At 48.4% G+C, this 1153433-nt stretch overlaps 5 protein-coding genes and 2 long non-coding RNA genes across 39 annotated transcripts; 4 read left to right on the top strand and 3 right to left on the bottom strand.

Moving 5' to 3' along the window:
- Nucleotides 1-87248: 87248 nt before the first annotated feature.
- Nucleotides 87249-93779, bottom strand: LOC101935256 (transmembrane protein 100-like). Its single transcript, XM_065559796.1, has one exon. The coding sequence runs from the start codon at nucleotides 92994-92996 to the stop codon at nucleotides 92625-92627; it is 372 nt and encodes a 123-aa protein (XP_065415868.1). The 5' UTR covers nucleotides 92997-93779; the 3' UTR covers nucleotides 87249-92624.
- A 22887-nt stretch (nucleotides 93780-116666) lies between these two features.
- TEDC2 (tubulin epsilon and delta complex 2) lies at nucleotides 116667-133291 on the bottom strand. Its single transcript, XM_005314190.5, has 10 exons — nucleotides 133125-133291; nucleotides 130903-131001; nucleotides 129843-129898; nucleotides 128693-129353; nucleotides 125494-125547; nucleotides 123750-123834; nucleotides 123215-123323; nucleotides 122850-122951; nucleotides 120137-120351; nucleotides 116667-116955 (listed from the first exon to the last, which is right to left on the bottom strand). The coding sequence occupies exons 1-10, from the start codon at nucleotides 133175-133177 to the stop codon at nucleotides 116809-116811; spliced, it is 1581 nt and encodes a 526-aa protein (XP_005314247.2). The 5' UTR covers nucleotides 133178-133291; the 3' UTR covers nucleotides 116667-116808.
- A 7-nt stretch (nucleotides 133292-133298) lies between these two features.
- Nucleotides 133299-137638, top strand: LOC135973792 (uncharacterized). Its single transcript, XR_010590815.1, has 3 exons — nucleotides 133299-133434; nucleotides 133533-133680; nucleotides 136512-137638. It is a non-coding gene; the product is annotated as an uncharacterized LOC135973792 (long non-coding RNA).
- A 42811-nt stretch (nucleotides 137639-180449) lies between these two features.
- Nucleotides 180450-796297, top strand: LOC101934605 (ankyrin repeat and fibronectin type-III domain-containing protein 1-like). 26 transcript variants are annotated; one of them, XM_065558673.1, is made up of 26 exons: nucleotides 180455-180709; nucleotides 187653-187778; nucleotides 394136-394266; nucleotides 394403-394641; nucleotides 398674-398867; nucleotides 406979-407208; nucleotides 630634-630674; nucleotides 703451-703579; nucleotides 763558-763759; nucleotides 764473-764680; nucleotides 766791-766985; nucleotides 767225-767338; nucleotides 768692-768789; nucleotides 772460-772550; nucleotides 778681-778788; nucleotides 779686-779785; nucleotides 780441-780573; nucleotides 781925-782044; nucleotides 783435-783650; nucleotides 784483-784649; nucleotides 785335-785485; nucleotides 786440-786608; nucleotides 788050-788216; nucleotides 790542-790752; nucleotides 792144-792799; nucleotides 795125-796297. In XM_065558673.1, the coding sequence occupies exons 4-26, from the start codon at nucleotides 394604-394606 to the stop codon at nucleotides 795410-795412; spliced, it is 4026 nt and encodes a 1341-aa protein (XP_065414745.1). In that variant the 5' UTR covers nucleotides 180455-180709; nucleotides 187653-187778; nucleotides 394136-394266; nucleotides 394403-394603; the 3' UTR covers nucleotides 795413-796297. The 26 variants fall into 26 exon arrangements, with proteins under 26 accessions (XP_065414741.1, XP_065414748.1, XP_065414753.1 ...); XM_065558674.1 differs by lacking the exons at nucleotides 180455-180709; nucleotides 187653-187778 and adding exons at nucleotides 297295-297421; nucleotides 393622-393878; XM_024109800.3 differs by lacking the exons at nucleotides 394136-394266; nucleotides 394403-394641 and adding an exon at nucleotides 297288-297421 and having other exon boundaries at nucleotides 180454-180709.
- An 89534-nt stretch (nucleotides 796298-885831) lies between these two features.
- LOC101934335 (noggin-2-like) lies at nucleotides 885832-888983 on the top strand. Its single transcript, XM_005293133.4, has one exon. The coding sequence runs from the start codon at nucleotides 887244-887246 to the stop codon at nucleotides 887886-887888; it is 645 nt and encodes a 214-aa protein (XP_005293190.1). The 5' UTR covers nucleotides 885832-887243; the 3' UTR covers nucleotides 887889-888983.
- Nucleotides 888984-930116: 41133 nt separating this feature from the next.
- On the bottom strand, nucleotides 930117-939044 carry LOC135973789 (uncharacterized). The gene is made up of 3 exons (XR_010590813.1): nucleotides 938901-939044; nucleotides 937704-937856; nucleotides 930117-936234 (listed from the first exon to the last, which is right to left on the bottom strand). It is a non-coding gene; the product is annotated as an uncharacterized LOC135973789 (long non-coding RNA).
- On the top strand, nucleotides 937672-1040160 carry NTN3 (netrin 3). Of its 8 annotated transcripts, none has more exons than XM_005293130.5 (7): nucleotides 937672-937810; nucleotides 959389-960400; nucleotides 976839-977027; nucleotides 989946-990095; nucleotides 992110-992163; nucleotides 1018431-1018505; nucleotides 1022035-1028531. In XM_005293130.5, the coding sequence occupies exons 2-7, from the start codon at nucleotides 959434-959436 to the stop codon at nucleotides 1022361-1022363; spliced, it is 1764 nt and encodes a 587-aa protein (XP_005293187.1). In that variant the 5' UTR covers nucleotides 937672-937810; nucleotides 959389-959433; the 3' UTR covers nucleotides 1022364-1028531. The 8 variants fall into 8 exon arrangements, with proteins under 8 accessions (XP_005293187.1, XP_065414740.1, XP_042710095.1 ...); XM_042854161.2 differs by lacking the exons at nucleotides 937672-937810; nucleotides 1018431-1018505; nucleotides 1022035-1028531 and adding exons at nucleotides 955735-956585; nucleotides 1038824-1038915; nucleotides 1039674-1040160; XM_005293131.4 differs by lacking the exons at nucleotides 937672-937810; nucleotides 1018431-1018505; nucleotides 1022035-1028531 and adding exons at nucleotides 955735-956585; nucleotides 1038824-1038942; nucleotides 1039674-1040160.
- The last annotated feature ends 113273 nt before the right edge of the window (nucleotides 1040161-1153433 follow it).

Genomic DNA, 1153433 nt, shown 5'->3' with positions numbered 1-1153433 from the left:
GGGCTCCTCCCATCCTCTTTTTTGCTTGCTGAAATATGGTAACCCTACTGTGATGCAGGGAGTACCTTTCCCAGACCTGAGGAAGAGCTCTGTGTGGTGTGAACGCTTGTCTCTCTCACCAGCACAAGTTGCCTCTCAAAAGGCACACATGTGAAACAATATCCAGGGCAGCCGAGAGCAGGTTTGGGTCCTGGTGAAAAACATTTTTCGGGCCCCCAGCAAGGGCGGGGCCCCCTTCCGGAATTTTTTTGGGCCCCCCAGCGAGGGCGGGGCCCCTTCTGGAATTTTTTTGGGCCCCCCCAGCAAGGGCTAAATAGGGCCAACGAGATGGGGGGGAAGCCTGGCCCCAGGCCCCGTTCTCGACCGCCAGGCCCCAGTAATTTGTACCGGCTCCCCCCCCCCCCCCCCCCCCCCCATCCGCCCTGACAATGTCATGAGAGGCCTCATTCAAGCAGCACCGTTGCTGTTTATATTGCTTTAAACAAAAGGCTTGTTCTGGCCACTGACCTGGTGCAAGCTGGGAACAACGACTTCATAAACCAGCTTAGCTTTACTGAGCAGCTCTTCCACAATTGCAGCAGTATAAACTGTGTTCAGAAGAGTGTGTTAAAGTCATTAGCTGACGGCTGTCTTAGGAAATTATCCATTCCCTAGTGATTAACCAGCAATTTCCCATCCGTCAGGGCCCTGCACCACACTCCATTAGCCTTTATGAGCTGTGCAGGGTGTGTACACATGGAGAACACAGTAGTTGCTTTAATTTCACTTCTGATTAGTAATTTTCATTCGCCAGCTTGTCGAGAATGCTGCTGCCCTTCTGCTCAGGAGCATGCTATTTGGTGCCTGCCTTCCTTCTCAACATCTTTACCAGGAGCTTGCTTTGCATGCATAATTAACCCACTGCTTCCCAGAGCCTTGTCATGCTCTGCTGCAGAAGTATCAGAAATTTGATTTGATGGGATGTGTGTTTTAAAGATCTCTATCATGTTCCACTTTCCAATGACATCCCTGCAAGACTCTGTGTCTTCATACGTATAACAGAGCCTAATTGTCTGGAGCACGTAGGCAGGCCTTTTCCTCCTCCTTCATCTATTCTCAGGCAAGTTTATTAATGTTGCTGTGGGTTCGCATTTCAGTGCTTTAATAATCAGTTCATACTCACCTCTGAGGACACCTGTTTGAATTGCAAACAGTACTGCATATTCACAGATTGCCTTTTAAAGGGGCATTCAGTTCTGTAGCATGAAATAGAGCCAAGGACAGGGCCAGTATCAGCAGTGTGCTGTAAGACGGAGCAGTACCTGACAGGAAGGATGGTATTGTGGCTAAAACACCAACTGGAACTTGGGAGACCTGGGTGCTATTCCTGGGTTCTTTCTTATTGTGTGACTTTGGGAAAATCATTCTCCTCAAGCATAGTGAGCTAAACTAGAAGTATAACTGCAGTGGCAGGAGGGCTTAGCCACCCTGAGTATGCTGCCTCAGCTACGCTTCTACTTGTAGCATGGTAGCCCGATCAGAGCTAATGCAGGTATGTCTCCTTGAGTGGGAATTTACACTTTCCATCTCCAGTAGATGTACCCTTAGATCACTAAGAGGAATTGCCACAGTGAATCAGTCCATCAGGTGCCCTGTTTCTGGTGGTGGCCAGTGCCAGCTATTTCAGAAAATGCAAAAAAACAAAAAACCCAACCCCCTAACAACCAACCAATCAAAACCCTTTAGTAGATGATCCTGGAATAACCTGCACAGAGGGGAATATACTTCTTAATCCTTGTCAATATGAAGCAGGAGGGTTTATGCCCCTTCTCTTATGTTCAGTCCTCTCTAATGTAACTGTGGATGTTCTCATCCATATATATATGTGTGTCTAATGCTTTTAAAAATACTATTAAGCAGGGCCGGATCCAGGCACCAGCCGACCAAGCACGTGCTTGGGGCGGCACGTTATAAGGGGTGGCCAATGTTGGGGTGGAGGGGGGCACTCACGGTGTTTTTGTTTTTGTTCGTGGGACGGCGCTCGAGATGTTTTTTTTTTCTTTTCGGTGGTGTGGCGTTGGGGGGGCGCGGGGGCTTCGGTGGCACGGTGCTGATGGGGGGGGGGTTGGGCAACCCGGCCCGGCGCTCGGGGCTGGGATGGGGGTTTGGGCGGCCCGGCCCAGCGCTGGGGAGGGGGGGTTGGCCGCACAGCTTTGGGCGGCCCAGCCCGGTGCGGCGCTCGGGGGGGGAGGGGTTTGGCTGGCCCACCACGGCGCTCCTGGGGTTTGGGCGGCCCGCTGCCGCTGCGGCGCTCGGGCGAGGGGGGGAGGTTGGCTGGCCCGGCCCGGCGTGGCACTCCGAGGGCTTGGGCGGCCCAGCAAGGCGCTCGGGTGGGGATGGGGGTTTGGGCAGCCCGGCGAGGTGCTCAGGGGGTTTCGGCAGCCCGGTGCGGCGCTCGGGAGTTTTGGGTGACCCGGCGCTTGGGGGGAGGGCGGGGGTTTGGGCGGCCCGGAGCGGCAATCGGGGGGGGAATTTCGGCGGGCCGCCGCGCAGCTGGGGAGGGATTTGGCGGCGCGGCACTCGGGGGCAGGAAGGTGTTACGGTGGGGCGGCGCTCTTCTTTTTTGCCTGGGGCAGCAAAAAAGTTAGAGCCGGCCCTGCTATTAAGCTCTTGATCTCAATTATATCTTGTGGCAATGAGCTTCATGGATCAACTGTGTATCACGTAAGCAAAGTGTTTGTGTAGCACTTTGAGATCCTTGGATGGAAGGTGTTAGAGAGCTACAAAATATGTAGATTGGCTGCCTCTTCCTTTGACATTATGTCAGAGAGGGAGAAGTGATTTTCATGTACATAATTTTAGGCACTTTCTGCACCCCAATGTCTGCATAGGCTAGCACACAAATGCAGACAGGTAGGCACGGACCGATACAGAATAGGAACACCCCTGTGCGTGCACTTGTCCACAGGAAGAGAGTTTAGTCTGGGGATGCTTAATCCCCACCCTCTCTGTTTCAGCATGTGATGTGGCCCCAATTCCCTGTCATGATCTTTTCCATTTTGTAAGTGGGACATCTCGCTTAGATTAGGGTTACCATATTTTGAGCCTCCAAAAGGAGGACACTCCACGGGGCCCCGCCCACGCCCATGCCCCAACTCCGCCCCTTCCCCAAAGTCTCCGCCCCCTTCCCTGCTTCCCACGAACATTTGATTCGCGGGAAGCCTGAAGCAGGTAAGGGGGGGTGTAGGTGGAGGAGGCGCGGCCCAGTCTGGCCCCCCCTGGCCTCTCCAGCTTGGGTCGGCTCGGGCCCTGGGGTGCCGGCCCCGGGCCCGAGCACCCCCGGCCCCGGGCCCGAGCACCCCCGGCCTGCCCAGCACTGCCGGTCCCCGGCCCGGCCCCCGGGTCCCCGGCTGAGCACCCCCGGCCCGCTCGGCACCCCCCGGACCCCTGGCCGAGCACCCCCGGCCGAGCACCCCCGGCCCGCTCGGCGCCCCCCGGCCCCCCCGGCGCTCGGCCCCGCCGGCCCCTGGCGCCCCAGGCCCCGCCGGCCCCCGGTGCCCCAGGCCCCGGCGCGCCCGGCCCGGCCCCAGGCCCCGCTGGCCCCCGGCGCGCCCGGCCCCGCCGGCCCCAGGCCCTGCCGGCGCTCAGCCCCGCCGGCCCCCGGCACCCCCGGCACCATCGGCGCCCGGCACCGCCGGCCCCCGGCGCCCGGCCCGCCAGCCCCAGGCACCGCCGGCCCCCGGCGCTCAGCACTCCCGGCACCACCGGCGCTCGGCGCCCCCGGCGCTCGGCACCGCCGGCCCCCGGCCCAGCACCGCCAGCCCCCGGCCCAGCCCCGCCGGTCCCGATTTTCCCGGACATGTCCGGCTTTTTGGGATTTCCCCCCGGACGGGGATTTGGAGCCCAAAAAGCCGGACATGTCCGGGAAAATCCAGACGTATGGTAACCCTAGCTTAGATCATTCTGTGCCACAAGGCCCTCACCAGTCACTAGCTGTCTTCATTGCAGAGCTAACTCAAATTCTCTACTCTCAAATGAGTCCTCTTGAGTTAGCCTCTCTCACATGAGAGCAGCTGTATTGCAAAATAACACTTGAGTTGCTGTGGCCACATGGACACTGCACTCGCTTGTGTGCATTAGGATTTCTTGGGGGCATATCCCATGGTTCTTAGCACTGCTATAAGTTGAGTTGCCCTATGAACTCTTTCCCAGTGAATTGTGGGAGAACCTGCCTGTCCTTTCTGGACACATGGGGGGAATTGTGGGAAGGTATTGGAAGACTAGGAGCACTTGAGTGTCACTAGCCTGTGTCCACGCTACAGAGTTGTTATGTTAATAGCTGACAAGTTGCACTCACTCAAGCGTTAACCTAAATCTCCTCTTGGGGCAGCCAACATGATTTAGAAGCAAGCACCACCACACTCTAGGTAAGAGGGTTTGTGTACGGACAGGACTCAAGTTAGAGGCACACTCGAGTTATCTTTGCAGTGAAGACAAGCGCTCAGAAGATGACCACAGTCTTCTCCCTGCCCATAATCCTGAACATCTGTATAGTTAACTCTGTCTTTGTCTGTCTTCTCTTAGGGTATGTCTACACTACGGGATTACTCCGATTTTACAGAATTCGATTTTTAGCAACAGATTGTATAAAGTCGAGTGCATGCAGCCACACTAAGCACATTAATTCGGCGGTGTGCGTCCATAGTACCGAGGCTAGTGTCGACTTCCAGAGTGTTGCACTGTGGATAGCTATCCCATAGCTATCCCATAGTTCCCGCAGTCTCCCCCACCCATTGGAATTCTGGGTTGAGATCCCAATGCCTGATAGGGCAAAAAACATTGTTGCGTGTAGTTCTGGGTACATCCTCCCCCCTCCCTCTGTGAAAGCAATGGCAGACACCATACCATGGCAAGCATGGAGCCCGCTCACGTCAAGACAGTAGTCATGAACATTGTAAACACCTTGCGCATTATTGTGCAGTTTATGCTGAACCAGAACCTGAAAAACCAGGCAAGGAGGAGGTGGTGACGGCAGCGGGGGGACGATGAGAGTGATGAGGAGATTGACACAGAATTCTCTCAAACCGTGGGCCCCGGTGCTTTGGAGATCATGGTGTTAATGGGGCAGGTTCTAGCCGTTGAATGCCAATTCTGGGCCCGGGAAACAATCATAGACTGGTGGGACCGCATAGTGTTGCAGATCTGGGACGATTCCCAGTGGCTGTGTAACTTTTGCATGCATAAGGGCACTTTCATGGAACTTTGTGACTTGCTGTCCCCTGCCCTGAAGCACCAGAATACCAAGATGAGAGCAGCCCTCACAGTTGAGAAGTGAGTGGTGATAGCCCTGTGGAAGCTTGCAATGCCAGACAGCTACTGGTCAGTTGGGAATCAATTTGTAGTGGGCAAATCTACTGTGGGGGCTGCTGTGATGCAAGTAGCCAAAGCAATCACTGAGCTGCTGCTACCAAAGGTAGTGACTCTGGGAAATGTGCAGGTCATAGTGGATGGCTTTCCTGCAATGGGATTCCCTAACTGTGGTGGGGCGATAGATGGAACCCATATCCCTATCCTGGCACCGGAGCACCAGGGCAGCCAGTACGTAAACCGCAAAGGGTACTTTTCAATGGTGCTGCAAACACTGGTGGATCACAAGGGACATTTCACCAACATCAACGTGGGATGGCCGGGAAAGGTACATGATGCTCGCGTCTTCAGGAACTCTGATCTGTTTCAAAAGCTGCAGGAAGGGATTTACTTCCCAGACCAGAAAATAACCGTTGGAGATGTTGAAATGCCTATAGTTATCCTTGGGGACCCAGCCTACCCCTTAATGCCATGGCTCAGGAAGCCATACACAAGCAGCATGGACAGTAGTCAGGAGCTGTTCAACTACAGGCTGAGCAAGTGCAGAATGGTGGTAGAATGTGTTTTTGGACATTTAAAGCTCGTCCTCCTCCTTCTCCTCATCTTCCCTGTCCGCAAAATCCTCAGGCATGGCTGAGAGTACCCCCTCCTCGGAATCCATGGTCGGGGTGGGGTAGTGGTGGCGTCCCCCCTAGAATTGCATGCAGCTCAGCGTAGAAGCGGCATGTCTGCGGCACTGCCCTGGACCATCCATTTGCTTCTTTGGTTTTCTGGTATGCTTGTCTGAGCTCCTTATCTTTCATGTGGCACTGACATGAGTCCCTATTGTGGCCTCTTTCCATCATGCCCTTGGAGATTTTTTCAAATGTTTTGGCATTTCGTCTTTTGGACGGTAGTTCTGCTGGCACGGAATTGTCTCCCCATACAGCGATCAGATCCAGTACCTCCCGTACGGTCCATGCTGGTGCTCTTTTTCGATTCTCGGACTGCATGGTTACCTGTGCTGATGAGCTCTGCGTGGTCACCTGTGCTCTCCACGCTGGGCAAACAGGAAATGAAATTCAAAAGTTCGTGGGGCTTTTCCTGTCTACCTGGCCAGTGCATCCGAGTTCAGATTGCTGTCCAGAGCGGTCACAATGGTGCATTGTGGGATAGCTCCCAGAGGCCAATACTGTCAAATTGTGTCCACACTAACTCTAATTCGAACCGGCAATGTCGATTTCGGTGCTACTCCCCTCGTCGGGGAGGAGTACAGAAATCGATTTTAAGAGCCCTTTATGTCGAAGTAAATGGCTTCATTGTGTGGACTGGTGCAGGGTTAATTAGATTTAACGCTGCTAAATTTGACCTAAACTCGTAGTGTAGACTAGGCCTTAGAGGCCAGACAGCTTCATTCCCAGCAAACAGCAGCTACCATAATCAATTGCCTGAAAGGTGAACTGCAAGTTCCCTTTCTGCAACTGCCCTTTAGTTTGTGCCTTTTTGGTTCTATATGTTGCATAATTAAGGCCTAAAAATGTGTTGTTTTTTCTTTTTTTAACAGAGGTTCTTTTTGGTTTGTTTTCATCTTAGTAATAGATCTGGGTTTAACCCACGCTATTTCATGATAGGCAATGTATACAACAAGAGGTCTTCCTTGGAGAGATGTCCACTCATTAACTGAGTGAAAGAAGAAAGCTAATTAACACCGTATCAGAAAACAAATTCAGCTTTGAATTATAGTGCAGCACTAGCTCTGCTATAGTTAAGGTTGAGAACTCCTTTCTGTTTAACAGGTTGATTCTTCTAAGTACTCTAAAGTCCACTTTGCTTGTGTCATAACTATAAAGGGCAGGGTAACAGCTCTCCTGTGTACAGTACTATAAAATCCCTCCTGGCCAGAGACTCCAAAATCCTTTTACCTGTAAAGGGTTAAGAAGCTCAAGTAACCTGGCTGACACCTGACCCAAAGGACCAATAAGGGGACAAGATACTTTCAAATCGGGGGGAGGGGGGAAGGCTTTTGTTTGTGTTCTTTGTTTGGGAAGTTGTTCGCTCTTGGGACTAAGAGGGACCAGACATCAATCCAGGCTCTCCAAATCTTTCTGAACAAGTCTCTTATATTTCAACTTGTAAGTAAACAGCCAGGCAAGGCGTGTTAGTTTACCTTTGTTTTCTCAACTTGTAAATGTACCTTTTACTAGGGTGTTTACCTCTGTTTGCTGTACTTTGAACCTAAGGCTAGAGGGGGGTCCTCTGGGCTCTTTAAGTTTGATTACCCTGTAAAGTTATTTTCCATCCTGATTTTACAGAGATGATTTTTACCTTTTCTTTAATTAAAAGCCTTCTTTTTAAGAACCTGATTTATTTTCCTTGTTTTTAGATCCAAGGGGGTTGGATCTTGATCCACCAGGAGTTGATGGAAGGGAGGAGGGGGAATGGTTAATTTCTCCTGTTTTAAGATCCAAGGGGTTTGGATCTGTATTCACCAGGGAATTGGTGAAGAGTCTCTCAAGGCTACCCAGGGAAGGGAATTAGCATCGAGAGTGGTGGCAGCGGACCAGAGCTAAGCTGGTAGTTAAGCTTAGAAGTTTCATGCAGGCCCCCACATTTGTACCCTAAAGTTCAAAGTGGGGAAGTAGCCTTGACAGCTTGGAAATGTGGTGTGCCTCATGGGGGTGCAGGGCAGGGCTAGTGGTCCACATTTAGGGTCATTTAAGCAAGGGGTTCCCAAGACACAGCCCCCTGAGGCAAACTGAGTTTCCTAAAGTTGACAGGTTCTACCAACAGTTTTTTGCACAGACCTGAGGATCAAACCATGGCTTTGATCATGCTCTAAGTGGTCTCAGTCGCTTGACATTTACCCCAGATAGTGCATAATACCCACTAACCCCTTGAGGAAGCAAAATTAAAAATGGTTTTCAAAAAGGAGTTTGGCTTGCTAAATGGGTGCATGCCTACCATGCATGTGCCTAACAGAGTAGCTAAAAGGATTTCTAACATAGTGTTTTTCATATAACCAGGCTGGCTCAAAGAACTGTACAGGAGCCATTGGCCCTGACCTACAGCCAGCCAGGGCAGATATCTAAAAAAATTTCAAAGCCATGATGCTAAAATATGTCTCTGGCAGGGTTTTTTCAAGGGGGAGTGGGAGAATGTAATTTGAGTACAGCAGATAATTTAGCTGCTCAAACTATTTTTGAAAATAAAGTAAATTACACATGTGCATGCTTGCTGGGAGGAGAGGGGTATTGGAAGCAGAGGATGGGGAGAGGGGTTTGGGGCTGATGCAAAGGGGATAATAGGGGTAGAGATGAGGGAATAGGAGGGGGTGGTAAAACGGAGTGGGTGGGAATAAGGGTAGGGGGCCCTCCCATGTGTGTGCCAGGATCTGGGGGAGGGTCAGAAGTTTGTCAGAGACTTTTACCTAATGCCACAGTTTCTCAAGCCCACGAGATAGCCAAGACCCCTCTCCCTTTAGCGAAATGGGAAGGGCAGGGTATTCAACCACCCCCCGCCCCGACATCTGCTCGAGAACACATATTTTATATTAAACAATGTTTCATTTTGTTACACATGTACAGACAGTAACAATTTCAGTAGATTGATATCATCTGGAAGTGCTCAGATACCTCAGGGCTTGCATACATGTCCATTAGCTGTCCTAGTGTTGGGCTAGTGACTCTGTACCAAACCTTCAGTAGGACCTTATCACCATGCAAATAGAAGCAGCTCCTCTATGTACCGCCTACTTCAAGAGAATCCATCTTTAGGGGATACAGACAATACATTATTAAAATCATGACTAGTTATATAGCAGGTAAATTTCCTATTGGACACCACCTGACAACATTTGTGCTGGAGGATCTGAAAAAGCTGTGCAAACTGTAGACTCAGTTCATTCTCCCGGGTGTGAACTGCAGTTGGTGTGTGTCCACATACAACACCACTACAGGCAGGAAATCAAAAAGAAGCCTATGTCCCACAGTTCATCTAGTCCATGGACCACCAGTGATCCTCAGACAGCTGGCTGGACACATGGTGTTGGCTCCCTTCCATGTTTCCAGCTGAGAGAAAAAGAGTAGAGGACGGGAGGGGGGACGGGCAACATGCTTAACTTCTATCAAAATGGACAAAACAATCACTGCATTCAAAGATGCTAGAATCCATGGAATAATCAGAATGCCACTTTATCCTATAAATAATTGTTGTAGTCATCACTGGGATGGTCTGAGATTATAGAGGGTGGGGGAGATGGTGCGCACAATCACAAATGAGAAAGGAAATGTCCATGAGAAAGTCTCTCTAGTGAGATGTGTGCACGGTATGAAAAAACACACAAGAACCCCTGCTGTATCCAACTGAAACTGGACACTCTGCGCAGGCAGAATGTAACCACGCAGACTGAAACCTAGCCAGATCACTGAGATTAACAGCCTACTCTTGGGAAAGTACCTTAACATAACCCCAAGCAGTCAGGACATCCGTTTTTTTGTTTCATCATCAGAAAGATGGTCTCTCCACAGCACAATGCCCTCTAACAGCAGGCTGGGGAATTGACTTGGTTCTGATTCAGAGGGAAGAGCACCAGCTAATGAGTCACAAACACGATTGCATGTAGCACCTTAGAGGTCTCCCATCAAAGAATAGATCAAGCCCGTTTAGTTTTTCAGATGTGGCACAAAGAGGCATGGGCCAAGCGAATGTGGAGCACTGGTGAAACTATTTAATTGGGCCACCCCAGCAGCAAACCCCAAGATCTAGCACGTGACCTGTTGCAAATGCTGTGCTGCCAGGGTTAAGTAAGGGTGAGGACTCAGTTACACACAGGGGTAAGTGATATATAATGTGTTTAGCACGGATGTGTTTGTGTCTTGATTCCCTGGGAGCCTAAAGTTATCACCGCAGAGTTCGGCGGCACAAAGCTGTTGAGTCTGAACTTTTGATGAGCTTAAACTTAACCCAGACTTGATGTCTCTGTCTGAACTTTTAATCAAAGCTCTGACCTGTGAACTACTCATGACACCCACCTCCCCTTAAGTAGCCATCTCCCCTTTTCTCTACCTAATTTACATTTTAACCTGTTTTATCCTGTAGAATCTTGATTGATTATACATGACCATTATGATCTGTTAATCACTTTGTTTACTTCTGTGTATAAATATTGATGCTCACCCCTAATAAACTTGCCACACTTACTCTGAAGCCTTTCAAGCTAAGGATAGTGTGAGCCCGTTGATCAACGAATTGGTGTCTGGTCTCTGACAGATTGTGAGCCCCATACCAACTCCGCACGAACTCGGGTGCTGGAGAGGTGAGTGAGGACTTGCTTTTTACCTAACAATTTGGGGGCTCGTCCGGGATTTCCTTCTGGTGCGGTGCCTCTGTCCAGTGGTCAGACCACTCATATACGAATTGGCAAGCGCCACGGGAGATTTCTCCCAGCCAATTCAATATTGAGGTGTCGTGTACTGGACAGCAGGGTAAACGCCAGTTGGAGGGCTCCTGTCAGACACCATGGGTCAAGGGACTAGTGTGCCTCTTGAGAGTCCGTTGGGGATTGTAAATAAGTTATGGAACGAAGGGAAACTCCCAGTACAGACAGGAATGTCTAGGAGGAAGTTGTACACACTGTGTGTAAGGAATTGGACTGGGTATACCGCGGTATTGGCCGACCCGGAGATGAGGTGGCCTTCGTATGGCTCTTTCGAACAGGCTGCCTTAAGAGGAGTAAGGAGCCAGATCGAAAAAGACCATCCGGGACAGTTATGTTACTGGTTTTGTTGGGACACAGCAGCAGAGCTGTGGAAATCTTTAAAAATTATGGCAGTCAGGTATTCTCCCGAGAGTGAACCCCCTCCATGTTATTTCGATGAAGGGTGTAAACCACGGCGTGTTTTGACTCGTCAGTTGGTCCCCACTGCACCTGCCCCTATTCCTCCGCAGGGGGACTCTCTCCAGGGCGCAGAGGGGAATCTGCAGGACTCCAGATCGGAATCTCTGCAGAGGGATAAGGGGGAAATGGAAGGGCACACCTCGGGAGGAGTAATTACTAGGCAAAAGATCAAGCAGATGCAGCAGGTTGCATACCCCTCTCCTGGGGACGCCCAGAGGGTCCGGTCGCATCCGCAGATACTTACACCAGGGACAAATACACCCCTGCACCACCAGCTCAGCCCGTTCCCCAGGCCTGGATCAACTACGGGCAACAACAGCAGCTGCAGCAAACTCAGCCTCCTCAATGACGGTACCCCGGGGGCGAAGGCAAACAATGTGATGGTCTTATTTCCTTAATGTCTTTAGCCGGCTCCTTCCTCACTTTCTCCCCTCCCAGCAAAGAGCCTCGTCTAACCCTTTCAGTCCAGGGACTGCCTGTCTCCTTCCTCATTGATACTGGAGCTACTTTCTCTCTTTTAAATCATGCCCCCTCTCCCTGGCTATCCTCTGAGGTTAAAACTGCAACTGGGGTGGAGGGCAACCCAGAGTCTCTGGGACTCACTTTGCCTCTAAATGTTATTTATGCTGATAAATGTTTTTCTCACCGTTTTCTTTTTTCCCCAGCTTGTCCGATCCCTTTGATGGGCCGGGATTTACTCTGTAAGCTTGAGGCTACTTTAACCTGCACTCCTGAAGGGGTAGGATTATTGATGACAGTGTTAGGAGATTCGGCCCCAACTCAGGGTAATTGGGAAACCCCCCCTCTCTCTCCCCTGACCTCACTGACTTGCCTTTAACCCTCTGGGGAATTTCTGACACTGATGTTGGCCTGCTCCTTTCGGCAGAGCCAGTAAGGATTCAAGTGAAGCCCTCCTTAACCCCCCCATCAGTCCCTCAATACCCCCTGTCGCTGGAAGCCTGGGAGGGCATCCGCCCCATTATCAAGGGATTCATTGCACAAAAGCTAGTCCGCCCTCAGCGCACTCCCTCTAACACCCCTATACTGCCTGTCAAAAAGCCTCCTAAAAAGGACGGAGACCCTATTCGTTGGCGCTTTGTACAGGATCTACGGGTTGTTAATCAGTATGTGGTCCCTCTTCATGCAGTAGTTCCTGATCCAGCTACTATCATCAGCCAAATCCCCTGGGATGCTGAGTGGTTCACTGTTATTGACTTAAAATCAGCCTTTTTCAGCATTCCCGTACACCCAGACTCTCAGTATCTCTTTGGTTTCACCTGGGAGGGACAAAGTTATGTCTGGCAACGACTTCCTCAAGGCTACAGAGACAGCCCCACGATTTTCAGCCAATGCCTCCGCCACGACTTGGAAGGCTTCACCAGTCCGCAGGGATCCACGTTAGTCCTATACGTAGATGACATCCTATTAGGTAACCGCGAAGAAGCTGCCCTCCGCATCGATGGTAAGGCACTTTTATTATACCTACACACCAGAGGCCACAAGGTAGACCCTAACAAGATTCAGTGGGTCTCACAGAAGGTCCGATATCTGGGCTTCCTGTTAACCCCAGAGGGGAGACAAATGGACCCAGTCCGCATAAAGACTATCCAAAACTGCCCTCTGTCAAACACCAAGAAACAACTTCTAGGTTTCTTAGGATTAATTGGCTTCTGTCGCCCCTGGTTGCCATCCTGCGGGGAGTTAAGCAAACTGCTCCACCGACTCACTGCTAACCTTGCTCCTGACCCTTTGCAGTGGTCCCCGGACACAATCCAAGCCTTTCAGTTACTCAAGGACAGTGTGGCCTCCTCCATGTCTCTCCGCCCCCCCAATTACAGCAAACCCTTTCACCTTTTTGTCCACGAGAGGGGCGGAATTGCTAGTGGCGTCCTTACCCAGCTGAGCAGGCCCCACCATTTCCCGCTTGCTTTTTACTCTCAGCAGATCGACCCTGTCGCTCAGGGAACCCCATCCTGCACCCGGACTCTGGCAGCAGCTGCCCTGCTGATCACAAAGGCAAAGAGCCTGACCCTGGGTCATTTTACCACGGTTTGGACCTCTCATGCCTTGTCAGCCCTTCTGCGTAGGGGCACAACCCAAGTCTTTTCGGCCCATCGTCAGCAACAGCTAGAGGCCGAACTCTTAGAAGACACTAACCTAATTTTTGAAAGGTGTGGGCCCCTTAATCCAGCTACCTTGCTTCCTGACCTGCCAGTCCTCCAGGATCAGCACGACTGTGTGGAAGTAGTTTATAGCATCTTACAGATAAGGGACAACCTGTTTGACGTGCCACTGGACAACCCTGATTGCATCCTCTTCTCGGACGGAAGCTCCTTCTATGTTGATGGCAAGCGTTTCACCGGTTATGCAGTCACCTCTGAATGGGACATTCAAGAGGCCGCCTCACTGCCAGGCAACTGAGGAGCCCAAGCCGCCGAACTCTATGCCCTGGCCCGAGCTTGCCAGTTGGCCGCTGGTAAGACCGTTACCATTTTTACTGATAGCAAGTATGCTTTTGGAGTTGTGCATTGTCACATCCACCTCTGGAAGTTTCGAGGTTTCCAGACAGCTGCCGGTAAACCCATTCAGCACCTCCCCCTCATCCACAAGCTTTTGGATCCTCTCCAAGAACCCTCGGTCCTGGCTGTAGTTCACTGCCGGGCCCATACTAAAGATGATAGCCCCGTCACCCGTGGGAATGCCCTGGCTGACGCCTCCGCCAAGATGGCTGCCGTCTTACCCTTAGCCATGCCCACGTTGGCTATTGCAGCCTCCTCCTTTACTCCACCGCACCCCGTACCAGTACCCGCTGCTGAACTACAGTCGTGGGAGAGCCTCGGAGCCACTCTGGTCAAAGGGACCTGGCTTATGCCGGATGGCCGAGCCTGCCTCCCTCGCTCCACATACCCCGTGGCAGTTCGCTGGCACCATGATAAGGGGGGTCACTACGGCACGCACGCCCTTGTGGACACCATCGCTCGCTTTTGGTATGCTCCAGGCATTCAACCCTACTGCCTGTCAATAGTGAAAGCATGCAGCACATGTCAGCGTAATGAACCTGCTCCGCCTCTTAACAAAATTAAGGGTGGAAGACCTCCGCCTGCTGCTCCATTTCAACATCTTCAAATTGACTTTGCAGATATGCCAAAGGCTTTTGGGAAAAAGCACCTCCTTGTTTTGGTTTGCCCTCTGACTTCCTGGGTCGAAGCTTTTCCTACTGCTAATTGTACTGCTGCCACAGTGGCGAAGATTCTCCTTAGAGACATTGTACCCCGTTTTAGCATCCCTCTCGTGCTTGACTCAGATCGTGGACCTCACTTTACTGGTCATGTCCTTGGCCGTTTAGAACAAGGACTGGGCATTTCACACTCCTTTCATACACCCTACCACCCCCAGTCTAGCGGGAAAGTTGAGCGTATGAATAGGGAGCTTAAGTTTACATTGGCTAAATACTGTCAAGAAACAGGGTTAAAGTGGCCTCAGGTACTTCCCTTGGTCCTGTTTCACCTTCGTACTCGCCCAACCCGTGTATTGGGATTATCCCCCTTTGAACTGCTCTATGGACACCCCCCTTTCAAAGGCGGGGCGCTACCACGTGCTGATGTTTCACTATTGGGAGGGGATCATATGACCGCGTGCCAGTTTCTCTCCCTACAGGCTCGCCTCCGTACCCTTTGGAAAGCCTCGCAGTTTTCCCAGACCGTGCCGCTGGAAGAACAGATCCACCCGTTCCAACCAGGGGACTTCGTCTGGGCCAAAAAGTTCGTTCGTGGCGACACCCTCCAGCCGAGGTTTACTGGACCCCACCAGGTTCTTTTAACAACCCAGACTGCAGTGTTCCTGGAAGGACGCAAATCCTGGATCCACCACTCCCACGTCAAGCCAGCCGTAGTGGACCACAGTGACGGACCAGCAGCTCTTGCCACCACTGAGGACACTGCCTCCGACCAGTGGACCAGCTTACCTCTTTCAGACATCAGACTTAAATTGACTCGGCAAAAATGAGAGGACCTTTTATTCTGACAACTGTATGTTTTTTATTATGCCTTTTTAGTTTATTTTCTGCTTATGAAGATAATGCTTTTATTAGATATTCCCACGAGGTTAAAACTCGTATTTTAGGAAATAGAAGTAATTGCTGGGTATGTACTCAATTTCCAGTAAATGCAGAACAGGGACTCCCTTTCACACCCATTCCCCTGACCACTGCTAATATGACTTGGATGCCACCAGCTAGAGTAAAAGATCCAGTCCAACACAATCTTACATGGAACAAAACAGGAGTGCCAATTAACAGATATCTCAGGGTAACCAATCAGACAGGATCACTGTGTTTTGTTAAAGAAAAGGGGTCAACTTTTGTGGGAACAAGTAAATGCAACATGTATTTTAATGGCACCGCCTTTAGTAAAAATCTTGGCTTCAAGGCTTGCACATCCCACTTATCCCATATGTGGATCCCTCACCCCGATCCAACTTTTTCATGGGTGGGCAGGCCTTCAGAGTCAGCTTTTAAGAAGCCCTGCTCAGATCACGAGGGTGTCCAACTAATTGCTAAGGGACATACGATTGCCTTCTACAACTGCTCAAGCAGTACTACACTGCCCTTTGAAAACACCACTACCAAATTGTGCCTCTGCAGTTCGCACAACGACCCCTCTGCGTTACCAGGGGAACAGTGGTCCAACGGGTGGTGGGTTACCTCCTACTTTGAGAAATGGAATACCCGAAATGCATTGTATGGAACATACTGGGTGTGCGGGCCCAAAGCTTATTACTTTCTCTCCCCTGATTGGGCAGGGTCATGTTATTTAGCGTGGCTAACACCGCCTTCTCGCATCTCCCTCACTCCCCCTCATTTTCCCCACGTTCGTAACATCCGTGAAACCTTCAGAGATATTAATATCCGTGATGGTTTGTCGTGGCAGCGGTGGGCTGGTCTCATGAGCTTGAGGGGTGGTGTCATCCGTCTACAGGGACTACTAGAATCTTTAACCAATGAAACTGCGACCCTATTTGAGAATCAGGCTGGGGAAATGTCCCAGCTGCGCCAGTTAGCTTTGCAAAACTGAATGGCTTTAGACATAATGTTAGCAGCCCAGGGAGGAACTTGCGCCCTCATAAATGAAGAATGCTGTGTTTTTGTAAATGACACCTACTCTGACACTTTTCAACGTACCAAACATCTAAGGGAAATGGCTAAGAACTACTCCTCTGGCCAGCCACCTTATGATTGGTGGGGAGCCTTATGGAATTGGCTGCCTGGATTTGGGTGGGTTAAAAAAAACTCTTGGTGGGTATTGTTGGGGCCATAGTAATCCTTATAATACTGTGTTGCTGTATTCAGTGTGTCCCCTCCCTCATAGACTCATGTGGGTCAGTTTATTCTTTTCCTACTTCAGCCAAGGGCCTTATTCTCTTCGAGTTGGCCCAGGCTGAAATTGCCAAGCGGCCCTTGGCTCCTTAAAATGGGGTGTAGCTTTTGGTAAATAGTTATCCCAAAGCTACAAATGGAGGAATGTTGAGTCTGAACTTTTGATGAGCTTAAACTTAACCCAGACTTGATGTCTCTGTCTGAACTTTTAATCAAAGCTCTGACCTGTGAACTACTCATGACACCCACCTCCCCTTAAGTAGCCATCTCCCCTTTTCTCTACCTAATTTACATTTTAACCTGTTTTATCCTGTAGAATCTTGATTGATTATACATGACCATTATGATCTGTTAATCACTTTGTTTACTTCTGTGTATAAATATTGATGCTCACCCCTAATAAACTTGCCACACTTACTCTGAAGCCTTTCAAGCTAAGGATAGTGTGAGCCCGTTGATCAATGAATTGGTGTCTGGTCTCTGACAGATTGTGAGCCCCATACCAACTCCGCACGAACTCGGGTGCTGGAGAGGTGAGTGAGGACTTGCTTTTTACCTAACAAAGCCATTTATACTGCATACTAACTAATAGTAGACTGTAAGCAGCTAACATCACACTAGCATTTGCAGGTATCATGTGGTTGCAGGCCTGGCAGCATTCTCTGAACCAGCTGTGCAAGGTAGAATGGCTAAAACATGGGGAAGATAGGGTTAGAGTACAATGAACATCTTTTCGTCTATTAGTATCCACTGTGCATTTGTTCCAAGCAAGGGCAGAATAGTGGGGGGGGGGGGGGGGAAGACTTGGTTGTACACCCACAAACCAAGCTCTGCCACTTGAGATGCCAAAATAAATTTGTGCAGCTGTTGTAAATATGATCATAAGGCTTCTGATGGGTCTTGTCGGCTTGGCTCTCCCTTGCTGGGGCTTGAATGCTCCACTGGACCTGGTGAGCTTGGCTATCCGTGAGTGAGGCTCTGCTGCCACTCATAGTAGAATACAGAGCTCTTCATGATACGATTGCCTCTCTCCTTTCTTGTGTGCTTTGATCAGCAGTGAAATAGTTAGCACCATTGACATTTTAACTGCCATCAGTAGGCTCCAGTGTTAACACCCATTGACCAAACTAGGTGCAGTTCAATACATCTCAGAGCTATTGTTCTAGACTTCCTATAGCTGAATATATGAATAATTGCAGATGAAAAGTACTAAAAACCTAGGTATTAATTATTATTATATCAATTTACATTTAGTTTGGTTTGGAGGTTTTTTGGGGGGAGGTTGCAAACCGTTAAGGGCTAGAGGGTTAATTTTTGTATTTGAATGAAAGCTTAGATTCTGGGGCACAAGAAACCAACCTCCAGAAAAAGAAAAGGAATCACTGAGCAGCTGTGAACTGGCCCTGCACTGGCAATTTATGTGCAGTCACAAAAGCTATAACAGAGACCGGTCCCCCATCCTCCATAAATCACTCTCCTTTGATTATTCCCACAGCGATCAGTTAAAGGAACCCAGTCATGACAGCAGCACCAGCAAAAGATCTAATTATGGGGGGAACCCAACAAAGCACGTCTTTTACCTGCTGGTCTCCTCTCACCAAAGTTGTCTGGTAAGTAGTTTACACAAGACTAAAATGTTAACACTCAAAGGCCTTGGGCTTTTGATAATATAAATTAATTTAATGCTAGCTTTTCCAGGAAATCCAGTGAGAGAAAATGGAGACAGAGAGACACACAGCTGGTCTGCTCTCCTTTATTCCGTCCCTGTCAGAGGTTGAGATGATTATGATCAAAGGAGCCATGGAAAGTGTTTTAGCCGCTCTTTTTAGCTTCCTCTCTCCTACTTTTTTTTTTCTCCCCCCTCTTGTATTGTGAAGCCTTACAAAATTGTAAGTAAGTTTAACAAAGCAGCAAGCTCGCCCTATGTCACTCATCACCACTGTGACTCATCCTAACCTTGGGAAGGGGAGAAGATGGTGCGTTCTCCATGACCCATCTGCTGGGGCTACCACCTAGTGCCAATTGTGACATGAATGCTTGTCCAGTAGGAATTGGCTGAGATCCACCAGATCATTTCACCCAGGAGCAATGACTTTCATTCACTATCAACCCAGGCCCATATGAACAGTTATTAGTAATTGTTTGTGTGGTAGCACCTAGGGTACATCTACACTGAAATAAAAGACCCATGTCATGGCTGCAGCTGGCCACGGTCAGCTGAGCTTGGGCTGCAGGGCTAACTATTGCAGTGTGGACATCTGGGCTTGGGCTGGTGCCCAGGCTCTGCCCTCCCTACCCTGCAGGGTCCCAGAGCCCAAGCTTCAGCTCAAACCCAAACATCTACACTGCAGTTTTACAGGCCTGCAGCCTGAGCCCTGTGATCCTGAATCAGCTGACCCAGGCAGGCCACAGGTGTGTAATTGCTGTGTAGACATGCCTTGAGAGACCCCAACTGAAATCAGGGCCTCACTGTGTTAGGCACTATGCAGATGTGCATCAAGAAATAGGCCCTGCACTGAAGAGCTTACATTCTAAGCAGATCAAGGAAGGCTTTGCAGATTGGAAACAGAAGCATTAAGGTCCATATCTTCAAGGTCTGATCAGCTAAAGGGAGCTAGGCACCTAGATATCTTCAAGGACTTGCCCCAGGTCACAGGGAGCCTACAGCAGAGTTGGGAATTGAACACAGATGGTCTGAGTCTCAAGCCAGTACGTTTATCACAAGTAGGATTGCCAATCCTCTAGGATTGCTCTAGAGTCTCCAAGAATTAAAGATTAATCTTGAATTAAAGATTATATCATGTGATGAAAACTTCAGGAATACGTCCGCCCAAAATTGGCAACCCTAATCACAAGACCATTCTTCTCTCCAACTGGTAAACTGGAGGTGAAAGGTTTATCCTATGGCCAGTCACTTATGGCACTGAGGAGATCCTCTCATTTTCAGAACATTAGGATGCTCAGTGGCTTGAGACCCAGAGAGGTTAGATAGCTTTTCATGTAGACTTCTCAGTGCTCTGTGTGGTAGCTCAAGGCAGGTGGGTGGAAGGGTGCTCTTTTCCAGATTGTGGTGCACAATTCAGAAAAGGGGGTGTCCCAAGTACTCAAGCAGAAAATTGGGGGATTCCTGTCTGCAGTGAGAAACCAAATGGAATATAAGGGGGGAGCATCCCTAAACCTGCAGAACTAAGTATAAATACATGCAGTACCCCAAGGGTAAATCCATGCATTGAGAGGAGATTAATAAAAAATTCCCTGTTCTGGTCATAGATTTGTGAAGAAAAGATGTGTCCCAGATGAACTGTGAAGATACTTTATAATACAGTCAAGGAGACCTACTGGACACCATGCATTTTTATTAAAAATAATTGAAATAGGAGATTAGAATAGCTGGTGAAATACATTTATTTTATTAAAACTAAGAATGTTTTCTCCCCCTTGAGTTAGCCTTAAAGTGGTAAAGCCCAGCAGCTAATAATATTAATTGCACCGGCATTGTTTTTCAAAGGATTCTAGAGCACTTTACAAATATATATACTTTACAGGAATGACTTCATCCATCATTAGTGAAATTAATTCACCTTTGGGGTGAAACACAGAAGCGAAGCTGTTTAATAGTGCACTGCAGCATAACAACAGTTTAGGACAGGAAGTGAAGAGTACACTATTTCCAATAGAAACTTCAGGCCAACACTGTCCATTCACCCCTAATGTGCACTTCATATCTGCATATATCTTCTCTGATCTGCTCTCATTTCAAAACCCTCTTGTCACCTGCATTTCAGAGGATGAAAAGGGGGAAATTGTGGCCTCAGTCCTGAGGAATGGGAAATCAGGCCAGCCATTTCCCCAAGCCCAGCTAGTAACAGTACAAATGTCTGTGAGACAGTAACGTCGCTAAGCAGGCTTGTGTAGGCTTACCATACGTCCGGATTTTCCCGGACATGTCCGGCTTTTTGGGCTCCAAATCCCCGTCCGGGGGGAAATCCCAAAAAGCCGGACATGTCCGGGAAAATCGGACATGCGGTCGGCGGCTCGGGTGCCGGGCCGGGGGCTCGGGGGCTCCGCCGGCGGTGCTCGGGGGGGGCCGGTGCCGGGCCGGGGGCTCGGGGGGCCTGGCCGGCGGTGCCGGGCCGGGGGCTCGGCCGGCGGTGCTCGGGGGGGCCCGGGGCTGGGGGGCTCAGCCGGCGGCTCGGGTGCCGGGCCGGGTGCTGGGCCGGGGGCTCGGCCGGCGGTGCTCGGGGGGGCCGGGCCGGGGGGCTCGGCCGGCGGCTCGGGTGCCGGGTGCCGGGCCGGGTGCCGGGGGTGCCGGGTGCCGGGCCGGGTGCCGGCGGTGCTCGGGGGTGCCGGGTGCCGGGCCAGGTGCCGGCGGTGCTCGGGGGGGCCCGGTGCCGGGCCAGGCCGGGGGGCTCGGCTGGCGGCTCGGGTGCCGGGTGCCGGGCCGGGTGCCGGCGGTGCTCGGGGGGGGCCGGTGCCGGGCCAGGCCGGGGGGCTCGGCTGGCGGCTCGGGTGCCGGGTGCCGGCGGTGCTCGGGGGCTCCCGGTGCCGTGCCGTGCCGGGGACTCGGGGGGCCCGGCCGGGGACTCGGGTGCCGGGTCGGGGACTCGGCAGGCGGTGCCGGGCCGGGGGCTCGGGGGACGGGCTGGGGACCTGCGGTGCCGGGGGTGGGCCGCGCCTCCTCCCCCCCCCACACCCCCCCTTACCTGCTTCAGGCTTCCCGCGACTCAAATGTTCGCGGGAAGCAGGGGAGGGGGCGGAGACTTTGGGGCGGGGGCGGGGTTGGGGCGGGGGAAGGGGCGGGGCTGGGGGCGGGGTTGGGGCCCCTTTAAAGTGTCCTCCTTTCGGAGGCACTAAATATGGTAACCCTAGGCTTGTGCTAAGAGAACAGATGCTGTTTAAAAGTTAAGGAATTATATTAGTCTGCAGATATCAGTGAAGTGCAGGATCCTTGTTCTATTCATTGTACCCTGAGGGAGAACAGTTTCTGACCCAAATGTAATAGGGTTTCACTTAGCAGAGTGTAATAGCCTGCACTTTAGTCAGCAAGTCTCCGGTTACAGCCTTTGACCAGTTCACATGAACTGATCTCGCTTCCTAAGATAACTGTGCTGCAACTGACATGTAATTGGAGGAAAGAGTAAACAAAGACTGCATAGTAACTGTTTTCTTTGGGTGTTCCTTCTTCACCAGCACACACCGAAAGATAAAACCCACAGGCTTACAACTTCCATAAGGTTTCTAGAGCAACTTCAGGGGTCTTAACCAGCTCCAATAAATCAAAAGTTTAACAGTTGCAGGTCTCAGGGGCCTCATGCAGGCAGTACAAGAAGAGGCCCTGACTGAGGGCTTCTTTTCCTATCAAGGTGCAAACCCCTGGAGATTCACATACACAGCAATCAGCAAGTGGCTGTCCTCCAGCTTTCCTCCCCTTAAGAATGGTAGGGAGTATCTCTGGAGATAGGAGCATAGGGGCCTCTGTGACTGGCTCTGCTTCATTCAGGTTGCTGTTTGTCCTCCCACAGAAGGCTGATAAATAGTGCTTCACTCCCCATGAGGCAGACAGTCCCTTACTCTGTTCTACTCCTCTGTGTCTGGTGAATGATGTATCACAGCGGGCTCAGGGTGCAGTGGTTTCAGATCTGGCTGGGTGCCAGTGGGAGAAGGCATAGGATGTGGGGTGAGGTGGGGGTGTTCCATTATGAGTTGTCAGCAACTAGCTGGGGCCCAGTGATGTAAAGCCTGCGGAGGGATCTTCCATACAGTGTGTTGCACTTCCATTGCAACCTGCTAGACCTGGCGATGAAAGTGCCACCCATGAATAAGCTCCAGATGGTACAGTCCCTTTTCTGAACAATATTGTCCCAGTACTCCAGTCCCTGGCTCCCTCTCCAATACTGCATCCGATTTAAAGCCCTGCCCCAAGTTATGAGGCCCTCATTAGTCTGGACCCACGATTGCCCCTTTCTCAGTCATCTTGATCTACCATGGTAGCTCCTGGGGTCACAGCTGGGTGAGAGAGAGTCACAATGGCTTGGAATCCAGTATCCTTGGCAGTTGGAACATGGCTGTGGAACTCCATTCCACCAGATACCAGACTGCCTATACAGCTCTCCTTCCTCAGAATGAAACATAAGGCCTTCCTCTCTACATTAGCTTTCCCCACACAGCTACCCTAAGCATGGCAGGAAAACACTTTCTCGTACACAGCACACACTCCTGGCATGATGGAAAAAGACTGACTTGGTCATGGAGGGATACTGACTATCAGCTTGCTTCATGGAAGTGTGCAAGTGCTCAAACACTGTGGGGATGGCATATTAGAAATGCCTGGATGGATGAATGGGACTGTAAACATTTACCAGGTGCTCACTAGGGAAAAGATTAAATGCTCTAGGTAGAGGTAGATCTGAAAGGGTGTGGTAGTCAATTCCTGAAGGCTTTAATCAGTATGTATTGAAGTTTTGCCTCGGTAACAACTGAGTCCAACCTGAGGAAGGAGTTTAGGATTTTGCCAAGGAGATAAGATTATGAATGTATAGCTGATCTAGTCATCTGACTGGCACACCATCCCAAAGAGCTTCAGAGTTAAATTTCAAAGTACAAACAGAAAAGCAATAAAATATTAGGAGATATGTGTTGTTTTCCTATAAAGTGCTTCATTAAAAAACCAGAGAGATTAACAGTTTGTCATCACTTTGTTCATTCTGCCAGTTTGTTCTACAGCTTCTCCCACTCTGGGTCTGTCTGCCTTGTCTATTTAGATCGTAATTCTTCGGTGCGAGGAATCTCAACCAGCACTTTCAGACAGTAGTGTGATTTTCAAATTGGTAGTATCCCTTTAATATCACAATGTTAAAAATATACCATGCTATGCATGTGTGTGTATACATAGATAGGCACACACCATATACAGAACCACCAAGAAGTGCCTATAACACACCTAAGTAACTGAGCAACTTTGTATATTGTAAACTTTTCTCCCTTCACTATACTTCTACCCCACTATTCATTGCTTTCACCCACTGCATCACATCTATTGGATTCTAAGCTCTCCAGGGTAGGGACTGTGTCTGTTTTGTTTGTAAATAAAGTGTCTAGCAGACTTTAGGTGCTGTTTGAATAATAAATAAGAAAGCCTTCTAGAAATAATCATAGAATATTTAGCAAAAAATCTGCATTTCTAAATGTAGTAGACCACACTTGCTGATTTCCAGTGTTCTATCACAAAATCTACAGATCTCCTCCCTTTACCAAAGTATACTGTACTGTTTCTACATATTCAGTAAAAGTCTTCCTCCTGCTCAAATCTAAATATTAGCATCCCTGCATTTTCAGGGAACTCTGGAGAAAATGAAAGGAATAAAACTGAAACACCCTTGCATGCACTCACCTGGAGATGAAAGAGATTGAAACATAGATGAGGTAAAAGGCTGCAGGGCTTTCTAATGGCCCCTGAACCCAGAATTCTCTTAAGCTTTGTTTATCCTGCAAATGTACTTAAGCATCATACTGTAACCTGTAGCTTGACTGTTTTATAAACAAGACTTGCTCTTGCCCGGGAGGCAGGAGCAAACTGTTCTGCAGTGATGAGTGCTATATAAATGCATATAAATATCAATGATCTATGCTGGAGCGACAAGATCCAACAGCCTTTGATTAGAACAATGCTTTCCCCCATGCTTTCAGCTTGTTTACTTTGTGCACTTGACAGCACTTTGTATCTGGTCAGTTTCACTGCTTCCCCTGTTTGATTGGGGCTTCAAACAAAAATGGGAGAGAAAAAATACATTTCAAAGGAGGATAATATGATTGTAAAACCATAACTATTTGGCAGGGGAAGTTGTTGGGCCTGAAACAGCTTTTAAACGATTTGATTCTGACAGCATTTCAAGTTGCTCATGTCCCTTTGAGCATAGCAACATGCTCCAGCCCATCTGAGCTCCAAAGTTACTAACCTTGCACTGAGGGAAATAATGAGGAAAGGAAAGGGAGTCACCCAGAGGGTGGGAGAGGCAGGTTTCCAGATCCAACAGCCTAGTGTGTGTAATTCAGAACTCTGGGAGGAGCTGTCTGATGCTCACCTCCACCCACAGCAGGAAAATGGCTAATGTAATACTGAGGAGCTGTACGTCTGGACCAGCTTGTAATTGCCAGACTCTGGGGGCAGATCCACTAGCGAGATCAGCAAACGCAAAGCAGACCTAGCCAGCTGTAGCAGGGGAAGGGGAAAACTACAGAACAATCTGTAGAGGTTTCATAGATTCATAGATTCATAGATTATAGGACTGGAAGGGACCTCGAGAGGTCATCGAGTCCAGTCCCCTGCCCACATGGCAGGACCAAATACTGTCTAGACCATCCCTGATAGACATTTATCTAACCTACTCTTAAATATCTCCAGAGACGGAGATTCCACAACCTCCCTAGGCAATTTGTTCCAGTGTTTAACCACCCTGACAGTTAGGAACTTTTTCCTAATGTCCAACCTAGACCTCCCTTGCTGCAGTTTAAACCCATTGTTTCTGGTTCTATCCTTAGAGGCTAAGGTGAACAAGTTCTCTCCCTCCTCCTTGTGACACCCTTTTAGATACCTGTAAACTGCTATCATGTCCCCTCTCAGTCTTCTCTTTTCCAAACTAAACAAACCCAATTCTTTCAGCCTTCCTTCATAGGTCATGTTCTCAAGACCTTTAATCATTCTTGTTGCTCTTCTTTGGACCCTTTCCAATTTCTCCACATCTTTTTTAAAATGCGGCGCCCAGAACTGGACACAATACTCCAGCTGAGGCCTAACCAGAGCAGAGTAGAGCGGAAGAATGACTTCTCGTGTCTTGCTCACAACACACCTGTTAATACATCCCAGAATCATGTTTGCTTTTTTTGCAACAGCATCACACTGTTGACTCATATTTAGCTTGTGGTCCACTATAACCCCTAGATCCCTTTCTGCCGTACTCCTACCTAGACAGTCTTTTCCCATTCTGTATGCGTGAAATTGATTTTTCCTTCCTAAGTGGAGCACTTTGCATTTGTCTTTGTTAAACTTCATCCTGTTTAACTCAGACCATTTCTCCAATTTGTCCAGATCATTTTGAATTATGACCCTGTCCTCCAAAGTAGTTGCAATCCCTCCCAGTTTGGTATCATCCGCAAACTTAATAAGCGTACTTTCTATGCCAATATCTAAGTCGTTGATGAAGATATTGAACAGAGCCGGTCCCAAAACAGACCCCTGCGGTACCCCACTCATTACGCCTTTCCAGCAGGATTGGGAACCATTAATAACAACTCTCTGAGTACGGTTATCCAGCCAGTTATGCACCCACCTTATAGTAGCCCCATCTAAATTGTATTTGCCTAGTTTATCGATAAGAATATCATGCGAGACCGTATCAAATGCCTTACTAAAGTCTAGGTATACCACATCCACCGCTTCACCCTTATCCACAAGGCTCGTTATCCTATCAAAGAAAGCTATCAGATTGGTTTGACATGATTTGTTCTTCACAAATCCATGCTGGCTGTTCCCTATCACCTTACCACCTTCCAAGTGTTTGCAGATGATTTCCTTAATTACTTGCTCCATTATCTTCCCTGGCACAGAAGTTAAACTAACTGGTCTGTAGTTTCCTGGGTTGTTTTTATTTCCCTTTTTATAGATGGGCACTATATTTGCCCTTTTCCAGTCTTCTGGAATCTCTCCCGTCTCCCATGACTTTCCAAAGATAATAGCTAGAGGCTCAGATACCTCCTCTATTAGCTCCTTGAGTATTCTAGGATGCATTTCATCAGGCCCGGGTGACTTGCAGGCATCTAACTTTTCTAAGTGATTTTTAACTTGTTCTTTTTTTATTTTATCTGCTAAACCTACCCCCTTCCCATTAGTATTCACTATGTTAGGCATTCCTTCAGACTTTTCGGTGAAGACCGAAACAAAGAAGTCATTAAGCATCTCTGCCATTTCCAAGTTTCCTGTTACTGTTTCTCCCTCTTCACTAAGCAGTGGGCCTACCCTGTCTTTGGTCTTCCTCTTGCTTCTAATGTATTGATAAAAGGTCTTCTTGTTTCCTTTTATTCCCGTAGCTAGTTTGAGCTCATTTTGTGCCTTTGCCTTTCTAATCTTGCCCCTGCATTCCTGTGTTGTTTGCCTATATTCCTCCTTTGTAATCTGTCCTAGTTTCCATTTTTTATATGACTCCTTTTTATTTTTTAGATCGTGCAAGATCTCGTGGTTAAGCCAAGGTGGTCTTTTGCCACATTTTCTATCTTTCCTAACCAGCGGAATAGCTTGCTTTTGGGCCCTTAATAGTGTCCCTTTGAAAAACTGCCAACTCTCCTCAGTTGTTTTTCCCCTCAGTCTTGATTCCCATGGGACCTTACTGTGACGTTGTGCAGTCTATATGGTTTTATAAAAACTTGATAATAAGTCAATATAATGTAACTGAGATAGTTTTAGAGAAAATACGGTAATAAGTGAATGTAAGTAACTGGGATATGCCTCATGCAAAAGGTCTCTTGTAAGGTAACATTACAAAGCTTATAATCTACTGAGTGTGATCATCTGATTTGTATAAATGTACCACTCTTGTATCTAAAACTAGAATTATAAAATGTAACTCTGAGGGCCTATTGTAATTGTGTAAAGTGTGGACCATTAATGATGGTTTGGAATCTGGATGACTCCCATTGTCTGTAGATGGCTGTATTTACCTGTGAGTCTTCCTGTATATGTGTGTGCTGGCAAGTGAGTAATGAAGTCTTGCAGTGACATGTGATCATGTCACCTGAACTGGAATCCATCTTTAACCTGGTGCTTTTCCAGTGAGGGGGGGTGGAAACCCAGAGAGACAAAGAGTTCCCGCCTTATGCAAAAGATATATAAAGGGGGGGGAAGAGAACAGAGAAAGGGAGAAGCCATCATGAAGAATCCCCTAGCTACCACCTGAGCTGCAACAAGAGCTGTACCAGGGGAAAGAATTGTGCCCAGGCCTGGAAGGTGTCCAGTCTGAGAAAAACTTACTGAAACATCTCTGAGGGTGAGATTATCTGTATTTAGTTTGATTAGGCATAGATTTGCGCATTTTATTTTATTTTGATTGGTGACTTACTTTGTTCTGTCTGTTACTACTTTGAACCACTTAAATCCTACTGTCTGTATTTAATAAAATCACTTTTTATTTAGTAATTCACCCAGAGTATGTATTAATACCTGGGGGAGCAAACAACTGTGCATATCTCTCTATCAGTGTTATAGAGGGCGAACAATTTATGAGTTTGCCCTGCATAAGCTTTATGCAGGGTAAAACGGATTTATTTGGGTTTAGACCCCATTGGGAGTTGGGCATCTGAGTGCTAAAGACAAGCGCACTACTGTGAGCTGTTTTCGGGTAAACTTGCAGCTTTGGGACAAGTGATTCAGACCCTGGGTCTGTGTCTGGAGCCAGACGGGAGTGTCTGGCTCAGCAAGACAGGGTGCTGGAGTCCTGAGCTGGCAGGGAAAACAGGAGCAGGGGTAGTCTTTGCACATCGGGTGGCAGCTCCCAAGGGGGTTTCTGTGATCCAACCCGTCACACTTACCTATCAGCTCTCGGAGCTTCCCAAAATCTGCCTTCCTGAAATCCATTGTCTCTATTTTGCTGTTCTCCCTTCTACCCTTCCTTAGAATTGCAAACTCTATGATTTCATGATCACTTTCACCCAGGCTGCCTTCTACTTTCACATTCTCAACGAGTTCCTCCCTATTTGTTAAAATCAAGTCCAGAACAGCTTCCCCCCAGTAGCTTTTTCAACCTTCTGAAATAAAAAGTTGTCTCCAATGCAGTCCAAGAATTTGTTGGATAGTCTGTGCCCCGCTGTGTTATTTTCCCAACATATATCCAGATAGTTGAAGTCCCCCATCACCACCAAATCTTGGGCTTTGGATGATTTTGGATTTCTACAGCCCAAAAGAGGCTAAGGAGGGAAAAGAATTTTTAAAGAGGTGTTATCACAGCTACCCTGATAATAATTGACCAGAACATCTCCCTTTCTCATCCCCTTGCCCTTCGACCACAGAAATGAAATCAGCCTCATCTTCACCAGTTACTGTCCATTGTTCCCATTGCAGCCCTTGGCTAGCAGGAAAATTCACAAAAGCCACAGGCAAATGACCCCTGGCTGGTGTTCTCATGCAAAGCAAATGAAAAACAAGCAGTGCCACTTCCACCCTGGCATGGCCAGGACACAGGGCCGGCTCCAGGCACCAGCTTAACAAGCAGGTGCTTGAGGCGGCCAAGGGAGAGGGGCGGCACCTGCGGCAATTCGGGGGCGGCAGGTCCCTCACTCCCTCTAGGAGCGAAGGACCTGCTGCTGAATTGCTGCCGCCGATCGCGGCTTTTTTTTTTTTTTTTTGCTTGGGGCGGCAGAAATGCTGGAGCCAGCCCTGCCAGGACAATGTCATGGGAAGGGGCAGGAGTGCGCTAAGGGAACCAGGCTCCTACAGTGCAACACCTCTCCGGGCTGTCTGCAATTTCTGCAGGAATTGATTGTGTGTGTTGGAAAGGATCTTTTTTCACCTTTTAATGCTCTCTGTATGTGTATATATATCTCCTCAATATATGTTCCATTCTATGCATCTGAAGAAGTGGGCTGTAGCCCACGAAAGCTTATGCTCAAATAAATGTGTTAGTCTCTAAGGGTATGTCTACACTATGAAATTAGGTCGAATTTATAGAAGCCGGTTTTATAGAAATCGGTTGTATACAGCCGATTGTGTGTCCCCCCATATAAAATGCTCTAAGTGCATGAAGTCGGCGGACCGCGTCCACAGTACCGAGGCTAGCGTTGACTTCCGTTGCACTGTGGGTAGCTATCCCACAGTTCCCGCAGTCTCCGCCGCCCATTGGAATTCTGGGTTGAGATCCCAATGCCTGAATGATGCAAAAAAGTGTCACGGGGGGGTTCTGGGTACATGTCATCAGGCACCTCCCCCTCCATCAGAGCAACGGCAGACAATCGATTTGCGCCTTTTTACCTGGGTTACCTGTGCAGACAACATACCACGCCAAGCATGGAGCCCGCTCAGCTCAGCTCAGCTCACCATATGTCCTCTGGGTGCCAGCAGACCTGGTACTGCATTGCTACACAGCAGCAGCTAATTGCCTTTTGGCAGTAGACAGTGCAGTATGACTGGTAGCCTTCATCGGCGATCTGGGTGCTGGCAGACGTGGGGCTGGCAGACGTGGGACTGCACTGCACACAGCAGCAGCCCCTTGCTTTTTGGTAGAAGATGGTATATTATGACTGATATCCGTCGTTGTCGTACTGCAGTGGCTGTCAATCATGGGCACCTGGGCAGTCTCGACGATGATGGCTATCAGTCGTAGTATGCTATTTTCTGCCAAGCACCTAGTATTTTCTGCCAAGCACCCAGAAGATGCCGAGGGCTATCAGTCATGCTGCACCGTCATCTGGCAGCTTAAGATGTAAAAAATAGATTTGTTCTGTATTCATTTGCTTCCCCCTCCCTCTGTGAAATGAACGGCCTGCTAAACCCAGGGTTTTGAGTTCAATCTTTGGGGGGGGCCATTCTGTGTGACAGTTGTTTGTGTTTCTCCCTGATGCACAGCCACCTTTGTTGATTTTAATTCCCTGTACCTGTATGCCATGTCGTCACTCGCCCCTCCCTCTCTCCCTCCGTCCATCAGATACTAGTTTCGCGCCTTTTTTCAGACCAGACGCCACAGCACTAGGATCATGGAGCCCGTTCACATCACCGCGGCAATTATGAGCACTATGAACACCACGCGCATTGTCCTGGAGCAGAGCAGGAACGGGCACCTCTGAATGTCCCCTCAATAAAATCACCCCATTTCAACCAGGTGACCGTGAATGATATCACTCTCCTGAGGATAACAAAGAGCGATAAGGAATGGATGTTGTCTGCATGCCAGCAAACACCGGGTCCATACTCTGCCATGCTTTGTTATGCAATGATTCCAGACTATGTGCTACTGGCCTGGCGTGGTAAAGTGTCCTACCATGGCGGACGGGATAAGGCAGCCCTCCCCAGAAACCTTTTGCAAAGGCTTTGGGAGTACATCCAGGAGAGCTTTCTGGAGATGTCCCTGGAGGATTTCTGCTCCATCTCCATACACGTTAACAGACTTTTCCAGTAGCTGTACTGGCCGCGATTGCCAGGGCAAATTAATCATTAAACACGCTTGCTTTTAAACCATGTGTAATATTTACAAAGGTACACTCACCAGAGTCCCCTGTGTGCCCTCAGGGTCTGGGAGCACACCTTGGGAGAGTTCGGGGGTTACTGGCTCCAGGTCCAGGGTGATAAACATATCCTGGCTGTTGGGGAAACCGGTTTCTCCGCTTCCTTGCTGCTGTGAGCTATCTACATTATCTTCATCCTCATCTTCCTCGTACCCTCTTCCCTGTGTGTTTCTCCAGTGTTGGAGTCATAGCACACGGTTGGGGTAGTGGTGGCTGCACCCCCTAGCATGGCATGCAGCTCCGCGTAGAAGCGGCATGTTTGCGGCTCTGTCCCGGACCTTCCGTTTGCCTCTCTGGCTTTGTGGTAGGCTTGCCTTAGCTCCTTAATTTTCACACGGCACTGCTGTGCGTCCCTGTTATGGCCTCTGTCCTTCATGGCCTTGGAGATCTTTTCTAATATTTTGCCATTTCATTTACTGCTACGGAGTTCAGCTAGCACTGATTCATCTCCCCATATGGCGAGCAGATCCCGTACCTCCCGTTCGGTCCATGCTGGAGCTCTTTTGCGATCCTGGGACTCCATCACGGTTACCTGTGCTGATGAGCTCTGCGTGGTCACCTGTGCTTTCCACGCTGGGCAAACGGGAAATGAAATTCAAATGTTTGCGGGGCTTTTCCTGTCTACCTGGTCAGTGCATCTGAGTTGAGAGTGCTGTCCAGAGCAGTCACACAGAAGCACTGTGGGATAGCTCCCGGAGGCAATACCGTTGAATTCCGTCCACACTACCCCAATTCCGACCCGCTAAGGCCGATTTTATTGCTAATCCCCTCGTCGGAGGTGGAGTAAAGAAACCGGTTCAAAGGGCCCCTTAAGTCGAAAGAAATGGCTTCGTCGTGTGAACGTGTCCAGGCTTAATTCGATTTAACGCTGCTAAAGTCGACCTAAACTCGTAGTGTAGACCAGGCCTAAGGTACCACAAGTACTCCTGTTCTTTTTGTGGATACAGACTAACACGGCTGCTACTCTGAAAGCTGTAGAGCAGACTCATTTAACTCTTTCACTCTAAGTGGTCTCGGTGCCACTAGATGGGACAAAACACCATACCCAGGAGGTGTGTGGGTTACACCTCAGGCTTTTCCCCCCAGAATTATGCACAGCCAGACACCAGGGCGGTTAGAAGAGCACAGCAAGGCGCAGTGCGCATCACAGAAGCTTTTGTCTGGTGAAAAAATTTCCCTGGAACCTAACCCCCCCATTTACATTAATTCTTATGGGGAAATTGGATTTGCTTAACATTGTTTCACTTAAAGTTGCATTTTTCAGGAACATAACTACAATGTTAAGCGAGGAGTTACTGTACAGCTCAGTCTCTATAGGGAGAGGAAGCCTGCAGCTGAAATGGCTTAGGCCTGGTCTACACTACGATTTTAGGTCAAATTTAGCAGCGTTACCTCAATTTAAGCCTGGACCCGACCACACAACGAAGCCCTTTTTTTCGACTTAAAGGGCTCTTTAAATCGATTTCTTTACTCCACCCCCGACGAGGGGATTAGCGCTGAAATCGGCCTTGCTGGGTCAAATTTGGGGTAGTGTGGATGGAATTCGACAGTATTAGCCTCCAGGAGCTATCCCAGAGTGCTTCATTGTGACCGCTCTGGAGAGCGCTCTCAACTCAGATCCACTGGGCAGGTAGACAGGAAAAGGCCCGCGAACTTTTAAATTTCATTTCCTGTTTGGCCAGTGTGGCAAGGTGCAGGTGAGTGCAGATCTCATCAGCAGAGGTGACCATGATGAGTCCCATCGCAAAAGAGCTCCAGCATGGACCAAACAGGAGGTACGGGATCTGCTCGCCCTATGGGGAGACGAATCCGTGCTAGCTGAACTCCATTCCAGTAAATGAAATGCCAAAACATTAGAAAAAGTCTCAAAGGGCATGAAGGACAGAGGCCATAACAGGGACGCACAGCAGTGCCACATGACAACTAAGGAGCTAAGGCAAGCCTACCACAAAACCAAAGAGGCAAACGGAAGGTCCAGGGCAGAGCCGCAGACATGCTGCTTCTACGCTGAGCTGCATGCCATGCTATGGGGTACAGCCACCACTACCCCAACCCTGTGGTTTGACTCCGTCAATGGAGAATCACGCAACACGGAAGCGGGCTTTGGGGATGAGGATGAGGATGAGGATGATGATGATGAAGAGCTTGAAGATAGCTCACAGCAAGGCAGCGGAGAAACCGGTTTCCCCACCAGCCAAGATATGTTTTTCACCCGGGACCTGGAGCTAGTAACCCCCAAACCCACCCAAGTCATACTCCTGGACCCTGAGGGCAGATAAAGGACCTCTGGTGATTGTACCTTTGTAAATATTACACATGGTTTAAAAGCAAGCATGTTTAATGATTAATTTGCCCTGGCATTCACAGCCAGTACAGCTACTGGAAAAGTCTGTTAACGTGTATGGGGTTGGAGCGGAAATCCTCCAGGGAGGACTACCTCATTCCGTCCACCATGATAGGACACTTTACCACGCCAGGCCAGTAGCACATAGTCTGGAATCATTGCATAACAAAGCATGGCAGCATATGGTCCCGGTGTTTGCTGGCATTCAAACAACATCTGTTCCTTATCTCTCTGTGTTATCCTCAGGAGAGTGATATCATTCATGGTCACCTGGTTGAAATAGGGTGCTTTTATTAAGGGGACATTCAGAGGTGCCCGTTCCTGCTCGGCTGTTTGGCTGGGGCTGAACAGAAATGTTCCCCGCTGTTAGCCATGCGGTGGGGGGGAGGGGTGATGTGATCATCCCAGAGAATTGCTTGTGTGTGTGGAGGGGTGTTATTTGGGTTTGTGCTGTACGCTAACCTGCAAACCGCAGCCCCTCCTTTTAAATTGCCAACCCATTTTAAATGGCCAACCCAACGGCCGCTTGGTATGGGAAATGAAGGCGCTGCTGTTTGAAACCATTCCCACATGTTATGAAGGTTAAAGAAGCCAAAAGACTGTGGCTTACCACGGCTGCCTGCAGCCAAATTCTGTTGCCTGGCACTGTGTGAGTGATCTCTCACACCAAACCGGCAGGCCCTCAATATAAGAGGCAAAATGCTACCTTGTAACGAAAGCAAATGTGCTGTGTAATGTGAACAGCAAGGTTTAATGGGAAAGAGTGATCCTATTGTTCTCTAAAATGTGTCTTTTTAACTACCAATCTCCCTTTTCCCCCCACCAGTTGCAAATGTTTCTCCTTCGCAGAGGCTAGCGAAGATTAGAAGGTGAAAAAAAACACACTCGGGATGACATGTTCTCAGCGCTCCTGCTGTCGTCCCACAATGACAGAGCACAGCAGATTTTGTGGAGGCAGACAATGTCAGAGTGCAGGAAAGCACAATATGAACGCGAGGAGAGGTGGCGGGCTGAATGGCGGGCTGAAAAGGATAGGTGGCGTCAGCTTGCTGACAGAAGGCAAGAGTCGATGCTCCGGCTGCTGGAGCATCAAACTGATATGCTTGAGCGTATGGTTGAGCTGCAGGAAAGGCAGCAGGAGCACAGACCACCGCTACAGCCCCTGTGTAACCAACAACCCTCCTCCCCAAGTTCCATAGCCTCCTCACCCAGACACCCAAGAACGCGGTGGGGGGGGGCCTCTGGCCACCCAGCCACTCCATCCCAGAGGATTGCCCAAGCAACAGAAGGCTGGCCTTCAATAAGTTTTAAAGTGCAGTGTGTCCTTGTCCTTCCCTCCTCCCGCACCCCACGCGGTGCTTCCCTCCTCCCCCACCCCGCCTGGGCTACCTTGGCAGTTATCCCCCTATTGTGTGATGAATTAATAAAGAATACATGAATGTGAAGTAACAATGACTTTTTGATCACTGCTTGCAGAGGCAATAGAGGGAAGGGGAGGGTGGCTAGCTTACAGGGAAGTAGAGTGAACCAAGGGTGGGGTGGGTTTCATCAAGAAGAAACAAACAGAACTTTCACACCATAGCCTGGCTAGTCATGAAACTGGTTTTCAAAGCTTCTCTGATGCGCACCGCGCCCTGCTGTGCTCTTCTAACCGCCCTGGTGTCTGGCTGTGCATAATCAGCGGCCAGGCGATTTGCCTCAACCTCCCACCCCACCATAAATGTCTCCCCCTTATTCTCACAGATATTATGGAGTGCACAGCAAGCAGTAATAACAATGGGAATATTGGTTTCGCTGAGGTCTATCCGAGTCAGTAAACTGCGCCAGTGCACTTTTAAATATCCAAATGCACATTCTACCACCATTCTGCACTTGCTCAGCCTATAGTTGAACAGCTCCTGACTACTGTCCAGGCTGCCTGTGTATGGCTTCATGAGCCATGGCATTAAGGGGTAGGCTGGGTCCCCAAGGATAACTATAGGCATTTCAACATCCCCAACAGTTATTTTCTGGTTTGGGAAGAAAGTCCCTTCCTGCAGCTTTTGAAACAGACCAGAGTTCCTGAAGACGCGAGCATCATGTACCTTTCCCGGCCATCCCACGTTGATGTTGGTGAAACATCCCTTGTGATCCACCAGTGCTTGCAGCAGCATTGAAAAGTACCCCTTTCGGTTTATGTACTCGCTGGCTTGGTGCTCCGGTGCCAAGATAGGGATATGGGTTCTGTCTGTCGCCCCACCACAGTTAGGGAATCCCATTGCAGAAAAGCCATCCACTATGACCTGCACATTTCCCAGAGTCACTACCCTTGATTGCGTTGACTACTTGGATCACAGCAGCCCTCATAGTAGATCTGCCCACTCTAAATTGATGCCCGACTTACCGGTAGCTGTCTGGCATTGCAAGCTTCCACAGGGCTATCGCCACTTGCTTCTCAACTGTGAGGGCTGCTCTCATCTTGGTATTCTGGCACTTCAGGGCAGGGGAAAGCAAGTCACAAAGTTCCATGAAAGTACCCTTACGCATACAAAAGTTTCTCAGCCAGTGGGAATCATCCCAGGCCTGCAACACTATTCGGTCCCACCCGTCTGTGCTTGTTTCCCGGACCCAGAATCGGCGTTCCACAGCATGAACCTGCCCCATTAACACCACGATGTGCACATTGCCGGGGCCCATGCTTTGAGAGAAGTCTATGTCCATATCTATGTACTCATCACTCTCGTCACCCCGCTGCCATCGCCTCCTCGCCTGGTTTTGCTTTGGCAGGTTCTGCTTCTGCATATACTCCAGGATAATGCGCGTGGTGCTTATAGTGTTCATAATTGCCGTGGTGATCTGAGCGGGCTCCATGATCCCAGTGCTATGGCGTCTGGGCTGAAAAAAGGTGCGAAACAATTGTCTGTCGTTGCTTTCATGGAGGGAGGGAGTGGGGGCCTGACGACATGTACCCAGAATCACCCGCGACACTGTTTTTGCCCCATCAGGCACTGGGATCTCAACCCAGAATTCCAATGGGCAGCGGAGACTGCTGGAACTGTGGGGTAGCTACCCACAGCGCAACGCTCCGGAAGTTGATGCTAGCCTTGGTACTGTGGACGCAGTCCGCCGACTTAATGCACTTAGAGCATTTTGTGTGTGGACACACACAATCGACTGTATAAAAACTATTTCTAAAAAAACGACTTCTATAAATTCGACCTAATTTCGTAGTGTAGACATACCCTTAGCATAGGACCCTCATTAGTGAAAGAGCAAGGGTTGAAACAGAGAGGGAAGCCTCCAGGGAACAGAAGAGCTCTAAGACTATTGAAACAGCTAACATGGTATCCTTGACTGCCCTGAACAGGGATTGAGAATGGTGTTGGAGCATCGTTATCAGACTGTGATACACTATCTAGAGGGTTAGGCTAAAGAAAGAAAAGCCCTCTTCTTATTGGTAAAGGAAACCAATGCCAGGCACCCCACTAGATAAAACAGCTGAAACATAGTTGTTGCTAGTACCATGATATAACAGGCTGGCAGTGTTTGACTGAAGCCCCCGCTCTGTTGGCAGACAAGGACCCTGTGAGAAATGTGTTTCACTGACTCATTACTGCAGCTGGCTTATTGCTCATTTGAACCTGAGGGAGGTGGGAGTGTCTTTCCAGAGAGACAGAGGATCTAGAGTGTGGTCTGAGCAGCCTTTCGAGAGGAACTCTGGGAACAGCCAACCATGGGGAGAAGGCTAGGGCAGAGTTTTGTGTTGTTTCTCCTTGTAAATGGTATCCTTGTAATCTGTCCTTCATCTGTCTTGTCTGTTTGGATTGTAAGCTCTCCAGGGCAAGAACAGTCTCTTACGCTGTGTTTGTGCAGTGCCTAGCACAACGAGCCCCAATCTCACTGCTACCTTTGGTTACTACCATAATACAAATAAACAAACAAACAATGAGCCATTTTAGGTTCCTTTTGTGAATAAAAACAAGAAGCTTGATCCACTACAACATGTGAACTGTGTTTGGAACAGGGTGGAAGCCACCTATCATTTCAGTCACAGTGGAGACAGGCCCTAGGATAGGCAAAGAAAGAAGAACTGTCCCAGAGAATCAAGTTGTGGGGAGAGTTCAGAAGAGGATGAGCAGCCTTCCAGTATCCAGATTCACCATGTCAGCCATGGGAGAGTTGTCCAGAGTCCTCTATCCTCAACTCTTTGGAGGGCAGTCAGGTGGGAAGTGAGTTGGGACTTCATACCAGATCTGAGGTTTCTTACATTGGATACAGAAGTTGAGTCCTGCGTTCCAAGCATGTCACCTCATTAGCAGTGTCATGGGACATTAGCCAGACTAGCATATCACAAGGCTCCCCTGCCATCGAAATACTCTAGCTATCCAGAGATCCTCTCCTCACAACACTATACAAGTCTGAGTACATAACACAGAACAAGAATAAATTCACCTACTGTGCCCAATAGCAAAACTTCTTGCCTAACTGTGAACCAGTGGATACCACTGCCTAGACATTTCAGGTGTTGCCCAGAGCACACTTCACGTCTTGTAAAGCCTCTTGATATTCTTCCTGCGCTACAGCTATTTTATTATACTGCCTTTGCAAATGTGATAATACTATAAAGTTATGGTATTAACCCATTAGCTTTCACTTGTCTAAGCAGAGCACCGTTTTTCTCCTGGCTTGGGGAGGTTTCTGAGTTAGGAGTGACTCACCCACAGATACAAGCCACATTCCAATTTATAAAATCTGTCTGGCAAGCTGGGCCGCCTTCCAATGTTTCCTGGAAACATGAGGATTTAGAGACGAAGGCTCCGTTATTGGTTCAATACAGACTCAGCACCATTATGGCTTTAGACAGTGCTGTGCTGCTGGCAAAGCAACCTTCTGGTTGGATCTTATCCAGAGGTCCTGATCATTTGGGGTCACCAATCGCAAGATCCCATGGCCGCACAACCCCAGCTCCGAGCCACACCAACCCCTGCCTCTCCCCCCCAGTGTCGCACCGCCGAAGTCCCCACCCTCCCGCCGTGCCGCGCCGCTGAAACAAAAACAAACAAACAAACAAAAAACCCCGAGCGCCCCCGCCACCCCAAGATTGGCCGCCCCTTCCAAGGTGCCGCCCCAAGCACGTGCTTCGCCGGCTGGGGCCTGGAGCCGGCCCTGCCTACATACCCCATTACAATATTACTCCAGAACCATATTATTCTTTACTTCCTGTCCTAAACTGTTTGCAGTGTTGTTGTGTGCTGCTCTGTTTCTCCCCTGGGGGGAAGGGGAGGGAACTGCATTTCAGTGCTAGGTGATTCCTGCATATAAAAATTCAAAGTGTTTTGGGCACTTTGGGGATAAAAGATGTTGTCTCATTATAACAATAGACTCAAGCCTGAAGCCAATGGAAGTCTGCCTGAGTAAAAAGCAAGTTAAAAAAAAAAAAGAAAAAGAATGTAAGGATTTCAGGTATGACATACAGTTTGGTGTCATATTTGATCCTCAGGTTCCTGGCAGATAATAAAGACAATGAATAATTTCTGTGTTAAACCTCTAGTTTTTCTTTTGCAAAATTGTATTGCTTCATCTTGTTTGTTTTATCCTTAAAAAGAGACCCTGATGTCAGCTTAACGCTCCAGGAGGTGCTGGCTCTGCAGACAGGAGTCATCTGTTTATCCTCAGAACAGGTATTGCACAGATAGGGGCTGGAAAAGCTTCCTCATGCATGCACGTGCCCCTTGACCTCGCGTGGAAGGAACGCACCCTGAGGTGAACAGATAGGTCACTCTCTGGGATTCCTTAACCTGGGCTTTTTGCTTGACTGACAGCACAGGTGATGCTAACTGCCAGTTACGCTGTGGACACTTGTCCATTAGGAAGTGACCTGAAAGCATCAAATTCACTTCATAAAGACCAGCTACTAATCATTAGCTAGTAGTGAACAAAGAACGACCAGACTGTAGGTAAGTATAGCGGTCAGTAGGTTTCCAGTATAGGGTGGTATTTATGTGACCATCGCTTATTTGCACTGTAGGGTCCAGGAAGTTGATCTCTTGTGTGGACTGGTCCAGGCTGAGGTTGATGGTGAGGTGGAAATTGTTGAAATCCTGGTGGAATTCGTTAAGGGCCTCTTTCCCATGGGTCCAGATGATGAAGATGTCATCAATGTAGTGCAAGTAGAATAGGGGCGTTAGGGGACGAGAGCTGAGGAAGTGTTCTAAGTCAGCCATAAAAACGTTGGCATACTGTGGGGCTATGCGGGTACCTATAGCAGTGCTGCTGACTTGAAGGTATACATTGTCCCCAAATGTGAAATAGTTGTGGGTGAGGACAAAGTCACAAAGTTCAGTCACAAGGTTCGCCATGACATTATCGGGGATACTGTTCCTGATGGCTTATAGTCCATCTGTGTGCGCAATGTTGGTGTAGAGGGCTTCTACATCCATAGGGGCCAGGATGATGTTTTCTGGAAGACCACCAGTGGATTGTATATTTCTCAGGAAACACTGGTCTACAATTTTTGAGAAGTCGTCTGCTTCAGAGATAAAATGTGCTATTTATTATGTATTTTGATGTGCTGAATTCAATTATGACAATTAAAACAACTGATTGGCTACTGTTTCTAAGATATTTAAGTTTTTACATTTTATGTCTATGTATATTGTGTAGATAGTAGAGTTTTAATCATAAATTGTAAACCTAGGTCTTTTCATGTGTTTATGGTTGCTTTACATGATAATATTTCACCTGTCCTGTTTATGTAACACTTTAAAAATCAGCAGAAGGGTTAGATAAATAAAATTTATTATGAACCAAAAGGCAAAAAAAACTATTATGTACATAGTTTAGTCCTATTCAGTGTCTACTCGGTGCTTCTTGGCTTGTCTCTTGTATTCATTAAATGGAGCATCTCTTGTCACTGTCCAGCAATAGTCTGCAAGCATTGATGGGCTCCATTTGCCCTGAGAGCGCTTCTCCATTGTTGCAATGTCCTGGTGAAATCACTCGCCGTGCTTGTCGCTCACTGCTCCGCAGTTCGGTGGAAAAAAATCTAGATGAGAGTGCAAAAAAATGTATCTTTAGTGACATGTTGCAACCAAGGCTTTTGTATGCCTTGAGGAGGTTTTCCCACCAACAACCTGTAGTAGTCTGCCTTGTTGTTTCCGAGAAAATTTATTGTCACTAACTTTCCATGCCGTCTTTTCCTTGCCACGCAGTGCATGGTCAAATGCATCATCTCAAAGAAGTTCACGAATCTGAGGACCAACAAAGACACCTTCCTTTGTTGGTCCTCAGATCCGTGAATTCGCAATTGGGGGAGGTCCCGGATGACTGGAAAAAGGCTAATGTAGTGCCCATCTTTAAAAAAGGGAAGGAGGAGGATCCAGGGAACTACAGGCCAGTCAGCCTCACCTCAGGCCCTGGAAAAATCATGGAGCAGGTCCTCAAGGAATCAATTCTGAAGCACTTAGAGAAGAGGAAAGTGATCAGGAACAGACAGCATGGTTTCACCAAGGGCAAGTCATGCCTGATTAACCTAATTGCCTTCTATGAGGAGACAACTGGGTCTGTGGATGAGGGGAAAGCAGTGGATGTGTTATTCTTTGACTTTAGCAAAGCTTTTAATACAGTCTCCCACAGTATTCTTGCCGGCAACTTAAAGAAGTATGGGCTGGATGAATGGACTGTAAGGTGGATAGAAAGCTGGCTAGATCGTCAGGCTCAATGGGCAGTGATCAATGGTTCCATATCTAGTTGGCAGCCAGTATCAAGCGGAGTGCCCCAAGGGTCGGTCCTGGGGCCGGTTTTGTTCAATATCTTCATTAATGATCTGGAGGATGGTGTGGACTGCACTCTCAGCAAGTTTGCAGAGGGCACTAAACTGGGAGGAGTGGTAGATACGCTGGAGGGTAGGGATCGGATACAGAGGGACCTAGACAAATTAGAGGATTGGGCCAAAAGAAACCTGATGAGGTTCAACAAGGACAAGTGCAGGGTCCTGCACTTAGGACAGAAGAATCCCATTCACTGTTACAGACTAGGGACCGAATGGCTAGGAAGCAGTTCTGCAGAAAAGGACCTAGAGATTACAATGGACGAGAAGCTGGATATGAGTCAACAGTGTGCCCTTGTTGCCAAGGCGGCTAACAGCATTTTGGGCTGTATAAGTAGGGGCATTGCCAGCAGATTGAGGGACGTGATCATTCCCCTCTATTCAACATTGGTGAGGCCTCATCTGGAGTACTGTGTCCAGTTTTGGGCCCCACACTACAAGGAGGATGTGGAAAAATTGGAAAGAGTTCAGCAAAGGGCAACAAAAATCATTAGGGGGCTGGAGCACATGACTTATGAGGAGAGGCTGAAGGAACTGGGATTGTTTAGTCTGCAGAAGAGAAGAATGAGGGGGGGATTTGATAGCTGCTTTCAACTACCTGAAAGGGGGTTCCAAAGAGGATGGATCTAGACTGTTCTCAGTGGTACCTGATGACAGAACAAGGAGTAATGGTCTCAAGTTGCAGTTGGGGAGGTTTAGGTTGGATATTAGGAAAAACTTTTTCACTAGGAGGGTGGTGAAGCACTGGAATGGGTTACCTAGGGAGGTGGTGGAATCTCCTTCCTTAGAGGTTTTTAAGGTCAGGCTTGACAAAGCCCTGGCTGGGATGATTTAGTTGGGAATTGGTCCTGCTTTGAGCAGGGGGTTGGACTAGATGATCTCCTGAGGTCCCTTCCAACTCTGATATTCTATGATTCTATGAAAATGTAGTAATCTGGAATGATTACTTTATGAAGACTTAAGAGTACATTTAAAATATAAAATCAGCTTAGAAATACTGATTAAGAAAATGTAAAACAGAGAAGAGCTGCATCATGCATTCCATAATATTTAATTTTGTATTCAGCAAGACAGCTGACTCACCCTTACTACAAAGTTTTTGCAAATAAATCTCTGACAAACTTCAGAGCATATCAAAAAACCTGTGATTGACATTTATTCCCAAATTTAGTGCTTTTAATTAGGTACCTTCTGCATGTCCAGTCTTCACCATCTGGCATGCAATGGAAAACATGCTCCATTTTCTTTAGAAAGAAATTGCAGAAGAGTGTTTTTTTCAAATGTCATTTGCTTCATTTGGGTTCAGGGATTTGGCTGGAAGGGGGTAAGCGGGGGTGGGGGAGGGAAGAGAGGAGGGAGACAGTGGGGAGAGGGCGGGGCCTGGGAGGAGTGGGGCGGAGTCTGGGACAGAGCAGGATTGGCGTATGGGTGGGGCCCACAGGCAGAAGAGTGGCAGCTTCACCCACCACCCACCAGCAGGTAAGAGTGGGTTGGCTCCCACCCACGTAGCGCGCACTGCAGTCTCCTTAGGCAGGGGCCGTATTCACAGAGCCGAATGCACCGGCGGCGCACATTCTGCATGAGGGAGAGGGTATGGGGGTCTCTGCTGGGAACTGAGATTCTCCGCTGCCGTGAGGCAGGCCGGGCGTCTTGGTATCCTTTGCTGCTTTGTCCCTCCCCTCCCTGGCTCAGCTGCCATCAGGCATAGAGGCACCAGTTTAATAATACTGCGTAGGGCCCCATAAATCCTAAAGATGGCCCTGCTCAGCCCCCCTGCACTGGGGACAGGTGGAGGGTCCACAAGCTTCCACAGCTGCCCGGGCTTCCTGGCCAGGCTCCACACTGGCCTGGCCAGGGGGTGGGGCCTCAGGGGGAAGAGCATGGGAAGGGAGCAGGGTCTGCCCCAGCAAAGAGTGGATGGGCAAAGTGGGAGGGCTATGGCCCCCTTAGCACTCCTGGTTCTGGCACCACTGTTATTGATTTTATGTTTTCTTCCAGGTCATGGTTCCTAGTCCCAGGCCTTCCAGCTGTAGGAGGCAAGCCACCCTGTTACAGACAGATAGGGATGGGCTGATAGAGCCATCAGTCACCCTGCAGTGGGCTGAGAAGGGCAGAAGTGGATACATTTTGCTATGCACCATTTTATAACGTTCAGCGTATACTGTTAGTTTTATTTGGTTATCTAACTTTCCAGCCAGAAGGTAATTTTCAGGAACCTGGTCCTTTACATAGTGTGACGGGGCAATACTTATGTAGATTTCTCTGAATATATAAAGATACCTCCCCTTCACCATTCGACACAATTTAAAAATACAGTGGCTCAAAATAGAAATCAGCAGGATAAAACTTAGCCTCACCACACCCCTCTCTCTCCGAGGACTCAAGCATAGCTGTCTTGCTGCGTGCCCCGAAGGTCAATGCACATGAGCCATTTCAGACCAGAGATGCAGAAGGGAACAGGTTCCAAAGCTTCGGGCCCCACACAGCGCACATTTAGCTGCCAACCTCCCTCTTTTAAGCCAAGGAGGAACCAGCTGAAGGGCTTTCAGTGATTACAATAGGCACAATATGGCCGGGAAAGAGAGGCAGGTGCCAGGTACGTTGAGCTTTTTAGGTCAATAAGAATCAGAAAGCTGATCCAGTGATTAGGGCACTAACCTAGGACTTGGGACCTGGGTGCAGTTCTCTGCTTCACTACAGATTTCCTGTTTAGCCCCAGGTAAGTAACAATCTCTCTGCGCCTCAGTACTGCTGTAGACTAGGGAACACAGCACTACCTCGCAGGGGTGTTGGGAGGATAAATAGGTTACCATTTGTGAGGCACTCAGATAATCTAGAAATGGGGACCAGATAAGCACCACAGATAGACAATTTGTATCCTGTCCTGTCTCTGTTCCCTGGACACTAATGTGGCCCCTCCCCCGGTTTGTAAATATATCCCCCTGCACTCGTTCCCCCTGCACATGATGGTCTTGCAGACTCATGCTAATGCCACCATCACTTTAGTACCTGGGTTCCAGGTACTGTGATTGGAAGGAACCAGCGGCAGGTTCTCTGGCAGAACATGGTTCAGGGGGATCATATTTGGCACACCAGCAGTGTGGCAGGACCCCGGTCTTGTTAGTTTGATCCCACATGAGCAGGACTGTACATAGTTGAGTCACGGAGGGAACACCTTGTGTTACTCTGGAAGGACCTGTCTGGTAATTTCCAGACTGGGGGAGATGGACCCCACTGGGAACTGCATACTCCCCCACTGAAAGGGCAGATGCTATGACTTGAAGGTGAGACTCAGGGAAACTAAAACTGAAAGGGACCCAAGAGTGCCCAAACAATCTCCTCTGGGAAGAGAAAACGTGACCAGTCTAATCCATGCATGGTTCTGGGTGGAGAGGAGAGGCCATCTGTGCAGAGACTATAGAAGGAGCATCGGCACGGGAGGGGAAAGCACAAGATCTTACAGATGAGCAATGTTAGGATGGTGACTCTCAGTCACTGGCTGTACCTGGCAGTGACTCAGCTTCTGCTTCTCTCTGACATGACAGAAGCTGTAATAAAATCCCTGCCTGTTTGCTGAGAGATTTTTACCCTGCTTTCCACCCTCACTGCAGGATAAAGGACATAATTCACCAGGCCAGCAACAGCCACCAACACAACAAGGGTACATACATAATTAAACACATAATGGGAGCCTGCTCTCTTGCTTGCTGATTGCTCCGCAGGCGGAAAGGCCTGTGATAGGAATTAATGCCCTTCAAGTGCTGTTAAATAAAAAACAGCTCAGAACCCTTGCCTTTGTCCAGAAAACGGTGGCAGAAAAAGCACTATTTAGTCCCACATCCCACCCCCCAAGCCAAAACTTGCCACTGTCAAGGAAGGAGCTGCAATTCTTTAGCCAAGGGAAGAACACATGTGACCTTATTGCTGAGGGAAGACAAAAGGCCGGATTGCTTGGTCTTTGCGTGCAACAGCCAGGCACCACAGCAACCCCTTTCTTCTAACAACCGCAGGAGCATAACCCACTCCAAAGGGAACACAGAGGAGCTACGGCTCTAGCCCTGCCTCTATTCTACCTGGCCAGCAAAGCAGCACACCTGGGAATGATCCTGGGCAAAGGCCCTCATCTCTCTGCACAGGCTTCGGACTCAGCTGAAATCTCAGCTTTTGGCTCCCTCACGCACTTTGGTCAGAGCCTTCTTCATTCTTGGGCCATTGTTCAGCCTGTGAGAATCGGGTTCCCTAGGCCTATCTGTGAAGGATGGCATTCTGTGTGGTCCCTGAAGGAATCCCTCTCTCTCACTAGTGGCCTGTTCCTCCCTCGCTGCCTGCTCCCATTTACCTCAATTCACAGGGCGTCTTTTCTTCTTGCCCCTTTCCCTGTTTCTTTTTGCAAGGAGGCCAGTCTGTGATTATTGGCCTTCCTCCTGGACTCTCTACCAGCTCTGGAAACTTGGTTCCTTCCTGAGCGAAAGCAAGAGCTACTTTTGATGTAAAACAGGCCAGTGAAGTTAGGGGTATATACCTAAAGAACTGCCATGTGGACCTTCCCCAAAGTCTGGCACTCTGCATAGTGGTGAGAGCGTGGTGGATAGCAGTTGGCTATGATTCAAGAGTGCAAACAACTTATTTTTTAGGAGCTCTGTCTAGGACTCCTGGGTCCATGGAACAGACATGCTGACCATATCTGCCTCCTGCTGTAACAATCATAGGAAAGCTCCACCAGGGACTCCCCAGAGGTTTTTGTCCCAGTGTCTCCCCTGGAGCCGGCCCTGGTTTTGGCCACCCCAAGCAGCCAAAAAAAAAAAAGCGCTGCGATCGCGATCTGCAGCGGCAATTCGGCGGGAGGTCCTTCGCTCCGAGCGGGAGTGAGGGACCATCCGCCAAATTGCCGCGAATAGCTGGACGTGCCGCCCCTCTCCGGAGCGGCCGCCCCAAGCACTTGCTTGCCAGACTGGTGCCTGGAGCCGGCCCTGCCTGGAACTATTTCCAGAGGGGGTGATCTGGCTCAGTGCCATTTAAAAATAAATTGCAAATGCATTTCTCTTAGTATGGGGGTATGCATTGGGCTTAAACTCTGACAATGTCCCTTTAACAAGATAGGGCGCCCTTCTCAGTTCATAGTGAAAAGCTTCCTAGCTTGTAAACCTCAGTCTGCTGGGCTGAGCAGGGCATAGTGAGTTTTCCTTTAAAGATTGGTTTCCTACCGTTTTTGGTGGGTGAACCTGCATGTTTGTTCATAAAGGGCCAGATTCTGAGAGGTGCTGAGCAGTGATAACCCCCATTCATGTCATGGGTGCTCTGCTCCTCTCTAGATCAGCCTGAGCCATTGGAGCTAGGGTACTGTTTTGCTCCAGTGTGAACGTTCATGTGCCATGTGTTGTCTCTCACGGCATTATGTTGCCAGAGTAATTTTTATAATCTAGTGCTGTGGAAGGATAAACATTGATGTTAATATACAAGATGATTATCGGGAGCATTGAGGGACTCCTGCTGGATCACAAGCAAAGCAATTTGCTTTGACGCTCTCCAGTCTTGCCATATTCTTCTATAATTAAGGTTATTGTGGCCACAAGATGGAACACAAAGTCTGTCCCTGGAGTGGTTAAGGCTTTGGAATTGTAAAAAGTACACAGAAGGGCAACACGAATGATTAAGGATATGGAACAGCTTCCATATGAGGAGAGATTTAAAAGACTGGGACCTTTCATCTTGGAGAAGAGATGACCTGGGGGGGGGGGAAAGGAGGATATGATAGAGGTCTATAAAATCATGACTGGTATAGAGAAAGTAAATAAAGTGTTATTTACTCCTCCACATAACAAGAACCGGGGGGGGAGGGGGGTCACCCAATGATATTAATAGGCACCAGGTTTAAACAAACAAAAGGAAGTGTTTCTTCACACAGGCCACACTCAACCCATTGAACTTGTTGCCAGGGAATGTTGTGAAGGCCAAAAGTATAACAGGGTTCAAAAAAGAATTAAGTTCATGGAGGATGGGTCCATCAATGGCTATCAGCCAGGATGGGCAGGGACACAACCCCATGCTCTGAATGGCCCTAGCCTCTGACTGCCAGAAGCTGGGACTGAACAACAGGGGATGGATCTCTCAATGATTGCCCTGTTCTGTTCATTCCCTTTAAAGCACCTGGCATTGGCCACTGTCAGAAGACAGGATACTGGGCTAGATGGACCATTGGTCTGACCCAGTATAGCCGTTCTTATGTTCTTTAGCTTCTTCTCTGAGACAAAGGATTGTAATTAATTTAGCTACAGGGCAAAAAAACTCCTCCATGTAATAATAACCAGCCTAGGAACAAAATCTTTTCACTCACTCTTACTATGAGTTCAGGTGATGGAAAAAAAGAATGATCTTTCACTCACACATCCAAAACAAAAACAAAAAAACCCACTCAATCTACACAAATAGGCAGGCAGCATTTTGTGGGGATGTTACATCACTCCACAACGTACCAAGCATTTTACCAATACTTTACACCCACCCACCAAGAGAGAGAACATTTAAAAACTTTACAGGTGCTGAGTACTGTACGCTCGACTCTGACACTATTGGATGCTGAGGGTACATAACACTTTGTAGAAGGCATTCAGCATGTTTATGAAGCACTCCTACTCCCACTGAGGTCAGCAGAGAGAGAAGAATAAGAGGAGGTGAGATAAAGATATACAAAATAAGGGATGGTGTATAAGGTAATTCCTCGGGTTTATAATAGATGAACAAGGGAAAAAATGAATTAAATTGAAAGGCAACACAATTAAAGCCGATTAAAAGAAAAACTCACATCACAATTAATTGGTGGAACTTGCTGCCACAAGAGAGCTGGACTCAGAAAAGGACTGGACATTTACAAAGAGAATGAAAAGACCCAGATTTACATTAGTCTGAGTTTAAATAGACTGGAAAGGATGGAAGCCATCATGCTTCAGGGCATAAATCAACCTCTGCCTGATTGGGTTAGGAAGAAATATTCCTTATGAGCAGGTATATAACTGCCTCCTGAGGCTCCCTGGGACCTTCCTCTGCAGCATCTGGTTCTGGCCACTGTCAGAGGCAAGATACTGAACTAGATGAACCATGATCCAATCCTGTCAGACCATTCCTACATTCAACAGTAACACTTCCATTGACTTCCATGTGACAAGATAGGCTTCTTCTTTTATAAGCCCCGAGGAGCACGGACAGTGTCTTCCTCTGTACTTAATAATTTCCCTGCCATTGCAGGGGCCTCTGGCATTGGTTCACCTTGGTGTCTCCTATTCTCTGCCTGTGGCACAGAACAGTCTCATCTCCTGTGGACTGTGATACTTTGGTCTCATTGTGGAAGTTGGGTTTAGTGCACAGGTGCTGGCCTGTGATATACAGGTGGTCAAACTAGATAATCTAATGGTCCCTTCTGGCCTTAAACTATGACTGTGCAGTGCTGAGCGTGCTCTTGGCATTCACCAAAGAAAAGTAATGTGTCCTGCACAATGACAGGATAAATAATTTTAATTTCCCCCTCTGCAAGAAAAGAGCTTGAAAAGCTCTCAGGTCTCATATTATCTGATGTACAGAGAGAAGTTTGTGGCTGGACAAAACATTTATCTAAAACATATTAGGACAGGCAGTAAGTGGAGAAAACAGATGGAAAAGTTTCACAGTTGACTTTTAGTACACATTCCAGGGTTTCACTTTTGTCTCTGGCTCCTAATGGCTTGTTCTCATGGACACTTGAACTTTGGAACTCCCCAGAAGCCCTCTCACAGAGTACAGTGTGTACACTACTGCAAGTTCTCTCACTATACATGTGAGTGATAACATAAAACAAGATCTGTGCTCTCAAGAATGCCACAATGCTGAAGACCAAGGCCAAATCATCCCCGATGCAAGAACCACCCCTGTAGGGTACAGGGCACTCTGAGTTTGCACTTGTGGTGTTTCCACCAAATTGTGGGTGGGAGAGAGGAGAGGGGTCCCCTCCTGTGGAAATGGATGTGGACACAGTACCCAAAACTCAGAGATCCTGATTCCTGGGTGATCTGCAGAAGCTGGGGCCTTCCACATGGAAGACTGGATTGCTCCTTCCCCCTCTGGCCTCCATGGCAGCATGGCTCCCAAAGCTTTCCTTTCAAACACCTCCATGGGAGAGGGATAGGTCTGTGTGCAGCAACTCTCATTGTGCATGACAGTGCTGAGTGGTTCGGCATTACCCTACATAGGTGTGGCCCAAAGGAGGGATGTGGGAAACAATGCTACAGAGAGAAGCCATGCTCACCCCTTCCAAATAAACAATTCCTAACACCTGCACAGGGCCTTCCATTGCAGGGGTCAAGGGAAAGGGGAACAATGTAGTCAATACTCCTCTCTCTCACACCTCAATGGGCAGCTGAGCTCTATGCCACCCATTCCTGCTTTGCACTTCAGCACAGTGGTGTGCCTGGACAAGAGTGGGTGCATACAGCTCCAACCACAATGGGGTCCTACCCCATCACTAAGGCTCCTAAGAGCTACAGTAATAATAATAATTAATAAGTGGTTCCCAGTCATCCCAGCAGCCCCTGGGGCCATCATAACCCAGCACCATTTAGATCAACTTTGAGGCTGCTCTACGTTGCAGTGGGGGCTGAATCAGTACCTGGCCAATCCTAGGTTCAGAGGGCAAGGCAGGAAAGTGGCATAAAGCTACTTTTGTCCTGCCTTTCAGGCAGTTGAAGACTGAGCTTGCTGTGTCAAACACAGTATGATCTCTGGTAAAGTTATACCAAATAACCATTGGATGCACTTGAGGACCTGTGTGCTTCTTCAATTCAGAGCACCTTATAAATACAGAATATTTCATGTTCCAGACCATACCTGTTTCCTGTGGGCTGGGGTAGCCACTTGGCTTACAGGTGGTGAAGCTGTGAATGGATTCTAGTAGATCAGACCTAACAAGTGTCACAAACAAGGAAATTCCTTGTCTGTGACAGTTTCTCTTTGTCCTTGAACACGCCACACTGCCACACCATTGGCAGACACCATTATTTGCAGGGATCCTGTCTCAGTGTTCCCTTCTCAGGGAATTCCACAAGAGGCTTTCTGGTGGCCAATACCACCCCAGCGTGGGGCTAGGTTATTAACATAAAAAACATTCAAACAGTCCCCAGAGCCCCAAAATGGAGCCCACCAACACAGCACATATTCAGCTCCAGCAACCTCTGCCAGTCCCAGGACTCTTCTTCTGTCCTAGCCTGTGTCCACCAGCTCCTCCCATCCAATCTCCACCACCGGCACCATCTAGCTGGAGTGCATCCCTCCTCTTCCCAGCAGGAACTCTCCAGTCTTACTACCTGAAGTCCTTTCTTCTCCAGTGAGGGTCCAACACATTCTCAGTGTTGTCTATTCTCTGGCTTGACCAGGCAGCAGGCAGACCCCCCATTGCTCCCCCGGCCCTCAGCCTTCTCCAGCCCTCTACTGATCTCTCTGGCTTGGAGAAGTCAGCAGGTAAACCATCCCCATTACTCCTCCTCCTGCTGCTGCTGCTGACTGAATGATCTAGACTTCTTAAACTCTCTGATTTTGACCTCTCTAGCTTGGGACTCCCTCTCACCCTAATTTCCTTCTTCATTAATTTCTTATACCACAGATTGTGCCTGCTTAATCAGGCCCAGCTGGGGAGCACCTGTTCTGTTGCAGGAAAGCTACGGCCTGATAGTCAAACAGGGCTGGCTAGCCCTAGGCAATATGGCTCTTAAAGGGGCAGACTACGGTGTTATAATTGTCCGTATATGGAATCAGTTTTATGCCACACCAGGCAATACCGCCTTTTCCAGAGCTGGTCATGCTTCTTCACAGCAGGCTCCAGTGTCACTGAGAATTCCTTTGGCGTTAGCGGCTCTCATAGGGTGGGATGTTGTTGGACTGCAGGAGCTGGTCCAAGAGGTAATAATAGCAGGACCGCTTGGAAATAGTGACCATAATATAATAACATTTAACATCCCTGTGGTGGGAAGAACATCTCAACAGCCCAACACTGTGGCATTTAATTTCAAAAAGGGGAACTATGCAAAAATGAGGGGGTTAGTTAAACAGAAATTAAAAGGTACAGTGACTAAAGTGAAATCCCTGCAAGCTGCATGGGTGCTTTTTAAAGACACCATAATAGAGGCCCAACTTAAATGTATACCCCAAATTAAGAAACAGTAAAAGAACTAAAAAAGAGCCACCATGGCTTAACAACCATGTAAAAAGCAGTGAGATAAAAAGACTTCCTTTAAAAAGTGGAAGTCAAATCCTAGCGAGGTAAATAGAAAGGAGCATAAACACTGCCAAATTAAGTGTAAAAATGTTATGAGAAAAGCCAACGAGAAGTTTGAAGAACGGCTAGTCAAAAATTCAAAAGGTAATAACAAAATGTTTTTTAAGTACATCAGAAGCAGGAAGCCTGCTAAACAACCAGTGGGGCCCCTCGATGATAGAGGTAGAAAAGGAGCGCTTAAAGACGATAAAGTCATTTCAGAGAAACTAAACAAATTCTTTGCTTCAGTCTTCACGGCTGAGCACGTTAGGGAGATTCCCAAACCTGAGCTGGCTTTTGTAGGTGACAAATCTGAGGAACTGTCACAGATTGAAGCGTCACTAGAGGAGGTTTTGGAATTAATTGATAATCTTAACATTAACAAGGGACCAGATGGCATTCACCCAAGAGTTCTGAAAGAACTCAAATGTGAAATTGCGGAACTATTAACTAGGGTTTGTAACCTGTCCTTTAAATCGGCTTCTGTACCCAATGACTGGAAGATAGCTAACGTAACACCAATATTTAAAAAAAGGCTCTAGAGGTGATCCCGGCAATTACAGACCGGTAAGTCTAACGTCAGTACCGTGCAAATTAGTCGAAACAATAGTAAAGAATAAAATTGTCCGACACATAGAACAACGTAAATTTTTGGGCAAAAATCAACATGGTTTCTCTAAAGTGAAATCGTGTCTTACTAATCTATTAGAGTTCTTTGAAGGGGTCAACAAACATGTGGACAAGGGGGATCCAGTGGACATAGTGTACTTAGATTTCCACAAAGCCTTTGACAAGGTCCCTCACCAAAGGCTCTTATGTAAAGTAAGTTGTCATGAGATAAAAGGGAAGGTCCTTTCATGGATTGAGAACTGGTTAAAAGACAGGGAACAAAGATAGGAATTAATGGTAAATTCTCAGAATGGAGAGGTCAGTCCTAGGACCAATCCTATTCAACTTATTCATAAATGATCTGGAGACAGGGGTAAAAAGTGAGGTGGCAAAGTTTGCAGATGATACTAAACTGCTCAAGATAGTGAAGACCAAAGCAGACTGTGAAGAACTTCAAAAAGATTTCACAAAACTAAGTGACTGGGCAACAAAATGGCAAATGAAATTTAATGTGGATAAACGTAAAGTAATGCACATTGGAAAAAATAACCCCAACTATACATACAATATGATGGGGGCTAATTTAGCTACAACGATTCAGGAAAAAGATCTTGGAGTCATCGTGGATAGTTCTCTGAAGATGTCTGCGCAGTGTGCAGAGGCGGTCAAAAAGGCAAACAAGACGTTAGGAATCATTAAAAAGGGGATAGAGAATAAGACAGAGAATATATTATTGCCCTTATATAAATTGATGGTATGCCCACATCTTGAATACTGCGTACAGATGTGGTCTCCTCATCTCAAAAAAAGATATACTGGCACTAGAAAAGGTTCAGAGAAGTGCAACTAAAATGATTAGGGGTTTGGAGAGGGTCCCATATGAGGAGAGATTAAAGAGGCAAGGACTTTTCAACTTGGAAAAGAGGAGACTAAGGGGGGATATGATAGAGGTATATAAAATTATGAGTGATGTGGAGGAAGTAGATAAGGAAAAGTTACTTATTCCCATAATACAAGAACTAGGGGGTCACCAAATGAAATTAATAGGCAGCAGGTTTAAAACAAAAGGAAGTTCTTCTTCACACAGCACACAGTCAACCTGTGGAACTCCTTACCTGAGGAGGTTGTGAAGGCTAGGACTATAACAGCATTTAAAAGGAACTGGATAAATTCATGGAGGTTAAGTCCATTAATGGCTATTAGCCACAAAAGAGGATCTGCTTTTGTCTTTAATATCAGCAGAAAACAGGACCAAGCACCTCTATCAGTTCAATGTTATCCTCACCCATGCCCCACCTCAGCTTACTCTAGTCCTGGCACTCACTTTGCTCTGCCCATGCTTCTGAATCCTTCACTAATCTAGTTCTGGACCCTCTATACAGTTCCATCAAGGCAGCCGGCTCCTAAGCTACAATGCCCACTGCTATCCTCACCTCTGATCTCTTTTGCACAGGAACCACTAATTATATTAAATTATTTCAGTTATGTAGGAAGCCAAAGCTTGAGGCTCCCATGAATTTATTATGGCTGGTCAACATTTTTGTTTTTTTTTTCCTCTGGAAAATTGAGTTATTGACTAAATGAATTTTGTGTGTGTGAAAAGCATTTGGTTTCCATGAAAAACTTTGACTTATTGAAAAACTAAACTCCTCAACCCTCCCAAAGTTGTCAGCTGTTGGCAGAAAAATAAAAAAATTTAGATTGGGAAGTGTTGCTGAAGTGCCTCATGGGAGTTGTAGTTTGGGTTTCTCATTCCCTATTCTCTTCTATGAACAGAGCACTTAAGAACATGCTTAGTCAATTGGATAACAGCATATGCTTAAAATAAAGATGTGCTTAAAAGCTTTACTGAATTGGGGCCTTGACCCCACTGGCTGAAATCTTTGCTTTACATCGGGATGGGCAAACTTTTTGGCCTAAGGGCCACATTGGGTTCTGAAACTGTATGGAGGGCTGGGTAGGGAAGGCTGTGCCTCCCCAAATAGCCTGGCCCCTACCCCCTCCCACTTTCCACCCCCTGACTGCCCCCCTCAGAATCCCCGACCCATCCAACCCCCCCTGCTCCTTGTCCTCTGACTGCCCCCTCCCGGGACCCCCACCCCGACCACCCCATATCCAACCCCCCCACTCCCTGTTCCCTGACTGCCCCAACCCCTATCCACACACCCCACCCCCTGACAGGCCCCCCGGGACTCCCACGCCTATCCAACTGCCCCTGCTCCCTGTCCCCTGACTGCCCCCCAGAACCCCTTGCCCTTTATCCCTTATCATGCCACCCAGAGCACCAGGACTGGCAGCCGCGCCGCCCGGCCAGAGCCACCCATGCTGCCACAGTCTAGAGCACCAGGGCAGGCCAGAGGCTTTCGCAGCTGTGCTGCCCAGCACGAGCTCGCAGCCCCACCACCCAGAGCGCTGGTGGCACTGTGAACTGAGGCTGTGGGGGAGGGGGGACAGCAGGGGAGAGCCAGGGGCTAGCCTCCCCGGCCGAGAGCTCAAGGGCCGGGCAGGACAGTCCATGGGCCGGATGTGGCCCACAGGCCATAGTTTGCCCACCTCTGAATTACATAGACAAACTATTTACCAAGACACTATTTTTTTAAGCCCAACAAAAATAGAAGTTGCACAAAGCAAAACTAAATCCTGAGTAAAATAGGGTTACCGTATTTTAAGTGTTCAAAAGAGGACACTCCACGGGCCCCGGCCCCGCCCCAGCCCCGCCCCCTGCCCCAACGCCCTCCCCTGGACGCTTCGCCTCCCCCTCCCCATGAATCAAATGTTCACGGGAAGCAGGGAAGCCTGAAGCAGCAGGCAAGCTGGGGCAGGGAGGCACAGCCCAGTCTGGCCCCCCCGGCCGAGCGGCTCCTTTTGGCGGCTGGCCGTCCCAGGCCAAGAGGCTCTGGCACCGCCGGCCCCCGGCCCCGGCTCGGCACCGCCGGCCCCCGGCCCCGGCCCGAGCACCTCCCGGCCCGGCACCGCCGGCCCCCGGCCCTGGCCCGAGCACCTCCCGGCCCGGCACCGCCGGCCCCCGGCCCCGGCCCCAGCACCTCCCGGCCCCGCACCGCCGGCCCCCGGCCCCGGCCCCAGCACCTCCCGGCCCCGCACCGCCCAGCCCCGGCCGGGCCCCATCGCCCCCGGCCCCGCACCGCCCGGCCCCGGACGGGCCCCATCGCCCCCGGCCAAGCACCGCCGGCCCCAGCGGCTCCAGCCCCCCCCGGCCGAGCACCACCGGCCCCAGCGGCTCCGCCCTCCCCCCCCCCGCCATGTCCGGCTTTTTGGGATTTCCCCCCGGACGGAGATTTGAGGCCCAAAAAGCCAGACATGTCCGGGAAAATCCGGACTTATGGTAACCCTAAATCAGAGATCAAAAAAAGTACCCGCAAGGCAGGCAGTGAAGTTAATTGAGATGAACTCTGCAAATTCCCTGTGTGGCTAACAATCCACTTCCTCAATATGACTGACAGAAGCTCTGTCAGGAGTAAAATTAACAGCTCTGTGTAATGAAAAACCCAAACAGACAATGCATTCAATGGGATTCACATGAGAAACCTAATAGTCTGACTGACTCCTGCAAAATCTCTACTAAACAGCTCCAAGCTCCTGGAAAGCATTCTCAGGAGAGAACACTCTAAATGCTGACAGGTTTCAGGGTGGTAGCCGTGTTAGTCTGGATCAGCAAAAACAACAAGGAGTCCTTCTAGCCCACGAAAGCTTATGCTCAAATAAATTTGTTAGACTCTAAATGGTGCATCACCATCATTGTGAAACAGACACAGAAATGGCAGAGGAATGCCTTGAAAATGTCAAGCAACATACTAATGATAAATCCAATGCAAAATGCCTCAGCAGTTGGTGTGATATAAACACATAGGGCCTGATTTCCAGAACTGCCAGGTGCCCACAGCTCTGAGTCAATGGGAATTGAGAGTGCTCAGCATTTCTGAAAACCAGGCCCAAAGAACATGATAGATGGACAGATAGTGTGGCAACATTCCAGAGAGAAAGTCAATGATAGGTGAACAGAAAAGGAAATAAATCTTTCAGGGAAGTCATAGAATCAATTGACCTTGAAAAGTCATAGTCCAGCTCCCCTGTGCTGAGGGAAGAGCAAATAAACCTAAACCATTCCTGACAGGTGTTTGTCTGTCCTGTTCTTAAAAACCCTCCAATGTCGGGGATCCCACAACCTCTCTTGGAAGCCTGCTCCAGAGTTTAACACCCCTTATGGCCAGAAAGTTTTTCCTAATAGCTAACTTACATCTCTCTGGCAGCAGATTAAGCCCATTGCTTCTTGTCTTGCCTTCAGTGGACATGGAGAACAATTGATCAAAGTTCCTTTTATAATGGCCCTTAACAGATTTGAAGATTGTTATCAGGTCCCTCCTCAATCGTCTTTTCTCAAGACTAAACATGCCCAGTTTTTTTAACCTTTCCTCATGAAAAAAGGTTTAGAAAACCTGACTTTTTTTTTTTTGGCTCTCCTCTGGACTGTCTCCAATTTGTCCCTATCAGTACTCTATTTGAAGCCTCCCCAGTGCACAATAGAGTAGGACAATTGCCTCCCATGTCTTACATATGACTCTCCTGTTAATACATCCTAGAATGATATTTGCATTTTTTGCAACTGCAACACAACTGTTGGCTCAAACTCAATTTGTGATCCACTCTAACCCCCAGATCCTCTTCAGCAGTATTACCACCTAGCCAGCGATTCCCCATTTTATAGTTGTGCGTTTGATTTTTGCTTTCTGAGTATAGTACTTTGTATTTGTCTTTCTTGTTGATTCAAACCAATTCTCCAGTTTGTCAAGGTCATTTTAGAGAATAGGATTAGAATTCAAAGTACTAGCAACCCCTCCCACTTAGGAGTAATCCACTAATTTTATAAGTACACTCTCCACTCCATTATCCAACTCATTAATAAAAATGTTGATGTTGCAGGGCACAGCTGCCCTGTAGCAATCCCTGCTAACTAAGCATGGTGTGGCTGACAATCCTTACCTCAGTTCCCCTCCCTGAGGAGGGTCTCCTCAGCTTTCCACACACCCTTCAGTTCTGGATAAGCATCTTAACCCTTCAGCCATGTCACAAACCAAGACATCCAAACTAAAAAGTCCCAAGAAACAAGGTTCTTCTGCCCTTTGGGGCTTCTCTTCGGCCCCCCTCTGGGCCCTTCTGCCAGCCCACTTCTGGGGTACCCTTGAGAGTGTCTTTCTCCACTCTGGCCTAGAGCATTGGTGCCAGGCTGGTTTCCCTAGAGTACCCTTCCCACAGTTGGCACTGGCTCAAGGCCTTCCACAGGAACCTATCTACTCCCTAGAGCTCCAGCTACCAGACTGATCTCTCTCAGCCCTCTTGGAAGGCCCAGGTGTCCATTTAGCTAATTAACTGCCTCCCAGCCCCCAAGGTAATTAACTATTCACAGGTGGATCTGGCTTGGCTCTTTCTCCTTAGCAGACCATATTCTATTTGCTACCCAAGATCCATAAACCTGGATATCCTGGACGCCCCATCATCTCAGGCATTGGCACCCTAACATCAGGCTTGTCTGGTTATGTAGACTCTCTCCTCAGACCCTACGCTACCAGCACTCCCAGCTATCTTCGAGACACCACTGACTTCCTGAGGAAACTACAATCCATCGGTGATCTTCCAGAAAACACCATCCTGGCCACTATGGACGTAGAAGCCCTCTACACCAATATTCCACACAAAGATGGACTACAAGCTATCAGGAACAGTATCCCTGATAATGTCACAGCTAACCTGGTGGCTGAACTTTGTGATTTTGTCCTCACCCACAACTATTTCACATTTGGGGACAATATATACCTTCAAGTCAGCGGCACTGCTATGGGTACCCGCATGGCCCCACAATATGCCAACATTTTTATGGCTGACTTAGAACAACGCTTCCTTAGCTCTCGTCCCCTAACGCCCCTACTCTACTTGCGCTACATTGATGACATCTTCATCATCTGGACCCATGGAAAAGAAGCCCTTGAGGAATTTCACCATGATTTCAATAATTTCCATCCCACCATCAACCTCAGCCTAGATCAATCCACACAAGCGGTCCATTTCCTGGACACTACTGTGCTAATAAGCGATGGTCACATAAATACCACCCTATACCGGAAACCTACTGACCGCTACACTTACCTACATGCCTCCAGCTTCCATCCAAGACACACCACACGATCCATTGTCTACAGCCAAGCTCTAAGGCTTGGTCTACACTAAACTCCCAAATCGAACTAAGGTACGCAACTTCAGCTACGTGAATAACGTAGCTGAAGTCGACGTACCTTAGTTCGAACTTACCGCGGTCCAGACCCGGCAGGCAGGCTCCCCCGTCGACTCCGCGTACTCCTCGCGGCGAGCAGGATTACCGGAGTCGACGGGGAGCACTTCTGAGTTCGATTTATCGCGTCCAGACAAGACGCGATAAATCGAATCCAGAAGTTCGATTGCCTGCCGCCGAACCAGCGCGTAAGTATAGACAAGCCCTAAGATATAACCGCATTTGCTCCAATCCCTCGGATAGAGACAAGCACCTACAAGATCTCTATCAAGCATTCTTAAAACTACAATACCCACCTGCTGAAGTGAAAAAACAGATTGACAGAGCCAGACGAGTACCCAGAAGTCACCTCCTACAAGACAGGCCCAACAAAGAAAATAACAGAACACCACTAGCTGTCACCTTCAGCCCCCAACTAAAACCTCTCCAGTGCATCATCAGAGATCTACAACCTATCCTGAAAGATGATCCTTTACTCTCACAGATCTTGGGAGACAGACCTGTCCTCGCTTACAGACAACCCCCCAACCTAAAGCAAATACTCACCAGCAACCACACATCACTGAACAAAACCACTAACCCAGGAACCTATCCTTGTAACAAACCCCGATGCCAACTCTGTCCACATATCTATTCAAGTGACATCATCATAGGACCTAATCACATCAGCCATACCATCAGGGGCTCGTTCACCTGCACATCTACCAATGTGATATATGTCATCATGTGCCAGCAATGCCCCTCTGCCATGTACATTGGCCAAACCGGACAGTCTCTACGCAAAAGAATTAATGGACACAAATCTGACATCAGGAATCAAAATACTCAAAAACCAGTGGGAGAACACTTTAACCTGTCTGGTCATTCAGTGACAGACCTGCGGGTGGCTATATTACAACAGAAAAACTTCAAAAATAGACTCCAACGAGAGACTGCTGAGCTAGAATTGATATGCAAACTAGACACAATCAACTCCGGTTTGAATAAGGACTGGGAATGCCTGAGCCATTACAAACATTGATTCTATCTCCCCTTGTAAGTATGCTCACACTTCTTAACAAACTGTCTGTACTGGGCTATCTTGATTATCACTTCAAAAGTTTTTTTTCTCTTAATTAATTGGCCTCTCAGAGTTGGTAAGACAACTCCCACCTGTTTATGCTCTCTGTATGTGTGTATATATATATCTCCTCAATATATGTTCCATTCTATATGCATCCGAAGAAGTGGGCTGTAGTCCACGAAAGCTTATGCTCTAATAAATTTGTTAGTCTCTAAGGTGCCACAAGTACTCCTGTTCTTCTTCTTGTCACAGGTAGGCTGCTCCCTGACTCCTCTCAAAGAGCCAGCCCCCATGCCAGTTGAAAAATACCAGACCCAGGACAGACCTCTTCAGAACCCCACTAGATACGTCCCCCCAGTTTGACAGTGAATCATTGATAACTACTCTTTTAGTACAGGCTTTCAACCAGTTGTGCACCCACCTTATAGTAATGTCATCTAGACCACATTTCACTAAATTTGTGTATGAGAATGTCATGTGGAACTGTTTCAGAGTAGCAGCCGTGTTAGTCTGTATCCACAAAAAGAAGAACAGGAGTACTTGTGGCACCTTAGAGACTAACAAATTTATTAGAGCATAAGCTTTCATGGACTACAGCCCACTTCTTCGGATGCATTTATGTGGAACTGTGTCAAAAGCCTAATTAAAGCCAAGATATATCACGCCTACTGCTGCCCCCATCCACTAGGCCAGTAACCCTGTCAAAGAAGGAAATTAGATAGGAATTTGTCAAGAGCAAATCATGCCAAACCCGTTTGCTATTCCTCATAACGCTGTTATCCGCTAGGTGCTTACCAACTGATTGTTTAATACATTGTTCCAGTATCTTTCCAGGTATTATTGAAGCTAGGCTAACTGGTCTATAATTCCTCAGGTCCTCCTTGTTCCCCTTTTTAAAGATATTTATTTTATTTTCAAGTTTCTTAGGGTACATCTACACTACAGGGGGGAGTCGATTTAAGATACGCAAATTCAGCTACGTGAATAGCGTAGCTGAATTCGACGTATCGCAGCCGACTTATTCCGTTGTGAGGACAGCGGCAAAATCGACTTCTGCGGCTTTCTGTCGGCGGCGCTTACTACCACCTCCGCTGGTGGAGTAAGAGCGCCAATTCGGGGATCGATTGTCGATCCCCGAGAGGTCGATTTCTACCCGCCGATTCAGGCGGGTAGTATAGACCTAGCCTTAGTAGGGATTATGGACAATGGAAAATAAAAAACATAATTCTGTAAGTAGAGTCTAAAAAGTACTTGATTTTTGTTTGCTAAATGTCACACAGCCTTGATCTCATTCCATGTTTGTAATTTTGCTCAACAGTAAGTGCCAATGAGGACTGAACAGTCCTGCACATTATTAGTAAATTCCACTTCAGTTTAAACAAAAGGCCACTGTCAATCTCTCTATCTCTGTTTTCAAAAATGGCTAATTCTTTTGACTCACCACTGTTGTGATGCCTTCATCTAAGCTTAAAAATGACCCAGGCTATTTTGTTGCATTCTATCTGGCAGATTGTTAATTCACCAGCCTGCCTTTTTCTTTCTTTCCTTGTGTTTACACTGGGTTCCTGAACGATGGCTGGAGGAATATGCCCAGCTCTGGGAACAGTATTTGTTGTCTTTGTGTGTTGTAGATCTTATTAGAAGAATTATTTTTAATGTGGTTAGTAATAATGTAGCTGGGTTTTTGTTGTTGTTGTTTTTTAAAAAAAGGAATTTAGATCCCAGAGAACACTGTATGCTGGATTATGTCTGGCTTTATTTACTACTTCCTTTAAATCTGTAATGATGTGAAGTCTAACTAAGGGTATGTCTACACTAGGGAAACATGCTAGCATAGCTATAGCACCATAGTTATGCCAGTGTAACCAACAAGAGTGGTTTTTCCATAGAGTAGGAACACCACCTCCCCGAATGACAGTAGCTAGTTCAGTGGAAACATTCTTCTGTTTACCTATCTGCGTCTATGGGGGTTAGGTCGGCATACCTACATCAGTCATGTGTGTGGATTTTTCACACCCCGATCAACATAAATGTTAAATGCAACAGAGAGATCAGACTAACAGATTTTACAGATCCAGACTAACACTGCTACCCCCTGATACATAAATGTTAAGTGTTGACGTGGCCTCACTGTTTTTCTCTGTAACTCTGAATGTAAGAACAGCGAGCTCTAAATGTTCCAGGCTAGGGAGGAATAGAAATGCACACTCCATCTGCCCAGTGGTCCAACAAAAACCTATTTCTGTGTCCAATGTCAAGGATTGCATAACATGGTCATTTAAATTCTTTCAGGAACTGGTGAGCCTTCTACAAAATTGCCTGGAAAAAAAAGAAATCACAATTTCCAGGAGTCTCGCCAACAGAAAAACCATGACTTAATGGGCTCTGGCATTTTACATTCAAAATGTCAAGGTATTTATCAACATTTTAGGGACAGTCTACACGGAAAAATAGCCCGGAAGAGCTATTGCAGAATAGCTATTGCATACTAACCCTGTATGGACATTCTTATTCCACACTAAGGGTATGCCTACACTGCAATTACATACCTACATTTAGTCCGTGTCAGCTGACTAGGGCTTTTGGGGCTTGGGCTATGGGCTGTTTAATTGCAGTGTAGACATTTAGGTTTGGGCTGGAGCCTGGGCTCTGGGACCCCAACTCTGCCTCGTGGTGTCCCTGAGCCTGGGCTCCAGTCTGAGCCTGAACATCTACCCCACAATTAAGACATGGGCCAGACATGGATGTTTAATTGCAACATAAACATACCCTAAGATTGCCTTTGTGAAGTGTAGCTGAATTGACTTTGGAAGATCATTAAACTAAACTACAAAAAGGGACTCGTAGGCCTGGTCCACACTAAGCCCCCAGTTCAAACTAAGATACGCAACTTCAGCTACATGAATAATGTAGCTGAAGTCGAAGTATCTTAGCTCGAACTTAAAGGTACTTACCGCGGGTCCACATGCGGCAGGCAGGCTCCCCCGTCGACTCCGCCTACTCCTCTCGCAGAGCAGGATTACCGGCGTCGACGGTGAGCACTTCCGGGATCGATTGCTGGCCGCCGAACCAGCAGGTAAGTATAGACGTACCCTTAGTGCGGAATAGCTTAATGCACTTTACACTTGCATCCTAGATTATTTTGCAATAGCTTCCCAGCATAGACAAGCCCTAAAAAAATCTTTATTCCTTGCATGTGTGTTAATATCTGGGCTTCACCAATTTAAACAAAAATAATGTTCTGTGACTCAATGCGTAAAAGAGAAAAAAAATGTCATGGACCCAATTCTCCTCCCACTCCCTTAATTCCCTCCTCCTTGGTTCTGAACAAGTTCCATGCCATGGATCATCAGGAAAGTCCTTGGGATCTAACTGGTGCTCCAGGGACTATTGGTTTATATTGTAACAAATGTTTGGCCACCTACGACTTCATAGTTGTCACTACATTGCACCAAACTTCAATGTGACAACAGGAACAGAACACAGATTCTCTTGCTCCAAAACAGAGGCTTCTTTCACTTCAGCTAAAGGAAAATCTCCGGTTAGTTGGAAGTATAAGTCCTATGATATGCAATTGAACAGTTCTAATTCTAACCAGTAGACAGCAGTGGGAAGCATACATGCTTTTTATACACATCTTCTCTTGAGTGCTTGAATTTGAGATTTTTTTTCTTCCCAACTGTGGCGGGGTGTCGACTCACTGGCACGGCGCCTCCTGCTGGTTGTCCAGGGAATTAGCTCTTTTCCAGCTCTGGAGCGCCCTCTGCTGGCTGATGGTCTCACCTGCTGCTGGCCCATGGCCTCACCTGCTGCTGGCCCCAGGTCCCTCCCAGACCATGCTGCCCTTTGCTCAGGGGTTCTGCCCACCACAGTATCCCCTCACTCTGGGTCTCCCCTCCCCAGGGAACCCCCTACCCCCTATCCCCACCTTGCCTCAAAGGCTACTGCCAGTCTCCATCTAGCCCCCATTCACTGGGGCAGACAGCAGTCTGTTAACCACTCATCATCAGCAAGGGGGGTTGGACCAGATGCCTCTGCCTATATCTGGGCTGCCCCTCTGCAGCCCTAGTACCCTTTTGTGGGCCCTTAACTCGGCCTGCAGCATGGGGCAGTGGCGTAGCCAGGTTTTAAGAGTAGGGGGAGCAAACATAAAAAAGACGCCCCCCCTTGGCTCCTCCTCTGGCCACGCCCCCCTGGCTCCTCCTCCGGCCGCGCCGCGTCCTCCCCCCCCCCCCCCGATGGGATCCACTCCACGCTGGCCTCCCCTCTGCGTTGCTATGGTGCCGAGCACCCCCCTCGCTGGGCCTGCAAGGCGGGGGGTGAGGTGACACCCCCATGTGCCCCGGGCCGGGCCGAGCCACGGTGGGGTCCATGTCCCTTTAAGACATGGGCTGAGCCGAGCCAGTGGGGGGTGGCTCCGCTCCTCCTGCAGGCTGATGCCGGAGCTTGGACTGAGAGCCCCGCTCATCTCCTGCACCAGCTCTGGGCGGGGCTTTGCTGCGGCTCCCCCAGTCCCCCCGGGCCGTGGCCACCCCCTGCACAGTAGGGGCGGGTTGCATGAGGGCCGGCAGGGCAGGACCCAGTGGGGCCGAGGGCTGAACAGGCCCAGCAGGGCGGTGCGGGGGCTGCTGAAGGGGGAAGCTGGGGAAGGGGTGGCATGGCCTCAACCCCCTGGGGCTGCCTGCCCCACGGAGGAGGCAGAGGGGTGCAAGCTGCTGCAGGACCCCAGCCCCCCAGGGGAGGGGATCTGGGGCCAGCCCGGGGAGGCAGGAGCAGCCCCAGGAGTGCTGGGCGCGTGCAGAGCAGAGCCCCGGGAGAGCCCCAGCCCCACGGCGGGCAGTGCTGTAGAGGAGGAGCCCGCGCCCTGCGGCAGGCGAGGGGAGCCCCAGGCAGGGGGATCCGGGCCGCCTGCGAGAAGCTGAGGGGAAGCAGCTGCTTCCTCTGCACCCCACTAGCTATGCTACTGGCCTGGGGCTTTGCTAGGCTGGAGCTCCCAAGCTCCTTCTACCCTTCCTCAGCACGGCTCCATGCTAGGTAACCTTCTCAGCTTCCCAGGCAGCCAGGTCCTTCTCTCTCAAGTGGCTAGAGAGAGAGTGTCTTCTTGAGCTCCTGGCTCACAGCCCTTTTATAGGCATCAGCTGTGGCTGCTTCCCCAGTCAGCCTTTCCCCAGCCACAGCCCTCTCCTGGGCTGCTTTTAACCCCTCTGAGCAGGAGCGGGGTGACTACCCCGCTACACCAACCTTTTGTTTTCTTCCACTTACTACACACTGGCTTCCTACTGGAGATGTGCTTGCCAGCACTGCGTTCTTGACACTGCCATTGATTTGTTTGCCTTTGAGTAAGAAGAAAGCAGCATGAGGTTTGGAAGAGTAAAGGTCAGAATCACATGGATTTGAAACTATATCCTGGAGTTTCGTCTGTCCCTTCAAGTCTCACTTGGCTCTCAGGGACTGGGTAGTACAGAACACAATCCATCTACAGATTGTTAACTTGGTGAGTTCAGTGGTGTAAGCTTCACCCTATGCCCACTTGGTTGCTTTTAATAGCCAGGTTGTCTGTAGGGGCAGAGGGGTAAAATCCCCCTGTTGTAGAAAGGAGAACAACAAGAAACAAGCAGAAAGACCATGGTAATGTTTATAGAGGGAAATAGAGTACCGTGATTCTCGTGCAAAGCACTAAGTGTTTTCCTGATGGGACGATGGGTTATTATGGCTGATATGCTCACTCACTGCCAAGTGACTAGCACTGTTAGCTCTGAACCCTCCTCACACCAGCCAAGTCACTGTCCAGCAATTCTAAAAAGAGAACATGCAAACCGGATCCAACAGCTACTGAGCAAATGAACTAGAATGTGAAGGGGCGGGGGAAAGGGGGGAGAGTAAAGAGTTCAAATATAAAATCCACTTCAAAAGGGCTTTGACAAGAGGTCAGATGGAAGGAGAGGTGTCCCTGTGTCATGAAGAACTGAGCATTTGGAGTGCAGAGTCCCGATCCCTCCCTGCATCAGGGCTGCTATACCAGCATTTCAGACACCCCAGGCAGAGTCTCACTCACTGTGGCCACAACAGGGTCTATGCAGAGAGCACCTGGACACCCTGCTTCAGTGCTCATGATGACCAGCATTTCAGTGTCAAGGGTGACTCTATGGGACAGAGGCCCTTGGTTACTTGTACTATCAGCTCTCCCTATGCCCTGATGTGCTCAGCATTTCAGATGGCCCAGGATGGGATCTGTGGGGGAACATCCATGCTGACGATGTCCAGTATTTCGGTCACCCCAGGATGACGATCTATCTAGCTGCAGGCACAGCCAAATTCATTAAGCACAAAATGTACAGTCCAGCAAACATGCCAGAAATACAAACCAAGCAATGGAACAGTGGGCCAGGTGTATTATAGGGGATTTGGAGGGCAGGGGTTTTCCTTCTTCTGAAGCATCAGACATTGGTTACTGCTGAGGGACAAGACAGCAGCCTAGGCGGACTACCAGTCTAATCCAGTGTGAGAGTGTAACCAAGCAAATAAACCCAGCAGTGAGTATGGACCGGGCATATTGCCATCCCTATATCAAAAGCTAGTAGAGAGACCACCCCCAGGTCAGCATTAAACTGTTCCCCCGGAGCGCTGACAGTCCTTTCATTATCCCCAGTTATGAACCCATCTCACAACCTCTGTCCCTCCAGCAGCGGGGCCCTGCCTGACACACTCGTTGGACGCTGCGAGCCCCTCTCTCTTGTTAGCGTGGGCCCTGCTGCCGTCACACTCACATCCTCTAAAACCAAACTAAAAACATTGAGAAACAAACACAAACCTCTGATGCGAGGCTGCCCTGCCAGCTACTGCTATAACAGCTGCTGGTACCCATCTGTTGCTGCTTAGAAACTGTGTCACTCTGCCAGCCCTTGCAAGGCGCCTTCCCATGGCTGTTTACAGAGTATTTTGGTGTGGGGCAAGGAGCTATTAGGAACTCATATCAGTGAAAGCTCACCCCAGATCCTTTTCTGTCACACCAATCAGCTGTGATTCCTTACCCCACCTTTAGAGGTATGTCTTCCTCACAATCAAGAGGTGTGACTGTGACCTGTGTGGACATACCTAAGCTAGTTCTGATCTAGCTAGATCACTGCTATTGTTACTAGAGCCTGCTTTGAAGGCACAGCATGCTGGGCAGTGGATACTCATGTGTGTTCCCAGCAGGGTCCTGGGCAGGGGAAGCTAGCCTGTGCTATTGTTACTCAAGCTAGCTTTGATTTTTGGTTTACACATGCTGCAATCACAGCTCCGAATTGCAGTGTAGACATATAGAGAGTTTGGAAGGTGGGGATGCTGCTGGGTATGTGGGGGCAGAAGGGGGGATTGTGTGGGAGTTGGGGGATGCTGGGTGCCCGGAGGAGTGGGGGGATTGTGTGGGAGGTGGGGTGAGGGGACTGTGTGAGAGGCAGGGGTGCTGGGTGTGTGGGGCAGCGGGGGGACTGTGTGGGAGGCAGGGGGTGCTGGGTGTGTGGGGGTGGCGGGGGGATTGTGTGGGAGGTGGGGGTGCTGGGTGTGGGGGCAGTGGGGGGATTGTGTGGGAGCTGGGGGTGCTGCGTGTGTGGGGGCAGCAGGGGGGTTGTATGGGAGGCGGCTGGTGCTGTGTGTGTGTGTGTGTTGTATGGGAGGCAGGGGTTCTGGATGTGTGAGGACGGCGGGGGATGGGTGCTTGGTGCCTGCAGAAGGTTGGGCAGCCAGGGTGCCTCAGGTTCACTCTCCTCACCTTGCCTCTGTCAGGCTAGGGTACTGGGGCCCAGTCCCGTCTCGTACCTGCCGAGCCCAGCGAGCCCATCTGCAGCCACCAGGGAGGCTCCATCACCGCCACACTGCCTTTCTCCGACAGGTGAGGCCACAGCTACTGCACAACCCCTCCCGATCCCGCCAAATTTGGCACCTATGAGCTGCCCCTGTGCAGGCGCCTCAAGGCCACCCAGCTGCCTGCCTGACCCGCACCTGACGGAAGCCTGCTCCCTGAGCCTGGGCAACATGTCCAGTCAGGGGATGGCAGCGGCCTCCTAACGGCATCCCCAGATGGGGCCTGCTGCTTGTTAAATCCCCATAACCCCCTTCACACTCTCTAGGGGGCATACTCCTTGGTTTGAAAGCCAGTGCCATGGACACCGTGGGCAGCCGTGGGTGAATCACTTCCTCACTCTGTGCCAAGCTGCTCAGTGAAGATAACAATACTTCCTTTGCCTGTTCAGACTGTACACTCTTTCGGGGCATGGACTGTGTCTCCCTGCAGGCCAAAGGAGCACAATGAAGCCTCTAGCACGGTGATTTTCAAACTTTATTTCTGGTGACGCAGTTGAAGAAAACTGTTGTTGCCCGCAACCCAAGGGAGCTGGGGATGAGGGGTTTGGGGTGTTGGAGGGGCTCAGGGTTGGGACAGAGGGTTGGGGGTGCAGGAGTGAGGGCTGCGGACTGGGTCTGGGAATGAGGGGTTCAGGGCTTAGGAGGGAGCTCTGGGCTAGGGCAGGGAATTGGGGTATGGGAGGGGATCAGGGCTCTGCGGTGGGGGGGCTTCTGATGGGGCCAGGAATGAGGGGTTTGGGGTGCAGGAGGAGGCTCCAGGTTTGTGGGAGCTCAGGGCAGGGACAGGGGGTTGGGGTGTGGGAAGGGGTCAGGGCTCTGGGCTGGGGGTGCAGGCTCTGGGGTGGGGCCAGGGATGAGGGGTTTGGGGTGCAGGAAGGGGCTCTGGATTTGGGGGCGGGCTTAGGGCTGGGGCAGGGGATTGGGGCATGGGCATACCTCGGGTGGCTCCCAGTCAGCAGCGCAGCGGAGGTGCTAAGGCAGGCTTCCTACCTGTCCTGGCACCGCTGACCACGCTGCACCCCAGCAGCGTCCAACAGCAGGTCCAGCTCTTAGGTGGAGGCACGCAAGCAGCTCTGCGTGGTTCTCGCCTGCAGGCACCCACCCCAGCTCCCGTTGGCCGGGAACTGGCCAATGGGAGTGCGGAGCCGGTGCTCACAGTGAGGGCAGCGCATGGAGCCCCCTAGGAGGTGGACCTGCTGCTGGACGCTTCCAGAGCGCAGCACGGTGTCAGGACAGGTAGGAACTAGCCTGCATTAGCCGGGCAGTACCGCTGACGGCCCGGTCGGCAGTGCTGACCAGAGCCACCATGACCCAGTGCCTTACATTCTGCGACCCAGTACTGGGTCACAACCCACAGTTTGAAAACCACTGCTCTAGCATGGCTGAGGCGTCTGGGCGCTGTAACCATTATGCTCTTGGTAACGCTGCTCAGACTGGCTTTGTTCTGTGTACAGTACAGCAAGTCCAATTGCTTTCAACACACGTTCAGGGGGAACCTGTTGTCGGCAGCAGGTTTGTTTCCCAGAGTGATGGGTGATATAGCAATGCAGTGTATTATAATTACATTATTGCTGCGAGAAGGATGAGACATGCTAGTTAGATGGGCCCAGATCCCATGCTGCCAAATAAGGTGTATAAACTATAGATAGCTATAAGAGTCTTCTTGCAAGCTGCACTGACAGCTGGGGTTTTCTGAAGTTCTGATTTGGTCTCTGGAGCCAGTCTCTTCAGTGACGCAGTGAGAAAGCCGCCTGCTCCAGGGAAGGATTAGCACCTGCTGAACCACTTCTGACAGTAATGACAGCATATGGTAACCCGGTGGTAGCTTTCACTTGTGACATTTCAAACCAGAACCCAGACGGGTGAGGGGCTCAGCGGATTCATCTGCCATGTATGGGGCTGTGTCCAAAACATTTCTGAGAAATTCTACCACAGCCTCTGCTGCTCTGGTTTGCACAGCTGGCCTCCGCCTTCTCAGAGCAGCAGGCACTTTACAGAATCATGTGGTTAAACAGCCTACGGCCCACAAAGACCTCCCTCCTTGCATGCTCCAGAGTGACCCACTCCTAGTTTGGGCCAGTCTGGTAGGCCAGGACAGCGGTTCCCAACTGCTAACAATCAGGCCTCTATTGGTAACTGAGGCTTTTGTGACTGGTGCTCTGTACTGGATGTCCTTACGCTGCTGTTGTAATGTGGTCATCTCTCATTGTGTTGTGCATGCTCTAAATAGAAATAGAAGCTGGCCCAGAGGCGCGCTTGTGAGAAACGAAGCAGCACAAAGCCCTGGGAGGTAAGAATGTGCCCCGCTGAATGGGAATTGGCTGGTATGTAGCACATTTTCATTGGTCCCACAGCATTGAACATGTAGGCCAGAGGTGGGTAAACTACGGTCCACGGGCCAGATCCGGCCCATTAGGGCTTTGGATCCAGCCTGCGGGATTGCCACCCCCATGGCGCTGCAGGGCTAAGGCATGCTCCCTGCCTGCCCTGGCCCCGCGCCGCTCCCGGAAGCGGCTGGCACCACATCCCTGTGGCCCCTGGGGAAGTAGGGGGGAAGGCACCACCCACTGCAGCTCCCATTGGCCGGGAACAGGGAACTGCGTTCAATGGGAGCTTCAGGGGAGGTACCCGCAGGTGAGGGCAGTGTGCAGAGCCTACTGCCCCGCCCTCCCCCAGGAGCTGCAGGGCCGTGGTGCCAGCCGTTTCTGGGAGCTGCGCGGGGCCAGGGCAGGCAGGGAGCCTGCCTTAGCCCCGCTGCACACTGCTGCCACCCCAGAGCCATTCAAGGTAAGCAGCGCTGGGCCAGAGCCTGCAAGCCGAACCTCTCCTGCATCCCGCACCCCAATCACCTGCCCTGAGCCCCCTGCTGCACTCTGCAGCCCATCTGCACCCCACCCCCTGCCCTGAGCCCCCTGCTGCACCCCGCACCCCTCCTGCACCCCAACCCCCTGCCCTGAGCCCCCAACCCACTGCCCTGAAGCCCCTCCCGCACTCCGCACCCCTCCCTGCATCCCAACCCCCTGCCCTGAGCTCCCTCATACACCCCGCACCCCTCCAGCGCCACAACCCCTTGCCCTGAGCCCCTTCCTGCACCCCGCACCCTCTCCGCACACTCTCCCACACCTCGCACTCCCTCCCGCACTCCAACCTTCTGCTTCAGCCCTATATTCATGGCCCTGCATGCAATTTCCCCACCCAGATGTAGGCCCAGATCCTCACAGGTACTCAGGCACCTAAGTCCCATTGATTTCAACAGGAGTGAGGTGCCTAAATACCTTTGAGGATCTGTGTTTTAGTGTCTTTCACTGTGGTACAAGAGAGGTAGTCCAGGCTCTGGTCTTTGTCTCTGGGTTCTGTGGCAGAGTCCTGTATCCTGAATCTTTCTGCAGGACATCTCCAAGATCCGGCCTTTCCCACCCATCCACACAGCTAAAACTCTCATCCAGGCTCTCATCATCTCGCATCTCAGTTACTGCCACATCTTTTTCTTTGGCCTCGGCAAATGCAACACTGCCCCTCTCATATCTATTCAGAAGGCTGCTGCAAAGATAATTTTCCTAGCCCATTGCTTTGACCATGTCACCCCGCTTTGCGTCCCTCCACTGGTTCCCTTTTCTCTATCGCATCCAACTTGTCCTTGCTTCCAAGGCCCTTCATGGTCTAACCCACCCCACCTTATCATCTTTCATTCGGTATCAAAGGTCAAGTCCCCCTCCCATAGGTATAAGATCCCAGCCTCCATTGCCCACTTGTTACACTTTCAAACAAGCCCCTTTGTGCTTTCAGCCAGGCTAACCCTCACGCCTGAGAGGAGCTCCCCTTAAACACCCACAAAGCCACCTCAACATACTCCTTCAAATCCCTCATTAAAACTCTCTCTGCCTTGAAGCTTACAAAAACTTGACAATGGCTAGACTGCTAGTGTGCTGAGGCCACTGCCAATCATACTGACTAATCTTGTCTCACTGTTTCCTTGTGCTCACCCATCTGTCTGAATCTGTCTGAATCTGGTGTCTCTTGTCTGATACTTAGACTGTAAGCTCTTCGGGACAGGGACTGCCTTTTGGTTCTGTGTTTGTACACCCCTTAGCACAATGGGGTCCTGTTCTGTGGTTTGGGCTTCTAGGTGCTATGATAATACAGTGGCATAGCTATCAGTGAAATTTGGGTGGGCTCTAACTTATGGTGGACGAGCAATGACCAAAGATCTGATGTCATCGCGAATAATGTATATTGCATATTATTATATGATATATTATTGCATATTATATTTGAATGTCAGGGGGCAGGATTGTAAGTGGTTAGCAGGGTGCAGAGAAGAGTCTGTACTGGCTAGTGGAAGGGGGTGATCTCCAGAGCCCCGCAGGTTAAGCTGTGGCACAAGAGAGGGGCAGTCAGTGTCTGCACAAGGTCCAGTTCTTGCCAGAGTTGAGCAGGGCTGGGAGAAGTTTGAGGTGCTGGGCAGAGGCAGTGGTGGGGCCAGCCGAGCTGCTGCACACCACTCCCTGACAGACACAGCATTCTCCAGACGGGCCAAGCGCCACCTGCTCTTTCCTGATTCACAACCATGTGGACATTGGCTTTTGCATTCAGCTGTGGGTGGTTCTGGGTGCTAATTGGATGGGTCATGGCCCATCCAGGCCCATCCATGGCTACGGCCCTGTGATAATACAAACAAACTAATAGTAATAATAATAGATCAATGGTAGTGCCTGACTAGAGTGACCAGATGACAAAGATGAAATATCGGGATGCGGGGGGGCTGGCGGAGGGAAAAAAAAAAAAAAGCTGCTGGAGTGTGTTGCCGCTGCCGCCAGGCAGCAAAGCCCCGTCTCCACCTGACTCTATGGTGGCCGCAACAGCTGAGCGTGCTCCGGCCCAGAGCTGCCAAGCCCACGTGCTGCTCTAGATCCCCGGGGCAGCCTGGCTCACTTCCCAGGCCGCCCTCCCCACCTGGGCCGGGCTGGGCCGGGAAGAGAGGCCTGCCTCGCCTTCTACCAGGGGCTCGGGCGGAGGGAGCCACTGCGGGATTTCTGCCGGGCCGTGCTCACCTTCCTGGAGAAGCTGGACTGGAGCAGTTCGAAGGGTGAGTGCTGGGGGCCACCCCCTTCCTCCAGGCTTGCACCGCCATACAGCTGATCAGCGCAAGCCTGGGAGGGAGGAGGAATGCGGCGTGCTTGGGGAAGAGGCGGGGCCAGGGCGGGGATTTGGGGAGGGATCCAATGGGGGAAGCTGGGGGCGGGGTGGGGGGCGAGAGCCCCTCCGGGCTCCACCTGTGCGCCGGAGCGGAGGGCAAAATTGCTTGTTTGTCCAGTGTTCAGTCAGGACGCGGGACAAACAAGCAAATATCGGGACTGTCCCGATAAAATCTGACATCTAAAAAAAGGTCTGATCACCCTATGCCTGACAATGCTCACCACTGAGCTCCTGCTCTGACCCAGCCTTCTCTCAGCCAGGAGCATGTTAGGTGCAACGCAGCGTCTCAGAGGGGGAAATCCTCAGCATTCCATCAAATGACATCCAGGGGAAAAAAAGAGCTTTGCTCCATCATAGCATGTTAATTATGCTGCCATGGTGCATGGACAATCCGATACAGTTCAAGCATTTTGTGATGGAAAACACACCTCTGAAAGTGCTTTCCAGGCAGCAGAGCTGAACATGGGTGTGGAATGCGTGACCAGTTCACCCTCCCATTGGTCCGTCTTAGCCACAGCTTGAAAGATAAGGCATCGCACAGCCTGCCCCAAAGATTTTTCTCTGAAGTGCTCACAGTGGGAGAGTCTTGTCAATTTCAACTCCACACCTGATTCCCCTGGAAAGAGCCAGCTGAGGGTCACAATAAGGGTAACGCCATTCTGAATTTCATCTGAGCCACAAATAATCGTGGTTGCAAGACCAAAAGAAACTTTTAAATTTCCTGCAAGCAATACTGGTAGGATGAGAGGCAGTCTTTTAAACATGGGCACTGCCCTGAGAGCTTCAGCAATAGGACACTCCCTTGATATCCTTGGCCTCCTGTAGACTCTGTCTTCCCCTCCCATCCCACCCCTTCTCAACATTAATTCATCAGGTTTTCCCACAGCCTGTCTTTCTATCCTGTGATGTACACCCACATTATTATTTAATTGGCATCTAAAGTGTGCTAGGCACTTTACAGGGTACATGAAAGCCTGAATTCCTGCCCCACTGGTCTGAAAGTCCAATCACAGACAAATGAGGACAGACAAGAGGGCTGGGCAGAGGGATGGGAGGACTAAGGTAGGGCTGGGTGGTTCCTTTAGTTAGTACTGCATGAGTCAAAGGGGGTTTCATTTTGGTACATGTTTCTAAATTGTTCCATGTGCTGCCTTCATGCTTTCGAATTACTGGCATGTGGGGTAAAAGGGGAGCGGTGGAAAAGCAGAGGGGGTGAGGCTGGAGTCAGTGAGGGAGAATATAGGTATGTGATGGGAGTTGGGCAAGGGGGAGTGGGGCTTATGCATAGCAACCTAGAAGGGAAGATACCAAAGATAGGCAAGTCTTGTTTTCCCTGGTGACAACAGGGAGTCAAGCCTGACTCATCCCTCAGCTCTTTTGCTGGCTGGTGCTGGTGGCTGCTAGCAAGAGCTTCTTCTGCAGGAGGACAGTGGCTTCTATCAGCCATCTCGGATCCTCTTTCTGGCTGCTTTTCTCTGTAGGGTCAGCTGGGTTTTGCTATGCTGTGCATGAAGAATTGTGTCCCCAGTCAGACAAGCTGGAGATAGAAGCTGTGATGGTGATGTCAGAGCAGCTGGCAGGAGAGGAAAAGGAGGAGAAGAGATCGAGAGAGCGAAATGGAGAGATGTATTACATTCAGAGGATGGACACAGGACACAGGTGAAGAAAGACTCAGGGAAAAACCAGAAACTAGTCTGGCTTGCTGCTTATGTTCACAAAGAAACAGGAAAATAAACAACACATCAAACCGGCATGAAGTCAGCTCAGCACCACATGTCTGGAAATGTTATTAAGCACATTACTCCTCAGCTGAGTATAAGGAAGTGCAGCTGCCAGCCAGACACTGTTACTACACATCCACTTGCAAGCTCCATTTGTATTTAGACCAACAGGAGTTTGGAATAACCCCTTCCCTGCCACAAGACATATTCTGTATGGGAACTAATGTCACGCAGTATGCCTGCGGATGTAAGCAGCATGCATGTTTAAAGATTGCTCTGCCACAGATGTGGAAGAGCAGGTATAGCATGGGAAGGACAATGATCCATGGTACGTGTAGGAACACCCAGGGCATCTTCTGTGGACCCAGGCCACAGCACCGATTCTCAGATGTCCCCTCTAAGAATGAGCATGAGGGGTCAGAGAGAGGAGTGCAGACTTTCACTTCACCATTGCACAGGGACCAGGAGTGCTATGATTAGGGATTACACACCAGACCCGATTGTGTAATGGAGGTACTGCTTTAATTACAAATCAGTACAGCCTTAGCTTAGCCAGCTGCTAGGTGAAAGATTCCAGCAGCTGTTCCCCCAGACTGGGTGTTTGGGACCCAGCTTGGGCAGACCAAGACTGTATGGGGAGGACATGGGCCGAGATTTTAGAGCAGGAGAATATCTGGGCACCCCTATAGGCCAGATGCCTACCTGAAGGGCCCATATATTGGGGGCTAAGTGAGATTTAACCTTAGGAAACTTTTAAATACCTCAAGCTACCCACTGCATGTAGATGACAACTTCATTCTAATACTAACCCTCTGCTTTTCCACAGTGCTTTTCACATAAGGATCTCAGAGCACTTTACACACATTCCTTTCCTTCATGAATTCATCCACACCAAATCCCTGTGAGGGAGGCACTGTTATCCCCACTTTATAGCCAAAAGAACCAAACTAGAGAGGTGAAACGACTTGTCCAGGAACAGAAAGCAGGATTTCTGCCTCCTAGTTCCCTGCTCTTCCCAGTCGGCTAACCTCATAATCTTGTAGGTATCGCTTTAGCAGTTGACTCAGAATCTCAGCCCCCTCCTTTACATCTGTTGCAGATACCTTGCAAGTGTGACAGGTTCTTTCCTGAGAGCTGTGGGAGTAGAATTGCACCTTATGAATGCTGCATCTCTACACTGCCTGTGAAGGGTGATTCTGTTCATCAACCTATTAGTCAGCCAAGCAGAAAATATTCCAAAGAGGTTTTGCTTTCCCTTTTGTTTATTTTATTTTATTTCATTTTTTTGCTTCAGCAGCAAAAAAGACACTTACTCTCAACTAGAGCTAGTCCTGAATCATGGAATTTGGATCCAGAGTCAGAAGATTCTCAAAGTTTTGAGAGATGGTCAGAGATGATTGGGACCTATCTCTGTTTATGTCTAACAATCTGTGGCCTACTCTACACCTAAAACTTAGATTGCTAGATCACTGAGAGCTGTGAAAAATTTTGTGCTCTGTGTGATGTAGTTAGGTTAGACCTCACATCCTATGTAGATGCAGCTGGGTCAATGGAAGAATTCTATCATCAACCTAGCTACCACCTTTTGGAAAGGTGGATTAACTACATCAACAGAAACATCCCTTCTGTCAATATAGGAAGCATCTACACTGCAGCACTACAGTAGGTCTAGATGTGCCACTGTAACTGCTGTAGTGTAGACATATCTCTGTAAGAGCAAGGCCTGGTCTATACCTAAAACTTAGGTTGACCTAACTACAAGACTCAAGGGTTTAAAAAATTCACACCCCTGAACAGTGTAGTTAAGCCAATTTAAGCCCCAATATAGACACCACTAGATCAAGAGAAGAATTCTTCTACCCACCTAGCTACTGCCGCTCAAGGGGGTGGATTGACTACAGCAATGGAAAAACCCCTTCCGTCACTGTAACAACAGCTGCAATGCCATCTCTGGGCCTTTGCAGTGTCTGTAGTATAGACATACCCTCTGTCCTTCAGGCCTAAAGTCTTCAAGAAGAAATATTCACTAATGGTGGGCATTTAAGGATTTTGGTTATTCCATAATTGCCCATTATGGGATCACTTTCCCCTTCCTCTGGTGCATCCGATACAGGCCACTCTTGACGATGGGATATCAGACTAGACAATCTACTATTCTCAGCCCACATGGTGCAGCTGTAGAAACACAGGAATTGCCCCAAGGGCCCTTTCAATAACACTTCATCTCAGCTTCAGCGATACACACTCCTCCACCCCTGACCAATCCAAGTCCTTTCCTCTCAGCATTCTGTTCTCTTTCCATGGTGAAAATGCGTCCGTACATTGTTACAGACACCATGGCTGGGACAAGGGGGGATATTATATAACTGATACTACGACCATTCTGTTTTCTACCAAAAATAACTGAAGTGATGCTTTGTAACTGGAAACTGAATATGTAAACCAGTTTGCTAACAACTAATGCACTAGTCTACACTACAGTTAGGTTAACGTAAAGCAGCTTACATCAACCTAACTCTGTAAGTGTCCACACTAAAATGTATCTCCTGCCGACGTAACAGAAATCTCCTAAGACAGTGGGGTTGTGACACTTCCTGCTGGGAGAACACCCTTGCTCATGGTGTTGTGGCGTTTTCAGTCCCAGCGCACACCTAGAGGTGCAGAGATGCAGCAAAAATGTATTTTTAAAACTTTCAAAGGAGAGTTGCCAGCCCCAATGCCCCTTCACTCCACATCTAAGGACTAAGAGAAAAAGCTGCTGTTTGTGCCCCAGCCATGGCAGCATGGGAAGCCAAAGGCCTGGAGTCCTGCCACTTTCCAGAACTACTAACTGTGGTTTGTAACCTATCATTTAAATCAGCTTCTGTACCAAATTACTGGAGGGTAGCTAATGTGATGCCAATTTTTAAAAAGGGCATCAGAGGTGATCCTAGCAATTACAGGCTGGTAAGCCTGACTTCACTACCAGGCAAATTGGTTGAAACTATAGTAAAGAACAGATTGTCAGACACATAGATGAACATGATTTGTTGGGGAACAGTCAACATGTTTTTTGTAAAGGGAAATCATGACTCACCAATCTACTAGAATTCTTTGAAGGGGTCAAAAAGCATGTGGACAAGCGTGGTAGATACACTAGAGGGTAGGGATCGGATACAGAGGGACCTAGACAAATTAGAGGATTGGGCCGAAAAAAACCTGATGAGGTTCAACAAGGACAAGTGCAGAGTCCTGCACTTAGGACGGAAGAATCCCATGCACTGCTACAGACTAGGGACCGAATGGCTAGGTAGCAGTTCTGCAGAAAAGGACCTAGGGGTCACAGTGGACGAGAAGCTGGATATGAGTCAACAGTGTGCTCTTGTTGCCAAGAAGGCTAACGGCATTTTGGGCTGTATAAGTAGGGGCATTGCCAGCAGATCGAGGAACGTGATCGTTCCCCTTTATTTGACATTGGTGAGGCCTCATCTGGAATACTGTGTCCAGTTTTGGGCCCCACACTACAAGAAGGATGTGGAAAAATTGGAAAGAGTCCAGCGGAGGGCAACAAAAATGATTAGGGGTCTGGAGCACATGACTTATGAGGAGAGGCTGAGGGAACTGGGATTGTTTAGTCTCCAGAAGAGAAGAATGAGGGGGGATTTGATAGCAGCCTTCAACTACCTGAAGGGGGGTTCCAAAGAGGATGGAGCTCGGCTGTTCTCAGTGGTGGCAGATGACAGAACAAGGAGCAATGGTCTCAAGTTGCAGTGGGGGAGGTCCAGGTTGGATATCAGGAAAAACTATTTCACTAGGAGGGTGGTGAAACACTGGAATGCGTTACCTAGGGAGGTGGTGGAGTCTCCTTCCTTGGAGGTTTTTAAGGCCCGGCTTGACAAAGCCCTGGCTGGGATGATTTAGCTGGGAATTGGTCCTGCTTTGAGCAGGGGGTTGGACTAGATGACCTCTTGAGGTCCCTTCCAACCCTGATATTCTATGATTCTATGACAAGGGGGATCCAGTGGATAGAATGTACTTAGATTTTCAGAAAGCCTTTGACAAAGTCCCTCATCAAAGGGATAAGAGGGAAGGTCCTCTCATTGATTGGTAACTGGTTAAAAGATAGGAATCAAAGGGTAGGAATAAATGGTAAGTTTTCAGAATAAAGAGAGGTAAATAGTGGTGTCCCCTAGGGCTCTGTACTGGGACCAGTACAGTTCAACATATTCATAAATGATCCAGAAAAAGGGGTAAACAGTGAGGTGGCAAAACTCCTCAAAACTCCTCAAGATAGTTAAGTCCCAAGCAGACTGCGAAGATCTACAAAAGGATCTCACAAAACTGGGTGACTTGGCAACAAAATAGCAGATGAAATTAAATGTTGATAAATGCAAAGTAATGCACATTGGAAAACATAATCCTAACTATACATATAAAATGATGGGATCTAAATTAGCTGTTACCACTCAAGAAAGAGATCTTGAAGTCATTGTGTATAGTTCTCTGAAAACATCCACTCAATGTTCAGTGGCAGTCAAAAAAGCAAACAGAATGTTGGGAATCATTAAGAAAGGGATAGATAATAAGACCAAAACTATCATATTGCCTCTATATAAATCAATGATATGTCCACATCTTGAATACTGCATGCAGATATGGTCGTCTCATCTCAAAAAAGATGTATTGGACTTGGAAAAGGTTCAGAAAAGGGCAACAAAAATGATTAGTGGTATGGAGGAGCTTCCGTCTAAGGAGAGATTAAGATTGGGACTTTTCAGCTTGGAAAAGAGACAACTAAGGGGGGATATGATAGAGGTCTATAAAATCATGACTGGTGTGGAGAAAGTAAATAAGGAAATTTTATTTACTCCTTCTCATAACACAAGAACTAGGGGCCACCAAATGAAATTAATAGGCAGCAGGTTTAAAACAAACAAAAGGAAGTATTCACACAACGCACAGTCAATCTGTGGAACTCTTTGCCAGAGGCTGTTGTGAAGGCCAAGACTATAACAGGGTTAAAAAAAGAACTAGTTAAGTTCATGGAGGATAGGTCCATCAATGGCTATTAGCCAGGATGGGCAGGGATGGTGTCCCTAACCTCTGTTTTCCAGAAGCTGGGAATGGGCGACAGAGGATGTATTATACATGTTCTGTTCATTCCCTCTGGGGAGCCTGGCCTTGACCACTGTCAGAAGATAGGATGCTGGGCTAGATGGACCTTTGGTCTGACCCAATATGGCTGCTCTTATGTTCTTAAAATCTTGCCACTTAGGCAATGGCTGTTTGAAATTTAAAGGGCCAGGAGTAAGCAGTGCCTGTTCACTAAGCAATAAATGGGTTTCAGATGCAGTAGTACCTATGAGTTCCCCTTCCACTTGGCTGTCCCCCCACTCCTGGATGCTATTTGTTTTTCAGTGTCCTTCAGACTGGCCCTTGAACGTGAAGCTGTAAATGTGAATGTGTGGGACTGTGTACACATGCAGCATGCACGTAGGGCCTGTGCTGTCCACAGCTGCACATTTTTTGCAGAAAGGTGCGGCCGCTGCACACACACACACGGCTTCCCCAACATAACCTGGAGCTGAAAATATCTGCCACTTCCACAAGAGACACTTTTGTGCAGCCAGCTCTCAGCGGGCAGACATGAAATAAACCTGTCATTCTCAAAGTGAGGGAGATGTTAAGAACATGGCCAAATGCAGAGTGATTTGATGGGGCTCTTGGCTGCAGGCCTTGTAAAATATGATAGGTCTAGACTGAGGGTGCTAAAGATTTTGCTGGGGGTGTCTAAATGGGCCCTTTAGGATTTGATAGTGCTCTTTAATTGGGGATGGGCTAACCCTTCTCTACAGCACTTTACCATCATTATTATTGAATCAAGCATCACAACCCTTGCTGTGAGGTAGGTTGGTGTTATTTATCCCCCTCTTACAGCTAAGGACGTCGTTGGAACTGTGGAGCGCGGCATAGCTGTTCTCCACTCTCCCTAGCTTATTCCGTTGTAGATAGTTGTAGTTATAGTTGTAGTTGTATATAGTTAGATAGTTGTTCAGTTTACTATTAATAGTTGTTATATAGTTAAAGGGGATTAAGGGGGTTGTTCTTTCCCCCTTTTTCCCCCGGCGCGTAGCCGGGCTCATGCCCAAGGCTCCCGGCTTTAAGCAGTGCGCGTCCTGCGCTAAGCCTATGCCCACAAGCGACCCGCACGACTCGTGTCTGAGGTGCCTGGGAGAGTCCCATCAAACAGATAAGTGCAAGATCTGTAAGGCCTTCAGACCGAGAACCAAAAAGGAGCGGGACTTTCGGCTTCGACAACTCCTCATGGAGGCGGCACTTAGCCCAGACGCTCCATCGGCGCGTCAAGCCCCAGCGCCAAGCGCCTCGGTGCGCAGTGCCCCGGCGGCACCGACTGCCCCGGCACCGCGAGTGGCGTCGGACAAGCCTCAGCGGCACCGGACCCCTTCGGCACCACACCCACCGCAAGTGCCTCGGCGCCGTTCGTTATTGCCGGGACATAAGAAATCCCGTAAGGCGCAGGAGACTGTCGTCCTGAAGACGCCGGCCCCCCCGGCGCCGGGGGTAGAGCCGCGTCCACCGGCGGAGCACCAAAAGCAGGTGCCTCCAGCACCGTCGACTCCGGCTCCGAGGCCGTTGAGTCCGGTGCAGACGGGATCACCACCACGACCAGCGGTGGTACCGTGCCTTCCGTCGACCCCAGAGACCTTTGCGACGGCGAGAGACTTGATTGCTCTCACGGAGCCGGCACCGCCTCAACCACCGGCACCGTTGGCACTGTTGGGCCCTCGTCCGGTGCAATCCAGGGGGAAACCTGCCTTGATGCGCCCACCATCTCAAGGGCTGGAACCACGGCACCGATCCAGGTCCCCACGCCGCTCGCAGTCCCGGCGCCGAATATCACCTCAGCACCGGTCGTACTCGTGGCTAAGATCATCGTCGCGGCACCGTTCTACGTCCCGGCACCGTTATGATCGTCGGTACCGTTCGACATCAAGACGTAGTTCCCGGCACCGTTACGAGCGACGCTCGACGTCGAGGGGCCGCTCTCGGCACCGGGCCTACTCGAGATCGCCATCCAGGTCCAGGTCGGACTCTCGGCACCGACGCGGTCATCGGCACCGATCCCGATCTCGGCACCGCTCACCGGCACCGCATAGAGACAGAACGTCTCCAGACCGGCACCGTACGGCACCGTATCTCCCAGAGCTCATCTCGGCGCGGTCGGCACTGCCATGGCCTTCGAGATCGGTGTCTCGCTCCTCCGATGGGGCATCGAGATCGGCATACCCCCCTCAGGGGCAGGCCGAGGAACCGGACATGGGCCACTGACAGGAGATAGCGGAGGATCCCGCTCAAGGTCCTTCGCACTGGTCCTTCTGGACCCCGTGGGCGTACCACCAGTCACAAGGGGCTCCACCACCTTCAGCCTCTCGCTCGGGGCACTCTGAGAGAAGGGCCCCAGAGTCCACCATCTCTCGCTCTCCTCCAGGGGGCATGGAGGCTTCCGTGCCCGCACCACCTGACGTCCTGGACCCAGGGGCAGGTGATGCTCCGCTCCAGGGCTCAGTGGACCAGGACCCGCTCTTGGATCCCTTACCACCTGAGGCATCTTCCTCATCTTCCCCAGATGAGGCAGTGGCGGGCACGTCGAGCACAGGTCCACCCCCGATAGATCTTCGTGCACACCAGGACCTATTACGTAGGGTGGCGCGTAATATGGACCTACAAGCAGAGGAGATAGTGGAGGTGCAGGACCCCATTGTAAACATCCTCTCTGCGGATGCCCCATCCAGAGTGGCGTTACCCCTGATCCGTACGATCCAGGCTAACGCCAATACGATATGGCAAACTCCTGCCTCTATTCCACCCACTGCCAGAGGGGTGGAAAGAAAATACTTTGTCCCCTCAAAGGACTATGAGTACCTGTATACTCATCCCCAGCCGTGTTCACTGGTGGTGTCATCGGTGAATGCAAGGGAGCGCCACGGTCAACAGGCCGCAGCGCCCAAATCGAAGGAAGCTAAGCGCCTCGATTTGTTTGGCCGTAAGGTTTACTCAGCCGGAGGGTTACAACTCAGAGCGGCTAACCAGCAGGCGCTCCTGAGCCGCTATAACTTTAATTCCTGGAACTCTATGGGGAAGTTCAAGGAATTGGTCCCCCAAGACTCCAGGGAAGAGTTCGGGGCCTTGGTGGAGGAGGGTAAGAAGGTGGCTCGGACCTCCTTACAGGCCTCCTTGGACATAGCAGACTCGGCTGCGAGAACCCTGGCTTCAGGTATCGCTATGCGGAGGATCTCCTGGCTCCAGGTTTCGGGTTTGCCTCCGGAACTGCAGCAAACCCTGCAGGATTTGCCCTTTGAGGGACACGGATTGTTCTCAGATAAGACGGACTCTCGTCTGCAGAGCCTCAAGGACTCCAGAACAATCATGCGCTCCCTGGGGTTGCATGTTGCGGGTCCCCAGTGCAGGCCATTTAGGCCCCAGCCTCAGCGATTCTACCCCCCCCCCACCTCGTCAGAGACAGGACTCTGCCAGAAGGCGGGGGCGAGGTGGTAGGAGAAGGTGGACCGGCCCTCAACCCGGTCAGAACCAAGGGCCACCAAGGCCACCTTCAGGCCCCAGGCAGAACTTTTGAAGGTGCGGTCGAGGACGGCGCCCCAGTCATCCCCCAGGATCCAGCCCCCTCCTTTCGGGTTCGCCTCTCCCATTTCCACCGTGCTTGGTCCCTTATAACCTCGGACCGTTGGGTCCTTCGCACGGTGGAGAGGGGATACGCTCTCCAGTTTTCTTCATCCCCCCCTCCCACCCTCCCTCCCCGTCCCTCTTCAGGGACCCTTCTCACGAGCAACTTCTTATACAGGAGGTTTCTACGCTCCTATCTATGGGGGCCATAGAGGAGGTTCCATTAGAGTTAAGGGGCAGGGGATTTTATTCCCGCTACTTCCTGATCCCCAAGTCCAAAGGGGGTCTGCGACCCATCTTAGACTTGCGCGGACTCAACAAATTCGTAGTAAAGTTGAAGTTCCGCATGGTCTCTTTGGGGGCCATTATCCCTTCCCTCGATCCTGGAGACTGGTTCGCCGCCCTCGACATGAAGGACGCATACTTCCATATAGCAATATACCCACCTCACAGGCGCTTCCTACGCTTTGTGGTAAACAAGGTGCATTACCAATTTGCAGTCCTTCCCTTCGGCCTATCCTCGGCCCCAAGGGTGTTCACAAAATGTATGGCCGTCGTGGCGGCATACCTTCGTCGGCAAGGGATACAGGTGTTCCCGTACCTAGACGACTGGCTGGTACGTGGTCGCACCAAAGAGCAAGTTCGAGCTCACGTCCACATAATAGTGCACACATTCAACGAGTTGGGCATCCTACTCAACAAGGAGAAATCCACTCTAGAGCCTACCCAGAAAATGGAATTTATCGGCGCAGTCCTAGACTCCGGACGTGCACAAGCTATCCTACCAGACAATCGCTTTCATACCATCACGAGCCTCATTCAAGGGCTCAGGGCCTTCCCAACTACCACGGTGAGGTCGTGCCTTACCCTGCTGGGTCACATGGCTTCTTGCACGTACGTAACCAGGCATGCCAGACTTCGGCTTCGCCCACTCCAGACCTGGGTGTCATCGGTATACCGCCCATATCGGGACAGCCTGAACATGGTGATCACGGTCCCGAGCTTGGTCCTGACCTCCCTCACCTGGTGGCTAGATCACAGTGTGGTCTGCGAGGGGATGCCGTTTCATGCCCCACAACCCTCTCTGCACCTAATCACAGACGCATCATCTCTGGGTTGGGTTGCCCATCTCAACGAACACCATACCCAGGGCCTGTGGACTCACCCCAGCTATCCCTGCACATCAATGTTTGGGAACTGATGGCTGTGCGTTTGGCGTGCCAAGCATTTCTCAATCTCCTACGTGGCCGCTGTGTGTTAGTTCTCATCGACAACACCACGGCCATGTTTTACATCAACAGGCAAGGAGGAGCACGTTCGTCGACTCTATGCCAAGAGGCGATTCGCCTATGGGACTTCTGCATCGCCCACTCAATCCATCTCACGGCATCGTTCCTCCCTGGAGTCCAGAACACTTTAGCGGACCGACTCAGCAGGTCCTTTCAGACGCACGAGTGGTCTATCCGTCCGGACATCATCTATTCCGTTTTCCAGAGGTGGGGGTTTCCCCAGGTAGACCTGTTTGCATCTCGAGCCAACAGGAAGTGCCACGTGTTCTGCTCCCTACAAGGGCGAGCTCCGGGCTCTCTCTCGGATGCGTTTCTCCTCCCCTGGAAAGACAACCTGTTTTATGCCTTCCCTCCATTTCCTCTGGTCCACAAGGTGCTGCTCAAATTACGCAGAGACCAGGCACAAGTAATTCTGGTCGCTCCAGCGTGGCCGAGACAACACTGGTACACCACACTGTTAGAGCTCTCGGTTCAGACACCGATCCCGCTCCCATTGTGTCCAGATCTCATCTCTCAGGACCACGGCCGACTACGTCACCCCGACCTACAATCACTCCACCTCACGGCGTGGTTGCTCCATGGTTCACCCAGGCAGAGCAGCAATGCTCGCACTCTGTCCAACAGATTCTGCTGAGCAGTAGGAAGCCTTCAACATGGACCACGTACTTGGCCAAGTGGAAGCGGTTCTCCTGTTGGTGCGAACAACGAGCCACGCCCCCGTTACAGGCACCTATTCCTCTCATATTGGAATATCTCCTCTCCCTAAAACAGCAGGGTTTGGCGATATCTTCAATTAGAGTTCACCTGGCCGCTATATCGGCTTTTCACCCAGGGGAACTCGAGTCCTCGATATTCTCTAACCCGATGGTCGTTAGATTCCTCAAGGGCTTAGACCGGATGTACCCACAACAGCGTCAGCCCGTTCCGACGTGGGATCTCAACCTGGTTCTCTCCAAGCTCACAGGTCCTCCATTCGAGCCACTGGCCACCTGTTCACTTCTGTACCTATCCTGGAAGACAGCTTTCCTCGTAGCCATCACCTCAGCAAGGCGCGTTTCTGAACTCAGGGCGCTTACATCCGAGCCCCCTTACACAGTTTTCCATAAGGATAAAGTGCAGCTTCGTCCACATCCTGCCTTTCTTCCTAAGGCGGTCTCTCCATTTCACATGAATCAGGATATATTTCTCCCAGTCTTCCATCCTAAACCACATGCTACTCGCCATGACCAGCGTTTGCATTCTTTGGACGTACGCAGGGCCCTGGCTTTCGATATTGACCGCACAAGGCACTTTAGAAAGACGACGCAATTCTTTGTTGCAGTGGCCGACCGAATGAAAGGCTCACCGGTCTCCTCACAACGACTATCCTCCTGGATCACGTCTTGCATCCGGACTTGCTATGACCTGGCAGGTGTCTCAACACCGCACCTCACCGCTCACTCCATGAGGGCCCAAGCTTCCTCGACTGCTTTCCTGGCTCAAGTTCCGATCCAGGACATTTGTAGAGCTGCAGTTTGGTCATCAGTCCACACATTTACAGCTCACTACGCACTAGTGCAGCAGTCCAGGGACGATGCTGCATTCGGATCAGCGGTTTTGCACACAGCAATGTCTCACTCCGACCCCACCACCTAGGTAAGGCTTGGGAGTCACCTAATTGGAATCAATATGAGCAAGCACTCGAAGAAGAAAAGACGGTTACTCACCGTTGTAACTGTTGTTCTTCGAGATGTGTTGCTCATATCCATTCCAAACCCGCCCCCCTTCCCCACTGTCGGAGTAGCCGGCAAGAAGGAACTGAGGGGGCGCCGGGTCGGCTGGGGTATATATCCAGCGCCATGAAGGAGCCACTCTAGGGGGCTCCACAGCCGACCCGCCGGTGTTGCTAGGGTAGAAAATTCTCCGACGATCGTGCACGCGGCGCGCGCACACCTAATTGGAATGGATATGAGCAACACATCTCGAAGAACAACAGTTACAACGGTGAGTAACCGTCTTATCTGAGCCTCGAAACACTCAGTTTGCAGATAGCCTGGAATAAGGTTGGGTGGTGTGTTCCTCTCTGTTTTAAGAGCAGCCTACTTTGTCTTGCTCTGTTTTGGGGTTCTTGTGTGCTTATCATTCTGAATTCTAAGAAATAAAGCAATATTACATAGCAGCCTTCCAGCATGTTTCTTCTACCTAGTGTCTGTGTGTGTGTGCCATGAACACAACAGCTCACAGAGAGTTTCAGTGGCTTGTACAAACTCAAATTGCAAGTGCATGGCAGAATCTGGCATCCTGAGCCCCCTTGATATGCTATAACCATGGTTCCTCACCATGAGACCACACTTCTTCCTCTGCAGTTTTGAACTTCTCTGGCTTCTTTGTCAGATCTCGGATGGCATATGTAGCACTTCAGGGGAAGAACAGCTGCTGCAAGGCAAGGTATGGGTCAGCAGGTCAGAGTCACTAGTGGCAAGCAGGAAGTAGTGTGGAAGTACGTCTCTGTGTAATGTGCATGTGTGTCCCGCTCTGAAAGATAAGACTAGAGTACTGGCATAGGATCCAGGGATAGTTGCAAAAAATACCAACCCCCAGTAGAAACCAAGTAGCATGTGAACAGCAGATCCTTCCTCCACCTCAGGGAAAACTTGACAAAGCATGGCAGTGCGCTGCCTACATATTAAATTGGATGCTGTCTTTATCCATCATGCTGTGTCATTACTCTGTTAATCTGCTTCCTCCTGCTAAAGGCTGAGCTCACTAGAGATTGTATCAGATACTCAGATCTTGGTGTAAGGCCAAGAGATAATTCCACTGAGCTGAGGTACTTATCTGCCTCTCCCCCCCCCCCCTTACAGTAGTACCCAAAAACCTTGCAATCTTTAATATATTTATCCTGAAAAAGGGGAGGTGGGGAAGTATTATCTCCACTGCACCCAGGTGGAACTAGGGCAGAGAGGCTAAGTGGCATACTCATGCTCACATAGGAAAGTCTGTGACTGAGCAGGGGTTTGAATCCTAGTCTCCTAAATCTTAGGTTTGCACCCTAAACACTGGGCCATCCCTCCTCTCTAAACAACTTTCCAATAGAGTGATCTGACTGGCTGCTAGTCACACTGGAACTAGAACGCATCCCCATAACTGGGATTTAGAGCAGAAAGTGTGAGAAATTGAGACCTCTGTTCTCCTGACAGTGCAAATTACTCAGTCCTCTTCCCAGGCACTATGGGGTATGGGGAGGTGGGGGGTGGGAATGAGCAAACAGGGCAACCATGAGCTTTATTTCTTTATTATTAAAAAGTATCTTTTCAGTGCTGTTGGATCTAGAAGGGGTTAATCCTGGCTTTTACCAAGCAGGCTCTACCCAACACCCTGCAGCGTGCACTGTGCTCTATGGGGCATGTCCCTGGTTTCCTCCGTAGGGCTCACACAGTGACGTGGGCTGTGTCATAGCCATAGAACGCAGGCCTCCAGACTGAGGCTTTCCAACCCTTCAGTGTCAGTAACAGGATTACAGCGCACACAAGCACCCTCCTCCATCCAAAAATGCTCTATACTGAAAGAACCAGCCCCCTAGCTATGCATCCAGCAACAGTCAGTACCAGTGCTCCTGGTTGAGGGTGTATGAGTGTGTGCACACGCATGCCTGTGCAGCTGAGGGATGGGAAGATGAAGGGGATTCACATGGACTGAGGTTGCATGAAAAATACCCAGACAGGGCCCTCCCTGTGCAAAGGCAGGCATTGGAGGCCCTAGGCAGAATCCTCCACTTGCAAAGGGAAGCAGTCAGTCAGTGGACTCTGACCACCCAAGCCTCTGTGATGTGACTGGCAGAGATTTGGGGAAGGCAGGCACATATGCAATGGGGATGGAACCAACTAGCTTCACCCTTCCCCGATTCCCAGGGATGGGTGTTCCTAGAGTACAGATTTCAACAAGCCAGATAGCTCCTGCAAGCTCCTGGTGGGCGGGGCACCCTTAGCATGAGGGGAACCTGTGCTATCACACTGTCCATGCCTAAGGCTGGCCAAATGCCCCTTACATTCCAGCTTCCAATGTCTTTGCTAAACACCGGAAGGCCTAAGTGCTTAACACAATCCTCCCCAGTCACATATTATTGTGGCCACAAAATCAATCAACCAAAAGGGGAGAAAGTTTCCCTGTCCTGCCTAATACAGCCCAGCACTCAAAGCCCCGGGGAAGAGCCACCAGCATTCAGGAGAACAAAACAATTGCAGAGAGAGGAGGGAAAATGTTTATCTTTTATACTGGCTTTTTTTGGTCCCACTCACACTCTCTCTCCAAGAACTGTTCCACTTCATCAAGTAAATGATCCCCTCCTTGCAGCCTTCAAAGACAATCTTTTTTCCTTTAGTGGAAAGGGAGAGGAAATTCAGCACTAGGGAGCCATAGCTTAAGATCAGAAAGAGTGTGACGTACAAAAGAGCAAAGCCAGGAATTTGCCACTGACTGCCCAGAATACTTCAGGACTGACTCCATTTAGAAGCAGTTCTGCGCACAATGCCTCCATTCTCTGTGTTATTCTCTCGCGCGTGCTCTCAAATTTCCAAGGATACTTCAGGCAAAATGGATCTTTAGATGCTTGCGAGTTCATCTGCTCCTACAGCATCTATGCCGCACAACTGGCAGCTTGGTAAACACACTCTGCTCAGGCTCCTCCCAAAATCCCAAGAGCAGCTGCATGTTTCTGCTGAAATGATCAGGGCAAAATAATGAACAATGTTTCTATTTACATTGTTGTTTTAAGGCTTCACATTTAATGACAAATGAGTTAATGACAATCACATTTCTCAGATTCACACAACACTGCATTGGGTCATATTCTGAAGCCTTCCTCTGAAACTAGAAGGGTTAGAGGATGAATTTTTTAAAGAAAATTCAAATTCATCACAATTTGAAATGCCAGCCAGAATCAACTCAGTCAAAACCTTGATTTCCCCTGGATGGCAACATAAGAATTGAGATGTCGTCATAATAGGGTGGCTCTGAATGGGAGGCATATAGAGCAAGTGCAGATGAACCTGCAAGCAACACAGACCCTCTTTGCAGAAATATCCTTACCACTAAAGAGCAAGGAAAAATAGTAATAATAATAGTGAGCATGTAGCTAGAGCTGCCCTTCACAGTGATTTGAGCTTCACAGTTTATTAGAGTTCAAGAAAAGGCATGATACAGAAGTAGAACTGCATCTAAGCAGTAGAGGTCAACTTCTGCCTCAACTTAAGTGACTGAGACTTCACTGACTTCCTGGGTTAATGCCAATGGCTTCTTTGGAATATTTTCCCAGTGGCATCAGAGGCCTTTTAAGATTGATGCTCCATCCTTCGTGCACATGAATTAATGCACAGGGTGTGCTCTCTGAGGTGCTCCTGGAACAAGTGGGCAAGATCAGCACACAGTGTGACGTACCCCAGGTGCTGCACTACCTAGACTCTTGGGTTCCTGCCTGGGGTTAGTCTGTGTCAGAAGAACCCTGGCTTTGTTTTCATGCACAGATGGTGGCACTATTTTATGAACATTTTAAAATATGGACTCTCAGCTGGATTAGGTTATGGGGAAGGGATAGTACTGAAGTCACGTGGTCTAGGATTTCCCTGAACTCTGTGTGTGGGGAGGGAGAGGGATGAGTGGGTTAGGAGCAAATTCACTCATAGAGCACTGCTATTCTGATCCACTCAGAACACCACATTCAGAGGGGCACGAAGGGGGACACTTAGCATACAAGTCACACTTTCTTGGGGTGGTACTTCCCAGGCACTCGAGCCCAGGTTCTCCTGCATCATGCCTGGCTGGGCCTCAGCCTCTCACTCAGCTGGGCACACTCCAGTTTGCAAGGGACTCTCTTCTTGCAAGCTCCAGGAAAGGGTTAGCGCACTGCACACAGATGAGTAGGAGGCAGCAGGTACAGTCAAAGTCTGGTGTAGTTGGAACCATCACTTTGTTCACTCCTAAAGATGCATGAAGAGGCTGGGGCAAGAATGGTACCTGGTAGGAATGCTTGAGGCCAGGGCACCTGCTACCTTTCAGCAGCTTGCCCACTGAAGAAGCTTGAACTGCCCTTTACTGCTTTGCCACCTCCCCTTTAATCTCACCAGAATGAAGCCACAGTTAGAGATGGATCTGAGAGTGAATCCACACCCCCTTGAAACTTTGTGGACATTTGGTTCCAAACTTTATAGCTCTTATAATGGGCCCAAACTGGAACCCCACATCCAAACACCCTCAAACTTTGGGAAAGAGATCTGAATCTAAAAGCTGCTGCTCACTCCAGAGATCAGCAGAACAGACGTGGTTCACACACACAATCCGGCAGCCCAGGAAATGCCGGGGATTTCACTAGGCTGTTGGGGGCTATTTGATTACAGCACACAGAAAGAGAGAAAGCAGACATGCCTTTAGGAGCTTAATTATAGAAAGCCTGTCCACTTCTTGGGAGGAAGCCAAGCAAGAAGGGGTTAACCCAGCAGGCTTCCATTCCTCCTCCTACCCACACACAAGAGACTTTCTAAAATTCACCATCTCTTTCTCTGCCTTTGCAAAATAGCTGTATGCTGGGGAGGCAGGGTCCTCTTCCCAGTCCTCTCTCCTTCCCACTGGAACCTGCACTACTGTCCATCATCAACATCTTTAGGGTAGGTAACAAAGGAACGTAACTTGGCTGAAGATTTTCTGGGAAGGAAGTATAAAAGAAGGCACAGGAAGGCCACCATGGGTTCTCTCCCCCATCTCTCCTTAGCCCCGCCTGCCCCCTTTCTAGGCTCCTGTCCTTATTAGTTCCATTTTTCCATTTTTGTTGTGTTTGGGGAAAGGCTCCAGCTGCTGCAAAGCCAGGAGAGCAGCCGCTTTCCGTAGCTCCTGGCACGTCTCTGTAGGGAAGGAGTCTGCAGTGGGCTGTTTGCAGGAGCGTGCCCTCTGGGGTTGGTGTAGGATGGGTGACCCCATCTGTAGATGGGAAGCAGAAGGGCAGCTGATACTGTGGTCCTCCTTGTTGCAGTCTGGCCAGACCCTGCCCCAGAGATCCCACCAGATCAGAGTGAAAGACTAGGCTAAGTGTGTGGGGCAGAAGATGCTTCCCAGAAAGGTGATGGGGAGGGAAGACAAATGGTTGGTTTAGATTAAAGGGATTTATAGCGCTGAGGCTACAGGTTGGAGTTGGGTCCCTTGCTTCTTAATTCAAAAAAGGTTTGTAAAATACCCTTCTCCTCCTGCCCCCTTTGACTGCAGCTACAGGTCCCAATCTAGCCACTGCTCTGTACCAGTGGGAGTCAATATCCCCTTTATACTCACTCTCCTACCACTGTCAAGATCTACTCTGAACATGTTAGCAAATGCCCCCTTCCCCCAGGATATCCTCAGCTTTCTTCCTCCTGCAGGCAGTTGTAGCCTCTCCTCCCTGCCTAATGGTTTAGGATAAAGTGCCAGCTCAGCTACATCATGCTGGTGCAGACTGCCTGTGGCTGGGCCAGCCCAGCAAAGGGTAGAGAGACATCCAGTGTGAAGCACAGACACATTAACCATGGGCTGAAGATCCAGTGCTTTTAAGCCTTCTCTGTATGCCCAGCCCTGCTCCACAGTGAAGGGCAGACCAACCTGGTATTTTCTCCTACTGTGCAATGCATCTAGTGGGAGGGCATGCCCTCCTCTGACCTTCCCCTGCTACCTGTGCCCCCAGTCACACTCCTCAAGGAGGGCACGGCAGCCAGGCACCAGCCTCTCCTCTCGGTGCTAAGCCATGCTCCGCAGAGGAGGTCACACCACCCTGCTACCTCAAGTTTCAGCCTCGCTTACCACCATCCCATCCCACATCAGAGGTGCTCCCTTTTCCTTTAGCTCTTTGGGGTTCACTGCCTCCCCCCCCCATTGCTCATTAAGTGTACTGCTCCTCCCTGTCTCCACTAAACACAGAGATGGCGTCTGCTTGGCCCTAAAACTTCCTAGGAACTCCCCACGTTGCATACATTCATTCTGAAAATCCAATAATGGCCTTTGGTCCGGGGCATCGTGGTTCTCTTGGAGAAGGGGTATGACCAATGTCTTTTTGACACCAATCCAAGCATTTCGAGGCTCTTTCAGCCCTCTTCCCCCCGCCATGCACCAGAGACAAAGGCAGAGACATAGGGCACTAGTTCTGTAACTCGGCCCCAGCTCAGCAGCTTCTTGGAAAATTTCAGCTGGATGGAGCCAGGTTCCTTGCAGGTGTCAGATCTCCAGTGCCGCGGTTCTCAGCTCGAGACAAAGCCGCTCTTTAGAAGTGCTGTGAGTGGACGCGGAGACTGGCAGCTCCGCTTTCTCCGGTGACTTTCTCAAGCTAGTTCCAACACTTCCACCCAGAGCCTGTTGCTCTTCGAAAGTGAGCTTGTCGGGAGAGTCTGCTGTGTCGCCAGCCGCGCCTCCCTGCTGCTTGCAGAGGTGACTTATAATCCTTCCTGGGGACCGGGGCTGCACTTGTACTGGCGGTGACATGGCTCGGCTCAGGCAGCAAACAAGGGCGGGCAGGAGCCAGGCTCTCAAGTGCTGGTGTGGTCCACAGAGCCCCCCACCTCCACCATGGGGCGCAGGAAGAAGGGAGATGTCACCAGCCTGGGTCTACCGGTTGGGGTATCGTCTCCGCACCTCCCCAGGCCCGCATCATAGGGCTCCCTGCTCTAAGGAGAGCGGCTCCTCTCGCTGCCTCTGCCGCTGCCTTTCCCGCTTGGCCCGCCAGCAGATGTAAGCAGCCACCAGCAGGCCCACTCCAAACATCAGGGTGGCCACCGAGACCGCCTTGGCGATGTCCATCTGCGGCCCATTGATGATGAAGGTGATGCACGTCGCTGCGACGCCGATGACCAGGGAGACGATGCCGAAGGGGAAAATGCACCGGTACCAGGATTTCTCAGTGCCCCCCGTGGCCAGAGCCAGCTTATTGAGTGTAGCCGTGGAGTCCGTGGTGGTGGTCAGAGGCAGCGCTGGCTTCCCTCCTTGCAGACAAGTGAGCGAGTTGGACTTGCAGCCCATCATATTGGCAAGCAAAGCAAAAGCAAAGAAAACAACGGGAGGGAGAGCCGGGCGTGGGAGGACCCCGCGCCACCACTGCTGGGCTGCTCTGTGAATGAAAGCAGAGACGCAGGTCCTACATGGTCTGCCTTTGTCTCAGCTCAGTACTCGCTCCCTCCGCCCAGGGCCACAGCTAGCAGCTCGCTGGCTGCCTCTCGCTTTTTGCTGGGAGCTTTGGCTCTGGCTCTTTTGCTGTAACGCTGAGCGGGGATTGGCAGATGAGAGGGGTGAGATCATACCTGTGGGAGGGAGCCTGTGTAGCCGTTAACTGTTTCAGGGGCTCTGGCCAGGGGTTTGCCCGGAGCCCCGGCTAGGATGGTTCTAGGGACTCATCTTAGAGTGAGTTTTCACAGTTCTCAGTTGCTTGTACAACTCTAATCGTTTGCTGGGCACTTAGCAAAGGGCAGCCCCCGGAGGAGGGAGTGAAATCAATGCCTATGGCCCTCCAGTGTTCAAGCCCAGCATGTGGGATTCCTCCTGCTAGGTGCCACCAGGAGCCTGTTCCACACCACAGCATTTGGGGGTTGACAAGGCCCGCAGTCTTCCCTCTAGGGACTGGTGTTCCCCATGTCCATCCCCTCCCCCCGCCCTCTCCTTCCACTATCAGCAGCCCCACACTCGTGAACTGGGCTAGCAGAAAACAATCTTCTGACACTGATGCAGTTCCAAGTAGGATTTCAAGCAGGCAAGTCCATATGTTAAGACCAAAAGTACCAGGCAATGGAAGACTGAACCAGTCCCTAGGGGAGGTTTGTCCATATCACACCGCCTCATATAACTCACAACTGGGAATCCTCTCAGGAGGCCCAGAGCTGAGGCAGCCTGGCGTGTTACAGGTTGTTCTGTGTTTGTACAGCACCTCCCACGAAGGGCTCATTGCTGGCACTCTGAGTGCTCCCATAATACAAATAAATCAATAATTAAAGATTCAGGTGCCCTGGCAGAGCTGAGTGTGGGGAAATCAGGATGGGAAAAGCAGGGGATTGTCGATGGTAAGAAGTGAGGTGCCCACACAGAGCGACACACTGGGAACTTGCCAAGTGCCTGCCAGCAGTATCTCTGGATCAATGTTCCTAGTCTTCATTTCTCGAGTGCTAAAATCTTAAGTAAAATGTTGTTACTATCAGTTTAAAAAATACATAAAGGATCCCAGCTCCCCTAGAGTGTGAGGGCACTGAGCCATGCCCTTTCAATGACAATCGCTGCATGTGGGACCTACTAATGCATAAGCTGGTGGCAGAACAGTCCCTCCCCTCTGACCCTGCTCAACATGTCTGAGGAACCCCTAGAACTCTGGGAAGGAAAGGTAAAAACAAGGGCTGGAGAAAGAGGTGACATGGAAAAGGGGAGAGGAGAGAGGAGAAGGGCTATGGAGGGGGAGGAAAAGAGAGGGGGAAGTGAGAGCAGAGAAAAGATGGGGAGAAGGAGTAGGAGGGAGGTGGGTCACGGGAAAAGCATGGCACAGAAGGAGATGGAGAGACATGAAAGAGTGAAGGGACTTTGTACACAGCTTGGCACTGGACAGCAGCACAGAGGAGAGCCAAGTACAGAGCTCCTTTCCTTGGACTCCTTTGCATTCCTGCCACGTTTTCAGTGATTCTCCGCTCTCACTAGGGGATGAAGGCTGGGGGTGGGGATGGGGAGGCTAGGGGTGGGGGTGAGTGGGTCATCTCTGAATAGAGGCCTCCTGCCCTCTCTCACCAACCTTCCCCATCTGAGGAGCTGTGGACAGAGCCGTCCTCATTGGCAGGGTATTTTCCTTTTCTTCTGAATGGAAATGGGGCCAGGGCTGGGGTGAGCAGAGAAAAGACTGTTCATCTCACCTCCATCTGTTTCTCCTAAGCAGCTGCTTTAACTAGATCATCATCAAGGAGCAGAATTAGAGACAGGAGTGAGTTGGAAGATTTTGATCTGAATCTAGATCAGAACTTCCCCAAAGTTCAAAGGGGCTCAAAGGGGATTCTAGACAGGAATCAAATGTCAGAGGACAAATACAAGGAGGGAGCGAACAGAACAGTTAGGGGGCCTGGGCCGGAGGCAATGGAAAGTGAGCTGGGCAGAGAAGGGGAGGAGAGCACAGAGGAAGGGGAAGGCAGATGGTGAACCAGGAGAAGGTACAAAAAGGTGGAGAGCCATGCCGGAAGAGGAAGGATGTTACAGTGGTTAGTGCACTAGCCTAGGACTTAAGACCTTGGCTCAGTTACCTGCTCAGCTTCTTCATAGCTGGCAGGCTGAGCAGCTCCTCCAGCCTAGGGCAGGTTTGCTTCCTTGTTCCCTTCAAACAAATTTAACCTCTTCCCTGTCTGACTCCATATGGCACACGTACGCACCACCAGAAGGCGATCAACATTGGATCACTACCACCTGCACTAGAGTAAAACCCAGGACCCCAGAGGTGAGAGGCTGCATAAGCTTATTACCAAGCCACTGATCCATCATGTTCCTAAAACAATACGATGGAGCTGGGAGAGTGCCCAGGAAAAAGGAACTCCCTCACCTGAGGGGACAAGGGAACGATAGACTGGAACTAGGGGAACTAGGGTGCCTGACCACCCAGTTAGTGTGTTTGGAACCAGGATCTTATTTGTATTTTTATTTGCTACATTCTCAGGTGCATTGTGCTAATGGGGCACTGGGTTAGTCTGTGTTTTCCTGGGAGAGAAGCAGAAAGAGATGGTACAGAAGAGAGAGCCGCATGTGAATGGGAATGCTGGGCCATGTTGGAGCGCTCCCTTCCCTGCCTTCCTTCCCAAACACAGACACACAACATCAAACAACTCCACTGGCTTCCCATTTATTTCTGGACCCCTCAGCCTGCTGTGACTTCCCCAGGCCAAATCACAAACCAACTCCAGGAGCAAGAGAGAGGAAAGGCAGCTTAAAGCTGAGCACAACTCTGTTGGCCTGGAGAACCTTGGCCAAGGTCACTAGTGTCAAAAAAGATTCAGAGATACTGTAATATTTTGGACACCTTCTGGCCAGATTCCTGAGCAGGATATTGGAACAATCAAAGAGGCAGCTGCCTCTCCTGAGAATCCATCCTAGTTTTGCAGTGAGTGCTGGGCATGCAGGGGCAGGACTCCGGAGGCCTGATTCTCTGCTGACCTGCACCATCATCATTTCTAGCTGTGTAAAATGGGTAGAAAACCCTCTCAGATCTGAATGGTGATGACGAACACTTACTTTACACAGGTGTAAATGACTCCGCAAGACGCTAGTCAGCAGAGAATCAGGCCACTAGTTCTGTATTCCATTGTTGAGCCTCTATGCTTTCATTTAAGGAGATCCCAGTAACCGGGATCAGAATGTTTAATTGCAAGACAGATCTTTATGTCTGGGAAAACGATTGTTAAAAGCTCAGACTGGCCCTATTCCCCTATTGTTTGTTCCTGCAATTCTACAACTTTGTAACAAGCAGGGCAAATAAAATCTGTATACTGCTTTCCTCTATAGCATTACAGAGGGCTCGTTAGACTCCCTCAAATCAAACAAGCTATTGGAAGAATTTACTCCTAGGTGAATATCTTTGTATGAGTCATCAGGGGACAGGGTGGATGTTGAGCTAGACCTGGATGAATATTACCAGTCACAAAAAGGAGCTCACCTCATGTTCACATGCTGAAATTCAATATAAAATCATCCCATGGGTCTGTCTAACTCCAGTAGGCTTGTGCAGTATGAACAAACAGCATCCAGCTCTGTGCAGGCTGGAACTCTGGCGCTTAGACTCTGGTATGACTCCAAAATTAAATCATATTGGAACAATTCATACAGGAAGACAGATCACATATAATGGGTGCTAGTCTCTCCGGGAATGCAGAGGTTGGTTTTGGGTTAATTCTGTTGGTTGTCCAGTGAAGAAAAAGATAGCAAAACAGACAAGTCAATGCACTTTTATGATAGGTGGGATTGGTAGCACTGCCTATAATTAAAGCTGCCTGACACTTCCCATTATAATATTGTTTTTAGTTGCTTATAAGTTTGCCAAACTTCAGCCATTTGAGCTGAAATTTTCCATGCCAGGTGTCTGCCTTACACTGAAATTTTCTGGAACGTTTTAGCCAAGTTGATTCAGCCATTTCTGAGACTGAGGCGAGGGGAAAATACATTGTTTGTCCATGTTAACAAATACTGGCAACCTTTTCATTGAACAGCTCAGTGTCCCCATGCTTTGGAGCAGGGACTGGACATTTGGCAGAGGGTTGGCCTTTGTGTCAGGGATGTGCCTTACACCATCCCCATGAAAATCTGCCCATACCACATGTATATGCCACCCCCACAGAGCATGTTTCATCCAACTGCTCCAGGCCGGGACACAGTCATTAACTGAGCAGTAACCATCCACTGAACAAGACAGGAGTTCTGTGCAAAAACTAATATGTGATCATGTAGCTAAAGAGTGTATCACAATGCATATGCACAAAGTGGGGGGTGGAGGGCAGTGCAAATTAAGGTTGCACAAGCAAGCTTAATTTGGGAATTCCCTAACTACTGAGTGCTTGACTTTGCGATTGTAATAATGTTCTTTCAACATAGTTGTGTGTGAGTAATCCAGGGGTCGGCAACCTTTGGCACGCGGCTTGAACCTGCGGATGCGGCAGGTAAACAAACCGGCCCACCCCGCCAGGGTGCTTACCCTGGCGAGCCATGTGCCAAAGGTTGCCAACACCTGGTGTAATCTATAGGTAGACAGGTAATCATACGATTTAAAACGCTTAGGATTTATATATTATTTTTCATCGGTAGAGCTCAAAGCATTTTGCCAAAGAGGGTAAACATCATTATCCTCATTTTACAGATATGAGAAGTGAGATGCAGAGAGGGAACGTGACTTGTCCATGGCCAAGGAGCAAACCAACGGCAAAGCCAGGACTAGAATCCGGGGGTGAAATCCTGGCCCCATGTCAATGTTAGTTTTGTTATGGACTTCAGCTGAGCCAGGATTTCAACTCAGTTCTTTTGACTTCCAGTCCCAGACTCTATCCTTTGGATTATGCTACCTCTCACGGAGGGCTCTCCCCTTTAGTATCAGAGGCTGCTGGATGCAACTCTCATGGCCAGCTGCCTTCTTCTAAGAAGAGGCCATAGTTGGACAATTTCTATACATGACGGGTGTCTAATGCACCCATCACTGTAGCACCTAGGCACCACATCCTGTATTTCCCTCTATATATCTGGCCCCTATTTTGGTGAATAAGCAACTCACCTCAATATGAGAAAGCGGGACATAAGAGAGGCACATGCCAGGCAAGGGGAGATGCAGTCATTGGTCAGAGTGATGCCAGGAATAAGTGATTTAGGGCCCATCTCCATCAGTGTATCTGGGCGAGTGGTTATAACAGGCTGTGCCCCAAAGCAGTTAAAGAACAGTTCCATTTGGTAGTGGGATAGGACCGTCAGGGTTCCCAGATCACACCAATCCAAGACTCCTGCACAGTTAGGAGATGTGATTAAGATCCTTCTACTCTACGGAATGGAACCAGCCTTTAACAGTCAGCAGAGAGACAATTATCTTGTTACTGGGTCTCCTGGTATAGCTTGACGTGTAGCATAAACGAGACCTTCCAGTTTTCCCCACTGTTATTCTAACCTGCAGTGATCTTAGCAATGAATCGTCTGTGAAAGCAGTGGGATCTGCACTCCTCCCCCCACCCCCATGTGGAAAGGATTGTGCTGTCGAAGGAGCTATATTTTATATGGTCTGTTTTCTTTCAGTAGCATTTTATATGCTTTTTAAAAACATACTTGAGCTCCCTGTGGACTAGTTCCAGCTTGCATAGATCACATCTCTCTGCTCTGTCCTCAGCCAGCCTGTCTTTACAGTGCCCCTTCTCCCTATCTGGAGCAAGAGCCTTCTCCTTTGTCACTGCTGTCACCAGGAACAGCCTGCCTGTATCTCTCTCTGCCCGTCTCCATTCCCCATCATCTTTGAATTACTTGAGCTTAGAGACATAAGTCATTTTCACTGACAGCTTAGCATGCAAAGAGCGAAGCAGAGACATAATACAGCAGGCATTGGAGATACACAATAGATCAAATTCTGCTCTGTTCCAGGCTGTGCAGCTCCTGCAGTCAATGGGGGATATGGGCTGTACTGAGAGCAGAATTTGGCCACTGTATAGTGGCGCGTTTCATATTGTTTTCCAATCCAAGAAATCAGGGATCTTGCAACCCCTCTAAATTAAACCACCACACATACTGATGTGAAGCGTTGTCAACTCTTGCAACTTGATCATGAGTCTCAGGACATGGGATTTTTTTAAAGCCCCGGCTTTAAATTCAAGTGGTTAAATCGGAATCTCAGTTTTCCTTCTTTTTAAAGTACATTTCTAGCCCTCAGAATTGCAGAGGAAAGCTTAAAAACATGCTCCAAGTGTCTCTAAAGACTAGGGTGACCAGACAGCAAGTATAAAAAATCGGGACGGGGGTGGGGGGTAATAGGAGCCTATATAAGAAAAAGACCCCAAAATCGGGACTGTCCCTATAAAATCGGGACATCTGGTCACCCTACTAAAGACTCAGAAACCAGGAGACAAATAAAATGAGCCCAACAGTTATTATTTTTTTTTATTTCTTTTTTTTTTTATCTAATCTTCTAATTTTCTGAGGCCTGACTCATGCCTTTTGAACGCTCAGAGTTGGCACTACTGATGTGATTAGGTGGTTTTATTGTAGCAACCTCATAAACATCCTGTTGTGGCATAAGGGGCCACCAGCTACTTCATTAACAGCTGTGAAAATTAGAGGAGAGTTTTAAAAAAAAATCTGCTGTATATAGCTCCCTCCCATGGCACTTTTTAAAGAGAGGACAGGGTAACCTCAGTGGCCTGGGCGATATTTCCTCTCTTGTGGGGATTGTGTGTCTCAGAGGATTTGACTGGTAATGGGATACAGAGCTTTCTCCTCCAGGGCACCATGTTGGTTCCAGCCCAGGCTGGCAGTGACCAGGAGTTGCTAGATGACAGCTGTTGGTGGTCACAGTGAAATGAGTTGATTGTTATCAATGCAGTTTCTAGTGGGCAAGTATCGACATCACACATGAGACTTAAAGGCCGTCTCTGCAGAGAGACAAAGGAGTGTCTGGACCTGAAGCATGACTTGCCCCCTCACGCCCTAGAGAGGCAGTCCCTCCAGTTCAGTGTCGAGTCACATTGATGGGGCAGCGTGGGGGGAAGTTTGCACTACCCATGCCCACAATGTAACTGCTCTGTGAATAAACACAGAACTTCCGCCTCCGAGCCTGCCAGTCTGGCACCTTCCAGTGGCAGCACATAATTCATGAAACCCTATTCCCTCTCTCACTCTGTAACCTTCTTGGCTGCCTGTGAGCTATCCCTGAACGCACAATGGCTGCTGTATTTCCAATTTGAGACTCTCTGACGCTCTGCTCAAGTCTCTGTGGGGTCATGGATTCTAGTGCCATAGGAAGCAAACCCCTCATGGCGGTGATTTCTCTTTCTAAGAATGAAGCCTCCTTCAGCTAACTTTGTAGAGAGGCACCGTGCTAGGAACAGACCTGCTAAAACCATCAATATCCCTGATGCCACAAAGGGAAAAAATCCCAGTCTTAATTGGATCCGTTCAAGCTGGGGGAAGGGAAATCATAAGAGTTATATTTCCCTGGACAGAACCCAAGCTGGAAAAGCATGGGGCTCACTGCAGGGACAATGCATTGTTAGAGGAGCTGGGCTGTTCTTAACAGGTATTCACGTTAAGCCAGTTCAGCCCCTATGTTTTAATAGCACAAGGGTAAATGCTCTCAAATTAATAATACTTCCAAGAGAAGGGAGCTGGATTCTGTAGTGATTCTTATCTACAGGGCTGCCCCAGCAGCCCTGGTAATCCCAACGAGTGTTAAACAGCTTGAGCCAAAACCCACTGAAATCAATGGGAGCCTTGACTTCAGTGGGTTTTCATTGGACCCTGTGATAGGAAACATATGAGGGAGGCCATGAGAAAGAGAGAAAGAGAGAGCTGGCAGCAATACAGATCTAAAACCCTACCTCCTGCACCTTCCCTCTTCACCACAGCTTTCACTGCCACAATCCTGACTTGATTTAACTTCTGAATTTAATTTTGGGAAACTGAAAAGAAGGAAAATCTGTGAGTTATGTTTCAGCAGCAGCAGCCAGCTGTGCTCCCCCCTTCCCATCACTGTCATCCACACCCTCAAGTCACTCGCCCATTCTGCTCCCAGAGCACCACAGCACCACTTGGGGAGAGCACCCCCTGCTGGCACCAAAGGGACATTTGTTTTCAGCACAGTTCTGCTGTGCATAGCACACCCTTCTCTCAACTGATGAGGTCCCTGGTATCAGGGACAGGTTTCTGTACTCCACATTCTCAGGGACTCCTTTGCTGCCAGCACATCTCTATCCAAAACAGACAGAGAGCCTCCTTCCTGTGATCAGGGAGACGTTTCCATTCTTCACACTCAGTTCTGGAGACTCATGAACAACCTCCTATGGCTGCCACTACGTGTTGAGATTCAAACTAGTCAGGGAAATTCTTGCAGGGCTTAAGGATTGTTGAGTGGGCTCTGGAACAGCCCCTGCTCTTACAAAGAGAATTTTATATAATCCCAAGGATGGGGGTAGGGAGAAAGAGGGCTAGCGAGGCTGCCAGAACCACAGCTCAGCTAACTGGAAGGTATATTCACCCCTTGGCACCAACTGATGAGTCCCAAGATTGTCCCGACTCCTAAAGGCAAGAGGCTAAAGCTCTAATTGTTTGAGATCAAAAGGTTCAGGTCCCTCCGTGCGTGACTAGGGATCTGCTAACACTCCTAGGTTTGTCTAAATATCCCTAATGAGGCCAAAGATATGACCTCTTCATCCCTGAGTGAAAGTCCCCAGAGCCATAAAGAGCTTGTGCATGTCATAAAATTGTATTGGGGTTGAAGACATTGTCAGCAATCGAGCTAGCTGACATGATGCTGACAAATCATGTTTAAAACCAAGCCAGCTAACTGATTATATCCTAGTCCTAGCAGGATCATACTTCATGTTTTTTCTATGGAATACCTTCCTACTTGAAATGGAATGCACCTTCCAAGTTGCCCCTACTCCCTTGGGTCTATCAAAGGGAAACAATTACTTTCTTTCCCCCTTTTAGTAATTCTAGATCTGTTCCTAGGATCAGCAGGGAATGAGAGAAACACACTCAAATAATAATGGTAATAGTTCATGTGTCTATAACACTTTTCATCCAAGGATCTCAAAGTACTTTACAAACATTAATTAATTAAGCCTCATGACACACCAAGGAGATAGCAGGAAACGGATAAACTGTGTATTCTTAATTTTACAGATAGGAAAAGCAAGACCCAGAGAGGTTAAATGACTTAAGGTTAGACAATGGGTCAGTGGAGAAACTGGGGCCAGAATGCAGGTCTCCTGATTCTCAGTGCTGGGCTCCAAGGTCATCCAACAGGCTCCAAAAGCAGCACCAATATTGCATGAATAGATGTCAAAAACCAAACCTCTGCCTCACATAAAATAACGAGTGAAACTCCCCTAAGCTGGATGAAAGTGTACATTGGCTTGGTTGTCACCCAGCCTTATTTTTCTGGGATGATCCCATAATTGATAAGTTAGGATCTGTCAGTGTGCAGAAAGCCTAAATAACTCCAGGGGGGTTTGTGGGGACACCAGGCATCGTGAAGCTCTGGAGGGACACCATGCTGCTGCACTGCAAAGTTGTGACTTTGCAAACCATTGTTTTCAGTTTGCATCTTGATGCCATGTCCTCAGGTTGTGATATCAGGAGGTTGGAGTACGGCCCATCCCCCAAGCTCCCCGATGCAGGAGTTTTAGGAGAGAGAGCCAGCCAGAGGACGACAATGCACTGCACCTGGAGGGGAAAGTGGGAGAGGGGCTTCCCATGTTTCTTTCATCCTTTCCAACTGGTTGTGCACTTTGGTTGCCTGTCTCCATAAGTGAATGGACAGTGGAGTTCCCATTCTGGAATGCAGCAGAGAGAGTGTGTGTGTGCCCGCACGTGAGCACATGCCTGTGAACTGAGTTCTCAAATCTGGGGGTGAGGGAAGGGCATGAATTGACAAGTCTTGATATGGGGCCAGGACAGACAAGTTTAGGATATGAGATAACAGAATGGAAAGCGTCAGTCACAAAGGAAGGCACAGAGTAGCAAGTCTAGGCTATTGTGTAGTGCGGGGAAGGACTGACTACTAAAACAGCACAGTGGGTGCAATGCATTCTTGGAGCACATATTGGTTGGTATAAGGATATCTCTCGGGGTTTGGCTCACCACTCTGATATGGCAAGTTTGCACACATGGACTATTCTTCCTCAGGCAACTCTCCCACAGAAGTGAAAACCCACCTCAAGAACATCTCCAAGTTACTGAATATCCCCCAGATGGGTTGTATGTGCTTGCTCTATGTGGGCCCTCCGCCAACTTCCTCCAGGCCCCCCTCTTGCAACAACATAGGGCTGTAATTTTAGCAGCATAAATAGACTGATGTTCTCATATGTCCTCCTCCCCCTTCCCACAGAGAGAAGAGTGCAGCTGGGACTGCATGACTCACACTGCAGAAGCTGAGATAGTACTTTGCCCCTCCACACCACTGACCCATCTGCCATGGTGATGGATGGACCTACAGGACTGTTCCTTCCACACCCACGCAGGGAGGATGCTGAAGGATAACAAGCATCAAGACAAAGGAAACCTAGCAGGGCAGCAGTGCTCTCTAACAGAGAAACAAAACCACTGGAGTCCCTTTAATTTCCAAGCAAAACCAATATTTTACTCTCACTTTACTTACATTATTCTATATTACAGCTGAGTCAGTAACAATGGCCCTGATTCTCATCTCATTTACACTGGTGTAAATGAGGAGTGAGTTCATTTAAGTCAATGGAGTGATAATAGTACAAAAGTAATGGGAATGAGATGAGAATCCAGTCCTCTATCTCCAATTTTGAATGGGTGGGGAAAGGTAATTTTGACTTATCGGCATAAAGAGGAAGTTAGTATTTCCTGTTATCAGCAAAACTAATCAAATTTCACTATGGAACCTAGAAATCTTCAGATCCATTCCACTCCACCCCTAGACAGACGGAACACTGCACTAAAAGCTGGTCACTGGCAGTATGATTTCTCCTCCTCCACTCCCATCTCTGAAAGACACATAATTGGCTCACAGCAGCAAGTTTAGTGCCTGGCAAAGGAACTGCACTGACAGCCCAAGAGATTTAAGTTTTCTGCCCACCAAACAGGCACAGGCAGCAGCTACACTGCCCTATTAATGTTACTCCACCTTGAGCTGCTGCAACCACCTTGATGGGTGACAAAGAAGTTCAGTCTGTGCAGCCTATTCAGTCCTCAGCATTTCTGCTGAAGCTTCTAGCAAGTACACCAACTAGATAGTAAAGAGAGGGAAGCAGGTCAGGAAGGAAGGTCAGAGCCAGGGGCAAGGATCAGGAACCAGGGACAGGTCATGAAAGCAGCTGAGGTGGCGAGTTATATGGGCCAGTGGTGCCCAGGCTCCAGAAATATTCAGGGCCCGGGGGCCCGGCTCCACCAATGTTCGGGGCCAGGTCTCTCCCCCGGCCCCGCCTGCCTTCCCCGTGCGCCTCCCCAGGAGCGTCCCTGCCTACACCCTGGGCAGCAGGCAGCTGCCCTTCCACTCGGCGCTGCGTTCCCTCACCGGCCGCTGCCGCTGCTGGCTACAACAAAGGGAGTGGTGCTGGCAGAGGGCTGAGGTGGCTGCTGCGCCTGCAAATGGAGGAGGGGCACACGAGATGACTCCAACTCCAAGGGGACTTTCTGTATGGGGAGATTTCAGCAAACTAGTATAGTGCCTGAAACCACTATTTCTTATAGCTAAAAGCAGCTAAGTCAGCAGGCCATAAATTGGCCATGCAGCAGTCTCAGCTTAACCAAGGCAAGAGGGGAGGAGGGTTTGGGTGCCACAGAAAGGGCAGCTTGACCCCACGTCCTTTCTGATAAGAATTGTGGTGAAGTTGCTGATACATGCATTTTAGAAGAGCAGGATTTGCCGTCAGGAATGTCTGTTAGGGCATCAATGCTGCAAACTCTGGGAAAAAAACACACCTGGTTAATCAATAATCAGAAGGAAACCTCTTACTTGACAGTTGAAACTGCTTGCTTAACAAGTTTTCTTTAAGGGATATGTCATTGTATTACTAATGTATAAATAAGGGGGAAAAGTTTGAGGTAGTTGGACTGGACTCTCCCTCTGGATGCATCTTGTGTTCCTCACCATCAGATTTGGCCACCGGAAGGCTGCCGCTGTGCCACTTGAGAACCACACTTAGCTTTGGTAATTATTGAGGGTGTTTTACTAACCTGTTGTGGACGTGTGTAAGTGCTTGAGACTAAGTAAAGTTTAGCTTTAAGTGAAAGCAGGGCCGGCTCTAGGATTTTTGCCGCCCAAAGCAAAAACAATTTTGGCCGCCCCCACCCCCCTTATTTAATTACCCCACCCCTGGCCCCGCCTCAACTCCGCCCCTTCCCCAAATCCCCAGCCCTGCCTCCTCCCCCCAGGCTCTCAAGCCTAGGAGGGAGGGAGGGAGGGACGGGGAGAAGCGGCGCCGCGCCTTGGCCGCTCGGGATCTCCCCCTCCCTCCCAGGTTTGAGAGCCTGGGAGGGAGGGGGAGACCCCGAGCCGCCGCGGTGCGCGAAACAGCTGATTCGCGCACCGCTGCTCCCCCTCCCTCCCACATTTGAGAGCCTGGGAGGGAGGGCGAGTAGCGGCGCGCGAATCAGCTGTTTCGCGCGCCGTGGCAGCAGCAGCGGAGGTGAGCTAGGGCGGCCGGGGCACATTTTTAGGGGCGGCATTCTGGCGCCGGCCATGCCGCCCCTAAAAATGTGCCGCCCCAAGCACCAGCTTGTTTTGCTGGTGCCTAGAGCCGGCCCTGAGTGAAAGCACTCTTGTGTTGTCCTGTTTGTGCCAGCCATCTATCGGTCGGACGGCCGGGTTTCCCCTGATTTATTTCCTGACACTACCTCCCACACACTAAAAGTTACCAAGAGCTTTGGGTTGAAAGAACCCCAGGTAACATTCCTGGAGTCTGGGGGCTTGGGTGAGTGTCAGACTCGTGACACCCTGTCCCCCCTCCGCCTGCAGTCAGCACTCCTGCCCCTTGCTTGGCAAGGGGCAATCCCATCCCACATCCCCAGTGAGGCTACGGTGAGGGGCAGCAGCAGAAAGGATGCGCACATGTGATGTCAGCCCCCGCCCCGGCACTCACCACACGGGAGGCGAGGGGGCTTCCTGCACCTGAGCAGCTGGGGCTTGGGTGAGTGTTGTGACACCCTGCCCCCCCGTCTGCAGTCACCACTCCTGCCCCACGCTGGGCAAGGGGCAGCCCCATCCCCCACCAAACAACAACAAAAAATGTTTGCTGCCTCCTGAAGAACATCGCAAAAGAAGGGGCTACATTTTGTTTTAATTTAATAAGAAAGTATTTGCTTTTGAGGGTTACTGCTCCAAGAGTGCTTGGTTGTTTTCGTATTCAAAAGAGTATTAATAAAGTTGATATTCTTAGTTAAATAATTTTCTTACGATAGTGATATTGTGCAATATAGGGAAACTGTTAAATGCTTAATGTTTCCAGTCCATTTTTACATTATTTAAAAATATATATATTGGCTTACAAAGCAGGTGTGTGGGGGTGGGACTTGGACCCGTTCTGGGCACCACCAAAAATTATACAAACCTGCTGCCCTTGGAAAGCAGGCACCAGGAGTCAGACAAGAACATAAAGTCCAATACAGCCACCAGCCAGGTAGAACCCAGCTCTCTAGACAACTTCCTGTTCCGCTCTTTGGGTTTAAATAGGAAGCTCTGACCAATCAGAGGTCCCGGCATTCCTCCAATGAGGGGCCAGGGAAGGCCTCCATGATGCAGCTTCAGGTTTCACAGTCTCTCTATGTAATCACATAACAGTGAGCCACTCAATGGGAGCAGGGCTGTGCCAGTTAACTAGGAACCCCACCGAACCCCTATTCAAGCCCTGTGGGGTCATTCTAGGCTGTGCTTACAGAAACTCAGATGGTGTCTCTTTGCACTATGCCTGGCTCTAGTGACAGGTGTACTGCTGGTTAGACTGGGGTGGGACAAGACTAGAACTGGAGGGGAAATACAGATTAGGAATTAAGTGCAGCGATAGAGCTGTTTGTGGCCATGGCCTTTTTATGGCACCTTCCCTGATTGAAATCACTCTTCAACCTCCTGATAATCTCCCTGATTTGGCTCAGGATGGTGGAGCTTGGTTTAGAGAGTAACCTACACCTGATGAATGCAAAAGCAAAATCCAAGGAACAGAAAGCAGCCAGTGTGGCTGCACAAGAGACCAAGCAACTATCTGAGGATATCAGAGTGGTAGCCATGTTAGTCTGTATCAGCAAAAACAACGAGGAGTCCTTGTGGCACCTTAGAGACTAACAAATGTATTTGGACATAAACTTTCATGGGCTAAAACCCACTTCATCAGATGCATGCAGTGAAAAATACAGTAAGCAGTATATATATTACTGCACATGAAAAGATGGGAGTTGCCTTACCAAGTAGGGGGTCAGTGCTAATGAGGCCAATTCAATCAAGGTGGAAGTGACCTATTCTCAACAAGACAAGAAGGTGTGAGTATCAACAGAGGGAAAATTACTTTTTGTAGATCTGAGGATAGAAAACTCTGAGCTGGAAATGGCATGAGGTGAGAGCCAAGCAGGCTGCACAGACTTAGATAAGATTTGTAGGAACAGAGCAGAATGGGTTAATGCTGAACAAAGGTTTGATGGGCAAAGAAAAGCTTGTACTATAGTAAGTGAGAGAAATATTTAGATTCAGCATAGGCCTGTTAATGAATGAGGATGGGGGATGAAATCCAGGATGACTCTGAGATGGTTGAGTCAATTGATTTCAAAATACAAAAATAAAGTATTTACCCCTTCACATAACACAAGACCCAGGAGTCACTCAATGAAATTAACAGGCAGCAGATTTGAAACAAACACAAGGAAGTACTTCTTCATACAGCACACAATCAGCCTATGGAATTCGTTGGATGTTGTGAAGGTCAAAAATATAACTGGGTTCAAAATAGAACTAGATAAGTTCATGGAAGATGGGTCCATCAATAGCTATTAGTCAAGATGGACAGGGACACAACCCCATGCTCAGGGTGTCCCTAAACCTCTGAGTGCCAGAAGCTGGGACTGGACAACAGGGGATGAATCACTCGATAAATTGCCTTGTTCTGTTCATTCCCTCTAAACATCTGGTACCAGCCACAGTCAGAAGACAGGATACTGGGCTAGATGGATCATTGGTCTGACCCAGTTTGGTTGTTCTTATGTAAGTAAAATTGAATATAGAAAGATACATGCTATAGAAGAATATTGTGATACTGAACAGACACCTGGTAGGAGATCCTCAGGCAAGTAATAATAAGTGATTTGCTTTGCAGGATTATATAGGGCCAGAAATTAGGAATAATTCAGCTCTACTCCTGGATCTGCCACTTACTTTTTGTGTGGCCTACGGTAAGGCACTTAAACTGTATGTGCCTCAGTTTTCCAATCTGTAAAATGGGGATAAAATATATGTCTGCCCAACCTGGAAAGTTTCATTAGTTAATGTATATAAATAGCTTTGAAAATGTCAAGGGCTAAATGTTATTATTAAGTACTGATAATGCAAAAAGACAAGGGTGATTGTAAAGCATAAAGTAGATAAAGGCAATAAAAGCTAATGTGATTTCGGGTTTCATATGCAGCCAGATCATGTCACAGAACAGGCAACTGCTTAGTCCTTCACTATTTAGCCTTGTGAGAAGACACAGAATAATGCACACTGGCAAATTTACAGGAGTTCAGAGCACAGCAAGCTGAAACGATCAGGGAGCTATAGGGAATTAGCGAGTGAAAACTATTAAAAATATAAATTATAGGTGGTGCAGGGATAGGCTCCTAGAGTTAAGGTTGCCTGACACTTTCCATTGTAAGATTCTGTTTTCAGTTGCTTATAATTTTGCCAAACTCAAACAGTTGAGGCTGAAATTTTCTATGGCAGATGTGCACATCAAGCAGAATTTTTTTGGAAAGTTTACAGCAAAATGGTCCAGCTCTTTCTGAGAACAAGATTAGGGGGGAAATATATTGTTTTGCCCATGTTAAAAAATCTTACAACATTTCACTGAGCTCTGGTGCAGCCAAGCTTTGGAGCAAGGACTTAAAATTTGGCAGGAAGGTGGCCCTGTTGTCAGGGATGTGCCTTTTGCCATTCCTATAAAAATCTTCCCATATCTGGCTAGCTATAAGCCTGGGGAAAATTGCCATTTGCACATGCTCAGTAAAGGCTTGTCAGCAGCTAAGTTCTCCAAAGATTCCATCTGCACTGAGCTTGCTCCATCCCTCACAGCCCCTATGTGGGACTGCACTGCACATACACCATCCCCACAGGGCAACTGAGCATGATCAACATGGGGAGAGCCCTGCAAATCTTCGGATAACCCCTTTATATCTGCGTTTCTTTGTTTACCATCTTTGTGGATGGCAGATTGTATGTGGATCCAAATTTTTTCTCCGCATAGAGTTTTAGAGCAGTGGTCCTCAACAGGGGTCTGGACTTTACCCCGTGGGGGGTGCTGGGGCTCAGGGCTCTGATTTTAGCCTCACAGGGGACTCAGGACTTCAGTTTTAGCCCTACAGAGGGCACTGGGGCTTGGGGTTTCAGCAGAGGAAATTACATCCAAAAAAACCTACATTAATGTTAAAGCTGCAAAGTCAAGCATTCAGTTAAGAAATGCCCAAATTAAGCATGCCTCTGCACCCTTAATTTAATAATCACAAGGATGCCGCTGCACCCTTAATTTGGCTCCCTTGTGATTATATATTATGATAGAGTCTTTAATTTCATGATCACACACCATTTTTTCTACAGGCCCCTGCCTCATTCAGTGAACAGGATGGTCTGGGCTCCGGAATAAATCAGGATTGTATAGAAAAAAAGGCTGTTGTCTGCGGAATCCCTACTTTATTTGTGGCAGAAGTTGGATGGTGTGTGGTGACTGAGGCAGGTGATCGCAGGAAGGGAAAGGACGATCTTGTGGTTACTGCAGTTGAATGCCATCCTGAATTGAATGCTAGTCCCGCTTCTGCCACAGAGTTCCTATGAGACACTAGGCAGGCAATGTAAACCAAGAACACTCACAAGTGGCCATGGTTTGACTCTCTTTTTCTGGGTATCCAACTTGAGACCCGGGGTCTGATCTGAAGAAGTGCTGAGCACTCAAAACTGCAATTGAAGTCAGTGGGAGCTGTGTCCTGAACATGTAAAGTGCTATAAAATGCTAAGTAATCTGAAAAACCAGGCCCTAGGGAAACTTCTGACCATTTTAGCCTCCATTCCCCATGCATAAAATGGGGATAATAATATCACCTTATCTCACAGGGGTATTGTGAAGAAAAATTCATTCATGTTTGTAAAGAACTAAGCTACAGTGGTAAGGTATCATAGAAAAGCCCATGAGGAAATTAAAATCCTGTATTCAGGGCAGGGTTTAATTGGCAGGCAGTAAATAATGCATGGGGCCACACACTGAATAAGAAGGATACAAATAATTCACCATTCAATGAGCTCCACCCAGCCTGTGCACTGAATGAGCCACAGATCCTGTGGGAAAAATAGTATATGGTCATATAAAGACTGTATCCTAATGCATCTGCGCAAGGGGACCAAACTGAGATTGCACAGGCAACCTTAATTCTGACATTTCCTACCTTTTGAGGGCTTGACTTTGCCAACTTAATGTTCTTTTAACATAGTTTTTGGGATATAATATATATGTAAGTTGGCAAAATTCATCAAAATGGTACAGAACAACTGTCTATAGTACCTGAAGGTTGAAAACACCATGAGGAAAGAGCAATTGTATAGGGAGGTCCAAGCAAGTATATAACTAGGGAAAAGTGGGATGAAACTGAGCAAAGGAAAATGTAGGATGGATATCAGGAAAAATTTTCTGACAGGGCAATTGATTAGAGAGAGTGGAATAGCCTCCTAAAAGAAGCAGAGGAGGCTGCTTTTTCTAATCAATTGTATTCTATTCGGGTTATTATACAGTGCCTACCACCTTGGTATCTTAGTGCCATTTAAAACTGGATAAAGCATAGCAGAATATATTGTTGGGCACAATCTTGGACTTGTCTTCGGTGGGATGGACTAGATGACCTAACGGGTCTTTTCCATGTCTAATATCTATGATTTGGAAAAGGGGAAGAAAAATCACACTAATCAGACAGCAGCAGCAGGACATGCGGATCTGAAAATAGCAGGTGTGTCACATTTATCCACTCTAACAAAGGCTTCTGAGATGGTGACAAGTTGCTAGGTGACATCTTTCTGCTATTTTCAGCTCTGTGTCACACTCCTTGGTTAGCTCTATCGGAGCATCTCTAGTTCTGTTTGTCAGCATCGCTGACTGTGCACCACAGTGAAGTAGAAAATAATGGGGAGAGTAACCCAGTGCCAGATTGCCAAGCACTGGGAGAGGCTGTCTGACTCCAGACTTAGTGATGGCCTTTGAAAAGATGGATTCATGCATTATAGAGAAAGGACATATCCACTTTTCTTGCAATCACAGGAATTAGATGTGGAAAAGAACTATTAAGTGATCCAGCCTGACTTCCTGAGGCTAAATTGTATCCTGCTATATATTTTCTAATGCCTTGTCCAGGCTACATTAAAATGTAGCAAGTGACAGAGCTGTCCACTGTTTCCCGTAAGAAATTTTCTATTCTTTTTTTTCTGGTTGTCTGACTACCAAATATTACAGCCTAACAGTCACTAAATACTGAATAAAAATAATAGAGAAAGAACTGGGTAAATGGCATCAAGGGAAAAATTGCTAATTTTATTTTCAATGTTACAAATTCAGAATTGAATTAAAATGCAAACAACAAAGCTAAGCTACAGAAACTCACAGGCAGCTAGCCACAACTGAATCCATTATAGAGAGAGGTTATTGGCATATACAGTATTATTGATTTTGAGCATGCAATTAGTGTGATATTGCTTTTTTAATCTAAAATACCAAATAACGTGCAGTATGAATATGCAGGCACAGTTCAGCATGACTCAGAGGAGGTACATTATTTTAAAATGTTAGTAGATAAAAAGTGATCTTAATACATTCAAAAGCAGCTTCTTTTCTGGGATTAGTGCTGCTTTATAAATTAATGCAATGTGCAACCATCACACGCAGAATTTCAAATGATCTGTAAAATGGGGATAATACCTCCCAGGATACTGTGCTGACTGAAGGCCTCACCACGTATCACTCAAGCGAGTAAAGGCTGCTTATTCAAGTCATCCCATTCAAGGTTTAGCTTTTGTAAGGGTTGAATGATAGGGCCTATTATTAGAACTTGTAAAGGGCTTCATGATCCTCAGATGGAAGACTATAGAAAAGCCTGGCCCTGCCCTGACTCCACCCCATCCCTGCCCCTGGCCCCGCCCCATTCCAATCTCCAAAGTCCCCGCCCTAACTCCACCCCCTCCCTATCCCTATTGGATCCCTTCCCCAAATCCCACCCTGGCCCCGCCTCTTCCCCCAGCACGCCGCGTCCCCCCTCCTCCCTGCCCCACGAATCAGCTGTTTCGTGGCGCAAGTGCTGGGAGAGAGGGCGAGAAACAGGACACAGCGGCGCGCTTGCGGAGGAGGCGGAGGTGAGCTGGAGCAGGGGGGCGGGATGGGGCCACGGGGAGCTGCCGGTGGGTGCTGAGCACCCACCAATTTTTTTCCGTGGATGCTCCAGCCCTGGAGCACCCACGGAGTCAGCGCCACTGATTTCTAGACTTTTGATCGCCTGATCAATCACTGGCCCCACTGCCATTTCAAATGTCTTTCTTCCACTTTGAACTGATGTGACTTCACTGCAGAGGTGGCAGGCAACACAGAGAGATCTAGGGCTTTGAGCCACAAGCACAGACAGCCCAAAAGCAGGACGTATGCAGGGCAGGGATCTTTGGAGAGCATCCATTTCAAAAATGTTTTGGGCCATCTGAGTGGTCAGATTGGCTAAAATGACTATGAGAACTACCCAAACAAGATGGCTATAACTACTTAGACAAGACCACCATCACCACCAGCCCCATTTTCAAAACCACATCAATTTGAAAAGGCCAGGAAAGTGGAACAAACAGTTGTAAGGTATGACACTGAGCCAGTGAGTGTTAAGCAACCAGAAGGCTAAGTGACCAAAAAAATCAACCTTTAAGGACATATTAGAAAAGTATTGAAATGGTAAACACAGTGGCGGATTAGCCACTGGGCCAATGGGGCCCATGCCCAGAGGTCCCAGCCAATTGGGGGGCCCACAGAAAAATGGGCACCCCCATGCCCTGACTCACTCCACTCACTTGGTGCTCCTGCCATGGAGTGGGGTCAGGGTGCAGGGTTTGCCCCACTTTGCCTGCCTGCCCAGCACTCCTGCCAGTGAGCAGAGGAGGCCCCTGTGCCCCAAGCCCACTCCCCAGCAGGAGCGCCAGGAGGGTGGGGAGGAAAAGGGGGACTGCAGGAGGAAGGGGTGGGAAGGGGCACCCACTTGCTCTGGCCCAGGGTCCCAGGCCCCACAAACTCCTAATCTGCCTCTGGGTAAATAGGTAGCAAAGCCACATTAAATAGAATGAAGCCTTTGAAATGTAGGCCTGTACTGTTAGGGGATTAAGAATAGATACTAACTGTATTTGTCTATTTACCTATATCTTGTTAGAAGTTTAACAATGTGATCCAATTAGCTTATAGATGCTAAACTTCAGTTCCTGTCTGTAATGTTTCATTACTATAGTATATTGATTCAGAGATCAAAGAGGAATATTAACATTTAGATGAAACTAGTGGTGTAATATTGTCTTTATTTCTCTTTGAAGTTTGTAATCAACTACCTGTGAACTGTTCAAATGGTTAAGTGCCTTGTGCTAATGAATGGAACTAGTTATCTGTGTGTCTAGGACACAGGGATTTACCTCAAAGAAACAATATACACTGCCTATTCTTCATCCAGGCAGGCCCCTGGTGAGATGTGTGCTGTTAAGAGGCTATTAGCCTGCTAGAGAAGTGTAAAGGAAGCTTCAGGCCTGGTCCTTACCCTTTCAGATCTGCTTAAACTTTTGTCAGGGGAAATTCAGCTCACAAACCTGAGGCCTCCTGGTGCGTCCTGGATTATCCTTGCAAATTCTCATGAAAGAATTAGAACAAACTCTACATATGGACTATTGCACTATAACCTATTGAACTGATTCTGGAAGAACTTTTACAAATCAGCAGCTCACCATCTTTGCTTTGAAACTAACCTAAGAACGTTATTCAGTTCTGTATGTATAACGATCTTTTAATCTCAGTAACTCCTTTTTAAATAAATTCTAGATTTAGTTAATAAGAATTGCCTGTATGCGTATATTTAGGTAAGATCTGAAATATTTTTGACCTGGTGGGTAGTGTGTGTCCAATCTCTTGGGATTGGTAGAACTTTATATATGGTGAATAAGGTTTTTCAATAACCCTCACTATATAGATGTGGCCGTCTGGATGGGAGCCAAAGGCTGGATTGCTTAAAGTGAACTGTATTTTAGCTTCTTGGTAACCAGTAAGGTATTACAGAAGCTGTTTGGTTACTGGTGTGGTGAATCTAATTATGAGAATAAACTGCCAGTTTTGGGGATTGTCTTCCCTATTCTTTGCAGTTTGCCCTGATTGAGCAATCTCACAGTGGCCGCTCCAGCAACCATAGTCACAGAAGGATAAAATAATGGTGTGGGGAATGGTTTCTGTAAGGAGGGTGGTGGGGACTGAGCAAGGGAAGATGGGGACTGAAAGACTATTTATGTAAAATGCTTTGAGACACCCAAGCAGAAATTCCCACTATCACAACCTAGGGTCCCTCTAAGCTGCATGGCCACACAGCTGTCTATTAAGTCCCACGCAGGGGCTCAGGGCTGCAGCTGGGAGAGATGCCTCTCTCCCAGCACAACCTGCCCGGCCCAGACTTGCCACAGCAGGGGGAGAGGAGCCCCTTCCTCGGCCTGGCCCAGGCCTGCTGGAGCTGCCGCAGCCAGGGAGAGGCACCTCTCTCCCTCTGCTCTGAGCTGCTGCAGCGAGAGAGGGCCGAGGGGAATCCTCTCTCCCCCCAACAGCGCTGGGGCAGCCCACACTCCAAACCCCTCATTCCTGGCCCCACCCCAGAGTCCACACCCCAAACCCATCACCCCAACCCTCTGCACCCCAACCCTCTTATCTCTAGCCCCATCCAAGCCTTCACTCCTAGCCAGAGCCCTCACCCCCTGCACCCAACCCTCTGCAAGCCTGAGCCCCCCCTGCACCCCAAACCCCTGATTCCCAGCCCCACCCAAGAGCCCTCATCCCCCCTCTTCCCCAGCCCTGAGCCCCCTCCTGCACCCCAAACACCTCACCCCCAGCCCAGAGCCCTCACACTCCCCTCCACAACACTCTGCCCCAGCCCTAAGCCCCCTTCCACACTCCAAACCCCTTGGCCCCACTCCCACCACATGAATATTGTTATGTGCATCAATATGAAGGTGATGTGTCACACATCACCTCTATATTGGTGCACATAACAAAATTCATTCCGCACATGGACGTAAAAAATTAGAGGGAACACTGATCACAACCACTGGCAGTGCAGTTCTTGGCTGATGTTCCTCTCACTAATTCCAAAGCTGGTCCAGGAGCTCAGAACCCATGGGAGATAAAATACTATTCCCAAAGATCCAAATGTAACACACAAAATTCTGATTTTTAGTGAATTTTGACTACAGTAGCAATGGGTAAAAAGGTCTTAGGAAGGGCGGATTCAACATACACTCATTTTGCCCAAAGTTTCTCAATGCTGGAGAAGACACTGCAGTCAGTCATTCTTTTAGGACTGAAAACACCCTACAGCAAACAGATTATGTTCTGTTATGATATGCCCTAAACTAACAAGAACCGGTGACCATCTAAGAAGCAATGATAATGCTACAATATCCATGGTGGCTCCTTTCATCCAATTAGATCACAAAGCGCTTACACCCAGAGACATGTCACCCTTTGCTAGAGTGCAACTGTTAAATCAGTGCACAGCAGCACCACCCAGTTTAGAGACAGGAAGGAAAGAATATCATATCTGAATCAAAATACAGGGGGGAGCTAGGGAGGTAGAATGCAATTACGCATGTTGGAATTTGGCCAGGAACCAGGGTCAAAACTACTACTCTTAGGACAAGTGCCATAGGACTGGACCGGACACTGGATTGGTCTCTGAAAGACAGCTCCTCCAGCACCACACAGTACTGGTTCAGTACTGAGGGGGAAGAGCACTACCTAGCGATCCATCCCAGCAGCACTACTTCCCGCAGCACCTGGGTTTTCCATGGACATCTCCCATCTAAGCACCCATGTGGCTCAGCCCTTCTTAGCTTGGTGGATCAGACAGGATCAAAGTTGGAGGTGATCCAGGTAAAGGACTGCACTATCCATGATAACCCGCTGGATGGTAAGCCCCAGGGTAGAGGTACTTCAAAGCCCTTGTCTTCAGAACCCCTCAGCTATCAGGTAGCGAAGATGACTGGATGACTTAAGAGAGAAATGGAGTTAGAAACCAGTGTAAAATTTAATTATTTTGTTTGACAAGTGGGCAGAGGGAAAAAAATTACTAGGAAAAGTTTATTTCTTGGCTCTCTCTCTCTGGGCGTGGGGACGGCTGGCAGGATAGCAGGCTGGATTCAGGGTCAGTCTGGCAGCTCATCATTCATCAGTACAGGGAACCGCTCACCTCCTTCACAGAGTTGGGTGTAAACTGAGCGGTACAGATGAGATGGAGAATCATCATGAGGGAGCCTGGATTCCAGAATGGGGAGAAGCTCGGCTATCAAAACCTGGGTGGAAGCAAACACCACATCAGCAGGTTGAAAGGCAGAGCACATTTCTAGGGCCTCCAAGTGGTTGTATGAAGCAGCAAAAGCTAGTCAGGGCATTATGGGTAATAATATCCAAATTGCTGAAGGATGGATTTCTTTCATCAGATTTAACTATCAAAGTGTCTATTCTCTGTTCATTGGGGATGCACCATAGAGTAACCCACAGTTACCCTATCTCTAACACACCTTGTAGGGCAGCATGGTACAGATAATACTACTTATCCTTCACCACATATGGCTATACCACTCCCACGCGATGGCCCTCTCCTGGATTCTAGCCCCAGAGCTGTCTGACCCTACACAAGTCACTTACCCTCTGTGTCTCAGCCTCCATCCATTACAGTGAGAATGTCTGAGCCTTTGGAAGGAGCTTTGAAATCCACCCATGTACAAAGCTATGCAAATGGTAGGTCTGAAGTATGTGAGGGAGTGCTAAAATAAACAGCTGCGTTCACACTTCTCCCAAAGGAGGTGACAGAAGCCCCTTTCCACCGGATTCATTCAAAACTAGACTAGTTCAAATATCCAAGAAGACTGGGAAACAGTCCTGCCTCACTAGGCAGAAGGGCAATGTGACCCAACAGGATCTGGCATTCCCACCATGTAGGCCCCAGCAGCAAATGGTTAGGCCTGGGCCACAGACATATGGGCACTGGCGAGTTGGAAGGAGCCAGTTTATGTTGCACTTATTTGATTCACCTTCTGCGAAGTATTTCACCTATCTCTGGACTCCCAGAACTCACCCTACATAAAACATCTATCTATTTAGGGGGCAGTCACCTGCATAGGCGTGGGAACAAGAGGTGGGGCAGGTACTGCAGCACCCGCAGGTTTCATGGTGAAAAGTTTGCTGGTGCTGTCAGAACGAAGCTAGCATTATTATGTGATTCTTGAGAATCCTGGAGCTGTGCTGCACCCATGTGGTGTAAGCAGGAATCACATTTTTTCACATTGCTTTTGAAAACACACGGTTTACAGTTTCGTTAGCTGGCTTTCAGCATCCCCACTATAACAAGTGTTCCAGCCCCAGTGGTCACCCTGATATCTAGGCAGGAGGTTTCAACCACCATTCTGTAAGGAGCACTGGGACAGGCCATAAACAGAGGCCTGACATTAAGTGACATTAAAGACAGGACTTAATCGCAGGAAGGTCTATTGTGTGACAGCAGGTGCAGAGGGATTTGCCAACAGCCAGGGCATGCAGTGAGAGACATGCAGCTAGATAACAGTAAGGGCATGTCTACACTTGCCATTTAAAGTGGAAAAAGTCCCTTTTTTGCGCAAAAACCGTGGAAGCATCTACACTTGCCCATGACTTTTTGCGGTGAAACTCAGAAGTTTCGCCACAAAAAGCCACCTCCACAAGAGGCATACAGCTCTTACCAGTGATGCTTTTGCGGTGATGTGCAAGTGAAGACACCTTCTTCCTGTTTACAGAGCTTTTAGCCTCCGCAGGATATCCCACAGTGCCTAGGTGACCACTCTGGCCAGCAGCTCTGCTGCTCTGATGCCAGGTAAACAGACATCCACCCCTCCCCATGTAAAGCCCTGGGAACTCTGAAACTCCCCTTCCTGTTTTCTTGGCAAGTGCCCACTTATCATCTGGCCAGGTGACAAGGCCTGCTCCACGGAGCAAAGGATCCCCTGCTTGGAGCAATGCTGAGCTACTGGAGCTGATCAGTGTTTGGGGAGAGGAGGCTGTGCAGGGACTCAGGATGCCCCGTGATCACCTCCCTCCCCTTCCCACAAGACCTATCATCAAAATGGAGAGAGCTGCACTGTGGGATAGCTGCCCTCAGTGTGCTGCTCTCATCTGCGATGGAAGTGCTGCAAATGTAAACACTCTCCGCCGCTGGTAGAAGCTAGTACACAAACCAGCGCTCTTCTTTCACCAGTTCACTATCACTGTTGAAACTGACAGCGCAAAAACTCTGCAAGTGTAGACACAGCCTAACTCTCCCTTTGCTCATGAGGGTTTCCTGCGCTGCTAGCGTTTCTTTTCCAACATGTCCCTCACTCAGTTCAGGTGACTGGCATGTCAAAGTGCAGCAGTTGGATGGCACAGGGGTTGCCTTAATGGCTAAACCCTCACACTTCACCTCCGGTTGGAGGGCTCTTAGCCCAGTCTGGAGGTTCTAAGCGAGAGTTCAGTCCCAGGGAGTAGAGTCCGTACGGCTAAACCACTGCGAATAATTCAGGGCAATGGGCAATCCTTTGTGCCGAAGGCACCCAGCTCTGAGCTGGTGTGGAGATTGATCTCTCTTCTCATTCTTATTGGTGGACCAGCAAGGTCAAGGTCAATAGCAGGGCAGCCTGAGACTGAAGGAATGTGAATATAGTGCTCCTCTCTGGCCCCACGGGAGGGGCTAGACTGCTGATGGGTAGTACACGGGAAGATCACAATGCAGGTGCACAACTGAGGCAACAGCCTCCAATGGGGTCTCTAGCTATTAATGTGACAAAGAATAGACTAGGATGTTCTCCCTACAATAGCAGTATTAAGGGGGGGGGGGCAACAAACCCACCCCAACAAACTAAAAAAAGAACTAAGTCTAATAAACATGGTCTAGTTCCTGCAGTGTTGGACCAGCTTCTGCTGGTGAGAAAGAGAAGTTTTTGAGCTTACACAGAGCTCTTCTTCAGGCCTGGGAAAGGTACAGTAACACGAGGTGGAACAGATTGTTTAGCACAAGTAGTTAATGACCGGAGAGGTGTTAACGGGACATTGCCTTGAATGGTCCCTTTAATTGAGTGTTAACTACTCATGCTAACCATCCATTCCACCTTGTAACTTCGCTCTGACTGTCTGAGTACATTTCCCAGCCGTGACTAAGAGCTCTGTGTAAACCCGAAAGCGTCTCTCTCACCAACAGAAGTTGGTCCAATAATTGCCTCATCCACCTCTGCTCTCTAATGCTCTAGTTCAATCAGAAGTTATGGCCTGGGTTATGCAGGAGCAAACTGGATGATCACAAGGGTCCCTTTTGGCCTTAACAATGTATGCATCTTTGAAATGAATCAGAGTGTGACAGGACATGGATATGCTGAGCAAACCCCATGGCTTGGGAAATAGCTGCTGCGAGAACTAACTGTGCTGCTGCTGTTTTTCCCCCACCATGTATTTCTGCTGTTGAGTTACCTTCTGTATGTCAATTTGCTGGCGCAGCATCAGCACCTGCAGTTTCAAGGCAGCCATGTCCCTCAGCTCCTGGAAGCTGGAGTAAAAAAGGAGAGGTGTTGCCAGGACACCCGTGTCCCCACATCTTCGTCCTCTGAGTGGAGCGCAATCTGCAGGGGAGGTCCCTGCACAGTGAGTACAGTCTGCCGGGTGTACCACCATCTGGAACTCCGCAGCTATTGGGGTGGGAGGGTACAAATAAAATCAGCAAGTGCCATTTGCTCTTCCAGAATTTGGGATGAATTTAGTGTTCATAAAAATTGAAAGTGATGGACTAGTAGTTATATATAGAACCAGGCACAGGCCAAGCTTCCGCTACACAGGGTGGCCAGTGCACCTCCCTCCTGACTTGCAACCTCCCTTACTAGTCTAGTCCCAGGCCCTTTCTAAACAGAGATGATGATTGTGACAAATTGTTGCAACGGCTTCAATTGTGACCAGAGATTTAAATCCTCGTCTCCACTAATGATAGATAAGGATACAATGATGTCACAGGTGGTCACCACTGTCACGGAACCCGTGAATTTTGCCATGTATTTCAACTTGACCATGAAGACAGCGAACACGTCTTGCATAAACAGGAAATGATCATGGCTTTAAAATTACTGGCAGTGTCAGCAGCAGTGAAGGAGTCAAAGTGGTTGGAACAGATGAACCCGTGAACACTAAACAGGACAACAGCAACAAAATACAAGTAAAATGGCAAAACTAAGCAATGAGCAGTGAAATTCATGAAATGTTTTGGGGTAAGTGGAGAAAAATTATTTTACAAATCGGCTTGATTTTACCAGAAAGACTATTTGTGACAAGCACCTGGAAAGTGCAACACATAAGCACAAATGAGAGTCCTTAGAAGTGGAGGAAAACAGAAAACAAAACTTAAGAAAACAGTTACAGAGCTGTTAAAATTAACAGAAGCCTTTTCCTTACCCTTGACAATCCAACACTTAGAAGGTTTTTAGTATTCAACTTGCTCTAGTGCAGACCAGTTTTTAAAAGTTTTACTTACCCAAGGTTTTTGACTATCACATTCAAGAATTAAAAGAAAAGCTGCAAGCCTTTGAAGGAATCAGCATTGTAGCAGATGAAACTACTGATGCTGAAGACAGATATGGGCTTATAATTCTTGCTCTCTCCTTCCCAAACCAGCAGTGACAAAGTGGATACTTCAGCTGAAGGTGAACACAAGCTGGAAGGTTCTTTGCTGAATTGTGAGGTTTTGGAAGCAGTTAATTTTAAAACAGCAAGCTACGCAATAAGGGAAACTGTTGAGAAATTCCTAATACCATTTGATCGCAGCACTGCAGTTGTGACAGATAATGCCAAAAACATGGGGAAATCTTGGAGTCAAGGCTTGAAACCTTTGTTTTTAAATGCTGTACACCTGACATGCATGGAAACATTTGCTTAACCTTTTGGCAAACTGTGAAGGAAAATATTTTTAAAAGTAAATGAAATAAACCTGCTTGCCCTGCATGGAAAGCTCGCTTTCATGTGTTTTTAATAGAATAAGGGAAATGTCTTCGCATCCCACCAGCCCCAATAATAACCATATGGAACAGCTGGTTAAAAGCAGGTCTTTATAACCTTGCATATGCTGAGGATTTCATTTTGTGGGGTGTGGTTTTTGTTTTGTTTCTTACACAAAGGAGACTGGTCAGAGCAGTTCAGGTTGAAGAGATTGTTGATCTCTGCCAATCTGCAGCAGTTATTGAAGAACTGGAGGCTCTTAAGAAGTCTGCATCCCAAATCATGAATACTCTCATGGTTTACGAAGGGCCCACAGTTCGTGCTCATTAAGTGAAAAATGGCAATTGTGATCTTGCGCTGGAGGCCAAGAGCTGCACTGAAACATGCCAACATCCAGCAACAAAACCTGCACCTTTAGAAAACTCAAAAAAATTAAGTTATGCGTGGAAACTGACTCAATATCCCACTTTTGCCAACCCGCTGACGCTTCTTTCAGGACATGCCATGTATTTCAGCCACATCAAGCAAAACACCGAAACATTTTTGAGGCCACAACATTTGAAAATATCCTACTGTATGAAGACAATATTCCAGCACAGAGAGTATATTGGACTTACTGGGAAGCATTTCAAGAACTGAGCAGTGATGACATTTTACAGGTCTGGAGAAGCATGAAACCCTGATTTCCAGTTCTTGCAGTGGCTACCCTGTGATGCTTAACAGCACCAGTCAACAGTGTGGACACAGAAAGATCATTCTCATCTTTAATAATGTGCTCAGGGATGAGAGATGTCGCATCAAAAGTGACACACTCAATATATAACTTGGACCAAAATCACAGCCGTGTGTAAATGGAAATTAACAAAATAACTTGTTGTATTAATAAATGCATATTTATGTTCACATTCCCTTATTACACAATTATTTTGTTGCTGTGACCATAGCATGAATTTTTTTTATTGTGACTGTGCCGTAAATTATGCATAATTTTACTGTGACAAAATCATATCCATAATACTAGACTAGTCTCTTTAACCCACAAGTAATATTAACACACCCTGTCCATGAGTTCCCCCTCTCTCAGCTGCATCTTTGACATTTTATCTAACAACATGGGTCTCCGGCTAATCACAAGCACCAAACTATTGCTCAAACAGGGCAGGCTGCTTAGACACTTGACCATTACAGCAGATATTGGCCTCACCTGCTCGCAGCAGCTGCAGCTTGTGCAAACACTGGGATGCTGTGTCTTGCAGGCCTTCCAGGGTCAGGAGACATTTGTACTCTCTCTCCCACGTTGGGTGGCCTGGAGGAGAAGCGGAGAGGAAAACTAGCAGGCCCAGAGATATGAAATTACACAGAACCATCACGATTCAGTAATTCTGTTACTTCCCAAGCCCACACCAGCAAGTGAAAGGTACCATATCTGACTACTCCAAAGCAGGGAAGGGGACTATCACCTGTCTCATCCATTGCTCTGGTCTCCTTAAGCCACAGACAGCTGAGTACACCTGGCAAGACACAAGCAGGTGGGGAAATAATTTGAGCTGCCATTAGTGCATTTCTTACCTGTGGTCTCAGCTTCCATGTACTGGCCCAGGAGAGAATGTGCATCACGCAGGACCATCACCTCCTCTTCTATCTCTGCAGGACTAAAGGCTGGTGCAGAGGAACAAAACTTATAGCAGCTTAAGGAGCATTTCCTTTAGATCCAGGTGTGAGCATGGCAAACCCCTTCCTTCAGTCACCACCCTCATGCCCAGAGCTTAGTTCTTTGGGATTCCAGGACAGATGTAAAGGGCAAGCAGCACACAAGATGACACTGCAGAGGATGGAGGTGGTGGGGGAAAGAAAGGATGTCTAAATGTGTTGTTTACTAATGGCTCTGTTTGTCTGCATTAAAATACCCAAGTTTCTGCAAACAGGGAAGATCTGCAGTGGGAATGGAACCCTTTCCACAAGCTCTGGATGGAACTCTTTCTGTCACAGGCACAGCTCCTGGAGACGGGGTACCTCTCCAATGGTTTGAAGAGGATGCCCATCAAGCTGCCCCATGTGGCTGCATGCCATCATCTAAAGGGACAGGAGAGGTAAAAAAGGATACGGTCGCCTGCATTCTCTCTAGAAAGCGACTCCTTGCAGCAGCTGTGGCTGAGCTGCTTTGGCACAGATGACACTTCTCCCACAGTCTGAAAATTCAAGACAAGCGGAGGGGGGGTGTGCGGGGAGGGAAGAATTATACACACAGAGGCAACAGATCTTCCTGCACACGGGTACAATATTCCCCAGAGAACCTGTATGATTTCTACCAGCTTCTCCTTAGATGAAAGATTTCCAAGGTTTCTCTAATTCAGCGTGTTGTGGCAGGACAGCATGTGTGGGAAGAGGCGTGATGGTGCCACCTCTCCACTAGGGTGCTCCAGGAACGTTCTAATGGACGTCAGCAAGGTGGGCAGACAGATCCCAGGAATCTTGTGTTCGAGGGGTCTCTTGGGAACACAGTGCCTTATACAAAGAATGGAGGAGGAGAGCTGACAGTGGGATATGTTCCACTTACACAAGGTCTCCATAATTCTGCACTGACCCAACCACCTACAAGAATATGGCCACATGACACTAAGTATTTCAGCCACACTCCAGAAACCTACTGCAAAAAAAATGAGGGATAGCAGAAAATGAGGGATAGCAGCAGTACATTTAAAATAACTATCCAGTATGTGGCTGGCTGAACCATGGGCTAGTGTGTCCCACTCCTAGATTAAGTTTTAGCTCTGTCAAGACGGATTATTTTAAAACTGCACTGTCAGAGGAAAGTTGTAATGCGAAACAGCAAGGTTAATGGAATAGGAAAAAATAGATATTACCCTGTTAGATCCATTTCCCCTGTAAGGGAACTTTGGGGACGCAGAGCTAAACTGGTAGGTTATTTTCACTTTGCCATGTAAGTTCAAAGAAGCAGTAAAGAGACTAAAATTGCACAGAAAAATCAGAGAAATCTATGTACTTGGCTAAGAGATGACTAGCAGGTGACTTGATGATAATCTGCAAGCATTTGGAAGGTGCCAATTCCCAAGAAGGGGAGAAATTGTTTGGGACACTACCCACTCGCTAGGTGCAACGTTAGGAACAAACGTGTGTATCTGGCCCTGAATTCAGACTGGAAATTACAGGTTTCTAACCCTTAGAAGAGGGAGGTTCTGGAAAAACCTAACTAGTTTTAAGATGAAGCTTGATAAATTCACAGATTCACATGACAGGTGGCCTGCAATAGCAAGGGACTGGACTCGGTGATTCTTCCAGTCCTACTTATGCTGAGCATCAAGACAGACATCACCCCAGTGGGTTCTACTAAACTGTGGAATGATCTCCCAAAGGAAGTGGGTCAGAGCCCCATTGTTTGGGAAGTTGAAAATCAGACCAACAAAAGCACTGGGACTGGCAGGGGTTGGTTTCTAACTTCTATGACAGAGTATTTGGAAATACATTTGCACCACTGCAAAGTTATATACAGGCTAAAGACCATGACTTTCCTTGGAATTCTTCAGATTTTTAAAATGTTGGGGTGAATTTCGTAAGCTTTCGTGCCTTTGGAAGTGACAGTGTACTGCCACTGGCAGGCTCCATGCAAGCTCCCATGCACAGCTCTGCCAAGGTCCCTCAAGTCTGATCTGCAGCAATCCCTGCTATTCCAGTCTCAGGCTTTCCACACAGCTCTGCCAATGCCCCTCAAATGCTGCAGCATTTTTTAGGCTTCCTCTCCATCAGGCTGCAAAGCCCAGGCCCCTCCCTTTACACCTCCCCCGCCACCAGAAAAGAACCCCAAGTAGGACTGGTGGTCATAGCTTTACCTGGAGTTCCTGGAATAGGCTTTCCTATAGGGAAGCGGTAGCTTCAACAAAGACCTGCAAAGAAGAGAGATTTCAGTAACAACTGCCAAAGAGCAGCAGAGCAGGATCAGGACACTGTACCCTGTTCCTAATCTTTTATTTGAGGATAGTGATGTCTACATTTGCAACAAATTTAGTGCTGGTGAAAAGCGCCAGCCTGACCGCTCTGGAGACTGAATCCTCCATGCATTGAACTACAACACCAGCCAGCGGAAACATCCCCCAAGCTGCCCAATCAACCATCTCCAGTGAGCCCTGAAGGAATAGGATCTGCATGGCTCAGAGTGACCACGGAGCAGCCTGAGAAGAGCCACAACTATCCATCACCATCACTCTGAGAGAGAAGGGGGCTGGCCACCTGGAGCTGAGAGGTTCTGTGCATGTGTCCAAATCCCATGGCAATCCCATCCCATAAGCTGGAACACAAACTTGGAAGCAGGATCTACCAGCAGCTGCAGGGTGAAGGCTGCCCAAGCTAAAGGGAGCTGCCACTGCAGGTTGATGAGGGCTAGACACATTGAAATCTCTTAGGGTACGTCTTCACTTACCGGAGGGTCCGGCGGCAGGCAATCGATGTTCTGGGATTGATTTATCGCGTCTGGTTAAGACGCGATAAATCGATCCCGGAAGTGCTCGCCGTCGACGCCGGTACTCCAGCTCGCCGAGAGGAGTACGCGGCATCGACGGGGGAGCCTTCCTGCCACGTCTGGACCCGCGGTAAGTTCGGACTAAGGTACTTCAAATTCAGCTACGTTATTAACGTAGCTGAATTTGCGTACCTTAGTCCGAAGTGGGGGCTTAGTGGGGACCAGGCCTTACTAACAACCATCATCATGACTGTGCCTAGCGAGGCTCAGCAGCCCCAGCAGCATTGCTCCAAGGCAGCGTCAGTGACACGTGAAGAAGTGGAAGAAAAATGGGGGGCATTTTATCTTTCTCTTCCTCATAGAAGAGACTAGGGGAGCTGAATTGTGGAGTGGAATCTCTCATAAATTACTTTTGCAAAAACCTGGGTTGCCAGTTTATAGCTAACTAAGCACATGCACACACACAGTAAGCACTGCAGTGCTGCATTAACAAAGATTTTAAACAAATTGGCATATTCAAATGCTGGTTCCCCCAGCAACACTAATTAAGTTTCCTTGTGCACACTGCATTGCTATGTGAATGGTGTTATCTTTTGCCTTCATGCAGACACATGAGGCAGATAAGTTGTAGCAGCAGCAGCAGCAATCATAACTGCATTTCCTGGTTTGGGTGCAAGTCACACCTGAACTGCATTGCTCCAGTAACAGGTTTTTGTATTTCCCTTTTTTGTATTTAAACATTATATATTAAAACAGTGATACTCAGACCTCAGTGGATCAGGTGCCAAATTAGCGATCAACATTACCCAAATGAGCCACAGTTGTGTGACGCCATTGGTTCATTTACTATTTTATATATTATTCTCACAGCAAAATGACTACTCAAGTATTATTTTATCAACTACAATTGGTTAACATAGTAAAAGCATCCTGATTTAATTATTAACCAATCCAAGTTATTAACCAATCACATGGTTTTAAAATCATGTGCTGCAGAGTCACAGGAGACACATTAAAGAGCCACTTCCAGCTCATGAGCCTCAGACTGAGTACAACTGTATGAAAACAAGACACTGATTGATTTGATTGATTTGACAGTGTTCTTATTGGCCAAAATTTTCCAAAGCACCTAAGTGACTTAGACGCCTAAGTCCCATTGACTTCTAATAGGATTTAGGCACTTTTGAAAAATTTAAGCATCAACTAAATTCAGTTTTCACATATCCCATGCATAACTCCAGAGAAATCAATGGGCAAAATATGTTAAATCCAGGTAGAATCTTCCCAGGCTGTAGTGGTCACTGTATCATATTCCTAAGAGAAACACTTCTGTACAGATCAGGATGCTCTTCATTAATCATATGTTTTTGCAATACATCAAAGGCACCAGTTGGGATTAAGTCTATGTCAGCTTTGCTAAGTGTGAAGCCATTTTTGGGGAGTATAAAATATGGAATTCAAAACATTTAACTGACAGAAAGAGAGGATCTAAAATAAAACAAAGGTCCAAGGGAATTTTACTAAGCAAACTTTGGAAAATAGTCACAGCTGGGCTAAGAATCATCATCCAAGGGGTTATTTTTATTAAATTTGGTTAAAGTTATATGTAGGCTTGGAAGAATTAACTTTTTATCAGTAAATGTCAATACAGGTCGATTTCACCATAGACACTCAAATCAGTGAAAAAAACCGTCCATTCATTACAGAAATTTACATCTAGGCAAAGTAAGAAAAATCCTACTTGAGAACTTATTGGAGTTGGATTGAAGGCTACTTCCTTTGTACTGTATATTTTGACATGTGATTTGACAATTTGTATATTAACTGTTATAAAGCTTTAACCTTTTGAATCTCAGTATCTGCTGTCATTAAATAATTAGTTTGACCCCCCCCAATAATTTCCACCAACTGTGAAAATTTAAATTGATAAATTTAAAAATAAAGTTTGAAACACATAATTTTGTGTAACTATGAAAATTTAAGTCAATAAAAATAAAAAAAAATAAAAACTTAAAAATAAACATTGGTATTATCCTTCAAAATTATAAAAACAACAAAAACTGAATTCTGCCAAGCATAGTTATAAGCATCTAAAAATAGGGGCCTCCTTGATAATTCTAAAGCAGAGGCGGGCAAACTTTTTGGCTTGAGGGCCGCATCAGGTTTTGGAAATTTTATGGAGGGCTGGTTAGGGGGGCATGGCCCGGCCCTCACCCCCTATCTGCTCCCGCCCCGCTTCTCGCCCCCTGATGGCTGCCCCAGGAGCTCACAGCCCCACCGCCCAGAGCATTGCGCGGGCGGTGGGGCGAGGCTGCAGGGGAGGGGCCGGGAGCGAGCCTCCCGGTCCAGGAGCTTAGGGGCCGGGCAGGAGGGTTCCGCGGGCTGGATGTGGCCCGTGGGCCATAGTTTGCCCATCTCTGTTCTAAAGGCAACATTGGGGGCAGCAATGACACAGAACTAGGCCCCAGTGAATGCTAGGAAAGATCAGCTCCTGTGTGGACGAGCTGAGAAGAGAAATGGAGTTTGAATACTGAACAAACTAAGATTACTAGCGCCTGCTGAAAAGAACGTACCCCTTTTCCTGGAGGGTGAATGTGCGGGCCGTGGTACTCCCCACAGGGATATCTCCTGCTGTATGGCTCTGTGTCACTGGAGACTCTGCCAAGGAACCAGGACAATCATTCTCTGGATCAATTCCCTGTAGGATGACAGCTACCGAGTTTTTCCCACTAGCAGAGCCTCCAAAGGAAGAAGAGCTTTGCTGCTGGTGCAGGGGAGAGCTGGGCGAGCCAGATGGTTCTGCAGAAGCACAGAACTCTTGCTGAATCACACTGGCAGCTGGCACAATCTTCCTCACTTGTTGGAGGGCAGCCCCTTTAGTCGAGCCCTTCCCAGCCACCTTTGGAGCCCTGGAGCTCTGACTGGTGGGTGCTTTCACAGGATCAGTCCTGTACGGAGCTTTCAGCATATAGGCTGAGAGTTTTTTGGAAGAGGCAGCCTTTTTGCACACAGATGTCACCTTGATGGTCTTAGGGACACTCTCTTTAGACAAGGGTGCCTGCTGCATTCTAACAGCGCTGGTAGCAGGTTTCTTCTCTGCTGCCTTCTTTCCTTCTGCAGCTCCTAGGGCCGCCGAAGGATTTCGCAGGGTGCTTTTACGGACTCTTAATGCTCTCTCCAGGGCTCTGTTCAGCAGCTCCAGCTCCTCCAGTTCCTTGGGTGAAGGCTCACTCTCTACAAGAGCAGAAGGTGTATCAGGAAGCCATAATGACCAAGCCCCTTCCTTCCCCATTTCTCACTATACTGGCTCACTCCTCCGGATTTCTCAGAGGAGACCATCGTCTATAACAAGGAAGCAGAGGGACTTTTCACTACACTCCTGCAGTCTCAGGTTGGAAAACTCCTCAAAGAGTCAGGATGGATGGCAACCGTGCAGAACCTGACATCTCTCCACAGTGACCAACCCTTCCACAAACAGGTGACATTCACAGATGTCCCTTTCAGGCTTGCACCTGTGGTGGCAAGACCCGTAGCTGGATTCTGCTCTCAGTTACCTAGGTGTGAATCCAGATTAAATCCATGGAAGTCAACAGAGGCACAGAAGAGAATCAGGCCCCTTGTTAGCAGGGAACATCAGAAGGAATTCCCAGGAAGCAGATTAGATCATCACCGACCAGACTGAGCACGGACACAACACAGAGATAGCAAGAAGAAAAGGCTCACCTTGGTCACCCTTTCGGACATTCTCTGGCTTTGGACTCTCAGGAGTTTGCACTTTCCTGGGGAGGGGGAAACAAACACAGAACACATGAAGGATGTGACTGTACTCTGACAGCCAGGGTTAACAACGATATAAGTGCCCCCTATCCTTTGAGCAGGGCCTGGCCAGCAGGAGAATTTCAGGGGACACTAGACAGCCCAAAGCACACACAACCCTTTAGTCAGTCCTCCATTCTCTTCTGCAGGGAGGCACCGTTCACTGGGCAGTATTGCATTGGTAGAGCTTTGAGTATTGCATTGAGAAAAGACATAGGACACAAACAGCAGGAGGAGCTTCAGGTCAGGACTGCGGAGGGAGATATTTGCTTAATGCTTCATTCAGGCTAGCAATACAGAGCAATCCCTTCACAAGCACAAAAAGCATATCCATGAAAACAGAAAAGCACAGCTCCAGAGTAGGGGATTATTACCTGGTACTGTAGCAACTAAAAGGGCTACATGATGAGCATAGGGCTGTGCCCCATTCACAGGAAGTCAGACGCTGGGAGATCAGTACTGGAATGCTGAGGATTTTTTTTTTTTTAAAGCAGCTTGCGAAAGAAAGAACAAAGGATTTTTGAGCACAAGTCTTGCACACCCTGCCATGACCCAGGGCACCAAAATGGAACCCACTAAGGGAAGAAGGAAGTAGGTTTGTGCCCACTTTTTTTTCTTGTTTATGATGGACAAACAACCCCAACCCTTTATGACCTTCTCTAAGAATTTTTTTTCAGCTTATATTCTTACATTAGACATCAAGGTCTGCCCTGTTTTTCTAGGAGACACACTGGACAACCAGAAAGCTATTAGGATTACGACATCAGAGACAGTATACCGGTGAAACACAATTCGTTACCCCACAGAGTCTCGATGGGAGAGCTGGGAATAAAATCCAGCTCTCCCAACTCCTGCTCCTGAGTTTTAGCCACTAGGCTATGTTCTCTCCTTGCCTCTACAAGACATCAAGCAATGCAGGCATCTTTAGCAGCTTTCAGTCATCTTTTGCCACCCACTGACGACTCACCAGTCTCCAAGAAGGGCCCGACACAGGGTTAGATTGTCCTCTAGCTTCTTCTTTTGCTCAGCACAGTCTTCCAGGGCCTGACTGAGAATGGAAGCCAGCCTGGAAATGGAACCACAGTTAGGTTTTCCTTTCATCCTATTGCATTACAAATGCCATTGCCTCCTGCTTTGCACACGGCTTTACCAGAACGGCTATATTTTAACCCATCTGCATCCACCCCAGATTAGGCACTTGGGGAAACCATGGACTGGCAGTCCTTCTGGGTGGATTGAAAACAAATACAAAACATTTTAACCATAACAACAGGGCTTTGCTCCTCTCCAAGGACCGTATGAACGTGAATTCAACCTTCCATGCACTGTGTGATCTTTGGTACATCAATGAATCTCTCAGGGCCACTGGAAGGATCAGGGTCCTGGCTTGCAACACCCTGCTATAACCACTAGGAACAAAGACGTGGGTTTTACCTACAAAAGCTTATGCCCAAATAAATCTGTTAGGCTACATCTACACTACAGGGGGGAGTCGATTTAAGATACGCAAATTCAGCTACGTGAATAGCGTAGCTGAATTCGACGTATCGCAGCCGACTTACCCCGCTGTGAGGACGGCGGCAAAATCGACCTCTGCGGCTTCCTGTCGACGGCGCTTACTCCCACCTCTGCTGGTGGAGTAAGAGCGTCAATTCGGGACCCAGCCTTAGTCTTTAAGGTGCTGTGCCACCAGACTCCTAAGGCTTCCTCGAGCAGCCCTCCTCCACCCCCTCCCCCTACACATAGTTCCACTGAGCAAGGAAGGGCTGCAGCATCAGGCTCTACAAGCATGCACTATTCCTGAATTCTTTGGGTACAAAGGACTCCACTCCAGCTGCAATATACAGCCCCGCCCCCTCAGCTCTTCCCTTTCTCCTGTGAGCAGGGCCGGCTCCAGGCACCAGCCCACCAAGCATGTGCTTGGGGCGGCTGGAGTGGGGGGCGGCGCGGCGCTCCGGCCCGAGAGCGGGGCAGCGACTGGGCTCGCCGCCCTCTCTACTGCGCTCCGGCCGGGGAGAGCGGAGCCGCGGCCGGGCTCGGCGCCAGGGAGAGCAGAGCCGCGGCCGGGCTCGGCGCCCTTCCCTGCCGCGCTCCCTGTGGGGGCAGGGGGCGGCAAAAAAGCCAGAGCCGGCCCTGCCTGTGAGGCCCTACTGTCTCTCAGGCTACATCTACACTACAGGGGGGGTCGATTTAAGATACGCAAATTCAGCTACGCGAATAGCGTAGCTGAATTCGACGTATCGCAGCCGACTTACCCCGCTGTAGGGATGGTGGCAAAATCGACCTCTGCGGCTTCCCGTCGACGGCGCTTACTCCCACCTCCGCTGGTGGAGTAAGAGCGTCGATTCGGGGATCGATTGTCGCGTCCTGTCGAACTCGATCCCCGAGAGGTCGATTTTTACCCGCCAATTCAGGCGGGTAGTGTAGACCCAGCCTCAGTAGAATCACAGCCTTCCTTTGTAAAAAGCTTCTAATCTTCAGAGGTGTGGAGAGGAGTTTGGAAATGTGACGAGAGGGCAAAGAACCCCAAATTCGGTATTTCTAAGCCAGTCGCATGATTTTGAGGCCTGGCTCATGGCATTTCAGCACTTGGGGATAGCAATACTGAAGGAGGGGGAGGGGAGAGCAAGGCTTTTGTTATAAGCCTTCAAATGTGGGGGGAAGAATGGGGGGTTTGCACCTCCCCTCAGGGACCTCCATAGTGATTAAAGAAGGAGGAATACAGCTATAAGCAGAGGTGGTTCTTTCTCTCCCCCACATCCCCGCTTGGGTACAGAGATCCACAAGGCCCCCCTCCTCACCTGGTGCAGCAAGAACTCCCCATCCCAATTCAATCTACATCAGCCCAGCCCTGGAACACAATACACCCCATCCCTCACTCTCCCTTGGGGACCCCAGCTAGCTAGCCCCGCAGGAGCCTGCCATCCCCACTCCCACCACCTGCATTATACCGCTCCATTGGGGACCCCAGCTAGCTAGCCCCTAGGACCCTGCCAGCCCCCCTCCCTACCTCTCCATTGGGGACCCGCAACTAGCTAGTCCCGCAAGACCCTGCCAGCCCCCTTCACCCAGCGAAGCTGCACACCAAGGCCCGGCCCGGCCCGGCCCTGCCCACAGCGCTAGGGAGGAGACGCAGCCGCGGCCCGGAGTCGCGGGGTGCAAGCTGTGGGGGGCCGCGCACGCCCCTACCTGCGGGCACGGCCGACCGGCAGCATGCTGCGGGGCGGGCAGGGGGCAGGCATAGGACACCCCTCGCGCTCTCCGCTGCTTCCTGCAAACTGCCGCCGCCACAAGCTCCGCCCCGCCGGGCCAGCCCTGCCTAGCGCAGGCCGGGCCGCAGCTGCGCGCTGCCTTCCCCGCCCACAAGTGTCCGTGTCCCCTTCGCCGGGCCGGGAGCCGGTCACTATGCCAGCTCAGCCAGGGCCGCGGGGAGCAGGGGCGCCTGGTCCGGGGGCAAGGTCATCGCCCTATAGCACCGTGCCACGGGGATCCACCCAGGGTACGTCTACATGGGGGCACGTAGGGGAGTGACTCTGAATTTACTGAGCTATAGGTTAGGTCGATGTAAGTGGTCTTGCGTTTTGGGCTTGTCTACAGTACCCGCCGGATTGGCACGCAGTGATCGATCCAGCGGGGTTGATAAATCGACCGCTGAGCGCTCTCCAGTACTCCACCAGAACGAGAAGCACAAGCGGAGTCGAGGGGAGAGTGTCTGCTGTCGACTTACTGCAGTGAAGCCATCCTGGTAAGTAGATCTAAGTACGTTGACTTCAGCTACGCTATTCACGTAGCTGAATTTGCGTATCTTAGATCGACCCCGCAAGGTAGTGTAGATAAGCCCCTAGTCGTGGTAGCGGCTATAAGTGCCTCTCAACCCCAGTATCAACCCCTTTGCCTGCCGAGCTGTGTAGAGTCAACGTTGATGTAGTTAGGGTGACGCAGTGTCATTGCAGACCAGTGGTCCCCAAACTGGGGGGTGTGGAGAAATGTCAGAGGGCTGCGGTGAGGCCCAGGTCAGCCCCACAGGGGGCAGGAAGGCAGCGCCATCCAGCTCTGCTCTGTCCCCAGCTCTGCTCCAGCCCCACTCCCAGCTGCAGCTGGGGTCCTGGGCCCAACTCTACTCCTGGCTGCAGCCCTGGCCTTTGCTCTGGGCCCCAACCATGGCTCCCAACCTCTGTTCCCCGGGGAGGATGATGTAGACAGGTTTCATTACAGGTAAGGAGGGCATGATGGAAAAAATTTGGTGTAGACAGTGTGTTGCTTACGTCAACTGTTACTGGCTTTCAGGAGTGCACAATACCCTACGCTGACAGTACAATGGAAACAAGCACTCCTGGTGAGATCGCGCACCGCTGACACTAGGAGCCAAGCGTGCACACACAAGCAATTTAATGGCTGAGGTGGCTATATGCCAATGTAAGTTAGGTCAATATAATTTTGTAGTGTAGATATGGCCTAAGGGTGTGAATTTTAAAATGGGTTGGTTAAACCACATTAAACCCCTGTGTAGGTGCTCTTATTTGGAATTAAAGAGGTCTTAATTCACAATTAGCTTAATTCACTATAGGGTTTAATACAGTTTAACTAATCTGCTTTAAATTTACACCTCTAGTTAATTGGGATTAATTTTCCAGAGAGTCTCCTTGTAAACAAGCCCTGATTAGCACCAGATCAGAAGTCTGTTTCCATGCAGTAATGAGGATGGAGCCCTGGCACCACCTGCACCAGCCCTGAAACAGCATGGCAGGGCTGCCCCATCCTGATATAGCGGGGCTTTCTGACTCCCATAAGAGGGCCATGCATTTGCCATACACTGTGAGTTAAATTCCCTGTAAGCTGCTTGGCTGCCTATTAAGTGCCATACAGGCAGGGCCGGTGCAAGGATGTTTCGTGCCCTAGGCGAAACTTCCACCTTGTGCCCTCCCCCCCTCCCCGAGCCCTGTGGCAGCTCCGCGCCCCCCCCCCCGCCCTGAGGTGCCCCCCTTGCGGCAGCTCCCCACCCCCCCTCTGCCCTGAGGCACCTCCCCCGTGGCAGTTCCCCCCCCCCCGCCCGGGGAGCCGGGCGGGAGCTCCCCGCCCCAGCTCACCTCTGCTCCACCTCCTCCCTGAGCCCGCCGTCGCTGCTCCACTTCTCCTGCCTCCCAGGTTTGCGGAACCAATCAGCTGTTTGGCACGGCAAGCCTGGGAGGGAGAGAAGCAGAGTGGGGCGGCGTGCTCAGGGGAGGAGGCGGAGCAGAGGTGAGCTGGGGCGGAGAGTTCTTGCTGCAGGCGGCCCTCCCCGCACCCCCCTGCCCCAGCTCCCTCCGCCGACGATAACCGGGGTGGCCGAAGATCCGGCTGCCGCAGTCGCCACCGAAGAAAATGCTGCCCCTCAAATCCTAGTGCCCTAGGCAACCGCCTAGGTCACCTAATAGGTTGCACCGGCCCTGCATACAGGTGCTCAGGGCTGCAGCAGGGAGAGATGCCTCTCCCCAAGCCCTGGACCTGCAGCGGCGCCCCTCCCCTGGCCACAACCCAGCCTGGCCTGGACCTGCCACGGCCGGTGGAGAGGCAGCTCTCCCCCCCAGCCCACGTGCTGCTGTGGGGAGAGAGAGCTTGGGGGAGGGGAGTCCTCTCTCCCCACCTTAGCTCTGGGGAGCCCCACTGCACCCCAAACCCCTCATCCCCAACCTTACCCCACAGCCCACACCTCCATCCGGAGCCCTCACCCCCCCATACCCCAACCCTCTGCCCCAGCCCTGAGCCTCTCATCCCTGCCCCACCCCAGAGCCCTCACCCCCCCGCACTCCAACCCTCTGTCTCAGCTGTGAGCTCCCTCTCACACTCTGAACCCCTCGGCCCACATAAATTTTGTTATGTACAGGGGATTGTTTAGTCTCCAGAAGAGAAGAATGAGGGGGGATTTGATAGCAGCCTTCAACTACCTGAAGGGGAGTTCCAAAGAGGATGGAGCTCGGCTGTTCTCAGTGGTGGCAGACGACAGAACAAGGAGCAATGGTCTCAAGTTGCAGTGGGGGAGGTCCAGGTTGGATATCAGGAAAAACTATTTCACTAGGAGGGTGGTGAAACACTGGAATGCATTACCTAGGGAGGTGGTGGAGTCTCCTTCCTTGGAGGTTTTTAAGGCCCGGCTTGACAAAGCCCTGGCTGGGATGATTTAGCTGGGAATTGGTCCTGCTTTGAGCAGGGGGTTGGACTAGATGACCTCTTGAGGTCCCTTCCAACTCTGATATTCTATGATTCTATGAATATGGAGGTGACGTGTCACACATCACCTCCATATTGGTGCACAAAACAAAATTCATTCTGCACATGGGTGGGAAAAATTAGAGGAAACGCTGACCGTGAAACCCCATGCGAAAGAGCCAACCCCCCAGCACAGCCAGCCCACATCATTGAAAGGCAGCAGGATTCCCAGTACGCAAACCACCAGCAGCTGCCCTGTGCCCAAAGAGTCACTGCACAGGCCACCCAGAGGGAACTCAGAAAGCCAGGCTTTGCTGCACCCCTTGCACAGAGCTGTCCTGTTGTTCCCCAGCTGCTATTTATTATTATTATTTATTTGTATTGTGGCAGCGCCTAGGAGCTTCAGACGTGATCCAGGACCCATCGCTTTAGGTGCTGTACGTACACAGAACAAAAAGCTGGTCCTTGCCCAGCAAACTGACAATCTAAGTGTAAGACCCGAGACAACAACATATGGATACAGACAGACAGGGAGCACAAGGAAACTACGCAACAGTGTTGGTTCCCAGGATGGGCCGTGGTCTCAACACACCAGCAGCCTAACCATTGACAAACTAGTTTTGCAGGCATCATGTCAAAGCAGAGCATCATGTCAAAGAACGGATCGCTGGCCCAAGCCACCCTCCACTCAGCATATGGCCCCCTATGGCTCACTAAGCCAACCCAGCCAAGCCAGGAAAGGGCAGTTTTGTTCCCTTCAATACCACTAGTTGCTATGTTTCAATGACTGATAGAGCAGCTTTCTCTGTGGCATCGTAATATGCTCTCTGGGCTAAAATCCTTTTCCTAGAGCCCTGACCTAGAACTGGGCCTGGTGCTAGGGAAATGCCGTGATGAAGGAATGCTACTGCTAGGCTGTGGAATCACTCTACGACTGCTACTCCCATCTAATGGTCTTAGAGCACACACCCCACCATGCTTGGTGGAGAAAGTGCCAGGGGTTAAAGCAAAAAAGAGCAGGAGAAAACCCAGTTCTCCATCCTTTCCTAAAAGCAGAGAGAGCGCTCCCCGCTTCACCCCTGGTTTTGGTAAGCAGTTCCCGCACAGCTCTGCATCCTTGTTGAGTGAGAGTGCCCTTTCTTGCTCTAATCTGAATGAATAACTAGAGGATCCAAACCATGCCCTCACCGATTACACTGGTCTACAATTTTTGAGAAGACGTCTGCTTCAGAGATCAAATGTGCTATTTATTATGTATTTTGATATGCTGAATTGAAATATGACAATTAAAACAACTGATTGGCTACTGTTTCTAAGATATTTAAGTTTTTACCTTTTATGTCTATGTATATTGTGTAGATAGTAGAGTTTTAATCATAAATTGTAAACCTAGATCTTTTCATGTGTTTATGGTTGCTTTACATGATAATATTTCATCTGTCCTGTTTATGTAACACTTTAAAAATCAGCAGAAGGGTTATATAAATAAAATTTATTATGAACCAAAAGGCAAAAAACTATTATGTACATAGTTTAGTCCTATTCAGTGTCTACTCGGCGCTTCTTGGCTTGTCTCTTGTATTCATTAAATGGAGCATCTCTTGTCACTGTCCAGCAATAGTCTGCAAGCATTGATGGGCTCCATTTGCCCTGATAGCGTTTCTCCATTGTTGCAATGTCCTGGTGAAATCGCTCGCCGTGCTCGTCGCTCACTGCTCCGTAGGTGAGTGTAAAAAATGTATCTTTAGTGACATGTTGCAACCAAGGCTTTTGTATGCCTTGAGAAGATTTTCCACCAACAACCTGTAGTTGTCTGCCTTGTTGTTTCCGAGAAAATTTATTGCCACTAACTGGAAGGCTTTCCATGCCGTCTTTTCCTTGCCACGCAGTGCATGGTCAAATGCATCATCTCAAAGAAATTCACGAATCTGAGGACCAACAAAGACACCTTCCTTGATCTTAGCTTCACTTAACCTTGGAAATTTTCCACGGAGGTACTTGAAAGCTGCTTGTGTTTTGTCAATGGCCTTGACAAAGTTCTTCATCAGACCCAGCTTGATGTGTAAGGGTGGTAACAAAATCTTCCTTGATTCAACAAGTGGTGGATGCTGAACACTTTTCCTCCCAGGATCCAATGACTGTCGGAGTGGCCAATCTTTCTTGATGTAGTGGGAATCTCTTGCACGACTATCCCATTCACAGAGAAAACAGCAGTACTTTGTGTATCCAGTCTGCAGACCAAGCAAGAGAGCAACAACCTTCAAATCACCACAAAGCTGCCACTGATGTTGGTCATAGTTTATGCACCTCAAAAGTTGTTTCATGTTGTCAAAGGTTTCCTTCATATGGACTGCATGACCAACTGGAATTGATGGCAAAACATTGCCATTATGCAGTAAAACAGCTTTAAGACTTGTCTTCGATGAATCAATGAACAGTCTCCACTCATCTGGATCGTGAACGATGTTGAGGGCTGCCATCACACCATCGATGTTGTTGCAGGCTACAAGATCACCTTCCATGAAGAAGAATGGGACAAGATCCTTTTGACGGTCACGGAACGTGGAAACCCTAACATCACCTGCCAGGAGATTCCACTGCTGTAGTCTGGAGCCCAACAGCTCTGCCTTACTCTTGGGTAGTTCCAAATCCCTGACAAGGTCATTCAGTTCACCTTGTGTTATGAGGTGTGGTTCAGAGGAGGAGGATGGGAGAAAATATGGGTCCTGTGACATTGATGGTTCAGGACCAGAAGTTTCATCCTCTTCCTCTTCCTCGTCTGACTCAAGTGAGAATGATTCTGGTGCATCAGGAACCGGCAGTCCTTCTCCGTGGGGTACTGGGCGTATAGCTGATGGAATATTTGGATAATGCACAGTCCACTTTTTCTTCTTTGACACACCTTTCCCAACTGGAGGCACCATGCAGAAGTAACAATTGCTGGTATGATCTGTTGGCTCTCTCCAAATCATTGGCACTGCAAAAGGCATAGATTTCCTTTTCCTGTTCAACCACTGGCGAAGATTTGTTGCACAAGTGTTGCAGCACATGTGTGGGGCCCACCTCTTGTCCTGATCTCCAATTTTGCAGCCAAAATAAAGGCGATAGGCTTTCTTAACCATAGTGGTTATACTGCGCTTTTGTGATGCAAAAGTCACTTCACCACAAACATAGCAGAAGTTATCTGCACTGTTCACACAAGTACGAGGCATCTCTGCTCACTTTGGCTAAACAGAAATGTGTCCCTTTGCAAAATCAAACACTGACAAATAAGAGAGCACGACACTGTATGATTTCTAGAGCCGATATAGGGCAATTTGTTCAGCAGAGTGATGTAAAAGACGGTTACTCACCGTTGTAACTGTTGTTCTTCGAGATGTGTTGCTCATATCCATTCCATTAGGTGTGTGCGCGCCGCGTGCACGATCGTCGGAAGATTTTCTACCCTAGCAACACCGGCGGGTCGGCTGTGGAGCCCCCTAGAGTGGCGCCTTCATGGCGCTGAATATATACCCCAGCCGACCCGGCGCCCCCTCAGTTCCTTCTTGCCGGCTACTCCGACAGTGGGGACGGGGGGCGGGTTTGGAATGGATATGAGCAACACATCTCGAAGAACAACAGTTACAACGGTGAGTAACCGTCTTTTCTTCTTCGAGTGCTTGCTCATATCCATTCCATTAGGTGACTCCCAAGCCCAACTTAGGTGGTGGGGTCGGAGTGAGACATTGCTGTGTGCAAAACCGCTGATCCGAAAGCAGCATCGTCTCTGGACTGCTGCACTAGTGCATAGTGAGCTGTAAATGTGTGGACTGATGACCAAACCGCTGCTCTACAAATGTCCTGGATCGGAACTTGTGCCAGGAAAGCCGTCGAGGAAGCCTGGGCCCTCGTGGAGTGAGCGGTGAGGTGCGGTGCTGAGACACCTGCCAGGTCATAGCAAGTCCGGATGCAAGACGTAATCCAGGAGGATAGGCATTGTGAGGAGACCGGTGAGCCTTTCATTCGGTCAGCCACTGCAACGAAGAGTTGCGTCGTCTTTCTAAAGTGCTTTGTGCGGTCAATATAGAAGGCCAGGGCCCTGCGTACGTCCAGGGAATGCAAACGTTGATCCTGGCGAGTGGCATGTGGTTTAGGATGAAAGACCGGGAGAAATATATCCTGGTTGATATGAAAAGGAGAAACCACCTTAGGGAGAAAGGCAGGATGTGGACGAAGCTGCACTTTATCCTTATGAAAAACTGTGTAAGGGGGCTCAGATGTAAGCGCCCTGAGTTCAGAAACGCGCCTTGCTGAGGTGATGGCTACGAGGAAGGCTGTCTTCCAGGATAGGTACAGAAGTGAACAGGTGGCCAGTGGCTCGAATGGAGGACCTGTGAGCTTGGAGAGAACCAGGTTGAGGTCCCACGTCGGAACGGGCTGACGTTGCTGTGGGTACATCCGGTCTAAGCCCTTGAGGAATCTAACGACCATCGAGTTAGAGAATACCGAAGACGCGAGTTCCCCTGGGTGAAAAGCCGATATAGCGGCCAGGTGAACTCTAATTGAAGATATCGCCAACCCTTGCTGTTTTAGGGAGAGGAGATATTCCAATATGAGAGGAATAGGTGCCTGTAACGGGGACGTGGCTCGTTGTTCGCACCAACAGGAGAACCGCTTCCACTTGGCCAAGTACGTGGTCCGTGTTGAGGGCTTCCTACTGCTCAGCAGAATCTGTTGGACAGAGTGCGAGGACTGCTGCTCTGCCTGGGTGAACCATGGAGCAGCCACGCCGTGAGGTGGAGTGATTGCAGGTCGGGGTGACGCAGGCGGCCGTGGTCCTGAGAGATGAGATCCGGGCATAATGGAAGCGGGATCGGTGTCTGAACCGAGAGCTCCAACAGCGTGGTGTACCAATGTTGTCTCGGCCACGCTGGGGCGATCAGAATCACCTGTGCCTGGTCTCTGCGCAATTTGAGCAGTACCTTGTGGACCAGAGGAAACGGAGGGAAGGCATAAAACAGGTGGTCTTTCCAGGGAAGGAGAAACGCATCCGAGAGGGAGCCCGGAGCTCGACCTTGCAGGGAGCAGAACGCGTGGCACTTCCTGTTGTCTCGAGATGCAAACAGGTCTATCTGGGGAAACCCCCACTTCTGGAAGACGGAATGTATGATGTCCGGACGGATAGACCACTCGTGCGTCTGGAAGGACCTGCTGAGTCGGTCCGCTAAAGTGTTCTGGACTCCAGGGAGGAACGATGCTGTGAGATGGATTGAGTGGGCGATGCAGAAGTCCCACAGGCGAATGGCCTCTTGGCATAGAATTGACGAACGTGCTCCTCCTTGCTTGTTGATGTAAAACATGGCTGTGGTGTTGTCGATGAGAACTAACACACAGCGGCCACGTAGGAGGTTGAGAAATGCCTGGCACGCCAGGCGCAGCGCCATCAGTTCCCGAACATTGATGTGCAGGGCTAGCTGGGATGCAGTCCACAGGCCCTGGGTATGGTGTTCGTTGAGATGGGCGCCCCAACCCAGAGATGAAGCGTCCGTGACTAGGTGCAGAGAGGGTTGTGGGGCGTGAAATGGCATCCCCTCGCAAACCACACTGTGATCTAGCCACCAGGTGAGGGAGGTCAGGACCGAGTTCGGGACCGTGACCACCATGTTCAGGCTGTCCCGATGTGGGCGGTATATTGATGACACCCAGGTTTGAAGTGGGCGAAGCCGAAGTCTGGCATGCCTGGTTACGTACGTGCAGGAAGCCATGTGACCCAGCAGGGTAAAGCACGACCTCACCGTGGTAGTTGGGAAGGCCTTGAGTCCTTGAATGAGGCTCGCGATGGTGCAAAAGCGGTTGTCTGGCAGGATGGCTTGTGCACGTCTGGAGTCTAGAACTGCGCCGATGAATTCTATTCTCTGGGTAGGTTCTAGAGTGGATTTGTCCTTGTTGAGTAGGATGCCCAACTTGTTGAATGTGTGCACTATTATGTGGACGTGAGCTCGAACTTGCTCTTTGGTGCGACCGCGTACCAGCCAGTCGTCTAGGTACGGGAACACCTGTATCCCTTGCCGACGAAGGTACGCTGCCACGACAGCCATACATTTCGTGAACACCCTTGGGGCCGAGGATAGGCCGAAGGGAAGGACTGCAAATTGGTAGTGCACCTTGCTTACCATGAACCGCAGGAAGCGTCTGTGAGGCGGGTAAATTGCGATGTGAAAGTATGCATCTTTCATGTCGAGGGCGGCGAACCAGTCTCCAGGATCGAGGGAAGGGATAATGGTCCCCAAAGAGACCATGCGGAACTTCAACTTTACTACGAATTTGTTGAGTCCGCGCAAGTCCAAGATGGGTCGCAGACCTCCTTTGGACTTGGGAATGAGGAAGTAACGGGAATAGAATCCCCTGCCCCTTAACTCCACTGGAACCTCCTCTATGGCCCCCATAGCAAGGAGCGTGGAAACTTCCTGTATAAGAAGTTGCTCGTGAGAAGGGTCCCTGAAGAGGGACGGGGAAGGGGGGGAGGAGGGGGGGATTGAAGAAAATTGGATAGCATATCCCCTGTCCACCGTGCGAAGGACCCAACGGTCCGAAGTTATAAGGGACCAGGCACGGTGGAAATGGGAAAGGCGATCCCGAAAGGAGGGGGCTGGATCCTGGGGGATGACTGGGGCGCCGTCCTCGACCGCACCTTCAAAAGTTCTGCCTGGGGCCTGAAGGTGGTCTAGGTGGCCCCTGGTTCTGACCGGGTTGAGGGCCGGTCCACCTTCGTCTACCACCTCGCCCTCGCCTCCGGGCCGAGTCCTGTCTCTGACGAGGCGGGGGGGGGGGGGGGGGTAGAAGCGCTGAGGCTGCGGCCTAAATGGCCTGCGCTGAGTGCCCACAACATGCATCCCCAGGGAACGCATGATTGTCCTGGAGTCCTTGAGGCTCTGCAGGCGAGAGTCCGTCTTTTCTGAAAACAACCCTTGTCCTTCGAAGGGCAGATCCTGCAGGGTTTGCTGCAGTTCCTGAGGCAGGCCCGAAACCTGGAGCCAGGAGATCCTCCGCATAGCGATACCTGAGGCCAGGGTTCTCGCAGCAGAGTCCGCTATGTCTAAGGAGGCCTGTAAGGAGGTCCGAGCCACCTTCTTACCCTCCTCTACCAGGGCTCCAAACTCCTCCCTGGACTCTTGGGGAACCAACTCCTTGAACTTCCCCATAGAGTTCCAGGAGTTAAAGTTATAGCGGCTCAAGAGCGCCTGCTGGTTAGCCGCTCTAAGTTGCAGCCCTCCGGCTGAGTAAACTTTACGGCCGAACAAATCGAGGCGCTTAGCCTCCTTCGATTTGGGCGCTGCGGCCTGCTGACCGTGGCGCTCCCTTGCGTTCACTGGCCACCACCAGTGAACACGGCTGGGGGTGGGTATACAAGTACCCGTAGTCTTTGGACGGAACAAAGTATTTCCTTTCCACCCCTCTCGCTGTGGGTGTGATAGAGGCAGGAGTTTGCCATATCGTAGTTGCATTGGCTTGTATCGTGCGGATCAGGGGTAACGCCACCCTCGATGGGGCATCCGCTCCGAGGATATTCACGATGGGGTCCTGCACCTCCACTATCTCCTCCGCCTGCAGGTCCATATTACGGGCCATCCTACGCAGGAGATCCTGGTGAGCCCGAAGATCTATTGGAGGTGGACCTGTGCACGATGTGCCCGCCACTGCCTCATCCGGAGAGGAAGAGGAAGATGCCTCCGGTGGTACAGGATCCAAGGGAGGGTCCTGGTCTCCCTGCTCCTGGGCCGGAGCGTCACCTGCGCTTGGGTCCAGGGCGTCAGGTGGTGCGGACACGGAAGCCTCCATGCCCCCTGGCGGAGGCCGAGAGATGGTGGACTCCGGGGCCCTTCTAACGGAGTGACCCGAGCGAGAGGTCGAAGCTATTGGAGCCCCTTGCACCTGATGGTACGCCCACGGGGTCCAAAACGACCAGTGAGATGGGGCATGAGAATGGTCCTCTGTTATCTCCTGCCAATGGCCCAAGTCCTGTTCCTCGGCTTGCCCCTGAGGGGGGTATGCCGATCTCGATAGGTCCTCCGAGGAGCGAGACACCGATCTCGATGGCCATGGCGGTGCCGAGAGAGTCGAGACGATTCCCGTGGGCTGCGGTGCCGCACGGTGCCGGTCCGGAGATGATCTATCTCTACGCGGTGCCGGCGAACGGTGCCGGGACCGCGATCGGTGCCGATGACCTCGTCGGTGCCGGGAGTCGGATCTGGACCTCGACGAGGACCTGGAGTATGCCCGGTGCCGGGAGCGGCCTCTCAACGTCGAGCGTCGACCGTAGCGGTGCCGAGAACTACGTCTCGACGTTGATCGGTGCCGACGATCATAGCGGTGCCGAGACGTAGAGCGGTGCCGCGAAGAAGATCTTGGCCGCGAGTACGACCGGTGCCGAGGTGATATTCGGCGCCGGGACTGCGAGCGGCGTGGGGACCTGCTTCGGGACCTGGATCGGTGCCGAGGTTCCAGCCCTTGCGATGGAGGGCGCATCAAGGCAGGTTTCCCCCTCAACTGGACCGGGCGAGTCAACGGTGCCGTCGGTGCCGGTGGTTGGGGCGGTGCCGGCTCCGTGAGAGCTATTAAGTCTCTCGCCGCCGCGAAGGTCTCTGGAGTCGACGGGAGGCACTGTATCACCGCCGGTCTCGGTGGAGACGCTATCTGCACCGGACTCAACGGCCTCGGCGCCGGAGTCGACGGTGCTGGAGGCACCTGTTTCCGGTGCTCCACCGGCGGACGCGGCTCTACCCCCGGCACTGGGGGAGCCGGCGTCTTCGGCACGGAGGTCCCCGTCTTATGGGCTTTTTTATGCCCCGGGGATAATGACCGGCGCCGAGGCACTTGCTGTGCTTGCGGTGCCGACGAGGTCCGGTGCCGGGGAGGCTTGTCCGACGCCACTCGCGTGGTCGGCATGGCCGGTGCCGCCGGGGCACTGCGCACCGAGGCGCTAGGTGCCGGGGCCTGACTTGTAGATGGAGCGTCCGGACTAAGTGCCGCCTCCATCAGGAGTTGCCGGAGCCGAAAGTCCCACTCCTTCTTGGTCCTTGGTCTGAAGGCCTTACAGATCTTGCACTTATCTGTTTGATGGGACTCTCCCAGGCACTTCAGACAGGAGTCGTGCGGGTCGCTCGTGGGCATAGGCTTAGCGCAGGAGGCGCACTGCTTGAAGCCGGGAGCATTGGGCATGAGCCCGGCCCCGCGGCCGGGGGAGAAAGGGGGAGACGACCCCCTTAATCCCCTGAACTACTATAACAACCAGAACAACTTTTAAAAACTATTTAACTATTTAACTATAAACACTAGAACTATAACTATAACTATAACTGCGAATAACTAACTAAGCTAGGGAGAGTGGAGAACAGCTATGCCGCGCTCCACAGTTCCAACGACCATCAGGGGCGGTAAGAAGGAACTGAGGGGGCGCCGGGTCGGCTGGGGTATATATTCAGCGCCATGAAGGCGCCACTCTAGGGGGCTCCACAGCCGACCCGCCGGTGTTGCTAGGGTAGAAAATCTTCCGACGATCGTGCACGCGGCGCGCACACACCTAATGGAATGGATATGAGCAAGCACTCGAAGAAGAAGCTTCGTTATGATTGCATCATCCATGACTTCTAGGAATAACATGATGCAATTCATATAATGTATGACGTAATACCAGCTTCAGATTGCATCATTCATTGTTTTGCCTAAAAAGCAAGTACTGTCCAAATGCAGTCAGAGATTTATTCATAGATCCAGTCAAAGATGTATTTTAGTCATTTCTGGTTTAAATTAAGATCCCTTCCCTTTATAATTCACTTATCCTCCGCCATTCCCAAGTCAAGGGTCGTATATACTAACCCAATAGCATATCTTGAAAACTAGAGCCAATCAACAATGTTAAGCATCATTTTCATTCTCAGTGACACAGAATTAGTAAAGTTTGACTACATTTATTTCAGAAGCATTTTGGCTGTAGAGCAGTGTTATGGGAGTGCTCTGTGTCTGTCTATATGTAAATAGTTAGTCTTGTGGGCCAGGAGATGGCCCACAAGAATATGTAGCATAGCTTCTGGGTTTTGTAGGACTGCTTTTGTGCACTGCACTTGGTGCAGCTCTTTCCATCGGCTCTTAACGTGGTGTCAGAAGTAAAAGAGTTAACTCCCATTAATTTCTATGGGCGTTAGATACCTAAATACCTTGGAGAATCTGAGTCACTTCAGCAATGGCTGGGAGCAGCGTGCCACTTCCCTGCTGCAAATCAAATGAATTGGGGATGGCTGGAAAAGCCAAAACTTCTTTAGGGCCTCATGCTGCACCCAAGTGTAGTGGCTGCACGGCTAACAATGAAACCGTGGCAATCAGAGTGGCTATGCTGAATAAAACTTTGGGTAAGGGCTGCTTCAGGGCCACCCCTACGATCAGCTGTGCATCAGTGACCAGGGAGCCCTGGTAGAGCTGCTAGAGGGCTCTGTGCTAGTAGAACAGGGGACAGAACTCAGTGGGTTCTTCAGCACCCGTAAGGAGGAACTCTGGTTTGTGAACTGCATTTGCACCCCTCAGTGCATCAGAATACTACTGACAGGAAGAAGCCTTGTTCTGTCCCTGATTCTAAGCTCCCTTGACCTCTGTGCCTTAAGCTCATGAAATTGAGCCAGTTATCACTTAGTTACTTTTCTTCTTCAGAGCCCTCTTTTCTGGCCTATGGAAGGTGGGTTTAAGATATGAGGGGACCGGGTTTCACCTCACAGCAGTCACTCTGCATAGCAGTTTGCTACTGGGTTTTTATTAGAAATGTGTTTGTTATTATGGAGGAGCGTGCAGTGAAGTGCAGTGCTAATCCAAATAGTGACTAATGTTGGTTGTTCAGTCTGGCCCACTGCAAGCATTCAAAAACTATGAGTCAGGCCCAGCAAAAAGTCCTGATAGGCTGAAAAATCATGAGATTTTAAAAATTTTTAAATGTTAGGTTCCTTTTCTTTGCCTTCTAGTGTTTGAGCCTCCAGACTTCACATTTCCAAGGTTTCTTTGCACCAAAAAGGCTAGAGACTTTCTTTGTGTGTGTAAAAGGAAAGTTAGATTCTCACATAATCACATGGCTCCAGGAGTTGGGGTTTTAAGAGAACCACAAAATATCATGAGATTCACAATAAAATCACATGAGATGGCAACACCATTATCCCCATTTTAGGATTCCAGATCAAGACTGCTCCAGGTACAAGTATAAAGATTGTTTTTGCTAACTCCTAGCTCTGCAAACTCACCCTAGGAATTGAGAGTCATGCTGGGTTGTTCCTGGCTTGTGCATCAGTAACAATAAAGACAGTAATAATAAATAAAGACAGTAGCAATCAGAACTCTGTTAGCCATTCTGCTGGTGATGCATGTGCCTATATAGAATCCAGCTTACTGTCTCATGACCATATAGACTCTGCAGTGTTAACAGGAGTAATAAATAGTTAAAACTTACTTTAGTCAGCAAAGTCAGCAGATATGATTGTGAACACACTTGGGGGATGGGTAGGGGCGGATGGGTGGAGCAAGAAGGTGCCACTTTGACACAGCTGCTTTTCTCAGTAAAACTGCAGTTTGCTTATGCACAGTTTCCAGTGAGTTTGTTTGTTGGCCAAGTAAGGCCTTAACGTGGAATTGTGAGACCTAAAATTCTGGTTTTGGCGCAAACTACAATTATCCCTGAAGATGTTTTTTGCTGAAATAAGTTATAGATTGTCAACCTTTACGCCAGATGAATGACATTTTTTGTTTGGCAGAGCTATTGACATGGATTTCTTATGAAAAAAAGTTAAATGGTAGTTTCGGTTAAAGGATGTGGGGGTGGAGGGTAAGTAGCGAGGCAGGGAAAGTTACGTAGCATATCTTGATACAGTGTGCCATTATGGCACAGATAAAGGCCACATTTTCTGTCTGGTTGAGATTTATCATTGGATGCAATTTTATAATAATCCACTAGACGGCAAAACTCTACTTATAACAGAGTTGTGCTTTTGTATGGCAATTGTATTCAAGAGCATTACATGGAAGATGAAAGGATTACATGATCCTGTTATACACACCTGGAAACTGTTGACATTTATGCATTTAAAAAAAAGACCGGATTGCTTTAATCTAGGAAATGGATATGGGGTCTGGTCCTAAGCCATTGAAGTTAAGTGGTGCTATGCCATTGACTTCAATGGGTTTTAGATCAAGCCTTGGCTGTCCAAAAACGTAAAACAAATTCCTTTCTGCACTATCTGGGACAGGTGTGTGACTCCTCCAGAACCTCAGATTACAGGGCCTGTGGCACTGATCCAGGAAGCACTCCAGTGGTTAGATGTTCAGCTGCCTGTGTGTGTTCTTCCTGTGTGCTGCCCCAGCTCTGCACAGACGGCCGGCACAGCAGACTTCGAGTGAACTGCCCAATGACCACAAGATTCGTTATGGGACAAAGGCGCCAGGCCAGGTTTATTGTCAACAACGCACGGTAATAGCACCTGGCAGATGAGGATAGTAAGACATGTATGCCTGTGACAATGGACACAGCTCAGTGAATAGTGGGACTTTCCATTCCCCTCCTCAGCTGGACAAAGATACTCCCTTTGAGATACATCTGTATACTCTGATACAAACAAGTTAGCACTGCCTCTGACATAGTTACTGCCCCCTGATGTGGCTAGTTATTACCAATCGTCTTGTACATGTTGGTTTGATTAAAACATCTTTATTACGTACTGTCATCCTAACCTTATCTTTTAGTAGAGGTTGGTTATTCCTGTTATCCCTTGGGAATGTTTTTGTACCATCCTTGATATCGGGATGTTCTGGTACTACTTGATATCAGGATGAGTTTGCGTGAGTACTCTGTGCTTAGCACTTCCTAGTAATGGTCTTTCCAGATTCTGTGAGCAGGTCCTGCTCATACCAGGGCTCTGATACAAGGACTTATGTCTCAGGGTATGTCTACACTACGAAATTAGGTCAATTTTATAGAAGTCGATTTTTAGAAATTGATTTTATACAGTCAGTTGCATACGTCCACACTAAGCACATTAAGTCGGCGGAGTGCATCCTCACTACCGTGGCTAGCAATGACTTACGGAGCGGTGCACTGTGGGTAGCTATCCCACAGTTCCCGCAGACTCCGCCGTCCATTGGAATTCTGGGTTAAGCTCCCAATGCCTGATGGGGCAAAAACATTGTCATGGGTGGTTTTGGGTACATGTTGTCAGTCGTCCCTCCCTCCATGAAAGCAATGGCAGACAATTGTTTCGCGCCAGACACCAGGGGGATTAGAAGAGCACAGCAAGGTGCGCTGTGCATCAGAGATGCTTTGAAAACCAGTTTTATGACTGGCCAGGCTTCGGTGTGACAGTTGTGTGTGTTTCTGCTTGATGCAAACCCACCCCCTTTGTTGATTTTAATTCCCTGTAAGCCAACCACCCTTCCCTCTTCGAAATAAAGTAACTATTGTTTTGAAACCATGCATTCTTTCTTTATTAAATAAAAAAAAAATGAGATAACGGACAAGGTAGCCCAGGTGGGGGAGGAGGGAAGGACAAGGACACATTGTTTATTGTAGTCACGCTAAAAATCAAACTGTTTGAATGACAGCCTTCTGTTGCTTTGACCATCCTCTGCACTGGAGTGGCTGGGTGCCCGAAGCCTCTCCCCCATCCTTCCCCCCGCGTTCTTGGGCATCTGGGTGAGGAGGCTATGGAACATGGGGAGGAGGATAGGCGGTTATACAGTGGATGCAGCAGGAGTCTGTGCTCTTGTTGGCTTTCCTGCAGCTCCAACAGATGCTTCAACATGTCCGTCCGTTTGCTCCCCAACAGACGCTTCATCATGTCTGTTTGCTCCCCCATTAGCCTCAGCATCACGTCCTGCCTCCGCTCTTCGCACTCACTTAATTCTTTCCTGGCCTCTGCCACTGAATGCCTCCACGCAGTAAGCTGTGCCCTATCAGTGCGGGAGGACTGCATGAGCTCAGAAAACATTGATTGCGAGTGCATTTTTTTCACCTTCTAATCTGCGATAACGTCAGGGACAGAGATGATAAGGGGAGCGTAGAAACATTCTACGCTCTACAATTCTGGGGGGACTGCATGGTCATCTGTGCTGCTGAGTTCGCCACGCTGACCAAACAGGAAATGAAATTCAAAAGTTCCCCGGGGCTTTTCCTGTGTACCTGGCTAGTGCATCGGAGTTCAAAGTGCAGTCAAGAGTGGTCACAATGGAGCACTCTGGGATAGCTCCTGGAGGCCAATAACGTAGATTTGCATCCCCAAATTCAACCCAGCAAAGTCAATTTTAGCGCTACTCCCCTCGCCGGGGAGGAGTACAGAAGTCGATTTTAAGAGCCCTTTAGGTCGACGGAACAGAGTTGGTTGTGTGGACGCATTCATTTTTAAATCGACCTAATGTGGCTAAATTCAACCTAACCCTGTAATGTAGACCAGGCCTCAGGCTCTCTTCTTACTACAACTCCCATTAGTTGCGAGAATGTTTTATAGAAGGCCCTTATGGCAGCTCTCAATTCCAGCAGGGAAACTGAATGGATAGACATTTCATGCTTCCAGTGCTGTGGCGTACCCTCCCCGCCTGCCCCAGGCTTAAACCACTCCTTGTATTACTGAGCCTGTACCAGTCATTCTCTTGGACTGAGTATTCATTCATCATTATTTATTCTATCTGTCTACCGCCCCCCAGCACCACAGCATCTGAGTGTCCTGCAAGCATTAATGAAGTATATCTTTGTAACAGGCTCAGAGAGATTGAGACAGTTGCTCAAGGTCACACAGCAAGTCAGTTTGCAGAACTGGGAACAGAACCCAGGAGTCCTGACTTCTCCCTCCCTGCGCTAAACACTAGACACCACTGCAGCTATACCCTGCGTACTCTGACAATATGTAGTGATGATGATGCCAGGCAACTTGGCATTTACAGGCTGATCACTGCCTTTCCGCTTTGGTGTTCACTGCTCTATTCCTTGTACTAGTCAATGGGTTTTTTCCCTAAGTAGGAAATATTGAATGGGGCTTGGATACAGACAGAGGGATTAAACTATAGAAAATCTAAGTTTCAGCTAAACAGAAATATTAGATTCTTTTTAGCCTAGCTGGATGAAAATGGACATTGACTACAGAAAGCATGCATTCAAAGCAAGAATCCACAGCTATAGAATCCCCTTACCTAGAAGAAAAATTAACACTGAATAACATAAGGATCAGGAGACAAGAAAAAACACCTAGAACAACAATTTATTTTGCATAAGACCCCTGGTAATAAAAAAGCTCTGGGAAAAAACCCCAGTGGAACTACATATGAAGTACAGTGTCCCTAATTTTCAAATTTAGGTGCTTAAAATTAGGCTCCTAAATCCATAATTAGGCACTGAAATAAATGGCCTGCTTTTCAGAGGTGCTGGGCACCCACAAGTCACTATGAATCCCATATGTCTGAGTTGTGGGCTAGTGAGCCTCCATGCACTCACTTTAGATATCTAAGGATAAATGCAGCAAAGACATCAAATATGTTCACGTAACCATAAGTCTTCAGTCATTACAGACCTGGTCTTGCAGCCTTTAGTCACATGAGTAGAAATGGAAATCCTTGTGTCTACGGGCTGCAGGATGGGGCTCTAAACTATCAAAACCTACAACAGTAGTTCCATTTCCTAATACCATGCTCTGGAACAATGCAGGTTATCATGACTTATCACAAATCCTGAAAGAAAAATGTAAAATGATGATCATGCAAAATATCAGCGAAAGGTTTATTTACAAAAGACAAGTAGGTGAAAATATCTACGCAATGTAAAGCCCAATGGGATCTGTTGGTAGAATGGGAGCTTGCTATGGTCTCTGTTACCAGTTGTTATCAGTACTTTCAATGACATGGTATTTTGCACATGTGAGACCCAGGAGAAACTGTATCATCCAGTGATAATACAGACATTCTTTGCAGGGAGTTGGTAGTTGTTAGATATTTTTCTGCGATCCGTACACGTTTTTGTACAAAGAGCCAGATAGTCATAGGTATTTAGGTACTTATCTGCATCTTTAGGTGCCTAAATATCTTTGAAAAAATGACCCAGAGTCCACAGTGATTGGACTCATTAGGATAAAAGTTAAGTGCACATCAGATTTGGAGATAAACCAAGAAAAAAGAAAACTGGGATGAGGGTGGATAAAAATCAATGTTTTTTTTTATTTAAATCGGATTTTTTTGATAGAATGCTTTGAGGAAAAGATAGATACATCTTTGAGCTATAATGTCTCATCATGGAATAGGGATTATAAATTCTAATTCTATAGTATGAGACAATATATTCATGTAATGTTTAAGAAAAGTTTTGTAAATGAGTTCCAATAGTTCATGGATTAGGGACCCAATCTTATGGGGTTCCAGGATCTTATGTATAGATTATCTAGGTTAATCTTCCTATCTACCCAATGGGACTCAGTGCTCAGTCTAGAAAATACCATCAGAGATGCTTAGTTTTGCAGTTCCCAAACTGTGGATTTGTGTCTCCAGAGATAACATGCTTGTTAACAGCAAAAATGTTTTTAAATAAATAATATATAGAGGTGAGAAATAACAGACCTCAACCCTATTGTCCCTGCAAATTTGTGTACAGAGTCAATCCCTTACCTCTCTCTAAAAGTGCAAAGTTTCAAAAAGTTCAATGAATATAACTGTTGGGGCGGGAATAGATCTGGACAAGGAGAAGAAGTCTGGAGATAAATGTGAGAAGGGAGGGACAGGCAGTAGAAACAAAAGTGAAACTGTTTGACCAGCATATTCCAGAAGTCTTGAGGTCTTTATGAGTGTAGCCTTCATTGATTTGAGATCTACCATACCATTCTCTCACTAGAAGGGGAAATCTATAATGGCAGCAGGCCATAAAACAGACCCATTCAAGAAATATATGTTTGCTGATGATGTTTTAAAGAAAGTCACACCAGTGAACTGGTGGAAGTCACTTAAGCACTTGGATTCAGAGACTGTTGAAGTGATAATCTCACTTTTAACAGCAGTAGCTTCTTCTGCCAGTGTAGAAAGAATATTTTCTTCCTTTAGACTAATTCATTCCAAACTGAGAAATCGTTTGGGACCTGAAAAAGCAGGAAAGCTTGTTTTTCTTTTCCAGATTATGAACAAACAGGAAAATGAAGGTGAAGATGACGAGTTAGCTGCAGAAGCCAATATTTTAAGTTTCTCATGTTGACCTGGCTGACATAGTCTATTTAATTTTTTGTTTTAATATTTCATTTAACTATTTTAGTTAAAAACAATTTTAACAAAAACAAACCTGATTTTAAAAAACTTGAATGTTTAACTAAATTCAAAAATTCATATGCTTGTTTTGTTAAAATAGTATATGTTTGCTGTTGAAGAAAAAAAATCTAGAATATATAACATTGTTTTAGTTAAATAAAACAATTTAAATGTGCAGAGTCCTGCACTTAGGACGGAAGAATCCCATTCACTGTTACAGACTAGGGACCGAGTGGCTAAGCAGCAGTTTTGCAGAAAAGGACCTAGGGGTTACAGTGGACGAGAAGCTGGATATGGGTCAACAGTGTGCCCTTGTTGCCAAGAAGGCTAACGGCATTTTGGGCTGTATAAGTAGGGGCATTGCCAGCAGATCGAGGGACGTGATCATTCCCCTCTATTCGACATTGGTGAGGCCTCACCTGGAGTACTGTGTCCAGTTTTGGGCCCCACACTACAAGAAGGATGTGGAAAAATTGGAAAGAGTCCAGCGGAAGGCAACAAAAATAATTAGGGGGCTGGAGCACATGACTTATGAGGGGAGACTAAGGGAACTGGAATTGTTTAGTCTGCAGAAGAGAAGAATGAGGGGGGATTTGATAGCTGCTTTCAACTACCTGAAAGGGGGTTCCAAAGAGGATGGATCTAGACTGTTCTCAGTGGTAGCAGATGACAGAACAAGGCGTAATGGTCTCAAGTTGCAGTGGGGGAGGTTTAGGTTGGATATTAGGAAAAACTTTTTCACTAGGAGGGTGGTGAAGCACTGGAATGGGTTACCTAGGAAGGTGGTGGAATCTCCTTCCTTAGAGGTTTTTAAGGTCAGGCTTGACAAAGCCCTGGCTGGGATCATTTAGTTGGGATTAGGTCCTGCTTTGAGCAGGGGGTTGGACTAGATGACCTCCTGAGGTCCCTTCCAACCCTGATATTCTATGATTCTATGATTCTGTTTGGTGATGTTCTCCTCCTAATACAGCATGGCAAGAAAATCCTCCAAATATTAATGATCAACCTGTTGAATTGGAGATAGTTCATCTCCCAATGACTTCATAAATATCTGCTTCAGTTACCTTTGGTAAATGAAATAACCAAACAATCATTTGTTTTCTGGTATAGCTGTAAAACTAATCTGAAAAGTTTTCAAAATAAATCACTTAAAAAATGTATAGTGTGTACCTTCTAAAAATGAAACCTACATCTATCTCTGAGTTGTGAAGAATATGTATTAACCAACAAGAATGCACTTTTATGTAGAAATCCATGATTAAATCGAGTCTTCCTGACTAGTGATTTAAATCATGATTTAAATCAAATCCACCCTGCTGGGATGTAATCATAGGCGCCGACTTCCACTGTTCTCGGTGGGTGCTCGACCCCCCCCCCCCGTCCCACCCCTGCACCGCCCTCGCCCCGCCCCATTCCACCCCTTTCCCAAAGTCCCCGCCCCCTTTCTGCCCCCATTCCACCCCCCTCCCCAAGTCCCTGCCGCTGCCCCGCCTCTTCTCCGCCTCCTCCCTTGAGCGCGCTGTGTCCCCACTCTTCCCCCTCCCTCCTGGAAAGTACTAAGTGCCACCAAACAGCTGTTTGGCAGCGGGAAGCGCTGGGAGGTAAGCGGAGGAGCGGAGGATGCGGCGTGCTCAGGGGAGAAGGTGGGGCAGGGGTGAGGGGAGCTTGGCTGCCAGTGGGTGCAGAGCACCCACTAATTTTTCCCCGTGGGTGCTTCAGCCCTGGAGCACCCACAGAGTCAGTGCCTATGGATGTAATTAAAACTCATAAAATAACTTTATCGGTGGTAAACACAGGCAGACATTCGTTACTGCAGTACACAGGCCATGCTCCCACTCAGCACACAGTAACTGCTCACAGTCTGGTTGCCTTAGAGGTGAAAAAGAGCTCTATCTGCCAAAGATATCCTCCTCCATGCATACTGTGGGTTGAGCCTAACCCAAAGTCTCTGGATTCTGGCTAGATGTTACCTCCCAATATATCAAGGATTGCAGAGCTGAGTCATGATTTCCCCTGTGTCCCAAGTGTCAGTTATTAAACTCAAGGGAAGAAGAGACACTGAATTATTCCCAACTCAAGTCTGTGGATGTTGCCCTACTCCTGGCAAAATGCATGAAAATTAGAGAACCCTCTAACAATCATCAATCAATCAGTGAGTCTTACTGACCTATACTAATTCTGTATGTACCTTAGTTTCCCTGTGTACTGCATCAATACTTCGGTGGTGGGAATTGGGTGTGTGATTTTTGCTGAGGCCCTCAGGGCAGGTGAGGTTGCCCATCTATTTGCACCTATGTAACCTGAGACCTAGGAGGGGGGATGCAACCAGGTGACACCTTTTGCCCAGGAAGCGAGACAAAGCCCTGGTCTACACTATGAGTTTAGGTCGAATTTAGCAGTGTTAGATCGATTTAACCCTGCACCCGTCCACACGACGAAACCATTTTTGTCGACTTAAAGGGCTCTTAAAATCGATTTCTGTACTCCTCCCTGATGAGGGGATTAGCGCTGAAATCGACCCTGCTGGGTCGAATTTGATGTAGTGTGGACACAATTCGACGGTATTGGCCTCCGGGACCTATCCCAAAGTGCTCCATTGTGATCGCTCTGGACAGCACTCTCAACTCAGATGCACTGGCCAGGTAGATAGGAAAAGCCCCGCGAACTTTTGAATTTCCTGTTTGGCCAGCGTGGCGAGCTGATCAGCACAGGTGACCATGCAGAGCTCATCAGCACAGGTTACCATGGAGTCCCAGAATCGCAAAAGAGCTCCAGCGTGGACTGAATGGAAGGTACTGCATCTGATCGCTGTATGGGGAGACGAATCCGTGCTATCTGAACTCCGTTCCAAAAGATGAAATGCCAGAATATTTGAAAAAATCTCCAAGGGCATGAAGAACAGAGGTTATAACAGGGACCCGCAGCAGTGCCGCGTGAAACTTAAGGAGCTCAGGCAAGCCTACCAAATAACCAGAGAGGCAAACGGCCGCTCCGGGTCAGAGCCCCAGACATGCCGCTTCTATGATGAGCTGCAGGCCATTCTAGGGGGTGCCCCTACAACTACCCTATCCCTGTGCTTCCCTCCTCCCCCACCCCTCCCAGGCTACCTTGGCAGTTATCCCCCCATTTGTGTGATGAATTAATAAAGAATGCATGAATTTGAAACAACAATGACTTTATTGCCTCTGCAAGTGGAGATCAAAGCGGGGAGGGGAGGGCGGTTGGCTTACAGGGAAGTAGAGTGAACCAAGGGGGCGGGTTTTCATCAAGGAGAAACAAACAGAACTTTCACACCGTAGCCTGGCCAATCACGAAATTGGTTTTCAAAGCTTCTCTGATGCACAGCGCGCCCTGCTGTGCTCGTCTAAACTCCCTGGTGTCTGGCTGCACGTAATCAGCGGCCAGGCGATTTGCCTCAACCTCACACCCCTCCATAAACATCTCTCACAGATATTGTGGAGCACACAGCAAGCAGTAATAACTATGGGAATATTGGTTTCACTGAGGTCTAACCGACTCAGTAAACTGCGCCAACGCGCTTTTTAAACGTCCAAAGGCACATTCTACCACCATTATGCACTTGCTCAGCCTATAGTTGAACTGCTCCTTACTACTGTCCAGGCTTCATGAGCCATGGGAGCAAGGGGTAGGCTGGGGTAGGTGCGACCGCGCGGTGCTGCTGACTGGGAGAGCAGCCTGAGGCAGAAGCCTCCAGCTGGCATGATATTCCAGGCAGGACTGAATATCCATTAGACGAAACTTAAAGAAGAGAATGACCTGGAGTCATTCCCATTTTTGTCCAGGTGCCCCCGTCCAACCTCAATGAGGCCAGCCAGGAGCACCCGTGTCTGCCCGGGGGCCCCCGACCAACCTAACCAAGGTCGGCCAGGAGCACCCACGGGACGACGACGATGGTTAGCAGTCGTATTGCACCGTCTGCCGTCCGCAAGGCAAGGCAAGGGGATGCTGCTGTGTAGCACTGCAGTACCGCGTCTGCCAGCAGCACGCAGGAGACATACGGTGACAGTGAGCTGAGCGGGCTCCATGCTAGCCGTGGTATGTCATCTGCACAGGTAACCCAGGAAAAAAGGCGAGAAACGATTTTTTGCCATTGCTTTCACGGAGGGAGGGAGGGAGGGGGGCCTAACGACATGTACCCAGAACCACCCGTGACAATGTTTTTGCCCCATCAGGCATTGGGAGCTCAACCCAGAATTCCAATGGGCAGCAGAGACTGCGGGAACTGTGGGATAGCTACCACAGTGCAATGCTCCGAAAGTCGACGCTAGCCTCAGTACTGTGGATGCACACCGCTGACTTAATGCACTTAGTGGGGACACACACAATCGACTGTATCAAATCAATTTCTAAAAAATCAACTTCTATTAAATCAACCTAATTTCGTAGTGTAGACATACCCAGAGAGAAGGAGGAGGAGCAACAGGGGGATGTCGGAGGTCCAGTTACTGGAAGCTAGCAATCTGCGTGAGGGGACTGGAAGAGAGGGAATTCAGGGCATCTGGCCCAGGATTCCCAAGATGGACTTGGCTGAAAGTCACTGATTCCTGTAATAGCAAGCTCTGTTCTATGCTTTGTTCTTATTGACTAATAAACCTTCTGTTTTACTGGCTGACTGAGAGTCATGTCTGACTGCGGAGTTGGGGTGCAGAGCCCTCTGGCTTCTCCAGGAGCCCCGCCTGTGCAGACTCGCTGTGGGAAGCACCTGGTGTGAAAAGGGAATGCTGAATGCTCCGAGGTCAGACCCAGGAAGGTCGAAGCGGTGTAAGCTTCTTGCCCTGGAGACAGTATGTTCAGAGAGAATAGGCATGCTCCCCCAGAGTCCTGACTGGCTTCATATGGAGTAGTTCCAGAGCATCGTCCCGGTGATTCTGTGACAACTGGTGGGATCAAACTGCACCCCCATGGACAGAGCATCCTACAGTAAGTGACTGGGGAGCCGTAAAATGAAGGGGGATTAGCATGAGACGGGGGTGCTGAAGGCTCTGAGAGGTGTAGTTCCCGGAGGCGGAGGAGCCTACGGCTTAACCCCCAAGAGAGAGTGGACTCCGAGACGGACTGCTGCACTGAAGGGGTTCCTCCCAGGGATTGTGGGGAGCTGAGAGCACAGGCCTGTGAGTCCGTGACCACGTGGGAACAGCGTGGAGATGACCTATAACCATCACCTTAAGAAGGACATTGTAGAGCTGTGCAGAGAAAGAGAGCTGCGCATTGGAAAATTCACCAACACACAGCTGATTTCTCAGTTGGAAGAGAATGATCATTCTAAGGAGCCAGTTCCTGACCCAGCTGGTGCTGCGAGAGAGGCTGGGAGAAACCAGGCATCACCAGGGGTCATCCCAGCCACCAACCCAATTGGGGATGCGGGAGGGGCTGAAAGCAGCCAGGCAGCTCAAGATTCCATCTATCCGACCAGCAGGGGATTTTCACGGCCGAGTTCCCCGTTGGTCGAGCTGAGATGGTTGGAGTTGGAAATGGAATTGAAACTGAAAGATCTGGAGGACTGTGAGAAGGAATGGCAGGACCATGAGAGACAGAGGCAGCATGAACTGGCAACGGCAGAGCTGAGAAGCAGAGAGACCCCCACCATGGTGAGTGGAGATGGGCCCAGGGTGGCTAAGCCCACAGGGAACTCTGATATAGAAGTGCTGCCTCTGTTTAAGGAAGGGGATGATATGTATGCCTTCCTCACTGCCTTTGAGAAGGCCTGCAATGTGCACCAGGTTGACCCTGCAGACAGGCTGTGGCATCTGGGTCCCAAGACCATCGAGATATTCAGCCAGATGGATGAGGTGGAAGCAGGGGACTATGAACAGTTCAAAGAAGCCCTGCTGCGCAAGTTTAAGCTGACCCCCGAGGTGTACAGGAAAAGGTTCTGGGGTGTATAGAAGAACGAGGGGATGACCTATCTGGAACTGGTCACGCTGATGGGGGAATACACCTGCAAGTGGGTGAACGGGGCCAGGGCCCAGACCAAGGAGGACGTGATTGAACTGATGGGGCTGGAGCGACTACATGAGCTCTGTTCCCCTGACCTGAGGATGTGGCTGGTGGACAAGAGGCCGAAGGACCTGCGTCACGCGGGACTGCTGGCTGACGAGTTTGTAGACAGCAGGTCGGGATATGGAATGGAATGCCAGGGGGACAAGCCCACATCAGTGCAGAAGGGGGTGTGGCGGGCCTGGCACCACACCGCCCCTTTGTGGCAGGGGTGGGATGGGGTGTCGGAACCTCGCCACTCCCAAGTTCACACGCTCGCCTCTCTGTGGGCGGCCGGATGCAGCCTAATGGCCTTTCTCCACACAATCACCCCTTGGTCGGGGTAGTGGGTCCTAATGGCTAGAGTTCATATAAATCGCTCCCAGTGTTGGAGCAGTACGGCCCAATGGCCAGAGTCCATATAACTCCCCCATCGCAGGCAGGGCTTTGTGGCCTAGTGGCCTGAGTCCATGTAAATCGCCCCAAGTGTCAGGGCAGTATGGCCTTATGGCCAGATTCCAGATAACTCCCCCCTCGCAGGTGGGGTAGTAGAGGGTGGTGGAGGACCCAGGCCTGCCCTCTCCAACGAGTCCCAACCCAGGGCCCTGTTAGTGGCAAGTTCCCCTTGCCCCAAGCTCAGCAGGGATCCACCCGCAACACGCCGAGCGGCTGTGCGGCTCTAACGCCATTTGCCTCTAAAGTTCCCCTGGGTCACTCCCTACCATAAACGTCGGGTTCTCCGCTTTGTATGGGTCCTTCAGTCTGTTCCCCTCCTGTGACATACTCCATCTGGGCCTCAGGAGACAAGAAGTACCCCCAGAAGTACCGCTGCAGGCTACTGTACCTGGCCCACGATGTCTCTCTCTCGGAACACCAGGGAATCCAACGCACCAGGCAGAGGCTGCTACGGAACTTTTACTGGCCGGGGGTCTTTGATGCCGTCCAGCAGTACTGCAGGTCCTGCGACCCCTGCCAGAGGGTGGGGAAGACCCAGGACAAGGGGAAAGCAGCTTTGAGGCTCCTGCCCATCATAGAGGAGCCTTTTCAGAAGGTGGCCGTGGACATGTGGGACCCCTCAGCAAGGCAACAAGGACAGGGAAAAAAAACATTCTGGTAGTGGTAGATTTCGTTAGTCGCTATCCCGAGGCAGTGGCCTTATCCTCAATCGAGGCAGACACTGTGGCAGATGTGCTGCTGACCATTTTCAGCAGAGTGGGGTTCCTCAAGGAGGTTCTTACAGACCAGGGGTCCAATTTCATGTCAACCCTGCTCCTGTGCTTGTGGGAGAAGTGTGGGGTCTGACACACTTGGGCCTCAGCGTATCACCCTTAGTCCAATGGGCTGGTGGAGAGGTTCAACGGACCTTAAAGATGATGCTGAAAACCTTTATGAACCAGCACCCACAGGACTGGGACAAGTATTTACCCCCCCTGCTGTTCGCGTACTGGGAAGTGCCCCAGGAATCAACCGGGTTCTCTCCTTTCGAGTTGCTGTATGGGAGGAGAGTAAGGAGACCCCTCGACTTGATGAGGGACGAATGGGAGGGGAAGGCCTCCCTGATGGAGAATCAGTGGTGGAGTATGTACTTACTTTCTGGGAAAAGCTCTCTGAGCTCATGGACTTGGCCGGGGAGAATCTAGCCGGAGCCCAAGGGAAGCAGAAGGTCTGGTACGACCGCTCAGCACGTGCCTGCTGTGCTTGCTCCTATGCCACCAGGGACCAGGTGATGGTTCTCATTCCCTTGAGAAAGAACAAACAACAAGCTGCCTGGGACGGGCACTTTAAGGTCATCAAGCAGCTGAATGAGGTGAACTATGTAGTGGAACTGTCTAACCAGGCTCAGCCACCGGGTGTACCATGTCAACATGATGAAGCCGTATTTTGACAGAGAGAATTTGGTACTGATCGTGTGTGGCCAGCGGAAGGAGCAGAGAGATGATCCCCTGGTGGATCTATTCCCTGAGACTGGGGCCGGCCCTTCACTGGAATAAATTCCCTTCTCTGACCAGATCAGAGATCTGAGGGGTGCTGGGTTCCTACCAGCAGCTGTTCTCCACCAGCCTGGGCTCACTAACCTGGCTGTCCACCAGGTGGAGACAGGAGCCCATCCTCCTGTAAGATGCTCCCTGTTCTGGATCACTGGGAAAACAGCCCAGAACCTGGAGAGAGAGGTCAAGGACATACTGGCTTTAGGGGTGATCCAGCCATCTTCCAGCCCTTGGGCCTCTTACATTGTGCTGGTAAACCCATTTTAATGATAAGATCAACACTGTAAAAGAGGCTGCTGAGAGAGAGAAAGAGAGAGACTGGAGGAAATGAAAGCTGGAGAGCTTTAGAGCTGGCCATGATGTTTCTAAAACATCTGTAACAATTCACCATGAAGTCCTTGCAAAAAGGGTGCTTTGGGACTCCCCTGAGCTTTGCTGACTTCGGGCCATGCTGCAGAAGCAGCTATCAGATGTGCTATAATAGCAGCATATAACAAAGCGGAAGCAATGCAGTTGAGCCTCACTCACGTGTGACCCCATAAAACCAAACAGCTGTGTTTTACATTGCTCATATAGGAATGAAATTAGTCCCCTTCCTGGTGAATGGGTGTGTTACAAATGATCCAATTAGCATGCCATCCAGACCCTGGGGCAAAGCTGAGGTCTTACTGCACATCAAGGGGAAGTCACTTCCCTAAGAACCTTCATATCCGAATAGATGGGGAGGAGGTTGTGTGCAGCTAGTCATGTATTCAGAGTCCCCACATGATTACTGTGTTTATGTGGTTGTTTTGTCAGTGGAGTCTCTCACTGATCATTTATAGTCCAGCCAGATGGAGACATGAGGACCCCCATCATTTAAACTCCCTCATTAAAGGTCCTTCTTCACAGAAGCACCTGTTTCATGGCAGTATGGGACACCAGGCCAAGGGCGGGAAGAGACTCCCTGAAGAATCCGTAAATGGTGCTTGTTTGCGCAGAGGGTGAGCAATGGAGATTCCTATTGTACTGTCTATGTAGTTAACAGCATTGGACCAGGCAGGGCGGATGATTTCTTCTCTCCCCAGTTGCCTAACTACAATGAGAATATAAATATGTTTTTCAGGGTATTTGTCCCTTCCTCTTCCCTTTCTCAACACAAAATGGTTTGTTTCCTGGGAAGAGAGATTGTAGATTGACCAGCTCCACAGCTGCCCTGACCCCAATCATACACTATGCCCCACTGGATTTTCCTTCTCCTTCTGTCTCCAGTCTGATTACTCCAACGGAAAACGACCCAGGAGCAAAGGAAGTGGAGTTAGTACTCAAGGGAGTATCATTGGGAAGGGAAGAGGCACAGGACTGGGATGGGCAGCAGTGGCTCCTGGGGACAATCCTGGCACAGGGCTCCGAGGGCAGCGGGAGTTTAATACTGACTGCTGAGAAGCAATGGAACAAGGCACACAATTGTATACACAGGAGCATGGCAACTCTAGAGCAGCATCACATACAGGGAGGGACCAAGACAAACGCAAATCCCTTCCCCCTCCCCCAGGACAGGAATGACCCAATGTGATTAGGGACTGGAATCCCCTGAGGGAGCTGTTCCTCCACACAGCCTTTACTTCTGTGCTGGACAGTTCTTAACACTCCTATTGGAGAGTGGGGCTATAGGCTTAGCATACCCCTTAGAGGTAAAATGCAGAGTGTTTGCACAATGGTTACTATTGGCATGAGTATGGCTTCCAACAGCACTGACCAACCAGAGACCCTGAACTCCCTTCTCTCTCCTAGGTGAGGGTTGAGGCACAGGATTGGGGGAAGCTTGGCCTCATTTATATGTGCCTAGAGCTTTACAGATAATGCAAAATCCTGAACTGCTGTAAACCAGCATAACTCCATGGACTTCTTGCTGGTCTACAGCAGCTGAAGATCTGACCCAAGGACCTTGCCCTGGTGACCTTACACTCTAATAGAATGACTGGGTGATCACATACCCTGGAGGAGAAGAGGGAGGGAGGTTGGTTGTGGAATGGCTGAGACAGCAGCAGAGAGTCCCGACCTTGCGGGGAGCCTGGGTTTTTAGCAGATCATAGATGTTAGCAGAGTTTGGCTTGTTTGGCTTTGTTTTTGCCTAGTTCTTCTGACATTTATTATTTGTAGCTTTTCACCACTGAAATGCAGGGGTGCTGGAACAATGTGTATAGTGGGGGTGCTGAGAGCTATTGAACTGCAAACCCTGTATATAATGGAAACCACTTCAAGCCAGGGGATGTGGCAGCACCCCTAGTTCCAGCACCTATGCTGAAAAGTTCTGACTTTGGAAGTCTTCATGGAAGAAACTCGATTTGAGTGCAGAGAAGAGTGCTCAGCTGGCATCCAAGAGACGAGAGATTGCTCCTAGTGCACAGGGCAGCATGGACGATGGTGTGAAGAGAAGGGAGGAAGCAGACAAAGGAGACGGAATGCTTGAATGAAGTGAAGGAAGTGAGAGGGGAAGAGAGGAGAGAAGAGCCACAGAGGTGAAGCTGTGCAAGTCCTGGAGGGGGAAGACTAGATGCTTGTGCTTAAAGCATAAGGTGAAGGATCTAAACAGATGTAGTCTGAGCAGCTGGAGAGAGATGCAGCTTTCACAGTTGTATTAGTGAATAGAGAAGAGTGAGGGGAGAAGTGGGGAGGAAGAGGTGACAGAGGTGAGTGGGGGAGATAATCAAGGCACAGACAAGGCATTTGTGGATGGGGATCGTGAGAATAGGGCAGGTTTTAGAGATGTTGTCGAGGGAGAACTGGGTGGCAAACAAATATGGAGAAGGATAGGAGTTGAACCTGGCACTGAGTTTGTTGGGGAAGAGAGAGGAGGTACAGATGAGACAGGAGGGAAATAAGTTTCAGTTTTGCATTGCAGTTGGTGGCAGCACATCCAGGGAGAGAAGCAGGAAGAGGGGCTGAGATGTGAGGATGGGCAGAGAGGGAGAGGTCAGGTGACTTCACTCACTAGGGGTGTCAGTCGGATCCTTTTTGGAACTATCATAGACCATGATACATTCACTACCATAGACAATGTCACAAGTTCACCCAAAGCTGCAGTTCTGTTGCTCAGAAATGTGCAAGGGAGGGGATGGTAGCCAGGGTCATTTTCTCATTGCCCCTGTTACATTGTGTGTGTACCGAGGGAAGCAGAGGGCTGGTTCTTCAGAGCAAGTGGGAGATAGCCCCAAACCAGAGAGAGCCAGAACAGCCAAATCCCCAACTATTTTGTCAGCTTGTTCAACCAGCCATGGCAACATGAACTCTGCAGCAACAAGAAGGGATGAGACTCCAAGGACTAGAAAGGAACCATCCTTGTATGCAATGAGATCTGGGTTCAGATGCTGGCGCTGCCTCTGACTCGCTGTGTGACTCTAGGCAAGTCATTTAGGGCCTGATCCAAAGCCCATTGAAATCAATAGAAAGACTCCAATGGGAAAGCCAGTGGGCTTTGGATCAGGCCCTTCATTTCCGTGCCTCAGTTTCCCATCTGTAAAATGGAGGTAATAATAACATAGCCTTTCTTCTAGCCCTTGTCTGTTTAGGCTTCTATTGCTGTGGATATGTACAGCGCTTAGCACAAAGGGGCCCCAATCTTGGTTGAGATGTCTAGGTCCTACTGGAATACAAATAAATAAACATCTACTCTCTGACTTCTTGCTCACTAGGAGGCATGTTCAAACATCAGCATCTTTACCACAGAGAGTCAAGGTTTCTCAGTCTAAGAATTGTTTGTCTCTCCCCATCAGGTTAAAAAAAGCAAACCCAAACTTCAAGGGGCAATTTTTTCCCATCTTAAGGTATTTTTAACTAGGGCTCTCAGGAGTATTCCACTATGTCAGCTTGGGAAGTATGTAGCCTGGGATCCAAGACTTTCATAACTGTGCAATGGGAAGGAAGTGGCTGCAGCTGCTATTGGCATGGCATGCCTGTAGCCTCTCTCAGCGAGGTACTTCTGCCAGCCAGGGGCACTGCTGGGACCAGCCGCATGAAACCCTTCCTTAGTAAATGTAAATGCACATAAAGAAATACTCACCCATAGCTTCTGTTCCCTAATGCTGGTGGTGACACCTTGGCACCCCAATATTCACCACTATCATGTAATTAGGATCTGTTTTGTACAAAGTATGCCTTGTGAGGTATCATTCTAAAAGTCTTGATCTGCTAGACAATATCTCATTGGATTGTATGTGTATCATTGTATGTGAATTTATGAAGTTTGGCTATGTATGTGTTACTGAAACATGTTGTGAGGTTGAAAACACCCACAAGCAACCTTTCAGGTACAACAGTAAAAAAGCCAAACAATGTTAATGGCTTATTGAGGAAATGCACACAAGCACAAGGATTACTCCAGGTACTGTGTTGTGACGTTATTGACATGAACTGTGACCATATAGATCATTGTTGCACCCAAGGTGCTATAGTTGCCCCAAATCTTGTACAAAGGAGGTCAAGTAAGGTTTCTATGAAAAGGTTGCAATTTGCTGGTTATAATTATGCTATCTGTATGTGTGTATCATTTTTGTATTTGAAATTATGAATACTGGCTATGTACTTGTATCTCAATGTGTTTGATTCTAAGTAGCATCTGTGAAGCATTTGGTCAGCTTCTTGAGAAAGGACTATTCTGAGTGCCCAATCAAGAAACACTTAACTGATAATGGACCTTGGGAGACTCCAATCCACATCTGAGGAGCTTTCCTGGGAACGTTCAAGGTAGCATGTGAGCAATGGCTGCTGCCTGCAAATTGAGTTATGCATGGATATGTGACTTGCCCATGTGACTCCAAACTCCATCTTGCTGCTGTGATTTTCCACAGTAAGAGCAAAGGGATCCTTTCACATGGCAGAGAATATAAAAGGCCCTGGAAACCCCTCCATTTTGTCTTCAATCCTGCTTCTGACCTGTGGAGGAACTATGCTTGAAACTGAAGCTCTGAACAAAGGACTGAACCACCCATCCAAGCTGGGTGTTTGTACTCCAGAGACTTAATTGGTTTAAATCAGCATTAATCCCATCAAGCCTGAACTAAGAACTTTGCAATTATTGTATGTATTTGTTTCCATTTAATCAATTTTAACTCTCATCTATATTTCTTTCTTTTTAAGAATAAACCTTTAGATTTTAAATTCTAAAGGATTGGCAACAACGTGATTTGAGGGTAATATCTAACTGGTATATTGACCTTGGTCTGGGGCTTGGTCCATTGGGATTGGGAGAACCTTTTTTTTCTTTTACTGGGGTATTGGTATTTGGTCCCACCAAAGGCCGCTTTGTTACATGTGTACAATAGAAACCTCTCAGAGATAGCACTACACAATGGGAACTGTTTGACCCTGGTCACAGCAAAAGAGCTTTCCAGCAAGTGGGAAGAAGATATAAAAGGGGGGAAATGACATCATGATGGTACCTCACTCTCCCTACAACAACTCACTTGGAAACAGCTGAGGGACAAGGACTGAACTGTGGGAAGTGATGATCCCAGGCTAGAGGGAGTTTTAGCCCGTGTATGAAAATCTGGGAAAGCCAAGGCAACTTGTGCCTTAAGAATCTGCCAGCCTGTTTATCACTTGGGGTGACAATTTGCTAATTGATATCCTACCTATCTAGTGTGTTAAGCTCAGTTTGGGGGTTTGTTTATTTACTAAGGTAATCTGCTTTGATCTGTTTGCTATCACTTATAATCACTTAAAATCTATCTTTTGTAGCTAATAATCTTGTTTTGTTTTGTCTAAAATCAGTGTGTGTGTAAATTATAACTTGGGGCAGAAAGCTGTTGCATATCTCTCTCCACACTGAGGGAGGGGCAACTTTTATGAGATTATGCTGTACAGTTCCTGTGCAGTGCAAGATGGTATAATTTTGGGTTTACACTCCAGAGGGGGTGGCAACTTATCACAGCAGCACAGTATGAAAGGGAACCCAGGGAGGTGAACCAGGCAGGCTCAATGGTACCCCAATTCCAAGTGGCACCTCAGGGGGAACCCATCACACCGGTCATAGGCAGAAGCAAGAATTAGCCCCGACATACACTGTCTCCCTCGCCATTATAAACTGGGGCCAGAAGCCTTTGTCATGGCCTTTTATCTGTGACTGAAGATGCTGATGGTGGCATTGTCCATACCCTGTGCTGCTGAAATCATCCATAGAGAGGGGTCATCTCCCCACAGCACTCAGGGGACTCTGAGTGAAATCCCTACCTGATCCCCACATTGAGAGGAAAGTAGACTGCAGAACTGGCTCTGTCTAGCGGAGCTGGCTAATTAAAGACCAAGGATCACAATATGATCTCACACTTGTCCTAATGCCTCAATCATTCTTCCAAGATCAATGCGCTGCTTGGAAGAGGTGTCAGTCACCTCCCTGGTACTCTTCCCCCTTTTCCTGGAAATCTGCAGAGGCCGAGGTGCCAGGGGACTGAGCAGGGGGTTACACAGATGGTTCTTTCCACCTATGCATATCAGCCAGTTGCTAAATGCACCCCCAATTTCTTTGGACCCTGCTATTAAGGCCGCTGCTGAATTGACCCATTCTGCACAAAATGATCCAGGTGAATTCACTACTGGTGAAATCCACAGAGCTGTAAGGAAGCTTAAGGGAAACAAGGTGGCAGGAATTGGTGGAATTCCTGTGGAACTGTTAAGAAGTGCTGGACCGGCTAGTCGTTTGTGACTGCAGATGCTGTTCTGCGTCATCTGGAGAATAGAGTTGGTCCCATCCGACTGGCAAAAGGCATTATTTTACCACTTTGGCAACAGAAAGGCAGCAAATGAGACTATTGCAACAATTGCAGCATTACTTTTCTATTATCCCTGGGAAAGTTTTTGTTTTTGTCTTGTTGGCCTGAGCTGCTGCTATCTTAATGAGCTAGAGAACACCACAACAAGCTGGCTTCACTCCTGGCTGTTCCACGGCGGATCAAATCTTCACAGCGTCCCAGCGAACTGAGAAGGCATGAGAATTCAAGCACCAGTTCACATTACATTTGTAGATATCAAGGCCATGTTTGACTCTGTTGACAGGGAATTGCTTTGGCTGATTTTGAAATTCACAGGCCTTCTGGACAAGCTCTGTAGAATAACTCCTCAAGCTGCATTCTTGTAAATGGGAAAGAAACCATCTTCTGAATTAGGTTGGGCATTCAATGAGGATGCATTGCCACCTCAGAACTCTCCAACACTGTCAGAGACTACATGTTTGACCAGACACTAAGTAAATGCATTTTAGCCATATGCCTTGATGATAAGAACCTCACCAACATCGACTGCTGACAACATTGTGTAGTTGTCGACTCAATGGATGAGCTAGTTGCAGTATTAAAGCCTGGAAAGCTCAGCGGCAAAAGTCAGCCTGAAAATTTGTTGGGGTAAAACCCAAAATTCTTCCAGTCAGTGATTTCGAACACACTGCAGGCTCTAGCCTCTTAGTGGCTGACCACCCAGTTAAGACTCAGCAACTTTGGCTCTGTTGTTGATAACATGGGCAGCCTATAGAAAGAACTTGAAATCCACAGTGCAAAAGCATCATCAGTAATGGGTGCCTCATTAAGAATGTCTTTTGCAAACCAAACACCCTGATAGGTAGAGAAATGGAGCTGAAGATATATAATGCTGTGGTGATCAGTATCTGACCTATGGGACCGAAACATGGCCCTTACTGTTAAGATTGAAAAGAAGTTGGACTTAATTGAGACGAAGCATCTTCGAATGATCGAAAATGGTATGAATTCAAGTTGAATTAAGAGATCCATTTTCAAACTGAACAGATCCCACTCTCTCAAATGGTCGCCCAATACTCCCTAACATCGTACAGTCACCTGTTCCGAATGCCTCCTAACGTCCCTGTGAGAATCATCTTTTACTTTGTCCTAATGAAAACAGGAGGGAAAAGACCCTCCCTCCCCCCCAGAAGACCTTAAACAGAATGGCTGGATGACATCAACTGACACCTGTCCCTCACAGGCATCCTACACCGTAACATGCCAGACTTGGCTCAGGACAAAACATCATGGAGTCACATAATGGCTGCATTCAGTGGCCTCTACGATATCCAACGAACAGCATTAAAACTAACGATTTCAGTGAATTAGATTCTCCAAGCAGTACATTCCTCATTCCATGGGAGGCAAATCCTCACCCAGATTTCTTTCTCCTAGCTCTGGTCTCACTGTTATTTCTGCATGAAGACATGCATGGGAGCCTGAGATAGCTGGCAGCTAGACCCAAATTTCCAAAAGTGGCCTCTGATTTTGGGTGCACTGGTTTTGGGTGCTCAACTTGACACACCTTGGTCCTAGTTTTCAGAGGAACTGAGTATTCTCCACTCCCAAACTGTTACAAATTAAAATGTCACATTAAAAAGGTGGTCCTTAGTGTTTGCAAGCTTCCTTCGATGGGGCACTGGGTATTCCAAAGTTAAGAGAGGGGAATGTGGGTTAGAGCAACTAGAGTCATGCTAAATCAGAGTTCCTTGGGAACTTCAGCCTGGATGGGGAAATCTCCCGCAGAACAAAACATGAAATAGAAATAGACAAGGTGGGAAGGAACAATGGGGTAAGGCCAATGTGCTGAAAATGACTGACAGCTGCCAAAGTGATGCTGGGGAATAAGAAGGATTTTAAAAGACACATCAGGGGGAAAAGAAATACCAGCGTGAAAGCAATGATAAACGAAAGGGATGAAACCCAGGATGGAATTGAATCCCCCCAGTAGTCCTTAAGCCCCACGGAAGTCAGTGGGACTCACAATAGATGTAAAGATCCTCCCGCATAAATCTGACTGCAGGAATAGGGCCCTACTTTTTAACTCAGTCTTTAACCTGGGGGATAAAGGAAAGCTTGTTGGACAATTAAAACGTAATAAAGTCATTGTAAGATACTAAATGGCAAGAAGCAAGGAGAGGGGAATGCTTGGAAGATGTAAAAATCTGCACAAATGGACCAAGCTACTTTGGAGAAGTATCTGATGTGTGAGGCTAGGTATCAGAAGTCCTAGGTTCCAGTCCTGCCACTGACCTGCTGTGTGACCCTGAAAAAGTCCCTTCCTCACTCTGTGCCTCCATTTTCCCACCTTTTGTCTGCTGAATCTGAGTGCAAGCTTTTTGGGGGCAGGGACTGTTTCACATTTTTGTGTGTGCACAGCACCTAGCACAATGGGGCCCTATCTTGGTTGGGGCCTCGTGGCTCTGTAATACTGACAAAAGTCAAGAGGATTGGTGGCAGGAAACAAATATGGTTTCAGGTATCAATGAAGAAAGAAGAGGGACTGGCAATTACTGCACAATAATCTAACTTCAATCCTTAGTGAAATGGAACAAATGTGAAGAGGGAGAAAATCTCTAAACATCTGCGTACCCAAGTAAACGGGACACCACATGGGTTTGTGGGTACACTTGTTTGGTTCTGATTACAAGGTGATGACCCTAAAGATTATCAGAACTATGAGCCATGAGCAACATGGGTGTATTAAGAACACCTTTTAATTGCTTTTCTTTTTTTAATTATAAAATTATGAAAGGAAGGGACTATAGGTGCTGAGATAGGAGAGCGATGATTGGGATAGAAGTGGCTCTAGATAAATGGTTGATGTAATATATTTGGATTTTAGTAAAGCAGTTGATGCCGTGTCTCACAAAGCCTCATATGCAAAATTAATTCAACTGGGCTATGAAGGAAAGGTAACGGGGATTGTGTCAAATTGCAGGATGGTATTTAGTGTATAGCTGCAAGAATCCCTGATAAGTCTGGTGTATTTTTTCACATCTTCATCTTTGTTAGTGGGGTTTGGAGCCTTTCAATTCTAGGGCACGAGTTCAAACCCAGCTCAAATTGATAGTGATGGCATCTATTGCCTAGGTAAAACAAGTTGATGGCTTCCATCCACTTTCTTGTGGATAACGGTCAACATCACAAAACCCATTATCACAACTGGCACCCTCATTAGCAGTCTTAGCAGAGAATCTAGAAATGAATGAACCTGGACAATTAACTATAGTACCTTCCCAGCTCCTTCCAGTGGTCCGAGCTGTCGTGCTGAGCTCATGCTGTACCTAGTCTATGGATAAATAGAGAGCTAATTCTCTAGGGCTGTCAGAACCTTTCAGAGGAACTAAGCTGACTTTACAAATTGTTAATTAAAAAAATCTCAAATCAAAACAAAAGGCACAGCTTGAAGGTACAACACATCAGCTCCTTGATCTGCACTTTTCAAAAACAAATATTATCAGTTGATGTACCGTGTATGCGAGCTCGTTAGTAGATGTCTTCGTTAAGCACCACCTCAGTCAGCTAGCCATTAAGAATTGGAGGTGGAAGCCTTTGTAATGAGGGAAGATAGCGAGGCATCAACGCATATACAGCCATTTTATATTGTGGGGAAAAAATAGCCTTATAATGAAGGTGCAGCCATTGAAGAATAACATAGATTGCCCAGAGGCTGTCACTGGAAGCTGAGTGGATGTATCTCATGGGATGAGCTATTGTCACTGTCTGGGCTGCAATCTTTGACTGTGACTAATAGAACCTGTGTTTAAGGTATGATAATAATTGTAATGTACATTCACTAATTTTCTTAAAATGGGTCTCCCTTCTCTAAACTGACATACACTATCAGACTGCTGTGTGGCAGACTTTCCTTTCACATCAAGCAAATTGCCCTACTTTTGCCTGCCCTTCAATGCAAAATCCCCCTTCAAACTTCAGATTGGTGCCAGAGAAATCAGACCATCATTTAAAATCAAGGACAGCGTGTGCCAAAAAAACAAAAAAAGGCTCTTAAGATTCAGGGATATAAATAGATCTAGCAAAAAAAAAATTTGGATGACATTGAGAACTGTGACCTTGCTGGGAGATTCATTCCAGATTCAGGACTGATAGGTAGGAGGCTCATCCTTGCTACACAGAAAGCAGGGAGCCCCAGACTGTGCTGAGGAGAGCATGGAGTTGCTGAGAGCTGCTGGTGAGGCAGTTGCAGCTTGCTAACCCTGCCAAGAGCCAGTGTTGCTGTGCACTTTGTGCCAGAGGCAGTACATTGCTGCATTGATCACTGGAGGCAAATGCCTTTGAGAAGGGAGCCCAGAATGGAACGTGATTGTGCTGAGAACAAGCTGATATTTTTAAGACTCAAGTGCCTTCTGCTGTTTACCCTAGGGCAGATTCACCAAGGAGGTGTGATTCAGCCTTATGGGTTGGGAATAAAAAGGGCTAAAGAGAGGCAAATTCCATGCTAACAGAGAGATACTAATCATTGGGGCCATTATCTTGTGATGAATATAATGATGATGAAAGGTGCTAGTATAACAGACCTGAAGACTGAAATCCTATATTTATCCAATTCTATATTTATCCCTGACACAGTCAGTGCTTCTCCCATGCAACAGTAACGTGTATTAACTCTGATAACTGAGGAGCTCCATCTCCATAGGCCACTCAGACCTTGGACTGTCTGCTGAGATTAATAATAATGGGATTGCTTTAGTACCAATTGTACAAACATCTGTTTGCAAAGAATCTGATGGAGACCACTCAGCTCATTTCACCTTGGCCACTAAGTCATCTGGAATACAAACAGCTTACATTTATGTGCATCTTTCACTCCAGAGGAGCCCACAGTGCCCACTTTGGACACAACATACTTTACGTGCAGCTCCACTGAAATCCAGCCACCTCTAGGGAGGGCAACAAACAGCCACACATAGCACATTTCACAACAGAACTGGGGTAATCAAGGGCAGATAGGCAGAACATTGGTCTCATCCAGAAGCTCCTCAAACAGCAAACTGCAGTGAACTCAAACAATCTCCATTGGCAGGATGAAGAGCCGAATGACTTTGCAGAGATTTAAACTTGTGGTTTGGGGAGTTTATCAGAGAAAAACCTGGCATGGGGCACAGCTTCTCCCTTTGTAGGGCAGGATCCTTCCTTCTGACACAGGAGCATGCTGGGAAGCTGGCTTGGCTAATGTGTCAATCACATCCCTAGAGGGGTGTGGTCTGCAGGTTAGGTAGTATGGCCAGCCCTCCAACCCAACTAATGTGTGCGCTACCCATCAGCAGCAAAAAGCCCGGCTGGCAGACGGTGGGTATGCATGTATCTTCACCGCAATAGAGCAGTAATGTCTGTCCACAGTGTAGTGCTTTAGCCCAGCCTGTGTTAGCAAGATCCTTGTGGCAGTGCCATGCTGGGTAGAGCAGGATTTGGACCTATGCTTGTATCATTTCAATGAATAAGTGGGTATTATTATTCCTTGCTCATCCGCGTTCACGTGATTTAAATGATAGCCTGGCATCCCAATCCTGAAAAAGTACCAGATTCTGAAAAACTGTTTCTGCTGCTGCTGCTGCTGGCTTCCCAGCATAGAATAATTGCTGTTTTATGAGCTCAGTGGGACCAGGGAGAAGGAGACTATGGGCATTAATCACTAATTATTTTTCTCATCGCCCGTCGTTTTACAGCTGAGTTACAGAGAAGCGAAGGGCCCTTTCACATTACTCTGTGGGGAGAGGGCCTAACAAGAGAATAATGGTACAGTGGCAGTGGGTGCTGGTGATATCTGAACCAGGCTGCCACACTCTTCCCAGCAGCAACTTGCCATTAATCAAGCCAGAAAGAAGAGCTCTACAGAGCTCAAGGTTTCTTGCTGAAAAGACAACAAGATTTGTGCGAAAGTGAATAATACTACTACCGTTCTTTTGGTCACTGCTGACTGTGGGTAGATACCAGCTTGAGCCACAAAGCAGATGCTGGTGTTCTTTGACTTCCTTCTATCAGGCACCGCACCCCCAAGTCACTCAGGCTTTTGGAAGTTCTGCCAGTACACCTCAATGCTGAGCTGCAGCACCTCTTTGCTATTCCATTCCTAGGCTCCTCCATACAGATTTTGCACCTCCATCCTGAGCCAAACTACTCCACTGCTATTCTAGTCCTTGACTACATAGCTTAGGAAAGCTGAAGAAGACCCTATCTCCAGATCCCTGCTATTCTGTCCTATTTTCTCCCTTACCATTCTGCCAATGCAGCTCAATTCTGATTTATAGAATCCCTATGCTTCCAGCTCTGAGCCTCCTTATCAGACTATCTGTTTTTCTGAATTGTATTGTGGTGTGGATGAATATGCACAGAGGACTAGATTGAGACCCACTTATTTCAGCTGTAAGCAGAAATGTGATGACACGGAAATACTAGATAACAGAAATCTCCAGCATGGGAAAATGTATTTGGTGGGATGCCTCCATCTTCCCCTGTTGACAACTAGTACTTCTGGCAAGGATGACTTCAAAATACCAGCCAATCAGCATCTTCAGATACACTTTTGTGATTTCCAACAGTGCTGTTTTCAAAGGTATGAGAGGAAAAATAATCTGGGTGTTTCTATTGAGTTAAGAATTTAAGCAGGAATCAAATATACCCATAACCTATAATAAGAGGTGCCTGAACTTGTTTGACGTGTCTCTATGGGAGGAAGTGTTGCCTAGTGGTCACAGCAGGAGATTAGAAGTCAGGACACCTGGGTTCTATTTTTATATCTAGCACTGAATCCTGTGACCTTGAACAAACCACTTCACTTTCATTGCTATGTGCCTCAGTTTATCCACTCGTAAAATGGGCAGTATAATACCTGAGAGAAGTATTGTGAAATTTAATCAATCAGTGGTTATAAAACACTTCAGAGCCTTAGATCAGGAAAACATCCCTATTCAGGGAAGCTCATAAGCATGTGCTTATGTTCCATGGAAATTAAAGTTAAGCATGTACTTAAAGTGAAGCACTTGCCAAATGCTTTTCTGAATCAGTAAGAGGCATTTGTAGGAGTGGGCCTGAAGTCTAACAGCAGCCCCTTCACTCTCTCTCCACTCAGCCAAAGGTAAGAAATTTCCACCCAATGAATCCCTCCCTGGGCCTGGTCCCTTAGTTCAAGGATTCACTTGGTCATGAGGGAAATAAATTTGTTATTCAGAGTGTGCCTAGAGCAGTGGTTTTCACACTGCGGGTCGTGACCCAGTACTGGGTCGTGGAATGTAAGGCGCTGGGTCGTGGTGACTCTGGTCAGCACCGTCGACCAGGCCGTTAAGAGTCCTGTTGGCGGTGCTGCCTGGCTAAGGCAGGCTAGTCCCTACCTGTTCTGACACCGTACTGCGCCCCAGAAGCGGCCAGCAGTAGGTCCGACTCCTAGGTGGGGTGGTCACAGGGCTTTGCACACTGCCACCGCCCCGAGCACTGGCTCTGCACTCTCTTTGGCTGGGAACTGGCCAATGGGAGCTGGGCAGGCAGTGCCTGCGGGCGAGAGCTGCGTGGAACCGCTTGTGCGCTTCCGCTTAGGAGCTGGCCCTGCTGCTGGGCATTTCCAGGGCGCAGCGTGGTCTGCAGTGCCAGGACAGGCAGGAAGCCTGCCTTAGCATCCCTGCTGCCCTGCTGCCTGGGAGCCGCCTGAGGTAAGCCCGCGCCCCAACCCTTCGCCCCAATCCCCTGCCGCAGCCCTGAGCCTCCCCAAACCTGGAGCCCCTTCCTGCACCCCAACCAGCTCACCCCATACTCCAACCCTCTTCCCCAGCCTTGAGCCCTTCCCACACCCCAAACCCCTCATCCCCAGCTCTATTGGGTCGTGGGCATCAACAATTTTCTTCAACTGGGTCGCCAGAAAAAAAGTTTGAAAACCACTGGTCTAGAGCATTATGGCTATGGAGCTCAGCACGTGCCACTGCACCCCTGCCAGATATAGGCCTGTCCATGATTTTTTCTATTTTCTTTTTCATGCACAGCAGCCACTTTATCTGCAGTAACAATAAGGAGGAGTACTTGTGGCACCTTAGAGACTAAAAAATGTATTTGGGCATAAGCTTTTGTGGGCTAAAACCCACTTCATCAGATGCATGGAGTGGAAAATACAGTAGGCAAGTATATATACACAGTACATGAAAAGATGGGAGTTGCCTTACCAAGTGGGGGGGGGGGGTCAGTGCTAACGAGACAATTCAATTAAAGTGGAAGAGGGCTATTCTCAACAGTAGAATACCAAGGGAGGAAAAATCACTTTTGTAGTGGTAATGAGGCCAATGTAATCAGGCTGGCCCATTTCAAACAGTTGACAAGAAGGTGTGAGTAACAGTAGGGAGAAATTAGTATGGGGAAATTAGTTTTTGTAGTGACCCATCCACTCCCAGTCTTTATTCAGGCCTAATTTGATGGTGTCCAGTTTGCAAATTAATTCCAGTTCTGCAGTTCTCTCTGCAGTATCATTACAGAGAAATCTCTTTCAGAATTCTGGGATAATATTTTCTTCTGGTGAATTATGCTCTTTTCTTTGTGTGTTGTTTCTGTATGTGCATTGTGTCAAACATGAAATGTGAAGATGACAATGGCTTGGAGAGAGGTGGAAGTGGGAACTCCATGCCACTCCTACCAAGTCCCAAGAATACCCTCTTAGTCCTGTAGGGTCCCAGCCTACTGGAGGCTATGGCAAGATTTAGCAGGACATCCCTGAGGCTATATATATGCATATATATTTATAATGGGGAGTCCGGTGGCACCTTAAAGATTAACAGATTTATTTGGGCATAAGCTTTCGTGAGTAAAAAACCCCACTACTTCAGATGCATGGAGTGAAAATTACAGATACAGGCATAATTATACTGGCCCATGAAGAGAAGAGAGTTACCTTACAAGTGGAGAACCAATGTTGACAAGGCCAATTCAGTCAGGGTGGATGTGGTCCACTCCCAATAACTGATGAGGAAGTGTCAATTCCAAGAGAGGGAAAATTGCTTTTGTAGTGAGCCAGCCACTCCTAGTTCCTACTCAAGCCCAAATTAATGGTATTAAGTTTGCAAATGAATTGTAGCGCTGCAGTTTCTCTTTGAAATCTGTTTTTGAAGTTTTTTTTGTTGAAGGATGGCTACTTTTAAATCTGTTATTGAATGTCCAGGGAGATTGAAGTGTTCTCCTACTGGCTTTTGTATGTTACCATTCCTGATGTCTGATTTGTGTCCATTTATTCTTTTACATAGAGACTGTCCGGTTTGGCCAATGTACATGGCAGAGGGGCAGTGCTGGCACATGACGGCATATATCACATTAGTAGATGTGCAGGTGAATGAGCTCCTGATTGTGTAACTAACACGGCTACCCCCTCATACTATATACATTTATATCACCAAGTGATTCTGGGTAGCTCTGTTGGTACACCATGAGACTCTTAATCTCAGTCACTGGTTTAAATCTGATGTTAGGCTCATTACTTAGTTACATTACTAGTGATTGGCAGGGGTATAAAACCCTCAGATAGATAGTAAAACCCATTTTCCCACACAGCTTGTCATTGTTTGAGCTGTAGTACAATTCTTGGAGTCAAGCATGAAGGGGTGTGTGTGAAAGGAACTGCAAAAAAACAGGATTCCCAGTTCTCTTACTTCCCTGATGTAAATACCCTGCAGAGTACTAAGAGTCTTATACCCTTTGGATTCCTCATAGAATAATCTTTTTCTTAAAGTAGCTTCTGGAATTATACCCTTCATCAATTCCCATCCCAAAATCACATCCCGTGATTTCTCCTCAGATAGTCCCAAGCAGACAGGGGGAGCATGGCTGGCTAAGGTGGGAATCGCTTTGAGGTAGCCTGCTTTGGCCTGATAAACCCCATCAGTGTTGCAGCTGGAGCAGGTGAACCCCTGAATGGGGCTGAAACAGAAAAGCTGAGTGAGCAGCCCTCTGGACTGGGATGAAGAGGCTAGATACAAAGGGCCTGATTCTGCTTTAATTTATGCCAGTGTAAGGATGAAGTAACTCCGCAAACTGGATTTACACTGGCAGAACCAAGAGCACACCTTATCTTGGGGCAGAACACATTTGCACACCACCATTGCATTGGTGAGAAGGAATAGCTAGAGCACCTTTCGGTTGAGATAGAAGGGACAGGCACAACACCCCATTGCACTGACACTTAGGAGGAGGGACACAGCAGCATCTCAATAATAATACCTATCTGTTCTAAAATACTTTTAATCACTAGCTCTCAAAGCCCAAAGATATGTAGAGCAGCACCCCTGAAACAAATCAGACACAAACAGTTTAGTCTCTTTGTCCTTATTCCTTTGTTTTTCAGAACATTTTGTATAGGTACGCTTGTGTTGGGGAGAATCAGCAGCAGTTCAGTGGGAATACTTGGGGATGGGTGGTTCAGGGTCATAAGTGACTGAAACTTGTGTATGTGTGTGAATTCCCAGATAGCTGTGGGGTAGGAGTGGAATGGGACTGCCATGGGGTATAGCAGGTGCTGGAGAAACTGGGATACTGTGAGCTGCAGCTGCATGGCATGTGGTTAGCGGCTACAGCTGGCTAGCCAAGAACTGCAGCTGCATTCCAGCCAGCAAGTCCAAGTAATTGAGTGCTGGCCAGTAGGGACTGGGAGTGAGGGAAGAGTGGAGGGCCAGCTATGGCTAAAGAAAAGGTTGAAAAGCAAGAGAGTGGAAGCACTGCAGTCCTTTGATCCTGCAGGTGTTCAGTGGGGTGTCAGGATCCCCAGACCTTTGAAAACCGCAGTGCTGTGCCCTGACGTACTTCGTATTAGATGCATGTGTGACTGCAAATGTACAATACTGTGCATGTGGGTGTGTCTATTTTGTGTCTATAAACATACAGTACATAAAATCATCCACTTGTATATGTCTTAGCATAATATATTTACATGATTTAAAAGTAACATTTAACTTAGTACATCTCTTGTTTTCTTTCTTTCCCTCCTGCTCTATTAAATACAAAAGCTGACATTGAGGTTACAACTGTAAACACTCAAAAGCTGGGAAATGCAAAAACAAAGGTTCTCACACACAGGGCCGGCCTTAGGGGCAGGCAACATTGGCGACCACCCAGGGCGCCGTGGTCAAGAGGCAAGGAGATGGGTGGGCCTGTGGTGCGAGGCAGCAAATCCTCACTCGGCACCGTTTCCCCAGCAATGGCTCTTGATCCCGCAGTTTCCTTAACTCCATACTGACTCTCTAAAGCCCCTTCAGTGACCCTTACCCGCAGTGAGTATTCCCCTAACAACATTAAGTGACCCTTTCCCCCCTCAGTGGTTCTTGGCCCCACCCCCCAGTGACCTACCCCTCTCAGTGGCTCTTGGTCCCCCAGCAATGACCAATCCCAACCACCAAGTGACCGGCCCCCCTCGGTGGCTGTTGCCCAACCCCCCAGTGGTTCTTGGCCCCGCCCCCCCAGTGGCCTGCCCTCTTCAGCAGCTCTTGACCCCACCATCCCATGACCTGCCCCACTCAGCGGCTCTTGGCCCCCCCATAGTGACAGGCCCGTCTCAGTTGGCCCCAACCCCCGCAGTGACTTGCCCCTCTCAGTGGCTCTTGGCCCCCCAGTGACCTGGCCCACACAGTGGCTTTTGGACCCTGTGACCAACCCTCCTCAGTGGCTCTTGGCCCCACGCCCCAGTGGCCTGACTCCCTCAGCAGCTGTTGGCTCCAACCCCCCCATGACCTGCCCTTCTCTGCAGCTCTTGGCCCCCTCCCTGACTTCACTCCCTCAGTGGATGTTGGCCCCAACCCCCCAGTGACTGGCCCCCCTCAGTAGCTCTTGGCCTCCCCATGACCTGCCCCCCTCAGTGACTCTTGGCCCCACCCACTCCGTGACCTGCCCCACTCAGTGGCTCTTGGTCCCCACATGACACCTCAGTGGTTCTTGGCCTCACCCACCCCATGATCTGCCCCCCCCTACTGGCTCTTGCCTCCCTCCAATGACCTGCCCCACTCAGTGGCTCTTAGCCCCATCTCCCAATGACCAGCCCCCCTGAGTAGCTTCCCCACCCTCCGTGACCAGTCCCCCTCAGCGGCTGTTAGCTCCACCCCCTCATCCCCAGTGCCCGCCCCCCCAGCGGCTCTTGCCCCCACCCCGTGACCTGCCCCACTCAGTGGCTCTTTCTTCCGTGACCAGTCCCATTCAGCGCCTGTTGGCTTCACTTCCCCAGTGACCGGCCTCCCCAGCGCTCTTGGCCCCACCTCCCTCAGTGTCAGTGACCGTCCCCCTCAGCGCCTCCTGGCCCCACCTCCCCGTAACCGGCTCCCCTCACTGGCTCTTGGCTCTCCAGTGACCTGCCCCCCCAGGCCCGTCTCAGGCTCTCCTGCCCTTGTCCCCAGCGGCACCCCTCTGCCTCGCCGCTCGCAGGGGCGGGAGTGGGCGGGGCCGCCCAGCTCTCTCTCCCCGAGCTGCCGGAGAGAGGCCGGGCCATGGCGACAGCGGCCGTGTGTCCTGTGGGCGGCGGGAGCCTGCAGCGTCCCCGCCTCCTGTCCCGGGCTGTGCCTGCCCCCGACTTTTCTCCGTGCTCCGGGTAAGGGGCTGCTGTTTCCCCGAGGGCAGTGAGTTCCTCCCCGCGGGGTACGCAGGCAGGGAGCGACTGTGTGGGGGGCAGAGGAGGCATACAGAGGTGGGTGCAGAGGGCGCTGGGCAGGGGTCATCATGAACACAGTGAGGGGCAGGGTGCTGGGTGAAAGGGGGAGGGCGTTGCATGGGACTGGGACATTGGGGGTGGCGTGGGTAGCCCGGACACCTCCCGGGGGCGGGCAGCGAGGGAGCCCCGCAGGTGCGTGCGTGAGTGGCTGGGTAAGCACTGCCAGGACATGTCTTTGGGGGGCGGAGGGGTTAGCTCTGGGACCCCCTACCCCTCCAGACTGGCGCGGGGAGGAGAAGGGAGAGGCTGGGGCAGCGTTTCCGATCCTTGCCGGGTCTGTGTCTGGCCCGGCTGAGGCAGCTTCTGCAGAGCCAGCCTCTGCTTCCTCCTCCTGCTGCCGCTAATGCATCCTCACCGGAGTGGCGGCCGCAGCCCCGAGTCGCCCGGGTTAGGGCGTTACTCCGTCGGGCTAAGCCCTGCTTGTCTCCACGGGCGTGTTTGCTCCTTGGAAATCCCATAGTGCTCTCCGTGCTGTGAGTGTGCCGGGTTGTGTTGCAGAGACACAGACCTAGGCAGGGGAATTGCTGCTTGATCCCTCGGAAACAAGGGGGACGGATTCGCCCTAGTCCCGTTGCTTCCAAGGCAGTTACCCCATGGACAAGTGTGACCACTGGCTCTGGAGACCGAGTGCAGATAGGGGAACCAAGCTTACATGCACTTGGTTTTGCATCAGGTCTGTGATTTGCAAGGGTTCCTGTGGAAGGACAGGTTTCCTGCTTCCCAGCCCAGACTATGCGGTGGGGGAACATCCCGTTCGCTAGGCAGCGGAACAAGTGAGCAAGGCTGTCTGCTTTAATGAGGAACAGGGAGGGAGACGTTGGCAGAATTTTACAGCATGTTTTTTTAAAACCATTTCTGACTCTTTTTCGAAGTGTGGGGGGCGGGGAAGCGAAGAGGGGCACATGCCTCCAACAGCAACAGGAAGAGTTGGAAAGGGAGAGCAGCAGAAGGAATTTCCAAACTCTTCTGCACCTGAAGTGCTAATGTGGATTCCCTGATTCTCAATCCAAAAACAGATTCCTCTGGTCGTGGTACAGTAATTTACTGTTTCATTGCTCTGGTATCCATTTTTTTATTTTGATTTTTTTTTTCAAACTATTGTACACCTATTTCAATAGGCCATGCCTTGCAAAATATCTTCTGTTTTTGGAATAGACTTTTCCTCTTACACTTGGACTAGCTAATTGGATAGCAAAACACTAACTGCAGGGATAGGATTACTCAATGCTCTTGTAATGCTGTTTTGCTGTTCAGTTTCAGCCCTTTTGCATGAAAAGAATCTGCCTTGAAATAGCTTCTCACCCCATCGTCGTCCTCCGGGGTAGGAGTGGAGGCAAGCCCCACAGATCCCTCTGTGTAGAAGTCATGGTGCAGGCTGTGCAGTGAGTTTATTCCTTGAACAGCTTTATTCTTGCTAGGCCTTTCATTTTAAGAAAGGTTTAATTGTCAATGTAACTAAATTGGCTTCACAGCAGATTTCATTTGAATGGCTTATTCAAGAGGTCCTTGATAATTACAATGCATTGTTTAGCAAACTGGAGTTTTTTATTCATCTGACAGGTTAATTCCATCATTGGGGCTTAATTTTTTTTAAAAAGGATTTCCCTATAAAATGAAAGTTCTGGTGAGGAGACAGCTGTGCAGTAAATGTTTGCTTCCAGCAGGCTGCTTTCTGTTTCTTGTGAGTGGGTGTGATATATTTTTTTCTGTGTGTCTTGTGTGGAGGGGAATTGTGGATCCCAGGGTGATAAAAAGTTTACCCTCTATCCCAGTGTGATGAGGCGTTTAGTTCTGTCTGGTTCCTGTGCTGGCCTTTTGCTTTTTAATTTGAGGTTGGATTGTTTTCAGGGCCTGTCTGAGAGGGGCAGCCAGTAGAAGTTCTCAGACAGGTGGCATTGAAACTTAGCCAGTCAAAACCACAGGAGTGGCTTTCCTAATAGTAGAATGTGTTTAGACTAGGGGTAGGCAACCTATGGCACACGTGCCAAAGGTGGCACATGAGCTGATTTTCAATGGCACTCATACTGCCTGGGTCCTGGCCACCGGTCTGGGGGGCTCTGCATTTTAATTTAATTTTAAATGAAGCTTCTTAAACATTTTAAAAACCTTATTTACTTTACACACAACAATAGTTTAGTTATATATTATAGACTTATAGAAAGAAACCTTATAAAAATGTTAAAATGTATTACTGGCACGCAAAACCTTAAATTAAAGTGAATAAATGAAGACTCGGCACACCACTTCTGAAAGGTTGCCGACTCCTGGTTTAGACGTTCTTTTAAAGAGGCTGATTCTTGGATTTAGTCAAGAAGATCTTTATACATCTTTCAAAAAGAGGGAGCAGAGAAGTCTTAGAGCTTTGTTCCTTTAGGCTCTGATTCAGTAAGGTATTTAAGCACATGCTTAATTTCAAGCACATGAGAAATCCCATTGGCATCAATGCTTGGAGTTAGGCATGTGCTTAAGTACAATGGGGCTCTAAGGGAACAATCAGTTATTTTGCAACCTCTGCTCCTATTCATGCCAGTCCTGTATACTGCGTAGTTCAAGATTTCTATTCTCTTGTCTGCAGCATTTGGACAAGAAACATTGTCTAAGTTCTACAGAACCTTTATCATGACAGGAAGGGATTATCTCATCCTTTTCCCTCTCCTTTTCAAACTATCTTCGTCTCTGGGTGAGAATTACTGCATTTAGGTAAGGAGGGAATTCTTTTTCTCTCCTCCCCCTCTGTATTGTAAATATTTTTACTCCTTTCGAACTCGTAACCCTAGAAATGATCAACGCGACTGAGGAACATTGCCTTGTATGGTTTAATCCTGGGTTTCCCCTAGTTGTATCACACCCACTTTTTCTGCTCGGAGAATATTTATCCTGTACTCTGCACTTCTATAAAGTTTTTATTACCATGTTTAAGAAACTTGGAACTTGCTCGGTAGCCTCCCCTCTGTCCCCAACCTGCCCCAAATGGTGGAGCTGTCATTAAGTCAACTCTTTCTCCCCAGAGAGCCAGAGATGGGTCTAGCTATGACTTTTGCCCAGCCAGCATGGGTAACTGCAAAGAAGCTTGTGCCAAGAACATTCTTGGGTAATGTATTTGAAAAGTTTGTGGGCATGTGTTTGTGCCTAGTTGGAGTTCCAAGGACTTGACATTTTCCATTGCATCCATAGAGAGCGACCCTCCCCTCCCCCCACCTCCAGTCTCTTTTCTTATAACCACCAAGAGGCAGCCAAACATTCCCCAGAAGTACGAAACTTGCAGCATTGGGTATGTACAGATAGTGCTGCAGAGTGTCTGCAGAGGCGGAGGAGATATCACTTGCGCATCAGTAAAAGCCACTAGGATGAAACCATTCAGGGAATGGGCCGTATGGTTTAGCTGAGGATAACAAATCTTGGGGGAGAAACAGGAGCTTCTGTAGGAAAAGTGATGTGACCCCCCTCCCAATGTGTTTTCTCAGAGAGAAGAGTTTCCTCACATATAAAGCACCTAGCATCCCAGCGCTGTGCAAATAATAATAGCTTCCTCAAACGAAAAATGCCAGCTGATGTTGGTAGGGAGGAGCAAACTGTATTTTCAATATTCAGTCATGTGAAAAATCATGGGACTGTTAGTGTTTTGTGCATCCCTCAGGGATGATTAAATCAATAGCTAGAAGATAACCTTGGCATAACAGTTGTTGAGGCAATCAGTATTTTTAATTAGAAACTCTTTCCTTCCAGTGATTTATAATCTGAGGAATAAATTCACCTTATTAGCGTTAACAATTTAATTTTAAAGAGTCTAGTTATTGTCAATTGTGGAAGCACTGCAATTTTTTTTATAGGTGTCCGCCTTCCAACATCATTCATGTTATGGATTGCTGTAGCATACTGCAGGGTATTGAATGGACACCAGCTCTGTAATACTCTGTATTTTTTTTACATGGAGAAGAGAATATTTATCCACTGTTCTGTAACAGATCAGGAGGATCCATAACAGGTTTATAAATATAAATGTGGCTAGGGAGGCAGGTGGATGGGGACACATCACTTCTAATAGAAAACTAATAAAAAAAATGAAATGGATAATGGCTTTTAATGGAGCTGGCTGAGAGAGCCAGGGCACGATGAGATCTAGAATTGTTTCTGGTGGGTTGCCCAGCTGAAGACCTGGAATCTCAAGTGTTATGGCAGCCCTCTATTAGCTTTCATTTGGCAGATGGTTTAAACATTAATTTTTCACGGGTGGGATCCCCTTTCATGTTTGTTATCCTTCCCATTGTCCCTTTTTAAAGACAATAGCACATGTATCATGGGCATTTAAATGATATCAAAATGAGTTTAATTTGCCAAGGTGGGTAGAAGCTAGGTGGGATTCAGTGTTCAGGGATGTTGTTTCCGCTGCATCACATTTCATATCTGTTCTCGTCTTTGATACTTTCTTCTAACTTTTTCTGGTCCCTCCCCATCCTCAGGTGATAGGGTTTTCCCAGCCCCACAAGCTGCTCTCTAGCTGTACATCTTGTAGTATATCTTTTCCTTGGCCTAGAGGTTGTGTGTGTGTGAAATATGAATTCTTGGGGCTAGGCAGTGCAGGAGGGGTGGGGGAAGAAGGTCAGAGATGCACTTAGCTGTGCCTCATCCTCCTTATGCATAGAAACCTCCTCTTGTATACAAGCCTCAGATCACGAGGAATGTTCCAGTCATCCAAGCAGGGCTGAATGGAAGTTCCTTTTAGAGCTGGCTTAATACTACTTTTTATGAGACATTGAGATCATCTTGAAACTGCGTGAGTTTCCCCATTTAACTGTCATGCGAAGATGAAAGCACTTGGCTCTTAGAGAAGGAATCACAAGTCAGATGTATCCATAATACTGCAGGGCTTGAAAATATTAACAGATGCCTTCTAGTTGAGGGGGAGGGTCCCCAGCCATATCCGAGGGCACAGTTTCGTGCCATGTTTTTTGCTGAGAGCTTTCCCGAACAGCAGTAGCAGCATGAAATAGGTGTGATTCTTGATAGTTTCACTGCTGTTCTAGGGTTCTCGGTGATATCAATGAAACTGATAGCTATCATGGTCAGTTTCATTTTTGCTGCTGGACAAAGCTAGGAGCAGCAGCAGAGGCAGTGAAGCTGGGAAGACGGTTGCAGACTTGGGAAGACTGAGTTGCATCAGCTTCCATTCTCTTCATATTGCTAATTTTCTGCACTCAAATAAAATGGCTAAAAACTTTTTTTTAAATGAAAGCTTATATTTTGTGACAATTGATGGCTTAGTTCCTTTTGTTCACCTGCAAAAGCTTCTTATTTGGGAATTGGATTTTTCAGGCCCTGAAACTAAATTACACTAAATAGTCCTGGTGGAGCCTATTTATGTGAAACAAAACTCTATGCTCCTCAGTCTTAGTACCTTTGGTTCAGAGTGAACATATGATGGATCTGGATGGCAAGTTTGAGAGAGAAATTAATAGTATTTAAGGACAGTGCTTTTGCTCAGGTGATAATTTTAGGCCCTGAGAGAGAGGTAGCAGTGGGCCACTGTCCTTACTGAGCCCTTGTGGAAAGACTTAACAGTGGTAATTGAAAAGCAACTTGATGAAAAATGAAATTCTTAAAACTAAGAACAAAAGGAAGGCCAGCTGGTTATGAGACTCTGCTAAAATTCAGGCATGGGTTTAAAAAATCCTATAGCATTCCCAAAGCTGACCACAAGTGCAACTCCCATTGATGCAAGTGTTCAGCATGAGAACTGAGGGAAGTAAGTGACTCTTGGTGTGCAACTTAAAAGGATGCTGGCAAATTATTTCCCAGTGTCCCTTTTCTCCTCTCCCCATTTATGAGGGTTGCTGCCGACTCATCTGACTTAGCCTATTATTGAATCACCTCATGCCTGCTCTGCTCTGCTCTGCCTACTTTAACCTTTAAAGAATGTAGTTGAATGAATGTCCTTCCATTACTGGGTGCTCGAAGGTCATTGCAGTGAAGTATCTGAAAAAGAGAATGGGAAAACTATTGACATTATTGGTGGTCACGAGGTAAGGTTACCCCCTCCTGCCATACAATTCCTAGTTCTCTGTACCATGGCATTATATAGCTTCCATTTAATAGAATAATAGAAGATCAGTATTGGAAGAGACCTCAGGAGGTCATCTCGTCCAACCCCCTGCTCAAAGCAGGACCAACGCCAACTAAATCATCCCAACCAGGGCTTTGTCAAGCTGGGCCTTAAAAACCTCTAAGGATGGAGACTCCACCACCTCTCTAGGTAACCCATTCCAGTGCTTCACCACCCTCCTAGTGAAATAGTTTTTCCTAATATCCAACCTAGACCTCCCCGACTGCAACTTGAGACCATTGCTTCTTGTTCTGTCATCTGTCACCACTGAGAGCAGCCTAGATCCATCCTCTTTGGAACCCCCCTTCAGGTAGTTGAAGGCTGCTATCAAATCCCCCCCCTCGCTCTTCTCTTCTGAAGACTAAATAAGCCCAGTTCCCTCAGCCTCTCCTCATAAGTCATGTGCCCCAGTCCCCTAATCATTCTCGTTACCCTCTGCTGGACTCTCTCCAATTTGTCCACATCCTTTCTGTAGTGGGGGGTGCAAAACTGGATGCAATACAATTTGTCCTCCCCAACACCCCAGGTCCCTGCTCTAGCAACCGATATAAGAGCTTCTGATATCCAAAGCATTCTGTGATGTCTAGCTGAGCTCCAACTAGCTGCTGCGTTTGCCTGCGTAGTTGTGGCACTTTTAGTTTCTAGCTCAGTAGTCTGTAAAGTGCTTTAGGGTACATGGAAAGTGTAATATCAAACCCAGTTTTTATTCCATCGTATCTACAGCACACCTCTGGCTGTGACCTGGAGGCACCTAGTACTCACTGGATGGAATAACTTCATGACCGTGGTATGAAGAGTGATCTGCTTGGCAGAGCATCTGAAGCAGCCATCTACACTGTGCCACTGGCGGTAAGACTCCACCGAGTGGCTGTCTGTAGTGCATTATCTGTGTAGCACTAAGTGTATGCAAGGCACTTAACACAGGCCTCCAAATAATCCTTCTAGGGTATCAGAGGGGTAGCTGTGTTAGTCTGGATCTGTAAAAAGCAACAAAGAGTCCTTTGGCACCTTATAGACTAACAGATATATTGGAGCACAAACTTTCGTGGGTGAATACTCACTTCGTCAGAGGAGTCCCTTGGTTTTCACACTTCAACTGCTAGAAGAGGGCCTCATCCTCCCTGATTGAACTGACCTCGTTATCTCCAGACTGATTCTGGCCTGTATATTTATATCTGCCTCTGGAAATTTCCACCACGTGCATCTGATGAAGTGGGTATTCGCCCACGAAAGTTTATGCTCCAATATGTCTGTTAGTCTGTAAGGTGCCACAGGACTCTTTGTTGCCTTCTAGGGTAGTTCTTGGTTCCACTGTTACCAGCTTTGCCCATTACTTTGGGGTTACTCTTTGGGGGAGGGGAAGGGGGGTGTCTGTATGTCTATCAATGTACTGCTTGTGTCACTTGTGTTCTCATATGTAGCTCTACTTCTCCCTGCTGCAAGTTCCCTCCCAATGGAGCTATCCTGCAGGACCTAGGTTTCCCAGGGCTGGGTTCTTCCAGCCCCAGAATCGGACGCACATACACACACCTATTAAGAAAGCGCATCTGAGAGGACCAGGTTAATCAGCACTCCCAAGCTGACCCCTTGTATGTCCCTGGAGTTAGGGTTGAGCAGCACTTCCAAGCTGTCACCCTCATAGGCCCTTGGACTCAGCAGGCTGGGTCGAACAGCACCTCCAACCTGTCACCCTCATACGCCATGGGCACCACACTGGAATAGAGCACGCCTGAGCAGGCTGGGTCGAGCAGCAGTTTCAATCTGCAACCCTCATATGTCCCAGGACTCAGCAGATTGGGTCGAGCAGCACTTGCAAGCTGCCACCCTCATATGTCCCAGGTTCAGCACGTCTCTATCCCCACTTTCACATTACAATTGTTCTGGTAGTAACCCACTTGATGAGCAAATCCCACAGGATTTTTGGGCGCTGCAGGGATCTTTTAGTTTAGGTATGAGGAGTGTTGCTGCAGAGTGAATGAGGAAACCAAAAAACACCCACCGGGGGTGGGGGAGGGGTGGAGGGGAGAGAGAGAGAAGCAACCAGCTTAATTATTAAAGCTATTTATTGCCAAGTAATAACCATAGGGGAGCCAAACAAACAAAACAGTTATAATATTAAATCTAACTTAAATTGATTATAAAAGTCAGGTTTAGAAAACTATAACTGATCACATAAGTCCGAGTCAGAAGGCTATACAGGACTTAGAGAGAGAGAGAGCTGGGTTCTCACCACTCCGTGAAGCTTGAATCAATCAGGGGTCCCAGGTGGTGGTGGTAGCTGAGGGTCTAGAGTGCTGGAGACAGGCAGCGCCCCCAGCATGGAACTGATGCAGATTTTGTATCCAGGCATCAGAACAGTTACTTGAGCATGGGTAGGGGATTTTGTAGAGAAACAACAATGGTTCAAGGGATTACCACTAGATTTATGTGTAAACAAGGGAGTATATCAAAATTGTTTTGTTCAGGCTAGACCATGAGAGCTGATCATTCCTGGCTTTTGGCGGTGTTCCTTGGAGGGAGCTCACAATTCAATTAGGGAGCTTCACTATTTTGGATACCAATAAAGGATTCATTACTAGAATTGGTCTGATAACTACTGAGCTGGGTGTGTGCAGGCGTGGGTTCATTAACATCTGGAGCAGAGATCCCCCATCATGCAGTGCTTCCCTGCTTTTCTGGTCCCAGAGTTCTGTGCGGTTCTTGTCTTGGAATCTCTGTTCTCCATTCTGTATGCTAATGGAGATGCCTCCTTCTCCCATCTTCGATGCAAATGAGGCTAGGGGAGTTTCCTTAATCCTGTCCTCCTTATCCCAGTGGTTTAGGTGTGTCTCCCACTTCCTTTTCATTGCTTTTTGTAAGTCTTTCTTCTGATGCAGATTTAGTTCAAGCAGAGGCTGGGGGCAGGAAGGGGGAGGGAAGGTCTTTGGTGAGTCAGACAGGCTGGGTACTGCGCCCTGGTTCCCTAAGAACACAGAGCTGCTTGGTAACACCACTGTTTATGAACGGGGTTCCCTTTTGCCTGCCACATGCTGATGCCTTGATAGAGTTGGAAGGCTGCAGTCACACAGTCCCCTCTGGGACTGGGGTCGGTCCAGAACAGCAAACCACCTTCTACTGAAGGTCACTGTGAAGGAAATTCAGGGTCAAGGGTTATTGATCCTGAAGGGTAGCAAATCTTACTGCTACTGATTGGCTAGGAATTGTGCTTGGACGTATTTGTCTGGAAGGTGCTACAGAAAGGCAGAGTATTGTTATTTAGTGTTGTGATAGTGTCCCGGGCCCCCATTGTGCCAGACGCCTTACAGACACAGAAGTCATGATCAATTTGTAATATGCCATTTGAAAGAGTGAATGCCTTCGCTCCAAAAGAGATCTGCTCCACATTTGTCCTTCTCTTTCTGAAAATGCATCAATTGTGGGCTTCAGGTGAGCCTGGCCAGTTTAGGGTGAGGATAGCATTGAAACCTCCCAGTCACTGTTGCAGGCCACATAACTAATCTGTACAAAGGATCTGGCCCAATGCTTCTTGCAGTCTGTGAAACTGGGAGGAATGCTGCCTGCACCAGGGAGCTGGGTTGATGTACCAGTCCTATGCTGTATTGTTACAGTGGGGTATAGTGATACATCTCCCTAATCCAGTCTCCTGGGAACCTCAGTTGACATGACATGTTACATATTTTTGAGATCTGGGAAGGTAGAGCCTTCTTTATCAATGGGGACAGTTCATCGCTTAGGAATTGTTACACAGGCATTCCATATGAATTCTGCAAGGCTATTTCTATTGTTTAGAACTACAGGCAACCTTTGCATGTAACAATGTAGCTGAGGCAAAATTACCATTTTAATCAGGCTAATCCTCTCAAAGGGCCAGAGGAGAAATAGTATAATCTGGAGAGACGTCTCTTTATTTTAGTAATTAGACAGGGATTGTTACCTGGCACAAATCCTTTACGTGTGAGGGGATTTTGACTCCAAGGTATCTGATACTTTTGTATTGTGGCTGGTTTAAAGGGGGAGTATGAGAGCACTGCAGAATTATCAGTCTGGCCTTGTCAGGGCCTCTTCTCAGGGTTATTAGCCGTGGTGTGAAAACCTGACGAATTCCTAAATGGAAAATAGCCAATCAGATTTGCAGAGTCTGGTACAATTTTCAAAAATATCTTGTTAATGTCCTGTCTGGTGTTGTCCCCTCCTGCATGCCAGGAAAGCTGTGTGCTGAGTCAGTGAAGAGTTGTCATGAGGGCAGCCTCGATTGGTACCCACTTCTAATTCAGAGTGGCTGGAGTTGTATCCATTTACTATAAGAACTGCTTTTGGTGAGGAATAGATCCATGTCCCCTAGATGAAACCACCCCAATGCTTTGAACAGTTTATTCCTGGTTTGCTCAGTGCTTTCTCTGGGCTCAGTGAGAGCACCAATCCTGGCTGTCTCCCAGAAGTGAAAAGGTCAAGAGATGCAGAAGTTGCTCAACATTCTTATAGGGCAGGGATCGGCAACCTTTGGCACGCAGCCTGCCAGGGTAAGCCCCTGGTGGGCTGGGCCGTTTTGTTTACCTGCCGCGTCCACAGGTTCGGCCGATTGCTGCTCCCACTGGCCGCGGTTTGCCGATTCAGGCCAATGGGGGCCGCAGGAAGTGGTGTGGGCTGAGGGATGTGCTGGCTGCCGCTTCCCGCATCCCCATTGGCTTGGAGCGGCCAACTGCCACCATGGGAGCTGTGATCGGCCGAACCTGCAGACATGGCAGGTAAACAAACCGGCCCGGCCCACCAGGGTACTTACCCTGGTGGGCTGCGTGCCAGAGGTTGCTGATCCCTGTTACAGGGTTATCCTGTAACTAACTAAGCATTAATACCCCTAACCTAGTCAGTCTAATCTGCGCTAATTAGCTGAAGCGGCCAGATTATTCAGTAGCTACTGAAGTGTCCACAATAAGGAGATGGGATAGTATGATTGACCACATTTTTTCAGGGGGCTTCTCTGGTTTCAAAATGAATCATGCAGCTTGCTTTGGGGACTTTCCCTTCTGGAAAGCTGCATTGTACATCCGGAGCAGCCTTGGTGAGACAGGAATTTTTAAAATCCCACTCAGAAATGATCAGGGCTTTGACTCTTTAAAGGAACAAGTTCAAAAAGTTAGTTGAAAGCAGTTCTAGGCCCCCCTCCTGCCAATTTCTATGGTTTTACGATCATATTTTCATATCTAAAAATTTCCCTAACTGCTGCTTCTCTCTCCTCTTGTTGTCTGAGTCCCACACAAACAGGAAAATGACTACATAAGGGAAACCGTGCGAGTGACTAGATGCAAAGTGCTGTTAAATGCACAAACTGTATCTCCAAAGAGATCTCCCCCCCCTCCCCCCCAGTCTCGTTTTCTTAGGTGCTACTTGTATCACTAGGGTAGTCAGTGTTTCTCCATTTTTTTTAAAGTTGATGGAATGTCCCTTTAAAATTACCCCCATGGTCATTGTCATCTTGTAACTCCAGAGGAGACCAGCACTTTGACTCCCTCCTTGGGGAGTTTAAGGAACTTATATGGGATTGCTTAAGAAGAGTCATTCTGCTTTCTCACTTGCAAGGTATATGGTTCTTCATAGAAATTTCTGATTGCGGGGTATTAATGTTTTTGTTAATATGCCTCTTTCCTTTCTAGTCTTTTAATAGCTGATATAATTGTGGGAGCCACATGACCCTTTATCAGTGTGTGCCACTGACCTACCAGGATTGTTGCCTTGCCCTCTCTCCCCCCGCCCCAATTTACAAGTGGAATTTACTGTAGATAAGGTCCAATCCAAAGCCCACTGATTTAAATGGGCTTTCGATCTGGCTCTTGGTACGTATTTCATTGCAAGTGAGTCATATGCAGTCCTACTTCTGTCCTTTCCTTGGCAGTGTCCTTAATGGTATAAATGGAGGATTTGGTCTAGCAGTTAGCCAAGGTGTCTCCTGCACTTTACCATGCTCTATGAAATACTGTTCCAATGAAGGATGTTGCTTCCATTTCCAGTACAACTCAGGTGGTCTCTATTCAGTTGAATTAGTCCAAGGGTATGTCTACACTACGAAATTAAGTTGAATTTATAGAAGTCGATTTTTTTAGGAAGTGATTTTATACAGTTGATTGCGTTTGTCCCCACTAAGTGCATTAAGTCAGTGGAGTACCGAGGCCAGTGTCGACTTTCGGAGCGTTGCACTGTGGGTAGCTATCCCACAGTTCCCGCAGTCTCCGCCGCCCATTGGAATTCTGGGTTGAGCTCCCAATGCCTGATGGGGCAAAAACATTGTCGCGGGTGGTTTTGGTCAGTCGCTGCTCCCTCCGTGAAAGCAATGGCAGACAATCGTTTCACGCCTTTTTTCCGTGCAGACGCCATACTGCTTTCAGCAGATGGTGCAGTAGGACTGCTAACCGTTGTCATCCAACCACTGCTTCCACTGCAACTCTGCTCTCCTGGTGACATGAATCCACCTCGCCGGTCCTCTTGTCGTTCTTTATAAATATCTATTCTCGTGACATCCCATCGTCATCCACCACTTCTGCTGCAACTCTGCTCTCCTGCTCTTGCCTCGATAGCGAATTTCTCCAGGTTGTCTGTCATGGTTTTCCCGGGAACGTGTGTTCTTCATCGGGAAATGTGCACAGTGCTAACCGTCATCATCCACCGCTTCCGCTGCAACTCTGCTTTCCTGCAGATGCCGCACCTCGGCAAGCATGGAGCCCGCTCAGCTCACCGCTGCTGTTGTGAGTGTTGTAAACACCTCGCACATTATCCTGCAGTATGTTCAGAGTCTGCAAAAGCAGGCGAGGAGGCGATGACAGCGCGATCATGATAGTGATGAGGACATGGACACAGATTTCTCTCAAAGCATGGGCCCTGGCAATTTGGACATCATGGTGGTAATGGGGCAGGTTCGTTCCATGGAACGCCGATTCTGGGCCCGGGAAACAAACAGACTGGTGGGACAGCATAGTGTTGGAGGTCTGGGATGATTCCCAGTGGCTGCGAAACTTTCGCATGCGTAAGGGCACTTTCATGGAACTTTGTGACTTGCTTTCCTCTGCCCTGAAGTGCAATACCAAGATGAGAGCAGCCCTCACAGTTGAATTACCATTGGGGATGTTGAAATGCCTATAGTTATCCTTGGAGGCCCAGCCTACCCCTTAATGCCATGGCTCATGAAGCCATACACAGGCACCCTGGGCAGTAGTAAGGAGCTGTTCAACTATAGCCTGAGCAAGTGCAGAATGGTGGTAGAATGTGCATTTGGATGTTTAAAAGCTCCCTGGTGCAGCTTACTGATTAGGTTAGACCACAGCAAAACCAATATTCCCATTGTTATTGCTGCTTGCTGTGTGCTCCACAATATTTGTGAGAGTAAGGGGGAGACGTTTATGGCGGGGTGGGATGTTGAGGCAAATTGCCTGGCGGCCAATTACGGTGTGACAATTCTGTTTTTCTCCTTGATGAAAACCTGCCCCCTTGGTTGACTCTACTTCCCTGTAAGCCAACCGACCTCCCCCCTTCGATCACCGCTTTCAGAGGCAATAACGTCATTATTGTTTCAAAATCATGCATTCTTTATTAATTCATCACACAAATAGGGGGAAAACTTGCAAGGTAGCCCAGGAGGGGCAGTTGAGGAGGGAAGCACCGGGTAGGGTGATGGAGGAGGGAAGGACAATGCTACACTACAGTTCAAAACTTATTGAATGCCAGCCTTCTGTTGCTTAGGCAATCCTCTGGGGTGGAGTGGCTGGGTGCCCATAGCCGCCTCCCCCCCCCCCCCCCCCCCCGCGTTCTTGGGCGTCTGGGTGAGGAGGATATGGAACTTGGGGAGGAGGGCAGGCAGTTATACAGGGGCTGCAGCAGCGGTCTGTGGTCCTGCTGCCTTTCCTGCAGCTCCACCAGACGCCTGAGCATGTCTGTTTGCTCCCACATTGGGCTCATTAGCCTCTGGGACGGAGAGGATAGGGGGAGCATAGAAACGTTTTCAGCTGCAGGAGGAAAAAAAGGGAGAGTAGTATTTAAAAAGATACATTTTAGAGAACAAAGGGAAGACTATTTCACACTGAATCAAGCGATTCACATTATAGCACATGTGCTTCACCCCTCCCCCCCCCGTCCCCACCGTGTGGCTAGTACCAGGGAAGATCCCTCTCAGCCAAACGCGAACAGCTCAGCATGAACAGGCCTCCACCCACCGCATGGCAAAGGCTTTTAGAATACCTCCAGGAGAGCTTCATGGAGATGTCCCTGGAGGATTTCTGCTCCATCCCCAGACACGTTAACAGACTTTTCCGGTAGCTATACTGGCCGCGAATGCATCCCAAGTCTTCAGGGCAAATTAAACATTAAACACGCTTGCTTTTAAACCCTGTATTGTATTTACAAAGGTACACTCACCAGAGGTGCCTTCTCCAGCTTCATGGTCCGGGAGCCTGCTTTGGGAGGGTATTGGCTCCAGGGTGATGAACGGTTCCTGGCTGCTGGGGAGAAGGGATTCTCCGCTTGCCTGCTCCATGGATTCTTCTCCCCATACAGTGATCAGATCCAGTACCTCCCGTTCAGTCCATGCTGGAGCTCTTTTGCGATTCTGGGACTCCAGGGTCACCTGTGTTGATCAGCTCGCCACGCTGATCAAACAGGAAATGAAATTCAAAAGTTCCTGGGGCTTTTCCTGTCCACCTGGCCAGTGCATCTGAGTTGAGAGTGCTGTCCAGAGTGGTCACAATGGAGCACTCTGGGATAGCTCCCGAAGGCCAATACCATTGAATTGCATCTACATTACCCCAAATTTGACCTGGAGATGTTAATTTCACCGCTAATCCCCTAGTCATGGAGGAGTACATAAATCGATTTTAAGAGCCCTTAAATCAACAAAAATGGCTTTGTCGTGTGGACAGGTGCAGGGTTAAATCAGTCTAACGCTGCTAAATTCGACCTAAACTCATAGTGTAGACCAGGGCCAAGAGAATTGATTAAACTGTTTTTCTAGGAATTAGGTGACTGGTCTATCTTGGCAAGCTTGTGAATGCTCATCTTGAAGTCCTACCCTATTTTACCGAGATGAAACCTCCAAGATGGCTAAGGCTGTGTCATAGGACAACATCAGAAGGTTCCTAATCTTGCCTGCCCTACTAGTTACAGGGTAAAACAAGAGGAAAATATCTCTTGGTTTTGAACACCTGGAACCTGAATTTGGTTCATTATTTTAGAAATTCTTTTTCTTTAACCAGTGCAGGTTGAATCTTTACTATTAAAACAACAAGGAGTCCGGTGGCATCTTAAAGAGTAACAGATTTATTTGGGCATAAGCTTTCGTGGGTAAAAAAACCCTCACTTCTTCAGATGCATGGAGTGAAAATTACAGATGCAGGCATTATATAATGACACATGAAGAGAAGGAAGTTACCTCACAAGTGGATTACCAGTGTTGACAGGGCCAATTCGATCAGGGTGGATGTAGTCCACGCCCAATAGATGAGGAGGTGTCAATTCCAGGAGAGGCAAAGCTTTGTTAGTCTTTAAGGTGCCACCGGACTCCTTGTTGTTTTTTAACACTGCTACCCCCTGATATTAAAACATAGTATTTCTCTGTAAACTGGTCACAGAGGGTATGCCCACAGTGCAGTCTTGGATGTTTGTAGCTTGAGTAGAAATTCCTGAGCTAGCTTCAATCTAGCTACTTGGGTACTAAAGCAGTGAAGCTGGTGTAGCAGAGGCTTCAATGTGAACTAAACAAGCCCATCTGGAACACCAGATAATTACTCAGGGCTGCTAGCCCATGCTTCTGTGGCTGTGCTGGTCCAGTACCTGAGCTAGCTGGATTGAAGCTAGTTTGGATATGTCTACATGAGCTGCAGTCACGTGCTGATTGCGGCGTAGGCATACCCTTAGAAGCAGCTGCATCATTGGAAAGATCCCCTTTACCAGGGTGCACTAACTAAGACAAGCCAAAGCAGAACTAAGCATAGTTCGTATTTTCTCCAAAGCAAAGCTAAGTGTTGTGGAGTGTTTGCTTTCCCCTAGAGCAGTGCACAATGCTGATAACTGCTAGCTGACATGCCACAGGCAGAGGAGTGAAGGAGGAGCAGCGGTACTACAGTGTAAATATGGATGGTGTATGGAATAGTTCTTGTTAGTGCTATGGCTTTGCCCTTTGTGTCCTCTTCTGATTCTGCTGGGTCTGGAATGTGAATTAGGAGATTCGGACTTTAAAACGCCAGTTAGAATTTCAGTAGCTGAGAATGCTGGGTCAGGGAAGTTCATAAGTGTATATGGGGTCACCATTTGTGTCTCAGGAAGATCTCAGGGATGTTTCTCATGGGGAGAGTTTCTTGCTGGAATCTTCTTTTTCCCTCTCCCCACTCCAGGTTGAAAACTCCTGAGAATCTTTCTTCCAAGATCCTACTCTAGTGGAACACTTGTCTTTTTGTTTGTCTGGATACCCTGCTACACTGGTAAATTCCGTCTCTAGTTAAGTTCAGCCACTTGCACCCCAGACTGAATTTGAGGAACAGAGCATGTTACTGGTGTCTGTGAGCTATCTCCGAAGTGTAACATGGGATGAACTTCTCTTCCGTGGGTTTACAAGGAAATCAAGACTGAAGGCCACTTTCAGCCTCAGGCTGGGTATGCTGGTCAGTCACTTCACCCAGGAAATTGCTTGTCCAATAAGTAGTGAAATGTCACTTGTCTAGACTGGATTGCTGGACAGTGAGATTTTCCTAATCTGTTGTTCAGCAGCCCGCAACACTGCAAAGCCCACACTGTTACTGCCCACTAAGTTTGGCGTGTCTATAGGAGGTTATTTGTGATTCCTGTAGAAGCAGACATGCCAGTAATAATCTGTTGGAAAGAGACAATACCATTTAGCTGCATGGCAAAAGTCATACATGTTAAGAGATGCAAATTCAACCATAGGGATTTTGTCATGCAAACTTGCTCCTTTAACACTGTGTGTCTGTGTTATGAAAGCTCATTGAGAAAAATGAAGAGAAGCAAGGCTGAAAGCTCTGAAGAGAATTATTGAACAGGCTGGGTCAGGTCAGGACTCTGATGCTTTGTTTAAAACTGCCTGTGCATGGTGGAGTGAAGAGAGAGATCTTGTTGGTAATGTTACCTGTATTTTCTTCTGTGGATCCTCAAATAATTGAAGCTGTATATGTGAGAGGGAGAGAATCCTTTAGAGGTAACTGTGAGCTATAAGGAATCCAATTATAGTGAAGCCATTTGGCAGTTGCCAAGTGTTCATATACATTTCAGTGGATTTGTGCTTCTCTTATAATGAAACTTCATTTCACTATAATAGGTTCCACTGTTCTAATCCCTGATGAATCCAGTACTTAATATCCACCAGTAGGTGTTAAGTGCTGCATTCCATGAGGTTTATCACATCCTCAATCACCCGTCTTTGACTTGTCTACACTCATAAATTGTACTGCTTTAACTATAGTTAAACCCACTCCCAGAGCAGATGCAATTATACTGGTATAAAGGTGCTTATATTGGTTAAGGGTGTTTCCACATGAGACAGGAAACTGTTTGTTTTGTTTAAAAAAAACACAAAAAAACCTGACGCAATGTTTCCTCCTTTCCCAGTCCACCTCATCCTATGTGGCCCAACTTGATGCAAGGATACTTGATGTACCAGTAGTCCAGGAATTAATATGTCTAGGGTCAGATATCCTGAACCATAAATACCTATGTATATACTATGCCATTGGAGAGGTGGGATACCAGCAATTAGAGAGCATTTGTGTGTAGCACTGGTAGGTTGTGATATACTGGACCTTAAATTTATGACATTGTTGCATAGGAATTGCCATATTGGATTGGACCTGAGGTCCATTTTGTTCAGTGTCCTGTCTGATAGTGATCGTCAGATGCTTCAAAGATGTAACCACTCCATCAGCCTACTGCAGGGTTATCTGCTCAACAGATTAATTTCCATTATGGTCTTTAATAGTCAGAGATTGACTTAACACCTGAAGCATGAGGTATAATATCCCTTCCAGAATGTTTGTCACTAATTATAACAACGCTGGATATTCTTGATGTTCTTAGAAATGTCTAGTCCCTTTATGAATCTCAGGTTGTTGGCCTCAACAACATCTTGTGGCAATGAGTTCCACAGTCTAATTGCTCATCATGTGAAAAAGGATTTTCTTTATCTGTTTTGAATTTCCTATCTTTTAATTTAAGTGACTGTCCCCTTGTTCTTGTGTTTTGAGACAGGAAGAAGTCTGTGCAGTAAAGTCCATTGAGATCTATATTTTAGCAGTTCTAAAAATATGCTGTAATATTTCTGTCCCTTTGAAGGCTGTATGTGGTAACCAAGGCAACTTGGCCTAAAAAGTAGCAGGATTAAAAACAATTATACCAATTAAAATAATAGTTAAATCCTAACAAACTTTCAAAAACAAGGCATAAACATATTGTGCAATGATCTGGTCTGCACAGTTATACTGATTAATTAAAGTTGTGATTTTTAAATTGACATAATAAATCAGTGCAACATTGTATGTGGACACTCTTAAATCAGTTTAAACTTGGTTTTTATCTGGTTAGCTTATCTCTACAGTGACAAGCTAAAATAATGTAACCCATATTATTGCAATGTGTGTGTCCACAGAGGGGTTTTCACTCATTTAACTAACCTGGTTAGTTACCCTGATGCAAGCTTGTGTGTAGATAAATGTGATGGAATGTGGAGACATAAAGGTTTTAAGTATCAGGGGGTAGCCGTGTTAGTCTGTATCTACAAAAACAACAAGGAGTCTGGTGGCACCTTAAAGACTAACAGATTTATTTGGGCATAAGCTTTCGTAGGTAAAAACCTCACTTCTTCAGATGCATAGAGTGAAAGTTACAGATGCAGGCATTATATACTGACACATGGAGAGCAGGGAGTTAACTTTGCAAGTGGAGAACCAGTGTTGACAGGGCCAATTGGTTTTGTAACTCATTGGAGGTACCCGCATAAGTGTTTCTGCTGCTTGTGAATAATGTGGTTGTTCCAACCAATGTGGATTGATTTTTAAATCAAGGCATTTTAAATCATGATTTGAATCATCAAGTGGAAAGCCTTGATTTAAATCATCAGTAATCAGCTTTTCCATTTGTACTTCAGTTATTTTTTTAAAGAAAGATGCATTCTCATCAGTAGATGAAACCTTTAAAATATGTTCATTTACAACTAAATAGAGCCTTTATGCTATATTTGGTATATCTTTTTGCTACCTATGAGGGTATACGATAAGGAAATATAATTGCTTAAATAAATGTAGCTTAATATTTTCAGATTCTTATTGAGTGTACATTTTTAGAAAATGTATATTAGAAAATGGTTAATGATATATGGCTTATTTGCTAGATAATTAACTTTTTGCTCATAAATTGTCAAGCTGCATTAGTGTGGTAACTGGAATTTAATGAAACACACAAAACACATAATTTATTTTTATTCAACGAAACAACCCTAAATGTTTTGGATACATAAACTTCTCATATCTAGACATGTTTCTACTAAATTATAACAAGTTTAGGCCTTACCATATTTTGTATTAAATTCAGATTTAATCTTAAACAGGTTTATTTTTAAAAAGAAAAATTTTATAATTGAAACTGAAATTTATTTAAATATAAAAAAATCTTACTTATTTTTCAAAAAAATCTTCAGTTTTTACCCACCCTGGATGAGGGTCTCAGCAGAAGTAGAGCCATCATCTTATCTAGCAGTATTGGTGACAGCAGTTATCCGTCTATGGGTAATGGCCAGATCAGCAGCTGAACTGTAGGGCCCAACAGTAGAGACCTAGGCTATGTCTACGCTACCACTTATGTCGGTATAACTTATGTCGCTCAGGAGTGGGAATAAGCCACCTCCTGAGTGATGTAAGTTATACTGAGCTAAGCGCGGATATGGACTGTATATCGGTGACGTAACTACCGCTGCTCGTTGCGGGTGGATTAATTAATGTCTCTCCCCCTTCGGCTTAGAGCGGCTACACAGAGAGCGTACAGGGGCACAGCTACATTGGTGCTGTACGATCTCTACTGTAGCCAGAGCCTTAAATTAAAGAGTCTCTCTAAATACGTGTCCTGTAGAGAAAGGGGCTGGTGGTTTTTGCTGTCCCTGTCCCTACCCCGTTTACATTGGCCTGCCAGTGACAAATCTGCAGCTGTGTTGATAAGAGATGGGTGGGGGGAGGAAGAGGGAGAATTCATGGTTAAGAATCGCTCCAGGATTACAGATGCTGAATGCAAACCGGAGGTCTGGGTCAAGGAAGGAAATGGAGGCGATGCAGCTGTGCTTGAGGATGCTATGCTTGCCCAAGGGAAGCACTTGTGTCTCCTGAGACATTTAGGTGAAGGAAGCAGTGATGAAATCACTAGTTTTCTTGACTTGGTCAAGACCCGGAGGCGTCATTAACAGCGTCAGCACAAAAGGGTAGTTCAGATTAAAGGTGGAGATGAAACAAACAAAAATGCTTTTATCTCTATAAAGCAGTGGCTTGTTCCTATACTTTATAGAATGCTATTTAGCCTGCAGTCCAGCTGCCATGCAAATGAGCTGGTAAATATTTAACACAAACAGTCGAGCTGGAGCTTCCCTGTTGCTGAGACAGACCGGGTCTTTCCCTTTTATTGGGCATGAACCTAAGGCCTTGTCTGTATTCAAAAATGCACTGGTTTAACTAAAACCAGGTCTATACTGTAAACTTCTGCCAGGATAGCTATGATGGTGGTGAGGGACTTCAACTACCCAAACATCCTTTGGGAAAATAACATATCAGGGCACAGATTATCCAACAAGTTGTTGGAATGTATTGGAGACAATTCTTTATTTCAGAAGGTGGAGAAAGCTACCAGAGGAGAGGCTGTTCTAGACTTGATTTTGACAAATAGGGAGGAATTGTGGAAGGCAGTTTGGGTGAAAGTGATCATGAAATGGTAGAATTCAGGATTCTAAGGAATGGTTTGGGGGAAAAACAGCACAATAAAGATAATGGATTTCAAAAAGCCATGCTTTAGGAAACTCTGGGAGTTGGTAGGTAAGATCCCATGGGAAGCAAGTCTAAGGGGAAAAACAGTTCAAGAGAATTGGCAGTTTTTCAAAGAGACATTACTAAGGGCACGACCAAACTATCCCACTGTGTAGGAAAGATAGGAAGTATGGCAAGAGACCACGCTGTCTTAAACAGGAGATCTTCAATTATCTGGAACTCAAAAAAAGAGCCTTACAAAAAGTGGAAACTAGGTCAAATTACAAACACAAGTATGTAGGGACAAAATTAGAAAAGCCAAGGCACAAAACGAGATTAAACTAGCTAGAGACATAAAGGGTAACAAGAAAACATTCTACAGATACTTTAGAAGCAAGAGGAAGACCAAGGATAGGGTGGGCCCATTTCTCAATGAGAGGGGAAAACTAACAGAAAATGTGGAAATGACAGAAGTGCTAACAGGAGTCTGAGCCCTGGTATGACACCTGGTGTTCAACATAATGGTGATCAAACCCAACTGGGGCGGACCTGGACCCTCTAAAGGAAGAGACACAAGGCAGTGGGAGAGCTGCCTGAGGAGGGCCAGGGAGGTGATGCAGGAGGAAGGAAGCTGGGAGTTTCCTCTCTTGTGTTAAAGTCTGAGTGAGGCCGAGGAGGCCTTAAGGCTGGAGCCAGATCTAGAGGGTTCTGGGGCAGAGGTGGGTTGCCCTAGTCAGGAAGCCCAAGTGGCAGTGAAGCCAAGTGTTAGACCTTGGCTACACTGGTGCTGTACAGCGCTGCAACTTGCTGCGCTCAGGGGTGTGAAAATGTCCCCCTCCCCCCGGAGCGCAGCAAGTACAGCGCTGTAAAGCGCCAGTGTAATCAGAGCCTGCAGCGCTGCACACTCGCTCACAGCGCTGCAAGCTATTCCTCTCGGAGAGGTGGAGTACATACAGCACTGCGAGACAGCTCTCTCAGCGCTGGCGGCGCGACTACACTCGCGCTTCACAGCGCTGGAAAGTCCCGAGTGTAGCCAAGGCCTTAGTGAAACATAAGGGGCATTTGTAGGGTTGCCAGGTGTCTGTTTTTTGATCGGAACACCCAGTTGCGTCTGAAAGCTTATGCTCCAATACTTCTGTTAGTCTTAAAGGTGCCACAGGACCCTCTGTTGCTTTTTACAGTTGAAAAGGGACTCTGGTGACTCCGGTCAGCACTGCTGACTGCGCCGTTAAAAGTCCGGTTGGTGCAGGGCTGGCAGGCTCCCTACACGGCTCCATGCGGCTCCCCAGAAGCAGTAACATGTCCCTCCAGCTCCTAGGTGTAGGGTCAGCCACAGGGGATCCACGCGCTACCCCCAACCTGAGCCTTGGCTCCGCAGCTCCCATTGACCATAGTTCCCAGCCTGCGGGCAGGGGCAGCACGCAGATCTGCCTGGCCGTGCCTCCGCCTACGAGTCGGAGGGACATGCCGGCCACTTCTCAGAAGCCATCTGAGGTCAGCGCTGCCCAGAGTCTGCACTCCTCACCCTAAGCCCCCTCCCACACTCTGAACCCCTCGGTCCCAGCTCTGAGCCCTCTTGTGCACCCCAAACTCCTCATCCCTGGCCCCACCCCAGAGTCTGCACCCCTGGCCCAGAGCCCGTACCCCCTCCCACACCCCAATCCCCTGCCTCAGCCCAGAGCCCCCTCCCATACTCTGAACCCCTCTACCCCAGCCTGGAGTCCCCTTGTGCACACCCAGCCAGAGCCCTCACCCGCTCCTGCACCCCAAGCCCCTGCCCCAACCAGGTGAAAATGAGTGAGTGAGGGTGGGGGAGAGCAAGCGACGGAGGGAGGGGTGCTGGGGTAAGCAGGAGGCAGGGCCTCAGGGAAGGGGTGGGGTAGGGTTGGGACAAGTGTGTTCCATTTTGCGCAATTAGAAAGTTGGCAACCCTAGGTGTTTGGAGTGAAGTTGGAAGGGCCCGCAGGAAGAGTGGGAAGAACTCTGCAGTCCCTCTCTGGGCACTAGAAAACGGGGATACCCAGACTCCACAGGATTGGCACAAGGGCCCATGGCTGACCTTGACACAAGGGGAATGACCAGATCTCTGTGGAGAAGCATGGGGAGGTGTTGCTCGTTAGAGAAAGCCCAGGAAGGGGCTGGGAAAAAGGCCTGAGGAAAGACTAATGGTAGGAAGGGATCCAGGAAGGAGCAGCAAGGTGTTTGATGGAGCAGATACAACCGCATTTGCTCCAATCCCTCAGACAGAGATAAACACCTACAAGATCTCTATCAAGCATTCTTAAAACTACAATACCCACCTGCTGAAGTGAAAAAACAGATTGACAGAGCCAGAAGAGTACCCAGAAGCCACCTACTACAGGACAGGCCCAACAAAGAAAATAACAGAACGTCACTAGCTGCCACCTGCAGCCCCCAACTGAAACCTCTTCAGCGCATCATCAAAGATCTACAACCTATCCTGAAAGATGATCCCTCATTCTCACAGATCTTGGGAGACAGACCAGTCCTCGCTTACAGACAGCCTCCCAACCTTAAGCAAATACTCACCAGCAACCGCACACCATACAACAAAAACACTAACCCAGGAACCTATCCTTGCAACAAAGCCCGATGCCAGCTCTGTCCACATATCTATTCAAGTGACACCATCATAGGACCTAACCACGTCAGCCACACCATCAGGGGCTCGTTCACCTGCACATCTACCAATGTGATATATGCCATCATGTGCCAGCAATGCCCCTCTGCCATGTACATTGGCCAAACTGGACAGTCTCTACACAAAAGAATAAATGGACACAAATCTGACATCAGGAATCATAACATTCAAAAACCAGTGGGAGAACACTTCAACTTCTCTAATCACTCAGTGACAGACTTGAAGGTGTCAGTTTTGCAACAAAAAAACTTCAAAAACAGACTCCAAAGAGAGACTGCTGAACTCTAATTAATATGCAAATTAGACAATTAACTTAGGCCTAAACAGAGACTGGGAATGGTTGGGTCATTACACTAATTGAATTTTTTTCCCCCCATGTTAAGTTCTCCTCAAACCTTCTATGGGTCATCTCGATTATCACTTCAAAGTTTTTTCTTCTGCTGCTTCTGATAGCTCATCTCAATTGATTGGCCTCTAACAATTGGTATGCGTACTTCCACCTTTTCATGTTCTCTGTATGTATAAATATCTTCTGTCTGTGTGTTCCACTCTATGCATCTGAAGAAGTGGGCTGTAGCCCACGAAAGCTTATGCTGAAATAATTTTGTTAGTCTCTAAGGTGCCATAAGTACTCCTGTTCTTTTTGCGGATACAGACTAACACGGCTGCTACTTTGTAACCTGATGGAGCAGACTTTGGCTGCTCATCTTAGGGTTCCTGGACTGGAGCCCAGTATTGAGGGCAGGTTTCTGTTCCCCTACCAGTCCCTGGGAAGATGGTGTGAAGTTCCCCAGTGAAGGTAAGGACAATTCAGAGTCTTGTGAGCGAGGTATAATGATCACTGGGGCCAGAGGCCTGACACAAGGTCTTTGAGTTAAATGCTGGAGATTGTTATCTCAAAAGGGGTGGAGAGCTGAATCAGTGAGCTGGCCAGAAGGCTGTGTTGTGGGAAGAGGTGGACCACCCAGGACCAGCACTAGGTGGCACCAGGGGAGGAGAGCTGTGTGATGGAGTATGGAGTATTAACCTGGTAATGTTGCATGGGAGTTTTACTAGTTTACTGTCTGCATTAATACTAGATGGTGGTGGGATATAAGGGTGTGACTTCACTGAGGGATGATACTTGATGGCCAGCACGTAACCTGAGCCAAGGAGGGGGTTGGGGCCAGGTGACACCTTTTTCCTGGGAAACTGGACAAAGGCTGGAGAAGGAGCCGGGGTGTGTGGCTGGGGGAGACTGCTAGAGGGAGTTTCAGTTTGGAGCTGGCTGGGGAGACGGGGGGAGGCCCAGAACCTGTGTCTGGGCTCCACAGCCCCCAAGATGGACCTGACTGAGGGGTCCTGTTTTCTGTATCTACAAGCTCTGTTTTAGACTGTTCCAGTCATCTAATAAACCTTCTGCTGTACTGGCTGGCTGAGAGTCATGGTGAATTGCAGGAAGTGTGGGGTGCAGGGCCCTGACTCCCCCACACTCCATGACATGCTGCCATGCCCAGCCATGAAGGGGTGCACCCACAGGGAGTCTATCCTGCTACACTAGTGTGACTGGTCCGTCACAGAGACCCCCTTGGGACTGTCACCTGATGTGCTGAGACTACCTCTGAGCCCATTTTCTCTGCCAGTTCGGGCCTGCCTTGTTGAGCCAGACATGCAAGCCTGCTGCAACACAGACCTAGGGTCTGAAACATGCCCCCAAAGCTGCAGATTTAATTGAAAACAGCTTAAGAAGTGCTCCTGTCTCCAGCACCTGGATACCCAGCTCCCAATGGGATCCAAACCCCAAATAAATCCATTTTACTCTGTATAAAGCTTATACAGGGTAAACTCATAAATTGTCTGCCCTCTATAACACTGATAGAGATTCACAGCTGTTTGCTCCCCCAGGTATTAATTACCTTGGGTTAATTAATTAATAAACAAAAGTGATTTTATTAAGTATAAAAAGTAGAATTTAAGTGGTTTCAAGTAATAACAGACAGAACAAACTAAGTTACCAGGCAAAACAAAACACGCAAGGATCTAGTTACAAATACTAACTTCTCACCCTAGATGTACCTGTACAATCCGTTTCAGACCAACGTTGTAGTCTATGGCCTGGGTCCAGCAATCACTCACACTCCTGTAGTTACAGTCCTTTGTTCCAGTTTCTTTCAGGCATCTCTTTGGGGTGGAGAGGCCATCTCTTGAGCCAGCTGAAAACAAAATGGAGAGGCTTCCAGGGCCTTTTATATTCTCTCTTGTGGGCGGAAACCCCTTTGTTCTTCTGTGGAAAATCACAGTAACAAGATGGAGTTTGTAGCCACCTGGGCAAGTCACATGTCCATGAATGATTCAGGTTTTTGCAGGCTGATGCCATTGTTTACATGTTAGTTTGAACTTTCCCAGGAAAGTTCAGATGTGGATTGGCATCTCCCAAAGTCCATTGTAGTTAAGTACTCACAATTACTTGAATAGCCCCTTCTCAATATGTTGGCCAAACCTCCCTTATGTGTTTCCTACAGCAAACACTTCAAATACAAGCATAGAGCCAACGCTCATAATTTCAGATATAAAAATGTTACATGCATACAAATAGGATGAATATATTCAGTAGATCATAATCTTTGCAAAGATATGTTACATGGCATATCTAGCATAAAACATGTTCCAGTTATGTTATATTTACACTTATAAGCATATTTCCATAAACATATAGAGTGCAACGTCACAACTAGCTTTGCAGGGTTCTCTATGAAGACCTGTGGGGCTCCATATCACAATTTGGGGGAGATGGTTTGGTAGCTGGGTATGGGAAAGGAGAGATGAGCTTATGGGAAAGTGGAGGAGAGACAAAAGGACTGAATAATTCAGGGAGGCTAAATAGAGAGAGAGAGAGAGAAAGAAATAAGGGGGAAAAGGTCAAAACAGTTGCACCTAGGTGTTTGTGACCTTTTCTGGATTCTTTCCTTAGCCTTTCACTGGGGAGTTTTTCATACTGGAAGGCAATGCTGCAAAACATCCCCTTAAGTCATGTAAAATGTGCACTGAAAGCTCTGTACTTCGCTAGCAATGAGCTCAGGGATGCTGGAATTAAGGATGCTGGGGGTGCAGCAGCACCCCCTTGCTTGAAGTGGTTTCCATCATGATGCAGCACCCCCACTATACAAATTGTTCCAGCACCCCTGAATGAACTGTTCTTAGGCTATTGATGTGCACCTCTCGACTGGTGGTAGGATGTGTGCGAAGGGCTTGCTAAGATTTGTTGTGACAAAGGGTGTCTCTACACTGCATTGTAAACCTGGGTCTGTGCGACCTGGCTTGTGGACTTGGGGTTTCAAGCCTGCACCTTAATGTCCACACTCCATTGTAAACTTGAGTTTACAATTGCTGGACCCAGATCTCTCAGCCATGCTAATGCATCCATACTGCACTATGTAGACCATCTAACTTAGCTCAAGCCACAGACCCATGTCCAGGCTGCAAAATGACAGGGTTTGGACCTGAGTCAAAGTAGGACTTGGGTTCTGACCCATGCACCCTTCAGGGTCCTAAGATCCGGGTCCTGAGTGCTTGCTGACCCAAGTCAAACTGATTTGTGTGTGGACGGAAGGGAGGCTTGAGCTCAAACCTCAGTCAGAGCACTGGCTTAGTGTTCATTGTAGACATACCCTTACAGATCTTCAAGGGGGCCCAATGCTTGCGCCATTGTTTTTGGTAGGAGCTGGTTTGGCTGTTAGTTTACAAGAATTAGGGCAGAGAACCGAATTGTTTAGTTACTGTGGAAGCTCTGCAAGCTCTACTCCTGTGGCTGCCTGGTTAACCTGTACCTCCTACACTAGATCCTATCATCTTAGCTTTAATAAGGCTTTTGACACAGTATCACATGACATTCTCATAAGCAAACTAGGGAAATGTGGTCTAGATGAAATCACTATAAGGTGGGTGCACAACTGGTTAAAAGACTGCACTCAAAGGGAGGGGAAGGGAGGTTTTGTTTGTGCTCTTTTGTGTGTGTTCCCTCTTGAGACAAAGAGAGACCAAGTAGGTAATCCAGCTCCTACTGAAATGATACATCTAAAATTATAGACATTGTAAGTAATAGCAAGGAAATGCATTAGATTCTTTTGTTTTAGCTTGTGAATTTTCCCTATGGCAAGAGGGAGGTTTATTTCTGTTTTGTACCTTTTAAATTTGAGCCTAAAGGGGGATTCTCTGTGTTTTAAATCTTTGTATTACCCTGTAAAATTACCTTCCATCCTGATTTTACAGAGGTGCTTCTTTTACTTTTTTTTTTTTAATAATAAAGTTCTTATTTTAAGAACCTGATTGGTTTTTAGTGTCCTAAAAACCCAAGGGTCTGGTCTGTGCTCACCTTGTTAACCTATTTGGTTGGTATATTATTCTCAAGCCTCCCCAGGAAAGGGGGTGAAGGGGCTTGGGGGGATATTTTTTGGGGGAGGGGGGGCAGATAGGGCTTCAAGTGGCCCCTTCCTGACTGTTTGTTTAAATCACTTGGTGGTGGCAGCAATACCATCCAAGGACAAGGAAAGGAATTTGTGCATTGGGGAAGTTTTTAACCTAAGCTGGTGGAATATAAGCTTAGGGGGTCTTTCATGTTGCTCCCCACATCTGTACTCCAGAGTTCAGAGTGGGGAGGGAACCCTGACACTTGGATAATGGAGCTGAGTGCATGCTTATAAAATATGCAAATGAGACCAAGCTGGGAAGGGTTGGAAGTTCAGTACTGCTGAAAAGGGGTTATAGCAGATCTCAAATGGAATATGATTCAACAGTGTGATGCAGTTGCAAAAAAGGCCAGTATCATTCTGGGAGGTATTAGCAGGAGTGGTGTGTGTGTGTGTGTTTATGTTTATGTTTAAGACCTGGGAGGTAACTCCCACTCTACTCTGCATCAGTGAGGCCTTAACTGGAGTACTGTGTCCAGTTCTGGGCACTACACTTTAGGAAAGATGTGGACAAACTGGAGAGAGTCCACAGGAGACCTACAAAAAGGATAAAAGGTTTAGAAAACCTGACCTATGAGGAAAGGTTAAAAAAAAAAACTGGGCACATTTAGCCTTGCGGAAAAAAAAAAGACTGAGGGGGGGACCTAAGTCTTCATATATGTTAAGGGCTGCTACAAAGAGCACAGGAATTCGCTGTTTTCAGTGTCCACTGAAGGTAGGACAAGAAAGTAATAGGCTTAATATTAAGCAAGGGAGATTTGAGTTTGACATTAGGAATAACTTTCTAATTTTATCTTTATCTTTCTAATTTATCTAGTTCTAAAAAGAACTAGATAAATTAATGGAGGTTAGGTCCATCAATGGCTATTAGCCAGGATAGGCAGGGATGGTGTCCCTAGCCTCTGTTTGCCAGAAGCTGGGAATGAGTGACGGGTTGGATCACTTGATGATTACCTGTTGTGTTCATTCCCTCTGGGGCACCTGGCACTGGCCACTGTTGGAAGACAGGATACTGGGCTAGATGGACCTTTGAACCAGTAGGGCTGTTCTTATGTTCCCCAAGAGTAGTTCGTCTCTGGAATAGGCTTCCAAATGAGGTTGTTTACCTCCATCATGAGAGGTTTTTAAGAACAAGTTAGACAAAAGCCTCTCAGGCATGGTCTAGATTTACTTGGTCCTGCTTCAGTATAGGGTTCTGGACTTGGTGACCTATTGAGGTCCTGTCAGCCCTATGTTTCTGTGATTCTGTGTTGTCTCTTCCTTGGCTGTCTCTTCTTTACATGTGCATGGTAGAAGTCTGGCTTGCTATCCTGTGCCGCCTTGTTGCAACACGGTCTTGCATGGAAACCCATCAGCATTATGAGTCACCAAGTGTAAGGTGTCCACTACTCTTTTTGCAGTGGTCTTGTAGGCATTTACCCTTTGCGCCCCTCCCCTTCCTTTATTGGGAGCACTGCAGAAGTTTAAAAATTAACCTTGTACACTATTCCTGTTTCCATTCCTGCTGCCCCTCTTTCCCCCAGTGTCCTGTGATGTCATCTCATCTCTTCCAGAATACATACTCTATCACAGATACATCCTGCTTGAGGGGGGAAGGGTGGGGGATGGGATGTGTATCAGGGGCAGGGAAGAAGCAGCATAAAGAACTACTGTTCCTCGTCTGTAAGATATATCAAGAGGGAATCTTACAATGTGCTTTCCTTATTCCTGTGAAATTAAAATTAATTGTAATTAAGTGAAAGTTAACCTTTGTACCTATTACAAATGAATGGACTGCGTGATTAACTTATCTTGCAGCGTTAGAGGTTCTTTAAAATTACTTGGAAATAAATGTAGCCATGTATGTGGGTTGATTTTTTTTTTTATTTTGTTAATAGTTCAGTTCTGAATTAATTAATTTTAAATGATGGACCTTTGCTCCCTTTTTAAAAAAACAGTCCTATTTGTGCAATTTAAAATATAAATAATTTTTTTCCTTTCTAGCAATATTGATTTGAACAAAAAAAGCATAAAATACACTAAAAATATTGAAACATATGAATAACCCCCACCTCCCCTGGGACCCCCTCCACTAGTACCCACTCCAGTGCCTCACTTGTCGTAATGATTCATGGGCACCATATGGTATTCTGCATTAGTTCTGGATGATCTCTCCAAGCTGGGAGTTGGACCAGAATTTTAAAGGCAAGGGGTTATAGCATGTTAGATGAGCTTGTGGCTCTTTGCATGCTTTGCGTGTGTGTGTGTGTGTGTGTGTGTGTGTGTGTGTAAACATACCAAGGGAGGCATGGAAAAAACACAAGGTACCAATTGTTCTTGAGTATTTTGAAGGTGGCTTCCTGCTTTCTAGGTAGGGAACCTTTCAGTACCTAACTTAATGACTGCTCTCTTCTAATGTCCAGATAAGACTAAGTGACATCCATTTTTTGTTTGGTATATTTAGTGGAGAAGGATTGAAAAACCTTGGGAAAAACCAAGAGTGATTCTTGGATATTAATACAGATTTTTTTATGTTTTTCAAAGACGTGTTTAATACATTCTTTTAAACAGGGTTTAAAATGTTGCTTCCTAGGGAACCAAGGGTAGTTAGTGCTGGGATCTGGATGAGGTACGGAGTGTGGATTCGAGGCCCTGTTGGGGCTAGGGTTTGGATTAGACAGCACTGAGCTAGTGGTGAACTGTCTTTGCAATGTTTAACCTCAAAAACAGCAGAAATCTCTCAATGGGTTGACCTTCTACCATCTGCCATGGCATTGCTCATCTAAGGTTGTCTCCATCTGAAGCTAAATCTTCCTGAGAATGGCTGTTCTTGGGATATTTTAGCTAGATGTGTACTGAACACTGAACTCCCTTCCAGTTCTAGTTCTGGCCTTGAAACCCATACCACCAGGGCATGTTGAGATCTAGGAATGAAGATCCAAGAGCCTCTTCCTACTGCAATCTGAAGGGGTTGGTACTGAAGGTTCCAGTTTTAACTCAACACTACATGAGGAGAGTATTGGTGACGGTTGTTGACTATTCTTATTTCAGCATGCTGTGCTGAAGTTTACCCAATGCAATACAGGATTCTACTGGGGCGTGGCTAGATGCTGAGCAGTTGTAACACATGCCACTTGCCTTTCTTCAAAGAGAGAAGAGGTTCTCTTTCATAATCAAACCTCTACCATCTGCCTCTGTGGTGAATCTCATTCCAAGATCCAGTGCTCTTTTTACACTGACCTTTACTGTGGTTCCACACACACCTACTGTTACCTCAGTGTTTGGAAGCAAATAATTGATGCTAAACTTCGCACTGAGAATTTTGTACAAAATTCTCGTTTTATCTTAAAGAAATGAACCTTGCATCATCTCGTATGTTTTCCTCCTTTTGGTTGTGGTTTTGTATTCCTTAGCTTTGGGTCTTTAAAAAAAACAAACAAACAAAAAAAAAAACGAACATGAGTGTCCATTGACTTATTCATCACCAAGTTGCAGTAACTCAGTAGTTGATTCCTGGCTGGACAGAACCAGTGAAAGGGGAAAACTCGTAGCCCGTTATTTTTTAAATAGGACAGGCAAGGAAGAGAAAGGTTTCAGAGTAACAGCCGGGTTAGTCTGTATCCGCAAAAAGAACAGGAGTACTTGTGGCACCTTAGAGACTAACAAATTTATTAGAGCATAAGCTTTCGTGGACTACAGCCCACTTCTTCGGATGCATATAGAATGGAACATATATTGAGGAGATATATATACACACATACAGAGAGCATAAACAGGTGGGAGTTGTCTTACCAACTCTGAGAGGCCAATTAATTAAGAGGAAAAAAAAAAAAAAAAAAAAACTTTTGAAGTGATAATCAAGCTAGCCCAGTACTCTCACACTTATTATCAAACTGTCTGTACTGGGCTAGCTTGATTATCACTTCAAAAGTTTTTTTTTTTTTTCTCTTAATTAATTGGCCTCTCAGAGTTGGTAAGACAACTCCCACCTGTTTATGCTCTCTGTATGTGTGTGTATATATATCTCCTCAATATATGTTCCATTCTATATGCATCCGAAGAAGTGGGCTGTAGTCCACGAAAGCTTATGCTCTAATAAATTTGTTAGTCTCTAAGGTGCCACAAGTACTCCTGTTCTTCTTTTTAAGGAAGAGAAAGACACTAAGAAAATTCCTATGGTGGAACTAGCATTTCTGAAGAACAGCTGAATATTTAATTTTTTTTTTAAGTAAGATGAATGCATTTTTCCCAAAAGAGTGATACATGTTATTGCTAGCTACTTTCCAAATAGGACCCTTCAAAAATCAACTCAACTAAATTATACTTAATCCTGATTCAGCATGGGGAGATGGGCTGGGTCATCTCTTGAGGTCACTTCTAGCCCTACATTTCTATGATTAGGGGACCAGGTTCCAGTGTGCTTGCCTCCTGACACATGCAAGAACAGTGGATCATGACATTATTAGCAGGAGTGTTGTAAGCAAGACACGAGAAGTAACTCTTCTGCTCTACTCCATGCTGATAAGGCCTCAGCTGGAGTATTGTGTTTGGTTCTGGCCACCATATTTCAGGAAAGATGTGGACAAATTGGAGAAAATCCAGAGGAGATCAACAAAAATGATTAAAGGTGTAGAAAACTTGACCTATGAGAAATTGGGAAAAAATTGGGTTTGTTTAGTCTGGAGAAGAGAAGACTGAGCAAGGACATACATTTTCAAGTACATAAAGGGTTGTTACAAGGAGGAAGGTGAAAAATTGTCCTCGTTAACCACTGGGGATAGGACAAGAAGCAATGGGCTTAAATTGCAGCAAGGGTAGTTTAGGTTGGACATTAGGAAAAACTTCCTAACTGTCAGGGTAGTTAAGAACAAATTGCCTAGGGAGGTTGTGGAATCTCCATCATTGGAGATTTTTAAGAACAGGTTAAACAAACATCAGTCAGGGATGGTCTAGTTATTTTGTGGTCCTGCCTGGAGTGCAGGGGGTTGGACTAAATGCTCTCTCAAGGTCCTTCCAGTCCTACGCTTCTGTGATGCCAACCTGTGCTAGAACACTGGATAACCATGTTGTAACCTGGTTCCCTGATGTGACTGAATTAGGGTTTTCAGAATGAGGTTAGCAAGTGATGGAGGGCTCACTTCTCTGCACAGCTTTGCTCTCAGGCCTGAGGTGCAGAGTTCCTAGGAATGGAAATTGCACAGAGGAGAATATGTGTTATTGAAGATGACTGGAGGAGAATGGACCTGAGGTAATCTTGAGAAGGGTCAAGGGTTCAGTTAAATCCACTGAACTCAGTGGGGCTTTTGCATTGGGGGGAGGAATGAGAATTCCGATGCTGTGGACAGTGCAGTTCTGTGGGTTTTGAATCTTTCTTTCTAACAATAAATCCAGTCATCCACTGTCAGGAGACAATGAATTCCCCTACCTCCCTCTCACAGAACACTCTCCTCTAGTCCCCTCTCCATCCCTCCCACCCTGGACCCCTGCTGTTTTATATGTTTGCTGTGTGGAGCTGGGGAGGGGAGAGGTGATGAAGGGGAATTGAGCATGCCTATTTGTGGTAAAAGCCCCTTCAGAGGAGGACCCTGGTGATTTGGCAGAGCCAAAGAAAACAGATGTTCTCTGTCCAACTCAAACCCCAAACAAAAAACACAACTGCAGAGTTGTTTTTTCCCATGGCAGAGAGACAGGCTGTTCCTCCTTACAATGGCTGACAAATCAGCCTGTGATGAAGCGAGAGCGGTTATCTGTGTGGGCAGTCTTCGTTCTCACTCCTGGATGTGGTGTTTGGTTTTTGTATTCTATTTGTATTCTATTTTTCTTTAATTATCTCTCTCCCTCCCTCCTGCTTCACACTCACTCCCCCATGTCTTGCTGCTACATAATAGGTTTTTTCCTTTCTACTGCTATTTGGGGTGTGTTCAGTGGGACCTTTACCAGGCTGTTGGGATCAGAAGGTGGCATTGCAGTGGGAAGCTGATCAGAGGAGGGATGTTTTCAGATAGGAGGGGAGAGAGAAGAAATCAGAATTGGTTGCCATCTTAGGAGTGGGACAGCTGTACTATTAAAAAAATGCAGGGGAGATGGGCAGAATGTGAATTTTTGTTTGGGTATAAACATTCTCTCTTTACAACAGTATTGTGTGTGTGTGTGTTCTGTTAACAGAGGGAAAACCAAAAGACAGTGCAGTAATAATGCAACTTCCCCTCTCATTCAAAATGGTTGACAAATCTTAAATTACTCCCAGCAGGATTGCAAAGCTAGGTTTGCCTAATTGTTCCCACTTCACAGATGGGGAAACTGAGATACAGAGGACTTGAGTGACTTGTCCAAGGTTGTAAACTGGGAATAGGATCCAGGGGTCCAGGTACTCAGTCCCCATTTTCACCATTAGGATACTTTAACCCTTCCTGTATAAAATAGGGTGAAGGGCAGCATGACCCTTTGCAGTTGGACTGCATTTACAATGGGTGCCTCATGTTCTAGGGTGGTGGGTAGGAGGAAAAGGAAGGTGTCATTGATTGTTATTTCTTGGCTGGAGATTGGCTGGAGTTCTCTTCAGAGTGGGGATTTCTAGCCATCAAGGTCATCTGTTCTCGTGGGCGGCAGGTGGTGGTGGCCCAGCCTCTTCCTCTCCCTGCTCTGCCCTTCCCCGAGGCCCCCATTGCCTGCTGTTGTTGCTGCTGCCTGCCTGGTAAATCTTCCTCCACTCCACGCCCCCCCTTCTCTGGAGGTCCCTGTCACTCACCGTGTCCCTCCTCACCCCCCCCTTCCACTGCAGGGGTGGGGGAGTGAGGAGGGATGGGACGAGCCAGCAGTGAGTGGTGGACAGGCATGGGGATGAGGAGGTGAGTGGCAAGCCAGCAGCAGGTGGGGGTGGGGAATCTGGCAGGGGGGTGAGCAGGCAAGCGGCAGGCAAGTGCAGGGGTGAGGAGGCGAGCAGTGAGCCAGTGGTGGGGGGTGTCTCATGGTGGGTGGGAAGGCCCTGGGGGGTGTGAGGAGGCGAGTGGCAAGCCGGTGGCAGGGCAGGTAGGGTCTCGCGACAGGCAGGTGACCAGGCGAGCAGCAGGCAGGGGGGGGTCTCATTGCGGGCAGGTCACCAGGTGAGCAGCAGGTGGGGGGTGATTCATGGCGGGACAAGGTGAGCAGGGAGGGGGTGGGGCCAGGGGTGGAGTTGTGGGTGGAATAGGTGGGTCAGGGAGCTAGCCTCCTCCAGGGGAAGCTTCACCCGCCGCCCATGCCTGTTCCCTCTGCCTTGATCCTGCCTCCCTGCCCATCAGGAGTAATAGCACAGCTAGCCCAAGGGTCAATGGCAGCACAATGTCTGTCAACCATACCTCCCTCATGGTGAATGTGACGAACTGGGACTGTTCTTGCTGGGGTGTGTGAATGCTGACAGGCGAGTGTGGCTAGGATGGTCTGCATCGGGGGAGGGGAGTCTGCCCGAGGGAACATACCTGAGCTTGTAACATGAGAACCCAGGAAGGGGTTGGAGGCCAGGTGACTCCGGGGCCCGGGAAACTGAACAAAGGCTGTGGGAGGGGTCGCTGAAGGGAGAGTGCTGGAAGCGAGCTGGAGAGATGGCTGGGGGGCAGAGATGGCTCTGACCCCCCAAAGGGGGGTGGGCTGGAATGCCCTGGGACCCCAAGCTGGACTTAACTGAGGGGGTCCTGTTGTCTGTGCCTGCAAGACCTGTCTTGGACTGTATTCCTGTCATCCAAATAAACCTTCTGCTTTACTGGCTGGCTGAGAGTCATGGTGAATCGCAGGAAGCCGGGGGTGCAGGGCCCTGAGTCCCCCAATACTCCGTGACAACTGGTGGCAGCGGCGGGATCTACTGCACCCCGTGGACGGCGCTTCCTGCAGTAAGTGACTGGGGAGCAGTAAAACGAAGGGGGATTGACGGGGACCAGGCGTGCTGAAGAGTGAGAGAGAGACGGTTATTACCTCTGGGAGTGTGTGACCAGCGAGAAGGACTTTTGCAGTAACAGGGTCCCCCGGGGGGATCGCAGCGAGTGGTCCCAGGGGCGGAGGAGTCTGCAGCTCGACCCTGGCAGAGAGGCGGTGACCTCGAGAAGGGCTGGCACACTAGGGGTCCCCCTGGGAACTGTGGGGAGCTGTGAGCACACAGGCCGGTGAGTGGCCAGCAGGAAGATGTATGCCAAGCGGCTTAAGAGCGACCTGGTGGAGCTGTGCAAGCAGAGGGGGCTGTGCATTGGGAGGCTCACCAAAGAACAGCTCATTGCCCGGCTGGAGGCGGAAGATCGCGCAAATGAACTGATCCCTGTGCCTCAGGGAAGCAGCCTGGCAAATGCAGCGCAGGCACCAGTGTCTGTCCCAGCTGGGAGTGGTCAGCCGGCTGCTGAGGGCTTCCCGAGACCCCTCCTTCCTATGCCTAGGGGAAGGGTGGGGAGGAGCCCAGCAAATACCGAAGGCGCCGTGACCCTCCCGGCCAGCAGGGGACCCTCCCGGCGACGTTCGGCATCCGTGGAGCGGAATTGGCTGGAATGGGAGAAAGAGCTAAAACTGAGAGAGCTGGAGGATCGTGAACAACAGAGACAGCATGAACGGGAGGAGAAAGAGAGACAGAGACAGGAGAATGAGAGACCGCGTCAGCATGAACTGGAACTGGCGAGACTGAGGGGCAGCGAACCCCCGGCTGCGGTGAGTGAGGGGGGACCCAGGACTGCACGGAGCTTTGATAAGTGCATCCTGGCCCCACGCAAGGAGGGGGAGGACATGGATGACTTCCTGGAGGCCTTTGAGACGGCCTGCGAGCTGCACCGGGTTGATCCCGCGGACAGACTCCGGGTCTTTACCCCCTTACTGGACCCCAAAGCCGTGGCATTGTACCGCCAACTGGAAGAGGCAGAGAAAGGGGACTACGAACTATTCAAAAAGGCCCTGCTACGTGAGTTTGGGCTGACTCCTGAGATGTACCGGGAAAGGTTCCGGAGTCAAGATAAAACCCCTGAGATCTCATATCTGCAACTAGCCGCCCGCATGGAAGGATACGCCAACAAGTGGGCTGATGGGGCCCAGACGAAGGAGGACCTGGTCAAACTGCTGGTACTGGAGCAACTGTATGAGCGGTGCCCATCCGACCTGAGGCTGTGGTTGGTGGACAGAAAGCCAGAGAACCCGCAACAGGCAGGCCGGCTGGCCGATGAGTTCGTAAAGAGCCGGTCAGGAGATAAAAGGGAGGAGTCCCAAAGGAGCAGTCCCACCACAACGCAGAGAGAGAGTCACCATGGGACCTCCCCGTGGGAAAATACAGAAAAACCCCATCAGAGGGGAACATCCGGCATCAGGACCATCCGACCCACTCAAGGGGACCCATGGGACATGGGCTGCTACCACTGTGGCCAAAAGGGCCACATACGGGCCCAGTGCCCCAGGCTCAGGGACAGACTGAGCAGGCCGAACCCACAGAGGGTTGACTGGGTAGAGACCCAGCCCGGCGAGAGGCAGCATTCCCAGGGAAGGGGGGCTGGCAGAGTACCACCTGCTAAGGAGGGAGGAGAGCTCCAGGCCAGCTCCTCTAGGGGGCGGGATGCTCCAGACTCAGGGTTCTTGGTTTATACGGTGGGCGCGGGGCTGTCCCTCCGGAGAGAGTACCTTGTTCCCCTGGAGGTGGATGGGAGGACGGTCAATGGGTACTGGGATACGGGTGCAGAGGTGACGCTGGCCCGGCCCGAGGTGGTGGCCCCAGATCAGGTGGTGCCCAACACCTACCTGACCCTGACGGGGGTGGGCGGAACACCAGTCAAAGTGCCCGTGGCAAGGGTACACCTGAAGTGGGGGGCCAAGGAGGGCCCCAAGGATGTGGGGGTACACCCGTATTTGCCCACTGAGGTATTGATGGGGGGGGACCTGGAGAGCTGGCCAAGCAACCCCCAAAAGGCACTGGTTGTGACCCGCAGTCAGAGCCGGCGAGGGGCACTGCGCCCTGGCCTTGGGGGGGGTGCCTTGCCTGAGGTGCAGGACCCTAACCTGGTGGGGAGGGAACGCCCAGGGACACGGCTCAGGGAGGCTGCAGCTTCAGACCCAGCGGGCGAGAAAGAGCAGGTGGCCATCCCTGTCCCAGCTGCTGAGTTCCAGGCTGAGTTACAGAGAGATCCCTCCTTGCGGAAGATAAGGGACCTGGCCGACCTCAATGCGGTACAGACCATGGGACGAGGTGGCCGGAAAAAGTTCCTGTGGGAGAAGGGGTTCCTGTACCGAGAATGGGCTCCCCCAGGGAAAATGGAGTCAGGGGGGATCATGAGGCAGCTGGTGGTACCCCAGAAGTATCGCCGCCAGCTGCTGTGCCGGGCCCATGACATTCCCCTCTCAGGGCACCAGGGAACCTGGCGTACCCAGCAGAGGCTGCTATGGAGCTTTTACTGGCCTGGGGTCTTTGTTACTGTCCGACAGTACTGCGGATCCTGTGACCCCTGTCAGAGGGGGAGGAAGGCCTGGGACAAGGGGAAAACAGCTTTAGGACCCTTGCCCAGCATAAAGGATCCTTTCCGGAGGGTGGCCAAGGTTAAAAGGGCGGCTCTAAACCAAGAGAGCCCAAAGCACAGACCTCCAGACTGGAGCGCTGGGAGAAGACCACAGCCCAGTTGGAACCCCAGAGGTATGGGGGTGGGAAAAGGGCACAGGCCGCATAAACCTTCCCACATGCGAACTGCGAGTGCCATCAAGCATCCCCGACCTAAGGGGGGGCGTGAAACTGGAGGGGCCTGGTGTAATTCTCACCAAGGAATGGGAGGGCATCCATGGGAACGGGGGTAGGTTCGAACTTCCCCAGGTCACAGGCTAAAGTGACCCCGCTCAGTTCGGTCTCGAAGGGGGGAGAGATGTGACGAACTGGGACTGTTCTTGCTGGGGTGTGTGAATGCTGACAGGCGAGTGTGGCTAGGATGGTCTGCATCGGGGGAGGGGAGTCTGCCCGAGGGAACATACCTGAGCTTGTAACATGAGAACCCAGGAAGGGGTTGGAGGCCAGGTGACTCCGGGGCCCGGGAAACTGAACAAAGGCTGTGGGAGGGGTCGCTGAAGGGAGAGTGCTGGAAGCGAGCTGGAGAGATGGCTGGGGGGCAGAGATGGCTCTGACCCCCCAAAGGGGGGTGGGCTGGAATGCCCTGGGACCCCAAGCTGGACTTAACTGAGGGGGTCCTGTTGTCTGTGCCTGCAAGACCTATCTTGGACTGTATTCCTGTCATCCAAATAAACCTTCTGCTTTACTGGCTGGCTGAGAGTCATGGTGAATCGCAGGAAGCCGGGGGTGCAGGGCCCTGAGTCCCCCAATACTCCGTGACAGTGAGCTAATGGCATTTGAATTTGCAGGTGGCCTGGGCGGGTAACAAGTGTCATTGAATGGCTGTTCCTCTGACTCCTCCCCACTCTATCTATTTGTGCCCCAGAACATGGGTGACTCAGCTTCCATGTAGAATAGAAGCCACAGAGAGGATAGAGGAACCCATGCAGGGGCAAGGGGCTACAGTAGAGCCACCTTTCTTCTTGGCAGAGTCCCCAGGGCCCCCTTCCACGGGTTTGACTCCTCTCTGCAGCATGCTGCAGATGGGAGGCATTTGGCCTTTTTATATTTAGTGAAACTAAGCTGTCTGCCGGGTTTTATTTTCTTCTTGAAAATAAGCAGTCCAGAGTCCATTAGTGTGTTTTCATGTCAGAGAATTTGGAGACCATGAAATAAAGCATTATCAAAGCAAGCCAGAAACAGCCTAGCTGCTAATGTTCAGAGGATCCACAATGCATTAGGTCTGTCTATGGTGTGCATATATAACAATAAGCCCCTGTGTGCTCTTGTTCTGGTGCTGTGCAATGTCTCACATCCACTCAGAATGACACAAAGAAGGGATGTTTGAATGAGACCTAAGACAGGTTCTAGTTGTTTGGGAGCATTTAAAGATACCAAGGTGGCTTTTGCAAGTGTTGGGGATTAGCCCAGGCTGAATTCCATTTTGGGGATTTGTCCTCCTTAGTTAACATTCCCCCTAGAGTTTCAACAGTCTATGGTATTCTCCTTCACTCCATGCCCTGAAGTGTTTATGTAGTGTTTCTTTATGGTGTTTGCAGCACTGTGGGATCCTTTGGGGTGAAAGGTGCTATCCAATTTTTTGTAATTCAATGTTTATGGGTTTTCCAGGCAAGTATAGTATATAAATGTGAGATCATAACATTACTTCCCATTTGGGAATATTACTGAGACCAGCACCTTCTTCTAGAAAGAATTCCGTGCAGAGGACTCTGAAATCCGTGTCCTTTTTAAGAAGGCTGATGGCTATTTTGGGAGCCTGGGCACTTCTTAATGAGAAAGCTGCTGAGGAGATGGCTGGTAATACTATTGGATTTTTCTGGATGTTTCTTGCAGCAGGGGTACATTAAGGAATGGGGCTTGGGTCCAGCCCAACCAAAGAGGCAGCATCCCCTCTGCTAAAGTTCTCATAGCTCTCCTGAATCCTTGCCCTGCCAATACTACTTCCTCTTCTCCGCTCAAGCACTGCCCCTCCCGCAGCATATAGTGCCCAGATCCACCATTACTTCCCAGTTTTCCCCAGCTACCAACCTCTAGAGCAGATGTAGTGGTTCTGCTGAATGGCTAGGATTCTTCTTCTCCTGAGTGTGTATGGGGGAGAGGAAGGGAGAAAGTGGGTTAGTGGGGTATTGGTTTTTTTTTCATCACTAGCACATTTGGGTATGGTAATGATGAGTAGCATTATAGACTGGTCTCTAGATACAGCGTTGGCTCAGTGACTTAGATTCATTGGGTTTCTCTTTGTCACTTCCTCCCTCCTCCTCTGCCACCCAGTTTGTATAAGTGTTGGATTGAATATCCGCAAGGACAAATCTGATAAGCTCGAGGATACATCTGGCAACCTCTGAGGACAGGCGAAAAACAAGTCGTAAAATTACACGTCCTGTGTTCAAACTTACTGATATTACCTTAAGTATAAATATGGTGGGTTTTTACATCAAGGTGCTTTGTGTTGTAGTAGCTGCACATTAGAGACCGAAAACAGTTGACTGTGGGTTTCATGGAGAAAGTACCCAAAATGCATTGAGTGGTGATCATGAATGTGGTCTGACATTTACATAGTGACATGTTTTGAGATTCATATAGACGAAAATTGCTAATGGTATAGATACTTTCCTGGTGTATGTGATGCAGTTGTGTGGTGTGATATAAAGGTTTATCAGCATGTATTGAGGATGACCATCTTTGCCACGATGTGTGCTGTAGATGACACCTGCTTCTGAAAAATATTTTGGAGTTATAAGATGTTTTGTTGTGATCATTCCTTATATCCTTGTAAAGCCAGTTACCAGGAATCCAGTTGTGTAGGTGTGATGGGGTGAAGCTCTTTTAGAGTGTGGAATGAAGGAAAAAGAGCCAATTGGCCAGCTGGGCTGTCAGTCACTCAGAGAGACATATTGGGGTGAGAGCAGAGGACAGACTGAAAGGGATTGTGGAGGTACCGGGAAAGGGAATGTGAGGCAGGAGTTAGTGCCTGACCTCAAATGGGTGGATTTTTTGTTTGTTCTGGCTGATAAGGCAGTTCATTAGTGTTGTTCTGTAGATTGTTGAGTGTAAGGAACTCTGCTCCCCACGCTTATCCTGTGTGAAACTGTAAGATGGGGCTGTCTGCAAGGTTGAGGCACTGGGTTTAAGTGCTGCCTCTGAGGGAAGAGTGCCACCTAGGGAATTGCCAGCACCTCTGCCTGAAGCACCTCTGCTCTTGGGAGAAGCCTTGCCTTATCCTAGCCCTGATCCGTAGCTTGTGGCTGCCTGACAGGAATCTTGCAAGGAGAGCTGGGGCCTCTTGTAGATACATTTCCCTGGTGCTTGGGGTTGGGTGCTGAGCAGCTCTGCCCAAGTCCCCAAGGAGGAGAGAGATGTTCTGCTGACTTCCTGACGGGGGATGACATAGGTGGGGAATGACCCTCTCCTCTTAGGGAAAGAAAAAGGAGGTGAGATTACCTCTGCTGATCTACTGCTGGGAAGGAGGTGGTGGAGTTGCTCGCTCTCCTCCTTGTGCCCCTTTTTTACACAGCTGGGGGGGAGGTGTCACCAATGCCATACCCCTCTCCTCTCCCTGCATGTGGAGGGAGAAGTTCACTTCTGCTGAAATCTCTCCCAGTGAAGAAGCTATTCACCTGTTCTCATCACCCGTGTACAAGGGTGGGTTCCGCCCGAGTGCTTCTTTATAGACCTGTCTTTGCATCCTTCCCCCACCCACTTAATAGTTGTCTTGGCTGAACACAGTTTGCTGTGCCTGTCCTCAGAGTGGGAGACCCAAACAAAGGTCAGTTAATACAATTCCGGTGATCAGCCCGTAGTCATCCCTGCAAATGATCCTCAGAAAAATAGGCTGCAAAGAGTGTGTGTGTGTGGGGGGGGGGTGGCGTATTTTAAATGGGCAGATTTTCCTGTTGTGCTGCCAGTCTGCTAAGGAGATAACAAGCCAAGTCTTTAGGATGCAGGCTGCCAAGCTTGACTTGAAAGTCAGGACTGATTGTGTGTCACCAATCAGATGCAAAGAGGCCATGAATGTTGAATGCTAGGGTATTTGGGAGGCTTCAGACAAGACAGCGAAGCTGTTTAGAGGCTTGCGTTAATGGTGCAGAAAACCACTTCACCAACATTTAAGACACCTAGGTGAGCTACCCTGCCCCCAGATAGCTCAGGAAATGGAGATGGCTTAGACTGAACTGTTGGAAATAGATGTGTCCAGCTGAGCTGTTGACCAAGTGTTTATTGAAGTGGAGAAGCCATTGCACTTGACTTCAGAATTCTGCCTTTTAGGCTGGGAGGGGCAGAAGGCTCTTTGGGCAGCAACCAATGAGGCTATTGGATCCTGCCTTATTCGTGACCAGTATGAGTGAAACTTCAACTGATTGAAACAGATGAAGCTTGAGGATGCAGGAGAAATGCTCTCTGGAGAGGGTGTGCAGTGGCCACTTCAAAAAGTGTACTGGCTCTTTGGGATATACACACTGAATGTTAAACACAAACCTGAGGCCGCCACTGCTACTGCCTAGAACCAGCATGGAAACAATACCCCTACCCCTCCTTTCCCCCAGTGTTGCATAGTTTGTTATTCTGTTGCTAAGAGCCCGTACTACTTTCTGTGCGATGAGTTTGTGTGCAGGACAGTTTAAAACAAACAACAATAGTTAATGAATAAATTAAATAAAAGGAGGATGCTGTCATTGGGAGATCCAAACTGCACCATCAGCACATGCTGCAGGTCTGTCTAGTGCTGCTGACTGCGCTGCTGCATTTACTACCATGGCAGCGATTGGTGACGCATGCTCTTGACTGAATGAACCAGGCAGCGGGAGGTGACTGATCATTGGAACTGGGTGAATATTTATTTTTTTGTTTACTTAAATTTAAGTGACATCTATACAAGGGCTCTAGGTGCCCTAATAATTAACTGTTATTACAATGTAATATGTAATGGAGAAACTGATTTCACATTTTATACTTAACCTGATGAAATCCATGTATACTTGTGACTTATTCACGTGTTTTTATGAGTTGCACAAACAATGAGTGGGCAGGTGGAAGGGGCAAAGAATTTTGGATCAAAAGATTTGAAATGAATTTAAATTATTGAATACATGATTTCACTAAACTTTATTTGATCACGACAGCTTCTGTTTTCACATAATATAATATACCTGGCTCTTTTATCTAGTGCTTTTCAGCTGTAGATCTCAAAGTGCTTTACAAAGGAGATCAGTATTGTATCCATTTTATAGATGGGGAAACCAAGGCACGGAAGTGAAGTGACTGGACCAAAGTCACCCATGAGACCAGCTGCAGAATCGGGAATAGAGCCCAGGTCTCCGGAGTCTCAGATTAGTGCTCTGCTAGCCCACACAGCTTCCCAAATACCTTTTGAAATCTGTTTTTCCCCTCACTGCTATGTCAGCAAATAATAGAATTTAGTGGACAGTATTTTATTTTTGAAATTCTCATATGATAGTGACTGTTAAAGTTCACTCACTATAACAAATGAACACAATTGTGAAACTGGGGTGTAGGTTTTTTTTTTCCTTTTTGAGACCATGGTGTGATATGAACCACATTCCATTTCTTGTCATATTTTTTTGTAAATCCACATTCATGTGTAATCATAGAGATGTAAAATTATTTCTCAGCTGATCCTACACTAGTCTGCAGTAACTATCCCTTGCCCGCAGCAGGCAGATATTAAAGTTCAGAGGCTGCTAAACTCAAAGTGATGTGGGCAAGGGATAGTTACTGCAGACTAGTGTAGGATCAGCCTTGAAACAATTTTACATCTCCATGATTCCATGTGTGCCTGGATAGGCCACAGTGAGAGTACCACACTCAGGCCAGACTACAAGAAATAGAGAAGACTATCTACAAAACTGGTGATTTATTCTATAATTTAGATTCACCAAGCCAGCAATAAAAGAACTTCTGTAATACCACACTGGCTAATGTTAGAGGGCTTTCCCTCAACCCTCCCACTTCCCTGGTTCTTGTCACGCAGACAGCAAGCAGCAAAAGACTAAGTCCGAAGTGCAGACAATGCGATGATTATTGGGGTTAGTTTCTAAGCAAGCATATTTCGAAGCCCTTCACACCAGCCAGGCATACTTCTATACACCTATAGTCTGTTCCCAGCTCTAATGCTGCAGAGCCTTGCCTGTGTCCCTTCCCCTCTGCACAAGCATAATTCCAATTTTCCCTCCACTTCCTGTTTATATAGTAATATTCTCAGCTATACCTTAAATTTCAGTAAAATGATTGGTTAACTAACCAATCCAAACATATTGTAACATAATTCTCTAACCAATTATATCCCACTACCCTAATTAACTTACAACTAGCAAAATTAACTATACAGCAGACAATTAGCAAACCAGACAGATTAACAATAGAAAAGTGGGGGCCATAAAGATAAAACAATACAGAAATAAGGGTTTCCTAACCCCAACCATTGATAAGTGATTTCTTGCTAAACAGAATGCTATCAAACTAAGTTTTCTTTAACCATCTTAAGATCTGTTTCTTTATCTGGGGTGATGGGCATTATCAGGACAGGATCATTTTCCTAACAGCCCAATACCACCTGATTTCAATATGACTGGATTGGAATGTGAGGATGTGACCGTACACTTCCCAGTTTATGGCTGCCCCTGCTGCTTAGCCAAAGAACAAGGCCTCAGACTGTCCTAGTGAGAGAAGGCCCATACACAGGCAGACTGTGATTGTGATTCTTTGTTTTTATACCCCTGTAACTAGCTAAGTGATAAAAATACACCTAAGTTCTTAAGGTATAGGCCTGTAGAGGCAGGCCTGATTTTATTTATTTATTTTCTAACACTCCACCCTTTTCTTTTGGGATCCTCCTGCCCAGGTATCCCTGAAAAAGAATAGGACATAACACATTTCCTGATAGGGCCATGCCTCAAGGTGGAAGGTGTCGATGCTCCATCTGTCCCACTGCCCCTTGTGTAGTAAAGTGCCCTGCACCTTCTCTCGTATGGACATACTACACCTATTCCAGTTAGTGTTCCAGACTTCCCATTATGGTGGGCCTGAGAAGGTTGGGTCTGGATTGTCTAATACACAGTGGGGGAGAGGGAAGAGAAGAGAGAGTTAATACATTACTTATAGGTTATAATTAGTGGCTGTTGTTTGGAGGGTTGTGCCCCTCTTGACTGTTTCCATATAAACATAACAAGCATACTTAATGGTACACCAGCCACTATGATAATCCACAGGAACACCGAGAGTCCTGACCACTGTAGTATAGTCCAACATGCTGGCCACCACAGAAAACCACTGCTTCTCCTGCTTTGACAGGTTAAAATTTTTAATACCAGTTTGGAGAATATTTTAAAAGTATCCAGTTGTTGACAGTTGCAGTGAGCTGCTCCTGCAGTCTTTGCATGCTTTTGTCCATATCATGAGTCCACTGGATATTTACAGAAAAATGGGGTATTGTCCAAACCAGCTCAACCACTTGGTATGGAATTGGTTAGTATGCACTGGTTCGATTGTCCACAGCAATGAGTTCCACAGATCCATTTGTGCACTGGAGTCCCAATGGTAGCATGTAAATGTTCATAATTGTGCCAGATGCTGGTGGACTTGTCCCCCAGTGTTGTGTACATTCCCAGCAAACACCCCATATATATCACCCCAATGGCCCTCATTTGTAACAGGCCATTAATTCTGCTCCTTGGGGGCGATTGAGGAGAGACGCATTCAAATATTTTCTCTGGACAAATAATTACTTAACTGAATTATTATCCGTTTTACACCATTCCATCCTCCCTCTCTATCTCCCAGTGGTTCCCAGCAAGCTCCTTTTCTCATTATTCCCATAGGGCTCATGGGGACCACTTTAGTAACTGTCCCATTCCAAGGTACCACAGTACCTATTACACAGGTGCTAGCTCCAGAGTTGAGCATTTTGTATCTCCATACACACCGCCCCCTGCCAAGTTAGCCTTTTGAAGCCATCCTCCACCCATGTCACGAGGTTTCCTGTCCACTGAGTTAGCTGCAGATTCACTTTCCCTGCGCTTTTCCATCGCATTGCAATTGCGGACAGCTTTTGTGCAAGTAGCTCATTGATATGCTGCTGCAATTTCACATTTTGGCTTATCAATTAACTTTTACTTACCCAACAGTCCCCCAGATTTCATACACCCAACCCTGTATTTCCTACTGCCCTCAAATCCCTTTTCCAGCAACAATTCCATGTATGTCCCCTCACCCACCAATTAAATTGTTGCTTCAACCCTTCTATGTGTGTACTGCAGTTGGGGTGTACCCACTTAACCCACCATTCTCTGGGGTGTACCCCAGTTATGGACTGGAAAGATCTGTTGAAAAGTGCTGGTTGCACCCTCTTCCACAGTGGCTCCTGCACATTTGCCCATCAGAAAGTATTTCTGGCTCCAGGCTGCGGCCAGTTTAGATCAGGACTCTTCCAGCTTGGCATTCATATTACCTGTAGGGTTACATTCTGCAAAGTGGTTAAATTGTCATAGTCTCCTTGGCTATGTCCAGTGTGATGTGTACATAACTGCACATCCAGGGATTTTCCTCTGTGCAAGTACCATTATGAGTATAGATGGTAACATCACACCCTAATTATGGGACCCCATAACCCAAACATCCCAGGAAACCAGAGAGTTATGAGGTTTTTTTTGGGGGGGGGTGCCCCTCCATGACAAACCAAAAGTGTCCAGATGACTGTTTCCCCCTGTCATTGATCATGATCTTAAGGAATACCATGCAATATTTCCTGATAAATTTAATATTCTCTACCAGGTTAAGACCCCTTCCCTTCCAATCTGTACACCACATACCGAGACTGCCAAATTCCCATGGGGGGAGGAGGGGGGGTGGAGAAGAAAAATCAGTGGTACAATTTTCTATGGGTAGATTCTTAAGGTCCTTATTTGCTTTATTACCACAACTTGGGGATGTCGCAATCCACGTGTTCCCTCCTTTTGCCATGTCACATCGCAAGATCCAGGTAGGGCTTAACAATAGTGACAATTGTGATTAGCAACAATTGTTCCATTCTAGGCCTGGCAATCCTTGGTTTCCCCTCTGTAGGCACCTGTAATATGCATGTAACAATTTATACGTCGTCCTTCTTAACTCTCATTTTGTGCATTTTTATTTGCACTAGATTTCCCAGCTTGGGTAGACCAAGCTTCCCAGGCAGGTCATATCATGCGTTTCAGAGTAGCAGCCGTGTTAGTCTGTATCCGCAAAAAGACCAGGAGTACTTGTGGCATCTTAGAGACTAACAAATTCATCCGATGAAGTGGGCTATTGCCCATGAAAGCTTATACCATGCATTGACCTTTGCTGCTATGTGGGTGTTAACCTTCCTTGTACAATATCCACCAAAATAATGGTAATAAGACAAAAAACACAACCTTTGTTGCGAGAGTAGACCCACGGTGCTCTGGGTTATTCTTCTGCTGGTGCCAGTTTGCTTGTAGAGTGTCTGAAATGTTTCTTCTGTCTCCACCAGGGGGCTGAGAAAAACAAATTATTGCCTTTTACAAATCTCTTTGCTAATTGCAGGAAAAACAGAAGAATTACTGTTTTACTGAATCAGAATTACTGAATCCACCCTCTCCTTGTTTTGTTCTATAGTCAGGAGAGTGAATTATCCCACTGTTCATTTATGAAATTCATGAGTTATGTACCTCAGTTTCCCTTCTTGTACAACAAACCACTTTTGTAATGGTTTCTCTGCTGTGCCTAGCTGTAAGTTTATTCACAGGTAATAGGTAAGAAGCATTATTGCCATGTGAACTAACAATAACATTAGCATCAGATCTATTACCAGTGGGTGTTTATAAGTATCTTGTTATACCATGCCTTTTATTTAGACAATTAGTCTTTGAGGCCAGTGTGTTCATTACCCTCTTGAAAGCTTTGTGTAGGCTTTAATTTAATTATATCCTTGGAGTTTTAGAGAATTACAAGGTAGGGATGTTGTGCATGTAAGCAGACTCCTTTTGTATCTGTCTTCAGATTCTCCTCCCCCCCCCCCCCCCCCCACATGCGGTTAACCTGTTCCCTCTTATTTCCAGCCTTGACTTGTTTTCCCACCTCCCTTTCCTGGAGGGCCATAATCAGAGTCTTCTTGCTTACAAGTAGCTTGTTTACTGACCAGGTATATTTATTTGCAACTCCTTTGTGCTGCCATTTATGGGCAGTTCTCTCCTTCCCCTGTTAGCTAGGTAATTTGCATCCACACAGACACTTTCTGGCTTGCTTTTGGATCCAAAGCTATTAGCAGCTCAGAGACGCTGTCTTAAAAGGGACACAATTTCCATCAGAGTTCTGATTACTTTTTACTCCAGCTTCTAAAACACACAGCCATCTGAAAAAGAAAACAACCTATTGTGGCTCCTTTTGGAGCCCTAGTAGGATTTTAATTAAGTAGCATGTTTTGTTTGCATTTTTTACCCCTTCTACAATATACACTGCACGTGTTCTGGGAAAATGCACACCCCCTCCACAGTTCAACACTAACATTTTATTAATCACATCAACTTTCACACAAGGTGAAACTGCCTACCCCGTGCCCTCAGCGTTCTCATGCACTCCCCACCAAAGCAACAGTCCAATCACCCAGACCCACCCCAAGGCTCAGCGTTCCTAACATTGCTCCCCTTTTCCTTCTCTTTTTCCTGTGCGCACACAAAAAAGATCCAGAATGTCTCCCCCATCCCCTGGCCCCAGCCACCTCCCACCACAGCCATGACTTTAGTCTTATTTTAAAAAAAAAAAAATTAAACTTTATAAAGCATTGAGGTACCTTAAGGTTTAAATGCTAAATACCAAAGCCAAACAACACTAGTTACCTGTGTCTGGTAAAAAGTGTCTGTCAGTTTTGCAACTTTGAATGAAAGATTCAAATGAATTTAGTGCCATTGTTTTTTCTTTATTAAAAAAATGAAACAAAACCAATTTATCTTAAACCTACAGGCAGGATTTTACAAACTGAGTGTTGGTTTAGGTCCTAAAAACACCTCACATAATTACACAAAAAGATTCATACACAAAAATTCTCTTTTGCCCAATACCCCTTACACTGCTTTTATTATTTTTACACTACTGTATGCAGATTACATTCCCATCTTGTAAAAGCGGAGACAGTCAAGTTAATTTCCAATAGAAACCCCTTACTTTTCTTTAGTGATTTTGATTAACTCATCCAATAGTCAAATAATATAGATCAGACCATCTGGCTGCCTGCAGCAGTTCTTTACAGACCATTTCTGTGGGAAAAGGGCTCATTTTACCTCAGAATAGCTATAAAAGGCTCCTGGGGACAACAACATAGTGGTGTTAGTAGCCGCCTGATCCCCTTGTATAATTTAACTACCAGGGTTCCACCCAATGTGACTGTATTGAGTTATACAAATAGTTACATTTACATAATTGGGTAATATAATAAAACTTCCTTCTTACAATACCACAACTGTTACTCTAACATCTTCACAACCGTTATGTTTTAACATTTCCACAACTCCCAACCGTTTACTTCTCTCCAAATTCCTCCCACACTCTGTAGTATTAATTTCTGCAAACTGCCTGCCTTTTACCCTGTGCTGTCTTTACCTTGGGATTGTTCAGAAAGGCAATAAAAAACTTTCATCTCCATGGTCGTCCCTGGATCTTTTACTCTAATAATTTCAATGGAATCCAGCAGACTTCCCTCATGCTTAAAAAAAACCCCTAAACATTTCACATGAATATCTAAAGTACCCTCCATTAACACTCAGAAAATGAAAGTGAGAGAGGGGGGTTGGGTGGAAAGCAACTTTTAAAGTACAGGCTAACAGCAGCAAATTAAGCAAACTGAGGAGGAGGAGGAGAAAAAAAAAAAAGTAAGAACAGACGTACTGGGTCAAACCAAAGGTCCATCCAGCCCAGTAGCCTGTCTACTGACAGTGGCCAATGCCAGGTGCCCCAGAGGGAGTGAACCTAGCAGGCAGTGAGCAAGTGATTTCTCTCCTGCCATCCATCTCCACCCTCTGACAAACAGAGGCTAGGGACACCATTCTTTACCCATCCTGGCTAATAGCCATTAATGGACTTAACCTCCATGAATTTATCTAGTTCTCTTTTAAACCCTGTTATAGTCCTAGCCTTCACAACCTCCTCAGGCAAGGAGTTCCACAGGTTGACTGCGCTGTGTGAAGAAGAACTTCCTTTTATTTATTTTAAACCTGCTGCCCATTAATTTCATTTGGTGGCCCCTAGTTCTTATATTATGGGAACAAGTAAATAACTTGTAGTAAATAACTAAAGAAGAAGAAAAGGATATAGTTAGCTCTGAGCAAAGGGTAGGGCTCCTTAAGTTTAAACAGTTGGGAACCCTTACCCCCAAGTTTTTATCCTGGCTCTGGGAGAAGAGTGGGGCTTGTTACCCACCCCTGCAAACCCTGCTGTTTTTCCACTTTGAACCCCCCCCCCCCTTCCCCATTTTTCTTCACTTCCCTAGGAACAAGTCCCAGCTCCTGTCTCTTAAGGTTGTCTGTTAATTCTGCTTTTGACTCCAAACCCTGTTGTGCCAAATCATCTTTAACCACCCCTAACTCTAATTTATAATCCTCCAGTAGCCTTTGCTGGAGTAGCACCAAACTTGAAAGATTACTGGCAGCTTCCCCTAATGCTGCCTTTACTTCAAACCTCTTAAAAGCAGACTTAAGTGCCTCCTTTCCCTGGAAAGCATCCTGTCCCCATGAGCATGGTCCTCCTTCCGCTAACCATTTACCAAGGAGAGTGGGCTCCTCACCCAGCCCCCATCCCTCTGGGTCACCTAACACTGCTCCCATTTCCTTCTTAATCTCATCCCACGTTGACCCTCTGTCAAGGCGGATTCACCACTCTGGCACTTTGAGGGCAGAAGGTGGGGGTCCGCTAGGATTCTAAAGATTAATACTGGCCACTCCAGGCTTGGATGGGTAGATGCTGCCACCACCCAAGTGCAAAACTCTTGAGAGCCCAGGAAGGTGCACTTGGGAATTCCTTCCTGTGGGGTACCCTCAAGCCCTTTCACCCTCCCCCCCCGGGTATAGCTGAGAAAGAAAACCAAAAGAAATCAGCTGTTGCCACCAGATAATTAAACATGTGCACAAACCTCTTAGGACACAAAAATCCAGTCCTGTTCTTAAAAAAGGTAAACTTTATTTAAAAACAAAAACACATACACACCACACAAACCACTTACAAGGATTAAGCATCAAGAATAATGTTCTTGAGGTCCAGCTTAAAGGTTAAAAGCAAAACAAAAGCATTTGGGGTTAGCACAGAGGAGTCCACAAGCCATAAAGAAATAAAAAGAGAAACCTAATCGCATTTTCCTAGACATGATACCAATGATTTTTCATTCCTGGGCCAAAGCTTCTTACAGGATAACTGCAGCCCTGTCTGCCTCTCCCTGAGAGCAAAGAGACACACAAAAGGGAAGTCTTGTTTCAATTTTAAAAAGTTCTAGCTTTCCCATTGGCTCTTTTGGCCAGGTGCCCACTCACTTCCTTTTACCTATGCAGTGCAGTGACTTTTAACCCTTTACAGGTAAAACAAATAGAGAACAGCTACTAAGAGAGATTAGATAGCTAACTGGCCGGCTCAGTCCATAAAAGGGAGCTCCCCCCGTTCATTTATCACACCCCCATACCTGGAATGAGTTCTGATTCTTCCATATCCACTTATCCAAAAAAGACCATTACCCCAGCTTGCAAGGACCCACAACTACCATCAAGAGAGCCTGCCATAGAATATTTGGATTGGAAGAGACCTCAGGAGGTCATCTAGTCCAATCCCCTGTACCAACTAAATCATCCCAGCCAAGGCTTTGTCAAGCTGGGCCTTAAAAACCTCTAAGGATGGAGATTCCAACACCTCCCTAGGTAACCCATTCCAGTGCTTCACTACCCTCCTAGTGAAATAGTGTTTCCTAATATCCATAGTGTAAGAGGTCAGACTCACCCCTGCAGTGCCTCCTGCTGGTTATCCTGGGAATTAGCTCACTCCAGCCCAGAGCACCCTCTGCAGGCCAGTGATGCGCTTGCCATTCGCACTGGCCCCCCGTGTCCCTCCCAGGAGCCCAGTGCCCCTTTAACTGGGTCTTCCCCTCCCAGGGGAACCCCCACCCAATATCCTCACCTTGCCTCAGTATCAGGCTATTGCCAGTCTTCATCTAGCCCCACACCCAGGGGCAGACTGCAGTATCAGCCTACTCATCACTGGCAAGGGTGGGTTTGGACCTGCTGCCTTGGCCTACCCCTGGGTTGCCCTCTGCAACCCCCAGTACCTCTTGGGGTTCTACTAGGCCATAGCCTGGGGCTTTCCAGGCCAGAGCTCCTCAGCCTTTCCCCAGCCCTGCTCCACCCAGGTACCCTGTCTCAGCTCCCAGCAGCCAGGCCCTTCTCTCTCTGAGTGCAGAGAGAGACTGACTTCTTGCGCCTGGCTCAGGCCTTTATAGGGCCAGCTGGGCTCTGATTGGGGCGTGGCCCAGCTGCAGCTGCTTCCCCCAATCAGTCCAGGTCTTTCCTTCCACAGCCTCAGCACTCTGCAGGGCTGGCTTTAACCCTTCCCAGGCAGGGGAGGGTGTCCACCCCGCTGCACATAGCCATAACCCCCTCCAAGCAGCTGTGCAGACAGTTGGGGAGGGGGACTTATGTGGCTGCTACTTACCTGTCTAGCATGATGCATCCGAGTCACGGCATCAAGATGTTAGAGGGCTTTCCCTCAACCCTCCCACTTCCCTGGTTCTTGTCACCCAGACAGCAAGCAACAAAAGACCAGAAGTCCGAAGTTCAAACAATGCAATGTTTATTGAGGTTAGTTTCCAAGCAAGCATATTCCAAAGCCCTTCACACCAGTTGGGCTTATTTCTGTACGGCGATAGAGTCTGTTCCCCAGTGTTCTGTTCCCATTTCTGACGCCGCAGAGCATTTACCCCGTGTCCTCCTTCCCAGCTCTGATGCCGCAGAGCCTTGCCTGTGTCCCTGTTCCCTATTCCCATTCCCCCTCCTTAGCAAGCATGATTCCAATTTCCCCTCCACTTCCTGTTTGACCCCAGTTTATATAGTAATATTATCAGCTATACCTTAACCAATCATTTTACTGAAATTTAACTAACCAATCCTAACATATTGTAACATAATTCTCTAACCAATTATATCCCACAACCCTAATTAACTTACACCGGCAGAAACAATTGGAGAACTAGACAGATTAACAATAGAATAGTGGGGGCCATAAAGATAAAACAATACAGAAACGACGGTTTCACAACCATTGATAAGTTTCAGAGAAGCAGCCGTGTTAGTCTGTATCCGCAAAAAGAACAGGAGTACTTGTGGCACTTTAGAGACTAACAAATTTATTTGAGCATAAGCTTTCATGGTCTACAGCCCACTTCATCGGATGCATAGAATGGAACATATAGTATGGAGATATATGTACACATACAGAGAACATGAAAAGGTGGGAGTTGCCCCACCTAATTAATTAATTAGCCTCTTAGAGTTGGTGGGGCAACTCCCATCTTTTCATGTTCTCTGTATGTGTATATATATCTCCATACTATATGTTTCATTCTATGCATCCGAAGAAGTGGGCTGTAGCCCACGAAAGCTTATGCTCAAATAAATTTGTTTAACCATTGATAAGTGATTTCTTGCCAGACAGAATGCTATCAAACTAAGTTTTATTTAACCATCTTAAGATCTGTTTCTTTATCTGGGGTGATGGGCGTTATCAGGACAGGATCATCTTCCTAACAGCCCAATACCACCTTATTTCAATGTGACTGGATTAGAATGTGAGGATGTGATTGTACGCTTCCCAGCTTATGGCTGCCCCTGCTGCTTAGCCAAAGGCCTTAGCCTAAGAACAAGGCCTCAGATTATCCTAGTGAGAGAAGGCCCATACACAGGCGGACGGTGATTTTGATTCTTTGTTTTTATACCCCTGTAATTAGCTAAGTGATAAAAATACCCCACAATTCTTAAAGTATAGGCCTTTACAGGTAGGCCTGAATATCTATATTCTAACAGTTAACAAGAAGCCAAACACAGACTCCTGGACTCCCATCTAGATAACCAAGTCTAATACAGTGAGGGGTTTCTGAAAACCCTATTCACCATACTTAAAGTTCTACCAATCCCAAAGGATTGGACACTTACCCTCAGGTCAATATGGATCTCAGATCTTACCCAAATATGATGGTCAGCCAATTCTTAGTAAACAAACTAAAATTTATTATTAAAAGAAAAGAGATTTATTAATGGTTAAGGAATCATATACATACAAGTGACTTACAGTGTTCATAGATCAGGATCATAGCAGTGATGTTATATCTGTTGGCTTGTAAAAGTCTTTCTGGAATCATCCCAAAATGTTTGACTCCAAATGCAGCTTAGATGTAGAGTCTGATAGTCTTTCCATGCATTTTCGAGGGTATTCCAAATAACTCTTTGGAAGATTTCAGTCCTATCGCTTACACTTTCCCCGTTCAAAGTTCAGCAGACTAGAGATGACCGGTGTGACGGGGTTCTCCCCTCACTCCCCTTTCCAGGGTGTCACTTGGGACTGAGGTACCACTGAGCCTGCCTGACCCACCAGCCTGGGCTCCCTTCCTCACCCTGTAATACTGTGAAAAGCTGCAGACTCGCTCCCGGTCTCACACTTTCACCAGCACACAGATAGGGGCACACCCAGTTGCAGAAACACACGAACACTGAAATCAGCTCTGCATGGGAATGCTTAGCTAAGGATTTTCCCAGTACTCAAGTGCACGCCCCCCTCTAGAGGATAAACCCAAAATTATACCGTCTTGTACTGCACAGAGAACTATACAGCATAAGCTCATGAAATTCGCCCCAAGTTAGAATTTCCACACACACACTGGTTTTTGAGAAAACAGAAGCAAGTTTATTAACTACAAAAGATAGATTTTAAGTGATTATAAGGGATAGCAAATAGATCAAAGCAGATTACCCAACAAATAAAACAAAATGCAATCTAAGATTAATATACTAAAGAAATTGGTTACAAGTAGCAAATTTTCTCCCTAAATGATGTTTTAGGCAGATTGCGGAGATTTACTTGCCGCTTAAAACTGCAGACATTCCTTTCACATACCAGACACCCTCTAGCCTGGGCTCAGCCCTTCCTCCCCCAGCTCAGTATCTTTGTTCCTCAGGTGTTTCCAGCAGCCTTTTTTCTTGGACAGGGAATTAGGGAAGAATGAATCCTGATTATGTCACTCCCCTGCTTTAAATAGTTTTTGCATATGGCAGGAATCCTTTGTTTCCCAGTTTGATTCCCATCTCCGGTGAGTGGAAAAATACTGGTATTATCATGGAGTCCAGTAGCAGGTGACTTGGTCACATGACCCTGCAGCCATAACTCAGAGGCCATTTGTAACATCCCCAGGAAAACTTGTCAGTGGGTGATTAGCATAATCAAAGACCTATTGTTTTCCCTAATGGCTCTTCCTAGACTGATTGCATTCTGCCTAGTAGGCATTCCCCAGCTGTAAGCAAATTTGTAATAGATGCCTAGACAATATTCCTAACTTCAGATACCAAAATGCTACATGCGTACAAATAGGATAATCATATTCAGTAAATTATAACCTTTTCAATGATATGTCACATGCCTTATCTTGTATAAAATACATCATGGTTATGCCATAATCATGTCATAGCAATATCTTTATGAAGAATATGGGGGTGTAATGCCACAACCGGTTCAGGCCCGATACTTCTCTTTGTAGCTCTCAGCAAGCTGACAAGTTTCATCACAGAAGCTGTCACAGCAGGGCTTTCCTCCGAGGAAGAATAGGCAATGCATAGTTAGTGGACCTTTGCTTTCAAGTTAATCTTCTATTAAATATGCATATACAGGTAATCTAGTTACACTATAAGACAACAACCAGCCATTCATTATAACACAGATAGTTAACCAGAAGACAATGTAGATAATATTATTAGTTTCCTGCAGTATCTCATGTCTTTGATCTTAAGGTTAACTGAACAAAGACGCATACATAATATATAAGGTAATTAAAACATGACATTTATCTACAAGATAATTGGGTTACATGGGTAAACTTCTAACAAGATACAGGTAAACACAGACAAATACACAGAACAACTACAGTAACTCCTCACTTACAGTCATCCTGGTTAACGTTGTTTGTTTGTTATGTTGCTGATCACTTAGGGAACATGCTTTTTTAAAGTTGCGTAATGCTCCCTTATAACATTGTTTGGCAGCTGCCTGCTTTGTCCACTGCTTGCAGAAAGAGCAGCCAGTTGGAGCTAGCTGGTGTGGGCTTGGAACCAGGGTGGACCGGCACCCTCCCACCCCCCCATCAGCTCCCTGCTCCCCTAAATTCCCTGTGCTGCAGCCACCCAGCAGGCTATCGATTGCCAGGCAGTTCAGCTGTCCCTCCCCCCACTGCTGTGTGCTGCTCCTGCCCTCTGCCTTGGAGCTGCTCTCCGGAGCCTCCTGCTTGCTGTGCGGGGGAGGAGTGGTGGAAGAAGAGTGCTAATGTCAGGGTGTCCTCCGCCCCTTTACCCCATTTCCATAGAGCGATGGGGGGCGGGACGTGACAGGGCTTAGGATGGAGGGACCTTGCTGGCAGCAGCTGCTGTCTCAACTTGCTGATTTACTTAAAAAGGCAGTGTACTTAGAGTGGTGTCAGTGTACTTAAAGGGGCAATGCGAGTCTCTCTCTCACACACACAGTGTATGTCTGTCTCTCTCTGCCGTGCTGTCTCCTCTCCCTCCATTCATGCTGCCTTGTAGAGTGTGAGGCTACATTAACAACAATGTGTTAACCATTGAGGGCTCAGCCAATTGCTAGTTCATCATTTAGCAATAAGGCATTCCCTGGGAAATAACCCACCCTCTTCCTCCTCCGCCTGAACCAAGCTTCACAATCATCATTGCTGGGTACAGTATTAAATTGTTTGTTTAAAACTTATACTGTGTGTGTGTGTGTGTGTGTTGTGACAAAGTTCCTCCTCTATCTTGGTGGATCCTGCGCTTATTGGCGGATTTTCTTGCCTCAGAGATTCACCATGTGGGTTGGGGAACAGCCCAGAGACCTTCCCCTCTGGAAAAACCCACAGTCCAGGTCAATTGGGAGGTTTCGGGGGGAACCCGGGCCCGCCCTCTACTCCGGGTTCCAGCCCAGGGCCCTGTGGACTGCAGCTGTCTATAGTGCCTCCTGTAACAGCTGCATGACAGCTATAACTCCCTGGGCTACTTCCCCATGGCCTCCTCCAAACACCTTCCTTATTCTCACAACAGGACCTTCCTCCTGGTGTCTGATAACGCTTGTGCTCCTCCAGCAGCACACCCTCTCACTCTCAGCTCCTCACATTCTCGCACTACAAACTGAAGTGAACTCCTTTTAAAATCCAGGTGCCCTGATTAGCCTGCCTTAATTGATTCTAGCAGCTTCTTCTTAATTGGCTCCAGGTATCCTAATTAGCCTGCCTGCCTTAAGTGGTTCTAGCAGGTTCCTGATTACTCTAGTGCAGCCTCTTCTCTGGTCACTCAGGGAACAGAAAACTACTCATCCAGTGACCAGTATATTTGCCCTCTACTAGACTCCTGTACCCCACTGGTCTGGGTCTGTCACAGTGTATATATTTATATCTCGCGAAATTTTTTTCCCTGGAACCTAACCCCCCCCCCCATTTACGTTAATTCGTATGGGGAAATTGGATTTGTTTAACATCGTTTCACTTAAAGTAGCATTTTTCAGGAACATAGTTACAACGTTAAGCAAGGACTTACTATATTCTTTGATTCTTATCAATACAAAGCGAATGAGTTGAGGATTGCTAGCCTAATTAACATTTCTTTGATACCCATACATGAGTGGATTGTCTTGATTACAACTGCAATGCCTCTTGTTAAGTTGTCATGGGTCATACACAGATTGGCTGGTCTGCCAGTGTCACAACATGAATGTGGGTTTACAAAAAATATGACAAACAGAGAGTCATGTACGAAGTATAATAAATCCCAGTGCTGTAAGGAGCCTCATCCAAAGCTCATTGAAGTCAGTAGAAAGGCTTCTACTGACTTCAGTGGTCTTCAGATCAGGCCCTAGGTGAACATATCACAGGAGCCATAGGAGAATATAGCAAGTTTTTTGAGTCATTGTGTTGCTGCCTGAAGCCTTCTTTACAAAAATGAGATGTCAAGAATAAAGTAATATGTTTAAAGGGGAAAAACAGCTTGACTTGTGTAATGGAAGGTGGTAGTCTCTCCAGAATAAAGATTGCTATGCGATTACATTTTAAAGCATTATTTTTGGCCTTGTTATAAGGGGCATTGCTGGCACATGATGCCAGGTGAACGAGCCCCTGATGGTGTGGCTGATGTGGTTAGATCTTATGATGGTGTCCCTTGAATAGATATGCCAACAGAGATGGCAACAAGGTTTGTTGCAGGGATTGGTTCCTGGGTTCCTGGCTTTCTGTTGTATGGTGTGTAGTTGCTGGTGAGTATTTGCTTCAGGTTGGGGGACTGTCTGTAAGCGAGGACTGGTCTGTCTCCCAACATCTGTGAGAGCTAGGGATTGTCAGGTTCTAGATCCTTGATGATGCACTGGAGAGGTTTTAGTTGGGGGCTTGTAATAGGTCCTAGCCGGGGCTCGACCCTTCCGGGCAGGAGGGGAGCCACACCGACTCACTACTGTGGGAACAAGCAGTCAGTTAGTCCTGAAACTCCGGCTCTTTGGTGCAGGGCCGGAGCAACCACAGTTAAAGCTCAGGCCCTTGACTGCAGGGTCGGAGCGGTCAAACAGTTCAGAGCCCAGGCCCTGGATCAGGGCGGGGCAAACACAGTTTAGCTCAGGCCCTTGTTTGCAGGGGCTGAGCGAGCAGACAGTTCAGAGCCCAGGCCCTGGATCAGGGCGGGGCAAACACAGTTTAGCTCAGGCCCTTGTTTGCAGGGGCTGAGCAAGCAGACAGTTCAGAGCCCAGGCCCTGGATCAGGGCGGGGCAAACACAGTTTAGCTCAGGCCCTTGTTTGCAGGGCTGAGCGAGCAAATAGTTCAGAAGCACAGGATATGCCTAGGCTGCTGTAGCCGAACGTTGGCTGAGGGGGAAGCCTGCCACCCGTGAGCGGAGGGTGGCGGGGGGGGAACGCAGGCCCACCCACTCCACTGCATTCCAGCCCGGGGCCCTAGCAGCGGTTGCTGCCGCTGCTGGTCAGTGGGGTATCCAGACCGCAACACACTGACATTGGCTCACACTCAGTTGCAGCCGGACCGGGGTCGGCTACCCCCGGGCCACTTCCGTGATCCCCCTCAGAGCCTACCTCGTTCGTCATGCCGGGCTCGGGCCAGTCCATCTGCATGGGCTCCTCTCGGCCAGGGCTCGGTGGCAGGTCCGGTAGCTCTGCTGGGAAGTCAGGCCAACGGTCCTCGGGCGGCTCCTCTGGGTAACAACAGGGGCGGAGGGGTTCGGGTGCAGTCTCACCCTCCGGGTTGGTGGGATGGACACAAATCAGAAACCAAGAATTGTAACATTCAAAAACCAGTAGGAGAGCCCTTCAGACTCCCTGGATACTCAATAATAGACTTAAAAGTGGCCATTCTTCAACAGAAATCTTCAAAAACAGACTTCCAACAAGAAACTGCAGAACTGGAATTAATTTGTAAGCTTGACACCATCAAATTAGGCCTGAATAAAGACTGGGAATGGCTGAGTCACTACAAAAAGTAATTTTCCCTCTGTTGATACTCACACCTTCTTGTCAACTGTTGGGAATGGGCCACATCCACCCTGATTGAATTGGCCTCGTTAGCACTGATCCCCCACTTGGTAAGGCAACTCCCATCTTTTCATGTGCTGTATATTTATACTACTGTATTTTCCACTCCATGCATCTGATGAAGTGGGCTATCGCCCACGAAAGCTTATGCCCAAATAAATTTTTTAGTCTCTAAGGTGCCACAAGGATTCCTCATTGTTTAAGTGGGAGTAGGATCCACAACATTGGTCCCGTTTCTCTGCATCTATCAGTGCACAGAATCCAGAACATAGATTTTACTGTCTCTTCCTTGCTTATTAATCCATGTGCAACAATTACATCTAATGGTGTTAAGTGCTCTTTCAATGCAGATTGATTTTGACTGTCTTGTGCAACAGGCTGTTTTCAAGGAGAGGAATAGTGAAATGTCAAAGAAATTGCCATTATTTGAAACTAGGTTTGATTCTCTGTCATTGAAGCCATTGGAGAAAAGAAAAAGCAAGTGCCCAATACATTTTGGGGATTAGCTCAGTGGTTTGAGGATTGGCCTGCTGAAACCCAGGGTTGTGAGTTCAATCCTTGAGGGGGCCATTTAGGGAACTGGGGCAAAAATCTGTCTGGGGATTGGTCCTGCTTTGAGCAGGGGGTTGGACTAGATCACCTGCTGAGGTCCCTTCCAATCCTGATATTCTATGAATCTATGACTGCCCTTGTTGATGAAGTCTTTCACTGTCCAAAGGAAAGGTGCTGGGTTGATGCAGTGTATTCAGATGATATTCCCTGCTTCCCCCCCCCCAATGCCCAGAATTTCAAAACTAGTAGGAAATGTAGAGATTGGTTTGCATCCATTATTGGCTTTGCCAGCTCCACTCTTCTTAATTTAATAATCGGATGTACTTAAATCCCCTTTATTTAAAATTAAAAAACAACAACAACATTTTCCATTTATTTACACAGAACAGAGAGAAATAGGAAAACCTGGGAAGTATCAAAAACAATTTTTTTTTTAAAAGATCAGTGAAGGTTGCTAAGTGACAAGAGAGAACAGTATAGTCACCTGTTGCATTATTTACAAAACCCAAGCACTTAAAAGTGAGGAAATGAATATTTAAGGGCATCATAAATTGTACAGTGCTCACATAACAAACATTAAACACATTATTCATATCAAGTAAAAAGTAAATCACAACTCTTGCTCAACATAAACACTCTTCCTTCATCAGGGATCTCAACATTAAACACAACAAAAAACCCTCCTGAAAAAGCAACAATTATGGGCCTGATCTGGCAAACATTTAAACATATATAACTTTACTCATGTGAGGAGTCCCACTGATTAAGGGTCTAATCCAATGTAATTGAAGTTGGTGGGAGTCTTTCCATTGACTTCAATGGGCTTTAGCTCAGGTCCTATATAAGGTCCTGTATAAGTGTTCTTACGAGTTTTCAGAATGGGGCTCTGTAGATGTACATGTTGATGACACATTGAGATATCCTGATCAGCCTCAAATTCAAGTCCCCATAACTTTTGTTCCTCTTTTCCTATTGAGATACATCATACAAAACTATTCTCAGAATAAAAAATTACAATCACCATACATTCTTCTGTAAACTGAAAAATATATTTTAGTTGACATTTCCCATGTAATTGTCTTTAAAAGACAATATATGCATAATAAAATCAAGGTGGTAATATATTTTTTTAAAAATCCATAAGTCTGGAGTATGGTGGTTGTGTTGTGATGAAACATGCCTCTCTTTCTACTTACTGTGAATAGTATGTGCATTAATTTTGTGTGCAGGGTATTCCAGTGACATCATCATAGGACCTAATCACATCAGCCATACCATCAGGGGCTCGTTCACCTGCACATCTACCAATGTGATATATGCCATCATGTGCCAGCAATGCCCCTCTGCCATGTACATTGGCCAAACCGGACAGTCTCTACGCAAAAGAATTAATGGACACAAATCTGACATCAGGAATCAAAATACTCAAAAACCAGTGGGAGAACACTTTAACCTGTCTGGTCATTCAGTGACAGACCTGCGGGTGGCTATATTACAACAGAAAAACTTCAAAAACAGACTCCAACGAGAAACTGCTGAGCTAGAATTGATATGCAAACTAGACACAATCAACTCCGGTTTAAATAAGGACTGGGAATGGTTGGGCCATTACAAACATTGAAATCTATCTCCCCTTGTAAGTATTCTCACACTTGTTATCTAACTGTCTGTCTGTGCTGGGCTAGCTTGATTATCACTTCAAAAGTTTTTTTCTCTTAATTAATTGGCCTCTCAGAGGTGGTAAGACAACTCCCACCTGTTTATGCTCTCTGTATGTGTGTATATATATCTCCTCAATATATGTTCCATTCTATATGCATCCGAAGAAGTGGGCTATAGTCCACGAAAGCTTATGCTCTAATAAATTTGTTAGTCTCTAAGGTGCCACAAGTCCTCCTGTTCTTCTTTTTTTTGGTAAGATTTATGATCTCTTTAGCTATTTGGGTCAGAATTTTCCAGTGTGAGTGCCTGGTGTTAGGCACATACATCCATATTTAGTCTACAGTTCAAGAAACCCTGTAAGTGAGGGTTAAGTCAGTGCTCATTCAGAAATGCACGTACACACATATGGAAAGTTAAGCACGTGTGTAAGTGCATTCCAGAATAGAGAAGACTTCCCACGTCAGGCTTTAGTCACCTAAAATAAGTGGCCTGTTATGTTTTTCCCCTGAAGGCACTGAGCACCTAGAGTGTCCACTGAAGTAAATGCTCTTGGTGCTCAGCTCCTCAGAAAATTAGCTCACTTTTCTGTTGGTGCCTAAAGCTGGATTTTGGCCCTGATCAAAGATGTGTGTGGGTAAAGTTTAAGCACCTGTGTTAGTCTTTGCGGCATCTCAAGGTATTTAGGCACCCACATTGGAAAATTTTGGTCTCATTTTGTTGCTTCAGATTTCTTCCCACTGGAGTTCTTGTGTAAATATCGTGAGAAGCAAAGACACTGTTTACATGCAGTGATCTTAACTGGTGTTTAAATGAAGCTTTTTGGTTAATAGCCAATATATTACTACAAGTGAGAAATTTTCAAGTCTCATTTTCTTTCCTTCTCTCTGTGTGCTAATTATACTGCTCGTTTCACTGAAACTAAACTAGGCTGGTCAATTTCACTGGTTTTCATAGCTGTTTTCATTCTCTATTATTAGTCATATAGCACCAAAAATGTGCTGGGAGCTTTACAGGAAAGGACAGCAAATTCTTTGCACAGAAGAATTTACATCGGGCCCTGATTCTGCCAACAGTTAGACATATGAGGGAATTCATGTCTGTGAGTCATCCCATTGAACTCATTTGAACTCAGTGAGATGACTTGCACGCACAAAGCCTTTCAGTGAGTGCAGAATTAGGGTCTGGGGGCCTAATCCTGCAAAGGGATGTACCTGAGCAGATGCTTATGGCCATCTAAAGTCCCAGTTAAGTCAATGCTGTTCCACGTAAGGGTTAGGGTCCATTTTAGGCTGTATGTGAGGTCCATTTTTGTGCTTAGAAAATGAGTTTCGGCCCAGCAACAAGGGCTGTACTTATTCCCTGCATGTTTATATATCCAATAACCTGAAAGACCTTGTGTTAAAAGTTCTCCACAAGAATTCCTGCCGTTTTCTGTCACAGTACATCCAAAGTTACCATTTTTGACACCATACCAATAAAGGGTTCTTGTACAGAACTTCATTAATATTTACCCTGTCAAGGCCCATGTTTGCTGAAAATGATTGAAATGTACATCTATGAAAAGCAAGATGGAATGGATTGAGGAACTTAGAAGCCATATACAAGAAAAAAATATTGCAAATAGCCAATTTGTATGAACATTCTTTTATTTTTTAGTATTTATGGACAATAAAATGTGCTAAAGAACTAAAAGTTCTTGCTCTGCTGGGGTGTTTTATGCATCAGTACTTTCTACAATCATCAGTCTAACAGATAATGTGCAATAAATTACCATGTCTATATTTTGGTAGTAAGTATAGGTCAAGGCATTACCCCATCTCCAGAAGATTGTTTGTTTGTTTTTTTCTTGGTAATACTCGTCTTTCACTGTAGGCTGGACGATATTACCATTTACCCTCAAGAGAAGTGTTTGTAAACCAGCCTAACTATGTGAAATGATAAATTAAATCAATCTGATGCATTTTTCTATGTAAATATCTAAAATATTACTATTTTCCTAGACAACCAGCATATTTTCCTGAGCAACAACACTGAAAAAAAGTAAAACATGAACCTTTTGACTGGCATCCCCTTTACATATGGCATTTGTTTCTCAAATATTTATAAGTGACAGCTTATCTGGACTGGTCTGAATTGACATAATTATTGATATAAATTAAAATTGTATTTTCTCATTCAAGTGCAGTGTTTGTTTTGAATTGTGTATTGCTATTGACACTGTAGTGCTTATTCCCAGAGTAAAATACATTTTTATTTCTCAGTTTGACAATCACAACATCCTGGTGGTCATCAAAGTCACTCTAGTCTGACTTGTCGTCATTGCGAGTGATAGGTTCAGCAGCCTTTTTGTCTGTTCTTGCACTTTTGACAGTTACAGAGTCTGGGCAGGAAAGCCCAGCAGCAAGACAGGAATGTCTTCCTGTTTGACATTTCACATACGTGCAGGCACGATGCATGGCCTGCAACATACTCTCTGTTGCTAGACTTCTTGTCATCCAGGTGATGGCATGTAGAAAACAAGGAGCTTGCCATCTATGGCCAGCAGGGGAAGGAGCATTCATACCGTTAACAAGAGAGTGCCTCAGAGTGCCTCATTCTATCAGCTTGGTAATTTGCCCGCTTGCTGTGTTGATGTAGGGCACCATATGTGGGTGACATGCTCTGTGGAGGCAGCCAAGATGATGCTAGGCAGATCACCTTGTATCGGGCATCCCTGGCATACTGTGATGGAGCTTGGCCACACAGATGGACACACCTTTCTCAAGCACAAGGAATGTTGAATCTTAAAATGTGAAGTCTGTGAGATCATGGAGGAGCAGGCCGGCCGACAGCAATTCTGGGCCCCCGGGTAGAACAGTCAGTGGGCCCCCGTGTACGCACAAGCCGTGCCTGCACGGACGTGGTCCGCCTGACATTTGGGTGGTGCTGTGCCGGCGCTGGCTGGTGCCCAGTGAACTGCTGGCTGTGCTGCTGGGTGTACTCTTCTGGCACAGCCAGGGCTTCCACATGCCCGCCCAAAGACCCTTGCCCTGCCCCGCCCCTTGCCCTGCCCCGCCCCTTGCCTATCCTGTCCCCGCATTCACCGAGGCCACGCCCCCTGCTCATTCCATCCCCCTCCCTCTGTCACTCGCTTTCCCCAACCCTTACTCACTTTCACCCAGCTGGGGCAGGGGGTTGGGGTGCGGGAGGGGGTGCGGGCTCTGGGAGGAAGTTTGAGTGGGGAAGGGGGTGCGGGGTGTGAGCTCTGGGAGGGAGTTTGGGTGGGGGAGAAGGTGCAGGGTACGGGCTCTGGAAGGGAGTTTGGGTACGGGAGGGTGTAACAAACCGGCCTTTGGCGGGACACTACTGAGAGTATCAATTCAGGACAAATTGCTTAGAGCAGGGCAGTCACAGCCCAAGGCTGGGGCTCCTTCACTACTAAGGCACACACCAAACCAGCCAAAGAGAGGACTTTGGTTTTACCCCACTGGCTAACCAGAATTCATACAAGCAATTCCCTCAGACACTCCAGTTTCCCAGTATCCCCACCAGCACCGCTCCTTATGGGGATGAATGGGGATGAAAACCAATACCCCAGTAAAAGAAAAAAGGTTCTCCCGATCCCAAAGGGCCAAGCCCCAGACCAGGTCAATATACCAGTCAGATCTTACCCACAAATCACGCTGTTGCCAATCCTTTAGAATCTAAAACCTAAATGTTTATTAATAAAAAGAAAGAAATATAGATGAATCAAATACACCTCTACCCCGATATAACGCTGTCCTCGGGAGCCAAAAAATCTTACCGCATTATAGGTGAAACCGCGTTATATCGAACTTGCTTTGTTCTGCCAGTGCACGCAGCCCCGCTCCCCCAGAGTGCTGCTTTACCGCGTTATATCGGGTCACGTTAAATCGGGGTAGAGGTGTACATACAACAGTTGCGAAGTTCTTAGCTCAGGCTTGTTTCAGGCTTGATGGGATTACGGCTGATTTAAACCAATGAAGTCTCTGGAGTACAAACATCCCAACTTGGATGGATTGTTCAATCCTTTATTCAGAGCTTCAGTTTCAAGCATAGTTCCTCCAGAGGTCAGAAGCAGGATTGAAGACAAAATTGAGGCATTTTCAGGGCCTTTTATATCCTCTGCCATGTGGAAGGAAACCCCTTTGTTCTTACTGTGGAAAATCACAGCAGCAAGATGGAGTTTGGAGTCATGTGGGCAAGTCACATAAATCACCCGGGCCCCTGGGCAATTTCCCCCTTTGCTCTCCCCCTCCCCCCACCCGTCGGTGGGCCTCTCAAGATGCTCTTCGCTGTGAGGCCATAGGAAATGCCTTTCTATTCCCTCCGCCAAAGGCACTTGTAGAATCACATCCTGTGAATGTGTGGAGTCCTGTAAGGGAGATACAGACCTTCAGGCAGAGAGCTGAAGTGACTTTCTCCAAATGGATAATGTGGCTTCGATTCCCAACACCAGAGAAGAAATGCAAATTGATTGGCAGTTGTGACTTAAGGCTGTGCCATGTAACTGGGCTCCTAATTAAATTATCACATACTGGTAGTCCTTGGCAACATGTTTCACATGAAGAAATATACGTGTCACATTCTTCATGATCAAAACTTAATTAATCAACAGCTGTGACTGTTGCTGAACCCTCCTACACAGTCAGGCAGTTTTCAGAGTAGCAGCCGTCTTAGTCTGTGTCCGCAAAAAGAACAGGAGTACTTGTGGCACCTTAGAGACTAACAAATTTATTAGAGCATAAGCTTTCGTGGACTACAGCCCACTTCTTCGGATGCATATAGAGTGGAATTATATGCATCCGAAGAAGTGGGCTGTAGCCCACGAAAGCTTATGCTCTAATAAATTTGTTAGTCTCTAAGGTGCCACAAGTACTCCTGTTCTTTTTTTAGTCAGGCAATGGCACTTCTCTCTATAGGCTATGTAGAGTGAGATGTCCTTGCTTACAGCTTGCAAATCTGCATCCCCCTATACAGGGTATAAGAATTTCTGAAGTGCTTCCTTATTGTTGCCATCAGAAAGAAACATCTTCCACTGAGTAAGGGTTTTCTGGTCCTTTCCACAGATATGTATAGTTGGTTGTTCGGCATGACTGTTCCACATTTTTGATGCTCACGTTGGTCAGAGAGTTTGGGTGCGGGAGGGGGTGCGGAATCTGGGAGGGAGTTTGGGTGCAGGAGGGGGTGGCGGAACCAGGGGCCCCACCTATTCCGTGGCCCCGCCCCTTCCACCCTAGGCAGGCCCCTGGCCAAACCGGAAGCCGGAGCAGGCTGGGAGCCATGGATCTTCCACCTGCCCAGGGTGGGGGGAGGGGCCAAGAGCAGCCCCCAGCCCATGTCCCCACTCTGCAGGCCCCCTGCCCAGGCAGGTGGAGGGTTTGTGGCTCCCCACAGCTGGCCACACGGCTCCTACCCCAACTTGGCTCTGGCTGGGGGGCAGGGCCTTGGAGCCACAGCCCAGCCATTGTAAGAGCCACGTGGCCAGGCAGTTGTGAGGTGCTGCAGACCCTCCAGCTGCTGACCTGGCCAGGGGGCCATGGTGAAAAATGGATGGACCAGGCCTGTCCACTTTCAAAAAGTGAGAGGGCCATGTCCCGCTGCCTCCCGTCCCACCATGCCAGCGCCTGTGCATTGGATACTGATCTGTGACAAAGTCCAAATGCCCACACTTGTACTTTCTTTCAAGCTTAATCAGCTACACTAAAATAGGGTATGCAAGTGTTGAAGGAACATCATGTCAGGCCTGGATGACAGCCATTCCATCAAAGACTGTTGCCCCATTCTCTGTAACATGGTCAATCAGGTAGTGTCCACCTTTGCACTGAAGATCAAGTAGAATTGATCTGTTGGTTTTTGCCAGAGTACCATCAGCACTAGCCGTGAGGGTAGGAAACTGCCCTCAAAGAGTAGGACAAGATTCACCTGAGATCAGTTTCCTACTTTGACCTAACACAAGAAGTCTTGCAAAGCGTTTCTTGTCATTATGAAGAATCACGCCTTTATCAGCTAGTTTTGCTTTTTGTTTGACTTGATCACTGAATAGTGTGTTTCTGGCTTTTGTTGGGAGAAGAAATGTCCTGAGTAGCAGAAAGCAGTTGCTGGTTCAAGAAGTCCATCAGTGCAATTTCACCTTTCTCCTGAGCAGCAAGGAAGTCATTTGTGGGATTATCACCTGAACTTAAACACGCAAGACCATTTTGAGGAGCATCAGAAGGATTGATCATGGATTCAGTGTGCAGAGAATGCTCATTATGGCTATCTCATCATTCTGAATTCTTGTGCTATCAAAATCTTTCCATTTGCCTGGAGTCATATCTGCCATCACTTCTCCTTTTCTCATTATAACAGTGCTCTTGTGCTGTGACGAGATCCAGCGCTAAACTGCTGAACAATTTTGTGTCAATCCAATCAAGCCACCTTTGGTTTTTGAATCTTTATTTCAGGTTAGTTCAACTGCCTGCTCACATGTGATTGAAGAGAATCCATATCCACCTTCACATTAGACTGTCCACTGTCCTCAAGGTCTGATTTCTGTGGTAACATTCTGGGTGTGTGATGGGCAGTTTCACCATTTCCAGCCAATATGATGGAAGATGCATGGCATAGATCACCCAACTGTAAGAGGAGAACCAGGGCAAAATGAAGTGGGTAGCTGAAAGATGCAACTCCCAGACAGACTCCTGGGCTGCTGTCACAAAAAGGAGCAAGATTTGCACCATGACAGTATAAAAGCTCCAGAGGGCAAATGTTGGGTTCTCTTTGCTCTTCCTCTGGATAAAGTCTTTCAATTTCATGATAACATTGGTGAATTCATGAGCTCTACACAGAACATGAAATGAGTCAATGGAGAATGCTAGCTCAATTTTTTTGATGACATCTAGGAACTCATCTCCTTTGTCCAGGTATGTAATCATTTAAAGAAAATCTGGAATCTCAGACACTGCATGCTTTCATACAGAAGTCGGTGTGCTCTCATACTATGACTATAAAGGTGACTACTCAAAACACCACTGATCCTTGCGTGACAACTTCTGACTCTGTCAAGATGTCACAAAGTCCTTCATCCACAAATCTTTTACCAGGGACACCTAGAAATGACATGCAGGTATGGAATTCACTGAGCCACACTATCAAATGTCTTGTGTAGTCATCTTTCCATCAGGTTTGTTGTGCTTTAGCATATATTGCTTGGTCAAAGACCAAGACTACATGTTTAATTTCAAGCTGATCAGCTATATCAGTACTTCATTTCTGAATATTGTAGACAGTAGACATCTCTGTTGGTGATGCCTTGAAGACTGGAAGATAATGGGTAGCTGACTTCTTGAGAGTACAGTCAAGTTGAAGAGCAGTATGAAAAACCTGTCCAGCCAGGAAGTATATATGAGTCAGCATTGAGAGCCTTCATAAAAAAAGTATGCCAATTCAAACCTGGAATCAGCACTGAGAACTGGTCTGTATCTGTCAATCTGTAATGGGGCATGTGCATCATGACTCTGGTTTTGGGGACCTTGCCTGTTGTTCTGATACTACTACTCTGTCACAAAACTATGGAGTGCTTTAAGAGAACACATTGCTTTTTGGTGGTGGTGCTCTGCCTGACGTTGGGGTTGATTCGGTGATGTGGCTCTGCAGCCTTATTCCATTTGTATGGTGGGCGGTGCCAGGCCTGGATTGATTTTTTTGGAAAAAAACAAAAAAACATCTTGTCCCAGGCTAGTACTGTGGAGCCTTCTTTGCAAAGCCCAGTGGAACCTCATCAGAACCTTTTAACAAGCTATAGCTGTGCAAGGCTTGTGTCATGGCAATTTACTGTATTCCAAGATGCACAGTGTCTCAGTTTGTTTAGTATGGAGACCACTAGAGATGATCTTGTCAAGTGTCTAATTGTAAATCCAAGGCAAAGGTATACAGGTGTCTGTTTTCCACCCTTGGATGCAAAGTAAACAATATCTTGGCAAAGTTATATGAATTTAAGGATCCATATCATCTGGAAGATCAACATGTGGCCTGCCAGCATTGGTGCCTCTGATGCTCCATTAATCCAGGCCATCAAATTGTAAGGATCAACTGACATGACAGACTTAGCAGCATCAACAGTTAAATTGACTGATGATGGTGGCCAGGGACAACTCATTCCAGGACTGTTCTCCATTGTGCTCTTAATGATTGCTGACTGCACATCAGGAGCTGGTGTACTTATTGTTTATGATCTATGGGATGCTAGTGCAGCTTGTCATTGAGAATGAATTTGCTCCTCTTCGCTCAGAGATGTCTCTGTATCTGTTCCTTTCCCTGATTGGTAAGGAAGTCTATTAGTAAGCGTACTTGTTGACAGCGTATCAGCATATACCATCTCGCTAACTTTCTTGTGGTGGGTGTATGAAAAGTGAACTGAGGGAAGTCACATTTCAGATGATATTTCAGTCTGTCAACTCTAATACAAAAACTTTGAGTTCTAAAACGAGGGTTCTCCACGGGGACATTTATTGTAGTTGTAAGGCATGAGTTTTGCTTCTGTGTTTTAAGTTCATATTTTACATTGTAATCAAGATTTGCTACAAATTTAAAGGTTAGAAAAATGCTGTGATGATTAAATTTCCAGTTGTCTCTACCATGATTGTGCCTTAAATGATTATGAAAATGTCTGTCTATACAGTATATCACTTACCTGTCATTTGAAGCATTGAGATCTTTGTGCTTTTTTACAAGCTCAGTGAATATCTGGGTAAGTCCTGTCATCTGCCAGACCCCCGGTCTACAATGAGCCTCTGGTGGATGATAGTGGCACAGAAAATCTTGCAGGTTTTGCTGTAGATCTGCTCAGCACAAGTAGGCTTATCCTTATCTGCTGACCTTGTCAAAATTTGGTGTAGTCTCTCTAACTGGTTTTATGGTACTGGACTTCAGCTGTCACACAGTCTTGCCAAGGAAAAGCCCTGGGAACTTTTGAATTTCATTTCCTGTTTGGCCAGCGTGGCAAACTCAGCAGCACTCAGCAGCACAGGTGACCATGCAGTCCCCCCAGAATGTTTCTACACTCCCCCTATCATTTCCATCCCTGACATTATCACAGATTAGAAGGTGAAAAAAAATGCACTCGCAATGACATGTTTTCCGAGCTCATGCAGTCCTCCCGCACTGACAGGGCACAGTGTAATGCAAGGAGGCATTCAGTGGCAGAGGCCAGGAAAGAATTGCTGTGTTTGCTTAATGGGAAAAGTATCATGCCTCGCTAGCGATCCTGCCCGAGCCAGGTCACTGTGTCACTTGCACTCCGTGTTGCGTCAGCCTTGAGTGGGGGCATGACCACTTTGTGAGCAGGAAGGCCATAGATCTAGATATTGCATTAGGTAGCTTCTGTAGCTAGAGAAAACATTCCTGTGCATTCAGCAAAGTCTGTGGCAAAAAAAGAGAAGCCCCATAGTGTAGTGGTTCTCACATTCGCCTAACATGCAAAAGCCCCTTAGTGTAGTGGTGATCACATTCACCTAACACGCCAAATGTCCCCAGTTCAAAACCGGGCAGAAACAGGTTACTATTCCTTTTTCTGACTCCCCTCCTGCATTTTTAGTCTTAGAATAGACTGCGCTGTGAAATTTTACTTTCAATTATATCAATTATGAGTTAAATAATATGGAAGCTCTCTCTAAGTTGTAGTCCCAGGTTCCTTACTGTCACGGAGTATTGGGGAACTCAGGGCCCTGCACCCCCAGCTTCCTGCAATTCACCATGACTCTCAGCCAGCCAGTAAAGCAGAAGGTTTATTTGGATGACAGGAATACAGTCCAAGACAGGTCTCGCAGGCACAGACAACAGGGCCCCCCTCAGTTAGGTCCATCTGGGGGTCCCAGGGCATCCCAGCCCCCCTTGGGAGGTCAGAGCAATCTCTGCCTCCCAGCCATCTCACCACCCAGCTTCCAAGACTCTGCCTTCAGCGACCCCTCCCACCGCCTTTGTTCAGTTTCCCGGGCCAAGGTGTCACCTGGCCTCCAACCCCTTCCTGGGTTCTCATGTTACACGCTCAGGTATTCGCCTTCGGGCAGACTCCCATCCCCCAATGCAGACTATCCTAGCCACACTCCCCTGTCAGCATTCACACACCACAGTAAGAACAGACCCAGTTCGTCACACTTACCCTTTCAGCTGCTCTGATAAATTAACATTTTTGTTAGGGGTGGGGGAAAATGTTCATGAAGCCTTTTATAGGAACAACAACAAAAAATGCTATCTAGGACTCTGAAATAGTCTTAACGTGGCCCATAGAGTGCAATCCTTCGTTCTGGATTTGTCATTCCACAAGTTGAACTGCTCCTTACTACTGTCCAGGCTTCATGAGCCATGGGAGCAAGGGGCAGGCTGGGGTAGGTGCAACCGCGCGGTGCTGCTGGCGGGGGGGAGGGGAGGAGGCAGCCTGAGGCAGAAGCCTCCAGCTCACATGATATTCCAGGCAGGACTGAATCTCCATGAGACAAAAATTAAGAGAATGACCTGGAGTCACTCCCATTCGGTGCTCTAACAGGAGGATAGCCATGTCTATCCAGGCACCCCGATCGACCTCACCGAGGTCTGCCAGCTGAGCGGGACCTCGGCTGGCAGAAGCCAGCGGACGGAGCCCCAGACCGGCAGTGGGCTGAGCTGCTCAACCTGCTACCAGTCTGGGGCTCCGTCCGTCGGCCCCGCTCAGCCCGCTGCCTGCCTGGGGTTCCGATCATCCAGGCAGGCAGCGGGCTGAGTGGGTCCGGTGGACAGGACCCCGGAAAAAAGGCGCAAAACGATTGTCTGCCATTGCTTTCACGGAAGGAGGGAGGCCTGACGACATGTACCCAAAACCACCCACGACAAAGTTTTTGCCCCATCAGGCATTGGGAACTTAACCCAGAATTCCCATGAGCAGTGGAGACTGCGGGGACTGTGGGATAGCTACCCACGGTGCACCGCTCGGTAAGTCGATGCTAGCCACGATAGTGAGGACGCACTCCGCCGACTTAATGCGCTTAGTGTGGACATACGCAATAGACTGTATAAACTCGATTTCTAAAAAAATTGACTTCTATAAAATCGACTTAATTTCGTAGTGTAGACATACCCTAAGAGGACAGGGTTAATCAGCACTCTCAAGCTGACCCCTTATATGTCCCTGGACTCAGCAGGCTGGATAGAACAGCACCTCCAACCTGCCACCCTCATTTGCCTCAGGTTCACCACGTCCCTGTCCCCACTTTCACGTTACAATTGTTCTGGTAGTAACTCACTTGATGAGTGAACCCCACAGGATTTTGGGGCACTGCATCTTTAGCTTAGGTACAAGAAACATTGCTGCAGAGCGAATGGGGAAGCCAAAAAACACCCACGGGGTTGGGGGGGGGGGGGGGAGAGTGTGTGTGAGAGAGACACAACCATCTTAACCATGAAAGTTATTTATTGCCAGGTACATTCAACCACACAAGGGGAGCCAAACAAACAAAATAGTTATAATATTAAATCAAACTTGATTATAAAAGTCAGGGTTAGAAAACTATAACTGATCGCACAAGTCAGGGTGAGAAGGCAATACCTAGAGAGAGAGAGCTGGGTGCTCACCACTGCGTGAAGTGGTTGTGGTAACTGAGGGTCCAGAGTGCTGGGGACAGGCAGAGCTCCCAGCACAATCAGTCAGGAAAAGATGACGTTCCAATGGAACTGATGCAGATTTTGGATTCAGGCACTTTCTTGAGCATGGGTAGGGGTTTTTGTAGGGAAAGAACAATGGTTCAAGGGAGAACACTAGATTTGTTTATGGGTAAACTGATGGCTCAAGGGAGTACACCAAAGTTGTTTTGTTCAGGCTAGACAATAGGAACTGATCATTCCTGGCTATGGGCAGTGTTCCTTGGAGGGAGCTCACAATGCAAATAGGCAGCTTCAGTATTTTGGATACCAATAAAGGATTCATTACTAGAATTGGTCTGATAACTACTGAGCTGGGTGTGTGCAGGCGTGGGTTCATTAACATCTGGAGCAGAGATTCCCCATCATGCAGTGCTTCCCTGCTTTTCTAGTCCCATAGTTCAGTGTGGTTCTTGCCTTGGAACCTCTGTTCTCCATTCTGTATGCTAATAGAGATGCCTTCCTGTGCATCTTTGATGTAAATGGGGCTAGGGGAGTTTTCTTAATCCTGTCACCCTTGTCTGGAAGAGATTAGGTGTGTCTCCCACTGCCTTTTCATTGCTTTTTGTAAGTCTTTCTTCTGATCGGCTTTGGTCCAAGCAGAGTCTGGGGGGGAGGGGAGGTCTTTCCTGATTCAGACAGGCTGGATACTGCACCTGGTTCCCCAAGAACACAGAGCTGATAGGTAACAGTACATTAGTGATTTTATCATTCTGTGACTGTGCTTGCAATTCCAACTCTAATGGTGAATGTTTCTTTTTATTTAAGAGGCAGGGTGGATGAGGCAATATCTTTTATTGGACCAACTTCTGTTGGTGAGAGAGACAAGTTTTCAAGCTACACAGAGCTCCTCTTTAGGTCTGAGAAAGCTACTCAGAGTATCACAGTGAAATATAAGGTGGAACTGATAGTTTAGCATGAGGCGTTAAACAGTATTGTTAGAGACCATTCCAGATGAAGAGGCCTGTTAACACCTATGCAGTCTCTCTAATATCCTGGGACCAACACGGCTAAAACAACACTTTCTATCTGAGGGCCTGTATATGCTTGAAGTGCTACGGCAGCACAGCTGCAGTGCTTCAGTGTAGACATCTCTGCTGATGGGAGGTATTCTCCTATCGGCATAGGTAATCCACCTCCCCAAGAAGTCTAAACCATATTGACTGGATAATTCTCCTATTGATTTAAACTTTGTCTACACTGGGATTAGGTTGGTTTAACTGCAGTGCTTAGGGTGTGGGTTTTTCACACCCCTGAGCTCTGTAGTTATACAGACCTAATTTCCTCATGTAGACCAGGCCTAAGTGACTTGCCCAAAGTTACACAGGAAATCTTTGGCAGAGCAGAGATTTGAGCCCTCTTTTAAAAACCACCAACAAAAATGTTAAGGCCCAGATCTTCAGCTGAAGAATAAGCATGAACCCAGCTTGGACTACAGACCCTCCAAAGGGACCCTCCTCTCCCTAGTTTATTGTTTCTGGCTGATGAGACATGTGCTGGTGGGGCGCACCATATTGCAAGCTCCTTGTCACCCCTTTGGAATGCGATTCAGCTGAGCATTGTAAATAAAGCATAGCAAGTGAGCAGGAGATGCGGGTCATGTTCTGTGATCAGCAGGTGATGTTCCAGTCCTATAGAAACGCTGCCATTCCACTGTTTGTGTTGTAAGCCTATGGTTTGTTGCCAGTTTTAATGGTAGCATAGAACATATTTACACAGCTTGTTTGGACAGATGATAATTGCTGGATAAGAAACTGTCAGATGGGAGTCAATTAGCAGTTTCCACTCCTCTGTGTGCAAGTTTATATTCGATATCTGATACCCGCCTAGCTTAGGGAGGACAATGCTGCTATTTATACAATTCACCTCTGGTTCCTTCTATATTTCCTTATCTCTTTGCTGGACTAATTTTTGAACTGATCCTCTTGTTTCTAAAATGAGAGCTGTGGCATCATCTACTTAAGCATAACCTTTTTATGCCTGAGATCATTGTAGTGGGGTGGGAGTGTGGTGTGTATCAGGAGGAAAATGAGGAGGAGAAATGGTGAGGGAGGGTGTGTGGAGGAAATCAAATACCCCTCCCTCTTTCTGCCTCTTAAAGGACAGGGCACTACTTATAGAAGGTGAAATTTACATTTATGGTGCTGCAGAGCAGGACTCATGCTGACTTCTGCACATAAGACCCACTTAAATTAGGGCATAAGTGGGAATTCAGTGGTGTGTATGCCTGTGTGGCTGTATGCACCCAGAAAGCAGCTCAACAGCAGAACAAAAAGAGCATTGATGTCATGGAGACTATGTGGCTCAGTGGTTCATGTGGCATCAGACTGGGAACAGGGGGACCTAGGGTCTAGTTCCACTTTGTCCATTGATATGCTGTGTGATCTTGGGCCAATCATTTCCTCTCTCTCTGTGCCTCGATTCCTCAGCCAGTAAAATGGCGATGCGGATACATTGCTGCCTAGTCCAGTGCTTTGAGATCCAAGGATAATAAGTGCTAAGTACTGTTTAGTAAAAAGAACAGGAGTACTTGTGGCACCTTAGAGACTAACAAATTTATTAGAACATAAGCTTTCGTGGACTACAGCCCACTTCTTTGGATGCATATAGAGTGGAATAGATATTGAGGAGATATATATACACACATACAGAAAGCATAAACAGGTGGGAGTTGTCTTACATTACAATCTACATATCACACAGACTATGCTGAGAGACTGTGTCACACACTCTCAAAGAAACTGCGAAACCACCTGATCAGCATCATGAAAAAACTCGTACTGTTTAGTGTGACTTACCTCCTATATGTTCTTTTAACAGCTGCTTGAGATGGAGTGGGAGGGAATTTGGATGAAAAAATAAGACAAAAATCTGGCAGGGGAAGAGAAAAGAGAAAGGTAATAAAGATCCTTCTGATAGCAACTTTAAAAAAAGACATAGAAAGGATACCCATTTCGCTATTTTGTACAGTATTTCTCTAGGCCCATGTCACCTTGTTGCTGGCAAACCAATGCTAAGCAAATTCTAAGCTGAGTCACCTCCGGCAATGACTCTGTAAGATTATAGCCCTTATTTACCCCTCTAGACATGCAGGCTCCTGCCTGCTATGGTGTAATTCACTTACAAGCCTCATTATTAAGCAGAAAGAAGAACAGGAGTACTTGTGGCACCTTAGAGACTAACAAACTTATTAGAGCATAAGCTTTCGTGGACTACAGCCCACTTCTTCGGATGCATATAGAAGAAGTGGGCTGTAGTCCACGAAAGCTTATGCTCTAATAAATTTGTTAGTCTCTAAGGTGCCACAAGTACTCCTGTTCTTCTTTTTGCGGATACAGACTAACACGGCTGTTACTCTGAAACCTATTATTAAGCAGGTAGAACTCGCACCTTCCCCTGGAGGCTGCTAGACTTGGGTGCTGGCAGGCTGCTGCAGTGAGTGAATCTCACAGGCAAGGGGTCCTTGCCAGAGAGCTCTGGGAAGTTTTGTTCCAGGAGCTGAATGTTCCATCTGATCACAGCTGTCTCATTGGGAGCCAGGCACAAGGTCTAATGGCCCTGTGTAGAGGGACTTTGACCCAAGAGGTCCTCAATGAATCAATTTTGAAGCACTTGGAGGAGAGGAAGGTGATCAGGAACAGTCAACATGGATTCACCAAGGGCAAATCATACCTGACCAACCTGATTGTCTTCTATGATGAGATAACTGGCTCTGTGAATATGGGGAAAGCGGTGGACATGATATATCTTGACTTTAGCAAAGCTTTTGATATGGTCACCCACAGTATTCTTGCCAGCAAGTTTTGTTCAACATCTTCATTAATGATCTGGCTGATGGGATGGATTGCACCCTCAGCAAGTAAGCTGGGGGGAGAGGTAGATACACTGGAGAGTAGGGCTAGGGTCCAGAGTGACCTAGACAAATTGGAGAATTGGGCCAAAAGAAATCTGATGAGGTTCAACAAGGATGGTGCTTTCCTCAGAGTCCTGCACTTAAGACCAAAGAATCCCATGCTCTGCTGGGGACTGACTGCAGTTCTGCAGAAAAGGACCTAAGGATATCAGTGGACGAGAAGCTGGATATGAGTTAACAATGTGCCCCTGTTGCCAAGAAGACTAACAGCATATTGGGCTGCATTAGTAAGAACATTGCCAGCAGATCGAGGGAAGTGATTATTCCCCTCTATTCGGCACTGGTGAGGCCATATCTGGAGTATTGTGTCCAGTTTTGGGGCCCCCACTACAGAAAGGATGTGGGCAAATTGGAGAGAGTTCAGTGGAGGGCAACGAAAATGATTAGGGGGCTGGGGCACATGACTTATGAGGAGTGACTGAGGGAACTGGGCTTATTTAGTCTTCAGAAGAGAAGAGTGAGGGGGGATTTGATAGCAACCTTCAACTACCTGAAGGGAGGTTCCAAAGAGGATGGAGCTAGGCTGTTCTCATTGGTGACAGATGACAGAAGAAGCAATGGTCTCAAGTTGGAGTGTGGGAGGTCTAGGTTGGAAAAAATATTTAACTAAGAAGGTGGTGAAGCGCTGGAATAGGTTACCTAGGGAGGTGGTGGAATCTCCATTCTTAGTGGTTTTTAAGGCCTGGCCTAACAAAGCCCTGGCTGGGATGGTTGGTGTTGGTCCTGCTTTGAGCAGGGGGTTGGACTAGATGACCTCCTGAGATCTCTTCCAACCCTAATCTTATATGATTCTAAGAACACCAATGCAGAAATGTAATGTGATGGAGGAAGTTTTGCAGGTTTCTTTTAAAACTGATTAAGCGCTTTAAGGGAGCATTCCCTCTGCTGTGCACAGCCCCGCCCCTGGGTCTGGTTGATGTGACTAAGGAAAAGCTGCTTGGTGCAGCTAAGTAAGTCTTTTGCCTTTCATAGCTGGGGATTTAGCTTCAAGGCTAGCTTGACTCGCAGGTGATGCATGTTTGATGATCTTGGCCTAGTCCACTTTCTCCAATTGCAAAGCCTCACACAGGTTGATTTATCAGGGCTGCATGTTCCCAGTGCACTAAGCTGGGTATTACTGGTCAGCATCAACGTGCAACTGAAGTGCTGCATGGGGGTCCAAGAGTAGAAAAACAAGACGGGCTGCAGGTCAGCCTTCAGCTGACTTAGAAGAGAGGTACAGGGGAAGTTGCCACATGCCTTGCAAGGGAGTCTGCTTTAACAGGACAAGGGCCCCCAGGGATGGTAGCCTTTGACAGCTGAAGAACAGTAGCTGAGGTGCCGGCTAGTAATGATGGGAGTAGTGCTCTTGGCCTAAGGGGTGGCTTATAACTCGGGCTTCTGGTTTTGTTGGGTTTATTTAATTTCCTGGGTTAATTTTAGCAATTTTTTAGTTCCATGTAGATGTCAAAAATCAGGATTTTTGGGATGCTTCCTTTTGTCTGTGCACATGGTATATTTCAAACAGCACTACGCTGAAGTGCACTGGGAATCTTTAGTGCGCGCTAGCTTGGTGTACACAGATCAATTAATGGGCTTGAGAAATCTCACCCCTTTCTTCCATCTTACTGCTCTGTATAGGGTTGCTAACTTTCTATTCACATAAAAGTGAACACCTTTGCCCTGCCCCCCCTTCTCTGAGTCCCCACCCCCGCTCCCTCCAGCCCCCCTCCCTCTATTGCTTGCTGTCCCCCACCCTCACTCACTTGCTCATTTTCACTGGGCTGGGGCACAGGGTTGGGGTGCGGCTAGGGGGTGAGAGCTGCAGCTGGGGGTGTGGGCTCTGGCGTGGGGCTAGGGATGAGGGGTTTGGGGTGCTGGAGGTGGCTCTGGGCTGGGGGGATGGGGCCAAGGGCTTCGGAGTGTGGGAGGGGGCTCCGGGCCGAGTCAGGAGGTTGGAATGTGGGAGGGAATACAGGCTCTGGGCTGGGGGTGCAGGTTCTAGGTCGAGGCCAGGGATGAGGTGTTTGGGGTGCAGGAGGGGGCTCTGGGCTGGGACAGGGGGTTGGGGTGTGGGAGGGGGTGAGGGGTGTAGGCGCTGGGCGGTGCTTACCTCAGGTGGCTCCCAGAAGCTGCTGCATTTCCCTCTGTCTCTTAGGCGGAGGTGCAGCCAAGCACCTCTATGCGCTGCCTTCGCCTGCAGCCGCCACTCCTGCATCTCCCATTGGCCCTGGTTCCCACCCACAGGGAGCTGTGGAGACGGCACTCGGGGTGGGGGCAGCATGCCGACCTCTCCCCCCGCCAGCCATCCCTCCACCTAGGACTCGAGGGACATGTATCCTCTTCTGGGGAGTGCGGAGCCAGGTAAGAAATCTGCCAACCCTGTGCCAACCAGACTTTTAATGGCCTGGTCACCAGGTTCCCTTTTTGTCTGGGTGTTCTGGTCAAAAACTGGACACCTGACAACCCTAACTCCATGTAGACAAGCCTGTAGCTACAAGCCAGGGAGCAGTGACATCACCTGTATAAACAAACTGCACTAGGAAAGGGGTGATGCCAACAGGAGTTGAGTAATCATTTCTGGTATTTCTTGGATAAATACCAATTACATATTTTTGTATCAGATGTTTTATTGGTTAAAACCTAAAATCAGAAGCTGTATTTACCGCTTAGGCCTTGTGTAGTTAATGTGCTGCAACCCCTTACCCCCATGGATGCAGTTGTGTATAAAGGGGCATGTGACAGTTTACACCCCTAATCACAGGGCAGCACAGCCTAGTGGCCAGAGTCCCCAGGGAATTAGCCCTTGGTTACAGGGCAGCATGGCCTAGTGGCCAAAGTCCATAGAACAAGCCCTTGGTTACAGGGCAGCATGGCCTAATGGCCAGAGTCCATAGAACAAGCCCTTGGTTATAGGGCAGTGGGACCTTACTGCTGGCTCAGCAAGGGTGGTCCTACTGAAACACACTGAGGCTTACCGGGGCAAGGTACCAATCCATCACCCCCCCAGTCGGTTCCTACCAGCTTGGGAGTTGGGGTCACCCACGAATCCCAGGGTCCTCCGCAGGTCTCCAGGGCCATCGCCTCCCCCGGTAGAGGTTCGTGCTGGCCAGAAGAAGCCTCTGTTCCTAGCAGCTCTGAGAGCATTGGCTGGTCCTCTGCAGGAGCTGCCCGGTTAGGTCCTTCCCCTTCAGCCACCAGCCCAGACTGACCTGAGTTCCCTCCTTTTATACTCACTGAGCATTTGGAGCATGCCCAGTATGGGCAGGGCAGGACTTCCGCTGACAGAACTACTTGTCTGTCGCTGCCGGGGCTAGTGCGGGGTGGGGCGGGGCTGCCCTGTCACAGGGCATATACCAGAAATTTATACTACTACATTTAAATAAGGCACTGTTCTACTGCTATAACTGTGCCCATGCTAGGGGTTGTTCTAGTGTTACTGTTTTGGTCGTCAAATCACCCTCCTAACTGGAGCAGTTACACTGGCGCAAAAGCTGTGTGTAGAGTGGGGTAAGGTCTGGTGTGTAGGGAGGAACATGGGTGTGGGGTAGGGGAAAGAGCTGATAGGTGCTGCTCTCTCCTCATAGGGCAACTGGTAGGGTGCTCTGGAACCTTCTCCTGGCATGCCACAATGCTGTTAGCTTTGATGAGAGTGTAATTTATTTCAATCCCATGCAAGCAGAAAGAAACACACTGTAAAACACACAGATAAAGAGGAAGAATGATAAAACCCAAAGCCCCCTCAGTGATTGATGAGAAGAGCAGAATTGCTCTGAAAAACAGATGCTGCATTTGAGTGGATCTTCCCTGTGTAAATAAATTACATAGCTGTAAAACTCTGGTTGTACAATTTAATAAATGGTGGCTTGGATTGATAGAGATCTGAGATAAGAATATCCTAAAAGGTTGCGAATTTGCACATGTAGCAGACCCATGCTGTAAATATAACATCGACCTCTTCTGGATCCAGTATCAAAATCTTTTCCAGTGCACCTCAATCCTCACCTGCACTCACCCCGTCTATTCCATCTCTGGGCCCCTACATAGCTCTGCCATTATGTCTGCCTTTCCTTTCCTCCTTGGACTGTCCTACCTACTGTACTGTTTTACACTCTTGAATCAGAGGGAGGGGGACTCTTTTACCTTGGGGCTAAGCAGATATAGAATTGGGTGCTGCTTATATTTGCTTCCCTTTGGAAAGTTCCTGACCCCCAGTCTGGTAGGCATGGTGCCAGGATGTGGATTTAGAGTTTGGCATGATGCATTGCTTATTACGTTAAAGGTTTTAACTGGTACATTCTTAATTGGAGTGTTGAATATTTTACATTTTCCTTGAATGCCAGTGTTAGCCGGGAGCCATAGAAATAAAATGTACTAGCACTCTCTACCTTTTCCTGTTCTGAGCCCACACACAGATCTTTCCTGACTGGCAGCACTGCCTGCTACTCTGGTTCTGAGCCAATACACATTTCTGCCAATGCCCCTCAATCCTTACCTGAAGAAGCCCTATTATTCCAGTGTTGCATCCTGCTCCTCCACATCTGCCATTGTCCCTCCATTAAGAACTGCACCATACCTTGCAATTATAATTCTTATTTTTCCTTACCCAAGAGGGCTATTTTTTCTAGAACTACAGTGCAGTTTCCTAAGGCAGACAAAAATATATCAGGGCCTGAACTGAGACCTCCAGACTCAATTTGCTTGTGCCATGCCTGGATTTAAGCACAGTGGAGAGTGTTGTACTTGAGTTCCAGTGGGCCAAGCAGCCAGTGCTCACTTGCCTTTTTGTCTCCCCTCAGGGGCCTAGGGAATTGCATACACATTTTTTTGTATTGTTTACCAGTGGCTCAGGAAGTGACCTAGCCACTCTTAGGCTGTTTATCTTCTTTGATTTAATCTGTGACCTTTTATTACATTTAAATAGCAACAAGTCCCCAAATCCAGAGGGTATTCATCCCAGAGTTTGGAAGGAATTTATGAATAAAGTGGCTGATGTGCGAAGAAAAATGTACAATCTCTCCTTGAAAATCCGCTGCTAGAGTGGAAGGTAGCAAATATAAATCTATCTTTGAGAAAGATGGTTGGGGGAATCCTGGGAATTGCACATAAGTGAACCCTTATGTTAGTAGCAAATTGTTTGTCACAGTAGAGCATAGTGATGAGTACTTGAGATATAACGAGGTAAGATAGGGCCAAATTAGCACAGGCTTTACAGAGTTTGGAAAGAAAAGGAAGGATGGTCCAGTGGTGAGGGCTCTAGCTTGGCCTTTGGAAGACCCGGGTTCCCTTCCCTGCTTTTCCACAGACCTTATGTGACCCAGGGTAAGCCCCTTAAGGAATGTCTTCACAATGATTCAAAATCCCATGGCTCTGAGTCTCAGCTGGCTCAGCACTGCACAGTGTTGCCATTTGCGCTTGGGCTGCAGCCCAGGCTTTGAGACCCTCCCCCTTGAGGGGTTTCAGAGCCCAGGCTCCAACCTGAGCATGAACATCTATGCAGCAATTTTTAGTCCCATGAGACAGAATCAGCTGACCTGGGCCATCCAGGGTAGTGCCACAGATCTTTTATTGCCATGTAGATGTACCCTCCATCTCTCTGTGCCTCAGTTCCCATCTGTACAATGGCAATGATAGTTCTGTCCTGCCTCGCAGGAGTGTGAGGATAAATATATTAAAGATAGCACCATAACGGTTGCCAGATGGGTATCTAAAAGACAGTCCAATCCATTAGCGTTCTTCTAGGCTGTGGATCAAAATAGTGAGGAAAGGAGAACCAGTTTGTTTGGTTTTAAATGTTCAGTATACTGCAAGGTTAGAAGCTCTGTCCAAAGCTCTGGGATCTCTTGACAACCTCTTTAAAAATAGAGTAATAAAATATGCTTGTCATTAGCCCCAAGATTAAAAAACATGCAACATCGATATAATAGTTTAAAATGAAAGCCCTCTACAGAAACCTCCCCAGAATCTCATGTACACTGCTCCCTAGCCCTACCCATCTCTTGATGGACAAGGGAGAAAAGAAGAACAGGAGTACTTGTGGCACCTTAGAGACTAATAAATGCTATATGCATCCAAAGAAGTGGGCTGTAGTCCACAAAAGCTTATGCTCTAATAAATTTGTTAGTCTCTAAGGTGCCACAAGTACTCCTGTTCTTCTTTTTGCGGATACAGACTAACACGGCTGCTACTCTGAAAAGGGAGAAAAGATGGGCCTCCCAGCCTGCCCTAAAGATGAACTCTCTTGGACTGTAGTGGACTGAGATCAGAAGGTGTGGGCCCCGAGCTGAGTTGTCAAATGGTGAGAATCCAGCTATAAAGCTTTCACACGTGGTTATTACGGAAACTAACCATTTTAGGGTGAGAGGCAAAGTTCTGTTATGGATTAGAAACTGGCTAAGCAAAAACAAGCATATCGGGTAAAGGGTTAATTTTCATGTTGTATAGCGAGTCCTATGTTCCTGATGCCACACCATTTTTATAATTCCCATATGCAATGGCTGTGGACTTTCTTTTGAACGGGTGCTTTAATGTTATTGGTTTACAATCCTAAATAACTCATTAATTTGTGAAATATTGTTTTATATATTGTTTTAGGGTCTGATCTGGCTTTCACTGGAGCCTTCATAGTCTATAAGCGTTTTAGTGCAGGGATTTTCTTCACTGTGTGTATACAGGAGACAGCTCAATGAGTCTCTGATCTTTGGCCTTTTGGGGGTTTCACAATACAAAAATAATGAGCTGTTTTGGTCCATAATGAGTGGAACTGATCCCTGGAAGGGGAGCTCCATGAGTATCAGATCACTGTCTCTCTCTAGCTGCCAGGCATATGCAGTTCTGATGTTCACTTTGGGAAGGCTGCTTCCGCTCCCAGTCTTGGGTCACTTCTATTGCCCAGGGACAAAAAGAAATTTTACGTAACTTGGTAGGTCGGAAGTTAATAGCTGAGGGGTTAATGGTGTTTTCAGCAGCCGATTTCACACAGCCAAATCAGCAGATTTGGCTGTGTGCATTTACAGAACTATTGATTGCATAAGGCTGTGTTGATTTACCTTTGCTGGTCCTGTTTATTGCACTTCATTACTTCCCGGGTGTAACTGGGCCTCAGGGAGAATGATTGCTGTGGCCTGCCCCCTTTCCTTTTTGTTTATCTTCTTTTTTTAATGGAGCTGGGACTCATAAATCCATTATCTTTTAACATGTTAATCTCCACCTGAGGTGAGTTTCCTGAATCTCTCCACCCCAAGCTGATGTTCAGCTTAGCAAGCAGCCAGGCATGACCCACAGTCTCTGAAGGAAAAGAGAAACAGATATTTATTCCTCTCTTCTTCTGTCTCTTCTTGTTCTCTGCATCCTGAGGACAGTGGGCTGGAGTTGTACCTGTCATGGTGCTGTCATTGTCAAGGGTGAAATTTTCAGTAGTCCCTGCGTTTGTCTTCCTTGGGGAACTAACATTCTTAGAAATCAATTAGGCCAATGCACACTAGCTTTTCCCCTTTTGACTGATGATGCCATATCCTAGGAGGGATAAATAAATGGTGGTTTTTAAGGTGGATCTGAAGTTGATGTATGGGGCTCTAGATCTATAATTCTTGATGGCACTAAAGAGAGCTGGGAAGCGATAGCTTTGCACCTTGTGCTGAGACTGTGCCCTGTAAAGTGGGGTTATGATCAGATAAGTAAGATGGTGAAATTGGCATCTTGTCATCTCATTTATTCGTTGGTGTGTTAAATCCATGAAGGATTCGCTTCCTGTGGAAGTCAAAACAAGATAATTGTGTATGTCTCCCGGTGCTCTGCAATCTCTTATCAGAAAACGGTGGTGAAGCAAGAAATGGAGTGAAAAATTAGCAGAACAGTAAAGATACTAGGATGGTGGTGGCTGCTGGGTCAAAGCAGTGTATGACTCTTCCACAGATGTGTTGATGAAGTGGGGCCTGCAGTGGTGCTCTCAGTATCTCTAGCTCTGCAAACAGAGTGACGTTTTAAAACAGACACTGATCTGGTCCTACCCGTGCTTTGCTCAGGTAGCAAGGGGTATGTGGGTGGGTGGTGAGAGGCAGGTGTGTGGGATTCCCTCTGTGGTCTCTGGCACTGCAATCCTTTCTTCTCCACATTGATGCAAGCACATCGTTTGTGCCCTAGCTGCAAATGGTTCTGTTGGTTTGGCAAAGATGCTGTGATGGGGCGGCTGCCCCTCACTGGCAGAAAAGGGGTTAATAGAGCCCTAGGGAGGCTGTACCAGAGGCAGCCAATCAGAGAAGGGCTGAAGGGAGCATCCAAGCAGGCCCATATAAAAGGGGAGCTGCAGCGCAGAGGAAAGCAGTTCTCTGCTAGGAGATGAGGGAGGAAAGACTATGTCTCTGGAGGGCTGAGAGAACTGCCAGCACCCTGGACAGAGCAGTGCTGCTAGCAGGAACCGGGGGAGCAGGAGACAGCTCCTGGTGGCTGCTAGGGTTTGCAAGCTGAAGTCCTGAGGCAAGGGCAAAGAGGATGCTGGGGCCACGAGGAAGTGGCCAGACAACTCTCTGTAGTAGCCACTAAGGGAAATGGCTGAACAGTGGACTGCAGGTCCCCTGGAGGCAGGGAGCACAGTGTGTGGCACAGCCGGAGGGTTGTGCCACTGAAGAGGATGCTGAGGTCCTTGGAGAGATTTGGGTCCTAGAGCAGGAGTGATGGGGGCGAGGCACCACCTGGAGAGGGCACACTACCATGCAGAGCTAATTTCCAAGACAACCAGTAGAAGCTGCCAAAGTGGTGAGCGAAACCCATTACACGTGGTGGAGAATTTGGGCACCCGGTCACCCCCGAGATAAGGAGAGGAGAGAGGACTGTGGGGACGATTGCCCAGGTACAAGGGGGTTTGAGAGACTAAAGGAGATAGATTGCAGGTGGGGATGATGGATCCAGAATATGCAGAGGTCTTCTTTGCGGAGGGTTCTTGCGCCATCCCAGGCTGGACTCCAGGGGCAATACCCCAGCAGAAAGGGACTGACAGATAGCAGGGAAGGCTCGAGGCCCTGCTGCAGGAAATCTTGGAGAACCAACAAGCAATGGGAGGCACAGTGGTACCTCCAGACTTATTAGGGGCAGCTGGTTAAGCAACAGCAGACCCTGGTAAAGCTCCTGCGGAAAGAATTTAATAGAAGCCGCAGAGAGTGTGAGGAGAAGCCAGGCACCAGGGGCAGGAGGCCGGTGGCTGGGCCAACTGATTGTTATGCCTGTGGGCGGCAAGGACACTAGAAAATAGATTGTCCCAACTGGGATGGGGGACTGAAGCTTCAACCAGAGAACGGGAAGGAGCGAGAGCTTATTCCCTCTGCCTGTAGGGCCTCCGCCTCCTCCCCATCCTGTTGCAGCTCCCTTGTGCTGTCAGTATAGCTCAGAGTTGGTCTGCGGAGAACGGGGGAGAGCGCCAGTTTGACATACAGGTGGGCAGAATGGGATGTAGATCTTGACAATGGCACTGATAGCAGCAACAACAAAGGAAAGAGAGAATGCAGTTCTAGCTGTGACTCCCTAGGAGAACATCTATTCGATCCAGGCTCTCTCACTTAGATGGAAGCCTATTACTGCTTTGCAATGCTCCCAGGGAGTCAGGCAGGACATCTTTATTGGTTCCTACCACAAAATCTCTCAGGTCCAGCAGAAATAAAAAGGAACTCTTCTTTTTTGCCTTTATTTACTTATTTTTAGAACACAATAACAGAGCATGTCAGGCTGCAAGTGGAAATTGTATCTTTGAAGTTCAGAAACCTACACGCTCCACCAATCAGCAAACGCTTGCTTCATGTACACCCCAATGGTGTTTGTGGACAAAGAATTTCTTGATGCTTTTTTTTTATCTTGTTTGCCTATGGGCAAGAGAACTACTTGCTGACATACTGGAGTCTCGCGTGTAGACCAGCTGTCTGCATAGGCAGAACACAGCTGTTGCTAATTGCTTTTGTTACCCAAATGTTTGCTCTCTTTTATTTTTCTCCTTAGATTCTTGAGTTAGGGAACTAATTGTTGTCCTCAGCTGAATATTAATAATTGTGAATGTAAGTTGTAATAGAAACACTCAGAGGTCTGGATGGGTGCTTATCATTAACTGAGGGAGTTTGCCTGGGAGTTCGCACAGAACATTTTTGCCTTTCAGGCTCCTGTGAGCAGTACATACAACATCTGAGGAGCTTCTTAGAAGGAAGACATGGATAGTGAACAATCAGTTGTGACCTGCTCAGAATGTGCCATGTTTGTCTTTCTCCCAGAGGACAGAAGCGACTTTGTCTGTATGAAGTGCAAGCTGGTCTGCATATTGGAAGAGAAGGTTAGAGGACTAGAGAACCAAGTATCAACCCTGCATTGCATCAGAGAAAATGAAGATTTTCTGGATGGAATTCAGGGTTTGGTTCTGGAAGCAAAACATGCTGAAGAGTCAGAGAATGCAGTGCGAGGAAGAATATTGGCAGAATGTGACCTCCAGAGGAAGAAAGAGGAGAACCTATGTACCCCCAATGCAGTTGGAGGTGCGAAACCATTTTCAGGCTCTCTGCACAGGTACTACAGCGCAGAAGGATTTGGAAGAGCCCTCTGAGGGAAGGTATCAGAAGGAGACCCCATTGGCCCGAAGGCATGGGATGCATTGTCCTAGGGATGTGGGTTCCATGACCACCACTCCCAAGAGGAAGAGATGGGTGGTGGTGGTCAGGGAGTCCCTCCTAAGGGGGTTGGAGTCATTCATATGCAGACCAGACCAGGAGACTCAAGAAGTGTGCTGCTTGCCTGGAGCTAGAATCCATGATGTGACGGAGTGTTTGCCGAGACTGATCAAGACCTCGGACCACTACCCCTGTGACAGTGTACCCCATAAGGCTTTATGGGGAGGGGGTGCTTATTAATGTATGTATGACATAACTGGAATATGTTTTGTGCTGCCTGTGCCATGTAACATATCTCCGTAAAGGTTATGGTCTACTATATCTATTCATCCTATTTGTACATATATATATCATTTTCTACTTAAGGTTAAGAATATGGGCTGTATGCTTGTTTGGTTTCTAAGTAAGCTTTGGGAGGCATTTGGTCAGCTTCTTTAGGAAGGAATTCGCCAGGTTAAGTACTTGATCAGGAAACACTTGGAGAACAATGCATCCTGGAATGCTCCAATCCACATAAGAAGTCTTCCTGGAGACATGCAAGATACTATGTGGACAATGGCTTCGGCCTGTAAAGACTGAGTCATGCAGGGACATGTGACTTGCCCCCGTGACTCCAGAACTCCATCTTGGAGCTGGACTTTGCATAGGAGGGAGAAGGGGGGGGTGTCTCCACCCACGAGAGAGTCTATTTAAACCCGTGGGAGACCCCTCCATTTTGGTCTTCAGCTGGCTAAAGAAGGAGCCTCTCCACGCCCCCCCAGGATACTTGAAGGGGACTGAAACAAAGGACAGTAACTACAGAGGGTGTGAGTGATTGCTGGACCCAGGCTAAAAGGAGATTAGCCTGTAAAAGGGAGTGCTCTGGAACTGGTGAGGAAAAAACAGGAGCAGAGGTAGTCTTTTGCACATTGGGTGGCAGCTCCCAAGGGGGTTTCTGTGATCCAACCCGTCACAACCCCTTCCTACTTCTCTACATGAGTACCAATGATACTGCCAAGAATGACCGTGAGCAGATCACTGCAGATTACGTGGCTCTGGGAAGAAGGAGAAAGGAGTTTGAGGCACAAGTTGTGTTCTCGTCCATCCTCCCTGTTGAAGGAAAAGGCCCAGATAGGGACCATTGAATTGTGGAGGCGAATGCATGGTTACGCAGGTGGTGTTGGAGGCTTGGATTCTTCGACCATGGGATGCTGTTCCGGGAAGAAGGATTGCTAGGAAGAGATGGGATCCACCTAATGAAGAGAGGGAAGAGCATCTTCACAGGCAGGCTTGCTAACCTAGTGAGGAGGGCTTTAAATTAGGTTCACCGGGAGATGGTGACCTAAGCCCAGAGGTAAGTGGGGGAGTGGGATACTGGGAGGAAACACAAGGAGGAGGGTACAAGACAGGAAGCCGCCTGATTCATACTGAGAAAGTAGGGCAATCGGCTAGTTATCTTAGGTGCATGTACACGAACACAAGAAGCCTGGGAAACAAGCAGGAAGAACTGGAAGTCGTGGCAAAATCAAGGAACTATGACGTGATTAGAATAACAGAAACTTGGTGGGGCAGTTCACATGACTGGAACAGGTCATGGATAGGTATAAACTGTCCAGGAAGGATAGGTACGGGAGGAAAGGTGGAGGAGTTGCATTGTATGTAAGAGAGCGGTATGATTGCTCAGAGCTCCAGTTTGAAACTGGAGAAAAGCTTGTTGAGTCTTTGGGTTAAGTTTAGAACCGAGAGCAACAAGGGTGATGTCATGATGGGCGTGTGCTATAGACCACTGAATCAGAAGTATGAGGAAGACGAGGCTTTCTTCGGGCAACTAACCAAAGTTTCCAGATCACAGGCCCTGGTTCTAATGGGGGTCTTCAATCACCCTGACATCTGCTGGGAGAGCAATACAGCAATGCACAGACAATCCAGAAAGTTTTTGGATAGTGTTGGGGACAACTTCCTGGTACAAGTGCTGGAGGAACCGACTAGGGGTCGTGCTCCTCTTGACCTGCTGCTTACAAACATGGAAGAATTGGTAGGGGAAGTAGAAGTGGGTGGCAACCTAGGCAGCAGAGATGGTTGAGTTCAGGATCCTGACAAAAGCAAGAAAAGAGAGTAGCAAAATACGGACCCTGGACTTCAGAAAAGCAGACTTAGACTCCCTTAGGGAACTGATGGGCAGGATCCCCTGGGAAACTAATATGAGGGGGCAAGGAGTTCAGGAGAGCTGGCTGTATTTTAAAGAAGCCTTATTGAGGGCACAGGAACAAACCATCCTGAAGTGCAGAAAGAATAGCAAATATGGGAAGCGACCAGCTTGGCTTAACAGTGAAATCTTCGGTGAGCTTAAACTCAAAAAGGAAGCTTACAAGAAGTGGAAATTTGGACAGATGACTACGGAGGAGTATAAAAATAAAAATATTGCTAGACCATGCAGGGGTGTAATCAGGAAGGCCAAGGCACAATTGGAGTTGCAGCTAGCAAAGGGATGTAAAGGGTAACAAGAAGGGTTTCTACAGGTTTGTTAGCAACAAGAAGAGGGTCAGGGAAAGTGTGGGACCCTTACTGAATGAGGAAGGCAACCTAGTGACAGATGATGTGGAAAAAGCTGAAGTACTCAATGCTTATTTTACCTCGGTCTTCACAGACAAGGTCAGCTCCCAGATTGCTGCACTGGGCAACACAGTATGGGGAGGAGGTGAGTAGCCCTCAGTAGTGAAATAACTGGTTAAGGACTATTTAGAAAGGCTGGACGTGCACAAGTCCATGGGTCCAGATCTAATGCATCCAAGGATATGTCTACACTACGAGAGTAGTTCGATTTTACTTAAAGTGAATTTGTGGAACCGATATTACGAAGTCGAACGTGTGTATCCGCACTAAGGACAGTAATTCGACTTTGTGAGTCCACACTGACGGGGCAAGCATCGACATTGGAAGCGGTGCACTGTGGGCAGCTATCCCACAGTTCCCGCAGTCCTCGCTGCCCACTGGAATTCTGGGTTGAGCCCCCAATGCCTGCTGGGGAAAAAAATGTGTTGAGGGTGCTTTTGGGTAACTGTTGTCATTCAACCCTCACTCCGTGAAAGCGCCGGCGGGCAATCAGTTCGGCAGCGCGGTGAGGACATGAAGTCTGAGAGGGGCACAGACCTTTCCTGGAACTTTGTGAGTTGCTGTCCTCTGCCCTGAAGCACAAGGACACCCAGGTGCGAGCAGCCTTGACTGTCCAGAAGCGAGTGGCCATAGCCCTCTGGAAGCTTGCAATGCCAGACAGCTACCGGTCAGTCGCGAACCAATTTGGAGTGGGCAAATCTACCGTGGGGGTTGCTGTGATGCAAGTAGCCAACGCAGTCGTTGAGCTACTGCTCTCAAAGGTAGTGACTCTGGGAAACGTGCAGGTGACCATAGATGGCTTCGCTGCGATGGGATTCCCAAACTGCGGTGGGACTATAGATGGAACTCACATCCCTATCCTGGGACCGGACCACCAGGTCAGCCAGTACATTAACGGAAAGGGCTACTTTTCGATGGTGCTGCAAGCACTGGTGGACCATAGGGGACGTTTTACCAACATCAACGTCGGATGGCCGGGCAAGGTTCATGATGCTTGCGTTTTCAGGAACTCTGGTCTGTTTAGACGGCTGCAGGAAGGTATTTACTTCCCGGACCACAAAATAACTGTTGGGGATGTGGAGATGCCTATAGTGATCCTCGGGGTCCCAGCCTACCCACTAATGCCCTGGCTCATGAAGCCCTATACAGGCGCCCTGGACAGTGAAAAAGAAGTCTTCAACTACCGGCTGAACAAGTGCAGAATGGTGGTGGAGTGTGCTTTTGGACGTCTCAAGGGGAGATGGAAAAGCTTACTGACTCACTCTGATCTCAGCGAAACCAATATCCCCATTATTATTGCAGCTTGCTGTGTGCTCCACAATCTCTGTGAGAGCAAGGGGGAGATGTATATGGTGGGGTGGGAGGTTGAGGCAAATTGCCTGGCTGCTGATTACACCCAGCCAGACAGCCGGGCGATTAGAAGAGCCCAGCGGGACGCGTTGTGCATCTGGGAAGCTTTGAAAGCTAGGTTCCAGAGTGAGCAGGGTAACCTGTGACTATTAAGTTTGTTTAAACAGAAGCTGAACGCTTCTAAACTCGAGGAATGACAGGCTCCTGCTCCTAGAGCGGTCCGCAGTGGTGGACTGGTTGTTTCAACGGAGCCTGCCACCCCTCCTTTTCGGGACTCTGTGTGTGGGGGCTATGTGACTTTGTGGCGGGGGAGGGTGGTTACAGATCCCCTGCTGCGTGGCTCTGTCATCCAGGCTAAGGACCGCTGCATAAGATCTGTAACCGCCCTCCCCTGCCACAAACTCACATAGCCCCTTCCCCCTCCCCCCCCCCAGAACATGAAAACCACCTCCCAGACTGACCAGGGTGCCTAGTGACTGCAGTGTATGTGTAAGACCTTCTGCTGAACCTGCCCCCGTGTCTGTACCCTGGTAAAGGTGACTTTCCTCTCCAATTACCAACCCCCTTCCCCCCCTTCAAACACACTCTCCTCTAAAAGAACATGACGGAAACAGTAATTAACAGAAACGTATTTTTTATTAACAACTACACAGTTAGGGGATGAAACTGGGACGGGGGCTTGGGTGAGGTGCTTTTGGAGTGAAGGAAAGGACTTATCAAATCTTTGGGAATGAGAGCCTTCTGCTACTTGAGCAGTCTGCAGGGGTGGAGTGACTGTTTTCATGGCCCCTGCCGCCCCTCCTTCTTGGGACTTTGGGTGGGGGGGATGGGACTTTGTGGTGGGGGAGGGCCGTTAGAGATAGAATGCAGCGGGGCTCTGTCCTCCTGCCTCCGGTCCTGCAGAACATCTACAAGGCGCCGGAGCATGTCCATTTGCTCCCTCATTAGTCCAAGCAGCGTTTGAGTCGCCTGCTGGTCTTCCTGCTGCCACCTGTCCTCCTGTTCGCTGTGTGATCGCTGGTATTGCGACATGTTCTCCCTCCACTGGGTCTGTTGTGCCGCCTCGGCTTGGGAGCAGCCCATAATTTCTGAGAACATCTCGTCCCGCGTCCTTCTCTTTTGTCGCCTGATCTGCGCCAGCCTCTGGGAGGGGGATGCCTGGGTAGGTCAGGAGACACTCGCAGCTATGGGATGGGAAAAAGGGAGTGAATTCCTCACAAAGATACATTTTTCAGAGTAGCAGCCGTTTTAGTCTGTATCCGCAAAAAGAACAGGAGTACTTGTGGCACCTTAGAGACTAACAAATTTATTAGTGCATAAGCTTTCGTGGACTACAGCCCACTATGCATCACAAAGATACAGTTTTGCGAACAATGAATATAGTCTTTCTCTGTGAACAAGACCGTGCACATTACCTATCACATGCGCACTCAGTACAAGGTCAAATTTTCGGTCTTCCCATTGAGTGCCTGGGGTCGTGCTGTACAGATCACACAAGCGGGGCCGGACAACGGAATTTGGCTAGCAGGCGGACATGGTAAGCCGTAGACTTTTGGCTGCTTAAAGCTTAATTTATAGCAATGCCCTCCTTTCACGTTCCAAGCAATGCTCCTAGCGTTGGCCAGTTCCTGCTGCCAGCAATCCAGCCAGCATGAACTCTGCCCCTGTCCCACCGCCCTCACGGCTGTCCCCGGGAAAGATCCCTGCATGCTGCCCTGTCCCGCCTCCACCGCGTGGCTGTAAACCGCCGGTTACAGTTATGTAAAGGAACAGGCAATCAGTCCCAATACTAACATTCCCCGAATTCAAAGCAGGTCACCATGAATGATATCACTCTGATGAGGATTTCGGAGACAGAGAAAGAGCGCAAGGCAATGATCCCGGAGTACTTGCTGCTAGCCTGGCGTGGAAAAGTTTCCTACCATGGAGGACGCAATAAGGCTGCTCTCCCCAGGAACCTCATGCAAAGGCTTTCACAATACCTCCAGGAGAGCTTCGTGGAGATGTCCCAGGGGGATTTCTGCTCTATCCCCGGACATGTTGACAGAATTTTTCGGTAGCTGCACTGGCAAGGACTAAAAACTAAAGCGCCTAGGGCAAACTAATCATGAAAAACCGGACATGTTGACAGAATTTTCCAGTAGCTGCTCTGGCAAGGACTAAAAACTAAAGCGCCTAGGGCAAACTAATAATGAAAAACCCATTGTTAAGATACCATTCCTATTCTGTTCAAAATAAATGTTTAAAACACTTACCTACTGATCCTTCCCCTGATTCACGGTCCGGGTTACGGCCTTGGGAGGCTTGGTAGGGGATCATTGAGGGTGATGAAGAGATCCTGGCTGTCGGGGAAATCAGCGTTGAAAGCGTTGAAAGTGCTGTCGACTGCCTCGTCCTCCTCATCTCCTTCCTCATCTTCCCTGTCCGCGAACAGCTCCGAGGAAGCGGCCGTCGACAATATCCCATCCTCAGAGTCCACGGACAGTGGTGGGGTAGTGGTGGCGGCTGCACCTAGAATGGAATGCAGTGCCTCAGAGAAACGGCATGTCTGGGGCTGGGATCCGGAGTGTCCGTTTGACTCTTTGGTCTTCTGATACCCTTGTCTCAGCTCCTTGATTTTCACGCGGCACTGCATTGCATCCCGGCTGTATCCTCTCTCCGTCATGGCTTTTGAGATCTTCTCATAGAACTTCGCATTCCGTTTTTTCGATCGCAGCTCCAAAAGCACGGACTCATCACCCCACACAGTGATCAGATCCAAGACTTCCCGATCAGTCCATGCTGGGGCCCTCTTTCTATTCTGCGATTGCATGGTCACCTCTGCTGGAGAGCTCTGCATCATTGCCAGTGCTGCTGAGCTCGCCACAATGTCCAAACAGGAAATGAGATTCAAACTGGCCAGACAGGAAAAGGAATTCAAATTTTCCCGGGGCTTTTCCTGTGTGGCTGGTCAGAGCATCTGAGCTCGGACTGCTGTCCAGAGCGTCAACAGAGTGGTGCACTGTGGGATAGCTCCCGGAGCTATTAGCGTCGAATTCCATCCACACCTACCCTTATTCGACATGGCCATGTCGAATTTAGCGCTACTCCCCTCGTCGGGGAGGAGTACAGAAATCGATTTAAAGAGACCTCTATGTCAAACTAAATAGCTTCGTTGTGTGGACGGGTGCAGGGTTAATTCGAGTTAACGCTGCTAAATTCGACATAACCTCCTAGTGTAGACCAGGCCCAAGAGTGCTGAGAGAGTTGGCTGATGTGATTGCAGAGCCATTGGCCATTATCTTTGAAAATTCATGGTGATCAGGGGAGGTCCCGGACGATTGGAAAAAGGCAAATATAGGGCGCATATTTTAAAAAGGGAAGAAAGAGAACCTGGGGAATTACAGACCGGTCAGCCTCACTTCAGTCCCCGGCAAAATCATGGATCAGGTCCTCAAGGAATCCATTTTGAAGCACTTGGAGGAGAGGAAGGTGATCAGGAACAGTCAACATGGATTCACCAAGGGCAAGTCATGCCTGACCCACCTGATTGACTTCTATGATGAGATAACTGGCTCTGTGGATACGGGGAAAGCAGTGGATGTGATATATCTTGACTTTAGCAAAACTTTTGATATGGTCTCCCACAGTATTCTTGCCAGCAAGTTAAAGAAGTATGAGCTGGATGAATGGACTATATGGTGGATAGCAAGCTGGCTAGATTGTCAGGCTCAGCAGGTGGTGATCAACGGCTCGATGTCTCGTTGGCAGCCAGTATCAAGCGGAGTACCCCAGGGGTCGGTCCTGGGGCCGGTTTTGTTCAACATCTTTATTAATGATCTGGATGATGTGCTGAATTGCGCCCTCAGCAAGTTCACAGATGACATTAAGCTGGGGGGAGAGGTAGATACGCTGGAGGGTAGGGATAGGGTCAAGAGTGATCTAGACAAATTGGAGGATTGGGCCAAAAGAAATCTGATGAGGTTCAACAAGGACAATTACAGAGTCCTTCACTTAGGAAGAAAGAATCCCATGCACCGCTACAGGCTGGGGGCTGGCTGGCTAAGCAGCAGTTCTGCAGAAAAGGACATGTGGATTTCAGTGGACGAGAAGCTGGATATAAGTCAGCAGTGTGCCTTCCTTGCCAACAAGGCCAATGGCATATTGGGCTGTATTAGTAGTAACATTGCCAGCAGATCAAGGGAAGTGATTATTCCCCTCTATTCAACATAGGTGAGGCCACACCTGGAGTATTGCATCCAGTTTTGGTCCCCCCACTACAGAAGGGATGTGGACAAAGTGGAGAGAGTCCAGTGGAGGGCAATGAAAATGATTAGGGGGCTGGGGCACATGGCTTACAAGGAGAGGCTGAGGGAACTGGGCTTATTTAGTCTTCAGAAGAGAAGAGTGAGGGGGGATTTGATAGCAGCCTTCAACTATTTGAAGGGGGGTTCCAAAGAAGATGGAGCTAGGCTGTTCTCAGTGGTGGCAGATGACAGAACAAGAATGGTCTCAAATTGCAGTGGGGGCAGTCTAGGTTGGATATTAGGAAACACTATTTCACTAGGAGGGTTGTGAAGCACTGGAATGGGTTACCTAGGGAGATGGTGGAATCTCCATCCTTAGAGGTTTTTAAGGCCCGGCTTGACAAAGCCTTGGCTGGGATGATTTAGTTGGTGTTGGTCCTGCTTTGAGAAAGGGGTTGGACTACATGACCGCCTGAGGTGCCTTCCAATCCTTATCTTCTATGATTCTATGATTCATTGGAGATAAATGGTCTTTTGGTTAAGGCAGTAGAATAAGATTGGGGGACATGGGTTCAATCACTGGCTCTGCCATAGATTTTGTTGGCCAGACTTGGGCAAGTCTTCCCTATGTGTAAAATGGGCATGATGATAGTTTGTCTCCCACCTTTTGTTCATCCATTTAGAGGATAGCTCTTCAGGGAAGAATCTTCTGATGTGCATGTCTAATGCTTAGCACATGGGTCCCGGGTCTCAATTATGGCCTGTATGCTCCATTGCAGTCATTATTAATAATCACCATAAATAGAAAAAATACCAGTTTTTCTTTCTTCTCCATCACCTGCCACAGAGGGTCCAGGAAAATAATTAAAAATAAAAATTGTCCCATACTGGAAGACAAGCTATTTTATTTTGAATGTATAACCAAATGAGGAGCTGACCTGTTATGGTTGCATGCCTGTGTTTTCCAGGAGGAGGCTTCCATGTCTATTCAGTTTTCCTTCCATCTCTTTCCTTGTTCCAGCAAGCGCTGCTGAGAATGGAGCACACACTGATGTTTGAATGAACTCTGAAGTACATGTGTGTTCCTGTTGGGATGCATTACATATAGAGGGAGCAACTGAAAACCGACGATTTTCAGCTTGTTTAAATAGCCATTGTCGGTGATTTTTCTCTTGTTGTACTTGCTGATGTTGATGTTCATCCCATGTACCCATTGACCAGCTTTGTGGTCCATGTGCCGAGGAGTCAGGATAAGCTGTAAACCCCCTCTTGTAGACCCGGAGGGCACATCACCATTGCCTGACAACTAGAAGTGGCATGAACTGAACTGCTCTCTCTGTAGAAGGAGGGAAAACCCCTTCCCATAAGCTGTTAATTTAATTCCTCCCTGCTCTGCTTCTCTTAGTCCTGCAGAGATGCTGGTGACTTGGGAGCTTTTGCTTCACTTATTCCTGAACTTCACATTGAGGCTCTGAATGACTCCTCTGATGTGACCAGAATTCCCTCCCTTCTCTTTGCATTTCAACATACAAGGCTGGGCCCTGACCTGAAGTCCATTCCAGACATGTCCCTGGCTCTGAGTTTCCTCCTGTCTCTATATTCTAGGCTAACTATGCTTACTCCTAACTCTTCTCCCCATGCCACTACACACCTCGCTGTGTCTCTTTCTTCTCTTCCGCGGTTCATTCCAGGCAGGGTGAGCTGGGGCTTGTGTTGTTCTTCAGAGGACATTGCTACATCTGCTGTGTAGGCAGGCCTGCAGGTGAGTGGATCAGGAACAGCTCCTGCCGAGGTATGCATGTGCACTGGCAGCCTGGTGGAAGGCAAAGTGTGTTCTCCATCTCAACGTTCCTCTTTCCTTTTCTCTGGGAGTGAAATTAGGACATCTTGCTTTTTAGTGTCATGACAGGGATTGATGGAGAGGGAAGGGACATTTACTGAGTTCTGTCAATCTTAATAAAACATTTTGCATGGATTGTTTGATGTCAGTCTCTAGTAGACCAAGATCTGGCCGAGGATATCGGTGCTGCCACTACTGATAGCTAATAGAGATTCTCTCTCCCAGCCATTAACCACCAGTTCACCTATAACAGGATGCATCCTCTACAGACCAGTGGTTCTCCAACTTTATAGTGTATGTCACAATTACAGAGCTATCTGCCCCTCTCTGACCTCTGAGTGCATCTCCTCAGGTCTCAGGCCTTTCGCCTTCACCTGTCCTGGGGCAGGTACCTGTGATTCTCCCACTCCTGGACAGGGCCCTGGGTTAGAGCCCTCTGTGAATTGCCCTGCTTATTACCCCTATGTGTCCAACATGGCTCGGGTACCTGCGGTTTCTTCCCTTTGGCAGCTTGTGACCAGCGGTAAGTACACTGATTCAAAGCAAGCTTCTCAAACAATGAGGTGTGCAACCTTAATGGTAGGAACAAAGTACAATGTAAGCAAAATGGGTTTTCAAAAGGAAAGTTCTATGCCCATGTCTCTTTTTTACCTAAGCCCACGTCTCCCCACCGTGTATAGGGAGCCTAGGAAGGTCTGGCTTCTTAAGACCTCAAGCAGGTGTCTCTTTCTGTGTGTGTGTCAGTCTGTTCTCTGCCAACAGCTCCCAAACAACTACCTCCTCTCTGGACAGAGGAGACTTTAAACTGTTCATTGACCTTTTGATCTGTTGGTTTCCAGCAACCAAACCAAACAAGCTGTGTAACTTGGCTTGAGCCAAGGAGATAGGATCTTCCCAGTTAATAGTTCAGGCATTGTGTCTCAATCCCCCCGAGGTACCTTGTCTGGACCCATTGTCTTTTCTTCTTCCTCGTTTTTCCAATAGCCTGCTATTAAACTAAACTAGTGTATGTATGTAGTAAGCATCCTAATTACCAGGTCACATACAATGTTCATAAACTGTAACAGAGCAGCTCCATGTTCTTTGCAGTGTGGATCACATCATCTTGAAATACATTCTCATGGGTGTCTCCCAATCCATTCCCCATTGTCTAGCATCACTCCCTTCTCGATTGTGAGCACATGGCCCCACCTCCTCTCCCATTCATCATTGCCTGACTCCACTTGCTCTGCCTTTTGTCATTGTCTCTCCTATTTGCAACTGTATAGCATCCCCGTGGCAACTACATCAGTGGCTTACATGGATAAATGATAGTAGGGAAAATTTCAATGTCTAGCTGTGGAGGAGAATCAGCACTATGTAGTCAGCCAACTCTCTATGGACCACATGTGACCCTCTGCTCTACACAGATAACCATAGATGGCAGTTCAGATCTATCTGTCTCAAATCTTGGGATGGAAAGTTCTGCCCCTTGCCAATTTATGCCAGACGTTCTGAGACAGGACCACTACTCCTGTTATGTTTCCTTCTTTGTAAGTTTGCAGTTGAACACTGTAATGAATGTCAGCGAATGAATATCTTTCATCACCTCCTCCTGGTGATAGTGTTGATTGCATGGCAAACACTGTAGATAAGTCTATAAAATGCTTTTGGCGATTAATTCAAAACTACATACAAAAAATTCTCATCTGGGACTCAGATTATCCATGTTTGGTCTCTGGCCAAAGGAGAATATATTTTTTCTTTGAAGACAATTCCTGCAGTCATTTATGAGCTGTTTGTCCTGATACACACTTTCCCTACTTTTTTTTTTTAAAAGGCCATATGATTTCACACAGAGAACTCAAAATGGCTAGTTTAAGCTTGACTCTTGCACGCGCATAATTGTTATTGACCAAATTTAAAAGAAATTGGTTAAAAATTATCAAGGTTATGAGAACAGGAGTACTTGTGGCACCTTAGAGACTAACAAATTTATTAGAGCATAAGCTTTCGTGGACTACAGCCCACTTTGCTGTAGTCCACGAAAGCCTATGCTCTAATAAATTTGTTAGTCTCTAAGGTGCCACAAGTACTCCTGTTCTTTTTACGGATACAGACTAACATGGCTGCTACTCTGAAACCTGTCAAGGTTATGAGCAATTCAAAGCAGTGACCAGGCCATATCCAGTAGAAAATATCCCCTAACTTGAGAATTTGTATAACTGACCCTGATTGGGCTATCAGTGGGGTTTGAACTTCTGGCCATTAGTGCTAAAAGCATCGGCTTTGACAGTTAGAGTAATTGTTAGCTCCCAGCTGTACTAGACTCTAACCTCCTCACATGAAGCAGCCACTAGAAGGATACGAAGACACAGACTCTCCATTGCAATTGCACTTCTTCAAGGATGCATTATCCTGGTACACACGTTTTCATGAGTGTATGGACTTCTGAATTCATGGAAAAAGCCACTGACTTGTACTGCTGACCCAGGTCTATGGGCGTTCTGCCAAGGAGCTGAGCAGAAACCAATGGACAGAATCAGACAGCATGGGATTGTATGAGCAATTCAACACAGATTGTTGCTGTAGACTGAATTATTGTGACATTTGTTGTCATTTTCAGGGAAGAGGTTAGGGTGAATTTGAATTCTGGCTCTTGTCCCATCAGGGTTTATTGTCCTGTTGAACCACTTTGTGAAGTGACAGTCTATAAAGGCAGGTTTCAGAGTAGCAGCCGTGTTAGTCTGTATCCGCAAAAAGAAGAACAGGAGTACTCTTCTTTTTGCGGATACAGACTAACACGGCTGCTACTCTGAAACCTGTCATTATGCAAGGCACTGCATTTAGCCGTATGGAGTGGAAATCCATCAACCTCATGAAAAAACTCGTACAGATACAGACAGACATCATCTTCCTTTCCAAATGCAAGCAGATGGACATCATACCAAAAGGACTAAAGGTAAAAAATCCATTACAATCTACATATCACACAGACTATGCTGAGAGACTGTGTCACACACTCTCAAAGAAACTGCGAAACCACCTGATCAGCATCCTATACAGCAAACAGGGAAAGATTAAGAATGAGCTCTCAGAAATTTGTTAGTCTCTAATGTGCCACAAGTACTCCTGTTCTTCTTTCTATAAAGGCAGATACTGTAAAATTATCTCCTTCCAAGACCTGTTGGTGCACTAATGACATGTTGCATCTCAACGTTCATTGAGGGAAATGTCCCTCTTGCTTTCTGTTGGTGGAGCAGCAGATAACATGGGATTTCTGATTCACAAGGTGAATCCTCAAATCTACAGCAGCGGCCATGTATCTGAGATGTGAGGTAGGGGAGGTGAGTGGAGTCTGTCTAGACTCCAGCACCCAGTGGAAGTGATCGCTCCAAGTGCTGCGTCTGGAATATTTCACAACAGACCTGCATCTGGTGTTTCTCTGGAGGTGCTGAAATGCATTATTGGTATTAGTGGGGAAGAAGCATCTGCCCAGTTTATCCCTTAAATGCTGTGTATAGAAAGCAAGGTGTAGCTCCTTCTCTTCCTCTGAGCAAGAAGTCAGTTTGGTTGTCCCAGTGATTGAGGAAGGCTTACAGAGTGAAATATGTGTTGCTTTTGGGTTTGGATTTTTTTTTTTTGTCTGATCAGGAAAGGAACTCAGGTGACAGAGCTGGCAACTGACAGGCTCTCCCAAAACTGGTATAGTTTTGAATCTACATCTGTGCACAGATACCATAACGATGGGCACCAAGAGCTGGGTGGTGATTATTAGTATTATGAGGTTGCAATCAATGTTTATAAAGTGGTTTGAGTCCCTCTGATGGAGGGTGCTAGAAAAGTGCAAAGCAATACTTTTGGTTTGTTTATACCTAAATCTGTATCTCTATATAACCTCTGCCTTCCAATCAGGATTGGCAGCCAGGCCAGTTCCCTGGCACTGTGCTCATCTAGCTGGTCAGATGGGTGGGTGACTGGTGGGATTTAAAATCTAGAGGGGAGGCTGAGGGAGGAGGTGGTAGCCGCCACACTCAGAGTCACAGAGTTGAAGGCCCGGAGGGGTCACCGGTCCTCCAGTCTGACCATCTGCATATCATAGGCCACCAGCACCATGCAGCACCCACACACTGAACTCAACAACCAAAATTAGGCCAGATCTCCACAGTCCACAGGAGACTAGACTATTATGTGTCACAGGCAGAGAATAGGAGGGCCCGACGTGCACCAGTACTCGAGGCCCCTGCAATAACAGCAAAATTATTAAGTCAGATAAACCCAGTTAATCCTGGCAAGTGACCTGCTCCCACATGCTGAAGAGAAAGGCGAAAACCCTCAAAGGTCACTGCTAATCCTGAGCATGTGAGCAAGAACCAGTCAGCCAAGCACCTGAGAGAGAGAACACTCAGTGCCACCTCAGAACCTGCCCAACCCACGTAATGCCCCATCTGCAAATGTGGCCATCCCTGATGCTTCAGAGGAAGGAGAGTGAACACTGCTGTGATGTACGTCACTATGGGCAGGTTATGGGTGGAGGGTTGTGGGAATGAGACTGAGAGGTTAGATTAGGGAGGGAGGATTTGGGGACAATAGGAGGGAGGGGCGGCTCCAGGCACCAGCGCAGCAAGCGTGTGCCTGGGGCGGCAAGCTGTGGGGGCGGCCTGCCGGTCGCCGTGAGGGCGGGAATCAGGCTGCCTTCGGCGGAATGCCTGTGGGAGGTCCGCTAGTCCTGCTCCTTCGGCGGCAATTCGGCAGCGGGTATGTCGAAGGCGTGGGACTGGCGGACCTCCCATAGGCATGCCGCCAAATCCATGTTACCAGCGGACCTCCCGCAGGCATGCTGTCAAAGGCTGCCTCACTGCCGTGCTTGAGGCGGCAAAATACGTAGAGCCGCCCCTGTAAAAGATTTTGCCCCAGAGAGGCATTCCTCAACCCCAGCCCCTTATCTGAAACTTGCTCCTTTGACAAATATCACTTGAGGAGCTCCTCAAAGCTTGTCAGCTACATACTCCTGATCAAGGAGTTGGGAGAAATAGCCTCAAGTGTCATCACAAAGTGGAGATGCTTAGACAAGCTGTTAATGTTGATAAGCAGCCCCAGGCTGATACATTGCCTCCTAAAACACCTGCAGTGGGTAATCTGTAGGACACTTAAACAATCTTGGAGGAGGGGACTTTTTTCCCTTTAGAACGAGCTGACAGGAGGGAGAATATGTTGCTTACAGGTGACCTGGTGAAGGGTGGGGGAAGTTCGGGAATTTTTTGTTTCTTTATAATGTTGGGGGAAGAAAAGCCCTTTTAAAATAAACTTGTTTTCTACCCTGGACACATCAGGCCTGATTTTTCTGGGTTTTTTTGCTGGAGGACTAGTGAGATTGTAACCTCGTGACCTTAGAACAGACTAAAAACAGAGCTATTGAGAGGAAGAGATTTTTAGTAAGACCAACTGAAACTCTTTGGATCAAATTACAAACTCCTTACTCACATTGATGAGCAGTTATTCACCTAAGTAGTCCATTGACTTCAATGGGATTGCTTGTGTGCGGACCCGTTTCCCAGAGTGAGTGAAGTTATTTCAATCTATCGGTTCTTTTCTTGGTCTCTTTTCTTTATAAACTCTTTAACTCTAATCCTGGAGAAACAGGTGGGAGAAAAGCTTTCTTTGTGAAAGATCCACCAGCTCTGTTCCTTCATGTGCAGGCTCAGAATACTCCTGCTTCACTTTTCTAGACCTCCAGCAAAACTAGGCAAGAGAGAGCTTGTTATTCCTGACATATTAAAGTCTAAAAACTAAAAGAGTGGGGGAAATGTTGTTTTGATAATGAAACCAACTCTTTCCAGCCTTCTGGGTATTAATAATATGTAGTTGAAAAAGCCCCAAATGGGCACACATCCAATTTTTCTTCCTTTGCAGGTCACTTTTATGGTAAATTATAAAGCATAAACAGCTACTCTGCACACTTCAGTTTCCTCCACTTGATTTGTCCAAGCAGTTATTGCCTGGGTAGTGATCTGAAATATTTGTCGAGTGCTTAAGGATGGGTCTATTAGCTGTATGATGAATAATATTTCCCTGGCATTTTTCTCCCTGTCAGATATATTGACCTGAGTCTGAAATATTTGTCCAGGTCTGTGACCTCTAAATCACTAGCAAAAAGAAAGGGGTGGCTGTTACTGCAGTTAGCAGGTGGAGACTTAAAGACAGTTCTGTCTTCTGCAGTTTTCCAGTGAAAACTATTTGGCTGAACCTTTGTGAAGAATGTATTTCAAGCAGCAGAAAAGGTTCTCTAACGCAAACCCATAGTCAGAGTGGGAAAGAAGATAATGGAGTGTTTGCAAGAAACGTATTTCCCTTTCATCCTGTGCATTCACAGAAATGTTATAGAGGAGTCCTGGCTAAAATAAAATAAGAATAGATTCTGGCATAGAAAGCATGGCTGACTGAGCAATCCAGACAACCTTTGGTGGCACTTGTGCCGAGCCCTATTGGGGCAAATGTGTCATTGATATTGTAGGTCACCGACTCTGTTGTGGTTCTTCAAGGAATGTACATATTGGCCTTGGTCAGATGCTGGAGTTTACAGAACAGTCACACTGGAATTAGAGAGTTCCTTCCCAGCCGTCCTTCAATAGTCTATATTCCAGTGAGGCTAAAAGACATGCAACCTCCTCTTAGGGTATGTCTACACTACGAGAGTAGTTCGATTTTACTTAAATCGAATTAGTGGAACTTGTGTATCCATACTAAGAACAGTAATTCGACTTTGTGAGTCCACACTAACGGGACAAGCGTCGACATTGGAAACGGTGCACTGTGGGCAGCTATCCCACAGTTCCCGCAGTCCCCGCTGCCCATTGGAATTCTGGGTCGAGCCCCCAATGCCTGCTGGGGAAAAAAATGTGTTGAGGGTGGTTTTGGGTAACTGTCGTCATTCAACCCTCCCTCCCGCCCTCCCTCCCTGAAAGTGCCGGCGGGCAATCAGTTTGCGCACTTTTCTGGTGAGTGACAGCGCGGACGCCACAGCACTGCGAGCATGGATCCCGCTGCGACCATCGCTGCAGTTATGGCCGTTGTCAACACCTCGCACCTTATCATCCACCTTTTTCAGAGGCAGATGCTGAGAAATCGGGCGAGGAGGCTACGGCAGCGCGGTGAGGACATTAAGTCTGAGAGTGGCACAGACCTCTCGCAAAGCACAGGATCCCGCGCCGTGGACATCATGGTGGCAATGGGTCATGTTGATGCTGTGGAACGGCGATTCTGGGCCCGGGAAACAAGCACGGACTGGTGGGACAACATAGTGCTGCAGGTCTGGGATGAATCACAGTGGCTGTGAAACTTTCGCATGCGTAAGGGAACTTTCCTGGAACTTTGTGAGTTGCTGTCCCCTGCCCTGAAGCGCAAGGACACTCGGATGCGAGCAGCTCTGACTGTCCAGAAGGGAGTGTCCATAGCCCTCTGGAAGCTTGCAACACCAGACAGCTACCGGTCAGTCGCGAACCACTTTGGAGTGGGCAAATCTACCGTGGGGGTTGCTGTGATGCAAGTAGCCAACGCAATCGTTGAGCTACTGCTCTCAAAGGTAGTGACCCTGGGAAACGTGCAGGTCATCATAGATGGCTTCGCCGCGATGGGATTCCCAAACTGTGGTGGGGCTATAGATGGAACTCACATCCCTATCCTGGGACCAGACCACCAGGCCAGCCAGTACATTAACCAAAAGGGCTACTTTTCGATGGTGCTGCAAGCACTGGTGGACCATAGGGGACGTTTTACCAACATCAACGTCGGATGGCTGGGCAAGGTTCATGACGCTCGTGTTTTCAGGAACTCTGGTCTGTTTAGACGGCTGCAGGAAGGTATTTACTTCCCGGACCACAAAATAACTGTTGGGGATGTGGAGATGCCTATAGTATCAGAAAGGTAGCCGTGTTAGTCTGAATCTGTAAAAAGCAACAGAGGGTCCTGTGGCACCTTAAAGACTAACAGAAGTATTGGGAGCATAAGCTTTCGTGGGTAAGAACCTCACTTCTTCAGATGTAAGTAATGGAAATCTCCAGAGGCAGGTATAAATCAGTATGGAGATAACGAGGTTAGTTCAATCAGGGAGGGTTAGGTGCTCTGCTAGCAGTTGAGGTGTGAACACCAAGGGAGGAGAAACTGCTTCTGTAGTTGGATAGCCATTCACAGTCTTTGTTTAATCCTGATCTGATGGTGTCAAATTTGCAAATGACCTGGAGCTCAGCAGTTTCTCTTTGGAGTCTGGTCCTGAAGTTTTTTTGCTGTAAGATGGCTACCTTTACATCTGCTATTGTGTGGCCAGGGAGGTTGAAGTGTTCTCCTACAGGTTTTTGTATATTGCCATTCCTGATATCTGACTTGTGTCCATTTATCCTCTTGCGTAGTGACTGTCCAGTTTGGCCAATGTACATAGCAGAGGGGCATTGCTGGCATATGATGGCATATATAACATTGGTGGACGTGCAGGTGAATGAGCCGGTGATGTTGTAGCTGATCTGATTAGGTCCTGTGATGGTGTTGCTGGAATAGATATGTGGGCAGAGTTGGCATTGAGGTTTGTTGCATGGATTGGTTCCTGAGTTAGAGTTGTTATGGTGCGGTGTGTGGTTGCTGGTGAGGATATGCTTAAGGTTGGCAGGTTGTCTGTGGGCGAGGACTGGCCTGCCTCCCAAGGTCTGTGAAAGTGAGGGATCATTGTCCAGGATGGGCTGTAGATCACTGATGATGTATTGGAGAGGTTTAAGCTGAGGACTGTAGGTGATGGCCAGAGGAGTTCGTTGGTTTCTCTTTTGGGCCTGTCTTGTAGCAGGAGGCTTCTGGGTACACGTCTGGCTCTGTTGATTTGTTTCTTTATTTCCTTGTGTGGGTATCGTAGTTTTGAGAATGCTTGGTGAAGATCTTGTAGGTGTTTGTCTCTGTCTGAAGGGTTGGAGCAGATGCGATTGTACCTCAGTGCTTGGCTGTAGACGATGGATCGTGTGGTGTGACCGGGGTGGAAGCTGGAGGCATGAAGGTAGGCGTAGCGGTCAGTGGGTTTTCGATATAGGGTGGTGTTAATGTGGCCATCGCTTATTTGTACGGTGGTGTCTAGGAAGTGGACCTCCCGTGTAGATTGGTCCAGGCTGAGGTTGATGATGGGGTGGAAGCTGTTGAAATCATGGTGGAATTCTTCCAGGGTCTCCTTCCCATGGGTCCAGATGATGAAGATGTCATCAATATAGCATAGGTAGAGAAGGGGCATGAGTGGACGAGAGCTGAGGAAGCGTTGTTCCAGGTCAGCCATAAAAATGTTGGCATATTGTGGGGCCATGCAGGTGCCCATAGCGGTGCCACTGGTCTGGAGGTATATATTGTCACCAAATTTGAAATAATTGTGCGTGAGGATAAAGTCACAGAGCTCAGCAATAAGTTGTGCTGTGTCATCAGAGATACTGTTCCTGACAGCTTGTATTCCATCTGTGTGTAGGATGTTTGTGTAGAGAGCCTCGACATCCATGGTGGCTAGGATGGTGTTTTCTCGGAGGTCACCAATGCATTGTTGTTTTCTCAGGAAATCTGTGGTGTCACGGAGATAGCTGGGAGTGCTGGTGGCATAGGGTCTGAGTAGGGAGTCCACATATCCAGACAGTCCTTCAGTGAGAGTGCCAATGCCCGAGATGATGGGGCGTCCAGGATTTCCAGGTTTGTGGATTTTAGGTAGTAGATAGAATAACCCCGGTCGGGGCTCTGAGGGTATGTTGATTTGTTCCTGTGTTAGTGTAGGGAGTGTCCTGAGTAGATGGTGCAGTTTCTTAGTGTATTCCTCAGTGGGATCTGAGGAATGTCTGGCAGCCTCCTTGTGGTAGTCAGACCTGTTCATGATGACAACAGCACCTCCTTTATCAGCCTCTTTGATGATAATGTCAGGGTGGTTTCTGAGGCTGTGGATGGCATTGCGTTCTGCACGACTTAGGTTATGAGGCAAGCGATGTTGTTTTTCCACAATTTCTGCCTGTGCACGTCGGTGGAAGCATTCTATATATAGGTCCAGACTGTCATTTCGACCCTCAGGAGGAGTCCATGTGGAGTTCTTCTTCCTGTGTTGTTGGTGGGAGGGTATCTGTGTATAGGATGCCTATAGTGATCCTCGGGGACCCAGCCTACCCACTAATGCCCTGGCTCATGAAGCCCTATACAGGCGCCCTGGACAGTGAAAAAGAACTCTTCAACTACAGACTGAGCAAGTGCAGAATGGTGGTGGAGTGTGCTTTTGGACATCTCAAGGGGAGATGGAGAAGCTTACTGACTCACTCTGATCTCAGCGAAACCAATATCTCCATTGTTATTGCAGCTTGCTATGTGCTCCACAATCTCTGTGAGAGCAAGGGGGAGATGTTTATGGCGGGGTGGGAGGTTGAGGCACATCGCCTGGCTGCTGATTATGCCCAGCCAGACAGCTGGGCGATTAGAAGAGCCCAGTGGGACGCGCTGTGCATCTGGGAAGCTTTGAAATCTAGGTTCCAGAGTGAGCAGGGTAACCTGTGACTATTAAGTTTGTTTAAAGAGAAGCTGAACCTGCCCCCGTTTCTTTACCCACTTAATGTTGACTATCCTCTCCAGTTACATACCCCCTTCACCCCGTTACGCCCCTTCCAACACACCTTTAAAAATAAAATAAATGGAACTTTGTTCATTAACACCGTTTTCTTTATTAAGGGTTTCGTGGTAAAGGGTTGAAACTGGGACGCAGACTGTGGTGGGGAGCAGGTGTAGTGATGGAAAGGACGCTTCTAAACTTGACAGGCTCCTGCTCCTAGAGCGGTCCGCAGTGGTGGACTGGTTGTTTCAACGGAGCCTGTCACCCCTCCTTTTTGGGACTCTGTGTGTGGGGGCTATGTGACTTTGTGGCGGGGGAGGGCGGTTACAGATCCCCTGCTGCGTGGCTCTGTCATCCAGGCTAAGGACCGCTGCATAAGATCTGTAACCGCTCTCCCCCGCCACAAACTCACATAGCCCCCCCACACAGAACATGAAAACCACCTCCCAGACTGACCAGGGTGCCTAATGACTGCAATGTGTGTATGACCTGCTGCTGAACCTGCCCCCGTTTCTGTACCCTGGTAAAGGTGACTGTCCTCTCCAATTACCAGCCCCCTTTTCCCCCCTTCAAACACACTCTCCTCTAAAAGAACCTGACGGAAACAGTAATTAACAGAAACGTATTTTTTATTAACAACTACACAGTTAGGGGATGACACTGGGACGGGGGCTTGGGTGAGGTGCTTTTGGAGTGAAGGAAAGGACTTATCAAAACTTTGGGAATGAGAGCCGTCTGGTACTTGAGCAGTCTGCAGGGGTGGAGTGACTGTTTTCACGGCCCCTGCCGCCCCTCCTTCTTGGGACTTTGGGTGATGGGGGGATGGGACTTTGTGGCGGGGGAGGGCGGTTAGAGATAGAATGCAGCGGGGCTCTGTCCTCCTGCCTCCGGTCCTGCAGAACATCTACAAGGCGCCGGAGCATGTCCGTTTGCTCCCTCATTAGTCCAAGCAGCGTTTGAGTCGCCTGCTGGTCTTCCTGCCGCCACCTGTCCTCCCATTCGCTGTGTGATCGCTGGTATTGCGACATGTTCTCCCTCCACTGGGTCTGCTGTGCCGCTGCGGCTCAGGAGCAGCCCATAAGTTCGGCGAACATCTCGTCCCATGTCCTTCTCTTTTGGCGCCTAATGTGCGCCAGCCTCTGGGAGGGGGATGCCGGGGTAGATCGGGAGACACTCGCAGCTGTGGGATGGGAAAAAGGGAGTGAATTCCTCACAAAGATACATTTTTGTGAACAATGAACATAGTCTTTCTCTGTGAATAAGACCATGCACAGCACCTATCACATGCGCACTCAGGACAAGGTTGAATTTTCGGCCTTCCCATTCACTGCTTGGGGTCTTCGAGTACAGATCACACAAGCGGGGCAGGACAGTGGAATTCGGGTAGCAGGCGGACATGGTAAGCCGTAGATTTTTGGCTGCTGAAAGCTTAATTTATAGCAGTGCCCTCCTTTCATGTTCAAAGCAATGCCCCTAGCGTTGGCCAGTTCCTGCTGCCGGCAATCCAGCCAGCATGAACTCTGCCCCTGTCCCACCCCCCTCGCGGCTGTCCCCGGGAAAGATCCCTGTATGCTGCCCCTGTCCTGCCTCCACCGCGTGGCTGTAAACCGCCGGTTACAGTTATGTAAAGGAACAGGCAAACAGTCCCAATACTAACATGCCCCTAATTTAAAGCAGGTCACCATGAGCGATATCACTCTGATGAGGATTTCGGACACAGAGAAAGACTGCCTGCTGCGTGAATGCCAGCAAAAACCAGGGCCGTATGCGGCCATGCTGTGCGAGGCACTGATCCCGGAGTACTTGCTGCTAGACTGGTGCGGAAAAGTTTCCTACCATGGAGGACGCAATAAGACCGCTCTCCCCAGGAACCTAATGCAAAGGCTTGATAGCTCAGTGGTTTGAGCATTGGCCTGCTAAACCCAGGGTTGTGAGTTCAATCCTTGAGGGGGCCACTTGGGGATCTGGGGCAAAATCAGTACTTGGTCCTGCTAGTGAAGGCAGGGGGCTGGACTCGATGACCTTTCAAGGTCCCTTCCAGTTCTAGGAGATGGGATATCTCCATAAATTATAAATTATTATTATAATTACCTCCAGGAGAGCTTTGTGGAGATGTCCAAGGAGGATTTCTGCTCTATCCCTGGACATATTGACAGAATTTTCCAGTAGCTGCACTGGCAAGGACTAAAAAGTAAAACGCCTAGGGCAAAGTAATCATGAAAAACCCATTGTTAATATTCCATTTCTGTTCTGATCAAAATAAATGTTTACATGTTTAAAACACTTACCGACTGATCCTTCCCCTGATTCAGGGTCAGGGTTAATGCCTTGGGAGGGTTGGTAAGGGATCTCCGTGAGGGTGATGAAGAGATCCTGGCTGTCGGGGAAATCAGCGTTGTATGCGCTGTCAACTGCCTCGTCCTCCTCATCTCCTTCCTCAGCTTCCCCATCCGCAAACATCTCTGAGGAAGCGGCCGTCGACAATACCCCATCGTCAGAGTCCACGGTCAGTGGCGGGGTAGTGGTGGCGGCCGCACCTAGAATGGAATGCAGTGCCTCGTAGAAACGGCATGTCTGGGACTGGGATCCGGAGCGTCCGTTTGCCGCTTTGGTCTTCTGGTAGCCTTGTCTCAGGTCCTTGATTTTCACACAGCACTGCATTGCATCCCTGCTGTATCCTCTCTCCGTCATGGCTTTGGAGATCTTCTCGTAGATCTTCGCATTCAGGTTTTTTGGATCGCAGCTCCGAAAGCACGGACTCATCGCCCCACACAGCGATCAGATCAGTCCATGCTGAGCCCCCTCTTTCTATTCTGCGATTGCATGGTCACCTCTGCTGGAGAGCCCTGCATCGTTGCCAGTGCTGCTGACCTCGCCACGATGGCCAAACAGGAAATGAGATTCAAACTGGCCAGACAGGAAAAGGAATTCAAATTTTCCCGGGGCTTTTCCTGTGTGGCTGGTCAGAGCATCCGAGCTCGGACTGCTGTCCAGAGCGTCAACAGAGTGGTGCACTGTGGGATAGCTCCCGGAGCTATTAGCATTGAATTCCATCCACACCTACCATAATTCGACATGGCCATGTCGAATTTAGCGCTACTCCCCTTGTCGGGGAGGAGTACAGAAATCGATTTAAAGAGACCTTTATGTCGAACTAAATAGCTTCGTTGTGTGAACGGGTGCAGGGTTAATTCGATTTAACGCTGCTAAATTTGATATAACCTCCTAGTGTAGACGAGGCCTTAGAGAGCTACAGTTTGGTAAGAGACAACAGAAACAGGCAGTGGAATGACATTGTGCGTGCTTTGATGTGGAAGCAGACAGCTGAAGGTGAAGCACTTGGAGAAGAAAGCCGTGAAGATAAAGAGAACAATATTATGATATGGCAGAAAAAGCAATTCTATGAAATACTGCCTTGATCTTGTGGTAATGATGGTTGCCTGTAGTTACAGCTATTATCCCATATGGAGCAAAGATTTTGTCTATGCTAGCCTTTTTGTCCTAGAACTCCCTGAGTCACCACTGGTGTGACTCCAGCAGGGATAGCACCGGTTGGAGCAGTAGTGTAGAAATGATAGCCACTGGAATTTTTAACCAACATATCATCTAACATGCACAGTGTGCAGGGTTAGATGACACAATGGCTAAAACGCTTGTGCTTTGTGTAGCGCTCTCACTTTTGCAAGTGCTGGTGGGAAATCTTAGAAAATAAATGTTTGGTGTAGAGGCCTCAGAGATTCCTACCTTCCATTTGGCCTTGCAGAGTGGAAATTCTCCTCCCGGTGTAATACTGCAGATACTTCCAGTCTTTGGAGCCAGTATACAATCTCCTTTGTCCTTTCCAAAGGATAGAAATCCCTGAGCTATCAGAGAAGGATATTCCTTCACAGGCAAAGCAGCGCCTGATGCACATGCCTCATAAAGTGAGGCAGAGCATAAAAGACCAAAAAAAAAATCAATTTTGATGGAGGGGATTTGCAAGATCTTCAGTGCATGTGTGAAACACATAGAGTCTCTCCAGATTCAGCATCTTTCAGGAGTAGGGCATATCAAACTGAGGGCCCATCATGGTACTGCCTGGTTACATTCCTTGAAGAGCTTGTTCCTTGTTTCTTCTTTGAGAAGCAGTTACTTCTGCTGGAGGCATAGGTCACATTTCTCTCCTGACTTCATGCTCTCCTGACTCCCTAGTGGTGGTCTTACCGTCTTTATTACTATTTCCCACAGTTCATACCCTGATTGCTGTCCATTAGTGACAGATTGGCAGATATAGCTGTGAAAGAGATTTCTATTCTGTTAATTTCTTTTCCCAATAGGGTAACCAATTTATCAGTTCACTCTTAATGGATTGTCTTTCTCTGTGTGGGTTAGAGGCAGTTCATAAGTCTGCTTTGGATACGGGGTAGAACATCTCACTCAGTCCAGTTATCGCCGAATGAGTTCTTCCCCAAAGTGTGTAACAATAAGTAAACTCATAGAACCAAGTTCTGCCTCTCTACATGGGGTTGCTACTGAAGTTAAAGTGTGCCCAGGATTAGGCACAGAAGAGTAAAAAGATACTGGCCCTTATTTGTAATAAAAAGAGTTCTGCTAATGGCTGGTTCTTCTCTTATAGAATTTTTTTAAAAAATCCATTCTTTCTATAACTTCTTTTCAATTCTACAAAATTATTCCAATAGAGAATTATATCCCTGTTGCAAAAACGACAAGGAGTCTGGTGGCACCTTAAAGACTAACAGATTTATTTGGGCATAAGCTTTCGTGGGTAAAAAAACCTCACTTCTTCAGATGCAAACATTATATCCCTGTTGCAGACATCTATTTGACTAAAAAACAATTATTGTTTTTTAAGAATTTTCAATAGAAGATTCTGGGTTTCATAATGTGTGTATGTTATGTTTGATTTTTGCACAAGTGTTCAGCTAGGCCATAATCTGTCCTGAGTGAATTCTGTTTTGTTGGAGTGGCATGGGAGTGTGGCCAGGGATATGAGAGAGATGTTACTTCAGGGAATAGGGAGGAGGGGAATAAATTAACAGATAAGATGTTTTCCTTTCTCCTATTGTTCAAGTGGCAGTACTGTAGCTTTTGGGATTCAGGTTTCCCCTTTGTTTCATGTCTAATGTGCTAGCATTCTGTCAGTTTACACATGAATACCTGTGCAATGAGTAGGCTTGGCAGAATTCAGTTTTTATTTTTTTTATTTTGACTGATAACATGGATGTTTATTTTTAAGCAATTATTGGTGGAAATATTTTTTCATCAGTTTGTGTGTATGGTGAAATTAACATTTACATACTGATAAAAATCTACAGTCAGTTTAAAGAACAAATGAGGTCCACCAGAGGCAAGACGGAAAGGAATCTGAATGTACATGTAGATGTCTTTCCAATTTTACTGTCCTACACACAGTTAATTTACTGTAATACATTAGTTTATGAGGGTGATTGACACTCATCTATAAATGTCTTGTATCCAGTGAAAAACAACAAAGAGTCTGGTGGCACCTTAAAGACTAACAGATTTATTTGGGCATAAGCTTTCGTGAGTAAAAACCTCACTTCTTCGGATGCATAGAGTGAAAGCTACAGATGCAGGCATTATATACAGACACATGGAGAGCAGGGAGTTACTTCACAAGTGGCGAACCAGTGTTGACAAGGCCAATTCAATCAGGGTGGATGTAGTCCACTCCCAATAATAGATGAGGAGGTGTCAATTCCAGGAGAGGAAAAGCTGCTTCTGTAGTGAGCCAGCCACTCCCAATCCCTATTCAAGCCCAGATTAATGGTGTTGAATTTGCAAATGAATTTTAGTTCTGCTGTTTCTCTTTGAAGTCTGTTTCTGAAGTTTTTTTGTTCAATGACAGTGACTTTTAAATCTGTGATAGAATGACCAGGGAGATTGAAGTGTTCACTTACTGGCTTGTGTATGTTACCATTCCTGATATCCGATTTGTGTCCATTTATCCTTTTGCGGAGGGACTGTCCGGTTTGGCCAATGTACATGGCAGAGGGGCATTGCTGGCACATGATGGCATATATGACATTAGTGGATGTGCAGGTGAATGAGCCCCTGATGGTGTGGCTGATGTGGTTGGGTCCTCTGATGCTGTTGCCAGAGTAGATATGGGGACAGAGTAGGCAACGAGGTTTGCTACAGGGATAGGTTCCTGGGTTGGTGTTTCTGTGGTGTGTTGTATAGTTGCTGGTGAGTATTTGCTTCAGGTTGGGGGGTTGTCTGTAAGCAAGGACTGGCCTGCCTCCCAAGGTCTGTGAGAGTGAGGGATCATTTTCCAGGATAGGTTGTAGGTCGTGGATAATGCGCTGGAGAGGTTTTAGCTGGGGGCTGTATGTGATGGCCAGTGGTGTTCTGTTATTGTCCTTGTTGGGCCTGTCCTGTAGTAGGTGATTTCTGGGTACCCGTCTTGCTCTGTCAATCTGTTTCCTCACTTCCCCAGGTGGGTATTGTAGTTTTACGAATGCTTGATAAAGATCTTGTAGGTGTTTGTCTCTGTCTGAGTTGTATCCAGTGCTATCTCTGCATATTCTCCTCTGGTACCAAGCAAACACCTAGTGTGAAGGATTGTATATAGCTTTACAGTAGCGTACCCATGTATGCAAACTTGAAGCTGCTAAGCATCAGAGCATGGGCTGCTCCTTGCTTTATGTGGAAATAGAGAAGGGAGCATTTATTGTGGGGTGGTAGGTTTGGATAAATATTCCCAATATTCTTGGTCCTGTTTCTTCCTGTTTTGTTGCATGGGTTCTGCCCATTCAGGTCCCCAGTAGTTAAGGTCTGAGTGCTACATTGGCATTTCAAGAAGAGACATGTAAGGGTGTATCAATTGGAAGTTCTTGATGCTGCTAGTATCTTGGCCACATGCTGAAGACCAGCACATGCTGACTTTTTCTTGCTAATGGGGGCGGTTTCCTTCTCTTTCCTTTGCAGTGGTGAAGTGTGTCTAGCTATGGTGAAGCTTGGATCTGCGTCATGGCCCATGATATTTCTGTCTGCAAGAACCTGGTTCCAGTTTCTGTGAATCCAGACCCTGAGGAGCAGGGAAGTACGGACCTTGTGGAAGGGTGAGTTAGGGCCTTCATTCCTTCAGTATTCTCTCTCTTCCCCTGCTGACACATGGTGAGTTCTCGGTCAGATTGCTGAGAGCAATAGCAAGTTGTTATGCAGCTTCCCTCTGACATGATATAAACCAGTTCGTTCCTTTCAGGTGAATGTTACATGGGGGAGATAACAGAAGCAGGGCTTCATCCTACAGAGGCTTGTCCTAGTGCTTCATGCCAAATGAGAACACATGAGAGTATTGGATCTCTGTGTGCTCTTGGGAGTACATTTCTGAACGTAGGTTCTGCTTTCTGTTGGAAGATACAATAGTTGTGGTGAGTGAGTTTCCAGGCACATATAGTCAGACTCTGACAGGTGGAATTGGCTGTCTGTAGATAAAGTTGTTCTTCTTTGATTGCTTGCTCACATTGATTCCATTCTAGGTGTGTGCGCGCCCACGTGCGCAGATGTCAGAGACTTTTGCCTTAGCGGTATCCGTATGGTGGGCTGTGGTGCTTTCTGGGGTGCTGTGTTCATGTCGCAGTATATCAGGCGCTGCCAGACCTACACTCTCTCAGTTCCTTCTTACCGCCCGTGGTGGTCAGTCGGAGCGCCTTTGTCCCTTGCTTTGCAATTGGCCAGCGGTTTTTCTTCTATCTCAGCCTTGTATTTCTAGCTGTAAACAACCCTTGTCTGTTAGTTGTTAAGTACTGTAGCTGTTAAGTGTTTGTTAGATAGTGTCCCAGCGGATGTTGCCCCAGGTGGGGCATGCCCTGGTACTCAGGTTTTAAGCTGTGCTCCACGTAACAGGCCTATGCATGTTAGTGACCCACACGATAGTTTTCTAAGCTGTCTCGTGGAATCCCACATAAAGGAGCGCTGTCGCATCTGTAAAATCTTTCGTCTTTGACTCAGAGGGAGCACGACATATGTCTCAGGGCCCTCCTGATGCAGACTGCCCTGCACCAAGCTTCGGAACTGGAGCGGCCCGATGCAGCACCTAGTGCTTCTACTTCAGTGTGGAGCACACCTCCGGCACCAGGTTCCTCCCGGCACCGATTCCTGTTGCTGGTGCCGAAGGAGAAACCTAAGAAGATGGCACAGAGAAAGCCCGACCAGGGGGCTCCAGGCAAAGGACCCTGTTCGGGCCTTATGCCAACTCTGGACCTGCAGAAGGGCTCGGCCCCGGGGAGTTCCTCCTCCTGAAAGGACCCACCTACTGACCTTGGGGAGCAGTAAAGGGCCCAGTCCGACGGCACAGTCGACACTCTCCCCAGCTCCTGGCACCGGGAGAGCAGAGAGCGCCCCCGCTGCAGATGGCACCATGCAGGGCTGTGGATCCTGCTATAGCTCCCCAAGAGGGCAAGCCCATTGGCAAGGCCTCGCACAAGACAAGTGAGCGCCACCGGTCTCCAGAGCCAAGACAGAGCCTGAGGCCACCATGTTCTTGGTCTCTGCATTGGCCCAGGTCTTTGGCTCGCCACTATGAGTCTTCAGCCCCCAGGGTTTTCACAAATGCGTGGTGCTGGTAGCAGCTTACCTGAGACATCAGGGAGTCCAGATCTTCATGAATCTCAATGACTGGCTTATCAAGGGCAGGTCTCTGGGGCAGGTGCGCAGGAGCCTAGATCTGGTGCGGTCCACCTGTAGCGACCTGGGCCTGTTAATAAACAAAGAAAATTCCACATTCATGCAAGTCCAATGCATAGGGTTCATCGGAGTGGTCCTTGACTCCACGCGGGCCAGGGCCTTCCTTGCGGAAGCATGTTTTAAAGCCATGTCGAGCTTAATCTCACACATAAAGAGCCACCTGCTCACCATGGCCCACATGTGCCTCCTACTGATGGGCTACATGGCCGTGTGCACTATGCCCATCTTCATCTGTGGCCTCTGCAAGTGTGGCTAGCCTCGGTCTACACCCCCAGCAGGCACCCCTCGGACCGAGTGGTCACTGTACCGAACCACATCCTCCTGTCTCTGGATTGGTGGCGGGATCCCAGGTCGGTGCTGCAGGGAGTCCCCTTCGTGATCCCATCTCCATCGCAGACCTTGGTCTCAGACGTGTCGGATCTGGGCTGGGGAGCCCATCTGGGTGAGCTCAACACCCAGGGCTGCTGGCTCCGCAATGATCTCATCCTTCATATTAACATCAGCAAGCTCAAAGCAGTTCGCCTGGCCTGCCAGGTCTTTTTGCCCCACCTGAAACATAAGGTAGTGCAAGTCCTCACAGACAATACCACTGCAATGTATTACATCAACAGGCAGGTCAGCACCAGGTCTTCAGCCCTTTGTCAGGAAGTCCTGGGCCTCTGGGACTTTTGTGTGTGGCATGCCGTTCATCTGGTAGCCACCCACCTGCCCAGAACCAAGAACATCCTGGCAGATCGCCTCAGCAGGACCTTCTCGTCTCGCCACGAATGGTCGCTCCATCCGGAGCTGGTCAGCCTGATCTTCCGCAGGTAGAGAACTCCCCAGGTGGACCTGTTTGCATCCCGGCAGAACAGAAAGTGCCACATGTTGTGTTCTCACAGGCCAGGGACAAGGGCTTGCTGTCGGATGCCTCCCTGATTTCATGGTCGGGAGCACTGATGTATGCCATCTCGCTGGTGCCGTTAATCCATAGGGTCCTGCTCAAGGTAAAGCAAGACAAAGCAACAATCATCCTCATAGCCCCAGCATGGCCTCATCAACAATGGTTCGACATGCTGCTGAGTCTTTCGGCAGCCACCCCGCTACAGCTGCCTCTTTGACTGGATGTGCTGTCCAGATCCACGGCAATCTGCTGCAGTGCCACCAGGTTCAGATACATTTGACAGCCTGGCTACTGTGTGGCTGAGGGGGGACAAACGGCAGTGTTCCACAGGTGTCCAGCAGGTTCTGCTGGGTAGCAGGAAACCCTCCACCAAGGCCACTTACATGGCAAAGTGGAAGTGGTTCATGTGTTGGGCCTTGGATCATCACATTCATGCAGAAGAGGCCCCACTGCAAGGCATCCTGGACTATTTGCTGCATCTTAAGCTCCAAGGCCTGTCGCAATCTTTGGTCAAGGTACACCTGGCGGCCATTTCGGCATTCCACCCTCTGTTCTAAGGCAGATCGGTCTTTGCCCATCCGTTGATGGCACGGTTCCTGAAAGTTCCGGAGTGCCATTACTCGCATGTCCGGGACCTGGTTCCCCCTTGGGACCTGAATCTTGTGCTGTCCAGGTTCATGGGCCCCCATTTCGAGCCCTTGGCTTCCTGCTCCCTCCCTGTCACAACTTTAAAGTCTATTATCTCAGGCTCCTCCAGGGCTGGAAGCAAGTGCAGGGTTCTAGGGGGAATTGGGAATCCTGGGAAACTCCGCTTTCTAATTGTACAAAGCTCCTTTTGCTAGCTTTGTGGAAACATGAAATATTGAATTTAAAGTATGTCCTTTCCTGTCAATAAAAGCTGTCAGTAGCTTATGACTGAATCTTGCCCATCCTGGAATGCTAGAATATGTCCCTGGAGCAATCGACTGGTGTAGAAACCAGTTGAGGCAGTCATAGGAACATAAGTTCATTTATCATACAGATGTCACCTCCACATATCTGGCTTTATTTGTGTAATAAGCATGTACATATGTTCACATAAAGCATGTGTATGTAATTAAAAATACACATGGTTTTAAAAAACATACAGGCTTTCGTAATCATGTCACATGCTCATGATGGTTAGTGATTGAGTCTGATAAGGTCTAAGATTACTGAGTCCAAAGGGAGAGGTGGTAGCCGTCCATTTTTGGCTTACAATCCAAATATGAATGTTGGTCCTCATTGTTCTGGGCCATGTCTGGTCATGTGACCTCATAGTGAAGGTGAGTAGGGGAGCCTCAGAGTACAAATTTCAGCCCCTTGAATGATCTAATTTTCCTTTTAAATATATAAAACTGGTTTGTCTGTGTTGGCAAAGCTGAGATGTGCTAATATTGCCTTTGTCTCATCCCTGGTCATCAGGAGAGCTGCAGATGGGCTGGGGTGGGGAGCCTTTCAACAGATGGATTGTTGTGCTTCAATTCCTGTCTTGTTCACGGAGATCAGCAATGTGTGTTTGCTGTCCACCAGCCAAATGAGCTGTTTCTGTAATCTCTCTGGATTTGCAGTCACGAGCTGCTCCTGACTTTCAAATATTCAGCCTCCTGTGCTGTTTGAGTCCCCTAAGAACTGTCCTAGTTAGAGCACAGTTTGGAACCGTGATAATCCCATGGCAAAAGCCATTGTGATGATTCTCTTGCTAGCATGTCTCTGTGTATGTGCATCCTTTAAATATTCATCCAGGGGAATAAGTGTAGTCAATCTAGCCAGGAGGTACTACAGTCCAGCACATTGGTCTTTAATTATACGTGGCTCTGGACTCGCAGACAGCCCTGGACCAACTGGAGTCACTCCACCCCAGAAAGGCAGGCCTCTGCCAAGTGAACGAAGGGGGCATCCCTCTGTATTTAGATGATGGAGAAAAACTTATATGTATGCATGAGTAGATTTTCCAGGTTTTATCCAGCAAAGTGCAATGGTAGAGTCACACCTCAAGAGTCTTATCATTCTGCAGTCTGGCTTCATTTCTGTTTGGGGGTGACACTTGGATTTTAAAAGCTGACTAGGTGGCTTCTCACAGGGACTCAATCTCCCTCTGTCCCCTCATCACCCCCTTATATGTAGAGCCCTGTTCTGCTTCAGGATGAATAGCTCCATGGAAATCACTGGGAATGCCTTGTGTCCTGCGATGGAGGAATCAGGCCCATGCTAGGCACTTGTTGTTGTAGTGCCTCAGCATCTCCCCAGAGTCACTGCCTGGGAGGGTTGGTTTCCTGGGTGGGTGCAAGCCCCGTCCGAAGGGGGAGGGAGATATTGTAGTCATGTTCTTGAGGGAGTGGGGCACACTTTGGTTCAGCCCAGAGGAAGAGTTTAATGAAACAATGAGGCTCTTTCCAAAGGGCAAGTATTCAGAGAATTCCTGACCAGAACTTGAAGACAAGAATGAAAGTACATTCACTGCGCGGCCTGCTGTCTCTGTTACTACCAAGCATATTCTTCTACCTAATTACATCCTCTCCAGTGCTGGGCTAGGTATTGATGGCAATGGTGGTCAGTCAAGGGATCACCTATTCAGTGTGGGCATGAGCCAGGCTCTCCTTCCTATGCACAGCATCTAGTGGGCTGGAGAAGAAAGGCCGACTGGGCAGCACAATATGGGGAGAAGGTGACCAGCCCTCTGTGGAGAAAGAAGTGGTTCGGGACTATTTAGAAAAACTGGATGTGCACAAGTCCATGGGGCTGGATGTGCTGAATCCGAGGGTGCTAAAGGAGTTGGCGGATGAGATTGCAGAGCCATTAGCCATTATTTTTGAAAACTCATGGCGATCGGGGGAGGTCCCAGATGACTGGAAAAAGGCTAATGTTGAGCCCATCTTTAAAAAAGGGAAGAAGGAGCATCCGGGGAACTACAGGCCAGTCAGCCTCACCTCAGTCCCTGGAAAAATCATGGAGCAGGTCCTCAAGGAATCAATTATGAAACACTTAGAGGAGAGGAAAGTGATCAGGAACAGTCAGCATGGATTCACCAAGGGGAATGACTGACTAACCTAATTGCCTTCTATGATGAGATAACTGGGTCTGTGGATGAGGGGAAAGCAGTGGATGTGTTATTCCTTGACTTTAGCAAAGCTTTTGATACGGTCTCCCACAGTATTCTTGCCGCCAAGTTAAAGAAGCATGGGCTGGATGAGTGGACTGTAAGGTGGATAGAAAGCTGGCTAGATCGTCGGGCTCAATGGGTAGTGATGAATGGCTCCATGTCTAGTTGGCAGCCGGTATCAAGCGGAGTGCTCCAAGGGTCGGTCCTGGGGCCGGTTTTGTTTAATATCTTTATTAATGATCTGGAGGATGGTGTGGACTGCACTCTCAGCAAGTTTGCAGATGACACTAAACTAGGAGGCGTGGTAGATACACTAGAGGATAGGGATCGGATACAGAGGGACCTAGACAAATTAGAGGATTGGGCCAAAAAAAACCTGATGAGGTTCAACAAGGACAAGTGCAGAGTCCTGCACTTAGGACGGAAGAATCCCATGCACTGCTACAGACTAGAGACCGAATGGTTAGGTAGCAGTTCTGCAGAAAAGGACCTAGGGGTCACAGTGGACGAGAAGCTGGATATGAGTCAGATCGAGGAACGTGATCGTTCCCCTTTATTCAACATTGGTGAGGCCTCATCTGGAGTACTGTGTCCAGTTTTGGGCCCCACACTACAAGAAGGATGTGGAAAAACTGGAAAGAGTCCAGCGGAGGGCAACAAAAACGATTAGGGGTCTGAAGCATATGACTTATGAGGAGAGGCTGAGGGAACTGGGATTGTTTAGTCTCCAGAAGAGAAGAATGAGGGGGGATTTGATAGCAGCCTTCAACTACCTGAAGGGGGGTTCCAAAGAGGATGGAGCTCGGCTGTTCTCAGTGGTGGCAGATGACAGAACAAGGAGCAATGGTCTCAAGTTGCAGTGGGGGAGGTCCATGTTGGATATTAAGAAACACTATTTCACTAGGAGGGTGGTGAAGCACTGGAATGCGTTACCTAGGGAGGTGGTGGAGTCTCCTTCCTTGGAGGTTTGTAAGGCCCGGCTTGATAAAGCCCTGGCTGGGATGATTTAGTTGGGAATTGGTCCTGCTTTGAGCAGGGGGTTGGACTAGATGACCTCTTGAGGTCCCTTCCAACCCTGATATTCTATGATTCTATGATTCTATGACATGTGGACAAAAGGAAGGAACACCTTCCAGGGGTAGAAGCCTGGAGTTGACGGGAACTCTTAGCAGAGGATTCTCTTCCATTCAGGTTTTTGTACTAGGCTCATGAACATGGTGTGTGAGTGTCTATGGAATAGATATTCTGTAGCCATCCTGTAGAAAGGTCCCGAAGCATCACCAGAGATCTATAACCCTTTTAGGTGCTGGCGACGTGGATATTTCAGCTAACCGCTTTTATCCAGAGATGGCAAATCTTAAGTGCACCTCCCTCCTGCTGATGGCTTATTTCTAATACTGTAGTCGGTGGAGGTCGGGGGGGCCAACTCAAATACCACCCCTCATTTTCTCCCTCTGTTGCTGGAGGTGGGATCAGCGGCTGTGAGGGTGGACAGAGCTGTGCAGCAGATGTTGTGGCACAGCCCTGCTCAGTGTGCACAGCTCGCTGAATGCGAGTGAGATGTAGCAGGAGATGGGGGCAGATGGAATGGCAGAGGAGTGCTGAATCACAGAGGGGGAATCGAGAGGAGGAGGGAAAACCGGGATGGTGTGGGGGAGGGAGGGTGTGTGTTTGTGTGTACCCCAGCTGTGGCCCTTGTTCCTGATATTGGTGTTGGTATGAGGACACAGCTGTGAACACAAGAGGGTGCTGCTGCACTCTCCTAACCTGAACAGTAATGAGTGAAAAGAGTGAAAAGACAAATTCCTGTAATGCAAGAGGGAGGAACGAGCTCTCAGCTTTGCAGCAGGATTTCTATTTCTGGCCCCCGACACAGGCAGTGAGGAGAATCAGCAACTCTCCGGTTGGAGATGTCCACATAGCTCGGCGAACTGCCTCTCTCACTCCAGAGTTGACAGGGCAGCCCTGGCACATACTCCCCTACTCTCAGCAGTGAGTGTCTCTGCAGCACCCCTGCCCTCACTCTATGCTAGTCTCTGCCTCCTCTCTCCCCAACATTGGGCATGACTCCTGAAGTGGTCCAGCTCGACTTTCAGGCAGAGACCCTATTCCTTGACTAGTTTGATCACAACTATTGTTACTTCCTGTCTTGTGAGCCATGGGAACAGAATTCAGCTTTTGGCTCTGGGGAGTACAAGTGGGGGGATGTGCCTACAGCTCACTGGCTCATGCTTTGTCTGGGTGAGCACAGAAGCCCGCTCAGCTGACCACTCCATCTCCCTCCCTCCCCCTCCTGGCTGAGACATTTGGCTACCACGTGTTGGTGGATTTTTATGTTTGATAAATGACTTGGGCTGCTACACATGCTGGCTGGCCAGTCCCACCCTGTCATGGCTTTTGTGGCCTGAGAACACGCTGCCAGGGCAGCAGCTCTTACTATCTTGGCTCAGGGGACTTCCCCAGCTGTCAAGAGCAATTCTGCTTCTGTCTGGTTTTCTCCACAGAGGGCTGGTCACCTTCTCCCCATATTGTGCTGCCCAGTGCAGCTGGTTTTGCCATGGAATGTGAACTCTACCTGTAGAGACAATTGGGTAATACAAGGCTTCAGGGAGATGGCTGGGCACTTCTCCACTTCCTTTAACTTTATTCTCACCTCCTGTAGGTTTTTATGCTTGAATATCATTCTTATCCTCTAGAGCCCCAACACACTCTTATTGCCGATTCCTCTCCGAAAGTCATCTTTCTTTTCTGATTTGCCTCTTATTTAGACTAATAACCATTTTAATGATTTTTGTTTTTTAAAACGGATCATTCCATAGGGAGAAGATGTATGAGCATATAAAAATATAAGCAAGATGGGTAGATCAGAGGGAGAGCATTTGCTTTTGGGGATGGCTCATTGTCCCTGAGACCTGTTCTCCCTTAGTAGAGCTAGTGCATGTTTTGGAAATCCCAGTTCCTCTCCTCTGATGCAGGGATGCTTACTGATGAGGGAGCATGCTGCCACCTGACTGGTTCTAGAGAAAGCAAGGGAGCTGAATTTGCTCACCAGGGTTCTGAAGTATAATGATATTATGCCCTTTCCTGTATTATCTGCCCCCCTGGATTACAGAACTGGATATAAAAGAAAACCAAAAGGCTGCAGTTAAGAAATCGAAGGAACCAAACTGGAAGGCACGTGATGAATATAAATGTTGCCAGCCACTCTCCTCTCTGCTTTGGAAAATAATAGATTGGTTTATGGAATGATTTGTTCAAATAAAAGTTGTAGGCGGGGTTTCTCCTCGCCAGTAGTCAGGTGGAGGCAATGGGGTTTCTGAGGGCATGTCTACACTGCAGCTGAGAGCCTCCCCTCCCAGGATCGCATTTGCCTCTTTCAAGGCTGGAGGAGTGAATGCAGCCCAGGCTCTGCAACCCCCAAGAGCGCCTCTCACCCCCTGGTGGGCAGGACCTGATCCCCTTTTCCCCTGGGGCCTCCCACATGACCCTTTGACACATTCTGGCAACCTGATTTTTCGTCATGACCCACAGGTTAAGAAATCCTGTTTTAGCTTAAATAGCTCTTTCCCCTCCCTGGTGTTTTCCCTGTGAGGTATTTATAGACAGTAATCATATTCCCTCTCAGCTTTTGTTTTGCTAGGCTAAACAAGTCAAACTCTTAGTGTCCTCTTGTAAGACAGGCTCTCCATTCCCCTCTCATGCTAGTAGCTCTCCTCTGCACCTGTTCCAGTTTGAATTAATCTTTCATTAACATGTTGACCAGAGTATCAGAGGGGTAGCCGTGTTAGTCTGGATCTGTAAAAAGCAAGAGAGGGTCCTGTGGCACCTTTAAGACTAACAGATGTATTGGAGCATAAGCTTTCGTGGGTGAATGCCCACTTCGTCAGATGCATGACCAGAGTTCTACACAGTTGCAGATGAGATCTTACTAGTGCCTTGCACAATTGCATTAATACTTCCCTATCTGTATTGGAAATACCTTGCTTGACACATCCCAGGATTGCATTTGCCTCTTTCAAGGCTGTATCACGTTGGTGGCTCAGTCAATCACAGGATAACAAATACTCTAGGTCTTTCTTCTCTTCTGTTGTTTCCAACTGATGAACCCACAGCATATAGCAGAAATTCTTGTTGTTAGTCCATGCCTGGATCACTTTTCACTTTTTTTCCCCTTTCACATATATAGGTGCTATATATTTGATAGATTTATTAAAAATCTTTGTGACTGGACTTGCAATCTCATATGCCAGTTCTTCAGAATTCTGGGATGGAGGTTATCTAGTCCCCTGATCTGAGTGTACTCAGCTCTTGGAGATTTGCTTCCAACTCAGATGTGGTGATTTTTATTTCTGTACACTCGTTCCCATTAGCCATCCTTCTTTTTCCCCATGTTCCATGTTATTATTCATATTGAAAACTGAGGCAAAGTATTTAGTTTATGGGCCATTACCTAGATTATCCTTAATCTTGACTGTATCCTCGCTGCATTGCAGCCCCACTTCTCTTCTTGTTCTTATTTTACTTATATGGTTAAAAGAACCTTTTACTCTTTGTTTTAATTTCCTTTGCAAGACCTAACTCAGCTTGACTTTTGGCAGTTCTCACTTTGTCCTACCCTTTCTGATCTCTAAGTAGCAGCTTTCTTACGTGCTCCGGCTACTGCCAGGCATTGCTGGAGCGCTGATTTGCTTAGCTCAGTGGGGCTCTAATCCTGCAGTTTGATCCACTGAAGCAGACCCTTGTGCCCACATTATGTCCTGTTGAAGTCAGTGGGACTCTGTACAAACTCTGGGGTCTGTCTGCAGTGCTCAGATTACAGGAGTGGGGCCGTGCACTGTACCTATATCCCTCCTTTAGGTGTTGGAGCAGAGGTTCCCAAAGTGGGCGATACCGCCCCCTGGGGGGCGCTGGAACGATCCAGGGGGGCAGTAGTAGCCTCGGGTGCAATTGGGGGGCGTTGAATAAAAATAAGGGGGCGGTGGAAGCATAAAGAAAGAATATAAGAAAATTTTGAAAAAACGTTCGTACATGTTTCATCTGTTGTGTAACATAGAGTTAAAGTTGTAGTGATTACATTATTTTCCAAATAAATTCACAAATTATAACCGATCTGGTGTCAAGTCCGCCAACAGCTCTTAACAAGCAAGTGTTGGCAGTCGAGCGTGTCGCGCATTGTCGGGAAGTCCAGCATGCATCGGCAGGAATATGTGCGTGTAATGACTTGTTTACAATACGATACTATAAATAGGCGACATGTATGAAATCTAATTTAGATTGTTTCTTAATTGTGTAAAAAGCAGTTAACAATGGTGCAATAAGTATTTAAATTTTTTAATTCATATTCAATACCTTCGATCTTTACGGATTACGGATCACATACAAAGCAAATTGTATTATTGTTGTTTCAATAAAACAGCAATTTAAACGTGAGTATTTTTATACATTTTCTTACATATCTACCGTACGTTTCTGTGTCTCTAGTGCTTACTAATAATAAAATCGTAGCAGGCTTGTGTCGGTACAGTACTATTTGAAGTGTACAGTCAATATATTTGTCATATTTTTTATTACAATATTAATGAAAACGGGAATGAAATCGTAAAAAAAATGTTAACTATTAACATTTATTTATATCTATCGAATCATCTGTGTTAATTGGTAAATAAGGCGTGTGTTAATAAGGAACAATTATTTAAATAAGGGCAAACTAAATTAAAACTATTAACTGATTTTTAATTGCATATTGATTATTTTTAATTAATTATTTCTTGATAAATTTAGTTTGATATTTGACAGTTTAATATCAAATACATATATCTAATGCTGAGCAAAGAACAAAACCCAGTTTATTAGTTTCATTAGTATTTTAGTTTGGTTGTCTTTTGCCATCTTACGCAAAAACCACTGTATACCTGATGTCGTGGGCGATATTCTAATAACACATCTTTCTTTACTATATTGTAGGACGTAGGTAGAAATATAGATACATAAAAGAACACAAATTTGTCACTGCATCTTTCTGTTTGTTCGCTTAAAGAAGGTAGATTTCCAGGGGGGCGCTGAGTAATTTTTTTTCTGAAAAGGGGGGCGCTGAGTAATTTTTTTTCTGAAAAGGGGGCGGTAGGCCAAATAAGTTTGGGAACCTCTGTGTTGGAGGGTATCTGGTTGTCTCCCCTACTGGCTGCTAGTGGACTTTCAGAGGTTGTGACGTGTTGACCAACATGCAGAGCTGAGTGTTTCTTCATTGTTTCTTCTGGATAGACCTATGCTGATATGCTATAATTTCTGGAGTATTTTTTTATTCCTTTAAACCTGAGCTGTTGTGTGCAGGCTGCTGTCATTGCGCCTGTCAGGAATTACCCATTTCTCTGGCTGCAAATTCATGGATCCCCTTGCGAGTGCAGAGGGGAACATGTTCCTTGAACTCTAGTACCTTAGATCTGTTAGTCAATATTGATGCTATATTCCCTAGTTAGCACTGCACTAGTGGCAGATTGGCCTTTTCTTTACCACCCTCTCCTTCCCTGAAGCTGTTGTGTTGGAAACAGTGCTGAGAAAACTGCAGCAGCAATTTTTATTTAACTCACTAAAGATTATGCAATTTGGTGCATTCTACTGCTAAATTCTGTCACCATTTATCACCCTGATCCATAGAGACTGATAATAGCTTTTATATAGGGGTTACGAGACACCTGATGCTTCAGAAAAGCAGACTTTGACTCCCTCAGGGAACAGATGGGCAGGATCCCCTGGGAGAATAACATGAAGGGCAAAGGGGTCCAGGAGAGCAGGCTGTATTTTAAAGAATCCTTATTGCGGTTGCAGGAACAAGCCATCCTGATGTGTAGAAAGAATAGTAAATATGGCAGGCGACCAGCTTGGCTAAACAGTGAAATCCTTGCTGATCTTAAACGCAAAAAAGAAGCTTACAAGAAGTGGAAGATTGGACAAATGACCAGGGAGGAGTATAAAAATATTGCTCAGGCATGTAGGAGTGAAATCAGGAAGGCCAAATCACACTTGGAGTTGCAGCTAGCAAGAGATGTTAAGAGTAACAAGAAGGGTTTCTTCAGGTATGTTAGCAACAAGAAGAAAGTCAAGGAAAATGTGGGCCCCTTACTGAATGAGGGAGGCAACCTAGTGACCGAGGATGTGGAAAAGCTAATGTACTCAATGCTTTTTTTGCCTCTGTCTTCACGAACAAGGTCAGCTCCCAGACTGCTGCACTGGGCAGCACAATATGGGGAGAAGGTGACCAGCCCTCCGTGGAGAAAGAAGTGGTTTGGGACTATTTAGAAAACCGGAGTCTCCTTCCTTGGAGGTTTTTAAGGCCCGGCTTGACAAAGCCCTGGCTGGGATGATTTAGTTGGGAATTGGTCCTGCTTTGAGCAGGGGGTTGGACTAGATGACCTCTTGAGGTCCCTTCCAACCCTGATATTCTATGATTCTATATCCAGCCCATAGCAGATGGGAGTCTTGTTGGTACAGTTTGTAATGCTGGCCTTTAGCAGAGTCCTGGAGTTAAATGGTAAACAAACTCATTAATGACAGGCTAGGTTTAGTCACAGGACATATCTCATTTCAGGGACCCACTGCAGATGATTTTAAAGGGGCGTGTAAATGGAAAACAATTAGAATTGTGGCGGGGAGGTTATAACCTCCTGCTCCCACTAGCTATGTCAACGGTTGTCCTCTAAGCTGGGCCTGAGAAAAGTTGAAAAGTTCAACAGTCCGGCTGTTGAAGGGAAGCTTCTCAGATTCATAACCTGAAACACTGGAGGTGATAGGGCCAGCTGGCTGGTGGTTACAATTCTGAGAGAACCTAGCCCTCAGTGCAAAGCAAGTAAAGGCTGCCTTACTCTTCCGTGTGAATTACAAGAGCCGGCATCTCTGTGCCAAGACATCTTAGCTAAGAGTTTGCAGATCTGCCTTTTTCCGTCCTTTTCAACTCTTCCCATCAGAGTTTTGGCTAACCTCATTGTTCAGAAATCTCAGGACTCCATATCCTTGATCAAAGTGGCAGTGAGTTTTAGCTTTAATCTCCTTCCCTGGTATAAGTCCACCTTAAGTTGTGCCCTATGGTGGCTTCAGCACATGGTACTGAAACTTCACAGTCTTACAAAGTGGAAAAAGTACCAAATCAAAGGCTTGAGAGAGACAGGCACTGCAGGATGGCTCTGAAACAGGCAGCCCAGAAATTCAGGAGGTGAGGAGGGATGTGTGGCTCGGATTGCCTCCCATAGATAATGTCACTCTTCCACCCTCACATCTTGTTCTGAAGGTGGCTTCAAACACTAATTCTTCTTCGAGTGATTGCTCATGTGTATTCCACAGTAGGTGTGCGTGCTCGCCATGTGCACCAGTGCCGGAAGTTTTTCCCTTAGCAGTACCCATAGTGGGGGAGCCCCGCTGCAACCCCTGGAGTGGCGCTTCTATATCGTGCTATAAAGGGGGCTGCGCGCTCCCCCCACCCTCAGTTCCTTCTTGCCGCCAGTGAAGGTAGTCGGAACTTGTGCTCCAGCATTGCTGCAGCGTCTTCCTTAGTAGTACGGTCTTCGACCGTTACTAGTTTCTACAGTTAGTAGCCTGGCTTGGGGCATGCCCCGAGCCCCAGGCTTCAAGTCATGCGACTCCTGTCGCAATTCCATGCCCAGAAGCGATCCACACTCCGAGTGTCTTCGCTGTCTGGGCGAGGCTCACATAAGTGAGCGCTGTAAAATCTGTAATTCCTTTAAGCCCCGGTCTAAGCGCGAAAGTGAGATTCGACTCCGGGCCCTGCTTATGGAGTTGGAACTGGCCCCGGCACCGGCGCGCTGACCCGACCCAGAGCTGGGCACCGCGTCCTTGGTGTGGAGCGAAGCCCCATCCACCAGTAGGCACCGCTGCCCTGCCAAGAAACAAGGCAAGACCCAGCGGCGCCGAGACAAGGACAGGGGTGAGGCTGAACCCGAGTTGGGCAGCCCACGATCCCCCTTGGGACCCAGACCTCCGACTCGTGTGGAGCGGAGTAGTCCGGCCCGTCCACACGTGCCTCCCCGACGATGAGGATTCCGTCGACGCCGGAGGCAGCTCAGGCAGCGCGCGACATCCTCGTCATGTCGGTACCGAGCGGGCCGCCTGAGTTGGGGCCTCGGTCCTGAGGAAAGCCACCATTGGGCGCCCACCAGCCTTCACCGGCCAGGTCGGAGGTCGAGGTCCCTCCTCGATCCGTGGGGCCTTCCCGTAGCCTGCGACAGACCTCCACTCCGTTGTCAGGGTCGCCTGGGAGCGAGTTGCCGGAGTCTTCCTCGGCCCACAGGGGCTGCAGGTGCTGGGATAGAAAGCGTCGACCCTCCTCGTCCAGCCGCAGTGATAGCAGGTCTCGATGCCATCGACACCACCGATCATACCACGGTGCACGCCATGCTCGGAGTGCATCCCGACAGTCACCGGCACTGAGGCGTTGTAGCTGCGGTCATCGACGGGACACCAGAGATAGTACCTCTGACGTATATGTCTCATCGTCGTCGAGGTCTTAATCCTGGGGACGGACCTGACATGGACGGGACTGGTCGAGCTGCTCCTATGGCACCGTGTGCTCCTCGGTCACTTCCGCTTCGGCTCCCAGCCGTCCGTCCCTGGGCCGCACCGTCCCCCAGGAACATGTAACCCTGGTAGGACCTCAGATGGCTCAGTGGCAAGGGGCACCATGGCAAGGACAGTGGTGCCAGTGGGCACTGTGGCCCCAGGCGCCCGCACCACCGAGACCCCCCTCCATGGCTGAGGCATCCCAAGCACCCTCGGTGTCCCCGCCTCAGCACCGAGAGCAGTCCTCGGGTGCCGAACCACCGACGCACCCGGACCCAGATGCGGAGTGCGGCCTACCGGCACCGCCTGATGCCCTAGGGGCTGTAGCGCTTGTCTCGTCGGCACCGGACGAGTCCATAGCAGCACTGCCCCCTCCTTCTCAGGAGGATTTCAGGGCTCATCAGGAGCTCCTCTGGCGTGTAGCCACCAACCTCCAGCTCCAGGCGGAGGAGATGGAGGAGCCGTTGGACAATTTGTTTAATGTCCTGTCCTCCTCGGCACCAGGCCGCGTGGCCCTACTGCTTCACCAAGGGGTAGCCAACATTTCTATTGGACTATGGCAAACCCCGGCTCTCTGCCGCCCATTTCCAAGAAGGCAGAGCGGAAATACTTTGTGCCAACAAAGGGGCATGAGTATTTGTACACTCACCCAACCCAAATTCACTAGAGTCCATCAACCACCGTGAAAGACACATGAAAGCTCGCACCAGCCCCCAAGGACAAGGATGCCAGGAGACTCGACACTTTTGTGAAAAAAGTTTATTCCTCTGCAAGTTTCCAGCTCAGGGTGGCAAACCATCAAGCACTCCTGAGCAGGTATGACTTCAACTTGTGGGGGTTTCTGCCAAAATTCGAGCCCTCCCTCCAAGAAAAGGACAGGAAGGAATTCAGGGCTCTAGTTGACGAGGGTGCGGCGGCGGCGAAAGCAGCTCTCCAGGCCGCCTCGGATGCGGCTGACACAGTGGCTCGTTCGATGGCCTTGGCTATTTCCATGCGATGGGTGTCGTGGCTTTCACTGTCGGGGCTGTCTGTGGAATCCCAGTCCCTGATGCAAGACCTGCCATTTGACGGCAAGGCTTTATTTGCGGACCAGATGGACACTTGTCTGCACGGGATGAAGGACTCCCGCACCACCCTGCAGACTCTCGGTCTGTATGTCCCGCCAGCCAAGGACAAACCCAGACCGCAGCCCTCGGCTCCTCCCATAAGGGGCAGATACAAGCCCCCACCCAAGAGGCCTAGGGACCAGAGGCATAGATCACAGCGCCAGTCCCGTTCGGCCCCATGTCCCGGACCCTTGAAGGGCAAGAGGCAGGGGAAGAGAAGTTTTTGACTTTATGTGGAGGGCCACCTGGCCTGTTGCCAGGGAAACCCCCCAGTTAATAAAGTTGGTTTTTGGCAACCGTTTATCGGCCTTCAGAGTGCATTGGTCCCATATAACGTCGGACCGGTGGGTCCTCAGTACCATCTCCGAGGGGTACAGGCTGCAGTTTGATTCACCCCCACCGCACCATCCTCCGTCCCGGGATGCCCCAGGGGACCCGGAACACGCCCTCCTTTTAAGTCAGGAGGTGACTCGTCTCCTCACCCTTGGCGTGGTGGAGAGGGTACCTCAGGAATTCCAGGGCAAAGGGTTTTATTCCCGGTATTTCCTGATCCCTAAGGCGAAAGGTGGGCTCAGGCCCATCCTCGACCTGCGGAATCTCAACTAGTTTCTCGTTCGCTGCAAATTCCATATGGTGTCCCTGGCCTCTATTGTTCCGTCCATGGACCCGGGCGATTGGTTCGCAGCCCTGGACCTCCAGGATGCGTACTTCCATATCCACATTTTCGAGGGCCACAGGTGCTTCCTCCGCTTCCTGGTAGGGACAGACCACTACCAGTTTACGGTCCTTCCCTTTGGTCTTTCTACCAGCCCAGGGTTTTCACCAAATGCATGGTGGTGGTCGCAGCCCACCTCAGGAGGAAAGGGCTGCAGATCTTCCCCTACCTGGATGACTGGCTGCTCAAGGGCAAGTCTCGGTCCCAGGTGCAGGCGCAGATGGAATTCCTGCTAGACACCTGCACGAGTCTAGGCCTAGTGGTAAATGAGGAAAAGTCCACGTTAGTCCTGGCCTTCCTCCCCCGGGACAGATTCGAGACGCTCAAAGGTCTCATCGCCTCGGTCACGGCCTTCCCTGTGACGACGGCACGTGTGTGCCTCCAAATCCTAGGCCATATGGTAGCATGCACCTTCATGGTGTGACATGCCAGGCTCAGGATGAGGCCCTTCCAACTCTGGCTGGCCTCCCAGTATTCCCAGGCCAAGGATGGCCTGGACAAGGTCATCACATTGCCACCCTATGTAGTGGCCGACCTGCAATGGTGGTCCCTCCCAAGCAACATGCTTCAGGGTATCCCCTTCCAGGAGCCCCCTCCCTCACTAGATCTGGTGTCGGATGCCTCGGACCTGGGATGGGAAGCCTATATGGGGAGCTTCAAAACCAAGGTCAGATGGTCGCCCTTGGAATTGTCTCTACACATAAATGTTAGGGAGCTCAGGGCGGTGCGCCTGGTGTGCGTAGCCTTCAGTCAGCACCTAATGGACAATACGACCGCGATGTATTATGTCAACAGACAAGGGGGCACGTGTTCCGTGGCCTTGTGCCAGGAAGCCCAGCTCCTGTGGGAGTTCTGTATAGCCCACGACATCCTTCTGAGGGCTTTTCACCTGCCCGGCAAGTGCAATACGCTCGTGGATCACCTAAGCAGGTTTTTCTCCCAACAAAACGAGTGGTCTCTACACAGGGAGGTGGCCAGGCGGCTCTTCCTACAGTGGGGCACTGCCCAGGTAGTTCTGTTTGCCACCGCCCAGAATTGCCTATGCCCACGATTCTGCTCCAGGGCGGGAGAGGGCGAAGGGGCGATATCGGACGCGTTCCTACTCCCATGGTCGGGCCGCCTGTTCTACGCCTTCCCGCCCTTCCCCCTGATAGGCAAGATCCTACAGAAGGTGAAGGCAGACGGGGCGTGGATTATTCTCATAGCCCCAGATTGGGCCCATCAGCATTGGTACGGGACCCTCCTGCAGCTTTCAGTGGTCCCCCCGCACAGGCTGCCGCTTCGACCGGACTTCCTCTCCCAGTAGGATGTCTCCTCTATCCCAACCTGGCCGCGCTCCACTTGACAGCGTGGCTGCTCCATGGTTAAATGAGGAGGAGGGGAGGTGTGCTGAGGGGGTTAGACAGGTCCTGCTGGAGAACAGGAAACCGTCCACACATCGAACCTACCTGGCTAAATGGTATCGGTTCTCCAGGTGGGCGAGGGAGAAGGATTCCTCCCCCTCCACATCTATCCAACTCATCCTTGATTACCTCCTGTCCCTTAGGACCCAAGGGCTGGCGTCCTCTTCGGTCAGGGTGCACCTGGTGGCCATTTCGGCATTCCACCCCCCCCCGGTGCAGGGCTACTCAGTGTTTTCACACCACATGACATCCCGGTTCCTAAAAGGGCTGGATCGGTCTTTCCCTTATGCTAGACCCCCGGTCCCGCTCTGGGACCTGAACCTAGTGCTCTCCCGCCTCACAGGGCCCCCTTTCAAGCCCTTGGCCACATGTTCTTGGTCCCACTTGTCATGGAAAGTGGCGTTCCTGGTGGCTATCACCTCAGCCCGCCGGGTCTCGGAGCTTAGGGCCCTGACCTCCGAGCCCCCGTATATGGTCTTCCATAGGGATAAGGTCCAGCTCCGCCCGCACCCAGCTTTTCTGCTGAAGGTAGTCTCGGCTTTTCACATGGATCAGGACATTTTCCTCCCAGTCCTCTGTCCTAAGCCCCATTCCTCCAATGAGGAATGGCGCCTGCACATGCTAGATGTGCTTAGAGCGCTGGCCTTTTACTTAGATAGAACCAGGCCATTCCAGAAATCCCCTCAGCTGTTTATTGCATCGGCCGAGCGCGTGAGGGGGCGACCGGTTTCCACCCAGTGGATTTCCCTCTGGATCACCTCGTGCATACGCACGTGTTACGACCTGACAGGGGTTCCCCCGCCTCCTATAATAAAGGCTCATTCGACGAGAGCTCAGGCCTCGTCAGCTGCCTACGTGGCTCATGTCCCTATTCAGGACATCTGCCGGGCTCCTACATGGTCCTCTGTCCACACCTTTTCGTCGCACTATGCGATCGTCTCCCAAACGCGGGATGACGCCGGGTTTGGTAGGGCGGAACTCCGCCCGGGTAACCCTTAAACTCCTACCCACCTCCATCAGGTATAGCTTGGAGTCACCTACTGTGGAATACACATGAGCAATCACTCGAAGAAGAAAGAACAGTTACCGTTTCCATAACTGGCGTTCTTCGAGATGTGTTGCTCAGGTGTATTCCACATCCCGCCCTCCTTCCCCTCTGTCGGAGTTATCTGGCAAGAAGGAACTGAGGGTGGGGGGAGCACGCAGCCTCCTTTATAGCGTGATATAGAGGCGCCACTCCAGGGGTTGCAGCGGGGCTCCCCCACTACGGGTAGTGCTAAGGGAAAAACTTCTGGCACTGGTGCACGTGGCGAGCACGCACACCTACTGTGGAATACACCTGAGCAACACATCTTGAAGAACGCTAGTTACGGAACAGGTAACTGTCCTTTCCAGGCATCCTGACTGGCACAGAAGGCTGCAAATGAATAGAAATTGCTTGCTGTTTGAATTCACAGATAATATAAAAAACAAAACAAGAACAAAACATGTAGATAGCTTTGCCATCAGCCTGTAGTTATGGTGAAAGAGTAGTTATGGACCAAGCTTCAGGAGTCCAGAGTCCACCCCACAAGCAACTTTGATCTGAGTGGAACGAATTTACAGATCCCAGCTCTGACACTCATGTATCAAAATTTCGTGGTTTATGTAGCCGCTGGGATGATTTTGCAGTACAAAAGTGCACAGTCTGCAAATAAACAAAGCTCTGCCAAGTCATTCTTTCAGCGGGTCTGTTTCCTTCTATCTGTGTCTTTTATTTTCCATTGGTACAGTGAAGGTGAACGATCTCTGAAGATGTGATCCAAACTGAGTCAGTGGTAGTTAATTTGCTTCTGACATCTGCAATGCAACTCCATTTTCATCAGAAAGAGGCAGTGCCACATCACAGAAAAAACACTCTGTTGAATTAGTTATTGCTGACAAGTAATAGCACTTTAACATGAGCTGTTGACTGGTCCACTCTCTGAGTGAAGCAGCTCCTGCTTTGTATCAATCGACACCTTTTCCCAGCAAAACCTGTACTTGTTTGCCATCCTGAAAGAGAGAGCTTTTGGGCCTGATTTTAACTTATATCCATTGGCTTCCATGGCAGCTGCAGGTGTCAATATGATCCAGATTTTGTCTGTATTTTATTCCCTGGTTCACTGGATATAATAGGGTTGCCTCAACATTGAGTTCCAGGAATTTTTCTGGGTTGATAGGGAGCCTTCTCTTCACCAGACTGATGGTGTTAGGACTGGAGAGAAGTGTGGCAGCGTTGCATATATCTCGAAGAGCTTTACAAAGGTGGTATGACCACGGCCGGCTCCAGGCACCAGCTTACCAAGCAGGTGCTTGGGGCGGCCACTTCGGAGAGGGGCGGCACGTCCAGCTGTTCGGCGGCAATTTGGCGGACAGTCCCTCACTCCTGCCGGAGCGAAGGACCTCCCGCCAAATCGCAATCGCGGCTTTTTGTTTGTTTGTTTGTTTGGCTGCTTGGGGTGGCCAAAACCCTGGAGCCGGCCCTGGGTATGACATCGACATCCTCATTTTACTCATGAGTCACTGCTAAGGCATAGAGAGGGGCAGCGACGTGGCCATGGTCATGCAGGGCGTCCCTGGCAGAGCTGGCAATCAATTGCAAATCTTTTGACACCCAGCTCCTATGTTCAGTTGACGGGACAACAGCTCTCCTTTATAACGTGGAGGCAGGGAGACTCCTCCTCAGCTTCATTGAAGGTTAGACGCTGCATATGTGAGGCGTAGCCTTTTGTCCATTATTGCCAACTGTATTACCTCCCACCCTCTGCCACTGAATCCTCCTCTGTGGAGAAATGCTATATCTTCATCCACCATGCCCACTGGGACTTCCAGGAGGTACATGCTTGATTTGCTGAAAGTCCAGTCCGAAAGCATGGCTCCTCTTTGAAAGAAGAGTGTTGGGGTAGCCTCTCCTAACTCTCCTTCCTGTGTGTAGTCAGCAGATCTGTTCGCTTTAATGCCTGAGAATAAGTTTCAGCTGCTTCTGCCCTGCAGTGAGACCAGCTGTGGGAGAGGGAGCTGGGGTTCATTTCTTCTTGTGAATCATTAGCAGTGGCTCGTAATTCTGGGTGCCCAACGCAAGACTCTCTAAGGGGCCAGATTTTCCTGATTCTCAATACTTTCTGGAAATCTAAAGGTATCTTGAGTTGGCCTCCCCGACCCACTGGTCAGTCTGAGAAATGTAGGTGTAGACGCACTGGGACTGCACAGATGTAACTATGAGGGTGCAGTATTTCTTGCGGAGTGTTTATTGCTTCTGGTGATGTCCAAAGAGGAAAGAATCTGGGTTGACTCAGAAAAACCCCTCTGTTTCTTCTCTCCACCCTCCCCCACTGAAAGTGCCTTCCCCGTCAAATGCTGAAAACTTCCATTTAAACTGATAGACTATGAAAGTGTTAAAAATGCACAGTTCTGCAGCCTCCTCCAAGTGATTTATGATAGGTTAGAGCAGGGGTGCCTTTGTGCCTCTTTGTGCACCACAGGATTGTCATCTGGTGCATCTCTAGGTGCCAGAATCACAGAACCCTTTCTGGTTCCCCCCACAAAGCATTCAGTGTGACATTTGACCTGCAGCATGTCCATGCAGCTGCACTGAATGCAGGGGCTGTGTCCTTACACGCTTTACACTGCCAGCTTTACCCATTGGTTCCTGTAGTCCTCGTATGAGCAAGAGCAGCTTTCCTCTCATCTAGAGTCTATTTAGTTTGCATATATTGCTGAAATGATTGCTAGATTTCATCAGACAAGGGGCACATCTTTCCTAATAGCCTATGTAATTTCTTCCAGAGGGACGCATTGCATTAAAGCTTTAATCCAGTAAGCTGTTGAGGGAGTACGCTCAGATTTCCATGTGCTTGCTATTGGTCTTTTGGATGGCGCTAATGCTACACTGGAGAATTTACCCTTTTGGAATAGCTGGAGCTATTCAAGAAGGAATTCTCTAGGAGGCATGCTTTGGTGGTAGCAGTCTGCTTTGTTCTGATCCTGCATGATAAAATCAAGTCCTCTGTGTGGGGGGAGGGAGAGAAGAAGCTTGTTGTCCACATTGTGCCTATTTAGAACAATAATATTAGGGTTTCATTAGTCGTGATCTATGTGGCATGAAATAAATGGTGTAGGAAATTAAAATGTGGTGTTCTGTGACTGTTGTGAACAGTTCTAATTCTAGCTGGATCTCACATGCCTCTCCAGCTTTGCTTTCCGAACTACCTGCTACCTTATGAGCTTCAGAGTTGTGGATCTTCTTGGAATCCCATGTAGCTTGCAAGTGGTTTTATCTAAGAAGCCTTTTCAAGTCAACTGCTCTGGGGCTGAGTGTTCTTTAAGTCTCTTGACCATATCACTCCTATGGCTGTTTGGGAAATTAACCAGCTGTGTAAAGACATACTCCTTCCCCGCTCCTCCCCCTGGAGTTCAGAGCTCTGATCACGTTTGCAAATGGAAATCAGTTTGGTTTCCTGACCTTAATGGATTTTGTCCATATTACAAAACCCTCTTTGCAGTTTGGTATGACTGACGACCTTTGCTCCAGAGAGGCCTGGGACTGGAATAATAGGGGTGAGATAGGTCAGAATCAAAGGATGCAGATAAAGCACGGGGATGCAGGATTTGATTATTGGTTGGTGGTAGAGGGGGTTGTAGGTGAAGGGTGAGGTGCTTTAGGGGGCCCCAGGACTAGAACAGCAGGGATATTGCAAAGCAGAATTCTGTGGTGTTGTGGGAGGAAGGGGACAGATTGTATTATCCCATTGTGTCAATCCCAAACAGTTTAGTCAATTTTATTTTCATCTAGGTTATGTCCTTGGCACTGGTGGCTATGTGGGCATATAGAATTACACCTTGTCTTGTCTTTTTTCCCTTTCCTATCCTCTTGTCCCTCTCTGCAAGAGGATAAGTGATTTGGGGAAAGCTTCATTCATTTTTCATTCTCAACCAGCAGTGCAGTTGTTGACTGTGTTGGCAATTGCCTTTGATGTGTATTTACAGGGACAGTGACCTGTAGAAGAGGTAAATCGGGGACACGAAGCTAGTGTTTGGGATGGAAGCTTACCACAGCCTGCTCGTATGTGTGCTCGTAGGTATTGCACGAGGCTCGCATGCTTTTCAGGCTGGGCAGGTTTGCCTCACTCCTTTGTCCTGCTTTGTAACTGGTCACTTTTTATGGATTTTAAAGCCAGAAGAATCCATTATGATCATCTAGCATGACCTGCATACCTCTACCCAGTGAGTCCTGTCTCTAGCCTAACAACTTGTGGTTGAATTGCATTTGTTAGGAGGGCATCCAGGCTGGGTTTCAAGTCTCCAAACGATGGAGAATCCACCACCACCATGGGTAAGTTGTCCCAGTGGTTAATTCTTCTCTGTTTGCTGTCTTACACTTCCAGTCATTGGCTCTTATTATGTCTTTGGCTGCTAAATGAAAGAGCCCTCTTATTGTCGGTATTTTCAGTGCAGTGTATTATTATGGTGACTTAGCTGGGTGCCTTGTGAGATGGTATCCAGTTTCCGGAGTAATACAAAAAAGGGATGCACATAGCCCTCTGTGCTCCATTCCCAGTCTCCTGTTTCTCCCCATCTCTGCAATACACAGTCCATTTTCAGGGCATCTCTGTCCACTTCCAGGAGTGACTGTCTAGACTAGGCAAATAAGCTTCTCTCTAGGGTTGGCCATAACAAGCTAATGTGGCTTTAATGTGTCAGACCCTGTCTACATTAGGTGCTAAGTGGTGTTTGGAAACATGTTAACTAAAACGAGTCACCTAGCAAGTTTTAAGATGCCACCTGCTTTGTTAGTCTGGACTGCTAAGTAGTTGAAATGAGGGGACCTAATGGACATTCTAGGATATGTTGGGTATTGTCTTCTACTGTATCCCTACTTGTGGGGCTTAGCTTTTATGTGGAGAGGAGAAGAGCCCCATAGTTTGCTACACACTGAAGAGAGAGATGCTCGGTTCCTTGTTTTCACCTTGAAGGCCCTTAAGCTGACACCATTCTGCTCTGCTGCTCAATTTACTCATTGTGCCATTGACCACGCCTTTGCTCTGCCAGCAGTCCCAGATTTCACTGCCTGTCCATCAGCCTGTCCCATAAGTGTTACCACCCTTCCTGCCCAAGCTTCTGTGGTACCACTTTATTCCCCTTAAGTCTTAAGACTCCTCCTTAAAACTCACCTGTGCTGAGAGACTCCCAGGCAATGCCAGCTGAGGGTGGCTAGTTAGGCAGCCATCCAGGCTGACATGCTCATTGTGCTGAGGTACTGTTGTATGGCTAGTTCCCTCCGCCCCAGCTCCCCAGTTTTGTTTGGTTCCCTTGTTGGGTTCTGTTGTTACCTAGGCTGGAAACTTTTTGAGGCCGGGGTTGCCTTTTTAAAAAATATTTGTATTGTACCTAGCACTGTGGGGTGCTGCTGCCTGAGTGTGGCCTTTTGGTGCTTCCGTTGTACAAATAATAACAGGCTCATACACACACCTGCAAGAAAGTCCTGTTCAAAACATGGGGTGTGGGATACCCAATGGTTAATTGTTTCATGATGGCTAGGATTAGATCAGCTGCTATCATCAAAGAGAAACAGACCTCTGCAGAATGTCACTACCGCAGTGGAAAGAGTTGCAAGCAAAGCAGCTGTGCCACTATTTCTCCCAAATCATTGGTCAGCTTGTACACAGGAACGGCACAGACTACTAGATTGTACAGTGGGTGGGCTCTGTGGAGAGCTTGCACAACAATGGCTTAAGGAACTAGCATGACTGCAAGCAGCTCCCCCCGCCCACACACACACATAAAAAAGGCATCCTGGACAAGTTACCTTTAGGCCAAGTTCTGCCCTTGAATGCACATCTTGTTCCCTAAGTGGGATCCCTGGGAATGATGCAGATTGGGGGTCTGACCATCCACTGGGAAGGCGGGAGATCACTTGGGGATGGTTAGAGAGGCAGGAGTTAAGAGTTTGCTTTTGCCCAGACTGGAGGGGGGTGGAACAAGGGTGGGGCCTCAGGGGAGGTGAGCAGGAAGGTGCAGAATGAGGGCAGAACCTTGAGGAAAGGGGTGGAGTGGGGGTGGAGCACCCCCAAGGAAAAGTAGAAGTCGGCACCTATGAAACTTCAGATTACAACTGAATTAAAAGCTATAACGCTTTTAGTTTTTAATAGTCCTACTCATGACATGCTCTGCATTTTTCTCAGCTTGGACAATGAAAATAGACTAGCCTGGTCTGTGGTCTGCCAAATGGTGCAGAGGGCACATGCTGCTGTTCTGCAGAGAGCTGCTAGCTTGGTCCTGTTTTCATCTGTTAAAATGCATGAAAAGAAGCTGGTTAATCAGACTCACTTTAGTTTCTAACCTATTCTTAGTCAGTCTCACGTTTTGCCTCTGCTGCAGTAACATCAGGTTGCAGTGTTACAGTCGCTGCAAGGGAAGGTTTAAAAAGAAGAAATCCCATTTTTATTGACAGTAGGTTTTTACAGTTTCTATATTTTTAGCTGTAACTGTCTGAATGCCCCTTTAACTTGAATTTCTGTGTGTCTTATCTCTCACATGACGGTTTGCTCTTTTCACTGGGAGTGGAAGGCTTTGTGGTTTTGGTGAGTGTGTCATTTCAGACATTTCAGCGCTCTTGTAAAGGGCCACAGCTGTCCTCGCTAGATCAACAGGCAGCTCTTACTGCCTACATCCAAGGATTGAGTGTGGATGCTTCTAAGTCCTGCCAAAAGTCAGTAGTGGAGTAAATTTTCAGGTCTCTGTAGAGAACAGAACCTTGCAAGAGAAACCGCAGGGAATCATTAGTCGCTTTCAGTCAGGAGGGATCTGGAGCTGAGGTTTTAAACATTTGGATGCAAGCTGGATGGGATTTTGACATCTTCTGTTAATTAAAATCTGGCCTTGCCTTTATTCTGTCTTGTCTAATCTAACTCTGTTCTGTTCTGATATTTGAGAGGTCAATTACCATAGTGTATAGGCCCCATAATTAAAGGGCAAAAGGAAACTAAAAGTGAGGAGCTTGTACTCTGCTCGTCAGGCTGCTGCTAGTGTGTGCATGTGCATAATGGAGAGAGGTGCCCTTCTAGGGGCACCAAGAGTTAACCAGGTCTGGCTAACTCTGCAGTGAAGAAGTACCCTGAGAGACACGAATAGTGACAGCTCTCTTTGAGCTGCTTACTGTGGGAGAACCAATGCAAGAGGTGCTTTGCATTTTGCCCTGTTGTCTGTTGGGTGTAGGCTTCCTCTGAATTATTCTGCTCAGATAGTCCATAGCGTAGGGATGTCCCATGAGATCTCTCTGCTTCCAGTTCTCAACTGCATCATCCTGGATCTTGAAAGTCGCAACACCTCTGAATATAATTCTCGTGATGGCTCGTGGATGGGGAAGTGGGCTCTGGGAGAGCCCTGCTGTCATAACTATAAAGGGAAGGGTAACAGCCCTCCTGTGTACAATATTATTAAATCCCTCCTTGCCAGAGACTCCAAAATCCTTTTACCTGTAAAGGGTTAAGAAGCTCAGGTAACCTGGCTGACACCTGACCCAAAGGACCAATAAGGGGACAAGATACTTTCAAAACTTGGTGGTGGGGGGAAGGCTTTTGTTTGTGCTCTTTGTTTTGGGGGTTGTTCGCTCTTGGGACTAAGAGGGACCAGACATCAATCCATGCTCTCCAAATCTTTCTGAACTAGTCTCTCATATTTCAAACTTGTAAGTACAGCCAGGCAAGGCGTGTTAGTTTTATCTTTGTTTTCTCAACTTGTAAATGTACCTTTTGCTAGGGTGTTTACCTCTGTTTGCTGTAACTTTGAACCTAAGGCTAGAGGGGGGTCCTCTGGGCTCTTTAAGTTTGATTACCCTGTAAAGTTATTTTCCATCCTGATTTTACAGAGATAACTTTTACCTTTTTCTTTAATTAAAAGCCTTTTTTAATAATCTGATTGATTTCTCCTTGTTTTAAGATCCAAGGGGTTGGATCTGTGTTCACCAGGGAGTTGGTGGAAGAGTCTCTCAAGGCTACCCAGGGAAGGGAGTTAGCCCATTGGGAGTGGTGGCAGCGGACCAGATCTAAGCTGGTAGTTAAGCTTAGAAGTTTTCATGCAGGCCCCCACATCTGTACCCTAAAGTTCAGAGTGGGGAAGGAGCCTTGACACCTGCCCTGGGCAGTCACAGCTTGGTTAAATACTGGGACATTGAATTGGGCCTGGGAATAAATGGGGAGCCAGCAGAGAGCATGGAGGCCTGGTTTGATGTGCCTGTGAATTTCTACCCTGCCCAGGCGGTGTGCTGCTGCATGAACTGCAGTATTTTGTGGCTGCCCTCAGAAGTGTCAGCTAGAGTGAGTTCCAGCAGTCCAAGCTGGAGGTGAAGTAGGCAAGGGGCTGGAGGGAGGGATAGCTCAGTGGTTTGAGCATTGGCCTGCTAAACCCAGGGCTGTGAGTTCAATTCTTGAGGGGGCAATTTGGGGATTGGTCTTGCTTTGAGCAGGAGGTTAGACTAGATGACCTCCTGAGGTTCCTTCCAACCCTGATATCACTGGTCTACAATTTTTGAGAAGTCGTCTGCTTCAGAGATAAAATGTGCTATTTATTATGTATTTTGATGTGCTGAATTCAAATATGACAATTAAAACAACTGATTGGCTACTGTTTCTAAGATATTTAAGTTTTTACATTTTATGTCTATGTATATTGTGTAGATAGTAGAGTTTTAATCATAAATTGTAAACCTAGGTCTTTTCATGTGTTTATGGTTGCTTTACATGATAATATTTCACCTGTCCTGTTTATGTAACACTTTAAAAATCAGCAAAAGGGTTATATAAATAAAATTTATTATGAACCAAAAGGCAAAAAACTATTATGTACATAGTTTAGTCCTATTCAGTGTCTACTCGGTGCTTCTTGGCTTGTCTCTTGTATTCATTAAATGGAGCATCTCTTGTCACTGTCCAGCAATAGTCTGCAAGCATTGATGGGCTCCATTTGCCCTGATAGCGTTTCTCCATTGTTGCAATGTCCTGGTGAAATCGCTCGCCGTGCTCGTCGCTCACTGCTCTGCAGTTCGGTGGAAAAAAATCTAGATGAGAGTGTAAAAAATGTATCTTTAGTGACATGTTGCAACCAAGGCTTTTGTATGCCTTGAGGAGGTTTTCCACCAACAACCTGTAGTAGTCTGCCTTGTTGTTTCCGAGAAAATTTATTGCCACTAACTGGAAGGCTTTCCATGCCGTCTTTTCCTTGCCTCGCAGTGCATGGTCAAATGCATCATCTCAAAGAAGTTCACGAATCTGAGGACCAACAAAGACACCTTCCTTTATCTTAGCTTCACTTAACCTTGGAAATTTTCCACGGAGGTACTCGAAAGCTGCTTGTGTTTTGTCAATGGCCTTGACAAAGTTCTTCATCAGACCCAGCTTGATGTGTAAGGGTGGTAACAAAATCTTCCTTGATTCAACAAGTGGTGGATGCTGAACACTTTTCCTCCCAGGCTCCAATGACTGTCGGAGTGGCCAATCTTTCCTGATGTAGTGGGAATCTCTTGCACGACTATCCCATTCGCAGAGAAAATAGCAGTACTATGTGTATCCAGTCTGCAGACCAAGCAAGAGAGCAACAACCTTCAAATCGCCACAAAGCTGCCACTGATGTTGGTCATAGTTTATGCACCTGAAAAGTTGTTTCATGTTGTCAAAGGTTTCCTTTATAAGGACTGCATGAGCAACTGGAATTGATGGCAAAACATTGCCATTATGCAGTAAAACAGCTTTAAGACTCGTCTTCGATGAATCAATGAACAGTCTCCACTCATCTGAGGGCTGCCATCACACCATCGATGTTGTTGCAGGCTACAAGATCACCTTCCATGAAGAAGAATGGGACAAGATCCTTTTGACGGGCACAGAACATGGAAACCCTAACATCACCTGCCAGGAGATTCCACTGCTGTAGTCTGGAGCCCAACAGCTCTGCCTTACTCTTGGGTAGTTCCAAATCCCTGACAAGGTCATTCAGTTCACCTTGTGTTATGAGGTGTGATTCAGAGGAGGAAGATGGGAGAAAATGTGGGTCCTGTGACATTGATGGTTCAGGACCAGAAGTTTCATCCTCTTCCTCTTCCTCGTCTGACTCAAGTGAGAATGATTCTGGTGCATCAGGAACCGGCAGTCCTTCTCCGTGGGGTACTGGGCGTATAGCTGATGGAATATTTGGATAATGCACAGTCCACTTTTTCTTCTTTGACACACCTTTCCCAACTGGAGGCACCATGCAGAAGTAACAATTGCTGGTATGATCTGTTGGCTCTCTCCAAATCATTGGCACTGCAAAAGGCATAGATTTCCTTTTCCTGTTCAACCACTGGCGAAGATTTGTTGCACAAGTGTTGCAGCATATGTGGGGGGCCCACCTCTTGTCCTGATCTCCAATTTTGCAGCCAAAATAAAGGTGATAGGCTTTCTTAATCATAGTGGTTATACTGCGCTTTTGGGATGCAAAAGTCACTTCACCACAAACAGCAGAAATTATCTGCACTGTTCACACAATTACAAGGCATCTCTGCTCACTTTGGCTAAACAGAAATGTGTCCCTTTGCAAAATCAGACACTGACAAATAAGAGAGCACGACACTGTATGATTTCTAGAGCTGATATAGGGCAATTTGTTCAGCAGAGTGATGTAAGCTTCGTCATGATTGCATCATCCATGACTTCTAGGAATAACATGATGCAATTCACATAATGTATGATGCAATACCAGCTTCAGATTGCATCATTCATTGTTTTGCCTAAAAAGCAAGTACTGTACAAACCCAGTCATAGATTTATTCATAGATCCAGTCGAAGATGTATTTTAGTAATTTCTGGTTTAAATTGAGATCCCTTCCCCTTATAACTCACTTATCCTCCGCCATTCCCAAGTCAAGGGTCGTATATACTGACCCAATAGCATATCTTGAAAACTAGAGTCAATCAACAATTTTAAACATCATTTTCGTTCTCAGTGACCCAGAATTAGTAAAGTTTGACTACATTTATTTCAGAAGCATTTTGGCTGTAGAGCAGTGAATTGGTAACCGAGTAGACAGATCCTCATTCCATAGGGCTGCACGTGACTTAGTCCAGTGTGTCTTAGCAGTAATAAGAAATTGTGTGTGTGTGTACACACACCTGATCTCATATAGCATGCTTATAACTGATGCTTGGGTGCTCAAAAATGATGTAAAGCCACCCATGGCCATAAGGACTTTCTGCTCTGCTGCTTTCTTATCCCAAATTGTCAGTGTGGATGAGGAAGCTTCTGCTTTTAAGGTGCTTTGCCCTCTTGCCCAGGGAGCTTATTTCTTACCTTGCTAGAAGGCTGTAGCAAAGCGCTGTTAGTATTTATGATGTGTGCATATTGTATCAAATGTGATGTGATGTGGTGCCACCCTGGTGATGAGGTAGGTACATGTGACCTCCAGCTGGTGTGTTAGCATATCTTCCCTCCTGAGCCACTGTTAGGGCCTGCTAGCAAACTCCCCTCTTGCTGTAATGTGCTAATCCTGACTGAAGGTGATGCCCAGCTCAGGGTCCAAAGGGAGTGTAATAAATGTGGGTGCTTCAAGATCCGGCCTTAAGTGCATGAGCAGCCACTTTAACAAATTGCCACACATCAGCAGGCGGGCCAGCGCTGTTACCAAGGCAATAACTAACCCTCTCAATTTGTATCAACATTGCTGAGCATGGAGATCAGGAACCCACTGGTCTCTTGGCTCCTTGGGGATACAGGCATTGAAATGCCAGCACTCCCTAGCCTGATGGCAGCGTTTCTGACGTTAAAGGGGCTTATTTTTACACTGGTTGCTTTGGGTTTCTGGAGGTGAAATAATCCCTGTCCAGGCACCACTGGAGATCTGTTCTGAGGATATACATGGCACATGGTGTTATGTGCACTGGGGTGAATCACCCTGTTGAAGATATTTCTTTGGCAGGTGTGTTTGTCGGCCTGTTGGGATTTTTGACCATTTACTGATCCTCCATTTTTTAACTCTTGCAGCTGTCTTCAGTGTATTGGAATGCTGAACCTGGGAACAGCATTGCAGCTTCAATGCCATTGGTTTCATATCTAAATCAGCCCCTTTTTCGAAGATACCTGGCTGTCTCAGTAGGCAGTATGGGTGTGGGGAGTGCATGTGTTGTAGGGAGAGGAAGGCTTGGCTGTACTCAGACAGGTAGGGCTGTACAGCGTCACAGGCATGCCCTTCTTCCCCTCCATTTAGAAGGTAATATTCACATTGATAGACAGATTTACTCTTACGGGCGCTACAGCATTGTTCCTCAGACAGCCATTCTTGGTGAGTTCTTATCAGCCTGCTCCGTATCTCCTGCACTGGTTCTTTTCCCTTGCCTTTTTTATCCCAAAGAACTTGGTGGTGGAGTCAGTCACTTGCCACTGGCTACATGGTAATTGTGCTGACACTGTTTGATATGAAGTAGTGGGGTAAATAAAGAATTGGGGCCCCAGCAGGAAAGACTTGATGTGGGGCAGATGAGGCAGAACACAGTCATTTGTGCAGAATGTAGGTCTCTATTCTGCCAGTACATTCTGGTCTCTTCTAGTCTGAAATATGTATTTTGTGTGATCCAAAGGATGCAGTGGTGGTGACAGGGAGGAGGGAGTGTCTCTGACAATGAGAAGCAAGGATCTGTGCCTGCACAAGTGGAGGAAATGATGCCCTTTCTGGAATAAGGGAAGAGAAAGATGGGCAAATGGGGCTGTCCATGTTCTTGTTTAAATTAGAAGTGTGTGTCTGTGGGTGATCCAGAGAAGAACATAAGAACGGCCATACCGGGTCAGACCAAAGGTCCATCTAGCTCAGTATCCTGTCCACTGACAGTGGCCAATGCCAGGTGACCCAGAGGGAGTGGACCAACAGGCAATGAGCAAGTGATCTCTCTCCTGCCATCCTTCTCCATTCTCTGACAAACAGAGGCTAGGGACACCATTCCTTACCCATCCTGGCTAACAGCCATTAATGGACTTAAGCACCATGAATTTATCCAGTTCTCTTTTAAACGCTGTTATAGTCCTAGCCTTCACAACCTCCTCAGGTAAGGAGTTCCACAAGTTGACTGTGCGCTGCGTGAAGAAGAACTTCCTTGTATTTGTTTTAAACCTGCTGCCTATTAATTTCATTTGGTGACCCCTAGTTCTTGTATTATGGGAATAAGTAAATAACTTTTCCTTATCCACTTTCTCCACATCACTCATAATTTTATATACCTCTATCATATCCCCCCTTAGTCTTCTCTTTTCCAAGCTGAAGAGTCTTAGCCTCTTTAATCTCTCCTCATATGGGACCCGTTCCAAACACCTAATCATTTTAGTTGGCCTTTTCTGAACCTTTTGTAGTGCCAGTATATCTTTTTTTTAGATGAGGAGACCACATCTGTACGCAGTATTCGAGATGTGGGCGTATAATCAATTTATATAAAGGCAATAATATATTCTTAGTCTTATTCTCTATCCCCTTTTTAATGATCCCTAACATCCTGTTTGCTTTTTTGACCGCCTCTGCACACTGCACGGACATCTTCAGAGAACTATCCACGATGACTCCAAAATCTTTTTCCTGACTTGTTGTAGCTAAATTAGCCCCCATCATATTGTATGTATAGTTGGGGTTATTTTTTCCAATGTGCATTACTTTACATTTATCCACATTAAATTTAATTTGCCATTTTGTTGCCCAATCACTTAGTTTTGTGAGAACCTTTTGAAGTTCTTCACAGTCTGCTTTGGTCTTAACTATCCTGAGCAGTTTAGTATCATCTGCAAACTTTGCCATCTCACTGTTTACCCCTTTTTCCAGATCATTTATAAATAAGTTGAATAGGATTGGTCCGAGGACTGACCCTTGGGGAACACCACTATTTACCCCTCTCCATTCTGAGAATTTACCATTAATTCCTACCCTTTGTTCCCGGTCTTTTAACCAGTTCTCAATCCATGAAAGGACCTTCCCTTTTATCCCTTGACAACTTAATTTACGTAAGAGCCTTTGGTGAGGGACCTTGTCAAAGGCTTTCTGGAAATCTAAGTACACTATGTCTACTGGATCCCCCTTGTCCACATGTTTGTTGACCCCTTCAAAGAACTCTAATAGATTAGTAAGACACGATTTCCCTTTACAGAAACCATGTTGACTATTGCTCAACAGTTTGTTTTTCTATGTGTCTGACAATTTTATTCTTAACTATTGTTTCGACTAATTTGCCCAGTACCGACGTTAGACTTACTGGTCTGTAATTGCCGGGATCACCTCTAGAGCCCTTTTTAAATATTGCCGTTACATTAGCTAACTTCCAGTTATTGGGTACAGAAGCCGATTTAAAGGACAGGTTACAAACCCTAGTTAATAGTTCTGCAACTTCACATTTGAGTTCCTTCAGAACTCTTGGGTGAATTCCATCTGGTCCTGGTGACTTATTAATGTTAAGTTTATCAATTAATTCCAAAACCTCCTCTCATGACACTTCAATCTGTGACAGTTCCTCAGATTTGTCACCTACAAAAGCCGGCTCAGGTTTGGGAATCTCCCTAACATGCTCAGCCGTGAAGACTGAAGCAAAGAATCCATTTAGTTTCTCCTCAATGACTTTATCGTCTTTAAGTGCTCCTTTTGTATCTCGATCATCAAGGGGCCCCACTGGTTGTTTAGCAGGCTTCCTGCTTCTGATATACTTAAAAAACATTTTGTTATTACCTTTGGAGTTTTTGGCTAGCCGTTCTTCAAACTCCTCTTTGGCTTTTCTTATTACATTCTTGCACTTAATCTGGCAGCGTTTATGTTTCTTTCTATTTGCCTCGCTAGGATTTGACTTCCACTTTTTAAAGGAAGTCTTTTTATCTCTCACTGCTTCTTTTACATGTTTGTTAAGCCACGGTGGCTCTTTTTTAGTTCTTTTACTGTGTTTCTTAATTTGGGGTATACATTGAAGTTGGGCCTCTATTATGGTGTCTTTAAAAAGCGCCCATGCAGCTTGCAGGGATTTCACTTTAGTCACTGTACTTTTTAACTTCTGTTTAACTAACCCCCTCATTTTTGCATAGTTCCCCCTTTTGAAATTAAATGCCACAGTGTTGGGCTGTTGAGATGTTCTTCCCACCACAGGGATGTTGAATGCTATTGTATTATGGTCACTATTTCCATGCGGTCCTGTTATAGTTACCTCTTGGACCAGCTCCTGTGCTCCACTCAGGACTAAATCTAGAGTTGCCCCTCCCCTTGTGGGTTCCCATACCAGCTGCTCCATGAAGCAGTCATTTAAAGTATTGAGAAATTTTATCTCTGCATTTCGTCCTGATGTGAAATGTTCCCAGTCAATATGGGGATAATTGAAATCCCCCACTATTATTGGGTTCTTAATTTTGATAGCCTCTCTAATTTCCCTTAGCATTTCATCATCACTATCACTGTCCTGGTCAGGTGGTCTATAATAGATCCCTAATGTTATATTCTTATTAGAGCATGAAATTACTATCCAGAGAGATTCTATGGAACATGTGGATTCACTTAAGATTTTTACTTCATCTGATTCTACATTTTCTTTCACATATAGTGCCACTCCTCCCCCGCACGACTGTTCTGTCCTTCCGATATATTTTGTACCCCGGAATGATTGTGTCCCATTGATTGCTCTCAGTCCACCAGGTTTCTGTGATGCCTATTATATCGATATCCTCCTTTATCACGAGGCACTCTAGTTCATCCATCTTATTATTTAGACTTCTAGCATTTGTGTACAAGCACTTTAAAAACTTGTCACTGTTTATTTGTCTGCCGTTTTCTGATGTGTCCGATTCTTTATGTGAATGTTTATCATCTGATCTGGCCCTTACATTATCCTCCTCCATCCTCTGCTCCTGACTGTAACCTGGAGATTCTCTATCGTTAGACTCTCCCCTAAGAGAAGTCTCTGTCCGATCCACATGCTCCTCTGCAGCAGTCGGCTTTCCCCCATCTCCTAGTTTAAAAACTGCTCCACAACCCTTTTAATGTTTAGTGCCAGCAGTCTGGTTCCACTTTGGTTTAGGTGGAGCCCATCTCTCCTGTATAGGCTCCCCCCATCCCAAAAGTTTCCCCAGTTCCTAATGAATGTAAACCCCTCCTCTCTACACCATCGTCTCATCCACGCATTGAGACTCTGAAGCTCTGCCTGCCTACCTGGCCCTGCGCGTGGAACTGGGAGCATTTCTGACAATGCCACCATAGAGGTCCTGGATTTCAGTCTCTTCCCTAGCAGCCTAAATTTGGCCTCCAGGACATCTCTCCTACCCTTCCCTATGTCATTGGTACCTACATGTACCACGACCACTGGCTCCTCCCCAGCACTACACATAAATCTGTCTAGATGCCTTGACTGATCCGCAACCCTTGCACCAGGCAGGCAAGTCACCATGCGGTTTTCCTGGTCATCACAAACGCAGCTATCTACGTTTCTAATGATCGAATCTCCCATTACTAACACCTGCCTTTTCCTAGCAACTGGAGTTCCCTCCCCCGGAGAGGCAACCTCAGTGCGAGAGGTAACCACAGCACCATCTGGAAGGAGGGTCCCAACTATGGGAAGGTTTCCCTCTGTTCCTGTTGACTGCTCTGCTTCCCTCGGCCTTTCATCCTCCTCAACAGCACAGGGGCTGTCTGAACGGAGGTGTCCCGGAAAGCCTCATCAACATACCTCTCTGCCTCCCTTCGCTCCTCCAGTTCTGCTACCCTGGCCTCTGCTACTCTGCTACAAAGTCCGTACGTGGTCTCTGACGGCCAGGAGCTCCTTGCACCGAATGCACACATACGCCACCCACCCACAGGGCAGGTAATCATACATGCTGCACTCAGTGCAATAAACTGGATAGCCTCCACTCTGCAGCCGGGCTTCTGCCTGCATTGTCTCCTAGTTAATGAAAGGGTTGTTTAAGCAAAAGGTTTTGAATGTAGTTTGGTTTATAGGTTTTAAGGGGAATAAAGGGACCCCTGCTCCCTTCCCAAACTCCCTTGCGAAACTCCCTGTTAGCAGCCCCTGGTCGCAAAAGCTCCCTGGTCGCAAAAGCTCCCTGGTCGCTTGTGCGCTGCTTTATAAAGCCCTTGCCTATGTGAAGGCATTCAGAAGAGCTGCAAGCTGGGGCTGATGGTGTTGAGAAGAGGGTACCTACCACTAACGTGGGAGCTGTGAGTTTCAATCCTGTAGGGCAGCATGCCATAGCAATTTGGGAGGAGCTTTGTGGCGTCCTAGATGCACAGGAGGTAATGAGACTGCGGGGATGCCAGAAGCAAGCGGCAAGCTCGCTGTAGTGCAGTGATGGTCCCAGAGATGTCCTGATGCGATGCGCTCTGGTGGTGTTAAGAAAAAAAAAGCCAGTGCAATTCTGGTCTGGACTCCAGGCATGTGGAGGCGTCACTTTATGAAGTGGTAGTCTCTCCATATGGCTCTGGTGAGATTGCACCTGGCAGCCATCAGCTGCAAGGAATTCAGAAAAGAACAAAATCATGAAGGGCTGGAGGCACTGATTTGTGGGGAAAGATCAAAAGAACTATATGAATATATTGTGGCTAAAGGAAAGTGAGAGGTATGATCACTAGAACCATAGCAAGGTTGTAAAATCCAAAGGAGAGGAATTGTTTAGAGTTGTAATTTGATTTTACGAGAATTAGTGGGAGGACATTAAGCAGCGGTAAATTGAAGAGAAATACTGGGAAACTCCATGGAATAATTTCCCTGAAGGACTGTTGGAAGCACTGGCACTTGAGTCATTTGAAATTGGATGGGACAAGCACTTAATGTACTGTAGCAAATAGCCCTGCAGTGGTCAGGGGATGGAGAGAGGAGACCTATTCTCTGATTTGTATGGTTCTTAGAAATGTATTACTACATCAGTCAATCTGTGAGCGATCTCCTGTGACCAGCAGTTAATGGTGTTTATTGACTAGTTCATACTGTAGCTTTTTAATATTCCCCAGTGTCAATTTGTAGAGTTAGAAACTGTCTGCTCTGTGTAGTTCAGCTGGCATTGCAGTACATTCCCTCTGGTAATTAGTTTGGCTGGTGGAATCATCCCTATTGCCGACCTTGGCTCAAGCCTGATCAATCAAAGGCAAATAGATTGTTCAAAGCGCTGCTTCTCCCCCGCTACAGGGATAAAAGGGCCGAAAGCTGAGAAAATGGGGTAAGAAGATAAAACTGGAAAGTGAGCCAGTCTTGAGAGACTAGTAAACAAACAGCACTTAAACTCCCCCCTCCCCCCATGGTGTGTTTCAGGCACACAGAACTGTGCCCCCACCACCAAGACACTAATAAGAAACCTGGGGTGGCGCTGTTCTGCAGAACCATCTCTTATGAAGATCAGGGCCTCTCAGATCTTCTCATATCACAATCACAGCTCTGCCAAACTGCTCCAGCTAATCCTCCCACCATTCCATATAGCTACACCTAACACAGTGAGTGCAGTTGGAGTGCCTGCACATAACTCCCAGTGGTGCTTGCCAGCTCCAGGGGACAGAGTGAAGATGGTGTTGGTGGGTACCTTAACTCTTTTTAGTTCCTGTTTTTCAGAGGTTTGAGTTCTGCTGAACTTGACACCCTGGAAGGGCATGGTATGCCACTGGGCAGAGGACCTCCTTCATAACATAGTCCAGAGAACCTCATCCTATAACTTCTGCATCAATCTGGTAACGTCTCTCTGAGCTAGAGCATGAGCTGACAATGGTCCTTTAAACAGAAGTATTTCAAGGTGTTTGGGGTTTTTCATTACTGTTCAAACTAGTACACAGGCTCTCTGCTTTACTGTTTTTATTCCCAGGCTGAGACTTACAAATTCTGCACCCTTTTTCCTTTCCTCTCTAGGTCTGGAGAAGGGCTGATGTTTAGGTGAGGGAAGAACTTGGCAAGAAATATAAAGGCAGGGAGATGGTGACCAGCCAGCTTCAGAGAATGAGAGATCAATAATGATAAGAGAATAAAAATATCAAAGCCCCGTGCTTGAAGAGCGAGGATGTCCTTCACCACTTTGGGCTGGAAACTAGGCACTGCCTCAGCCTTCACCATACGCTTCCCTTAGGTTCCTAAGAGGTCCTCCTCTCCCCCAAACAGAAGGCTGTAAATCCCTACACCTGTCAGGGAGGGGGGCAAAGCAACCTAGTCCACCCTTCCTTCAGGGGATCCCTTTAGGGAACCTTTAAAAGAAGAATGGTGAATTGTTGAGGATATTATGGTAATATAATTGATAGAATTTCTAAGGTGCCAGTCACTGTGGTGTCTAAATGCTATAGTCCTAATGTAACTGTATGCCGGTTGGAGGGTCAGCATCTCACTTCTCCAGCATATCCCCTTCCAACTTGAAACTGGGGATACAAATGTCAGCCTAATCCTTTGGGTCTGAGCTGAACCTCAAGAAGGTGCAAGTGGGCAATAAATAATTGTGGTGATGAAATCCTATGGATTATGTACAAGGAATGGAAACTGATTGGGAAATGATAGAAGCCATCTGCTGCAGACCATCAGGACGGGAGTGGGGGACAGGGATGGGTGAAGTGAGGATGAAAAATTCCTCGGCGGTACTCGAAAGCACAGGAAACAATACTTGTAGGCAACATCAGCTACCCAGATACCTGTAGCATGTGATTCCTAAATTATGCAGAAATCAACTTCCTGATCCAGAAGGAAGTGAACCTAACCAGAAGAGCCATCTTGGATGTACCTGTGATTGACAGGGAGGAACTGATCAGAGACCTGAGAATAGCAGGGAAGCCTATCAAAAATTAAGATGGGCACAAGTAATTCTTTATTAATCCAGCCAGTTTATTTCTGTTATTTTCTGTTACTCTCTAGATGCTTAGCTTTCTTTCTCAATGCTGACTCTGTTATTTTTCTGGGGACTGTAGATAGTCTGTAGAATAGTAATGGCCAGGATTACTTTCCTTTCCTTTGTTAACTTCTTTTTACCACACTGTCTCCTCCTTCAGTGCAGAACATCCTCCATTTGCCATAATTTCTCAGAAACCATTGTTCGTGGTTCAGTAAGCAGTGAACTATTTTCTCTGACAAACGATGCTGGTGTACAACTGGGTTTGTGTAGTTTGGGACAAGTCTTGGTTCCTTTACTCATGTAAAGTAATGAGCAGGATTTAGCTCATGTGTTCAGTTTTTTTCCCTTCCCTTCATCTGGTCAGTGCTGCTTTACAAAGTCTTCATTACTTCCTAATTGTGCAAACTTCTTTTCTTGTAAAGGAGCTTAGTGCCTCAAAGATTGGAGAGCTATTAATTTCATCTTCCCCTCTATTTTTAAAGGGACCAACTTTCCTTCTTCTCTAGTTACCAAAGCCTTTCTCATTTCTCCTGCCCCTCCCCCCAATTAACCACTTTGGCTGCTATTAACTCATTTGGCTTTTGTGCTGACCTTCTCTCTCCCTTGCAAGGCTGGACTAGCTGTGTATGCATTGTTTGAGGGGAAGGAAGAAGGGACCCACCTGCTTTGGACTGTGATCATCTGCAGAGTAACTTGATAACAACTGTACAAAGTTGCAGACCAGAAGAGCCCTTTCAAGTGGAGATGAAATAACTTTATTGTGAGAGCTTTCTGACAAGGGAGAGCAGCAGCTCATTCCCAATGATCTATGGAGTTGAGAAGGAAAGTAGAGTCTCCTTTTACCACACTGGCAAGGACTAAACACTGATGGATTGCTGTGGGCATCCATGCTGATTGGATCCACTTACTCATAGCTGCTGTTCAGCACAGTGAATGCTGGCTCCCCTCTCGTTCTCCCTCTCTTTCTGTTTTATATCAAATGATGCCTTTGCACCCTCACTGAATGCTTCTTCACGGAAATGAATTTTGAGCTGATCTCGGCCATAAATATTCATTTGTATGAAAGGATACACACCATACTGGACTCTTCGTACCATGGAGCAGCAGTGGGTCAGGAGATGAGCCCTCTTATGCAGGTATTTTGGGAAGTGCAGGGAAGGTGTGTGGTTGGTGGTGCGGTACTGACACCTCCACAGAAAACAAAGGCGGAGGGTAGCATTCAGGAAGGAGAGTTCAGGGTTTTAAAGATATTGCTGTGATAGTCATCTTACTCACCTTCAGGATGTCTGGATTTGTTTCATGTGTAGGAAAGTGGCTCAAATTACTAGGTAATTGTGGGGCTCTGAAGTCTTCCCTGCACAGTTCAGTGCTCTTTCTGTTAGAATGCGCCATTGTAACTATAACTTGGACCATGCTACAGCAGGATTTGCTGCTGTTTGCTGCTGAAATTATAGGGTACTAATTTTACTACATGGATTCTGTTCCAGCAACTTGTCAATGATACACTAGGCAAATTAGTAAATTAATGTGGCTGTTGTAATACCATGTACCAGCTCTGAAATTCATACATAGTACAATATAACTGATAATTAAAGTGGAAATGCCTGGTGGTACTGAAATTATAGTGCATCCAGTACTCTATACTTTTTATTATAACTCTTAATATTTAGCACTTGCATAGTGCTTTCCATCATCAAAAAAACCCATACACGCTTTCTAACTTCTGCTTTCATTTTCTTCTTTTGGAGTGACTTTCAATGTTAAGGAGTGAAAGTTTGGACAGCACTGGTTATAGGAGTGCAAAGTGCAGGCATGCTTTTTGCAAGCTTCCATCCTAGCTGTGTCAATGCACTCGTGCCCTGGCTATTTCAGTGCTGATCTTCCACTGAGCTGTGCCAAATAAGGCATCTTATTACTAAGGGCCAGCAGGTAAGCATTTTCCCCAGTGTACTAATGGAACTATATATATATTTATATATCACTGATTCGGCAGTGGGTTTGCGTTTATGTGGTTCTCACAGAAGAGGCGTCTTTTTGAGTAATTGTCAGCTAAACTGAGTTGCCTGAAGTTATGCTGCAAGGTACATGGACCACATTTTGCTCTTATGTGGGTGTGTAAATTCAGAGTAACTGCATTGAGTTCAGTGCATTGCTTCAACTTTACACTGGTGTGTGATCACAAATTGACACAACAGCCTGTATGTTTGTGCTAAATATGCCTGTGCTTTCACAGAATCATAGAATATCAGGGTTGGACGGGACCTCAGGAGGTCATCTAGTCCAACTCCCTGCTCAAAGCAGGACCAATCCCCAACTAAATCATCCCAGCCAGGGCTTTGTCAAGCCTGACCTTAAATACAACTAAGGAAGGAGATTCCACCACCTCCCTAGGTAACGCATTCCAGTGTGTCACCACCCTCCTAGTGAAAAAGTTTTTCCTAATATCCAACCTAAACCTTCCCCACTGCAACTTGAGACCATTACTCCTTGTTCTGTCATCTGCTACCACTGAGAACAGTCTAGATCCATCCTCTTTGGAACCCCCTTTCAGGTAGTTGAAAGCAGCTATCAAATCCCCCCTCATTCTTCTCTTCTGCAGACTAAACAATACCAGTTCCCTCAGCCTCTCGTCATAAGTCAAGTGCTCCAGCCCCCTAATCATTTTTGTTGCCCTCCACTGGACTCTTTCTGATTTTTCCACATCCTTTTTGTAGTGTAGGGCCCAAAACTGGACACAGTACTCCAGATGAGGCCTCACCAATGCCGAATAGAAGGGAATGATCACGTCCCTTGTTCTGCTGGCAGTGCTCCTACTTATACGGCCCAAAATGCCGTTAGCCTTCTTAGCAACAAGAGCACACTGTTTCATAGGTCTCTAAAAGCCAGCAGCAGTCACTCCAGGGTTGTAGGTAGGCTGAAGTCATCACTTCTTTCTTTTCATACCAGGCAATATGTGTGTGCTTTTCCAAAGAGGATGAGACTCGAGGGAATCTTTTACACACCAAAATGCAGGATATTCAGTGATCTAATTAAAGATGTGGATTCTGACAGAGGGGATGTTGGCATATACAGTAGAGATCAGCTTGCATTTTAAGGCTCATAAAAGGTGTTCTAGGTTGTAATGAATAAATCTGTTTGACTGTTAACTATAACACCTAATGATGCAGGAAATTTTTTTTTTACATTTGAAATAATTCAATATTCCTGCACTCTTCTCCAAACTGCCAGAAGCCTTGTAACCTGGATTTATCATAGAAATGTTGAATGGCTTGTATGTTCTGTGTTTCACAGTCTTCTGTTCTACTTTTACTTAATTTTTTCCCTGTTGGACTTGCTTCTTTAAGCAAATGCTGAACTGTGCCCTGCAGACCTGGTTCACCTGTTATAGAAGCATTAGGTTAGGGCTGTGATATCTGTTCAGGGATTCTGCATACAGAGCCTGCATACAGAAGGAAGGAAATATACAAATGGCTTCTTGCTTTCTTCATTGAGCTTCATGTGCATAAGAACTGTAAAGAGGAGTCAGTCACTTGATACAGCAACGGGGTTTCCTCTGCTGGGATGTGGTAAAGGAAGAAACCTCAATGCACTGCCTCATCCCCATAGCTCGCGGCAGTGTGTTTCAGAGATGGTTCTGGCTGCAGTGCTTGGAGCTCAGGGAAGGAGCCTCCTCCAACCCGACTTAACATTAAGAAAGGGAGCGCTTTGTACCACTGCTGTCAGCTCTGGACACCCAAGCTGTCACAAAGCATTTTGTCAAATGCTTCCTGCACTGCGTAGAGGTGATAAGGATTAGAGAGGCCACATGTATGCCTGCGGTGCGTCTGTTTATGTTTAGGATGGAAAGAGATGCCAGCAGCACACCATGATGTTGTGTTAGCATTCCAGAAACCTGGGTTAAAAATACCAACAATGCCACTGGTACGATGAGCCAGCCCTGCTCTGCTCAGCAATGGGCTTATTTATCAAAAAGCCTGCTGTGATTTTTAGTGAGCTCCATCCTGGAGGCAGGTGGCTATACATCCAAGTTTACGTTTTAAACAAGTCTAAATTTTATATGAATGTGATTCAATATTTTTAAAAGTCCAATTAAAACAATGTTAAATCATTGATTCTCTGCCCCGTTCTTGTCTCAAATATCCTCTGGGCATCCACCATCTTCTGCCCCAGGTAGAGAGGACTGCATCGGACTCCTTTCTCTGACCCCCCCACAATGTAGCCTCATCCTCTGGAAGGTGTTTCTGTGCCTTTCCCAGGGGCTGAACGTGCTGCTTCCACAATGCTCCTCAATTCTGCCTACATAGGGATTGTGAGAAATCACACCTAAGATGTCCCAAGTGACAGCAGAGAGCACAAGTTGCAGCAACCCGGAAGGCCAGTTTAATCAGTTCCCATTGGCTTCATAAGGCCCTTATGTATAGTAATTCTACATGTATATATAGTGCCTTCATGCCTAAAGATTCCAGAGTGCTCTACTTAATGATTATATAGACACAATATTTTAAATTAATTCTCCTTCTCTCCCTCCCCCCCCCCGCGTTAAATCTCTGCACTTAACACAGAAAACAGCCCAGTCTGGAGCGAAACATAGCAACTGTTTCACATCACACAGCAATACTATTCAAGTTTTAAACAGGAAATGCATGAGAATCGGTTTAAACTGTTAGGGGAACACAGGAAAATTAGAATTTGGATAGGATGCCAAGAGAACACCCCGACTCATATAAGAAATGAAGTGGGGGTAAAATATAAAAATAAAAAGTCATGAGTACCTGTGGTCAATTAAGTACTCGCAAGAGCACAGCACCCCCTACCACCATAGTAGGTCATTGCCTCAGCACTGACTTAGAGAGGACTGCTGTGTTGGCTTCCTCTTGGGCACTATAGTTACTCCTGGGGGAATTCTGCGCCCTACAGATTCGCAGAATTCATGTCCCCTGCAGATTTCTTTGCTTCCCCACAGAAAAATGACTTTCTGATGGGGAAGCAACAAGAGCAGTCATGCAACTCTCCCCTGCAGTATGTTTTGGGTGCCCAGGGCAGCTGGCAGAGAGGTAAATCACTGTGGTGCAGGGGACAGGATTGGGGAAGACCTGGCTGGTGGTTTCTACCCTATGCTGGTCTCAGTTGCTAGTCCTGGCTGGGCTGTGGAGGATGGGACTTCCTCTTCCCCTGCATGGCATCCGGGGCCAGGTCAGACCCACCCCAAGATTTCTCCCCAGGCTGCAGGAAGCTCTTCAAAATCCCCCCTCCCCTATTTCCTGCACCCATCACTCCTCAGCTGCAGGGAGAGGGATCACTGTACGGGGAGCTGCTCCCCCATCCACCCAACCCCCATGCATCCAGACTTTCCCGCTGAGCCTCAACCCCCCTGCACCTGGACCACCCTGACGAGACACCTGCACCCAGATTCACACCCCACCGAGCCCCAACCAGCTGCACCTGGATCCCCACCCCACTGAGCCCCTAACATCTGTGCCCCCCCACTGAACCCCCCCTGCCGAGCTCTATGCCCCCCAACCACCAAGACCCCCATGCAGAGTCCCATTACCATTTCACCCAGAACCCCCCAACAAGCCCCTGTGCATCCAGATTCCCCCCCCCCCCGCACCCAGATCCTCTACTGAGCCACCTGCATCAAGATTGCCCCACACAGAACCCTCTCAACCCATACCTTGATCCCCTCCACTCTTGGATCCTGCTAGGCTGAGCCTGCCTGCCCGCACCTGGCACAGAGGGCAGGGCCATGGGGTGTTTCTGGGCATGCCCGGTTCTTGTGCTGTGTCAGGGTGGGTGCAGCCTCACCGCTCAGTCCATGTCCTGGTGGGGAGCTGCAGAATGATCTCCCACCTCTGTGCAGCCAGTGGCCTGTGCTCCCCAGTGCCATGCTGGAGCCTCAGCATTTATTTGACAAATAAAATTTGCAGAATTTTGCAGAATTTTAAATTATTGTGTGCAGAATTTTTAATTTTTTTTGGCGCAGAATGCCTTCAGGAGTATATTATAGTGAGTAATCTGTTGGTACTGAAGTTGCATCAGATAATGCTGAATTATTCCCCTTTTAACAACAACAACAAAATTAAGCTGCTAGGCAAGTAGGTGTTGTGAGGAGGGGAAGGGAATGTGTGTACATATAAATACATGCTTGTGTGAGGTAGGGAAGGGGTTCAGCTTTTTATCCCTTCCATTCAATGTAGATACAGAGCCACTAGCAGAGCTACTAAGGAGGCTGTGTTGTCTGTCTGCAGCATATGTTTTACTGCACCTTTCGGTGCAAATCCTGGGTGACCATAGATGACCAGTGTCAGCCTGAAGAGGACTGACTGGCTGTGATGTGCTGTAGACAAAATGGAGGAGATGATGAGGGGAATCAGCTGGAAGCATTGGCAAAGGTGATGTCCAGCACAGTGAGGGAGCAGAGGTGCCATTTATTATTAATGGTTACTTCTATTACTGTGTTGCTTAGGAGCCCTAGTCTTGGGCCAGAACCCCGTTTTGCTAGGTGCTGTACACACACGGAACACAAAGTCTCTGCTCCAAAGAGATTTTAACAGGTTTGTAACTTTTAGGAGTTTTATTACATCCTGGACTGCTTCTGGATGCTGTGGTGGCAGTCATGGCCAGGAGTGCCCCGTTCTGTGTAATGTGGAGAGACCTTATACAGGTCTGTCTTGTACAATTGGGTGCTGATAATGGCCTCTAGATGCTACTGGAAATAATTACCCATTCCATGCCTTTGCCACCTCGAGAAGAGATCGCTAATGGGCTCTGTATTAAGCTACCGCTTGAGACAATCTGAAAATGCTGCTTGCTTATTAAGTGGTGCACATGCAGAGAGCACATTACGCTGGTACACTGCAATGTGCGCTGGATGTAAATACATTGCTGGTGGAATTTATTGTAACCTCAAAGTCAAAAGGCCTAAGTTGTCATGGACCTGTTTACCAAAGAGACCACCTCTTTCTCTGAGATCCTGCTTCACATGAGATCAATATAGGTGCTCGAGCTGTCAGCCCCCTAGTTTGAATAAGAGAGGGCTGGTGGCAGGGTCATTTCAGGTTGGGGTGCTCTGTTTTAGAAGTGAACTCACTCTCCTCTGGGTAGCACAGAGCTTGAATTTGATAATCTTGCATGCATGTTGTAAAGGTTAGGTTTTCATTTGGGGATTGGGCTGGTTGAGGAATGTAGCACGGCCTGTTGTGAGGTGACTGTTACATCAAGCCACTGTTTTTTGCATACACTATGGGTAGTTCGTCAAGCATTTTGTGGATTTTAATTTGTAGAATGTGCCTACAGCCAAGAATAGGTGCAAACATTTCGAATTGGTGAAAAAGAAAAAAGTCTTCTTACCAATATAATCACTGTATATATGTAAAGTCATTAGAAATGGAAGTAAGAGCATCTCCTTTTAGAACTATATACATTTCCTAGCCATTTGTTCACTTGCTGTGTTCTGTTCCCTTTTGTAGCACTGAAACTATTAATCCACGTTTGTTGACAGGTGATGCAAACTCCAACTTTCAAATTGGCAGGACAAGCAGGGAGCACCTTTCCTGGCTGATTCTAGAACAGGGGGAAATGACATGGCTCAAAACTCAGACTTGAGCTTTCTTTAAGGATCAAAAAAGTTTATACCTATTTTTTTAAAAGGATATTTATTTTTGAGGATCACACCTTGAATTGCAGTGTAGACATACCCAAAGGCCATGGATTTTCTGTAGCTTTCCTTCTGTGGTCATCTCTTATGCATTCTCATTGTGTTTTCTTTCCTGTCTTCCAGCTCTGTTGTAATTTGCTTCTCTCCTGTTCCTCCCTCTCCTCTTTCTTTGCCCTAGCCTCACATGCTTGTTCTATGGCTCTGGTCTCCATATTGTATATTCTACCATTCTCTTCTACTCCCTGGCACCTATAACTTTCCCAGGGGCGCAACCAGGAGTTTCTTAATGAGGGGGCCCAGGTTAGCTGACAAGTAGTAAAGGTTATGTTCCGAGGGGTAGGTAGGTAGGTGTGTGTGGGTGTGGGTTCTTCCCCTTTGCTTTGCAGTGTGGCACATGTCTGTCCTTGCCGAGCTATCATCCCTTCTTCTGGAACGGGCTGGGAAGTGGAAGAGGTATCGGAGGCAGTGTGAGGAGGTAGTGGGCCAGGTTCTGGGAAGTGGGGAGATGGGTCTGAGGGAGTCTCTCTGGTGGGAAGGAAGGGGAAAGGTCTTGGTCAGTCCTGGTATTGTCTGGTGGGAGGGGTGGGGAGGAGGGGGAGAGGTACCAGCTGGTCCCAGCCTCTCATTTTTGTCCACTGGATTCATGCGTGTACTATTACAGTCATTGTCACGGGGAAGCTCGCCTTTAAGGGGAATTGGGACCAGCCCGATCTGTGACTAGTCTGCCTCCTAGGCCAGGGATCAGGTGACAGCTTGAAGGCCACCCAGGCCTCATGAAAGCTAGAAAGTAGCTGAGTTGAGCAGATAGCTGTAGGGAGTTGGCAGCTCCTGCAGAAATCTCTGGCATGTCAACATAAGCATAATGGGCCTTACAGTAGGTGGAAATGGTGCCCTCAGAATATCTTCTAGACAGTACAGAGCTAGTGTAAGGACTGTACACCAGACCTGCTCCAGCGCCCAGTGTAGGGGACATGTCTGGGGGCATGGCTGGAGTGTACTGTGCTATAGCTGTTTTCACTTCCCAGGGACCATAAGAGGCCATAGGAAGCAAAGTATAAATTACAGCCTCAGAGTTTCTCTAACTTACAACAAGGGTCTAGCAGACTGCTGACAGCTACAGAATATAGAGGAATTATATGACTTAAAACATATAATTGGTTCCCTCACTCTCCATCCATACCCCGAGTACAAGAAGAATGGAGGTAACCGGAGTTCTTAAGGATGGACTCTGCCTAATTCCGCTCTTGGGGTGTGCCAACCGGTCTAGCATGGACAGTGGCAACCTCTGGTCACAGTGCCCACTAGAGCACTCGCACCCCTCCTCCTACCCCTCTCCTCAGCATTTGTGCATGTTCTGAGGGCGAGGCTATAAAAGGGGGCGTGGCGCCACAGGCTATCTCTGTTCCTTCTACCATGTCAGTAGTTCAGAGCTAATTAGGACTCTGCAGAGGAGGAGAAGGTGGGAGGTGGGGAGAACTGTGAATATGCAGAGTCCATCTCAGAGAAGTCTGGTTACAGGTAAGTAACCTCCATTTCTTCTTTAGAGTGTCCTCTACCTATTCCCACTAGTGAGATAGTGTAGGGAGCAGTATTTGTTAGTGGATGGAGGAATTCGGGTCCTACTGACTGAAGTTCTGCGTTCCCAACCTGAACATCAGAGCTAGATGCCAAAAGCGTAATGCTTAATAAAAGTGTGAATCAAGTGCCAAGTGGCACCCCTACAAATTTCAACAAGCAGGATGTGCTGAAGAGGCAGCCCATTGCTCCAATAAAGCTTGTTTTAATTCTAGCAGGAGGAGAAATTGAAGGATAACTCTCCTCTATACATTGTCTGACTCATCTAGACAACGACTGAGCTGAAATGGCCCACCCCTTATAATTTTCAACATAAGAAACGAGAGGCTCTGAAATCCTTTCTCCTATTCAAGTAGTAGGACCGCACCCTTTTAGCATCCAAACTATGTAGTTTAGACTCCCCTTTATAAGCATGTGGCCTGGAAATTAAAAACAGGTCAATTCACTGTTTGATTTATATGAAGGTCAGATATTATTTTCAGAAGAATTTAGGATGAGGTCTAAGCACAACTGCCTTTATGAATTACAGTAAATGATGGGTCTGTGTGGTGGGGCAATGACTCACCGGTGCGGCGCCTCCTGCTGGTTGTCCTGGGAATTAGCTCTTCCAGCCCGGAGCGCCCTCTGCAGGCCGGTGTCTTGCCTGCCGCTGGCCCCTGTGTCCCTCCCGGACCCCCGTTCCCCTTTATCTTGGGTGCTGCCCCCTGGAAGTACCCCCACTCTCTGGGTCTTCCCACCCCGGGGAACCCTCTACCTTCACCTCGCCTCAGTGGCTACTGCCAGTCACTATCTAGCCCCCGCTCACTGGGGCAGACTGCAGTCTATACCACTCATCATTGGCAAGGGGGGTTTGGACCTGCTGCCTCTGTCTACCCTGGGCTGCACCTTTGCAACCCCAGTACCCTTCCCGGCCTTTACCAAGGCCTGCAGCCTGAGGTTTTCCAGCCTGGAACTCCCGAGCTCCTCTGACCTTTCCCCAGCCCTGCTCCACTCTGGGTACCCTGCTGAGCTCCCAAGCAGCCAGGCCCATCTCTCTCTACAGCTAGAGAGAGACTCGTTTTCCTTCTGGCCCACCGCCCTCTTATAAGGGCCAGCTGGGCCCTCATTGCACTGGCTGCAGCTGTGGCTGCTTTTCCAATCAGCCCAGCTTTTCCCCTGCCACAGCCCTCTCCCAGGGCTGTTTTAAGCCCTTCAGGGCAGGAGCGGGGTAACCACCCTGCTACAGTCTGCCATATGTGCATGTAACTCATTAATTCACCTTGCTGACATAATGGCTATTATGAGAGTTATTTTGGTGGATAAATTAAATAATGAACAACTTGACATAGGCTCAAGTGGTGGAGTCATGAGCTGCATCAATACTAAATTTAAATCTCATGAAGGAACACTGACTGTCTTGAATTACCAACTCCTTCCATGACCACTCATGCAACAGACTCAGATCTCTGCTGAGCCGATCCTCGGGTTCGTCGTGTTCCTCTGCTGTGTGTAGCGCAACTAGATAAATCCTGTGGATTATGCACAATTCCCAAAGCTTGATTACCTCTCTGCAGATTTCAGACAAGTGAGCTCTCACCATGTAATCAAGTAATGCATCGCTGTTGTGTGGTCCGTGGTAACTTGCATCACTTTGTTCCAAATGTGAGGCAGAAATGAACTTAGAGGTAAACGAATCACTCTCAGTTTTAGGACGTTTAGGACATTTCTTCATGATTCTAATGATCTCGAGCAGACTGCTGAGATGTGCCCTCATCTGTCTGGGACATATCAAAAGTGACTGTCACTGAAAGCTGGGGAGGATTGATTAATGCTGCTGTTAGAACATTTTCAGGAGGTAAATAGAGATGATAGACTCTTTCTTGGGGTAGAAACTTCCTTGAACATACTGTCCTCGTTTGAAGTTCTGAGATGCCCGGTGCTGAAGAGGCCTCATCCTGAGTCTGGCATACAGCATTACATCAGTTATTGGAGCCATTAATCCTAGTAGCCCTAGATGGAATGTCACCTTTTGAGAAGGGTTTTGATATAGGCCCTGAGTGTTGAACTGCAATTTCCTGAATTTTTCCTCTGGAAGGACTGTTCTGCCTTCCTGGGAATCTAGATCCACTCCTGAAAATAGAGCTCTTTCTGTTGGAAAGGGTAGGGACCTCTTTTGGAGAGCATGTCAATAGCATGTCCTTGATAAGACCTAAGGTGGCTTTGAGAAGTCAGTCATCCAAATATGGTGTCATGGGATGTACAGACCCCATACTGTTCCAGCTGCTAAAGGGTCATCAGGGAGACGAGCTCCCTCCACAGTTGGACCAGACTAGTGGCCGTGTGACAGCTGGGGAGAGGAAAAGGCTGCGGGTATTAAGGGAGGCATGGGTGCCCGGGAGTCTGAGGAACCTCTAAAAGCAGGTCCTTCAGCTGCAGACTGGTGGGAAGCTGCCTAGGTATCTGAACCTCCAGAAGAAGAGGATCACAGAGCGTGGGTCTGGAAAGTAGCTTACAAAAGAGGTATGGTAGAAAGCAGTCCAGGGAAGCAGTAAGGGACTGGGAGAAACTGGTTCCATTTGCTTCATATAGGGTCCCTGGACTGGAACCCAAAGGAGTGGGTAGGCCTGGGTTCCCTACCAACCCCAGCAGAGAGGTTATTGAAGGCTGCAGAGAAAAGGGGTCCAAACCCCAAGAGTCCGGAGACTGACAACCATTCACTAATGTTGCTGGCCTTCCATTTCACTAGACTTTTTACCGTGCCAAGAGGGGAGACTATTAATGGCCCGACCAGAGGGCTGGAGTCATAGAAAGGAACTGCCAGACATGGGACTAAATTGTGATTGGCCAAGCAAAGGGGCAACTGAGGCAGGTTTGCCCCAACAGCCCACTCAACCCTAAGGGGGTGCCAGTAACTGAAAGATGCTCCAGACATATGTTAGAACAGATGAAAATACCATTTACCATTGTAAATGGGCTGCTACTGCAAACAGGCATTTGGCAAAGATACCAGTTGCAATGGAAAGGCCAAATGCTAGAACGTTGTACTGAAAATGGTCATTCTCCTAGAGTTTATAAGCAAAGCAAAGGATATTGCATGCATGGAAAACTTAAAATATCGAACAGTTGTTTTTAATGATTCTGTCATTCTTTTTAAAATTGTAGGAGGGAGAACCAGTTTTACCATTGGAGGCAAAGACAAATGATACTTCATGAGGCTCAGATATGAAGTATGAATGAATATGGCATAAATTCCTGGATAGATACATAGTGTGGATGTGTTCAGAATGTGTCTGGAAGACTTTTTCAATGCCTATTGTTGGAAAGATGTGAAAAGGGATCCCTGGAGGTATTAGAATTCTGCAGTGGGGAAAGCAGTGTGTATGGGTCCCCTTTCCAACACACAAAGGCAGCAGGGAGGGTGAAAGAGAGAACCTGGGGAGAGGCTGGAAGAAGCAGCCAGGAAGTGGGGAAGTTGTGAAAGTCCCGGAGCAGGGGCCCACATTTGGGAGTGCAGTTTCTGGGTTAATGGGTGGAATGAAAAAAATTGGTGCACATAAATTACCAAATGTATAATCTTACATTGCATACACATGACTCTGCATTGTTGCCCTTTCATACATTTTTAGAGCTCAGGACACTGAGCAGTACATTCATATGTCTGCTACCTCCCAGGGCTGCATGGAGTAACTTCATCCCTAATTTCTTCCAGAGGTGCCTAGTATAAGGAGCCAGAATGACATTTCATCTGTTCGCCAGAGAGAGTGAAGAGCTATTGAAGCTAAGGGATAATGATGGCACTGAAACAAATGCGTATAAATTGGCCCTGGACAAATTTAGGCTGGAAATTAGAAGAAGGTTTCTAGGGGGTGATATTCTGAAACAGCATCCCAGTAGGAATTTTGGGGGCAAACAATATAATTTGTTTTACGAGAGCTTGACAAATTCATGAGGGGCATTGTATGATGGGGTTGACAATGGTACAGGAGCTGGATTTGGCAGCTCTGGGAGTCCCTTCCAACTCATGTCTTATGTCCCTAAAATCTTATGCTTCAGGGCATCAGCAAGTCACCTGTAGTGGTCAGGAAGGGATCTTTTAACCCCAGTGTCTTTGGGTTTTGGGGGGCTTTTTTGACTCCTTCCTCTCAAGCATCAGGGATGGCCATGGCTGGCAATGGGCTATTCGATGGTGGGAGTGAGACTCTTGCGGGGTGGGAGTGAGAATCTTCTCTCTCTGATATATGGCTTGCTGGTTCTTGTTCACATGCTCAGAATCTAACTGATCATCATCTGTGGGGTCAGGAAGGGATTTCCCCCCAGATTGACAGTGACCTTGGGTTTTTTTACCTTCCTTTGTAGTGTGTGGATGCAGGTCACTTGCCAGGATTATCAGGGTATATCTCACTTAGGCTGGGTCTACACTACCTGCCTGAATTGGCGGGTAGAAATCGACCTCTCGGGGATCGATTTATCGCGTCCCGTTGGGACGCGACAATCGATTCCCGAATCGACGCTCTTACTCCACCAGCGGAGGTGGGAGTAAGCGCCGTCGACGGGAAGCCGCAGAGGTCGATTTTGCTGCCGTCCCTACAGCGGGGTAAGTCGGCTGCGATACGTCGAATTCAGCTACGCTATTCGCGTAGCTGAATTTGCGTATCTTAAATCGACACCCCCCCCCCCCCCCCCCCGTAGTGTAGATGTAGCCTTAGTCATTTCCTCATTGGGCATTGGCGCACCTATCTCCCTCCTATTCTCTACTTATGGCACATAACAGTCTAGTCTCCTGTTTTGGTCTACTTGGGCTGTTTTGGTCTAGTTTTGATCGTTGTGTTTAGTGTGCGGGTGTTTGATGGTTTTGGTGACCTGTGAGAGACCGAAAGTCCACCTAGATGATCTGGCAGTCCCTTCTGGCCTTGAATTCTGTCAGACTGACTAGCTAGTCATCTTTTTCTTTCTGTATGCCCTACATATTTGTCTGGTGAGGACAGAAAAAGGGAGCAGGTTTCTAGAAACCCCCTAGAAGGAGATGCTCATTTAAACTGCTAGAGAGGAGTAGGGTGTTTGATTTTGGACCAGAGGGGGAATTAAAGCATTGCAAACCCCAAGCTTTCCAGAATCATGAGTCAGGCCCCAAATAATCATGAGATTTTAAAATAAAAAACATTGGTTTCCTTTCATTTGCTCTCTGATGTTAGAACCTTTAGGATTCCTATTTTCAAGTGTTGTTCTGCAACCACGAGGGCTAGAAACGTATTTTCTGTATAAATGAAAGCTGAGATTCTTGATTCCAGGAGCTGGGGCTTTAAGAAAAAAGTTCCCAAGTAGTGTGAGATTCATAAGAACATAAGAATGGCCATACTGGGTCAGACCAATGGTCCATCCATCCCAGTACCCTGTCTACTGACAGTGGCCAGTGCCAGGTGCTTCAGAGGGAGTCAACAGAACAGGCAATCACTGAGTGATCCATCCCGTCCTCCAATCCCGGCTTCTGGCAAACAGAGGTTAGGGACACCCAGAGCATCAACTGGATGGATTTGCTGGAGAGCAGTGCAAGGCAATTCTCTCCCCGCCTTCCCTCTTTTGTACACTTTTGGGCTCCCTTGGCTATGCCCCCCAACCCAGGCTGGTCTGGGGAGAGGGTGTGGTTAGTTTGAAACCACCATGGGGTAGTAGATTGTGCAACCAGTGGGTTGGCACAGACATTTTTTCCTGCTGTGATTTCAACCCAGATCATTGAAACATCCCGAGTTGACCCCATCCCTGCTTTAGGCAGGGTATTATGTAGGGGGATGCCCATCTGCCTCACACACAGACACTTAGAGAGATACCAGGGGGAGCATTTCTCCTCACAGCCATGCCGATGAGGAGTGCAGACAGTTGAGCAAGACTCCCTTGAGAGGCCTGTGTTGCACATCTGCCTTCCCATCAGCTAGCGTGGAAGAGGATGAGGATGAGAGGGGTCTCAAAGTATCAAATTAACCTCATCTTGATATTCTTCTCTCTCTCTTTTCTCTCCCGAGCCTGCCTGGGAATGTGTGTGTGGTTTTAAACTCATCCCCTCCCCCTCTGCCCTTTACATAGTTCAATAGAAGATAATTTCTTCTGCACCAGGTAACAGTTCTCATAATCCGCCAAAGGTCTGCCTGCTTTCCGCAAGCCCCGTCTGCCTAGAAAGAGCAGGCATATTACAGCTTTCATGTTCAGTGAAGAGAAAATAGTTGTCCCCTTCCATGTCTATCTGTCTCTTTTATTTTTTGGTTTCCCTTTAAGCTGCTCCCTCCGAACCCTCCCCCCCGCTTCATTCTGTTTCTCCTAGACCTTTTTTATTTGAAGTATTACATTTCATTGAGGATGGTAATCTGGCAGTTGATAAGAGGGGCAGACAGAGTGGTGTGTGTGTGTGTGTGTGTGTGAGAGAGAGAGAGAGAGAGAGAGAGAGATAACAAACGCTCTGTCTCAATCCCTCTCTCAGCAACTGAATTGTCTTAACAAAAAATTCCTGACCATCCAGGCAGAAGTGGAGCTGGTTTTTGGCGGGTGCGTGGGGGAGAATAGATTCCTGAGCCTGCCCTCTGAGCTCATCCAATATTAATGGGAGCGAGAAGGTATTGGGAAGGTTTTTGTACCTGCTGCGAGGCATGTCACTGGGAGCCAGAGAGAAAGGGACAGAGATTCATTCAGAGACTGCAGAGGAGCTGGAGCTGCTGTCGCCGCCGCCACAACAGACGCTCCCAAAGCTGCTTGGCTGAAAGGAGCCAGCAGGTGCTTTATGCACATCGGATTCATTTGGGTTGATTATTTATTTATTTGCCTCCTGCTCTCTTCTACCCCTTGATTCCCCTCCCCCATTCCTGCTGTAATAATGTTCAGGCATCTCAGCCAGCGCAGCGGATGGTGGATCAGGCAGGGGGATTGTACTGGTGATTTCTGCTTTGTGCACAGGTTTGCTTAGGGGAAAGCAGGTTCTATCATTTATTTTATTTTTGCTAGAATAATCCCGCTCCCCAGCGTCAAGGTGCAGGAAACAGAGATGTTAAAATACAGACAAGCCCCAACACAGAGAGGACAGTTGCTTTTAAAGAATTGCAAGTAAGCTGATTGTTGTGTAGGAGTGTGACAGGGATGGTATAGCTGTTCTCAGGCAGGTCTTAGGTTGTCTCACCCCCAGCGCCTGCACTGTGTTTGGGGAGCAGCTATTAGCATCTCCTTTGGTGGTAAACTGCTGTTTCCAATGTTTGATCCAGATAGAGGAGCAAATGAGAGCCTTGTGAAAAGGAAGAAGAGAACAGAAGGATGAATTGGGAAGTAGAAAAATGCATAGCAGGGTTGCAGTGCTGGATGCCCATTCTTTATTGCAAGTGGGTTCTGTTTGCCGTAGATAGCTGTGGGCAGAAAATCAGCAATTAATGTTTTATTTTTAATATGGCATCCACATTCGAGCGATCAAAAGGATGTGAAGGCAGTTGACTGATTTGCCAGGAGTCAGTGTTGTTTTCTTGAAGATCCTAAGCACATTATTTTTATATTCCAACAAATATTCTTTCTCCTGGCTACATTTTCACAGACTTAATGCGTTGTTGCTAACTGGGGCTGAAGTGAGTTTTCCCCAGGTCTCACTGTCGTCCTCTCCCCACCTCCAGATAGCAGCAGGCTTACAAACTCTGAATAGCTATAAGAAAAATAAGAAGAATAAAAAATTTCCACGTACTTGGTTGAGTTTATTTCAGTGCCCAGACATGATGGTGATGGACCTTTTGGAAATGCCTTTAGACACACTGGTTCTTTGGAGTGTGTGTATTATCATCTGCCACTAAGTTGGACGGTGTCTCCCCATTTCTCTTGTTCAAGGAAAAATGAAACTGAGATCTTGGATGCCTCCTACATACCTCGTGGGCATCCTTAGAGCCCAAATCCCTCTATTTCTGATGTGGCAGCATGTGTCTGGTGAGCTGCTGCTCACAGCAAGAGCAGTGAGATATATGCCGTCACTACCAAGAGATTCTTTCCAGAGGGGATTATTTTTTTCTTTCTCCTTAATTCAGTTCGGTGGCAGCTGCAGTAAAACTCAGCAGCTCTCCCTCTGCCAGTATTTGCTTTTTGGATAAATACACACTGGATTTTATTTCTTCTTTTTAAATGTGAAAAATGTCAGCGTGCAGCAAATCATGGACCTCTCTAAACTGCTCCTTTGTCCTCTCTCTTTTTCTCCGACTCTCTTAGTGCTCCCTCCTTGTCCCTCCCCCAAAAGTGAAATGCACGGGGTAGTGAACGCACACTGGCTCTAGCATGTGTGACTGTGTGTTCAGATTAGGGCACACGGATGTATGCGTGCAAATGCTCGGACACTGCTGGTGCCATGTCTTCATTCGGGAAGCTTACGGAGTACTTCAGCCTGAGGAAGTCGAGGAATGAGTTCCGCTCAGACCGTCAGAGTGGCCGTCGAAGTGGCAGCTACTGCTATAGTGTCACCGAATGCAGGTACCGGGAGAAAAAAAGTCCACCACTCCCTCCCGATGCATCTGCCTGTGTTTGTGTGGGCAGTTGTGCGGGCAGGGAAGGCTTTCATCTGTTTTATCACCAGGGCTTGGGGGTGAGGGAGAAACCTTTGTAAATGGTGTATATGTGTCTGTGTTGTTTCATGGGATATCTGAGCACAATTGACTATTCCATCATCTTTGAATGGGGTGCCTTTGAAAGGTATAGAGCACTAGTGTCTGCTTCCTTGCTGAAAGTGTATTGTAGATGTATGCACAACTTGGACATTCAGTCTTCCTGATCCTTTACTGCATGCGCACATACATAGTCTTTTTTCTTGTTCTTTCTTTTTATATTAAACTGCTTCACCTGTTCTCCCTACTACACGACATTAAAGCTACAGGTGCCAAATGACCCTTTTTCTGGAACTCCAAGCATTGGGAGCCACAACAGGATATTACACAAAGGACGATGAGCTGTTGAACAGTCTAAGTTCAAAGAGGGTATGTGTGTGGGAGCTACCTTAATGGAGTCTCTTGTTTCCAGACGTACAGTGGCTGGTGAGAATGGAAAGAAAACAAATCCAGTGCCATTAACCTCATGGAATATTCTCTAATAAGCCTCAGGGATTGCCAGTGTAGGGTATAACAGTCGTTGTACACTTGTATGCTTATCTTTGGGGAGAGAATTCAGCTTTGTGGGTGCTTTAGATCATGCTTAAAGATGCCAAAGCATTCCAGATGTGTAAGATTTCTCTTTTGTTTTGTGGCTTGCAGGGGTGCTGGAACAGTTTGTATAGTACAGGTGCTGAGAGCCATTGAAACAAACTGCAAACCCTGTATATGATGGAAACCACTTCAAGCCAGGGGGTGCTGCCCCACCTCCAGCACCCCTTGTTCCAGTATGTATGGTGGCATGTGAATTTGATTCTTATTGTTGGGAAAATGCTTTGTGTAGCTTATTTTTCCATTCACATATGAGCAATTGGCAGGCGAGTTCTAACAGGGTCTTTGATGCCTCTTGCTAGGGATGTTTGCTCTCATGGTTCAGTGAAAGGGTTGCTTTTTGGGGGAGCGGAAATGTAGACACCAGTGACATTCTGCTCAACAGTGTCTCTCCCCAAAATTCACCTTCTGAACTGTATGTGGTGTTTTCCTTTTAGAGAGAGCGCTTGTGATGGATGGCAGATTTGTATAGCAGAACATATCACTTGAGTGCTTCCAGACCCAAAGAGAAGCAATTCATGCAGGGTGGGGCACTCATTTAGGGCTGCGCGCTTTCTCTCTCTCCATTCCTCTTGTATCAGTTCGGTCATAGAGAGAGTACTGGACAAATGGTGTGTTTATAAAATTAAATAGCTTTATAATATCTCTTAAAATTTCCTTTCCAGTCTGATGCTCAGAAGCTGTGCTGGCTGTTTCAGTACTTGCACAGGTACATAGATGAGATGAAAGGTTTTCACACACCCTATCATTGTGGGTCACTGTGTCTCTTCCTCTTATACACTTTCCCCCCTTTTCCAGAATTCTCTGTTCTGCCATTGCAGGAGAGACAGTGAGACCCCTCCCCTGAGCTCCAGCCAGCGCCACAACTTCAAAGTGCTGTTTACATAGCTATTTTTAGAGTGCTAGCGCAAATCTTGCTAGCACAAGTTGGCCAACCCAAGCCGGGAGGCTTGCTGCCATAGGCTGTGTAGACATACCCAGCAATGCTAGGCAGGCAATCAGGATATTGTGAAATTAAGAAGAGACTGGAACGAATCTGATTACAATCCCCAAAGATAAATTCAGGTTAAATCTGCTTTCTACCTGCATTTCTTTACAGTGTCCATTCAGACCTGGTTTGTGGGGAGCCCAGGTTTGAGGGAAAGTGTTTGCAAGTGCTGGGGAATTTTGCACATGCTGTAGACCATACTGGTACATGAACGGTGTGCTTCATGGAGAACAAGCTTCTGCCATGGAGAGAACACCTCTTTGTCCCTCTGACACCTTGATCTCCCTATGTCTTGTTGCTGTCCAACCTGTTGATTCCTCCATGTAAGGGGAACACAACCACAAGTGATATGGACTTCTGGAGCTTCGACATGTGGAGGACTAGGGCACTGGGGAATCCTGTCTTCTGAGCGTGTCTCCACATGGACGCTCAAGCGAGAGTCAAAAGATTCCTTTCTGGCTTTGTGATATTGCGTACGCTAGAAAGGGTTGGCTGGGATACCTGTATACCAGTTACTTGAACAAAATAAGCTGTATTGACAAAAGGGCTCTCTTGATGGTATAACTGTGTCTAAGCTTTAGAGGTGTGATTTCCCTTCCACACACACACTTAGCAGACATAGCTATGCCAAAAAAACTTATAAGAGTAGACCAGGCCTGTATCAGTGAGGAAATGGAACCTTATGGAACTGATTCAAAGGGAATCCAGCTTTCCTTGTCTTTGCACCTGATTCTTCTGTCTTGTGTCTCCATTGTCATTTACAGCTGTGCTGTGTGTGTGTGTGTGTGTGTGTGTGTGTGTGTGTGTGTGTGTGTGTGTGTGAGAGAGAGAGAGAGAGATTGACATACTACCCCTGTGAGGGAGTGGAGAAATGGGCTTGGGTAGCAGCTTACATTTCCTATGCACAGGGTATAATCAACTCCACATGCTGCAAGATTGGATTTTCAGCCCCTCTTTGTGCACCTGGTGTTGATAGGTGTCTCACTCTTCTCATAATTACATGTAATTGATTACAAAAGCGAAAATAAAATTTTGACTGATTAAGCATGAAACACTTTAATTCTAAAGTGTCACTTTCTACCCAAACTGCTTGGGTGTTAGTTTGCCTGATTTTTCCAACCTCTTTTCTTTTGGAAAGAAAAAAAATAAAAATGCCATCTCCAAAATACAACTAGCTACTCTTACAACACCAAGAGCCACATATCTGACTGTGTAGAAAGCATCAGAGATCTAAGATATGAGACAAAGGAAACAGACTCAGGTGCACTGGGAGACACCTGAATCTGACTGTCTTATATATTATCTATTAGAGAAACAAGGTGGGTGAGGCAATACCTTTTATTGGACCAACTTCTGTTGGCGATTTGGTCCAATAAAAGAGATTACCTCACCTACCTTGTCTCACTAATATCCTGGGACCAACATGCTGCAACAACACTGCATACAACAATGGATAATCTATATGGTCGTTTTTCTAGCTCTGTTTTCTTTCTATGCTTATTTCATAGCAGGATGATAACACTGGCAAAGTAATGTCATAGAAATGTAGCTAGGATGTCCAGATTCCATGTTTGGATGCTCAGATTAGCACAAAGGTTCAAAAATGCCCACTTTACATGCCTCTGTAGTGGAATTTTTAGTAGACTGTATTAGAATCCTGCCAGCTACTTACTATTTTCTTCTAGGCTCTGAAAGAGCCGGAGGATCTGTTGTGCTGTTCCAAAACCACCTGGGACCAGTCGGAACCAGATAACTATTAAAACTGGGGGTCCACTAAGAGGGATTTGCTAATTTGAGTAGCCATGGAAGACATAACATGGCACTCTTCATTTTCAAGAGACTGTAGAGACGTTAATAAATATTTATGTTTGGGGTATCTTGTTTTGGTGTCTTCTCTTAAGTGCTTGCATTTTAAAATTATCCCCATAGATGTAAAACATAATTTTGAAGGTGTAGGTAGATCTGTCGCATTGGTGAAAGTGAGGGACTGAGGATAGGTTAGCAGGGTTCACATCTGTGCTTAGAAGAGGACCACTTCTTTTATTTTTTTTCCAGTTTCACCCCTGCTAAAGCAGTGCATGATGTGAGTAGGTGTTATACAAGTTTCCCACACACATTACCACCAATGTACCTCAGTCGTGATCTGCAGCACCTGTTACTGTCTCAGTCCCACTAACAGACCTCTGTTCTGACCTACAGCTGCCTCTGTTATTCCAGTCCTAGACAGGGACTGCCAGCTGTGCTCAGTGATATGAGGGCTTTATAGTGACGGTTTTCCTATAAATCAGATGGCTAGCCAGATCTCCAGAGGTGAATGTTTAGTTGTGTGTCAGCCCAGTGCCCTTGAGTAGTAACACTGTCGAGAACAGGGAGTGGCACGGACACTATGAAATGAGTGTCAGTGTGCGTAGTCCAGAAATGTCAGACCTCAGTGTAAAATTAGTTTCTCATGGTGGCTGCAATAACTGTGAAAAGAGTAAAGGAGTGAATAGGCCAAATTGTCAGTTGGGACAAATCAGCATAGCTCCATTGACTTCAATGAAGGATTGCTGGTTTACATCAGGTGAGGGCCTGGCATGATGTATGAACTTTCATCCTGCTCTACATAATGCAAGAATATGGGAATGAATAAACTGCTGCAAACAGTCTTTATGCTTAACCAGGAGCCCTGGATTAGCACCACAGCTCGTAGGCTGTTGTAGCTGCAGACCTTGTTGCAGGGACAATATTCTTTGGCTTCTGGATGAAGGGGAAGGGTTCCACCCCAGCTGCCATAGTAAAGGGAATATTTAAAACCCCCTATCCTCAGAGTATCTGAGCCCTTTACAATCATTAATTAAGTTCTCCTCACCACACCTTTGTGAGGTGGGAAAGTGTCATTAGCCACATGTCACAGAGGAGGCACTTTTTTAGAAAAGTTTCAGAGCAGCAGCTGTGTTAGTCTGTATCCGCAAAAAGAAGAACAGGAGGACTTGTGGCACCTTAGAGACTAACAAATTTATTAGAGCATAAGCTTTCGTGGACTACAGCCCACTTCTTCGGATGCATATAGAATGGAACATATATTGAGGAGATATATATACACACACAGACAGAGAGCATAAACAGGTGGGAGTTGTCTTACCACCTCTGAGAGGCCAATTAATTAAGAGAAAACAAACTTTTGAAGTGATAATCAAGCTAGCTCAGTACAGACAGTTAGATAACAAGTGTGAGAATACTTACAAGGCGAGATAGATTCAATGTTTGTAATGGCTCAGCCATTCCCAGTCTTTATTCAAACCGGAGTTGATTGTGTCTAGTTTGCATATCAATTCTAGCTCAGCAGTTTCTCGTTGGAGTCTGTTTTTGAAGTTTTTCTGTTGTAATATAGCCACCCGCAGGTCTGTCACTGAATGACCAGACAGGTTAAAGTGTTCTCCCACTGGTTTTTGAGTATTTTGATTCCTGATGTCAGATTTGTGTCCATTAATTCTTTTGCGTAGAGACTGTCCGGTTTGGCCAATGTACATGGCAGAGGGGCATTGCTGGCACATGATGGCATATATCACATTGGTAGATGTGCAGGTGAACGAGCCCCTGATGGTATGGCTGATGTGATTAGGTCCTATGATGATGTCACTGGAATAGATATGTGGACAGAGTTGGCATCGGGGTTTGTTACAAGGATAGGTTCCTGGGTTAGTGGTTTTGTTCAGTGATGTGTGGTTGCTGGTGAGTATTTGCTTTAGGTTCGGGGGTTGTCTGTAAGCGAGGACAGGTCTGTCTCCCAAGATCTGTGAGAGTAAAGGATCATCTTTCAGGATAGGTTGTAGATCTCTGATGATGCGCTGGAGAGGTTTTAGTTGGGGGCTGAAGGTGACAGCTAGTGGTGTTCTGTTATTTTCTTTGTTGGGCCTGTCTTGTAGGAGGTGACTTCTGGGTACTCGTCTGGCTCTGTCAATCTGTTTTTTCACTTCAGCAGGTGGGTATTGTAGTTTTAAGAATGCTTGATAGAGATCTTGTAGGTGCTTGTCTCTATCCAAGGGATTGGAGCAAATGCGGTTATATCTTAGGGCTTGGATGTAGACAATGGATCGTGTGGTGTGTCTTGGATGGAAGCTGGAGGCATGTAGGTAAGTGTAGCGGTCAGTAGGTTTCCGATATAGGGTGGTATTTATGTGACCATCGCTTATTAGCACAGTAGTGTCCAGGAAATGGACCGCTTGTGTGGATTGATCTAGGCTGAGGTTGATGGTGGGATGGAAATTATTGAAATCATGGTGAAATTCCTCAAGGGCTTCTTTTCCATGGGTCCAGATGATGAAGATGTCATCAATGTAGCGCAAGTAGAGTAGGGGCGTTAGGGGACGAGAGCTAAGGAAGCGTTGTTCTAAGTCAGCCATAAAAATGTTGGCATATTGTGGGGCCATGCGGGTACCTATAGCAGTGCCGCTGACTTGAAGGTATATATTGTCCCCAAATGTGAAATAGTTGTGGGTGAGGACAAAATCACAAAGTTCAGCCACCAGGTTAGCTGTGACATTATCAGGGATACTGTTCCTGATAGCTTGTAGTCCATCTTTGTGTGGAATATTGGTGTAGAGGGCTTCTACGTCCATAGTGGCCAGGATGGTGTTTTCTGGAAGATCACCGATGGATTGTAGTTTCCTCAGGAAGTCAGTGGTGTCTCGAAGATAGCTGGGAGTGCTGGTAGCGTAGGGTCTGAGGAGAGAGTCTACATAACCAGACAAGCCTGATGTTAGGGTGCCAATGCCTGAGATGATGGGGCGTCCAGGATATCCAGGTTTATGGATCTTGGGTAGCAAATAGAATACCCCTGGTCGGGGTTCTAGGCATGTGTCTGTACAGATTTGTTCCTGTGCTTTGTCAGGGAGTTTTTTTAGCAGATGGTGTAGTTTCTTTAGGTAATCCTCAGTGGGATCAGAGGATAATGGCCTGTAGAATGTGGTGTTAGAGAGCTGTCTAGCAGCCTCCTGGTCATATTCCAATTTATTCATGATGACGACAGCACCTCCTTTGTCAGCCTTTTTGATTATGATGTCAGGGTTGTTTCTGAGGCTGTAGATGGCGTTGTGTTCTGCATGGCTGAGGTTATGTGGCAAGTGATGTTGCTTTTCCACAATTTCAGCCTGTGCACGTCGACGGAAGCAATCTATGTAGAAATCCAGTCTGTTGTTTCGACCGTCCGGAGGAGTCCACGCAGAATCCTTTTTTTTGTAGTGCTGGTAGGGAGGATTCTGTGGGTTAGTATGCTGTTCAGAGGTATGTTGGAAATATTCTTTGAGTCGGAGACGTCGAAAGTAGGATTCTAGGTCACCGCAGAACTGTATCATATTCATGGGTCTGGAGGGACAAAAGGAGGAGGCACTGAAGCAAAAGCCAAGGTCATGCAGGAAGCAGAGCCTAGATCTCAATAGGGAAATACAACCTATGGAACTACTATAAGGTGGGCGCATAACTGTCAGGAAAACCGTTCCTAGAGAGTAGTGATTACTGGTTCACAGTCAAGATGGAATGGCATATCTAGTGGGGTCCCGCAGGGATCAGTTCTGAGTCCTGTTCTGTTCAATATCTTCATCAATGATTTAGATAATGGCATAGAAGGTACACTTATAAAGTTTGTGGATGATTCCAAGCTGGGAGGGGTTGCAAGTGCTTTGGAGGATAGGATTAAAATTCAAAATGATCTGGACAAACTGGAGAAATGGTCTGAAGAAAATGGGATGAAATTCAATAAGGACAAATGCAAAGTACTCCACTTAGGAAGGAACTATCAGTTGCACACATATGAAATGGGAAATGATGCCCAGGAAGGAGTACTGCGGAAAGGAATCTGGGGGTCATAGTGGATCCCAAGCTAAATATGAGTCAACAGTGTAATGCTGTTGGAAAAAAAAAAAAAAAAAAAAAAGCGAACATCTTTCTGAGATGTATTAGCAGGAGTGTTGTAAGCAAGACATGAGAAGTAATTCTTCCCCTCTACTCCGTGCTGATTAGACCTAAACTGGAGTACTGTGTCCAGTTCTGGGTGCCACATTTCAGGAGAATAGCATTGCCAACCCTTCAGGTTTCACTGGAAGTCTCCTGGAATTGGGCTCTATCTCCCAGAGGTTACTGAAGCCAAACCAGGAGATTTTAGGCTGCTAAAATCCAGCAGCACAGTGAGGCTAAGGCAAGCTCCCACCTGCCCTGGCTCTATACCGCTCCCGGAAGTGGCTGGTACGTCCCTGGGGGGTAAGGGAGCAGGGGGTCTCCGCACACTGCCCCCGCCTCGAGCGCCGATTCTGCAGCTCCCATTGGCTGGGAACTGTGGCCAATGGGAGCTGCGGGGGAGGGGCCTGCAGGCAGGGGCAGCGCGCAGAGCCTCCTGCCCCCGCCCCCCCAGGGGCCACAGGGACATGTCGGCCGCTGCGGCTTCTGGGATCGGCGCAGGGGCAGGGTAGGCAGGGAACCTGCCTGAGGCCCACTGTGCCACTGCCTGGGAGCCGCCCGAGGTAAGTGCTTCCTGGTCAGAGCCCGCACCCCTCACCCCTCTCACACTCTAATTGCCTGCCCCACTCCTGAACCCCCTCCTGCACCCAAAATCCCTCCCAGAGCCTGCACCTCCTTTTGCACCCCAACCCTCTGCCCTAGCCTGGAGCCCACACCCCACAACCCCTCCCACACTGCAAGCCCCAGCCCTGAGCCCCCTCCAGCACCTGCACTCCCTCCTGTACCCCAACTCGCTGCACTAGGCTAAGCCCGGCGCCCCCTCCCACACTCCGAGCCCCTCGGCCCCAGCCCAGACCTCGCACCTCCTGCCGAACCCCAAACCCCTGCCCCAGCCCGGCGAGAGTGAGTGAGGCTGGGGAGAGTGAGCAATGGGGGATGAGGGGGATGGAGTGAGCGGGGCAGGGCCATAGAGAAGGGGTGGAGCAGGGGGCAGAGCAAGGGTATTTGGGTTTGTGTGGTAAGACAATTGGCCACCCGACAGGAAAGATGTGGACAAATTGGAGAAAGTCCAGAAGAGAGCAACAAAAATGATTAAAGGTCTAGAAAACATGACCTATAAGAGAAGATTGAAAAAATTGGGTTTGTTTAGTCTGGAGAAGAGAAGACTGAGAGGGGACATAAGTTTTCAAGTACATAAAAAGTTGTTACAAGGAGGAGTGAAAAAAATTGTTCTTGTTAACCTCTGAGGATAGGACAAGAAGCAATGGGCTCAAATTGCAGCCAGGGCAGTTTAGGTTGGACATTAGGAAAAACTTCCTAACTGACAGGATAGTTAAGCGCTGGAACAAATTGCCTAGGGACAGGAGTATGTACAGGAATTTAAATGTCACTGCTTTTGGAGGGATGCGTTCTGTGCCCCTGCCACAGCCCTGGGCCGGAGGAGCTGTCAACTCCCACTGGAACCCAAGGGACTCACTCCCTCTGCCCCAGCCCTGGTGCTGAACGGGTTCTGTGCCCCTGTCGATTATTGGGGGGGGGGGGGCATGCCCTTGGTTGCCCTCCCTTTTGTGCACACTCCTGTCCTAGGGAGGTTGTGGAATCTCCGTCATTGGAGGTTTTTAAGAGCAGGTTAGACAAACACCTGTCAGGGATGGTCTAGTTATTATGTAGTCCTGCCTTGAGTGCAGGGGACTGGACTAGATCAGTGGTTCTCAACTGGGGGTCTGTTGCCCCCTGGAGGTCCGTGAGCCCTTTCATGAGGTCTGCGGGGCCTCACAGCTGAAACCCATAGCCTGAGCCCCAGTGCCCCACGAGGGGCTGAAGCTGGGAGTGGCAGGGCTGAATTCTGAGCCCCGGTGCTCCCCATGGGGCAGAAGCCCTGAGCCCATGGGTGGAGTTTGGGGGGGGCATGGAGGGCATTGCCCCTCCCCCCCAAACTGCAGTGCAAGAGCAGGGCAGTACTAGGGGCAGCTCCACACCCGCCCTTCTGTCCAGGCCCCCTGACCAAGTGGGAGGCTGGAAGCCGGAGCCATGCAGCGTGCAGCAGCTGCTGCTCTGGCTGGTGCCACAGAGCAGGCAGCCGCAGCGTTCCCTTGTCTCCTGCTGCTGCTGGTGCCCGGGGTTGAAGCTGCTCCTCAGCTCCAAGCTCCCTTTGCTCATGCAGCCGGGAAGAGCCACTTGGGTGGGGGGACCCAGCTTTGTGGCTGGCAGAGTCCTCAGGGAAGAGCAACTGTAGGGGAGCCCTCCTGGCACACAGTCCCTAGCTATCCCTCTCCCTACACCCTGAGCTCCTGCCCCCATCCGAGTCCCCTCCTCCTCCGCTGGGCCCTGGAGTTTTTCTAGCATGTTGGAGGCAGGGGGACAGAAAGAAAAAGCTTGAGAACCCCTGGACTAGATGACCTCTTGAGTCCCTTCCAGTTCTACGCTTCTGTAATTCTGTGATCTTAATCACAAAGCCAGCCTTCCTCTCCTTGCAGCTGTTTAACATACACAACAGGATGGGGTAGTAAATTAAGAGCCTACTGCAATTGAAGCTATAGAGGAAATTCATGTAGGCCAAAAACCTTCAAACTCTGAATTTTCTGTTTACTGGGTGCATGGTGTAGCTGAACTGCACTGTTTGTGTGGAGCTGTTGTGTTGAAACTTGTCCTTGGTTAAAATCTTAACTTGTCCAAAGTAGGTAAAAGGTGATGATGTCATTTCAGCTGTAATGTTAACTTGTTTCTTCAAGACAGCACAGAATGGAGACAAAGGAACGGTGTGGACTGAGTTTGTTTCCACTAACAGAGTGACTGATTGGGAATTTCCAAGGCTTCTGGTGAGGTTACAGAGTGGTTATAGCCAGGGCCAGCTCCAGGCACCAGCGAAGGAAGCAGGTGCCTGGGGTGGCCAATAGAAAGGGGTGGCACTCCGTCCGTTATTAGGGTGGCACGTCTGGGTCTGCGGCGGCAATATGGCAGCAGGTCTTTCAGCCCTGGTTTGCCATTTCTGATTGCAGCTGGATGAGGAATAGGGCGATGGCCTGACATGCAGCTAGGTTACTGTAGTTCTCACTGCACGACTTGCATTCTGCTGGGTGAGGCTTATTGCTTCAAAAACAGATATGCTGCAGACATAGGGGTAACATGTTCTTCTCTGCAACCCTTTCCTCCTCTCTACATACTGCTGCACAGGCGCCACTCTTCTTCTGTACGTTGGCTTTGGCACAATACTGAAACTTACAGAGCACAGCCTGTCTTTTGGCTGAGGCAAAGTGATTGTCTCACAGCAGTTATTTGTTAACTAGCTGTGTGCTGGCAGTGAGGTACTAGGTGAAAAGCTACCCATGCTCCCTCTTTGTCAGTCTCTACAGACACTCGATCTCCAGGGCCTTGGGAATTTGACAAGCCACTAGACATAACCTGTTCTATTTTAGCAGCAGAGTGATGGTGCCAAGGGAGAAAATGACATTTAGCTTTGGTTTCTTGATTGAGCTGCTTGAGCTTTGCATATTAAACCAGGAGAAGCTTTTAGCTCTGAGGCTTTTCACTGCTAGCTGTTTTCTCTTGTTGTTTTGCATCACTCAATGGTTTCAATCCAGCAGGAAGAAATTTAGAGAAGGGATAGAGAATGCCATCTTCCAAAGGAACCTATCCTTTCAAAGTCACTTTAGGCCTGTGCTTCACCTACCCGTAGCTGACAAATCTTACAGACGCTGATCTTAAGACTCCTGTATCAGACACCGATATGTGGAATCCCTGACTCTAGTGAATCCTCCCAAGGAACACTAGGTTAGAAGAATGGGTAATGCAACTGGCTTTTCATCTTTGGAAATCTGTGTTTAAATTTGGATTTAGGTCACCATTTGAGATGAGTCAGGTGATTTTAGTGCTTTCTTTGGTAGTCTCAGCTTTCACACTGTTTGGCTCAATGAGGAAACCTATTTTAGAGATGCATAAGATTGGAGTGCTGTTGGCTAGAATTGGGGTACTTGGCACAGGTAAACTTGCAGAGTGTATGCCTGGCTATTCTCTAGGTGCAGGTTGGTGATTATGCTAATGAACGCTATCTTTCTTCTAGATTAGCCAAACACTTAAGAAAGTAATTGAGTTACACACTTGGAACACTGATGAGGGAAGAGAAGTGGGCCCAGCCAGTGAAGTGGGCCCAGCCAGTGAAGTACTGTGCCAAATGCTTGGCTCTGTATCCAAGAAAGACCAGCCAAACAAATGACTATACTCTGGTGGTATAATTAACGTACATGTGTATAAGTGTCCGAGTATAGCACGTACTGTAAGGCACAGTCCTGCTGTGCCTGTCCCAGGGATATGGCTATTATGATCTAACAGACCTTTTCCCTGCTGTAATTTTCTGTGATCGTGTTGACCTATTAACGTGATAGCAGAGAGACGTGGCATAAATTAGGCAGTCCAGGCATCCTATTACAAGTGTCCCCAGTAGTACGTGATCTCAGAGCCCACCATACTTTTGGTGCTGTAGGAACAACAATATTCCAAGTTAAGTACCTACTATAGAAGTGGGCACAAACAAGATCGAGGCTCATATGCCCTAAAACATTGGGTGCCAAGGTCTGAACTTCATGCTATTCCCAAAACTCCGTATTTAAATTCCCTGCTCCAATTTTGGGGAGTTTTCGGTCTAAGTCCAACTGTTGTGGGTACGGCCCATTTGTAATCGTTATAGTTAACATTAAGTTCCCTTCACTTATCTTAAATCATATTAATATAGGAATGTAGGGATGGAAGGGACCTTAAGTCATCTAGTCCAGCCCACTTTGCTGAGACAGGACCGAAACCATTCTAGACAGGTGTTTGTCCTGTTCTTAAAAACCTCCAATGATGGGGATTCCACAACCTCTTGGACACCTATTCCAGAACTTAACTACCCTTCCAGTTAAAAAGTTTTTGCTAATAACTAATCAAAATCTCCCTGGCTGCAGATTAAGCTCATTACTTCTTGCTCTACCTCCAGTGGACATGGAGAACAATTGATCACTGTCCTATTTATAATGGCCCTTAACAGATTTGAAGATGTTATCAGATTTCCTCTCAGTTTTCTTTTCTCAAGGCTAAATGTGCCCAGTTTTTTAACTTTTCCTCACAGGTCAGGTTTTCTAAACCTTTTATCAGTTTTGTTGCTCTCGTCTGGACTCTGCAATTTGTGCACATCTTTCCTACAGTGTGGTGCCCAGAATAGTACTCCAGCTGAAGCCTCACCAGAGCTGAATAGAGTGGGACAATTATCTCCTGTGTCCTACATACGAAATTCCTGTTAATACACCCAGAACGATATTAGCCTTTTTTGCAACTGCATCATACTGTTGACTTATATTTAATTTGTGACCCATTATCACTCCCAAATCCTTTTCTGCAGTACTACCACCTAGCTAGTTATTCCCCATTTTGTAGTTGTACATTTGATTTTTTCCTTCCTAAATGAAGTACTTTAAACTTGTTTTTATTGAATTTCATCTTGTGGATTTCAGACCAATTCTCTAATTTGTCAGTGTTATTTTGAATTCTTATTCTGGCCTCCAAAGTGCTAGAAACCCATCCCAGCTTGGTGTCATTCACAAATTTTATAAGCATATTCTCCACTCCATTATCCGAGTCCTTAATGAAAATATTGAATAGTACCAGAGACAGACTGACCCCTGCAGGACCTACTAGCTGTGTCTCCTCAGTTTGACAGTGAACCATTGATAACTACTCTTTCAACCAGTTTTGCACCTGTTTTATAGTAATTTCATCTGGAGCATATATCCCTAGTTTGCTTATGAAAATGTCATGTGGCACTGTGTCAAAAGCCTAACTAAAAACAAGATCTATCACATTCACTGAGTCCCCTCATCCACTAGGCCAGCAACCCTGTCAAAGAAGGAACGGGGAGAGTTGTAGTTAATTTTTTCCCCTTCAGCATGCAGAATTCACAATAATGTTGTAAAGGCTGCAGGTAATAGGAGAGAGGGAAAGCTATATTGGTATTAAGGGAAATTTGACACATAATGTGACTGGAGAAAATTTGCTTCTGTTTCAGCAGGAAATCTTGGCTCATGAGTCTCAGTTGCCAGAAAGCATGTTTGATTCTTAACTCATCCACTGCTCAGTCACTGAGTCACAGCAGGGTGGGTGGGTATGCATGGGAAACTCTGTCCTCACAACCATTGTCTTGTATGCAGAGAGAGGGAAGGAAGCAATTTCAGAGTTGGGATGTCAATACTAACCTCTTTGTTAGGGGTTCTGGTTGGAGGATACTCCCCTAAATGTCAAAGTTTTACAGAGACAGGGAGGGGGATTTCTGGATGGAGGAGTGGGTAGGTGATGGTGGTTTTTTTTTCCCTTGGGGAAATACCCCTGTCTTCTGTGAAGCTCCTTCAGATGGTTTGCTGTGTTGTCCAGGAGACATGGTACAGTTCATAGTCTATGCACTAGAGCAGGGGTAAGCAACCTATGGCACGCGTGCCAAAGACGGCATGTGAGCTGATTTTCAGTGGCACTCACACTGCCCAGGTCCTGGCCACTAGTCTGGGGGGCTCTGCATTTTAATTTAATTTTAAATGAATCTTCTTAAACATTTTAAAAACCTTATTTACTTTACATACAACAATAGTTTAGTTATATATTATAGACTTATAGAAAGAGACCTTCACCTAGCAAAATGTGTTACTGGCAAGCGAAACCTTAAATTAGAGTGAATAAATGAAGACTCAGCACACCACTTCTGAAAGGTTGCCGACCCCTGCACTAGAGTATAGGATCACCTTTTCAATGTTAGTTTAAGGTGTATTTCACTTTCTGGGTCTGAATTTGTTTTGGAGAGACAAATTTGGAGAGACTATAGCACAGTGTATTGGAAGATCTACCGTCAACTCGCAGTGGAGCTGGCCATCAGGGTAAAAGCGTTAACAAATCTGGTCTGCCAAAGCAGAAGCAGAAACCTCTGGTACCTTTGGCCTTGATAAGAGCATATCAGAGAAAAAGGGATGAACTATTGTGTGTGTCTCAGTCCCAAGGAGAAATTGGACACCTATTGTAGCCTGTGTGGTACACAAGAAGCACTGATTGCACAGGACATTGTATGGTACCTGTCTGTTAGGAGCAGCCATATATAGCGGTAGCTTTCTGTGTGTGCTAGGGAGAGGTGAACGACCCATGTTTATAGGTCCTATTGGCATAATATTTGGGAGTAGGTGGATGGAGAGAATTTTAGGAATAATAGCGGTTAAATGTCAGCTACATTGTCAGGAGTGTGGGCGTGCCACTGTTATCACAGGAGCAAGCAAGGAGGACAGAGCTAAGATTGTTTTTCTTTTAATAATAATAATAAAATAATACCAGCTAGCTCTTACTTAGCACTTTTCACCCAGATATCTCAAAGCGCTTGCCAAGGAAGATATAAGTATCATTATCTATGTTTCCCAGATGCAGAAAAACTGAGGCACAGGGGAGGTGATTTGCCCCATGCCAGCAGGAGAGCCACAAATAGAACCCCGGTCTCCTGAGTCCCAAACCAGTGTCCTATCGAGTAGGCCACACTTCTTCCCTTTTTAACCTTATAGGGGTCCAGACCTGTTATGGGGTAGCAGAGAAAGTGGAGAGCAGAGTATTGCAGCTGCAAATGGCAACAGCCTCACAAGAGCAGGTGGGAAGGCGAGAATGGAGCTGCTTCTTTCTTCTTGGGGGCTGAAGAGTCGAGCAGATCAGTGAGCAAAATGCAAGGAAATGTTATGTTTTGAGGGGTGTGTATGTGTAAATTTTTAAATCATCAAACTCCCTCCCCCATACCCCTTTTCTGCTTTGAGAGCAGCAATCAGCTTCCAGCAAGGGCCTGGTCACCATGCCAGGAGGTAAAAAGGAGCAGCAGTATGTAAGGCAGTTACCAGGTTCCTGCCTATTGCATGGCTGGGCTGGCCAGGGTTCTACAAAGAAATGGTGCTCAATACCTTTCAGGAGCAAACTCTGAGCAGAAAGATTATTGAGTCATACAGATTGCCTGGTCAAGAATCTATGTCCAACTGCGGATCAGTTAGGAAGCTCTCCTGAGCTTTGGAAATTCTCCCTCTACCCTTGCTTTGGCCTGGGCACTCCTGGATTTGTGGCAGCTGGATATTTTCTGATTGCTATACAGAAACAATCAACTCTCTGAATAGGGTTGATATTTGTGCAGTTAAGCATTTTTTTTTTAATTTGGTTGTCACTAGGGCGCAATATGGAATTGAAGTGACAACCTAGGTTGAAAATACCAAATTTTGACCTACTTGTTATCGTCTCCATCTGCAAAAATCCATGTTGTCCTTGTTTGTTTAACAAATGCTTGGGTGCTTTCCCCTGCCACCTTTAACAACTCATGAGTAAAATTTAGGTTGTGCATCAGGAGATATGTCCTGGTGTGTATTTCAGGAGTACCCAAATGTGATTGTGGCACCAGGGCCAGCTCCAGGCACCAGTGAAGGAAGCAGGTGCTTGGGGCGGCCAATGGAAATGGGCGGCACGTCCAGGTCTTCGGCGGCGGGTCCCCCAGCCCCTCTCTCCCTCTTTGAGCTGCCGCCGAAGTGCTGCCGAAGAGAAAGAGAGGGAGCGAAGGACCCGCCGCCGAATTGTTGCAGAAGAATGAAGCGGCGCGATTGAGCTGCCGCCGAAGTGCCGCCCATCGGATTTATCTTTTTTTTTATTTTTTATTTTTTTCCGCTTCACCACTTGGGGCAGCAAAAAAGCTTGAGCCGGCCCTGTGTGGCACCACTGCGGAGTGTAGTGGTGCCACTCAAAAGGAAGTAGCAGAAGTCACATGGGACATTTTTATTTATTTCTAGTATCTAGGGAACCACAGAATCATAGAAATGCAGGGCTCGAAGGGACCTCAAGAGGTCATCTAGTCTAGCCCCCTGTGCTGAGGCAGGACCAAGTAACCTAGACCAGCCCTAACAAGTGTCTGATCTGTTCTTAAAAACTTCCAGTGATGTGGATTCCACAAACTGTCTTGGAAGCCTATTCCAGTGGGTAGCTGTCTTTATAGTTAGAAAGATTTTTCTGAATATTGAACCTAAATCTCCCTGGCTGCAGATTAAGCCCATTACTTTTTGTCCTACCTTCAGTGGATGTGGAGAACAATTGATCACCATGCTCTTTATAACAGCCCTTAATAGATTTGAAGACTATCAGGGTCCGTCCCCCCCACCCCACCCCCCCAGTTGTCTTTTCTCAAGACTAAACTTGCCAACATTTTTTAACCTTTCCTCAGAGGTCAGGTTTTCTAAACGTTTTATCATTTTTGTTGTTCTTTTCTGGACTCTCTCCAATTTGTCCCCATCTTTCTTAAAGACTGGCACCCAAACCTGGACACAGTACTCCATCTAAGGCCTCACCAGTGCCAAATAGTTTGTGACAAATACATCTCGTGTCTTACATATGACACTCCTGTTAATACATCCCAGAACAATATTAGCCTTTTTTCAACTGTATGACATTGTTGATTCATATATTCAATTTGTGATCAACTATAACCTCCAGATCCTTCCAGCAGTACTACTGCCTAGCCTGTTGCTCCCCATTTTGTAGTTGTGTATTTCATTTGTCCTTCCCGAGTGTAGTAAGTCTTGTGGATTTAAGATCAATTCTCCAATTTGTCAAGATCATTTTGAATTCTTATTCTGTACTCCAAAGTGCTTGCAACTCCTCCCAGTTTGGTGTTATCTGCAGATTTTATAAGCATATTCTCCACTACATTATCAAGGTTGTTAATGAAAATATAGAATAGTACCAGAGCTAGGACTGATACCTGTGGGACCCACTAGAAACATCCCTCCAGTTTGACAGCAAACTGTTGGTAACATCTCTTTGAGTATGGTCTTTCAGCCAGCTGTGCACACCCACTTTAAAATAATTCCACCTAGACCACAGTTCCCTAGTTTGCTTGTGAGAATGTCATGTGGGACTGTGTCAAATGCCTTGTTAAAATCGAGTTCTGTCATGTCTACTGCTTCCCCCCATGTACTAGGCAGTAATCTTGTCAAAGAAGGAAATTAGGGTGGGACTCTGCAAAAGGATTAAAACCCATTGTACTTAGAGAAACAAACAACACAAAGACAGTTCCTTCCCCAGAGTTCTCAATGTAAAAAAGGACAGAGCAAGCATGCTGCTGGGTAAACTCTATGCTGACCACTAGGGCTGAACCATATGGGACCTGATCCTGTAGATTTTTTCCATCTCCAGTTTATATGATATCTGTGCCAATAGCTCAGACCAAAGTAGCAAACCTTACAGGAGCAAACCATCCTGCATGTGATGGAAGAACATTATTTTTGGGGTTAGGAAACAAATTTCTTTTTCAGCCAGAGTATAAATTTTAATAGCAACAGCAAAGGAACACTATTAACCTATTAATGACAAACAGTAAAATGATGTGCAAGCTGGTGCACAGACTCGTCAGCCCAGGACAGAAAAAGTCCCAGCTGCAGAACTCAGAGTGGTAGCCATGTTAGTCTGTATCAGCTAAAACAACGAGGAGTCCTTGTGGCACCTTAGAGACTAACATATTTATTTGGTCATAAGCTTTCATGGGCTAGAACCCACTTCATCAGATGCATGGAGTGGAAAGTACAGTAGCAGGTATAAATACACAGACATGAAAAGATGGGCGTTGCCATACCAAGTGGGAGGTAAGTCTAACGAGACAATTCAATTAACAGTAGGATACCAAGAGAGGAAAAATCACTTTTGTGGTGGTAATGACAGTGGCCCATTTCAAACAGTTGACAAGAAAGTGTGAGTAACAGTAGGGGGAAATTAATATGGGGGAAAATAATATGGGGGAAAATAGGTTTTGTAATGACCCATCCACTCCCAGTCTTTATTCAGGCCTAATTTGATGGTGTCCAGTTTGCAAATTAATTCCAGTTCTGCAGTTTCACTTTGGAGTCTGTTTTTGAAGTTTTTTTGTTGAAGAAGTGCCAGAACTGTTCACATCCCTTTCTTCAGGGCTTGCTCTCTTTCCAAAAATACAAACTCAAACAACACCACATAACTCAAACTGCTGGGCAATTATCACCCAAGGCCTTTCCAGCTTCTGCCAGCTGGAAGGAGGGAAAGCCCTCTTCTCTCATTGTAGCTTCCCCTTTCCAGGAACCCCTTATGTTCTGGAGCACCTTTACATCTTGCCACATGGTTCCAGATGAAGCTTCAGAGTGTTGCTACAATCCAGTTGTACTGCAGCCTTCCTGTGCAGAACTGGATGGACACCACCTCTCTTTGGCTCAAATTTCCACATCCTGGCAATCTACAGTGCTGATGCCTGCAGCCACTACTGGGATCTCTTGCTTGCTGGGCTTCCATTCCTTCTTCCTTGTTCGCCTGCCTCCATAGATGGTTCTTTCCTCCCTTGCACATCTCTCTGATCATTCTGGGGCACCATCTCCCTGACAAATGAGATGCTATTGACCTGGCTCCCCTGCCTTTGGAAGGTGTCCTCAGATGCTACTAAGTCATCCTCTTCTCCCTAAATTAAGGGCGTTAAAATAATTAAAACTACTTTCCTGTGCCATTTGAGAAGAGTGAATCTGTTTGCTTTGGCATTGGCTTGTGTGGGGCAGTGTGTTTTCCCGGAAGGAGACTGATAGTGGGATTAATTTCATTGCATCTCTCATCATTAAGCTGCATTGAGGAGGAGGAAGAAGAGCGAATCCATATGCAGCATCTGTGGAAGAGGAACGATAAATACATTGAGAGGAGAGTTGCAAAAAAATGGCTTTCATTTGGCACATTGATTAGTTTCTTTAGTGCTCGCTAGTAGAAGGCTGCAAAGCAAGCAAGAATGTTAGCTTTTAAAAATTACAATAGTTTGTTTTCTTGCCTGCTCTTATTCTCTTACTGTAGAAATCTGGCATGATTTCTCTTGATGGAGTATCGTTCATGTGGCTAATAGAATTCTACAAAGCTTTGTGATTGTTTCTTCCTTTACGAAATATGTAAGTTACAGCAAAAGGGGCTGGATTGTGAGCCCTGAAGAACTAGGATTCCAATTCTTAGTCCCTCTGTGCTTTAAATCACCTTTTATGCTTCATGTATTCTGGGGCAGGTAGTGGCCTGCCTGGCCCACTGTGTAAGTTAGAGCAGTCTCAAGGCTGCTGTAATTTACAGTGCTTCCCATAACCATAGTGCAGTGTGTTGTGGCCCTTGACACACCCCTTTGGCTGGGGGCTGAAAATAGGGCCAGCAGACAGCCCTTATGCTAGTTCTGCACCATCCTAGGAGAACCCTTCAGCGGGGAGACTTGTCAAGAGAACCCCTGCTAGTGTAAAGGGGGCTGCAGGGAGGCCTTAAGGTTAATTGGGAATTGGGGCCAGAGCCTGGAACAATAGAGACAGGATTAGAGCTAGCTTCCCCCATGCTGCCCTGCCAATAAACCAAGACCTAGAGATGCCACCTCCAAGCATGATCCTCTTTGGCTCCCTCTTCTAAGGCTGCCAGCAAGTTTGCAAGGTAATGCCAGCTTTTGTGATGTGGTAATCTGCCCAATAGGAAGCGGACCCAAGCCACTACCTCACTGCTCACAAGCCATCCTATAAAAAGAACAGGAGTACTTGTGGCACCTTAGAGAGACTAACAAAAAGCCATCCTATGTCTGTTGGTGAAAATCTTTGGTTGCTACTGACACGAGATAGATCTGAACTGCTGACAGGTATGGGACTTCATCACCACAGTCCTGTTTGGTTTTAAATGAATGTTGTTAAAAGACCTATGTAATTGACAAACCTTGGAGTGGACAGACGTGGTTTAAGGGCTCTTGTGCTACCTCTGTGTTCAGCTGATAAGGTTTAGTGTCAGGGAAGATGAAGTCTGATAAAAAATTGAATTTGCTGCATGGGCTGAGCTTAGCCTTTGGTATTTCTGAATTGTTCGTTCGTTCTTTATTCTTTCTTTTTTGGTTATAAAACAAATAAAATGCATTAACCCCCAGCCTGCCCAGGAGAGTAGAGACAAGTGGATGCCATTTGCTGCTGTGACAGGGATTCCCACTTGCACAAAAGGGCACCATTTTCAACCTGTAGGTGTATCAGTTACTTTCATTAAAAGCAGTTATCATAGTAGGTCACTGTAAAACACAGGGAACATAAAGTCTGTCACAACAGCTCTGATCACTGTCCATTTGTGGTCTCCCATCTCTGGCAGTGACCAGTAGCTGATGCTTCAGAGGCAGACAAAAAAATCCCCATGTGCACTTGTTCAGTTGTGCAGTGCTGTCTAGGAAGGTTAAAAACAAACAAACCCTGCCTGAGCTCTCTGACAAAAAATCAGCTTTTGCCCTGAAGCATGAGATCAAATTCTTTTCTACAATCTTAGCTGGGTCCTCTGTGACTCCTACAGTATTGCTAATCCCAAGCATTCAAAAATCTTGATTTTAGGCCCCCCCAAATCATGAGATTGTTTAAAGTACATTTGGAGGGGTGGGGAGTTTATTTACCTTATAGTTTTTGAGCCTTTAGTGTTCTTGTTTTGAAGCTTTATCCATATCCACAAGGAATAGGAACTTTGTTTAAAAAAAAAATTAAGGAAAGCAGCAGTGGCTGGGATTTTGCTGGGGCTCCCAAATGTCATGAGACTCATGATAAAAATGAGAACTGGCATGCTGCTAATGCTCATAAATGGTGATCTCTCCAAGTAAAACACAGCAGCTGCAGCAAAAGGTGATGTTGAGGGAGTTAGGGCTTGTCTACACTACCGCGTGGGGTCGATCTAAGATACGCAACTTCAGCTATGTGAATAGCGTAGCTGAAGTCGACGTACTTAGATCTACTTACCGCAGTGTCTTCACTGAAGTAAGTCGACAGCTGAAGCTCTCCCATTGACTCCGCTTGCGTGCCTTGTTCTGGTGGAGTACCGGAGTCGACGGGAGAGAGCTCAGCGGTCAATTTCATGATAAATTGACCCCCGCTGGATCGGATTGCTGCCCGCCGATCCAGCTGGTAGTGATAGTCTTTCCTCTGAGTCATTAGTGATCCAGTGATCTGGCATTGTGCTAAGGGAACGCACTTCTGCTGGATGTGCTCTGTGTATGTGTCTGTGTGTGTAATCACTACATAAAGCATGAGTGTGTTACATCTTTACAGAAAAGGTGCTAAGTAAATATCATGAATGACATTACTAACATATCTGTTTTAAATTAGCCAACCCTTTTAAATTCCAGCCACAATACTTCTTTTCAGATTTACTTGTTTCCTTTACGTTTGTCTTTGAAGTTTTCAGGGGCAAACAGAGAACTGAGTGAAATTTGGGAGCCAATCCACAATTTCTCTGTTGCAAGAAGTGTTACAGTCTAATGATTGAATTGTGGAACTAGGAAGCACAAGGGGTTGTGCCTTCTCACTTGGGCAAGCGCCTGCAGCAATGTGGGAATTACTCTAAATATTAAACAATGTTCCATGGTCTCCCTTAATACTGTAACTGGTTTTTAATGGCTGGTGTGTTCTTGATGTTTCAGCTATCCCACTCCTAGCCCTGTATCTAGCTCTGTCTGTCTGACTTTGGGGAAACATTTCCTGCAGATAAAGTACTTTATATAGAAACACACACTAAAACCATGCTTCTCTGAGCCTCAGAATATTGCCAGGGCCGAGTCCCTCTTGTAAACAGGCTGGCATCAATTCATGCTGCTTCTGTGATCAGCTAGCCTGGAGAAGCAACACAGACACCTTCCTTCTCTCTTCCTGGAATGAGACCATCCTATCTGGCCCAGGAGTTGGGAAAGCCCACAATAGGGCTGTTGGCATTGCTCTCTGGATATATTAATTTGCTGATCTTGGTTATTAGTAGGATGGAGGACCCAGGCCCAGGATTAATTAGCGGTGTTGATTCTGAGCCTCAGTTAGGGATGTGTACATCTCTGAGTAATGGACACCCAATGGTATGGATTTAGGCCTTGATCCTGCAAAGAGGACTACGGGGGGTAGACTCCCATGGTGTGAATCTCATTAAAGCCAGCGGGGCTCCATGCAGGCACAGGGATCTGCCTGTATGGTTCTGCTTGCAGGATTGGGGCCTTAGTGAGGTTCTAAACTCTGGAACTCCGATGTGTTAGATGTTCAGATTTCCAAACTATTCTGCTCCCTTCCTATGGCTCCTGTCCCCCCTCTGCCTTCAGACTTGATTACCGTCAAGAAGATTTAACCACAGAAGCTAACCGTTTCTTTCCTGGGTTCAAGACGGCCATCTGTTGGCCTTGCACTTGTTTCTGGAGTTTCCCCATCAGAGATGCAGTTTGTTCTTGAGTCTGTCCAGTGGATAAAACCCAATGATTGGGAAAAAATTTCCACCTAGCCCAGGCCAGTTAGAGACTTGTATGCTCCATATTTTCGTTCCTTTAAAGGTAGGGGAGTCTGGTGGGTGGGTTCTTGGATATCAGAGCCTCAGAGTGGAGACGGACAGCCTGAACATGACACCCTCCACTGCATGTTCTGAGTATCAAGTATGTGGGAAACCAGGTCTGCCTGTTTTTGCTTTCACATTATTGGCATGGATGCGTTTGATTTACCAAAGCACATCATATTTATTCAGCAAGAATGTAGTGGATGCCCGCCAAAAGTTCCATGCAATTTGCAGTTGGGGACTGTGGTATCCCATGGATAAGCCCTGACAACTTTAGTTCAAGACTGAAGGAAGGAGGGGGAGAGGTGGAAGGAAATGATGATTGATGGCTATGGTGCTTTCCTAAGTGAGAATGAAGACTGCAAAGCAGTGAGGAGTCTAACTGATGGTCTGGAGAGAAAGGTGAGATTGGTCCTGGTTCCTGACCGCCCAGAGATTAGAGCAATGAAGATTTCTTTTTGTCAGATAGGTTGAGAATTAGTGCTTCCAGGTTTTGGCATTTCATTCAAAGTAAATGAATCAGAAGGCGAAGGTATTTTTCAACAAGTGTCAGGACATGTTGCTCAGATTTCCTACTGTATCTCAGCATGTTTCTCTGTGCCCTGGGCTCCTGTCAGTCACTGGTGCTGTTCCTGGCATGAGAGGTTGAGGAGCAGGAAAGCTGGGAGCACAGAGATCAGGTGACAATGTGGACAAATCCAGACTTTTTGGTCTCCTCCTTGTCACTGGTGAAGTATTGTTTTAAAGAGTTAGAATGCGAGAGGTCATTCATGAAATCTAAGGGATGGATCGATATTGAACATACTCTTGCGTGAGATAGGAGGATGAGCTAGGTGATGTTCCATGAGCTAGGTGATACCTTTGTGAGGCATGAAGCTCTTGTGTTAGGACTGGCACGTGAGGCCAAGCTAGTGTTCAGCGTTCTGGAACTGCATCTGATAACAAAACATTGCACTAATAGCACATTTCATCCAAGACTCTGAAAATGTTTATGTGATGACTGCCACTTTGGCTGACATATCAGGAGTTGAACCTGAGACCTTCAGAGTAAAAAGCAAGAGCTGCTACAGCTTGAGCTAAAACTCTGTAGCAGCTCATGTTCTCTGTGGATTGGTGCAGACAGGCACCTGCAACACTCACTCACTATTGGATTATGCTTTCACTAACATTAGACTCTCTACCCCACCCGTGAAGTACATCAGTATATTTATGTCATTGTTACAAATGAGAAACTGAGGCACAGCGGGATGAAGTGATGTTACTGTGGGTCGCATAGTGACTCAGTGGCAGAGCTGAGATTAAAATCCAGGAAGCTTGATTCTGAGTTCTGTGTATTAATCCTTTCCTCAGCTACTTAATAGTGTTTATAGCTCTGTGCTTAACAGCCTTCCTGTTCAGGCAGGAGATTCCCATGTTCTGCTGGGTGCACCTGTCTCTCACCCAATTCATTCTTCTCCCAGCATGCCCACCTGCTTCTGCATTACAGGTGGAAACAAACTAATCCCACCGTCCTGTCAAACACATTTCCTCACCTAGTGCTGGACAGTATCATTGCCACACAGGGCACTGCATGATGCTGACATTGGAAGAGGTGTGCATCTGGCTCAGCAATACAAACCAGTTGGCAGGTGTGAGAGTATTAGAGCAACAGCAGAGAATGATCTGGGCCTGGAAGACATTTTTCCTTTCCTAGCTGAGGGTGTCCTGTGGAGTCCAAATGATGACAGGGTATTTCTGAATGGGAAGGAGGCAGACTGTAGTATAGCTTGCACTGATGCTATGTAGCAGCTTTCCTACCAAGGATCCCATAGCATTATCCAGACTTCACAAACTGGAGCCAGACTTTCACAAGAGCTCAACCTCCAGCAGCTCCCATTGTTCTCTTCATTTGGGTGCCTAAATGATTGCTGAGCGCGTGTGAAAACCTGGCTGTAATATGCACACCACATACGCGGTATGCATCGCTTCCCTCTGATCCTGAAATGCAGCCATGTTAGCAGATGTTTAACAGAGCACAGCAATGCTGCTCTGCAAATGACAAATCCTATCTGTGATTGAAACTGCAGAATATTTATAGAGGCAGGAAAGCAGTTACCCAGATTGGAATTTGGGCAGGACACCAGAGCTAATCCTCTATCTCTTTGAAAAGTACCATGTGATATAGAATGGCCAGAAGTGATCAGGACCAAAAGAACTGCAGTCTATGGTGAGAGCGAACGTCTGGGAGTGAGGGACTCCTCAGCTCTAATTCCATTCTGACACTGATTCTGTGGCCTCAGACAAGTCACTTACCATCGCTGCTTCAGTTTCCCCATCTGTAAATGGCTCAGGTAATGGAGATATCCCATCTCCTAGAACTGGAAGGGACCTTGAAAGGTCATTGAGTCCAGCCCCCTGCCTTCACTAGCAGGACCAAGTACTGATTTTGCACTAGATCCCTAAGTGGCCCCCTCAAGGATTGAACTCACAACCCTGGGTTTAGCAGGCCAATGCTCAAACCACTGAGCTATCCCTCCCCCCTCACAGGGATGTTGTGATGCTTCTAAGTGTTTGTTTATAAAGTGCTTTGAAGATTAAATTGCTCTACAAGTGCAAGGATTAACACTAGAACCTGCTTCTGCATCTGACCTGTCTCCAGTAGCATAGGTGCCACTAGCCCCACAGTGGGGCCTTAATTTGGAGGGAGGAGTACTGCTTACTGGCTCCTCAATGCTCCAGCAGCAGTTAGCTGATCTTGGGACATATCCCAGTAGGCGAAATGAATGTAGAGTGCTCGGGTGCATGGGGCAGGCTTCTGCCCTTCCTAGGGTTAACTTGATTTTACTTTTTGTTAAGTTCTTCCAAAAAGTTACAGCTACTGAGTTCAGCATGTTGCAATCATATGTGTATTATCCCTGAGTGCTGTGCTTATGCCTGGTGATCAGTCCCACCTATGCTGGGAAGCTGCTGGTATTTTGTTGGTCCTTACATTTGTCTGTTACAAATGGTTTTGGCATTTAGACAGGATCTGTTGCTGAAGTGAAAGAAGGTGAGGTGTTTGATGTCAGGTGCAGTTTGTTCATTGGCAGAGAGGTGGTTTGGAACAGAGTTTTGGTGGGTGGGTTAAAGTCAGACTGGTCTGTGCTGGGTTTGAGGTTTCCCATGTGATTTAGAGCACTAAAGCAGTAACACCACCACACCATTGTGCTAAACATCCTGTACGTTCCTTTCACATCCCACAGCATCCTCCCCATAAGAACGGCCATACTGGGTCAGACCAAAAGACCATCTAGCCCAGCATCCTGTCTTCCGACAGTGGCCAATGCCAGGTACCCCAGAGGGAATTAACAGAACAGGTAATCATCAAGTGATCCATCCCCCGTCACCCATTCCCAGCTTCTAGCAAACAGGCTAGGGACACCATCCCTACCCATCCTGGCTAATAGCCATTAATGGACCTATCCTCCATTAACTTATCTAGTTCTTTTTCGAACCCTGTTATAGTCTTGGCCTTCACAACATCCTCTGGCAAGGAGTTCCACAGGTTGATTGTGCATTGTATGAAGAAATACTTCCTTTTGTTTGTTTTAAACCTGCTGCCTATTAATTTCATTTGGTGACCTCTAGTTCTTGTGTTATGCGAAGGAGTAAATAACACTTCCTTATTTACTTTCTCCACACCAGTCATGATTTTATAGACCTATCATATCCCCGCTTAGTCGTCTTTTTTCCAAGTTGAAAAGTCTTATTAATTGTTCCTCATATGGAAGCAGTTCCTTACCCCTAATAATTTTTGTTGCCCTTTTCTGAACCTTTTCCAATTCCAATATATGTTTTTTTAAGATGGGGTGACCACATCTACACGCAGTATTTAAAATGTGGGCATACCACAGATTTATATAGAGGCGTTAGGATATTTTCTGTCTTATTATCTCTCTCTTTCTTAATGATTCCCAATACTCTGTTTGCTTTTTTGACTGCTGCTGTACATCGAGTGGATGTTTTCAGAGAACTATCCACAGTGACTCTAAGATCTCTTTTTTGAGTGGTAATAGCTAATTTAGACCCCATCATTTTATATGTATAGTTGGGATTACGTTGTCCAATGTGCATTACTTTGCATTTATCAACATTGACTTTAATTTGTCATTTTCTTGCCCAGTCACCAAGTTTTGTGAGATCCTTTTGATCACATCTGAAGCCCTTTTTAAAAATTGGCGTCACATTAGCTATCCTCCAGTCATTTGGTACTGAAGCTGATTTAAATGATAAGTTATAAACCACAGTTAGTAGTTCTGCAGTTTCACATTTGAGTTCCTTCAGAACTCTTGGGTGAATACCATCTGGTCCTGGTAACTTATTACTGTTTAGTTTAGTGTAGTCCCCCTTTCTGAAATTAAATGCTACAGTGTTGGGCTGCTGTGGTGTTTTCCCCACCACAGGGATGTTAAATTTAATTATATTATAGTCACTATTACCAAGCGGGTCCAGCTCTATTCACCTCTTGGACCAGATCCTGTGCTGCACTTAAAGACTAAATCAAGAATTGCCTCTCCTCTTGTGGTTTCCAGGCCTAGCTGCTCCAAGAAGCAGTCATTTAAGGCGTCAAAAAAATTTATTTCTGCATCCCGTCCTGAGGTGACATGTACCCAGTCAATATGGGGATAGTTGAAATCTCCCATTATTATTGAGTTTTTTATTTGTATAGCCTCTCTAATTTCCCTGAGCACTTCACAGTCACTATCACCATCCTGGTCAGGAGGTCGGTAATGTATCCCTACTGCTATATTCTTATTATTAGAGCATGGAACTACTATCCATAGAGATTCTATGATACAGTTTGGTTCATTTAAGATTTTTACTTCATTTGATTCTATGCTTTCTTTCACATATAGTGCTACTCCCCCACCGGCATGACCTGTTCTGTCCTTCCGATATATTTTGTACCCTGGAATTACTGTGTCCAATTGATTATCCTCATTCTACCAAGTGTCTGTGATGCCTATTATATCAATATCCTCATTTAATATGAGGCACTCTAGTTCACCCATCTTATTATTTAGACTTCTAGCATTTGTATATAAGCACTTTAAAAACTTGTCACTTTGTAGCTGGCTGCCATTACATGAGGTAATTGAATGGGACTCTTTTTCATTTGACTGTTTCTCATCAGATCCTACCTATATTTTATTATCTTCCATCGTCTCCTCTTTACTAGGACACAGAGAATCTCCATTAATAGATCCTCCTCTAAGTGATGCCTCTGTCTGAACCACGTGCTCCTCCACACCTCTTGGCTTTCTCCCAGCCTCTAGTTTACAAACTGCTCTATGACCTTTTTAATGTTAAGTCCCCACGCAAACCAACCACTGCCGTGCTCTCCTGCAAGCCCGTGCCCTTCCCTGCATGCTGGCATGGGGAGAGCTCCACAACCTGTCTACCCAGGGAGCACCTTGCCTTAGCATCACGCCTTACAGAAATTCCACAGCAGGGCCTGGGTTACTAGTAACTGTCAGCAATGAGGCCTCACACTAGGAGAACATTCGTTGCCAGTGGCTGCGTGAACAAACTCAGAGCAAAGGGAGCAGCGGGGAGAATACAGGAAGCTGTCACTCCCCTCCCCAAATGTTCCTTTTTGAAATAACTTTTTGCCAAGGTCCTCCTCCGTCCCCCCACTTCCCTCCAGTCCACCTTGTGATTTAAATTACACATACCGCGCCTTACCCCCAGGGTCACAGACACTTTTCTAAACCTTCCCAGCTGAAATTCAATTTTCTAGCAGAGATACAATTTTTCAGTTCAGAGTGGCATTTTGTTTTCCCCTGGCAGTTCTTCTGCATCAGGAAGATGGCCCCTGCTGGAGAAATGCACTTCAATCAAGGGGAGATGGCAGGAAGCAAAACTTTTTATAAACCATCTGGTGGAAATCATTTACTAGTTCATAACGGTGCTTGGGGAAGGTATTTTTATAGCTTGGCACATTTTTTTAAATCAAAGCTGACTATTGTTTTTTTTTTTAAATTTCACAGTCTTGTGTAAGCCAAGCTATATCTTTTTAATCAACTTTTTTACCTCCTAAACCACATTTTAAAGGATGCTTATAAAGACATTTAAAGAGGTTTGGGTTGAATTAAAATATATATGTATATTTTAATATATTAAAATATATTAAAAAATAAATGTCAGGTTGTTGAACTCCTTGCACCTGGGGTAGATTTATTGTCTTTTATTTAAAAACACCAGAAAGGGCTATTGCTGCAGCTTCTCGCCTCACACAGTATCCAAAAGATAAATAATGGCTGAGGTTTGGGGACTGCTGCGCTGTTCTTGGCCATGATTAGAATCTCTCAATAGTGGAAGTCCAGCATGTCCCTCTCCAACTTGGATTGAATTGAGGACTATAATCCCTCTGGAAAGAGCCTAAACCTCAGATAAAGAAAGGAACCCTGGGCAATCAGTTGTAGCAGTGTTGTTGGTAGTGGTGCTCATGGAATTTTATTATTGCTGATTATTTCTATTTCATTTGGACCTAGAGGTCTCAACCAGGATTGGGCCCCCATGTGGTAGGCATTGTACAGACATACCCTCTGTCTGTACTGCAGTTATGGGGTGCGATTGCAGCTCAGTAGATAAACACAAACTAGCTTTAATCTAGCTAGTGTGGGCACCAGAGTGGTAATGCTGCGGAGCTTGCACTTCAGCCTGGGCTGTCTGAACCCACCTGGCATCCTGGATGATTATTGTTGGGCTAGCCTGTGCTGCAGTGTGCTTTTCCTCAGCTTCACCGCTACAAGTACCAGAGCTAGCTAGGTTAAAGCCAGCTCGGGTCTGTCTCCTCAGGCTACAATCACTGGTTGTGCTTGCTGCATGGACGTAGGGAGACAGTGTCCCAGCCCCAAAGAGCTTGCAGTCTTTTTTTAAGGCAAGACCGTGTAGTAGTTCCGGGGTGGGGCTTGTCCCTTCCTGGGGCACCTGGGAGCCAGGCCGCCCCGCTACAAAGCGAATAACAGTTAGGGCCCCGACCTTTGGGTAGGGGCTAAGCACACAATTGATAGTTCGGAGCGCAGGCCCTTATGCAGGGGCTGAGCACACAATTAACAGTTCAGAGCTCGGGCCCTCATGCAGGGACTGAGCACACAATTAACAGCTCCGGCCCTGGGTCAGGGCGGGGCAGCAAACCAATAGTCAGTCAGTGGCCCAGGCCTTGTAGCAGGGGCTGGGTCAGTTTGGGTTAGCCCAGGCCTAGTCAGGGCGGGTCAGCCAACAGATAGTCTGTCAGAGGCTCAGGCCCCTTGGACAAGGAGGAGGAGAGACTGCCACCCGGTGTGGGGTGGCAGGGGGGAACACAGGCCCACCCACTCCACTGTGTTCCAGCCCGGGGCCCTAGCCGCAGCAGTCCGTCTGCCGCGCAGTCAGTGGGGATCCTGACCGCAACACACTGACATGGGTTCGGGGTCTGCTATCCCCGGGCCACTTCCCATCTCCTCCTCCATGGGTACCTGTTCCTCCTGAGTTTCGTCTGCTGGGTCGCAGATCATGGGCTCTTCCGGGCCCTGAGCAGCAGGTAGGTTTGTCGCTCCCTCTGGGCCCTCGGTGGGGGGAAGCTCAGACCGCTCCTCAGGATACCGGGCTTTCGGCAGGCTCGGCCAGTCCTCCTCAGGGTACCGGGCTCTCGGCAGGCTTGGCCAGTCCTCCTCAGGGTACCGGGCTCTCGGCAGGCTCAGGTCCGCGGGAGCTCGGGTACCAGCGTCTGTCCTCTCCAGCTGCCGGCCAGCTACTGAGCGCTGTGGCCTGGCCTTTATACTTCCTGTCCCGCCCCTTGACTTCCGGGGGGCGGGGACAGGCTGCGGTGGCTCCGCCCACTCTGGCGGCTGTTCTGGCTCGTCCCTTCCTGGGGCGCCTGGGAGCCAGGCCGCCCCGCTACACGGCCCCCCCCTCAAGGCTGGCTCCCGGGTACCGGGGCCAGACCCTTCCATACCTCCTAGGCGGGAAAGGAAGTCGGCGTTCGCGTGGTCTCTCCCAGCCCGATGGCGAACAGTGAAGGCATAAGGTTGCAGCGCTAAGTACCACCGCTGTAGCCGCATATTATGGTCCTTCATGCGGGCCAACCACTGGAGAGCAGAGTGGTCGGTGACCAAGATGAAAGGGGCTCCTAGGAGATAGTACCGCAGGGCGTCACAAGCCCACTTCGCGGCTAGGGCTTCCTTTTCCACCACTGCATAGTTCTTTTCTCGGGGGAAGAGCTTCCGACTGATGTAAAGGACCGGATGCTCTTCGCTGCCAACCTCTTGGGAGAGGACTGCCCCAAGACCCACCTCCGAAGCGTCGGTTTGCAGGATGAAGGCCTGCTTGAAATCGGGGCTATATAAGACTGGCTCTTGACAGAGGCTTGTTTTGAGGGTTTGAAAGGCTTCGTCACTCTCGCGGGTCCAGACCACTTGCCGGGGGCTCTCCCTCGTCAAGAGTCCCGTCAAGGGGGCTGCGATCGCCGCGAAGTGGGGAATGAAGCGTCGATAATACTCCGCTAGCCCCAGAAACTGGCATACCTGCCGCTTCGTGGTGGGCGGGGGGCAGGTCGCAATGGCCTGCACCTTGTCCACCAGTGGTTTCACCTGTCCGTGCCCGATAGCGTACCCCAAATACTTAGTTTCTTGTCGGCCAATGCAACACTTCTTCGGGTTGGCTGTTAACCCGGCGGCCCGCAAGGACCTCAGGACGGCTGCAACCTGTTCTAGATGGTTTTCCCACTGCGGGCTGTAAATGACTTCGTCGTCCAAATAGGCCGCCGCGTAGTCTTGGTGGGGTTGGAGGAGGCGGTCCATCAGGCGCTGAAACGTGGCCGGGGCTCCGTGGAGGCCAAAGGGCATTCGAGTAAACTGGTATAGGCCCGTAGTGGTGGCGAATGCAGTTTTCTCCCTGGAAGTAGGATCCAGGGGGATTTGCCAATACCCCTTGCTGAAGTCCAGGGTCGTGATGTAACGAGCTCCTCCTAACCGAGCCAACAGCTCGTCTATCTGGGGCATGGGGTAGGCATCGAACTTGGAGATGGCATTCACACGCCTAAAGTCGATGCAGAACTGTTGGGAGCCGTCGGGCTTCGGTACCAACACGATTGGGCTTCGCCACTCGCTGTGTGATGGTTCAATCACGCCCAGGTCCAGCATCGCCCGTACCTCCTCATCCACGGCGCCTCTCCGGTGATATGGCAATGGTCTGGTCGCGCCACGAATCACCACCCCCGGCTCCGTTTGGATCCTATGGTACACCAGGGAGGTGGCTCCTGGTTGGGCAGTGAAGGTGTGACGGAACGCTCGTAGGAGGCACTGGGTTTGCTTGAGTTGTTCCTCCGTCAGGGTCTCCCTAAGTTGGGGTTCCTCCGGGTCCCGGGTATGGGCTACCTGGGGCCCTAGCTCGGGCTCTGGTGGGTAGGGGTTAATCAAAAGCCCTTCCCGTTCCCGCCAGGGTTTGAGCAGGTTGATGTGGTACTGCTGTATCCGCTTCTTCCGGTCGGGCTGGTCGATCTCATATGTAACCGGGCCCACTTTCCGGACCACCTCATATGGTCCTTGCCAGCGAGCCAGAACCTTCGACTCACTGGAGGGGAGAAGGAGTAATACCCGGTCTCCGGGTAGGAAGTCCCGTGTTTGGGCATCCCGGTTGTAGGCCTGGGCTTGCGTCTCCTGGGCGGCTTTCAAATTCTCTTGGGCCCGGTCTCCAGTCTGCTTAAGACGCTCCTGGAGCTGGATCACGTACTTTAAGAGGCCCTGGGCCGGTGAGGGGGTTTGCTCCCAAGTTTCCCTCACTAGGTCCAATAGGCCTCGCGGTCGACGGCCGTAGAGCAGTTCGAACGGCGAGAATTTCGTCGATGACTGGGGGACCTCTCGGACCGCTAGGAGCAAGGGTGGGAGTAGCTGGTCCCATCGGTGAAGGTCCTCCGGGGGGAACTTAGGGAGCATGTCTTTTAGGGTCCGGTTAAACCTCTCGACCAGCCCGTCCGTCTGGGGATGATAGACTGATGTTCGCAGTTGCTTGACCCCCAGAAGCTCACACACCTGGCGGAGCAACCGCGAAGTAAAGTTTGTCCCTTGATCCGTGAGGATCTCGCGGGGTAGGCCGACACGGGCAAAAATCTTCACCAGTTCATCAGCGATGGTGCGGGCTGTAATGTTCCGGAGGGGAATTGCCTCGGGGAACCGGGTAGCATAGTCTAACATCACCAAGATGTATTGAAACCCTGCACTGCTTTTGGGAAAGGGCCCCACCAGGTCCATGGCCACGCGCTCGAAGCGTGTCTCAATTAGGGGCATCGGGACCAACGGGGCCTTGGGAGTCCGGGCCGGGGCGGCCAACTGGGAGCACAGGCAGGAATTAGAGTAATTCTTCACCTCCTGGTACACCCCTGGCCAGAAGAAGCGTCCCAAAATCTGGGCCAGGGTTTTCTCGTGACCGAGGTGTCCAGCCGCGGGGACGTCGTGGGCCAACTTCATGACGGACTGTCGATGACGCCGGGGAATGAGGAGTTGGGTTCGGGTCTCCCACGTGTGGGGGTCCCGCTCGACCCGATACAGGCGGTCCTGCCGCAACTCAAAGTGTGGCCACTGGGCTGCTCGACCGGGGTCGAGGACAGTCCCATTCGCCATGGCCAATTGTTCTTATACTCGCTGAAGTGTGGGGTCGGCCCGTTGGTCCCGGCAAAAGTCCGTGGTGGGCAAGGAATCTGTCGCCGCCCCTGGGGGAGCATCCTCTGGTTCTCCGGCCGAGCTGGTTGGCTCGGGGGTTTCCCTCTCCTCTCCTTCACTCTCGGGGGCCTCCCCTTCTAAGGCGGGCATGGCCCGCGGGTCGTCTCCTGCGTGCCGGTGGAGGATTGCTGGAAACTCCGGCCAGTCCCGGCCCAGGATCACGGGTATGCCAGTCGTGGGGCCAGTCCCACCACCATTGATCGGGTGACCCCCTCGATCGTCAGCTGGGCCCGGGTACTCTGGTAGGGCCGTACGTCCCCATGGATGCACTGCAGGCGTATTTCACCCAATCGGGCGTCAGCCGGGGGACCGAAGCGTTGGCGGACTAGCGTCTGTCCGCAGCCCGAGTCGAGGAAGGCCACCGTCGGGTATCCTTCAAGGACCACCGGCACGGTGATCTTAGCCGCCTGGGAAGGACGGGCCCGAGCCTCCCCTGCACAGACCTGGCCAAAGGTACACTCCAGCCCTGGGCAATCCCGCTGGAGATGGCCGTACTCCCCGCAGGAGAAACAGGGTCCCAGGGTGGCCCGTCCCGTCCGGGGCCAAACGCCGGGGGGGGTCCCGGCGGACTTCGATGGTCTTTTTGCCCTATGGGGGTCGGGATCCGAGCGGGTCGCCCGGGTGCCACCGGGGCCCGAGTCCAACCCTCGGCTTCCCGAGAGGAAATCCGTGAATCCGCTCGAGCGGGTGTCCCTTTCTTCTCGGGGGTAGGGCGCTCCGCCCCGGGTGGGGCCCCTCGGAGTCCCGGGCCTATCGGCGTGTCAGCCGCGAGGAAGTCCTCCATTAGTGACACGGCGGCGGCCAGGGTCGCTGGTCGGTGGCGGAGGACCCAGGCCCGCCCCCGTGGTGGAAGAACATGGGTGAACTGCTCTAGCAGCACCTGTTCCATTACCTCCTCCGATGTTCAGTGCTCGGGTTGTAACCACCGCTTGCAGGTTTCCCGGAGTTCCTGGGCCACCTGCCGAGGTAGGGCCCCCGTGGGGTAGGTCAGACTCCTAAACCGCTGGCGGAAAGTCTCGGGGCTCACATCCAGGGCATCGAGAATGGCAGCCTTTACTTGGCTGTAGTCTTGGGCGGCTTCCACCGACAGGCCTCGGTAGACCATCTGCGCCGTCCCAGTCAGGTATGGGGCTAATATGCAAGCCCATAGCTCCGGGGCCCAACCGGCGACGACGACCACCCGCTCGAAGGTGACGAGAAAGGCTTCAGGGTCATCGCCGGGTACCATTTTCGTCAGCCGGATCGGGGGGCTGGGCCGCGTAGTCCCGGCTGCGCCTCCAGGCTGTGCCTCTCCGGGTCGGGCCAGCGCCGCTGCGAGTTGCTGGAGACACTCCCGCTGGAACTCCTGCTGCTGGGTGACCAGGTCTTGCACGAGCTGGTTCCGTTGAGTTCCAAGCTGCTCCATGAGTTGCTGCTGCTGTTGCAGCTCTGCGGCCTGCTGCTCCCTTTGCTGTTGCAGCTGGGCCGCCTGCTGCCGCTCCTGGGTTTCTGTCACCAGGGCCAAGAGCTGGGACAGATCCATTTCTCGGGAGGGGGATCTTTCTCCCCCGGCCCCTCTCTCCCCGGAGTCGAGGGTTCGCGCCCACATCCTGGGCGGGTCTCCTGCCTGGCTCGCCACGTGTAGTAGTTCCGGGGTGGGGCTCGTCCCTTCCTGGGGCGCCTGGGAGCCAGGCCGCCCCGCTACAAAGCGAATAACAGTTAGGGCCCCGACCTTTGGGTAGGGGCTAAGCACACAATTGATAGTTCGGAGCTCAGGCCCTTATGCAGGGACTGAGCACACAATTAGCAGTTTAGAGCGCAGGCCCTTATGCAGGGGCTGAGCACACAATTAGCAGTTTAGAGCGCAGGCCCTTATGCAGGGGCTGAGCACACAATTAACAGCTCCGGCCCTGGGTCAGGGCGGGGCAGCAAACCAATAGTCAGTCAGTGGCCCAGGCCTTGTAGCAGGGGCTGGGTCAGTTTGGGTTAGCCCAGGCCCTAGGTCAGGGCGGGTCAGCCAACAGATAGTCTGTCAGAGGCCCAGGCCCCTTGGACAAGGAGGAGGAGAGACTGCCACCCGGCGTGGGGTGGCAGGGGGGAACACAGGCCCACCCACTCCACTGTGTTCCAGCCCGGGGCCCTATCCGCAGCAGTCCGTCTGCCGCGCAGTCAGTGGGGATCCTGACCGCAACACACTGACATGGGTTCGGGGTCTGCTATCCCCGGGCCACTTCCCATCTCCTCCTCCATGGGTACCTGTTCCTCCTGAGTTTCGTCTGCTGGGTCGCAGATCATGGGCTCTTCCAGGCCCCGAGCAGCAGGTAGGTTTGTCGCTCCCTCTGGGCCCTCGGCGGGGGGAAGCTCAGACCGCTCCTCAGGATACCGGGCTTTCGGCAGGCTCGGCCAGTCCTCAGGATACCGGGCTCTCGGCAGGCTCGGCCAGTCCTCCTCAGGGTACCGGGCTCTCAGCAGGCTCGGCCAGTCCTCCTCAGGGTACCGGGCTCTCGGCAGGCTCAGCCAGTCCTCCTCAGGGTACCGGGCTCTCGGCAGGCTCAGGTCCGCGGGAGCTCGGGTACCAGCGTCTGTCCTCTCCAGCTGCCGGCCAGCTACTGAGCGCTGTGGCCTGGCCTTTATACTTCCTGTCCCGCCCCTTGACTTCCGGGGGGCGGGGACAGGCCCTGGTGGCTCCGCCCACTCTGGCGGCTGTTCTGGCTCGTCCCTTCCTGGGGCGCCTGGGAGCCAGGCCGCCCCGCTACAGACCTATAAAAGGTGGGTGGAGAAATGGAGGCACTGGAGATGTGAAATGACATGGCTAAGGTCATGCAGCAGGTCAGTGGCAGAATTGAGAATAGAGTAACCTGGGTGTCCTGACTCCTAGTTCAGTGCCTCAGCCGCTGGGTCATACTGTCTCCAGCAAGGCATACCAACATAAATCTAGGCCCTCAAGCTCAGATGCTGGAGATGACTGAACATTTTAAATTATTTGACATTTTGCATACTCGCTTTCCATTATTGATAGAATAAACTACTCAGCACACGTTTACAGACACCTTCCTCCCCCACCCCCCGTGGAGTCAAACACTGCCAAAAGTTTGTTATTTAATAAAAAATTGCTACATAATATCTCCAACCAATAGATTGATTTGTAGTTAAATCTTGATTAATTCTCTAGTTCTCCCATCAAAACCAGCCGTTTGTATCTGGACTTGGCTCTGATTGTTCTCCCCTGACTCTCTGCCCTTTTAGGTGCTGGAGGACCAACTCTTGCTGCTCTTTCCTTCCAGCAGGGCATCTTCTTAGGATGGGGTGTGCCAAAGCAGTGGGGCTTCCGGCAGTGGGGAGCAAACGCCTGGTACACCAAGCTGGCTCTCCCAGTGAACCTTTTCTCATCGGCATCTGTCCTGTAAGCTCCTCAGGGCAGAGCCCATTGTGCCTTGTGCAGCACTGAGCACATGGTGCTAGTATTGTCTCCTCATTTTTAGTCAGTGTCCTACATGAATTAAATAATTAGCCTAGCTCCAGAGTAGAAAGGAATGACCCCGCTTGCTTGTGGTTGGCACTGGTCCTGTTGGAAGCTGCACCAGTCTGGAGAGAGAGTTGGGATGAGCAGTTTTTAAACCGATTAGTGTCATGAACTGGAATCCTGCACTTTGTTCAGCTCATCTGTTCCTTTTTAAAGAGACTTTACTGTCATTGCGACTTAAAAACAAAGGAGCAGTTACTAATGTGGCCAAGTGCAAAGGTTTGCCAGGTGCTCTGTATTGTGGGTGCTCTAAAGCTTGTTGCTTCATCCCAGCAGCTCTGTGAGGTTATCTCCTTTGTTCAGGCAGCCAGTGCAGGAAGGATGCAGCAAGACGAAACAGGCATGGAGAAGAAGGGAAACACAGTTCTATTGGAGTGTCAAAGTCAAGTGTATGCCAGCCTCTGGGCTGTTAATCTGGCAGCTCCATGGTGGCTGTCTGTAATACAAGAATTACCAACAGTTCCAAGAAATTGGGGCTCTGACTGGAGACTTGGAAGGTGTTTCCAAGTGCATTCTGGGACATTTAGGTGATTGTGTTAGGACTGTGTCAATTCAGATTGTGTCAGATGGTTGAGGGGTTCAGCTGAGCAGCCATACGACACCAAGGGCCCATGCCTGCCCAAACCTCCCCTCCCTAGCAAGTACCCCCTTTATCTGCAGTTATCTTTGAGTGGCCCAGGGCCCAGGGCCCTGCTTTATCTTCTCCCTAGAGGGTATAGCAAGGAGGAGCAGCAGGTGTCTTCAGGAGGCATGCCCCATGCTATTTCTATGGGGATAGTGCGGCTTGTGGTATGTCCCTGTTTTCCCTGACAGATGGGCCTCTGAGTTTCTCCCTTCTTGGTCTCTCGTGGGAGATGGGGCTGTATGAAGTTCCCGGTTACGGTTACAGTCTCCCCATCCCCCACCGAATCCTTCTGTGCTCCCTTCCCACTCCCCAGTGTCTCTGTGTGTGTCGCACAACCCTGAGACATCAACTCCCCCTTAAAAATAATTCCAGCTCCTATGGAAAATAAATACATTAATCAGCTTTCCCAATGCATTCAGTCTCCCCACTCTCCATACAAACTGTCTGTGAACTTGATGAAACATGTGTGGTGTAGATGGGACCTGAGCCATGCCAAAGCCATGGACAGCCCAAGTTATGTGCTTAGCTGAGTTACACACAGTGATGGGAAGCTGTGTTCATCCTCTGCCTACTTCCAATCCTAATGGACTGCACAAAGGTTTAGCACACTTAGGGGATGAGTGTAAAGTACTGTGCATACCACAAAGTGTGACTTTGCTTTAGGTGATTTGGGGGACAACCGAGGAGGCCAAAATGTTCTCTATATGCTCTCCCGCCTCTCCCCTTCCCAAAGTTGTTGTTGTTGTTGTACACTTATTAACTGTTTGTTTGTATTGTGCATCTAGAGGCTTCCAGCTGAGACTGGTGCCCCATTGTGGTAGGTGTGGTACAAACCTATCACAAAAATACAGTCCTTGCTCAAAGAGCTTACCATCTGTACAAACTTGTGCTGGAAAATAATTGATCATGTGTCACCATGTGGGTGGGTGTTTTCTCCTCCTTGCCCACTGTAAATGTTTGCATTTGCACTTAGATTGTAAGTACTTTAGGGCAGGGTGTTTAGTTCTTTATTTTGTATCCATTAAATATTGTAAAATGTCCTGTCAAGTTGCTGGGCCCTAGGTTTGATGAATCCTATCAGTGCAGAACAAGCTGAGAAGTAGTGGCCATCAAGCCACCAAAAGAGGCTTAAAAGAAAAGTGCCATTTCACCCTGACTTAGAGCATCTCTAGTCCTTCTTAAATCCAGACAAAAACTCTGCAGAGTTTAAGATAAGGTTGCTAAGTTACACCTCCTTTTAAGGGTGTTATAATTAAATATCTAAAACTGCACAGCCCAGGGTACAGAGTCCGTGGTCTATAACCAATCTCTCCTGACACCTTCCCCCACCCCACTTTCTGCTGTGCCAGTGACGTCAACCTCAATGCTTCTCTCATACCTGTCTCCATGTTTTCTTCCTTGTGCATAGAGGCCACATTTCAGGAAAGCATCCCTTTTCAGCTCTGAAGGGGCTTCAGTCCCATTGATAAGAACAGGCCTCAAACACATGTGGAAAGATAAGCACATCCCTAAGTGCTGTCCTGAAGAGGGATGAACTCAAACCTATGCTTTCCTGAATCCGAGCGAGAACGTCCTCTTGATCTGGTTTGGTCTGCAAAGCCACCCTGTCATTTAAATCCCTTCTTGAGACTTGCTCCTTCTAAGACACCTACAAACAACTAGCAGGTTAAAATGTCTGCTTATTTACTTCATTTTTCTCATGAGTGAACTTCCTATTCACATGAACATTAGGGGGGCAGGGATGTATTGACACTGGGATTGAAGCTGGGGATTGCTGGGGTGGGGGGAGTTGGGGAGCTTAATACCATAGTGATGGGCCTAACGTAAGAACTGAATAGGACTGGACATAAGTTGATCATAACCCGATCGTTTGGCTTGTTGTCTCCCTTTACCCTCTCCCTTGTTTGTCATTGTCTTTTCAGGCTTTGAGCTCTCCAGCGCAGGGAATGGCTTCCTCTGACTTGGGGAATCACCCAGCGCACTGTGGACACTGCCACAATCTACATTCAGATTGAAAATCTTGGGGCAGCAGTAAAGCTGAGGTTGATATAGGGTATGTCTACACTCAACAACAACAAAAAAGCTGCATTCTTAACTTGGCTTAGCTAACCTTGGTTAAAATAGCCATGAAGACACAGCAGCACAGCTTCCAGCCTGCTAGCTAACCTTTTTTTACATTTTTGGTATAGACATACCTGTATTTGCAGCTGCTCCCCCTGTTCACATCTCTAGATAACAGGCCTCATTCTCATCTCAGAGCGGTCTGAATGTGGTGTAACTCCATTCCTTTCGGTGGGCTGGTTCCTGATTCACTCTGCTGTGAGCGAACTCCGACTGAGGCCAAAAGAGGGAGAGAAGACGTGAGCTGACAGCTTGCCTGTGCATTTAATATGAGAGAGAAGCTAAGAACTGGCGATGTGGATAGCAGGTGACTCCCCTCTCCTCCCTGAGCAAACTTGCATCTTTAAAGTTTTGTCTCTTTTGATCATTAGTTTTTGGGAGTCTTTTGGGTGGAAGGGAGGAGAGGTGAGGATGTTAAAGTATAAAGTGCTCTGGGAAATCACTGAAATCGATTGGAAGTTTATTGGGGCCTATTGTATAACTAGCCTTTTCTGCTGTCTGCTGCATTTTTGCAGTTGCTGAATTGATTTTTCCCAGGGTAACAGGGAGGTTTTGGTTTTTTTCTCTCTCTCTCTTTACCTTTGCACAGTGGCTTTAGTGCAAGATGAGACCAAAATCAGAAGCTTGAGTTAGCAGGAAGGCATTTTCCATGGAGAGATGTGTGCATGCAAAGGATGGAGCTAATCCTGCAAAGTGCTGACTGAGTTTAGCTCCCATTGAGATCAAGAGAAGTGGAGGACACTAAGCACCTTATAAGGAGGGACTCAGCATCTCTCCGGATCTGGCCTAACCTTCTTTTAGCTAACATTAACATTCTACCTATTCTACCCTCCCCCTTTCTTACTTCCATTTGGTTCCTTTACTTTATAGCAAAGGGACTGTGCAGTTGCTCGAAAAAGTCATCCACTGGGGATGCCCAGACTCTGGTTGAGCCTACAGAATGTGCAGTGAATTATTTAAAATGTACAGTTTGTAGACACACCGAATACTAAAATCCCCCAAATCCAGAGGTCCCCCAGGGTGGTCCCCAGAACCAACGCTGCATTATCTGTTACCTTGAGGTCCCTGGGGGCTGCTGCCCAGATGTAGTACTGGATTTTTGGAGATCCGCAGTGCTGCTGCCAGTTTCTGAAGCTGCATCTCTGTGACATGGAGGTACTAAAAGTACAGTGCTATTCTGTACATAGCAGTTTGCAGTTTGGTGATTGTTCTGTTTCACCTTCCAGGTCAGATTTCTTTACAAGTAAAAGGATTGTGAACCAGATCCTCCACGTGTGTAAATTGGGAAGAGTTCTTTTGATTACACCAGCTGAGCATCTGGCCCGGTTTGCCTAAAATGCAGTGTATGTCTACACAGCAGCCATGAGGTGTGATTGTAGCACATATAGACATACCGAGCTAGCATTGATCTAGGTAGGAGTACACTGTAGCAATGCACTGCAGTCACACCTCTCGATTGCAGTGTAGGCACACCCTAAATCCTGCAAACTCACCTTGGAATCTGGGGCTCCAGCTGCATCCTTCGCTGCTCGTGTGCATTACTGGTGATACATTCTGCCCTTGCTGGATTCAGTGCAGGGCACAGGTGTAACTAATTGTCCTCTGTGGGCAGAGTTTGTTTCTTTTGTGTTCTTTGTCTTCTTGTGTTCACGATAGCATTAGCCTGAGGTATGACTTGTGTTTTGCTCCGACCCTGAGTACATACAGGGAGCAGATCTGGTGGCCTTTGTTAGATAGTTGTTTTTCAGGGTAGGATCATTGTTTAGCTCTTGAAGGGTGACAGGATGGGATTCAGGAGATTGTCTTGGTTGAATGCTGTGACAGGACCATTGCGTGTTATGTAGCGCCCATGACAGCCCTGTAACTGGGATTCCAGAGAGCTTTTTGTCTACATGCTCGTAGTTACGGTTCTATACTCCCCCATCCTAAACAGAAGGGCCATGGAATTTGGCTGGAGGGGGGGACGGGGGGAGAGGTTGGAGAAACACTGGCCTGGGAGAATGAAATGGAATTGTTGCTGTGGGGGTGGTGGCTCAGCTGTCCTCCCTTTTCTCCGCTCGGTAGGGTTCTCACCATATTGTGCTAGAGGGCTCATAAGCTACTTCCACTCCCCTTTGTAGCTTGTGGTCCGTTCCTTTAGTCCTGCAATGGCTCCCCATGTGCTGCATCTTACGCTCGTTCAGTTTTTCAGTGGCTGGAATTGATGCTGTTGTCAGTGGGCTCCTGGCTAATTCCCCACCTGCAGGCAGAAGGATTTTTCCACCCTTGTCAAACCTTGATTGTACACACTTCCTTCAACCAAAAAGCCAAACAGCAGCTATTTGTAGGCTGTAATAGAGTTTACTCTGGCTTCTCTATTTGCACTTTGCACCCTCATCAGGGGTCTGCGCTAATGGGATGTGGCATGGCTGATAACCCTCAGCATCCTAGCCTGTCTTGCTTAGCTGTGATTTCTTAGTACTAAGCAGTGTTAATTGACAGTTCTTAGTAAGGCTGGCAGAACTGTGTGGGGGATGGTGAGTCCACAAAGCAGGGTATTCCTTGGAATTTAATTTTGTTGTCCAGATTTAAAACAAAAATAAGTCCCTGGTTGCTGAATATAACCTTTGTTCTTCATTTCCTTCTGTATAACTCATTGCCCTCAACTGCGCACATGAAAAATTGCTCCTCCAGGGTGGGAATTCTCCCTTCTCCACCCAAAGTGCGATTCATCTCCTGGTGGTGTTATGGGCACACCTAGCTGTGAGCATCTCAAACACTAACATCTCTGCCTGGTTGAATCCCAAGCCACAAACTGGTGCATTTAAAAGCACTGAGATGTAAATGCAAAACTATTGAATGTTTTAAAATCTAAAATACCAGGACAGAACCTCTTCATTTAGCAAAGCAGTATAGTAATCTGCAACCCTTTTGTACCGGCAAAGTGTGTTACAGAGAGAGGTGTTTCACAAAAGAAAACATAGAATTAAACTTCTGACTTTTTGAAAGTGTTAAATTTCAGTGTGAAGGTGAGCAAAGTGTCAAGGATGCTGTTTAGAACGGGCAGGCTGCTGCTGTACAAACTACTGCTCTGTCTGTGCACCTCAGTTGTGCTCTGCATATAGTGGTATCTCCACTGCAAAGTCGCCAGTGGTAGTTTTGTAAAACAGACAAACACGCACTGTGAACTACATGCAGATTGAATTAATTTCACTTCTCTCCTAAGCCACATTTGCACTCTAGCCTCTCCAGGAAAAGACTTGTACACACTAGTGACTGATTCAAAGCCCACAGAAGTCAATGAAAAGATTTCTCTTGACTTCAGACCAGGCTCAGTGCTACCTATGCCTGGTACTCTGCTCCCAGAGCCTGATAAATTAATATCCTGCAGAATTTAATGTAGCATTTTGCAGCTCTCCTCTGGCCATGGTGGTGGTGTTTGCCCATAAATTACATCTAATGCCAGCACAAATCAGGGACTGCAGTCGCATTTGCAAAAAGGAAAAAAAAATTGTATATTGTGGGGATGGGCAAACCTCTGCAGGTCTGCAGCTTTTGTCTGAGTAAGAATGTACTAATGTGGATGCTCATCTGAAATCCATCCAAACGTGTATGTTTTTTTTTGGGGTGGGGGGAAGGGTTGGGTCTAGCATCTTTCGGTGAGATTTCTGAGGTGTCTCGGTATTGATTGGGCTAAGAACACTGCAAGAACACTGTCCTGTGAGATGTTAGCTATTGGACGAAACAAGGAAATGTAGAGATTTGGGGGGAGATGGTTAAAACAAACCATGCGTTCCCATCTCTCCTCCCCAATTTTTTCAGCCTCCAAAAATTGTTTGGATCTCTTTCAGAAGCTGGTTTAGGGTGAGTCCTTTGCCCAAAACCAGTTCACACATCTCTAATCCCAAACCCTGTGTTTATGTATTTGGTTAGTTTTGATTATCTTGTAAATTGGATTTACAATTAGGGGTGAGTGTGGGGGTGGGGCTGGTGGTATGCGCTAGAATTTATAACCAATTTATCTTGTAAATTGGATTTACAATTAGGGGTGAGTATGGGGGTGGGGCTGGTGATATGCGCTAGAATTTATAACCACTATTTTCCTTAACGTTAATTGTGATTTACATCCCAAATTACAGCCTTTAATTAAAACTCACTGATAGGGAGAGGAAGGGGAAGATACTTGGCTAAGATATCAGTGACATCTTTGGGTTGCGGAGCTGAATGGGACAGAACAAACACACCTGGTGATTGTCAGCTCCAGTGGCATTAATGGGTTGCAGTGGAGTATCCGACTGTCTTGTGATGAAATGTCCGTACACATGAACTTTGTTTCCTAGTTTGTTTGTTTGTTTTTTAGATCGCTGGATAGAAAACTGCAGAGGCCTCTCCTGGGAAAGTCAAGGACCCTTCCCAGCATTCCTCAGTCCCCTGTCCTCAGCAGGGTTCCTCTTTTGGATTCAAAATTGTATAGGGAGGAGATGCCAGAGCAGAAGCAGTACAAGAACCACTCTGCCTCAGACTGTCAGAAAGGGTGCACAGTGCCCTCTGCTGGTGAGTTTCAGTAAATGTTGGTGGATCTGCATTTCTTGTGTTTGCATGTTTCTGTCTTGAGGAGATTTTTAAAATCCTAACAAACATTCTTCCCAAACCCCCTCCAAATAAGCCTCTTTAAGAAACCAGCCACCATGGGATTTATCACACTAAAAATCATAATCACCCTTGTTGCTTTGTCCATTCCTTAGCATTCCTTTCAACCTATTCAGACAACTTCCCCTCCCCCTATCATGTTGGTGGTAGAAATGCCCTGAAAAATCTGAAAACCAAATGAGAGGCTCAGTGACTTGGTAATGGAGCATACAGAGCCTTTTGCCTCTGGGTCACTGCATCAGCTACAGCCTGGGTCAGAAGGGACCAAAGCAAATGTCACCACCATCTGATGAGTCTTTGGCCTTGCGAAATGAATTGGGGTGTCAGTCCCATTCGTAGTGGACTAAATGTCTACAGCATAACAAACATCACTGTGGCTGGAACTAATTAGCAGCTTCGTCAGCAGCCTTGGCAGAGAAACAAGCCTCTCCCATCTCCTAGGTTGAGGCGGTACTACAGAATTTGCCGTTGCGAACGTCTGCCAGGTTTGGAATGCACCTTGGCCTTTGTCTATCCTGAGAATTTTGTCATATTCTCCCACCGTTGAGCTAATCCTGCTGCAGCTCCACCTGCTAGTAGCAGTGGGGGTCCTAATATGCAGTGGCCACTGTGTTGTCTAACCCTGCTCAGACCCTGCAGGCTTAGTGATAGTTAGTGTATATTAGTGCTCCCACCATTGCTAATGATGGTGGAGTTGCACAGGGGCAACTACATGATGGGAGAATTTGATAAAAACTTCATTGTAGACAGGGCCTTCACTTTTCCAGTGTTGCCAGTCCAGCACTAAATGCAACCCAGAGAAAACTGTTCCCTCCCCCAGCATGCTTACATTTCTAAAATATATAATCCCCACTGCCAGACCTCTGTAAACTGACAATGGAATCTTTCTTCAAGCCCTGGTTCAGTTTTTATGCTCTGAACTCTGTGTGTCTCTTGCTGGCATTGCTAATTCCCTAGATAGTTGTGTGCAAACAGAAGCTCATAAATGGCACCATTACCTTGGACTGGTTCTCCTGAGTATACAGAAACTGGGGCTCAAAGGCTCATGATATCAATGTCCATAGAATCATAGACTATCAGGGTTGGAAGGGACCTTAGGAGGTCATCTAGTCCAACCCCCTGCTCAAACGAGGACCAATCCCCAACTAAATCATCCCAGCCAGGGCTTTGTCAAGCCTGACCTTAAAAACTTCTAAGGAAGGAGATTCCACCCATTCCAGTGCTTCACCACCCTCCTAGTGAAAAAGTTTTTCCTAATATCCAACCTAAACCTCCCCCACTGCAACTTGAGACCATTGCTCCTTGTTCTGTCATCTGCCACCACTGAGAACAGTCTAGATCTGTCCTCTTTGGAACCCCCTTTCAGGTAGTTGAAAGCAGCTATCTAATCCCCCCTCATTCTTCTCTTCTGCAGACTAAATAATCCGAGTTCCCTCAGCCTCTCCTCATAAGTCATGTGCTCCAACCCCCTAATCATTTTTGTTGCCCTCTGCTGGACTCTTTCCAATTTTTCCACATCCTTCTTGTAGTGTGGGGCCCAAAACTGGACACAATACTCCAGATGAGGCCTCACCAGTGCCGAATAGAGGGGAACAGTCACATCCCTCGATCTGCTGGCAATGCTCCTACTTATGCAGCCCAAAATGCAGTTAGCCTTCTTGGCAACAAGGGCACACTGTTGACTCATATCCAGCTTCTCGTTCACTGTAACCCCTAGGTCCTTTTCTGCAGAACTGCTGCCTAGCCATTCTGTCCCTAGTCTGTTGCCGTGCATGGGATTGTTCTGTCCTAAATGCAGGACTCTGCACTTGTCCTTGTTGAACCTCATCAGATTTCTTTTGGCCCGATCCTCTAATTTGTCTAGGTCCCACTGTGTCCTATCCCTACCCTCCAGCGTATCTACCACTCCTCCCAGTTTAGTGTCATCTGCAACCTTGCTGAGGTGCAATCCACGCCATCCTCCGCCATGTTTAGGCTGTCCTCCCATACTGACTTCTGTCATGAGCACCTGAGTCTTCCTCTCAGGCCCTCAAATCTGTAAGTTCTACCTGGGATGGTGGTGCCTATAGGAAGACCTGGGTTCATGATGGAGAAGTGATCCTCATGAAGTCAGTGCCCCCAAGTGTAAAATCAAGTAGCTTATAAACAGACTGGAATTGAGAGTAGTTGGCTATGCTCTGCTAGTCCTCAGGATTTCATTAGTAGTCAACTGGCATTCGTTCACATGCACAGACTTCTTGTGGTTTACCTTGATATACAGTCTTTGTTGGGCAGTGAAGCAAGTGAAGCATCTAGCAGGAGTCATTTGTGCACAAGAGAGATTTTATCTTCAAAGACCTCAATGGCCTGGCCCCAGGATATGTAAAAGATCCTCTAAAACTCCAGAGTGAGGACCGTGGCCAACAGCTTCACCTTAGGTCCAGTGGAACTTTTTACCACAAAATAAAGCTTCTGGAGCTTTCTTGGGAGCCAGTCCGAGGCCGTGGAACAAACTCAGGCATGAACGACCATCACAAACCTCACCACCACCTTCTCAAACTGCCAGGCACACTTCTTCCACCTGCCTTCACTGACATAAATACAAAGCAGCATGGACATTAAAAAAAACCCCTACAACCTAAAACCAAACCCTACCAAAACAAACACTCCACTGCACATGGAATTGCCACCCTGAGGAAGGGATAAGAGAGAACGAACCATGCAGGAGAGAGGTTAGTCAGGTCACTCTATGCACTGTTGGAAGGTGCTCAGTTCCTCTGGTGATGGCATGAGTTTTCATACTTCATATAAAATAGAACAGAGAGATACCCTTTAGTCAATGTATTGAGAGCTGTAGTATTCTGGTCAGATTGCTTTTTTGGCTTTGTGGCACCCAGTGGGAAATGGCTAATTAGGTACCCATTGTGCCCAGAGAGGTACAATAGTGATGAGCAAAAAAAAAAAAAAAAAGAGGAAAAAAAAAGAGTAACTTCCCTTTGTGGTGACTGGATTCTTGGTACGCTAACTTGAATTGCAATTTGGCAAGGTTAACAGTTAATAAATTAGGCCTTAGAGCTCCTTTTATCCACTAATATCAGAGTGCTCTGCAAACTTTGATGTGCTGAACTGAACCTCACAGCAAAGCACTCCTATAGGTACACTAGTATCATTATCTTTTTATAGATGGGGAAATTGACACCGAGAGATTTAAGTGGCCTGTCCAAGATCACACCTAGTCATCACCAGAAATGGGAATAGAGCCCAAGAGCTCTGACTCTCCACCTAACAGCACCAGCTTTAATGATTTAGACCATTTTGTCTTGCTTGTGTTATCAGCCCGATCAATTTGAAGTTGTCTAGCCAAGACTTCCCCCAGATAACTGGCTTGCTGAAGCAGGCACCAGAAGTGTCTCGCAGCATGCAAAAAATCAGTCTAGTGGGTTGGCTTGTCAGGAAGCCTGTAGTTCACATTGGCTGGGAAGAATCTCCCAGAGAGATGGCAGGACAGAATCACTTCCTAGTCCAATAGGATGCTCCATCCTTCTTTGGCCAGCCAGTGTATTCCTCAGCCCTTCACTGTCAAACTGCCAGTGATTCCATTCAGCTTTTGGAGCGAGTGCCTGGGCTGAAGGAGGGGACATGCCCAGGACATGCCGAGACCTCTGTGGGAGTGATGTCTGGTTCCATAGGGAGGTCTCAGACAGTCTTGGCTGGAGACAGTTGGTGCCGTGCAGAGGGCCTCACGGAGGGAAAATGTAGTAGGGCACCTGGTTCCACCAAAAAGTGAACAAGTTAAACCAAGACTGCAGGTCAGACAGATACGCAGAATTGTCTCAATGCAGAGAAATGGCAAGCGAGCCTTCCTGTTGTTGAAAAGCAACTTCCTGTTTTAATGTAGCCTGGGAGGCAGTCGACTTTCCTGCCGAGCCAGCTTTGGGCTTTGTAGGGATCCAGTTTTGTTCAGTTTCCTTTCCATTAATTTGTAAAGTTTCATCCAATGAGGCATTGTCTAGGGGAGCGAGAGAGAGCCGTGACAAGCACTGGGTGCACTCCTCCTGTCTATCCGTGGAACCCTTGATGGAGCTGTGCTCTCTCCCCGGCTATTGGACTAGCTGGGAAATTCCTCATGGCCATGAGGACTGGAATATAGCAGGATGCAGACTTGGGCAAACAGTTGCTGTTAGAACAGGGGGTCATGATAATTCCAGCTTAGTCCAAATGATTATACCCCTGGCATCACATTCTGTAGCACTCTGCGAGATTTCACACTACCAGCAGCCTGTCTCTGGGGAATGAGTCTCCTTTCTCTTGGGCCTACCATGGCTTCCTTGTCCTTACTTGTTGCCTCTGTGTATTTGGAGGGAAATTGATTTTGGTCTTGTCTTTCCTTGGTTCTGCCATGGGAGGGGGCTGTCCCTAAACCCTGTCAGCTCTGTTCTGCACCAGAGGTGGCTGTCTCCATGTTTTATGTCTAACCTCCCCAACTCCCTCTGTCCCACATCAGGAGGGATTTATGCTTCCAAGCTCTGAAGCTCCCCCTGCCTTACATTGGGAGGGGGCTGTAGCCATTTGTTAGCTCTTCCCCTGCCTCCTCCCATTCCACGCTGGGCTCACATTGTGCTGAGCTCTATTGAGAACCTGTCCATGTACTTTGGTACCTCAGGGTCTGTCTACACTGGAGCTGGAGGTATTGTTTCCAGCTCAGTAGTTGTACAAGCTACAAATAACAGTGCAGCTGCGGTGGGGCGAGTAGCGGGAGAGGCTAGCTGCTCTAGCGTGTACCTAGAGTCTCAGATGGAATCATACTTGGGGCCACCAACCCCTCCTGCCCTCCACTCTGTAGGGGGTATGATTTACACTAGTGGAGCAACATGATTGAGCTCAGTGGGGACAGCAGAGTAAGACCTTCCCCACCCAATCCCTGTGTGTCCACATCTTGGCTGGAGGAGAGGGGGGAGGAGGGGCTGTATGCCTGGTGTACGTGCCTTTGAGTGGTGGAACCTTGGCTAGGTGGGAAATAATCTTTACTCAAATAAAAAGGTGGCACAGATCACTTCTCCCAGGAGAATGAGGGGAACAGGGAGGGAAGTCACAAATCCATCCCAAGGCTGCTCTAGGATATGCAGCTGGCTGCTGTCCCTTACACCGGGCATGTAGCAAAGGCCAAGTGGAGAAAAACCTATGTAAAACTAGTGTAAATGAACCCAGAATCAGGCTCAGTAAGTCCATGCCATTTAATCCCGTTTCCCTGCTCTTTGGAACATGAGAGCAGAGGAGTTTCTCCAAAATGGATACATTTCAGTGGACCTTGGTTCCCCATTTTTTGCAATCCTCCCATTTTGTCTTTACAGCACAGTTAGATTCCCTGAAATTAACTGAGATTGTAGGTAACCAGATTCAATCACTTTAAATTGGAGTACTCTGAAGCAGCAGTCACCAGCAGTCAGGGCAGAGCTGCATTGGGAGCAAAGGAACTGAATAGCAGAGTGTGCTGCAAGCTTACTTTAGGGGCACAGAACTTGGCTTCAAGGGAGCTGCAGGTGATGAGTGATTCATTAGCGGAGGTGTGGAGAGGAGTGCAGAGTGTGCCTGACAGCAGTGTGTCACTTGTCATACCACTCACCTGGCCTCCCCATATGTGTTTGAAAAGGACAGGTAGCCGTGTAAGGACACCCAGGCTAGCTTTCCTCTCTGTGCATGGCTCGGGTGGTAAATTGAAATTGTTGGGGTCTGCCTTAAAAAAGGAGGCTTTGCTTTTGTGCATCCTCAGCTTGGTTGTTTTATCATGCCATTTCCCGCTTCTCTCCCAGAACAAGATTATACAGTGGCAGTCTGAATCTGGGCTTAGATTGATGTGTTTATGCATTGAATAATCACAGCTTTCAAACAGAAGTTCCTGTTTTGTATGAGCTGACATTTGGAGAGGAGCAGCAGTAGCTTATTAAATTTAAAATGGGGGTAAAAATGGAATGTATTGCTCTTCAGCTTGTTTCATAGTTAATATTTTAACCTCCCCTCTCCCCAAAACATCCCTTCTTCAAGTTGAGTTTCTGATTGTGTGCTCTAATTCAGTGGCAGTATGTGCTGTCTTTCTGCTTTAAACAAGTCTAGGGGCTTAGGGAACAGGCTTGCTTGTTACAATAGACACCAGAATAACTCGACACAGTTTGGGCAGCAATGGATTTTAGACAGTATATCCTCTCTCTCATGCTGCTAGCTTCATATAAAACTCTATCCCAAGGCTGCTCTGAGACATTCAGCTGCCTGCTGTCCCTTACATAGGGCCTGCAGCAAAGGCCAAGTGGAGAGAAACCTATGTAAACAACAGTCCGCTTTGTTGCTGTTTTGTGGCTGGTTTTCACCTCAGGGTCTCATCTTCTGGTAGAATTGTAAGCGATTTGCCCTTATTCCTGGCCTTTATAAGGTCAAGAGCACTGTTGGTCTAAGGCTTTGGAGTCTCCAAAAGGGGAAATACGAATGATCTTTGCAGTAGGGATGACTAACAGGAGGAGAGAATTTCTGATGGAGAAGAATTCTGTTTTATATTTAATGCTTAATAATTGGCAACTTTATTTTTATTGGAATTGAGCAAGTTTTATTTTTTAATTATTATTAAGAAGTAAATGATTATGGTTTGGGTTGGGGAAAACAGGGGGGATGGGAAGCAGAGAAAAAAATCACTCTTTGCCAAATGTAAAAAGACAAATTTGGCAAGAAAATACATGTGATAGCCAAGCTGCTTACAGCATAACAGAATGGTGATATTATAAAGGCATTTAACAGCGTTTCGTTACTTTTTTTTTTTTTTTTTTTTTGCACTGAAATAGACAAGCCTATTAAAAGTATCTACTCTTTTTTTGTTTTCCAAATTTGTTTTCCTCTGTGGCAGGCTCAATCTTTTTCACCATGTCTCATCTTTCTCAAGCGTTCCAGCCACACCGAGCTCTTCTTCAGGTCTGGGAAATGTGCTCCCAGCATCACAGCAAAATGCAAGATGGAACAGATGGTTTAATTTTAAGAGTTAAATTCATGACTGTGCTAGACACTAAAAATCATGGACTGAAAGGGACATTGGATTTCTGGCTTATTACAACAATCTGTAACCCGCTAACCCGCTCTTTTTGGGCTATGGACTGCAGAGGTGTTAACAGACCTTGAATGGTCCCTTACAACATGTGCTAACTACTTATGCTAAACAATCTGTTCCACCTTGCGTTTTGCTGTGACGGTCGGAGTATCTTGGCTCAAAAACTTCTCTCTCTCGCCAACAGAAGTTGGTCCAGTAGAAGCTTTTATGTCACCCACCTTGTCTCTCTCGTACGGTATTATCTGAGGCATACAGAGGCTAACTGACTTGCCCAAAGTGTCACAGTCAGAGCCAGGTCTCCCAAGTCCCAGTCTAGTGCTTTAAGTACAAGACCATACCTCCGCTCCTTTTGTTAGGGAATACAGTACACAAAGCCCTAGTAACCATGCTGCAGGGAACAGTCCTTCACTGCCTGGGGCTGGGTTAGAGAATGCCTGTTTTTTCCATCTCTGATTTGGCAGCGGCTTTTTTTTTTTGTTCTGGTTCCTTGAGGGCTGAGAGCAAGCAGCATCCTCCAAAGCACCGTACATGGAACCCTTCTGACTTATGGGGAGCTGGTTGCCTGACGTGCAGCAACAAATGACATATCAAGAGATTCACCCTGTGCGGAGAGCCAAGGCAAGGCCCATCCGCCCCTTACCCTGAGTGGGACATAAGCAGAAAGCATAGGCCAGTCATGGGCTCCTCCCTACTGGGCTGGATTTCACCCAGAGTCCATAAGGTTGGGTGTATTTAGAATGATTACTAACTTTGTCTTACTCTTAAAGCTTCCCACTGGATCAACTGTGGTCCTGAGGTGCCATCCTAACCCAATGAGTGCCCCATCTATGCTCTGCCCTTGCCCTCAAATCTTGCTGGAAGGGAGAGAATTAGCTGTGATGTGGGAGCCTAGCGCCATGCCTTCCAGCTTCCTGCCCCCTTCTAATGCTGGATTTCTGTCTCCCTACAGGGGAGGCCTGGCAGCTGGAAGACGATTGTGTGGAGCCTCCCGGGGATACCGCTCCCCAGACCCAGCTCTGCACTGCCATGGACGAGGCCCCATTCAGGCACTTCCAGACGCACTCCTTCTACATGAGGAAAAGCCTGTCTATGGACAACCACCTGAGCTCCCTCAGTTACTCTCTCCACCCGTCAGAGACGAAGGCTGATCGCGTCAAAACCAAGCTCAGGAGGCAGTTTGTGAGTACTTGATGGGAGGGGTTGCTCTCCCCCCCCCCCCCCCAATTCCCATAGTCTATATTGAAGGTTACCTGCATATGTGCACACATTCTCAAAAACAGTGACATGCTGGATGGTTATTTTTATTCAAAACATGTTAAAAAATAGTTTGGCTCCCCAGCTTGGTCAAACAGATGGCAGTAGCATCGTCTGGAGTTTGGCAAAATCACACCACAAAACCGATTTGTCTCGTTTGTCAGGTTTTTAAATCGCTAATGTTAAAAGAAAAGCTGTCATCAGAGACCGCACCTGCTTAGGCTGGGTAATGCAGTGTGGTAACATGCTATCTCTTCAGCTCTGGAAGCTTCCATTCAAATCTTGTTTTTATTTTTTAGGCCTCAAATAAAAATGGGTTTGTGGTCTTATACCAGTCTTTAATCCTCAACATGCAGATTGGCCTTGTGGTAGTCTCTGCTTAAAAAAGGATCCAGGCCTGGAATAACAGCAGTGGCAGCAGGTCAGAACGGACAGGATGAAGAGGTACCAGGAAAATAGAAACACCCATGGGTGTGTTAGCAGAGCTATGTGTGGTCCTAGCACTGAAATAGCAGAGGATGCGGCTGAGGGTGGGAGGGACTGGAAGAGCAGGAGGATGGGGTTAGGAGTGAAAAGTGCTGGCAGAGCTGTATAGGAAGCCAGATCCCTGGAAAAGGAGGCAGTGCTGCAGGCTAGGCTAGAGGCACCTTGACAGATCTAGGTGCATGTCTGGGACTGTCATAATGTTGGGCATGCTGCTGCATGGTGCACTGGCAGAGCTGGGAACTGGGATTGCCAGGTGAAGATGAAGCTGCATTGGCTGGTTGCATGCATGGAGCTTGCACGTGACCTGTCTCTGCTATTCCAGTTTCAATGTTGCTATTTACTCACTTCCATAAGCAATAAATTAACTCCATCTAAAAGGGGGTTTGGGGGTGGGAAGGAAAGCTGGGGTCTGCTGTTGTCATTTGAAGACTAAGTCTAACAGAGAGAAAGCAACCTATCCCCCTCCCCCAAGTAAACCAAACCCCAAACCACTTGCATTACCTTCGCTTCTGATTTGGCATGTGTGGCAGCTGGTCTGCACCCATCTGCATCATGGGGGGCAGGGGGCAGAGTATAGCACTTTGCCTAGGAGTCAGTCCTCTGAGAGTGATTAAAAGAGGACACAGGAGCAGCACCAGCCAGGACATGAGGCAGTTAGTGGAAGTTTTCTGTTTAAAGTTTAATAGGTTTGCTGCTTTTCTTTCTGAGAGACACCCGATATGGACATTGATACAGTCATCTCCCTGCCTCATTACTGGCCTCGGGGTTGTAATGAGGGGCTCGGGTGACCCTGCAGTGAAACTCAACACTGCTGAAGCTGGAATTGATGGGGGCATAGGAATGAAGGGAATGAATGTGAGGACTGGAAGGGGGTTGCCATGCTCCTAGAGACAGTGAGGTAGAGAGAGCAGAGCAGTGCTCAGCACTTGTGATAATTGTAACTTTTGTTGTTTCACACCCGGTGGTTTTCAGAGTCTTTTGACGCAGCAGGGGACTTGGTAACTTTTCTTCTCCTCTAGCCAAGAGGAAGAGCTGCTCATCTTGCTTCTGTTCTTCCATGGATAAGCATGTTTTCTTGGGAACTGCTTTTATAACCTCATTTCCTTGGGGCCATCCACAGTCACCCCTGGCTTGGAAGTGTTCCTGAGAAATCCCAGAAGAGGATTTTCCCCTCCCAGATGTGTGTGCACATCCCTGCTGCATTAGTTGTGTCCCTGTGTTTGGATGGGCAGTAAAATGTGATCTCTCTTTCATCTCCTGAGATGACAATTCTGAGTTTAACTATGGTTTGTTGCTTTTTCATACGGCGATAAAAGTGGAAGCCTGCAGTGAATTTTTATGGATGCCTGTTAAGATCCCAGTGCTGTGAACCACAAGCAATAAACCAAGTCTCTGGGTTGTCTGTTTTAGAGGTAGGAACTGGCTGAAACCAGCTACTGTAGGCACCAGCATAAACAGCGCAAGGTATCTCAGAAATAACTGTAAAGACATGTTTAGAGGGAGACTGTTCTGCTGTGGGGTAAGAAATGGAATCTCTTTTCTCTGCTAACTTCTTTGTCCTTTAAGCCATACAAGTTTTCCCACCTCTGGCTTTGTCCACACATCACAGTGTGAGTGAAGGAGAAGTGATTATGAAGAGACTGATATGGAAATATTGGAGGCTTTTTTTGTATTGGAAACACCTTTCGCTTTTCCGGATCAGATCAGTTTACCCTGAACAAAATACAGTGCCTTCTGCATTAGCAGTGTGAGTAGTAAGTGCAGTGGGACTGCGATACTGGCCAGACGTGGGCATGGAATATTAAGCAAACTCCTTTAAGAGTCTCTGGGATAGAGATTCCTCTGTGCCCTTGGGTCTTGCTGTTCCTGGCTTATGACAAGCGGGTAGCGCTCCAGAGCTCTTGACTATGAAAACATTGAAGTGCCTCACAACGGGGTGGGCCTGGGTTTCTGATGTGACAGACGCCAGTGCCCTTGACCATCTGTTCCTTCCTGCCTTCTCACTGATGGTTCTGGCTTTGTAGCATAGCAGGTGGTGGCAAATGCCAGAGGCAGAACACAGTCCAGATGGGACAGGTCTAAGCACATCCTGGGTGCATTCATTCTTTTTATTAGACCTTCTGGAACCTGCTGTTGGGTTTTTTCTATTGAAAGATTTTTCCCCTTTCAAATTAGCTCAGATTGCTTGTTCTGAAAACAAAAGCAAGCTATTTTTGTACCATGAGCAGCTTTGCTCCTTGTTCTATAGGGCTTCCTCTAGAGCAGTGTTTTTTTGTACACCTTTTTCTTAAGAAGACTGGCAAGAAAGACTTTAAAATAAATCCTACTTAAACACCTGTATGAGCAGGCTAATTTTTAAAACTCCCATTGAAACCTACATCTGATTTAGAGATTCAGATTTAATGCTTAGGGCACCAACCCAGACTGAGATCTGGGATCAATCCACTCTGCCACAGCCTTGCTGTGTGACCTTGGGGAAGTCATTTAGCCTTTCTGTGCCTCCGTTCCCCCATCTATTCAGTGGGGATAATAGCGCTGCCCTGTCTCACAGAGGGGTTGTGAGGATAAATACATTAAAGACTGTGAAGCGCATAGAGATCTCCTGCTGAGAAGTGCTATAGAAAAGTTAGCATTATCAGATACAGGACACCTACTTGTGAAAATCTTGCCCCCCTCCCCTGCCCAATTGTTCTAATGGGAAGGGCACATTCTTATTCTGTGCCAAGGTTAAGAAATGCTCCATAACACTAGACAGAATGGAAGAACTCTTACCTAGTGCACATGTCTCTGGTGAGACATAATGGGTGCCAGTGCTACTAGCTGTCAGTTTGATTCTCTCTTCTCACCCCTGCATTCTGTTTTAAGGTTCGATCCTGCCCATTGAAGTCAATGGGATTTTTTCCTTTGATTTCAAAGGAAGCAGGATCAGGCCCTTAAAGCTGTGTGGCAAGCCAACATAGCTGATTAGCATTGTCCATCCAGGATTGTATTGGGATTTTGCCAGGTATTTTTTCTCATTATTTCCTTTCTGAACTGCTTAATATCCAAAAAGCATATTGCTGTGAGCTGTGATCTCAATGGATCTAACTGGTATAGTAGGGACATCCTGCCTGGGGGAGTGCTTGAATGGGGAACTTCAGAGGAAATCCCAGCTGCAGGAAATGGTGGTGGTGATTTATTAGGTATGTTCTGCATCAGCCCAGAACCAGTGTCCCAGTGTGGTGCTAGGAGGCACTCACAGCTGACAATGCCATCTTTCAAATTAGAAGTGAAGGTCCTGACAACTGGTGATAGACTGTGATGTCTTTAACTATTTTGCAAAAATAGCTACGTCTCATGTTAGGCTCAAATTCCAATCAAGGTTCAGCAGTTACTTCCATCTACCTACAATCGTCCCGCAAACTACATGTTATTGTTTTCACTTTCTATTCAAAATTGTTGTGTTGTGTTGCTGTGTGAAGTTAACAGCTCCTGTGTCCTACCTCAGCAGTGGCTGCATTTCAGGGGTAGGTGGAGTGATTTCACGTCCGTAAGGTCTGTGCTCTGCTCCATCTGTTTTGAGGAACAATAAAACATCACATGATAGGAGATGGTTTTAATTTTTCTGTGATGGCACACCCGGGACTTCTTAGTAAAGTCTCCCATCAAAACTTGATTGAGTTTTCAGTGCTGCTACTGCTATCCAGTTTTTAATGTTTAATTGCTGACTTTCATTCTTTTTGTATTAAAAATCAGTCTGAAATGCCTCTGCCACATGATGCAGTTGCTCCCATTTCTATCTCTGGGAAGCATCTGTGATCCTGGTATGGTGACTCAGGTTTAGGCCAGTGTTGCTTGAGAATGTGCTATCCAGTGGAGAAGGGATTGGGGAGGTACAGTAGGTATAGAGGGGACACTTAGTGTCCCAGGGACCTATGGTACATACTCCTGGTACTAAGTACTGGGGCTAAAACAGTTTTAAGCCACTGTATACAACAGTAGTCGTGGTCATCCCAAGCGTTTAATGCATTCCAGCCACATCAATTAATAGATTCCAAGGCCAGAAGGGGCTATTGTCATCCTTTAGTCTGACCTCCTGCATAGCACAGGACTCTGCTGTGGACATCAGGGATTCTACAAGGAAAATGACAGGTTTCAGAGTAGCAGCCGTGTTAGTCTGTATCCGCAAAAAGAACAGGAGTACTTGTGGCACCTTAGAGACTAACAAATTTATTAGAGCATAAGCTTTCGTGGACTACAGCCCACTTCTTCGGATGCATATAGAATGGAACATATATTGAGGAGATATATATACACACATACAGAGAGCATAAACAGGTGGGAGTTGTCTTACCAACTCTGAGAGGCCAATTAAGTAAGAGAAAAAAAAAACTTTTGAAGTGATAATCAAGATAGCCCAGTACAGACAGTTTGATAAGAAGTGTGAGCATACTTACAAGGGGAGATAAATTCAATGTTTGTAATGGCTCAGCCATTCCCAGTCCTTATTCAAACCGGAGTTGATTGTGTCTAGTTTGCATATCAATTCCAGCTCAGCAGTCTCTCGTTGGAGTCTGTTTCTGAAGTTTTTCTGTTGTAATATAGCCACCCGCAGGTCTGTCACTGAATGACCAGACAGGTTAAAGTGTTCTCCCACTGGTTTTTGAGTATTTTGATTCCTGATGTCAGATTTGTGTCCATTAATTCTTTTGCGTAGAGACTGTCCGGTTTGGCCAATGTACATGGCAGAGGGGCATTGCTGGCACATGATGGCATATATCACATTGGTAGATGTGCAGGTGAACGAGCCCCTGATGGTATGGCTGATGTGATTAGGTCCTATGATGATGTCACTTGAATAGATATGTGGACAGAGTTGGCATCGGGGTTTGTTACAAGGATAGGTTCCTGGGTTAGTGGTTTATTAGAGCATAAGCATAAGCTTTCGTGGACTACAGCCCACTTCTTCGGATGCAACCTACAAGGTTACAAACTTTGCTCTACAAGGAAAATAAAATTGGAAGCTCATTAATGAGAATGAACAAGTGTCTTGGGCTTCATAGTGCTGTCTCCAAAGTGGCAGGAATGTGCATGGGATGGTATCTCTGTTGCTAAATAATCTTTGAATTGCAGTGTGGCCTGGTGAATAAAGCACTGGACTCAATCCTGGAGATTTGGCTTCTGTTCCTGGTTCTACCATTGGCCTGCTAGGTGACATTGGGCAAGTCCCTGCACCATGCCATGCCTCAGTTTCCCCATCTGTAAAGTGGGGATAATGATAGTCACCTCTAGGGTGACCAGACAGCAAATGTGAAAAATCGGGACGGGGGTGGGGGGTAATAGGATCCTATATAAGAAAAAGACCCAAAAATCGGGACTGTCCCTGTAAAATCAGGACATCTGGTCACACTAGTCACCTCCTTTATAAAATGCTTTGAGCTTCCCAATGAAAAACCAGGTGATATTATCTTTTAAAGTCAAGGCAACTTCACCATCACCAGGATAAATCAACCCCCCCTGCACCTGTTCAGAAGAAGTGTGCTTTCCCCAGGGATCAATAAAGTTTCTTTCTGCCCCCCACCTCCTCGAGGTGATTGCAAAGTACCACCTGTGGAGTGCGCTGGGGTGAAGGCTCAGTCGCTAGATTCTTGCAATCAGAGGCTACGATTCTCTGTCATGGAGCCAGCTAGCAGAACATGCAGTCAGCCCCACTGCAGTCAAATGAGGGACCGCTTGTACAGATTATTTTAATTTGCATAATTTGAATTTTAAATGAATTCCCTTTCTTGTGATTGTCACAATAAGCCCTTCCCTTTCACTCACTTAATGTTAATGTGTGATGTTAGTGAAGTGTCGACCTTAGGGGGTGAGTGAGAATCTTTGATTGCTTTGGCAGTTGGCTTTCAGACTTGTACAGACCTTCTTGAGTTGCTCCCCCTTTTCCAAAGATGTGAATCAGTTGAGGCAAACAAACAAAAGAACCTGGCTCTGACCGAGTAGCTGGAAGTCCTGCTCCCCACCAGCTCCCTGGCTGCGTGTGGGATACTCCACTGGGATCCTGTTTGCTGGCTGATTGTCACAATTGCATAGTGCAGGCTTCTAAGGCATGGTGCATGTTGTATTGATTTACCAGGTGATGGGCAAGGGGCTGGCTTTCATTTCCTGCCCAGTGGGCTCCACTTTCGCTCACAGGTGCTTTTCCCTGCTCTCACTTTATTTGGAAGGAAAAAGCCTTTGAGGAGTCCCGAGGAGGAGAAGAATTGGATCTTGCTTGGTGCTGTGCTTTGAAGAGCATGGTGAGCCCTCCTCCTGCTTCTCTTGTCTTTGTGTTTATTGAGGGAAATTGTCATTTTTTTGAGTTTGGTGCTGGCGTGAAGTGCAGATGGCTCCCACCAGGCATGGCTACCAAACACAGTGGCCTTGGCTGAGGAAGCAGAGAATATTGCAGAGTATTGTCAGAGAGAGTCAAGGGCTGTATTTCCCATGCCTTCCCCAGCAGCAGCAGATCCTTGCAGGAAGCTCAGGAGTGAATTGCTGTATAGCTTGATAGTTCCCTGTTAGCAGATGCCCCCATCACAAGTCAATCTCTCTTGTTGGTATCCTCAACAGAGAGGCCAAAAACTGAATGAGGCGTGGAAACCCAACACCCCTCAGTCCTAGAGGCGACCACCCAGATTAAGGTGAGTCACAGTGGCAGGGCAATGAGTAGGAAGTTTGCATTGCAGCAGCTTGTGCTGTATTTGTAAGGCATCCTTTGAGGATTTCCAAGCCCTTTGTCAGTGCTGTAAACGACTCGGCCTCTAGGCCAGTCAGTCTGGCACTTCTTGCCCGCACTGAATTCAGTGTTTTTTTTTTTTTTTTTTTTTTAAAGATTGAAACAAAGAGAAGCACTGAGTACCTCTCTGGCTTCTAGGAAAAGAGTGGGATAGAGTGTGTGTATGTAGTGGTAGCCCAGGGGCGAATGCGCACTCACTCCATTGCCATCCCAGAATCCCAGGTCAGAATTAAAATACCTTGTATTTCCTCCCTCACATGATTAATTATGGTAGGACCACAATTCCCAGTGATTTTCTGTTCATGATGTCGTGTCTGCAGACAAGTGAACTTTACTTTGCTAAGGCCCCTACTATTGGGGTTGACAAGAGCAGCTAAGGCCAGCTGAGTTCTCTGTTTTGGGGTGTATCTGTTTGAGTTCTCTGGTTGGATGCTCAAATGGTTTGAACTGGGACTTTCTAACATGCCCAGTGCCCCTTCCTTGTTTCCCTGCCCCTCTTCTGAATGGGCACGTCTAAACTGGGAAAATAGGCTGTGTTTAAAAACGTGCTAGCTAACATGCTTGAACTATCATGTTTTTCAATACAACCTATTTCCTAGTCTAGACAGAGTAAATGTCATATCCCCACATTCGATTCTTTTCTCAGGTATAGGCTTTAAAGAGGGGAAATTGCTCTACTGTATAGTAAGCAGGGCTGTGGGTGTGTTTTTCAGCAATGTCTTTTGGTTTTCATTATTCACCCTCTCTCCTAGCCTTGAGACAGAAGCAGTTGCTGACCCTAAGCTCCTCAGAAAGCCACGAACTCCTCTGCTGGTTTTGCTGGGAGTGTAATTTGTATCTAATGCTGGAAGAGCTGTACAGCATGTTTAGCTGATGGCCTCCTTTCACGCTATGCCCTTAACAGCACATTCCGAGGTGGCACCTCATTAGATTGGTTTGCTGTAGGTTTACAATGTATGCACCCTATTCTTATAGTAGCATTTTGGTGGTCTTGCTATAGCTATGTAACGAGAGCCACTTCCAGCTCACATTGGAAATACAGAAAGTAGCATTGATGGTAATGTTTTCACTGCAAGGAGTTTACCAAGAAAGGATAAGGACAAAGTGCTGTTAGCTGCTCTCTCCCACCAGGTGCAAAGTACACAACAGGTGTGCAGCGATCCTGAGTGTCAACGCATAGATAATCCTTCATTATCTTCCTAAACTGCTGGTGAGCTGGCTTGCTTGATGGCAGATGTGTGCGTGCATGGTGTGAACTTCATAAACCCTTAGACTGACATGCTTCAATGCCTTTGAGATTTCCATGTTTAACTGGCTTATGGGTTAAAGAAAACAGCTTTGTCCCAGCAAGTGTGTTGGAAATGGTGGTAACCTGGTGGCAACCGGTTGCCACCATCTGCAGCACAAAGTGTGCCCCATGCAGTGTCTGGACAGAATGAGATAGCTGAATAAATCAAAGGCACAGAAAGACTGGCTTTCAAACAGGTGAGATGTGAGGAGCTGCGGCAAAACTGGCTTCGTCCTTAGTGATTTACTTTTTAAAAATTAATATTTCTGTTATTAATATTATTTTGTATTATGTATGGCAGTAGTAGCACTTACCTGCCCCAACCAGGGCTTAGGGCCCTCTTGTGCTGAGCAGTGTAGAACCGAGGAGAACAAAGAAGTTCTGCCTTAAAGAGCTTACAATCTAGGATCTCTGACAAGACACAGGAGGTGGATAAACAGACCAATGGGGCTGAGGACAACAGGGAAGAGGAAAACTTGCCGTGCAATAGACTTTTGTTTCAAGGAAAGTGCTGAACGGAGGCAGGGTCATTGCATTCCATGTAAGCTTAAGTAGTTTTCCCATTCCTACAGAGTCCACAGCAATCTAAAAGTCCCTCAACTATTGATGGACTTCAGAACAGTATTATGGAAATGAAATAAGCAGAGTTCCACATGGAAACATTGCAACCTTACAATAACTGTGAGTCATGTGATACAGGAGATTCCGTCTTGGAGTTTTGGTAACTAAGCAGCAGTCTCATGGCCTGTACTCTCAACTGGGAACCCCAGTATAGAATTGTAATTTGTTTTACTGCACCCATCCCTGTAGTGGCTGAGTGTAACATGGATACTTCAATATTATTTCTAGTACAATACATGGATACCAAACAGGGGCTTATAAGTTACAAGCTCTGAAAATATTGTATACAGTGGGGTATTAGAAGGTATGCTGTATTGTATACAGTGAGGTATTGAAAGGTATGGCATATTATTGCACTTTGACAGCTGGGGTATAATTAATCTGTTGTAATTCCACTGACTCCAGTTTACACCAGGTAGATTGACCTAGTAGATTTCATTCTTTTTCTGTATTGCTGCAAAAATATCTTATGGCTTAAATTGTTCCAGAAATCCTCAGCAAACTTACAGTTAGTTATTGTTTGTTCCCTGCATTTTAGTGTAACAAAAACTAAAACAAAAAGAGAAATTTAAGGCTTAGGCCATAAAGCAAGCAGGTCAAATGTATAATTGAAGTGACTGAGCAACGCAATAGGTGTCCTATTGGAACTGAGCACATGCTGTCCTAACCTTCGCAAAGCACATTTTGAATGTGTCTCTTGAGAAGGTAAAATACAAGGGTATATTTAAAAAATATATACCGGGTGTCATTTAATTACACCAAATGGTACCCTGGCAGATAGTCAGCAACTGAGCAATCTATTATTCATTGATGAGTGTTATGAAAAAACAATGCAAAAAACCCTAACAAATAATCCTCATAATAAATAAAATGGCACGTTAGCCAGATAGCAGCTTATTCATAGGAGTGCAACAGGCAGCAGAACAAGCCTTGGTAACAGACACTGAGTGGGAGAGATCACTGAATCACTCCGTTTAGCAAATTAGCGAGTAAGTGAACCAACACAATAATCATAATAAACAAGCATGAGTAGCACCAGACAAAATGTACTTTATTCATTTATTTTACAAGTGTTGTTTTAATTATAATAATAGTTCCTAGTGTAGTAGTAAGTGTTTTGTAGTGTGCGTAGTAAAAACAGTGAGATGAGAGCATGCAACAGTGAGATGTCTGCTAAAAGCAGGGAGAAATCTTTTTTTTTTTTATGGCAGTGAGTGAAGTGTGGATTAGCGAGCTTGTACTGTAATTACCAAAAGCTGGGCTGCTAAGGAGAACCTGGTATATGGTGGAGAGATGCAATAGATCTGCTCTGCTCCCAAAGCCAAACAAAGTAGCAGGTTAGTGGTGATAGAGGAGGTAAACCTGGTCTAAGATGATCACACCATTATCCGTCTCTGGTATTACAGACCTAAGGGATGGCTCTCTGCTTATGCAGCACAGAGTGAACTTGAAACAGCCAAAGGAATGTCCCCAGTGCAAAGCTGGCAGTGATGGTTCTGCTGCCTTCTGCATCTGCCATCTACTGTGCTGGAACCTACTGTGTGGCATAAGGGAAGGCAAAGGCTTCTCGGAGGCAGGGAGGAGACAGAGCATGTGAGGGAAGGGTAGGAGGCACAGCTAGGCTCTGATATACCCAGTTCTCAGCTGACTTACGGTCCTTGGGGGATCTTTCCACTTGGGCACGGTGGACAATTAAGCCCAAATCTCTGAAATAGACCAGAGTAATGAATCATTGAAATAAACATCTTGGCCTGTATCCCCACTTATATACCTGCTGTTACAGGAAAAGGGTGTCTTACATTTTTAGCCCATGGCTGGTCTTTTCAAATAAGTAATACAGATATAAAGGTGGAGTAGCTGTCTCATTGGTTTGATGGGGATATAGCAGCTCAAGGGCATACAATTCTCATTCAATTTAGCAGGGTTCAAAGCCAACCAGATAGGAAATCAATGACACATTTTTGTGCACCATCTGAGCAAGACCGTGCTAATTTGCTTCTAAGTTCCCATTCTATTGCTCAATTTGCTGGGCGCTCTCCCTGGATGAACTCTGCCTAGCAGTATACTTCGCTGCCTGCTTGCATGCTGCGAGTGTATGCCTCTTGGCAGCCATCTTCCATTGCATTTCTCTAAACCACAAAGTGCAAGTAGAATGACCGTATCTCTGAGAAGCTGTAGGAATTTTTCTGGGAAATGTAAACTTGTTGGAGGACTAAGTTGCTCCTATTATTCAGAGCTTTCACCCCAATAGCAACATTTGCATTCTGTGCTGTTTAAGGCTGCTTGCATCTTTGCCACTAAAATCAGGAAAACTCCTTGACACTGCCTATGAAATTAATATGCATCTTGTGTGCTAATATAAATCATTTGTTATCTTAGAGTTTGTGAATGTGAACGAGGGTTAGGACTGACTTGAGCCAGGTATGAAGTGGCAAGTAATTTACAGCTCTCCCCCCACCACAGTTTGCTAGTACACCTGACCTGACTCATAGAATCATAGACGATTAGGGTTGGAAGAGGCCTCAGGAGGTTATCTAGTCCAACCCCCTGCTCAAAGCAGGACCAACCCCAAGTAAATCATCCCAGCCAGGGCTTTGTCAAGCCGGGCCTTAAAAACCTCTAAGGATGGACATTCCACCACCTCCCTAGGTAACCCATTCTAGTGCTTCACTGCCCTCCTAGTGAAATAGTTTTTCCTAATATCCAACCAAGACCTCCCCCAGTGCAACTTGAGACCGTTGCTCCTTGTTCTGTCATCTGCCACCACCGAGAACAGCCTAACTCCGTCCTCTTTGGAACCCCCCTTCAGGTAGTTGAGAGGCTGCTATGAAATCCCCCCCCCTCTTCTCTTCTGCAGACTAAATAAGCCCAGTTCCCTCAGCCTCTCCTCATAAGTCATGTGCCCCAGCCCCCTGATCATTTTCGTTGCCCTGCGCTGGACTCTTTCTAATTTGTCCACATTTGTCTCTCTCTTTCTGTAGTGGGGGGCCAAAAACTGGACGCAATACTCAAGATGTGGCCTCACCAATGTCGAATAGAGGGGAATAATCACTTCCCTTGATCTGCTGGCGATGCTTCTACTAATGTAGCCCAATATGCCATTAGTCTTCTTGGCAACAAGGGCACACTGTTGACTCATATCCAGCTTCTCATCCACTGTAATCCCTAGGTCCTTTTCTGCACAACTGCCACTTAGCCAGTCAGTCCCCAGCCTGTAGCGGTGCATGGGATTCTTCTGTCCTAAGTGCAGGACTCTGCACTTGTCCTTGTTGAACTTCATCAGATTTCTTTTGACCCAATCCTCCAATTTGTCTCGGTCACTCTGGACCCTATCGCTACCCTCCAGCGTATTTACCTCTCCCTCCAGCTTAGTATCATCCGCAAACTTGCTGAGGGTGCAATCGATCCCATCATCCAGATCATTAATGAAGATGTTGAACAAAACCAGCCCCAGGACCGATCCCTGGGGCACTCCGCTTGATACCAGCTGTCAACTAGACGTCGAGCTTTTGATCACTACCCGTTGAGCCTGACGATCTAGTCAGCTTTCTGTCCACCTTATAGTCCATTCATCCAATTCATACTTCTTTAAGTTGCTGGCAAGAATACTGTGGGTGACCGTATCAAAAGCTTTGCTAAAGTCAAGATATATCACATCCTCCGCTTTCCCCATATATACAGAGCCAGTTATCTCATCATAGAAGGCAATCAGGTTGGTCAGGCATGACTTGCCCTTGGTGAATCCATGTTGATTGTTCCTGATCACCGGCCCTGCCGCACTCCCTGCTGTTCCAGTTGGGAGCCCCTGTGCAGCTTTGGCGATCCTGACCTGCATACCACTTGCCGTCTCACACCTGCACCCTCTCTGAGCAGCGGTAAGGCTCTTTCTTCTGTTTGTGTAAGGTAAAAACAACGTTTTCTGAAAACTGGTCTGAGACCTGTAAACTCCTTTAACTTTTGTCCGAGCTGTTGGGCCAGTGCATTCTCTCTATAGTCCCTCAGCCGCTGACATGCAGGATTAAATTCTGTTTGGCTCCTGTGTGTGTTTTGAGGTCACGCATTGCGCAATAGATAATGGCTCATTCCCAGGGCTGCCATCAGGAATAGACAAGCGTGTATGTCGACCCAGAACTGACCTGACCGAGGGACGTGAGGAGTACAGATTTATTCTTCTCCCACATGCTCTAGCTAGAGAGCTAGTAGCAGCTCTGGGCCAGTTTGCAGTAGCTCTTTATAGCTAGACCCACATTAATGAGTTGCTCCTGGCTCACTGAACAGCTGATGGGTAGAGGGTGAGAAGTAGGCCATGCACCAGGGCTGTTTCTAGCGCTAGTCATCTTGGTCCTGCTGCGGGGAGTAGAGAAGAGTTGACCTTCTGGCTGAATGGAGCCGTGGGTAGGGGAGAAGGGCCCAGACAGAACAAATGGAGGTGGTGAAAAGAAACAAGACCTAGACAGGGCAGGAGGGGAGAAAAGAGGGCACCAAGGGCAGACAGGGGAGACTTGGAAAAGAAAGAAGGGGGGGAAAAAAGTTTGGTGGTGGGAAAAATGGATGCTAAGAAAGACAGTAAAAAAGGGACAAAGGAGACACCGAGGTGGTGGTTGTGTGGCAAGTTTGATACGGTCTAATTTGTATGGTAAGTTTGTTCAGTGTCTCTGATGCAGTGTAAATAGGGATAGTAGGTGAGATTCCACTTGCTGGCATGGGGAGGTGTAACATACCCACCCTCCGTGCCAACTTAGTCTGAATTCTCTGGGCGCTCTGCCAGAACAGGGGCATAGGCAACTGTTTGATTGGGGTGGAGTTAAAAACAATACAGTAATAGCTGTTGAATATGGCTTTTAATGAGTAGCTTTGGGCCATGACTATGTTTGTCCACTGTTAATAAAGTGAGATAAATGAGCTTCTGTTCCACCCGCAGTGTTTCCTTTATTAATGGTGATCAGCACATTTTTGGGGGTTCCCTCCCCACAAGCCTGCAGTTGTCTATGCCCATGCAGAAGATAACACCTCTCCCCTACAGGAGCCCTGATGATGGAGGCTGCGTCAAGGAGACAGGGAATTGTCTTCTTCCAGACAAGTGCCACCCACGTGTTGGCCTTATCGCCAAGCAAAAACTGTGGTTACCTTGCAAAGCTGTGAGCAACTCCCATTGTGCTGTGATTTGCACTGCCAGGGCCCCAGTCCCTGGAGTTACACTGACAAAGTCAGCCATATTCTGTGCTAATTCTAGCTTGGGGTATTTACCCAGTCTCCAAATCCCTTTGCACTGGGCTCAGTCTCTGGGGTGATGGATCCTGGCACATTGGGGTGTTTTATTAAATTTTAAATGTATCTAGAGTGGGGGGGAAATAAAGCACTTTCTGCTATTATAACTAATGTTTTTATTGAAGTCATATCTACATATCTTATATACATAAGGCTAGTAATACCTATTCCCAGGATACATTCAGCTTGCAGATTCATTCATTCATGATTCATTTAGAGTTGTGGGCGTCTGGCTTTTCTTTTGTCATAATACCGCAGCTCTGGATTTATCAAACAAAACTGGAATAACAAGGAGTCTGGTGGCACCTTAAAGACTAACAGATTTATTTGGGCATAAGCGTTCATGGGTAAAAATCTCACTTCTTCAGATGCAACTGGAATAAAAACTCAGAATATCAAATACAGCCAGATTCTAAGAAATGAAACAACACGACAGACATAGCCACCTCATAGTGCCCAGTATTTGTATTATGCAGTGTGAAACAACTCTACAACTGAAGGTGATTTTGCTACTCTACTACGCTGATGTTATAACTTTCACAGGTTCTTTACTCTGTTCAAAATAGTGAATTAAAGTTCTCCTTACTTTAGTTTAAATAGCGTGTCTGTCTGTTTCTCTCTTGATTATGGGTATTTTCAAAAAGAGGCAGAACATGCCTGGCCCCTACACCCCTGGCCCTGCAGTGTATTTTAGCCATTGTAAATTGACTCTAAATTGATTCAGCACAGGCTGTACAAGCCTGCCCCAAGAACCCAGGTATTTACTCAAGTCAGTAGCGCACGCTGAAGTCTGTGCTGCCGCTTCACTGCTATTGCTACGTAAGCTAGCCTGCCCACTATCATACCTCCTGATTGCGGTGTAGACGTGCTCTAAGCACACTGTATGTTTGTTTTGCCTATGCACGTTCAGATAACCACCCTGGATCTGTCCTTTTGATTCCACCATGTGGCCCCAGCCTGAGCTCTGTCCAATCCACCTTGTTCATTACCATTTCTGGGAGTGGAGTTCTGAACCTGGCTTTTCAGGTGGAACCTTCAAGCCCAACTCAGCCCATGGGGACACGCCTTTGGCCCTCGTTAAAAATAACGGGAGCTACATGAGCATTGCTGAGGTCTAGGCATGGCCCAGAGCCTCTTCACTCACCGAAGCATCAATACAGGAGAGACTACACTGTAGAACTAGCTTTTATTTCACTTGAGTGGATTTGTTTGTCACTTTGTCCTCCCTGTGCATCTGTGCTGATCGGGGGAAATAAGGAAAGGTGGAAGGCTGAGGGCCTTGGTGGGAACACCAGTGAGTAGAGCAAGAGGATGTGTGACAGGAGAAAGAAAGGAACAGTGTTTGAGTGACAGGGAGATAAATCGAGAGAAAGAGTGACAGGGATTTGAGAAGAGGAGACAGACTGGCTGAGACAGACATTGAGAGAAAATTACCAAAGTGGTCGCATTGGCCTCAGAAACGCTGGTCCATCTCCAGATCAAACTGGGAATGACAGCCCATGTAATATATGCAGGTGTGAATGGCGAAGATAAATACCAGGGCAATCTATAACTCCCTAGGGGAGCCAGGGGACATGCTGGATGGAGCAATACTTCAAAAAACTGTGATATTTCACAGCAAGCTGAGAGCAGACAAGAGAAAGAATTTATTTTCCTTTCAGAAAATACTACCCTGGCCTTATATTTTCCTCCCGTTACAGAAGCTAAAGTGAGCTGGGTGAAGAAAGGCCTCCTGTCACTCCTGTCATGTTTAGGCTAGAGAGACTTTTTCTGATGCTTTCATTTGTCTATCGGGCACTCTTTGCTGTTGGCTCTCTGTGCCTGTTGTGGTATTTGAAGGAGTTTGTGACTGGAATCAAGAGTGACATTTCACTGACTCCAAGAGGGATATTGGGATCCATGAATGTATGATGGGGGTGATCCTGCAGAAACAACAGTGGGTACCAACTCTGTGCGAGAGACCAACCAAACTGAAGGTTTAATTATTTTGCTAAGGGAGAATATACCCAAATGTTAAGCTACCTTAATTTGTATCCCACCTTTATAGGAGTTTGCAAAGTACGTGTGATTCTCTGTCTCCTCCCCTGCCCCGCCTTTACAACCTCTCCTCAGTGCATGCTGAGGAAAGCGAGGCTGATCAGTTCTGCAGTGTTTTTTTTAAATTATGTTCTAGTTCAAAAAAGTTTACTTTGGGGAAGTTCTCTGGCCTGTGTTATCCAGGTCAGACTAGAGGATCTCAGTGGTCCCTTCTGGCCTTGGAATCTCTAAATCAATGCATGTATTCTAGTAATCACAAGCAGCCCTGCAGTAACAAACCAGTGCATGTAGCCTAGTGATTATGAGCAACCCTACAGCAACAAGCCAATGTTTATGTTCGTAATGGGTAAGAAATAATTTTGTGGCACATCATCATTAATTTTTCAAGCTTCTGAAAGGCAAACGTATTTTAGAAGTGTGAGGTGTTTTTGGGAGTGCCCTTTGAAACACATCTATTGGTTTAATTTGTTCATGTACACTGCACTGTACAATGTGATAGAACGTGCCAGTTATAAACCTTGATGGTGTGAAATTTGTGTGTGTATGTGTGAGGGAAATGACTGAGACGTGGGTGGTTGGCCCGAATGGTCAGAGCCATGGGGGTAGCCATGCCCAGAGGTTAGAGCCAAGCTGGGCTGGAGTCATGGATCAGGGCCAGAGACATGGGGGCATAGTGAAGAACAGAACTGAGAACAGAACAGAACTGTTCTTCACTATGCCCCCATGGTCAGAAGCTGAATGCCAAAGCCAATGGGGTGAACTGGGGATGTGGTTGGGAAGTGGCGCCAGGGGTCAGAGCCAATGGTGTCAAGGATGGAGAAGGGGGACAAGAGCAGGCTGGAAAGGAGTAGGGAACAGGACCAATTACAACTGCGGAAGTGGAATGTGTTGAGCAGGCAGCGAGTTCTGGCTGCTGTTGGGTCAAGTCAGAGCTTAGCTCTGCCCATCCGCCCATCAGTGAGCGCAAGCAATCAGGCAGCGCCTGCCAGGATCAGCTATGTCCAGTGTGTTGGTAGGAGCCTGACCCTGCGGCAGCTGGCTCCCTGACTCTGGGTTTGGGGTGCCATCCTTGACTGACTGACTTCTGGCTCTTCCATTTCATCCAGTTTGAAAAATGACAGCTACAAAAAATAAGCAGAATCATTTCACTGCAGAGGTTTGTTTCACTCTGTTAACCTTGTTTGTGACATGTTGATTTCCACTCTAACATGAAGACTTGATGAGCAGTGTTGGAATTGGGCCGCAGTTTTTAGAGAGGGATCCCCTCTTAGGCCATGCCTTAGGCTCTCAAACTGACCTCATGTTGCAATTTTGGGTTGGGCCCACAAAACTTTCATACAACTTTTCTCACAAGTCATTATACTGAGTTGTGTTATGATGGCATCAAAGCATCAGTGTAATGATATTGAGCCAGAATGTCAGAACTTGGCACCATGAGACCATAATGGCCTAGTCTGGCATGTTGGAAAAATATAGAATCAGTCCCAGATCCAACTACCTCTCCCCCCTTAGTTCCCAGACTACACTCTGTGCATCATGTGTTGGTTTCTTGTTGTAACAACCAGGCAAGGTACTAACAAACTTCAACAGGACTTTATTTTTAAAGTGGAAACCTCTTTACCAAGCTGCTGCTGCACCCTCTGTAACTCTCACTCAGCCTCCTCAACTCCTCCCCCCCTCCTTCCTGTTTCCTGTCCCTTCAGACTCCCAACAGCTAGTGCTCCCAGTTCTAATAATTACAAGCAACATCTAAACACCACATTTCTCTTTCATAGACTTGACCCATGGGATTGGAATTACCATTTTTTGGTATCAGTGCTCCTGGCAGTCAGCCTTTCAGATTGCCGCAGACCCATGGGGAGTCAGAAAATTAACAAGCAAATTCCAGAGTCAGAAACTTGACATGGAGATCTATCTAACTACAGGCCAGTCAGCCTCACCTCAGTCCCTGGAAAAATCATGGAGCAGGTCCTCAAGCAATCAATTTTGAAGCACTTAGAGGAGAGGAAAGTGATCAGGAACAGTCAGCATGGATTGACCAAGGGCAGTCATGCTTGACTAACCTAATTGCGTTCTATGATTAGATAACTGGCTCTGTGGAAAGCAGACGTTTTATTCTTTGACTTTAGCAAAGCTTTTGATATGGTCTCCTACAGTATTCTTGCAAGAAAGTTAAAGAAGTATGGATTGGATGAATGCACTATAAGGTGGATAGAAAGCTGGTTAGATCGTCAGGCTCAATGGCTCCATGTCTAGTTGGCAGCTGGTATCAAGTTGAATGGCCCAAGGGTCGGTCCTGGGGCTGGTTTTGTTCAACATCTTCATTAATGATCTGGAGGATGGTGTGGACTGCACCGTCAGCAAGTTTGCAGATGACACTAAACTGGGAGGAGTGGTAATTAATAATTAATTAATGGAGATATCCCATCTCCTAGAACTGGAAGGGACCTTGAAAGGTCATCGAGTCCAGCCCCCTGCTTTCACTAGCAGGACCAAGTACTGATTTTGCCCCAGATCCCCCAAGTGACCCCCTCAAGGATTGAACTCATAACCCTGGGTTTAGCAGGCCAATGCTCAAACCACTGAGCTATCCCTCCCCCCATATATACTTACTTGTGGAGGGAGGGAGCAAAGGAGTGCATTGGAGTGAGAATCCTAGATACACTGGAAGGAACGGATAGGATACAGAGGAACCTAGACAAAATTAGAAGATTGGGTCAAAAGAAATCTGATGAAGCTCAACAAGGACAAGTGCAGAGTCCTGCACTTAGGATGGATGAATCCCATGCACCGCTACAGACTAGGGACCGAGTGGCTAGGCAGCAGTTCTGCAGAAAAGGACATAGGGGTTACAGTGAACGAGAAGCTGGATATGAGTCAACAGTGTGCCCTTGTTGCCGAGAAGGCTAATGGCATTTTGGGCTGTATAAGTAGGAACATTGCCAGCAGATCGAGGGACGTGATCATTCCTCTCTATTCGGCATTGGTGAGGCCTCATCTGGAGTAGTGTGTCCAGTTTGGGCACCACACTACAAGAATCAGAGGGGTAGCCGTGTTAGTCTGAATCTGTAAAAAGCAACATAGGGTCCTGTGGCACCTTTAAGACTAACAGAAGTATTGGGAGCATAAGCTTTTGTGGGTAAGAACCTCACTTCTTCAGATGCAAGTAATGGAAATCTCCAAAGGCAGGAGATATAATATACCTGCCTCTGGAGATTTCCATTACTTGCATCTGAAGAAGTGAGGTTCTTACCCATGAAAGCTTAATCTCCCAATACTTCTGTTAGTCTTAAAGGTGCCACAGGACCCTATGTTGCTTTGCACACTACAAGAAGGATGTGGAAAAATTGGAAAGAGTCCAGCGGAGGGCAACAAAAATGATTAGGGGGCTGGAGCATAAGACTTATGAAGAGAGGTTGAAGGAACTGGGATTATTTAGTCTGAAGAAGAGAAGAATGAGGGGGGGATTTGATAGCTACTTTCAACTACCTGAAAGGGGGTTCCAAAGAGGATGGAACTAGACAGTTCTCAGTGGTAGGAGATGACTGAACAAGGAGCAATGGTCTCAAGTTGCAGTGGGGGAGGTTTAGGTTGGATATTAGGAAAATCTTTTTCACTAGGAGGGTGGTGAAACACTGGAATGGGTTACCTAGGGAGGTGGTGGAATCTCCTTCCCTAGATGTTTTTAAGGTCAGGCTTGACAAAGCCCTGGCTGGGATGATTTAGTTGGGGATTGGTCCTGCTTTGAGCAGGGGGTTGGACAAGATGTCCTCCTGAGGTCGCTTCCAACCCTCATATTCTATGATCCTATGATCCAGTTCAGGTTCTTACTGAGGAACAGCATCCTGGGTCATTTCCCCTGCTGACTAACTAGAACAAAGATGAGAGAAGTTAGAATGTGTGGGTTAATGTAGGAATGGCTTCAGTTTTCTTCCACTGCTGTAGGGAAGGGGCCATGCGAAGTGCTGCTGTCACTTTCATAGGACATTCCCAGATGAGTTACCAATATGATTCATAGTAGAGTTTGGAAAGCAAAGCAGCTCAAACCTAGAGCTAAATTTTAAAAATAAAGCCAGTTGAAAGGGAAAAAGGCATTGCAATAATGGATTACTTGGCTGTAACAAATGGGAAAATCCTGCAATTTGAGACCAATTTGTGTGCAATTTTTCAGTGGATTGAGAGAATAGTCCCGACAGCACCATATATAAATAAACATACAGTAGCCACAGGTCTCTGTGCTTGAAAATAGAAGGTATTTGTGATCAAGAGATATATTTCACTATGATTTTGATTTCAGTGTTGGCATTTTGTAGGTTGGGTAGAAGTACAAACGTTTACGTTTTGAAGATAATTTTCCAAAGGTGTTATAAAAGGATGCAGTGCATTTTGGTTTGGGTCCCCACTTAGACCTATCTAAACAAGTTATACAAACAACTGGGAAATGTCCTCTAGATTCAAAATAGAATAAGAATTAAAAACCGCCATAATTTCCCTGCAAAATCACAATGATTGGTGCTCCCTCTGCTGGTTCTGCATCATTATTTACTGGACCAATTTAACATTTAATGGACCACGTTTACTGATCTCATTGGCGATGCTGGTGAATAAAACAAGGACAACTGAGTGAGAGCCAGGTTTTGAGCTACCTTAGGACAAGTAGAGGACACCAGTGGAGTCTGGCAAATAGACAAGAACTAAACTATTAGAGAAAGTAAGGTTAATTTCACACTTCTAAGAGGCTTTGTATAAATAACAAAGAGTATGAAAATACACAAACTACATAAATATTAGGGGTTGGGTTGAGTTGAGAAGAAAAACATGGTAATCTCCCAAGCCCTCCCCCAAATCATGCTCGTCCCACTTGGCTGCAGAACAAAGACTTTATAACAGTATTGTTTCTCTCCTTTCTTTCCTGTTTCAATCATCAATGAAATAGTAAATAATTTTGACATTTCAATTGCCATCATTAAACCTTGAGTGCAGGGGACTGGACTAGATGACCTCTCAAAATATGAAGTATTATTCTGAGGTCCTATTGTAATTATGCAAAGTGTGGGCCCCTTCCAGTTCTATGATTCTATGATTTATAGCTTCAGGCTTTTGGCAGACTCAGGCAGACATTAGGCCATTAGTTTACACTAAGTTCACATTTTTAAGGTTACTTTCATAACTTATAATGGCTTTGAACTGAAACCTTAGTTATTAGAACACAAGATAGCAGCCCTCAGAGAAAATACTGATTTACTTAACCACCACAGAATTGGTCCAATTGGATTCTTGTAAGTAGTTGACTGAGTCCTTATGAATATTAAGTCCCTGTGATGTCATTTTTAGTTCAATAGATGTTTGAAAACACCCCCACCCCCACCCCTGTCCAGTTCACACCAAGCAGACTTTTCTAATATTTAAATTTTGTGGGGAAGAGGTCAGGAAAGAGTTACAATATTTTTAAAAAAAGTTTAACACTTTTTTCATTGGACAAAAGATTACCTGTTTGAAGGTGAACTTGACATGTTTGGCACTTTATGTCCTCTGGGGTATGTCTCCCATTGATGCTTCATACAGTCTAGTGTAGGCTATGGGTCAGCTTCTGTACTCTGTTATGTCAGCATAAGTCTGAAGTAAGTGTAATGATTTTTCTCACTGTAAATGAAGTAGAATGTGGCCCTGTGATTTTATTATATCTTTTCAAGTGGAATCCATGGAACATGTTCTGCGGTGAATATGCTAGAGGGCTACCTGTTTCCTGTTGTATCTGACAAGCTCTCCAACCAACATGCACCTCATGAACTGTGTAGCTCTCGGCTGTGCAGCAGAGAAAGAAAAGCTTTGCATAGAGGAGGCCTTTGTGTGAAGTTTAGCAAGAAAAATTATATTTTACAGCTAAAAAATCTTGTCTTTTCTTTCTAAGGAACATGCTCTGTCTCTCAACCGGCATTCCAGCAGTTTCCAACTGAGATATAATATGTGGAGATATCCTCTCTCCTAGAACTGGAAGGGACCCCAAAAGGTCATTGAGTCTAGCCCCCTGCCTTCACTAGCAGGACCAAGTACTGATTTTTGCCACAGATCCCTAAGTAGCCCCCTCAAGGATTGAACTCACAACCCTAGGTTTAGCAGGCCATTGCTCAAACCACTGAGCTATCCCTCCCCCCATATATACTTACTTGTGGAGGGAGGGAGCAAAGGAGTGCATTGGAGTGAGAATCCTGGGTTGCTTGGTGTGATGTTGCACTCCATATGTTTTATGGAAATATCCTATGAGTGTGAATATAATGTAACTGGAATATGCTTTATGCAAAAGGTCTCTTGTAAGGTATCATTACAAAGCTTATAAATTACTGTGTGTTCATCCTATTTGTATGAATGTATCATTCTTGTATCTGAAGCTAGAAATATGAAGTATTACTCTGAGGTCCTATTGTAATTATGCGAAGTGTGGGCCATTAATGGTGGTTTAGAATCTTGGTGGCTCCCATTGACTAGACAACTGGTTGTAGATGGTTTATTTACCTGCAAGCCTTCTTGTGGACATGTGGGCCATCCTGTGGGTAATGAAGAAAATGGGCTCAGATGTAGTTTCAGCACATCAGGTGACAGTCCCAAGGGGGTCTCTGTGACCGAACTCGTCACACTTGTTTCCCCAGAAAATGGAAGAAAAGAAGAGAAGAGGACACCAGGCTGAGGTTGCCTCTGTTGCTGCTTTGGAGAGGGATCTGTCTTCTGATTGGCTGGCTGATGACCAGCTGACCCTTTATCGGGCTCTAAAAAAGCTGACCAGAGAGCAGGCAGGCCAGGCCAGTGATGGGAGGCTGTGAGAAGGAGAGGAGCTCTTAACTGCTGAGGCTGGGCTTCACTTGTTGTGGAGAGGTGTCCACCTGAGCCTGGGTGGCTCACACTTGTGTGTAAGGATACTGGGTGAAAGTTCAAAAAGCACCTGAGTCCCATTTCCAGAAATGACTTGGGAGGCCACATCTCATTGACTTTGGATTTGGGCTCCTAAATCACGTTTGAAAAATGGGACTTAGGTACCCTGGAAAAATCTCACATATTTGTTCTGTGTTTTTTCTGACCTTGGTGCTCCAGTAGCTCATCTGTGTTTGAGAACTAGACATCTATCTCTCAGGCCTTATGTATGTGACAAAAGTTGCCTCCCTTAAACCAGTTTTTAGTGGATCAGCTAAACCAATGCATATGCCTCTGTAGATGCATTTAACTGGATTAATCCAGGGGTACACCAATACAGCATATACCAATGGGCCTGTCTGTCTTGCTTGGTTGCAAGGGGATGATTTTGTCCATGAGAGGACTACAGCCTTTCCACTGTCTTATGATCACTGATGAAACACTGCTGTTCTAAGACCAAAGCCTATGCTAGAATGTCTTAAGAGATGGCTATAATTTTCCAAGCAGGGATAAGTGCACAGATGAAGGGTCCTCAATTTTGTTATGGTAAGCTGAGCTCTACCTCAAGCCATGGAACAGTAATTGTAGGCCTAGCCTTGACATCAGGGATGGCAGGAGAAGAGAGTCTGGTTGCTTGGGGGCACCAGCACTAGGGAAGGCAGGTGATCAGGGTCTGACTGCATCCTCAGCTCCTTAAAATCTGGGTGCAAGGTGGTCTGACTCCCACTTTCTCCTGGCCCCAAACAAAGGATCTCAGACTTAACAATGCTTTGAAAATGAGAGACAGGCAATTCTCGTGTTCCCTATATTTCCATCAGAATCCCTGCACCTCTCCCTCTCTTCCCACTATGGACCCTCCTCTATTTCTCTTTCCTTCTGTTGCTCCAGTCCCTAGGCTGTCTTGCAACTGCTCTCCCTAGAGATCTGAGCTAGGGGTTCACAAAATTTCCTATCTATTTGGACCTGTAAAAAAACAAACAAAACACAACACACCAATGTTCTAGGGGCAAACATTCCTGCTGTCAAAAAAACACATAATACACCCCCCCACACACACACAAAATACAGGTTGATCTGACGTCACTATTGAAGTGCACTGGACCATCAAAACTAAGCCTTTTCCCAACTCACCAGAGACAGCCTGGGGCTACAGAGAGTCTGGCAAGGTGCCCCAAGATAGTGGTTGAGGTATAGTAGTGTAGTCATTATGTATACTCTTCCTGCCAGTGGATTCACATATGGAGGTACTTGTTGCTATGCAGAGTCTATTTGATGCCAGTGGGGCTCCCTGCAGACTCAGGGGTCTGTCATATGGCTCCAATTGCAGAATCAGGGCCAGCGTTTGTAAAGATAAACGGGTGTATGTAGTATGTTTCGGTATATCCAACGGTCTGTGTGGTTGTGTGTATAATAAGCTTATCTACTTGCAACATACTATGTCTGTGTGTGGTTTATGCTTGTAGGGAGCTGATGGATGAGTCTATTTTATAAGTTAAAACCGGTTCATAAAAGGGGATTTTTTTTTTTTTTTTGCTCAGCACCATTATTTGTTCTGTTTTGTTTAAACCTAGTCTTGTGGCTGCAGTAGCAGCTGTGCACTGCAAGAGGTCTCTCTAGCACTGTGCTTGCTGTGGAACAGCAACACAGAGAAGCTGAGTAGCAGCATGTTTGGCTGGCTTTTCTCTTCCTCCCCTCTCCCCCTTAAAAGAAGGGCTTTATTTTAGCCACCCTTTCGCTCAGTGGAAAGGCTCTAAGCGCTACCCAGGTTCAAAATACAGTACTCCATCACTTCTCACAATAGACCAATTATGAAGAAAATGGTAGAGCCCTCTGGAATATTAGCTTTTCTGATTGTCGTAGGACTAGTGGGAGAACCACAGGCACATTTGACCTTAAACTTTAATCAAGCATCGTCTGCTTTTCATTAACCCTACGCCACACTGTGTCTTCCTTCAGTTGTCCCCACAATGGGAGTTTAGCACTGTGTCTGCAATCCGCTTTCCAACACAAACAACTTTCACGTAGCGAGGTGCCAGCATGTTCACTGATAATCATCCCGATCTATTTCCTCATCCTGTCTGCACGCTGTAAAGCCAGTATTCTGGTTCCCGGGTTCTCACTTAGGCTGTGCCGCTGACTTGCTGCTGTCTGCTTGTCTCTATGGAACCTCAGCTATAAAACTGAGACAGTGGCAGGAGGGACTTTGCTCCAGATCCAATGCTGTGTCTGAGCCAAGCTTCTTCTGGGGGAAATCTTACCACCCTTTCTCCCCTCCTGGAACTGGGAGGTAGCAACTTCAGCCCTATGTAGTCCTTATGAACAGAGCTCAGCCATCTCTCAGTTGTCCTCCCTACACCTGTCTGTTTACAATAGCCCCTCTACCAGTGCCATACAACCTGCAGGGAACACCAAAACTCTATTACATAAGCTAATAGTCTTGCATTCAGAGCATAAGGGGTCAGTGAATCATATTTGTGTTACCTTGTACCTGGTCGGTCTCCTTTATCTCTGTCTCTAGCATGTGTATGCAGGCACATGCTCCCCTCTCTCTAACTGACCCACCCTGCCTGGGTCATTAAGAACAACAGATGTTTTTCTTTTTGATGGTGGGGGGAAGGTGAGTTTTGCCACCAGGTCCGAACTGGCTTCTGTTCCTGAAGTTGAGGAGCCGGCGGAGTGGAGCAGACTGGGAACACATTTGCAGCCTGTGAAAGAGCATAGCATCAAAGTGAACTGGAGAGATCCCCAAGCTGCCCTTGGCCCAGTGGAAAAAGAGGCCTAGCTGCCATTGTCATCATCATCCTTGCCACCCTATTCTGGGCAGGAGCCTGCATCCGCTCTGCTGCTCACCGGGAGGCTCTGAGTGACGTGTGGAGTCCTCACAGGAAATAGGAGAGGAATGCTGCTTTGGAGAAGGAGCCAAGGCTGAGCTTGAAAGGGGCTTCTGATGATTAAAGAGATTAAATGGAACATTTGCAGTGGGAACCAGATGAAATCCCAGGTCAGGTGTCCAGCCTGACAGCAATAACAGCCTTGTTCAGGTTTTGAAGGAGAAAAAAATATCCAGAGACTTAACAGACGTTTCTGTCTTTACTTTGATTGTGTTTTTACTCCAAAAATAGAAACAAAAGAGGACTCCTCTCCAGCAGGAGCTACTTGGGGAGGACAGGGGAAGCGCTGGGACCTCATTAAACATGGCAAGGAGTGTGTTGCTGAGGGAGGGAATGCTGATTATAGTGGAGGCATGTGTGGCCTGAAGGATCCTATTAGCATGTTTTTCTTATTTCCCTTGCTTTAAAGCCTAGACTGTACTATGTCTGAGGCAAGCCAGTCTCCTGGGTCACTTGTTTGTACTAGGGGCCATGAGGGGATTTTCTAAGGCACAAACAACATTGACTTCAGTGCTTTTGGAAGTCTGTCTCAGTGCCTAGCAGGAGGGATCCTGATCCTTGACTGGAATTCTGAAGTGCTAGCTTAATACAAATAAATTATAACAATTAAGGCCTTGGGAAGAGAATGAATATTTATTTAGTAATGAATGATGCTGGAAATTTAAAGATCTTTTGCTTTCAGATTGTAGAAAATTCCATCATTGTCCATCCATGTCGTGTCTCCCTGCCATCCAGGTGTTTGAAATAATGTGTAAATGTTTTACAGAATAAGTCTACCTCCAATTCCTTTCCTTAACCCCCTTGGGTGTGTTTATTCTCCCGGAGTGAGAGTTATCTGAGAAATTCTCCTGATGCTCTTTAGATGGCAATGAAGATACTTGCTTTAAGAATCTGTGTCCATGGACATGACTTTGCTGAAGCCTTCAGGCTTCCAGTAGGAGGTGAGGAGGAAGCTCCAGATCTTGCCATGTGATTGCCATTTGCTAGGCAGGGTGGGGGGAAAGGAGGCCTCCGTAAACCAGGTGAAGATGAGCAGAGCTGTGCTTATGTTTTCGAGGGCATTACCCCATCCGTCATCACCTCATCATTCCAGAGAGAATCCTTTCAGGTAACTGGAGCTGCCTTATGCATTTAGGACCCTGTTACCACTGTGAGAACGTGAATCTCAAGAGCTTTCTGATATTTCTTCAGAGGAACTATTTAGGGGAGAAAATGGAAAAGCTTTCCTCTATGTGATGCTCCGTACTCCCCCTATAGATGGCCAAGTCACCTAGAGACTATTTGGACCATAACATTATTGTCTGAGCCTAAATGTCAGGTCTTGCAAAATAATCTCTACATAATAAAGAAGACAAGGTTTTGGGGCTCTCTCAGGACCACTGGAATTGACATTCTGGGACTGACCATCTATCCCAACATTCTGGCTATGGCAGTTGCTACACTTAGTTGAGAAGCAGTCAAATGCATTTGTTCTGTTACATGATGAGAAACATGGTGCTTTGGGCAAAGCTTTGCCCTGATTGTGTCTTGGTTCATAGTTCTTTCATCTCTTGGAGCAGCTTTCCTTATGAGTAGCTGGCCTGGGGCGCTGGAAGGGCTGCTGAAGTGTCTGAGGCCAGTGTCTGAGTAACCATTCACCAGGTCGCAACGCCACTCACTCAAATTTGGTTTGGTTGCTCCTCTGTCAAGCCAGTGGGGAAGGGTTCTGCCATTACTCCACCCAGCTCCAGTCAGAGGCCAAAAGGCAGGCCTGGACCTCCTTGTTCCGTGTCTGCCAAGTAGGGAGGGGGAGGGCATGGCACTCGCTGTTTAAAAAGTATGGGGGGGGGCAATGGCCTTTGACACCCCATCTCTGGCGCCTATGGGTTGGTCTCAGTGTTCACTGTCTGGCTTGTTCTCATAGATGGCTTCTTTTCTTGGACTTGGAAGCCAGTGGCAAACCCGCCTCATGGCTCATTATACCACAGAAAGAAAGTTTCCAAGCAGCTGTTTACGATTTATGCTTTTGCTTGAACGATTATTTAACTGCTTCACTATTATTTTAATAAGCTGGATACCTCCAGTGTGTTTCCCGGAGTACCAGCTATGGAACAATAGATTATTGGAGGAGGGTTGCTATGTGTTGTCATAGCCCAGATGCTAGAGTAAGAGGATCAGCACCCCAAAACAGTCAGGAAATGAAATCCTTGTGCCTGATGTTAGTTTGACAAGGGATGAATTTTGACACAGATCTTTCCTTGTAACAAGAATAATTAATATCCTGCACTGAGCTAATCCCTCTCTGCCGAGGACCTCAAGGTGCTTTACAAAGACCATACACAGCTACACTGCACTCTGTGAGATTGCTATTATCAGCCTCATTCTTGTAGATGGGAAAACTAGGGTACCTGGAAGTTATGGGACTTGTGGGATGCTTCACAGCAGTCAGTAGAAGAATAAGGAAGAGAACCCAGACACATTTGAATGAACTAGGTATTCTGGCTGGTGGAGCTATGAGATCTCTGCTCAGTTACCTTTATGGAGCTGCAAGTCTTAAATATGTGTTATTGATGAGTGAATTGAATTACTTGGCCCTGATTTGTTCCAAGTAACCTGTACTTTCATTTAAAGTATGTACAAGTAAAAGCTGGCTGCAATTAAGGATCAATAGATTTTAATGGGCGTCTTCAGTTGTGCATTTTCTCTGATTCCTGGAGGTGCACTGAGAGCTTTAAAGGTGAGACCAGCAATTTTTATTTACTGAGACAGCTCAGTCTACAAACCTATAGATGTAACTAGAAAGGATTAAATGACAGGACATTCCATGTTACCACAGAGAACTAATGTGCTTTTTTTAAGGGGCAAGATATTGTCCCTTTGGGGAGAATAAGGTAGCAATTTTTTGAGATCTTTTGGATCAAATTGTAAAAGTTAAGCACACACACACAGCTGAGCGCAGCAGTTGCTCACTCCCAAGTTACCCATATAAATACCTGCTATGCGTGAATCAGATATTGGGGCAGCCTGTGGCCAGTGTAGTTCCTAACTAGCCTCGTGTACATGCAAACATCTTACTCTTGTGTATGCCTCTGCCACTTGTATGCATAAGTTAGGCATGTGAAAATGTATGTTGAATGGCTAGCTTTGACAATCTGTCCCTTTGGCCCAACCTTTCACAGAAGGCTCTTAAACTGTATGGCTGAAATAGATATTTGTAAGCATAAATGCTCAGGTATTCATGAACTTGCTATCTATTAATCTGTTAGATTTTTTATAACAGCAGACTCATTCTCTATTCAGTTCAGAGTTATTGATATACAATGCACAGCTCCTGAGTGTTCACATATCAAACTGCCAAATCAAATCTCTCTGCCTATAGCCACCTCATCAATCTATCCGTCCCTCAGATATCCAAAATAAAAAGATGGACTCTTCAGCATCCCAGAAGGTTAATAAATACTGGGTTCAGGTGGACCAATGAGAGGTGAGTTCAGTCTGTGCGCTCTGCGTGGGTTCCCAGGGCGTGCAGATTGGCTGAGAACTCATACTTCAGAGGGTCCCATTGCATTTGTTATTTCCCAACGGTAAGTGCCTGCAGTTGGGTTGTTTTGCAGGGTGTTGTATATAGTTTTTGTGCTGCATGGGCATACAAATGTATTGTTCAGTTTTCTAGATTCAGCATACTGCAGCACCCTTGCCAGAAAGAGCATCTAGGAAGCTGTGAGAACAACTGTGGTTTTCAGATGTGCTGTAAACATTTTTATTGAAGTCAAAAGTGAATGACAAAGGTAAGAAAAAGGGTTTTTCATTCTCCAAAGGAAATGAATGAATGACTTACTGTCTTTGAGTGACGGGCCGGCCTCAGCAAGAGGCCCAGGAATTTCCTAGGGGCAGCAAGAAACCCACTGGGAAAAAAGCCAAAAGTATGTTTGAGTGCTGTTTATCCCTAATGCAGGGATTGTCCATAGAGCCATAAACCACCAAACGGCTCCTTCCTCACTAATTATCCAAGAGATGATCATGTGAAGTAATTCTTTCCCCCTTGTAAACCATCCAGCTCTTCTCCTTTTGTGTGCATTTCCTTGCAGGTCACATTTCAGCACCTGTCATTCCCGAGGTAATACATGATGAGAGATTAAGAAGCAAACTGAAACCCTACAAAGTGGAAAAGAGAGAGAAAAGCTTTTGGTTTTGTTTGTTTTTAAAACCCAACTGGAGCATTTCCTCAGCTGATGTAAATCAGCATGGCTGCATTGAAGGCAGTGCAGTTATGCCGATTGACACCAGTTGAGAATCTGGCCAAAGTATTTTTGATTACCCTGCATTGGAGACCTTTATAAACAAACTAGGAAAAGCCATCTCTCTCTTTCTGTAATCAAGGCCTATACAGAAGATATTTAAATCTGCAGTAAAGGCAGATACGCTTGGTGTAAGGACATAAGGATTTGTATTTTGTAGGTTCTTTCTATAGAGGCTAGATCTTTATTCTTAGTTTCCCCATAAGACGTAAACTCTACCTCTTTTAGGACAGGAATGTGTGGCCTTTTATGGATCCAGCTTGTTCTCTAACACCCCCACAACCACTCCCCTTCCCCAAAAGTTATTGTTCCTAGAAAGTAGTGCAATGCCAATGGAATGTTAATTGGGGGGGAAGTGAATAACTAAGTCCACCCTCCTGCTAACCTCCCCCTCCAACCTCCATCTTAACAAGCAAATTGAATTTATTTAGACATTGAAGGTCCCCACCCTCCCCCAAGCAGGACTGAAGTGGCCATTTTGCTCTGTGCTGGGATTTTCTGCTGTTTCTTTAAGGAATTTAAAAAAATAAAAGGCTATTAAAAATATCTTTCCTCTACTTTGCTGTTGTGTGAGGAGCTGGGCTGTACAGTGTAAAGGCAGAAAGGGAAGTGGGTTTGTCCATTTCTGTAGTGACTCTGGCCCCATTTCCTCTCGTGGGGAAGGATAGATACACATTTTGTTTTCTCTCCTTCCAAGCTCATTGGTAAGTTGTCAGTTCGGGGCAGTATCTACGTTAGGCGATCATACCCCCCAAATACCACTGGTCCCACCAGTTCAGCTGCACCAGCGTTAGCATTGCTGCCCTGACTTTCAATGCCTTGACCACCATGGTAGTGAAATCTGCTGAACTGATTTAACCTACCCCATGGGTGAAAATGAATGAGACGCTAAGGCTTCTGATGGTGTTGTCACTGACTTGGTGGTTGTCCTGGGGGGACTTTTGGGGAGTACATTTTCAGAGTGCAGGTGAGTCTTCGCAGTGCTTGCAACATGTTTCAGGATCAAAGAGCCTGATCCACTGAGAATACCCACTAGGAGCCATGCGCCTGGCACTGGAAGGTCAGTTCCTGTATTAGAGTCTCCGTTGATGCAGTCACTGCTCTGACACCGTATGCCAGCTGCAGCCTTCACTTTTAAAAACGAGATCGTGGTTCCTAGAGCTGGACGCAACTGCGCCTGGAAAGTAAGAGCCTTCCATACTCCTTGTTTGCTTTGGTTACATTCCATGAAGGTGTAGGTCTGGTGCAGGGGTGGCCAAACTGCGGCTTGTGAGCTAAATGTGGCTCTTTTACAGTTAAAGTGCAGCTCATGGAGCTCCCCATGCCCCCATTTTCTGCCTACCAGACTGGGGCAGGGAGAAGGCTCGGGACTTCTGCCAGAGATGACTGGTGCCTGCTGAGAGTGGGGGGAGCACAATTTAAAAATTTGCCCCCCCCCCCCCGGCACACACCCCGTCTTGGGGCTGCCCCTAGACATTGTGGTGCCCTACGCAGCCCCACCGCGGGGGGATGGGTGGGGTGGCCCCAGGCCTCCGTGGAGGTGGGGGGAATGCCTGCGCCCAAGGTATGCGTGGTTTGCATATGGGTAAGGACGGCCCTGCCCCTTCTTACCCTCAGTGGTCCCTCCCTGAAGCTCTCAGATGTTAGCTCCTTGTGGAGAGGCAATGGCAAAGAACTGGGAGTTGCAGGGAGGGGCCGCTGCTTTAGCTTGGTGGGGAGAAGCAGCAGCAAAAGCAGTGGCTCTCCTTGCAGCTCCCAGCTTCTTGCTGCCTCTCCCCACGGCTGCAGCTCTCGCCTTGCCAGCTCCAGCAGCCGCCATGCAGAGGGGGCCCTGCAGCACCATGTGACCAAGCAGGGCCAGCAAACGGTGGCAAAAATCTGGGAGGGCATGTGACCCCACGTGTCCCTCCCCCACATGTGGTCTCCGGCTTCTGCCCAGCGGGGAGGGAAGGGGAGGGTCTTGGGGCTTGAGCCCAGCACAGTGTGCCTGCCAGGGCTCGGGGCTTTAGCCCTGGCAGGCACCTCCCACAGGGCTGAAGCCCTGAGCCCTGGCAGGTGCACCCTGGCTCTCAAACTTTTGAAGATTGTCATGTGTGGCTCGGACAGTCAGTAAGTTTGGCCACCTCTGTGATGGTGGCTCTTAGCAGAGCCACTATGAGGCAAGGAGGGAGCCATTGTGGTTTGAGTTAGGACTGGCTAGACAACAGGGACATCATTTTCTATGTGGCGTAGAGGGGAGGGGAATTGCACTCCCCAGAGCTCTCATAGGTTTAAATGCTCCCCTCTCCTCCCCTCCTGACTTTGCAGGATAGACTAAAATCACCTAATGTTCTGAATGCGACCCAACTTCTCTCCCTCCCATCCCACGATTTTTTCTGTAATGATGCCCCTACTAGACAATGGGAGGACTGAAAATATGGAGGGGCTGGGACTGCCTAGACTTGTGGTGCTTGAAGTAGTAATTGCTTTGAGATGCCATCCATTGGGCTTCAGATTTTCTGGTTGAATAGACCGAGTTTGTCCTTTCTGGTGTTGGAAATATTGAGGCCAGTTATCTTGGGTAACTTCAGTTCCATGCAAATAATGCACAAAGCCATGTGTGCTTCCCAGTGAAGTGGTTTTAAATTCTCCAGCACCCTGGGGGGTCAAAATGGAAATTGGGCAAGAGCTTCATTTAAATAAAAACAATTGAAATTTGTATTTAATTAAATGGGAAAGTGAACAATTCAATCTGAGTATCCTCATGCTCTTTATATTGATATTGAATTTATTTTAAGCTGTCCCCATGCTTTCAGTTTTCAATTTGCAGCAGATTTGTGTAGTGCATCAACTACGTTTGTGGAAGTTGCTGAGGAGGGGAGTTCAGTGTGGGGAGTTAAGTTTTAAGCACATTAGGAGGATGTTTCTGCTGGAATTAACAATGTTGACATTTCAATGAGCATCATAGTTAATGCTCATTGAGATAAATGGGGCAGTCCACACTTCTCTTTTGGACATCCTGCAGACGCAGGAAAACAATGCTGTAGCATTTCACACTGACTTAGGCCGGTCCATACTGCAGCTTTTAACCCAGTTTGCAACCAGTTACTGGCATGGTAACTTTCTAGCAACAAGGATACTTAAGCTCTGGACTAGGCTTCCAAGGGAGGTTGTGAAATCCCTATCATGGGAAGGTTTTAAGAGTAGGTTAGACAAACACCTGCCAGGTCTAGGTTTACTTGGTCCTGCCTCAGCGCAGGGAGCTGGACTCAATGATTTCTTGAGGTCCCTTCCAGCCCTGCATTTCTGTGATTGTGTGGTGTCACTGCAGCCCATGGGAAAAACAGGTAGTAAACCTGGGAGCTAGCAGGCCCCTCCTAGAGACCTGTAACCAGTTCAGCAGGTCCCATCCTTCTCTCTCCCAGTGGTAGGACAGACCAGAGCACTGCTGACTGCTCTGTGCATGCCTGTCCTCCAGGCATTCTGTTTCCTGCTGAACCAATCTGGCATACCTGACCTGATTTTCTCAGAATTCACTTCTTCAAACCTGGTTAGGCGGTACTACAGGTGTAGGTGTGATGGCAGACATGCTGTCGGGGGACTCAAACTGAGCTGTGTTACTTGGAATGAGTCAGATGATGCTGTCTCTGTCCAGTTACAAACTAGAATGTGAACAGGGCCTTACTGTGGTGGTGTCCCCATCGGTAATATGCGCGTTATATAAACTCAGTGTTGGAAATACCTAGCTCAGGCTGTAGTTACCCAACACCTATAGCTCTTGCTTTCAGCTTGTCCTCATCTATGCATAGATTATAAAGCAGAGAGCTTTTTTAGAGGCACAAGATTTAGATGTATGTCTGTGTGTTGGGGTGGGAGAAGGGATGCATTTTTGCCTGTTTCCCACTGGTGAACTGGACCTCCCTCACTTTTGAGTCAAAGTTTTCATTAACTGGAATCTTCACATAAACTGCTTCCTTCCCACCTGAGCTCTGCCAGTCCCCGCTGCATGGAATCTGGTGTTGGTTAAACTGTCTGATTAGTTTACATTTGCAGGTGAGGTGAGGGAGGGGACAGTTAACAGAAAACTGGTGTAGTTTTTCTGGTCAGCGGTAGGAGTTACTGGATCTGTTTCCACTGAGTCCAGTTGCAAGAGGAGTAAAGTGAAGGACACTGTGAAATCCCTGCATTGTAAATCTATGTGAGTGAAGTCAGTTTACGAACAGTCCACCACTGACTGCTTTGAAATCCCCAATGGCAGCTGGTGAGGAGAGAGTCTTGTATTGGGAAATGCCTTGGTGATGAACCTATGCAAAAGTCACACATCCTTTCTCTGTCTCGGCAGAGGTTCCTCCCCCCCCCCCTTCTTTAAATCTTATTTGCAAAGTTTTTAGGGGCTGGGGCTAGCCTCTAAAAATGAAGAATTGTGCAGTGGCTTCCATTAAGTACTTCGAAATCTAGGCAGCTCTTTTTCCATACAGGTGGCTTCCGTGGACCTGAACAGAGCAAATTTCCAACTGACTCTGGAGTGCAGAAGTAGAGAGCGCTCTCTCCCAGTGTAGGGTAGCTGGTGTGCTGTAGGTGTGGGAACAGCTCCCCCGCAGAGCAGGGCTATAGGATCTAAATGTGTGGAGTTCCCCTTCCTTGTTAGGGACTTGGGGATTTGAACATGGAAATTGTCCCCTCTTAGGGTGGGGTAGAAGGGCCGCCTGATGAACTGTCTCCTTAGCATGGAGTCAGTTTAGATTTTGAAACCTTATGTGGAGCTGTTTCTGCAGAGGCAGGAGAGTGTTCCTGGTATTGGCTGCTGGTATCTTGGCTTGCATTGCAGACTTCCGTCTCCCAGGCTGCTGAGAGACTAGTTAGCCATGCTGTGTTCCTGTGAAGATGATACTGCCTCAGTAACCAGAGGCATTCTCAGAATGTGGCATGACACCAGAGTGGGGCAGACAGTGTCAGGTTTGAAACCTGCCTCCAGGAGGTGAGTTTGTGAGATCAAAAAGCCACTTTCCCCACCCCGTCAGTTGCTTTTAAAATGATTTAACTGACTTAAAAATACCCCCACCCCTTTTATTTTTCAGTCACTTCTGCAGTCAACTCAAGATCCAATAATATCAGAATAAACCTGTTAAGCTGGATTTTAAAACAAATGTCATGCCATCACATTTTTAGGGTACACGTTGAAGCCATTTGACAGCTTCTTTGAAGACCCTAAAATATTTTTGGACAGGGAGAGGAGGACTTTGGTGTCTCGAAAGATCTTTAGTAAGTCATGTACCTGCTTCAGTAGAACATAATTTCCCCCAGACAGTGGCTCTGTGTTACTCTTCTAGGAAGTGCCATTTGGGTTCCCAAGACGTGCTCCTCATGAATCCTTCCCCTTCTGAAAAAATAAATTTTACTGTCCATTTGCAGCCAACGTTGACTTATGTTATATGGGGCGTGTGCCGGAAATTGTGAAGGAGAGAGAATTGGCTATCTGCGGTGTGCCTCCTCCACTTAGCTAAGGTTTGAATACAGCCAGACCAAACCCAAAACCTGGATCTGAACACTCCAGATCTCTGCGGGATCCTGAGATCCGTGCGTCTAGTTTGGAACTGGGAATAGATACTGTTGAACGTTTGGCAGTTCCTCTCCATTGCTTTCCTTCTGGGGTGCTCACTATGGAGGAGAGTGAAGATGCGAGTAACTTAGTTATCATAATTTCATGTGAAGATCAAGTGTGTGCAGGCAGGCCCAATTTGGTGAAAGCAGAAGGGAGGGACCTACCAGACATCCTTGTTGCTATAACAAGTGTATTTGAATACTTAATGCCCTCCCATGCCCCCCTCGTCTCCTGCAGCAAAAAGGTGGAACTGGTATGGAAAGTGCAGGCTGTTCTGATAGGGTTACCATCCGTCCGGGTTTCCCCGGACATGTCCGGCTTTTTTAGCTTTAAATGGCCGTCCGGGGGGGATTTCTAATAAGGTAGAAATGTCCGGGATTTCCCCCTTCCCCTCATGCAGAGTGCGGCACGGCTGATTGGACGGCTGTGCCTGATTGAAAGCCGCTCGCAGCCACTGGGCCTCTAGCAGCCAGAGTCCCTCCCCTTCCCCCGCTCCCTCCTCCCCCGCAGAGCCCCGCCTTATTTGTTTGGCTGCATGTGGAGCTCGCAGCTCTCCCTCGGCCTGGTATGGGGGAAGCAGGCAAGGGAAAGGGAATGGGGGTTAGATTGGTCAGGGGTTCGGGGGGGGGGGGCTGGCAGGAGAAGGGGGTGTAGAGAGCGGTTGGGGCAGGCAAGGGACAGGGAACAGGGCGGGTTAGATTGGTCGGGGGTTCTGGGGGGGACTGTCAGGAGAAGGGGGTGTAGAGCGCGGTTGGGGCGGACAGGGGACAGGTGGATTAGATTGGTCGGAGGTTCTGGGGGGGCTGTCAGGAGAAGGGGGTGTAGAGAGCGGTTGGGGCAGGTAAGGGACAGGGAACGGGGGGGTTAGATTGCTCAGGGGTTCTGGGGGGCTGTCGGGAGAAGGGGGTGTAGAGAGCGGTTGGGGCAGTCAGGGGACAGGGAGCAGGGAGACTTAGATAGGGGGTGGGGTCCTGGGGGCAGTTAGGGTGGGGGGGGGGACAGGTAGGGGGATTCTGAGGGGAGCGGGAAGTGGGAGGGGGCGGGGCTGGGGTGGGACTAGGGCGGCACCCCGTGTCCTCTTTTTTGATTGTTGAAATATGGTAACCCTATGTTCTGAGCCCTGCTGATCTAGCACTGCTGCTGGAGCTGTCAAAGTAGTGAAGATGCATGAGACCATGACCCCCCCCGCCCCCACCACCACCACCACACACACCACACACACACACTTGTTCACACTGGCTCGACAGTGGAAGAAGAGCACAATCCATCTTGGGAAAAGGAGAGTGTGCTCTCGGGATGCACTTTGGCTTAGTCAGCCACGATGCTTCCTGCTGCTGCGAGGCCTCTGGTCACCTTCAGAAGTGTACCCAGGGGCTTAAAGGCACAGATTGCCCCCCCAAAAGAAGCTTGTTCCCCAGGCCCTGCTGCCCTGTTCAAGCAGCTCTCTGCTGCAGTGCACACCAGGGCCTGGGGCCCTGGAAAGTGGTTTGGAAGTGAGGTAATGAATTTTCCCATGTGTTGCTTGCTTCCCATCCAGAAGGGCTCTGGAATATAGCACTGGTGCAGCTACATGCCCTCCCCAGCTGGGGGGAGATGCTGTATAGCAACAGATGCTCATGAAGAAGGGTGGCTCATGTCTCTCATTCTCCCTGTCTATTCTTAGAGATTAAAATTATCTTCCCCCTCCAGTCCCTTTAAAACACAAACACCTCCCAAAGCTCCAGCCAGTCCCAGCAGGCTCTGACCAACTCTTTTCCTTTTCCCAGCTATCTTTTCAAGTGACATGCAGAGCTTTGCACAATTCTATACTGAGTGCTATTCACCCCCTACTCTCCTGTGAACATAAATCTTTCAGCATATCAATGTGTGCGTTAATGTCAGGGTAGAAAATACCAGAGACCAGGAGGAAGCGAGTGCTAGAAGTTTGGAAAGTGGCATTTAGCTTCCCTGGCAGCCCAGTTTCTTGTACACAGGGTCCCCATTGTGAAAGGTTTTATATTTAATGGTAAATATAACTATTAGCTCCAGTGCTTGGTAGGTTGAAGCTCTCCCTCTGCCTCTCTATTTGATGTGTATTTCAGTTCCGTAAAATCCCAGGTAAAATCCCTATTAAGAGCTAGCCTCTAGCCTGGGCCAAACTCAGAATGAAATGAACAATTCCAAGCAATTGGTTTGATCTTTTTGCACTGGGTCAGATTCTGATTTCCCTCCCTACTCTAGCTGTCTCAGCTTCTTTAGCTCACCCTCTTTCTCTGCTGCTTCATCTGCGTACTCTCCCATGCTCTAGCAATCTCTCCTGCTTTTCCTTCTCTATTTTCCATTTGCCATCTCTCTAGCTGCTACCCCTTCTCCTTTTTCTCTACTCAGAAGTGTCTTTTTGGTTCCCCTGAGAAGTAGGAAGCATGCACTGGTATTTGATTCCATGTCCGGGAATAAATGGGAGCGTCGCCTTTGCATTGCCCAAATTGCTTAGCTACAGGAGGTCATTGCAGAGCATGGCAGTAAACCTCATTCCCTCCCCCTTCTTTCAATGCAATGGGAGAAAGGCAGGGAGGCAAAATTAATTTCTGAGTCTCTGAGATGCATTTAGAGACTTCTTATTTGTGGCTAATCTGCATATTTATGATTGTAACAGGGTCCACACCCTACCCCTTTTCCTGGGGCCTCCTTGCTGTCCCCAGTAAGGCTCAGAGAGGCTTCAGGGTTGTGCAACATCCATGTCTTTATTCACTTAAGGTTATCCCAGTGTCTATCTATATACAAGCTTTACAGATTTAGTCACCTCCTTTACAGGCTGAGTCAGCCTTCAGCTAGGAGGCCTCCAGTTCCCTCCCTGGCTGCCCCCCAACCTTCTGGCTCCCTCCCAGTCTTTATCACCCTTGGCTTGTCAGACCAGCAGGTGTTGCCAGTCCTCAGACCAGCATCAGACCTTTTCCATCAGCCCCAATCTGTTTCCCCTGATTGGAGCTGACTGGGCAGGGGCTAATTAGGTGTTTTTGCACCAGCACCCTGCTACAATGATTAAACTTGTGGCTGTCCAGTGCTGGAGGGTTTGGAATGAATTAAAGCTATAGGGGACATGATCTTTAGAAATAAAATAATCATTTTTCCTCCCATTAGCATTCGCTCCGTTTCAAAGGTTCTCTGTGTGACATGGATTTGCTGCACTTTCATGCTGGGATTGCAGGGAGATGGCCAAATCTTCCAGTCCTGTTATTTCATTGGAGGGTATAGGGAGGAAGGGACAGTGTTAAATGTGCCATGTTGTTTTAATGGCATACAAATCTGCTGTTGAATAGGGACTTTGATGCTGGAGAAAAGTTGAAGAAAAGAGAAGATGGGCACAAAAAGCGATTTCCTGTGCCTCCGCTATTCCATATCATTCCTTTTGCTGCTCTGGTAGATCTGTGGTTTTTAAATTCTCTCCCTCCTACCCTCAGTCCTGCTTCCCCTCCTACTTGATCTTGCAGCAAAGTCTTAATCCTCCATTGATGACATCAGTCTGTTGCCATGGAATTATTTCTTCCTCAAACTGGGTGCTTCCCCTCTGTCTCACACCAGCTTTGTCTACAGTAGAGCATTGGAACTGTTGGTAACTCACCTAGTGGGACAGCCCTCTGTAAGCAGCTGTGACGCAGCGAGTCCAGACAGCTATGTTGCATTGGGTGCTGATTGGTTGGAGATTTGCCCTGCATCCACACTGTGCTACCTACCGCAACTGCACATCCCTCTGGATACGCACCCTGCAGTTTCTGGCCCAGATCTTGGAAGCAGTGACTTCTGGGAAGTTTCAAAAGGCCTTCTGGGGAGCCCAGGGCCGCGTGCGAGAAGACATCTAGCTGCTGTAATCAGGGTCGGCTCCAGCTTGTCAGCCGCCCCAAGCAACAAAAACAAAAAACAAAAAAAACAAAAACAAAAAAGTCGATCGGCGGCACTTCGGCGGCAGCTCAATAGTGCCGCTCCATTCTTCGGCGGCAGGTCAGCAGTGGGTCCTTCACTCCCTCTCATCCTCTCTTCAAAGAGGAAGAGAGGGACTGAGGGACCCGCCACCAAATTCCCGCCGAAGACCTGGATGCGCCACCCCGATACCGGATGGAGTGCTGCCCCTTTCCATTGGCCACCGCAAGCACCTGCTTCCTTTGCTGGTGCCTGGAGCCGGCCCTGGCTGTAATTCCTAGGGAAATCCCATGAATCCTCTGGTGCTAGCACCATTTCCTCTTTGTCTTCACAAAATGGAGGCTAAGATAAATGCTCAGCTCTCGCTTCTTGCTTCTCATGAAACGTTCGTGCTGGAGCTGAGGAAAAGCAGGTCTGAGGCATTGGGATAGGCTAGATATTCTGGTGGTACATGCACCTGACCAGATACTCAAAGTAGCAGGTTGTGGTGTTGATACTGCATCATTGCCAAAGCCAGTGCCAGCTCGCTGTACGTCTAGATGATCTTCAGGGGGCAGAAGCCCACTTCTGGGTCAACATCACAGTCACAGACTAGTACGGGGACTGAGCTGTTCTGAAGACTGATGACAAGCAGCAATGGCTGCATAACTTGAGGATGAGGACGCGGGCTGTTCTGTGGGGGGGATGTGAAGAGAGATTCTTAAACCCCAAGTCTGCCACCTACTGCTCTGGGATCAAAACTGTGTAGCAAGGCAGAGAGGATGGGGTGGCTGAGTGAATAGAGCACTGGACTAGGACTCAGGAGACCTGGATTCAATTCCTGGCTCTGCCACTGCTTTGTTGGGTGTCCTGCCCTGTGCCTCAGTTTCCCCACCTGTAAAATGGGGATAATGACAGTGGCCTCTTTTGTAAAGCACCTTGTGAACTGTGACTAAAAGTGCTGTAGAAGAGCTAGGTACTATAACTATTATTAATAATACATGCTGTGCGATAGTGTGATTGGGTTACAGATCACTTCCTCTTATGGCTGAATATACCTCCTTTAGCTGTGATCTAGTCAGATCTCCCAAGCTTCAGTGAGCAGCACTGGGCCTGCTCGGCACTTGGATGTAAAAAAACCAGTGTTGCTGGAATTGGTGTTGGTGATTCAGTGGGTGGCATTCTTCCATTGGGGTCAGTATAGACTCGGTCTCTCTGTGTATCCTTAGGGGGAACTTTGCTGTTGGAGGCAGCAGTCGTTTGGATGAGACTTAAAACTGATGTCCTGACCATCTAGGGTTGTTAAAGATCGTGTGGCACTTCTTGCAGGAGTGGGCGAGTGCTAACCTCAGTGTGCTGTCTGACCTCTTAGCTGGATGATTCCCTTCATTCTGCCTCCCAAAATACACCTTGCAAATTCAGCTGGATAAATTCAGCTCCTGCCCTGACCTGTTGGGAGCTGTGAGATATCAGTGTACAATCCAGACCAATGAGTAGCTGTGTCACCTCTGCCCTCTAACCTGGGGTGCCCTTTACAATGCCTTGCTGCTGTAGCCTCCAGCATGCAAGTCATTCCCAGACATATCTGTGTGTGCTGCAGCCAGCCAGTCACACCTTGACTCTAACTCGCCTTGGTTATGCTGCAGGGTGACCCCAACGCACCCATAGTCTCGGATTGTCTCACAGAAATGTATGCCCTGTACTGCCCAAGTCTCTCCTGGACAGTACAAATATGTTAAGTCCGCTATTTCTTTAAGGGAATAGTATGCACACAACTTGTTACCCCAAATGGAGTTACACAGACTCTTCGACTTGAGCACACTGGTTTAGATAAAACAAGTTTATTAATGACAAAGAGAGAGATTTTAAGTGAGTCCAAGTAATGAGGCATAAAATTCAGAATTGGATATAAGAAAAAAAAATAAAATGCTTCCCATATAGTTAAAATTCACTAAAATCTTGTATGTTCGAAGAATTTTGGGGGGATTAATAGTAAATTTTTTGCTGTTATTTTTTCATAATTGATAGTTTCTTCTTCAGCAGGGTCTGCTTGCTGAATAATGTTCTTCTGCCGAGAACTGCACAAAGAATTGCCCTCCTGTTATTCTGGGAGTGAAGATGCCCTGTGAGCAGATGCCCCAGAGAGTGTAGCATTTTATTTAATATTTATAGTATGGAAGTGCCCTTTGATCTCATCAGACACGATTTCCAAATGTCTTCCCTGGCTGCAATGTCTGGAAGGAGAACCCAATTCTTTTAGGCCCCAATTCAGGGACGGGCTCAAGCACATACTTACGTAACATAGATTTCAGTCGGACATAAGCGCAGGATCAACTTTAAGCACATGCTTAAGTGCTTTGCCTTAGGCTTTGTGCCTTCGGGAGCAGGGACTGTGTTAATTCAGTGTCATTTACAGAGCAAAATGCACAGTGGACACTTAATAAATAATACCACAATAAGACAGACAGATCAGTGACTCCGGTGATTCATCTGGTATGAAAAATTCCATTTGCATGATCTGATAATAAAGTAAAACTGGACTTGGTCATGTGGAAAAGCAGGGAATTATTTATTTATTATTTAGGTATATTAGCAACAAGAAGAAAGTCAAGGAAAGTGTGGGCCCCTTACTGAATGAGGGAGGCAACCTAGTGACAGAGGATGTGGAAAAAGCTAATGTACTCAGTGCTTTTTTTGCCTCTGTCTTCACGAACAAGGTCCACTCCCAGACTACTGCACTGGGCAGCACAGCATGGGGAGGAGGTGACCAGCCCTCTGTGGAGAAAGAAGTGGTTCAGGACTATTTAGAAAAGTTGGACGAGCACAAGTCCATGGAGCCGGATGCCCTTCATCCGAGGGTGCTAAAGGAATTGGCGGATGTGATTGCAGAGCCATTGGCCATTATCCTTGAAAACTCTTTGATCGGGGGAGGTCCCGGATGACTGGAAAAAGGCTAATGTAGTGCCCATCTTTAAAAAAAGGGAAGAAGGAGGATCCGGGGAACTACAGGCCAGTCAGCCTCACCTCAGTCCCTGGAAAAATCATGGAGCATGTCCTCAAGGAATCAATTCTGAAGCACTTAGAGGAGAGGAAAGTGATCAGGAACAGTCAGCATGGATTCACCAAGGGCAAGTCATGCCTGACTAACCTAATTGCCTTCTATGAAGAGATAACTTGCACTGTGGATGAGGGGAAAGCAGTGGACATGTTATTCCTTGACTTTAGCAAAGCTTTTGATACAGTCTCCCACAGTATGCTTGCAAGAAAGTTAAAGAAGTATAGGCTGGATGAATGCACTATAAGGTGGATAGAAAGGTGGCTAGATTGTCGGGCTCAATGGGTAGTGATGAATGGCTCCATGTCTAGTTGGCAGCCGGTATCAAGCGGAGTGCTCCAAGGGTCAGTCCTGGGGCTGGTTTTGTTCAATATCTTCATTAATGATCTGGAGGATGGCGTGGACTGCACCCTCAGCAAGTTTGCAGATGACACTAAACTGGGAGGAGTGGTAGATACACTACAGGGTACAGAGGGACCTAGACAAATTAGAGGATTGAGTCAAAAGAAATCTGATGAGGTTCAACAAGGACAAGTGCAGAATCCTGCACTTAGGACGGGAGAATCGCATGCACTGCTACAGACTAGGGACCGAGCGGCTAGGCAGCAGTTCTGCAGAAAAGGACCTAGGGGTTACAGTGGACAAGACGCTGGATATGAGTCAAGAGTGTGCCCTTGTTGTCAAGAAGGCTAACGGCATTTTGGGCTGTATAAGTAGGGGCATTGCCAGCAGATCGACGGACGTGATCATTCCCTTCTACTTGGCATTGGTGAGGCCTCATCTGGAGTACTGTGTCCAGTTTTGGACCCCACACTACAAGAAGGATGTGGAAAAAATTGAAAGAGTCCAGCAGAGGGCAACAAAAATGATTAGGGGGCTGGAGCACATGACTTATGAGGAGAGGCTGAGGGAACTGGGATTGTTTAGTCTGCAGAAGAGAAGAATGAGGGGGGATTTGATAGCTGCTTTCAACTACCTGAAAGGGGATTCCAAAGAGGATGGATCTAGACTGTTCTCAGTGATAGCAGATGACAGAACAAGGAGTAATGGTCTCAAGTTGAAGTGGGGTAGGTTTAAGTTGGATATTAGGAAAAACTTTTTCACTAGGTGGATGGTGAAGCACTGGAATGGGTTACTTAGGGAGGTGGTGTAATCTCCTTCCTTAGAGGTTTTTAAGGTCAGACTTGACGAAGCCCTGGCTGGGATGATTTAGTTGGGGATTGGTCCTCCTTTGAGCAGGGGATTGGACTAGATGACCTCCTGAGGTCCCTTCCAACCCTGATATTCTATGATTTTATGATTTAAAAAGATAGAGCAGCCTAGAGACTGGGATAATTCTATGTTTGTAATTGAAAATCCAGACAAAGTAAGGCTCTGCATTTATCCGAGTGATTTAAATGAAGCCAATAAAAATTACTCAATAAAACTCAGTAAAAATTATTGACAAAGCAGCAGCTAAGCTCTCAGAAGCAAAAATATTCTCAGTATTAGATGCGGGATTTGCATTTTGGCAAGTAAAAGTAGATGAGTCAAGCTCTAAGCTAGTGACTTTTAATACCTCATTTGGAGACTAACCAGTGTAAGCAAACGCTGTTTGATATTAGTTCTGCTCCCGAGGTATTTTTTAAGGAGTAATTCCATAACTATTTGAAGGATTACAGGTGTTCTAGTTATAATGGATGATGTTTTAATTTGGGCTAAGGACTGTCAAGAGCACAGGGAAAGACTTAGGGTTTGTCTTAAGCCTGGTCTACACTACGAGTTTAGGTCGACTTTAGCAGTGTTAAATCGAATTAAGCCTGGACACGTTCACACGACGAAGCCCTTTCTTTTGACTTAAAGGGCCCTTTAAACCGGTTTCTTTACTCCACCTCCGACGAGGGGATTAGCGATAAAATCGGCCTTAGTGGGTCGGAATTGGGGTAGTGTGGACGGAATTCGACGTTATTGGCCTCCGGGAGCTATCCCACAGTGCTTCATTGTGACTGCTCTGGACAACACTCTCAACTCAGATGCACTGACCAGGTAGACAGGAAAAGCCCCGCGAACGTTTGAATTTCATTTCCTGTTTGCCCAGCGTGGAGAGCACAGATCACCACGCAGAGCTCATCAGCACAGGTAATCGTGATGGAGTCCCAGGATCGCAAAAGAGCTCCATCATGGACCGAACGGGAGGTACGGGATCTGCTCGCCATATGGGGAGATGAATCGGTGCTAGCTGAACTCCGTAGCAGTAAACGAAATGGCAAAATATTAGAAAAAGTCTCCAAGGCCATGAAGGACAGAGGCCATAACAGGGACGCACAGCAGTGCCACGTGAAAATTAAGGAGCTAAGGCAAGCCTACCACAAAGCCAGAGAGGGAAACGGAAGGTCCGGGGCAGAGCCGCAAACATGCCGCTTCTACGCGGAGCTGCATGCCATGCTAGGGGGTGCAGCCACCACTACCCCAACCGTGTGCTATGACTCCGTCACTGGAGAAACACACAGGGAAGCGGGTACGAGGAAGATGAGGATGAAGATAATGTAGATAGCTCACAGCAGCAAGGAAGCGGAGAAACCGGTTTCCCCAACAGCCAGGATATGTTTATCACCCTGGACCTGGAGCCAGTAACCCCCGAACTCACCTAAGGCGTGCTCCCAGACCCTGAGGGCACACAGGGGACCTCTGGTGAGTGTACCTTTGTAAATATTACACATGGTTTAAAAGCAAGCGTGTTTAATGATTAATGATTAATTTGCCCTGGTAATCGCGGCCAGTACAGCTACTGGAAAAGTCTGTTAACGTGTATAGAGATGGAGTGGAAATCCTCCAGGGACATCTCCAGAAAGCTCTCCTTCATGTACTCCCAAAGCCTTTGCAAACGGTTTCTGGGGAGGGTTGTCTTATCCCGTCCTCCATGGTAGGACACTTTACCACGCCAGGCCAGTAGCACGTAGTCTGGAATCATTGCATAACAAAGCATGGCAGCGTATGGTCCCGGTGCTTGCTGGCATGCAGACAACATCCATTCCTTATCGCTCTTTGCTATCCTCAGGAGAGTGATATCATTCACGGTCACCTGGTTGAAATGGGGCGATTTTATTAAGGGGACATTCAGCGGTGCCCCTTCCTGCTCTGCTGAACAGAAATGTTCCCTGCTGTTAGCCACGCGGTGGGGGGGAGGGGTGAAGTGATCATCCTCGATAATTGGGTTGGGGGGGGGTTAGTTGGGTTTATGCTGCATGTTAACCCGGGAACCGCAGCCCCTCCTTTTACATTGCAAACCCATTTTAAATGGCCAACCCAGCGGGTGCTTGGTATGGGAAATGAGGGCGCTACTGTTTGAAACCATTCCCACATGTTAAGAAGGTTAAAAAAGCCAAAAGACTGTGGCTTACCATGGCTGCCTGCAAGCCGAAATCTGTTGCCTGGCAATGCGTGAGTGATCTCTCACACCAAACCGGCAGGCCCTCAATATAAGAGGAAAAATGCGACCTTGTAACAAAAGCACATGTGCTGTGTAATGTGAACAGCAAAATTTAACATGAAAGAGTGTACCCATTATTCTCTAAAATGTCTTTTTTAACCACCTCTCCCTTCTCCTCCACCAGCTGCAAATGTTTCTCCTTCACAGAGGCTAGTGAAGATTAGAAGGAGAAAACAGTGGACTCGGGATGACATGTTCACGGAGCTCCAGATGTCCTCCCACGCTGAAAGAGCACAGCAGAATGCGTGGAGGCAGTCAATGTCAGACTACAGAAAAGCACAGTATGAACGAGAGGCGAGGTGGCTGGCTGAATCGCGGGATGAACAGAGCAAGTGGCGGGCTGAAGATGATAGGTGGCGTCAGCTTGCAGACAGAAGGCAAGAGTCGATGCTCCGGCTGCTGGAGCATCAAACTGATATGCTCCAGCATATGGTTGAGCTGCAGGAAAGGCAGCAGGAGCAGAGACCGCCGCTACAGCCCCTGTGTAACCAACAGCCCTCCTCCCCAAGTTCCATAGCCTCCTCACCCAGATGCCCAAGAACATGGTGGGGGGGCCTCCGGCCACCCAGTCACTCCACCCCAGATGATTGCCCGAGCATCAGAAGGCTGGCCTTCAATAAGAGTCAAAGTTTTAAACTGCAGTATGTCCTTTTCCTTCCCTCCTCCCCCACCCATCCCGGGCTACCTTGGCAATTATCCCCCTAGTTGTGTGATGAATGAATAAAGAATGCATGAATGTGAAGTAAGAATGACTTTATTGCTTCTGCAAGCGTTGCTCGAAGGGGAAGGGGAGGGTGGGATGGTTGGTTTACAGAGAAGTAGAGTGAACCGGGTGGGGGGTGGGGCGGAGGGTTCATCAAGGAGAAACAAACAGAAGTTTCACACCATAGCCTGGCCAGTCACAAAACTCGTTTTCAAAGCTTCTCTGATGCGCCCTGCGCCCTGCTGTGCTCTTCTAACTGCCCTGGTGTCTGGCTGCGCGTAATCAGCGGCCAGGCGATGTGCCTCAACCTCCCACCCCGCCATAAATGTCTCCCCCTTACCCTCACAGATATTGTGGAGCGCACAGCAAGCAGCAATAACAATGGGGATATTCTTTTCGCTGAGGTCTGAGCAAGTCAGTAAGCTGCGCCAGCGCGCTTTTAAACGTCCAAATGCACATTCCACCACCATTCAGCACTTGCTCAGCCTGTAGTTGAACAGGTCCTGACTACTGTCCAGGCTGCCTGTGCACGGCTTCATGAGCCATGGCATTAAGGGGTAGGCTGGGTCCCCAAGGATAACTATAGGCATTTCAACATCCCCAACCGTTATTTTCTGGTCCGGGAAGAAAGTCCCTTCCTCCAGCTTTCGAAACAGACCGGAGTGCCTGAAGACGCGAGCATCATGTACCTTTCCCGGCCATCCCATGTTGATGTTGGTGAAACGGCCCTTGTGATCCACCAGGGCTTGCAGCAGCATTGAAAAGTACCCCTTGCGGTTTATGTACTCGGTGGCTTGGTGCTCCGGTGCCAAGATAGGGATATGGGTTCCATCTATTGCCCCACCACAGTTTGGGAATCCCATTGCAGCAAAGCCATCCACTATGGCCTGCACGTTTCCCAGAGTCACTACCCTTGATATCACCAGGTCTTTGATTGCCCTGGCAACTTGGATCACAGCAGCCCCCACAGTAGATTTGCCCACTCCAAATTGATTCCCAACAGACCAGTAGCTGTCTGGCATTGCAAGCTTCCACAGGGCTATGGCCACTCGCTTTTCAACTGTGAGGGCTGCTCTCATCCTGGTATTCTGGCGCTTCAGGGCAGGGGAAAGCAAGTCACAAAGTTCCATGAAAGTGCCTTTACGCATGCGAAAGTTTCACAGCCACTGGGAATCGTCCCACACCTGCAGTACGATGCGGTCCCACCAGTCTGTGCTTGTTTCCTTGGCCCAGAATCGGCGTTCCACGGCATGAACCTGCCCCAGTAACACCATGATTTGCACATTGCTGGGACCTATGCCTTGTGAGAGGTCTATGTCCATGTCAATTTCCTCATCACTCTCGTCGCCGTACTGCAATCTCCTCCTCGGCTGGTCCTGGTTTTGCTTTGGCATGTCCTGGCTCTGCATATACTCCAGGACAATGCACGTGGTGTTCATAGTGCTCATAATTGCCGCGGTGATGTGAGCGGGCTCCATTATCCCAGTGCTATGGCGTCTGGTCTGAAAAAAGGCGCGAAACTAGTATCTGACGGATGGATGGAGGGAGGGAGGGAGGGGCGAGTGACGACATGGCGTACAGGTACAGGGAATTAAAATCAACAAAGGTGGCTGTGCATCAGGGAGAAACACAAATAACTGTCACACAGAATGCCCCCCCCCCCCCAAAGATTGAACTTAAAACCCTGGGTTTAGCAGGCCATTGATTTCACGGAGGGAGGGGGAAGTAAATGAATACAGAACAAATCTATTTTTTACATCTTAAGCTGGCAGATGACGGTGCAGCATGACTGATAGCCCTCGGCATTTTCTGGGTGCTTGGCAGAAAATACTGGGCGCTTGGCAGAAAATAGCATACTTTGACTGATAGCCATCATCGTCGAGACTGCCCAGGTGCCCATGATTGACAGCCACTGCAGTACGACGACAACGGATATCAGTCGTAATATACCATCTTCTACCAAAAGGCAAGGGGCTGCTGCTGTGTGCAATGCAGCCCCACGTCTGCCAGCCCCATGTCTGCCAGCACCCAGATCGCCGATGAAGGCTACCAGTCATACTGCACCGTCTACTGCCAAAAGGCAATTAGCTGCTGCTGTGTAACAATGCAGTACCACGTCTGCCGGCACCCAGAGAACATATGGTGACGCTGAGCTGAGCTGAGCTGAGTTGGCTCCATGCTTGGCGTGGTATGTTGTCTGCACAGGTAACCAGGTAAAAAGGCACAAATCGATTGTCTGCCGTTGCTCTGACGGAGGGGGAGGTGCCTGACGACATGTACCCAGAACCCCCCGCGACACTGTTTTGCATCATTCAGGCATTGGGATCTCAACCCAGAATTCCAATGGGCGGCGGAGACTGCGGGAACTGTGGGATAGCTACTCACAGTGCAACGCTCCGGAAGTCGACGCTAGCCTCGGTACTGTGGACGCGGTCCGCCGACTTAATGCACTTAGAGCATTTTATGTGGGGACACACACAATCGGCTGTATACAACCGATTTCTATAAAACCGGCTTCTATAAATTCGACCTAATTTCATAGTGTAGACATACCCTTAGACTTAGCAGTTGGGAGGGGGCTTCCCAGCATGGGCAGACAGACATGCGCTATCTCTGTTCGAACTAGCGCATTCCAAATAGCATGGCCACACTGCTATTTTTTCATGCTAGCTTGAACAGAACTAGCATAGGCCTACCTGCCCACACTGGGAAGCCCTGTTCCAGCTGCTGTGTAGATATACTCTTAGGCACGTTTGGCAGAAATCACAAGGAAGATACCTACCACTGAAATTTAAAAAAGGAAATAAATGGTCCAACAGAAGCTGCCTCTATGAGCCATAAACAGAGTAAAGTTGGTGTAATAGCTGATCCAGATAAGATAAAATAAATCAAGAGTTGAAATGCAATGTAAAGGGGACGTCAGGATGATAAAATTTTTGGCAAAATTCATTCCAAATCAATAAGCCCTTAAAGGGGCTGCTGGAAAATGACATAGACTTGAACAGCCATTGAAGTGACTAGCACCCACCCCCATCACTAATCCACCAATTTTAATATCTTGCAGTTTAACCAGTTATGTTGTCAGGCAATGCATCTTCTGAAGGACATAGCCTTAACCAGAGAAGGCAACTCACTGCATTTGCAATGAGATCCCTAAATGAGGTAGGAAGAAACTACACCCAGATTGCAAAAAAAATGCTAGCAATTGTTTGACTATCTTAAGTTTCATTAATGTATATGAGGGAGTAATAAGAGATGCAATGTAGGTGGGATAATTTTTTTTACTGGACCAAGATATTATCTCACCTACCTTGTGTGTCTCTCATCCTGGGACCAACATGGCTACAACAACACTGCAAACAGCTATGGGAGTAATAAAATATATGTGGAAACCAATCACAAACCACCTGCAATTTTGTTCTAAAAACCCCCACTGTCTTTAGCAGCTCATACAATCCAACTGACAAACCTGAAGCTGCGAAGATAGAGGGGAATAGATGGATAGATGGAGAATCATTCCCATGCACAGATGTCAGTATTAAGAATGAAGGAAAAACAACCCTCCCTCCCACCATAAACAATAACATCTGGAGCAGCATCTAATGGAAATAAAGCAAGTAAATGAGACAGAATATCTATCTACTTTAGCTGAATTTACCTTTCTTTTTTGGCTCTGCCTTAGGCACAGAAATGGTAATTATCAATAGATTTTGTATGATTGATAATCTTAGTGCGTTACTACCCTTGTCCATCATTTCCCCTTCATCTCTGGGTAGGGTCAGCTTCAGAGAGGTTGTATTGGTGGTGGGAAAGTTTCTGGAGAATCATTTCTATTCCCTTCCTGCCTCTCTCTTGTAGGCAGCATAAAAGGAATAGGGGGAAAAAGGGAGGCCACTATGGGTGACAGTCTCTCCCCTGCTGGGGAGTTACAGAGAAATGAGGTTGGTGTAAGGTAAGGAATTCATTTTGGACTATGGTCCCAGTTCTTGAACCCAGGTATCTAAAGGAGTTGAGCAGCTAAGGGTGCATCTGTACTTCGAGCTGTGGGGTGTATGATTCGCTGGAGGTGATGTACCCTCACCAACTTTGATTGAGTTACTGTGCTAATAGTCAAGTGTAGTTGTGAGCTGTGGGAGGGGCTAACCAGCCGAATATGTGCCTAGTGTCTCAGATGGGTGTGTACTCGGTCGGCTAAGCTTTGCTGATGCTTGTGCCGCCGCAGCGACATGCTACTTTAGCATGCTAGCTGGATCAGAGCTAGCACAGGTGTGTCTACTGGAGACTTTAGGAACATAAGATATGAACTGAAGGGGACCTCAGGGCTGCCAAGTGCATCCCATGTCACCACAAGCAACCCCATCATACAATCCCGCTCATAAATTTGTAAAGCTCTGTCTTAAAACTTATTAGGTTCTTTGCCCCCAGAGCTCCTATTGGAAGGACTGCACCCCTCTGATGGTTAGAACCCTTCTTCTAATTTCCAGCACAAATTGATTCATGACCAGTTTATCCCCATTTGTTCCTATGCAAACATTGTCCTTTAGCTTAAAATGTTGGTAGAACAGAATAGGACTTCAGTCCATTCTAATCAGCAAAGGACTTAAGCACACAGCTAAGCTTGTGTATAAATGCTTTCCTGAACAGGGGTCTCAATGTTTGCTTGTACCCATTTTATAAATCCTGGTCTAACAAGTGTTTGGATTTAGGATGCAGTTTGTGCCTGTTTATTTGCTGATTTATGGCTTTGCAAAATTCAACTTGCCCACTCCACCAGGATGAGGAGTGTTTTTAATTATTAGTTTTTGTATGGGCACATAAAATATCTTTAGTTTGTTCCTTGTCAAGTGAGTTGATTGTGTCTAGGCCGATAGATCCTTTCCTGCAATTTTGTGAGCCTAATTTTGATTTTGAGTCAGAAAAATACTCAATTAAAAAAAAAAAGTGCTAGTACACCTACTACCAAAAGCACTGCACAGTGAGTGCAGCACTGTGATAGCTCTGCCTAGGTAAGCATACCTTGGGTCCAGACTCCTCCATTATGTAGGTTCAGAGGAGGAGCCTCTTTGCATCTGAAATTTAGAAAACTGCAGGAAGATGCCAAAGCTGAGGTAGGTCCTTGGCCTGGTGTCAGAGGTGCTGTAAACAGTGGGCCTGATTCTGATTTTGCTTACAGTGCTCTTACACCAGTGTAACCCCGCTCAATGTAATGGAGTTACTCCTGATTTACACCAGCAGAAGTGAGATCAGAAAGGAGCCCAGCATCAGCACAGTAGCTGAGGTGCAAGACTTGCCATATGGGCATGTGAGTTCCCATGTGGTGTACATGGCTTATTGCATGGTGTGCCACACATGCAGGTTGCAGCACATTTGCCAGAAGATAGTAGGCAGATTATAGTGTCTCTATTTCAGGAGCAGCAGTACAGCTGAAGGGCTTTACAGTGATGAGGATGCCATAGCACAGACTTTGCTGTGTCCTTTTTATAGGAGCGTGGCTTGTAGGAGAATTCTCTACCTTTGCTACAAACAGGGTTGTGCAGAAGGCTTAATGTCTGGTGGTCTTCGCTGTCAGAGGGTTCAGTGTGTGCCTCATAAGGAAACATTGTGGTGGTTTGCTTTTCTCATGTTGTCAGGTCTTCCTTCAATTATGGGATAAATGTTAATACCACAACCACCCACTAAACAGGCTCTGCCTACCATGTCTTATCTTCTCGTCTCCAGACCAATGCAACGGCTTTACAACATCCTTAAGTTTAAAACAAACACACCCACACCCACCCCAGTCCCTCTGGATATATTAAAGCAGACCAGCAAATGTGCATTTCATTACCTAAAATATACTGATAGACCTAGAAAAGCAAGCAAACCAGAAGGAAATGGACCTGCAGAAGTGTTTGGTACCAGATAAAATAGGAAAAGTGTTTTTTTTTTTTTCTCTCTCAATTCCTCCAACTGTGAATTCCTGGTTAAAGACTTGCATATCTGAGGGAAATCCAGGCACCAAATTAAAAAAACATGTTGCTCAGTACAGGGAGGAAAAAAGTGGGAAAAAAATCAACAGAATATTAGATCTGAATTACTGCATGTGCTTTATTTTTCTTCTTAAAGGTATCTGTGCTTGGATACATGTATATGCAATAGGTAGCTATTAGATGCACTGCTCATTTTAGGGCCTGTTTAAGATCTGAGAATCAGGCCTTTAGGACTTGCCTACAATGGGAAATTTCAGGAAAAAAAATCCCATCATTGCTACGATTGGTTCAGCTTCACCAGTGATAACCCCAGAGAAGAGGGTGGTGGTTTCCATTGAGGTAGGGGTTGTCTACACTGAAAAGTTATATCGGCATAGCTAAGTCTCTCGGAGATGTGAAGAATGCTCCTTCCTGAGAGAAGTAGCTCTGCTGACCTTAACCCCTGGTGTAGACAGCAATGGGTTGACAGAAAAATTATTCTGTCAACCTAGCTGCCACCTCTCAGGGAGGTAGATGAACTACGGTGATAGGACAAGCCCTGCCATTGCTGCAGTGTGTACTCTGAAGTGCTACTGCAGTACTGCTGCTATAGTGTTTTAAGTGTAGATGTAACCTTAAGCATTGCATTAAGTAGACTTGCTCTGAGCATGGCTAAATGACCTGGTGGTTAAAATGCCTGTGCTCTGTCTATGTGAACATTCCCACCACTGCTAGCAGCTGTTGTAGAGCTGAACTGGTGGTAGCAATGGTGGGAGATTTTAAAGGCAGGGGCAGGAATCCCAGTGTCAACACAGCCTTCATTTTTCTCCAGAGAGACGACACCTAAGTCTGAACCTATGTTGGAATGAAGTGGCCAAATAGTGTCTGTGGAAAACGGAATTCCTTGAAGCTGGTGTTTCAGAATTACTAGCTGATTTGTGGTGAACCCATTTATGGAGCTTCCCTTATGAAAAAGTCCAATAGAATTTTATGCAGGGATGAAAACAGATTCTGTAGAAATTTAACGGGATTCTTTAGAAATCACTTTAAAAGCCTATAATAGAGAGTAGTGACTTTTGGTCCACAGAATTTTATAGCGGATATAGCAGGGTATCTTATCGGATGGTCAAAAGACTTGCTACATTATTATTTATAAAAACAGCGAGGAGTCCTTGTGGCACCTTAGAGACTAACAAATTTATTTGGGCATAAGCTTTCGTGGGCTAGAACCCACTTCATCAGATGAATGAAGTGAAAAATACAGGAGCAGGTATAAATACATGAAAGGATGGGAGTTGCCTTACAGCAGATCAGTGGCAGAGCCAGGACTAAAACCCAGATCTCATGAGTCCCCGTTCAGTGCCCCACCCACTAAACACGATGCCTTATTTTTTTCCCCATTAAATTGGATGTGACTTTTCTATAAGATTTGATGTAGGAAGCTTACTTGCCATTGTTGTTAGAGGTCTGTGCTCCCAGGCCCCTCTGGGAAACTCTCATTCTGGTAGGGTGACCAGATGTCCCGATTTTATAGGGACAGTCCTGATTTTTGGGTCTTTTTCTTATTTAGGCTCCTATTACCCCCCACCCCGTCCCAATTTTTCACACTTGCTGTCTGGTCACCTTACATTCTGGTGGTATTTGGCCACCCTGTGAGGTTGTGACAGTATTGTACAAAAGGATGTTACTGTTTAACAAAGCGGCAATGTTTTTCCCACCAGAAGTCACTGTTCCTCCTCACCCGCAAGAGTTTGGGGTCGTCCTCCTCTCTAGGAGAGATCTGGTCATTCTGCTGCCCTTGCTTATCCTGTGCACAGTAATTAGTCACCAGGCCTCCTTTCATACTCCCCTTTTTTCTCCTCAGCGCATTCCTGCTAAGTCAGACAGACACCTCAGAGATCCATTTCTGCTGGGCTGGGAAACTCCTGACACACAAATGCAGCCACCTTCCGAGAGGTGCTGAGCAATGACTTCAGCAGAGATTGTGGGTGCTCGGCACCCTTCAGGGTTTGGCCCTCAGAGTGTTGTCTTCTCACAGAGGATTTGCTGGGCTCATGTTAGTCCCTTATGTTGATTGTGTTTAGACAAAGTTTTAAATTAAACCTCCAAGTCACATGGCAGAGGGTTCTGCCTTGAGGCTACAGCTGGGGACAACCTTGGTTCAAATGTCCCACCAATTTATGGTGCGTGTTGAAAGGAGCTGGTTTATAGTCAAGTTCAATGAGGCTCACTTGGTTCCATGAGACTCACAGGGCCTTACAGCGAAGATCCTTTGTATGTCTTTTAAGAGAGTGTTTCAGTGTAGCAGGACTGGCTGGTTGTTCATGCTGAGTAATGCTTTTTAGTCATCAGCACATCCACACACGCTCACACACCCTTCCAATCCCCTCGGCTCTCAACCACACAGATGCCTCCAGAGTTCCACCAGGCAGGTCTCACTAAGGTGAAACACAACTGGGGACTTTCTGCTGGCAGTGTTTTTGCATGCAAGATGAGTCACTATGGCTGGCTGGGTCGATAATAAATGGCCCTGACTGTGGCTCTTTTGAAAGGTCTGAGCAGGAATTCCCCCCCCTTCCCCTTTATAAGCTATATTAAAACAAAATCAAACAAAGGAAATTCCCCTACGAAAGAGCCTGTTAAAAGAATGTTAATGGTTCTGAGCTGAAATTAGTCCTCCGTTCTTAACTCAATAGATGATGTCTGTTTGTCTGCATCTTATCTTCAGTGTCTTTGCATTTCTAGCAGGTCACTCACTGTTAATACCTTGCCACCACATATTATGTGCTTTAAATGTAAGATGACCAGTCCCGGTTTTAGCAGCCTGTGTCCCATGTCCTCCAAAGCCCAGTTCCAGGTTGCAAAAAATACCCCAGGGCTAACTTTAGGTTAAAAGGGAAAATGTCCCCTTATTGCACCACAGTATCATGACTGAGCTCTTGGTTTTTGCACCATAGGACAAAACTGCCTGGTAGTGTGATTGAAGGCCTGGAAGGAGCTTGGGGTGGTTCTTTGTGCTTTTTCTACTGTATGTAATTCTTTGGAGGGCTTGTAGCAGTGTAATTACTGAGCTGATTAGTGAGGTTTATCTAGCCTGAGATCTATCTGTCTTGTGAGAAAGATGTGGTTTTGAGCAAGTCTTTTCTCCCGCTGTGCCTCAGTTTCCCCATTTGTAAATGGGGATAATACCCTGACCTCCCCTGGAAAGTGCTTGAGAGCTGCAGATGAAAAGCTTAAGATAGCTAGGGATTACTGTTATTGCACAGATGATGCAGGTACCTTAGAGAAAAGCAGGGTGAGGGATAAAAAAAAAAAATCCCTGTAATGTACCAGCTACTAACCACTGTCAGACTGTATGGAGCATTAATCTGGTCGGGCATGACAAACTTGATGTCCTTATGTTGTCACATCCTACGAGACGTCAGAGGTAATAGTCCTTACAATTGAGGAAGCACGGAAGCCTGGCCAATGAGATTATGATAAATTCCTGTTTCATGCAAAATGTTTTACTGCTGCAACTAAAACATTTATGTCCCCTCTAGGAAACTGACAGGTGCTAGGATGTTTTAATCAGTTCAAACTCAAGAATAGCATGGCATGTCTGTTCTCTGACTGACCTCTGGTCCAGGGGTCAGTCAGTCTTTCCTCATCTCCCCTTTTGACAACATTCAAAGGTATTCAGTGGCATTGCATTCAGGAATCATGGTTGTTCTAGCTTGGGAAACCTCAACTAAGGAAGATTAGCCCATAGTCTACAAAAGAGCAAGTTGGTTTTCTTTCCCAGAGTTAATTATCCTTGTGCTTTTTTCTAACTTTACTTTATAGCACCTTGCACAATTTGGGCCCTGATCCTTGTGGGGGCTTTGGACGCTAGGGTGATCTCAAGAAAAAATAATGGCCTTTCAACACTAGCTATAGATATTCCTATAGGAAACACAGCAACTGATCAACTGGAAGACAGCAATGGTCTGTATAGTCCAGTTTGTTGTTCTGACAGTGACCTGTATAGGGAGCTTCAGAACCTCCTAATGCTCTGAGGCAGTTATGAAGTCATGTAGCAGGACTTCTTCCTGGGCTCAGTTTACGTCTTAAAAGATGAAGATGGCTGTGTCTGGTAATGACTTGCCCTGTAATTGAAGATGCTGTTTTGATTCTAATGGCTATCAGCACTCGCTTCTCAACTGTCAGAGCAGCTCTCATTTTAGTATTGCTGCCCTTCAGGGTTGGGGAAAGCTCTTCGCACAGTTCCTGGAAAGTAGTCTTACACATTCAAAAGTTCTGCAGCCGCTACTTGTCATCCTAGAGCTGCATAACAATGCGGTCCCATCAGTCAGTGCTTGTTTCCCGGGCCCAGAAACGGTGCTCAACCATGTTAAGATGATGCGTGACTGTTGCCAGCAACTGCGAATTGCTCCACTCTGTCTTCCAGCAGGGCTGCTTGCGTGGCATCAGATTGTTCTGCGCAAAGGCTCCCATATCAGCTGTGTAAATATTGCAGGACAAGGCACGAGGTGTTTGTAATGCTCACAACAGTGTACAGCTGAGCAGGTCCATGCGTATTGTGCTATGGCGTCCACACAGGTAACCTAGGCTTACAAAAAAAGGCGCAAAAAAGACTTGGTTTGTTTGCTGTTGATTTCAGGGAGGGAGGGAGGTAAGTGCATCATGGGAGGCTAACTCCATGTTCCCATAACCACCTGCGCCAATGTTTTGGTCCCATAAGGCATTGCAAACCAACCCAAAATTCCACTTGGCTATGTGCACTGTGGGATAGCTACCCACAGTGCAGTGCTCCATGCGTCGATGCAAGCCCTGCTAGTGAGGATGCACTCCACCGACACAATGAGCATAGTGTGGACATGCAACATCGACTTGTTTAAATTGGAGGCTCGATGTCGATTTACATAAAGTTGACTTAATTTTGTAGTGTAGACATGGCCAGTGTAACAGTAGGGCTAAGCAATTATTTCTTAGATGTACTGCTTTAGCACTTAGAGGCTCTTGCCTCATTGTGCTAGGCACTGTGCAAGCATGCAATTAAGTGACAATCACTGCTCTGAAGAGCTTTCAGCATAAGTAGGAAGCAATCCCATTTGCTTACTGTCCTCTCCAGTCAGAGGGGCGAACAGCTTGTATAATTGGGAGCAGATTGGTTTTTGGGGGGCAAAAAATCACTAGGTTCCTGAAGACATAGGCCTTATTAATTTGTAATAGGGGTTTCCATCTGAAATGCAAAGACAAGTATCTCCGGTAGGGTGCAGTTGTTCTGAAACAGCTTTAGTGCTGTCACTTTCAGAAAGATGTGGACAAACTGGAGAGAGTGCAGAGGAGAAATAAACAAATAAGAGGTTTAGAAAACTTGACCTGTGAGGAAAGGTTGAAAGAATTGAGCATGTTCAGTCTAGATGAGAGAAGGCTGAGGCCGGATCTCATAAGTTCTCAAATATGTTAAGGGCTGTTATAAAGAGGAAGGCAATCAACTGTTTTCTGTGTCCACTGAGGAGAGGAAGTAACCAACTTAATCTTCAGCCAGGGAGATTTAGGTTAGATATTAGGAAAAACTTTCTAATGATAAGGATAGTTAAGCTCTGGAATAGGTTGTGGAATCCCCATCATTGGAGGTTTTTAAGAGCAGGTTGGACAAACACCTGTCAGGGACGATCTAGGGTTACTTGTTCCTGCCTCAGCACAGGGGGCTGGACTCCTCTCGTGGTCCCTTTCAGTCCTGAATTTCTATGATTCTGTGATTATAGAATCATAGAATCATAGAAGATTAGAATTGGAAGAGACTTCAGGAGGTCATCTAGTACAACCCCCTGCTCAAAGCAGGACCAACCCCAACTAAATCATCTCAGCCAGGGCTTTGTCAAGCCAGGCCTTAAAAACCTCTAAGGATGGAGATACCACCACCTCCCTAGGTAACCCATTCTAGTGCTCCACCACCCTCCTAGTGAAATAGTGTTACCTAATATCCAACCTAGACTTCCCCCACTGTAACTGCTCCTTGTTCTGTCATCTTCCACCACTGAGAACAGCCGAGCTCCATCCTCTTTGGAACCCCCCTTCAGGTAGTTGAAGCTGCTATCAGATCCCCCCCCTCACTCTTCTCTTCTGCAGACTAAACAAGCCCAGTTCCTTTAGCCTCTCCTCATAAGTCATGTGTCCCAGCCCCCTGATCATTTTCGTTGCCCTCCGCTGGACTCTGTCCAGTTTGTCCACATCCTTTCTGTAGTGGGGGGCCCAAAACTGGACGCAATACTCCAGACGTGGCCTCACCAGTGTCGAATAGAAGGGAATAATCACTTCCCTCGATCTGCTGGCAGTGCTCCTATTAATGCAGCCCAATATGCCGTTAGCCTTCTTGGCAACCAAGGGCACACTGCTGACTCATATCCAGCTTCTTGTCCACTGTAATCCCCAGGTCCTTTTCTGCAGAACTGCTGCTTAGCAGTGCATGGGATTCTTCCGTCCTAGGTGCAGGACTCTGCACTTGTCCTTGTTGAACCTCATCAGATTTCTTTTGGCCCAATCCTCCAATTTGTCTAGGTCACTCTGGACCCTATCCCTACCCTCCAGCCTATCTACCTCTCCCCCCAGCTTAGCGTCATCTGCGAACTATTATAACATGATAAACGTCCCCGATGGGAAACTCCAGTGTTGTAGGAAAATGTTTCCTAGCTGACCCTTTTTAACGAATCTTCTCATTGCAGTAATGCTGTGTGGTTCTTTCTCTTGGTGACTTTGTGGTCTGTTGCTCTGGAGTGTCTATGATGGCATGTGAAAGAGAAACAGCAGCAGAAGAGGCTCTTGAGAGGCTAACAGCTCTGGGCAGTCAAGGGGGCAGTTGTTGACTGGCAGTTCAGCCATCCATGTACAGAGGAGTGATGGTGCCAATGCCAGGCCTTTGCAGGGTCGGGGTCAGAGATAAAGAGAAGTTGTATTGGGGTCATTGTGTGTGTAGGGGATCCATTTTCTAGAGGTAGGTTTGGATCATTGGAACTCCCTGCTTCATGGGAGGTGAGGGCTTGAAGGGCTAAATGTTTAGCGCTCAAAGTTGTCCTAAATGGCCAATAATCTCTTTTGTATGTGTGCTCAGCGCAAAGTCCCCTGGAGATGCTGGCAGCCCTAGTGGGTGCCTGCAGTGGATAGCAGGGCATCATATCTTTGTCTATAGCAAGTGACACAGGCGTAGACTGCAGCCGAGTTGGTTACTGATGAAACATGCAGTGGGGTGGAAGGTATGAGCCAAGCACTGCTATAGGTGTTTAAAAGTATCTTTTCTTCTGTTCTGTGCTTTGCACAGGTTTTCCTTTGTCACTGGGGGGAAAGTGAGGTTTTTGTTCAGACACTTAATCCACCTGCCCAGGACAAAAGTGTAGAAGCCATTACAAATCCACTGTTGGAAATGGTAACATACAATACAGAGACAGCTGGAGAAATTCAAGAACATGGAAATGCGTGGAATCCAAACTCTAGGTGTAATGTTAATTTGATTCTATAACTGCGAGTGAAAGGGTACTGTAGATTTGCTAAGGTAATACAGTTGCTGTGCCTGGCATCACTCCTAGCCTTAACCCTGGGGATGTCTCTTTGCTCTGTCTGTTATCCTCTCCTTCCTTCCTCTCCCAACTGACATTCGCCTTCAGAAAATGAATGGGGATTCAGTGCTATGATGGGGGATGGGGCTCCTCCCACGTTTCAGGGCTCAGTAAAACTCAAGGATGTTGCATGGATCCTGTGTAAGACAAGGCATGAGTCAGCTCGATTTACAGCTCAGGCCAAAGATCAGGAGGGGGCTTGGAAGGGGGCTTGGAAGCTGCTGTCATGTAGAAAATGCCTGTGCATTTTTTGTGTGGAGGTAGGAGACAAACAGTTTCTGGAAGTGACTATGGTAGCAGTTCATTCTGAAATGGTTGGTTAGAAGCCTGTGTGGACTGAGCCCTCAAGTTTGTCTTGTAGGTTTGGATGCTTCCTGATTGTTTTGGAGTCAGGGATTGTTGCTTAGTGTTGGATGCATTTCTTTACTAATCTGCATAAGATTTCACTCAGGTACTGGAGAAGGATGGTGGATCTCAGGCCTCTGGAACTATGAAATAAACAGGCAAGTCACCCTTCTCCTAACCATGCTGGTACCAGAAGGGTTAACATTCCTCTTGTTAAAAAAAAAAAAAAAAGGATTTCTTTTCAATCTATTGAAGATTCTTCCGAGTCCTTCCTTCCTCCTCCATCACTCACATTCATTCACTGCCCCCAACCCCCTTTTTTGTCTTTCTTTTAGAAGGGGGGAAAAAAGATAGCTCTGAGCCGGCTGGCAGGCACCCAGCTCTTTTGGGTGAATAATATAACCCTTCATTCAGCATCCTACTCTGCTGTTAAACACAGAACTTCCCAGAAGGTCACATGCTCCACAGCACCCAGCTCCAAGTGCTAGGAAAAACCACCCCCTCTTTACTGACAAGTTTCATAATCCAAAATGTGGAGTTGCCCATGGTACATTCCCCCTCCTTCCACTTTCAACCCCCCTCCCTCCTCCCAATCCTGCTATTTCCTTTAAATAATCGCCCTGTTACTAGCCACTAGGGTGAACAGATAGAAAGTGTGAAAAATCGGTATGGAGTGGGGGGTAATAGGCACCTATATAAAAAAAAACCCTGAATATTGGGACTGTCCCTATAAAATCAGGACATCTGGTCATCCTATTAGCCACGCACACACTTCCAAATGCAAATGCAAAATCCTCTCTTGTCTGCAAAATGCTCAGCTTTATTGGCTTAAATCAAGTTTCCAAAGGTAGACTCTGCTGTCCCCGTCTCCATTTTTCCCTTTCCTCTTTTTCTGGCTCATACAGGTCTCATTCACGTCTGCTTTAAGATGCAAAATCCTTGCTTTGCAAAAACACTGCTCCCCTTGATAGGCAAATGTTGGGTTTCAGAATGCAAGGGTGGAGAAAGCTGGCTTTAAGGAGATTGGCTCTGGAGGCAGCCTGGGTTTACAGCCTTCTGCCCTTGGAAGCCACAGATACAGCTGCACTCTGCCAGGCCAGTATGGATAGAGAAAGGGGCCTGATATCTCCGCGCACTGATTACAGCTGTTCTTGGCCTGAAAGGTTGCGACTCTCTTCTCTCACTAAAGAATCTGCAGGGAGATAGCGAGGGCTGTTGGAGGCAGAGTGGAGAAGCTCTGATGCTAGGGCCCTCATGGGAAAGCTGTGCTCACCCTTACTGTGGTTGTAAATCACAGCGTCCTCACCAGTCACTTCCCAACCTCCTTCATAAGACCCCTGACTATGGTCTCAGCAGCTCCCATCAGCACTAAATGAGCTTTGCCTTGTAGATCCTCATACGCATGGTGCTTGTGTTGACAAAGCTCCTCAGGACAGCAATGGGTTGTTTGTCTGGGGTCAGCACTGTGATGCGGACAGGCCATCGAGTCGGGAGACCTGAGATCTTTTCCCCATTCCTCCAGTCGCTCACTGGGTGGCCTTGGGCAAGTCACTTCACATCCCAGCGCCTCCACTTCTTCTTCGAGTGCTTGTTCATGTCAATTCCAATCAGGTGTGTGCATGTTCATGGTAGCAGGAAGATTTTTCCCGAGCAGCATCTGTCAGGTCAGCCTGGGCATCACCTGGAGTCGCGCCTTCATTGCGCTCAATATAGAGCCCTGCCGACCCGCCACACCCTCAGGTCCTCCTTTCCACCAGTGACGGTTATCTGGAACTTCCCTGTGCTCTTTTCTCTACAAGCACATTTAGCAGTTTTCTTAGAACATAAGGACATAAGAACGGCCATACTGGGTCAGACCAAAGGTCCATCCAGCCCAGTATTCTGTCTACCGACAGTGGCCAATGCCAGGTGCCCCAGAGGGAGTGAACCTAACAATTAATGATCAAGTGATCTCTCTCCTGCCGTCCATTACCAACCTCTGACAAACAGAGGCTAGGGACACCATTCCTAACCCATCCTGGCTAATAGCCATTAATGGACTTAACCTCCATAAATTTATCCAGTTCTCTTTTAAACCCTATTATAGCCTAGCCTTCACAACCTCCTCAGGCAAAGAGTGCCACAAGTTGACTGTCGCCGTGTGAAGAAGAACTTCCTTTTATTTGTTTTAAACCTGCTGCCCATTAATTTAATTTGGTGGCCCCTAGTTCTTATACTATGGGAACAAGTAAATAACTTTTCCTTATTCACTTTCTCCACACCACTCATGATTTTATATACCTGTAACATATCCCCCCTTAGTCTCCTCTTTTCCATGCTGAAAAGTCCTAGCCTCTTTAATCTCTCCTCATATGGGACCCGTGCCAAACCCCTAATCATTTTAGTTGCCCTTCTCTGAACCTTTTCTAATGCCAGTATATCTTTTTTGAGATGAGGAGACCACATCTGTAGCAGTATTCAAGATGTGGGCGTACCATGGATTTATATAAGGGCAATAAGATATTCTCCATCTTATTCTCTATCCCCTTTTTAATGATTCCTAACATCCTGTTTGCTTTTTTGACTGCCACTGCACACTGCATGGATGTCTTCAGAGAATTATCCACGATGACTCCAAGATCTTTTTCCTGATTAGTTGTAGCTAAATTAGCCCCCCTCATATTGTATGTATAGTTGGGGTTATTTTTTCCAATGTGCATTACTTTACATTTATCCACATTACATTTCATTTGCCATTTTGTTGCCCAATCACTTAGTTTTGTGAGATCTTTTTGAAGTTCTTCACAGTCTGCTTTGGTCTTAACTATCTTGAGCAGTTTAGTATCATCTGCAAACTTTGCCACCTCACTGTTTACCCCTTTCTCCAGATCATGTATGAATAAGTTGAATAGGATTGGTCCTAGGACTGACCCTTGGGGAATACCACTAGTTACCCCTCTCCATTCTGAAAATTTACCATTTATTCCTACCCTTTGTTCCCTGTCTTTTAACCAGTTCTCAGTCCATGAAAGGACCTTCCCTCTTATCCCATGACAACTTAATTTACATAAGAGCCTTTGGTGAGGGACCTTGTCAAAGGCTTTCTGGAAATCTAAGTACACTATGTCCACTGGATCCCCCTTGTCCACATGTTTGTTGACCCCTTCAAAGAACTCTAATAGATAGTAAGACATGATTTTCCTTTACAGGATCCATGTTGACTTTTGCCCAACAATTTATATTCTTCTATGTGTCTGACAATTTTATTCTTTACCATTGTTTCAGCTAATTTGCCTGGTACTGACGTTAGACTTACCGGTCTGTAAGTGCCGGGATCCCTTCTAGAGCCCTTTTTAAATATTGGCGTTACATTATCAGTATCTTCCAGTCATTGGGTACATAAGTCGATTTAAAGGACAGGTTACAAACCATAGTTCTCCATTAGATCTCCATTGTTCATTAATAGTTAGTAGTTCATTATGTTAAATACGTTTCCGTTGTGGGGGAATCCTCTCCTACTCTCTCCCTGCACTGGGGCATACTGGGGTCTCCGGGCTCCAAAGCCTGCGAAGCCTGTGGCACGTGTATGCCCAGAAACGATCCTCACACCTCGTGTCTAAGGTGCTTAGGAGAGGGCCATCAGAAGGATCGTTGTGCCATTTGTAAGAACTTTCATCCCAGAACTTTAAAAGATAGAGAGCAGCACCTGAAGGTCCTGTTGATGGAGGCCGCACTCCGCCCCCAGGCTGATCCTGGGTCGACGGACCCTATGCCAAGTACCTCCTCCTCGGTGCGGAGCGCTCCAGCACCGTCAGCATGGGCACTGGTGCCGGGTAAGGATAAGGACTCAAGGCACCATCCCGGCTCCACTTGCGTGACCTTCACATGCCACACGCAGGCAGTGTTCACAGTCGCCAGTCCTGCAAAAGAAGTAGAGGTCGGAGAGGGTCGCTCTTCCCCTTCTAGACCTAAGGAGCCTGCCTCTATTAGACCTGAGTTGGGCCACACTAGTGCTGCTCCACCGAGGATGGTCACACCAACTCCTGCTCGCGTAGAGGGGCGGTTGAATCCGGACCCTCCTCACTCGCCGAGGCCAAGCCGTGAGCTACACCTCTGTGAACTGCAAACAGAGGCGTTTGAGGCAGCCCAAGAACTGCTTCACCTCACGGCATTGCTCTCTCCGCCCAGATGGGTTAAGTCACTGGCACTGGTCGCTCCCCGGGCTCCTTCAAGGGGAAAGCCTGCTATGATGGCCTGCCAATCTCTGACCTCACCGCGCCTCTCCCCAGCACCAGAGCACACCCAGCCACGCCGATCCCTGAGCCATTGGCGCGAAAGCACGGTGCCTAGAAATACTGCTCCCCCGTGGTCATCGTTTTCAGACACCTCGGAGTCGGAGTCAGGCTCCTATCAGTCCCAGAGGATAGGAGAGCAGACGGTCCGTGTCAACTCAGAACCAGCACCCTTACCCGGCACAGTGGCCAGCCCAATGGCAGCCCCCGGCACAATGGCCCTTTTAGACTCTCCGGGCTTTTCATCAAAGCCAAGGTTGCAGCCAAGGGTCTCATTCCAGGGCAACGTCGGTGGCCTTGGCCTCATTTGTTCCCCTGCTAACACCAGCAGGGTTGGGTATAGGCCCATTATCACCTGGTGCTAACATTTTGGCACCTCCGGCGCAGCCAGCACCAGGCCCAGAGGTCCCGGCGGCACTGGCACTGGTGGCGATTCCGGCACCGGCGGCGATTCCAACAGTGATTCCGACATTGAGAATGACATCGGCACTGATGGCACTTTCAGCACCGGTGGTGCCTGCGTTGGTGTATGCACTGAGGGTGTGACACTATCTGGGTTGGCACTGGCCCAAGAAACCCAGGTACCGCAGGACCTCTTGGGGGCAGAAGGGAGGGAGCAGCCACCCCTCAAGGAGTCTCTTCTTCGTCCTTGCCAGATGAGGCGTTGGCAGGCACGGTGACAGCCCCAGCCTTGGAGGACAACAGGATTCTGCAGCAATTGCTGTGGAGGATTGCCCAGGGCCTGGGCATTCAGGCAAAGGAGGTAGTGGAGGATGCAGATCCAATGGTGGACATCCTCGCCCCCTCCAGACCTGCTTGTATTGACCTGCCCCTCATAACGACCATCTTTGACACCTCAAAAACTCTGTGGCAGACCCCAGCCTCGTTGCCCCCTACAGCTAAGCGCAACAAAAGATGCTATTTTGTGCCGTCCAAGAGTTATGAGCATTTATACATTCATCCTACACCTGACTCTCTTGTGGTCGATGCTGCCAACCGACGTGAGCGTCAGGGCTTCCAAGGACCCTCCCTGAAGAATCAGGAGGCAAAAAGGCTTGACCTTTATGGAAGAAAGGTCTACTCGACTGGGGGTTTGTGGCTCTGTATGTCCAATCAGCAGGCCATCGCCAGCAGGTACTCCTACAACACCTGCTCGGTGATGGCCAAATTCACAGAGCTGCTTCCCTTGGACTTCCATGCCAAGTTTTAAGCGTTGGTTGAGGAAGGGAGATTGATCTCAAGGGCGTCCCTTCAGGTGGCACTTGACGGGGCAGATGCGGCCACCAGGGTTATGGCCACAGGAGTGGCTAGGAGAATGGGCTCATGGCTCCAGGTTTCTGGCCTCCCCTATGAGGTACAGCAAACCATTCAGGACCTGCCTTTTGAGGGTGAGACTCTCTTCTCTGGAAAAAATGACAAAAGGCTAAACAGCTTTAAAGATTCCATAGCCACCCTCAGGTCCCTGGGTCTCTATACGCCTTCAACACAACGAAGACACTTCCGTCCACAGCCTCCTTAACGGTTCGGTCATCAGAACCGCCATGATGACTCCAGAAGGACAAATCGGAGTGGCAGGAGAAGGCCGTGTCAACCCTCTGGCCAGGGCTCGGGACAATCCAAGCCACCTTCAGGGGCCAAACCAGCCTTTTGAAGATGCGGTCGAGGATGGTGCACCAGAGTGAAATCTGGATCCATCCCGCCTTACCTTTTCGTCCTGACTATCCCCTTTCTACCATGCATGGTCCTGTATTACTTTGGAGTGCTGGGTGCTCCACACGGTAGAGAGGGGATACTCCATCCAATTCTGTGCCCTCCCGCCCTTCCACCCCCCTTTCCACTTCCCTCTTCAGGGACCCCTCTCATGAGCAACTCCTTATACAGGAGGTTCACGCACTCCTATCGCTAGGGGAAGTGGAAGAGGTTCCTCAGGAGCAGAAGGGCAAGGGTTTCTATTCCTGGTATTTCCTAATACCGAAAGCCAAAGGCAGCCTCAGGCCCATCTTGGACCTGCGAGAACTCAACAAGTTCATAAAGAAACTCAAGTTCCGCATGGTCTATTTGGCCTCCATCGTCTCCTTGCTGGATCCAGCAGACTGGTATGCTGCCTTCAACTTGAAGGACGCGTATTTTCATATTGCAATTACTCAGCCTCACAGAAAGTACCTCAGGTTTGTGGTGAACAATACCCACTACCAATTCACAGTCCTTCCATTCAGCCTGTCAGCAGCACCTCAAGTCTTCACCAAGTGCATGGCAGTCGTCACTACATTCCTGCGCAGGCACCAGGTACAGGTATTTCCGTACCTTGATGACTGGCTGATCAGGGGCCGCTCCAGGACCCAAGTGGAAGTTCAGGTCAGATTCATCAGAGCCAACTTCAACAACCTGGGTCCCTTCTAAACAAAGCAAAATCAACTCTGTCCCCAGTCCAGAGGATAGAGTTTATAGAGGCAGTACTGGACCCGAACCAAGCCAGGGAATACCTGCCAGAAATGAGGTTTCAGGCCTTGGCCGACATCATTTGAGGCCTCAGACAGTTTCCCACCACCAAAGCAAGAAACTGCCTATAGCTTCTGGGACACATGGCTGCCTGTACCTATATGGTGCAACATGCCAGACTCTGGCTTCGACCGCTTCAGGCGTGGCTTGTGTCAGTGTATCATCCAGCCCAGGACAGCTTGGACAGGATCGTGACCCTGCCTCGCCCAGTCCTCGACTCCCTCCTGTGGTGGCTCGACCCTCAGGGGGTGGGCTTAGGGGTCCCCTTCACCAGTCCTCAGCCGTCTCTCTTGCTATTGACGGACCTTATCTGGGAGACCGCAGGACCCAAGGCCTCTGGTCTCACGCAGACCTGGCTCTCCACATCAACGTCAGAGAGCTGAGAGCGATGAGCCTAGCATGCCAGACCTTCTGGGCACACTTAACAGGACATTGTGTGTCAGTTATGACGGACAATACAACAACAATGTTCTACATCAACAAATGGGGGCGCACACTCCTCTTCCCTCTGCCAGGAAGCCCTCACGATGTGGGACTTCTGTGCGGAACATTAAATACACCTGCATGCATTGTACCTCCCCGGAGTACAAAACGAGCTGGCGGACCATTTCAGCAGGTCGTTTCAAGTCCACGAGTGGTCCCTTCACCTGGACGTCGCATTTTTAATCTTCGAGAGGTGGGGCTTTCCCCAGATAGACCTATTCACCATGCGACACAATAGGAAGTGCCAGCAGTTCTGCTCCTTCTAGAATCACAGCCCGGGCTCCAGAGCGGACGGCGTTCCTCCTTCCACGGGGAGGCCATCTCCTTTATGCATTTCCACCCATACCGCTCGTTCACAAGGTACTCCTCAAGATCCAGAGAGAACGAACTCAGGTCGTATTGATAGCACCAGCTTGGCACCGTCAGCAGTAGCACACATCTCTCCTAGACATGTCTGTGGAAGCCCATGTCACCCTTCCTCTCTTCCTGGACCTTATGACGCAAGATCACGGTCATCTTCAACATTTGAGCCTCGTGTTGCTTCACTTCACGGCATGGAAGCTCCATGGTTGAACCCGATGGAGCTTTCCTGTTCAGACCAGGTTTGACTAGTCCTCCTTGGCAGCAGGAAACCCTCTACTAGAGCCACCTACCTTGCCAAGTGGAAGAGATTTCAAGCTGGTCGGGGCAGCGCCATTCATGCCCGACACTAGCCTCAGTGCTGCTCATTCTGGATTACCTCCTACATCTGAAGCAGCACGGGCTTTCGTTGTCTTCAATAAGAGTAAACTTAGCCACCATATCAGCCTTCCATCCAGGGTGTGGGGGACTGCTTGGTGTTTGCTAACCCTATGGTCAGCCAATTTTTAACAGGGCTCGACAGACTGTACCCCCACATCCGTCAGCCGGTCCCTACCTGAGACCTCAACCTGGTCTGCTCTAGGCTCATGGGACCACCCTTGGAACCGTTGGTGAAATGCTCCCTGCTCTACCTCTCTTATAAGGTGGCGTTTCTGGTAGCAATAACCTCAGCCAGGAGGGTGTCTGAGCTCAAGGCCTTAACATCCAAGCCTCCTTACACTGTGTTCTATAAGGATACGGTTCAGCTCAGGCATCACCCTGCTTTCCTACCGAAGATTGTGTCACTGTTTCACATCAACCAGGACAGCTTTCTCATGGTATTCTACCCTAAGCCGCACTCCACTGGCAGGGAGCAGAGACTTCACTCACTGGATGTCCGCAGGGCGCTAGCCTTTTACATCGAGAGAACGAAGCTGTTCAGAAAATCGGTCCAGTTATTCGTGGCAGTGGCAAACAGACTGAAAGGTCTGCCAGTGTCATCACAACGCATTTAGTCATGGATCACGTCCTGCATTCGTGAATGCTGCATGGGGTTCCTGCACCCCCAATCACTGTGCACTGTACCAGGGTGCTGGCTTCATCAACAGCGTTCCTGGCGCAGGTCCCCACTCAGGAAATCCGCAGACCGGTGACGTGGTCCTCCATCCACACTTTCACCACACGCTATGCGATTACCCAGCAGGCCAGAGACGATGCGGCCTTCGGATGAGCAGTGCTCCAATCAGTGGAAGACTCTGACCCCACCTCCTGAACTTAGGCTTGTGAGTCACCTGATTGGCATTGACATGAACAAGCACTCAAAGAAGAAAAAATGGTTATTCACCTTCTCGTAACTGTTGTTCTTCGAGATGTGTTGTTCATGTCCATTCCAATACCCATCCTCCTACCCCTCTGTTGGAGTAGCCAGCAAGAAGGAACTGAAGGGGTGGCGGGTTGGCAGGCTATATATTGAGCACCATGAAGGCGCGACTCTAGGGGGCGCCCAGGTCAACCTGATGGATGCTGCTAGGGAAAAATCTTCCGGCTACCATGCACATGCACATTCCTGATTGGAATTGAGATGAACAACACATCTCAAAGAACAACAGTTACAAGAAGGCGAGTAACCGTTTCCCCCCCCATCTGTACAACAAAGATAAAGATTGTCTCCAACCTGTGTAAAACACCTTGAACTTTATATATAAAGAGCTAGGGGTTATTATTTAACTTCTGCCATAGGGGCATTTGGGCACCTTTTAAAAAGGTTATTTGAATTCAGAATTGATAAAAGGAAACACTTTTCCCATCTTGTGCAATTAGCCTGTGGAGCTCACTGCCACAAGATCTCCGTGAGGCCTAGAGCTTAGCAGGATTCACAAAAGACTGAGACAGTTACATGGATAGCAAGAACATTCAGAGACACAATAGTAAAAGTTTTAAAAAAAAGTTTTTGGAGGGCTATAAACCTCATGCATCAGGGCACAAGCTGACCTCCATTTCATGGGAGTCAGGAGGGAACTTCCTCTGGGAACTCATTGTCCCATAGATGCTATTTCAGGGTTTCTTGGCACCGTTGTTTGAAGTAGCTGGCTTGTATAGATGGGGACATTCTGGAAAGTGAATCTGAATCAATGTTTAAAGTGGATTAGCTAACTGACATTAAATCCCTGTGTGGACTCTCATTCAGAATTCAAGTGGCCTTAACTGAATTAAGGCTACTTTAATTCAGAGGAAGAGCATCCACACAGGGATTTAATTCAGTTTCAGTAATCCACTTTTAAAATTAATTTGGATTCACTTTCCTGTGTAGACAAACCCTTAGTGACAGGATACTGGAGTAGGTGGACAACAAGTCTGGTCCCATCTGGCAATCCCAGTGTTTCTTGGTTTGGGTTTTTATTTTTATTTTTATTCAATTTTTCAGGATCATTTGCTTCTAACATACAATATTTGGTAGGATAAACTGTATCTGTGCTGTTTCCCCTCTCCCCGAAACATATGTTCATTTGCTGTTCATCACCACAGCAACACCTATTTGTCCGTAAGTTAAGCTGATCTCCTGGCAAAACATTCCCTTTCGCTGAACTGACAGCATTAGTGCTGTTCTGGACTTGAGCCCAAGTATGAAGCTGAAGTGGGGAATCAGAGCCAGGGGTGACTCTCCCTTAGGGTGACCAGATGTCCCAATTTTATAGGGACAGTCCTGATTTTTGGGTCTTTTTCTTATATAGGCTCCTATTACCCTCCACCCCCATCCCGATTTTTCACATTTGCTGTCTGGTCACCCTAGTCTCCCTCTTGCTCCATCCTCTTAGGACACTCTCTCTTATTAATAAGCTGTGGCAAACAGCTCAGCTCCTAGGAATGGAGTGTCTGGACCATTGTGCCAGGGGTAGGATCTGTGTCCTCCAAAGCAGAGGACATAGCTAGTAGGGAGTATTAATTTGGCTGAGCGTCTCTCCTGCCAGCCTTGAGAAGAGCTTGCTTAAGCAGGCTTCAGGCTGGCTGAGTGGGAAGGTACTGAGAAGGGAAATGTGCTGGCAGCTTTCGGGAGGTCAGTCAGCTAGCTCTCTGTGTCAATGAAAAATTTGAACCGGTTTCAGGGTTAGGACCTGGGTGCTGGGGAGGAGATAGCTGTGAATATATGATAAAATATATGGGTAAATCTGCCTCGAAGTGGGAAGGGAGGGGTAAGAGTGGGAATGCTATGGTCCAGCAGGGAGGGGGCAGCAGAAGTGCTCGCATATTTTGGTGGTGGATGTTCACTGTTCAGTTTCAGTGGTGTTTGTCATTTTACTTGAGCAGGGGGGCCCTGACTTTGGAATGTGCTACTGGAAGAGTCAATTGAATCCTGTGCTTTAAAAGTAGGCGCTCTTTTGCAGGATGTCTGGAGGCACCGTCTCTGTGTCTACCCACGAGAGGCGCAAGTAAATGGGACTCTGCGAGATTTTAATGCTGTGTCTGTTTAAAGGTTAACACCCGACTGATGCTCCTGAATACTTTGCACTGAAGCTGGGGGTGTAATTTCCAGCTCCGATTGCGCTAGCATGTCAAAATTGAAGTGTATCTGTTGCGATGGGAGCGGCTAGCCAGCCAAGTTTGATTCCATCCAAAACCGTAGGTGTGTACTTGGGCAGCTAGTCTCTCAAGCCACTGCATGTACACTTCTACTTGTAGCATGCTAGCTCAATCAGATGGCCACAGCAATATCTCCAGTGTAGACTGGCACTCATGCTTCAGTGCAACATGTTCAAGTGCCTTGCTGTGACAGTGCAGCCATGTGCTTCAGGCATGATCACCCCCCAAGCCAGATCCCAGGGCTCCTCTGGGCAAATCCAGTCTGCATGTAAGAGCCCTTGGTTGTCCTGGCCATTCCCTCCACTGGCTAGGAGCAAAGGGGATGTGTAAAGCATTTACAGACTTTCTCGTCTTGCTTACAGGAGGGAGCAGGCTTTTGCTTGTCACCTTTTCCAGCAGTGAAGTTTGTGGGGAGAGGTTCTCGCCCGTGAGTTAAGGAAGCCACGTCTCCTTCATACGAATCTGCACAGGACAGGGGAGTGGGGAGAAGTGAAGAGCACATCAGCCTCTGAACTGCTGCTCCTTTGAGAGTAGGGGAGGAGGACCTGGGAGCTAGAGGACTTCTTGTGCAGCTGGGAGAGCAACAGGGGCAATGGCAGCAGAGCAGAGAGCATGGCAAAGTGGTGGTGAGGATGAAGACATTGCTTCACTTGATGGATTAGGGTTAGGGGCTCAGAAGGATTCACTCTTGCTGCGTTCCAGGGTTCACAAACCAAGCACCATGCTGTTACTATGTAGGGGTCTTTTGAATGAGTCCTGAACAAGTGAGGTCCTATTTGCACTGCAATGACACTTTTTTTTTTTACAAAGTAGGGACTCACTGATGTGCAATGAGCAATTACCATGATTATGTGACCAAAGCAAGTATCTGCATCCCCTCTGGCAATTGCTAAACCCCAGCTAATTGAGAGAATTACCCCAACAGAATTTCAGACATGTTAGCAGGTATATTTCTGCCATTGATGCCTCTCTCCAGCAGCAGCAGGAGGAAACACCAACCCCAATGGGCAGGACTTCCTGGGAATGCTGTCACAGTGGCTGCCAGTCAGTGTCGTCTTCAGCTTCCGTCCCTTTCATGTATGTACAGATACAGAAGCTTAGCTCTTGAATATGAGTGACGGGTGTATAATAAAGGATAACTTTTCTCTCTCCTGTCCCTTCCCCAAACAAATAACCTTTGCTTCAGCACACCACCTTCTTCCAGGGTGCAGGACTGATTTGTAACACTGAAAAGATAATGCCTGGATTGGAACCACATAGTTTTATTTTCTGTGCCTCTGCAGCTGCTGGTGTGATTAGTTCAAGTTAACCACAAGTCAGTATAAATAGACTGGGCTAACAGTAAAGTTGGGTTTTAATTTGGCTACCAGTACCAATGTCCCAAAAATATGTCTCTCACTTTTTACTGGAAAATTATTTATAAAGCAAGTACACTGTGACCCCTCCAGCCATGCCACAGTACTGACCTTCCAGAAGGGGTGAAACTGGGGTCATGGTAAGTGATTTGACCCTGGTTTGTGCTTAGTCTTTTCCTATTTGTATCAGTGCTTTCAAGAGTGCTGCTGTGGGACTGTGTGGCTCCTTGTTCTGAGTTTGTGTGTTCAGAGAGAGGTGGTGAGCAGGGATGCTGGAAGATGGAGTATGTTTCAAGTTGGGGGTGGTGGTAGTAGCATGGCCTTCCCTGGCTCCTACACGTGATGCTGGACTATGGGAACCTGGGCATGTGCTGGGTGCAAAGAGCAGCGTTATAAAACTGATCGAGTACAGGACCTCTAGCAATGCAGTCTTTGTTTGGAGTGTTAGCCAGGACCTCTATGTCAGATGGGACACTTATCCCTTTGTGCCTTTTATCTAAGGAGCTCTAATACTAATTGAGCCTCACATCACCCAGGTGAGGTAGATAAATGTTGTTAAGCTTTTTCTGTAGATGGATGAAATGAGGCCCAGAAAGGTGAAAGCACTTGTTCAAGGTCACACACAGGCTGTGGCAGTGGGAAATAAACTCGCACAGCATTGCTAATGCTCATGATTTTATTGCGAGTCATGTGATATTGGATTAATTTATTAAAGCCCCAGCTCCTTGAATCATGTGCATGTGGGAGAATCTCAGCTTCCATTTAGAAAAGAAAAGTTTCTAGCCCTCACAGTTGTGGAGACAAGGTTAACAACACAACAGAAGCGGACCCCAAAGGCTCTTAAGCCAGGAAGCAAATGAAAAGAACCAAAATGTATTTTTTAAAAGAACCTCATTATTTTTAAGCCAATCTCATGGTTTTGGAGGGCCTGATTCATATCTTTTGAATGCTTGGAGTGGATAACAGTGCATCCACTTCCCAGTCTTAACTACCAGTCCATAGGGGTGGAAGTTTGGCCTAGAGGGTAGAGCACTGGACTGCAACTCAGGAAACCTAGATTCACTGGTCCACTGGGTGAGGTTGGGCAAGTTACTTCCTGTTCCTTGTACCTCCGTTTTTCCATCTGTAAAATGGAGATAGTGAGACTAACCTCTTTTGTAAAGCACTTTGAGATCTACTGATGAAAAGCTAGGTATTAATTTTAGCCCTAACATAGATGGGCAGCAAGAGGCATTGGCTCACCACCAAATGGCTCTTTAAAGATTCCTGCTCCAACCTCTCCATTACTTTCTCTTCCCAATTCCCCCAAACTCACTATTTCCCTACCTGCTGCAGGAGATATAATTTCAGAGTAAAATACCTTCTTCACAAATTCTTCCTGATGATGCAGGGGAAATACAAAGGAGTAACTTCCACCATGGATGAAAGATGAAAACTCCAATCCAGTTAACAAAATAGAATTGCAAAGCCATGCCATTACTTCTCTCCAGATGCACAGCCTTCCCCAGTCACATCACTGCTCCACTACGCATCTAGCCATATCTTTTTCCTTCTGTATTTCATCATGTCAGGTATTTTTCTAGTCAAGTTAGAGGGAAGAAGTTTGGGGTGGAGAGGAAAAGCAGTAGGGTGTAGGTGTCCTGAAACCTTGAGTGGGGATAGAAACAAGAAGAGAAAAAGTGAGTATGTGCGTGTGTGTGGCGGGGGGAGAAGAGCATGTCCCCTTTGCCCCCCAATGGGTTATGTCTAAGGGAAGCCTTAAAATGCATTCCTCAGAATGTTTCACTGTGGGAACTGCTCTCCCCCCTTGGCCGTGCCTTGGGGTTTTCAGGCCTGTTAGAACCAGAGCCCATGGTAAGTAGGTGTAAGTGGTGCACTTCCCTAGCTCACCCCCAACATTCTCTCCCCAATTCCCTCATTGTCTGGGTCAATGGCACCAAACTAGATGAGTCTCAAACTGTCCCCTATGGGGTCCAGTGTAATCAGATCCCCCAGACAACAGACTTCAGAAATGATATGGGAGACCCCTCTTACTGAAGGGTTGCTTCAACAGCCAGTTTCAGGTCTAGGTCAGGCATACTCCTTGGGCTCTCTTTTCCTCACTATGGAGGCTCACAAACAACCCTTTGCTCATGACACTGATGGAAAGAGCCTGTTTTCTATCCATTTCTCTCTTTCCCAGCATACCTTGCTGCCAAGCCTGCCATTCCCATATATCTCAGGAACTACCCATCTCCAAGTGCCTCCTTACTGGGCAGAAAGTGAGCACCTATTTTACAGGGCCAGCAGTGTGCCCAGTGATATGGGGCCTATGCACTGCTGCTTCCTGGGAAGAGAAGTGTGCCTTCTTAATTACTCAGGCTCCTCTGCTTGCTCCCAGCCTTCCTTGCTGCTGGGGTTTGCTTTCTGAAAGGCTGCAGTTGTTGCTGCTTTGTGCTGTACCAGGAGAGGGAGCCTGTGACATGAATGTGCCTTTGCTTCACAGTCCCAGCAAGGAACGTTAAAGAAAAACCTCACATTCAGATTCTAGCAAAGTCTGACATAGTTAAGGACTGTTATTTTGTTAGTGTTTGCCACCCTGTGCAGCAGAGAGGTAGTCACTGGAGAGGCTCCCATGGCTGCATTTAGAGAATTTAGGGGAGTATGGGGGGGGGAGGAGTTAGCAGAGTACCTTCTTTTGCCTATTGTTTGCAAAGGGGGGAGGTATGTTTTGCTTGTATACGAGGGAATGGGGAGGCACTGGTACATGCTTTGCCCAGGGTGGAGAGCATGCAGCACCTCTAGCAGCAGGCGGATGACTACAATGAGTCTGCCAAGCCCACCATTCTCCCTAGGTGTGTCTGTGAGAGGGAAGCCAGATTCTTGTAGCCCTGCAATGTTGCTAAGCCCTGGTAGACAGGGCTACAGCATTTTTACCACGGTGTCATGAGCTGGATTTTGCGACAGGACGGTATCTCCTCCTGAGCCCTGCCTGCATTAGAACTGGTGTGGTTCTGGTCCTGACATTGCATTGTCAAGAAGTTGGAGTGTGTTCCGAAAAGAATAGCAAAACTGATTATGGAAGGAAAATTAAAAAAGCTAAATAGCCGTAGGGTGGCTGCGTGACAACTCAGGGAAGGTGGGGTCACAACAAATGTCTGAAAGATATGAAGGAGGGAGGAAGTATAAAGAGTTCTCTGGTTCAGAACTTGCCCCATAAGCAAGGGTGTGTGGATCTGGCATTTTGGCTCAGGCTCATCCCTCCTTTAAAGGGGAAAAATTAAAATTCAGATGCTAGCTAAATTAGAAATAAAACTAGATTAAGGGAATAAGCCAATGCTAAAGCCAGCACAGCTACTCCTTGGAGAACAGCTAATTGTCATGCAATTAAGTTCATGCACAGGATTTCTGTAGGGTAGTAAAATTATAATACTAGTAGGAAGGAGGACAAAGATCTTGGTCTAGTACAGGGGTGGGCAAACTACAGCCCACGGGCTGTGTCCAGCCCATCAGACGTTTTAATCTGGCCCTCGAGCTTCCGCCGGGGAGTGTGGTTTGGGGCTTGTCCCGCTCCGAGCACTCCAGCCGGGGAGCAGATTCGGGGGCTTGCCCTGCTCTGTGCGTGCTGTGGCTCCGTGCAGCTCCCAGAAGCAGCAACATGTCCCCCCCTGTGGCTCCTACGTGTAGGGGCAGCCAAGGGGCGCCACATGCTGCCCCCGCCCCAAGCACCGCCCCTGCAGCTCCCATTGGCTGGGAGCCATGGCCAATGGGAGCTGCAGGGGAGGCTCCTGTGGCCGGGGCAGTGCGCGGAGCCACCTGGCTGCACCTCCGTGTAGGAGCCGGAGGAGGGACATGCCGCTGCTTCCAGGAGCTGCGGGGGCAACGCCTGCGGATGGGCAGCGCGCAGAGCTGCCTGGCCGCGCCTCCATGTAGGAGCCAAATGGGTGGACATGCCGCTGCTTCCAGGAGCTGCTTGAGGTTGTGCCACCCGGACCCTGCACCCCTGACCTCCTCCCACGCCTCAACCCCCCGCCCCAGCCCTGATTTCCCTCCCACGCACCGAACCCCTCGGTCCCAGCCTGTAGCACCCTCCTGCATCCCAAACCCTTCAGCCCCAGCCCCACCCCCACCCCAGAGCCCACACCCCCAGCCAGAGCCCTCACTTCTCTCCCAGCCCGGAGCCCCCTCCTGCACCTTGAACGCCTCATTTCTGGCCCCACCCAAGAGCCCTCACCCCCTCCCACACCCCAGTCCCCAATTTTGAGAGCATTCATGGCCTGCCATACAATTTCCATACCCAGATGTGGCCCTTGGGCCAAAAAATTTGCGCACCCCTAGTCTAATATATAGGACACTCAACTGGGAGTCCAGACACCTGGGTTATATTCCTGGCTCTACCACTGACCTGCTGGGTGATCTTGCCTCAATCACTTCACCTTCCTGTGCCTGTTTCCCCATCTGTAAAATGGGGATGATAATACTACTTTCCTCCCTTTGTAAAGTGCTTTGAGATCTGCCGTGTAATAGCTGAGTAATTACTAAGTAATAATACCTAGTGCTTTGGCTCAGTAGATCTGAGCACTTTGCACAAGAGGTCAGAATCATTATCCCCATTACAGATGGGGAAACTGGGGCAGAGAGAAGGGCTGTGACATGATTGATGATTTAGTTGGGGATTGGTCCTGCTTTGAGCAGGGGGTTGGACTAGATGATCTCCTGAGGTCCCCTCCAACCCTGATATTCTATGATTCTATGACTTGCCCAAGATCACCCACCCAGCGGCAGGAATTGAATCCTGGTTTCTTGAGTCCTGGTCCAGTGCCCTATCCACTAGACCACATTGCTGTAATTAAGCAAGTATTATCTCCCTCATTTCCCAGATGGGGAGATTTCCTCTCTTTATCTCAGTGATTTGCCTGAGACTACGTAGAAACTAAAGGTAGAGCCAGGGCTAGAACCGAGGACCCCAGACACACGCTTAATCCACAGAACTACACTGCCTCTTTGTAGAGCTCTATGTCCGTGTATGTATTGGTTTGATTTCTTCTCCTCCCTTAGAAGTTTTGTATAGAGTTGCTTCTGCCAGCACAGCCAATGTGTGAGCTGGGTAGCTGCATCTCAGCGGGTGTTTTATCCTGCATAAATATCTTTCTATAAATAAATAGATAAAAGGATTGTTGCTACAGGATGTCCCTGCAAATGAGTTCTCGGTATCTCTGCAAACCCTCTTGTATAAATAACTTCATTCAACAAATAAAGGGATAAGTGGACCGTCTGGGGATTAGTGTGTTGTGCCTTTGAACCTGGAGTTGGGGGAGGGGGCGAGCTGCCAGTTTCCATTGGGAGGACTAGTAGTTGAATCCCCCTATTTATCCACATACCAGGTATGTTGTGGGTGGTGAAGAGTAAACCTTTCAGACATTATCTGGCTGATGACCCCAGTCCTGGCTTTGGAGGGGACTGGCTGGCTCGGTGCAGGGAGATGGTTTGGTCAGATTACAGCACATTTGTGATAGCGTCATAGATGGTGAATGGACTTTTCATGGTTGGCTTTCTAGATTTAGGAAATATTTTTTAGGCTTGCTGTTAGCATTTCCCCTGACTATTGCTTTCAAGGGATGCCAGTGCTGGCTTTGTAATGGGGCTGGGCCCAGGATAGCAGGCAGTCATCCTGATGGAGTCTGAAGGGACAAAAGAAGCCAAATACAGGGTTTCTTTGTCGTTCCCACACCAAGGGAAGCATAGCAAGAGTCCCACTCCAAAGGATTCAAAGAGGGGAGCAGCCTGACTCAGAGAGGCTGGGGAGTCCCCCCACCATGTGGCTATAGTTACGAAAACAGAGCCCCAACTGGCCCTCTCAAAGGCCATGAATGGAATTCTGGCACAAAGTTTGGATGATGCTCAGGGGCAACTGGTGATAACATGAGCCAAGTCCCAGCATGAGTAGGAGCTTTTGTGTACCCCTCCTTGGGATCATTTCTTTCCATTAGTCTGTCTTCTACTGCTGCTTGAAGAGAATACTTCTCCCCTTTTCTCTTCACACACCCTACTCAGATGGCAGTCAAATAACATATAACACTTATTTCTGGTTGCTGTTTAGTTTTAGCAGCAGAGTTACGGAGGACATAATTTGCCTGATTTGCCTTTAAAGATCAGGTTACTGTTATATTACGTTTGTGATCTGGTCTTTGGCAGTGATCGTTGCAGGATGCATCGAAGGAAGGCCAGCAACAAACAAACAAAATCCACAGTCCACCAATTATGATTTGTTGAAGTGAAATTCTGTTTTGAACATCGACTAAAAAATGGCATTGTGGGCTCCATGTTTAACTGCCAGCCTTGGAAACTCACCAAGAGATTTGAGAAACAAACAGGGCTCCTACCTTCTGGTGCTAACCATCATTGGTAAGCAAGGATCTGTAGGCCAAATTATGCTGTCTGATTTCCCTGTGGTTTGCACAGATAGAACCAACTGGAAGTTCTTATTTATTTATTAATCGTGTTTACTTTGGCAGTGCCTAGTGACAAACTGTGAATGAGGCCCCATTGTGCCAGGCGCTGTACAAACACAGGGGTAGATAGTTCCTGCCTGGAAGAGCTTACAATCTAAATATAGACAGACAAAGGGCAGGGGAAAGGAACAGAATGAACAATGTGATGGTAGAAAATTAGTTTAAAATTGTGTTGATGTCCCAGAAGAAATAGACTCCAGCTGTCTGTCCCTGTGCTGAAATTTATTTGCACAAGAAGGAATGGGCTCCAGCTCCCTCTCCAAGAGCTGCGCTGTATCTATGGGGCTAACGGGAGTGAAAAGTGGAGAAACCTTAACTGAGTCACTCTAGTCAGCAGCTCTGACACCGATATGCGCATGTGGAATGGGTCTATTGAGTCAGAAGGTGAGATGCTCTTCCAAACAGAGCAGCCCTTTAAGTGCTGATAGTGTGCATGGATAATTGTGCCAAGCTTCCCTTAAGCAGAAAATTGCCCAGGTCGCGAGATTGTGGGCCTGATTCTCTGTTGCCTTGCACTTTACACCATTGTGGCGTAGGTGCAGACCTCTCCCATGATGACAGACGAAAAGACATGTGGAGGCAGAGGACAAGAGCAGGTTGGGATGGCCAGATTCCAGGATCCCAACTCTCAGTCTTGAGAACAGCTGTGAAATCCAATTGGTCAAGGAGAAACTGGTCGTCTGAGAGAGATCCTGCATCAGGATGGAGAGGATCCTGCCTCAGCTCAGTGGAAACTAAGTAGCTGATAAAAATCAAGCAATGCCGAAGAGGAGCTGGCAGAAGGAGCTCTCGGCATGAACTGTCCTTTCAGGGGCTGCTGGGGCAAGGCTGCGACTGGACATTGCACTGTTTTTTGTGGCAACGGCTGTCAGAGAGAAGAGATAAAGTTGGAGAAGGCTAGACAATGAGAAGGGGATAGGGGATTGATGTGAGTAATGGCAGAAGGAGCGGAGTTGGGGATGGGGGAAAGAGTGAGAGGGGAGCAATGGAATGCATGGAAGCAGGTAAGTGGAGAAAGACAAGTCTGAATGGGGTGTCCCTCATAATATGTCTACACAGTCCCAACCCCACCCTCCCACCACCACCACCACCACACCTAGTCTCAGAGGCTGAGTCAACTGAGTTGGGCTCATGCTGCTAAATATGTGTGTACACTCCCCCCTCACTGGGTCTCGGGCTTGGGATGGAGCCCGGGCTCTGAGTGTCTACATGGCTATTTTTAGCCCCATAGTGCGAATCCCTTGAGCCTGAGCCAGCTGAGACTTGTCTTATTTTTGCTGTGTAGATGTACCCTCCAAGAATGGGACAGTTGCTATGGTGCCCGTGGCTGTAGTGTCTGACACAGTATCAAGTAGCTGAACCCTAACCCATCTAATGCTGGGTTGGATGGTTGCCTGCCTTGCTCTCAATAAGTCCATGACTTTGCGAGTGAGCGACCCCAGGCTGCTGAAGGAAGGAGGTACTATCCATGGGAACATGGGGGACAGAAACTGGCCCTGTGTTAGGTTGGGCAGATTATGAGCTCAAAACTAGTTGGTATGGACAGTTATGGGCAATACAGGAATGGCTATTTTAATGTTGCTAAGCAACAGCATCTCTGATAATGGTACAGATTGCTGGCAGATCCTCCTTGTTTCTGAGGAAGTGTTCAGTGGTCAAACAACTCTGACGGAGGTGCACAATGGAATTTGGTGACTGGGGATACACTCACCCCAGAAATAAGGAAAACCCAGTTGTTAGTGTCACATGTTTGTAGTGTGGACTTGGCTTACCTCTCACACACTGGCTTAAATCAGGAATAACTCCAAGTTTTAAATCAATTGGCTTTCACCAGTTTTGAACCAGTGTGAAAGTAGAATCCATAGGTTGCGTGTGTGTTCGTGTTCCTACCCTCTCTCATTCATTTGAGCTCAGTGGCATCATTTACTCCAGCTTCAATGAGTCCTGAATATGTTTGTCTGTGCATTAGGGAGCATGCTTGGGGTTCTGAGACTGTCTTTGATGCATGTTTAGAGTGTGAGTGTTGTGAACCACAGTCAGACTCTTCCAGCACCTCTTCTTAAAGAGGCATTATGGGGCTTTTATATAACCATAACCATTCTCCTCATGCCACCTATGAACCCGTTATAAATGATTATGCTTAAAATTCACGTTTTAAAATATAATCCAGAATCTGTTAACTCTTCTGCATGCCTGAGTTACCTTATCAAATGATTCTCCTCAGTTTAATGTGATTTTTATTCCTGGGGTTGTGGAGAGGAAAAAAAAGCAGAAGTAAAGGCAATATGATAGCCGAGAACTTAAACACTCCTTGGGAAATTCAAAGATTTGTTTCCCACAGCAACTATAATTTTGACCTTCTTTTGCATGTACAATACTTTATAGTACTCTACGGCAATCGCAGTATGCCTTACCGGTTCGGACAGCGCAAGCAATACGACTGAGTTAAGCTATTTTGATTTTTGATTTTTGATTTAATTCTTTTATTAAATTCTCTGCAAAAAGAGTTTATGCAGAATTTCCATGGGTTTTTTTAGTGTTTTTTAAAGAGTGAGTGGAAACTGGCTGCATGTTCAAATTAAAGCACAGAACAAAAGGGCTTGTCTTGAGTTCCGTTCCTCCAAGGCTTGATTTCTTCTGCTTGCTCTCTCAAGTTTTGGAGCTCAGTACATACTTTTGCCATCTTGTTGACTCAAAGGCTGGGTCTGACGTCTACTTTGGTAGAGTGATGCTGGTGTTTGTTATTTGATTTCCGTTACCTCCAGCCCTCCTTCTGGAGGGCCTGTACTGCTGGCTTTTCTTGAAGAATGGGCATCTTCACTGGCTCTTTCTTGAAGGAAAAAACATTCCCTACCAATAACTGGAGCTCTGAGCTCTACCAAAAGACACTCACTCTTCCTCAATTGCTGCTAACATTTTGTTGCTCTTGGCAAGCCATCGGGACCTATCATCCCCTCTTTTTATAAACATGCCATTCAAGCAATGCATCAAGGCATGCAAGCACAGCTTGGGCCCACTGCTTGTATGAAAAGGTGCTAGACCTGCACAGCTCAGCATGTCACACAAAGGGCCAGATCCTCAGCTGGTGTATTCTGGTGTAACTCCATTGACTTCAGTGGAGCTAGGTAGTATGCACCATCTGAGGATCTAAATGAGTGGATCTGGGGAGGTGATGCTTTTGAGGAACTCTAGTTCCCGGGGAACAAGCTGCAGTCGCTTTTCAAACACTATTAAGTGTATGGGTTTTGCCAATGAATTAACAATGTGCGTGTGTTTAAACTAAGCAAAGATATTCTGCACTTAGGCCCTGATCCAGTAAAGTACTTAAGCATGTGTGTAACTCTAGCAACACAAGTAATCGCACTGAAGTCAAAAAGGTCAATAGATTCCTCCCCCTCTGCCACAGGACCCAGGAGGCTCTGGAGAAGGAACAAAAAGCTCCTTCCTTCCAACATCTCCAGGGAGTAGAGTTTTGTTTCTATTGGAAACCGATTAGGTAGGGGCCGATTGAAAGAGTGAAGCCCTGATGCAGGGTCTAGGGGACAGCACCTTGTAAAAATATCAGCACTACCCTAAAAGCTGGAACGGAAGCCCTAAGACAGCGAGAGCTGACCTTCCCATCTGGGCATCACTTGTCTGTTGTATCCTCCGTGGGCTAGTCAGTTTAGTCCTCTGGTTAGTATTCGTATTTTAGTTAACATTCATATGCTGGTAGCACCTCAAAGTCATAAGCAGTGGGTGCTATAAAGACATATAGCAATTGAGCCTCTGACCCAAAGAGCTGGTAAGTTGTTCAAGCCCTAAGTATAGGATCTGAAAGGTGCTGGTGCTCCTAAGATCTCTTACTTGATACTTTTGTAACTCCTGGTTGTACAAGATAGGGTAAGTTCCTGCTGCTGAAGCAAACTGGACCTTGGGCTACACTTTCACCTAGTCATTAGCTGATCAATGAAACCATATCTACCGATGGTCCCCAGAGGGACCTAGTTTTAGACCTTCTCCCCCAAAAAAGTTTGGTAAAAGGCTTTGTAAAAATATAATGTTAAAAGAAATATTTTCATTTATGTAACAAAAAAGACATAAATGAAAACAGGCAGTGAATGTTTTAATGTAACCATTCCATTGATTGTAAATGCATTTAGATATAAGCCAACTGGTAATTCACAGCTTCCTCCCCTATAGGCAGGCTGTTCTATAAATGTCCACTGTGGGGTTTCTTGTGCCTAGCTCTGAAGTAGCTGATGTTGGCTACTGACAGAGACTGGATACTGGTTGGGCTGGACCCCAGGTCTGATCCCATCTGGTCACTCTTGTGTTTCTAAATGTTATGACACTAGGCAATAGCATTACCTCTTGAAAACCTAAAAGTGAAAGCCAGATGAGCATCTAGCCCAGAAACTGAGAATGACCAGTCTTCTCAATGGAATACTAATGGTAAACAAAAGAACATCAATAGAAAAAAGAAAAATAGATGTTACAAATTCTTTCAGTGCTAGTACTTTTAAGATACTATCAGTGATACTAGCATAGGATATGGTTTTAAATATCCTTTTAACGTGGACCATGCCCCTTTAAATGAAATAGAATGCAATATGATATGTGTCAAACCAGTGGCTAATGGTGGAAATGTGTGTGTGCACGGGTGTGTTTTGTATAATAGGTGTAACTCTTTTTTTATTGCATGAATTCTCTTTTGCTTCACAGTAGACTGTAAAAGGTTGGGCTTTTACCCAGCTGAGGAGAAATTCATAGCAGAATTTTATTTCTAGCTGTTGCATTTTCCTCGGTGGAACATACAAGGTTTATTAGGTTGGGGTGGGGGAGAGCAATTGGGATAGAAAGGAACCTTTGCAAGGAAGGAGAGGGAGAGATTGCTAAATGGATATTTAACCATCTGCCACCCTCAGTTAGATTGAGCAATGAAGGGAAAAAATCATCATTGTGTGGGGTAAAGGAGAGTCAAAAGGGTTGTCTTCTTTTCAATCCCCCCTCTTTGGTTTTTAACACTGGATTTAAAAGGAGAACAAAAAATAACAAGGGCATGGATAAATGGCTTCTTTTTATCTCTACAGCTGAAGAGATAAATGTGACATTAATTAGGTGGCATGGCTTTGAAAATCATTATATATCTTTTTTTTAAAGGGGGCTTCAGATTTCTGTCTGGGACTAATAAAGAGGAGCAATTTAAAAACCAAAAACTTTAAAGATGATCTGCGGGTAAAGATTTTGCTGCCTTAATTTTTCCTTCTGTAGATGAAACTCAAACATCTCTCCTGCCTCTTACATAAAATAAAATGTGTGTGCATGTATTGAAAGAGAGATAGAAATGAAGAATGATCCAGGATGTCTTGTGAAGTTTAATATTAAAACGTTGGATTTCTGAGGGGGGTGGGTGCATGTGTGGGATACGGGTGGAGAGGAAGCATTAAATTCCACACCCTCATATCCCAAGGAGAGAGGAAATCAAAACAATTAGAATTCGTTGCTGAGTAAGCAGTTTGAATGTTTTTTCTTGAAGTCATCAGGCTTCTGCCTCCTTTGTAATACAATGAGCAAACTATCAAGAACAATAAGGCTAATAAAATATTTTAAATAGTACAGAAATGGGGCTGTGTGTATTAGTCACCATCCATATCCCACGTGAAGCCAAAGGCTATAACAGATTTTCTGAGGGGAGCTCCAGTACATATGGACATTGGTGGTGATCTTCTGCATTGAGCTGAGAAGCATAGTTGTCACCCTGAGCAACCCATCTCTGAACATGTGCTGGGAGTGACTGCTCTTTCCAAATGGGAAGCATTTCAACAGGAAGCACCAAAGGAACGGGCTCATTAGAAGTGGGGGTACCTAAAATTTGGCACTTGTTCAGGTTGAGGGGAGAGATGCTGGAACTCGGGAGGGTTGTACCAGCTGTTCTCCCTAATAAAAATGCTCTAGATGCCTTTGCTGAGCCTTCCATGGGATAAGCTGATATCTATGCAGCTAGAGATTTTGTTTTATGAAAAAAATTGGTGTTATAACACGGTCACCATTTTATGGGGCTGACTGGCTAATGCACAGTAAAAGCAGACTTGAATCATTAGCCTACTGTTGCAAAGAGGCCTTGGGTAGACTAGAGAGCTTTTTCACTTTGCAACATGTTTGATTGCCAGTGTATTAATTTATGGACATCTAACATAAGAGAGTCTATTAAAGCTGTGTGCTCAGAGAAGAAATAAACTTACAGGGTGGGGCTCTGATGAAACTTAATGTACATGCACAGTTCAGATACCATACTGACAATGACTTGTTACCAAGAAACTGGACGAGTTCAGATGAAAAGCTGGATTTGAATGTGAATGGTCTCTCAGCTTGGGTTGCTCCTTGTTACTCACTGTGCCCAAACCAGGGGCTGTTCTTCCAATCCCAGAAGGCATCTCCATTAAGCATACATTTGGGAGATGAAGGCTTATTTTGGTGAAGCTCCCACTAGCGAAGTCTTTGAGTGGATGGATTTACCATGGAACAGAATCAGAGCTCATAGACCCGCTTCAGAGGTCTAGCTGTGTAAGTTTTGCAATGTATATAACACAGGGTATGTTTACACAGCAAAAGCTGTGCATGTTACACTCCTAGATGAGTGCTACATGTACAGAGTTGCTTACCCAAGTTACCTTGAATCCAGCTTGCATGGGTAACAGTAGCAGTAAAGACAGCTCAGGGTGGGGTTCAGAGCAGGCTAGAAAGCCGAGTACATACCTGGGGTCCATGCTGCACTGTCTTTACCGCTACTGTTACTAGCCCATGCAAGCTTTTGCTGGGTAGACATATCCATGGTGGTAGTAGGAAAGTTAGAGTAGACTCAACCTTTGATCATGCTAGGTTGGAAACTTCTCAAATACTCAACTGAGCAAAAGGTATGTATAAAACAGGAAGGCAGCACTAGACCATTCAGTGAGGATCTGTTTGGGATAAAAATAAGACTTGGAAAAGACCTGTTAGCTCATTGAGTCAGTCCCCACACCAGGGCAGGATATCATTCCAGAATGGTGAAATCCTGTGTAGAGGTTGCTCTACTGGCAGGGTTTACATGGTGCATGGCTCTCTACAAAGGGGCAAATTTCCCCACAAGAGAGGACCAATTCAGAATATTTTCTATTGAAGAGTATGCTCAATCTGGATCCTCAGGACCTGGTGATCTTCCAAACCGCCTTAAGGACGACACACTAATGTCTTCTGTATTATTATTCTTTGTATTATTATGTACATTGAATTCCTGTGAATTTCATCTTAACAGGAACAACATTTCCATGTTTGTTTGCTCCCACCTGCAGGAGTAGGTGGGTTTCCTAGATCCTAAGATTAGAATTCTAAATTGGCATTTCAAAGGGGCTGTGGGTGTTCAGTACATAAATCCTAATAAAGAGCAATGAGTTGGGCTCCTTATTCCCTTAGGTTGCTCTGGAAATCCCAGCCCTTGTCATCTTTCTCTCCCTTGCTTTCCCTGTCTTTCTCCTGTGCTCTGCCATACTTGCGCTCACAGACCTTAACACTCACTGTATTGCTCTTTCTGTCCTTCACTCTTTTCTTAATATGAGCTTTGTGCGTCTATCTTGGCAGGACTGTAAGCTCTTAAAAGCCAATTTTATACTGTGCAAAAGGAGGAGAGCTGCCGTGTGCTGCACTTCTTGTTAAAATCATCAGTACATGCAGCCTTCCTTCCCCGGCGAGGAGGGGCTTCAGCTGCTTTCTTTAGTGAGATGCAGAGGTTTAAAAAGATTGATGATAACATTTCAGGAGCTTGCATCGTAGGCTCCAGAGTTTGGAGGCGCTGCACATTTCTGCTGACTCTCTGCTCTCCTGATAACATGCACACAGGAGGGGCCACCTAGAACAGAGCCTTGTGGACAGGACTCAATGCTATAAAATTTATCACATGAAAGTGGAAAATGGAAAGATATGCCAGCATCTCTCTGACTCATTTGAGCAGCAGTAATAAAACTCCATTTGTGGCATGGCAGACTAGCAGTGAGAAGTGATATGTCTTTAGTCAGAACAGAATCTTATGGCTAGATAAATCCCACGTTGACTGTGTCCTGATATATAACTTGGGCAAACAACGGCGACATAACTCTCTATTTACCTTGTGTGTTTATGCATGTAAGAGCTATTTCAGATGTTGCACTGGTGGATGTTAAGTTTGGGGAAACAGCTTCATTTTATAATCTGTGTCTGTGTCAGAAAGGGCTCCAATCCTGCAATCAGATCAGCTAACATGGGTCCCCAGTGCAGGGCTCCAGATTAGCAGATCTGATTGCAGGGGCGAGGCCTGTATTTGTGAACTACGTATTTCCCAGGTTTAAAACTTATCCCCCGATGTACTTTTAAAATTATCTTCTTACCTAGTACATCAAAAATGTATAGCCGATGGGCAGGGTTGTCACTTTGCAGTCTGCCCTAAATAAGGGCTGGCATGTAGCCGTGCTACTGAAGGAGCAACCCAGGGAGGGAATTGTGATTCTGAGGATGTCAACTCTCTTTCTGGCTCCTCCTTTGCTCCAGAGGGTTCTAGACCAGTAGCAAATCACTTTCTCTGTTGTACTGGCTCAGCTGCGCAAGTGTGCACTTTAGGGTGGGTGAGGTGTGAGTCAAGATGTGTCGCCCATTCCCTGCCCCTGTCCCCCCACTTGCACAGGAGAGAAAATAGTGATTTGGAAGAGTGATCTACCACTGCACTGGAACCAGCTGACCACATAGGGAGTATGTGGCCTCATGCCTCCTGACTCCCCGGCTGGGCATGTAAGGTGAAGTGACACTCTGGCCCCAGAGAAGCTGCATCATCCTAAGCATATCTCCACTGCATGTCTATTATTGGCCGATAGATTTTCCCTCCTATTTTTTAAATTGTCCTAGTTCCCTCCACATGATGGTATTTACTGCCTAGCGCGGGAAAGGTCTCGACCTGCCCACAGCTTACGCATGGCATGCCGTGAATCAAAACAAAATGTTGACACCCACCATAGAAACATCTCGGCCAATAGCAGGAAGTGTGTTGAACTTTCCAATCACTATCTGGTACATGCACAAAGGGTGGCGGGGAGAGAAATACATAGCAACAAAGATGACAGCATGGCAACAATAGCTGCTACACAAAAAAGCTGGAGAAGAAATAGCCTTCTTAAATTCCCCCCCCCCCCCCCCATTCATATTGTTTTCATCAAAAAATAAATTTGGAAGTGCATCCTAGAAAGCCATACTGAAGAGATTGTGTGTGCGCATGTGTATAAAAATACATGGCGCCTTCATTATTTTATGGCATCCATCTGCAGACATGATGAAAGGCCTAATAATTCCCGTATGGCTCTGCCTCTGGGAGATAGCACCTCACTATCAGAGATGAGCTGGACTAGAGAAATTCTAGCATTTTAGGCCTTATCTCCAACCGGGAAACCTCTTCCCCTCCTCCACCCCCCGAGTTCCTGCTACCAGACTAGCTGCCTTTACTGTAGATGAAAGCCATTGGTTAGTGTCAGTTACATGTCCCTGATCAACAGAGGGTCTAAGTCAGGTACAGGTACAGAGCCTGGTGGTTTAGCTCAGGTGCGAGGTCCTCAGTTCAGCTCCTGCTGTTTGCTGGCACGTCCCCAGAAATGTTTCCCTTGGTACACACTGTCAGTCCCTGTGGAGCCACTTCATCGCTGAATCTGCACCAGGCTCAGCCAGCACCTTCCAGCCTGGCCTGCCCAGGTGCTGTATCACTCCCCATCCCTGAGAGGGCACCCAGGCTGCTGGAAGTGGCTGAGGTCAGGCAAGCCCCAGGGAAGAGCCCTGGTGCAGGAGCTGGCCCCACAGCGGTGGGTTTGGAGGAGCGTACTACTGGCTGTCCAACTTCTCATTCAGGTTTGGCCCTGCTGGCCCACTGACATGATGGGGGAGGGGGTCAAAAGTGAAGTGAGAATGTGCATGGTGGATAGAGGTTGTAGTGCTGCTCAGGTTTGGCTCCCCGGCCCATCTGTCATGATGGAAGGCGAGGGCACAGGGCCAAAACTGAGGGAGTGGCAGGAGATTATCTGGTGCTCTGGTGTGCTGAGGACCCTCTAGCAGGGGGCACTTTGCTGCTATGGTGGAAATCCCCTTTGGGATTGGTATATGTGGCTGCCAATTGCCTGTGAGGGTTAGCTAGCGCCTACCATTGAGGGTTATCAGGCTCATGGTGTCCAAATGCTCATCTGCGTACCTGACATGGACCTCTCTTCCTTCCCAATTTGAGATGGATCTGGGGCCTTGGCCCTCTTTCCTTGATTGATGCCAGCTGGCTAGGCAGATAAATGAGGAAGTGCTTGCCATACAGTTTGATTAGGTCACCCTACAGGTTGGCTACCGGATTGAGGCTGCTGCACTTGGCAGCCAGGTCCCCTGGTGTAAGCTCCGTCTCTGGGCTCGTTCATGTTTGGTTTATGGCATATCTTTGATACTGTTGTGTGTGACCAGAGAGGCCTATAAGTCACCGGTGACATTTCAGCTGGTATAATTTTAGACCAACAATAACAAAAATAAATCATTCCACACTTTCCGTAAAGTATATATTTAGACATACTGTACACGAGCCACCAAGAGAAAACGATGCATTTATCCTAGGTCAGCCTTGCCTCTCCAAACACACACATGCGTGCTGGTGACCTACCCCTACACCCCCAATCTGTGTGACACAGAGAGCTGTTGGAGCACACACCTCAAATTCTGCCCCCTGCCCCCTCCACTCTAAAGGCCTGCCAGAGTTCCAATAAATCATGGCAATCCAACCCCTTGCCCTCACCCAGCGTGGGTTTGAACTGTGCCTTAAACACAAGGGGCTCAGTTTAAACCAGCAGCCCACCCAGAAGTGTTCAGGGAAGGTGGGGGGCAGGAGAAAGGGGGAGGATCCAACAAAGGCACTTTTTTAAGATTTTATTTTGCATCCAGCCTCCCTGTCAATGCTCCCCCACTGGCAGCACAGCTCAGAGGAACACAGAATCTCATTTACACTTAAGAGCAGCGTCCTTTCTATTCTGCGTGCCCTCCCCCGCCCTCCCTCCAGACTCCTCCAAGCTGTTATTTTAAACACGCCAACCTTTGAGACCACCTTTCAACTCCAAAGTTTTCTGAGAAAATAAAAACGTGTGAGCTATGGGGTCATTTTTCCACGCTGCTTTCAGGAAGGCTGCACTCCCTACTGCATGCTCTACTTCAACCCTGTTTTTACAGGCAGCCTTGCTGCAATATCTGGTTATTAGCTTAAAAACGAAAAAGCACACACAGCCCTCTTTGATGGGCCAGCTTCTTTATAGAAAGAGGATGTGCTAAAGAGAGTGCCCTTTTCTTTGCGAAGGGAGAAGCTATTTTTCAAACAAAAATTGATACATGCTTTTTTCACACTTTCCCTCCTTGCTCATGTGAAATATTTTTTAGGTTTATAGAACAGAACACTGCTATTTATGCTGCAGCTGTCACTCAGGCTGGTGTCACTCCACAAGCCCCACCCTTGGCTCCTTGATTCTCCTAACAGTGTAGGGGGAAAGGAATGCTGAAGGGCCCGATGTAAGAGGCAGCATCGACTGCAGAAAATATTCCCTTCTGAAACATGTAGAATGGGATAAAGATAGTTTACCAAGCATACAGTGCCATATCCTCATTGTGGAGCTACTCAGCTGAGGATCTGACCCGCAGATTGTAAGCTCTTTGGGGGCAGAGAACTTTTATTTTATGTTTGTACAGTGCCCAGCACAATTACATCTTGATCCTGCTCAGGGGTCTCTGGGCACTGCTGTCCTACAAACAAAGAATAATCAAGGAGCGGGCCAAATAGGATCAGATTGCAGTATTTGTATGGGCATCTATTTGTGTGGAAATCTTTGTATTGTGCATGCAGTTGGCATTTGTACATGCAGACTCTGTGTAATTGCATTCCCAGCCACTCGGTTGCATGCTGGTACTTGATTTGCAAATGCAGGGTTTTGCCGTGGAAGAGCTCCGACCTGTTTATCCTGCATGTACCCAAGTGACTAAGTTATTTTGGTAGCTCAGTTTCTGTGTGCCCAACTTGAGACGCTTTCAAGCGCTGAGCAGCCACCATGTGAAAATAGGTCCCTTCAGAGAGCATCAGAAATTGAGATACCCAAAATTGCAACTTGCTTTTGAAAATTGGTGCCTGTAGGTCTAGTTAAAGGGGGTTTGTTGGACGTGTGGCCAGTGGTTTTATTCGGTAGCTATGCTTGAAAACTCTGTTGGTGAACCGTTCTTATTCTGATAAGAAAGTCTTGAATCCAGCAGTGTCCAGGCCTTCAGCTTTAAACTTTAAAAACATTATTTTAAAAATAGAAATGACTGCATTATTTCACCAGTTAAAAGTTATTTGAGGCAGAACCACACCTGGAAAAAGCTGTCCTATTGGCGCTCTCTCTCTCTCTCTCTCTCTCTCTCTCTCTTTCTCTCACCTACTGGAGCTAATCCCACTATGGACACCACTTCCCCCACCAAACCAGTTTCTATTTCTCTTCTTGCCTATTTTCCTGTTGAATATCACTGCTCATGAAAGTGAGAGACTAGACTAGAGCCTAGCACAGTGTGGTCTAGTGGATAGGGCATTGTTTAGGAGTGAGGAAATTTGGATTCTTTTCCTAGCTCTGTCACTGATGAGCAAATCCTGTCACAGTGTGGTGCCTCAGTTTCCCCATCTGTAAAATAGGGATAATTTTAATTATATTTATATATTTAGTTTTAAAGTACTTAAAGGGTGCTCTAGGTGCCCTCACACATCACTAATAACCGAACAAAATCATAGAAGCATTAAAATAATGATTTCAACAAGATCTCTGCCAGCCAACCAGCCACTTACATAAAATCCTTTCCATTCTTTTATCATTGTGGGAGGTAAACCCTGTGCTCTCTCCAGAAACCCTATCGAACAGATGCCCATCTGGAATTATGAAATAAGCCGAATTTGGGGTATTTCAGACCAAGCAGGGAGCTAGTTACAGAGTCCTGGAACCCTCACAGAAAACACCCTGCCAGCTGCACCCTCTCTTTTACAATGAGGGGGATGGGCAAACCTGCTGATCACAGCTGTGGCAGTATGGCATGGGGTGAGAGGTGACTCCCTTACGTAGTCTTCTCCTAGGCTATTTAGGGCTTTATAAATCATAACCAACACCTCAAACTCCACCTGGATACTCCTGGGCAGCCCAGTGCTGTGAATCTTCCTCTGTAAAGCCTGTATAGATGTACAGATGACAAGCATCATGTCAGAGTTCAGTACTGTTGTTATCACACTGCAGGGTTCCCATACACGGCACCATACTGTGCTCCTCAGCAGTGACCCGCTATCTCCAAAGTTCTGGGTTCATGTACCTCTCTGTCAGTGCATTACCTTCTTTCCTATGCCTGCTGTGAAGCTAACTGAGGAGGAGTCTCCCAGTGATTGCCCAAACTGTTGGGTGATTTTGCGAGGTGGACAAAGCTCCCTGAAATGCAGAAACTTATTTTCTTTGTGATCTCAGACAGGTTTGTCTCCATGTCTCCAGAGGATTTTGCATCAGGCTGCTGTGTGCATTTTGCTGAGTGAATCACAGGGCGCACCTCATAGAAATTAACTCTTTGAAAAAAAATCCCTTGCAAGAAAAAGGGAAAAAATACCTATAATCTGCAGTAATGGATCATCTTTCATTGCCCTGCTCTCATCTAAGGCACTCCTGATCACTTTGGTATCTAGTCACTGAAGACATCATTAAGATACAGAAAACATAACATTGGTTTCAGATAGATGCTGCTCTTGCCATCCTGCAAAGATTTACAGGTGTGCTTAACTTTAGGCACGTGACTAATTTCAGTGACCCCAGAATTAAGCGAGCACATGCGCAATACTTTGCATAACCGTGTGCAGCTGCTTATGCTCGTATTTTTAAAAAATTGCTTTTCTTTCTCCTGCCTCTACCTGCTCTGCCCCCTCATCATCTGTCTGCAGCTTCTGTTATTTTGTGTAGTCCTCTGTGAAAGGGTTAGTTTTGCACTGGATCAGATCATAACTCTTGTTGCAGGGAGTTCCATAGGCTAAGACTCTACACTATCAACTCCTGGGTTGAAATTGTGCCCCAGTGACATGAGTGGGAGTTTTGGCATTGATTTCAGAGAGGCTAGGATTTCACCCCTTGCTTCCAGTTTCTGAAGATTTCATCCCATGAGCTGGTAGTTTGAGTCCTTGATGAGTACAGTGCTGTCGGATGGTGATTGGAGAGTGGGGTCTTGGAGTGAGGGTCTTAGTTTCAGATCACTGAGGGCTTTAAAGATTAGGACAGGAATCCTGAAATGGATCCTGAAGCAAACAGGGAGCCAGCCCTGGTGTGATATGCTCTTGGTGGACAGTCTGGTTTAAGAGATTAGTTGCTCCGCGTTGTACATGCTGGAGCTTCTGATCATGTTTGTTTGACTAGACCTAGGCAGAGGGAATTACAGTCATCACATCTGGAGGTGTCAGACGCATGAATCACAGTTGCTAGGTCCTTGCTAGTCTCTATCAGCACTGTGGACCCTTCACTGTTGGGATTTGACCATGGCAAAGAAACAGTATTAGTAGCATTGATGGATGACAGCCTTGCGGCCGTAGGCAGAAGTTAGACCTCAGTGCTCATCCTCATGGTTCTCAGTGCACATGTAATGATTTTAACTGGAGGATTTTAAACCTGGAGGAAATAATCAGCTGCACTTACAAACAGGGTGCTGCACACAGACCTTCAGAGGGCAGTGCAAATCCATACAACTTCATCAGGCAGGGACACTTCAAGATACCCTGTTGGGGGCAACTTTCATTATGCAAGAGTGTCCTCTCATGCATTTTGTAGAGGGTTTGGGGAATTCTGATCTATTGGTGAAGTGGTTTACTTTCCTCCAGGCTCTTTCTTTTCAAAAATAAATAGATAAATACACCCACACACAGTTATTGCCAGGCCAGATCAGTGGCTCCATCTAGTCCTGTATCCTGTCTAGTCACCAGTACCAGATGCTTCAGAGGAAGGTGTAAACCCCCATGCTGGTCAATTTGGAGGTCCCATGCCTATGGGGGAAGTTCAGGAAGTTACTGATTGGCTTTGATCCTGAAGCACAGGGTTGGTATTGCTGATCTCTCTCTTCCCTCCCACAGACACACACAGCGTAACCACAGAAATGCAGAAAATGCTGAACTCTGGAAAGAGGCGATAAAAGCAGCGAGACTGGTAGTGAGTTAATTCATGCCCTCCCCTACACTGAGGTTTACTGGTGCTAGTAATGCTGGGAGTGCTCGTCTAGGTCAGCTGATGGTGTGTTTACCATCAGGTCATCTAGGCCTGCCAAGAGCAGGATTACATGACACAGTAGGTAAAAATGTCGGTGGTTGGTTTATGTGAGTGCTCCCACTGATGCTAGACTGACAGGGAGAATTTCAGAACATCCTTAGAGCAGACACAGCCTGTGAACATTTTGTTGCTTTTTCTAGCGAGTCTCAGCTTCATGTTCTTCTCAGCCATACATCTCAGGCCTGGACATTGTATGTCCTGTGGTAAGATGGTGTGGGTCTCCATAATAAGAGGCCATATTTCCATATGTTTCTGCCTTCCTGTACTGTGTATGTTTGTACACCTGAGTGTGGGGGGCGCTGTAAAATACAAAAGGCAGAGTGTGATGGGGCATCTGCCCGACACTGGCCCTAAGTTGTTAAAAGCTGCCCTAGGGAGATTGCACTGAAGACAGCCAATTAGAAAGAGGCTGAGAGGAACAGCCAATCATGGCCTGGCAGGCTCATATAAGAAGGGTTGCAGGGCAGAGTAGAATTTGGTAGTGGACTGGAGCTTGAGGGGCGAAGACCAGGCTCCTAGTAGGAAGGAGTGCCAGCACCTGGGACAAAGTAGTGCTGCAAGCAGAGACCGGCGGAGCTAGAGAGAGCTCCTGGCTGGCTAGGGCCTGCAGGCTGAGGCCCTGAGGTAAGGGCAGAAGAGGATGCTGGAGCTGCATGGAAAGCGGCCCCAAGACAATGGACTGCAGTAGCCACTGAAGGAGTGGCTGGACAGAGATTTTAGGTCTCCTGGAAGGGGGGAACATAGAGTGTGGCACAGCCAGAGGGCATTGTCACTGAAGAGGACCCCGCAGTCCTGGGAGTGGCGCGGGTCCTGGAACAAAAGTGAAGGCGGCGAGGCACCATCAGGGGAGGGTGCACTGGTGAACAGAGCTAATTCCCATGATAGCCAGCAGGAGGCACTGCAGTGGTGAGTCCCATCTCGTCACACAGAGATAGACACAAAGATTTGGATGACAACAAAAACTGGAGTAATAGAAATCAGATACAATTTAATAGTGCGAAGTGCAAGGTCATGCATCTGGGGACTAACAACAAAAAATTTTTACTGTAAGATGGGAATGTATCAGTTGGAAGTGACGAAGGAGAGGGAGGGGGAGAAAGACCTGGGATTATTGATCGATCACAGGTTGACTATGAGCTGCCAATGCGATGCAGCTCTGAAAAAACGGCTAATGCAGTCCTAGGATGTATCAGGAGAGGTATTTCCAATAGAGACAGGGAAGTGTTAATAATGTTATACAAGGCACTGGTGAGACCTCATCTGGAATACTTTGTGCAATTCTAGTTTCCCATGTTTAAGAAAGGTGAATTAAAACTGGAACAGGTACAGAGAAAGGCCACTAGGATGATCAGAGGAATGGAAAACCTACCTTATGAGACGACACTTAAGGAGCTTGGATGCTCAACCTAACCAAACGAAGGCTGATGGGAGATATGATTGCACTCGATAAATAGGTTAGAGGGATAAACACTAGGGTGGGGGAGGAATTATTTAAGTTAAGGGCTAATGTTGACACAAGAACAAATGGCACGAACTGGCCATCATTAACTTTAGGCTTGAAATTAGGTAAAGATTTCTAACCATCAGAGGAGTGAAGTTCTAAAACAGCCTTCCAAGGGGATCAGTGGAGGCAAAAATCCCTAACTGGCTTCAAAACTGAATTTGATAAATTTATGGTATGATGAGATTGCCTACAATGGCATATGTCCCATCTGTGACTGCTGTTAGTAAATATCTCCAGTGGCTGTAGATGGGACACTAGATGGGGAGGGCTCTGAGTTGCTACAGATAATTTTTTCCCTGGTGTGTGGCTCGGTGGATCTCAGCCACATGCTCAAGGTCTAACTGATCACAGTATCTGAGGTCAGGAAGGAATTTTCCCCCAGGTCAGATTGGCAGAGACCCTGGGGTTTTTTCGCCTTCCTCTGCAACATGGGGCATGGGTCACTTGTTGGTTTGAACTAGACTTCAAATGATGGATTCTCTGTAACTTGAAGTCTTTAAATCAAGATTTGAGGACTCAGACAGTGGTTATGGGCCTATTATAGGAGTAGATGGGTGAGGTTCTGTGGTCTACAACGTGCAGGAGGTCAGACTAGATCAGGGGTCTCAAACTCCTGGCCCACGGGCCATCTGTGACCCACGAACTTCCCCAATGTGGCCGCGGAGCTCCAGCAGTTTTGGGGATGGGTCTCTCCCTTGGCCCCACCTGCCACCCCCGGGAGCCCCCCCCCAGGGGTCCCGGCAGCGCAGCGCAGCGGAGATGAGCGGTGTCTGCCTGCTCGCTCCAGTGGCTGCCGGCCCCTCCTTGTGGCCCTGGGGCATGGCAGGGCTGTGCCTCCGCGCACTGCCCCTACCCTGAGCACTACTGCGCCCAATAGGAAGCTGCGGGAGCGGTGCCTGGGGGCAGCAGCATGCAGAGGGCCCCTGGCCCACCCCGTCTTGGAGTCCCAGGTAAGCGCTGCACCCCTGACCCCGTCCCAGAGCCTGCATGCCCACCCCCTCCCCACATGCCCTCTCCCACCCCCAAATTCCCTCCCAGAGCCTGCACCCCCTTCCCCTTCCCACACACCCCCTCCCGCCCCCAAATTTCCTCCCAGAGCCTGCAACCCCACACCCTCCTCCTGCCCCCCCAGCCCAGAGCCTGCACCCAGCACCCAAACTCCATCCCAGAGCCTGCACCCCGACCCCCTCCCCCACCCAAACTCCGTCCCAGAGCCCAACCTCTCACCCCTTCTGCACCCAAACTCCCTCCCAGAGCCTGCACCCTAATCCCCTACCCCAGACCTCCTCCCCCACCCAAACGCCCTTCCAGAGCCTTAGGCAGATTGGGGGTGGAGTTTTGGGTGGGGGCGGAGTTTTGGGGAGGCAGGTTCTGGGTGGCGTGAGTGACATTATTGGTCCACTGGGAGGATTTGAGGACTGGCACTGGCCCTAAGGTAAATTGAGTTTGAGAACCCAGGACCTGATGATCATGATGGTCCCTTCTAGCTTCATAGTCAATGAGTCTATGAGGCCCTAATACAAATAAAAGGAGAAGCAAGAGGAGGAGGAGAGAGCAAGGTGGGAGAGAGCAGAAAAAGGAGGAGGAAGGAGACGAGACAGGAAAGAGTTGAAGTGAGGGAGGAAGATGAAAAGGAGAAGTAAAAGGGAGAGGACTGAGAGGAGTGGAGTAGTGAAAATGAAACAGGGCACCTGTTTTGGATAATTCAGTCTGGCTAATTTTTCCCTTGTTAATTTGCGTCTCCACATCTCTGGGGGTTCATCCCTTTTGGGTGTCCTGCGTGTGCGGGATTCCTGGCTCCCTAGGGTTCCAAACAGTGGGTGTGGCCTGTGGCCTCTCCCTGGATCCTGCGGAGCATCGCCTCAGCCCTGCTCAGGACAGGAGTAAATAGGATACAGGATGCTCCCGAGTCCAATGCTCACGCTCACGGGACCTCTCAGTCACTGGTGCTTGGTCCTGTCTTTCTTAGTGGGGTTGACTTGTAACAGCTGCCAGATGGATATGTCCCCTGATATGTGCTGCTGTTGTCTGTCTACGACATCGGAGAACACGCAGTCACAGGCATGCAAAAGATCTGCCCTGAGAGGAAGGTAGGCAGGCTCATGGGCCGGGGACTAATCACTGACTTTGGCAAGTGGGGAAGCCCAGTCTAACAAGGCATCACTAAACTCCCTCCTCTTGCCCTGTGGTGCGCGGCACTAGAGAGGAAGTGCCAGGCTTCCGATAGTGAAGGGAGGCTGTAGGGCTCCTTGGCTATTGATGGGGAAAATGAGCATTGCTGGAAATGTGAATGTAAGGCTCAGCCTGCAGCTCTGGCCCTCTCGCTGAGATCTCTGGTGCTGCTGGTGTGAGCCAGGGCTGTAGGAAGGATCCCGCCTTTCCTCTGTGTCTGTGGTGCCATGAGGAGTGAGGTGCTTGTACTTTGTCCCCATACCTACTTGGCCCTGGGGTGCATTCTGCCTGCCCTCTGGACTGAGTGGGGCATGCACATCTGGGGGAGGGGAGAAGCAGTTCCCTTTCTGTTCTTCACCTGGGAAGAAGCACAGTTTAACCCTTGCATTGCTGTTGAGCATGCACAAATGCATCCTAGGCAGCAGCTTCAAATGGCAACCCGCAGAGTGTAACAACCTTGCCTATATCTCAGACCCAAATTGGATCTAGGCACATTTTCATGCCTGTGTCCTTCAGCAGGGAATCAGTTAATGCAGGGGCAGGGCTCCAGCAGGGACATGGTGACATGCATCCATGTGTGTTTCTTTTGAGCTCCTTTATTTTATGGTAGTATGTGGGGGGAGAAAGGTTGGCGCTAGTTTTATTTCACTTCACCACAATCTTCTGGAAAGCCGGGTCGACGGTTTGCACCGAGCTGACACGTGCCACAGCCCAGTCAGAATCCTGAAAAAGAAAGGCAGGAAGGGAAGAGATGGTGAAAACTGAAACCCTCGGGTAGATATAATACTTGTGGTTTGCTCAGCACACCACAGGCTCAAAATCTAAACCAACCCTAGACAAGCCTCATGCTACAAGCAAAACACACTCCTCAGCCCCCCTTCTTGCCCAGTCCCCCGCCCCTTTGAACAGAAGTTCTCTGATGGTATTAGTCTGTGGTCAGGGAGGGCTAGGCTGGTGTCTAATAACTGGAGATCAAATGAACTGCTTTAGAGAATATCCCAGCTTTTCATGGGGACTCTGGCAGTTTGTGACCTCCTGGGTTGAACTGGGGGTGTGTTGAGTCTGTAGATTTTCCCCTGCCTGGCGAGGTGTGTTTGATCCTGGGTTTGATTCCTCATTGCACCTGTGACTTCTCACATGAAATTCTATCCACATGAAATTACACCCACATGCTGCTCCCACACGCACGTATGCTCAGCAAGCAGGGATGCACGGGAGCAAGTGGAGGGCTGCTCTTGAGCCCAGCTGCCTCTTTCCCCTCTCTAGACTTGCTGACTAAAATGGATACAGTTTGTAGCATGCTGTTTAACCTGCAAGGACTCTCAGTCCTTCAGCGCTATCCCAGCAACCATCCAAATCCCCAGTGACTTCAGTTTTTTCCTGTGGTCCTCACAATCTAGGCTCTTGCCTTTTGAGACACCATGTTCCAGCAGATGGGGCACTAGAGTGCAAGTTTGGGATACCTGGATTCTAGTCGCAGCTCTGCCACTGATCTGTTGTGTAACCTTGGGCAAGTCACTTCCCTCCCCTGACCTCAGTTTCTCCTCCCACCCTTTTTGTCTGTCTTGTCTATTTAGACTGTAGGATTTTGGGGTAGGGACTACAGGATGTAAGTGTTATGTGTGTGTACAGTGGGGCCCCGATCTGTGCACTGGTATAATATAAACATTTTTTTGTTGGTTTAAATTATTAGCTCTTCCACCTGTGAGGGGGCCTCTCCAGCGTAACTCAACACTCTGCTATTGATGGCCTTGTTTAATCTCAGAATATTTCCCACTGGTGCAGCGGTAATGGGGGCATTATGTAGGGAAGGGGTGAGCAGCTGCCAACATTATGAGGCCTGTTTTGGGCACATCTGCTCTGAACCAGGTTAGATGTCACAGTGCTCATAATACTGGTGCCCACCTGGCTTGCCAGTAGTTCTGTTTTTGGTGGGTTGGTTTGTTGCTTTAGATTCCTGCCCTGCAATTCCCCCTTCTCTGTTCCTAAGAGCTGAGACTGGGGCGGGGGGGGGGGGGGGGGGGAGTAGTTTCTGCACTTCCTCCCTCTGGTCTCCAAAGGGTGCTGCTTGGCTGGGGTTAGGGACTATACCAGCTGTCCCACTTGCCTAGCGGGCTGGGGAGCATCCTGGCAGCATCGACCTGTCCCCTTAGGAGGTACATCACAGTAGGGAGCAGAGTGGGGGAACCTAATGTGGAAGGGGGCAGAGGAAGGCTTACACCTTTGCAGCAAGCAGGTATCTTGTGTCAGCTCACCCTGTCTTCTCTGCTCCGTCTGAGGCATTGAGCGGGTTGTACCTTTCCTCCCATAGCCCTGGTGCACACAGTGCTCAGGGCAGCGAGAAGGGAGAGAGCTCTGCCCTGGCCACACAGATCATGGTATGCGGACCCCTCATTCAGCTGTCTCAAGGGAATCTGATTCTCCTTCCCCAGAGACCAGACCTACTGATGCCGGGTCACATACTATGCTCACATCTAGAAACTCTAGCTCTGTTGGTTTAGTTACCAACACAAGAAGGAAAACAAATACATAATGAGTCGGGGAGTCGTTTGCTGCCCTCCTTAAGGATCTATGCTTAGATCCTAGGAGCAACTGCTGTGTCTGGAAGAAACTCTTGGTTCTGGGGCAAACAGGAGGGAGCCTGCACAGCTCCCTTATGCAATGCTTTAGATGTTTTCCAAGAGGGATGATTCAAGTACTGTCTGGTACCCAGCTGGGTCTAACACCTTGGGAGGCTGCTTCTTTGTTCTGCCCCCTTGGAGCATGATCTTAGTTCTGTAAATCTCTTTTGAATCCCTCACCGTTTCCCTATGGTTCCTGATCCTGGAGTTCTCTGGTGGTAGCTATTGCGTAGCCAGAAGAGCAGGTGAACTGGCAGTCTTCAGCTTTAATCTCTCCGTGGCTTGTCTCCATGATCAGCTGGCACTAAGACACTCTAAAGTGCTAGGTATTATTATTATTTTATTAATGGTTCCTGTCTTTTTCTGGTAGGCCTCTTGCCCTTTGTGATTAATCAGGCATAGCCCTATCTAGTTTCAGTCCTCAACTAATATCTCCCCAAGGCAGCACCTGCTTGATGTCCACAGAGTTCCAAAATATTACCCAGATGTTGGATTAGATTGCCTATCCCTTATCAAGGTATGATTGACTCAGGTCATAGACCCAGGATTTCTGCAGATCTAAGCACAATTTTTACTCTTGTGGACGTTACCAAGCGTTCAAGCAAACTGCAGCAAGGTGGATAAAAGATTCTTATGCAAGAATCCTACAGACAGAAGAAATAGCTGCACCACATGTATTTTACCTTGGACTGAAAGAAGTGGCACCTCAGATGAAGAATAATTGTAATGCAGCCATGCAGTTCTCCTTTTGTACTCTTTCAAAGCATTATAGATGTGATATGTTTAGCCCTAGGCAGCAGCTTTTCAGGACAATTGTGTCCAGCTAGACCTCAGTCCCTTTCCTCCTGGATTTATTTTCAGGTCTTAGTTTTGGGATATGGAGTGTGACTTAGAGCCCATCTGTTCAGAGCTGACTTACAGTACCGAGGCAGTGATTCTACCTGATAATTGTCTTTCTGCAGATGCCTTCTCTTCTCTTCCTGTGGCCCTCCCTGTGCTATTTGAGTGCCCTCATTTAGGGAGTCCTGTTGGCAAGTCACATGGGTGATATGATTTTCCAAGCCTATGTGTGCAGACCAATTCTGGATAACCCACCATGGAAATAGCCTGGGAATCAAATCCTGGCCCGATGGGGAGTGTTCCTATTGATGTCAGCAGGGCCAGGATTTCACCCTGGGTGTTTTAGATCTTGATCCAAAGCCTGTTGAAATCAGTGCAAGTCTTTCCATTTGCTTCAGTGAGCTTTGGATCAGGCTCTTGGTAGAGGTTAAGCTTTGTAATCTCTTAATTTCTGAATTTGAATCTATGCTCCTTAGATCTAAAATTATCCACAACAGTAGAATGCATTTCCATAGCCTGCACTGCAGGGGTGCTCCCAGGAGGGTTACAGTAAACATGGTGAAGATGGTCACAATTTAAAGTCTTTTGTTGATAAAATTTGGGAACGAGCTAATTATATGGGCCCAATAGTTTCCCCCTTTTACCTACATTAGTAAATTCCTATCAGGGTAGCCCCATTGAAGTAAATAGGCCTACTTAGGTGAGTAGATGCTCACCAGCATAAGTCAGGTGCAAAAATGGACCCTCTCTGTATATGAGTGTGGGTTATTTGGACAGAGCTCTGGGTGTATGAATGGGCAGCAAGATGTCTGGGAAGACAGGAACAGCAGAGGGCACCAAAAACGATTGTTGGTAATTGGTACCAGCAGCTGCTCTCAAGAAGTGCAGGCCACCTACTTAAAAATATGGTTCAGTCTCCAAGTTGCTCATTCGCCACTGAAGTGTCTGTGGAACAAGGTCTTTTCCTGCCTCGCTCGTGGAGGAGTTACCTGCTAACAGCTGCCTGGGATGGAAGATTCTTGCTTGAAGCTAGCTGAAACTGTTGTACAATGTTGGCACCAACACCCCCAGCATCTGGTGCAGTGGGAAAGCTGTGAAAGCCATAGAGCATTATAGGGATCCTCTTCAAAATACTTCCAGATGTTTGGGTGTCTCAGGACCATAAGGTCTCAAACTAAGCTATGATGAGGTCTCCCTTGAGCCGAAGAACAAAAATCTCAGGCGTCCTTGTGCTAACAGAGAGGAGGGTCTGAGTGCTGCTGTTTTCCCCTGACATCTGGCCCAGAAGGGTCCCCTGATGCTCCTCTGGCAATGAGAGTTTATTTAGTGATTAAAGCCCCAATTCAGCAAAGCACTTACTATATGCTGTGCTTCAAGCAAGGGAATAGTCCCCTTGAAGTCACTGGGACTCAGCACATGCTTACAGGTAAGCATGCGCTTTGCTGAACAGGGCCTTTCCCAAGGAGAGACTCATTTTCCCACACAGGCAGAGCAAGAACTGAACGTGGATCTGCATTGCCTATAGGGTGTCTGGCCCCGTTTACTTGACCTGTTTGTCTGCCTTACCAAGGAGTGGGCAGAACAGGAAAGGTCCACGTTGGCAACAGTCTAGGAATTGAACCAAATCTCTCCCCATTGGAAAGATAGAGGCACAAGTCCAGCACCTGAAGCCTGCTAATCCTGGGGAAGGATTTAAAAAGGACGAGCCAAGGAGGGAAGCTTGTGTTTCCACAGGGCCGCCCAGAGGATTCAGGGGGCCTGTGGTCTTCGGCGGCAGGGAGCCCCCACCGCTGAGTTGGCGAAGATCCGGCACTTCGGCAGCGGGTCCCAGAGCAGAAGGACCCCCCGCCACTGAACTGCTGTCGAAGACCCGGAGCGGAAGAAGCTCCGGTGGCCCGGGCCCCGCGAGAGTTTTCCAGGGCCCCCGGAGCAAGTGAAGGACCCTGCTCCAGGGAACTCAAAAAACTCTTGTGGGGGCCCCTGCGGGGCCCGGGGCCTGGGGGAAATTGCCCCACCTGCCCCCCCACCTGCCCGGGCGGCCCTGTGTTTCCATGCACAAGCTGAATGAGAGGCAAGTGCAGGGGGATAAGGAGCTGACCAGCTGGTCCCACTTCCTGTTGGTGTGTGTGTGTGTGTGTGTGTGTGTGTGTGTGTGTGTGTGTGTGTGTGTGTGTGTGTCGGAGGTTGCATCACCCGTGACTTCGCATCAACCCCTTCTCTACACCTCTGTCTCCTCTCCCTAATTGAATGGGCTGTGATAGTGATGGTGCAGAACCCCCTTCCCATGGCAGGATGGGATTGAAGGTGTGGGGCATGTCATCACTGGCAAGGAGCCTCATCACAAACACACAGCATCCCTTCAACAGGCCAGTCACCTTGTAAAAAATGCAGCAAAGAGGAAGCCTCAAGACCAGGGCAAGGAAGAACAGGGAGATGAAACTCAGATTGGTAATGATGCCACACTCTCTTCGGCCAGCTTCTGAGTCAGGTCAGGACACTCTTCCCCCTCCCCCCCCCCCATCTGTCTCTGGACAGAATCAGCGCCTCTTCAACATTGCACAGGCTTCCCCTAAGAAAGGGAAGACTTTAAAGGCTTCAAGGAAGGCTTCCAAAAAGGGAGCATGGAGTCTCACCTTAAGGAGCCAGCTTCAGAAAAGACAAGGTCCCCGGCGAGATCCATGGTCTCTGAAGCCTCGATCTCTCAACTTGGTACTGACCCACCAGCCTGGGCTCCCTCTCACAGTGTATGGCTGTGACAAGCTGCAAAGCCCTCCAGCCTGCGCTTTCACCAGAATTTACACAGGTAGAGACACACCCAGCAGCAGTTACCCGCAGGCTCTCTAACCATCAGCTTCCCTGCCTAGGACCTCAGAGCAGTACCATCCTGCCCTGGTCAAATCTGGCCAGTACATGGGTATAATACCCAGTCTACCACTCCCTCAGTGTGAAGAGAACAATGCACACTTGTGGTAACCATTGTGACAAAGTTCCTGCTCTATCTTGGTGGGTCCTGCGCTTATTGGCGGATTTTCTTGCCTCAGAGATTCACCACGTGGGTTGGGGAACAGCCCAGAGACCTTCCCCTCTGGGAGAACCCACTCTCCAGGTCAATTGGGAGGTTTGGGGGGAACCCGGGCCTGCCTTCTACTCCAGCTTCCAGCCCAGGGCCCTGTGGACTGCAGCTGTCTATAGAGCCCCTGCTCTGGACACTCAGGGAACAGAAAACTACTCATCCACTGACCAGTATATTTGCCCTCTACCAGACTCCTGTACCCCACTGGTCTGGGTCTGTCACATATCCCTCCCCGCTGCTCAATGCCAAGGGGTTGGGTAGCTTGGGATGCCGGACAGTGCACATGTAACAAGCCATCGGCGTTGCCATGACGGCTCCCTGCTCTGTGTTGCACACGGAAGTGGAAAGGTTGGAGGGATAAGAACCATCTGGTCACCCTTGTGTTCTTCTCCTTGTTCCACTGCATCCATTGAAGAGGGGCATGGTGGGTCACGAGGACAAATCTGCACCCGAGCAGGTAGTAGCGCAATGTTTCCATGGCCCATTTTACAGCGAGGCATTCTCTCTCCACCACTGCATATTTTTGTTCCCTTGGAAGGAGTTTCCGACTGAGGTATAGAATTGGGTGTTCCTCCTCCCCGACCATCTGTGATAGAATGGCCCCCAACGCTACTTCCGATGCATCCGTCTGCAGGATAAACTCCTTGGTGAAATCAGGGGCTATCAGTATGGGGTTATTGCAGAGGGCAGTCCGTAGGTCTGTGAATGCTTCCTCTGCTGCGTCAGACCATCTCACCAGATCAGGTCCACGGGCTTTCACTAGGTCTGTCAGAGGGCTTGCCCTTGTGGCAAAGTGGGGGATAAATCGTCGGTAATACCGCACCACACCTAGGAACGCCCGGACTTGTTTCTTGCGACTTGGTCGGGGCCAATTTTGGATGGCCTCTAACTTGTTCACTTGGGGTTTTACCAGACCTTTTCCCACAATGTAGCCAAGATATTTGGCCTCTGTAAACCCTACAGCGCACTTGGCAGGGTTTGCTGTAAGGCCAGCTTGCCTGAAGGTATCGAGGAATGCCTCCACCTTCTCCAGGTGGGTTTCCCAGTCTGGGGTATGAATGACCACATTGTCCAAGTAGGCAGCAGCATAACTGTTAGGCGGGCGTAATAGCTTGTCCATGAGGCGCTGGAAGGTAACTGGGGCCCCATGTAGTCCAAAAGGGAGGATAGTATATTGAAAAAGACCCTCTGGTGTAGAGAATGCAGTCTTTTCCTTTGCGTCTTCCGCAAGGGGAATCTGCCAGTACCCCTTTGTCAAGTCTAGGGTAGTCAAGTACCGGGCATTACCCAGACGGTCCACTAGCTCATCTATGCGAGGTATGGGCTATGCGTCGAACTGGGATACTTCGTTTAGTCTCCGGAAGTCATTGCAAAATCTTGTGGTGCCATCAGGTTTGGGCACCAGCACGATTGGGCTGGACCACTGACTGTGGGATTCTTCGATGATCACCAACTCCAGCATTTTTTTTACTTCTGCTTTTATTTCCTCCCTTTTTGCCGCTGGCACCCGATAGGGCCTCATTGTTACTCTGGCCCCAGGGTTCGTGACGATGTGGTGATATGTCTTGGTTGTTCGACCCGGTTTTGTCGAGAACACATCTTGGTTCCGGAAGATCATCTAAGACACCACAGTCTTCTGGTCTGGTGTTAAATCAGGACACACTCTCACCTGTTTGGAAGGCTAGTTTTCCTGGGTTAGGTCTTTTTGGACCGTTGTGCATGCCTCTTGTGCATGCCATGGTTTCAGAAGGTTAACATGATAAATCTGTTCTTGTTTTCTGCGTCCTGGCTGCCACACCTTGTAGGTTACTTCCCCCACGGGTTCAACCACCTCATAGGGCCTCTGCCATTGGGCCAGAAGCTTGCTTTCTGCCGTGGGTACCAACACCATAACCTGATCCCCTGGTTGGAACTGTCGCACTTTTGTCTGGTGATGGGTTCGCTGGGCCTCCTGTGCCTTCTCCAAATGTTCCCGTACAATAGGGGTAACCCGGGCTATCCGGTCTCGCATCTGCATTACATGCTCTATTATATTTTTCCCCTCATTAGGTTCCTCTTCCCAGATCTCTTTGGCGATATCTAGTATGCCACGGGGGTGACACCCGTATAATAACTCGAAGGGGGAAAACCCAGTTGAGGCCTGTGGTACCTCCCGAATAGCGAACATAAGGTAGGGTAGTAGGGTGTCCCAATCCTTCCCGTTCTGACTTACCATCTTCCTTATCGTAGCCTTGAGGGTTCGGTTAAACCTTTCTACCAACCCATCAGTCTGTGGATGGTAGACCGAAGTTCTCAGGGTATGTATATGGAGCAGCGTACAGAGGTACTTCATTAGCTTCGACATAAATGGGGTTCCTTGGTCGGTTAATATCTCCTTTGGTAGCCCCATTCGGGCAAAGATCCCCACCAGCTCTTTGGCTATAGTTTTAGAGGCCGTGTTCCGCAGGGGGACGGCTTCTGGGTAGCGAGTAGCATAGTCCAGAACAACAAGTATATATTGATGACCCCGAGCCGTCTTCTCCTGGGGTCCCACTAGGTCCATGGCTATTCGCTCGAAGGGGACCTCTATGATGGGAAGGTGTACTAAAGGTGCCCTCAAGTGGGGACGGGGACTGTGCAGCTGACACTCCGGGCAGGAGGCACAGTACCTCCTCACTTCATGTACTCCGGGCCAGAAGAACCGTCGTAAGACTCGTGCCAGGGTCTTCTCTACCCCCAAATACCCCCCAAAAAGATGACTATGAGCAAGACTTAATACAGCGTTCTGGTGTTTTTGAGGTACTAGGATCTGCTGTACCTTCTGCCCCTGTACTGGTGCAACCCAGTATAAGAGATCCTTCTTCATTATGAAGTAGGGTCCTGGTCCCTGGGTTTTCCCTTCCACGGGGACCCCATCTATTTCAGTCACCTCCTTCCTAATGTTGTCATACCTTGGGTCTTCTGCCTGGTCCCGTCCAAAATTTCCTCTCCCGGGGCTAATCTGCCCAAGATCTAGGGGCCCAGTCTCTGTTGCCTCTACTGGTTCAGAAGCATTAGGGTGGGGGTCAGACTCAGGTGCTTCTCCCTCCTGCGTGGCCTCCTTTTCAGCTGCGCTGGTCCGCCTACCTACAAGAGCAACCCTCTGGCTTTGAGTCAGTATTCTGGTTCCCAAGGCCTTAGCTGCCCTTCTTTCCCTTTTTGTCTTTCTACCCTATCTAGGAGTGGAGAACAAATCTGGGGATATTTCAGAGAAGATTAGGGTTTGACAGTCTGCTGTGGATGCCTCATCAATTTTAGGGTTCCCATCTTTCTCCAGTCCCACTACTGGGAGTAAGTTTCCAAACCCTGGGAAGTCCCTCCCTATGAGCACCGGGTATGGGAGTTTAGGGACTATACCTGCTGCTACCTCAGTAGTGTTCCCTTGGATATTGATATTTACTAGAATGGTGGGGTAGTAACTAACTGTCCCATGGACACGTTATCCCCGTACGTTTAGCCTGCAGCAGCTGACTACGCTTCACGAGCTTCCCTGAGATAAGCGTGATAGTACTCCCCGAATCAACCAGTGCTGTGATCCCTACCCCATTTAGTTTCACTGGTCTGGTATACATATGTATACATACATCCCCCACAAGGTGGATTAGGGAGCATGCATCTGCCCAGTTCCCCAGGTTACACTGCATAGGCTCCTCAGCATTGGGACACTGTGCAGCTATGTGTCCTCACTCCCTGCAGGCATAACATCTGTATGGAGCCCTAGGCGTTCCCTGGTCTCTTGGTTTGGGCAGTCTAACATCACGATCCTCTTCTCCCTCAGTGCTCCTACTCTTTGTGGCCTCTAATGGGCCTTTAGCCTCTCTCTTTTTCCACCTGGGCCCTCCTGGTGGCCCAGTCACCCGAACTTTAGGGCTTGGTGCTGCTAGTTTAACCCAGGGTGCCTCTTCCTTAACTGGTCGGGTCAGCTCCCTCGCTGTCCTTCGCCTCTCTACCAGGACGACAACTCATCATAGGTGGAGGGTTCATTCTGGCTTACCCAAGCACGAAGGTCTGGTGGTAGTCCCCTCATGTATCGGTCGATGACCAGAACCGCTAGTATCTCTTCCAGACTCCGGGACTCTGTTTGCAACCACTTTCATGTGAGATGGAGGAGGTCATACAATTGGGACTGCAGGGTTTTGTCTTCCTGGTACCTCCAACCGTGATACTGCTGGGCCCGCACTGCTGTCGTTACCCCAGATCTGGCCAGGATCTCTGCTTTCAGCTGGGGGTAGTCTGCCGCAGTCTCTTCAGGCAGATCATGGTAGGCCTTCTGGGCCTCCCCACACAGGAATGGGCCAAGGATGCCAGACCATTGATCTCAAGGCCAGGCCTCCCATAGGGCTGTCCTCTCCAAGGCCAGAAGGTATGCCTCTACATCATCCTCCCGTGTCATTTTCTGCAGCCAATGGCTGGCCCGTATGAGCCGCATCCCATCATGGCCACGATTCAGCTCTGTAAGGGACTTTACCTGGTTTATCAGTTCCCGCAACATAGCTCGGTCTTGAGCAGCCTGGTCCATCAGCAGGCGATTAGTCTCTTGCTGCAGCCGCACTGCCTCCTGTTGGGCGGCTGCCTGGACACGGGTAGCCTCCTGCTGGGCCGCCATAGCTTGTATCAGTGCCCGCACTACGTCATCCATTGTGGTGAAAAAAAATAAACCCTCTCCCTTTTTTGTTTTTTTGTTTAAATCACCCTCCTTCCGCCACACTGTGCACCCCAAGATCCCACCTCTGACACCAGTGTGACAAAGTTCCTCCTCTATCTTGGTGGGTCCTGCGCTTATTGGCAGATTTTCTTGCCTCAGAGATTCACCATGTGAGTTGGGGAACAGCCCAGAGACCTTCCCCTCTGGGAGAACCTACTCTCCAGGTCAATTGGGAGGTTTGGGGGGAACCCGGGCCCGCCCTCTACTCCGGGTTCCAGCCCAGGGCCCTGTGGATTGCAGCTGTCTACAGTGCCTCCTGTATCAGCTGCATGACAGCTACAACTCCCTGGGCTACTTCCCCATGGCCTCCTCCAAACATCTTCCTTATTCTCACCATAGGACCTTCCTCCTGGTGTCTGATAATGCTTGTGCTCCTCAGTCCTCCAGCAGCACACCCTCTCAGCTCCTTGCGCCTCTCGCTCCCAGCTCCTCACACTCGCACCACAAACTGAAGTGAACTCCTTTTTAAAACCCAGGTGCCCTGATTAGCCTGCATTAATTGATTCTAGCAGCTTCTTCTTAATTGGCACCAGGTGTTCTAATTAGCCTGCCTGCCTTAACTGGTTCTAGCAGGTTCCTGGTTACTCTAGTGCAGCCCCTGCTCTGGTCACTCAGGGAACAGAAAACTACTCATCCAGTGACCAGTATATTTGCCCTCTACCAGACTCCTGTACCCCACTGGTCTGGGTCTGTCACACCATGCAGAGATTTTCCCCAAGCACTCCAGTCAAAGCTCACTAGTTTAGAATAAAACAAAAAGGAGTTTATTAACTACAAAATATAGATTTTAAGTGATTGCAAATGAATGAAAGCAGATTATCTAGCAAATAAACAAAAACGCAACCTAAGCTAAATATACTAGATAGATTGGATACGAATAGCAGATTCTCAGCCTAATTAATGGTATAGGCATACTTGTAGATTCTTAAGGCATAAGCTGCATTAGCTTTATAGCTTGGGTTTCTCAGGTCTTCATACACAGGCTAGAAATCCCTTTAGCCTGGGTCCAGCACTTCTTCCAGTTCAGTCTTTGTTCCTCGGGTGTTTCCAAGAGTCTTCTTGTGTGGGGAATGAAGAACCCCAGATGTCACTCCCTGCTTTATATAGCTTTAGCATATGGCAGGAACCCTTTGTTTCAAAACTTGGTTCCCAGACCAATTTGTGGAAAAATACTGACATCCCAAGTTGAAGTCCAGCATCATGTGGCCTGGTCACATGTCCTTGTAGAGTCATAGCAGCCATCACTCTCAGGCTGTCTGTAGTGTTCTCAGGAAGGCTTACCAGGTGGGAGATAAGCTTCTCCCTAATGGCTCATTGCCCTGAATAGGCCCTTCCCCACCCACTATCTAGACTGAACGCATCTTGTCTAGTGGGTGTTATCCAGGTGTAACTACATTTGAAATACAGATACATAGTCAATATTCATAACTTTAGATACAAAAATGTGACATGCATACAGATAGGATAATTATATTCAGCAAATCATAACTTTTCCAATGATACCTTACATGTTCCATCTTGTACAAAATGCATCATGATTATGCCATAATCAAATCATAATATCACTGTGAAGAATATGGGGTGCAGTGTCACAGACTCCTCCTCTGGTACCACCAGAACCGCAAAGTCCCCGAGCTCGAAGAAGAGAGATGGCTCTGATAGGTCCTTGATACCTCCTATCAAGAAAGAGGACAAATACAGGCAGTCAGGACTGGCACTGTTGAGTTCAGCCCAGCTGCCGGTACCTATGCATTCAGTCCAGCCATCAGTACCCATGCATGCAGCACCCATGGCACCGAGCAAGCAAGGCATTAGCCACCATCAGTGTCTGATTTGGGACACCCACATAGATGGTACTGTCAACTTCGGCAATCATACTCTTGGCTACTGCATCGGTACCAATCCCCGACTCAGTACCACAAGAATTTAGATATACAAAGGACCTCTCAACAATGGATGAACTGGAGTCCCCTTCCTCATAAATACCACTGTCCTCGAGTACTACAGGGCTCTCCCCTGTTTTCTGCAGATGCTCCTCCTTTGGACAAGATGGAGAAGGGTGAAGGAGACTTCAAGTCAGTTTGGGGTTCTCCAACATATCCCTTCAGGAACTCGTTCTCTGACAGTCACAGGGAAGATTGGGCTCATTATCAAGGGTGGTAGAGCCAACCCCCATGTCCCGCACCCCCATGGCCATTCTGGGACTGCTGGGCTGCCTATTGGCAACACTTTGCCAAACCACTGGTACCATTTCATAGGGAGGCAAGAGTTGTACAGCTTTCTCCTCTACAACCAGCCCCCACCCACAGGAGGAGATGTTGGAGGACCAGGAAGCCAGGATGAATAAGGAGGTCACACCTCAAACACCTCTTTCATCTTTGTCTCTGGATGAGGCAGTTTTGCCTCTGCTTCCATCCATGGTCAATGATTTTCGACAGTTTCAAGGCCTCATAAAGAGGGTAGCTGACGCTCTTCAAATTCCTCTCTTCATGTCCTTCATGGATAGATCCAAGGGGTCCATGATCTCTGCTCTGAGACTATCAAGGTGGATATCTGGATGCATTAGCACATGTTATGAGCTGCAGGGCTTCATCCCCTGCAAAGGGTGATAGCACATTCAGCCAGCTCACAGGCAACACCTATGGCATCACTGAACAATGAGTCAGTGTCTGAGATCTGTGGGGCCGCTACATGGGCTTCAGTATGTACCTTTTCGAAATCTTACGCCCTGATCCATGCTATCAGGTCCGATGTGGCACTTGGTTCTGCAGCAGTGTCTTCAGTTCTGGACTCAGTTCTGAAGCACCCTCCTCCATCTGGGGTACTGCTCAGGAGGCAGCTAAAGGGGAACACCCACAGGGATGCTGCTCAAAGAAATTACTCACTTTATGTAGTAACTGCGGTTCTTCAAGATGAGTGTCCCTGTGGGTGCTCCACTTCCTGCCCTCCTGCCCCCTCTGCTTTTTACCACTCCTTATGGGACGTCTGGGTAGACAAGGAACTGAGGGTGGTCCCCTATATACGCTTGGTGTCTGGCACAAGGAGGCATGAGAGTTGAAGCCATGGTGCCGTGCAAATAACCTCTGCCATGGAGATGGACCTGGCAGCAGTGCCTGAAGTATCTAAGGATGCTTGAAAAGCAGGTCTGGCCAAATAATTGGCCCTCATAGATGTTCTTGTGGTAGGTGTTCAATAAAAGCTGTGAATCTGTTATAATTCATAAAATTATATTTGGCCATGACCTCCTGATAGTTCACAATCCTGAATTGCAGCGTTGCTGACAAATAGGTCTTTCACCCAAAGAGATCCAGTCTTTTCTGGTCTTTGTCATATGGGGTTGACTTAGAGAAGTGCTGTCTACCCTGTTCATTTACAGTGTCCCAGGAGTTAGGTGGAGACTGGGAGAACAAAAATTCTGAATCCTTTTGGGGGCCATAAGGATTCTTCTGATCCACCCATTTATAAGTGGGCTAAATAGTGGCAGATGTCTGCCACACCATCTTAGCCAGATCTAGGAGCAAATTGTTGATGAGTAAAGCCTGCCTGGAGGGTGTTGCGTACTGCAGGATATCCAGTTTGTGCTGTGAATGTTTGACTTCTGTGTCTACATGGGCCATGTGTCTGTCCATCTGTCTGTCCTCTGTTCTAGGGACAAAGGAATTGCCAGACTGTATCAGACCCATAATCCATCTAGCCTAGTGTCCTGTCTCTGACAGCGACCAGTATCAGATGTTTCAAGGGAAGGAGCAAGAACCCTGCTGTAGGAAGTTGCCAGTGGGCTTTGCAGAAATCCAGAATGGCAAACCATGTACTCATGGCCTCCAAAGCAATAGAGGAGTGTGTCTGGCCTTGGGTTGCCCATGTTGCTTCAATATAAAGTATCAAACCTGCACTAGTTGTGTAGCTGGAGTTAGCTGATTTCTTGCACATTTGAACCCAGCCTGGTGAGCATCCCTTGCCATCATTACTCTTTAGGCTATGCTCTCTCCCAAAGCCATCTGGTTCATCTATTTAACTGTCTGTGAGTATTAAGCTTGTGTTTATTGGATGTTTTGAGGCCTTGAATGTGCAGATGGCTGTTTGACCTGCTGAGAAGAGGGAAGAGGCGGGGCTTTCCTTCCCGCTCAGAGATCTTTCAAATCGTTGTTGTATGAAGAAGGAAGAGAGCTATCCTAGCCTTCCTCCAAACTCTGGTGTGTTGGGATCAGAAAGTACCATCCCTGGGATGCCAGGAGCGGAGAGGCCTTTCTTTCGACTAATTGCCTATAGCAGTGGGAAGCTGAGGAAATGCTTTTGAATGTTTAACTTTACAGAGGTATTGAGCTGCAATTTTCATTGTTAATGACCTTCCTTGACTCCTGTGCTGCAGAAGTTGATTTCGAAGGTTCCACCTCCACCATGGTGTCATTAGCATGTTTGCCAAGACATTGTGCTGGCATTAGCATGTTTGACAGCATTGTGCTGAGCAGGGTGGGCTGTCACTCCCCCTGTCTGCCTGTGCTATCTGCAATCATGTGCTAACTCTGTGCTAATTCCGTGTGCAGTCCTCTTAAACTTGCAGGTTTTAGATCTGTATTTATGTCTTCAGCAGCTGCTCGGCCCCGTTTTTATTCTGACATTTTCACATTGGGCTTCTTGGCCTTTAGATGCTCTGCTGGAGGAAACTCACATTATCTCTTGTAAACACTGCACAGCCTCTCCCTCCCCATTAAAGACTTTACCCTTTAGATCCAGCCACTTGTTGCCAGCAAGAACTGGTTCACTCCAAACCCCACCACAAGTTTTTTAAATTTGTCTTTCATTCTCAAGAGTCTGTTGATAACATGGGAGTTTGTGAGGGGTTTCTTGGGTTTGTTTTTTTGTAAGCAGGTGGGTTTATAAGATTGTGTGATGATAAAACAAGTAAAGATTTCTCTGCTTAGAATGTTTCAACTCCCACCATAAACACAGCACAATGGGCTGCTCCAGAGCCTGAAGCTGAGTACAGGGCACTTTTATTAGTGAATGAATTGGAGTCTCCGGCTGGAGTCTCCTGCTGAGGATAGCAGATTCTGATGCACCCCATAGCAAGTATGGTTATTTATGTATTTGTAATGCGGTGGTGCCTGGGAGCTCCATCGTGGGCCAGGACCCCATTGTGCTAGGCTCTGAACAAACACAGGCCAAAAAGGCAGTCCCTGCCCCAGACAGCTTACAGTCTGAGTGTGAGACAAGAGACCACAAGTGGCTACCGACAGACAGGGAGCACAAAGAAACAGCGAGACAAAATTTACATTCCTTCCTGACTCATGGGCAATTTTGAGGGTACGTCCACACTGTAAAAATACAAAAAGCCTGTGGCAGCAAGTCTCAGAGCCTGGGTCAAGTGATTCAAGCTTGCGCTATGGGGCTAAAAATAGTGTGGACGTATCCTGAGTGGCCGCAGAACCTTGTAGGTAGAAGATGTTGTAGTGAAGAGTAGTGATTATTCCCCTCTATTCAGCACTGGCGAGGCCACATCTGGAGTATTATGTCCAGTTTTGGGGCCCGCACTACAGCAAGGATATGGACAAATTGGAGAGAGTCCAGCGGAGGGCAACAAAAATGATCAGGGGCCTGGGGCACATGTCTTACAAGGAAAGGCTGAGGGAACTGGGCTTGTTTAGTCTGCAGAAAAGAAGAGTGAGGGGGGATTTGATAGCAGCCTTCAGTTACCTGAAGGGGAGTTCCAAAGAGGATGGAGCTAGGCTGTTCTCAGTGGTGGCAGATGACAGAACAAGAAGCAATGGTCTCAAGTGTCAGTGGGGGAGGTCTAGGCTGGATATTAGGAAAAACTATTTCACTAGGAGGGTAGTGAAGCACTGGAATGGGTTACCTAGGGAGGTGGTGGAATCTCCATCCTTAGCGGTTTTTAAGGCCCGGCTTGATAAAGCCCTGGCTAGGATGATTTAGTTGGTGTTGGTCCTGCTTTGAGCATGGGATTGCACTAGATGACCTTCTGAGGTCTCTTCCAACCCTAATCTTCTAGGCTTCTGTGAAGAGGGTATAAGGGCTCTGCGGGTGCTGCAGCGGGCTGGTGAACAGGGTGGTGTGTCTGTACCAGCATCCCTGCTAGTGTGGGTGAGAGACAGTTTTACTAGCTACTGGTGGTTTTGGAGAACCAGGGTGGATTGTGAAATACTGATGCACTCCGAGGTGTTGAAAGGTCTCTCACCTGTTGGACTTCCCGGTCCCATCGATGCACTGTGTCTGCATCTCAGAGCCACCTCCTGTGGGCAGCTGAAAGGTCATGTGGTGGATGTACTGTGCTGAGGATGACAAGAGCAGCTTCCTCCTTGGTTGAAATCCGTGTGTGACAGCCCATGGAAGATGTTTGTGCTGTGCTGTCTGAATGGAGCCTCTGCATGAACAAACCTGTATATTCTGCTTGTCCCCCCTGCGTTCCAAATCCCGGCCGGCTCGAGTGGTTTGAATGCAAAGTCAGAATGTTGTTCTCAGGGTGCCCTTGAGGTCCATCTCAGCTGAGCCCATCACTTGTGTTACAGCCTGACCTTTGTGCCAAGCCACCTATTTTCTTATAGGCCAGGAGCAGTGTTCTGCATGAGGATGCTTCACGGCCTACTGGAGGACCGCCCCCCCCCCCCCACACACACACCAGTTTGCTTTGCACTTCTCAGAGAGACCACAAGGGTTGTTTGGAATTACAGTGCCGAGTTGTGTCGCTGGGGGACTTGGGTTAATCCGTAGGAACTTTGCTGCTTCCAGAGAAGTAGTTGAGATGATCTGAGAGGACCCTGTTGGCAGAGGGATGGTTCTGTGACTAAGGGTGTTTCTACACAGCAAGTCACTGCACAGCAAGCCAGGGTGTGAGTCTACTAAACACCAGCTTGCCATGTGGTAGCATCCTGTGTGGACCTTGGTTGCAGAGCCAAGCCACGCTTCATCACTTTCACTGTGCTGTAGCAGTGGCCACACGGGATATTATTGTGAGGCAAGCTGGCGCACTGTAGATTCGCACCCTGACTTGCTGTGCAGTAACTCGCTGTGTAGGCCAGCCCTAACACACTGACTGTGGCCCAGCCCATCTCGGTTCAGTTCCTGGTTGTGTCACAGGCTCCCTGCCTGTCCTCGAGAAAGCCAGTTAATCTTTCTGCCTTAGTTCCTCATCTGTAACCTAGGGATGTTCAGTCTTTTCCCCCAACTGTTATCTGGCTTGTCTCTTGAGACGGTGTGCTCTTCAAGGCAGGGACGGTTGCCTACTCTGTGCAGTACCCAGCACAATGGAGCCACAGTCTTAGGGTTTCTGAGTGCTACTGTAACACACGTGGTCGGTGATAACGAGTAGTTCAGAGAGGACCTGCAATCAAAACAAAAATGTCATTTTTTGAAAGTTTGTTAAATGTAAAAGCAACAGAAGCCATGAGTCAGACTCTCTGTTTCCATTTTTCTTCACTGGTCAAGCGAGTCTTTGTCACTCTGTCAGTGGTGCCTTTGACCCTTCAGACTTTGCTGCACCTAGACCATCTGAAGTGCCAGCTGTGAAGCATGGAGAGACGTGGAACCATCATCACTGATGTATTTCGTCACTGTGGAGATTTTACATTTATGACACTCATTGGGGGAAAGAAGCAAGTATTTTATTGGCCAGCAAGAGTCCTAGAGCATGTAGATGTCTAGGAGTGGCATTCACATACCTCCTGCTGGGTGACACATCCAGTCTACAGTGTTTGAATGTCTGGAGTTAGAGTGGCTGATAGTATTAATCTCACCTGGTGTCACCAATTCCCAGGTGGATCTTGGCTGCAGGGGGGAGAGGTAGATACGCTGGAAGGTAGGGATAGGGTCCAGAGTAACCTAGACAACTTGGAGGATTGGGCTAAAAGAAATCTGATGAGGTTCAACAAGGACAAGTGCAAAGTCCTGCACTTAGGACAGAAGAATCCCATGTTCTGCTGCAGGCTGGGGACCGACTGGCTAAGGAGCAGTTCTGCAGAAAAGGACCTGGGGATTATAGTGGATGAGAAGCTGGATATGAGTCAGAAGTGTGCCCTTGTTGCCAAGAAGACTAATGGCATATTGGGCTGCATTAGTAAGAGCATTGCCAGCAGATTGAGGGAAGTGATTATTCCCCTCTATTCGGCTCTGGTGAGACCACATCTGGAGTATTGCATCCAGTTTTGGGCCACCCACTGCAAAAAGGATGTGGACAAATTGGAGAGAGTCCAATGGAGGGCAACGAAAATGATTAGGGGGCTGGGGCACATGACTTATGAGAAGAGGCTGAGGGAACTGGGCTTATTTAGTCTGCAGAAGAGAAGGGTGAGGGGTGATTTGATAGCAGCCTTCAATTACTTGGAGTGGGGTTCCAAAGAGGATGGAGCTAGGCTGTTCTCAGTGGTAGCAGATGACAGAACAAAGAGCAATGGTCTCAAGTTGCAGTGGGGGAGATCTAGGTTGGATAGTAGGAAAAACTATTTCACTAGGAGGATGGTGAAGCATCGGAAAGGGTTACCTAGAGAGGTGATGGAATCTCCATCCTTAAAGGTTTTTAATGCCTGGTTTGACAAAGCCCTGGCTAGAATGATTTAGTTGGTGTTGGTCTTGCTTTGAGCAGGGGATTGGACTAGATGACCTCCTGAGGTCTCTTCCAACTCTAATCTTCTATGATTCTATGATTACTTAGTGATGCCCACAGTTTGGTCTCCACCTTGCTGTAAAGATGAAGGACCAAATTTATCCAAACTTGTAAAGCTCACATATGGAAGCAATGGATTAGGCCTCACGTGAGCATAGCTCTGCCCTAGTTGCTATTTGTTTGTAATCAAGCTGCTTATTCTTGCCTTGTGTCTTCTACAGCTGTAGGTAAGGAATTGTTTTGATGATGCCTATAATGCAGGGGACTAACTGGAAATAAAATAATTGCTTAGGTATTATTCTTGTACAAACAAAACTCAACTACCTAGGTAGCAGTCTGGTAACTAGCAAAGGTCACTGTTGGTATAATACATACATTCATACACCGTTAAATAGATATCTGGGAGTGCACGTCTCGGCCTTAGAACATGACTGCAATTTATACTACTTAGGTCAATTTTTGAAATTGATAAAGGTTAATGTCCTTAAATCCCCCTTATTAATAATATAATTCTAATTTGCAGTTCTGTAGTGACAAGGAGTTCAAAGTGCTGCAGAAAAAAAATTAATCCATTAAACTTCTCAGCATCCCTGAGGTAGATGGGGATATCACCATGCTGCAGATAGGCAGATAGAGGCACTGAGAAGTGAAGTAGCTTATCTAAGGTCATCAAGTCATTGTCAGAAACTGTCTCCTGATTCCTAGTCCTGGGCTTTACCTACTAGACCTCACTTTAGCATGAGGGAATCCGAGGCAGCGAGCAGAGAAGATAATTTCCCAGACAAGTAAGAATTATGTTCTATTTTTTTTTTGGATTTTGTCCATTGGGTCTCTGTACCTTTGGGCAGTCAAACTAAGGCTGGCCAATATGGGGTCTCGACAATGTTTTCAGTCTGTTCTGAATGAGTCCTTGCCCTATAGCTTCTAACTTCATGGCCAGTGAATTCATCATCCATGCCTCTTAAATGGGCTGCTACAGTGTTATTGGCACTACTTCTGGAGAATTGTGTTGGGCTCTGTGCAAAGAACCACAACCAAATCTACCTGCATCCCTTAGGGGGGTGACAGGACACAGAACAGTATAACCTTTCTGCTGCACTGAGAAAAAGAAACTCAGGTTTGGAGCAATTAGTGTCTTAGATGAAAGAAGATACCCATGCTTACTCTGAAGCTGCCTCTTGTATGATAGCAGTGGAGATTTTATTGCAAAACCATTTCCTGATCAGAAACATCACTAACATTTATTCCAAATGACATTGTGCAATATTTTGAAACATTACTGAGCTTTGCCTTTCTTTTTCATCTTTCCTGAGCATCTGCCTAAATTCTCACATAGGCTCACAAGACGATGACAGTAAAGTTCCCTAAGCTAATATTAGCTCACAAGTCTTGAATGTCACAGATAGGAAGTCTATCTGTTCCAGCCCACATCCACACAGGACAGGAATTGACAGGAGCCAAGGTATGAATTGTAAAGAGTCCAGAAAAACAAGACTGGGACTGGATGACTCAGGAGATTGGTAATAGGATTATTTCCTGTAGGTAGCTAGTTTGAAACCTGCCCCAAGGTGGTAGTGAAATGAAAGTCATTTTCATTTATCAGCAGTTGGGTCCACATGAAATTAAATGGTGGTTTTGGTTCAGTTCATATGCGACTAGATACTTCAGCCACAATTGGCATGATTGTTCATTGTCACAGTAGAGGAGCCAAGAACTAAGTGGGCTAACGAGTCTGATCTCCCTTCTAAAGAGGGGAGGTGGAAGATTACACTGCTACTACAGATGAGATACCTGTGCTGTCGCCAAATAGAGGATTTTGTTCTTTATGATTTTAAAGCCTGTGCATCTTCATGAGCACTAAAATCCACTGTAGCTGCTGTAATGAGTGTGTTCTGTCCTTATACTCTCTGCACTCTCCCAATCTCTTTTTGTAAAATGGGAGTAGGTGTGAAATTAGTGAAATATCAATGTACCAGGTCCCTCTTTTGTACATCTGTACCCCTCCCCCCCTGCATTTGGTGTCACACCCCAAGGTCATCTCCTCCCCAAAAAATCCTGTGGCCTCAGCCTGATCACCTAACGCCCCAGGCAAATTGGTAACAAAAATCTGTCACACTGGTAGGTCCTTGGCAGTGAGCGTGTTAACTGACTGGCATAGTATGTTTTGCAGCAAGGTGCTGATGAGAAGGATAAGAGTTTCTGAATTGGATAGCTGAGGACCTGCTTTGCCTGGCAAAGTTTTAGTCAAACGTCCATTGGAGCTCAGGCAAGACCATCTAGCCAATGTGTTCATTTCTCGGTGACTCTTCCCGCTGCAAATATAGCTAAAAAGAAAATATACCCCAAAAGAGGCATTTCAGCCAGTCTTAAGCAAGAGAAATTGAATGCCAGCCCCACCCTGGCAAAGAACACTAGAACTTTGAACTGGCTAATCATGCTTTGCCATCTCAAGCCACTCCTACTAGTTTTCACATTGTATACCTTCTTTCCAAGAGTTTGCTGCAGCCTAGCCTTCAATGTGCATGTCATTAGGCAGTCTGAGAGACAGGCAGTCCATCACTGTCAGACCCTCCCAAGGGGACAGGAAACAAACTGTTCTTTTTCCATGTTATGGTTTCTTGAATAATAGCTATTATCCCTCTTGCTTTGTAGGGTGTTCAAAATAAATGCTCTTTTGTGATTGATGGAAGGTCTCAGCTTTGCTTCTGCATTTAATCAATCTCAGCAGCTGTTTATTGCTTCATATACTACAAAGCAACAGAGATTATCCCTTCATTAGAAAGTATTATACTTGTAAGTAACTTTCCCTCCCAATCCCCCCACCCCACCCCTCGTGGTTTATGGTGTGAGGTAGGGGGTGTTCTTAGGGCTTGTGTGAGGAAAGTTGTGATTGAGGGTGGACATGAGGAGCATATCAGGCATTGTGCGGGGTGAGCTATCTAGTTCTATCTCTCCCATTTAAACTGTCATCTGTCAATCATGGGTGTTATTGTATCATCAGGAGATGGAACCATGCTACAGAATAGTCGGCCTAATTTTTATCTCAGTCACACCAGTGCAAATCAGGAGTAATTCCTCTAAAGTCAATGGAGTTACAGTATCAGAGACTTGGTGAAATAGATCAGAATCAGATTTAGATTTTTTTCTATCACAATCCTTTATTGATTTTGAATTCTAAGTGTGTGCCAAGTATATTATGGGCCATGTTAATATATGTCAGAGTAGAAGAGCCAGGGGAGGTAAATACTGTTAACCAGGAGAATGCGTTGTGGATTACACCATTTATTACATTTCTTTATTGAAAAAGAGATAAGAAAAGTAAGACAAACTGTTCTCTCTGTGGGACTCAAGATGAAGTGCATGGGATTGGAATTAGTCTGGTAGGAGCTTCCAGAATTAGAGGCTCATTAATAGTTAATGCACTTTTCATCCAAGGATCTCCAAGCACTTTCAAAATAATAGTGAATGTATCCTCACGACACCACTGTCAGGTAGGCAAATACTGTTTTCCTCTTTTTCCAGCGCGGGCATGGAGAAATTGCCCAAGGTAACTCATTGAGTCAGTAGCAGAGTCTGGAATACAACCCAAGAGTTCTGGCTCCCAATTCCTCCTCCTAACCCTAGGCTACGCTACTTCACTTAGATTTGGGATACGATTCTCCAGACTTTCTAGTGAAGGCAGAAGGATTGGAGAAGAAAATGCAATTTCTGGAAACCTCTTTTTTGGTGGAGTTCGTTTTCTATAAGGCCCACAAGCAGTAATCACGGTTCTCCTCTCTCTACCACCTGAGAATCAAGGCAATTTGTATTGGGAAGAGACAGCGTCACTGTTGGAAACACACTGGGAATGGGGTTTTGGAGGTGGGATTGTTGTAGTGAGAATGGAGGGCTGCTGTCATGTGGAGTCATAGCCCTGTGATGTGCTAAAGCCAAGCTTCAAAACTGTCTGTGATGTCAGAGTTTATAAATTGCTGTTATTTCAAGAGGTGGCTTTGTAGATTTAGTATGTGTGTGATTGATGCTACTGCCCAGAAGGTTCACTCTTTTCATCAGATCGTTTGTATTTATAACCCTGGGTGACTGGAATTTGTCTTCTGGCAAGAGCCACACCAGAAGCCCCTGGAGTTCCACAATAAGAGTCATGACAGATCAGAACGGGTCCCTTCATGGAGCATCTCATCCCCAACACCCATCCACTTAGGAATGTGGCATTCCCAGCTACATGACCCTTTTCCCATTAGAGAACTTGTGCAGGAAAACCCAACCTCTGGGGAACATGGCACGGCACACTGGCTGGGAGGTGAGCACGCAGCTAAATCAGTCTCTGCTACTTGCAGCTTAAGTGAGCAGGCTGCGAGGGAGACCACATTCACCCCAGACCTAGCAGATGAAGCTATGGAGATCTACTTCCATATATTGGTTGCGGGGGAACTCAGAGCTAATTCAGTCCCTGCAGGAATCATTATGGAGGATGGTGTTCAAACAACCCTGGCTCACAGTTCTATTGCAGGGAATAGCATGTGTTGGAATTGCATTAGGAATATTGCAGCTAAAGGCAATAGCGCTTATGAGAGTATTCAATGTCTGTAAAGTACTCCCCCCTCTCTTTGTGCCCCCCCCCCCATATTTGTCGGTTTAAAAATAGCGACTTTGGCTTTTTTTTTTACATTTGGAAATGCTCCGGCTGGTGGCTAGAGGGGTCTGAGGGGAGAAGCAAACAAGGAAGCTGCCTTAACACAGAGACAATTGAATTAAGTAGCACAGTTTAAAACACAAACAAAACCCCCTCCTCCTTCCCTGCCCCCAGACTTCAATCAGCTATCTCTTTTATGAAGGCCTGCCTCGTGCCTTGGCCAGCTAATTAAAGAGACCATGCCAGTAAGCCGTGGCACCAGGTTGACTGTGGGGAGCTTTTCTGAGCAGGATGTGAAGGGAAAGAGGGATCACGCTGGCAGCAGCTGCTTGGCTAGGGGCCTTGCAAGTTCAGTTCACCCCCATGGAGCTACTGGAAATGGAATATCAGGTTTTAAAAACAGTTATAAATACTAGCACAGGAGCTGATGCAACCTCGTCAGATGAAAGTGAGGTGTTAGAAATGGGGGACGGCTAGCTGGGGAAGCAAGCTAAGCTTCCCTCCCTCCCCCATTTGTAACCCAACGATGTCTCCCCTACTTTCTCTCTCTCTCTGCTTCCTCAACATACATTTCACTTGGGATTGCATGTGCTTTTTCTTGCCTTCCCCACAATGCACATGAACTATGTAATGCTTTCTCTGCTCCTCCAACTCAGATTGCATACACAGCCTGCTTGATGAAATGTAGGCTTCGATAGCAGAGGGATAGTCCATGCAGTTAGTAGGCAGGGTTTTCTGATCACCTTTCCCTGTAGTAACTCACGTATGGAATTCTTCATGTATGCTTTATACATACATATGTATATATATATAACAAGTGTGAGCATTTTATACGGATACTATGTACTCTGTTTCTGTGTGTATTATATGTACTCTGTGTGTGTGATGTTTATTGTATGGAACTCATTCTAATTCTAGAAATGTATGTGCAAGGTTCAAGTCTTCTTCGAGTGATGGTCCCTATGTGTACTCCACAGGTGGATATGCATGCATGCTATGAACCTAAGTCTGGAAATACTTCCAAGCAGTGTCCGTTGGCTTGCACATGCAAGGAGGATTGCACATCCTCCTTCCACTCTTTGCAACAACTGTACCCAGTTTGTGAAATCAAAGATCAGCATTGGAAGCACAATCATTTACAAGGCCAGGCCCAGAATCTACTCTACCCCCTTATGAAAATGATCATGGAGTATATTCATGATATTTTACTTGCCCGCCCCCCAAAAAATCCCTTGCTCTTGGTGAGTGGAGTTTTGCAAGGCTACATTTTAGCTCTGCCCATGAATGAGCGACTTGGTTGTGTATATTATTAAAACTCTTTTGTGGCATTTAAGCATTGGTTGCGGCCTCCCATTCATTCTGAGACCTCCTCTCCTCTCCAACCGATCACCTGGCTGTCCCCCCACTTAGCAGTGATTGGCATGGCTTCCTCATTTCCTCCCCGTGGGTGGCAGTGCTCAGCTTCATTCCAGGCCGCCGTCAGTGCTGTTGGACATTTGGGTCAGCAAAGGGATTACCCAGGAAACAACGTGGCTCCCATCCCAGGGTCTAGGATGTTTGCGCTGTGTGGTGGTGATCTCTGGGAAAGTGAAGCAACTACATGCGGTGGGGGCGGGGCTGTATTTCAGTCTGAATGCCCATGTACTCCAAGTATCCCCTCCTGGGCTTCCAAGTGCAAGTGAATCCAAAGTACGGATTTGTGTCAGAGCATGTTCTGCGGTTGCCCTTTTAGCATCTTGTAAAAACCAATCCCTGGGCTGAGGCATGCAAAGGAAGAGATGGATGGAGAGTAAAGGGAGTGTGGGCTGCAGGTAGATGTATTGAGGTGTATGCCACAAATAGTTTATGTATAGACCATCACTGGCTGTGAAACACTTGGATCTTTTCTATGGAAGATGCTGTTCAGAATTATATCTGTATCTGTAAGGCCCCTTGTATTAATTAACGTGTACTCTAATATCTACAACCTGAGTTTCATTGTACAAGCTACAGACAGTATAGAAATGTCCATAGAATTTAAAAGAAAATGATGATTCATATCCTGAGCTGGAGTAAATCAGTGTAGCTTCTTTGAGGTCAGTGGATTTCCACCAGCTGGGGATCTGGCCCTATAACCTTTCTAAAGGTTGTTTTGAACCATCTGCTGGAATTGAATAGAGAAATACACCCATGCGATGGAATTTGGTAAGACAGTTAAAAAACTTGTGGAAAAGATTCCCTAATCAATTAAATATTATAGGTTATTAAAATAATTTCTATACGACCCTATTAGTTTCACCCTGTTAAGTTCTATACGACTTTGCCATAAAGGATTTACCAGCGTAAAAAGAAATGCTTCTAGCAACACATTTAACAAGGGAAGAAGGAAAAGAAAATACTCCATATGTGGAGCCTTAGCTTTTGTGTCCTAGCTATTTTCATTGTGCAACATACATTAATGGGGTTTTTACCTTTAAGGTAAAATATGCAGGAGTGTGGTGCTAACAAATTACTTAATGTAAAATAAAGTATTAAAGAAAACCCACTCTATCTAGATGACATTGTTCCCCCTGCACCTGCACACTCTTTCTTGAGGGTCTGAAGTTTTGGGTAACTTCCTCCCTCTGTCCCTTTATTTCATTATTATTATTATTACTAATCATTTGCATTACAGTAGCATGTAGGGGCTCCAGTTGAGATCAAGACCCCATTATGCAGGGTGCTGTATATACTGTCAGTAAGAGATAGACCATGCCCTGACAAGCCTGCAATCTAAATAGTCAAGACAGACAAACAGGACCTGTTGTTATTCCCATTTTACTGATGGGAAACTAAGGCCTGGTCTACACTATGACTTTAATTCGGATTTAGCAGCCTTAATTCGAATTAACCCTGCACCCGTCCGCACAACGACGCCATTTAATTCGAAATAAAGGGCTCTTTAAATCGATTTCTGTACTCCACCCCGACGAGCGGAGTAGCGCCAAAATCAATTTTAGCATTTCGAATTAGGGTTAGTGTGGCCGCAATTCGATGGTATTGGCCTCCGGGAGCTATCCACAGTGCACCATTGTGACTGCTCTGGACAGCAATCTGAACTCGGATGCACTGGCCAGGTAGACAGGAAAAGCCCCGCGAACATTTGAATTTCATTTCCTATTTGCCCAGCGTGGAGAGCACAGGTGACCACAGATAGCTCATCAGCACAGGTAACCATGCAGGCCGATAATCGAAAAAGAGCACCAGCATGGACCGTACGGGAGGTACTGGATCTGATCGCTATATAGGGAGAGGATTCAGTGCTAGCAGAACTTCGTTCTAAAAGACGAAATGCCAAAACTTTTGAAAAAATCTCCAAGGGCATGATGGAGAGAGGCCAAAATAGGGACTCAGATCAGTGACGCGTGAAAGTCAAGGAGCTCAGACAAGCCTATCAAAAAACAAAGGAGGCAAACGGTCGCTCTGGGTCAGAGCCGCGGACATGCCTCTTCTACGCCAAGCTGCATGCAATTCTAGGGGGGGCCGCCACCACTACCCCACCTGTGACCGTGGATTCCAGGTCGGGGATAGTCTCATCAGCTACACTTGAGGATTCTGCGGATGGGGAGGAGGAGGAGGAGGACGAGCTTGCAGAGAGCACCCAGCACTCCGTTCTCCCCAACAGCCAGGATCTTTTTCTCAGCCTGACTGAAGTACCCTCCCAACCCTCCCAAGCCAGTATCCAAGACCATGACCCCACGGAAGGGACCTCAGGTGAGTTTATCTTTTAAAATATAAAACTTGTTTTAAAAGCAAGCGTTTTTTAATGATTACTTTGCCCTGAGGACTTGGGATGCATTCGCGGCCAGTACAGCTACTGGAAAAGTCTGTTAACGTGTCTGGGGATGGAGCGGAAATCCTCCAGGGACATCTCCATGAAGCTCTCCTGGAGGTACTCCAAAAGCCTTGCCACAAGGTTTCTGGGCAGTGCAGCCTTATTCCGTCCTCCATGGTAGGACACTTGACCATGCCATGCTTGCAACAAGTAATCTGGTATCATTGCCTGACAAAGCCTGGCAGCGTATGGTCCCGGTGTTTGCTGGCATTCAAGCAACATCCGTTCTTTATCTTGCTGTGTAATCCTCAGGAGAGTGATATCGCTCATGGTAACCTGGTTGAAATACGGGAACTTAATTAAGGGGACAGAGGTGGCCGTTCCTACTGGGCTGTTTGCCTGTGGCTGAAAAGAAATCCTTCCCTGCAGTTAGCCAAGCGCAGGGGGGGGAATTGGCCCTGAGCTTTTCGCGTTTGGCTAGCGGGGATCTTCCCTGTTACCAGCCACACGGTGGGGGGAGGGGTACAGCAATCATCCCAGAGAATTCATGGCGGGAGGGGGGGCGGGGGGGTTAGTTTGGTTCCTGCAGGGATCTTCCCTGATACCAGCCACGCGGTGGGGGGAGGGGTACAGGGATCATCCCAGAGAATTCATGGCGGGAGGAGGAGGCGGGGGGGTTAGTTTGGTTCCTGCACGGATCTTCCCTGATACCAGCCACGCGGTGGGGGGAGGGATAAAGCGATCATCCAGAGAATTGGATGGGGGGGTGGTGGTTAGTTTGTTTTCTGCTGCTGCTGAATGTTAACAGGAAAACCGCAGCACTCAACGGGCTTTGCTTGGTATGTGGGAAAGGAGGGCGCAGAAGCCGAAAGACAATGGCTTACCATGGCCGCATGCAAGCCGAATTCTGTTGCCCAGACCTGTGATCTCTAGCAGCAAAGCCACAGGCACTCAATATTAAGAGGCAAAATGCGACCTTGCACAGAAATCACATGTGCTATGTAATGTGAATAGTGTTGGTCACCGTGAAAGAGTATAAGCATTGTTCTGCAAAATGTATCTTTAAAAAAAATTCTCTCTTTTTTTCCCTCCCTCCAGCAGCTGCAAATTCTTCAAGCCTCCCTCCTCCGTCCCGAAGGCTATCACAGATAAGGCGTCGGAAAAAGAAGACGCGAGACGAGATGTTTGCAGAAATCATGGAATCCACCCGCAGTGACAGAGCTCATCTGAATGAGTGGAAGGACACGGTTTCAAAGTATAGGAAAGAAGCCAGTGAACGTGAGGACATGAGGGACCAACGTGAGGACATGAGGGACCAACGTGAGGACAGGAGGGACCAACGTGAGGAGAGGAGAGACGCTCGAGATGAGAGGTGGCGCCAGGAAGATCAGAGGAGGCAGGATGCAACGCTGGGGCTGCTGCATGAGCAAACAGACATGCTCCGGCGTCTGGTGGAGCTTCAGGAACAGCAGCAGGAAAACAGAGTGCCGCTACAGTCCCTGTATAACCCCCCTCCCCATGTTCCATATCCTCCTCACCCAGACGTGTAAGAACGCGGGGTGGGGAGGCTCCGTTCACCTTCCCATTCCACCCCAGTGGACAGCCCAAGCAAAAGGCTGTTATTTTTTTAACCTTTTTTTAGTGGCCTTTTCCTTCCCGCCGATCCTCCTCCCAAACCCCACCCGGGTTCCCTCCCTCTTTTTATAATCTATTAATAAAGAATAAATGATTTTTAAACGATAGTGACTTTATTTGGTTTGAAAGCAAGCTGGGGGAAGGGAGAGGGTGGGTTCCTTACAGAGAATGAGTCAATAAAGGGGGCGGGTTTTCATGAAGGAGAAATAAACAGATATTTCACACTGTAGCCTGGCCAGTCATGAAACTGGTTTTCAAAGCTTCTCTGATGCACAGCGCTTCCTGGTGTGCTCTTCTAATCGCCCTGGTGTCTGGCTGCGCGTAATCAGCAGCCAGGCGATTTGCCTCAGCCTCCCACCCCACCATAAAGGTCTCCCCCTTACTTTCACAGAGATTGTGGAGCACACAGCAAGCAGAAATAACAATGGGGAGATTGGTTTGGCTGAGGTCTGAGCGAGTCAGTAACGATCGCCAGCGACCTTTTAAACGGCCAAATGCACATTCTACCACCATTCTGCACTTGCTCAGCCTGTAGTTGAACAGCTCCTGACTCCTGCCCAAGCTGCCTGTGTATGGCTTCATGAGCCATGGCATTAAGGGGTAGGGTGGGTCCCCAAGAATAACTATTGGCATTTCAACATCCCCAACGGTTATTTTCTGGTCCGGAAAGTAAGTCCCTTGCTGCAGCCCTTTAAACAGAGTAGTGTTCCTGAAGACGCGAGCGTCATGAACCCTTCCCGGGCAGCCCACGTTGATGTTGGTGAAACGTCCCTTGTGATCCACAAGTGCTTGCAGCACCATTGAAAAGTACCCCTTGCGGTTTATGTACTGGGTACCCTGGTGCTCCAGTGCCAAGATAGGGATGTGGGTTCCATCTGTCGCCACACCACAGTTAGGGAATCCCATTGCAGCAAAGCCATCCACTATGACCTGCACATTTCCCAGAGTCACTACCTTTCGTAGCAGCACCTGAGTGATTGCTTTGGCTATTTGCATCACAGCAGCCCCCACAGTAGATTTGCCCACTCCAAATTGATTCCCGACTGACCGGTAGCTGTCTGGCGTTGCAAGCTTCCACAGGGCTATCGCCACGCGCTTCTCAACTGTGAGGGCTGCTCTCATCTTGGTATTCTGGCGTTTCAGGGCAGGGGACAGCAAGTCACAAAGTTCCATGAAAGTGCCCTTACGCATGCAAAAGTTCCGCAGCCACTGGGAATCATCCCACACCTGCAACACTATGCGGTCCCACCAGTTTGTGCTTGTTTCCCTTGCCCAGAATCGGCGTTCCATGGATAGAACCTGCCCCATTAACAACATGATCTCCAAAGCCCCGGGCCCGCGGTTTGACAGAATTCTGTGTCCGTGTCTGTGTCCGTGTCCATGTCCTCATCACGCTTGTCGCTGCGCTGCCACCGCCGCTGCCTCCTCACCTCGTTTTTCTGGTCCTGGCTCAGCATAAACTCCACGAGAACGCGCGAGGTGTTTACAATGTTCATGACTGCTGTCTTGAACTGAGCGGGCTCCAGCCTTGCCGTGGTATGGAGTCTGCAGTGTTCACCCAGGAAAAAAGGCGCAAAATGGTTGTCTGCCGTCCGTTGCTTTCATGCAGGGAGGGAGGGAGGGGTGAGGCTGTACCCAGAACCACCTGCGACAATGTTTTTTGTCCCATCAGGCACTGGGATCTCAACCCTGAATTCCAATGGGCGCGGGAGACTGCGGGAACTATGGGATAGCTATGGGATAGCTACCCACAGTGCAACGCTCCAGAAATCGACGCTAGCCCCGGTACTAGCCCTGGACGCACACCGCCGAATTAATGTGCTTAGTTTGGCCGCATACATTCGACTTCATACAATCTGTTTCCCAAATTCGAATTATATAAATTCGGATTAATCCCGTAGTGTAGACATACCCTAAGAGAGGGCACAGAGAGAGGAAGAGACTTGCCCAAAGACACACGGAGTCTGTAGCAGAGCCGAAAACAGAATCCTGATTTCCTGATTTCCAGGCCAGTGCCAATGCCACAATCTGCCCCGCCCACCAACCTTTAGCCATTTTTCCCTTGCCGGAGTAGAAGTGCCAATAGCCCGTGAGAAGCTGTTCTCCTGAGATTTCCTGCCTGTGTAAATTGCCCCCCAGAGCTCTGATGAATATGCAAATACTTGAGTATAGACCCCAAGCGATGAACTTTTTGAGAGGAGCACCTCGCTTTGTCACAGGGCATAGTGTTTAAATAACAGGCTACGCTGGAATTATTTTGCCTTGACACTTGCCTTGATACTTGACACTTACTGGTATGTCCAAAGCACTTTAACAAGGGTGATTGTTGTTATCCCCATTTAAAGCTGGGGAACCTAAAGTACACAGAGGTTAATTGTGGTTAGATTTTTTCAAAAGGGCTCAGCTCCTACAGTTCCCATTGACTTCAGTGGGATTTGGGGATACTCAAGCACCTCTGAAAATCAGGCTATAAGTGGCTTGCCCAAGGTTACACTGCAGATCAGTGGCAGAGCCAGGAATATAGAATCTCCAGGACACGTAAGTTGCAGACACCACAAGACAGAGCCTCTGTTCTGATTCTGTTTTTCCCCTAAAATATTAGGAGTATGTGTGTGTTTGAATGCAGCGTGTGTCTGCTCACCCGGTCCACACACGTGCTCTCATGTGAAGTGCAGGTGTGTGCATATCTGTGCATAGTCTAGTCAGCATGCCATTCTCTCCTGCACCCCATCTTTCATTTCATCAGGAGAGGCTAAAGCAGCACCAGACCTGACTCCATTCTGGCTTCCCACTCTGTGAGACTTACAATCTTGGGTGCTGCCATTCCGACCATGTGCCCAGGATCACTGGACACCATTCACCATCTAACCTCTTTTGATCTCATGATCTCTCTCTCTCAGTGGCTGTCTCTGTGTCTCAGGTTTTGCCAACCAGTTCAGCCACATAAGTGCTAATGTAGATGAGGCATCTGTAGCCACTTTAAGCCTTCTCTGAGCAGGGCTATATGTCACAGTACCTAAAATGCCTGTGCCTACAAAAAGACCTGCCCACGCTAGTGCCCTCACCATCACTACGACTGACAGGGCTGTATTGATGATTGGGAAACACTGCTAAAAATCTTTGCAGCTACAGCCATGCACTGAGTCCTTTAGGTGTCGCACTGCAGCAGAAAGTTCTGCTGTGTTCAGACTGTGTCCACTCTTCCCTCCTCTCTACCTCCCCCCCCCCCCCCCGCTTCTCCCCACCTGTCTGGCCTTCTGGAGACTTTGGTAACTCTGTCTCCTTGCGTCTGGCTTTGGGAGAGTCATGGAAAGCCGTGACTGCAGCATCTCCTGGCATGTGGCTGGAATCCGAGCAATGGCATGTTAAGAAAAAGCTGGCATGGGTTTCGTTAAAGGGAATGTGTTGGGCTGAAAACAGCTTTGGGGATTTGGAGAGCTTACCTGCTGCTCTTTCCAGAGGTGCTGTTCAGTTTGCCTCCACTAGCTCTCTGGGGTTTTATCTCCTCCCCCAACCCCCTCCCCCATACAAAAATCCCTGGCCCTTTATTAGCCAGTCTGGTGTCAGGTTACCCCAGTGCTCTGAAGCATCTTTATTGTGTTCTTTGCCTTGCCTCACTCGCTTTACAGTTTGCAAAGGGATCCTGGCTGGTTTGTTTTGCTCATGGTGGCGCTTTCCTTATAGCGCTGGAGATGAGGGCCTTACCGCACAGGCTGGGAATCCTGGGTTTAACAAAAAGGTGTGTCTTAGGGAGCCAGACCTGGACAAATGCAGAGCCCACACTGGGGTTTCCACCACGGGACAACAGTAGCACACTGAAATCAGTGCCTCTGGCCCGCTGCCCCCTATCCCAGGGTGTGCAGGTGAGGGGGAATAGAACAATGTATAACAAACTAATGCTGGGCCCAGAGTTTAGAAGTCTGTTTTGTTTAGAGTGCTCCCATTTGGGATAGATTGGCACTGCCCCCTTCAGCTCTGCCCGACCTACCTCTGTTTTCTGTCTTTTTTCTATTGCTTCCCCCCTTCTCTCTTTGGTTTGCTTTTAGTTTTCCCATCCTTGGTTTCCTTCTACCCCCTGGATGTTTCTCTCTCTTCCCCCTCCCTCCCATCCCCCCACCTGCCGTGGTGTGTTCTGTCCCTCTCCCCTTAGCGACCCTCTCTATGCAAAGCAGCAGTTAGCCTGCAGGGAGCAGTACAATGTCGTGTTTCCTAGCAGAGGGGGATGAACACCACGCTGGCAGCAACAGAGGGTGGAAGAGGAGCCAGGAGCTCCCTGTGCCCCACTCCTCTGCCGGGTTTGTAACGGGGGATCCCTGGCCTAACATTCTGTGCTTCTGAGAGCAGAAGAACTATGTAAGTGTCCAACATAATGGACCCTGATGACCCCAGTTAAGGTCTCATCAGCATTACAACTTCTGCATGTTTACCAGATCCACTCAGTCAGTCCTAGGCATATGATAGAACTGGCATTACATTTCCAGAATGTACCTTGGCAGTAGGTATTGCCTTACAAAATAGCTCATATATGACTTAGGGCTGGCTGTCTCATTTTGTTCCTGCCCTGGCATTTCCAGGCACTCAATGAGTGTCATCAGAGGCTCCAAAGCTGAGCCACTGGAGAGGAGGGATTCAGCTGTGGATTGCCTTGCAGAAAGGACGGATCATTTAGTTCAAAGGTAAGAGATTTCTCATTCTTTTGGATGCAATTCAAAAAAGCTCAGAATTACATCCAAAAATCAAAAATATCTGACCTTTGTAATAAATGCTCTGCCCCCTGCTGGGCAAGCTGCCATCGAGTTGCACTTCACCATCAGCTGTGCTTTCACATAGGACGATCATCCACACCACAAACCGAGGAAGCACCTTGGACTGGTATATCAGGAGGTGGTGCATGTCAACATTGTGGGACACTGGCACAACTATGCGTGGGGAGCCCAGGATTGGAGGAGCAGGGAATGCTGCATGTCCAGATTGAGGCGCATTGGCAAAGTTGTGAGGGAGCCTAGGACAGCAATGTAGGGCATGCCGTGCAGATCAGGATTGGAGAACAGTGCATTGGCAAAGCTGTGGAGTGAGGGGAAGCTCACACCATGTCGGATTGTAGATGATTCTGTCATAGAATCAAATCATAGAATATTAGGGTTGGAAGGGAGCTCAGGAGGTCATCTAGTCCAACCCCCTGCTCAGAGCAGGACCAATCCCCAGACAGATTTTTGCCCCAGATCCCTAAATGGCCCCCTCAAGAATTGAGCTCACAACCCTGGGTTTAGCAGGCCAATGCTCAAACCACTGAGCTATCCCTGCCCCCCAGTGGTTAGCTTTGTGAGCACCAACATTCCCCAAAGACTCTTGGGCCTAGTCTACACTGTGTGTGTGGGGGGGAGGGGAATCGATCTAAGATACGCAACTTCAGCTACAAGAATAGTGTAGCTGAAGTCAACGTATCTTAGATCGACTTAACTCCTGTCCTCTCGGCGCAGGATTGACGGCCGCGGCTCCCCCGTCGACTCCGCTTCCGCGCCTCGCCCTGGTGGAGTTCCGGAGTCGACGGGGAGCACGTTCAGGGATCGATTTATCGCGTCTAGATGAGATGCGATAAATCGATCCCCGATAGATAGATCGCTACCCGCCGATCCAGCGGGTAGTGTGGATGTACCCTTGTATTGCTTGGTTTTCCCTTGCAGCATCTCAGAGATCTTCTGTTCCCCTATGTCACATTGGATGTGTCCTTCAATAACTCCTAGTTTCCAGGGCATGTTAGTAAATTTTCATTTTTTTATTATAGACCTGAGTGACCTGGGCTGTAGTGACCATGGGGTGAGGTGCTGTTATTTCTCCTAATGTGGTTCCATTGTTTCCTTATTGCTGACTCAGAGCGGGATTCAGGAGGAGGCATCACAGGTTTGGGCATAGGGGTCCCCGCTCCTCAACTCCTGGGATCACATCAGAATCTCAGTGCTCATTTAAAAAACAAAAGTAAGTTTCTAGCCCTCATGGTCACGAAGAACAGTGTGAAAATGTGACACAGGTGTAAATAGTGCAGACAACTGAGAGTGTGCGGGTAGCCTGCAGTGATAGCTCTGGGAGGGGAGAATTGCCCCATGCCTCCCAATGGGGTGTTAATCCAAAACCCCAATGCTCTTGGGGATCCACTACCACCACCCCAGCAGAGGACAGTGTCTGTGGCAGGAGGAGAAGAGCTCAGCAGTCCTGGCTCTCCCACCTAAGCAGATACACCCTAAAGGCTGAGTAGCACCTGCCTTTCTGGCTCAGAGGGAGGGTGCCCCTTGAAGTTGTGTGGGGCTGTGGCCATGGCTGCCACATGTTGTATAGGGGCTAGATTGCCTTAAATATAATCTTGCTGTTGCCACCTCCCCTTCCAGCTTCCTGAGCCCTCCCCTGTCCTGCTGCTGCTATTAGGTTTTGTTATATGGAAATCAGTTAGGGCTTTACTATGGAATATAAGAGCGGCCTTACTAGGTCAGACCAATGGTCCATCTAGCCCAGTATCCTGTCTGCTGACAATGGCCAATGCCAGGTGCCCCAGAGGGAATGAACAGAACAGGTAATCATCAAGTGATCCATCCCCTGTTGCCCATTCCCAGCTCCCGGCAATGGAGGCTAGGGACACCACCCCTGCCCTTCCTGGCTTCTTCACAAGCTAAAAATGAACTCACTCAAGTGCAATAAGCACAGCTGCTCAGCTACATTCCCCTCATGGCATACCTGTGCTCTTTATCCCTGTCTCCCTGGGTGCAGGACATGACTTGCATTAGGGCTGTAGTGCTCCTCATCACTAGCAGTCCCCAGCACTCTGGTCTCTGCAGGTCCCTTTGGAGGTTGGGTCTGCCCTTCTAGGAATTAGCTTCTCCTTCAAGTTTGGTGGTTTCATTGCACTTAAATTTATGCCAGAGACAGCCATTCAGGGGGCAGATGTGTTTGGTTTGGGTTTTCCTATTTCCCTAAGCTACAACCAGCATGGAGCATCCCTGCTTGAAGACTGACCTATGCTCCATCACTGTGACAGGCCTGACTCCCAGGCCCACCACTAACCCTTGGCCATTAGATTAAGTCTTGCTCTGTTCCATGGGATTTTTACCATCAGTTTCAGTGGCTGCAGGGCGTGGCCCTTATAAGAGAGAGGCAAAATGACCAAATGGCCCTTCTGAACTCCCTTTTCAGTCATGCAGAGCTAGAATTGGATTTTGTTTTGTCTTTTGTGCACACTGTAACCCAAAATGTCCTACAGAGTTAAAAATGTAAGCATCCATTGTGCTGGGCACTGCACACATGCAGTAAGAGACAGTCCCTGTCCCAATGAGCTTACAGTCTAAACAGGCAAGGCTGACAAAGGGAGGAGGGGACCGGCAGAAAGAGGGGAGTTAGAATAGCTTTCTCTCACTGGCATGTAACATTGTAGTGTGCAGATATAGACAAGTTGATAAAATTGATGTTTCCTCTTTAATAGCAGCCACTCTGTTGACTAATTAGAAACGATGTCCCTGTGTCCTCACTGTTTGCCTTCGGAAGGGTTTTGTTGCAAATCCAAGGAGCGAAAAAAGCAATCTCTACTGTTGGAAATGTGGGAGTTCAACAACCCCCTCTCCATTCCTAGTGGATTTGCCTCCCAAATGTAGTGTCTTCCTGCCTCAAGCCGATCTCCTCTCCCATTCTGCGCTCAGTGCTGCCCTATGGTGGGAAGTTATTGACATCCTTATCTATTGCGAGATGGGAACGCATGGGATTTTGTCCTGGGTTTGCTGTGTTTCTGGAGCCTGACATGAGTGCCCCAAGCACATAATACACACGTTGAAGCAAAGTGGGTGCTGGGGGTTTCCAAAGGGAGGGGAGCCAGGGAAGAATAGTTTTTTCCTTTAGTCTACTGAGCATGCAGTGAATTCCTGCAGGGTGGGATCATGTGAGGGTATTATCCCGTGAGTGAGCTCATGCACAAAACATTCCAATTATTTGTGCAATTCCGGGTGATTGCTGAACACCGGGTGTAGATTCCCCAGCAGTTATGCACAGTTGTCATTTCCACGCATTCCAGGGTTAACAGCCGATTGGGTTTCTCCTTTCACACCCCCAGTGAACAGGCAGGGTGATTGCTCCCCAGACTGGCCAAGTGAAGTGAAATCACTTGGTTGTTTGTCATCTGCTTTCCCAGACCGTTCTCCCCACCTTTTCAGTTCCCTTCTCTCTCTCTCTGCCCCCATTCCCCTGCCCTCGATCTCGTCCTGCTGAATGGATGTGCTGGTAAAAGCTCTTTCTTCCTTTTCTCTAAGAGCACTTATTTATCATATGCATGAGATGCACCATGAAAGCCACAAAGAAACACGTCCCTTCCCCAATGTTGAAATCTCACCTGCCATTGATGGGTACCTCTCCTGAACAGAGAACCAGACCCTCAACCTACAGAAAATCATCTCCGCTATGGGATTGCCTGCACTTGCACCAGGAGAGACATGTTGACAGGAAAATTTCAGCCAACCCTTTGCATCTGTGCATCCCAGCTGCTGCCCCACTTGGAGCTCTCTTTCACTTCATGAATGTGAATGATTCCCATGCACCCAGGAGCACATGCCCTTAGCTGAGTGCTTTAGGAGCAATGGAGCGCTCTGCCAGGCGGAAGGCCAGGCTTTGGGAGTGGTCTTGGGGACTGACCTACGGGCAAGCAGATGTGCTCTGGATATGGTGGCCCCTTGTCTTGCTGTTGGTTTTACAGTGACTTCACCTATGGCAAAAGACAGGATCCTGTTTCCCCAAACAGAGAGTGATTGCCCACATGCAAACTGCATAGTGCATTAGGGATGTGCAATCAAGGTCACCTCATTACTGCCCTTGCAGGGGGGTTAGAGGGAATTAGCTTGAGTTTCTAGAAAACAAGGTCCCATCTTGCACTGCATTGCAATATTGCATTCCGGGGTCCATTGTCAAGCAAGACCAGAGCAGTCTCTCTATCATCCCCTGGCCTGACAGGGATCAAAGATGGCTAAGGACCGTAAGTCTGGCCATTGCTGCCTTGATATATAACCTCCAAAGTAATTCTCCCGAAAGGAGGACGCTTAGAGACAGGGCAGTAACTGGCTGCTGTCAGTGTGTGTCAGCCTGCTGGCTCGGGAAGGCCTTACCATTGGTGTGTGTTTGGAAGGTTACATTCACAGCCAATAGAGCTAGAAACATACATTCTTTAAAATGAATGCTTAAACTATTCAGAAACATATGGGAAATCCACAGAGAAATCCTAAATCAGCTTAATGTGCAAATTTCATCTTCCCCTGCTCATTGCCAATCCTCTGAGGCCACCCAGTCTCCCTTGGGGGAACATTTAACAGCAAAATGTGGAGAAGTTTAAGTAGTGTGTATAGTTTATGTGAATTTCCATTGTAAAGAAAGTCTAGTTAAAGTGCTGACATGGTTACCGAGGGAGTAATCTAGCGCTGACATGGCTACTGTTAGAACAAAGCTATAGTAACTAAGTAACTTGGGTTAGATTGCTTGACTCTTACACATAGGCTTGGTCTACACTACCCGCCTGATTCGGCGGGTAGAGATCGATCTTCTAGGATCGATTTATCGCGTCTCATCTGGACGCGATAAATCGATCCCAGAAGCGCTCCCCCGTAGACTGTGGAACTCCTGCTCGCCGAGAGGAGGAAGCGCTGTCGACGGGGGAGCTTGCCTGCGCCGCGTGGACCCGCAGTAAGTAAACTTAATTCGATCTAGGAAACGTCAACTTCAGCTACGCTATTCTCGTAGCTGAAGTTGCGTTTCCTAGATCAATCCCCCGCCCCAGTGTGGACCAAGCCATCCTGGTCAGCAGTTACTGACACAAGTGGGATGGCTTGTGCAAGTGCTCACCAGTGTGAGCAATGGTTGTAGAAATCAAGCCCCTTATCTGTAGGTTTTCAGGCCCATTTATGACCTACGTGCAGAGATGCAGTTACACACTCTTGCGTTCTGCCAATGGAAAAACAAAAACACAAGGTTCTAGTATAAAATGAAGCAATCATTGATTAAAATGTGTTCTGCTGGAATAGTTTAAGAACAAACCTTTTAGAAGCAAAAAAATATTGTGCAGCTCTTTCTTAGAGTTTTGCTGTACTGTTCGCACATGTTGTGATACAGACAATTCTGAATCTTATTAACATTTGTGAATTCTGGAAAGTCTGTCAGACACCATGAGAAGTTCTACTAAGCAGGGCACTAAATGGCTACAGGGATATTTTTTATCATCCTCTGATTTTTTCCCTTTAGAAACAAAGCAGTTCTCTAAGAAAATAAATCTTTACCGAGCATAGAGCTATAGGGTTAGAAGGGACTGCAAGGGCCATCTAATCTAACCCCCAATGACACATTTCAACAACACACATCAACGATGCATTTTTAAAAAAGAGTCAGGAAATGCAAAAATGGAAGGAACAGATCCACAGCTGATCTAAAAAGTGTAGATCCATCCATTTACACCAGTTAAGGATCTTGCCCTAACTTCCTAGAACAAGGTAAACTTGGCCACATTGTGCATTTGCAGTAATTTCAAGTCTTATTTTTCTGGTTAAATGTGTACATGGATATATTACTATAAACCATGCTGGATATCTGTCATTGCTGCATTAATGCCACTGAACCTTTTGCTCTTTCCTGACATTATTTTATTTTACTTGTGCAACCATAACCTGTTGATAGTAAAATTTCTTGCATTTAAACACGGGTTAAAAAGGAGGTATCATTTGAACTATGTTGATAAAGCTTTACCTTCAAAAAGCTGTCTGAGTGTTTGTAATGTCTCTATGCGATCTAATAACCAACGAAAAGGAACAAAAACAGAACACATGCTACAGTGTGTGCAAAAGGATCAAATGCATCCTATAGCGTGTATAAAAATATGCCGGTTCAGAACTTTGCCTTGTTTAAGTGTGTTGACATATTAAGTGATCATAATTAGGCCTGGAAATTAACACCTTAGGAAGCTGAACAGGGTGGTTCACACCTCTTTGTATTATTGTTTGTCTGCAGACCCAAGACAACAGTGCAAAGGCACTTTAGTCCCAGCTAGTGGGGCTATACAATTATTTTTCTTCCTGGGGATAAGACAACATAATCCACTGGGAAATTCCAAGGGTGCATTCATGGCCCCACACCCCAAATCTGCATGTTCACAGCCTGGGTTTAGCCTGCCCTTTAGTTCTGGTTTGCTTGCAGCCCACAGCAGTATTTTAGAAAGCCCAGGCTACTCCCTTTGCCTATCAGAGTGCTCGCTGATCACAGCTTGTTGTTCTTTTGCCACAGCCATTCCATGTTTTGAAATAAAGGGCTCAATCCTGCACTCGTTAAAATCAGCAGCAAAACTCCCAGTGACTCGGTATGTCTGCACTACATACCCTGCATGCACTATGGCACAGCAGCTGGGCTGTTGTAATGTAGATGCTTCCCACATTGAGAGAAGGGGCTGTTCCATCAATGTAGTTATTCCAACTCTCCCAGAGACACTGGCTAGGTTGGTGGAAGAATTATTCCATCCATCTAGCTCCAGTGGGGGTTAGGTTAACCTAACTGCGTCTCATAGGGCATGACATTTTTCATAGACTTGAGCGCTGTAGCTAGGTCAACTTAAGCTTTAGGTGTAGTCCAGACCTCAGGCTTGGTCTACATTTGAAAGTTATATTGGCATAGTTACATTGGTCAGGGATGTGGAAAAACCCATACCCCTGACCGACATAACTATGCCGACATAACCTCCTGAGTAGATTTATTTATGTTCATGGAAGAGTACTTCAGTCAATATAGCGAACGTCAATTGGGGAAGCAGTTTTCCTTCACTAACCGAAAACCTCCTTCTGTCGTAAACTACAATACAGGGCTATCTGGCACAGTCTGTAATGTAGCTATACCCTCAGAGATGCAGATCCCCACAGCTGTGAGTTGTTACCAGCTGTAATGCCCTGAGATGGTTCCTTCACCTCTATGTACAGTGCTCAGGGCAGACATTCGCCTGCATGTACAGTACTGGTAAAAAGCTGTGTACATGAGGTGCTTAGATATTGTACTGGAGTCTCTTGTGGTAGACGCAACACACATGAGTTTAGGGTGCTGAATTGGGGTATAACTGATAGGAATAATGGGGTGAAATTGAGCAAAAAGAGAGTGAAGCAGGGGTGAGAACTATGGAGTAATTTCCAAGGGAAGCTGTGGAAGCCCCGTCACTTGAGTCAGTTATAATGAGGCTGAACATTGGAGAATTTAACCACCATACAGGAGGTTATAGGGTAAGGAGCAATCCTGTCTGGGGAGTTTAACGACCCAAGAGATCTATTTTCCTTCTCCGTTGGCTGCCTTTCTCCTGTCAGAACGGAGAACCAAGAACACATTTTTTACCTTCCTCAGTTTTGTTTTTAACTGAGCCATTTTGTAATTAGAGTCAAATAAATGGCAAGGACCCTAAGGTTATGTGTACACTAGGTGTCTATTCTAGGAGTTCTTTACAAGTATAGGAATACCACTATATTGTGGACACTTATATGGGCAAAGCTGCCCTCTGTACCATTACAGGAATACCACCTCCAGGAGCACAACTAGCTATCTTGGTAAAAATGCAGTAGGGTTGCCAATATGACTGCGTCTTCATTGGGGCTTCTGCCATCGCAGCTCTCTATCAGGGATCACACCCGGAGCAACATAGTTCTGCTGGCAGAAGTCTGTAGTATAGACACAGCCTAGGTGTGAGTGGCAGTGTCCAATATCCCCATGCCCTGTCATGCTTTCCTCCTGAATTGTAATGTGTGTGCAATGCATGCATATGCATTATACACTTCTCTTTTTTCCCCATACAAATGGCACGATGACCCATGCAGTTTTGACAAACTCTGGTGCTCAAATATCACGAGACAGCCCTCGAAACCATGAGATTGACTTAAAAATCATGACATTTTTGAAAACTTAATACATTTTGGGTTCTTTTTTCTTTCAGGGGTTTGAGACTTTAGTCTGAACTTGGGTCACGTTTTCAAGCTTTTCTCTGCAACCATGAGGGCTAGAAACTTCCTTTTTTATCAGATGCTGAGAGTCCTACATAATAATCTGGCTGCAGGAAGGAGGGTATAAAAGTAATGCCCTATATTGTGAGACGGGTTGAAACCCTGAGAGTTGGCACCACCTCCAATAATGGAATGGTGTGGTCTGAGTACATTAGTATTGATTTGTTCAGCACTGGCAATATGCTTGGTTCTGTACAGTACCCACAATTAAAGTTTGTCCCTTGCCCTGAAGAGCTTTAGGGTGTGAAAGTCCCTCGGCAAAGGGGGAAAAGCTGTGTTTTCACCACATGGTAGCTAACAGGGAGAAGGCATTTAGGATCTGGCTACACTGCAATTAAACGAGTCTTTGAGCCCAGGTCAACTGACTCAGGCTTGCGAGGCTCTGGCTGTGGGGCTCAAAATAGCAGTGTAGACATTCCCACTGGGGCTGGAGCTCAGGCTCTGAGACCCTCCCCCTCATGGGCCTGAGTGAGCCATGGCCCTGCCATGGTCTGTTGGAGCAGTGTGGACGTACCCTTATTAGTGACCTGTAACGCATGCTAAAATTACAGCGGTCTTGTCCCTGCTAGGATGTTACCATGTGTTAGTTACTGCATGTTACCTACCACAAGGTAAGCCCCTACTTTATTTTTCTGGTAGGGGTGCCCATTCTGTAGATCTCTTGTGTGTCCCACAGCACACATACATCTATGCTCTCTCTAGTGTTCCCATTTACATCACTGTGGTATCAGGAGCCTGCCTTCTCTTCTTATTGAGAAGTTTTATTCTTACCTCCCTGGGCAGCACGTGCCATTTCTTTACTTAGTGTACTGTAGACACAGCCTATTTCGCCTTGGCTATACTGGCATAGCGCTGGAGCGTAGCTGCAGGAGATTTTCTGCCAGTTTAGGAACACCACCTCCCTGAATGACATTAGCTGTGCTGCCAGAAGCACTCTTCTGTCCACATAGCTGCAGCTACACGGAGGACTTTATTGGCATAGCTATGTCGCTGGAGCATGTGTTTTTCTCCCGCAGCCCTGATAACGTAGCTGTGCCTACATAATTGCAGATCAGGTTTTAAATACAGTTTTTCATTCTAATATTCTTGTTGCGTGTGGGAGGTTGATACTTGGGGAGTAGGCAGGGCAGGCAGAAATTGACAGCATTTGCCACCGGGCCACTGTTTCCTAGCCTTTTCTTCTGGGGTTCTTGACCTGCCTGGTGTTTTTTCTCGTGCGGGTCTCAATGAGAACCTGTGTGTGACAGAGAGTGACATGTGTGTGTATTAGCCCTGTCACTACACTCTTTGTATTGCCTTGATTACCCAAGTGTGTATCCTCCATCGTCTTCCACAAGACTTAATACTATGCAAATATTTGTCTGTTTGCTTTTAATGGCTGCATTTCACATATTTCCTCTTGTTCCATTCTGATTTGAACCCACTATGAAAATTTAGAACATAAGAATGGCCATCCTGGGTCAGACCAATGGTCCATCTAGCCCAGTATCCTGTCTCTGCCAGTGGCCAGGTCTGGAGCTTCAGGGGGAGTGGGACACTCGTTCTTGCTACTCCTTTGGAATTTCTCAGCCTGTCCCTTGAATCATGGGCAAACCCCTCTACCCTCTCCAGCCAAGAGGATGGGAATGCATGTTTTGGATTCCTGTCTTTCCAGGAAGCTACCCTGAAATGCCATTATTGGAGAATAAGAGTAGTACAGGAAACATGGGCATGGAAATGCAGGCAGCTGTCTCCCTATACAAGGTTTCTGATACTTTAAAATGGGAAGGTATGCGATTCTAATGGGCTGCTGCTGGATTTATGCAAATTTATGCAAATTTACAATATTCTGAGCTTTTGTTTGTTTTGTTTAGCAGCTGTTGGCTGGTTTGGAGCAAGATGAGTATCAGTCAGAGGAGTGCTTTTTCCTGTGTCTAGAACAGTGTGGGGCCAAGCAGTCTGGTATGCTGGGAGTCATTGGAGAGAGGAGGAGGAACACTGCCAGCAGAAGTGTGTCTTTTGGGGAGGGAGCATGGAGTGTCCTTTCATTAAGCATCTTTCCCAGGCCCCGGAGAGAAAGAGGGGGAGAAAGTGAGGAGGAGGGAATGGGATTAGAAGTGAATAAGGAAAGCTGGTAATACAGCAAGGGGCATTTGTTTAGAGGAAGTTGCCACTTCTGCCTCCTCCATTTCAGTGGCTGGTTACCACACGAGTTAGAGCAGTCCATAGCAGCACAGCCATCACAACCCTGCAATGGGTGCTTCTGGAGAGAGAATTTATAACAGCACATATTGTGCACCACTCCCTGGCCTAGGGTTTTTCTTTAAATCTCCCACCATTGCACTGATGCAGCTGGTAACAACGGCAGGAGTGCTGATGTAGGCAACTCACCAGTGTTGTAACAATGAAGACATTTGGTCTAATTAGAGTTGCCAACTTTCTAATCAAACAAAACCGAACACCCCTGCCCCACTCTGCCCCAAGGCCCCGCCCCTTTTCTGAGACACTGACCCCGCTCACTCCATCCCCCCCTCTGTTGCTTGCTTCCCCCACCCTCACTCACTCGCTCATTTTCACCGGGCTGGGCAGGGGGTTGGGGTGCAGACGGGGGTGAGGGCTCCGGCTGGGGGTGTGGGCTCTAGGGTGGGGCCAGAAATGAGGGGTTCAGGGTGCAGGAGAAGGGTCTGGGCTGGGTCAGGGGGTTGGAGTGCAGGCTTTGGGGTGGGGCTGTGGATGAGGAGTTTGGGGTGCAGGAGGGGGCCAAAGGGTTTGGAGTGTTGGAGAGGGCTCTCGGTTGAGGCAGGGGGTTGGGGAGTAGGGGGGGTACGGGCTCTGGCCTGGGAGTGTACGTTCCAGGGTGAGGCCATAAATGAGGGGTTCAGGGTGTGGGAGGGGGATCTGGGTTGGGGCAGGGGGTTGGGGTGTGGGGTGTGTGTGGCATGTGGGCTCCGGGAGGGAGTTTGGGTGTGGGAGAGGGGGCTCAGGGTTGGGGCAGAGGTGCGGGAGCGGGTGCGGGCTCTGTGAGGGAATTTGGGTGCGGGAGGGGGCTCAGGGCTGGGGCAGGGGATTAGGATGTGGGGAGCAGGCTCCGGGCGGTGCTTACCTCGGGGGGGGCTCCCCAGAAGTGGTGGCATGTCCCTCATCTCCTAAGCATAGGGCAGGCCAATGGGCTCTGCACAGTGCACTCTGCCTCCGCCCACAGGCGCCACCCCTGCAGCTCCCATTGGCCGCAGTTCCTGGCCAATGGGAGCTGCAGAGCCGGCGCTCAGGGTAGGAGCAGAGCACAGAGTCCCCCTGGCCATCCCTCCATTTAGGAGCCAAAGGGAGATGTCGCCGCTTCTGGGAGCTGTGTGGAGCCAGGTATGGAGCCTTCCAGCCCTGCCAACCGAACTTTTAATGGCCCGGTCAGCAGTACTGACCAGAGCTGCCAGGGTCCCTTTTCAACCGGGCTTTCAAGTCGAAAACTGGATACCTGGCAACCCTAGGCCTAATCTGGAGCTCTCAGTGATGTAGAGCCCTGAAGAGAACAGATATATGCAAGTCTGCATTGTCTGTTTTGTTCTACAGATATTGTAAAGGTTCAAGGGATTGTAGTGCTACTATCTCTGGAGAAATTGGGTGCTGTCCTCATAATTTGTGTGAATCCAAGGGATTGCAAAAAAACAAAAACAAAAAACCCATCCCCATCCCCATTGTCTCTGTGTGAAACTTGCAGAGGAGATTTAGATAGACAATCAGTGTCCTTGTAATTTAGGGACATTGTGGCCAGCACTTCCACTCTTGCAATAGGTGCCACTGTGTTTTAATGCTGTGGTTGGGAGCTTTAGACCTTATATGGAAGGTGGCACCTTACGCAGTCCAGCACCACTTCACTCAAGGCAAAGACATTATTAGTTCAGTGCAGATCTGGAGGAAAGTGTGTCCCCATTGAATCACCCACACTGCATCCAGCAGCACCTGGGTGTTCCTAACAGGTCTTCTATTGATCTCCTAGCCTGGTTCTCTGGTTTGAGAGTGCAGAGGAAGTCATGGCTTGAGGTGATGTAGGCTGCACACAGCTACCCTGAACCTCAACTTCAATCAGCATATGTTCTGTGAGATACCTGGCGTGGGCTGGGGCTTCCATTCTCCAGCTCAGCTACTGTCTCACTTTATGTTCTGGGACAAGAGGTTGAACCTCTTGTTGCCATCTGTATCTTGGGGATGATAATGCTGCTCTCACACACACACCCCGCGCGAGGAATGCATTGAGATCCACATGGCTGGGATGATGTAGTAGCCGAGAGTTAGTTATTGGTACATCACTGTGGTGTGGGAGTGCTCGCTTTCTAGGCAGAGGGTATGTCTGCACTGCGGCTGGTGATTGCAGTACACATAGACATACCTGCACTAGCTAGCTCATGTACTGCTAGCAGTAAATTGACTTCATTGTCACCTATCTGCCTGAGTAACTACCCAGGCACCCTACACCGAAACCCATGCTGCTTCTGCTTCACTGCTGTTGGTACTTCTGATTTAAGCTAGCTCAGGTATGTTTACATGTGCTGCAATCACCTGTTCCCCAGATTGCAGTGTAGACATACCCAGAGATAGAAGTCATGTTTAATCCTGTGAGGGAAACAGTCCAGGCCATATTCCCTGCGGCCTTGCATAGAGATGCATTTTGATTGAGCACTTGGCACGGGTGAACCCTAAATCACTGCACTGAAACTGAGAAAACAAAGTGTGTTTTAAAAACAACCCACAGCCTTGATGGTGGTGGGGAACCCATATAAAGATACCCCGGCCCAACAAAACTGCTACTGTTCTGATTCAGTCTTACAGGGCAAAGGCTTGTTCAGCTGTGAGCACTCGGACGGCTTGGTGAAATACACTGCAGCCTTTCTGTATGTGTATGTTCACATACAGTTGGTAGGAGAAAATGCAAGGGAGGTTGGAAAAAGAATGTGTAGCTGGGTTGAGTGGCCGCCCCCCCAGGGCCTGGAGCTTGTTAGATCTCCCAGCCTGCTTCTCCTCAAGGATAAACAGACCTCCACACGAAGACCCATGCAAACACTGATAATTTCCCCAATTCCCTGACATCACCCTATGCCGTAACGCTTAGGAGGGGAGGGGGAAAAGGAGAGAGTCCAGCAGCTGTAAGATGTTTCAGTCCTTTTGTCAGCTGGAACAGGTGGGTTTGCCACTGGCTGGGCTCTGCATAAGCAAATGTAAGAAGGAGCTGGAGGCTTGGGTGGGAATGGAGATGGAAGGGAACATTCATGCTAGTTAGCGTCGTAATGGTTGGCGTGTGAGTTAAACCCAGGATGCCACTGGCTTGAGCAGAGGCAAGCAGGTGTAGACCTCTGCCATTGTTATTTGTATCTTGGCAGCACCTGTAGCTCCAGGCTAATGATAATACCTGGCTCTTGTATAGCTCTTTGCATCGATAGCTCTTATAGCGCTTTACAAAGGAGGTATCATTACCCCCATTTTACAAATGCACAAAGTCCCCGGCCAGAAGCGACCACTGCGATCAGCTAGTTTTACCTCCTGGGTGACACAGGCCAGAGACTTGCCACAAATCACCCCAGAGCAGATCTTTTACAAAAACAACCAATCTTTATTTAAAAATTGTAAGTGATGGAGAATCCACCATGGATCTTGGTGAATTGTTCTAATGGCTAATTACTCAGACTTAAAAATTTATGCCTTATTTTCTATCTGAATTTGTCTAGCTTCAACTTCCAGCCACTGGGAAACTGAGGCACAGAAAGAGGAAGTGAGTTGCTCAAGGTCATCCAGCAAACCAGTGGCAGAGCCAGGAATAGAACCCAGGTCTCCCAAATCCTAGTCCCATATCTTAACTATGTCATTAGGCCACCTAACAATTCCACAGACAAGGGTAGACAATCAGGGCAATTGCCCTGGGGGGTGTCAAATCAGCTTCCGGGGAGCTCCACATCACTGTGCTGGTCTGTTTAGGGGAGGGGAGCACTGAAAACATTTCTTTTCCTGGGCTGCAAACCATCCGGGGCTGACCCTATCTCCAAGGGGTTTCATTAGACTGTTACATGCTGGTTTGTAGTTGATCCTGGCAATGTAGAGTGTAATGTGCTCACTTCTCTTCTGATTCTGTGTAAATGAGGCACATAACATAAAAATTGCAGTGAAACTACATCTGCAGTCAGAGTATTAACCCCTAGAATGCTGGCATCTTCAATACAGCAACCAGATGAATGCATAGGAGAATGTAAAACCAGCACCCATATCATTTAGGTACTCACTGGATCATAGACTCCAGCATACAGAAAACACCATGAGTTCCTCCACGAAAAAGAGCCAGAATCTTCCTTTAACGTCTTCTCCAAAAAACAGACCCTTCATCAGCACAGCCCTGGGATGTAGGCTCAGTACTGGCACTGGTGGAAAAATGTTGCCTATTGAATTGCCAGCACCATTCCAGGCTTTTCCCTGGAAGTCTCCCATCCTGGTGCAGATCTGCCCTTAGCAGGACTGTCCTCAGCTAATGAGATAGCAGGTCCCTGCCCATAAGGTGTATCACACAGGAGCATATGCCTGCTCCAATCACTGGCATCTTCTCTGCAGCATCAGTGTCCTCTCTCCCCACATCTTTCCCAAATCCTGTTGCCTGTGAGGCGTTAGACTTGCCAGCCTAGCTGCATGTTCCTTTATGACCTCCCAGCTGTTGGTGCGACAGCAGAGCGCGGCAATGTCACTGCTCTGGAAGCTTGGAGGAGGATCTGCCTGCCAAGAGTGAGCATTCAGACAGAGGAATGGCAGCGCCGGCTTCAACGGGAAACTATTTAACTGAATCATAATGGAGGGAAGTCAGAATCTTAGACTGCGTTAAAGATAAACTGCTGGGTTTCAATGGTTGCTTTTATGCTTTTAAGTTGGCCAGTCTCCAGACGGTGAGAGTAGTCAGTAGAGCAACTGGTCCTCCAGCAGCTTCACGTGCCCTTCAGAGAGAGAGAGAGAGAGAGACTGCAATGCGGAGAAGATGCATTTTTGTGGTTCTTGTGGTGCTGGGTGGTTTTGGGGGGAGGGGATGGGGAAGGGCGACCATGGCTTAAACATGCTGTATCTGGGATGTTTACGTTGGGATGGCTTGCAGCTCTGTCCTAGCGCCCTGAGCTGTGGCATGCTGCTCACAAACCAGCGGACTTACCTTAGCTGGTGAAAGCACTGATAGCCCCCCCCCTCGCCCCCCCGCTGTATTTGCACCATTTTCCTCTCTGTTTTGGTGGGAAGATGCAGTGTAGGGTGGAGTCCTTTGTACCCCTTCTCAACGGAGATACCTTTGGCTGCTCTCTGAAATCGCATGCTTATAGCCTATGACAAGATGTTTCTCAGCTAATGCATTTTCTTTAAGCTGGCAAGCAGACTAGAGCGATGGGGCAGCGAGCATCCCAAGGGTGCATTCGCCACCTGGCTCTGTGTGTGTCTGTACACTGGCAGAGGTGCGATAGCTGCGGCGGCACAGGCTGCTCCAGCTTTCCTTTAGCCTTATTTTTAAGTGCTGCTAAAATAAAATGTTTGCTGCTTCGGCTGGAGGCTGCATAAAGGCATCTTTACCCTGACAGCAAACCCATGGTGACAGCTACCGCGAGGGGTGAGATTAGAAACATATGAAGCCCCCTCTTTCCCAAATGCTAGATGAGCCAGAACAGCCCTCTGGGGGCGAGGGAGGGGGGAGGTGTTGATTGTCTGGGAATGACTTGGGTATGATTCCCATGCCTGCCCGCTCTCCCCCAGCACCATGTGCATATCCAAATGAATGGTGAAACCCTTGAGGAAAGAGGTGCCAGTGGAAGACACCAGGGTGCTGGTTGGGGAATGGCAGAGCTGGAGCATGCTGATAGGTGAAGTGGCTGCACTTGGAGCTCCCATAGAGATCCCCTCCCTCCCCCACCCCTACCAGTCCCAGTTAACTAGAAAAGACATCTTTAATTAGAAAAAGGCAGCTCGTAGTATGTGTGGCGCCTGCTTTTAAAGGGCTTTGCGTGTTGTCTTCGTTATGGGTGTGAGAATCCAGCTCGCTCGTTTTGTCTTTTAAAGCAAATTGAGGACACATTTCATACATCAGGAGCTACAATGAAATATGGCTGTGGGACACGCTTGCATGGCGAGCTCCTTTGCCGGATATGCTTGGGGCCTCCTTCCCCTTACCCTGGGAATGGACCCCACCATGGGTTTGCAGGTGGCACTGCCTGTCTCCTCACTGCACTCTTCCTCTTGAGACTCTCCCTTGGCCTGCGTGTCCTCTCGCTTGTTCTGGCCACGCACGGGTGTCCCTCCATTGGCATCAGTGGAGTTACTCCAGACTCAGGGCCGTGTGAGAGGAGAATCAGGTCCCTTTATTCCCGCAGGCTGCCCTCACCATCCTGGAGCCTGCTTCTGGGCACCACAGTCAGATCCCCTTGTCTAGTTCTCCCCGCACTGCCTCCTGTGTAAATTGGCAGCAGCTCTATTGAAGTCAATGGGAGTCATATTGAGGTAAGCCAGGAGGGTCTCAAGCTTCCTCTTCTCTCTGGTTTGTAAGTGCTAACTTTTCCTCTAGAAAATAATCAGATCCTGCTCTCCGAACCTGCCTGTTTGCTTCTGCCTAGTCTTCTCCCTCTAGCCTGTCAGCATCTCATCATTCCCTATCGACCTACCAGAGCAACATGCACTAGCTAGCTATGGTAACCTCTGCAGTGCATTTATATTTGCATGGATGTGATCCTGTTGCAGTAATTTTGTAAGCAAGACGCTGTGCTGAAATAAATCATGGTACCCTTGCAGAGGCTGTCCCAAACTTCTGAGACAGATGGGGGTGGGAAGGTGGATATGACCTTCAGAGCAGTGGAGAGATTCCCCCTCTGAAGCTTTGCTCTAAGTGCCTTCGGTCTGTAAGCGGCAATACTAAAGCAGTCAGGAATAGACCAGTGGCAATCTGGAAATTCCGCTGGGGCTGACAACTGCAGCCGAGGATGGCTTGTAAAGCCCACCGTGCTTCTGAGGAAGCTTTGAAGGGAAACAAATGCTGTAATGTCCTGGGATTTCTAACTTCAGGCAGTGTCTCAGGGGATTAGGCCGTTGCTTGGGAGCCTGTCTCTACACCCTTACTTCAGAGCAGCTCGTATTTTTTTCCACCTCCAGATTCAAACTCCCCAGAGAGGTGCTGTTTTGGGGGATGGGGGTTGTGTTTGTAGGGGAGGCAGGTTTCTGTGAAAAGTCTGATGTTAGTGTTTTGTAGCTGGTGGTTAGACTCGCTGTTGTGCTGGAGTCATGCAAACAGCTGCCCCGTGGCGCTTAGCTAGAATCCAGGAAATTAGAGCTGGAAAAGATGTATGAGGTCATTGAATCCACCCCCTGCCAATGCAGGATTGCTTCCTGCTGTACGTTTTATGAACTGGGGACTACTATGCACTGGGCTTTGCAGAAGGATATTGAAGGAGTAGTGAACAACCCTGGCTAGAGTTACTCTCTTGGGGCCAAAATGCTGAGGTGATTTAGGTTATTCCAAGCCACCTCTTGGCTGCAGCCCTTTAGATCTGGAAGGTGGTACCCGGCCTGTTGAAGTCGGGTGGGGAGCAGAAGCTGGGGACCAAACTGCGTAGCCCGACTCGTAGTTGGTTTCTCTGATGTTTCCTGGTTAATGACAGGCCTGCATGTGTATCAGCAGCCTGGCTGTCTTCTGGTCTGAGAAACCTCCCGTTGTTGCTAGCCTCACTGCAGCTCTCAGCAGTCCAGGTACACTGGTGGAGGCCCGGCTGCTGCCGCCCGGGCTCTTCAGCACTCTGAACAGGGTGAGCCAGGGCTGGGAGCCAGGAGAGCCTTGTTCACATTAGGTGCTCCCTGTGATGCTCCCAGTGGTACAGCTTCGCCAGGGTTCAGAGAAAGACCTAGTGCAGTGGTTCTCAAACTTTTTTTCACAGACCACTTGAAAATTACTGAGGGTCTTGGCGGACCACTTAATGATCTTTCCAAATGTTGCTTGTACCGTTAGCTAACTATTGTAAAGCGCTTTGGATAAAGGTGCTATATATAAAAAAAATGAACATTTTTTTGTTCTACAAATAAAAGCACGCAACTCATATTTTAATATCAGTAGTCTAGGGTTACCATATGTCCGGTTTTTCCTGGACATGTCCGGTTTTTCGGCAATCAAACCCCCGTCCGGGGGGAATTGCCAAAAAGCCGAACATGTCCGGGAAAATGCCGGCCGGGCACTTCCCCTCCTGCGGCTGCTCTGCTCCTCCCCTGACTCTTCAGCTCTGTTTAAGAGCCGAGCTGCCCGAGTGCTATGGGCTTCAGGCAGCCCCCTTGCCTCCGGACCCCAGCCGCCGGCTGGGCACTTCCCCTCCCGGGCTCTGGCGGCGCAGGGTCCGGAGGCATGGGGGCTGCCCGAAGCCGGTAGCGCTCGGCGGCTCTGCTCCTCCCCTGACTCTTCGGCTCTGTTTAAGAGCCGAGCGCTACGGGCTTTGGACAGCCCCCATGTCTCCAGACCCTGCGCCGCCGGAGCCCAGGAGGGGAAGTGCCCGGCCGGGGGCGCAGGGTCCAGAGGCATAGGGGCTGCCCGAAGCCCAAGCGCTACCGGCTTCACGGTTTGCCGGGCAGCCTCCAGACCCTGGCCCGCCGGCCGGGGGCGCAGGGTCTGGGGGCTGCCCGGCAAACTGTGAAGCCGGTAGCGCTCAGGCAGTCCTTTTCGCATGGCTGGGAGTGGGAGGGAGGAGGGGGCGGAGTTAGGGCGGGGAAGGGGCAGAATTGGGGCGGGGCTGGGGTGGGAAATGGGTGGGGCCAGGGCCCCGTGGAGGGTCCTCTTTTTTTATTTGTGAAATATGGTAACCCTACAGTAGTCTTACCTTTCTAATGCGATAGATGTGCCCTCTCTCCCCCGCCGCGGCAGCCCCTGAGCTGGGGCTGGGAAGGAGGGGGGTCTCTCCCTCTTTTCCCCCACCGCAGCAGCCCCCGAGCTGGGGTTGGGAAGGAAAGGGGTCTCTCTCCCACCACAGAAGCCACAGAGCTGAGGCTGGGAAAGAAAGCCATCTCTCCCCGGCAGCCGCAGCTCTGGAGCTGGGGAAAGTCGCCTCTTTCTCTGGCCACCGCAGCCCTGCACGTCCCAAATTCCCCCCACACCCTCTTCTCACCCCACTGCCCCCTCCCCCCTATTCTCCCCAAGGCCACCACCTCACCTTACATGTGTGTCTTCTCCAGGGTTCAGGCACCTAATTAGTGGAGCCACACTAGGTGGCCCTTCATTCTCTTGTGTGTGGCTGCTCAGGCGTGCAGCTTAGAGGGAACTATCTGTGGACCACCTGAATGGAGCTTGCGGACCACAGTTGAGAACTTCTGGCCTAGTGTGTGACCACCTTTGGCTCCTTGGGACGGCTCCTGGGGTACCCAGGCAAGGGAGTCACCTTGTTGCCTCCAGCGCGAGGGAAGTTTGCCTGTGGTGGCTGGCTCCCTGACACCATCAGCCTGTTAGCCACTCAAGCCCTCTCCTCCAGACTATGCCAACCCTGGCTTTGCCCTGCAGGTTAACAGGGGTGCCCCACAATCCCCGAATCCCTTGGAATTGTTCCCCTGGGATATCCAGCCCTGGCACAGGCTTATCACAGAGATTTCAGATGCTTTGTTCCAAATGATCTGTCTGCCCCAGTTTATCAGTTTGACCTTAAACCACCGCTCCTGAATAATACACAGCGCTTATGAGCACTTATCTCAAACCAAAGGTTTGTTTATGAGAGACTAGAGATTGTATTAGAAAAAAGAGGGATGGAAACAAATGGTTACAATCTAAAACAAAATCATGACACACAAACTAGGTCCTGTGCATTAATAGAGTAGGTCCTTCCACCCCAGAGATCAGCCTGTTGCAGAGCTGGCTGGCTTCACAGGAGCCCAGATCCCATCTTTCATGACATCTCCCCATCACTAAAGAAGAGGTCTCCTCAGTGAATGGATGTAGACCTTTCTCCACCCTGTCACGTGCTGAATCAGTCTTTTGTCTTTATTCAAAGACAAGGCGACCCCCCCAGTCTGTTTGTAATGCTTCTTTTTTAGCTCCAAGTGGTTGTGATTGTTTGCCATTGTGTTTCATGGTGTTACCATGTTCAATTGCCTGTTCGGAGATGGGGCAAGGGTGGACAACTGAGTCTTGCATTACATCACTGCTTACCCAGGGAGAGGTGACAGTTTGCCCCTGCTTGAATGGGCCATCATCAAGATATATGATTCCCGGGTGACTAATTTTTATTCCAAATTCACAAGGGCATAATTTTCCTTATAGTTACATTATTCTTTAAATATTACCTGTACACTCATCTTGATAAGCTTACGAGTATTGATAAGTTACAATAGGGGTTCTCAAACTGTGGGTCAGGGCCCCTCAAGGGGTTGCGAGGTTATTACATGGGGGGGTCGCAAGCTGTCAGCCTCCACCCAAACCCCACTTTGCCTCCAGCATTTATAATGGTGTTAAATATATAAAAAAGTGTTTTTAATTGATATGGGGGTGTCGCACTCAGGGGCTTGCTATGTGAGAGGGGTCACTAGTGCAAAAGTTTGAGAACCACTGAATTACAAGCTTTCAGTAGCAACCTCACATGCTACCCTTTATGCATAAATACAGTGAAAGTAGTGTAGTGAGTTTGTCAGGTCTGGCACAGAAGTTGATTTTAAAGAACAGTGAACATTTTGCCAGTAGGCACCAATGGGCCTCTGGGTCATAGTGGAAAGCTTAGTAGAGGGAGAGCTGTAGGATGCTTCATATGTAGCCTTCTGTCTTTGTACCTGTAATAAATGATCTGGGGCAAGAGGCAGAGGGTCAGATCCTAAGCTGGTGTGAACAGGCAAAGCCCAATTGATGTTTGTAATCAAGGAAGGGAAAATGTGAAGGATAGAGATGAGGTAGGGGGAGAGGGGGAAGGAAAAAGAGGCCTGTGTAATAAGCATTGTGAACTCTTTGCTGGGGGGTGACGGGACACTACTGTGAGGAAAGCTCACGCTGCACAAGTTCTGGCTGGTATGGGCAGGGCACTGATGTGAGGAAAGCCCACACTGCAGGAGTCGTGCCTGGCATGAACTGGGCATTGCTGGGAGGAAAGCTCACGTGGTGGGAGTCCTGGCTCACACCAGCAGGAAAAGCATTGCAGAAAGTAGTTTGATGTATTGTGAAGCAGCTTCATGCCCACTTGTGCCCTGGTCTAAGAGCATCAGAATTGTTGAAGCCTGAGAAAAATTGTAGCTCCTCTTCCCTCTTTTATAATCCATTCTTGAATGGGATTTAAGGATTCGCTGTAGCATTAGTCTGAATAATGAACAAGGATTTGCACTAAATGGGAGAGCTGGGGGAGGAGGCTGAATCTGAGAAATAAATTTCTGTGCAGTAATGTAAATTGTAGCTGAGAGGGTCCTGCATTCTGCTGGGTGTGTATTTCTGCATGCCTCTATTTTCCTCTTAGTACCTGTGAACTGCTGGGTTGTAATATGACTTTTCAAAGTCCATAATGTATTGAATAACAGGGCAAGAACTGGGGAAAATATTAACTCTTTCACCTTTGTACAACTTGCTAAGATCGGCACCTCAGGGGAAAATAGCCAGCCTTCTCTTGCTCTTGTTTTCTGTCTCAGCTTCGCATTCTGTGCTTAAGAAGGTAAACAGCAATTATTACATATAATATAGTAACAAAATAAATATTTACTAAATAAGACATATATATAATAAACTTCGCAATCAGTTTTTATAGTCATGCTCCCTTAAAATGCCGCTTGCACCTACGGTGACCAGACAGCAAATGTAAAAAATCAGGACGGGGGTGGGGGGCAATAGGCGCCTATATAAGAAAAAGACCCAAAAATCGGGACTGTCCCTATAAAATCGGGACATCTGGTCACCCTACTTGCACCTGCAAGAAATCAAGTGGACAGTCAGCTGCGGAAAATGAGCTCCCAGTGCTAGGCTGTGACCAAAAGGATCAATGTGATCCGTGGATGCGTAAACAGGGGGATCTCAAGTAGGAGCAGAGAGGTTATTTTAACTCTGTATTTAGCACTGGTGCAACTGATGCTGAAATACTGTGTCTAGTTCTTGTCTCTACAATTCAAAAAGGATATGGATAAATTGGAGAGGGTTTAAAGAAGACCCTGAAGAATGATTAAAGGATTAGAAAACATGCCTTATAGGAATAGATTGAGCTCCTTGAGTCTAGTTAGCTTAACAAAGAGAAGGTTAAGGGGTGACTTGATCAGTTTTTGAGTACCCACATAGGGAACAAATATTAGATCATTGGCTCTTTAGTCTAGCAGACAAAGCTATAACACAATCCAATGGTTGGAGTCGAAACTAGACAAATTCGGTTTGAAAATAAACTGTACATTTTAAATAGTGAAGATAATTAATAACTAGAACACTTTACCAAGGGTCATGGTGGATTCTCCATCCCTGACAATTTTTAAATCAAGATTGGATGTTTTTCTAACAGATCTGCTGTAAGTACTGTTTTGCAGAAGTTCTCTGGTCTGTATATGGGAATCTTGCTTGGGAATCTTTGAATCTGTGAAGGTTGTCTTTCCAGGTTCTTGGTGTTATTCAATGGAATCCATCTTTTAGGACATTTTAAGGACCCCCAGGGCTATAGAAATATCTCTTCCTGTTTGAGATCAGTTTAAAGAATGCTGCTGCTTTGTCTCTTGGGGGAGCCTGACTATTTGTTGGCCTTTCATCACAGTGGATTTACTGCTGGGTAGTAGATTATGTACGGGATCATACATGGCACCCTCATATTAAATAGAAAATCATATTTTCCAAGTTAAAACAGGTTTGTTTTAAAATAGTTAATTTACAAGATAAATGTCTCTCCGGGATGATCTAGACAGTATTTGATCCTGCCATGAGGGCAGTGGACTGGACTCGATGACCTCTTGAGGTCCCTTCCAGTCCTAGAATCTATGAATCTAAGTAATCTATCTAGGATTCAATTAACCACATTTAAAAACAAAATCAAACTTACCTTTAATTTTTTGCAAATCACAGAACTCCCACCTATTGAGATGATGCAAGATGTATTTCCTATATATCACCTGACATCTTCTCCAGGCTGACGGTTCCCAATTTGACTGTTAATTTTTATTTTTTATTGCATTCAAAACAGGTTTTATCACAATGGAAAATTCTTTATTCATCTTTGTAATTAGCTATGAAGATTATAATATCTTTTCTGCTTACATGGCAATCTTCATAGCTGACGATCTGGCTCACTAAACATCTAGACATTTTCACAGAAAGAATTATAAATCAGGCAGATACCCTGTATGAATCATTGTATAGTTCCTGATACCACAGGTCACATTAGAGTAGGTGAAAAGGAAGATTCATTCCTTTTTCAGGAATTTGCTCAGAGAAAGGGTCCTGGTTGCACTGTATGTCATGGTAATACACATAGTTATTGTGGGTGGAGTTGCTTTTTCAGTGGCTTATAACTTTGCCAAACTTTAACCATTTGGGCTGAAATTTTTGATAATATGTGTATGCATCTGGCTGAACTTTTTTTTTGGCAAGTTTCAGCCAAAACAGTTCAGCCATTTCCAAGAATGATGTTTGGGGGAAATACATAGTTTTGCCATGTTAAAAAAATTCTTAGGACCATTTTGTTGAGAAGCTCTAGTGTGTGCGTGCTTTGGAGTCAGGGTTGCTTGGGCAATGCAGAGGACACCAGTTTAACTGCTGTAAGTGGTAAATGTCCAAGCTTTAATGGTGCCCCCTGCACCTCAGGGGATGTGAAGAAGGAATATAAAATTACCTGTCGCTTGGATGTTCTGGAAAATTGGGGAGTGGATTATACAGGCAAACAATAGTTATAGGTTTTAAGGCCAGAAAGGACCATCGTGATTACCTAGGCTAACCTCCTGTGTAGCACAGGCTAGAAATTTCACCCAGTCATTCCTACAGCAAATCTTACTGCAAAGCAACATAGGGTGTGAATGGAGAACCCACCATGTCTCTCCTTTTGGTGATTGCTTGAGAACAAGGAAAACAGATGAGAAACCATGAGATTCTACGTTTGCTTGGTACAGACCAAAGCTAAGAGTTCAGGTAACTTCAGTTCTGATCCACTGAAAAGTGCCAGGATTCAAAGCTGGTTTGACCAGTGCTTCAGAACAGCTGTAACTACCATAATCTTTGCACTGCTGATGAACATTGGAGATTGCAGGGGCCCGGGAAGTTGAGAGTTGCTACATCATTGGAGCTGTTGCACTTTCTGTGATCACCTGATAGCAGGAAATCCAGACAAGAGGGAAAAGGAGCATGCAGTCACGCTCCCTTGGACAGAGTTTTACAGTGTGTGTGGGTGTGCAGTGGGCACCATTGAAGCCTGGACATTTACCACCCGCAGCAGTTAACTCAACCAAGGCATTTGCAGTATTTCCCATTCAAAGCGTGGGGAATGCCACAGAAACCAAGGGAAAGACAAATAACATGGTGTGATAAAAGTCAACTTTTTAATGGTGCCCACTGTGTTAAGGTCTATCATAGAAGCACGACGGGTGTGTGCATGCCAGATACTTCTACATCTTGGTATGCTGCGAGGCATGAGGCCAAAAGTTCGAGGCCTTCAACTAGTACCCATTTTCTCCTTCTACTCCCACCACCTGTGTGCGTCTCAAGCTCAACCCAAAAGCCCCGTTTGTTCTCCTGCCACTCTTGTCTGTGCACCTTCATTCATACTACCCCTTTGCCTTACAACTGCTTCTCTTTGTGCTCCAGCCATCAGCTCTCTTCCCTTGGAAATCCCTCCATAGCATTAACCGACCAGCTGTTGTCCACACATTCCTAAAAATCTCTGCTTTGCTTGAGGGTTGGCTCCCCATAAGTGTGCTTCTTTTAGGCTTCACTGCATCGTCTCTTTCTAATGTAAGCACCTTAAGGGAGGGATTGTGTCTCCCTGTGTCAGTGCAATATGAGAGCAGCATCGCAGCTCGGTCATTAACAATTCAAGAACAGCGTGAAATTTTCAGGCTGTTAGAGAAACTCTCCGGACTTCTTGACAAGATTGTTGTGAACCTCCAGGGAGGGCTATAACTGGAGCTCTGCAAGCTAGGTTATAGTGTGGAGGCGTGGAATATTGGGTTAACTATTGGGTTATCTCCTGTAGCAGCCTCCTGGTCCCACTTCTGCCAGTCACACAGCCCTTTAACTCATACTGGGCCCGAGATGTGACCCAGGCTCTTGGGACTTCACCTCTCTCATGAGCATGCTGCATGCCCTCATGCTGTCACTTTGATAAAGTTCTTAAGAAACTAGCAAATACTTATTACTTTAAACATTGCCGTTTAGCTAAACTGCCCCTCCTCCTCACTGAGAGAGGAACATCCCTCTCTGAAATCTTTGACAGCTTTTATTTGTTCAGGATTTGAGATTCTCGGCCTGCAAGCCAGGCCCTCCCGTCCTACACACTTGGATTCCCAGCATTCTGCCCCTTTCTGCTTTCCTTCATTCTTCTGTGCTCACAGCTGGTGCCCTGCCACTGCTGCTTTACCTTTACTCTGGGCTGGGATTTCCATCACTTCTGCCCGGAGTGAGATTCTTGGTAAGTGACCCAGCCTTCCGGCTCCCCTTGTGAAGTCCCATTCTGGATTCCCTGCTGTAATCGTGGGCAGCAAGAGAATGGCACTTGCAGTGATCACTCTATGGGGTTTTCTGAGAACAAGTTAAAGGGATCACAACCCATGTGGTTATATCGGTTACCTGCCCAGCCAGGGCATTTGCCAGGCAATCAGCTGGGTCTCATCACAAAACTTCTTTTATAAACAATGTAATGATGTCCAAAGATAACAGATTAGCACTCATGTCAAACAGGACTATACGGTAATTCCTTCGGCCTGGGAACATAAACTGCCAGAGCTGAGCTTTCCCCCTAACCTCAGGGTGGAATTTCCTTTTCTTGTACTGTGGCCCATTTGTTGAGTTTGAAAATATGATGTACAGTTTGTGTTTGAGAAAGTTTTCAGTTTACATTCCATATTCCTCAGAAAGCCGTGTGGCTATTGATGTGTCCACAGAGCGATGTTAATGTGACTGATGTTATCGCAGTAGTGGTATCGCTTTTAATGTTGCTTGCTGCTCTATGGGAACTTTCAGAAGCCTATAGATTGTGAGGGTGAGCTCCCCAGCTGGTATACATCATGGTATACATCTGGCCCATTGACATCAATGGGCCAGATCCCCAGCTGGTGGAAACCAGACTCACTCCATTGAAGAAGATGGAGTCAGATCCCCAATTGATGTAAACCACCAGTGCTTCCTGGAAGTTTACACCAGCTGAGGATTACACTGATTATACCTGTGAAGATCAGAGCTATATTTACATGTGCCTGTGTACAGTGTATACAGCCAGAACTGACCCCGTCGTCTCCTGTTTCTCAGAAGTCAGTAACATCTGCTTCTGTTCAAGGCAGTAATTTGTTGTAGCTGACCTGAGGTTTGGGTTGTGCTCTCCCTGTAGCACTCCATTCTGTGTATACCCTGTTTGTGTGGTTGTTATTTGCACTGGAGTGACAGCCTGCCAGCACTGCCTGCCTGTAGTGGACACAGCTGGAATCCAGTGTCAGGAGCCGGATTAGTTTAGCTGATTCTCAGCCAGCTTGACTACTGCTAAGTACTGTAGCTTTCTCTCTCTGCGTCTCTCTCTCTTTAGTCTCAAGGGGAAAAAAAAGAAAATATTGGTTTTGTTTTGGCTGGGGAGCTGGAGCCGCAAGGAATGAAGGGTGAACCGCAGCTTGGATTACCCTTTTTCATTACAAGACGTGATATTCAACTCTGGTCAGTGGAGGGGGCTGCTCTCTCTTCCCCCACAATAAATAGCATAAAAAAACCAAACCAACCCACAGGAACTCAGCTGAGAGAGGAATTTCTGTTGAAAAGTGGCAACCCACAGGAAAGCTATGCCTGGCTTTGAGGGATTAAGGTAACGAAGTTATTAGCTCTGGGCAGTAGACAGGCAATGTCTGATAATGGAGACTGGCAAGAATAGGGTTGGTGTGTAGTGCTGTCCATCCTTTCCCCGATCCATACCAAACAACATCGTCTGTTAGTAACAACTCCAAGTCACATTGATTCCAATGAGTCTAGTGTGTGTGAAATCTACTGTTAAAATAAAAGCAACGAGAGTACTGGATAGTTTAGGGAGGTTGAAGATGAGACATGGAGCCTTCCATCACTAAGATACTGATTTCATATCCTGTCTCCAATCAGTGATGAAATAAGATCTTGTAACTTTCACAATGTGGAATGAGTTAGTTGGTCTCGTTTCAGTTTGCACTAGACAGCTGCCCATGTCAGACAAAACCACCCTCACTAATTGGGGCCCCAGTTGAAAGCCTGAGTAGAACCCAAGAGTATGAATGGGCATCAAGTCTTTCTCCCTTTTCTCTGAGATCAAGATAATGTGCACTGGCAGGGATATGGGAGAAACTTTCACTTCTGCTGTCATGGATCCATGCTAGATAGAGGGTTCCAGTCTCCAGGGCTGGCAATCAGGCATGTATCACTAGCATTTGAACAAGTTCACTTAGCATGATCTAGCTAAATGGCTAAACTTCATAAGCCATATCTCTGATCCAGCAGCATTATTGTTCATGACTGAGTAGCTTAGATCTGTGCTTCTGTCTGTTGGATGAGAGATGTCATGGAAGATGGACGGCTTGAAGAGATGATGATTTGCCCAAGGTCTCACAGCTGTTCGGCAGCAAATTTGGGACTAGAACCTAGTCTCCTAAATGCTAGTCCAGTTCTCTAACCCCTAGGCCTGCTGCCCCCAGCTCCTGTGCCTATCATACCAGATTTATATATAATTTACACTTCCTGTTCCAGGTAATCTAGTGTCTCATCTAGAGTTATATTGTGAAACAACCTGCTAGCTTCTAATGAAGCAATGAGTTAGCACAAGCAAGTGTCTGCCTCTGCCTTACTATTGCATCCAGCAGCAAGGTAGATCAATGGTGCGGTACCTGGGGCAAGTGTGATCCTTTGTTGAGATATCATGGAGGAAAACACAGGCTCAAGACATTAGAACCCTTTCTCCTTTCTGTCTGTGGGTATGTCCACAATGCGAGTGAAGGTGTGTCTGCAACATGGGTGCACATACCTGTGTTAACTTGAATCTAGTTAGCACGGCCAATAAGATGTGGTGGCACAAAGTAGGAATCAGAGACTGAATGCCAGAGCCAAGGATTGCGACAGAATTGGAGCCAAGAATCAGAGCCAAAGGCCACAACCGGGTTACCTGGAATCATGAAAAGCAGGCGCAGGGCAGAAGCAGGGCTTGGGGTGAGGCGAGCACAGGGAGACAGAGAATCTGCAGGCTTTTGCATTGAGCAGCTGCTGATCCTCTGCCGCTGCTGGGCTTAAGAGTAAGCCACCTAAATGCCGAAGCTGATCAGGTGCAGGCACAGACCCTCCATGCTGACACCCAGGCTATGTAGTGAGCTTGTTCTCTGGTTGCTAGACCATGCTGAAGCTCATGCTGCTACATCTGTGCTACTGTTGTTACCCAGACTAACTAGATTACAGCTCGTCACTTGCAGGGTCAACGTACCCCCAGGCTGGGCTTAGCCAGACAGGGAACAGACTGTACAGTGGGATTTAGGTACAAAGCGTGTCAGCAGCCAGACTGTTTTAGGAAGTGCATTGTATGAGAGCAGACGTAGCACAAAGTCTTCCTCCAGCCCCTATCACTGTCTGGATTACTACAGCTTGATTTGGTTTGGTTTGGGGTTTGTTTTCCTTTTTTCTTGGTTTCCTGGTCAAGGACAACTGTGAAGTTTGATGGTGAGAGACATGATTTTCTTGTTCTCTAGTTGTTGGAGTGAGAGCATTCTTCAGCAGGAATTGGATGGGCAGAGATTGGACAGGCTATCTGAAAGTCCTGCTTCGTGTATTCCATAGCTAGGCCAGATGGCTCGAAGGTCTCTGACTTTGTGTGCCTTTTTAGTGTCAGAGGGGTACAGAGCACTTCTTGTTGAATGCTGGTAACTTTTCTCCTGTGAAATCATAGAATCATAGAATATCAGGGTTGGAAGGGACCTCAGGAGGTGATCTAGTCCAACCCCCTGCTCCAAGCAGGACCAACACCAACTAAATCATCCCAGCCAGGGCTTTGTCAAGCCAGGCTTTAAAAACCTCTAAGGATGGAGATTCCACCACCTCCCTAGGTAACCCATTCCAGTGTTTCACCACACTCCTAGTGAAATAGTTTTCCCTAATATCCAACCTAGACATCCCCCACTGCAACTTGAGACCATTGCTTCTTGTTCTGTCATCTGCCACCACTGAGAACTGCCTAGCTCCATCTTCTTTGGAACCCCACTCCAAGTAATTGAAGGCTGCTATCAAATCCCCTCTCACTCTTCTCTTCTGCAGACTAAACAAGCCCAGTTCCCTCAGCCTCTCCTCGTAAGCCATATGCCCCAGCCCCCTGATCATTTTTGTTGCCCTCCGCTGGACTCTCTCCAATTTGTCCACATCCTTTCTGTAGTGGGGGGCCCAAAACTGGATGCAATACTCCAGATGTGGCCTCACCAGTGCTGAATAGAGTGGAATAATCACTTCCCTAGATATGCTGGCAATGCTCCTACTAGTGCAGCCCAATATGCCATTAGCCTTCTTGGCAACAAGGACACACTGTTGACACATATCCAGCTTCTCGTCCACTATAATACCCAAGCCCTTTTCTGTAGAACTGCTGATTAGCCAGTCGGTCCCCAGCCTGTAGCAGTGCATGGGATTCTTCCAGTCCTAAGTACAGGGCTCTGCACTTGTCCTTGCTGAACCTCATCAGATTTCTTTTGGCCCAATATTCCAATATTTCTAGGTCACTCTGGACCCTATCCCTACCCTCCAGTGCAGTGGTGGGGAACCTGTGGCCCATCAGGGTAATCTGATTGCGGGCCGTGAGACATTTTGCTGACGTTGACCGCAGGCATGTCCCCCGGCAGCTCCCAGTGGACACGCTTCGCCGTTCCCAGCCAATGGGAGCTGCGGGAAGCGGCAGTTGCCCACCACTGCTCCAGTTTATCTACCTCTCCCCCCAGCTTAGTGTCATCTGCGAACTTGCTGAGGGTGCAGTCCATCCCATCATCCAGATCATTAATGAAGATGTTGAACAAAACCAGCCCTGGGGCACTCTGCTTAATACCGGCTGCTAACTAGACATTGAGCCATTGATCACTACCCATTGAGCCTCATGATCTAGTCAGCTTTCTATCCATTTTATAGTTCATTCATCCAATCTATACTTTTTAAACTTTCTGGCAAGAATACTGTGGGAGACTGTATCAAAAGCTTTGCTAAAGTCAAGGTATATCACATACACCACTTTCCCCATATCCACAGAGCCAGTTCTCTCATCATAGAAGGCAATCAGTTTGGTGAGGCATGGCTTGTCCTTGGTGAATCCATGTTGACTGTTCTTGATCACCTTCCTCTCTTCCAAGTGCTTCAAAATGGATTCCTTGAGGACCTGCTCCATGATTTTTCCCGGGACTGAGGTGAGGCTAACAGGTCTGTAGTTCCCCAGATTCTCCTTCTTCCCTTTTTTAAAGATGGGCACTATATTTGCCTTTTTCCAATCGCCTGGGACCTCCCCCGATCGCCATGAGTTTTCAAAGATAATGGTCAATGGCTCTGCAATCACATCCGCCAACTCCTTTAGCACCCTCGGATGCAGTGCTCGTCCAGCTTTTCTAAATAGTCCTGAACCACTTCTTTCTCCACAGAGGGCTGGTCACTTCTTCCCCCTGCTGTGCTGCCCAGTGCAGTAGTCTGGGAGCTGACCTTGTTCTTGAAGACAAAGGCAAAAAAAGCATTGAGTATGTGAGCTTTTTCCACATCCTCTATCACTAGGTTGCCTCCCTCATTCAGTAAGGGGCCAACCCTTTCCTTGACTTTCTTCTTGTTGCTAACATACCTGAAGAAACCCTTCTTGTCACTCTTAAGATCTCTTGCTAGCTGCAACTCCAAGTGTGATTTGGCCTTAGTTAAATCTTAGTTAAAATTGTACAACTTGCTTCCCACGGATCCCTGCTTTAGAACAAGTTAACATAAGAACATAAGAATATAAGAATGGCCATACTGGGTCAGACCAAAGGTCCATCAAGCCCAGTACCCTGTCTACCGACAGTGGCCAATGCCAGGTGCCCCAGAGGGAGTGAACCTAACAGGTAATGATCAAGTGATCTCTCTCCTGCCATCCATCACCACCCTCTGACAAACAGAGGCTAGGGACACCATTCCTTACCCATCCTGGCTTATAACCATTAATGGACTTAACCTCCATGAATTTATTCAGTTCTCTTTTAAACCCTGTTATAGTCCTAGCCTTCACAAACTCCTCAGGCAAGGAATTCCAAAATGACTGTGCGCTGTGTGAAGAACTTCCTTTTATTTGTTTTAAACCTGCTGCCCATTAATTTCTTTGGTGGCCTGTAGTTCTTATATTATGGGAACAAGTAAATAACTTTTTCTTATTCACTTTCTCCACATCACTCATTATTTTATATACCTCTATCATATCCCCCTTAGTTTCCTCTTTTCCAAGCTGAAAAGTCCTAGCCTCTTTAATCTCTCCTCATATGGGACCCGTTCCAAACCCCTAATCATTTTAGTTGCCCTTCTCTGAACCTTTTCTAATGCTAAAGTTCAGAGACTGACCACGTTACCCGATAGCCACATCAGCCAACACATATATGCTTAGTTGCAAAAATGACAAATTTCATTCTAGGGCAGGGGTTGGCAACCTACGGCACGCATGCCAAACATGGCACGCAAGCTGATTTTGAGTGGCACGCTGCTGCCTGCCGTGGTTCCGGCCCCCAGCCCCACTCAGCCCCACCGCCCACCACTCTCCCCTGCGGGGGCAGGAGGCAGAAGCTTGGTCCTGCGGCAGCCAAGCTTCCCCCCTCCTCTGCTTCTTCTCCCAGCGTGCTGCTTTCCTGCCCCTCCTCCTCTCCTTCCCTGCGCCGATCAGCTGATGGCCCTTGTGAGGGGGAGGGAGAGGAGTGGCAGCGTGCTCGCTGCTCTGTAGAGGAGGCAGAGAAGAGGTAGGATATCCCGGACGCAGGCCCCGCTCAGCCCGCTGCCGGCCTAGGTGAACAGAACCCCAGGCTGGCAGCGAGCTGAGCAGGCTGGCGGCGTAAGATCAGCATTTTAATTTAATTTTAAATGAAGCTTCTTAAACATTTTGAAAACCTTGTTTACTTTGCATACAACAATAATTTAGTTATATAATATAGACTTATAGAGAGACACCTTCTAAAAAACGTTAAAATGTATTACTGGCACGCGAAACCTTAAATTAGAGTGAATAAATGAAGACTGGGCACACCACTTCTGAAAGGTTGTCTTCCCCTGTTCTAGGGTGTATTAACAGGATTGTTGTATTTAAGACCTGGGAGGTAATTGTCCTGCTCTACTCAGCTCTGGTGGGGTCTCAGCTGGAGTACTGTGCCCAGTTCTGCGCACCACGCTTTAGGAAGGATGTGGACAAAATGCAGAGAGAGTCTAAAGGAGAGCAACAAAACTGATAAAAGGTTTAGAACACCCGACCTATGAGGAAAGACTGGGCATTATTAGCTTGGGAAAACAAGACAGAGTGGGACCTTATAACAGTCTTCAAATCTGTTACAGGCCGTTATAAAGAGTACAGCGATTGATTGTTCTCCATGTTCAAGAGTAGGACACGAAGTAATGGGCCTACTCTGCAGCCAGTGAGATTTAGGTTAGCTATGAGGAAAAACTTTCTAGCCATAAGGGTAGTTAAGCTCTGGACCAGGCTTCCAAGGGAGGTTGTGGAATCCCTGTCATGGAAAGTTTTTAAGAACACCTCTCAGGGCTGGTCTAGGTTTACTTGGTTCTGCCTCAGCACAGGGGGCTGGACTTGAAGAATGCTCAAGATCCTGTCCAGCCCTGCATGTCTATGAGCCTGTGATACAAATATGCAGTAAATGCTCAGGAATATACCCTCTATTTGATGCATACATCTAACTCCTGTTAAGGTTAATGAGAGCTACGTGCATCCATCCAGGGAAGAAGAGACAACCCTACAGTTCTGATGCTATCTCATATTGCAGATTATGGGTTTCACAGTACAAAGTAATAGACTTAAGTTATTTCTGGGGAGGGTTGTGGTTGTGCAAAAAGGTGCTGTGCAAAGGTAGATACAAACAGAGAGAAGGCTGTACCTTTACCCAAGAAGTTTTGCTAGACCTTCTGCTCACAAACCGGGAAGAATTAGTAGGGAAAGCAAAAGTGGATGGGAACCTGGGAGGCAGTGACCATGAGATGGTCGAGTTCAGGATCCTGACACAAGGACCCTGGACTTCAGAAAAGCAGACTTTGACTCCCTCAGGGAACTGATGGGCAGGATCCCCTGGGAGAATAACATGAGGGGGAAAGGAGTCCAGGAGAGCTCGGGACTATTTAGAAAAACTAAAAGGAGTCCAGAAGTGGTTCGGGACTATTTAGAAAAACTGGACGAGCAGAAGTCCATGGGGCCGGATGCGCTGCATCCGAGGGTGCTAAAGGAGTTGGTGGATGTGATTGCAGAGCCATTGGCCATTATCTTTGAAAACTCATGGCGATCGGGGAGGTCCCGGATGACTGGAAAAAGGCTAATGTAGTGCCCATCTTTAAAAAAGGGAAGAAGGAGGATCCGGGAAACTACAGGCCAGTCAGCCGCACCTCAGTTCCTGGAAAAATCATGGAGCAGGTCCTCAAGGAATCAATTCTGAAGCACTTAGAGGAGAGGACAGTGATCAGGAACAGTCAGCATGGATTCACCAAGGGCAAGTCATGCCTGACTAACCTAATTGTCTTCTGTGAGGAAATAACTGGGTCTGTGGATGAGGGAAAGCAGTGGATGTGTTATTTCTTGACTTTAGCAAAGCTTTTGATACAGTCTCCCACAGTATTCTTGCCAGCAAGTTAAAGAAGTATGGGCTGGATGAGTGGACTATAAGGTGGATAGAAAGCTAGCTAGATTGTCGGGCTCAACGGGTAGTGATCAATGGCTCCATGTCTAGTTGGCAGTCGGTTTCAAGTGGAGTGCCCAAGGGGTCGGTCCTGGGGCCGGTTTTGTTCAATATCTTCATTAATGATCTGGAGGATGGCGTAGACTGCACTCTCAGCAAGTTTGCAGATGACACTAAACTGGGAGGAGTGGTAGATACGCTGGAGGGTAGGGACAGGATACAGAGGGACCTAGACAAATTAGAGGATTGGGCCAAAAGAAACCTGATGAGGTTCAACAAGGACAAGTGCAGAGTCTTGCACTTAGGACGGAAGAATCCCATGCACTGTTACAGACTAGGGACTGAATGGCTAGGAAGCAGTTCTGCAGAAAAGGACCTAGGGGTTACAGTGGACGAGAAGCTGGATATGAGTCAACAGTGTGCCCTTGTTGCCAAGAAGGCTAACGGCATTCTGGGCTGTATAAGTAGGGGCATTGCCAGCCGATTGAGGGACGTGATCGTTCCCCTTTATTCGACATTGGTGAGGCCTCATCTGGAGTACTGTGTCCAGTTTTGGGCCCCACACTAGAAGAAGGATGTGGAAAAATTGGAAAGAGTCCAGCGGAGGGCAACAAAAATGATTAGGGGTCTGGAGCACATGACTTATGAGGAGAGGCTGAGGGAACTGGGATTGTTTAGTCTGCAGAAGAGAAGAATGAGGGGGGATTTGATAGCTGCTTTCAACTACCTGAAAGGGCGTTCCAAAGAGGATGGATCTAGATTGTTCTCAGTGGTATCTGATGACAGAACAAGGAGTAATGGTCTCAAGTTGCAGTTGGGGAGGTTTAGGTTGGATATTAGGAAAAACTTTTTCACTAGGAGGGTGGTGAAGCACTGGAATGGGTTACCTAGGGAGGTGGTGGAATCTCCTTCCTTAGAGGTTTTTAAGGTCAGGCTTGACAAAGCCCTGGCTGGGATGATTTAGTTGGGAATTGGTTATGCTTTGAGCAGTGGGTTGGGCTAGATGAACTCCTGAGGTCCCTTCCAACCCTGATATTCTATGATTCTATTAACTACAGTTATAGAATCATAGAAGATTAGCTAACTCCCTCAGCACCCTCGAATGCATTGCATCTGGCCCCATGGACTTGTGCATGTCCAGCTTTTCTATATAGTCCTTAAACTGTTCTTTCACCACTGAGGGCTGCTCACCTCCTCCCCATACTGTGTTGCCCAGTGCAGCAGTCTGGGAGTTGACATTATCTGTGAAGACTGAGGCAAAAAAAGAACTGAGTACTTCAGCTTTCTCCACATCATCTGTCACTAGGGTGCCTCCCCCATTCAGTAAGGGTCCCACACTTTCCCTGTCTTTCTTCTTGTTGCTAACATACCTATAGAAACCCTTCTTGTTATCCTTCACGTTCCTTGCTAGCTACATCTCCAATTGTGCTTTGTCCTTCCTTATTATACCCCTGTATGCTCGAGCAATATTTTTATACTCCTCCCTAGTCATCTGTCCAAGTTTCCACTTCTTGTAAGCTGCCTTTTTGTGTTGAAGCTCACCGAAGATTTCACTGTTAAGCCAAGCTGGTCACCTGTCATATTTGCTATTCTTTCTACACATCGGGATGTTTTGTTCCTGTGCCCTCAATAAGGCTTCTTTAAAATACAGCCAGCTCTGCTGGACTCCCTTTCCCCTCATATTAGCCTTCTCAGGGATCCTGCCCATTAGTTCTCTGAGGGAGTCAGAGTCCGCTTTTCTGAAGTCCAGGGTCCATATTTTGCTGCATTCCTTTCTTCCTTTTGTCAGGATCCTGAACTCGACCATCTCATGGTCACTTCTGCCCAGGTTTCCACCCACTTCTACTTCCCCTACGAATTCTTCCCTGTTTGTGAGCAGCAGCTCAAGAGGAGCACAGCCCCTAGTTGGTTCCTCCAGCACTTGCACCAGGAAATTGTCTCCAACACTGTCCATAAACTTCCTGAATTGTCTGTGCACTGCTGCATTGCTCTCCCAGCAGATGTCAGGGTGATTGAAGTCCCCCAGGAGAACCGGGGCCTGTGATCTGTAAATTTCTGTTAGTTGTCCGAAGAAAACTTCGTCTACCTCATCCTCCTGGTCTGGTGGTCTATACCAGACGCCCATCACGATATCACCCTTGTTGCTCTCTAAACTTAACCCAAAAACTCTCAACAGGCTTTTCTCCAACTTCATACTGGAGCTCTGAGCAATCATATCGCTCTCTTACATACAGTGCAGCTCCTCCAACTTTCCTCCCCTGCCTGTCCTTCCTGAACAGTTTATACCCATCCATGACAGTGCTCCCGTCATGTGAGTTACACCCACCAAGTCTCTGTTATTCCAATCACATCATAGTTCCTTGACTGTGCCAGGACTTCCAATTCTTCCCGTTTGTTTCCCCAGCTTCTTGCATTCGTGTACAGGCACCTAAGATAACTAGCTGATTGCCCTTCTTTCTCAGTATGAATCAGGAGGCCTCCCCTGTTGCACCCTCCTCCTTGTGTTTCCCCCCGGTATCCCACTTCCCCACTTACCTCAGGGCTTAGGTCTCCATCCCCCTGCAAAACTAATTTAAAGCCCTCCTCACTAGGTTAACAAGCCTGCCTGCGAAGATGCTCTTCTGTCTCTTTGTTAGGTGGATCCCAACTCTTCCTAGCAATCCTTCTTCCTGGAACAACATCCCATGGTTGAAAAATCAAAAGCCCTCTCTCCAACACCATCTGTGCAACCACGCATTTACTTCCACAATTCGATGGTCCCTACCTGGGCCTTTTCCTTCAACAGGAAGGATGGACAAGAACATGACTTGCGCCTCAAACTCCTTTATCCTTCTTCCCAGAGCCACACAGTCTGCAGTGACCCACTCAAGGTCATTCTTAGTAGTATCATTGGTGCCCCCATGAAGAAGTAAGAAGGGGTAGCGGTCCGAGGGCTTGATCAGTCTTGGCAGACATTTGTCACATCCTGAATTCTAGCTTCAGGCAAGCAGCAAACTTCTTGAGTCTCTCGGTTTGGTTGGCAGATGGATGACTCTGTCCCCCCTTAGGAGGGAGTCCCCGACCACCACCACCCATCTCCTTCTCTTGGGAGTGGTGTTCCTGGAACCCTCATCCCTAGGACAATGCATCCCATGCCTTCCAGTTGATGGGCTCTCCTTTTGATCCCTTCCCTCAGATGACTCTTCCAAACCATGCTCCTCCTTAATACCTGTGCAGAGAGCCTGAAAACGGTTTCTTACCTCTGTCTGCATTGGGAGTACTTAAGTTCTCCTCTTTCTTCTTTTGGAGGTCACATGCTGACAATGTTCTTCCCCATAGAGTTGAATAGACTCTCCCTTTGACCATTGCCCTAATGTCTTATCCACACATTAAAGTGAGCTACGGGCTTCTGTCCTGTTTCATTGCTCCCTCCAGGTGTTAGACAGCAGAGCAGAGATTTGCTATTTATAACTATAAAATTACATGGCACTTAACAAACATAGAGTAAAAGGCACATTCCCTGCCCCGAAGAGTTTAGTCTGATGCTTGAGCTATGCTTAAAAGTTAGGACAATATAGCTTCGTTGGTCAGGATGTGGAATATTCACACCCCTGTCCAAGGTCGCTGTGCTGACCTAGCTCCCAGGGTAAGTGTGGCTATGTCGACAGAAGAATGCTTCCACCTATGTAGCTACCATCGTTCAGGGCAGTGGTGTTCCTACACTGATGGAAAATCCCTTCTGTTGCTGTGGGCTGCAGCTACGCTATGGGTTATGCCAGTGCCATAGCTGTGCTGGTATTGTCTGCATAGTGCTGGCATACCCTGAGATAGCCAAACCCCAATACTTTAGGGAAGAGGGGATTTGGAGAGATGATGCACAAGGATAAGGAAATGAGAAGGATTCCTGGAACAAGTGGGCTTGAAAGGAAGAGGGGTCATTTGGTGGACAAGAACTCAGATGGTGTTATAAGCCTTGGGGGAGGGCCGTAGCATGATAATTGAACAAATATAAAGGGGGGTCCTAGCAGTTCCTACATGTTAGTGTCTCTTTTCCTCCTGCCCTTTCCTCTGTGGTCTGTCTGTTCTCAGTTGGGCTTGGGCTGGAGTTTGGGGAGGGGCTATAAGGAAATATACAAGATCCAGATCTCTTGGAGCCAGGGCCAGCTCTAGGCACCAGCGCAGCAAGCAGGTGCTTGGGGTTGCCAACAGAAAGGGGTGGCACGTCCGGCTCTTCGGCAGCGGGTCCCTCAGTCCCTCTCGGAGGGAAGTACTTGCCGCCGAAGTGCTGCCAATCTCATTTTTTTATTTTGTTTTGTTTTGTTTTTGTTTCACCGCTTGGGGCGGCAAAAACGCAGGAGCCGGCCCTGCTTGGAGCTTTGGCTTTTCAGCACCGGGGGAATTTCAGACCATTTGCAGGGAGGGTGAGTGGGCAGAGTCAGGAGTACGGCAACTTTCCAAGAAGCAGAATGACAGTATCTGCCTTTAGCTCGCACCCGTCTAGCACAGCCCCTTTTCTTTTGGAGAATGATGACTGAGACTACCTCCCTGAAAATGATGATGAGGCAAATTGCTTTACTCTTTGGCCTCCGGAAATACTGACTACACAGGGAGACAGCAAGGAAGGAAGGAAGGAAGATAAGACTTGAAACCAGAGCAGGAAGCTTCTGAAACTTGACCAGCCCTCATTCTGCCACTGCTGACTCTTTCAGATCTTAACCCTTTGGCTCAGCAGAAGAGAAAGCTGCACAAAGTTGTATTAAACTTGACTCCAGAATTCCTTCTGAGAGCTTGGGTTTAAAGCCTAGCTCCTTAAGCAATGCCTTCAATAGCTGCAAGAGCCAGTCTCCTTATGGGTGGGATATTGCATTTGTTGGTTTGTCACAACTCTGTGGCATTTTTAGTGTGCTAACAGGTTTATTTTGTTGGGTCTATTTTGTCCCCTTGTGTCTCCTGTATTAATCGTTGGATGGAATTGCTACGCATCAGATAGCCACTGACTGTAGTCCTGTCTGCAGCTGATTGGTGCACAGTGCAACTCTGGAGGAAGGTGCAAAGGTGTTTTAAAAGATCTTGAGCTATCAGGGTCCTGGTCCCATAATATAAGTCAAAGCAGCTGAATGTGGATGGTGTTGGGATAAGGATTAGCAGATTGGTGTTCAGCAAAAAGCTCCTTCCTGCTAGGGAATCTCTGAAACTGTTTTGCATGGGCTCATAGACTACGTAATTGGCATGGAGCTACTCTTCACGGGCTTTGTGTTCCTCAGTGATACTTCAGGATGACAGTCTCTTGGCTTGAACTAAAATGGTTTCTCTCCAATCTGCAAACTCATTAACTTGTGCCTTGCCCAAGAGGAGGGGTAATAGTGCACTGAAATGAGCAGTGGAATGCCTTTAAGCAGAGAGATTAGATTCCCTTCTCCCTCCCTCTCCCATATACTCACCCTCATGAGACTACATGTTCCAATGTCTCTCTGCTATCTCCATAGTATATCGGTCCCTGTGGAGGGGCTGTAAGCTTTCTGCTGACCTTGGGTCTATTAGCTTATCAATTCTAATGGCATTCCTTGCCTCATTTGGTGGAGACAAGTGAGGGATGACTATATCTGACCTGAAGTTTTCATATATATAACATGGTTTCTAATAGCATGACTTGTTGGATACGCTCTCTCTCTGTATATCCTAGTAGTTCCCATGGCTGAAGTTAAGGTTGAATGATTGTGGCATTAAAGTATCGTTTGCAATTTTCTACATTCCAGAGCAGTATCAAGTTTGTGCTGAGGGCTGACTGTGTGCATGCATGTGGGTTTACTTTCCCTGCAAATATCGCAGGAGTTGTATGCATCATTATCTTCCATGGGAGCTCCTGTTAAATACATGACAAGAGAGGCAGTGAATGCCAACTCCAAGGTGGGATATAAAGCGGAGTGCCCCAAGGGTCGGTCCTGGGGCCGGTTTTGTTTAATATCTTTATTAATGATCTGGAGGATGGTGTGGACTGCACTCTCAGCAAGTTTGCAGATGACACTAAACTAGGAGGCGTGGTAGATACACTAGAGGGTAGGGATCGGATACAGAGGGACCTAGACAAATTAGAGGATTGGGCCGAAAAAAACCTGATGAGGTTCAACAAGGACAAGTGCAGAGTCCTGCACTTAGGACGGAAGAATCCCATGAACTGCTACAGACTAGGGACCGAATGGCTAGGTAGCAGTTCTGCAGAAAAGGACCTAGGGGTCACAGTGGACGAGAAGCTGGATATGAGTCAACAGTGTGCTCTTGTTGCCAAGAAGGCTAACGGCATTTTGGGCTGTATAAGTAGGGGCATTGCCAGCAGATCGAGGGACGTGATCGTTCCCCTTTATTCGACATTGGTGAGGCCTCATCTGGAATACTGTGTCCAGTTTTCGGCCCCACACTACCAGAAGGATGTGGAAAAATTGGAAAGAGTCCAGCGGAGAGCAACAAAAATGATTAGGGGTCTGGAGCACATGACTTTTGAGGAGAGGCTGAGGGAACTGGGATTGTTTAGTCTCCAGAAGAGAAGAATGAGGGGGGATTTGATAGCAGCCTTCAACTACCTGAAGGGGGGTTCCAAAGAGGATGGAGCTCGGCTGTTCTCAGTGGTGGCAGATGACAGAACAAGGAGCAATGGTCTCAAGTTGCAGTGGGGGAGGTCCAAGTTGGATATCAGGAAAAACTATTTCACTAGGAGGGTGGTGAAACACTGGAATGCGTTACCTAGGGAGGTGGTGGAGTCTCCTTCCTTGGAGGTTTTTAAGGCCCGGCTTGACAAAGCCCTGGCTGGGATGATTTAGCTGGGAATTGGTCCTGCTTTGAGCAGGGGGTTGGACTAGATGACCTCTTGAGGTCCCTTCCAACTCTGATATTCTATGATTCTATGATTCTATGAAAGGCAGGAAGGAATCTTTTCCTTTCAATTGGCTGGTTTTACAACCAATTGTCACACAGACTGGTGTTTGTTTTTGATTGAAAACTTCGTCCCAGTAACATATCTTCATCTTCCCAGAATTTTGAATGATTGAAAGATTGGAATCAAAATAAACAAAATCACCAGTGGTTTTATACATTTCATACTCAACCAACATCAAGGATGTAGTTGTCTCTAGAAGGGCTGGCCGCAAACGTAATAGGAAGCCCAGACTAAACCCCAGTTAACGCGGGGGGAAACGCAAGAAAAAATGAAGTTGTTGTTTCTCAGCAGTTGATACATCTGCTACCCCTTGTGGAGATGGGATAGGCTCTGACCAGCCTACTCAGCTGTGGCTTTGATTGCTGGTCTCCGTCTGCTCAGCACATTAAAATAATAACAGCATTGGATTTAGATAGCACCTTCCATTGGAGGATCTCAAGGTGACTTACAGACATTAATAAGTTAAGTCTTGCTACACCCTTGTGAGTTTGGTTGGCATTGTATTCTTCTCCATGTTTTCAGCTGGGGAAATCGAGGCACACAGACATAAATAACTTGCCCAAGGTGACACAGGAGATCTGTAGCAGAGCTGGGCTTAGAACTCTGATCTTCTAGATCCCATGCTCGTGCATTAACCACCTGATGCTCCTGCCTCAATAACTGTTGTGCCCTGCCTTGAATCTGTACTTCCACAGGCTTCTGATGTTGTTGCCACTAGTAAATTCAGGAAGCCATCCCTTCAGAGCACACTGTACCCTCTCTCCCATGCCTCGCTTCCATCCACTCCCACAGCACTCTGCCATGCTGTGTTCCAAGGTGTTTTGTCTGAAACAGATCAGGAAGCTCGGAGACAGGGATGTGCAGAGAAAGGAGCACAAGGTATACCGTTAGTCTGGGTGGGAGGATGCTTCTGTGTCATCATTTATTAGTAAGGCCAGATGGATGCTTGATTGTAAATGTAGGTAAAACGAACAAAGCTTAGTCCCAATGGGCCAGATCTGGAGGACTGTTACTCCCCCATTAAAGTCAATGGAAAATACAGATGCTCTGCACCACTCAGAACTGGGCCCATTGACTGTAGTGGGGCGTTTGCTTGCATAAGGACTGAGAATGTTGAATGTTTTTTTATTGAGCCTAAGGAGAAAGAGAAACCACAGCATAATTACACTGAATGTTTATGAAGTTGAGCTTGCTTGTTCTTCCCCTTCCAGCAGTGGAGGGAGCATCTCCAGAGACCCCCTTCCCTATCCTTAGCATGTGCTGATCAACAGTACGCTAGACCCTCCGATGGGGAAGGGAAGAGCTGGGATGAAAGCATAGGGCACCTAAGAATTCAAATATAAGTAGCAGAAATTGACTTTCAGTAGATAAGACTCTGCCATTGGCCTATCAGCATTATTATTACCATTATGATTTGATTTTATTATCTGATCACATATTTTGGTAGTTCTGACATTTGAGTCTGCTAGACCATAGAGACCTTTGCTTATCCTGCAGTGGATTTTCAAAGGACTGCTAAAGGGTTAGGCACACACTTTCCATTCAATTCCAATGGGAGATGGGCGTCCAGCTCCACTGGGGTCCTTTGAAACCCCCAGCCTTATATCCCATGTGGCAAGCGTGATTCCATGGCCAGATTACTCTGGTAAGAGACTTGTTAGAATGATGGCATCAAACATACTGAGAAATGAGCACCCTCCAACTGAAGGGCAGAGGGCGTTGCAGGGACACGCAGGGCCAGGCCCACAGTATTCCCACTTTGTCGTTTGTTTTGCTAGTAGTACTGGTTGCTACTATTTATCAGTGCTGCTATTTGTGGATTTAATGTGAACTGCTGTCAGAATAAATAAGATCATTAGAACTGGAGGGAAATCTAATTTCAGATTCTTTTATTGTTTTTTGTGTTGGTTTTAAAATCTAAGTGGTGGTAATTGACTCAGCCAGCACAGCCCCTTGGGGAGCTTCAGGCTTTCCCATCTTGTATTGGGTGTGGGTGAAAGAGCTCTGCATTGCCCTTGCCAGTGCCAGTCCAGCCAGGACTTGAAGATCACACCAGCAGCACTGCTATCATCATTCCTTCTATCCTCCCATGCAAGACAACTACTATCCAAAACATCCCCTTTCTAGCATGGCAGGCGAGTGGCTCCTTCTCAGATTGGCACCGTAGTGAAAAAGGACAGTAAGAGAGGTACTAGGCAGACAGGTTAGTGATCTCAGAGGCATACCTGAGGGAGCACCATCTGTCCAGAGAAGAAAAGTGTTCTCCCCTGTACCAGGGTTCTCCAGAATCCAGTCTCCCGTGCTGCCAACCATGATATTGCCTGCTTGGCACATAGACTCTAGTGGGTCTCCTTCTGAATGTCTGAAATCTCCTGGCTTGGGTTTCATAGCTGCTGTACACACACAGCTCCAGTTGATGTCAGCTGGGTGCATGATGCTCACCACTGATGAAAATTAAGCCGTTGGTGCGTAGCAACTCTGGTTCATCAAAGGCCTTAAGTTTGTTTTCAAGGCATACTTTTTTAAAGTGGCAATGTTTGCCTGAAACACCCCAATGTAATCCTGCTGGGAAAAAGTTAAGGGAGTTTTCCTGAGTTACTGAAGCAGGAGCCTCCTTACCCCACACAGAAGTAAGGGAGGTGGGAGAGGTTCTTTGAGGAGAGAGGATCTAGGGTTTGGGCTGAGCATTCCTGAAGGAGGAGTCCTAGGAGCAACCATGCTTAGGGGGAAGGTTTGAGATGAACTTTTGCTTCGATTATTGTTAATTACTTTGTTAATAAAGCCAAACCTAGGGCAGGGGTAATTTGGGACTTTATGTAGTGTGTGGTCTGTATCTGGAGAAAGGTGTATTTGGGAAACATGCTTGCTTACAGCTTCATGTTTTGGAGATTATTCCATCTCTCCTCCCCAAAAAGGAAATGTCTCTCACTCTCCTCCTGCCCTGAGCATGTGCAGAATGAAGCTGGGAAGTAGCCTGCCCACAAGCTGAAAAGGCGTCCAGCCAAGTTTTCCTTGTAACATTTTCCTTTGATTAAAATGATGTGACTCCAAGGATCTCTTTGTTTTCAGTAATGTTGAGTAACACAGAGGTTTTCCTCCAAAGATGCATGTTCAAGAGGGATATTTAGAAACCCCACACACATTGAAAAGCCTTGTCAGATGGTGGGAATGCTTTCTTACTGCTCTGGTATGCCATTCATGTCAGGAGAATGATTCAGTCCCCTTTTACATCCTGGGATATAACTTGGAGTAAACCTCTGGTTTCTCCAAGCTATATCCAGCCACAGAACCAGTCAGAGGATCACTTTTGGATTTATGAAGCTTCCTCTGTACACCCCATTACAACCCTGCAAAACCAGGAACTGACACTTTGAAGTTCCTCAGAATGAGATAGATGAGCTCAGAATACAATTGCCATCGGGTTTGGCTGATGCCAAACTCAAGTTCCAGACCCTTGACTCACCTTCCAGGATCTGAGTATGTAGCTCACAGTCTAAACCCAGTTACACCAACATGACTGAGGCCAGGAGAGGAGTGAAGGGAGGAAAAGATGCTTTGGATTTCCTCTCTCAATATTTTTATCTTCACTCATTCTCTTTCATCATTTCTATTTTTAAGTGGGTTTCTTGCACAGTCTGCATGTGCACAGGCATATGTATTTATAATATTTTGCTAGCAATAGGGTTTGCCTTAGGTATTTGCAAAAAGCACCTGGAGGGGGCGCTAAATGGAAGGGTCATATCACAGGTGCCAACATGCTGCTGACTCACTGCTTTCCCCACGATATTGATTCATTTCTGCCTGTCCCCGTCCCCCCAGCGACACTGGAAAGATCAGCTGCCCAGTGGTGAAGATTTCAAAGAGTGCCCAGCCTGAGTTACCGCTCTGTGCCCCTGCCCATGTGACTCTAGGCCTGAAGATTGGAGTCTTTAGCTCCATGCTGCAGCTGGCACCATATGTGCTGGACGGGCGCTACAGCAGGGTAAGGGACTGTGTAGTACCCTCAGGCTGCTGTTCCTCCTGAGCTTCTGCTTTTGGGCCAGTGGATCTAGGTAGCTCATAGACACACTGGCCACACCCCTGGCCTGCCACTACTCTCTCTCCTCCACATCCATGCTTCACAGCACACAGGGGCTTTGGAACTTAGTGATAAATTCCAGTAGATTCCATCAAAGTCTTCTACTGGTCTCTGTTGGGTTCAGTTGGAGGAACCAGTAGACGAGGACCACTGCAGTGTTACAAAGCCTACCTGCCAAGTGCAACCACTAAGAAGCCATTGACATTTTGCAACTGGGATTGCCACATGGGGAGTCTCCCTTCATGGCTCCTCTGCACTAAGGCCTCACCACTATCTCTGATGCAAAGCCAAGCTATGTCGGCCCGTTGCACTATGAATGTTCTGCGGCCTGCAGGAATCCACCCTGAGTGCCTAGATTGTTAACCACATGAGGGCAGCCTTCCAGATTCCTTGCTTCCTGTGCAGGCATGCCAGTGGCGTTCCCAGCACCCAGCAGGCGCTCTAGAAGTGGGTGTACTGGACGTTGAGCTTTCATAGGTCAGGTTACACAGGAGTAAGCCTCCCACTGCCCTCATTTATTTTTATTGGTCAAACTATCTCAACAATGAAATCGTTTGTAGAAGCAACAAGCTTTGGTCTCTAGAAACACTGAGCTGCAAACTTACAAGGACAACGATTGTATGTAAAATAAATACCAATTAAATATTAAGAAGATATTTGAGGTTTAGCAGCTATGTAATAACATATAGTTCTTACTGGTTTCAACCTCGGTTCAATATGTTTTTGATAATCAACGGGAATTTAATTAGCATACAATAACTGTCTTATTAAATCTAGAGAGACATCTCATTGCAATGGTTATTGAATGTTAAATAAATACCAGTTGGTCATTAGGAGCATATTTAATATGGCTTCACAGCTATGTAATACGTGCATATCTTATTACATGTCTGCCAAGCCTCAATAAATATGTTCTTAATAATCAATTGGTGTTTATTTAACATATAGTTACTATGCTATTAGAGCTAAATTAAAGCCTTATTTGAGAAAACTTGGGTGACCTAATTTTTTAGACTCAATGGTTCAGTGGGATTAGTGTGCTAGCTGCATTTCTGGAGGCCAAAGCAAAATTCCTGGTTTGGGTAACACATGGTAATAAGTTCAGTAGTCGCCTTCCCTATGGAAGGTTTCCCAACAGGACAGAACCACCGCAGTCTGGCACAACTGTCAGTCTGTTCAGAGGGGCCCTAGGAATGAAATATCAGAGGACTTTCTAGGTCACAACCCACATTTATTGGGAGAGCTGGAGGGAGCTGGCTGGAGCTGGCACTAGAATAGCAGGAGATGCTGCAGGCCAGGGTGGAGGGGCACTGGCAGAGCTGTGTGCGTCGGGTGACCACCCATCCTGAATTGGGTGGGACAGTCCTGAAATGCAGAGTTCCAGTCCTAGCTCCAGGCTGAATGACTCCGGAACAGCATTTGTCCCAGATTCCCTGGAGCGCTGCTCTTCGCTTGCCCGAGGTTCAGGGGCAGCACCAGCCTCTTCCCGGTGTGTGGGGGCGGGGGCTAAGGTGGGCCTTAGCCCCTCTCACCACGAGTCCCTACCCCCTGGTCTTCCTCTTTCCCCTGAAGCCCCACCCCCTGGCCAGGCAGGAAGCTGGAGCCAGCCTGTCATAAAAGCTGCCCAGGGAGCCTGAGTCACTGCGGGGAGCCCCAGATCCTCCACCTGCCCAGGATGGTGTGGCCTGGGGAGTGGGCACATGGGCCAGTGGCTGCTCTTGGGCCTCACTGCCCCAGGCAGGTGAAGGGCCTGGGGCATAGGTGCGGAACTAGGGATGTTGCGGGTGCGGCTGCTTCCCGTGGCTTGAAGTGGTTTCCATCATGACAGGGTTTACAGTTTGGTTCAATGGCTCTCAGCACCCCCACTATACAAATTGTTCCAGCATCCCGGTCTGGGACTCCCCACAGCAGCTCGGGCTCCCTGGGTGGCTCTTACCATGGCCCAGTTCTGGCTTCTGGCCTGGCCAGAGGGCAGGGCCTCAAGGGGAAAAGAAGGAGCAGGGGCGGGGCCAGGGAAGGGGGCACATCTCCCACTTTTGCCTTTTGGAAAGGTGGTCACTCTGTGCATGGGGTCCCAGCACTGGAATGGCAGGAAGTGCCAGGCCAGGATTGAGGGGCATTGGCAGAGCTGTGCGCGGGGTCTCAGCACAGGAATAGCAGCAGGTCCTGCAGGGTGAGTTGGAGTTTCTTGGCAGAGATGTCATTGGGATGAGGATTTGAACAGTGAGGGATCGTTTGGGTGCTCCTATTTACTTTTCCTCATAACATAAATGCACGGAGTCATCCAGCGAAGTAGAAAGGCAGCCAGTGTAGAACTGATACAAGGAAATCCTTTTTTATATACAATGACTAATTAACTTGTGAAACTATTTTGCTGTGAGAGATCATCCAAGAGTGTAGTTGGTTTTAGCGATGGATGAGACATTCATGTGGATAAGGAGAACATCCACAGATATATAAGGTAGAAAGCAAACATATCTAAGAGATACAATCCCTCATTCTCCAGACAATAGGCCAATTGCTAATTGACAGGGTTAGAAATAAACATTCCTTCTGGCTAGGTTATTCCATAATTTTTCATTACAGGGTTTCTTACATCTTTTTCTGGAGCCATCTGGTGCTGGCTCTTGTTATAGACAGGATCCGGAACTAGGTGGACCACCAGCCTTTCAAGTCAGGGGTTGCCTCTTTTCCTTGATTGCTGAGTGCTAAAACAATGGGGTCTCTTTAGGCACTGTCATCCTAGCCTGGCATACTGGCATGGCAGTTCCTATGTTTACCACAGGTCAGGTTTGAGGTCCCCTGGCAACGAGGTCTCTTGTGTATGGGCATAAAACTGGAATAACAGGGTTGTATGGGAGGTCAGGAATAAGATGTATAAGGCGCTGCCGTGAAGACTGGCTTGCTGGTAGAATTGCACATGTGATCACCATGCTACAAAATATTTGTATAGCCTTTTCTTAAGGGCTTCACTCACCGCAGGTGAGCCTCCATTTGTCTAGGTCTGGGAATTAGCTCTTGCCCCGTATGGGTGCCCCCTGTTGTTGATTGCTCACACTGTGGTCCCTCTCTCTCTTTGTGACTCAGTCATCTGGTCAGGTCCCTATGCAGTCCCCTTTTCTGGGCTATCAAAGTCCCCCTGGACAAGCTTTCTAGATGTGCCTCAGTTGGTCTCCGTCCCTGCTCTGGGTCCTGTGCCACTTCCCAGTGGCTGGTAGGGGAATCTGAGCCCACCTGAACCCCCTGGGACCCTAAGACTAGCAATCCAGGGCTGCTCAGTCTCAATCCCTGTTGTTGTTTCCCTGGTTTCCTTCCTACTCCACCTTTCTATCTCCTGGTCTCTCTCTGGGTTTGTAACTGGTGCATCCTCTGCTGTCCTGGCTACTTCACCCCTCTTGGCTTTTGCCAGACTCCCTAGTCCAGGGTAAGATTCCAAGGCTTATTCTCCCTCTGAATCTCCTCCTTGTGCCTGTCCTACTCCTTTTCCCTCTGGAGAGTGACTGCAGGCCTCCTGAGCCCTGTAGCCTCCTCCTGCTCTCTCTTCCTGGCTTCCTAATCCTGTCCCAGCTCCTCCTAGCTGAGTTTCTTCTGTAGTTAGGTTCTATCAATGTCTGGCTGCATGTGAGGTTAATTGGCCCCTTCCATCCCACATAACACCACTCAGGGCTTGTGTGGGGTGCACACGCCAACACACCTTCATTGACAAATTCTCTATCTCTCTGGTGACATCAACACCACACTAATAAAAGTACATTTGCACCCTGCCTGCCTTTCTGCATAGGAGGGGCCAGACTGGATCAGACCCGTGGTCCATCAGGTCCAGTAGCATGTCTGTGACAGTGGCCAGCAGCAGATGTGTCAGAAAAAGATGCAAGAACCCCGCAGTTAGCAGATGTGGGATAATTTGCTCCCCATTAAAGGTTTCATCCCAATCCCTAATAGTTAGGTATTGCTCTGAGTCCTGAAGCATGCAATTTGTATCGCTTCCCAAACTGTTTGTTTTGCATTGTCTGTTCTAACTCTGGATATTCTTGTTAACTATATAAATGTCCAATCTCCCCTTGAACATTGCTCAATTTTTGGCCTACATGCATCCTGTGGCAGTGAGTTCCACAGGCTAATTATTAATTGACTGAAAAAGTATTTATTTGTTAGTTGTGAATTTGTTCCCTTTCAGTTTTGTTAATTATCCTCCCCCCCCCCCGTTCTTGAGTTATGAGACAGAGAGAACAGAAGCTCCCGCTCTCCCTTCTCTATCCCATTCGTTATTTTACCACTTTTATCATATTGTCTCTCATTCATCTCCTTTCTAAGGTACAAATCCCAATCTTTCCAATCTCTCTTCATAGGAGACTTTTCCGAGGCCCCAGTCATTGTCATCACACTTCTCTGAATCCTCTCTAATTCTGCAGGATCCTTTCGAGATGTCCTGACCTGAATAGGATGCAGTATTCTAGGTGAGGGCACGCTCTCGATTCAGAGAATGCTATTATAATATTCTTTCCATTATTCTCCAACCTGGTCCTTCTGCACCTTAACTTTGGAGAAGCAGCTGCCTTTCTTCCGCCTGCCAGAGCACCACCTCTTCATCCCACCAGTGGAATCATTGAGGGGTAGGTGAATATGCAAGAAGGTATATGACATGGCCTGCCTGTTCTGCTCAGACAATCAAATTGTACGGTACAGCCCCATTTACCATCTACCCAGAAGGAAACAGCAGGTAGACAGTGTGCATGGCTTAGTTCTTTAGATAGTCCAGTAGTTAGGGCACTAGCCTGGGACTTGGGAGACCTCAATCCCCTGCTCTGCCACAGCCTTCCTGTGTGACCTTAGGCAAATCACTTAGCTGCTCTGTGCCTCGGTTTCCCCCCTCTGCAACAGGGGGATAACAGCCCTGTCTGCCTTACCGGGGGTTGTCAGTATAAATACATTAAAGGGTGTGAAGTGCTCAGCTGCTGTGGTGATGAGGACAGGATAAGTGCTTGAGATAGCTTGTACTGGGAAGGCCCCTATGCTTTCTGCAGCATCCTGGTGCTGAATTCAGGAAACTAGGTAGTGGAGGCTGTGACTGAATTAAATGTGGAACGAATAACACCATCGGTGCAGAATCCTGTTGTCTTTATTTTGCTGTGAAATGGAATTTATTTTACACCGCCTTTGGCTTTCCCAGTGTGCAGTGATTCTTTGTCCTGGGCGGCTGAGGAGTGGATTGTGGGAGCCATCCCGGGGGAAGCTGGAGGCTGTGACTACTAGGCTGGGGACAGCTGGGTGGGGGTGAGGGGAGATGGGACAGGCTGGGTTTTTGGCAGCCAGAAGGGAGGGGGAGGCTTTTGGCTTTGAGGAAAGGGTGGTTTGTGCCTTCCCAAGAGATGGAGATTGCTTGACTTTTCTAGTGGTGGGTGGGAAATGACTTGAACTCCTTAATCCAGTGACTGGCTGCCTTAGGTATGAAGTGGAAGTGGAATAACCACCAGCTTTGAAAAGGTCCTTTGATGGCATGATAGGATGGCGATTTGTTTTGGGAAAGAGAAAGGGCTGTGGGGGAGGGTGTGGCTCTGTGTGTATGTATTAAAATTAGGATGAAAATATGTCAAGGGAATCTTTTCAAAATAAAAGTACATTGTTGGGATTTTTTAAGAAAGGAGGAAATTGACATTTGAAAGTGCATTCCCCACTGCACCCGGATGTGCTGCACCCGGAATAATGCTCCTCAGACTGCATCTTGTTGGGCCTGAGGTTTTGTTTTCTAGCCTGATTGGGAAAATACAGCTGGAGTGGGAAGTCTGGTGAAAAGCAGGGTTGCCAGCGCATGTCTTTTGCCAATGATTTTGCTGGAAGCCTTTGTGGTCTTTCTTATAGGGTCCTCAGACTGTCCAAGGAGACGAGTGGGAAGAAGCACCATTCTCTCCAATGACGTTTTTTTATTTCTATTGCGTTTTCTTTTAACTTGCCCCCTTGTTCTAGTCAACCTGCACAGCCGTACTGACTCAGTGCAGTGACAATACGTTGTGCAGGCAGGAAAGCCAGTGATTCATGCTGACTGATGTATGGGGTGAGCCCATCTCCCATGCGCAGTTATTAGTTTCTTCTAGAGGATGACTCAGGCTCTCCTCACCCCCAGGTAGGAAAGCAAACATGATGACTTTTAAATCAGGATCTGAGAATGGAGCCACTTTGTGGATGACAGGTGCAGGCAGTTGCTAATGCACACCTTGCCCTGTGAGCTGAATGCTTGGCTTGCTGTGCACTAATTCATTCTAGTGCATGCAGAAGGGAATTTTGCCACATTGCCACATACTGCAGCTCTTGCAGGATGCTCTGTACCAGCAGCGACCGCAATCACAGAGCTTACAGGCTGTGATCTGCATCCTGTTCAGGGTTTGGCTTTTCCATTCCCAAGAACTCTCCCCATAATTACAGTAATGAAGTCTGCAAAACAGCTACATGGGCAAACTTGCCATCCTACGTTGCCTGCAACAACTTGGCCCTATTACCTGATGGCCCCAATTTAGAGGCGAGGGGAGAGGATTTGGCCAGCAGGAGTGATCACAGAGCTTTATCAGGCATGGTGAACATCTTGCCCATGTCCTCTTTCCTAAGAACTCCTTACAGTTAGCCTGAGGTGAGTGCAACATGACACATGCAGGCAAATGGGCCATCATGGCTTGATTTCACCTTTGCCCAGCACCAAGGACCCAGAGAGAAAAGAGCTGGTCAGCCTGTCTGCTGCAACTGCCTCCTGCAAGTTTGGAGGATTATTGGCAGCTTCTCTGTCACACATGCAAAGCACAGCATGCTACCTGATGCTGCTGGGGCAGCAGGCACTCATGTGCATAATCAGTAGTTTGCCAGCTGGTCTCCAGGAGCACATTGCAGCAGATCAGCTGGCCCCCCGGTATGTTCAGCGCTTATCCACAAAGCCAGTCTCCTGGGAGGATGAGACCTGCCATCCCATTTTGACTCCACCCTGGATGCAGGGCAATAAAATGAATTTCCAAAGGCAGATCAGCGGGATGGGGGGTAGAACCCAGCCTACCAGATTTTTCCCCATGGGGAATTTTTTGCGAATCAAGCTAAAGGAGAAACGAGCACTCTGTCTGTAACACACAGCTCTGTTTGATACACAGTTCCCCACTTTTTGTGCCAGCAGGAAGGTAAATTTGCCCATCCAGGGCAACAGGAGTTGCTCAATTACCAGGTCATCCCCATTGTGACAAAACTTCTATCTAAAACAGTCCAGTTGGCTTTCCATTGCCCTCCCTTTTTGGGAGTGTCCGTGGGATGCCTGACATTGCCTCCCTATTGTAGTAATGGGGTTGGGGGAATGTTGATTTGGTGGAGTAGGGGTAATAAGCAGGAGATGATGGATCCTTTGACTGGGAAAACCAGCTAACTAGTGTTAGCTTTGTTCATTTAGGGCCCAATCCTGCCAGGTGCTGAGCTCATCCAGGAGCTCCCGGAGTGAAGGATGCTCAGTACCCTGCAGGATTGGGCCCTTATTCCTTTCCTCTTCTCACTTTGCTCCCCCTCCAACTCCAAACGAACTTAATTTCACCCTTGATAAGCATCTCTGCACTCCATGGCTTCCATCCCCCTCGAAAACCCAACTGCAAACCCACTAATCTGAACAGGCTGGGGCAGAAGCATGACAAGTATCAGAACTATTCTGCATGTATGGTTTCTATCTATTTAGTATTTACTTTCCCTGTGCGTCTGTCTCGGGCGCTGCTCATTGTTTTGCTGAGGCTGTGTTTTTTGGGGGTGTCCGGTATTGGCCTTTGCGGAAGGGCTGCGGGGAATTGTAATTTTATTGCACACGTTGATTGGGAAAACGCCATAAAGAATTTCCTTTCAGATGTTGCCTAACCATGCAGTAACCTTTGTCTCCCCGTCCGCCTGCTTCCCAGAGCACGCTCCGCCAATTAAAACCAAAAAGGACGACTGGAGCTGGTTTAGTTGGCTCTGCAGACTTGTCAAGCTCTGGTTCCAGCTTTCTCTAAGAATAGAGGCTCATCTCATTTCTATTTCTCATACATTTTCTCTCTCTTCTGAAGTTTGGAGTTGTTTTGGAAACCACTCTGACTCCCGCATGATGTCACTGTGATTTTGTAGTATCTCTGTCTCCATTCTAGTTAGGCTTTTCCTGCTTTCTGTCTCTCTCTGTCTTGCCTGGCTCGTCTGGGCTCTTTCTTCTTCTCCACAACTCTACTGGGATTTCTTTTAAACTTTTTTTTTCCCTGTGTCTCTTATGTTGCAACTTTCTTGTTCCCATTCCCTACTTCTTCTTTCTTGAGTTTCTTCCCTCACCCCACCAAAAAATAAAAAGTAACCCAAGAAAGGGGGGGGGGAAGAGGTTGAATCCAGGTTTATCATAGGCATCTGGGCCCAATTTTCTGCCAGTTGCTGTCAAGAATATTGGCAGGAATCCCCTGTGCTATATGTTGGTTTGATTAGGGTTACCATACGTCCGGATTTCCCCGGACATGTCCTCCTTTTGTGTGCTAAAAATAGCGTCCGGGGGGAATTTGCAAAGCTCTCACAATGTCCGGGATTAGCAGAGAGTGGCTGGGAGGGCTGCAGGGAAGTCCCGGGCTGGACTCGGGAGCAGCTGTAGAGGAGCCGGATCCGCCCTGCATTCTGAGCCAGCAGCTGCCTTGCAGCCCAGTCCGGCAACACTGTGCAGGGCCAGACCGGGTTTTGTTGTGCAGGGCCAGACCGGGTTTTGTTGTGCTCGGGAGCTCAGCCACGTGTCCGGCTCGGCTGCACAGAGCCCAACTCTATTCTGAGCAGCAGGGTAAGGAGGTCAGGGGGCAGGAAGGTTCTGGAGGTGGAGGTCAAGAAACAGGGGGGGCTTTTTGGGGGCAGTGGAGAAAGTTTTGGGCAGTCAGGGTACAGGTAGGGGGTAGGGTCCTGGGGGGCAGTTGGGGGGGGGTCTTAGGAGGGGGCAGTTAGGGGACAAGGAGCGGGGGGGGGGGTAGGGGGCTGGGAGTTCTGGGGGGGAGCTGTCAGGGGGCAGGAGTGGAGAGAGGGATCGGAGCAGTCAGGGGACAGGGAGCAGAGGGGTTTAGATGGGTTGGGAGTTCTGGGGGGAGCTGTCAGGGGGCAGGAGTGGGGAGAGGGATCGGAGCAGTCAGGGGACAAGGAGCGGGGGGGGTAGGGGGCTGGGAGTTCTGGGGGGGAGCTGTCAGGGGGCAGGAGTGGGGAGAGGGATCGGAGCAGTCAGGGGACAGGGAGCAGAGGGGTTTAGATGGGTTGGGAGTTCTGGGGGGGGCTGTCAGGGGGCAGGAGTGCGGAGAGGGATCGGAGCAGTCAGGGGACAGGGAGCAGAGGGGTTTAGATGGGTTGGGAGTTCTGGGGGGGGGCTGTCAGTGGGTGGGGAGTGGTTGGATGGGGCGTGGGAGTCCCAGGGGTCTGTCTGGGGGTGGGGGTGTGGATAAAGGTTGGGGCAGTCAGGGGACAAGAGGCAGGGAGGCTTAGATAGTCCTGGGGGGCAGTTAGGGGCAGGGGTCCCAGGAGGGGGTAGTCAGGGGACAAGGAACGGGGGGAGGGTTGGGAGGTCAGGGGGGGGGCGGGAAGTGGGAGGGGCAGGGGCGGGGCTAGGGCGGGGCTCCTCCCGTCCTCTTTTTTGCTCGCTGAAATATGGTAACCCTAGGTTTGATTTCTCAAGGAAGTGGATAGGGTAGGAAGAAAAGGGGGAGATGGTATGCGAATTTGTAACTATTCTCACACACACACAAAACTACATGAAAAGAACATTAAGTTTGCCAAGTTAAGCGCTCAAAAAATAGAAAATACCAGAATTCATGTTGCCTGTGCAATCTTAATTGGGACCCTTGTGCGTATGCATTATGATAGATTTTAATTACATGATCACACACTGTTTTTTCATAGGATTCCTGCTTCATTCAGTGCACAGGATGGACTGTGTTCACTGAATGAGCAGCTATTTAGTATTTTGTTTTCTCCTCATTGGTCAGTGCATGGCCCAAAGTTTTATTTCCTGCACACTATTCAAACCTTGCTCTGAGTACAGAATTATTAATTTCTTTGTGGGATTTGCTATGACACTCATCACTATAGCATCTGAGTTCTTCACAAATGTCTGTTTTCACGAGCCCCTCTGAGGCAAGGGGGTGCTGTTATCCAGATGCAGAGAGAGAGAGAGAGAGAGAGAAGGGTCAAAAGTATCCAGTGGTTTTGCGTGCCCAATTGGAGACACCTGAGGTGTGAGTTTTCAGACTCTGTAGCATTACAGAGCACTTTATATGTTGAAAACACAGCTCCTTGACTCCAACGCCACCCCCACCCCCGCACTCCCCCGTGGCCAGATTTCAAGTCCTTGGTCCGAACAGGGTGCTAGAGCGTCTCAAAGAAATGGTCTTTTAACATTTTTTAACATGGGCAAAACAATGTTTTTCCCGAGTCTCATTCTTGGAAACAATTGAACCATTTCATCTGAATTTTTTTAACACAATACAGTCTGAGGCAGACACCCAGTATGGAAAAATTTGGCACAAACAATTAAAGTTTGACAAAGTTATAAGCAATTGAAAACAGGGTCTTTGTGATGGAAGGTGTCAGGGGGTGCTACCAGCACTGCCTATAACAATACTGTATATTTAAATAGCTTTTTGGATCTGGAGGTTCTCCAGTACTGAGGGAGTTTGCCGACATTAACTAGCCTCACAGCACACCTATGAGATAGGCAGTATTATGCCCTCATGTAACAGATGGGTAAACTGAGGCATCAGCATGTTAATGATTTGAGTGTAAGGATGGTCTTGTGGCTGAGGCTCTAGACTGGGACTAAGGGCATGTCTACATGGCAAAAAAACTACAACCAAAACCAAAAACCTCACAGCAGCCAGTCCCAGAGTCCAGGTCTACAGACACCGGCTTGCGGGGCTTGTGCTATAGTGCTAAAAATAGCCACGTGGATGTTTGGACATTGAAGTCTGAGGATGGGAGTGGGTTCCAGAGCTCGGGCTCCAGCCCAAGCCCAAACACCTACATGGCTATTTTTAATGCCGTAGCACAAGCCAAAGTCTGTAGATCCAGGCTCTGAGACTCACTGCCACAGGGGTATGCTGTATAGCCAGACCATATGGCCTGGGGTCAGTTTTTGGCTCTGCTGCTGACTTCCTGGGTGATCTTGGGTCAAGTCACTTCATCTCTGTGCCTCAATTCCCCATTGTACAATGCAGGTAATGATACTCGCACACTCAGTATAGTTAGATTTTATGCTCTTTCGGTCCCAGGTCTTGGTTCTAGGTGTGAATGTAATATGAATAAATAATAAGTGAGCAAGGTCACATGGCGTGGCAAAGGCAGAAACAGGAATGGAACTCTGCAGTCCATATGCCGACTCCCCTGTTCTAACCACTAGGCGTGCTCCTTTCCTTTCAGCCAATGCTTCTCTGCTCCCCAGGCATATATGTCTAGGTGTTCTAAGGCTGTGCTGGGACTTATTTGTTAAACCAAGGTGGCCGGCCTGCTGGAAGAAGGAGACAGCTGGACACCTACCCCTGGAGTTGTCAGTAACATCTTCATTCTTCTCCTGACAGCAGAGTTTTCTGAGTGCCCAGGAAGGGGACTCCTGGCTGCTTCCCTGCCTTGACATGCTACACCGAAAGGTTGCAAGAAGTAAAATGTTTGTTCTCAGTTTTGTTCAGGGGCCCACATTAAAGTGAATTGAGTGTCAGATCCCAGATCTGGTAGATCCCAGATCTGAGAGCTCTGGAAAATGAATTAAGTTCTCTGTCCACTGAACAGTATAGGCAATAGCAGTGCAACCTTCAGGCACAGCTGCCCCATGCTTTCAGCCTTGGTATGGAAGGGGCACCTGGAGGTGTCGGAGGGAAGCTGTCTCCATCGTCCATTTAATCCTTGGTCTCCTGCTTAGATTGCCCACAAGAAGGCTGGTTGGTTACGTGGATCCATGGCAATGAGGAATGGGACTGAGAGCACCAACATGTTTCATGTAGGCCTGCAAAAGGTTCTGTCAGCTGCTGGCCTGTCTCTCCAGCCCAGGAGTGATTAACACTAGGAGGGTGGTGAAGCACTGGAATGGGTTACCTAGGCAGGTGGTGGAATCTCCTTCCTTAGAGATTTTTAAGGTTAGGCTTGACAAAGCCCTGGCTGGGATGATTTAGTTGGGGATTAGGTCCTGCTTTGAGCAGTGGGTTGGACTAGATGACCTCCTGAGGTCCCTTCCAACCCTATGATTCTATGGACACCACATCCCGCATCTGCTTCAGGTCCTTTTCTCAGTGCTTCCACTTGCTTACTTCCACAGAAAACTAGTAGAGACATCACTCATACCTTCCCCCTACCTGGGGCCTGTCTATTCCCTACAGGTTCCCATTCTACCAGCTGCTTGCCTGAGAGTCACCCTGCTCCAGGGCCTCCCACAAGAGCCAGCCTGCTTGCTGTAGCTTTCGCTCCCCACTAGCACCAGTAGCTTTTATAATCACCTGATCCTTGGGTCATCAGCCTCGGTTTAAGCTGGGCCTAATGCTGTTAAAGGGCCAGTCCCTGGTGACCAGCTGGCAGATGGGAATATTGTGCATTTTTGAGGTGCCTCGCATGTGGGGATCTCATAGTGCATCACAGACATTAATGAATTCAGCCTGGCAGCGCCCCTGGGAGACAGGTCAGTGTCACTGACTTTCATTTACTACTAACCTGGACTGGAGTATAGGCAAAAGGTTCTCCATCTGATTACCCATCTCGTGAGCCATCCCATTTCCCAAGGAGTCTGGATTGTTTCTTTCCTGTCTTGTCTGTGAGGTTTCTGCTGTACATTGAAATAGCAGGTGCAGTAGAGCAAAGATGACCCAGAGCTGGCTGTGGTGGCAGCAGGAAGTAGTGTGGTAGAAAGTGGTTTTTGTTCCTGCTGTCTCGGAATTGATTGAGGCGGAGTGCAGCATGTTACCTGCCTTGGTGCTCAGCTCAAAATTTGCAGCTCAATGTAGTTTTCAGAGAAACCCATTCCGTTCTGAAAACTGAAGACAAAAGGCTGATTTATAAAAGAAACAACCTAGCTCTGCCATCTAACACTCCTAATGAATGTGTGTGCTCTGTTAGAACTGAACACGGACAATCCCGAGAGAGCCAGCCAGCAGCTTTGACATCAGGTCTCTGTCTTGGCAGCAGAGAAAAACCTGCTTCTCCATTTCTGTGGTTTCAAAGAGATGCCCAGCCCACTGGAATGAGCATAGCTCCCACGACTGTCACTGCAGAGTGGCAGCCCGGGGGGAATAGAACAGGTGACGTTCAGACCCCAAGGTGCAGCAATGTAATGGGGCAGTTCCAGGAGCTGGAACCTGACAACTGTTGAGCAGCTCTGGTATCCTGCCCTGTAGGCCTCAGCAGTGCAGATACACATATGCCAGCTTGTTTACAGGCTACTCTCAGTTAAGGACCAAATTGTGGCTGTCCTATATGAGTTCACTAGAAGGGGGAAGAGAGAGTGATTGCCTCTCCCCCAGCTTAATGCAGCCAAAGAGGAGGCAGCATGATCTGGATGGCTGTGCTCCGGGAGCCCAAGCAAGGAAGCTGGCCAGTGCTCCAGCCTCAGAAGGCATGTGTCTGTAAGAGGTGTGGGCACAACCCTGGCCCCATGCCTCATGCACATCAGCTCATGATTGCAGTCACAGAGCAGTCTTCACCTGTCAAACAGGTCTAGAGAGGAGCATGCTCACCACCTGCCATTACAACTCCCCCAGATACCTTTTGTTTTCTTTTGTTTTGAAATAGTCACGATTGTATTTTTTCAGATGCTAAAATGAATTCCTTAGATAAGGCAAAAATGGCTTCTTTTCACAACGTCTAACTTCCTCTGGACTTAGACCTTAGTGAGGATAAGCTCAGTTGGGACAAGTTCAGAGAATTTTGGTTTTGATCAGTTATAAGGAGTGCTAGGCAGAGACGGGCTCCACCTAACGAAGAGAGGGAAGAGCATCTTCGCCAGCAGGCTGGCTAACCTAGTGAGGAGGGCTTTAAACTAGGTTCACCGGGGGAAGGAGACCAAAGCCCGGAGGTAAGTGGGGAAATGGGATCCTGGGAGGAAGCACAAGCAGGAGAGCGCAAGAGGGGAGGACTCCTGTCTCAGACTGAGAAAGAGGGATGATCGAGGAGTTATCTTAAGTGCCTATACACAAATGCAAGAAGCCTGGGAAACAAGCAGGGAGAACTGGAAGTCCTGGCACAGTCAGGGAACTATGATGTGATTGGAATAACAGAGACTTGGTGGGATACCTCACATGACTGGAGTACTGTCATGGATGGATATAAACTGTTCAGGAAGGACAGGCAGGGCAGAAAAGGTGGGGGAGTTGCGTTGTATATAAGAGAGGAGTATGACTGCTCAGAGCTCCGGTATGAAACTGCAGAAAAACCTGAGAGTCTCTGGATAAAGTTGAGAAGTGGGAGCAACAAGGGTGATGTCGTGGTTGGAGTCTGCTATAGACCACCAGACCAGGGGGATGAGGTGGATGAGGCTTTCTTCTGGCAACTAGCAGAAGTTGCTAGATCGCAGGCCCTGGTTCTCATGGGAGACTTTAATCACCCTGATATCTGCTGGGAGAGCAATACAGCGGTGCACAGGCAATCCAGGAAATTTTTGGAAAGTGTAGGGGACAATTTCCTGGTGCAAGTGCTGGAGGAACCAACTAGGGGCAAAGCTTTTCTTGACCTGCTGCTCACAAACAGGGAAGAACTAGTAGGGGAAGCAAAAGTGGATGGGAACCTGGGAGGCAGTGACCATGAGATGGTCGAGTTCAGGATCCTGACACAAGGAAGAAAGGAGAGCAGCAGAATACGGACCCTGGACTTCAGAAAAGCAGACTTTGACTCCCTCAGGGAACAGATGGGCAGGATCCCCTGGGAGAATAACATGAAGGGCAAAGGGGTCCAGGAGAGCTGGCTGTATTTTAAAGAATCCTTATTGAGGTTGCAGGAACAAACCATCCCGATGTGTAGAAAGAATAGTAAATATGGCAGCCGACCAGCTTGGCTAAACAGTGAAATCCTTGCTGATCTTAAACGCAAAAAAGAAGCTTACAAGAAGTGGAAGATTGGACAAATGACCAGGGAGGAGTATAAAAATATTGCTCAGGCGTGCAGGAGTGAAATCAGGAAGGCCAAATCACACTTGGAGTTGCAGTTAGCAAGAGATGTTAAGAGTAACAAGAAGGGTTTCTTCAGGTATGTTAGCAACAAGAAGAAAATCAAGGAAAGTGTGGGCCCCTTACTGAATAAGGGAGGCAACCTAGTGACCGAGGATGTGGAAAAAGCTAATGTACTCAATGATTTTTTTGCCTCTGTCTTCACGCACAAGGTCAGCTCCCAGATTGCTGCACTGGGCAGTACAGCATGGGGAGAAGGTGACCAACCCTCTGTGGAGAAAGAAGTGGTTCGGGACTATTTAGAAAAACTGGACGTGCACAAGTCCATGGGGCCGGATGCGCTGCATCCGAGGGTGCTAAAGGAGTTGGCGGGTGAGATTGCAGAGCCATTAGCCATTATTTTTGAAAACTCATGGCGATCGGGGGAGGTCCCAGATGACTGGAAAAAGGCTAATGTAGTGCCCATCTTTAAAAAAGGGAAGAAGGAGGATCCGGGGAACTACAGGCCAGTCAGCCTCACCTCAGTCCCTGGAAAAATCATGGAGCAGGTCCTCAAGGAATCAATTATGAAACATTTAGAGGAGAGGAAAGTGATCAGGAACAGTCAGCATGGATTCACGAAGGGGAAGTCGTGCCTGACTAACCTAATTGCCTTCTATGATGAGATAACTGGCTCTGTGGATGAGGGGAAAGCAGTGGATGTGTTATTCCTTGAGTTTAGCAAAGCTTTTGATACGGTCTCCCACAGTATTCTTGCCGCCAAGTTAAAGAAGTATGGGCTGGATGAATGGACTGTAAGGTGGATAGAAAGCTGGCTAGATCGTCGGGCTCAACGGGTAGTGATGAATGGCTCCATGTCTAGTTGGCAGCCGGTTTCAAGCGGAGTGCCCCAAGGGTCGGTCCTGGGGCCGGTTTTGTTTAATATCTTTATTAATGATCTGGAGGATGGTGTGGACTGCACTCTCAGCAAGTTTGCAGATGACACTAAACTAGGAGCGTGGTAGATACACTAGAGGGTAGAGATCGGATACAGAGAGACCTAGACAAATTAGAGGATTGGGCCGAAAAAAACCTGATGAGGTTCACAAGTGCAGAGTCCTGCACTTAGGACGGAAGAATCCCATGAACTGCTACAGACTAGGGACCGAATGGCTAGGTAGCAGTTCTGCAGAAAAGGACCTAGGGGTCACAGTGGACGAGAAGCTGGATATGAGTCAACAGTGTGCTCTTGTTGCCAAGAAGGCTAACGGCATTTTGGGCTGTATAAGTAGGGGCATTGCCAGCAGATCGAGGGACGTGATCGTTCCCCTTTATTCGACATTGGTGAGGCCTCATCTGGAATACTGTGTCCAGTTTTGGGCCCCACACTACAAGAAGGATGTGGAAAAATTGGAAAGAGTCCAGCGGAGGGCAACAAAAATGATTAGGGGTCTGGAGCACATGACTTATGAGGAGAGGCTGAGGGAACTGGGATTGTTTAGTCTCCAGAAGAGAAGAATGAGGGGGGATTTGATAGCAGCCTTCAACTACCTGAAGGGGGGTTCCAAAGAGGATGGAGCTCGGCTGTTCTCAGTGGTGGCAGACAACAGAACAAGGAGCAATGGTCTCAAGTTGCAGTGGGGGAGGTCCAGGTTGGATATCAGGAAAAACTATTTCACTAGGAGGGTGGTGAAACACTGGAATGCGTTACCTAGGGAGGTGGTGGAGTCTCCTTCCTTGGAGGTTTTTAAGGCCCGGCTTGACAAAGCCCTGGCTGGGATGATTTAGCTGGGAATTGGTCCTGCTTTGAGCAGGGGGTTGGACTAGATGACCTCTTGAGGTCCCTTCCAACTCTGATATTCTATGATTCTATGATAAGCGTTAGAAAAATTGTGGAGGTGGAATGCAGATAATGTGGAAAGTGATTTCCATCTGATAACCCCCTTCTCTCCCAACACTGACCTCTCATCTTGCTCTATGATCTGACTTCAATGGGATTTGGATCAGGCCTATTTTGACAGGAGATCTTAATGGAGTTGATTGCAGTGCTGTTGAAACGGGAATCACCTTCTGAGGATACAGACTCCATTGGATACAGGTCTGCCCCTCAGCCTGAGTGATAAAGAGGAACAAACATGGCCGCTTCTTGCCATGCACAGTGGGCTGTGTTGGTAACCAACGCATAGTTCAGCTGAAGCTTGCATGCCCGGGCAGCTATTACCTTTCAGGGGATGCCAGTAGCAAGCTGAGGAAAGAGAATCGCTGCCTCGGATTCTGAAAGAGTGAAAAATGCCATTTCCGTGGAAATCCATTAGAGAATCAGTGTAACCGCCTCTGGAAACGCCCCTGCTGCACAAGCTGGTAAGCACAGCAGGGGGTGTGCCCCATACAGTTGAAACAGCCACAGAATAAATGATTGCTCCTGTTAGTTTCGTAGACAGCGTTAGTTCAGAGGCTGCTCGGAGCTATGGGCAGAGATGAAGTTGGAAGCAGGTGAAGGAAACAAAGGGAGCAGTGTCAAGGGAGTGCAGGGTGTGGGACATGGTGTGCGCGAGAGGAAGGAAGATGTGTAGGTGGGGGATGGAGTTCTGCAGAGCCCTGAAAGCGTAAGCAGCACAGACTGCATATGGAGTTTGTGTACAGTGCATGCCACCTTCCAGCCCAGAGGCAGCTATGGGTCAGCAGAGTGCGCTTGTCAAGCAAGGCGCTGTATGGCCATAGGAGTCTTTTTATTATTGCACTTGCATGCCGATAGTGAATATAAACTGAGGTCCTTGGGTGAAACCCTGACTCCCCTGAAGTCAATAAGAGTGTTGTGATTGACTTCAGTGGAGTCTGGATTTCACCCCTTGTTTCTTCTTGTTAAGTCTCCATTGGCGTGCAGTGGAAGAAAGCAGTCACAGATACTCATTTGACAAAAACATTTCTCTATTGATTTTTGTCCTCACATGCATTGGTCTTGTTTTTCTTCGCTACAACCAATTTCCTGGGGGTGTAAAGAATCCTGAATACCCGATTCACAAAAGATACCCATCTGATTCTTTTTAGAGAAACTATAATCTGTGAGCATTGAGAGTGATTTTATTGCTTACTTTCTTTATAAACTAAATCCAGCTCTCTGCTCCTACATGGAAAGGTGGGTGTATGTTAAATGAAGCAAGATGAATGAAAAGGTGGATAGAGCACTGGAGTGGGATACAGGAGTTCTGTGTTCTTGTCCCATCTCTGCTGCTGGCTGACCTTGGACAAGTCACTTTCCGCTCCATGTCTTAGTTTCCCAATCTGTAAAATGTGGATGATACTGACCTTCTTTGTAACGTGCTTTGAGATCTACTGATGAAAATCACTCTGTAAGGGTTGGGTATTATAGATAAATGTCATCCAGTAATCTATTGGAATATTTATACTTTTGACATCATGACATGAATTCATGATTTGAATTTTTTTTAATAAGAAAGCTTGACTAAAGCTAAACTAAAAGTAGGGACAAAGAGTTTAAATTCATTTCTGCACAATGATTAAACTTTGGCAGTTCTGTATCATAGCATTTTCAAGGTCAAAGCGCTCAGAATACTACCCATTCCGCTTGCATGGAGCCAGATACCACAGCAATAGGCGCAGCGTTTGAACCTGAATAGAAAAGAATATTTGGCTCTATGTCAGATGAAATCTCCTTCCCAAACCAAGACTTATGGGCGGAAATAGCAGCCACTGCCCCTATGTGCCAGTTGCATGTGGTGCTGGGGTCACAGGTTTTCAGGAAACTTAGATTCCTATGGCCTCTCCTTAGCAGTTTTGCCAACTCTTGCAATTTTATTATGTTTTGTGATATTTAATGTTTTTTCTTACAGCCCTAGCTCCTGGTGTCATGTGATAATGTGAGATGGTTTGCTTTCATAAAAATAAAAAAATGAGTGTCTGGCCCTCCTGGTTACAGAGAAAAGCTGAAAACTTGACCCCTAAAGGCTTAAACCAACAAAAAATCCACAAGGTAAATACAGAGTATGCACAAGTTTATTATTTTTAATAAAATGCCATCTTTATTTTTAAGCCAGTCTCATGATTTCCTGGGGCCTGACTCAGGATTTTGGAACCCTGTGAGTCAGCCATACTGCCTCTGGCATGTCTCAGCCTGACGGCATTGTTGTGGAGACCATTTCTTGAGGGCATAGCAGGCACACAGGAGCTCTGTATGGCTATACCACCCAAGTGAAGTGTAAGTACTTCACAGAGCCTTACATTGTCCATCCCACATAGGAGTGTGCATGGCAATCAAAACCTGGCATTCCTTCTTTACTAGGGTCACAGTACTTGTCAGCTTCAAAGAAACGAATGCATCCATATTTATCCTTTTCTTCAATATAGTTTCTTTGGTTGAACCTCAAAATGTTGCCTTTAATCCAGAAGTAGATGGAATGTGGAAGCTCCCCTCATGCAAACTCATTTATCCTTTTTGCCAGCAGCAGCAGCAGCTTGATGTGTTGCAATAACAACACGTAGGGCTTAGGTAGCACTTCAGAGCTGCCAAATGCTGCACAAACATGAACTGCCTACTGCTGTGACCAGCACAGGAAGTTGAATTTGTTGTCCTTCATTTTACATGAAAGAATTTCAGTCTCATCCTCCCTGAAATTATGAACTCTTGGGCATTCACAGCAAAGGGTGAAAAAAATGTGCCTAGCAGTAGCTTTACACTTGGAACAACATCTTGGCTTTTTCTGGTTTGAAAAGTTTAGTGTCACTTGAGTAACAAAACTGGTATGTTAAAAGAGATGTATAGTGGATTAGTCAGTGTCTAGCTTGAATGGAGACTTTTAGCCACTTGACCTAGTTTACCCTGTAAATCGGTTATGATTGTTTGAGTAGGCCTGTACTCCACCTCTGTTTGCTGACTGGTTGAAGATCCTATCCATCAAACTAAGTTGTTGTTTATTTTTAATAGTGTCCACAATGTGCCAGGTGCTTTCCAGGCATACAGGGTGGGAGAGTGTCTGCCCCTTGGAACTCACATTGTAAGGATGAACAGGCAGGCAAAGAACAGAGAAGGAAAACAACAAAAGGGATTTTCTATATAAATCAACAATATTTGCTGCAGGCAACATGATATAATGTAGATGGCAACAGGGCAGAAGTGGGACTTAAACATGGACACTGTAGGGGCCTTGCAAATAAGCTCAGGGAGGTCGTGTCATGCACATGAGGCCGTGTGGAGGAAGGCACAGAGGTGGTTGACTGAGAGACAGACAGGCTGCATGGGTGGGAGTGTTGTTGGAGCAGAAACATACTAGACACTCTAAATATGCCATACAGTTGTACTAGCCCATGATTTCTAAATCTGAGGAATAGTTGGAAGACCCTCGCTGAATCTGTATTTTTAATTATTCAGTGTGTTTGAGAGACCAGCTCATCAGAGAATTTCAGAACCACATTGTTCACTGACACTCCTGTGCAAGCAGTGCCACAATCAGACCTAGGAATTGGGTGGTTCCCCTTCTCCATATGTCCTGTTGTCTGCTCCTCACCAAGGTTGTGGTGGCCAGTCCTGTGCCAGTCCCACTTACCTTATGTGCAGCAACAAGGGTCATGATTGGAGTAGAAATGGTTTAATAGGGTCCCATTTTTTTTTGATGTGCCATATCTGCAGAGGTCTGAATAAATGGCTATTATCCATCTCCTACCTCATTTGTAGTGAAGGGACTACCTGCCTGTATATGCAGGAGGTTTGACACTTTGTACAAAAATGCACTATATGCTATTCCATTATTTCTATCACCCATTCAACAAACTTCTTGCTGGGGTCGGGGTTATCCCATACAGTCATTTCTGGATTAAAAATACACAGTCAGGTCAAATTTGGCCTAATATGTAAATTCTGCGCAGGTTTTGTGTATACACAACATTTAAACAGTAGTAATATTTAAATTTCCCAGTATTGTGCTAGTTCATGAGAACCTGAATGTGAAAGTGACTAGAAAATTGACTGTAAGCAAAAATGAAAGGGAGTAAAAGCTCTTTTCGTCCTTACAGTTGAGAAATGCAAAAATAAACAGTATAAATAATGATGGGCATATTTTTACAAAAAAAATATTTCCATTTTCATAATCTAGGGAGTTGTGTGTGTGGAAATCTTCTTTTTCAATCTGATCTTTATTAAGATAGTGTTACTTTAAAGAGAGATTCTGCTTTACTCTCTCTAGTGCTTTTTGCCCTGTAATTAATGAGTTGCTAGTATTGTAAGTACATTCTTGACTCATTTCGTGTCCCCATACATTAAATTGATAGTTTGGGGGATTATTGCTTGTTCTAAGATTCATGGGTGGAGTCCTTTTTATATGGCCATTTTGGTATGTAGTGAATTTGAATTGGCGCAGTAGAAAACTTGAAAATTTGGAACAGATAGCTGTCTCCTATCTTTATATGGGAACATCAGAGTTTCTAGCTTTATTCTGGGGTTCTTGCCATTCCAAATACAATTTATTCTTTTGTATAACTGGTTTCATATGATCCACTCTGAAGAATGGGTAATGATTTGGGGAGGAATATTTTTTTCAAGGTTGTCCTCCCAATTAATGAAATTGAGAACATGTTCCAAAAACCTGTTTTCCCCTCCAGACTTTTTATAATGTACTCCAATTATTCTCTTGTATGTCTTGTGCTTCCTTTGTACAGTTTGATGCCTAAATATTTAATGATGGTTGGAGCCCATATAATAGCTAGTCTAATAAGACATTCTCTTGTTCAGTGGCTAAATGCATGGTTTTGCCCTGTTTACTTTCAATCCAGACAGGTGTCCCTAATGACTTAGCAAAAATTAAAATTAGTGTGTGCACTAGTAGTGGAATGACAGAATGGAATATCTTTGGTGTTGGTAATCTTGGAAGGGGAGGAGCGTAGCAGTGCCTTCATATTCGGCACAATCAACACATCTCCATCCCATGTTGTGAGAGATGCTCAGACCCTGTTGGGGAGGTGTAGTGTACTTTATATTTAATAAGATTTGTTTCTCTCCTTTCAGTTCCCTATAAATTTAAATCTTCTAGAGTCTGGAATAATTCAGAATTCCTTAACCCTCAGAATAGCTACAAGGGAATCTTCTAGCAAAGTATGAGAAAGTTAATTGAGAACTTCCTGATGTTACATGTTTAAAACCTCACCCATAACAATACAGTCACGTTTTTGCTGTGGGACTTTTCTTGTTAGATTTAAATAATTGTTTATATTTGTTAAAAATGTGTGACTAAGCAGATAATAGCCTGTTACTGTGAACTCTTTTAAGGCAGTGAGGAAATATCTACGGATGCCATTTCAAGTTTTCCTCCACAGACTTACTGATGTACACAGGGTGAAATCCAGGTTCCATTGAAGTCAATGGCAGTTGTACCATTGAGCTCAATGAGATCAGGATTTTACTCCCCAGTTGCTACAGCTGTTAAGGCATCACCGTCCATCACTTGGCAATGACACTTTTAATACCTTTTTTATTTTTAGACAATTTTTTTCTCTTCAGAACTGGTTTGTGTGCTATTTCTCATGTACAGCGCCTGCCACAATGAGGCCCTGATCTCCAGGGAGAGGGAGGGACTTGTAGACACCACAGTAATACAAGTAAATAATAATTATAATAAATAATGAAGGTCTATGTGCATGGGAAGTTCATAAAAGGCTTGTGGCTTTTTGAGTGAATGAAATATGTTAGATTCTACTCCTAAAAGTCTGCAACATATTAATTTTTGAGAGCCCTATAACTCCAAAATGCTTTGGCTGATTTACTTCAGACCCTGTTTTAAAGAGACTTAATTTTGGCCTGAGACTAAACATGAGAAATTTGAAGCCTAAGAGAGCTATTTTTACAAAGCAACTGCATGTGAAAAACGCTGCTTAGAATGGAATGTTAAGGTGCAAGCCATGAGCAGGTTTCTTTGTTGAAAGTTGAAAGGTGGATATAATCCATAAAGGGACTGTATAAATAGCACCTTCTTACCCACTGTTTCTGCTGCCCCTGAGTCAGCATCAGACATGCTCACTTTATTGACCCAAACAAGTGTTTACTCCTGTTAGCACACTACAAAACTGATGCAGTGATTGAGACTGAATTGGATTCTCTTTTGCTTCACGCGTCCTTGGCAAGTCAGTTAAATTGTGATTACATAAACTTTATCACTGGCCATGCTGAAAGTGGCAGGAAGAACACAGATTAGTTTTCTGATCCCAAGCTGAGCTGAAAGCAGTCAGAAACATCATCTCTTGCCTTGCTACTAACAGAGTAAATTAGATGTGGAAAATAGTGCGTTTATGGGGTCCATTTTTACTATCACTTTTCTGAGTCAGTTCTTTAAGCCAGGGCTAAGACATGAATTTCCAAATACAGTACACTCTCTAAAGCGCTGTCTCGTAGGAGCCCATCTAGCAGAATTTCTTTTATTTTAAGGATTTAAGCACAGCATTCAATTAACTGTGTTTGAAGATAAACTTTGGTCATCGTGATGCAATATCTCAGTAAGTGAAGAGCATATCAAAATAGTCTGTGTCGTACGGTGAGGGATATGCATAGGATCTTCTAGCGAGTTTTCGGTTCCAGGGAGGGATGTTTGTTTGTATTTACATTTTGCACAGACTTTGTATAACTGCAGGGAGCCCCTTATAGGGCCATAATATGAGACGTGGTCGTCTTGTGGTATTTCAAGTCATGGTTGGCCGATGTGCCATAAGAAGCCCAGATTATGTTGGGCCTATAAATGGCGCCATGCTTCCAGTGGAACCCACAGCCAGAGCTCTATTAGTATGTGTGGGCGAGCAACTCACCAGTGTGGTCAAATCATTGTTCAAAGAGGAATCTGACATCCTCTGTCCTTGACCCTTGTGTTACAGGAGTAGTAAGGTCAGTGATTCAAATGCTGGCACCAAGCCTATAATAATTCTGCAGTGCTGCTGTACTCCGCAACCTCAGATGGCTAAACTGATCCTGAGGGGGAGTCCAACTCTCCGGAGCAGTCTGTGACCCCCCCAACCACTATGTACAGCAATCAGGCACTGGGGAATGATGACTATGCCTCCTTTATGTCCCAGAGGGGGATGCGTTCTTCTCCAGTGCAGTGAAAGCTAGTCGACCTGGCGTACAGCTTATGCACAGGGTCTTTTGCAGATAACTCTGAAATGCCATGCCCAGAAATATATCATGCTACATGTTGGACCTCATGCTCTAATCTCCTAGAGCAGAGTGAGCTTTGGAGACTTGTGTGTGTTCTCTGAGGATTGTTGCCTCTGGTGGTGTGGGGGGCGTGCGTACACACACACAGAGAGGCATGCTCACTTTCCCTGAATGAGTTGGAGAATTGGCTTTGTATTACCTTTGCTAATTTGACCATTTTAAAAGGGGCTCACACTGCGGCACTAGGCCTGGCATTTGCCATTGCAGAGCTGGGGCAGTGGAGAAGCTATCTTGGAGTGGGTGTAGTCTGGCCTCCATTCTTAGAGGTCAACCCTATACTGTGGCAGGAACTAAGGACCATACCAAACCTCACCAACTTCTGCTCCAAATGCAAGGGGTGTTTTCTTTGACCTGCCTTCTCTAACATAAACATATAGTGATGGGTTTGTCTCTCTCTGTGTGTGTATAATGCATGTGTATGTATATAGCATAATGACTGTACCCAATGAGAGAACAGACACATGGCAGATGTGTAGTCATGTTGCTTAATGTACTACTTGGAGATGCTCAGGTGCTACAGTGATGAGCACGGTATAAAGATGTATGTAGAATAGAATAGACATTCCCCCAGAGTGGCTGATGAGCACCAAATCGCAGCCCAGTATTTGGCCATGGGGTGGGGATGTGGGGCTCCATGTGATAGTGGCAATTATAGGCTCTGCTATTGTTTAGTCTAAGCTGGGCCAGACAGACTCACTGGCATAGTAGTCCCTTTGACCTGATGTCCACTCCTATGGTTTTTCTGAGTGTGACATGCCCTGAAGGTAGGGAATGTGCAGAGAGAGAGCAGGGAAGGGACAAGACCCTAAATCGTACAGAAAGTCAGCATGATTTGGGGAAATAGATTTGATCTGGGCCTCCTGATTGTTCGTGGAGCCAGGGCAGTGTATGCTCTTCAATGTGCACAGACAGGCTACTTCCAAATGTCCCTCAATAGGACAGTCTCAAAGCTAATCCACTCCCGAGGCTGCACATGCAGGTTTGAGGCCGAAGGATGAAGGGGAAATCTCCTACCTTGGGAGAACGGTTCAAATTGCCTGACCTTTGAATCTGTGTTAACTTCATAGAGGCCTGCTTCCCTGACACTCCCTGACACCTCCCCAAAAAGGGAGCTCCTCCTCCCCATGGCTCCCCAAGAAATGGGGAGCCGGAGCTACCGCATTGGATCATCTGCCACTCAGGAGCATGCAGCTGATTGAGAGGAGCATGCAGAAGGGAAGGATCCCAGTAATTTGCCTCCCTGCACTGTAATTAGCTAGGTTGGCGGGCAGACTTGTTGTCAGAATGAATGACACACAACAAGGGGACAGGGATTGTAATGCAGAGTTTAAAGTATACACTATAGAACAGGTGTCACAGCTGTAATTAACGACAGGCCCTTGGAGTTGAAAGCTGACCGCACTACGCCTTTTTTCTGTCATTCTTTTCTCTCCTCCCCTGCCACCTTCTTCAGTGATGAAATATGTATCTTTACCTTGGAACCAAGATAAACATGTATGGGTCAATATGCCCAGAGATAAAAAAATATATGTGTAAAATGCCAAGCAGTGTGTTAATGCAGCTGAAATCACAGAAAGTCAGGGAAAACAAAATTTCAGGTTCCAACAGCAATGCTAATTTAAACATCTCGTATGCTTTTATGGTTAACGTTTTATGACACAATAGTAAGATATTAAAGTATACGTATAAGCCTGACTGTGCAAACACCTAAGCACATGCATAACTTTCCCGACGTGTGTAAAGTTACTCTAGTACTTTGTAGGATTAATGTGGAAAATGGAACGTGTGTAAGATGACCCTTGTAAATGTTACTGATGAACCTTCATTAGTACCATTTCCTTGCTTATTACATTTCAAATGTGTAACTTTCATGTTGCATTAATAATTTCATGCATTTAATTTCATAGATTAAAAAAAAGACAACTTGAAATGGGAAAAAGGTGTGTGTGTGAGAATCAAACTGTATGCTGTTGAGCCCATAGAGCTTACAAGCTCCACTGGGGTTGCTAGCAGAGTTTACGAGTTCCTTGACCTAGTTCTTTTTTGATCCAAAGTCTGTGTAATTCCCAAGCTGTATATGTACGCCATGCAAATCCCATGGAAAGTGCCCATAGAAAGTTAATTCCTTTCTTTTAGTAAAGATTTATTTATTTTTTATAAACCAGTAATAATATACAGATGTCCCGTAAGAGCCAATTGGACAAGCTGTACACAAAGAAGCTTAACACAATAGGACAGATACTCTGCTTTTGAGGTACATCCTTAGATGGCATAGTGGCAGCATGGTGGCTCTGTGACACCCACTTCTATCACCGTAGGCCAATGAAAATTAAGGAGCTGGAAGAATCAGAGATGCAAAGATTGAGAGATGTTAAAAGGAATGAAAAAGAGGCAGAATGGTGGAGTGGGGAACCACCAGGTGAAGACCTACTACCCTGTGCATTGAGAACCATTGATGAAACATGATTGTAAAGGGACTTCTGTGGCATGAAAGTGTTTTGCACTCTCTCCCAGGACTAACGGTACAAATCAGGCTAATGCTTCCAGAGAAAGTGGGTTTTTTTTCTTTTTTTTAAAAATTTCCCCTGAGCTCATCAGACTGACACAGGCACCTCCGTTTCATTGCCGCCAGTATACAAGGGAGTGGTGAGGCCAACATCATTTCTGACTTCCCTAACCAGATGGGTCAGATACTCATTTTGTAGCTGGGTGACCTTTCAGTGTGAGATCAGGTGAGACTCAAACCCACAACCTTCAGAATTGTAGTCAAGAAGATAGGAGAAGATGAAGGGCATTTCACACAGCAGCGGATTTACTTCCAAGCTTCTCCCCCTAGAGAGAGTCCAAGTTTTAAAATTGCTTTTGGTCCTGGCCAAGCGAGAGGATAAATGATCAATAGCAACATTCAGCCATTGGTAACCTTAGCCAGCAACGTGTGGGTGTCCACTTGCTTTGGGGGTACATTCCTCTTGCAGTGAGCTGGTGGGGTCAGGAAGGCATCTAAACAACATAGCTTTAACGGTAGGTTCTGGTTTTGATGGAGGAGAATGAAATGCTGGATTTCTTCCCAGGCAAGTTTGAAATGCATCTGATGTTACATGATTCCCAAAGGATGTTACTACAGCTTTTCCTTCTGCTTCTCAGGTATGGATTGTTCCATAAAGGGAATTTTGGTGAGGATGGTCAGGTTAGATTTTGGTAAATTCATCCCTTCATGTAGGGTGACCTGCAAGGAACTGAGGGGGGCATTGGGAAGGTTGAGAAGGGGATAGCTTGAATGTCCTGCCAGGATAAAGTTACATCCCTTTAAGTCCCAAGCCAGAGTGGGCTGTATATCTGGACACCACCTGGCCACATCACTCAGGCAGTATGGTATACTGGGGAGCCCCAGTCCATCATTCTGATGGTTGGTGAGTCTTGGTGGTTTTGAAAGCCAGATGAAATTAGAGACTTGTTTATTTAAATGATGGAATACATGTGCTGAGGTCTTTAAGGGGGAGCCACAAAGAGAAGTCTGCTTTGTTCACTATACAATTTGTAGATGTCCACAGGTTCATTAAATAAAATCCACTCTTTTTGACCCTTTTTGGATACATCCTACAGAACCGAATGGGGGTGAAACTAATAGGATTTCATAGAAATTACTCTACAGTCCTGTAGACTGTTATAGTGAGAGGTGTTTGTTCCATTGATTCTTTGACCCAAAATATAGGATTCTATAGCAGGGATATTATTCTCTGTTACATTCTTATAGGACTTTTCCATAAGGGGAAGCCTAGCAAATGCCCTAATTCTTATTGAACACAATCTCCAGGCTAAGTTACAAACTTCAGTCATTTTTACTGTAGCCACAACTTCCAAAATTCAGAAATGGATAAAGGGATTTTTCTCAATTTTCAAAACATATTTCATCTTGCAGCAGAGACCAAGCAGGGAAATACTAATATATGCACACCCACCCATGTCCAGCATCAGTCAGTATTCACAGGCAAGTGTGAGATCCTCTCTCAGAGCCGTGCTGGGATGAGCTAGGCGCTGAAGAATGAAAATGTTAAGAGCGTTGGCATCGTTCTTTGGCTGTGCTGTATCCCTGGTGGCTCATCCATCCCCTCTCATGATCCTTTCACTGAAGGAGAAGGCAAGTGGAGTCACATGGGTGTATGTCTGGCACTGGGACTACAGGAACTTATTCAGTGTAACACACAATGCTGAGCACACACAAATGCCCTCTGAACTCAGTGGGAGCTCGGGGAACTTGGCACCTTTGAAAATCAAGCCTCTACTGTTTGGGCCTCAACTGCCCAATTCTAGGCCCCTGTGCTGGAAAATGTTGGCCATACTTGTGTGATGCTCTCCTGACATCTGAGCAAAGGCCTGCAGTCCCGTGAGGGACGGCCTGGGAGTTGAAGACTGCAAGGCACAGAACAAATCATGGATTCTTTCCAGGGACAGAACTGACTCCCAAAGGTGGTGCAGTGGGATTACAGTAAACACTCAGGGTATGAGCTGGTCGAAGATTTGCTTCATCAGAAGGGATTAATGGCTCATCTAGCCTGGTGTCCCAGTTCCTACAGCAGCCAATACTTTTTGCTTCAGAGGTAGAGTCTTATTAACCATTAGGCCCACAAGGCCCAGGTCTGTGCACAATTTTATAAGAATGTAACAGAGAATAATATCCCAGCTATAGAATCCTATATGTTGGGTCAAAGAATCAATGGAATCAATGCAATCAGGGGCGGCTCCAGGCACCAGCGCATCAAGTGCATGCCTGGGGTGGCAAGCCGCGGGGGGCGGCCTGCCGGTCGCCATGAGGGCGGCAGTCAGGCTGCCTTCGGCGGCATGCCTGCGGGCAGGGGCGGCTCTAGGCACCAGCAAAGCAAGCACATGCTTGGAGCAGCCCATTTGCAGGGGTGGCAGGGATCCAGCATGGGAGCTGAGAACCAACAGGGGGCCCTGGGAGCTGTAGTTCCTTGGTTAGCTCCCTGCCTATAGAGCCAGCCCTGGAGCAGGGAAAGAACTACATTTCCCAGAATTCCCTTGGCCACTACCAACAGGAAAGAGGGGGAGGGAGTGAGGAAGCTGAGACCTCATGCTGCAGCCTGCTGTGAACGGAGAGCTGCACTGGGAAGGGTAGGGATACCATATTTTAACATTCAAAAAATAGGACACTCCACGGGGAGGGAAGGTAGCCCCACTCTGCTACCATCCACTCCCTCCCACTGCCCCCCACAGAAACCCCAACCCACCCAACCCCCCTGCTCCCTGTCCCCTGATCACCTCCTCCTGGGACCCCTGCCCCTAACTGCCCCCCAGTACCCCACCCCCTATCTAAGTCCCACTGGTCCTTGTCCGCAACTTCCCCCCTAGGATCCCACCCCCTACCTGTCCCCCGACAAACCCCTGGGATTCCTATGCCTATCCAACTACTGCCTGTCCCCTGACTGCCCCCCCCGAACCTCCGCCCCATCCAACCCCCGCTGCTCCCTGTCCCTTGACTGCCCCCCCCCCCCCGAATCCCCTACGCCTTCTCCAACCCCTTACCGCGCCACTCAGACCAGCCTGTCTGGCTTCGCGCAGTGCCAGACACGCTGCTGCATATATGCTGCCGTGCTCCCCGCGGGCCCCCCAGCACCTGCCTTCCAGATTTGAACACCTCAAAATTCAGGAGTGCTCAAGCTCAGTTTGGGCGGCTGTTACTTCATTTCTCCCAAATCAAATATACTGATCCACTGTAACTTGCTATAGAAAAAGTAGGATAAAATTGAGCAAGAAATGCTTCCCAGTGGTCATTAGGACTGGAATTGCTATTTTCAACAGCCATTGCCTTTTTGTTTGTTTGTTTGTTTAAAAGGAAGACAGTGATATTGCACTGGCAAATTCCCCATAGAAAGAAAGAGTGAACAAAAGAATAATAAAGGCACCTCAACTTTTCCTCATTTATGTAGGACAGTCTTATAATATGCATCCAGATATCCTCCAATCACACAAGCTGACAATTGTTCCACTTTACTGCAGTTCTGTAATCATATGGGAACCAATCCTGTCTGTGTTCTGTGCACATCTAAAATTCCTGCTGAATGACCTGCCCTGGGAGCGAGTTACCAGTGACCCAGCGCTGCAGCGGAAGGAGGGTGCAGGGGGGGAGAGCCCAGAGCTGGGGCGGCAGGGGGGGCGGGTGGTGGGGGAGAGCCCAGGGCTGGGGCGGCGGGGGGGAGGCAGCGAGGAGCCCAGGGCTGGGATGGGGGGCAGCCAAAATTTTTTTTGCTTGGGGCGGCAAAAAATCTAGAGCTGGCCCTGCCTGCGGGAGGTCTGCCGGTCCCGCGGTTACGGCGGCAATTTGGCGGCAGGTACGCCGAAGGCACGGGACCAGCGGACCTCCCGCAGGCATGCCGCCGAAGACTGCCTGACTGCTTTCAGAGTAGCAGCCGTGTTAGTCTGTATCCGCAAAAAGAACAGGAGTACTTGTGGCACCTTAGAGACTAACAAATTTATTAGAGCATAAGCTTTCGTGGACTACAGCCCAGTTCTTCGGATGCATATACATATACATATGCATCCGAAGAAGTGGGCTGTAGTCCACGAAAGCTTATGCTCTAATAAATTTGTTAGTCTCTAAGGTGCCACAAGTACTCCTGTTCTTTTTGCGGATACAGACTAACACGGCTGCTACTCTGAAATCTGTCATTATGCAAGGCACTGCATTTAGCCGTATGGAGTGGAAATCCATCAACCTCATGAAAAAACTCGTACAGATACAGACAGACATCATCTTCCTTTCCAAAGTATATGCATCCGAAGAAATGGGCTGTAGTCCACGAAAGCTTATGCTCTAATAAATTTGTTAGTCTCTAAGGTGCCACAAGTACTCCTGTTCTTTTTGCCTGACTGCTGTGCTTGGAGTGGCAAAATACATAGAGCCTCCCCTGGCAGCAATGAGAGGATGTCCACATGCAGGGTTACCCTGAGCAATGGCAGGCGAGCCACATTAATTTAGCAGCTGGCCTTAGGGAGACAGCCAGATACAGTGGTGCAGGAGCATGCTGTCCAGCCCTTCTCCCAGTGGGGGTAGTGAGGAGGCGTGGCTGGGATGGGGAGGAGAAGAAGTGAGCTGGGACTAGGAGCTGCAGAGCAAGCGGAACAAAGCTTGGCTACGTGTAAAGTGAGGAGTGAACATAGTGGGAATGCTACAGCTTTAATCTCGGAGCTGTGCCTGACCCATAAAGGGTTAAGCACGTGAGAGGAGTGTGTGTAATGTGTGGGTCTGTGTTGCTTAAGGATCCATCACTCCCTGGTCAGAGGAAGGCTAAAAACCTTCCAAGTGCTGTGCCTGTGTAGTGGGGCGATGACTCACCAGCACAGCACCACCTGTTGGTCATCCTGGGAATTAGCTCTCCAGTGTATGGAGCGCCCTTTGCAGGCCAGTGTCTTGCCTGTTGCTGGCCCCATGTCCCTCCTGGACCCTGGTGCCCTTTACATCAGGGTTCTGCCCCAGCAGTATCCCCTCAGTCTTTGGGTCTCCTCTCCCCTCCCACCTTGTCTCAGTGGCTACTGCCAGTCATCATCTAGCCCCCATTCATTGGGGAAGACTGCAGTCTGTAATCTACTCATCACTGGCAAGGGGAGTTTGGACTTGCTGCCTTTCCTAACCCTGGGCTGCACCTCTGCAACCCCAATACCTGCTTTGGGCCTTTAGCAAGGCCTGCAGCCTGGGGGTTTCTCAGGCTGGAGTGCCTCAGTTCCCCTTTCCTTTCCTTTCCTTTCCCCAGCACCGCTGTACCTCTGGTACCCTGCTCCCAGGCAGTTAGGTCTTTCTCTCTCTACTGTTAGAGAGAGACTCTTTCAGCTTCTGGCCCACAGCCCTCTTATCAGGGCCAGCTGGGCCCGGATTGAGCTGGCCACACCTGTGGTCAGCTACTCACTCAGCTGCTCTCATTCTCCAGGGCTGCTTTTAACCCCTGTTCTGTGGGAGTGGGGCAGTTGCTCCACTACAGCCTGATATGGGCTAAGTGGAGGGAAATTCCTTTTAAGCTCTGCAAACCATCAGTTTGCACCCTGAGGCATGGGGGTATGATTGCCCTTAGGAGAGTCAGGCATCAGCTCCTGATGCAGTGCATTGTAGGTATACTGAGCTGCCTAGTGGGCATGCTTTAAATACAGACTGCCAGTGTTCATGGGGGAGATGCCAAGGGCTGACAGGACATATTGTCTCAGTGCCTAGGGCCTGATCCTTCCAGTGGGCTGAGCACCCTTTGCAGCTCTTGCAGTCAGTGAGAGTCAAAGGAGTCCAGGTTTCAGAGTAGCAGCCGTGTTAGTCCAGCATGTCTTAGGATAAAGCTCTTAGTGTTGAATCCTAAGCAGCCACAGGAGAATGGATAAAGCTCTTAGTGTTAAATCCTAAGCAGCCACAGGAGAATAGATGGTAGCTCTAGATAGGAGAGAAATCCCTCAAGGAGGCAAGGGGTAGATGACAGTTTTATATCTCAGTGTTTTGGGGGGGTTGGATTATTATTATTATTATTATTTTTTAAATTGGCCCAAAACAGTCTCTTGTCAGATCCTCTCATAGCTTGGAAAAATAACATCCATTTCTCTGTCTCTTCTCTGTGTTTCTACAGGCTATGACTACCCTATGAGTTACTGGGCCAATTTTTAATGACTTAGAAAACTGTCACCTGCAGCAGCTGCTTGTCTTTTGGGGATTATTTTGGGGCAGTTTCTAAATTGTACAAAGCTTCCTGAGGCTCATTAATAGTTTATTCTCCTAGTGAGGCCACTGCCCAGAAGAAGATAGCGGAGACTAGACATAGTAGCCTTTAGTTGAGTGAAAAGCGCAATGAATTTGATGTCTATGGTATCTGCAGTTTGCCTTGAAGCAGGGCTTCAAAAAACAAAACAAAAACCAGCCCAGCCTTTGCTTCAGCCCATCGACATGCAATATGTTTTGAAACTCTTGTAGATCTTCTTTCCATCTGTGCTTAATTTTGGAATTCAGAGCTATCGTTGAAAAGTTTTGCTTTTTCATCTGTGCAACACATTGCACTGATTCTTATCAGGTACAAGTGAGGTGAATTGGTCCAGCACATCCTTTAACTGATGCGCCAATCCTGGCAAAGGCTTTCTGGGATAGTTTTTAAAAAGCTTGGCCTTGAAACTTGGGGTATGGTCCTCTCTCCGCCACGTACTCTACAAAACAGCGTGGGATGCAGCGAGAAGGAGGTTTAGCAACAGCAGCTGATGTGCCAGTCACACAAAACAGCTTCAGGAAAATGAGAAAAAGACAATTTCCTTGACTTAGGTTTATGTATATTCTTTTGTTATTGATGATCTTACTGGGCAAGGGGGTTGGAGGTGCTTGGTAGTTTCCCAGCTCTGAATGTGATGGTGTGTTGCATAGCTGGTCTGGATGGCATCAAAGCTGTAGTGGGATTAAAAGGATTTTGAAAAGTTGAGTTTGTGCCCTTGCTATTGCTCTTTTATGGAGAATAAAAAGAAGCCTGAATCATTTAGTTCTTGTTATTTTAACTTAGAAATATCAGGAATGGTAAGTCCAGTTTTCTTTTGTTTCTCTAGAAGATCTCTTGGGTGACCTCTTGTTTCCTTAACTTTAGAGGTGGAACCAGGTGTTGAATGTGTAACAGAGATGTCCTTTATCCAACACATTATGGATGCTGTGGGGTTGGAGAAAAATCAACTTTTTTACCTTCCACAGTCACATCAGGTTAGGAACACCAAAGCTGTTTGTGCTGCAATTGGTCACATTTGGAACCAGCTTTCTCCTGCCGTCACTGTATGTCTTGCATACACTAGAAAGTCGTACCTCTTTAACTATGTCGGTACTGTATATTGAAAGCTGTACAATCCCCTAACAAGGATGCAATTGTACTGGGTATAAAGGTGCTTTTGCAATATAGCTATTCCTGTATGGGAAGAAGATACTGAGGAAAGACATCTTTATAGCAGTATAACTACAGCCACACTTGGGGTTATACCAGTATAACTATATCGGTAAACAATTACACCCCTAACCCCATGGCTATACTGGTGCAAAAACTGTGTGTAGACCAAGCCTTAGTCTCCTCCTTTGCTGCTTCATTGATTTTAGGTAAGCTGTTCACCAAGGTGATATGTAAGGCTGAGGAGGAGACAGAGAGCTGTCTAGGGTTGGAAGATAGAATAGATCCACATTGGAAAAGACGGGCCTTCCAACAACACGGTGTTCCTAGCTCCTTATTGGAGAACTTGGAGATGGATCGTAGCCAGGTTATGGAGAGCACCTGTAACAACACAGCATCACCACCTTCATCGTCGTCCTGGGGTACAAGGAGATGGAGCATGTGCAATGTCTCCAGCTGCAGCACGTCCACCCCTGAGACTATCACATTCATTCTCCCTGTTCCATGCTGGGGGGATTGGTAGATGGGCTGGGCTGCTGTTCCTCTGTCTCAAGAGGCCCCTTCCATCATGCTGAAATGTTTCTATATAGCGAGGAATTCTCTTCCCTATCTTTGGAGGCTGATGAGCTTTAGAGACAGTCTTGAGCATCTTCTAATAATATATGTTTAAAAATACACCCAGCATGATAAAACTGACTCCTCTCCATTATTTCATTAGGGGATTTAGAGTGTGCTTCCTAAACCCTGAGTCATCAATGAAATGAGCAAACCAGGAGAAATGCGCATGGTTGTGCTCCAGGTGACTCATCAAGAGTGATGAGGAACCATGAGGTGGGGCTTGGATCGGGGAGCTGTTGATTTAACTCACTGTCACCACCCTCCATTCCTTGTCTCCTTCTCTCCCGGGCTCTAGCTTGCTTTGCAGGAATGACAGGTCAGCCAGAACCTTGGTGGCTTCTGGAGTTATTTTAGGAGAGGCAATCTGCTTCCTCCAGCATCACCCCTCTTCAGCACCTGGCTGTGCTTTTACACCAGTCTTCATAGAAACAAGAAAGCAGATGGCCCAGTAATATAATGAGAGATATATGTATAGGCTCTAAATCCCAGGTCATTTCGTGCCCACCTCAGGGATATGAACCTTTCCTACCACCAGAGAGTTAAGTGTCAAACCTCTTAGAGGCTTCATTCCAGGTTCTTTGTCTGCTTCAGTCATCAGGCACAGGTTGGGTGTCACAGAACTTAGACATGAATCAACTAGACCATCTCCCTTTGAGGGCAAGAATTGTCCCTTGTGCATGTTGCTTAGTGCTTTATCAAGGCAGCTTTTAAAAATCCTGAGTGATTTTAAAAATCCCCTCCACTCTGGAGACTCTTCTAAACTCTAATAAATCTCAGCCTCAGGACATTTTTCCTGACTAAATTTCCCCTATTTTTCGTTTCATTCCACCTTCCACTGACTCAGTGCTTGGCCATTATAGTCCTTATGGCAAATTTCACCCCATTTGGCAGCATCTGTACTCAAGACAATCTGAATTAAGTGTGCTGGTAACATTCCATGAGCACTATATTAAATACTTTCCTACAATCCAAATATATGACCAGTCTATCTCTTGGGCTCCCTTCAAAGATTAGTGTTGTTCTGTGAAAAAATTAAATCAAGTTTGTCTGGCAAGATTTATTCTTTGTAATCCCATCTATTTATTGCTCCTGGTTCCATTGTCTTGTAGGTAAATAATAACAATAGTGTTACTTCGCTCCTATAAAGCACTTTCATCTATAGATTTCTAAGAGCTTCACAAAGGAAGCTTAGTGTTATCCCCATTTTAAAGATGGAGAAACTGAGGCACGGAGAGGGGAAATTATTTCCTTGGAGTTACCCAGCAGACCAATGGCAGAGCTGAGAATCCTGGTTCCTTGTCCAGGTCCGATTCACTGGACCACATTACTAGAATTTTTTCTTATTATTTGTGCTATTCTTTCACTAGATAGATTTTCTGGATAACAATTAGCAGCGTCATGCCTTCTTTTTTTTTTTTTTTAGATTAGGCCCTCATTTGCTTTTCTCCAGCCATTCAGTACTGCCTCCACTCTCCACGACTCTTCAGAAGTAGTTGTTTGATAAGCTAATGTTAACTGATTCCCTTAATGCCCTGAGGTGTAAATCATCTAGACTCATTGATCTGTACATATTCCTGCTTTTGCAAATATTCCTTTACTTACTTTCTATCAGTAACTAAATTTACAAGGTTCACCTTTTCCCTTGATTTTCAAAACTTCTTTATCCTTATTTTTCTTGTTGAAGATGGATTTTAAATCAGGCAGAAATGGGACCCATGAATCTTCATTTCAGAAAAATCACCTCCCTTTGAAGGAGAGATTAGACACACTCAAGAGGTCAAGAATTCCCAGTTTCCTATAACTGGGCGAAGTAGCTTTTTCGGATATAGCTGTCTTCAACAAGAAATGTATTGAGCTAGCATGTGTGCAGCATTTTGAAAAAGTGAAAGTGCTGTATAGGTGATAGTACTGTTACTGTTGTTGTTACTATTTATTAATGTACTAGGACAAACTGCTATTCCAAAGAACTGATAGTGAGTCTCTGTTACCTAAAAGACAGCTGGACTGGTAAGGCCCAGTCCTATTCCCAGTAAAGTCAATAAGAGTCTTTCCATTGACTTCACAGGGAATTGGATTGAGCCCCTTATTGTGGATTAAGCATTTCCAAAAGTGTCTTCTAGAGGTATTGTGAGGTCCCTATGATACGATCATTTGAAGAAGTAATGGGAGTCTTTCATGGAGATGCTGTGGACAAGCGAAAACTTGGTGCTCACTCTGAATGTCTTTCTCTTACTACAAGGGGGTGCGATCCCTGGCTGAAGACCATGTAGCCGTTGAAGTGGGATGTAACTGTGGCTGATGTTGGGTAAGGTAGGAGTGCTTTTGGAAGAGGCCATCTTCCAGCCATAACCATTGGGAAGGTGAAGCGGGCTTGCTAGGAGAAGGTCTTTTTGAGCGAAGAACAGGATTTGCAAGTGAAAGCTGGTGGGGAAGGCTGTTGAGAAGGAGAAGGAGTTCTGCAGGGTGCTGATTAGTAAAATGAGGTTACGAATGAAAACTGGTAAAACCAGGTTCCCCATTAGAAGGCTTAAGAATGGACAGTAAGATGTGCTCCCAGCACCCAGGGCTGATTTCAGGTAATCCAGTTTACCTATACAGTGCACAGACTTCTTGGGCTTTGGGCTGCAGCTGCTTTGGTTGCCCAGGTCGCAGCGGTACTGTACTGTGTAATGTTCAGTGTAGGCGCTCTTGTCACCATAGGCTCTGAGCACCTTCCAGCTGTGCACTAAGCAGCATGATTAACCTCTGTCACACATGGTATATTCTTCCAGTATTGGTTAAATGGGGTATTTGCCTATATGTGACTACTTTTCTACCAGTAGGTAACTAACAACCTCTGACAGGGTCTGTCAGGTCTTCTCCATCTCCACTGGAGGCATCAGTGCCCTGACATTCCCCACCCAAGGAAAATCCACTCAAGACGGTCTCCGCACAGGGACAGGAGGACATACTGACCAATCAAGAACCAGCAGGCCAGTTACGGAGGCTTGCCTGTGTTTGCTTAGGGGCAGAGCTGGGTGAGACTGGGACAGAGGAGGAGTGCCTCAAGGCTAACCCAGAAGCCAGGGCCTGGCCCTGCATGCTACAGCTAAGCTGTTGCATTTGAAGGTTGTTTTATTTCTTCTTTGTTTCAAGGCGCAGAGAGCGGAACCCGGAGTTCCTGTTTAGTTACTTGATTGACGCTAAGCTTACGGCACAGGCTAGCCTGGCCTAAACTGGCAGCCAGTGGTTGCAGACTCAGGCAGGGAGCGCCGCAGTGCCATGCGTGGCCCTGAAGGGGGCATTGCAAAGCAACCCCACCTCCCACACTGCCCCAGAATGGGTGACCGGGTAGTTATGCATTCTTTGTCTTTCTAGGTGTGGTTCCAGAGCAATTTCTGGGAGCTGCCTCGTGTGACTGGTTCAGATTTTCTGTCTGAGGTCGCTGCACCAGAAGAATGATTTATTGCTAGGGTGCTCATCTCCGTAGCAATGGGTTTGGAACCAGGTGCTTTCCGAACATATGCAAAGTGGGGAGAGGGCTCCCTGAGAGCAGAGCAGTAACATGCACATCTCCAAGAGGAGATTTCAAACTGATCGCAGATGAACATTGTGCTGGTCCATGTCCAGACAAGAATGAGGAGAACCCATCTACCCCCTATGCAGATAGAGGTAAGAAACAGTTTTCAGGCTCTCTGCACAGGTACTACTGCGGAGAATGATTTGGAAGAGCCATCTGAGGGAACTGATCAGAAGGAGACCCCATTGACCAGAAGGCATGAGATGCATTGTCCTAGGGATGAGGATTCCACAACCACCACTCCCAAGAGGAGGAGACAGGTGGTGGTGGTCGGGGACTCCTTCCTAAGTGGGACAGAGTCATCCATCTGCCGACCAAACCGAGAGACTCGAGAAGTGTGCTGTTTGCCTGGAGCTAGAATTCAGGATGTGACGGAGTGTCTGCTGAGACTGAACAAGCCCTCGGACCACTACCCCTTCCAACTTCTCCGCATGGTTACCAATGATACTGCCAAGAATGACCTTGAGTGGGTCACTGCAGACTACATGGCTTTGGGAAGAAGGATAAAGGAGGCGCAAGTCATGTTCTCGTCCATCCTCCCTGTTGAAGGAAAAGGCCCAGGTAGGGACCGTCGAAGTGTGGAGGTAAATGCATAGTTACGCAGGTAGTGTCAGAGAGAGGACTTTGGCTTCTTCGACCATGGGATGTTGTTCCGGGAAGAAGGATTGCTAGGAAGAGTTGGGAACCACCTAACGAAGAGAGGAAAGAGCATCTTTGCAGGCAGGCTTGCTAACCTAGTGAGGAGGGCTTTAAAGTAGGTTTGCCGGGGGGCAGTGACCTAAGCCCTGAGGTAAGTGGGGAAGTGGATACCAGGAGGAAACACAAGGAGGAGGGTGCAACAGGGGGAGGCCTCTTGATTCGCACTGAGAAAGAAGGGCAATCAGCTAGTTATCTTAGGTGCCTGTACACGAACGCAAGAAGCCTGGGAAACAAGCAGGAAGAATTGGAAGTCCTGGCACAGTCAAAGAACTATCATGTGATTGGAATAACAGAGACTTGGTGGGGTAACTCAAATGACTGGAGCACTGTCATGGATGGGTATAAACTGTTCAGGAAGGACAGGCAGGGGAAGAAATGTGGAGGAGTTGCACTGTATGTAAGAGAGGGGTATGATTGCTCAGAGCTCCAGTATGAAACTGGAGAAAAGCCTGTTGAGAGTCTTTGGGTTAAGTTTAGAAGTGAGAGCAACAAGGGTGATGTCGTGGTGGGCATGTACTATAGACCACCAGACCAGGAGGATAAGGTAGACGAGGCTTTCTTCGGACAATTAACTGAAGTTTCCAGAACACAGGTCCTGATTCTAATGGGGGACTTCAATCACCCTGACATCTGCTGGGAGAGCAGTACAGCAGTGCAGAGACAATCCAGGAAGTTTTTGGATAGTGTTGGGGACAACTTCCTGGTGCAACTACTGGAGGAACCAACCTGAGGCCTTTCTCCTCTTGACCTGCTGCTTACAAACAGGGAAGAATTGGTAGGGGAAGTAGAAGTGGGTGGAAACCTGGGCAACAATGACCATGAGATGGTTGAGTTTAGGATCCTCACAAAAGGAAGAAAGGACAGTAGCAAAATACGGACCCTGGACTTCAGAAAAGCAGATTTTGATTCCCTTAGGGATCTGATGGACAGGATCCCCTGGGAGGCTAATATGAGAAGGAAAGGAGTCCAGGAAAGCCTGGCTGTATTTGAAAGAAGCCTTATTGAGGGCGCAGGAACAAACCATCCCGATGTGTAGAAAGAATAGTAAATATGGCAGGCGACCAGCTTGGCTTAACAGTGAAATCTTCAGTGAGCTTAAACACAAAAGGAAGCTTACAAGAAGTGGAAACTTGGTCAGATGACTAGGGAGGAGTATAAAAATATTGCTCGAGCATGCAGGGGTGTAATCAGGAAGGCCAAAACACAACTAGAGTTGCAGCTAGCAAGGAATGTGAAGGGTAACAAGAGGGGTTTCTACAGGTATGTTAGCAACAAGCGAAAGGTCAGGGAAAATGTGGGACCCTTACTGAATGGGGGAGGCAATCTAGAGACAGATGATGTGAAGTGAAGTGAGAGCAACAAGGGTGATGTCGTGGTGGGCATGTACTATAGACCACCAGACCAGGAGGTGGTCTGAAGTACTCAATGCTTTTTTTGCCTTGGTCTTCACAGACAAGGTCAGCTCCCACACTGCTGTCCTAGGCAACACAGTATGGGGAGGAAGTGAGCAGCCCTCAGTGGTGAAAGAACAGTTTAAGGACTACTTAGAAAAGCTGGACATGCACAAGTCCATGGTTCCAGATCTAATGCATCCAAAGGTGCTGAGGGAATTGGTTGATGTGATTGCAGAGCCATTGTCCATTATCTTTGTAAACTGATGGTGATCGGGGGAGGTCCCGGACGATTGGAAAAAGGCAAATGTAGTGCCTATCTTTAAAAAAGGGAAGAAGGAGAACCCAGGAAACTACAGACCGGTCAGCTTCACCTCAGTCCCAGGAAAAATCGCGGAGCAGGTCCTCAAGAAAACCATTTTGAAGCCCTTGGAGGAGAGGAAGGTGATCAGGAACAGTCAACATGGATTCACCAAGAGCAAGTCATGCCTGACCAACCTGATTGCCTTCTATGATGAGATAACTGGTTCTGTGGATATGGGGAAAGCAGTGGATGTGATATCAAAGCTTTTGATATGGTCCCCCACAGTATTCTTGCCAGCAAGTTAAAAAGGTATGGATTGGATGAATGGACTATAAGGTAGATAGAAAGCTGGCTAGATTGTTGGGTTCCTCGGGTAGTGATCAACAGCTCGATGTCTGGTTGGTAGCTGGTATCAAGTGGAGTGCTCCATGGGTCGGTCCTGGAGCCAGTTTTGTTCAACATCTTTATTAATGATCTGGACGATGGGATGGATTGCACCCTCAGGAAGTTCACAGATGACACTAAGCTTGGGGGAGAGGTAGATATGCTGGTGGTTAGGGATAGGGTCCAGAGTGAACTAGACAAATTGGAGGCTTGGGCCAAAAGAGGCCACATCTGGAGTATTGCGTCCAGTTTTGGGCCCCCCACTACAGAAAGGATGTGGACAAATTGGAGAGAGTTCAGTGGAGGGCAATGGAAATGATGAGGGGGCTGGGGCACATGACTTACAAGGCGAGGCTGAGGGAACTGGGATTGTTTAGTCTGCAGAAGAGAAGCATGAGGGAGGATGTGATAGCAGCCTTCAACTACCTGAAGGGGGATTCCAAAGAGGATAGAGCTCGGCTGTTCTCAGTGGTGGCAGATGACAGAACAAGGAGCAAAAATCTCAAGTTGCAGTGGGGGAGGTCTAGGTTGGATCTTAGGAAACACTGTTTCACTAGGCGGGTGGTGAAGCACTGGAATGGGTTACCTAGGGAGGCGGTGGAATCTCCATCCTTAGAGGTTTTTAAGGCCCGGATTGACAAAACCCTGGCTGGGATGATTTAGTTAGTGTTCGTCCTGCTTTGAGCAGGGGGTTGCACTAGATGACCTCCTATGATTCTATAACCTCCGAGTGAAAGTCTGCTGGAAATCAGGCAGTAGTACATCCCACTTATATGGGGCTGGATGCATATTGCTTCCTACCCAGTGTGCTTGGACAGGCACTGAAAGGCTTAGAAATTCTCAATGAAGAGGCAGTGTAGCCACTTGCTTTTCAAACAAATAGTGCAAACAACCAGTGGGTCCCGTTGAGGCGAGGAGGCTGGTGTTGTGAATGCAGTGGGGGCGGTGATTACTGCTCCATTGATTAGTATTCTGACTGGTTGCATCTCACTGTTTTGGAGTTAGCCTTAGCTATTGCCTGGCAACCGTAGTGTAAAAGTACAACACCAGCTTCAGAGTTCAAGCCTGCTCCTTGCATGCACACACATCCTCTCCTACTCCGCTGCCGGTCCGGAGCAGGTGGCTGTATCCTACCCGCTAAACCATCCTCATTTTCAACTCTGCAAGGAGGAAGATTGAAAGGGGAGAGGAGGGAGAGTTGGACAATAAGAAAACAAACAGCGAGAGCAACAATGAGCCAGTACAAAGAGGAGGAGAGGGTTCTTAGCACTGGGACGATGGGCGGGGCTTGCTGAAGCTAAGGTTTGGTCTGTCTGTCTGTCTTGCTGTCTCTCCCTTGCCCAAGCGCAGTGTGAATGGGATACTTGCACCTGCTGAAAGTCTACTTACTAGGCATGGCTCTGCTGGTTCCCCTCTTTCCCTCCCTTCCATGTCCATTTGCTGGTGGAAGTGCTGCTGGCAGGACCTTGTCTGGCCCCAGCCACTGCCCAGAAGTCCCTGAGGTTTGGTTTTTGCTAAGTGTGCCCCTCTCCCTTTGTATCTCACATGGGGCAAGCGCTTGCCCCCAGTTAGTTTGCAGCCCTGAGATTTTGTCCTGTCAGGAATGTGTCCCAGAGCAGAGAGCTGGATGTGGGGCTCTCCACACCTGCCTGGGACTTGAGTGACATCTCTCTGGCTCCTTTCTCTGGGGGCCAAGAATGATGTATCTGAATGTATTTCCCCCCGAATCAGCTGCTGGGGTAGCCAGGAAAGGTCCGCTGATGTATGGACATGTACAGTCTGTACAGACTCGCCATACACATAATCACACTTCTTCTCACTCGCACATCCACACGTTCCCTTTCTCTCACACACTTCCACACCTGTCACACACACCCTCTTGCCCACCCCTCTTATACACCTGCATGCCCCTGCACACCCTCTCTCCCACACACTCTCATACCCTCTCTCCCACATGCAAATAGGAATTCACAGAAGCTAGCTGAATGCACACCAAAACACACTGCCTTTGCCAGTGCAGAAAATCCAAGCACCTTTGGAAATCCAGCCTGTGGTGTTTTCCTTCTGAAAGACTGAGACAGGGCAGGACCCGCTTTGGAAAATACGAAGTTCTTAGACTTCTCTGAGCAGGTGGTTTGGGATTTTGTCAAACTTTAATAAATGGAGTGTTGGTGAAACCACATTAAACCTTCTACACTTGGAAAATAATAGCACATGGGAATCTCTCTGTATGTCAGATCATCTCTTCTACTGGCATTTGTGGATGTATGCTTGGAGTTTGACACAGTTCATCTAGTGTGAAGTACTGAGTGGTTGAGACTGGGACTTGGGAGACCCGAGTTCAGTTCAGACATGCTGTGTAACCTTGGGCAAGTCGCTCATTTAATCTGTGCCATACTTTCCCTTCTGTAGCCTGGGGACAATAGCACTTCCCTGCCTCAGGGGGTAAAATCCAGTAACCAGTTCATGATGTGTTCAGGTGCAGGGTGAGGCGGCCAGATAGGGGCCAAGGGAGGTTAGGATGCACAGTGAGTCAAACTGCATCCGTGAACCGTGGGCCTGGTGGCATTTCTGCTTCTCTGAATACAGACCGTGTGAACCCCTCCCACCCTTCTGCACAACATGCTCATTTAACGTCCTGAGAAATTTTGCCACTCCAGTCAGGGGCATCACAGCCTCCTGTTTATCCCCAGGGCTAGTACTAGTGAGGCAATGGCAGTGCAAGCTGTCCCCACAGAGTGCTTGTAACCTGACCTCTAGGAGCGAGAGGATCGTTGTGTCTGCAAGGCCTATTCAGTCCTTGGTCTCCACTGAGATTCCCTGCAGGGGAGGCAGTGAGTGCAGCTGCCGGTGGTGACTCCTGCCACCCATTCACTTCACATAGGCCACTGAGCAGCCATTAGGCATCCATGATTTTCAATGGCTTGTGGTGGAAGTTGGATTTGAACCCAGGCCCTGGGGGTGAAAGGCTCCATGTGCCATTCCCATTCCTACATGCACACATGAATGCTTTCGGTTGGTCTCTCTGCATGGGATGGGTGTTCCTGGCAGGCAGATGAATGAAAGGGGCTTAAAGAAATGTGTCTGTTTTTGTCTTTCAGAGCCTTGGGTCAGCGGACAAGAAGGACTTTTTCCAACCAAAGTAAGTGCCCGTGGCCTGTGTGTTTGAGAGAGAGTGTGTGCACCTGAGTGGAAATTCACTGTTGCAACGTATTATTGAGAGAAACACTGTATCTCACTAAGATTAGCCATGTCAATGGATAAGAATAGCTTCTGCAATTACGCTTGCTAGGACAACACTTCAAGGGCTGTCAGTCGCTTTGCTTCAGGGCATATGCAAATCCCCAGATGAGGTCAGGAAGAATCAAGGCTGCTCTGCCTGGCATCAGGGACCAGGCTGATGTCCAGTGGCCTCGGAAGGAGGGGGTTGCAAAGATGGTCCTTCCCACCTTTGCTACTCCTTGCTCTGGAATTGTACTGAACACAGTGTGGTTGGTCTAGAGACTCTGATGCTGTATGTTGTAACTGGCTGGTCTTGGCGCGGAGCTTTCACTGCCAGTATTTTGACACAAATGCTTCCCTCTCATTCCATTGGATACAAGCCATCACCTTTGAGGGTAAAATGGGGGAAGAGAGGACTGTTTGGAGCCACTGTATCAGTAGTCATAGACATAGGCTCTCCTAATATACCACTAGACCAGCAACGGAGTAGGCAGTTGGCAGAACAGTGCATTCCCTGTCTACATGGACCATTGCTCTGATCCAGCATGGCCATTCCTATGAGACAGAGTAAATAAAGTCCTTAAACCATTTTCAACCTCTGGGCCCCTGACTAAAATACAACCAAAGCCCTCATCTCTGCAGAATTTGGGTTGTTATACCAAACATGCAAGGCCTTTCAGTACAGAACTGCAGAACATGAAGGCTTCCTGTTTGAAATGCAGCGTTGCCAATGTGAACTTTCGAAAAGAGCGACTTCTCTTAAAAACTGGAGAGGTACTTACAGCATCCGGTCATGACTGGGAGGGAGCCATTCCTATGGCCCTGCAGCACTGTGATGTCGAGCGTTCGTTTGTGTGTGCATAGTCTGTTGTCATCACTACTCTGGCCTTTTTTGTAACCTTCTGAACTTTTTCAGTCTGCGAAAATAGAGTGTTGAGGTATTTCTGGTGACGGAAGCTGTGGAAGCGAGCTGTAACTTTTGGGAACAGCACTGGAATTTTCTCCTTCAATGGGATGGGATTGGGGAGAAATGTCTTTAAAAATAGAGTTGTTCTGCTATTTATTTCTCCTGGTTACTTTCCAAAGAGCATCTCCAGAAGGTTCCTTTTCAGCACTGTGTACAAAATATGTGGTGAGCACGAGACAACAGCCTCTGTCACTGCCTTGTCTAATTAATCTTAGCATCAGAATAGACTAGTAGAGTACTAGTAGAATTTCAGACTTCATCATGACATGTCTAGCAGCAAGCATTGTTTGCAATCAGGGTGTATTTGATTTAAATCACTAGTCAGGAAGACTCGATTTAATCATGGATTTCTACATAAAAGTGCATTCTTGTTGGTTGTTATAACTTTAATACATATTCTTCACAACTCAGAGATAGATGTAGGTTTCATTTTTAGAAGGTACACACTATACATTTTTAAAGTGATTTATTTTGAAATTTTTTCAGATTAGTAGCTATATCAGAAAATGAATGATTGTTTGGTTATTTCATTTACCAAAGGTAATTGAAGCAGATATTCAACAGGTTAATCATTAATATTTGGGGGATTTTCTTGCATGCTGTATTAGGAGGAGAACATCACCAGATATTTAAATTGTTTTATTTATCTAAAACAACGTTATGTATTTTGGATTTTTTTCTTCAACAACAAACATAATATTTTAACAAAACAAGCATGTGAATTTTTGAATTTAGTTAAACATTCAAGTTTTTTTAAAATCAGGATTGTTTTTGTTAAAATTGTTTTTAACTAAAATAGTTAAGTGAAATATTTAAACAAAACCAAAAATTAAATAGACTATGTCAGGCAGGTCAACATAAGAAACTTAACAGAGGGTCCTGTGGCACCTTTGAGACTAACAGAAGTACTGGGAGCATAAGCTTTCGTGGGTAAGAACCTCACTTCTTCAGATGCAAGAAGTGAGGTTCTTACCCACGAAAGCTTATGCTCCCAGTACTTCTGTTAGTCTCAAAGGTGCCACAGGACCCTCTGTTGCTTTTTACAGATTCAGACTAACACGGCTACCCCTCTGATACTTGATAAGAAACTTAAAATATTGGTTTCTGCAGCTAACTCGGTTGTCTTCGCCTTCATTTTCCTGTCTGTTCATAATCTGGAAAAGAAAAACAAGCTTTCCTGCTTTTTCAGGTCCCGAACAATTTCTCAATTTGGAATGAATTAGTTCAAAGGAAGAAAATATTCTTTCTACACTGGCAGAAGAAGCTACTGCTCTTAAAAGTGAGATTATCATTTCAGCAGTCTCTGAATCCAAGTGCTTAAGTAACTTCCACCAGTTCACTGGTGTGACTTTCTTTAATACATCATCAGCAAACATATATTTCTTGAATGGTTCACCCTTAGCTCTGAAATTTATTATAGTTGGCATTCTGACCCATCCACTCCCAGTCTTTATTCAGGCCTAATTTGATGGTGTCCAGTTTGCAAATTAATTCCAGTTCTGCAGTTTCTCGTTGGAGTCTGTTTTTGCAGTGGGGCAGAAGAAGAGGCCCCGAGATAGGACAGACTCTTCTGCTGGGCTAAGATTATAGCTGGATAGATTAACAATATTGCTGGGTGAGTTAAGGGAACCACTGTTGTGGCCCCTTGTGGCATATAGGAGTTTAGATACACTAACACTAACCCAGGAGCAATCCCTGTAACAAACCCCATTGCCAACTCTCTCCGCATTTCTATTCAAGGGACACCATCATAGGACCTAACCACATCAGTCACGCCATCAGGAGCTCGTTCACCTGCACATCTACTAACGTGATATATGCAATCATGTGCCAGCAATGCCCCTCTGCCATGTACATTGGCCAAACTGGACAGTCTCTACACAAAATAATAAATGGACACAAATCAGACATCAAGAATTATAACATTCAAAAACCAGTAGGAGAGCACTTCAGTCTCCCTGGACACTCAATAACAGGCTTAAAAGTGGCAATTCTTCAACAAAAAAAACTTCAAAAACAGACTCCAACAAGGAACTGCAGAACTGGAATTAATTTGCAAACTGGACACCATCAAATTAGGCCCGAATAAAGACTGGGAGTGGATGGATCACTACAAAAACTAATTTCCCTCTGCTGATACTCACACCATCTTGTCAACTGTTTGAAATGGGCCACCTTGATTACACTAGCCTCATTAGCACTACAAAAGTGATTTTCCCTCCCTTGGTATTCACCCCTTCTTGTCAACTGTTGAGAATAGGCCACTTCCACCTTAATTTAATTGGCTTGTTAGCACTGACCCCCCACTTAGTAAGGCAACTCCCATCTTTTCATGTGCTGTGTATTTATACCTGCCTACTGTATTTTCCACTCCATGCAGCCGATGAAGTGGGTTTTAGCCCATGAAAGCTTATGCCCAAATAAATGTGTTAGTCTCTAAGGTGCTACAAGGACTTCTCATGATATTGTTTCATTTGGGCAACCAGGCCTTGCATTTCTTTGTTGTACTTTTTGCATTTTGCACGCATGCCTGTCTTACTCACAGGTAGAGGAACTTCATTAAAATATTCCCAAACTGGGTCTCTTTTAAGGCCTGCTGCCATTATAGGTTTTCCCTTCTAGTGAGAGAATGGTATCGTAGATCTCAAATCAATGAAGGCTACACTCAGAAAGACCAAAAGACTTCTGGAATATGCTGCTCAAACAGTTTCACTTTTGTTTCTACTGCCTGTCCCTCCCTTCTCACATTTATCTCCAGACTTCTTCTCCTTGTCCAGATCTATTCCGCCCCCAACAATCTTCTATTCATTGAACTTTTTGAAACTTTGCACTTTTAGAGAGAGTTAAGGGATTGACTCTGTGTACGCAAATGTGCAGAGGGACAATAGGGTTAAGGACTGTTATTTCTCACCTCTATATATAATTTATTGATTTATTTTAAAACATTTTTGCTGTTAACAAGCATGTTATCTTTGGACACACACATCCACAGCTTGATAACTGCAAAACTAAGCATCTCTGATGGTATCTTCTAGACTGAGCACTGAGTCCCATTGGGTAGATAGAAAGATTAACCTAAATAATCTATACAGAAGCCCCTGGAACCTCATAAGATTGGGTCCCTAATCCATGAACTATTGGAACTCATTTAAAACTTTTCTTAAACATTACATGAATATATTGTCTCATACTATAGAATTAGAAATTATAATCCCTATTCCATGATGAGATATCTTTGAGCTATAATGTATCTTAATTAAAACTATCTTTAGATAGGTTTTTCCTCAAAAAGCATTTTATCAAAAAAATCCGATTTAAATTAAAAAAAATCCGATTTAAATAAAAAATATCTGATTTTTTTTTATTTTTAAAAAAATACATTGTTTTTTATCCACCCTGTTTGCAGTTCATGATGTATGTGTGTGTGTGTGTGTGTGTGTGTGTATTTCTTCAATTCATCCATCCATCTACATTCCCTTGATTTGTCTATTGCCAAGATTTGCAAAAAGAAATGCCTAACATTAGGCTCCTAATTCCATATTTAGAAACCTAAATTACAGGAGCTCTCAATTCTCTGGCTTCAGGACAGGCATATGCTGGCATATGAAACAATGGGTGTTACCATACACACTATAAGGAGGGTTATCAGTTAAGGTGAGCTATTATCAGCAGGAGAGAAAAAGAACTGTTTGTAGTGGTAATGAAAATGGCCCATAACTGATCACCCTCCTTATAGTGTGTATGGTAATACCCATTGTTTCATGTTCTCTGTGTGTGTATATATATATCTTCCTACTGTATTTTCCACTACATGCATCCGATGAAGTGGGCTGTAGCCCACGAAAGCTTATGCTCAAATAAGGTGCCACAAATACTCCAGTTCTTTTTGCGGATACAGACTAACACGGCTGCTACTCTGATACCTCTGAACAGGCACTCACCTGCATTCTGTTCTGTGCCCATCACTATGGTACCTGAGCCCCTTACAGAGATTTAAGCAATGTCACATGCATCTGTCAAATGTGGTTCTCTCTTCCTCTTTCCTCTCCCAAGTGCAGGATCTGAGTCCTAGATTGCAGGGAATCTGTCTTGGTTTGGTTTGTAAAGCAAATGTGCATTTATGTGCTCCATAAGTAATTAAGAAGAATCTTTGAGAGACAGGGCATGCTAAGGGCATTACAGTTATAGTCTAAATAAATATAGTGCAGTGCCAGAGTAACTCCCGTAGATAGTAAGATCTAGGCAGATTGGAGCTTGCTCTTAGGAATTTGAACTGTAGAGGCGCTTGGTTATTTCTGAGCACAATTTAGTCACATGCCTCTTATATCTGATGTGAGCCTTATGTAGTTTAGCTGCTGATACTTGGTGGTGTGACTGTATTCTTCCTTATCTGTTCTCAGGTCTACATAAGTCTTCGGGGAGGTTCACACTGAAGCCTTATACTTTTATATAGCTCTCATTTTTTTAGCTACAGCTCAGAAGAAAACATTTGGAAGGACTTTTTAAAGCCCTTTATTTGTTTGTTTTGCCTTGCAATATTCATTACATCAGTACTGCTCTCTATAGCTTTTGCCTGTCTTTTAAAGACAGAATGTTTGTTCCTAGGCTTAGAACTTTCTATACCACAGTTTCAGCTTAGAGTGAAGTTTTATTGCTGAATTATTATCTTCTAAAACCCTGGCATTTTAAAGGATCTGGAAATGGGTATTTACCCCTTGAAAGCATCACATTCCGTCATAACAACGCTGCTGTATTTCTGTGAGGGACATTCATTTGCATTCCTTCTATAATTCAGACAGTATAATAAAGACAATGACAATACCAACAAACACATATTACATTTAATGTTTTCTGCAGAGGGTGAGAATCACTGAGCAGGGACATTCATCCCCTGATGGATGAAGCTGAGTTAACACTGTAATCTCTTTCCTCCCGCCCCCGCCCCCTTATTGGCAAAGTTCTGGGCATTGGGGGAAGAAAGAGAGGAATGGGAAACATTGTGAACGGGAAGGGAAGGCAGTAATGTAAGGAGGAAGAGTTAGATGGGAAGGAAGGATGGTCTTGCGAGTAAGGTGGTGGACTGGGACTTGCAAGAGCTTGGATCATTTCCAGTCTCTGTCACAGACTCCCTGTGGGACCTTGGTCAAGTCACTGAAGATATGCCTCTACTATAATCACAAGATGCAATTTCAGCTCGTGTAGAAATCCCTGAGCTAGCTTTAATCTCGCTAGCTTGGGTCCTGGAGCAGTGAAGATGCAGCAGCACAGACTAGCCTCACCAGTAATTACACAGGGTTCCAGGTGGGCTTGTACAGCTCACACTGACACCTGTGCTTTCATGGCTTCATTGCTCCAGGACTCAAGGTAGCTCAATTAAAGGTGAGCTGTAAGCACAACCTGTAAGTATAATATATAGGTGCCTAAATCTCCCTGTTCCCCAGCTGTAAAAGGGGGCTAATAACATTTCCTTTCTCCTAACTCTTGTCTGTTTCCATTGTAAACTCTTACTATGTGTATGTACAGTGCTGAGCACAATGAATCCTCCGTCTTGGTTGGGGCTTGAAGTATCAGTAATTACAAAAAGCTACATTATTAAGGTTGCAAAATCAAGCACTACAAGGTTCAGAAATGCCTGAATTAAGATTTCTTGCCTAATCTTAGTTGGGCCTCCTTGAGCACATGCATTATGATACTGCCTTTAATTACATGATCACAGACTAGCCCCTCATTCAGTGCATGGGATGGATCCGCTCTAGAGATGAATCAGGGTTGTGTGGTGAAGGGGACTGCTGCCAGTAGGAGCCTTGCTTCATTTGTTGCAGAAGCTGGAAGGTGTGTAGCAAATGAGTCAGGAGACTGCAGGAAGAGAAAGGATGGCCTCATGGTGAAGTCAGCTGAATGCTTCCCTGGAGAATTGGATTCTAATCTTGTCCTGTATGATGCTGGGCAAGTCACTTAAACCAAACTTTTCAGACAGTCACTAATTGTGTGCTTCTCATTTTCTGGGTGCCCAACCTGAGGCCTTGAGGTCTGATTTGAAGAAGTGCTGAGCACTCACAGCTAACAGGAGCTTTGCTTTGAGCATGGAAAGGGCAATATACATCTCAGTACTCTGAAAATCGTGTCCTTGGCATCTCAAATTGTGTACCCAAAATGATTGAATATTTTTGACCCTAATCTCTCTATGCACTGCATCTCATCTGTAAAATGGGGCAAATCCCACCCCCATGCTTCTCAGGGAGATAATTTATGTTTGTAAAGCACTCAGATTCTATAGTGATGTGCAGCATAGGCAAGACCATCAGGAAATCAATAATTCTGTTTCCATAGTAGGGTTTGAAGAGGGTGCAGTAAGTAAGGCCTGGGGCCACAAACTTGAACAATGAATAGAAAACAGAATAACGAATTGCTGCTCGTTAATTGAGCACCATCCATTCTGTGCACTGAAAGAGACAGGGATTTCGTGTTAAAAATAACATGTGATCATGCAGATAAAGATTGTATCCTAATTACTCTCAGCAGAAGTCAATTTTTATTTTATTATAATTTTGACGGATAATAGTGATGTTTATTTTTTAACCTTTGTTTTCAATTTCTATTGATTTCAATTTTCACATTTGGGAAACTGAGAGGGGTCAGACAATAACTAATGACAATAGATGATGAGATGCAAAGAGTTAAAGCTTTATAACCCTTAAAAACCACAAACTGTCAATATCATATGTCAAAATATACAAAGTAAATAGCTTTAAATCATACTCTAAAAAGCTTTCAAGCACAATTTTTCTTACTTTGCCTCTGTAATGTTTTATTATTGATGGAAATATTCTTTCATTCGTTTGTTTGTGCAGCAGGTGGGGTCAGAGGAGAGGGATTGGGGTCTGTTGGGAGGTGACAGGTGTGATGGGGGCAGATATGGGAGGGAAGGGCGGCAGATGGGTACTATCCTCCCCAGGTGGGAGCCCTGATGTAGGGTATCAGTTTCCAGCAGGCCACAGCCCTCCCTAGAGCCAGTTTCCTTTAGATTTGTGCGTTTAACTTTTTATCAGGCAAAGTTTACAAAGTTTAAAGAAGTTTACGATGCCAGCGAGGGTACCCTAGTAGCAGGGCTGGCCTTCTAAGGTCTATAGCAGGTTTAGGAGCTGTTTCACTGGGTGTGACAGGTTGGATCACAGAACCCACCTTGGGAGCTGCCACCTGATGTGCCAAGACTACTTCTGCCCCTGCTTTCCTGCCCTGCCAACCTGGGACTTCAGTGCCCTGCCTGGTTTGAGCCAGACCCACTAGCCTGCTGCAAACCCTGACCCAGGTCTGAACCACATCCCCTAACAGTTGCAGGCTTACCTGAAAGCAACTTACAGAATTGTACCTGTCTTTAACACTCAGATGCCCAACTCCCAATGGGGTCTAAACCCAAATAAATCCGTTTTACCCTGTATAAAGCTTATATGTGGTAAATTCATAAATTGTTCGTCCTCTATAACACTGATAGAGAGATATGCAGAGTTGTTTGCCCACCCAGGTATTAACACATACTCTGGGTTAATTAATAAGTAAAAAGTGATTTTATTAAATACATAAAGTAGGATTTAAGTGGTTCCAAGTAGTAACAGACAGAACAAAGTAAGTTACCAAGCAAAATAAAATAAAACACACAAATCTATGTCTAATCAAACTGAATACAGATAATCTCACCCTTAGAGATGCTTCAGTACGTTTTTTCCTCTGACTGGACATCTTCCAGACCTGGGCACAATTCTTTCCCCTGGTACAGCTCTTGTTCCAGCTCAGGTGGTAGCTAGGGGAGTCTTCGTGATGGCTGCCCCTTTGTTCTCTTCTACCCATTTATATATATTTTGCATAAGGCAGGAATCCTTTGTCCCTCTCTGGGTTCCCACCCCCTCCTTCTCAATGGAAAGACACCAGCTTAAGGATGGATTCCAGTTCAGGTTAACATGATCACGTGTCACTGTAAGACCCCCAAGCCTTCATTCCTCCCAGCCTGACTCACAGGAAGGCTTGCCTGCAAACAGAGCCATCCACAGTCAATTGTCCTGGTTGATGGGAGCCATCAAGATTCCAAACCACCATTAATGGCCCACACTTTGCATAATTACAATAGGCCCTTAGAGTTATATTTCATATTTCTAGTTTCAGATACAAGAGTGATATATTTATACAAATAGGATGATCACACTTAGTAGATTATAAGCTTCATAATGATACCTTACAAGAGACCTTTTGCATAAAGCATATTCCAGTTACATTATATTCACTCATTAGCATATATTTATAAAATCATATAGACTGCAACGTCACACTGGGGTCTGGCCAGTAGAGCCAGAGTCTGATTTACAAGGGGTCAGAGGGGTTTTACAAGTCTTTGAAAACTGGGAGTAGAAATAAGTCCCTCGTGGGTACCTCTGAACAGGAATGTGGAGTCAGTAGCTGCTCATGGTGACAGCAGGGATGAGGGTTTGGAGTTGACTGCTGGCAGAGGGAGAGAGCAGATCTGCGCTAGAGGGAGGCTTAACATGAGTACATGGAGGGACAGTTTGGTAGGGGACAGTTGCAGAGAATGAACAAGGCAGGTCTGCCTTGGAATGGTGGCAAGGAGCAGCTGCTAAAGTTAAGGCTGCGCAGTCTTTGCCAGAAAGCTCAATGGATCACAACACTGTGGGAACTCTTCTGCTACATAATGGGCTAGGTGATGGCATTTAGCCCTGGTCTCTGCCCAGCAGTGACATTTGACATTATGAAAGTTTTCAGGCAAGATTCAGCTGTTCAGGTGGGACAAAGGGAGCCAGAAACCCCTCTGGGTACCCTCAGCATGGGGAGTCCCCAGCAGATGCTGTGACAATGGTGCTGCATAGACGACAGTGCAGAGCTGCATTGCTCCTGGCTGACAAATCTCAGGGAGGCACCATGTCTCCCTGCATGCACTGTCTCACACAAGGAGTGTGTAGTCTGCACCATCCTTCACAGCTCGGAAGCAAGGGGCAGGTCTGTAGTCCCCTGTATCTCTGCCCCCTTTGGGGGGATGCCGTGCCCCGGGGCACATGGAGGGGGTAACTCCTGGGCTCCACTAAGCACAGACGATTGACCCTGGTCCCTTGTACCCTCAGATGCTGTGTGCAGCTGGTCAAGAAGAGAACGGGAAGTAATTCTAACAGAGAGGTGCAGTGTTGTTGTAAAGGGGGAGGAAGCATGGGGCCGTAGGGGGGAGGCCCAAGCGGTACATAGAGTGGGGTGTATGGGCTGACAGCCGTGGGAGGAGTGGCATCTCGGGCAGACTGTGCGGTTTGGGTGTGGACCTGGAAGAGCAGGAGTGTCTGTGTTGCATTGCTACCATGCAGAGCTGGCTCCAGGCACCAGCCTGGCAAGCAGGTGCTTGGGGCGGCCGCTCCAGATAGGGGTGGCACGTCCAGCTATTCAGCGGCAATTCGGCGGATGGTCCCTCACTCCCGCTTGGAGTGAAGGACCTCCCACCGAATTGTCGCCGCAGATCGTGATCGTGGCTTTTTTTTTTTTTTGGCTGCTTGGGGCAGCCAAAACCCTGGAGCCGGCCCTGCTACCATGCGGTGAGTTAATTGAGCTGCCCTGCTGGCCACTTCCTTGCTTTGCAGTCAAATATTTCCTGGAGCAAGCAGCTCGTCACCCCACAGCGAGAGCCAGCAATTTCTGTCACCATTCCCTGTCGGTCTGCTGATGGGCAGTTCAGTCAACCCTCCTGCCCCTTCTGCTACCTCTGATCACAGAGTGGAGGCTTCTGTAGAGAAAGAAGCTCCAAAGCATATGTGGTGGCTTATTCCACGCTCCTCAGCCTCTCGCATCTCACAACTGAGAGCTGCATTCAGCCTTGCCTGAGCCTTGCGTCACCCGCCAAGCCAGGTCACATTTTGTGTCTTATCAGCCACCCAGCTCAGAGGATGAAATGCTGCCCCTGGGGAGTGGGCCAGCTTCAGTTGGACTTAGGTGGTACGTAGGCCTGGACCTGGCCTACGCTGCAGTGTGGTGAATCTCACCCAGAGTTTGTGTAGTCATCTATTTAAGACAACTCTCCATTTTTTCTCTCTCACACCTTGTTGAGGAAGGTTGGGAACCGGGATATGTCTCTACACCCTTCCTAGCTAATGGGTCAGGAGATCCAAGAGGGCTGTTTCTGACAGAACTCTTTGGTACCAACATACGATGAACTACTTAGGCTGTCGGTTCCTTGGACGAGGGACCTTCTTTTGTTTCTGTGTTTGTACCGTGCCTAGCACAGTGGGTCCCAGCCTATGGCTGGGGCACATGGGTGCTACCACAATTCCAGTAATAAATAGTCATCCTCACCCCGTGAAGTCAATGTAAAAACTCCCATTGGCTTCCATGGGGCCAGGAATTCACTTATGGTCTCTGAGTAGTAGACCACAGTGACTCTAAGCCTCTGGGAGCTCATCAAATGATCACGAGCACCTGGTTTGTCCAGGCCTCTTGGTTTCCATTTGGGGATTGTGCAGTTCTGGCTAAGATTGGTAAAATGAAGTTTGAGTTTCACTCGTTTCTCTACAGCTTTTAATGCGTTAAGTGTGTTTGCAATGTGTGGCTTCTGCTGCACTGGTTGCCATAGGAACACTGGTGTTTTTTTTTTTTAATTTCATTTAACCAATGCAGCTTTTTCTGTTATCTCAGTTTCAGTCCAATTTAAAACCTGTTTGGCCCAGGTTCTGATTATTCAGCAATTGTCACAAATGGACTAAATTTCTTAGGAGTATGTCTTTTTTTTTAACCTAATTTTGTATGTGTGTATGTGCGTGTGTGAATTAGTGCTGGTGTGATTGCCCAGAGAACTGAATTTCTCTTCAGAAAGGTCTAGCATGGGCTTATTTTGCTGCTTCCTACCAGTGTCACTCACCCCTGTCTTGGGAGAGCCTCTCGCTAAGAAAAGAAAAGCCACTCAGTCCTTAGCATCTCTTCTGAATGAGGAGCCATTTATGGTGGTGCACTCCCTTGTCCACTGGACATTGACCCACAAAGTCATGTCAGGTACTGCAGGTCTCATCAGATAAAAATCATTGGCCATGACCATCTTCTGTTGAGTTTGACAGAGGTGACAGGCTCCATAACTCATTACCGATCCCCTGAGCTATGGAGGCACCTGTCCCTTCAGAATTATTGCTATAGTAGAGCAGTGTGGGAGAAGTAGAGTTGAATGAAATTAGAAAATGAATTGCTCTTTCATCCCAGGAATGGGGGTGGGAGTCCTTTAGAGAAGAATTAAGCTTCATTGTTTGGAGCAGTATGGGGGACATGCGTAGCTGAATGAACATGGCAGCTGAATGTCCTGCCACGCAGAGGAGAGTTAAAGTCCATGAGAGAAGCCATAAGAGAGAGCCCCCCCTTGATATAAACAGGAGCCCAAATTTCCTTCTCGTTCTAAGGGAGGAGGGACCTGCCAGCTCAGAGCTGAGAATGACAAAGAAGCCACCTATGCGCCAGCTGCAGTCCTTTCACATTTCTAAACTTGGCATTAATCATAAAAAAGGGAATCGCGCGTAGGAAGATGGGCATTTTTGAACAAAATAACCGAGGCTGCCTTCTCCTTAAAGCTAGAGAGCAAAGCATTTGAAACAATGAATCAACACAGAGATGCTTTGGGCATGGGAGATAACACGCTCCCTCACACCCCACCAGCAGACACTCCCATGCAGTTTAAAGGGAGGAAACTTATTCAGCTATTTTCTGAACTGGGCTGTCAACACTGTTGTTAAATGAGAACACAGAAGAATACCATTTAGAAGGGTGCTTGTCTCCACAGCTGCCCATCTCAAGTGGTTCCCGCTCTTGGGATGCTGTGTTAGCAATGTGAGGCCAGGCAGGACACCTGGAGCAGTTAGACACCCATAGTAAGTATCTCATGCTAACTCCCCTCGCTTGGTGCGTAGATGATTCCCCCCACCCAATTCTTCACTGCCCCAGGCCTTGGAGTGACTCTCCTTGTGTTCTTTGTTGTAGTTGTGAAGCTCTGACAATCAACAGGGTTCATCTTTGTACACTTGGTTGATACCCTTAGAGTTTTGTTTCATCTAGCTAGGTAGCTAGGCATGAGCTGGCTGCTTTGTTGGTGCATCCATGGCCTTGGGTCCTGATTACACTTGTCAAAGCTCCTTTTGAGCCACCTGATAACAGTGAGCTCAAGTTTCTAAGGCCTTGCCCATGCAGAGGCTTCTGCCAGGTTTATTGGACCAGGTTAGTTGAAGCAGTGCAAATCCCTAGAATCATAGAAGATATGGGTTGGAAGAGACCTCAGGAGGTCAACTAATCCAACCCCCTGCACAAAGCACAACCAACACCAACTAAATCATCCCAGCCAGGGCTTTGTCAAGCTGGGCCTTAAAAACCTCTAAGGATGGAGATTCTACCACCTTCCTAGGTAACCCATTCCAGTGCTTCCCCCCCCCCCCCTTGTGAAATAGTTTTTCCTAATAGACCTTCCCCAGTGCAACTTGTTCTGTCATCTACCACCACTGAGAACAGCCGAGCTCCATCCTCTTTGGAACCCTCCTTCAGGTAGTTGAAGGCTGCTATCAAATGCCCCTCACTCTTCTTTTCTGCAGATTAAATAAGCCCAGTTCCCTCAGCCTCTCCTCATAAGTCATGTGCCCCAGCCTCCTAAGCATTTTCATTGCCCTCTGCTGAACTCTCCCCAATTTATCCACATCCTCTCTGTAGGGGAGGGCCCAAAACTGCACGCAATACTCCAGATGTGACCTCACCAGTGCCAAATAGAGGGGAATAATCACTTCCCTCGATCTGCTGGCAATCCTCCTACTAATGCAGCCCAATATGCCATTAGCCTCCTTGGCAACAAGGACATACTGTTGACTCATATCCAGCTTCTTGTCCACTGTAATTCCCAGGTCCTTTTCGGCAGAACTGCTACTTAGCCAGCCTGTAGCGGGTGCATGAGATTCTTCCGTCCTAAGTGCAGGACTCTGCACTTATCCTTGTTGAACCTCATCAGATTTCTTTTGGCCCAATCCTCCAATTTGTCTAGGCCACTCTGGACCCTATCCCTACCCTCCAGTGTATCTACCTCTCCCCCCAGCTTAGTGTCACCCGCGAACTTGCTGAGGGTGCAATCCATCCCATCATCCAGATCATTAATGAAGATGTTGAACAAAACCGGCCCCAGGACCGACCCCCTGGGGCACTCCGCTTCATACTGGCTGCCAACTAGACATCAAGCCGCTGATCACTACCTGTTGAGCCCAATGATCTAGCCAGCTTTCTATCCACCTTATAGTCCATTCATCCAATCCATACTTCTTTACCTTGCTGGCAAGAATACTGTGGGAGACCATATCAAAAGCCCTGTGTGGACACTCTCCGGGAATGGGAATCCACTGAAAAGGGGTATCTCTGGAGACAAGAGAATTTCTTACCTGCAATTTTAGTTCTCTAAACAGCAACTGCAGAGCACCATATGAAATGAGGGGGCCATAGAGCTACCCCCTGGCCATGCTGCATCCATTCCCTCAACCCTCATCTTCGTCTCTCAAGTGCCCTCCCACCAGCCTGAACCCCCTGGCCTATGAGTTCCTACATCCACCCCCTCCCAAGAAGCTCATCCCTTGAGGGAGTCCCTCTGCCATCCCCACCCAGGAGCCCCCACCTCCCCCACCCTGCTTCTTACCTCACCCCTCTATGCTAACGAACCTCACCCTAGGGTGACAGGTCCATCCCATGTCCTGGCCAGTCCCTGGCTTTAAGAGGAGCCACTATGGTTCTGACAAGAAGCAAACTCCTGCATCATTGAGTTCAATCCCCTGCTATTGCAGGCAACCCCATCATTTAATCCCATTAATAATTTACTAAGTTCCATCCTAATTAGGTGCCAGGCTCTCACTGAGGATCAATGGGATTTGGGGTTACCTTTGGAAATCGCATCCACACATGTCCGTGGATCACCATTCATGCACCCTCTTTCCTCACAAAGTTGAGTGTTCTGTAGTTTCTACTTTTATTCAGCTTTGTTAATTACCAATTATTTTGCCCATTTTTTGCCATCTGTGCTGAAAAACAGATCAGGGAGGTGGGACAGCCTTTGCACAGAGTAATTGGGGCTGAGGAGGCATGAGTTGCCTCTGCAGCATGGGCTCATGAGCTCAGAACTTTAGAACTAGTGGAGTTGCTCCCTGGACTGTTTCTGGAAGCATGTCCACAGCAGTCTACTGCTGTATGCATCTTCAGAGAACATGAGTGACAGGTAGGTAATTTTCAGTTTTTAATGTCCGGAAGGGAAAGAAATGGAACATCCACAGATCTCTCATGTGTTCATGTTTCCAGTGGGCTCACACAGGGCTTGGTTCTTGGCCCTCTTCTATTTAACATTTTTTTATCAATGACCTTGAAAAGAACATAAAATTTTCACTGATAAAGTATGCAGATAACACGAAGATTGGGGGAGTGGTAATGAAGAGGATAAGTCACTGATAAAGAGAGATCTGGGTCGCGTGGTAAGCTGGGCACAAGCAAACAGTATGCGTTTTAGTACAACTAAATGTAAGTGTATACAGCTAGGACCAAAGAATGTAGGCCACATGTAACCGATGGGGGACTTTATCCTTGGAAATAGTGATTCTGAAAAAGATTTGGAGATCATGGCCGATAATCAACGGCACATGAGCTCCCAGTGTGATTTTTGTGACCAAAAAGGCTAATGCGATCCTTGGATGCATAAAGAGAAGAGTCTTGAGTAGGGGCAGAGATGTTATTTTACTTCTGTATTTGGCAATGGTGCAACTGCTGGAATTCTGTGTCCAGGTCTGGTATCCACAATTCAAGGAGATTGATAAATTGGAGAGGGTTCAGAGAGGAGCCATGAGAATGAGTCAAGGATTAGAAGACATGCCTTATAAAGAGAGACTCAAAGAGCTCAGTCTATTTAGCTTAACAAAGAGAAGGTAAAGGGGTGACTTGATCACAGTCTATAAGTACCTACATTGGGAACAAATATTTGTGAGCTCTTCAGTCTAGCAGACAAAGGTATGACAAGATCCGGCGGATGGAAGTTGAAGCTACACAAATTCAGACTGGAAAGAAAATGTACATTTGCAGCAGTGAGGGTAATTAACCATTGGAACAATTTACGAAGGATTGTGGTGGATTTTCCATCACTGGCAAGTTTTAAATCAAGATTGTATTTTTTTTAAAGAGATGCTCTAGTTCAAATAGGAATTATATAGGGAAGTTCTGTGACCTGTGTCATAAAAGAGGACAAGACTAGATGACCGCAGTGCTCCCTTCTAGCCTCGGAATCAATGAATCTATGCATCTTTTCATTCAAGTGTTCCAGACTCCCATAATCTCTCCCCCATGCTCTTAGGTGCAATGCTGCATGGAGAGCCGGACACTAACAGCCGGAGGTGGTTAGTGATGACAAGTTTATAAACTGTTTAAATTCTGCTCAGCTGATCTTTCAGTAAGATATTTCATTACCGGCCAGCTAGTGGCTGAATGATTTGTTGACATAAAAACAGGTTTTCTTGTATGTGTGCCCTTAGGGAGCTATTTTTTAAAATAGTGTTTTATTATTCCTGTGCCTGTTCTCTGGCAGGGCCTCCAGCAAAGGCTGGCCCATTGCTAGCTCCCCTAGACACAGATCCATGCCTGGATGTTCCATTCATGGGTTGCTACAATGCTCACCTTCTCCCCTCTCTTTTCCCCAACACTGATGTAATCTGGAGGGTGGTATCTCCAGGGGATGGTGTCTCTTCAGGCTTTCTTCAGTTTTCTCATGAGTTCCTGAGAAATGTACAGAAAAATACCTTAAGTGGTTTAAGTGAGAGTATTAGTTTACATTGAAGGCAACAGGGAAGTTGTCTGTTGCTGCAACATGTTTTTATTGTAGCTGTGTGTGATAAAGCAGATTACACTGACTAATTTAGGCACTGTGGAGTAGACTGTAGGGAGACATGCAGGCTATACCAATTGGCTGAGGGAACATCTCAATAAGAAGAAAGTGCATCATCTTCATGGCGTCACCTCATAAGGGAGTGTACACAATTGAGATCTGGAAACCGGGAGCGCTCCTGCAGAGAGCTGCCATTCAGATCTGGATATATTCCAGATCATGTCTTTGAAGAGCAGGGTAATTCCTGTGATGTGCAGATGAAGTGGGAGACGAGGGACCCTTTTGTTTTGTCTTTCAGCTTTTTGTCCAGCAATTCAGACTGCACAGAAACACTGAGTTCCTTATGGCCCTTCCAGGGGACAGACTTGGGGATGAGATGAGCAGAACCATCAGATGTTTGTTAATGGGTTTTTTTAATGTAACCAATTCCCATCATAGTAAGCTTACAACAGATTATGCCTATCTCATAGAGCTGGAAGGGACTCCGAAAGGTCATTGAGTCAAGTCCAGCCCCCTGCCTTCACTAGCAGGGCCAAGTACTGATTTTGCCCCAGATTCCTAAGTGGCCCCCTCAAGGATTGAACTCACAACCCTGGGTTAGGAGGCCAATGCTCAAACCACTGAGCTATCCCTCTCCTTTTTATAGAGACATCTGTATAGATGTTATAAACTCCTTCCTTACCCCACAAAATGATCTTAATAAAACTAAATGATGACAGAACTACCATTTAGTGGATACATAATTGATTAACCAACCGCAAACAAAGAGCAGCTATTAATGGAATGATGTTGGATTGGAGGGGAAGGTCTCAAGTGGGGTTTCACAGGGATCTGTTCTGGGTCTGATGTTGTCTAACATCTTTATTAATTACCTGGATGTAGGACTAGAGAGCATCCTGATCAAATCTGCAGATGACACAAAGCAGGGAGGTTGCCAATACTTTGGAGCATAGATCTAAAATTCAGAGGGATCTTGATAAATGGGAGAAGGTGGGCTATAGACAACAAAATGAAATTCAACAAAGACAAATGGAAGGTGCTACACTTAGGGAAGAAAAACCAAAGGCACAAATACAGAATGGGGGAAAACTAGTTTGGCAGCAGCACTGCTGAAAAGGTTCTGGGAGATGTGGTGGATCACAACCTCAACATGAGTCAGCAACGTGATGCTGTTGCAAAAAAAGCAAGTGCAGTTTTAGGTTGCATTAACAGGCATAGCATGCAAGTCACGGGAGGTGATAGTACTGCTGTACTGGGCGCTGGTTGGGTCTCAGCTGAAGTTTTGGTCACCAATGCAAAGATGACCTATGCCCACCAATAGTGGGGGGAGGAGGGGCAGAGTGAGGGCAGCTGGCTTCAGCAGTGTCACTGAGCATGCTCAGTACAAGCCAAGCAGCAAATCTGGGGTGGGAGGGGGCATGTGACCCTGCATCCTCTTCCCTCTACCCCCACGCGTTGTCTGTGCACCAATGCACAGAAAGGATGTAGAGAAACTGGAAAGGATCCAGAGGCAAGCAACAAAGATGATCTGGTTTGCATTCCATCCCAACAAAGAGATGGAATCTAAGACATATGAGCAAAGACTGAAAGAACGGGGGATGTTTAGTTTGGAAAAGAGGAGATTAAGAGAGGGACATGATAGCGGTCTTCAGATATTTGAAAGGCTGCCATAAAAAGATGGAGAAAAGTTGCCCTCTTTCACCACAGAAGGCAGGTCAAGAGGTAATGGGTTCAAACTAGAGCATAGCAGATCTAGATTGAATCTCAGGAAAAACGTCCTAACTGTAAGAACAGTAGGACAATGGAACAGACTCCTCGGGAGGTCGTGGAAGCTCCTTCACTGGAGGTTTTCAAAAGGAGGCTGGACAGACATCTGTCTGGGATGGGTTAGACACAACCTGCATCTTGGCAGGGGGTTAGACTAGATGACCCTTGCGGTCCCTTCTCACCCTACGATGGGAGAATCACTGAATCTCAGTAGCCAGGTGGTGTGAGCAGCCCCATTGACCTCAGTAGTGGGATTGCTCATACATTTGTGTGCTTTGCTGAATCAGGGCCCATGTGCCTTCAGTTGCATAGACATCAATATCTACTGGCCTTTTTTGATCTTTTTAATAGTCTCCTCCTTTTCTTCTTCTCCCTCATCACTGGGCTGTGGTGCTCATTTGAATTGCCATGATATTTTGTCACCTTTTTTATTAGTATATCAGCATTACAAAAAAAAACCCCAATAATAAAACAAATGTATTTATTTATTTAATATGCCAAAGCGTTCGAGGCTTCGTGCAGACACAGAATCGCATGGATCTTTGCCATGAAGAGCTTAGACTCTAAACAGATCAAGGGATAAGGGAAAACAATACAAAAGATAAGGGAAAGATGACCTGTATGTAGATTGTTGAGACAATTGTTACAGACTAATCCTACAGAGTTACAGAAAGGCTGAGTAAACTCAGATGGTTTGAATCAGTGGTTTTCAACCTTTTTTAATTTGCGGACCCCTAAAAAATTTCAAATGGAGGTGCAGACCTCTTTGGAAATCTTAGACATAGTCTGCAGACCTCCAGAGATCCACAGACCACACATTGAAAACCATTGATCTAAAAAAAAATAAAGCTGGTTGATTTTTGATTTTTTAAAGCTGTGTACCTTTTGAAATCTTTTTCTTTCTGTTGGTTTTGGAACAGTTTTTAGGTTTCAAATTTTGGAGGATTTTTTTCCCATTGGATTTTTCTAAACAATTTGTGTTTTTTTTTAAAAACAAAAGCAAACCACCATTGATGAAGCTAACCAATCAAAACTGACAATGCAAAAAACAACAAATGAAAACACGCAAAATTTATGGAAGAACAACTAGTAGGCTATATTATTTCATCTACTGAAACGTTTCCAAAAATAAAAAAAAATGGGGAAAAAACCCAAAATGATTTTGTGAACCATTTTGTTTAAAAACAAAAAAAGACTATTTTAAATGAAAAATATTTTAATTCCAAACATTTCTATCATCTCTAAGAAACAATCTGAGAAAACTGTGTGCTCTTAAATCAATTTAGCATTACTTTGATTGTGTGTCATGTAGAGAAAAAAGAATATAGTGATGCAGAGCTTAGCCACAATGGATTCTTCTTCTCAGATTTCAGAGATTCTTTATTTGCAAGGCCGGAGAGCATTTTCTAGCAGAGATTCTTGCTATTCATACTTACAGTTGTCACCTTTCTAATTGCTGGTAACTGGACCCCGGAGGCCCTGCCCCCTGCCCCACCTTCCTCCCCCAGGGCCCCGCCCCTGCCCTGCCTCCTCCCTCGAGGTCCCACCCTCTTCTCTGCCTCTTCCCCCCCCCAAGGCCCTGCCCCCATTGCTCACTCCTCTCCCCCGTCTCTTGATGGATGTCTCCAGGAGCCTTCCTGCCGGGAAGAGGCAGCCCCAGCTGAGCAGGGGCTGGTGCGTGTTAATGACCCGGTGCCACCTCCTGCTCCGTGGTAACCAGACTTTTGGTTCGGGTGCTATTTAGGGTTGCCAGGTCCCCTTTTCAACCTGAATTTTCAGTCAAAAACCAGGCACCTGGCAACCCTAAATGACCACTGGACACAGAAGCCAAAAACTGGACTGTCCAGGTAAAACCTGAATAGGTGGCACCCTGTACATACCATCATCCTACTGAACAGTTGAAATACAGCTACAGCTTGGGGTTCGTTAAGGCCCTGATCCTGCAAAGACTGATGTAGGTGCTCAGCTTTGTACTCTGCAGCCACTGAAGTCATACATTTAAGCATGCACGTAAACTTTTGCAGGCTTTGGGCCTTAACAGTGCTGTACTAATCTGACTTGTGTTCTTGTGGTTTATCTTGCTGGGGTCCATTTTTATTTCCTTTTTTAACTTATTCCATTTCCTTTGCCTGTGAGAGCCTGGAGCACTGACTGGTGGAGGTGGCAGATTTGCACTGCTCGGCCAAGTACTGTACATCTTTGTCCTGAGGACACCTGCCTGACTCAGGAACATCTAGGTAGTCCCCAAGAGAAGGCATGTGCTAGGGAATGCTCCTAGTCTCTCAGCTGCCCTTCACCAGGACATGAGAGAGACGAGGTGGGGGTAATATATTTTGTTGTCCTTCACTAGGACACTCTCCAGCAATTCCCAAACTTGTTTCTGTTTGATCTCATATTTCCTCACCCAGTACCCCTCGGGCCATGCTCCCAGGGCAGTTGCCGTGTCTCTGCTCTGGTCTTTCTTTTTCCTTTTCTGTGTCTTGTCTTGTTTTCTCTCTTTCTTTCCCTTCATTTATTTTTGCTTTCTCTTGTTTTTCATTCTCCTTCCCCTGCCCAATTCCCCATTCTCCAGAAGGCTGAGTGTGACAGTGGCTGGTATGGGGGATGTGGGGGGCACTCCTAGAGTTTGATCAACAGAGAGCTGTCTTGGAAAGTTGCCAGGAGATGGAAAGATGCATCTAATTGGCACACACCAATCACAGCTAGCCTTGTCTTGAATAAAGAGGTGGCCTGTAGAGACTACACATCCCAGCATACATTGCTCCACTTTGATCTAACCAACCTTCTGCTGTGATCAAACAGGAATATTCCATATGGGTTCCAGTAGTCTACAGGGCTTGCACTTCCATGTTACATGCTGCACTTTGGCCATCTATGGTGCATGGAGCCTGGTTGTGGAGGAGCTGACTGCTGCGCAGATCAGACCTTTTCCCAAAAGGAGGCAACATAGGGAATGGGGTGAGGCAGCTGCTGTAGGGGTAAGTTCCCAGCTACAGCGAATCCCTGCTTCTCCCACCATGGACTGTGGTGTGGCACACCATGCAAAGGGGAGCTGTGGGGGAGCTTGCAGCAGCTCCTGGTGTCAACTCTGTTGCCCTGAAGTTGAATTGTACGAAATAAATTCAAGGAGTAAATAAAAAATCTATGTATTTGTACCTAAAGGCTGAGCTGAAAGCTCCATCCCAGCCCAGACATGAGAGGTGTCATTTTCGATCGTTCAAACACAGAGAGAGCCCTTTTCAGTGCTCGCCTGCCCAGACGCTGCATCTTTAATGTCCAAGCACACGGCATGTTTCCACTCCCCTCGACTGCATCAATCAGGCCTCGGTGAGGCTCTGAAAGGGCCAGTTTGTTAAACAAACACACTTAGTGTAAAAAGTTTATTCCAGTTAATTAGGACTTCATTGCAATGGAAACAAATTATCCAGCTGTCATCTGCCAAGTCAAACAGCGAGTGGGGAGGGGGGTCCCGGCCAACGCAGAGACAAACAACCATCTCAGGCAACTTTTATTTGCGTCTTTTTTATGTATGTGTTTGGACAAGTCCCGAGTGGGAGAGCTGGGATAGTGTGGAGCCGGATCCCTGGCACTTGCAGTACAGTTGCCCACCAGCGGCAGGTTACTTGCTAAAGGGAATCAAGGCTTGCACCGGGACAAGGGCTCCGCAGGGCAAATCTGATCTCAGGGATGGGCATTTTGGTGGTGTGCTCACTCCTATCCCATTTCTCAGTATGTTCCAGCCGCCGTGCTAGCCTTGTATCTCTCTCTGCACATGGCTTTCCTGTGGTTTTCTTTCTCCATCACTCACCTGTGCTGGAGCTTTTGTCAGCTGCACTCCTCACATCTTCTGGGCAGGGACTCTTCTCTCTCACCTCCCCATCACTTCCTCTCGGTAGCTGGACCTCTCATCCCTCCTGTTCCCCATGCAGCCCTGTTAGCGGGATCTCTTCTCCTTCCCCCGTCCCCTCGTGACCCTGTTAGCGGGATCTCCTCTCCTTCCCGCACCTCCTCGCGGCCCTGTTAGCGGGATCTCCTCTCCTCCCCCCTCCCCCTTGCGGCTCTGTTAGCAGGATCTCCTCTTCTTCCCCCTCCCCCTCGTGGCCCTGTAGGCAGGATCTCATCTCCTTCCCCCGTCCCCTCGCTGCCCTGTTAGCGGGATCTCCTCTCCATCCCCTGCTCAGGGGAAGGAAGTCCAGGCCCCAGCCTCTTCCTGCAAGAGGCACCATGGGGATTGCAGAGTAGCACTGCTGCTGATGGGGGAGCACGCAGCTCCTCCAGGCCCATCTTTTATCCAGCAGCCATCACTGTAAGTAATAGGGCAGGATCTCTGGCTGTGGAGGCACAGCTCCTCTAGCCGCTTCCCTTTCCTAGCAGTGGTTGCTGTAGAGAGTGGGGCAGGAGGTGGTGAGGAGCTCACAGCTGCTCCTCCAGCCCTGTAGGAAATGTAAGCGAGACCAGACTTACAAAGACCAAAAGCACAGCCCCAGGAAAGATGGCATTCGCTACAACTTCCTGAAAAAAACGAGACCTTGGTTGCCTGGTACTAACTGCTATTTTCAACAAATGCAAACAGTTCTGCCGTACTCCCAGCTCCTGGAAGAAATCTGTGACGGTGCTCATCTACAAGAAAGGCGAGTGAGACGACCCCAACAACTGGAGACGCATATCTCTCTGTTCCACCATGTGTATGCCAGCTGCCTCATGGCTAGGATCACAGACTAGTCAGTGAATGGAGGAGCCATCAGCTCCATCCAGAAAGGCTTCATGCCATGTGAAGGCTGCTACGAACACAACTTTGTCCTTCAGACTGCCATCCTCATGGCCAGGAGAGCACGGAGGCAATGTGCCATAGCATGGCTCAACCTGGCTAATGCTTTTGGATCGATGCCCCACCAGCACATTTTTGACACACTGCAAGAGTTCGGGATGCCTGAAAACTTTCTCCAGCTGGTCCGGGAACTGTATGAAGGCTGCACCACCACCATCCGCTCCATGGAAGGAGAGACACCTGAAATTCCTATCCATAGCGGTGTGAATCAAGGCTGTCCTCTGAGCCCTATCGTTTTCAACGTAGCCATGGAGCCTCTCATTCGAGCGATCTCCAGCAGTTTAGGCAGTTTCGATCTATATGACAATAGAGTGAATATCCTCGCCTACGCAGATGATCTGGTCCTGATCGCAGACAACCCCGAGAGTCTCCAACAAATACTTGACATCACAAGCCAGGCTGCCAACTGGGATGGGACTCCGCTTCAATGCCAAGAAGTGTGCATCCCTGCATACTGATGGTAGTAGAAGGGATTCGGTCCAGGCAACGCCATTTCAGATCCAGGGCGAACTCATGATCTTCCTTGAGGAAGGCAAGCATACCAACATCTCGGCACGCTGACGGGTTTCCGCGTCCAGCAGACACGTGAGGATACCATCGCGGAGATCCTATGAGATGTAGCCAGGATCGACTCCTCCCTACTGGCACCGTGGCAGAAGATCAATGCCTTGAACACCTTCCTAATCCCCCATATGTAATTTGTCCTGAGGGGATCTGCCGTGGCGAAGGTACCTCTTAACAAGGTAAACAACACCATGTAGCAACTGGTGAAGAAGTGGATGTTTCTTCCCCAGAGGGCCAGCAATGAACTGGTGTACATCCCGCATGGGCAGGGCGGTGCCAATGTCCCTCGAATGGGTGATCTGTGCGACATTGCCATGATCACTCACACATTCCGCCTTCTGACGTGCCCGGAAGCCACGGTGAGGAACATCATGGAGAGCGCTCTGCAGGATGCCGTCAAGAAGCGAATCGCCAGGATCCCCTCCAACCAAGATGTCGCCACCAACCTGAGTGACTCTCTGGAAGGCAAATTTGGAAGAGACGGGGGAGACTGCTTCGCTCTGGACTCATGCCTGCAATGCTATGTGATGACTGGAGAAATGTATCGGCTGCCACTGGACGTGGTGCGAGGAACACTAGGAGATGGGAGTCCTGCCACAGGTGAAGAACACGGAGTGCACCATCATCATTCCGAGAGCCAGAACCAAGCTGGAGAGAACCCTGAAGGATGCCATTTGCTGCCATTATGTGGAAAACCTGAAACGGAAGCCGGATCAGGGCAAGGCCTTCAAGGTGACGTGCATGTGGGACACAAGCAACCACTTCCTCCCCAGGGGCAGCTTCACCCAATTTGCCAACTGGAGGTTCATCCACCGGGCCCGGCTCAACTGCGTCCCGCTGAAGAGAGCTGTCTACCACAGAAATCGGGACGAGTGATGCAGGAAGTGCAGCTATGCCAATGAGACACTACCCCATATCTTGTGTAGCTGCAATCCCCATTCCAGAACCTGACAGCTGCGACACAACACCATCCAAGATTGCCTGGTTAGAGCCATCCCACCTCCTGTGGGGAAGGTAGCTATGAACTCCGCCATCCCCGAAACCGACAGCCAACTGTGACCGGACATCGTCATCACCAATGAGGACTGGAAGAAGATCCATCATGGTGGACATCACAATATCCTTCGAAAACAGGACCCTGGCTTTCCACGACACCCAATCTCAAAAGCTGGAGAAATATGCCCCGCTGGCTGACACCCTGAGAGATAAGGGCTACGAGGTCCAAACTCACACACTGATCATTGGAGCCCTGGGCGCATGGGATCCCGGTAACGAGCGAGAGCTGAGAGAATGTGGAATCAGTCAACACTATGCTTGGCTGATGCAGCAACTCATGGTGTTGGACGCCGTCAGGTGGTTGAGGGATGTCTATATAGAACACATCACCAGACTTCGTCAATACCAGGAGGGATGAGCTGGAGTGCTGATGAGAAGCGCAGTCGGGATAGTAACTCAAATACTTTCCTGACGGACTGTTTTTTTCTCTAAATGGACAATCTATCCTAAATTCTCAATTATTGAGGGATAATCTTCACTCATTGGCTACCAACTCTCTGTATAACTTTTTTCATGAGTAATGTACCCGAATGCATGGATGCTAAATATCTAAACTGTATTCTTAAATTCATTCACCTAAATTTGGGTTATTGCTGATTATGCACTATATGTATCTTATGACTTTAAAAACAAACTTTGTATTTGTGGATAATCTAAGCACTATTCCCAGATGTACAGACAATCTTTTCTCAACCTATGTATTATATTTTTTTTTAACATTAGCTTTAATAAAAATTTTAAATATTGTAGCAGAATGGTTTGAAACACACAGTGAGTTTCTATCATTTCCTCAGACTGAAGTGACAGGGGGACTTCTCTGGAGACGATTAATTACCACCCAGGCTGCATATCTCTTGCTTCCCAACAATAGGGAACTGACGGTAAACAAGCTCTCAGCATTCATCACTGTCGCTCTCTGGCCCCTTGCTGAAAATAATGGGCAGAGCCGATTAACTTTGGGGCAGGAGAAGTGTCAGCACTCCCTGCTCTGTGATAAGGTGCTCATCCGCTCCATTCATTTCCAGCTCTTTTTATTTAAACAAACAGCCCCACAAAAGCTCATTAAAAAAAAGTCTGGCTGGGGGTAGGGAATAAAAATGAGTGATCTGTGCCTGGAGCTATGCGGAGAGTAAGAGGAGAAAGCGAGAGGAAGTGGAAGTCTTGAGAGTAATGTTAATCAGTTGGATGGAGCTCACAGAAGCAAAGTTTGATCAATCTGGCTCTCTGGAGCCAGGACACGGAAGTGACAGATAAATCTAGAGGATTAGCAGTGTGTATCATTGCAGGAGAGCTGCATCCCCTTCCTGGCGTATTAGTCACCATCCTAACACTGAGGGGAAAGGGAAAAAAAAGTGCCTTTGCAATAAAAGTAATCAAATTACCCCCTCCCAACTGCTCCCCCCTGCCCATAGTTACAGATGGCCCTGCCCTTGCTTTTATTCCCCTTTTGCACCATACTTCCTAACAGAAGGACAGATTGTGCTAGGCAAAGAGGCCCATGCAGGGGAGGGGGCGGGTGGAGATGCACTGCCCCAGGGGATTTTCTGGGAAAGACAGCCTCAGGAATCACAATCCCTGCCCTTGTTTCTCAGCAAGCAGGCTGTGCTGACCCTGGCGCACCTGGCAGATTGGTGGAGAGTGAGATGGGGCCATGGGATGAGACCTTCTCTCTGACCCTCCCACCCCCCCACAGGACGATGTCCACTCCTTGGGGTGTAAGAAGAGGAAGAGTCATTGCACTCCTTCTATACTAGGGACTGCTACTGTGCCTGGCCCTTGCATGGAGGGGGAGGAAGAGGGGCAAGGTGTTGAGCCTGGATAGGCCCTTGTGCCCTCCTTCCCCTGAAAGGCCCTGAGATTGTGTCTGACGGATCACTCCATGGCACTGAGGGAAATGCAAAGGAACGCAGAATGCTAAATGGGACTTGGACACTGGCATCTGGGAAGGCTGTGCAGAGGTTCATGCTCTGGGGTACCTGAACCAATTGCCATGGTCACCCTTTTGAAAAATGGTTTGATCTGATATCATGTTTTTCAAACTGGTTTAGCACTTGCAGATAACCACTCTACCACCAAAGTCTGTGAGCTAGCATTCCAACATGACTCTAGCATGGTCTAAATTCTTTACAGGTGCAGTCTGTGCAACTGGCCTTCTAAACTGGACAAAATCCCTTACCAAGTGCCTTAATCCAGTTTAAAAGTGGCAGTGTTTACAGGGCCAAATGGATAATTTTGTGCCCTTCTTTAAAAGAACAAATTGCCTGCCTGCAATTGTTATAAGAACTTGTCCTCTACCATCCCCTGTAGCTTCTGGATGGAGAATCAAACTCTGAGCAGACGCAAAACAATTCTGTGTGTGCTGTTTTGGAGAACCTGCTGACACTGGAGAAACAGAACAAACTTCATTTAGCCTCTTTTCCTTTCCTAATTGATTGGGTGGGGGTGGGGTGGCGCTTCCCAGTGGGGCAGGGAACGCAGAATCCAGAACGCCGGTATCTTGTGGGCAGTAAATCCCTGCAAAGAGGAAATTCTTATGACTGGGGGAATGTTAAAGATGGAAGGGGAGCTCCTTTAGCTCTGTCACTTTGCGTTCTCCACATAGTGACATCCCACTAGGGTTCCCTGCAGAGGTATGTCTTGAGCAGAATTCCTCCTCCACCCAGCTCTGCGAGGCACTAGAGTCTTTGCCAGGCAAAAGCCAGAGAACAGTTTCTGAAATACCTTAGAGTTGGAGTGCACAAACAAGGGATTGTTGTCTGCAATAATTCTGAGGAATGCTGCGGCTCATGACAGCAAAGATCTAAAAGCACTGGCTAAATCCTGATATAGTGCATGATGAAATCCTCCTCCTCACTTAGTGCACCTCAGTCCTGACCTGCAGCACCCCCTGCTCTTCCCATTCTGGTCCTCATTTGAACAAAGAAGGTGTGATAGTTTGGAGACTTGTACAAACCCATTTTCAGATGTGACCCAAAGACACGATTGAAACTCAGGTTTCAGAGTAGCAGCCGTGTTGGTCTGTATCCGCAAAAATAACGAGGAGTACTTGTGGCACCTTAGAGACTAACAAATGTATTTGAGCATAAGCTTTCGTGGGCTACGAAGAAGTGGGCTGTAGCCCACTAAAGCTTATGCTCAAATACATTTGTTAGTCTCTGAGGTGCCACAAGTACTCCTGTTCTTTTTGATTGAAACTCAGGTTGTGGTGATGTTATATTTTGCAGAAGACCTTTGATTCTTGATACCCCTGCATCTTTTCCCTTGTAGGAGATTTAGGGTCACAAACGGTTAACAAAAGCATGTCTCCCGTTGGAATAGGGGGAATAATAGGCTTCCAACCTTGTACTGAGTTCCTCCAACAATGTAGAATTTCACTAGAAATGTAGTGGATGTTCCCATTACCTTTTGACTCTTTCCTTCCTTATAGTACACTAGCACCAGGCTTAAGATCGGCTTTTTCCATTATTCATGAGTTTTGATTGATGTGCCGAAGTCCCCATCAAGAGTCTCTTAGACTTTGAACGCCACCTTCAGTGAGTATTCCCGTGGCATTGTGGTTTACGAGATCACTGTTGATTTAGCACTTATGTTTCTATTTTTTGGACCACACATATAGTAGGATGAGGCCCCGGATTGGAGCTTGGATGTTCATCGGTGGGTGTGAAAGGAAGAAGTGCTAAAATAAGCATTGATGGCTGCTGGGAGACGCATGAGGCTATGTTGAACTGACCTTGTCATACAGATATGAAAAAGGGACAGTGACCGTAGCTGGAGAGGAAAGAATTTGTGAGTCATGTGATTTTGTGTGGAGCTGGATTCCTCAAGGAATCAATTCTGAAGCACTTAGAGGAATGGAAAGTGATCAGGAACAGTCATCATGGATTCACTAAGGGCAAGTCATGCCTGACTAACCTAATTGCCTTCTATGATGAGATAACTGGCTCTGTGGATGAGGGGAAAGCAGTGCACATGTTATTCCTTGACTTTAGCAAAGCTTTTGATACAGTCTCCCACAGTATTCTTGCCAGCAAGTTAAAGAAGTATGGGCTGGATGAATGGACTGTAAGGTGGATAGAAAGCTGGCTAGATCGTCGGCCTCTACGGGTAGTAATCAATGGCTCCATGTCTAGTTGGCAGTCGGTATCAAGTGGAGTGCCCCAAGGGTCGGTCCTGGGGCCGGTTTTGTTCAATATCTTCATTAATGATCTGGAGGATGGTGTGGACTGCACCCCAAATTTGCAGATGACACTAAACTGGGAAGAGTGGTAGATACGCTGGAGAGTAGGGATAGCATACAGAGGGACCTAGACAAATTAGAGGATTGGGCCAAAAGAAATCTGATGAGGTTCAACAAGGACAAGTGCAGAGTCCTGCATTTAGGACGGAAGAATCCCATGCACCGCTACAGGCTAGGGACCGACTAGCTAAGCAGCAGTTCTGCAGAAAAGGACCTGGGGGTTACAGTGGACAAGAAGCTGGATATGAATCAATAGTATGCCCTTGTTGCCAAGAAGGCTAATGGCATTTTGGAGCATTGCCAGCAGTTCGAGGGATGTGATCATTCCCCTCTATTTGGCATTGGCCCCCTCCAGAGGCCTCATCTGGAGTATTGTGTCCAGTTTTGGGTCCCACACTACAAGAAGGATGTGGAAAAATTGGAAGGAGTCCAGCGGAGGGCAACAAAAATTATTAGGGGGCTGGAGCACATGACTTATGAAGAGAGGGAACTGGGATTGTTTACTCTGCAGAAGAGAAGAATGAGGGGGGATTTGATAGCTGCTTTCAACTATCTGAAAGGGGGTTCCAAAGAGGATGGATCTAGACTGTTCTCAGTGGCAGCAGATGACAGAACAAGGAGTAATGGTCTCAAGTTGCAGTGGGGGACGTTTAGGTTGGATATTAAGAAAAACTTTTTCACTAGGAGGGTGGTGAAGCACTGGAATGGGTTATCTAGGGAGGCGGTGGAATCTCCTTCTTTAGAGGTTTTTAAGGTCAGGCTTGACAAAGCCCTGGCTGGGATGATTTAGTTGGGGATTGGTCCTGCTTTGAGCAGGGGGTTGGACTAGATTACCTCCTAAGGTCCCTTCCAACCCTGATATTCTATGATTCTATGAGGTGGAGGACAGAGAAAGACAGCTCAGAAATCTGTTTCCTGGAAAGCAGCCGACAGAATTTAGTTGCAAAGCAAAATGAATATATGTAAAGATAACAATTGCAACGAACTTCTCAGATATGTTCCCATTAGTTGTCTGCTGGAGAAGAAGCCTTTACTTGTGGTCCCCCCATATACTTTTAAAATATATCCTCCCTATTCAGTGAACTGCATGCAGTTAGAGGTGACTCTATATTGTGAGCAGCAAGAGATAAATCCAAGTATGGAGTAGAAAAGAGCTCCATTTATACCTAGTGCACCTGCACCATTCCCTGCAGCGACACCTGGTGGGAATGGGGGAGAGAGGGCCTGAAATATCTACAAATCCACTCTCAGCCATTGCTCCTGCACCAGTTTCAGCAGCTCCCTGTTGCTGGTGTAAACTCAGATTTGAGCAACTATGAGCATCAGTAGCCAGTCCCTATAATGTTCTCTACAGTGACCTGTGTCGACAAAGGCTGAGACTGCAGGTTCTGTGACCTTCCCTACAGCTAGAGCTCACTTCCATTCTCCCCAACAGTGATCTCCTCTGGCAGAGGCTTTGGCGGAGTATACAAAGTAAAATTCCTCCCCCCCTTCAGCTGGCATGCCATTGTGAGGCAGGATCCTGGTTTTCAATGTTCACATGGAGTCATTTTCAGTGTTTATGTTTGGCCATGTCCGTGCCCTGCTGCTTCATACAGGAATCATCGCCTTAGAGGTTTATTTGCATTGTGGCTGCATGAATCTAAGACATCAGTTTGCTTTATGGACATAGATGTAAGTTTATTTTAAAATAAATTGTTGATTTTTTTAAAAAATAAAAAAGCCAGATTCATTGGCTCGTAAGATTCCATGCTACCATCACCCTCCGAAAGCCACTGGTATTCTGTGCCACTACAAAGCAATCTGTGGAGAAGGAGGTGAGATGGGGATACAATTCACAGCAGGAACAGGACATGAATGCTACTGAGAATCCCTTTAAAAGAGCCTTGACACTTTCTGTCCCCTGCCCCTGTATTTATTTTGTTAAACTGATCCATGAAAAATTCATTGTATCAATTGTTTTTGGTTTACACTGAAGAAAATGGAATCCCTCTTGCTGCTCTGCATCCTGGTCAGATGGAAATTTTTAAGTATTTTAAAGCTGTGTGCAAAGTAATTCAAGACAAGTTTCAAGTATATTTTGGACTCTTGAGAAGCTGTCGTCTTCTTGCTTAGACCACTGGCTATCCTAGACAAGGGTTCACTTTGAATTTATAGTTCTGCTAAGTAGGACGGAATGTTTTGATTCCTAATTTAGAGTATCCATCCTGACAGGTTCCAACCTTCCAGGCTCCTGCTGAGACAGGCTGGAAGAGACTGGAGGGTGCTCAGAGGTCCCCTGCAGCAAATTTACCTGTCACCAAGAGCTCATGGGCTGTGCTAACATTTTCATTTTGAAACTTTACTCTCTTTGGACTTAGCCTCTTTTTTCGTATACTTTATTTTTTCCAGGATTTTTGTTATTTGTGGAGAGGGGTGAATTTTTTTTTATGCTCATAAAATATAGGCCACCACCAAATATAAATTTAATCCCCCGTGGGGGAGATCACACCAGGGAAATTAATATCTGTTAATGTGTGGGTTTGGTATCATTAGCTTACTCAGCATGGACCCGATCCAGCAAAGCGCTTAAGCATTGAAACATTGACCTCGGTGGGACTACTCGTGTGCTTAAAGTTAAGCACGCGCTTAAGTGCTTTGCTGGATTAGGGCCCGTAAAAGCAATGGCCCTTCAGCAACTGTTGGAATTGAAGGCAATATTCTAGCAAATCTGAAATCCTGCCTGCAAGTCCATATGATTACCCCCCTTGCACCTTCAAGGTTGAAGGTTCATAGTGTGACCCCTCCACCCTAAACCCCAGCAATTTGCCAGCTGTAAGTAGGATAGGGAACAGGGCCGGCTCCAGGGTTTTGGCCGCCCCAAGCAGCCAAAAAAAAAAAGCCGCGATAGCGATCTGTGGCGGCAATTCGGCGGAAGGTCCTTCGCTCCGAGCGGGAGTGAGGGACCGTCCGCCGAATTGCTGCCAAATAGCTGGATGTGCCGCCCCTCTCCGGAGCGGCCGCCTCAAGCACCTGCTTGCCAGACTAGTGTCTGGAGCTGGCCCTGATAGGGAACATGCCCAGAACTGCTGTATGTGTTCGTGGGAGTGTTCGGGGAATATCAGCTGTTAAACAGAAGGATGGGGAGATGTGTGATGTGCCCCAGCCAGAACCAAGATATGGGGGGAGAATTTTGGATTTTCTGAGTGTTCCAGTTTTCAACAGTCAGCAAGAAGCAGCTTGGACTTCATGCTTGGTGGGACATCAGACTGGCATTTCAGCCCATCCTGCATTGGGGGGGCAGGGAGGGAGTCCCCATGAGCTGGAGCCTTCTGTTGCAGATGTGACAGCATTGTACCAATAAGCTGTGAGGAGAGAAACCAGAGCATTATCCTAAAATGGTTGTATTTGCTGTCTAAAATTAAAGAAATCAAACAAGTTAAATTATAATTATTCCCTTGGGAATTTATCTATCTGTCTATCGTAAGGTTTTATCCAGCTGTCCATCACCTTAGTATCTAGGCACCTTCCAAGTAATATCAATAGCAATAGTGGAATGGTCAGGAAACAGATTAAAAGGATATTTCTATCTATGATAAGTCTCAGGATTTATGTGGAGGATCCTGTAGTCACATGCAGACAGTCAAGAGCTAGAACATTTCTAGAGAGTCTTGTAAAAACATCCCTGTCTCCCCAGTTTTTAGCATTCCCACAGGTTTCAGCAGAGGGTGTAAAGACATGTTGCAGAAGTGTGGTGTGCAGAGATATGTGTGGGTCAGAGTGCTGAGACATGGTTGGGAGTAGGGGGTGTCTGGTGTGTCAGGATGACTTTGAAGTAGGGCGTCAATGCTGAAGATCCGTAGGGTGCCAGGTGCAGGGGATATCTGTGGGTGTCAGGATTCAGTTACACTGGGGTGTCAGTTGCCTGGGGGGGCAGTGTGCTGCAGTTTGCGAGGGTTGGAGTACAGTCTGGTGATGTTTGTGAGTTACTCTCGTTTCACAACAGCCACTGATCAGCTGTCAGATGATGATGTTTTTGTATCATTAACTATTTACCTTAGGCTGGAGTCCCAGCTATAATTTAGGTGCACAGATACTACAGTGATGGACCTGATGTTAGAACCTGCCACCATAAACTGACCTAGGACTAAAGATCAAAAGTTCTGTATCAGTTCCTAATGCCCCAAGGCATCTAGTCCAAATCTGATTTTTACCCTTTACTTTTTATTTCATTTGTCTGTTTTGTTTTCCATGGGTCTGGGCTCTAACTGCGGCTTTTAAAGGAGTTTGATATCAGGACTGAACTTCTTTTCCACATTCATTAGTGCAGATCTCACAAAAGAACATCACATTCCCCAGCATTGGCCCTGTTTCCTCCTTGGTTAATAATGCTCCACAGCTCTCGCCGCGCTGGCCAGGTTCACAGAGAGAAAGCCAGTAGCTCTGGGAGAACCTTTTGGTACAATAGGCAGACAACAGTATTTTCAGTCTGATCTTAAAAGAAACATTAATTCAAAGAGAGCATGCAGTCACATTGCTGAGTTTTAGACGTCAGAAGGTACAGTAATGCGTCAGGGAAACAGCAAATTGGTCTGCATTAAAACCTGGTGTTATACGTCTGCCTCTCTGAGCCCTTGAGAGTCTCTGACTTCACATGGTCGCTTTTCCTTTCAGAAATTAGTTCTAATAGCTGTCGCTCTCTTTCTTCTCGCTTCCCTCCCTCCTGAGGATGTCTCTAAGGAAACATCCATTTCATGTGCTGCGCTGTGGCCCAGCTATAATGAGATTGTTGATAATAGGGTTCAGCAGTGTGGTTGAAGGGATGAGGTGCAAGAGATCCATGCGGGAAGGGAGAATTAGGAATGAGCAAATGATGCAGCAGGGACTCAGGACATAATGAGTGTTAAAGGAATATGTGCCACTGGAGCTCTGTTTGGTTGGAGCTGGATGGTTACTGCTTCCTAGGCCCTCCCTCAGCTCCACCTTCATTGTAAAAACAGATGTGCTTCTGTAACAAGCCATTGTCCAATTCAGGGATAGAACTGGGAGGAGTCCAGGCATGCAGGTCAGGACTAGTGTTAACCAGGGAACTAGAGAGGTTCAGAGGCAACATTTTTGAAGGTGCCTGGGTGAACTAGGAATCTAAGTGCCATTTTCAGATGTGACTTGAGCACGTAGGAACCTGAGTCTCATTGGGATGGAGGCTCCTAAGTGCCTGTGTCATGTTCAAAAATGAGACTCAGGCACTTTTGAAAATTTTACCCCAGGCCTACTGGTTGGTCAGTAAGGGCAGCAGCAGGAGGATCCGTGGCTAGGAGTGAAGGGGTTAGCAGGCAGAGTCAGGCACCCCCTTTCAGTACACACAACAGAAGGGCACCAGTGGCAGTGGGATTCTGCAGGGAAACTGCTTTATAGCTGCCATCAGAGGCCGGTGTTAGCCTGTCACGTAGTCACTGGGGCGATGCTCTGGAACTACGAAGCCAGTCAGGACTCTGGAGGAGCCTCCTCTCTCTGAGCATACTGTCTCCAGGGCAGGAAGCTTACACGGCTTCGACCTTCCTGGGTCTGACCTCGGAGCATTCAGCATCCCCTTCCACACAGTGCACTTCCCAAGCGAGTCCGCCCAAGCGGGGCTCCAGGGGAAGCCAGAGAGCCCTGCACCCCAACTCTGCAGTCAGCAGTGACTCTCAGGCAGCCGATAAAACAGAAGGTTTATTAGTCGACAGGAACACAGCTTAGGGCAGAACTTGTTAGCACAGAAATCAGTGACTTTCAGCCAAGTCCATCTTGGGGGGAGGAGAGCCCAGAGCCAGGGCTCTGGTCCTTCCCCTGTGCCCCAAGCCAGCTGAGACTGACTCGCTTTCATCTGCCTGGCCCCTGCCCTGCCCGTTGCTCTTCTTCCGGCCTTTGTCTTGCTTCCAGGGCCAAGAGTCACCTGGTCACATTCCTCTTCTGGGTCTCAGGTTACGAAGGGGCAGCCATAGCATCCCTGCAGGCAGCTGGAGCAGCCTCCACAAAAGTCATACACAGCATCCATGCAAAACAGCAGGACACACACAACATAACAAGGGAAAATCCCCACTTCGTCACATAGCCGTTTCAGGAACATTGTGACTCCATAGCTGAGAGAGGGCGAAAGGGTGGTAGTTCTGATGTTCTAGTTGCGACAGTGTTAAGAAAAAGGCTAGCTATTTTCCCAGACTCATTGATGTGAAAATCCAAACTCAGCTGGTGGCCCAAGAAGTCCAGAGAAGTGAGAACCAGAGAGCATCGTCAAGTTCACAGGGGCCAGGAGCTCATCCAAACCCAACCCATATTGATTGGTGAGGCTGTTCTTATTGATTATTAAGTACAAGATGACCCTGCAGAGGCTAGTGTTCAAGCCAGACTTCTGTCCAGAGCTCAGGGAGAGCCAGACTCCATGTGCTGTCGTATCTAGAAAGCCTGCACAGTCTTTCTTGACCTTTCTGCCTTGTAGGGACTTCTTCCTTTCAGGTTGCAAAGGTGGGTACTAGAGTCACCCAGATAATGAGGGGCAAAACCTCAGCTGGTGCAAATCAGCATAACTCCACTGGCTATGCCATTTTACACCCCCTGACGATTGGGCCCTAAAAGTGTGTGATGATTATAGAGTGTGGGATCTCTCTTTATTTCCCCATGATTATAAGCTCTGTTCTGACAAAGCTATCTGTTTATCAGACTCCTAGGGCCTGATCCTGCAGCTGTTCCTTACAGATGCTCCCAAATGCTAGCTATGGAGTCTAGGCATGCCACCTTAGGTGTACTTGTTGAAGATGTCAGCAAAGTCAAGATTTTCAATCATCCAGGAAAACTTTCTGACTTTGAAGAGTCGGGGCAGCAGTTTCTCTGGTGAGAGCCACCTCCCTTCATTGTGGAGGAGAAATTGCTAGTGGAAAGAACCCAGTCATCACATCATAATGGAGCAGGCCCAGGTTTACAAAGCATTTTCCTAGCAGTAAGAGCTTGGCAACAAGGCATGAGGTGTGATGTTCTGGATCTGTGTGAATTAGCTCACTATTTTACCCCTCCTTGCCTTGAGGCCACCTATGGAGATTGCAATATACCACTACTGGTACACTTGACTGGTGCCTGAAATGCCTCAAATGAGCTTTCTTGTGGCACTGGTGAGGCCACATCTGGAGTATTGTGTCCAGTTTTGGGCCTCCCACTACAGAAAGGATGTGGACAAATTGGAGAGAGTCCAGTGGAGGGCAATGAAAATGATTAGGGGTTGGGGCACATGACTTACAAGGAGAGGCTGAGAGAACTGGACTAATTTAGTCTGCAGACGAGAAAAGTGAGGGGGGATTTGATAGCAGCCTTCAACTACCTGAAGAGGGGTTCCAAAGAGGATGGAGCTCGGCTGTTCTCAGTGTTGGCAGATGACAGAACAAGGAGCAATGATCTCAAGTTGGAGTGTGGGAGGACTAGGTTGGATATTAAGAAAAACTATTTCACTAGGAGTGTGGTGAAGCACTGGAATGAGTTACCTAGGGAGGCGGTGGAATCTCCGTCTCTTCCAACTCTAATCTTCTATGATTCTATGATCCTGGCACAACTTGACAAAAAGCAAGTCTTCTTCCCTAGATCCCCCAGGAGCATACCTCGAAAAATGCAGCACCAGAGAGACTGGTTGGCTCATCAGTAGGATAGCCAAGTAGTCACTTTTGCTAAGTTTTGAAAGCATTTGCTCTCAGATGTCCTCAACAATATCACCAATGCAGTGTGAACCATGTTATTTCACAAGGGTGCTGCTTTCAGTTCAGTACCTGCTGCAGGGCCTATAACTTTTGAAACCAGGTCTCATGTGTATTCTGTTCTATATAGGTTTTATACCACACTCATCACTGTAGTATCTGAGCATGCCCCCTGCCCCCCACAGTGTACTTACCAATGTGACAATACATCTGTCATGCATTGAAGAAAGTTGCTGGGATTAGAACCCAGACAGTCTGTCTCCTAACCCAGGAGTGCTCAAACTACAGCCTGGGAGCCACATCTGGTCCTTGAGCTTCCAACAGGGAGTGGAGTCTGGGGCTTGCCCTGCTCTGCACATGCTGGGACTCTGCGTGGCTCCTGGAAGCAGCGGCATGTCCCCCCTCTGACTCCTACGCGTAGGGGCAGCCAGGGGGCTCCGCATGCTGCCCCTGCCCCAAGCGCCTCCCCACAGCTTCCATTGGCCGGGAACCGTGAGCATTCATGGCCCGCCATACAATTTCCATACCCTGATGTGGCCCTCAGGCCAAAAAGTTTGTCCACCCCTGTCCTAACCCCATGTTGTTAACCATGTGACCATTCTGCCTCCCTTTACTGAAAGACAAGATTTCTGCAATGACATGTGCTTTCCACTGCTCGGTGACTTGTAGAGATAGCAAGTAAGATGCCTGAAGAGTGTTGGTGGTGACATTGCTAATTTGAATAATCAAGCCTTATTGATTCTTCATGACTACAAGTTTTCTCTGGGAAAATCTCCGGTTTACCTTTCAGTGTTGAATGTTTGGTTTGTAAGTTGCAACAATTTCGAAGGCTTTAAGCTCTTGGCAGCCAGCGCTTCAGATCACACCACACACTGTGGTTTCGACTCCGTCGATGCAAAGTCATATATTTGTCATCATGATTCCGCATCGTGCCTTGTTAGGTGGACAAATATTGTCCAGTGGTGGAGTGGTCTTGCACAACCATAATGCAGCCTCCCAATCTGAAGTGAGCTCTGGGCCCCTGATGAAAGGAGTCTGGTTAGAAGGTCACCCAGCATGGTCTGACTCTTCCAGAGCTGCCATGCCAAGCGGTCGTGGTTTACACTATGAGACTATTTGGTTGGAAATAGAAGTGTACATCTGTGTTTATTCCGGTCCACTTTTAAGTCAATGCGGTGTATTAATGTTCATATTCTGTGTGCTTTTCCCACTGAGCTGTGTTCAGAAGAATTCTTTATGGCTTTTTTGCTTCTGTTAAATTCCTTTTCAACTAGTGTTTCCCCTTTCTCGCTTTTCTCTTGCTGCCATGGCTAGTTCAGGGTGAAGTTCAATCCTCTCATTCCCAAGCCCACTGCTGCCACTGTCAAGATGGGCTAGCTGAGGTAATATCTATTATTGGACCAACTTCTGGTCCAGATATTACCTCACCCACCTTGTCTCTCTCATATCCTGGGACCAGCATGGCTACGACTACACTGCATACTGTCTGTAATGACACTTCAGGTGGAGGGACTCCATTCACAACAAGCTCCTACCCGCTGTTACTAGGACTTGAGCTTTAGGGAGCCCAGAGTGAGCAGGGTTCTGTCTGTGAGAGAAGGGCAGAGAGGCCTGGGAGCTGGTGATTGGATTTGGAATACAGGAGGTGGCTGAGGTGTCTCCTGTGATGTGTGGGGCCTCGTAAGAAAGAGCATGTTAAGTGCCCTGTTTATTTTCTTGTTGTGAGGTAACTCTTGTCCATGAAGAGACATTTGCATTGAAATAACACACCTTCCATTGACCTGCCTTGCGCTTCAGTCCTTTGTTCAGATCATGTAGAATCCTAGGCAACAGGTCTGGTAACAATGGAATGACACTAGACATATGCTGCATGCATGGCCTTTATCTGAAGCTCTCAGCATGCCTTACAGACATTTTATTAGCCAAGACTCACAACAGCCCTTTCCGGTAGGCGGGTATGATTAATGGGGAAACTAAAGCAGAGTGTTTGAAGTGACTTGTCCAGGATGTCACAGTGAGTCTGTGACATGGGCCAGCATTGAGCCCAAGACACCTGAATCCCTGACCCTTCTCTAACCTCTAAGCTGCCTGCCCTCCTAGAACTTGGCATAGAACTTGTTCCTCTCAATTCCCAAGCCCCTTCTCCAGTCACTAAACAGCACAGGGCACAGACATTCCAGCTCAGGGGAATTGATTGTACGTTGAGTAACGGCATCCCTGCTACATTGGATATGTGCATGATGAGGGGAAAGGTCTAGATCTGACCCAGCGCACTTGGCTACTCATTCGGCAAATTGTTCCATCAAATAGTTGCTTCTCTACTTTTTCATTGATCAGCTTGTATCTGAGGCTATTTAAGTCCCCTGCCTTGCTCTGCCTTGAAGGCCACACATACCTCTCTCTCTCTCTTTTTGGAATCCCTCATGGCCTAGACGCCAAGGAGCTCTCCTCTCAGTTGGCTGCAGAAATGTGCTTGGAATCCCAGAATTTCAGGCTTTAATGTGTGAGCCAATAGTCACACAGCCTTCATCCAGAAACTATCATTATGGGCCCCTTCTTTTTCTTTCTTGGTTTCTTTGAACTACAGCTCCCAGGATGCCTGAAGATATGCAGACATCCGAAGACAGTGGTTTCCTATAAACTTTTGGGGTTTCATGCTTTGCAGGCAGGAATGTTTTTATTGCATCACAAATCCCTTCAAGTCCCTCAAACCTCCATGGTGTTTATCAGCCATGGAGGGAAAAAATGGTGTCTGGAGGTTCCAGTCATGGACAGAGGGTGGCGGGAGACTGGGCTGGGAGGGTGAATGAATACTGCACACAAGTAGCTCCTGGGAAAGGTACAGAAGTGGATGTCGGGTTTTTTTTTTTTTTTGGCCCCTTTTCTCCCCAAAAGGATCACTGCAAATGCTCTTAAAGAAAGACTTTCATGCTGAGGAGAGTATTAGAATAGCTACTATTTCCACATGGGTCCATTTACCTTTCGCTTCCCTGCAGCATTTCTGGGGCTAGTCACATTTAAACAGGGCTTTTCACGCTCCCAGCTCCCAATCTCCTCTCGCCAGAGCCTGCTGGGAATGTTAGAAGGATGAAGTTGTGAATTGGCAAATACTTGCCTGGAAAAACCTGATGTGATGTCATCAATACAGGCGATGATCTCACTACTAGACAAAGCTGTGAGAGACGCTGGGGAGTGGGGATGGGAGGTTTCATTCCAGCAGAGCAACAAGGTGGATTTTGTAAAATTAAAACAAAACCAGTTTTCAGGTCCTCAGATGTGGGTGAGGAGTGCAAAGTGCCCCTCAAGAGGAAAGGGCTTCCATATTCCCTGATCCTGGACTGCTTGTGTGCTGGACTAATCTCCCAGTTGCCAGTAGCCCCATAGGTCAATATACAAGCCAGGGATCAATGGGACATACTGAAGCCGTGGCCATGTGCCCTTGCCCCCTAGCCACATTCCCTACGCTGCCAGCAGGGCGTTGTGAGGGGTGGCAGCTTAAGAGCTGCTATCCTACCAGAAGATCCCAGCTTGAAATCCAGACTCCACGACAGAACAGCACAGAGTGGCTACACCACATCCCCAGATCCTGGCCTTTTTTTTTTTTTTTTTCAATGAAGCTTCTAAGAATTCCTTGGGAGACTGAAATCATTTTCTCTGACATGTAGCAGTGTGTCTGGAACAAGGAGATGGCTGATCCCATGCTCACTGCACCTCCAGGTGTCCCAGTCCAGATTTGATCAGTGTAAAGGCCAGAAGGGTATTTGTTTTGAGTTCCAGCAGTGCAAACACCACCTGTGACCTGAAACCCCAGACTTATCCCTCCTGCCTCATCTACTGACCAGTAACAAATATTTTGCAAGCAGAACTTGGCCAATAAGTGCGTTGCTGCAACACAAGGCAGAATAGAATCCAGCTTGCTGTCCCAGAACCACGTTGGCTCTGCTGAACTCTAACAGTTGTAACAACTTGTTTTTGCCAATAGATGTGACTCACAAGACACAAAAGGAGCAGATATGTTGAGTAACAAGGTGCCATTTTTATATAGTAATTTTTCTGTCCATAACCACACTTTAATGAGTTTTTTCCCTCCATTTCTGGTGTATGGCAGTCCAAACAGTATGGAGGGCCGGATAGGGGAAGTCTGTGCCTCCCCAAACAGCCTGGCTCCCGCCCCCTATCTACCCCCTCCCACTTCCTGCCCCCCTCAGAGCCCCCAACCCATCCAATCCCCCCTGTTCCTTGTCCCCTGACCGCCCCCTCCTGGGACCCCGCCCCCATCCAATCCCCCTCCCCCCCCACTCCCTGTCCCCTGACTGCCCCGAACCCTATCCACACCCCCAGCGGTGGCTCCAGGCACCAGTGCACCAAGCATGTGCCTGGGGCGGCAAGCCGCGGGGGATGCCCTGCCGGTCCCTGCGAGGGCGGCAGTCAGGCAGCCTTCGGAGGCATGCCTGCGGGAGGTCCGCCAGTCCTGCGGGTACAGCGGCAATTCAGCAGCGGGTACGCCAAAGCCGTGGGACCGGTGGACCTCCCGCAGGCATGCTGCCAAATCCGTGGGACTGGGGACCTCCCGCAGGCATGCCACCGAAGGCAGCCTGCCTGCCGTGCTTGGGGCGGCAAAAAAGCTAGAGCCGCCCCTCAACAACCCTGCCCAGTGACAGGCCCCCTGGGACTCCCACGCCTATCCAACCCCCCCATTTCCCGTCTCCTGACCACCACCACCCCCAACCTCCACCCCATCCAACCGCCCCCTGCTCCCTGTCCCCTGACCGCCCCCCAGGACCTCCTGCCCCTAACCACCCCCGGGACTCCACCCCCTATCCAACCGCCCCCTGCTCCCTGTCCCCTGACTGCCCCCAGGACCCTCTGCCCCTTATCCAACACCCCGCCCCTGCTCCCTGCCCCCTTACCATGCCACTCAGAGCGGGAGGATTGGATGGCTCAGGGAATTGGTAATAGGATGAGAGCTTTTGGGAGGAGGGATAGCTCAGTGGTTTGAGCATTGGCCTGCTAAACCCAGGGGTGTGAGTTCAGTCCTTGAGGGGGCCATTTAGAGATCTGGGGCAAAAATCTGTCCGGGGATTGGTCCTGCTTTGAGCAGGGGGTTGGACTAGATGACCTCCTGAGGTCCCTTCCAACCCTGACATTCTATGATTCTATGACTGGCTTATTGGAAAGCCTAGAAGGTGGGCAGCGCAGCAGGTCAGAGCACTGGAGGCACAGCGAGGTGAGGCTGCAGGGGAGGGGCCTCCCCAGCCAGGAGCTCAGAGGCCAGGCAGGACGGCCCCACAGGCCATAGTTTGCACACCACTGGGCTAATGGCATTGGCCTTTTTTTGTGTGTGTGTGGGAAAAATGAGCTTTGAAGCCCTGGATTTAATATAGTGATGTTCACACAGACTTTGCAAACAGAAAATAGAGGAAGACAGGTGGTATTTTGGGCCCACCAACATAGCTGATTGCCTCATTCTCAACAGCAAGATACAAACCCTGGAGATGGGTGAATTGATAGCCACTGGGCGGATAAAGTAATGCTGTGGGCTCAGACACACATGGTACATTAGCCCTCTTGTGTCAGGCGAAGAGGATTTGCAGCTGATACGCCAGTTCCTTGGGCCGGTCCTCTGCAGGGTTATCTGAAGTCGTCCGACTAGTGTGCCTGACTAAGCTAATAGCTTGCAGTGCAGTTTTAAATAGAGGAGAATTGCAGGAGGCAACACTGGGAGCTCATTTCAGAGGGATAAGGTGGATTTATATTATTTTCCTCCAGCACACCAGCAGAAAAGGACATTTCCACAGTGAACATGGGAATTCAGGAAGCCACTGTGCCTGGGGTGGGAATTGCAACTTTCCCAAATTTTTTCGATGCTTATTATTCTGTTTGCTTCTCTCTTCTCCTCATGGTGACGATTCACCCCTCTTTGCCTTTATTCCTTCCTTCTCCTCAGCTCTTCTTTCATGCCATCTGCACTGTGACAGATGATGTGCAAAAAGCTGAAGTACTCAATGCTTTTTTTGCCTCGGTCTTCACAGACAAGTCAGCTCCCACACTGCTGTCCTGGGCAACACAGTATGGGAAGGAGGTGAGCAGCCCTTAGTGGTAAAAGAACAGGTTAAGGACTATTTAGAAAAGCTGGACATGCACAAGTCCATAGGTCCAGATCTAATGCATCAGAGGGTGCTGAGGGAATTGGCTGATGTGATTGCAGAGCCATTGGCCATTATCTTTGAAAACTCATGGCGATTGGGGGAGGTCCCGGATGACTGGAAAAAGGCAAATATAATGCCCATCTTTAAAAAAGGAAAGAAGGAGAACCCGGGGAACTACAGACTGGTCAGCCTCACCTTAGTCCCTGGAAAAATCATAGAGCAGGTCCTCAAGGAAACCATTTTGAAGCCCTTGGAGGAGAGGAAGGTGATCAGGAACAGTCAAGTGGTTTCACCAAGGGCAAGTCATGCCTGACCAACCTGATTGCCTTCTATGATGAGATAACTGTGGCTCTGTGGATATGGGGAAAGCGGTGGACGTGATATATCTGGACTTTAGCAAAGCTTTTGATATAGTCTCCCACAGTATTCTTGCCAGCAAGTTAAAAAAGTATGGATTGGATGAATTGACTATAAGGTGGATAGAAAGCTGGCTAGATAGTCGGGCTCAATGGGTAGTGATCAATGGCTCGATGTCTAGTTGGCAGCTGGTATCAAGCGGAGTGCCCCAAGGGTCGGTCCTGGTGCCGGTTTTGTTCAACATCTTTATTAATGATCTGGATGATGATTGCACCTTCAGCATGTTCGCAGATTACACTAAAATGGGGGGAGACGTAGATATGCTGGAGGGTAGGGATAGAGTCCAGAGTGACCTAGACAAATTGGAGAACTGGGCCAAAGAAATCTGATGAGGTTCAACAAGGACAAGTACAGAGTCCTGCACTTAGGACGGAAGAATCCCATGCACCACTACAGGCTGGGGACCGACTGGCTAAGCAGCAGTTCTGCCGAAAAGGACCTGGGAATTACAGTGGACAAGAAGCTGGATATGAGTCAACAGTATGCCCTTGTTGCCAAGGAGGCTAATGGCATAATGGGCTGCATTAGTAGGAGCATTGCCAGCAGATGGAGGGAAGTGATTATTCTCCTCTATTTGGCACTGGTGAGGCCACATCTGGAGTATTGCATACAGTTTTGGGCCCTCCCCTACAGAGAGGATGTGGATAAATTGGGGAGAGTTCAGCAGAGGGCAACGAAAATGATTAGGAGGTTAGGGCACATGACTTATGAGGAGAGGCTGAGGGAATTGGGATAATTTAGTCTGCAGAAGAGAAGAGCGAGGGGGCATTTGATAGCAGCCTTCAACTACCTGAAGGAGGGTTCCAAAGAGGATGGAGCTCGGCTGTTCTCAGTGGTGGCAGATGACAGAACAAGGAGCAATGGTCTCAGATTGCAATGTGGGGGGTCTAGGTTGGATAATAGGAAACACTATTTCACTAGGAAGGGGGTGAAGCACTGGAATGGGTTACCTAGGGAGGTGGTGGAATCTCCATCCTGAGAGGGTTTTAAGGCCCGGCTTGACAAAGCCCTGACTGAGATGATTTAGTTGGTGTTGGTCCTGCTTTGAGCAGGGGGTTGGACTAGATGACCTCCTGAGGTCTCTTCCAATCCTTATCTTCTATGAATCTATGCTTTCTTTAGAACACTGTCCTTTCTCCTTTGCCTTCCCCCCCTTTTCTATGTTCTTGGCCAGCACAGCCTCTTCCCAGGTCACTACATTCTGCTCTTTTCTCTGCATATAGCTTTCCTTATGCTCGTCCCTCATCTATTCTCCCTTCCCCGGTCCAGTCACACACACACGCACACACACTCTCTCTCTCTCTCTCTCTCTCTCTCTCTTCCTGGCACCTGCCCTGAATTCCAGATAGTGACTGATTATTATATTAGGCAGTGTGGTCCACTTAAGAAGGTTGATGCCAGTCCAAAAAGGAAAACCATCGCGGCTCTGTGGCTAACTCACTTTAACCACATCTCTCCTTTCCTGAACTTGGAAAACTCTGGCTGACTGGAGTCCCAGAATAACAAGGTTTTCCATTCCTGAGAGGAGCATTGGACATTCAGCCATTTAAAACAAGAAGAGGCTCCACTGCAAGTACTAGGTTCAGACTAAACAATAGCAGAACACCCCCAAGTTTTTCCTGTTAAGGGAGTGACTGAAAATATTTTAAGACACATATGTTTCTGCAGGATGAAGATGCGTCAGTAGAGCTGTTTGTTGGCGTAATTTTTGAATAGTAGGGGTCTTACATGCCAGTGCTGTGGTGCAGCAGTAGAGTGATTGAGGGCTCCATAGGTAAATAGCAGAGCTGTTGTGGGTCAGGACAGAAGTCAATCCGCAGAGGGGTCTGTGAGCTAGACTGGACTAGGAGGAGTGTTGGAGTTGAGTTTGGAGGTGCATTAGTAGTTCTGTTATGATTAGCCAGTTTTGTGACAGCCTTAAATTCCAGCAGCAGCTCCTTGTTCCTCTGCCATCGCAATAAAGTCTTTACCTTTTCTTGCCGGCTTTACTTTCTGCTCCTTCACACATGCACTGAATTGCTCTGTAGGAGGAAATCTGGTCGATATGTTCAGAGGCATGCGGCTGGCACACAGGAAATGTGCTGAGGTTGGCAAAGCCTTTTAGCATGCTAGGTCAACCTTTGTGGCTCTCTAGTGAGCAGCTTTTGGAGGGTCAAAGCAGCCACAGGAATTCTGAACCCTCTGAGTGATCAGGCAAATCCACCCGTCACCCATTAAAATGATATAAGGAGACAGAAGTTTGCTGTTCTCCCAGGTCACTGATATCTTTTAATTATGATAAAAGCTTTAATTACACCAGGGCACATTTTCAAAATTTGCCTTCCCAACAGCTTGTGAAAATCTCACATTTCCTGGCAAGAGGGGACTTGGGAACAACTATCCATTCCATATAGTTTGTGTGTATAGATAGATGTATGAATTGAAAACACAGTTAGATGGCCAATTTGGAAAATTCAGCCCAGAAAAATGATGCTGGTGCTAGGAAGGAATCCACTGCACTAGCTACTTGATCTTATCATTTTAAAATAACAAGAAAAGGAAACATTAAATAGACTTTATAAAAATCAGCAAAATAGCAATGATTTCATCTTTAAAAGAAAAAAAGCTTTTTTATTTTATGGGTTTTATACATCTCTCTACTATTGCATCCTGGTAAATACTCAGGAGCAGATTCTCATTTGCACCCTCTTTAAGGGCATTTTACACCATCAGAGAGAGGTAAAGGGTTCTCAGTGCAAATGAGAATTCAAGCTTCTCCTTCGAGTGATGGTCCCTATATGTATTCCATACTTGAGTGCACATCCGTGCCATGTGCCTGAGTCCGGAAGTGCTTCTTAGCAGTGTCAGTTGACTCACATGTGCATCCCCTTATGCTCTCAGCCGAGGGTATAACAGACAGTGCTCCAGTTCCCTCTTACTGCCGCATAGCTTAAGTCAGGTGGACTCCCTCACATGGTGGATGGATCCTTCCAAGGTCATGGTCAGTACCCCCTTCACTCCTCTCACTATGCAGGCCACAATCACAACAGACGCTTCTCTTGTGGGCTGGGGAGCCCATCTAAACCATCAGAAGGCCAGGGGATCTGGATGCCACAAAAGGCCAGAATGCATATAAAGGTGCTAGAACTGAGAGCAGTCTGTTTTGTGTGTCAGGCGTTTCTTCCTCTCACCTGGTCCCACCATGTTCAATTACTCTCCAACAACATCTCAGCGCTCATGTACATCAACAAGCAGGGCAGCGCCAAGTCTCCCTCCCTCTGCTCTGAGTACATCCACCTTTAGAACTGGTGCTGACCAATCAAAGGGCCAAGCCCTCTTCTCCCAACAAATCGCCAAATGGGTCTCCAGGTCCATCCATGAATGCTATACACAATCCAGTGTCCCGCTGCCTCATAGAGTCATGGCATACACCATACAAGCAGCCACATCAGCCTGCATCGCGGACATCTCATGGCAAGACATCGGTCTTGCATTGACCTGGTGCTCTGTCCACATGGTCACATCCCACTACACCATTGCCCAGGCAGTGATTGTGGATGCTGCTGTAGGCCAGGCTGTACTGCAGACTGCATGTCCTATAGCATCCTGTCACCCACCTACGCACTGCTCACTAATCACCCACATATGGACTACACATAGGGACCATCACCTGAAGGAGAAGAGGAAGTTACTTACCTGTAACTGGAGATTCTTCAAGATGTGTGGTCCCTATCTGTATTCCAATATCTGCCCTCCATCCCCACTGCTGCGGATTGTACTAATCAGCAGTAAGAAGGACACTGGAGTGGTGTTGACCTGCACAACCTATCCTCGGCTGCGAGCACGAGGGGACGCATGACGCACATGCGGATCAGTGGACGCTGCTGAGAAACACTTCCGGACTCAGGCATATGGTGTGCGTATACCCAAGTATGGAATACAAATAGGGACAACGCATCTTGAAGAACCTCCAGTTATAGGTAAGTAACCTCCTCTCTTGGGGCTGGTCCACACTAACCCCCCACTTCGAACTAAGATACGCAACTTCAGCTACGTTATTCACGTAGCTGAAGTCGAACTATCTTAGTTCGAACTTACCGCGGGTCCACACGCGGCAGGCAGGCTCCCCCGTCGACTCCGCGTACTCCTCTCGCGGAGCAGGAGTACCAGCGTTGACGGCGAGCACTTCCGGGATCGATTTATCGCGTCTAGACAAGACACGATAAATCGATCCCAGAAGATCGATTGCTTACCGCCGGACCCGGAGGTAAGTATAGACGTACCCTTGGGGTCTGTCCTGAATCAGTGGCACTGCTCACTGCAGTAAGTCCCATATAATACTGCCACTCGCAAACATTCAAATATTAGGCCCCAAACAATCCTGAGAGTGGCTGAAAAATAACAAATTTTTTTAACTATATGTACATGTTGAGTTTTTTTTGTATTTGTCATCTAGTTTCTGAGCTTTAGCTCACACTCAGGTCATGACTTCAGTCCTTTCCCTGCAGCCACGAGGACTAGAAACTTCCTTTTTTTTTTTTTTAAATGAAAACTGAGATTCTCACATAGCCCTCGGATTGCAAAGCTGGGGCTCTATGAAAAACACTCTATCCTGAGACTTATGATAAAATCTCAGGAGTTGGCAACACCAAGCAACTCAATTGGGCCTGATTCTCATTTATGCTAAGGTCCCTGATCACCACTCTGGCAGTGTAAAGGGGCAGTATAACACACACCCATTGAAATCAGTGGAAGCTTTGCTATTCATTCCAATGGGCACAAAGTCTCTGATTTGGGAATAATGAATCTTCTTGCTCTTTGGCATGTCAGTTCATTTCCTTCTTGCTGGCCTCTCTTTTCGAAAGGAAAAGGTTGCTGACAACAACAAAGAAAGGAATCTCCAAAAGGCCTCTTATGCCTAACAAGGCAAGAAGTCTGAGCTGTAATCACTGTCTTTCTAAGCTTCAATATATTACCACCCGCCCAGCCATTCCTGGCTAACATTTGCATGAACTCCAGTGTACACAACTGAAGCAGCACACAATACACATTCCAGAGGAATGGGGAAAGGAGCTAAATCATTAGAACTTATGCCGGCAGCTGCCAAGCTACTCAGGTTCCAGCTTTCTTGCTGCTGTAGCTAACAGGCTTGGTTTCTTCACCATTTTTTCATCTGTCTCTGGGGACTTTTGCCTGGGTTCTTCCACTGACGCTGAGTTCCTCCCTTTGACAAAATTACATTTTAACATTGAAAAGTCAATCAGAGCCTGGACACACAAGGGTTCTTCTTAAAACTTTCTCCTTGCAACCTGCAGATCCTTCTTACTGCCTATCTAATGCCTTTTATGTCTGGGTAGAAAAATGTTCTGCATGTGTGTTTGATGATTTCTTACCACTTGCAGGAACCCTTCTCATTCCCACCTATCAGTTCAGGTTTTGTTGCAAATCCTCCTTCTGCTTAGCTTGTGGAGCCTTGTAGGCCAGAGTATCCTACTGTGAAGGCCTCAAAGAAAGCAGAAGGATCATTGGCCTCCTCTGCTTCTGGCAGGCCTGTGCAATTCTGTCTTGGTCTATTATCCCAGGCATGCATCTATTATCCCAGGTCAACATACAGACCTTTAGTATTGCAAATGCTGGTGAAGTTAAATTCTCTGATCTGGAGTTCTTGCTGCTAGTCCATGCGCCTACTCACTGCTCCAGGCCTGGTTCCCTTTGGCTTGTGTTGCGCTACAGGCCAGCTGGTACTTGGCCAGCTTCTCATCTACTAAATGCCTCTGGTATTTCTTTCAGAGCAGCCAGCCTGGCTGGTGATCCCTGTTTTTCTGGGACAGAGGATGCATTTGAAGATAATGTCCCTGGCAAAAAGGCTGTACTTTGGAGGTAAGGCATGAGGAGTAGGGGGGAGTATCCTTGTGATTTTCAGTGTGATGCAAGGAGAGACAGAGAGAAGTGATTCCCTTCCATTTTAATTGCCAGGGAGAAGGGAAACTGAGACTTAGAGCGGGATAAAGTGAGACAGAACTCATAGCTTCAGACGTTGGCCGCCTCTGACCCTCAAGGACCAAGCCTTTTAAATAGCTTTCCGACTACACACTTCCAGGGAGAATGTGTACTGGACATCCTTGCAGGAGCCTGGTACTTGCAGCACTTGCCATAACATTGTTTTACACACCTCAGTTTGGGGCCTGTATACCTTCCCATGTTCTAAGCATGTTTAGGCCTCACCTGTGAGCATCACTTGAGCAGAATAATGGGAGATGTTGAGATGATGGACAGCCTTGGAGTGAACCTGGAAATCAACACAAAACTGATTAAAAAAGAATGGTTTTTCATGCAACGTACCGTTGGCCTGTGGAACTCACTGTCACAATGTATCTTTGAGGCCAAGAGCTTAGTAGGATTCAAGAAAGGTCTGGACATTTATAAGGGAAATAAGAACATCCAGAGTTACAATAATAAAAATTGAAAATAAACATGAAGAGATAGAAACCCTCATCCCTCATGGCACAAGTCAACTTCTGCCTATTGGGGTCAGGAGGAAACTTTGTCCAGTTATCCCAGAACTGTAGGGTTTCTTGCACCTTCCTCTGAAGCAGCTGGTACTGTCTGCTATCAGACATGGCATGCTCGACTGGATGGCTTATGTAGCTGCATCTACAGATCAAGAAGTTTTGCAATCAGCAGCAGTCCAGCTCAGGTACAGAGTCATCCTCTTCTCTGTCCTCTCCCCCCACCCCATCTTTTCTGCTTCTCCATCTTACTTCTCGTTTGCTCCTCCGCCCCACTGTTCTGTCATCATGGGACAGTCCAGCCCATGGTGGCTCCGGAATCAGCTACAAGTGGGTGTGGTTTTCAAGCCCAGGGAAAATCGGAGTGATGGGGAGTTGTCAGTTGAACATGTACTCTTCTTTGTTCCTGCTGCTGATCAAAGGGCTTGGGTCGGCTTTCACTTCCCTGGGTCAGCATGAGCTGGAAAGGGCACCACACAGTTCCCTTCCCTCTGAACTTCGCAGCAAAGTGAATCTGCCAGGGACTGTCATTCCCGCCAGCATCACTCAGCGCTTCATCGTGAGCCTCATTGCCACCATCTGTCTCTGAGGCTCTGTCTCTGTGCGGTGGCCCAGACGTCTGAGGGCCACGCTCTGGGGTTTTCCTTCCAGCAAGGTAGTTCAGGTTTTGAGCCTTGCTTGTCTATATGCTGGGGACACTCGCTCTATCTTTCCTCTTAGAATTTCCGGTGACCCCACTTCCCTCCCTATGCACCCTCGTGACAGCCGGGATCAGCCCATATGCTTGTGCTAATGGGCCCTAGTACTACCCAGCTGGCGACTCGGAGCACGGTGTTCTTGGTGTAAGGCACTGGGATCTGTGAAAACACGCTTCCCCCAGGACTTCAGCAGAGCTCAAGTAGGCATGGTGTAGACTAGCTGTTCAGTCAGGATTTTCCCGGGGGGAACGAGGCTGGTGTCAGAACAATGGTGCCACTGCCAAACCTAAAGCTGCAGGGTGCTCCTGCAAGCCAGAAGGATTCCGCCCCATCAGGGGCAGTGTGCTGTGGGGATTTAACTGCTTGTGCTCCATTGTTGCATAGTATAGAATAGAGCTGCTTCTTGATGACTCAGAGCTCTGTGGGGAAAGCAACATGAGCCCTCTGTCGAACAAGGAGGGGTTTCCCTAGCATCTAGGCCCTAGCGGGGCAAATCACATGTTTCTCTCCTCTTCCCCTTCTGTCCAGCCTCCATCCACTACTCCCCTAATACTCACCAGTAATGCCCCTGCTCTGGGCTACTTAGAAATAGCTAAGACAGATGTAGCTAGGCTAGATAGTGCTAGAGATGGCAGAGCCATGAAAAAAGGTTGTACACTGAATCTTGGGTCATATAGCATGGGACCCACTTGACTGGTATCTCAAGGACCTCCAGCATTGCTTAAACCGGCCCTGGCTGGTTGTACTTATTCTTAGAACTGGTTGAAACCTCCAAATTAATTTCTGCAAAGAAAAACTCATTTTTTTCACTAAACAAATTTTAAAGAAAATGACACAAAAATTGTGTTTGATTTTGAATTGAAAATTTCAGTTTGGCTTTTGAAAACCAAAACGAAAGGAAAATTTCTATTTGAAATTATACAAAAATGTCTCTTTTTGAATTTTTCTCTCAAAAATTGAAAACTGTATGAAAATCAACTTGGTTTTGCCAAACATTTCAATTTTCATAAAGTTGCCTCTTTTTATTCTAAAAATTCGTAACGTTTTTTGTTCTAAAAGGTTCAACCAACTCTGGTTATCATTGTATGTCCTTTCCTGGGCTGAATCTATCCCTAGTCAACATTAGTTAATTGACCGGGCAGTTTTCATTATGCACGCCGTAGAGCCAGGAGTGACGGCTGCATTCAATGAAATCAAACTGGGAATGCAGAGTTGGATTTCCTCAATTACGTCTAACTCCCTAGACGTAACAACACAAGGGCTTCACTGACAGGAACCAAAATAATGTGCCCACCTGCAGGCAACTCTAGCTTTTTTGCCGCCCCAAGCACGGCAGTCAGGCAGCCTTCAGCGGCATGCCTGTGGGAGGTCCCCGGTCCTGCGGATTCGGCAGCATGCCCACGAGAGGTCCGCTGGTCCCGCGGCTTCGGCGTACCCACCGCCAAATTGCCACCAAATCCGTGGGACTGGCGGACCTCCTGCAGGCATGCCGCCGAAGGCTGCCTGACTGCCGCCCTTGCAGGGACCGGCAGGGCGCCCCCCGTGGCGCTGGTGCCTGGAGCCACCGCTGCCTGCAGGGGCTTGTGAACGCACCCCATGGGCAGCTGAGACCCAAGCCATGAGGAAGTCAGGTAGAACGAAAAGGCCAGTACTAGAGACCTCAGGCTGTGTTGTCCACTAACATAAATCCTTCAAACCAAGTTGGGGCGAGGGTCTTAGCACTGAGTAGGTCTGGTGGGGTGTGAAATTGACAACACTAGTTATGGATACCAGGAGCTGCATGGAAATTTTGCAATGAGTTTATTTTCCGGTCCTTGTTATAAATACCCTCATTCTAAAACCCACTTTGCCATAATGCTCAAGCACAGCTGCGCTACATTTTTAGACCTACATGTAAGGTATCTCCGTCCCTCCACCCCCCTCGCCTCCCCCTTGGGTGCACCTAAGGGCCCTGTGTCTGTGATCAGAAATAGATAGTATCCACTGACTTGCTAATTGTAATGCATCCTGATAATGCCAGCTATAATTAGCTATGTGTATCAGAGCTGGTTTGTTGGCGGAAGTTTTCCTGACCCCATTATTCTACTTTAAATAGAGGACTTTGCAAGGGGGGGAGGGAGGGGCCTGGAGTGCCTCACAAAGCTCAGCGTTTCAGAGCCAGATCTTGCTAAATCTAACTTAGCCATCTCTGTAGAGGCCAGTGTGGATTCAGTTTAACTAGCTGTGTGTCCATACAGAGATAATGGCATATGCTGCTTTTTATAAAACACTGCTTGGCTCACAGGGTATGTGATGAATAGACACAAGGGCAGATAGGTTCACTGCTGCAGGGTATCTACTCTATGCTCATAGACTCTGAAGGGCTCACTCTGCTAGCATGTAAGGGGTTAATGTGTTACCATGGCTTCGCAACCCTGACTGATCTATCTGGGTGACTTTAGGGCGCCCATAAAATGCAACTTTTAGCCCTAATCGGAGGCAAGGGTGGTATAGAGAGGAACAGTTCAGGCTTCCCATACACACTGCACTTGTATCCTGAGCTGCAGCACCCCTCTAGTCCGGTCATGAGCCCTTCACAGCTCTCCCTATGCACCTATGGCTTGCCTTGCTGCTCTTCCCTCTGTTCCAGTCCCACCCTCTACCTCCCACCAGATCCACAATGCACCCAATTCCCAGTTTGCAGCATCCCTGGGACTTACGGTTGGGCTTCAGGAAGTCTCCAAGTGCAAGTTGTTCCTAGCCTGCAGTGTAAATCCTGTTCCAGTCTGGGACTCCCTCTGAACAGAAATGGCCAGCTGTGCTTATCTGCACCAAATTAACTACTTTGTGGTGTGAACCAGCTTTTCTCAGGTACTCAGGTGAGACCATTAAACTTATTTGACTTTTGATCTAAACTTCTGAGGCAGTTTAAAGAGTATGATCCTACTCTGCCCTGTCTTGCTTCCTTGATTGTATCACAAACTCACCCTAAGCATATAGATACAAAAGCCCTTAGCTTCCTTTTCCTGCAGTCCCACTCAATTTCATATGTTATAACACAGGACACAACATTGATACACCCTCCAAGATGGTACCCTGCGAAGATTGTACTGGCTGAATACTCTGGGACCAACTATTTCTGCATATAGTTTGCCAACTACTGTTTTGTCTATCCAATCTATCCTGAGGACATCAGCATGGTAAAGCAGCACCTATTTTGACAATTGTGCAGTTCGATAACATTACATACAAGGAGGAGAAAGCACTTCATGTAATATCCTGCAGCCAGACCTCAGGCTATGATATCATTGGATCTTACAAGCTAATCAGGGTTGAGTCAGGTCAGCAAATGGATGGGAAATTAGGTATTTCAGGAAGTCGTGCTGGTGAGTTCTTCCACCGGAGTCAGTGCTAGACCAATGTCTTATTGTGGAGTTGGGGACATTGCTTTGCTGGAGACATCTGTCTCAAATGAAATGTAAAGCTGAGGTCCTGATTGCTTCTTGTCATTAAATATCTTGTGTTGCTTTTTGTGACGGTAAACATGTAACCCCATTGTTTTGGCCACATTCCAGTAGTATCTGTATTGAACCTTCCATTGCAGTTTCAGTTGGATGCAGTGTTTTTTTCCCCTTTCTGTCCTAACCTACCAGGTAATGTTGCCGTTTGTTGTTAAACTGTTGGTGTGTTCTAGCTGAAATTAACCCAAGAACTGCCACTGCCATCACTGCAATCTCTCCTGGCCTCACCTAGACACTGGGAGATGGAGTTTTCGGAATTCAGCAGATAAGCATTAGTCCCTTGAGCTCATATGGAATAAATGGGGGGGACCCATTGCTTGGCCAAAAGCTGGTTTGATTTGACATTTGCAAGGTGTACATAACCTACCCATTTGCATATATGGCAGTGTGGTGCCAGCCTCTGGCTGTCAGTAGGCACTGGAGCTGGGCCGATGTGCACGATGGAAAAGGAGACCGAATGGAACAAGAAAGGTAGTACAAATATGATGTGTTTTTGTCATCTGAAGTTTTTGGTGCATAAAACTCTGCAAGGGAATGGCCATTGTGCATGATGTGTCCCAAAGGGAATAGTACACAACGGGGTGGGGGGAGTTTTGGGCTGTGCTGTCTTCTATCCAATAAAGTCCCCCAAAGATTAACTAGGACAGTCGGCTCTTCGACTGTGGGATCCCACACCAACACAGAAACTGAAGAGTTCAGCTGTCCCAGGCAGCTGAGTTATCAGCTGCTTCATGAGCATCACCTGTTGCTGAATGTAACAGTGGTGAAGAACTGCACGCAGGGCGTTTTAGGCTCAGGGAATCACATGGGCTTTAGAAGATCATATACTGTAGGGCTCAATCTTGCAAGGTGCTGAGCACCTTCAGCTGCCCTTGTCTTCAGTGGAAGTTGGGTGTGCTCAGTGTTTGTACGTGATCAGACTCCCCAGACCTCCATCTGCCCTGTGCTGGGATCTGATGTCCCTAACCCATCCGCAGGCCATGCCTCATTTAGCTACGACTGCAGCCCACGGAGAGGAGCATGGTGTGCAATGGCTGGGGTTGGCCATTGGTGCCTATAGAATAAGTAGGCTACCAATGGTTCCCTCTTGTTAGACCACTAACTTTTTATTACTTATAGGGTTCAAATAAGAACTACATAAATTCATGGAGGATAGGTCCATCGGTGGCTATTAGCCAGGATGGGCAGAGATGGTGTCCCTAGCCTCTGTTTGCCAGAAGCTGGGAATGGGTGACAGGGGATGGATCACTTGGTAATTACCTGTTCAGTTCATTCCCTCTGGGGCACCTGGCATTGGCCACTGTCGGAAGACAGGATGTTGAGCTAGATGGACCTTTGGTCTGACCCAGTATGGCCGTTCTTATGTTCTCATCACCGACATATTTTTGTTGGGTGGTCAGATTTCCAGGTGGAAGGGAGTTGTCAGAACAGGTTTCTATGGGAAGCTGGTAGTCCCACAGATAAGAGGACATTGTAGCCAAGTGGTTTCATCTCTGGATGTGCCCCCAGCAGTGGAATTGGTCAAAAGCTGAGTGCAAGTGTGTTTTTGGACTTCCTGCAGGTTACGCTGCGAGTGTCTGAGAAGCAGGGAGTTAGCAACCATTCCCCCACAGGCCCTGCTGCTGAACCGAGGGTATACTTTGCTTTTGACTCTCTCTTTGCCTTTTTTTTGTTGTTGTTGAGTCCGCACAATGACTTGTTGTTATGTAAAACACCAGTGAGAGTGAGCCAGACAGAGAGAGGGAGAGATTCTTTAGTGTTGGAATCTGAGTCACATGGGCCTGTTTTATATCCCCCTCTGCTAATCTCGTTTCTATAGAAACAAGATTGAAAAAAAAAAGTTGAGCTGAGAGCGAGAGAACCGAGGTGATGGGTGAGGGAAATATAGGTGGCGAATGAGGAGGAAGGGCCAGCGTGTGTGGGGGACGTGTAGGCAGGATAGGCTCGAGAGGGGATCTGGCAGTTGCAAAGTGGGGACGGACCAACGGACACTATTCCCAGCATGAGTGATTAGCTGTGACGGAGCGCTCGTGCACACGCGCGTATGTGTGTTGGGGGGGGATTGTTTGTTTGTTTGTTTGAAACATTTTCTGAAATGAACTGATCCTTCCAAGAAGGGGAATCAGGAGAGACTGAAAGAAAGGGACCGGAGCATTGGCAGGTGAGTGAGCAAACGGGGTAACAGGAACCCACCTAGAGGGCTCCAATGCCAGCCAGTTTGTGTGTGTGTTTGGCATTCTTTCCTAAGTGAGCTTGCCACAGTGAGAGTGAATAGTGGTGAATGGGACCCAGGGCACACTGCCACTCAAAGACATCAGCATGTGTAAGAACATGCCATTCTGGGCATCCAGGTGAGAGGGGTTTTGCAACAAGACACCTGCATTAGACTGATTGAGTGGAGGGCTGTTTGGTGTTATTTCCTTTCTGAAGCCTGAGGAATGTTAAGCCCTGGCTCCCTAAAAGGCTGCTGCTGCATGGGAAGCAGCTCCCCATGTTAATGGTCAGGTTTGATTTTTGATTCCAATTGCATCCATGTAAATAAATAGCCCTGGTGAGCCAAATCTCTCTGGAATGTAACTCATGCAGTGAGCAGTGCTCTCTCCCTTCCCGCTCATGTGCGATGAGTCCTCCTGAGTCCCGGCATGAGGCGTGTGTGCCCATCAGCGTGACCCCAGTTAGAAAGTTGGATCCTTAAGCGACAGAATCGTGATTGGAGGGTTGGGGAGGCAGCAAAATCATTCATTTGTTTTGGTTGCTGTAGAGAGTCTGGGCTGCTCATAACCATTGCACCAGTGTGTGCACTGCTTCCCAGGACCATAGCCTATCTATAAGCACGTGTGTTGCCTCTTGGGATGCAGTGCCATCTGTAACTATAAAGCATGAGAATATCTGCTGCCTTCCTGAACCATAACCATTGCATAAGCACATGGCTTGTCTTTGGCTTGCTCTAGTCAGTGCACAGGTGTAAGTTTTTCCTATCTGGAATATGGGTTCTAAGTTTCGATTGCACAAATGCACATGCTCTTTCCAGCCTGTCTATTGCCACTCCATAAGTATGTGTCTTGCAGGGCTTAACTTGTCTGTAAGCATTGTGCAAGGGTGAGTGCTGCCTACACCAGTTCTGGTCTGGCTGTAGTTATTGGACAAACGCAATCTGGTCTTTCTGTAACCACTGCATGGAGGTGAGTTCTGCCTACCTGGACCCCTGACTATCTGTAACCATTGCAGCGAGCCTGAATGCTGCCCGCGTGGTTTCCAGTGTGTCCTGTAACGCTGCACTTGAGACTCTGGGATGGGCTTAACCACTCCACAAACACACCTGTTTCTTCCTGAGACTTGGGACTTTCTGAAATGATTGTATAATCAAGCACGTGACCTTCTGTAAATACAAATTGCAATAACTCTTCCAGACTCCCATTCATGAGGGCCTAGTGTAGAATTCAGAAGGAGTGGTTGTTAGCAGGTGCCTGTTCTGGCAGGTATAGCACGGGAGTGAGCTGGTGAGATGTGATCTGGTTCTAGGTTACAGGAAGAATGGTCTGTCAGAGTAGTTGGGATACGGTGCACACTTGCTCTTGTAGTTTGTTGGGATTTCTCTTCTAATCACTTTCCTCTCACTATACTGCTAGGGCAATACACGCTGGGCCCAGTTAATTTCTGATATAAACCTAGTGAAGCCATTAGGATGAATTGGGCCCACTATATTTTTGGTTTCAACTGAGCTTTGCCAACTGTCACTCAGCCATTCCCATGGACTAGCAAGTGAGTCAAACACAATTTTAAAAAATTTCACCATCACCTTTATAAAGGGCAAGTGAGTTGACTTTGTGCCTGGGCTGGTACATCTTTGTGACAACTTAGCAAGACTCTGCTAACTGAAGAGCACGTCAGAACCAAGGCATCCAGCTCTCACCGTGCTGCTTCTTGGTTTCTCTCCTCTTTCACTCACTAGTGCTCCTGCTGCCTGTGAGCATTCACTTGAACAATCTGATTTTGGAAGACTCATCCATTGTGGTGGTAGAATCAGAGAACTCTGTCTGGGTCAGATGAGGAGCTTCCTGGCTTGAATGTTGAGGCAATATCATTAATGTCTTCCCTGCCTGTGCTGTGCAGGAGAAGAGGCTGGAAGAGGATGAGCAGGGATGGGAGCAGACAGCTACTTGTTGTAGCCAGGCCCAGGACACTAGCTTTGAGCCTGAACACGCGCTGCTTTGGGGAAGGGTTTGACTGGGTTACTTCCAGAGTTCTCTTTGCTGCTTCCACTCATGCCAGGGGACCATACCAGTGAGCAGTTGTAGGAAGAATAGAACAAATAATCAAAATATACCAGGTTTTGTGACTGTTGCTAAGGCCATGGCAGTGCCAGGATCCAACCAGCAGTGTTTGTGTCTAGTCTGGTCCAGGTGACTTTTTCTCATGTCAAGGAGCAGGCATTGAGGCTGGTGTGATGGTCACATTTACCATGTGGCATTCCTGCTGTGCACTTATGTGAGAATCATAGAATATCAGGGTTGGAAGGGACCTCAGGAGGTCATCTAGTCCAACCCCCTGCTCAAAGCAGGATCAATCCCCATACAGATTTTTGCCCCAGATCCCTAAATGGCCCCCTCAAGGATTGAACTCACAACCCTGGGTTTAGCAGGCCAATGTTCAAACCACTGAGCTATCTCTCCCCCCTAAGTATCTGTACCATGGCTAATGTGAAGCTTCCTCATCCAAGGGAATATCTGTGGTGTCTGCCCTAAAGTCAATGAGTCCAGCCCCCTGCCTTCACTAGCAGGACCAAGTGCTGATTTTGCCCCAGATTCCTAGGTGGCCCCTGAAGGATTGAACTCACAACCCTGCCTTTAGCAGGCCAATGCTCAAACCACGGAGCTATCCATCCCCCCCATGTGCATGAAGCTGTACTTTTATATGAGAGCAAACGTGATGCCATGCATAGCTGTGATAATTCCCATGTCCCCATCATGTTTTCTGCTGGTTTTAGTTAGTTGCCATGTTAAACTAAAGGCTTTTTTGAGGGGAGTGGGATCAGGGTGTTATTAGGAGGGAATAGCTGCAAGCTTCTCCACAGCTGATAAATATTTTTGTAGACAGGATGAAATGTTCTGATTTAAATGCTGAAATGGGGCAGTGAGCATGTTTAATCTGGCTGCAGATGGTAAATCCTGGAGGTGTGATTGACAGTACAACATGGTAACTGAACAGCCTTCTCTGATAGGTAGGAGAGGATTCTTTCCACCACTGTGGTTGATACTTGATCTGATGGTTTTCTGTGTGTGCTCCCTTGGCTTCTCTGAGGCAAAGAGAAAACAAATCAAAACCTTTGCAGGTGCAGAATTGAAGGAAGAAGCTCTGGAAATTCCAAACCTTGCTTGCCAAGCAGAGTTCTCCTGCTGGAAGGCATGTTAGGCTTCTACTGGCATTCGGTAGCAATCACTGAGGACAGGTGACATTCAGTAAAGCGTTGGGTTTCTCCTCTATAGTGGGTGGATAATGGATATGGCTCACTTCAGTCCCCTTTTATTGGGTTGGGATTAAATTCAGCTAGAACCCACCTGGTCTGCTGTGTGCTCTAAAGGGCTTTGTCCAGCAGGAAGTTGTAAAGTTGCCGCTCATTGTGTGGGATGCTCTGCATGGCCACATTTCCAGCTAGCTCTTTAAGAGGCACTCTCACATGCTGGGGCAGGAACCAGTTGCAGAGACTGAGATTACTGGGCTGGATTACATCAGCATCAGCACTGTGTTTAGTTTATACATTATTTTTTGTTGTTAGGTAAATTACCCTAAAGCCCGCCTCAGTTGTCCTTCAAATATCACATCTGTGATAGCTCTGCTGCAACCTGGCAGTCAGAGATAGGGTGACCAGACAGCAAGTGTGAAAAATCGGGACATGAGATGGGGGGTAATAGGAGCCTATATAAGAAAAAGACCAAAAAATTGGGATTGTCCCTATAAAAATGGGGACATCTGGTCACCCTAGTCAGAGAGAGGGGGACAGTGGTTCTCAAACTGTGGTTTGTGGATCACCGGTGCTCATTGGAGCTCTTCACGGAGGTTCATAGAGGGACGTGGTTTGAGAAGCAAGGAGGAGGGAGGTATCCCTAACTGCTCCACGCAATGAAAAAGCTGGAGATTGCACCTGATCCCCATTCCCACCCAGCTCCCATTCCTGCTTTCTGAATGACGTCCTATTCTGCGTGTGCTGAGGCTGGAGAAGGTCCATTTTAAAACATTGAATAAAACTGCCAGCTATGGCAGTAGGAGTCAGCTGGAATGGCATGGATATGGGTGCTGTGCAACACCCTGGAGAAGGTTAGCCATTATGTTGTGCCTAATCCTATTGGCCATGCTGATGGGAGCAATAGGGTGTCCTCGGTTTTTCAGCAGCTGATCAGTCCACTGAACAAAAAGCAACTGTCCCTTTCTAGGTCTTTCGTGCACACCTAGATCAACTGATGTTAAGCTGCTGGAATGACATTCATTCCAATTTCTTCTGAGACATGCAGCACCTCAGTGTTCTCATCTGTGTATTGGGGGTCATAATACCAGCAATACATCGCAGGGGGCTTGTTGGGATTGATTCAGTCAGTTTGTGAAGCGCTGTGAGCTCCTCGCATGGAAGGTGCATTGGAAATGAAAATATTACTGGTGGTGTTTATTGTTATTACTGTGGTGTTCTCTTCTGCTACGTGAGAGGAAGAATAGGGGCCACCCCTTTGCACTGCTAGGTAGGTTGTGACTAGTCTGCAAACAGCCATGCTACAAGAAATGTACAAAGTGGCATTTAAGCAGAGGATATCAAGACATTTACAGATGCTTCAGTGAAACCAGACAGTTTCCCAATCAGTGTATCAGAGCATTTGGGGTCCTCATTTCAAAGTAATAAGAAAGCAACTAACTCTCACCCACACACATTATAGTTCATAAATTCCAAGGCCCGAAGGGACCACTGTGATCATCTAGTCAGAATTCTTGTAAAGAGGGAGGGAGGCAGGCCAGCCAACCCCCAGGGGACAGGTGAGAGCCCTCGCCCCACTGCAGTAGAAGAATGGTGATTGGACTGATGGTGGTAATCCAGCCTTTGAAGCAATTGATGCTGAAGCCTTTCTGCCTATTGCTTGCTGCATATCAGTTAATTGCCTTGGGTTATGCATTTCTGGTGATGGGGATACTGCAAACTGCCTGATTTATCTGCATATAGTCACAATGTAGCAGGTATGATTCATCCCCCTACTGCAGTACAGTTTATATAAACCAGTATTGTATAAATAGCCAGATGATACTGTACTATTCTCCTAGGTTTCTAATTGAAAAAATACCATTGGAACTTTCAGATCCACACAGGAAGCAGGAGTTTGCTTTAATGAGTTGTGGAAAAGATGTTCCTCCAGAACTGCAATAGCCTGATAACTGGAAATGGTTATGCTAATGAAATTTTCAGATGATGCTGAACTGGGAAGGGTCATCAATGTCCTATGCCATCAATGATGGCATAGGAAAGATGGACTAGTGGGGAGGGCATTGGACTGGGTCTCAAAAGACCAGGATTCGAGTTCTGGTTCAGGCACTGTGGGCAAGACATTTAATGGATTCATACGTTTTTAAGGCCTCCTAACACAGGCCGTAGAATTCCACCTCATTACCCTGTATTGAGCCCAGTAACTTGTGTTTAGCTAAAGCGCATCTTCCAGAAAAGCATCTGGTCCTGATTTAAAGATTTCAGGAGATGGAGAACTATCTCCCTTGGTAGTTTGTTACAATGGTTAATCACCCTCACTGTTAAAAATGTGTGCCTTCTTTCCAACTGGAATTATTTGTCTGGCTTTCACTTCCAGCCGCTTGACTCTGCCCTGGGCCTCAGGTCCCCATCTGCAAAGTGGGGTTAGAAGAGACCTAGCTCACAGGGGTGTTGTGAGGATAAAATTCCTTACTGATTGTGAGGTGCTGAAGGCTACATAAATATCTAGATAGATAGATCATCCAAAGGGATCTAGGGAGGCATAAACATGATCCAAAAATAATGAAATGAGATTCGACTGGGCGGGGTGGTGGTGAATGATGCAGAGTACAGGAAAGAGAAACCCAGAGTGCTGTTGTGATGATGAAAGTGACCTAGGGTTGAGAGTGACAGCAAGTTAGGTATGTGTGCAATGCCATATGACAGCAAAAAAGGCCTGTGCAATTTGAGGCTCTGGGTGCAAAGGCATCAGACCAGCAAGGTGACTGTGATAGGCTCTGAGGGGATTGGTGGTCAGTTCTGGGCACTAGAAATTGACTAATTGGAGAAGTCCTAGAGGTCGAGAGGAACTGATTGAATAAAGAAGATTTTAGAAGTTATGTATGTTGCAGTTTGGTCTGGTACGGTGCTTTTGGGGGAATGTGATGACTGTAGAGTGTAAGCAGCAAGAAGAGAGTGTAATTCTGTTGAGGGGTCCCAGAGGGAATTACTAGGAATAATGAGATGAAATTAAGAACAACATTTAGGCTGAATAGCATCAAAAACCTCCAGACAGTGGGGTCTATTGGACTGTAGAATAGTCTCTGGTGGGGAATGGCAGACCTATTACTTGAGATTGCTTAAAACTAGACAGCAAAAAGCACTAGGAAGTATAGTATAAGGAGCACTCCTGTGCTGGCAGAGACATGGGCTAGATAATCAGAGGGGTCTTTCCTACCTCTGTGGTTCTTTGGGCCCAATCCTCCCATTTGATGAGTGCTTCCTGATAGGTGCTGAAAGCCCTCAACTCCTATTGAGTGCAGTGGGAGCTGCAGGTGCTCAGTACTACTCAGATGGCACTCATCCTCTTGCAGGATCCAGCGCTCTGTCAGTAGAGAGTGCTGAGGACAGCTGGGAGAGGAGGCAAGGGTAGGGGACGCAGGATATTAGTTCCACCAGTGCAGCATTCACCTTGGACTCCATGCTGGCAGGTGGCTAAACAGAATAGTGGAAAATGCAACACAAGAACTGGGAAGTCAAAGGTAGTTACATTCACTGTACGCCAGGCTTGAACTTGGTACAAAATGTCCCATTTCTAAAGGCCATCACTACAGAACCTTTACTTCCATGTTCCCTCTTTCCCTGTCTCACAGCTTGAACACAGAAGCTGCCTGAAAGATGAGAGATCACTTTACCAAGCCTCAGCTAATTGAAATATTACTCATTATGAGCTTTGACATGGGATCAAAGGAAAGTGTTTAATGACAGCACTGGTGTTTGTGCAATGCATTCTATTAGACAGACTTAATGAGATGTTTAAATTGTTCCTAATCTAACTCCTTCTCCCCCCAGCGGTTTCTTCAGTGTTGAGAAAAATCTGTATTTTTTAAAAGACAAACTCCCATCCCTTACATCAAAGCAACTGATTTTTTTAAATTGTAAAGAATGACCCCAGAAGGTCTGACCGACTCTTTCCCAGTGGTGATATTTACAGAGACGTCTTCTCCTTCCAAAAAACTATCTCCACCCTGTCCCAAGCAACAGCAATTTGTGAACTGAAAAATAAATCAATAACCAGAGTTAATGCATTGAAGATGTCTGTGTTTAAAATATATCTGGAAAAACGGCTAGCCATTCATGGTCTGTTTAATTATTGGACAGCAAGAGAGGCAGAGAGCTCACATTTCTGAGAAATACCTTTTTGGGGGGTATTTTGTTCCATTTAAATCAGTTGAGAAATGTATTAACTTAAAAAAAATATAGATACACAAACTGGTACAAATGCCATATGAGCAGATTAGAGAGACACGGTGGGGGAAGTGGTATCTTTTCTTGGACCAACTTCTGTTGGTGAGAGAGACAAGTTTTTGAGCCACACCAAGCTCTTTGTCAGGGCTGGGAAAGGAACTCCCAGCATCACAACAAAATGCCCGGTGCTGTGACACTGGGAGTAGCTTTCCCAGACCTGAAGAAGAGCTCTGTGTAGCTTGAAAGCTTCTCTCTCACCAGCAGAAGTTGGTCCAATAAAAGATATTGCCTCCCCAACCTTGTCTCTCTAATATCCAGGGATCGGCACAGCTACAGCTACACTGCATACACATATGAACAGGTTGAAGTTTGTTTCCTTGCCATGCAGATCCGTGCGGGTGGTTCTCATTCAGATGTGTCAGATCACCAGGGCCTCTGTCCATATGGTTTACACCTTTGCAGCCAGACTTATCACCTTCCCTGGTTTTTCCACATTAGTCTTGTGTCCCAGTTTTTCTTTCTCTGCACTCCACCCCCCCACCCCCACCCTCGCATACACACACACACAGCACAGAAGCAGGGGGAGAGAGTGAGAACTGTTAAAAGTTTGAAGCTGTTGCAGGACATTGTCCATCATCGGTGCAGCATTCTTGTTAAGAGAGAGAAGATTGATTGTTCTTGGAGAAGTAGTGTGGCATAGCAGATTGGATACTGGACCGGGAGTCAAGATACGTGGGTTCTACTTTCAGCTCTGCCATTGAGCTTGGGCTAGTCACTTCAGTTCTGTACCCCTGGGTATCCTTGCTCTGCCTTGTCTGTTTAGACTGTAAGTTCATCAGGTCAGGGACTATCTCTCGCAATGTGCATGCCAGGTGCAGTGGGGCCCTGGTATCATTAAGCACTAATAATGACAGCAGTACATTTTAGGGTTTTAAATGTCAAATGCTGTTGCTTGATGCTCAGTTTACAAGAAAGAAGGGTGGAGAGTTTGGCTGGGGTGCTAGGCACTGCCAGCCCTGCAAGCTGAACTTGGGATCTGAAAGTCAACGTGGGTCTTTTCTGGCTTGTGCTTCATCAGTGGTCGCCAGCAATAATTCTGCAGGACAAATTCTACCCTGAGCTACACCTCTAGAGCCCCACAATCCTCAAATTCTGCTCTCAGTTTATACCGATGCAGCTCCACGGGAAGATGGCTGAATTTATTTGAGAATGACCTTCATGATGTGCAAGCAGAACTAGATTGCAGCTTCCTTTTTTTGGAGGGCTAACAGAAAGGAAAAGCAGCAAATCCTCAAATCTGAGTCACAAAAGTCAGTGCCGGAGACTCTGCATGTGCAGACCTTGTGGGTTTGGTGATGCTGTTTGGGGAAAGTCCCATTTCAGAGCAGACGAGTATTTAAAACAAAACAGAGAGTAAAACACAGAGGAAATGGCTCAGACTGGCAGTGGCTACCAGCAGCTGAGGACGACTTGTGGAACCCCTCTGGGAAGCCTGTGATGGTGCTTCTGACATGCCTGGTGAGAGCGGTGATCGAATGATGCAACGTCCACCATCCCATTTCAGCACCTCACTCTGGCTTTTCTGGCTTCTTCTTGCCTGGGCATGCTTCAGGGAGCAGTGCCATGGAACCATGCAGAGGAGTCCACTCTGAAGAAGTGAACTGCAGCTCAGCCTGAGGGAGGGCTGAGGGTTTTCACTCATTCTTGTCTTCTTTTGTATCAAGAGGGGAGTAGGGACTTGGTGGTTAGGAGGGCTGTAGCATAGCAGAGGGGATGCAGTTATATCTCAGGTCTGGAGGTTCCCAGAATATTGTAATGCATTGCCAGCAGTTTGAGGGAAGTGATTATTCCCCTCTATTCGGCACTGGTGAGGCCACATCTGGAGTATTGTGTCCAGTTTTGGGCCCCCCACTACAGAAAGGATGTGAACAAATTGGAGAGTCTCCAGCGGAGGGCAACGAAAATGATCAGGGGCCTGGAGCACATGACTTATGAGGAGAGGCTGAGGGAACTGGACTAATTTAGTCTGCAGACGAGAAAAGTGAGGGGGGATTTGATAGCAGCCTTCAACTACCTGAAGAGGGGTTCCAACGAGGATGGAGCTTGGCTGTTCTCAGTGGTACCTGATGACAGAACAAGGAGTAATGGTCTCAAGTTGCAGTGGGGGAGGTTTAGCCTGGATATTAGGAAACTCTATTTCACTAGGAGGGTGGTGAAGCACTGGAATGGGTTACCTAGGGAGGTGGTGGAATCTCCTTCCTTATAGGTTTTTAAGGTCAGGCTTGACAAAGGCCCTGGCTGGGATGATTTAGTTGGGGATTGGTCCTGCTTTGAGCAGGGGGTTGGACTAGATACCTCCTGAGGTCTCTTCCAATCCCAATCTTCTATCATTCTATGAGGCACTATAATAGCAACAATGCAGGGGTGTCTCGAAGCTGGGTGTTCCCGGGGGCTGTAACAGAGCAGCGGGGATGCAGGGGTGTCTTGGTGCTGGGGGCTCCTGGGGACTGTAATGTAGCAGAGGGGACGCAGGGGTGTCTCAGTGCTGGGGGCTCCTGGGGACTGTAATATAGCAGAGGGGACGCAGGGGTGTCTCGGTGCTGGGGGCTCCTGGGGACTGTAACGTAGCAGAGGGGATGCAGGGGTGTCTCGGTGCTGGAGGTTCCCAGGGGCTGTAATGTAGCAGAGGTGATGCAGGGGTGTCTCGGTGCTGGGGGCTCCTGGGGACTGTAATGTAGTGGAGGGGATGCAGGGGTGTCTTGGTGCTGGGGGCTCCTGGGGACTGTAACGTAGCAGAGGGGACGCAGGGTTGTCTCGGTGCTGGGTGTTCCCAGGGGCTGTAACAGAGCAGAGGGGACACAGAGGTGTCTCAGAGCTGGAGGTTCTCAGGGGCTGTAATGTAGCAGAGGGGACGCAGGGGTGTCTCGGTGCTGGGGGTTCCTGGGGACTGTAATGTAGTGGAGGGGACGCAGGGGTGTCTTGGTGCTGGGGGCTCCTGGGGACTGTAATGTAGTAGAGGGGACGCAGGGGTGTCTTGGTGCTGGGGGCTCCTGGGGACTGTAATGTAGCAGAGGGGACGCAGGGGTGTCTTGGTGCTGGGGGCTCCAGGGGACTGTAATGTAGTAGAGGGGACGCAGGGGTGTCTCGGTGCTGGGGGCCCCTGGGGACTGTAACGTAGCAGAGGGGACGCAGGGGTGTCTCGGTGCTGGGAGTTCCTGGGGACTGTAACGTAGCAGAGGGGACACAGGGGTGTCTCGGTGCTGGGGGCTCCTGGGGACTGTAACGTAGCAGAGGGGATGCAGGGGTGTCTCGGTGCTGGAGGTTCCCAGGGGCTGTAATGTAGCAGAGGTGATGCAGGGGTGTCTCGGTGCTGGGGGCTCCTGGGGACTGTAATGTAGTGGAGGGGACGCAGGGGTGTCTTGGTGCTGGGGGCTCCTGGGGACTGTAACGTAGCAGAGGGGACGCAGGGTTGTCTCGGTGCTGGGTGTTCCCAGGGGCTGTAACAGAGCAGAGGGGACGCAGAGGTGTCTCAGAGCTGGAGGTTCTCAGGGGCTGTAATGTAGCAGAGGAGATGCAGGGGTGTCTCGGTGCTGGGGGCTCCTGGGGACTGTAATGTAGCAGAGGGGACGCAGGGGTGTCTCGGTGCTGGGTGTTCCTGGGGACTGTAATGTAGTGGAGGGGACGCAGGGGTGTCTTGGTGCTGGGGGCTCCTGGGGACTGTAACGTAGCAGAGGGGACGCAGGGTTGTCTCGGTGCTGGGTGTTCCCAGGGGCTGTAACAGAGCAGAGGGGACGCAGAGGTGTCTCAGAGCTGGAGGTTCTCAGGGGCTGTAATGTAGCAGAGGGGATGCAGGGGTGTCTCAGTGCTGGGGGCTCCTGGGGACTGTAACGTAGCAGAGGGGACGCAGGGGTGTCTCGGTGCTGGGGGCTCCTGGGGACTGTAATGTAGCAGAGGGGACGCAGGGGTGTCTCGGTGCTGGGAGTTCCTGGGGACTGTAACGTAGCAGAGGGGATGCAGGGGTGTCTTGGTGCTGGGGGCTCCTGGGGACTGTAACGTAGCAGAGGGGATGCAGGGGTGTCTCGGTGCTGGAGGTTCCCAGGGGCTGTAATGTAGCAGAGGGGATGCAGGGGTGTCTCGGTGCTGGGGGCTCCTGGGGACTGTAATGTAGCAGAGGGGATGCAGGGGTGTCTTGGTGCTGGGGGCTCCTGGGGACTGTAATGTAGCAGAGGGGACGCAGGGGTGTCTCGGTGCTGGGAGTTCCTGGGGACAGTAACGTAGCAGAGGGGACGCAGGGGTGTCTCGGTGCTGGAGGTTCCCAGGGGCTGTAATGTAGCAGAGGGGATGCAGGGGTGTCTCGGTGCTGGGGGTTCCTGGGGACTGTAATGTAGCAGAGGGGATGCAGGGGTGTCTTGGTGCTGGAGGTTCCCAGGGGCTGTAATGTAGCAGAGGGGATGCAGGGGTGTCTCGGTGCTGGGGGCTCCTGGGGACTGTAATGTAGCAGAGGGGACGCAGGGGTGTCTCGGTGCTGGGTGTTCCTGGGGACTGTAATGTAGTGGAGGGGACGCAGGGGTGTCTTGGTGCTGGGGGCTCCTGGGGACTGTAACGTAGCAGAGGGGACGCAGGGTTGTCTCGGTGCTGGGTGTTCCCAGGGGCTGTAACAGAGCAGAGGGGACGCAGAGGTGTCTCAGAGCTGGAGGTTCTCAGGGGCTGTAATGTAGCAGAGGGGATGCAGGGGTGTCTCAGTGCTGCGGGCTCCTGGGGACTGTAACGTACCAGAGGGGACGCAGGGGTGTCTCGGTGCTGGGGGCTCCTGGGGACTGTAATGTAGCAGAGGGGACGCAGGGGTGTCTCGGTGCTGGGAGTTCCTGGGGACTGTAACGTAGCAGAGGGGATGCAGGGGTGTCTCGGTGCTGGGGGCTCCTGGGGACTGTAACGTAGCAGAGGGGATGCAGGGGTGTCTCGGTGCTGGAGGTTCCCAGGGGCTGTAATGTAGCAGAGGGGATGCAGGGGTGTCTCGGTGCTGGGGGCTCCTGGGGACTGTAATGTAGCAGAGGGGATGCAGGGGTGTCTTGGTGCTGGGGGCTCCTGGGGACTGTAATGTAGTAGAGGGGACGCAGGGGTGTCTTGGTGCTGGGGGCCCCTGGGGACTGTAACATAGCAGAGGGGACGCAGGGGTGTCTCGGTGCTGGGAGTTCCTGGGGACAGTAACGTAGCAGAGGGGACGCAGGGGTGTCTCAGTGCTGGGGGCTCCTGGGGACTGTAACGTAGCAGAGGGGATGCAGGGGTGTCTCGGTGCTGGAGGTTCCCAGGGGCTGTAATGTAGCAGAGGAGATGCAGGGGTGTCTCGGTGCTGGGGGCTCCTGGGGACTGTAATGTAGCAGAGGGGACGCAGGGGTGTCTCGGTGCTGGGAGTTCCTGGGGACTGTAACGTAGCAGAGGGGACGCAGGGGTGTCTCGGTGCTGGGGGCTCCTGGGGACTGTAACGTTGCAGAGGGGATGCAGGGGTGTCTCGGTGCTGGAGGTTCCCAGGGGCTGTAATGTAGCAGAGGGGATGCAGGGGTGTCTCGGTGCTGGGGGCTCCTGGGGACTGTAATGTAGCAGAGGGGATGCAGGGGTGTCTTGGTGCTGGGGGTTCCTGGGGACTGTAATGTAGTGGAGGGGACGCAGGGGTGTCTTGGTGCTGGGGGCTCCTGGGGACTGTAACGTAGCAGAGGGGACACAGGGTTGTCTCGGTGCTGGGTGTTCCCAGGGGCTGTAACAGAGCAGAGGGGACGCAGAGGTGTCTCAGAGCTGGAGGTTCTCAGGGGCTGTAATGTAGCAGAGGGGACGCAGGGGTGTCTCGGTGCTGGGGGTTCCTGGGGACTGTAATGTAGTGGAGGGGACGCAGGGGTGTCTCGGTGCTGGGGGCTCCTGGGGACTGTAACGTAGCAGAGGGGACGCAGGGTTGTCTCGGTGCTGGGTGTTCCCAGGGGCTGTAACAGAGCAGAGGGGACGCAGAGGTGTCTCAGAGCTGGAGGTTCTCAGGGGCTGTAATGTAGCAGAGGGGATGCAGGGGTGTCTCAGTGCTGGGGGCTCCTGGGGACTGTAACGTAGCAGAGGGGACGCAGGGGTGTCTCGGTGCTGGGGGCTCCTGGGGACTGTAATGTAGCAGAGGGGATGCAGGGGTGTCTCGGTGCTGGGGGTTCCTGGGGACTGTAATGTAGTGGAGGGGACGCAGGGGTGTCTTGGTGCTGGGGGCTCCTGGGGACTGTAATGTAGCAGAGGGGACGCAGGGTTGTCTCGGTGCTGGGTGTTCCCAGGGGCTGTAACAGAGCAGAGGGGACGCAGAGGTGTCTCAGAGCTGGAGGTTCTCAGTGGCTGTAATGTAGCAGAGGGGATGCAGGGGTGTCTCAGTGCTGGGGGCTCCTGGGGACTGTAACGTACCAGAGGGGACGCAGGGGTGTCTCGGTGCTGGGGGCTCCTGGGGACTGTAATGTAGCAGAGGGGACGCAGGGGTGTCTCGGTGCTGGGAGTTCCTGGGGACTGTAACGTAGCAGAGGGGATGCAGGGGTGTCTCGGTGCTGGGGGCTCCTGGGGACTCTAAGGTAGCAGAGGGGATGCAGGGGTGTCTCGGTGCTGGAGGTTCCCAGGGGCTGTAATGTAGCAGAGGGGATGCAGGGGTGTCTCGGTGCTGGGGGCTCCTGGGGACTGTAATGTAGCAGAGGGGATGCAGGGGTGTCTTGGTGCTGGGGGCTCCTGGGGACTGTAATGTAGCAGAGGGGACGCAGGGGTGTCTTGGTGCTGGGGGCCCCTGGGGACTGTAACGTAGCAGAGGGGACGCAGGGGTGTCTCGGTGCTGGGAGTTCCTGGGGACAGTAACGTAGCAGAGGGGACGCAGGGGTGTCTCAGTGCTGGGGGCTCCTGGGGACTGTAACGTAGCAGAGGGGATGCAGGGGTGTCTCGGTGCTGGAGGTTCCCAGGGGCTGTAATGTAGCAGAGGAGATGCAGGGGTGTCTCGGTGCTGGGGGCTCCTGGGGACTGTAATGTAGCAGAGGGGACGCAGGGGTGTCTCGGTGCTGGGAGTTCCTGGGGACTGTAACGTAGCAGAGGGGACGCAGGGGTGTCTCGGTGCTGGGGGCTCCTGGGGACTGTAACGTTGCAGAGGGGATGCAGGGGTGTCTCGGTGCTGGAGGTTCCCAGGGGCTGTAATGTAGCAGAGGGGATGCAGGGGTGTCTCGGTGCTGGGGGCTCCTGGGGACTGTAATGTAGCAGAGGGGACACAGGGGTGTCTCGGTGCTGGGGGTTCCTGGGGACTGTAATGTAGTGGAGGGGACGCAGGGGTGTCTTGGTGCTGGGGGTTCCTGGGGACTGTAACGTAGCAGAGGGGACGCAGGGTTGTCTCGGTGCTGGGTGTTCCCAGGGGCTGTAACAGAGCAGAGGGGACGCAGAGGTGTCTCAGAGCTGGAGGTTCTCAGGGGCTGTAATGTAGCAGAGGGGACGCAGGGGTGTCTCGGTGCTGGGGGTTCCTGGGGACTGTAATGTAGTGGAGGGGACGCAGGGGTGTCTTGGTGTTGGGGGCTCCTGGGGACTGTAACGTAGCAGAGGGGACGCAGGGTTGTCTCGGTGCTGCGTGTTCCCATTGGCTGTAACAGAGCAACGGGGACGCAGAGGTGTCTCAGAGCTGGAGGTTCTCAGGGACTGTAATGTAGCAGAGAGGATGCAGTCACATCTTGGTTATGGATCCTCAGAGGTGCTGTTCTCTAAAATTGCTGAGTGGCTGCCACCCTGGCCCGTTGCTTTCCATCCATATAGGAAAGGGGCATGATCAGTGCAAAGACCTGACATTTGAACTGATGAGCAGACATATGAGTTCTATTTGCTGTTCTAAAATGTCACCCTGGTGGGTTTATTTCCAGATTAGCCCCCAGAATGAAAGGTGCTCAGTGTTTCCAATCCCAGGCGGGGATGTGCAAGCGCTCTGGGCTGTTTGTGAATGGGAGTGTGGCTGTGACAGAAGTTTCACGTGTGCCATTCCCAGCTGTCTTTGCTTCTCTCTGTGGAGGTTGCTGAGCTTCTGGCTTGCGCTGACCATCTTGCCGAGCAGTGAAACAGGCAGCATGGGGGGAGCCCAGAGCAGCCAGTTTCCATCCCTTTGCTACTGCCTTGCCCATCACGGGAATTCTCCGGATCGACATTGAAGCAAAACATTCACACCTTACAGGGTTGTTTTATTTCTGCATGAGCAGAAAACTGCTGTCGATGAGGAGTTAGAACCTCGTGCTGTCGGGGTTGCAGATTCACCATGGCAAGAAGGATTTCCCAGCTGCTGAGCTGCAATCGCTCTGCAGATAGGGGTGCATCTTGCTCACCATACTTTTGTTCTCTGATTTAGCTAACTGCATTCTGCTCCAGACAGGGCTCAGTAACATATTCTCTTTCACTGATTAAGGATGAAAGGAACAGCTCTTACTCTCTGTTTGTACCCAGGTGGATAGAATTATGCCTAAAGCTACGGAGCCAAGATCTGCTCCTCCATTATACCCATGCAATACTGCTGGCATCAGTAGGGCTGTGCAGATGCAAATGATAGAATTTGTCCGGCTAAATCAGTTCTAAAACTGTTGCTGCTTCATACCTACCCCTCTGAGCCTCCTGCTGCATCACCCCTGCCTCCTACGAGCATCCCTCTGCCTTGCCCTGAACCTGCCTCTGGTCCCTAAGGTGCTGCAGTGAAGTTAACACCTCTCCTTTCCCCCTCCCCAGGTCGGAGAGCAGCCTCTCTAAGTTTGCCCACCGCTTGTCAGTTAAGCAGAAGCAGGAGAAGAGGAGGAAAGCTGAGTATGCCTCAGCTGAGCTGCCTGCATTCCGTCCCAGGTCTCTGAGCATTGAATGGTAAGAGTTTCAGGGCAGGGCTGAGAGGAAAGGAGCTTTGGACCCCAGCCCTCAGCTTTCTGCTGAGATCCCCGCAGTGCAGGGAGCTCTTTTGGGTTGTCTGAGTCCCACCACAGTTGCTGTTGTCTGTTAATGCTGAGTGATGTTGGGGATGTACAGAAAGGGTAGTGGGGGGCTACCCATTCGCACTCCTCTTCCCAGCACTGGAATATACCCTCTAGCAGAGAGAACACTAACAGACACTTGCAGTACAGACCTGGGGTGTAGCCGCTATCTCCCAGCCTGTGCTGGAGCAGCTCAATGGGATCTCAGACACTTCCCCAGGATGTGAGGCAGAGGGGACGCCATGACTGGCCTCTTCCAGCATCTATGAGGCAGGGGTGACCCCCCCACACACCTCTCAACAGGCCCTTCCCAGTGTGAGGCAGAGGGGACCCAGCCATCATAGACCCCTCCCAGCGTGTGAGGCACAGGGGACCCCCCCAACAGGCCCCTGTAGTGTGTGAGGCAGAGCCCCCTTCCACTCCCCCGAACAGGCCCTGGTAGCATATGTGGCAGAGGTTGACTTCAGGGTTAAGTGGTATAGGACATAGAAAGCTGCTAGTCCTTCCCAGGATGGGACACAGAGGATGGTGAGGGTTAAAGGTGCCAAAGGAAGACAGCTCCCTGCCCGTGTGGGGAGAGGGGGCTCGGGGGGGCTAAAAGAAGCTTTGCAAGGTTGGGAGTCAGCGCTAGGTTCCTGTTTGCCCTGCTAGTCCATGAATGTATCTCTGGGGGAGCAGCAAGCATGCTCCGGGAGGTGTGTGGGAGGCAGACGATGAGTGCTAACTATGTGGGATGGATACAGCTTCAGCAAAAACTTTTAATTAAGACAATTATTTGTTCTGAGTGAATAAACAAACTCCCTGCCTGTTGTTATTGTAAATCAAAGGGATCCAGGCTCCTATGCTGAGTCCTTTGGCTAGAGCTAAAGAGAAGCCAGGAAACCAGGCAAAGGAGGTCTTATGCTTGAACAGCCTCTAGATACCTTTGCATTCTCCCTCCTTTAGGAGCTCTGGAGGGGTGGAGCAGGAAGCTGAAACCACGTGGGACTCTTTGCCCACAGCTTCCACCCCTTCATTCCACATGCAGGCCCCACCCAGCCTCCCTCACCAGCTGTCAGGGGATCAGTGTAACTGGCACCTTGTCAGCCAGCCACCCACCTAATGTATATAAACTGGAGCAGGCTGCAGTTCTAGGAGGCAGGGTTGTCTGATGGTTAGAGCATGGTGCGAGGTGTCAGGAGACTTGGGATCTATTCCTAGCTCTGCCATGGACTTGCTCTAGGTAAGTGACTTCACTTCACAGTGCCTCGTTTCCTCCTCTGTAAAATGAGGGTCATGATCCTTTCCTCCCATTGTAAAGTGCTTTGAGATCTTTGGGTGACATGCAAAATATTATTATTGTGGTGTTCTGTAGGTGTGACACACGCACAGAACCCCAGAGACTCCGCATGCAGTGCTCCAGCTTGAGCTAAACTGCCAGCTTTATTCGGAGACTGCTCCCCCGTTTGAGATGGAAATAATTTATCCATGGTTTGTGTGTCTTGATGAGATAGTCTTGGAGCCCACTCATAGCTCAATCCTCTCAGCATTAAGGAAGGATTTTTCTCAAAATGGGAATTGTGCCTTTTTTTAATTCCTGAATTGGATAAAGAAATCAGAACTTAAAAAAAAAATTCCTTAGGAATGTCGTCTGTTTTTTCCCTGCTTTTGCTGGAGAACTCTGGCCCATTTATTCTAAGCTCTAACTCCTTAATGGAAAGAGTGTTGAATCCTTCAGATAGGCTGCCTTTCTCCATAATGGTAATTAGGCATCAACGTTAAATATGTATTAACAAAACCCACAGAGTTTTAAACAACCTGACTAAAAATCCCTTTCCTTTCCAATTGCTCAGCTTTCACTCTCGTAGCTCTTCTGATGTCATCATTCCATCCTTCAACCACCATGGAATCTTCCAAACTAGACAAGACCTAAATTTCTAATGTACAAACCAAAAAACAAACAAACAAAAAACCCAGTTCAGCCCTTCTTTTTCCAGCATAAAGAAGCAAAAAAGGCACAAGCCCAATTCCCACCCATCCCGCTTTACTGGTCATCTTTAACCATTTAATTCTTACCGAGTTTCCGTATTATCTCTGGAGTATATTTCAGCTTCAGCTGTCAGTGCTGGGGGGAGCCATCTGTCTCATGTTTGTTTGGCAATAATAAATGATAATATTTCACAGGGTTTTGTGAGGCAGCCTGGAAACAAATCCTTAGTGAGGAGTAATCACCTTTAGGTAAAACTTGCCAAACACAACCACTTCGGAGACCAAGGACAGACAATCTGTGGCTCAAAATGAGAATTTTTCTAATGTTATCCCACCTGTCAGGGGTTCTAATGGCTGAATGGAACCTCACTGGAGTGTAACAATCATCCTCCATTCATGTTTGTACCTAGCAGTTTGCAACACCTGTGGCTCACTTACACCTTCTTCCCTGCACAGGTATGCTGAAAGTATTTCCTGTCAACCCACCATAATGCACCCATAGAGATCAGGCATAGTCTGACTCCCAGCATTGCCAGAGCAAAGGGGTGGCGGCAGCCATTGACCGCTGCTGGCAGCATACTGCAGCATGTAGGCGGGGGAGGCCCTGCTCTCGGGGTCAGGCTGGTGATGCTGTAGGAAAGCACTAACTTCACTTGTGAAGGTGTAGCTAAGGGCTAAACTTCTTGTTCTTCTCCCAGGCCTCTAGACGGAGATAGTATGCCTTTCCAAGGCACCCCATCCTCAGGCATCGCAGCTGGGCACTTTGCTTCTGCCTCTTCTCTTGGGAAACCCAGTTTCACAAGTGTTCAGTCAAACAATGTGAATAATGGGGCTTTCAAGTCACTGGGGTGGGGGAAAGAAATGTTTTTGGTCAAACCAATTTTTCAAAATGTTCGGAAAATCCCAAAATCGAAAAATTGTTTTGGGTCAAACAACGTATTTTGTGTTGATTTTGCCCATTTTAAAATGGTTTTGGTTGTATTTTTAATCAAATTGAAGGAAGTTACAAATCAAAAAGTCATTTTGAAACAAGAAATTGAAACATTTCATTTAGAAAAATGTCAAAACAGATTTTTTCAAAATTTTGGTGTGCTTGGGGGTTTTGACTGAAACAATTCAGCAAAACCGGCATTAATCTACAAAACATTTCCGTGTTGCTGAAGCTGCATTTTTTGCCAAAATAACATTTTGGCCAAAAAATTTCACCTAGCTCTAGTGTTCAATAGTCAAGCGTAAAAAGAAAGTGGTCTAAGACAGCACAACATTCAGGCTTCATTCCTTCTTGTACATATTCTGACTTCTCTCATCAAGAACTTCTTTACAGGTTTCAAAGATATTACCCTATGCATAAGCTTGGAATGATTAGATTTGTATTTCACCACACACACAAATTGCCAAAAAATATTTCCATCAATAATTGAAATGTACAGAGGCAAAGTAAGAAAAATGATGGTTGAGAATTTGTTAGAGTTTGATTTAAGGACATTTACTTTGTATGTTTTGACATGATGTTGACAATTTATGTTTTAATAATTATAAAGTTTTAACTTTTTGAATCTCAAACTCTACTGCCATTAAATAATTGTCTGATCCCCCCCCCCCATAATTTCCCACAACTGAAAATTTAAATAAATAAAAATAGAGGAAAATGCTTAAAACCCATAATTTTGTGCAACTGTAAAAATTTTAATTGAGAAAAATAGAAAAAATGCTTAAAATAAACATCGATATTATCTGTCAAAATTATAACCTAAAAATCGAATTCTGCCAAGCCTAGGTATATACATAAGCATACTATCATACTATAACGCCCCCTATTGGGAAGCAATCTATTGTAACAGTCAGAGCCATAATTGAGCCCCTAACCATCTTAATGTCTTCATAGGATATTGTTTGGATCTTCTACTAACCGCTTCTGTTGTTGTTCTGGTTCAGTAGGAAATCCAGGAGCTGCAGTAGGCATATTGTTCCAGTATAAGAATTTAATTTACTTTCAAACATACATGGCCAAGTTTTCAAAGCCTCAGGATGCCTGTGCGAACGCCCACATGCACACTGTTCAACTCTAACACTAACATGATGTGACGGAGCAGGGAGCAGGGCAGATTTGACCTGGGAATGTTGCAGGTGGGTTGCAGTGGGGATGTGGGACTTCCCTTGAAGGAAGCTACCTGAGCTGTAACCTGAGCCAGGAACGGGGGTGGGGAGAATTAACACCTTCTGCCTGGGAGACTGAACAAAGGAGAGGAGCAGCGGGAGGGGCTTGGAGTTTAGTTTCGGTTGGGGCTGGGTGGTGCAACGCAGGGAACCCCAAGCTGGGGTCTAAGCTCCCTGAACCTCCCAGAGGGACCTAATTGAGGGGGTCTGGTCGTACCTACACGCTCTGCTTGAGACTGTGTTCCTGTCCTTAAATAAACCTTCTGCTTTACTGGCTGGTTGAGAGTCGCAGTGAATCTCGGGAAGAGGGGTGCAGGGCCCTAACTCCCCCACAATCCGCGACAACTGGTGGCAGCGGCGGGATCTACTGCACCCCGTGGACGGCGCTTCCTGCAGTAAGTGACTGGGGAGCAGTAAAACGAAGGGGGATTGACGGGGACCAGGCCTGCTGAAGAGTGGGAGAGAGACGGTTATTACCCCTGGGAGTGTGTGACCAGCGAGAAGGACTTTTGCAGTAACAGGGTCCCCCGGGGGGATCGCAGCGAGTGGTCCCAGGGGCGGAGGAGTCTGCAGCTCGACCCTGGCAGAGAGGTGGTGACCTCGAGAAGGGCTGGCACACTAGGGGTCCCCCTGGGAACTGCGGGGAGCTGTGAGCACACAGGCCGGTGAGTGGCCAGCAGGAAGATGTATGCCAAGCGGCTTAAGAGCGACTTGGTGGAGCTGTGCAAGCAGAGGCGGCTGCGCATTGGGAGGCTCACCAAAGAACAGCTCATTGCCCAGCTGGAGGCGGAAGATCGCGCGAATGAACTGATCCCTGTGTCTCAGGGAAGCAGCCTGGCAAATGCAGCGCAGGCACCAGTGTCTGTCCCAGCTGGGAGTGGTCAGCCGGCTGCTGAGGGCTTCCCGAGACCCCTCCTTCCTATGCCTAGGGGAAGGGTGGGGAGGAGCCCAGCAAATACCGAAGGCGCCGTGACCCCCCCGGCCAGCAGGGGATCCCCCCGGCGAAGCCCGCCGGCCAGCAGAGGATCCTCCCGGCGACGTTCGGCATCCGTGGAGCGGAATTGGCTGGAATGGGAGAAAGAGCTAAAACTGAGAGAGCTGGAGGATCGTGAACGACAGAGACAGCATGAAGAGAGACAGCATCAGCGTGAAGAGAGACAGAGACAGCATGAACGGGAGGAGAATGAGAGACAGCATCAGCGTGAACTGGAACTGGCGAGATTGAAGGGCAGCGAACCCCTGGCTGCGGTGAGTGAGGGGGGACCCAGGACTGCACGGAGCTTTGATAAGTGCATCATGGCCCCATACAAGGAGGGGGAGGACATGGATGACTTCCTGGAGGCCTTTGAGACGGCCTGCGAGCTGCACCGGGTTGATCCCGCGGACAGACTCCGGGTCCTTACCCCCTTACTGGACCCCAAATCCGTGGCATTGTACCGCCAACTGGGAGAGGCAGAGAAAGGGGACTACGAACTATTCAAAAAGGCCCTGCTACGTGAGTTTGGGCTGACTCCTGAGATGTACCGGGAAAGGTTCCGGAGTCAAGATAAAACCCCTGAGATCTCATATCTGCAACTAGCCGTCCGCATGGAAAGATACGCCAGCAAGTGGGCTGGTGGGGCCCAGACGAAGGAGGACCTGATTAAACTGCTGGTACTGGAGCAACTGTATGAGCGGTGCCCATCCGACCTGAGGCTGTGGTTGGTGGACAGAAAGCCAGAGAACCCGCGACACGCCGGGCAGCTGGCTGATGAGTTTATAAAGAGCCGGTCAGGGGGTGGCAGGGAGGAGCCCCAAAGGAACAGGCCCGCCGCGATGCAGAGAGAGAGTCACCCTGGGACCTCCCAAAGGGGGAATATGGGGAATCCCCTCCCACGGGGAATGCCCAGCATCAGGGACAACCGACCGGCTCGAGGGGACCCACGGGACCTGAGCTGCTATTACTGCGGCCGAAGAGGCCACGTTCGGGCCCAGTGCCCCAAGCTCAAGGACAGACTGAGCAGACCGAACCCGCACCGGGTTAACTTGGTAGAGGCCCAGATGGACGAGGGGCAGGCTTCCCACGCAAGAGGGGCTGGCAGCTTATCAACTGCTCAAGAGAGAGAAAGGCCCCCGGCCAGCTTCTCTGGGGGGCCAGATGCTCCGGATTCAAAGTTCTCCGTTTACAGGGTTGGCGCGGGGCTGTCCCTGCGGAGCGAGTGCCTTGTTCCCCTGGAGGTGGATGGGAAGAAAGTTTATGGATACTGGGACACGGGCGCAGAGGTGACACTGGCCCGGCCCGAGGTGGTGGCCCCAGATCGGGTGGTGCCCAACACCTTCCTGACCCTGACCGGGGTGGGCGGGACCCCATTCAAGGTTCCCGTAGCGAGGGTACACCTGAAATGGGGGGCCAAGGAGGGCCCCAAGGACGTGGGAGTGCACCACCATTTGCCCACTGAGGTGTTGATGGGGGGGGACCTAGAGGACTGGCCAAGCAGCCCCCAGACCGCCTTAGTCGTGACCCGTAGCCAGAGCCGGCGAGGGGCACTACGTCCTGACCTTGGGAAGGATGTCCCACCGGAGGCACCGAACCCTTCCCGGGTGGGGAGGGAACACCCAAGGACAGGCCGCGGGGTGGCTGGGGCTTCCGACCCAGCCGACGAGAGGGAGCAGGTCCCCATCCCTTCCCCAGCCGCCGAGTTCCAGGCTGAGTTGCAGAAGGACCCCTCCCTGCGGAAGCTAAGGGGCCTGGCTGACCTCAGTGTGGTACAGACCATGAGGAGAGGATGCAAGGAGAGGTTCCTGTGGGAGAAGGGGTTCCTGTACCGAGAGTGGGCTCCCCCGGGGGAAGTGGAGTCGTGGGGGATCAGGAGGCAGCTGGTGGTTCCCCAGAAGTTTCGCCACAAGCTACTGTACCTGGCCCATGACATCCCTCTCGCAGGGCACCAGGGGATCCGGCGCACCAGGCAGAGGCTGCTACAGAACTTTTACTGGCCCGGGGTCTTCACCAACGTCCGGCAGTACTGCCGATCCTGTGACCCCTGCCAGAGGGTGGGGAAGGCCCGGGACAAGGGGAAGGCAGCATTGAGACCTTTGCCCATCATAGAGGAGCCTTTCCAGAAGGTGGCCATGGACATAGTGGGACCTCTCAGCAAGACGACCCGGTCTGGGAAGAAATACATCCTGGTGGTGGTCGATTTCGCCACCCGCTACCCCGAGGCAGTGCCCTTATCGTCCATTGAAGCAGACACTGTGGCGGATGCGCTGCTGACCATTTTCAGCCGAGTGGGGTTCCCCAAGGAAGTCTTGACGGACCAAGGGTCCAACTTCATGTCGGCCCTACTCCGGTGCTTGTGGGAGAGATGTGGGGTCCGGCACAACTGGGCCTCAGCATATCACCCCCAATCCAACGGGCTGGTGGAGAGGTTCAATGGGACGCTAAAAATGATGCTGAAAACATTTATGAATCAGCACCCGCAGGACTGGGACAAGTACTTACCTCACCTGCTGTTTGCGTACAGGGAGGTACCCCAGGAGTCTACCGGGTTTTCGCCTTTCGAACTGCTATATGGAAGACGGGTAAGGGGGCCCCTGGACCTGATGAGAGACGAATGGGAGGGGAAGGCCACTCCTGACGGAGAGTCGGTGGTGGAGTATGTCCTGACCTTCCGGGAACGACTTGCCGAGCTCATGGGCCTGGCCAGGGAGAATCTGGCCAGGGCCCAGAGGAAGCAGAAGGTCTGGTATGACCGCACAGCACGGGCCCGCGCCTTCGCCACTGGGGATCAGGTGATGGTCCTCATCCCCGTGAGGAAAAACAAACTCCAGGCCGCCTGGGAAGGGCCCTTCAAGGTTGTCAAGCAACTAAACGAGGTAAACTATGTGGTGGAGCTGTCGAACCGGGCACACCACCACCGGGTGTACCATGTGAATATGATGAAGCCATATTATGACAGGGGGAATATAGTGTTGGCCGTGTGTGGACAGTGGGAGGGGCAGGGAGATGACCCTTTAGTAGATCTATTCCCTGGGACAAGAGTTGGCTTCCCCCTGGAAGCAATTCCCCTCTCTGATCGGCTAACCCCTGCCCAGCGAGCTGAGATCGGAGGGGTGCTGCATCTGTACCAGCAGCTGTTTTCCAACCAGCCTGGACGCACTAATCTGACTGTCCACCGGGTGCAGACAGGATCGCACCCGCCTATAAAATGCTCCCCCTTCCGAGCCACAGGGAAAACTGCTCAGGACCTGGAAAGAGAGGTCAATGACATGCTGGCTTTGGGGGTGATCCAGCCGTCTTCCAGCCCTTGGGCCTCGCCGGTGGTGCTGGTCCCCAAAAAGGACGGGTCGATCCGGTTCTGTGTGGACTATCGGAAGCTCAATGCCATCACTGTAGCCGATGCCTACCCCATGCCCAGGCCGGACGAGCTCCTAGACAAGCTGGGAGGTGCTCGGTACCTTACCACCATGGATCTTACAAAGGGCTATTGGCAAGTGCCGCTGGATGCAGATGCCAGGCTGAAATCGGCCTTTGTCACCCCTCTGGGGCTCTATGAGTTCCTGACCCTGCCCTTCGGCCTCAAGGGAGCGCCGGCCACCTTCCAGCGCCTGGTGGATCAGCTACTGAGGGGGATGGAGAGTTTTGCCGTGGCGTATATCGATGACATCTGTGTCTTTAGCCAGACCTGGGAGGACCACATATCCCAGGTTAGACAAGTGCTGGACCGACTCCAGAAGGCTGGGCTGACCGTAAAACCGGAGAAGTGCAAGGTGGGGATGGCTGAGGTATCCTACCTAGGCCACCGGGTGGGAAGCGGCTGCCTAAAGCCGGAACCAGCCAAAGTGGAGGTGATCAGAGACTGGCCCGCTCCTCAAACCAAAAAGCAGGTCCAAGCCTTTATTGGGATGGCAGGGTACTATCGGAGGTTCGTGCCCCACTTTAGCGCCATAGCCGCCCCCATCACTGAGCTGTGCAAGAAGGGGAAGCCAGACAAAGTGGTCTGGACCGAGGAGTGCCAGGAGGCTCTCCGGGCGCTGAAGGAGGCTCTGGTCAGTGGCCCAGTTCTGGCAAACCCAGACTTTGACAAGCCCTTTATGGTGTTCACCGACGCCTCAGACACAGGACTGGGGGCGGTGTTAATGCAGGAGGATGAAAAGGGGGAGAGACACCCCATCGTGTACCTGAGCAAGAAGTTGCTACCCCGGGAGCAGAACTACGCGGCCATCGAGAAGGAATGCCTGGCCATGGTGTGGGCCCTCAAGAAACTAGAGCCATATCTCTTTGGGCGTCACTTCACCGTGCACACCGACCACTCTCCCCTGACCTGGCTGCACCAGATGAAAGGAGCCAACGCCAAGCTCCTGAGATGGAGCCTGCTCCTGCAGGATTATGACATGGACGTGGTCCATGTGAAGGGACGTGACAACCTGATAGCGGACGCATTGTCCCGGAGAGGGAGCCCTGAACTTCCCCAGGTCACTGGTCAGAGTGACCCCGCTCAGTTCAGTCTCGAAGGGGGGAGAGATGTGACGGAGCAGGGAGCAGGGCAGATTTGACCTGGGAATGTTGCAGGTGGGTTGCAGTGCGGATGTGGGACTTCCCTTGAAGGAAGCTACCTGAGCTGTAACCTGAGCCAGGAACGGGGGTGGGGAGAATTAACACCTTCTGCCCGGGAGACTGAACAAAGGAGAGGAGCAGCGGGAGGGGCTTGGAGTTTAGTTTCGGTTGGGGCTGGGTGGTGCAACGCAGGGAACCCCAAGCTGGGGTCTAAGCTCCCTGAACCTCCCAGAGGGACCTAATTGAGGGGGTCTGGTCGTACCTACACGCTCTGCTTGAGACTGTGTTCCTGTCCTTAAATAAACCTTCTGCTTTACTGGCTGGTTGAGAGTCGCAGTGAATCTCGGGAAGAGGGGTGCAGGGCCCTAACTCCCCCACAATCCGCGACACATGCGCTGGCGAGAGATTCTAAAGTGGGCATGTGCAGATAATAGGATTTTAAACCCATCACCTAAGCATTGGGGTTGGTGCTGGAAAAGAATGTGCGCAGGTGCTCACATGCACAATATTGTGGACGGACACACATCTGGAGGCCGAGTGGATGGCCATTCAAAAATGTGGACCACATGTTGAGGTAACACATTGTGTGCTAAAGCCAGGCCCTGCAAAGGAGACATTCACTCGCTTGGCTTTGTAATGTCATCATTCCATTAGTTCCCCCAGTCAGTGGGGTTTTGCTTGGACCTGGGGTCTGCAGGACTGGAACCCACGTTGTCAGCACTTGAACATGTACATTCACACTCCTCAGTTTTATGCACAAGTATCTAATGAGTACTTGTAAATCAAAATTGCAGGCTCTTTTCAGTGTGTGTGTGTATGTGTGTGTGTGTGTGTGTGTGTGTGTGTGTAGCACCTAGCAAGTGGGGTCCAAGAGCAGGCCTCTTATTTGTTCTGGTAACGTAAATAATAATACGTATATTGGTACATATCCAATCCATTGATTACCTCTCATAGCACTCCATCAGGTGTGTAAGTGTTCTCATCCTCATTCTTCAGATGCGGAAAATGAGGCACCAGGAGGCTGAATCTAAAATTTTCAAATTTTGAGGACCACTGATTTGAAGTGCCCATTTACGGCTAAAAGAACAGGAGTACTTGTGGCACCTTAGAGACTAACAAATTTATTTGATCATAAGCTTTCGTGGGCTGCAGCCCACTTATGGCTAGATTTTCAGAGTTTCTGAACACCCACAATAGGAGCCACAGTTATTTAGCTCCTCTGATAATCAGGCCCTAAATGTCAGAAGCTTAGCATCCAGAAGAATAGGCACCCAAGTGCCGATTTTCAAAGGAATTTAGGTTTCTAAAACTCAATGATTTCAACAGGAGCTAGGCACCTAGATGCTTTGGAAAATCCCATTAGGTGCCTAAATACCTTTAAATATCTGCCCCTCGGTGATTAGCCCCCAAGATCACACAGGCAGTCAGCGTCTGAAGAGGGTCTAGAACCCAGCTTGCTTGCCTCCCCTCACCCTGTGTCCATGAGATGCAAAACATCAATAGTCCATGTTGGTCCTGTGCACAGTACACGCTTTATTTAGGCAGCACATATTTATGTACTCTAAAAAGCAAGTGAAACAAGATTTTGCTCCTGAGTTTAGCTGTAACTACACGATGCCTGCTATGTTCTACTTGTTAAGAAAAAGGGAGTGGGGAGTGAAGTATTGAGAAAACACTTATTTCATTCATATGTTATTTACTAATATAAGTACTTCATTATTAGACTTTTTTAGGCTATTTTTTTAAGCTGGTCCCACAAAGTTCCTTCTGTTAGAGACCTATGAATATGCCATACTGCCTCAGACTGCTGGTCCTTCTGGCCTGGGATCTTGCTCCTGGCAGATCCCAATACTTAATGCTTCAGAGGCCAGGCTGGTTGTGGGGCAGTCTGATGTTCAGGGGGAGGGGTAATGCAGAGAGTGGAATAGCCATGTAGTGGCTTTTGTAGGATATATAAAGAAGGCCTGAACTGTGTTTTTATTTTTTAAATTATTCTTTCCCTGCTTATTTCTTATATTAGAAATTCAGGTCTGTTGTGCTGAAAGATTGTATGGGCAGCTGGAGAAATTGTAAGATTGTGGTATCACAGGTTCCAAGAGAGTGAAAGCTAGGAAATTGAGAGAGGAAGGGATTTTCAGCGAGACGGTTTATAACTCATTGATTTCTGTTTGTTTGTAATACCTGTTTAACTCCAGTGACCAAGCAACACATGGGAGAAAAGGTCTCTTTGTTAAAGATTCAGCACCTTCTCCTACTCAAGTAAGGACTGAGAAAATAAACATCCCACCTCTAACACCTTCAATGAGTCCTCTAGCAAACCGGAGATGACAAAATTTGACATTCTTGATATTTTTAAGCTTAAAAAAAACAAGCAGAAATCTTCCCACAAACACCAATTTTATCGCTTTGCCACAGATCACCTTTAATTTTTTGCACACTTAGAAATTATCAGTTATTTCTCTATTTTACATCATCTCTTAACCAGCTTTTAATCCATAACAAAGTCTGTGTTCAGCTTGTCTCTTTAACACTCTCTTGCGAGGGACTTCCATCAGAAATTCTAGTGCCTTTGTCTCAGCTTCATCTCCTTCAAGTCTTCTTTTTTTCATGCTGTGAGCTTGTATCTTTCAGTTCCATTTGATTTGGTTCATCTTTCATTAATTCACTCTCCTTTTCTGTTTTTTCTTTGTTACTTGTCTCTTTCTTTAACCTAGGCTTCTTTCTGCTTCTCTTCCCTCTCTGCTTTTCCTTTCCTGCCCCTTTTCTCTGGTTGTTTTGCATATCTCCCCGATTTGTTTCTTTCCCTTTATGTTCTTTTTTTCTAATCACTCCACTTCTTTCTCACGTTTTTCACGTTGGGGAGCCTCATGTAATGTATTGTGAGACTAGCTTATTCTAAGCTATTTTATTAAAAATACTGTACATTCCACACTTTCCCATGTATCTCTGCTCTGCATTTTGGCAGCTCATTGCAAGCAGTTAAAGGATCACTGATGAGAGGATGTTGTCTAGTGGTTAGAAGCACAGGAGATTTGGGTTCAGTTCCTGGCTGTGCATTGGTAAATCACTTAATCTCTGTTCCTCTGTTCCTTTTTGTAAAATGAGGATTATAAGGAAACCTAGACGTTGCAGCTTATTGAGGGTTGGATTGTGCCTGCCCCTGTATGACTGGGGAAAAGAGGCAAGAAGGTTTCCCCATTATGCCCCTACACAGAGACCAGGTAGACTTGCATATCGTGCATTCCCTGAGCACAAGGGCTAGCATCCACAAAAGCACTAGCATCTGGCAAGTATAGCTGACCCTGAACATTGTAGTGTGGACAGGACCTAAAAAGGGTAGCTGTGCTCCCTCTGCACTAGAGCCCTTAGAGATACCAGGCCTGCTTTGGGCAAGGTGCATCCCGGAGCTCTAGCTTGGGGCAGTGTGTCTCTGCAGTACCAGCCCCTTTCCAGGCACCATAGAGGAGCCAGCTGTCATTGCATTATTATTGGCAAGTTGCTCAGGCCCATGTTTTAGGTTTGGTTAAAAAGCAAAAGACTTAATGGAAACATTTTTATGATGCAGTTTCAAATTTTGTAATGCTGTAGACTTTCTCTTCGGGTTTAAATATTCCCTTGCAGTATGTGACCTCCACAATTGCAACTTTGGGCTGAGGCATGAGAACCAGAATGATAAAATGACTCACACTCAACATGAAAGTGACCAGTGTGTTTTCATTACCATATCCTAGTACTCCTGATTTACATGAGGTTAAGTGAGATGAGACTTAAGCTTGTTTAATTTTCAAGCTCCTAAGAAGACCTTAGCCAAAGAGAAGAAAAAAATAACTAGAGTGGGGAGAAAAGAACAGCCCTTGATAATTAAAGAGGGGGTGGGGAGGGGCATATGTGTGGGTCTGGGGTATGTGCAGGTCAGGGCCGGATTAAGACCTTTAGAGGCCCTAAGCACTGAAAAGATTATGGTGCCCCCCCATATGTAATTCAAAATAAAAACAATACTATACCGTAAAATAAAATTTTATTTTTCAAAATGACACAAAACTTACATTTATGCTGAAATTAAAATAGCTTCTTTCTAGATTTTCTGATTGCAAAATTCTGGATAAGTTCATCGAAGCTGACTCGACGAAGCATGTCCGCTTCCATACACAATAGGGAAAGTGAATCAAGTCTGTCCTGACACATTGCTGTTCTCTGAGGGTTTTTTATTCTTTTCAGCTGAGAAAAAGAGCGTTCTGCGGAGCAGTTAGTAATCATCAATGTTAGAAAAATACGTAGTGCGATCTCTACATTTGGAAATACACATTGTATTCCGTCTTTCAGTATTGTGTCATGAAGATCAATGTGACTGAATTTCATTTTTCCTGTTTCATTAAACTTTGCGTGCATATAACAGTGGAACTGCCGTACTTCTCCACAGAGATTCATATTCAAGTCAACAGGGTATGAGTCAACTAGCTTTTGGGAACCTTATGAATATTGTTCGTCAGATAAGTCCATATCGTTTAGAAAAGAAAATCTGCTTGATACTTCTTTGTACACTTCACCTCTCCTCTTCATATGAGCTTCAAGTGTATCAATTATAGTGTAGTAAGTAGATACGCAAAATTTGTCTCTAGGATTCAGTGCTGTTTCTGTTGCACTGCTATCATTTGCTTGTTTTTTCCTGATTTGCTTGCGGGACTGGGCTTCTTTGTAGTTAGTATCAGGCAAGTTATCTTTTGATGTGTCTTCACATCTTTCGAAATCATTCCTCAAAGTGTGTAAGTGATCTGCTAATGATTGACAGAGTTCTGCACATGTTTTCAAATCCAATTCTTTTTCTTGTGGTAAAATGTTGTAAAATTGAATTCCACATGGTCAACATGAATAAAAACTCTAGTTCTTGCATCCTGTTTGCAATGTTTTTTGCCTCTCGTATAGTTTCTCCCTTTTGTGATTGGTCTTCAGCTATACTTTCTAATGCATCCACAGTCTTTGAGTAGGACTCCAGAATTGCACTTGTTGCCACTGCATGTGCCTCCTAGCAAGCATTAGAAAGAGATTTCAACACACAAACATTGCCCAAATATATTTTAAGAACTGCCCATCGGTGTGTTGAGGCATGAGCAGGTTCAGTCTCTGACACATCCACACCTTCTAGAACAATGTCTGTTTTACCGCCAAGAGTAGGATGATCAGTTACAGTCTCTGATTTCCTCGCATTATTTCAATCTACGTTAGTAGGACACCCCCTGGTTTAGGTGGGGATAAGTAATAAAAAGAGAACAGAAAAACGGGGGAAGAGTGTGTAGTGGAGTGTAAGGAAGTCTAACAAAGTTCTGATTTTTCCCATGACTACTTTGATGCTTTTTTTGAAATATCAAATACCAAATTAAAAAAAAAAATCTTTTTTTTTTTTGGTGCCCCCTGCTTTGCTGGTGCCCTAAGCACGTGCTTAGTCTGCCTATTGGGTAATCCAGCCCTGGTGCAGGTGCTTTGGTTAAACCTGTGACTGGTGAGAGTGTTCCTGTCACATGAGATTTTCAAAGCAGGCTTAGAGCTGAGGATGCCCAAAGCCCATTAAATTAATGGGAATGCCTAGTTCCCGTAGGCAGCTTTGCAAATCTCAGCCACTATTCCTAAACCACATAGGCCTTCCCCAGGATCTCAGGGTTGCTGGTCATGCTGAGCAGTGCATGCACTGCTCTGAATGGGGCAGGCACAGTGTTGAAACAAACCTGGAGGCACTTTGTCTCAACTGGGAGAGTTTTAAGCCATCACTCAGGAACAATGGCCAAGCTATGGGGTCATTTGTTCTGGTATTTCAGCAGCTTCTCATGATTTATGGGATGTTTTGTTCTGCTGCTTGTCTTAGCTCCCCCCTCTCCACCCTCCCTGTCTCTCTCCCTTCTCTATTTCAACTTTTCCTCCCCCCCTCCCAATTCCCCTAATAACTTTGGAGTCTCTCTGCCTTATGAAGTAATGGTATCTGTGACTTATTGAATTAGCTGTATGGAATTGGACTTTGACACTGCACTTGCGGTCTGCTCCAGTGTGCGATGCTGCTTTGTGCAGCTCAGGATTGCCAAATGCTAACACACAGTAGGGCCCGAGCCTGAGCTCTTCATTCCGGCTACACTGGCTTTTCCAACAGAGTTTTGCTGTAATAAGCGATTCAGGATCAGGCTCCTGGAAACTAGGTTTGTGTTAAACAAATGTGGGAAAGAGGAACTGCAGTCCAGAAACCAAGGAGGCTCCTGTGTTAGTGCTGAACTCCCTCCCCCTCCTCTCACCACTCATTGAAAGCGGGGGCTTTATGTTAAGGCAGGGGGGTTAGCTGTTTACCTACTGGAACACCGTTTTCCATACCAAGATCACCTTGGAATCCCCTCCCATCTAGCCAGGGTCCCCTTCCATCTAGCTGCAAACTGTTCTTGAGAACCTCTGGGGCTAAGGTACTGAAGTAGGAGTCAGGTGATTTGGTTTCAGCTCTGCCCCAGAATCCCTCTGTTACCTTAGGCAAATCACTTAGACCCAGATTCACAAAGGAATTTAGGCTCCTAACTTCCACTGATTTTAATGGAAGTTAGGAACTGAAATACCTTTGATAACCTGGGCCTTAATTGCAGAGCCTCAATTCCCCCTCTGTAAAATGGGGATAGCACTTCCCTGCCTTCCTGATGTTATGAGGATAAATTCATTAATGACTGTGAGATGCTCACATCCTGTGGTGAGGTGGCCCATAAAGGTACCAGAGAAAAGCAAGCTCTGTCATTAGTAAATAATTTGCAGTGAATAATTTATTTGACAAAAATCACCTTTTATCCTGTTTGCGAAGTTGTCTGCAAACACAGCATGAGAATCTCAAAGGTAATTGCTGTTTGAAATAATGCACATATTTCTGCAGCAGCTAATCCATCGCCTGCAGATCATTCACAAATTGCAAACAAGTCACAGTTTGCACCATGTTGGTTCTGTAAGTCCCTGTTCCCAGCAATAGGGTGACCAGACAGCAAGTGTGAAAAATCGGGACGGAGGTGGGGGGTAATAGGAGCCTATATAAGAAAAAGACCCAAAAATCAGGACTGTCCCTATAAAATCGGGACATCTGGTCACCCTATCCCAGCAAAGAGTTACACATCAGAGCTGAAAATGCCCCCCACCCTTTTTTTTCAGCATAGAACTTTAGCCCTCACAGAAACAGGGTCATGAATGCCATTGAATCAAAATGCACTCTGGGATTCAAACCAGCATTGGAGGCCTTTTCTCTCCCTCTGTTTGCTCCAGTCATTAGCGTGGGGAGGGGCGAAGCAGGAGAATCTTGAGGTGACTTGTGAGATGCTGTCATAAACTCAGCTTGTATTTTAAGCCCAGCAAGTGAAATTAGGCCCTGTACTGTGGACCGTCACACAAGGCCAACACACTACAAGTCCCACTTAAAGATTAAGTACCGCATAGGTCTAGTGTGTGGTCCCATTGTCTGGGTGTGGGGAGGGGGGGAATTCTCCCAGGGTGAATAAAGCAGCAGTGTGCAAGATAGAAGCTGGTGCTGAAAGCTTGTGAGAAAGTGGGTAGAGAAGTGAGCGAGCACCCATTTCTGCAATGAACTGGGAAGCCTTATGCAACAGTGGATAGCACCCTTCAGTGGTGTGATGGAGCCACTTATAGTGTTCTCTTTGTACTGTCAGACGGTTGCTGCTTAATCTTAATATGCTGAGGTTAGAAACCAGGAGGCTTCATGATAAATAGACCATGGCCATAAGAGCCTGCTCCAAAGCCCATTGAAAGCAATGGAGAGACTCACTTGATTCAGGCCCTGTGTAGTAAATGTTGTCCTCCATTGTTTGCAGCCGTGCCAAATAACAGCTGTGGCTTTTGAAAACTTCAGTTGTGAGGTCAAAGCTTGATGAGAAGCACCAATACTGGAGTCATTTTGACCAAAGTCTGACATTTAAATTGGGGCTGAGTGGACATTCTCCAGTGGGGGTGGGGGTGGGGGTGGGGGAGCCAGTGGGTGCAGAGGCCAGTGGGCCAGAGGGTGCAGGCTCTGAGCAGCACTTACCTCAAGCGGCTCCCGGAAGCAGTGGCATGTCCCTGCTCCGGCTCCTACGTGGAGGTGCAGCCAGGTGGCTCTGCTCGCTGCCCCATCCTCAGGCACCACCCCTGCAGCTCCCAATGGAGCGCATAGGAGCCGGAAGCCCCGACCCAGCACCCCAGTAGGAGCGACGGAGCAGGGCCAAACCGCTGGTGTGGCTCGCAGGCCAGCTTAAAACGGCTTGCGGGCCGTAGTTTGTCCACCCCTGTGTTAGTCAGAAAACAGAAACATACCATCCTAGTTATCAAAAGCAAGCAGCAGGGAAGAGAGTTTAAAAATGTCAGCTGCCCATTCCTGGCCGCTCACCTTCTTCTCAGGTGGTTGCTGATGTCATCTCGCATCCCTGCTGGGGATATGTCTCATGAAGCTCATCCATTATCCCCAGTGCGCTTTGGTCTCTGTCATCTTGCCTGTTTGCTTGGGTTTTGTCTGGGTGGTTTGTTTTCCTTTTCAGCATCAGGTTTCTCTTTGCCACACCCCGGATCCTGCACCTGCCACTCCTGTCCGAGCCAATGGAAGTGGAGGATATTCAGCATTTTACAGGATTGAAGCCCAATCCATGTGCCCATTCTCCTCTCCTCACCCCTTGGTTCCAGTGTCTCTATAGTGACTCACACCTTCCTTGATACAATGTTAAAATGCTAGGGCAGCTGGAGGGTGGGGAGGGGATGGGATGACATGTATTTGGTATTTGCAGCAGACCATGTCACTAGAGCAGGGGTAGGCAACCTATGGCACGCGTGCCAAAGGCGGCACGCAAGCTGAATTTCAGTGGCACTCACACTGCCTGGGTCCTGGCCCACCGCTCCAGGGGCTCTGCATTTTAATTTAATTTTAAATGAAGTTTCTTAAACATATTTACTTTACCTTATTTACTTTACATACAACAATAGTTTAGTTATATATTATAGTCTTATAGAAAGAGATCTTCTAAAAATGTTAAAATGTACTGGCACGCAAAACCTTAAATTAGAGTGAATAAATGAAGACTTGGCACACCACTTCTGAAAGGTTGCTGACCCCTGCACTAGAGTGTTTAATCCCTTTGTGACTGCAATGTTCCACCTTCCTCTTCCCACTCCACTTTTCATACACACCTTCAGCCTCCAACTACCACCTTATCTTTTTCCTTCCCTGGCTCCCATCTTCCGCTTCCCTTTGCCCGCAGTGCCTGTGCAGAACAGACGAGAGGTGCAGAGGGAGTGGGATATTTTGTGCTACTGCACTGCTGGGGAAGCTGTCTGGGCCCTGGGGTCTGCAGCTGATGGGTCATTTCTGGTTAGCAAGTGGTGTTTCCAGGGTCAGTCCTGTCATCTGAAGCTCTTGTATAGTGCTCTGGGTAAGGTTCACCCCATGGACCAGCACAGCATCTCTGCACCACCCATGTTGCTCTTCTGCCTGCCCGCTGCATAAGGGTGAACTTTCCCTTCTCTGCTGTAATGGGATCTGCTACTCATTGCTCAGCAGCTCCTCCTCATGGCTCATCTGGGGAATTAGCTCACGACTCTCTGCATCCCATCCTGCGGTCGCTTAGCCCGTTGCCTCAGTCACTCACTCCACAGCCTCTCTCTCGCTAGTCAGGAACTGCAGCACCTCTCCTTTGTGGCTTAACCCTTCGGCCAAATCACACTTGTCCTCCCCTTCCGGGGTCTCACCAGTCTCTTTCCACAAAGTCTCATGCAGTCTCCATATCCACCGGGCTGACTGCGCCACTCCTGCAGTGGCTGGTATGGGAACCGGACCCACCCTCTACTCTGGGTTCCAGTCCAGGGACCCTCAAACCAGCAGTTGAGATCTATGCTCTCTTGGACTTCACTGCTCCTTCCCTGGACCGCTTCTTACACTGCCTTTGTCAGGCTCCTACTCTCCCCCTTGTATCAGGGAGTGTGACTGCAGGCTCACATTCTGGCAGGCCCCCTGCCCCTCAGCCTCAGCAAGTGCAGTGTATGGCTAATTGGCTCTCTTGTCACCTTAACCCCTTCAGTGCTGGTGTGCAGGGAACACCCCATCACACCTGTGCAGAGACCAAAGTGCTCTGAAAGTTTCACCAGATTCCTAGGACCAGCATGACTGCCTCAGGCCAGGGGAAGTCTTGGGATCATTTACATCCTGACTGGCTCATCAAAGAGCAGCAGAGCTGGTGCAGGTGGGAAGTAGGTGGAGCGACTGCACACCTGTCTCCATCCTATGATGCTCTGCATTCTCTCCCTTGCTCAGCTGGCAAGCAAGGGAGCACTTGTGCAGCAAGTCCCCATTGTCAGTAGTCCTCATGGACAGTCATCTCCTGGAGCCGCCCAGACAGTACTAGTTTAGGAGAAAACACTCATTGGAGAAATATTTTTAGTATAAAGATTTTATTTACAAAATATAGAACATTTTATAACATCAGTGCAGTATTTTAAACAACTTTTCCCTGGTTCGCCTTTTCTTCATAATTCAATAAAACAATGTTCAGCCATAAGACTCCATCGCTGTCTAGTGAGGGTGGCAATGCCTCCAATTTCAAGTAAGCCCTCACCCTTCTATCAAGGGCCTAAGAGTGCTAGAGCTGGACCCAACCCCAAATCAAAGCTAGGAATCTGTCTCCTGACCCACCCAGATCCTTCAGTTGCCATTCATTACCAGAGAATCTGAGCACCCTGGCCTTCAGAATAGCTTGGATGTAGAGTTGCAGGAATTGCCATTCTTGATAACAGAGAACCCCCTGCAAGCAAACCCGCCCTGCTATTGAGGTACAGGCAGGTCCTGAACTCACATCAGTCATTCCAGACCATTGAAGTTCCTGCATTTTTTGTCTATAATTTATTCTTAAACCTTGTAAATCTGGAATCAGACACCAGAGTTGTTAGTAAACATTGCTATTGATTTTACATAAAGCACCAAGGTTAGGGTTTCTGGTGACTCCCTGTGTGTGTTATGCCCAGTACCACTTACACTTCTGGAATTGATGCTGCCCAGGGAGCAGAGACTGAAAAATGTCTCCTTTTCCCCCAAACTGTTGTTCTGTCCACTGGCATCTTTCCCACAACAGAAACCTCTATTCTATGTGATCTGTGCAGAGAAGAAGAGGCATCTAGAAATGTCTGGTTTTGCCAGAGGCAGTGAGAGAAGAGGCAACTGAAATAGAATTCCCAAGTGTCTCTGTTGTTTGCTGCAGGTCTGTGGAGTTTCAAGCAAATGTACTCTTAAAACACATTGTGCGCTTATTTGGGTTTTAAATGTCACTATAACAGCAGACACTGGAGCCAGAGGATTCCACCATGACAGAGGGAATTAACCATTCACAAGTCTGGCCCACGTTAGGTGACTGGAGCCAAGAAACAGAGACTTTCTCTCCTGTGTGTACCACTTATATTTCAGGGGGTCAAAAGAAAACTGACTCTTGGGCAGAAATGGAGCAAATGAAGCCACCTGAACCCCTCAGTCTGGAAGGGAGCCTGGCTGAGAACTGTAGAGCTTCCAAATTGTCCTGGAAGTAGGTGGTATTGAAGAGAAATCAGAGAGGGTGAAATCTTCCACAGTGCACAATGCCTGCACCGGAGATGGGGGAGATCAACAGTAGATTCCAGTGTGGGCATTACAGGGACTGCAAACAGCTGGAGTCTTTCACAGACATCAAGAATACTGGGATCCTGGCAAAAATGTCACTTGGGAAAGGCACATTTTCTCCACAAGAAATCAGTGGCCAGTTGAGCCCATTGGTCCTGATGGTACAGATCTAGCTAATAAAGCTCAGCCCTGTGCCTCTGAACAGTTAACCACTATACTAACTTGAGACCAAGTGATTTGTGGTATAGTTGATAACCAGGCCAAAGCAAAGCCATTGCATCCTGCCTCTTGGGGCTCCCTGGGCAGTGTGGCTGCAGAGGCCCTTATGATAGGCTTCTTGCATTTTGCACAATCAGACTCTACGGGGACAGTTTGGAATTGGATCCTGAAATGTATGAGGAGGCAAGGATGTGTATGAATAGGAGTATTGTGGTCAAGTTTCCCTGTGGTAACATTTTGCCATTTGCTAACACTTACTTCCCTTTTCCTTGTCTACATCCAGTATCTATCCAACAGAAAACTTGGCTTGAAGATGCATAGCTGAAGTCTCATTAAGAAAGAAAAAGGTTAACCAGTTGGAGCAGTTGCCTCCCTTTCTGTAAGCTACTCCACGCTAATCTTGCCAAGAGATCCTGTCCTCCCAGTGTTTTTCTGGCCTTTGCTTTACACAGGTCATTAGCTGCAAAAGGCACGTCGCAAAGAGAAATAGTGCTTCTTTCCTGTAAATATGAACTTTTTCGTGGGCCTTATCTTTGGCTGTTTCCCTCCTAGCCTATGATCTGGAGACGCTGAGAACAAGAATGTCATGCTTCACAGGAACACCAGCAGGCCCTCCCTAAGTTTGACCGCAATATCTCTCACCCTCCTGCTCCTCTGCGCTGGGACATGGCAGACTGATTGCAGGTTTAACACATCAACATGATTAAACTGGCAGTAGCCTTCCAACATTTGGATAAAAATGGCTGTGAAACACACGTTAAGATTCACTGTTCCTGGGGTTTAAATGCATTAGTATGTAATGGGTCTCTTCACTCTGCATGGGACCTCAAACAGATGGATATTTAGTGGCTTTGGCTGCATTTTTCAGTGTGCTGGTGCAAGGTACTGACTGACAGCCTGAAACAGCAAAGTGCTCACTTTGTCCTCTACAACACAGTGCAACTGTGCAAGCTTCTCTCCTAACACACATACCAGTGTGCCTAGAGGCTCTCACCTTGAGGTGCAAGAGAATAGTGTATTCCTCATGGCACATTCGGCCTCTGGTCTCTCCTGGCACTGCCCACAAAGGAACTGTTGAAGGTGTACTTGCTGTGAGTATTTGTTTCCCCTAAGAACTAGAATGAGGCAACCAATTCACTTTGCGTAGGCCATTGATCAGCCAATAGATGTCTTGTGCCAAATTCAGACCAGTCAGCTAGTTTCAAAAGGTGCCAACCACCTGAGTTTTATCCAGGGACCCCTCTCAAGGAGAGGCTTTGGATCGCAGTGTGCATGAGGGAGTAAGGGTTAAGCAAGAATTCCTGGGTCTGCCACTGACTTGCTGTATGGCGTTGAGCAAGTCACTTCCTCTTTGTGTACTTCAGTTTCCTCCTCTGTAAAATGGGATCAGTGAGCCTTCCTTACCTTCCTGGGGCTTGTGAGAATGGATTGACATTTGTAAAGCGCTGTGCCAGGTCCAGGTGTGATTATTACCTGGGAGTGTCATCCAGACATGATCTCCTCTTCCTCAGCACTGTGACCACTTCCCAAGGCGTTCTGAGTCATTGCGGCTGGGCTGGGTGCATTGCCGGGTGCCTCTCTCTGACAGCTGTCCTCTAGTGTACTCCTTCTGCACCAGATGGGTAGGCACACGCAAATCTCAGAGTGAACTGCAAGAAATAAAAGAAGCAGGGCCAAATTCAGGAGTAGTGTGTGAGGAGCTGTACATTACACGTCAGTAACTGGGTATATAGGAGTGCATGCTGTGCAACTTACATGCTATGGGACCAGAAGAGAAAGATATAGCAGGAAAAGCAACTAAGGAGAGGGTGACGTTATACCAACCTGGACTCCCCCCTACTAACTGGCATGTAGCTTACCAAACTTCTGGCTCCGCTCTGTACTTTACCTACTTAATACCCCCCTTGTTTGTATCTGTGTGTTTGTAACATGACATCACTTTGTATTTAGGTATTTATGTGGCTCCCATTGCCATATTATCTGAGCACCTCCCGAGCCTTTGTATATTTATCCCACAACACACCTTGGTAGGTAGGAAACTATATTCTCCCCATTTTATAGATGGGCTTCAAGTGAGTTGCCCAAGATCACATAGGCAGTCTGTGGCAGACGGGAACTGAATCCACATCCTTCGAGTCCTACATCAGTGGCTTAACCCCAAGATCATGCTTCCTTGCTTCCACATCTGAGTTCAAGTTTTAGGATTTATAAAATCCTTTCATTTATCAGCAGGTGCTTGAGGAAAGGAGAGGGAGAATGGGGAGAGGAAGAGAAGATGAGAGGAGTGGGAGACTTACAGTACTGCACCCACTGAGCCAGGTTTTCACACTCACAATCAATCTCTCTCTCTCTCTCTCTAGCTGCCTATACATCTCAGCATGAGCAAAATCGATAGCTGAGAGGAGGCCCTACTGACAATAGGTGGGACCCTCATAAAACAGCATAAGTATTATGTCACCATTCCACCACTTAGCAATAAGCTGTTCATGGGACAGCCAAGGAAGGATGGGGAGAAAAAGAGCAGCATCAGTCCTGCCCATACTGGGGCAGGCTAAGAGTTAATACCCTCCAGGAGTGGAAGTGGCAGTGGTGGGTGAGATTTTCAAAAGTGATGTAGTCAACCAACGTTCCCTCTTAATTTTTTCCATCCATATACGGAATGAATTTTGTTATCTGCACCAATATCGTGGTAATGTACGGATGTGTGCCACCAGCAGAAACAAAAAACCTAGATATAATATATATTTTTTAAAGTTACCATAGGTATGGAAGAAGAAGAAAGAATATTAAATAGGGCTGTTGATTAATCGCAGTTAACTCGCGCGATTAACTAAAAAAATTAATTGCAATTTAGAAAATTAATCGTGATTAATCACACTGTTAAGCAATAGAATACCAATTGAAATTTATTAAATATTTTGGATGTTTTTCTACATTTTCAAATATATTGATTTCTATTACAACACAGAATACAAAGTGTACACTGCTCACTCTATATTATTTTTTATTACAAATATTTGCACTGTAAAAATGCTAAAAGAAATAGTATTTTTCAATTGACTTCATACAAGTACTGTAGTACAATCTCTTTATTCATGAAAGTGCAACTCACAAATGTAGACTTTTTTTGTTATATAACTGCACTCAAAAACAAAACAATGTAAAACTTTAGAGCCTAAAAGTCCACTCACTCCTACTTCTTGTTCAGCCAATTGCTAAGATAAACAAGTTTGTTTACATTTATGGGAAATACTGCTGCCCTCTTCTTATTTACAATGTCACCTGAAAGTGAGAACAGGCGTTCGCATGGCACTTTTGTAGCCAGCGTTGCAAGGTATTTACGTGCCAGATATGCTAAACATTCGTATGCCCCTTCATGCTTCGGCCACCATTCCAGAGGACATGCTTCCATGCTGATGATGCTTGTTAAAAAAACAATGCATTAATTAAATTTGTGACTGAACTCCTCGGGAGAGAATTGCATGTCTCCTGCTTTGTTTTACCCGCATTCTGCCATATATTTCATGTTATAGCAGTCTCAGATGATGACCCAGCACATGTTCGTTTTAAGAATACTTTCACTGCAAATTTGACAAAATGCAAAGAAGATACCAATATTAAATTTCTAAAAATAGCTACAGCACTTGACCCAAGGTTTAAGAATCTGAAGTGCCTTCCAAAATCTGAGTGGGATGAGGTGTGGGAGCATGCTTTCAGAAGTCTTAAAAGATCAACACTCCGATGCAGAAACTACAGAACCCAAAACACCAAAAAAGAAAATCAACCTTCTGCTGGTGGCATCTGACTCCGATGATGAAAATGAACATGCGTCGGTCCACTCTGCTTTGGATCATGATCGAGCAGAATCCATCATCAGCATGGACGCATGTCGTCTGGAATAGTGGTCAAAGCATGAAGGGGCATATGAATGTTTAGTATATCTGGCACGTAAATTTCTTGCAATGCCGGCTACAACAATGCCATGCGAACGCCTGTTCTCATAGATCAGAGGGGTAGCCGTGTTAGTCTGAATCTGTAAAAAGCAACAGAGTGTCCTGTGGCACCTTTGAGACTAACAGAAGTATGGGAGCATAAGCTAGCTGCCTCTGGAGATTTCCATTACTTGCATCTGAAGAAGTGAGGTTCTTACCCATGAAAGCTTATGCTCCCAATACTTTGTTAGTCTCAAAGGTGCCACAGGACCATCTGTTGCTGTTCTCATAGAATCATAGAACATCAGGGTTGGAAGGGACCTCAGGAGTCCCTGCTCAAAGGAGGACCAATCCCCAACTAAATCATCCCAGCCATGGCTTTGTCAGGCCTGACCTTAAAAGCCTCTAAGGAAGGAGATTCCAACACCTCCCTAGGTAACCCATTCCAGTGCTTCACCACCCTCCTGGTGAAAAAGTATTTCCTAATATCCAACCTAAACCTCCCCCACTGCAACTTGAGACCATTACTCCTTGTTCTGTCATCTGCTACCACTGAGAACAGTCTAGATCCATCCTCTTTGGAACCCCCTTTCAGATAGTAGAAAGCAGCAATCAAATCCCCCCCACATTCTTCCCTTCTGCAGACTAAATAATCCCAGTTCCCTCAGCCTCTCCTCATAAGTCATGTGCTCCAGCCCCCTAATCATTTTTGTTGCCCTCCACTGGACTCTTTCCAATTTTTCCACATCCTTCTTGTAGTGTGGGGCCAAAAACTGGACACAGTACTCCAGATGAGGTCTCACCAATGCCGAATAGAAGAGAATGATCACGTCCCTCGATCTGCTGGCAATGCTCCTACTTATACAGCCCAAAATGCGTTAGCCTTCTTGGCAACAAGGGCACACTGTTGACTCATATCCAGCTTCTTGTCCACTGTAACCCCTAGGTCCTTTTCTGCAGAACTGCTGCCTAGCCACTCGGTCCCTAGTCTGTAGCAGTACATGGGATTCTTCCGTCCTAAGTGCAGGACTCTGCACTTGTCCTTGTTGAACCTCATCAGATTTCTTTTGGCCCAATCCTCTAATTTTCTAGGTCCCTCTCTATCCTATCCCTACGCTCCAGCGTACTACCAGTCCTCCCAATTTAGTGTCATCTGCAAACTTGCTGAGGGTGCAATCCACGCCATCCTCCAGATCATTAATGAAGATATTGAACAAAACTGGCCTCAGGACTGACCCTTGGGGCACTCCGCTTGATACCGGCTGCTAACTAGACATGGAGCCATTGATCACTACCCGTTGAACCCGATGATCTAGCTAGCTTTCTATCTACCTTATAGTCCATTTATCCAGCCCATACTTCTTTAACTTGGCGGCAAGAATACTGTGGGAGACCATATCAAAAGCTTTGCTAAAGTCAAGGAATAACACGTCCACTGCTTTCCCCTCATCCACAGAGCCAGTTATCTCATCATAGAAAGCAATTAGGTTAGTCAGGCATGACTTGCCCTAGGTGAATCCATGCTGACTGTTCCTGATCACTTTCCTCTCCTCTAAGTGCTTCAAAATTGATTCCTTGATGACCTGCTCCATGATTTTTCCAGGGACTGAGGTGAGGCTGACTGCCCTGTAGTTCCCCAGATCCTCCTCCTTCCCTTTTTTAAAGATGGGCTCAACATTAGCCTTTTTCCAGTCATCCAGGACCTCCCCAATCACCATGAGTTTTCAAAGATAATGCCCAATGGCTCTGCAATCACATCCGCCAACTCCTTTAGCACCCTTGGATGCAGCGCATCCAGCCCCATGGACTTGTGCTTGTCCAGCTTTTCTAAATAGTCCTGAACCACTTCTTTCTCCACAGAGGGCTGATCACCTCCTCTCCATACTGTGCTGCCCAGTGACTGGGAGCTGACCTTGTTCGTGAAGACAGAGGCAAAAAAAGCATTGAGTACATTAGATTTTTCCACATCCTCTGTCACTAGGTTGCCTCTCCCATTCAGTAAGGGGCCCACACTTTCCTTGACTTGTGCTAACATACCTGAAGAAACCCTTCTTGTTACTCTTAACATCCCTTGCTAGCTGCAACTCCAAGTATGATTTGGCCTTCCTGATTTCACTTCTGCATGCCTGAGCAATATTTTTATACTCCCCTCGGTCATGTCTCCAAGCTTCCACTTCTTGTAAGCTTCTTTTTTGTGTTTAAGATCAGCAAGGATTTCACTGTTAAGCCAAGCTGGTTGCCTGACATATTTCTATTCTTTCTACACATCGGGATGGTTTGTTCCTGCAACCTCAATAAGGATTCTTTAAACTACAGCCAGCTCTCCTGGACTCCTTTCCCCCTCATGTTATACTCCCAGGTGATCCTGCCCATCAGTTCCCTGAGGGAGTCAAAGTCTGCTTTCCTGAAGTCCAGGGTCCGTATTCTGCTGTTCTCCTTTCTTCCTTGTGTCAGGATCCTGAACTCAACCATCTCACTTTCAGGTGACATTGTAAACAAGGAGCGAGCAGCATTACCTCCTGCAAATTGTAACCAAATTGGTTTGTCTGAGTGATTAGCTGAACAAGAAATAGGACTGAGTGGACTTGTAGGCACTAAAGTTTTACATTGTTTTATTTTTGAATGCAGTTATTTTTTGTACATAATTCTACATTTATAAGTTCAACTTTCATGATAAAGAGATTGCACTACAGTGATAGTATGAGGTGAATTGAAAAATAGTATTTCGTTTGTTTTTTACAGTGCAAATATTTTTAATAAAAAAAATAAAGTGAGCACTGTATACTTTGTATTCTGTTTTGTATAGGTGTATAGCAGAGAGGGAACACTGGCACCCAGGTCAAGTAGCTGGTTTTGAAACTCCCAGCCAGTACCTCTGTGCAAGTGTTTGATCTCATGAGTGGTGTGGGAGAATCCCAGAAGACAGCTGACAGTTCTGATCTCTGCACCATAGGTGAGATCATAAGAGACCAACTGGGACAGCACTTAGATTGCAAGCTCTTTGGGACAGGGACTGTCTTTTTGTTCTGAGTTTGTATAGCACCATACAAAATGGGATCCTGCTCCATGACTGGGTCTCCTTGGTGCTACTGCAATACAAATAATAAATAACAATAATGAGAGACAATCTCTTTGCTGCATCTCTAACTGAAAAGGGTTTTCCCTGCAGCACTCGTATAGGAGCTATTAGGATCCTATTAGCCATTCATGCCCTTGTTAAGTCCTACAGTAGTGCAGGATTTGTTTTCCAAATTAGCTGGTATCCTGCATGCACGATGCACCCCACCTTCCCTTTCCTCTCTCTCCAGAAGTATGTCTGCATTCTCCTTTCCTGTTGGACTGAAACATACTGTTGAAGTTGAGCAGGGTGAGATGATGCTTTAAAGCTGACTAAGTATGAGGCCTGGCCCTGGGCTGGTCTCTAATTGATTAGCTGAGCACACATGTTTATTCACTTGCCTAGTGGGACTAGTCTACTGACAGTGCTTACAGCACCTCATTATCTGCACTAAACCTAGACAAGTTAGGGCTAACAATGGAGAGCTCTGCAATAACACCACCCCCGCCAACCACTAAACTGCTGTCTTTCATGCTCCTAGGCCTACTGCAGCTGTTGACCTCTGACTGATAGCTCCGGCCACCAATTCACCGTTCTTTGCTCTAGCTAAACAATAATCAGCCCTCTTCCAGCAGGGTATTCTGCACCGAGTGCTGTTGAGAAAGGGGGTGGCCATACACAGGGCCGGCTCTAGGATTTTTGCCGCCCAAAGCAAAAACAATTTTGCCCCCCCCCTTATTTAATTACCCCACCCCCGGCCCCGCCTCAACTCCGCCCCTTCCCCAAATCCCCAGCCCTGCCTCCAGGCTCTCAAGCCTAGGAGGGAGGGAGAGAAGTGGTGCCACGCCGCGGCCACTCGGAGTCTCCCACTCCCTCCCAGGTTTGTGAGCTCTCAAGCCTGGGACGGAGGGGGAGCAGCGGCGCGCGAAATGGCCGCTCGGGATCTCCCCCTCCCTCCCAGGTTTGAGAGCCTGGGAGGGAGGGCGAGTAGCGGCGCGCGAATCAGCTGTTTCGCGCGCCGTGGCAGCAGCAGCGGAGGTGAGCTAGGGAGGCCGGGGCACATTTTTAGGGGCGGCATTCTGGCGCCAGCCATGCCGCCCCTAAAAATGTGCCGCCCCAAGCACCAGCTTGTTTTGTTGGTGCCTAGAGCCGGCCCTGGCCATACAGAGGAGAAAGGGCAGGAATTGTACCTCTCTCTCAGCACACACACATTTATTTTAGACAGAACTGGTAGACACCTGTTGTCAAGATTGTCTAGCATTTTCCACACTAAGCTCCTGCGTACAGAGGCTTATACCTTTGCTAAACTTGAATTATTTGGGCTGATATTTCCCATGCTTGCTTTCTGCCTCAGGTAGAATGTTTACATAAAGTTTCAGCAGAGATCCGGAGGAAATAGGTAGCTTTGCCAGTGTTAAAATGTTTTTTTTGTCAGTCTCTCTTTGAAGACTTCTGGTGTGGAGCATAATCAGCTTTCTTCTGTCTAGCAAATATTTGTGTAAGCTAGGGTTACCATATGTCCAGATTTTCCCGGACATGCTTTTTGGTCCTCAAATCCCTGTCTGGGGGGAATTGCCAAAAAGCCGAACATGTCCGAGAAAATCCTAGTCCCCTGCTTACCTTAGAGCGGCTCCGGCAGGCTGCGAGCTGCAGGCGGATTCCCCCGCGGCGGCGGCTGCTGCTGCTCCCCCCCCAGACACCTCAGCTCTGTGCAGCTGCCCGAGCGCTACCGGCTTCACAGTTTGCCAGGCAGCCCTCAGACTTCCAGACCCTGCGCCCCCGGCCGGGCGCTTCCCCTCCAAGGGCTCTGGCTGCGCTGGGGAAGCGCCCGGCCAGGGCGCAGGGTCTGGAGGTCTGGGGGCTGTCCGGCAAACCGTGAAGCCGGTAGCGTTCGGGCAGCTGTTTGGCGTGGCTGGGAGGGAGGAGGGGGAATGCGGGGTGCTCAGGGGAGGGGGCGGAGTTGGGGCGGGGACTTTGGGGAAGGGGCGGAGTTGGGGCGTGGAAGGGGTGGAGTTGGGGCCAGGCGGGGAAGGGGCGGGGCCAGTGCCCCGTGGAGTGTCCTCTTTTTTTAATTTTTAAATATGGTAACCCTATGTAAGCCACTGGCAAAATATTTGTTGTGTCACCTTCTTTCCCTGGACCACAGACCAGATAACGTACTAGTGCTGCCAGTGGGTCTTTTAGCCCAAGTGGTAGAGATCTGTGCTGTGTCATAGTCATCAAGTTTAAGGCCAGAAGGGAACACTAGATCATCTGTGGTTTTAAAGGTCCTGGGTTCAGAATCCTGTTGATGACAGGTGGGGCTTACATATATACAAAGTCATGTTAAAAGAGCATAAAGCTTGAAAAGTTGAGCATTTAAGTTAGGAATGCCAGAATGAATGTTGCCTATGCAACCTTAGTTTTGAGCTCCTGGTGTGTGTGCCTCATGGTGCAGCCGTTACTTATGGACAATCTAAGGCCATGTCTACACTACATGTCTACACTGAAGCATCGTAGCTACAGCGCTGTAACTATGCCATTGTAACTCGGTAGTGTAGACAGGGACTACAGCAATGAGGGCTTTTTTCTCATCACTGTAGGAGCTCCACCTCTTGTTCCACCCCCATTCTTCCATTGACCTAACTGCATCTACACTGGGAGTTAGGTTGGCATAGTGATGTCACTCCACATGTGGATTTTTCACACCCCTGAGCACCATAGTTATGTCAATCCAAGTTTTAAGTGTGGACCAGGCCTTAATCATGTACAAAATGTTCTACCAGACTCCTGCTTTGTGGAGTGCACTGGATGATGAGTGAGGCAAAGTGTTACAAGAAGAGAAGCGAATGTTTTCCTGTGTTGAAGGCATTGTGCTGGAACCTAGGATTTCTGGGTTTTGTCCCTAGCTCTGCCACAGACTTTGTGTGATGTTCACCAAGAGGATCATCATGCAAATGCAGAAGGCAGCCTAAGTAAGTTCACAGGCAGCTTTCATTCTGGCATTTCCTAACTTGCAAGTGTTTTACTTCGTAACTGTAACATTCTTTGAGCATAGTTTTGTGTAGGTGATGCTAGGAAGGGGCATCTTTCCTCTTGTTTAGTGTCCTTGTTGAAGCTGGAGGCTTCTTCCCCGGCAGTAGTTGCTTCTGTTGTATAGCCACCGGGCTTGAGGTGTTGCAGCACCAAAAAGCATGAGCCACAACTCCCAGAACAGCCTGTCAATGCTGCTTTTTAAATAGCCAGAGAGGGCCACTATTCCTGGGGATGAGGGGCACAACAAAATCAAGTGGAGAGAATGGAGAGCTGAGAAAGCATCAGTTGGTGGGAGGTTTAAACTGAACGTTTTAAGGTCTGGCACATGGAGAAAGACTGGGGGAACGATAGGCTCTGTATAACCTGTGCAACCCTGTTTATACCAAGGTCTTGCAGGACTCATATTCTTTGCACAAATAGACACTTAGCTGTAGAGAAGTTTGCTGCAAAAAGATCTATTTAACAGTATGGTCGGTGTGTTGCATAATGCCCCCCTATGTTGTTGTAGTTTTATTAATTAGTATTACATTAATGCCCAGGAACACCAATCAAGAATCAGGGCCCTATTGCACTAAGGACTGTACAGACAAGCAACAAAGAAGACAGTCTCTGCCCCAGGGACCTTTCAGTCTAGTGATACTTGGTGCCTCAAACTCATCCTGGGTATAATGCCACTGGAGATACGCCAGATACGCATTTGACACTGTAACACCTATGTGCATTTTCATTGTTTGGTATTTGTGGATCGTAACAGTAGAGCAGTAGGTTCCTCTGGCCTTCTACTCTGTATAGCCAAGTGGAGAGGGCACTGGGGTGAGATTCAGAGACCTGCTTTTAATTCCTGGTTTTGCCATGGGCCTGCTGGGTGATTTTGGGCAAGTCACTTTACTTCTCTGGGCCTCTGTTTCTGTAAAATGGGGCTAAAGATACTGACCTGCTTTATAAAGCACTTGGAGAGCTAAAGATGAAAAGCACAGTATAAGAGTTAGGCAGTATTGTTATATTTTAAACCTATTTGATAACGAAAGGGACAGAGTTTGCTGAGTTCATGCAAATGCAAGGTGGTCTTGGTTTCATCAGTATCTCCTCTGGGGTCCCTTGTATTTAGGCCAAGCCTCAGGAACCTGTCTGATGCATTGGGAGTGGCTCAGGCCGGCTGCCTGTCTTCACAGCACAATCCCTCCTGGCGCCTTCTGTAGCCAGGACGACTTGCAGATTAAGCTGCCGGCCCAAGCAGGCTTGTGTTACCACAGCAACTCCTGCAACCAGGGCCGGCTTTAGGCCGATTCAGCCGATTCGGCTGAATTAGGCCCCGCGCCAAGAGGGCCCCGCGCTGCAGCTGTTCACCCCACCCCCAGCTCACTTCCCCGGCCCTTCCTCCCCTCCCCTGAACGCCCCGCCCCCTCCCCTGCTTCCCGCGAATCAGAGATTCGCGGGAAGTCTGAGACGAAGCAGGGGCGGGCCGGCAGCACAAGGTAAGCTGGGGTGGTGGGGGCGGGAGAAGGGCTCCGGGGAGGCGCGGCCCGTTCCCGCAGGCCCCAGCGGCTCTGGCCCGGCTTGGCTCCAGCCCGGCCCCCGCGGCCCGGCTCCGGCCCGGCCCGGTCCCCGCGGCTCGGGTCCCCCCCCCCGGCACGGCTCCTGCAGCGCGGCTCGGGTCTCCCCCCCCCCCGGCGTGGCCCCCGCAGCGCGGCTCGGGTCTCCCCGTCCCCCCGTGTCCCCCCGCGGCGCGGCTCGGGTCTCCCCGTGTCCCCCCCGCGGCGTGGCTCGGGTCTCCCCGTGTCTCCCCCCCCCCCGCGGCTCCCCCTCCCCCCCCCCCCGCGGCGCGGCTCGATTCCTGGGGGTGGGGCTTGCAGCAAGCCCCGCCCCCAGGAATCGGGCCCCGCTCTTGCTAAAGCCGGCCCTGCCTGCAACAACCTGCTCCAGTGGCCTCCCCCATCCTGCTTTTAAGAACTGTGTCTCAAACCCCTCACCCAGGCCAGGGGAAGAAACTGAGCTGTAGGTTAATGAGTCTCTGCCTCCCTCTGAACTCCTGCTAGCATGTGGCATCCAGGTGGTAACCAGCCAGCTAAGACTTCCCAAACTCATCTCTTTAGCCCTCACTGTGAATCTGCTCATTTCAGGCTTGATCCACGGTCCATCGAAGCCAGAAGGAGTTTGTTTGTTTTCCCTTGACTTCAACCGTCTTTGGATCAGACTCTTAATGATTCGGTGCCTGCATTTGATACATTCCTCTGAGCATAGTTTGCTCATGTCCTTTAACAACACAAAGCAGTGCTTCCTCCCAGCAGGCTGACGGGGAAGTATTTCTTCCTGGAACAGGTGTAAGAATTCCCACCTCCCTTCCTGCCCACCCACCCCCGCCCATGGTTTATGTGCAGCTGTTTTGATTTAGCCACCTTGGTGCTGGCAGGCCAGACTTTCCTTATGCAGCACTTGAAACCTATTTTGGCGTGCTGGGGATAGGGGTGAAGCACAGTTTATAATGCAGAGCAGGCGTTCAGGCAGCTGCCTGTCTGTCTCTGTCTAGGCTGTGGTACCTGAATACCTGGTATCCAAGGCTTTAGCCAGTGCCATCACAGGTGATCCAGGGCTGTGGCCCTTTTATCAGGCCGGAGCCTCAGTTTGTAGCCATACTGAAGGCCCCAAGGCAATTGTGGAACTACAGTGTTTCACCATATACTTACATTGGGGGGTGGGAGGGGGATGGACCAGTTGTACTTGTTGCTCAGTCCTGTTTCCATCAGGTTCCATTTCAAAGCATAAAACCACTCGCAGGCCTAATTATACTGTAGTTAAAACCCCTCCTAAATAAATAACTAAATAAAACAATATCACATACTGTAATTCCAATTGCAGCCTCAATTAGGACTCCTTCCCAGTACAATCATAAAACTTCAGTACAAAAACAAACAACCAAACCAAGCCACATTCAAAGCCTGACAGCATCCTTTCAAATGCTTTTTAAATAACCCAGATTGGGGGGAGACATCAAGATGAAAGATATGTATGGGATTGGGGAAGGAGGGGAACGATAGGGGATGGGATAGCGGCAAGGTGCGAGGAGGCGGATAGGGGTCTGTGAGGGGGATGATGGGGGATGGGATAGTGGCAAGAGGTGAGGAGGGGGTTGGTTTGTGAGGGGGATGATGGGGGTTTGGGGTCTGTGAGAGGGTGAGGGGGATGGGATAGTGGCAAGGGGCAAGGAGGGGGATTGGGGTCTGTGAGGGGGACGATAGGGGATGGGATAGCGGCAAATGGCGAGGAGAGGCATTGGGGTCTGTGAGGGGGACGATATGGGATGGGATAGTGGCAAGGGATGAGGAGGAGCTTGGAGTCGATAATGAAGAGGGAGGTGACTGAGTGGTTGGCCAGGTGCATTAGGCAGTGGATGGGTAGTGGCTTTGTTCGGAGCTATGCTAGTGCCGGGATGTAGAGCATACTAAATGAGAGCGAGCAGGAACTGGAGACTGTTTCCTGCTCAGCCGTGCAGAGAAGGAGGCGTGCTTTTGCTTTTCAGCGTGGATCTGAGTGAGTGCAGCGGAGAGGTTGGAATGTGTGTCCCTGGCAGCCCTGGGTTGCACCATTTCCAGCCAGGCTGGTGCCGCGATTCGGGTTTCAGTGTGGACTTTAAAACCAGCCATATTTAGCGTTTTCTTCTCTGGTCAGGGAGGGGATCCCACAGCACAACTAGTAAAAAACAAAACAAAACCAAACCAGTGTAATTAAAGGGCCTCAGCACTGGATGTTCCCATAGCAAGAACATTTACCCCAGGCTTCCTCGTTCGGATATTTAATACTGAGCAGCAATTAGAGGCTGGCAGTGTGAGGAATGCAGTGGGGAGATCTTAACCTCTCTACTATGTGACCGTGGAGATGCTATGTATAGCTACAATACATAGGTGCTGGTCTCTCCTAGCCAGAGCTACTGTGGTGCTGGGTGTGGGGAGCGCCCAGCTCCTCCAGGCCTAGTCTTCCCCAGCAGGATGCGCTGTAGGGAGCATAGGGGAGTGCTGGCTGGGGGGCAGCTCTCACCTGTCTCAGGTCAACCAAGTGGACCAAGCCAAGACTTGCAGCTGGGAGCATCTGAAGGAGCACCCCTTGTCTTCCATGAGCAGCCTCTCCCCGCAGGAAGCACTGTAGGGAATGGTATGGGAGCTCCGCCTGTGCTCGGTGCTATTCAAGTTCTCTCTGCACCAAGCAGCAGTCGCTGCAGGCAATGGCTCCCACTTATGCCAATCTCAGAGCAGCCCAGAAACGACAGGCCAGATCTTCTGCTAGAATAAGTCAGCAACACTCTACTGAAGCTGGTGGAGCTATACACCAGCTGAGGATCTGGCCTGACACCTTGACATTAATTCTTTCCTGCTGCGTCTCCTGTCTGACCCAGATCTTTGGATGGAGCCAGCAAGAGACTGGGGTTTTACTTTCCCTCACCCTTAAAGGCTGATTGAGGGAGCTGCCCTGAGGAGAAAATGCAGTGTAGGGACTGTTTGTCAGCCAGTGCCTGGCTGTAACAAGAACCCACTGATGGACAATATTATTAACGCTGTCAAGTTGAAAAAAAGATCTGGCTGTTGCATATAGTGCCTAGTCATTATCACTGCAGAGAAATTCTCCAGCACAGTGGAAGCAATGTTATCTACTGCTCACTGGCGCACCCGGGTACATAAACATATGCACAGAGACAGGTGTGTGCGTGTTGGCACTTCCCGTGAACTGCTGTCGTGTGAGTAGATCACAGACAGAGTAGACCCTGATGATGGCAGTGGCTGAGAGAATCAAAGGAGGCTGAAGGAATGAAGGATCCAATTTCTATTGAACTTCAGTGGGGTCTCAGCAGCCCCTTAGGCTCATTTGAAAAGTCCCAACCACAGTGCTGAATTTGGGAAATCACTTGCATTATCATATGGCAGCAAAATATGTTCCAGCCCCATGCTCCCAAAGTTACTGTTGTCTCAGTGAAGCAGTGCATGTTGTGGAGATCAGGCCCTTAGCAGACTGATGGCTCAAAATACCTTGTAGAGTCTCAGAGTTTAGAACCAGTGTATTAGATTTTTGAATGACTTCAGTGCTGGTTAAATGTGCTGGATGGAGAACTCTGGAAAGCATGCATCCCTGGACCAGGCAGAGCACCTATGTGAGGACACTCCATGCTGCCCTGCCAGTGGGACCCTGCCTAGGCATGTGAGGACATGATTGGTTAGGGCCTGATTCATGCTTGCCCTGCTACATGCTTGCATCCAGCACATGGGCTGAAAGGAAGGTAACTTGCATGCCCCTTATGCTGGGGCTGGTTTGGCCAGGCTGCCCTAACCTGCTTCCCAGTTTCTGAATTCCGCCCCCCATAAGTCCCTTGCTTCTCTGTGGCCAGCCTCAAACAAGGGGACCAGTGAATGCCAAGCATGACCGGGGGCTTAGTGAAGGGTACAGATTTCCAGTAGGAAACAGACTGAGGCCCTTAGAGTTTAAATAAGCGTGTGTATTCCTGATAGCGAATTGTTTGGGGTTTGTTTTCAAATCTACCAGTCTGTCACTGAGAAATAAAACTGCCACTGACTTGTGTGACCTTGGGTCTGTCATTTCACCTCCCTGCATCTCTTGTTTCCCCTCTCAGCCTTTGGCTAGTTAGACTGTGGAGTCCTCGAGGCAGGGACTGTCTCTTACTATGTGTCTGCAGGCCCCAAGCATGGTGGGGCCCTGATCTCAGCAGGGGCCTTCTACAAATAAACTAGGGTTACCATATTTCAGCAAGCAAAAAAGAGGACGGGAGGATCCCCGCCCTAGCCCTGCCCCTGCCCCTCCCACTTCCCCCCCTCAGAACCCCTAACCCTCCCCCTGCTCCTTGTCCCCTGACTGCCCCCTCCTGGGACCCCTGCCCCTAACTGCCCCCCAGGACTCCACCCCCTACCTAAGCCTCCCTGCCTCTTGTCCCCTGACTGCCCCATCCTGAGACCCTCCCCCCATCCTAACTGGCCCCCTAGGACCGTACCCCCTACCTATACCCTGACTGCCCCAACCCTTATCCACACCCCCACCCCCAGACAGACCCCTGGGACTCCCATGCCCCATCCAACCACTCTCCACCCCCTGACAGCCCCCCCCAGAACTCCCGACCCATCTAAACCCCTCTGCTCCCTCTCCCCTGACTGCTCCGATCCCTCTCCCCACCCCTGCCACCTGACAGCCCCGCCCCCAGAACTCCCAATCCCCCCCTCGCCCCGCTCCTTGTCCCCTGACTGCCCCCTCCTGGGACCCCTGCCCCTAACTGCCCCCCAGGACTCCACCCGCTACCTAAGCCTCCCTGCTCCTTGTCCCCTAACTGCCCCCTCCTAAGACCCCCCCAACTGCCCCCCAAAACCCTACCCCCTACCTGTACCCTGACTGCCCAAAACCTTATCCACACCCCCACCCCCACCCCCAGAAAGCCCCCCCCGAACTCCCGACCCCCCCGTCTCTTGACTGCCCCCTCCAAAACCTCCCTGCCCCTTCTCCGACCCCCTGGCCCCCTTGTTGTTGGCCTTCGCCTAATGTCTCTGTGAACTTGCTCAGGAACGGCCTGAGCCGTTCGTCCCGTCCCGGCACGCTGGGCAGCAGTGGGGGAGGAGCTCCAGACTGCCGGAGGCGAATGCAAGGAGGGAGGGAGTGATCTCTGCTGCAGGGGAGGCGGAGGAGGGGCTCTCTCTGGCTGTCGGAGCCCCATGTAAGTGGCACCATCAGGCCGGCTGCCCTGTTAGCCGCGCGTGCTCTGCATGGGGCGGGGGAAGTCCGGACATTTACAAATTCCCCCCGGATGCTATTTTTAGCTCAAAAAGCCAGACATGTCCGGGGGAATCCGGACGAATGGTAACCCTAAATAAACAAGGATAAAACAATAAGCAATTGCTACTAGTTCTGTAGACCCTACACAAATGCAGTCGATTGTGCTGCTCCTGCTGGCTTTGCAGCGGCAATGAACCAAGAAACGCTTCTCCCTGGGCTGGGCTGACATCCTTAACTATTCTGAAACACAAACAAAAATGTATTGACATGATTACATCTATATAAGTTAAAGTTGTTATTGCTGAACAAAACAGGCATGTTAATTTATACTTCATTCTAAACAAAAACCAGACAAGTTTGCCTAATGGGAAAAGGAGAAAGTCTGTACAAGACAAAACCATAGGCCTAATTTCCAATGTGCCTCAACCCCAGGTTCCCATATGTATGGGCAGTTTTCGATGCACGCCAATGGGTTTTCCATTGTGGAATTCCAGCACCAGTGTCTACTAGTGTTAGAAGCTGTCACTTGCATATGCTGGTGTTGGCACATGGGAAGTGGGTGGAGGTGTACGCAAAATTGCATGTGTACAAAGGCGACCAGGTTCTGATAATCAGGCGCAGAACTGTCACATTTCCAGGACGGGATTTCCAACTGGAGAGCCTAAAAAGCAAAGTGTCAGGGGACATTTTCACATGCCCTTATGCACATTGACTACCCCTCTACTGCCCATGAATGATCTCATTGATGTCAGCGGGACTACTCATGGAGTTAGGTGTTATTCAGTGTGAGGTGAGGTTATTGGAATCCAGCCCAAAGCTATTCAGCCTATTGGGCTGGTGCTCTTAAGGTTGTCTGCGGTTTTTATTGGTGTCCAATAAAACACCACTAAACTGTGCATTAATTTTTTGGATTGAATGTCTCAACCTTTATTCTTGTGGTTTGCTTATGCCGGAGAGAACCATTCGATAAAAACGAAGCCAGAAGTTGCATAGTGGGGTAGGGTTTCTGCTGTCTGTTACTCTGCGCACATCTAGTGTGCATACCCTGCCTTCCCGGTGCCTTTGGGATTACCCCCAAGTCCTGGTCTTGTCTGTGGTATGTGCACAACTCAGGCTAGATGGCTGCAGTGTTCATGGAAGATCGCTTTGCAGGGGAAAAGCAGAGGAGCATCCAGAGAGACTGTGGCTTAGGTGGGCCTGATCTCTCCAGGTCTGCTCCATCCTTAGGGTGGGAGGGTTGAGGATGGAGCAGAGAAGCTTCCTGTGATGGGTTGGGACTGTCACCTGATGTGCTGGAATTACCTCTGAGCCCATTTTCTCTGCCAGCTTGGGACTTCCAGAACCGTGCCTTGTTGAGCCAGACATGCTAGCCTGCTGCAGCACAGTCCCAGGTCTGGTCCATGCCCCCAAAGCTGCAGACTTTAACTAAAAACTGCTCATCAGGTCACCTATCTCCAGCACCCAGACACCCAGCTCACAATGGGATCCAAACCCCAAATAAATCCGTTTTACTCTGTATAAAGCTTATACAGGGTAAACTCATAAATTGTCCGCCCTCTATAACACTGATAGAGAGATATACACAGCTGTTTGCTCCCCCAGGTATTAATCATTCTTCTTCGAGTGCTTGCTCATATCGATTCCAATTAGGGTGTGCGCGCGCCACGTGCACGATCGTCGGAGAATTTTCTACCCTAGCAACACCCAGTGGGTCGGCTGTGGAGCCCCCTGGAGTGGCGCCTTCATGGCACTGGATATATACCCCAGCCGACCCAGCGCTCCCTCAGTTCCTTCTTACCGCCCATGACGGTCGTTGGAACTGTGGAGCGCGGCATAGCTGTTCTCCACTCTCCCTAGCTTTACTCGTTAGTTATTCTAGATAGTTGTTGTTATATTCTTTAGATTAGTCATTTGTTGTTAATAGTTTGTTCACTAGTATAAATAGTTGTAAATAGTTAGCGGGGGTTAAGGGGGCTATTTTCCCCCCCTTTTCCCCCGGCGCACAGCCGGGCTCATGCCCAAAGCTCCTGGCTTTAAGCCGTGCACGACCTGTGCTAAGCCTATGCCAACGGGAGACCCTCACGACTCTTGTCTGAAGTGCTTAGGGGAGTCTCACCAGACAGATAAGTGTAAAATCTGTAAGGCTTTCAGACCCAGGACCAATAAGGAGCGGGACTTCAGACTCAAGCAGCTCCTTATGGAGGCGGCACTTAGCCCAGATCCTCCTTTGGCGCGCCAAGTCCCGGCACCGAGCGCCTCGGTGCGCAGCGCCCCAGCGGCACCCGCCGGTACTGCACCGCGAGCAGACGCGGATAAGGCCTCACGGCACCATCCTCCCTCGGCACCGCGTCCGCCACAAGCGCCTCGGCGCCGTTCCCTGTCTCCGGGACATAAAAGACCCTGCAAGACCCAGGATGCCGCTGTCCTACAGGCACCGGCTCCCCCGGCACCGGTGGTAGAGCCGCGTCCGCCTTTGGAGCGCCAGAGGGCGCAGACATCCTCAACACCGTTGACTCCGGCACAGGGGGTAGGGCCGTTGAGTCCGGTGCGGACTGGCTCACCACCTCGTTCTGTGGTGGAGCCCTGTCTCCCTTCTACTCCGGAGACCTTCGCAACAGCGAAAGACCTCATCGACCTCTTGAGCCGGCGCCGTCTCAGCCCGCGGCACTGCCTGCCCTTCGGACCGTGCAATCCAGGGGCAAGCCTGCCCTGGTACGGCCACCATCTACGAGCCTGGACTTGCGGCACCACTCCCGGTCTCGGAGCAGGTCCCGACGCCGCTCGCAGTCCCGGCGCCGATCTTCATCTCGGCACCGGTCGTACTCATGGCGTAGATCTTCTTCCTGGCCCCAGTCTACGTCTCGGCACCGTCCTGAGCATCGGTACCGATCGGAGTCCAGACGCAGTTCTCGGCACCGGTACGAGCGCTGCTCCCGTTCGAGAGGCTGCTCCCGGCACCGAGTCTACAGGCGGTCTTCGTCATCCCGATCTGGATCTCGGTACCGGCATGGCCATCGGCACCGCTCTCGATCCTGGTACCGCTCAACGGCACCGCGCAGAGACCGCTCACCTATGGACCAGCACCGATCGGCACCATACCGGGCCGAGCCGATGCAACCACGCTCGGCACCGCCCTGGCCCTCAAGATCGCCATCTCGCTTGTCCGACGGGGCTTCCCGATCGGTGTACCCTGCCCAGGGTCAGGCTGCAGACGACTTGGGTCATTGGCAGGAGGGGGCAGAGGACCCTACACAGGACCCTGCGCATTGGTCTTTCTGGACCCCGTGGGCGTATCACCAAGTGCAAGGGGCTCCACCAGCAGCCTCTCGCTCAGCACAATCTGAGCCCAGAGTTCCGGAGGCCACCATCTCCCATCCTCCCCCAAGGGGCATGGAGGCTCCCGTGCTGACACCAGCACAGGCCCCAGACCCTGGGGCAGGAGATCCTTCACATCAGGGACCCTTAGAGACGGACCCTCATTTGGATCCCTTACCCCCTGAGGCATCCTCCTCGTCTTCCCCGGATGAGGCGGTGGCGGGCACAACAGCTTCTGGCCCACCCCCAGTAGATCACCGTGCCCACCAAGACCTATTACGTAGGGTGGCACGCAACATGGACCTGCAAGCAGAGGAGATAGTGGAGGTACAGGACCCGGTGGTGAGCATCCTGTCGGCTGATGCCCCATCCCGGGTGGCGTTACCGCTAATTCGTACGATTCAGGCTAACCCCAATACCATATGGCAAACCCCTGCCTCCATCCCACCCACTGCCAGAGGTGTAGAGAGGAAGTACTTTGTCCCCTCCAAGGACCATGAGTACCTATATACACATCCTCCACTGTGTTCAATAGTAGTGTCCTCAGTGAACGCAAGAGAGCGCCATGGTCAGCAGGCGGCAGCGCCCAAATCGAAGGACGCCAAACACTTCAATTTGTTCGGACGTAAAGTTTACTTAGTGGGGCGTCTGCAGCTCAGAGCCACGAACCAACAGGCGCTCTTGAGCCGCTGCAGTTACAACCCATGGAACTCCATGGGTAAATTCAAGGAGTTGGTTCCCCAGGACTCGAGAGAAGAGTTCGGGGCCTTAGTGGAGGAAGGTAAAAAGGTGGCTAGGACCTCCTTGCAGGCCTCCCTAGACACAGCGGACTCGGCCGCCAGAACACTAGCATCTGGAATAGCCATGCGACGCGTCTCCTGGCTCCAGGTTTCGGGGTTACTGCCAGAACTGCAGCAGACCCTGCAGGATCTGCCGTTCGAGGGACAGGGATTGTTCTCGGACAAGACGGACTCTCGTTTGCAGTGCCTCAAGAACTCCAGAACCATCATGCGCTCCCTGAGGATGCATGTCCCAGGACCCCAGCGCAGGCCCTTTAGGCCCCAGCCACAAAGGTTCTACCCTCCTCCTCGTCTGAGACAGGACTTCCCCAGAAGGCGGGGACGAGGTGGTAGACGGAGGTCGACCGGCCCCCTACCAGGTCAGAACCAAGGCCCTCCTAGACCACCTTCAGGCCCTAGGCAAAATTTTTGAAGGTGCGTTCGAGGACGGCATACTAGCCACTACCCAGGATCCATTTCCTTTATTTCAGGATCGCCTCTCCCGTTTCCACCGTGCTTGGTCCCTTATAACCTCGGACCGTTGGGTTCTTCGCACGGTGGAAAGGGGATACGCTCTCCAGTTTTCTTCGTCCTCCCCTCCCCCCCGTCCCTCTTCAGGGACCCTTCTCACGAGCATCTCCTTATCCAGGAGGTTTTTGGGCTCCTCTCTATGGGGGCCATAGAGGAGGTTCCGTCGTATCTAAGGGGCAGGGGGTTTTACTCCCGCTACTTCCTGATCCCCAAAGCAAAAGGGGGTCTGCGACCCATTTTAGATTTATGCGGACTCAACAAATTCATAGTAAAGCTGAAGTTTTGCATGGTCTCCTTGGGGACCATCATCCCTTCCCTGGATCTTGGGGACTGATCCTCGAGATGAAGGACGCATATTTTCATATAGCAATCTACCCCCCGCACAGGCGCTTCCTGCGGTTTGTAGTAAACAAGGTGCACTACCAATTTGCCGTCCTTCCCTTCAGCTTGTCTGCAGCTCCAAGCGTCTTCACCAAATGTATGGCTGTCGTGGCAGCATACCTTCGTCGTCAAAGGATACAGGTGTTCCCGTATGTAGATGACTGGCTGATGCGCGGCCGCACCAGAGAGCAGGTTCATGTTCACGTTCAGATAATACTACGAACATTCCACAAGTTAGGCATTCTGCTCAAGGAAGAAAAGTCCACTCTGGAGCCAACCCAGAGAATAGAGTTTATCGGGGCAGTCTTAGACTCCACACTCGTCAGAGCTCTTCTACGAGACGCTCGCTTCCACGCCATCACAAACATCCACGGATTCCAGGTCTTCCCGATCACCACGATAAGGACGTGTCTCGGCCTGTTGGGACACATGGCCTCCTGCACTTATGTAACCAGGCATGCCAGACTTCGGCTTCGCCCACTTCAGGCCTGGGTATCATCGGTGTACCGTCCTTATCGGGACAACCTGAGCATGGTGGTCACGGTTCCGAACCCGGTTTTGACCTCTTTCAACTGGTGGCTGGATCACAAAGCGGTTTGCGCAGGAGTGCCATTCCACGCCCCGCAACCCTCCCTTCACCTGGTCACAGACGCTTCATCTCTAGGTTGGGGTGCTCACCTCGGGGAGCACCATACCCAGGGCCTGTGGACCACATCCCAACTGGCTCTGCACATCAATGTTCGAGAGCTGATGGCGGTGCGCCTAGCCTGTCAGGCATTTCTCGGTCTCCTACATGGCCGTTGCATGTCAGTCTCACAGACAACACCACGGCCATGTTCTACATCAACAAGCAAGGAGGAGCCCGGTCGTCTCTCCTATGCCAAGAGGCCATTCGCCTGTGGGAGTTCTGCATTGCCCACTTGATACATCTCATGGCATCGTTCCTCCCTGGAGTCCAGAACACTCTAGCAGACCGTCTCAGCAGATCCTTCCAGACTCACGAGTGGTCGATTCGCCCGGATATCATCCATTCCATCTTCCAGAGGTTGGGATTTCCCCAGGTCGACCTGTTCGCCTCACGAGCCAACAGGAAGTGCCATGTTTTCTGCTCCCGCCAAGGGCGATCTCCGGGCTCCGTCAGACGCTTTCCTCCTATCGTGGAGAGACCAGCTGTTCTATGCTTTCCCTCCATTCCCACTGGTCCACAGGGTACTGCTCAAGCTACGCAGAGACAAGGCACGTATGATTCTAGTCGCTCCAGCTTGGCCAAGACAGCACTGGTACACCACGCTTCTGGAGCTATTGGTACAAACTCCGATCACGCTTCCCTTGTGCTCAGACTTGATCTCTCAGGACCACGGCCGACTCTGTCACCCCGACCTGCAATCACTCCACCTTACGGCGTGGATGCTCCGTGGCTGAATCGGGCAGAGCTACGATGCTCACATCCCGTGCAACAGATTCTGCTGGGAAGTAGGAAGCCCTCTACACGGACCACTTACTTAGCCAAGTGGAAGCGTTTCTCCTGTTGGTGTGAGCAGCGAGCCACGCCCCCCTTGCAGGTGTCAATTCCACTTATCCTTGAATATCTCCTATCCCTAAAACAGCAGGGCTTGGTGATATCTTCGGTCAAGGTTCACCTGGCCGCTATATCGGCGTTCCACCCAGGAGAACACGCTTCCTCGGTCTTCTCTAACCCGATGGTCGTCAGATTCCTCAAGGGCTTAGACTGTCTATACCCACAGCAACATCAACCGCTTCCGGCGTGGGATCTTAACCTGGTTCTCTCCAAGCTCACAGGGCCCCCGTTCGAGCCATTGGCTACCTGCTCACTCCTTTACCTATCTTGGAAGACAGCCTTCCTTGTAGCCATCACTTCAGCAAGGCGTGTTTCTGAAATTAGGGCGCTCACGTCTGAGCCTCCATACACAGTCTTCCATAAAGACAAGGTGCAGCTTCGCCCCCACCCTGCCTTTCTTCCCAAGGTGGTATCAGCTTTTCATGTGAACCAGGATATATTTCTCCTAGTCTTCCATCCTAAGCCGCACGCCACGCGCCAAGACCAGCGTATGCACTCCTTGGACGTACACAGGGCCCTTGCTTTCTATATTGAGCATACGAAGCCGTTTAGGAAGATGACGCAACTCTTCGTTGCAGTGGCCGACCGGATGAAAGGCATACCGGTCTCCTCGCAATGTCTCTCCTCTTGGATCACGTCCTGCATTCGTGCTTGCTACGACCTGGCCGATGCCCCAACGCCACACCTCACCGCCCACTCCACGGGGGCCCAAGCCTCCTCAACTGCCTTCCTGGCTCAGGTTCTGATCCAGGACATTTGTAGAGCGGCGGTTTGGTCATCGGTCCACACCTTCGCCGCTCACTATGCGCTTGTACAGCAGTCCAGAGACGATGCTGCATTCGGGTCAGCGGTTTTGCACACGGCAATGTCTCACTCCGACCCCACCGCCTAGGTAAGGCTTGGTAGTCACCTAATTGGAATCAATATGAGCAAGCACTCGAAGAAGAAAAAACGGTTACTCACCTTTGTAACTGTTGTTCTTCGAGATGTGTTGCTCATATCCATTCCAAACCCGCCCCCCTTCCCCACTGTCGGAGTAGCCGGCAAGAAGGAACTGACGGGGCGCTGGGTCGGCTGGGGTATATATCCAGCGCCATGAAGGCGCCACTCCAGGGGGCTCCACAGCCGACCCACCGGGTGTTGCTAGGGTAGAAAATTCTCTGACGATCGTGCACGCGGCGCGCGCACGCCCTAATTGGAATGGATATGAGCAACACATCTCGAAGAACAACAGTTCAAAGGTGAGTAACCGTTTTTTACTCTGGGTTAATTAATAAACAAAAGTGATTTTATTACGTATAAAAAGTAGGATTTAAGTGACTTCAAGTAATAACAGACAGAACAAAATAAGTCACCAAGCAAAATAAAGCAAAAACACACACGTCTAAGCCTACTACATTAAGAAACTGTTTACAGGTAAAATCTCACCCTCAGAGATGTTCCAATAAGCTTCTTTCACAGACTAGACTCCTTCCTAGTCTGGGCCCAATCCTTTCCCCTGGTACAGTCCTTGTTAGTTCTAGCAGACATCTCAGGTGGTAAGCAGGGGCCTCCTTTTGTCCTGCTCCACCCCGTTATAGCTTTGGCACAAGGTGGGAATCTTTTGTCTCTCTGGGTCCCCGCCCCTCCTTCTAAATGGAAAAATACCAGATGGATTTCATTATCAGGTGACATCACATGTCGCTGTAAAACCCCTAGCTGTATGCACAATAGCGTGTTCACACTTGCGGCGCTATTCGGGGTACCGTATCGGCAGGTAGCAATCGATTTATCCGGGATCGATATATCGCGTCTCGTTAAGACGCGATATATCGATCTCTGTACGCGCTCACCTTCGACTCCAGAACTTCACCAGAGTGAGTGGCAGTAGCGCAGTCAACGGGGGAGCCGCGGCCATCGATCCCGCGCCGTCTGGATCCCAGGTAATTCGATCCAAGATACTTTGACTTCAGCTACACTATTCGCGTAGCTGAAGTTGCGTATCTTGGTTCGACCCCCCCCACCCCCAGTGTAGACCAGCCCTCGGACCAGTGCACTCTGGGCAGCTATCCCACAGAGCACCTCTTCCTCTTTTGCCACTAAGACTTGTGGGAAGGCGGAAGGGGTCGCTGGGCATCCTGGGTCCTGTCCCAATGCCCCTTGATGCATTGCTTCCCATCCCAACAATCGCTGTGCTTCTGTCCGCATTTGGTGCCATCTTTCAACGGTTTGTGTACTACGCACTCTGCCCTGCCTCTTTTGGGCTGCAGGAATGGATCCCAGAGCTGTTGACCTCGCACTGACCAACACGTCACGAGTGGCAGTGAAGTTATTCCTTAAACTACAAAGGCAAGAGGAGTGTGACATTGATCTCGCCACGAGATTGCTTGTGGCATTCACGGAGGTGCTGACCACAGTGGAATGCCGCTTTTGGGCTCGGGAAACAAGCACTGAGTGGTGGGATCACATCATGATGCATGTCTGGGATGACGAGCAGTGGCTGCAGAACTTTCTCATGAGGAAAGCCACATTCATGGGACTGTGTGATGAGCTCGCCCCAGCCCTGCGGTGCAAGAACATGAGAATGAGAGCTGCTCTGCCGTTGGATAAGTGCATGGCGATTGCACTGTGGAAGCTGGCTACTCCAGACTGCTACCAATCAGTCGCTAATCAGTTCGGAGTGGGAAAGTTGACCGTTGGAGTCGCGCTGATGGAAGTGTGCAGGGCCATTAATCGCATCCTGCTCTGAAAGACCGTGACTCTGGGCAATGTGTGTGATATTGTGGGTGGCTTTGCACAAATGGGCTTCCCTAACTGCAGAGGGGTGATCAATGGCACGCACATTCCAATTCTGGCACCAGACCACCTAGCCACCGAGTACATTAATCGAAAGGGGTATTTCTCAATGGTTCTCCAGGCGCTTGTGGATCACGGTGGGCATTTCACAGACATTAACGCAGGCTGGTCCAGAAAGGTGCATGACACACACATCTTTCAGAACACTGGTCTGTTGAGGAAGCTGCAAGCAGGGACTTTCTTCCCTGACCAGAAGATCACTGTAGGGGAAGTCGAAATGCCCATTGTGATCCTGGGAGATCCTGCCTACCCCTTAATGCTGTGGCTCATGAAGCCATACATGGGGCAACTTGACAGCAGCAAGGAGCGGTTCAACAACAGGCTGAGAAAGTGCAAAATGACTATGGAGTGTGCATTTGGCCATTTAAAAGCCCGCTGATGATGCCTGTATGGGAAGCTGGACATGGCCGATAACAATATTCCTATGCTTATAGCCGTGTGCTGTACGCTCCATAATGTTTGTGAAGGGAAGGGTGAAAGCTTCACTCAGGGCTGGACCGCAGCGGCTCAGCACCTGGAGCCAAAGACCAGCCAAAGAGGGGCACAGCGTGGGGCCATAAGGATCAGGGATGCCTTGAGGCAGCAATTTGAAGCTGAAAGCCACTAATATTTGTTGCTATGCTCGGGATTGCAGTGCTTGTAATGCTAGGAGGTGATTGGTGTACATGATGCAAGAAGGAGCCTTAACATAATTGTATGTTGCTTTGCTTTGCTCTTTTTGTTTTCACTTAATAGAATAAAGATTGCTTTCAAACAAACACAATTCTTTTATTGAAAGACAACAACCAGAGGAGAGAGTCAAACGAAAACAATCATCAGCAGGGAGGGGGATAAGGGAGGGGGAAGTCTCAAGAGGAGGAGGGGTCCCAGGATTGCTACAGATCCAGGGATCATACCCAACCTTCTGCTTTGGAGTACAATGCAGCGGGTGCTGTATTTCAGCAGGGCCAAACTGCAGAGGGATGGGTGTCAAGTGCAGTGGGTATTGGGAGTCCACACTGCTGGATTATGAGGAGGGAGGAGTGGAATGCTGCGAGTACAGACTGGAGCCAGGAGGTTGATAAGAGTGTGTTGGCGGCGGGGAAGGGGCGCATGGGAAAGAGTTTTGCGACAGCAGCTGCAGGGGAGGGCAGGCATAGAGCTGCTCGGTTTGAAGTGCAAGTATCGCCTGGAGCGTGTCTGCTTGGCACTCCATAACTGTTAAGAGCCGCTCCGTGGCTTCTTTCTGGTGTGCCACGTTCTCCTTTCGGTCCCTCTTCTCGCTTTCCCACCACTCCTTCAATTATTTTTCTCAGCCATGGAGTGCATCATAACCTCATGCATGAAGTCCTCCTTAGTTCTTCTTGGACACTTTCTAATTCTGCGCAGCCGTTCTGCTGCCAATAACAAAGAGGGAGGCTGTGTTCCCAAGGTCATCTCTGTGAAGTTTAAATGCAACATTTTACAGAAGCAGTATTGTTTGCAACACAGATAACACTGTTTCAGTGCTTTAAAACACAGCCAGTACTCACAAACCTGTCACTAACTGGCTCACCCCAAGCAAGCAAACATGAGCCACAAGATCCCCAAAATAGTGAGTAGCTCCAGGGACAGGGTAAATCACTGTTCCTGGACCCTGCTGTACATTGGGCACGTGGCTATTGGGCACTTGGGGAGAGCCAGGTAGGGTGGGCCTGATAATCATTCCTGTTCCCACACTTTCCACAGGAGATGATCATTATGGAAGATATCTCGCTGCTGAGGGTGAGCAGGGAATCAAGGGAGGGTCTTCTCCAAGCCTGCAGCTTCCGCCCTGGTCCCTATGCGGCTAGCCTGTGTGCAGCAATGGTCCCCTCACCCATCACGGCAAAGTGGTGCAGGAAAGTTACTGTTAATGGGGCAAGAAACAAAGGAGCTCTGCCGAGGAACCTGCAGCAGTGGATTGCCCAGTATCTCCACAAGAGTTTCCTGGAGATCTCTGAGGGAGATTCCTGTGAAGTGAGGGAGTGTATCAACAGCCTGTTCCACCACTCAGGCTAGGCATGAGGTAGGAGACAAGCCTGCTTCCTCCAACCCTCCTGCCCCCAACAACTGCTTCAGCAATTCCCAAAATCAGATCCACTTACCAGGGGCCTCCTCTCCTGTTTGCGCTTCGCCAACTCCGACTACTGTGACTGGCGAGGCTCCTCGGGGGTAGAAAAGAACTCCTGACTGCATGCATCTCTGGCCTCCGAGTCATCCTCTGCCCCTTGGTTCGCTCTCCCCCTCTTCATCCAAGGTTGCCTCCTCCTGGCTTGGTCCACTCTCGACTGGCACACAAGCCAACAAAGTATCCACAAGAGTCTTTGCAGTGGAGGTGGGTTCGCCACCGAGTATCACGTCCAGCTCTTTGTAGAACCGGCAGCTCGCGGGCGCAGCACTGGAGTGGCAGTTTGCCTCCTGAGCCTTGTGGTAGGTGTTCCGCAGCTCCTTCACTTTGACCCTGCACTGCAATGTGTCCCAGCCATGGCCCCTCTCTATCATGCATCTAGAAATCTGTCCGTAGGTACCATAATTCCTATGGCTGGAGCGCAGCTCGGACTGCACAGCCTCCTCTCTCCAAATGTCGATGAGGTCCAGCAGCTCGGCATTGCTCCAAGCGGGGGATCGCCTGGTATGTGGAGCAGGCATGGCCACCTGGAAAGATGTGCTGAGACCACTGCACACATCGCCAAGCAAACAGAAAGGCACTTTCAAATTTGCAAAGGAATGTACGGGTTGGGGCTGACGGTTGGTCACCTGAGGGCAGGGCAGTAGAGTTAAAACCGATGGCCAGAGAGGTGAGAACAAGCATTGTGGAACACCTCCCGGAGGCCAATCTCAGCACTGTAATAGCCACGGTGTCTACACTGGCACTGCAGTGCTGTAGCCCCAGCACAGAAAGCTCTACGCCTCTCGTCAGGGTGTTTTTTTTAGAACGCTGCATCTGCGCAGTTTCTGCGCATTAAGTGGCTTGGCAGGGTGTACACCTTGGTAGTTACAGCACTCAAAGCTGCTTTACTGCGCACAAACTTGCCAGTGTAGACGGGTCATAGAGAAATCAAAAGAGAAAAGGCCCTTTGGATTCACACTTCCTATTTCTTCTGCAGGAGCAGCATCGCACAGCGGGGCATGAAAATTTGGACGACATCTGACTGCTCGCTCACTGAATGCTGATAGTTCAGTGTATTGTGTGGGTAGGGATATTTCCCCTGACATCTTATGGATTTGAGGTTCCTGCCACTTGTCTATTCCTTTATTTAGTGACCTTCTCTGTTAGGCCCACATTCAAAAAAGTGTCCCTCGTCATGGCAGCACTAAAAGCGGGTGCTTATGTCCCATTGGTATCAATGGAACATAAGCACATGCCTGAACTGAGCATTGGCCTGCTAAACCCAGGGTTGTGAGTTCAATCCTTGAGGGGGCCACTTAGGGATCTGGGGCAAAATCAGTACTTGGTCCTGCTAGTGAAGGCAGGGGGCTGGACTCGATGACCTTTCGAGGTCCCTTCCAGTTCTAGAGATAGGATAGGATATGCTTTTGTGCTGTCATGAATCAGGCCTTGATTTTTTGTCATCATCCCCCTAAACTCTGCAGAGAGAGAGAGAGTCCAACCTGTAGAGCTGATATTTCTTCCAGATGAGATGGACCATTCATGAATACTGTTCTCATCAGCAAAGGAAGTAGCAGGTTAATTGTGGGTAACATGGATAGATTTGGTGGCTACCACTTCTGGAAATTTTGACAGCACATTCTCCATGGTATTGACCTAAAAACTTATCTGACTGTCCCATTGGAGAGTTCTCTATCCAAATCCTTTCCCCCCAGAGTCTTTTTTCTACCTTCCAAAGGGTTAATGCCCTGCTCTCTCGCTCTCTCTCACTCTCCACAAAGCCTCACAACATTTTTCGTGCTGCGTAAGGCTGTAGACAGCAGGGAGCAGCTTCTCTAAGTAACGAGCTACCCACACTGGTTCTGCAGACAGAAGGGACAGCGTTGAGCTCATGTCTGCCACTCTGTTCTGGAATCTGCCCATTCTTGCCAGCACCAACAGGCGGAGGGATGAGCTAATCATTTCCAAGCCCAGTGTCTAAAAGGGGTGGGGGTGGAGGACATGGGAGGGCTAAACAAGTTCATTGAACTGCTTTAGTCTTTATTTTCAGCCCCTGCAGAGACTCTTTCACACCAACCCATTCACATTCAGACCCTGCTGGCAGAAGAACTGGGATGCAGCTTGGACTAGCCACCAAGCGACATCTGGACATAGGTAGTCATATATATGGGCAGAGACAAGTCATTACCCATATAAGGCTTGATTTTCAAGGGTGTTGAGCACCTGCAGCTCCTATTGATGTCAGCTGGAGTTATGACTGCTTGGCTTCTCTGATAATAAGGCCCAAGGTCTATCTTTAGGTTGCCAGGTCTCTATCTTCTTTCTTGGAACCTAGACGGCTCTCCCAGATGCCACAATGCTAGGTCCCTTCCATATTACATCCCTCTATGCTTGTAGCCTGACTTGGAATGAAACTGGTTCATTCCATTGTGCTCTCAACCTGTCTGCCCTGCTAACAGGGTAAAACAGCCCTGTCTGAAATGGACTAGCTCTGCCGAAGAGTCTAAGAGGATACACCCTTAAATTAAATACAGTTAAAAATCCTATAATTACAACAATTATTAACGCTATTTACTAGGCCAAGTTCACAGAGCATTGGAAACATAAACATGGAATATATAGAAACCACATTGTTGTAAAGTACCCAGTGGATTTGCTTGTGTTTGAGGGAAACTTTGTTACAGAGAAAGAGAGAGATGAAGTTAAAAGATCTTTTGCACGTCTGTTCTGAGGCCTGTAATTAAAAAAATTACACTGGTTAACTGTCTGGCCGTCCCTCATGCTTCATTTAAAAGGACCTCAGCCTTTCCATGGGTATAGGCTGATGTGACCCATCAGTAACTGATTTGGGCATGAACATATGTGTTATATCACTGCCATTCCATGCTGCCATGCGTGCACACACACATGCGCACATACACAGACATGCACACACACACAGAGCTGCCAGTGGTCCAAAGTCCCAGCTTGTGGTTGTATTCTTTCTGTTGTGCTTGGAGCAACTGTATTTACAAATCTGGAGGGAAGTAATTAAAAGCAAGAACTGATTGTGTTCAGCATAAGATAAATTTAACTGAGCTTCATTGAAACTGCAAGAGCAAGGAGGGCAGTTGTCTGACTCCTCAGAAACCCCTCCTAACTAATTCTCCCCAGTAGGAGCAGGCTACATCATCAGGAAGAACTCTTATTGGCTGATCATACCCTAAGGGCGTGACACTTGTGTGCTGTTTTCACATAACTGCTCCACAGCAAGGCGTAGTTCTGTCTAAATCAAGACCTCTTCACCAAGTCCAGATGGCCCATAGGTATCGCACAGGACCCCTTTTTAGTTCTGGGGCAGTTAACTTATATAGATTCATCCTTCCACTCCCTAACTCCAAATTATTTCCATCTCTTTAAAAGCAAATAAAATTAAGGAAAATAACAGTGAAATTTCTAGCATATGTTAGCAGCAATTTCAAGTGTACCTGCTATAACATCCCTGTGGACTCCGTGCCATTTCCTTATTGGATCTTGTACAACATTCATTCTTTGGACCCTGCACAACCAGCAGCAAAAGAAATGTAACTTTTGCTCCAACACACCATTCCTTAACAGAGTGTGGCCTCTGCAGTGATGGACACTTCAGAATTAAATAGACAGGTTGCAGGGATCTATTGAGCAAAGGGCCCGATCCAGCTTCCACTTCAGTGGGAATTTTACCATTTACATCAGTAGGAATAGAACTGGGCCCTGATTTCTCTTTCCCTGGAGCGTGAGGCTATTGGCACTCACCGGGTTAAGAGACACAAGCAAGGTTAATGTCTCATGCTGCAACTAGCGGATGATGCGTATGAGAATTAGAGGGGAAAGTTGCTGTCTGAGGGGAAGTGTGCTTCAGATTTTTTCAGGGGTCCATTAGTTATTTTTCCTAAAATACAATAAAAACACTCTGCCACTTCCCCAGGTCTAGCCCACTGCTTGGTACCAGCTTGTTTGATATAGTGGTCATAGGTGAAATCCACTCCAATGTAGAGACCGAGGCATGGCCCAAGTGAAGTCCCACTTCAGCCACATGTGTTCCTTCCATCCTTTCCCCATGCAACCCGGCCACAATAGCAGTCAGCGGGCCGGAGCCACTCCCATTAGAGCGCCCTCTGTGCAGCAATGACAGGTTGTTCTCCAGGAAGTGGAATACACATCCCTTCCCCTTAATCAGAAACAGCTAAAATTTTCTGCATAAATCCCAGAGGGCATGTGGTGGGATAATCCAGATGAGATGTGAGAGTCTTGGGGGCCTCTGTGAGGCCAAGCACCTTCGGGGCCTCTGAGATGGAAAGGGTTGATATTACCAATATGACGCTGTGTTTAGGGAGAGGCAAGCTATTGCTGTTCTGGTTCTCCTGGGTGGTACTTTTGGATAGGCGTCTTTTTAGGTGATCAAGCAGCAATAAACAGTGATGCACATGTAATACAAACAGACCCCTGTGGTGGGCGGGCGGAATCAAACCTGGGATCTCTAGAGCTTAGTGCATGAGCCTCTACTGCATGAGCTAAAAGCCATATGGCCCTTAGCTAAGGCTGTAGAGCAGACTCATTAATCTCTCTCTCTAAGTGGTCTCAGTGCCACTAGATGGGACAGAACACCACACGCAGGAGGTGTGTGAGTTACACACACAATGCCCTGGGAGTAGTCAGGAGGAGCGGAGAATCCCCTTTGTACTGTGTGGTTTGTCCGGTAGAAGTTGGGTGCGGTTCATCACGTAGGGATAGGTGAATCTCAATTGTTCAGAGGTTTGACTCAGATAAGCACCCAAGATGTACATCTAAACGAGCCGGCCCCCCTCCATTGTTTCAGCTGGACAAGAGTCTTGTGAGAGTAAAGATTCCTTCTAACCTATGTTCTATGGTCCTACTAAAGGGAGGGAGTGTGAACTCTACATAGCGCATGGATTCTGTCTGGAAAAGAGACCGGCTTGCAAAGGAAAATTATTTGTTCTTTCATTTTTGGTTGTCTTTGTATTACATTTTTACAAAGTTAACAACTCTTTCTCTCCCCCCACAAAAAAAACCCTTTCCCCTTCCCTCTATCACCCCAACCAACAGCAATATAGTACACAAAACCAATCCTTCAGCTAAGCACAGCATACAAATCCAAACCACTATAATATATATGCATCCTCAGAGTATTATCTTGACATAGCCTGCTAGACGTGTCACACCCTTTATAACATTCACCCCTATTTGATTCTTAATAAAGTGACCTGCATGGAAAATTTGTTAAAATTCAGCATCAACATTTCTCAGTTCGTATACGAGAGTATGAGGCCAACAATGAAATACATTCTGTCATAGAATCATAGAATATCAGGGCTGGAAGGGACCTCGGGAGGTCATCTAGTCCAACCCCCTTCTCAAAGCAGGACCATCCCCAACTAAATCATCCCAGCCAGGGCTTTGTCAAGCATGACCTTAAAAACCTCTAAGGAAGGAGATTCCACCACCTCCTCTACTAAGGGAAAACGTGCATTGAAATCAAAGACGGGCTTTGCTGACATAAAACGTGAGTAAGGATACAGAATCTGGTCCAGAAAGAGAGAAATACCCAAATTCCAATGATATCCCATAGTCCAAGATTAAAAAGATCTGTAAATCCCAGCCATTTTATACATGTTGATCATGTGTTAGAGGGGAGGAAAGACATTTTTACTCTGCTAACGAGGCATCTAGGTAATGACTTTTAGAGGTGAATAACAAGTTATAATGTAGCAGTTTGTGAAGGATTAAAGGAGGCTAAGAAAGACAAACAATGATTAATCTTAAAGTAATTACTATTTTTGTCTCTGTATAAGTAAAAATTGGTGTCTGTCCATGTCTTCCTGACATACACATAAAGAAATTAGATAGAAATATAAATACTCTTGCTGGAAGGTTACAATGTAACACTACTTTATTTCTTAGAATTTATAACAATAACATACATAAACCCCAAAACAGAGAGACAAAACAGGCTGCTCCCTAAAAACACTTTACTCCCAACCACTTTACTCTAGGCTGGCTTTCAGCAGAGCAAATGGACTGTGATCACATGCTTCCATACAGAGCCCCTTAGCCTGCGAGCAGAACCAAGAACCCGCCCCCCTCCTCCTCCCCACACACCCAGAGATGGCCCCTACCCTGAAGAGCTTACAATCTAAATGGGCAAGACAGTACAAGAGTGGGACTAAAGAAGTATTATTATCCCCATTTCACAGGTGGGGAACTGAGGTGCAGAACAATGAAGTGACTTGCTCACAGTCACACAGAGCAGGGAACTGATCCAGCACTCCTAATTCACAGTCCTGTGTGTTAATCAAAAGACCATCTTCCCTCTCTTATCGTTTTTTTTATTTAAAGAAATCACTTACTCAGCTGCCAAGTCCAGAATTCAGTTGTCCTTGTTTCACCCGCATGTCACTGATGAAACTTCCACCTATATGTCCATCACTTTAAGAAGATGTGTTTTCAGGAGTTACAAGGGAACACTCATTATTTCCAGCGCTTGCGATTTTATTGTGAGTCTTGCAATATTTGGTGTTTTCTTAAAGCCCCAGCTCCTGGAGTCATGATGTTATGTGAAAACCTTGGCTTTCATTTAAATCAAAGTAAGTTTCTAACCCTTTGGTTGGAGAGAAAAGCTTACAAATGTGAATCCAAAAGGCTCAATAAACAGAAGGCAAAAAAAAAAAAATCTTCACAATTTATTTTTTTCTTAGTAATCCCTTGATTTTAAGCCAATCTCCTGATTTTTGGGCCTGACTCATCATTTTTTTTTGATGGCTTGGGGTTGGTAATACTGGAACACAAAATCCAGAGCTCAGGACTTGCCAGGTAAGCAAAGGAGAAGCTGATTCTCAGAGCAAATTGCCTGCATATGTAACTCTGTTTATAATTGCTAAGCATGCCCATATCGGACAAGCTGTGGGGTACAAAAAGACATTCTGATCACTAGCTCTGATTGCAGAGAAGAGTAAGAAAAATCCTTTTGAGATGTCTCCATCATAAAAAGGAACAGTTCATCCCAACTAGTTTGGGACATGGCCCTGCAGTACTCAGTCAACCCACACTGGCTTCCCTTGAATGTCTGATGCAGAAAAAGGCTGCCTAACTCAGCTTGGCCATTTGAAAATATTGGAAACCTGAGTGCTTCAGAGTTGTTTGGAAGGTAACAGTTGTTTTAAAGATGCTCAGTTAATTTCCCAGGGTATTAAATCAACTCTTAAGTGCAATAAAGAGCCTAGTTCACAATGACTTTTAAATGTCCCGGTCTGTGTTTTCTAACAGCAAAACAAATTCTTTCCCTCCCCTTCTGTATCATCAAAGTTGGCCCTTGCTTAGGCTGCGTTTATACTACAGATTTCTGCTGGCATAGCTACATCAGTCCTTGTGCAAAGGGTTCTGATCACTGACTGTGCTGGCAGAAGTCCCTTGTGTAGATGCAGCTATATTAGCAAAGTTGTGCTTTTAGCATTATAGGTTGTTTTGCTTATTGGGGACAGTTTTATTATATAGAACTAAGTGCAGCTTTGCCAGTATAGCAGCGTTCACACTAGGAACACTTTGCCAGTGTAGTATACCAGTACTCTTATACTGGCAGAGCACTCCTAGTGTAGTCATGGCCTTAGAAGTCTCATTAGAAGTGTTAGCTCCCAGTGAGAGGCTGGAATAATGGCAGGTATTTCCAAACACTATTGAGAAAAACACTCTATTCTACAAGCAGTTTCACTGATGATTTCTGTAGGACTTTACAGACAAAGGCTCTCTCAGGTTGAGTGAAAGTGGCACAGTTGGATCCTTGCTACTTACCTAGCTACAAAGTCTAAGGTCACTGGAGTTTTCCTTGAATGATTTGGGATCTTTGCAGTCCCTTAAGTTTTATTGTATAAAAGCTTTCATCTTGATTGAATGAGAGATGAAGGGGTAACTGAGCACAAACCCCTTTTGCTGGGCTTTTCAGTAAATCCCATATTTTGCACATGCAACTGCATGCATGTGCATTCTCAATTTTCAGCTGTCAGATTGCTCCAGTGAAAATATTCCAGTGTATTTGCCCATGTGCTTGCACCTAAATACATGCGCTTGTGCCTGCCCTCTCTCCGGGTCTGTATTCAGATGATTAGCCCGAGCCAGTGCCCAGGCCACAACATCCATTTTGCTGTTTGTAGTGCACTAACTTGAGCCGAGCTAATACGTGTCTGTCTATCCGGGTCGGGAGGCTCCCTCCCTGATGCATTGGAGACAGACCCTTCTAGACTTCAACCGGTTCAGCTTCTGTTGCATTTCTAGTACTAACTTCTACTGCAGTTAGAGGAACCATGCTCACCAGCAGAAGATTAGACATTAGACATTGCAGCACCTTGGAGTTAAAGGGAGGGATGGACTTCCTATACTTTTATATAACTTTTTCTTTTTAAAAAAATCTTTCAATCTTCACTTTTCTCAGCCTCTCTGGGTTCTGACCATACAGGAAAGTTGTGGAAATCTTGCACAAAATCTCACCCTATTTGTTAGTCCAGTTTAGCATTCTAGATGTTTTAATAGGAATCCAAACTTCTGGATGCTTATTTGAATGGAATCTTGGAGCATTTATTTCCACTCCTCCTCAAATTATTGGTTAAAACCTTTGCAAATGTCATGGACTTCCAATTGAAATGAAATTGGTGGACTTCTGTTCTGTTTAAATTCTTCCATGTGAGTGAAAACAACTAGTCAGGAAAAAACGTGTCTTTTTGGATGTGGTGATTTTAATTTGAGATCCTTTATTGTTTCATTTTCAAAAACCAAGTGATGCAATACAAATTAATTTTAAAAGCAGAAATTAGGGTCTACTAAAACTTAGCTCACTATAACTCATTTGTCTATCTTGGGCCTGATTCTCCTCTTCCTCAGTGGTGTAAATCAAGAGTGACTCCGATTAAGTCAATGGAGCTACACTAGTGTAAATAGAAGGGAAATCAGGCTGCGTGTTCTCAAACTTGACCATATTTGACAGAAAAGGTCTAGTTAGGTAAATAAATTACTGTAAATAGATGGATTCTCAGTGGATGGGTTTTTAGAAGTGCACAGCACTGGACTAACTTCTTCTCTCTTTGAAGACAGAGCAGATTTAAACCAACACTGAGTGCTTTTGAAAATCCACCCTAATACTGAAGGATGGGCTTGTGATCCAGGTGCTGGACGAGGACCCAAGAGATCTAGATCCAATTCTAGGCTCTGCCACAACCTTACTATGTGACCTTGAGTAATCTGTCTGCATCCCATGTTTGTGGGAGGAGGCCTGTGGCCGGGCGATGACTCACCGGCACGGCGCCTCCTGCTGGTCTTCCTGGGAATTAGCGCTTCCCTCTGCAATTTGGGCCTCCCTACCCTGGGGAACCCCCAACCCTCTATCCCCACCTTGCCTCAGTGGCTACTGCCAGTCACCATCTAGCCCCTGCTCACTGGGGCAGACTGCAGTCTGTAAACCTCTCATCATCGACGAGGGGGTTAGCACCTGCTGCCTTTGCCTAGCTCTGGGCTGTCCCTCTGCAGCCCTAGTACCCTTTTGTGGGCCTGTAACTCGGTCTGCAGCCTGGGGCCTTGCTAGGCTGGAGCTCCCCAGCTCCTTCTGCCCTTCCCCAGCACTGCTCCTCCCTAGGTACCCTCCTCAGCTTCCCAGGCAGCCAGGTCCTTCTCTCGCTCTAAGAGACTGGAGAGAGAGTCTCTCTGTCCTTCTGGCCCACCGCCCTCTTATAAGGGCCAGCTGGGCCCTGATTGCTCTGGCTGCAGCTGTGGCTGTTTTCCCAATCAGGCCAGCCTTTCCCCTGCCACAACCCTCTCCCAGGGCTGTTTTAAGCCCTTCAGGGCAGGAGCGGGGTAACCACCCCACTACAAGGCCAATACTTCCCCATGGTGTTATATAGGTTCATGGGTGCAGGTGAGGCTCCCAGAAGCTGTGATGATGAGACCAACATAGACCCACCGACATTCCTGGTAGTGTTTACAGGCCAGATTTCTGCCAGCTGCTGCTCCTACATTGTGCATCATTATCTCGCTCTCTCTTGTTCCTCCATTTTCCAGGTCTTCCTTGCCTAAGATGACACAGCAGATGCGGGACATTCAGCTGGCCCAGGCCAGGAAGCCACCAGGACCCTCCTCCCCGAATGCCGCCAAGAGGCTTTACCGCAACCTCTCGGGGAAGTTCCGTGTTAACTACACTTCATTCGATGAGGGCAGCTTGCCAGGGAGGAGTGAGAAGGAGAAGCTACGCAAGACCTATCTTGTGAGTGCTCTGGGCTTGCGGGTGTTCATACCAAAACGCAACCCTGTGGTAACGCTGGGTGTACCCCGGTGTGGCCTATACCCCATCCTTCGTGCACACACCCCAGCAACAGAGTTGGCTGGATGTCTGGGGGGGAGGGGGGAGCAGAGTGAGCCACAGTAAATTCTGTCCCTCCTGGAGCAGGTGAATCCAGTCCAGAATGGTTCCTCAGGATAGGGTCATTTGCACTTTCTTAAAACAAAGGATTAGTATTGTCAGCTCCTTGGGGCAGGGACTGTCGTTTGGTTCTGTTTGTACAGCGCCTAGTGCAGTAGGGTCCCAGTCCATGGCTGGGGCTCCTCAAGGCTACAGTAATACAAACCAATCAGTACAGGCCTAGGTGCCTGACAAATCCACTGGCATTCTGTACACTGTATTAGGCATGGAACAGCTGTGGATAACGAGCCCCTTTGCCTAAGGGTGTTGTGAGTCAAGGATCAGCCCCTCTGGTAGAGACTGGCAATAGACCCCATTCCATACCTACTGCCCTTTCAGAGCCTGTTTTGTGGATAGGCGTGAGGCTCGGCACTCCATCCACCTGGCGCTAAATAGACTGAGAACCCCGTGTAATGACTTGGAATAGAGCCTGGCCAAATCTCAGTGAGGAAAGCGGGGTGAGGCTGAAATGCCCAGCACCCCGGACTCAGTGGGCCCCATTTCTTGTGTCATTGCAGTTTCAGAGCAATGCGGCTCTCTTTGAAGCTGTTGAGCTACAGGATCTGGACAGAGTGCAGGAGCTGCTAAAACAGTACAGCCCAGAGGAGCTGGACCTTAACACCCCAAACAGCGAGGGGCTGCTGCCGCTGGATATCGCCATCATGACCAACAATGCCCCCATTGCCAGGATGCTGCTGCAGGCCGGAGCCAAGGAGAGTCCACACTGTAAGTCACCATTACAGGGTATTTTTCTCACCCCCTCCTGCTCTGCTGTGTCTCACGTGCTCTGTCTTAGATGCTAATGGAGCTCCGCTTACCGTAGCATCTAGGCACCCTATTGCCTGGGCCAGTGTCTTCCTCTTTGAGAGTCCACTCTGCTCCACTGACCCAAAGGAAGAAGGCAGCGAGGACCTGGGGAAGGCTGACAAGAGGAGGCTTGTAGTGCAAGGAGTGGTGCAAAGGGAGACATGTGAGATCCTGAGGGTTAGCGGGAAGGTGGATGCATTGGGGTGACACAAGTCCCCAAACCCAGTGGCCTGATCTAAAACTAGGAGAGAACCAGCCAGCAGGAGAGGTCAGGAGAGATTTCTGTAAGGCCTTCCTATGGAATGGACAGCCAACGGCTGCAGGACAGGCTGAGCTGGGAGCATGTGTGTTTCTAAAGAGAGCACAGTAGGATAGGCAGGTGATGGCATTGGGGGAGGCCAAAGGAGGAGGCCTAAGTGCCCCTTCTGTCATAGGTGATTGCCCTCCTGAGACTGGCAGCATGTGTTTCCTGAGGGAGGGGCAAGTGAATGTCTCTTTGCAGTGCCACTCCCAAAGCTTGCCACTTGCTACCCTTTGCTGGCCTCAAGGCACATTCAGCTGCTTGGTGAGGTGGAAGGGGACTGCTCTGTACAGCAGAGGGTGGGAAGATGGAGCTAGGAGATCATCCCAGCCTCTCCTGGACCTCTTGTGATCTCACAGTCTCTGCCAGATAAAGGAGCTGGTGGGTAAAGACCTCCTGTATCGTTTGCTCAGCATAGAGGTGTGGGGATTGAGTGTCCCGTAAAGAGCCATGAACGGTTTGTCCAGTGCCATGGGAGAATGAGGTTCCCCTGTTTAAATGAAGTTGCTTAGTTAATCTGTACAAGGGGGTGCCCTGTTAAGCATTTATCACTCTGCCTTCAAGGATAGAGGAATATTCTGTCCCCCAGCAATGAGGCTGTGCTGTGTATTGGGGACTGGGCTGGGAGTGGGCCCATGCAGACAGCATGTAGTGGGGATAGCTGGCAGAAGAGCAGACAGAGACAGGAGTTCAGATAGGCAAGCTCCTTTGCCTTCAGTGGAGTCAGGAAAGCCCGCAGGCTCCCCTGGGCAGGGTGGACATGGCTTAGAGCAGCTGTGAATATCAGAAGGTATCATCCCATGTAGAAAGCCAAATCACTCTCACAGATGGGAGAGTTGAAGGCAGGTTGTGCTGCAGCTTATTGACTCATCTGCTTGGCTTGATGGAGGTCTCATTTCATACAACAGCCTCTGTTCTGAGCAGGAGGAAATACCAGCTAGCGGCAGGGAAAGGGGTTGGCTTCATGTTTTAAGGGGGTAATAGAAGAATGATCACAGTTGCCTTCTGCAGACAAACAGCACGACTCCCACTTTTCCTGGACTGTGGGGTATTCCAGAGCAGGCACATTGCATAGTGGTGGGTGAATCTCAGAAGGGTCAGAGAACATAGTCAGTCCTGATCAGCACCCAGCCATTCAGAAGCTGATCCCAGTTCTCCAAGCCAGCTGAGTTTGTGTAATAGGGCCAGGGGAGCTGGTGGGAACAGGCTGTCTCAAGGGTGCTCACCCTGCCACTTGCCCTGGGAAGTGGCCAAGTGCCTGGGAATAGACAACAACCCTTTACTCTCCAGAAAGCTTTAGTTTGGAGCCATAGGCCAGCTCCTGCAGCCTGCGGGAAGGACATGAGCGCTAGTCTGGGACACTACACCAAGGGGTGGGGATGGGGAGGCAGCCTGGCCCGTAGATCTGTGATTACATGGATCTCCTGGCTGGAGGGGCAGCACAGGGATCACCTCCTAAAGCCCTGTTCAAAGCCCACTCACTCCAGCTGTGTGCATGGGAGTGAGGATTTGAACCCAGGTAGCTCTGGGGCATTGGTCATGGCCATTGCCGATGATGCTGCCTGGAGGATGTGAATCAGGCCAAGTAGCTGATGGACATATCACAGTGTAGATAAGGGAGGAGCACAGGGTGCAGCGTAGAATCAAAGACGTGTTGGGGGCTTGCGTGCAGTGGGCTCAACCTAACTGTCCTGTCTTCTTTCCCTCTCACTTCCCTGCCCCTGGCAGTCGTGAGCCTAGAGAGCCGCACCTTACATCTGACGACGCTGGTGCGGGAGGCAGAGCAGCGAGTCAACGAGTTCACCGCACAGGTGGCGAATGAGACGCCCAACACTGACTGCTCAGAGAAGGAGAAGCAGCTGAAGTCCTGGGAGTGGCGCTACCGGCTTTACAAGCGCATGAAAGCTGGTTTTGAGCATGCCTGTGAGTGCCCCATGGGCCTGCATGGGGTGGGGATGACAAGCACCAGCACAAGGAGCAGGAGGGAAGTGGTGCATGGCTGGGGAGTGGGACTCGGGGAAGAGGGTTGCATGGAGCTGGGGGGATTGCCATGGGAGCTGCAGATTGATACTCTCCCGGATAGTCACAGCAGAGTGCACTCCGCCCTGAGCCTCCCCATGACTGGACACTTCTGTACCTACCCCTGTCCTTTCTGTTCCCAGGTGCGCCGGACCCACCCGCTAATGTGCACCTGTCTGTGGCCAGCAGCAGTTCTGTGCAGGTTACCTTCGGGGAGCCCCTAAGTATCAACTCAGCTGTTGTCACCAAATACAAAGGTGAGGCCATGGGAGAGCCACGCGCCCGTGGCCCCTACAGGACACCAGAACAGGGCAGGCCTAATGCTCCCGTGCTCAGGGGTAGAAGGCAGCATGGTCTGATAGTTAGGGCACCAGGCTAGGAATCAGGAGAGCTGGGTTTTATTCCCAGCTCTGCCAGTGACTTTCAGTGATCTGGGGTGAGTCATTTTCCCCTCCCCATCTGTACAGTGATAGTGGTACTAAAGTGTTTGGGAACTATAGATGGAAAGAGTTCCTGTGATATCCGAGCCTGTGATTTCACTGCGGACCAGTGATCTCTGCTATGGCTTGAGGCAAGGGTTTTTTTGCCTCCCTCCCCCCTTCTTCAACACAACTGTTGATAAGGAATAAAAGTCCACAGGGTAGTTGCGTGGCAGCCTGGTTATTGCTGATGATCCCTTTCCAGTCACTACTAACTGACACCAGACACTGGGCATTAATGGGCATTAATGTCCACAGGAATAATGTTTGTAATGACATTATTAAGCTTGTGTGAGGGAATCTCAAATTCCAACTCAGGATGGGCCCCTAGCAAAACCCTGGTCCAATAACCCTGGAAACGTCAGGAAGTTTGTCTATATATTTGAACTTTGCAGCTGGCCCGACCCTACTCCGGGCTGAACCAGGATTCGTACACACCCAGACAGAGGAGAAGTTTGGGTCTGGAGCTGAACTTTGCAACCCTGTCTCTTCCTCGGGTTGATCTCTGGATCCCACAGGAACAAGGCCCATTTGGCGCTAGCACCTGCTCCTGCAGAGGGATTTCCGATCCCTCCTTTTCAATCTGGTGTGTCCTCTAATATCTTTGGTTTTCTTTTACCAGGCACCACCAAATCCTGATGTTTAATCTACTTTATCTGTTCCTCCTCTATGCCTTTCTCTTGCCTTTGTCTGATCCATGTGTCTTTCTTTTTATCTCTGGGCTCGTCTGTCTGTCTGTCCATTTAGCCTGTCTGTCTCCTCTCCATCTCTTTCCCCAAATGCTCTATGCTCAGTCTCTGCTATGTCCAGAAATACAATCGAGCCCGCGGGAGTGCCTGTATTGTGCCAAATGCCTGGGGGCTCTCCAGGCAGTTGGTTTCCAATCCACATCATACCTTCTCCCATTCACTCCGCTGTGCCTTTTCTCAGACATCTCTGCAGCATACGCAGCTGGCCTGGCTGTATCTAGTTCTTTGATTTCATAGTCAATCCCCCTACAGCAGCTGTACCGTCCATGGCAGCCTGGCACTGTAAGCTAACCCAGTCTGCCTGCCAAGCGCTACATCCCTCTCCTTGTTCACGAATGCCTCTCAATGACTGACAAGGCCGTGGGGCTCTCTTTGTTTGCAGTTGAGTGGAGCTGTTCCCCAACCTTCTCCCCTCCCCTCGGGGAGGTGGTGATCGACAAACTAAAGAACCTGCACTTCACCATCCAGGGGCTCATGTCGGTAAGTGAGCACGGCGCCACATCCCTTCACTCTGAGCCATGGCAACGAGGCCGTGTGAGGGGTAAAGAGGGGTGACAGGCCGCAGGCAGAGCTGTCCTGCCCAGGTGGGGGCAGTACTAGAGTCATCTGAGGGCAGCTGAGCAAGGCCGCAGCCTGTTCTTTAGCTGGCATCGCCCTCTCCAGGATTACTCCCCACAGGGGCCTGGCTCCACTCAGGTGAATTTCAGCCTGAATGAGTCCCTGCACAAAACCCCATATGTGCCCTCTCCAGGTATTACCCATACTGTGCTGTGTGGGCATGGCACCACGTTGGGAGCCACAGAGCCCCCTGCAGCTCCAAGCAGCCGTGTGGTGAGTGCGTTCCCCCGGGGTTCTGTATTACAGGTGCCATATTTAGTCAGTCTGGGGCAAAATTTTCCAAATAGAGGCAAGGTGCGTCTTCCGTTTTTTGAATTATGAGTTCTCATGTGGGTACTTGCCTCTCTGGCTCCCCAAAAACTGCCAGTTGTACCCGCAAATAAGGTACTGAGCCTTTGCTCTTTTGCACAAATACCCGTGGTGCTTTTCTCCAATAGACAAAACAAAGGAGAAGGAGCCTTAAAAAGCCAAGAGACTGAACAGCCCAGCCCCGTACGCCACTATGCATATTTGAACACATATGTATGCAGTGATCTTCCCTACCTGACACTACTAGCTGCAGGGCACAGGGTTAATGGAAGAGGCGTGTGCAGGACTCATTGTTAATGCTAGAGAATGGTTCTGAACTGAGAGCCCAGCACTATATTCAGTGCAGGGTCTATACCAGTGTAAGGCACAGGCCCCTGGGGGTGGAAAGGTCACTGGGGGAAGAGGTCATGGCAGTGCAAAACTGCTGCCACTTCCATTGCAGCTAGAGGGCTGTTGGGAGTGGAGACAGTGAGCAGCACTCTCCAGGAAGGGGGCAGCCAGAAGGCATGCTGGTTCCGATTTTCCTCTGGGCAGCCATGCAGCCACATTTGCTGCAGATCCTGGGTACAGCACTCCAGATCAATGTGCCCCTCAGCCCTAGTGCCATGCAGGACTCCTGCTCTTTGTCATGCTGCTAGCAGTTTGGGGAAGTGACCCAGCTCTCCCCAAACCACCCCCTGGGAGGGGATGGCTTATCCCTGTTCACAGGCAGGATGGGATCCACAAGTTTACCCTTATGGGTGGCATCTTCCATATAACCTCTAGATCCCATGAAACGATAAATACTCAGGGGACTGGAAGGCATCTGTCTTCCATGTCATGGCCTGGGCTACTTTGCATGGTGAGGGAATGGGGAGGAGGGAATTCCCAGGCATGCAGGATCCCCAAGCAGGAAGGAAAATAGGTTCATTCACTAGGCCTCTAATTTATCCCCTGTCTCCCACCCTGCTCCTGTCTCTACCCAGGCTCCTGCTAGCCAGCAAATCATGGGCCGATTCCTCAGCCACCTGCAAAGATCAGACTCTTTCACCAATTCCTTAGCTCATTGGCTCTCAACCTTTCCAAACTACTGTACCCCTTTCAGGAAGAGGATTTGTCTTGCGTACCCCCAAGTTTCACCTCACTTAAAAACTACTTGCTTACAAAATCAGACATAAAAATACAAACGTGTCACAGCACACTATTAGTGACAAATTGCTTATGTTCTCATTTTTACCATATAATTATAAAAGAAATTGATTGGAATACAAATATTGTACATGCATTTCAGTGTATAGTCTATAGAGAAGTATAAATAAGTCATTGTCTGTATGAAATTTTAGTTTGTACTGACTTTGCTAGTGCATTTTATGTAGCCTGTTGTAAAACTAGGCAAATATCTAGAGGAGTTGCTGCACACGAAAGCTTATGCTCTAATAAATTTGTTAGTCTCTAAGGTGCCACAAGTCCTCCTGTTCTTCTTTTTTTAGAAGACCTCTGTGAACCTCCAGGAGTACACATACCCCTGCCTTGAGAACCACGCCCTTAGCTAACTGGGGACAAGAACCAGCCATCTCTGAGAGCTTACCAAGATCATGGGCTGGTTTGGGCCAATGCCTCTGAAACCCTCAGGGCCCATGTTGCCTGTCAGCTGTCTCCTTCCCAGGGTGTTATGGAGCAGTTCAGAAAGCAAACACGGGAGCTATGGCTCTGAGAAGTGCGGCTCAGTGACAAACTTGAAGCATGGCAGCTGAGTCAGAGATGTAGCTTTTAAGCCAATGTGCCAAGTCTCTCCCACAAACCCCAGCCTGAGTGCGATGGTCTTATCTGGAGCAGGGGTGAGGAAGTGAAAAGGCCATTGGAGACTCCTCATCAGGGGGGCAGAGAGATCATGAGAGACACTCCTGCAGTGAATGGATGGAGTTACTGTCTTGGTGTAAGACAGTTTTATAGTGGGAGGGAAGTTTGAGCAGGAGGAGCTAGACGTTAAAGTTAGACACAGAAGTTCACTATAATGCTATGTCTATGCTCATGGCGGCATGTAGTGTACAGGCACTGTGTGTAGTTACACACCACAGAGAAAGGCTCCGGTTGCTGGGGAGGCAGTGGGGAAGGGCTCCGGTTGCTGGGGAGGCCGTGGGGAAGGGCTCTGGTGGCTGGGGATGCCATGGGATACTGCACTGCTAAAAATAGCAGTGTGGCAGGGGAGGCATTGCTTGGGCATGTGGAGAGCATGTAGGGTACATATCCTAGCATTCAGGTTCATAGGGCGCTCTGCTCTACTTACCTAAGCCGTGCCTCACCATGTATTGTTTACACCTGTGCTAGCTGGTGCCTGTACTCTACACTCCACTGCAAGTGTAGACGTACCCTAAATCACTCACAATCTGGCATAATTGATCATCTCTGCTCCATACAGCTCCTAGGCTTGAGTAGCAAGGGAAGCTGCAGATCAGGGTTGGGGTGCATTAGCAGAGTCAGATGGGGGCTCTGGGTTGGGATAGTGGGGGTGCTGCTGGTAAAGATTGAGTGTGATTGAATGAGCTGTGTGAAAGATGCAGGACTAAAGAGCCGGGTCAGGATCAAAACGCATCGTCAGAGCTGTGTGTGGGCCTGGGACAGGAGGAAGGAAGGAGTGTTGAAGGTAGTGATGGGGAAGTCTTCAACAGAGCTGCAGGGTAGTGTAGGACTAGAAAGGGAGGCAGTGCTGTGAGTCAGGGTGGATGGCCAGTGATGGAGCTGCAATACCAATGGGATGTTACAGGTCAGAGTGGAAGGGCAGTAACACATGGGGCCAAAGGAGTTTAGGGGCTTTGGAAAACCCCACAAGGTGCCTAGCCACATCTTTAGGCACCTAAAATCTGGCCCACTGTGCCCAGCTCTAACCAGAGCCACCATCGTCTGTTTCATGAGCACTGAAAGCTTTGGTCCGTCCATCCATCTCCCAAAAAACCCAAAAGCTCTCAATCGACAAACTCATGGCATGAGCTGTAGGTCACTGTCTGTTCTGCAGCTGCTTCTGCTTGAGCACAGACTGCGGGCTATGTCGTTCATTTGGCCCCTCCCAGCTTATGGCACTCTTCTCTGTGTAGCAGGAGCAGGGGGTGGATAATGCCATGGAGACGCTCCAGGGGAAGGAAGGCTGCAGGGAACCCTCCTCCTTTACAAGTGCTGGGAGCAGTGGAATGCTATGTGTCTGTGAGACTTTCCAGTCATATTTACTGCCGCTTACTTCCCCATGCAGGGCACGGCCTACTATGTCCAGGTGTCGGCCTACAACATGAAGGGCTGGGGACCCCCGCAAGCCTCAGTGCCACCCTTTGCTATCCCCTCCAGTAAGTACGAGCGTGGGGGGACTGCTTATGGGGGCTGCTGCCTGCCTTGTGTGAACTGGCTTGGACTTCTGAGGGTGGTTCTGGATGTTATAGGCCTGACTCCAATTTATAGCAAGGCCACTTGGCACCACTCTGGCAGGCAAAAAGGGCCTGAAAGTGGGAGTAAATGACTTCTACTCACTTTAAGGCCTCTTTACACTTTCTAAGCAGTGTAAAGCAGCTTTATGGTGAATCAAAAGTAGAATCTAGATATCTATCTACGTCTAGATCTTGAGATGTATGTGTAATGATGTATATGGAAATAATCATAGAATCATAGAATCATAGAATATCAGAGTTGGAAGGGACCTCAAGAGGTCATCTAGTCCAACCCCCTGCTCAAAGCAGGACCAATTCCCAGCTAAATCATCCCAGCCAGGGCTTTGTCAAGCCGGGCCTTAAAAACCTCCAAGGAAGGAGACTCCACCACCTCCCTAGGTAACGCATTCCAGTGTTTCACCACCCTCCTAGTGAAATAGTTTTTCCTGATATCCAACCTGGACCTCCCCCACCGCAACTTGAGACCATTGCTCCTTGTTCTGTCATCTGCCACCACTGAGAACAGCCGAGCTCCATCCTCTTTGGAACCCCCCTTCAGGTAGTTGAAGGCTGCTATCAAATCCCCCCTCATTCTTCTCTTCTGGAGACTAAACAATCCCAGTTCTCTCAGCCTCTCCTCATAAGTCATGTGCTCCAGACCCCTAATCATTTTTGTTGCCCTCCGCTGGACTCTTTCCAATTTTTCCACATCCTTCTTGTAGTGTGGGGCCCAAAACTGGACACAGTATTCCAGATGAGGCCTCACCAATGTTGAATAAAGGGGAACGATCACGTTCCTCGATCTGCTGGCAATGCCCCTACTTATACAGCCCAAAATGCCGTTAGCCTTCTTGGCAACAAGAGCACACTGTTGACTCATATCCAGCTTCTCGTCCACTGTGACCCCTAGGTCCTTTTCAGCAGAACTGCTACCTAGCCATTCGGTCCCTAGTCTGTAGCAGTGCATGGGATTCTTCCGTCCTAAGTGCAGGACTCTGCACTTGTCCTTGTTGAACCTCATCATGTTTTTTTCTGCCCAATCCTCTAATTTGTCTAGGTCCCTCTGTATCCGATCCCTACCCTCTAGTGTATCTACCACGCCTCCTAGTTTAGTGTCATCTGCAAACTTGCTGAGAGTGCAGTCCACACCATCCTCCAGATCATTAATAAAGATATTAAACAAAACCGGCCCCAGGACCGACCCTTGGGGCACTCCACTTGAAACCGGCTGCCAACTAGACATGGAGCCATTGATCACTACCCGTTGAGCCCGACGATCTAGCCAGCTTCCTATCCACCTTACAGTCCATTCATCCAGCCCATACTTCTTTAACTTGGTGGCAAGAATACTGTGGGAGACAGTATCAAAAGCTTTGCTAAAGTCAAGAAATAACACATCCACTGCTTTCCCCTCATCCACAGAGCCAGTTATCTCATCATAGAAGGCAATTAGGTTAGTCAGGCACGACTTCCCCTTCGTGAATCCATGCTGGCTGTTCCTGATCACTTTCCTTTCCTCTAAATGTTTCATAATTGATTCCTTGAGGACCTGCTCCATAATTTTTCCAGGGACTGAGGTGAGGCTGACTGGCCTGTAGTTCCCCGGATCCTCCTTCTTCCCTTTTTTAAAGATGGGCACTACATTAGCCTTTTTCCAGTCATCTGGGACCTCCCCCGATCGCCATGAGTTTTCAAAAATAATGGCTAATGGCTCTGCAATCTCACCCGCCAACTCCTTTAGCACCCTCGGATGCAGCGCATCCGGCCCCATGGACTTGTGCACGTCCAGTTTTTCTAAATAGTCCCGAACCACTTCTTTCTCCACAGAGGGCTGGTCACCTTCTCCCCATGCTGTACTGCCCAGTGCAGCAATCTGGGAGCTGACCTTGTGCGTGAAGACAGAGGCAAAAAAATCATTGAGTACATTAGCTTTTTCCACATCCTCGGTCACTAGGTTGCCTCCCTCATTCAGTAAGGGGCCCACACTTTCCTTGATTTTCTTCTTGTTGCTAACATACCTGAAGAAACCCTTCTTGTTACTCTTAACATCTCTTGCTAACTGCAACTCCAAGTGTGATTTGGCCTTCCTGATTTCACTCCTGCACGCCTGAGCAATATTTTTATACTCCTCCCTGGTCATTTGTCCAATCTTCCACTTCTTATAAGCCTCTTTTTTGCGTTTAAGATCAGCAAGGATTTCACTGTTTAGCCAAGCTGGTCGCCTGCCATATTTACTATTCTTTCTACACATCGGGATGGTTTGTTCCTGCAACCTCAATAAGGATTCTTTAAAATACAGCCAGCTCTCCTGGACCCCTTTGCCCTTCATGTTATTCTCCCAGGGGATCCTGCCCATCTGTTCCCTGAGGGAGTCAAAGTCTGCTTTTCTGAAGTCCAGGGTCCATATTCTGCTGCTCTCCTTTCTTCCTTGTGTCAGGATCCTGAACTCGACCATCTCATGGTCACTGCCTCCCAGGTTCCCATCCACTTTTGCTTCCCCTACTAGTTCTTCCCTGTTTGTGAGCAGCAGGTCAAGAAAAGCTTTGCCCCTAGTTGGTTCCTCCAGCACTTGCACCAGGAAATTGTCCCCTACGCTTTCCAAAAATTTCCTGGATTGCCTGTGCACCGCTGTATTGCTCTCCCAGCAGATATCAGGGTGATTAAAGTCTCCCATGAGAACCAGGGCCTGCGATCTAGCAACTTCTGCTAGTTGCCAGAAGAAAGCCTCGTCCACCTCATCCCCCTGGTCTGGTGGTCTATAGCAGACTCCAACCACGACATCACCCTTGTTGCTCCCACTTCTCAACTTTATCCAGAGACTCTCAGGTTTTTCTGCAGTATCATACCGGAGCTCTGAGCAGTCATACTCCTCTCTTACATACAACGCCACTCCCCCACCTTTTCTGCCCTGCCTGTCCTTCCTGAACAGTTTATATCCATCCATGACAGTACTCCAGTCATGTGAGTTATCCCACCAAGTCTCTGTTATTCCAATCACATCATAATTCCCTGACTGTGCCAGGACTTCCAGTTCTCCCTGCTTGTTTCCCAGGCTTCTTGCATTTGTGTATAGGCACTTAAGATAACTCAATGATTGTCCCTCTTTCTCAGCATGAGACAGGAGTCCTCCCCTCTTGCGCTCTCCTGCTTGTGCTTCCTCCCAGGATCCCATTTCCCCACTTACCTCAGGGCTTTGGTCTCCTTCCCCCGGTGAACCTAGTTTAAAGCCCTCCTCACTAGGTTAGCCAGCCTGCTGGCGAAGATGCTCTTCCCTCTCTTCGTTAGGTGGAGCCCGTCTCTGCCTAGCACTCCTTCTTCTTGGAACACCATCCCATGGTCGAAGAATCCAAAGCCTTCTCTCCGACACCACCTGCGTAGCCATTCGTTGACTTCCACGATTCGACGGTCTCTACCCCGGCCTTTTCCTTGCACAGGGAGGATGGACGAGAACACCACTTGCGCCTCAAACTCCTTTATCCTTCTTCCCAGAGCCACGTAGTCTGCAGTGATCCGCTCAAGGTCATTCTTGGCAGTATCATTGGTGCCCACGTGGAGAAGCAGGAAGGGGTAGCGATCCGAGGGCTTGATGAGTCTCGGCAGTCTCTCCGTCACATCGTGTATCCTAGCTCCTGGCAAGCAGCAGACCTCTCGGTTTTCCCGGTCAGGGCGGCAGATAGATGACTCAGTCCCCCTGTGGAGGGAGTCCCCGACCACCACCACCCTCCTCCTCCTCTTGGGAGTGGTGGTCGTGGAACCCGCATCCCTAGGACAGTGCATCTTTTGCCTTCCAATCGGTGGAGTCTCCTTCTGCTCCCTTCCCTCAGATGGGCCATCTAGTCCACTCTCCGCATTAGCACCTGTAGAGAGAACATGGAAACGATTGCTCACCTGTATCTCCATTGCTGGTGCATGGACGCTCCTCTTTCTTCTTCTGGAGGTCACATGCTGCCAAACCTCCTCACAATCCTTCTGTCCCTGCTGCGCCTGCTCTGAATCTTCAGAACATTGTGGCCGTAGAAGCATCTCCTGACGTCTGTCCAGGAAATCTTCATTTTCCCTTATGCAACGCAGAGTCGATACTTGTTTCTCCAGCCCTCGAACCTTCTCCTCCAATATGGAGACCAGCTTGCACTTTGTACAGACAAAGTCACTTCTGTCCTGCGGAAGAAAGACAAACATGGCACAACCAGTGCAGGTTACAACAGCTGATCGCTCACCTTCCATATCACCGTCCTCTTAGGAGCTTCCTCAACTGTTGCAGGAACTACTCGGAGAAACCTGCAGGAAAGCCTCAGTGCGCTCTCCCCACGCGAACTCCCAGGCAAACTCCTGCTGTTAGCCTCTGCTGTTCGCCGCTCAGCTGGTTGTAGAGAACTAGATCCAGTTGTAGATCTGTGTGTATAATAATATAGAGAGATTTGGATGTAGATGTATAATGTGTGTATAAATATATGTTGATCTATATATAAATCTAGATGTAGCTCTGTTTATAGAACATATGTATAAATGTATAAATACACTGCAGGAGCAGTGTAAAGCTGCCTTATCATAATGAGAATCAGGTTGTGCGTGTGTGTGTGTGCGTGTGTTTGCATTATATGTGTGCATATCGATATAGCAGGTATGTATAAATCCAGTTGAAGTTAAACAGACTATTTGTTTATTTTTATTTTCTTTAATATTACTCCCCTGTATACAAATCCCTCTCGTTCCCAATGTAATATAGCCAGGCACCTCCCTGGGTGTTTTTAAAGCTCCTAAAAATAGTGCCAACTCCCAGCCAAAGTTAACAGAGCTGAACTTTCCATGGAAAACAGCAGTGTGCCAGACAGGGGGATTTAAACCAATTTAACGTACAGCTAATGTAAAAGACCAGTCAGCCCTGGTTCCCCCTTGCTCAGTAGCTCTGCCACCTTGTAACCAGCTGGAGCTGGCCAGAGGGATTATTTATTTATTTGTCTAGGTGCGTTGTGCTATCAGCACTGACTGGTCTCAGGAAGCTTCAGCTCCAGGGAAGTCCTGGAGGAAGACACTGGAAAGATTTTTAAACAAACAGTGAAGAGCAGCAACAGACACGACCTTGTTCTTTACCTTGATTTGTCATCTCCTCCTGCTGGCCACAGCTGTTAAAGTCCAACCACTCGCAGTTACTGTTGGGTGGGTGGATGGCACAGGGGTGCTAACCATGGCCAGTGTCTCTCTAAAACCCGAACTGACCCAGAGAGAGAGAGAGAGAGAGAGAGACAGGGCGAGATGGGGAGCGAAAGAGAGATCTGTGCTGTCTCTGAAGAATGATCCAAGATCAGTCTCCAAAGCCTACTTGCTGCCACGGTACAGTGCAGGTTTTGCATGGCCGTCACAAAATGGGCTCCCAGCTCCAACATCTGCCTGTCCCATCTATTCATAAGAGAAAGGAACATCTGTGTTATTGTTCCGCTGAATCTTGGCTCCCCTCCTCTATACTCTGTAGCTTTAAAAAATATCAGTCCTGATCCTCCACGGGTGTCAATGTGCACGGCTCCAGTGAAGACAACAGAGCTGCATCCGTTTGCATACTCTGGGGATCTGGCCCAATATTCCATGCAAGGCATGTAGTTTCTCCTGTCCAGTGAGCCACCCTGGTGACTTCTGTTTTTTCTCTAGGCAGCAATGCCTCCCAGCTAGCGTCACTAACTGAGCTCCCAGGGTTGCTCACTTCATCCCATCCATCTCGGGAAAGCATAGCCATGAGAGGCCTGTGGGCAAGAGAAAAGAAAATAAATAAGGCTTTCTCACAGACTCCGTAGACCCCTACCCCATTACATGACTACGGTAGTTTGCTCCTGCCTATGGAGTGGGCAGATGAGGCAGCCATGAGGTAAAGAGCCATGTAGCATGCTTTGTCTTAATGGAGACCTGGCATTGGAGGGTGGGATAGAAAATAGAAGGAAACAGCTGTTCCTGAACATTAGCTGTGAAGCTGGAAGGGGGTAGCTGAGGCTCCATCAACCTGAGGCAGCTTCAGCACTGGTCAAACCTACACTGGGGTAATAGTCACCCTCCTTCCCCATAGACTGGCGGGAATATGATGGGAGAGCACCAAGGCAAAGGGGACAAGCCGAAGCCTTAGATCACCTTCTCAGCCAGGTGAAGACTGTGCATCAGCATTGTGTCTGCCATGGTGAGTCCGGGTCTGCAGGCCGATGCAAAGCTTGCGGTTTCTACAGCACAGGCTGGGGTAGCACATGAGCCAACCCCTACTAGCTAGGAGGAGTTGCTCCTAGGGATGAAGTCAGACCAGATAGGCACAAGATGGGTAGTTCTGGTAGCTGAGTTTTAACACTAGAATCAATACAGCTTGTCCCTCCCTACAGCATGTTCCTTTGCACATGACAGTGCTGTTCTTGGTGGGATGGTGCCTGTTCAGAAGACATTAGATGGCTTTGGGTGGGCCTGCCCCCCTCCACTTGCATTGCTGCTTAGCAGAGGGAGCTACTGGGAACCACTGGTACATTGCTGGTATCAGCAGGGTCAGAGGAAAGGGGGAGACAAAGCCATTGCCAGTGTCCTGTCTGAAAAGACATGAAGGAGGCAGCCAGTGAAAGCATGAGGGAGGAGATTTCAACCAGGTTCTCTTTCATGGTGAGGAACATCCAGAGGCTCTGGGCTGACTGACATCTGCACCCCAGTCCTGGTGTGTCACAGAGGCTCCTTTGAAATCACTGGTATTGCTGGCTTCCAGAACAGCCTTTCTTGCTGTACCTCTGCATTTCTGCTCCGAGTTCTGGAACTGCAGAAGTCTCACAAGCATGTAGCAAGTTAGCAGAGAAGTGGGGCTGGTATCAGGCTATAGAGCCTTTCGCCTGCAGGTCACTGGGTCAAACCCAACCCTGGGGCCATGAGGGGAAGCTTGCACCACCCATGCACCATACCTGGTCTCTGATTAAAGACAGAACTGTCACCCCAGCACCATTCGCTGGCACTAAGCATTTCCAGGGTCAGCATGCTGTGGTGGTGGGCACTGTACAAATAGCGCCCCCACATCCCGATTTGTTCTCTATGCTGCCTTGTTCTCCAGAGTCCTGCAAGAACCAGCCCCAGAGCAGGAAGCACTCGGTCTCCAAAAGCCTGAAGCACCTTTTCCACCCTGGCAGCAAGTTCTTAAAGAGTCTGAAAAGGTAAGTGCGGGTGAAAGGGCGGGGCAACCCTGTCCTCGGGGTGTCCCTAAACCTCTGCATTCCAGAAGCTGGGACTGAATGACAGCAAATGGATCACACAGTAAATTGCCTGGTTCTGTTCACTCGAGCTGAAGCATCTGGCACTGACCACTGTCAGACAACGCAGTGCTGGGCTAGATGGACCATTGGTCTGACCTAGTAGGGCCGCTCTTATGTTCTAATGTCTGGGAGCATGTCTCCCATTGTAGACTCATACCACACTGTCATGGCGTAAAGTGGCCTGGACTTGGCTTCCTGCATGTGATAAAAACAGCAGCAAAACTTAATGAAAACCTGGGTTTCAATAGAAAAAACTGTTTCTGCTCTTGGAGGAGATGGGCTCATCCTCAGGGATGAGCCAGTCAGCAAGGGGAGCTGGCTGCTGGCTTGCCCTCAGCACCGGGGACAGTGGAGCTCTGAGGGACTGCAGAAAACACAGTCATTTAGGAAATCTCTCCCCTTGCTCTTACACACACCTTCCCTGCTTTTCTGCATCTCATAATCCCTGCTTCTGGGCTCCCGTGTGCACTGTGGGAGAAAGACACCTTTGGAAAATAACCTACCCTACCAGCAATAATGGGCTTTCCCCCAAAATCTGTCTCCTCTCTCCCCACAGGGGCCTGTATCTCACCTCCATCTTCTACAAAGACGACAACATCCTGGTGACACATGAGGATCAGATCCCTGTGGTGGAGATAGATGACACCTACTCCTGCCTACTCATGCAGGACTTCCTCTGGTTCACCAAGGTAACACATGTGGCTACTCTGTCCTGCATGCTATGGCCTTAGCACCTGTGATTGCAGGCCACCTTTCCTACGCCGCCACCATACAGGCACTGGTGAAATTAGGCCTCAGGGCAGTGCACCGTCCAGTTAAGTGCTTTGCTGCGGGATTCTTTTGACAAGATCAAGGAAAGACTCAGATTTTACCCGTCAGTGTCTGAAGCCAGCCTTGTTCCATTTCTATTGCTGAGTAGATGTAGTAGCCCCATAATGGTTTACTACTGCAGTTCTTTCACCCTCAGCTAATTGGATCCAGGTTTGTCCTATGGGCTGAGGTTTAGCTGGGCTGAGAACAGTTGCACCATGTCACTGGCAGCCTAGGCGGATGAAATTAGTGAGTGCTACTTCTGTGACTTACACCAAGGATTCAGACCACCGCACATCTGGAAGCTCCTGGGCTTCCTGATGTTTCCTCTGGGCATTTCTCTGTGATGCTACCCTCATGTACTCTACACAGCATGGCTATAGAATGCCATGGAGAGCTCATTGCAGTGAGATACTGGCAGAGCCAGCATGAATCAAGCTGTACACTAGTGCCAACCTCCAATTGGCAGCCACTGGCACCAGTTGGGGCGATGGAGCTCAGTGGCACATGCGATTTCCAAGACTGTAGCTCATCCCACTTTCTGTACTAATGGAGAAACCTCCTGGAAGATGCTTCCACACAGCCCAAGCCTGACAACATGCCTGAAGCTTTTAATGGAGAAGAAACATAACATATCCGCTTGCAGTGGCCGCATAGACCCCCCCTTTTGTGTGCCTATTGTGTGCCACTCATCTACGCTGCTGCGGATTTGTACCATCTTTCTCTGAAGGGATATTCTGCCTCTTTTTCAGCAGCCTTGTGTTTGTCTGTGTCACTGCTGCCTTTTGCTGCAGTAGCAGCGTTGAAGGACCAGCGTTGTCACTTCTGTAGGATCATGCAGAACCAGGCATACAGGATACCACTGTAGTGCAGCGTGTTCTGGAGGCAGCACTGAAGTGGTGGAAAGGGACGCTGCCAAGTAGTTCAAGCCCAGCATTTGATCTCCCATATCTTAAAATGGTTCTAATCTGCTGAGGAGCACCCTCTAGGATGTCCCAGATGTAGGTTTAAAAAGGCCTCGATTGCAAAGATGTTAAAATGCACGGACAAAATTTATGTAGGACCTACACAAATCCAGTGTTTTATTTTTGCTCTTGTACTGTGCAGCTATCCCTCGTCTCTGAGCTGTGCTGACATTACTGGGGGTTGAACAGGTCTCCTGGGTGACGGGCAAGGTATAAAATCCTAGGTGGGGGCGTGTTGTTGATGGTTCTGCTCCGTACACTGCAGGTTGCCTGCATGTGGGATGAGATCTTGTGGCTGCGTCAGTGTCTCACCGTCTCCCAGTCATCCTGCTCCTGCATCCTGCAGACGCGCTTCAAGATGCTGCTGGCCATCTCACAAATGCAGGTGAGAGGAGGTGCATGAGAAAGAAGCAGTGGGCCCAACAGCCCCGCTGTGTGGGGCATCTCTTATCGAGACAGACTCGCTGTACCAATCCAGTAATGTCAGCAGGGGGACATTCTGACCTGGGAATCCTACTGCAGTATTACATGGAAGTGATGTCATGAGACACACCCAGTCACTCCCTACCCTACTTAGAGAAACACAAGGACCTAGTGTGTGATAGACTATCTTTTGGGAGATACAAGTTGGACTAGGGCCCTACCAAATTCATGGCCATGCAATCTGGTCTCCGCTGGTGAAATCTAGTCTTTTGTGTGCTTTTACCCTATACTATACAGATTTCACCAGGGAGACCAGCATTTCTCAAATTTCAGAGTAGCAGCCGTGTTAGTCTGTATCCGCAAAAAGTACTCCTGTTCTTCATTTCTCAAATTGGGGGTTCTGACACAAAAGGGAGTTGCAGGGATGTCACAAGGTTCTTTTAGGGGGGTTGTGGTATTGCCATTCTTACTTCTGTGCTGCCTTCAGAGGTGGGCGGCTGGAGAGCGGCTGCAGCCCAGGATCCTAGCTCTGAAGGCAAAACTGCCGCCAGCAGCAATGCAGAAGTAAGGATGGCATGGTATGGTATTGCCACCCTTACTTCTGCACTGCTGCCTTCAGAGCTGGGCGGCCGGACAGTGGCAGCGGCTGACTGAGGGTCCAGCTCTGCAGGCAGCAGAACAGAAGTAAGTGTGGCAATACAATACCCTGCCATCCTTGCTTCCGCACTGCTGCTGGTGGCGGCTCTGTATTCAGAGCTGGACTCCTAGACTGCAGCCGCTGCTCTCCAGCTGCCCAGCTCTGAAGGCAGTGCCGCCGCCAGCAGCAGTGCAGAAGTAAGGGGTAGCAGTACTGCAACCCACTCTACAATAACCTTGTGGCCCCCACCCTCCCAAAACTCCTTTTTAGGTCAGAACCTCTAAAATTACAACACCGTGAAATTTCAGATTTAAATAGCTGAAATCATGAAATTTATTATTTTTAAAAGCCTACGACCATGAAATTGACCAAAATAGACCATGAATTTGGTAGGGCCCTAATGATAACCCCGGGTTTTAGACCACCACTCTTACCAGCACCCTTGACCACTATCACTTTCTTTATCCTCTCGGAGTCTGCCAGGCGAAATGCTGCAGCTGAGGGGTGTAGGGTGGTATATGAAGAGGTCCTCCGTGCATGCCCCTGGCCAAGACTGGATAGACAAAGGATGCCCTTCATAACCCACCACTCCAGCCCCCTCCCCAGACACAGAAACAGCCTCCTCTCAGGATATGGCGTGGCTAGCTTCCTGCAGAGCCAGGTCAGTCAGTGTTGCCCCATAACGAGTCTCCTATCTATGTCTCTGTCTATGAAGGGACTGCTAGGAATCCAGGACTTGGGACAGGTCTTCTTTGAGCCAATCAAAGACAAGCAGGGCAACATCTTGATAGTGACACTGAAGGAGGTGAAAACCAACCAGACTTTTGAGAGCGTCCGCTGGGTCCCCCTTTCCAAGCTGCAGACAAGCCGCAAGTCCGTCTCCTCTCCAGAAGAGCCCACCTCTCTGGATATGCTGCTGATGACAATGCAGGTGGCCATTCTCATGCCAAAGGAGGGCTTGGAGGGGGGAGAGGGATCATGGGAAGTTTTAAGAGAATAAGGCTCAGGAGCCGATCTGGGCTCTGTCTCTCCTGAGCAGTCTGTGGCGAGTCCCCTCAATGTAGTATTTAGTTCTCCGTATTCTTGTTTACCGTTTTTTATCCCAGTTGCTCCTTTTGCTTCCCTGGGCTGTTTCTTTCCCCAGCCCCTTAGCAAACCTCTGCAAAGAATTTCCCCTTCCCTGATGGCCTGGCCTTACCTTTGTCTTTGCACCCTCTGATTCTTGTACTGCAGCCTCTCTCCTTTCTCGTTCCTTCAGACATGTGTCTGTCTCAACAAGATCCCCTCAAGCACCTGTACAAGGAGCTCTTGAGGCTGCTGACACAAAGCCATTGTCAATGCCAGCTAGGATTAGCAGCTGGCAAACCTCAAAAAGTTCGGTTGCGAGGCTCTCGAATCTCAGGAGATTGCAACATGGGGCTGGCAATCTGACAACAGGCTCTTTTGTGTGGTTGCCAGTCCTTCCAGCTGTTGGGGTGCTGGTCCTGGCTGGAGACTGGAAGTGCAGATGAAATGACTGAACAGAACTCATTCAAACTGCACACGTGGTTCAGGCTGAGGCTGAGGCCTGGTTTGGTTCTTATTTTATCCAGGTCTATTCACCCCTCTCTGCCTAGGACTCCAAAAGGGCAAGTTTCTCAGAGCCATCCCTGACAGCCCCAGTCCTGCCATTGTCCGTCTGCCGCTTCTGTATAGAGGTAGAGAGGATGAGGGAGAGTCCTGCCATGTGGAATGCTTTATGTTGACCTCTTCTTTCTCCTCAGGACAAGCTGGCTTATCACCAGAGAAGCAGCCAAGCCCTCGCCCCAGGCCTCTACCTGGCCTATCTGAAGCTCTGCAGTGCAGTAGACCAAATCCGAGTGCTGGTGCCTGAACAGTTACCCAATATCCTTTGCCATGTGAAAATACGGACCAATCCCAACATCTCCAGGTGAGCATGCAGAGCAGCTGAAGTCCTGAGTTGCTTAGCTTGGCCAACCAAGATCATTTCTGAAATCCAGACCCCCAAATCCCACCTTTACTACCTGCCTGTCCCACACTATCATCCCTGCCGTTAGCTTTACATTCTGCTCCAAACCCAGTCCATTGCTGCCTGGGACATGCAAGGTTTCAGAGTAGCAGCCGTGTTAGTCTGTATCCGCAAAAAGAAGAACAGGAGGACTTGTGGCACCTTAGAGACTAACAAATTTATTAGAGCATAAGCTTTCGTGGACTATAGCCCACTAATACACTAATAAATTATGCTCTAATAAATTTGTTAGTCTCTAAGGTGCCACAAGTCCTCCTGTTCTTCTTTTTTTGGGACATGCAAGGCACCAGCTGCTCTGTGAGCTATAATTGAACCATGACCTAGTGCTATCCCCTGTAGCAGAGATTTAAACCAGGGCCCTGTGCTCTTCCCTCTTGCTCTTTCACCAGTCCTGACTGTTATGAGGAGCTGCTGGCTACTGTTCAGATGCCTCCCCAAAGGAAGGTGAAGCTCAGGCTGCATTTCAGGGATGAATGCCATGGCTCACAGTACATACTTGCTAATGCATGCTCACTGACATGTGGCTGTGGACAGTCCTGAATGATGAGTCTCTGGTTTCTCTCTGTGATTGTCTCTCCTTCTCCAGGGAGGAGTGGGAGTGGCTACAGAACCTGGCCAATTTGGAGGAACCAAGTCCCACTGAGCCAGAGTCTGAGACTTCCCAGAACCCCTGGTATCAGGAGCTTCAAGGGGCCATTAAGGAGCTGGTGAACCTGGTCAACATCCCCCTGCGAGAGGTACTGGTAGAAATGGGAGCTGAGGGGTGTGGGCGGAATGGCTGGAGCTGTGGTCCGCACAGCCGGCTGGCTTGTGCCGTGGCAAACCAGCCACCTCAGCCTCTGGAGGCGGGATTGGCCTCTTTGTGGTTAAAGTGTTCATTGTATTTCCTCGCCCCACAAACTGAATTGAGTTTGTGGGGCTCCCTGGCTACAAGCATGTCTCTGTCCCTGCCCCAGAGACAGAGCTGGGAGCCACTCTCCGAGTTCGGTACCTCCTAAGTAACAGCCCTTGGACCTAAAACAAAACAGTTGTGTTTTGATTGGCAGTAGCACCTGGCTCTGCCTGAGATGACTTGTTTCATCTCACTGCAGTGACGGGACACCTCTTCCAGCTAACCTCTGGTGGGAGCTGGACTCACTGGGGCACAATGAGAATTGATCCCTTTCCCTCCAATGTCCAACCCAGGGTCCTGATACAGCAAGGTCCATAGGCAGGTGAGCATTCCTAATGCTTAACATTAGGTATGTGCATAAATACATTGCTGGATTGGGGCTGAGGTCACTGCAGGGATGGGTGGAGGGTCTCTCTCTCTCTCTTGGATTTTGCTTTAAGGAAGTCGACTTGTATCAGAAGCATAGAGGCTATCAGAGGAGGTGAGGTGTCCAAGCTATCCCAGAACAAAGAGGATTTGGGATGGTAATACAGCATAACAAAGCAATGGAGCCTGGCACCTGGGGAGTAAATGATGGATGCTAATTATCTCCCCATCAGTGGGGGACTCCAATGGGAGCCTTTGACATATGGGAAGTGGTGATGCTTAAAGCATGCTCAGTGTGCAAGGGAGCGCTCTGCCATCAGCCACGCTTTGAGACATTCCTGCCTAAAATCAAGAGGGGCGATGACTTTGTGCTGCTCTGGTTACACTGGCGGAAATAACGCATTGTTCCTGCTTTTCTCTTTGAATGCTGCAGGCTAAAGATTTCCGTCTGTACAGTCAGGAGGTGCTAGACTTCGGGGGACACGTCTCCTTTCTCCTGCTGCTTCCTCCATCTGATGACGTCTGCACTGCCCCAGGCCAGAATAGCCCCTACACCCCTCGCTCTGGCTTTCTCACACTGCCTCTCCAGATCTTTGAGCTAGGTGAGAACATCAGCAGAGTCAGCCCAACCATCCCTGCCTCCTGTGTCCTCTAATCTTGGATCTGACTGTGACCTGCACGGTACTGCTCCAGAACACCTCCCTCTTGCCCTTCTCCTGCCTTCCTTCCCCACGAGACCCTTCACAACCCTTTGGGCCCTGCAGTGATAGGCAGTACCTTCCCCCTGGTTAGGGGCACATTCCCCTGCCCTAACAAAGCCAGCGGGGAGGAGTTAGTCTTCCAGTGGTTTAGAGAGTCACCTCAGTGCTGAGCACCACCACAGTCAGTGCAGGAGCAATCCCACCTTAGGGAAGGCTTTTGGAGTTCCTGGAAGAGGAGCTTTTAGAGTCTGATGGGATGCAGGTCCCCCAGGGAAGGAGGATGTGCAGGAGGGGTCCTCAAAGCTTCTCAGGTGCCAGGGAGTGGGTGGGAACTCACATTGTTGTGGGTTTTGTGGTTGTCTTGCCTGTCCCTGATAACAGGAGTGCTGACCCGGTCCCCGTGGAGAGGTGGGTATCTTCTTCCATGTCGCGGTGATCCACCTTGTCCTCTCCTGTGTGGTGGAAGGGGAAAGTCTCCTGCTGTCCTTGTTAAGTGGGATTGTCCTGTAGTGTCTGCAGGAGCCAGGGGCTCCAGGGGAGAAAGCAGGACTGTGGCTCCAGAGAAGCAAGGCGCTGGGGTAGCTGCTGTAGGTACAAAGCCTGCTTTTGCCACACAGCTTGCTGATGAGGGCAGACTGAAATGGCTCAGTCTGCTGGGTCCACTCAAAGCTTACAAGAACGAGCCTTTTGCTTTTGTATGTGATGCTGCTGACTGAGGTCTTTCCAGCTGCCTGGATTGTTGACCACACTAGCTTGTTCACCCCCCAGCTCTTCAGAGAGCAGCATGATAGATGCTAGCAGAACAGTGACCGCGGCTGCTACACCCTGCCATTCATTGCATCTCTCTGGTATCCCAGCTCAGCCCCCATCATGCACTCTCTGCATTCTTCTGGGCAGCCACCAGGGGGAGAGAACAATGGCTGCCCCTCGTTACAGCTCAGATACACCTGTGAGGAGGGCCACTCCCTCCATCCCATTCCAGCCATCTCCATAGAGGATGTCACTTCCCTGAGATAATGCTAAATTCAGTACTGGGACCTGGGCTAGCACTGCACCATGGGAGCTGTTGCCGAGTTAGTGGTGGTAACAAAAGATGGGCCTTTGTCCATACTCATTCAATCCTGCTTTCCCCAACTGTGGGTTTCACCCTCAGTAATGGAGAACACTCTCCCCTCATGTAATTTTGGGCAGAATTCAGCCTTCCCATGTGTACAGTCCTGTCCTCAGAGTTCTTGATGCATCTCGCCGGGTTCAGTCTGTTCACACAGCATCAGCCATTCCCACCTCGCAGTGTCCCTCCCGCCATCACCTGACCTTCCCCTCTCACCTTTTGCTTTTCCAGTTCACTTCTTCACGTATGACCGAGAGTTCATCAGCCAGTATTGCCAGGTGTCTGCGCTCCTGGAGCTGGAGTCTCTCCTTTCCCAGCAGAGCCTCAGGGAAGCCTTCTCAGATGCTGAGCTCTCCACAGCTAAGCAGAGGCACCAGCAGGTTCAGGACTACATACAGGTATGTGACAGCAGAGGGATGTAGTGAGTGGGGCCTGCTCAGGGCTGGGCTGCCATGCCAGCATTCTGTGCACCTTGTATGGGTTGTCCAGAGGCTCCCATGTCCATCATCAGATTACCCACTTTAGGTTGGTATAGAATCATAGAATATCAGGGTTGGAAGGGACCTCAAGAGGTCATCTAGTCCAACCCCCTGCTCAAAGCAGGACCAATTCCCAACTAAATCATCCCAGCCAGGGCTTTGTCAAGCCGGGCCTTAAAAACCTCCAAGGAAGGAGACTCCACCACCTCCCTAGGTAACGCATTCCAGTGTTTCACCACCCTCCTAGTGAAATAGTTGTTCCTAATATCCAACCTGGACCTCCCCCACTGCAACTTGAGACCATTGCTCCTTGTTCTGTCATCTGCCACCACTGAGAACAGCCGAGCTCCATCCTCTTTGGAACCCCCCTTCAGGTAGTTGAAGGCTGCTATCAAATCCCCCCTCATTCTTCTCTTCTGGAGACTAAACAATCCCAGTTCCCTCAGCCTCTCCTCATAAGTCATGTGCTCCAGACCCCTAATCATTTTTGTTGCCCTCCATTGGACTCTTTCCAATTTTTTCACATCCTTCTTGTAGTGTGGGGCCCAAAACTGGACACAGTATTCCAGATGAGGCCTCACCAATGTCGAATAAAGGGGAACGATCACGTCCCTCGATCTGCTGGCAATGCCCCTACTTATACAGCCCAAAATGCCATTAGCCTTCTTGGCAACAAGAGCACACTGTTGACTCATATCCAGCTTCTCGTCCACTGTGACCCCTAGGTCCTTTTCAGCAGAACTGCTACCTAGCCATTCGGTCCCTAGTCTGTAGCAGTGCATGGGATTCTTCCGTCCTAAGTGCAGGACTCTGCACTTGTCCTTGTTGAACCTCATCAGGTTTTTTTTGGCCCAATCCTCTAATTTGTCTAGGTCCCTCTGTGTCTGATCCCTACCCTCTAGTGTATCTACCACGCCTCCTAGCTTAGTGTCATCTGCAAACTTGCTGAGAGTGCAGTCCACACCATCCTCCAGATCATTAATAAAGATATTAAACAAAACCGGCCCCAGGACCGACCCTTGGGCACTCCTCTTGAAACCGGCTGCCAACTAGACATGGAGCCATTGATCACTACCCGTTGAGCCCGACGATCTAGCCAGCTTTCTATCCACCTTACAGTATGATCTGGCATGGATCTCCCTCTGCCAGGTGTGCATCATCTACAGCTCACAGACCTAGAACCTCAAAGGTATTTAGGCTCCTAACTCCCATTGGAATCAATGGGCATTAGGAGTCTGAAACCTTTGAGGCTCTGGGCTGTTTCCATTGTAGTTATCAGCTCTGCTGTCCTGCATTGAAGTACCTTTACAGTGCTTCGCTGACCTAGCAGTGATGGTCTGCAGGGGAAGTGGCAGCAGCAGGCGCTCTGTCAAGCCACCCCGCTCTGATGCAATGCTCCCATGAACAATGCTAATGGCAAGCCTGAAACCTGCCCTGATAGGACTGGCTTTGGAAGTGCATGCTGGGTATGAAAATGCAAAGAGCACGCCATACCTTTGCTTCCAGCATTTCCATGCCCACAGCAAGGAGCTCTTGCAAATGGGACAGGCTTTGCAGAGGCTACTAGATGAGCGTGGTAGCATGTTCCGGTGCTTAGGGCACCATGCTGGGAGCTAAGAGAGATGAGTTCTGTTACTGGCTCTGTTGCTGACCTGGTTCCCAAGCACCATCACCGCTCTGTGCTGCAGTTTCCTCTTTCAACAGGGGAGAGGAAGGATAGTCCAGTGGTTAGGGTACTGACATGGAAGATCTGGGTTCAATTCCCTGGTCTGCCACAGATGTCCTGTGTGATCACAGCCTGGTCATTTAGCTGCTCTGTGCCTCGGTTCCCCTCTATACAACCAGGATAACAGCCCTTCCCTACCCCTGGGGCGTTGTGAGGGTAAATACACTAAAGATTGTGAGGCGCTCAGATGCCTGGGATGGGGGCCAGCTCGGTACCTGAGATGCATAGATAGATAGATAGATAGATTCTCACCCAACCTTTACAAAGTGCTTTCAGATCAGCAGATAAAACACCTTACAGAATTGCTACATGCTGTTATATCCAAGGGATTCTGGGGCTCATGAGACAGCAGTGCCATCCTCTGGGAAAAGACTCCCCTCGGGGATGTTCCTGGCACCGTTATCCCAGTACCAGGCCCCTGTGCACTCAGGGACGTGTGACCTTGCCTGTGGTTGTTTGAGGCCAGGGAGAGACCTGTTATTTTTTTTAAATGGGTTCTTTATCTTTTGCCCTGGCAGCAAATGGAGGAGATCTGGCGTGAGATGCGCTGGATGATGGATGCCTTGCAGCATGCCCGGTACAAGCAGCCGTCTTGTGGTGTACCTCTCACCTGGTTCCTCAATGAATCCAGCGGTGCAATGAAAGAGAAAACACAGTCCACGTCATCGCATCTGGACTACCTCCCCTCACCCACCCCATCTCCAGAAACAAGCCGCAAGCTCAACTCTGGTAAGGGATCCTAGCATGTTATGTGGTGCCTAGTTAGTTCATGTGTATCATACAACTGGGAATGTTGCAGCTGCTTGTAAATATTCTGTGAATGGAATCTGACTGGTGAGCTTTCAAAGTCCAATGGGTCTGGCATTCTCAGATCCTTCATGGAAACCTGTCGGTTAGAGTGGAAGGTTTTGCTACCCAGATCCCATCTGATGCTTGCATTAAGGCTATGAATAGAAAATGACTCTGTAATGATGGTATCTAATTATTCCACATATGCTCAATATGCTTTATTATCCTTTATTATTATTATTATGGTTCCTAGACGGCTCATTTATGGATCTGGGCTCCATTGTGCTAGGCACACACACAAAAAAGACAGGCTTTGCCCCAAGCAGCTGATCATCTAAGTACAATTTCAATAGCTTTCATACTCAGTTGGCTCAGCTCACAAGTCATAACAGGTGCCTCTAAGTAACAGCACTGCAGATTCCACCTGGGATCTGGAAAATAAATCTAGGTGCATCCTGTCTCTAGTACCATCACCAGTGATAAAGGTTCAAGGAGCTGTGCTGGGGACCCACATAGCAATTGGCTGCCTGGAATCAGAACGTAGCCAACAGCTGAGTTAATGAATCAGGGGCAGGCTAGAATCCAGATCACTCTGCTGGCTTGGCATATTTCTCTGACTCCGTGCATAGGGCTCTGAAAAGCAAGAGGCAGAAGACAGCTGCAAAGCCAGGGTGGCATTTACATAGCTGAATGAGTACCATGAGCCCCATGTTAAGTAGGCACTGCCCCAGTGAATGAACGAGCAGCACTGGGAAGGAGGAGTCAAAGATGGGCCTTGAGAACTCAGACACGGTGGTTTCGTGGTCTAAGGGTCATTTGCTAGAAGTCAAGGAGGAGGGTGGAATGTTCACTCAGGAAGCATCATTTTTCTGCAGCTCTCATGCTGAGTGAACAGATCCATCTCCAGCTGTGCAGTGTAGGGGAAATGGACCAGGAGCTGGAACAATGCTAACAGTGGGGAGCGTGGAGGACTGAAGCCACCTGGTAAATGTCACATTCTGGTTTTTCAAACTGATATTTAGTGGCTTAGATTTTAATTTTGGACACGGGCTTTCACCAGTAAATGTCAATAAAAGCTGGAAATCAGAAGCCCAGAGGATAAAGCTATTTCTTGCCTTCAGATTCATAGATTTGCTCACTTTTGACCCTTGCAGACAGACGTTGACTAAATCAACTTACCCAGGTAGAGGCACAAATATCTCAGCCCGCAGTAGGGGGGTGATGCCTTCTGGCTTTTGCTGCCTGGACTTCAAATCATGCTCAGACAGCTTCACTATCCTTTTGCATTGACTCAGAGAAATGGTGACCCTCCTCTTCCTTTTCACTCCCAGCAGATTCCCACGGGATCTCGGATGAGGAGGGCTCGTCGGAGGTGTTCCTGGCTACAGACAGCGACTATGATTCCAGCAGGGCCCAAAGCCCCAAGGAGCTGGACCTGGTTTACTCCTTGGGGCCTGAGTGCTGTGGCAGAAAAATTGCCCGAACCTTGAGGGACAGTGCCCCTGATGTCCTGCAGAGCCATGAACTCAAAGCCCCACCGCTGCTCCCAGAGGAACCCCGGCCACCCCCAGAGCTGTATGACAGTGACTTTGTCCTCCCCAGCCGGCAGATTGAGCTCCTCCGCATCACAGAGAAGCGTCAGGCCTACTGCGTCCGCACAAGCAGCTTGGATTTCCCCAAGCCCCTCTTCCAGGTGGCCAGGAAGTCCTGTCCTGGCTCCGTCGATAGCTCCCCGACAGAAACCAGGACGACGGGCCAGTGCAGCTTGCTCAGGCTGGACACTGGCTCAGCTTTCAGCCCCGAGCACAGCCAGGCTGTTGAAAGCTCTGAGCCTGTCTTCCGGACACGCTCAGTGGAATGGACTCGCACCTTCCAGGAGCCACCGGAGCTGGGATACATAGCGAACCGAGGGAAGAAGCCAGGCTCAGCCACCTTACGGGTCTGTCCTCAGTATGAAACCGGACTGTCCAACGAGACCAGCGTTAAGGTATCACCGTGCCCCCAGGGCAGCTGGAAAGTCTGCTCCAAACAGCAACAATAAACCCCAGCTTTGATGATGTAAATAGGGCTTGGGGGAACACTCGGTGAGGGGGCTCTTTGCCCCTAGGCCTGAGAATACTGCCTCTGTCCAACCTTCCCACTGAGGCTTTTCTCCTTAATATTTTCTGCTATTGCCACTGCCATCAGCGCTGCTCCACAGTGCAGCATGGCCACCGACGTCCCAGCAGGCCAAGATGACAGGAGCTGGTACCCACTGTGTCGGCAGCAGTACCCCACCTTCACTGCGCCAGTACGGCTGATTTGGTGCTAGAGATGGCAGGAGAGTTAAGGAGCAAAGGCCAGGTAGACAGGCCTGTGCCGTTCCCAATGTGTGTGGCCTTGCCAGAAGCTGGGGTTGATGGAGATGCTGGCCGGTGCAGAAACCCTGTGTCCAGGGAGCTCATTTTGATAGGGGCATGCGTCTTCCCTCCCTCTCTCCCCTCCTCTAATGCTTCACCACTCCATAGTCCACACCCTCCTTTCTGGGCTGCTAGAGAGTTGTTTCATTCGACAGTTAGATGCAATGCAACATGTTCTCTTGGGTCACCATTCCCACAGTGTATCCTGGGTCAACATCCCTTGCAGTGATCCCATGGCTTATCCTGGGTCACCGTCCCCTTCCCCAGCATTCCCGCTCTTTATCCTGGATCACCGTCCCCTCACCCAGCCTTCCTGCTCTTTATCCTGGGTCACCTCCCCTCACCCAGTTGATCCTGTGTAGCTAGCCCCTCCCTTCCCTCAGCCCCCAGGGCCGAGTAGTTGTGCTATCAGCAGGGGGCCCCTGTGTGGGGAGACGGAAGAAGGGTCTTCTCCTCTCTTGCTTTGAAGAAGTTGGCAACTAGTCTGCTCTTGCTCACGGAAGTGGGACCACTCTCCCTTCACTGTAAGGACAGTTTCCTCCCCATCTTTGAATCCCGCTCCAAATAACCCTTTCTGGCTTTCTCCATCAACTGACTTCAGCCTGCCGTATCCCTCTGCCCTCCCATGCACAGGCTTACTCCACTTCTCCAGCCTCAGTCTCTCCCAAGTCTGAGCGGGGAAGGGCTGTGTTCTGTCCCTTGCTCTGGCCCTTCTCTGGCACGGGCTTCCTTCCTCCCTTCAAGACATGGAGCCTCTTTCCCTGTGAAAGCATCTCTTTCACTCTTCTGGGAAAGCGAGGGGTCTGACAGAGCAGCCTCTGTCGCTCCTGCCCTTGTAACTGCAGAGAAGGACAGCACTGACGTCTGCAGGTTTTTCTGGCCCTCGAGCGAGGGCAGATAACGAGTGCTCTCTATTTATCTAGCAGGGACTTTACAAGCAGAGGATAATGTGACTCTTCGAGTTTATTTTTCATTTTAAAAGTTACCATCACTTTCTGTGCAAACTGAGCCTGCCCCTGGGGGTCTGCCCAGTTGCCTGGTATGGCTTTTGGTGGTGCAAACGCAGGACGTGCCTGCTTTAAAGCATTTTCTGCTGTCCCCAAGGATGCCAGGCTAAAAACACAGGGCTGGGTGCTCAGCTGCACAAGGTAGCTTAGCCCCACTGGCTGGCTGAGGAGCTGCACCGCACCACACTGCGGGATGTTGCACATAGCTCTCATGAGTGTGCCAAAGGAAATGGGAGCTTGGCCCCCCGTGGTGATGGGAATAGCTGCCTGCTTCAAACCTTCAGGACTGGCCCGTGCCTCTGACAGGGTAGGTCTGCACTTGGAGCTGGAGAGGTCATGTCCAGCATGAGGTGACGTACTCATGCTATCTCTGATCCAGCTGGCGTGCACTAACACTACAGGGTCACCCCCAAAGTGGCTGCCCCATGTCCATCACCATCCAAGACAGTAAGCACATACTGGAGGTGGCTAGCCCCTCCCACTGCTCTCGCCACCATGGCTACCCTCAGTGCTTAGCGCACTAGCTGGATCAGACCTAGCATGGGCATGTCTCCTCGAGCTGGCCATGACACCGCCAACTCGCAGTGTAGACATACCCACAGTAGTTGACAGCCCCAAGCTGAGAGGAGGTTAGCTGCTTGTCAGTGATTTAAAATTCAGAGGGCAGTCCCCATCAGACTGTCATAAGGACAAGGAAGGACAGAATTAGCCCCCAGCTAGGGCCCTGATCCTGCACATGCTTCACATTGTGTCCAAGCGTTTGCAGGATTGGGGCTAGGTCCCTAAGTCCTTTCATTTGCAAGGGATCTGCCCAAGATGCACTGGTTCATGCCTGCGGGCTTGTGACACCTCCCGGTTCTCTTATTCCCCGCTGACCATCTGTCTCTCTGCCCCCTCTTTCCACAGCTGCACGTCACCACCAAGATGTCAGCAGAAGAGGTGGTGAAGCTGGTGGTGCTGGAGATGAATGAGGTCTCCCGGAATGTGCTGGGCAACGTGGATGCCTTCTGCTACAGCGAGGATCAGCTGGATCACTTTGGACTAGTGTTCGTGTCAGACGACACCGAGCAGTGGCTGCCCGACGACTTCTTACCCCTCTCTCTCCACAACGCCTGGCCTGAGGGGCGGTTCTATGTCCGAATCAAAGAGACATCCCCTCTTTTGTTCCAGTATGGGCCAGCAACCACAGTATGAAAGGAGGGGAGTGGACAGGGTAAACTAGAGGAACCTCAACTTCCACTGAGCAAACAGCTCGTCTCCAATGCTTCCTTCCTACTCAGACACCCTCTCATCAGACATCCCCAGGGTGGAATAGGATCACACTAGGCTGTGTATTACTTGTTTGTGTTTTTTTTTTTAACCAAAGACACATCAAGACTTGGTTTTTATGACTGCAAGAGATGAGGTGGAGCACAGAAGACTTCACAGCCTTGGGGGGAGCAGTAGCTGGAATAGGATTTTTGAAAGTCAATATTTTGTGAGGAGGGAGGAAGAGTGAGTAGAAAAAAATCACAAAGAAGCAGCAGCAACAATACATAATTCTCCCCCTCCCTCGTACAATCTAAATTTGGGATTTACTGAAGGATAAGCCAGAGATTTCCAGGCGGCGTGGGGAGTGTGGATGGGAGAAGGAGGCAACTTGAAAAGATGTTGCAGAGAAGATTGTTTTGTTAACTGTCCTTGTTTCTATACCAGGAGAAACACTTTATTGCACACAGTTCTTGGAACAAAATTATTTTTTCTCCTTTAAAAAAAAAGTGCAAGAAACACTGGAGCTGTGTGAAAGCCGGACATCCTTTGTACTTCTTTTAAAGGCAAAAGGAAACCGCACACATGCGTGCACACATACTGACACTCACTGATGTTGCCAATATAGGTTTGCTACAGAGCATTTCCCACAATGCATTTAGCACTTCTGTTAAGTTTTGTTTCTTTTGGTTACCGTTTTATTCTGGTGATTGTGATTGGCCTCTCTTATATGTCCAATAGCATGATGTTTTGTTAGCGACTAGGTCTCTTGTTAACTAAGGTTGTTTTTTGAACTCCTGTGGTCCATAGTAAAGATGGCTGTGTTGCTGAGAATGTATCACATTTTTCCTTCTTGTGGCCTGATGCATAGTGCACATTTTCATAGCCTATGTTACTAGAATGAGGTTCTGAATTTAAACTCTGGACTTCCCACAGCCTGCAGACTGTTTAAAAGGACACTGTCAACTTAGGTAAGGCCTACATTATGTGCGTGTGTGTCTGTAGGAACAAAATATGAATAGAAATGTTTGGGTTTTTGTTGTTCTGTAATTCAATGGAAGGAGGTTTGGCATGGGAATTAAACCATTGTCTGAACCATTGGAAACCCACAAACAAGAGCATTGTGGTAGGGCTGGAGGATCAGAGAAGGAAAACAACTGTAAACTTACAGTGAAACTGATTCATCTAGTTTCAAGGCCCAAGCTGAGTGACAGCAACAGGAAAAAAGAACTTAAAGGGTGAACAGTAAGTTAGATGTTAAAACTATTTGTTTGCAGTAATCAAAGGTGTAATTAGTAACAGGCTAAGATTAATATTATTTCTATGTTGACAGTGCCCCTCTCTTCCCCTCTCTATTTTCCCGCAGTTTAGGCCCAGATTCTGTAATGCTCCATTGGACTCCATGCAGACACAGGCATCACCCCACATTTCAGAATTGGTACCTTAATGGTTATACATGCTGCCGTTCTGAGGGCTAGCTGCTGCCATCTCTGTTTAAATGTTCTTTCGAATAGCTTTTTTGGGTAAAGTCAACAGTACTTCATACAGGAAGATGAGAAGTACATTGCAATGCAAGCCCTTCACCACCAAACATCACAGTCATGTTCCAAGGTGAAGGGTTGGCTCAGATCCTCAGCTGGTGTAAATAGATGGAGCTCCACTGTAGACATTAATGGTATTTTAAAGACAATCTACAAATGAAAATAAAAAAAGGCATATGCCCGTTTTCATTTTCCTTTGCAGACAACTTTCAGCAGGTTAAAACTGGTCCCAGTTTTCCAGCCCGAAGAAGGAGTAGGATTATTAATCTCAGAGTTTTTCTTTGAGTAGAGTCCCTTATGGGTGCTCCACTTCAGGTGTGTATGTGCCCCATGCTCCTTTGATCACAGATTTTTGGTAGCAGTGCCCATTGGATCCATGCATGAAACTGCACCTCTTCATGCCCCATACTGAGGATATATAGGGCTGCGCAGGCAAATCACCTTCGGTTTCTTCTCATGTGTGAAGTCCTGCAGAGGGAACTCCAAACCAAAGGAGTAGCTCATGGAGAATCCACAGGGACAAATGTCTCGAAGAATTCTAGTTACTGCTGAAGGTGTTTTTCCATACCTAACAGTTTGTCCATACCTAAGTATCTACTGAAAATGTCCTCTGAATTTTACATCAGCCAAGTCCTCCATCTTCCATTGTTTTTCCTGAAACCCCATCAAACAGAACCAAGTCTTTTAAAAAGTCTCCCAGGCTGTTCATCTCAATTGCTGACAGGTCCAAAATCTACACCCAGAGACTCTCTAGGGGGATTTCTGGACGTGTTATTTCTTGTTATGAATCTGCCAATACAAAACCTTGTCCTAAAGTGCCAGTCCATTGCACAAACTTGATATCTATCTCTATGGCATTATTTAAATGTGCCCCATGCTGAGATCTGCACTGTCAATATGTACCTCTTCCAAACCCTGTGTGGTGGATCATTCTTCTAGATCAGATGCTGCCTTGGGAATGGAGTCGTGTCTTCAGTACTGGACTCCGCTCCAGTTCTCCCTCCTCCTGATGAGGATACTGCTGGGAAGTCACCTGCAGTGGAGCTCCCATAGGGACGCTACTCAAATAAGGAGGAGGGGTTATTCATGCTATGCAGTAACTGGAGTTCTTTGAGATGTGGGAGCTCCACTGCCCATCCTCTGCTTCAGAGTTTGCTCTGCGGGACTTGGCAGATGAGAAGGAATTGAGGGCGGTTCTTCCGTGCAGCCCTATATACCCTCGTGCAGCCCTATATACCCTTGCTGCTGGGCATGAGGATGTGTAGGGCATGGGGTGAACAGGCACTGCTACCAAAACTCTGATCAAAGCCACATGGGGCGCACCTGGAGTGAAGCCCCCGAGAGGACATCCATCTCAAAGAGCTCCAGCTACTGCACAAGCAGAATGACCTCTCCATGTCACGTTACTAGCAGATAATCCTGGTCAAATAAACACATTGCAGCTCCGTTTCAGAAAGCAGTGGCCACTTTGCAGAGTAGCACTTGGAACACAGGTAGTGCTTTCCTTATCCAGAGTCCATCACGTCCACTATCCAGTGATCCTCAGAGCCCTGAGAGGCAGGCGAAGAAGTGAGGAACAGAGCTGTTAAGTGTCGTTCCCACAGTCACAGAGGAAGTGAGTGTCAAAGCAGGGATTATAACTTGGGGCATTCATGAATCCCAGGTCTGTGCTTTGACCATTTGTCCCTGCTACCTTCTTATTTTACATTAGAAAAAACCCTCTCTCTGATTGTGTAGTTGTGCAGAAAAACATTCTGCTGGGAAAGTCTAACCAGGTCTAGGCAATACCTGCTTTCCAGGGGCTGCTGGGAGTATTAACTTGTGGACATTTGCAGAGTGCTGCGGATTCTGCAATTGGGAGAAGGAGGAGGATGGTTCTCATCAATGCTTTAAACTGGTTATCTCTGCCGGTGACTCTTTTATGTTCATTTTCATCCTTGCCGCCATGCCCAGAAGCCATGGAACTGGGCTCTGCACAGACATATGTAAATATATAAATACATCGACGAATCCCTTCAGAGCCATCCAAGTGCTTCAGTTCAGGAGGCGCCTGCCTAAGAGCAAGGAGCGAGGCTCGTATCAGCCCCCAGTTCTCCCATGAACTCAGAGCTTGACCGGTGATGTCATTAAAGCAGGCCCCATGTGATGTGTTGATCTTGGGCAGAAGAAGGGGGCGGGTGCTGTCATTGGAGGAGAATTAACAGCACCCGCCCCAATAGGTTTTCTTATGCTCAGTGCTAATGACGCTGGTGACAGCACTTTGGCAAAGGAGCCATCTCAATGGGCACCAGCCTGGCACTTGCTGCTGTCTGACTCTGTGCCAACTAGAGCTCATTCACCAAGGTGCATGAGACACTGGCAGGTGCAAAAACGTTCCGCTGTGATACACACACACACATACACACACACACCGGAGCCTAGTGCAGGGAGAGGGGGTTGCTATTTGGCTTTTATAGCATTTTTTCCCCTTGGATGTTTGTTAAGTCAAGAGCAAGAGCCCAGAAGGGTTTTCTGGTGCCATTATCTGCACATGTGCACACACTTCTCTCTCGCTCTCTCCCCCCACACCTCTCACGCCTCCCACACAGCTAGAACCCCTTCTCTCCCATGCCCACCCTCTCTAGCAGTCTTAGTCAGGGCTGGGTTAGCAGAGGGCCACTCTGTAACAAGATCAAATAACAGGTGAGATAAAACTGGTGACGAATGCACACACAGCCTTCCCCTCCCAGCTGGAGCAGTCTATATGCAGGAAGGTCTAAATCTTTGCAGTTGTGCCCAGGATTCAGACATCAGCCCCGCTTTGAGCTGGCAGAGCATTCTGGGTATCGACAGAGCCAGCATCCCCCCCCCCCCTGCACCTTATTCTTCATACCCAGCTAGAAACAAAGGCCTACGGTTAGGGCACATCTGCAAGTTTCAAGCTGTGTGCCCCCCTGGAGTAGGCAGTGCCACCTGTTAGCTGTGAAAGCCTGGAAGCAAAGAGGGAGGGGCACCCATGTTACATGACATGTGCCTAATTAAAATCTCCACCATGTGGAAGATGTAACAGCTCTTAGCAGTGTGTCTTGGCGGGGAACCAAAGTGCTGGGAGAACTTGATACAAGACATTGAAGTCCATGGGAAAGCTTACTATGCAACCACCATCATTCTACTGCTGATTGTAACCCAGTGACACAGCCGAATGGGAACTGTTTCTATCATCTCCGGGATCCCGAAATGAGGCCAGCTTTCAGCTGGGGGAGGGGCCTGGGTGCCACCAACTAGGGCAGCATTGCCAGCTGTGATTCATTACAAATCCATTTTGCCCCGTGGGTGGAGGCTCCTGGGGTGCCTTACAAGGGCTATGGATGCCTGTTTCCTAGGTGCAGAAGAACATGGAGACTGCACCCCAGAACTAGCTGCACTTAGGGAGGCACTGGTTTGTTGTCAATGTCACTTCAGTCAGCAGCAAACTTTAGAAGCCACTCAGTGCATCGACCTGTCATACTGTGAGGTCCAGAATGTGAGCCTCAACTATACCAGTATTTGCAGCAGGCCCTCAATAACCAGAATTTCCTCCTTCATCTTTCCACCCACATGTGGACCTTGATGGCCCGGGGCATGGCTGGTGTAAATTGGTGTAACTCCATTGAAGAGAATGGTGCTCTGTTGCTTTACACCAGCTGAAGATCTGGCCCTGTGAGTTTTTTGCTCAGACTGTAGATTCAGTGTTCACCCTTTTAGGGAATAAATGACCTACAGTGGAGCCTGAGCTGTTGAGGTCAGAACAAAACTTTTCCCACATTCCCCCTCCCATCGGAGGTCCTGGCTTGTTCCATTGAAGAGAGAGGGATTCTGTTGATCTCAGATTTAGAACTCCCCAAAGTCTGACAGTGTTTAGATCTGAGGTTCAGGTTTGGTCCCTGCATTGTGGCATTTCTCTCTCTTGGGTACCTCTGGTTTGCGATCTCCGTCCCGAAGCTCTGGTGAGTTGGGAAAGAACCAGATTTGCCCTCCTATAAAAAAACCTTGGGGAACTGCCCTGAGTTTAACTCTGGGAAGATGCTATGGGCCTGATCCAATGCCAGTTGAAATCAATGGAAGTCTTCCTTCAAAAGGCTTTATGTGGCAGAGGGAGGGATATGTCAGCCATTAATGTACAGTGGAAGTTCCAGAACTGTTATTACATGGACAATTATTATGTTAATTATGGAACTAGCCCCTGTAGGAACTCTATGCAATTACATGGTATTGTTTACCCAGTGACTTATAAATAGCAGTGCACGCAATTGAAAGATGGTATTGATCCAATTAATGCTTTGTGAATTAAGGGGTTGCCAGGTGCTCACATTTCTGTTCTGTGCACAATGCCCACTGAGAATGGACTATGCAGAGTGGCCTCTCTGAGCAAAAAGGTACTTGCTTGGTAAAGCAGATTTCACCCAAATGCGCATGCTGACATACACTGGCTCCCGGGAAAGCCACAGCCAATGTGGAATAAAAGCTGGCGAATGCAAACATTAGAGCTGAGATTTTAATCTCCCCACCACATAGAAATTTTGAGTTGAGCAGCCCAATTTTGGCACCACTGAAGATGTTTCAGAACTCCAGATTTCAATTACATCAGGATTGGCCCAAGCTTCTCAAAGCAACCTTAACTCTCACCCTTCTTGAACATATATACATTCTAATATGTACAAATTCTGGCCCCAAGTCAAGTCAGTGAAACTTAAGCACATGCTTAAAGTGAAGCACATACCAAAGAGTTTTGCTGACTCAGGCTTCAGAGAGTTTCTTCTGAAGTACAAACAGATTCGTCCTGAAGGAGTTTGATTTGCTCTATAAATTAAAGTAACCATAATGATAAAATTTTGTTTCTTTTTGTACCACTTCTAAGCTATGAGTGCCACAAAGGCGCATGGGACAGTGAATGGACTGTGCGTATCAGAAGCTTAAGGCAGCTTTGCAGAGGGACGACACTTCAGAAACCTGATGAGAGCTGCACATGTGACTCTGCTGCTCATTGCCTGGAAATGCTTAGCCAAGTACACACTTTTCATCTGAGACAGTTGCAGGAAAATCCCAGACTGGAATCTCCTGCCAAACTTGCAGTAGATCTGAACATCCCTGCCTTGGAGATGGGGTTTGCTGTTGCTGAACTAGATTTGAGTGCTGCTCTTTTAGCAAGTCAAATATCCCTTTTCCTCCTGAGCTTCCTGGTGCATCCACACCTCAACAGACCGCTCTGCAAAGGCAAATGTCACTATGGTCATAGGCATTTGCAAGACGCCCATCCTGTAGAATCAGGCGATTTGATGCACTATGCACAATGACAATAGGAAATTCAATATCCTGCCATGCCATTTACTTTGCTGGATCCAACTTCAAATAATTTGTGTAAGTCAGAAGCAAAATGTGTTGGGAGGCCTCAGCAGAGTCCCTGGAAATCAGCATCAAAAGTCCCCTCCCACTGGCACAAGGAGCAGGCTAGCAAGGGCTGATTTAGGCCAGGGTGCAGCCTTTGGGGGAGTCCAGGATTAGAACAGTTACAAATGAAAAGTGAGGTTCAACAGCAGAGCTGAGTGAGGGCTCCAGACTAGAATAGCAGAGGATGCTGCAGGCAGGGCTAAGGATTGTTGTGGGAGAATTTAGTGGCAGAAGCTTGCTGAGAATACATCTACACAGCAAGCAGGATCCCATGGCAGCAAGTCTCAGATCACAGGCCTTGCAGGGCTCACACTATTGCACTAAAACCAGCTGTGTAGATGTTGGGGATGGGGCTGGAACCCAAGCTCTGAAGCCCACCCCCATCCCTCATCTTCAGAGCCTGAGCTCCCCCCCAAGATGGTGCACCTCTATTTTTAGTGCTGTAGCACAAGCCGGAGGCTGTAGAGCTGGGCTCTAAGACTTGCTGGCATGGGATCCTGCTTGCTGTGCAGATGTACCCTCAGTGCCTGCTGCCCTATTCCTGGCTCTAGAGTGCTGGTCCTTTGCCTCACTGTGTATCTGGGGTAGGAAGCTCTGCAGGTCACTCGATGGGATCTTGCATGTACCACTGTGGCTCAGATCAAGGGCAGCACTCTAACATACACTGGATTTTCACACTGCCCAGGACCGGCTCCAGGCACCAGCGCAGCAAGCTGGTACTTGTGGCGGCCCATGGAAGGGGGCGGCACGTCCAGGTCTTCGGCGGCAATTCGGCAGCGGGTCCCTCAGTCCCTCTCGGAGGGAAGGATCGGCCGCCGAATTGCCACCGAAGAATGAAGCGGCACAGTAGAGCAGCTGCCGAAGTGCCGCCAATCACGGCTTTTTTGTTGTTGTTGTTAAATTTTTTCTCCTCTTCGCCGCTTGGGGCGGCAAAACTGCTGGAGCCGGCCCTGACCCTGCCCGTGCATTTTACTCTCCAATGACACCCAAACTAGATGCTAGTGTCTACTAAATTTATCTGAAAGGGTCTAACTAAACTAAATAAAGAAAACATTCCTGGGGTTGTGTTGTGTGGACTAGCTGCAGTTACAGATTTGTGTGTGTCAGTGTTGCGTGTACATTACTGGACTAGAGGAAATGCTTATGAAGACTGAACATGGCCTATACGCATAGGTGCAATCAGTTCTAACCCATTTACAGGTGCGATCAGGGAGCCAGATGCTAGAATTCTATCAGCTGTACCTGCAGTTTGTCACTGGCCATTGATTGTAGGCATGAAATTAGAAACCAGTGTGAAAGCAATGGCAGGTCTTTGCATGCAGGCATTTGGCCTGGGGGAGTGCTCCTAGGATATGTGTGCAGTGTGCATGGGAGTGCAGGGGTGAGTGGGTGTTGGGTGGAAGAAGGGGGGCAGTGAATGCATGCACAACAAGGGTCTGACTTTCAGTGCACTGAGCACCCACTGTTCCCACTGAAAACAGTGGGAACTTTGTGCGCCACCGACAACCAGCCTCTTGGTGTGTAAGGGACTCACAGGTGGCATAACAGTAGCTGTGGCAGAACTGATAGAGATGGAATAGCTGCAGCGTAGGGGCTCCTGCAGGGTAGTCATGGCAAGGGAATATAGCTCATGGAGGTGGAACAGAAGGATGCCATGTGGATGGGAGCTGCAAGCGTCCCATCAGAAGCTCTGCTGTGGCAGGTGGTGACTATCTTGTAATACACAACAACTCTCGTGCCTTGTGCCAGCTGATCAACAGCAGCGGCTTCTGAAGTGAAGATCACATGCTGCATTTCACTCGGATGCATCCCTGGACTCCCAGGGTCTGTCTAAGGGATCCATCGCTAGAGGCACTAGTTCCTGTTCTGTGCTTCATCAGAGCTTGTGGGGATCATGTTTTCACCTGGGTGAAGCACATGTTTGTCTTACCAAATCTGGGTTACCTTGCCTGCCAAAGAGAGCTGACTACAGATAAGAGCACATCCAGAGCTGGTGCAGAGGTTTGAATTCCACCAAGGAATTTTAAAAGGAAAACATGTCTTTCTAGATCAGCTTTGGTGCTTTTTTCAGAACAGGCAAGGACCCAGAGTTCATCTGTTTAGAGTTTGTCTGTTTGGTATGCTCCAGACGCCAAGTGAACCTGGAGAAGAAATCTCACCTGCAGGAGAGAGCGATCCCTTTGCAATCATAGAATCAAGTTTGAAGACTGTTACTTAGATTGTCAGCTCTTTAGGGCAGACACCATCTTTTGGTTCTGTGTTTGTGCAGCGCCAAGCCCCATGGGCGTCTGGTCCCTCTGCAGGATCCCTGGGTGCTCTGGATAGAAACAAATGAATAAACTTGGAGCAGTGCAGGGAAGGCCAGGATTGACTGAGGGAGCATGGAGCCTGCGAGAGCAGAGCTGAGATGCTACCGGAGGAGTGGTGTCGGGGGAAGACTGTGCTTTAGGTAAGATTCTCCTTGGAAACCCCAGATGAGCAATTTTTGCCTTCTTCCCAAAGCCCTTTCCATCTCTTCTCCCCCTCCCCCCACCCAACACTCCAGGCCCCACACTCCACTGGGAGCACTTGAGGCTGTCAGTGACATCAACAGGCGATGTGCTATTGACTCCAGGGTTTGGCCCTTGAGCAGCTGCTCCTCAAGGGGTGGCTTTCTGGCAACTAGGTCATGTGGCTTCCCTATGAAGCACGTGTGCTGAAGTCCACTTGGCCATGGTTGTCCCCCTGCTTTTCATCCCATGATGGACTGGGGGACCCAGGAAGAGCCCTCTCTCTCATTCCCTCTATGCACAGGCAGCTCTGCCATTTCCATGTCCTGCTGGTGCAACACTATCCAGCCCCTTTTGAAGTTGTCACCACTTGTAGGTGACTTCATGGAGCTGAACTCTGTTGTTCCATCATGCTCCAGCTTTGGCTGCCTTTGATCTTGACGTTTAATGAAGGCATTAATTGATAGCACCTGGGGGAGGAATTTGAACTGTCTTGAGCTGTCTCCCAGCCCCTCAGATCCCAGAGCCATCATCTCCCATCAAAAACAAAACAGAAGGAGATTTATTACAAAATAAATCATGTTTTTGTAGGTGGAGGTTGTTTAATATATCTTCTGCAACTTTGTTAGTTCACGTTACTGTCAACATGGTGCTGAAGAGGTCACCCGTTCCGTCAAATGCTGAGCAAAGTAAACCTGCATCAGCAGTGGAAGTTGAGGTTCTGGCCCCAGACATGTCCCATATAACACTACCCAGCCATAGTGTTTGGGGAGTTGGCCATTTTTCATCTTCCAACATCTCCATTCTTGGTGGCCATGGATTGCTGGAGGCACCATACTCTTTAACCCAGACATGCCCTAACTCCCCATGACCCCAACATGGCTTTAGGGACCTCAATGTCCTTCATAACCTAGACATCCTGAGAGCTGTAGGGTCCCCCGCTGCCCCTGGCAGCTGGGAACTGTGGAAGCCCAAGCTCCCAGCTGCAGAGGGAGGCAGGGGTGCCCAGCAGGGAGCTCCAAGCCAGGGTGGAGCCAGGGGTGCCTGGAGCTCCAAGGCGGTGCGGAGACCCCAAACTCCTGGGCACTGCAGGCAGTGAGGCTCCCAGGAAGTCCCAGCCTCTGCAGGCGCCCCAGAGCACAGAGCCACCATGAGCACCCTAGAGCACAGAGCTGCCACAGAGCTGCCAGGGTACCCCAGAGTTCAGAGCTGCCGCAGGCGGCCAGGATGCCCTGAGCTTGGAGCCACAGCGGGCAGTGTGAGGACCCTGCATCACTGATCCAGACCCCCTAGGTGATGTGGGGAGCCTGCAGCTCCCCATTTTGTCATGCATATTTTTAGTAAAAGTCACAGATAGGTCACGGGCTTCTGTGAATTTTTCTTTATTGCCCGTGACCTGTCTGTGACTTTTACTAAAAATATGAGTGACAGAATCTTAGCCTTAACTCTGGCCAATCTAGCTGTCTCCCAGTAGGGCACTGTTTCTTTCCATCAGTCTCTGGGGGGGATATTTTGCTGCTCTTTGCTTACCAGGATTTACTCTAGCTGCCAGCATCCCAGCTAGGCATCAGGGGTGCTATGCTTCCACAGCTGGACATGATCTATCCCCCAGCAGCTCATGCTGGTGATGAGGTTGCTGTGCTGGGGGCACTGGCCATCCTAGATAAAACCAAAGAATCTCATTTTGGTCAACAAACATGTTGACTCCAAGGTCTCTTCTGTGTTGTCCTTTATAAAGCAACACACAATATCTGCTCTCTGCCTGTGCTACTACCAATGTCTCTTTCACCAAACGAGGAGTTCAGTTTGGGTCATGTCTAGGCTGTAGGCGTTTGAGGTCTGCTGGCAATTTAGCTTGGGCTCATAGATAGTTTGAGACACTGCGGAATGGTGGTTTGGGGTAACCGAAAGATCTCCCAGATTACATATGCTCGCGCTGGGATTGCCAGGGGCCCTCATTGTACTAAGAGACACAGAGTGTGACTTGCTAATTGTTCCCAATGAGCTAACAGAGGAGATGTATTGATGGCCTTGGAGAGTGCCTTGGAGGAGCTATGCTAAGTCCCAATGCAGGTAGGGACGGAACCTCAGTCATGTTATTAGGGATATGACGCACCATGGGAGACGCCAGGGACTGAGTTCTCCATTGCCCTAGCACTTAAACTGAGCCGTCCTGGGATCAGAGGTAAGGTCTCATGGATCAGTAACTGGTTAAAAGACAAGAAACAAAAGGTAGGAATTAATGGTCAGCAATTGAGTTAAAATTACTCAGGATAGTTAAGTCCAAAGCTGACTGCAAAGAGTTACAAAGAGATCTCACTAAACTTAATGATTAGATGACAAAATAGCAGATGAAATTCAATGTGGATAAATGCAAAGTAATGCATGTTAGAAAAAATAATCCCAGCTATACATACATCATGGATAGTTCTCTGAAAACATCTGCTCAATGTGCAACAATAATCAAAAAAGCGAACAGAATGGTAGGTACCATTAGGAAAGGGATATAAATAATAAAACAGAAAATATCATAGTGCCACTATATAAATCCATGGTACGCCCACATCTTGAAATGTGCAAGCAGTTCTGGTTGCCCCATCTCAAAAAAGATATATTAGCATTGGAAAAGATTCAGAAAAGGGCAACAAAAATTATTAGGGGTATGGAACAGCTTCCATATGAGGAGAGATTAAAAAGACTGGGACTTTTCAGCTTGGAAAAGAGACAACTAAGGGGGGGATATGATAGAGGTCTATAAAATCAGGAACGGTGTGGAGAAAGTGAATAAGGAAATGTTATTTACCCCTTCAAACACCACAAGAACCAGAGGTCACCCAATGAAATTAATAGTCAGCAGGTTTAAAACAAACAAAAGGAAGTACTTCTTCACACAACGCACAGTCAACCTGAGGAACTTGTTCCCAGGGGTTGGTGGTGAAGGCCAAAAGTATAATTGGGTTAAAAAATGAATTAGATAAATTCATGGTAGCTAGGTCCATTAATGACTATTAGTAGGATGGGCAGATGGTGTCCCTAGCCTCAGTTTTGCCAGAAGCTGGGAATGGGCAACAGGGGATGGATCATTTGATAATTACCTGTGCTGTTCATTCTCCCTGGGGCACCTGGCATGGGCCACTCTTGGCAGACGGGATACTGGGCTAGATGAACCTTTGGTCTGACCCAGTATGGCCGTTGTTCTGTTGTTAGCACATTTGTCACTTCCCATGTGTCTGTCTGGGTGGTTCTTGCCCACATGCTCAGGGTCTAACTGATCGTCATGTTTGGGATCGGGAAGGAATTTCCCCCCAGGTCAGAGACCTTGGGCGGGTTTTCACCTTCCTCTGCAGCGTTGGGAATGGGTCACTTGCTGGTTTGAGCTAGTGTAAATGGGGGATTCTCTATAACTTGAAGTCTTTAAGCCATTATTTGAGGACATCAGTAACTCAGTCAGAAGTTAGGGGCCTATTACAGGAGTGGGTAGCTGAGGTTCTGTGGGCTGTGATGGGCAGGAGGACAGACTAGGTGATCACAATGGTCCCTTCTGTCCTTAAAGTCTCTGCGTCTATGATTGTGGGCTCTGGGTGCCTAGAATATGGTACCCAAGAGGGTTTTTGTTTCTCCGCCTCCATCCCCACAGCCTTTCCATGCTTTCCGTGGTTCTGTCATTGGCCGTTGCTGTGCAGTACATTTGTAGGTACATCCTACTGAAGGCCAGTCTGCTGTCTCCAGAGAGTTCTCCTTTGCCTGCCCCGACTTTGCAAGAGGCAGAGCTACGTACTCTCCCTTTATTCCTGGGATTCTGCAACCCGAACGCTTCTCTTTTCCCGGTTGCTGCAGTCAGGACTCAAAGGCAGGAATCCTGGGGCTTCCCATCTTCCCCGTTCCCTGGGGGAAAACCAGCTTGGGATGCGATTTCTCTCTCCTCTATTGGGTGCCTGAGGCATTACACCTTTAGCAACTGGGATTCAGGACTCCCCGATGCCTGAAGGGCTACCGAAGGACCTGCCTGTATGGAGAGCTCATGCAGTGTAGGCTGGGATGCCCTGAAGTCATTACCCCTCTCCAAGGGGAAAATATTCATGTAAATGGGCCAGACAGTGAGCTGATTAAATCAGGATCGCGTCATTGTTGTCAATGGAGCTCTGCCGATTTCCACCAGCTGAGGATGTGGACCCATATTCATAAGACGTTTTCCCTACTTATTTGAATTTCATGCACAGAAGGAAGTGGATGGACATACCCTGTGGCTCTCAGCATCAGCTTTGGACCCGGTCAGGAGTAACCTAGTCATCCTCCCGTGGCTGTTCAGTGGTCATGCTGCAATAGGTGGGTGGATCTCTGTCCTAGCACAGCTGGCCTCCTTGCTGGCAGACTCTACAGAGAGACCAAGCACTAAGGCGGCCCTAGAGACTGAACTCCCTTCTCCCCTGAGCAGTGGTCCCTCCAAGTCACAGGTGACATATGTCAGCAGGGCAAGGTGAGGAAGCTTGCACTCCCAGAACCCAGGCTGTGTCTGCTCCGTGGATAGCTATAGACCTCTTCTAGACCTCCTTCCCTCAGTTTGCTAGCAATTCACTTCTGAGTGAAATACAAGATGTTGGACTATCTATGAAGCCCTGCATGACCTGTCTCAGAGGCCACTTTCCCTGCGCTTCTCATAGCACCTGTATTGAGCAGGAGCAAGTGAGCAAACTGTCCCAAGGGGCCAGAGGGCAGTAGCTGCTGAAACTGGCAGCTTGCAGCTGAAATTAGCAAGAGTGAGTGTCACACTCACTTTAAAGGCGTTTTCTCTTTAATTAATGTAACAATCAGGGTGGGTGAGATGGGCCAAGCACCAATACATGCGCCATATAAGTCCTACTTAAAGTTCAATGGTGCATAGGCCTCGTGCCAGCTCTCTGACAGGGGTGAATTTCATTCAGGAGCACAAATTGGCTCAGCACTCACCCTTGTGGTTATGCCAAACTCCTGCCTGCACAGAAACTTTGTCACACAGCCTGCTGTTCATTTCCTGGCAGGATCCTCGCCTGGTGTACCGATGACTTCAGTGAAGTGCTGCTGACAGACCAGCTAAAGCTCTGGCCCTTAGAATTTAAAAATCACCTAAAACACACCTCTGCTTACTTCCGAGTCTGCAAAGAAAAGTGCTTGAAGGACAACACGTTTGGAACAACCGAAATGTTATGAAGATGAACAGTGAAAGTTTATTTTGAGCCCAATATTTTGGTCTGAGCAGCGGGGCCAATGAGAAGGAGAAGTTAAGTTAATATTGCTGATAGCTGGATCCAATTTAGAAAGCGCTTGGCAGAGACAATCATCAGGGAAGAAGACAAATAGATTTCAGTCAATTAAATGTAATTGTTCCATCTGAATATTATTTATCTTCTTCCCTGGTGATTGTCTCCATCGAGTGCCTTATAAATTGGATCCAGCTATCAGCAATAGCAGCTGACTTCCACTGGAGATGGGCTTGGAAGGGCGAGGGGCTTAGAGCCGCATGTTGCTTTAGATTTATCACCTTTGAGCAGCTTTTTAACAGATTTGAAAGCTTCCAGCATGCTTTTCAGCATTTTTCTTCCACAGCCAGGCTTGGCACCCTTGGGGCAGAGCCAACAAAGCCCAATGGGAATTTGGGGCAGGTTTTTATAGTAGAGGCACTGAAAATATTTAGAATCGCCCTCATTTTTCTGGGTGAGGAATTGTTTGTGAAGAGTGGGGGAAGCCCCTGAGGTTGAAATTTGATGAGAGCTGATCCCCAAGAGCCCTGGAATTCATAGAGGGGTCACTGTGTTACATAGATCCCCTAATGCACTGTGTGCATGGGGAGTTGGCAGGGGTAGGAGTTCTCTTTGGTCCTTGGGAGTTCACCTCTAGGGCACTTTGGCTTCCTGCCAGAAATCCATCTGAGCCCAACTCAAGCCAGTTCTAGAGCATGGTGCAAGAGCTGTCTCTCTGGTCCAGTGTTTTACTAATGCAGGCACTGGGATCACCTTTGCAATTAGTGCCCTGAGCATGGCCTCTCATCCCTGGGGTTGCTGTAGGAAATCAGTTGGCAGCACAGCAGAGCCATGTCCAAAGGCCTTAGGCCCAGATGTTTACAGATGTTTAGGGCTGCTGTGTTGTGTTGCAATGATTGAGTGACTTAGGAACCTCAATCTCCTTTTGGAAATAGATTTAGGCACTTTGGAGCCCAAACCCCACTGAGAGTCAAGGATGAGTAGAGTCCTAAGTGCCTAAAACCTCTTTGAAAATGAGATTTAGGCATCCTCAAGCAAAAAGGATGGAGCTCGGCTGTTCTCAGTGGTGGCAGATGACAGAACAAGGAGCAATGGTCTCAAGTTGCAGTGGGGGAGGTCTAGGTTGGATATTAGGAAACACTATTTCACTAGGAGGGTGGTAAAGCACTGGAATGGGTTACCTAGGGAGGTGGTGGAATCTCCATCCATAGAGGTTTTTAAGGCCTGGCTTGATAAAGCGCTGGCTGGGATGATTTAGTTGTTGTTGGTCTTGCTTTGAGAAGGGGGTTGGACTATATGACCTCCTGAGGTCTCTTCCAACCCTAATCTTCTATGATTCTATGTTCAGTCACAGAGATCCCCCCTTGGGACTGTCACCTGACATCCTGGAATTATCTCTGAGCCCATTTTCCCTGCCAGCTTGGGACTTCCAGAACCTTGTCTTGTTGAGCCAGACACGCTAGCCTGCTGCAACACAGACACAGGGTCTGAACCACGCCCCCAAAGCTGCAGACCTAACTGAAAATAGCTCAGTAAGTACTCCTGTTTCCAGCACCCAGACACCCAGCTCCCAATGGGATCCAAACCCCAAATAAATCTGTTTTACTCTGTATAAAGCTTATACAGGGTAAACTCATAAATTGTCCACCCTCTATAACACTGATAGAGAGATATGCACAACTGTTTGCTCCCCCAGGTATTAATCACTTACTCTGGGTTAATTAATAAACAAAAGTGATTTTATTAAGTATAAAAAGTAGGATTTAAGTGGTTTCAAGTAATAACAGACAGAACAAAGTAAGTTACCAAGCAAAATAAAACAAAAGATGCAAGTCTAAGCTTAATACGTTTAAAAAACTGAATACAGGTAAATCTCATCCTCAGAGATGTTCCAATACGCTTCTTTCACAGACTAGACTCCTTCCTAGTCTGGGCCCAATCCTTTCCCCTGGTACATTCCTTTTTCCAGCTCAGATGGTAACTATGGGATTTCTCATTACTGCAGCCCCCTTTGTTCTGTTCCACCCCCTTTTATAGCTTTGGCACAAAGCAGGAATCCCCACCCCTCCTTCTAAATGGAAAAGCACCAGGTTTAAGATGGATTCCAGTATCAGGTGACATGTTCACATGTCCTACGAGACCCCAGCCTCCATTCTTCCAGGGCTGGCCCGCACACACCCAGGAAGGTTTGCAAGTAAACAGACCATTTACAACCAATTGTCCTAGTCAATGGGAGCCATCAAGCTTCCAACCCACCATTAATGGCCCACACTTTGCATAATTACAATTGGACCTCAGAGTAATACTTCATATTTCTAGGAATGATACATATATACAAATAGGAGGAATATATTCAGTGTATTATAAGCTTTGTAGTGATACCTTACAAGAGACCTTTTGCATAAAGCATATTCCAGTTACATCCTATTCACACCTATAAGCATATTTCCATAAAACATATGGAGTGCAACATCAAACTATGATTCTATGAAAATGCATGCAAGCGCTCCCGTGGAGTCAGACATGTCACAGGCAGGGGGACACGCTGGAAGAATAACAGCTATGATCATATGGATTGAAATCTCCCTTTCTGTTGATTTTAGTGATTTTGAGGCCTGTTTTGCTGTCACTTATGCCAGTGTAAAATCAGAGACGTCATTTCAGATGTACATCAGTGTAACTGACAGCAGGATTTGGAGCTGTATGTCATTAAACCTTAATTTCTATCATTTTCCAACAAGTTTGGGTTCTGGAAGTTCTAATTATGGTAAAACTGTACACTCAAGAGTAGAATCCAGATCAGAAGCTTTAACCTCTGGGTTTCCCACCTCCATAGAGCATAGATCTTGGACAGCTGTAGTCACTATAATGCCCTCAATACCCTTGCTGAGTGTCGTCATCCTATACATATGTTACCTGTTCTGTGTGCATCTCGAACCTGACCCAAAGGCCAGGTGAGTCAATAGATGTCTCTGGATCAGTCTGTTACATAGGTGCTGAACACCCACATGCCCTATTGACTTCAGTGGGTGTTGTGAGAGGTTGTGCAGCTATCTCAGTCCAATGGCTGACCAGTCCAATGGTATTTAATTAATGTACAATAACTGTCCCATTAAATCTAGAGAGATACATCTTATTTCCATGCCAGTTGCTGCACAGAAATCCAGCACTCAGAGCTAGAACTGTCATTATACTCCTTAATACAGGCAGATGTGACTTTTGTAGCCAATTGCATGTTTTATTAATGCACAATTATTAAATTTCTTATAAATCGTATGACCGCCACAGCAGCCAATTGAGTGCCTCTGTTCTCCAAAAACAACAAGGAGTCTGGTGGCACCAAAGCACCAAAGTGTGCTGTTAGCATTAGTGCAAACAGCAGGGAACATTTTTCATGAACTATTCAGGGAATTGAGAAGTGACTAAAGGGCTCTGGGAGTAAGGGTGAGGGAGTTGGGAGTGCAGGTGGTGTTCTCTTCAGTCCTTCCAGTCAAGGGTAGGAGCCTTGGCAGAGAAAGATGCATCCTGGAGGTGAATGCCTGGCTGCGAGGATGGTGTCACCAGGAGGGCTTCGGCTTCCTTGTCCATGGGATGCTGTTCCAGGAAGAAGGACTGCTAAGCAGAGAGGGGTCCACCTATTGAAGAAGGGGAAGAGCCTATTTGGCTACAGACTGGCTAACCTAGTGAGAAGGGCTTTAAACTAGGGTCAACAGGGGCAGGTGACCAAAGCCCACAGGTAAGTCAAAAACATGGAGACCTGGAAGAAGGGTCAGAATCTGGGGCGAGCATGGGCTGTTATAGCAGAAATAAGGGAGAGACAAGACAGAACTGTGTGGGGTGGGGATGAAATCAGTATCTTAGATGTCTATATACTAATGTGAGAAGTATGGGGAATAAGCAGGAAGAACTCAAAAAGCTAGTAAATAAACACAACTGGCATCACAGAGACTTGGTGGGATAATACACATGACTGGAATATTGATATAGAAGGGTACAGCTTTCTCAGGAAGGACAGGCAGGGAAAAAAGGGAGGAGGTATTGCCTTGTATATTAAAAATGTATATACTTGGACTGAGGTTGAGATAGAAATAAGAGACAGACTTGTTGAAAGTCTCTGGGTAAGGATAAAAGGGGTAAAAAGCAAGGGTGGTGTCATGGTAGGGGTCTATTACAGACCACCAAACCAGGAAGAAGGGGTGGATGAGGCTTTTTTTTAAACAACTAACAAAATCATCCAAAGCACAGGACTTGGTGATGATGGGGGACTTCAACTACCCAGGCGTCTGTTGCGAAAATAACACAGCAGGACACAGATTATCCAAGAAGTTCTTGGAATGTATTGCAGACAATTTTTTATTTCAGAAAGTGGAGAAAGCTACTGGGGGGAGGCTGTTCTAGATTTGATTTTGACAAATAGGGAGGAACTGGTTGAGAATTTGAAAGTGGAAGGCAACTTGTGTGAAAGTGATAATGAAATGGTAGAGTTCATGATTCTAAGGAATGGTAGGTGGGAGAACAGCACAATAAAGATAATGGATTTCAAGAAGGCAGACTTTAGCAAACTCAGGGAGTTGGTAGGTAAAATCCCATGGGAAGCAAGTTTAAGGGGAAAAACAACTGAAGACAGTTGACAGTTTTTCAAAGAGACATTATTAAGGGCACATAGCAAGCTATCCCACTGTGTAGGAAAGATAGGAAGTTAACCTAGAGATCTTCAATGATCTAAAACTCAAAAGAGAGTCGTACAAAAAGTGGACACTCGGTCAAATTACAAAGGATGAATATAAACAAATAACACAAGTCTGTAGAGACAAAATTAGAAAAGCCAAGGCACAAAACGAGATCAAACTAGCTAGGGACATAAAAGGAAACAAGAAAACATTCTACAAATACATTAGAAGCAAGAGGAAGACAATCAGCATGGATTTGTCAAGAACAAATCATGTCAAACCAACCTGATAGCTTTCTTTGACAGGGTAACAAGCCTTGTGGATAGGGGGGAAGCAGTAGATGTGGTATATCTTGACTTTAGTAAGGCTTTTGATACTGTCTTGCATGGCCTTCTCATAAACAAACTAGGGAAATACAACCTAGATGGAGCTACTATAAGGTGGGTGCATAACTGATTGGAAAATCATTCCCAGAGAGTAGTTATCAGTGGTTCACAGTCATGCTGGAAGGACATGATAAGTGGGGTTCTGCAGGGATCGGTTCAGGGTCTGGTTCTGTTCAATATCTTCATCAATGATTTAGATAATGGCATAGAGAGTAAACTTATAAAGTTTGCGGACAATACCAAGCTGGGAGGGGTTGCAAGTGCTTTGGAGGATAGGATTAAAATTCAAAATGATCTGGACAAACTGGAGAAATGGTCTGAACTAAATAGGATGAAATTCAATAAGGACAAAGTACTCCACTTAGGAAGAAACAATCAGTTGCACACATACAAAATGGGAAATGACTGACTAGGAAGGAGTACTGCGGAAAGGGATCTGGGGGTCATAGTGGATCACAAGCTAAATATGAGGCAACAGAGTAACGGTGTTGCAAAAAAAGCAAACATCATTCTGGGATGTATTAGCAGGACTATTGTAAGCAAGACACAAAAAGTAATTCTTCTGCTCTACTCCGCGCTGATTAGGCCTCAACTGGAGTATTGTGTTCAGTTCTGGGCATCACATTACAGGAAAGATGTCGACAAATTGGCGAAAGTCCACAGAAGAGTAACAAAAATGATTAAAGGTCTAAAAAACATGACCTAAGAGGGAAGATTGAAAAAAACTGGGTTTGTTTAGTCTGGAGAAGAGAAGACTGAGAGGGGACATGATAACAGTTTTCAAGTATATAAAAGGTTGTTACAAGGAGGATGGAGAAAAATTGTTCTTCTTAACCTCTGAGGATAGGACAAGAATCAGTGGGCTTAAATTGCAGCCAGGGTGGTTTAGGTTGAACATTAGGAAAAACTTCCTAACTGTCAGAGTGGTTAAGCACTGGAATAAATTGCCTAGGGAGGTTGTGGAATCTCCATCATTGGGGATTTTTAAGAGCAGGTTAGACAAACACCTGTCAGGGATGGCCTAGATAATACTTAGTCCTGCCTTGAGTGCAGGGGACTGGACTAGATGACCTCTCGAAGTCCTTTCCAGTTCTATGATTCTACTAAGGGCCAGATTCTACCCTCCCACCTCTGATTCAGTAGCACCACCTTCCATGCAGTGCCATTAGCTCCAACCTGGGTAAGGGCAGGAGACCTGGACCCACATTGCAGTTCACCCCCATTATTTGTTATAATCTTGAACATCCACACAGCCAGAAGGCCCAATTTGCTGCTGGTGGCAATGGAGCTGCACTGATTTATGCCAGCTGAGAATCTGGCTCATAACCTGTTTCAGATGAATGTCCACAAACAGTCTGAAATTCAAGTATCAGGGGGTAGCCGTGTTAGTCTGTATCTACAAAAACAACAAGGAGTCTGGTGGCACCTTAAAGACTAACAGATTTATTTGGGCATAAGCTTTCGTGAGTTAAAACCTCACTTCTTCGGATGCATCTGAAATTCGTTTGACGTGATGGGAGTGGGAATACCCTCTGGCCAGTCATAAGCTCCGCTGTTACTATTCAAATGAGGACTAAGCTGTATGGGAAATCCAAAAAAAGGAGAGTGAATGATTGGCTGAAAGTTTTCCTAAAAACATGAAAATACTGAGTATATTAAGCAACAGAGAGTCCTGTGGCACCTTTAAGACTAACAGATGGTTAGTCTTAAAGGTGCCACAGGCCTCTCTGTTGCTTTTTACAGATCCAGACTAACATGGCTACCCCTCTGATACTTGAGTATATTAAGAAAATCCAGTCCCTTATGTCAGGTAGCCATGGTTACCAAGTCAGTCTCTGTGTAAATGCGAAGCTGTCGAATTAAGGCGATGTAGTGGAAGATGCACACAGATGCACACGTGTGTACGTTCTGCATAAGAGCCCCTCCCCAGCCCCTCTGCCATGCTAGCACTAAAGGAGAATTCAAACCACTCATGTACCAGGTAGAGTCCCGATAGTGCCTGTGTGTGAGTGGCTGGTGACAGAGAGATTCTTGGGGTATGTGCCCTGTGTGGGATAGTGCGCTGCCCCCATGCCCCTTTCCGCAGCGGGGTCTGGGAACATAGCTGGGGGAAGGAGGCAGGCTGAAACCTGAGTGTAAATTAGAGCAGCCCTAAGGCTGCTTATGCTGTGAGCCAAGATCAGAAGAAGGGAGGTTTTAATGGTGGTTTACAGCCATGCTCAAGTGGAACAGAGACTCAACCCCCTCAACCTTACGAGTCCAACCTCAAAGACTTGTGAGGGAGAGAAAAATTAGAACATCCTGTTTTAGGAGCATATATGAAAGAGTGAAAGTTGCTTTTCTCATTGTAATATTCATGGCTGGGACTGTCCTACTGTCCTGTATCTATACAGCACTGAGCACAATGGGGCCTGGTCCATGCTGGGATGCTTAGGCACTACTGCAGTATAAATAATAATTATTCATTACCAAATAATATGATTAATAATGCCATTTCAAGCTCCCCAGTTGTTATGACTGTTTGATGTTTATTATAGAAATCCAAGAGGCCCCACTTCAGAGAAGCAAGAACTGGGTCTTATTGGGGGGCTGGTATAAAGTTCCCATTTCTAGCTCTGTGAACAGTGAGATATCAGACCCCACACTGGTCAGGATCATGTGTCTGAATGCTGGCCAGCCTGGGGCTCAGCACAGGGTCATGCTGGGAGAGTTTTCACATTGAAACCTTTCTCTAGGAGGTAGTTTTTTAAATGCTGGCTCTTTGATGTTGTGCAGATGTTAGAACAATAAATATACATGGCTCTTTTCATCAGCAGATTTCAAAGCGTATCACAATCTTTCTTGTATTTATCCTCACAATCTCCCTGTAAGGCAGAGCAGTGCTATTAGCCTCATTGTACAGATGGCAAACTGAGGCACTGAGAGGCTAAGTGACTTGCCTGTGGTCACACAAGAAGCCTCTGGGAGATCAGGAAATTGAACCCAGCTCCTAGGCCAGGGCCCTAACCACTGGACCATCCTTTCAAGATGTTTCTAAGGAGAGGGATTAGTGGACAGAGTGCAGATGAGGCTTGAAAGGGTGTGAAAAATGCAATTTCTCACATGGCTATCACTACTACAAATGAGGCATGTGCCTGTGCGTGTGTACAGTATGATTGTACATGTGACTGTGCAAATATAAAATCCTAGCTAGCTCGATTGTATATAATATTCCATGGGGGATGGATGCCCTCCCTCATTTAATATGTTGCAAATGTGATATAAATCCAAAATGATTATATCCATTTCTCCCAGCTCCGTCCCCCTCCCCCTGCCTCTCCCATCAACTGGGGATGGCCCAGATGGCTGGGGGGAAAAGAATAGCTATTTTTAAAAAACAACAACAACAAAACCCAACCCTGTTATTTCTGCATTTTTTCTGCCTGAGGACACTTCCTTCCTTCCAGGAGAAATCACTCCAGTGCCGGCGCGTTAACCACCTCCCAGCCATCTGCTCCATCAAAGGGGCTAGTGGTGCTGCCTCCCCCTAAGCTCCAGTGTGCCCCCTCCCGGCTCTGCAGTTAATTAATAAACACTGTTCTCTTTCAATCAAACTGGAGAGAAAAACCTATAACATGCGGGAGCCATGCTGGGGAGCAGGGGGAGTGGACTGCTGCTGGACAGGTTACCCTGCAGATGAGGGGGCAGATCAGGGCAGGGCACTCCACTCTTGGGCATGTGTTGCTTCCTGTTGGGTAAGGAGCAGCATCCAGCCTGGCTAGATGGCCTGCTATCTGCAGCATACTCACTCGCTGTCCAAAATGCCTGGTCATGCTTGCCAGAAGATCATGGCTCCTTAGGATTGCAACACCCTGCTAGGACACACCACCTCATTGATTCTAAGACCAAAGACCATCGTGATGAGCTAGTCTGACCTCCTGCACAGCTCAGGCCCCAGAATCTCACCCACACACTCCTGTAGTAGACTCACGATGGCGATGCTAACCCATTGGGGGTCCTAAACTGGAATATTTCTCCCCCAACACATAATAAAAGGCAAATAGGGGACCCTAAGCAATTGCTTAGTCTGCTTATACCTAGTGCTGGCTCTACCCATAACCTCCAGCTGAGTTACTGATGTCCTAATATCATGGTTTAAAAACTTCTGGTTACAGAGAATCCCCCCTTTACTCTAGTTTAAACCTGCAAGTGATCCAGGCTCCACGCTTCAGAGGAAGGTGGAAAACCCCCAGGTTTGCCAATCTGACCTGGGGTTAAATTCCTTCATGACCCCAAATATGAAGATCAGTTAGACCCTGAGCACGTGGGCAAGAGCCCCCAGCCAGACACTTGGGAAAGAATTATCTGTAGCAACTCAGAGCTCTCCCCATCTAGTGTCCCACCTCTGGCTATTGGAGATATTTCTGCTAGCAGTTGCAGATTGGCTACACGCCATTGTAAGCAATCCCATCATACCATCCCCTCCATGAGCTTACCAAGCTCAGTCTTGAAACAAGTTAGGGTTTTTGCCCCCACTGCTCCCCTTGGAAGGCTGTTTCAGAACTTCACCCCTCTGATGGTTAGGAACCTTTGACTAATCTGCAGCAGCCCCTTGAGTGCGGGGCTAGAGGAAGAGAGAGATCATCCACTGCAATGTACACGGCTCCTTACATCCCATTACTCATTCTCTGCCCAGCTCAGCAATGTGAGGAACTGGACCTTAAAGAGGCACTGGACGAACCGGCGGGTAACAGGCAGATTCTGCATGAAGCAGACTCCTTGGCTCTCAGCGATTGCAATGTGCTGAAGACTGCAAGCAGCAAAGCACTTGGCGCCAGTTTGCCCAAGATATTTAGGTTCCTATAGATGGGCACTAGGTGCCTCACCTGCTCAGGCATGTTTTAAAATCCTACTAGGAGCCTAAAGCCCTTTGACAATCTGGTCCTTGCTCAGAAGGACCCGTTGGGCTAGAATCTGCCCATTCTACCTGGGCCCTACCATGCCTGGCTGCAGAGCCCAGCTGGCACTGGCAAGCTGGCACTCTCACCTCTAGGCAAGGCTCTGACTCAGGACACATTGTAATTTGTACGGCAGGAACAATTGAAACAGGAGTTTCCTCGGGCTGGCCCCTCCAGCCCGGTTCTACAAAGACTGAGTGGAAAGGCCCCAGCTGCCTTGTTTTTTGCTGTGGTAACATGATTTGGGGAAGCTGCAAGCTAGGGCATTCTTGTGACTATCAGCCTGCAGAATGTGAGCATCAGAGAAGACCCATTGTGTATGGAATTTGGGGTTGGGGGAGGGTAAAACCAATTTTTACTCCCTAATTCAGCCATAGTTTGCCTACAAAAAATCAAGTGGAGACCCAACTCCAGGCAGGTGCTAGACAGGAAGAAAAAGAGGCTGAGGATGGAAAGAGAAGGGAGACCTAGAAGTTGTATCTTGTGTCCTGGTAACGGACCCTTTGCACTGCTCTGGTGGTGCTACAAAACAGCCCATTCCAGGCAGCTGTGGATCCCCTGGTATGGCAGGCCGCTGAGGTATGTGGCTGGGGAAGGGGGCGTATCTAGACTTTGCCCCAATGAGCCCCAGGTGGTGCAACAGCCCCTTGAGAACCATGAGTGCCAGCCACTGCAACCCTGAGGCTGTTCTACCGTGCCACAGGGGCTAACTCTGTCCCTGGCTGGCCCCAGGTTTGGTCCTGGGGTGTTTGGCCCCCTTTGTCCTCATCCTGGGTCGCATGGCCAAACCCAAATCTCCTGGCCAACACATTAGAAATAAATGGCTGTATCTTTGCAGAAGAACCATCAACACCAGCATTATTAGTCAAACACAGACGTGTGGGCCTGTGTGGATGCGCATGTGTGGCCCTCAGTGTGTGTGTCTGGGCATGTGCCCATGTGGATGAGTTCTGTGTGTGTGTCTATGGGTTCATGGGCCTAAAATGTGGGGGGAGGGGTAGTGGGGTGTGGGCATATGCGCATGTACTGAAATTTGCCTAAGGTAGCAAAATGCCTAGGGCTGGTCCTGTCCCCCACCCACCCACCACGTGTCTCTCCCCCTGTCCCCAGTGAGGGGTAGAAGCTGTCAAAGAGGCAAGTGGCTGCCCACAGACGGCCTCATCTTAGTTCTCCCCTTCCTCCCAGGGGGAGCCTGAGGTGCCTCCTGGGGCATGGCAAGGCAGCTGAAAGGGGGCTGAGGCTGCCAAGGCTGTCATCATGGGGAACCCCAAACCTGCCCCTTTTATGTCAAGTGAGCTGGCTGCATGGGGTAGGAGGGAGCACAAAGGATATTCCCCCTGCCCTGCCCCAGGTTCTCCCGGAGCTCTAACAAATGTGCATGTGAGGAGTGTGGGTGCAGGGCAGGACTGGGGAGCATTAGAAGAGCTGGAGGGAAGCCCAGCCTTGAAATAGCTGGGAGGGAGGGAGTGAAGAGTGCGGGCTGCAGGGCAGGACTGAGGTGCATAGGCAGACCTGGGTGGAGACTGGGGATCCAGCCTGGAACAGCCGGGGAGGGGCTGCAGGGCAGGACTGAGGTGCATTAGCAGAGCTGGGTGGGGACTGGGGGTTCAGCCTGGAACAGTGGGGGAGGGGCTGCAGGGCAGGACTGAAGTGCATTAGCAGACCTGGGTGGGGACTGCGGGTCCAGCCTGGAACAGTGGGGGAGGGGCTGCAGTGCAGGACTGAGGTGCATTGGCAGAGCTTTGTGTGCATAGCCTGCACAACAGCTGCCTGCACTGTGGTTGGCTCTAAACACAGTGTTGACAGTCCCTCATTTTTATGGGAACTAAATTTACCCAGACACACGCAAAATCAAAAAAAGTGGGGGGGAGATAAAATAAATTGCATTGGTAAAGGCATCTTGCGTCTCTGCGGGCTAGGTTACCAGGGAGGGGAGGAGCCATCACCTAAAGGGAGCTCTGATGGGACTTACTGTGGCCTCCTTTACCATCCCCTCACCCCCGCTCAGGAGCTCAGTGTGTTTGCACCAGGTTGCTTCAGGAATATTTGACATCCAAGGCGCCAAAGAAATGGACCTGCCCTGTGGAAAATAAAAGCCCGTTTTCCATAGATTGGTTACAGGGGATATTTGCTAAAAATGCCAATGCTGGGAACTGGCCTAGGCAAAGTAATGCAGGTTCCATGCGGAACGGGCCATAGGCTGACTAACGATTTTACCTTACTTCCTGTTAACAGGTTTGTAAAGTTCATGCCTCTCGGTTTGGGTTGGTCTGGGGAGAAAAGCGAATCTATCAACAGATGTTTGGATGGATTTTTGTTTCAATTAAAGAAAAAAATCCCTCAGAGCTGCCCTGCACAGGCCACGAGCAACCCTACTATGATCCCAAACCCAGAGCAGGGGTGCCCAGGGAGACCAGCGCACGTCTGGGTTACTGAGCGTCAGGGTTCCCAGGGCTTGTTGTGGAGGGAAGAGAAAAGACCCTGAACTACACCATGGCCTTTTAGAATAGGCAGGGGCTGAGTTAGCTACAATGCAGGTCACATTCAAAGAGTTGAGACTTCACCAGCAGGCCTGGGAAGACCAGCAAGCTGCAGAGAGCCTGCATGTATGTGAGAGAGTGAGATTTCTTCATTGCCTTAGGGGGACCAATAAGCCTGTGGCAGGGGCATGGCTAGTGTATCTGCAGCAATGTGCCTCCAGCTCCCGCACCCCACATCAAGTGAGAACTGAGTGGGGAGAGAGTGACTAGTCCCTTGGTTCTGTGCTGCATCATGCTTATTTACTCAGACTTTGGGCACAGTGACAGGGTTCATCCTAAAGCAGTTGTCCCCAAACTTGGGGGCCAAGGAGGAACATCTGGGGGGCACATCGGTTCCCAGACCAGCCCCCATTAGAGGGTGGGGAGGGAGCACCACCCAGGCCCCCTGTGGCCCCAGCTCTGCTCTGGCCCAGCCCCTTAGGGTGACCAGACGTCCCGATAAAATCGGGACCGTCCCGATATTTTGGTGTCTGTCCCGATATCCGCTGGCAGGTTTTTTTTTGCTCAGCCGACAGGACTTGGCTTTTTTTTTTCTCTGTCGGCGGGCCCCCCCCCCCCCCATGTGTCCCGATATTTTCTTCCCCTCATCTGGTCATCCTACAGCCCCTAGCCACAGCTGCAGCCCCGGCTCTGCTCCTGACCTTTACTCTAAGATCCCGGCCTCACACCTGGTCCCTGGCTCCTGGCCCTGGCTACAGTCCCTGGCCCAGCCACGGCTCCACTCCTGGCCCAGGCGGGGGAACACAGTCTAATAGTGGTAAGGGGAGGCAGGAGAGGAAAAGTTTGGGACCACTGGCTTACAGTCATTTTCACATGAGTCAGGCCCCAGCCCTGAGCTAATGTGCAAGAAGTTAGAAATGTGTCCCATCACGATTTCACTTCTTTGTATCGATAAATCCAAACCAACCACTTTAAACGGATGCGTTAAAAAAGATATAAACAAATATTGTAGCTGAAGTTTATGTTGGGCCTACTTATTAACAATGTTTCCAGCTCTTCGGCTCCCTACCCTGGCTCTGCAGCAGCAGTAAATGTATGCTATCCCCAGAGTTGTGAGCTTAGGGGATGCCTGCACTGAATAGAGGGGAACGCCAAGTTCAGATCCAGCTTGGTTAGAATTGCTGAGTGACATAGGGACAGTGGCTGTCCTGCCGACAAAGCTACTGCCCCGGCAAAGAGCGGCTACACTGCATACGTTACAGTGGCACTGGCTGTAGTGGCACAGCTGTGCCACTGTAAGGTACACAGTGTAGACATAGCCCTAGCCACAGTTGGCAGTCTTCAGCTATGCTGTAAGTCACACGCTGGGTGTGACTGGCCCTGCTGTGGCATTCAGCAGGTGTGTACAATGAGTGTAATTCACACCAGTCTAGGACTCTAGCGGGATTCAGGGCAGCTCCTGGAAGATGCAGGTGTGACTTGTGATGAAGTCAATAGGAAGGACTCCTAGTACTGCTGCACATGGCTGGACTGGGCTCAGCACTGCAGTGGAAGTTAGTGTGTCTGTGCGCACTAGGGTGACCAGACAGCAAATGTGAAAAATCCGGACAGGGGTGGGAGGGTAATAGGAGCCTATATAAGAAAAAGACCCAAAAATCGGGACTGTCCCTATAAAATCGGGACATCTGGTCACCCTAGTGCGCACACACTGTTACAGCCCATTCGCTGCTATTCCTGCTGCGTACACAGCTGCCGGCACGCTGACTCACAAATGCTTTCAAGGTGCCACGTACCGTACATCCCTTTTCTGACCAGTTTCTACACACCCTGGAGGCTCATCCCATTTGTTTACATCACTGCCAAACTCAGCCCAGAATCTGCTGAAGAATTTGCATCCATTTACCCCAGGCATTTAGAATGAATCTGGCCTATCCAGTGAACTTATACAACCAGGAAAAGAACTAAAACCACCCTTTGGCTAAAGACGTGCTCCACTCCTAGAGCGAATACAGGCAGTGTGGCACTGGGTACAAGTGGTGCTGGGTTTGGAAGCCTTCCCCTTCATTTGCCCCCACCCCATAATGCAGGGGTGTGATAAGGGAAGACTCCAGCTCTTGCCATATTTGGTGTCTTTTTTTCAAGCCCAAGTGAGAGACTGAGTTTTCATTTAAAAAAAAATGGTCAACCATTTAGCCCTCCTGGTTGTTGAGAAAAGCTTGAAAATATGACCCCAGTGTGACCTAAAAGAGCAGAAATCACACCAAGAACCCTAAATGTATGTGTATATTTGTTAAATCTCATGATTTTTGAGTCAGGCTGATGATTTTTGGGGGTATGAATCATGCTGTTTTTTTTTAATGCTTGGGAACAGTGCAGTGGTGTAGATTAGCAGTGACTCCAATGACTTTAATAGGCCTGATTCTCTTTTACACTAGGGCCCCTTTACACTACTCTGGCTGTGCAAAGAGCATGTTACTTTTGCACCCACGGTATGGCCCTTATATATTGCATAAGTAGTGTGAAGGGGCCATGGTGTAAATTTGAATCAGTCTTGTAGAGAGATAGTGGTGTAGGGACAGGAGCTTTTCCCCACCCACACAGCCTGAGCTTGAGTCAAAATACACGGGATGGAACCTGCCTTGCTGGTCACCGCAGGTGTCTGTGTCCACCCGGGCCCCGTTCACACACATTCTCCGCCCAAGAGGTGGGAGGTATGCAGAGGCTGGAGGCAGCAGGCACGCTCCTTGGCGGGACATCAAAGCTGGCTCTATTGTGTGTGTGTGTGTTTGTTCCCCACCCCTTAGTATGATTGCTCTGATAGATGTGACATCATCCCGAGACAACTCGGAGGGCCCAGGCCCCGCCATTGTCCTGTGCTGGTGTGGGGCTACGTCCGTCTCCTAGGAACTAGGGGCTGATATTCGCAAGCATGCTTTCATCTCGCTGACCTGCCCGGCTGGTGAGAGGATGCGTTCCAAGGCACCAGCCTGGGGAGACAGCACCAGCGTGCAGCAGAAGGGACCCGAGTGAGAGACAGACGCGCAGACATGGTTAAAAGGTCTCCTGCACCCCCACCCCTGGGGGGGGAGCACTCACCAACTACACCCATCTGTTGCTTTTCATTAAAGGGACCTTGCTCTTTTTTTTTTCTTTGGTTGCTTGTTTGGTCTTCCCCAAACACCCCAACAGAGAGGAAAATCAAAGAGGTCCTGGCTGGGAGCAGGCATTTGTACTGGGGATGGGTGCAAGCGGCAGAGGTGTCTTGGGGGAGGCAGGGTCTTTGGATGCTGGGGTCTAGGACCCATGGAGTGATCCAATGAGAAGGCGGGGCCTGATTATGGCTCTCACACACTGTGTCTGCCCTGGGGACTGCAGAGCCAGACTATAGGAGACTGCGGTGGAGGGGGTAGGGAGAAGACGGTCAAGCAGTTTGGAGGAGCCTCCTAGTTTTTCCAGGCACCCAGAAGTTTGAATCTGGGGCCATTTAGCCTTTGTTCAACCTGGGGCAGCCTTAGGCATGACCCTGTGGGCATCTCTGTGGCCTCACAATCTTCCGCTCGGGTAATAGGATGGGAGAGGAGCTGCTGGATCCTCCCCAGCAGCAAGGACAGATAGGAAGGCAATTCCCAGCCTGACCCTAAATCTTCTCCCCCGAAATCAGAGGCCAAATCCTGTAAATCAGCTATGTACACCAGCTGAGGCCCTGCCCCCTTCATACGTCCAATGTGGAGAGGTCCCCTTCTTCCTGCTGCACGGAGGAGGAGAGTGTGTGTGTTGTGATAGGGAATGTGTCATACATGTGGAGGAATGTGGGATAGTGGTTAAGGTACAGGCCAGGGAGGCAGGAGACAGGGTTTGTTCCTGGCTCTGGTGCAGATGCCCTGGGTGACCCTGGGCATGGCTCTGAGGGCAGGCCAGCCTGAGGCATCAGCGTTTACAGCTGCTGCCATCCCTGCACATGCAGAGCAGCATTTGGATGTCTAAATCCCCATTTGCATGCACAGTCATTGTAACTGCCCACATAAAGGTAGGTTTGCTAAATCGCACATAGCCAAGGGCCTGGGCCACTGAAAATTTGGCCCTTAATCTCTGTATGCCTCAGTTTTCTGGTCTGTAAAGTAGGGATACTGATACTGACCCAGCAAATGGGCTGTCGTGAATTTTAAAGTATGGAGGCTTCTAAAGTGCTTTGAGATCCTCGGAAGGAGCTAGGAAAGTGCAAGCTCTAAGGATTGCTTTATCATCGTGAAAGGGACATTCCTGCCTGGGGCAGGACACACCCTAGCATCAGACGCTGTCCTTCCAAGCCCTTCTCGAAGCAGGGCAGCTAGGGCAAAGGTGAGCCTTCTTTGGGGGAACCAATACCCAGTTTTCCAGGGGCTTGTTTGGGATATGGCCCCTTCTGTGCCCTCCAGCAGTGAGTGGGAAGGAACCAATGGCCACGGCAGCTGGAGGGAATCCCAGGAGCTCTCTGGAGTCACCATCTCTTTGCAAACTCAGCAGTCTGCCATGTCTCTGTGAGTCATGGGCAGGGCTGATCTCACACAGCCCTGGCTTAGCTTACATGAGGAGTGGGTTTTGAGTTCTAAACCTGCCCTAATCTCCTGCGAGTAAATTAGGCCCATGGGACCTGCCTGAGGAGGAGATGCAGGGTCCAAGGCAGCTCTAGCCTTTGAAGTTGGGGGGAGGTGCTGGTTGGCATTTGAGCAGCAGTTAGCTGCAGGCTCCCTGCCGAGATCAAACGCTGCCCCTCTTGAAGCTGAATAGAGGCCATGAGTCAGGCTCCATCTGTCATAGCAGCAGAGCATGCATGGCGCCCTTGCTGCATTGTCACAGCCCTTCACATCTTGTTCTTCCTCCAGCCACGGGGCTGACCCCAGGCCTGCTCTTCACTCCCCTCCCAGAGATTTGCAGGGCAGTCCAGCATTGCTACAGGGGGTTACCTCCTGGATGGTGTTTGGGTTTCAACATTGGAATCAGTATCTCCTGGCTGACTTACCATCCTGTGGGAGACTGGCTTTGCATGCTGGGAGCTAGACCTGTCCATTTAATGACAGTGATCCCAACTGCTCCACTGCATCCCATGGAGTTGGGGGCTGGGATCTTAGGCAGTTAATTAGGTCTGGCCAATTTGCTGCCTGGCCCTGGGCCCGGGGACACACACTGCAGCCTACAGGCTGCTCTAACCTGCAGCAGCTGGCTGTGGTCTCCAAAGAGAACATCAGCCATCTAGGGATTGCACTCCCAGCCACAGCCCCTGTGCACCCCTCCTAACACGCCCCCTGTGCTGGGGCTGTGGGGCATGAGATGTAGGGGTCGGTTACTCTCCCCTGCACCTTCAGGAGATTCTGCCAGGCCAGGGGAACTCCCTAGGTAGGGTTTGACAGGCCCTCTCCGTTCTCCTCACAGCACAAAGGGAGCAGCACAAAGGAGCTGCTCCAGCACTGGCTCAGGGAGGAGACGGACGTTATGACTCATTCTTCCATCAGGCGAGATCGGGGGAGGTCCCGGATGACTGGAAAAAAGCTAATGTAGTGCCCATCTTTAAAAAAGGGAAGAAGGAGGATCCGGGGAACTACAGGCCAGTCAGCCTCACCTCAGTCCCTGGAAAAATCATGGAGCAGGTCCTCAAGGAATCAATTATGAAACACTTAGAGGAGAGGAAAGTGATCAGGAACAGTCAGCATGGCTTCACCATGGCTTCACTTTAGCAAAGCTTTTGATACAGTCTCCCACAGTATTCTTGCCGCCAAGTTAAAGAAGTACGGGCTGGATGAATGGACTGTAAGGTGGATAGAAAGCTGGCTAGATCGTCGGGCTCAACGGGTAGTGATCAATGGCTCCATGTCTAGTTGGCAGCCGGTATCAAGCGGAGTGCCCCAAGGGTCGGTCTTGGGACCGGTTTTGTTTAATATCTTTATTAATGATCTGGAAGATGGTGTGGACTGCACTCTCAGCAAGTTTGCAGATGACACTAAACTAGGAGGCGTGGTAGACACTAAACTAGGAGGAGGGTAGGGATCGGATACAGAGGGACCTAGACAAATTAGAGGATTGGGCCAAAAAAAACCTGATGAGGTTCAACAAGGACAAGTGCAGAGTCCTGCACTTAGGACGGAAGAATCCCATGCACTACTACAGACTAGGGACCGAATGGCTAGGTAGCAGTTCTGCAGAAAAGGACCTAGGGGTCACAGTGGACGAGAAGCTGGATATGAGTCAACAGTGTGCTCTTGTTGCCAAGAAGGCTAATGGCATTTTGGGCTGTATAAGTAGGGGCATTGCCAGCAGATCGAGGAACGTGATCGTTCCCCTTTATTCGACATTGGTGAGGCCTCATCTGGAATACTGTGTCCAGTTTTGGGCCCCACACTACAAGAAGGATGTGGAAAAATTGGGAAGAGTCCAATGGAGGGCAACAAAAATGATTAGGGGTCTGGAGCACATGACTTATGAGGAGAGGCTGAGGGAACTGGGATTGTTTAGTCTCCAGAAGAGAAGAATGAGGGGGGATTTGATAGCAGCCTTCAACTACCTGAAGGGGGGTTCCAAAGAGGATGGAGCTCGGCTGTTCTCAGTGGTGGCAGATGACAGAACAAGGAGCAATGGTCTCAAGTTGCAGTGGGGGAGGTCTAGGTTGGATATTAGGAAACACTATTTCACTAGGAGAGTGATGAAGCACTGGAATGCGTTACCTAGGGAGGTGGTGGAGTCTCCTTCCTTGGAGGTTTTTAAGGCCCGGCTTGACAAAGCCCTGGCTGGGATGATTTAGTTGGGAATTGGTCCTGCTTTGAGCAAGGGGTTGGACTAGATGACCTCCTGAGGTCCCTTCCAACCCTGATATTCTATGATTCTATGATTCTAAGGGCAAGTAAGAAATTATGATTCTCCTTCCTCTCCTGCTCCCATAGTACCACTGCTCTCAGCTAGGGTGCGGCTCTAGGAGGACACTACTGGACTCGCCCAGCAGTGTTGCTTCTGGCTGGAGCAGACATGGGTGGTACTTCGCCTGCACACCTTGGCCAGGGGGATCCACACCTGTGCAAATCTAGGGCCTGAGCTTGCAAAACCTTCCTCATTTGTGTAAGGATTAGTCAGGTGCATAAGCCCATTGAAATGGATGTGACAAAACAGGTGACAGACAGAGGGCGGAGGGGGCACTCACTGAGTTGTGGGTCATCCTGCATGGGTCAGGCCCCTTTCCCCAGGGGGCCATAACCAAATGTGCTGATAATATTTTCTTATCGGTCTTTATTAGCCTTTGGGGGCTGAGTCTGAGCTGTGAGTGACGTTGCAGGCAGGATCCCTGATCTGATGAAGCCCCAGAGAGGTGGCTGCTCCCCTGGCAGAAGGAAGGCCACAGAACAGCGCCGGCCTCAGCAAGCTGGGGCACATGTTTGGCAGGTGTGCCGGGCAGCTGTCTCTCTTGCAGCACACCATGCAGTGTCTTGTGGTTCCTCCTGGGTGCAGGTGGGTGGCTCAGTGATGGTTGTGGGTTCTGAGTGCCCTGTAGCATGGTGGGGCTGAATGCTCCCCTGGCATACAGCCATACACCCCGACTGCCCTCAAGGAGCTGTGCCTGAGGGGAGAGCAGCCTGCTGGCCATGCAGCTGCAGGGTGTTCCTGGTAAGGCTAAAGGTCGGCTTGGGCAGTACTCCTAGGGTGATGTCCTGTCTGAGGGAGGCTAGACATGAGAAAGGAGGAGGAGCTCCCTGCCACCCCCATGTAACTTCCCCTCGATGCTGACAAAGGTGGACCCAGAACAAACACGGCCCCTCCGCCCTCTGTCTGTCACCTGTTTTGTCACAATGGACTTGAGGCCCAGGCCCGGTGTCTGCCCATGCAGGGTACATCAGCCACACATTGCACATTTCAGTTCTCTGAGGAATTATGGATCAGCTGTCTAGCTCACCCCTAGGAAGCCACCGAGGACTTGGCCCAGTGCTTTCCATCCAGCATGCCAAGGCTAGACGACACCATTGTGAGGCTTGTGCCATGGCAATTACATAGTTAACAGGCTGCTGCGGGATGGGTCATGACTGAAGTATGGGTGTTAGTTTGGCTCTGCATGCCTGTTCCACCGATGAACAGTTGGGCAATGCTCAGTGTCTGTCCCGTTCCTCACCTGTCTAGCAAGAAGGGTTTCAGTAGGTGGGAAGGAGATAGTGTTGGGTTGCCTTAAAGCTGACTTAAGGGTCTCCTAGGGGCTCATCCTGCAGGGGCGATGCAGAGTTGCCATGGCTACCTGCCCCCTCGGCTCCCAGCGCAGGGGGCGTGGCCGGCGAAAGGGGCGAGGCTGTGCTAACCCTGCCCCCTCGGCTCCCAGCGCAGGGGGCGTGGCCGGGGAAAGGGGCGAGGCTGTGCTAACCCTGCCCCCTCGGCTCCCAGTGCAGGGGGCGTGGCCGGGGAAAGGGGCGAGGCTGTGCTAAGCCTGCCCCCTCGGCTCCCAGCACAGGGGGCGTGGCCGGGGAAAGGGGCGAGGCTGTGCTAACCCTGCCCCCTCGGCTCCCAGCACAGGGGGCGTGGCCGGGGAAAGGGGCGAGGCTGTGCTAACCCTGCCCCCTCGGCTCCCAGAGCAGGGGGCGTGGCCGGGGAAAGGGGCGAGGCTGTGCTAACCCTGCCCCCTCGGCTCCCAGAGCAGGGGGCGTGGCCGGGGAAAGGGGCGAGACTGTGCTAACCCTGCCCCCTCGGCTCCCAGCACAGGGGGCGTGGCCAGGGAAAGGGGCGAGGCTGTGCTAACCCTGCCTCCTTCCTCCCAATGCAGGGGGCGTGGCCGGGAAAGGGGTGACTCCCAGATGGTTCTGCCTGCCCCGCGGGTGGCTGTGGGACCCTTTGCACAGGCGGGTGTTGGCCTTCATGAGCAGCGTGTGGCGGCGGAGCTCCTTTTGTAGGTAAATGCCTGCGGGCTAGGGGCTGCTTAGCAGTTTGTTTGCCATTTGCTGAAGCAGGGGGGGGGGGAAGGGAGGGGTGAATATGTCCTGTTGTTGTCCGTCTGTCCCAGGTGTGATATTCATTTCATTGTTCTCCCTCATGTTACATTTCCATTATCCTGTATCAACAAGTCCTGTAGCTCATGGCCTAATCCTGGCTCTCCTGCTCTTGTTCGTCATACCCCCCCCTCTCTAGCTCTGGTTGTGTCCAGCCATCCATTCTACTTACTCATGGAAAGTCCATAGCCGAGAGATCATGGAGAATAAATTTCCCCCAGTCCCTTTAGAAGACTCCTCCAGGCAGGAGTTGTCCATCTGTTGGTTGGATAGTGTTGGAAAGTCCTTGGATACGGAATTTTCCTTTCACACCAGGGGATGGTGACCCCTGTAGGTCAGGGATGGGGTCCATTGGTGGGGAAGCTTAGGACTATAATCAGGGACTGGATTCCCCTCACCTCACCTAGATCTGTGGTGGATGCGGGTGCAGCCCAGTGCCAGCACCACTGGGGAATGCTAGGGATAAGCGCGGGCACTAAGGCTCTTATATTTCACCTGAGAAGCTGGGTTTGGCAGGTTCTGTTGTACAGCCGTGTGATGAGCCCACCCCAAACACCTGGATGTGGCCCTGCCTAATGTGGGAAGGGTCACGTCCGCATCTGAACCATCCCAGGTTCATCTCTGGCAAGGACTGATTGCACCTCACTGTACGTCACCCAGATGGTAGATAAATAGAACGTACCAGTTTGCAGACTTTGGTGAGTTCCCTTTCCCCGCTCTGCTATTCCTGGGGGCCATGATAGCTCTTCCCTGACATCTGTGATCAATGCAGGGGGAACAAGGCTAGGTCTGGGAATGGAGGCAGCCTAGAGCATTTGATTCATTCCTCTGAGCCTGTCTCACTTTCTCCTCCCATCCCAGCTCTGCTCTGCACTAGAAAGTTGGGTCATGATGAGCACAGCTGAGAGGGTGATGTTGCTTTGTGACTCCAGTAGTCCTGTGCTATCTCCCCATTTCACTCCTCTGCTGCCTTCCTGGATCACCTTGAGGGATTAGCCAAATCACTTCACACATACTTACAGGTCAGGGCCAGCTTCCAAAAGGGACAGCTGGGGTCCCAGTTGAGCTGACATCTCACTGAGGCATTTGACACCTTCTGCCCAGGGAGTGGGGTCTATTCCCATCTGGAGAATCGAGGCCTCTCAGGATAGAGCCTTGGTGGCTAGGAGCTCACCCACCGACCAAGGCAAAGTCAATTTACGTTATTTACTTGTGGGATTGGCTGGTGGGGAGAGGTCTCCTTTGGAAAGGGTAGAACTTAATTATCAGCCCATTGTTAACTGGGATGGAATCTTTTCAGCTGGGGAGCGCTGCGCTGGTTTCAGCAGCAACTCTTAGCAAGGTGTGGAGATTTAATCAATGGATTTACAGTTCCTATGGTGGGACATTCTCAATGCACTTCTCCATGGTATGGGGGAATGAGCCATTGCCCATGTGGGGGGCTGTAGCTCTACAGCAAAGAAAAGAGAGCCCAGCATCTGAACCCCACTTCTGTGAGGTGATGGCACATGCCAAGGCAGTGAGGAGGGCTCGGAGTCTGAACAGTAGATAACACAATTAGGGTGACCAGACAGCAAGTGTGAAAAATTGGGATGGCGGTGGCGGTTTATAGGTGCTGGTATAAGACAAAGCCCCAAATATCAGGACTGTCCCCATAAAATTGGGACATCTGGTCACCCTAAACATGCTCATGCTCAAATAAAGGGCCCAGTTCTGATCTCACATTTCTTTTACACTAGTGTAAAGTCACTTATTTCAGTTGAGTTACTCCTTACACTGATGTAAGTGGGCCCAATATTGGGGTTTAAGGCCCAGACTTTATGTACCTAACCTGGGGTGAGATAGGGCACGAGAAATTGTAACATCAGCTGTTTGCTGAATGCCAGTGAATGGTGACTGGCTCAGAACTGTAGCACTGGTGTGTTGCTGCTGCTGCTGTTTGAATTCTTGGGCTCTGGTTGTAGCACACCAGGGAGTCAATGGGCCAAATTCTGCTCTCGGCTGCAGCGTTATAAATAAATATATGACTACACTGAAGTCATCTGAGTTGCTCTGGTCTACACCGTGCAACTGAGAGAGGAATTTGACTCTGAGTTTAGAGCGCTGCGCTCGGCTGGTTGTAGGAAGGAAGCAGTGTGGATCAAAGTGCTGCACGTCCCTCAAAAGGGGAAATGCTTGCTTTATTGAGAGGGAAGAAGGCTGGGCAATCCTGTGGCCTAAAGCACATCTCAGCCCTGAAGAAGAGCATTGCTGAAACAGAGTGAGAAAGCCCGGGGCTGAATGAACACAGGGGCTGAATTGTCCGCTCAGCTTAGGTGGGAAAGCGTAGGAGTGGGGTACATTGGTACGGCAGCGTGGGATGAAACATGAGCTAAACACACCTAGAGGCTGAATTCCCCTGACCTCAGGAAAGGGCTGACTCTGCAGACCAGGTCTGGAGCCCCTTGATGGAACAGTGTGGAGAGTCTCCAAACTGAACTGAAAGTTGCCACTTCAGTTGGTGCAAATAGTGATGTGTCTTTATTGATCCTTAACCTTAGTGGTGGGAACAAAGAGCAGGGGATCTAAAAGGACAAGGGAGTGGGCTCTTCTCAGCCAATCATCAACTCAGGGTAAATGTGGGTCTCCTGCCCTCTTACATGATCTGTCACTGCAGCTACGCAGCTGGTGCCATGGAGAGGCAAAAATGGAGAGCTTTATGCGGGTGATGATCTGCACCTGTCTAAAACCATAGGCATCTCCGGTGGAGTTGGAGATTGTGACCTGAAGGACATACAGTAATCTTATGGATTTACAGAGGGAAGTCTAGGGGCTAGTGTCACCAGCTTGAATTTCTGCAGAAGAACTTCTTCAGTAGTCTCACGAATGGGATATGGTCCTGTTTGCTTGGGAATGAAGAAAGATCAGGACTAGAGCCCCTTCCCTGAAAATTGCCGAAGGAACCTCTTCTGTTGCTGTCAATTGGAGGGCGTAGATCAGTGGTTCTCAATGACCGGTCCATGGACCGGCACCGGTCCCTGAGATCTTCCTGACACAGTTTAGGAAGGCAACAAGCCGGTCCCTAGTAGCAAAAAAGGTTGACAAACACTGATGTAGATCAGTGGTTCTCAACCAGGGGTTTGTGTACCCCTGGAGATATGAAGAGGTCTTCCAGCGGGTACAACTCATCTAGAAAGTTGCCTAGTTTTACAACAGGCTACATAAAAAGCACTGGCAAAGTCAGTACAAACTAAAATTTCATACAGACAATGACTTGTTTATATTGCCTTATAGACGATGCACTGAAATGTAAGTACAATATTTATATTCCAATTGATTTAGTTTATAATTGTATGGTAAAAATGAGAAAGTAAGCAATTTTTCAGGAATAGTGTGCTGTGAGGAAACTTGTGCATTTTTATGTCTGATTGTGTAAGCAAGTGGTTTTTAAGTGAGGTGAAACTTGGGGGTACACAAGACAAATCGGACTCCTGAAAGGGGCACAGTGTCTGGAAAGGTTGAGAGCCACTGATGAAGATGACTCCATCTCAGCCCTTTCTTGCAAGAGAACTCTTTGGGATGAGGTGGGGACAGGGAACTGCTGGGGGCAGCATGATGTGGTACAGTGTGGTGCTGTCTCCCAATCACCAAAACACATCCTCTGTTTCTGTGGTACAGTGGGGCTCCCTGGACCTCACTCCAGCTGATGACACCAGTGGTAGCTGTTAATAATAACCTCAAATGCAGGCGAAATGAGTGCATAATAAACCTGCCCCCAGTAACCAAGCTGAGTGAACATTGCAGTGTCTGCTAGTGCTTTGCTGTAAGTGCTTTAACAGCTGAGATAGGGTGGGCGCAGATAGAATCCATGGCTCTGTGACGCTCATCTTTGAAGAGTCTTTCTATGCTTACCCTTTATCAGCAGCCTGTGGAGTATTTTAGCATCTCCAGGCCACTTTACCTGCAGCTTCCCTCTGATAAGGTGGCGTTTCATGGTGATGTGATGGCTCCAGTTAGATCTGCCATTTTCCCCTCCAGGTGTCCTGTGGTGGAATTGAAGGCACTACAACGAGCATACGCTCAGGAAACAGACAAAGCTCCCTGCAGTTCATTTGACTCAGATGACAAGTTCTTTGGAGGTGAAAAACAGAGAAAGTGGGGGAAGGTTGATTGGCTGGGTACAAAAAGAGAGAGCTGCTATGGGCCTGAACCAAAACTCAGTGGGAATTTGTGCATTGGCTTCAGTTGGGTTGGATCAGGCCCCAATGAGTGGTGATAGATAAGGCCTATAATATTAGCAGAATGCTAGCAGGGCCTATAGGTTGACGTTGAATTGCTGCCCTATCCCATGAAGACATTTTCTGTATTTGATTTCCCAGCAGAGCCTGGAATCTGGAGCCCTGTTCCTGTTTGTATTGTCTCTTGCTCCTCTTCCCCAAACCCATCCGTTATTTCTCTCCTGAGCTTCACTTTTGGGCCCCCTAATTCCAGTTTTCAAACTCCTCTTCCCTGCCCTGTGTTCTGCCCTCCAAAGAGTTAAAATGTGCAGGGCTCAGAAAGGCAGGGGTGGGTTAAAATTGCAGCCCAGGCCTAATGGAATCCAGTGTATCTATCTAGGGCTTTAGTATTACTGGCTCCTGTTACCATACTAAATTGTATCTACACTTCAGAAAAAAAAAAAATCCCATGCAGTCTCTAGAACTGGCATTAAAAAGGATTAGACATCAATATGCAGCCTCCGAGCTCCCCCACCCCTCCAGAACTATTGTTCTTTCTAAGGCGCTTCTACCACTTTGATGATGATGATTGGCAAGGTTTCAAATCGATGTATTATAAAATCTTCAAAAAAAAAATACAGTTGCCATAACGTAATGCAGATTTTTGTCACCGCTCCATGGCTTCTGCTTTCAATTTCCATCGAGGGGAGTGGCTCCGTCGCAGTCAGATGGAGAGCAGCTCGCATCCCCGCTCTGTGGGCCCCCCGGACCAAATCCCTGGAATTTGTTCCTTACTGTTTGAAGGCACAGCAGAGGGAGGGGAGCAGAGAGGGGAGAAAGAGAGGAAAGAAAAGGTAGCGCCGGTCTTGTAAGGATGGACGCAAAACCAAGCTCCAGACTCTGAACTTCTGGAGAACGTGAACTTCATACTCCAAGAGCTAGCATCCTGGGACCTGTCTGAGCTTCGGAGCTCAAAAGCCACAGGAGAAGTGATCTTTCCCAGAGTTTGGGATATTGAAATTCAGTGTTCTGATTTGGTCCATTACACAAATGGCTTTGAGCACCAAAGTCCGATCCAATCTGGGATCTTGGTTTAGGTCTATCTATCTTCATTGCTCAGTCTAGCTATCTAGCTCAAGGCTTACTGCTGCCCACCACCCTAGTGTCTGGGTGCCTTCCACATGAAATATATTGGCCATAGCCAAGTTGTTAGTGGACTTCATGGAGTCTCCAGCTCTCTGCTTTTCAGGTTGTAGAAATTTGTTTGGAGTAGGGCATTTTGTCTTGTTTTGGGGTGAAAATTTGCATAATCAGACAAGCTCCTTGTACCAATAGATACTATTAGGGCCCAGAGCTACTGTCCTCCACAATTCAGACCTCACTCACCTTCCAACATTATTGCATTGTGTTGCCCTGCTGTAGCACTGCCCTTCCTCTTCCAGTACCCCAGCATAGCGTCAAGGGGTCTCTGTGCTACTGAGATGCTGGGCATGCTTTACCTATTGGACGATTATTATAGGAACGTGAAGGGAAATGCTTTGTGGGTAGAATTGCTGTCCTTGTGGCATCACCTATCTATTTCCCCATCTCTGTCTCCTGTCATCTGCTGTGGTTTTATCTCACAAGCTAAGCAGGCTTCTGCTGGGTCAGCATTTGGCTGGGAGACCTCTAAGGAAAACTCAAGTGCTGCAACAAATGGCATTGTTGGGTCGGAAATGGCACTATCCCCTCTGGTTTTGCATTGAGTCAATGTCCCTGCAGGGTGTTAGGCAGTTCCAGAGGCACTGTTGCTGTGATGAGCAGGACGATTGAGCACTTGTGGTCATTAAAAGTTTCAGGAGTCTCTTGGAAGAGCTGAAATGCCCTGGCCGTATTCCAGCCTGCCTACTGACATTGCCCTTAGAGCTGAATTTCAGCATTATATCCTTCAATTCCTGCTCTAAGTTGTAGTGGATGTTGCTGTGTGCCATCAGCAGGAGCTGTGTTTCAGTGGTGGATGAAGGAATGGCTGGGTATAAATCATAGATCCATCTGTTAAGTTTGCATAGCACTTTGTGAGGAAAGGCTCTATATAATTAGTTAAGGTATTATTAGTATTAATATCAATGCCCCATAGCAAGCTGTTATGAGAACAGATCTCAGTCTGGACATGGTGAATGGAGTGACACCCATCGTAGTGCTAGGGATGCTGGCTGTGCTCCTGGAAGGGTGGATGATGACTTCATCACATTTATAATGTGCAAACAGAATAAAGTCCAGACCAGTGAGATATATATATATACTTGGTGCTTTGAAAGGGACAATTTTACAAAGCTGAAAACAATTATGAGTCAAATCAGCTGGGAGGAAGAATTTAATCAGAAAAATGTGAATGATAATTTACTAGATGCCCTAAAAGATACAAACAAAAAAGAAGGCCATACTGGTTAGAAAAACAATATGATTTAGTGGGGAAGTGAAGGCATCTATAAAATAAAATATATATATAACAAGTGGAAGAAAGGGGAAGTTGATAATAACGAATATAAATCAGAAGCTAGGCGTTGTAGAAAATTGATAAGGGAAACAAATGGACACAAAGCAAAATCTATGACCAGCAGAGTTAAGGACATTAAGAAGGAGATTTTAAGTGTATTAGGAACAAAAACAATTCTAACAATGTTATTGGTCCATTACTAGATGAAAATGTTATAATTTTCAATAATAGTGCAGAAATGGCGGAAGTGTTCTATAAATATTTCTGTTTGGTATTTGGGAAAAAACAGTGTTGTAGTCATATCATATAACACTTCTTCAATTAAGCTAGTATCTCAGGAGGATGTCAAAAAGCAGCTACCAAAGTTAGATGCTTTTAAATCAGCAGCTCCAGATAACTTTCATCCAAGAATTTGAAAAAGGGCTGGCCAAGGAGCCCATGGACTGTTAATTTTGATTTTTCAATAAATCTTGGAACACCAGGGAAGCATCAGAAGACTGGCAGAAAGGTAACTTTGTGCCAACATATGTGGACAATTATAGGCCTGTCAGTCTGACATTGATCCCAGGCAAGATAATGGAGTGGCTGATATGGGACTCGATTAATAAAGAATTGTAGGAGAGTAATACAATTTAATGCCAATCAACATGGGTTTATGGAAAATAGATCCTGTCAAACTAATTTGATGTCTTTTTTTGATGGGATTACAAGGTTAGTTGATAAAGGTAATAGTGTTGATATAGGTTTCGGAGTAGCAGCCCTGTTAGTCTGTATCCGCAAAAGTGTTGATATAATATACTTAGACTTCTGTAAGGCATTTGACTTGGTACAGAGTGAAATTTTGATTAAAAAACTAGAAAGATATAAAATTAACAGAGCACGCCATTAAATGGATTAAAACATGGCTAAATGATAGGACTCAAAATGTAATTGTAAATGGGGAGTCCTCAAATGGGTGTGTGAATGTGTTCACGTAGGAAGAGAGAATGTCGGCCATATGTACATGGTGGGGGACTGTAGTCTGGGAAGCAGTGACTCTGAAAAAGATTTGGGGGTCATGGTGGATAATCAGTTGAATATGAGCTCCCGGTGTGAGGCCATGGCCCAAAGGACTAATATGATCCTGGGATGCATAAATGGGAATCTTGAGTTGGAGTAGAGAAGTTATTTTACCTCTGTCTCTGGCACCGATGCGACCTCTGCTGGAATCCTGTGTCTAGTTCTGGTGCCCATAATTCAAGAAGGATGTTGATAAATTGGAGAGGGTTCAAAGAAGAACCACAAGAATGATTAAAGGATTAGAAAACATGTCTTCTAGTGAGACGCTTAAGGAGCTTAATCTATTTAGCTTAACAAAGAGAAGGTTAAGGGGTGACTTGATTACAGTCTATAAGTACAGTACCTACAAGGGGAACAAATATTTGATAATGGCCATTTCAGTCTAGCAGAGAAAGGTAAAACATGACCCAATGGCTTGAAGTTGAAGCTTGACAAATTCAGACTGGAAATAAGGTGCAAATTTTTAATGGTGAGCGTAAATAACCATTGAGACAACTTACCAAGGGTTGTGGTGAATTCTCCATCACTGACAATTCTTAAATCAAGATTGGATGGTTTTCTAAAAGATCTGCTCTAAGAAATATTTTGTGGGAGTTCTATGGCCTGCATTATAGACTAGAGGTCAGCCTAGATTATCACAATGGTCTGTTCTGGCCTTGGAATCTATGAATCATGACATGGTTTCTGCTTAATAACTGGATCAGCCTTTTCCCTGCCCATGCTCCTAAGATGTGCAGCTGCCTTCAGGGCTGGGCTGAACAACACTAGCTCTTCTTTTGCTTGTGGCACCATATATGACTATTGACCTACATATGATAAAAGGAAAATCTTGAAAGGCCTGAGCTACAGTGATCCCCACTTCTGCTATTTCCAGACTCCATCTCATTGGCATTTCCCCAAATGGAGTTTGGATCAATAACCAGATAACTAGAACTGGTTGGGGGAAATATGAAAATTTGGAAGATGTTTTGATTCTGATGAGTCTCAAAATGACCAATTTTTCACTTCCTCACATTTCTTTTTCCAATCTGTTTTTGTGTTGTTTACAAACAATATCAGCTTGGAAATGAAATGACCGCAGCCCATATCTTCAAAGCTATTGAGGCAGTTAGCTCTGAGGATCTGGGTCCATGTGGTTGAACCAACCAATCAGAATTGGCAATAGAAAAATCACCTCCCCAAGGTCCTGAAAAAGATAACTGCAATCTGTAAATGACACCTGAAATATTTTGTCTCAAACCCAGAATGTTTTGAGAAATTCAAACTAATTTTGTGAAAAGTTCTGTGTTAGAAAAAGTGGCAATTTTTTCACTGAAAAATTTCGATCCATTCTCTAAATGGTTTTGGACTGTAACTGACAGTGCAAGTGAAAATAACCCATGTGCAGTCTTTGCATCTGCCTAACTTTCAATCACTGATGCACTTGATAGATTTTACTGGCGAGAATGGTATCTTTGAGTGTAATCACATATGAAAAGCTCTGACAGAGGAACCATTCAGTACTGTGCATACTTGACTTAACATACGTATACATAGAGATCTGTTGACAGGCATGGTGGACAAATTAAGACTAAATAGATACAAAATGGGCAACTGGTCCTTGTGTGTTCCTGCAGCGTGCTCACTGTGCTGTTTGTATCCAAGGCACTGTCCTTGGCTAAAGAATTCTCCTGACTTACATTCTTTTCATTTGTGCCGGTGGCTGCCATCCCAAACGCCCGAGATACTATGAGTATGTTCTTGTTGCCCCTCGAAAAGTCACAGGAAAGCAAAAAACCCTGTGACAATCATCTCCTCTCTTGCCCTCATTGCTCTCCTGTGTTAGCATTCCTTCCTCTGTCTTTTTTTAAGGTTCTCTCTTGTTCAGGCCCCTTTAGAGGAATGCTGATCTTGTGGTTGAGCCCCTAAACTAGTGCTCAGGAGAGATGGGTTCAATTCCTGGCTGTGCATGTCCCTCAGTGTTTGCAGTAACTGGTGTGCTCCTGTCATAGCTGTAGAACACATGTCCCACTATCTTCAACATCTGATCCCAAGGGAGCATTTTTCGGAAGTTATAAGCATGTCACAATAGGCTTTATGATGGCAGAATCTCTTAGAACAATCACAGCATTCCCTAGCTCCAAACGCTCGGAGACCTCTTTCTGGGGTGGTTTTGACTAGTAAAGTGAGCCAATTGGATCTGGAAATGCCCGGGAGAAAATAAACAACAAGACCGAAACTGTGATTTCTAGTTAGCTGTCAGAGTCTGGATGCTTTAATCCCGCTTTTTAATAGACAGGTGACCCCAAATCTGTATTTACCCATTTACATTCCCTCCCATGCCTTATCCCATTGGATCTTGTCAAGGCTGTCCAGATGTACATTTTCCCAGTGGAGACTGGATTCACATGGGCATTGGTGTCTCTTGGCTTCCTCATCGGTTGGAACATCCTTTAGTGTCTGACCCTGCATTGTAGCCCTTTCAGCTCTCTGCTTTGTGTGTGCTTTACAATACCCTAGTGCTCATTTCCCTGGAGCCAATGCAGGGTCGGCCTCAGTATCATCCTGGGGATGGGCGAACCCTACATCAAGCCTGCAATTCATGGCACCCTCCTCTCCCCTGCATTCCCCCCGCAACTTCCCCCAGCCCATTAGCTAGTGCCTCAGGGTCAGCTGCTTTTGTTCTGCTACTGGTGCCAAAGGTTGTGGCAAACCTTTTTCCCTGGCTTGTCAATGAGAGGCTCCTCCCATCTCCAGTGTCTGCAGTGGGAGGGGGGCTAGGAGAGACAGAACACCCCAGGGGAAAGGCCCCCCCTTCCACCTCCTTGAAGTTGCAGGGAACAGGCTGGGACCTTAGACTCGCCACCCTAGCCCCCTGATAATGAGCTGTTGTCTTGTGCAGCATTCAGAACTAAGTAAGCATGAAAAATTGGAACAATAAAGAAGTAGTTCGGGGACAGCAAAGCCCCTTGTTTGACAAGGCTAATTCAACCCCCCCCCCAGTCTCATTTTCTTTCACTAGTCTCCCCCCTCCCCACTCCTCCTTTATTAAATGAAGTAGCTTTTCTTGGGGCGGAGGCCTGGTTTCCTTTCCCCCCTCTCGCCTCCTTCTCTGTTCACATGTAATTTGGAGAGTTAATCTCCTCGGGCAGGAAACACCGTTCCTTTCACTCTTTCTCTATGGCCTTTTCCATGGGGCTCTTTAATTGGGGCTGGGGCTGACTAAACGTTGGAACCCCGGACTTCAAGGAGGAAGCAGGTTATTTTTGTTTCAAGGGCCCAAATTCCCCCCCCCCCCACACACACACACACCTGCCAGAGGCTTGTTTCTGTGTGTTGCTAGCCCAGTGCTGGGTTCATGTGCTCTCAGGCTGGGATTTTCAAATCCCATGGGGGTAGGCTGCCTAACTCTCTTAGGTTCTTTGGCAAACCCAAGCCTGCAGCCCTCTGCCATGGCTGGGCCTGATGCCCTGGCTCACTGTGAAGGAAAGCACCTGGGAAATGGGCTGTGGGCCGCACACCAGACACCTCCCTCCTGTCATGCAGGCTCAAGGCAGAGTTTGGCTTGAAATGGAGTCGTAGGGCTTGATTCCCAGGTGCCTTGTGCCTTTTGTCATCACCAGCACCAGCCTAACTGGGTGTCAAATGCTGGAGTTCTGAGCTGATAGTCAGCTGATATCCACTTGGCACTCATTGGGGCTGACCTCTGGATTCTACACCAGAGTAATGAGAACAGAATCTGGCCCACTTGGCACGGTGTAAATGATTCCACAAAGCAGTGCAAGATTGGCCCATGCAGGGTAAGAATGGCCATGTCATTAAGAAATTATATTGGCTTTGATGTTCTTTATTGTTGCTATAATCATTCTTGTTCATTATTGCAGTACCTGGGAGCCCGAGTCCTGGCCCAGGACCCCATTGTGCTACATGCTGTACAGACACGAAACAAGAAGAGTTCCTGTCCCAATGAGCTTTTTCTTTGTGTGTTAGGTCAGGGCTTCTTCTGTCAGAGAACGTGAGGGTATCATGATGTAGAGCTCACAGCAAGGACAGATTAAACCTGGGCAGAAAATTATATGGATTTTCTATGAAAAATTCTGAAATTTGTGGTGGTGGTGTGGAAATTATCCAGTTTTTCAGCAGAAAAAATGGTGTGTGTTGGGGGTGGGGGTAGGGGGAGAAACAGGTTTTTGGTTACACTTATTTTTTTTAGTGAAATACTTTGACAATGAAAATTTTAGATGAAATGAAAATTTGTGCTTGGGGCAAAAAGGCTGTTTTTCCATCATCACTCCGCCGCCCCCCGCCAAGTTTTTGAATCTGAGAAAATGTTTTGACAGCTGCAGTGTTGCTACATCTCCCTTTGTGCAGGAGACTGAATTGGGGACCTGCCTGGCCATCTAACACCAGAGGGTGGCTAAAGCTCTCCCATCTACAGCTGCCCTGGGTCAGGCTGGGGCCTTCCTGGCCATCTAACATCAGGATATTGATGCAGTCCCTTGCTACAGTAGCTCCAGCAGCAGGTTCCCTGTAGTTCTTTCTCTAACAGCACCCAGCAGCCTCCTCTACCAGATGGATCCAGTCTGATCCAGAGCACTGAGGAGGTGAATTGCAGAGTGAAAAACTTGTCACTCAGAACACAGTACATTGTGTTCAGTCCCCTTTGTGTTCACATCCAGAGCCGGGTAGCAGAAGCTGAATTCAGCTGTTGCAACAGCATGCAGGGGGAAAGGTGGCCTGGCAGCCAGGACCTGATCAGGTAGATCTTTCTATCTCAAGGTATAAACAGCTTTACTTGCCAAGCCGGCTAGCACAGAGAGGTAAAGTAGTTCAGTGGCTAGGATGCTAGACTAAGATCCAGGAGACTAGCATGCTGTTCCTGGCTCTGCTACTGACTGTGGTGGAACATGTGGCTTCTCCATTCTGTTTCTCCTCCCACCCTTTTTCTCTCTTGTCTATTGAGACTGTCTCTTCCTGTGTGTGTACAGTGGCTACTAGTCGCTACTTGTAATATAGATAATAATAGTAGTGATATGGGATCCGGGTGCTGAGTGCTCTCTGAGATGGGGCTTATCTCAGGAAGACTGTAACTATGGCCAACATGTAACTATTGTTACCGTTAGTAGGAAAAGGGATCTCACAGCATCCCGTTCTTGTCAGAAGTCCCTGGAACAAACAATCCAGTGGAATGAGTGTTTGGTGCGACGAACACGTTGCGGAGTGAAGAATGAAACTGAAGGAGCATCGGCGCTCTTGGAGCTGCTCTTTTGCTCTAAATCAATGTTAATGACACTTGTTCAGTGTATCATGACATACTCATTCAGGACTTCCTAGGCAGAGGTTTGTACATGCTGTGATGGAGTCAGAAGGTGGAAACAGCCCCATCAGCATATGCTGTGGGGGAGGAAAAGGGCTTTTGTCTTTGTATAAATGTTGCACTACCTTGAAAACATTGGCACAAAAATGTACTGCTTTTTATATTGAAAATATAGTCCCTTTATTCATGGGGATGGGCCAATGGACTGATATTTGGATTCCGATAGTATAGTCTAGAGCCGTGTTTCTCAAACTGGGGTCTGTGGACCCCTGGGGGTCCACAAGGGTACTCCAGGGAGTCCGCAGGCCCCACTGATCAACTCCTGCATGCCAGGGAACAGCTGTTCAGTGGCGTGCAGGAGGTGCTGGGCGGGAAAGGAAGGGGAGGAGCGGGGACGGGGCACACTCAGGGGAGGGGGTGGAATCTGTCCGGGGCTGCCGGCCCCATGGATCAACTCCTCCCCCTCCCTCCTAGTGCCTCCTGCACACCGGGGAACAGCTGGGAGGGAGCGGGGGAGGTGCAGAAAGAGGTGGGGAAGAGGAAGGGCATGGATGGAGCGGGGCGTAGGAAGAGGTGGGTGGGGGTGAGGCTTTGGGGATAGGGGTGGAGTGGGGGCAGGGTCTGGGGCTGAGCAGGGAGTTTGGGGGTCCCTGAAAATTTTTAAATAAAAATGGGGGGCCTCGGTTTGACAAAGTTCGAGAACCGCTGGTCTAGAGAACCACGAAGTTAAGGGCGTGGTACAGGAATGAGGGTGAGGGTCTCTGGCTGTGCTATGCAGGAGGTCACATTAGATGATCACAGTGGTCCATTCTAGCCTAAAAATCTTCTGAATCTATTCAGCAATCCCATTATTCAGAGCACATTGGGGTAGCAGTGTGACCTGTGCTGGACAGGAGAGGAAGGGTAGCGTTAGCATCGCGAGCAGGCAGAGAGAGCTGAGATTTTATTTGAATGGCTATGGGTGATTGCAGGGATGGCACAGTGATGCAGGCAACTGAGGTATGGGGGGCGGCATGGCATACTATCCCCATCTGGACCCAAATGGATATAACTTTCTGCCTACATTAAAGACATCAAACTCCAGAGCTGGGGTTTATCCTTCTTGGGCACCTGCAAAAAAAATGTGAAGTAGCTTCCAGCTGCAAGGCTCTCACTTGGCCCAGTGCATCGCCATTGGCCAGGTGGCCAAGGCAGACAGAACCCAGCGTGATGCTCCAGTCCCATGGGGAGCTTGTTTCATTGTAAGCGAACCTGGAATCGGTGAGAGACAGTCGCTATGGAAGCCCACAATGCCATTTTTAATGTCACTTTACAGATTGGGGCTGCTCTCCAGCATCCTCTTTTGATGTGGAAATTTGACAACAGAGAGACAGCAGGGAGACCTTTCCACCTTCCGCACTGAGAGCAGTAAACTGCTTCCAGAAACCCCAACCAGGGGAAGAGTGAGTGACTGCAAATCAGTTAAGTCACATGACAGAGAGTCTCAGTCCAGCTGCTGATTGGCTGCAAAGCTCTCCAGAGCCTTGGAGGTCTCCTCCTAGCCCCATTTTGGCCTGAACATTCCCAACTATCTGGCAGCCACATGCTTTCTCATTGCTGTTTGGCATCATTTGTCTCTTCCCAATGGGGCTGCAATTCATCCTGTTACACTAATTGCTATTGGATTTACCCATCACTCTGATTTATAGGTAACCTTCAGGCACCAATCTGCTTTAGTGAAGGGCAGCAGTTGCTCTTTAATGAAGACCCAGTCATCTCTTAGTCCTTCTTGGAGTCAAGATTAACCCCAGCCTGTAGGAGGTGTAAACACTTTGCCTATTTCCCAGAGGTAGGGAGGGAAAAAAGTGAAATCAAGGATCCTGATTCCCCACCTTATTGCCCCAGGGTTATTACTCCATTGGAATCAGTGGTGCTACCCTAGCATGTAAATGGAGTAACAAAGTGGGGTAGCAGGCCCAAGGACTAGTCTGTCTATCTCAGTGGAGATCCCAGGGCACATAGCAAAGGGAGTAAAGTGAGTGTGGCTCATTCTCTCACCACGGGGTATTCTTTCTGAGCACTGTTTCCAGTTCTGGGCACCACACTTTGGGAGAGCTGTGGACACATTGGGGAGAGTCCAGAGGAATGCAACAGAAATGACAGAAGGTTCAGAAACCCTGACCTATAGGGAAAAGTTAAAAGAACTGGGCAGGTTTTCTTTTCTCAAGACTAGACCAAGGGAGGACCTGATAAGTCTTCAGGTATGTTAAGGGCTGTTCTAAAGAAGACAGGGATCAAGTGCTCTTCCTGTCCACTGAAGGTAGGACAAGAAGTATTGGGCTTAATCTGAAGTGAGGCAGATGTAGGTTAGCTATGAGAAGAAACTTTCTAGCCATAAGGGGAGTTAAATGCTGGAATACGCTTCCTAGGGAGGTTGTGGAATCCCCGTCATTGGAGGTTTTTTAAGACCAGATTGGACAAACACCTGTCAGGGATGGTCTATGTTTAGTTGGTCCTGCCTCAGCACAAGGGCCTGGACTAGATGAGCTCTTGAGGTCCCATCCAGCCCAACATTTTGATGATTCTATTATTAATGGGATGAATGAAAATGGGGCTCTTTGCTAACCCATTCCTTCTCCTCTCTAGCCAGAGCCACAACAAATACAGAAGGGAAATGAGGGTGGGCACAAAAAGAGGAAAGGGGTAATACACAAGGGATGGTCCCTACCTGAGTTAAAAGAAATCAACACGAATACAAAGCATCAGCACCCTTGCTCAGCTGAGACTATTTTCAGTCCAGTCTCTTCAGCCCCGAGCCTCAAAGCTATGTAGGCTCCTAACTGATTTTCATGGAGGTTTAGGAGCTGAAACACCTCTGAAGATCCTTTGTTCTTTTTTGCAGCTTTTCCCACTGTCTCAGTCCTTTTCTCTCTGTTCTTCATTCTCTGTATCCTGTGCTCTTATGATCATATGTGTATCCTAGAAGTGAGGTTTGGGAGCAGGGGGCAGAACTCCTCAGGCCTGATTCTTCTGCCACACAAGAGTCATTGCCCTGTGACTTCAGTGAGTGTTACTCGCATCCTGCACGAGGGATGGGGGGAATGTGATTCCTGGGCTTGCCTTTCAACTCTGCCCCACACTTGCTGGGTGATGCTGAGGAAAATCATTCCACTCTCAGTATCTTGCTTTGCCCAGCTGTAAAATGAGGACAGTGATCATTAGTCTGAGCCATAGCTGTGATGTGATGCTTCATTCATTAATTCTTTGAGATCCTCGGTTGAATGGTGTTGCAGAAGTAACGGGGCAGCATGTAGTAGTGGACAGAGTGCAGGGCTACGAGTCAGGAACCCCTGACTCACAGTCCCACCTCTTAATGTTTATACAGTATGAAAGTGCTGTGTAAGGGCAAACGATCCATATTAAATGTAATAATGGCTTGACCCCAACCACACAAGCAGGCCGCATAGTATTGTGTGGGATCGCAGCTTGGCTGTCTGTGGGGTTCTCTCCCTATGTTTTTACTGTACTGTGAACTCAGATACCCAGGTAGCTATAACTGTGCAGCAAAGGAGGCTTCCCTTGCTGAAAAACGGATCTTCTGGTTGCAGTGGGAGGGAGGGAGGGAAGGAGGGAGGTCTGACTGATACTATGGTTTGATTGGGGATACACATTATAGAAAAGCTGGTGGATATTGAAGAATGTGGGGCCAAATCCTCAGCTACTGTAAATCAGTATAGCTCAATGGAGCTGTGCTGGTTTACACCAGCGAAGGCTCTGGCCCCTGGGGATCTTATTGTTTTATGCGTGAACTGTCTATGACAGAAACCCTGAGCGCAAACAGGAAAACAGCTCAATGCAATTGTTTCTTTCTCTTATGCACTTCTCCCAGGAAGAGCAGGGTCTGTCTCCCCTGCTCTTAGGATTTCTCTGCACTGAGGGTTGTTGATGGTGCTCACTCTCACGTGCTCTGTATTTCTTTTGTTTGTTTGATCTCTTCTTGTCCCCATTAGCCTGGCTTTTGGGTGGTTTCCTTGTTCCTTAAAGGAAATAAAACAGTTTCAAAAGAAAAATGCACAGGGAGAGAGCTGGAGTGCTGGGAGAGCCATTAACCCACATAGGATGGCTGACTTGACTGACTGATGTTGGGGGATGAGAGAGATGGAATCATCAGGTAGCAATGGCAATGACCCCACAATAACTGCAAGATCCTTTACCTGCCACTCACAGGTAGGGCTGACTGGAAAACAAGAACTCCATTTTGTGACAGATTTCAAGGTTTTGAAATTTGTTTTCATTCCACATTGTAACATTCTGCTCTGCTTGATCGCTCTGTCTCCCAGACCAGAAATTTTATCCAGTACCTGAGAAACTTTCCCAGTAAAATTTCCATCACTTTGGTGACATTGCATTTGCGACAGAAAAATGTTTTGTCAAAAACTTGTTTCTACAGGAATTTGTGCTGTGCCCAGTGGGGTGCTGGGTCTGTGATTGGTGGGGGGAAGCTAGGATACAGGGGGTGGCATCAGTAGCAAGAGAGAGCAGAAAAAGTGGTTTGGGGGTCAGTAATAGGGGTGAGGAGTATGATGGGGCAGGACAGCAGTGGGTGGGGGGGTCTAGCAAAGGGGGAGGGGTCAGTAATGCGGGTGCAGGGTATGATGGGGCAGGATAGTGGTGGGTGGGGGTGTAGTGGAGGGAGGGTCAGTAATGCGGGTGAGGGGTATGATGGGGCAGGATAGCGGTGGGTGGGGGTGTAGCGGAGGAGTGGGGTCAGTAATGCGGGTGAGGGGTATGATGGGGCAGGATAGTGGTGGGTGGGGGTGTAGCGGGGGGGTCAGTAATGCGGGTGAGGGGTATGATGGGGCAGGATAGCGGTGGGCGGGGGTGTAGCGGAGGAGTGGGGTCAGTAATGCGGGTGAGGGGTATGATGGGGCAGGATAGTGGTGGGTGGGGGTGTAGCGGGGGGGTCAGTAATGCAGGTGAGGGGTATGATGGGACAGGATAGCGGTGGGTGGGGGTGTAGCGGAGGGGGAGTCAGTAATGGGGTGAGGGGTATGATGGGGCAGGACAATAGCAAGGGGGCAGAGGAAGGGGGGGTAAAGTCAGTAATGGGGCAGGTGTGTGATGGGGTGAAATGGTAGTGGACAAGATAGAGAAGAGGATGGGGGTTAGGAATGGGGGTGTAATCCTTGTGCCAGGTGAAGTCAGCAGTGACAAGGGTCGGTTTCAATATCTAGGTGTTCCTTTTCAACAATACAACACAGAACCGGTTTGAGCCCCACACCCAGTAACATGGGACAATTACACACCATCCCCTGAGCACCGCTAAGAGACAATACTTCCCCTCTTGCAAGCACTGAGTGTAGAAAAGAAACCTTTAATGAGGAAAGTAACCTGGCATTAACTTGGGAAACCGACGCAAGCAGGATTCATAAGCATAAAATCAGGACCAAAACCTACACCCCAGAGTACACTAGACCATGTCTTTCACCTCAAGTTCTTAAACCCAACAACCAAAATTTGCTCTAATGTGCCCCTCCTTTCTCCTTCCAGTGCACCCCACTCACAGTTGTTGTTATTGGTCAATAGAGACCAGAGTTCAGAAGTGCTTTTTAGTAAGTTCATCTCCCACTTGGGGGGAGGCACATTTCTCATTCCTCTGGCCCCTCTGCACCCTGTGAGATGTCTTGCGGTCCCACCACTTAACACAGCTGTCAGTGATTTGAGCTGTTAGTGGGGGAGCCTCACTGCTAGTGCAGGCTGGGCAGACTCTCTCAGAGAGACACTCTCCCATAGCAGGGTTAATGCTTAAACCTGGGTTTCACCTATACTGATTTGCAATACAAGACTCCCAATTAAGTCTTAATTAGCTCTGGCATTACACAGTGAGAGACAAAGACTCAAACAGTGTGTAGGCCCATTAAGCAGTACTCACATCACCAGGCACAAACACCTGCTCAACTCCACTGCATTTTACCACCCCCATCCCTGCCTACTGAGTGCCGTTTAGTTGTGGGTGAGTCCCTCAATCAGGGCATGCCAATTACAGTTCTGCCCCTCTTGTTTCACACAACAAGGATAATAATTAGGGCTGTCAATAAATTGCAGTTAACTCACACGATTAACTCAAAAGATTAACTGTGATTAAAAAAATTAATCACACTGTTAAACAATAGAATACCAATTGAAATTTATTAAATATTTTTGGATGTTTTTCTACATTTTCAAATATATTCATTTCTATTACAACACAGAATACAAAGTGTACAGTGCTCACTTTATATTATTATTTTTTATTACAAATATTTACACTGTAAAAATGATAAAAGAAAAAGTATTTTTCAGTTCACCTCATACAAGTACTGTAGTGCAATCTCTTTATTGTGGAAGTGTAACTTACAAATATAGATTTTTTTTGTTACATAATTGCACTCAAAAACAAAACAATGCAAAACTTTAGAGCCTACAAGTCCACTCAGTCCTACTTCTTGTTCAGCCAATTGCTAAGGCAAACAAGTTTGTTTACATTTACAGGAGATACTGCTGACTGCTTCTTATTTACAATGTCACCTGAAAGTGAGAAGAGGTGTTTGAATGGCACTTGTGTAGCTGGCGTTGCAAGGTATTTACATGCCGGATATGCTAAACATTCATATGCCCCTTCATGCTTCGGCCACCATTCCAGAGGACATGCTTCCATGCTGATGATGCTCGTTAAAATAATGCGTTAATTAAATTTGTGCCTGAACTCCTTGGGGGAGAATTGTATGTCTCCTGTTCTGTTTTACCTGCATTCTGCCATATATTTCATGTTATAGCAGTCTTGGATGATGACCCAGCACATGTTCGCTTTAAGAGCACTTTCACAGCAGATTTGACAAAATACAAAGAAGGTACCAATGTGAGATTTCTAAGGACAGATATAGCACTTGACCCAAGGTTTAAGAATCTGAAATGCCTTCCAAAATCTGAGCGGGATGAGGTGTGGAGAATGCTTTCAGATGTCTTAAAAGAGCAACACTCCGATGCAGAAACTACAGAACCCGAACCACCAAAAAAAGAAAGGTTTCAGAGTAACAGCCGTGTTAGTCTGTATCTCTGTATGTGTGTATATATATCTCCTCAATATATGTTCCATTCTATATGCATCCGAAGAAGTGGGCTGTAGTCCACGAAAGCTTATGCTCTAATAAATTTGTTAGTCTCTAAGGTGCCACAAGTACTCCTGTTCTTCTTTTTGCAAAAAAAGAAAATCAACCTTCCGCTGTGGCATCTGACTCAGATAATGAAAATGAATATGCGTCGGTCTGCTCTGCTTTGGATCATTATCGAGCAGAACCCGTCATCAGCATGGACTCATGTCTTCTGGAATGGTGGTTGAAGCATTCAGGGACATATGAATCTTTAGTGCATCTGGCACGTAAATATCTTGCGATGCCGGCTACAACAGCACCATGTGAATGCCTGTTCTCACTTTCAGGTGACATTGTAAACAAGACGTGGGCAGCATTATCTCCTGCAAATTGTAACCAAACTTGTTTGTCTGAGCAATTGGCTGAAGTAGGACTGAATGGACTTGTAGGTTCTAAAGTTTTAAATAGTTTTGTTTTTGAATGCAGTTATTTTTTGTACATAATTCTACATTTGTAAGTTCAACTTTCATGATAAGGAGATTGCACTACAGTACTTGTATTAGCTGAATTGAAATATGCTATTTCTTTTGTTTTTTACAGTGCTAATATTTGTAATCAAAATAAATATAAAGTGAGTCCTGTACACTTTGTATTTTGTTGTAATTTAAATCAATATATTTGAAAATGTAGAAAACATCCAAAACTATTTAAATAAATGGTATTCTATTATTAACAGTGCAATTAATCGCAATTTATTTTTTTAATTGTACAATTAATTTTTAATCACTGACAGCCCTAATAATAACTCTTTATTACCCCTGCCCCCAATAACAAAGTGACTTGTGATCCAACACCAGCCAAAGGTGAGCGTTTGGGAAAAGCAGCCCCATCATGCTGTGCACCTAGGCAGGCTGCGTGTGTGCATGCAAACAAGTCTTCCCCAGCTCATCACTAGATGTCGGGGAGAGTTCATGTAGACCCTGCTTATGGGGGTGAGGGGTATGATAGAGCAAGATAACAGTGGGGGGGGGGGGGCGCAGAGAATGAGAAGCTGGGTCTGTAAGTGTAACTTTAGCGCCCTCGTGGCCAAGATGGAGTCTGCTCTGCAGGCAGCTCTGGCCAAGAGGTGGCGCGTGCAGGAATGCAGCAGGAGAAATCCCTTCCACCCCAGGGGCACCTGTTCCAAACTCCCCAGAGTGAACACACACACCCACAGGAAAAGTATAGTGGATATAACAAGGGAAATATTTATTTACAGAGGGATGAGAGGAGTAAAACAACAAGGGGAAATATAGGGGGAGCAGTAAAACAGGGCTGCATTCAAGCCAAGGCCCCACAAGCCCAGTGGTAGCACAGTCTGGAAGGGCAGACACTGAGCAATGTGTCTGCACACAGAGTTCAGGAGTCCTGAGCAAAGTTCCAGTCCAGTGGTGAGTCTTGGGCGCCAGTGAACTTTCCCCCAACAAACCCCTCTGGTGCCCTCTTCTGCCGCTCTCTGCAAAGCCACACAGAGCGACAACCTCCCCACTTAACTATCTAGCAACCTCCCTCCTTGTTCCCAATGCAGAGTCCCAAGCTCCAGTACTCACAGCCCCATGCAGCTCTGGGCAGCAGTGATACTGGGTCCAGCTCCGGCCTGTCCTTCTTGGCAATTCCTCCCTGGCACAGTGCTCCTCCTGGCTCCTGTCCTGGGGTGTCCCCGATCGGCCCTGTCTGTCTCAGTCCTCGGGTAGGTTCTCTGCTGCTTCACTTTTCCAGGGCCTGCAGCCTGCCTCCCCATCTCCTTGAAGCTCCAGCGCTGCCCCCTGGAGTTTCCCTCCTTTTTTCTTACTCTCCCCCTCCCGCTTAGGAAAAAGATTTGAAGGGCCATGCTCTCTAAACCCCAAAGGGGTTACATAAGGGGTGTGTGGGAGAGGAGCAGCTGGTGGGGGGAACAGAGGGGATTGTGGTTGTGCACTAAGGGCAGGTGTGGGGGTCAAGAGCTGCCATCTTTCATTGGCCCATTACTGCATTCTCCTCCACTCGCGGCCCCGACTGAGACAGACACACTGTGTGCCCAGCAGTGCCAATGTGCTTCAGCGGCTGTCTGGCAAGGGCCCTGGAGGGGACTGTGCGAGCCCCTCACCTGGTGGTAGGGCGCCATGGAGGTGCAGGTAGTGAAGGCTCCTTGGTTTCATTGCCCATCCCTAGAGGGCAGTGAGGAGAGGGTTAACCTAATTCCCCAGGTTCTTGGCTTTAGCTCCTGCAAGCTATGATGTCATGCTCTCCAGCTCCCTGTCCGCCTGCCTCCCCCTCCACCCGTCAGCGGTCTGAATAGGGAATTAGTTTTGCCTGCATTTAGACCTCTTAATTAGCTATTCTTTTTGCTCAGCTTGGGAAAAGGAGGGGCAAGAGAGACCCTCCCCAACCCCCGCTGGGCCCTGGCCCTTCTCCTGGAGCAAACAACAAAGGAACCCAGCAGGCAGTGCCATCGGAGGGCGCTGGAGACGCCAGGACCTGTCAAAGCACGTTTCCCACCTTCCAGAGCCAACCTTTTCTCTGTCCCAGCCAGGAGACAGGCTGCCTTAATTGGGCTGAAAATCGAATCATTTGTAGCTCCTAGCCTGGGAAGGGGGTGAGCAGAGCGAGAGCGCGTTGTGGGGAAGGCAGCAGGAAGCAAGAGAGCATGGGGAGGGAGGTGCAAAAGACAGGCGCTTGCAAGGGAAAGAAAGGAAAGCAAAGGAGAGTGAGGGGGAAGCATGTAATAAAGAAAGGCAGGGTGGGGGAAATGGAGAGAGGAGGAGTGAGTGGAGTCCCAGAAGGTGGAGAAAATGCAGAAAAGGAGAGAAAGCAGAGGAGAGATATTCTCTTTGGTAAAATGTATTACTTGAGGGGAGGGGCTGGCCAGAGTGAGAGCCTAGTGTCTTGATTTCACTCTCTTCATTATGCTAAACCCCGACCACTGCTGGTAGGATTGTTATACGAGTGCCACGAGCTCCGAGGCCCAGACTGAGTGGAGACTAAAGCTCCCAGCACTGGAGAAACTGGCTCTTAATCCAGTGCACTTTCAACATTATCAGATCTACCCAGAATAAGAAATGTTATCCCCCTGGGAAGCGGATGAGGCTGGAAGGGGTCCTGGGGTGGGAGGGGAGCTTTAGAATCACAGGAGATGCTAACAGTTGAGAGGAGGAAGAAAGTTTCAACCTGTTGTGGTACAGAGGGATGCATTTCCGGGCCCATGCAGTGAGACATGCCAAAGCACTCTCAGTCTGAACAGAGCAAACAGACAAAGGGTGGGATGGGGAAACGGAGGCACGGAGTGGCCGAATGGGTCAGAGGCTTGCCTGATGTCATGCAGCAGGTCAACAACAGGCTGGGAACAAAATCCATGGTATTTTTAATCCGTTTTACAGATGAGGGCCTGAGACATGGAGAGCTTAAAGACCAGGTTTTCAAAAGAGCTTGGTTCCTATTTAAGCACAGAAATCAGGACTAGCTTTTCCGAGGAGCCCAGGACTTTAGGAGCGGACAGCTAGTTTTTAAAGGGCTTTTAGGTGCATTTGAAAATCCCACCCATGTCCAGGTGCCTAAATGGCAGCTGAACTTTGTTGAAAGTCTGGCCCCAATGGCAGGTGCTGAAGAGCTGGTGGTCTGTGGCTTACCCTTGTACACGTAGGGCATGTGTAGTCAAGCTGGGAATTGACACTAGAGTCACCCTGCAGTGCCTTGACCAAGCTTCCTCTCTGCACCACTCTTCTGGAAAGGCCAGAATCAGTTTGGGATGCTTGGGAACTAAAGTCAGACTGTTTCCAAGGTGACTCTGTGCTGCAGCCTTGCCCCAGCTCTCTTTAATGTTGGTGTTAGTCTCCCCACGTCATCCTTCACTTGCTGGCCCTGCTGGTCTGTTCTGGAGATTTGCTCTTTTAACATAACGAATAAAATGGCTTGTTTGGCGCTGAAAATTGTTGGCGGAGGAAGAATAGTGTCCGGGAATTGTTGACCTGCTCCCTAGGCCCAGGAAATAACCCCACATTGCACATACCCAATTGTCTCTGGTCCTGAGCCAGTGAGCGCTCATTTTTATTTAATTTAGATTTTGGTTGCAAAGCGACCCAGACATTAGGGACCCTTATCATCCTGTCTAGCACAGCGAGCCGCAAGCGATGTCTGGCCCCCGTTGTGCTAGGTGCTGTATGTATGCTGTCCCCCACACCAAAGTGCTTACAATCTAAGTGAGTGGTTCTCAATCAGGAGTCCTGGGCTCCCTATCAGGTTTCAGGGGGGCCACCAAGCAGGGTCAGTGTTAGACTCACTGGGGCCCAGGGCAGAAAGCCGAAGCCCCACCCCATGGGGCGGAAGTCAAGGGCTCTGAGCCCCACCACCCGAGGCTGAAGCCGAACTTTGCTTTGCAGGGGCCCCTATGGCATGGGGCCCCAGGCAGTTGCCCTGCTTGCTACCCCTTAATGCCGGCTCTGGCTTTTATATGCAGAAAACCAGTTGTTATGGTACTGGTGGACTATGGAGTTTTTATAGCATGTTGGAGGAGCCTCAGAAAGAAAAAAGGTTGAGAACCCCTGATCTAAATGAACAAGTAAAACAAAGGTGTGACATGACCCAGCAGATCAGGGACTAGAACACAGGTCTTTTGTCTTCTAGGCCAGTGCCCTGCCTGCTGGGCCATATAGCCAACCCTGCTGTATATTTAAGAATACAGAAATGTAGGGGTTACGAAACATAACTCATGCAGCAGGGCAGCACTCCTCCTTCCTCCCACCCACAGCCTATCAGTAGATCACCAGTCACGCTGACCAATGCAGCTTACCTCCCCTACACACCACCATATTGCTAATGCCACTGGGTGCCCTTAACTCATTGTCAGTTCCCTGCCCTCCCCCTAGATCACCTTGGTTCTGCCTTCCCCTTCCTGCTTTCCCTCCACTAACTCCACTTTCTGCTGCCTCTCCATGTTGCTTTTCCTCGGTCACTTTCAGCATCTGGGTGTTCTTGAAGTCTCATTTATGTAGCCTGTTCCCCTCCAGTTTATTTTGTCTCCTTGCCTCAGCTCTGCCTTCTCCATGTACAGCTAAGTGAGGAGACTCATTTCATCCTGAGTCAAGGTCTGGCTGGAATTCAGGAACGTTTATTGCCCTAAAAGAGAGGTCTTGACAGGGAAACCTCCTCAGAGCTGGCGTTATCGGTCCTGATTTCAGGTACTGACAATACTGACATTGCCCAAGCTGCATGCTGGCCCTGAGCGTACCAATCCACTGGGCCTATATGCTTTCAGACATCTTTTGCCTCCCACATTGGTTTCCTCTCTGCACCTACCCAACTCTTGTAGGTCACAGCAGGCATGAATTAAGAAACCTCGCTCCTTCACTGCATATTTATATTGCAACTGTTTGAAGCATAAAGAAGAACAGGAGTACTTGTGGCACCTTAGAGACTAACAAATTTATTAGAGCATAAGCTTTCGTGGACTACAGCCCACTTCTTCGGATGCATATAGAATGGAACATATATTGAGGAGATATATATACACACATACAGAGAGCATAAACAGGTAGGAGTTGTCTTACCAACTCTGAGAGGCCAATTAATTAAGAGAAAAAAAAAAAAAAAAAACTTTTGAAGTGATAATCAAGCTAGCCCAGTACAGACAGTTTGATAATAAGTGTGAGAGTACTTACAAGGGGAGATAGAGTCAATGTTTGTAATGGCTCAGCCATTCCCAGTCCTTATTCAAACCGGAGTTTTACATGCCTCCAGCTTCCATCCAGGACACACCACACGATCCATTGTCTACAGCCAAGCTCTAAGATATAACCGCATTTGCTCCAATCCCTCGGATAGAGACAAGCACCTACAAGATCTCTATCAAGCATTCTTAAAACTACAATACCCACCTGCTGAAGTGAAAAAACAGATTGACAGAGCCAGACGAGTACCCAGAAGTCACCTCCTACAAGACAGGCCCAATAAAGAAAATAACAGAACATCACTAGCTGTCACCTTCAGCCCCCAACTAAAACCTCTCCAGCGCATCATCAGAGATCTACAACCTATCCTGAAAGATGATCCTTTACTCTCACAGATCTTGGGAGACAGACCTGTCCTCGCTTACAGACAACCCCCCAACCTAAAGCAAATACTCACCAGCAACCACACATCACTGAACAAAACCACTAACCCAGGAACCTATCCTTGTAACAAACCCCGATGCCAACTCTGTCCACATATCTATTCAAGTGACATCATCATAGGACCTAATCACATCAGCCATACCATCAGGGGCTCGTTCACCTGCACATCTACCAATGTGATATATGCCATCATGTGCCAGCAATGCCCCTCTGCCATGTACATTGGCCAAACCGGACAGTCTCTACGCAAAAGAATTAATGGACACAAATCTGACATCAGGAATCAAAATACTCAAAAACCAGTGGGAGAACACTTTAACCTGTCTGGTCATTCAGTGACAGACCTGCGGGTGGCTATATTACAACAGAAAAACTTCAAAAACAGACTCCAAAGAGAGACTGCTGAGCTAGAATTGATATGCAAACTAGACACAATCAACTCCGGTTTGAATAAGGACTGGGAATGGCTGAGCCATTACAAACATTGACTCTATCTCCCCTTGTAAGTACTCTCACACTTATTATCAAACTGTCTGTACTGGGCTAGCTTGATTATCACTTCAAAAGTTTTTTTTTTTTTTTTTTTTTCCCTTTCTCTTAATTAATTGGCCTCTCAGAGTTGGTAAGACAACTCCCACCTGTTTATGCTCTCTGTATGTGTGTATATATATCTCCTCAATATATGTTCCATTCTATATGCATCCGAAGAAGTGGGCTGTAGTCCACGAAAGCTTATGCTCTAATAAATTTGTTAGTCTCTAAGGTGCCACAAGTACTCCTGTTCTTTTTGCGGATACAGACTAACACGGCTGTTACTCTGAAACCTGTTTGAAGCATCTGTGAAGACTTTATAAGTTGACAATAAAGGTCTGCCAAGCCAAATAAACCAAGATAAAGTGTTTATAGCATAAAGAAGGAACTTAACTGACCTAGTCAGAAACAACCATCTATGTAGTAACAAGTCCCAGTTTGCTTTTTCTTTATTGAACGTGATTTAATTTAAAAAAAAAAACGAGCAAGCACATTCCTTACCAGCAAAGCAGGGCATAATGATGATTAGTGTGTAGAGGCCGCAGCTGAGATCAGGGCCCAATTGTGGTGGACTCTTAACAAACACATAGTAAGGGACAGTCTCTGCCCTAAAAAGCTAAATACAGAGAGCAAAAGGGTGGCCAGTGAAACAGGTACAGAGGGAAAGAGACTGGCCTAAGGTCACACAGCAGATCGGTGTTCCTAAAACATGGGAGCACTCAGCTATAACAGTGACAGGTGTGGTATAAGAACCTATAGGGATAGGAAAGGTTCATGTTTCATGCTGTGATCACACCTATGGTTATTTGTAACCAGTCATCCTCTGATACTCTCCAGAATCTGTTGAGCCAGTTGAAGAGGCAAAATTGCTTGTTTCTACAGCACTGCTGTGGAGAGGCCACAGGAGTTGGTGCTGTGACCAGTGAGATGTATAGCAACCTGCATGGTATGTGAAGGAAGGAGCACAGGTTGCAGGAGGGAAGAGTTAGGAGGAGACATCAGAAATACATTCTCTGTGCACAGAGCTAGAATTCTAGCTGCAGTTGCAGCATCTCTGCAAATAGTTCTCTTAATAAAGAGCTAGTTCGGTTTTCCAAGCCTGGAGTCTTCTCATGTTATTACCCAGCATGCACTCCATGAAACATGATGGCAGTGGTTAGTCTAGTGAGACCCACAGCAAGGAAGCGAGTGTGATTAACGGGCAAACAAAGCAGCAGCTAGAAACGAGCAAACAGGCAGCAGGGAAGGACTCATCACAAGGAATGATGGATTTGCAGACAAGCCTCGCACAAGCAAAGAAGCAAGAATTGAATCTTTATCCAGAGCTGGCCATGAGGGATAAAGATGAACAAATGAAGATAAAGCTTCTGACTATCTTGTTGGGGTTGCCTGGAATAAACCCCCAAACACTGGAACAATGGATCAAGGTGTTTGAATAATAGACGATTAGGGTTGGAAGAGACCTCAAGAGATCATCTAGTCCAACTCCCTGCTTAAAGTAGGACCAACACCAACTAAATCAACCTAGCCAGGGCTTTGTCATGCTGGGCCTTAAAAACCTCTAAGGATGGAGATTCCACCACCTCCCTAGGTAACCCATTTCAGTGCTTCACCACCCTCCTAGTGAAATAGTGTTTCCTAATATCCAACCTAAACCTCCCCCACTGCAACTTGAGACCATTGCTTCTTGTTCTGTCATCTGCCACCACTGAGAACAGCCTAGCTCCATCCTCTTTGGTAGTTGAAGGCTGCTATCAAATCCCCCCTCATTCTTCTCTTCTGCAGAAGAAACAAGCCCAGTTCCCTCAGCCTCTCCTTGTAAGTCATGTGCCCCAGAACTCTCATCATTTTCGTTTCCCTCCACTGGACTCTCCAAATTTCTCCACATCCTTTCTGTAGTAGGGGGCTAAGAACTGGATGCGATACTCCAGATGTGGCCTCTGCTTCCCTCGATCTGCTGGCAATGCTCCTACTAATGCAGCCCAATATGCTGTTAGCCTTCTTGGCAACAAGGGCACACTGCAGAGTACTGTGAGCCCAGATAGAATGAAACTATAGAGTGATACCTTTTTTGTATTGACACTAAGAAACAGAAGGAATAGGTACTTACTCAACAGCTGAGAACTCTGGCATCCACATGTAACTCTGGAGACATAAAAGACTCACTAATTAAGGATAGAATCATTTGTGGGACATGAGATTTGTTTACAGGAGAGAGTGTTGAGAGACAGATCAAACCTGATAGATATGCCTTCAAATAGCAAGGGAAACCGAGCTGTGCAGGGAAAGGATCAAAACAGCAACAGTACAGAACAAGTACACAGGCTAAAGGAAGCAGGACAGAGACAGGCTAAGAATGCAGGCATCATGGTCCAGTGTATGTACTGTGGAAAACAACATGAAGCAAATTGCCAGCCTCTAGGCAGTGGTACAAGCAGTGTGGCAGACAGACCCACTATGTCCCAATGCCACAGCTACCCCAGGAAGAAAAAAACCCAGCAGTTCATTCCAGCCCTACACTTCTATGATTCTATGACCTTGAAAAGTCATCAGTCCAGACCCTACATGCAGTGACTGAGGACGTAAAGACTTACATGAAGAGATCTGCAGTGTGACTTTACATTTCAAGTCCCTGCATCTTCTAAAGTCACACTGCAAAAGACATCTGCTAGCCATTCAGCTATCATCTTTGCAACTATGCTATTAGACCAATGAACAATTCAGTTCCATCTGGATACTGATAAGCAGCAATATTCGATTGGAGAAATGTGACTAAATGCTGGTTATGTGCTATAAAACGTTCTAAGGCCAGTGGGCAAACGCAGTCTGTCAATAAGAAACCCATGCAAGAAGAGACATTATCACCTGGAGTTTACACTAGTTGGCACATGAGGGTACCACCCACTGCTGGCAGCAGGGCAGCACAAGCCATGGGTTTGATTGCAATGCACCACCAACATTCTCAATGTGACAGATGAGGGGGAAGAGTCTCCACGGGCCCTGTCTAGCATTGCAACTGAATACAAGGATGTATTTCAAGGAGATGGGCACCTGGAGAGAAAGCTGAAGTTAGCAATAGACCCCCAGTGCAGCCTGTGAGACTTGTGAAATGGGGCATTCCATTAGCTCTTGTGGAGCTTCTGAAGAAGAAACTGGCAAGCCTGCAAGGAAGAGGCATCATTACACCCACTGAAACTAGCCCGGCGTGGATCAGCAGCCAGGTAGCGGTGAGAAAACCTCAGGTAAGCTGAGGCTTGGCACTGACCCAACACACTGAGCAGGGCACTGGGAAGAAGTCACTGAGGACCTGTTGCCCAAGCTGTCAAGGGAAAAAGTGATTGTTGTTCTGACATCAAGCATGGGTTCTGGGTATTGAGCCAGATGAGCCACCTGACAGCCTTCACCAGGCACCTTTTGGCAGGCACTGCTGGGTACGAAGGCTGATGGGCATCAGCCCAGCCACAGAGATGTTCCAGAGCAAACTGAACCAGATGCTAGAGGGGCATCAAGACAGCAAGTGGTGATGTTCTGATTGTAGGAGCAGGAGATGTCACGGAAGAAGCCACCCGGAACAATGATACCAAGCAGTGACAACTACTACACAAGTGCCAGGAGCAGAGTATTGGGCTGAATGCCAACAGGCTGAAGCTGAGGAGAACAGAGGGTCCCGCCACCAGACGTCTGTGGACTCCAGAGGGATTCTGGCCAGACCCTGAGAAGCTGAGAGCCATTCAGGAAATGCCCAGACCAAAGCATGTGAAAGGAGTCGAGTGATGTATAGATTCTGCGCACACTTAGCAGAAGCCTGTGAATAGAGCTGAGTGACTAATTGAGATTTCAGTTCAGTGGCCAAAAATGAAATGTTTTGTTCCCCTCCCCCCCCCCCCCCATTTCCTTTTGTTTTGAGGCAGCTTTTAAACCCCCCCCCCCTTGTTTGTGTTTGTTTTTCATTTAAAAAAAATCTGACTCCATTTCAATGCAAAATATTATTTCAAAATGAAAACTAGGAACGTTTCAAACAGAAGCTGCTGAAACAAGATGGTTTGACTCTTGTAACATTTTGTTTTGGCCAAAGCTATTTACTGAATTCTCCCCACACTCCCAAGATACATACCTAACATGTTACACTGAGATCATGGGCCCCAGCATACTGCAGCAGATTCAAATGTTTCATCACTGAATGGGCATTTGAGCACACGACAGCTTCCTCTGGGTACTCACAAAACAATGGGAAGGCAGAGCTGGCAATGATGGAGGAGACCCATGGCAAAAGCCAAATAGACAGGAAGGGATCCCTTCCTGGCAATGTTGCTCGATCACCATATCTCCCACTCCCAGAGACTAGATAGTAGCCTAGCACAGGGATGGATGGGCCAGAGAACCAACTTGGCTTCCTGCAAGGGGTAGTCTGCTGCAGGCCAGTAGAGGAATGACAGACAGGAGGGGACACAGAAGCCATTAAGAGATAGCTGAGCTAGGCAGGCAGCTGCAACAAAGGAACCAGTATGAGCAGGTCTGAACCCAGCCATCACAGAGTCCCACAAAGCAATGGCAAAAGTCCAAACTGAGGTGGGACACAGGTCATAGGCGCTGACTCCATGGGGAGCACCCATTAAAAAAAAAATTAGCAGATGCTTAGCACCCACCAGCAGCCAAGCTCCCCTCCCTTCCCCCACTCCTGCCCACCTGTGGCCCCTGCCGACCAAGTCTTCCATGGCATGCAGGAGGTGCTGGGAGGGAGGAGGAACAGCTGTTCAGCAGCGTACAGAAGGCATTGGGAGGGTGGGGGACGAGCGCGTGCTCGGGGGAGGGACGGAAAGAGGTGGGGAAGAAGCGGGACGGGGCAGAGCAGGGCAGGAAGAAATGGGGTAGGGGCCTTGGGGAAGGAGTGGAGTGGGGGTGGGTCTGGGGTTGGATTGGGGGCAGGAAGAGGTGGGGTGTGAGCTTGGGGGCAGGGGCAGGGGGGGGAGGGGCCTGGGGCAGAGCAAAGGTTGAGCACCCTGGGGAAAATTAGAAGCCAGCAGCTGTGGGTCATACGAGGTAGCTACAGATTCAGGACAGCACTGGAGTTGAAACAGAAGACACATGAGGAGCAGGAGCAGACAGCCAGCACACCCAGACAGACTGGGCCAAATGACTTAGAAAGAGCCTCAGCATCAGCTGGCCTGAGGCTGGAGCATCAGAAGAAATGAGGTACACGAGTATACAGAGGACCAACAGGATGCCACCCAACTGAATTGTGGCAGTAACAGGGAGGAAACAAGTCCCCCACCAACAGCTGTAACACAGAGTAGTGAGAAACTGGTTTGAAGAACTCCATACCTTCATGGCACTTGCAGGAAGGTGCCCAGATGCAAACAGATGGACTTTCTGGTGCCTCCTCCAAATTCTTCCCTCCTACACCTGTATACCTGCTTCCAAGTTCTCTTCATAAGGAGCCAGTTTAGTTGTAGAAACATGGAGTCCTCATGTTACCACCCAGCCTCCAGGACAGGACATGGGATGGATCTTGCTGTCTGAGGAGGACCCAATTGCAAGTGAAATTTGGAGAATCTGCTTCCGGCAGGAGACCAGAGACAGAATAGACGGAAACTTGAACTTCTCCCCCAGCAGATCTCTTGGCAGTCAAGAATGAGACCTTGTGCCTAAAGCCTGAAGTGGGGGGACACAAAACTAACGTTAACCCAAGAGGTCCTGGGAGACTGGCCTGTTGTGCCTCTCAACCTGCCAAGGCCCAAGTGTGGAACATAATGCAGGACAAAGACCCTGAATGGAGAACACACCACAGTCATTCATGCAGGTAGCTGAAAGTGCTGCAGGATTTATTCCTTTTGGATAAATAACTCTTCAGTTTCAGCTTCGTGAGTCTTTATTTTTAGTGTAAAGCATTTTCAACAGTAAAAGTGAGGGGAACATGCGTGTGCAATTAAGGTAACAAGTCACTGATGTCCCTCAGAATCACATTGGAGTACTGGAGTACTGTATCCAGTATTGGGCCCCACGCTACAAGAAAGATGTGGAAAAATTGGAAAGAGTCCAGCAGAGGACAACAAAAATTATTAGGGGGCTGGAGCACATGACTTATGAGGAGAGGCTGAGGGAACTGGGCTTGTTTAGTCTGCAGAAGAGAAGAATGAGGGGGGATTTGATAGCTGCTTTCAACTACCTGAAAGGGGGTTCCAAAGAGGATGGATCTAGACTGTTCTCAGTGGTAGCAGATGACATAACAAGGAGTAATGGTCTCAAGTTGCAGTGGGGGAGGTTTAGGTTGGATATTAGGAAAAACTTTTTCACTAGGAGGGCAGTGAAGCACTGGAATGGGTTACCTAGGGAGGTGGTGGAATCTCCTTCCCTAGAGGTTTTTAAGGTCAGGCTTGACAAAGCCCTGGCTGGGATGATTTTGTTGGGGATTGGTCCTTTGAGCAGGGGATTGGACAAGATGACCTCCTGAGGTCCCTTCCAACCCCGATATTCTATGATTCTATTCTATGGGTAAGTTCAGACTACCTACCGGATCGGCGGGTAGCGATCCCCGAACGCGCTCCTGTCAACTCCGGAACTCCACCAGGGCGAGCGGCAGTAGCGGAGTCAACGGGGGAGCCACGGCCGTCGATCCCACGCTGTGAGGACGGGAGGTAAGTCAAAATAAGATACGTTGACTTCAGCTACCTATTCCCATAGCTGAAGTTGTGTATCTTACATCGACCCCACCCCACCCCCAAGTGTAGACCAGGCCTATGAGAAATACCTCTGAGGTGTACAGATAGGAATGGAGTCAATTAAAAAATAAGGGAGTAGGTAGGTAGGTAATGTGAGGTGGCCACTAGCAGAGGTAGAAGCTAGTGGGAACATTCAGATGGGGGTAGATTTTCAAAAGCACCTAAAGGATTTAGGTGCACAAGTCCCATTGATTGAATGGAACTTGTGCTGATCAATCACTTAGGGTACGTCTACACTACCCACCAGATTGGTGGGTAGTGATCAATCTTCCGGGGATCGATTTATCGCATCTAGTGTATATGCGATAAATCAATCCCTGATCGCTCTGCCATCAACTCCTGTACTCCACCATAGCGAGAGACAGAAGCGGAGTCGACGGGGGAGCGGCGGCAGTCAACCCTGCACCGTGAGGACGCGAGGTAAGTCAACCTAAGATATGTCGACTTCAGCTACGCTGTTCTCATAGCTGAAGATCTTAGGTCGATCCTTCCTCCCCCAGTGTAGACCAGGCCTTAGATGCTTTCAAAGATCTCCCTCAGCAACAAGGGCAGAGTGTCCAGCCACATAACAGAGGCCACCAGTAGTGGAGACATCCTGAAGTAGGAAGTAATGAGTGGCCTCAGGAATAGCTCTTGAGGGGTATAAGTCATCCCGACATGGGACTGGGCCAAGGTTCCTATTTAAGAAGGAAGAACATGAGGACTACTCATGAAGTTCAAGATGGTTTCTACAGGAAAAGGAATAGAAACTTGAATGGCAGCTCAAGTCTCTGAACCAAACAACGAGAACCAAAATGGACAGAAACTAAAGGCAATGATCATCAGCAGGAATGAGGCAAGTGGAGACCCTGGGCCAAAAGCAGGTGGAGACTTAATGAAGATGGAGGCCAATGTGACGTCAAGGAAGAATGGAAGCTTTAGGCAGAACGCAAGGGAGACAAAGCTCTTAGAGACTAACAGATTTATTTGGGCATAAGCTTTCGTGAGTAAAAACCAATAAGGGCTTCGTAGAGGAGGTATGCATTAATGGTAGCTGGAAAAAGTAAGAAGACTAAGAGGGGCTTTTGTAAATATATCACAATAGAAAACCTAGCTCTAGAGAGGAAATGGGGCCATTAATAAGACCCTGATTCAGCAAACCAATTAAGCACATACTTAAGTCTTATTGAAGTCAATAGAACTGAAGCACACGCTTAAGGTTAAGCATGTGTTTAAGTGCTTTGATGAACAGAGGTAGGTTTAAACACATTTAAAATTAAGCATGTGTTTCAGTGCTTTCCTGAATAGGGGCTGAATGCAGAAGAGGATGATATTTATGATGATTCAAAAATGTCTGAGATACTGATCTTTTTAAAAGGTGACTAAGCACATAAATATAAAAACATTTGTATAATTAAGAAGTAAAGAAGACCATTGTGGTGGGGCAACAACTCACCGGTGCAGCGCCTCCTGCTGGTTGTCCAGGGAATTAGCTCTTTTCCAGCTCTGGAGCATCCTCTGCCAGCTGATGTCTCACCTGCCACTGGCCCCCATGTCCCTCCCTGGTGCCCTTTTACGTCAGGATTCTGCCCCAGCAGTAACCCACAATCTGGGTCTCCCAACCCTCTATCCCCACCTTGCCTCAGTGGCTACTGCCAGTCACCATCTAGCCCCTGCTCACTGGGGCAGACTGCATTGGCCACTCTCCATCGGCAAGGGTGAGGGTTGGACCAGCTGCCTCTGCCTATATCTGGGCTGCCCTTCTGCAGCCCTAGTACCCTTTTGTGGGCCCTTAGTTTGGCCTGCAGCCTGGGGCTTTGCTGGGCTGGAGCTCCCCAGCTCCCTCTACCCTTCACCAGTACTGCTCCACTTCAGGTATCCTGCTAGTACCTTTGGGGGCCCTTAACGAGGCCTGCAGCCTGGGGTTTTGCCAGGCTGGAGCTCCCCAGCTCCCTCTGCCCTTCCCCAGCACTGCTCCACCTCAGGTACCCTGCTCAGCTCCCAGGCAGCCAAGTCCTTCTCTCTTTAAAGTGAGAGAGAGAGTATCTCTTCCAGCCTCTGGCCCTCAGCCCTCTTATAGGGCCAACTGTGGCCTGATTGGGGCGTGGCCCCAGCTGTGGCTGCTTCCCCCAATCAGCCTAGGTTTTCCCTGCCACAGCCCTCTCCAGGGTTGCTTTTAACCCCTTCAGGGCCGGAGCGGGGTGACCATCCCGCTACAACCATATAAAAAACCTATTGATAAAAAGCAGGTAGAGGAATACTTGGAAAATCTGAACATGAACACATCAGTCAGTCCAATTGACATTACATGTTAGGGTATTAAGAAAATTAGCCGACAGAGTTACTGAACTACTGACAAATGGTTTTGAAGAAAGTAATGAAGAACTAAGGAGACACCAGAAGATTGGAGAAAAAAATGTGGTACTCATCTTCAAAAGAGGAGAGAAGGATGTTCAAGACAATTACCATCTAATAAATCTAACTTTAATTTCTTGCAAATTAGTGAAAAATATTGCTAAGAAGTAATCAATTTCGGGGTTATAAATCCAAAACTTTCCAAATAAGATGAATAGAATTACAGAATTGACTAGACAAATTGAATGTGATAAGATATAATGTACTTGGATTCTAATAGAGTGTATGATACAGTATCTCATGAAATCATAACTTACAAATTTAATTCACTTTGACTTGTTTATGAACACCGTCATATTGACTGAAATGGTCCTAATCAAAGGGTGATGATAAATTGGTAAGTATCTACTGGGATACCACAGACACTGGTTTTAAGCTCTGTCTTATTTAATACCATCATCAAGAATTCTAGAAGAAGGAGTAAACAGCATGGTACTGAAACTGGCAGACAGTGCTAAACTGGGAAGCCTTGTGAACACCAAAGAGAACAGACAAATATGACAAAGGGAATTAGAGAGGTTAGGTATTTGGGCAGAACCCTTCCCCGCCCCTCCCCTGCCCCAGTGAAATCCAGCTTGGAAAAATATGAAGAACCTTGTAGTTAAGGATGGTTTCTGTTCTACAGGGAAGGAGTAGAAACTGAAAGATGGAGGTTCACTGGGGAAGCGCCTGGAAAGTAATAAGAGTGAAAGAGCCCTGCACACTGCAGGAGCATTAGTGGAGCACACCAGGAGTACTAAGTTAGTTCTGAGCAACTCAATCCCAGAAAGAGATTGACAAATTGGAGTCTCCCTCTCTGAGATAGTGGTGTGAGATGGGGAGCACAGTTCTGCTGGAGACCCAAGAGGATGAGAGGTAGGGAGGAGCTATTTCTATCCCCTGCTAGAGAACCAGCGTGGGGGTGGGGAAGCATTCGTCCTTACAGGGACACCCTCAGAGAATGGTCCTGTGTGGGCAAAGGACATCTCCTGCCACATCTTCTGAGTTCTTTGAGGGTTTGGGGTTAGGGGGCAAACAGGGAGGAAGAATGGTCTAGTGGATAGGGCACCAAACGGGTCAGACACTGACTTGCTGGGTGACCTGGAGCAAGTCACTTACCCTAGTCTGTGCTTCAGTCTGTAACATGGGAGTAATGGCACTGCCCTAGCTACAGAGGGGCTGTGAAGATAAAACCCACTAATGATTGTGAGGTGTTCAGACATGACAGTGATGAAGGCCAGACAAACACCTAGCTGCTTATGGAGGTGGTAGTGTGGCTAGATCACTAGACAGAGACATGGGAGATCTGCATTCTGTTCCCAGTTCTGTATAAGTCTCCTGCAGGAACTTGGTCAAGTCATCTCACCTCTCTGTGCCTCAGTTTCCCCATCTGTAAAATGGAGGTCATGATTCTGGTTCCCTTTGTAAAGTGCTTTGACATCTGCTGATGAAACATCTTTGGAAGAGCTGGGTATTGTTATTAGCTAGGAACAGTTCTAGTTTACTGGCTTATTTGTTCAGTTGTGCTAAAGCACAGAAGTAAATGCGGCTGCTACCCTGAGGAGCTGGCTGTGTAAATAAGACCCAGCTCAATAAGAGGTGGAGAGGAGGCGTAGCTATCAAGGGTTTTATGGTGGTGCAGAAGGCAATCAGCAATCCCGACACATACAGTCCCCAGCTAAAACCTCTCCAATGCATCATCAGTGATCTACAACCCATCCTGGACAATGATCCCTCACTTTCACAGGCCTTGGGTGGCAGGCCAGTCCTCTCCCACAGACAACCTGCCAACCTGAAGCATATTCTCACCAGTAACTACACACTGCACCATAGTAACTCTAACTCAGGAACCAATCCATGCAACAAACCTCAATGCCAACTCTGCCCACATATCTACACCAGCGACACCATCACAGGACCTAACCAGATCAGCCACACCATCACCGGTTCATTCACCTGCATGTCCACCAATGTAATATACACCATCATATGCCAGCAATGCCCCTCTGCTATGTACATCGGCCAAACTGGACAGTCCCTACGTAAAAGGATAAATGGACACAAATCAGATATTAGGAATGGCAATATACAAAAACCTGTAGGAGAACACTTCAATCTCCCTGGACACACAATAGCAGATTTAAAGGTAGCCATCCTGCAGCAAAAAACCTTCAGGACCAGACTTCAAAGAGAAACTGCTGAGCTTCAGTTCATCTGCAAATTTGACACCATCAGCTCAGGATTAAACAAAGACTGAATGGCTAGCCAACTACAAAAGCAGTTTCTCTTCCCTTGGTGTTCACACCTCAACTGCTAGAAGAGGGCCTCATCCTCCCTGATTGAACTAACCTCGTTATCTCTAGTCTGACTCACTCTTGCTTGCATATTTATACCTGCCTCTGGAAAGTTCCACTACATGCATCCAACGAAGTGGGTATTCACCCACGAAAGCCCATGCTCCAGTACGTCTGTTAGTCTATAAGGTGCCACAGGACTCTTTGCTGCTTTAGCGATTGTTGTGTTTCTCTACCTAGGTTGGCCTCATGCTGGAGCATCTCTTTCAGGGGACACTGGGCTATAGTCAGGTAAACCCATCAGTCTTGCTAAGAACATTTCCCATTGCTCCTTGGTGAGCTCCACTGCTTGTGGAAGGAGAGCTGCAGCCATAGGACATAACCTGTCAGGGATGGTTCAGATTTACTTGATTCTGCCTCAGTGCAGAGGGCTGCACTTGATGATCTTTCAAGCTCACGTCCAGCCCTACATTTCTCTGATTCTATGTCCTAATTCTTGATGTCCCTGCACGTTGTGCAGTGATTTACAACAGTGCAAAGTAGGCACAAAATGCTACCCAGTCTGAACAGTGATGTTCTGCACCCACTCTGCTCTCATGCAGCACACATGCAAACAACTGTACAAGGTGCCAGGGAACAGAGAATCCCTGAGCCCTGCCATGTACTTGCGAGAATTGCTGGGACTTTTCTCATTGTCCGTGGCTAATGTTCAGGGCTCCGGGAGCGGGAGGATGACTGACAACAGCTGCCGTCTCAGTCTGTTTGTAATCTTAGCTTGGATTGGATTTGGGGGATATATTGGTTGCTTAAAAATAAGAAACTGGCTAGACTTGGGTTCAAACTTAATTGGTAAATCTGGGAGTAATGAAATTGCTCTCTCATCCTCCACACACTACTCGCCTGATAGACATCTCTGTGCTCTGGTGGGAGGCAGTGTGGTCTAATGGCTAGAGTGCAGACCCAGGGCAGCGGGTGTCAGGTGACTGGACTTTTTTTCCTGGCTTTGTCACTGGCCCACCATGTGCCCTAGGGCAAGTCATTAACCTCTGTGACATGAAGCTAATGATACCCACCCACCTTTGTGAAGGACATTGAAATCTTTAGGAAGAAAGCTCTTCACACATGCTGAGTCAGGCAGTGTGTCCTATTGGAGCAAGCACTGGACTGGGACTCAGGAGAGCTGGGTTGTGTTCCCAGCGCTAATCTTCTGGGTGCCTTGGGCAAGTTACTTCACTGCCCTATGCCTCATTTTCCCTATCAGTATAATGGGGATGATACTGACTTCCTCTGTAAAGTACTACATAAGAGCATAAGAGCTGGGTATTCGTATTATTAAGTGGGTGTTGCCATTAGGAAGGGGTCCCACTCATTTAATCCCTCACAGCTTCCCCACATCCTAGAAGAGGGTAGCCCGTTTGGGTTGGGATCTTGGCTGGTGGCTCAGGGCACGTCCCGATGCCCTGCCAGGCTGCTCCATTCTGCCTGGTTGCCTTTCTACAGTACATTGTGCCTCGTGAGGGCGTGAAGGGGATTCTATAAACCACAGTGAATATCTGGGCCTCAGAGGATGCTATTGTGTTGACATATGGCTGGGATTGTTCAAAAGACCTTGCAGAGAATTTGACAACTAACTCCTGTTGAATTTCAATGGGATTTCGTCACATAATTCCCTTAGGTTCCATTGAGTATCCCAGCCTCTATGTTTATTTCCATACTTCTCCATAGTGCTTTATAGCCAAGTAAATGTGGAATCAAATGACCGGAGAAAACACACACATCGGCATGGTCCTGCTATGAGAAACTCATAGGGGTGAAACTTTAGCTTACAAAGGGTCTGAAGTCAGTGGAAAAACACCTTTAACTTCAGTGGGCTTTGGATCTGGCCCATTGACATGGGGGCTGCACGGAGTTGGGTTGCCTGTCTGCACTGATGAAGGTTGGGGCACTGTTCTAAGCCTTGCATTGTCAGAACATTTCTGAATCATACCCTCAGTGGGTTAAACAGCTAACACTTGCAGAATGCTGGAAGGAAGTGCCAGCCAAAGCTTTTGCAGAGTCCAGTTTCGCTGGTGCCCAGTAGTAAGGCTGGTGAAGAACATGGGGTCAGGCAGGCAGCTGAGGTGTGCACACTTCATTGAAAAGTTTTGTCTTCAGGCTATAACCCTTAGTGTTCTGCTGCCAAGGTTGTTATGGAGCCAGCTGCTGGAATTCAGGCACCATAATTGTAACTTATATGTAATGTGCAAAGTTCATATTTCAGCGTAAAAAGATATCTCCCTAATGAGAAGTGAGGTCCTTCCTATGGGAAAACCACACACCTTGTCTCTGTGAAATAGTTGTATAAATGTGCTCTCCCCATGCAGGGGATAAGATGCTACCCCGAGAAGCTTGACTTGTCATACAGGATAGGATGATGTCTCCTTGCCTGACCTGACTGCAACGGTTCCTTTGTGAGTGGCTGGCTGCTGGTTCAGAGACGGCATGCAAATGGAGCTGCTAGGTGGAGGCGATGTAGCAGAAGCAGGCACTCCTGCTCCAGCAGGAGGCAGGCTCTCCAAGTGCCAGTGCTGAGCATCCCACCCGCTGTACTAGCGGTTTGCTTTGTTCCCTTTATCCCTGACCTTGCAGCTTGTTTTCAGAGTCTGGGCTCGTCAAGCTGTGGGGTAGGTGAGTTATCAAACCTCCCACAAAAATGAAGGGGAAAAACTGGAAGAGTCCCAGCAGCAACAGAGATTTGCATTTGTTCGGGTCCATGTCTAGCTTGATGGGAGAGGCCCTTGACTGCCTCTGGCCTCCAATAGCTTCACCAGACTCCCCAGGCACCACCAGCTCCCTCCAGTTCTTGCTTCTGTGAGGTGGGAGAGGGACACCCCGGCCTCCCCCCACATCCTTCTCACTGCTCGGGGGCACCTGACAGTGGGGAGAAGTGACTGTTTGGCACTAGTGAGAAATGTCACTGCTGGAGCTGCACAAGTCTTGGCAGCCCTGGCCTCTCTGGGGAGGCAGACCTCTGGCTGCTGTGTGACCTGCTTTCCTATCAAGGGTTGGGAGACTATAGCTTTGGCTCCTGATGTGCAAAGAAGTCTCCGGGCTTGACAGAAGTAGACCTGGCATTTATGGCCCTATGCTTGCTCTGGTCTCATACTGCCCCCAGTTCAGTGGCAGATAGGTACTTTGAGCTCAGAACCCGTCTGATGGAGATGGAGGGGCTACAGCAGTAAGGTAAGTCTTGGAAGGGAACTCTTGCAGCATGATTCAACATGGTCACCTTGAAGGTCGGTGGAAGTCTCGGCAGCTGCCCTGTAATGCCTCTGCAGAGGACTGAGAGTCCAAAGGGCACGCATACACAGATTGGTTCCCGCGGCAGGCGGGAACGATGCACTCTGGGACATCCTTCTGCACAGACTGCTGGGAGGACGGAGGATTGGCCTCCCAGTTACACAGCAGCTGAGGGGTTCTGTTGTGCATAGCAAAATTGCTACCCAGTTATAGGAGACAACCATCTGGCCTACTGAGGCCACTGGCTTAGGGAATTCATGGTTTGCTGCCATGGTTACTAACCAAATATTGGCCATCCTGTGTATGAGTCACAATATAGGCTTTGCCCAGCTTGATTATAACCCACTGGTAACTATTTAGTGACATGGTTGGCTCTCAGCTTGGGATGTTTCCCCACACCATATGGCTGGTAATTGGTTAATAACCATTGCAGCAGACAGTGTTTTGCCCCTGCCAGAGGCGTAGGCTGGCATATGATTGTCTTCTTGAAACGGGTTTGGCCGACTGTTTCTATTCATTGCAGGCAAGAATCCCTAACTCTACATGTGTAATTGGTTTGGCTGGTCTCTCCTTCCTCTCTGCTGCCTGAGCAGTAAGATATCCCGGACTGCATAGCCCCATGTGATGCTGGTAACTCAAGTGTCAAACTGCTGAGGTCATGTAGGAGAGCTGATGCAAACACAGTTTGGCAGTGTGACGGGTTCGATCCCAGAAACCCCCTTGGGACTGTCACCTGATGTGCTGAGACTACTTCTGAGCCCATTTTCTCTGCCAGTTTGGGCCTCCAGAACCCTGCCTTGTTGAGCCAGACACGCCAGTCTGCTCCAACACAGACCCAGGGTCTGAACCATGTGCCCCAATGCTGCAGACTTAACTGAAAACAGCTTAAGAAGTGCTTGTGTCTTCAGCACCCAGACACCCAGCTCCCAATGGGATCCAAACCCCAAATGAATCCGTTTTACACTATATAAAGCTTATACAGGGTAAACTCATAAATTGTCCGCCCTCTATAACACTGATAGAGAGATATGCACAGCTGTTCGCAACCCCAGGTATTTATCACTTACTCTGGGTGAATTAATAAACAAAAGTGATTTTATTAAGTATAAAAAGTAGGTTTTAAGCGGTTTCAAGTAACAACAGACAGAACAAAGTAAGTCACCAATCAAAATAAAGCAAAAACACGCAAATTTAAGACAAATACATTAAGAAACTGTTTACAGGTAAAATCTCACTCTCAGAGATGTTCCAATAAGCTTCTTTACATACTGGACTCCTTCCTAGTCTCGGCCCAATCCTTTCCCCGGTACAGTTCTTGTTAGCTCCAGCTCAGGTAGTAACTAGGGGATTTCTCATGATTGGAACCTCCTTTGTTCTGTTCCACCCCCTTATATAGCTTTGGCACAAGACAGGAATCTTTTGTCTCTCTGGGTCCCCACCCCTCCTTCTGAACGGAAAAACACCAGGTATAAGATGGATTCCAGTACCAGGTGACATGGTCACATGTCCTGTGAGACCCCAAGCCTTCATTCTTCCTGGACTGACTCACAGGAAGGCTTGCAAGTAAACAGAGCCATTTACAACCAATTGTCCTAGTTGATGGGAGCCATCAAGATTCCAAACCACCATTAATGGCCCACACTTTGCATAATTACAATAGGACCTCAGAGTTATATTTTATATTTCTAGTTTCAGATACAAGAATGATAAATTTATACAAAGAGGATGACCACCGTCAGTAGATTATAATCTTTGTAATGATACCTTACAAGAGACCTTTTGCATGAAGCATATTCCAGTTACATTATATTCACACTCATTAGCATATTTTCATAAAAGCCTATGGAGTGCAACGTCACAGGCAGCACATTGAGTGTGGACCTGCAAACATGGCTCAGCCACTGGTTAGAGGTAGGAAATCTGCAGTGGGGAAGCAGCTCAAACTGTTTGTGGTAAGTGGATCAGATGAGTATGTCATGAATTGACTAGACTCAATCTAGTTACTACTGTGGGCTGCATGTGCAGCTCTCTATGTATTATGTGGGCCACATCCATACAATATATATACTAACTGTATGGCCCTAAGGATATCACATGGGCCGCAGCTGTGTGCTCATTGGGCCGCAAGCAGCTTGTGGGCTATGGGTTGAGAACCACTGGCTAGAGTAACATGGTTTTCCTAGCACTATGGACAGGGCCATAGAAAGGGCCTTACTTCAATGGTCCTACATGACCTAAGAACAGAATTTAATTCATAATTTTTAGTTAAGCTTCTTGAAATTTCATTTGGGTTGTGTGGGTTGTTTATATTATTTATTTATGTATGTATGTATTTATGTATGTATTTATTTATTTATTTGTGGCCTGCTGTAATTCTATTTAAAATCTCAGTGAAAGAAATAATTCTGACTTTGATTTTTTATTTTTACAACAAATGTTAATGTATTTAGTTAAACCATTATGGAAATTCCTCCTGCCTGTGTTACTGTGCCCTCTACTAGAGATTCTCCTGGGAACAACATGATGTATTACTGGTCTCTCAGACCAAGGCCTGTCCAGGGGTTAGGATGGTCGCCTGCGGTTTGGAAGCCAAGTGTCAATTCCCTGCTCTGTTGTAGATTTCTTTGGTCAGCAATTCACTAGTCTCTCTGGACCTCAGTTTCCCATCTATAAAAGAGGGATGATAATACTGTCTATCTCAGGGGTGTTGTGAGGATAAATACATTAGAGATTGTGAGGTTCTCCGCTACTATGATAATGTGGACCAGATGAACACCTTAGCTGGGTTTTGGTTCATCTACAATATACAGAAATTCCTTGTAGCTATATTGAGCAATGTTTTGCCTTTACCTAAGTGTATTAAACGCATAGGACTAAATTGTGATTTGAGCTGTATGCCTGAACAGGAAAGCAAGAACTTCCCTTACATCCCAGCATGGCCACCAGGTGCACAAGAGGAAGGAGCATTGTGTGCCCCTTTACTCCTTTCTCAAAACAGATGGGCAAGTAGTGGGTGTGGATTGGATGGGGGAATGGGCAGCACATTGGGTACACTGGCTGGCATGGAGGTTGGGGATAGGGATAGTAATTTGTTGCTGATATAAGCTAGCAGAAAATTACTTTCCCCCAGGAGTAAGTGGGGAGCAGAATTCTCTGAGCCATGATTCCTTCCCTGGGATGCTCCTGGAGCGGCAAAGCAATGCACCACCCTTAGATTCTTGGGGCACACTCCAGCCCTTTCTATGTTACATTTTCAGAAGAAGCTATCCTGAACAGTTCTCCTACCATTTTAATAGTGCTGACATCAGTCACCTTGTGCAACATGGCGTGGCAACATTGTGTTATATCAACCCATGAGGAAGGACACCATGCCAATGTCAGTAGGGAATTTCTTGGTTCCACATTATTGAAAAGCCAGCAAGAATATGAGAATCTGTTTAGGAACATTCCCTTTAGCTATGTCAGGAGAAGAGGGTTTGCCCTCCCCCCACCCCCAATGTCTGGGGACTTGATCCGATAGAGCTTACTCACACAAAATTCCCATTAACTTCAGTGGATGTTTTAGCATGAGCTAGGTCTGTAACTTCAGGGTGTAACACAGTGGGCCAATTCTTCTGGGTATTTCCTAAAGAAATAAACCTGTCAAAGGGTAAGATCACCTGCCCAAAAGCGAAGGACCAGGGTAATCAGTGTGTGCTTTGTGAGTGGTTGTGTGCACAAAAAAACATATTTGTGATGAAATGTCTATTCTTTTTCCTTTTTATCCTGTGGAAAGCTACCCACAAGGAATTGGACTGAGATCATAAATCTATTAGATATAGGCTATCTAATGGCATGACTTATTGCCATTACTGATGGATTCAGACCAGTAACCGGGAGGTGAAAAGCTTTCATTGCTGCCCCCCTGGGGTGTCTAGTCTACAGGCAAAGCCAACCACTACCTTTGTGGAGATAGGAAGAAACCTCCCCCTGGGCACACTACTGCATTAGGGGGTTTCATATTTTCTTCTTAAGCATCTGGAACATCCAGGATCCAGAGACTAGATGGACCATATATCCAATCCAGTAAAACGGTTGCTAGAACATAAGGAATGGCAAGAAGACTGAAGGCTGGAGAGATATAGGGCATGGAGATAATGCAGCCAAAATTGGTCTTTGAAATAAACAAAATACAGGTGACTATGGAAGGACTTAACAATAGAAGAAGAGAATAAAATTCAGAATGTTAATAGGAATAGTAGGAAACAATGTGCATGTGTGTCTCTAGAGATGTGGGAGGAAAAGTGTTCCGGGGAATAGCTTAGTGAGACAAAGGGCAGGAGGGACAGAGGGAGATGGAGAACGATCCCATGGTGGAGAGTAAGTGAAAGATGCAAGGAACTAAAAGGCTAGAAAAATATTTAGCAATGAGGACAGGAAAGTAAGGCAGGGCACACAGAGTGGCTTGGTCTATAGAAAGGGCGCGTATCCAAGGAGAAGGTAAATAAGACTTTATTTTCCATCAGCCCTTTAGCTGTGAGGCCATATTTGAATGCAGACAACATGGGGGAAGTACCATGTGAGATTTAATTGCACTCCCTATCATGCTGCTGGGGTGCAGTGCCCAGACACCACAGTGGTTTGCTATTGCTATGTTTCTCAGACCACCCATTTTAAATACCCTTGCTCAGTCCAGCTGGTGGGCCAGCCTTAGAATTGGTTTCATCCCAAGGTGTCAGAGAGAGGATTTCTTTCACCAACAGTTCTGCTACTGAAGGAGGAGATTGGATAGTGAATTATTTCACTGTGATGGAGCTTGTAAATACACAAAATTTATTTAAGAAGAAAGGCTGATTAAAATACTGTAGTAACAGAAGCACAAATATTTGAAAGGGAGGAAATTCTAAGTCAGGGTTAAAATTTAACCTACTCCCTTGCAAATGTTTGACACTGAAAATCCATAGTACAGTTTCCATCACAACCTTCACTCTTATCCCATGTCCCCTCCCAACATGTCATATACGTGTGAGTTACCCAAGTATATTACGTAGATATAGTAATGAACTTATGCTGTGATTTCTGTGAGCCTTCATGTGGTGCAGGTATACCAGTCTCCTTATAGTCTAGTGTCTGAGTCTTATTAGGAGATGAAGAAATGGGGGGAGTGTTACATCTGCTTTGTACTTTGAATGGAGGATAGAGTTGACAGGGGTCTCCAGCTGACAGTATAATGGTGGATCTGAGATAGTGCTGTTTCTCCAGTGTATCTGGAGGATAAGAGAGGAGATACTAGGGGTTGTTTTTGGAAACAAGTTAGCAGTCTCAAGGTAGCTAACCCCATTTTAAATACCGTTTAGAACCTAGTGGAGATGCAATTTAACATCTTGAAACCTGGTTTAGCTGGCCAGCCCTGAATTCCTCCCTCTAGATAGCTAACTCAATTTTAAAAAACTTTTTCCTCTAGTCTAGACAAGGCCTCAATGGGCCCTTGAAGTGGAGGAATGTTCATGTGTAGATTGATGGTACATCTGTGGGAGGCAGAGCTGTGTTTGTAATAGAACAGGTGAGTTCTGTGTCCCATGCTGGAGGTGGGAAGAAGCATGGAGATATCGCTGTAGAGTAGTTGGAGGTAAGTGGGTACTTGGATAGGAAGAGCCTGTAAACTGTGAACCAGTCAGACTTAAGGCTTTCTCTAGTGCCTTTATTCTGAATCTCCAGACTTCTGAACTATTTTTTTAACATTTAACTGCAGATGAATTATTGGGAGTGTACTCTTCTGGTTGGCTTCATCGTTAAGGCTATATTTTTGCCACACGGTCTGGAAAGTCTTCACGAGAGGTAAGTGTGGTTCTGTGCAGATGTGTAGTACAAGTCATAAACTAGCCCTGTGCATGTCTGATGGTGTTCATATACTTTAAACATATTGATGACAGCTATATAATATATTTCTACTGGAAAATATACATAACACTAATTAAAACCTTGTGTGCCATGACTAAGTCCATTTTCTTTTAAATGAAAATTATGACTTTTGTATTTTTTGTCAAGTCAAAGAAATGCCTTTCCCATTTTTGCCTTGCCAGGCAATCAGCCTTAATTATCATGCATAAAATAGGCCTGGAATGTGTACAAAATATTGGGGGAGAGGAAGTTTGGCTTTTTTTGTTTTTAACCTTTTAACTAACAGGAATATCAAGTCTAATCTTTACTGATGTAGCAGGAAGATCTGGTAGCGATCTCAGCTGTGGACTGCAAGCTTTCTCACGTCATAGCTGAAGGAGCGGGGATGAATTTCTAACAAAGATAGTTTTTCTCCCAATTGTTCATTTGGGCCTTTAAATTAAAATGTTTGTTAATAGAAACATTAAAACAAACAAAAGAGAAAATGGTTTAAATAGGCTGAACAAAAATCATCCCCTTCTCCATTAATCAGATGGTTAACGTGTCTGATGTTGTACTCCTACCAGTAATCCATTTGTCCATAGGGTCTTCTGGAAAAAACAAGGTAAAAAGATCTGAGTTTCTACAAGCAGAACCTCCAACTCACCCAACATTTGCTGTTGGGTCTCTCCCCCCCCCCCCACCCCCTTTTTTTTTTTTTTACAAAAACCTTTCAGGCTCTTCTTTATATGTAAAAATAAAAACCTCACACAACCATTTATCCTTTGCAGGATGCCTTTAACTTACAATTTCCTGGGTTTCATTTTTAATTGTTTAAATAACTGCAGAATTCTAAGAAGACATTTCTGTCCAAAGTGTATTATTCACAACCTTAACTCACTTTCATTAAGGGCTAGTTTGTGACTAGGACGATGTGCCTGTATGGGGGAGTAAGAACTCCCCTTACACCTCCACACAGACTATCCAGACTTTGAGTCTAAGTGCATGGCAACAAATAGGCATTGTGCCTCTGTTTCTCTGCCCCCGCCCCCCCAATCCCAGAGCAAAGAAGTTAGGTCCTCTACTCAGCAGGGAAGGAGAGCTAATAACGGATGGCAGCAAGAAGGTCTTAGGTTTTAATGCCTATTCTGCTCCATTCTCAAAAAAGGTTAATTGTGATCAGATACTTAACACAATTAATATTAACAACACAGGAGAAGGAACCCAAGACAAACTAGGGAAAGAACAGGTTAAAAAATATTTAGATAAGTGAGATGTATTTAAGTCTCCAGGGCCTGATGAAATTCTTCCTAGGTTACTTAAGGAACTAGCTAAAGCAGATTGACATGTTTGAGAACTCATGGAGTACAGGTGAGGTCCCAGAGGATGGGAGAAGGACAAACATAGTCCCTGTCTTTAATTTTAAAAAGGAAGACAAAGAGGACCTGGGGACTATAGATCAGTCAGCCTTATGTTGATACCTGGAAAGATACTGGAACAAATTATTAAACAATCAAACAATAAATAGGGTTATAAGAAATAGCCAGGGTCAATTTGTCAAGAACAAATGATGCTAAACCAATCTAATTTCCTTCTCTAACAGGATTACTGGCCTAGTGAATAGGGGAGAAGCAGTAGATGTGATAGGTCATGATTTTAATAAGGCTTGTGACATGGTCCCACGATATTCTCATAAGCAAACTAGAGAAATGTGGTCTAGTTGAAATTACTATACGGTGACTGGTTGAAAAATCAATACTCAAAGAATAGTTATCGATAGTTTGCTGCCAAACTGGAAGGATGTATATGGTAGAGTCCCATAGGGGTCAGTCCTAGGTCTGGTACTATTCAATATTCTCATTAATGACATGGATAATGGAGTGGAGAGGATGCTTATAAAATTTGCAGATGACACTGAGCTAGGAGGGGTTGCTAGCCCTTTGGAGGACAGGATTGGAATTCAAAATGACAATGACAAATTGAAGAATTGGTCTGAAATCAACAAGATGAAATTCAATAAAGACAAGTGCAAAATACTAAGGAAATAAAAATCAAATGCACAAGAACAAAATGAGGAATAACTACCTAGGCAGCAGTACTTCTGGAAAATATCTGGGGGTTAGAGTGGTTCACAAACTGAATATGAGTCAACAATGCGATGCTAACAATATAAAAAAGCTAATATTCTGGGGTGTATTAACAGGAGTGTCATATGTAAGACACAGGTGGTAATTGTCCAGTTCTATTTGTAATTAGTGAGGACTCAGCTGGAGTACTGTGTCCATTTCTGGACACCACACTTTAAGAAGGATGTGAACAAACTGGAGAGACTCCAAGGGAGAGCAACCAAAATGGTAAAAAGTTTAGAAACCCGACCTCTGAGGAAAGGTTAAAAAAAACTGGGCATGTTTAGCCTTGAGAAAAAAAGACTGGGGGCGGGGAGGAGTCAGACCCACCTGATAACAGTCTTTAAATCTGTTGTGGGCTGTTACAAAGAGGGCAGGGATCGATTGTTCTCCACGTCCACTGAAGGTAGGACAAGAAGTAATGGGCTTAATCTGCAGCCAGGGAGATTTAAATTAGATATTAAGAAAATGTTCTAACTGTAGGAATAGTTAAGCACTGGAATAGGCTTCCAAGTAAGGTTGTGGAATCCCTGTCATGGGAGGTTTTTAAGAACAGTACAGACAAATGCCTATCAGGAATGATCTAGGTTTACTTAGTTCTTCCTCAGCACAGGGGAGCTGTACTAGATCAATGGTTCTCAACCAGGGGTCTGGGGCCCCCTGGGGGGCCATGACCAGGTTTCAGTGGGTCTGCCAAGCAGGGCCAGTGTTAGACTCACTACATCCCAGGGCAGAAAGCCAAAGCCCCGCAGCGCAGGACTGCAGCCTGGGACCCTGAGCCCCACCATCCCGGGCTGAAGCGAAGCCTGAGCAATTTAGTTTTGCTGTGCCCCCGTGGCATGGGACCCTGGGCAATTGCTCTGCTTGCTACCCTTTAGTGCTGGCTTTTATATGCAGAAAAACAGTTGTTGTGGCACAGCTGGGCCGTGGAGCTTTTATAGCAGGGGTGGGCAAACGTTTTGGCCTGAGGGCCACATCGGGTTTCGGAAATTGTATGGAGGGACGGTTAGGGGAGCCTGTGCCTCCCCAAACAGCCAGGCGTGGCCCGGCTCTGCCCCATCCGACCCCCCCTGCTTCTCACCCCCTGACGGCCCCCCCCCCCGGGACTCCTGCCCCATCCAACCCACCCTGTTCCCTGATGGCCCCTCCGGGACCGCTGCCCCATCCACTCACCCTGCTTCCTGTCCCCTGACAGCCCCCAGAACCCCTGCCCCTGACTGCCCCCCGCTGCCCCATCCAACCCCTCCTCCCATTCCTGACGCCCCCCCCCCCCCGGACCCCTGCCCCATCCAATCATCCCTTCTCCCTGTCCTCTGCCCTCAGAACTCCTGCCCCTGACTGCCCCCTGCCCCCCCATCTAACTCCCCCTCTCCTTCCTGACTGCCCCCCTGGGACTCCTGCCCCCATTCAACCCATTCCCTGCCCTCTGACCCCTATCCACACCCTCACCCCTGACCACCACCCCGAACTCCCCTGCCCTCTATCCAACCCCCCCGCTCCCTGCCCTCTTACCGCGCTGCCTGGAGCACTGGTGGCTGGCGGCACTACAGCCACGCACCGCGCAGCACAGAGACCGGGTCAGGCCCGGCTCTGCAGCTGCGCTACCCCAGGAGCTCGCAGCCTGCCACCCAGAGCATTGCGCTGGCGGCACAGTGAGCTGAGGCTGCGGGGGAAGAGAAACAGCGGGAGAGGGACCAGGGGTGAGCCTCCCAGGCCAGGAGCTCAGGGGCCGGGCAGGAGGGTCCCGCGGGCTGCATGTGGCTCGCAGGCCGTAGTTTGCCCACCTCTGTTTTATAGCATATTGGCGGGTCTTCAGAAAGAAAAAGGTTGAGAGCCCCTGGAGTAGATGACCTCTTGAGGTCCCTTTCAGCCCTGCATTTCTATGATTCTATGATATTTTAATTAGTTGGAAAACGCTGGAGGCCAGATCCTGAACTGGTGTAAGTCTGTGTCTCTCCACTGACGTCAACAGGCCTATTCTGATTTACACTAGCTAAGGATCTGGCCATGTACCTAAAAATCTTTTTTAAAACATTCTTCCATTATATAATTTGACATATTGAATGAAGAGTAGAAGTGGAAAAAAATGGGAAATGCCCTTTTTATTTGTCAGATGCATCCTGCATCCAGCCATCTCTGATCAACTGCATGGGGCCCACAAATGTCCTATTGACTAGGGCACCCTGCTTTCCTGAAGGTGCACGGTGAGAATTTGCCTCACTAGTACACCCCATTCCCTTACTTGCCCTGTTTTGGCCCCACTGGGTGACTGGTTACCTCATGCCTTTGTGAGGGAGTGACGGGCACGGGCAAGAATGTTCTTTCACAGTGTCAGCACGGAGGAGCCAGCTGTGTGTCCAATTTTTGGACCACGTTCAATGTTGATGTCAGTGGAGAGCAACGCAGAGGTTAAGGAGGTGAGAAGGGCTTGGGTTTTTCACTATGTTGACATACACCAGCTCTCACGCGCCAACCCCCTGAGCCTACAAGGTTGTGAGTACATGTCTCAGATGAGAGGTTTTTATCCTTAGCCTCCTCCATATTGAAAGGGGGTAAGGAAATGCCTTAACCCAGCTTTACTTTAAGCCAGGAGGTCCCAGGGGGAAAGAGGTGTTTCTCTTAAACTGGAGTGATACACTGAGCGAGGTCCTGCCCTCGTGTGCTGCAGATCCATAGATACCCACAAATACAGCACATTCAGTTGTGGAGTAAGACTCTCCTTGGGGGTTATGTTCCAGCAACTGTGCACTGGGATTTTGTGCAGGGGAGAAGGGGCAGTCACAGTCTGGTCAAAACTGGACACTGACTCACTACACTGAGCACAGTTTAGTTTTGTGCATAGTGATAAAAAGGTTTTGAAGGGGATATGGGCTGCCATGGAGCAGCACTGCAGTTCTGGAGCGGGGAAGGACCAGAATTAGCACTGATAACATTTGAGTTTCCATCTGGCTCAGAGCTGCTCCTCCTCAAGAATCTCTGTCCACCCCTTTCACATGTGACAGAGGCTGAGAATGGCAACCAAAAACTTTATGTTGCTAAAAAATTTCTGCTTCAAACCCATGGCCATTCTCACCTGACATGCTCATAACTGGCAGAATGGCCCTGCGTAGGCCATATGTATGAGAACCTAAGTCAGTGCACATGTGCACTCTCTCCTGTCCTGTGTTTATTGCTTTTTAGCAAGAGAAACAAAAGTGGAATCCATGTTCTGTGCAGAAAGAAGCAGTGTGGCCCCCACTGGCTGTTGCTCTCAGCTACATCTCAGATGTTTCATTAGAAGACCACTTCTTAAGATCTACTCTTGGACACTTTTCCCAACAGCCTGCTCATCCCAATCCCTTGCCTTCCCTGCAGCTGCAGTAGCGCTTGGCTACTTGAAAAAGCAATATTAGGAGATAAGCTGAAAACAAACTCACTAGAATGATGGGTGGTGAGGCTATTACATCTCTCTAGTTGTATCTGATCTGTTTATTTCCTGTCCTCTGGGGCAGGACATTACAATCCTTGGTACCAAATCTCCCTTCATCATCTGCAACGCCCCACAGCTCTACTATCTCCAGGTTCGTCTGCAGTTTGCTTCTATATGCTTGTATGTTTGCCCTTCCTCCAATTTTGGAGTCATCCACAAATGTGGTCCTGCTTGAATGTATTCCAAAGAAACACAGGAGTCTCTAGGAACACTGAAAGAAACTCGGTCTGCGCTACAAGAGACATCACTGCCTGAAGACTGACAGATGGTTCAACATTGCACCTGCCTGAAGTGGCAAGTGCCACAGCCTGAGAACCGCTGAACTCAATGTTCTCTAGTTCCCGTGGTCAAGTTGGAGCTGTTAAGAAGTACATTTAAGACACCTGTTGGGCAAAACCCAGTGAATTTGTCCTAAATTAGGGAGTGTGGGAATATCAGAAAGTTCTGTGACATCGCAAGGAAAGAAACCAACTTTCTGTATGGTTTAAATGCCTGCACAAACTGTAGGAACACTCCCTTGGGTGTGGGATAATGTGCAGTGTTTGTGTCATCTAGTTGTCTAAACACTATGGATAAAATTCTGCTCCTATTAAATGATTGATTCTCTTTAAGTGAATGGACTTGCTCCAGATTTACACCTGTGAAACTGAGAGCAGACTTTTGGTCCCATGTGCCCACCCGAAGCAGAGCTTACTGCTATCCCATGCAGTGGTCACTTCCCAGAGCAGCATAAGCCACTAAGTTGTCTGTCCAAAGGTGACCTCATTCAGGGCTGGCCTTCTAATTTGCAGGGTGGAAGAGGGGGGTGTGGTGGTGGGAAATCATGCCATGTTTACATGCTTCCCTTCTGGTCCTGATGCTGGAAGGGGTCAGGGATCTGGCCTGTAATACTCCCGTGGCCCCGCTGGCAGAGAGGAAGAGCTAGGTCGAATGCATGATGGGCCCACCAAAAAGAGCAGGGTCACAAGCGACCATTGCTTGGCTGGCCCATATCTCTCTGCAAACCAGCAGTGTGTGAGAAGCACCAGGTTCCCCTGCTTTCCAAAACAAGTGCCTGCAGCAGCTCCCAGTGGTCGCCCAGCAGCCTCTGCAGGATTCTCTGACACCTCTGTTTTCGTGTTAACCCTTTGAGTGCTCTCCAGCACATCGAATGTGCCCGGGAGGGCCATGCAGCCAGACGCAAGCTCGGCAGCAGAGACCTAGCTAGGCCCGGCAGAGGTGCCACATATTGCCCTGACGGGTCCATCTTTGAGCTGCTGCTAGCCCCGGCAACAGGGAAAGGGTTGAGTGAGGCTGGTGGCTGGGCATTAGGACCCAGCGGGCCCCCCCGGCGCAGGCGGGGGGCTGTCAATCAGAGAGCGTGGGGAAAGTGACAGCGGTGGGCAGTTCCAGCTGACACCTCGCGCCGGCGAGGGGGATATTTAATTTGGGCTCGCGCGGGGCGCTCGGCAGTGCGCGGCGGCCGTGCAGCAGCTGGGCAGCGCAGAGCGGAGCGGGCACGTGGGTCCCAGCGCTCCGCAGGGCACAGCAGCCGCAGCCACGCGGGCAAAGGGAGCCGGGCTGCCAGTGCCGCAGGATCAGGGTCTGGGCAGGGCTCCTCCGCCAGGACCGCTCGCGCAGCTTGCAGCCCCCCCCCCCCCCCCCCGGCGTGGATGCGCTGCCCACGGCTTCCTCCCAGTGCACAGAGCGCGCGTTGAAGTGATCGAGGCACCCCGCAGACGGGCGGGGGAATGGGCAGCTCCTCTGGAGCCTGGGCTCTCTGAGGGCTGGTGCTCGCCACGGGCTGTTCGCAGAGCAGGGGGTGCTCTGGCCCCCACTGCACAGCCCCTCCCGAAAGCTGCTGCTTCATGCGACCCGCGCTGCCCTCGCCGGGCAGGAAGCCCCCGAGGACGCCGCCGGGTCCCTAGTGCCCGGCGCGGAGCACCAGCCTGCGTCCTGCTCGGGCCTGGGCAGCGGGGGATTTACAGCCCGGAGCCGGGTGCGGACCTGTCGTGGGCGGGCGAGCGACTCGCTTGGAGGATGAGCCCGGGGAGAACCCTCGGGATCTAAGTCCAGCTTCCTGAGCCCCGGCGCCCCGATCCCGGAGCCGCCCGGCACAAGGCGAGCCCAGCCATGGGACCGAGCTCCGCGCCGCTCGCCCGGCGCTGCGTGTCCGCCTGAGGAAGCGCCCTGCTCCGATCTTGGGGCGGGGAAGGGAAAAGTGGGGAGCCCCCCTCAGAGCTGCAGCTGTTAGTGCGTGTGCAGGACTCTTCCCTCCCCCTCGCTGCCGCCGGCCGGACCCTTTGCCCAGCTCCCCGTCTATAAAGAGGGGTTTATTCTTGGGCTCCAGTCTCACGCCATACCCTGTCCCAGCGTCTAGACAAGCTGTCGTGGTTCTAAGTCCAGCTGTCACCATGGGGATGGAGCCGGGGCCGCTGTGAATCTTGTGGAGCCAGACAGAGCGGAGGGAGGGAGCGAGCCGCGGAGGGGGAAAGACGCCGTGGCCCTTCGGAAGGCTGCTCGCAGGGGCGCAGGGCTGCTCGCCCGGCTGCGGCAGCGGGGAGCCGCCGATGCTGAGTCCCAGCAGCCCCGGGGGAGCTATTTAAAGCGACGGGCCTCGCTGGACTTTGTCTCGGCCTATTTATGACTCCCCTGGACTTGGCAAGGGGCAGCGCGGGGCAGTAGCGAGAGCTCGGAAACCATCCCGGGGCGAGTCCCGGCCGCCGCCCGGGGCCTCTCTGCGCCGGCGGGAGCATGAAGGGGCCGCAGACTCTCCTGCTCTGGGCCGGCTGGCTGCTGCTGCAGCGCGGCTCCGGCCAGCCCTACCTCCGCCTCCGGCCCTCCCCGAGCGATAACCTGCCTGTCAAGGACATCCTGGAGCACCCGGACCCCGAGTACGACCCCAAGGAGCAGGACCTGGACGAGCGGACGCTCAGAAAGAAGTTGGGCAGCAGCTTTGATCCCGCGTTCATGTCGGTGGCCGCCCCGGCGCCGGGGAACCTCTCCAGCCCGGCGCCCCCGCCCAGGCTCAGGGGCTCGGCGCCGCTGCCCGGCGAGCTGAAGAAGCTGGAGCTGGGCGAGAGCACCTCGGGGCCCCGCATGAAGCTGGGCAAGAAGGCCCGGAGGAAGTTCCTGCAGTGGCTGTGGGCCTACACCCACTGCCCCGTGCGCTACACCTGGAAGGACCTGGGCGTCCGCTTCTGGCCGCGCTACATCAAGGAGGGCAGCTGCTTCGCCGAGAAGTCGTGCTCCTTCCCCGAGGGCATGTACTGCAAGCCGGCCAAGTCGGTGCCCAAGACCTTTCTGCGCTGGTACTGCCAAGGCTGGTCCAGGCAGAAGTATTGCACCTGGATCCCGGTCCAGTACCCGCTGATCTCGGAGTGCAAGTGCTCCTGCTAAGCCGGGCTAGAGAGCCGCTTCCGCCGCGCTGGGCGTGCCCCCTGCTTGGAGAGCCAGGCTCCTGGACAGACTCACCGGGATCCCAACTGTAGCGAGGGGGGCGGTCTCCATTGCCCTGGATCCCAACCCCGTTGCATGGGGAATCTCAGAGGATCGGTGCACCAGGAGGCATCATCCAGCTCAGTACCTAGCTGTCTCTCGCAGTGCAACTCGTCTCCCTCCCCCCCCCCCCCCCTCCGTCCCACCGAGACCCTGAGACTGAAAGGACACACAAAGATGGACACACGCTCACAAGAGGATCTGTTTGTGCGTTTCTCTCCCCTTATTACATCCCTTGCACTGTTTATGACTTATTTTATTTTAAATGGGAAAAGCAAAACTGAAAAGGAACTGCAGTGCAGGCCAGAGGCAAAGCTAAGCACTACAATCAGATGTTTATTTTTATACATATATAGCGTTCTAACAAAACAAAACAGAGAGAGAGAGAGAGAGAGAGAGAGAGAAAGAGGGAGTTACCAGCCTTGTAAATATAGAGATTTTAAAAAGAAGGGGGAAATTGCAGCTGTTTATTATTATTTTATTATTATTATTATTATTATTTTAAAGACATAGGACCACATTTTAAATCCATCCCACTAAAATCTGAGTACTTCCCTGAAAAAGGGAAGGGGGAAATTTCCAGTCAAGATGATTCAACAAAAAACCAACACAGAAGCCCTTGAAGATGTTAATTTCTATTTGCTGTATTTTTGTCTTCTACAAATGTTTCAACTAATCTGCAAAGCTCTTTATGTTTTTAAAAAGTGTTTACTGATTAATTACAAAGGAGATTTTTTTTAAAGTACAAAGTTATGAAAGAGTGGAGTCTGTTTTGTTGGTTTTGGAATACATATAGTAATGTAGAGATGTTAAAAGAAATTTTCAGTGTACAGTTTATTTATTTTTAATGTTTATGTATAAAAAAGCTAGAGATTATGCCAGAAAATATTGGAAATGTTTACTTGAATATTCCTTTAAAAACATATCAGTGTAAATATGAACTATGACTGATCAAAACATTTTTAGCAATAAACTCTATCTCTGAAGAAACAATTACTGATGCACTACAGAGTTCTGGGAAAGGAGATTATGGTGCTAGGTTTCTTGGGGCCAGATCCTGAGCTAGTGTAGCTCAGTATCGCTCCACTGAAGTCAAAAGACTTGCACCACTTTACACAGGTTGAGGATCAGGCTCTGGTTTTATTTAAATTCTGCACCTGGTGTGGAGATGGAGGACAGAAGAGAGGGATAAATGGCTCATAAGGGATAAAATAATTGAAATGTTTTGGGAAGGGAGCCATTGTCTAGTATCTGCATGAGTTTTTCTTCCTTCTTCACTGTGCCTTGTCAGGGTCTCTCTCTTACTCTGTGTCACTAGGATTCCGAGTTTCAGATTTCTCAGATTCTCAGTGGTGGAGGAAGGGGTAGAGGTTATCGCCTGAGCCATTAAAATGCCTGGCAAAATTCAAAAGCCCATGTGTTAGAGCAAATGTTGTAGCTGTTGCTAGTCATTAGCAGGGGAGGGAAGGAGTGGGGATTGCTCTGGGCTTTGGAAGAATAACCCGAGTGGGGTGGGAACTGGGAATTCTCTCCCCAGTGGAATGTGTCATTGAGTCAGGAGGAAGAGGAACATTCTTGGGGGATTGACCTGGCAGAGGTGCTGAGTGCCTTCAGCTCCCACTGAAGTCACCATTTGGCCCAATCCTGCCAGGGGGTGAGCAGGATGCCCTACCTTCCCTCAGATGGTGCTCAGCTCCTTGTAGGATCATCAGCCTCCAGATTGCCGGTTGTGGGCGGAGGGGTGTTGGCAAGATCCTGTGAGGTGCTCAAGTGAGTGGAAGTTGAGGGAACTCAGCACTTTGCAAAGTTGGGCCCTGAGGGGCCTACTCCTGCTCCTATTGAAATCAATAGGAGTTCTGCCTTTGGGATCAGGATCTGGTCCTAACAGGGCTGCCACATTGGAAGATGTGGAAAAGGAAAAGGGGAAAGCTGGTGGCAGGATCTGGACTGCAACTGCATGCATGGGGTAGTCTGCAGATTGTGGTGGTGATGGGGGCATCTTCCCCAGTTCTTTGAAATACTTCTCATCCTGGGACATAGAGTACATTGCAAAGACCCCCCCCCCCCCCCAAAAAAAAAAGCTCTTTGGAAAACTCTTGGTCAGTGAGGAGTAAAACTCACTCCCTAGTGCTGCCATGTCAGCGGTGTGCAGAGATGCTGACGGTGAACTCCAGCAAAGGCAGGGAAAGTTCTGATCACCATCCGTCTGAGCAAAGTGCATTGGGATGGTGGGCAAATGGCAGCGGGCCTGAGTCAGAGGCCATTGAAGTCAGTGGAAAGACTCCCAGGAACTTCTGTGGGGTTTGGATCAGGCCCATCAGGCTTTATAGAAACCACTTCCAGCCAGTGCTTGGCTCCTCTGGTGCGGGTAGAGCGCCTGCCAAGCTTCTGTGGGGCCAACGCTACTTGTGGAGGGACTGGATTCAGATTTTAGTAAAACACAGGCTAAATTTGGAATAGGTGCAAATTGCTGCAGAAGGGAGTGTGTTTCCAAGGGGATAATGATTTTAGTACTTGATATCTTCCAGGAGCCATGTAAACAGTAACTCACTCATGGGAGGGGAAACCGGTTGGCCGTTCCCCCCCCCCCTCTCCCCCCCAGATACCCAGTCTCTTTCAAGGGAGCAGAAAAATAACACTTCTAGTGCAACTTGTAAAACATCCGGGGTGTTTGGGAAAGGAATGGGTCAGCTCATCTTGCAAGAAGAACGACATCTGTGGTGTGGACACCGAACATCTGTAGGAGGCCTTTTGCCTGGGTGTGTGGGTGGGGCGTGGGAGAGGGTATTCTGGGAAAATATTTTGGACATAATCCCAACAGTATCTGGTGTGTTGGGATTTGGTTACAAATGGCCCTTTAACATCTTAGTGCATTTTGTTCTGCAGATTCCAGGGGTATGTGGAGACCCTGCTTTGTGCTAACCTGGGAAATAAACCATTCCCCGGACTCAGTGGCTGAATTTAGTTGTGGGGGAAGGGGAAAGGGGGTGACTTTTGTGTGTGTCCTAATTGCAGGGGATAAAACAGCCTAAAAGCCTCCATGCTGTGCAACTGGAGGGGCCACCTCAGTCCCGAGATCAGGAACATACTCCCGATACAAGGGAGTCAGGGCCAAATGTCCTGCAGCTTCTGCTTCAGTCTTTAAGTTTAACCAGATGTGGGGGGAGAATAAGGGGATCTACCCCACCAGATAACATTTGACTCCCTCATTCATGTCCCTCTGAGTGGAGCTGCAGGAAAAATGCATTCTCACTCCTGATCTCCCTGCCAATCCCCATTGCTCAGATGCCCCTATTATTTACTGATGAAGGTTTTGCCACTGTGTTACCAAGAGTGGTTTCAGCAGCTAAGGAAAGGCTGTGAATGTAGAAATGTGACATTCGTGGAACTGGGGATGGGGATGTGTGCAGAAGGCAGGATGATTAACCAATCTTCGTATATCAGGGAGTAGCCGTGTTAGTCTGTATCCACAAAAACAACAAGGCGTCTGGTGGCACCTTAAAGACTAAGATTTATTTGGGCATAAGCTTTCGTGGGTAAAAAAAACCCATTTCTTCACATGCATCTGAAGAAGTGTTTTTTTTACCCATGAAAGCTTATGCCCAAATAAACCTGTCAGTCTTCTTATCTCTCCTTGGCATCAGAAGGAATTTTGGGTGGCATGAGAAATGGACGGGAATAAGGCCTAGTTTTTAGTGTATCTGCTTGCAATTAGGGGACAGGCAGTGTGTAAAATCTTTCTCATGCCTCTATTGGTCCAATGTACGGGACACCAAACTTTGAGATTTGGCTCCTTTCCCCCAGCTCTGCCAGTAACTTGATGAGTGATGTGGGCCAGCTCTGTGCCTCAGTTTCCACATGTGTAGTGCTTTGAGATCTAAGCAAATGCCTCTTCATCCTTGCTGTCCCTTTTGCTTATAGACAGGTACATTTCAGCATGGGCATAGGAACACTTAGTCGTGTCTGGGAACACACACACTTGGGAACCACGGTCATACCTTGGCGCTTGCATTTATGGCCCATGATTAGTCCACATTGCTCTCAGACCCCCTCCGTTTCCCCTCCATGCATTGCCTATAGGCCCTGTGCATTTGGTCTTCCAGACTCTGCTGCATCCCTTCATTTTCTCCACCCCCCACCCCTATGCACTGTTCTAATATGCAGGCCTGTTTAGGGTGAAAGGAACTTGATGAATATGTAGTGAGATTTCAAAGTGTGTTTTCTGCAGCAGCAGCAACAACAACAAAGAGTTTGAGGGGGAGCCCTGGCCTTCTGGCTCACTCTGATGGTGAAGTCTCTGGGGTTTTGGAAGCCCCTTACTAACTCAGAGGCGCCACTTAGCCGACAGAACAGGATGAGGTGGTTAGCTAGAGGATCAGCAGCTTAACCCTTTCTTACATAGAGGGGGAAAGACTGCGAGTGACTGGGAGAGGCTGTTGTGGGCATGACAAACACCTTTTTCCAATAGTATTCCCTGAAAATCGCAGCTCAAAACAGTGCTAAACTTATGTATGTTTATAAAGATCTCTCCTGTACAAGAGCCTTATGTCAGGGTTCTTCTGCCTGCCCTCACCAGGGGAGTGGTAAAGTTCTCTCTTCTAACCAGAGTCCCCAGATCAAGACATTCCCTGCCAGCTGACAGTCCCTCTTGTTAAAGCAGCCTCGGATCTGGATGGTTGCTGCTATTTCACCTTGGGATCTGGATACAGTTCTCCTGTGTTGAGAAACCTTTCTTTTAAACTCACATTTGACTTTCACACCAGTTCTGCAGTGCGTGGCTGTTAAACTGTTTTCTATCCAATGCCAAAGAGGTTATTTTCTCCCCTTTGCCTTTGTTTGCTCCACCATTAGCCCAAGACCTCGTGTCTTGGACTTTGCTAGCTTAGGTCAGTGTGAAGCCAGAACATGGTACCCTGGCCCATCCTCTTCAGTTAATGCTGTTTCACCAGTAAACCACACTGGGTGGGTTTTAGGTTGACACAGTTTTCCACGTTACACTCATCCTCTGTGCCCAGTGAACCAGCCTCTCAGGTCCAGGGCCCAAGGTTTTTAGTGTCAGCACACGTCATGTGACTGAAGCCCAGTAATAATGTAAAACAGTGGTCTCCAAAGTGGGATGCGCAGCAGGAGGAGCCTCACCGAAGCAGCGCCGCTTTTTCTTTTTTTCCCTTCGGCAGTTCAGCTGGGAGTCCGAGCGGCTTTTTTTTTTTTTTGCTTCGATAGTTTGGCCCGGAGCAGGGGGTGCGCGATCAAAAAAGTTTGGAGACCACTGATGTAAAACAATAGCTCAGCTTTAAGACAGGTGAGTGAACTAGACTGAAGAAAATAATCTCCATGAATCTCTATCTGAAATGCAGACTGAACCTGAACATTTCTTTGGTTCAAAAAAGGACATATCTCTCCTCCCTCCCATTGGCTTTTATTATTGCTGCTGCAACGGTGCTGAAGCAGTATTTCCAGCTGAACTGAAAGTACAAGAAATGTCACAAGGTCTGTTCTTCTGAGACTCCAAGACCAAGAGTTCCAGGTGAGCAGGATATGAATCCTAATAGCACCCAAGTGTTCAGTAGTTTATAGCAGTGGTGCAAGAGGTGCAACTTGCTGGTCTACACTACTGCGGTAAATCAATCTAAGGCCTGGTCTACACGGGGGGACGGGGACGGGGGGGAGAAGGGGGATCGACCTAAGATACGCAACTTCAGCTATGAGAATAGTGTAGCTGAAGTCGACGTAGCTGAAGTCGACATAGCTTAGGTCGACTTACCTCGAGTCCTCATGGCTCAGGGTCGACTGCCGCTGCTCCCCCGTCAACTCCACTTCTGCCTCTCGCTGCGGTGGAGTATAGGAGTCGACGGCAAAGTGATCAGGGATCAATTTACCGGCAGGTAGTGTAGATGTACCCTAAGTTATGCTACTTCAGTTACACGAATAACGTAACTGAAGTCAACATAGCTAGATCCGCTTAGCGTAGTGTCTACACTGCACTGTGTTGATGGGAGACGCTCTCCCGCCGACTTCCCTTACGCTTCTTTAAGAGGTGGAATACACAAATCGATGGGAGAGCACTCTCCCATCGATTTAGCGTATCTTCACCAGACCCACTAAATTGACACTGCTGCATTGATTGCAGCAGTGCCGATTTAGCCGATAGCGTAGACATGGTCTAAATGTGAAGCTCCATAACTATATAGCTATAGCAATACAAGTGCACTCCATTGAATGCCTGGGTTATCAATGGGGCTAGAACATACAGCCTTCAATGTCAGAGCCACAGGCCTCTACTACTTGAACTAAAGGAGTAATTCAATTGGCTAGTAGTAGTAGTAGTAGTAGTAGTAGTAGTAGTAGTAGGTGCTTATCCTTATGTAGATCAGCCACTAGATAGGTACATGCCAAACTTATCCAGTATGTTAGATCAGTGGCTCTCAACCTTTCCAGACTACCCCTTTCAGGAGTCTAATTTGTCTTATGTACCCCCAAATTTCACTGCACTTAAAAATTACTTGCTTACAAAAGCAGACATAAAAATACACATCTGTCACAGCACACTGTTACTGAAAAATTACTTACCTTCTCATTTTTACCATATACTTATAAAATAAATCAATTGGAATATAAATATTGTTTTTACATTTCAGTGTATAGTATATAGAGCAGTATAAACAAGTCATTGTTTGTATGAAATTTTAGTTTTTACTAACTTCACTAGTGCATTTTATGTAGCCTGTTGTGAAATTAGGCAAATATCTAGATGAGTTAACGTACCCCCTGGAAGACCTCTGCGTCCTCCAGGAATATGCATACCCCTGGTTGAGAATCACTGTGTTAGATGGTACCTAAGTGCAAAGTCCACTTCTATGTGTAATGCCCACCTACCCTCAATCATTCCTCAGGGGGCTGCATATGTTGTAATTCTGTGTAATTGCATATCTCTGTGTATAATTTGGCTGCCATCATATCAACTTGTGGCTCACATGCTGCCCGTAACAATATACTCATCCCACTCGACTGCATACTCGCCAGTAGAGCAGGTCACAGACCTATTGCCAACATGTGGGCAAATAAAAGCAGCAGGTTCCCTCCCCTGTTATTTGGGGAGGGAGGTATTATTTGTTACTCAAGTGTCTGAACAGCTGCCAGTTCATTTGTGGAAAAAATGTTCATGGAACCCCCCAAAATGTCATGAACTCAAATGATTATTAACCCAAAAATTCATACCAGAAGTTTCTTATCCCTCATTTGTCATTCTGTTCAAAAATTCTCAGCCAGCCAGTCAAGGAGAAGAAACAATACCATGTGACTTTTAAAAAGTCCAGTCACGCATTGTGAGAACATAGTGAATCATTCATGACCAGTTGAAATGAACAGTTTGCAAGCACCCCACTGGCTAAAAATTGTTTGTTCACACTGTTCAGTGAATATTTGTGAAGAATGAGGCCATTCACAAAATTCAGGATCAGTTTGCAAACAGAAAAATGGATCTAAGTATTCTTGGCAAAGAAGGATTCCACCATGTTGACATATAGAATATTAAATGAAGGGCAACATCACTGATGAAGTGCAGTAGAGTAGTATGGTTTAACTGAAATAAAGGAGTAACTCTGGGACTCTGCAGTGTAGTATAATGCAGTATTATGACTTGGTTCTTATTTCTTACTTAAAATATTATACACATGGTGCAATGCTTGTTGGTACTGAAATTACTGAGCTGGACTTTAGTAGAGGTGAATGGTAGTTTTTTTTAATAAATGAAAACATTTGAAATATTTATTCTGTGGATTTGGTCTCAAGAGACTCATTGCATTACTTTAGATATTTGCATATTCTGTTTTCATGTATGTTGCCACCACGTGTCCTGGGCTATGCAGAATGTGTGTATACTTAAAGACCTAGATACTTAAAGTTGTTTAGGCCTCTGACTCCCATTGAAATCAATGGGTGTTAGGCTCCTAAATAGTTTTGAGGGTCTGGGCCAAAGACTCTTTGCAGATCTACATGGAGCTATGCCTCTACCCATAACATGCCAATATAGGCAAAGTGCTCTAGAAATAAAGATGACCCTATAGAAATGTTCTCTCTCCAGTGATAATGTTGGTGGTGAATGGTTTGCCTTGTAGGACAGTATAGGAAATCAGATAACCAGTTATGGGCCCTTGGGTAGCAATCAGAGTGGCATTTGGCAGGAGTCATTCACCTCTCTCCCACTGACTCCTTCGCACAGTACAAACCTTAATGCCTGATCCATAACTCATGGAAGTCATAGAATATCAGGGTTGGACGGGATCTCAGGAGGTCATCTAGTCCAACCCCCTGCTCAAAGCAGGACCAATCACCAACTAAACCAGTCAATGGGAAGTGTCTCCTTATCTTCACTGGGCTTTGGTTCAGGCTATTTTTGAGCAAAGATAAACCTTTTCATACAATTCAGCTCTGTTGTCCTGCAGCCCCACTGATGTCCCCAGAAGTTTCCACCTGCCAATCAGCCACCGTTGTAGTGCATTCCATATGCTTTTGCTCCTGACAGTCACAGTGAGAGCAGCATTTGCAGTGCTGCTTCAGGCAGTGGGACATGGTGTGTCAGTTTCTCTAGAGACACAATGGGGAGAGCCTGACTCTATGGGAAGCAGGGATGGGGAGCGATAATGTTTGGAAGGCAAGTGAGAGCTAGATCTCTGGGTGAGTGGGTAGGGGGTGTGCATAGGGGGAGAGGGCCTTTAGTGTGAGTGGGAGCATGAAGGCAGTGCTGCATGAAAGATGGGGCAATTATTCTATACTGGGTGGGACCCCAGGGCCGTTGCTAATGAGGAAGAGTGGGTAGCAGTATTTAGGGAGGAGCAAGTTATCCCAGATGCTGGCTCGATCCAAGAAGTTGTTTATACATGTGCAACTGAATGTTGTTCTAGGAGGGTGGTGCTGAGAGCTATGAGTCATCCTCAGTGGCTGCCTTCCTCCCCCTGATATTGCCTGCCATGCTTCTTCACCATTTGCTGCCAAAATGCACCATTTCTCTCCAAAAGCTGTTTGTGAGGGATGGGGGAGCCACCCCAGGCTCAGCTCATCTGCTTCATTTTGGGCAGGGGCAATATCTCATCATGTAAATTAGATGAGGCCATAAGCTGGACTGCTTTAAAATTGCAAGCAGCTCCGTAGCACAGAGCTTGCTCTCACCTCCCTGCTCTGGAATGTAAGGGAACCTACGCCCTTGCTAGCAACTACCCCGGGTACCTCCTCCTCTGGGCACTTGGCTATCTCCTCCTCCGGGCACTTGGGTAGCAGAAAGGCTGGTTCTGACTGTTTATAAGAAAATAATGCCAGTAAAGTGAGTGTTTGCGTGTGTAGCTTTGCAACATCCAATGGCAGTTCCTTGGGGGGGTGTCATATTTGGAGGTGCATCCTCAGACATCAGGGCTGACCAAACTTTGTTCAGCTGAGGTTCACTCAATAACTTGCCAGGAGTCCAAGGACTACATTTAATTTCCATAAAATGCATCAGATTGCAGCTGCCCTTTGCTTTACTAGGCGGCACCCCAATGGAGGAGGAATGGCATGACCCATAAATAGGGCCCTACCAAATTCACAACTATGAAAAACACATTACAGGCCGTGAAATCTGGTCTCTCCCCCATGAAAGCTGGTCTTTTGGGTACTTTCACCCTATACTATACATATTTCATGGGGGAGACTAGTGTTTCTCAAATTGCGGGTCCTGACCCAAAAGGGAATTGCAGGGGGGGTCACAAGGTTATTTTAGGGGGGTTGCGGTATTGCCACCCTTACTTCTGCACTGCCTTCAGAGCTGGGCGCCCAGCTTTGAAGGCAGCACCCAGCTCTGAAGGCAGCACATAAGTAAGGGTGGCAATGCCATACCATGCAACTTTTACTTCTGCACTGCTGCCTTCAGAGCTGGGTGGCTGGAGAGTGGTGGCTGCTGACTGCGGGCCCAGCTCTGCAGGCAGCAGCACAGAAGTAAGGCTGGCAATACCATGCCATGCCATCCTTACTTCTGCGCTGCTGCTGGCGGCGGCTCTGCCTTCAGAACTCGGCTCCCAGCCAGCAGCCACCACTCACTAGCCGCCCAGCTTTGAAGGCAGCCCTGCCGCCAGCAACAGCGCAGAAGTAAGGGTAGCAGTACCGTAACCCCCCCCCTACAATTACTTTGCAAACCCTCTGTAGTAGTTCCGGGGTGGGGCTCGTCCCTTCCTGGGGCGCCTGAAAGCCAGGCTGCCCGCTACAAAGCAAATAACAGTTAGGGCCCCGACCTTTGGGTAGGGGCTAAGCACGCAATTGGTAGTCCAGAACTCAACCTTTGTGCAGGGACTGAGCACACAAGTAACAGTTCCGGACGCAGGCCCTTGTGCAGGGACTGAGCACCCAATTAACAGTTTAGAGCTCAGGCCCTTAGGCAGGGGCTGAGCATACAATTAACAGCTCCGGCCCTGGGTCAGGGCGGGGCAGCACACCAATAGTCAGTCAGTGGCCCAGGCCTTGTAGCAGGGCTGGGTCAGTTTGGGTTAGCCCAGGCCCTAGGTCAGGGCGGGGCAGCAAACCAATAGTCAGTCAGTGGCCCAGGCCTTGTAGCAGGGGCTGGGTCAGTTTGGGTTAGCCCAGGCCCTAGGTCAGGGCGGGGCAGCCAACAGATAGTCTGTCAGGGGCCCAGGCCCCTTGGACAAGGAGGAGGAGAGACTGCCACCCAGCGTGGGGTGGCAGGGGGGAACACAGGCCCACCCACTCCACTGTGTTCCAGCCCGGGGCCTTATCCGCAGCAGTCCATCTGCCGTGCAGTCAGTGGGGATCCTGACCGCAACACACTGACATGGGTTCGGGGTCTGCTATCCCCGGGCCACTTCCCATCTCCTCCTCCATGGGTACCTGTTCCTCCTGAGTTCCGTCTGCTGGGTCGCAGATCATGGGCTCCTCCGGGCCCCGAGCACCAGGTAGGTCTGTTGCTCCCTCTGGGCCCTCGGCGGGGGGAAGCTCAGTCCGCTCCTCGGGGTACCGGGCTCTCAGCAGGCTCGGCCAGTCCTCCTCAGGATACCGGGCTCTCGGCAGGCTCGGCCAGTTCTCCTCAGGGTACCGGGCTCTCGGCAGGCTCGGCCAGTCCTCCTCAGGATACCGGGCTCTCGGCAGGCTCGGCCAGTCCTCCTCGGGATACCGGGCTCTCGGCAGGCTCAGGTCCGCGGGAGCTCGGGCACCAACGTCTGTCCTCTCCCGCTGCCGGCCAGCTACTGAGCGCTGTGGCCTGGCCTTTATACTTCCTGTCCCGCCCCTTGACTTCTGGGGGGCGGGGACAGGCCGCGGTGGCTCCGCCCACTCTGGCGGCTGTTCTGGCTCATCGCTTCCTGGGGCACCTGGAAGCCAGGCCGCCCCGCTACACCCTCCCTCCAACTCCTTTTTGGGTCAGGACCCCTACAATCACAACACGGTGAAATTTCAGATCTAAATAGCTGAAATCATGAAATTTACGATTTTTAAAATCCTATGACTTTGAAATTGACAAAAATGAACCATGACTTTGGTAGGGCCCTACCCATAAAGCTTTGGAACAAGATGGAGTATTGCATGCTGGGAGCTGTAGTGACCAGGGGCTGCAGCTTCTGTGCATTAACAATGACAAGAGAAGTAGAATGCTGTGGGCATGAACCACACTTTAGCAGCTCATGCCTTACTCAGCGATTTGCTGGAATCAAAGCAGGCGCTATCTTTGCTGTGACCATTCTTACTGAGGAGCAGTTTGGGCTCGCGCAAGTGGTTCTTCTTCCACCTGGAGAAGCTATGTCTCCACAGTGGGAGTCAGAATCCATGCTCAGCTCTGTGGACACTTTGCACTGAATGATTTGGGAGCTGCTTGATTCCCCCTGGATGCAATGCTGGGTTCAAGAGAAGCTGTAGCTTATCCCCACAGAAGGAGGAAAAGGCGTCAGAAGAGGAAATCTCCAGTTTGGGAAGTATCTCCTTCGTGAGTCTTCTCTCTTATGAAAGAGGCTGTGAAAACTCAGCATTGAACAGCTCTCTGTTGCTCAGCAAGGCAAGTCTAGCTACTTCTAGCTGGTAAGAAAGGAGAACGAGTCACCGCAGCAGAGAAATCACTGCTTGGGAAGTCCATTTCTAGCTTAGGCAATCTCATCCTCCTCACCTCTAAGAGTCATGGCTGGATGAGGGCCAGGAGAGAGAGCACATGCTCACCGTGTACTGGCCATAGCACATGAATTGTCTTTCCATCCATGGTTAGTGTGACCATGTTTCCCTAAACTGAAAACAGGACACCGGTAAGAGATGGTCAGTGCTTAGGGGAGTTTACTTACAGTATGCAAAAAAGATAAGGTGGTTTCATATATTTTATATATATGTTCACTTATTTCATGGTTTCATATATTTTACTTAAAACTCAGTAGTTACTGACATTGTTCCTAGTCTTGCCATTCTTCAGGGTGTGAAGCTGCTTGATACCAGTTGTATTTCTCTGATGATGCTATTTTTCTGAGGATTTGCTTGTCTTTCAGCAACTTGTCATAGAATGCAGTACAGTCTAGAGAAAAGTTAACTTGCACACACAAGACAGCCCGCATGTTGGAGACATTCAGACGTGATTTTTCAGGAGACCACACGTCATTCACAATTGAAAAGACACGTTCAACGGGTACTGTAGTACCAGGCAGAGATATCATAAATTCCATAGCCTTGGCTAGATCTGTGTATTGTATTTCAGTATGGTCCATCTCTCGAAAAATCTTTTGCCATCTTTTGGTGATGGGCATTCTCTGATGGTTCCAATCTGAAAGACAACTGGAGACAGTTGATTTTGCACTAAACCACTCAAAGAGACAATTTTCATCCAACGTTATTTAAGGTGGGAATTCTAGTGTGGTGTGCAGCGAGGGCTGTCTTGCATTTGCTCCCACTGCAGCATATTCCTCAGCAGAGCCCACTCAAACTTTTCAGTGCACTCAAAGGTGGATTTCCAGTGCTTTTTTAGCTTCTGTGTCTTGCCTCAGAAAAAAATCCTGAAACACTTGGTGTTAAACACTTTTATCAAAAAAAGAAGAGGAGTACTTGTGGCACCTTAGAGACTAACAAATTTTAATCATGAAGTTGATGGATTTCCACTCCATACAGCTAAATGCAGTGCCTTGCATAATGACAGGTTTCAGAGTAGCAGCCGTGTTAGTCTGTATCCGCAAAAAGAACAGGAGTACTTGTGGCACCTTAGAGACTTCATGATTAAAATTTGTTAGTCTCTAAGGTGCCACAAGTACTCCTGTTCTTTTTGCGGATACAGACTAACACGGCTGCTACTCTGAAACCTTACTTTTATCAGCATCTCTGTGTTTCTTGCTCTGAAGGTGCTGGGTAATGTCATTTCGACCACTGTGGGCCATGGAGAAATGTGCTCCACATGTCTCACATATAACTTTGCTGCCGTCCAATGTTGAAGTGTCTTTTTAAAAAAACTTGAACTGTTTTTGGAAGTCTTCATTACAATTACACGGATGTTTCCTAGACATTTTTATAGCAAAAAATAACCACACACAAACTATTGATTCTTCTAAGGACACAGGTATGCACAAGCCCCTCTCCCCCCCAAAAAGGAACAAAAGCATAACCTGGCAACATCATGTGACAGGTGGGCAATGGAGAGCATCAGCTGCTTGCTAAGGTGCCTAGCTCTGAAGACAGTGTCCCCGCCAGCAGCAGCACAGAAGTAAGGATAGCATGGTGGTATTGCCACCCTTACTTCTAACACAACCAGCCCTTGACAAAGGAGAACATGTGTGTGAATGAACTGTCTATGCTCCTTGTGGGGATTTTTTGGATACATGATGTCAGGCTGCCTCTGGCTGGGACCCTGCTCCTGACAGCCCCTGTTTTGCTGAACCAATTGCTATGGGCCAAGTTAATCTCCAAGTTGAAGAGTTTACACCAGAGATCTCTATGGCCTGGTAAATCTGAAACACCATGGTAGAATTGATTTTCAAGTGTTCCTTCACAAGGCATTCTCTGAACACTGGTTCAGCCCAGCATCTGGGCACAGCACTCTGCCTCTATGGCAGGCAGCCTGTTTGGCTCGGAGGGGGGGGGGGGGAACGACGACGACGACTCTTACCTACCACAAAATGTGCTTTAAAAACCCTTCCTATTTTCCCTTTTCTAGGCAAACATTGGAACTGTGAAGAGATCATCACGCTGCTTTCAGCCTGCAGCTGCAACGCAGCTAACCAACAAAAATCAGCATTTAAATTAGAGCACTGCCACTAATCCCCATCGGATGACCTGCGTGCAGCATCCTTCAACCCTGCTGATGCTGACAATCCATTTAGCCATGTTTTGTGCCCATCAATAAAAGGGGTTCCTACCTTCTTGCTGCAGACCTTACACTGAGCAGGAAAATTAATATAGTGCTTCCATACACCCTCCTGGTCAAGTTGCTCAAAGCATTCTATATTTACTCAGGGGGGAATTCTGAGCCAAAAAAATAAAAATTCTGCACCAAAAAATTAAAAATTCCATTCAAAATATTTTAAAATTCTGCATAGTTTATTTGTCAAAATAAAGCAACATAATCACACTGGTTTCAATTTTGATAATGTATTTAAACTACAGTACAGTGGATGGAGAATGGGAGTGGGGAGCATTGGAGTAAATCCCCAAACCCCCTTTGTCTAATAGTAATGAAGCTAGGTTTGACCCTTTATTTCTAGTTATTATTCAACAAATATATGCAGCCATATGCTCAGTGTTACATCATAGGCAACTGAAGAGCAAGTGAGGGCTGGGGAATCAAACTCACAATTTATATTGGCTATTGACCATCTCCAGAAAGGTAACAAATAGTTCAGGAGCACATTTTGATAGGAAATTTTTTCAGTCCAAAAATTGAGACCAGCTCTAATCACTAAAGCACCATAAGCATTTATAAGGGCATACTGTCCTTTACACCACTCTGGCAATGTAAAGGAGCATTTTTACATGTGTTTTATGCTCCTGGGGGAATTCACAAAGACAATGGGAACAATTCACTAAGCAGGCAGGCTGCTACATTCTGCTCTGCCTGCGGGGACAGAGTCTGCCCCACACCTGCCTCCTCAGAAACACCCCAAAGCCCTACCCCTCCATGTCAAATGTGCTACAATAGCGAGCAAGAGGGACAGAATATCTCTCTCACACACACGACTGCCCAGCCCCTCCCTGCGGTGATTTACATCTCATCCGGCTGCTTTGGGCACCTGAACCAACCTGCCTGAGCAGCTGGGGAGGAGCACATGACCGCTCTTGTGGCTTCCCTTTGCTACCCCATCAGAAGTCATTTTTCTGCAAGGAAGCAAAGAAATCTGCGGGGGATATGAATTCTGCACCTGTGCAGTGATGCAGAATTCCCCCAGGAGTATATATTGAGCCTCATAGTAAGGAAGGCTCAAACTCTGAGGCAGTGCAGAAGTAAGGGTGGCAATACCATGTCACCCTTACTTCTTTGCTCTGCCTTGCATCTGGCAAGTGAGGCGTTGCCCAGAGGGTCAGCTCTGAAAGCAGCACTGTCTGTATGCAGCAAATTTCTCTGCTGCTGCTGGCAGGCATCACTGCCTTCAGAGCTGACACCCCTGGCAGCAGCCACAGCTCTCCGCTCTCCACTCTGTCACTCACCCTACTCTTCGTGCATCCTTCTCAAAAACCAGTGACTGCAGTCACTGAACTCAGGGAGGAGTGCACCATTCTAATGTGTGCAGCACACTCATTTTACAGAACACCAGGCTGCTTGGAGAGGGATTATACCTCTCTGAGGCACAATCCTTTAAGTAAACTCCTCACTATTCTGTGAAGCAAGCAGTGGACAGCTGTCCCAGGTTGACCCAGATATAAGAACTACCTATAGTGTCCAGGCAGAGAGTCGGGGCTGCTGCCCGGGGGGACAGGTTTGAAAGCAGCACTGCTTGCCAGCAGCAAATTTCTCCCATCATGCTGCTGGTGGGAAGCACTGCCTTCAGATCACTGGCAGCCTCTCTCTGCTCTGCCTTGCAGCTGGAGCGAGAGGGGGCTACTGCCTGGGGGGACAACTCTGAAGGCAGCGTTGCCTACACAAATCAGGGACAAATGCCCAGTTTTAGTGAAAAAATAGGGATGGCCAGAACAGAGCTGAAAAAGGGGCTTGTCCTGGCCAAAATGGGACATATGGTCACCCTATCCATGGTGATGTGCCATCTAAGTGCTGCTGGAGGACCTTCAGAGGTGCGCATTGAGGGGTCTGCAAGCTCAACAGGTACTCTCTATGTTGGGCTGAGGAGGGTCTTTTAGGAATGTTGCACTAGAGGCCACAGTTCCTTTCCCGACGGAGCCTTTATCATTAAATCCAGCCCTGACCACCCATCTCTTCACCGGCGCTGTTACCTCATGGTGTATGGTGGCAGGGGCTGTGTTCCAGACACAGAAAGAGTAAGAATAGCTTGCAGGGGTAGTTCCAAATCCCTTTGGTTCAGTAGGGGACACAATGGCATGTAAGATGGAAAAGGCTTGGCTCCAAGGCTCGTGGAGGCGAGTCTGCATTCTCTGAACTCAATTTAAAAAAGGCCCCCTTTCAGCAAAAGACTGAGCTTCCTTCTAGCCCACTCCCCCGCAGAGCCACAGGGGCACAAAAGGGATAAGGTTTGTCCCAGGTGAAGGCAGTCCCTGAAACACACCAAGTATAGAAAGGGGCCTTTCTCTGTGAATACTTCCTTGGTCTTGAGTGGCCCAGGATGCTGAGGGCAGGTGTAAAGGGGGCCTGAGTCTGGCTTTACGGGCTCATCCCACAAGAGGGCTGTTTGTGGGCAGTGGAGACTTGGGGGACTGGAGAGCTCTGTCCTAATATGTGAGCTGACCCTGGGCTTGTCTCAGGGAAGGGAGTAATTCTGGGCCACCTCCCTGAGAGTCGGGGATCGCTTGGAAAACTCATTCAGTGAAAGAGAGCCCCACCTAGTGGCCAAATGCTGAAGTGTGTTGCCATATGGGATTGTAACATCGCATGTCCAAGGGCTCTTATGAGGAAGAGAGTGAGGAAATGAAACACTTTGGAGTATCTGTGCTTGGAGGACTACCAAATGTAGACAGTATCCTGGCTGTGTCTGATCAGGTTTAAACTGCTGTGTATGGAGTTCTGAGTGGTTTTCCTCAATCAAAGCCATTAGGAGCAGTGGACTCACCCTTTTGTTTTGCCCATGTGCTTTCCCTATTTCAGTGTTATTTATTAATAGCATTACTGTAGCGATCAGGAGCCCCAGTCCTAGACCAGGACCCCATTGAGCTAGACACTGTACAAACACACAGCACAAAGATGGTCCTTGCCCTAACGAGCTGACAGTCTTAAGTATGCTCCAGAGTTACCTCCCCCATTGAATACTCTGTCCTGGGCCCATGCTTCCCCTGAAAAAAAACTTGGAACTTCAAGCTTTTTAACCTTTTCAGGTACCCCCCTGCACTCACCAATGACCAGTTACTTGTATTAACCCCCTGCATTCCCTTTTAGATCTGTTATTCTCACCAGACACTGAGAATGAAGTATTTGGGCTCACACGATGTTTCAGTGTCAGTCAGCTGTTTGTATCTGTGACGGGGTGGGGGTCCCTGTCCAGTGCGGGGTAAGTACACCCCGTCCCTCAAGCGCCCATTTCTTTGGGGTAGGTCGCCTGATGAACTTATACTGATAAGATTGTCCTGTGTCAGAAGGTAATAAGGCCTACTTATCAGAGTCAGTGGCGACTCTGGTTCACGGGGTCAAGGCCTAGCAGCCTGAGTCTATAGGGGGTCTCTGATTCACAGGGCCTTGAGGCCTAATGGTTGGAATCAATAGTGGTTCCATGGTTCGCTGCATGTCCAGGCCTAGTGACCGGAGTCTCTCAGGAGTCCCTGGGCTGCGGGGTAGGCAGGCCTGGTGGCCAGAGTCAACAAGCAACAGAGAGTCCTGTGGCACCTTTAAGACTAACAGAAGTATTGGGAGCATAACCTTTCATGGGTAAGAACCTCACTTCTTCAGATGCAAGAAGTGAGGCTTGCATCTGAAGAAGTGAGGTTCTTACCCATGAAACTTATGCTCCCAATACTTCTGTTAGTCTTAAAGGTGCCACAGGACCCTCTGTTGCTTTTTACAGATTCAGACTAATACGGCTACCCCTCTGATAAGACTCAATGAGGAGTCCCTGGGCTGAAGGGTAGGCAGGCCTAGCAGCCAGAGTCAATGCGGAGTCCCTGATTCACAGGATAGTGAGCCGCCCTCTGGCAGAGGGTTCTGCCACTGAGGTCAGCGGGGATCCAACCGCAACACGCTGCCTATGTCCGGGACTATGGCTAGTCCCCCCCGGGCTACTTCCTACCATGATTCTGGTGGCACTAGTTGGGGCGTCCTCAGATTGCTCGGCTGGGGCTGTTCCCGGCATCTCCGATCCCTCCTGGGTATCAGCGGGCACCTGGGCATCAGCTGGGGCCTCAGCGCTTTGAGTTTCTGTGGAATGCTACATCCTTCCCCTCCGGCAGTCAGCCGCAACTGAACTGGGTGGCCTGCCTTTATACAGACACTGCACCTGGAGTATGCCCAGTAGGGTCGTGGGGGCGTGGAAGAGTTAACCCCTTCCTGTCCAGTGTGGGGTGAGTACACCCTGTCACACACCCTACCCCTTAAGAGGGCGCCCGGCGGGTGCTCTCCCTCAGCCCCCTCCCCTCCTGGCCATGAAAAAAAATCAGCATTGGCATGAGCCATCCCAGGACGGTGAAATACCTGGAAGTCATAGGGTTGCACTGCCAGGTACCACCACATGATTCGTGGATTAGTGTCTTTCATACTATTTAGCCAACGCTGGGGTGCGTGGTTGGTGCCCACTTCATGGCTAAGGCCTCCATCACAATAGTGGAATAACAGGTTTCTTGGGGAAACAACTTACAACTCAGGTCTATACCTGGGTCATATGGGATGCTCCTCCCCAACAAGTTCCTGTGACAGCACTGCCCCGAGGCCCACTTCAAAGGCATCAGTTTGCAAGATGAAGGGTTTCTGGAAATCTGGGTGTACCAGGACTGGTCCTCTCATCAATCGTTCCTTCAAGGCCTGTAGGGCTGTCTCACATTCGTTGGACCATTGGACCCGCTGAGGGTGTGAGTTCCTTGTTAGCTCCATCAGGGGGGTAGCCAAAGATGCAAAGTCTGGGACGAACCAACTATAATAGCCAGCGAGGCCCAGAAATTGTCGAACCTGCCATTTCGTTGTTGGGGTGGGCCAATCTCGCAGGGCTTCTGCCTTGTCGACTAGGGGCCTCCGCCCATGGTGTACCCTATGTACATCACCTCGGGCTGCCCGAGATGGCATTTGGTGGGGTTTGCTGTGAGACCGGCGTCCTTAAGAGCCTGTAGCATGCTGGACAGATGCTGGAGATGGTCTTCCCAACATGTGCTGTACATGACAATGTCATCTATATAGGCAGCAGTGTACCACCCATGGGGCTGCAACAATCGATCCATGAGTTGTTGAAAGGTGGCTGTGGCTCCATGCAGCCCGAACGGCATCGTTCTAAATTGGTACAAGCCAAAGGGGGTTGGGAAGGCCGTTTTAGGGCAGGAGTTTGGCATCAGGGGAATTTGCCAATATCCCTTAGTCAGATTAATTTTGATAGGAACTTAGCACCCCCTAGTCTCTCCAGGTCCACCCGTGGCATGGGTTAGGCGTTGAAATGGGAGATTTCATTTAATTTCTGGAAGTCTGTGCAAAACCAGACAGAACCATCTGGTTTCGGGATCAGGACTATTGGGCTCTGCCATTCGCTATGCGATTCTTCTGTTACTCCCAGGTCCAGCATGGTCTCCAGTTCCCTTTGCACTGCTTCCTACATCTTCCAGGGCAGAGGTCTATGAGGGTTGCACACTTTTTGTCCCAGTACGGTGGCAATATGATGGTTCGCAAGTGTCGTCCATCCCAGATGAGCCAATAAGACCTCGGGGAAAGCCTGCAGGACATCCTGCAACTGCTCCCGTTGGGCCTGAGTGAGTCCCTCGCCCATTGCTACCAGTCTGGCCCCAAGGGGGTCCGTCAACAAGAGGTCCCAGCTCAGGTTCGGATGGGTATGGACTGATTAGACAGCCCTCCTTACTCTTCCATGCCTTCAGTAGGTTGATGTGGTAAATGCACGTTGCCCAACGGCACCCGGGTAGTCGGACCTCGTAATCAATGGGTTCAACCTGTCGGGTGACCTCAAAGACGCCTTGCCATTTAGCGAGGAGTTTGGACTCGGCTGAGAGTAGTAGCAGTAGTACCCGATCCCTGGGCTCAAAACTCTGTAGTCGGGCCCCCCTTGTTTTACTGCTGTGCCTGAGTCTGCTAGGCCTGCATCAAATTCTCCTTTGCGAAGGTCCCTAGCGTTTGAAGGCACTCACGAAATTGCAGTACGTGGTGGGCCACCCCCTTCGCCTGGGTCTCCTGTTCTTCCCATCCTTCCCTGATGAGGTCGAGGATACCCCGGGGTTGTCTTCCGTAAAGGAGCTCGAAGGGGGAGAACCCCGTCGATGCTTGGGGTACCTCCCGTACGGCAAATAGTAAGGTAGGAAGTAGAGTATCCCAGTGGCGGGGATCCTTCTCCACGAATTTCTGTAGCATGGACTTCAGCGTTTTATTAAACCTCTCTACCAAGCTGTCCGTTTGAGGATGCGGATATCTAGGAGATGACACAGTTCTGCCATCAAACGGGATGTCACATTGGTTTCTTGATCCATTAGGATTTCACGGGGGATTCCCATCCTGGCAAAAATCTTCAGGAGCTCCACCGCTATTTTAGGGGTGGTGGCAGTGCATAGAGGGACAGCCTCGGGATATCTGGTGGCGTAATTGACGATGATGAGGATGTAGCGGTGTCCATTCGAGCTCTTCTCCAGGGGACCTACTAAGTCTAGCCTGATCCGCTCAAAGGGTACCCCCACCACAGGGAGGGGGCAGAGCGGGGCTTTTGGCATCCCCCTTTGGCCTGGTGCGCTGACACTCAGGGCATGACTCGCAGTAGTCCCTCACTTCTCGGTGGATACCTCCTGGCCACTCTCTGAAGGGTTTTCTCCCTCCCGAGATGTTGAGCCCAGGGCACTGAGTGTGTGAGACGCAAGAGGTCCTGGCACAACCTACGGGGCACCAAGAGCTATCGGAGCCATTCCTGCATCTGGGGTTCTTCCAACACGTGATAGAGGCAGTCCTCCCATATTTTGAAGCGGGATCCCTGGGGAGCCCGAGGGCCGTCCTCCTCCTCGTGGTCTCTAATAGTGGCCTGATCCCATGCTCTGCTAAGTGTCAGGTCTTCTCGCTGCTTGCGGACAAAATCGCTGTTGCATTCTAATTCGGCATGTGTGTCATCCATGGGCATGTCGGCCCAAGTGGGGGATAAGGTTGGGGCCCCCTGTCTTGGGAAGGTCCTTCTCCTGGGTCATCGTCCAGGCCCTGGCCAAGGAGTACCCCTGGCACAGCCGTTTCCGCCTCCCGGAGCGGCAGGTCACGGGAACATTCTTGTAAAAGTTCCCAGAACCAGGGACAATCCCGCCTCAGGATGACTGGGTAGGCCAATTTAGGGGCTACGCCAACCTGCAGGGCCACGTTGCATTGCGAGATCCCCAGGGTCACCCAGGCTGTGGAGTACGAGTGCACGTCCCTGTGGACGCATTGTAGGTTTATTCAGGGTCCTTCTACTTCGAGCGTGGGGATCAGCTCACTCCAGATGATGGTCTGACTACAGCCAGAGTCAATCAGAGCCATCGTAGGTGTCCCATTTACCTGCACGGGAACCCCGAGCTTCTCTGGGGCCTTCTTCTGGGCCCAAGAGCTGGCCACCCATGCCTGTCCTGGCCTGGGGGTCTTCATCCAGTCGGGACGATGCTCGAGGGGTTGCTGACCTCCACCTCATGTCTGGGGGGTTGACAGGTGTCTCAGAGGAGTGCCGGCATCCTCCAGGTATAGTCCGGTGCGGGTGCCCCGCGGCGGCTCTATCCCTTTCCCCCGACTCTTCGGGCTTCCGATGCCATGGCTCCCCACTTTCAGCCACCAAGTAGTCTTCCATCAGTCCTACTGTGTTTGAAAGTGTTGTGAGTCGGTGGCGTCGCACCCATTCTTTACCCCTGACTCTGGGTGAATTGCTCAAGGATGACCGTTTCTATAACCCGGGCTCCGCACTGCTTATCCGGATCCAGCCACTGCCAGGCGTAATCCCTCAGATGCAGGGCCACCACTCGTGGTCTAGCCCCCAACGGGTACCGCTATTGGCAGAAGCGCTGCCGGTATGTCTCTGGGCAGATGCCAGTCTGGTCCAGGATGGCTGCCTTCACCTTCTTGTACTCTAGGGCTTCCATCGGGTTGAGGTTGCGATAAATGGACTGGGCTGGTCCCATCAAGTACGGGGCTATGAGTGTGGCCCAATGGGTTGGGGGCTACGACGGCAGTGGCCACTTTTTTGAACATTACTAAAAAAGCCTCGGGGTTGTCCCCGGGCCCCATCATAGTGAGCCGCAGCAGGAGGCTAGGTGGGAGGGAGCCAGAGCCAAATTCTTGGGGGACAGCGGAGAGAGGGCTTCCCACCTGGAATAAAGTTGCCATCTGCTGCATGAGCCTCTCCTGCTGGGCTTGCTGTTGGGTCGCAAGTTCACGCATCATCTGTTGTTATTGGTTGGTGATTTGCTGCAACTGCTGTTGCGGACTCTCCAGGAGCCATTTCAAAACCTTGTCCACTTCCATCCTGAGACCGGATAGTCTTCAGGCGATATGATATGTCTATCTGTAGTGGGAAGGCACATCCTCCCATCCTACTGGGATTTGCAATGCAGACCTCTCAGCAGGTCTCGATCACTGTCTGCATTCTCCACCACATGTGATGGGGTGGGGGTCCCTGTCCAGTGCGGGGTGAGTACACCCGGTCCCTCGAGTGCCTGTTTCTTCAGAGTAGGTCACCCGATGAACTTATACTGATAAGATTGTCCTGTGTCACAGAGTAATAAGGCCTACTGGTCAGAGTCAGTGGCAACTCTCTGGTTCGTGGGGTCAAGGCCTAGCGTCCTGAGTCTATAGGGGGTCTCTGATTCACAGATCTTGAGGCCTAGTGGCCAGAGCCAATAGTGGTTAACAGGTTCGATGGGTACCTGGGCCTAGTGGCCGGAATCTTTGAGGAGTCCCTGGGCGACAGGGTAGGCAGGCCTAGTGACTGGCATCAATGAGGAGTCCCTGGGCTTCAGGGTAGTGGGCCGCCCTCTGGGGGAGGGTGACGGCCTAGGGTAGGGGGACCCGGGCCCTCCCTACTACATCGGGTCCCAGCCCAGGGCCTTAGTAGTGGCAGAGGGTTCCACCACTGATGTCAGCAGGGATCCAACTGCAACATACTGCCTGTGTCCGGGACTATGGCTAGTCCCACCCTGGGCTACTTCCTACCATGGTTCTGGTGGCAGTAGTTGGGGCATCTTCAGATTGCTCGGCTGGTGCTGTTCCCGGAGTCTCCAACCCTTCCTGGATATCAGCAGGTGTCTGGGTGTCGGCTGGTGCCTCAGCGCTTTGGGCTTCTGTGGGGTGGGTTGGTAGCCACTCCCCGGTGAGAGCCTGTGTGATACATCCTTCCCCTCCGGCGGTCAGCCCCAACTAAACTGGTCTGCCTGCCTTTATACAGCCACTGCACCTGGAGCATGTCCAGTAGGGCTGTGGGGGCGTGGCTTCCTCAGCCACCAAAGAAGAGTTAACTCCTTCCTGTCCAGTGCGTGGTGAGTGCACCCCGTCACAGTATCCTTTACAGTTTTACCCTCTGGGGTCAGCCCACTAGCAATCACACTTCTTTAGAGAGCCTGTATTTTATTTGGTGCATTGGCTCTAATTCTGCTGGGTCTCTGCTGTAGTTTTAATACACCAAGGGCCCTCACCCTGTTGTCCCACTAGCCTGCAAGGCCTTGATGGAGTTCTGCTGCTTTGTTGGTGTTCTGATGTCAACTCTTCCTTACCAGACAGCCAAGTGCTTGACCAAACAGCATGCTGAGTTAGCCCCTCTGAGTTTTCATCAGCTGTCCACAGCAGAGCTTTGTATACTGGTACTTGGAACCGGCTCTCTGCTTTACCCCTGGAAAGGATGTGTCAGTAGAGGATGTTTTGGAATGAATTGATAAATTAAACAGCAATAAGTCATGAGATGGTATAACCCAAGAGTTCTTAAGGAACTCAAATGTGAAATTGCAGAACTACTAACTGTCGTATGTAAAACCTATCATTTAAATCAGCCTCTGTACCAGATGACTGGAGGATAGCTAATGTCATGCCAATTTTTAAAAAAAGGTTCCAGAGGTGATCCCGGCAAATACAAGCTGGTAAGCCTAACTTCAGTACCAGGCAAATTGGTTGAAACTAAAGAACAGAATTGTCAGGCACATAGATGACTCATAGACTCATAGACTTTAAGGTCAGAAGGGACCATTATGATCATCTGGTCTGACCCCCTGCATGCTGCAGGCCACAAAGCCGTCCTTACCCCTTCCCTTGACTCTGCTGTTGAAGTCCCCAAATCCTGAGGCTTGGTGACTTCAATTGGCAGAGAATCCTCCTGCTAGTGATCCCTGCCCCATGCTGCGGAGGAAGGCGAAAAACCTCCAGGGCCTCTGCCAATCTACCCTGGAGGAAAATTCCTTCCCGACCCCAAATATGGCGATCAGTAAAACCCCGAGCATGTAGGCAAGAGTCTCCAGCATGACCCTTGTTAGCCATTATACTATTTACCTGCCATGGCTCAGTATTCCTTGGCTAAAATCATGTTTTTCCATTAAACCATTCCCTCCATGATTTGTTGGGGAAGAGTCAACATGGGTTTTTGTAAAGGGAAATCATGCCTCACCAATCTACAGAATTCTTTGAGGGGGGTCAACAAGTATGTGGACAAGGGGGAATCTAGTGCTGTGTGCGGATCTAGTCACACAATCTCAAAACAGGTATATTGGAATTGGAAAAGATACAGAGAAGGGCAACAAAAATGATCAGGGATATGGAATGGCTTCCATATGAGGAGAGATTAATAAGCCTGGGACTTTTAAACTTGGAAAAGAGATGAGTAAGGGGGGATATGATAGAGGTCTATAAAAACATGAGTGGTGTGGAGAAAATAAATACGGAAGTGTAATGTACCTCTTCACATAACACAAGAACTAGAGGTCACCGAATGAAATTAATAGGCAGCAGATTTATAACAAACACAAGGAAGTATTTCTTCACACAACGCACAGTCAACCTGTGGAACTCTTTGCCAGAGGATGTTTTGAAGGCCAAGACTATAACAGGATTCAAAAAAGAACTAGATAAGTTCATGGTCCATCAATGGCTATTAGCCAGGATGGGCAGGGATGCAAAACAATGCTCTGAGTGTCCCTAGCATTTGTTTGCCTTAAGCTGGGAATGGGTGACAGAGGATGGATCACTTGATGATTGGACTGTTCTGTTCATTCCCTCTGGGGCACCTGGCATTGGCCACTGTCAGCAGACAGGATACTGAGCTAGATGGACCATTGGTCTGACCCAGTATGGCTGTTCCTATGAATTTATCCTTTTCATTTCAATGCTTCTCAATGCTGCAGAGATTGTCATTGTTCCCCTTTTTGGCCATTTCAGGTATGGAAGGAGGAAGATGGCACAGCAGATTTAAGACTGCAGTGGCACAATATCCCTGACAGACATGTCCAGCTGGTGTGTTATCTCATTGGCATGGCTGGAGCTCCCCATCAGTTCTCAGAGGTCACACCATGCCAGCAGATTCTGGAGAGAGCATCTTAAAAACCTCCTGGCTTTCCCCAGCAATTCTGCTAAGTGTGAAATATGCCCACACCAAAGTGCCTCAACATCTTTGGTCTTGCAGCAGAGACCAGAGCTGAGCTCCGGAGCTGGTTCACAGCCAGAGAACACCTCCTCTCCCATTTATAATCAGACAAAAGCAATTGCTTACATGCAAAAAATTAACATTAGGAAAGTATTTAGTGTATTTGAGCTTCTTTTAATACAAGTTGATCAAAAACAAAAACAAGGAGAGCAGGCCCCATGTATTATTGCTGGTGTACAGACTCCTAGGCTGCCAGCTCTTTGGGGCAGAGACTGAGTTTTGGTTCTGTGTTTGCACAGCTCCTGTCACAATGGGGTCCTGCTCTGTGACTGGGAACCCTGCGCAACTGCTGTACAAATAAAAACAGATCGATAATCGTGTAACCTAACCAGCTATCTGCAGATCCTCCACAAGTGCTCCATGGCCACAGCTTGAGAATCCTAGTTTTATAGACTTCACTCTGTGGGTGTATCTAAGGTCCCTTCACCAGCGCTTGCTGCAATAGAATGTAACTGCAAAAGTCCTGCAGCTGCTGACCCCTTCTCTGCTTTGGTGCTTGTGGTGCTTAAGGGGGAAGGTGTGAGGGTGCTTAAGAATGGAAAACCTACCTTATGGGAGGAGATTCAAAGAGCTTGGCTTGTTTAGCCTAACCAAAGAAGGCTGAGGGGAGATATGATTGTTAAATACGTCAGAGGGATAAATTCCAGGAAGGGAGAGGAGTTATTTAAGTTAAGTGCCAATGTGGACACAAGAACAAATGGATATAAACTGGTCACCAACAAGTTTAGGCTCAATATTAGATGATGGTTTCTAACCATCAGAGGAGTGAAGTTCTGGAACAGAATCCCAAGGGGAGCAGTGGGAGAAAAAAAAACCGAACTGGCTTCAAGACTGAGCTTGATAAATTCATGGAGGGGATGGTATGATGGAACTTCCTACAATGGCATGTAGCCAATCTGCAACTGCTAGTAGCAAATATCTCCAATTGCCGGTGATGGGACACTAGACGGGGTGGGCTCTGAGTTACTACAGAGAATTCTTTCCCATGTGTGTAGTTGGTGGGTTTTGCCCACAGGCTCAGGGTCTAACTGGTTGCCATATTTGGGGTCAGGAAAGAATTTTCCTCCGGGTCAGATTGGGAGACACCCTGGTGGGGGTTTTGTCTTCCTCTGCAGCACGGGGCCCGGGTCACTTGGAGGTTTAAACTAGTGTAAATAATGGATCCTCTGTAACTTGAAGTCTTTAAACCATGATTTGAGAACTTCAGTAACTCAGCCAGAGGTTAGGGATCTATTACAGGAGTGGGTGGGTGAAAGTTGGTTAGGACATGCTGGATGTACCACAACTCAAATGGTATGGGCCAACCGGAAAATGGAGCTTCATATCAATAGCCTCAAACCATGGAAGTCATAGAATATCAGGGTTGGAAGGGACCTCAGAAGGTCATCTAGTCCAACCCCCTGCTCAAAGCAGGACCAATTCCCAACTAAATCAGCCCTACACTTCTTTGCTGGCATGATCACATCCTTGCATTCAGACAATGTTATAGCGATAGCATGCATTAGCCAGTAAAGAGGCACACAAAGTCAGAAGCAGTGTTCTTCTTCTTCTGGGTGATGTGCACTTGTTCTTCATGGGAACCTTCCTTTTGTTTCGGGCAGAGACTGCCAAGGTGAACATAAAAACATAAGAATATAAGAAAGGCCATACTTGGGTCAGACCAAAGGTCCATCCAGCCCATTATCCTGTCTACCAACAGTGGCCAACGCCAGGTGCCCCAGAGGGAATGAACCTAAGAGGTAATGATCAAGTGATCTCTCTCCTGCCATCCTTCTCTTTTCAATGCTGAAAAGTCCTAGCCTCTTTAATCTCTCCTCATATGGGACCCGTTCCAAACCCCTAATCATTTTAGTTGCCTTTTTCAGAACCTTTTCTAGTGCCAGTATATCTTTTTTGAGATGAGGAGACCACATCTGTATGCAGTATTCAAGATGTGTGCGTACAATGGATTTATATAAGGGCAATAAGATATTCTCTGTCTTATTCTCTATCCCTTTTTTAATGATTCCTAACATCCTGTTTGCTTTTTTAACTGCCGCTGCACACTGCGTGGACGTCTTCAGAGAACTATCCACGATTTCTCCAAGATCTCTTTCCTGATTAGTTGTAGCTAAATTAGCCCCCATCATATTGTATGTATAGTTGGGGTTATTTTTTCCAATGTGCATTACTTTACATTTATCCACATTAAATTTCATTTGCCATTTTGTTGCCCAATCACTTAGTTTTGTGAGATCTTTTTGAAGTTCTTCACAGTCTGCTTTGGTCTTAACTATCTTGAGCAGTTTAGTATCATCTGCAAACTTTGCCACCTCACTGTTTACCCCTTTCTCCAGATCATTTATGAATAAGTTCAATAGGATTGGTCCTAGGACTGACCCTTGGGGAACACCAGTAGTTACCCCTCTCCATTCTAAAAAATTACCATTTAGTCCTACCTTTTGTTCCAAGGTGAACTGACAAAGCAGGCTCTCCATCTACTCGGGAGAGTGGACACTAGAAGCTCACCCAAAGATATCCTGGACAAAAGAAAGAAGATGCCTTCCATAGATACCCCGAATTAGCTGATGCCCAGTTAGGCTCCTCTATCTATGCTGCCTATGTTCTGAAGGCCTATATGGAATAGTTGTCCCAATTTATTTCCAGTTGTCCGGATCCAGTTGCCTGAAGAATCCCTGTAGTTACTTAATTCCCACGCTGCTGTTTGAGTCTTCATAGAATCGTAGAATCATAGAATATCAGGGCTGCAAGGGACCTCAGGAGGTCATCTAGTCCAACCCCCTGCTCAAAGCAGGACCAAACCCCAACAAAATCATCCCAGCCAGGGCTTTGTCAAGCCTGACCTTAAAAACCTCTAAGGAAGGAGATTCCACCACCTCCCTAGGTAACCCATTCCAGTGCTTCTTCACCACCCTCCTAGTGAAAAAGTTTTTCCTAATATCCAACCTAATCCTCCCCTACTGCAACTTGAGACCATTACTCCTTGTTCTGTCATCTGCTACCACTGAGAACAGTTTAGATCCATCCTCTTTGGAACCCCTTTCAGGTAGTTGAAAGCAGCTATCAAATCCCCCCTCATTTTTCTCTTCTGCAGACTAAACAATCCCAGTTCCCTCAGCCTCTCCTCATAAGTCATGTGCTCCAGCCCCCTAATCATTTTTGTTGTCCTCTGCTGGACTCTTTCCAATTTTTCCATAACCTTCTTGTAGTGTGGGGCCGAAAACTGGACACAGTACTCCAGATGAGGCCTCACCAATGTCGAATAGAGGGGAATGATCATGTCTCTCGATCTGCTGGCAATGCCCCTTCTTATACAGCCCAAAATGCCATTAGCCTTCTTGGCAACAAGGGCACACTGTTGACTTATATCCAGCTTCTTGTCCACTGTAACTCCTAAGCCCTTCTCTGTAGAACTGCTGCCTAGCCATTTGGTCCCTAGTCTGTAGCAGTGCATGGGATTCTTCCATCCTAAGTGCAGGACTCTGCACTTGTCCTTGTTGAACTTCATCAGATTTCTTTTGGCCCAATCCTCTAATTTGTCTAGGACCCCCTGTATCCTATCCCTACCCTCCAGTGTATCTACGACTTCTCCCAGTTTAGTGTCATCTACAAACTTGCTGAGGGTGCAATCCACGCCATCCTCCAGATCATTAATGAAGGTATTGAACAAAACCGGCCCCAAGACCGACTCTTGGGGCACTCCGCTTCATACCAGCTGCCAACTAGACATGGAGCCATTGATCACTACCCGTTGAGCCCGATGATCTAGGCAGCTTTCTATCCACCTTATAGTCCATTCATCCAGACCGTACTTCTTTAACTTGCCGGCAAGAATGCTGTGGGAGACCATAACAAAAGCTTTGCTAAAGTCAAGGAATAACAAGTCCACTGCTTTCCCCTCATCCACAGAGCTAGTTATCTCATCATATAAGGCAATTAGGTTAATCAGGCATGACTTCCCCTTGGTGAATCCATGCTGACTGTTGCTGATCACTTTCCTCTCTAAGTGCTTCAGAATTGATTCCTTGAGGACCTGCTCCATGATTTTTCCAGGGACTGAGGTGAGGTTGACTGGCCTGTAGTTTCCTGGATCCTCCTTCTTCCCTTTTTTAAAGATGGGCACTACATTAGCCTTTTTCCAGTCATCCAGGACCTCCCCTGATCGCCATGAATATTCCAAGATAATGGCCAATAGCTCTGCAATCACATCCGCCAACTACTTTAGCATCCTTGGATGCAGCGCATCCGGCCCCATGGACTTGTGCTCGTCCAGCTTTTCTAAATTGTTCTGAACCACTTCTTTCTCCACAGAGGGCTGGTCACCTTGTCCCCATACAGTGCTGCCCAATGCAGTAGTCTGGGAGCTGACCTTGTTTGTGAAGATAGAGGCAAAAAAAAACATTGAGTACATTAGCTTTTTCCACATCCGTCACTAGGTTGCCTCCTCCATTCAGTAAGGGGCCCACACTTTCCTTGACCTTCTTCTTGTTGCTAACATACCTGAAGAAACCCTTTTTGTTACTCTTAACATCTCTTGCTAGCTGCAACTCCATGTGTGATTTGGCCTTCCTGATTTCACTCCTGCATGCCTGAGCAATATTTTTATACTCCTCCCTGTCATTTGTCCAATCTTCCACTTCTTGTAAGTGTCTTTTTTGTGTTTAAGATCAGCAAGGATTTCACTGTTAAGCCAAGCTGGTTGCCTGCCATATTTACTATTCTTTCTATTCATCGGGATGGTTTTTTCCAGCAACCTCAATAAGGATTCTTTAAAATACAGCCAGCTCTTCTGGACTCCTTTCCCCCTCATGTTATTCTCCCAGGGGATCCTGCCCATCAGATCCCTGAGGGAGTCAAAGTTTGCTTTTTTCTTCCAGCTAATGTGATTTGTCTTCAGCCATGGCTGCAAGCAGGGCCGGCTCCAGGCACCAGCTTCTCAAGCAGGTGCTTGGGGCGGCCGGTCGGGAGAGGGGCGGCAGATCCAGGTATTCGGTGGCAATTCGGCGGACGGTCCCTCACTCCGGCTCGGAGTGAAGGACCTCCCGCCGAATTGCCGCCGCAGATCGCGATCGCGGCTGCGGCTTTTTTTTTTTTTTTTGTGGTTTTGGCTGCTTGGGGCGGCCAAAACCCTGGAGCCGGCCCTGGCTGCAAGATTTTTCAGATAATGGTTGTCTTATTGACAGTGTGGGCCTACTCAGAAAAGTGGACACAAGGGAAAAATTGAAACTTTTTTTTAAAAACCAAAAAAGTTCCTGGTTTTGGCCAAATTTTGAAGTTTCAAAATGTCTTGAAATTAGAAACATTTTACCAACTCTACACTAGGTCAGACGTCAGGAAAAGGAATTGTGATGATTTAGTCCGTTTTCCCCCTCTGTTTTTCCATCCAAATTTGAAACATTCACATCTTTTGTTGAAATTTGAAAAATGTTCTGCTCCCTCTGTATATTCAGAAGAGCCACCTGCAAGTTTTCACACCCTAGTCACGTGTCAGGGATTGATTTATTTAGCTGTACACACACACACACAAGAATAAGAACACTTATCCACACACTCTAGGCAACCTTGCTAAACCTTAAAAAGACAACAAACTAAATACCCAATGTGCAGCGAGGCAATTCAGAAGAACCCACTACCAGTAAACCAAACAAATGTAAAGATCAAATCCCTTCCAGCATTGCCCCTCTCTCCCTTCTTCTCTCCCTTTCCCCAAGTGTTTTCACATTTCTGGGGGAAAAGATGAGCTTTGTAGCATGCCCTGAAAGTAATCAGATTTGAGCTATTTTGCACTGGTGGTGGTGGGTAAGAGGGAGCTAGCAAATTCCAAACTCATGGGCCTCTCACAGCTAGCATCCAGCCATATAGATGAGCAACCCCTTCTCATCTATATCAGGGGCTTGAACTGGAGTGCCTCTGCAGATCACAACTGTAGTTGTCTGGCACAGGGAGCAAGGTGTCTTTCAGATAGGTTCTAAATTAGCACCGTAAGAATCACCTGGAAACCCAGAGGCAGCCAGTGCAGATCATGTGAAATCTTTGGGGAGTTTAGGATGAATGAAAGAATCCCATGCGCTGCTATAGTTCTGCAGAAAAGGACCTGGGGATTACAGTGGACAAGATATAAATCAACAGTGTGCGCTTGTTGCGAAGAAGTCTAATGGCATATTGGGCTGCATTAGCAGGAGCATTGCCAGCAGATTGAGGGAAGTGATTATTTCCCCCCATTCATAGAATATCAGGGTTGGAAGGGACCTCAGGAGGTCATTCAGTCTAACCCCCACTCAAAGCAGGACCAATCCCCAGACAGATTTTTGCCCCAGATCCCTAAATGGTCCCCTCAAGGATTGAACTCATAACCCTGGGTTTAACAGATTAATAGCTCAAACCACTGAGCTATCCTTCCCCCCTAATTCAGCACTGGTGAGGCGACATCTGGAGTATTGTGTCCAGTTTTGGGCCCCCCCACTATAGAAAGGATGTGGACAAATTGGAAAGAATCCAGCGGAGGGCAACGAAAATGATTAGGGGGCCTGGGCACATGATTTATGAGGAGAGGCTCAGGGAACTGGGCTTATTTAGTCTGCAGAAGAGAAGAGTGAGGGGGGATTTGATAGCAGCCTTCAGCTACCTGAAGGGGGGTTCCAAAGAGGATGGAGCTCAGCTGTTCTGAGTGGTGGCAGATGACAGAACTAGGAGCAATGGTCTGAAGTTGCAGTGGGGGAGGCCCTGCCTGAGCAGGAAAGAGCTGGAGACACCCAGAGGAGAATTTGCAAGGCTGGGTAGGAAGTGGACCTGGGAAAACTTCAGCACAGGTTAAGGAGCAGGACTATGGGCCAGATGCTAGAGTAGAAGGTGGGCCTGGGTTCCCCTATGGGCCCCAAGAAAGGGGGTGTACAAGCCCACCACAGGGTTATTGAGTCCAGCAAGGGGGCCACAAGCTGAGCTGAAGATAGGCTAAGGAAGAGCCTTAGAGAGCGGGAAGGATTTTTGCTTGTGTTTAAATACATTTTGAGGACTTTCAATTTGGACAGTTGTGAACCCAGAAGGGGTGGGCTTTGAACGGTGGCTCAGACCTCCAGCCAGGTCACTGGAACAGGAACTGCCACAGTGCCAGAGCGACCGTCAGCAGGGGATGCTAGCCCAGTGAGAGAGCTGCCACACCAAACTTGGCCACAAGGGGGCACCAAGAGGTGAGGAAACTCAGTTATATGTGTCCACCCCTGACTATTGTGATCAGTGGAACTGGAGTCAGAGGGAACGTTAGTGACAGGACCCCAGTGGGACAGGGAACAGGGGGAGTTGGGCAACTCAGCCGCACAGACAGAGCCATGCACAGGGTGTAATAACGTTTTACTTGTTCAACTTAACTAGCAGTCAGCATCATTCTTTGGGTTGAAACCCCAGTGACAGGAGTGCCCAATCTGGAGTCTTCCCCACCCTGCCGCTGATACAACCCTGCACTCCTCTAGTCTGAGATCAAGTATGAATTAGCTGGTGGTTGTAAAGTGCTTCAAAGCTAAAAAATGCTACATATGGGCCATATAAGAAAATCAAATAAAAATGAGTGTTAATAAATACCAGCGGATGTTCTAAAACCTCTAATTGTAAAACTAGGCTTTTACCCTCTGTTCTTTTGCTGTCATGCTGCATTATCTTGGAATTCTTACCCACTGACCACAAGAAATACCATGAGCTCTGTGGGTTCTCAGTTACTGTTGTTTTAAAGCTTTATCATGCAATGGTTTCCCTCTGCATTACTTGCTTCCCGTATTGCAATGCTGTGGGCGTGTATCATAGCCCGCACCCTTTCCCTTTGGCCCCCAGATAACTATGACAACCAGACGAGCTATCCCAATGAGTGTTTCCTCAAGAATGCTCTCTCTCTCTTTTTTAAACCCTAATTTTCCTAAAGTGAATTTCGTCCTGGTGAAGGATCCTGATGAGTGAGTTTCTCTATTTATCCTCAGAATAGCTCCAGTGGTGGCAGGGCAAGTTTCCCTGCCAGCTGTTGTCTCAACCCTTCTTAGTGTATGCACATGTACTTCAGGTGACACGTGACCAGGATTCATCACCCAATTGACCTGGAGCAACTTGGTCTTGGGGCAGGAGGATAATTCAGACTTTGTGACAATTCAGTCCCTAGTGTCTCTTATGAGACTGCCAACAAAGGTGCTGTGTAGGAGGGTCAGGCTCTCCAGTCCCAGACTCGAGGACTCCGTTTCCCCTCTGACTCTCCCATGGATGTGCACACACCCTTGTTTCATGTAACTTTCCCCCCTTGGGGTTAGTTTAACGCCTGATGAGAAAGAAAAGTGTTCCCTCTTCTCTCCTAGGCGCAAGCAGTTCCTTCCTTCCTTCTGCACATGGTCCGTTCTACACACCCTGCCTCCAGGGAGTGCTGCTGAGAAGGAGAGCCCAGACTCACTCTGCTCCTGCCCCAGGCCCTGGAGACGGGGGTGACTATCCACTGTGCCCTCCAGCTCCTCTTCACTCTCCATCCCAGGGCTACTTCTGACCGGCCTTGTCCGATGCACAAGTTCCATCCCCATTGCTGCCACCACTTGACTCTCCTCAAGCTCAGCATGGCTCTCTTGGCTCTCCCTAGCTGGGCCTTCAGCTGTGCTCCCCATCTCTCACTGCTCACAGAGCCTCACCACATGCCTGCTGCTGCTCCTTCCCAGGCAGCTGTTTCGCAGGCTGGGGCGTGCAACCCACCCAAGATGTTCCCAATCCCTGGTCTCTCTCCCACGGCGAGCAAGGCAATGCCTCCTATGTAGGAGCCTTTTATGGGCGGCTGTCACATGACCTTCAGCCACCTGATTCAGACCCAGCCCTCAGTTGCAGTATTGGGTGCTGCGAAGTGGACATCAAATAGGGGGCGGGGACCATTGACAATATTTTCAGTCGTGCTGACTGTGATTGGTGAAAACTTAACACAAAGCTGTCAGCCTCCTGGTAGTTTCACAGACTGTTTTTATTTTGTTATTCGTTATTGCACGGTGTATCTTTTGATTGATTACTTGGTGTCACATGGCAGTGCTACGACTGACCCAAACTGAAATTCATTTGGTTCTGAAACAAATTGTGAAAGGAGTTTCAGGTTGTTCAGATTCTTTGCTTTGCTCATGCAAGGGTCTGTTCCTTGGCTGTTCTTATAACGCCTTCTTGGAGTGGCTGGTCCCCCAAAGAGGCTAATGAGTCTGTTACAGCCCCAGTTCGGGAGCTTAGTGCTGTGAACAGGTTCATTTCTGCTTTTAGATGACATCCTGGAAACGAAAACCTGAAAAAAATTGCCTAAAAGTTTTGGTTTCCAGTTCAACTTTTGCTTTAAACCAACAAATATTTTTCAAATTGATAATTTCTAAATGTCATTATTTTCACAATAAATTTTTTAAAAATTTGGCAAAAAGTAATTGGTGGTTTTTGAACAGCTGTAGTGCCAACCCCAGTGATATGCTTTCAGATAAGGCATTGAATATGTTCATGAATGCTTCCAACCAACCTTCTGTGTGAAACCCACCAAATAGCTCCTTGCACCTTCAAACTGTGACAACCGATAAGTTGGGATGAGAATTGATGTGAGAAATGTGCCCCCCTGCCCCAGTGCAATAGCATTACTCCGGGTTTTCTCTGGTATAACTGATCAGAATCTAGCCCATTGAGGACAGTGGCTTCCTGGTCTTACAGACATTGGGACAGACCTATCCTGGGCCCAGCAAGAGGAGTGCTCCGGGGGTATAGGTTTGGGGACAGTCCAGCATAAGACAAAGAAGATCCTGGGGGTTATAGAGCCATGAACAGCATGGTGCTAGACCCTGCCATTTTGGGATATTTGTGAAATTTTGTTGGTTGCATCTCCCAAGATCCTACCCCTGCCCTTAGCCTGCCCCCAACCAGCAATATTCCTCTGAATTGAAGAAGCAAAACACCCAGGGTGGCCTTTTCCTATCTGTTTATATCTTTGGTTCTTGTCCCTATCAGAGAGAGAGAGAGAGAGAGAGACTCTGTGTGTGTGAGTGAGAGAGACAGAGAGTGACTCAGTGTGTGTGTGTGTGTGTGTGTGTGTACACAGACATTTCTGGAGACCTTGGGCAGCACAGGAGAACCATTCTCCAGGGCTCTCTGCGTGGTACAAAGCAGTCTACCTAACAATTGAGGGCATATTTTCCACACAAATAATCCATCTCGCGGTCCACTCTTCATTTGTGACACAAGGGAAAATCTGACCCAGCCAACATGTGAATCATTGTCCCAAACAACATATAATGAACTAATAAAATCAAAGGCAGGGTTTGTTTCAAACTGCGCTGCCAGGACTCCTTGGACATTGTCTGGAATGAATTTAAATTTGTTACAAAACTCTCTCTTCCCCTTTCATGCTCTTCTTTCTGCTTGCTTCCTCCTTCACTCTCCTGTTTCCTGTCCTCTCCTTCTGTGACTGTCACCTTTCTTCTTCCTCTCCTTTGTTCATTCTCCCCTTTTCACACTCACTTCTTTTTCTCCTCTTTTCTCTTCTTCTCCCATTTCCCTCTTTTCCTCTAATCTCTGTTCCATGCATTCTCCTTATGTGCTTTCTGTTTGTCCCCTTCCCTCCCCCAGCTCTCCCATTTGTTTGAGACTGAGATTGTCCCTATGGAGAGGCTCCTCTCCAGTTGGGCTCATTTCCAGGTCATATGTGAACGAGGAAATTTGATCTAGCTTCTGAGAGGCCTCAACCGAGGATGTACTTGGTGCCACCCTCTCTTCCGCTGCTGGGCAGTGAAATGGGTGGATCTGAAGGAGGTCGATGTGCTCAAGAAGTGTTAGCTGCTAGATGGCTCTAATTCTGGCTGGAGTTAAAGCCTAGGATTTACCGGAGGACATTAGAAGCCAAACCAAGCAACCGCCTCCATCAGCACTGGTTTGGTTTTGGAAGCATTTGTGGTATGGACATATTATGAGACTGGAAGACCGATGAATCCCAAATCAGGGAATGCTGTTACATGGCTGGCGAGTAAATGGGCATCAAAAGTGTTGGTGGCATGACAAGATTGCCAGTGATGGATACCAACTGAATATGCAACTAGACCAATGATAGCACCTTGCCAGAGATCAATGCAGGTGGTATCCTTTGGGATTTGCCAGGATGTTGATGATTTTCCAGAGGAGACCAAATTCAGGGGCAAGCTGCAGTATTCAGTACTTTCAGTACTTTTCAGCATTGTGGGAGAGCAGTGAGAGGACCAGTTAACCAGGAGAGCTGCACTGCCTGCACTTCCCAGCTGTGCTGCACCGCGGTGCTGTAAAATGACCTGGTGGTGATGAGATTTTTCTTGAGCAATGATGTCAGAAACGTTTGCACAGGTGCAAATGCTCTGGGATGTGGACATAAGCTTGAGCCTCATGTTGATTTGACTTTGAGGGAACTTTGCTATCTTCAGTGGAGCTATTCCTGAGTCTCACTGATGTAAGTGAAAGGAGGCTCCAGCCTGAAGTGTCTTACCCATGTGCAGATACTTGCAATAGCACTGATCAGCTTGGTCAGGCACCCACAGTTACTTTGCCCTTTCCCAAGGATAGAGGGAGACCTTCCCCAGGTCTGCCCTGTGTTGTCCTAGTGATCTAGCTGTGCCATGTGTTCCCGCATCAAGAAAGGCATCTAAGGGAGTTAGGCACCACAACACATTTCAAATTCAAGCAGATTGGGGCAAGTGCCTGAGGCCCCTTTGAAAATCCCCATCGAAGTCTGTAAACATGACAGGCTGACTTGGTGTACATCAAACAAGAGCCAAGCCAAGTCCCCACGCAGAATTTGGACCAGACCAGAACTTTGACTGGGATTTTCAAAGGAGCCTCAGGGACTCATGCAATCCACTTTGTCTGGCTGAAGCCAGCTTCCCTGCCATGCTGTCTATGGTGCATTACGCAGGCAACAACCTCTCTTCCCAGGCAATACATGAGTCAACAGGCTACTGATCCAGATCCCTCATGTGCCAGCAAAGTGAGGCCAGTGGTGGGGGGCACATAATTGGGGACTGGTTTTACGCTACTGGGGCCAGATTTTAAAGGTGTTTAGGCACCTGTCTGCATCCTTAGCCACCTAACCTCCTTTAAAAACTTGGCCTTAAGTCACGTCAGCCAAATCCTTCCAGCTCCTCTACCCACAGGGCTGAGCATATGTGAACCCACCTCCTCCCCTGGCCTTATGCAATGGAGCCCCTAGCCTGACAGAACACACAGAGCATTATCCAAAAGAGGGTTTCACACTTAGGTACATGTAGCCTTGTCTGGGTCAGCAGCAGCATTTGAACTGAGGAGTCTGCAGCACAAACCTCTGTCACTTGAGCTAAGGGTGCATGCCATTGGCTGACAGCAGTACTAAGTTTTTATCCTGTAGTGGACCAGCCACGAGAGGGAGTTGCAACTCACATTTTTCAGAATGTCTGCTCCAAGGGGGGGAGGGAAGGGGATGTAGGGTGTGTGTGTGATAGAGGGTGTGTGTGTGTGAGAGAGAGAGAGAGACTGTATAGTACACTTCCTTTTACTAATTTATACAGCGGCTTCTTTGGCTGAAGTGCAAGTGTCACTTGGGGACAGTCCCAGTTACAAGTTTTCAGGAATTAACTATATCAAGTGAACTGTTCCCAGAATGAAGGAGCCCTTCCGGGCCTTGCCAGAGTTGTGAAAAGACTCCCATATCCTGCTGACTGGAGAAACCACCTAGCTCAGGCTGTAATATCCAGCTGTGGAAAGATGTAGCAGAGAGATTGATAGACTACAGGACAGCATCCCTTTTCCTTATCTAGTGGGCTATAATCTAGCTGGCTGTGGAGAAATAGGGCCACCTAGTGGCCATGAGTCATTTTTGAGCTCAGTAAGGGGCCTGTTCCAAGGAAGATTCCCATTGATTTCAACAAGTATTGGAACAGACCCTAGTGAGACATTGCCCATGACTTCACGATGCCTGGATAAGATACCTGGATCTCCAAACTGGGCCCTGGTACTGCTATGCCACTAATGAAGACCTTGTAGGTAGTGTCCCCTTAGCGGAAGAATGACCCCAAATGTGAATGCAGTCTGCTCAGGCAAACACATGAATGCTGGTGCAGTGCCCTCTGTCAACATCCTGTACTCCCAAGGGACTGCTGGAGATATGTGATAACTCAAGATCTTGGCTGCAATTTTGGAGTGGCAAGCTAGGGTCATGACCATACTGCTAGCTATTTGAATGGTCTTCCTGCACTCCAGTATGAGTCTGCTGGACCAGCCAGAGTTTAGGGAAGCTAGATGAGGGGACAGAGCAGAGAGAGGACTGGAGACAAGGCCCATGGTATGAGATGAAAAAATTCCATAGGGATTTTGAAGTGCCAAGACAACCCAGGTTACGAACAGTTGCTCTGGTCAGCTGTGGCTGACCTAAGTTGTAACATGACTTGGACCAGCTTGTGTATTACAATTGTGAGAACCAAGTTTGCACCGTGGTCCTCTGTAAAGGACCTTTTGGCCAGGCTGCTCTTAATAATCAGCAATAGCACTGAAAATAAACACCCACTAATAGCCAGAACAAGTCTGGCTGATCAAAGTCCATGTCTTTGACCTTGCTACCTGTGTCTTCCCTCTAGTGTTTTCTGGATAGCTGCAGGGAAAGAACAAGCCATGAGGTAAACATTTTCCTTGGGCCCGCTTGTCCTCTTTTTCCCTCTCCCCCCCCCCCCCCGTGCCACTTGCTGTAGTGATGTCAGTTTAGCTTACAGTGCTGTGAGTGAGACCTGGATCCAGCTGCTTGTCTGTGACTTGTCTTTTCATAAGTAAGTCACTCACCTTCCCTGCCCTGTGCCGCCAAAAATTGTATAGGGCTGTTTAAGGCAAATGGTGATGTGAAGCAGCTGATCCCAGGGGGAGGGATAGTTCAGTGGTTTGTGCATTAGCTTGCTAAACCCAGGGTTGTGAGCTCAATCCTTGAGGGAGCCACTTAAGGATCTGGGGCAAAAATCAGTAGTTGGTCCTACTAATGAAGGCAGGTGGCTGGACTCAATGACCTTTCAGGGTCCCTTCCAGTTCTATGTGATAGGTATATCTCCATATAGATAGATATATCCTTCTTATCCTGTGTGTGTGTGAGAGAAAGAGAGGTGCCATTATATGTTAATATTCTGGGCCTGCCTTCACTGTTCATTTGCCAGTTTTGGAGCCCATCTCCCAGGCTCCAGGAATACTGGCTCTGTCCTGGTTCTAGGCAGAGCTGCAGCAGGCATGAGATTCTGGTGAAGGCAGGCTCTACCCAGCAACAGCCTCAGCTGGGGGTGCCTTTATAAAGGATATTGTTAACCTGCCATATTGATGAATCGATATTTCCCACCCTGCTGGATGGGCCCAACATGTTCCCTTTTTTTCTGCCTTGTTTTTGGCCCCAGACTGCAGCAAACCTGTTACTGTTCCAGTTCAGAGATTACAACCATGAACCCACTGATGGGGAAAGAGGATGGAGCTAGGCTGTTCTCAGTGGTGGCAGATGACAGAACAAGGAGCAATGGTGTCAAGTTGCAGTGGGGGAGGTCTAGGTTGGATATTAGGAAACACTATTTCACTAGGAGGGTGGTGAAGCGCTGGAATGGGTTACCTAGAGAAGTGGTGGAAATCTCCATCCTTAGAGGTTTTTAAGGCCCGGCCTGACAAAACCCTGGCTGGGATGATTTAGTTGGGGTTGGACAAGATGACCTCCTGAGGTCTCTTCCAACCCTAATTTTCTATGATTCTATGAAATTACTCAGGGCGGTTTGTAGATACCTGCCTGATGACCTAAAGGACATGACCAATGTCAGTTTCCCATGGCATCTCAAGTGTGTTGGGAAGTGCAGGAGATCCAGCATAGGTGTGATGGATGATGTCTGGCAGCAGCATGTTACCTACTTGGTGTAATCACCCTGCCTGCAGGGCCTGTCTCTGGCAGATGGTTCTGTTTTTCCTTCTCAGGATGATTCTAGAGGGCACTAGGTGACTTCTCTGCCCACGGTGCTTTCATGTATGGGTTCTGCTCTCTCCCCCAGCCTGTAAAATGTGCATGCAAGGCCAGTACGGGCGATAGAGAGGTGGCTGGAACTGCAGTGCTCTCCATAGATTGACACTGGTGTGCATCTCTGTGCTTTTTGCCAAACACAGATGATGCAGCCCCTGCTTTGTCAGGCCCTAGAGGTGGCTGGGGCTTTGGGTGACCCAAACCTGAGGAAAGTGCTGGTGGGCCGGGAGAAACAGCTGGAAAGGTTGCTGGGAGCAGTGGTGTATGCTCCTTTTACCAGTGGGGTTCACAAACTGGGGGTGTTTCTAGGTCGTCGGTTGCTCTAAGAGTTCCCAGAGGCATCAGAGATGAGCTGTGCCATTGCCCATTGCACCCATTTCCCTCCGCGGGTGGACTTTCCTGCAGTCACCCACACCATGGTCACCTCCGTCTGCTGGGCACTGTGCATGATGCCACACGCACGTGTCTCCTCGAGCAAAATGGGGCTGCCCATTAGTGGGGATAGCCATAGAGCACCTTAACACCCTGGCTTCCATGAGCTTATTGGATAAGTACAAAAATTCCCCAGGTGCCCAGCAGAGGGCGAGCTAAGCTCATATAAACTCACCTCCTCACCACTGAGTCTGAGAGGAGGGATGAAGTCCTATGCCAGGTCTGTGTGGGTGTTGCAGTATCCCCTCCTTCCCCATGCCATTGCTTCATCGGTCATCTCAGCACTTAAGAACACCATCTTCTCTCCTGCTTTTCCCCAGCATCTTTCCCCTTTCACTGATCTGTTTCCTTGGGATTTATACATTTATATATTCCCTGAGTCTCATCCCACTCCCTGACACTTGCAGTAGCCCCCTCTTCCTTCCTTTTCTCTGCTCAGCTCTTCTCTCTCCTCCTCCTCCTCTAAAGCCACAGGAGCCTGGCTCCAGATTATCCCTAGCTTTCCCCTCTCTGAGCTCCACCTGACTTAGGACAGGACACTGAGATGCCCATGTAGAGGAAGAGGTCATCCTCTCACCCACTACTCAGAGGAGACCTCGCCCTGGCTTCCCTGATTCCTCTGGCCTGTTGTTGGCCCAAGCAGCTGCTCAGCCCCAGCTCTGCTGGATTCCCAGGGGTAGAAGGCTGAACGTGCTGCTGGCTGAGGGAGCAATGAGAGCAGCACAGTCCAGTGTCCTCCCTCTGCAGGCCAAACTCAGCACCCCAGCAAGCCCAGCTGCCAGAAGCCCTGCCTCCCCTCCCCCCCCCCCCACTTGAGATGGAATCTGCAGGGCACGTTCAAGAGCTGGGTTCTTCAACTGGCTCCCCAAGTTGGTCAAGATCCCCAAGCCAGGTGAGTGCAGACTAGCCCAGGGAAAGCAGCATGGCAGTCAGCGGAGTGTCTGCATTCACAGTAGCTAGTCCACTGACCACCGTTTTCTGTATTGAGGGGCATGCCTATGGCACTCCTTGCCGTAGCATCTGGGCACCTCAGAAATTGGACTCTTCTGCCAGCATTCCAAGTGTGGGAGAGACGGGCAGTGCTTCCTACGGCATGGCTGCGGGGCGGAAGGGAGGGGCTCAGTGGGAAAGATGGTGAGAAAAGCTTGTTTCTAAACTGGCCTGTGGCTGTTTTTCCCTAACAAACAATCCCCCTGCCCTTGTGCAAGCTGCATGTTGTGAGAGACGTGCAGCTAGGGCTGTTACAGCTCACGTGCTGCCTGGCACGAGGCCTATCTGGTATTCGATATTGACTGGCAGTAGAGGTCTAAGGGCCCAGGCTTGTTACAGAGAGAATCTGACAAGTTTGGCCCTGACAGGCTCAGTGCATGAGCCCGAACTCTCTGCTTTCCTCCATCGCTCAGCCAGCCTGAACCCCGGGCCTGCCCTGAGCTGTCCAGCATGCTCTGGTGAAGGAGAGCCTCACCTGCCCTGAGCAGTCTTGCCCTCTGTTGCCAGTTGAACTGCTCCCATTGTGCTGGCACTGGAGAGTGAGGTTAGAAACCAAGGGGCCATAGAGCTGCTGGGCAGTGGACCTAGTTGCCAGTGTGAGAATGCCTGAAACCAGAGGGTGCTCTCTCTCCCAGCCATGGCGCTACCTGTGGTGCCGCTGGCGTTAGTGTGAGGTGAGGACTGAGCGATACATTGGTCACGCCGTGGGAAGGCAGAGCTCTGAGGGACTCAGTGATCCAGCATTCGATTCCCGCAGGGTCTCCATCCTGAATCTCTGGGTCTTTATTAATGACCCTCAGGCATAAGGGCACTGGAACAATGTATAGTGGGGGTGCTGAGAGCCATTGACCTGAACTGTAAGCCCTTGTTATGATGGCAACCCCCTCCAGCCAGGGGGTGCGGCTGCACCCCTAGTTCCAGCACCTATGCTCAGGCGTGCCATCTCAGCTGCGTCATCCATCAGATTCCCTGAGCACGCTGAAAGCTTGCCCAAACTTGCCTCTGGGGCTCACTGCCCTGTCCTGCTAATGACACAGGCAGGAAGGATGCCACCATGATAGATCTTTGGGGAATTCCGGATTGTCTTTCCTCAGGGGGCTGGGTAAAGGAGGAGGGCTGGGAAGCGGCTAGTAACTTTCGCCTAATGGCTACAACAGACCTATCTCCTGCAATAACCTAGGTGAGTCTTTGCCTTGTATGGTCCCTCAGCTTGTCCTCACTTGCTCTTTGTCCTTAGTTCATAGGGGCCAGCAGGGCATCCAGTTCTGCTCACTCGGGGCCAAGTGCACTATGCTAACCCAGCACCTGCGCTTGCTGCTGCTTATTTCTGAGTGTAGCCGTGCCCCGTGGGTAGCACATTCTCCCTGCTGATCCTGACACGTGAGAGCAGCTGTGCCCCATGGGCTCCACGTTCTCCCTGCTGACCCTGACACCTGAGCACAGCCTTGCCCTGTGTGCCCACTTTCCCTTGCTGACCCTAACACCTGAGCACAGCCGTACCCCAAGGGCAGCACATTCTCCCTGCTCTGCTGACCCTGACACCAGAGTGTAGCCGTACCCCATGGGCCCCATGTTTTCCCTGCTGTGCTGAACCTGACACCTGAGAGCAGCTGTGCCCCATGGGCCCCACGTTCTCCCTGCTGACCCTGACACCTGAGCACAGCCTTGCTCTGTGTGCCCCACTTTCCCTTGCTGACCCTAACAGCTGATCACAGCCATACCCCAAGGGCAGCACATTCTCCCTGCTGACCCCGACACCTGAGTGCAGCCCTGCCCCGTGGGCTCCATGTTGTCCCTGCTGACCCTGACACCTGAATGTAGCTGTGCCTCGTGGGCCCCAGGTTCTCCCTGCTGACCCTGACACCTGAGAGCAGCCGCGTCCTGTAGGCCTCATGTTCTCTCCTAACCCTGATATCTGAGTGTATCCATTCCCCATAGACCCCATGTTCTCCCTGCTGACCCTATCATCTGAGCACAGCCTTGCCTCATAAGAATCATAGAATCATAGAATATCAGGGTTGGAAGGGACCTCAGGAGGTATCTAGTCCAACCCCCTGTTCAAAGCAGGACCAACCCCAACTAAATCATCCCAGCCAGGGCTTTGTCAAGCCTGACCTTAAAAACCTCTAAGGAAGGAGATTCCACCACCTCCCTAGATAACCCATTCCAGTGCTTCACCACCCTCCTAGTGAAAAAGTTTTTCCTAATATCCAACCTAAACCTCCCCAACTGGAACTTAAGACAATTACTCCTTGTTTTGTCATCTCCTACCACTGAGAACAGTCTAGATCCATCCTCTTTGGAATCCCCTTTCAGGTAGTTGAAAGCAGCTATCAAATCCCCCTCATTCTTCTCTTCTGCAGATTAAATAATCCCAGTTCCCTCAGCCTCTCCTCATAAGCCATATGCTCCAGCCCTCTAATCATTTTTGTTGCCCTCCACTGGACTCTTTCCAAATTTTCCACATCCTTCTTGTAGTGTGGGGCCCAAAGCTGGACACAGTACTCCAGATGAGGCTTCACCAATGTCGAATAGGGGGGAATGATCATGTCCCTCGATCTGTTGGCAATGATCCTACATATACAGCCCAAAATACCATTAGCCTTCTTGGCAACAAGTAACAGTGTTGACTCATATCCAGCTTCTCGTCCACTGTGTAACCCCTAGGTCCTTTTCTGCAGAACTGCTGCCTAGCCACTCGGTCCCTAGTCTGTAGCAGTGCATGGGATTCTTCCGTCCTAAGTGCAGGACTCTACACTTGTCCTTATCGAACCTCATCAGATTTCTTTTGGCCCGATCCTCTAATTTGTCTAGGTCCCTCTGTATCCTATCTCTACCCTCCAGTGTATCTACCACTCCTCCCAGTTTAGTGTCATCTGCAAACTTGCTGAGAGTGCAGTCCACACCATCCTCCAGATCATTAATGAAGATATTGAACAAAACCGGCCCCAAGACCGACTCTTGGGGCACTCCGCTTGATACCAGCTGCCAACTAGACATGGAGCCATTGATTGCTACCCATTGAGCCCGATGATCTAGCCAGCTTTCTATCCACCTTATAGTCCATTCATCCAGCTCATACTTCTTTAACTTGCTGGCAAGAATACTGTAGGAGACCATATCAAAAGGTTTGCTAAAGTCAAGGAATAAAACATCCACTGCTTTCCCCTCATCCAGAGAGCCAGTTATCTCGTCATAGAAGGCAATTAGGTTAATCAGGCATGACTTGCCCTTGGTGAATCCATGCTGACTGTTGCTGATCACTTTCCTCTCCTCTAAGTGCTTCAGAATTGATTCCTTGAGGACCTGCTCCATGATTTTTCCAGGGACTGAGGTGAAGCTGACTGGCCTGTAGTTTCCCTGATCCTCCTTCTTCCCTTTTTTAAAGATGGGCATTACATTGACCTTTTTCCAGTCGTCCAGGACCTCCCCCGATCACCATGAGTTTTCAAAGATAATGGCCAATGGCTCTGCAATCACGTCCGCCAACTACTTTAGCATCCTTGGATGCAGTGCATCCGGCCCCATGGACTTGTGCTCGTCTAGCTTTTCTAAATTGTTCTGAACTACTTCTTTCTCCACAGAGGGCTGGTCACCTCCTCCCCATACAGTGCTGCCCAGTGCAGTAGTCTGGGAGCTGACCTTGTTTGTGAAGATAGAGGCAAAAAAAGCATTGAGTACATTAGTTTTTTCCACATCCTCTGTCACTAGGTTGCCTCCCCATTCAGTAAGGGGCCCACACTTTCCTTGACCTTCTTCTTGTTGCTAACATACCTGAAGAAACCCTTTTTGTTACTCTTAACATCTCTTGCTAGCTGCAACTCCGAGTGTGATTTAGCCTTCTTGATTTCACTCCTGCATGCCTGAGCAATATTTTTATACTCCTCCCTGGTCATTTGTCCAACCTTCCACTTCTTGTAAGTGTCTTTTTTGTGTTTAAGATCAGCAAGGATTTCACTGTTAAGCCAAGCTGGTTGCCTGCCATATTTACTATTCTTTTTACACATCGGGATGGTTTGTTCTTTCAACCTCAATAAGGATTATTTAAAATACAGCCAGCTCTCCTGGACTCCTTTCCCCTTCATGTTATTCTCCCAGGTGATCCTGCCCATCAGTTCCCTGAGGGAGTCAAAGTCTGGTTTTCTGAAGTCCGGAGTCCGCATTCTGCAGCTCTTCTTCCTTGTGTCAGGATCCTGAAATTGACCATCTCATAATCACTGCCTCCCAGGTTCCCATCCACTTTTGCTTCCCCTATTAATTCTTCCCTATTTGTGAGCAGCAGGTCAAGAAGAGCTCTGCCCCTAGTTGGTTCCTCCAGCACTTGCCCCATGTTCCCCTGCTCACCCTGACACCTGAGCACAGCCTTGCCCTGTTTGCTCCATGTTCCCTTTCTGACCCTAAGACCTGAGCACTGCCGTGCCCCAAAGGTAGCACATTCTCCCTGCTGACCCTGACACATGAGCACAGCCATGCCTCGTAGGCCCCAGGTTCTCTCTGCTGACCCTGACACTTGAACGCAGCCCTGCCCCATGGGCCCCACGTTCTCTCTGCTGACCCTGATATCTGAGTGTATCCATTCTCCATGGGCACCACGTTCTCCCTGCTGCGCTTACATTGGCACCTGAGTGTAGCTCAGCCTTGTGGGCCCCACATTCTCCCTGCTGACTCTGACACTTGAGCACATTGCTACAACCCTAGTCCTGGGGGCAGAATTTCCTCCATCTGGCTCCTGAGAATGCTCCCTGTGTGGCTCTGCTTTTTCAGTGAGATCTCTGCCCCATTGTGACTACCCCTATGTCTTTGAGACTCCACTGGGGTTCCAGCCTGTGTGTATCCATGGGTGTGTCCTCACTGATGGGATGGATGAAATGTGCTTACGGGTGCCGCACTCCAATAGTCTGTTAAATTTCCAAGCATTTCCCTGGCTGAGAACTTCGGTCTCAGCACAGCTGGGGGCTCTATCCTCAGTCAGTACTACTGTGGCTGGATCACTGTGGGTCTATTGGATGGTTGCTCCTGAAAACATCACTTACCATGTTGGGAGGGGTGGGTTTGGAACTGTTGTGATGGGGGTAAGCAACATGAGAAGCAACATGGCGCCATGAGAAGAATGGGGTCTTGGAGGCTTCTGTACTTTAGAGCAGAGTATTTGTGCCCTTTGTACTCCAGCTAGCCTGGAAACAGGTGACTAGCAGTGCTTTGGCACGTGGCATTCCCCACCTCCCACCCAGGCTTTCCAGATACTGGCTCATCGCACAGGTGTGCATGCTGATTCCAGGGATGCAACCATTCCCTAGAATGAGCGCGGAGAAGCAGGGACTGGCAGTGGGACTTGGTATAGCTGTGAGTTCTCCCACTGAAATGAATACTAGCACCAAAAGGTTCAGTGAATGAATGATCCAGATCCAGCTTTTCCATTCGTCTCTATTTCCTCACTTACACAAATGATGATTAAATTAGTTTCACCTTTTCCTACACAGGAATCCTGGATTCATTCACAGGTGACTTAGGGACTAGCTGAAGGATAGGGAGATCAGGGTAAAACCTGGATGTGGATCAGCCAGAGAGACCATTTGATTTGTGAATTTTATTCCTAGACTTGAGATCCTGGAAACCCCAATCAAACAGAACAGGTAAAGTCCATCCCAAGCATAACCACACTGGCTGTGTGTAGACCAGGTCACCTAACAAAGCCTCGGGTTCTGGGAATTGGAAGTGCTCAGGGAAAGATCTAGCTTCAGGAGATAATCCTGGATCTCTTCAACTCTGGGACCTGGGCAGGATGCTAGGCATGGTTCTGCTCCTCCTTCTGCATGACATCAGCCTTTGATATACAGCCTCCTGAGCTATCGGCTCACCAGTGTGCTCCTTGCTCTCCAGAGTGGCTGAGGTGGCTTTCTCCATCAGGGTGGGTGGCTGGTCCCAGTGGGAGGCCAGGCACAGATTGGTTTAGTCCTGGCAGCTTCTTGGGAAGGCAAAACAGGGGGTTACAATACTTCCAAATGGTGTCTGATTGAAAAAGAAAAATCCCCTCTGCAGTTTTCAGGGCAGTTCTCTGGCCTGTGTTGTGCAGGTCAGACTAGCTGATCCTGGTGGTCCCTTCTGGCCTTGGAATCTATGAAACCAATGTCTAATGGCAGCTTTTCCTCTCCCCTTGTGTCCGAGCCCTGCACCAGTCATGTGCATGAAGATAAAGGGTGTCATTTAGCTAGGCAGCTTATTTGGATATGCAAATGAGATCAGACAATCTCTAGCTAAGGCTCCAGTTTGCTGCTGGTGTCTGTGGATGCACCTTTGTGGACGCTGGTCTAGGCCAGCAGTGTACATCACCCAGATCTCTGAGGCCAGTTCACTGCCCCTGAAACAGCCTAAAATGACTGCAATGTCCAGGGACTGCAACCAGAGCTGGGGACTCCCAGAACCTGCCAGGGCTTCCCCTGTGAGTGTCACCGGTGTAAAGTGCAAAGGCCACAGCAGCATCCTCTGGCACATGATGGTTATGTGACAGCACCCCTCCCCCGCCCCTTTGGGAAATGCATCCCACACAGGAGAGCTGAATCCTGGACATTGCTAACACTTTCCCTTCCAGACCCAGTGTTTAGCTTGAGCCCAGCCTCCCCCAGGCCAGCCCCTCATTTTTCAATTTCCTAGAACCTCCAAGAACCCAAGTGCCTGTGAAGCAGAAAGTTTCCTGTTCTCACCCTTTGCAAAGGAGCTGGAGATGAGGCACTCTCCCACCCACATATACCCTCCTAGCCCCTTCTCTGTTTGCCATACTCTCCCTTTTCTCAGCTGAGCCTTCCTGCTAGCATCCCCCCTCTCCTAAAACATTTTGGCCCACTCTCCTCTGCCATCCTCCTCCCCTTTCAGCTCGTTGGCCTGACTTGGTTCTGTTCCTCTCCAAATACATGTTTGACATTGTTTTCATCCTGTATTTCCTTTGCATTTCCCCTCTGCCTTTTCTTGCAATGGGGATGGCTTAGGCAGCCCCTGCTCTCAATAGAGTAGAAAAGGGAGAGCAGAGGGAGGGCTGAAGTAGGAGGGAGGAGGCAAGCCACATCACACACGCACACACCTCCCTGCATGTGATTAAATGTCTTGAAATCTGCTTCTGATTTCGTCGGGGAGTTGACTTTTCCCTTCTTTTCAACCCCTGGATTTATTGAAACCTTTTTACTCCGCTTCAAGGCAGCAGCTGGGGCTAAGTTTCTTCCGTCTTGCCTGTTTTTTCCTCTTTTCCCTTTTTCTCTCGTCCCTCCCAGCAGCAGTTCAGTGAGATCCAGGAGAAAGGAGGAGTGCAGCAGCTGGGAGAACCTTGAGAAGCGGCCAAGGGACTCGAGGACCAGGCGAGGGGCTGCTGCAGACCACATCGTGCGGGGGCTTGGCTTTGCTTTACCTCCCCTCCCCCCCGAGATAAATAAACAAAAATCTTACCCCCGCGTCTGTGTAAAAGGGCTTTGACGTCTGGAATTACACCCCTTCGGCTGCATCACTGCTGGGAACTGCGCATTACCAGGAACCGTCTACCTGCCGGGCTCCCAGTAAGTTGCTTTCCAGCCCTACGAGTCTATGACAGTGTTTCTCATTCTAAGGAGAGGGGAGAGATCTTATCACTGGGGTTGGGGGGAGGTTGTGTCATGTCTCCTGTCCTTTCCCAATGCTTCAACGCTTGTTTTTTTTTGGGGGGGGCTTTTCTTTCGCTTACTAGTGATCTGGGGCGCGCACCCCCTGCTAATTCCGCCCTTTCCCAGGTAAACCCCGCTCAATGCGCTTTTCCTTTGCCCTCGATGCTTTTCGGCTCCCTTGTTCTCCTGGGCTCCCCCTGTCTGGGTTTCCTGTGGGATCCGTTCGCGGCCCCGTTCCGCAAGCGCAGCAGAGATGGAACTTTTCACCAGTTTGCACCCGCCCCGCTCCTTTGCTAACGCGCCGGGGCTCTAGCAGCCGGCGGTTTTCCAGGCGCTGCTTCCCTGGAGCTGGAGATCGTGTGACAGGCTCCGCTTTCCGCCCAGCTTGGGAAAGCGAGAATCGGGGGGCGGGGGGCAGCGAGCTCCGGGGCTCGGTCCGGAGAACTGGGCCGCAGCCGGAGGCGGTGTCCGGTTCTGCCGGATGCAGACCCGCTGGAGAGCCGCCAGGGGCTGGACACAGGGCACCCCGGGCGGGACCCTGCCAGATGGGCTGGTCTAGAGCCCCGCATTCCGGGGGGAGGGTGTACGGGACCCCGAGCAGAGTCTGCCTGGCGAGGGAGACCCCGGCCTCCTACACAGCTCCTGGCTGGCCGGTCCCTGCCCCCTGCCCCGTGTGAGCAGCAGCCGCGCCGCACTGGGACTTCCAGCGGCCCGCTGCCCCGGGGGTGAGGGCGGGGAGCCCCGGCTCCAGGAGCCCCTGGCAGTTCCCGGGCTGCGGTATGGGAGCTGGCTCTGAGCCGGGATGAGGAAGGGCCCGAGGCGCTGGCCTCTCTGCCTCTCCCCCGGCCCCTGCTTCGCCTTTAGCCGCGCCCGCTCCGTGGCGAGCCGCAGGCTCCCCAGCGCTCGGCCGCTTGTTTTATTTTCGGTTCCTTTGCAAGTGCAGAGCCCGGCGGCGGGGTCCTAGCTGCGGGAGGCAGGTGCTGGGAGAGGCCCTTCGGTCTCCGACCTGCGGGCTCTTCCCGTCCCATGCTGCTGCTGATCTCTGCGCCTTCCCCCGGATAGGCGAGGGAAAGGCCTTCGGGCAGGTGGCTTCTCCGATAGAACCCGCTGCAGCTGGGCGGGGGGACGGGCAAGGCAGAGATCTGGGCGTTTCAGTTGGCAGAGTAAAGAAGGAAGGTGTATGAGAGAGAGAGACTAAAAGTTAGCTGATCAGGGGATGGGATGTAAATTGGGAGGAAACGTTTGGTGGGGGGCTATTGAAGCCCTTTTTTCTTTATATGTTTGCCTGATCCGATATCTGCCCCCCGCCCCCAATCCCCATGGCACGCACCCTGGGGAGATGGGACAGAGGCATCTTTCTTCTTGGCCGATAGCTTGCAGAGTGGGATGGCCAGAGCCCGTTCCAGTGTAGCCTGCAGCTTCTGGCCCTGTGGCAGTGGCAGGTGGAATGGGTTGAGTGAGGAAGTCCCAGTGGGAGACACAGGGTGGCTGCTAACGAATGAAATATGCCAAGTTACACGCAGAGGAGGCCCTCTCCTCCCAGAGCAGATTTTGTTAGGAAACCTTTCAGGCTCGTCTAGCCCCAGAAGTTGCACTGCTAAATTAAATCAGAGCAGTTAAGCTAGTGCAACTTCCATGTGCGGACTCTCAGCCTTTTAAAACTCATTATACCAGGCCTGGGCTACACTTAAAAGTTAGGTAGACATAGCTACATCACTCAGGGGTGAGGAAATCCATAGTGTTGTAGCTCTGCTGACATGACCTGGGTGTAGATGCAACTAGCTCAGCGGAAGAATGGTTTTGCCAATGCAGCTGCCATTGCTCAGGAAAGTGGAGTTTCCACAGTGACAGAAAAGTTCCTTCTGTGGCTGTAGAAAGTGTCTATGCTGCAGCACCATAACTCCGGTGCCCTAGCTGTGCTATTGTAGTGTAGATATGGCCTCAGGTTATCATGTGCCTGCAAGGCCTGGCTTAAGCTTGTACCAGCATCGCTATGTTGGTTGGGTGGGGAGGAGTGACTTTTATTTTACCAACATAGCTGTGCTGGTATAAACTCTAGTGTAGATGCCCGTCTAACAGCACAAGAAGTGCTTTGGCAGGAATCACTGTCTGTCAGGGCACTCCTGTAAGCTATCCCGGTAGAAGTGTTTGTATGCCAGTCTGAACTGCTTGAAGGGTTTGTTGTGATCTAGCTGTGTGGATATAGCTATGCCAGCAATACTTTTCTAGTGTGGACAAGGGCTCTGTCTGCCCTATATGCTTATGGCCACATAGCACCCTTGTGTAGGCACAGCCTATGCCAACAGAAGGAGTGTTTCTGCAAGGGAAGGAACACCACCTCCCTGAAGGACATTAGCTCTGCTGATAGATGCACTCTTCTGCTGGCACAGCTGCAACTACACTTTTTGGGGTAGCTGTGTCACTCTGGGGGATGGGTGTTTTCACACCTCTGACTGATGTAGCTATGCCAGCATCAGTGGCCAAGGTCTGAATTTAGCAGTGCAAACTAAACTGCTTTAAGCCGGGTTTAAACTGGCCTGAGTGTCCATGCACAAAGCTGCACCAGTCGAACGACATCATTCCAAAATCACAACCTTTAGTAGTCCACGAAAGCTTATGCTCTAATAAATTTGTTAGTCTCTAAGGTGCCACAAGTACTCCTGTTCTTTTTGCGGATACAGACTAACACGGCTGCTACTCTGAAACCTTTAGTTTGTCGACTCTGAGGGGACCAGGTCTGTATACCTGCGATGGGTGGAGGCCGACTCTGGGTTGTTGCTTTAGCCCCACTCCCTCACACACAGCCTGCATGTCTGTTTGCATTTTGGGGATAGGCAAGAGGGGCCAGGGACGCAGGGACAGGGGCTCCACATAAGTGTTGAATGCAAGCTCAAAGGTAACTTTAGGGACTGCCTTTTTTTCTGCAATATTCCCTTTATAAAACAGAGGGAGCTGATGTGCTTTTATGCTTCTGTTGAACAGCCCAGCTCTGTGTGGAGGTCCCAGAGACCAAGGTTTGGATGGGGGTTGGAGCAGGGTACTATGGCCTGAGGGGAATACAGATCCTCAAGCACAACTTAAGGGGTGAAGGGGAGGTTTCTGAGCATGGGCCCAAGGGAGGGTGGGGATGTGAGCCCCACATACTGAGAGGAGTCCAGTTTAGTACTGGGCACAGAGCTGGGTTTTACAAGGCATGAAGTAGGTCCAGGGCCTAAGAGATGTGTGAGTCCCAGAAACAGGCCTGAGAGGACATAGGCCTTGGTGCAGGGAATACTGGGGCCTCAGGGGGATGCAGGTTTCACAGCTTATGGCGATACAGGCTTCCAGGCAGGGATTCTGGGACCCAAGGGGACACAGGTGTCAGAGCAGGAGGCTCAGGTTCTGGGACCTGAGGGAACACGGGTTTCAGGGCAGGGGTTCACAGGCATCAGGGAATCCAGGCTTTGAGTGAATAAGGCTCTTGGAGTGTTGATGCCTGGACCTGAGAGCAGTGCAGCTTTTGGAGCAGGGACTGTGTTCTGCATCCTAGGAAAGCTTAGTATTACTACGTTCGCCAAGCAGCTGGTAGTACTCAGGGTTCGTTCAGCACCTCATTCTCCTCTCACCTTTCCCCAAGTTCTGCACAGGGCACTAAAGGTTTTTCCATATTCTGTCTTGCCTACGATGGTAAAAATGTGAGTCCATCTATCAAATCTATTCTAAGTCTCACAGACTTGGCCTGCACTCAAGCACAATACGCAGCCATGTGACACAAGGAGAGTTAAATGTCTTACCATTAACCAAGGAGAAACATTAGATTGACTCCATGTCAGAATGAAATAGATTTCTGGACCCGTTGTCATATGCCGCCCCATACCATACGTGAGCTATCTTTCAAAGCCAGCCAAGAGCTGTCATCTATTAATAACATATTAAATATTCATCCAGTCTATTTTAAACATCTGTGCCCGGCATGTTATGAAAAGACAACAAGGAACGTTATGGAAACCAGATTACTTTGTTCCCGGACGGGACGCGATGGGGGCAAAAACAATAGGAGTTCTGCAGCAGAACTGTGAGAATCCCACAGCCCCGGCAGTCGGGATTGGATCAGCAGTAATAAAGCCCTCTGCATACCAAGTGATAGTCCTGAGAGCACGTGACAGAGTGGAACAATGCGGCAGGAATGTGTGAAGGGGTTTAGGACGGCTGGGCCAGGATTAAGGTCGTGTAAAGCAACAAGTCGGGCACCATTAGACGTTACTAAATGGTTTAGTGTCGGGACAGCCGCACTATCCCAGCTTTCCGCTCCTGGAAGAACAGTGGCTCCAGGTGTCTTCTTTAGCTGCTGTTGGGCTTGGAGTGTTGTTAGTGGGAGAAATCACATAAGTAAGCATTGGAGTGAAGAGCTTTTCAGTCAATGCAGCAGACTAGGTCACTCCCTGAAATAGAATCAATTTTTCAGTATGTGCATCTAAATCATCCCAACCTGCCCCTTCTGTGTGGTGTCTTTACCCCGGGGGTCCAGTGAGCAAAGCTGGAGTTGGCAGAATCTCAGGGTTAAAATCATGATGGCCATTGTGATCTTGCTAGTTTCAGTTCTTTTCTCTCCGTGTGGTACTAAAAACTCTGCAAAACAGCTTCCTAATGATAACGGGAATGCTTTTAAGCAACCATTCATTGGCAGCTCTCCCTGCATATGTGACTGTCTTTGTTCAGGTTTGGGCCTGTATGGATTTGTCTCCATTGTTTTTGATAACATAGGAAATCTGGTCTCTTTATGGAAGACTTTCTCCCCTCCTCCCACCACCATGTCAAGACTGAAATTTATGTAAGCCAAATTCTGAGAAATTAGGCCAGATTCTGAAGGACACAAGTGTAAATTGGGAGTAATTCTACTCATTTACATGCAGTTGCTTATGTCTTCTTCTGGTGTAACTGAGATCAGGATCTGGCCTATGTAGTTTAAACCATAAAGTTCTGTTTAGTGTTACCTGTATTTATATCTTAGTAGTGCCACTGTGGTTTCACACAGCTTGCATAATACTGTCTCATTAGTCTGCAACAATGCACTGTAGTGTCCAATGCTGTGAATGCCTGTTCCAGGGAAGGCTCTCTTGGATGTTCTCCCTGTATTATAGTGTGTGCGTCCATACATGTATGCTTTGTGGAGTGAACAGCAGATGCCTCCAGACTCAGTCTACTCTGAGAATCAGCAGAATGTGACCAAATCCAAGAGCAAAAAAATTGGTGTATATATATAGAGAGATAAATATTTTGTATTGATTTCTGATATTTAAATTAAAAATGGGCCAGAGGGACAGAGCACATAAGCAAACACCAGTAACCTCATTAGCACCATTGACATATAGCGCATCATGCTGTGCATGTGCCATTAGCAACCTCCCCTGTGTACACTGATCATTCCATTAACCCTCTCCCATGGGTGTGCTGGAAATGCCATTAGCTCTGTCTCTTTCTGGTCCTCCTCGGGGTACTGTTGGAGCACCTCGCCAGCTTTTCTTCTAGCCATGCTGTCGGTGGTGTCCCAGGCGTACAGCTCCTTGGCCAGCGCCCGTTTGTTTGGTTTAACTGTTATCTGCCTTGCCACCTTATGTCAAACCAGACCTTGGTCCCACCGCTGGCTGTGTGGAGTTTTTCTTTTCATTTTACATTTTTCTCAGTTGTGTTTTTATCCCGGCAACACATGGAATGATTTATCCGTGGCCGGAGCTGAGTTTGGTCTTGGCACATTCTGCTCGTAGGTTGGGGACAGAAACATTCCACAGCTGACGCTGGGCTAAACATGCACAGGAAGCAGAGCCAAAAAGCAGTTGGGAGGGCAGAGGGGCCGGTTCTGCAGTGAAGGGTACTTGTGGGTGAAATAGGCTGGACCCCCGTGTTAGAGGGATCACCACTTAAGGGGAGCCCCTGCTACAAAGAAGAGTTCAGAATCTGCAGATTTCTCACCATGTGTTTCAATGGGAGCAAGAGAGAAAGGACTCTCTCATTATATGGACTAGTCACTAGACAGCACCCTGCATTTTCTGGTACTAGACATATCCTATTAATGGGGCATACTCCAGTAGTTGACACCCATCTATGGTTTTACCTTTACCCTCAACTATTTTCTGATTCCCAGCTGCATCTCACTTGGGAACTGGAATTTTTCCAGAAGATTTGTGGAGCCACTGGGGGGCGTTGTGCCAGGGATGAGCAATGGACAGCTAGAGGAGCATGGCAGGGCAGGATGGGACTTTTGGCTGGAGCCAGTCTTACCTACTTCACAGTCCCTGCTCCCCGCTCTGTGCTCCTAATGTAACCGCCTTCCCCAGCTGCTGTTTCAAAGCAGAAAACGGGTGCCGTACTCTGACAAACTCCATACATTGATCTTGTCAGCATTGAATAATGAGCCAGATTAAGCCTAATGAACAAGTGCAACATTCACTGTAGGTCTCCAATCTAAACCAAGCAGAAGGAGCATAAGCTCAGCAGTCTTCATATGAAGGCTTGGATGATTTATATGTCGTTCCTTATTTTTTAATTATCTTTCTAACGCTGCTGCCCCTCCGTCCAGGCTCTCACATCTAAATCATTTCCACATGGGGACACCGCCTATCCCTCGCATTACAGACCCCAATATCCCTTCTCTGCCCCTCACCTGCTGCTAGCTAACTCCTCAGGGTATCCCTTCCCTCTCCCTTCAACATTAGAACCAAATTCCCACCTGTGCCACCTGTTATTTTCCTCTTTTTAAAAACCTTCATTCATCCAATCAGTGTGCAGAATCAATACCATGTGGCCTAGGTGACCAATCATCTCTTCTAAATAGTGGATAATTAATCCTGAATGATCAAAGTGAACAGCTGGTAAACAACACAGAGGTTGAAAGTCAGTTGTTGAAAATGCTTGTGAATACTATAGACAGCCCCCAGAGTCAGGATCCCTTTGGCGGGGCTCTGTAACTGAAATCGGGGTTGAAATAATAATCAATATTATTTTAAATGAATAGTTTAACCAGATCTAGTGGTGCCTATAGAGAGCTGCTTTTTCTAACTGGTTGCTGGGGTCAGGTGCCACATGGCCCATGACTGGGTGCTGAGGTGAGGGGCCGCATGGCATCGAGGCCTGTGACTGGGTGCCAGGGAAGGGGGATGCCTGGCACTAGGGTTTGCTGGTGACAGGATGGTGCCCACACCTGTCAAGTACAGTTGGACTTTGGGAGATGGGCTCTTTCTGAATCTATTTGTTAATCTGCAATTTCTTGTTTAATCTGAATTCCCCACAACCACCTTGCTCTGATTCCCACATCCTTGTGACTGAGGTTTTTGGAAAGGGTCCCCTGCTCCTCGCCAATGCCACTGGATGCGTTCTTGCTGATTGTCATTGAGCATCTTCATGTCGGAGGGCATTGGGCGTGGCTGCACTGTAACAGAGCACATACCTGCTCCCTCCTCTCCAGACAATCTTAGCTCTCCGCTGGAGCAAAGGGCAGCTTGCAAACGAGCTCATCCCTCACTGATCCTTGGAACTAATCCCCGGGGGTGTGCCAGGCAAGCAAAGGAGGGGAGACCACACTTTCCACTTCCAAACTAATTCCAAATAAGGGAAAGTGTTTCCCCAGAGAGCTGCTGGAAAAGGGGGCCTGTGAAAATCCCTGGAATGAAGCTTTATTTTCCCATTACCCCAAGAGAAAAAAGATCCATTTTATCTGCACTGTACTCTCATTTTTGTTACTATATAAAAACAGTAGAAACTGCCCTGTGGAGAACAATCCTGGTGCATAGAATGGATGGTGATCTGACAGTCCTTTTCCATCTCGGAGTTCTGAGAGTCTGGGCTGATTTCACTAATTCAATTCGTCTTGATTAACAATCGCTCACTGCAGTCTGTGGGCACCGTGCTGTCCATTCAGACAACTAAACACCATGTTGCACCCCAGTTGCTTGAGCTAGTGTGCTAAAAATACCAGTGTAGCTGGGATAGCATGGGTGGTGGCTCAGGCTAGCTACCTGAGTACCAGCCTGCTTAGACCCTCTGGGTACATTCTCAGTTGGCTAGCATGAGCCGCCACCCAGGCTCCCCTAGGCTACTCTGTTATTTTTAGCACACTGGCTTCCAGCTGCAGTGTAGACAAACCCATAGAACATAGCTGCGGCGGCACGAGCAGCAGGATGGGGCTAGCTGCCCGGAGTACAGTCCTATCCGAGATCAGAGGTACTCAGGGCAGCTAGCCACTTGGGCCACTCACACCTCTATGGCTACACTTTTATTTTTAGCATGCTAACTTGGACTGGGCTAGTGCAGATATATCTCCTTAAGTGGGAATTTTACACCTTCCGGCTCTAGTGTGGACATACGGTTAGACATCTAAATGACACACATTGATCTTGCAGTTATTTATACCCCCATAACTGTGGTTGTAAAACAGAAGTTCCATTTAAGGCCAAGCTGAAAATCTGGCCCCATAAATTCTCTCCCTTAAGACATGCAGAGTAAGGATATCCACAGTTAGTGTTTATAAAATGTTTTAAGAGGCAACGTGTTTAGGTGTTAATGGAATAGTTACTTGATTATTAAAATCACACTGATTTCTAATGTAAAAATGTAATACCTCCTTTTAAACCTTAAATCCTATCAAGGCTCCAAAAAATAAACTAGCAGGGGAAATCACGTCACTTACCACTAAAATGCAGCCACCTCTAGGGTGGATTGTGGCACCTGTTTAACAGTGTGCAGCAACACCACACGACAGTTTAGGATAGCAAGTCAAGGAAAATATCCAGCTGGAACTGTAGTGGGAATTCAGGGCTCCGAAGGGCACTTTTGAGAATCCATTGGTGGCTTGTTCCTGATAGAGAGTTAATGATGGGCTCTCACAGCCCGCAGAGGTGCTGACTCAGCTCTCACTGAGGGCGTCTGAAGAGCCTGTCCGCTGGCGGAGTAAAAGCACTTGCTGGAGCTGGTGGTGTTACTCACAGTGTGTATTGGTATAAGTGAGATCACATTCAGGTCCTTTCTACTGTGCGTAACCTCCAGAGTCTCCACTGGACATGTTAACTGGGGGAGGGGCTGCCCTAAATTTTCTCCCCACCATGGGCCTCCCTGGTAACTTGCCAGTAGTCTGTGGGTCACGCTGAATAGGTATCAAATGGAGCAGATTGTAGCTGCCGTGATCTGCAATAGGCAGGTGAGGCCCGCAGATACCACAGTCCCCAGATCTCTTTCACTGGTGTCCTGAGGTGAGTTCTGGGTGGTGTGTGTGTGGTCTCTGTCTATGGGATGGTGATAATGATTTCCATTCATGTGGGGCCTCTGCAACATTGATACATTAGTCTGCAAGCGTTGGCTCATTGCTTGACACAAGTGAGAGGCAGAAGCAGCAACCAAAACTGAAGCAAATGTTTTGGCACCAAGCCGTCCAGCCCCAGTCCTGCCTCTCTCCTTCAGCCCTTCGACTGGGTGAGTCGCAGAAGCATCTGCTCCTCTGTAGGGGAGAGAAAATATTTACTCAGCATGACTCAGAAAGCCAATAAAATGAGAGAGATGGGCATTTATCTGTGCAAGGTCCAAGGTCAGGCCCTGGCCACAGCCCGTGCTGCTAATGGGAACCCTAGCACAGTGCACTTGTAGCTGGCTGCTGGGTTGAGGACAGAATGAGGGGGTGGCTTGTTGTGACCCCCCTTACATGTCAGCATAAGGATCAGCCATAGTCTGGGCTTTTACGTTTCTGTCACTAATAGTGAGAGTTCAGGCCAGACCCTCAGCTGGGGTAGATGGGCACAGCTCCATTGAAATCAGTGGGGCTGCGTCGCACCCACTGGGGCCCATTATTAATCGTTGTTGGTTCCTAGTGCTTGTGTTTATGCTTTCAGTTTTCACTAGCGGATCCATTTTTTTGATGTGCCTCTTTATTTTGGAGTGCTGTGGAAACTGAGCCTTGGGAATGGAATCTCCCGGGGTTACTGACAAAAGGGTTTGTCATAATACGAGTGGCGTGTCTGCCTATTGCTCCGGGAATGACTGAAAATGGCCCAGACGCTCCAGGATGGTGTGCTGCAGATGGAGAAACATTGGTAGAAGCTAATTCCATCCCAAAGGCTACCAAAACCCATTACAAGCCAGGGACCTGATCCTGGTCTCACTCCTGTCTGACAGCAGGATGACTTCAGTAGAGCAGAGGTTGATTTACACTGGTGTAAATGCTAGCAGAATTGGGGGATACGTTTTTATCATAGACATGGGGTTTAACGGGCCTCTGATTTTACTCTCCATAGGCTGAGTTTAGCCTGGTGTAAGCAGGGGCAGTTCCCATCAGAGTCAATGGGAGCTGAGGGTGCTCAGCTCCTCCCAGATGCAGCATCATCTCAGCAGCAGATCAGGGTTTTGACTGTTCACTATGGATTCCTCCTTCTTGCCTCTCTTTCTCCTTGGCAGAGATTTTTCCAAGTGGGTCACACTCCTGGATTATATCACCACATTAGGCTGCTTTGTGAACATGTGGACCCCATCTTCATTGCGATGCAGAGCCATAGATACGTGGCTGAGGGATTATGCTGTTTGCACCTATGGGCTGGAGAGCAGAGGTCTGGTTTTGCACTGGTATTGTGTACCAGCAGGCGGGGGGGTTGAAAAACAGATTTTTTTTTAAAATCTGATTTAAAAAAATATTTTTTAATTTCAATTGGATTTTTTTGATTTTGTTATTTAAATTATAATATTTTTCCTTTAAAAAATAAACCTGATTAAAATTAAAACTGAATTTAATACAAAATATGTTAAGACCCACACATTTTAAAATCCCTTAAAACATTAAAATAACTACGCTGAATCCATGAACCACTATCAAAAACTTTGCATTAAAGGCTGCTTTTCATTATAAAGAGAGATTGTCCCCCCTGATTCTAACTTTTGAGGTCAAGCTTTATAAACACAGCACAATAGATCATGTAATGTATTAAGGGCTTGTTTTGTGTAACACATCTACAGCTGATATGCTGTTTTGTGTGTTTAATTAAATTCCAATTACTATCCTAATGCAGACTGACACTAATCTTGAGCAAAAAGTTAACTAGCCAGTAAATAAGCAATACATCATTCACCATTTTCTAACACACTAACAATGTACAATTAATAAGAATCTGAAAATATTACACTATATAATTGCTTAAATGCATATAGTTATTGTGTACCCTCATAGGTTGCAAAAAGATGTACAAAATCTCATGTAAAGGCTCTATTTAGCTGTAAATCAACATAGTTTAATGGTTATATCAACCAATGAGAAAGTACCTTTCTTTAGAAAATTACTTGAAGCACAAATAGAAAAGCTGATTAATGATTTAAATGGAGGCTTTCCACTTGGTGATTTAAATGGCTGACTTAAATTGCCTTGATTTAAATCAATCCACTCTGCCAGCAGGTGATGCAGTTGTGGAATCATGAAGGTGTCTTTGCAGTAGAATGCACACTAATGTGTTTGCTGGTGGGTTCTGGCTTGCAAATATTAGCAAGTTTGGTTTTTTTTAAGTATTATTATGGTAGGTCCTCACTGAGATTGGGGCCTCATAGTGATAGATACTGTGCAAACAAAGAGCAAGAGACAGCCCTGTCCCCAAAAGCTTACATCTAAAGCAGGGGTAGGCAACCTATGGCATGCGTGCCGAAGGTGGCACGCAAGCTCATTTTCAGTGGCACTCACACTGCCCGGGTCCTGGCTACCTGGCTACCGGTCCGGGGGGCTCTGCATTTTAATTTAATTTTAAATAAAGCTTCTTAAACATTTAAAAAACCTTATTTACCTTACATACAACAATAGTTTACTTATATATTATAGACTTATAGAAAGAGACCTTCTAAAAATGTTAAAATGTATTACTGGCACATGAAACCTTAAATTAGAGTGAATAAATGAAGACTCGGCACACCACTTCTGAAAGGTTGCCGATCCCTGGTCTAAAGAGACAAGACAGCTCCTGCTAGGAGAAAGGAATGATTGTCATCTCTATTTTACAGAGGGGGAGCTGAAGTACTGAGAGGTTAAGTAACTTGCTCAAAGTCACACAGGGATTTGAAGCCACAGTTCTTGAGTTGCCAGCCAGTGCCTTACGCACAAGACTGTCCTTCCTCTCCATTCACTCATTGATTTAAAGCAGTCTCCTCCTGGCTGCTCATGTTCACGTGTGCTCATGCAAGATACATTTGGGAGAGTTAAATTTAAATTTTGATAATCTCATCTGGGAACAAATGAATCCTGTACAGGAATTTGCTATTAGAAGCTATTCCGAATGTAATAAATAACTGAAGCATAATAGGGTGAGATGTAGGGAGGCTCTCCAAGGCCTTGTAGGGTGACCTGTCTGCATTGGGGTCTTTTGGTGGTGTAGTGGAGGAATGCTGGTGTGTCATAAACAGACGAGTCATGTGTGGTAGTCTCTCTCCACTGAGAAAACGGGAGCTGGGTGTGTTGTTTGGACTCTCTGCACATAGGATAACAGGGTGCGCTATGTATCTGGGTTGGGCTCTCTCCCCATGGCATAATGGGGAAGCAGTGTGTGTTAGGGTCTCTCTGCACAGGAAAACAGGATGGGCTAAATGTATATATTCTGGAGTCTCCATAGGATAACAGGGTGGGCTCTCTATCTTTGGGACAACTGGGTGTGCTGGACAGGGAGTCTCTCCATGAGACAGGGCCAGGCACATTTGGAAAGCTCCAGCTTCATTGGTTCTTTGTTATTTTTTAAGTAGGTTCCCCTTAGTCTGGGAATAGGTTGAACTGGGTTGTGAGTTCAATCCTTGAGGGGGCCATTTACGGATCTGGGTCAAAAATCTGTCTGGGGATTGGTCCTGCTTTGAGCAGGGGGTTGGACTAGATGACCTCCTGAGGTCCCTTCCAACCCTGATATTCTATGATTCTATGAACCTGGAATCAGGGCCAGGGAGTGTCCAAAATCAGAGCAGGGCAGGACAAAAGAGCTCAGAGGCAATGAAAGGTATAGAAGAAACAGGAGCTTCCTTCCTGTGCTATGGCTCCTTTCCCCAGAGAGCTCCCCCGTCCCCAGGACAGCTGGTGTGGTGTAACTCGCCCTGCAGGCAGACCAGACGCAGTGGCATACGCACACAGATGAGCAACGTGTGCAATGGCATTAGCCTTGTTAGTTTGTAGGAAGGGAAGAAATGAATGATAGCCCATTGCACGGAGAGCAAGGAGTCTGTAAACACCAAGAGCCCTCTTTGCACTGCCCTCCGCCAGGCCAGCACTGAGTTACCACTGGGGTTCTCTGCTGCTGGGTAGGAGATGGAGTGAGCTCGGCTGTCCTCCGTGCATTGTCCTCTGCCAAGAGGATCTAGCTATCCTAGCAGCTTGGAGGGAGAGGAAGAGCAGCTGGTGGTGTTTTCCAGTGTCCTCAGATCAGGATTCAGCACTGATCTCATGTGCTCTTTTGCTGGACAGTTCCCAGTGCACACTGGACAGAAGAGGAGCAGCTGCAGCATCCTGCCCCTCCTGGCAGAGCTTGGGATGGGAGATCAGTGGGCCTCTCTCTCTCTCTCCCCCCCCCCCCTCCCTGCAGCTTTCCTCTCCTCATTCTGTCTGGGCCTGAGCTGAGCTCTGAAATAGCGGATGCTGGCATTGGACTGGGGAGTACTGAGTCTGGGCTGCTGCTGGATTAGCCCCAAGGGGATTGAAGTCCCTGCCCAAGGTGCCAGACGATCCAGTGTGTGCTGGCCACAACACTCAGCAGGGTGTTTAAGACTTATTAAGTGGGGGCGATTAAAGGGAGTTTGTAGGTTGGGGAAATGAGTGCTTGGCCTCGGGTGGGGGAGACTGATTGTGTTGACTAGAGGTGTGTGTGTGTGTGGGGGGGGGAAAGGCTGCTGAGCAGGTGTGGATTGCACACACTCACAATAATGCATCTCTCGCTCAGATCAGCCATTGTCCCTTGGGAGGTGTTGGGCGAAGCAGCCGCCCTGCTATAAATCAAGGGTTCAGTCGCAGACCAGCTAGCTGCTTTGCTGTGTCTGCTGGCCCTGCCAGGAGTATTTCCTACAGTCAGCATTATCCTGTTCTTTCTCTTCCACTGTGTTTTTGCTGTTTGATCCCAGCAGCGCTGCAAGTCCGGACTGTGCCTGTAAAGGGAAGGAAGCCACCAGACAGGCTAAACTAATGCTCTTGACAGGGAAGCCAGTGACCATCTGCACATTTCAGTTAGCGCAGCAGCACCAGGGAGAACCTGACAAGGGGCCCAGTGAATTAGGAGAGAAGGAGTTAGAGAGGCTGGGTCTTGTCTGCATGAAGAAAATTTGCAATGGTGTTATAACTACATCAGCCTTATTGCACTGGTGCAATCACCTAATCTACTGCTAGTAAGCAATTTACCAGGGGAAATCACACTGCTGCAAGCTTTGTTTTGTAGTGGTGGAGCAGTTGTCTGCATTAGGGGTTTACACCAGGGTAGTTACACTAGTGCATTGTGCGGGCGGGACACAGAAGGACACAGTGAGACAGGCATCTTGGTTCAGGGTGCCTGACACTAGGAGATTTAGCAGGCTGGTAATGTTTGGGGGTTTTGGGTGTTACCCCTCTCTGCCTCCAATTATACACAGCATTTTGCTGACATGTTAAAGGTCTCCAGCATTGCATTGGGGCGGTAACGAAGCAATGCATTTGCAGAGGAAAGAAAGTCATACATTCAAACAAAACCTTCATTTAGAAAGAGTTAAGGTTTCCAGGGGAGTCCAGCTGCCACTGTCCCCAAAATGACACTTGCTCTACAAAAACGTTACAGATAAAAAACAAAATAACCAAAGAGCAAATGTTAAAAAATCTGGCAATGAATAGACAAGGGCTCCGGTCATCTCCCCCATTATCCATCCATCATTGCTGCTTGGCTTATGCCCAAATGTTATGTCCTCGCCTTCTTTTGCTCTGTAGTGAAGATGTGCTGTTGGATGGACGCTGTTGAGTTATGGATTGTTTGTTAATGATGCAAGAAAGATTTCCAAAGGAATTTGGTCTCAGAGCCCATTTGCTTAGTCAGAGTTTGATCAGTTTTCTCACAATGCCATGTAATGCTGGAGTCAACAAATCTGTGTTCTGAAGGAGGTCAGACTAGATGACCATAAATGGTCCCTCTGGCCTTCACATGTACAGGCCTTTCCATGCCTAGTGGTGCCATGACTGGTCTGCTCTGTGTTGTGAAATGGGTTGATTATATCATCTGCAGAAGCCTATTGCAGTCTTCCCTGACATGTGAAGTTGGAGGAGGGGGAATGACACTAGACAGAAACTTCCTGGTTTATTGGCCTCCCCCCATCCGCATCCCTGCCTCCAAATCAAAGCAAGGATGAAAAGAGGCCTCTGCCTTTCCCTGCCATCAGATTGGGGATGGGATTTGTGGCACATACCCATGAGCCCTTCTCTGCCCTTCCCAAGATGGGTTCAGTGGCTAGGGCGCTAGCCTCGGGCATAAGAGACCTGGGTTCAATTTCTTGCTCTGCTACAGGCTGCCTGTGTGACCCTGGGCAAGTCCCTTATCTGCTTTGTGCCTCAGCTTCCCAATGGGGATAATAGCCGTGTCCTACCTGCCAGGGGTGCTGTGAGGATAAATACACTACCGATTGTGCGGTGCTCTGATACTAGGGGGCCATCTGAGTACTCTAGCTAGGTAGAGGAGAAGCTGGTTCTCTCTCCCATGATGGGATATCAGGGGAGGAAATTTTCCCCACCAAGCCTGGGATATGGAGGCAGGTCTCTCCATCCCTCTGTGGCTGGATATTATGGAGACAGATCCCCTCTCATTCCCCCAGGGGGCTATTGAAGGAGGACAGTTGTGGTAAAGGAACAGGTTGGGAGTCAGGAGATCTGGCCTCTAGCTCGGGCTCTGCTCCAGATTTTGTGGGTAACCTCAGGCACATCGGTAATAGCATAATAGCACTTCGGTCATTGTTTTAAAATAGTCTCTTTTGAATGCACAGATTCAAGCAATTAGGCATCTATTTGTCCTACGCACACTGGCACTGGTATTCCTCGGTTAGTTAGGGTGCAGAGTTGCATGCCAAGAAGAGACCGATCAGATTCTTGATCGCTCAGTGCCTCAGTTTCCACACTTGTAGATCAGGGGTAATAACACTTAGCTGTCTCAGGCTGCATTCAGTAATGTTTGAAGTGCTTTGAGATCCTCACAGGGAAGGTCCCATAGAATTGCCGAGTCTTATTGTATGGGAAGGCCCCGGTGTTTACATAGCAAATTGCCCCTTCTCTTCTGACATGGATTCCTGCTGAAAATAGATACCAAATAGGTGGCAAGTCCAGGGATCAGTCTGAGGGGATCCCCAGTGACGTGCTGGAACCCCCTTTCCCTGCCCCTCTCCTCCTGTTGGCTGGAGTTGTGAGGAGTCTGGTGCCAGCTCTGCTGTTCCAAAGTAGTCAGATGCATGGCTGTGTCTTGGCCAGGGAAGGGAGGAGCTTCCCAACCCGTTAGTGGTTTTGGCATTAGGAAAAGAGTGAGCTTCCTTCCAAAGGGCCAGCTCCATTCTTTAAAGCAAAACTCCTAGATCATGTTAACTTGGTCCTCAGCCTCGCTCCCTTCTTCAGCGGGAGTGAGTAGCTGTACGGTCAGGAGTGGTGTACAGGAGAAGGTGAAAGGGGGTGAAGTCTGAGCCTTAGCAATGTAGGGTTTGCCATATTGGATCAGAGTTTGAGCGTCGAGTATAATGCCTCCAATAGTTGATTCTTCAGAAGGAAGTGACAAGCCTGGGCCGGCTGTGCAGTGGTTTACACAGGGGTTGGGGAAGGATATGGGGAAATCTTTTCTGCATCACTAATAAAATGAGAATATTTAAAAACTACAAAAAACACAAAATATGGGGCAGAAAGTGATTTAGTTTCCCCTACATGCATGCTCCAGGACTAGTCAGTGGAGGGTGCATCCAGCCAAGTGCCTGCTGGGAAGACTGTCCTGGCCTGTGCTTGGTGTATCTGCAGAAAGAAAAATTCTGCAAAGTAGCAGTTCCTGCTGTTCTGAATAAATACTCTGACCTGAGTTGCAGGGTGGGAGCAGCACTGATTCCCCACTCTGGCACTTTGAGTGCAGAAGGTGGGGGCCCGCAAGGATTCTAAAAATTAATACTGGCCACTCCAGGCTTGTATTAAACTCCCAAGGTTACAGTTTCTTTCTGACCTCGGATGGGTAGATGCTGCCACCACCCAAATGCAAAAAAACCCATTGAAACCAGAAAGGCACACTTGGGAATTCCTTCCTGTGGGGTACCCTCAAACTGTTTGACTTTGTTAACCCTTTACAGGTAAAGCAAGCAGAGAACAACCACCAAGAGGGATTCCATAGCCAACTGGCTGGCTGGGTGTCCACAAAAGGGAGCTATCCCCTGTCTCATTTATTACAGCTGGCATCTCTGTTTTCCTAAAACTCCTTTTAAGAGGAAAATGCCCAAGTTTGGCAGAAGCAAACATCAGCTCCCCAGGGCAGGGCCGTCTTTCCAGAGCTGAGGATGTGGCATGGTTGCTTGTCCTGCTATTTCTTAAGACAGTCCCAGTTTTGACAGGGCCATTGAGAGTTTAATCGCCTCTTGCTGCATCTTCAAAGCCAATAGCACATCAGCACATCTTCAAGCCATAACAGGGGGATGTTGCAATTTCCTAGTGGAATGATACAAAGTCAAGATGTCTTGTTACATGGTTATTAGGATGTGGGGTGGAAGAATCCATCTCCGAGGACTGAGATTTCTCTCTCTCCCATTTCATTTCTACTTATACCAGATGCTGATCTCAGCTGTATGGATGTAAATCCAGAATAACTCCATTAAGCTAGTGGAGTTACTGTAAATCTGCACTGGTATAACCAAGAGTAGAATTTGGCCCGTTGTTCATACTCTTCTTTTAGAAGCTGGAACATTTGATTCCAATGGACTTTTTGTCCTTTACAACTTGGCAGACACTTTTGTTGGCTTTTTTTTCATCCAGTCTCCCCTCCGAGCTTCATCTGCCACCTCTGACCCTGTCCAGGAACCTCAGAGTAACAGAAAATGTTATGTTGGTTCTGGACAGCAGCCCCAGGGACCTTGAAGTAACAGGGAATGCAGTGGGGCTCCTAGGCAGCCGCAGTAGCAGGAATGATAGGGCATTGGTTAATATGCACTGAGCATAAAGTCTATGAAGTATCACTGAACCACAGCCCTATTTCATGCCCTGTTGCACTGTTTTGTCAGGTCACTGTTATCACTATTATATATTGCCTGTATTGAGGAAGCTCCCAAAAGCCTCCATCAGGCTCAGGGTCCCATAGCGCTAGATGCTGTATGTTTGTACACAGACAGACATGGCTCCTGCATGGAAGAAATTAAACCTAGAGTGAAACAAGATGAACATGCTAAACAAAAGCTGGGGAGTGGGGAGGGAGATTGAGGATGAAGAAGGTAAGATCCAGTGGTTACATAGATTAGCTACATGCACAACTCCATGGTACTGGTCATTCCAACTTGTCTGAAATGTAAAATAAACCGAATCACCTGTCCTGAACTGCCGGCCAATCTAGCCATCAACGGTTTCCTGTAGAAGTAGATCTTAGAGTGGGCAAGATTACCCTTTATATGCGTTTAAAGTTTCTCTTTCACAGGCCTCCTGTACAATAGAAAGTTTCTGCTTAAATTTCCCACCATTGCTTCCCCTGGTTCAGCTTGGCCACTGATGGCAAAGGTGAGAGCTAGACAGGCATGCGTGTCATTTCTGTGACATCACATAAGACATTTTCACTATCCTGCTCACCCAAGCATGGGATTTAATTTTCTACATGCTCACGGGCAGACTCACACACAACGGTTGCTACATGTCAAGCACGTTCATGCATGTCACAATTTGCATGACTCTTCTGTCCCCCACCCCACCACGTTCACTGATATTTTCCTCCGCTTCATGCTCCCTCAAAACCGGAATATCTGCACAGCTATTTTTAACCCCACAGCCTGAGCCAGCAAGCCCAAGTCAATTGATCCAGGCTCTGAGACTTGGCACTGGGCATTTTTCTTTGCAGCGTAGGTATATCCATAGGGCTTAAAACACAGACAGAGGCTTGCAGCCCTGTCTCCAGTAGGGCTCCCACCATTGCTAGCATGGAACTGCCCCAGGGTTAGCACCAATGGGAGATTTTAGTTGACGTTTCCAAGCCTAGAGTCAACCTGCCACACTAAAAACAAGCCCAGCGTGTGGCTGCACACAGCTTGACTGTGATAGAGAAAGGGATCCTGGCACTAGTGTCACGTGGTGTGAGGAGTCAGTGCATCAGAAACCGGGCTGCCCCTGCTGTAGTGGGTTCTCCCCCCTCTGTGCTCCCCACAATCGCTGCTTCACTCAGGCCTCATCTATAGTCCCTACCTCATCGGGGGGTTGTGAGGAGAAATACATTATGATGCTGAGGCACTCAGATCACTGCAGTGATGGGGCCAGATACATACCGGTAGATAGATATGGAGGGCACAGAAGAACCAAAGCCAGATAGAAAAAGTTTGCCAGGGTAGCTACACCAGCAAACCCTCCTAATGGAGGTGTAACTTCTACTGGCACAATTGTGCTTTTGCCAGCACAGCTTCTACTAGGTCCCCAGTGAAATAAGCTAACCCAGCAAACCCACTCTTTTCTGGACTAACTGCATGTAGGTCTTGTAGAAAAGGCTTTTACTAGTATAAAAATGCCACACAATATCACCCCCTAATTGACATTCCACTATATTCACAAAGGTTTCTCCTGAAGACCCGCCCTGAGGATGGGTGACTATCAGGAGAGCCAAAGGCAGGATGAGGGAAGAGGGAAGGAAATTGCTTGATTAACCTCCCATTCAGAGAATAAACTCTGGCCCTGGCTTTGCAGTGGGTGGGACAGGCCTTGTTCTCTCAGAGAATGGCTGCCCAGTAAGCTCTGCTTAGCCCTGGTGTGTTCACACCTCCCCCTCTGACTTTGATGTGGGACACAGAGTTTGGAAGCTGGCTGGCTCCCCTCCCGGGGGCATTGGGAGCTAATTAAATCCCTGCATTCTCACCCTGCCTCAGGCAGGAGCACATGGGGGGGGGGCGGGAAGAGAGAGAAGGACATCAGAGGTTCTGGAGTAATTGAAAGATTGACACTGGCGCAGGAGGGAAAGGGAGCAGAGCAGTGTGAATGGACAGTGAGAAAATGCTAGGGGAACATTGAATTGGGGTCAGGAAAGCAACCTGGGCTGATGCACCCCACCGAAATCTGGACACTCCAGTGTAGCATGAGCTGCTTCCTCACTGGGAATTCTTAGGCTTTCACTGACTCTCAGTGCAATTCAAACTGGTTTTGTTGGCTGGCTGTACAAGTGTGGCCAAAACAAAGAATGACAGAATCCCTGCGTGATGTCAGAGGCGCTTAGCGTACATTGCAGGTGCTCAGACACTACAGTGGTGAAGGTAACAACAGAGTGATTAATAATGATCAGGCTTAGCTCTTATGCACAGCTTTTCACACATAGCTCTCAAAGTGCCTTAAAGGAAGGCAGTATCCTTATCCCCATTTTACAGATGGAGAAACTGAGGCCAGGAGAGGGATAAGTGATTGGCCAAGGTCTGACAGCAAGTCAGTGGCAGAGTTGGGAATAGAATCCAGGTTTCCAGGTGCCCAGTCCCCAGTTAGTGAGAGCCCCTTCCTAGAGCACTATGGCCAAGAGTCTCAAAAGTGTTTAAGCACCTAACTCCCATTGATCTTTGAAGACCTGGGCCTGTGATCCTAACTTTAGCAGCTCTGAATGTGTGATTATCTTCAGTGTTAATGACTTTACTGGTATGACAAAGTGCACAAGTGTTGCCAAAGTTAATATATTGGGTAGCGCTGGCAGTTACTCACTGTCTTCTTCTCTTAATGATACTTTGCAATTTTTTTGCACCTTCTAGAGGAGGCTCTCCAAGTGCCTTAGAAACACCAGTCTCACTGTGCCACCGGAAAGGAGGGGAATATTCTCACTTCCGTTTTACTAATGGGAGCCTAGGGACAGAGAGGTTATGTGACTTGGCCGAGGTCACAGAGCTAGTTTGTAACAGAGCCAGGAAAAGAACCAGAGCTGTCTGACTCCCAGCCCATTGTCTGCACTATAAGGCTACCCTTCCTCCCTTAACCCACAGGCCCATATGCTATCTGTCCAGCTGTCTGTCAAGCTATTTTATGGAGCAGGGAGATAATCATAAATGAAGTGTTACTGAGAACCCTGCCCCCCCACCATCTAAACGAGATCTGGCTGCTTTCCGTGGTTACAAAAGTGGGAGAAAGGCACCCAGAGGAGAGATGTCATCAGACTCAGACCTCTGCATGCTCGCCAGCACTGGCAATAGCCAATCAATCAGCTCTGGCTGTTCTCTGCCATCTGACACAAGCATAACCCCCAGCCAGCCTCCAAACACTGGTTTGGCCTCTGCATTTCTACCTGCCAAAAGGGAGCTCAGACCTTGGGGGTTGGAATGTGTGATTCACTGCTCCTTTGCTTTATGTTTAGGGAGGATTTGGCTTGTGTGTCTTGGAGAGAGCTTGTCCGGCGAGGATGGATCTCTTGTACCTCTTACGGCTGCTGCTTACCGCCTGTGTGTTCGGCCTGTCCCAGACAGTCAACCCCTTTGTGGTGCAGCAAACTGCATCCGACCCTTGCTATGATGAGAACAGCGCCCCCCGGCGCTGCATCCCCGAGTTTGTCAATGCTGCCTTTGGGAAGGAAGTGCAGGCCTCCAGCACGTGTGGGAAGCCTCCCACTCGCCACTGCGATGCCTCAGACCCCCGCAAAGCCCACCCGGTATCTTACCTCACGGATCTCAACACTGCCTCCAACATGACGTGCTGGCGTTCTGAGAGCCTGCACCTTTCCCCTCAGAATGTCACGCTCACCCTCTCCCTGGCCAAGAAGTTTGAGGTGATTTATGTCAGCCTGCAGTTCTGCTCGGCCCGGCCTGAGTCAGCAGCCATTTTAAAATCTATGGATTATGGCAAGACCTGGGTGCCTTACCAGTACTACTCCTCCCAGTGCCGGAAGATCTACGGCAAGCCCAACAAAGCCACCGTCACCAAGCAAAATGAGCAGGAGGCGCTGTGCACTGATGGCCACACAGATCTGTACCCGCTCACTGGGGGCCTCATTGCCTTCAGCACGCTGGACGGACGGCCGTCCGCCCAAGACTTTGACAACAGCCCAGTGCTCCAGGACTGGGTGACAGCTACGGACATCCGGGTCATTTTCAGCCGCCCCCATTTGTTCCGGGAGCTGGGGGGCCGGGACAATGAAGAGGACGATGGCGGGACCAGCTCGTTTTCATACTATTATGCCGTGGGTGAGTTCCAGGTCGGGGGGCGGTGCAAGTGCAATGGGCACGCCTCCCGCTGCGTGAAGGACAAGGAGGGCAAGCTTGTGTGTGACTGCAAGCACAACACTGAGGGCCCCGAATGCGACCGCTGCAAACCCTTCCATTATGACCGCCCGTGGCAGAGGGCCAACGCCAGGGAGGCCAACGAGTGTCTAGGTAAGAGATTGCTCCTCTTCCTCGCCCACCACAATCAGATCTGGGAGCGTGTGCAGAGAAGCAGGGGCAGATGCACTCAGACAGCATTCTGTCTGTCTATATCACACTTATCAACATGGTATCTCCAGAATGATCAATGGAGCAATGCCAGGGATGAATGTGGCTCAGTATTTTCTGTCTGTCTATGGGTATGTCTACACTGCAGCACATACGGACAGACCTGAGCTAGCATTGATCTAGCTAGTGTGGAATAGTGTGGGTACTAATAGTAGGGAAGCTGAGGCAGCGAGGGCTGCATAAGGCCGGCTGGGACCCTGGTATGTACTCAAGCTGCTGCTTTATTGCCCAGGGCTTCACTGCTATGGTTATTTGAGCCAGCTAGATCAAAGCCAGCTCAGGTATGTTTGCATGTGCTGCAGTCACACATATGATTGCAGTGTAGCAACCCCCCTATCTCACACTCATCAACAGTGCCTCTCCAGAGTGGTCAGTGGAGTTACACCAGGGATAACTTTGGCCCAGTGTTCTGCTTTTCAGAGCAATTACTTCCTTACTGAGCACAGTGCTTGGGTTCTCCTAGGGAGCAGCTGCTTTGGGCTGGATAGATTAAAAATCCCCTCCGCCATCACACCTATTAGAGCCGCACCTAAAATTCATAACAAACCTCAACCTTTTTAGAGGTTTGGAAAAGCTCAAGTAACTCATTTCCTCCTCCTTTATTATGCTTCATTCTTGTAGGTGTCTTTGCATCTTCCATGAATCAGCCAGATGCAAAAGCACCAAAGTACCCTGGAAAGTTATTGTTACGATTTATTACTCGAATGATGCCATAAATGTCAAGCACAGCACTTTACAACACAATTAAAAATTGATCAGGGCCTGATGCTGCTCACGCTTACACTGGGTGTAAATGAGGAGTTACTCCAGTGTAACAAATTGGATTACTTCAGTGTAACTCTGGTATAAGTGAAATCAGAATTGAAGTCTGAGTCTCATAGGGGAACCAGAGGGAAAGGAGGAGGAGAAAACCATATGATTATGCAGCCACTTGGGAGGCTAATGAATGTGTCTAGAGGACATTGGAGAACTTGTTAGGTTTTTTTATATTTAATATATTGTTTATATGTGCCAGAGCCCAACTTCCTGTTCAAAACAATATTGCAAGAGTACTTTTATAATGGCTTGTGGGTCAGTGTCTAAAGCTGGGCTCCCAAGAACAGTTAGTTGCTATTTTGAAAATGTATAGGCTAGTGTGTTCCCCCGCACCCCTCAGTCTCAAAACTGGTTGATTCAGTTTTGCTCAAACAAGCAAGCAAACGAAGCCAAATCTGGTAAATTCGGGACTGAACGGTGAATCTTTAGGAAAATCATGAACTGAATAAAGAATAATAAAATGGGAATAACTGGGCAAGCTTAAGAATAGCTTCTGCTAGTCACCCTGGCTGTAGCAATCTATTCTATCTAGTATATGTCAAGAGTAACTCCACTGGAGCCAGTGTAAAGTGGATTGTTAAGCTAGAGGAGACTCGGGGGCTGAGGGATTCAGATTAGGGTCTGGGTTTTGAGGATGTTTTCCAAACCCAACCTCTGAACCTCGTGAGGTTCACCCCCCACTCCACCCCCACCTTCACCTCTGGGTTCTGATTGCATCACTGAACTGCTTGGCTGGTCCTTGACCATCCATGTCCATGCTTGAGACAGCAGAGTATCCCCTGACCTCCCCAGGAGAGAGGAGACTGAAGAGGTCCCTCACAGGCAGGTAATGTTCGCCATCCCTTCCAGAAATATCCGAGGAGATTGCTCCTTCTTTCCCACCACCCCATTGGGTGGTCAGTCCTTTGGCAGATGGAACTGAAAAGATAGAGAAAAGAAAAGCCAGGAGGAGGAGGGAGAGAAGCGTTGGCCCTTTAAGATGTCCCTGACAAGCTCGCCACACACACAAAGGCGGCTTAGCAGAGCTGCCGTGTGAAAGTTTTTCCTGTCGACTCCATCCCCTCTGCCTCCCTTTCCCCTCTCAGGCTTTGTGCCCTCTGTGAAGGGCCCTGAAAGAGCTCCTCCATCACTCGCCTCCAAAGGGCTTAGCGGCTGAAAGCCGGATTAGCTCCTCAAGCCTTCCCCTCTGTGTCTTTCAACAATGACATCTTGCCAGCCAGCCCGAACAAACGCAGCAATTAGCACCAATTAAAGGGAGAGGGCCCACCTGGCCATTCGTTTTGCTCAGCCTTGGCATTCCCTTGCTGCCACCCCTGCGAATCCCCCTACAGCCCTGTTCTAGGGGCCCTGCACCTCTGGAGGCTAAGCTGGCCCCACCGTGGCGTGGGGCTAGGCCCAGCCTGAGCCTCGGTAGCTGGGCAAAGGTGGCCTAAATGGAAGGTGCCGTCATGATGGAAGGTTGGATGAAGCCAACTTGGAGGGCGTGAGTCTCGGCAGCTGGACTCCAGCCCTGAGCCAGGCAGGCAGGACCAGGGGTGATCTGCAGAGTGCCTTATTCCAAGACCTGCTCCGGACACAGCGGACAAGCCAGTGGAGTTTACAAATACATTTTTCTTAATGTTCCCATTGGGGCTGTCACCGCTTGTCTCAGCTTGCTGTCATTGCCAAAGGTCCAGATCCAGCCCTGGGTTAGCTCAGAACCTGCCTTCGGTGGGAGACTGGAATGCCCATGATGTTCTCCTTGGCTGACACCACGTGGGAGAAAGATGACATGAAATGATTTGTAATGGGGACAATTACACATTTCTGACAAAGTCAAGCCAGGCACAAGTGGGGTTCAGAAACTGTCTTTGTGGCTGCCTGGACAGGTTCTTTCCTCCTTCTGTAGTGTCACTTGCATGGCAGCAGTACACTCAAAAGTCCTGAAATTCTGGAGGCAATCCTGAGAGCTGGACACCCCCACAAACACCTCCCCTCAGGCCTGCATCTCAGGCTGTGACTTCATGGGAGGTGCCGGAGTGAGACTAAAACTTCATTTGGCCCACAATGGAGAAGCAGAAAATGGGGAAAGCACTGAGGGATTCTTTGGGCTCCACTAACTTTGCTGAAGTTCTGTGAGTTAAGTCCTGGCAAAGAGGAGATCCCATTAGATTCCCAAAACAACCTGGTCTCGGCTCACAGATGGATTTTTATTTTGATGATTTGGGTGTTTTCAGTCCCAGCTGAATCATAGGAATGCAGTGGGGGAAACAAACCCACAAAGAAATGTGAATTGAACGTTGTTTTTGCGGACCTCAAAAAAGACGTGGGTTTGAGTTTCAGGAGGAAGCCTGGGTCGGTTCTTCTTTTAGAACTGCCTGCCTCTATCTGTTTCAAAGCGCTGGTGTAAGGTGCCCGCTTAGCAATGTTAGCTCCTGGAACCAAAGAGTCACCTGATGCCGTGTATTGCTGGGTTGTATCATAGTAAGGTACCAGTGCAATGCTGCAGGGCAAATGGTGGTTTCATAGAACCATAGAAGATTAGGGTTGGAAGAGACCTCAGGAGGTCATCTAATCCAACCCCCTGCTCAAAGCAGGACCAACACCAACTAAATCATCCCAGCCAGGGCTTTGTCAAGCTGGGCCTTAAAAACCTCTAAGGATGGAGATTTCACCACCTCCCTAGGTAACCCATTCCAGTGCTTCACCACCCTCCTAGTAAAATAGTGTTTCCTAATATCCGACCTAGACCTCCCCCAATGCAACTTGAGACCATTGCTCGTTGTTCTGTCATCTGCCACCACTGAGAACAGCCAAACTCCATCCTCTTTGGAACCCCCCTTCAGGTAGTTGAAGGCTGCTATCAAATCCCCCCAAACTCTTCTCTTCTGCAGACTAAACAAACCCAGTTCCCTCAGCCTCTCCTTGTAAGTCATGTGCCCCAGTCCCCTGATCATTTTCATTGCCCTTCACTGAACTCTCTCCAATTTGTCCACCTCCTTTCTGTAGTGGGGGGCCCAAAACTGGATGCAATACTCCAGATGTGGCCTGACCAGGGCCGAATAGAGGGGAATAATCACTTCCCCTGATCTGCTGGCAATGCTCCTACTAATGCAGCCCAATATGCCGTTAGTCTTGTTGGCAACAAGGGCACACTGCTGACTCTTATCCAGCTTCTCATCCACTGTAATCCCCAGGTCCTTTTCTGCAAAACTGCTGCTTAGACAAGGCAAGTACCGACAGAGTCATTAAGGTCTTTTTGCAGCTGTGTAGGCCTCCAGGGTCAATAGCACTGCGAACTGGTCTGCCCGTTGTTGGACAGGGGGTTTCACATTGCCTCTCAGAGTTTGCGGTGCTGGTGCTGCCGCCGCTGGGGTGCCAGGGAGGGAGAGTGGCCCAGCACAGGTAATGTAAACCATGGCATAAAGATTGGGAACTCGTGATGTCATGTCATGCCACTGGGGCACAAATTGCCCCAGTATACAACACAGCCCCCTGGCGAGACATGAACATTCATATAGGATGCTGCAGCATTAGCCCCAGGGATAGCTCCAGATGATTTTGATGTGCTGCAAGTCCTGGCTGGCAGGAAGTGAGAGCACACTGTCACATTCAGGCCTTCCCTTGGCACTCACCATTTTGCCTCTCTCCTAATTGGAAGGAAGTTAAGAGGGTATTTCACTCTCCAAGGCTCCTTGACTTCTGTTGGGAGGACCAGCGGGGGATGGGCCATGGTGCGGTGGTGCCTGCTTTTGAGCTGAGGATATTGGAATGGAAGCCACCAGCTTATTTCATGCTACTAAACAGCATCCGCTGGTAACAAGTTTGCCCGTATTGGTCTGAATCAGCTGGAAGGCTCCATATCTGATTGCCAATGCCCTGAGCAGTGGGTCCCTTGGGGGACAAACAGTCATGGTGGTACCTTGCCCAATCATCACCTTCTGCTCCCAAAGGGGGGGTGCTTATGTTGAAATGATCAACAGGGAAATAGTGAACAATATTGATATTTAGCTTGCCCTCATTAGGCTTCAGAGTCAAGCCCCCTTGAGATGAATGGGGGCAGATCACACCCCCTTTCAATACTGCCGTTTCAGGCTGTCTGCAGACTCACATTCAGAGGGTTTTCTTAATTTGCAGTGAGCAGGGCTAGAGAATTGATTTTGAAAATATAAAAGCAAAAGCTCAAATTCTGACAAAACCTAAGGAAGCTGCAGAGAACCACTCCCACCAGGCAGCAGGTCAGTCCACTCCCATCCGAGCCATCCTGTTCATCTCTGCCACCCCTGCGTGCCAGCTCAATCCATCCCCTGCCACCCAACACCCTGGCGTCTTTCCAGCACATGCATCCCTGCCCAGCCCCTTTGTGCAGATGTAACCCACACACTTCCTGGGTGTGGTGCTCTGTCCCGAGACCACTTACAGAGAGATTGAGTCTGCTCTATAGCCTTAGCTAACAGCCACATGGCTTTTAGCTCACTTAGTAGAGGCTCATACACTAAGCTCCAGAGGCCCCAGGTTCAATCCTACCTGCTGACGACTGGGGGGGTCTGTCGGAGACACCGCTCCTCTTTCCTGCAAGTGTGGACCTTGCTCAGCAGTAAGGTTTGTTAGTTTCTTGTGAGAGTTGGAAAGAGAAGCTGTGAGATGGGGGCTGGGCCCAGGATTCCGCTTTGGCATGATTCAAAGAACTCTCTTGCAGATTAAAACTGTGTCTGCTGCAGGGAGGGGGGAGAGATCCCTCCCACTTCCTGATGGGCATTGCCTGCCAGCCGCCCAGCTGGGTGGATCCCAGATGGGGCAGAATTGCCAAGAGAGAAGGAAGCCCCTCCATAACCCTGGAGGCTGAAAGATTGCAGTCAGGTCTCCAGGCTCAAGAGACTCCCGTGGTGATCCGTTGGCTTCATTTTCATAGGCTTGGGGCCTTTGTTTTCATTTTAACAGCCCACGAGGGGGGTAGTCAGAGGGGTGTGAATGTGTGTGCAGGCTCCTTCCAGTGATCATGTTATAATAAGTGCAAATTATTCTTGCTGGACTTTCCCTGCCCACCCCACATTTAATTGTTAGCGCGCGCGTATGAGATGCTGCATTCCTCAGGCTCCTGCTCTTGGAATTAAACCTGTCATTAGGGCTTCTGCAGACACCAAGGGCTGCGTGGGGGGGATTAGCGGGATGCAGCCACTGGAAGTAATTGATCCACTCTCTGGTAATTCTGGAGCTCTTGTTCCCATTGTCGCCACCACGGCTGGAGCACTTTTCTGAATGGAGTACAGAAGGGAAACCTTGCTCCGGTGATTGGAATCCGTTCCGTTTGTAGAGGAGCAAGAGGGAAATAATAGCTGAGGGGAGCTTTGATCCCAGCACTTGCCAGCGAAATGGTAAATTCTCCTGGAAGAGCCAAGCTGGCTGGGCTGAGCTAGGAAGCCGAAGGCCTAATGAATTTGTAACACCAGTTACAACTCCTGGAGTCACAACCCTTTGCCTTAGCCATCTCCTCTCTCAGTTCCATCCTGTGCCCATTTCTTTTTCTGTAATCTCTGGACACCTGTCTATAGGTGGGAAACTATCTCTGAAATTCAAACTGGTTTTAAAACTGGTTGGAGTCATAATGTAAACCTGGTTCCAGGTGGCCTGGAGCCTTTACAGTGGCTTTGTCCTCCTTCAGAAAAAACAGGCCAGGCTGCCTGGAGCCAGCTCTATGTTGTCTGTAGGCCCTTTGAACAGAAGAACTGGCTTTAAAGCCAGTTAGAATTTTTGAAGCAATTTTCCTAGTGCGGAGGCTCAGAGCTGCCTCCATCACCACAGCAGTGAAGCTGTTGGAGACCCACCACGAGAGAGCAGCATTAAGCCAAGCACATCAGCAGACAGGCATTACGAGAGCTGGGTCAGCAGCTTATCCAAATAGCAGGCAAGCTGGGTGTGAGCGCGCTTTCTTCACCTAGCTCTGGCTGAACCAGCCTGCAGCTGAGGAACTGCCTTTCCTGCAGGGTTCTGGGACTCCTGTCCCACCTGGACCCCAGGAATGCAGGGCAATGGAATGACATTGGTGAGCAAGGGTTCGGGTCGGTTCCTCTCTGACTGGGAGTGTCTCTCTCGTCCCTAGGAGATTTAGGTACTGAGCATGCTGGAGGCATGAGGGACTCGGCCTGTGACTGGGGCTGGGCCAAAATATCCTTACAGCCTCAGAAGGTTAACGAGCCCCTCAGTCACTCTTTCTGCCCCTTTGCAAGCCTCCTTTCAGAGGATGCAAGATGCTTGCCCCGGGTGGGGCAAGGAAACATGTTCAGCATAGTGGGGATTTGCCTCTAGTCTGGTGTGCCAAAAGGAGCTTTGTGTCTGGGGCTCCTTCAGTTGAGTCAGACTTCCCTGGTGAAAACAGGCTCTTCCCAGAGCTGGGGAAAACCCTCAGTCTCACTCTCTGGTCCCTCCACATCTTTACAGAATAAGTTATTGCAGGTCTCAGAGCGTGAGAATTGCCCTCCCCCCAAATTCTTGATGGATCCCTGTCTGCGCATCCTTCCCCAGGTCTGGTTAGGATGCTGCACTGGGTGTCAATAGGACCTGGCTTCTCTTCCAACCTCTGCCACTGACTTTGGGCACAGTCGCAGCACCTCCCTCTATGCCTCAGTTTACTTATCTGTACAGTGGGGATCATGAGACTGCCCTCCTTTGTAAAGTGCTTGTAGCTCTGTGGCACAAATGCTCTAGCAAAGTGTTATTGGGGGTTTTATGTCACAGGGCTGTGCTTGTAGTGATTGTAGATAGCCTGAGACTGTCGCTCCAGCCCCAGGCCGTGCTGAATGTTGCTGGCCATGTCAGGGAGGTAGCACAACAAGGCCTGGCTCGTAGCCTGAAGCTGCTGCCTCCTCTCCTCTGCCCTGGAAGATAAATCCTACCTGGCCAGAGAAGGGAGCACAGCCAGACAATGGTGGAGGACCCAAGTCAGGGGACCGCCTGTATTGTATGCAGCTCTCCCAGAGGGTTAGCAGTAGCAAGAGGTCTCAGGAAATCTGGGAGAAGGCAGAGGTGGCTGCTACCTACTCCATCTCCAGAGCTGCTGTTGCACAGAGAACAAGCTCCCTGGAGGCCTGGGTGGAGAGTAGGATGAGGGAGAAATGCCAAGAGCTTCTAGCTGTAATGTGCAGCCTTAAATGCTACGTGCCATGTCTCTCTCTGCTGTCCAGCCTAGGTCATGACTGCTGCTGACGACTGTGAGGTGATGCTCTGGGAAAAGCTTGGGTCAGTTAAAAGGGCCCCTTTGAGGTCTGTGTTGGGCCTGTCCATGTGACTGGAGATATGGGATCCAGGTAGCAGCAGGACTGAATGCAAGGGGAGGCTGAGTTTACCTGTGGAGCAGAGGCGGCCTCACCCCTTCTGACAGGAAGGAGGGGCCATGGTGTTTTGGAATGGACAGTAGCCACCGGCATAGGCCAGATGCTAATGACTATGGTGCAGCGTGTAGCACCACCAAGAGCTGCTCAGATATAGCTCAGTCGAGGGAGATGGTTACTAGCCAGCTGGGCACTGGCTAACGATGGCTGAACCTCAGACTGTTGGCACTGAGCGTCCACAAGCTCAGCTGCTTTTCCAACCTCTTGCTCTTGCCAAACGGGGTTGAAAAATCTCTGAGAAGCTGCTTTCCTCAGGGGATTTTGACAGTGGGCTTGGTCCCCCTCATTCCCAGAGTCGCACAAAATTGGAAGAGCAGGGAAAAATGAGCTGGGCTTTGCCGAACCTCAGCGAGGTTCTGTGTGAGTTTAGAGAGGTTTGTGTCAGTTCTTCTGGCGTGAGTGTATACAGACCTTCATGGGACTGCGGGAATGGCCAGAGCACTTGCATGAGACCATGGTAAGCTGCATAGTGCTCTCAACCATGGCTGTTGACTTTTCTTCATAAGGCACAATGTATTTCTTTAGGGTGGGAGGTGAAGGGGGTGTTTGGGTCTAGATTCCCCCTCCCAGAGGCTAGAAGTAGCAACCGTGCCTTGCAAGCATCCCGGCTGGGCACTCCTCCAGCAAAAGCAGGGGCGTAGTTCGAATCCATTGTGGGTTTGGCAAGACTGGCCGTTCTAGGGTTTCGCTGAGACTGTTCCGTTAAATAATTATTCCCAGTGAATTCCCAGACGCAGGGAGCTCTCTCCCCTCTGCTTGCCAGCCCGGGCTCCATCCTCCCCTGAGTGAAGTATCCCTCTACCCATCCCTTGCCAGCCTAGGCTCCTCATCCCCTGAGCGAGGGATCTCTCTACCCATCCCTCGCCAGCCTGGGCTCCATCATTCCCTGAGCGAGGGATCCCTCTACCCATCCCTCACCAGCCCAGGCTCCATCCTCCCTTGAGCGAGGGATCTCTCTACCCATCCCTCACCAGCCTGGGCTCCATCATCCCCTGAACAAGCGATCCCTCTACCCATCCCTCCCCAGCCTGGGCTCCATCATCCCCTGAACAAGGGAGCCTCTCTTCTTGCCCAGTTGTCCCCAGTGTCGGCTGCATGACCAGACACACTCCACTTCCCACCCTTTTTGTTTGTGCTTATGTGTTGCCAGTCTGTACTGGAAGGAGACGGCATCCCCTGGGGGAGAGCAGGAGGTTAATGATTGTCTCCCTGGGACTGCCAGGGCTACTCTCTCTGCCATGGCACAGGGAGCAGCAGAGCGCTGGTGCAAAGGAGCTTCCAGCTAGATCAGGGAAGGCTAAAGTGTCCCAAAGACACTTGAAAGAGGGACAGAAGGTTGCCCCATTGCAGGGGGTTTAAGTTGAATTAGGCTATTATTGCAAATGAGTTGATCATGAGATTGTTTAATTTATCATGTGATTGTTTAATGGGGCGTACTGTCTAAGGAAGGAAGCAAGGCACCATGTAATTAGCCCCAAACTGTGCAATTAAATTCTTATTAATACCCAAACAGCAGGGAAGGTTCAAGCCTTTAATTAGTGATTAATGTGAGACAGACAGTGAGCTGCACCAGCCCAGCTCTCAGTCACAGCACATGTCCCAGGGAAGGTTGTTTGCTTAGCACTAGAAGCTGTGGATGGCTGGGCCTGAGAATGGGAGGAGCGTGCTATGCAAGCTTTGCCCACTCCTCTTTTCCCCAGTTGGATCCGTGCACCCCTGGCTAATGAGGCATTCCTTTCTCTTAGCACAACCACCGTCTTGTGGAACTTGAGTTCTCCAGATGGACCACATGCCACCTTCAAACCTGGCCTCCCAAGCTGGATTTCCACTGGTCTCTAGGGGCCAGATTGATAACGCTGTTTAGTTGCCTATCTGTAGCTTTAGGCACCTAAATACCTTTATGAGTGCGGCCCTGTGCACCTTGTCCACGCCAAGCTCTCTTCCCTAGAGTTTCCCACTGTGGCTAACAGCTGTGCAATTCTACCAGCAGCAGCAGAGGTGGTGGGAATAGAGTAGCCAAGGTGCTGGGCTGGCAGCTGCTCCCCATGGGTGAGATTATCAGGAGCTCCTCATTGGCCTAACTCAGCTCCCACTGACACTACGGGCGTTTTCCCAGTGATGCCTATGGGAAGAGCTCCAGGTCAGCATTGTAACCCCACTTCATGTTGCCTAATCCTGCGTCATTCAAATACTCCTGCCCTGACTCCACTCGGTCTCCTGGGATTGCTACCAGTGAAGCTGCACCAGTGGTGAAATGGTGGGGACTAAGGGATGGAAGTAGAACGTTATTTTCTCTTTGTTCTAAAAGTACAAGCTAGTCATTTCCTGGGGGAAGAGTACCCTGGACAGATTCCAGGCCTATGGCACAGCCCAGGGAGCAGCCGTCCCCAAAGAACCCATCCCAGGTGCCACAGGAGATCCAGCGCAAGCCAGCAGGACAGGTCTGTGGGAGTCTGTTGGTCCTGAGCACTGGTGGTTGGGTTCAGTAAAGTTGATGATTCTTTCTGTTGCTATTGAGTCCCCTGGTTCCCAGCGCTCTGCGTGGGACCTCTCAGGGTTGAGGTAGTGTCAGAAACGGGCTCAGGAACTCCTGCAGGGCCAAGATGTGGCCAATGGGATGCAGTTGGGGTGATGATCCAATCACTTGCTGGGTCTCCAGGGCTGCTCCCAGCCACTTCTTTTTCCCTCCATTGCAACAGGCCCCCAGGCACATACTTTCTCACTCATTAAACTGGAGGCAGAGAGGGAAATGGGACAAGACTGGCCAATTATTTACCTGACCTTTCCCCTCCTCTGTTCCACACTCCCACCCCAGCCCAGCCCCATCTGCCTCCAGGGGAATACTGCAATGGAGCTTCCTTTTGCGAGGAGCAGGTTGGAAGCGGGACACTTGCACTTGGCATTGCTGAACCATCTGCAGCCCCACCACAGCTCACATTTATAGTGTGAGCAACCAGCAGTGCGGTGCGAGTCTCGCCGGAACTGCCCCCAGTTCGTAGCTGTAATGGTGAGCAGCGTCTCTGGTCCTCCATCACTGCCTGGGTGGTGTGGTTGTGATGTCCTGTCCCTGCAGGGTAATACAAGCCCTGGAACCCTGCTCGGCCAGTGGTGGCAAAGTGTCAGTGCAGACGGCGCTGAGTGGGGAAGCAATGGTGGGCTATGAGATGGGGGGCAGCATTGCAGCTGCTCCCTGATTTCGGTTGGCTGGAGCCTCCTCCCAGAGCATTCCTGGCTGGTTTGTTATGGTCACAAACCTTGTTGTGTGGAAATGTGGATGGCGCGAGGGGATGGGTTGCTTGTTCAACAGCAATGCTGGACCTCAGCCCGAGTCAGATGTTCAGTTTGGAGAAGCCCCTAGAGCCTTCAGAGCCCAGTTCTCCTTTCATACTGATTTGCAACCACTGCAACTCTTCTGACTTCCACAGCGTCCCTCCTGTTTATTGGCTTGACCCAAAACTCCTTGCAGTCAGTGAGAGGCCTCCTGCTGACTGCTTTGGATCAGGCCTGGACAATGGCGAGAGGGAGGGAGAGAAGAATCAGGCCCTTCTGAAGCTGAAGAATCAAGACCTGCACCTGTAGCCCCTGGGTGCAGTCTCATTAATGTTAATGTTAATGTTCCTTCCCACTTGCCAGAAACTGGGAGGTGCTGTGCACCCTCCTAACACCTATTGCTTAACTAGCTCTGTCCAGCCACAGAGCTCAGAGCATTTGGCAAAGGAGGCAAGGATCAGTGTACCTATTTCGCAGACAAGATGCTGGGACTCACCCACCAGCTGAGCCAGAAAAGAAGCAAGGTTTGCTGAGCCCCAATGCGGTGCCCTGTCTGCTAGGCCACAGGCCTAATCCTAGTCACCCTTGCCTCCGGGCAAGTTGGGAGCACTCAGTGCCCTGCAGAATCAAGACCGGTGTGGAAGTGCTGCAGGAAGGAGCCCTCACGTGGGACTAAGCCCCTGAGAGCTGCTTTCCCTTGAGAGTGCCATTAGGCTGGAATTCTGTAAGAACAGCTTTGTTCCCTCTTCTGCCACTTCTCTCCTGGTCCTGGCCTGGAAGGTAGAAATGCAAAAGCCCAGCAGATGCACAAAGGAAAAATCACAACAGTGTCCACCACTCGTGTGGTGTCATCACATTTTTGATGCTTTTCTTAAAGCCCCAGCTCATGAAGTCATGTGCGTATGTGAGAATCTTGGCTTTGGTTTAAAACAAAAGTAAGTTTCTGTCCCTCATGGTTGTGGAGAAAATATGAGCTCTAACGGCTCAAAACCCAAGAGGCAACTAAAAGGAACCCAAAAGGTATGATTTTTAAACCAATCTCATGATTTTGGGGGGGGCTGACTTGTGATTTTTGAACATTTGGGATTGGCAAATACTGCAACTGGGGGCAGAAAAATGTCACTGAGCTTTTTCCCACCTCCAGAAAGGCTCTTGGTGTACTGAGGCCTGGTTTGGGGAGAAGGCACAGGGTGGTTCAGAACCCCATTTCCCACCCCTACCATTCAACAGTGTCTCCCCACCTCTGAAGCTGGGCCTGAAAACAGCAGACAAGGGAGAGGGGCCTTGACAATAGGCAGCAGGCAGCTGTTTGACCTTGAGGGGTTAACCCTCCCCAGCTCTCTTCTGTCGGCTTCTGCAAAGGATTGAAGCTGGGAGCTGGTGGGGAGGGGGGTAGGAGAGGAAATTTTACACAATGACAAGCAGGCCCAGCAGTTAAATCTTGGGCTGACATGTTAATGAATTTCACAGTAGGCCTGGAAAAACTCTCACCCAGCCTCAATTTCCCAGAGAAGCGGGGGAGGGAGAGGGTGCTGGGTTTCGCCGAAGGAAATCTTGTTCCCATTATCTTTTTGCGAGAGTGTTAAACAGGAACTGGCAGCACTTTTTCCTTTTTATCTCACACACGTGGATTTGGAATCCCCCCCCGCCTTTTGGGTTCCTGCGGCTAATAAAAAATAAAGGGTATGTGTGTGGTGTGGGGGGCGAGATCTGAAATAAAACGAGTTTAGCAGCTCTCTCCTCTGCTGCAGTCTGGCTAGCAGATTGGAGACCAGGCCCTTCCTCTCCACCACAGCACCCTGGCCACAGCTGGCACTGGTCATACTCCCTAATGGGCCTGGCACTGCACAACAACAGAAGGAGCTTTGCCGTTCTACCCCCACACCCCACAACCCAGTGCAAGGTGGGTGGTCCTTTTAAAGGGCCAGACTGGAGGGTGTTGGGGAAGGGGGCTGTGGGGACAGGCCAGGAAGCAGCAAACATAGAGACCTAATTCCCCTTACACTTCAGGGGCCCAATCCTACCCCCATAACAGCAGTAGCAAAACACCCTATTGCCTTTAATAGGGCAGAGCCTAAGGGAGTAGGGTGCTTCCGTGGCTTTTTTTCACATAAAAGGCTCTTCTGGACTTACGGTGGCACAGATCTTGTGACCTGGTGAGGATGGCGCGAGCCCAGAATGAATCCCACCCTGCCTGTGCCCCCAGGAGGGGCAGGGGGGAAGGCTTACAGCTCATGGCCACGGGGCAGATAGGCTGGTCAGAAAGGTGGGACATGCCTCTCAAAGTGAAAGCTGCCAGGGAAGGCTGCAGTTAGGCAATAAAATCTGGTCTCTATTCTCTGACACTGACTCACTAGGTGGCCTTGGGTGAGTCACTTATACCCAGACCCACAAAGTGCCTAACTCCACCAATTCCAATGGGAGTTAGGAGCCTAAATGCCTTTGAGGCACTGGGCTTTAGCCTCTCCATTCCACAATTTCTGCATCTCTAAAATGGGGATAATAATAATGACTTGCTGGGGGGTTATGAGTCTCAAGTAATCAGCAATACAGGCCTGTATGTAGCCCTCTGTAACAGGCAGGTCAGAGCCACAAGCCATGTGTGCAGGGGGCGTACAGGGGTGTTGGCAAGTGGCTTAGTGCCGCGGCCCGGTTCTCCCATTCTGTCCCAGAAGCACACTGTGTGCTGCCACTGGGGTGCTGGGTGCAAAGCAGATTCAGCCTTCTGTTCCGGGGTAGCTCTGTGCCAGGGGCAGTTGCCATCTGTTGGCAGCAAGGGGAGAGATGCTGTGGCAGCAGGATGGCAGGTGCCCAGCTGGCCTTTCCGCTGGGTGTCTCATTCTAACCATCCACTTTGCACTTATCTGTGATTTATGGCAGAACTGGCCTCCTGCCCCCCTCTTCCACATGCCCCAGCTCCTCAGCAGCGACCTTCCCAGCACCCAGCCCAGCGGGGCACAGAGAATATTACACATCTGGAGAACACATGGAGGCAAGCTGATTGTTCCCCTCCCCCGTCTCCTCAGCCATCCCACCAGCAGCGAAGCCATGAGCTAGTCGATGGGCAATGAGACAATGATCACGGCTCCTTGGGGAACTACACTAGACAATAGGTGCTGGGCAGCTGCCTTCTTCTGAACCCTCCTCTGCTCTGTCTGCTGCATAGTCCTTTGTCTGCCAGCACTGCCCTGCCCTCCCCTAGCTCCTCAGAGGCACTCTAGGTTGATTGTTCACCTCTTCCTCCCCCCCGACCCGCAAGTGGAGACAAGTTCCTGTGGGGATTCTGTTTATGGGGGTGTGATGAGGGCCGGCACCTGTTCCTTCCACCCCATGGAGGGGACCTGGGTGAGATCTGGCAGCCGCCGGGGAGGGATTCTTCCCTCTCTCTTCTCTCTGGATTCAAGCTCCATTAGCCCAGGTTCATTGGAGAAAGGCGGGAGGGATGGGGGTGAAGGGTGAGGGGAGGCTGGGAAGAGTTAACTTGGTATGGGGCACCAGAGATATTAAGATTTTGGCTGGATCTCCATGGTGGTGGTGGTGATTTGTATTGTGGTAACACCCAGGAGGCCTAGTTTGGACTAGGCCCCCTTGTGCTAGGTGCTGAACGAACACAGGACAAAAAGACAGTCCCTGCCTTGTATAAGAATACACCAAACTCTCAGAGGAAAGTCTAAGGCAGTCTAGACTGGTGTAGCCTGCAGTGCCTCCTGCCCCTCAGATTGGGCGTTGTACCAACCTAGATGCCCTCCCGGCTCCCTGAGACCTCCTCTGCCCTTAGCATCAGATCTCGATCCTGCTCCGGCTGAAGTCCATGGCAAAGCTCCCATTGACATTTGTGGTGCACACAGAGATGCCCCCTTCCCCCGTACTGCCCAGTGTGTCACTCCTCCTTCCCTCCTCTTTTCCCATTACTTCTGCACTTGGCCCACTGCGCCTAAGCAAGTCTCAGCCGATGGAGCTCAGATATGCTGGATGGAAGACCTGGAGCAACAAAAATAACTAACGGGAGGGTAGATGAATATCTGGATACTCCCGGCTGTAACTTACACCTCCTGATTTCTTGGTGTGTAAATTACATTGATTTAGACTCCCTGACACTGTGATGAGTGGGTGTACAATATGTCCAGGGGAGTCTGCGTGTGACCTACAACACCTTACCTGCAATCCCCTCTGAGTGTGTGTCTGTTCTCTGCAGCGATGGGCCAAAGCCAAAGGTTCAGCGCCTCTCTCTGGTTTGCAAAATGGGAGGGAGGTCTCATGAGAACAGGCTTTCTCCTGGGATTTCTTCTCCAGATTCTGTTCACAGCTGTGGCCTGCAAGGTCATAGACAAGAGCAAAAGGAAAAATAGCATGTGAGTGACGTAGCAGAAGTTTCTGAATGTTTGTTTCCAAGTTAGGGGTGAAGGCTCAGATTGATTTGATCTGAACTAGTTGTCCCAACCTTACTCATTGATCTGTAGCCAATCAACCTACTTCCATTCTGCTCCTGCCTGCATTGCACACGCAGAATTCCTAGGCGATGCAGGCGCCGTGCTTTGGGCTCCTTGGCCCATTCAGTCCTTGGCCTCTCAGCTAAGACTGACCCCACTTATCTCATCGGGGGATTGCACCACCCGAGTACAAGAGCTTGAATCAGGCCTCCCTTTCGAGGCATCTGCGGACATTCTGTGTTGGGTGGCTCACTCCGGCCTCCTCTGGCTTAGTGCCTCGAGTTGAAATTTTGCCAGTGGCTCTGAGTCTGCAGCCTGGCTGGGGCAATCCTCTGAGTGGATCTGGCCCTGGGGTTAGAGGCTGGGTGAGTGAGCTCTTCTCTGGCCCCTGAGCCCTTTTTTCACCTGCTCAGCCTCTTCTCCCCTCTCCTCCCGCAGCCTGCAACTGTAACCTGCATGCCCGGCGCTGCCGCTTCAACATGGAGCTGTACAAACTCTCAGGCAGGAAGAGCGGAGGTGTCTGCCTCAACTGTCGCCACAACACAGCCGGCCGGCACTGCCATTACTGCAAAGAGGGGTTCTACCGGGACATGAGCAAATCCATCAGCGACCGCAAGGCCTGCAAAGGTAAGGAGAGCTGTCAGCATGGGGGACCTGCTCCCCTCAGCCCTCCTCTCCCCCTACGCCCTCTCTCCCAGCCCTTTTCTCCTCTGTTGGCTGCACCATTGCCCTCTCTAAGGGGGCATACCTACTTTTCTCTATTTAATTCCTTCTGAATGCAGCTGTTTGTCCTATATAGCCCCGTAAGTCCTGCTGCCCCTGCCTGGTTCTAAACTCCACTCACTAGGGCAGTCATCTCCCTCTGGCTGCAGGCTGAGGTCTCTGCTGCTTTCCCAATGAGCTGATGGAGCATGAAGGAGAGCAAAAGGGAGACAAATAATAGGTTGGGCTTGTCTTCCTCCCAGCATTTCACTGATGAGAGGTGTGAGTCTCAGCTGCCCAGGCAGCAAGGATGGAATCCATCTGTCCATCGGCTTAATCTGTCTTTCTGATGTCTAATGCACCCATCCTTCATCTTGAAGGGTCCATGCATAGACACACATAGATATCTAAAGCCTTGTCTATATTAGAAAACTTGCACCAAGGTAATCAAATTCATTTAATATTGATCTAGTTACACCAGGGCAAACTGCTAATGTAGATTCACTTAAAAGGATGGAAATTACTTTCGACCTGATTTAGATTAATACGGTCAATTATCACATTGGTTTGAGTGCAACTGGAACTGATTTGGGTGTGTCTATTGTAGGGGGTTGCACTGGTATAACTAGATCCATTTTAGTTCCCCTATTGCAAGTTTTCTAATGTAGATTGATTCTAGGATCTGGTGCTTGAGGGGGGCTGTGCCCCACAGCTCCTGTTAACTGACATTGGAGTGCTCAGCATCACTGAAAATTGGATCAGATCTGCACTGGATTCTGCCCACTGTTGGACCTATCCTCCCCCTGGTTTTTGCTCTCCCCCCACAGCACACTTCCTCTGTGACGCAGCATGACCACAGTCCCCCCAAGGAAAGGAGCACTTCATATAACAGAGCGAGTGACAGTTGTTATCACCTGCGCCATCGCTGAGAATGCTATTTACCTGGGAAGAAATCCTGCCCCCTCTGATGTCAACGCGAGTTTGGCCATTGACTTCAATAGAGCCAGGATTTCTCCCCTGGACTGTGTCTAATGGAGACTGTGAGCTTCTTCAAGAAGGGAGTGGGGCTGCCTTGCTGGCATCAAGAAGACATCTTCTGTGCACAAGCTGGAGAGGCTGCTGGGAGCATACAGGCCTTGTCTTGTCTTTCTTTTCTGCTGTGGAACACTCACCCGCCACTGTCCACCACAGGGCGAGACAGTGGCCAGTACACACTTGGAAGCTAGGTTTAGGGTTCTCTCAGTTCCGGTCATGCCAGTGGGAGCCTTTCCATTGACTTGTTTGGGGCTGGGTTGGGCCCAGGCGATGGGTGAATAAAATAAGTCTCTCCACCCCAGCCCCCAACAAATTTGTGCACCAATCTAGAGCCAACCTCCTCCTTCCCCCCAACAAGAACGGATCCTTTTTGAGGTCTGAGAAAACAGGCCCCTCATTATGGTTCATATTGGTCCTCTGCTACCCTCCTTATGGGTTCTGGAAGCAGACACGCCCAGATACAGAGCCACAAACCAGGCTGGTCGCTCAGGATCTCAAGTCTTGTTTCCCATATGTGAGAGGTGCAGCATATTTAGAAAAGCTTTGGATAGGCATCCAAGCCAGCATGGCTCCAATGGTCTGAGGTTCACCCTACACAAACTAGTAGTTCCCATGAAGAGAGGGAGCTGGGAGAAGCCAGCTCACCACCTCAAGGGACTCCAGCCTGGGAGGTTGGGATCTTCTCTTCTCTCCAACCTTGATGCCTGTGCCAGATCATGGTGGGTGACCATCCATATTGGGAGGGACTTCAGTCCTGACCCAGTCTCATGGTGGGTGCATGCTGATGGGCCAGACAGGTTTGGAGAGGGGATGCAGTGGATCATTTTTCTTATGGGTATTGCAGGTCAAAGGAGTGCCAGACCACAAAATGTTGCTTTTATGTAGGACCTACATATAAACAGTGACAGCTAAAGATTTTGGGGAGAAAGGGGCAGTTTTGCAGCAATAGAATAGGTTTGGAACATAGACATTTGGCCCCTGTTCTTTGGCAGATTAGAACAATTTGAAGGTAGGTAGCTGAGCATGTCGCTTTGTGCTGGGCAAATTGGTAGCCTCTTCATCATCCCTAGTGCATGAATCCCACCCCGTACAAAAATCCCACCCCGCCCTCAGGAAGTGGCACGAATGCGGACGCAAAGAGGAGAGAAAAGTCCCCGTTTTAACAAGTGCCTCATAAAGTGAAAAGCACCAGTGGCAGAAAGCACCGCTGAGTCTGGCGCTGGCACAGAGAGCTGAGACCTGCTTGCAGCCAGGGCATTAGGAATTGAGAACTAATCGTTTTTAATAAGTGGAGCAGCTGAGTTGGCAGGCCCCCCGTGCATGTGTGCCTCACCTCGGCAATCAGCTCTCCCGTGGCTGGGGGATTTCACGCTTGCTCCAGACACCATTGGCCTTTCGGTGACTTGGCTTGGAAATGCTCCCCTTCCTCCCCAGCTGTGGGAGCCAAGTGGGGTACGGTTTATGTCGAGCATCTTGTGCCAGAAGGAAGCTGAGTGTTCTGCTGCGGCGATGGGAGGGAACGTGGCTCATCGGAGCAGGAGCAGTTCCCCAGTGGCTTGTGGTGCACCCCCACTCCGTGATGCTGCCAAGGGGCAATTTTCTTCCTCTGGGAGTACTGCAAGGGACTGAGAGAGCTCTGCAGAACAGCTGAGTAGCTAACCCTGGTCTGATGCTCCTGGGCCATCAATGCCCTGCTATCCCAAGAGATGTGGTGTTGCCCAAGGCGGCTGCAGAATTGGGCTGTAGCTCTGAATCCAAACATGGGGCTGAAGGTGCAGGAGACTTGTCAGTCTTTGGGGTGGGTCTCAGGACCCATTTGGGTGACACCTTTCATAAGAGAGGAACCCCTATGTCTGCTTTGTGGGGGATGGGATATATCCCCTTCTGTTGCACCATTCTCCATTTCCCTCCTCCATCTGAGGGGCTTATGGAAGAGGGGGTGGTTAGATCTCTGCTTTAGGGGCCTTGGCTCCCTGCTGTTCCCCTTCTGCCAACCCCTCTTCATATGGGTGGGGCAAGGGTCAGTCTTGGCTTGGAACATGCTAAGGGCAGTTGCATCTGACGGAGAGACTTGGGATGGAGCAGTGAGGGATGCAAAGGAGGAAAATGTTATCGGCAGAAAAGAAAGAGGAGGAGGAGTAAGGGAGGAGGGCAACGTGGACTATCTGGAAGATGCACATTTCAAACCTCTATACATACAGTCAGTGTCACCCGCCAGGGCCCTGCTGCCAGAGGTCTCCTGCCTGTGGTGGATGTGTGCATAGCATATACACGCCAGGGCACTGGTGCAGGATTCAAAGGCTGGTATTGCGAGTGGTGACGCCCGTGTCTGGATCTTGCTGCATGAGAGCTGGAATGAAAGGGACCCAGTGTCTCTTCCTCGTAGATTTTCATTCCAGTGTCTCCAGTTTTGGGATCTAAACCCAGGTTGCATTGTCTCTGTGGGAGCGTTCCTGCCATCTCCAGACACTGCTCATCGTGCCTCTGGGCTTGCTGCCCTATTGGTCAGGCCATATGGTTTCCCAGGAAACAGCTCTGAGTGCAAAGTATTCCCTAAATATTGCAACCCAGCACAAATGCAGAAGGGCAGGCAGCAGTCTTGTCAGCCTGTGGTTTCTCGAGAAAGCCCTGAGTCATTTCCTCTGGGGGGTAGGGAGGGGATCTGCAGGAACCGTTGCTGCAACACAATCTCCCCAGCTCCTCTGCCACTATTCTCTCCCCCTCCTCTCTCTCTCACACCCGCCCTGTGAAAGTTTTGGTGGTGGCAGTTTGCTGAGGCAGTGCTTTATTCCTGCCTTTGTTTCATCCCTTTGCACACCTGCCCTTGATCTGCTCAGTCAGTACCCAGGCCACTGCTGCTATGCTTCTGACCAGCTCCAGCCAACGCTGTGTCTGACTCCCACGGTGGCCCACTTTTTGCTGGTTGGCTGTTCAGTTCTGCAGAGGCTAGAAAGCAATGCCCTTAGCCTGCCAATCCCTCCAGAATGTGACTTCAAGCTCTCTCTCTGCCTGGCTCCTCAGGCTTCTCTTGCCAGTACGGCAGCTCCTCATGCACGGAGGAGCCATTGTATCAGCCACTTGGTGCTCCCTCTGTAGAACTCCCTGGCCAGTGCTGTCCTGGATGCTGTCCACTGCCGTCACTGCAGACTTGGGCAATGTTAGCTCAGCACCGCAGATACTGGGCCAGATTCTTATCTCTCTTACTCCAGATTTGCACTGTTGTGAATCCACTAGGAGGAGAATCAGGCCTTCTCTTGCCTTAATTACAGGATGTCTTTTATAAATAGCTCTTCCTTTCTTATGGGTCAGAGACTTCTCCCAACTTTTTTGCTACAAGCTGGGCTGGAAGTCTTATGAGTTTGGTTCCAGCTCCATCTGAGCCACTGAGGTCCTCCGAAAGGCCTCTGTCACTTCTGCGGCTGGTCCCAGCCTAAACCAGCAAGAGCAGAGGGAACACTAAATTGGAAAAGGTGGAAGCGAGTTAGCCAACTATTTCCAATCTCCACGGTTCAGTCTGAGGCTTGCACAGAGAGTTGGGTGAGCTCTGATCTTCTCTTGAACCAGTTTGCCCAGCCCTGCTGGAGGTGGCTTGGCATCATCATAACCCGGCACTGTGGAAGCAGAAACTGTTGTTACCCTGCCTATGTTCTTTGCTGGGGATTTTTAGGTGCCTTCCTTGCAGATGTCCTATTTATCCTATGCACCACACGTGTGCGCACACAAACAAGCTGCTGTGGGAGCCCGTCAGACAGACAGGAAGACACTAGACAGTGTGTGTATGTGTGAGTATGAGTATTCAAAGGATCAGGCAGATTTATTTCCACACACTGAGTCGTGGGAGGGACTCTGAGCATTTCCTCCCCTGGCCCTCTTTTGGGCATCTTTATTTTTGGAGCTGAGGGCAGGGTAGCATGAGAGGCCTTGGTCTCCTCCAATGAAGTGTTCCACAGCTTTGACTGCCTAATCCACATGGCAAAAGCAGTAGCTTAAAGTCTGTCGCGACAGTCCCATTCTGATATCCTCACAGAGCGTAATTGCAGAGTATTAAGCTGATGGAAAGTGTCTCCATTCAGAGGCAATTCTGCTGTGATTTTACAGCCAAGCTGCAGCCCGTGATGCACAAAGGAAGCCTGCTCACTTACCCCGTTGCTCCTAGGGACAGATCCTGCAGGGCTCGGTGTGCTGCTGCTGAGGGCCTACAAGCCAGGCAGAAAAGGAGCAGAAGTCGCCTTCTTCCCAGTGGCTTTTGACATTCCCATGTTCCTAGATCCCAGACAGGGATTCTGCTCGCTAATTCAGACCTACCGGGAACACCAGGATTCCTGGCTAGGTGAGAAAGTGATCGGAATCTCTAAACACAGCTTGGCTGCTGCTGTTGTTCTATGGCAAGGAAGGCTACGTTGTTCTAGGAAGAGGAAGGGGATTGAGAGGGGAGAGCTCCAGCATGCAATTCACCAGGAGAGCTCGGCTCAATGACTCTGCACACTCAGCTGAATCTTTACCAGCACTCGCACTCCCGGTATGTGCTGCATGCAAAAGGCAGGTGTTTTGCCAGCTACATTTTTGAGTGAGCTGGAGAGCTGGCAGAATTTGCAAACACTCCCGGAATGTCACAAAGTTAGACAAAGCCAGGGGAACACTTGCATTGGGTCATCCTCTGCTGCATTGTCTGTGTTAAGCGGGAGGCTGGTCTTGTGGTAAAGGCACTCTGCTGTGACCCAGGTGAGTTTGGTCCCATTCCTGGCTCTACCACAGACACCATGGGCAAGTTACTTCATCATTCTGCATCTATAAAATAGGGATCATCCTATTTCCTTTCTCCCACTGTGCTCTATCTTGTCAATTTGAATGGTAAACTCTTTGTAACCAGGATTATCTATGTGGTTATATAGTGCTCAGCACAATGAAAGGGCCCTGGAGGTGTGATCTTAATACATATAATATGGAGCAACATTTCCACCATGGGAACTGTAACATCTCTGCCACACCAACTGCCTACTAATTCTCATGCGGAGCAGCGCAGTTAATGAGCCGCTCTAGCTCAGCCTTGTGCTGAAATGGACACGAGAGCAGGAACCTACTGGGTGCGTTTTGTTTAGTGCACTAACAAGGCTGTTTATAAATTACACCCTGTGCATGGCCAGGGGAAGGCTTCCAGGTGTCAGGAGGCAGGAGTGACCATGGGGCTAGAATTCCTGATTCACTGCCATTTCCATTTGCAAGCCAAGCTTTAGGTATGAGTGAAATGAATCAACTTGATGCACTGCAAGAGGAGTCTATATGGCAGCATTTCAACAACCAGCAATAAAGAAAGCCCAAAATAATAATCAGAATAGGACTACGAGCTATTCTAGCAGGCAAAACTAACTATGCTAGCTGTGGATGAGAACATGATCCAAGAAATTGTCCATAAAAGCAACAGGAAAGATGATTTTTCAAAGGCTTGTCAAATAGCTAAAGCCCAGAGTGCTCAAACGCTTGCAGAAAAGCAAGGCAATCTCCTTGTAGGTACAACATCTGCAGAGCAAACTGCTTCAGACTGGCAAATGCAGTCAAATGGCAATGGCAGAACTGTAGCTTTTCAATTGGGATACTGAGCACAACTAGTGTTATTCCAGGGAAAATATAGAACAAGCTCACTAAGGAAACTGTACAGATATCTGAAGCAAAGCTTGTTTCTTATTCAGGACAGGATATACCAGTGTAAAGGCAAGTAGCTATCACAATTGGTTTTAAAAACCAATACTATTAATAACTGTCCAAATATGAAATGGGGCTGCACTACCTGTGTTAGGACTTAACGCCTGCCAGACTTTGAAGATCTTTAAGTACCACATACACAGAGCACAGACGGTACCTTAGCAGAATTCCCAAGTGTATTACGGAGTCTAGGGTGTTTGGAGGGAGAATTAAGACAGATAAACTAGTAACTCTAGTAATCCATCCACCAACAGACAATGTAAAAACTAAACTTGGTAATATAGAAGAGCCTGGAAAACACAGAACAATTACAGAGTTAAGTCAGTGATTGTAGGTGAAAAGCCAAATAAACTGTGGCTATGCATTAATCCCTGTAATTTAAATAAAGCCATAAAAAGTGAATGTTCTCCAGTGAAAACTGTTGAGGAGTAGCAACTAAGTTCTCAGACACAAAAAATGCTCAGCATTAGGTGCAAAGATATGTTTCTTGGCAAGTGAAGCTAGTCACTAAGTGAGTGACTTCATACAGTGTTCTGGGCCAGATCCTGACATCCAACCAAACTGCAGGCAGCACAGCTCAGGTACCATGATGCACCTCTCTGCTCTCCCTTTGGTCATGGCACTGCCATGTTTAGGGCAGGTTCCCCACACTGCTCCAACATATGCCAGATGCTTACAGTACCAAAGGCAGAAAGTGAGGCTAGAGACTGGCTCAGGCAACATCCTGGCTAGTCCCCCTTTCCGCTGGCCACATGCTCTTGTGCCAGCTGCAGCAGGAAAGAGAAGAGATGCCATAGGAGCCATGACTCTAGCTCTGTGCCGCTCAGAGATCCCCCTTCCTGGTACTGGATGGGCCAGTTCTACAACCAGGATTGGTGGGAAGTGTGGCACAAGGCATGAAGAAACTACACCCAGATTGAAAAAGGGGTAGTCCTGGGGAATGTAGCAAGACCCCAGAGAAGGACTGGTTTCTCCAGCATGGATGCCAATGGACAGGTGATTAAGGACATCGCTTCCAACAAAACCTCAGTTACATAAACCTAAGCAGTTACCAGACATACAAACACAACTTGAAGAAAGACAGAGAAACAGACATGGAGAACTGCTTTCTAGACCGACGGCTGAGCAGCCAGTGCCCCAGCAACACTCGATACTTGCCAGCAAGTTAAAAAACTATGGATTGGATAAGGTAGATAGAAAGCTGGCTAGATCATCGGGCTCAACGGGTAGTGATCAACATCTCGATGTCTAGTTGACAGCCGGTATCAAGCGGAATGCCCCAGGAGTCGATCCTGGGGCCGGTTTTGTTCAACATCTTCATTAATGATCTGGATGATGGGATGAATTGCACCCTCAGGAAGTTCGCGGATGACACTAGGCTGGGGGGAGAGGTAGATACGCTGGAGAGTAGGGATAGAGTCCAGAGTGACATAGACAAATTGGAGGATTGGGCCAAAAGAAATTTGATGAGGTTCAACAAGGACAAGTGCAGAGTCCTGCACTTAGGAAGGAAGAATCCCATGCATTGCTACAGGCTGGGGGCTTATTGGCTAAGCAGCAGTTCTGCAGAAAAGGACCTGGGAATTACAGTGGACGAGCAGCTGGATATGAGTCAGCAGTGTGCCCTCATTGCCAAGAAGGCCCACGGCATGTTGGGCTGCATTAGTAGGAGCATTGCCAGCAGATCAGGGGAAGTGATTATTCCCCTCTATTCTGCACTGGTGAGGACACATCTGGAATATTGTGTCCAGTTTTGGGCCCCCCACTACAGAAAGGTTGTGGACAAATTGGAGAGAATCCAGCGGAGGGCAATGAAAATGATTAGGGGGCTGGGGCACATTCCTTGGAGGAGAGGCTGAGAGAACTGGGCTTATTTAGTCTGCAGAAGAGAAGAGTGAGGGGGGATTGATAGCAGCCTTCAACTACCTGAAGGGGGATTCCAAAGAGGATGGAGCTTGGCTGTTCTCAGTAGTGGCAGGTGACAGAACAAGGAACAATCGTCTCAAGTTGCAGTGGGGGAGGTCTAGGTTGGATATTAGGAAAAACTATTTCACTAGGAGGGTGGTGAAACACTGGAATGGGTTACCTAGGGAGGTGGTGGAATTTCCATCCTTAGAGGTTTTTAAGACAAAGCCCTGGCTGGGATGATTTAATTGGGGTTGGTCCTGCTTTGAGCAGAGGGTTGGACTAGATGACCTCCTGAGGTCTCTTCCAACCCTAATCTTCTATGATACCCCTGCAGCATAGTCACAGTCATGTATTGTACCAACAGGCAGAGATGCCAGAGGAATCATCAAAGTTGTTTAAAACACCTGAGCCATTCCAGGCATCTGTCGAGAGAGGAGATGAAAGTGCCCATTGCTCTAGTCCAGAGAAAGGCAAAGTAGTATTGCTATTAAGAGTCAATAGCCATGGGGTTGGCATGGTGAGTTATACAGTTTGTTGCTCTCTGGCGTCACTTCTGTAGTTGTTGACATCACTCAAGCTCCTAGATTGAGAGACGGCTGATAACTAACCACCTGCATCACATCTATGAGATGTTAACATTCCTGCATCTCAGTCTTGCTGCATAAGACCCCTCTGCCCATGTGGAGGGGCATTTTCCGGCGCTCTGTTGGCGTGGAAGGTGACTGAGTCTCGGTGGGAGTTTCCGGAGTTCTGCCCTCGAGAGTGTGTGTATCATTGCTGTGGCTGCCCCGTGGGAAGTCTGGAGCAGAGTCGAGGCCATGGAAAGGGAGACGGGATGAAGCAGTGAGAGGCATGGACTCAGACATGTCCAGTGAGGTTCAGGGGAAGGTGCTGGGTTGGGTTCAGTGCAAACTGAATCCTCATGTTAAAGAAGCTGTGTGGGCAGGGGCTAGCCAGAGCCATAGACTGAGGTGAGAGCTAGTGTGTGACTGGCTCCAGGGAGCGACTGGCTCTGGGTTACCCCATAGTCCAGCCCAGGGACCTGGTCAGTGTCACACTGCAGATCAGCTCTAGGGGCCCACACAGGATCCCCTAGGACGTGGCCCCAGGGGTCTTCTCAGGGTCTCTGCTGACTCCCTAGTGTTTCGAGGAGAGCTAGTGAAGCTATGGATTGCTAAGTGAGGCATTTCAGGCCCCCACAGTCCTGGCACTAAAGCATGCTAGGGCTGAAGAAAGGCCCTGTGTTTCTGAAGTCCCCTTGCCATGCCAGGACTCCCTCATCTGTTGCCATTTGTTATCACAGCTGAGCCCCCCCAAATACCCTTGCCAGAAACACGTCCATTTCCAATCCCAGCCAAGATCTGATAAGGACCAAAGCATCTGTTCCACATTAGGCACTGCATGCTCTTGTTTCTTGCCGAGCATGAGAAGGCCTGGTGAGCAGGGATGCTGTGCTCTGACGAGATCCCATCTGGTGAAAATTAGGGAAATTATAACATCTTTTGGGGGGGCACAAGGGGAGTTGGTTTTGGTTGGCTTTGGAGTCACGTTTGGCTATTACACTGATGGAAACCTAGACACCTTTCCCAGTTCTTAAACAGCCTGAGTCCTAAGCTGGCTGATGGGACAGTCATCTCCAGGTTTGGCAGCTTCTCTCCCTCCTGCGACTCTCCCATCAAGCACTCACTACAGAATGAGTAAACCTTGTGGCTGTAGGACTGGGACAAGGGAATGAGTCAGTTTTGGTCCTCCCCATGGAGCTGGAGATCAGATGTGCTGGGAAGCACCAAGAAGACCCACTTCAGATTCATCCCATGGCTCTAGAGCCAGAGAGGAAGATGTGAAAGCAAGAACCATGAAGGAATAACTTCACTTCCATCCCCTGGGTATAGCTCCTGGGATGAGGGAGTAAAAGGGAAAGACCCACTCTAAGTCCTTCCAATGAAGACAGGAGACTCAGGAGACCCATGCTCCACCCGACTCTAGCTTATCTGTGTCCTCTGATGAGGGGAGATTGGACTATGGAAGTGTGTGTGTGTGTGTGTGTGTGTGTAAGGTGGAAACTGTATTCCAGTCCTGGTTCTAGCACTCATCCCCTCTGAGAGAGAATCATCCCATCACTATGGAAGAATGAGAAGATGGGTGTCGTTGCTAAGCATGGGTATGATGCAAGCAGCGTTACTGGACTGAAGCTTTCATCCCAGTCCCTCAGCTTCCTCCTTGAGGGCGTCAGTGGTTTGGTTCAGCAAATTCCTGCTGCATCAGCAAAAGTGTTGCAACCTCACGGGTGTTCCATTCATTGCAGTACCTTTCATCCTGTGAGACTGACCCACTGCTCCAGGCTCCAAGACCTCCTCTCTTGCCTCTGTAGACAGAGCGAGGGAGATAGCATAGAGGCCAGGAGTAGCTGGAAGGCAGGAGGGAGGAGTCCAGACCATTGAGCCTAGGAGCAGCACAGCTGTGGTTGCTTACAAGACACTGAGCGACTGGTATGGATGGATCACCAGCGATGACACAGGCGTTGCCTCTCCTCTCCCCTGCTCTGCGCTGCCCCTTTGCCAATACGCTGGGCTCACCACCGGCTGTGGCGCGCACACTCCTCATCTTGCCAACAATAAAAATGAGCAGAGTATTGTAAATGGTTTTCCCTTTTTCTGACACAAACCAGGGTCGCTTTTTACACATTTTTTCCAAGTTAAAAATCCCCTGCTGGAACCCAACCCTTTTATTTCTCTCTCTCTCCTCCTCCTTTTTCCCTCCCTCCCCTCTTTCACAAGGCTGCAATTAGTTACCTTTAATGAGCCTTAACACTCTCTCTTTCACCCTGCCCCCCCCCGCGCCCCCGGCCTGCTCACGATTGGCTAATTGATGGGGCCAGCTGGCTGGAGAGCCCCTGGAAATTCCTCCCAGGTTCCGCAAGGTCCTCTGAAGCAGCTGCAGCTGGGTTCGCCTTAAGGTAGGGAAGGGGGTGGGAGAAATTGGCTGTTCTGATGTCCGAAGCTCAAATGATGGCAGACAGCTGTAAGTGCCGATTCAAACACGCTGAGCTCTAGGGATTGAACCTGAGGAGACTTAACTGAAAAGAGGTCATGCCCTGCTCCAAGCCCTTTATGAAAAGAAACACACAGTAGGAGCATCCTCTGGCCAGATCCCTGTGCTAGGAATGAGATGGGAATTCCAGCTCTATGCTTCTCTGATCCTGGATGCTGCTTCTCTAGTGGACCCTCATCCCGGACTGAGGGGGGTCTACCTTCTCCCATGAGTGAGAAGAGAATTCATTCTCCAGGTTTCAGTCCTGGCCCATCCCACTCTTATCGGTTTCACCCTGCCTTGAGATTCCCATGATGCCACTTGCATTGCTCAAGGCTCTTTCCTCTCAGGAGAATCCTCTGGGGAGTTTCAAAACTCAGTCTCCTTTATATTTTGTCACTGGAGCTAATGTGTTTATCCAAGTGATAGGCTGTTAGCTGTAGTTGGTGCTAGATGTAGTGCAGGCGTGTGTTCTGCAAACTGCTCCTACTTAGTTTTGTCAAGGCACTTCAGTCTTGACTGGCAGCAGCTCCTGCTATTTCAGTTCCACGCCCCATCCAGCTTTGCCAATGCCCCGTAGTCCTACCTTTGTATTCATTATGCAATAAATTAGTGTATGTGCAAACACCCTGTGCAGTATTTACATCACACGCATGCCCTCACTTACACAAATGGGCTCCTGCATGCCAAAGTGTTTGGAGGGGGGCTGTTCTTCGTACAAACACCTGTAGAGAGAATCATTGCCATTTTTCATTAGTCACTGGTCACCATTCATTATTCTTCTGTGTAAAAACTTTAGTCGTCCAATCAGGGATTAGCAACAATACCATTTGATTGAGATGACCAGTCACATGCCACAAATACCAGATCATGAATAGCTAGTTGTGAGCAGCCCTTTGGTTTAAAATTGTTTATCTGAAAGTTTCAGTGAATACATTAAACCCATACACAGAAAATCAGGCTTGGTTAATGAACAGAAAAGAAGGTCTAAATGAGCTGAGTAATACCCCCAGCCAGATTTATGGTGTTTTAACAATATTTTGTTCATTTTCAGTCTGTGTGCAATGGCTATTATCAGAGACATGTCCTGTTCAGCACAGAGGGCTGTGTGTGAAATACATCTATTCCCTTTCTTTTAGCAGCATTTCTCTTTCTCTCTCATTTTCTCAGCTTGTGACTGCCACCCTGTTGGCGCAGCCGGTAAAACCTGCAACCAGACCACCGGACAGTGCCCATGCAAAGATGGTGTGACAGGGCTCACCTGCAATCGCTGTGCCAAGGGCTACCAGCAGAGCCGGTCACCTGTGGCTCCTTGCATCAGTGAGTAATGCTGTCAACAATGCCTAGTTCCAATGTTCGTGTGTTCTAGACCTCCAGTTTCTCCTTCGCCATCTTTACAAGTGCAAGATCATATAGCTATTTTGTTATCTGGGGCTGTGAAGTGCTTCCCTGCTGCCAGGGACTGTGAGATCATTGGCTCTTAGAAACTAAGCAGGGCTGGCATGGGGCAGCAGTTCGGTAGGACCTCTTCAAGGAGCACCACATGCTAGTGGATCCGTACCCTCAGGGGCTCTGCGCTGCTGGAGAACATCTTTTGAATGACCCCGCAGCTATGTGGGAGCTCTGCACAAGAGGATTTCTATCTCTACTCACTTCCTTCTCTTTCATCTAGCTCCCCTGTGGCTGCTGTCTGCACTGGCAGCCAGGCCAGTGTCCCAGCTCCCACAGCTGTGCTGGACTGAAGCTGAACTGGAAGCCTTGGGGAGGCTGTAAGATTCTTTCCATGCTCCTTGCCCCTGGGAGGCCAGCAGTGGGAAGAGATTAAAGGTGGCAGCTGTGTTGTGCTGACGGGAATGGGATGCTCCTAGTTTGGCTCCCTTGCAGAAGCACAACGGGGCAGAGTGGGGACCCCGTAGTGCACAGAGTCAGCTAGCTGGCATCTCTCTCCACCCGCTGATTGCAGTGCTGCAGGGAGCACAGCAATGGCTCTCGGGGCTGAGATGGGCAGCTCTGGTGGTTTCTCTAAAGGTCTCCTGGAAGCTTCCAGTTCCTCTTTATTTCGCATCAGCAACAGCAGAGTGGTCCCAGCAGGATCAGTGGATGCCTGGCCTGGCTCTCTTGTCCAGAGAGCAGCACTGGCTGGGAAGAGGAGGAGATACGTGAGCAGAGAACATCTCTTCCAGAGGTTGGCTGGTGCCAGGGTGTAGGCAGGGAGACAGTGCTGCTGCAGAGGCCAATAGAGAACATGACACAGAACACGCTGGCCTTGTCCCTCACTGCCACTTATATGCAGGGCTCCCAGCATGTCACCCCTCTGCACGGTCTAGGCTAGTTAACCTGGAGCTAGACGGTGCTGTCTGAACACGAGTGACCATGGCATTGGTATTTATAGGATCAGGCTGGTGCACAGTGCTGAGTGCCCTACACCACCATATGGAGTGGGGGTAAATGGGTGAGTCCTGCTCTTGTTCTCAGAACGTCTGTTGTAATAAATCCGTTACCACATAGGACTTCAGGGTTGTGGCTGTGCTGCCAGCTTGGATACTTGAAACTTCATGGCAACTATGGAGACAGAACTTAGAGCCTCATGCTCCTGAAACACAGAATGCCCCCTTTCCAACCACGTGAGCTAAAGGAGAATCTGCTTCCAGCACAGGGCCAGGAACCCTGTTTGAGCAGTTCCGACTCTACCCCCATACAGGCAATGGTAACATATTCACACTGCCCAGCTGATTACAAAAGAGTGGCTTGCTCTGTCTCACTGGATACCGGGCCAAATTCTGCCCCTGGTTGCATCAGTGCAAGTCTGGAGAAGGGCTGCACTGAAGTCAATGTAAAACTCCCATTTTCTTCAATGTTGCCAAGATTCAGTCCTAATTATAGTGGGCCAAATCCCCCCTGGTGTTAACTCCATTGAAATCATCAGAGTTATGCCAGTCTTGGCTCATTGACTTCAGTGGAGTTATTCTAGATTCACCCTGAAAACAGAACCAGCGCCCACTATGAATGAAGCTCGTTAATCCTCTATATGAATCCTTTGGGGGGTGTTTTTCCTGGACTTATCCCCTGGGGAACCCTACGTCTCCCAGGGTTCCCTCCAGCCTCACTGGCAGGGACAACAAGGGGGATGTACTATGATGCACCCCCTCTTAGTGCCCGGCATGTCCCTGTGGCAGAAGCAAAGGAAACCAGCAGGGAGTGCTGCTTTGTCCTTTCTTGCTGCTAGCAATAGACTCTCCACCAGCAGAAGCACGGGAGGGGGTATAGGTTTTGACGAACCCCACTGTTGGAAAGCAAGCACCCTTTCTTAAGAATCTCACCCTTTCTTTTCCAGAGATTCCTGCCATCAACCCAACCTCCGTGGTCACCAGCACAGAAGAGCCAGCAGGTGAGTGCTCTAAATCCTGGGATACAAAAGACATAATAAGAACACTATCTGGGCACCTTGCAGCTATTCCTGTCTAATTGTATTTTCCCTTTGCCATTCCCAGAAGACTCCCCACTTTCCCCTTATTTAAGCGTGCACTGGCATTGAACACCGAATAGTCTCCTCATGCCCAGCTTGGTTGCAGAGAGCAAGCAGCTAGGTCTCCTCCAGTGAAAAATAAAATGTGCAAATGAGGTTTTAAATTATTTTTGGAACCCAACCAAAGAAACTTGACAGGAGTCCTATGAGCCTGCCTGCACTCTGGCCAGGAGCAGCCCACCCCCCTCGAGGGAGGGAACCTAGTGCTTTCTCACACTGGGATTCAGGGGGGGATTGTTTCTTTAATCCTCTCCAAACACAAAAGATTTCCCCTGAGTGCTCTTTGCCTCAGTATCAGCTGCCTCTGGGGAACATGTGGTTTCCAAGTCTGCTGTTCTTGTTCCAACGCTCTCAGGCCATGGCATCTGTCCCACAGCTGTGCCGTCCAGTGGCAGGTTGAGAAATGGGTCAGCTTGCACCACCGGAACACATGTTGAGTTCCCTTTTCAGAACCAGATGGGGCCTGGCCCTCGGATGGGTACCTCCCCCCATCTCTGCACTCCCACACAAGGGCCTGGCATAGTTGCTGTCCTGGCATTCTCCTGAGAGCGGGGAGCTCCTGGCCTGCCTAAGCAGACAGAAAGCATTGCTGGCCACAGCTGATTTCTGAGCATCCCTGAACAGCCATCGTTTGAAATGGAGGACTGGCCTCCTGTTGCTAGCTCTTCCTACAGCTTCCCTCTACCTATCTGCATAGCCTCCTTTCCTCACGGACTGGGCTTGAGCCAGCTAGGACAACAGGGTAATGGTGCACACTTGATGGGAAGGGGAGAGAGAAGCCAAGTGTCAACTGCATAGCGATGGCATGGTAAACCCATAATGTCTCGCAGCCTCTACAGGAGGCTCGGCTCTGAGTTAAGCAGGAGAGGTAACAGGATTGTTACCTATGGGAAACCTAGGAGAGTGCTTTGACAAGGAGAAACAGCTGTCCATCACAGTCCCAGGAGCTATCTAAGAGGAAGGAGCAGGACTGTTTTAATGGAACTCCACCCATCCCTGCAAGATCCTGCGGGCAGGTTAGTGGCACCTCATGGTCCACAAGCCAAAGACTGATGATAGCAAGAGCAAGGCCTTCTGTCCTCAGGCCTCATGACATCATCCTTCAATATGATGGACTCTATCTCCATCGAAGGCCCTGTTCTGAAATCTAGGCCTGGATAGGGTCTCAGATATTGCAGCAGAGGAGATGCTGCTGCAGGGGACCCATCCGCATCGAAGGAGAGGGATTAGAGATAGGATGGCATTGACAGCATTGCTAGCATGGAGGGATGGTGACATGAGCAAAGGCCTGACCTGGTAAATTGTCTCTCAAAGGGGAAGTATCTACAGTCTTTCTCATTAGACATCCAGACAATTCCACTGCTTTGCACTCCCCCGGAGAGGCACAGGTTTGATTTCCAGCTAGTGGCTTGGACTTCCTCAAACTCTTTCAGAAACTGTGCCTCTCAGGTGGGGCAGTACTCAGTCAGGCCAGGCTCCTAGATACCATAGTAATGATTTTGGGATGGAGGGATAGATAGATAGATGTGGTGAATCTTTTTCACAAAGCATGCTGCTATCTCCTTGCAGTGCTGCCATGTTTGTGCCTGAGTCCGGATAAAGAGTCCAGACCGATATAGCAGCCAGCCGACAGTCTTCTGACTAGCTCTACTGCTGGCTGTGACCTGACACATGTGGTTGTGGAAGAGTAAAGCAATCTCTTTGCTTCCCTCATAACTGTGGTAGAGGAGCCACTGTTTTTTAGGTCACATTTTCCCCCCATCCCCATGTAATCCTTCCATCTAATCTGTCTGTCGCCTTTATTTCTGAGGTGTTTATTGCCATAGTTATAGTCTCCAAAGCAACCTCCAACTCACTCTATATCCATCTGTAGTGTTCCTTATTGGCTAGTCAAAGAGCAGGGGAGGAAGGGAGTGTAAGGGTCTCTGACACTTTTTTCTTCTTCCCATCATAGAATCATAGAATCATAGAATATCAGGGTTGGAAGGGACCTCAAGAGGTCATCTAGTCCAACCCCTTGCTCAAAGCAGGACCAATTCCCAACTAAATCATCCCAGCCAGGGCTTTGTCAAGCCGGGCCTTAAAAACCTCCAAGGAAGGAGACTCCACCACCTCCCTAGGTAATGCATTCCAGTGTTTCACCACCCTCCTAGTGAAATAGTTTTTCCTAATATCCAACCTGGACCTCCCCCACTGCAACTTGAGACCATTGCTCCTTGTTCTGTCATCTGCCACCACTGAGAACAGCCGAGCTCCATCCTCTTTGGAACCCCCCTTCAGGTAGTTGAAGGCTGCTATCAAATCCCCCCTCATTCTTCTCTTCTGGAGACTAAACAATCCCAGTTCCCTCGGCCTCTCCTCATAAGTCATGTGCTCCAGACCCCTAATCATTTTTGTTGCCCTCCGTTGGACTCTTTCCAATTTTTCCACATCCTTCTTGTAGTGTGGGGCCCAAAACTGGACACAGTATTCCAGATGAGGCCTCACCAATGTCGAATCATACTACTCCCCTCAAGGTCTTGGTCTTCTCATACACCTCAGCATGAAAATAGCAGACATCCTACCCAGTTTCCACTCCTGGCCGATAGCACACATGGGGATTATGGTGCTAAGATGACACCAAATGCATGTTCCTGCTGCTCAGCACTTCCTCAGGGTCAGCCAGCCATCTTCTCGAGAGCTTCCCCCATAGCTGGCTGAGATCAGGAGACTCCTTGTAATGATCATGTGTTTGGACAAGTCCCTGACAGGGTGGGGTAGCATAGGCTTTCTGCATCATAGCACCTCCATGTTGTCAAGATGCCAGGTTGTCTCATGCCACTTCTGCTTTCCTAGTGTGAATGAGCTCCTATGGACAGGTCATGGCCCCCAAGTACATATGGAGGATGTAGCTCAACAACATGAAGTCTGGAGGTGTAGAACAAAGGGGATCCTTAGTGATCTCTCCCAGCCTCCTCAACCCCCCCTGCCTTACCCAAACTGGGCACACAGTGATCCCCCTACAGCAGATCTCCCCCAGCCCTTTGTGGAGTTAGTAATCTCTGCCCCCCACACCCCAGCACATCTGTGAAGTCGCTTTTTAGTGCTAGGAGTTCTGTTGGAAAGTTGTTGCACGTCTCCCTCTGACATGGGCTCATGTCAGAGGGAGTATTTGCAAGTCCTTCTCCCAGCCTGGCTCAAGGGAGGACCCTTCAACAACAGACTGTCAGTGTTTTGGGGCATTTTCTGAGTCCCATAGATCTGTGGGGCCCCCACCTGGCCCACTTTTTTTTAAAAATATTCAGAGATTGACTGTGTTGGTTGCTTTATTTTTCCAAGGAAAGTCACTTCAGTGTGAGCTGGAGTTGGCTGCATGTTTTATGGACTAGTGAAGATACCTCCCCGGGCCAGACTCCCAGCTGGTGTGAACTGGCCTGGCTCCGTTGACTGTAATGGAGCTACGCCGATAGCTGGGGCTTTGACCCACTGTCTCCAATGGAGCTGCAGATGAAGAGCTGGCTCAGAGTATATCAACATAATGTCAAACTGGAGTGACATTTATATTTTTGTAGCCTAGCCTATAGTGTCTATAAAATACACTTCATTTCATGCAACAAGCATGGCATAGGGACAGTTCTCTGTAAGTCAAGTGACTTGTGCAGTATAACTGGACAAATAACACTGCTCTACAGCCAAAATGCTTCTGAAATAAATGTAGTCAAACTTTACTAATTCTGGGTCACTGAGAATGAAAATGATGCTTAAAATTGTTGATTGGCTCTAGTTTTCAAGATATGCTATTGGGTCAGTATATACGACCCTTGACTTGGGAATGGTGGAGGATAAGTGAGTTATAAAGGGAAGGGATCTCAATTTAAACCAGAAATGACTAAAATACATCTTTGACTGGATCTATGAATAAATCTATGACTGGGTTTGGACAGTACTTGCTTTTTAGGCAAAACAATGAATGGTGCAATCTGAAGCTGGTATTGCGTCATACATGATATGAATTGAATCATGTTATTCCTAGAAGTCATGGATGATGCAATCATAACGAAGCTTACATCACTCTGCTGACCAAATTGCCCTATATCAGCTCTAGAAATTATACAGTGTTGTGCTCTCTTATTTGTCAGTGTTTGATTTTGCAAAGGGACACATTTCCTGTTTAGCCAAAGTGAGCAGAGATGCCTTGTACTTGTGTGAACAGTGCAGATAACTTCTGCTATGTTTGTGGTGAAGTGACTTTTGCATCACAAAAGTGCAGTGTGATCACTATGGTTAAGAAAGCCTATCACCTTTATTTTGGCTGCAAAATTGGAGATCAGGACAAGAGGTGGGCCCCACACATATGCTGCAACACTTGTGCAACAAATCTTCGCCAGTGGTTGAACAGGAAAAGGAAATCTATGCCTTTTGCAGTGCCAATGATTTGGAGAGAGCCAACAGATCATACCAGCAATTGTTACTTCTGCATGGTGCCTCCAGTTGGGAAAGATGTGTCAAAGAAGAAAAAGTGGACTGTGCATTATCCAAACATTCCATCAGCTATACGCCCAGTACCCCACGGAGAAGAACTGCCGGATTCTGGTGCACCAGAATCATTCTCACTTGAGTCAGACGAGGAAGAGGAAGAGGATGAAACTTCTGGTCCTGAACCATCAATGTCACAGGACCCACATTTTCTCCCATCCTCCTCCTCTGAACCACACCTCATAACACAAGGTGAACTGAATGACCTTATCAGGGATTTGGTACTACCCAAGAGTAAGACAGAGCTGTTGGGCTCCAGACTACAGCAGTGGAATCTCCTGGCAGGTGATGTTAGGGTTTCCATGTTCCGTGACCGTCAAAAGGATCTTGTCCTATTCTTCTTCATGGAATGTGATCTTGTAGCCTGCAACAACATCGATGGTGTGATGGCAGCCCTCAACATCGTTCACGATCCAGATGAGTGGAGACTGTTCATTGATTCATCGAAGACGAGTCTTAAAGCTGTTTTACTGCATAATGGCAATGTTTTGCCATCAATTCCAGTTGGTCATGCAGTCCATACGAAGGAAACCTATGACAACATGAAACAACTTTTGAGGTGCATAAACTATGACCAACATCAGTGGCAGCTTTGTGGTGATTTGAAGGTTGTTGCTCTCTTGCTTGGTCTGCAGACTGGATACACAAAGTACTGCTGTTTTCTCTGCGAATGGGATAGTCGTGCAAGAGATTCCCACTACATCAGGAAAGATTGGCCACTCCGACAGTCATTGGAGCCTGGGAGGTAAAGTGTTCAGCATCCACCACTTGTTGAATCAAGGAAGATTTTGTTACCACCCTTACACATCAAGCTGGGTCTGATGAAGAACTTTGTCAAGGCCATTGACAAAACACAAGCAGCTTTCAAGTACCTCCGTGGAAAATCTCCAAGGTTAAGTGAAGCTAAGATAAAGGAAGGTGTCTTTGTTGGTCCTCAGCTTCATGAACTTCTTCGAGATGATGCATTTGACCATGCACTGCGTGGCAAGGAAAAGACGGCATGGAAAGCCTTCCAGTTAGTGGCAATAAATTTTCTCGGAAACAACAAGGCAGACAACTACAGGTTGTTGGTGGAAAATCTCCTCAAGGCATACAAAAGCCTTGGTTGCAACATGTCACTAAAGATACATTTTTTGCACTCTCATCTAGATTTTTTTCCACCAAACTGCGGAGCAGTGAGCGACGTGCACAGCGAGCGATTTCACCAGGACATTGCAACAATGGAGAAACACTATCAGGGCAAATGGAGCCCATCAATGCTTGCAGACTATTGCTGGACAGTGACAAGAGATGCTCCATTTAATGAATACAAGAGACAAGCCAAGAAGCACCGAGTAGACACTGAATAGGACTAAATTATGTACAGAATAGTTTTTTGCCTTTTGTTTCGTAATAAATTTTATTTATATAACCCTTTTGCTGATTTTTAAAGTGTTACATAAACAGGACAGGTGAAATATTATCATGTAAAGCAACCATAAACACATGAAAAGACCTTATAATTTATGATTAAAACTCTACTATCTACACAATATACATAGACATAAAATGTAAAAACTTAAATATCTTAGAAACAGTAGCCAATCAGTTGTTTTAATTGTCATATTTGAATTCAGCACATCAAAATACATAATAAATAGCACATTTTATCTCTGAAGCAGACGACTTCTCAAAAATTGTAGACCAGTGTAATAAGGGCTGTGATGAATTCTCGACAGTGTTTCCTGGCTGGGGAGGCTGACAATAGACCAACATACTCTGTGCTCATACATTGTTCCCTAAAGAACCTCCTGCTGGAGGAGACTGGGACTCTGACAGCCACCCACCCCCACAGCTCTTCTACACATCATTCCTGACAGTGCTTTCAAGTGGGGGCACTAGGATTGGAGTTCCACAAAGCAGCACCCCTGCCCCATTCCCTCCAGTCTGAAATGGGATAGGGAGCTGTGAGATCCCCCAGCAGGAGTCCTTTGTCCAATCCTTACAGTCCCTCCTGCTGGGATAGTGAGGATTGGTAGAACTGTGACCAACATATCCACTGTTACCTAGCAACTCCTGCTTGAGATGCTGAGCTTGGTACCACAAGATGAGCCCCGATGCAGTCCACTCTGCCATTCAGGGGCTCCATTTTTCATTCCTACCTCTGGTGAGAAGAAGGTGGGGAATCCGAAAGAATTTCTTTGGTCTTCATTGTTGGGCAGGAAAGATTGTGGGGAATAAATTCAAGACAACTTCCCAGGTCACTTGGAAATAGAAGCTTTTTGCTTTTGGCCATTAGAAGTCCTAATCAGGAACATCAAAGAATGGACACTTTGGAAAGGAAACAAATGTTTTTTTCTGTAAGTGTTGATCCCAAGACTTGAGTGCACTTTGAAAGGAGTTAATCAATGTACCCGGCCCAACCACAGTGCTTTACAAATAGGATGGTCTTAGAAATAAATCCTAATATTTTCAGCAGAATAAAAATAAATCACACTTGATGGAGACCTTAGTGTTTATTTTGCTTTAGTGGAGCGGCCCTGTGTTAAGCTGCTTGTAGTTTTATCTAAGGGGTTATTTTTAAAAGATTTTTGGCTTCTAACTCAAGTATTGTCAGTGCAGAATCCATTCCAGGAGGGCACAGAAATCCAGTTCAGGTCCCTCTTTCTCTTAGATACACAGAATTTTAAAACCAGAAAAAGGGATCATTATTATCATGTTGTCTGACCTCCTATGTAACAGACCAGAGAACCCAGCTACATCAAGGCCATAACATCTGGTGGAGCTAGAGTACAGGACAGCCCAGGAATTGGGTTTGGGGTCTGCTTCTCCCTGGAGCTGTGCCTATGGGCCATTCCAGGAGGGCACAGAAATCCAGTTCAGGTTCATAGGTGGTCAGAAAATTTTCACTGCAATGCAGCTTTGATGAAATAAGTAAAAATCCAGTGCCATTCTTGTCCTGCCCTGCTCTGCTCAAGTTCCTCTTCCCCCAGTGGCATTGTCTCTCAAGTCTATATCCATCCATCCCCTTGGGGCTGTCCTCCTCTTTGCAACCCCTCCAGGCTGGCATGCTGTATCCACCTCAGGCTTCTCTTTCCGAGGCTGGGCCTCAGAGGGAACTCTTGTGCAGGTTGTCAATCCTGGATCCTCCCAACAGCTGCTGAAAGAAGGGAGAGGGGGAGGCAGGTACAGAAGCTAGAGGACCAGACTGGCAGACCTGGTCACTGGGGAGCCTGATTCCTAGCCCCACCCCTTCACTGAGGCCCCACCACTTCGCTGAGGCCTCACCCCCCACTCACTACATGCCCCCTCCATCGATGGCTCGTTCTCCGCCACCCTCACTCACTTTCACTGGGCTGGGGCATGGAGTTGGGGTGTGGGAGGGGTGAGAGCTCCAGCTTGGGGAGTGGGCTCTGGGGTGGGGCTGGGGATGAGGGGTTTCTGGACAGGAGGGGGCTCCAGACTGGGGGGTGGGCCGAGGGATTTGGAGTGTGGGAGGGGGCTGTGTGTTGACGCAGGAGGTTGGGATGCAGGAAGGGGTATGGGCTCTGGGGTGGGCCTGGGGATGAGGGGATTGGGGTGCAGGAGGGTGCTCTGGGCTGGGATTGAGGGGTTCGGAGGGCTGGAGGGGGATCAGGGCTGGGGCAGGGGGTTAGGGTGCAAGATGGGGGTATGGGCTCTGGGCTGGGGGTACAGGCTCTGGCGTGGGGCCAGGGACGAGGGGTTTGGGATTCAGGAGGGGGCTCCAGGTTTGGAGGGGCTCAAGGCTGGGGCATGGAGTTGGGGCTCGGGGTTGGAGCGTGGGCTTACCTTTGGCGGCTCCCAGTCAGTGGCACAGCAGGACTAAGGCAGGATCCCTGTCTGTCCTGGCTCCACGCTGTTCTCCAGAAGTGGCCAGCAGGTCTGGCTCCTGGGCGGGCCGGGGGGGGGGGGGGGGGAGCGGCAGGAGGCTCGACGAGGTGTGCTCTTGCCTGCAGGCACTGTCATCCCCCCCCCAGCTCCCATTGGCCGGGAACCGCAGAGCCGGTGCTCAAAGCGGGGGCAGCATGTGGAGCCCCATGGCCCCCCCACCTAGGAGCTGGACCTGCTGGCTGCTTCCAGGGCGCAGCGCAATGCCAGGACAGGCCTTAGCCCCGTAGCACCACCACCTGGACTTTTAACAGCTCGGTTGGCAGTGCTGACCAGAGCCGCCAGGGTCCCTTTTCAACCAGGCATTCTGGTCAAAAACTGGACACCTGGCAACCCTACCAGCTGGTCCTGTTCCTTTGGCAATCTGGCAAAGCCTCTTCCTGTTGCCTTCCATTACTTCATCCCTTCCTGGTGGTGGGAAATACAGACTCGAATCTAAGCCTGTCTCTGATTTTTATTGCTGTTGTTATTGGGAGAATTTTGCCCTGGTGAAAAGGGACAGACCGTGCCACGGCTGAGAGCTGGGCAGGTGTTGGGCAGACTTGGCCCTCGCCATGCCCCACCCCCGAGCTCAAGTGGAGGCTGACATTCATGCTGAACCCAGCAGTGATTTTATGATCTCTACTAGGACTGAAATCACAACACTCATTGGGCCATATTCATCCCAGTCTCTTAAGGAGCTTGATTGATTTAGCCTAACAAAGAGAAGGTTAAGGGGGGATGAGATTCCAGGCTGTAAGTGCCTATGTGGGGATCAAACACTTGCTAATCAGTCTAGCAGACAAAGGTCTAACAAGATCCAATGGGTGGAATTTGAAACTAGACAAATTCAGACTGGGAATAAGGTGAAAATTTTTAATGGTGAGAGTAATTGACTATGGGAATGACTTATTGAGGATCATGGAGGAGCCTCCATCAATGGCAATTTGTAAATCGAGACTGGTCGTTTTACTAAAAGCTCTGCTCCAGGAATTGTGTGGGGCAGGTCTCTGGTCTGCGTGATACAGGAAGTCAGCCTAGCTGATCACAATGGTCCCGTCTGGCCTTGGACTCTGTAAACGCCTGCTGTCCATGGGAGCAGCTGCCATGGCATCGCAGGCACAATGATGCAAGGTATACAGGTGATGCGGGGGTGGGGGGAAGGGTAATTCTTCCCTAAATTACACTGATGTAAATAAGCCGTAGTACCACTGAAGTCAGTGGAGGTTCCCTGGTTTAACAGGGTGTAGGTGAGAGGAGGGACAGGTCCAGAGCCTGTCTCTGTGGGAGGAGAGTAAGGTTGAAGTCAGTCAGACAGCAGGTGTCAGTGACTGAAAGTGGTAGAGCAGAGTATCTGACACCCATGTGCATTCAATGGGTGGGCAACGTACCCCTCCTTTATCTTACACCTTCCTGTTACTTTTCCTGTTAACTCTCTGCCACGTCTCCCCCCTTCCATGCCCCACAGGCCCAACTCTGCCCCCATTGTATGGTGAAAGGTTTCAGTGGTAGCCGTGTTAGTCTGTATCAGCAAAAAAAACAAGGAGTCCTTGTGGCACCTTAGAGACTAACAAATGTATTTGGGCATAAGCTTTCATGGGCTAGAACCCACTTCATCAGCTGTATGAAGTAAAAAATACAGGAGCAGGTATAAATACATGAAAGGATGGGGATGCTTTACCAAGTGTTAGATCAGACTAACGAGATAAATCAATTAACAGCAGGATACCAAGGGAGGAAAAATAACTTTTGAAGAGGTAAGAGAGAGGCCCATTACAGTTGACAAGAAGGTGTGAGTAACAGTAGGGAGAAATTAGTATTGGGGAAATTAAGTTTAGGTTTTGTAATGACCCAACCACTCCTAGTCTTTATTCAGGCCTAATCTGATGGTATCCAGGTTGCAAATTAATTCCAGTTCTGCAGCTTCACGTTGGAGTCTGTTTTTGAAGTTTTTTTTGTTGAAGAATTGCCACTTTGAGGTCTGTTATTGAGTGACCAGAGAGATTGAAGTGTTCTCCTACTGGTTTTTGAATGTTATGATTCCTGATGTCAGATTTGTGTCCATTTATTCTTTTGTGTAGAGACTGTCCGATTTGGCCAATGTACATGGCAGAGGGGCATTGCTGGCACATGATGGCATATATCACATTGCTAGATGTGCTGGTGAATGAGCCCCTGATGGCGTGGCTGCTGTGGTTAGGTCCTATGATGGTGTCCCTTGAATAGATATGTGGACAGAGTTGGCACTGGGGTTTGTAGCAGGGTTTGGTTCCTGGGTTAGTGTTTTTGTTGTGTGGTGTGTAGTTGCTGGGGAGTATTTGCTTCAGGTTGGGGGGCTGTCTGTAAGCGAGGACTGGCCTGTCTCTCAAGGTCTGTGAGAGTGAGGGATCGTCCTTCAGGATAGGTTGTAGATCCTTGATGATGCGCTGGAGAGGTTTTAGTTGGTGGCTGTAGGTGATGGCTAGTGGTGTTCTGTTACTTTCTTTGTTGGGCCAGTCTTGTAATAGGTGACTTCTTGGTACCCTTCTGGCTCTGTTACGCACACCTTCTTGTCAACTGTAATGGGCCTCTCTCCTACCTCTTCAAAAGTTATTTTTCCTCCCTTGGTATCCTGCTGTTAATTGATTTATCTTGTTAGACTGACCTAACACTTGGTAAAGCACCCCCATCCTTTCATGTATTTATACCTGCTCCTGTATTTTTTACTTCATACATCTGATGAAGTGGGTTCTAGCTCACAAAAGCTTATGCCCAAATAAAATTTGTTAGTCTCTAAGGTGCCACAAGGACTCCTTGTTTTTTCCCCTATTGTATGGGTTCACCTTGCAAACACTCATGTAGCTGAGCACTTTGGCAGGCCCTTGGTGGCCTGATTCATCACTCATTTTTACCACTTTTCCACTGGTTCTTCTGATCCCTCTCAAATGCCCCTTTGCCCTCTCCCTGAGCCAGTGCCAGCAAACCCACAGTGTTTCCCTTGTGCAGCCATTCACCCAAGGCTCCTCATTCATTTACTTTCAAACCGCAGACCCACTGCTTGGGGCCAGCATCCCGCTACAATAAAACCCAGGGGGGCATGTGCAGGGACCCCACAACCACTCACCCCACCTCAGAGCAGTGATGACTTACACACAACATTGGTGAATCCGCAAATACCCCACACGCACCCTCCCTCCCCCGTTCATTTCATCTCCAAAGACTTGCAGAGTTCACAGCAGGTGTGTCACATTCTTTGAGGCGTCTGCTAACAGTGTTTCATTGTTTCAAGCCTCCTGCTTTTCAGGTGTTTGGCTCCCCTCCCTTTTCTCCCCCACTCACGTCCCTGGCTGAGCCCTGGCTTTTCTCTAAGATCTCCATTTGCCCAGCTGGCGTTTCCTAGTCCCCAAATTTCTCTAACAACCCAGGCTTCCGCTCCAGAGCCCCAATTCCACCTAAGTGTCAGGCTAGCTCTGGAACAAAATGTTCTGGGCCCTCTTTTTATTATTATTATTTTTTAAAAAATTCTGCTCAGTGCTTGTTCCCCGTTAGAATTGGGAAAAACTGGCAGAGTGTGTCGTAGGTCTTTAAAGGAATTCAAAGTCAGCAGTAAAAGATTTGCAGCCGTAACACCTAATTAAGTTACATCTCTCTTAAAACAAAATATGCCGTCTTTTTTTTAAAGCAGGGAGAAGTAAACCAGATGTGCAAACTCACTCGCACACTCACACATGCACACGGCCAAATGCAGCTTGTGCAACTGCCCTCCAAGTTAATGGGAATAACACCCAGTTGTGCCAGGGCTGGGTTTGGTCCCCTTTCTCGCTCTCTTTCACACAGACACAGACACACACTATCTCTCTCTATCTTTCACACTCTTTCTCTCTCCATCTGTCTCCTGTATACTCACTCATTGTCTCATGCACTCCTTCGTATTCCCATACTCCTGTCACTCACAGAAATACATACAATACACAGACACAAAAATTCTGTCTGTCTGGCTAATGGCCTCTCTTTCTCTGTCACTCACACATAGAGTACATGCATGCTGTACCCTCATACACACCCATACATTTTCCCATACACAGAGCCTGTTTCTTCTCTCATTTACCCTGGTGTACATCCAGGGTCAATGCACTGACATGAGTGGAATTACTCTAGTCTAAGGTCCACAATACATACGCGTGTGAACGCGCACACACAATGTAGCCATACAGTCTCATACACACAGAACGTATACAGACACACCCAATACACACTCACATACATTCACTCTGTCTCTGTCTCACATGCACACAAACTCATCTATAATCTCTATCACGCACATACCCCTGCACTCTTGCTCTGTCCTGTCCACACTCACACAAATGGCAGCTATTTCCTTTCAGTGCCCACCTGGACGTGTGCCACAGAACTGGGTCCCCCTGCTAAGCATGATGCATTCAGATCATTCCTGGTGGTGTTGAAAGTTCCAAGCTGAGCTATGGAGACTTGGTTAAGTGGAAAAAGAAGTTTCGGGGCGATGGAGGAGGGACGGGAGGAGGTATGCGCTTTGGAAGAAGCGAAAGGGGATTAGAGAGGCTGACCTGGGGAATGTGTCGGGGAGGGGGGGAGGAAAGAGGAAAGGCAGTTTATTGACATCTGTTTTTAATCTGATTTTCCCCTTGTGTTTCAGTAAAGCTTTTTGTTGTGATACAGGTGAGCGCCCCTAGACTAACAGCCCGACTGAAAGTTAAAGAGCTCCACCCGACTCATTCTTCCCGTAGGGGAGAAATTAACCATTCAGTGGGAGTGTTAGAGAAACCTAAGCAGAGTCGAGTACCTCATTTCCATTGCAGGGATTCCTTCACAATACCACTTAGCACTTACATAGCGCTGTGCGGGCCAGATTCTTTTCAGTCACTCCAGCCTCCATCTGCAGTCATTTCAGTGACATCTCTCCATATGTACATGAGTGCAGTGAAAGCAGAGTCTGGCTCAGTGGCCTCAAAACACTGTAGTCAGTGACTCACTATCACAGCATGCCTGCAAGGTAGGCTGCTCTTGTTATCCCTGCTGTACAGAGACGGAAACTGAGGCACAGAAAGTGAAGTCAGGTGGCCCAGGATCTCACATCAAGTGAGTGGCATGGCCAGAATTAGAATGTGGGACTTTCCAGCTCTCACCCTGTTCTCATGCCTTCACCACACATGGCCTCCTTTACCAAGCACTATGGCCAAGCCCCAGGGGAAGTGGTGGCAGGATTTGGGGGTGGGCGAGTGTGATGTTCCCCTCTGGTGTTGTCTGGACCAGTGATCTGCTAGGTTACTCCAATCCTTGACTCTGGGAGCCAGCCTTACCCTGCTCTGCAGTGAGAACCCCCACTCCTGGGCTGTTCACGCACAGCCTCTGGCATGTAAGCTGCTCTTTGGATTGTGCAACCGAATGACACTAACCAATATCTCTGGTCCCAGACACAACCCTAGGAACCTCCATCTTGCAGTGCCCAGTTATGCCCACTGGACGCTGCAAGCTTATATGAGTTTGTCAATTTAACAAAGAAATTGATATGTACCAGGCTTGTTATCCCAAGGGGAGTCTCACACACTTCAAACCAAACGCACTGCTTCAGGTAGAATAAACACATTTATTAACTATGAAGATAGATTTTAAGTGATTATAAGTCAAAGCGTAACAAGTCAGATTTGGTCAAATGACATAAAAGCAAAACGCATTCTAAGCTGATCTTAACATTTTCAATGCCCTTACCAAACTTAGATGCTTCTCACCACAGGCTGGCTGGTTGCGGTTCAGCCAGGCTCTCCCCTTTGATCAGTGCTTCAGTCGCTTGGTGTGGTTTCTGGAGATGTAGGTGGAAGAGAGAGAGAGAGAGCATGGCAAACGTCTCTCCCTTTTATCATGTTCTTTCTTCCCCCTTGGCTTTGCATACCTCCTTCATAGTCAGGTGAGCATTACCTCATCTCAGTTCCAAACTGACCAAAGGAAGGGGGGTGACTCACTCGAGAGTCCAACAGATTCTTTTGTTGCTGCCTAGGCCAGCATCCTTTGTTCTTGTGAGGCTGGGCTGGGTTTGTCCCATACCTGCCTTGATGAGGTGTGAACTGCCTCTCTGCTCTTGGAGAGTTTTTGCCTGGACTTATTTTAAACCATGAGGATACATTTTCAGCCTCATAACTTAGGGTTACCATATCTAATAAATAAAAAAAGAGGACCCTCCATGGGCCCTGGCCCCGCCCATTTCCCCACCCCAGCCCCGCCCCAACTCCGCCCCTTCCCCGGCCTAACTCCACCCCTCCTCCCTCCCACTCCCAGCCACGCGGAAAGGGCTGCCTGAGCGCTACCGGCTTCACGGTTTGCCGGGCAGCCCCTAGACCCTGCACCCCCGGCTGGCGCTTCCCCAGCGCAGCTGGAGCCCGGGAGGGGAAGCGCCCAGCCGGGGGTGCAGGGTCTGGAGGCTGCCCGGCAAACTGTGAAGCCAGTAGCGCTTGGGCTTCGGGCAGCCCCCTTGCCTCCGGACCTTGCACCCCCAGCCGGGCACTTCCCCTCCCGGGCTCTGGCGGCGCAGGGTCCGGAGGCACGGGGGCTGCCCGAAGCCTATAGCGCTCGGGCAGCCCGGCTCTTAAACAGAGCCGAAGAGGAGCAGAGCCTCCAGCCGCGGCGGCTCTGCTTCTCCCCGACTCTGCGGCTCTGTTTAAGAGCCGAGCTGCCCCAGCGCTACCGGCTTCGGGCAGCCCCCATGCCTCCGGACCCTGCGCCCCCAGCCGGGCACTTCCCCTCCTGGGCTCCGGCGGCGCAGGGTCCGGAGGCACGGGGGCTGCCCGAAGCCTATAGCGCCCGGGCAGCCCGGCTCTTAAACAGAGCCGAACAGGAGCAGAGCCTCCAGCCGCGGCGGCTCTGCTCCTCCCCGACTCTGCGGCTCTGTTTAAGAGCCGAGCTGCCCCAGTGCTACCGGCTTCGGGCAGCCCCCATGCCTCCGGACCCTGCGCCCCCAGCCGGGCACTTCCCCTCCTGGGCTCCGGCGGCGCAGGGTCCGGAGGTATGGGGGCTGCCCAAAGCCCGTAGCGCTGGAGGCTCTGCTCCTCCCCCGACTCTTCGGCTCTGTTTGAGAGCCGAGCTGCCTGAGCGCTCCGGCTTCGGGCAGCCCCCATGCCTCCGGACCCTGCGCCGCCAGAGCCCGGGAGGGGAAGTGCCCGGCCGGCGGCTGGGGTCCGGAGGCAAGGGGGGGTGCTTGAAGCCCATAGCACTCGGGCAGCTCGGCTCTTAAACAGAGCCGAAGAGTCAGGGGAGGAGCAGAGCCGCCATTTTCCCGGACATGTTCGGCTTTTTGGCAGTTCCCCCCGGACGGGGGTTTGAGTGCTGAAAAGCCGGACATGTCTGGGAAAAAGAGGACATATGGTAACCCTATCATAACTACATACATTAAATTATAACCTATAACCTTACTATAACATTAACATTACAGTAACAACAATGTTCAGGGCATCATGAGCCTTCTGAAGACACCCAACATGACAAACTTTGCATTGGATACCACACATTCATTTTATAAGGATGAACATGGTGGTGTAGGGTGTCTCCCCGAGGTACAGAGTGTCACAGCGAGTGTTAGTGGTCTAGTGGTACGATCATCTGGGGATATCTCACAAAATGTATTCCCTGCCATATAGGGGCCTTGGGCAATGGTGGCACCTCAGTCCCTCCTGATCTCTGCCCGTGGCACAAGATAGTTTAGTTTCCAGAGACTGGAATACTTTAGTCAAATCCAGGTTATTGGATGTACTGCAGCAGTGATTTGGTTTAGTGGCCTGCCTTTGTGGGAGGTCAGACTCCATGAGCCCCTTCTGGCCTTAAATTCTAGGACATGTAAGAAAACTCCACACTGTTGGGTGGGTGAGTGGATGCAAAGCACTCCCCGGTCTCCACTGGCATCAACTCTGACTCCACAGCTGCATGGGACATCCCCAACCTGCCAGTGCACTTGTGGCACCGCTGCCCAGCTTTTACCAGCCCCGGCAATGGCACGTGATCTGCCTGCCCTGTGCCTGGTTCTCCCCAGCACTGGGAGTCTCTCATTTTCATGGACTTGTAAAGAAAAAACTCACTCTTATGCAAACAGAACAGGCAGAAGCTTTAAGCAGAACCCAATGAGAGCTTATCCCCATATCAAAGGCACAGGATTTTGGCACAGGATTCTGGAGATTTGCAGTGGTGAGTGATGTGTCCAGCTGTGGTACTTGTAAGATAGTGGCAAGTATCCAACTGTGTCCTGGGGCTCGGGCCTCCAAGGGGCTGCGGCTCTGTCTCAGTGGTGGGAATTCCAGGGCCTGACATATAACGGAAGTGATCCAAGTGTCTTAGTGCTAAAGCTTCTGGAGTGCTGTAGTGCGGTCAGGTCTTAGTGCTGGAGGTTTCCTGCAGGCCATGCTATAGTTCAGTGCATGGCATGTCTTATTGCCAGTGGCAGCTGGGTGCTGTCCTGTGGGGGAGTGGATCCAGTAGTGTGTTAATGTGCAAAGTACCCAGGTGCTATGCCATAATACAAGGCTGATGAAGCACATGTCTCAGCAAAGGAAGTCCCTAGGTGTTGTGCTATAGAATCATAGAATATTAGGGTTGAAAGATACCTCAGGAGGTCATCTAGTCCATTCCCCTGCTCAAAGCAGGACCAACACCAACTAAATCATCCCAGCCAGGGCTTTGTCAAGCCGGGCCTTAAAAACCTCTAAGGATGGAGATTCTACCACCTCCCTAGGTAACCCATTCCAGTGCTTCACCACCCTCCTAGTGAAATAGTGTTTCCTAATATCCAATCTAAACCTCCCCCATGGCAACTTGAGACCATTGCTCCTTGTTCTGTCATCTGCCATCAGTGAGAACAGCCTAGCTCCATCCTCTTTGGAACCCCCCTTCAGGTAGTTGAAGGCTGCTATCAAATCCCCCCTCACTCTTCTCTTCTGCAGACTAAATAACGCCAGTTCCCTCAGCCTCTCCTCATAAGTCATGTGCCCCGAGATGGATGGTTCTATGTGAATATCATAAGTTATTTATTATTAACAGTCGGGCAATTTCTGCCCTATGCTGCTGCTTCCCATGCAGAGCAGTGCGTCTTGGAGTTTCCTTGGATGTGAAGGCATTTGCTCCCATGGATGAGGTCGAAGGTTCAGGGAATCCATGGGACAGTCTTGCGAGGACCTCTTGTCTCTATCCTGCGGCCTGGCTGCCTTCCTCCGCTGGTCAACATGGGTCCTGCAAGAGTTTTGCTACCAAAAGCATCCCTCATGACTGGGGCAGGGGCTGTTTACACCTTTTAGGCTGTCTGCAGTGACTTACACTGCAGAGCCCTATGCATTAGGGGGAAGTATCCACTAGAGACCAGCTGGCCCCATATCCCCTACTAGCCACCAGACCTGGGTCCATGACTGGTTGGGATCTAGCAGGGAGCACGCCATGTAAACAGCATTCCCTCTGCTGCATGCAAAGACATACCCTCACCCACAGCCACTGCCAGAATCCCGTCCATTCACCCTCAGCCACAGCCACAGCTGGGATCCTCTCCATTCACCCACAGCCACAGCCGGGATCCCCTCCATTCACCCTCACCCCATTCATTCACCCTGACCCACAGCCACAGCCACATCTGGGATCCCCTCCATTCACCCACAGCCACAGCCGGGATCCCCTCCATTCACCCTCACCAACAGCCACAGCCGGGATCCCCTCCATTCAGCCACAGCCACAGTCAGGATCCCCTCCATTCACCTTTGCCCACAGCCACAGATGGGATCCCCTCCATTCACCCCACCCACAGCCACAGATGGGATCCCCTCCATTCACCTTCAGCCACAGCCTCATCCACGGCCAGGATCCTCTCCATTCACCTTCACCCACAGCCACAGACAGGATCCCCTCCATTCACCCTGACCCACAGCCACAGCCACCCACACAGCCAGGATCCCCTCCATTTACCTTCACCCACAGCCACAGCCGGGAGCCCCTCCATTCACCCTCATCCACACCCTCACCCACAGCCACAGCCAGGATTCCTTCCATTCACCTTCACCCACAGCTGGGATCCCGTCCATTCACCCTCATCTCCACCACAGCTCCCCTGGCAGTTCTGTCCCAGCCAGCGCTGGTGGCTTAGCTACACTGGAGCCGGGCTGCGTGCTGTACCCCGGGAATGTAGATGGATTTGCACTGGGCCCATTTATACCTCACCCAGTGGAGAAAGAGGGAACGTCAGCTGTGGATTGGATTTGGCTGCTGTCCCTTTGCTTTGATTTCCCTTTCCACATGGAAGGGTTCGTTCTTTCGGTTTTAGTGTCACCAACACGGTAGGCAATGGGGTTGTGCCCCCCGCCCCAGGACTCCCTCATACCATCCCCTCCCCAAATGTCAACTCTCCCCCATCACACACTTGTGTACACCTGTTCTTCAGCTCTGGCAACAGTTGACTCCGCGTATGGTCCCCTAGCTCCCAGACGTCCTCTTCATCCTGGAGGGAATGCCAAGCTCAGAGCTACATGTTCTTTTTCTGGTGGGGAGGGTGGTTATTATAGGGGGAGGCAGGTGGGTGGGTTCCTGTTCTACCTGGATGATATCTGGGGAGCCAGTCAGACTTAAACTGATCCTCTTTCCAAATCCCCTTAGCGTGTATGACACCACGTCCAGGAAGTTTCAAGGGAGCTGGGAAGAGGAAAAAATGCTCTGGGAACTGGCAAGTGAGAGAGGTGCTTGTGAAACATTTCCTCTGATAGCCGTCCAACTTCTCTTGACACTTTTATAGGGTTACCCTTCAGGAGTGATATAAAGGGTGTAGCACAGCCGTGGCTCATGGGGCCAGAAATCCACTTGATCTGAGGCCTTTGTTTGCTTTGTCTTTGGAACAGATTTGCTGCACCCTGCATTATTTCCTCTACTCTTCTGTCTCGTCCCTACCATGCCTTTTGTTTCTCTTGCTCCTCTCACAGGCTCAGCACCACAGTGTCCTGGAGCGGTGTCTCCACCATGCCCAGCACAACGAGTAATCCCAGAAAGAGATAAGCCCAGGGCCTGACTCTCCTGTCAGTGTAACTCCAGTTAACTCAGTGGAGTCACTCCTGATTTACACCAGTGTCCGTGAGAGAAAAATCACTTCCTTGTCTTGTCTGCACTATGCGCCCATGTTGCTGGTCAGGTCTATGCTACAACCTTTTGCCGACGTAGCCATATCAGTCAGGGTGGGATTTGTGCCTGACATAGCTGTACTGGCAAAATCCTGGGGCCTGGAAAAGTGAAGCTGCCACAATACAAGCTCTAGTAAACTTGCCCCTTTGCCAACAGCACTTATTCCAACCCCACCCGAACAAAATAAGTGACACTGGTAAAAGCTAGCTCCAGTATGTCAGCTTAGACTGCAGTCACACCCAACTATACCCTCCCACATGGGGCCTGAGTCTTACTTCTACTGCAGCTCAGTTACACTGCTCTGGTAGTGCAAAGGGACGGCAAAGTATATGTACCGCCACTTCAAGGCCACATTCCATGACCAGAACAGTATCAAATGGTTTGAATGCAGCTGAGACTCAGGGCCATGTGGTAGAAGAGGGGAGGAGGGGAGGGGAGATAAATAATGAGGGTTTCTTGGGTTTTTTAAGTTTCTTACATAAAATGCAGTAGAAATTAATTTTATATTCTAGGAATGTTCCTCGGCACAAAACAGAGGTTAAAAACAGCCTAAATTATTAATTCCAAACACTATTTCCGTTCTTTCATAATCACATTTTTATTATATTAATCAGGACCATAAATCCAGAGCAGTTTTCTTTCTTTCTTTTCTTTTTTTCTTCAAAACCCAGGACTGAGTGGGGAGGCTGCAGGGAGAGTGAAGATGTCACCTGTGTGCTTCGTGTCTGGTGTATTCTCTTGTTTTTATCTCTCACCCGTCACATCAGGTCTCTGGCTGCCCCCCAAACTCAGCTACATGCCTCCCTCTCCTCAGTCATCCTTCCCACTCTGTTCCATCTCTCAACTCTGTCTGCATTTCATCCCCAATTCTTCCTGCCTTGTTACACTTGGGAATAGGCCTGAGGCAGCTCTTGTAGATCAGCAGTCAGTGTGTATGCAGCGGTGCTGCCTCTTACCTGTAGGCAAGAACAAGCCGGGGTTTGCTCTCATTGAGCTAACCAGGTTCCATCTCTGTTTCAAGCACAGCTCATCCTTGCCTACACCTTGGGGGCACTGGCTACCCCAGGGCAGCAGGGCTGAATGCTGGCTGCCTGTGGCTGAATCAGGGTTTTCACCAGAGCAGAGAGGCTCTCATCTCTCTACCCTCCTGTTCCCTCACTCCTCCTCCTTCTATCTTGGGACACTGGGGAAAATCTTCAACAGCCCAAGTCCCATTTTCAAAAATGCCCATAGACTTGGGCTTCCAAGTGTCTGTGTCCCTTCTGATAATGGGAGATGGGATCCTAAAACACTTGGAGCCGGATTCTTAAAGGTATTTTGGTGCCTAAAGATGCAGGTAGGAGTCATATGGGATTCCAAGGGAGTTTGGCACCTCAGTACTTTTGAAAATTCCATTAGGTGCCTATCTGCATCTTTAGGTACTGAAATACCTTTAAAAATCTGTCACTTTTGAAAACTATCCACTGTCTCCCCCATCCACTTCCCCCATCATTTCTCATTCCTCCCACTTGCCAACTTCTCTCCCCCACTGCCGCATCTTATGCTGCCCCCAGCCCTCTGTGTTATGTTCCTGCTTAATCTTCAACTGATGAGCTTCTAGTAGCATTGTGTGTGGGGAGACTGGGACGGAATGGTGGGGTGGCACAGTGAAGGGGGGGTGATCTTTGGGAAATCTTTATAGCTTTTACAAATAATAGTACTAATAATAATTTCTAGTCTTTTTAAAGCACTTCGCTTTTTCCTCTGAAACCCTCCCAGTTTCTTCAAGAGAAATCGCTCAATTCCCTAGAAACATGTTTTTCTAACTAAGTAGATTAGTTTACATCTTGTGGCACTTAAAAACATTATTATTATACCAAAAAAAAAAAGGCTCAGATTTATGGCTCTTTCTCAGGCCAGATCTCCCTGGCAGTGCTCGTTGGCTTTAACTTCTGTTTCTACAAAGCCCTTTCAGCTGCCAGGCTTGCTCTGTCTCTCCTTCTCTTCCCGTCTGCTCTGCACGTCTCATGAACCTCTTCTCCCCAACCAGGGCTTTGCCCCAGGACTATAATCGACTGGCTCACTGCAGGGAGAGGTGTTAGCAAACTGTCACTCATCACAGTCTCTCGTAGACCCCATGTGTGCCACAATTACAACCCAGTTAGGGGATTGGTTACAACACAGTTGTCACTTGACCCTGTTCCAACACCGATAAAGATTATAGTGTAGATGGAACCTAGCCAGGTCCCTGTAATCAGACTAACACTAGGCCATGTATGGCCATCGAGCACTGCCCCCTCCTTCTTTTGCATCTCCTCTCCTTTCAGCTTTCTGGACAACTTCCTGTCCCGTGGCTGGATGTGATTCGGTGCTATGCTCTTGCCACCAGCCCCAGTGCCGTCTGCCCAGACTGGTGCTGCTCTCGGATACTTACTGTTGTGAATTCTCTCCCCTGGAGAGTTAGTCTGCCTGCAGATACAGCCAGTACTTGGCCCAGTGAGGCGCTGGTCCTGACAGGGCCCTTCGTGCCCCACTGCATTAGTGACACAGGTCTGATCAAGGAATGAGAGCAGAGACTGGCATGAGGTCTTGCAGTGGGATTCTTGACTCACCCTGAATCCTCTTCTGGACAAACCTGCACTTTGTGGGTTCCTTGAATGCTGCATTTGAAGCCTAAGGACAGACGTTGAACACCAAGGCTATGGCTACACTGCCCAGTTAACCTGGGTGATCAGTACCTGGGTCTGAGCACCCAGGTTAGCCTAGCCCACATGTGAGCATCCCCCCAGCAACGTCTCAGAGCTGCCCTCCTTGCCTCAGCCATGCTCACCACCATGGCAGGAGGGACGGTGTGTGTGTGTGTTATACCTACACTGGGTGAGCTTCCCAGGATTCAATAAACCAACTTTAAAGCAGAATGGTACAAAGCAGCCCTAACACACCGGAGAAGCTGGGGCAGTTGCTAAATCACATCATCTTAAATTGGTGCATTTCACATGTGCCCTATAAACTGGAGCTGGGTGAAAACTTTTCATCAAAACAATTTGCCATTGAGAAATGCCATCATGATGAAAATAATTTTTTCGAAAAATTGTATCAATTTTGATAAAAGTTCATTTTGGGAAAAACGTTTAAAAAATGTCAAAACTTCCAGACATGTTGTTTTGAAATGTATTTTATTTTATAATAAAACATTAAAAAAAATAATAAATGGTCAAAATTAAAACAAAATTTTGGTTAAGCTGGGGGGGAAATGTGAATTTTGTTTTTTGAAAATTTGTGAAATTTTGGCTTTGCCTGTTCATTTGGGATGAAAAAAATGTCAAGCTCTCCAAAGATTTTGTGGAATGGAAAATCCATTTTCGGGGGGGCGGGGCGCTCTACCATAAACACAACCAAACTGATGGGATGAAATCTGCTCATCACGACTGGAGCACTTGGGCCTGAAATAACTCCTATATAGGAGCCAAGACTTTCCAACTGATTAGCTTGAATAACTAGCTCACGAAAGAGTCCAAATATAGTCATTTACGCCAATTAAGGATCTGACCCATAGAATTTCTTAAACTACTATGGAAAAGTTCCTGTACTTTTAATCTGCCCATTGTTCCTTTCACATTTAGCCTTCAGATTTTTAGGTAGACTTGTTACTTCAAGTTATGTTGTTGTGTTTAGTTTTGCTATCATTATTTAAAAAAATAGCAGAGACATTATGGGCTTTCTTCTGGTCTTTCAAACCCTGGTGTAAATCAAGAGTAACTCAGGTAAGATCAACCAGTCAAATTCTCTCCTATTTCCATTGATGTAAATCTACAGTATGGCTGAGTTGGATTAGATTTGTACTGGTTTAGCCAAGAGCAGATTTCAGCCCACTGGAATAATTCAGGACAGGTAAAGCCAGTATCAGCAAGATCAGAAGCAGCACTGAGCAGTTCTCCAAAAACAGTTAAAAATGATGTGAAGTTCACTCCTTGCACAAGGTCTCAAAAGTCCACTAAAGCCCTGAAAATAGGCTCTGCACAGGAGTGAATTTTGCCCATAAGGCATAAACATAATAAAGTTCTGTCCCAGGTCACCCCTGTCAGAAAGTCAGCCCCATCTGGCAGCAGCTCCATGGCCTGTGTGGAATGAGCTGGCCATCTCAGGCCATTTCCCAGGGGAGAAAGGTCCACATCCCAAACCACCATTGCCAAGGGCACTTGGGCTGCCCACTCAGCAGAGAAGCCGAGGACTGAACGGGCCGTGGAGAACGAACTCTATTCTCTCTCTAGAGCTGTGCCTTAGAGTCACGGTTCAGATCCATTGGTGGCGGTGGATGTGCAGGAAGCTTCCACTGCTGCTGCCCATACTGTATTTGTTCTGTTAATAAAGAAAGGGATTCAGGCCCCCGGATGGGCAATCAAGCATCCTCTGTCAGCACTAGATTCATTCAAAAAGGGAAGGGAGAGAAATGGAAAAACCCAGCATAAATGTCTTTATCATAAAAGTTGCCAGAGTGTGGCTCTGTGCTTCCCTAAATAAAAAGGGAGAGGAGAACAAAGCGAAGCAGGAAAAGACCAGTGGCCCCTGGGCACTGTGAGCCCAGCAGAGGTGGGCAGGGCAAGCTGGGGTAGAGGACAGCACTCACTCCCCTTTGCTGGGGAATTAGCTTCGTGCTGAGTGGCTTTTATCAGTGACAAATTTGGAGCCAGCAGCACAAAGGCCAGAATAAAAGGGAGCAGGGCGGAAAGGGAGAGAGCAGCAGAATCCGGGGTCCATTTGTGTTTCTGGTTTTCTTCCTTTTTTCTTGTGGAAGTTGGCACGGGGAGGTTGGTGTTTTGTTTTGTTTCTTTCTCTCTGATCCCTCTGGTAACCCACAAACAAAGAGAACTTCATTGACTGCTTGCCCTGTCCCAGGGGAAATGTAGCCAAGCTAGACAGAGAATCTGCAAGAGGGGAAGAGAGGAAGAAAGATGGGCTCAGAAAAGCACAACCTAAGCAAAATGTGTGGAGAGAGACAAATTGAGCTGTTCAAAGGACGGTGGCAGGAGAAAGGAATGAAGAAGGGGCTGCTTTGGGAAATCCTTGGGATCAAAGACATTGGGGAGAAAGGTTCCAGAACTGCTCTGCTCTTCATACAAAGCTGTGGCTTCCAGCAATAGGCATAAAAAGGCTGGCTTACGGCATGAGCCCAGCCCCATGGAATGTGGCCAGATCAGGGAGCGCAACGCCCTGTGCTGTGCCAAAGACCTGGAATGATGCTGCACGTCCACAAAGGACACCTCCCTGGCCACATCCCAGCAGCACAATGCTCCCCATAGGCGGGAGGTGGAGCGTGTTCAGGTTATTCAGGGAAACACCTCCTGCAGCAGAGCAGTCTCCTACACTGTTGGTGTGCTGTGGGGTGGGGAGATGGAACGTGTTCAAATGTGCCTATCTGTGGCTGGACTCTGCCATTCCTGTTGTCTCCATACTCATAGCCTTGGTGTTACCCTGGACTCCAATCTCCTTCTCCGCCCACATCTCCCATATTTGCAGATCTGCAGCACTCCTCCTGTATGATTCTGCCTGGATTTCACCACCTCTCCCTTTGCATCTCCTCTCCCTTGGACTCCTGAAACTCCCTCCTCTGTTTCCCAGCGCTCCAGAGCCTGGCATGTGCAGAACTGCATTGCTCCTGCCTCCTCACACTTACGAGGAAGCTTGATCCCATCCCATGCCATAGACAGTTCCACTGACTTCCTGTCTGCATCAGAATACAGGTCAAAAGGATTCTACATAGGCCAAGTTCATCCCTGGAGTAACACTCTTAACTTCAGTGGAATTACGTGAGTTTGGCACAATGTGTTCTAACTCCCTCTTTGGGACTTTCTCCAGCACATCCTAAGGGACATGGGGTTAGAATCTCAGCTGGTGTAACTCAGTGTAGTTTTGTTGGCTTTGATGGAGCTATGCTGATTTACATCAGCTGAAGATCTGACCTCTCTGGGCCTCTCTCCCAGCTCCTTTATTTAGCTAGCATCAGCCTCATTCTCACAATCTGGCTACTGATGGTGCAAGAACCTTCTCTTTTGCTGCTCCTACCACATGGGACACCTTGCCTCTATTACTCCACTGTCCATCTCAAATATAAGCTGAGGATACATTTTCTCCCTTGCTTATGGTTATTATTATTTAATATTCTCAAATATTATCCCAAGAGACCCAGTCAGAATCCATTATGCTAGAAGCTGTGCAAACACATACAAAGACAGTCCCTGTCTGAAGAGTTTAAAATCTGTGCCTCTTGATTTCTCTCAGCCACCGCTGTTATTTATTATTAGCTCTACAGTTTTATTATCCACAGCTGCTGTAAATCGGTAGAGCTCAGCTGAAGTCAGAGGAGCTTCATCAACTGAGGATCTGGCTCAAAAGCTCTAGAGCGTTTGAGGATTCAGTTTGTCTGAAACCTGCTGTATGAAATTATATTGCCTTTTATTGGTCCTTGCCCCAGGTGGGTGATTCATTGTTAATGCCAGCATACAGTGCCGCAGGTGAGAGATGCAAACTTCCCCTAGCCTCTCCTTCCCCCGGTTGTTATGGTTTTGCTTGTATGGGGTTTGTTTGAAACTACTCAGCGCTTAGTTTGCTCTGTTCCTTCTCTGCAGACTGTGATTCGTACTGCAAGCCAGCCAAAGGCAACTACAAGATTAATATGAAAAAATACTGCAAGAAGGATTATGGTAAGCAGCTCTTCCTTCCTGAAGTCAACTTTGCAGGGAAGAAGAGTGAGGAAAAGGGCCAGTAGACACCTGCAGCCAGGCCTTGGATGGGCGAGCCCAGTCCTGGGATGGGAGCAGAATTAGACTGTCCCGCCCTGTTCTGTCAGAACATCTCACCCTGCCCTACATGGGTCGCACTTTTCTGGCGTGGGAGTGGAATTCAGTCTGTGTTCACTCCATCCAAGCTTCCCCCACCCTCTGGTCCTCTCCTATTGGGCCTCAATCTAGCCAGAGATCCAGCAGCTCACAGAGAGGCATCCAAGGTCAGCAGTGACCAAAAGTCATTGCCATCTGGTGGTAGTTCGATGGCCCATGGTGGTCTCCGGCCAGTGGCGGACTGGTGTCCACATCCCCTGTCTTTCCTCAGCTGACCCTCACCCTCACTGTAAGAGATGGCAATCAGCACCCTAGTTGGTAGAGATGCTAAAAATTAAAGGCTGTCTTGTCCGATGGCTTGAATATGCACTTGCGGGCAGGAATCTGAAAATTTGGTGTTTTCATTCTCTGATTTGCATCTGCAGTCAGGAAGTCAGGGCTACAATTACTCAGAGTTAATTTAATTTAATGAAGGGGGCCAATTTTCCAGACACTTCAAGGGAAGCCTTCCTTCCCCAAATTCACCCTGAATACACATGGAGTCTAGGTGAGCCTCTCACTTCTTGAGGCCATCCGTCTACAGTGCTGAAGTGCACCAATGAGGGAGTGCTGGAAGCTAGTGCTGCCACTGCCCGTCTGGTACCTGCTGTGGAGGCAAAGTGAGACCTTCAGTCTCTGGGGCTATCAGTCTGGCCTTTCCACCAGCATGAAATTCATTAAAGCAAACCTTTTAAACCATTCCATGCCCTCTCCCCCTCTGTCCCTCCCTGCCTGCCAGATACCTTACAAAGAACATTTTCTCTGTACTCTTGTTGTCTGAGGGGTCTTGGGAGAAAGCTGATGTGAATCGCCACTGTGAGGCCAGGCTGGGCGGATGCTGACTGCACGTTGTTAATCACTGTGACACGGGGCCATTCACACTCGGGCATGGAGGGAGGTTTACTGGAGAGAGCTGTTTGATTGATCTTCTACAGGAACCCTTGGCTCCATCTGAAAAGATGGTTTTGGCAAGGTGGAGAGGAATAGAAATGGCTGTCAGATGGCTCTGAGTCAGGGCGTGGGGGAGGAGGCTAGAGTGAATGGGAATTTGGAGACAGAAGAGCTCACCAGAACTAGCCCTTCCATTCAGCTAGACTTTCTTGCAACTTTAACCCATTTATGTTTCTCAGGACTTTCAGTGGAAGGGCTCCAGCTAGCCACCTGTGCCATACGTGCCCATAATAGACTCATGGGAGCTTGTAGATCCCCCTTAAAAGGAATTCTAAATGTGGGTCATTTCAGTGTTGAAAAATTCAAAATTGTTTTAGCCGGCTGTGGCGGGGCGACGACTCACCGGCACAGCGCATCCTGCTGTCCGTCTCGGGAATTAGCTCTTTCCAGCCTGGAGCACCCTCTGCAGGCCGGTGTCTCGCCTGCCGCTGGCCCCATGTCCTTCCCAAACCTCGGTGCCCTTTGCCCAGGGGTCCTGCCCACCGCAGTACCCCCTCACTCTGGGTCTCCCCTCCCAGGGGAACCCCCCAAAACTCTAAACCCACCTTGCCTCAGTGGCTACTGCCAGTCATCATCTAGCCCCTTCTCACTGGGGCAAACCGCAGTCTGTAAACCACTCATCATCGGCAACAGGGGTTAGGACCTGCTGCCTTTGCCTGTCTCTGGGCTGCCCCTCTGCAGCTCCAGTACCCTTTTTGGTCTTCTAGCAAGGCCTACAGCCTGCGGTTTTACTAGGCTGGAGCTCCCCAGCTCCCTCTGCCCTTCTCCAGCACTGCTCCACCTCAGGTACCCTTCTCAGGTCCCAAGCAGCCCAGTACTTCTCTCTCAGGAGCTAGAGAGAGTCTCTCTTTTTCTCAGCCTCTGGCCCTCAGCCCTCTTATCAGGCCAGCTGTGGCCTGATTGGGGCATGGCCCCATCTGTGGCTGCTTTCCCCAATCAGCCTAGCTTTTCCCCACCACAGCTCTCTCCCAGGGCTGTTTTAAGCCCTTCTGGGCAGTAGTGGCATGACCACCTCACTAAACCAGCGAATATCTATTGAGCCACAAAACTCTAATTTCCAGGTACTTTCCAGCTATTTCTTTTAGGGTGACCCCTGATTTTCCTCCTCAATCCCTGAGCTGCTCTTTGTACCTATGGGCCCCGTATGAGCACCTCACAAATAGGCATGACTTTATCCTCACAACACTCCTGAGAGCCAGGGAAACATTCTCCCCATGGAGAACTGAGGCACAGAGAGATTGTAAGTGACTGGCTCCAGGTCATGTAAGGAGTCTGTGACAGAGCTAGGAACTGAGTGCACATCTCCTGAGTCACAGGCTACAAACACCCAGTACCACCCATAGCTCATCCAGCCAAGCATCTGCTACAACTGCTTGTTGGGAGTCCCGTCACTGGGTTGTGGTTGGGGAGGTCTGAGGCATTAATGTGGCCTCGTTCTGAAACCTGACACAGGTTTTACCCCAGCATAACCTCAACAAAATTAACCCCAATTAACACCAATGTCAGTGAAGGGAGAATCAGGCCTTCCAGCTCTTTTTGCTGCCCTGTGTCTTCCAGGGCCAAATCACTGCCTTTCCACTTTGGTTTCACCACCGTCCTGCCCCTTCCTCATGCACCTGGCCTGAGATGAAATCATGTTTGGCCAGCAAACCTCAGAACCATATCACAGTCCCAAAGCAGGGTGAATGTCACTGACTAGCAAAGCGTGTCTGAAAAGGAAAATTAAGCAACATCTTGTCCTCCTGTAGTGCAGGTGGAATTTGGAGGCTCAGTAGGCTCCTGAAGTCTGCCTTTTCTGAGCACTCAGCAGTCCCAGTCATCCTCTGGACCACAGACAGCTGTGCCCTGGGGGCCTATTGCTTTAAGAAGCATGGGGATAGCCGTGCTGAATAAGGCTGGTCAAAAAATGCTAATTACTTTTCACTGGCAATTTTGGAAAATTGATATGAGTTTGGGGGGAGAGGGGGGTAAATTTTCCAGTTTTTCATAAAAAACAAAAACAAAAAAAGTTGGTGATTTTTTTTTTCATTTTTTGTGGGAAATTTTACCAAAACTAGAATTTTTTTTACTGAAAAATGTCTTGTGAGCATTTTTGATTTCATCACAAAGCCATTTCTCATCCCCAAAAACTGTTTTGATGGAAAAATTCCAAGCGTCTCTAATGCCAAGCCACCGAGTGTTGTGGTGAGAAGACATAACTAGATCTTGTGGAATTGGTCCATCGAGAAGCTGCAGTGAAACAGGATAGAGTGTTTTCTTAAAGGGTGGATGGTTCCCCTGTCAGAGCAGAAACAATCCCGCAAAGATTGAGCCATGGAAATTTGGCTGTTGCCAGAACAAGCGGGTCGGGGAGGAGAGTATCATCGCTGACTCTTGCTCCACTCTCTCTTTGTCTCTCCCCCAGTTGTCCAAGTGAATGTCTTAGACATGGAGACAGTGGCCAACTGGGCTAAGTTCACTGTCAACGTCCTCTCGGTCTACAAGTGCCGCGATGAGCGTGTGAAGCGTGGTGATAACTTCTTGTGGATCCACATGAAAGACCTGGCCTGCAAGTGCCCCAAGATCCAAATCAGCAGAAAATACCTTGTCATGGGGATCAGCGAAAACCCCACTGACCGGCCAGGACTCATGGCTGACAAGAACAGCCTGGTCATCCAATGGCGGGATGCCTGGACCCGGCGCCTGCGGAAACTGCAGCGGCGGGAGAAGAAGGGGAAGTGTTTGAAACCATGATGGGTTTTGTGTCTGTCGCTTACTAAAGTCCCCGCCCTATGCGCATTCTTCAGACTGTTCCCCAGAGACTCTGTATATATATATAGCGTGAACAGACTCTCCTGTCTATAGTGTATATTTGCGATGGGTTCCTTTGTGTGCGTGAAGGCCTGGGTGTGCCTGGGGATGTGTGTGTCCTTAATGTTAATTAAAAGTAACACAGTAAGGACAAGCCTTTAAAGAGGAGTGAAGTGGAGGATGAGCCCAGTGTTGCTAGGTCTGAAGTTGCTCAGAGGATATAAGCAAAAGGCCTCTCCGTCAGGGCCCCTCTCCTGTGTCTCATTGTTTCTGATCTCTCTTCACTTTCGGGGGTGAGCTCCATGCCCTGCCTGCTCCCAGTGTCCGAGCGCAAGTCCTCAGCTCTTCGCTCAGTCACGCTATACCTGGGTGTGGACTAGTCTAAGCTCTTCAGTCCCTTCCTATCCGTAGCAGCTGAAACTAGCCTGGTGTCAGTTCATGGATTATGAGGCCAAAAGAGACTACTGTGATCATCTCGTTTGCCCTCCTGCATAGCACAGGCCAGAGAACTTCTGACTTAACTTCCCCCATTCCCATCTTCCACCCTATTTCAGGTCACCCTGAAGGGAAAGCAAAAGCATTGGACATAGAGGGTCAGATTCTTCTGTCATATATACTGGTATAGGTAAGGAGTAAGTGCATGGCTTGCTAATGGATTTCCATATGCATACAGTATGAGAGGAGATTCCAAACCTGGAGTTCCATGAAAAACCAAAGTGTCTAATTTGCCAGTTACATCATGTTTATGCTGATACACCATCATTGATTTCACTGGTATGACACTGATGTGACACAGTGAGAATCAGGCCCTTTGGGTTTATTCAGCCACTGCTGGAATGCACCAGCCCCCACCTGCAGACTGGTCTTAGCCAAGGTCACTGCCAAACAGGGCCGGCTCCAGGGTTTTGGCCGCCCCAAGCAGCCAAAAAAAAAAAAAAAAAAGCTGCGATCGCGATCTGCAGCAGCAATTTGGCAGGACGTCCTTTGCTCCCAGCGGGAGTGAGGGACTGTCCGCCGAATTGCCGCCGAAAACCTGGACGTGCCGCCCCTCTCCAGAGCGGCTGTCCCAAGCACCTGCTTGCCAGGCTGGTGCCTGGAGCCGGCCCTGCTGCCAAAGGCCCTCTTATATCCTCTCAGAAAATGTGTACGTTTGTGGGGGCAGATCCTCAGCTGGTGCAAATCAGCCAATTTGCATCAGCTGAGGATCTGGCTCGACATGCATAATTCACCTGTGGGCCTGATTCTGCCCTGCTTTTCACCCAGAGTAGTTATTTTCATCTGGGCCAAAGGACTGTGAAAAGCTGCCATTCGGACTTGGACAATGTTTTGCAGAGGTGTAAATGGGGGCAGAAGGTGAAATCCCAGGAAGATCGAGTCCTCGGGATGTTTTTATGCTTCCCCAGCCCTCTGAGTCTCAAGGGGGCAGGACTGATAAAGCAAAGCTAATGCACTGGTGGTTATGGTGAGAAGCTCTAGTTCACCAGGGCAAGGGAATTGTAGTCACTTGACACAGGCACATTCCAAATGGGCACAGAGTGGGCCTGGGTGGCTGTTGGATTGGATCTACTCAGAGGGCAGGAAATGCAGCAAGATAACGGAGCAGCCTGGAAACAGTGTGTGGCGGGATGATCCTTGAAAACCAATTGCCGTGGGCACCTGTGGCTCAGGGAGATGTTACTCTGTAGAGCAGTTTAAGACTGAGGCTCGTTGGCAGAGCTGTGTGAGAGCCCAGGCCTAGCATAGGGGCCTTTGCAGGTTAAGATACTGGCAGAATTGTGTTTTAGCTCAGGAATGGAAGAGAGTGTTTTGAGGCCAGACTGAGGTGACCTGTATGGTGATGCTGGACTGAACACCAGGAGGTGTTTTGGGGCATGATTAAGGTACATTAGCAGAGCTGGCTGAAGGCCCAGAATTGGCTTAGCAAAGCTCTTTGAGGTCAGGAATGTCATGCACTGAAGGCCCATGAAAGGTGGCAGAACAAGGGGTTGCTGAAAATCAAAATTGTATAGGTGTGGGAGGACAGACTAGCAAATGGTCACGCGAGGTGTGCTGGCTGGACTAGTTTGCCCAGTGCCTGCCTTTGCTGTTCTCACTGCAGACAGTACTAGCAGGCGCACCCTTGTGTTTGCATTAGTACAAGGAGCAGAGTGGAAATGCACATTCCTGACACCTAGTCACTACTCATGTTATTTACATTCAACCTCCATCATGGGATGGTCTTTGAATCACATTTTATTCCCCCGGCCCCAGCAATTCATGTCACCTGGGACCATACATGTGGGGCCATGTTTACTTACAATGCCAATACCTGGTCAATTGTTGAAGTCAATTGCAAAAAAACCACCGTTTTCTCCAGGGGGACTTGAGTTCACACTGCAGCCTGATTATCCTCTCATACCAATTTTACACCAGTGCAACTTGCTTGACTTGAGTGCAGTTACTCCTCATTTACCTGGTATAAGTGTGATCAGGACCAGACCCACAGTGTGCTGTGTCACACATATTTTGCATACCCACTGAACACCAAAGCCCTGATTCTGATCTCATTGACACCCATGTAATTCCAGAGCAACACCATTAAAGCCACCTGAGGTATCCTGGATTTACACGGATGTAACTGACCTCAGGAGTTGACCTCCACCCCCCCCCCCCAAAAGCCATTGCTGTGCTAGGAACTGTCATTTCCTAACCAATTTACACCATGGGGCAAACTCAGGCCTGGTGTAAGCAGCTGCAATGCCATTTCTGACTATGCTTAGGGAAGGAGCTGTACAATGGTTTATTATTGTAGGGTTACAAATAAAGCCCATTTTGTTTATGGCCCTACTAATGTATTCTAGCAGAACAACACTCTAGCAGCCTTCAAGGCTCATTTTTGGCCTCTGAGCCATACCAATGCCCCCTCCATTCCGTGTCAATCCCCCTACCTACTGCTGATACATGCAAAGGGGCACATAGAGTCTGACTGCAGAATAAGCTAGCGTGACAGCTGCCTACTGCAGGGAGGGGTGGAAGGCCAAGACCTGTCTCCTGGGACACCGGAATACTGGCTAGGGCATGGTGGAGCGGTGTGAATGCCCAACGCCAGGTTACTAACCTGTGAGCTGGTGATGATATGGGGGGCAGGGCTCCCAGAGTTGCACTGAATGTAGTAATTGACATAATGGCCACGGGCGCCTTGACAAGTAACAGACTCGTGTGTTGCTAACACAGTTGTGACACTGGCCCATTCGTAGCATAGTAACTGCTCATCCCTCAGGTCACCTGCGTTGATGTAGCGGCTTGACAGAGCTTTGAGCGAACTCGCTCGCTCCTGGCGTTAAATGTTACAGGTACTTTCTGTTTAAAATGTTCCTGTGAATTACAGCCACATAGTGAGAACAAACGTCATGTCCCCTCCTGCTCCACATGCAGCCCCTGTGCTCTCAGGTGGGGGGAAAAGGCCCTGGCTAGCACAAGGGTGGCGCACAATCTGTTCAGGTGCCAGCTGATGGGGAAAATGCACAGAACACCCATTCCCTGCTTTAGCCTAATGTGACTTTACCTTCCCATCCCTCCAGTGTCGGTGAGCCACAGAACCTGGTCCACCCCCACCTTACCCTGTGTGCAGTCAGTTACACTAGTGCAACGTGGTCATGCAACCCGTTACCAACTAATGGGCCAGACCCTCAGTTGTTGCAGCCTGTCATAACTCCATGGAGGGAAATAGAAGCACTTCTACTTCACATCAGCTGAGGAGCTGGCCCAGGAATGGGAGTGCTTGACACCCCCTTGCAGCACACAGGGTGCAAGCTAGGGGAGAATCAGGCCCACAGGCCTCTGCAGTGGTGTGATGGGCCCCGGTCAATTCCCATTGAAGCCTAAAGAGGCTTGTTCTGCTGGATTCTATGGGCACAGTCGCCGTCACGTTCACTGTCCCTAGTTTCTTGGGGGTAGGGGAGACGGAGTGTGTGTGTGTGTATCTGTGTGTGTGTGCACGTGTGCTGCTGTTCCTGTTCTGCAACAAAGACCCTCTCAAAGCAAACAGGAAAGTGTGCAGCTGTCACAGTAACCGCTTAACTCCCAAGCTGCTAGGCACAAACCAAGAGAAGAGTTTTTTTTATGGGTTTTGCATGGTCACTGAGAACGGATGCTCCTGGGTGAATGTGCTGCAGAGAATTTCTCACTTTCTCATGCACTAAATGTCACTTGGGCTGTATTTTTGCGGGGAGGGAACTCACCCCACATAGAACTGCAGCACAAGTGCATCTTAAATCGCACCTACACCCTGAGTGGGACTGCAGGGGTGCTGAAGCTGCCTGCTGACCATTTGTACAAGGGGTGGATTTCACTGCTGTAGCTTATGAACCTTCGGTGCCCAGACTGCAGCCTAAGGGTCAAATCCAGCCCAGCCCAGCCTAAAACACAGCTCACTGCTGCTCTCTCCGTACCAGGTAAGGACGAAACTGTAGGGTTTGACAGCTGGTGAACTCAGACCACAAGCCATTTCGCGTCATATTCCTTTACTGAGCAGGTAAATGCTATGGTTGACATTTGCAAAGCTGTCTTGGGGAGTTAGATGCTGCTCTAATTAAAGAGGCACATCTACAGCCCCTAGGCTGCTTGGAGACTCTCAGTCTATGACTGTGTGCCTTTACTTTGTATTTAAACATACAACCATATAAGGGCAGATTCAGGACAGTTTTTGGTGTTCTGGCAAGTTGCCCTTGAACGTTGCAACGTTTGGGCACCCAGAATGGTATGACATGGGCTGAGCCCGCTGCAAGAAACACCATCTCCCTGTCCCTCTTCTCAGGCCAGCTTTGGACCTCTAGGTTATAACATGTATGTCGTGTCAATAGTTTCCAAAATGCAACAGAGCAAAAGAATTGGAGGGAGGCTATGGACCAGGCCATCTCCATGAAATACTGTTGAATATGTAAAAAAATAACAACCAATGTTATGGAACATAGTGTAACATATATAAGATATGTACTTTTTCTTTTTTATTATTATTGTTTTTAATAACACGAGTCTAATGTGTATTGCCTGCCTAAATTGGTGTTTTCTTTCCCTGAGACTGCAGTTTGCATTTGGCTTTTGATGCTAAACTGCTGATGACACCTCATCCCCCACCCTGGACATGGGTTCTGCTGTTTCTTAATTGCACCAGTAAGGCCCACTTGGAAGAATGCCTCACGCAGAGCACAAGGCAGGTGCTCAGCACAGTTGGGGTAAATGTGCTTATTTACATCAGCTGAAGATCTGTGAGTTTGCAGGGTGGGAGGCACTGAGACCCAGGCTGGATTCCAAAGGAGCAGGCTCAAGGGATCCCATCAAGATCAAAACCAAGGGCCTTGATTCTGAGTTCACTTAGAATGAAATTCACCCCTGGGCCTATGCACACTGATTAAGTCCCACCTGCTCTGAGTGGTGCCTAGACTTTGGGCTGGTATTCTGCACAGGAGTGAAGGTCACTCTTACTCGCATTTTACTCTGGTGCAACCCCATTTGCTTCAGTAACTGGACATGGGTGTATGAGTGAAACCAAAATCAGGCACTGGGGCCAACTCTCTGCTGGCAACGATTGGTGCAGCTCCATGGCAATCACTGGACTTGGGGAAGTTTGCACCAGTAGAAAATGTGCTGTTGTATTTTTAAAATTGCCTGTAGCTTTGTTACTAGCGCCACCTTTGATTATGAAAAATGCCTGGGCAGCTCCTCAGCTGGTGTAGATCAGCATGGCTGCATGGAATTACAACAGTATACAACAGCTGAGTTGCTGGCTCAGACCTCTGAAAGTGGTACCGCAAAGAGCCCATTTCTCTCCACTTGGTGAAGCTTAAAGAAAGGCTGGTCAGTAACCGCACAGAAAACTGCCATTGAGGCGAGTAGGGGATGGAGCATGCACACACTTACTGGTCGCACTTATAGTAAGGGTCCTCTTACAAAAAGTTTACAAAAGGTGAATAAATAATTAACAGATGCTATAAGCATGTGACAGATATGAGTGGTATGTGTGACAGCGGGTTATAAACAAATCAGGAGGCAGTGTTACAGATGATTATATGTAATCTATTGACCTGTTGGATTGTATAACAATCTGTAATAAATGATGGACTATTTATTAAACCATCTATTAACATTTTATTAACCCTTTATAAGCTATTTAGAAACAGACTCTGAAAATAGTGGGTGCCACTGACTAGCAGGCATATTAACCTCAATAGCATATTAACCTCAAAGCTTCCTGAGCAAATTTTCTCACTTTTGTCACTTCTTGACCCTTCTTCCAGTCCATATTAAATGCCACTTCTTCCATACAAAGCCCTGGCGCACCTCACCTCTGGCTGCTGAGAACGGCCATTTACTGCCAGCTCTGAAGGTGGTTTTAATCCATGACAGACTTTGCCTCTAACTCTGGAGTTACCAGGTTTCTTTAATAGCCTCTTGTGAGGATTTAATCAAAAATTCAACCGTGAAATTCCAAGTGAGTCACACCACCAGCCCCCATCCACTCTCCTGGTTCTAAAGGGCCTAGCAGGCTAGGGAGAAGTCAGGCTTAGTTTGTTACATGTGGCTCGATGATTGAATATTCTTTGGTTAATCTAAATCGAATCTCTTCTATTGATGTGTCTTACTTTTAAGCCCTGAAGCAGAGCTCTGTGGAGCTGGAAAGCTTGTCTCTCTCGCCAACAGAAGTTAGTCCAATGAAAGATATCACCTCTCCCACCTTGCCGCTCGAATAGCCAGGGCCAACACAGCTACAACAACACTGCAAGCATACTTTTAATCTAATCTGTCTGTCTATCCTCACCAGCATTTTTAATGTGCCTCTCATAATGCCTAGGCACCAGAGCTATAGTTAAGGATTGCCCTGAAATTTGTAGAGTTTAGGGCCAGAGGGTCCACCAGCTCATTCAGTCTGACCTCCTGTTTGTCACAGGCCACCAACACAACCCAGTCACTTGCACACTAAAGCCAACAATAAAAATAAGACCAAAGTATTACAGCCCTCAGGAGACGAGGCTGTTCTGTGCCACAGGCAGAGAACAGAAGGGACTGAGGTGCACTAATGCCTGAGGCCCAGCAGGTTTTGTTCCACATCTGACCAAGAACATTGTGCCCTGTTCCTAGAGATGCATTGCTCTGGTTGCAGACAGGATGAGATAGTATATCCAGGCGTGCCACTGTCACCACCCCCATCACTTACTTAGCTGCCCACTGATCACTGTGCCCCACAGCTCCAGGCACAGGAAAGCCAGAGACACTGATGGAGAGTGAGCCAGCCTGACCCTCCCTTACATCTTGGAGGAAGTTAGTTAACTGAGGCTAGGATTTCCAAAAGAGACTAAGGGAGTTAGGCATCCAATTCCCATTGGAATTCAATGAGATCTGGGTGCTTAACTCCTTTGAAATCCCAGTCTGTGCCCATAAAACTTACCTTATACCATGGCACTCTCTAGACCAGGGGTTCTCAAACTGGGGATCATGACCCCTCAGGGGGTCACAGGGCTATTACCTGGGGGGTCACAAGCTGTCAGCCTCCACACCAAACCCCGCTTCACCTCCAGCATTTATAATAGTGTTAAATATTTTAAAACGTGTTTTTAATTTATAAAGTGGGGGTAGCACTCAGAGGCTTGCTGTGTGAAAGGGGTCACCACTACAAAAGTTTGAGATGAGAACGACTGCTCTAGACCTCCATGCATTGGCAGCAACAAAAGACTGTTATCCTAATTGTGGAGTAGCCACTAGAGGGCGATGCAACAGGCACAATGCAAATGTGTTATACACGCACATAATTGTATAAAGTGTGCTGGAGACACTAGCTTAGCTAGTGGGGTGCAGGGGAAGCAGCCCCTTCTCCTCATCACATTTTTGAAAAGCGGCGCCTAAACGGACCCCGCAGCTGTCCACCCCTTCCCTAGCTCACTTCCCCCTCCTCCCCTCCCCTGAACGCTCCGCCCCCCCTGCTCCTCCCCCTCCCCTGCTTCCCGCGAATCACACGTTCGCGGGAAGTCTAAAAACAAGCAGGGGGCAGGCCAGCGGCAGCAGCAGGTAAGCTGGGAGGGGGAGACGCGAGAAGGAGGGCTCCGGGGAGACGAGGTGTGGCGCGGCCCAGTCCGGCCCTGGCCGAGCGGCTCCCACTGGCCCCGGCCAAGCGGGTCCGGCTCGGCTCGGCCCCGGGGCGCCGGCCCGGTCCTGGCCCTGGCAGCTCCGGCCCGGCGCGGCGCTGGCTGAGCACGCCGGCAGCTCTGGCCCCAGCGGCTTTGGCTCGGGCCCCGCAGCGCCAGCCCACTCCCAGCCTTGGAGGCTCCGGCCAAGCGCGGTGCCAGCCGAGCATGCCAGCCCGCTCCCGGCCCTGGCAGCTCCGGCCCGGCTCGGCCCCAGCGGCGCTGGCAGAGCACCCCGGCAGCTCTGGCCCCAGCGGCTTTGGCTTGGGCCCCGCAGTGCCGGCCCACTCCCAGCCCTGGCAGCTCCGGCCCGGCTCGGCCCCAGCAGCGCCGGCCGAGCACCCCGGTAGCTCTGGCCCCGGCGGCTTTGGCTCGGGCCCTGCGGCGCCGGCCCACTCCCGGCCTTGGAGGCTCCGGCCGAGAGCGCCGGCCCGCTCCCGGCCCTGGCAGCTCCATCCCGGCTCGGCCCCAGCGGTGCCGGCTGAGCACCCCGGCAGCTCCGGCCCCAGCGGCTTCGGCTCAGTCCGGGACCTGCGGCGCTGGCCTGCTCCTGGCCTTGGCGGCTCCGGCCGAGCGCGTCGGCCCGCTCCCAGCCCTGGCAGCTCCGGCCCCGGCCCCAGTGGCGCCGGCCGAGCACCCCTTGCTGGCTCTGGCCCCAGCAGCTCTGGCTCGCCCTGGGCCCCGCGGTGCCGGCCCGCTCCCAGCCCTGGCGGCTCCGGCCCCAACCCCAGCGGCGCCGGCCAAGCACCCCTGGTGGCTCCGGCCCCAGCGGCCCCGGTTCCGGCCGAGCACGCCGTCCCCGGTTCCAGCCCTGGCTGAGCGGCACCAGCCGAGCACCCCCGGCCCCAACGGCTCCGGCCCCAGGGCGGCGGCCCCAGTTCCCAGAATGTGGACGGAGCCGTGCGGCTTTCCCCTCACCTCTGCCATGAGGAGCCCTCCGGCCTCCCCGAAGGCTGTGCCTGCTGCTCCGCCGTGGGGAGCCGTCAGCCCCAGCTAGCCCTCGCCGCCAGCCCGCCCCCGACCCCCTCCCCCCGGCCCGAGCCCCTCCAAGCGGGGGAGGGGGGGCGCAGCATGGCTGCAGCATGGCTGGAGGAGCCGGGAGGAGGGGGGGCCGGCGCAGCCGGAGGAGCCAGTGGGGGAGGGGCGCTGAGTGGCCGGAGGAGGAGCCAAGGGGGGGCATGGCCAGAGGAGGAGCCAAGGGGGGGGCACCTTTTTTAGGTTTGCTCCCCCTGCACTTAGGACCTGGCTTAGCCACTGGCTGGAGACAATGTGTTTGCTTTGCTTGCAGCGTTGCTTGGGGGGAGGGTGTTTTGTCAGGTTTGGCAATTAATGTTGCATCTTCCCAATGAAAGTGCAACTCTCTTCAGGCAGTGTTATGGCCACCTAACCCCTCCTCCCACCCCAGATCCCTTTGGCTTGGTCAAGTCACATGTAGCAAGGGAAGGCGAGGTAGCAAAACGAGGGAGGTTTCCTACATCAGGCCAAGTGTACAGGGAACATGAGGAAACCATTAATTGATTGGCTGCCCTGCCCTGTGTTTTTGTAAGGAAGAGTTAAAGACAGGGAACGGCTCGGGTCAGAGGGGTGGCCATCTAGTGAAACCCACTGGCTTCCTTTAGCACAGGTTTTCCCACTGCTGTAGCGATGCAGAGAATGAGTTAAAAGAAAGAAAGAAACTGAGGTGTCAGAACCTCCACCATCCCAAGCTGGGACTCTGCCTCATGGCCCAGCTCTGACCCTCGTCACTCCCAGGCTAGCTGCTACTTCCTGCTCTTGGCTAGGACCTCGGGAGCGCATCTGCCTGTAAATATCACTGCTGACTTTCCGAGGGTGGCAGTGCGGGGACGCTCTGCTCTGGGAGATAGGGATGAGGTTACAAGGGGGTGCAGACATAGCCAGGAATTTCCTGTGATGGCTACAGAAAAGGAGGTGTTGGCTGCGGCTAGTATTAGGTTGGGCACCGTGCTCTTGGACTTCATTTGGATAGATTCAGCAACGCTAGAACTCTCCTCCTGCTCCACCCCCTGTGTGTTGTAATTTAGTATTTGAATTACTGTATTGTCAGGAGCCCCAGTCATGGACAAGCCCCAATGTGATAGGTGCTGGTATCCTCCTGGAGCTTGCTGGGAAATGGTTTTTTTAATCCTGCACATATTTTCGAGAATTCAGCTTTTTTCTCCATCTCAAATCAGAACCAAAAGTCCAGATCTTGAAAATATCCAGGAGCTGAAACACTGATTTATTTCTTTTGTTTCGGGGCAATCAAAATGTTTCCTTTTCATTTTGACATTTTTAAACAGTTTTTCAGTCTAATTAGTTTAAGTTTCAAAATGACAAGTCATTGTTGGCAGCCGGTTTCAAGCGGAGTGCCCCAAGGGTCGGTCCTGGGGCCGGTTTTGTTTAATATCTTTATTAATGATCTGGAGGATGGTGTGGACTGCACTCTCAGCAAGTTTGCAGATGACACTAAACTAGGAGGCGTGGTAGATACACTAGAGGGTAGGGATCGGATACAGAGGGACCTAGACAAATTAGAAGATTGGGCCGAAAAAAACCTGATGAGGTTCAACAAGGACAAGTGCAGAGTCCTGCACTTAGGACGGAAGAATCCCATGCACTGCTACAGACTAGGGACCGAATGGCTAGGTAGCAGTTCTGCAGAAAAGGACCTAGGGGTCACAGTGGACGAGAAGCTGGATATGAGTCAACAGTGTGCTCTTGTTGCCAAGAAGGCTAACGGCATTTTGGGCTGTATAAGTAGGGGCATTGCCAGCAGATCGAGGGACGTGATCGTTCCCCTTTATTCGACATTGGTGAGGCCTCATCTGGAATACTGTGTCCAGTTTTGGGCCCCACACTACAAGAAGGATGTGGAAAAATTGGAAAGAGTCCAGCGGAGGGCAACAAAAATTATTAGGGGTCTGGAGCACATGACTTATGAGGAGAGGCTGAGGGAACTGGGATTGTTTAGTCTCCAGAAGAGAAGAATGAGGGGGGATTTGATAGCAGCCTTCAACTACCTGAAGGGGGGTTCCAAAGAGGATGGAGCTCGGCTGTTCTCAGTGGTGGCAGACGACAGAACAAGGAGCAATGGTCTCAAGTTGCAGTGGGGGAGGTCCAGGTTGGATATCAGGAAAAACTATTTCACTAGGAGGGTGGTGAAACACTGGAATGCGTTACCTAGGGAGGTGGTGGAGTCTCCTTCCTTGGAGGTTTTTAAGGCCCGGCTTGACAAAGCCCTGGCTGGGATGATTTAGCTGGGAATTGGTCCTGCTTTGAGCAGGGGGTTGGACTAGATGACCTCTTGAGGTCCCTTCCAACTCTGATATTCTATGATTCTATGATTCTATGAACTGAAAAACTGGAATATTTCCTAGTGACAATGTCAAAACAAAATGTTTCAACAACTTGGAATCTTTTTTCTTGACTTTTTTTCAAGTCAGGAAATTTATCAGTCCCAACCCTGTTTTGTGAATGGTTTCAAATGTGATGAATCAGCATTTTTTGGACCAACTCTCCCTCTTTCTCACCTCCCCCCCCCAATTTTTTTTTTCATCCCAACCTGCTCTAGATCCAACCCCTAGCTGGGGTTAAGACATTGAACTGAATTCAATTATTGAATCTGCCAAAGATCCCTTCTGTGACTGCAGGCAAACTCACTTAGTGTCTCTCTGCTTCAGTTCCCATCTGTACAATGGTGTCAATAATTCTGTCTTGTCAGGTAGACTGTAAACTCTTTGGGACAGAGGCTGTCTCCTCCTATGCCTATGTGCAACCAGCACCATGAGACCCTGACCTCAAGCAAGGTGCTACAGTAGTTCAAATAGTAAATCTGGTGGAATAAACTGACATCCGAACTGCAGATAACATTTGATCCAAAGAACCTCAAAGTGCTTTACAAGTGTTAATTCATTAAGCCTTACAGCACTACTTATGAGATATATTACTACTGCCAGTTTAAAGTGGAAAGACGGGAGTCAATTTGGGAAACTGAGGTTCCTAACATTATAAAAGAAGCTAGCAATAGAACCCAAGAAAATGTCTAATCACCAGGACCAACCAGCTGCCTGAACTGGCTAGCACTGGGAGAGTGCTAGGGCATCCACCCAGGTTAGACACATTGAGATGTTACTGGGTAGTTTTAGATGGAAGTGGACTGCTGGAGGGTGGAGTGGATGTGAGCTCCCTGTTTATTTCATCCTGAATTTCCCTACCAATGGCCCATTCCTGACTGGAGTAAGAGGAGAATCAAGTCCTTATGTTCATTTTCTCCCTGGGGACTGATTTTTAAGAGTCTGATTCTGGAAGCTATTGAGCACTTTGGAGAGCTGCAAAGTCACTTAGCATCTCTCTCTGAAGCCCTCAGCATTATGCAGGATCAGATCCTAATGGAATAACAAACCACAAATCATTTGTAAAAGTAAGCCCTCTGTTTATACAGCAAACGGTGCATATACAAAATTAAAATAAATGGTTTGTGCTTCCATCTCAGACAAATCCCATTTCCCAGAAACGCCAAAGAGCAGAACTTTCTGTTGTCATATAAACATTGCCCACTCTATTCCCCTGCTCCAGGAGCACACGTAATGTGAAATGAGATGGCTTGGGTTTATTAGGAGTACAGCACATCAGGGAGTGGGTTCATAGACACAGCACTTGGACAAAGACACATCATCTAGGAAAAACGAGAGACGAAGACAGAGCTGATCATAAAAAAACGGTTACCTACCTTTTTGTAATTGTTGTTCTTTGAGATGTGTTGCTCATGTCCATTCTATGCTAGGTGTGTGTGCGCCCACATGCACAGTTGTCAGAGATTTTTGCCTTAGCGGTATCTGTTGGGTCGGCTGTGGCGCCCCCTTGAGCTCATGCTTTGGTATATTAGGCACTGCCGAATCTATGCCATCTCAGTTCCTTCTAGGAGGGCAGGTCATAGAATGGATATGAGCAACACATCTTGAAGAAAATCAGTTACAAAAAGGTAGGTAAACGTTTTTTTCTTCTTTGAGTGCTTGCTCATATCGATTCCATTCTAGGTGACTCACAAGCAGTATCCCTGGAGGTGGGCTCGAAGTTCACAGTCTAGCGGCTTGCTCTACCAAAGCCAGCATCATCCCAGGACTGCTGGATAGGTGCATAATTAGACATGAACATATGCAGAGACAACCAGGTGGCTGCCCTACAGATGACCTGGATAGGCACTTGGGCCAGAAAGGCTGCTGAAGAGGCCTTGCACCCTGGTCGAGTGGGTGGTTACAATCACCAGAGGTGGCACCTGTGATGGGTTGGATCACAGAAACCCCCTTGGGGCTGCCAACTGATGTGCCAAGACTACTTCTGCCCCTGCTTTCCCTGCCCTCCCAGCTTGGAACTTCAGTGCCCAGCCTGGTTTGAGCCAGACCCGCTAGCCTGCTGCAAACCCAGACCCAGGTCTGAACCATGTCCCCTAACAGCTGTAGGCTTAAACTGAAAGCAGCTTAAGAAATGTTCCTGTCTTTAACACTCAGATGCCCAATTCCCAATGGGGTCCAAACCCCAAATAAATCTGTTTTACCCTGTATAAAGCTTATAAATTGTTCGCCCTCTATAACACTGATAGAGAGATATACACAGCTGTTTCCCCCCCCCCCCAGGTATTAATACATACTCTGGGTCAATTAATAAGTAAAAAGTGATTGTATTAAATACAGAAAGTAGGATTTAAGTGGCTCCAAGTAATAGCAGACAGAACAAAGTGAATTACCAAGCAGAATAAAATAAAACACACAAGTCTAAGCCTAGTACAGTAATAAAACTGAATACAGATAAAATCTCACCCCCAGGGATGTTTCAATAAATTTCTTTCACAGACTGGACGCCTTCCTAGTCTGGGCACAATCCTTTCCCCTGATACAGCACTTGTTCCAGTTCAGGTGGTAGCTATGGGATTTTTCATGATGGCCACCCCCTTTGTTCTATTCCACCCACTTATATATCTTTTGCATAAGGCGGGAATCCTTTGTCCCTCTCTGGACACCCCCTCCTTCTCAATGGAAAAGCACCAGGTTAAAGATAGATTCCAGTTCAGGTGACATGATCACATGTCACTGTAAGACTTCATTACCCACTTGCCAGCACACACCTATACAGGAAGACTTACAAGTAAACAGAGCTATCTACAGTCAATTGTCCTGGTTGATGGGAGCCATCAAGATTCCAAACCACCATTAATGGCCCACACTTTGCATAATTACAATAGGCCCTCAGAGTTATATTTCATATTTCTAGTTTCTGATACAAGAGTGATACATTTATACAAATAGGATGACCACACTCAGTAAATTATAAGCTTTGTAATGATACCTTACAAGAGACCTTTTGCATGAAGCATATTTTAGTTACATTATGTTCACACTCATCAGCATACTTCCATAAAATCATATAGAGTGCAACATCATAGCACCTTTGCCTAATCGTAGCAGCAGCGAATGCAGGCGGTGATCCAAGAAGAAATTCTTTGAGCGGACACTGGACAACCTTTCGTCCTGTCAGCCACCACAACAAACAATTGCATCGACTTGCGGAATGGCTTGGTCCCTTCAATGTAGAAGGCTAATGCCCTCCTGACATCTAGGGAATGCAGCTGATGCTCCTCCTCCAACTTATGCAGCTTTGGAAAAAGACAGGTAAATAAATGTCCTGGCCCGCATGAAACTACGAGACCACCTTGGGCAGGAAAGCCGGGTGTGGCCACAGCTGGACCTTGTCTTTGTAGAAGACCACAGAGGGTGGTTCCGCGGTAAATGCCCTAATCTCAGAGACCCAGTGGGCGGATCTAATCACAACTAGGAACGCAACCTTCCCGGACAGAAGGAGAGAGCAGGAAGTCAGAGGCTCAAAGCGGGGTCCCGTGAGCTGTGACAGCACAAGATTCAGGTGCCATGGCGGAACAGGGTCCCTGACGTGCAGGTAGAGGCGCTTGAGGCCCTTGAGGAACCTGGCAGTCATGTCCTGGGTGAAAACCGACCTGCCCTCGAGCAGCAGACGGAAGGCCGAAATAGCAGCCAAGTGGTCCTTGACAGATGAAAGGGACAGGCCTTGGCACTTGAGATGTAGAAGGTAGTCCAGGATCAACTGCAGTGAGGCCCACTCAGGCTGAATACCTTTATCCCCAAGGTCCAACAAGCAAACCGCTTCCATTTGGCCAGGTACGTTGCTCTAGTGGAGGGCTTTCTGCTGCCCAGCAGGACCTGCTGGACAGCAGCCGAGCACTCCTGCTCCTCCGCATTTAACCATGCAACAGCCAAGCTGTCAGGTGCAGTGCCACCAGGCTCTGATGCACAAGACTGTTGTGGTTTTGGGACAGCAAATCCGGACTGAGCAGGAGCTGTAACAGAGCAGCCACCGAGAGGTCCAGCAGCATGCCAAACCAGTGCTGGTGCAGCCACACCAGCAGTATGATCACCTTCGCCCTGTCCTGCTTGATTTTCATGAGGACTCTGTGAATTAGCGGCACTGGAGGGAAGGCGTACAACAGAGCCCCCAACCATGGGAGCAGAAAAGTGTCCCCCGAATTGAGCAGAAAATGTGGCATTGCCAGTTCTGCCTGGATGCGAACAGGTCAACCTGGGTAGTTCTCCACCTCTGGAAGATGAAGCTGACCACTTCCAGATGCAGGGACCACTCATGGCAAGATGAGAAGGTCCTGCTGAGGTGATCTACCAAAGTGTTTCTTGCCCTGGGGAGGTGAGTGGCTATGAGATGGATGCCGTGTTGTATGTAGTAGGTCCAGAGCCAGAGGGCTTCCTGGCAAAGGGCAGAGGATCTGGCCCTGCTTGTTGATAGAGAACATAGCTGCTGTATTATCCGTCAGAACCTGAGCAGAGCTGTGAAGGGGACTCTCTCCAACACCGATGCAGGATTCTGCCACCAGGTGAGTGATGATAGTACATGATCCAGGACCCTGACCACACGGTCCATGTTGTGTTTGTTGGGGATGCAGACCGACACCAGCCACGCCTGCAGGGGCCTGAGGTGGAGCCATGCATGATGGACAACATAAGTGCAGGCCGCCATGTGGTCCAACAATTGTAGGCATATGTGAGCTGCGGTAAGAAGGTGGGCTTGCATGCACGAGATGAGGTCTGCCATGGCTTGGAACCAAGCCTCAGGGAGGAAGGCTCTGGCCTGAATAGAGTTCAGGACCGCTCCAATGAATTCTATGTGTTGTACCAGGATTAAGGTAGACTTTTTCTCATTTATTAACAGCCCCAGGTCATGACAGTGGAATAAACCAAATCGAGATGCTGCTGCACCTGATCCTGGGACCAACCCTTTATTAGCCAGTCGTTAAGATACAGGTACATTTGAACACCCCAGCTCCTCAGGTAAGCGGCCACTAGCGCTATGCACTGGGTGAACACTCTTGGGGCTGACGAGAGACCAAATGGCATCGGCGTGAATTGGAAAAGGCATTGGCCCAGTGTAAAACTAAGGAAGCACCTGTGCCCTGGGAAAATGGAAATATGGAATTACGTGTCCTTCAAGTCGAGGGCGGCGTACTAGTCTCCCGAATCCAGGGAGAGGATGATGGAGGCCAGGGAGACCATGCAAAACTTTAACTTCTTGAGAGACTTGTTGAGGCAACATAGGTCCAAAATGGATCAGAGGCCCCCTTTTGCTTTTGGGATTAGGATGTAGTGGAAGCAGAACCTCTTTCCTTTCATGTCTCGAGGGACCTCCTCCATCGCCCCCAGGTGCAGGAGGTTCTCAATCTCTTGGACAAGGAGTTGCTCATGAGAAGGGTCTGTGAAGAGGGATGGGGATGGGGGTGGGAGAGAGGGTCGGCCATGAACTTCAGGGGTAATCCAAGGATATTACTTTGAACATCCAATGGTCTGAGGTCAACCAAGACCAGGCCAACCGGAAGGGGCAGAGGCAGTTGAGGAAAGAGTGGGAGGGTGGGTCCTGGGAACTGACAGGGACATTGTCCTTGAGCGCACCCTCAAAATGACTGCTTCTGGCCTCCTTGGTTCCTGCAAGGGCCAGGCTGAGCAGATGAATGGAAGATGACGGGTGTCACTGCTTAGACCCCTTGTCTCTATCCTTTCTCCTGTAGGTGCCCAGCCGGGGAGTCCCCCAGCACCTAGACTCTGGAGGAGGTGGAGGGTGGAACGGCTTCCTGGCCTGTTGAGGAGTGTGGAGGCCCAAGGAATGGAAGGTGGCATGAGAATCTTTAAGGTCATGGAGTCTTGAATATGTGAGCTCAGAGAAGAGCCCCGCCCCCTCAAACGGGAGGTACTGAATAGCGGCCTGCATTTCCTGGGATAACCCAGAAGACTGCAACCAGGAGTTGTGCCTCATGGCCACCGCAAAGGTGACCACCCTGGCTGCTGAGTCAGTAGCATCCCAGGCCATTTGGAGGGCCCACCCTTGCCACCACCGTGCCTTCATCCACCAAAGTGGCGAACTCCTGGGCTCGGTCCTGCGGGAGGGCCTCTTTGAACTTGTTAAGGGAGTCCCACAGTTAAAATTGTACCTGCCTAGCAGTGCCTGGACACCCTGAATTGCAGGCTGTCCGTTGAATAAATCTTTCTGCCAAATAAGTCCAGTGTCTTGGTGTTGTTTTTTTCCGGCATGCCACTGACTTGGCCCTGCCTGTTGTAGTAGGCAAAGAGCCTGAGATATAAGCCTGGTATAAGGCCTGGTATCAGATGCCTGGTATGAGGCCTGAGCTAAAGTAGTGGGCAAGCTTTGCTGATATAAAGCAAAGTTAGCAAAAGTCAGGCTCTGCCTGCTTGCAAGTTCACAGAATCTGGCAAGAACAGGGCTAATATTGCAGAAACACACATTTCTAAGAAGTGCTAGGCACAGAGTACTCACACAAACACATTCCAGAAGAATGGTACCAGAACATCCCGATATCAAGGATGGTACAAAAACAAGGATAACAGGAACACACTCTCAGAGGGGTAGCCATGTTAGTCTGAATCTGTAAAAAGCAGACTCCAAAGAGAAACTTCTGAGCTCCAGTTCATTTGCAAATTTGATACCATCAGATCAGGATTAAACAAAGACTGTGAATGGCTTTCCAACTACAGAAGCAGTTTCTCCTCCCTTGGTGTTCACACCTCAACTGCTAGCAGAGCACCTCTCCCTCCCTGATTGAACTAACTTCGTTATCTCCATACTGATTTATACCTACCTCTGGAGATTTCCATTACTTGCATCTGAAGAAGTGAGGTTCTTACCCACAAAACCTTATGCTCCCAATACTTCTGTTAGTCTTAAAGGTGCCTCAGGAACACACTGACAGCTCCTAAAAGATAAGGTCAGGATGACAGTGTGATGAATAAAGATGTTTTGATCGAACCAACATGTACAAGGTTATGGGTAATAACTAGCCATGTCAGGGGTCAGTAATTGACTATGTCAGAGGGGCAATACGTAACTTGTTTGTATCAGAGTATAAAGTTGTTTCTCAGAGGGAGTATCTTTGTCCAGCCGAGGGGGGAATGGAAAGTCCTTTCATTCACTGAGCTGCATCCATTGTCACAGGCATGCATGTCTTAATATCCTCGTAGAGTCTGTCAGGTGCTATTATCATGCTTTGTCGACAATAAACCTGGCCTGGTGCCTTCATACCTTAACGGATCTTGTGGTCATTGGGCAGTTCGTTCGAGGTCTGCTGTCTGTGCAGAGCTGGGGCAGCACACACGGAGAACACACATATGCAGCCGAACATCTAACAACACCTGTCCCTTTCATTAACAGCAGACACAACCAGTGATGCCACTGGAGAGTGCAGATATTTGAACCCTTTTGCAGGGAGATAATACTTCTTTCCTGCCTTCTTAGAAGTAGGCGGAATGGAAGAGGGGGTTTGCCACAGCGATTTGGCAATCTTAACGATCCCTGGGTGCACGGTCAGTGCGACCCGGGCTGGGGTGGAGAAGGATATAACATTAAAGGGGGTCGTCGGACTCCTCCGTGACCGCCTCAATTTTTAAGTTTGAGTTGGTTGCCACCCTTTTAAGGAGGGCCTGGTGTTCCTTGAAGTCGTCAGGGGGGCTGACCGTTTGGGAGGGACCCGCCACTGCTTCGTCCGGAGACGACAACGACAAATGCACCACCTGGGGAGTGGCGGGTTCCCCTTCCGTCTCTGGGGACGGCTCCCTAGGTGCTGGAGTCCAATGCACTGCCCCATCTTGGATTCGGTACTGTGTTCCGACTCCGGTGCAGGCAGTGCTGGGGGCGGTTTGTCCAAAGTGGCCAGGGAGGACTGGCGGGAATATGGGATTGGCATAACGGGCACTCCCCACGGGTTCCAGTACAGCCATTGAGCATGCCACTGTCCCTGCTGCCATGCCATTGCTGCAGGCGCCATGCCAGTTTCATGGGTCGGCTGCGAATCATCACTCCCTGGCGAGGGGCTGAATTCCCGGTCCGACTCGGACCATTGCCCTTCCAGCGACCAGGCCGGAGCCATTGTGGTCTGAGTCTGCCGACTGACCCTGGTTGGCGACTGGTGAGGCGAGGATCGCTGCCTGCCCAATGAGCGGTACCATTGGGATGGAGACCGGGAGCACAACAGGGAGTGATCCCACCCCGGTGGGAACCGACGTCTGGGAGACCATCTGGGCGAGGGTGACCTGCGCCGGGGCGATCTTTGGCGGGAAGCTTGCCAGTACCAGTACAGGGGACCAGTGTCTTGACTCATGTGTCCCATGTCTCACCCAAAACTGCTGCCAACTTTAATGGGGTTTTTAGCACACACAATGGGACACAAGATCCACTCTGTCACAGCCTCCTTCTCCTCTCCTTACATCCTACAGGGATGTGAAAACACTGACCGTGTGACAGCACAGCCTGTCTAACCAACAGCCAGTGCTGCTGCATCACGCTTCTGTAACACATTGGGGCTAAGTGAGCCAGCAGCAGAGTGGTCCCATTAGCTCCCGCAACAGGGCTTTGTGCTCTTGATGATGAACGTCTAGGGTTCAATTCCACCAATCTATGGTGGAAGTTGGTGCAGTTCAGACATCAAAACATCTGAAATGATGGCAAAGGGAATGCAGATGCTGGCTGGTTTGCTGCTTTGTATAGCAATCTTTCCTTTGTTCCTGTGCAAAAGTCCACCACCTTTAAGAGAAAGCCCTTTCCAATGACCTACCCAGCTTACACTAGGAAATTTCCAGTCTTGTCTGTTTCACAAAATTAACTTGCAGGGAGTGTGAGATGAAATCACAGGTCTTTGTCTTCTGAGGGCTCTTTCAGACTTTTCACTGGCATCCTCTGCACCAGCCATAAATCTCTGCTATTGCCTTCAAGTCGAACATTTCCTCTGAGCCCCATTATTAATATTCTGAAAGATCCTATAACCCCCCAGATGGAAAAATAGAGAGAGATTTTCACATGTGCCATAAAATGCACTGCCCATCTATTTCAAATGGATGTGGCAATATATAAAACATACTTGAGGAATGAGTCAGTTTTCACGGTATTTAAAATAGGTGGCATGATGTAATTGGAATTTACAATAGTGGAGTAGATTTAAACTGGGACTGGGTCACATACCATACATCTCAAATCTCATGAAAATTTGGCTGGTTCTACAATACTAAATGTCTTTTGTACCTTGTCTCCTACATTTTAAATAGATGAATGGCTTCTGTGAAATATAACCATATGAAAATGCATATTTTCCATCCAAGTATTAAAGGGCCTCTCAGGAGAGGTGAAATTTACATTGCCTCCACTTCAGCTACATAGACAGTGCATAGAACCAACAGACTACTAAATAATACAGTGCACACACTTTCACTGCCAGATCTCAGAGCTGCTTGGTTACCCCAGTTTAATGGTGCAGTGATGCAGCTACAATGGTGCAAGTGGTGCAGTCGTACCAAGGCCTATACCATTATGGGAGGCTAGGACAGAGCACACCACTAACCACTTGTCTGGCGCCTCCTCCTGGTCACACTGGGGATTAGCTCTCGAGGTCAATGCCCCTTCCTGCAGTTGCACACCATCTCTCTCAGATCTGCAGCTCCTCTCTTGTCCCAGGAGCCGCAGCATCCTCTTCACATCTCACTCCTCCAACAGGTCACTTAGAGTTCCCCCTTCCGGGGTATATCAAAGTCTTTCCTTCAGCAGCCCTAGGCAGTCTTCCCATTCACTGCCTCAGGTACCACTCCTTCAGTGGCTGGTAGGGGAAACCGACCCATACTATACTCTGGGTCCAGTCCAGGGATCCTCCACCCAGCAGTTCTAGGCTTCCTCCTCCATCCCTCACTGCTCCTTTCCTGGACTGTTTCCTACCACTCCTGGTTCCCCTCCTTGTCCTGAGAGTACCAGCTCCAAACCCTCCTCCTTCTTCCCTGGGAGAAACTGCTGCCTGTGTCTGGTGCCAGCTTTCTGGCTTTATAGGTCCTGCCTGTTCCTGCCCAGCTGAGTCTGCTTGCCATCAATTCCCTGCTCCCTGGCTCTCCCTTCAGGTGCAGCCTGTGGAGTTAATAGGCCTACCTGGCCCCTTAACCCCTTCTAGTCCTGGGTAGGTGGACACCCCATCACAGGGGCCCAACCATACAGAGCCGTGGTCCAGCACTTCACCTGGCCAGAGGGCCGCCATGCTTCGGAGGCTTTGCAGCGCTCGGAGTGGTGCGACTCCCCTCCCCCCTGGTGCCAGGCCAGCACCTCCAGCTGGTGGAAAGAGGAAGGCTCCACTCTCTCACCACCCCTCCCTGGCCGTTTGCTTGCAGAGGGAAGGGGAGGAATCACAACAGACTCAGAGCCAAGCAGAGCCCCACTCTGCTGACACAGCACAGGCTAGGCCTAAGAGACATGCCCACAGCCATGCCACAGATCAGTGGCAGAGTAAGGAGCAGAAACCAGCCCCTCCCAGTGCTGTGTTCTTCCCACTAGGCCACAGCAGCCCCTGGGTGCTTAGAGTTTGCATTGCTAATGGTGCCTCACAAGCTCACATAAGGGGCACTTCAAGACAGAAAAGGGCCAGCTGCAGCCACCCCCATCCTCCTGCCTCTCCACCCCCCACCCCATCCCCTGACAGCCCGAGTGAGCAACGCTCAGAGGTGGCCAGCTCTGGCACCGTCCGCCCCATCAGGAGCAAAGCCCCAGCTCTTGACCAGCAGTAACACAAATGACATCTCTCACTTGTTCGCTGCAAGGAGAGGAGAGTGACACTGCAAGGACTGACTGGCATGTTACACAGCACAGCGAGGAGTTGGGTGAGCCAGGCAAGTTGGATCTCCCCTGCACCTGCTCATCAGTGTGGGTGGGGACAGCTGCTCCCAGCCCCCCACCCCACAGGTTACCCAGGAGGGGCACAACGCCGTAGGAGGGGAGAGAAAAGCAAATGACTCCCTTGATTCATTCTGGCCCCTATTGCAAATGTAGTTCCCAGGTAGCTCCTTGGAGGATGCCGAACTTTCCTCGCTGCTCCTAATGCACCCAACTCACAAGAACCATGATGTCCGTGGATAGATCACCTGTGGGCTCTGAACCTGGAGCCTCATATTCTCAATCCATGAGCTAAAGAAGCAAGTGCCACTGCTCTTAGCAGCAGCAGACCCATCGACTGGTGTATGTGGTCCAGCCATTAGAGGGAGACAAAGAACCAAGCTCCACCCACCAGGTTATGCACCTTATGGGCCCAAGCTCCATTTCTCTGCTGGCCCAGCACCCAGCTCAGTTGCAAGAGCATGTACAACTAACCCCTTTGGATCCCCCCACCACCACCCCGAGTCCTCTCCCCAGTCTGTGGCATTGGCTAGTGGGTCCAGGAGGAGACACAGGCAGAAATCCAGGGCCCTGCCCCATTATTAGGGACATTCCCTGAAAAGCAGCTGTTCTAGCCCGGGTGTGGGTTTGTGCTGGCCCAGCTCACTGCGTTCTGCTGCTGAAAGCAGACAGGAAATAGCTGCTATGTGGGGCACAAGCATTTGAATCTCCTCCAGCAAAGCTTCTTTCAAAAGAGGTTCATAAACTTGCTAAGCTAGTGCCCTGGCCCGCCAAGGTGCCCTCAGCTCCCACTAGAGTCCAGGCACAAATGCACCATGCTTACCAATGGTGCTGAGTCTCTTTAGCACCGTACTCTGCCGATCTGAGTGAAGCCCTGGTATTTCCGGCACTCATGAGCCTTTCAGGGAACAACTCCTCTGCCCAACTCAGGTTAGTTTAGGAATAGTTGTAACATGGAGTGTCTGGCAGGTGAAAAACATTTGCTACAATCTATGTTACTATCCAGCCCCCTCACTGTATTTCTGAGAGCATCACCGGTATGCCTGACCTTATCCTGGCTGTACCGCTGTGTCTCGTTATGCTGATGGGAACTGAGCACAGAGGGTGGCCACAATGTTCCGAGTGACTAGTGATTCTGGGGGCCCAGCTGCAGACCTGGATGCTGAGCATTGCACTGTGCCTGAAGATGAACACCCAAAAATGGAGCCACTCAAAATTACTAGTCTCTTTTGAAAATCCTGGTCTAGGACCCAGCCCCTTCAGGGCAAAGATTTTAATGGAGAATACGAGCCTAAACACCTTTGAGAATCTGGGCCTATGTGACTCAAAGTCATACAGGGAGGCTATGGGAGACATGAATGCATGGCTCTTGATTCACAGGCCATTGCCTTACCCACAAGCCTTCCTGCTAAGTCAGCTAAGCGTTAAATAGCTGACCCCAAAGCTGCATCACTTTATATTGTCTGCAGTGCAATAACTTCAGCAAGGATTAAATCCCCAACACAAAAAGGGGCTAGCTAGAGCCACCCAGGGCTGGCTGGATGGCTGTCAGGGAAACAAACCAGGGACTTTTATTGCAGGTTCTTCCTCCCTCACAGATACAGCGTCTGTGGCTCTGAGCCTGCGGCTCTGCTTCTTCTGCCTCGCTCCAGGGCTGGGGATGATGCTTTCTGCAGGAGTCCCACTGGGAAGTCTTTCTGCATTAGAGCTGTACAGCCTCAGACACCAAAGCTCCTATCAGCTGATGGAGGAGTACGGCTAATGTTAACAGAGAAAGTCTAGTCTGGTACTCAGAGGGAGAGAGTCAATCTTCCTGGTGTGGTCCAGTGGACAGAGACACAGTCTAGGAGTCAGGCTTGCTGGTTTCTATTCCGACTTCCAGAACTGAGTCACTATACTCTAGCTGGAACCCAGCTTCCATTGAGATCCTCTAGAGTGCCTCCTACTGGGCCAAAAGACTGTTATGCTGCAGCAGACTGGCCACTAGCTTGCCACGCACATTTTGCAGATGTATTAGGTGGCTAGAGCAACAGGTACCAGAAACTCCAGTCTTGATTAAAACATCCTTCTTGATTTAAAATTGCCAGTAATGGAGATTGCACCACCAGCCTTGGTCAGTTGCCCCAAAGGCCAGTTACTCTCACCATTAAAAATGTACGCCTTATTTCCAGGCTGAATTTGTCAAGCTTCAGCTTCCAGCTGGATCATGTTACACCTTTGTCCACTGGATTGACGAGCAAATGTTTGTTCCCCACGTAGGTACCTATAAACTGTGATCTAGTTACCCCTTCACCTTCTCTTTGTTATGCTAAATAAACTGAGCTCCTTGAGTCTCTCACTAGAAGGCAGGTTTTCTAATCCTTGACTCATTCTCATGGCACTTCTCTGAACCCTCTCCAATTTACCAACCTTCTTCTTGAATTGTGGACCCCAGAAATGGACCCACTATTCCAGCTGTTGTCACACCAGCACCAAATACAAAGGTAAAATAACCTCTCTGCTCCTACTCAAGATTCTTGCATTTATGCATCCCAGGACCACATTAGCTCTTTTGACCACAGCATTGCTATGGGAGCTCATGTTCACCTGATTGTCCACCCCAAGCCCCAAATCTTTTTTCAGAGTCACTGTTTCCCAGAATAGAGTCCCCTATCCTGTAAGCATGGCCTACATTCTTTGCTCCTAGATGTACACATTCACATTGAGCCATATTAAAACACATCTTGTTTGCTTGTGCCCAGCTTACCAAGCGATCCAAATCACTCTCAGTCAGTGACCCATTCTCGACATTATTCACCACTCCCCGGTACGAAGACAGTCCAGTAGGTGGACTGCTGAGGCGCCAGGCAGTGAGATGGGTCTGAATGGGCGAGCTGGTTCCATTTCGACAAATCAGCATTTTCCAATAGAAGAACGTTCCGACCGACCCAAGTTCTGGCTCTCTCTGGTTCCCTGCCTTGGTGGAGGTGGCACAAGAAGCTCTTCAATCTATGTTGATTTGGAAGAGGGACCATTGTTGCTGGGGTTCCAGTTGCATGAAGTATTTCTTACGGAACGGTATGTGCTGGGCTTCTGTTAGGTTTGGCAGAGTGGGCTGGTACAGTAGAACCCCAGACTTCGCTCCCTTGAATGGAAGGGATTAAATTATTCTGTGTAATTATTTTAGCAGTATTTTGTTGGTGAACTCTATTTGTGGTTTTGTTATAGCACAGAAGGCCCTCACATCTTTCTCCCAGGATGCTTTTATAATGAGTCTGAAGATCACTGAAGCATGTATTATGAGGTTCAGGTATATAGAATTTAGGGTGCATTCAATTTCAGTGTCTCAGCAACACAGTTTTGGCTTGTTTGAGTTGTTTTCAACCTTTTCCTAATTTTGGGCCTCTTAAATTATGAGATCCCAGGTTGAGAGACCTTACAGGGCCTGATTTTCAGAAGATGCTAAGCACCCACCCTCAGAAAGTTAGGGCCCTTTAAAGTGTCTCAAGTTGGGTTTCTAAATACCGAGCCCCCCAGAATCACTACTCACTTGAAAATGTGGGCCTTGATCTTTTCCAGATTGGCCTGTACAGCTGAAGGATTGCATCATGTTTCTAGTAGGTGTAAAGTCTCTTGGGAGGCCATCTTGCACATGTGATAGTATGTCCAGGTTCTCAGCATTCAGTAAGCACTTTCTGGAGTTGTTTGGCGAATTGCTCCAGAAGGCTGGGAAGGTCATAGAATCATAGAATATTAAATTTGGAAGAGACCTCAGGAGGTCATCTAGTCCAATCCCCTGCTCAAAGCAGGACCAATCCCCAACTAAATCATCCCAGCCAGGATTTTGTCAAGCTGGGCCTTAAAAACTTCTAAGGATGGAGATTCCACCACCTCCCTAGGTAACCCATTCCAGTGCTTCACCACCCTCCTAGTGAAATAGTGTTTCCTAATATCCAATCTAGACCTCCCCCACTGCAACTTGAGACCATTGCTCCTTGTTCTGTCATCTGCCACCATTGAGAACAGCCGAGCTCCATCCTCTTTGGTAGCTGAAGGCTGCTATCAAATCCCCCCTCACTCTTCTCTTCTGCAGATTAAATAAGCCCAGTTCCCTCAGCCTCTCCTCGTAAGTCGTGTGCCCCAGCCGCCTGATCATTTTCATTGCCCTCCACTGGACTCTCTCAAATTTTTCCACATCCCTTCTGTAGTGGGGGGACCAAAACAGAATGCAATACTTCAGGTGTGGCCTCACCAGTGCCAAATAGAGAAGAATAATCACTTCCCTCTATCTGCTGGCAATGCTCCTACTAATACAGCCCAATATGTTGTTGGCCTTCTTGGCAACGAGGGCACACTGCTGACTCATCTCCAGCTTCTCATCCACTGTAATCCCCAGGTCCTTTTCTGCAGAACTGCTGCTTAGCCAGTCAGTCCCCAGCCTGTAGCAGTGCATGGGATTCTTCCTTCCTAAGTGCAGGACTCTGCACTTGTCCTTGTTGAACCTCATCAAATTTCTTTTGGCCCAATCCTCCAATTTGTCTAGGTCACTCTGGACCCTATCCCTACCCTCCAGCATATCTACCTCTCCCCCCAGCTTAGTGTCATCTGCAAACTTGCTGAGGGTGAAATTAATCCCATCATCCGTATAATTAATAAAGATGTTGAACAAAACCGGCCCCAGGACCGATCCCTGGGGCACTCCGCTTGATACCGGCTGTCAACTAGACATCGAACCATTGATCACTACCTGTTGAGCCAGACAATCTAGCCAGCTTTCTATCCATCTTATAGTCCTTATAGGTCACTGGTCACCTTATAGGTCACTGATTTAGGACAAGTAACTTAGAGCTGGATTCTCCTCCCTAACACACTTTGAATAGTTCCTTACTCTGAGACTTGTTCCTTTGGTTCAGACAGGTCTGCTTGCAGATTAAGGTCCTGCACATAATAAGTAAGGGTGGCAGAATCTAGTTCTTCACAATTAAGCCAATTTAGTGGGATGTCAACAGACTCAAGCCCCCTTCTAGGGTTTTGTGCATCTGTCACAAGGTCCAGGAGCCTCCATTCAACATGCCAGTACATTGGGGCCTTCACATCAGAATGCACCTGGCACATCAGATTTTAAGTAGAGCAGGAGTGGGCTGAAAAGAGCTCTGCAAGTGCTAACAAAATAAATACAGGGCTACTGTAAATTCCATGTTCCAATAGTGCTTGGGCCAAATGATGAAGAAAGGGAACATGCTAGCTATCTACTGGTACATGCAGAGTATAAACACTGAGCATGGAGAGAGTGTAACTAGGATGAAACTGAATGAAGAGGACATTTAAGACTGATGTATTTTTCTAACAATTATACCTGTTAGAACGTGGAATAGTCTCCATGGGGAAATGATGGGGAGCTCCATTGCTTGGGACACTTAAAACTAGACCAGTTCAAGCACTCAGTGTAGTAGGGAACAATCCTGCATTGACAATGGAGAAAGATTAGATGAGCTAACAGGTCTTCTCCTGAAGATATGCCAGAATGCACCACTCTGGGACATCATAGACACCTGAAGTCTTGTGTCATGTCATATACCACTTTGTGTGTGATGGAAATTTGTGCCTCTATGATGACACCAAACAGTGAATTCTGGGATATCTTCAGCAAGCCAGGAGGAGTCAGGGAACATCACAAAAATGCCTCATTTCTAGAATTCTCTAAAAAACAATGAGAAGTGTTTCAGTGCTTCAGGTGCTTCAGTGAGGTTTTTTTACCCACAAAAGCTTATGCCCAAATAAATCTTTTAGTCCTTAAGGTGCTACTGGACTCCTCGTTGTTTTTGTGGATACAGACTAACATGGCTACCCCTCTGATATTATAATTCTCTGTATCCCTGGATCTTTATGTCACATCCTCCCTACCCCCTTCTCTTACTCATCTCTCTTACTGTCCATTTCTCTGCCTCCCCACTTCCTGTACCCTCTTTCACTTTTTACAGGTCTCTTGCTGTTTGGCTGATCACCGCCCCCCTCCCCATCAGTGATAAATTACTTATTCAGATAAGCATATTCCACACATCTAACTCATCCCTCCTTTGACCTCAGCTCTGAGCCACTGCTAGTAGATAAGAACTGGCCACAATTACATTGGAGAGGGGACCACCATTGGACCCAGGAAGACATGTATTGGTCACTTTCCTTCTTCCTCCAAATCCAAAACTCTCCTAACTTTGCCCTCACTGTTTCTCTTGGTCATATAGGCTTGCCAAGGGTTCAGTCCTTGTACCATGTTTCTGATTTACCTTGGGCGGCTCACACAGTTAAGAGGTGTCCATGTGTGTGTGTGTGTGTGTGTGTGTCTCTCTCTCACACCTCATTCCCCCTCCCCTCTCCCACAACACACATCTGCTCACTCGGTTACAGAGAATTCGTTTCATCTCGCTATTGAGTGGTTTATTTCTTTTGAGCAAGTTAAAAGCCTGTCTCCCTTGATTTAGTGAGTCAATAGTGGCTGGGAGGGGAAAAAAAGAATGAAAGAAAGAAACAAAATAATGAAAAAAGGTCTCTGGAACATCTGGAGTTGCTCTTAGGCAAGACGCAATATACCCAGCCAGATGTTGGGTGACTGGCTGCTACTTGGGAAATGTCAACATGTCAAACTTCAAAATTCCATCCACCGCCACTCTCTCCCCTCCTCCTGTCCTTCTCCCTCCTCAGCCTCATGATTGGCTCCCTTCAGAGATGCTGCCTGGGGCATCCCCTGCTGGTGGGATTAAGATTATGACAAGGCTTGGTTCAGAATAGGACCCTGCTGAGCTTTCTGGGAAAGTCCTGGTGCTCTGAGCTTTTATGAGGACAATTTGCTTGGAGTTTTGACCCTTGGAAACCCCAACTTCATCCAACTTGAGAGAGTTGCAGAACTTGGGAGCTCTTGATACAGCTGCAGTTAGGAACAGGTGAGCTTGAGGCATTGCGAACAGATGCTCTCCCATGGTTTCAAAGGGCAGAGAGTAAGGTTGCAGTGAGAATGTTTGGATCATGGAGCTGAACTAGTTGTTAGCTTGTGCCAGGAGTGGTCTTGTTCTGACCTCTTCTCCTCCATTTCCTCACTCACACCACTTCTCTTCTTTCCTTCCACTGATGCCCTCTGAAAAGCTCATGGTGGTTGATGAGATTGTGACACTGAGCTAACCCAGACAATCATCACCTTCCCCCCGCACTCCTCCCGCTCTTTCCACAGCTACCCCTCTTCAATTCATTTCCATCCTGCAGTCCCACCAGTTATAATTGTGACGGGTTCCCTACAGGGTGCCACCTGGAACTGGGGTACCACTGACCCCTCTGACCCACCAGCCTTGGCTCCTTCTCGCACTGTGCTGCTGTGACAAGCTGCAAAGCCCTCCAGCCTGCACTTTCACCAGCATTCATACAGGTAGGGACACACCCAGCTGCATTACATGCAGACTCTCTAACCATCATCTTCCCAGCCTGGGACCCCAGAGCAGTACCGTCCTGCCCTGGTCAAATCTGGCCAGTATATGGGTTTAACACCTGGTCTGCCTCTCCCTCAATATGAAGAGGACCATGCACAGTTGTGGTAACCAAGATGAGATTTTCCCCAGACACCTTAGTCAAACGCACACTGGTTTGGATTAAAACATAAAATAAAATCTATCCTTAAGTGATTATAAGTGATAGCAAACAGTTCAAAGCGGATTACCTAGTAAATAAACAAAACCACAAACTGAGCTTAACATACTACATAGGTAGGATATGAATTAGCAAATTCTCACCCTGGTGATAAACATGCTGGCAGATTCTTAAGGCATAAGCTGCCTTTGCTTTGCAGCTTGGGTTTCCCAGGTTTTCATACACAGGCTAGAAATCCCTTTAGCCTGGAACCATCTTCTCCCAGTTCAGTCTTTGCTCCTTAGGTGTTTCCAGGTGTGTTGCTGTAGGGAGAGTGAGGTACTATCATGATGTCATTTCCCCCCTTTTATATCTTCTTCCCACTTGCTGGAGCTGGAAAGTTCTTTTGCTGTGACTTGGGTCAAACAGTTCCCATTGTGTAGTGCTATCTCTGAGAGGTTGCTATTGTACACAGTTCCTGGAGTAATCCTTGTGCTTGTGTGCATTTCCTCAATAAGCCATTAATATTGTTTGGCCTTTTTACTGTTGTACCTGAAAGGCTGCTTGTGGGTGTTTTCAATCTCACGTTTCAGTAACACATACGTAGCCAAACTTCATAACTTCACATACGACGACAGCACATACAATCCAATGAGATATTAATGTCTAGCAGATCAAGACTATTAGAATGATACCTCACAAGGCTTCCTGGTGAAAGTGCTTTGGTCCTGCTTTGAGCAGGGGGTTGGACTAGATGACCTCCTGAGGTCCCTTCCAATCCTGATATTCTATGATTCTATGATCCTTTGTACAAAACATATCCTAATTATATGACAGCGGTGAATAAGGGGGTGCCAGGGTGTCATAATAATCATTGCATCTCCTATTGTTAACTGCAACCCAAGTGTTTGGGTCAGAGTGTTGTGACAGCCACATGTCTAGAGGACAACATGATCCCAATGACCCATCCATACTGCATCTGCAGAAGCCATTCGTGGCCCACAGGAGTTGGCATCCAGACAACTCAACAAGTTCCCCACCTCCACTTGCCTGGCTATCAGCTTACCTCTTACCAGAGGTTCAGCAGTTAATGTCTGTAGACTGCATCTCACATGAAAAACATTGTGTCAGGTTTAAACATTGTTATTGGGCCAAAGTCTGGGATTCTTTCTCAGTTCTTACTCAGGCTAAATTCCCATTGGCTGAGTTATAACTGCATGAGGATGTCATTGGCGCATTGTTATTAGGCTGCAAATAATTTAGTGACAATGGCATTGATTTTGAGCGTGGTTCTGTTGGGAACATGTGACCGAATGGCAAGGGAATGGGGAAGACAGCATTGGCCTGCCAGCTATTTGTTGAATGTGGTCAGTATGCTCAGCACTGTGGAAGGCCAAAGGATGGGCTTTGCTCCACAGCGCTCACAGGCTACAGGCCAGACCATGGAGATGGACTGAGGGAAGCAGGGTTGGTTGCAGGGAGTGACTGCATAGAGATTGAGCCCAACTGCAAAGACCCAGCACAACTGTAGGGTCCCAGCACAATTGCAGCCCTTGTATTAAAGCAAATACCAGGGTTGCCTGCGGTGGTGCAATACACCCCCAAGAGAGGTAGGGAGAAGGGGATGGGGGTATGAACCAGCCCCCTCATCGCACCAGACATCAGATCTGCCCGGCTGAGGAGGGGATGCAAGAGTGATTGTGCTCTGGAGAGCATGGCAAGGTGTTGCATCAGGCCTCCCTGAGGACTAACAGGAGGGGCTAGGGGGTTGGGACTGATGTGTTTCCAGAGCTGGGTGGGGGATCAGCAATGGAATAGCCAGGGGGCTGTGGGTCAGGACTGTGGGCTAGGTTGTGGGGGGAAGCGTAATTCTTTAATTACTTCATGTTTCCACAGTGCATTTCGCTGCATGCTGCAGAAAGGCTAAGCATTCATACCGTGTCTGAGGTCCTGTGTTATTACTGTCTTGTCTGCCCCATGCCAGCCTCTGCCCAGGGGCACCTGGCCCTTTCAAGAGTCCCAGACAGCCAGGAGAGAAGCTCTTTATTGCTTCCCAGGCGAACTCTGCTGACTCGATACAGATCAGCAATTCATCAATGAGAAATTGCAGACTGGGCATTTGGGCAGAGGCAGCCAGCGGGCTCTGAGCCGCTCTCACAAAGAGGGAACTTGGATTAATCTTTTTTTTAATAGAATTAAAGAGAAAAAAGGGTCGGATCCTAAGCTGATGTAAATGGGTACAGCTCCACTGACGTCAGTGGGGCTACAGTAATTTACACCAGCTGAGGATCTGGCCAGGAGCGAGTGGAACAGATGCAGGGAGAGAGCGAGAGCCCTTCAGTGAGAACCCTGCATAGCATAAGAGGTGATGTCCTTCATAAACTGGACACGCTCCATCTACCGCAACACCCCAGTGTAACAGCAAGAGCACAGGAGCAGGCGCAGCGGCTGGAGGGGTCATCCTTCATACACTGGACATGCTCCATCTATCAGCAGCTTGGGATGGTATCAGAGGGCTGTGTGCTCTTGAATAGGCTGTTCTGCAGAACTCTGGACACGGTCCATCTAGCCTACAATGTGGTGCCCATCAATCATCGAGCCGGGGCATCCAGGAGAGTCACCCAGGGCTGCCTGCGAGTTAAATATTCCTTTTTTCCACAAGTGGCTCCTGCTTATAAATTATGAGCCACAACGTCAAAAACCAGAACCCGGGAGTTAATCAGATCATTATTCCAATAAACTGCCAGGGATGGCTGGAGAAATGAAAGACTTCCCTGGACAAGGGGAATTCTGGGATAGCACCCTCCCAGCATATGTCATGGGGAATTCTGGGATAGCACCCTCCCAGCATGGGCTAAGGAGAATTCTGGGATAGCAACCTCCCGGCATAGGCCAGAGGAATTTCAGGATAGCATCTTCCCAGCATGAGACAAAGGGAATTCTGGGATAGCACCCTCCCAGGGTGGGCAAAGGGAATTCTGGATATCACTTTCCCTGCTGTTCAGGGCCTTTCTTCCCTGTGCCATATGGTCACATCCCTGCCAATGTACTGTAATTTTAGGCCTGGGACCCTAACCATGTCCCCCTTGAATACACTTCAATTCTAAACTTTCCCACCATTATTATTCCAGTCCTAGGCCTTCCTGAGCTGAGCTGTCCATCATGTGGAATTAGGCAGTGAATTGGGATGTGGGTGATAACTCTTTGTGTGATGCATCTAAACCACTTCTTCATCATTCCCCTAAGCCCCAAAACTGCAGACGTTTAGCATCTGACGCACATCCACACTCCCCCAGCAGTTGCAGCTTGGCTCCTGTCCCATGGTGCTGGGCTCAACTTCCTGCTCTGGGCGTTGTGACCTGGCACGCAGTCACAGCGCCACTCAGTTTGAGGGGCAGCCAGGGCCACCTTAAGGGGCTGCTGGGCCATACCTGAGTGACATTGCAACTCCTGGGCTCTTTGAAACAGGGGGCCCAGGGCAAACTGCCTCATTTGCCCCACCCTCCCCCCGGGCAGCCCTGTCCCCCAATTGGCACCCTGCTCAGGGCTGGCTCCAGGCACCAGTGCAGGAAACAGGTGCTTGGGGCAGCCAATGGAAAGGGGTGGCACGTCCGGGTCTTCAGCAGCAATTCAGCGGCACGTCCCTCAGTCCCCCTCAGAGGGAAGGACCGGCCGCCGAATTGCCGCCAAAGAATGAAGCGGCGCGGTAGAGAAGCCGCCGAAGTGCCGCCGATCACGGTTTTATTTATTTATTTATTTTCCCATCTCTTTGCTGCTTGGGGCGGCAAAAAAGCTGGAGCCAGCCCTGACCCTGCCCATGGTGCATGCTGGGCATACAGCTGTGGGTGCTACTGCAGCCCCTTGTGCTGTCTCTGCCTCTCTCAGGAATGCTGCTGCTCTCCCTTCCACATGTGCAGTAGGACTGGGTGGCGCGAGGTACTATACAGAGTGAGCAAGGGGCACCCATTCTGGCCCTCATTATTGTGGGACTTTAAAAATTAATTCCGGGGGAGAATGTCTAGTGCCTAATGAATTTAGGAGCATAAATCCCACTGAAAGCCAATGGGACATATATTCCTAAAACCTTTAGGTGCTTTTGGAAATCATCCCCTTTAAGATGCTCAAATGTGGTGGCTGTTGGTGGGGGGTTTAAAATCAAACTTTAATCTGAACTGAGAGAGAGAAAGAGAGAGAGAGACATCCTTGTACCAGATACTGACAGACAAATGGGCCAGGCTTAGTTTTCTAGGGGTTCCTTCTGAAATTGTAGATAACACTGGCTTGAACCTCCACCCAGAAACCTTGGAAACTCTCTCTACCATGCTGGACACTGCTGAAAGGCAACACTTCCCCACCCACAAGACTGAGTCCAAGGATTTAAAACAAAGAAAACTTTAGGGAGGGGGGGGAGGAGAGAGACAACAAAATGAACTTGGGAAAGCCATCCATTAATTAATTAACCATAATATTAACCAATTAACAATAAATATTATCTATTCACAATATTAGGTAAGACCCCACCACCACACCCATGGTGCCCATGCCTTAACAATTGTCCCAACCTCAGTCCCTCTCTTGCAACTGAGAGTGGCTGGTGTGTTCTAGCCACATCCTTCCTCCCCAGCTCTCCCACTCACAGTGTGTTGTCCTTGGTTGGTGGAGTCCACGAATTCTGGTCCTGCCCCAATCTGGAGGCTCTGCCACTTGCCCCAGCTGAGATGATTTCAGCTTTTATTGCTGGGTAGGGAGACCTGCACCACAGGTCCTTGGGTAGGCTGCTGCTCTTGCAACTTCAGCCTGAACTACCCCACAATCATCACCTGCTCAATGCTGCCTCTATACCATTCAGTGCTTCAACATCACCTGGGTTCTACACCATATGCTGTTTTATAGCTCACACAGCTTAGCTTCTCTGGTATATAATACACTCTTGACAACCCCCGAATATAGAATTCTCTAACTACTTCTCCTTTTCAGCCTGTCCAAGCTGCTAAACCCAGCTATGGCTGACTGTGAGAGGTGACGGCCAGGCTCTCCAGAACCAAGAACACTGCACCCGGAAAAGACAGCATCCCCTACAGCCTCCTCAAGAAGCGGGACCCCGGTTGCCTCCTGCTCTCCAACATCTTTAACTTGTGCAAGCGATTCGGCCGATCCCCCACCTCCTGGAAGAAGGCCATGACCGTCTTGATTCACAAGAAGGGCGAGCGGGATGACCCCAGCAACTGGAGCCCCATCGCCCTCTGCTCCACCATGTACAAACTGTACGCCAGCTGCCTGGCAGCCAGGATCACGGAATGGGCGACGACCGGGGGAGCCATCAGCCCCGCCCAGAAGGGCTTCATGCCGTCGGAGGGGTGCTACGAGCACAACTTCCTGCTCCAGACCGTCATCCAGACGACCAGGAGAACGCGGAAGCAGTGCTCGATAGCGTGGCTCGACCTGGCCAATGCCTTCGGGTCCATCCCCCACCATCACATCTTCGAGACCCTACAGAAGTTTGGGATGCCAGAGACCTTTCTCCACCTGATCCGGGAGCTATATGAAGGCTGCAGCACCACCATCCGCTTGGTAGAAGGGGAGACTGCAGAGATACCGATCCACAGCGGCGTGAAGCAGGGTTGCCCCCTCGGCCCCATCGTCTTCAACCTCGCCATGGAGCCGCTCCTGCGGTTGATCTCCGACGGCGCCGACGGCTTCGACATGCACGGCGAGAGGGTGAGCGTCTTGGCTTACGCGGATGACCTGGTCCTGATCGCGGATGACCCCGAGAGGCTCCAGGGCATGCTCGACACCATCGGGAGAGCCGCGGACTGGACGGGACTCCGTTTCAATGCCAAGAAGTGTGCGTCCCTCCATGTTGACGGGAGCAAAAGGGACTCGGTACTGATGACGGAGTTCCTCATCCAGGGCTTCCGCGTCCGGCAGACCCCCGAGGACACCATCAGGGAGATCCTGCAGGACACCGCCAAAATCGACACATCCCTGCTGGCGCCGTGGCAGAAGATCAACGCCCTCAACACCTTCCTGATCCCCCGCATCGCCTTCGTCCTGAGGGGATCCGCTGTGGCAAAGGTGCCCCTCAACAAGGCGGACAATGCCATCCAGAAGCTGGTCAAAAACTGGCTGTCCCTGCCCCGGAGAGCCAGCAACGAACTCGTATACATCAAACACAGGCACGGTGGTGCCGGCGTCCCCCGTATGGGAGACCTCTGTGACATGGCGGTCCTCACGCACGCCTTCCGCCTCCTGATGTGCCCGGACGCCAAAGTGAAGAACGTTGCAACGACCACCCTACACGCCGCCACTGAGAAACGAATCGGCAGACCTCCCTCCGACCGAGATGTGGCCACCTTCTTGAGCGGCTCTCTGGATGGCGACTTCGCCCGGGACAGGGGCGATTTCGCCTCGCTGTGGACCCGCGCCCGCAATGCCACGCGCCAGCTGGGAAAGCGCCTGGGCTGCCGCTGGGAATGGAACGAGGAACGGCAGGAGCTGGGAGTCCTGATACTGCGGATCGGAATGGAGGACAACATCATCGTCACCCCCGGAGCCAGAGGCGTGCTGGAGAGATCCCTGAAGGCCGCCGTCCACGCACTCTACGTGGACGCCCTGAAGAAAAAGCCGGACCAGGGAAAAGTCTTCGAAGTAACCAGCAAGTGGGACTCCAGCAACCACTTCCTCCCCACAGGCAGCTTCACCCGGTTCGCCGACTGGCGGTTCATTCACCGCGCCCGGCTGAATTGCTTCCCGCTCAACGGTGCCATCCGCCACGGGAACCGGGACAAACGCTGCAGGAAGTGCGGGTACGTCAACGAAACCCTGCCCCACGTCCTATGCTGCTGCAAGCCCCACGCCAGAGCCTGGCAGCTACGCCACAACGCCGTCCAGGACCGTCTAGTGAAGGCCATCTGGGAGAGATCACTGTCAACCGCGCCGTCCCCGGCACCGACAGCCCGCTGCACCCAGACATCGTCGTCACGGACGAGGTGGGAAAAAAGATCATCCTGGTCGACGTAGCGATTCTGTTCGAGAACAGGACCCCGGCTTTCCGCGAAGCCCGAGCCCGCAAGCTCGAAAAATACTCCCCCCTGGCTGACACCCTGCGGACTAAGATCTACGAGGTGCACGTCGACGCTCTGCTCGTTGGGGCCCTGGGTGCCTGGGACCCGTGTAACGAACGCGTGCTGAGGACCTGTGGGGTGGGCCGTCATTACGCACGGCTCATGAGACGCCTAATGGTCTCGGACACTATCCGTTGGTCTCGGGACATCTACATCGAGCACATCACCGGCCACCGCCAATACCGAGAGTGAGCCGGGGAGACCTCGTGCACCCACACACACCCCCTGCTGGACTTTATCCCCTGAGCCCTGAACCCACCAAACCTAGCTGAATCCCGCCACGTGAGGGTCACCCCATCCCCATTACCCAGCCCGCTTACTTATACCCATGACTGTCTCTACCTCCCGTATGGGTGATAGACCCTCACCGCTTATCGACTGTCTCCTGATCCCGCCCACCGGTTACCCACCCCTCATTGGGGATATTGCAGTCTGTATATACTATGTGTGCTGCCCAGCCCCAAAACACCAACATACCCCTATACTCTGTATGTTACCCCCAATGACCAATAACTAACGCTTCAAATTTTCTGTATCGTTTATTTTTTCTAAATATTCTCTAATAAAATTTTTCTCTAACTACTTCTCCTTTTCAGCCTGTCCAAGCTGCTAAACCCAGCTATGGCTGACTGTGGTTCTGGGTCAGAGTGACCCCTCACCACAGGTACATTTGGTGTAGCTCTCCTGTCCCTTCATATCCCAACAGAGACAACAGCATTTTGTTGCCCCCAAACTCAAAACTTACCTGTATTTAACCAGAATGCCCCAAATTGTCCCATCACTGACATGCAAATGAGGCCTATCCCAACCAGTCATTTCCCGTTGCTTGTCAACAGATGCCAGCAGAGAGCTCCCTTCCCAATGGAGCCATGTTCACAAGCGTTCTCAAGCAGCTCTGAGCTGCTCTGCTCTCTGTTTACCAACAGATGCCAGCAGTGAGGTCTCTACTCTCAGGGTTTCAGGCCACAGGGTCTACATGTATCTATAGAACTACAACTACAACCTTCTGATAACGCTTTTTCTCTACCAGGTGAGCAAAAGGGTACCCCCATCATGTGACAGCAAAGTCCCCATAGAACCGTTCATGTGCAGGAAGTTCACCTGATTTAAATCAGGTAACACCAGGTCAAACAGTCATGATCTCACACTGTCATCACCACAGAGCAAGATGGGTGCCCAGTGTTTTCAAGAATGCTTTAGTGCCCACTACAGAAATGCAGCCTCCGCTGGGGTGAAACGCCACCCCTGAAACACAGCAACACTACCCGACAGTTTGAGACAGGAAGTGCTGATGATTCTGCTGCTGGTTGAAAGAAGAGCAGAGAGACCTAGGCCATCAGGACATAGTTACACAGCCTGGGAGTTGGGCAGCATGCCTAAGCTAACACTCCTGCTCTTGTGGAAAGTGCTACCATGTCCACCTGTCCAGGGAGCTCAGTTCTAGGTGTGTCAGAATCAAGCTGTCACGTGCTCTCCCAGCCATCCTGGGTGGGGCTCAGGTCTGTCACAGCTTCAGGCAAGAGCAAATGCATCAGTGGTTCTTGGTAATCAGGTTGGGGCCTCACTGAACAGACGCAGAGCAAGAGACATTCTCTGCCACAGAGAATTTATCATCTGATGTACAGTCCCCATTTCTATTCTGTTTCTCCCCCACAGACTCCCTCCCCGAACCCGGCCAATGCATCTGTAATCCTTCTGCCAGGTGGCATCTGCAGTGACAAGGGCCAGGTTCAATGTCTGGGGGTTCCTTTTCAACAAAATACCACACAGAGCCAGTTCGAGCCCCCACCCAGTAACCTGGAGAAATTACATACCACCCCTGAGCACCTCTGAGAGGCAATACTTCCCCTATCGCAAGCACTGAGTGTTGAAAAGAAACTTTTAATAAAAAGGAGGAAAGTCACCTGACATTAACTTGGGAAAACGCCACAAGCAGGATTCATATGCATAAAACCAGGAGCCAAACATCCACCCCAGAGTACGTTGGGCCGTGTTCTTTTGCCTCAGGTTCTTAAACCCAGCAACCAAAAGTTCCTCTAATGTGCCCTTTTCCCTCCACTGCATCCCACTCACAGTTGTTGTTCTTGATCAGGGAAGACCCAGAGTTCAGAGGGTCATATGCATCCGAAGAAGTGGGCTGTAGCCCACGAAAGCTTATGCTCTAATAAATTTGTTAGTCTCTAAGGTGCCACAAGTACTCCTGTTCTTCTTTTTGCAGATACAGACTAACACGGCTGCTACTCTGAAAAGATTTCAGAGGTGTATCCACGTGAGTTCACCTCCCACCCCAGAGTAGAGGGAAAGAAAAGTGCCTTGCTCACTCCCCTGCCCAGGCACTTGCCACTCCAAAGGCTGCTCTGCACCCTCAGTGATTTTAGCTGTTAGTGTGGGAGCTTCACTGCTAGTAGAGACTGAGACCAGGTACTAAAGCAGGTCTAATACTTACACCTGATTATCAGTAATCTCTGCTTTATTAGCCAGCAACAAAAGACTCTCAGTTGAGTCTTAAACAGCTATGTTATTACATAGTGAAAAAGAGTAAAATGTCATCTAAAGCAGCCACACCCCCTCTTTCAACTCCACTAGGCTTTGGCACTCCTGTCCCCTGCCTAGTGAGTGAAGTTTAGTTGAGAGTGAGTCCCTCAATCAGGGCATGCCAAGCACAGTTCTGCTGCCCTTGATTCACACAACAAGGATAGCAACCCTTTATTATCTCTGCCCCAATAACAAAGTGACTTGTGATCCAACACCAGCCAAAAGTGATCTGTGATGTTGTACTCCATATGTTTTATGGAAATATGTTTATAAGTGTGAATATGATGTAACTGGAATATGCTTCATGCAAAAGGTCTCTTGTAAGGTATCATTCCAAAGCTTCTAATCTACTGAGTGTGTTCAACCTATTTGTACGAATGTATCATTCTTGTATCTAAAACTAGAAATATGAAGTATTACTCTGAGGTCCTATTGTAATTATGCAAAGTGTGGGCCATTAATGGTGGCTTAGGATCTTGATTGCTCCCATTAACTAGAACAATTGGTTGTAAATGGCTCTGTTTACTTGTAAGCCTTCCTGTGTTCCTGTGAGTCAGGCCAGAAAGAATGGAGGCTTGGGGTCTCACAGGACATGAGAACATGTCACCTGGCACTGGAATCCATCTTAAACCTGGTGCTTTTCCATTTAGAAGGAGGGGTGCGGACCCAGAGAGACAAAAGATTCCCACTTTGTGCCAAAGCTATAAAAGAGGGTGGAACGGAACAAAGGCGGCTGCCAGTTACAATAAATCCCATAGTTACCACCTGAGCTGGAACTAACAAGGTCTGTACCAGGGTAAAGGATTGGGCCCAGACTAGGAAGGAGTCTAGTCTGTGAAAGAAGCTTATTGAAACATCTCTGAGGGTGAAATTTACCTGTATTCAGTTTCTTAATGTATTAGGCTTAGACTTGTGTGTTTTGTTTTATTTTGCTTGGTAACTTAGGTTGTTCTGTCTGTTATTACTTGGAACCACTTAAATCCTACTTTTTATACTTAATAAAATCACTTTTGTTTATTAATTAACCCAGAGTAAGTGATTAATACCTAGGGGAGCAAACAGCTGTGCATATCTCTCTATCAGTGTCATAGAGGGCGGACAATTTATGAGTTTACCCTGTATAATCTTTATACAGAGTAAAACGAATTTATTTGGGGTTTGGATCCCATCGGGAGCTGGGTGTCTGGGTGCTGGAAACAGGAGTACTTACTGAGCTGTTTTCAGTTAGGTCTGCAGCTTTGGGGGAGTGGTTCAGACCCTGGGTCTGTGTTGCAGCAGGCTAGCGTGTCTGGCTCAACAAGACAGGGTTCTGGAGTCCCAAGCCATCAGAGAAAACGGGCTCAGAGGTAGTTTCAGCACATCATGTGACAGTCCCAAGGGGGTCTCTGTGACCGAACTCATCACATGATCATTTGGGCAGACCCATCATGCCGTGCACTTAGGCAGAGTGGACATGTCTATGCAAACAAGGTCAGTTCATGAAGTCTTCTTCCTCAGTGATCGCTAGATGTCAGGGGAGAGCTCATGCAGACCTTGCTTACATACCATATGCTGTTGAGGAGCATCCCCTGGAATTCCCAGCCTGAGCCACTTGTATCAAGCTGTTTGGTGATGTGGACAGAGGGGGCGAGGAAGTGAGAGTTTGAACACAGGCTGCCAAGATGCAGTCAAGCTGCAGAGGCCAAGTTACACTGAGCAGTGGGGCAGGCACAGGTCAATGCAAAGGACATATGGTGTGGAAGCAAACGGCCAGCCTTAGGAAGGCAGGGACATTCATACTGTAAGATGCCAAGGATGTGGCAACCTGAACTCCCCCTCACAATCTTAGTTATGGAGTGCTCGTGCAAAACAAATTTCAGTTCATTCCCACCACCAATCTGGGTGGGATGCATCCTATAGGCCATAAAGCAGCACCGGTGGTTCTGCAAGGCCAGGATGGATGGGCATGACCTGCCCTGCATTGAACCAGGTCCATGATGGTCTCTACTGGCTGCTGCTAATGGATGCTGAGCTGTGTTGTTTTGCAGCAGTTTCACCCACCCAATTCACGTCTCCATCCATGCTGTCATTGACAGACCCAAAGGATCAGGGCAGCATGCATAGGCATATACGAGCTAGCTTATGAAAAATAAAAGTGTAGCTTCAGTGGCACAGATGGTGGCATGGGCTAGCCACTCGAGTACATACCTAGGGTCCCAGGAGGGCTTGTACTCAGCCGGCTAGCCTGTGCCACTATGGCTACGCTATTTTTAGCAAGCTAGCTTGATCCAACCTAGGTTAAGTAGGTCTATATATGCTGCACTCATAACCCTCAACTGCTGTGTAGACATTGTGACAGCGTACCCCATAAGGCTTTATGGGGGGACGTTTATAAATGTATGTATGATATAACTGGCTGTATGCTTGCTTGATTTCTAAGTAAGCTCTGTGAGGCATTTGGTCAGCTTCTTTAGGAAGGAATTCACCAGGTTAAGTACCTGATCAGGAAACACTTGGGGAACAATGCATCTTGGAATGCTCCAATCCACATGAGAAGTCTTCCTGGAGACATGCAAGATGCCATGTGGCCAATGGCGTCGGCCTGCAAAGACTGAGTCATGCAGGGGCATGTGACTTGCCCAGGTGACTCCAAAACTCCATCTTGGAGCTGGACTTTGCAGAGGAGGGAGGAGGGGGGTCTCCACCCACAAGAGAGAGTCTATTTAAACCCAGGGGAGACCCCTCCATTTTGTCTTCAGCTAGCTAAAGAAGGAGCCTCTCCACCCCCCCCAGGATACTTGAAGGAGACTGAAACAAAGGACAGTAACTGCAGGGGGTGTGAGTGATTGCTGGACCCAGGCTAAAAGGAGATTAGCCTGTAAAAGGGAGCACTCTGGAACTGGTGAGGAAATTATCTGTATTCAGTTTGATTAGGCATAGATTTGCGCATTTTATTTTATTTTGCTTGGTGACTTACTTTGCTCTGTCTGTTACTACTTTGAACCACTTAAATCCTACTGTCTGTATTTAATAAAATCACTTTTTATTTAGTAATTTACTCAGAGTATGTGTTAATACCTGGGGGAGCAAACAACTGTGCATATCTCTCTATCAGTGTTATAGAGGGCGAACAATTTATGAGTTTGCCCTGCATAAGCTTTATGTAGGGTAAAACGGATTTATCTGGGTTTAGACCCCATTGGGAGTTGAGCATCTGAGTGCTAAAGACAAGCGCACTACTGCGAGCTGTTTTCAGGTAAACTTGCAGCTTTGGGACAGGAGATTCAGACCCTGGATCTGTGTGTGGAGCCAAACAGGAGTGTCTGGCTCAGCAAGACAGGGTGCTGGAGTCCTGGGCTGGCAGGGAAAACAGAAGCAGGGGCAGTCTTTGCACATCGGGTGGCAGCTCCCAAGGGGGTTTCTGTGATCCAACCCGTCACAGTGGCGTAGTCGAGCAGGATCTGTGCATAGTTGATTGCTTTGAGATACTGGTAGTGATTTTAAGTGAGTTTTAAGTGTGGTGGCTGGAGAACAGACAAAGTGGTTACTGGTTTGTTATTTTCTGTTTGCTTATTTCGGGCAAGGGAAGTAGGGACAGAAAAGGAAACTCTATTAACTAAGAATCCCCTGAGCTGAGTGCATCTCAGTTTCAGTGAACTGCAGAGGGGTTGTGGCCCAGCACAAGAAAGCAAGACAATGAGTACCAGTGATCTCAATTCCAGTGAACTGCAGAGTGGTTGTAGCCCAGCACGAGAAAGCAGGACAATGAGTACCAGTGACGCTGCTATTAAACTAAAGCTGGCCAGGTTGGAAGCAAAAGAGAGAGAAAGTGAACATAAGAGACGGCTGGAACTAAGACAATTAGAAATTAGTGCCATGGAGGCAGAACATGCAAGGGAAGAGGCTGCCCACAAGAGAGCTATGGAGGCAGAGGCAGCGAGGGCGGAGGCAGAGGCAGCGAGAGTGGAGGCAGAGGCAGCGAGGGAGGCAGTGAGGGCGGCAGCGAGAGTGGAGGCAGAGGCAGCGAGAGAGGCAGCGAGGGCGAAGGCAGAGGCAGCGAGGGCGGAGGCAGAGGCAGCTGCCCACGAGAGGGCTATGGAGGCCCAGAGGGAGGCCCGGAAGCATGAACTGGCTGTTATGGAGTCAAAGAGACGAAACCCTCCCCCTGCTGGCTCCACTTCCCCGAAAATCCATAAATGGGAGCGGCTATGTCCACAGTATGATGAGTCCAGCGATATTGCCGAATATTTCATCACCTTTGAGAGACTGTGCACCCTCCATGCCATCCCTGAAGATCAGAAGATGACCACATTGATAGCAAAATTGACTGGCAGAGCTCTGGACATATTCAATAAGATGCCTATTGATGATGCTTCAAACTATGGTAAATTTAAAGAACTGGTTTTGAAACAGTTTCAGGTTACACCTGAAACCTACAGGGTTAAATTCAGGAGCCTTAAGAGGGGATCTGGATTAAGTAATGTGGCTTATGCCAATGAAATGAGAGATTTGGTAGATAAATGGGTGCGGGGGAGAGGCATTACCAGCTTTGAAGGGATGTGTGATCTGGTTACTCAGGAACACTTCCTGAATATGTGCAGTGATGAGGTTAAACAGTATTTGTGGGACAAAAAGGTAAATGCGGTGGGTGAATTAGCTGAGTATGCTGACTCTTATGAACAGGCCCAAGCCGCGATCAAACATAAACCACTGGCAGAGGGGTATAAGGTTGGGGGAAAGCAGAATCACCGTTTTACTCCGGGGTCGGGGAAAAAGGAGCCTGGGCAGTCACCCCCCCATTCTCCTGTTACTCGTCTCAAATTTCCTACACAAGCCGGGGATCCCAGAAGGTGCTTTCACTGCAATTCCCCAGGGCACCTGAGGAGTAGCTGTCCCAAATTGAAGGAGAGTAAGCCTCCCTTGTCCCATGTTAGCTCGGTTGCCTTCAGCCCTGAGGGCCCAGAGGGCACCCTCACCTCTTATCACACCAGCTTGGTGGACATGGGGCCTGGTGAAGCGGACAGGGAACACATCAAGGTCGTCAAGATTGATGGCATGGAGTGTCTGGGATGGAGGGATACGGGGGCTCAGTTCTCTCTGGTTCGACCGAGTGTGGTCCCAGACGCTAGTGTCCTGACTGGGCAGACGACCCACATTAAGGGGGTGGGGCCACAGAGGTTCCCTGTGCCCCTGGCTAAGGTTCATGTGGAATGGGAAGGTAGGGAAAGGGATTTACTGGTGGGGATGCTCGAGGACATCCCCGCGGACATGTTGCTGGGAAATGATTTTTTCAGCAGAACTAGGACTGTTAGTGTGGTAACTCACAGCATGAAGAAAGGCTGTGAGGGGGAGGCTGTTCCGGCTGATGACTGTAGGTCTGATGCAGCTGAACAGCCAACCCCTCCTGCCCCAGGGAACATGGTAGTGGGTGACTCAGAGGGAGCCCCCAGGGATGGGGCGGGGACCTTGGAACCCATAGGGGAGTTGGGGGAAGGTCTCAGTGACAGGACAGTGCAGGGGGGCGGGGTACTTCCAAATATGGGAGAGACAGAGCCAGGCCTCTGTCTGGCTGAGGACAACAGGCTCCCAGGGGTGGGGGCAGGGGAGATGCAGTCAGTGCTCAGGGACGGGGACGCTATCTCAAGGGTTGTCTGTCAGGAATTTGCAGCTAGACAAAGGGCGGACCCCTCCCTTGAAAGTATAAGACAGTGTATCTCGGAGGGAACTCCAGGAAGGGAGGGGGGGGGAGAAGTTTTTTGAAGAAGACGGGAAACTGTACAGGCAGGCCCCTGTAGGTAAAAACCAGGGTCCCGGTCAACCCTATAAGCAGTTGGTTGTACCCAGCCAACACCGGGGGGAATTAGTGCTGGTAGCGCATGACAGTCCCTTTGCTGGTCACTTGGGGGTACAGAGGACATATGACAGGCTGAGGAGGAATTTCTACTGGCCAGGGATACAGAACGATGTGAGGGATTATTGTAGGACTTGTGCGGTGTGTCAGGAGAGGAAGAAGCCGGGGGGACCCCAGAAGGCTCCGCTGCGTCCCTTGCCCATCATCCAGGAGGCATTCCAAAGAGTGGCAATAGACATAGTGGGTCCTATGCCACGCCCCACTCGGAGAGGGAACAAGTATATCTTGGTGGTAGTAGACTTCGCCACTCGGTACCCTGAGGCAATTGCACTGTCTAACATAGAAGCCGAGACTGTGGCAAGAGCTCTGCTCACCATATTCAGCAGAGTGGGCTTCCCTAAAGAGATTTTGTCTGATCGGGGGGCAAACTTTATGTCGCAGTTGTTCAATGAGCTATGGAAGGTGTGTGGAGTGAAACAGCTTAAGACGGCCCCCTACCACCCCCAGGCCAATGGGCTGGTGGAAAGATTCAATGGGACCCTAAAATCCATGCTGGGGATGTATGCCAAAAAGAGGGGCCAAAGTTGGGATGAACTATTACCGTTCCTGCTGTATGCCTACAGGGAGGTACCCCAAGAGTCCACAGGCTTTTCCCCATTTGACCTTCTGTATGGGAGGAAAGTGAGAGGACCCCTCGATCTCATCAGGGATACCTGGGAAGGATGCAACACGGTAAGGGAGGAACCTGTAACTGAGTATGTCCAGAGGTTCAGGAGGGAGTTGAAAGACATGGTGGAGATTGTACAAAACAACCTCCAGAGCAGTCAGGCCAAGCAAAAGGCGTGGTATGATAGAAATACTTGTAAACGCACTTTTGATGGAGGAGATTTGGTCATGGTACTCGGCCCTGCCAAAAAGTTCAAGATGCAAAACTCCTGGGAGGGGCCCTTTGAAGTGGTTGAAGTGGCGAATGAGGACACTTACAAAGTTAAAAAGCCCCTGGATGATGCGGTACCCCAGTTGGTACATGTAAACAGACTGAAGGCCTATCACAGCAGAGTGGCCGAGGTAAACATGATCTGTTGTGTCGAAGGGGAAACTGAGGCACACCCACTCACTGATCTGATGGCTGAATGCCAAGACGGGTCGTCCCTTGAAAGTATAGAAATCTGTAGTGAGCTGACACCACTCGAAAGGAGGGAAGCGTTGTCAACACTGCAGAAGTACAGTGAGGTGTTTTCCAACAAACCAGGGAGGACGCACTTGCTGTCCCATAGGATCCTCACGAAAGGGGCTCAACCTCCTCCTTCCAGGCCTTATAGGGCCACCGGCAAGGTGAAGGAGCAAATTCAGGCTGAGATACAAAGCATGTTGGACTTGGGGGTAATTAAGGATTCCGACAGTGCATGGGCTTCCCCTGTGGTCTTGGTCCCCAAAAGAGATGGCACCGTTAGATTTTGTGTAGACTATAGAAAACTCAATGCTGTCACTGTAACAGATGCATACCCCATGCCAAGAATTGATGACATGCTGGATGTGCTGAGCCAAGCCAAGTACCTTAGTACCTTTGATCTGACCAAAGGTTACTGGCAGATCCCTCTGGAGGGAGAGGCACAACAAAAATCAGCTTTTATCACGGACATAGGGCTCTATGAATTCACAGTGTTACCTTTTGGTCTGGTAAATGCGGGTGCCACCTTCCAGAGATTGGTCAACAGAGTGTTAAATGGCTTACAGCATTATGCTAGGGCGTATATAGATGACATTGCTGTATTCAGCAACACCTGGGGTGACCACAAAGAGCACCTGGAAGTCGTGCTATCAAAGCTCAAAGAGGCTGGGCTAACTGTGAAGCCCTCCAAGTGCAAGATAGGGGCAGCCAAAGTCCCTTATCTGGGGCACTGGGTGGGGGGGGTAAAATATCCCCCGACCCTCTTAAGGTGGAAGCCATCGTGAAATGGCCTGTACCCCAGACTAAAAGGCAAGTCCAATCCTTCATAGGCTTGGCAAACTATTACAGGAGGTTTGTGGTGGGGTTCAGTGACGTTGTGTCCCCAATCACGGACTTATGTAAAAAGCATCAACCTAATAAGGTCATTTGGTCAGAGGCATGCCAAAAGGGCTTCAACAAGGTGAAAGCACTCCTGTCTGCGAAGCCTGTGCTGGCCAGCCCTGACTTCGAAAAGCCTTTTGAGTTGTGCACTGACGCGTCAGACACAGGGTTGGGTGCTGTGCTGATGCAGACAGGGGAAGACAGTAAGAAGCATCCCATTGCCTTCCTGAGCAAAAAACTGTCCCCGGCCGAACAGAATTACTCTGTCATAGAGAAGGAATGCTATGCCATTGTGTGGGCCGTCAAACAATTGAGACCTTACCTTTTTAATAGGAGGTTCAGAATTCTAACTGACCATTCACCTTTAGTATGGCTCCACCGAACTAAGGGCACCAACTCCAAACTGCTACGCTGGAGCCTGGTCCTACAGGAGTTTGACATGGAGATTACTCATATTAAAGGAAAGGAGAACTGGGTAGCAGATGCCCTGTCCAGAAAAGAGGAACTTTAGGTATACTGCCTCCGCCATGGACAGTGTCCAAGTCTCTGGCAGTAAGTTCAGGGGGAGGGTGTGACAGCGTACCCCATAAGGCTTTATGGGGGGACGTTTATAAATGTATGTATGATATAACTGGCTGTATGCTTGCTTGATTTCTAAGTAAGCTCTGTGAGGCATTTGGTCAGCTTCTTTAGGAAGGAATTCACCAGGTTAAGTACCTGATCAGGAAACACTTGGGGAACAATGCATCTTGGAATGCTCCAATCCACATGAGAAGTCTTCCTGGAGACATGCAAGATGCCATGTGGCCAATGGCGTCGGCCTGCAAAGACTGAGTCATGCAGGGGCATGTGACTTGCCCAGGTGACTCCAAAACTCCATCTTGGAGCTGGACTTTGCAGAGGAGGGAGGAGGGGGGTCTCCACCCACAAGAGAGAGTCTATTTAAACCCAGGGGAGACCCCTCCATTTTGTCTTCAGCTAGCTAAAGAAGGAGCCTCTCCACCCCCCCCAGGATACTTGAAGGAGACTGAAACAAAGGACAGTAACTGCAGGGGGTGTGAGTGATTGCTGGACCCAGGCTAAAAGGAGATTAGCCTGTAAAAGGGAGCACTCTGGAACTGGTGAGGAAATTATCTGTATTCAGTTTGATTAGGCATAGATTTGCGCATTTTATTTTATTTTGCTTGGTGACTTACTTTGCTCTGTCTGTTACTACTTTGAACCACTTAAATCCTACTGTCTGTATTTAATAAAATCACTTTTTATTTAGTAATTTACTCAGAGTATGTGTTAATACCTGGGGGAGCAAACAACTGTGCATATCTCTCTATCAGTGTTATAGAGGGCGAACAATTTATGAGTTTGCCCTGCATAAGCTTTATGTAGGGTAAAACGGATTTATCTGGGTTTAGACCCCATTGGGAGTTGAGCATCTGAGTGCTAAAGACAAGCGCACTACTGCGAGCTGTTTTCAGGTAAACTTGCAGCTTTGGGACAGGAGATTCAGACCCTGGATCTGTGTGTGGAGCCAAACAGGAGTGTCTGGCTCAGCAAGACAGGGTGCTGGAGTCCTGGGCTGGCAGGGAAAACAGAAGCAGGGGCAGTCTTTGCACATCGGGTGGCAGCTCCCAAGGGGGTTTCTGTGATCCAACCCGTCACAGTAGACATATCCAAAGTTGCTTCCCAGCTGCAGGTAACATGGCTGTATGAGACCAAGTGGAGTCCATAGCCACCTTTGGTGTGGAGGGAAAGAGATGGCTAATGATGAAAAGAAGGAAAAGCATGAAAAGGACCTGGACAATATTCAAGTGGTGGCCATAGGCCCCAGCCAACCCTTGGTTGAGCTAGTAATCAGCAGCCATTGTCTGATGTGAGGAAGGCTGAGTTTGTGGAAAATATCAGACAAATGGGGTCACCTCCCACAAGTCCCACTCAGCAGAAAGCCATATACCTCTGCATCACAGGATAAGGAAATACTGGTCCAAACTGGATCGCAGCATCAATCCGACACAGGCCAAGGCACCATATAAGGGCCATTGTTTAAACTCTGGAGCAGGTGGTTACCCTGCGGCGAATGCTCAGCTGGGGCGAGGTGCACTCAGACAGCCCCGTGTTTCTGGGGCACTCTAGGTAATGGCAAACAGGTGAGCAACCCGCAATAAGCCCCAAAGAATGCAAAGGCAGCAGCTGTGGGCACAGAGCCCGTTCAGAGCAGGGACGGGACAATTAAGTAAATAGAAAGGCTGGAGCACCAGATCAAAGCTGGAGAGCCCGGGTTATAGTTATTTGGATAAGGTCGGATTATATTGGCAGATATATAAAAACCCATTGGCCCAGGTTGGAGGTTTCCTGACAGGCGTGTCGTTTTTCAGGGTTTCTGTTGGCAGCGGGATAGGGAGAATATTAGCAGAGGCCAAGAGGGAGGCCAGAGCAGGAAAGAGTCTCTGCTCCTGTTCGCTCTGCATTTTGCCAGCTGATCACAGTCCATTTCTCACCTTTTCTGGGTTCCTCCACCCCCATCTTCTGAGCCACCAAGTTCAGATCCGATTCAGAACCTGCCCTCAATGGCTGGGCCCATTCTGGACCATTAGAGCATCTGATCTCCCTTGCATAACCCAGGCAAGTGAATCTCATCCAATATCACCTGTAGGCAGGGCCGGCTCTAGGCACCAGCAAAACAAGCTGGTGCTTGGGGCGGCACATTTTTAGGGGCGGCATGGCTGGCGCCAGAATGCTGCCCCTAAAAATGTGCCCCAGCTGCCCTACTCCGCTGCTGCTGCCAGGGCGCGCGAAACAGCTGATTCGTGCGCCGCTACTCGCCTTCCCTCCCAGGCTCTCAAACCTGGGAGGGAGGGGGAGCAGCAGCGCGCGAATCAGCTGTTTCGCGCGCCGCGGCGGCTCGGGGTCTCCCCCTCCCTCCCAGGCTCTCAAACCTGGGAGGGAGGGGGAGATCCCAAGTGGCCGCGGCGCGCGCGGCTCCCCCTCCCTCCCAGACTTGAGAGCCTGGGGGGAGGAGGCAGGGCTGGGGATTTGGGGAAGGGGCGGAGTTGAGGCGGGGCTGGGGGTGGGGTAATTAAAGAACGGGGGGGGGGGGGGGTGGCCAAAATTGTTTTTGCTTTGGGCGGCAAAAATCCTAGAGCCGGCCCTGCCTGTAGGGAGCCCAATGACTAGTGGATCCAGGGGCTGGTTCTGAGCTACAGGCCGCGCTGGAAAGATTGGATCTGAATTCCGACAAAGGATGAGAGTGGAAAAAGGAAGTAGTTGGGGGGACTGCAGGCTGTGTCCTCCCCTTTGCTGCAGCACTGACCTGGAAGGTCCCACGGTGAAACACGGCCAAGTTCATTCGGAAATAAGACATTCTGGGTGAAGCCTGCATCTCTGACCATGGCAGCCATTGCCCTCGGGACAGCAATCCCAGCAGCAAGGCAACCTCCTGCGGGACTGAGCCCCACCACAAGCTGCCTGGTCCCTTTCCACAAGCATCCTTCACTCTCATGTCCAGCAAAGTGGATTGCAGCTGGATTGGCTCCTTTAGTCACAGTTTGTGGATTGCCCTGGGATGCTTCTTTCAAGGGGAGCAGAAGCAGCACTAGGGGACTGCCCTTCCGTGATTGCTTTTCTCCCATCATCAATTCAAATGTGGTATTATAACAACAGTCCCACACAAATAGCCTATAGAAATCAGCTCCTTCTGGCACCATGAACCCCAGGGATAACCTGCCAGCACCCACAGCATCTTCCCTGACATAGCAGGTGCCACTAGACAGAGATACCGAACAGCATGGTAATGGAAGGTCCCATGAAAATCACTATGCCTTGCCAGCCACCACAGGAAGTGCTGCCCTCAAGGAATTAAAATGTGTCCATGGGATTCACACTCCCCAAGCAGCTAAACACTCCAGCGATGGGTGCCAGATAAATACTGTGATAGGCAAATCCCGGCCCATGCTCCTGGCCCCAGCAGATCTGAGTGGTTGCTAATTCCATGTTTCCAAGGACTTTACTGGAAGGAGCTGCCCTAGGCTGCTACAAAGGGGAGATGTTCTGGGGATGATTTGCAAGCCCAGAACCAAACACACCCCCTGGTTGGAGTGTAGGAAGCGGTGGATAGGCAGGAACTGGGCATGGGGATAGGGACTAGAGTCCCAAAGGGCAGCAAATCTGGGAATGGGATTGGAAGGTAGGAGAAGTGTGAATTAAACACAGCCCAGGAGGAGAAGAGGGAAATAGCTGAACAGCCACTGATCGACAAAAGTCCAGTGTGGCCAGGAGCTTGGCACCAGCCCCTGTGTTCAGGCAGGACCCGTTTGTTGGCAGGTCTGTAGGGCCCCAGGAGTGAGCGCAGTGCTGCTAATTGGGGCGGCGGATGCCCCCCTAAGGTTTTGCATTTGCTCAAAGTTCCATAGGCTGCAGAGCTGTGGGGGCCATGGCCTGAATACTTTCAATCAGGACGACTGCGGCAGGAGCAAGGTGGAGCGTTGCTTGGGCTGCATGATCGCAGTGCTACTGACATTTGTCCAAGCCACCCCTCCATACAGAGGGGAGGCCAGGCCATTTCAGTGAGTGGCATTGTGACCTGGCGCATGGAGTTGCGACACCACTGAAATGTGGCCCGGGCACACCTTTGTCCAGATGAAGGGTGACCAGGCCAAGTTTGGGGGAGAGCTCTTGGCCCAGCACCTGCCATCAGGGTGCTGCAGTCTACATGATCTCAGCCAACTGGGACATACCAGTCAGGGGCAGGAGGGGGCACAGCACTGGGAGGGGGGATCCCCTTACCTCTTGGCCACAGGGCCTAGCGGCACCTGGTGTCATTCCAAGGAGAGCAGGCTGTGCATCAAATCAGCCATGGTGGCAGGAATGCTGCTTTGTGCATTGACAGCAGCAGAGCAGCTGCCCCCTCTCACATGTCTTTGCTCACTAGTGGCTGTTAGGTTGTGATCCACACCCTCCTGGAGCCTGCCTGCTCCTGCCACACTCCAGGAATAAATGGATCCCCTTGCCTGTCCTGTGTGTTGGTGGGTTCAAGTGCCAGGGGCGAGCTGGCTGTGGTGTCTCTGCAGCCCCAGCCTCGCCTCACCCATCTGGCTCAGGAGGGTATGCAGCCCGAGCTAGGGAGGAGGGCATTTTCCAGGCATGGCATCACTGTCAGTGGGACATGCCCCCAACACAGAGAAACACTGTGGATCTACCAGTCACAGGGGGAGACAGGAGCCTTGTTGCCCCGTCGCCACTAGGAGGAGTGGCCAGGGGCCAGGGAAGCAGGCACAGGGCTCCCAGGAAAGCAGCTCTATTTCACCAGCTTCATCAGTCATGAAACACAGGGGGATGGACCCAGATTCCCTGCCTGGTGCCAGGAGCAGCTAGTGCCAGGCTCGCTGGGGCAGGATGCTCTGGTGTGAGTGTAGAAGCGTATCAGGAGGGCACTACAGTTGGGGAGTCTGCAGCGGGAGAGGGACAGGTGTGGGGCTCAGGGAGGCAGCACGGGGGATGGGAACTGCGCGACTCCCAGCTGCAGGGATGGGAGGGAAATGGAACATGCTTCACATGGGCACGAATCTCCTGTACACTGAGGCCCAGACACCCCCTACGACCTCTGTGCAGCCCCTTTCTGCTGCCTGACCTCTGAAGCAGGTCCTTTGGCACCCGTGTGAAGTGTGCTCCCTCTCCCTGCTGGGTCCCCCAGCACTGATAACGACCCCCAAAGCACACGCCATTCACGGCCTTGGCTCATTTCAGAACCAGCCAGGCCCCAGCCTGGGGTTCAGGACAGTGAGGTTCTGCACCAGGCATTTATCAGCTAGAAGCTAAGGCCAAGCCAATGCTCCAAGCCCTGGCACCATGTGTGTGATGGTGCCATCCATCCACCAGGGGCTGAGCCCCCCCGCCGGCTCATTGCACATGGGCCCCCAAACGGAGGAGTGCTGCCTAGCTCAGGGAGGGGTGTCGCTTGGCCTGCTCTATGCTCCCCTCCCCTACCGGAGGGCAGAATCTGCAGTGATTTAGGCCGGGCGTCCCCATCTGCTGCCCTGTGGGCGTTTTCTTTCTATCAAGGCCCCTCCAAATACTTGTGGCTACCATCACGCTGACAAGCAAAGGAAAAATCCCCGCGGCCCAGCCTTGGCCCCAGCATTCCAGCCCCGGAGAAGCCAGGCTGCGAGCTGGGAAGCAGGCAGGCTGTCCCATTCCCTGTCAGGAGAGGAAATGGTTGAGCAGCACCACACCTCCCTGGCACTCACAGACTGGGAACCTGCCCCTTAAACTAACAAAGCCTGCTGCAAACAGCAAAGGGGCAAGATAACAGGAGGGGGGAGAAGGGAGACACAGGCAGACGGAGTGAGGAGAGAAGGGGGCGAGGGATGGGTGGACAGACAGAGAGCTGTAGAGCACTGGGGACTCAAAGGTTTTCCTGTGTGGGTCACATCTGAAGAGAGAGAGATTTCTCATGGACCCCACCCCACCCATCTGCCACTGCCCAACCCCATTGCCTAGCCTCCTCCCGCTCCCATCTGCCACTGCTCAACCCCATTGCCTGTCCCCATCCCCCACCCATCTGCCACTGCTCAACCCCATTGCTTGGCCCCCTCCCACTCTCATCTGCCACTGCTCAACCTCATTGCCCATCCCCATCCCCCTCCCATCTGCCACTGCCCAACCCCATTACCCAGTCCCCCCCCTCCCCCTCTTATCCCCCACTGCGCAACCCCATTACCTGGCCACCTCCCCCTCCCATCTGCCACTGCCCAACCCCATTGCCTGGCCCCATCCCCCTCCCATCTTCCACTGGACACCCCCATTGCCTGGTCCCCTCCCACTCCCATCTGCCACTGCTCAACCTCATTGCCCGGACCCCGACCCCTCCCATCTGCCACTGCCCAACCCCATTACCCGGCCCCATCCCCCTCCCATCTGCCACTGGACATCCCATTTCCCGCCCCCCCTCCTATGTGCCACTGTGCAACCCCATTTCCCTGGCCCTCTCCAATGCCAGGGTCCCTCCCCCTCCCATCTGCCCACCCCCCTTCCCCTCCCATCTGCCACTGTCCAACCCTATTGCCCAGTCCCCTCCCACTGGTAGGATGACCAAACAGCAAGTGTGAAAAATTGAGACAGGGGATGGGGAGTAATAGGCACCTAGATTCATAGATTCATAGATTATAGGACTGGAAGGGACCTCGAGAGGTCATCGAGTCCAGTCCCCTGCCCGCATGGCAGGACCAAATACTGTCTAGACCATCCCTGATAGACATTTATCTAACCTACTCTTAAATATCTCCAGAGACGGAGATTCCACAACCTCCCTAGGCAATTTGTTCCAGTGTTTAACCACCCTGACAGTTAGGAACTTTTTCCTAATGTCCAACCTAGACCTCCCTTGCTGCAGTTTAAACCCATTGTTTCTGGTTCTATCCTTAGAGGCTAAGGTGAACAAGTTCTCTCCCTCCTCCTTATGACACCCTTTTAGATACCTGTAAACTGCTATCATGTCCCCTCTCAGTCTTCTCTTTTCCAAACTAAACAAACCCAATTCTTTCAGCCTTCCTTCATAGGTCATGTTCTCAAGACCTTTAATCATTCTTGTTGCTCTTCTTTGGACCCTTTCCAATTTCTCCACATCTTTTTTAAAATGCGGCGCCCAGAACTGGACACAATACTCCAGCTGAGGCCTAACCAGAGCAGAGTAGAGCGGAAGAATGACTTCTCGTGTCTTGCTCACAACACACCTGTTAATACATCCCAGAATCATGTTTGCTTTTTTTGCAACAGCATCACACTGTTGACTCATATTTAGCTTGTGGTCCACTATAACCCCTAGATCCCTTTCTGCCGTACTCCTACCTAGACAGTCTTTTCCCATTCTGTGTGTGTGAAATTGATTTTTCCTTCCTAAGTGGAGCACTTTGCATTTGTCTTTGTTAAACTTCATCCTGTTTAACTCAGACCATTTCTCCAATTTGTCCAGATCATTTTGAATTATGACCCTGTCCTCCAAAGTAGTTGCAATCCCTCCCAGTTTGGTATCATCCGCAAACTTAATAAGCGTACTTTCTATGCCAATATCTAAGTCCTTGATGAAGATATTGAACAGAGCCGGTCCCAAAACAGACCCCTGCGGTACCCCACTCGTTACGCCTTTCCAGCAGGATTAGGAACCATTAATAACAACTCTCTGAGTACGGTTATAAGACAAAGCCCAAAATATCAGGACTGTCCCTATAAAATTGGGACATGTGGTCACTCACTGGCCACCCACATTGCCTGGCCCCCTTCCCCTCCCATCTGCCACTGTGCAACCCCATCTGCTTCTGTGCAACCACATTGCCCTCCCCCCTCTTCCTCTTCCTCCCCCTCCCATCTGCCACTGGCCACCCCCATTGCCCAGCCCCACTCTCCAGCCCCACCGACCACTTCCTAACTCCACCATTGCCCAGCCCCATCACCCCTCCCCATCCACCACTCACCAGCCCCATCACCACTCCTGACCACCGTCACCTGGCCCCATTCTGCTCCTTGGTTTTACATTACATCTGAAAGGCAGGCTCTCTAGCAGCATGAAGCCCCAGTCTTAGGTGAGGCCATTGGGTCAATATTGACCCAGAGGGATGAATGCCACCTACCAGATTGTACAAGCACTCTCCTGCAGCAGTGGGTGCTTGTGACGTTCCCCTGGTGTTATCTGGACCGGTGATCTACTAGGTCACTCCAATCCCCGACTCTGGGAGCCAGCCTTATCCTGCTTTGCTGTGAGAACCCCCATTCCTGGGTTGTTCATGCACAGCCTCTGGCATGTAAGCTGCTCCTTGGATTGTATAACCGAATGACACTAGCCAATATCTCCGGTCCCAGACACAACCGTAGGAACCTCCGTCTTGCAGAGTCCAGTTGTGCCCTCTGGACGCTGCAAGCTTATATGAGTTTGTCAATTTAACAAAGAAATTGATATGTACCAGGCTTGTTATCCCAAGGGGAGTCTCACACACTTCAAACCAAATGCACTGCTTCAGGTAGAATAAACAAACAAATGTATTAATTACAAAAGGTAGATTGTAAGTGATTATAAGTCAAAGCATAACAAGCCAGATTTGGTCAAATGAAATAAAAGCAAAACACATTCTAAGCTGATCTTAACACTTTCAATGCCCTTACAAACTTAGATGCTTCTCACCACAGCCAGGCTCTTCAGCCAGGCTCTCCCCTTTGATCAGTGCTTCAGTCACTTGGTGGTGATGTCTGTAGATGGAGGTGGAAGAGAGAGGAAGAGCATGGCAAACGTCTCTTCGGGTACGTCTTCACTTACCGGAGGGTCCGGCGACAGGCAATCGATGTTCTGGGATCGATTTATCGCGTCTGGTTAAGACGCGATAAATCGATCCCGGATCGATCCCGGAAGTGCTCGCCGTCGACGCCGGTACTCCAGCTCGCCGAGAGGAGTACGCGGCATCGACGGGGGAGCCTTCCTGCCGCCTCTGGACCCGCGGTAAGTTCGGACTAAGGTACTTCGAATTCAGCTACGTTATTAACGTAGCTGAATTTGCGTACCTTAGTCCGAAGTGGGGGCTTAGTGGGGACCAGGCCTCCCTTTTATCATGTTCTTTCTTCCCTCTTGGCTTTGCCCCCCCCCCTTCAGAGTCAGGTGAGCATTATCTCATCGTAGTCTCAAACTGACCAAAGGAAGTGGGGTGACTCACTTGAGAGTCCAACAGATCCTTTTGTTGCTGCCTAGGCCAGAGTCCTTTGTTCCTGTGAGGCTGGGCTGGGTTTGTCCCATACATGCCGTGATGAGGTGTGAACTGCCTCATTGCTCTTGGAGAGTTTTTGCCTGGGCTTATTTTAAGCCATGAAGAGACATTTTCAGCCTCATAAATATATACATGAAATTATAACCTATAATACTATACTATTATATTACTATAACATTACTGTAACAACAATTACTATAACATCACTATAACAACAATGCTCAGTGCATCATGAGCCTTCCAAAGACACCGGACATGACAAACTTTGCATTGGGTATCACACAATCATATTACAAGGATGAACATGGGAGTGCAGGGTGTTCCCTGAGACACAGAGTGTCACAGTGCTCTTCGGAGGATTCCCTCTAAGTCAGTGATTCTCATCCTCTTTGCCACTGTGGGTCCGCATATGCAGCTCTCTGTGTGTGGGCTGCATCCACACAATATATACACTACCTGAAGATGTCACATGGGCCACAGCTGTATGCTGATTGGGCCGCAAGCAGCCCGCAGGCTGCGGGTTGAGAACCACTGCTCTAAGTACTGACCCAGCCTGACCCTTCTAAACACTGCTGCTTTGCACAAGCCTCAACCTTTTCCATCCAGAGATTTCAAAGCTTTATTATCCTGGGGAAAATGAGGCCCAGAGGGGTGGTGTGATCTGCCCAAGGTCACTCCACAGCAGAGTTGCTAGTGAGGTTAGGTGGGGTCACAGGTGGGAGAGGCTGTAGCATATAGGACAGAAAATCCCACGCCAGGGTGGAGAAAGGCAAGGAGACAAAATGGGGAAGGACTGTGTTCTCTGGGGCAGGAAATTGTTCAGCTTTGCAAGTGCCAGACCCACCTTCTAAGAAAACAAACTCAGGGTGAGAGGCGGCGGGAGGTGGGAGCAGAACAGCCTGAAGCAGAAAGAAAGAAGGGGGAGCAGGAAGTGGGCTCGGGCAGCCAGGAATGTCAGCAATGTCCCCAGCTCCAGGGCAGGTGTGCTGCTGCCTGCAGAGCAACAGGCTGGGTTTACCGAACAGGCAGCCAGATGGGGAGCACGTGGCAAGGGCAGCAAACTCCACAGGGCCAGGATTCAGGGATACAAAGCTGAGCTTTCCCAGGCCAGCCGCAAAATAGGCCAGTGAGCTACACCTCCAAACCCAGCTTCGAATGGTGTGTGGGTCTGATCCTAAGACAGCACCACACCCCTTGTTTGGGAGGCAAGAGACCTGAGTTCTAGTCTTGTCTTTGTTATGTGGCTTGGCCACTCAGTGCCTCAGTTTCCCCATCTTTAAAATGGGGACAGTGACACTATGTACCCTTGTAAAGCATTCTGCTCCATGTTGGACAGGGAACACTACACAATTGTGCCTGGTGCACTTTGAAAAGGGAGGAGATTAAAGTGCACTAGGGAAGTGTAGCGTGCAGCATCAGGGATTACACAGGCTACATCTACACTTGGAGCTAGGGGTGTCACTCCCCACTCTTGCAGACACACTTGCGCTAGCTGAACTGCGCTAGTGCACTAAAAATAGCAGCGTAGCCGCAGTGGCACTGGCAGCAGCAAGCAGCAGCACGGGCTAGTCGTGCCTGGTCCAAACCCATGGGGGCACACTCAGGATAGTTAGCTTGTGCCATCATGGCTGCAATACTTTTATAGCATGCTAGCTCAGTGTGAGCTAGGCTAGCATGAGTATGTCTACAATGTAGTGCACACGTAGCCTTAGTGTGCGGCAGGCTGTGAAGGGTTGATTTACACCCCAGTTTGCCATGAACAAAGAGTTTGTCCAGACAAGCCCTACATGAGCTACAGGACAAGACAAATACACCTCTGCACAAAGGGGTCTCATCACATCCCCAAGAGAGAATGGTTTCTGAGGTCTGAGACATGTGGAGCCATATTGGGGTTTCATGGATTATGTTTCATGTATTTGAAGGATGTCTGTTTATAAACCTAGTTTTATTAATGTTCTCTTCAAAATACTCCCTCCCTCCTGCATTTTGATTGTGATGTAAGATTCTGTTAAAGAAACAAAGGGGAAACAGGAGGAAAACTGTCAAGATTTTTGTTTAAATTAACAGATTAATTTCCACAGTTATGAACAGTTCATGCTTAGGAAGGAGGTGGGACTGTATGAAGTCGGAAATAACTCAGCCTATCATTTTACATCTGACAATAATATATTTGCCTACTGTACTCCCATTGGTTAAAATGCTTTTTAAGTAGATATGAAAAAAATCACATGCGCACAGATGCTAAAGTGCTCTCTGTGGACAGGGCTATGAGATTGGACCTAGTTTGACAGCAGCTGGGAGTGGGATTTTGGCTATAGTGGTTATATATGGATTTCATTAAAGGGGCTGAATCAAAGCGGGAGCACAGCTTGTTAACTATGTTGGCATCTGATATGAAGCAAAGTTTGGAACTAGCTAATATGACATGCTGTCCAATGCAGCATACTTAGGGTGTCTGAGTTTAGGTTTTAACTGATAAAAACACCAGTGCAAAACAAATGCAATAGATGCTTACCCAATAAACACTGAAAAAACACCAGAAATGGTGACCCAGTTTGTGCTGACTTCACCTCTTTCCTAGTCCAGCTTATTTATACAGGCAATGTCGCTGCTCCCTGGCATGTGTCTAAGGGCTACATGGAGAAGTAATGTGGACTATGTGGTGCAATTTCTAAAGCACACTAATGTGCAGTACATTAATTGGTCCCTGTAGACCCTGCTGGTGAGCACTAAAGGTTCCCTAGCATGCTTTAATGTAGTGCCATTTGAAACAATACTACATGTACACACAAAGAGAAAGACCAACCCCCCATTCCATGTGAAATCTCCTTCTTTGGAGGTTTTTAAGACCCGGCTTGACAAAGCCCTGGCTGGGATGATTTAGTTGGGAATTGGTCCTGCTTTGAGCAGGGGTTTGGACTAGATGACCTCCTGAGGTCCCTTCCAACCCTGATATTCTATGATTCTATGCCCACCCACAGCATATGCCCACCCCGGCCCCGCCCCCAGCCCCGCCCCAACTCCGCCCCTTCCCCAACGTCTCCGCCCCCTCCCCTGCTTCCCGCGAACATTTGATTCGCGGGAAGCCTGAAGCAGGTAAGAGGGGTGTGGTGGGAGGAGGCGCGGCCCAGGCCCCCGGGCCCCCGGCCGAGTACCCCCGGCCCGCCCAGCACCATGAGAGGCAGGGTTCTTTGGGAAAGGGCTGAAACCTAACAGGCTTTCCCCAGACAGAGTGCTGGCTACATCCTTTGTTTCCCTCAGCTAGGACAGGAAGGGCATTTGTTCTTGGCCAGCCGAGCTCCACGCCAGGCAAGGCAAGAAGGCGAAATGCAGCCAAGAACTGGGAAGGCAGAAAAATGCAGCCCCAGAAAATGCTGATTATAAAATCTGGTGCTACCTGGGGCGGGTCCGTGAGAGCAGATTGCCGGAGTGGAGGTGCTAATCCATCAATTTGTCACCCACTGGGGCACCTGGGAACTGCTGGTCTGTGCAGGAGACAGGGGAGAGCAAGGGGCAGAAAGTGGATCTGGGGAAAGGGGATTGCCTTCTTGCAGCCCTCAGACTCCATGTGGACAACAGTGGAGAGAGACTGTACATCCCCTGCTGGAGTTTCACCTGCCCTACCAGCCCAGGAGACCCAGGGCTGCATCCAGCTCTTCAGCCCAGGTTTGCAATGTCCAGGTTTCCCTGTGGAATCAGCAAGTTGGCTTGGAGCATGCACCATGCAAGCCAAAGGGTGTGTACAACATAGCCTGCATGGAGAGGGGTATCCTCAGAGAACCCATGGAGAATATCAACTCTGGTTCATGTTTAGGTAATATAACAAGACTTAGCTCTTCCAAAGCACTTTCCATCCATAGATCTCAGAGCATCATCCTAATTTCACAGCTGGGGAAACTGAGGCACAGAGCTATGACATGACTGATGCATAGTCATCCAATATGGGAACAGAACCCAGGTCTCCTGCAGAACTGCACTGTCTTTCCACCCATCAGGCCATCAAAACTTCCACCAGCATTTCATTAGGTCTCTGGGGCATGATTTCTTTGCATTGTGGCACATTGTGTTCACCAGTCCCCAACATGTGTTTCCCACCTGAAATCATTTAAAAGCAGAGGCGGCAGGTGAAATATTCACATCATGATTGATAAAACTCAAAATATGGGTTTGGTGGTAGGGTGTTTCTTCTATGCAAAATTATTAGGAAAATTGCCCGATTTTCACAAAATAATATGTGAACTTTGTGTAAGGGGAGTCTACTCCCCACACGGTGGTCACCCACAACAATCCTGAACTGCCGGTTTACACTATACAGCCTGAACGAGGAAGTCCTAAGAGAGCAGAACATAGGGACCAGATAAAACTTTGGACTTCTAGTTTGATGAGAGCTTGTAGGAGACATAGAGCAGCATTTCCCAAGGATACTGAAACCAATGGGGCAAATCCAAACCCTGATGAAAATGGCCAGATCCCTCAAATTGATCTGGTGTTACCTGGGGACAGGCCAATAGAAAATATGGGTAATGAACCATCAGTCTTAAGAAGGTCCCAGAGAACTAGTAAGGGTGTACTTCCTGTTAAACTTAGAGATGATCATATTATTGGGTCTATGTAGTGGTTTAATGAATTTTAGCATGTATAATATGAAGAAGTAGACATAGAATGTTAAATATGTTAAATATTCTTTTATTAATTGTTAGTTTTTTTATATAACATGATGTGGATACATGTTTTTAATAAGGGGCCTGGATGTACTGGTGTGAATATTGTGGCCATGGCAGATTTTTTGCAAGGGAGAGTATAAGGGGACTATTGGCCCCTTACTAAAACTCAGTGCGGGATTTTGTTGGCTAGCTCCCAATACCAAAAGGAAGGGAAATCAGGACTCTGAGACTGACAGTCCCTAGAGGGAATGCGGAGAGGCCAATGCTCCAGGTCAGCCTGATTGACAGGGCGGGCAAGCTAATCAGGGAGTCAGGAGGTCAGGGAGGCCCCGTCCTCCGTGGGAGCTGGAATTGCATGGGTCAGACAGAGTGGGGCCTAGCTAAGAAGGGGCCCGAGCTGAGCTGGGAAGCAGAACAGTGCCAGCCAGAGAAGCTGCCCAGAGAGCAGGTCAGTGCTGGGAGCAGAGCCACAGAAGCAGCCCAGAGAGCAGATCTGTGCTAGGAGAAGAGTTGCAGCAACCAGAACCAGAGGGGCCAGAGGAACAGCCCAGGGAGCTGGAGGCAGAGCAGCAGCAGTGCTGAGGCAGAGTGGAGCTGGGGTGGGAACAGTCTGGAGCCAGGTGCGGTGAGCAGCTGAGGAGAGCGAGGGGGACCCTGGGCAGCGGGCCCAGTGCAGAGAGACGGCCCCAGCCAAGAGGCCTTGCAGGCCTAGGATTACCATACGTCCTCTTTTTCCCGGACATGTCCGGCTTTTCGGCAGTCAAACCCCCGTCCGGGGGGAATTGCCAAAAAGCCGAACATGTCCGGGAAAATGGCGGCTCTGCTCCTCCCCGACTCTTCGGCTCTGTTTAAGAGCCGGGCTGCCCGAACGCTACCGGCTTCGGGCAGCCCTGTGCCTCCAGACCCTGCGCCGCCGGAGCCCGGGAGGGGAAGTGCCCGGCTGGGGGCGCAGGGTCTGGAGGCAGGGGGCTGCCCGAATCCGGTAGCGCTCGGGCAGCCCGGCTCTTAAACAGAGCCGAAGAGTCGGGGAGGAGCAGAGCCGCGGCGGCTGGAGGCTCTGCTCCTCTTCGGCTCTGTGTAACTGACACAGTGTCAGTTACACAGAGCCAAAGAGGAGCAGAGCCTCCAGCCGTGGGGGCTCTGTGTAACTGACACAGTGTCAGTTACACAGAGCCGCAGCGGCTGGAGGCTCTGCTCCTCTTCGGCTCTGTTTAAGAGCCGGGCTGCCCGAGAGCTACCGGCTTCGGGCAGCCCCCGTGCCTCCGGACCCTGCGCCCCCAGCCGGGCACTTCCCCTCCCGGGCTCTGGCAGCCCAGGGTCCGGAGGCACGGGGGCTGCCCGAAGCCGGTAGCGCTGGGGCAGCCCGGCTCTTAAACAGAGCCTAAGAGGAGCAGAGCCTCCAGCCGCGGGGGCTCTGCTCCTCTTCGGCTCTGTGTAACTTATACAGTGTAAGTTACGCAGAGCCGCCGGAGCCCCGGAGGGGAAGTGCCCGGCTGAGGGCGCAGGGTCCGGAGGCATAGGGGCTGCCCAAAGCCCGAGCGCTACCGGCTTCACGGTTTGCTGGGCAGCCTCCAGACCCTGCGCCCCCGGCTGGGCGCTTCCCCTCCCGGGCTCCAGCTGCGCTGGGGAAGCACCAGCTGGGGGCGCAGGGTCTGGGGGCTGCCCGGGAAACCGTGAAGCTGGTAGCACTGGGGCAGCCCTTTCCCCCTGGCTGGGAGTGGGAGGGAGGAGGGGGCGGAGTTAGGGTGGGGAAGGGGCGGAGTTGGGGCGGGGCTAGGGGTGGGGAAATGGGCGGGGCCAGGGCCCGTGGAGGGTCCTCTTTTTTTATTTATGAGATATGGTAACCCTATGCAGGCCAGACTTGTGGGGGATCGTCACCCTGTCGGGGGGCCTGACGCTGGGAAGAAGGGCCCTGCCACCGAGAGCCTGAAGGCACATGGCCACTACCAGAGCAAGCATCCTACCCGCAGCATCCCTGCAGCACAGCCAGGGCCTGAGCAGGAGGCCTGGGACTTGTGAGGAACAGACTGAACTTCCCTTAAATTCCAGAGATGACTGGTTGTGGTGTCCCCGTGCCACAGAGCAGGGTTATGTGTTTTCCTTTAACCTTTCCCGTTTTTTCCTTATTTTTTTTTTCAATTGATTGCTTTTTAATAAATTGTATTTGCTTTGAACTGTATGTAATGATCAGTGGGTCAGGGAAGCATCCAGTGCGGAGAGAGCACCCTGGAGTGGGGACAACCTAGCCCCTGCCCTAAATGACCATGACAAGATTGAGGATCAAGCCCCCCAGGAATCCTGGGCCTGCCCAGGGCTGTCCGTAGGATTTATGGGGCCCTATGCAGTATTATTAAACTGGTGCCCCAATGCCCAATGGCAGCCTGGGTTCGCAGCCTGGGGGGCGAGGGACGAGGCAGCAAGGATATTGAGACGCCTGGCTCACCTCATGGCGGCGGAGAGTCTCAGTTCCCCGCAGAGACCCCCGGACCCACTTCCTCATGCAGAATGCCCGGCACTGGCGCATTCGGCTCTGTGAATACGGCCCCTGCCTAAGGAGACTGCAGTGCATGCTGGATGTGCAGGAGCCGACCCGCTCTTACCTGCTGTCATGGGCAGTGGGTGAAGCTGCCCCTTGGGGAGGCTAGCTACCCAGCCCATCTCTTCTGCCTGTGGCCCCACCCATACTCCACCCCTGCTCTGCCCCAGGTCCCACCCCTACTCTGCCCAGGCCCTGCCCTCTCCCCACTGTCTCCCTGCTCTCCACCCCCACCACTGCTTACCCCCTTCCAGCCAAATCCCTGAACCCAAATGAAGTAAATGACATTAGAAAGAAATTACAGAAGAGTGGTTTTTTTTTTTCAAAAGAAAATGGAGCATGTTTTCCACTGCATGCCAGATGGTGAAGACTGGCCATGCAGAAGGTACCTAATTAAAAGCACTAAACTCGGGAATAAAAAATGTCAGTCACAGGTATTTTGATATGCTCTGAAGTTTGTCAGAGATTTATTTGCAAAACTTTGTAGTAAGGGTGAGTCAGCTGTCCTGCTGAATACAAAATTTAATATTATGGAATATGCAGCTCTTCTCTGTTTTACATTTTCTTAATCAGTATTTCTAAGCTGATTTTATATTTTAAATGTACTCTTAAGCCTTCATAAAGTAATCATTCAAGATTACTACCTATTTAACTCACCGAAACAAAGGAACAAAGACATCCAGTTAATCAGTCACAGAGGTTTAGTGTGTTCATAACAATGTTCATTGCTTTTAGAAAAAGGAAACACTAGTTTATTTTGTGTGATCTCCAAAACAATAGACATGTTTATGAAATTTCACCAACTTTAAAAAATATGTTTTGAAAGATTTTTAGGCATAATAAAGGATTTTATATCTTACTAGGTACTGATTTTTCTGGAGGGTTTTCTTAAAACTAGTTCATCAAATAGTCAGAAGTAAAGAAGGGGAAACTCATTTGTCCAGCTACCTGGAAGGAAAGGGGTGTTGTCCCTTTAAGGGCTCTCTTCAACAGGGGGGTGAAGAGGGAAAGAGATGGACAGAAAGGACAGGAAGACTTTGGAAGCAAGTTTTTTGTACTATAGTAATTAAAAATTAAAATGTGTATTTTAGATAAGGGTGGTCTTTTGAAGGATTTATTTAAAAAAACTATATGTCTGAAGATCCAAGCATGCAAGGCTAAAGATGAACACTCAGATTGTGCACCTAAAAATCTATGCAAGGATTTTTTAGAGATGTGATTTTATAATCTTTAGCAATCTTCTAATGAAATAGTTTTAAAGCAACTTTTAAATTAAGGTCCTGTAGACTAACGTGTTCTGAGTAAATATTACAGTAATGCACAACTGTTTTTGTCAGTAATTCAGAAACTGACAGTATATACCTAAGGGTTGGCAAATGCCTGTTAAATAGCTTCATTACCACTTGAATGGCTCTTTAACAGTTTCAGTGTTGTGCTAATAGGTCTGGCAGGCTGGAGGCTTTTTCACTTTTAAGTTACTAGATCCCCTCTAGAGGAAGACTCACCAGGCTGCAGCAGCTAGCTGTGGGAGCCTGCAAAAAGAGTCTGAACAGGGATAGGAAGAACAGAAGAGTTTTGAAAATAAGACCCAGGAGTTCCCCAAATTTTTAGGTGCTCTACACAGCTGATTATGCTGTGTATGTTTAAGGACGGCCCTGGGCCCAGCCTTGTTGGAGTTATGAGGACTCTGACACACAGGAGAGTGGAAAGGGAACTCTCAAGGTCAGTCAGGCCTCTGGGTAAAGGGAGTGAGAGTGAGGACTCAGATTCTTTCGCTAGCCCATTTCACTGGGGTAGTGTATAAGTGTAGCAGGGTGCTTACCCCGCTCCTTTCCTGAAAGGCTTAAAACAGCCCTAGGGGAAGGTTGTGGCTGGGAGCTGCTAAGCTGGGCTGATTGGGAAGTGGTTGCAGCTGGGCCACGCCCCATCAGGCCACAGCTGGCCTGTATAAAAAGGCTGTGAGCCAGAGGCCTAGAAGAAGTCTCTTTCTAGCTGTAGAGGGAGATGGGCCTGGCTATAAGGAGCTAGAGACAGGGCACCTGAGTAGAGCAGGGCTGGGGAGGCTCCAGCCTGGCATAAGGCCAACAGGTACTGGGGGTTGCAGAGGGCAGCCCAGGGGTAGGCAAAGGCAGCAGGTCCAAACCCAACCTTACCAGTGATGAGCAGGCTGATACTGCAGTCTGCCCCTGGGTGTGGGGGCTAGATGATGACTGGCAGTAGCCTTATAATAGTAGGTGAGGTGGGGATAGTGGGTGGGGGTTCCCCTGGATGGGGAGACCTTGAGATAAAGGGGTTACTGCCAAAGGGCAGCACCCCAGATAACAGGGCACTGGGGTCCAGGAGGGACACAATGCTTAGGAACCAATATGAAATGGATTTCATGTATAGTTACTGGTGGAGCTGAGAGCCATGCAAAGAGTAACCAGCCAGCATAAACAGTGACAGGTACATTTAACTTTTTTAAAAATAGTTTCTGTTTTAGTAACCTAAGCCTCAGTCCTGCTCCACTGAACACAAGGGCCAAGGACCAGCTCAAAAAACAGTGGGAGAACACTTCAACCTGTCTGGTCATTCAGTGACAGACCTGCGGGTGGCTATATTACAATAGAAAAACTTCAAAAACAGACTCCAACGAGAGACTGCTGAGCTGGAATTGATATGCAAACTAGACACAATCAACTCCGGTTTGAATAAGGACTGGGAATGGCTGAGCCATTACAAACATTGAATCTATCTCCCCTTGTAAGTATGCTCACACTTCTTATCAAACTGTCTGTACTGGGCTATCTTGATTATCACTTCAAAAGTTTTTTTTCTCTTAATTAATTGGCCTCTCAGAGTTGGTAAGACAACTCCCACCTGTTTATGCTCTCTGTATGTGTGTGTGTGTGTGTGTGTATATATATATATCTCCTCAATATATGTTCCATTCTATATGCATCCGAAGAAGTAGGCTGTAGTCCACGAAAGCTTATGCTCTAATAAATTTGTTAGTCTCTAAGGTGCCACAAGTACTCCTGTTCTTCTTTTTGCGGATACAGACTAACACGGCTGCTACTCTGAAACCTGTCATTAAAGTATTTAGGCACCTAACTCCCATTGATTTCGGGCAACAAAATTCCTACTCATTTTGTTTGGAGCAGAATCTGCCCCTTAAGATGTTGGTTGTAGTAGGAACATTAAACGCAGCTACTACCTAGAACATTAGTTGCAACAATATAGCATATTTTATATCAGCTTTCCTGGCACACCTAGCAAATATGTACAGCAACTCACATGAGCACCATCAAAGCTCATCCTTGAGCAAGCACTGCAAAATGATTAGCCATCTAGCTACCAGATTAACAGATACTACAGGGCAAAGCACACGTCTCAACAGGGAGGCTTTCTTTTTTACATTACTTTTACCTTGTGAAAACCCCTTTGTGGCATAGCACCATCTGGTGGTCCCAGTAGGTACCTAAAAGGAAGGAGGCTCATGAGAAACCTGGAGAGTTAGAGTTTGAGAGTTCTCTTATTAAAATACAGACTCCACTTTCATCCATCTTGCTGCTGATATAATTGTTCAATAACAGTATTGCAGTGAAACCTGAGGCTCCCTGCTGCCTCGAGAATGCTGCTCCTTCCCTGTCACATGCCTCCTTTGGCCAGCCTTCCACCCATTCATCCCTCAGGAGCCCCTGTTTGAATTGCTTTCCCTAACCGCACCTGCATCTAGCAATTGTCTATTGCTCCAGTGGTGGTTGGCTTTTCTGCAATCATTCACTGTTTACCTTGCACCCAGATCCATGGTCTCTTCTCACCCAGATCCATGGTCTCTGCTCCTATCCCCAGGCTTCTCCCCAGCTCCCCTCTTTCCATGCCCCCTACTCTTCAAATCTCTAATATCTGCCCCCAGCCATCTCAGCATTGTTCCGAGGCTGGGTGGACCAAGCAGCCCTGGATGAGTGTGCAGGCCAGCCTCTGCAGGCTCCAGCAAGTCCCATTCTTGCCATTCCCTGGGGTAGCAATGGATGGGATGGAGATGTGACAAGGACCCTTACAAGAGATGCAGAGCTCCAGAACAGCCTCAACACTGGTGAGTTGGTAGGAATCAATGGCTAAATTCTCAGCTGCACTGAGCTTGCCCTGGGTGCTGTTGAGGAGAGCATGGAAAAGATACTTCTAAGCCTCCTTTGTGGTTCTCTGATCCTTGGCTGGCTGGGAGCTTAAATGGCTCCAGGTGTAATTTAGAGCAGCCTAAGGGCTAATCTCAAACCAGCTGCAGCATGTCCATAGGGATTGCTGCACTCCCCAAGGATCAGAGTGAGCTCTGTGTGATCCAACTCTGACAGGCTTCTACCTGTCCCAGCCCCTGTTCGGAGGGGGAATGGGAAGGAGTGGCATAAAGACAGAGCAAAGCAGCTGAAGCCAATGCCAGGGAACTGACCCCAAATACATGACAGTGGGAGCACTGCCCCCTTTTCCAGCTGAGCCAAGAGGTAGCGCTTTGGAGTCTCTTCTTCTGTCCTAGGTGGAGGGTGAATTCAGAGGAGCAAGTGGAGAAGGGACTGAAGGGAGATCTGACACCCTCAGCTGGCAGGGACAGGGAATGGCTGTGGGGAAGCTCTCACTGCTCGAGCCTCATATGGTATTAACAAGACACCAAGGTGAAGAGGCTCATAGTGCAGTAATTGTAGCCTTGGATACTAGCTGTGAAAAAGGACCTGCCATGGGGAAGCTTATCTTGGCAAAGTCCAAGTTGGCACTGGCACAGCAATACTGTGGGGAACTCACGCTACTGGCATCCAGCTGGCACTGCTATGGGGAAACTCGCACTGCTGGGCACTGCTGTGGGGAAGCTCACACTACTGGCATCCAGCTGGCACTGCTGTGGGGAAGCTCACACTGCTGGCGTCCAGCTGGCAATGCTGGGCACTGCTGTGGGGAAGCTCACACTGCTGGCGTCCAGCTGGCACTGCCAGGCACTGCTGTGGGGAAGCTCACCCTGACACTGATGTGCCGTGCTAAAGGAAGAATTCACGCGAGGGACTGCAAAGTCATATGATCCCGGTTCTTGATCCTTTTGTGCTACTCCCCCTACACCTACCTTCCCCCAGCCCAGTTTCACAAACGAGCCCTCTAGGGCCCCTTGCTGTCTCCCAGTACCTTGGTTCCCACTGTCATCCTGCATCCTCCTGTCCCTCTCCCCCACTTGGCTGTGTCCCCGTGGGGCAGGTGTGCACCCAGCCCACATTGCCCCTGAATATTTTTTTTTAATTAGTTGCTAAAGAATGTGTCCTTTTGAGGCCAAGAGTGGATTCCTTGCATCCCTGGCATTGCTAGGCTGCCCACCTGTAACCCTATTCCCATCACAGCCAGAGGCAGCCAGCTGGCTCCCAGCACACACCTGCAGGCCTGGCCTCCCTGCCATCACTGACAGCTCCTGGCCATCGCTCTGTGGCTTTTTCAATTACTCAATGTGATGATTAGCTGAGGGGAGCTGGGCAAGCTGGGGACGTTGACCAGCCTTCACACCCCAAATGGGTGGCACAAACAGTAGGAGGCATCATAGCCATGAGCCTGGCCAGCCTGGGAGTGCAGGACAGGTGCTGCCTCTGCTCTGGCACGCAGCTGGCACCCTAGCAGTTCTGGGACAGAGAGGTGCTAAGTTCTGATCCAGAAAGAAACTTCCCAGCAGTTCAAAGGGATGGCTCAAGGGGTTTTGTTGGGGCCTATCATACAGCCAGGTGTCAGCTCTGGTACTTGGAGCCACATCCAGCTCTGATGCCCAATGGAAGGGGGCTCTGATCACAGGTTGTGCCATGGGCCCATTATACAGGTGAGCCCAAGAAATAAACATTTTACACAACTGCATGGGTGTACCTGTTGATTGTGCACTAGACTGGGACTCAGGAGCCCTGCGGTCTATTCCTAGCACTGCCAGCACTCTGCTGGGTGACCTGGGGCAAGTCCCTGCCCCTCTCTGTGCCTCAGTTTCCCTACCTCTAAAATGGGGATTGTCACACCCTTTGGTATCTCAAGACCATGGGTTCCACTTCAGGGCAGCCTGTCCAATAACAGGGAAGCTAACCCAGAGCCTTACAGCTTAGTAACGCCCTGGGCTTTTGCCAGCCTTAGTATAGAATTTAAACAGTCCCTTGACACCGAATGAGCAGGACCTCTGTAACATTCTCTGTGCCCCTTTCACCGTAATGTCCCAGCAAATCCAAGTTCCTCTGTTTCCAAAGGAAACAGTCCTTCCCTCGATCTCCTGCCTTTCTCCAATAAGGCAGGGTTCAGTCCCATCCTGTCAGGAACTTAGGTTGATTTTACTAATTAAATGCAAAGGAAGCAAGAAAGATTTGCACAATGCTCCGAATACTAAAGACATGGACAGACAAACATAAATAGATGTTAAGTATCGTGTTAGTCTGAATCTGTAAAAAGCAACAGAGGGTCCTGTGGCACCTTTAAGACTAACAGAAGAAAACTTCTGTTAAACGTGTAACAGTCTGATAGGTTCAGCTTCTGAAGCTTAGCCCTGTGGTGGCAGCTGGGGGTCCTTCACCCAGCAGACAAAGTCCTTGATGCTTAGGGTCCAGTCTGGGAAAGAGAACCCTGTTTCCTTCCACTAGGCAGCTTGTGTGGGAAAGCCCTGCCATGGGACTATTCCGATCCAGGGCTCAAAGATGGAGGTAACTGTTTGGTGAAGCCATCCTGCGTTACTCTTCGCTGAGTGGAAGTTCCCCCCCTTCTCCATTGTCCCATGCACTGGTTTCTACCTACCTTCGCGCAATGGATAAGTTTCCTCTGGACACGTTGATTTTTAATGGGCGTCGCTCAACTATTCTGTCCCCTCAGGGGTGTAGCCATTGCTCTGGGTGAAACTCAGCAATGACTAATGGCTGTTGTTACCCTGGGGTCTGTCCCAGCTAGGTGAGAGCTCTGTAACACACTTGTACAAATATTACTCTCAGAGTGAGAACTAGAGATTAGCCCAAGAGTAGTACAGTTGTCCATCCACCAGAACTGAGGGAAGTCCAAAAACTCAATATTTTACCACAGTTTTAACTTACTTTTAAGAACGTTCCCCGGGTGTTACGCGGCCGCCCAACAGACTCTCAGTTGATACCTAGGCCTGTAGTTGGCCTAACCCTCCAGCATCGTAGGGATAACCATACTTGCCCAGTGTGTAGGGGTCTCTAGATAGAAGTGTATTCTTTGCTTGTTAGGCCAAACGTGGAAGTCCTCCCTCAGCCAATTCAATCACCCACATCATCCTGCTAGGTTTCAGGAATATCAACTGCATCCAATTTATGCTCATTAATGAGCAATTCCAACTCCTCTTATGTTACCCAGGCTTCCCTTGATGATGACAACTTATATTCCCTGGTCTCTCTAGATGCATATAACTGCCCTCAGCAGTGCCCTGCCAGTGCCAGCTGGGATGCCAGCAGCGTGAGCTTCCTCGGCGGTGCCCCATCCCCTATTGCAAGTCACACTTCTCTTCAATTCCAGTGCATGTGACCTGTCTTGCCCTGTAGGGGGCAATTCACCACTGGCAGACAGGTCAGTTTGCTTAGAAAGGTTTCTTCAACAAAGTAGGCAGCCGTCTCTTCTGCTTACCGGGTTCCTCTCCTGTAGGTTATATTGTGGAACCAGTAAAAGTTCTTTCAGCATTTTACTTGTGTGGTCTGAGTTGTTACTGAGCCTGGAGATAACCTGACTGAAGGCACAAGTATGTTTGGGATATTGATCCTTGTACCCCCGTCTATTGCTCCCCTGTACTTCACCAGACCATGTGTTTTAGGGGCACTGTGATATTTTCTTTTAAAAACTGACTGACAACTGTGTGTAACCAAAACTAAAGCCCCAGTAAGTGCTGAGTATTATTAATCACTATTATGACTGCATTAAAGTATCATTTTAAATCAATTTCTGCAAGCATGACAGATTTATTTCCACGCTTGCATGTTATTCTTTCATTCAATCATTTTGTTGAACGAATTTGTTTTTCCTCTGACATTTTTCGATGGTAACAAATGGGGTCGAAGAAAATATTCATTTTCACAGTTCCAGCTCATTGAGAACAATACCGGTGGTAAACAGAGGGCGTCACTGCTTAGGAATGTAAGACATTTGCTTGTGGTTTAAAATTACTAATTTTTTCTTTTTTTATAGGCAAGAATATATTGTTTTAGAGACTTTTAAGGACAGGCCAGCCTCCCCTGTCTTTCTTATGGACTAGCCATAAATTTCACAGATGATCAACAGCTCTGTCAGCTCCACAGGAACTCAGCTGTTCATTTGACTTTAATTTGTGGCCCAACCAAAGACGGCTTTCAAAGGGAGGCTAGTCCACGTTGCAAAATATGGATCCAGATCCAAACTCTTCAGAATATCCGGGGTGTTTGGATCCACTCTTTTGAATCAGCCTTATCTCTTCTGACCCTCAAATCTCTTTCTCTTGCAGAAACTAAGCAAGTAGTTTAGGGCTAGATCCACAGCTGGTGTAACTCAGCACATGCCACCTTCGCTGGAGCTACACCGATTGACACCAGCTGAGGCTCTGGGCCTGTTTACAGGATAGATTCTCCAGTCCATTAAGTCGGATAGACACCAATTGGCAGCACAAACCCAATTTAAACCTGATTTAGTTGGCTGCTTAAACATTCCCCTAGCCAAGGAGAATTGTCCAGTGGCATGGGGCTGTCATAGCAGCTCCTGGTCCAACCCCTTTCAGCTTCTGGGCAAAGGGATGTGGTCAGGAAAAAAAGGAGTAGCTGGGATGCTCCTGCACGCTGCCAAAATGGCCTCTGTGGGCCACTGGCAGCCAGTATAAGAGAGAGCAGAGTCAGAGAATCATCAAGTTACCTTAATGCCACTCTGTCTCCACCCAAGATTGAGCTGAGCATGGCTTGCCTGGTCCAGAGGATCTGGGTCTAGAGCTGGCAGTTGGGCTCCACAGGATGGGGAGGAAGGGAGCTCTGAAACAGCCATTCCTCCCCTTCAGGATCCTCCTTTCCTTCCCAGATGTTGCACCAGTTGCAGAGAACTGGGCCGATTTTAATTTTTACTCCTGCTCAGGATCCTGATTATGGAAAGCCCAGAAGGGCTCCCAGTTCAGCTTGGTAAATGCAGCTCCAAGCAGGCCAGCTGTCTCAGTTGTGTTGCTGAGCACTGGTCAAGCTGCAGGGAAAAGGCAGCATTTCTCTCTGAAGTTCATCCTGGAGCAGAGGAGGTGCTGGGGCTGCTGGGTAGGGGCTCTGGCAGCAGCGTTTCAGAGGAAAATGCCATTCCCTTGATACAAGTTGAATCCGCCCCACTGATGGGGAGCTACATGTGAGAGACTAGACCACATGGTGGTCAGGAAAAGTGGGACCTTTCCTGAGAGATGGATTGCATGGCCACTGGGGGTCTGAGGATCCAACTGCTGCCTCAAGATCCCTCACGGCAGGCTCTGCTCTTTTGGCCATGTCTCCCTTTGAGCAGGAGATTTTTTTTACAGCAAATTATTTTTATAGCTTTCGGTCCCAAACATTGCTGCTCGTTAGGAGGCTGACCGGAAACATTCGGGGCCATTTGTCCCATCGCCTCTTCCTCTTCCTCCGTTCTTCGGTGAACACAATGTCTCCATATCTTCTGGGGTGACGTCAGAGCCACGGTCTTCATATCAGACCATGATGTCAATGATGCTTCACTGTGGGTGGGGAGAGGAGTTTAGATTGGGAGGGGGCACCCCAGCCCCTGGGGATCTTAGAGCACCAAGTGGCTTGGAGAGAAGCAAACTAGGGAGGACAGTAACAAAAGACCCTAACTAAAGGAAGGGCAGAGATATAAAACTGCAAAAACATTTGCCTTTTATTGTTTATTCAGTTGGGTTCCACGCTAAAGTGCTTTTATCTTTGTTTTATGGCTTTTCTTTTGGGCCCATGCCAGTAGGTGCATTGGGTCGCTGATCTGTATACGTTGCAATAACATGAAATAATGTAATGAAAAGAAGGGATTGGGGAAAAAATCACATTTTCCAAGAAAAATTTTGCCTTTTTTATTTTTAAAAGGTCTCCTGCTTCCTTTTTCAGGACTCAATGAAACTCATGTGAGCCAGTATCAAGCATAGTTTTCCTTACACTTTCTCTTTCGGCTCCTTCTACTTGTCCACCCTAAAGACCCAGCAAGGAAATGTGAACATCTTGAGACTCCCAAAAGTGCTTTTCTCCTTCTCACCCTAGGGCAGTGTTCCCAAACTCTTCAAAGCTGAGCCCCCCACCTTCAGGAAGATAAACCCAGTTGGACCCCCCCCTTTCCACCCCACCATGTGTTGTGAAAGACCCATTCTTCTTAAATTGTACATCTTCCCTGCCTTCCGCTTTGAAGCAATGCTAACCTAGAGATCCTGCTTCACTCCAACAGCTGCATTGCCAGTTGCCTATTCTTCACGATGATTTGTTTCCCTTACGAGTTGGGTGCTGAGTTTCTTCTCTTTCTGGGTATGTCTACACTGTAAAAAAACCAAAACACCCACCCATGACAGCATGTCTCAGAGCCTGGACCTACAGACCAGGACTCGTGCTATGGCAGGAAAAACAGCAGCGAAGCTGTTCCCGCTAGAGCTCTGAAATCCGGTGAGGGGGGTCTCAGTGGGCCTGAGTCTGCATTGCCCTTTACTTGGTGCTGTTATTTACACCAGCCCAGTTCTGGTTTGGTGGAGTTTCATATCCACTGGCACTGATGTAAATACCTACACAAGATGCAGAGCAATGGAGAATGAGAGCTAATGGGAACTGGAGATCCTTAAGACTTATCTCCAGGCACTAAGTGAATGAGTGACAGAAAACACAGTGCTCTACTGAGCCACAGGATCCAGACAGCATGGACTGCTACAGTGCAAGTTTTCCGCACCCCAACAATACATATCAACCTTTAACTGAAACTGCCACCTTCAGTCTTCAGCCTCTCCACTGGGACTGCCAATCAGGAGGCCAAATAGTGTCCAGTGATGGTATTTTGGGGGATGAGACGTCTAGGCTGCCTATTAAAAAGCAGACTGAGGCCACTAAACAACCAGGGAACAGCTGACCAACCTGAGTCTGGATATGAGCTGATAATCCAGGAACAGAACACAGATTTCCTGAGTCCAATTTCAATGCTGCATCCACTGGACCTCACCATCTCTGTTTGCCTAGCTCTGAAAATAATGTTCTGTGATTAACTTCCAAACGAAGTTTGATGTAGTTCTGGAAGGAATGGGTCTGAACAACAAGTCGTTTCTTGATCAAAACACCTCCTGGTTCCTTGCCATCCTCTTCCAAAATCTACGCGATCACCCCTAAATGCTACCACCTCTGGCCTGTGTACTCCCTGTCTCATATTCAAGACAGCCACTTCCTAAGGTTGGTGACGTTTTAACCAATGTATGGAAAAGAACTAACTTTCTAAGGCTTCACCCCCATGTGTTGTATGGCACCTCATGTATCGGTGCATGTATGCCAGGAACAAAGGCTCTGGGAGAACTTGCCCTGGCAGCAAAACTGGGAAGAAGGTGAAGAAGGAAAAGAAAACCAGATTTTCCATTCTGGAGAACATGACACAACACAAATGGGAAATGAGCTAAAGCCCGAAGCCGCTGGGTCAGTGATTGAGCACCACAATGAATTAATGCCCTACAGTCCTTTCACCTCTGGTGACCAAGTTCAGATGTGCCCAATGAAGTTAGTTTAATTGATTTACCAATGTTATGGCCTCAGGCTCTTCGCAGTGGACCTTTCTCTGCACTTTGGTATTGCTGGCAATATCTGCGTAGGTGAGGCCAAAGCTGGAACAGCAGGGGGACTGCAGATCAGGATTGAGGAGCCTTGGTGGAACTGTGTGGTGACCCAGGATAGGAAAGGCAGTGGGGGCTTGACAATACTACTGAAGGGCTACTGGTCGCTTCATTTTAACAAACACTAAAATCCACCAAATTAATTAACCAATTTCACTGGTCAGATGTGAACCTCAAAGCTGAGCTAAATCAAATCTTCACCCCCATTGGGTAAATGCAAGCGCAAGAGATGGAAGCCCTGGCTGAGGACTGCACTTGCTGGCCCAGTACAGGTAATGTGCCTATATAATCAAAGCTGGAACCAGTTCCAGCCCAGGATGACACCTGAGCCTGAAATGCAGGGAGGGAACTGAATGTAGATCTCTAAAAGAGCCCAGTACAGCTGCTTTGATCCCAGGCCGAGGATCCGAATGTGCCTGAACTTTGCATATGGATCAGAACATTGCCAGCTGGGGCCATATCTACAGGGGGCCAGCACCAAAATCCCAGGTCGCAGCACCCTGGAGACTCAGAAATTTTCCAATCTGGGTCTGCACCGCAAGGTTCATCCCGAATAAGAAGGGATTCTGCAGACAGCATGGAAAATCCAGACTTCACAATATTCCTTTCTAACAAGACACCTTGTCACACATCTCTCTGCCCCACAACTCCATCTTCCCCTAGTGCAAGCCCCTTACTGCAGATCCTTCCAAAAGTCTGTTCTTCTTGGAGGCTGACACCCCAGCTGCAGCAGCCTAGCCATGCCCTGAGAGACCAGCTATGTCATGAGAGGGAGGCCTAGGCAGGCTTTTATGACTCCTCTAAAATCACTGACCCCAGGAAAGGTTTTGGGAGCAAAAAGCTGCAGGACAGATGTAGCTGGAGCTAGAGGAAGGGGCTTATTGTTGTAGAATTCCAGGCGAAACAAAGTTTTGGACAACTTGGCAAAATCACCATCAATTAAGAGAAATGAAAAGGGATCAAAAGCAGAGCAGATTGGCAAGGTGAAGAGGGATGTTCCAAAGGGGGGTGGGGAGGATTTGTTTTAGAATGGAGAGGTTTTTAACAGTCAAAACAGAACCTTGAGGAGCTCAGGCTACCCAGAGTTCCTGCTCTCCCTGCTCCCCGTCACGTTTATCCTCACCCCAGCCTGGTTCGGAGACAGCCCTGTGGAATGCCTGCTCAGCCTTGGTGATGGCATGGCTTCAGGAAACACTGGGCATACCATAGAGCTGTATCCATGTGATGACATTAACTGAACTGAATGGGACCTCATGATGGTCCCTGCTGAGGCCAGCTCGTGCGACGAGAGACCTTTGCTCCTCCCACATTCCGCCCTCGCTTTGCCTGGAAAGTTACTAACCTTAGCAACAAGTCCTAGACCTTCCAGTTTGAGGCCTAACTGGCCTGCTCCATACACCAGCTGCTGCTGCTCTTCTCCAACTGCTTCTGCCTTGCTCCTGATTTGTCATCACTGGGTGCCCAGCGGCAGCTGCTGCTGAATGCTGGGCTGGGGCGCCCAAGGAGCAGGACTTCTGGAGGGCGCCACTGAGTTGTGTAGTACAGGGAGTCAGGGGGAGGGCAACTCAATCACACGGGGCACTACAGCATTGCTGCCTGTTCTCCACCTGCTCTGCTCTCAAGCCCTGCATTTCTCAGAGTCATTCCTAATCAAAGGGAAGGACGAAAGTCCACTCTCCGGGCCAGCCCAGGTGATGGGCAGGCAGAGGAATGTGCCCACTCAGCCAGGGACTCAATGGAGCATAGGCTGAGCAGCTGCTCTGAGGCCATCTGCGTGGGTGTAGGGTATGCTGGGCAGTACAGGAGGAGGGGAGGGACCATGGTCATACTTGCACCTTGCTCCTTTCCAAAAGTCAGTCACTAGCCTACAGCAATGGCTCCATACAACGTGCTGACTGTGCCTGTACCATGGGGCACAAGGGCTCTGTGTGCTCACCCCCTCCTTCCCTTCACCTCGGGGCACACAACCCGGAGCCCACCACAGCCTGGCCCCTAGCATTCTCTTCTCCATCCCAACTAGTGTTCAGGGATTCAGTGGGCAGACCCAATATCAACCAGCACCCCAGCTTGCTGTTAGGGGGCACTGAGCTGCAAGATGTGCCAGCCTTCAGAGGAGCACATACTGTGGCCAACAGGCTGACTGTGCTTCAGTACTAGAGCCTCCCCCCACCCCACAGCTACGTTTGCATTAACCCCAGTGTGATCCCCAGGGAAAACCTGAATAGCCTCATGCTGCCCACAGTCTCTGCTGCCTGCCCTCAGGCAGGCCTGGTACTGGGTGTATGGCTGAGCACCACATTAGACACCCATTACCCTAGCACAAGATCACAGAACTGGGGAGAGAGAAGCTAGGAATCAATGTGCTGGTGAAACGTGCAAACCCCAGTCCATGCACATCAGTGAGGTCCTGGGGAGCACAGGTGTACGGGTGATCTGCTCTGCAGTGGGGAAAGGGGAGGAAGAGATGCAGGACTGAAAGGGTTAAAGGTGTCCCTCAGACACTGCTTGTGCTGTGTGCCGATCCTTGGAGCCATATGTTTGAAATCCTTTCTGCTATCTCCTGAAAATATTTACAATAGACGCAGATAAATTAGCTGTAGCGCTTATTACATCTCCCTGGAAATATACACAGCAGTTAAAGCTGTTTAAAAAAAATCCCCAAATCCATATTTTTACTATATCTGGAAGATAGTTCACAGTCAGGGAAATTTACAGGGCAACAGGATGGGGGGGGGGGTCCACATTCATTTTCACTAGGGTAGAGAGAGTTAAAGGACCCTTCATTGGAGTTTATTTTCCTCTCCGCTTGCCAGACAAGGATGAAGATTTGCTTAGAAAGACACCGAATCTCTCTTTCCCTCACAGTGTCATCCTCTCTCCAAAGCTGGAGGCAGGGAATCAGAGACACATGAACAGCAGGGAGCTCATCAGCATTTTAGGCCTGAACTAAGCCTCATCTGCATGCACTCAGGACCAGCTCCTATTAGCTCAATGGGTGCAAACCCTGGCTTGCCCTTGTCCTCATGTGGGATGTGATTTCTGGCCATTGACTGCTGTTCCCAAGTGTAGACAAGGCCTAAGCATTCCCAGAAACATGGGTACAAAGAGAGATTGTAGACCAGATGCAGGATGGTTATTGTGAAGCTAACAGTAACTGTGTAGTGAAAAAACCCTATGTGCCTTCAGGATAGCAACTCTGAAACAAGTAGTAAGTAGACCCTGTCTCAAGCCATTAGTTCCCTTGTCAGTTACTGCCATGCTTTTAAGCTTCCCTTTCAGAGGAAGGTTATTAAGAAGGGTATGGCAGAGCGACCCCAGCTTCATGCAGAGTCCTCGGACTTCATGGATCCTTACCAGTGTGGCACATGTGTACATTGGAGACAGTGTCAGCTGGCGACTTTGGTCTATGATCTCATTTTAAGTGCTGGACAAAGATCAAGATGGTGGTGCTGATTTTTATTAGATCTATCAGCAACCTTTGCTACAACAGACCGGGAGGTATTGATTGCCCCTGTATGGGATTTGGTATATGTTTTCTGGCTCCCTTCCTTCCTGTCTGAGGGGATGGATCTCAGGGTAGTGCTGGGTAGTTAGGCATCTGCAGGATTCTCTTCCACCCCATCTCCTGGTCAGGGGGCATCTGAGAGTGCTGGGGGAGGCTGTGAAGCCCAGTGGCTGATGTGCAGTAAGAAGTCTGATGGCACCCGGCTGTGGGTCTCTGTCCCAGACCCATCTAAGTCAGTGGAGCATCTTACAAAGGTGTCTGACCTCGTCCTACAGCAGCCAAGTTCATATCTAGCTCAGGATGCCACTGGGCCTCACCTGCCACAAAGTAAGCAATAGAGTCTTTCACTGACTCAACAAAAACCTGCAGTCAGAGTTCGCCTGACAAGGTCCAGCTTCCCCCCATCCCAGCTTCCCCCAGAACTGACCCCTGGAACTTAAGAAGCAGCCAGCTCTTTTTATCCAGCCTGCTGGGCTCTGATTGGCTTCTGCCTGGTTCCCAGCCCTTCTAGCTTCTGGAGGACCCATACTTATGGTTCCACCCACAGCTGAGCCTAGGTGGCCTTTCTAGGCAGCTTGTGGAGGACTAAACTAGGTGCCCTTTGTCCCCCCAAAAACACCTTCTTTGGGTGGGGTATGCCAAGGCAGCAGGGCCTCCAGCAGGAGGCAGCAAGTTCCTGGTATAGTCTCCTCATCATCAGAGTCAAGCAGATAATCCCCTTGTGTTCCCAGCTCCTGCCCGACACAGGAGGCTGAAGGAGAGCAAGGTAGCTGAAGCCATGAAGCAGGGACAAATAACTAGTGACATTTCTGGGCTGTGTGGTGACTCCATTTGTTGGTGGGATTTGTTCACCCCTTGGCCATCTCAGGTACTTTTGGAACCTTACATGCTCCTGGATCCCGGTAAAGGATGGCTCTAGGTTTCAAGGCTGCCCTTGCTGTTCCAGACCGGGGGAGGGCGGGGGAAGGGGACAGAGGTGTGGGTGGCAGTGGAAAGGTCAGTAACAGCAAAGAAAGTCAGCCCACTGCCAATGAAGAAGGGCAGCTGATCTCCATGCAATTGGCCAGCTTCCCATCTGCTTCTGGGTGGAAGTCAAAGCTGGCTCTAATAAGTGATGTCTTGTGTGGTTGGTGACCTGGCTATCACAGGGACTGCCTCACTCCCTGGTATCATGGCTGAGACCAGCTGATGTGCTTTTGCTGAGAGCCGCCAGAGGAGCACTCCTACGAGTGGGAGTCATGGGTTCTTGGAGAAGGGTTCCTGACTGCAGAACGCCCTCACTCTGACACTCTACCAGCGTCCAAGGCAGCTTGCCTTAGAACAGGGGTGGGCAAACTTTTTAGCCCGAGGGCCACATTGGCGTTGTGAAACTGTATGGAGGGCCGGGTAAGGAAGGCCGTGCCTCCCCAAACAGCCTGGCCCCTGCCCCCTGTCCACCCCCTCCCACTTCCCGCCCCCTGACTGCCCCCCTCAGAACCTCCGGCCCATCCAACCCCCGCTGCTCCTTGTCCCCTGACCGCCCCCTCCTGGGACCCCCGCCCCTAACTGCCCCCCCAGGACCCTAGCCCCTAGCCAATCCCCCCTACTCCCTGTCCCCTGACTGCCCTGACCCCTATCCACACCTCTGCCCCAACTACCCCCCGGGACTACACCCCGTATCCAACCCCCCCACCCCCTGACAGCCTCCCCCTGGGATTCCCACAAATATCCAACCCCCCCTGTTCCCAGTCCTAACCGCCTCCCCCCCCAGAACCTCCGCCCCATCCAACCGCCCCCTGCTCACTGTCCCATGGGACCCTTGCCCCTTATCCAACCCCCTCCCCGCCCCCTTACCATGCTGCTCAGAGCAGCAGGAGCTTGCAGCAGGCAGTGTGGCGCTTGGGAGGGGAGACTGCAGGGGAGGGGCCGGGGGCTAGCCTCCCTGGCAGGGAGCTCAGGGGCCGGGCAGGACAGGCCCGCAGGCCGTAGTTTGCCCACCTCTGCCTTAGAACATAAGAACGGCCATACGGGGTCAGACCAAAGGTCCATCTAGCCCAGTATCCTGTCTTCAGACAGTGGCCAATGCCAGGTGCCCCAGAAGGAATGAACAGAACAGGTAATCATCAAGTGATCCATCCTCTGTCGCCCATTCCCAGCTTCTGCCTTCAGAGCATGGCGCAACACTCAGCTTTTTAGCCAAGTATGCTGGTTAGGTCATTTTCTCCCCTAGTTTTGTGATCTCTCTCCTGCTGGGGGGAGGTCTATTGGATGGGGGAAGAGCACTGTTGCTCGTTGTGGGCAGACGAATGGGGATGCTTGGTGCTCTTACAATATATGCCCAGATGCCAAGGCAATGGGCACACTCTAAGACACTTAGCAAAGAGAAGGGGCAGTCTGGAATCCATTTTGTCTCTGTTTAGGTGCTCATCAGAGTGCTGACCACCAGCTAGATTGATTTTTGCTGAGAAAGACATACTCCTACAAGCTGAAACATCACAACAGTGTTGGCTCCATAGCCCCTTCCTAGCCCTGCTGCTAACACTGCCCTGTAGGATGGTGTTTTCTATGCAGTGATCACCTGTCCACTAGAAATTATAGACCAAGGCACTCCCCCAACTCATTTGTTATAGGTCACTGGATCTCCATCCATTAGATGGCAAAGACTGCTGCTCACTACCAACCTGAGCCGATTTGCAGTGATCCAGGAGTAAAGGGCTTTAGAAACCAGCCATTAATCTCCTAAGCCATCCATTGCCTGGCTGTTTTGAAATTCATATCTCATGAGGGGTTTGGGAGAAGAAATGATTCAAAAGACGCAAACAATGCTGTTGCCAAAATAAAGGGAGCCAGCACTGTACTTATGAATATATAAATCATTTCTAGTCTTTAGCTTCCAAACAAGATACTGTTTTCCCTTAAAGATTAAGGGAGGGAAAAGCAAATAGAATTGTATACAAACCAAACACCCCACCCGCACCTCCAAGGATCTGTGAAATGGAGTGATCTGCACTAGGTGACATCCAGAACCATGAAAGGAGTGCCCAAAAAGTTTAAGAGTGGAAGGATCTGATTGACTGAAAGTGAAGTTATGATTTACAAAGTGGCTTTATTCCAGCAAAAGATGGTGACTGCCTACTCCAGGAGGAACCCAAAAGTCAACTTCAGCTTGGGAAATCAGACTCCTGTGCTGAGAGGTGTTACTACTGTTGGATTCTTACTCACTGGCTCTAGCTGAGATCAGGACCCCATTGTGCTAAGTGCAGCACAAACAGAAAGCATGAGACAGTGCCTGCCCCAAAGAATTTAGAAGTAGAGCTCTGTGAGAATAACTGTTTTTTGGTCCAGTGGCAATTCTGAAAAATCGGGGGGAGGGAATTTATTTCTGGTCATCCAGAAACTGAAATATTTCAAAATTTTTGGTGAATTGAAAAAGCTGAAAAAATTTCTGTTTTAGGTCTAACAAAATGTTTCATTTGACTCAAAACAAACAATTTCATTTAGATTTTGTTTCAGAGTAACAGAGGTTACTTTTGAGCATTTTTAAATGTTTTTTAAAAATTTTAAAAGTACAACTGAAGGAAATTTCAAAACCAAAAGTCACTTTGAATGGAAAAATTGTAAAGTTGTCTTTTTCAGACTTTTGTGGGTTTTTTTACACAAACAGTTCTGCAAAACAGACACAAATTCACGAAAAGTTTCAGTGTCACTAAATCTGCATTTGTTGCTGAGAAAAGTGTCAGGTGAAAAACTTTGCCCAGCTCTATTTACAATCTAAAGAGGCGAGACACTCAAAGGAAATATTAGGATGCTCATTTACAGATGAGGACTGAAAGTACAGAGTGATTACATGATTTGCCCAAGGTCACACCAGAAAAGTGGCAAAGCTGAGATTTGAAACCAGAGTCATCATCCAAGACTCTTGTTCAAAGACCCTGCCCCCTCCTTTAATTAGGTCCTGACAGTGGAAACTTTGTCCCTTATCTGGCTATGATCTGTGGCGTCTCACAGTGTGCAAGGAAGGGTATTTTTGCATGTCCTTCTCTGAGCTTGTTCATACACAGTGAGCTAAGCCAATACAAGCTAGGTTTATACTAATGTAGTGTGACATGGTGGGTGGGATCATACCTTTTACTGACCAACTTCTGTTGGTGAGAGAGACAAGCTTTCAAGCGTATATGGAGTTCTTCTTCAGGTCTGGGAAACTTAATCAGAGTGTCACAGCTAAATACATGATGGAACAGATTGTTTACCAATAAAAGATATTCCCTCCCCCACCTTGTCTCTCTCAAATCCTGGGACCGACATGGCTGGACCAACACTGCATACAACTGATGCAGTGTGTCCTTACAAAACTGCACAGTGCAGTTTCCCACCTGTGGTGACATCAGTGCAGCTGTGTGTGTAGACCCGGCCTCTCATGGGCCAGGAAAAAAGAGACACAAGTAACCCACACATCGAAGACATTACTGACCATCAGAGCCTGTGTCAGCAAATCTGACACAGAAGGCCAGAGCAATGACTGTCAAGAGAGGGTAACAGACAACCCCTGAGGGTTTCAGCTTGGCAGCTGACACCGATATGGAGACAGACGCTCATGCCATCACCAGCACAGGCAGTTTGCTCACAGTCAAACCCTGCTGCACAACGGATGGGGCAGTGCTGAAAAGCCCTTCAAGCCAAACATAGCATGAAAGTGAAGGGCCAAATCCTGTTTGGTGCTGAGCTCCCTCTGGCAACACTCAGCAGGATCATACTCCAAGAGCCAGGATAGTCAATAGTCAAATGGTTCTCTATTAATATTATTTATAGGCATGCCCAGCACAGGCTAGGAGTTTCCCAAACACTCAGGAGGGATGGCCTCTGCTCTGAAAAGTTCACAGTCAAAGGACAGACAGTTTAGGGGAAGAGGAATCCTAGACAATGCATACACAAGACAATCCTAGGCAGCACAGCACTAGCGGGTCTTTAAGAAAGACTTGAATGCGGACAGGGCAGGGGCTTACAAAAGACATCCCATGCATAGGGACCATGCAGTCAATTGTGCTAGAAACTGACCCACAAGCAGACAAGGCTGGGAACACTGGCAGAGCGAAGGTGATGCCCAGATGGCCCAGAAACGGGCTGAGGAAGCAGCTGCTGGGATCTGCCCCATTTGCTGGGTCCTAACTGTAAAATCAAAAATTCAACAGCAGCCGTAAAACAGATTGGAGAAGAGGGATTTCCCAAGGACTAGGCTATTGGAACAGTACCAGGAGAAGGAACAGCCCCCAAGCTCAGCGGTGAGATGAAGAGCAAGGGGACTATCGGGGAAGACAGGCTGAAGATGAAATAATGACTGTGTCTGCTGGAGAGGAGACTATCAAACAGTCCAGGGAAAGCAGCAAGCACTTCACCCTTGTCTCAATTATAGACTGTTAAGAGTCTTTGCATTTCCACACAGGTCCCTAAAGAGCAGAGCGCAGGGTGCCCTGCTAACAATGAAAGCATTCTGTGAGTGGGGCAGCACACTGGTGCTACATGGGATGAAGGGGATGTCTACACTGCAGATGGGAATGAGCCTCCCAGCCCAGGTCAACAGACTCGCCCTAGCAAGACTCGAACTAATGGGCTAAAAATATCAGCATGTATATTGCAGCTCTTGAGCCCACCCAACCCCCTAGACCTGCAGTACAGGCTTGAGGCTTGCTTCCAGCTGCAATGTAAACATACCCCAAAAGAGACTAGCCAGAGACAGTGGGTTTGATCCCAAACCCTTTGAAGTCAATTGAAAGGCTTCAATGGGCTTTGGATCTGACCCTTGCTACACTAGTTCCCAAACATTTTCATAATGTGGGTCATCATTTCTTAAGGCAGAAGGCCAGATTTGGATCTCATTTTAAACCCGATCCAGCTTCCATTAAAAGCAATGGAATCTTCCCCTTGATTTCAAAGGGAGTCAGATCAAATCCAGGGAACATTGTAAATCTGGAGAAATGCCACTAAATTCTGGATTTACATGAATGTCACTGAGGTCAGGATCTGGCACAGAGACCTTCTTGTGGATATCTCCCTTCCCCAATCCTAATCTTAATCCTCACTTTCCCTGCAATAAGTTTAGTGCTTGGTTACAGGAGGGAGAAGTCAAGTCTGGACAGTTTAAGGAGACAGGATGGAAATAAATTCAGGGCTGTGGGGTTCCATCTTCCCCATTTAGTACCTGTGCTGTCTGTGCATTCTATCTAGATGTGGGACTTTACCCCCTTCCTAAATCTGCATCTCCCCTAGTTATCTGAAGCCCCAGCTGCTCTAATTTCTCCAGGCCTCTTTGTGGTTTGGTTCTGTATTTGCTACAAATACAAAAATACAAAAACAAATTTGATCCTGGCTGAATTTATGCCAAAGGCACACCTGGCAAAAAGACATGAAGCAGCTGCACAGGGAGCTGATGCTGCATTCATTATTATTATTTGTTTGTATCTTCATAGTGCTTATGTAAGCGGGGGAATGGTCCCGCTATTGTGGGGAAATTTCCTGACTTCTGCACTACCCCGGTGAGGTGGGCAAGCGAAAGGATCTGAGTCCCCACTCCCACTTCCTTTACCCAGAGGCCTCCCTGCCCTTGAGGGCTCCCCTTCCACTCTCCTGTCTGGCTGAGTCCTCGTAACCCCAACAAGGCTGGGCCCAGGATTCCTGGGGGGCTCGACCCCCAACCCTGCTGTGGTCACCTAGGACAGGGGCTAGGGTGTCCCCACTCCGGGGTACTCTCTTTACACTGGGCACCTCCCTGACCCACTGATTATTCCATACAATTTAAAGCAAATACAAGTTGTTTAATTAACAATTAATCTAAAGAAAAGAACAAGGAAAAATGGGAAAGGTTAAAGGAAAACACATCACCCTGCTCTGTGGCAGGGAACATCACAACCAGTGTCTCTGGAATGTCAGGGCAGGTCACAGTCTGCTTCTTGTAGGTCCCAGGCCTCCTTCTCAGGCCCAGGCCGTGCTGCAGAGACGCTGCAGGTTGGACACCTGCAATGGTGGTGGCCACACACCTCCGGGCTTTGAGTGGTGGGACCCTTCTTCCCAGCGTCAGCCCCCCGTAGGGTTAAGGTCCCCCTCCCGGTCTGGCCTGCAAGGGCCCTTGTCTGGGGGTGTCTTTCTGTGCTGGGCCCTTTGCCCAGGTTCCCCCTTGGCTGGCCCCACTTGCTCACCACACCTGGCTCTGTGGCTGCAGCTCTGCTCCCAACACAGGATCTGCTCTCCCCGGGCTGCGTCTCTGGCTCTGTGGCTGCAGCTCTGCTCCCAGCACAGGATCTGCTCTCCCTGGGCTGCGTCTCTGGCTCTGTGGCTGCAGCTCCACTCCCAGCACAGGATCTGCTCTCCCTGGGCTGCGTCTCTGGCTCTGCGGCTGCACCTCTGCTCCCAGCACAGGATCTGCTCTCCCTGGGCTGCGTCTCTGGCTCTGTGGCTGCAGCTCCACTCCCAGCACAGGATCTGCTCTCCCTGGGCTGCGTCTCTGGCTCTGCGGCTGCACCTCTGCTCCCAGCACAGGATCTGCTCTCCCTGGGCTGCGTCTCTGGCTCTGCGGCTGCACCTCTGCTCCCAGCACAGGATCTGCTCTCCCTGGGCTGCGTCTCTGGCTCTGGATCTGGCACGGTTCTGCTCTCCAGCTCAGCTTGGGCCCCTGCTCTCTCCTTAGCTCGGCCCCACTCAGTCTGACTCAGGCCATTCCAGTTCACACGGAGGACGGGACCCCCTCTGGCCTCCTGACTCCCTGATTAGCCTGCCCGCCCTGTCAATCAGGCTGATCTGGAGCATTGGCCTCTCCCCATGGTTCCTGGGGACTGTCAGTCTCAGGCTCCTGATTTGCCCTCGACCCTTCCCCTTTTAGTGCTGGGAGCTAGCAACCAAAACACCCCCACTGAATGTTAGTAAGGGGGCAACAGTCCCCTTACACTTAGAAGCCCTAGTCATGGAGCAGGACCCCACTGTGGTAGGTGCGGTACAAACAGCGCGTGCCTCAAACCTCTGCAGTCGTGGGATCATGTCTTTGCACAGCATGTAGAACAACAGGTCCGGACTGGGTCCTCTGGGCGCTACAATAATATGAACAAATACTCATTAACAAGCTAGCAGTGAAGGATGGCCTGTGGCTATATCCCCCTCAGGGTATCTTTCAAACTAAGCAGGGTTAGGCAGCTCTGTGATGAGATGGGAGACCTCCAAAGAAAACCCAGGTGCCGCAGGAAATGGTCTTGGCAAGTCAGCCAACCATGCATTTTCCTGCTGAGTTAGTTTCTCTAGTGGTGCTCTGCTGCTGGACGTGACATCTTGTGGGTGAAATGTGTAGAAGTAAGGTCATGACCCTTCACAGACAATAAAGATTCATGTGGAGCGTTTCACGGATGTTAGCCCTGGTGGCTTAGACCAATTCCACGATGGGCTAATTGACATATAAAGGGTATGTCCAGAGCAGCAGTGGCTGGGGGTCATAAAGTACTGGATTCAGAAGAACCTCCACTGTGCTGTGGACTGTTAAACGAAACCCTGTTCCATCTCCAAGGATAAACAAAGTCAGGGCCGGCTTTAGGCCGATTCAGCCGATTCAGCTGAATTGGGCCCCGCGCCAAGAGGGCCCCGCGCTGCAGCTCTCCACCCCGCCCCCAGCTCACTTCCCCCTCCTCCCCTCCCCTGAACGCTCCACCCCCTCCCCTGCTTCCCGCGAATCTCTGATTCGCGGGAAGTCTGAAAAGAAGCAGGGGCGGGTCGGCAGCACAAGGTAAGCTGGGGTGGTGGGGGCGCGAGAAGGGCTCGGGGAGGCGCGGCCCGTTCCCGCAGGCCCCAGCGGCTCTGGCCCGGCTTGGCTCCAGCCCGGCCCCCGCGGCGCGGCCCGGCTCCATCTCGGCCCGGCCCCCACGGCGCGGCTCGGGTTGGCTCCGGCCCGGCCCGGTCCCCGCGGCGCGGCTCGGGTCCCCGCCCTCGGCGCGGCCCCCACGGCGCGGCTCGGGTCGTCCCCCCCCGGCGCGGCCCCCCCCGGGTTGTCCCGTCCCCCCCCTGGCGCGGCTCGGGTCGTCCCGTCCCCCTCTCCCGGCGCGGCCCCCGCGGCGTGGCTCGGGTCGTCCTGTCGTCCCCCCCCCGGCGCGGCCCCCGCAGCGCGGCTCGGGTCGGACCCAAGCCCGGCAACCCCGGCCGGAGCGCGGCTCGATTCCTGGGGGCGGGGCTTGCAGCAAGCCCCGCCCCCAGGAATCGGGCCCCGCTCTTGCTAAAGCCGGCCCTGAACAAAGTGACTCCCATGTGTGGCTCCTAAAGCCCTTTGTGATACATTTCAGAGTAGCAGCTGTGTTAGTCTGGATCTGCAAAAAGAACAGGAGTACTTGTGGAACCTTAGAGACTAACAAATTTATTTGAGCATAAGCTTTCCTGGGCTACAGCCCACTTCTTCGGATGCATAGAATGGAACATATATTGAGGAGATATATATATACACATACAGAGAGCATGAAAAGGTGGGAGTTGTCTTACCAACTCTGAGAGGCCAATTAAGTAAAAGGAAAAAAAACTTTTGAAGTGATAATCAAGATAGCCCAGTGGAGACAGTTTGATAAGAAGTGTGAGAGTACTTACATGGGGAGATAGATTCAATGTACATGGCAGAGGGGCATTGCTGGCACATGATGGCATATATCACATTGGTAGATGTGCACGTGAACGAGCCCCTTGAAAGATGATTCTGAAAGATGATCCCTCACTCTCACAGATCTTGGGAGACAGACCAGTCCTTGCTTACAGGCAACCCCCCAACCTGAAGCAAATACTCACCAGCAACCACACATCACTGAACAAAAACACTGACCCAGGAACCTATCCTTGCAACAAAGCCCAATGCCAACTCTGCCCACATATCTATTCAACTGACATCATCATAGAACCTAATCACATCAGCCATGCCATCAGGGACTCGTTCACCTGCACATCTACCAATGTGATATATGCCATCATGTGCCAGCAATGCCCCTCTGCCATGTACATTGGCCAAACCAGACAGTCTCTGCGCAAAAGAATTAATGGACACACATCTGACATCAGGAATCATAACATTAAAAAACCAGTAGGAGAACACTTAAACCTGTCTGGTCATTCAGTGCGGGTGGCAATTTTGCAACAAAAAAGCTTCAAAAACAGACTCCAACGAGAAACTGCTGAGCTTGAATTGATATGCAAATTAGATACAATCAACTTAGGCTTAAATAGAGACTGGGAATGGCTGAGCCATTACAAACATTGAATCTATCTCCCCATGTAAGTACTCTCACACTTCTTATCAAACTGTCTGTACTGGGCTATCTTGATTATCACTTCAAAAGGTTTTTTTCCCTCTTACTTAATTGGCCTCTCCGAGTTGGTAAGATATATGTTCCATTCTATGCATCCGAAGAAGTGGGCTGTAGCCCAGGAAAGCTTATGCTCAAATAAATTTGTTAGTCTCTAAGGTGCCACAAGTACTCCTGTTCTTTGTGATAAAGGTGCTGTATAAATGAAAGATGTAATTCTACTGTCTCTAGTTACACTCACAGAGAATATGTTTAAAGAACGTTATTGAGGTAGCAAAGACAAGCACTCAAAAGTTAGGAATGTCAGAATCAAGGTGGCCTGTGTGCAACCTTAATTCAGCCCCCCCTAGGTGTATGCTTTATGGTTAGATCTGGCCTCAACTGGTGATTTCCGGTTTGCAAGAAATTACAACTTTTTAAAATTTGGGTGTTATTCCTAATAACCATTTTTTCCCCAAATTTCTCACAAATGGAAATTCTGAAAAAAAATCCATTTTGGTGACAGTTTGGTGTGTCCAAAGAAAAATGTGTTCTCCTAGCCCTGCAGCTGCTGAGTGAAATTGACATTCCTGCTATTGCAGAGGAAAAACTGACAAGAATCTCAATTTCACTCAGCCTCTGCCAGGGATCCCAGTCTGCAGCTCCAGGGCAGGCCCACCAAGGGGGTTACCCTGGGGGGTTTGCAGACCCCAGGGCTTCCAGACTCCCAAGCCAGCTGGCAGACTTGGTTCTAGGGTCCCATTACACTGGTCTACAATTTTTGAGAAGTCGTCTGCTTCAGAGATAAAATGTGCTATTTATTATGTATTTTGATGTGCTGAATTCAAATATGACAATTAAAAAAACTGATTGGCTACTGTTTCTAAGATATTTAAGTTTTTACATTTTATGTCTATGTATATTGTGTAGATAGTAGAGTTTTAATCATAAATTGTAAACCTAGGTCTTTTCATGTGTTTATGGTTGCTTTACATGAGAATATTTCACCTGTCCTGTGTATGTAACACTTTAAAAATCAGCAAAAGGGTTATATAAATAAAATCTATTATGAAACAAAAGGCAAAAAACTATTATGTACATAGTTTAGTCCTATTCAGTGTCTACTCGGCGCTTCTTGGCTTGTCTCTTGTATTCATTAAATGGAGCATCTCTTGTCACTGTCCAGCAATAGTTTGCAAGCATTGATGGGCTCCATTTGCCCTGATAGCATTTCTCCATTGTTGCAATGTCCTGGTGAAATCGCTCGCCGTGCTCGTTGCTCACTGCTCCGCAGTTCGGTGGAAAAAATCTAGATGAGAGTGCAAAAAAAGATTTGTTGCACAAGTGTTGCAGCATATGTGTGGGGCCCACCTCTTGTCCTGATCTCCAATTTTGCAGCCAAAATAAAGGTGATAGGCTTTCTTAACCATAGTGGTTATACTGCGCTTTTGTGATGCAAAAGTCACTTCACCACAAACATAGCAGAAGTTATCTGCACTGTTCACACAAGTACGAGGCATCTCTGCTCACTTTGGCTAAACAGAAATGTGTCCCTTTGCAAAATCAAACACTGACAAATAAGAGAGCAAGACACTGTATGATTTCTAGAGCTGATATAGGGCAATTTGTAAGCTTTGTTATGATTGCATCATCCATGACTTCTAGGGATAACATGATGCAATTCATATCATGTATGACGCAATACCAGCTTCAGATTGCATCATTCATTGTTTTGCCTAAAAAGCAAGTACTGTCCAAACCCAGTCATAGATTTATTCATAGATCCAGTCAAAGATGTATTTTAGTCATTTCTGGTTTAAATTGAGATCCCTTCCCTTTATAACTCACTTATCCTCCGCCATTCCCAAGTCAAGGGTCGTATATACTGACCCATAGCATATCTTGAAAACTAAAGCCAATCAACAATTTTAAGCATCATTTTCGTTCTCAGTGAGGCAGAATTAGTAAAGTTTGACTACATTTATTTCAGAAGCATTTTGGCTGTAGAGCAGTGTAATCAAGGTCCAGGAAACTGTTAGTGTAACCTGTGTGCTGGAGGGAAAGAGGAAGGGATAAGATATAGGCCTTAGACTTGATCTAGGCTCCTGTCTGAATCTGGCCCATCAGAGGAACACCGAAGGAAGTGACATAAACTGTGGTGGGATGGAGATGATATTTCTAATTTTTCTTTGGAGTTTATTTGGCCCCCATCACTGAAATATTTGGGCACCTCCCAATCTCTAATTTATTTATCCTTGCAGTCCTATTCAGGAGTAGGGCAGGGTTAGCATCCCCATTGTACAAGGGAGGAACTGAGACACAGAGAGACTAAATGACTCATCCAAGGTCACCCGGGCAGTTGGTGGCAGAGCAGAAAATTGAATCCAAGCTAATCCAAGTCCCAGGCAAATGCCCTAATCACTGGTCCATTGTCCTAACTGATAATGCCTAAATCCTGAGTAGGCATTGATTAAATACTCTCTCAACTGCATTGTGCTGCACACAGTTTTGGGCACCACAGTAGGAGAAGCAGTTCTCTGAAGGGAATCAGTGAAGCCTGAGGGGCTGGGTTATAAGAAAAGAGGACAATAATGCTGTATGGCTTAACCACACAACGGTGCCATTATGGCAGGGTGTGGCGGCTCCACACTCCCAGGGAGGAGAGGAATTGTTCCCTAGGATGCTCACATTTTGCATATGGTACCAATGATCCCCTGGATTCTCAAGTTTCTACTGGATTTGTCACTTGATATCCTCAGCTCTTGTGGAAAGAGTAGCTCGGTTAATAACCAGCTGCTGCATTTCATTCCAGAGGTGGCTGCCTTTCAGCAGTGGATAAAGTGACCCTGTCATATAGTGTATGGCCCAGATCCTCAAGGGTATTTAGATGCCTACCTGCTAATAGTAGTGAGGCACCTAAATACCTTTGAGGCTCTTGCCCTGTCCCTGTTAAGGCCCTGCTCCCTCCCCTACTGACGTGGGTGGGAGTGTTTCCATTGAGTGTAAGGGAAGCAGCTGGGTTCTGAGGGCCCCGTTCTGCAAACCCTTACTACTGTGGGTAGCGCTTACTACCCAGTGCCCCCCTGGCGGCAGCGGGTCTCCAGCCCTTCAGGGAACCCTGTGGGCAGTAGTGAGGGCTTGCTGTGCTGGGTCTGTGGACTTGAGCTGAACTCATAGAATTCTTGATCTTCCAGGTCCCAGATAGGGCCAGGCTATGTTGTAGGAGGAACTTAACAAAGCAAGGGCTTCTGGGTAAGGGGGTCATTCTTTTTCTCTGCTGGAGTATATGGATTGTCTTGGCTTTCTGCTCACGCTGGGGAGTGTAACAAGCTTTGGGCTCTCCCAGGATGAAAGATACTGTAGAAATAGGGGAGCGTGTTATTAAATAACCCTCCTGCGAGGGATGGGGTGTGCATAGGTGTGTGCTGTGAGAGTACACAAGGAGCTGCCCCCTCCCAATGTGTGTGAATGCTGGGCACAATTGAACACAGAGCCTGTCCCCACTGCATGGCTGAGCTGTGTGTCCCGTCCCCTTGTGCCATTGCAGGGCTGAACTGTGTTTCCCGTGGCCTTGTCCCAATTGCATGGCTGAGCTGCGTGTCCCGTGCCCTTGTCCCCACTGCAGGACTGAGCTGCATGTCCCGTGCCCTTGTCCCCACTGCAGGGCTGAGCTGCATGTCCCGTGTCCTTGTCCCCACTGCAGGGCTGAGCTGCGTGTCCCGTGCGCTTGTCCCACTGCAGGGCTGAGCTGCGTGTCCCGTGCCCTTGTCCCACTGCAGGGCTGAGCTGTGTGTCCCATGGGCTGAGCTGCGTGTCCTGTGCAGGGTTGTGCTGCGTCTCTCCTCCCTTGCCTCTCAGGCAGCCTGGAGCTCTGGTTGGTGGGTTGTTGTGAGTAGGGGCCTGGCAGTTTTTAGGCACAGGAGGGCTCATGCCATATAATCTTGCACAACCTGCCCCCCTACCGCCTTTGCCCAGCGGTAAGGGAGACGGCTACTGTTTAATCCCATTTGACAGCTCTTTCATCGTCTGCCTCCCTCCCTCCAACTTGGCTGTGGCTCATCCAAGGCTTCTTTGTAGCCATAATCAAAGCCTGGTGAGTGATGGCCAGTCGGGGGAGGGGGGAAGAGATGGTGGAGGAGTGGAAGGAGAGTGGGTAGGGAGGGGGGTCCTGGCAGCCTATTCTCTGGGCCTGGAAGAAGGGCTCGCTGCCGGGATGGCTAGCTCCGTGAGACCCCATCTGGGGGGATAGTCTCCCTTTGTTCCTGCCCCTCCCCATGCTCCGCAGGTGCGCATTGTGGGTGGTAGGGTCCATCAGGGGGGTAGGCTGCCGCCCAGACAGTGAAGAGCAGGAGAGAGATTCCCACAGGCTGGCTGGGCGGGAGGGGACATGGCTTTCCCCACTCTGATTACTTGCTGATGAGTTGGGATGCAGATGCTGTGCTCCAGCAGGATAGGGTGGGAACAGCGGGAGCCATTGTCTTCTGGGGGGCGGGGACGTGTCCTGTTTCCAGTGCCTTGCGGACACTGGCAGACTGGCAGAGTCTCTCTTTTTCACTACAGCCCCCTTTACCTTTGCTGGGCTCGTCCTGCCAGGCCTGTCTGACCTGGGACATGCCAGATCTTCGATCCTGGTGCTACGAAGGAGGGTATCACACTGGGGACCCTTCCCAAGGAGCCTTATTCCTTACAGTGCAGTAATTTCATCCTTCCCCAGCTCTCCTCCTCCGACTCATTTCTCCTTCCATCCTTCTGCTCCTGTCTCTTGATCCACCCTTCCAGTTGCATTGGGGAGAGACAGGGTCCTTTCTAGGCTCATGCCTGTTGCTCCTTAGCCATTTCTTACCGGATTGTACCACCTACTCCTGGCTGTGGCTAATTCGACACTTACTGTTCATATGCAACTGCAGGGGACTGAGTCGCGGACACATCCGCTGGCAGGGAATGTCAAGATTGAGCCTGTAGGCACTGTCCTGATCTAGGCTTCTAGGATGTAACCTTATGCTAGACCCCTGCTACTAGCTGGCTCCTTGGAAAGGGATGATTTGCTCCAGACCTGAAGCGTGTTGGCAAGGCAGGCCCTGATCCGACATGAAGTCAGGGCTGTAAGTGCATTCACTGAAGGAGGGCACGTGGTGGTGGGAGAGGACAAGCCTTCCCAATCCCTCTGCTGACTCCCAGCTGCAGTCCTTTCAGATGAATGCTGGACGTTGCTAGGGAGAGAGGGCAGGTCAGCCCCTCGCAGAGACTCCCCAAGAGGAAAACAAATGTCTTTTGTGAGGGCAGTTTAAAATCCTCATTGTGCAGGACACCTTGTTTGAGGCCTGTTTAGTGCCAAAGGCTGTGTGTGTTTGTGTGTTTGTCAGGGCCAGCTCCAGGCACCAGCTTACCAAGCAGGTGCTTGGGGCAGCCACTTCGGCAAGTCCAGCTGTTCAGCGGCAATTCGGCGGACGGTCCCTCACTCCTGCTCGGAACAAAGGACCTCCCCCGAATTGCCGCCACAATCGCGATTGTGGCTTGGCTGCTTGGGGCGGCCAAAACCCTGGAGCCGGCCCTGGTGTGTGTGTTTGTGTGTGTGTGTGTGTGTGTGTGTGTGTGTGCGCGCATGTGCACAGAACGGGAGATACAGCACACTCAGTACTTTCTGCTGGTGCGTATTTCAAGAGTCTCTTTCCACCACAGAAACGCTGCCTGGGCAAAGTCACTGGCTTCTCAGGGCACATGGCCACAGCGGCTGGAGATTGCAGTTAGAGCAGGAGACTGGGAATTAGAACTCCTGGGTTTTCTTCCTGGCTCTGGGAGAGAGACCTGTGTAGTGGTTAGAGCAGGGGATTCCTGGGCTCTGTTCCCACCTCTGCCACTGACTTCCCACGTGCAGCTCACTTAATCTGTTTCCCCATCAGTATACCAGGACTGATCACATTTACCTAGTTCAGGGTGGGGCGGGTGGTGATGGCGCAGGTTCGTTAGTTACGTGAAGTTCCTTGGATGAAAGGGAGTGGGCAGCTGCATAGTGTTACTATTGCCGTGGGTATATTTTAATGCCTAGAGTATCACCCCTAGGGCAGCAAGACTAGACAAGACGTTATAAGCCACCATCTAAAAGACGGTTGCAGAAGGTCATTCCCTCTTTTCTCTGAAGGAGGGGAAGGCATCAGTAGAATGGGCAACATCTGTGATTGATGGATTTTCTTTTCTGGGCTGGGAGTAACCGAATCATTCTTAGTGTCTTTGTGTATTTAGAGCTGTACATCTTCAGGGCCCTTCAGTGGACTCTTGCCACCTCCCCATGACACAGCCCTGAAGTTGTGCCCTTTCCAAAAGATCTCAGATGGAGAAGAAGGGCCAGCCAGGCACTGAACGTGTCCGGGCCAGGGCTCTGTGCAAGCGGCCATGAGAGCTCGTGGCAAGGATCTACCAAGCATATAGGCCCTGATCCTCAAAGGTAGTTTGATTTCAATTGCAGTTAGGAGCCAAAATACTTCTGAGGATCTGGGCCATGTTACTTACTAACCTCTATGGTTCTGCAGTTACACTAACTGGGGTGAATTTACCCCCATTCTCATGCTTCAGAGCGTAAGCTGATCACCAGCTTGGAGTTGGGAAGAAACTCTCACTGTCTCACTGAGGGCCTTATCTAAAACTCATTGGAGTCAATAGGAGACTTTTCCAATGTCTTCAATGAGGCCATTTGGGTTTGGCATTGCCATTATCTAGCACTCTGAGGGCTTTACACCTCCATCTGGCATTGGCTCCTGCCAGGAGACAACACCGTCGTGACAGACACTATGTTCCTAAGGCAAATTGTCATGCATAGGTAGAGCAAGGAGCTTTTCCATATTTACTTTACAAATCTCTAAAAAAAAAACAATGAGGAGTCCTTGTGGCACCTTGGAGACTAACAAATTTATTTGGGCATAAGCTTTCGTGGGCTGTACATGGCAGAGGGGCATTGCTGGCCAAACCGGACAGTCTCTATGCAAAAGAATAAATGATCACAAATCTGACATCAGGAATCATAACATTCAAAAACCAGTAGAACACTTCAATCTCTCTGGTCACTCAATAACAGACCTCAAAGTGGCAATTCTTCAACAAAAAAACTTCAAAAACAGACTCCAATATGAAGCTGCAGAACTGGAATTAATTCGCAAACTGGATACCATCAGATTAGGCCTGAATAAAGACGGGGAGTGGTTGCGTCATTACAAAACCTAAACTTAATTTCCCCAATACTAATTTCTCCCTACTGTTACTCACACCTTCTTGTCAACTGTAATGGGCCTCCCTCTTACCTCTTCAAAAGTTATTTTTCCTCCCTTGGTATCCTGCTGTTAATTGATTTATCTCGTTAGACTGACCTCACACCTGGTAAAGCAACCCCCATTCTTTCATGCATTTATACCTGCTCCTGTATTTTTCACTTCATTCATCTGATGAAGTGGGTTCTAGCCCGCGAAAGCTTATGCCCAAATAAATTTGTTAGTCTCTAAGGTGCCACCAGGACTCCTCATTGTTTTTGCTGATACAGACTAACACAGCTACCACTCTGTTACAAATCTCTATGTTTCTCTCCATAAAGACCACCATGTGACAATTAACACTAGAGTGTTTCTTTGCATTGTGGCAGTAGATCAGGGAAGCATGGGAACACCACCAAGGAAAACTGTCTGCTTGTTTTTCTCTCCCATGCTTAACCCAATTCTGTCTCAACGGGGAGCGTTGGAGGAAAATCCAGAAGCACACTCGATAGTTTCCCTAGAAAGGAATCTGCTCTTCTTTGGGTTATCACATGCATCAAGACTAAGTGGCTCGGAACACATGTTAGCTCATAAACCCAGGATCCTCTTATCTCAAAGGGCACAGCCCACAATTAGCTTATCTGCTGTGAAAGTGAGGAACAGCTCTGGTTATCTAGATGGCTTCCTCATGTTGAAAAGCAGGGGAAAGAGCCCCCTAGAAAATCTAAGAGCAAACTTGTACCTTACAGACAAAGTGACCACACAGTGAATGTGCTTTAGATAAATGAAGTGTACTTAGCATATTGTAAGAGGGGCTAGTAGCACCATCTATTATGAAGGTTGCCTGACACTTCCCATTATAGGACCCTGTCTTCAATTGCTTATAACTTTGCCAAACTTTCACTGTTTGGGCTGAAATTTTCCATGCCGCATGTCTGCCTCTGGCTGAATTTGTTTAGAAAATGTCAGTCCAAATGGTTTGGCCATTTCCAAGAATGAGGGTAGGGAAAAATACATTGTTTTGCCATTTTTAAAAATTCTGATGACCTTTTCTTTGTAAAGCTCTAGCACTTCTGTGCTATGGAGCAGGGACTTGCAATTTGGTAAGGTCCTGGCCTTTGTGAGAGGGTTGGGTTTTTTTTGCTGTCCCTGTGAAAATCCATCCGAATTTGTCCAAGTTATAAGCCCATAAGTCTTTGAAAAATCGCAGTTTACAAATGCTCAGTAGTGACTTGTATTTTAGCAGCTAAAATCTCTAAGATTCCATCTTCATGGAGCATGCTTGAGCCTCTCACAGCTCCTACTGCTAACCAGACCAGATGGCAATTCTGGTACTACTGGGGGGAGGTCAAAGGAGCATTTGCATCCCCAGATGATCTTCAAGGGCCCCCAAATTATTGTCAGAAAGGCCAAAATATGTACAAAGTTATCCGATGTTAAGCAGCAGAATAGCAGCAGATTGGAGGGTCTTTATCCTTTATATAAATTATAAATCACAGCAAAATACTGACACAGTAGCCAAATTTTGCTTTTTAAAACTCTTTAAACCCAAGACCCCAGACCACCTAGAAGGTTGTTTGTTTTTTAAATAGCAACATCCAGGGGACCCTAAATACCCACATCTGTTCCTCCACCCCTGTGGTAGGCACACTGAATGGGGAGAAGAGGCAAGGGATGCTATAAGCCAGTTTTGCAGGGCCTAAACACTGGCCCAGTGTAAATTAGAGCAGCCTCAGGACTGCTCCAACTTAAACGCAGATCAGCCATGATGACCCTCGAGGGGCTGTGGGGAGCCAAGAACAGTCAGAGTGCAGCGTGTTCTAGCCAGGCCTTCTCCCAAGGCCAGGGGCTGAGTCACACAGTGCAGTGCCTACTCCCCATGCCTATGGCATTCACCTGGTGTCTGGGCACCCGCTGATCAGTGTAAATGGGTCACAGCACAGCAGAAATGAGGCCTACTCTAGACTTGGACTCCCTCAGGCATATTCAGACTCACACTCACTTTCCATTGTGACGCTTACTCCAGTGGCATATCCCCACTGAATTTGGCCAGCTGAATGTAACTTACACCACCCCCCCATGCCTGTCCCCTCCCCCCCCCGCCCCCCCCCCTCCCCAGTAAGAAGCGTTGGGATTTTCAAAGATAGGTGGCAGGAGGAATGCTCTGCTGAACCCCAGCAAGGGAGCCGTAGTTTTCCTGGCATGAGCTGCTCCACCTGACCAGCCAATGCCCCCTACTCTGGGAATTGCTAGGGTTAAAACACTCCCCATTGTCTGTGTGCAGGGGCCCCAGTTTTCTTCCCAAACACCCCCCTATCACCATAGAAAGAAAGCCACTTCTATAGCCTAGCTCTACTGCTCCCCCTCCCCCGCAGTTGAGCCTCCAGCTGAAATTCACACACAAAACCCCCCAAGCAAGGCAGAAAGCACTCAGCACCCCTCGCTCAATGGCAGCGCCAGGTTCTCACAGCACCCGCCTTTCTCCGCCATTCGTCATGGCCCCGCTCACAAAAGCAGGGAGAGAAAAAAACACGGAGAAGGAAAAGGAAGGAAGATCAAAAAAGAAAAGAAAGAAAGAGGGTGGACAAGGAGTGAAAAGAACCAGGTCTGTCACTGAGAGAGAGGGAGGGAGGGGGTGGGGGAATAATTAAATAAATAAACCACCTCATAGGTTTCGGGGGTGGGTGGAAGACAGGCCGACCAAGCCTGAATTTTAAACGCCTGCCACACAATCGGCTCCTTTTGCAAAGCGAGGAAGCTCATGTCCTCACAGACTCATGCCTATTCATGAGCGAGCCCCCGGCCCCTCCCAACCCATTGTCTTCGATTATCGATCACGGCCGCCTTTATTGCGGGGCATCTGTCAAGGCCGATGAATGCCCTGGGGTAATAAATGAGGCTGTGGAGGAAGGGGAACAAAGCAGGTGGAGCTGGCCCCAGAGTGGGGCGCCAGGGGTGGGGAGAGCATGTGGCTGCTCCATCTGCCCCCCGGACACCTTTAAATCATCCCGCTGTTTGTTGTCTCCCAGCTCTGGGCAAAGAGAGGCTGTGGCCTTGTGTTTTACTGTGGGGCATGGCCCTATATTCGCACCTGTAAGGCCATGGGCACAGGAATTCCGGTCGCAAGGCTCACCTGGTTTATGGACACACTGCCCACCCCAATGGGAGCTGGTCCTGAGCTCTGTGCTATGGGGAGGGGCCAGTCAGCCTCCCAGCATACACAGTAGCTCTGTATGAAGCGCTCAGCCCCCTGCGAGACGCAGAGCCTGCCCCGAGGAGCTCACAGTCTAAGTAGGAGCTTACAAGCTCAATAAAGGGAGATCAGACTCCTAGGTCAATGCACACGTCTTAACTCTGCTGCAGGGACACCAGGGTCAGCAGACGCTGCAGCTCAGGCCACCTATCCCATCCCCTGTGAGGGACCCGGTATGTGTCAGGAGCTTGGTGTATGGGGAGAAGTCATAACCAGAGTGGGCTAGACACACATCATCCCTCCATCAACCCCTAGCATGGAATCATCAGTTGTGGAGCTGTTACTACTTCTCCTGAAAAGACTCCTCCATATTCTGGAGCCCCACAGATGGCAGAAAGTGCCTGAAACGCAGCTCCCCTGGGGTGGGGGCAGTCAGGGCAGGAGACAGGGACTCTGAGCAGTCACCCTGTACCTCTGAGATCTGCACAGGCCATCATAGCTATTCTTTGTGTTGCACGGGTATCAAGAGAGCCCCACTGTACGAGCAGAGCAGACAACCAGGGACCCAGACAGCACTGTCCACACGTAGAAGAAGACGCAACAGGTGGATAAACAGACCAAGGAGGACCAGGCCAGAGGAAAGAGGGGCACATTTGGGCCAATTACCAGTCCAACAATCACAGTAGTTCAGGTGGCCACCATCTGATAGAGCTTTGTGTTTCTGAAGGGGGGACAATCCTAGGAGGGGACAGCCTTGGAGGCAAAAGAGTTCGCTAGTTAAAGCACTGGCATGGGACACATGCCAGCAGATCGAGGGATGTGATCATTCTCCTCTATTCGACATTGGTGACGCCTCATCTGGAGTACTGTGTCCAGTTTTGGGCCCCACACTACAAGAACTATGTGGAAAAATTGGAAAGAGTCCAGCAGAGGACAACAAAAATGATTAGGGGGCTGAAGCACATGACTTACGAGGAGAGGCTGAGGGAACTGGGATAGTTTAGTCTGCAGAAGAGAAGAATGAGGGGGGATTTGATAGCTGCTTTCACCTACCTGAAAGGGGGGTTCCAAAGAGGATGTATCTAGACTTTTCTCAGAGGTACCAGATGACAGAACAAGGAGCAATGGTCTCAAGTTGCAGTGGGGGAGGTTTAGGTTGGATATTAGGAAAAACTTTTTCACTAGGAGGGTGGTGAAGCACTGGAATGGGTTACCTAGGGAGGTGATGGAATCTCCTTCCTTAGAGGTTTTTAAGGTCAGGCTTGACAAAGCCCTGGCTGGGATGATTTAGTTGGAGTTGATCCTGCTTTGAGCAGGGGGTTGGACTAGATGACCTCCTGAGGTCACTTCCAACCCTCATATTCTATGATTATATGACTGCTGAGAGCTGGGTTCTTGTCTCCACTCTGCCACTGGCCTTGGGCGAGTCCCTGCCACTGCTTCTGCACTCTTGTCTATATAGGTGCAAGCTCTTTGGGGCAGGGACTCTTTCCCCCTACAGTGATTGCACAAGGGGGCTCTGATCTTGGTTGAGGATAACTCCAGGAGGGGCCATTTGCCCAGCTTTCCTGCCCCCAGCCACAGGCTGTCCTAAGCAATGGTACAATCTGGACTTAAATTATTATAACTATTTATTATTTCCATAGTGCCAGAGTGATAATGCATCACTGATTATGACAGGCAAATTCTTCCCCACCCCCCACTGCAGTGGATTCTGACAGTGCACAAGGCTGGAGAGATGTCTTCTCCCCAATGCCACAGCATCCTGTGGTACTTTGCCAGGGCACTTGAGGCAGAGCCACTTATATACTTTTCCACCAAGTTTAAAAAGCTACAGGTACCCCTGAATCAAGGTAAAAATTGCTTCTCTGCTTTGCTTCCTTATTCTCTAGGGCCCTGTTTGACTCTAGTGCAGGGTTTGCAACTGTCAGGCATCGGAACAGTAGCTAGCTCTGCAATTAATTAGTAGCAATTTGTGGCGCAGTAGGATCCCCACTCATGAAGCAGGATCCCATTGTGCAAGGGGCTGTACAAACACAGAAGAAAAAGGCAGTTCCGGTCCCGAAAATCTTCCAATGTAAGTTTAAAACAAGTGACCACTGGTGGAGACAGACTAACAGGGGAGCACAAGGAAAGAATGAGACACTGTGCTTGGGCAGTGTTTTCCAAACAGTGGATCACAGGAAGGGTCTAGGTGGGTCACCTGGCACCCCCCCCCCTTACTTCCCCTGGGCAGCAGCAATGCAAAGGAACCACCCCAGAGCATGCATGGGGCAGGGACAGGCTGCTGCTGCCACTGCCCGGATCCCACTCTCACTTCCTCTGGGAGTGGCCCTGGGTAGCAGCAGCACAGAGGAAGCAGCTGGAGCCCACTAGCAGACAGTCAGCCACTGATAGCAATGCAGCCCAGCCCTGAGAAGAGAGGGCTGGCTGGGCTGCCGGAATGGGCAGGGCCAGGAGAGCGAGAGCAAGGGGACTGGGGGAAGCAGGGTCATGATGGGTCCCCCAAAGAGATAAAATGCAGGTGATAGGTCACCCTCGTAAAATGTTTGGGACCCCCTTTTTTAGGGTCTCTTGTCCACACTGAGTCAGAGTCAGCACCAGCCAATTTCCTGGCAGGGAGTCCATGGAGAGCTGGACTTGGCTATCTATTTTGCATCATCTTCAGGTCTCAGATTTGGGTTCCCATGGTAACCTCCTCCAGTCCTCTGTTCCCACAGTATCCCCTCTACAGATTCTTGGCTCCCTCCTGAACCCCAGGCATTACCTGAGCCTGCAGTCAGGTGGGGGCATCAAGGGAATGGGAGGCTTGTGCTGTAACTTAACCACAGGTACCACAGTGAGGTGCACAGGGCCTTGCTCTGGGACAGATTTGGATTAACCTCCTGGTTTTCAGAGCAACATGCACAGGGCTCAGTACAGAGTCCACAGCATGCACACAGAGACAAGTGCCCCATGCCGACTGAGCAGGGGAGAGCTGCATGACCAGGTGGGGTGGGCACAGCCTCTCTTGCCCTCTCAGGTAGCGATCTTCCTGGTGGGATAGGGCAGAGGCCTCTCCAGTGCCCAGATGCTTCTGGGAGGAGGGCACAGATGGGGGGCTGTCAGTCGTGAACAGTTGCCAGGCATTTTAGTAATTCCCAGTGACAGCCCCCCATATAAGCAGGTGGCCGGGGGAGGGGTGGCTGCCAGAAGGCTGCTCGTGAGATCTGACAGTGAGCTAATTGACTTCTCATGTGTGGGGATCAGTTCTGAGATACTGGCATTAACTCTCCCGGTGACCAACATGAAAATGCTCAAATGCTCCTGTTGAGAGCAGCTCCGTGGCGGCTGGGACGCTGATCTGAACCAACATAGGCCTCCCAGAAGCATTAGACCTACACACTGCCCCTCACCCAACAGGCCCCTGCCTACCTTCAGGTCTTCTCTGGGGGGAGGCCCACTGGCCTACTACCCCTGTCAGCAAGTGGCTAACAGACCCAGTTCCTCTCATACCACAGGACAGCAGCATCGCTTCCTTCCTCCAGCATCTTCAGGGGAGGGGGGGGAGGGCATTCTCACAATGGTAATGAGCCTTTTCAGAACATTTTGCCAGTAAAAAGACTCTGATGCAATCTTCTCTTGATGGTGATCATTGATGGTGGCTTTTAACCTTAGTCTCTTCTCAAGCTCTTTCCATCTATGGAATGCTCTCTGGTGATTTGCTGCCCTCTCATGGCATGCCAGATTTCTAGCCAGATTTTTCCAGTCCTTTGTTCCTGTAGAACCCAATATGGCTGGAACATTAGACTGGAAGAGTTTGCCACAAAAACAGTATGCAGCATTCTGGGTTTTGGAGTACATAAGCCATGGCCTCTCCACTTTGTCACCATTGGGGATTTCACGCCAGTAATGTGTTGGATGGAAACTTCTATTTTCATTGTCTTTGGGGAACAAAGTTTTTTACTTGCTGTAGCACATGCAGTATAAGGAAGTCCCTCAGGTGGGTCCACAGTCCTGGATCATCTAGACTTAAGGAACTAAACTCAACAGCAGCTGTTTCTTGCCCCTCCACCACACTCTTCTCTGATCTACACTTTTCTTCAGGAATGTGCATGGTTACATCCATTTGAGATGGAGATATGGATGCTGCAGTAGGTGCTAGGTCACCTGCACTCTGACTAACTGGAAGATCAGGCATCTCCCCACCACTCACATCCTCACTGGGGCTGGAAGGCTCACCGTGAACATTTGTGTCTGTGTATCTCAGGAGAGCTCCTTCCTGCTTAGATACAAAAGCTTCTTTTGCTTTCTTTCTTTTTCTGAATGCTGCCCCAGAGGGGCGTTTTCTTCTTTCACTCATGACTGCTGTTCTGTGCCAGCTATAGTGGCTCTCCACACTCCATTGAAGGGGACAAATAAGCAGGCTGGTAGCAGGGTCTGAGTGAGGGAAGATATCAGCGTCTTAAGGGCCTAACTGGCTCCTACTAATTCAGTTGACTGTCTGTTCTCCTCAAGTGGGTTCAGGGAAGCAGCAGGAAACAGGAAGCTCCCTGAGAAGCTGGTGTTAATCAGTCCAGGCTCCTGGGGGTGCTAGAGAGGTACATAAGAGACTCCTCATCCTCTCTCTCCCTGCAGCTCCTGATGCTTTCTATTATTCCCGCTCACCTTTTCTCCTGCCTGCCTGTTATGTCTCTTGTGCTCTCCTTCCTCCAGCACAGCACTCCATCTCTGTGCATCTAGAGCAGAGAGAATACATATGCACCAGCAGCAGACACAATTTTCTACACTCTGGGTCCTAGTAGCGCACCACCACCACCCCTCAGTCTGGCACCTGAGGTGGCCGCATCAGTTCGCCTCATGGTAAGGCCAGCCCTGTGCACAAACATAGCAAGGGACAGTACCAGCCCTGAAGAGCTCGCCACCTCATTGTTATCTCCATTTGAACCATGCCCTGAGGCACAGGGACTAGATGACTTGCCCCAGCTCACACAGGCAGAGCTGAGAATTGAACCTAGCTCTCCTGAGTGCCGGGCCAGATGTAACCACCAGGCCACTGTACATGACTCAATAGCCCAAAGCGCCCCCTTGCAGCATAGTGTGGCATTGCAGCTGCTCTACCTCAGCTTCCCCACCATGCTCATCAGCCTACTCCAGCCAGAGGGAGGACCCCACCATCTGGCCAAGACACTTCAGAGAGTTCAACCCCTTCCAGGGTCACAGAGTCCTTTAGATAAAGTGCAAGAGAAGCACAAAACAAAGGAATCTTCATCCCAGCTGCATTCTGAATCCAATCCCCTTTCCTTACAGCAGGCCCCAGCTGCAACAGCCTGTCTCAAAGCCCACCAACAAACACCTAGGCTCTGGCCCATCCTCCAACAAAGGGTCCTGGCCAGCCACAATCCTCAGACAGCTCCTGGACCTCATCCGGCTTCCTGCCCCCAGGTAGGAGCAATTGTCTGCTCTCCTCCCCTGTCAGGCATCAGCTACTGGGTTTTACTCCTCTCAGGTGCAGGTGTAGCAATGCAGGGCTAACTGAACTGGGCTGACTGGCCCCAGGCCTCCTGGCCTTAATGGGCAAGGCCACCCTGTTACAGCCAGCTTTCCTCTCCACACTCTGCCTATTTGCTATCATTAATATAATCCTTGCTGTCCTCACTCCAGGCACTTGTGTTTGTAGGGGAGTAGCTATGGTTCTAAATGCTTACCATCTAACTCACCCGGAAAGCTGTCCTTAAATCTCCAACCCTCCCATCTCCACCTCCTTTTGGTTAAAATCAAAATCATTTGGGGGGGGGGGGCAGGAGTGTGGGGGAAGAGTTTCAGCCAAGGAAATGAAAAACATTCCTGCCTCATCTCTGAGCAAACAGAGTGGAGCACGGTGACAAGGGATGTGCCCAGGCAGTGACCAAGGGACTGTGTGTTGAAATGTTGAAGCGACCAGTATTGCACAACTCCGTCTGGGTGTCCCCAGGGGAGAAATTTGGGAAAGCGTCAAATAGGCAGCAAACACGCTCAGATGATAAGCACCTAACCCACTTGCTCGCTGGCCAACCCTGATCTCTGTGCCGCTGGGGAGAAATCTTTCCACAATCTCAATTTCCCGGAGACCTCACTTCCCACTAATGAGATGCTTCCAAGTTTGTAATTGGGACAAGTTGGAATCAGTTAAGAGAAAGCCAGAAGGAAATCTTTCCAGCTGTCCCATCCTCTATAACTGAAGGCAAATTGCTCGGTAAATATCTTGGGCAAACACATCTGTGGCAATGGAACGGGGGGAGCTGGGAGACAAAAAATGGTCTGGGATCAATGGGGAGGGTTTGCATCACAAAGTGATGCTCCGTACATCCTTTGCTTCTTGTTTGGAGGGAATTAGATAGGTTGGACCAGATCCTCAGCTTGTGTGCCTTGCCTCCAGTGAAGCTGTGGCAAGTTGCCCCAGCTGAGGATCTGGGCCACCCTGTCTGCAATGAACTTCACTGCCATTCTGCCTCTATCCCTAGGTGTGAAGCATAGAGCCATCACATGCTGTCAGCTCTTAAATCTGCTGGGATTACTGCCAAATCCTCTAAACAAAATCCCATTTTATACACACAGCTCATCCCTCCCCTGGTAGGAGAGGTAAGCTCCTGTGACACTTGCTCCTTGCAGTCTGCCCAGCCCTGCAATATGATCACTTCCTGCCTGTAGCATCCATCCTGTTCAGTGCTTTGTTGGATTGCCTGGAGCCTCGCCCCCGAAATGTGACAGTACTAGAGTCTATCAACATGCTACATCCCCTGTCCCACGGAGCCATCTGTATTGTGCTCTGAAAGGCAAGCCTGCTCCGTGTATCTGGGGCTTTGCAGGGCAGTACTTTACCCTCACCTCATAGTTCTGGAATCTCAAGAACATGGGTGCACTCAGCAGTGGCTTCCATGCTGCTTCCTAATGACTCAGACTGCACGTTCACCCTGTGCCCAAAGGGGACTGATCATAGAATCATAGAAAATTAGGGTTGGAAGTGACCTCAGGAGGTCATCTAGTCCAACCCCCTGCTCAAAGCAGGACCAATCCCCAACTAAATCATCCAAGCCAGGGCTTTGTCAAGCTGGGCCTTAAAAACCTCTAAGGATGGAGATTCCACCACCTCCCTAGGTAACCCATTCCAGTACTTCACCACCCTCCTAGTGAAATAGAGTTTCCTAATATCCAACCTATACCTCCCCCACTGCAACTTGAGACCATTGCTCCTTGTTCTGTCATCTGCCACCACTGAGAACAGCCAAGCTCCATCCTCGTTGGAACCCCCCTTCAGGTAGTTGAAGGCTGCTATCAAATCCCCCCTCACTCTTCTCTTCTGCAGACTAAATAAGCCCAGTTCCCTCAGCCTCTCCTTGTAAGTCATGTACCCCAGCACCCTAATCATTTTCGTTGCCCTCTGCTGGACTCTCTCCAATTTGTCCACATCCTTTCTGTCGTGGAGGGCTCAAAACTGGACACAGTACTCCAGATGTGGTCTCACCTGTGCTGAATAGAGGGGAATAATCACTTCCCTCAATATGCTTGCAATGCTCCTACTAATGCAGCCCAATATGCCGTAGCCTTCTTGGCAACAAGGGCACACTGCTGACTCATATCCAGTTTTTCATCCACTGTAATCCCCAGGTCCTTTTCTGCAGAGCTGCTGCTTAGCCAGTCGGTCCCCAGCCTGTAGCGGTACATGGGATTCCTCTATCCTAAGTGCAGGACTCTTCAATTGTCCTGGCTGAACCTCAACAGATTTCTTTTGGCCCAATCCTCCAATTTGTCTAGGTCACTCTGGACCCTATCCCTACCCATGAGTGTATCTACCTCTCCCCCCAGCTTAGTGTCATCCGCGAATTTGCTGAGGGTGCCCTCTATCCCATCATCCAGACCATTAATGAAGATGTTGAACAAAACCGGCCCCAGGACCTTGTGGCACTCCACTTGATACCGGCTGCCAACTATACTTCGAGCCGTTGATCACTACCTGTGGAGCTCGACAATTTAGCCAGCTTTCTATCCACCTTATAGTCCATTCATCCAATCCATAATTTTTTAACTTGCTAGCAAGAATATTGTGGGAAATGGCATCAAAAGCTTTGCTAAAGTCAAGATATATCATGTCCACTGCTTTCCCCATATTCACAGAGCCAGTTATGTCATCATAGAAGGCAATCAGGTTGGTCGGGCATGACTTGCCCTTGGTGAAACTATGTTGACTGTTCCTGATTACCTTCCTCTCCTCCAAGTGCTTCAAAATGGTTTCCTTGAGGATCTGCTCCATGATATTTCCAGGGACTGAGGTGAGGCTGACCGGTCTGTAGTTCCCCAGGTTCTCCTTCTTCCCTTTTTTAAAGATGGGCACTATATTTGCCTTTTTCCAATCATCCGGGACCTCCTCCAATCGCCACGGGTTTTCAAAGATAATGGCCAATGGCTCTGCAATCACATCAGCCAATTTCCTCATCACCCTCGGATGCATTAAATCTGGCCCCATGGTCTTGTGCATGTCCAGCTTTTCTAAACCTCTTCTTAACCTGTTCTTTCACCACTGAGGGCTGCTCACCTCCCCCACATACTGTGCTGTCCAGTGCAGCAGTCTGGGAGCTGACCTTTTCTGTGAACACTGAGGCAAAAAAAGCATTGAGTACTTCAGCTGTTTCCACATCATCTGTCACTAGGTTGCCTCCCCCATTCATTAAGGGTCCCACACTTTCCCTGACCTTTTTGTTGTTGTTAACATACTTATAGAAACCCTTGTTGTTACCCTTCACACCCCTTGCTAGCTGCAACTCCAGTTGTGTTTTGGCCTTCCTGATTACACCCCTGCATGCTCGAGCAATATTTTTATACTCCTCCCTAGTCATTTGACCAAGTTTCCACGTCTTGTAAGCTTCCTTTTGTGTTTAGCTCACCGAAGATTTCTCTGTTAAGCCAAGCTGGTTGCCTGCCATATTTGCTATTCTTTCTGCACATCCGGATGGTTTGTTCCTGCACCCTCAATAAGGCTTCTTTAAAATACAGCCAGCTTTCCTGGACTCCTTTCCCCCTCATATTAGCCTCCCAGGGGGATCCTGTCCATCAGTTCCCTAATGGAGTCAAAGTCTGCTTTTCTGAAGTCCAGGGTCCATATTTTGCTACCCTCCTTTCTTCCTTTTGTGAGGATCCTGAACTTAACAATCTCATGGTCACTGCTGCCCAGGTTGCCACTCACTTTTACTTCCCCTACCAATTCTTCCCTATTTGTAAGCAGCAGGTCAAGAGGAGAATGGCCCCTGGTTGGTTCCTCCAGTAGCTGCACCAGGAAGTTGTCCCCGACACCCTCCAAAAACTTCCTGGATTGTCTGCGCACTGCTGCATTGCTCTCCCAGCAGATGTCAGGATGATTGAAGTCCCCCATTAGAACCAGGGCATGTGTTCTGGAAACTTCAGTTAACTGTCTGAAGAAAGCCTCATCTACCTCATCCTCCTGGTCTGGTGCTCTATAGCACATGCCCACCACGACATCACCCTCGTTGCTCTCACTTCTAAACTTAACCCAAAAACTCTCAACAGGCTTTTCTCCAGTTTCATACTGGAGCTCTGAGCAATCATACCCCTCTCTTACATACAACACAACTCCTCCACATTTCCTCCCCTGCCTGTCCTTCCTGAACAGTTTATACCCATCCATGACTGTGCTCCAGTCATGTGAGCTACCCCACCAAGTCTCTACTATTTCAATCACATCATAGTGATGGAACCATTCCATTCCACATAGCACAGCCAAGAGCTCCTGTTGTATCTGAGCATATCCCCTGTCTGCATCTGTCAGGGCCCTGCTAGCCAATGCTATGGGCTGCTGGCTGTCAATCACTGCTGCTCCTAGGCCTCCATGGCATCACTCTGTAGCTCTGGCTGCTCTGCAGGGCTGTAGTGTTTAGCACTGGTGACTCACTTCTGCTCTTCTTTACTCTTTCCAGTGTCTGTTCTTGGGTCTCTGACCATTCCCACACTGTATCCTTGTGTGTTAACTGTCTCGAGGCTCACACGCTTCTGCGAGGTGTGCCCAGAAGCTAGAAAGACAGTTCTTCATCCCTATAAATCACTGGACTCCCTTCATATGCTTTGGTTTGCCCAATACTCTACTTCTGGCACCTGTGTAGTAGTTGTCACAGCTTGGTATCATGGTCCTGGGTGGCCTCTTCCGTGACATCTCCTGCTCCTACAATCAGAACATCACCAGTTGCTGTCTTGATGCCCCTCTAGCATCTGGTTCAGTTTGTGCTGGAACATCTCTGTGGCCAGGCTGATGCCCATCAGCCTTCGTACCCAGAGGTGCCTGCCAAAAGGTGCTTGGCAAAGGCTGTCAGGTGGCTGATGGCTCATCTGGCTCAATACCCAGAACCCATACTTGACGTCAGAACAACGATCACTTTTGCCCTGGATAGCTTTGCCAGCAGGTCCTCAGTGACTTCTTCCCAGTGCCCTGCTCAGTGTGTTGGGTCAGTGCCAAGCCTCAGCTTACCTGAGGTTTTCTCACCGATACCTGGCTGCTGATCCATGCCGGGCTAGTTTCAGTGGCTGTAATGATGCCTCTTCCTTGCAGACTTGCCAGACCCCTCTTCAGAAGCTCCACAAGAGCTAATGGAACACCGCATTTCACAAGTCTCATAGACTGCCCTGGGGGTCTATTGCTAACTTCAGCTTTCCCTTCAGGTGCCCATCTCCTTGAAATACATCCTTGTATTCCGTTACAATTCTGGACAGGGCCCGCAGAGACTCTTCTCCTTCCTGTCACATTGAGGATGTTGGTGGTGTGCTGCAATCAAACCCATGGCTTGTGCTGCCCTGCTGCTAGCAGTGGGTAGTACCCTCATATGCCAACTAATGTAAACTCCAGGTGATAATGTCTCCATTTTCAGGGTTGCTTATCAACAGCCTGCATTTGCCCACTGGCCTTAGAATGTTTTATAGCACATAACCAGCATTTAGTCACATTTCTCCAATCTAATACTGATGTTTATCAGTATAGATAGAGTTACATTGCAGCTGCCTTCATTACCCAACTGGAATCACAGTGGTCATTGATCTAACAGGATGGTTGCAAATGTGATAGTTGAATGGCTGGCAGCCTTTTGCAGTGTGTGGACATTGCCAATCTCCTTCTCTTCCCAGGCAGTGTCCATGCCCTCACTCACTGTGCATACTGCTGCTTTTTTCTTCCCAGAGTAGCAGTGACATTGGATCATAGTGGCTCTGTCTCCCACACCCCTTACACCATTACCCAGAGGCTGGCAATTTTCCTCCATGGCTTTCATATTGCTTTCCCCAATATATAAACTGGACCTAAATGCCTGCATTCTTGGCCAGTCCATCTCTGTTCTGCTTCCTTTAACCTGTGTACTTGTTCTGCACTAGTGGCGGTCATTGTTTTGATCCTTTCGCTGGACAATTCAGTACCCTTGCTATTTAGAAGCATTTCTTTAGAGGTAGTTCTGTTTCTCTCAACAGTCTGTCCTGTAGCTGGAATCATGTGTCCCACAAATGATTCTGTCTCTGATTAGTGAGGCTTTTATGTCTCCAAAGTTACATGTGGATGCCAAAGTTCTCAGCTCCATTCTAAAACAAGCTATTCCCTCTTCTGCTTTTTGGTTTGAGGAAAAAATGATCTCTCTCGCTCTACAGTCTCTTTCTGTCTGGGCTCACAGTACTCATCAAACACCTTAATCAGCTGTTCCAGTGTTTTGGACTTTATTCCTGGCAACAGTGGTTCATGTTTTTTCCCCAAATGAGATAGTAAAAAAGATGTCATCATTTGCTCATCTTAATCCCCCCTGGCCAGTTCTGGATAAGGATTCAATTCTTGCTTCTATGCTTGTGCAAGGCTTTTTGTCTGGAAATCCACCATTCCTGGTGATGAGTCCCTCCCTGATGCTGGTTTGCTCTGCTGTGGCTGGTTTTCCTGTTAATCACATTCTTTTCCTTGGCCTGGATCTCACTAGACTGCCTGCTGCCACCCTGTTTCATATTCACATGCTGGTTAATAACATGGAGGACTCCAGATTCTAAACTGGCTGTTTATTAAGAAAACTATTTACAGAGATGTTGCAACTGCAGCTAGAATTCTAGCTATGGGCACCCAGACTGAGTTCCTGGTGCCTCTTCCAAAGGCTTCCTTCCTGCAACCTGTGCTCCTTCCTCTGAGCTCCATGCAGGTTGCTCCACCCTGCTCCACCCCTTCTTGGTTTGTGTGAGACAGGAGAATGGCAATGGCAGGAAGCATCAACCAAGGCCCTTCTCAGTTAGTTTCTGACACACATTGATGCCAAGAAGGAAATCTCAGAAGAAACCGCTAGCCTGCATCACCCGTTTTCTTTGTGCCATGTCAAAGAAAGAGAAAAAATGGGATATTCTCTGTGGGTGATGGGTGAGATTGAGTTTGTTAGCAATAGAAATACCTAGGGAGCCTGAAAGGGGCCAGGAGATCCTTGCATTGACACTGCTACTGGTTTCCACCAAGGTTCCCGTGCATCAGGAGACTATTGGTGTGTCCAAGAGGGCATCATGGAGCAGACTGAGCTGGTGTTTGATGGTATATTGCAGTGACAATCTTCCAAAGGCCTCATCAGTCTGGATGAGGTCTGGATTTCAACTAGTGACCTAGAGGCAAAAGGTGTTATGGCCCATTGCGCAGCCCAGAAACCAGTGAACAGCCTAATCAATTCATGTAAAATGCAGATGATGAGAGAGTGAAAAACCCAACTCCCTGAAGCAGAGTCCAGAGCTCAGTGTTAAAGCTTTAAGGAAAGTGATCAGCAGCCTGGACTGACATGTATCTGTGGTATGTGTAAGAGCATGTGTGTGTTGGTGTGTATGTCTACCAATGCATTGCATCATCTGATGTGTTTGTCCACTCTGGGGCATGAATACATAGATGTGCACATAGTCTATATGCTTTTCTGATTTGTTTACGGGTGTAACTATGTGCACATACATGTGCATATATTGTAGATGTGTGTCTGCCAGTGAATGTACATACATCTTTACTGAGCACCTGCGAGGCTGAATTCCAACAGCTGAACTCCTGGACAGGGACTTGTCAGTGAGCTCTCAGTGTCACTCCAGTCCTCCACAACTGGTCCCTGCTATCACCTCCTCCAATCTGCCCCTGCTCAGTGTGTGGAAAGAAACATTTCTAGCAGCCTGGAGTGATTCAGTGACAGCAGGGCAAGACAGGGGAGATGAGAGGGAAAGGGGCTGAAACACTGAATGAAGGACAAATCTTTTTGTTCAGTAGAGAGGGAGATTTCCTTTTTAGCTGAACACGGGATGGAGTCAGAGATACAGAAAGCAGCTATATCACTGAGGTGTGGGAGAAATGGGTTCTGTTAGAACTTCAGCTGTGAAATCCAAGTTCCAGGGGGCTTGGGAGGTGCCCCCACCCTCTAGGAGAGGTGAACCCGGGGGCTTGGGAGGTGCCCCCACCCTCTAGGAGAGGTGAACCCGCACTACACCAGCATGGCAGACAGCTCCCACTTCCCCTAAAAGAGAGAGAAGGGATCTTCACCTATGCCCCTGCACCTCTAGGCCTTGTCTGCACAGAGACTTTTAGGGAATATGCCCAGCACTGGTCTAATATCACTGACCCAGGTTAGATGACACAGTGGTAGAAACACCAACAACCGGTCGACACTAATGCTTCCATCGTTGCTAGCCTTGAGAGTAGTCCTGTTGTTAGGCCACTGGTGGGAGAATTGCCCGAGGAGACATTGACAAAGTCCTGTGAATACCTCTGTACATAGAAACACCCAAACACAGTAATACACAGAGATCCACAGACACTCACACAAGTCCACAAACATGCAACACTAAGATACACAGAGACATACAGCTGCTAATAGACGCATGCCAACATTTAGCAAAACGCCTACAGTACAGACACAAGTGCAAACACCCAAATATATCAACTCATGCCCATACACATACACTATCTAATGAAACATGGACAGAGTTTGGTCCCAGGTTAGCTTTTGGTTGGGTGTGGGTCTAGATGAGGATCAGGGTTCAGATTGAGATTTGATGATACTGAAATCTCATGAGTTGTGCTCATCAATTTGGACTGACATCTCACAAGCACACTTCTAAGTAGAATGAGGAAAATTGACCATCTCTCATTTTAAGTCCAGGCCAGAATTAAAGCCATAGAGCAGGTTCAGATCCCGTGATTCGAATCAGAAACAGTCCTCCCAAATTCAAAGGGATTTAGATTCAGGGTTCTAGCACAGAAACACAAAGCCATTGACAGAGGCAGACCTGCTGCAGCAGGCATATGGGGGATTTGCCAACTCAGTGATTAGGCCAGCAGGGCAAAGATCACTAAAGAAGCGTAAGGGGCTCTAGCAGATATTAAGGTTTCATCTAAAGGATCTAGGATGATGGATTAGCAGCCCCTTTAACACATGACTTTCACACGCACACCCCATTCTCCTCCATCTCTAAGTAGGATGGCCTACAGGACTACAGGACAGGTGAATACTGATTAAACTGAATGTACAGAACAGTTCCACATGCTATCACCACCTTGGATGGTCATTTCCAGGTCTGCTTGAGGAAGCTACAGAGTATTCTCAGTCAAGTAGACACACACACAGCTCTGCTGCCTCTCCATTTGCAGGGACTTTACTGCCACCTCTCAGTGCACTGCGGAAACACACCCAGCAAGGAGTGACACATAACTAGTCTGCAGGAGACAATCATGTGCAATGTGAACATCACCCTCATGCATGTTGCACATGCATGCAAATATTTCCTATGAAAGTCTTTGGGTCTTTGCACACCCAGCAGAGGGACAGCTCAGCATCCCTATGCGATAGCATCTTCTTGGGTGCCAGCTGGCAATATCTTCAGAAGACAGGGTCCTAGCAAGCCAAAGAAGAGACAGGGTCAAAGGAACACAGCAAAAAATAAGGACTAGGGTGGTCTAAGTTGAAATCAATGGGAGTTAGGTGCCTAAATACCTTTGAGGATCTGAGTCTTTATTGTTTCATTCTTGCGCATCTCAGTACCCAGATGTCCTCTAGGGAGGTCAGAAAAGACCACTGTACACAGTCATCTTTTCTCCCACCCCAATGCTTCCACAGCATTTGCAGCCACAGAAGACTTAGAGAGCAAGGCAGTGAGCTGCTTTTCAATGTTAAACTTTAAAACATCATCTAAAGAAATGTACAACCTTGTAGAGCCCCCTCCTCTCACACACACACAAAACTCCATTTTCATGTTCCACAGCAGCGCTCTCTGTTTCCATGCCAGCCACTCCAGCTAAGGCTTCTTGCCCCCACATCCTAATTTCTCTCTCTCTCTATAGAGAGAGAGTATTGACTCTCAAGATAGGTTAACTTCTGCTGCTGTCCCATCAAGTCAGCCATCTCTGTGAGGGCCACTGATTTATTTTCCCACTTCACCACCCTCTTTGTGACCAGCACTGATATTTCCACTGTGTTGCCTTCTTTGTGAGAGGCACTCTTTTCTTCCCAGTGAGTGGGGGACCTGTCTGCACCAGGAAAGAGGGATGAGTGTTGTGGGAATTGGACAGTGTTCACCTGAGGTGAGGACCTCAGCAACTCTCCACCCTGGTACATCTCTTCTAGCTCCCATGGCCAAATTCCAGTGGCTTGTCATCCTCCTGACCCTTCAAGTTCCTATCTCAGTAGGGTGTCACAACTGAGGCTTGGGCAGTCAGGCCTAGTGGTCAGGGCCAGAGTCCAAGAAGACCTTAGTTTAAGGATCAAGTTCAGAAGCCAGGGGTCAAGGCTGGAGTCTGAATCCAAGCACCAAAACCAGGAGTCAAAAATAGGGTCAGAATCCAAGTACCAAAGCCAGGGGTTGAAGCAGGAGGCAGAGTTCAAGTACTGAAGCCAAGGGTTGAGATCACAGTCCAAGGGCACAAGCTGGGGTTCCAAGTCAAGGTCAAAGTCCAGAGGAGAGCGGAGAGGCTGGTCCATCACTACAACTGGATGGGCTGTCTACCTAGTTGCACAGATGCTTCGTGGCACTTCTTTCAGGCTTAAATAGGGTGCCTGGACCAATCAGGGGCTTGAGGGAAGTTGTCAGTCCCACCTTCTGAGGTGATATTTCCTGTGGTGTTTATCTCCATAATGCATATCATGGCTGCTGAGTAGTGGTGGGGACGCTTCGGCCACCCCACAGGCCCGGGTTCTAGCCCTCACAGTAGAATGGGCTTGTGACTGGCTGAGTTAGTGGGCTGATGAGCTGGTGTTTGAGTGGGTGGGTTGTTTAGATTGCAGAGTGGTGAGAGGGCTGACTGGGGGGGCTCGGGCAGTGGGTGGCTGGGGTGGAGACCTAGCTATTGCTGTTCCATGTGATGTTAGTTTAGGTGACTTTGTTATCTGCTCTTGCTGAGGCAGGCAATGGATTCAGAGGAAGCAAATGAATGAGTAGATAACCCATAATCATGGCCTTCAGACACATAAGGAGATTCCAAACAACAGGTAAAGAGGAAGGTTTATAGAAACCAAAGTCCAGCCTGACTGGGTGAAATAGAACCAATCCTGGGCAAGACAAATGGTAAGGACTGGCCTTACCATGAGGCGAACTGAGGTGGCCACCTCAGGTGCCAGACTTTGGGGGGTGGGGAGTGGGGAGAAGGGGGCGCCACTAGGACCCAGAGTGTAGAAAATTGCGTCTGCTGGTGGTGCATATGTATTCTTTCTGCTCTAGATGCACAGAGATGGTGGAGTGCTGTGCTGGAGGAAGGAGGGCACAAGAGACATAACAGGCAGGCAGGAGAAAAGGTGAGAGGGAATAACAGAAAGCAGCAGGAGCTGCAGGGAGAGAGAAGTATGAGCCTCTTATGTACCTCTCTAGCACCCCCAGGAGCCTGGACTGATTAACACCAGCTTCTCAGGGAGCTTCCTGCTGCTTCCCTGAACCCACCTGAGGAGAACAGGCAGTCAACTGAAGATTAGGGATCTATTATCAACCACCTGACCAGGACAGTGATAGTGATGATGAAATGCTAAGGGAAATTAGAGAGGCTATCAAAATTAAGAACTCAATAATAGTGGGGGATTTCAATTATTCCCATATTGACTGGGAACATGTCAACTCAGGACGAAATGCAGAGACAAAATTTCTCGATACTTTAAATGACTGCTTCGTGGAGCAGCTGGTACAGAGAAGCAACTCTCGATTTAGTCCCGAGTGGAGCGCAGGAGCTGGTCCAAGAGGTAACTATAACAGGACCGCTTGGAAATAGTGACCATAATACAATAACATTTAACATCCCTGTGGTGGGAAGAACACCTCAACAGCCCAACACTGTGGCATTTAATTTCAGAAAGGGGAACTATGCAAAAATGAGGAGGTTAGTTAAACAGAAATTAAAAGGTCCAGTGACTAAAAAGTGAAATCCCTGCAAGCTGCATGGACGCTTTTCAAAGACACCATAATAGAGGCCCAACTTAAATGTATACCCCAAATTAAAAACAAACAAACAGAAAAAGAACTTAAAAAGAGTCACTGTGGCTTAACATCCATGTAAAAGAAGCAGTGAGATAAAAAGGCATCTTTTAAAAAGTGGAAGTCAAATCCTAGTGAGGTAAATGGGAAGGAACATAAACACTGCCTAATTAAATGTAAAAATGTAATAAGAAAAGCCAAAGAGAAGTTTGAAGAACGGCTAGCCAAAACTCTAAAAGGTAATAAAATGTTTTTTAAGTACATCAGAAGCAGGAAGCCTGCTAAACAACCAGTGGGGCCCCTGGACGATCGAGATACAAAAGGAGCGCTTAAAGACGATAAAGTCATTGCGGAGAAACTAAATGGATTCTTTGCTTCAGTCTTCACGGCTGAGGATGTTAGGGAGATTCCCAAACCTGAGCCGGCTTTTGTAGGTCACAAATCGTAGGAATTGTCACAGATTGAGGTGTCACTAGAGGAGATTTAGAATTAATTGATAAACTTAACAGTAACAAGTCACCAGGACCAGATGGCATTCACCCAAGAGTTCTGAAAGAACTCAAATGCGAAGTTGCGGAACTATTAACTACGGTTTGTAACCTGTCCTTTAAATCGGCTTTCTATACCCAATGACTGGAAGATAGCTAATGTAATACCAATATTTAAAAAAAGCTCTAGAGGTGATCCCAGCAATTACAGACCAATAAGTCTAACGTCAGTACCGGGCAAATTAGTTGAAACAATTGTAAAGAATAAAATTGTCAGACACATAGAAGAACATAAATTGTTGGGCAAAAGTCAACATGGTTTCTGTAAAGGGAAATCGTGTCTTACTAATCTATTAGAGTTCTTTGAAGGGGTCAAACAAACATGTGGACAGGGGGATCCAGTGGACATAGTGTACTTAGATTTCCAGAAAGCCTTTGACAAGGTCCCTCACCAAAAGCTCTTACGTAAATTAAGTTGTCATGGGATAAGACGGAAGGTCCTTTCATGGATTGAGAACTGTTTAAAAGACAGGGAACAAAGGGTAGGAATAAATGGTAAATTCTCAGACTGGAGAAGGGTAACAAGTGGTGTCCCCCAAGGGTCAGTCCTAGGACCAATCCTATTCAACTTATTCATAAATGATCTGGAGAAAGGGGTAAACAGTGAGGTGGCAAAGTTTGCAGATGATACTAAACTGCTCAAGATAGTTAAGACCAAAGCAGACTGTGAAGAACTTCAAAAAGATCTCACAAAACTAAGTGATTGGACAACAAAATGGCAAATGGAATTTAGTGTGGATAAATGTAAAGTAATGCTCATTGGAAGAAATAACCCCAACTATACATACAATATGATGGGGGCTAATTTAGCTACAACTAATCAGGAAAGAGATCTTGGAGTCATCGTGTATAGTTCTCTGAAGAAGTCCATGCAGTGTGCAGCAGCGGTCAAAAAAGCAAACAGGATGTTAGGAATCATTAAAAAGGGATAGAGAATAAAACGGAGAATATCTCATTGCCCTTATATAAATCCATGGTACACCCACATCTTGAATACTGCATACAGATGTGGTGGTCTCATCTCAAAAAAGATATACTGGCATTAGAAAAGGTTCAGAGAAGGGCAACTAAAATGATTAGGGGTTTGGAACGGGTCCCATATGAGGAGAGACTAAAGAGGCTAGGACTTTTCAGCTTGGAAAAGAGGAGTCTAAGGGGAGATATGATAGAGGTATATAAAATCATGAGTGATGTAGAGAAAGTAAATAAGGAAAAGTTATTTTCTTGTTCCCATAATACAAGAACTAGGGGCCACCAAATGAAATTAATGGGCAGCGGGTTTAAAACAAATAAAAGGAATTTCTTCTTCAATCAGTGCACAGTCAATTTGTGGAACTCCTTGCCTGAGGAAGTTGAGAAGGCTAGGACTATAACAGCATTTAAAAAGAGAACTGGATAAATTCATGGAGGTTAAGTCAGTTAATGGATATTAGCCAGGATGGGTAAGGAAGGGCGTCCCTAGCCTCTGTTTGTCAGAGGGTGGAGATAGATGGCAGGAGAGAGATTACTTGATCATTGCTTGTTGGGTTCACTCCCTCTGGGGCACCTGGCATTGGCCACTGTCGGACAGGATACTGGGCTAGATGGAACTTTGGTCTGACCTAGTACGGCCATTCTTATGAAGTAGTAGGAGCCAGTTAGGCCCTTAAGATGCTGATATCTTCCCTCACTCAGGCCCTGCTACCAGCCTGCTTATTGGTCCCCTTCAACTGAGTGTTGAGAGCCACCACAGCTGGCACAGAACAGCAGTCATGAGTGAAAGAAGAAAACGCCCCTCTGGGGCAGCATTCAGAAAAAGAAAGAAAGCAAAAGAAGCTTTTGTATCTAAGCAGGAAGGAGCTCTCCTGAGATACACAGACACAAATGTTCACGGTGAGCCTTCCAGCCCCAGTGAGGATGTGAGTGGAGGGGAGATGCCTGATCTTCCAGTTAGTCAAAGTGCAGGTGACCTGGCAGCTACCGCAGCATCCATATCTCCATCTCAAATGGATGTAACCATGCACATTCCTGAAGAAAAGTGTAGATCAGAGAAGAGAGTGGTGGAGGGGCAAGAAACAGCTGCTGTTGAGTTTAGTTCTTTAAATCTAGATGATCCAGGACTGTGGACCCATTTGAGCAGTAGCCTGCGGGACTTCCTTGTACTGCATGCGCTACAGCAAGTGAAAAACTTCATGTTCCTCAAAGACAATGAAAATAGAAGTTTCCATCCAACACATTACTGGCGTGAAATCCCCAATGGTGACAAAGTGGAGAGGCCATGGCTTATATACTCCAAAACCTAGAATGCTTCATACTGTTTTTGTTGCAAACTCTTCCAGTCTATTGTTCCAGCCACATTGGATTCTACAGGAACAAAGGACTGGAAAAATCTGGCTAGAAATCTGGCATGCCATGAGAAGGCAGCAAATCACCAGAGAGCATTCCATAGGTGGAAAGAGCTTGAGATGAGACTAAGGTTAAAGGCCACCATAGATGATCAACATCAAGAGAAGATTACATCAGAGTCTCTTTACTGGCAAAATGTTCTGAAAAGGTTCATTGCCTTTGTGAGAATGCTTGCTACCTAAAACCTAGCACTGCACGGCACTTTAGATCAGCTGTATGTGCCAAACAATGGAAACTTCCTTATAATTGTGGAGCTGATGGCTGAGTTTGATGCTGTACTCCAGGAGCATCTAAGAAGAGTCACCACCCAAGAAATGTGCACACCCCACTACCTTGGAAAAACAATTCAAAATGAGATCATCAGTTACTGACAACGAAAATGAAACAGAAGATTGTGGCAGCTCTGAAGTCAGCAAGATATTACTCTGTTATTCTGGACTGCAAACCTGACATCAGCCATACGGAACAAATGACTTTAATGGTGCGTTTTGCAACAACAACAGAACCTAGTGAAAATGTCCCTGCAATGGTGACTGTCAGAGAGCATTTTCTAGAATTTATTGACATTGATGATACTACAGGAGCTGGTATGTGCTTCTTAAAAAGCTGGAAGGTACGAGAATTGTGATAGCTGACATGAGAGGTCAGGGCTACGATAATGGTGCCAACATGAGAGGAAAGAACAGAGGAGTGCAGACACGGATCCGAGAGTTAAACCCTCGAGCTTTTTTTGTCCCATGCAGTTCTCATTCATTGAACGTGGTGGTCAGTGATGCAGCATCAGCTTCTAGTGAGGCTGCTGAATTTTTAAATGTAATTCAAAGCATCTATGTATTTTTCTCTGCATCGATGACAAATTTTGAAGCAAATCTGGGAACATCCTCTCTGACACTGAAACCACTGAGTGTCACACGATGGGAAAGTCGAGTGGAGGTGATAAAGCCTATCAAACACCAAATTGGGAAGATAGATGCCATAGTTGCCATTATGAAGGATAATGCTATGACAGGAACTCTTCATGGGAGAACAGTGGCAGAGGGAAATGGAATCACCAGAAACATACATAACTTCAAATTTCTGTATGGCTTAGTGTTGTGGCATGACATACTGTTTGAAATAAATGTTGTAAGCAAGAGACTCCAAGGTGTTGACCTTGATATATCTGGAGCAATGGAACAACTGGACAAAACAAAGTCATACTTACAATCTTACCAGTCAGAGGAGAGATTTCAAAATGTTCTGAAGAGTGCACAGAAGTTGGCAGAGGAACTTCACACTGAAGCTATTTTCCCACCCATTCAAAAATACAAGACTCACCGAAGAAGAAGACATTTTGATTATGAGGCACGGGATAATCCCATAAGAGACTCCAAACAACAATTCAAAGTTGAATTCTTTAACCAGGTGCTAAATTGTGCAATACAGTCAGTTGAAGAATGTTTCATGCAGCTCAAGGAACACAACAGTATATTTGGGATGTTGTATGATATTCCAAAACTCCTCACTATACCTGAAGAAGACCTACACCAGCAATGCAGGGCACTAGAGACACATGACGACACATGATGACATGCGCGATATTGATGCGAGTGATTTTGGTGATGAACTGAAAGCCCTTTCAAGATCCATTTCAGCAGGATCAACTCCAAAGGCTGTTCTGGAATATATGTGCACAAATAAGATGACCACCCTCTTTCCAAATGTTTTTGTTGCTCTGCACATACTTCTAACACTTCCTGTAACAGTTGCCAGTGGAGAATGCAGTTTCTCCAAGCTGAAGTTAATAAAAACACATCTATGCTCCATAATGGACACAGGAGAAGCTGGTCGGCCTTGCAACCATCTCAAAAGAGCATGAGCTGGCCCAGACTGTGGACCTTCAGGAAGCAGTTCAAATCTTTGCAACCAAGAAGGCAAGGAAAGCACTACTTTGATTATTCAAACAGATAAAAATGCTAGTGTTTACTATGCAGACAAGAAAAGTTACACTTGCCGTTCAGGCATTTGAAAGTTAAGTGTTACTTAATTTTTGAATAAGGCATTTTAAGTTGTTAGTTCTTCTTTATTGGAGTAGGTAGCAGAGCAGTACCATGAGAGGAGTAGAACTGGAAGAAGGCAGAATTGAGACCTTTCAAAGTTTTGGCCCAAGCGATGGGGCATGGGGGCATCATTTGAGCTCCCCGCCTCAGGTGCCAAAATGTTGTGAGCCAGCCCTGTTCATGTGCATACTGTGTGCCTCAAAGTTTGCAGCTCTGCATAGCAGCAGGGAAAAGAATTGTTGGGACATACACAGCTGCAAAATTTTCATGAAACTTTTTTGAGGGCAGTGGAAAGACATCAAAGATCCAGCTGAAGATCCCGCCCTATTTGCCTGTTGCAGTGCACAATATAGAAAAAAAGTCATGACACACATTAAGGTCCTCTGGTGATGCCTTGAACTAGCACACGAAGGGGTGCTTCTTCAATACAGCCATCTCACTGGCCACTTCCTCTCATGCTATAATGAAAGAGACACTTACATACACCTTAGGAAGCCATTCCAGATCCCTATGACTAAGACCCATCTGCTGTCCTTCCACTGTTTATAGCCCATAACAAATTACAAGCTAGGGAGGATCCTTGCATGTCCCTTCTGAACAAAGAAATGAATACGTCTGTGAAATCATTGGAAACTAAAAGGGGTCAAAACTGGCTGATGGAGAGTTGCAGATCGCGCCATTGGCAGAGAGAGACCAACAGGTCAACCGTGATGACCACTTACTCATTGGGATTATAACCAGGCAGAGGATCTGGAGAGCTCTGGGTGAAGGCAACATCACCGAGAGAGAAGAATTAGTCTTATTTGAAACTGCCAGGAGATATTTCAAATGAAAGGGAGCCCAGCTGCTTTCAACAATGTATCTGAAAGAGATCAACTGAGTGCAGGCTCCAGATCTGTTGCCGTTTGAACAGAAATCTACAGACAAAAGATGCTTTATAAGTGCCAGCATTATTAAGACTGTTTGCATTAAGGTAACTCCTAGAGGCCACAACACCAACAAGGGCCCCATTTTGCTAGGTGCTGTACAGAAACATAAGAGATGTCCTGAGCAGCTAACAACCTAAACAGACAAATGGAACAGATGTGCCCAAGGTTAGACAACAGGTCAATGGGAGAGCAAGGATAGAACGCCGCTCTTCTGAGTCAGAGTTCAACACACTAGCTACCAGGCCATGCAGCCTTTCAGCCAGCAGTGCTATCCTTGGACCATCATCAAGGAGTGTTTCCTCTGCATAATAGCAAGAATATTACACGTCCCAGAGTTCCACCAACAGAAGGTAACATCATGCTGCATTGTCAGAGCCCTGCCTGCACACCAAATTTCCTGACAGTTGCGGGGTTAAGTACATTAAACCCATTAACTGGAGTATAGGTCTTATGGTTTCTACTGCAGACATAGATGTGCATTGAATGTGTGTGTATTTATACACTGACACATGGCAAAAGCCTTTTTGTGGGGAGGAGAGAGGCACCGGTGTACACTCCGGACACCGAGGCCTCACCGCCTTCCCCCACCCCATCTCTTGTGTGCTACATGCCAAGACAGGGCCTCTCCCTTCTCTGAGATGGGGATTTGGAGAATGGAGCTGTTGTTCCCCCATCCCCCACCACCCACTGATGATCTTTTTCTGTTTTAAAAATTTTCTTCAGTGTCTGAGTGAATTTTATTGGGTGCAAGGAGTTGGCCAACTTAAATGCCTGGAGCCCACAAAAGTAATGGAAGGCCGCCACCTCAGATCACAGAAGGGCAACAGGGCTCAAGACCTGTGTATGGGGGACAAAAAACGAACAAACAGGGATGGGAATGAAGGTCACAGAGTCAAAATGAAGGAAGCAGGGTGGGACACCAAGCAGAGAGCCTTGGTTTGCTGGATTTCTAGTCCATCACTTTAACCATTCAGCCAGGACTACGAGATTGAGGATGAGTCCAGATGGGGAAAATGGACACAGGCAAATCCTGAGATTCAAATTCAGGTTGCTGGAGTCAGAGTCCACAGTGGTGACTATGGATCCAAACTGACAGCCCTGAATGGCTATGTGATAACTGAAGGGGGTGGGTCCCATTTTTGGACACCCAGCCAGCCAGTAGCTATAGAATCTCTCTTGGTAGTTGTTCTCTACTTGCTTTACCTGTAAAGAGTTAATAAGTCTCACTGCTATGCATAGGTAAAAGGAAGTGAGTGGGCACCTGCCCAAAAGAGCCAATGGGAAGGCTAAAACTTTTAAAAATTGAAACAAGACTCCCCTTTTGTCTGTTTGTTGTTCTCCAGGGAGAGGTGGACAGGATAGAGCTATGCTGTAAGAGCCTGGGCCAGGTATGAAAAAATTATCAGTATCATAGCTAGAAGCTACTAATTTAAAACCCCCAGATATGTAGGTAGATCAGGAAATGTCTAGAAAGATGCGATTAGGTTTATTCCTTTTATTTCGTTATGGCTTGTGGATTAGAATAGAATTATAGAATATCAGGGTTGGAAAGGACCTCAGGAGGTCATCTAGTCCAACCTCCTGCTCAAAGCAGGACCAATTCCCAACTAAATCATCCCAGCCAGGGCTTTGTCAAGCCTGACCTTAAAAACCTCTAAGGAAAGAGATTCCACCACCTCCCTAGATAACCCATTCCAGTGCTTCACCACCCTCCTAGTGAAAAAGTTTTTCCTAATATCCAACCTAAACCTCCCCCACTGCAACTTGAGACCATTACTCCTTGTTCTGTCATCTGCTACCACTGAGAACAGTCTAGATCCATCCACTTCAGAACCTCCTTTTAGGTAGTTGAAAGCAGCTATCAAGTCCCCCCCTCATTCTTCTCTTCTGCAGATTAAACAATCCCAGTTCCCTCAGCCTCTCCTCATAAATCATGTGCTCCAGCCCCCTCTGTGCTAACCCCAGGTGCTTTTTGTTTTGCTTGCAACCTTTAAGATGGAACTCAATAAAGCTATTCTTGATGCTTAATCCTTGTAGTTGTTGTTTTTTAAATCTAGCAAATGCCTAAGATCCCAGATGTATTTTCTTTCTTTTTTTTATTAATAAAATTTACCTTTTTTAAGAACAGAATTGGATTTTTGTGTCTTAAGAGGTTTGTGCATATATTGTTTAATTAGCTGGTGGCAACAGCTGATTTCTTTTTTTCTCTCTCTCTTTCTCAGCTCTTCCTCAGAGGGGAGGGGGGTGAAAGGGCTTGAGGGTACCCCACAGGAAGGAATTCCCAAGTGCACTTGGTTCTGCACTTGGGTGGTGGCAGCATCTACCCATCCAAGGTCAGAGAAAAGCTGTAACCTTGGGAGTTTAATACAAGCCTGGTGTGGCCAGTATTAATTTTTAGAATCCTTGCGGGCCCCCACCTTCTGCACTCAAAGTGCCAGAGTGGGGAATTAGCCTTGACATGGTGGCAACAGTGGGATAATTTTGAACCAGAGGCACAGACCTCAGGATTTGAGAAGGACACATTTTTCCTTTTGGCAACCAAGCCAGGGATTTTTTTTCTTTCTTTTCTTTTCTTTGCTGCCTGAGAACAGGTACACAATGGGTTCAATCTGCAAAGCCAGGGAGTCCAACAAGCAGTTTACTTTTTTTTCCCTTTTCTAGCTTTGTGGCAATGAAATAGTTAGGCTAGAGTAGTGCATGAGGTTGCGGTCGGGCACTGAAACCCTAGAGCAACCAGTCTTTCCAAAGCACCACACCATGGAGAAGACAGACCCAGATCAAGCCCAGACATCCAGCTCCATGACAGAAATGTAGGGATGGGATGGAGGACTGGAGGTTTCCCTGGAGGGAAGGGTCAGCCCTCCCCAACCCGAGATCCAGGTGCCAAGATGGAGGGATGCCCTTAACCCAGACTGAGTTCTAACTGCAGAAGGCAGGAATTTATTTCTAGAGATGAAGCGCTAGGAGGCGGAAGCAGAGGCAAAACACTTGGAGGTGGAGGAGAGGAGAGGCGCGAAGCGCTTGGAGGCAGAAATTGAGCTGAAGCACTTAGAGGTGGAAAGGGCTAAGCTGGGTCAGCCAGGTAGCATTAACAGTCCTCCTCCAGGTACCGCTCCTCATTCCAAGAAATTGCCCACATACAAGGTAGGTGATGATACAGAGGCCTTCTTAGAAAATTTTGAAAGGGCCCGCCTTGGGTACAACACCCCTACAGACCAGTATATGGTGGGGCTGTGGCCACAATTCAGTGGACCCTTAGCAGAGGTGGCAGCTGAAATGCCTAAAGAACACATGAACAAATACAAACTTTTTAAACAAAAGGCCAGAATTAGGATGGGGCTAACCCCCGAGCATGCCCGTCAGTGGCTCAGAGCCCTAAGGTGGAAACCAGACATGGCATTTTCCCGGCACGCCTATCACATTGTAAAAAATTGGGATGCCTGGATATCAGGAGCAAATCGTAGAATCATAGAATATCAGAGTTGGAAGGGACTTCAAGAGGTCATCTAGTCCAACCTCCTGCTCAAAGCAGGACCAATCCCCAGCCAGATTTTTGCCCCAGATCCCTAAATAGTCCCCTCAAGGATCCAACCTAAACCTCCCCCACTGCAACTTGAGACCATTACTCCTTGTTCCGTCATCTGCTACCACTGAGAACAGTCTAGATCCATCCCCTTTGGAACCCCCTTTCAGGTAGTTGAAAGCAGCCATCAAATCCCCCCTCATTCTTCTCTTCTGCAGACTAAACAATCCCAGTTCCCTCAGCCTCTCCTCATAAGTCATGTGCTCCAGCCTCCTAATCATTTTTGTTGCCCTCTGCTGGACTCTTTCCAATTTTTCAACATCCTTCTTGTAGTGTGGGGCCCAAAACTGGACACAGTATTCAAGATGAGGCCTCACCAATGTCGAATAGAGGGGAATGATCACGTCCCTCAATCTCCTGGCAATGACCCTACTTATACAACCCAAAATGCCATTAGCCTTCTTGGCAACAAGGGCACACTGTTGACTCATATCCAGCTTCTTGTCCACTGTAACCCCTAGGTCCTTTTCTGCAGAACTGCTGCCTAGCAATTTGGTCCCTAGTCTGTAGCAGTGCATGGGATTCTTCCGTCCTAAGTGCAGGACTCTGCACTTGTCCTTGTTGAACCTCATCAGGTTTCTTTTGGCCCAATCCTCTAATTTGTCTAGGTCCCTCTGTATCCTATCCCTACCCTCCAGCATATCTACCACTCCTCCCAGTTTAGTGCCCTCTGCAAACTTGCTGAGAGTGCAGTCCACACCATCCTCCAGATCATTAATGAAGATATTGAACCAAACCAGCCCCGACTCTTGGGGCACTCCGTTTGATATCGACTGCCATCTAGACATGGAGCCATTGATCATTACCCACTGAGCCCGACGATCTAGCCAGCTTTCTATCCACCTTATAGTCCATTCATCCAGCCCATACTTCTCTAACTTGCTGGCAAGAATACTGTGGGACACAGTATCAAAAGCTTTGCTAAAGTCAAGGAATAACACATCCACTGCTTTCCTCTCATCCACAGAGCCAGTTATCTTGTCATAGAAAGCAATTAGGTTAGTCAGGCATGACTTGCCCTTGGTGAATGTTAAATGTTAAATCTCTAGAAGATCTGTCTCTCCTAATACAAATGGAGCAGTTCTCAGAGGGTGTTCCTGAGGAAATAGAAAAGTACATCCTAGATGGGAAGCCCAAAACGGTCATCGAGGCAGGCGAGATCGGAGCCAAATGGGTGGAAGTGGTGGAGAAGAAGAAAGCTAGTAGCAGTTGGTGGGGATACCAGAAGGGGCAACCCGAGATGACACTCCACCATCGGAGTCAGCCCAAGGCCCCACCTCGCAAAGAGGAGCCCTCCACACAGCCAGGGAGACCCCAGATGCCCTCTCGTCCCACCACCCTACTCTCCAAAAACCCACCTCGCCCCAGCCCACAGTCATCTGGGAGATGCTTTAAATAGAATGAGCTGGGGCATGTGAAGGCCAACAGCCCCAAGAGCACTAGCCAACTGTAATTCTTCACCCTGGGATCCCACCGAGAGCCTTCAGGCCCAGATGCCTCACAAATACCCCCAGAGCGAAGGGAAACTGTGAGCGTGGACGGGAGGAAGATTACTGCATGGAGAGACACTGGAGCACAGGTGTCAGCTTCCACCAATCCCTGGTGGACCGCAAATTCATCGACCCAGAGGCCCAAGTGACATTATAGCCCTTTAAGGCCAACCCTTTTAACTTACCTACAGCCAAGTTGCCTGTCTAGTACAAGGGCTGGTCAGGAATATGGACTTTTGCAGTCTATGACGATTATCCCATTCCCATGCTGCTGAGAGAAGACTTAGCTAACAAAAAGGGTGGGGATGGTCATCCGCAGCCAGGCTAAACAAGCCTCCACACCTAACTCCATTCCTGAGCCTCCTACAAGGACCCAGTCTGTGTTCCCTGACACCAGAGGCCTGGGGACCCAGCCAGAGGTGGTGGAACCAGACCCCAGACCAGAGCCTATGGCAACAGTAGTAGATCCAGTTCCTGGGACCCAGCCAGAACCAGCCCAAGGATTGGAACTGTCAAAGCAGTCAGCACCAGAACCCATGCTTGCAACCCCACCAGAGTCAGGGGAGCCAGCACCAAAGGGCGCCACAGAGCCTGCACCTGGAGCTAACCTGGTACGAGAAGCTCAACCGGAGCCTGAAATATAACCTAGTGCACCAGCAGAGAGCAAATCACAAATGACGGAGACACTCCCATCACCTGCATCACTTCCGGTGGGACGAAGCCCAAGTCCACAACCCAGCAAGAAACTAATGTCTCCAGCATCAAGGGAGCAGTTGCCGGCAGAGCAGAAAGTGGATGAAAGGCTCAAGGGAGCTTGGATGGCAGCAGGGAATGACCCACCACCTCTCAGCTCTTCTAATAGGTCCAGATTTGTTGGAGGAGGAGGACTCTTATACAAGGAGACCCTTACTGGTGGGCACAAGGAGGACTGGCATCCTCAGAGACAGTTGGTAGTTCCAACTAAGTATAGGGAAAATCTCTTGAGCTTAGCCCACGATCACCCTAGTGGCCATGCTGGGGTGAATAGGACCAAAGACCGTTTGGGAAAGTCATTCCATTGGGAGGGAATGGGCAAGGATGTTTCTACCTGTGCCCGGTCTTGTGAGGTGTGCCAAATGGTGGAAAGCCCCAAGACCAGGTCAAGGCCCCACTCCAGGCACTCCCCATAATTAAGATTCCATTTCCACATGTAACTGTGGATATTCTGGGTCCTTTCCCTAAGAAGACACCCAGAGGAAAGCTGTACATACTGACCTTCATGGATTTTGCCACACAATGGCCGGAAGCAGTAGCTTTAAGTAACACCAGGGCTAAAAGCGTAAGCCAGGCATTGGCAGACATTTTTGCCAGGGTAGGTTGGCTCTCTGACATCTTTATAGATACGGGAACTGACTTCCTGGCAGGGCCCATGAAACATCTTTGGGAAGCTCATGGGGTGAACCACTTCGTTGCCACCCCTTACCATCATCAAACAAATGGCCTAGTGGAGAAGTCTAATGGAACTTTGGGGGCCATTATACGTAATTTTGTGAACGAGCACGCCAATGAGTGGGACCTAGTGTTGCAGCAGTTGCTCTTTGCCTACAGGGCTGTACCACATCCCAGTTTGGGGTTTTCACCCTTTGAACTCATGTATGGCTACAAAGTTAAGGGGCCATTACAGTTGGTGAAGCAGCAATGGGAGGGGGTTACATCTCCTCCAAGAGCTAACATTTTGAACATTGTAACCAACCTGCAAAACACTCAAAAACTCACTAGCCCTTGCTCAAGAAAACCTACAGGATGCTCAACAAGAGCAAAAGGCCTGGTATGGTAAGCATGCCAAAGAGTGTTCCTTCAGAGTAGGTGACCAAGTCATGGTCCTGAAAGCGCTACATGCCAATAAGATGGAAGAGTCGTGGGAGGGGCCATTTATGGTCCGAGAGCACCTGGGAGCAGTCAATTACCTCATAGCATTCTCAGACCCTACCCTAAAGCATACCATGTTAATTCTCTAAAGCCCTTTTATTCCCAAGAAATCAACGTTCTCCAGTTTACAGCCCAGGAGAAAGATGACTCAGAGTGTCCTGAAGGAGTCTACTATGAAGGGGAAAGCAATGATGGCATAGAAGAGGTAAG

Source organism: Chrysemys picta, chromosome 10 (assembly GCF_011386835.1).
Source record: "Chrysemys picta bellii isolate R12L10 chromosome 10, ASM1138683v2, whole genome shotgun sequence".
NCBI classification, from domain to species: Eukaryota; Metazoa; Chordata; order Testudines; family Emydidae; genus Chrysemys; species Chrysemys picta.
Note: the sequence above shows the minus strand (reverse complement) of the source record. Positions and strands in the feature narration are given on the sequence as shown.

Coding starts and splice junctions, on each gene's coding strand:
- LOC101935256 (XM_065559796.1), bottom strand. CDS start 92,996: ATGATGGGCTGCAAGTCCAACTCGCTCACTTGTCTGCAAGGAGGGAAG.
- TEDC2 (XM_005314190.5), bottom strand. CDS start 133,177: ATGCCTGCCCCCTGCCCGCCCCGCAGCATGCTGCCGGTCGGCCGTGCC. Junction 129,899..130,902: donor CGGGCCCTTCTTGGAGACTG/GTGAGTCGTCAG, acceptor CCCCCTCCCCAG/GAAAGTGCAAACTCCTGAGA. Junction 129,354..129,842: donor TGTCCGAAAGGGTGACCAAG/GTGAGCCTTTTC, acceptor CTGCTCTTGTAG/AGAGTGAGCCTTCACCCAAG.
- LOC101934605 (XM_065558682.1), top strand. CDS start 180,609: ATGGCGACAGCGGCCGTGTGTCCTGTGGGCGGCGGGAGCCTGCAGCGT. Junction 630,675..703,450: donor AAGGACTTTTTCCAACCAAA/GTAAGTGCCCGT, acceptor CCCCCTCCCCAG/GTCGGAGAGCAGCCTCTCTA. Junction 792,800..795,124: donor CCAACGAGACCAGCGTTAAG/GTATCACCGTGC, acceptor CTCTTTCCACAG/CTGCACGTCACCACCAAGAT.
- LOC101934335 (XM_005293133.4), top strand. CDS start 887,244: ATGAAGGGGCCGCAGACTCTCCTGCTCTGGGCCGGCTGGCTGCTGCTG.
- NTN3 (XM_065558667.1), top strand. Junction 960,401..976,838: donor GGAGGCCAACGAGTGTCTAG/GTAAGAGATTGC, acceptor CTCCTCCCGCAG/CCTGCAACTGTAACCTGCAT. Junction 992,164..1,018,430: donor CAGCACAGAAGAGCCAGCAG/GTGAGTGCTCTA, acceptor CCTTCTCTGCAG/ACTGTGATTCGTACTGCAAG.